General features: G+C 41.6%; 2 protein-coding genes, 5 long non-coding RNA genes and 1 other non-coding gene across 31 annotated transcripts; 5 read left to right on the top strand and 3 right to left on the bottom strand.

Annotated features, from left to right (window-relative positions):
• The first annotated feature begins 64,169 nt into the window (after positions 1 to 64,169).
• On the top strand, positions 64,170 to 117,656 carry LOC104973994 (uncharacterized). Its single transcript, XR_811073.4, has 4 exons — positions 64,170 to 64,274; positions 91,829 to 92,011; positions 115,257 to 115,325; positions 117,125 to 117,656. It is a non-coding gene; the product is annotated as an uncharacterized lncRNA (long non-coding RNA).
• On the bottom strand, positions 75,581 to 75,653 carry TRNAS-GGA (transfer RNA serine (anticodon GGA)). The gene has a single exon. It is a non-coding gene; the product is annotated as a tRNA-Ser (tRNA).
• Positions 117,657 to 382,423: 264,767 nt separating the features above from the next.
• On the bottom strand, positions 382,424 to 978,334 carry LOC107133102 (uncharacterized). Of its 5 annotated transcripts, XR_009490449.1 has the most exons (8): positions 974,958 to 978,334; positions 911,528 to 911,666; positions 802,311 to 802,368; positions 505,664 to 505,793; positions 501,793 to 501,997; positions 393,293 to 393,583; positions 389,789 to 389,929; positions 382,424 to 386,135 (listed from the first exon to the last, which is right to left on the bottom strand). It is a non-coding gene; the product is annotated as an uncharacterized lncRNA (long non-coding RNA). The 5 variants fall into 5 exon arrangements; XR_009490450.1 differs by lacking the exon at positions 911,528 to 911,666 and having other exon boundaries at positions 393,293 to 393,580; XR_009490451.1 differs by lacking the exons at positions 802,311 to 802,368; positions 911,528 to 911,666; positions 974,958 to 978,334 and adding an exon at positions 592,740 to 594,681 and having other exon boundaries at positions 393,293 to 393,580.
• LOC132342181 (uncharacterized) lies at positions 455,878 to 481,121 on the top strand. Its single transcript, XR_009490448.1, has 3 exons — positions 455,878 to 456,147; positions 474,189 to 474,333; positions 481,000 to 481,121. It is a non-coding gene; the product is annotated as an uncharacterized lncRNA (long non-coding RNA).
• LOC132342180 (uncharacterized) lies at positions 549,398 to 569,262 on the top strand. Its single transcript, XR_009490447.1, has 3 exons — positions 549,398 to 549,675; positions 564,990 to 565,100; positions 568,877 to 569,262. It is a non-coding gene; the product is annotated as an uncharacterized lncRNA (long non-coding RNA).
• Positions 663,984 to 674,361, top strand: LOC112449606 (uncharacterized). Its single transcript, XR_003038203.2, has 3 exons — positions 663,984 to 664,141; positions 666,946 to 667,068; positions 674,181 to 674,361. It is a non-coding gene; the product is annotated as an uncharacterized lncRNA (long non-coding RNA).
• Positions 957,937 to 973,592, top strand: GSDMC (gasdermin C). Of its 3 annotated transcripts, XM_005215323.5 has the most exons (16): positions 957,937 to 958,065; positions 958,148 to 958,317; positions 960,210 to 960,430; positions 961,419 to 961,602; positions 965,237 to 965,405; positions 967,271 to 967,382; positions 968,656 to 968,703; positions 969,081 to 969,110; positions 969,204 to 969,251; positions 969,574 to 969,600; positions 969,769 to 969,798; positions 970,089 to 970,115; positions 970,960 to 971,099; positions 971,422 to 971,539; positions 972,205 to 972,278; positions 972,899 to 973,592. In XM_005215323.5, exons 3-16 carry the CDS (start codon positions 960,214 to 960,216, stop codon positions 973,136 to 973,138), a joined length of 1,464 nt encoding a protein of 487 aa, XP_005215380.1. In that variant the 5' UTR covers positions 957,937 to 958,065; positions 958,148 to 958,317; positions 960,210 to 960,213; the 3' UTR covers positions 973,139 to 973,592. The 3 variants fall into 3 exon arrangements, with proteins under 3 accessions (XP_005215380.1, XP_059749144.1, NP_001039469.1); XM_059893161.1 differs by lacking the exon at positions 969,574 to 969,600; NM_001046004.1 differs by lacking the exon at positions 957,937 to 958,065 and having other exon boundaries at positions 958,190 to 958,317.
• A 15,562-nt stretch (positions 978,335 to 993,896) lies between the features above and the next one.
• CYRIB (CYFIP related Rac1 interactor B) lies at positions 993,897 to 1,141,658 on the bottom strand. Of its 18 annotated transcripts, none has more exons than XM_059893173.1 (14): positions 1,136,245 to 1,141,658; positions 1,136,024 to 1,136,133; positions 1,102,986 to 1,103,038; positions 1,044,655 to 1,044,694; positions 1,025,832 to 1,025,914; positions 1,019,130 to 1,019,251; positions 1,014,112 to 1,014,217; positions 1,008,843 to 1,008,979; positions 1,007,686 to 1,007,763; positions 1,005,560 to 1,005,676; positions 1,004,522 to 1,004,601; positions 1,003,650 to 1,003,776; positions 1,002,087 to 1,002,157; positions 993,897 to 994,640 (listed from the first exon to the last, which is right to left on the bottom strand). In XM_059893173.1, exons 5-14 carry the CDS (start codon positions 1,025,902 to 1,025,904, stop codon positions 994,577 to 994,579), a joined length of 975 nt encoding a protein of 324 aa, XP_059749156.1. In that variant the 5' UTR covers positions 1,025,905 to 1,025,914; positions 1,044,655 to 1,044,694; positions 1,102,986 to 1,103,038; positions 1,136,024 to 1,136,133; positions 1,136,245 to 1,141,658; the 3' UTR covers positions 993,897 to 994,576. The 18 variants fall into 18 exon arrangements, with proteins under 18 accessions (XP_059749156.1, XP_059749158.1, XP_059749163.1 ...); XM_059893175.1 differs by lacking the exon at positions 1,136,024 to 1,136,133 and adding an exon at positions 1,055,255 to 1,055,391 and having other exon boundaries at positions 1,141,582 to 1,141,658; XM_059893180.1 differs by lacking the exon at positions 1,136,024 to 1,136,133 and adding an exon at positions 1,031,175 to 1,031,256 and having other exon boundaries at positions 1,141,582 to 1,141,658.
• Between the last annotated feature and the right edge of the window lie 11,775 nt (positions 1,141,659 to 1,153,433).

The raw sequence follows: 1,153,433 nt of genomic DNA, 5'->3' as shown, positions 1-1,153,433 counted from the left end.
ATACAGCAACTTACTAAGTCTCCGTGGAGAGAAGGATGCTGAGATGCCCACATCTAAATCTACTGTACCATTTTTTCCTTTTGAAATATTGCACTCCAAGAGACAATGATCCCACTTGATTGAAAACAGATTTGCCAATTTACAAGGCCAAAACAATAATTCTATAAAAAGCCTCAGTCATCCTATTCAAACCGCTGAAGTTGAAATGAAAATATCATGTCTGTGTACTTTAGGCATGTTTCTTACTCAGCAGTCAGTGTCTCACCCCCCTTCTACTTGGGCCAGAGGGACAATCTGTTCCCCACAGCCTGAGAAATCTTTTTGTCATTTCACAAATTTGCAAAAAAAAGAAAAAAGACACCAAGTGCTTGGCTTGGTGAAAAAAGAGAGTTTGCTGAACATTTTCACACATTTTTCTCTCCTTGCATAAATTTTCAGTGTTGCACTCTTTCAGGGGGTCTGAGAATTAGTCCAAGTATCTACTTGGGTGATGCCCCCGATGGCTTGGAACAACATTGTACAAACTTATCAGCCGACTGGCTTTGTTAAACACTGGCCATGGGCACACAGACACTTTGACAAACACAATAAGAGGAACGGAGATAAGCATCAACCATAGGATCTTCCTTAAGAAAGATTAACAATCACGATGGTAAGGTGTGATTTATAGTCAAGGAGCTATTTCAGCGGTAGTACCTGAAACAGTGTTGTGTAGACACATTATGCATATCATAAACTGAAACCAAATGAAGATAGATAATCTGACTTGAATTTCTTGTTGTTATTGTTGTTCAGCCGCTAAGTTGAGTCTGATTTTTTTTGACCCCATGGACTATAGCCCTCCAGGCTCCTCTGTCCATGGGGTTCTCCAGACAAGAACATCTGTCTATGGGGTTCTTCAGGCAAGAATACTAGAGTGGGTTGCCATTTCCTTCTCCAGGGGTTTTTCCTGGACCAAGGATGGAACCCATGTCTTCTGCATTGGCAGGTGGATTCTTTACAGTGAGCCACCATGGAAGCCCCCTTGCTTGAATTATGAAACTAATATAGAATCAGATCATTTTAACTCCAATTCCCATCCCCATATGGAAAATGGGAAAACTGAGGCTTTGAGATGTCTAGAGCCTTGTCCATGACCAATTGTCCAGTTTGAAGAAAAGAATCTAGTTTCCTTCCCAGACCTTTATTTTTCTTTAGCTGTCTGAATCTTATTTTCATCACGACAAACAAACTTTTAAAACCTATATGCCTGATTCACTTCTCTTCTTTTTCTTTCAATTTATTTGATCTCCTGCAGCCCATATTTTCTGTGCAAACTGCGTGGTAACTAATCATGTCCTGCTTTTGGCACCTTTTCTATTATTGCCTTGATGTTGTACAATAACTCTTTAAGTCTTAATTTTTACCTACCCTGTGAAAATAGAAATTATGTCTTTCTTTTCATTTATTCTATAGGATCCTGCTAGTTGCCTGGCACACAGTAAATATTCAAAAGTATGTATTGCTGAAAAGTTCTTTTTCTATTATTTCATGCTGAAATGTACGTACTCAGAGTTCACAATGGACCTTGGAGATGGAGTTACAGAGGAGAAAACTGGGAGACATTGCAGAAGTGAATGCTTGCCTGCACTCCCACCCCAGTGGGTAGCAGATGAGGATGGAAATCTGTCTTCCCATTATCAGTGCTATGCTCTTTCTGCTATTTTCAATTGTACCAGCTACGGAATAACCCACTAAAGGTGCAGAACGCTCAGCAGTAGTACTTGAAACAGTGTTGTGTAGACACATTGTGCATATCATAAACTGAAACCAAATGAAGATAGGTAATCTAGCTTGAATTTCTTGTTGTTATTGGAGAATGCTCACAATTCTCCAAACTCATTCTCTTATTAAATAAACACATGAGAGATGTTTGACCAATGAACTTGTCATCAGGAATCCAGCTCTGACAACACCCATCATGAAGCTAAAGGAAGTCGTCCTTGTCCCAAAACACATCCTGGTGTCTGGGGCTGATCCCCAGGGCTGTCTGAATGCTGAGAGAGGACTGATGAGCTCAGCCACGGGTTCATTAGAGAATCATGGTCTGGCAAGGCCTTCATTCTCTTCTTCATGACTCTGGCCCTCATCATTGCCATAACCAAGAGAGGCAAGAAGAGGCAGAAGAGGCAGAGCTGCGGAGCCAGCAGCCAGTGGACCATATGGAAATGTTTGAGGATTAGGAACAGTGCCACATGTGCTCAGCTCATTCTGGATGAGGAATTTCTGCCCCTGCAGTGAGGAGGAAATTATTTGCAGTGACTCACATGGGAGGAAGCAAGCAGGGCCTGAGTCAAACCAGCCCCAACTCCATCACTTTCTGGAAGTAGCTTGTTGTGATCACAAATGACTGATTAGCCATGGAGCAAGTACCACGTACCATTGTTCTAATAAAGCTATTTTGGATGAATGGGAGAGAAGGAAAATCCTCTCTAGTCAATAAACAACAGAACACCTTCTTCCCCATCATATTTGACCACCTACTATGAGCTAGTGCTGTGCATATTTAACACTCTTAATTCTTCCCCTAACCCAGTGAGGTTAGCATTATCCTCAAGTTACAGATGAGAGAACTGAGGCTCATTCAGATAAGAATCTACATGGAAGATTAAAAACAAGTAGCAAGAGCAGGATTTGAATTCAGGTCTGTCTCTCTGGTTCAAAGCTCATGGTCTTTCCATTATGAAGACAATGCTAATATTAGTCAGTGTTCAAAGAGAGATGCAGAAGCACTAGGTATTATAAATCTATATATAATTAGGGATATGTCACAGGGATTTGACCTTGCCCAACCATGCAGCTGGTGGAATAATGTCTGTAAGGCTGTTGTCTTTGCATTTAATGCCAGACCCTGAAGCCCACAAGGCAGGCAGTAGAGAAGGAAAGTTAAATCAAATTGAAAAGCAAGCCATAACCCCAAACACAAGTTGGAACTCAGAAAAGATGGGCTGAAATCCATGTCGGTTCTCACTGCCTCTGACCTTGATGGTGTGGGTGTCTTGAAGAAAGTGACTGGCACTTTGCATCAACAGGACAGAACACACACACACCTGGCCCAGAAAATGGATAAGCTTGGGAAGGAACTGGAGGAAGCGGGGTTAGTTGATAATCCAACTATTGCCTCCTGCTGACAAAGTGAGCTGGCAGATAAGGGCCATCCTGTGTAATCTATAATACTTAAGGGTACTGTCACCCTTCAAATTTTGCATAAGAATCTCTATGAGTCCACACTAACCAGAGACATTCTGGAAAAAGAAAAAAAAGTTCTGGGAAGCTTAGTTTAGCCTCACCAGGTTAGCACATTACAAAGCCCCATAGTGTTTTTGTGGTGACAGGGCTTTGGTGAGTGAGTGAGTGAGTAAAAGTCGTTCAGTCATGTCTGACTCTTTGCGACCCCATGGACTGTAGTCCATGGAGTTCTCCAGGCCAGAATACTGGAGTGGGTAGCTGTTCCTTCTCCAGGGGATCTTCCCAAACCAGGGATCGCCCCAGGTGGCCCACATTGCAGGTGGATTCTTTACCAGCTGAGCCACAAGGGAAGCCCAGTCTGGTCTCCACGGGGCTCCAGACTTGTCCTAAATATTTTAACCAGACCACATTGTAATCCAATAAACTTGACCTCCTGGTAGCTCTTCTTGGTTCCTAAAATAGGTCCTGAGTCCCTTTATTTTGTGTTACAACCTGTTTCTTTGCTCCCTGACCCTGTTTCCAGTGTCCCTGGCTCCTGTCTACTGCCTAGAATGTTGCACTTAAGATGTCCAATTGCTCCTCTGTACTGATCTGGTTTCTTCTATGACACCTCTATCTGCTCTCCCCTCCTGGATGACAGCTGCTTTGGGCTGTTATTATTACTGTTGTTACTGTTATTTTTATTGTTAGAGGGCTTTCATTCCCAGGAGACATTTATGACCAACTTTGTATTAGGCCGTTCACTTTCTCTTCTCATTTCCCCAAACAGAGAAGCCCTACAAGAAGTAGAATGTAATGCCACTCCAGGGGAGCAATTTGTACAGAGGAGTAGAAATCCCACTTGTACCTCCCAGAGGAACGAGCTTCAGATACGGCTTTTATAAACAGACCCTTGGATCTCAGTTGAGGGGATTTGAAAAGTCAAACATGCTGGGGCCATGACTATAAAAGTAAAATTACAAGGCTCAGGAACCTTTCCAGAGACAAGCTTATTTCAAACACTGCTATCTCGTAGGTGTTATTCTTAGCAGAACACGGGCTCGTGTTGGCTTTCATTTCGACATCCAGCTGGGGCGAGAGTTACGCAGTAGCTTCATTAGGCGGCTGAGGAGTTCATTATAACAGAATCCCGGATTTTCCTGGAGTCTTATCATGGCCTGTGAACCCATCTCCTTCCTCTCCCTAAAGAGCTCTCATTCGTTTCATTGGGAATTTGTTTATTCAGTCAGTAAAATTGGTGCTTATACTGTGCCAGGTACTGTGCTGGGTCCGGAAAATACAAGGACAGATAAGACAGAGCCCCTACTCTCAAGGACTTAGAAAGAAGATAGAAGGGAAGAAAACACACTTAACAATGTGCTGGGAGTGCTGTAGCAGATGTCTGGCCAATGGAGCCATGGGAACCAAAACAGGGAAAGCTCAGTTCACCGGGGGTGAAGATGGGGGTAATTAAACCTTCGTCGACAAGGTGGATATATGTGGCAAAAATCATCACAATATTGTAAAGTAATTATCCTCCAATTAAAATAAATAAATTAATTGAGAAATAAATAAACAATGAATGATTTTTTAATGCTATCTTGCTTTATTTCTTTTTTGAGTGTTTTTAAAATTGAAGCACGGTTGATTTACAAAACTGTGTTACTTTCAGCTATACAGCAGAGTGATTCAGTTATACACAAATATGGTGGTGGTGGTGTAGTCGCTAAATCATGTCTGACTCTTGTGACCCCATGGACTGTAGCCTGCCAGGTTCCTCTGTCCATGGGATTTCCCAGGCAACAATACTGGAGTGGGGTGCCATTTCCTTATCCTTATGTGAATATAGCAAATGCTGAATGTTTGACAACCTTATTGAATCAGACATATCTCATCCTTCAAGGCCTTTTGATTAGTAATTTGTGGTCTTGTCCTCCTTCTCATTAGCCATTCCTCCTTATCCTCTACTATTCTTCTATCTGACCTTAAAAAGAGTATTTGAAGGCAGTGCAGCAAAATGCTTGTGTTTAAATCCCAGCTCTGCCATTGACTCTTGTGTCACTATAAGAAAGTATTTTAACCATTTTGTGTCTTATTTCCTCATACGAAAATGGGGATCATAATAGCACTCACCTCCCTGATAGCTCAGCTAGCAAAGAATCCGCCTGCAATGCAAGAGACCCCGGTTTGATTCCTGGGTTGGAAAGATCCCCTGGAGAAGGGAAAGGCTACCCACTCCAGTATTCTGGCCTGGAGAATTCCGCGTCATAAAGAGTTAGACATGTCTGAGCGACTTTCACTTTACAGGGTTATTGAAAGGATGAATGGGATGTCAATGGAAAACAAAATATTGTTGGCAGTCTGGTCAGCACCACAGGAATGTTTACCATTAATAAGACATTTCCTTTTAAAACTGACATGAAGCCAAGTGCAACGTTCTAGAATTGAACGTTCTACCATCCTTTCATTTCCAAGATTGGAAGATCTCCCAGAGGCACTGTGACTTTGGACAAGTCACTTAATTTGGGGGCCTCTGTTCACCCATCTGCATAAAGTTAAAACGTAAAGGATGTCTACTATGTGTCAAACATCTTTTAAACTCTTCATAAACATCATCTCATTTTATCTTCACAATAGCTCAGTGAGGTACAGTCTGTCATTTTATTTGCAAATAAAGAAAATGGTATACAAATGCTTGCCTCCAGAGGTCATGAGCTCAACCCCTCAACTAGACAGAAGGAGAGAGCTACACTTGGCCTTCACTCTCATCCTACTTGGGGGGCTCTGAGTACAATGATTTATATTTATCATCTCATTCAGTTCTCAGAATAACACCCTCCTTTATGACAGTATCATTTTTGTCCCACTTTATAGATATGCAAAGTAAGAGAGGACCAGTAGCCTAGTAAGAACCTACTGAATATCACAGGGAAATCTACCCAGTGCTCTGTAGTGACCTAAAGGGGAAAGAAACCCAAAAAAAGAGACAGAGATGTCTGCATATGGCTGATTCACTTTGCTGTACGGTGGAAAGTAAGACAACGTTGTAAAGCAACTATACTGCAATAAATTTTTTTAAGTAAAATAAAGAGAAGATAAACATCATGCTCTGTGTAACAGAGTTACTAACTGGAAGAACCCTACTTGACCCAGGTCTATCTGAGCCCGGCACTTGTGTCTTTACCCGTTGAGTTAGTTATGCTATTTCTCTCTACATGGGAATGAGGTGAGAGGATGATCACATACACACACATCTACAAATGATTCTACAAATAATTCCAGGAGATTTATACTCTTCTAAAGGTTGTTCACATAAGTATAAAAGGCATCACAACATGCTTTCATCTGAACTGTTATGTAACTCTACTCAGGAACATTCATTAAGCTTTACTCTGTTGACCTGGATGAGAAAGCAGACTTTTTCAAAGTTCACCCACTTAAGAGATGCTGACATTATCCTTAGTCCACCCCATTATCCTTAGTCCTTCTGAATGTTGCTGGTTCTCAGGTCATCTCTCCAGGATCTGAGTCCTTGGACTCTGCAAGTTCTAAGTTCCTCTTGGTCTAAATTTCTGTCTCTCTCGCTAGTTGTTGTTCAGTTGCTGAGTCACGTCCCACTCTTTGTGACTCCACGAACTGCAGCACATCAGCCTTCCCTGTCCTTCACAGTCTCCCAGAGCTTGCTCAAACTCATGTCCATTGAGCCAGTGATACCAACCAACCATCTCATCCTCTGTCATCCCCTCCTCCTGTCCTCAATCTTTCCCTGCATCACCTTCCAAATTTAATTTAGTGATTTCCCACCATTGCTCTTTCATTTTTTGATACACTTAGAAGACTTTCCTATATACTTCATCCCTTCATCAGGGATTAGCAGACTGTAGCCCATAGGCCCAAGCTGCCTGCTTGCGGTTGTATTGGAACACAGCCACACTCATTTATGTATTGTGTAATACCACCATGGCAGAGGACCTGTGACACAAGACTGTGTGGTCCACAAAACTTAAAATATTTACCATCTGGCCCTTTACAGAACAGGGCTTCCCAGGTGGCTCAGTGGTAAAGAATTGGCCTGCCAATGTAGGAGACACAAGAGGCCTGTGTTCAATCCTTGAGTCAGGAAGATTCCCTGGAAGAGGAAATGGCAACCCACTCCAGTACTCGTGCTTGGAAAACTTGGACAGAGGAGCCTTGCAGTCACAGACCATGGGGTCACAAAGAGCTGGACACGACTAGCAACTGAGCACACACCTTTCGGAAAGAGTTTGCTCCCCAACCCTGTCTTAGATTATAAGCATTCGGTGGCACAGAAATGTATCTTGCCTCACTTAGAATGGAATTTTGGAGGCAGTGTGGTAAAATGGTTAGGACCCAAAGACTAGAATTGGACTGCTTTGAATAAAAACCATAAAACAATGCTTTGCCAGTTCTACCTGCTGTGCAGATGCAGAAACATCCCAGAGTTGAGTTTTTTTTCATCTGAAAAGTGGGACTTGATGATGCAGTATGTGTGAAGTTAATGGAAATGATGGTGGCTGAGACAGTTATGTGCACTAGAGAAAAATATACATGGAGCCTAGTGCCTGAAAGGCCTCCCCTCTGTATTAGGTGTTATGATGATATTAGCCAAAACGTTCGTTCAGAATTTTTCATAAGATGTTACAGAAAAACCGGAACGGAGTTTTTAGCCAATCCAATATTACTGAACCATTGCTGAAACAGGACTTGAATCCACTTCCTCTTCCCTATGACCTCCAGTGCCCTTTTTCGGACACTTTTCAGGCTTTTACCCCATCGATCTCTTGCTCCACCCCAATCCAATCCTCAGGGCAGTGAGTTTCATTCCTAAAGGGTAACTAGTTATTTTACTGTGGCTTGTGTGTGTGTTAAGTCGCTTCAGTCATGTCCAACTCTTTGCAACCTCATGGCCTGTAGCCCACTAGGTTCCTCTGCCCATGAGATTCTCCAGGCAAGAATTATGAGAGTGGGTTTCCATGCCCTTCTCCAGTGGGTCTTCCCTACCCAGGGATCTTCTGCATTGGCAGGAGGATTCTTAACCACTGAACCGTCCTTTAATAGCTCTCCATCACCTAGAACAGCTTGCAAATTCTTCAGCGCCCATTTCTCAGATGCATAGAAAACTGTAGCTTGCTTCCCCTGATGTGATGCTTCTGCTCTCCTTTCTCCTAGAGACAACTCCGACTCAAGCTGTACAAAGTACTCCCCACTTAAAAATCCTACCTCTGTCCTGGGGTACATTCACCTTCTCTGCCTGAAGTGGCCTGATTACCTCCCCTTGTCTGCCTTTTGACCTCTTACCCCTTCTGGGTGGTTCCAGTATTGGTTATATATATTGAAGTAGTAGGAGATGGATGCTTGAAATTCAGTTAGAACTAAGTTTACATACAGTTGGTGTTTAATAAATGCTTTTGAAATAAAATTTAAGAAAGAAAAAAAATCCATCCTAAAATTCAGGGATCCAGATATTCCCAGGAATCTCCTCCTAGGTGAAGACCAAAATCACTGTAGGTTTTTCTACTAAATTCTCATGATTCTACCAAAGTGGGCACTGCCTTTCTTCCTTTCTGGGAATTCTTTCCAGGCCGGAACCCCTTCCCGCCCTCAAAGCCCTGCAGAATGCTGCTGCAGAATGCTGGGGGCGGGTAGCATGTTTCTTGCAGCAAAGACAAAGACTACATTGTTTATTGCCTGTTCTCAGAATAAGATGATGCAAGAAAAAGATGAGACAAGACTGGCCGATGAGCTGAGCGGATGGGCATCTGGACAAACGCAGGAGAATTATCATCTATTCTTGGACAATTAAAATCGAGGGGATGGGTCAAAAGGTGCAGAGAGCCCCGCCCTCTTATCTGAGTCTCGAACTTTCCTCTTCTCTTACTTATCAGAGAAAGGTCTGCACTTTAGAGCTAGTAAATCTGCTTGGCAGGTAATCGCTACCCATCCACCAGCTGCTGCCTTGGCAAAAGGCGCATCGCCATTTCCATGGCAACACAGAGGCAGGCAAATGGCGAGCAGGCCTGGCCCCTGGCCAAGGTAATCTGATGACGTCGCGCTTTGTTAATAGAAAGAGAAAAGCAGGCCGGAGCCGCTTGCCTCTGCCTTTGCCAGTACAGGCTGGACGAGAGCAGAGTGCAGGGCTCATTAACCCGCCTGACCAGCTGTTGGCTGCTGCCTGCCAAATCCGACAAGTGGCCCGGGCTTTCTCTCTCCCTAACCCTTGTCATCTTCCAGGGAGGCTGGGCCCTGGGGGAACAAGGGCCTTTTCTTGGTGATGTCATCCGGGTATTTGTAGAATTTCCTCTTTGTGGGAAAGTTCTCTGGCAGAATCTAAAGGGATCTAACTTCCCTCAGAAGACCCCTTGGCCTTTTGAATTTTGAAGAAAGATTTTTCTAGATGAGAAAGGAGTGTGGGGTTATGCAGGAAGCAGGTTGGTGAGGGGGATGGGTCACTGATATTTTAAGTCATGACTAACCTTAAGCAGCTTTCAAGCAGGAACATTTAACATTGCAAAACCCCTCATCAGGAAAAATAAGGCAAAGACTATCTTCAGTGAGAAAAAATGGATTACCTTGGAAAAACTAGTTGTGAAGTAAAGGGAGCTAATATATTGAATGCCTAGTACATGACATATGGCTTGTGTATACAAAATCCGTGCCAGGTGGGCGCTGTTTTCACAATTGTACAGACGAGGAAACCAAATGTGTAAGGAGCTTGCCAAGGTCACACACTGACCTTGAAGCAAGGTGCTGTTCCATGGCTGAGCTGAGATTAAAGCCCAGATCAGTCCAAAGTGCATATCTTTTCTTTCAGTCCACACAACAGTGACCTCAGCTATTCTCAGTGTTATTGACATCTTGGAGAACATCTGGTTTCCGATGTTCTGAATACAAAAATAGGGCAAATGATTTCTTGGAATTCATCAATATGTGCCTAGTAAACACTTTACAAAGATAGACACCAATTTAGTTTTCCATGCCCTTTATTTAAGGTTTTAACTCCCTACATTAAGTGTCCATGTACTGGACATTCTATGTACGTTATCATTATTCTCCAAAGTAGGGATTCTGACCACACCTTAGGGATGAAGCAACAAAGCCTTGGGTTGCCTACAGGGAAGTTTAAAAAAAAATGCATGATAACAGGGTTGATCAAACTGGGAAATCTGGGACATTGGTGGCTATATATGTCTGTAGCCTTGAAGTCTTAACAAGCAGGTACCTGGAGCAAAGCTAGGAGCAGAGGGCAGGGTTCCTGTGATTGAGAGGTGGAAATGCAACATAAGGAAGGGCTGGAAAAAATCTAAGACAGGCTGACTTTTTACCCCAGGAGCACAATCTACATCCAGGGAACTGGTAGGTCTTATCTCTCTGAAGCTGGCTAATTTTTTCTTCAGATAGAAATATAACACTTGCAAGAGGAAAGAAGTCAGAGCAAAATAGAGTTCATGGCTGAAAGAAAGTAGTAGTCTGGTGTTTTTCATGAGCCCTGGTGCTTTTCATGGTTGAAGTATTTGCAGCCAGAACCATGGTATAGCAGAGCCGAAGAATGGAAGGAAAAGATAAGCATTCATCATGACAATCATTCTATCTTCCTTTTTGCATTTAAAGCTGTGCTCTCTGTGACATACATATTATAATTCCCATATATGATTTTATTCCCATAAAATGCAGAAAATAGTTAACCAACTTAAGGAAGAAGTGAAATGAGAGGACACATTTTCTCATCCTTAGTCATTGTTCTCTCTGGCTTTCCGAGATCCACATATAGATCTCAATAGTTCAAGTTCAGGAATGTGGCCCAGTGAAATAGCATGAATTAATGTGGGCATAGGAGGTCAGAGGTCAAGGAAAACAGGGACCCAAGACAGGATGCTGAGCAATAAAGTGGAAAAGCTAATTCCTTGTTTGGTTTAAGGTTAAGAATGGATTGAGGAAATTAGACAACACTGAGTCAGTCAGGAACAAGGCAAATTTAGTGTGGTAGGGATGACACACAAACCCATGAATGAGTGTGAAGTAGATATTAAAGATTCTTATAATAGACTGGCAGCGGGCAAGAGAGGTGCTGTAGGGAGAAGAGCTGGAGCAGCAGCAGCAGCCTTTGCAACTTTGCAAAGCTGAAAGCCTTCTCAGCTTTGCAACTTTAACACTTAAGCATTTCCCCAATGTCAGATTTTATGTACATAATATCACAGAATCCTCCCAGCAACCCACTGAAATAGGCATCATTATTTATCTCTCTATTTAAAGATAAGAAACTGAGGCAAAGGGAAGTGAGGTAACCTGCCTATGCTCCCTGCATTGGCTATCTTTTGCCGTTTAACTGATTACCTCCAAATGTACAGGATCAAAATAATACATACATGCTATCTTATATTTTCTTGAGTCAGGAAACAGGACATGGCATATCTGGGTTTTCTGCTTCACAGTTTCCCATAAGACAGCAATCAAAGTGTCCTCTATGAGTGGGTTTGACTGGGGAAGGATCTGTTTCTAGGTTGATTCACACAACTATTGGCAAAATTCAGCTTCCCACTGTCTAACACAAGCTGTTGGCTAGAGGTCAGCCTCATTTCTCCCACATGGCAACTTGCTTCTTCAAAGCCAGCAAGAAAGTGCTGAAAAGATGGAAATCACAATATTGTGTAACCTAATCACCAAAATGACAACTGTCCGGTGTTGCCGTATTCTTCTGGTTAGAAGCAAGTTATTCAAAGGGAGGGGATTACACACAGCTACAACTACCGGGAAGTGGGATTGTTCGGGAACATCTTAGTGGGGCTGCCTGTCCGCAACTCCCCAGCTAATAAGCAGCAAAGGTAATACTTGAAGCCAGATATTTTTTCTCCAGGGTCCATGCTCTTAGCCACCATTATCTTACAGCTACTCAGCCACGTGACCTAGTGCTAAATACTGTACTTTTGTGAATCTCCATTGTCCTTTTCTGTAGAACATCCAGTGATAATATTTGCATTTCAAGATTGCTCTTGGGATCATATATAATGCATATAAAATCCCTAATACATTCGTGTTTCCTAATGTGTTGAAGGGCACTCAAATAAACTGAAATGGTGGTTAATATAGATATTGCTATTTAATCAGGATAATTCAGCCTAACTTGGAGGCTAAGGGGGCACTGCCATGCTCCCATTGTTACAGCACAAGATCTTTAACGACCTGTGCTGTGTCATCCTTGGTATCTGGATTTTCCTTCTACTAGAAGCCCCATTTAATTCTCAACATTTCCTCTCCTCCCACCACAGTGGGGTTAATGTTCTTTTCGTCATACAATTGCCTCTGGGACTGAGATAGACCATAGCCTGCAGGTGTGACTTATCAACGGACCATTGATAGAAAAACTCAAAGCACACCCTGGACTATTCCAGAAAACTCTTTCAAACTCATCTTCTCCCCCCCCCCCTTTTTTTTTCCCCTTTGCCTTTCTTCCTTTCTTCTTACTGCCTCACAAAATTGTAGGTGGCTAATGCACATCCACGCCTGTCTTCTGATCAACTTTAAAGCTGTTTCCCTACAGCATGAGTGAAGCCCATGTCTCGTCCTGGACAAGATCCTGGATAAAACTGGGTAGAAGCTCTGTCAGTTACTACTGGACTGCAGCAATTGTGTTTCATTGTTTCTCTAGAGTAGAAACAATGTAAGGTGCAAGTTGCTCTTCACAATTTCTCTGTTGTGCCAGATATCCTTCAGTTCAGTTCAGTTACTCTTCTGTTCAGTTCAGTTCAGTTCAGTTGCTCAGTTGTGTCTGACTCTTTGCGACCCCATGAATCACAGCACACCAGGCCTCCCTGTCTATCACCGATTCCCGGAGTTCACTCAAACTCATGTCCATTGAGACGGCGATGCCATCCAGCCATCTCATCCTCTGTCGTCCCCTTTTCCTCCTGCCCCCAATTCCTCCCAGCATCAGAGTCTTTTCCAATGAGTCAACTCTTCCCATGAGGGGGCCAAAGTACTGGAGTTTCAGCTTTAGCATCAGTCCTTCCAAAGAACACCCAGGGCTGATCTCCTTTAGGATGGAATGGTTGGATCTTCTTGCAGTCCAAGGGACTCTCTGTTAAAGAGGGACAAAAGAAAATCTCTAGGCTATAGAGAATAGCATTCTATGAGTCTTACAAATCTAGACTAATTGGTCTTACCTTTCTTGGAGTTTCCCTGTGGCTCAGCAGGGAAAGAATCTGCCTGCAATGTGAGAGACCTGGGTTCGATCCCTGGGTTGGGAAGATCCCCTGGAGAAAGTAAAGACTACTCACTCCAGTATTGTGGCCTGGAGAATTCCATGGACTGTGTAGTCCATGGGGTTAAAAGAGTGGGACACAACTGAGCAACTTTCACTTTCACTTCCTATTCTTACTTTTATAGAACCAGTGCTGATTACTCTAGCCCACATTCTTGACATTGTTACAGAAACTCATCCCCAACACAAAGGATCCAAGTGACAACACCTGAGAAATACTATTTTTGGTCATTGCATTGGGAACTGGGATGGTGGAGTTAAAAAATGGAAGTCCTTTCTTGAAAGGGCTCCATTGACTATGTTTTAGCTTAATTTCTATCTCATGCTTCATAGTGGCAGGAGACCTGTATTCCAGTCCTGATTCTTTTTTTTTTTTTTTTAACTTTACAATATTGTATTGGTTTTGCCATATATTAAATTGAATCCACCACAGGTATACACGTGTTCCCCATCCTGAACCCTCCTCCCTCCTCCTTCCTGGTACCATCCCTCTGGGTCGTCCCAGTGCACCAGCCCCAAGCATCCAGTATCATGCATCGAACCTGGACTGGCGATTCGTTTCATATATGATATTATACATGTTCCACTATGCGGTTTCGAATAAGCTCTTCCCTCACCAGTAATCAGTTCCCGCAGCTATCATATGGAAAGCTTTAATCACGCTCTCTAAGTGTCCTGGGATTGGACAGTGAAACCACTTTTTTCTTTGCATCTGTCATTGAGTTTTCTGTGCAAAATGTAGCTCAAGGAAAATTCTTTGTGAATCTGCACTCCAAGCTATCCTAAATATGGCAAAGCAAATCCATTTCCTGTTAAGTTTCCTTGGAAGCACAAAAAAGCAGAGATTGTGAATTCTCAGCTAAGTACATTTTTCCCCCAGACTTACTTGAGGGAGGATGGGATGGGAACACTGTGTCAGACAAAATTAAAACGTACCACACAAGTGGAGCCCTCGGCTAATCCAAACAGAATGATGGGGGTGGATGGTCAAAGTCTGAACCATTTTAATGCAGGCATGAAGATAGGCCACACAGTTAGATCAGAATTTAAATAACTTCACTTCACATGTTGCATTTTAAAGCCCCACTCCCAAGCACTCAAAAAACTTCCAAATGTTTCATTTGGGGAAGCAGATGCCCTTGAATGAAGACTGTTCCTCTATTGTCTTCTCCTTTATCCTTTCCCCAGAGTTAACTGCTTATTCTCCAGGACTGAGAATTCTGGAAGATGAGGAGTCCTCTGAAAAGACGAGCTTCCCTGGTGGCCCAGCTAGTAAAGAACCCCGCTGAATGAGGGAGACCTGGGTTTGATCCCTGGGTTGGAAAGATCCCCTGGAGAAGGGAACGGCTACTCACTCTAGTATTCTGGCCTGGAGAATTCCAAGGGGGTCACAAAGAGTCAGACACGACTGAGTGACTTTCACTGAAAAGACAGTGTCTCGCCATTTTAGTTTGAATCTCCTGTGATATGGGCTTGGTAAGGGGCAAGTTCATGGGGTCATCTGAGACAGTGTCCCACGTATAGACCAGAAGATGCAGATGTTTGTCAGGTACTATGTGAGGCCTCACCTGATTGGCCAAAACTCATTGAGCATCTCCTCGATGCCAAGCACCGTCCCAGGTACCAGACATAAAGTGGTGAGCCAAACAGTGTAGTACCTGCCTTCCTGGAGCTTGTTGCTGCTGTTGTTTAGTCCCTAAGGCTCTATGCGACTCCATGGAATATAGCCCGCCAGGCTTCTCTATCCATGGGATTTCACAGGCAAGAATACTGGAGTGGATTGCCATTTTCTTTTCCAAGGGTTCGTCTCGACTGAGGGATTGAACTTGCATCTCCTGCGTTGGCAGGTGAATTATATATCACTGAGCCACCAGGGAGACTTTGACTTACTGTCTTTTAAATGTAGCCAGAGGAAAATTGAAATTACTAGGGAGGAAAGTAAATTGGTACTAATTCGTTTGTCCAAGGGGTGAGGTGAGATCATAAGTGACCAAGGAGTTCAAAGGTTCAAAGTGAGAGGTGGGTGTGAGGTGGAATGTAATATAGGCAGAGCAAGCTATTCAGAACCAGGATATGGAAGAAGGTGAGAATGGAGGAGTCCTAGTGCTTAGGAGCAAGCTGAGTAGTAAAAATTAGATTATTTCATTTTAAAGAACTCTTTTAGATAGAAAAGTAAACAGCCAACAAAGACCCCCTTCTTGCTTTGTCTCTTATTGTACCAAACCAAATGTTCTTAAATCTTAAAATTGTGTGTTTTAATATTTTCATTTGATGTATTCATATGTATACTCCCTTCTTTCTTTTCCTTAGCTACTGCTTCACAGTATGCTCCATATACATAGTTCAAATGAAGGCCAAAATACTTGTTTAGTGCCCAAAATGTGTTCTAAGTGGACATATGACTATATTTTCACAGATAGTGTAGTCCTGCTGCTACTGCTGCTAAGTCGCTTCAGTCGTGTCTGACTCTGTGCAACCCCATAGACGGCAGGTCACCAGGTTCCCCCGTCCCTGGGATTCTCCAGGCAAGAACACTGGAGTTTGTTGCCATTTCCTTCTCCAATGCATGAAAGTGAAAAATGAAAGTGAGATCTCTCAGTCATGTCCGACTCTTTGCGACCCCATGGACTGCAGCCCACCAGGCTCCTCCGCCCATGGGATTTTCCAGGCAAGAGTATTGGAGTGGGGTGCCATTGCCTTCTCTGTTACTACTTTTATGAAGGGCTTCTTTAAATAAGAACACAACTAGAGAAGAGTAAGATAAAGAATGACTTAGAAATTGTTTTAATCTCAAGAAACTTACTGGAGTCAAGGATAGTGCTCCAGGAAAAGAAAAGTTTTGAATATTTGAAGGTAGCATTACAACTACCTTCAAATCACTGATTGGGTGAAATGTGAATAAGGAATTCATCATGTGAGGATAGATGGTGGGGAATTATAAGGAGAACATGATTGATGCAATCTGATGTCTATATAGAAAGAGATGTACAATACTGCCATGAGTTTTCTAAGGAGGTATTATGCATAAGCATAAGCATAGGATGGAACTTCTCTGGTGGCTTAGTGGTAAAGAATCCATCTGCCAAAATAAGAGACACAGGTTCAATCCCTGAGTTAGGAAGACCCCTTGGAGAAGGAAATGGCAACTCACTCCAGTATTCTTGCCTGGAGAATCCCAGGGACGGGGGAGCCTGGTGGGCTGCAGTCCATGGGGCTGCAAAAGACTCAGACATGACTTAGCAATTAAACAACAGCATAGGATGAGGAATAATGTGACACATGACTCGTGCAGTACACATTGTGATGGACTATACCAATCTCACCTTAATGAAGCAATTGCAGCCCCAGCTATAAGTCCTTTCGAGGATTGCCTGAGCTCTAGAAAGCCACTCACCCGAGGTTATGCCCCTTCTCAGGATATCTCAGATTCAAAGACTGATCCATGTGGGAGTATAGAGGTCTGACCCAACTCTAAATAATTCCTGAAAGCCAGTCTCGTTCCTGCCCTTCTCATGGGCCACCTAAAGGTTTTGAGAATGCTTTGCAGCTTGATGACTTCCTCTTCCCAATCTTATTTCTTCCCCTTCCTATCAAAGGTATTGATGCCAAGGGGATGGCTTAAAATATCATGCATGCTTGCTCTAACTCTGTCTCAGAGTCTGATTCCCAGAAACCCTACTTGTAACAGAAATCAGCATATCAAAGTGCAAAACATTGTCTTCCTTTGGTAATTGTGGTTATTAGAACATGACTTATATGCAGAGTACAGCATGAGAAACGCTGGGCTGGAAGAAGCACAAGCTGGAATCAAGATTGCAGGGAGAAACATCAATAACCTCAGATATGCAGATGATACCACCCTTATGGCAGAAAGTGAAGAACTAAAGAGCCTCTTGATAAAAGTGAAAGAGGGGAGTGAAAAAGTTGGCTTAAAGCTCAACATTCAGAAAATTAAGATCATGGCATGTGGTCCCATTACTTCATGGCAGATAGATGGGGAAACAGTGAAAACAGTGGCTAACTTTCTTTTTTTGGGCTCCAAAATCACTGCAGATGGTGATTGCAGCTATGAAATTAAAAGACGCTTACTCCTTGGAAGGAAAGTTATGACCAACCTAGATAGCATATTGAAAAGCAGAGACATTACTTTGCCAACAAAGGTCCATCTAGTCAAGGCTATGGTTTTTCCAGTGGTCATGTGTGGATGTGAGAGGCGGACTATAAAGAAGGCTGAGCACTGAAGAATTGATGCTTTTGAACTGTGGTGTTGGAGAAGACTTTTGAGTGTCCCTTGGACTGCAAATAGATCCAACCAGCCCATCCTAAAGGAGATCAGTCCTGGGTGTTCATTGGAAGGACTGATGTTGAAGCTGAAACTCCAATACTTTGGCCACCTAATGCGAAGAGCTGACTCATTTGAAAAAACCCTGATGCTGGGAAAGATTGAAGGCAGGAGGAGAAGGGGATGACAGAGGATGAGATGGCTGGATGGCATCATCAACTCTATGGACATGGGTTTGGGTGGACTCTGGGAGTTGGTGATGAACAGGGAGGCCTGGGTGCTGCAGTTAATGGGGTCGCAAAGAGTCAGACATGACTGAGTGACTGAACTGAACTGAACTGAGAGATTAAGGACTTCTGCTTCATTATTTAAAGGCTATGTCCCTTTTTCCTTTTCACTGTCTTCCCTCTCATTTTCTTTTCTCCTTTCCCTTTTCCCTCCCATCAATGCCTTTCCCTACTTAGCTTAAGGTTGTTGGCCCAAGACTGAACATGAGCCATCATTATCCCAGTATCATTAGAATGAGACATATCATAACAGATTTTCAGGACCATGGGCAGCAGCGCATATGCCACCTTTTTCCCATCCCATCCCCCCCACACTATAACATTTTTATTCTCTCAGGAGTTATTCCAGGAAGACCCTAGAGGAATCTTTGTCAATGGGGTTGATATTATTGATGTGATTCCTGCATTGGGATAGGTGAATTAGACCAGGGACTTGTCATCCGTCTTTGAGATTTTATGATTTTGTGCTTGAATTTCTTATGCCAGTCCTGGTAATATCACTACCCTTCTGTTCCGTTCAGTTTAGTAGCTCAGTCATGTCTGGCTCTTTGTGACCCCATGGACTGCAACACGCCAGGCTTCCCTGTCCATCACCAAGTCCTGGAGCTTGCTCAAACTCATGGCCATTGTGTCAATGATGCCATCCAACCATCTCACCCTCTGTCATCCCCTTTTCCTCCTGCCTTCAATTTTTCCCAGCATAGGGTCTTTTCAAATGAGTCAGCTCTTTGCATCAGGTGACCAAAGTATTGGAGCTTTGGCTACAGCATCACTCCTTCCAATGAATATTCAGGACTGATTTCCTTTAGGATTGACTGGTTGAATCTCCTTTCAGTCCAAGGGACTTTCAAGAATCTTCTCCCAACACCACAATTCAAGAGCATCAATTCTTCAGTGCTCAGCTTTCTTTATGGTCCACTCTTAGATTCATACATGACTACTGGAAAAAACCATAGCTTTGACCAAATGGACCTTTGTTGGTAAAGTAATGTCTTTTTTTTTTTTAATATGCTGCCTAGGTCGGTCATAACTTTTCTTCCAAGGAGCAAATGTCTTTTAATTTCATGGCTGCAGTCACCATCTGCAGTGACTTTGGAGCCCAAGAAAATAAAGCCTGCCACTGTTTCCATTGTTTTCCCCATCTACTTGCCATTAAGTGATGGGACCAGATGCCATGATCTTCATTTCCTGAATGCTGAGTTTTAAGCCAGCTTTTTCACTCTCCTTTCTCACTTTCATCAAGAGACTTTTTAGTTCTTCTTCACTTTCTGCCACAAGGGTGGTATCATCTGCATATCTGAGGTTATTGATATTTCTCCCCGCAATCTTGACTCCAGCTTATGCTTCATCCAGTCTGGCATTTCTGTAGTCGCATACTTTGAATCTGCCCAGGTATTAGATCTATACATTAATAAAACTGGATATGAGTGTTTCTGTTGGAAAATTTCACTGAATCATTGCAAACTATTCATGATCCTCTATGTATTTGGCTGTCTGGCTTGTCTAATCAATAAAGACACCTAAAGAGTAGGCAGATCTCCTTACATGTATTATATGAAGCATTAAATGTCTTACTCTGATTAATTTTAAATTGTAATATTTTCTTTACTCCAAAAACTATCTATGAAATATATCAGGAACTTTTCTTTTCTCCATACATGTTTCAAGCAAATGCTGGCTTTTTAACTTAAAATGTTAATATAGGAATGTTTGCACATCACTTCTATCATCTTTGATTTAAATTAAGTGGAATATATCATAGGGAAAGAGAGGAAGAGCCTTAAATATTACTAGTCTCTAAACTTCATGAGGACAGAGACCTTCCCCTTCTTGATTGCACTATATCACTAAAACACCCCAAAAGAATAGTGTTTTAAGAAAAAAAAACACTTAAATTGAGCCAAGTGGAATCAAAGGCCCTATTTTCTGGAAATGAAGCAAGGACATTCATTCTAAGGACATTGCTGCTCAGAAGGGAAGAAATCCAAGTTTTGTGATATTGATATGAAGATAGTTTCCATGGAGTGCAAACTCAAGCAAAGAACAAATAACTCTCTCCTCCATAGGGAGCTTTTGTGCTTTCCCTAACAAAGTGTTGCCTTGGACTTCAGAGAGGACATATTAGTTCTACTCAAGGGACTGGAAACTGTCCTTAGGGGAAATGAAAGTTAACTTGAAGTACTGATCTCATTGATTCTCTTTTCAAATGAGTTGAGAAATGGTCAGCATGACCTGCCTTGAGTGGATCTGCCTACTGGCCCTATGCCTTAGGCCACAAAGACTCTAAAAATAGCCAAGGCACTGTAAACAGCCTGTTCTTTAATACTACTTCTAATAATAATAATAGCAAAATAATAAAATGAAACATAAGAATTATAATAAGAGCTTCCAATAGGGGCCCTCATTACATGCCAAGCACTACTTGAAGCATTTGACAATACTTAATTCTCTGAACAACTCCTGTGATGTATTATTGTTTTACAAATTTTATATTTCACAAATGTGACAACCCAGGCTTGAACTTGTCCAAAGTTAAGAAGTAAAAACAAAATGAAATGTTTGTTGAATTGATGGATAAACTCTATAACCCTGATAGTTCAACCTGTAGTGCAACAAATTCTTCAGATAAATACTTGATTTCTATGAATTAATCAATTAACTAAAATTAATTAATTCAAGTGAAGACTTGATTGGGTATAGAATTTCAAAAACTAAAAATAATGTTGACAGTTGGTAAAAAAAATCAGAAAACCTAAGACATACCCCTCTCCTGCCATTCATGGTGGTAAAAAAATGTGTGGAATTTCCTCTTTCTCTGAATTACAGAAAAGTAATCTCTATAGTGTTTTCTGGGGTATTTGAAAAACAATAGTGTTTGAACATCTCTGTCAGACAGGAAATAACGAATAAGCCTCCTAAGTGAAGTAAAAAGAGATAATTATTCATCCTGGTTTGATAAAAACCAGCATTATGAAAATGAGTTTAAAAATATGCTTTAGGTACATTTCCTGAGCAAGCCAGTTTTCCACCTGGACAAAATTAATTAAAAATTCTTCTGCACACCATCCTCACCCTCTGCCTCCAAGTCCCTCTGCAGATAGAGAGGCAAGTGGGGATCCCCAGCTTTGTGATTGAGAAGTGCCCAGAACCTGGGTTGGCTGTGAGACAACAGGCGAGTCTTTTCACTCTGGTGGACTCCAGTTCCTCCTTTTGAGGAGGAACAGCAACCAGCAGGCAGGCAACAACAACCAACCTGACCCCAAGGCATTGATCAGCCACGCATTCTTTGATTCTGAATCACAAAAGACATTATCACCAATTCTTCTACGTTTTTTGCTCTAGAAATTTCTTACAGTATTAAGCATACAGCCAGACCAAACCAATATACTCATTCACTCTTTACTTTTTTTTCCTTTCAACAAGTGTTTCTTGAATGCCTGCTATGTACCAGGTGTTGTAGGCTCAAGGGCTGACCTGGTGAAAAAAGTTTTTAAAAATCCTGTCATGGGGAAGCCTCATCTATGCTAGAAGGAGACGGACAAAAGGCAAGGAAACAAGTAAAATAAAAACTGTGTCAGATAATGAAAGTAGATCAAGCAGGGAAACAGAGTGGGCAGAATGGAGTGTTGACCTGAAACAAATGCGCTGTCCGATTTATTTGGGGTCAGTGGAGGATTGCAGTAGGGGATCTGCAACTATGGTGAACCACATGCAAATCCTCTCATGGCAAGGGAGGGAAATGTCTTTTCTAGATAGTAAAAGGAAGTTGGGAGGGTTCTCAGAAACAAAGAATCCATGGCTGTTTATTGGCTGAATCCTTGCCAGGAAAGAAGAGGAGTCTTTCTTCTTCCTGTTGGACTCTTGCTATCATCACTGGGTATGAGAGCTCCCCCTTCTGGTCTCTGACTTTTTGTAGGTGAAGTTTCTTTTGGCTTATTATTATAATTTTTTCGATAAGAAGTGGCTCTTTCCTGGAGGCTAAGCAGTAAAGAACCCATCTACCAATACAGGAGACATGGGTTCCATCCCTGGGTTGGGAAGATCCCCTGGAGTAGGAAATGGCAATCCATTCTAGTAGTCTTGCCTGGAGAATCCCATGGACAGAGGAGCCTGGTGGGCTACAGTCCATGGAGGTCTCAAAGAGTCAGACATGACTTAGCGACTAAAACAACAAACAAACAAAAGTAGGTTGGGTTGATTTGGTCACACAGAAGACAAGGCATTATATGAGAGACAGTAGAGGCAAGCAAGAGAGTGAGCTGAAAAGTCATCTGGGGGAAGAATTTACCAAGCAGAGAGAATGCAATGCAAGGACCTTGAGGCAGAAGCCACTTGGTGAGGTCAAGGAAAGCAAGGCCACTGTGGCTGCAGCAGTGTGAGGGAGGGGTGGCATGACCTGACTCAGTTCCCGTGAAAAGAGATTGACGTGGGGCCAAGGTAAACGCAAGGTGGTGGGGTTGGCAGTCCTTCTATAAAAGACTGCATTGTGGAGTAACTGCCTCATAGACACTGTGCCTGGGTGCTCACCACCCAAGGTGAGTCTTCAGAGTTCATCCATAGGTGTGACTCTAACATTGGCTGTACTTCTCCAGATAAAGTTTGCTCATGGCTTACTGTAAAACATGTGGAATTTTTTTTTCTTTAAACACTGAGGAGTTTGGATACTTTTTGTATCATTTCAACTCTTAAAACAGTAATAATGTTGCACATATGCAAAAATTTGTGTAAATAATCCAAGTCAAGATATGAGGAAAATTCAATGGAATGTGTATAATAATAAATAAATCTAACCGCATTACAAAGGAACAGTGTAACCAGTCTGATGCAGGTGGGAAAGAAGAAAACTAACCTTAAGTTACCTTTAAAAAAATAGTATTTTTGACTGCACGTGCTGCGGTGTGCTCAGTCATGTCTGACTCTTTGTGACCCATGGACAGTGGCCCATCAGGCTCCTCTGTCCATAGGATTTCCCAGGCAAGAATACTGGAGTGGGTTGCCATTTCCTCCTCCAGGGAATCTTCCTGACCCAAGGATCAAACCCAAATCTCCTGCATTGGCAGGCAGATTCTTTACTGCACACTGTAGAGCGAAAGACAAAAAAAAAAAAAAAATCCTACAAAACATTGGTTATTTGTATGATAATAGTACAATTATTATTCAAAAGTATCAGTATGATCTCATAAGTTTTAAGATAGATAGGAAGGTGGGTACAGACAGAGTTAAATACATACATTCTTTCTGACTCTCCTCTCTGAAAGAACCTAGATGTAAATGACACCTCAGTAGCAGTTAACACATCTAGCACCCAGGTATTGGTTTCTAAATACCATTATCCAATAGAAATCACCAAGGCTTCTTGGAGAAATGACGTATGGCAGGGAAAGTACAACATGGAGTTCATTGACAAACTATGGGTAGCTTAAAACTAGACACGGTGAAATCAGGGAACAAACAACAAGAGCAACTAAAAACCAAACATGACTCATTTTTCCTTATATTTTTTTTTGTTGTTGTTCTATTTTGTTCTTTTCTTCCTTTTTTTTTTTTTTTTCTGAGAACCAGCTGACCATCATATCCTTGTTTTGTGATACCAGCGTAAGAATATGCTTTAAAAATCGTGGTATCGATCCTGAATGATCTAAGAATCAATTGGAAAGAGTTCCTAATAGCTCAATCATGTTCAATAGGTACAAGAAAATAAACAACAGTATTGGATTATAACTCTCAAAAACTAAAATAAATCCATAAGTTAAAGCCATATAAATTTTAAGGAAAAAAAATAAATGGGAGAAGAGGAAAAATTCTTCCTTACAGGAGAACTTTAATATATGCAGAAGAAAAAAACAGAAATATAAAATCACCATTTGGGGAACACCATAGTAATAATTGTTGCCAAGAAGAACTATTAATAGATAATAAAATTAATGGGTGATAGTAGGATAGTAAACAGCTTATTTGCATAACCTCAAAATATCTCCCCACAAAGTCATTATTGAATGCAAAGAGGGAAATTGTAACATTATAGGGCAGCAATCTGGTAACTATAACCTTGTGTGCATGCGTGTTAAGTTGCTTCAGTCGTGTCTGATTGTTTGCAACCCTATGACTATAGCCCGCCAGGGTCCTCTGTCCATGGGATTCTCCAGGTGAGAATACTGGAGTGGGTTGCCATGCCCTCCTCCAGGGGATCTTCCTGACCCAGGAATCAAATTGCACCTCTTATGTTCCTTGTATTGGCAGGCAGTTTCTTTACCATTAGTGCCACCTGTGAAGTCCCAGCTATAACCTTATGCAAGTGTTATTAAATCATCAGTAATATCAATAATAAGGCATCAACATTTTGCAAAAAGTGGTTAACTTCCTGAGTCTTCATTTTATTATCAGCAAAATGGGCATATCCTTGCCTACCTCAGGTTATCGTGAGAGTTAAATGATGTATATGTATTAATAGAAAGCATGTAGTATACAACTTGGTACTCATATTCAATCAGTGCTGATCATTTTTTTCAATAATTTGATCCCAGTATCAAACTATTTCTGTTTATTTCAAAAGGCTCTCATTAGATCCCACACCCAGTATGTTGTTCACATTTTTTTCTCCAGTTTGATCCCCAAGTTTGAGTCTGCCAAGTTACTTTTAAAATAGCAACTTTTCTGTGGTAGGCAAAATTCTCATGATACTAGATTAAACTTCCCCATCTCACAAGTTTACAAAATTTATTTACAGTTTACAAGGCCATTTCTATTACTGACACATTCCACTGCATAGGCAGCCTGCAACGTAAAATTATTATGAACCACATTTTATAGATGAACATGGAACCTCAGAAGGATGATGATTTGTCCCAAGAGCAATGGTTCACAAAGGGACAGTCAGAACTTGAACTTGAGAGTATTGCTCTTTTGAACTCACTGTGGCCCTCTGAACTATGGCAAGTGACTATCGTGTACATCACAGACTCATTTAAATGGCAGCTCTGTGGAGAGAGGACGTGTATTTCCAATGCTGAGCCCTTCATCCATCTCTCTCTGATAGGAACATAAGTTTCAAGGCACAGAGAAGTTGAAGCTAAGATAGATGTATTAATGAGCAATTGCAGCTGCTACATTTCCAGTTGGCCTCTTGGTTTTGAGAGTTGTTCCAAATTGTTTGTTCTGGTTTTTATTCAGCTCTTATCTCTTCCTTTCTTATAAGAGGAAAAATGAGAAAACTCATATAAACAGACAGGACAGGAAGTAACGCAAGGAAGACAGTTACAGCCTGCTCTATCCACAGCTTTCCCATTCTCACTAAAAACAGGATAAAAGGAAAGTAGAAATAGAAAAGAAACCATATTGAAGAGGAAATACTCAGCTTTAAGGGCCGTTATGTGCAATCCAGATGCCCTTGCCCTGCTAACGTTTGGGGAGAAAGACAGTTCAGCTGTGAGATAACTTAGCTGTGTCCTCCAGCACTAAGTAATTCGTTCTAATGAGTTTTCCAAGGAAAATTAATTTTTCAGCACTAAAGGAAAGAAGGCATGGAGTCTCAGAAAAAATCTGAGCAGACGTTGCAACAAGGGTTATCTAAAGAACTGAAACTAGAGAAGCCTCAAAGGCATTATCCATTCTGGCATTCAGGGACATGATACGACCACTCTGCCACCCGGCTCTGACGTATCCAAAATGCCCCCAGAGTCTCTGAATATGAAGAAACATAGTCTATCTAACCCACCACATTTCACCTGAAAACCTGGGCACCAATATCACTGTTGGAACAAATCAGCAAGAAGAGCGATTGAGATGGAATCCACAGAGAAGGTATTAGTTGGAGGAACAGATTGTAATGAATAATCCAGCCTTTGTCATCACTACCCCAGGGAGCACTGTACGCACTGACCTCTTGCTCATGCTAGAAATGATTTTTATTTGATGGCCCTTTTGGAGAAAGCAAATAGTTCATGCATTTTGAGTTGGCCTGATTGGACTCAGGACTGCCTTTCAAAGCGGCTAGCTTATGGGGCCTCTGGGTCAGGTGACTGGTGGATTCTGCAGTGGGCTTCTGTGTACAAAACAGAAGAGCCACTGGCAAGCACTGCAGGTGTCTCTCCAAGCCATCCTGCTCAGCGGGCGAACAGCCAGGCTTATGCTTGTACCAATGTTGCGGCTAGCACCAGTCACTGGGGGCTGGAGAAATGAGACCAGTGGTACCTATTAGACTGGCTGACTTCTTCAATTCGGCTCTTGATTTTTGTTTCCAGTCTTCAATTAGGGAAAGTGTGTCCCTGGAGAAGGTATAAATCAGCCTCACAGATGAACGCAGCATAGAGGCGTGGGAACACAAAGAAAGCAGACTGCAAGCATGTTTGCATCAGAGTGAACAGGGACCGCGCTCTAGTTCCCTTGTACTTCCTTATAAGGGTATGGCTGACCTTGGGAATGACTGTGAGGTTCAGCTCGGTTCAGCTCCAACACATTTATCAGGATCCGTTATCTGCTGGGATTTAAGCTGGGATCTGGCAGTAATACTATGAGAAGAGATGATAATAATGATCAATATTTACTTTGCACTTTCTCCTTACTCAACAAGGCTAACAATATTAAATCTGCTATCTCATTTAATCCTTACAACAACCCTGGAGATACAGTCTATTGATATTAATAAAAAAGGAGGCTAAAAATGAGAGCTGTTAAGTGCTTGTCCATGTGCATATGCCTAATAAAAGAAGAGACTAAGTTGCAAATCTAGGTCTGATTTCTCAACATTGCATGCACTGCTTTTAGCAGATTGCTAGCTGTTCATCAAAATCCTTTCCCACATTTGTAAGCTTTTCTTTTGAAATTGAGTCTAGCCATATGCAACTTCTCCCTGGTAGATTGTAAATAGAAATGGTGTGTACCATGTAGCTAGCATCAGGCTTTAAAAAAGAAGCACATTTCCTCCACGACTTTTTTCTCATTCCATAGTCTGAATGCCAATAAAAATCAGTGCTATGGGATAGTAAGTCACAAGACAGGAGGAGCCTGGGCCCCCAAATCACTGCATGGAGAAAAAAATCATGCCAACATGGAACAGTCTACTTGGACTATTACATAAACAAGAAACATTTTACCCTAATTAATATGCTGCCTAATGCAAATACAATTAAGGCATAGCTTCTATCTTTGAGTCAAACTGGGCAATCAGATTTTGAGCAGCATATTCTTGTGTTTTTTGTGTATTTTTGAGTCCCAATATATTTTTTTCACAGAACGCTTTAGCCTACTTCTCAATACTGGGGAGAGACTCATTTTATTAAAAAAACAAACAAACAAAAAAACTTGAAATAAAAACATTATCTTGGATAGGATGGTCACTGTTTTCAGATGAAGAGTCCGAAGACAAGCAGCATTAACTTTCGTCTCTGTGTCCCTAATTAGCAAAATTGGGACTAATGCTTAGAAGATTTAGAGAAGTTTTAGTTATTATGCAAAAACCTGTTCTATTTGGTCAAAGTACACAAAGGTGAAAAAAGAAATAGTGAGTTCCTCATCCCTGGATCTCTTAAGAGGTAGCGAGATTGGAAAGCCATTACGTACAAATGGTGTAGCAAGTGTTGACAATGAATGGCCACTTTCCAGTCAGTATGGCCTCTAATCAGGAGACCTTGATCTTAAGAACATTTGATTATGTGAGTGTTTGAATCAATTTCTAGGTCTCCATGCTTCACGTTTCCTCCTGCTATAACGACTCCATGTGTATGTCCTTCTTCAGAAGAAAGTGAGTATGGTGGATGACTTATCTCCATTTGAGGACTGCTCTGGTTTGAATCATGGTTGTTTCTTTCTAAATATGTCTCTTGAACCAATTATTTAATTTTTCTGCACCTCAGTGTTCTCAACTGTAAATGTACACAATAATAATGCTACTGGTAGGTAGTAATATTAATACCTCCCAGACTGGGTTTTTGGAAGGATTAAATGAGCACTTGGACCTGTTCCTGACACATTCTAGGTGCTCAGTAAACGTGAGTTATAATTAACATTGGGGAGTGCTGATTCACCTAGGTGATTACTCTTCCCACTAATATTTATCAGTGCATTGCCCTGTTCTCCTAGAATTCCCCAGTGTCTGCATCATTAGAGTGAGCTTGGGTGTCTTCCTCTGCCCGGAAACACTTTCTTATATTAGCAGGTGGACATGCAATATCAAAGTCAATTACATGCAAGAATGACTGATGGAATTTCAGGTATGGTGATAGTTGATTATGAAAAACACTTTTTTAGCAAGGAATCACTTTGGAATGCATTTGAAAAGACCATCATCTGAGAGGTTAAGCCAATTAGGAATAATAAGACTAACTATGCATCCATTTCTCTGAACCTCAGACATCTTATCTATAAAATGAATTCTCTGGACTCAATTATGTCTTTCCTATTTCCTTAAGTTGAAATATAGATGTATTCTTTTATTTTTTGAAGGTTTTTTTTTATATGGATCATTTTTTAAGTCTTTGTTGAATTTGCCATTATATTGCTTCTGTTTCATGGGTTTTTTGTTTTTTGGCTGCAAGGCATGTGGGATTCTAGCCCTCCAACCAGGGATCGAACCCACATCCCTGCACTGGAAGGCAAAGCCTTAAACACTGGACTGCAGCCTTATTCTTGGTGTAACTGATACCATGCAGAGATTTTGCCAAATGTGAGGACTGAAGAAATCACTGGGGATGGTGACCCATTTTGCTGACCCAGATACATGGCCTGTTTGTGTGTATTGAAATGAAAACCTAGGAAAACTATGATTGATCAAAAAGGAGAAACTTTGTCAGAATGAGAAAAGAGCTAAAGAAGTTCCATGTCCTTTGGAAACATCTAGTTCACTTTTAAGAACTGTTTACAAATTTCTTGCAAGTTGTTTCCCTGACCTACATAGGCCCTCTTCCAAGATTTTCAAGCAACATCTGCATTCTTCACTTTATTTAGGATTGATTCCATTAAACACATGGACCTATGTTTTCATGAAGCTTTATTTCCATGCAGATGCTGCTGCTGCTGCTGCTAAGTCGCTTCAGTCATGTCCAACTCTGTGCAACCCCATAGACGGCAGCCCACCAGGCTCTGCTGTCCCTGGGATTCTCCAGGCAAGAAATGCAGATGCTACAGCTATTCATTACATTTTCTTGTGTATTCTAGGTTGCTATTTTCTCTTTTTTTTTTTTTCTCTCTCTCTCTCCTCCTCACTGAGTCACAAGTTAGTTCTGCAGATTCCAGAACTAGAATATTTGAGGCTTTGTATCCAAAATAGCCTGGAGCCACTGGGTGAGTATGACACCAAAAAATAATTTCAGGCTTTAATCCCAAAGGTCCAGAGGAAGGGAATGGCATAAAAACCTGATAAGGGAAGAGAAAGAATATCTAAAGTGTAAATAGAGGGTCCTAGTAATCACATTAATACACATAGCACTTTTTACATTCATTTTATTGGCCTCTGGCTGCTTAAGTTATGAGTGGCTCCGTGTTGGTGAAAAGTTATATGTTATGGATAATATATTATTTATTTAGTCATTCATTCAGTAAATATTCATTGAGTATCTCCTAGGTCCTGGGGATATGGTCATAAGCAAAACATGAAATCACTGTCTTCATGGAGCTTATATTCTGGGAGCAGGAAAGTGACAGATGAGCAGCAGTAAAAGAATGTACCATGTGGGGATCAGGTCTCCACAGGCTGCAGAGGTTCAGGTGATAGCAGTGGTTAGGTGTGTGTCTGGGGGTGCCCTAGGTGTTCTAGGGCAGATCAGACCTGGAGACATTGGAGCTGAGACCTCCAAGATGAGAAGGGGTTAGATACAGGAAATGCAAGGGTAAAACACTCCAGTCAAAGAGAAGGGCAAATGTAGGACTCTGAGGCAGAAGTGAATACAGGCATCATCTAAAGAGTTGGTGTATGACACCAACAATGTATGACAGAGGAGAAGCTGGCATCATTAGAAACCAAAAAGGCAGAGCAGGGCAGTTTACTCAGGGTATAGGAAACCAAGTGAAAATTGTACATAAAATTCGCTCTTATTTTCTTTTTTCTTTCCTTTTCCTCAAATATTTTGGTCTTTCTCAATGTTAAACTTTTATATTTGGCTCTTTTGTTGTTGTTATTCAGTCGCGAAGTCATATCTGACTCTTTGCGACCCCATGGACTACAACCCACCAGGTTCCTTTGTCCGTGGGATTTTCCCAGGCAAGAATACTGTAGTGGATCACCATTTCCTTCTTCAGGGGATCTTTCTGACCCAGAGATCAAGTCTGTGTCACTTGCATTGGCAAGCAGATTCTTTACCACTAACCTAGCAAGGAAGCCCATTTGGCTCTTCAGTTCAGTTCAGTCTCTCAGTCGTGTCCGACTCTTTGGGACCCCATGAATCGCAGCATGCCAGGCCTCCCCATCCATCACCAACTCCCAGAGTTCACCCAAATGCATGTCCATCAATTTGGTGATGCCATCCAGCCATCTCATCCTCCATCATCCCCTTCTCCTCCTGCCCCCAATCCCTCCCAGCATCAGGGTCTTTTCCAATGAGTCAACTCTTCACATGAGGTGGCCAAAGTATTGGAGTTTCAGCTTCACCTTCCAATGAACACCCAGGACTGATCTCCTTTAGGATGGACTAGTTGGATCTCCTTGCAGTCTAAGGGACTCTCAAGAGTCTTCTCCAACACCACTTATCCTTTATTATCTTTCCTTTTCTCATTTTCTGTCCCACACCTCACCTTCTTTTGAAGGGATTTGCACCAATTTCTTTTTCTCTCCACGCTCCCCTCTTAGAGCAATATCTATGAGAGCAATACCTGGAATGCAGTCCTTTCCCCCCACAGTTTGTAGATCCCACCTGTAACATGACGATCAGATTCCCCTGACTCTGCCAAGGAGTTACCTGTAAGACTCAAGCAATATGATTGCCTAGACCTTTAGGATTGTACTTAGTCATTCATGGGCTTCCCGATTTGCATTCTGGTTTCACAAACACGCCTTAGGCATTTTAATGCTTGTTATCTTATTTATTGCTCACAGTAGTCCTTTAAGATAGATAATATGACTCCTATTTTTATTGATGAGGAAATTTCCAAATGCTCTCAACATGAGGCAGATAGTAAGTTGTAGAACTGGGGGGTATGGATGCAGGTGCTCTGTAATACCTGTGATGGTCTCTTCAGTTCATACTTATGTTTTGTATTGCTCTTCAACAGTTAACTCATTATTTCCTAGTCTCGTCACTTTAATGGTGGAGACTGTCCATGAACCACTTTCCTGGCAGACATCTGTGCCTTCTTCATGAATCCCCGTCTTCATTCTTGTATGTTTGCTTTTCCTACAGCTTGAAAATTTTCAAGCTCACCAAGAAACATTAAGTTCACCTTCCTCTGTGCTCCTTATATGCCTTCTAATTATCTTATCACATTATTATAATCACTTTTCCTCTTTTAGTTAGTCTCTAGCTTCTCCTGAACAAGGTAGCCTCTAGCCATGTGCAATATGGCTTGTATGTCTGAAGAACTGAATTTTAATTTTATTAAAATTTCTTGATTGACTTACATTTAGAAATTAAAGCACAATGAAAATGTTCCACTAAGTATAACTTTTATTATTTTGGTAAGAAAGCATTTCACTTTAACTATCGAAAATTTAACCTCTGAATTGAGATATACTCTATGAAAAGTGGGCTTCCCTGGTGACTCAGCTGGTAAAGAATCCACTTGCAATGTGGGAGACCTGAGTTAGATCCCTGGGTTGGGAAGATCACCTGGAGAAGGGAAAGGCTACCCATGCCAGTTCTCTTGCCAGGAGAATCCCATGGATGGAGGAGCCTGGTAGGCTACAGTTTATGGGGTTGAAAGAATCGGACACAACTAAGAGAATTTCACTTTCACTTCACTAAATATAAAATACAATTGGATTTCATAAACTTAGAAAAAATGCAAGATATCTCAATATTTTTGTGTTGATGACATGGAAGCGATCGTATTTTTGGACATACTGGGTTAAATATAATACATGCAAGCTCAGTCATGCCCAACTCTTTGTGACCCTATGGACTATAGAATATCAGGCTCTTTTGTCCATGGGGTACTCGAGGCAAGAATACTGGAGTGGGTTGCCATTTCCTTCTCTAGGAGATCTTCCTGCCCCAGGGATCAAACGTCCACCTTGTTCAAATACAGTACAGCATAAAAATTAATTTCACCTATTTCTTTTACTTTTTAAAATGTGGCTACTAGAAAATTCAGAATAATGTATATGGCTTGCAGTGTATTTCTATTTAACTGTGCTGCTATCAGACTGCAAGATAGGGATGATGTTCTGTTTATCTTTGTACTCCCAGATGTTAACATGTTTCCAGGTTTACAGTAAGTACTCAAAATAAATGGTATGAATTAATGAGTCAATGTAAGAATGACTTTGCTTCATCTTTTATAATTTGCACACTGCCTTACATGTCTGAAGTAGTCAGCAAACACTAGATTTTCAGTTGACTCATTGATCACAGGTCTAGATTAGAATATTTTATCCAAAAAAATGGGTCACTTTTATCCCTTTCCTCTGGACACCATTTGTGACTTTCAGGTCTTTTTTGAAAGGAACAACACAAACTCAGAGGAAAAAAAAAAGGAAAAACCCCATGAGTTGGAACAGTAAATGATCAGAATTTTCTTTGCTTTTATTATTAGAGTACAGCATGAGCTTTTGAGGAACATACCATCTGCTCTCTTTATCTGATTCTAACATGAACAATTTTCCCCAATTTTATGTATCTGACAATTAGGTTGCCTCTTACAAATGAGGAATACATTTATTGTGGAGGGAAATAGTCATTTCCTTCTTTTTAATCAACAAATAGCTTTTATTAAATCAAAATGGTTTCTTATCATCAATGACATCTTACTTTAGGGTAAGGTCAATAGAGATTCAAGACCAATACATTTGCATAGACAGAATATAGACAGAATATTCAGGGGATATTCATTTTTCTAATTTTTTTCAAATAAGGTGTTCTTTCAGAGTTCTTCCAGGATTTTTACATGATGACAATGAGTATAAAAAAAGAACAGATTAGTGAGATCCAGAGCAGATCAAGAGAAAGTAAAATGAAGTTTCAAGAAAACCTGGGGGTGCTTTGTTGGGGAAGGCATCTGAGAAGAAATGATTCAGTTGCTTAGAGATTCTTTTAGTGCATTTTCAATGGATAAAGTACACAACTGGAGTAAACCCCTTCCTGATTCAACTCTTGCCTCCTCCTTTCATTTTTATCTCCACCTTACTGCACACCTCAGGCACTACCTGTCAGACTTCAACGCATTTGTCTGTCTCTGGTCAGAAGTTTGAAACTCCACCTTCTCTGTATATTCTATACTGCTCTGTGTTCATGACCAGAGCTATCCAACAAGGTACTTACCTGACAGAAAGGAAATTTTTGATCAGATACAATCAGTGGAGTTAGATTAATAAGTCTCAAAAGATTTATGAGATTATATGGGGCATTTATACATGCAGGTAACCAGAATTATAATTTGCCTTTATGCTGATTTAGCATTAATAAATATTCACTCCCCTTCCCTCATGGAAGGAAGGTACTTCCTGTTCCACTGATATTGAGCTTATCTAATTTGCTTTGGCAGTTAGAATATTAGTGGATACTAAACATGCCACATTCAAGTATTTTTTTTTACATTTTAATTAATTTATTTTTAATTGAAGGATAATTGCTTTATAATATCGTGTTGGTTTCTCAAGTTTTAAATACGACTGTGCAGCTTAGCTTGACTTCATGCCTTCTGCTGCTAGCATAGCTTGTGCCAGATGTGGGCTGGTAGACACATGGAACCTAAGCAAGCAGAGCTGAAATAGTTACTAACAAGTAATCTGATATAAAAAACAAACAGAAAATGCTTACTGTTTTAAGCTCAGATTTGGGGGTTGTTGTTAAGCAGAGAAACTGACTAATATAATCAACTTCTCATAGGCCGAGAGACCTTCAAACTATATATGCTTGTGAAACATTAAGCAGTTTTAAACAAAGACAGTATATGGTTGTAGGCTTTGGCACTCCCATTGGAAATGTTAACCTATCCAGTTATGGGCAAGACTTATGAATAAAATAAAAAAGATTGGAATGTAATTGGAATGTATCTTCTAGGCTTCCCATATAGCTCAGTGATAAAGAATCTGCCTGACAATGCAGGAGATACAAGAGACCCAGTTTCCATTCCTCAATAAGGAATATTCCCTGCAGGAGGAAATGGCAACCCACTCCAGTATCCCTGCCTGGAAAATCCCATGGACAGAGGAGCCAGGTGGACTACAGTTCATGGGGTCACACAGAGTCGGACACAACTGAGCAACTGCACACACACACACACACACACACACACACACACACACTTCTAGTTATTAAAAAATGTTAATTAAGACTCTTAGGCTGTAAAGTAAGCATTGTGATAGGTAAAGACTATTTAAGAATGATAAATTTGAAGACATTACCATTATGACCAGAATAGTTTTAGGCCAAACTCAGCAGAAGATTAAATTTTCCTTTTAAATCATTCTAAATTTTAAAACTAGATCATTACACAGTATTATCCATATGCTTTTCTCAACTGTTTCATTACAGAGGAGGCAGTTAAACAGATCAAGAGACTCTATTAACTGGCAAACTCAAAAGCAAATATGATGAAATGTAACTACAGGGAATAAATGATCTGAAGTTTCTCAGACCCTCTCAGAACTCAAGGAAGGTTTCATATATATACATATGCTTTTTAGTCGCTCAGTCGTGTCTGACTCTTTTGTGACCCCATGGACTGTAGTCCACCAGGCTCCTCTGTCCATGGAATTCCCAGGCAAGAATACTGGAATGCATTGCTATTTCCTTCTCCAGGGAATCTTCCCAACCCAGGGATCAAACCTGCGTCTCTTGCATTGGCAGGTGGATTCTGTACCACTGAGCCACCAGGGAAGCCCTATATATTTACACTTAAAGGTATATTGCAAAAACTGTGTTAGTTGCACTAATATCAATAATAATATGCTTCAATTTATGTAATTTTTCTATTTCTGAAAAGTTGAGCTTAAGTTACACATCAGTCTTAAACATAAAAGTGTGTCGAATCACAATACAAATGATCATAGACTCAAAGGATATAAAAATTTAGAAGAGACAAGTTTCCCCTAATTCGGCTCCTTTCTTAAGGATTTTTATAATTTATCCTTGGGAAACCACTGTTTGTTCCTTAAAGAATGTTTATCCCCTTTGAAGGCAGCCTTTTCATTTTAAGACATTAGAAAACAATTTTTCTCACATTGAACAAAATCAATCTCTTTGTAATCCCCACTCAGTAGTTGTGGTTCTCTATTTAGAAGTTACACAACTTTTTTCTCCATACAATGGACACTATTATGTCTTCCTTCAATTCACTGCTTGAAGATAAACTTCTCAATTTTCTTTGACTATTCTTAAAACCCAATTTATCATGTGAATATTTTTTAGAAGAAATTATTTTTGTAAAGTAAATAAGCATCTTAAAACATGCTTTGTAGGTTTAGTTTGGTAATAGTAAACTTTTCTATAAAGCCAAATAATTACAAATTCACAATTAATTCAAAATATCCTCTTCATGATATTACTAATATATAAAATTGCAAGTCTTTACAAGCCTATGTCCTATTCTCAAATTCTCTTTATTGTTTTGAATTTTCCAATCCAAACTTTATATTTGTATTCCTTTTATTAAGTTTTACTGGGACATTCTCATTATTTTTTAATTGTGGATGATATTCTCCTTGGAATTGTGCACTCTTAGGGCATCTGTGATATACCTTTATTAGAGTTTGGGGCAACAAATGGAAACCACCATAGGTGTTTTCAATAAGAAAGAGATTTGAAACAAGCATAGTTGCTTGTAAACTTTCTGGAAGGATCTGAGGAACATGCTGAACAGTGAAGAACCAATCTGCTCGGATAGGCATTCCCCTAAAGTGAGGAAGGAAGGGAGATAGGAGCCCACTGCAACAGAGTTCAAGAACAAATTGCTATACTCTGATTCAGTGACCAGGGAGCCAAAACCAGGAAGCACCGACCAGCACGTGGACTCTGGAGCTCAGAATCCTTTCCCACCAGCCACCGGGTTCCTCTGTCCATGGAATTCTGCATGAAAGAATACTGGAGTGGGTTGCCATTCTCTTCTCCCGGGGATCTTCCTGACCCAGGAATCGAACCTGGGTCTCCTGCATTGCAGGCAGAATCTTTAACGCCTGATCCACCAACACACACAAGTTTATTCAATCTTTAAAATCCTGTTGTTAGGTATTATCTTCACTTTGTAGGACAGGAAACTGAAGCAAAGAGGCTAAGTAATTTGCTTCTAGCTTCCCAAAATGGCGAAGCTAGAAAATGGACATTGATTCCTCCACAATTTTACTTGTCACAGAGAAACTTTCCAAAGCTGCAGCAAGGTGCCTTTGGCTGTCCTTTGCCTGTCAAAACTTGCATGAGTGTCCTGAATAAGTGGGATGTAATTTGCACCCAGATCCTGAGCTCCAAGAGGCCTCTGGAAAGGGTAGTTTTTAGCCTTCTGTGCTCAGCAAAAGAGATGATACATCAGGAGATAGTGGGAATGGATACAAAGCATCAGTTGGCCACATCCTGAGCAATACTTAAGCGTTTGGTCTTGCTGAAAAACAAAATTAACCTTCACTGAAAATCAGACATGTTTGAGGCATCACATTAGTCACTTAACACACACAAGCTTATTCAAGCTTTAAAAGCTTGAGGTACTATCTTCAAGCTTTAGGTACTATCTTCATTTTGTAGAACAGAAAACAGGAGCAAAAGTGAATATGTTAGTTGCTCTGTCACGTCCAACTCTTTGCTACCCTATGGACTGTAGCCCACCAGCCTTCTCTATCCACCAGGAATTCTCCAAGCAAGAATTCTGGAGTGGGTAGCCATTCCCTTCTCCAGGAGATCTTCCCAATGCAAGGATCAAATGTGGGTCTCCTGCACTGCAGGAAGATTCTTTACCGTCTGAGCCACCAAATTTATTCAGTCTTTAAAATAACATTGTTAGATATTATCTTCATTTTGTAGGACAGAAAACAGGAGCAAAGAGGGTAAGTAAGTTGTTCATGCCCACCTGGCTACTAAATGCAATAGGCCAATTCCTTCAAGTTTAGAAGTATTTGTCTTGCGATGAACATTGGGGTACACGTGTCTCTTTCAATTCTGGTTTCCTCAGTGTGTATGCCCAGCAGTGGGATTGCTGGATCATAAGGCAGTTCTATTTCCAGTTTTTTAAGGAATCTCCACACTGTTCTCCATAGTGGCTGTACTAGTTTGCATTCCCACCAACAGTGTAAGAGGGTTCCCTTTTCTCCACACCCTCTCCAGCATTTATTGCTTGTAGACTCTTGGATCGTAGCCATTCTGGCTGGCGTGAAATGGTACCTCATAGTGGTTTTGATTTGCATTTCTCTGATAATGAGTTATGTTGAGCATCTTTTCATGTGTTTGTTCGTGTACCCCAATGTTCATCACAGCACTGTTTATAATAGCCAGGACATGGAAGCAACCTAGATGTCCATCAGCAGATGAATGGATAAGAAAGCTGTGGTACATATACACAATGGAGTATTACTCAGCCATTAAAAAGAATGCATTTGAATCAGTTCTAATGAGGTGGATGAAACTGGAGCTGATTATACAGAGTGAAGTAAGCCAGAAAGAAAAACACCAATACAGTATACTAATGCATATATATGGAATTTACAAAGATGGTAACAATAACCCTGTATACGAGACAGCAAAAGTGACACTGATGTATAGAACAGTCTTTTGGACTCTGTGGGAGAGGGAGAGGGTGGGATGATTTGGGAGAATGGCATTGAAACATGTATAATATCATATATGAAACGTGTCGCCAGTCCAGGTTCGATGCACGGTACGGGATGCTTGGGGTTGGTGCCCTGGGACGACCCAGAGGGATGGTATGGAGAGGGAGGAGGGAGGAGGGTTCAGGATGGGGAACACATGTATACCTGTGGCAGATTCATTTTGATATATGGCAAAATCAATACAATATTGTAAAGTTAAAAAATAAAATAAAAAGAAAAAAAAAAGAAGTAGTATTTGTCTTCTGATATGCGTTTTCTTTTGAGAAAGAACTTAGAATATTGTAAAGCATCTCCTTCCATCACTGGGTAGTTCTAACTGTTATAAAGTTCATCATTACCAAGGCTAAATCTCATTTGTCTACACTCCACTTTTTGGGATCAGATTCAATGATTCCATCACACCTTTTACAGAGCAACACTGTGTGTGGATGTGTGCTTTACCAATTTTATTGTTTCCATTTCTTCCCTTTTTTGGATATTCTTTCAGTTTACTTGTGCTAGGATCACAATTAATGCTATAAATAAATGAATCCTCACCAAAGTTTCTAGCCCAAGTCCACGTTTATGAGCCAACATTTTATTATGAAGTGCGATTGCTCTTAAGTTACCCAAGCCAGGCGAAACAAATGTATGAGGGAATCTGGGGAGACAATGGGTATAAAACGAACCATTGATTTCTTCTGTAAGTTCTTCAGAGAAGATGTATTGTATCTATTAGGGGTTATAGCCCATCGCACTGTAAGCTTCTCCTGAGGAGGAAAAAAACAGTGATTTGTTCCCTGGAAAGAAATATACCCTCCAAAGACTGGTGGAAGGAGCTACGTGGATTGCAAGCTTTTTCTCCCTGCAATTACAGTGCAACAAATGCTCTAAACTAATAAACAGACAAATGATTGCTGCAATCTGCTTCAACAGCCCACATTTCAGAGGGAATATTCTAGACAAATTCTTTTGACTTGAGTCCTAAACATGAAGCTAGTAACAGTCCACCCAGATAAATAAGATCCTGATATTGCCATCACCACGATATATGTATCTTTCCATTTTTCTAGACCATTTTGGGAAATGAGGCTAGAGAGCAGTTACATTATTGCTTGTGTGCAATAAGCCAGCATAAATTCCTTACATGCTTGTCACCAAAAAAAGGTACTGTTTCAGTCTTTTGAATAGGAAAATGTTATTCCTCTTAAACGGGTGGTGGTGGTGTGGGGAAGCAACAGAGACTAAAAAAAGCTCTTGATTTTGTAAAGAAAAATCTCTCAACCTAATCAGTTCTTTAGGTTTACAACCTTTTAAAATTCTCCTGTACAGATGACTACAAGAATATAGGTGTATAATATATCTCAATGAAATACAAAAATAAGAGTGACTAAAATCTGTGTTTCCTTGTGCTGAGATAGGCATGCTTGTGAAGAGGAGCCAAAGTTCTATGAGGCCCTTGCTTATGCCCAAAGGAAGATGCGGGTGTCAAAAGTTAGATACACATGGTCTCAATTTCAGTGAGGATTTCCATGATCCCAGGACTCTTGGGATTTTTCTTGGGTTAAAAAGGAAAATTCGAGGGAGAACAAGATGGTGGAGGAGTGGTGGACATGGAGTATATCTCTCTCCATGGATACATCAGGAATACACCGTCAGACACAGAAGTGCATGCAGAACACCATCTGAGAGCCGACAGGAGTGCCTGACCAGAGGAAAAGAATATATAGAACCACGCACAACTTGGTAGGAGGAAGGAACTAGGGGGGAAACAGGAGTGTTAGTAGGACTAGACCTGCCCTAGGGGTCGGGGCTGCTGTTGACTGCAGAGATGGATTGAGGGGATATGAGGGAGGAGACCAAGGTGGGAAGTGCCTGTGGAAGAAAGCTGGGCAGCCATGGAAGCAAGGTGATACGGCTCAGTCACACGTAGTGGGGTGGAGCCATCACCATCGCCTCTCTCCCCGGACAAGCCAGCATTGGCAGATGAACAACAGAGTGGCCCATCAAACGCCTGACGCACTGAACTACAGAGCCCGACCCCACCCAGGGAGCTCTTTTAGGTGCCTGATGCCCCGATCCACAGAATAGGACCCCAGCCAGGGGGGCCCCTCTTTGTGCCTGAACGGGCAAAGCTATGGAGAAAGACTGGCCAAAGAGGCCTTCTGATTGCCAGCTAAAAGAGGCTGGAGAAAAGACTGATAGGGCCAGAACTCCTGCGGTGGGAGCAGTCTGTGTCCCTGCACACTTGGCACCGCCGGGGTCCCCGCAAGCCAAGCAGCTGTGCTACCTTCACACACTGGGGCAGAGCTGCCACAGGCAAAAAAAAAAAAAAAAAAATCCTCACATCTATGCACACAGGGTCGCTTCAGTAGTGTCCGATTATTTGTGACCCTGTGAACTGTGGCCTGCCAGCCTTCTCTGTCAAGGAAGGGGCGGTCTCCAGACAAGAATACTGGAGCGTATTGGCCAATACTGGTTGCCATACCCTTCTAGAGCACTATATTTCCTGCTGCCCTAGCTGCCAACTCCCCTGAGTACCTGGTGCTGCCAGAAACCCTGCTACCCAAGCAGCTGCACCACCTCACACCTGGCCCTCACAGGGGCAAACCCAAGTCCTCCAGGGCAGCCTCAGGAGCAAACCCCAGTGGACGACCTACATGCAGAGCCACAATTGAAACCCAGGGGCAGTGTGGCTAAGGAAGAAGACCCAAAACCTTCCCACCAGCTGTACAAACTGCAGATTAAAGCCACACAATCAACTAGGCAGACTCTGTCTATGGAATATATAAAAGGTCATTGAGAGCACCCCCCCAAAAGAAAACACATTAGTTTTGGTAGCTGTGGATATTGGAGGCAGGAACACACAGGAGTAGGACCAGATTAGAATCTGAGCTGCCCCCACAGCAGGTCCAGAGATCAGCACAGTGTGGGAGGGCATCCGAGGGAGGTGAGGTGGACTGTAACTCCCAGTGAGGGCAAGGACTCTGACAGCAGTGACTCAAGAAAAACATTTACTATTCTTATGTTTTGATTTCTTCTGTAGATTCTTTAGGATTTTTTCTTTTTTCTTTTTTTTTTCCCTTTTCTTTCCTCCTCTGTTGTAGTTGTCGATTTTATTGGCACTATGAAATCTAATTAAGTTTTTGAGACTTTTTTTTTCTCAGTCACATTTGTTATTGTTATAAACCTCTGCCTCTATGATGGGCTCTTGCAGTTCAGTGGAATTCCGCCCCCCCTTTTTTAAAATTTTAATATTTTAAGCCTACCAGTATTATTTCTAAATTTATTCCTTTGTTTGCTTTTCCTTGTGTTCTTTCCCCCTTGCAGTTAATCTTTAATGTATATAAATCTTATCAACCTATATTTAACTTTACATATCTATTTCTTCTTTCTTTTCTTTCTTTCCTTCCCTCTCAACATACTTGTTAGCTTAATTTTCATTGCTTTATTCCCCAATTAACACCTTACTTTATTTTTGTTTTCCAGTTTCTGCTTTAGTGAGTTTTGTTCTTGTAGATACAATTTTTGGTTTCCTTTGTTTGCCCAGTCAATCTATTGTAATTTATTTTTGTTGAACTCTTGATTTTGCTGATGGGTGTATATGTATATGCGTATATTCAGTCACACTTTTTATTGTTGACTTTTGTTGTCTGCCTTATGTTGGGCTTTTGCAGTTCTGTGGAGTTTTCCTTTTTATTCTTCCTTCTGTTTTTTTTTTTTCTCTTCTCTTCTCTTTTTCATAATTTTAATTTTTAATTTTCTTTAACCTTATTATATTTTTTATACATTTGTACCTTTGTTTGCCTTTCCTATTGTTCTTTTCCCTTGCAGTTAATCTTTAATGTATATAAATCTTCTTCATCTACCTCTATTTAACTTTGCGTATCTATTCTTTCTTTCTTTCCTTCCCTCTTAACATATTTGTTAGTTCTGTTTTCTTGGCTTTATTCACCATTTAGCATCCCACTTGCTTTAGTTTTGTTTTCCAGTTTGTGCTTTAGTTAACTTTGTTCTTAACTGGTAAATATAATTTTTTATTTCCTTTGTTTTCTGGGTCAATCTACTGTACCTTTTTTTTTGTTGGACTGTTTTGACTTTGCTCATGGATGTATATGTATATGTGTATATTTCAATATTTTAATTCTTATTTGCCTGATTTTGTAACTGTCATTTTTCTGGAGTTCATTTTTGGTTTCTCATTTTTGGATATTTGTTTTAATCTCACTTAATGCCATAACAAATCACTTGAAGAATCTTTATTCCTGACCAGAGATCACGCCCGGAACCTTTGAAGTGGGAGAACTGACTCCAACACAGTAGACTACCAGAGAAGTAACCCCAAGGAGTATCAGATAGTGAGAACTCACACAAAGGAAAACCACAAAACCCAGCGTCACCCAACCACCAATAGCAGCCTGTGCAGGACACCTCATCTAAACAACAAACAAAACAAAAATACAAACCCAGTCATCAGCGGACAGGATTATCACTTCATTCAGCCTTGCCAATCATAGGAAAAGCAAGCAAACAAACAAAAACTCAGCACAAATCTCACCCTAATACAAAGCTTACACAAATCTCTGGACCAACCTTAGGAGGACCAGAACCAAAAGGAACAAAGAATTCAACACGAAGCCTGGGAAAGGAAGACTCAAACAAATGTTAAAATAAAAAAAAAAAAGAAAAGGCAGAGAAATACTACACAAATGAAGGAACAAACAAGAAACACAGAAGCCCAAATGAATGAAGAATAAATACGAAAACTACCTGAAAAAGAATTCAGAATAATACTAGTAAAAATGATCAAAAACCTTGAAAATAAAATGGAGAAAATGCAAGAATAAATTAACAAAGACCTAGAAGAATTAAAGAATAAATATACAGAGACAATTAACACAATTACTGAAATTAAAAATACTCTAGAAAGAATCAATAGCAGACTATCTGAAGCAGAAGGATGAATCAGTGAGCATGAATATAAAATGGTGGAAATAACTTCTGAAGAGCAGAATAAAGTAAAAAGAATAAAAAGAACTGAGGCTAGTCTCAGAGATCTCAGAGACAATATCAAACACACCAACATTTGAATTATAGGGATCCCAGAAGAAAAAGAGAAAAAGAAAGGGTATGACAAAAGTTTTTAAGAGATTATGGTTGAAAATTACACCAACATAGAAAAGGAAAGTCAGTCAAGTCCAAGAGGCACAAAGAGTCCCATACAGGATAAACCAAAGGAGAAATACACCAAGACACATCCTAATCAAACAAACAAAGATGAAACACAAAGAAAGGATATTGAAAGCAGCAAGTGAGAAGCAACAAGTAACATACAAGGGAAACCCCATTTGCTTCACAGCTGATCTTTCAGCAAAACTCTGCAGGCCAGAAGGGAATGGCAGGATATATTTAAAGTACTGAAATGGAAAACTCTACAACCAAGTTTACTGCACCCGGCAAGGATTTCATTCAAAATTGATGGAGAAATAAAAAGCTTTTCAGACAAGCAAAAGTTAATAGAATTCAGTACCATCAAAGTACAACAAATACTAAAGGGACTTATATAGTCAAGAAATACAAGAGAAGGAAAAAGATCTATAAAATCAGCCCCCAAAAATTAAGAAAATGGCAATAGGAACATATATTCAATAATTACTTTAAATGTAAATGGATTAAATGCTCCAACCAAAAGACACTGAATGGATACAAAAACAAGACCCATATATATGCTGTCTACAAGAAACCCACTTCAGACCTAAAGACACATATAGATTGAAAGTGAGAGAATGGAAAAATATATTCCATGCAAATGGGAAGCAAAAGAAAGCTAGAATAGCAAACCTCATATCAGACAAAACAGATTTTAAAATAAAGAAGATTATAAGAGATAAGAAAGGATACTACATAATGATCAAGGGATCAGCCCAAGAGGAAGACATAACAATTGTAGATTTCAATGCACCAACATAGGAGCACCTCAATACATAAGACAAACACTAACAGACATAAAAGGAGAAATTGACAGTAACATAATAATGGGAGACTGTAACATGTCACTCACACCTAATGACAGATCATCAAAACAGAAAATTAATAAGGAAACACAAGTCTTAAATGATACTTTAGATGGATCTCATTGGTATCTTCAGGACATTCAATCCAAATGCAGAAGAACACACCTATTTCTCAAGTGCACATGGAACATTCTCCAGGATAGACCACATCTTGGGTCACAAATCAAACCTCAGTAAATTTAAGAAAATTGAAATTGTATCAACCATTTTCTCTGACCACAACATTATGAGACTAGTTATCAGTTACAAGAAAAAAGAAAAAACTGTAAGAAACTCAAAAACATGGAAATTAAACAACATGTTTAAAATAACCAACAGGTTACTGAAGAAATAAAAGGAAATCAAAAAAATTCTAGAAACAGTGACAATGAAAATACAACAACCTATGGGATGCAGCAAAAACAGTTCTGAGGGAAGTTTATATCTAAGCAATCCTACCTCAAAAAACAAGAAAAACATCGAAGAGACAATCTAACTTTACCTCTAAAACAACTGGAAAAGAAAGAACAAAAATCCCCCAAAATTAGTAGAAGGAAACAAATCATAAAGATCTGAGCAGAAATAGATGAAAAAGAAATGAAAGAAACAATAGTGAAGATTAATAAAACTAAAAGCTGGCTCTTTGAGAAGATAAACAAAATTGACAAGCCTTTAATGAGACTCATCAAGAAAAAAAGAGAGAAGAATCAAATCAACAATATTAGGCATGAAAAAGGAAAGGTTACAACAGACAATGTAGAAATACAAAGGAATATAAGAGACTATTATTAAAAACTATATGGCAATAAAATGGATAATCTGGAAGAAATGGACAGATTTTTAGAGAAGTTCGATCTTCCATGACTGAACCAGGAAGAAATACAAATTGTGAACAACCCAATTACAAGCACTGAAATTGAAGCTGTGATCAAAAATCTCCCATAAAACAAAAGCCCAGGACCAGATGGCTTCACAGGAGAATTCTTTCAAACATTTAGAGAAAAGAGAATGCATGTCCTTCTAAAACTCTTTCCAAAAATTGCAGAAGGAACACTTTCAAACTCATTCTATGAGGTCACCATCACCCTGATACCAAAACCAGACTAGGAAAACACACAAAAAAGAAAACTACAGGCCAATATCACTGATGAACATAAATGCAAAAATCCTCAACAAAATTTTAGCAACCAGAACTCAGCAACACATCAAAAAGCTCATACACTATGATCAAGTTGGGTTTATTCCAGGGATGCAAGGATTCTTCAATATATGCCAATCAATCAATGTGATACACCATATTAACAAATTGAAAGATAAAAACCATATGATCATCATAATAGATGCATAAAAAGACTTTGACAAAATTCAGCACCCGTTTATGATTAAAACTCTTCAAAAAATGGACATAGAAGGAACCTACCTCAACATAGTAAAGGCCATATGTGATAAGCCTACAGCAAACATTATTCTCAATGGTGAAAAACTGAAAGCATTCCCCTAAGATCAGGAACAAACAAGGGTGTTCACTTTCAGCACTATTATTCATATAGTTCTGGAAGTCCTAGCTATAGTAATCAGAGAATAAAAAGAAATAAAAGGTATCCAGATCAGAAAAGAAGAAGCTTTCAGTGTTTGCAGATAATATGATACTGTACATCGAAAACTCTAAATGTAGTATCAGAAAATTACTAAAGCTAATCAGTGAATTTATCAAAATTGCAGGATACAAAATCAATACACACAGAAATCACTCACATTTCCATATACTAACAATGAAAACCTAGATAGTATATTGAAAAGCAGAGACATTACTTTGCCAACTAAGGTCCCTCTAGTCAAGGCTATGGTTTTTCCAGAGGTCATGTATGGATGTGAGAGTTGGACTGTGAAGAAAGCTGAGCACCGAAGAATTGATGCTTTTGAACTGTGGTGTTGGAGAAGACTCTTGAGAGTCCCTTGGACTGCAAGGAGATCCAATCAGTCCATTCTTAAGGAGATCAACCCTGAGTGTTCTTTGGAAGGAATGATGCTAAAGCTGAAACTCCAGTACTTGGGCCACCTCATGCAAAGAGTTGACTCATTGGAAAAGACTGATGCTGGGAGGAATTGGGGGCAGGAGGAGAAGGGGACGACAGAGGATGAGATGGCTGGATGGCATCACTGACTCAATGGACATGAGTTTGAGTGAACTCTGGGAGATGATGATGGACAGGGAGGCATGGCGTGCTGCGATTCATGGGGTTGCAAAGAGTCGGACATGACTGAGCGACTGAACTGAACTGAACAATGAAAAATCAGAAAGAGAAATTAAGGAATCAATCCCATTCACCATTGTAACAAAAAAATTAAATATCTAGGAATAAATTTACCTAAGGAGAACTGTACATAGAAAATTATAAGATACTAATGAAAGAAATCAAAGACTACATAAACAGATGGAGAGCTATTCCATGTTCCTGGGTAGGAAGAATAAATATTGTGAAAACAACTATACTACCAAATGCAATCTACAGATTCAATGTGATCCCTATCAAATTACCAATAATATTTTTCACAGAACCAGAAGAAAAAATTTCACCATTCATATGGAGACATAAAAGACCCCGAATAGCCAAAGCAGTCTTGAGTAAGAAGAAGGCAGTTGGAGGAATCAATCTTCCTAACTTCAGATTATACTACAAAGCTAGTCATCAAGACAGTATGGTACTGTCACAAAATCAAAAATATAGACCAATATAACAAGATAGAAAGCCCAGAAATAAACCCATGCACCTATGGGTACCTTATTTTTGACAAAGGAGGCAAGAATATACAATGGGGCAAAGACAGCCTCTTCAATAAATGGTGCTGGGAAAACTGGACAGCTGCATGTAAAAGAATGAAATTAGAACACTTCCTACACCATACACAAAGATAAACCCCAAAACAGATTAAAGACCTAAATGTAAGACCAGAAACTAGAAAACTCTTAGAGGAAAACATAGGCAGAACATTTGGTGACATAAATCAAAGCAAGATCCTCTATGACTCACCTCCTAGAGTAACAGAACTAAAAACATAAACAAACAACTGTACATGATTAAACTTGAAAGCTTTTGCACAGCAAAGGAAACACTCAGCAAGGTGAAAAGACAACCCTCAGAATGGGAGAAAATAATAGCAAATGAAACAACTGACAAAGGATTAATTTCCAGAATATACAAGCAGATCATACAACTCAATGCTAGAAAAACAAACAACCCAATCAAAAAGTGGGAAAAAGACCTAAATAGACATTTCTCCAAAGAAGATATGCAGATGGCTAACAAACACATGAAAAGATGCTCAACATTGCTCTTTATTTCTACTGCTACTGCTAAGTCACTTCAGTCGTGTCCGACTCTTTGCAACGCCACGGATTGCAGCCCGCCAGGCTCCTCTGCCCATGGGATTTTCCAGGCAAGAGTACTGGACTGGGATGCCATTGCCTTCTCCAGATTGCTCATTATTAGAGAAATGCAAATCAAAACCACAATGATATATCACCTCACACCTGTCAGAATGGCCATCATCAAAAAGTGTACAAACAATAAATGTTGTAGAGGGTGTGGAGAAAAGGGAATGTTCTTGTCCTATCGGTGGGAATGTAAATTGATACAGGCACTATGGAAGACAGTATGGAGATTCCTTAAAAAACAAGGAATAAAACTACCATATGACCCAGCAATCCCACTCCTAGGCACATATCCTGAGGGAACCAAAATTGAAAGAGACACATATATCCCATTGTTCATTGCAGCACTATTTACAATAGCTAGAACATGGAAGCAACCTAGATGTCCACTGACAGATGATGGATAAAGAAGTTGTTGTACATATACACAATGGGATATTACTCAGCCAAAAAAGGAACACATCTGAGTCAGTTCTGATGAGGTGATGAACCTAGAACCTAGTATACAGAGTGAAGTGAGTCAGAAAGAGAAAGATAAATATTGTATTCTAACGCATATATATGGAATCTAGAATAATGGTACTGAAGAATTTACTTACAGGGCAACAATGGAGAAACAGAAATAGAGAATCAACTGTGGACCTGGGGAGAGGGGAGGAAAGGGTGAGATGTATGGAGAGAGTAACATGGAAACTTACATTACCATATGTAAAATAGATAGCCAATGGGAATTTGCTGTATGGCTCAGGAAACTTAAACAGGGGCTCTCTGTCAATCTAGGGGCTTCCCTGGTGGCTCAGAGGGTAAAGCGTATGCCTGCAATGCAGGAGACCTGGGTTTGATCCCTGGGTCAGGAAGATCCCCTGGAGAAGGAAATGGCAACTCACTCCAGTACTCTTGCCTGGAAAATCCCATGGACAGAGAAGCCTGGTAGACTACTGCTGCTGCTGCTAAGTCGCTTCAGTCGTGTCCGACTCTGTGTGACCCCATAGACGGCAGCCAACCAGGCTTCCCGTCCCTGGGATTCTCCAGGCAAGAACACTGGAGTGGGTTGCCATTTCCTTCTCCAATGCATGAAAGTGAAAAGTGAAAGTGAAGTCGCTCAGTCATGTCTGACTCTAGCGACCCCATGAACTGCAGCCTACCAGACTCCTCCGTCCATGGGATTTTCCTAGGCAAAAGTACTAGAGTGGGGTGCCATTACAGTCCATGGGATTGACAAAGAGTCAGACACAAGTGAGTGACTTCACTGTCAGTCTAGAGGGGTGAGGTGCAGCAGGAGATGGGAGGGAGGTTCAAAAGGGAGGAGATTCATGTTGAGGTTTGACAGAAAACAACAAAATTATTTAAAGCAATTATACTTAAATAAAAAATAAATTAAACAGAAAAAATAAAAGTAAAACTAATTTTAAGGGGGTGTGTGTGTGTGTGTGTATGTGCATGCACATGAAAAATAGAACAACAGGGTTCACAGAATGGAGCTTCAGTTGAAGGTGGAACTAGTCAGTAACATTTCTGGGAGAAGGCAGATCAAGGGACCCAAATAATGATCAAATATGCCTCTGTGATCTTGGATCATAAGAAAGTCAAGGAAGTAACTTCCACATCCTGTGAGCCAGGGGACTTCCATACCCCACATCTGCTGTCTAACATCTTAGAAGAGCATTTGACATTGGCCAGATTCTTCCTAGGTCTTTTTCAGAAGACACTGAAATACTTCCTCTATACTCCTCTAGCCATGAGAGCCCACTTTGGTGGCATGGAAGAGGCATGCAGGCTGTGTTGGATCTCATACTAACCAAGGGTTTTCAGATACAGGTTGACATCCACATTTGTTCTGTGAAGCAGGTCTCTTCTGCTTTACAATACAAATACAAATATTTGTGTTTTCTATTATATGTTTGGGTTGAGCAGCTGCAGTTGAGGTAAAGGAAGCTCTTCTGGGGGAAAAAGGAGGGGTGAGTCATGAAGAGATTTTCAGAAATGAGCTATATAAACACATTCTAGTTAACTTAAGCAAAAAGGGAGATTTGCTAAGAACATGGAGCAGCTTGTTGAAATAATAATAGTAATATAAAAACAACTGCAAAATCAAAATGGGAAAGTACCAGGATCAGTCTAGGGTGCAAGGATGGGGTGAATCTACAGTGGGGGTTCCATGTTTGTGCCATCCTATTTAAGAAGAAAGTATCTAACTGGCTTATCTTGTGCCCCTGACTCACCATTTTTACTGGAAGAAATCAGGGCAATTTAATTGAAAATCTTGCCATAATAACATGACATAAGGTAATCCTCCAATCTATGTAAAGTGTGTTTAACAATTTTGAAAAGAGGGGGAAGTGATGCTGGGCAGGAACAGAGAAACCATCATAACCATTAAAGGGGTGGAAGTTATTGTTTTTTGTAAAAGTAATGAAAAGAGAGAACAAAAATAATAACGTAACAATAGAAGACAAGACAAAGCATAAAAAGAGAAGCCTGAGTAAGCAAAAGGAATAAAGGAAGAGATGGGAGAAGAGAATAGAAGAAAGGAGAAATGATTGAAAAGAGAGGCATTTACCCTAATCCTTCATCAATGCGTGGCATCAATATTATGAATTTCTTTTATCTGAAGAAACTGAGGCTTAGTAAGCGTGAGTAACTTGCTAGCGGGCACACAGAGGAGATTCAAAACCAACAGTTTTTCTATTGCAGAATTCTATTCTTGCTATGATCCTTTTGTTCACAAATCCTGAAAGAGATCTTCTCTAAGCCCTCAAATATTTTGATAATCAAACAGAGTCAGCCACTTTTCATAGTTATTGTGTATTAACTGGAACCTAGGCCACCCTGGTCAGATACCAACTCGATTCGATTCTGTATTAAGGGACAAGCACTGTGCTGGTGAATTTCCGAGGCAGGGAACTAAGACATCAAATTGGGAAGAGTCAAAGAGAATCAATGTGGTAGAATTATAACACTGGTTTCTTTGGGTGGTAGCCAGCAGAAACTGACCTTGATCAACTTAGGTAAATTTACAGGGGGACTGCCCACATGCATGACATAGGTAAGTGCATAAATTGGTAGTTTGAAAACATGAACAAAACTGGACATGGTTAATGTATATATGGCTGAATGCTAGAAGAGCTCATTAAATATTGGATGAAATATTCAGAAACAGTAAGACTTCAACACCCTCAAACAAATGGGCCAGAAACAACAAGGAAGCATGGAGTAGGGTCATCAATTAAATCCTGCAATGTGATCTCCCAGTTGAGGGTTTTGGAGGAGTTCGAGTTGCATATGCTCCAACAGAATAATATCGCTACCATAAAGCATACGCAAACTTCACACTCAGTTAATGCAGAGAACTATGCTATGCTTAGTCACTCAGCCGTGTCTGACTCTTTGCGACCCCATGGACAGCAGCCCGCCAGGCTCTGCTGTCCATGGAGATTTTCCAGGAGTGGGTTGCCATGCCCTCCTCCAGGGAATCTTCCTAACAGGTCTCCCACATTGCAGGAGGATTCTTTACCACCTGAGCCACCAGAGAAGCCCAATGCAGACAGAGTACTGATTTATTCTGTTCTCTTTATATCACACTTGAAGGAGTCCTGCTCATTCGCCAGATTAGTGCCTGAGAATGTTTTAAATAATACTACCCTATCAAATGTCAGAGTAATTCATCTTATTTTTTTCACATGTATTTATGAATTTATTATGGATTATAAGTGATTGTATAGTTGTTTTTTAAATTAATTTTCATTGGAGTATAGTTGCTTTATAATGTTGTGTTAGTTTTTACTGTAGAGAAAAATGAATCAGCTATATGTGTACGTTTATCTCTTCTTTTTTAGATTCCCTTCTCATTTAGGTCACCAAAGATCATTGAGTAGAGTTGCCCTGAGTTATACAGTAGATTTTCATTAGTTACCAAATTTATACACAGAATCAATAATGTATGTATTTCAATCCATCTCCCAATCCAAGCCCTCTCCTTTCCCCCTCCCTTGGCATCCATACATTTGTTCTCTATGTCCATGTCTCTATTTCTGCTTTGCAAATAAGATCATCTGTACCATTCTTTTAGATTCCACAATATGCATTAATATGATAATTGTTTTTCTCTTTCTGACTTACTTTACTCTGTACAGGCTTCCCAGTTGGCTCAGCTGGTAAAAAATTCTCCTGCAATGAGGGAGACCCAGGTTCAATCTCTGGGTTTGGAAGATCCCCTGGAGAAGGGCATGGCAACCCACTGCAGTATTCTTTCTTGGAGAATCCCATGGACAGAGGAGCCTGACAGGCTATGGTCCATGGGATGGCAAACTAACATTTTCACTTTTTCACTCTGTACGACAGTCCCTAAGTCATCTCTTTAAAGCATAAATTCCAATCAAGTTCCTGGAATGGGATGAGTTCCCCATTAGAAAGAACAGCACAGAAGGCCCTACCATAAGTGTAAATTCAACAGTGAGGGATTCTAATTCACTGCATTTTTTCAGAGGCTACAGTTGGTCTGTGAGCAGCTTAGATGATTGTCTCTGGCTCTAACTGTGAAGAGTTAGCCCTACTTTCTGCCAGGGTTGCAGGATAACCCATGTTATTTAGAATAAGTAGAGAATCAAAGAAAGCATGTCATCAAGCTCCATCTTTTTTGAGCACACAGAGGATCAAGGAGGAGAAGTTTCCTGACCACTGTTGAAACAGAGGCTAGAATTTTGGTGTAACTTGAAATTCAATGCTCTTTTCATTACTCGGCTCTTTCAGCAACATCCTCTCTTCTGAATGTACAGCCAGCTCCCTGGTTACTGCTTTCTCTGAATACAGTCCAACCTATACATGGACTGGCTTCACAGATTAACCAAACAGATGTCAACACAGCAGATTTCTTGGTTACATTACAGGAATTCCTCTTGTCCTGTTCAGCATGGTGTAGTAGAAGAGCACCTTCTCTGTTTGATCAGACTTCACTAAATACAGATTTTTTCTGTAAGTGCTCTGAACAAATTTGATTACATCTGATGGAATATAGGTAGTTCATCTAATGAAAAGCAGGCAGGGAACCTAATGGAAATCAGGAAGCTACTTTGAAAGAAATAAATTGATTTTGCTTCCTCTGGATTTGGATTTCAGCAGAGGTGGTGTTTGAAAAGCCGCCTTGATCTCTCTCAGGCTGCTTCCCACTGCAAAGCAATAACAGGTCCCTGGTTTTCATCGCCACCCCTCCCCTATTCATCTGCCTGTACCTTTCTCAATATTCAACACTTCTCTGAACCATTACTGTTCCAGGGACATCTCATAACTCTCTTTGAGATCATAGAACTTCAGAATCTCCTATTTTCCTTGAATGCATTGACTTCAGTTTGAGATAGTTGTATTTGTTTTTTTCTTAATCAAGGTACAGTTGATTTACAATGCTGTGTTAGTTTAAGATGTACAATAAGGTGATTCAGTTTTATATATACATATATGTACACACACATACATATATACACATTGTCTGATTTTTTCCATTGTAGTTATTATAGGATATTGAATATGTACTACACTGTAGGACCTTGCATGCATGCTAAGTCACTTCAGCCATGTCCAACTCTGTGCGACCCCATGGGCTGTAGCCCACCAGGCTCCTCTGTCTATGGGATTCTCCAGGCAAGAATACTGGAGTGGGTTGCCATGCCCTCCTCCAGGGGATCTTTTCAACCCAGGGATAGAGCCCAGGTCTCTTAAATCTTCTGCATTGCAGGTAGATTCCTTACCACCAGTGCCACCTGGGAAGCCCATTGTTTATTTTATTTTTTTATTAAATTAAAAAAAAAATATTTGGCTGCTCCAGGTCTTAGTTGTGGCACATAGAATCTTTGATCTTTGTTGAGACATGCAGAATCTTTAGTTGCAGCATGTGGGATCTAGTTTCCCAACTGGGGCCCCTGCATTGGGAGTGCAAGTCTTAGCCACTGGATGACCAAGGAAGTCCTTGTTTTATATAGAGTAGTGTGTATCTGTTAATCCCAAACTCCCGATGTAGCCCTCCCCCACGTCCCATTTGGTAACTGTTTAGTTTGTTTTCTATGTCAGTGAGTCTATTTCTGTTTTGTAAATAAGTATATTTATATTATATTTTAGATTTCACGTATTAATGATAACATAATATTTGTCTTTCTTTGTCTGACCTACTTCACTAGTATAATAATCCCTAGGTTCATCCATGTCATTGCAAATGGCAATGTCCCACTCTTTTTTATGGCTGACTAATATTTCATTGTGTCCTTGCTCTGCTCCATTAGTTTTCCCAGCATGTGGTTTAGAAGACAGTATAGTTTAGAAGACAGAAGCAAAATAGTCATAGCAAAACTAGTCATAATGACTAGTAACATTTATTGAGCAACTGCAACATGGACATTATCTCATCTAATCCTCAAATCAGTTGCAAGGTGATTACCAGTTTTCTTATTTGACCAAAACAGAAACTAAGAGTCTGATACAGGATTCTCAAGGTCACACAGTGAGTTAGGGGCAAAGTCAAGATTAAATCCTAAGTCTATAATGATTTCAAAGCTTATGCTCGCTTTGCAGTTCTCCAAAGGCAGTGACTCAGTTTTATACTAGGGATGGTTCTGATTACTCTGGTCTAAATCAGAGTACATATTTGTTTCATTTGATCATCCTACACAGAAGTTTCTTTCCAACACAAAGGAGAAGTGCCATTTGAAAACACCCAGAAATAGTTGCTTTGTTGAGAATTAACTTATTCGATTATCCTAATAAATGTTTAAAAAAAAGATGTTCAGATTTTTCTCTTTCAAAACTGGGATCAAACAGTATAAATAATTCATGGAAGATGGAAGATGTAGGATCCAGCTAATCTAATATCAGTCAGGTTGACCCTCTTTCTTTCTAAGCTGATTCACTTACTCACATTAATTAAATTTGGCATATATAGCAAAGGCCAAGAATAAAACTTGTAGCATTCAGAGCTAGGAAAAGATTCAGTGTCTCCTCTGAAAGAAGGCTCGCTGACAGGGCAAACTAACCAATTGAACTTTACTTAGATTGCCTAGTTGTCACTTTTGATCTTATTTTCATGTATGACCTTGTGTGCAAGCTCAGCAAAGTGATGGGGAATACAACGTACTAACATATTTATTCAATCTTGGTGAGCAAGACTTACATCACAGTTGGTGAAGTTCACTAAACTAACTTTCTCAGGCTATGGAAATATTCAACCAGTTGTTCTTTTTTATAAAATTTTATTTTATTTTAAATTTTATTTCCTCATTGATTGCTCCTGAACTCTGAATTTCATGAAGCTTAATGAGGGTTGGCTCTAGCAAATCTGAGCAAAGATTTTCTTTTGTTTCTTATTCATTAACATATTAAAATATACATCATGGTTGCTCTGCACTAGAGAATTGACCACTTAATACCTGAAGGCAACACTAAATTTGTACTTATGTCCATTCCAGAGGTACACAGCATCAAAATCAAATCACCTGGGCAGGTATTTGTAATATATATGAGACAATGATGAGGGGAAAAAGCAGAAAAAGGCCACTTTTCTTCAAGGGGTTCTCAAATATAACTAGCCTTGCATGAGACAGTAATAATTTATCAAAAGCATATTGTGGGTCAAACACTATAGTAAATTCTTCATATTCAGTCAATAGGGCATAAAGGTTTCTTTGAATTTGGCAAGATACCGACCTATCATCTTTCTTCATCTCAGATGGGTGATTTGAGGCGTGTTTCTAACCCTCCTTGGATATCTTATCATTTAAGAGAGGATTTTAATTATGTGTACTTCATTGAGCTGACTTCACGAGATAAAAACTTATGAAGTATTTACCTCTGCATCCAGCACTCAGTAAGAGCTTTGTAACTCAGTACTTACTGCTGCTTCATTTCAGTCTCTAATTAAGACCATGATGTGTCATCGATTAAGGGATCAGAAGACAGGAGTCCTGGAAGTCCTCTTCTGCTCTCAAAAACTTTGTGACTTTAAAGGTCCATAACTAGAGGTCCTTACTGAGTCAGAACCCAGATTCTGATATGACCAGTGAGTCTGAGTGACTGAGCCCACATTCTGCCTCTTCTGATGTGTCCACCAACATCCACTGATTTGCATGTGCTCTGAAGAGTCTTGAGAGATTGGAAATGAGGAACAATAACTTGAGCTACCTTCATCCTTGAGGGTTCAACCATTAATTAATGTGTCTGCCAACCTTAACATCCTGACTGAAAGGGCTGAGAAGGCAGATCAGGAAAGAAAAGAAATGGAGACTGATAGATCTTTACTGCATAATCAACAAGCCCTGAGGATCATGGAAGAGCAAAGGGGAGATGTGATTTAGAGAAGAGTGGAAGAGCTCACCCTTCAGTGTGGTTGTCCCAGCTCTTCTAGTGGTGTTTATAAATACTGGTTAAAGAACAGGGTGTGATAGTAAAGTGTATGTGTCATTTTGACTGAGTCATATACCCAGATTAAATATTATTTCTGTGGGTGTCTGTGAAGGTGTTTCCAGATGAGATTAGCACAGTAGACTCAGTAAAACACCCTTCCCTCTGTGAGTGGGAATCATCCCATCTATTGAAGGCCAGAATAAAACAGAAGACTGAAGAAGAAGGAATTTGACACCTTTTCTTTTCTGCCTCACACTTGAGATGAAATATCTCAGCTCACTTTCTCCTGCCCTGAACTGGGACTGGCACCATTGTCTTCCTCAGTTTTCATGCCTTTGAACCTGGGCTGAATTATACCACTGGTTTTTCTATGCCTCCCACTGGCATAGGATGCATTATTGGAATTCTCAACTTCGATAACCTTGTCAGCCACTTTTTCATTATAAATAAATAAATGAACAAATAAATAAATTTATTTATGTATTTAATTAATTTATTGGTTCTGTTTCTCTGGAGAACCCTAATACACAAGGTATGCTCTAGATACTGTATGCTTGAGTAACAAATCATACCATGAGCATAACAGAGAGTAGGAATGTGTCTATTCACACTTTGTAGGATGGCTAATTTGGTAATTAGAAGCAAAGAGGTCAATGCCAGACTGTCTGCTTGGATGGGAAGCCCTGGAAACCCACTGAGGCTATCAACACCAAAGTGGACTCTCAAGGACAGGGGACAACAGATACACTGCATCCAGGATTTGAGAAGTAAAGCTGAGGCTGAGCCTTAGAGTCTGGAGGAGGGTGATATAGCCCACAACTCACATTTTGGTGCTGGAACTATCCACATTTGCTTGGTAGAAAAAACAACTTATTTAGCTAACTATATGTATAGCTGATTCACTCCGCTGTACAGAAGAAAATAACACAATATTGTAAAGCAACTATATTCCAATAAAAATTATAAAATAGAAGATAAGATTTTTTTTTTTGACCAAGTGTCACATGACAAATATTGGACTGATGGTTAAGTGATGTGAAGAGCCAACTCATTGGAAAAGACATTGATGCTGGTAAAGACTGAAAGCAAAAGGAGAAGAGAGAAGCAGAGGATAAGATGGTTACAAAGCATTACCCACTCAATGGACATGAATCTAAGCAAACTCCAGGAGGTAGTGAAGGACAGGGAAGCCTGGTGTGCTGCAGTCCACGAGGTCACAAAGAGTCGGACATGACTTAGCAACTGAACAGCAACAAATGTGACAAATATCATGTCAGACACTATAAAGCACTTATAATTCTCCCAACTAACAACTCAAGTATTACTAACCCGTTTTAAAGATGAAGAAGCCAAGACACAAGAAGAAGATATAACTATAACTATCCATTAGACAGATAAGACTCCACAGATTCACCCATGGCCCAGGTTCTCTCCCTTTCCTCTGTGATATGGCAGCTGGCTGGAGAAGGAAATGGTAACCCACTCTAGTAATCTTGTCTGGGAAATCCCACGGACAGAGGAGCCTGGCAAGCTATAATCCATGGGGTTGCAAGAGTTGGACACCACTTAGCAACTAAACCACCACCACCACCATGGCAGAAGATGATAACAAGATGCTTAGGAAAGCACCCAGCCATCCCTGACATTTCCCAGCTGCAATAGCAACCCCGTGATCCAATTCCACAGTTCTGAGGTGTTACTGCTACATGCCTCCAAGAGAGGAACACCATCTGAGTTCATGAGACTATTTGATGTTGGAGAGTCTGTTTGCTTTGGCCTATAACTGTAAATGAAACAGTGGTTTGAATAAACAAATGACCGCTATTGCTTGTTTGAATAGGAGGGAGGATGTGACTTATAGGCAAGACTCCCAGCTAAATCAACTAACAAGACAGCAAGCTCCTCATGTTAATCATGACTAAATGGGAGTCCTGTTCATTTAATACAGATTTAGAGATATATGAATTAGAGGCTGGCTGGCTGCATTCAAAAGTAATTAATGAATGAGAAAAAAAATGGGCTATTTGTCTCAGTCTAGAAAAGCATCCCTGCCATTTTCAAGATGGTTTTGTGATTAGACTCAGCCCAGAAATATGTATCCTCTGACTCCTAGTTCAGCAAAATCAAGAAGGCTAAGGAGTATTAATAGTAGAGCTGGAACTACAATGCCAAACCGTGTACCTATTTCACAAGGCTGCTAAATAGCATTAAAAATAGTAGTACAGTGACAGAAACAACAATTCAGTACTGGGAAGGAAGAGAAGAAGGGAAGGAGAACAAGAAAGAAGAGGAGGAAGGTAAGGAAAAGAAAGCAACTATGATTACAGGTGTATAATGAGTCCTTTCTACACACCCTGGACTAAGCCCTTTTTGTATACAGTCCCATTGTGAGGACAAGAGTGCTCCCAGGTAGTCATTTTAATCCCTATTCGGACTTCCTTCGTGGGCCAGGAGTTACGACTTTGTCTTCCAATGCAGGGGGTGCAGGTTCGATTCCTGGTACTGGAGCTAAGATCTCACATGCAGCCCAAAATATCAAAAAATAAAACAGAAGTAGTATTTTAACAAATTCAATAAAGACTTTTAAAAAATGGGCCACATTAAAAAAAAAAACTTAAAAAAAAAAATCCTTATTCTCTGGATAAGGAATCTGACCCTGGGAGTTTCTGTGGTTTCTCCACCGTTGGTCAGCAAGTGAGTGGAACAGCCAGGATTTGAAACTTTCAATGGGAATGTGCTGAATCCCATATTCTAAGGCTAATCTCTTCAAAGGCTTGCCCTGAAAGATGGTAGACCCTGCCCTCAATGGGAGTATAATCTGGCAGGAAAATGTTCTCATGCCATCATATAGTATTGGTGTGTCCTTGCAAAATTTCTTCTGCTTCTCAGGGTTAGTTTTTCATCTATAAAAGGGAGATAATAATACATTATCTGTCTATCCCATAGGATTGTCAGTAACATCAATTAATGTTTCATAAAGGTAGGATTACTTCATTATTATTGCACAAATATAAGTAGTATTGCTCTTGTTGATTTTGTCTCTATAACTCTCTTGCTGAATCAAGGGTGCAATTCTGTTTAGCAATGTAAAAATACTCCCTTCTTACTTTCCTTTTCTCAGAGAACTAGAGGGCTACTGTGACACATGTCATGGTTTATGTAGTTGAGCCACAGGATGGGTTTCCTGTGGAAAAACTGGCCTGCCACTCACCCTCTGAAGAGGTTCATTCACAAGCTGACATTGAGTGGGCGAGCACGCCTCTGGTTGCATTCCTACCCTGTGTTACAGCAGGCTGCATTTATTTTTCTGAAAAAGATTTCTCATGATCCCTGGCCCATAATAAGTGCCTAATAAATATACCAATGCCTTCCCTTCCTCTTGCCCTCCCCATATGGGCAACAAAAGTGAGATCAAAGAGAGAGGTGGGGAGTGAAAAATATGAGGGAGATAAAACTGATCAGACTTAGAGGAAGGTGTTGGTTCATCCATGTCATTAACCAACTAAAGGAGCTATAACTAGCCAACAAGCAGAGACTATGATAGTCTTATTCACCCCTTTATATTTAGTGACTGGCATAGAGGTGAGCAGGGAGTCCTGAATAAATACTTGATGAACACATGAATCAGAATAAGATGTCGACAGTTAGTATATTCAGTGTGTAAAGCACTTCCTCTTGGAGGAAGTTGCCATTAAACCCACCATAGAGCCCTCAGAACTTACACAGGACTGGGGAAACAGACTCTTGGAGAGCACAAACAGAACCTTGTGTGCACCAGGACCCAGGAGAAAGGAGCAGTAATCCCACTAGAGAATGACCCAGACTTGGCCATGGGTGTCCAGGAGTCTCCGGTGGTGGCCTGCTGAAGGGTCGAGGGCACTGAGTTCAGCAGTGCTTGCATGAGACCTTTTGAAGGAGGTCACCATTATCTTCATTACCTCCAGCGTAGTTTAGCCTCAGGTCAAACAACAGGGAGGGAACACAGCCCTACCCATCTGAGCATGGCCCCACCCATCAGAACAAGACCCAATTTCCTCCTCAGTCAGTTTTTCCCATCAAGAAGCTTCCATAAGCCTCTTATCCTTATCCATCAGAGGGCAGACAGAATGAAAACCACAATCACAGAAAACTAACCAAACTGATCACATGGACCACAGCCTTATCTAACTCAATGAAACTATGAGCCATGCCATGTAGGGCCACCCAAGATGGATGGGTCATGGTGGAGAGTTCTGACAAAACGTGGTCCACTGGAGAATGGAATGGCAAACCACTTCAGTATTCTTGCCTTGAGGACCCCATGAACAGCATGAAAAGGCAAAAAGATAGGATGCTGAAAGATGAACTCCCCAGGTCAGTAGGTGCCCAATATGCTATGGGAGACCAGTGGAGAAATAACTCCAGAAAGAATGAAGAGACAGAACCAAAGCAAAAACAACACCCAGTTGTGGATGTGACTGGTGATAGAAGTTAAGTCACATGCTGCAAAAAGCAATATTGCATAAGAACCTGGAATGCTAGGTCCTTGAATCAAGGCAAATTGAAAATGGTCAAACAGGAAATGGCAAAAGTGAACATTGACATTTTAGGAATCAGTGAATTAAAATGGACTGGAATGGGTGACTTTAACTCGGATGACTATTTTGTCTACTATTGTGGGCAAGAATCCCTTAGAAGAAATGGAGTAGCCATCATAGTAAACAGAAGTCCGAAAAGCAGTACTTAGATGCAATCTCAAAAAGAATGATTGCTGTTTGTTTCCAAGGAAAATTATTCAATATTACAGTAATCCAAGTCTATGCCCCGACCAATAATGCTGAAGAAGCTGAAGTTGAACAGTTCTATGAAGACTTACAAGACCTTCTAGAACTAACACCCATAAAAGATGCCCTTTTCATCATAGGGGACTGGAATGCAAAAGTAGGAAGTCAAGAGATACCTGGAGTAACAGGCAAATTAGGCCTTGGAGTATAAAATGAAGCAGGTCAAAGGCCAACAGAGTTTTGCCAAGAGAACACACTGGTCATAGCAAACGCCATCTTCCAATAAGACAAGAGAAGACTCTACACATGGACATCACCAGATGGTCAACACCGAAATCAGATTGATTATATTCTCTGCAGCCAAAGACAGGGAAGCTCTATACCATCAGCAAAAGCAAGACAGGGAGCTGACTGTGGCTCAGATCATGAACTCCTTATTGCCAAATTCAGACTTAAATTGAAGAAGGTAGGGAAAACCACTAGACCATTCGGGTGTGACCTAAATCAAATCCCTTATGTTTATACAGTGGAAGTGAGAAACAGATTAAAGGGACTAGATCCCATAGACAGAGTGCCTGAAGAACTAGGGACGGAGGTTCATGATATTGTACAAGAGGAAGTAATCAAGACCATCCCCAAGAAAAAGAAATGCAAAAAGGTAAAACTGTTGTCTGAGGAGGCCTTACAAATAGCTGAGAAAAGAAGAGAAGCGAAAGGCAAAGGAGAAAAGGAAAGATATACCCATCTGAATGCAGGGTTCCAAAGAATAGCAAAGAGAGGTTAGAAAGCCTTCCTCAGGGATCAAATGTAAAGAAATAGAGGAAAACAATAGAATGGGAAAGACTAGAGATCTCTTCAGGAAAATTAGCAATACCAAGGGAACATTTCATGCAGAGATGAGCACAATAAAGGACCGAAGTGGTATGGGCCTAATATAACAGAAGATATTAAGAAGAGGTGGCAAGAATACACAGAAGAACTGTACAAAAAATGATCTTCATGACTCAGATAACCATGATGGTTTGATCACTCACCTGGAGCCAGACATTCTGGAATGTGAAGTCAACTGGGACTTAAGAAGCATCACTATGACAAAAGCTAGTGGAGGTGATGGGATTTCAGTTGAGCTATCTCAAATCCTAAAAGATGATGATGTGAAAGTGTTGCACTCATTATGCCAGCAAATTTGGAAAACTCAGCAGTGGCCACAGGACTGGAAAAGGTCAGTTTTCATTCCAATTCCAAAGAAAGGCATTGATGAAGAATGTTCAAACTACTGCACAATTGCACTCATCTCACATGCTAGCAAAGTAATGCTCAAAAGTCTCCAAGCCAGGCTTCAACAGTACGTGAACCGTGAACTTCCAGATATTCAAGCTGGTTTTAGAAAATGCAGAGGAACCAGAAAGCAAATTGCCAATGTCCATTGGATCATCGAAAAAGCAAGAGAGTTCAAAAAAAAAAAAAAAAATATCTACTTCTGCTTTATCGACTATGTCAAAGCCTGTGAATCTGTGGATCACAACAAACTGGAAAATTCTGAAAGAAATGGGAATACCAGACCCCCTGACTTGCCTGCTGAGTAATCTAGCTTGTGCTTCATCCAGCCTGGCAGTTTGCGTGATGTACTATGCAGGTCAAGAAGGAACAGTTAGAACTGGACATGGAACAATAGACTGATTCCAAATTGGGAAAGGAATTCGTCAAGGCTGTATATTGTCACCCTGCTTATTTAACTTATATGCAGAGTACATCATGCAAAATGCCAGGGTGGATGAAGCACAAGCTAGAATCAAGATTGCTGGGAGAAATATCAGTAACCTCAAATATGCAGATGACACTACCCTTATGGCAGAAAGTGAAGAAGAACTAAAGAGCTTCTTGATGAAAGTGAAAGAGGAGTGTGAAAAAGCTGGCTTAAAACTCAACATTCACAAAACGAAGATCAGTGAAAACAGTGAGAGACTTTACTTTCTTGGGCTCCAAAATCACTGCAGATGATGACTGCAGCCATGAAATTAAAAGATGCTTACTCCTTGGCAGGAAAGTTATGACCAACCTAGATAGCATATTAAAAGGCATAGACATTAGTTTGCCAACCAACAAAGGTCTGTCTAGTCAAAGAAAGGTCCATCTAGTAAAAGCCATGGTTTTTCCAGTAGTCATGTATGAATGTGAGAGTTGGACTATAAAGAAAGCTGAGCACCAAAGAAGTGATGCTCTTTTTGCATGGTGGTGTTGGAGAAGACTCTTGAGAGTCTCTTGGACTGCAAGGAGATCCAACCAGCCAGTCAATCCTTAAGGAAACCAGCCCTGACTATTCATTGGAAGGATTGATGCTGAAGCTGAAATTCCAATACTTTGGCCACCTGATGCGAAGAACTGACTCTTTGGAAAAGACCCTGATGCTGGGAAAGATTGAAGGTGGGAGGAAAAAGGGATGACAGAGGATGAGATGGTTGGAGGCATCACTGACTCAATGGACATGAATTTGTGTAAACTCCGGGAGTTGGTGATGTACAGGGAAGCCTGGCATGGTGAAGTCCATGGGGTCATAAAGAGTCGGACACGTTCGAGCTACTGAACTGAACTGAAAATGTAAAGCACTGTGCTAAGCGTTTGGCATAAAGTTTCTCATTTAATCCTTATATATATTTTTTTTTTTCCATTTTACAAGTCAAGAGATAAAAGTTTAGAAAGGTCAGAAGCTTACTCAAGCTCATATGTCAGACAGGATTTAAATCAAGGCTAACTCTGCTTTGGACTTTTAACTATTGTGCAAAACCACTCATTCAGTCGAACTCTCTATAACTTTACAGAAGAAATAAAGGGCTGAAAATATGTTGCAACTCACCTGAGGCACTTTATAGCTCCAAATAATGCCATTGTGGGGTACTTCCTAGATTTCAGAAGTATATGCCACAAGAAGGGGAAGGAAGAGACACACGACCTTCATGGGGAAATAGGAAAATCTTTTCCTTGGAGTGAACGGGCATATTGCTGAATTTCCTAAATTACTGGAGTTCTTGGCAAATGGAAAGTAAAGTCTGCAAGAAGCCTCAGAGGAGAAGAAAGCAGAACCCGGTAGTTTCGAAGATGATTCATTACTTGTACGACCCAAAAGGGACGTCGGAAAATACCCACAGGGATTAGTGTGTGGTAACATCGACCCCAAGACCACAGGGTTGACTCTGACAGAGATGCGTTTGCAGCAATTCAAAGCTATGGATGATTGAGTGCAATGAAAGCTTTAAGGGCATAGTCATATATGATGTATTCAGAATTGGCGAGGAAAAGCCAAGAACAGCAAGTTTCTCTTGGTTATAATCTCCTTGTATGGTCTAGGAATAATCACCGTTTCCATACTATTTAGAAATGATTGCTGGAGACGATATAACTAGGTGGGGTTTGTGAGATTGTAGTAGCTGCCGTGGGCAGCTCTTGGCATGCAGCTGTTGCTATGCAGTGTTACCCAAAATCCATTACCAGGCAGCGGTTACCATGAGACCACTAATGGTCACTAATCCATTGGGTGCCACAGCCGGCCCCTTCCCCAAGCAAGCAACTGTCAGTGAATAACCGTTAGTGGTCCTGCTCAGTCATTGGTTGGCACCACAGTGGGCTCCGCCCCAGGTGAGCAACTGTCAGTGAGCGGCCATTAGTGGCCCATTCAGCCAACGGTTGGTGGAATGGTGGTTGTCAGGCGGGGAGTGAGGTAAGAGGCAGATCCCCGCCTTCTCCCCAGGGCCCTCCAACTCACCTGGTCTCAGGCCAGCAGGTGATCTGGGGGGCCAGGGAAGAGGCTGGGTGCTGTGTCCCACAGGGCTCCAGAGTCCTCGCCAAGGCCACCCACTGGCTGGACCCAGGCCTTGAGGCAGTAATGAATGAACCTCTCCCTCATCCCTGCCTCTGCAACCTCATGGCATCGGCCATCTGCATGGGTCACAGTCTGTGGGACCTGGGCCCTCCCCTCCCCTATTTGGGCAGCCTGAGGAGCCTGAGGGTCAGCTGGGTCCTGGGCATCTGGTTCCTTGCAAGCATGGATTGCAGTTCAGGGTCTGGGGGCCTGGCCCTGAGGGAACTGCCAGCTGAGACCTGCCTCCTCTTAGCCAGGACTGGACCTCAGAGGGGGAAAGTTGTGCCTGGGGACATGGCCCTTTCATTTCAGAATGGAGAATTTCATTGGATGGAGATTTACAGGGAAAAGGTCCTGACCATGACCTGACCTTAAAAACAAAAACTGTGACACCAAAAATGTTTGCCAACAACTCACACACCCCTCTCTCACCTCAATCAGAAAAGAGCTTTGCTGAGAGCTTTTGGGGAGTTTGGGGATTTTAAGACATGAGCCACTATCTCCTTGCAGCGTCCTCAATACACCTTTCTCTGTTCCAGACTCTAATGTTTTGGTATTGTTTGGCCTTTCTGTGCGTTGGCACACAAGTTGGGTTTCAGTAACAAGATTACATCTCAGACACGACAAAATGATATGTGTGGATAAGAGGACTTGAAAATAATGTATGAGGTTGGCCAAAAAGTTCATTTGGGTTTTTCTGTGATATGGAAAGCCTGAACGAACTTTTTGGCCAACCCACTAAAAACTGTGGAGGTCGAGGTAGAGAGAATTGACTAAATTACCCAGTTTCCCATTAGCAACCTAGGACATTATCCTTCAGGGGCCTGTTGAAATCTCTGAGCCACTCTGGAAAGCTTTTTTCTGATCTGGTCAACTTACTGTGACATCTGGCTCTTCTGACTCTAATTATTCTAAGAACCTGCATTCTAATTGAGCGTTCAGTGTATATTGCATTATTTTGTTGTTAGTCACGTCTGAATCTTTGCAACCCCATGGAGTGCAGCACGCCAGGCTTCCCTGTCCTTCACTCTCTCCAGGAGTTTGTTCAAATTCATGTCCATTGAGTCGATGATGCCATCCAACTATCTCTATGGCTCCCTCTCCTCCTGCCCTCAATCATTCCCAGCATAGGGTCTTTTCCAATGAGTTGGCTCTTCACATCAGGTGACTAAAGTATTGGAACTTCAGCTTCAGCATCAGTCCTTCCATTGAATATTCAGGGTTGATTTCCTTTAGGATTGACTAGTTTGATCTCCTTCCTGACCAAAGGACTCTCAAGAGTCTTCTGCAGAACCACAGTTGAAAGCATCAATTAATGCATTAATTTTTTGGCAAGCATATGGCACTCTCCCCACCTCCCTCATCAAATAAGTTCTCCTACTCTTAGAGATAGGAACTATCTAAATTAGTTAATTTAGATAATTAACTGGATAATTTAGATAGGAACTCTTAGAGACAGGAACTATATCCTGTACATCTTTTTATTCCTTGTTGTACAAAGAACGAAGCATGGTTGCCATTTCCTTCTCTTTTATACTATAGGTGCATCACATTTGCATTCCCAGTTACAGGGTAGCTCAGCTTCTTCACCTGCAAAATAGAACGAAGGGAAATCTCTGTCTCACTGGGTTGCTGTGAAAATTGAGGGAGATAATGTAAGTGGCAGTGCTGAAGGCACACTGAATCTGTCTTTTGCTGAACACCTGATAAATTGTTCATGCTCAAAACATGTTCACTGAATACATGAATAAGTGAATAAAATAGCCCATGGATCCTTGCTGGATCTTGGGCACTGTCTCCTGACTTTGCCTTAAAATTTCTTGTCTCCGATCCTGTGTCTAGGAATTGATACATTTCTTAATTGCCTGTCAGGAACAGAAAAATTAACTTTTTGTTGTGGTCTGTTCTGGTGACCAAGACTTAGGAGACACTGGCAAAGAGCATCTTTCGTGAGGAAGTCTTGGAGTTTTACCACACCTTGTTCAGCTATAACAAATATTCCTTTCACAAGAATTATCTTATAGCCCATTGGCAAATTGAGAAATAACATCAGTAAAGTATAAAAGTTATGCCAGTAGGTACACAATTTTTTCAATATGTGGATGCTTTGAAGCAATCAAGGGCAACTTATCTCATAATTAAAGAGTAAGTACTGGATTAAAAATTGAAAATCTATTGAAGAGACTTTCTTTAGTGCAAGAGAGAGCTAGTTTAATGGCTTCCAGAACTGCATGCTTTCCATAATGTTAACCTAACAGTGAAGAACATGTATGCAAATGAATAATTGCAAAGATACGTCCTCCTAAATTGAAACAATGTATCAATGAAGGAAGCTACATCTTGGATCAGACTTTTAATTGTGATTATTGAACTGAACTGATTGCATTCTATGTTAGAAGCAAATGCTTTTCAAGGACTTACCTCTCTAAGTAGAAATCTTAAGCCCCATGTTTAAGGTTACAAAGCTTGATATGATACAGGATACAAATATTTAAAAAATAGTCTCAACTAAATGAAAATTAAAACACAGTTTATCCAAAGTTATAAAATGCAGAGAAATCTAGCTATACAGTTTTTCAAATTCCAACAGTTATTATCTTTACTAATGTTCCTGTACGTGGATTTTGAGTGTCAATTCTCTGACAAAATATAACAATTCTTAACATGTGTATGAGGAGCAAGAGAAAGTCAAACAATGTTACCCAAGAGCTGATAAAACTGCATGGACAGATAGATGAATCCACTATCATAGTTGTAGAGTTCAGCATCCTTCTATCAAAAAGGGACATATCCAGTAGGCAGAAAATCAGGAAAGGCACAGTTGACCTCAAAACACTATCAATCTACTAGATATAATTGACACCCATAAGCTATTTCATACAAGACCACATTGTTCTCAGTTCATAGAATCATTTACCAAGACAAACCACATTCTGAACCATAAAACACTTCTTACTAAATCTAAAATAATATAAATAATACAGTAACTGCACTTAGACCATAATGAAATCAACTGCAAATAAATAACAGAAAAATAAATGTAAAATCCCCCAATACATGGATTTTAAATAATAGATTTCTGACTAATTACATGAATTGAAAAAATCTCAAGAGAAATTTAAAAATATTTTTTAATCAAATGAAACACAACTTATCAAAATTTGTGAGATGCAGCAAAAACAGCGCTTAAAGGGAAATTTATAGCATTGCATGCATATATTAGAAAAGAAGAAAGATCTAAATTAATAAAGTTTCCATCTCAGGAAACTAGAAAAATTACAACAAATTAAATCCAAAGTAAGCAGAAGAAAAATAGGAAGATTTAGAGCAGATATTTAGAACAAAGCTAGTGGAGGTGATAGAATTCCAGTTGAGCTATTCCAAATCCTGAAAGATGATGCTGTGAAAGTGCTGCACTCAATATGCCAGCAAATTTCAAAAACTCAGCAGTGTCCACAGGACTGGAAAAGGTCAGTTTTCATTCCAATCCCAAAGAAAGGCAATGCCAAAGAACGCTCAAACTACCACACAATTGCACTCATCTCACACGCTAGTAAAGTAATGCTCAAAATTCTCCAAGCCAGGCTTCAGCAACCGTGAACTTCCTGATGTTCAAGCTGGTTTTAGAAAACGCAGAGGAACCAGAGATCAAACTGCCAACATCCTCTGGATCATGGAAAAAGCAAGAGAGTTCCAGAAAAACATCTATTTCTACTTTCTGGACTATGCCAAAGCCTTTGACTGTGTGGATCACAATAAAATGTGGAAAATTCTGAAAGAGATGGCAATACCAGACCACCTGACCTGCCTCTTAATAAATCTGTATGCAGGTCAGGAAGCAACAGTTAGAACTGGACATGGAACAACAGACTGGTTCCAAATAGGAAAAGGAGTACGTCAAAGCTGTATATTGTCACCCTGCTTATTTAACTTATATGCAGAGTACATCATGAGAAACACTGGACTGGAAAAACACAAGCTGGAATCAAGATTGCTGGGAGAAATATCAATAACCTCAGATATGCAGATGATACCACCCTTATGGCAGAAAGTGAAGAGGAACTAAAGAGCCTCTTGATGAAAGTGAAAGAGAAGAGTGAAAAAGTTGGCTTAAAGCTCAACATTCAGAAAATGAAGTCATGGCATCTGGTCCCATCACTTCATGGGAAATATATGGGGAAACAGTGGAAACAGTGTCAGACTTTATTTTGGGGGGCTCCAAAATCACTGCAGATGGTGACTGCAGCCATGAAATTAAAAGATGCTTACTCTTTGGAAGAAAAGTTATGACCAACCTAGATAGCATATTCAAAAGCAGAGACATTACTTTGCCAACTAAGGTTCGTCTAGTCAAGGCTGTGGTTTTTCCAGTGGTCGTGTATGGATGTGAGAGTTGGACTGTGAAGAAGGCTGAGCACTGAAGAACTGATGCTTTTGAACTGTGGTGTTGGAGAAGACTCTTGAGAGTCCCTTGGACTGCAAGGAGATCCAACCAGTCCATCCTAAAGGAGATCAGTCCTGGGATTTCTTTGGAAGGAATGATGCTAAAGCTGAAACTCCAGTACTTTGGCCACCTCATGCGAAGAGTTGACTCATTGGAAAAGAGTCTGATGCTGGGAGGGATTGGGGGCAGGAGGAGAAGGGGATGACAGAGGATGAGATGGTTGGATGGCATCACTGACTCGATGGACGTGTGAGTCTGGGTGAACTCCGGGAGTTGGTGATGGACAGGGAGGCCTTGTGTGCTGCGATTCATGGGGTCGCAAAGAGTCGGACACGACTGAGCAACTGATCTGATCTGAGAGCAGATATCAATGAAATGGAAAACAGAAAATCAGTAGAGAAAAGCACCAATCCAAAAGCTATATCTCTGATCAATAAGCCTCTAATAAGGTTTACTAAAAATAGAGAACATAAATTGCTAATTTTAAAAATGAAAGAGGAAACATTACTATAGGTCATAGAGACACTAAAAGGATAATAAAGGGTATAGAGATATGAAGAACTCTCCACCCACAAATTTGATATAGATAGCAAATAAGCACATGTAAAAATTCTCCACATCATATGTCATCAGTGAAATGTAAAACAACAGTGGGCTATAAAAAAACTATACAGCTATTGTTGTTTAGTCACTATAAGTTCAGTCACTCAGTCGTGTCTGACTCTTTGCGATCTCATGGACTGCAGCAGGCCAGGCTTCCCTGTCCATCCCCAAATCCTGGAGCTTGCTCAAACTCATATCCATAGAGCTGGTGATGCCATCCAGCCATCTCATCCTCTGTCATCCCCTTCTCCCGCCTTCAATCTTTCCCAGCATCAGAGTCTTTTCCAATGAGTCAGTTCTTTGCATCCATGGCCAAAGTACTGGAGCTTCAGCTTCAGCATCAGTTCTTCCAATGAATATTCAGGACTGATTTCCTTTAGGATTGACTGGTTGGATCTCCTTGCAGTCCAAGGGACTCTCAAGAGTCTCCTCCAACACCACAGTTCAAAGCGTCAATTTTTTGGTGCTCAGATTTTGTTATGGTCCAACTCTCACATCCATACATGACCACTGGAAAAACCATGGCTTTGACTAGACCTTTCTTGGCAAAGTAATGTCTCAGCTTTTTGATATGCTGTTTAGGTTGGTTATAGCTTTTCTTCCAAGGAGCAAGTGTCTTTTAATTTCATGGCTGCAGTCACCATGGCTGCCATGATTTTGGAGCCCAAGAAAATGAAGTCTCTCAGTTTCCATTGTTTCCCCATCTATTTGCCATGAAGTGATGGGATCAGATGCTGTGATCTTCATTTTTCGAATGTTGAGTTTTAAGCCAGCTTTTTCACTCTCTTTCACTTTCATCAAGAGGCTCTTTAGTTCTTCTTCACTTTCTGCCATAAGGGTGGTGTCATCTGCGTATTTGAGGTTATTGATATTTCTCCTGGCAATCTTGGTTCCAGCTTGTGCTTCGTCCATTCTGGCATTTCACATGATGTACTCTGCTCTACATATAAGTTAAATAAGCATGGTAACAATATACAGCCTCGATGTACTCCTTTCCCAATTTGGAACCAGTCTGTTGTTTCATGTCCAGTTCTAACTATTGCTTCTTGACCTGCATACAGATTTCTCAGGAGGCAGGTAAGATGGTCTGGTATTCCCGTCTCTTTAAGAATTTTTCACAATTTGTTGTGATCCACACAGTCAAAGGCTTTAGTGTTGTCAGTGAAGCAGAAGTACTTTTTTTTTTTAATTCTCTTGCTTTTTCTATGATCCAGTGGATGTTGGCAATGTGATCCTTTGTTCCTCTGCCTTTTCTATAACCAGCTTGAACATCTGGACATTCTCAGTTACATCCGATTCTTTTGTGACCCCATGTTCTGTAGACCACTAGGCTCCTCGGTCCTTGGGACTTCCCAGACAAGAATACTGGAGTCGGTTGCCGTTTCCTACCCAGAAGGTAAAGGGGATCTTCTTGACCCAGGGATCAAAGTCGAGTCTTCTGCATTGGCAGGCAGGTTCTTTATCACTGAGCCACAAGTGAAGCCCCATATACCTATCAGAATTGCCAAAATCCAGAACATTGACAACACCAAATGCCGACAAGCATATGGAGTAACAAGAAATTTCATTCAGTACTGGTGGGGTGCAAAATGGCACAGCCACTTTGGAATAGAGTTTGTCAGTTTCTTACAAAACTAAACATACAGTTACCATATGATCAAGCAATGGCACTTCTTGATATTTAACTAAATGAGCTGGAAACTCGTGTCCACAGGGAAACCTGCACTCCCATGTTTATAGCAGTTTATTCACAATTGCCAAATCTTGGAAGCAACCAAGATGTTATAGATGAATGAATATATAGCAATGAAATATTACTCAGTACTAGAAAGAAATGACCAATTAGCCCACGAAAAAGCATGCTGCTAAGTCGCTTCAGTCACGTCTGACTCTGTGCGACCCCATAGACGGCAGCCCATCAGGCTCCGCCATCCCTGGGATTCTCCAGGCAAGAACACTGGAGTGGGTTGCCATTTCCTTCTCCAGAAAAAACATGGAAAACCCTTAAATGCATTTTATTAATGGAAAGAAGTCAGTCTGAGAAGGTAACATATGGTATGGTTCTAACTAAATGAAAAGGCAAAACTGTGAAGATCTTTAAAAAAAATCAGTGGTTGACAAAGGGATGATGAACAGATGTAGCAGAGAGGATTTTCAGGGCAGTGAAAATACTGTACATGATAATATAATGATGGATATATGCTATTATACTTTTCTCTAAACCCATAGAATATGTAACACCGAGAACAAATCCTCATGTGATCTATGGACTTTAGGTGACTATGATGTGTCAGAGTAGGCTAATCAGTTGTAACAAATGCACCACCATAGTGGGGGATGTTGACAATGAGAGACCACATGTATGATGGAAGGGGTTGTATGGGAAATCTCTGTACCACTCCCTCAACTTTGCTGTGAATCCAAAATTGCTTTAAAAAAAGAAAAACAAATTATTTTGAATAGCTAGCATATTTGTCACATTTCTTAGGCATGATGGTGGATTCTGACTTTTTCGAGTGTTTATATGATTCATTTGTTTTCCTGGTCTGGCTATGTTGGAGATAATTTGTCAACACACTCTTTTAGCCTCAAATGATTAAAAATATTTCAGGATATTCAAAAGTCATCCAAAAAAGGAGAAGTCTTAGCAAACTGAACAATTCTAGAGGCTGTAGCCTCTGTGTGTGGAGCACTGGGCTGGGTCTTTGGTGCTGCCCATGAGCTTTCTCTATTGTGGCAGGCGGGGGTTACTCGTGGTGGTGTGTGTGGGCTTTTCATTGCAGCAGCTTCTCTTGTTGCAGAGCATGGGCTCCACGCGTGAGGGCTTCAGTAGTTGCAGCTTATGGGCTCTAGAGAGCCGTCTCAACTATTGTGTGGCACGGGCTTAGTTGCCCTGTGGCGTGTGGAATCTTCCCAGACCAGGAATCAAACCTATATCCCCTTCATTGGCAGGTGGATCTTTAACCACTGGACCACCAGGGAAGTCCTGTTGGGTCTTTAATATTCAACCATTCCTAGTGCAAGCATAGCATTTGGCACTTAGGTATAAGTAGCTCCACAAATGTGTGTTGTGTTAGTTCGCTTTAAGTGTATCTCCTTTAGGACAGATGGTACATGTCTACAACTTGAGATGGCTTTAGATGAAACTGAATGGGAGGGGTTAAATTAAAGCACTCCATTGAAAGGCTGCATTTTCCATGTTGCCTCCTAAGTGTCTCAGTAGATAAACACTAGTTGATTACAACTGAGTGACACAGAGCCTTGAATGGAGTTTAGAGGATTGATTAATATATCTCAGAAAGCCAAGTCAAATACCATGTAAATGACTCCTGGAGGGAAAGAAGAAGTCCCTGGCCAAATTTCCATAAGTTCCTAAGTTGATTTTGCCTTTCTATGGCCTCATCTGGTTATGGGGTTTTCTGCAGCCTGCTGTAGTTAAGACACCCATACAGTGTCCTAACTAAATCATACCTTCATAAAATAAGCAAATATTGCTGAACCTTGACTACACATCAGACACAAAGCTGGGTGCTGGAAACATGAAAAAGATGTGCTTCAGACCAGCAAGAGTTCACACTCTAGTTAGAAAGGCAGGCTGGTGTGATGAGCATAGGCATGTGCAGGAAAGAGGCTTGGAGGAGCTGGAAAATCTCTGCTTTTTGAATCAGAGACTGTGATTTGACTCCAGACCCTCCTGACTTTAAGGTGAATATTCTTTGACAAGTTATTAATTCTCTTTAAAATTCAGTTTTATTTGCTTCAAAATGATGGTGATGACACTTAGATATGCTATCTGTAAGGCACTTGGCACAGAGGAGACTCCTGATATATGATTATACATACTTGCATGTCTAGGTGGGATAACCCAGGGATGGTTGTGTCTTGCACAAGCCCAGACCACGGCTTCTACCACTGTCAGGGTAGTATGTATGTGCATGCGTGATAAGTTGCTTCAGTCATGTCTGACTCTGCAACGTGCCAGGCTCCTCTGTCCATGGGATTCTCCAGGCAAGAATACTGGAGTGAGTTGCCATGCCCTTCTTCAGGGGATCTTCCTGACCCAGGGATCAAACCCATGTCTCTTGTGTCTCCTGCATGGGCAGACAGTTTCATTACCACTAGTGCCACCTGAGGAGCCCCAGGGTCACTTCATAGCCACTAAATCCTCTGATGTTTTTATTTCACTACTGAGCTCTCCTCACTTTCTAGGAAATTTGATGTGGAAATTTGAAGGATGCTGTAAACACTGGATGTTCTTAGGTGGTTTTCAGAAAAGAAGAAAAACACAGGAGACAAGAAGAAAAAAAAAGAGACATAGACTTTAAACTGTCATCAATCCCTGCTGTCATCTCAAGCTGGGCTGCTTTTCCTGGTCTCACATGACAGCACCAGAAACAAAGATAATTTTGTGGGCTAGGTGTGTCTGAAACTCTAAGCTGATAGGTATATAGGGCCATGTAAAAATAGGAACCATTAAAGTTTCAAAACTCAGTTCAGACCTCAAAATCAGAAACAAATCCTTCTTCTTTCCTAAATTCAGATTTGGAGCAGATTCTTATCCTCTATGAACTGAACTGAACCTACTCTTATTTGGAGCTATGTCATAGGGAGGATAATATCCTCCCCACGCCCTCCAGAGAGGCCCATTTCCTAAACCTTGGAAACTGTGAATGTATTAGATTACTTAGGAAAAGGAGTACGTCAAGGCTGTATATTGTCACCCTGCTTATTTAACTTATATGCAGAGTACATCATGAGAAATGCTGGACTGGAAGAAACACAAGCTGGAATCAAGATTGCCAGGAGAAATATCAATAACCTCAGATATGCAGATGACACCACCCTTATGGCAGAAAGTGAAGAGGAACTCAAAAGCCTCTTGATGAAAGTGAAAGTGGAGAGTGAAAAAGTTGGCTTAAAGCTCAACATTCAGAAAACAAAGATCATGGCATCCGGTCCCATCACTTCATGGGAAATAGATGGGGAAACAGTGGAAACAGTGTCAGACTTTATTTTGGGGGGCTCTAAAATCACTGCAGATGGTAACTGCAGCCACGAAATTAAAAGACGCTTACTCCTTGGAAGGAAAGTTATGACCAACCTAGATAAAATATTGAAAAGCAGAGACATTACTTTGCCAACTAAAGTCCGTCTAGTCAAGGCTATGGTTTTTCCTGTGGTCATGTATGGATGTGAGAGTTGGACTGTGAAGAAGGCTGAGCGCCGAAGAATTGATGCTTTTGAACTGTGGTGTTGGAGAAGACTCTTACGAGTTCCTTGGACTGCAAGGAGATCCAACCAGTCCATTGTGAAGGAGATCAGCCCTGGGATTTCTTTGGAAGGAATGATGCTAAAGCTGAAACTCCAGTACTTTGGCCACCTCATGCGAAGAGTTGACTCATTGGAAAAGACTCTGATGCTGGGAGGGATTGGGGGCAAGAGGAGAAGGGGACCACAGAGGATGAGATGGCTAGATGGCATCACTGACTCTGACATGAGTCTGGGTGAACTCCAGGAGTTGGTGATGGACACGGAGGCCTGACATGCTGCGATTCATGGGGTCACAAAGAGTCGGACAGATTGAGCGACTGAACTGAACTGAAAGTGGAAAAGGGAGACTGAAAAGAAAGTAAGTGGGAGAGGTAACTATGAAAGGAAAGTAAGTGGGAGAGATAACAGAAATGCAACATTGTTGTCTTGAGATAGAAGGGGCCACAAGTCAAGGAATGTGAGCACTCTCTAGGAGCTGAAAAGGCAAGAGAATGAATTTCCCCCAAGGCCTCCAGAAAGGAATACAGTTGTGGGAAACCTCAATTTTAGTTCAGGGAGACCCATTGCAGACTTCTGACTTCCAGAACTATACAATTAAACATTTTGTTGTTTTATGCCACTAAATTTTTGTGGTGATTTGTTATAGCAGATGTGGGAAATAAATACAAGTTGGGACCACAGACTGGATCAAGATTCCTGAAATTTACTGGAACCTAGTGAAATGAAGTCATTCTGTCGTGTCTGACTCTTTGCGACCCCATGGACTGTAGCCTACCAGGCTCCTCCCTCCACGGGATTCTCCAGGCAAGAATACTGGAGTGGGTTGCCATTTCCTTCTCCAGGGAATCTTCCCAACCCAGGGATCGAACCTGGGTCTCCTGCATTCCAGGCAGATGCTTTAACCTCTGAGCCACCGGCAATTTGGAACTGGAACCTAAGCAGGACTCATTTGTGAATTGTTCACTGGCCAGAAAATCATACCAAATCTTTGTCAGTAATTTCTCTAACAAAAGACCCAGACAACAAAAGTGCTCCCTACATTTACTCTTGTTAAGTCAAAAATATATTAATAATAGCTACTAATTTATATAATATTTTCACATTAATGATGCAAAATAGAAAAAAGCTATTATTTGCTGTTCAAAGCCAAATACCTTTTAAACATTATTTAATTAATTTTCAAAATAACTCTAGGAGGTGTATGCAATTTTTCTCTTGCTTTCATAGGTAAGGATACTGATCTTCACAGGATCATAAAAGAAATGAGAAATGGGATACAAGTGTGTCTGAATTCCTAAGTTTACACTCACTCTCAACTTTTATTTTAAGCTCTTAAAAACAAATGTATCTATTTCAAAATTATTAAACCAGAAATGTACTACATCTGAAGGGCCTCTCAAGCTGAGACCCACACATACACACACACACACACACATATATATACATATATTACATTCAGACCAAGGTAAATGAAAGTTTTCAGTATTCAAGCATTCAAACTTTATAAAAGAAAAACATTACTTTATTACATAAGAATTACTGTAAAATTCATTTGAGAACATTTATCCCTAAATGAATATAAAGCATATTTTTATGGCTAAAATGTAGATTCAAACTGTATCTTCTGAGAAATTAGCATAATAATACCTTCCTATAAGTCTGTGTGTTCGCCAGATTAGATTAGGCAATGAATATGAAAAACACTTTGTAAACTCTGAAGTGTTTTGTGTATGTATTCATTGTTTGCTATTTCTTATAAACCTACTAGTAACAACACACATTTCTGTAGCCCATGGAATGTTTAAGGCTCTTCAAATATATACTCTCTCATTTAATATAATTTCTAAAGGTGAGCAAGAAGGCATTCCTCAGGAATGAAGAATAGAGGCTCAAAGTTTAGATTCTTTCAAAAAACATTTACCAAAGCCAGCTATGTGGCATTACCATGTGAGACACAGAACACAAAAGATTGATTAAATGTGAATTTTTCCATAAAGAGCTCACCATTTACTGGGAACAAATAGAGTATAAATAATTTCAATATGATGGAAGGAATGATAGTATTAAATGACTGCACAGTGCCACACAGAGAGTTGTTCAGTCACCCAGTGGTGTCCAACTCTTTGTGGCCTCATGGACTGCAGCAGGCCAGGCCTCCCTGTCCCTCACCACCTCCTGGAGTTTGCCAAAGTTCATGTTCATTGCATCAGTGATGCCATCCAGCCATCTCATCCTCTAACATCCTCCTCTTCTGCCCTCAATCTTTCCCAGCAGCAGGGACTTTTCCAATGAGTCATCTGTTCACATCAGATGACCAAAATACTGGAGCCTCAGCTTCATCATCATTCCTTCCAGTGAATATTCGAGGTTGATCTCCCTTAATATTGACTGGCTTGATCTCCTTGCTGTCCGAGAGACTTTCAGGAGTCTTCTCCAGCATCACAGTTTGAAAGGATAAATTTTTTGGCGTTCTGCCTTCTTGACGGTCAGCTCTCAGAACCATATGTCATCCCTGGGAAGACCACAGCCTCGACTATCTGGAGCCTCGACTATTTGTTGGCAGAGTAATGTCTCTGCTATTCAACATGCTGTCCAGGATTGTCATCGCTTTCCTGCCAAGAAGCCATCTTCTTCTGATTTCATGGCTACAGCCAGCGTTTACACTGATTTTGGAGCCCAAGAAGAGGAAATCTGTCACTACTTCTACCTTTTCCCCTTCTATTTGCCATGCAGTAATGGGGCTGGATGCCATGATCTTAGTTGTTTTTTTTTTTTTTTTTAATATTTAGACTTAAGCCAGCTCCTTCACTCTTCTCCTTTACCCTCATCAAGAGGCTCTTTAGTTTCTCTTTGCTTTAGCCAATAGAGTGGTATCATCCAAAAATCCACACAGAAAAAATTAACCCCAATTTCCTGGCTTCTAATCTCTCTTTCTCTCTTTCTTTTCCCCTTTTCAAACACATTCTTCAAGCCTTTTTTTTTTTTTTTTTCCAGTCCTTCTGATCATCTCACTCCTGTGCCAGAAGGTGCCAAGCATCTCTCTGTCTTCTCACAACTCTCCAGATTGAAATCCACCTGGGCAGAGACGATTTGTTTCTTCAGTTCAGTTCAGTCGCTCAGTCGTGTCCGACTCTTTGTGACCCCGTAAATTGCAGCACGCCAGGCCTCCCTGTCCATCACCAACTCCCGGAGTTCACCCAGACTCATGTCCATCGAGTCAGTGATGCCATCCAGCCATCTCATCCTCTGTCGTCCCCTTCTCCTGCTGCCTCCAATCCCTCCCAGCATCAGAGTTTATTCCAATGAGTCAACTCTTCGCATGAGGTGGCCAAAGTCCTGGAGTTTCAGCTTTAGCATCATTTCTTCCAAAGAAATCCCAGGGCTGATCTCCTTCACAATGGACTGGTTGGATCTCCTTGCAGTCCAAGGAACTCGCAAGAGTCTTCTCCAACACCACAGTTCAAAAGCATCAATTCTTCGGTGCACAGCCTTCTTCACAGTCCAACTCTCACATCCATACATGACCACTGGAAAAACCATAGCCTTGACTAGACAGACCTTAGTTGGCAAAGTAATGTCTCTGCTTTTGAATATGCTATCTAGGTTGGTCATAACTTTCCTTCCAAGGAGTAAGCATCTTTTAATTTCATGGCTGCAGTCACCATCTGCAGTGATTTTGGAGCCCCCCAAAATAAAGTCTGACACTGTTTCCACTGTTTCCCCATCTATTTCCCATGAAGTGATGGGACCGGATGCCATGATCGTTGTTTTCTGAATGTTGAGCTTTAAGCCAACTTTTTCACTCTCCACTTTCACTTTCATCAAGAGGCTTTTGAGTTCCTCTTCACTTTCTGCCATAAGGGTGGTGTCATCTGCATATCTGAGGTTATTGATATTTCTCCTGGCAATCTTGATTCCAGCTTGTGTTTCTTCCAGTCCAGCATTTCTCATGATGTACTCTGCATATAAGTTAAATAAGCAGGGTGACAATATACAGCCTTGACGTACTCCTTTTCCTATTTGGAACCAGTCCGTTGTTCCATGTCCAGTTCTAACTGTTGCTTCCTCACTTGCATACAAATTTCTCAAGAGGCAGATCAGGTGGTCTGGTTTTCCCATCTCTTTCAGAATTTTCCACAGTTTATTGTGATCCACACAGTCAAAGGCTTTGGCATAGTCAATAAAGCAGAAATAGATGTTTTTCTGCAACTCTCTTGCTTTTTCCATGATCCAGCGGATGTTGGCAATTTGATCTCTGGTTCCTCTGCCTTTTCTAAAACCAGCTTGAACATCTGGAAATTCACAGTTCACGTATTGCTGAAGCCTGGCTTAGAGAATTTTGAGCATTACTTTATAGCATGTGAGATGAGTGCAATTGTGTGGTAGTTTGAGCATTCTTTGGCATTGCTTTTCTTTGGGATTGGAATGAAAACTGACCTTTTCCAGTCCTGTGGCCACTGCTGAGTTTTCCAAATGTGCTGACATACTGAGTGCAGCACTTTCACAGCATCATCTTTCAGGATTTGGAATAGCTCAAGTGGAATTCCATCACCTCCACTAGCTTTGTTCATAGTGATGCTTTCTAAGGCCCACTTGACTTCGCATGCCAGGATGTCTGGCTCTAGGTCAGTGATTACACCATCGTGATTATCTTGGTCATGAAGATCTTTTTTGTACAGTTCTTCTGTGTATTCTTGCCACCTCTTCTTAATATCTTCTGCTCCTGTTAGGTCCATACCATTTCTGTCCTTTATCAAGCCTGTCTTTGCATGAAATGTTCCCTTGATATCTCTAATTTTCTTGAAGAGATCTCTAGTCTTTCTCATTCTGTTGTTTCCCTCTATTTCTTTGCATTGATCGCTGAGGAAGGCTTTCTTATCTCTTCTTGCTATTCTTTGGAACTCTGCATTCAGATGCTTTGTTTCTTCAGATGCCCTCAAATCATATTGTCTACAGCAGTCATAAGGAGTGATAAAAATGGGTAGAGCTAGAGGCTTATATTCTTCTCTGCACCTACCAATATGATGGACTCTTAGTATATAGGCTCACTTATTTATTCATTCATTTAGAAAATGCTCACTTAACACCTACTATGTTGTAGGTAACATTCTAAGTGCTGAGAGTGTAGAAATAGCATCACTAATTGTAATAGCTACTGTCTTCAGTGCACTTATCATGGACCAAGCATTCTTGAGGGCTTCCCTGGTGGCTCAGATGGTAAAGAATCTATGTGCAAGGCAAGAGACCCAAGTTCAATCCCTGAGTCAGGAAGATCCCCTGGAGAAGGGAATGGCTACCTACTCCAGTATTCTTGCCTAAAGAATCCCATGGACAGAGGAGCCTGGCAGACTATAGTCCATGGGGTTGCAAAGAGTCAGACCTGACTGAGTGACTAAGCACACATGTGCAAGTATTCTTATAAATATTTTGCTTACGTTAATTTAATTCTGATGACAAAAATAATACTGTTGTCATTGTTTGAATGAGGGAACTGAGAAAAAGATTAGGTAATTGGCACAAGGGACACTTAGTAAATGGATAAGCCATAATTTAAACTCAGCCTGGCTTGGGCCAACGCACTTAACCATTAGAATAATCCAGGACTTTGAGAAGAAACTCTTTTGCAGTCCTCATTTCTGAGAATTTTATCTTGAAAGAGTCTCAAATTTTATCACTTTATTGTGTATAATGATATCATGTGCTTTTTCTCCCCTGTTCTGATAATATATTAACTATCCTGATTAACTTTTTGAAAGACAAATACACATTATGATCTCAAAATAAATTCCACTTGGCCGTGATTTTTGTTTGCTTAGGATTTTACTTATAATTTATGAGTAACATAGGCTTGTATTTTTATTTTATTTTTTTTACTTATCCTTTTCTGCTTTTGGTATAGGGTCAGACTGTTTTCATAATATGTTAGAGTGTTCCTGTTCACCACTATCTGAAAGATTTGTGTAAGACATTATTTTTCTTGAAAATGCTTGTAGGAACACACTAATGAAATAATTTAGGCCAGAAATTTCCCTTTCCTACTTTGGTATGTTACTTTGCTTGTTTGAGGGAAGATTTTTAATTGCAGTTTCAATTTCTGAGATTTGGGGATCTAGTCATATTGTTATTTATTGATTGATTAATTCCATTGTGGTCACTGTATGAATTCAATCTTTTGAAATTTATGTGGATTTGCTTTTTTGCTTAGTGTAATGTCTGTTTTGGTAAATATCCCAAAAACATTTGAAAATACTATGTATTCTACAGTTTTTTGGTTGTAGTTTTGGCGCATAAGGTCAATTAGTTCAAATTAGTTAAGAGGGTTTTAACGTAAATATTCTCTCTCCCATATGACTTTTGCTTTGCTCTTTAAAAAGTATATTTTAGACTCTACAGCAATAATTGATATTCTGTCTGCCTTTCCAATTAATTCTGTTTTTTATATGTATCTTGAACTATTTAGGCACGTATACATTTGGGCTTGTTATGACTTCCTATTGACTGTTTCCTTTTTCTTTATAAAAGATTCTTATTTCTTTGTTTAATACATTCATCAGTGTCTGTTTTCTCTTATACTAATACAGTCATATCAGCTTTTGTTTGGTTAGTGTTTGCATGCTATATATTACTCTCATTGTTATTATCTTACATTTAATCTATGTTGTTAAAGGTCAAGTATATCTCTCCTAAACACACACTTGACTCTTGAATATATATATTTATTTTTCTTAGTGTCATAACTTTGCATTTCCTTTGGGTCATTACATAGCTTACATTTAGTGTAATTACTGAGATCAACTTAAGTCTGCTATTTTAATATTTGCTTTCTAACTGTTCAAACTGTGGCTTGTTTCCTGTTCTTCCTTTTCGATTTTTAGGATTAGTCAAGAAACATTAGTATTCTGTTTTTTTTTTTCCTGTATTCAATTTTACTTACATTTGTATTATTTGTAGTGATATGTTGATTATATGTTCTTAACTTATTGCTGCTACTGCTGCTGCTGCTAAGTCGCTTCAGTCATGTTCGACTCTTCACGACCCCATGGACTGCAGCCCACCAGGCTCCTCTGTCCATGGGATTTCCCAGGCAAGAGTACTGGAGTGGGGTGCCATTGCCTTCTCCGTAACTTATTGCAGCCTACCTTAAATTAGCTCTCTACCAATTCTTGTAAGACCCTTACAACAATTTAATCCATTTAGTCCATTCTCTTATTTCATTTTATTTATACATAGTTAACACCCAAAGTACATTGTTTTTATTGTTTAACAACTGTAATATTTTACAGTTATCCAGTATGCATCCCTTCTCATGTTTTCATTTTTTTCTGAAATTTCATGTTTTTATACGATTTTCCTTCAATGTGCAAAACTTGCTTTAGAATGTCTTACAGTGTGAACCCAATATCAATACACTCTCTGAAACTCATCTGAAAATATTTTAATTTCATCTTCACTTTTTGGAAGGCAGCTATACTCACCACTATACTTCCAAAGCTGCCATTTCACCTTCATTTTTAATCATATTTTTGTTGAATATAGAATTTTCATTTTTGTTTTTCTTTTAGCACTTTAAAGATGCTTTTCCAGTATCTTCTGTTTTTCATAGTTATTATTTGAAAGTTTTCTGACAGTTGAAAACAATGTGCCTTTTTCTATCATACCTTCAAAAATATTTGCCTTCAGTCTTCAGAAATTCAATTATTGTGTCAATATGTCTTCTTGAATCTCTAAGTTTTATCTTTCATTAGTTTTGTAAACTTATCAGTAGCTTTTCAATATTGCTTCTCCTTCTTCTTTCCTTCAGAGATTCCAGATATATGTTTGTTAGCAGATTTTACAGTTTCCCATGATTCTATTGTAATCTGTTCAGATTTCTTCATTTTTCGGACTCCACTTTAGTTTAAATAACTCCTATTGATCTTTCTACATATTCACTAATTGTCTTTTCTGCTGTTACAAATAATGAGTTCTTAATTTATGATATTATATATTTTTGTTTTAGAATATCCATTTGGTTTGTTTTAAACATTGCATCTCTTGTTAGAGTTACCTATTGATTCATATTTTCCTCGTTTAAAAAATATGTGTATTTACTTTAAAGCATTTCTAATGAGTAATACACTAATCTATTTTTATTGGCTATTTTCTCTATTGATTATGAGTTCTATTTTTCTCCTTCATATTTCAAACCATTTTTATTGAAGTATAACCCTTCTGTAAAGGACCATAAGGACTAAAGATGGTTTGCTTTTCCCTGATGGTATTTCTCTCCTCTAGTAGGCAGAATCATGAGCCAACTTGATTTATTCAGCAAGCAAGCTAGGTCAAGATTGGTTTGCAACCCTAGTCAGACTCAGTTTACCTCTGGTTACAAATCTCTCAAAGGCGAGAACTTTCCTGTGTTTTATTAAAGACCCAAACTTGTAGCAGAATTTTGGCTTAGAGTACTGTTGATTCGCATGCTTCCTTGGCATTCTGCAAAAATCCTCTTTCTCTCTTTGGGAAATCAAACTTATCATTGGTAGCTCCTCTAGATTCTAATTTTCCACATAAGTCTGAATGGTTATCAAATATTAGCTTCCTCACCAGTATTCTCATATGAAAGAACGGATCTTTAAACTATGCTCAGATTCTGCAAATATTCCCAGTGAGTAAAATACTCCTTAAATTCCACCAAGTGAAATGGATTTTTTCCCTGTTTAGATTAATTCTTCTAGACCTTTTACATGTACAAAGCTCTTCAGTGATTAAAAAAGTATAACATTTATAATTTATCCATTTTTCTAATTGCTATTATGGGGAAAATAGTCTACCAATAGATTTTAAAATTTAACAGGGAATAGAAGTCCATATATTGATTTTGTAAGTAGAAAATTCAACTACATTAAATTTTAAAAATAAATTTAAATAGTAAAATTATAAAGCAATGTTGTACACTATTTAAATCCTATCAATGTCCTTATTTGTAAAATTTATAACTTGACTATGAAATAAATAAGAGAAAGCAATTTCAGAGCATTTTGGTAAATAAAGTTTGTCTTGCAAAACTGCCCGTTGAGTAATAGTAATAGGATCTATCTCTTCATGATTCTTCTAATAAATTTTTTATTAAACAGCTATTACGTACTATGTACCACATCAGTGCTGTGGATTGTACTGAATATAAGAATAATAAATTCCAGGTTCAGAAGGAGGTTGATAGTCTCATGAATGTCACTTATGCAGAGGTTACGTCTTGCTGAAGGGATTGACAGTGCAAAGAAATACAATTTATTAATGTCATTGTCTTATGACAGTGAGTCACCTGGGTGTGTCAGCAGCCCTCAAGAGAAAACCTATGTCCCAAAGAGGTGTTTTTAAGACTGTTGACAAAGAGAAGTATCTCTTTTTAATAAATGTAAAATGACATCTTATAAAGTTAACGTGGCATAAAACTATAAAATGCAAAACTATTGTAAAGGCCAATTATTGAGAAAATTGATTGTGCAGCATGTTAGCAAGTTTCATAACTGACTTGTAGAAGCAGAGTAGTAACATAAAATATATAATATGCAAATAATCAAACAGCAAAAGAGAAGCTAGAAAAATTTCAGGGCAGAGAAAGTAAAACTACCACCTAGATGTGGTGAGACTCTTTATGTATATTGATTCTTTGGGATTTAAAATATAAAAAGACAAATCCTGAAAAAAATGAACACCGAGGACCCTAAAATCAGAATTCTAAGAGTATAAAGATATCGTCCTTGAAAAATCCCTTGTGTTACTCTCTAGCTTCCTTGATAGGAAGACATTGGTAAAAAATAAAAGTGTTTATTTTTACAGAAAAGTTTCTATTAGTTGGAAATTGTTATATTAAAGGATATAATGATGATAATAATAACTTACATTTGTTAAGCACTATTAAGTGCCGGTCCCTGCTCTTTATATGTGATTTATGTGTTTCAGCTCTTGTGATTTAATCCTGGACTCATAAGTTAGATACTGTACTACCACCATTCTCATTTTGCTGATGAGGAAAAAGGCAGTTTTTCCTCTTTTAATCCTCTTCAGTAATTCCTTTCATCCTCATCAATTATACTGAGGTTGAATACTATTACTGTTTCCATTTTATGGGTGAAGAATTTACTAAAATTCTTCAATTAACCTAAAAATTAACTCAGTCAATGTCACACTAGGAAACTGTGATGCCAAATTCAACTCAGATATTCTGGGTCCAGAACCATTGCTTTTAATCACTAACACTAAACCATGTCCAATTTAAAAGGAGTACTATAACAGTAATATTTTTTAAAGTGTTTATATCGGTCAGTTTATAAAATTACCATGACAGATTACTCAAAGAAACTAGCTGCTTTCGGAGTTCCTCAAACTTTTAAAGACATATATGAGTTGAAATCATTGACCTAACATGGTTTACTCATGTTCTTAAAAAGTCTCCTCAATGCCGCATTATTCACCAGTGTTTATGTTCTTTATGGTCTTTCTTCTTCACCAGATTCTCAGAGGAAAATATATTCTTCTTTTCTTTGTTGTTTATTATGTAACTGCTAACCTTTTTCACCTGTTCCAAGACCTCATTCCATCAACCATCTTTGCCACTCCCCTATATATTCAACCCATGCCAGTTTTTTGTTTGTTTGCTTTAGTTTTCAAGTTTTGCTGTAACAAGGTACAGCATCTCAGCCAATAAAACTAATATTTCCCTAATCCTATAAAGATAAAAATAACACCTTCTCCAATCCTATTAATTTTTAATATCTTGAAAATGAAAGTGAAGTCGCTCAGTTGTGTCTGACTCTTTGCAACCCCGTGGACTGTAGCCCACCAGGCTCTCCGTCCATGGGATTCTCCAGGCAAGAATACTGGAGTGGGTTGCTATTTCCTTCTCCAGGGGATCTTCCCAACCCAGGGATCGAACCCAGGTCTCCCGCATTGCAGGCAGATGCTTTAACCTCTGAGCCACTTATTCAGCTTTATTGAAAAGGGAGTTTATACTAAGTCTTCCTATATGAAAGAGTTGTTTGCTTGCAACCAAAAGAGCTTAACACTGACTAACTTAATAAAATAAGAATATATTGGGAAGATGTATGATACCTAACAGGACAGAAGCTGTACCTTTGGAAGGACTTTCTGGCTTTCTGACTGTCCAAACATTTCATCTTCAATATGGCATTTCTTACCCATCTTCCTATTAGGTGGTGCTCTTGGGCTGGCTCTGACTAAAAGTCTGTTGGTATTATAAATAAATCTTATTTATAGTGAGGGCATAGAATTGCTGATGCAAGGTTCTCTATTACTCTGCTACATTAACTGTCATAGGTTGAGTTCTCCAGGAAGAAATACTGAGATAGAGTTGAGTCATGAGTATTTTTAACATGCACACATAGATGCGTGCATGCTCAGTCATGTCCAACTCTTTGTGACACCATGGACTGTCACATGCCAGGCTCCTCTGATCATGGAATTGTCCAGGCAAAGAGTACTTCAGTGGGTTACCATTTCCTCCTCCAGGGGATCTTCCCAACCCAGGAATTGAATCCACATCTAGTCTCCTGTGTCTCCTGCATTGGCAGGTGGATTCTTTACCACTTTGCCACCTAGGAAGCCCTTCACAGCTTTTTATTAGGCATCAATACCTGCTAAGGGAAGAGGGTGCAAGTCAATTTGGACAGAGAAAGAACTTGTCTGCAATGCAGATCCAAAAAAGCCTAAGCCAACCCAGGGGAAGATTTGGAATAAGTATATAGTTCCCATTACAATCTGAGTTGAGCAGAAATGGCCAGGTCTTTGTAATCCCAACTTGCTCCATATCAGAGCTGCCCAGGGAAAGGCAGGACCTTCGGCATGGGGACTCTCTACAGTAAAGGTAGGCCTTGAAGTTTCTGATAACTGAGGCTGTCTGGTTACGTCACTCTCCATAGCTGGGAAGCAAGTCCTTCCTTAAGGGAAATCTGGGTGGAGCATCCCTGTGTCTACCACAAATATCCGAGATGATTGAGTTTGGTTACTATGATTCGTATGCCTAGATGTATACGGCTAGCAGAGGAAGGGTATATGAAATAGTATTTTCACCGGAACTGCAAAAGAGGAAATATAATAGTTTCCAAAAGGGAAATGAGATTCTGTTATCAGATAGAAGGTGGAAAGGATATTGGACATGCAGAAACAACAGAGTTTTTATTCTTTATCGTTTTCTCATATCACTTCCACTTTCTAATTGATGGAAGGTGGATTCCTCCCTTTTCAATCTACTTAGATTTTGCTAAGCTCACAAGTATTTTTATTAAGAGAGATGATATCTGCTCCCTCCTAGAAAGTCAGGCTTAAGCACATGACTTTGGCCATTTAGATATAACAGGATGTGGCATGTATAATTGGTTGACAATGTTTCAGGTGTACAGCAAAGTGGTTCAGCTATATGTATATATAAATATAAGAATATATGTGTGTGTATATATATTTATATATTTCAGATTTTTTTCCATTATAGGTTATTACAATATATTGAAAATAGTTCCCTGTGATATATAATAAGTCCTTGTGTATCTATTTTTTTTATATATATAGTAGTGTTATTGTTGTTCAGTAGCTAAGTCGTGTCTGACTCTTTGCAACCCCATGGACTACAGCATGCCAGACTTCTCTGTCCTTCATTATCTCCTGGAGCTAGCTCACACTCATGTCTATTGAGTCAGTGATGTTATCTAATCATCTTATCCACTGTCACCTGCTTCTCCTCTTGCCCTCAACCTTTCCCAGCATCAGGGTCTTTTCCAAGGAGTCAGCTCTTCACATCAGATGGCCAAAGTATTGGAGTTTCAGCTACAGCATCAATCCTTCCAATGAATATTCAGGACTGATTTCTTTTAGGATTGACTGGTTTGATCTCCTTACTGTCCAAGGGACTCTCAAGAGTCTTCTCTAGCACCACAGTTCGAAAACATCAGTTCTTCAGTGCTCACCCTTCCTAATGGTTCAATGAGCACATCCATACATGACTACTGGAAAAACCATAGATTTGACAAGATGGACCTTTGTTGGCAAAGTAATGTCTCTACTTTTTCATATGCTGTCTAGGTTTGTCATAGCTTTTCTTCCAAGGAGCAAGTGTCTTTAAATTTCATGGCTGTAGTCAGCATCTGCAGTAATTATGGAGTCCAAGAAAATAAAATCTGTCAGTTTCCACTTTTTCCCTATTTGCCATAAAATGATGGGACAGGATGCCATGATCTTAGTTTTTTGACTGTTGAGTTTTAAGCCAGATTTTTCACTCTCCTCTTATAGTAGTGTATAGCTCTCAATTCCAATCTCTTAATTTATCAGCTTTAAGAAAAGCTGGTCATTCTGCCTTGTTCTTTTTCTGTTCTTCAATGAACCTATGTCCAAATAGTAGCTGTTGTGCCTGGACCCCAGAGTGGGGACAGGAAGCAGCGTAGCAGACAACCAATAATAGAGAAACAGAAACTGAGGGTTTGAGGTATATGATCATAGTGAGGGCTCGGTGGACTTGGAACAGGAATTCATATCCCACTTACATTTTGTTGGATGTCCTATCCAATCCCAGAGTCTCAGACTCAAATGGCTTTAGAAACTAGACAGGTGATTTCACATTATTCCAAAGCCAGTGGTCATTTTGTTAGGGACAGCTGGTGCCCAAAGAGAAAAGGAATTATATATGCTTGGCTGAAAGTATTCCAGTTCAAATGGTTTGTAAAATCTCCACCCAACGGAAACCCATCTTCTGGATGAAATCAATCCTAGGATCACCAGTTGACCCTCCAGCTCCACCAAGTAGACCTCTCAGTGTGGCCTAGGGTGGCACTTCCTACAAGCTTATAAGGATTAGTTCTTAACACACTGAAGCCTGAATTCCAAGCAACCAGGCAGGTTCTTTCTAAAGGGAGATCAGTGCTCATGAAGAGCATTGTACCTTTGAACCTTAGTACAAAGAATGGAATTTAAGCCATCCCAGTACAGTTTCATGAATAAAGTTTAATTTTTCTCATTATTTGCTCTAAGAAAAGAAAACAAACAAACAGATTTCTGCCCAAATGTCTAAGTTCCTTTCATCCCTGGCATCCTGAAATTCTTGTTTAAAACAACTTAAATCACCAGAGGAGCGTTAAAGTCCTTTTTAGAGCTAATCTGTTCAGCAATGCCAGAAGAATGCAGACTGAGCAAGCAGCAAGTCTAAGCAAATTCCCTGGGACCAGAGCTCTTGAAGGGACAGAGGGACTATTTTCTTCAACATAAAAGGGAATGGAATACATTTGCTCTATTTTCCACTTTTCCGTTCTGAAATATGAGAGACACTTCGAGTGTGTTCCTTAGGCGTCCTGAAGAATAAACTATTTCTGGCCCCACAAACCCATTTCTTTTTGTGGAAATCAGATTCCACCCTCCCAGGGACTTAGAAGAAAATCAAAGCTTTCAACTCCGGAAACATCCAAATAGCGTCCTTTCCTCAGAGTACGCTGGTAGCTGTGGATCTCCAGCCACACTGTGGGAGTGTGGGTTCATATCCTGCTATTGCTAGGCAGATGACATCACTCTTCTTTTCCATAAAGAGTTGTTCCATCTGTGCTGCTTGCTGAGCAAAACACACGTATGTGGGGCCTGCAGATGAAATATGCCTGCGATGTGGGCCCAGGCCAATTTCGTCTCTTAAAGGAAACAGCAACGCTATTTAAGTGGTACCAATAAAATAACATTTTATCTTCCGAATTTAAAAACAATTCCCAAGCCTGCATGGAATCAACCCTTTCAAATAGTTCAGGAATCTGTTGTTATGTCCTCTGAACATAATAGTTTCATGTTTGGGAGTTGCTAGATCTAACAGAAAATAATAGGGACTTTTCTAATTGCTTGTAACCGGCTAGGCACTTAACATTTAATTCTCATCATAAGCCTTTTCTAACAATGACATGCTTCCCATTTTAGGAGTGATAAAAATTAAAACGGAGGCTCAGAGAGGTTCAATGAACTGTTTAGAGTATTAATACTGGAGCCTGAGCTTTCATCTCTGGAAATCTAATCGTGAACCTGGAGTTCATTCCACCCCTGCTCATCAGAAAACAATTAATAGGTGAAAGGCAAATGAGTATTTTTGATAACACATTTTTTTAAATAGGATGACTTGCCAAATCTCTTCTCTCTGGAATGCTTCACAATCTGCTCCTTCGATTTTTTTTTTTTCCTTCTTGAAGGCAGGCTGGAGTAATAGAAACACGCTCTTGGAGGGCTTTGAAGCACAATAGTATATAAAGATGTGACAGTGACTGCTATCCTGAAAGCACAAACTAAATCTCTAGCAGGGTTTGATCATCTCTGAGTCTAAGCTGGGAGATAAGAGATTTGTGACACTGGCAATGCCGTTAATTCTGGGACAGGGGTACTAATACATTTCCTTGTTCTGTCTGCCTTAAGGCTTTGTCCAAGATACTCAGTGAAAAGAACCTCTTCTCTTTCATATTTTTGGGGAACTCCAATTGATCTCAGCAGCACCCATCTCTCCTCCCCTACCTTTCTACATCTTCCTAGGTGGCAAATGGATGAAAGGATTGACTTCTTGGCCCTTTAGCAGCGGAATAACAATTGTTTCCCATCTCTTCTTTTCTTCCCAACTCCTCCCCTTTCCCCATCCTGGGAAGTTAAGTTTCTTCCACTGAGGTCTTCCCCTATAATCCCAGAGGCCTCTTCTTTTCAGTCCATCTACAGTCATTAACAAATTGAGAATTTCTCCAGAGCTTAAAGTTTGACTCTCTGGAGCTGGGAACAGATAGTGCGAATGATAAAAACAAAACAAAACAGCCTCCCCGCCCACCCAAACAGCTGTCACCAATCACACTCTCCAATCCTCAGGGGGATCCGTTGAGCTTACTAGAGTGAAGGATCAATCTCGAGTTGCCCTGGCAACAGTAATCAGCTTTGAGAACATCCTCCTGGGCTGTTTGGATGCACGGAAAGGAAAAAGCAGGATGGGGAGCAAAGGTTTGTTCTCCCCATGTTTTGAGAAGTCCCTGCACAGCAGTTCACTGTGTTCAACATGAGGAGTACTTGTGGATCTCACAGCATGAAAAGCGTCTGCTGTGATGAGATTGATTTCACTTAAGAGGCCCTTGAAATACACATGCACACCCTAAAGTTTTCAAGGACGTTTATCAGGAGCCAAATTTCCATGGGGAGTTGGAAATCAATTCTTCAACAGCAAACTCCAACCCTGTCAGTTGCTCAGATCCGCATCCCTCATTCTAGGTTGGAAAATGAAAGAATCTCCTGAAATCCACATTGGGAGAGTAAGATGTGGTTGTCAGTGAAGACAAGAAGGCAGGGTTGTCCACCCCCATCCCACACACCCTCATTGATTCCAGCTTTAGCTCTGTGCAAGTTTATTTTTTAAAATGTGGATGCTCCATTTTCAGAGAGTGATCTAAAAATACACTCCTGCATGCCTGTGGCTGTGATGTGTATATAAATCCAAAACCTCAGAATAGAGTGGATTACACTGAGAAGCAGATAGACCAAAAAGCAGAACAGGATGATTCCTTCTACCTTCTGTGTCAGGAGGCGGCACTCATGGCATTAAGCACATCAAATGTTGTCAGAGTTGATTTCATGAATAGGTTTCTGTGAGAAGTAACTTAAAGGACACGGAAGAAGACTGTTTTCCAGGTGTGATCCCATATTGCCATTCTTCTCTGCCCAAAATGACATTTTTGATAAAACTAAAATTGTAAGAATAAAAGCAAACATTGATTAAGGGTGTTCCATGTAAGAATAAAAGCAAACAGTAAGAGTGTTCTATGTACTGGTGTGATCAGACCCCCTGCCCGGAGGTGGCTCTTCTCTCTCTCAGTCTCTGTACATCCCCTGCTGGATCAGTGCTTGCTTCACCTACACCTTACTCACACCACTGACTTTCCTATATACTTGCCCCCACCCCAGTTAGTGATTGTTCTAACCCTTAGATCAGAACATCTCCACCTGATTGCTGATCAAATGGGTAGTGAGAGCGTGCCCCTCGGCCAGTTTCCCTGGTAACCAATGAGCCAACCAATGTCAATTCCCCCTCTAACTGGTAACCTCCCCCTCCCTCCAGGAGCTGCCCTGTCCCGCCTGCTGCCTGCCTGGTACGGTAGACTGTTGTTGTTTTGTGGCTGGAGTGGGAGCTGTCATGTCCCGGGGCCTGCAGGCGTCCTTAACATGGACTCACCGCCAAGTGAGGGTTCTTGGCTTCTCGACAGGGGGAAAGAATTCAAGAGCCAGCCAAGGAAAAGCAAAGGTAAGTTTATTTAGAGGGATACACCTTCCATAGGTGGAAGGCAGACTGTCTCTGAAACTGAGAGCAGGCCCTGATTGATAGCAGTTTTTGCAGGCTAAGTAATTATACACACTAATGAGTGGGAGGAATATTCTTGCTATTTTGTGGAACAGTGAGGGTGTCTGAAACAAAAAAAACAGGGCCACTGCCAACTTCTTGGCTTTTTATGGTCTCTCTTGGAACTGCTGTGGCATAAGAACCAGGTGTGGGTGTGGGGTGGGGGTGACGTTTGCATTCACATGAAGAGATCCTGAGCTCAAGGTCAATGACCGTGCTGCTCTTCCCAAAGCCATCTTGGTTTCGGCTGGTTCAGGCTGGCCTTTCTCGCCTCCCTACAGCTGTGCCCTCTTCAATGACCTAGCCTTTGTGTCCTGCTCCTTTCCCTCCTGTCTCAGTTCCAGGGCCTTGCTTCAAGGTGTAAGATCCCCCATCCATGAAACCACTGAGGTCTGTTGCTAACTCTGGGCTCTTTCTTTGGTCTTGAGGATGGGCAAATACAGGGCCTATAGGCCTGCTGGGTGCAGCCCCAAAATTGCTGGAGCAGCCAGGAGACCAAGGAAACTCCCCAGAACCCTGAGATGTCTAGAAATAAGGACAAGGAATGGAAAGTTCACAGGGGCTGTCCACTTACACGTGCGGCCCAGGAGTCACTGGGTGTAATTCTGAAGGTTATGGAGGACTCCTGTGGTGGCTGACCTCTCTTGGGGGCCACCAGGACAGATGGAGAACTCATAGGCACCCTAATTCTGCTGTGGAGATAGTGACTGCCATTGCAAAGGGGAAAAGTGTTAGATAATATGGCACTGGCCACAGCTGTGGGCTGGCAGTTGCTTTTCATATTAAGAAAGGGCACAGAGGCCAAGTTAACAGCTGAAGTGAAGGTTAGCTTAAATGCTGATTCACGTTCCTCTGGAAGTGAGGCAGGTGCATCTGACTGAGTGATATGTATTATGGTTACTCTTACTTGTTTACACTGAATTGGCTATTTAGAAACTGTCAAAAAAAAAAAAAAAATCCCTGAAAATGCCCTAAATGGGAACCTTTTGACTTTATAAGACAGGTTTCTGCCTACAAGCTTAGAGGAAGTTAACTTTCTAGAAGGAATGTGTATTTCTCTTCCTGTGTTTTTGAGAGAGAAATAATATACCTGGAATCTCAGGAACTTTAATGCTTGAGAGCAAAGGAAAAAAAGCCTTAAATTCTAGCAAGAAAATGGAGATCCTTGTGCCTGTATAGCTATATGTATGTGTTTGCCAACAAAGGTCTGTCTAGTCAAAGCTATGGCTTTTCCAGTGGTCATGTATGGATGTGAAAGTTGGACTGTAAAGGAAGCTGAGTACTAAAGAATTGATGCTTTTGAACTGTGGTGTTGGAGAAGACTCTTGAGAGTCCCTTGGACTGCAAGGAGATCCGACCAGTCCGTCCTAAAGGATATCAGTCCTGGGTGTTCATTAGAAGGACTGATGTTGAAGCTGAAATTCCAGTACTTTGGCCACCTTATGTGAAGAACTGACTCATTGGAAAAGATCCTGATGCTGGGAAAGATTGAAGGTGGAAGGAGGAGGGGATAACAGAAGATGAGATGGTTGGATGGTATCACTGACTTAATGGACATGAGTTTGGGTAAACTCTGGGAGCTGGTGTTGGACAGGGAGGCCTGGTGTGCTGCAGTCCATGGGGTTGCAAAGAGTCGGACACGACTGAGCAAGTGAACTGATGTGTATCTTATAAATATGAAGTGTTTCTGCCTGCAAATGGCATTGCCAAGATTGGTTTGTGGGTGAGCTCTGTTTAATTGGCTTAAAAGAAATCACACACACATATGAATTCTCAGAAAGCTTCAAAATTTGTCCACATCCTGGTGAATGACTGTACTTAGCATAATAAGTATCTTACTCACTCTTGATACTTTTCGGCTGCTGGTGTCTGTATTGTTTGTGGTATCTGGTTGCCTCCGTGTACCTGACCCCAGGGATATCATGGGAGAGGGGCAGACCAAGATTGTAAAGGTCATGTGGGGTATGTAGAGGTGAAGTATATGATCAGGCCACCCAAGATGGCTGTTCTTTTGCTCTCTGGACATCCCCTGTCAGACCAGTCCTGCTTTACCTACACCCTACTCTCATGACTGACCTTCCTATATATGTGCCCCCACCCCAGCTAGTGACTGTTCTAACATTTATATCAGAACATCTCCACCTGCTAGCTGATCAAAGAGGTGGTGAGGGGTGAGCCCTTCTGCTGGTTTCCCTGGTAACTGATGAGCCACACTGATGTCAATTCCCCCATAACAGGTAACCTCCTCCTCCCTAGTCCTGGGAGCAAAGACTGCTGCCATGTCTGGAAGATATACATACACATATATATAATCTATATCCTGTAATATAATGGAATATTACTCAGCCTTAAATAAGAAGCTCTGTCACTTACAACCACATGGCTGAACCTGGCAGATATTATGCTAAGTGAAATAAACCAGACACAGAAAGACAAATTTTGCATATCTCATATGTGGAATCTAAGATAGCCATACTCAGAATCAGAGTGAAAGGGTAGTTAGATGAGGCTAATAGACGGAGGAAATGAGATTTTGGTCACAGGATCCAGAAAAGTTGGTAAGTTCTGGAAATCTAAGGTATGGCGTGGTGACTAAAAAATGATACTGTATTTTATACTTCAAATGTGACAAAAGAGTGAATCTTATGTGATCTCACCACACATACAAAAAGTAATAACTATGAGATGATGCTTATGTTTATTAGCTTTATTGTGATAATCATTTCATGATATATAGATATATGAAAACATCACATTATATACCTTAAATAAATACAATTTTTGTCAATTTAACCATAAGAAAGCTAGGGAAAAAGCTTGGATGTGAGTTAGGCCTGGGTAACATTAACTCTGGTGCTTGGGGTAATAATAGAGGTTGAGAGAAGTGGAGTTGTGTAGCTACCAAACTGTAGTATGAAGGCTCTGAGAAGAGAGGAAAGAGGGTTCAAGGATTGGTAAAGGGCAGTAGTTTGCAAGTTTATTCTGTAAAGAGACAGATAGTAAAAAGTTTCCATCCTATAGGCCTATGGTCTCTGTTGCAACTACTCAGCTTTGCCATTGTAGCACAGAATTCCCCATAGAGACAGCAAGTGAGAGAACGATCATGGTTGTGTTTCTGTAAAATTTTTATTTATGGAGATTGTAATATGAATACTTTTCATATATCATGAAGTGCATTCCTTTTTTTTTTTTTCCAACCTACTCAAAATGTAGGGGACTTCCCTGATAGTCTAGTGATTAAGACTTGGCCTTCAAATGCAGGGTGTGCAGGTTCAATCCCTAGTCTGAGAGCTGAGATGTGACACGTCTCACAGACAAAAAAACCAGAACATAAAATAGAAGCAATACTGTACCAAATTCAATAAAGACTTTAAGAATAGTCCACATCAAAAAATCTTTAGATCACAAGCCAAAAAAGAAAGGGATCAAAATATAATAACCATTTGTAACATGGGCCATAGGAAAACACACAGCAAGCCAAGTTTCACCCATGAGCTATAGTCTGTCCACCCCTAGCATAGGGCATGGAAAACCTGCAGAGGATTTGTCCTTACAGGGAGAGACTACCCAGGGCTGCAGTGGAGACCTCACCTTTCAGGATCCAGTCAACTTCCAGGTACTTTGGAAGGAAAGGTGTATGTCTTTTTGGTGCCACTTGTAAGTGCCAGGGCCTGAGCTGGCGCTTTATATACTTCATCTTTGCTTCGCTTCTCCTAGGAAGTGATGATATTACTCATTGTTTATCTTACAGCTGAAAAAGCCTTTCTCTGCATCACAACACAGCCAGTAAATGAGGGGGCCTGTGATCAACAGTGGTGACTAGCTCCAAAACCCTTTCTCTGTCTACTGTTCAACACTGCCTAGCAGGACCAGAACTTGATCCAGGCAGGCCCTGACTGAATACAGTAGCTCATTTTTGTCTCAGTGACATGACAGAAGAATAATACTTTGGAGGTTGTGACTACCTAGTGATTTTTCATCCAACTCCCTTATTTTGCTGGACAAATAGATGGCTTACCAATGCTAGATTTGAGGTGAGATATGATGATGAAGAGTAAAAATAGACTCTAAGGCAAGCACTCCCAACTACGGGTAATTTTGCCCTCTAGGGGACAATCCATTATATCTAGAGATATTAATATATTTGGTTGTCACAAGTAGGGAAGGAGGTGTTGCTGGAATCTAGCAGATATCAGCTAGAGGTGCTGCAAGATATTATACAAGGCATAGGAAGAACCTTACAGAAAAGTAACTATCTGGCCCCAAATATTAGTAATGCTGCTGTTGAGAAATCTCACTCTAAAGGTTCAGTTTTCTGCTATCCCAAAGGCTCAACTCTCACCAAATCAAGTTTCTACTTTTAAAAAAGATAATTTTTATATCCTATGAGATGGCATATAACCATTTTAGGATGCTCTATTTCTCCTTCCCCAGTCTGAAATACACCCCAACCAATTACCAAGATCTATGATCTAGCCACACTTGATTGCTTGAATTTCCCTGAAAATCCTACTGACTTTCTGCCTCTTCACCTTTGCTCAGGTTTCCTCTCTGCCTGGGAACCTCCTTCCACCCTATCCTCATTTATCAAAGTTCTTCTCATTTTCCCAAATCTAGCTCAGATTTCACCTCCTCTTTCAAGCCATTCATTGGATGTTTCTCTCTGACTCCCCCAAAGCACTAATAACGAGGGCAGTAAATAGAATCTAAACTTATGCACTACTTCTGGTTTTTCCGACTTGAATTCCCAACACTAGTCACCTTCAATACGTTCCTGAGTTCATAGGTGTCTCTGATTTTATCTGTTTCCTCTTTTGCTTAGTATCATGCCAGGCACTGGGCTCTGGATAAATCAGGAATGTAAAGTCTAATACCATTGGTTTAGAACAATGAAGAGAAAGGCAAAGAAGACTAGACATTGATTCAAGAAACAAACTATCATATGCTTTTGCATTTCCAAAATTTGTACTATGAACCAATTTCCCATCTACTGTTGAAAAGGTACTGCTGCTGCTGCTGCTAAGTCGCTTCAGTCGTGTCCGACTCTGTGCGACCCCATAGACGGCAGCCCACCAGGCTCCCCCGTCCCTGGGATTCTCCAGGCAAGAACACTGGAGTGGGTTGCCATTTCCTTCTCCAATGTATGAAAGTGAAAAGTGAAAGTGAAGTCGCTCAGTCATGTCCGACTCTTCACGACCCCGTGGACTGCAGCCCACCAGGCTCCTCCGTCCATAGGATTTTCCAGGCAAGAGTACAGGAATAGGGTGCCATCGCCTTCTCCCATGGCTGATTCATGTCAATGTATGGCAAAAACCACTACAATATTGTAAAGTAATTACCCTCCAATTAAAATAGATGAATTAACTTTTTTTTAAAAAAGGAGAATTTTTGTTTTCATAGATTGAAGTCCCCTAGGAGCTAGAAGGAAGAACCAGTCTAGATCAGGACTCACAAGGCAGAGTAGAATAGCTGTTACTACTCATTCCTCTCCACCTTGAGTAACCTGTATTTGCTGGGGCATCAGGGAGGCAAGCGGAGGGATTCTTATCATCCAGAAAAGGGCAGGATTTGTCCTCCTACGAGGAGGAGCATGAAAGACTTTCCTGGTGGTTATTTCCATTGGTTCATGAGGGCATTATCTCTGATACAATGGAAATAACTTCTACTGGGTGAAATTTCCATGTATGCACATTGGATAATCCAGTTGTCAGATCAACCTTGGTAGGTTTATGGCAGGTTTATGGTTAAATCATCCAAATTGTTAAGCCCATTATTGCCAATACAGGGGCCCCTCCCTCCCCAGTCTGAAAGTAGTCCATTCCTGTGAAACCTTTTGTAAGCTGAAATGCTTAAAGCACAGGAGCAATTACCTTAGGACACATCTTGCTAACAGATGCACAAAATAAATCGAGCTAAAGCACAGATGCTCACAAACACTATTCAGAGTTACGGTGACTTGGTGCTAAGATGCTGGTGTCAGTCCTGAGGAAAAGAGCTTGGCGGTGCCACTCTCCCTGATTGGGGTACATACCTCTATGACAACTGCTGCACAACAAATGCTGACCACCATTTTTACTTTTCACCTTTTTTTCTTAGAAGCAAAATCTTCTTCAAATGCATTTTGATTAGCCAAAATAGGTATTGATATATGTCTTGATAAAAGTAAACTTTTGAGAAGTGGAAGATATCCATGTTTCTTAAGCCTCTACAGAGAGCCCAAGAGTGAGCTGAACAGTTAGAAAGCAGGATTTTAACTCTGCCTTTATGGATCTGATGGAAGAATATGATTCAAGCATAATTCAAGACCTTGTTGGAAGTAAATGTAAATTTTTGTGTTACACACATCTAGTACTTTAGGCTTTAAAAAAGCATGAGGTCAAATGAAGCAGGGATTGGCAGAGCAAGCTTTAGGGGAGAAAGGCCAGTGCCTGGACCCTGAAAGGTGAGAGGGGTCTAGATAGGTGTGGATGCTGTTTATTTTTAAACAGTAATTAAATGGGAATGGCCCAGAGAATAACCTCACCTTGAGGGAGGCTGAAGTCATATTTTATTTCTCAGAGAAAAAGCTGAAGTTCCCAAAGCATTTCCAAAAACATTTTGAAAAGAATTGGATGCTGTACCTTTTTATGATCTATTTCTGGGTATGATTCCATACCTTTTAAAAATTTCTGCTCTCACTCTCAGAAGCTCTGGGAAAGGATTCTTTGTGGTTTGACATTCCTTTTCATTTACTCTGGAGGAAAACTCACCATGACAATTTCCATATGTTGATCTTCTCCTATACATATTTATGTCAACAGTTTCCTTTTTAACAATTTTCAAAACACATGCTCTTTCCCAAGTTATTTGCCCTAGAAGTAGTGCAGCAATAGCATGATTCATGGATTATGGGGACTGTGCAGTTTATACAAGCAGGTATGACATTTCTACTTGGTGAAAGTCATTGTCCCAGAACATAGCAAGTGGCAAGATTCACCTACTAGTTCGAGGTGCTTCTGTTGTAGTAGGTGATAAACCTGACTCTGATACAGGTTGTTGGTTTTATTGAGAGATTGTCATAATACCTATTTGTGATATAAAATTTATCCTGATGTAAAATAACCCAGGAGTAGGAATGAGAAACAGTCGATAAAAACAAAGTCTTAAGACTAGAAGCTCTTGATTTCCGTATCCTCTGAAAAATTATGTGGAATTGGAAACAAGAAGTAAAAAATAACAAGAGAATATTTGAGGTTTACAAATAACAAAACAGGAATTTCCTAAAAATCCGTAACAAGTTTTTTTGATGTGGCATTCCCCTATCCTTAAAGACTGAATTTGAGTTTTGAAATGTATATACATTATTAATAGTTCTGAGTAGTTCAGAATGTACATTATGGTAGGCCAAAGAGGAGACAAGATTTACCTAAAGTAGTGAATTACCCAAGTTCATACTTCCAAAAAACAATAGTAAAAGGTCCCCTCATTCTGAGTGCTCTTTATTCTGGCCACATACACATTTACTGGGGAAAAGTTTTCCCAGGCAGTCCCATATCCTTACAGCTTCAGGACAAAAAAGTATATATTGGTAAAGGGAGCTCGACTAAACTCAGAGGTTAAAGAGCTCAGCCTATTACCTATCTTTTGTCATCGTTTGTCCTTCTGCCCCATTTCCATCCTTGAAATGAGGATGCGACTAGAGAAACTTTGTCTTATCACTGTCTTCTGCTGCTGCTAAGTCGCTTCAGTCGTGTCCAACTCTGTGCGACCCCATAGACGGCAGCCCACCAGGCTCCCCCGTCCCTAGGATTCTCCAGGCAAGAACACTGGAGTGGGTTGCTATTTCCTTCTCCAATGCATGAAAGTGAAAAGTGAAAGTGAAGTTGCTCAGTCGTGTCCGACTCTTCGAGACGCCATGGACTGCAGCCTACCAGACTCCTCCGTCCATGGAATTTTCCAGGCAAGAATACTGGAGTGGGGTGCCATTGCCTTCTCCGCACTGTCTTCTAGTCTAAATTAAAAAGAATCAGTGAAAATTTACAATGACCAGCATACAAAGAGTGTTCTTTGTGTGTTAGGGATCATGCAAAGCACTTCCCATGCATTTTCTGACCCTAAACTTACAGCACTATCGGCCAGGATCAACGAGTTTCTACATGGAAAGCGCTGAGCACAATACCTGGCCTACAGCTCTTGGAAATTAAAAAAGATAGAAAGGAGGAGAGAAATAAACTGTTTTTCAGACACTATTATTTTCCCTATTTTAAAGGAGAGGACACTAAGGTTGTAGAGGGGTAAGATTATCTACCCAAGGACACCCAAGTAACAATGAAGCCATGACTCAAACCCAGGTCATGAGATCCAAAGTCCAGGTCTAATGAGTATCTGAACATCTAAAAATGAGAAAGTTGTACAGCCATGGAGCAAAGATGTCCCTCCTTCCTTCTACAAAATTATGAGTTGTCAAAATTTTTTAAAGTACTACGTTTTGGTGAGCAAGTGCAGAAAGAGAATTAGCATAATGGCAAGCGAGGACTTCGAGAGGTCTACGTGGGATCAGAATTTATAAGGTGGATGTTTTCAGGTTCATGTATTGCTGAGAGTGAGCTACATCCGAAGTTTCTTTCATATTTCAGTTCTTATACATCCCAAATCAAAAATATGTAATATTGTAACTTGGGTTTGCTATGTTTATATTCTTATTCAAACTTCTAATGAAGATGTTTTTCACTGTTAAAAAAAATGGCCACAGTCTGATTTCACAAAAGATAGTCTTCCTTCCTTTTATTTTTTGATGCACTCATTTTCCACTTGTTTATTCAAAAGCACGTCAATTAAGCAAAGCTCTGATGATACTCTGAAGAGGAAGGGGTACTTTGCTAGAGAATTAAGGAAGTCTTTTCAGAAAAATTGCAGATTGAATACAGTGCTGATGAATGAAAAGTTTGTGGGTTATGTAAGGGAAAAGGGAATCAGAGGTCAGGCATCTCAGGCAGAGCCTTCCTCTACAAGGAGCAGCAGCAGAAGGTCTTTTTGAGATAATGAGTTGAGGAAGTGGTTGCAGGCTGCAGGAGAAGCCAGGAGGGTTTTTTGCTGTTTAGGAATTGGAGGAGGTCATCGCTAGACGACAGAAGTAATTTTTGAGCCACATACAAAAGGATTTGAGTTGAGTGGATAATTTACAATACGTTATAAAGTAAGACGTTTGGAAAGGAAAGGTGTAATCTTTCCACGGGGTGCAGAGAAGAGGTGTTCAGACTAGTTTCCTGGTTATAAGGAAACAGCCATTTTATACTCTGAAAATTTGTTTCAATCATAAGCCCTCTTACTTCTATATCTTCTTACACTTTGAAAAGAAACAATTTCGTGAACATCCCTGATCTGTAGTTCAGGAATGAGGGGGATTTAGGTCAATGATCTTCGAAGTTTTCCCTATAGTATAATATTGACCACCCATCCTGGAGCCATCTGCTGTGTCTGTGGCCAGAAATACTATTTCATTTTCCTTCTCCTGCTGCACCACAACCTGATGCCGCTTTTTTTTTTTTTTATGTGTGTACATCAAATCCAAAATAAAAATAGCTCTTTTGGCTATATTTCTTAATCCTTCCATTCATCCTCCTTCTTTCCCCCTCCTCTCCTCTCTCTTCTTTTTTTAAAAATTTATTTTTTAATTGAAGGATAATTGCTTTACAGAATTTTGTTTTCTGTCAAACCTCAACATGAATAGCTATAGGTATACATATATCCCCTCCCTTTTGAACTTCTCTCCCATTTCCCTCCCCATCCCACCCCTCTAAGTTGATACAGAGCCCCTGCTTGAGTTTCCTGAGTCATACAGCAAATTCCCCAGTTGGCTGTCTATTTTACATATGGTAATGTAAGTTTCCATGTTACTCTCTCCATACATCTCACCCTCTTCTCTCTCCCCATGTCTACAAGTCTATTCTCCACTTCTGTTTCTCCATTGCTGCCCTGTAAGTAAATTCTTCAGTAACATTTTTCTGGATTCCATATATATGCATTAGAATACAATATTTATCTTTCTCTTTCTGACTTACTTTACTATGTATAATAGGGTCTAGGTTCATCCACCTCATTAGAACTGACTCAAAGGCATTCCTTTTTATGGCTGAGTTCTTTGGAAGGAATGATGCTAAAGCTGAAACTCCAGTACTTTGGCCACCTGATGCGAAGAGTTGACTCATTGGAAAAGACCCTGATGCTGGGAGAGATTGGGGGCAGGAGGAGAAGGGGACGACAGAGGATGAGATGGCTGGATGGCATCACCGACTCGATGGACATGAGTTTGGGTAAACTCCGGGAGTTGGTGATGGACAGGGAGGCCTGGCGTGCTGTGCTTCATGGGGTCACAAAGAGTCGGACAAGACTGGGCGACTGAACTGAACTGAACTGAATATCCCATTCTGTGTATGTACCACAATTTCTTTATCCATTCATCTGTCAGTGGACATCTAGGTTGCTTCCATGTTCTAGCTATTGGAAATAGTGCTGCAATGAACAATGGGATACATATGTCTTTTTCAATTTTGGTGTCCTCAGGGTATATGCCTGGGAGTGGGCATTATTGGGAAATATGGTGGTTTCATTCCTAGGTTTTTAAGGAAACTTCATACCATCTTCCATAGTGTCTCTATCAGTTTACATTCCAATCAACAGTGCAAGAGCATTCCCTTTTCTCCACACCCTCTCCAGCATTTATTGTTTGTAGACTTTTTGATGATGGCCATTCTGATAGGTGTGAGGTGATATCTCACTGTAGTTTTGATTTGCATTTCTCTAATAATGAGTGATGTTGAGCATCTTTTCATGTGTTTGTTGGACATCTATAAATCCTCTTTGGAGAAATGTCTGTTTAGGTCTTTTTCCCACCTTTTGATTGGGTTGTTTGTTTCTCTGGTATTGAGTTGTATGAGCTGCTTGTATATTCTGGAAATTAATCTTTGTCAGTTGTTTCCATTTGCTATTAATTTCTCCCATTCTGAGGTTTGTCTTTTCACCTTGCTTAGTGTTTCCTTTGCTGTGCAAAACCTTTTAAGTTTAATCAGGTCCCACTTGTTTCCTTTTGTTTTTATTTCTGTTACTCTAGGAGGTGAGTCATAGAGGATCTTGCTTTGATTTATGTCATCTAGTGTTTCATGTTTTTCTCTAAGAGTTTTATAGTCTCTGGTCTTACATTTACATTTAGGTCTTTAATCCATTTTGAGTTTATCTTTGTGTATGGTGTTAGGAAGTGTTCTAATTTCATTCTTTTACATGCAGCTGTCCAGTTTCCCCAGCACCATTTATTGAAGAGGCTGTCTTTGCCCCATTGAATATTCTTGCCTCCTTTGTCAAAAATAAGGCACCCATAGGTGCATGGGTTTTTTTCTGGGCTTTCTATCTTGTTCCATTGGTTTGTATTTCTGTTTTTGTGCCAGTACCAAACTGTCTTGATGACTGCAGCTTTGTAGTATAACCTGAAGTCAGGAAGGTTGATTCTTCCAGCTCCATTCTTCTTACTCAAGACTGCTTTGGCTATTCAGGGTCTTTTGTGTCTCCATATGAATGGTGAAATTTTTTATTCTAGTCTTGTGCAAAATGTCATTGGTAATTTGATAGGGATTGCACTGAATCTATAGATTGCATTTGGTAGTATAGTTATTTTCACAATATTGATTCTTCCTACCCAGGAATGTGGAATATCTCTCCATCTGTTTATGTAGTCTTTGATTTCTTTAATCAGTGTCTTATAATTTTCTGTGTACAGTTCTTTTGTCTCCTTAGGTAAGTTTATTCCTAGATATTTATTTATTTTTTGTTGCAATGGTGAATGGGATTGATTCCTTAATTAGTCTTTCTGATTTTTCATTGTTAGTATATACAAATGCAAGTGATTTCTGTGTGTTGATTTTGTATCCTGCAACTTTGCTAAATTCACTGATTAGCTCTAGTAATTTTCTGATACTACATTTAGAGTTTTATATGTACAGTATCATGTCATCTGCAAACAAGTGAAATCTTCTTCTTTTCTGATCTAGATGCCTTTTATTTCTTTTTCTTCCCTGATTGCTGTAGCTAGGACTTCCAGAACTATGTTGAATAATAGTGGTGAAAGTGGACTGCTGCTGCTCCTAAGTCGCTTCAGTTGTGTCCGACTTTGTGCGACCCCATAGATGGCAGCCCACCAGGCTCCCCCGTCCCTGGGATTCTCCAGGCAAGAACACCCTTGTCTTATTCCTGATCTTAGGGGAAATGTTTTTTCACCATTGAGAATAATGTTTGCTATAGGCTTATCATATGTGGCCTTTACGATGTTGAGGTAGGTTCCTTCTATGCCCATTTTTTGAAGAGTTTTAATCATAAATGGGTGCTGAATTTTATCAAAGGCTTTTTCTGCATCTGTTCAGATTATCATATGGCTTTTATGTTTCAATTTATTAATATTGTGTATCACATTGATTGATTTGCATATACTGAAGAATCCTTGCATCCCTGGAATAAATCCAACTTGATCATGGTGTATGAGCTTTTTGATGTGTTGCTGAATTCTAGTTGCTAAAATTTTGTTGAGGATTTTTGCATCAATGTTCATCAGTGATATTGGCCTATAGTTTTCTTTTTTGTGTGTTATCTTTATCTGGTTTTGGTATCAGGGTGATGGTGACCTCATAGAATGAGTTTGGAAGTGTTCCTTCCTCTGCAATTTTTGGAAAGAGTTTTAGAAGGATAGGCATTAGCTCTTCTCTAAATGTTTGATAGAATTCTCTGGTGAAACCATCTGGTCCTGGGCTTTTGTTTTTGGGGAGATTTTTAAATCACAGCTTCAATTTCAGTGCTTGCAATTGGGTTGTTAGTAATTTCTATTTCTTCCTGGTTCAGTCTTGGAAGAATTGAACTTTTCTAAGAATCTGTCCATTTCTTCCAGGACATGCAGTTGTTCATAATAGTCTTATAATCCTTTGTATTTCTACATTGTCTTTTGTAACCTCTCCTTTTTCATTTCTAAGTTTGTTGATTTGATTCCTCTCTCTTTTTTTCTTGATGAGTCTGGCTAAAGTTTTATAAATTTTGTTTATCTTCTCAAAGAACCAGCTTTTAGTTTTATTAATCTTTACTAATTTTTTTTTTTTTTTCATTTCTTTTTCACTTACTTCTGCTCAGATCTTTATGATTTCATTTCTCCTACTAATTTTGGGGTTTTTGTTCTTATTTTTCTAGTCATTTTAGATGTAAAGTTGGGTATTCTATTTTATATTTTTCTTGTTTTTTTTTTTTTAAGGTAGGATTGTATTGCTATAAACTTCCCTGTTAGAACTGCTTTTGCTACATCCCATACATTTCAAGTTGTTGTATTTTCATTGTCATTTGTTTCTAGATATTCTTTGATTTCCCTTTTGATTTCTTCAGTAATATGTTATTTAGAAACATATTTCTTAATTTCCATGTGTTTGTGTTTTTTACACTTTTTTCCTTGTAATTGATATCTAGTCTTACAGCATTGTGGTCAGAGAAGATGCTTGATACAATTTCAATTATCTTAAATTTACTGAGGTTTGGTTTGTGACCCAGGATGTGGTCTATCCTGGAGAATGTTCCAGGTACACTTGAGAAGAAGGTGTATTCTTCTGCATTTGGATGGAATTTCCTGAAGATATCAATGAGATCCATCTCATCTAATGTATCATGTAAGACTTGTGTTTCCTTATTAATTTTCTGTTTTGATGATCTGTCCATTGGTGTGAGTGGCATGTTAAAGTCTCTTACACTTATTGTGTTACTGTCAATTTCTCCTTGTATCTCTGTTAGTGTTTGTCTTATGTATCAAGGTGCCCCTATGTTGGTGCATAGATATTTACAACTGTTATGTCTTTCTTGTGGACTGATCCCTTGATCATTATGTAGTGTCCTTCCTTATCTCTTGTAATCTTCTTTATATTAAGGTATTTTTGGTCAGATATGAGGATTGCTACTTCAGCTTTCTTTTCCTTTCCATTTGCATGGAATATGTTTTTTCATCCTCAGTTTCAGTCTATATATGTCTTTAGGTCTGAAATGGGTTTCTTGTAGACAGCATATATATGGGTCTTGTTTTTGTATCCATTCAGCCAGTCTGTTCTTTTGGTTGGAGCATTTAATCCACTTACATTTAAAGTAATTATTGATATATATGTTCCTATTGCCATTGTTTTAATTGTCTGGGGTTGATTTTGTAGATCTTTTTCTTCTCTTGTATTTCTTGACTAAGTTCCTTTAACATTTGTTGTATAGCTAGTTTGGTGGTACTGAATTCTCTTAACTTTTGCTTGTCTGAAAAGCTTTTGATTTCTCCATCAATTTTTAATGATATCCTTGCTGGGTACAATAATTTTGGTTGTAGATTTTTCCCTTTTAGTACTTTAAATATATCCTGCCATTCCCTTCTGGCCTGCAGAGTTTTGCTGAAAGATCAGGTATTAAACATATGGGGTTTCCCTTGTATGTTACTTGTTGCTTCTCACTTGCTGCTTTTAATATTCTTTCTTTGTGTCTAGTTCTTATTAGTTTGATTAGTATGTGTCTTGGCATGTTTCTTCTTGGGTTTCCCTTGTGGCTCAGCTGGTAAAGAATCCACCTGCAATGTGAGAGACCCTCATATGATTCCTGGGTCAGGAAGATCCCCTGGAGAAGGGAAAAGCTACCCACTCCAGTATTCTGGCCTGGAGAAGTCCATGGACTGTATAGTCCATGGGGTCGCAAAAAGTTGGACAGGATTGAGCAACTTTCACTTTCACTTTATCCTGTATGGGACTGTCTGCATCTCTTGGCCTTGATTGACTATTTCCTTTTTCTTTTTTTTTTAATTAATTTTATTTTATTTTTAAACTTTACATAATTGTATTAGTTTTGCCAAATATCAAAATGAATCCACCACAGGTATATATGTGTTCCCCATCCTGAACCCTCCTCCCTCCTCCCTCCCCATACCATCCCTCTGGGTCGTCCCAGTGCACTAGCCCCAAGCATCCAGTATCGTGATCTTGGGGAAATTTTCAACTATAATCTCTTCAAAATTTTTCTCGTACCCTTTCTTTTTCTCTTCTTTTTCTGGGACCCCAGTAACTCAAATGTTAGTGTGTTTGATATTGTCCCAGATGTCTTGAGTCTATCCTCAGTTCTTTTCATTCTTTTTACTTTTTTCTACTTTTCAGAAGTTATTTCCATCATTTATCTTCCAGTTCACTGATTTGTTCTTCTGCTTCAGCTATTCTGCTATTGATTCCTTCTGTAGAGTGAAGAAGGGCTTCCCTGGTGGCTCAGATGGTAAAGCATCTGCCTATAATGCAGGAGACCTGGGTTCAATCCCTGGATTGGGAAGATCTCCTGGAGAAGGAAATGGCAACCCACTCCAGTACTCTTGCCTGGAAAATACCATGAACGGAGGAGCCTGGTAGGCTTCAGCCCGTGGGGTTGCAGAGAGTCGGACACGACTGAGCAACTTCACTTCATAGTATTTTAATTTCAGTTATTGTATTGTTTGTCTCTGTATGTTTGTTCTTTAATTCTTCTAGGTCTTTATTAATTGATTCTTGCATTTTCTGCATCTTGTTTTCAAGGTTTTTGATCATCTTTACCATCATTATTCTGAATTCTTTTTCAAGTTGTTTGCCCATTTCCTCTTCATTTATTTGGACTTCTGTGTTTCTAATGTGTTCCTTCATTTGTGTAGTACTTCTCTGTTTTTCATTATTTTTTATGTTTTAACTTATTGTGTTTGAAGTCTCCTTTTCCCAGGCTTCAAGGTTGAATTCCTTGTTCCTTTTGGTTTCTGCCCTCCTAAGTTTGGGTCACTGGTTTGTGTAAGCTTTGTATAGGGTGAGATTTGTGTGAGCCTTTAGTTTGTTTGTTTTTCCTCTGATGGCAAGGCTGAGTGAGGTGGTAATCTTGTCTGCTGATGATTGGGTTTGTATTTTTGTTTTGTTTGTTGTTTAGATGAAGTGTCCTGCACAGGGTGCTACTGGTGGTTGGGCAATGCCACATCTTGTATTCAAGTGGTGTCCTTTGTGTGAGTTCTTACTATTTGATACTCCCTGGGGTTAGTTCATTGGTAGTCTAGGATCTTGGATTCAGTGCTACCACTCCAAATATTCAGGTCCTGATCTCTTTAAGGTGATGATCAAGTCATGTAATCACTTTATGCCTCAATCTGCTGATCTTAAATTAAGTACTAATAATGATAAAGACAAGACTCCAATTTTGATCTTTTGCTCCTCTACTTCCTTTTCTTTACCTTCTCTTTCCAGATCAAGTTCAAGGGAAGTAGTGATGCTCATTGTCCTTGTAGGAGTTCACATGGTATGAAGAAGCGCTGTGGGAAGAGTCTATCAGTAGCCACCACTGTCAGTAGTCTTGGGTACTCTGGATGACTTTCTCCTTCAGCAGCACTACCTCCAAGCAGGTCCTGAGGAGACCAGTTGCATTCGGCGTGAACTGGACACAACAAGGTCCCAAAGCTGAAACCCTGTCAGGTCCTGAGGACCCCCAACTTCTATTAGCATTGACTCCGCTCTCCTTTCTTTTCATTCATATTTCTCCTTTTATGTTCTCCCTCCCTTTCTCCACCCCTCCCTCCCTCCTTCCTTCCTTATTTTTTTTTTAAGAAACATTTAATGGAAAATTTTATGTGCAAAAACATCATTAAATGATGCAGATTAACTGATACTTAAAGATGTAGTTCTTTCCCTAAAGCAATCATTGTATGGCAGGAAAGAAAAACGAGTTTATAATTTTCAATAAAACTACAATACACGGAAGTAGCAATTTACGGGTTTTTTCCCCTTTCTTTGACATTTCCCCTATGAGGATCTATAGATTTTATGTTGCCAGAATTCTCTATCATGTTATTACATACCTCATTAAGCATACTGCTAATTCTTTTTCAGTGTCTCCATTGAAATCATATTCATTCCACGTCCTCCTACTTGTCACATTTGTGACTCTTTAGCTAAGGGATGGGGCTTCCCAGTTGGCTCAGATGGTAAAGAATCTGTCTGCAGTGCAGGAGATCCATGTTCAATCCCTGGGTTGGGAAGATACCCTGGAAAAGGGACTGGCAACCCACTTCAGTATTCTTGCCTGGAGAATTCCATGGACAAAGGAGGCTGGAGGGCTACAGTCCATGGGGTTGCAAACTGTCAGACACAGCTGAGCAACTAACACACACACACACACACACAGCTATAATCAGGACAGCATATTGTCTCTGATTATAGTATGTTTGCAAAATTTTAGATTTCCTGTTCTAGTGTCCAATGACTTGAAAACACTAGTCTTTTTTTTTTTTTTTTAATTTGATTAGTATCCATAAAACACATTTAAGGGACTTCCCTGAGGGTACAGTGGTTAAGAATTTGCTTTCCAATGCAGAGGACATGGGTTCAATCCCTCATCTGGGAAGATTCCACGTGCCATGGAGCAACTAAGCCCATGCACCCTACTGAAGCCTATACACCCTAGAGACTATGCTCTACAGCAAGAGAAGCCACTGCAATGAGAAGCCCATGCACCACAACTAGGAAAAAGCCTGCACATAGCATCAAAGACCCAGTGCAGCCAAAATGAATAAGTAAAAAAAAAATACATTTAAACTCGGGCAGATGTAAAAACTCCCATTTTCTCCATCAGAAACCTAGAGAAATTATTTTCCCAGGGTTTTGTATTTCTGTCTATCCCTCTACAAGCTCCTAAGCTGTCTTTGGCTTATATTTCAAAACTGGATTTTGAAGGTGATTTTTAGAAAACTAAATTCTTGAAGAACGTACAGTATTTTTTAGTTACGACAAAAATATGTGCAAAAATGAAATGAGATTCTTTCCTTAATTTCTTTCTGATACCTTGTTAGTATATAGGTATGCAAGAGACTTCTGTGTATTAATTCTATACTCTGTAATTTGACCAAATTCATTGATGAGCTCTAATAGTTTCCTGGTAGAATCTTTAGGATTTTCTAAGTATCATGTCATCTGTGAACAGTGACAGTTTTACTTCTTTTCCGATTTAGATTTATTTTATTTATTTTTCATCTCTAATTGCTGTTGACTAGGACTTCCAAAACTATATTAAATATAAGTGGTGAGAGTGGACATCTTGTCTTGCTCCTAATCTTAGAGGAAATGGTTTCAGTTTTTCACCATTGAGAATGACGTTTGTTATGGTTTGTCATATGTGATCTTTATTATGTTGAGATATGTTCCCCCTATGCCAACTTTCTGGAGAGTTTTTATATTAAATGGGTGTTGAATTTTGATGAAAGCTTTTTCTGCATTTCTTGAAATGATCATATGGTTTTTATTCTTCAGTTTGTTACTGTGACGTATCAAATTGATTTCTGTATACTGAAGAATCCTTGTATCCTTGGGACAGTTAAGTCTGTCTGTGTCACTTAAGGCCTGCGTTTGCTTAGTAGTTTTTTCCGTCTGGATCTATCTATTGATGTAAGCGGGGTGTTAAAGTCCCTCACTATTATTGTTACTGTTGATTTCTCCCTTTATAACTGTTATCATTTGCTTTATATATTGAGGTGCTCCTAAGTTTAGTGCATTTATATTTACAATTGTTATGTCTTCTTCTTGGATGATCCCTTGATCATTATGTAGTATTCTTCTTTGTCTCTTGTAACAGGCTTTAAAGTCATTTTGATATGAGTGTTTTGAAACAGAGGTGTTGCCTGAGTCATCTTTGTAGCACCTAACGTAAGTTTAGGTACATAGTTGGCATTCTCCAAAAAAAAAAAAAGCAATCGCTAGATTTATAATTATTAGGTCAAAGATTATGAATGGCTTCTTAGTTCTTCATATTCATTTCCCTGCTATTTACCTAAAGAGTTATATAGCTTTCCTTGACATAAGCAGTATACAAGTTTCATCACAGTAAGACAGTCATGACTATTAAATTTTTATAATTTCCCTAGTCTCATCACTGTTAGTAAAAAGATGCCCTATTTAGAAGTCTTTGATTTCTAATGAGGGTTTTTTCCTTAAAATTTTAATTTTTTCTTGGCTCATTTTTCTTTCTAAAAGTCATCTCTTTTTAAACAAGAATTTCCTTAAAGTGCTTTCCATCAGCAAATTTTGTGTGTGCATGAAGGAGGAATAGGAAAAAGAGGAGGAGGAAAGAGAGGAGGGGATGAAGAAAGGGAAAAGGGAGAATACAAGCCCAACTGTTGCACTCCATAAAGTAGATTTAAATGTGTTCCATTCAGGTAAGCCATCTTAATAAAACCCAAGGGCATGAAATTTAAAAACATATCAAGTTCACCTTTTCAAAGGAGATGTTGGTAAATGAAGTTAGGATATTCATGTATATTCAGAACTCTTAAACTTTGCTCCCAGCATCAAATGCTAAAATACTATACAGCACATAAACATCTTTGTTCTGTTGAAAGTGATATCACTCAGGTCAAAATGTCTCTGTGGCATATTTTCACTCAGGAAACTGTTCAAGGAACTAACAAGGACTACAGCTTCAGAAGCTAAAATCAAATGCCTTTGCTGTGAAAAAGCATAAGATTTTCCTCCGTTTATATGTATTCTTAATTTTAAAATTAACTCTAGATTCTTATAAGGAGCTTTAGAGAATATATTTAGACAATGAAGGCTTAAATATACATCAGCTACTTATAAGAATAAAACTCCTTTAAAGGAAGGAAAGAAACATTTGATGAGAATCCCCCTCCTATTAAACTTTTGTAGGTGCTTTTCATTGTTGCTTCTTTCATAACAATTGAGGTACCTTGCTATTGTGCAGAGATTAAATAAATTGCCAAGATCACATAGTTATTACATGAAAAGGCTAGAACTCTATCCAGGTCTTTCAGACTCCAAAAGGCCTAGACTTCTTCTCTGGCTATCATGTTAGACATAATTTTAGTTTCTGAGGCAAAATAATCTATAAATTGGCAAAGTAGATTGATTAAAAACAGTGCAACATACTAGGCAATAAGGTGAACTGTGCCATTTTTCTTTCTATACTGTGAAAACTATGATTCTGTCCAAGGAAATCCTGTTCAATCCACCCTCAAGGTATACTCCTTCATTCTATGTACTCAGTTTTTTGCCGGTAATTTTATCACCCAGCATCATAGAATGTTTGAAGTGGAAGAGGTTTTGAGGGTTGTCTGTTCTACCTTATATGCCTCAGATATTGTGAAAGGTTTCCAAACTTGCTTGAGTCTTTACATTTGAATTTGAGAAAAAGTGAGATCAGTTAAAAATTATTTGTGTATTATTTGAACCACAGAGAAGTAGCTCATAAGTATTTAATGGGTGAGTAAAAGAATGCATATTTTTCCCATGATATTTTAAAATTTTTTTCTTTTTGTTTTATTTATTTATTTGCCAAATGAGACAGAACAGTGCTTCTAGCAGTGTATAGATTTTTTTTCAAGCACCGGGTACTGTCCAGTGTCATAACAAAGTACTTAGAAGAAATGGCCTTTTGGTATTTTGCTTTTCTCCGTGTCCTGATGGGGAAGAAGTGGCAGACTTTTTCTGTGTACAATATGAAGGTGTTATTATAAACCTGGTCAGGTACATAGTCACCTCTAGGAGGTGAGAGAAGTTCTCTCTCATCTCTATATCTAGAATAGCTGGATTCTTCTGGCTATTGATTTACTTTTATCTGCTAAGAATCAACATTTTCACACTTACCACATTTGCCTCTTTATATTACATGCTAGGAAACTCAGACCCAGAAACACTAGTTCTCCTGAAACATTTGAAATTCTGTGGCATATAGTGTTAGCCACTCAGTCATGTCCCACTCTTTGCAACCCTCTAGACTGTACCCCTCCAGTCTCCTCTGTCCACGGGATTCTCCAAGTAAGAATGCTGGAGTGGGTAGACATTCCCTTCTCCAGGAGATCTTTCCAACCCAGGGACTGAATCTGAGTCTCCTGCATTGCAGGTTAATTCTTTACCATCTGAACCACCAGGGAAACTCTATGATATATAGTTTGTATGTGAGTCACATGTCTGGTTCTAGGACCCTTTCTCATTTTTTCCTATCTTCATTTCCCATTTACCCTTTGCTTGTCACTGTTTTTAATATCATGACACTGTAAACGTTGCCCCTGTTGAAATAAGATAAAGTTTAATATGTGCATCATGATAAAAATGTTCACAGACAAAAAAGAGTTAAGAATATATGCACATTCATGCTTCCAATGTTGCATATATTTTTAAAAAGTTAAATCACATTTAATGTTAATTTTTCCCCCTCTCAAAGCATGTGAAAGTTGGAAATCTTATTTTAGCTTCTGCATTGCTCTCCTGGTTGAGGACAGAGCATTCCCATCTACAGGGTATTCATTTCAGGTCTGCTGTCTGGAAATGGATCTTACTTTATCTTCCACTTGAGAGACAGAATTCTACTCCCAAATTGAATCACCAATACCCTAGAATGATGACTTGGAGGAGTTAACTGTAAAGGCAAAAATTCCACGAGGTTTGTTTGTTTGGTTGTTTTTGGTCTTGCTAATGATTTGGAGACTGAATCTAACATCCAGCAGTGCTTCTCTCTCCTTTATCTGGTGAGGGAATGACTTGGTCTACAACAGGGAGAAAAGCTCTAACAATGTGGTCTTGGTGGGGAGGAGTGACTTCCATCACAGGACATGGCGGAGGTTGTGGACACCAGTTGCTGCTGCTGCTAAGTCACTTCAGTCATGTGCGACTCTGTGCGACCCCACAGACGGCAGCCCACCAGGCTCCCCCGTCCCTGGGATTCTCCAGGCAAGAGCACCAGTACACCTTGTCTAAATCTTGGATGGGAAGGTTAAAATAGGACTTAATAATGAAAGCCTTCTCCCCCAAAGCCCATTAAACTGTGAGGAAATCATGGTGCCTAAGAATTGTTTCACAGTGTATTGATGAAGTTTGAGAGTAGGGAAAATCATTACACATTTCTAAGATGCCATGATTATCTAGCCAGTTTTGAGGATTCTTGCAAAAGCCAAATAAGCAGAACATTATTCCAAATATGGCATTTATTTCAACTCCTCTGTTTCTGTTGGGCAAAAGTCAGCTAGTGTGAGCTTTGGACTGTGCATTGAACTGAGCTAATAAATACTTAATGTATTTACTATATTTCAGTGATATGTGGTTGCTTTATTTTGCTTGTCTTTTTTCTATGAGGTTGTATGTATATATAAATTAAATGCATATCATGTAAATATATAGGACATTTAATCTCATTTTATATGAAAATGCATATTTTTTGAAAGTGTGTTTTTGAGTACCTGGCATATGTTGGGAACTGACATAGAATTGAGAAAACAAGGAAATGTGGTCTCTTTCCTTATGAAGCTCCCAATAGAGTGAAGGAAATGGATAATGATGGTGGTTCACTAACAAAATGCTAGGATAAAGTAGGATGGTTCACTAACAAAATGCAGGGACTTGAAGGGATGGAGAGGAGGAGGAGCTCAGAAAGTGCTCTGAAGACAAGGCTATGTTTCATTAAGCATGCAAGGATACATAGAAATGTGTTAGCTTTACAGTGTTTCTATTAAAGGGTGAAAGTTTATCAGCAGCAAAATGAATGTGGAAGCAGTCTGGGCTGAGTGAGTATGCTCCTGCATGCAGAAGCATAGAGGTTTGACAAGTTCGAGGGACTGAGAAATTTCATTATAACTTTCATGTCATTGAATACTAGGGCCTGAAGTCATAAGTGTAAACAGGACATTGCATTTCATGATAAATTTTGCTGTATATGTCTCAGAGCATTCAAACAGGAGAAATACATAGAGAGATCCATCCTTCCTAAGATTATTCCAAAGGCTTAATTGCTGTACCATCAACTCCCAAGAGTTATTAACATGTTGATGCTAATCTGTCTATTAGAGCTGTTACCACAGTCCATGACAAAGGCAATCCAATTATAATTAGGGTCTCTCTGTAGATATGGCATGTATAACCCAATCAGCTCACAAGTTCTTAAAAAGACTATTAGTGTGTGTGCTAACTATAACTTGAGTGTTTCTCTGAAATACCTTAACTATTCCATGCAGCATCCAGTGAGTAAGAATGTCCATGACTTTTTTCTCCCATGATACACAGGGAATGTCTTTTAGTAAAAATAAAATTAATCTAGAATCAGAGAATTAGTTATAATACACTCCTATTATCCACAGAATCAGGAATCATCCCAGGAGAATGAAAATATGGAGATCTTTTAGCCTACAACCTCATGTGGCAAAAAGGTAAATTTGAGTCCTAGACACATTAAGAGTATGTCTATAGTTGTACAGTTAATCCTTACTTAAATCTCTCATCTATATATCAATATTTTATCTATAATTCATCTGTATATCATAAAAGTAGTAAGATTGTGTTTGAAACAAAAAGAGAATAACGTCCAGACTCTGCCAATCTAACATAGATATTATTATGTATATGGATTACTTCTAAACTTTTTCCTAAACATATGTATGTTTAGTTGAAATTAGGGGTCTAACTTTATACCCCCTTTAATCTTACATACACACAAAGATACATAGCTTCCATAATAGCACATATATACACACACATAAAGTATGTGGGTGGCTACTTATTTTTATAGTAATAGGACCATACTAAACAACTATTCTGAATCTTACTTTTCTGTCTGGATTTATCATGGGCCACTTTCCTGGTTCTAATATTTTTAATAGCCTCAAATACTGCGTAAAATTAATTAGCATTTTATTTAAGTGTTAACCATCCCGCTTTCAATGGCCAGGAACACACTTTTCCATTTCCTCCTCATGATCCTTTGTCTGGAGAAACTGAGAAAAGTATCTGAAAGAGTATAGAGGCTGGACTAAGAACCTAGTGATCAGGATAGAAGGGGAAGAGTCAACCTGGGTTGGGAAGTAGTGACTCATTGCATGGGGAGATGGAAGGAAGGATGTGCTCTGACATCATTATATTCCCAAGGTCATCATAAATTTAATTCAAACTAGTACTTTTCTCTTATAAAAAGAAGCCAAGTCCATAGATTAAAATAATGAAGGATTTGAGATTTGAATGAAAATACTTTCTGTATAATCACAAATTTTATTTGATTAAATTCTGTAAACTTGCAGTGCTGTATTTCACAAAGTGTGAAATATTCTACAGAGTCACAGGTCTACCCCAGCCCCATCCATCTGCCCTGAGGGGTTACCCTCTAAGTTCTGACAAGGCTCGAAGACCTAACCTTGTTACTGTTTATTATTCACCATTTTCACACCCTTTCACAGAATCAGAGCCATGTAAATAATAACAGTAGATAATGAGACAATACAGTGATTAATAATAATAGACAATAGACTGTATAAAGTGATGCTCTCTGAAAAGTCTGTACAATGAATCCATGTCAGCCCTGTGGATTATGTCCTCAACCAAGTGATAAAATGCTTTATTTTCCAAAGCCTGGTTGGTCAACGCTGATTCCAAATTAAAAACTCCTTGTTCATCTGAGAAGATGTCATCAAGCATGTTCCTCCTACATGGAGCGAGGGAAGATATGGCCCCAGGGACTTCTGCTGTATCAGCGTTTGTTGTGGCTTCTTCTCATGAGAATGTGCACAGGGTACTCATCATTTCCGTTTCCCTTCTGCCGAAGCGTGTGAAAATGGAGACTAATAAAACAACAATAAACAACCAGAAAGTTGCAGTCAAACTCTCTCTCGCCTCAGGAGGCAGCGTTTAGGCTGGCTTTCTGTGTTTGGCCAAAGGATAGCACAGGAAATGGGAGTGGAAAGTTCTCATTTTTTTTTCTTTTTCTCCTTGTTAACATTATCTCAAGTGTATCCCTTGGATATAACCTCTGAATATAACCAATTACACTCAGTTATTAATTATTAACTTTAGACAGTTGGTGGGCCTGTGATCATTTGGATAAAAGTCATTTGTATCCCCTTTATATCAAAACATACACTTAGTAAATAGTTTTGTTTCTCTGTTTTTTGGCATCTTACCCAAATGATTAATTCTAAACCTTCCTCTTTTTCTCTTTTGTCTTTATTTTTTTCCTCAGCCTGTTATTGCTGCAGGTACTAAAGAAGAACGAAATGATCTCAAGCTAGGTCATAAAAGAGAGAAATCTAGGAGATGGAGAACCTGGAGCATTTAGCTTTTATTGACACATGGCTCAGCTTTTCAATTGTATCAAATTCAAAGCAATAAACACTCATCCGGTGTCCATCTCCCCAAGGTGCTCCAGGAGGCATGGAGAGGCGGAGAGGAAAAAACACAGCAGGAAAGCCTCCATATACATGTGGCCATGCTTTGGGGAGAAAACCCAAGTGCACGTTGGTTAGGGCTATAAGATAGGAATGTACAGTGTGCTGTGGGAACACATACAGAAGCATTTTATTCTGCCTGGAGGGTGCCTGGGAAGCTTGGCGCCGAATGACCGGACTGTCCCTGGCAATATGGATTAATAAGGCGCTAACTTTCAACCTTTTCTAATTGAGACTTACAGTTCAAAATTATTTTATATGCCTATTCTAAACACACAAACCCATGCACATGTACTTAAGTGTTACAAAATAATACTCTGTGAGGCACCCTTGTGTTTTGTTTTTTTTCCTTTCATTCTGTTTTTATTATTGTAGATGCTGGTTGAAACCCATTTAACTGAGCAACCTTGATCAATTAATGAATTGGGATCTCAACTTACAAAATTCTGGAATAAAGCATGGTCTTTGAAGTGACACAAAACTGTTTTTAAATCTCAGCATGTGCTGTGTTGTGCTTAGTCACTCAGTCATATCCAACTCTGTGACCCCATGGATTTGGGCAGTTTGTTTAACTTTTATGAATTTGAGATTCCGTGCCTATAGAAAAATCATATGTGGCTACTCTCTACCAGACCAGAATTAAAGGAAATAATACTTGTAAACAGCTTATTGTAGTAGGGAGAATCAGGGAGGTGGGCATGCTAGGCACACTGATTGGTTTGGTAGAGTTGTCCCACCATGCATGACAAGATCAATCTGATGAGTGATATGCCTGAAAGTTTACAGAATACAAGGCAGAAGGGGAAAATAAACAGCTTACCAAGGGCTTCCCTGATGGCTCCGATGGTAAAGACTCTGCCTGTGAAGCAGGACACCCGTGTTCTATCCCCAGTTGGGAAATTTCCCTGGAGAAGAAAATTTTAACGCACTCCAGTATTCTTGCCTGGAAAATTCCAAGGACAGAGGAGCCTGGCAGCTATATAGTCCATGGGGTTGCAAAGAGTCGGATACAACTGACTAACCAACACAAGGGTCTGCACCCAGATCACATGTGTGTCTGCATGTGAATCAGTGAGTATATGTGTACATGTTTGTTCATGTGTATGCATGTGACTTTGTGGGGAGTGTGTGTGTGTGTGTGTGCGCGCGTGCTTTCACACCTGAGTGGAGACTGGGGAGGCTAGTGTCAGTATACAGACTAAATTCGAGTCTCCTTTATTCGATAACCTCTTAACCAGTCCCAGTGAGCTTTGGTTAAACCAACAAGCCCAAATCTTTCCTGGAATCTTCCTCTTAACAACAGACCACAGTCTTTCAATGACCTTGACAGTGTCACCTCCACTTTCTGAGCTTAATCTTCCTTACATATATACTACAGTATATTAAACAGGATTAGTAAGTTTTTAAAAATCTCTTAGAAAATGAGAAGTTTATTTCAAGCATAATCTTCCAGGAATACTGATATTTAATCATGGTCATAGAGAAACAGAGTTGGAGGTACATAGTAAGAACTAATATTCATTGATCACTTATCATATTCCAACTCTGTGGTACATACTTTACATGCATCAACTCATGGAAGACTCATGACATCCCTATAACAAAATTGTTACCATGCCCATTATACAGAGGCAGAAAGCTTGCTCTGGGTTATGAAGTTAGTGCCACAGCTAGGCTTCAAACTTAGATACAAATGCATCTAAATGCGTATCTTTCTGTAGCTCCTTTACAGAACTCCAGGCCTTTGGGGACTGCATTTGAAAAACCCCTCAGCTCTGAGTATCTCTGAGTCCCCGTTTTTGCTCTAGCAAACAATGACTTCACCAGTGACTTCATGAGGCTATAAATAAACTAACTTCTACAACTCTTTCCCACATCCAGGAATATATATACATATATACACATACACACACCAGATATAAACATATGTTCATATAAACATACATGTTTACCTAGACAAATATATATTTACCAATATGAATAAACTATATATAAAAGAATAAATTATGTACCATGGATGTATATGAATAAACTATGATGAACATATATTACAAACACACATGATGAACTAAATGAAGGTTGCCATGATACAAACATGGAATGTGCAATAGGTCCCTGATACCACCAGGACAATGCCATTTCTTCTGAGCCTTATACAACCCTGGCCTCTGTCTAAGCCAGCACTGAAGACTGGAAAAGAGCCAAACTAGGAAAGTGATCTTCACACCTAATCAAGCTTCCGTTTTGCAAGCAATGATGAATTATAAATCCTGGATAACAAATCAGGCCCTATTTATTGATCCTGGTCCTTGTCATTATACAGTTCATTCTGCTGGGGTTGAGGGCAAAAGACTCTATTTGCAATTCCAGGGTAGCATTCCGAGACACATTACAGAGCATTTATTTTCACTGAAACCCATGCTTAGCTCCAGGGAAACACAATTGTTAAATATAATGCATATTTACTATTTTGCCTTGGAAAGAAGATTAGTGAAGGCGGACATTGCTTTAATTTCTTCCATGTGGCTCTGAGCGCCGGTGGTTAATTTCCTCTCCATACTTCAAGAGGACGTTGTGGTTAAAGAGTTAAAGGCTAATTAGTCTCCCTGTCAAAAGCAACAAAATCCTGGCTTCAATGGATTCCCTCTGACAAAAACACCTTTTACTCCAAGGCTCCCACCTGGCCCAGTTTCCAGCTACTGATTGGAGTTCACCCTGAGTGAGGGCTCCTAGAAAGAGCAGGAGGTTTGTCTCCCAGATGCACTGGAGTCAGGGAGTCAAAGCTTGATTTACATAGAAAAGAAGCTTGCATTTTTCTGTCGTGGTTGTAGCGAGTGGGGATGGAGACCTGGCAGATGGTGGGAACCAGACTGTTAATGCAGAGCATTGAGTAAGAGAGGCAGGTGGGGCAGTAATTCATCAGCCTCCCTGGACACATCTTTATTACAGGAAGTTAATAAAACAACCTATCTTTTTCCTGTGTGAGGATTAGAAACTGTAGGGAAAATGTATCAGAACTTCCAAAATCTCTGTTATGACTCTATGTCTTATAAGATTGTTGGGACAATAGAGCGCTGCTGCTGCTAAGTCACTTCAGTCGTGTCCGACTCTGTGCGACCCCATAGACGGAAACCCACCAGGCTCCTCCGTCCCCTGGATTCTCCAGGCAAGAACACTGGAGTGGGTAAGCAAGGCTAAAAAGATGTTTGTACTTTGCTTGGCACATAACAGGGCTCCCACTGCTGTTTCCTCAAGCCTTTCCCTCCTGACCCATCATAGCTTTGACTTCCAAGGACACTCAGTCAAAAACCATTTTTTTCCACTTACCTTTTGAGTCACATGGGACGATAATAGCAGGTAATACTTGCTGAACCCTTACTGTACGTCAGAAATGAGTGCAAATACTTTATATGTATGGATTTATTTATTGCCTTATTTCATTCTCTCAAACACTCAAGGGGTAACTTCTTTTGCAACAAAAAATAATATATAACATTAATTGAATACTTATTGTTCTAAGCATGTACATAACTATATTAACTTATTCTCCCAACATTGTTAAATAAGTACCATTATTATTCTCAGTTTTAAAGATGAGTAAACTGAGTCACAGAGTGATTACGTAATTTGCCTGAGGTTATAGAGCAAGGCCTAGTATTCCCATGAGCAGTGGGGTCCCAGAGCTCTTGTTCTTGACCCTCCTCAAGTCATGTTGCCATTCCAGACTTGATTCCCTCATTTGTAAAATTTGGTTAAAGCAATGCTATCAATATCTAGGTCATGACTGAATAAGATAGCAAACTTGAAAACACTTTACAAATGCTACCATGGTATGGGAGGTATTATTATAATTATGGGTATTATCACAGTAAAACCATAAGTCAATATAGACTATTAAATACATGATGAGTTTATTGGAAGGGGAAAGACAAGATGAGCATTTGTTGAATACCTACTAGCCTACTATGTGCTACTTTTTTAAAAAGTAACTCCTCATTTTGCTATTTTTATCACCAATGTATAAAAGAGCAAACAGAAGCTCAGGAAAGTTCAGCAATGTGTTCATATGACTCATCTGGGAAATAGCATAGGCAAAATTAGAAGCCAAGCTTGATCAAGTCTGAGACCTACTGTCTTTTAATTCACCATGACAGTGTATGCATACAAAGGAGATATATTAATCTCTCCCCAGGGAATTTTGTCATGTGATGCTCATGTGGGTCTCTTTTAAAAGTAATTATGAATGGAGTTATCTATTGGAGTATTGTATATTTGAAAATAAAATGCTTTCTCCTAAGATTTCTCATTGCCTTGAAAGTCAAATTTTCCAACCACATTTTCATTATATACGTTCATTCTATCTGGATCGTTCACTAAAATATTACTGGATCCCGTTTACATACTTGGGTTTCAGATCTGGTGCTAATAATTTACCTAAAGATAGATTTCTAGGAAGGATAGTGAGTTCCACGTGCAGCTAGACTTCAAGGCTGGGCAGTTACTCATAGTCATTGCCTTTAAACATCCTGAGCCCTAAAGCCACATGTGAGCTTCAGAACAAAATGGGTTCAAGTCTTTGCTCTTGCTTTTATTGTGTAATTATAAGCAAATCATGTACTTTTCAAGCCCTTATTTTTCTCATCTGAAAATGGGATTATTACACCTGCCATATGGGGTGAAATTAAAAGGTGGTTGTCACATAGTAGGTGCCCAATAAATGTTCATTTTCTTCCTACCAGTTCTCCTCTAGCATAGAGTTTTGGATTAATACAAGTGAAGGCAGATGCATTATCTTTTCCTGGGATCCAGGAAAGACAGGATGAAGATAACTTCATAGTAGAGGACTAGAGAAGGATTCACTGAAAACAGTTAACTTCAGGTTTTGGGGTAAGGAGGGCATATCCATTAGGATGCATGATACTCAGCACATAGAAGAATGACTTTTAAATGCCATCCATTCTGGAGTTAAGGACAAAAACTATGTAGTGGCTGAAGACGCTGGTGACAGATTCCAGGGGTCCCCAACCCCTGAGCTTCAGATCAGTACCTATCCGTGCCCTGTAGGCAACCAGGCCACCCCATCCCATTCATGCCATGACACAGGTCCCTGGTGCCAGCAAGGTTGGGCACCACTGATAAATGGGATGGGTGTGGGGGGTCAGGAGCTTAGCTTTATACTCATTTCCTTCCTAGTAACTTAATGAGAATTGTCATATGCTTATTGAGCCTGAAGTTACTCTTTTCCCTGGTCTTGGGTGCTATTTATACAGAAGCCTCTCTTGACAAAGGGACATTCTTCTTGAGGGAAGTGACTTCTGGGCTGAACCCCTATCTTCATTTTTCTCATTAGATGAGGAGACTATTGGCTAACATTTATCAGGAAAGTTGTGACTTGTAGCAATCAGGAGACACTCCCACCAAGTTAATTTCTTCTAATTTCTTGAACAGTACAAACCCCTTTAGGCCTGGGGAACTCTGTAGAAGCTTTTTTCTCTTTCATTCTTTGCCCACACTGCTCATCTTTGCTTGGTATCTTTCAGGCATCATTTATTCAGAGAATTGTTCTTTGACTCCACTCATCTCCCCAAGACTAGTGTGTGTCCTTGCTGTATGTTTACACACATTTAATTGCACTGTTTCTGCACAACACAATTCTATTTCTTTGTTCCCCATATTTCTCTCCCAAGTACTTCGTATCCTCAGTGAGAACTTGCTCTGTCTTGCTCACTGCCGCATCTTGGTGCTTCACACCATATGTAGCGTATAATGGACACTCAAATGATGTTTATTGAATGAGTTTATAAAACAGTGATTGAGTGTGTGGAAGTGAATGAGTCAACTTAGTGTGCTGTAGCAGGAAGAATACTGGATTGTGAATGAAAATGCCTTGGGACCATTCTTAACTTCAGTTTTGACCCCTCAGCCACTGTGATTTCTTATGCCTAAAGATACTTATGCTATTATCTCAAAGGGTTGTGGGAATTAAATCAAGTGCCTGGTGTATGTATGGTGGATGCTTGATTCAAGTGGTCCTTTCCCACTGTAAGAGGGATCATTGGCGGAGGTTGTTACATTATCAGGGGTTCAAAATCCAGCAGAGCTGTTGGAGACCCTTAGTCAAAACACCCTCTTCAGAAGCTGCTAAAGATAAACTGAATCAAGAGGAGTTGACTCAGAAGGTAGGTTTCCAAAGCTAGGGACCTGTTTCCTTGCTTCTCCATCTGCAGGGGGACTGCGGATATATGTGTGGAGGGGTGGGGGCATAGGTGCCGTCTCTGGGTGAGAAAAGCCTCTTTCAGGAAGGCTCTCACTCTGGCACAAGTAACCCAAGTCATAAAGGTGATTCATTTTCCAGTTTCCAAGGCTTCAAAGGAACATATATAAAGTGCCTGGGCTGGAGAGAGACACACCTCTTGCCTCTCCCCTGCAACAGCCTCAGCATTACAAGGAACCCTTATGGGTACTGAACTGCTCCTGAGCGTTGCTGGAAATGTGAATGCTGTGCATACACATAAGCACTCACCCGTGGTGCTGGGCAGGATGTTCTGCACATAACTCACCAATGTGCCCGGCCAGGGTTATGTTCCATTGAAATACCTCAGCAAAAAGTCACAAAGACAAAATCAGAGATGCATGGGCTGGAAGCTTCTGGCAGCCTCTTGTTTGAGAAATGCCTCCCGTGATTCTGAATTCCAACTATGGTACATAAAGGGGCTGAAGACTGGACCCTTAGTGAATCACGCCTTTACGAGGGATGGGAGGGCCCTGGAGGACACACAACCCAAATAGGCCCTGGCAGGCAGGCCCCCTGCAAATGCTGTTTGGCAAGCCCAGCTCATGGGAAAGTATGATTTCCTGCTTGCAGGGGATGCCTGGAAGTCTGCATTTTTTTCTTTTCATTTATTTTCTGCTTTGCCGTGGGATTTGGGAAAATCTAGAGCCTCTCTCAGCATTTCATGTGGTGCTTATTAAACTATTTAGTAATCTATCCTAGGGGAGGAGTTTGGACTTTGAGGCGAGACTAAACTGAGCTTGCTGCTGCTACTGCTGCTGCCAAGTCGCTTCAGTCGTATCTGACTCTGCACGACCCCATAGATAGTGGCCCACCAGGCTCCCATCCCTGGGATTCTCCAGGCAAGAGTACTGGAGTGGGTTGCCATTTCCCTCTCCAGTGCATGAAAGTGAAAAGTGAAAGTGAAGTCATTCAGTCGCGTCCGACTCCTCTCGACCCCATGGACTGTAGCCCACCAGGCTCCTCCGTCCATGGGATTTTCCAGGCAAGAGTACTAGAGTGGATTGCCATTGCCTTCTCCAAACTGAGCTTAATGCTCAGCTTTCCACTCACCAACTGTGTGACCATGGACATGTCACTTAACCTCTCTGAGCCTCTATTTACTCAATCTGTAAAAATGTCATCTTTGGGGACCTTGCTTTAGAGTTTAAATGAGACAACATGTGTGAAGTGCCTGGAAACTAGGGCACTGCCTCCCTTTCTATTTTACTACTCTTTTTGCCTTTTTTTTTTTTTAAATGAGTGAGAATTATTTAGAAAACTTGTTGTTTTCTCAGATGTAAGATTAATCAAGGGCCAGAGAATATATGATTATTCCCACATATTAAATATATTTAATATTTAAAGTTGATTTGTAACTTTACCTAAAAGTTATTTAAAGTTATTTTTTTCCTCAACTTTATATTCATATCTGTGATTGTTCCTTTTTCCTCAGGGAAAAACAGCACCCTGTGAAGTGACTGGACAGTTTATGACACCAGGAATAATAACTATGAAGTCTTTTAGATTCTGGTTATTTACATTTCATTTATAAACATTTTACATTTGGCTTACAATAAAATTACATATTCAGTGGGATGAATAAACAGGAGCACAGAGAGAACAGAAGTAAGATAGATTTGAAACAGAGTCCCTTGCTAGGGAAGCTGAGAGTCTCTAGTCAGTTGCCTAGCCTGCAAAGCCCTCTGAGGACGGGAGATTAGACCCCAGAATGGGAGTTTATCAGAGAAGAGAGGAACGCTCTGTGAAGCTCCACTGATGGAGGAAAGAACATCTCTCTTGGGTTTCCTAAAGTTTGTCCTCTTAGATATTCATGAAGAAAGAGTAAGGATCCCCAACCAAGATTACTGGCTGCAGTCTCTGAGTGTAATTGTGTGGTAATCCACATTATCATATCAGTACAGTTTCCAAAAACTTCAAAACAGTGGATTAAATCAGTGCCCAACAGAAAGATAGTTCTACCAAGAGCACTCAGTCCAACTTCCCCTTTCTAAGTGGTTAATTATGTATATGAAAATTTCTGGATCTGTCATAGTGATGATAAGGCATTGACTATTGTAGAGATGTTTTAAGACATCATCCTTAAAATACAGTAAGGTACCACAAGTCTATCAAAAGTAAGAAGTAAGTGAAAAAGTAAGAAAGAAGAGTTAAAGTCAAAAAAAAGGGGAAAAGAGATTCAAAACGTCCTTCAGATTTGTTAGGAAAGTGCCTAATTTTCTAGCATCCCAGCAGTCACTAAAAAATACAAAACGTGTAAAATGAAAATATAATTACACAATTTACAGTCCATGGAAGAAATGTTGGCATACTATATGCATTAGGTACTTAAAATGCTTTCTTACCAATCCTGTCAAATCCTTGCAAAGTGACTAGTATCATCTCTTAACCATATCAGGAATCAGAGGAACAGAAGTCTAGCCCAAGTTCCTATAGCTGTTGTTTTTCAGTCACTGAGTCATATCCAACTGTTTGCAACCTCACGGACTATAACACACCAGGCTTCCCAGTTCTTCACCATCTCCCAGAGTTTGCTCAAATTCATGTCCATTGAGTGGTGATGCTATCCAACTCATCTCATCCTCTGTTGCCCATTTCTCTTCTTGCCCTCAATCTTTCCCAGCATTAGGGCCTTTTTCAATGAGTCCGTTCTTCGCATCAGGTGGCCAAAGTATTGGAGCTTCAGCGTCAGCCCTTCCAATGAATAGTCAGGGTTGATTTCTTTTAAGACTGACTTATTTGATTTCTTTGCTGTCCAAGGGACTCTCAAGAGTATTCTCTAGCACCACAATTCAAAAGAATCAATTGTTTGGTGCTCAGCTTTCTTTATGGTCCAACTCTCACATCCGTACCTGACTATTGGAAAAATCATAGCTTTGACTAGATGGACCTTTGTTGGCAAAATAATGTCTCTGCTTTTTAATATGCTGTCTAGGTTGGTCATAGCTTTTCTTCCAAGGAGCAAGCATCTTTTAATTTCATGGCTACAGTCACCATCTGCAGTGATTTTGGAGCCCAAGAAAGTAAAGTCTGTCACTATTTTTACTTTTTCCCTATCTATTACCATGCAGTGATGGGACCAGATGCCATAATCTTGGGTTTTTGAATGAGTTTTAAGCCAACTTTTTCACTCTCTTCTTTCACTTTCATCAAGAAGCTCTTTAGCTCTTTTTCACTTTCTGTCATTAGATGCCAAATGGTATCATTTGTATATCTGAGGTTGTTGATATTTCTTATTTCTCCTGGAAATCTTAATTCTAGCTTGTGGTCCATCCAGCCAGGCATTTCTCATGATGTACTCTGAATAGAACTTAAATAAGCAGGGTTATTATATTCAGCCTTGACATACTCTTTTCCCAATTTGGAACCAGTCCATTGTTCCATGTTCAGTTCTTTTGACCTCCATACAAGTTTCTCAGGAGACAAGTAAGGTGGTCTGGTATTTCCATCCCTTGAAGAAATTTCCGTAGTTTGTTGTGATCCATACAGTCAAAGGTTTAGCATAGTTAATGAAGAAGAAGTGGGTGTTTTTCTGTAATTCTCTTGCTTTTTCTATGATCCAACAGCTGTTGGCAATTTGATCTCTGGTTCCTCTGCCTTTTTTTTTTTAATTTTATTTTATTTTTAAACTTTACAATATTGTATTAGTTTTGCCAAATATCAAAATGAATCCACCACAGGTATACCTGTGTTCCCCATCCTGAACCCTCCTCCCTCCTCCCTCCCCATACCCTCCCTTTGGGTTGTCCCAGTGCACCAGCCCCAAGCATCCAGTATTGTGCATCGAACCTGGACTGGCGACTCGTTTCATACATGATATTATACATGTTTCAATGCCATTCTCCCAAATTTCCCCACCCTCTCCCCCTCCCACAGAGCCCATAAGACTGATCTATACATCAGTGTCTCTTTTGCTGTCTCGTACACAGGGTTATTGTTACCATCTTTCTAAATTCCATATATATGCGTTAGTATACTGTATTGGTGTTTTTCTTTCTGGCTTACTTCACTCTGTATAATAGGTTCCAGTTTCATCCATCTCATTAGAACTGATTCAAATGTATTCTTTTTAATGGCTGAGTAATACTCCATAAAGCTGAGTTAGGATTTAAAGTCAAGTGTTTGTTTTCTAGTTGATATTCTTATCACTACAGAATGCTATTTCCTCTTCTCTATGCATGGAAAGGCTTCAGTAGACAGAAAACCATGATTTTAAAGTCTCAAACAAGTCCTTTCCCAAGTACTGTCTTCTATTGAAAGACTTATGGAAGTTTGGGAAATAAAAATTGATACCTCCTATTTTCCTCCTAATCTCAACTTTGTAGCTCCCAGCACCCTAAACTCCTAAAATACAGGCCTTCTGTACATTTTTCAGAGACAGGCTTTTGTGTTTGTAGAAGACATATTGGTGCTTCACTATGCTTTACACATCTTTCCTTACTTTTTAAAAAGCTTTCCAGCATTCAGGAGAAAATGAAATCAATGGCCTAATTTTAGGGCATATTTTAGAAGAAGGGATCTGTGGAAATTTATATGACTGTTGCTGCTTTTAGTGTTTTAATTGTTCATTATCCAACTCCTTTCCAAAAAATATCCCTGGTGGAGATTGATCCTATATCATCATGTATATGGTCTGGCACAGAAGTGGTTCTCATGATCTGTTTCCCTCTGCTGGCTCACATGAGCAATCCTTCAGCACAATCAGGAAGCAAGCTATGACCCAAGTCAGCCAATGAGAGTCTTGCTGTCAAAGGCATGAGTCCGTCAAGATCAGATCATTATAGAAGCATTGCCAGTAGTGTCAGTCCAGCGGTAGTAACAGTAACATGGGCACTGGGCCATAAAGATGGGGGTGGTATTGATGGTAGAGGTGGTGGCCTCACCCAAATGAGGTGAGGTCCTTGCAGGTCCTGTGTTAGATGATTTAATTCCTCCTAGATTAGCTTCCCCCTGGACCTTACAATATTGGTGTTACTGTTTGAATTCATATAAATGAGAAGCTTAAAACTGATGAAGAGTATTAAGTTAAGCTATGTAATAGTTTATTTTACTAAGTATTTATTAGAAACTAACCCTTTAAATTACCATCTCATTTAAAGTGTACAACCTTTCATGTTAGGTAAAGCTATAATTCAGTGTATCTAAGACAATATTAATTGCACACTGTTGGCATTCTTCATGTATTCATGTATCACTAATACAGTAAAACACTGCCAATATACTATGATATGCCATTAATTGTAAGATGTGTTTTGATATCAGAGGTATTATTTTAAAAGTATATTTTAGAATAGCTGAATTGCAGCAGGTCATTATTCTCATTTAAAAATGGGACAACTAGGTCCAGAAAGGTTTAGGAACTTGCTTGAGGTCACAGAATTTGCACATGGTAGTGTTAAACCTAAATCCACTTGGCTTCAATATTGTGCTTGAGCTATTAATTACTATGCTATATTGCCCTATAGTCATCTAACCATTTAGTTGTAGGATTGAAATTCAAGCTCATGTTTGTCTGACTCCAAATTAATAAGGGACAAAACTCACTGAGTATCTATTGTATGTCAGGGATAGTGCCTGGAGGTTTATGGTTGCCATTTTATTTAATACTGATAATAAACATGTAGACTAGAGGTTACTAATCCCATTTTGGAGATAAAGAGATTGAGACACTGGCTTGTTAAAAGCCACAGAGCTAATGAAGAGCAGGGCCTTCTGTCTTCAGAGCTACAGGTTTCACCTCCTGTACCACTGCTTGTTTTGTCCCTAGCTGAATTTTGCAAAAAGCTCTCATGGAGATGGGGCAATGCTTATCTAAAGAAATTAATCCCTGTTGAAAGAATTTTGGACATTGATCTATAGCTACCTCATATTTTACTGCAAACACTATTACTCAAACTATTACTTACACAAAGGGGTTGTGGTTTTTTTTTTTGCTTTTTTTTTTTTTTTTTTTTGGTACCTCCTTCCTTTGCCCAATCCTGTCAAATGATATAACTATAGGGACCACTCAGCCTTACCAGGTGGCACTGCTGGTAAAGAAACCACCTGTCAATGCAGGAGACACAGGTTCAATCCCTGGGTCAGGAAGATATAGTGGAGAAGGAAATGGCAACCCACTCCAGGTTTCTTGCCTGGGAAATCCCATGGACAGAGGAAGCCTGAAGGCTACAGTCCATGGGGTCACAAAAGAATTAGACATGACTGAGCACACATAGGAACCACTCAGGAAATAGCTTTACCTGTTTGGGCATGTGAAGCTCACAGGTGAGTAGCACAGTATGTAGAATCTAAACAAAGAAATGGCAAGGGTTCAGCACCCTCCATTCTTCTGTGCTCCTTGAGAATTTCTCTACTTTTGCATAGTAGTTATAGCTAACTAACATTATTGCCTCCTGTCTTAGTTAGGGTTCTACTGAAAAGTAGAGCCTGTGATGAGGACTTTGGGGCAAGTAGTTTATATGGGAGATGATCACAAGATGCCCAATAAGTGACTGGAGAAAGCAAGATGGGAAGGGTAGAAAAACAAAGAGTGCATTTATGAGTGACTATTTCTGGGGGCCACTGCCAGGCTTTCACTGAGGAACTCTGAAGAACATGACTCAGAATTATCCCAGTGAGGGGTGGGAAGCTGGGGTGTTTGTCCATTGATCTCTCCTCATTGGCTGAAGATTTTATCTTGGAACATTAAATTTGCAGTGCTTCTGGGTTTTAATCCACGTGCATTGGTGCAGACTTCCACTGATGTGGAAGAAAGCCCTCAGATAGAGAAGCAGAGAGCTATAGGTACCTGAGACAGAACTTGTGAGACCCCAAGAACTGTCCACTCTAGCTGCAGGTAAACTCAAAGGTACGTTAGAGGGATAGGATGCATAATCTACACCTTCTCACTGTGGACTAAGCATTATGTTGCTGTATTTATATTATTATTACTCAACTTAGTAGTATGTAAGTGTCAGTTGCCCTAATAAGCTATATTCTTCCTAAAATCAGAGGCTGTTTTATTTGTCCTGTCTCTGTACCTACAGACAGGCGTGATACTGAGTAGTAATGTGAAGATTTGGGGAAAGGGCTATCAGTGCATAAGCATGGAAATGAAAAACTGTATAACTTTATCCAGGAATTCAAGTGGAAAAGAAGGGTGGTCCTCTCAAACACCACTCTGGAACCCATTGCTCCCATGGGGTAGATTGATTGCAAAAATGCCTTCTGTGCTTCACTTTTCCTATATCCTTACCACTTGACTGTCAAGGCACTTACTGGTGCCTCTCATGTTGGGCATGGCCATGTGACTTGTTTTGGCCAATGGAGTGCTAGCATTCATGATGCAAGTACAGGCTTGAAATTGTTAGTGTGGTTGTTCTTGCATAACTGTTGTAATTCTTCATTGTTATGAGAACATATGTGGATTAGCCCGCAGGAGGAGGATGAGCAAGTAGAGCATAACCAAGTTGCTTTGGTTGATCTGGCTGAGGCCAAACTAGACCAACCAAGAGCCTGTTTTGATCCCAGATTTATATGTGAGCCTTGACAACAGCGACCGTGCTAACAGGAAACCCATGTTTGAAAACAAGCTTATGCGCAAGCCCAGGTGAAATCAACCAATGCTCATACCCCACCCTCTGAACCCCACAGACACAGGAGCAAAACAAATGTTTATTGTCGTAGGCCACTGAGGTTTGTGGTTGTTTGTAGAACAGCACTTTTGTGGTACTATGTAAGTGATATACCCCATACAGAGTATACAGAGGAATAAACAGAAAAAAATGGCAAAGTGCTGTTGAAAGGCGTATGTTGGGCAACCAGCTAGTCTCACTCAGCAGCCAATGACTCCCTTCTGGTCACCCACTTGAAGCATGTGCCACAAAAATTAGTGCACTGATAAATTTACCTATTATTACATGTCATCAGCTGCTTGGGATTACTTGTCACCTGTAGGAGCTGCGAACATGAAAACTGTAGATGACTGGGGTTTCAGGTTTGTAGGGCAGAGCAACAGTGTGAGATGGAGCTGGCAACTCAAGGAGCAGCCAGACATAGATGAATTTGGATGGTTTCCTGGAGTTATTGGGGATGCTTGAGCGATTAATGAAGGTCATTCGAAGGAATGAAATATTCTGGGAATGATGGGCATTTCCTGCCATTACTCAACAGAGGGTGGATCCTTACCTCAGTAAAAAACTGGCTCTGTGAGTTGGTCAAAATGCCATCTGCTACTGCAAATTTTACTCATGGGCTTTTTTTTTTTTTTTTGAGTAACATTTGCCAGGTTATATAGCATATAATCAGAGACATGGGGCACCTTTAAATGTTGCAATATTTCAAGGCAGAAAAGTCTTCTGTTAAAGAGAAGATGGGAAGAAGACCAAATCAAATAATAATTATGAATAATACTCTACTCAGCCCATAACAAAAGGCTCTGGATTTTATAATATGTTCCTGCCAGAAGCCATGTGTAATATTTCCTTGTTAGTAGTTCCCAGCCACTATGAAATCCACAAAACCTCTCCCAGCTGTTTAAGACTTATTCTCCGTCCTTTCTCATTCTGGGACATATCCATAAGGTTTAGAAAATATGACTAAGTTTCCCAACTTGAATGACACTAATAGTAATTTTCTAAGGCTTTGGAGAAAGATGTAAGAAAACCACAGTGCGTGTCTGTTTAAAAACTGTTCCGTTTAATGATTTGTGCTGTTCCAAAGGTGGAGGGTGAGACAGAACTATTTAATAAGCTGGCTTTCAATGACCTGAATGATGTTAGAATTTCATTAATAATCAGCACAAATTAAATTACATTAAACCTTGAGATTCAAAAGTGAAGCATTAAGAAGGAGTTGAGCAGGTAGACAAATTTACTTCCATTTTGTAAAAGAACTTTATAGGACTTTAAACATGTGTAGGGAAGTTATGAATTCTCCTCTTGACATACATGGGATTATAGTACCTTATTCTTCTTTTGTCAAACTTCTCTTGAGTAGGAAACAGAAATACAGGCATATTTAGAAATGCAAGAACAGAAATACAAGAAATATAAGAAAGTCCTATAAAGAATAAAACCTCGAATGAGAAGAAAGTACCTTGAAAATAATTAAGAAAATATATAATGCAACAAGTCCTCATTCCTCTGGCACTTGTAGCAGGCTGTGGGATCTACTGAAAGCCAACATTTATGCGGCCAGTGACTGAGCCAGACAATGTGCTGAGCATGTGTGTTAACTTGTTTAATTTTTATTACAGTGCATTCACGTGGGTACTGTTTTTATCCTCATTTCATAGATAAGGAACTTGAGGTTGAGAAAGGTTAAATCCATCACCGCAAATTGCATAGCTAGTAAGTAGCAGTGCCACTAGTCAACTCCATGTCTGGGTGATGCTAGAGCCCATGGTTTAATCACCACACTCAAATGTTTACACCTTTTGATGCTCTACCTGTTCAGAGAGCAAAAGTCCCCATGACCCTCTAATTCCAACAAAAAAAAGTATCAAGGCTGTTTTCTGTTGACCCTTGGAAACATTTCAGTTAGATGACAATAATTGCATACTGGTCCAGAAGCCTTTTAATTGGTACCTATGTTTTCTTCTTTCTTTAAACCTTGCTATAAGTACTTAGCATTACGTGACCAGTTAAATTGCTTTCTAAATTGGCAAAGTATTATCTTTAATAGTTAAGGCATAATTACCTAGAAGGCTTACTTGTAATTGCTTCTCATCCTGAAGAAAGTTAAGCCAGTTAGTTCTCAAAGCAATAGAACAAGAAACTTGGGGTTATTTCCTATAATCTTGCAAACCTAAATCTGTAAAGGAGTTATAAATGCTGCAGAAAGTGCCAATAACCTTGAATTTATGAGCCTTCATGCTCAGAGGGACACCAGCAAGGTAGCTTTCACCATCACTGTACCTTTCTCTTCCTTCTGTGGGAGCAATCCCTGGCTTGTGTCTCCTTACAGCATCTTATTGCCCCGGTAAGAGTGTAAGTGCCCTACTCTGCCTTTGCTAACATTGTTGCAAATCTTGGAGCTTTCTCCTTTTTTAACAATGCCAGCCCTTTCATTCTTGTTAGGAAATTAAGGTCATAAATAATATGTTCAGAGATTTTTAATATATATATTTTTAAATTATGGTTTAGGTTTGATGAGGCCAACAGATCAGGAGGTAACTGTCACTGAAGATAGAGTTTATTATACTCACAGAAAGGTGCATGCCATGGCCACTTGGGGAAACACCAGGCTTGGTTGGCGGTTAGGGGAAAGAGGGAAACTGGACAAAAGTTCTCAATTTGTGGTTCCATAAAAAGAAACATACAATGGCAATCAGGTAGGATTGGGTAGTTTGAATGATTTCAGTGAACACTGAGGTGTAAGCTCTCCCTAGTTGTCTGGTACCTGGCCCTGGAATGATGAGGGCAGGTAGATAGTAGTGGCTGTGAGAGCCCAACAAGGCAGGTGGCTGGGGGTATGGCTCTGGATTGACTGGTTCACATTTCAAAGTCATGTTCATGGCCAAGTTGTTCACTACCTCTAGGAATTGGCAATTCCTGGAAGGAATAATTCTTCCAACATCAGCAAGCCCCCAGATGTCAAAGCACCAGAATATAAAAAAGGGAATTCATGGTTGATACAAGAGGGAAACTGGGAAGAAAGAGTTCATCTTTCTGATGGGACATGTGGCTCCCACATGTGTACATGTGTACGTGCACACATGTGTATGCACATGTGAATGTGTCTATGCTATACTGGTTTCACAGTTTCACCTGAAGTCTTAGAATTTCTAGTGATTCAATATACATTTCTACGAAATGAGGCTTGCACATGGACCACATTATAAATAGCATGCGTCCTCCATCCATCTTTTGTTGGCTTGGCCTAACTCCAAGGACTCTGAAAAGCACAAGAAGTGCTATACTGACTCTTCCTCCTTTTCTAGGAAGTCATCAATTCTAGGTGGAATTGGAGGTTTAGATCATAGCGGTGGTTCTTTTAAACTCTCATTTTAGCTACTACTAAACTGAAAGCTGCGGTCATGATTCAAGGTGGAGACTCTCCTCTAGTTCATCCTTCCTCTCAGTATGGTTGGAAGTTATCCCTAAGAGTTGAGCATTTTCTTCCATAAGAAGCTTCTATATGCTAACACAAATCCAGACACCTTGAGGGTGCGCTGCTGTTGCTGCTAAGTCGCTTCAGTCGTGTCCGACTCTGTGCGACCCCATAGACTGCAGCCCACCAGGCTCCCTGGTCCCTGGGATTCTCCAGGCAAGAACACTGGAGTGGGTTGCCATGTCCTTCTCCAATGCATTAAAGTGAAAGTGAAAGTGAAGTCGCTCAGTCGTATCCGACCCTCAGCAACCCCATGGACTGCAGCCTTCCAGGCTCCTCCGTCCATGGGATTTTCCAGGCAAGAGTACTGGAGTGGGGTGCCATTGCCTTCTCCATTGAGGGTGCACAGAGAGAAACAAAATAAGAAGTTTATAGCCTCATAGAGCTTCCGAGATAAATCTTTTAAACTTTCATTTTTTATTGAAGTATAGTTAATTTCTAATGTATTAATTTCAAGTGTAGAGCAAAGTGATTCAGTTATACACATATACATTTATGTGTGTTTGTGTATTTTTTTGGATCCTTTCCGTTGTAGGTTAATATAAGATATTGAATATAGTTCCCGGTGCTCTACCATGGGTCCTTGTTGCTTACCTCTTTTATATATAGCAGTGTGTGTCTGTTAATCCCAAACTCCTCACTTAACTACCCACTTTGGTAACCATAAATTTGTTCTCTATGTTTGAGAGTCTATTTCTGTTTTATAAATAAGTTCATTTGTATCATTTTTTAAGATTCTGCATATAAGTGATGCCATAGAATATTTGTCTTTCTCTGCAGAGATAAACCTTAATAATAGCTCTCTGAAAGTAAAGCTATACTTATTCATTTGACAATTCAAGTTCCTGTTACATCTTAAATATTGTCTGAACCTTGAAAGAGACACTGCTTTCAACTGGTGCTAGGAAATATGTCAAAGGTCATTCCTAAGGATGACCCACAGATGTGGTAAAGAGTGTCTACATTGGAGAGAAAAGAGTCAAGAGTTGGGGGTCCAGAACCACATGTATCTGGTTTCAGATTTCATATCTGGGTCTTACAACTTCTAGGAACTTCGGCAAGTTGCTTAAGTATCTTAGTCTTAGCACTCTGCTTAATAAAATAATAATTATTTAAAAGTCATAGAGGAGGAAAGAATTAATTCAATTAGGATTGTTGTCATGAAAACAGAATTTGTGGAAATCCCTTGAAATGATGTCCAATACATATTAAGTATTCAGAAATAAGCTCTATTGCTATTAACATTACTGTCAATAGTGATGTGTTTAAGGAGGAAAACCACAAATATTAACATCAGGGAAGTCTGAATCTTGGTGCTGATTCTGCTGCTTATTGGCATGCAGTCCTGGGGTGTGTTACGTACTATTTCTGAATCAGAAATAATCACATCTACCTTGCGTGGGTTTCCTAAACCTGAAAGATAATGAGTGTAGGATGCCTATAGCTTATTATTTTCTGGCTTTCACAAGAAGTGGTAGCTGTTATCTAGTGTTTAATTAAAAATCTTAGGCTCCTGGAAAATCAGCTATGTATGTCTGTGGGAGAAGATGAGGGCAGGGAGGTCAAAGGATCCTTCTGCATTTTGTGATGCTTCTTTTTTTTCTTATGACACTGTCTGAGTAGAGGTCACTGGTTGGCATCTGTACAGTATGCCTGTGGTTCCACCCGCCCAACCCACCCTGCCTTTGGTCCAGTCTCCAGGACCTGTGTTTCTGCCTGTCTCTGCAGCTACCTATGACCACAATTGGAGAAAGTCCAGCCAGCTCGGGGAGCCTCATGTGTGACTCTGTGTTCTTGGCTGCCTGCCAGTGGATTCATCTTGCTGGAAGAATGTGTAGTATGTACTGAGGTTCTGTGGGGCCTCATGGTGGGAGGACACTCAGAGCTAAGGAGATCTGGAACTGGGGTAAGGAGGGCAGTCTGTGCAAAGACATTTTTGCTGTTGGCCCATCTTAATGGTGAAAGCTTCAGGGCTCAGTCCTGGGGGAGGAAGGGATGAAGGGAAAGGGGAAAGAAGGAAAGATGGTAAGAAGGAAGGCAGTATTACTAACTTGAAAAGATGTACTGCACAATAGGCATTTTATGAGAACATACTAATATTTCATGACATATATTGGAAGCTTCATATTGACTGTATTTGAACTAGAGAAAGGAACTGGGCACCAGAGAATTGAGGAAACAGGTAAATTAAACTCCAGTGTCATCTCTAGGGATGGGTAATGTCATTGTGCTTAGTATGATAAGGTCAACTCTCTATACTTAAAATCTAGTTAAAGCAACTAAAAGATGTCATTGGGCTACACAGATATTTATATGGTATAAAAAGCAAAAACATTTCAAGATATATTTTAAATGATCCTCATTACATACATTAGTGTGCTAAACTTTGACACAATTTTAAAAGAAACATTACTTTTTAGGACTCTTACATTACCTATTCTTAGAGTTACCTTTTAAAATCAATCGGTGCTCAAAGAGAATTTCAGCTTTTTATTGCCCCCAGAATCATATTTCTCTTTGCAGTTGCATAGCTCACAGATGTTGTTGTACATTTATAAACGGGACAGACCTGAAAAACTGCATGTAAAACCAAAACCAGCCAACTAAGTGCATGGAAGAGTCAGCTGATTGTTCACATACATGAAAACCACTCTGAGTGGCTTGGTGGGTTCTAGCACCATTGGCACAGCATCTTTGACTTAGTTTTGTCACTCCTTATAAACATTTTGCTAATTAAATTGTTAGTCCTCTTTCCAGACACTTCAGATTTATCTTCCTCAGTCTTTGCAACTTTCCCTTGCCTTTGTTAATCGGCCAACTTCTACCTACTCTCTCTAAAAGAAATCTACAGTGATACTTTCCAAGGTGTTCCCCCCATTGAAAGTGGTAAGTTCAATGGCAACTTGGCTTTCTTCTCCACCTACAGTCATCTGGATATTCAAACATTTGGCTGAGGGGACAGGAGTTACTGTATCCAACTGGAGGAAATATCACCTGTGAAATGGAAGAGGTGATTCCAACTGTTTTATGGGGCTTCTGGGAAAATAATCACACTACAAGAGCTCAGGATCATAAGTGTGTGAAGCCTGGTGTTTAATCACCTATGCATTCCTTTTGTGGTATTCACTAAAAGACTATTGGCCTCTGAAGGAGACCAGGAGACTGGCCAATGTTCACATTCATCCTTCCCTCTGTTGACAGCCAAATAAATACTTAGAGTTCTTCTTCCCAACAGAGGCTACACACCTCGTATACACACATTGCTAAGAATAATTTTCAGATTTATGGAGTTTGCAATGCCAAGTTGAGTGTGTATGTGCCTGTGTGTGACAAAATAGGTGAGATTGCTGAATAAAGTAGAATTCTTTTGTTGAACAATCCTGTACTATTTGGGGGCTACTCATAAAGAAGACCCTTAAAGAATATACACTGCAGGTAAAGTTTGACAGAGTGAAATGTATACTCTTTCAAAAAAGGCCTAAAATTACAAGTTCCACCATGGAATAAGAGCCTTTTAACTTCACCAAAGCAAAAGGGAAGATTAGTTCTTTCTGTCCTTTTTGCCTTCAGATGAAAGAAGGTCGTTGACATGTAAAAAAAAAAAAAGTTAGTTTTGGAATAGCACAGTATATACACAGTATGGGTTAATTCTCACAATCTCCATGCAAGATGGGAATTTATATTTTCATTGCTCAAATGAGAAGGTGCAATTTTAAACATGTTCTGAGTGACAGTTTATAAGTGTGGAGCCGAGTCTTGACTCATGTTGGATTATAAGCTTATAGAGGGCAGGCACATTCTGCACTCCCAGAATGTGAACCAGTGCTTAAGAATGAACCTCAATCAATTAATGGATCTCAATATTAATAAAGTAAAGAATGGATAAATGAATTATCAATTAAATAATCAAATAGGCTGAATTTAATTAATCCATGATTAATAGATTAATTTCTTCCTTACAATACAAACATACAGATCAAGGATAGTTAATGCATTGCTGGAAATAAAGAAGATGTGATGGGATTCACCAAACTGAACCTTAACTTGTTGCATAAAATGCATCCAAATAGCACAGTCTTTTTTTTTTTGCATCACTGTAATGAATAGATTTGGAGGAGGCAATGGCCACCCACTCCAGTACTCTTGCCTGGAAAATCCCATGGATGGAGGAGCCTGGTAGGCTGCAAGTCCATGGGTTCGCTAAGAGTCGGACACAACTGAGTGACTTCACTTTCACTTTTCCCTTTCATGCATTGGAGAAGGAAATGGCAACCCATTCCAGTGTTCTTGCCTGGAGAATCCCAGGGATGGCGGAGCCTGGTGGGCTGCCGTCTGTGGGGTCCCACAGAGTCGGACACGACTGAAGTGACTTAGCAGCAGCAGCAACGAATAGATTAACAGCCCATGTAACCATTTCCAATGGTTATACCAAGGCATTTCTATTGAGACTTTAAGAATTTTATTCCATAAGGGGGAACTTATTTAGAAAAGGGGATGATTTCATAATAAATGTCTAAGAAGGCTTACCCCTTACTCTGAGTTCTGCTTAAAATGCAGTTTATTAATGAAAGATTTTAATAAAGAAAGTTCTGTATTCTAAAAGATGGAAAAATAATATGGACTAAAAACAGTTGCAATTAGCTAGTCAGAGAAGTGCACAGTACTATCACTTTGTGTTTTAATGTGCAGATCTCTGATTAGGAGTGATTTTGATCATCCAGTCACGTATATGCTTTTATTTTCTGTAACCTTCTGGCTTGTATTTTTTATCTAGTTTTTTTTTGGGGGGGTGGGGGTTGATTGACAGCAGATAAATTTATGTTCCAGATATCAATTTTTTAATTGATTTTAAATACAAGAGGGGGGATTCTCATTAAATTTGCAATTTTGGTTTTCCCATTTATATCTCTAATCATTCTAGAATTTACAATTTTTTTGTGGGGTTAGATAGTGATCTGGATTCATTTGTCATGTTAAAAGGAAGCAGTATTTGTTCATAACCATCTACTAAAAAATGTGTCATTTTCCCATTAATTAGTTGTGCCTATTTCATTATACATTTAGATCTCATTTCTGTCTCAGGGCTATTTATTATCTTCCATTAGTCAATTTGCCTTTTATTACACCAGTAAAACACTGTTTTTATTAGTATGTTCTTGATGCATGTCTTAATATCTGGTAAGGATAAGCTTCTTCCCTTTACTATTTTTAAAGTTACTTTAGCTAATTTTAGTCTATTACATTTTTGTCTTACCAAGTATATAAAAATCACTCAACTTAAAATTTTATTGGGCTTGCTTTAAATTTGTAGATTAGGGAGAATTGATATGTTTGAAATGGTGTTATCTATAAGTGTGGAAGTTTCTCCATTTATTAAAATCATCTTCTATATCCTTTACTGGATATTCAGTTTGTCCACAGGAATTTTGTTATCCTAGCTAAATTAATTCTTAAATAACTCAGTATTATGTGGGATTATGGCATATTTTACTTTAAAAATTTTTTCAGTTTAACATTTTTAGTTCATTATTTCTTGTATAAAGAAATAACATCATAGGGTGATATTGCACAGACTCTTGTTAAGCTCTTATTAAGTCTCTTTGGTTATCTGTTGATTCCATTACATTTTTATGGTCATTCATTTCATTTATATATAAGTAAATATAAATATGGGCTTCCCAGGCAGCACTAGTGATAAAGAACCCACCTGCAATGCAAGAGATGTTAAGAGACACCAGTTTGATCCCTGGGTAGGGAAGATCCCCTGGAATATAGCACATCAACCCACTCCAGTATTCTTGCCTGGAAAATCTCATGGACAGAGGAGCCTGGAAGGCTACAGTCCATAGGGCTCCAAAACACTAGACATGACTGAAGTGACTTAGCATGCACACACAAATATAAATATACATACATATGCACCAGGGCTTTCCTGGCACCTCAGATGGTAGAGAATCTGCCTGTAATGCAAGACCTGGGTTCTATCCCTGGGTTGGGTAGACCCCCTGCAGAAGGGAGTGGCAACCCACACCAGTATTCTTGCTTGGAGAATTCCATGGACAGAAGAGCCTGGAGAGCTACAGTCCATGGGGTTGCCAAGAGTCGGACACATGTGCACAGGCATGCACAATTAATTATGTTGTTGACACTATTATTTTAAACAAACTGTTATCTGCTATATCAATTAAGAAAAAGGATAAAAGTTTGTATTTAGCCTTCACTTATTCTTCAATACTCTTCCTTATTTTATGTGGATTGTAGATCCAAGTTTCTAACTTATATTCAAACTCTCTAAAGAACTTCTTTTAGCATCCCTTGAAAGGCACATCTACTGGCAACAAACTCCCTCAGCATTCATTTGTCTGAGGAAGTCTTTATTTTTCCATCAGTTCTGAAAAATAATTTTACAAAGTACAGAATTCTAAGTTGGTATATTTTTATCTTTCAATACTTTAAATATTTTACTGTCTTCTTGCTCGTGTGGTTTCTGAGAAGAGGTCACATGTGATTCCTCTACAGGTATTTTTTCTCTCTGGTTTCTTTTAGGATTTCTTATTTATCTTTGATCTTCTGTGGCTTGAAAATGAGATACGTGCTAAGTCACTTCAGTCATGTCTGACTCTTTACAACTCCATGGACCGTTCGTTTCTCACCAGGCTCCTCTGTCCATGGAATTCTCCAGGCAAAAACACTGGAGTGGGTTGCCATTTCCTACTCCAGGGGATCTTCCCAACCCAGGGATGGAACTCATGTCTCTTATGTCTCCTGCAGTGGTAGGTAGGTTCTTTACCACTAGCACCACCTGGGCAGCCCTGAAAATGATAGGTCTGGATACAATTGTTTTAGTCATGTTAAATAGTGTTAAATAATGGTGGTAGAATAGTTCTACTGTCCAAAAGGTTTCTTATACTCCACCTGTTTGTCCCTCCCCCTCCACTCAAACTCTTGGCAGCCACTGAGTTTGTTCATTGTTATTTTTTTTTTCTTCCATCATTGCCACAGTTTTACCTTTTCTTAAATGACATGTAGTTGGAATCATTCAGTATGCAGCCTTTTCAGATTAGCTTCCTTCCCCTAGAAATAGACGTTTAATGTTATTTCATGTCTTTTTGTGCTTGACAAGTCATTCCTTCTTATCACTGAAAATATTTAATTGTATGGAAGTATCATCATTTGTTTACACAGTCACCCCTTGCAGGACATCTTAGTCAAAGCTGCTTTAAGCATTTTTGTGCAACTTTTTCTGTGGACTTACATTTTCAGTTCACATGGGTATACACTGGAGAGTGTAATTGCTGGATTGTAAGGTAAGAGCATCGCTAGCCTTGTAAGTCACTGTTTTCCAAAATGCCTGTGCTGTTTTCCTTTTCCATCAGCAGTGAATTAGTATCCATTGTCCCACATCTTCATCAGCTGTTGTTCTCATTGTTTTGAATTTTAGCCATTCAATAGATGTGTAGTGCTATCTCATTGATCTTTTCATTTACAGTTCCCTAGTGTTCAGGTATTTTCTCTTTTTTAAAAAAATTGGATCATGATTCGTATTATTGTTGACTTTTAAGGGTTTTTCATCCTATATTTTGGATACTGTCACATATCTGTATAGGTTTTGCTAGTATTTTCTCCCATTTTATGGCTTGTCATTTAATTCTCTTTATTCACTGTTTATGGCATATTTTTTACTTGAGATATTCTTTAGGTAACATAAAATTCACCATACAAAGTATACACTTCAGTGGTTTTGGGAATGCTCAACTATGTTTTCTTTAAAAATATTCTAACAACACAAAATGTCACCTGATGTAGAAATACATTTTTTTTCTTTTTTTCATTTTTGTGTATTTTTATTTATTTATTTATTTTATGGGAGTATAGTTGCTTTGCAATGTTGTACTGGTTTCTATTGTACAGCAAAGTGAATCAGCTATATATCTACATATATTCCCTCTTTTTTGGATTTCCTTCCCGTTTAGGTCACCACAGAGTACTGAGTAGGGTTCCCTGAGCTACACAGTAAGGTTCTCATTAGTTTGCTGCTGCTGCTAAGTCGCTTCAGTCGTGTCCAACTCTGTGCGACCCCATAGAGGGCAGCCCGCCAGGCTCCCCCGTCCCTGGGATTCTCCAGGCAAGAACACTGGAGTGAGTTGCCATTTCCTTCTCCAATGCAAGAAAGTGAAAAGTGAAAGTGAAGTTGTTCAGTCGCGTCTGGCGCCTAGCAACCCCATAGACTACAGCCTACCAGGCTCCTCCATCCATGGAATTTTCCAGGCAAGAGGACTGGAGTGGGGTGCCATTGCCTTCTCCACATCAGTTGTCTACTTTATACATATTATCAATAGCATATATATGTCAGTCTCACTCTCCTATTTCATCCCACCCTCCCCTTCCCGCCGCTTGGTTTCCATACTGGAAACACATTTTTAATGTTGATGGAGAAACTTGCCATGTTGGGACGACTGAAAAATGGCACATATAAATTTGCGAGGTTTATAAGGGTGCTTTGTGCAGGATTGTCAATAGTAGTATTGAGAATGCTGACTTCTTTACATTGTTGTGTCTCTATTTTACCAGCACTCTTTTTTGCTTCCTTTCCCCTCCAATCTCAACACACACACATACCCACAGCATCTAGCTATTAAGATTATCTACAAGTTTTACCACCTTGTATCTATAAAATTGAGAGAACAGAGGCCTATAGTTGCCCAAGGGTACTAACCAAAATTAGTGAAGACTTGAAACCTGTTTATCTGTTGCTGGATACAATACTTTTAAAGGTGCACATTTTGTTAGCCTTTATATATGTGTATGGACTTCCCTGGTGGCTCAGACGGTAAAGCACCTGTCTGCAAAGCGGGAGACCAGGGTTCGATCCCTGGGTTGGGAAGATCCCCTGGAGAAGGAAATGGCAATCCACTCCAGTACTATGGCCTGGAAAATCCCATGGACAGAGGAGCCTGGTAGGCTACAGCCCATGGGGTCGCAAAAAGTCGGACATGACTGAGCGACTTCACTTTCACTTTCATATATGTGTATATATATGTACATGTGTGTTTGTGCACATGTATTGTCTTTTATTATATAAATTTGACAAAGTCAAAAGCCAACTGACCTTGAAAAGACCGTTTTTCATACTTACAAATCTCAACAAGAAGGGATCATGCTGTGCTATGGACAGAGGAAGGAGAAGGTACCTGAAGAAGTATTGAGGTCAACCAGGAGGCAGAGGGAGAGGGAAAATTGTGGCCCCAACCTTTACTGTGATTTCTGCAGGAGGGAATGGACAGGTGAGACAAGGTAAGCAGGTTGGAATAATCTCAGCAGGCTTTGGAGTGCAGAGGCTGTTCTTTGGTGACTAGAACCTGGTCTTAAGAGGGAGGGGGAACGATTAGGGCAGGTAGAGAGTGGCCTGGAGTATATGGAGCTGGATAAATGAGGTGATTAGAAAGTTATCCAGAGCTGGATGGGCTCTGTATTGGTCAATTTAAATATGAAAGATGCATTCATAGGCCATAGATGAGGCAGCCCTCCAGGGTCAGCACAGCCCCACAATGTCAAAATATCAGAATTATAGACTGCTGCTGCTAAGTCACTTCAGTCGTGTCCGACTCTGTGTGACCCCATAGATGGCAGTCCACCAGGCTCCCCTGTCCCCGGGATTCTCCAGGCAAGAACACTGGAGTGGGTTGCTATTTCCTTCTCCAATGCATGAAAGTGAAAAGACAAAGTGAAGTCACTCAGTCATGTCCGACCCTTTGGGACCCCATGGACTGGAGCCTACCAGGCTCCTCCGTCCATGGGATTTTCCAGGCAAGAGTACTGGAGTGGGTTGCCATTGCCTTCTCCAGAATTATAGACTAAAGGGACACAATTAATATAAGCATAGACATACACTTGTGTCTGTGTGTGTGTGTAGGAACATACATATGTATCATAAATACAGTTATGTAGTTCTACAGTTAGGCTGAGAAAGAGAGGGTGATTTTTCCAACCATGACGTAGCTGTTCAAACCTGCACCTAAACTGGCCGTTCCATGCTTAACATCAGGACAACATGCATTCTACCATGTAAGCCATTCTGCTCATGGTTTGAGTTTGGCTCCATGGGGACATAAAGAACACCATTCCCTGGTACTTGAAACAGTAATGCAAGAGCAGAGGCCTCCCATATATTATGCATCAAAGGTTAGCAGGCTTGGCAAAATATCTTACAGAGTGGGGGAAAAAAGAGGAAAAAAAATAAGCTAAGATTCTTGATATTATTAGTTTAGATTTGTTTTCAAATCATTCTGCACTCTTGTTTAACTTGTTTTACGAGCAAAAGGGCATTGTGGTGGTGGTTGTTTCAATGGTGTTCTTTTAATACAATTTTTGATTCTAAAGGTTTGTGCCAGAGGCTATCTGTACATGTGCAGGATTCTAAAATTTAAGGCTGAAAAACTGTTATAAATTTGAGTACTCATTTCAGGCACCAGGATATTGAGATCAAAAGGCCTTATATAAGATTGATGTTTCATTAGAGGCTATGCTGATACTAGAACCCAGGTATATGAATTCTTTTTTCCTGCACCTTGCTGTGATTATTTAAGGAAGTGTGCCCACACTATTCTTTGCTTTATGGTCTGTCCTTGGATTACATTTAGGGTCTCCCATATCCCCGAATACATTGCCCATGATAACCAGTGAGGACTACTGGATGGCACAGAGGACTCTACTCAGTGCTCTGTAATGGCCCATATGCGAACCAGTGAGGACTACTGAATGGCACAGAGTACTCTACTCAGTGCTCTGTAATGGCCTATATGCGAAAAGAATCTAAAAAAGTGGATGTGTTTATTTGTACAACCGATTCACTTTGCTGTACACCTGAAGCTGACTCAACATCGTAAATCAACTCTACTCCAATAATATTTTAAAAAAATACACTGCCCATAACAGTCAAATTGATTTAGAAGTAGCTCCATAAATGAACTACAACAGACTCTGTTCATCTTTCCTTCCTCAGTGATCATCTCAAGCTTCGTCCTTAGGGGCACAGTCCCTGATCCATCCTAGTTTGGGATTTGTGCTCTGTCTACATAATAGTCATGTTATCGATAATAGAACACCAAACTGTAGGCTTTCTTGTCTCTCTTCTTGACTAGATTAAAGGATCTTGGAGGGTTAAATCTTTGGCTGTCAAGTCATTTCTAGTGCCTCTCATTCAGTATTTATACCTAAGGTTGCTTATAGATAAATCATTCACCATAGAAGATAAACGATGTGTTTACATGTGGGTGTGTGGGTTGATGTCACCTGTGTTCAAACATAGATGATCTTCTGATTATTTCCAAATCACTTGAATAAAAAGTATGGCTGTATAATTGAAGTGTGTGCTGTAGTGCTTGTGTTTGAAAATCAGTGAAAGCAAAAGCCAGCAAAGGTCTCAGTCGGACTCTGAATTAGACGTCTTTCCTTATAGCTTTACATCTGTCGGAATGTTCTTGCATTTTTTACATAAGACTTCCTTCTATGCCTCTGAGGTTCAGCTCCAAGAATCACTTGTTCATATTTATGTTCTTTGTAAATCTTTAAAATAACATCTTGTTCCCATATTTTGTTAGAATTGGATCCTGTCTCTCTTCTTTATGGTATAATCTCCACTGCTCCCCCTTCTTATATTGGGAAACAACTGGATGTGTTTTTCTTCTATGCAATGTAAATTCCTTGCATGCAAGGATTTTTAAGTCTTCTTTGATTCTTATAAGAGCTTTATTGGGACATAATTGACACTCGTTTAAAGTATGCAATTCAGTAGTTTTCAAGTAGTCATAGATTTGTGTAACCATTACCACAATTTTAGAGCTTTTTCATCATCCCCAAAAGTAAGAAATTTTTTAGTAGTCCCTCCCATTGCCCTCCTCCCCAACTTTCTTATTCTCAGCCCCAGACAACCATTAACCTACTTTCTGTCTCTATAGATTTGCCTCTTCTGAGCATTTCATACAAATGTGATCACATATATGGGGTCCTTGGTGGTGGGTTTCTTCCACTTAGTATTTTCAAGGTTCATCCATGTGGCTGAATAATTATATAATTCCACTATATGAAGATACCACATTCCACATTTTATTTATCCATTTATCTATTGATAAGCTTTTGGGCTATTTCCAGTTTGGGCTATTATGAATTATACTGTATAAATATTTGTGTACAAGGTTTTGTGTGAAAAATACTTATTTTTATTTCTTGTAAGTACATACCTCGAAATGGAATTACTGAGTTATATTGTAGCCATATATTTAACTTTTTGAAGACCTGCCAGACTGTTTTCTAATGTGGTTGTACTATTTTATATTTCCAGTAGCAGTATATGAAGCTCCAATTTTCTATTCCTCTCCAGGCTTATTATCTGTTTTATAAAGTTATTATAGCCATCCCGGTGGGTGTGTAGTAGTGTCTCATTGTGGTTTTGATTTACATTTCACTGATGGTTAATGATGTTGAACTTCTTTTCTGTGCCTATTGTCCATTTGTATATCTTTCTTTGATGAATGTCTCTTCAGATTCTTTGCCCATTAAAAACAAAAAAACTGTCTTAAAAAAATAAAAATTGGTTATCTGGGTCAGGATTCCTAGTGCTGCTTACTGGGTCCTTTGTCTCAGGCCTGTCAGAAGGCTGCAGTCAAGCAGTGGCTGAAATTATCAGAAAGCTCAACTAAGGAAAGATCAGCTTTCACACTTACGTGTGATGTTTGGGCTTCCCTGCTAGCTCAGTTGATAAAGAATCACCTGTAATGCAGGAGACCCTGGTTTGATTCCTGGGTCAAGAAGATCCCCTGGAGAAGGGATAGGCTACCTACTCTAGTATTCTTGGGCTTCCCTTGTGGCTCAGCTGGTAAAGAATCCACCTGCAATGTGGGAGACTGGCTTCAATCCCTGGGTTGGGAAGATCCCCTGGAGAAGGGAAAGGCTACCTACTCCATTCTGGCCTGGAAAATCCCATGGACTTGTATAGTCGATGAGGTCGCAAAGTATCAGACACTGAGCCACTTTCACTTTATGTGAGGTTTGCAGGATTTTGTTATTCTTGAGTTGTTGATGATATCCAGTTTACCTATTTTTTTTCTTTTGTTGTTTACACTTTTGATGTCATATCTAAGAAATTCCTGACTAACCTAACGTCATGAAAATTTAAGTCTATGTTTTCTGCAAAGGCTTTTGTAGATTAAACTCTTACATTTAGGTTTGGATACATTTTGAATTAGGTTTTTAGTATGGTGTAAAGTCAGAGTACATCTTCATTCTTTTGCCTGTGCTTATCTAGTTGTCTGAGCACCACCTGCTGAAATGACTATTCTTTCCCCATTGAATTCTTTTAGAATACTTGGTGGAAATCAGTTCACCACAGACATGTGGATTTATTTTTGAATTATCAATTCTCTTCCACAGATCTATATGTCTTTACTTGTGCCAGTATCACACTGTCTGATTTACCATTGTTTTATAGTAAGTTTTGGAATTAGAAAGGGTGAGTCTTCCTAATCATTCTTTTTCTGGATTTGCTTTGCCTGTTGAACTCCTTACAATTCCATGTGAATTTCAGAATCTGTTCATACAAAGAAATAAACTGGGATTTTCATTATGACTGCAATGAATTTATAGACCAGGTCGAAGAGTATCACCATATTCAGTTCAGTTCAGTCACTCAGTTGTGTCCGACTCTTTGCAACCCCATGAATCGCAGCACGCCAGGCCTCCCTGTCCATCACCAACTCCCAGAGTTCACTCAGACTCACGTCCATCGAGTCAGTGATGCCATCCAGCCATCTCATCCTCTGTCCTCCCCTCTTCCTCCTGCCCCCAATCCCTCCCAGCATCAGAGTCTTTTCCAATGAGTCAACTCTTCGCATGAGGTGGCCAAAGTACTGGAATTTCAGCTTTAGCATCATTCCTTCTAAAGAACACCCAGGGCTGATCTCCTTTGGAATGGACTGGTTGGATCTCCTTGCAGTCCATGGGACTTTCAAGAGTCTTCTCCAACACCACAGTTCAAAAGCATCAGTTCTTCGGCACTCAGCTTTCTTCACAGTCCAACTCTCACATCCATACATGACCACAGGAAAAACCATAGCCTTGACTAGACGGACATTTTTTGGCAAAGTAATGTCTCTGCTTTTGAATATGCTATCTAGGTTGGTCATAACTTTTCTTCCAAAGAGTAAGCATCTTTTAATTTCATGGCTGCAGTCACCATCTGCAGTGATTTTGGAGCCTCCCAAAATAAAGTCTGACGCTGTTTCCACTGTTTCCCCATCTATTTCCCATGAAGTGATGGGACCAGATGCCATGATCTTCATTTTCTGAATGTTGAGCTTTAAGCCAACTTTTTCACTCTCCTCTTTCACTTTCATCAAGAGGCTTTTTAGTTCCTCTTCACTTTTTGCCATAAGGGTGGTGTCATCTGCATATCTGAGGTTATTGAAATTTCTCCCGGCAATCTTGATTCCAGCTTGTGTTTCTTCCAGTCCAGCGTTTCTCATGATGTACTCTGCATTATAAGTTAAATAAACAGGGTGACAATATACAGCCTTGACACACTCCTTTTCCTATTTGGAACCAGTCTGTTGTTCCATGTCCAGTTCTAACTGTTGCTTCCTGACCTGCATACAGGTTTCTCAAGAGTCAGGTCAGGTGGTCTGGTACTCCCATCTCTTTCAGAATTTTCCACAGTTTATTGTGATCCACACAGTCAAAAGCTTTGGCATAGTCAATAAAGCAGAAATAGATGTTTTTCTGGAACTCCCTTGCTTTTTCCATGATCCAGTGGATGTTGGCAATTTGATCTCTGGTTCCTCTGCCTTTTCTAAAACCAGCTTGAACATCTGGAAGTTCATGGGTCATGTATTGCTGAAGCCTGGCTTGGAGAATTTTGAGCATTACTTGACTAGCATGTGAGATGAGTGCAATTGTGCGGTAGTTTGAGCATTCTTTGGCATTGCCTTTCTTTGGGATTGGAATGAAAACTGACCTTTTTCCAGTCCTGTGGCCACTGCTGAGTTTTCCAAATTTGCTGGCATATTGAGTGCAGCACTTTCACAGCATCATCTTTCAGGATTTGAAATAGCTCCACTGGAATTCCATCACCTCCACTAGCTTTGTTCATAGTGATGCTTTCTAAGGCCCACTTGACTTCCCATGCCAGGATGTCTGGCTCTAGGTCAGTGATCACACCATCGTGATTATCTTCGTCATGAAGATCTTTTTTGTACAGTTCTTCTGTGTATTCCTGCCACCTCTTCTTAATATCTTCTGTTTCTGTTAGGTCCATACCATTTCTGTCCTTTATCGAGCCCATCTTTGCATGAAATGTTCCCTTGGTATCTCTAATTTTCTTGAAGAGATCTCTAGTCTTTCCCATTCTGTTGTTTTCCTCTATTTGCATTGGTCACTGAGGAAGGCTTTCTTATCTCTTCTTGCTATTCTTTGGAACTCTGTATTCAGATGCTATATCTTTCCTTTTCTCCTTTGCTTTTCGCTTCTCTTCTTTTCACAGCTATTTGTAAGGCCTTCCCAGACAGCCATTTTGCTTTTTTGCATTTCTTTTCCATGGGGATGGTCTTGATCCCTGTCTCCTGTACAGTGTCACGAACCTCATTCCATAGTTCATCAGGCACTCTATCACCATATTAGCAATATTGTTTTTCAATCCATTAATGCAAGATCCCTTTCCAATTAATTAGGACTTCTATAATTTCTTTCAATAATGTTTTATATATTTTAGAATATCAGTTTTGAACTTATTTTGTTTGATTTATTTCTATGTATTTGATTCTTTTTGATGCTATTATAGGGACACCATGGTCAATAAAATGAAGTAGGAAAACCTAGCTCTTTACCTTGTTTCTCAATAAGGAAACAATAAACACTTATACAAAAAGGAAATGTATAAAATAAACTTATAAATGTGAATCCATTGTTATCAGCTTCATGGTGGAGGCAATAACACAGAATTAAGAGCAGTTGGTGGGCCATGAGTGTAAAGGTGTCAGAACTGGGGAGGTTTTCTAGCCACTTAAGAATAGAGCCAATTTGACTTTTGAAAAGCACAGGCCTGGATGCAGATAGGGATATTCTTCTTTCTTCCTACCTGCTATCTTGAAATAAATTCAACTAATGAGGTATTGATAATGGAGATAAAAATTCTCATTATATACAGGGTGTCTGTTTTCTAAACTGAGGCCCATTTGAGAGTGAAAAAGAGTGCTCTTACTAATTACACCAAGGATATAGGCATAAACTGGAACTGTTCTGGGCAAACTGAGACGAATGATAATCTGAAGGATGATTGTGGATGATTCCCCGCCCCCCACCTCCACTTGGTAGATGGTGATGGAGGCTTGAGAACTGGAAATTAATCCCAGTTTAAAAACAAGAATATTTTTCATTTGTTTTGTTATATTTTAAAGTGTGGCTTCTGGGACAAAGGTACCCTCTCAGGAGTCACTCTCTCCTCTGAGGAAGCCCTGGATTCATTCTAGGATAGAGAAAAAAGGAAATGCAAAGATTCAGTGGTGAAAATCAACTTGAAGTGTCCTAGGAAATGATGAGAGGCCAAAATGCCAGGAGAGAAATGAGCAAAGAAGAAAGTGATGAGCAGAGACAGCTCATACAGGCCAGCTTCTCCTCCCTTCAGAAGGCAGAAGGCAGAGATGGGCTGTGTTTATAGCATCCTTAGCTGAGTCCAAAGTGTGTCTTTGCCCCTTGCAGACTTTGTGCCCGTGGGCCAGCTGTTCAGTTTCTGTCTGCATCTCTTTATCAGAGAGAGGATAATAGAGCCCACATCAAGGAACTGTGAGGCTCACCTGTGCTGATCCACTTAGGTTTTTTTTAAGTGTTAATAGTTGATATTGTTATCTGCCTCAGTGGGGGCCATATTTTTTTTTTTTTTTAAAGGAAGAAATGGACCAGACCCAGGAATTGATTTTTGAGACTTTGGTCCTGAGTGTTTCTCCCACTACTGGATCATTTTATAGAGAGATAATTAATTTTAAAGATCTTTTAAATTCTGGTTGAGTATTCATAGGTCCACTAGCCTATGTGGAGGTCCACAAACAGATCTCCATTTTTAATTTTCAATGGTGGAAATGCAGGCTTAGGTGCCTCACCTCTGCAATCTATATCCATGGACCCTCAAATTCACCTTGGAAATACCTAGAAATGTTTCCAAGGCTTATTCCTTCAGATGGTAAGAAACTCAAGACCTGCTCTGAAAAGTAATAATGGGACCAACAACAGCAGTAATAATAGTGAATTGCAGCCCATGCTTATTCTTCACTTTATGCCAACTGACCACCGTGCTGAATAATTTCACGATAGCACCTTACTTAACCCTCAAAACAACCGTATGAGTTCAGAGAGTTTAGGTTGACACAGCTAGGGCCTGGGGGATGGGGGTCAGGGATTCAAATCCAACTCAGCCTGCACTTCTGTCTGTGCTATGCTGCCTCCCCATGGGGAGAAGTGGTTCTAGGGCAACGGCAAATATTTTAGGCAGAGAGTCATCCGTGTCTCCTTTAGCCTTTTAACCTACAAATCCTGTAGGAATAACCTAGCTGATACTTTTGCCAAAAAGGAAATGACTCCATCTCACAGTTATCTGGATTTTCCTAGTACTTATGCCACTCATGGGAAGTCAGATGAAACGACTTAGGAAAGAGCATCCTCATCAGGTGACTGAAGTGCTGGGGATGATGTTCATCTAGGGCTGCATGAGTGATCCTCTTGCACCCTGGTATGTGTAACGTGCTGTTGAAGAGATCTAGCCTATTCCTGGAGAATGACTCTTCACCTAGAGAATCCGTGCCTCACTCAGCAGTGGTAGCAGCAGCGCTCTTAACTCTGGTGCCAGCCTGCACTTGTGCCTGCTTAAGTGGCATGAGCATTTACCTTATTAGACCTTTGGTGGATCCAGCAAATTCATGGAAAGCCTTTACAGGAAAAGAACTGACTCTGGGCTTGCCTCCGTGTAATTCTACTCTGTCTTCTATTTCAAGGTGACTAATACATCTCAGTTATCGAATTTCAGGGAGAGAGGGGTTCAGGGAGGTAGCCTTGTGTGCTAGTGACAACCATGGAAGCCGTTTCTGAGGTCAGTGGAGGGGGATTCACATCTCAGCTTTGGAAATTAATACCTAAATGACTAGTTACTTAAAACTCTGTGTTCTTCAGTTTCCTTTGGTATCTAGTATATAGGGTTGTTGAAAGGATCAGTTGACGTTATGGATGTGAAAAGGCTTAACTCATGTGGAAGAAGCAGTTCATTCATTGACCCAACCTGTATTCATGGTCCTTTTTCCTTTGGTCTCCTTACAGCTCAGGACGGTCATATGAGACTCTTTTGTCCAATGGAACTAAAGTAGACTACTTTTGGGTGGGCTTCTAAAAACACTTGTACTGATAGAATATTTCTTTGGCCTATTTAGTCTCTCTCCCACACACACTGCTTTTTTAATTTGCTGGAACACATGTATGAGGTCTGTGATACAGCTGCCCTCTTATAACCATGAGTAAATACATGAAAGCAATTAGGGCAGTCTTTGGTTAGAACTACAAAGTGTCAGTACTTTCATCATCATTAACTTAATCATTATTATGAACATAAGGATAAGATCTATTGACTAATGATCATGGAACAAACCAAAAAAACTTCCCAAGTCCACAGTAGCACTGATGAGCCCACTTAGCCACCTAATCCACCTAACTTTGAACTTCTTGAAATATTAAAGGTATGGCCTTTTATTTCTCTAAGTTCCTTTAGGCATTGCATTTCTCTCAGGTCAATGAAATCCTAAGTGATAAAACATAGAATTTTTTGGTTCTTGGTTGTTTCATTATTTTAGTCTAAAAGAGTGGCTAATGCTGGAACTCTCAGTACAGCACCTCAACCAAATGGTCACTCATCTTTGCTTGAGTACTTCCAGTGAGTAGAAGTTCACTACTCCTCAAGGCAGGTTAGTCTATCTTTGGACAGATCTAACACCTCGAACACCTCAAAAGAGATTTCTTGTGAAAATATTCGTTAAAATATCAACTACCTTAACACTGAGAAGTAATATTCATGATGAAAAAAGTCTGTGCCCTGGTGTCTGACTTATCCAAACTGGCATAACTGCTCACCACTGAGCCGGTATGTAATTAAAAGGAACTCTATACTTCCCCAGTGGCTCAGACGGTAAAAGTGTCTGCCTACAATGTGGGAGACCAGGGTTCGATCCCTGGGTCAGGAAGATCCCCTGGAAAAGGAAATGGCAACCCACTCTAGTACTCTTGCCTGGAGAATCCCATGGACGGAGGAGCCTGGTAGGCTACAGTCCATGGGATCCCGAAGAGTCGGGCACAACTGAGCGACTTCACTTTCTTTTCTTTCTTTCTTTCTATACATCTCAAAATTGGAATCTAAGACTTGACTGTAGAAATTCTTCCTTGGTCATAGATTTGTAATTATGTTCATGATTGCCTGACACCCTTTGGAGGAAACTGGTGTTCATGAATATGTGTTGAATAAGTGAGCTCTTATGTACATATGGTTTTGGTGGCCGCCTTAGTTGATGGATACCTGGCCTTGAGGTGCAAGAGGATTTAGCTCATTCTCCTAATGTGTGTGAGCCAGGAGATTGCGGGCAGGAAAGCATGGCGGGGAGACAGCAGAAACAGAATTTATCGCAGCCACTCCCCAAGACTTGACTAACTTCCGTGAAGTCCTCTTCTGAGGAGCCTATGTGTTGTTTTTCAGGGATGGTTGTGTCAATTCCCTGGTGTTTCTGGGCTTGTGTAAAGTTACACCTTTACCCTCAAAGTCCCCTCCAGTGAATGCGGAAGGAGTGGTCAGATAGAAAGGAGAAAGATTTCAACAAGTCCTTGAGGAAATAAAGCCAAAATGTATAGAGGCCCAACTAATCTGATTTTCTCTCTTATAAAGTATTCCTACCCCTATTTGACCCAAATCTCTGCCCTAATATCCTAAAAGCAATGGGGTTTTCTTTTAGGTGAACTCATGAATGAGATGGAGTTTATTGTTAATTATTAGGAAATTCTAGCAAAGGATGTCCTGGGCCTGCTTTGATAATATTTTGTTCTTCACAGAAATCATTCAAACTGGAACTGGGGGAGCTCTTCACTGAAGTGAGGGCCTGCAGGCAGAGACAGAAGGCATGTGCCTATTCATCAGAAGATGCTCAAGAAGCATCTCTCTATCTCCACCACACCCCACATGCAAACATTAAGTTGTACAAAGATTATATGTTAGGACTGATAAGGGATCCTTTTCTAACACAGCATTCCTTTTGTACCAAATCCCAGGGAAATCAGAGTTGATGAGAGAACCAGTCAATACAGTGAGTAAAAACATGGATTTTCAGGACAAGCTTCATGCTTTGCACTCCCTTCTCTACTACTAAGCACGTACTGGGTTGGCCAGAAAGTTCATTCAGGTTCTTCCATATGATGTTATGGAAAAACCCAAATGAACATTTTGGCCAACCCAATAGTTTTAGGAAAGTTTTTTAAAGGCCACTAGTCTTTAAGTTTTCTCCTCTACTAAATGGAAATAATGATGTCATTTTCTTCTAAGACTGTTGAAAGAATTGATGATAATATCCTTCAAGCATTTAGAACAGTGATAGTCTAACAGTAAGCATCCAATAAATGTTATTTAAAACAGTGATAGTAGGCATCCAGTAAATGTTAAGTGTTGTCCCTTTATCCACTAAATATCTTACAATCTTATATTACACCAAGAATACTTCTGAGGTCTGGGAACAAAATGTTGAACAAAACACACATTGCCCCCTAAGCTCATGGAATTTATGATATATCGAGGAAAAGGTAAGTTAAATAGATAATACCAATACAGTGTTAAATATTCTGCCAGCAGTAAGCACAAGAGTGCCCTGGAGATCAGAGGAGATGCTGACCCCTAGTCAGTGAAGACTTTCCTGCAGAAGTGATGTGTAGGTGGTTGCACCATGGTATTAGTGCTGGGGAGGAGGTAGAAAGTGAATGTTTCAGGCAGAGGAACCAAGGCCGCCCCAGGAGTTTTGTGCAAGATACAGTAGGGCTATTGTAAGGAGCAGAATAAAGTTCAGAGGAGTAGTGGGAGCGGGGAAGGGGAAGGGGAACATTATAGGGGAGAAAAGGCAGAAGGTATCCCTGGAGGATCCAGGACCAGGCCTGTGTATGGCAGGAGGCACTTTTAATGGGGAGTTTGCTGATCAGAGTTCCATTCTGTAATGGAGGGTGGGGAAAAGCAAATGAAGAGACTGCCCCTTCTTTGGTTCTCAAGTCTCATGTCCTTTAATCCATTGGAAACATCTTTGCCTCGGTCATCTACAGAGACCTAGACTCTCAGTCCTAGAGACATAAAGGGAGCTCAGATCCAAAGCAGTCAAGGAAAGGAGGCCTGGGAAGGATTGTGTTTCTTTCCATCCCTGATTCCGCAGGGTCAGGTTAGAGGGCAGGCAGAGGGCAACTGGAGCGGCTCTTTCTCTCTGGTTGCCTCAGGCTGACTGTCCTGGTTTCTCCAGAGGCAGTGGCCAAGGCTCACCAGAGCCAGCCCTCCCAAATGCTGAGGAGGTGGTACCGCCCTCTTCTTCTTGTGGTCTGTGGCAAATACTGCTTTCATCTGAAAAGCTCTTCAAAACCCAGATTTCCAAATCTTCCATGGTAGTGACTTCATTCAATATATTCTTCCAATAATGCCATGGAATTTTGAAAAAGATGATTTGAAATTGTTTGGTTTAAAAAAAAAAAAAGCAAAAGTAATGAATTTTGTTCAGAACACCAAAGTTTTAGTCCTGTCTCTGCCGCGAACTAGCTGTTTGACCTTGTAACAAATCCTGTAGCCTTCAGACATCTCTGCTTCTTAAGGATTGGGAATGAGTGATTTCTAAGCTCCTTTTCCCCTTGATTTTCTCTGATTCCATCTTCCAATTTTATAGAAGAGGAAACAGGCTTAAAGTACAGAGGGGTTTTTACTCTCGGCCCTAGAGAGATAAACCATTTCCCAGTTAATCATTTAGCTGAGGCATATCCAGGAGGTCTTTGTTTTCATATAAGTTAGCAAAATTACTTCATAGTACCAATCATGGAGAGTTTTACCTCCAATGTTGAAAAGTGAAATCATAGTATGCACTGGCTTCATAGGCCTTGGTTGGTTTTAAACTAAAGATCTCCATTTTTTTTTCTCAGTTCCCTTTCCTCTTTGCTGTTTGAGTCAATTGGGGGGATAAAACCATTTGCTCTAAAATTAGCTGGTGGAGTTCTTTCATCTTGGACTCTTTTGAAATGAGAATTGAAACCCAAGCCTCAAGTAACTGAAAATCTAGTTTTTCTTCCACAAACTCTTGGAATGTCTGGACTTCTGCCCTGACCAGACCAACATAAGGGTTTCTCAAGTGGGATACCATTTTTATCTCAAACCAGCTCTTTGGAGGGAGGAACCTAAAAAAGCATTGGTCCAGGTTCTGTACCTCAAACCATGTCATATTTCTCTCTGGGGCTTCATGGATCAACTGCTCAGACCCAGGACATCCAGTGAGCCCTCCATTGCCTTGGACGCGTTACCATCTCTGAGCTGGACAAACATGAAATATAACACTGACAGAGCTTGCATTCCTCGGCCAGCACATGTGGGACTCTAATGTGCACTTTAAAATCTAAATGCTGAGCCAGTCTGTTCTCTGGCCACCACAGAAGAGCCAACAATCAAGAGAGTGGAAAGGAAGCCAGCTCGTGGGATCCGCTACACTTCCACCCGAGGCCTGTGGTGACTTGAGCACCATGGAGTAAGCAAAGCTCATGACATGTAGGTGTGGCATGGCATGGTTTAGGGGCCCCCTGGTCCAGTTCAGAGTCAACTACTTTGGAATCATCAGGCAAGTGTAGAATTGTCCTCTGGGGAGGCATTCCCCATTAAGTTATCCTGTCATAAATTCTATAGCACTGGCTGCCAGGCTGCTGGCCATGAAAAGCCCAGCTGTCCACATCAACAAGTCCTTAGGAACACTCTGAGCCTTAGCATTACTCGTGAGTGAGTATAAGCAAAGCATTTCATTTCTAATCACTAGAATCAGAAAAACAAGAGTTCAGATATCAAATTCTGACCAGTGATCTTGGATAAGTTATATTGAATAGATTATCAAAGAAACAGTCTTATGCATACACACACATTACATTTAACAGTATCTGGCACATAATGGAGCTCACTAACTATAAACATTGGTAATCATAATAAAAATATTATTAGGATCTATTACTCATGGAAATCATAAGCTTTCGGGTTAGATGAAAGGTTGAATTCTGTGTATAATATTTCCTCTCCTTGTGACTTCTGGGCAGATGTTTTGTTTGCTTGCTTGCTATGAAAGTGTTCATTGCTCAGTTGTGCCTGACTCTTTGCGATCCCATGGACTGTAGCTAGCCAGCTCCTCTGTCCATGGAAATCGCCAAGGCAAGAATACTGGAGTGGGTTGCCATTCCCTTCTCCAGGGGATCTTCCTAACCCAGCGATTGAACCCGGGTCTCCTGCATTGCAGGCAGATTCTTTACTGTTTGAGAAACCAGGGAAGCTTTTCTTGCTATGATGTGGCTTTGTAATGTCTTAGAAGGAGGGTTGTTTTGATGATTAGAAATATTTCACGGAAAGCATTGAGCATGTTGCCTGGCATGTAGTACATGCTTCATACATGGTTCTTGGTTACATAAAATTTGCCCCAGATGACCTCTGAGCTCGATTCTTTCATGAGCATATGACACTAATGTTTGTAATCTGAGAGTGCTCCAAAAAGCACTGTAAATGTAGGAGATGCTTGTCATCGGGCATTATTGCAAGGGCCAGTTCATATGGTGGGTCTCACACCTGGCCCACACATGTTCTTTTCCTTGTTTTCTTCCCCAGCTCCCTGTGAATACCCTTGCCGCCTCACCTGACCTCTGTAGAATGATCTTCATGGGCTTTTACACAAGTTCATTAATGTAACACTTTATGAACTGATCAGGACAGAACTGCTCAGACTTTGAGCACCAAGTCCATTTGTGTTTCTATGGATACATGCGGTCTCACCATTTCCCCCACCCCCCAGCAACAGGATAAGCTTCCAGGACCCTGAGACGCTGGGTGTATAGTGCAGGACTCATCATTAATATTCAGACCCCACCCGAACTTGACATTCTGTAGGATGTTTTAAGTTGTGGAGCAGGAGGGGATCAAGCTGAACACATTTATATTATGTAAGTTTTTTTTTTTTCCAAAGGATTAGCTGTACTGGGGACGCACAGCTGTTCTTTCCACAAGTCACTTTAGAGCAAGCTGCAGACAGTGGTAAGGACAGAAAGCTAAAGGCCAAATTCCGCATTCCTCTCTTCCTGGCTGGAAATCACTCTGAAAATTCCTACATTGTGCAGGAAGTGTATTCAGCTGAAGAGAGGGGAACTCCGTCGGGTCTAATGGAGAGTCATCCTTCTTTAGTCTCTAATCAAGCCCTCCTCTCTGCTGGTCCACATCTTCTCTTCCCTTTCACTCCCCTTGTGAGGACATATGTTTTCTTCTTTTTAACTTTTTCTTTCCCCAAAATAGATTTGCCGTGATGCTATACTTTTAAGTTTTAGGGCCTGTTACATACATAGGCCACTTCCAGAGCCCTACAGTTAACATTGCATTTGCAGTTTTATGCTCATTTTATTAAGTTTTAGATCTCATAAAATCTGGCTCTCCTCTTGCCAATGTATTTCTATTTTCTCCTGGGGAGTCACAGCACTCCTATTCCCTAAGCCCATGGCTTGGGGATTGATGAATCCCAATGCCGGTGTGCTGGAAGCAGGATCTGGTCTAGCCAATCGTTTATTTCATCTTTTGATCACAGAGATTGTTTCCAGAGTAGGCAAAGGGTGTATCAGTCCAGTGGTACTCAAACACTGGAACAAATGGGGAGAAAAAACATCTTTTTTTTTCCCACTGAGTTTATTTAAAAGGAATAAAATAGCTCTGTAACTTCTGAGGACATTCTCCTTGTCACAAGAGAAAAACTCACCTATCAAGAGTCAAGAACTACATGTTCACTCCTAAGGGCAGTCTTCATTCATTAAGCAATTGGTCTGTGCTGATAATTGCCAAGCATGTCCTAGACGGTGGAGTTCCATGGGTGAACACAAAATGGATAACATTCCTGTCCTCATGAACTGATATCCTAATTGTGTGAGGTTACATAAAAATGTATATGCATGTGGGCTTCCCAAGTGGCGCTAGTGATAAATAACCCACCTGCCAATGCAGGAAGATCCCCTGGAGGGGAAAATGGCAACCCACTCCAGGATTCTTGCCTGGAGAATCTCATGGACAGAGGACTGGGTGGACTATAGTCCATAGGCTCGCAAAGACTCGGACATGACTGAAGCGACTTAACACACATGCCCGTATATATGCAGGTGATAATCAGTGCTATGATGAAAGATAAAGCAAAGTAAGGAAATTGAGAATAATGGAAAACTCCATCTTTTAAAATTTTTATTTCTTCAGTGCTTAGGGGCGGTATGTGGTGGTGTGACAGTTGAGTAATATCTAAACAAAGCATGAATGTGAACCATTTGGATGTGTAGGAGAAGTGTAATTTAGCATGGAGAATACAAGCCCCAAAGTCCTGATGCAGGAAGATGAGCAGGGTATGTTCAGTGAGGAAGGTCACAGTGGGTGGTGCAAAGGGAGAAAGGAGGAAAGGAGAAGGGAGGGAGTGTTGAGAAAAGGGGTGATGTATTTATATTTATGTTTTCAACGACTGGCTTGGCTGCAATATATATATAAAAAAAAAATACCACTGTCAAGTCAGAGTGGAAGCCTAGAGCCCCACAGGAAGATGACTGCAGTGGTCAAGGAGAGAGGATGGGAGTATGCAAGGACGGAGACAGTGTGGGTGGTGAGACGTATTTGAGTGATGAGTGTCTGATATATTGAGGTTAGAGAAAAGAAGGTTTTCTATTGAATGTGTGAAGATGTATGTAAAACACAGGAGTTAAGGATAATGTCCTACTAGGAGCAGGGGCTTGGTGTTAAATGGAGTCACCCTTAACTAAGATGGAGTGCACCAAGGAAGGAGCAGGTTCGGATTGGCATTTATAAACACTAGCATCTTCCTCCTCCTTCTCTTTTTCTTATTAATTTTACTTGATGTCTCTCTAGTATTTGGAACTAACGACCATTTCTTCTTAATTGTCTCTTTTACACTCTGCATTGAACAAGTTCTGTGTTTGTTTGGTTTTTTTTATCTTTTTTTTTCCCGTGCTTCTGCTAAATCTGGGTAAATCTGCCTATTGTTCATTTTGCTTTTTTAGGAATATTAAATTTCCCTCTTTATAAGAACTACTCTTATTAAGTCAAAAAGAATTCTATCCCTATCTTCAAAGGGCAAAGGCTAAGATTCTATGTGTGGTTGTGTCTGTGAGCTAAGTATTTGGAAAATCTTGTGAACAATCATGTGTGTGTGTGTGTGTATGTGTGTGTGTTCAGGGCTAATGGTATGTCAAGCGTTGTTTAAAACAGATAAAATCAGATGAACTTTAAGTTTCTTTGTGATCCTGAGATTTCATTACCTAATGAACCTGAATTCCATTTTATCTCCCAACTCAATAATGAATACCTGGGGGCAAACCCATCTTGCTGAACACTGTTTATCTCCATTGGCACAGGGTCAGGATATGGCACTATTTTGATTGGATATTAAAAGGCTGAAAGACAACGCCTGTGACAGAAGAATTACAATGGCCTTTTGCAGATGCCAAATGTCACTGTGTCCTCCAGGCTCTGCCTAACATCTGTGGGAGAAAGTGAGCATGTCATTTGAGGGAATGGAGCCAGATCAAGGCCACTGCTCTGTCAAATGGCATGCCTGATGAACAACCTTATCTTGTGGTCTCAGGAAGTCCAGATGCCATGTATTCTCTACCCTCTACGTACAGTGGAAAATAGACAACAAGAGCCAACAAACTTGCCTGAGTTAAGAAGGAAATCAGAGTCAGCAAAATAGTCAATAGAATATGGATTCTGAAGCCAAGTAGGCCAGGTTTTATGCCAGCTGTATTATCACTATCTGCTTCCTGAAGTTGCTCTCATTTGGTTTCGTTATCGATAAAAGCAGGTGTTCATTCACCTATTCAACAGTATTTATTTAGTGCCCACTGTGTATCAGAAACTAGGTTCTGGACTTTTAATGATGAGTAAGAAGTAAGAGGCATACTCGATGTTCCCAGAGTACGCATCTCCTATTTGTCACAATCCGTGAGAGCACTTACCACCTGGAGTACAGTTACCTCTATACAGGAAGATGTCCCATGCTTTATCAAATCTCTCTAAGGAAGTGGTCTTATTCATCTTGATGCTCCCAGCTCCTGCTGTGGTGCTTGTTTGTTGGTTGCTATTCACTTCTGGAATTGTTGTCCACTCATCTGATACATTTTCTACTATTTTTATGATTGACTCACTGTTTCTCTAAATAAATCTCATGCCTCCCCTCTTGAATTCTGTTCACATAATGTAGCAAGTTGCACTGTGTACTTCCCCTACCCCACACCCAAAATAAGTTGAAATCCTAATCTCTAATATCTATGAATGTGACTTTATGTGAAAATAGGGTCTTTAGAAATGCAAATAAGGTAAGATCACAGGAATTAGGGTGGCTCCTAATAGACACACAAGGAAATACCATGTGATAATGGAAGCAGAGATGGCAGTGATGGGTCTACAAGCAGGGAATCATCAAGGATTGCCAGCGATCACCAGATGTTAGAAAGAGTCAAGGAAGGATTTTCCCCTAAAGTGAAAGGGAAAGTCACTCAGTCGTGTCTGACTCTTTACGACCCCATGGACTGTACAGTCCATGGAATTCTCCAGGCCAGAATACTGGAGTGGGTAGCCTTTCCCTTCTCCAGGTGATCTTCTCAACCCAGGGATTGAACCCAGGTCTCCTGCACTGCAGGTGGATTTTTTACCAGCTGAGCCACAAGGGAAGCTCTTTCCCCTAAGTCTTGAGCAAATATGGTTTGGCCAATACCTAGATTTTGAATTTGGAGTCCCCTGAAATGTAGGCAAATAAATTGCTACTTTTTAAAAGTATTTATTTATTTGGCTGGGTCAGGTCTTAGTTGCACCATGAAGGATTCTCACTGCATCATGTAGGATCTCTCGTGACACACAGACTCTCTAGTGGTGGCACCCAGGCTCAGTAGTGGTGGCACATGGCTCCAGAGTGTGTGAGCTCCGTAGTTGTGGTGCAAGAGCTTAGTTGCTCCACAGAATGTAGGACCTTAGTTTCCCAACCAAAGGATCAAGGCTGTTGTCCACAGCCTCTGGATAACAACGCAGATTCTTAATCACTGGACCACCAGGGAAGTCCCAATTACTATTGTTTTAAGCCACTGATTTTGTGGTAGTTTTTTGTTTGTTTGTTTTATAAAGGCAGCCTTAGGAAACTAATATATAGACTTACTACATTTCTCTCCTACCTTTACCTGTCTATTTCTTCTTCAAGGATCGGCTCAAATATTACCCTAAGAGTTCAGTTTATACTAACCCACCTACTGAAGAACCAAGTACCACTTAGAACACATGTGTCTTGTATTTTGTGTAGTTTCTTCTGTAATAATAAGAAAATAAAAACTAACACTTATGTCACACTTTAAAAATTATCTGTTATGATATACTAACCTTTCAGAGTTGAAAACACTAATATTATCTCTGTTCTACAAATGAAAAAACTAATCCGAGAAGTTAAACAACGCACCTAAAGAGCCATCGCCAATTTGTGCCCACAGGCAGAGGGAGTTCCACACCTGCTATGCATTTGGGTCTGGTGGTCTTCGGACCACCTACATCAGCCTTCCTTATCAAGAAGACCTAATCTTCTTGAGCCTCTTCTCAGCTAATAGTGGGCATAGTGTAAACAGTCAAAATATTTTTTTTAATGGATTTTAATGTATTCCCAAGTTCTGAAATATGTGTAGAAGTTCAGACTCATGAAAAAGCACCATGTCTGGTGGATAATAGGCACTATTATATTGGAAAATGCCTATTGAGTGGATGTGCTGAAACTATTGTTCCCTCTGCCCCACTTCTCCAGCTCTGCTCTTCCCTAAACATCTGACCAGGCTAGTACAGGATGCTTCTCTCAGGAGGAAACCCGAGCAACGTCCCATGTAAGCAGAGGAAAGGAGGAACAGAAGGACTTTGCCACTGTGTCCCTACCGAGAGAAATGCATAACACCTCCCTGTCTCCTTTCAAGTCCAGGAAGCCTCACCAGCATAGATCACAGGAGATGAGAAAGAGCTCATGTCTGAGGAGTAACCTTCCTCCTCAGAAAGCTCCCCTGTCATCTTCGGGAGATCACCAAGTCAGTGAAAGGGAAGTGGGACTTCCACATTCCAGGGTGAAAAGGATGCTGAAGTTCTAGAATTATTCACAAGCTCTCCTGTTTCCTCTCCCTGTTATGGAACAGATGGAAAAGGATTAGAGCCCAAACAACTTTGTGTGTTGCCATAAGTTACACAAGACACCTGCTATTAGCAATCTCCTGGATGAATCAATGCCTTCTCCCCAGTCAGAAGCACTGAAGACTGAACTGAATCTCTCTCCTCCTCACTCTCATCTTTCAAGTGTCGTAACCGTGGACTAGCTGAGGTTTTAATAAGATGTGCTCTTTCTGACTCCCACCGTTTGGATCATGAAATGCTCTTAGTCCATGCCTTTGCCCCCAGAGGCCCCTGAACAAAATCAAATGGCAACACTCTATAAGAACAGTATGTTTGCTCCTTCTTCCAGGGTCAAGCCAATCTATATCTTTTGCTTTGTGCTTCGTGTGCATCTTTACAAACTGCTGAAAGCTGAGCCTGGAGCTGTGCCCAGCACATGCTGATATCAATCTACGCATTTGTGGTATGCCCTTCCTGGGCTGTGCTGTAAGAGTATTAGCATGAACAGAGTGTTTGCACAACTGCCTGGGAAGAAGTGAACTTCACCCCAGTTTCACCACATCAGATATTGATTTGTCATGCTGCATCCTAATGACAGTCAGAAGGCAGGTTCTTGATTTTTCCCAACAGAAAAGTGTCTCCCTGTCAGGTAGGGCCATGAAATAGGGAAGTCGGTTTTGGATGATGGTCAAAGCCTTGAAGGACCACATTTGGCACATGGTTTTGCCTGGGTACCATCTGTTTATCCTTAAAAGCATCATTCACTTTCATCCTCCAAGAAGTAGCTCTTCCCCCTTGGTTGGCAGATAGCATTGAAAGCTCCCACTTTTATGCTTCAATCAGTTCCACTAATTTACAATAACATGTTTCCTTCTCTGAATCCACTGTAAGATTATTATCACTGATGATGTTGGTTCCCTACCCAAGTCTTTTAGGATCCCTTTAACCTGTTGGATGGGTGTACCCCCCCACACCCCCACCCCCAGGTGCTATGGGTATTTCAGATCCCAGCTTTCACTTAAAACTTTCTTCAGAGGCTTCCCCTTGGACTCATGAAAACGCTTATCTTGGACAACCTGAGATTATGATGTACAATATTTCCCCCGCTTCCCCAGTGGCTCAGCAGTAAAGAATCTGCCTACCAATGCAGGGGATGCAAGTTCAATCCCTGCTTCAGGAAGATTCCCTGGGAAAGGAAATGGCAACCCACTCCAGTATCCTTGCCTGAGAAATCCCATGGCTATAGGAGCCTGGTGTGCTACAGTCCATGGAATTGCAGAGTCAGACATGACTATAGCAACAACAACATGAGCTCCCCACCCCCACTTCCCTCAAGTCCTAATTTGAAAACAGAGCCAAGGACAGATTCTGTGGTGCAATCTATGTTCTTGGCTTCCACAAGGATTAGGCTAAAGTTAGACCTCATCTGAAACATTCGCTCCTTTTCCTTCTCTATCTTGCTTTTCTCATTCTCTTACCTGAAAGCACACCATCACTCAATCACTTCTAAATGAATCCCTTCCTTCAACTCTGATTCTAGGGAATTTTTTGACCTAAGCCTACAATCTCAATTAATTCTTACTACCACCCAACCAGAGGTAGGTATTAATATTCCATCTAGAAAAACTGAAGCTCAGGAAAAGTAAATAGCTTTGCAAGATATGTAACAAACACCTGTCATATACCAGGTGCTCAATAAATAGATTTTAAATGAAATAATAATACCAAGTCTCCATTAACTCACCAAATGACCTTGGGCCCCAGACCAGTTATTGATCTATGGTAGGATGGGATAACCTGAAGAGGACCAGAACTTGATAGGTAAACAGGTCCTCTAGGATAAATACTTAAAAGGAAATTCAGAAGACTTAGAGAAAGAAGCTAAGCCAAAAATGGGTGAAATGCAGTGTTAGAGCCCTGGCAGAAGGTAGAAGAGATCTAGCCATAGGAACCACAATCCTAGAATGGCATTTGAGAATTCCTGAAGGTCTCATCAGAGCCTTGAAAAGTCTGCAGAGAAACTGCCTAGAAACCTAAGACAGAGCATCAGACTCAGAGGAATGAAGGAGAGACAGTGTTTTCTGAAATGGCAGGGAACAGAGCTTACTTATCACTATAGCAGTCATACCTTGTAAAGCACCTGGCATATCAATGGCAACAATAAATATTTGTGGAATAAACAGTTGAATGAGAGAAGGCTGCAGTGTAAATTGAGTGTGAGGCATGGTCATGAACTTGTGGTAAGACTCTAGTTACTAAACCTTAATGACCTGATTACACAGAACTGTCAGCCAAATTGATTTATTGCAGAGCTTCCCATCTCCTCTTATACTAGGTCCTGAAGTTATCCCTGGAAAAGAATCAAAGCCAGATCACCTCACTGATGACTACTGCTGGAGGAAGTTTAACGGCTTCTGATTGGAAGTTTGGGTTAGGAAGCCAAGTGGGGGCATTCCAATGGTAAATCAGTTTCTTCTCCGGGACTGGCCATGCTTCACTTGTTAATCTAGGTATTTGAAGCAGATGGATTTTCAGAATGTTACTTCTCCACTATGGATAATGAGCTTTTTTTTTTTTTTTTTTGGTAGGTCAATTGAATTTTTAAAAATCTATTATTATTTATTATCCTGCTATAGGGTAATTGCTTTACAGAATTTTATTGTTTTCTGTCATACCTCAACATGAATCAGCCATAGGTATACATATATGTCCTCCCTTTTCAACCTCCCTCCCATCTCCCTCCCCACCCCTGTATCTATGTTGATACAGAGCCCCTGTTTGAGTTTCTTTAGCCATACAACAGATTCCCATTGGCTATCTATTTTACATATGGTAATGTAAGTTTCCATGTGACTCTCTCCATATGTCTCACCCTCTCCTTGCCTCTCCCCGTGTCCATAAGTCTATCCTCTATTACTATTTCTCCTTTGCTGCCCTGGAAATAAACTCTTCAGCACCATTTTCCCAGATTCTGTATATATGCATTAGAATACAAAATTAACCTTTCTCTTTCTGACTCACTTCACTCTGTATAATAAGTTCTAGGTTCATCCACCTCATTAGAACTGACTCAAAGGCATTCCTTTTTATGGCTGAGTAATATCCCTTTGTGTATATGTACCACAACTTCTTTATCCATTCATCTGTCAGTAGACATCTGGGTGGCTTCCATGTTCTAGCTATTGTAAATAGAGCTGCAATGAACAATCGGATGCATGTGTCTTTTTCGATTTTGGTTTCCTCGGGGTATATGAGTGGGATTGCTGGGTCATATGGTGGTTTCATTCCTAGTTTTTTAAGGAATCTCCATACCATCTTCCATTGTGGCTGTATCAATTTGCATTCCCACCAATAATACAAGAGTGTTCCCTTTCTCCACACCCTCTCCAGCATTTACTGTTTATAGGCCTTCTGATGATGGCCATTCTGACTGGTGTGAAATGATATCTCATTGTAGTTTTGATTTGCATTTCTCTAATGACGAGAAATGTTGAGCATCTTTTCATGTGTTTGTTAGCCATCTGTATGTCTTCTTTGGAGAAATGTCTATTTAGGTCTTTTTCCCACTTTTTTATTGGGCTGTTTGTTTTTCTAGAATTGAGTTGTATGAGCTGCTTGTATATTTTGGAAATTAATCCTTTGTCAGTTGTTTCATTTGCTATTATTTTCTCCCATTCTGAGGGTTGTCTGTTCACCTTGCTTAGTGTTTCCTTTGCTGTGCAAAAGCTTTCAAGTTTAACCAGGTTCCACTTGCTTGCTTTTGTTTTTATTTCCATTACTCTAGGAGGTGGGTGATAGAGGATCTTGATTTGATTTATATCATCCAGTGTTCTGCCTATGTTTTCCTCTAAGAGTTTTATAGTTTCTGGCCTTACATTTAGGTCTTTAATCCATTTTGAGTTTATCTTTGTGTATGGTGTTAGGAAGTGTTCTAATTTCATTCTTTTACATTTAATTGTCCAGTTTTCCCAGCACCATTAATTGAAGAGGCTGTCTCTGCCGCATGGGTAATTCTCGATTCTTGCCTCCATTGTCAAAAATAAGATACCCATAGTTGCATGGGTTTATTTCTGGGCTTTCTATCTTGTTTCATTGGTCTATATATCTTGTTTTTGTGCCAGTACCATACTGTCTTGATGACTGTAGCTTTGTAGTACAATCTGAAGTCAGGAAGCTTGATTCCTTCATCTCCATTCTTCTCTTTAGCTATTTGAGGTCTTTTGCGTTTTCTATGAATTGTGAAATTTTTTGTTCTAGTCTTGTGGAAAATGTCATTGGTAATTTGATAAGGACTGCATTGAATCTGTAGACTGTTTTTGGTAGTATCCTTTTCACAATATTGATTCTTCCTACCCAGGAACATGGAATATCTCTCCATCTGTTTATGTCATCTTTGATTTCTTTCATTAGTGTCTTATAATTTTCTGTGTATAGTTCTTTTGTCCTCTTAGGTAAGTTTATTTGTAGATATTTAATTCTCTTTGTTGCAATGGTGAATGGGATTGATTTCTTAATTTCTCTGTCTGATTTTTCATTGTTAGTAATGCAAGTGATTTCTGTGTATTGATTTTTGTATCTGCAACTTTGTTAAATTCACTGATTAGCTCTAGTAATTTTCTGATACTATCTTTAGGGTTTTCTATGTACAGTATCAAGCCATATGCAAACAATGAGAGCTTTACTTCTTCTTTTCCAATCTGGATTTCTTTTATTTATATTTCTTCTCTGATTGCTGTAGCTATGTTGAATAATAGTGGTGAAAGTGGACACCCTTGTCTTGCTCCTAATCTTAGGGGGAATGCTTTCAGTTTTGTACCAGGTAGGCATCATATATGGCCTTTACTATGTTGAGGTAGACTCCTTCTATGCCCATTTTTGGAAGAGTTTTAATCATAAATGGGTGCTGAACTTTGTCAAAGGCTTCTTCTGCATAGATTGAGATGATATGGTTTTTATCTTTCAATTTGTTAACATGGTGTATTACCTTGATTGATTTGCGTATATTAAAGAATCCTGCATCCCTGGAATAAACCCAACTTGATCATGGTGTATGAGCTTTTTGATGTGTTGCTGAATTCCGTTTGCTAAAATTTTGTTGAGGATTTTTGCATCTATGTTCATCAGTGATATTGGCCTGTAGTTTTCTTTTTGTTGTTGTTGTCTTTGTCTGGTTTTGGTACTGGCTGATGGTGGCCTTCGAATGAGTTTGGAAGTATTCCTTCCTCTGCAACTATTGGAAAGAGTCTTAGAAGGATAAACATTAGCTCTTCTCTGAATGTTTGATAGAATTCTCCTGTGAAGCCATCTGGTCCTGGGCTTTTGTTTTTTGGGTGATTTTTGATCACATCTTCAATTTTAGTGCTTGTAATTTCATTGCTCATAATTCCTTTTTCTTCCTGGTTCAGTCCTGAAGATTGAACTTTTCTAAGAATCTGTCCATTTCTTCCAGGTTATCCATTTTATTGCCATATAGTTGCTCATAATAGTCTCTTATAATCTTTTGTATTTCTAGATTGTCTGTTGTAACCTCTCCTTTTTCATTTCTAATTTTGTTGATTTGATTCTTCACTCTTTTTTTCTTGGTCAGTCTGGCTAAAGGTTTATCAATTTTGTTTATCTTCTCAAAGAACCAGCTTTTAGTTTTATTAATCTTTACTTTTGTGTCTTTCATTTCTTTTTCATTTATTTCTGCTCAGATCTTTATGATTCCTTTCCTTCTACTAATTTTGGTGTTATTTTTGTTGTTGTTGTTATTCTTTTTCCAATTGTTTTAGGTGTAAAGTTAGGTTGTCTATTTGACGGTTTTTCTTGTTTCTTGATGTAGGATTGTGTTGCTATAAATTTCCCTCTTAAAAGTACTTTTGCTGGATCCCATAGGTTTTGAGTTGTGTTTTCATTGTCATTTGTTTCTAGAAAGTTTTTAATTTCCCTTTTGCTTTCTTCAGTAACCTGTTGGTTATTTAGAAACATTGGTTAATGTCCATGTGTTTTTGTTTCTTACAGTTTTTTTTTTTCCTGTAATTGATATCCAGTCACACAGTGTTGTGATCCGAGAAGATGATTGACATGATTTCCATTTTCTTAAATTCACTGAGGTTTGATTTGTGACCCAAGCTGTGCTCTATCCTAGAGAATGTTCCATGTGCACTTGAGAAGAAGGTGTATTCTTCTGCATTTGGATGCAATGTCCTGAAGACATCAGTGAGATCCATCTCATCTAATGTATCATTTAAGATTTGTGTTTCCTTATTAATTTTCTGTTTTGATGATCTGTCCATTGGTGTAAGTGGGGCATTAAAGTCCCCTACTCTTATTGTGTTACTGTTAATTCCTCCTTTTATGTCTGTTTGTGTTTGTCTCATGTACTGAGGTGCTCCTGTGTTGGGTGCATAGATACTTACAGTTGTGATGTCTTCCTCTGGGACTGATCGCTTGATAATTATGTAGTGTCCTTCTTTATCTCTTATCTTTTTTATTTTAAGGTCTGTTTTGTCTGATATGAGGATTGCTACTCCAGCTTTCTTTTGCTTCCCATTTGCATGAAATATATTTTTCCATCCTCTTATTTTCAGTCTATCTGTGTCCTGAGGTCTGAAGTGGGTTTCTTGTAGACAGCATATATATAGGACTTTTTTTTTTTTTTTTTCCATTCAGCCAGTCTGTGTCTTTTAGTTGGAGCATTTAATCTATTTACATTTACAGTAATTACTGATATATATGTTCCTATTGCCATTTTCTTAATTGTTTGAATTTTGTAGATCTTTTTTCTTCTCTTGTATTTATTGACTATATAAGTCCCTTTAACATTTGTTGTAAAGCTGGTTTGGTGGTACTGAATTCTCTTAACTTTTGCTTGTCTAAAAAGCTTTTTATTTATCTGTACATTTTGAATGAGATCCTTGCTGGGTACTGTAATCTTGGTTGTAGAGTTTTCTGTTTCAGTACTTTAAATATATCCTACCATTCCCTTCTGGCTTGCAGAGTTTCTGCTGAAAAATTCAGCTATTAAGCATTTGGGGTTTCTCTTGTATGTTACTTGTTGCTTTTCCCTTGCTGCTTTTAATATTTTTTTCTTTGTTTTCAGTCTTTGTTAGGTTGATTAGTATCTGTCTTGGTGTGTTTCTCCTTGGGTTTATCCTGTATGGGACTCTTTGTGCCTCTTGGACTTGACTGACTATTTCCTTTTCCATGTTGGGGAAATTTTCAACTATAAACTCTTCAAAAAATTCCTCATACCCTTTCTTTTTCTCTTCCTCTTCTGGGACCCCTATAATTTGAATAAAATGAATACTGCATTTGATATTGTCCCAGGTGTATCTGAGACTATCCTCAGTTCTTTTCATTCTTTTTATTTATTCTGCTCTTCAGAAGGTATTTCCACCATTTTATCTTCTTGATTCATTCTTCTGCTTGAGATATTCTGCTATTTATTCCTTCTAGAGTATTTTTAATATCAGTAATTGTGTTGTTTGTCTCTGTGTGTTTGTTCTTTAGTTCTTCTAGGTCTTTGTTAATTGATTCTTGCATTTTCTCTATTTTGTTTTCAAGGTTTTTGGTGATCTTTACTATCATTATTCTGAATTCTTTTTCAGGTAGTTTGCCTATTTCCTCTTCATTTATTTGGACATTTGTGTTTCTAGTTTGTTCCTTCATTTATATATTTCTCTGTCTTTTCATTATTTTTTTTTTAACTTATTGTGTTTGAGGTCTCCTTTTCCCAGGTTTCAAGGTTAAATTCTTTCTTCCTTTTCTTTTCTGCCCTGCTAAGTTTGGGCCAGTGGTTTATGTAAGCTTATAGGGTGAGGTTTGCACTGAGTTTTTTGTTTGTTTGTTTATTTGTTTTTCCTCAGATGGGCAAAGCTGAGTAAGGTGTTAATCCTGTCTGCTGACGATTGGATTTATATTTTTGTTTTGTTTGGTTTGTTGTTTAGATGAGGTGTCCTACACAGGGTGCTACTGGTGGTTGGGTGATACCAGGTCTTGTATTTAAGTGGTTTCCTTTGTGTGAGTTCTCACTATTTGATACTCCCTAGGGATAGTGGTAGTCTAGGGTCTTGGAGTCAATGCTTCCACTCCAAAGTTCAGGGCTTGATCTCTTAGCAGTCCTAATCTTCTCAAAGAAAGGCAATGCCAAAGAATGCTCAGGCTACTTCACAATTTCACTCATGTCACACGCTAGTAAAGTAATGCTCAAAATTCTCAAGCTAGGCTTCAACAATAGTGAACTGTGAACTTCCAGATGTTCAAGCTGGTTTTAGAAAAGGCAGAGGAACCAGAGATCAAATTGCCAACAACCGTTGGATTACTGAAAAAGCAAGAGAATTCCAGAAAAACATTTATTTCTGCTTTATTGACTATGCCAAAGCCTTTGACTATGTGGATCTCCACAAAGCATGAAAATTCTTAATGAGTAGGGAATGCCACACCACCTGACCTGCCTCTTGAGAAATCTGTATGCAGGTCAGGAAGCAACAGTTAGAACTGAACATGCAACAACAGACTGGTTCCAAATAGGAAAAGGAGTACCTCAAGGCTGTGTATTATCACTCTGCTTATTTAACTTATATGCACAGTACATCATGAGAAACACTGGGCTGGATGAAGCACAAGCTGGAATCAAGATTGCTGACAGAAATATCAATAACCTCAGATATGCAGATGACACCACCCTTATGGCAGAAAGTGAAGAAGAACTAAAGAGACTCTTCATGAGAGTGAAAGAGGAGAGTGGAAAACTTGGCTTAAAGCTCAACATTAAGAAAATGAAGATTATGGCATCTGGTCCCATCACTTCATTGCAAATAGATGGAGAAACAGTGGAAACAGTGAGAGACTTTATTTTTTCAGGCTCCAAAATCACTGAAGTTGGTGATTGCAGCCATGAAATTAAAAGATGCTTACTCCTTGGAAGAAAAGTTATGACCAAGCTGCTACTAAGTCACTTCAGTCTTGTCTGACTCTGTGTGACCCCATAGACGGCAGCCCACCAGGCTCCCCTGTCCCTGGGATTCTCCAGGCAAGAACACTGGAGTGGGTTGCCATTTCCTTCTCCAATACATGAAAGTGAAAGTGAAGTCGCTCAGTCGTGTCCAACCCTCAGCAACCCATGGACTGCAGCTTTCCAGGATCCTCTGTACATGGGATTTTCCAGGCAAGAGTACTGGAGTGGGGTGCCTTCTTCATGACCAAGCTAGAAAGCATATTAAAAAGCAGAGACAATACTTTGCCAACAAAGGTCTGTCTAGTCAAGGCTATGGTTTTTCCAGTAGTCATGTATGGATGTGAGATTTGGACTACAAAGAAAGCTGAGCGCTGAAGAATTGATGCTTTTGAACTGTGGTGTTGGAGAAGACTCTTGAGAGTCCCTTGGACTGCAAGGAGATCAAAATAGTCAATCCTAAAGGAAATCAGTCTTGAATATTAATTGGAAGGATTGATGTTGAAGCTGAAACTCCAATACTTTGGCCACCTGATGTGCAGAACTGCCTTATTTGAAAAGACCCTGATGCTGGGAAAGATTGAAGGTGGGAGGAGAAGGGGACAATGAGGATAAGATGGTTGGATGGCATCACTGATTCGATGGACATGAGTTTGAGTAAACTCTGGGATTTGGTGATGGACAGGGATGCCTGCCGTGCTGCAGTCCAAGGGGTCGCAAAGAGTTGGACACGACTGAGCAACTGAACTAAAGTGAACTGAATCGTCTCAAATCTTGAATGTAATGTTCAGGGCAACATTGGTGTCGTGATAATCTGCTCAGGCCACCACTAGAGGGATGGTTTTTGTCCACACAGGTTCCTGGACAACCTTTTCCAAGTCTCTGAGGACGGAGGTTTCTTCCAGGTCTTGCACTTGTCACAGAGCCACTGGTAAACCACACATAGGAAGGTCTAATTCAGGCAGAGCTCCAGTCTTGCAAGATCTGATGTTTGCTACAAGTGGGGATTTCTAAGGCACTTTTTGTGACAAGTTTAAAATAGCTTGACTCAAGATGTCTCTGACTTTTATTCCACACCTCTCAAGTCTTTATTTATGAGCCTGAATCCTTGCAAAGGACCACAAAGCCTCTTCTCACAGTGTAAGTTTCCTTCAGCAGATGAAGAAGCTAAAGAAAGGTGCCATCCCAACCTCAAGCTTTCTTTTTATCCTTTGCAAAAGGGAAACAGAATGATCAGTCTTTCAACTCTTGCAGACCCCAAATGAGGGGCCTTCTCACATGGAATTGAACTTGTTTACAGTGTTACCTCTGTTGGTATGGACTGCTTTTGCCCATATCCTTGACATTCAGCATGTGTCAGCTCCACTGCGCAGCTTTTAGTGTTCTTGGCACCCTAATCCTACTTTAATCCCAAACTGGATTAGCTCTGAACTCTCTACAGAAATCCCCTATGCTTATTTCTTCCATGGTACTTAATTTCCCACATTAAAATCTTCTTTTCCTTCTTTCTTTGTATATATCTTTCTTCCCACTAGATTTTGAAATCCTTAAGGAGAAATGTCTTTTTCTTTTCCCAAATTGATACACATGAAGGCCAGTACATTATAAACATTCTCTGTTTATTGTGTGAGTAAATAATGAACACTGTGAAAACTTGAGAATGCCTGGTAAAAGGAGCCATAAGAAATTTCCCTATTCTAACTGCCATTCATATATAATTTTAGAGATTAAAATACTTTGGAATTAAAAGGAAAGTTTAGTAAATATTTAAAGATCAGAAATAGTAGTTGGGCTTATAGAATAAAATCCAATTGTCTGATATCACAATCATTTCAGATTTTAATTCAGTTCAATAAAACCTTATTGAGGAATAATCTGGAAACATTTTCCAAGGACAGTTGCACAGAATATAAAAGAAGAAATGAGAAGGGGAGGAACAGAGAGGTAGCTTAGGACCAGATGCATTACACCCTTAGCCATCCCAGTCAAAGCAAATTAAAATCACGGGAAAATTTATTTTAAAAGGACTTATTTGCCACAAAGTATGCAATAACTATTAATGCTGAATTATGGGGTTGGACAGTATATAATATTTTATGGAAAAAACCCAAACCAATATTGTTGGCACCATGAAGAAATATCCTAAACCTCTTTTTGGATTTCTGGACCCAATTTCAATATGTGTGTGTGTGTGTGTGTGTGTGTGTGTGTGTGTGTGTGTGTTGAGGTAGAAGGGGGAACATTTCCACACTACCACCAAGCAATTTTCAGGACACCAGCTGAGTGTCATACTATTCAACTCCATTCCAACACACTAACTACCTGTACACAGCATCAGATTCCAGACTGCACTCCTCCCCCCACTCCAGACCTCAGTTGCAAGGCCAGGCTATTATCTGTGTTTCTGACCAACTAGCTATTGGATCAGAAGTTCCTACAATCTTCTCCTGGTGTTCCATTAATTTGCTAGAGCAGCTCAGAGAACTAAAACAACCCATTGATTCACTCGATTATTGGTTTACTATAAAAGGATACAGGAACAGCCAAATAAAGGAGATGCCAAGAGCCAGGTATGGGGGAAAGGGCCCCGAGCTTCTATGCTTTCAGAGAGGGCTGCTCTTCCCAACACTCCAGAGGTTCATCAATGCAGGAATCAGAAGAGATTTAGTCAAGTTGTTCAAAATCTTATGTAAACTATGAGTGAAGGTGACCAACTCGTGCTGGTCACCACAAAGGTCAAAGCTAGTGTCCCAAAGTTAATAGGAGAAGAATGTTTACTGCTGACATTTACATGGTGCTTACTGTGCTCTGGGCACCGATCTAAGGGCTTTATGCGCAGTAGCTCTTTTAATCTTCACAACAATCCTGTGGTGTGGATGCTAGCGTTACTAGCTCCATTTTGTAGAGAGGTTAAGGAATTTGCCTAAAATCACACAGCTAACAAGAAGAACAATATCTAAGCCTAGGAAGTTTGTTCACAGAGGCTGAGCAATACTAACTTGGAAGACTGAAGCTAACCATTAGGGAGAAATTATTGAACTAAAAAGTTGTTCAGTTCAGTTCAGTTGCTCAGTCATGTCTGACTCCTTGTGACCCCGTGAATCACAGAATGCCAGGCCTCCCTGTCCATCACCAACTCCTGGAGTCTACCCAAACCCATGTCCGTTGAGTCGGTGATGCCATCCAGCCATCTCATCCTCTGTTGTCCCCTTCTCCTCCTGCCCCCAGTCCTTCCCAGCATTAGGGTCTTTTCCAATGAGTCAACTCTTCGCATGAGGTGGCCAAAATATTGGAGTTTCAGCTTCAACATAAGTCCTTCCAATGAACAACCAGGACTGATCTCCTTTAGGATGGACTGGTTTGATCTCCTTGCAGTCCAAGGGACTCTCAAGAGTCTTCTCCAACACCACAGTTCAAAAGCATCAGATCTTCGAGGATAGTAATAATAATACTGCTTGGAGAACTGTTGATGCAAGCAAATAATGTCCCTACTCTCATGGAGCTCAAGTTCTAGACAAGCAGAGTTCAAGCAAGAAGCAATCATATAAGCAAAACATTTCCAGAAACTATATGGGAGAAGTAAACTCAGGTGAAGTCATGAGAATCGCAGTGACTACCTTAGCTTGTGTGTTCAAGAGAGGCTGTTTAATTAGGTGACACCAAAGCTGATTTATGGAGAAAGCAATGGCACCCACTCCAGTGCTCTTGCCTGGAAAATCCCATGGATGGAGGAGCCTGGTGGGCTGCAGCCCATGGGGTTGCTAAGAGTCAGACACGACTGAGTGACTTCACTTTCACTTTCCACTTTCATGCATTGGAGGAGGAAATGGCAACCCACTCCAATATTCTTGCCTGGAGAATCCCAAGGATGGGGGAGCCTGGTAGGCTGCCATATACGGGGTCGCACAGAGTCGGACACGACTGAAGCGACTTAGCAGCAGCAGCAGCAGCAGCAGCAAAGCTGATTTCTAAATGGTAAGGTGTCAGGAAGACAGTTACCAGTGAAAGCAAGTATGTTCAGAGGCAGGAATAAACTCGACCTTTTAGAGGATCTGAACAAGCTGACACACAGAGGGAGCTACAATATTGGGTCTGAAAGGTGGGCAGAGATCATATAATGTACGCTTTGGAAACCAGAATAAAGAGTTTAATAGTAAAGCACAAGAGACATGTTCACATATGCATATATTCCTGAGTGTGGTGTAGTGTGGTGTGTGCATGTTCTTTTGTAAGCTTTGGGATAGAACTTTGTCTCCTTTTTTATATGTAAAAATAACAGTATAATAAGAACCTACGTACCATTGCCCCTTAAGAGAGAAAACTTTTTTTTTTTTTAAAGACTTAAACCCATTTCATTTCCCTCATGAACTCATTACTATAACTTTTTTCCTCCTGTCTTTTCTTCCATCCTTCCAATACATAATCCCTAAACTGAATTTGGTGACTTTCATTGCCATACTTGTCTTTATTGGTTTTCTTTATGCTATTAAAGCATACCCATGAATCCTTGAATAATTACAATACTGTGTAGTGAATTTTTAACATTTCCAAACATCATGTTGCATGTTTCCTGCAGAAACAGGAACAGAAAAGAAACAGAAAAAAACTGTTTCTTTTTCAGTGTTATATTTGTAAGATTTATCTATGAATGTGTAATCCATGGTGTAGACATACAACTTTTTTTTTTTTTTTTAATTCTGCCAATGGATATGTTGGTTATTTCAAAATGTTCACTATCCCAAAATACTATAATGAGCATTCTGGTACAGGTTATTGTTTGAGAGGTGGTTGAAGGCAGTGCTTCCCAATCTTCCTACCAACATTTATAAACTTAACAGTTCAGAGGAGAGAGCACATCTGGCTAGGGGGATGAGTGTCTCAGCCTACCTGTAGCCCATTAAGGCATATGCCATAATTTCCCTTTGCTCGATCTATCAATTACTGAAAGACCTATAAAAAAATCACCGTTTGTAAGCATAGAATTGTCAGATCTATTTTGTCACTATCTGTTTTCCATGTTCTCTGCTTCTGATAATAGATTCATTGACATTTAGAATTTTTATATCTTCTTGAATTGCTCTGTTTATCACTTGACTGTGATCCACTTTGTCATTAAAGATTTTGGCAGCAGGGAGGGATATAACCTGAATCTTGTCTTGAAATGATTTTGCTGGCTGCTTTACAGAGAAAAACAAAAGGAGGAAAGATAGGGATCGATCCGGAAGCTCCTAAATCCATCAAGGCAGAGACATACCGGCAGCTTAAACTCAAATAGTTGTCCTGAAGATGAAGACAACCTCAGATCTGTGATGCATTTTAGGTTGACAGAATTTTCTGATTAATTGGATGTGAATATGAATGTAAGAGACAGACCTAGGATCATAATTTGATTTTTGACTTGTTCAACTGACTGAAAGATGACAGTGTCCTTGTCTTCTGAAAAGCATACTGGTACCATGAATTTTCTAAAATTGATTGTAACAGTATTTCCATGCTGCTTTAGAGCTTCCCTGGTATCTCAGATGGTAAAGAATCTGCCTGCAACGAAAGAGATCGGGGTTCAATACCTGGCTTGGGCAGATTGCCTGGAGAAGGGAATGGCAATCCGCTCTAGTATCCTTGCCTGGAAAATTCCATGGACAGAGGAGCATGGTGGGCTACAGTCCATGGGTTCATAAAGAGTCTGACATGACTGAGTGACTAACACTTTCACTTTCTTTAGAGCCTTTGATTCCCTACCTTGTATCTGGTTAAGTTTCCATGATTTCCTTTGCTAAGTGTGTGTGTCATGGCCTTATAGAAAGGACCCCTCCTTCCTGGTAAGCCAGTCTTTCTGCATCACTGTGTGTTCACCAACCTGTCCTTTTGGGGGTTTATGGAGGCTTCCATTACGTGACTTGGCATGATTGATTAATTATTGATCATTGTTAATTGATTCAACCTCCAGCCTCTCTCCCCTCCCCAGAGGTGAGAAGGATGGGACTGAAAGTTCCATCTACTAAACACAAGGTTGGTTTCTCTTTAGGTGATTTAGGGGCAACCCAAAAGTCAACTCATTAACTTAACAAAAGACACATTTATCACCCTCCTGATTAAGAAATATTAAGGGTTTTAGGTGGTATGTGCTAGAAAGGGATGATACCAAATATATGTTTCTTATTATAGGTCATAAGATGTCACAGTCTTTAAACTCCACAACTTAGAAATGATTAAATAAAGTTAAACAACAGTTGTTTGTTTGTTTGTTTTTTAGCAACAATTAGGTATTTAGTTATTTTGCCTTAAGTTCTTCCTGCATATTCTCTATTTTACAAATGTAAAAACTGGTATTTAGAAAACAGTGAAACAAGGATTCACTAAACTGGGTGTTTCTAGGATGCTCAACTCTCCCTCTCCTCAGCATCTCACTCTACTCTTCTGAAGGAAACCTTGAAACCTCAGCACCCCGGGTTCTGTGTGCATGTGTGTGCGTGCGTGTTCAGTCTTGTCTGAGTCTTTGTGATCCAACGGACGGTAGCCCACTGGGCTCCTCTGATCATGCAGTTTTCCAGGCTAGAATACTGGAGTAGGTTGCCATTTCCTCCTCCAACTTGGTTCTATTAAGAGGGGGAAAAAAAAAAAAAAACAAAGACACACAGAGATAGAGATTGCTCCAAACCAGTAAATGATAGCAGTTGGATTCAATTTTAGTTTCATCTCCTTCCAAGTCCAGGGGTTTTCTCACTCTTCCATGCCATGTCTGCCTTTTTATTTAATCCCGGAAAATGTAGGAAAGGGCTGTTTTTTACCCAACAGTATCACTGGTCCATACTTTTGCTTTCTCCCAAATACTGAGTCAACAATTTCTGTCTTTCCCCTTACCTTTGGTGTACTGCCCTCCATAAGATAAATTAGATTACTTTGAAGAGAGCCACTGTGATTTCTTCGGGCTCTCTTTTGCCTGCCTGGAGGCTGGCCGCTTTCCTCCCTGAAGTAAGCTGACCAGCATAGATAGCATCTTTGAGAGGAACACCCTCAGGCTCCAACACTGTATCTGTGACTGGGCTGGTCAGTTTAATTCAGCAGGAAAGAAGAAAGGTTTATTTTGTATACAGTTTCAAGCCATACTGCATACTCTGACCTTGCTTTGTCAGTAACAAAGTTAATATGTCAGTTCTTATTTGTATCTCTGTGCTTCAGTAAATTCAACATCCAGAGAGATAAAGGCAATGCCAGTAGTAAAGTAAAGACTCAGTTGGTTATCAGACATCAACTGTTTTTAGAAATGGGCTTCCCAGGTGGCTCAGTGGATAAAGAACCTGCCTGCAATGCAGGAGACTCAGGAGATATGGGTTTGATTCCTGGGTCAGGAAGATCCCTTGGAGGAGGGAATGGCAGCCCACTCCATTATTTTTGCTTGGAGAATCCCATGGACAGTGGAGCCTAGCAGGCTACAGTACATAATTTGCAGAGTTGGACACAACTGAAGTGACTGAGCACATCTCCAGTGTCCTGTAAAATTCATAGGAAATTATTCTCAAGACTCGCACCCTCTCCTTACATGTGTGTTGTAGTTCCTGAACTCCTTCTAAATAGAAATTTTGAAGAGGCAATTGAGAGACAGGCTTAACTATCCAGAGTGTCCTAAAAACCCCAATACTGATGACTCGTCAGTTCCTATGACAACTTCAATACTTGTGGATTCATTTAACAAATACAAAAGTGCCAGTTAGCATCAAGTGTTTATTGACTGATGAATGAATTTAATCTGAAAGACCTGTTAGTTCTGGAATTGACATAGTGTCCTGGATTTTATTTGAGCAGTCATGCTAGCAAAGCTGAGTACATTGAGAGAAAGTGTCAAGGGAATTGAGGAGGTAATGTATCAATGCCACCAACCACTCACTCTAATTTCAATGAAACAGTTGATTTCCTTCAAGCCTACCATAATTCCTCATAAAGCTCCTGAGCCTGAACGAATGTGCATGACCACTCCACTGTGAACATCCATGTGTCAAAGGAGAAGATAAGGAGCAAGTGAAATTAGACCATGGCTCTCTGGTTTCCCCTAAAAGCTGCTAATGAATGAGGGCATCAGCTGCACCAGTTTGGGCTAGCCAGGGCTCTCATCCTTAACTGAACATGCTACACCCAGGCAGTGAGGCACATCCCGTGAATAGAGATGACTCAGACTCAACAGGTGTCTGATGGCTTTGCCAACCCACCGCCTGTTCCAATGGGCTGGAGCGGCAGTGCATTCTTGGTGGCATGCAAAGACTGTGATGAATAGCAGGCTTGTGTCTCCCCACAGAGGGCAGGGATTGGGTTGGGGGCAGGGTGAAGGGCAGACTTTCGTGCATAAATGCATATTCTCAATTCCGGTAGGATGTACCGCCAACTGGTACATTGACAGACTTTTAGATTCCAAAACACCCCTTGGTGCTTCTCTTCCGTGGAAACTTTCAGTCAATATCAATCATCAATGGCACTAGTTATAATGATACCTTATGAATGTTTGACATTTTAATGATTCAAGATACATATTTATGAGCCTATCAAAAACCTTTCCTGCAACACAGGTTGATGTTCTGGTGGACACAGTGCAGAAAAATTAAAGCTCAGAAAAAAAAAAAAAATGAATTCTCAAAGTTACATAGTTAATTCAAGAAGTAGTAGAACAGAATCCAGGCCCCTGATTCTCAGCCCTGTATTTTTTCCTATACTCTATGTTGCCTAAACATACATGACTTAAACTTAATTATTAGAGACTCTTGGGAGGAAAGCTGAATTATATTGTTTTGAAATAGACTGAGCTGGACTATAGCAAATTCTTTCACATTTTTAAATTATTTTTTTCATTTATTATCCCTTCAATCTATGCACTCATGCAAATAGTTTTTTATCCTATCTATTTATTATCCACATGCATTTTCTCAGCCAGCACTGTGAAATCACTGGATTCTATAATGCCAAGGTGAGTCCTTTTAGCATTATCATATAACTTTTCCTCAACTGCAATTAGCAGTCACTTCAATAAAGCCTGACTACATTTCTCATTCTCAGCCGTGAATCCTAATAGAAGACCCAGCACTGCTATGGGATTCCATAATCAGAGTCCCAGAATCCCTCCACGTTTCTACTCTGCTGTCCTTCACTCCCATTTTCCAACTTACAGGTTAAGTTTTCAACTTCATCTTGAAGTTCATAGTTCCATTCCAGCTGAAATATTCACATGAAAATTCACAGAATTCTTTAAAGGAGAAATGGGGCAGAGAAGAACACACCTCTTTCCCTTAAAAGTACTTCCTGGGAGTTACCCACCCCATTTATTGTATGAGTTACATAGTGCTTATATCACCACATCTATCTACAGGGGAGAATTAGAAATTCGATCTAAAATTGGGAAGCCATATATCTAGTCAATACCAGGAAATTTTATAACTAGGAGAGTCCTGGGATTTGGGTTTTGCTGAACAAGCAGTGGTGGCCATCTCATCCAGTGTAGCTGCTCAATATGTGTGAAACAAACTGAAAAACCATAGGAAATAAACAGATAATGAAAGGAGTTTCAAAAGACAGAAATGATAAGGCTAGCTTTTCTGAATGCTTTCAAAGGGTGCTCTAAAATAAACGCTGTATGAGTTTCTGTTCTATCACTTATAAAGGCACTGTGAGGTAGTTACTGCTTTTGTAACAATTTTATAGGGAAGAGAACTAAGAAGCAAATTAAGTCCATTGTACAAGGTATGCCAACAATGACGCTGCAGAGCTGGGATCCGTATCAAGGTCATCTGACTCCAAGGCCTTTGCTATTAATTACTTGCCTTCCATTGGCTCCCTCATGGTCAAGCCTCTCCATGGAAGGTCTCAGAAAGATTCCTGTTTTATGACTAAAACCACTGGAGGTAAGGAGGTGTGTTTATGCTCACACAGTAAGGTGGCCAAGAGAAAATTTTGACCCGATTCTTTCCACCATGTCATGGAGCATACAGATTCCTGTGTTAATAGCCTTAAGATCAATTTACAAAATAACAAGATAATTAAGAAAGAGAGAGGGGAAGCTGTCTGCACAGGGTCCTTCATTTGCTCATTTCTCAATGCAATCATCGCTTTCATCACCTTCCTTGTCTTTGAGCAGAGTTCAATGGGTGGATCGATATGTTGGTGACAGTCTTGGAGCAGATCAATTATTTTAGACTTGATTGATTATTCAGTGATGGAACAGTGAAGGCTTCCTTTGATTGACCTTGTGAAACCAGACAAGAAAAAGATTCCTTGGGACCACCTAAGTATTCTAGAGTTATTCAAAGTATTATTCTCAAAGACGCAAGAAGAGAGAGAAATTAAAAACGTCCCTGGAGTAGTGGGCGGAGCGGGATATGAGGATTTTGGAAAGATGACTTACAAGAAGAGCTTTACCAAGTTGGCTGTGGCATTTAATTATTTTCCAAATTTCAACTAACGCTAAATGTGGCTTTGATTGCATTTTCTGGTTTGAAGCAAATAATGTATATTAACACATTAAGGAACATTGATAACATTGATAAAGTTTGGCTTCGCTCTTTGGCAACTGTAGACCCATGACACCATGGTATGTATCTCTTAGTGACTGATACCATGCGTGTGTTCACCATTCTTTCCCAGGACAGGACTGAAAGAGAAATTGGTGTTGATTAGGGTTAGGGGTTAGCATTTTGCAGGTATAGCAAATTGCAAAGTGGCCATCTTTTGGAAAGAATGACAACTACTACCTTTCACTGTCAGTGATGTGCATTGCTCTTTATATCACATTATCTCATTTGATTGTCAGAGCAATCCCACAACATAAGTGTTATGCTCCTCATTTTATAGATAAGGACATGGAGCTTCAGAGGTGTTACTCAGTCTCATGTAACTTCACAAGTTAACACTGTTTCTCAAGGACTCTCCAGGATAAGAACAGAGTCTCTCTCTCTCTCTTTTTTTCTATTGTTTTGGGGCAGACTATCCAGCAAGAAAATGAAACAACATTGTTGAATTAGAAAGAGTGTTTTATTTAGGGGCAAATTTTCTTTGCCAATATTTTATTTAACACAGTTCACTGAAGGGATTGTAATAATTTCACAAGCCAATAGCATGCAGTAAGATGTCTCTTAATAAGCCAATAAGGAGATATACTGCAAACTAATGATATATTAACTATGTTATTTTTCCAGGCAAGGGGAGATGAAAGGAATAAAGTATGAATTTAATTGGACTAGGCTCTCCTACCTTTCTGTGAGTTGGTTCCCAGGAGAAACTGCATAGCCAGCCTAGAGATGATGTTCAGCTGCTGGTACCAAAGCGTAAGTCTCTTGTTAGAGATGTTGCTAGGGAACAGAGGCACCAGTGTTGGCGGGCAAGATGATCTCCTTGCAGGGGCCACTGCATGGTTTATACCATTGCAGAGCGGAGTCTCCTTGCCCAAGCAGGAGCTAATACCCTAAGGTCTTTGGAGAGCTATTTGGATCAGGAAAGAGTGGCCTTGCCCAGACCAAACACTCTTGGTTAGTCCTTACACACTCTGGGTATTTACAGTCTAAATATCCCCTGGCGCTAGCTGCCTCTTCACATATTGTTACTGATAAGGCCTCAGCAGGGCCCCTGAGCAGCTGAGCTACAGACAGACACAATTTTATTTAATATCAAAACAGCTCATAAATACAACATCAATTTGTCATAAACAAGTGGATTTGAAATCATATCAAAGCACTACACAACAGAGGGTAATGCGCACTGTAGAATGAGGGGGAAAAAAAAACAACAAAAAAACCCTCTGTACCTTCAGGATGTTTATTATTGGGAGACATTTTAACTTTGACAGCCTTTAAATTTGTGTGTGTGATTGTTTGGTACCTGGGTGTGGCAGTTGGTGAGAGTATCATAGAACACTAATGTTTAGCTGACACACTCTCTCCAGACAGGATGTTTGCAGTGTAATTGACATATTTGTAAATGTACTGATTACAAACTAGTCCATCCACTTTGTTAGAAGACTAACAAAAATTTGTCCAGTCATACAAGCTAGTGTCCTCTCCCTCCTCGGGACTGCAGCTTTGTGCATTTCTCTTCAGCTTAGCAGGCTCTACTGTATGCTGGGCCTGACCGAGGCAGATGAAATGTGATCTCTGACTTATACGGACTTCCAGTTATAGTATCTGTGATTGTTCCCATTAAAAGATTGACATTGAAAATTAGTGTTGAAGTGTTAATTGTATTTATTATTTTAGTACTCAAGTAGCCTGTGTTCGGAGAAGGCAGTGGCACCCCACTCCAGCACTCTTGCCTGGAAAATCCCATGGACGGAGGACCCTGGTGGGCCACAGTCCATGGGGTCGCTAAGAGTCGGACACGACTGAGTGACTTCACTTTCACTTTTCACTTTTATACACTGGAGAAGGAAATGGCAACCCACTCCAGTGTTCTTGCCTGGAGAATCCCAGGGATGGAGGAGCCTCGTGGGCTGCCATCTATGGGGTTGCACAGAGTTGGACACAACTGAAGCGACTTAGCAGCAGCAGCAGCAGCCTGTGTTCAAGCCTTCCCCAGTGGCTCAGAGTAAAGAATCCACTTGCCAATGTAGGAGACACAGGTTTGATCCCTGGATAGGAACGATTCCTTGGAGAAAGATATGGCAACCCACTCCAGTATTCTTGCCTGGGAAATGCAATGAACGGAGGAGCCTGGTGGAATACAGTCCATGGGATCACAAAAGAGTTGGCATGACTTAGCAACTAAACAACCACCATGTGTATTTAACACAGTCAATAATACAACATGAAGATAGTAAATGGAAACACACACACACAATACATCCTACCATAGAAAGATCAACACTATTAGCATATTAATAAATAGTGGCATTCATATACATTTATTGAGTGCTGATTATGTTTAAAATAGTTTTTCAACTTTATCATAACTAATATCTGGGGTCAGATAATTAATTCTTTGTTGCACGGGCTATCCTGGGCATCTCAGGATATTTAACACCATTCCCGGCTCCCCCCCATTAGAGGCCTGTAGAGCCACCCCCTCTCCAAAACCAGCTTTAACAACCAGTGACATCTCTTAGACTCTGCCAGATGTCCTCTAGAGACCAAATTGTCCCTGGTTGAAAACCACCAGGTTAAAATGCATTAAATATACTATTTCATTGGAACAACACCGAGAAATGGAGTATCTCCTGCCATATCAATAAACAAGGATGTCTCACTGCCATCAGCACTCCAAATGGGGTGGGGAGGGGAGGGGAGAATGTGAAAACATGCATTATGCCAGCCTCACACAACTGAGATGTGTATGAAAGGAATGGTTTCAGTGCACCCAAATTCTTGCATCTTCCCATACATTAAAAAAAAAGTTCTAAATTTCTTAATTTGGGATATCTTGTTTTCTTTAATTAGCAATAATCTTTTGAGGTTCATACTACCTACCCTTTTTTGTAAAACTTCTGTATGACCTGACTCTCCCTACCCCTCACCCACCACCCACTCCCCGACCCCTCCTCACCACTCATTGGAACAGTCCTGTCAGAGTTATTTGAGAGGCTGTCTCTGGGGCTTGAAGTCCTAAAAATTCCCACCAAATAAAACATAACTCTGAACGTCTAGGTTGTAACTATTTTTTAAGTCAAGTAGTACCAAGAAGCAGCTTTTATTTTTACTTTGTTTTATAGCAGAGGAAACTTGTCATTAGAAAGGCTAAATGACTTGGTTTGGTCTCGTCTTCTCTGAAATGGAAGAGCAGAGGTTTAAATACAAGCTGTGACTGCCTTCAAATCTATTTTTTTCTCTCTCTTTTTCATTTAGAGGGAAAAAACAATGAAACATCCTAATTATGAAACTTGCCTTTCTCAGTGTTTAACAATGTATCATGTGCATCTTTCCTTGTAGGTAAATATAGGTCTAAGTCATTATTTTTAATGATAGCATAATATTCACATGTGGGATACCCATTGTTAATTTAGGTACTTCTTTATTGCTGAGCATTTATGCTGCTTCTCACTTTCAAATATTATAAATAATACTCCAAGGAACATCTTTCTACGTTAAGCTGTGCATACTGCATTCCTTTTAAATGTTCTCATTAACTGAAGATTTAGCAAGGAGTGTATTATTACAAATGTGAAATTTCTGACTGGGAAAGGTAATGCTACTAATACTTTTATCAGGATACGTAACAGCTATAAACCAGTTTTATTCCAGGAAAACTGGTATGTATTCTTATCTAAGTTTCAGTAAATTTTTCAAAATTAGCACATATAACGACATCCTTTTTTTTCTGTTATTTAGATTTCTTTTTTATCCTCCAAAGAGATAAAAAAATTTTCCATAAATTCATCATGATCTTCCCAGGAAATAAAGCAGTTTCTGTCCAAATAAGGAATGTGGGAATCTAAACTAATTTTCAGGCTCCAGGCATACAGTTGATCTAATAATTAAATACTGCTTTCTTTCAGAAGTATCCATATTCAGTTGTTTATCTGAAGCCCACAGGATCAGATTTTTTTTTGAATTCAGAGAGTGAGCATTTTTAGGAAGGTAATTCAGATAGTGTGTGGGTCTCTGTGTATGTGTATGTGTGTTAACTGCCCCAGAAGGATTTGAAATAACTCTTTGTAACCAAATATATTAATTTTTCTTCAGTGAAATGCATAAAGATTCACTCTAAGTGAGAGTAAGAAATATTATAAACAGCCTCACGTGAAATTTAGTTATCAAATGAGTTGCATTAAATTACAAAATATTTCAGTTTTTACAACCTTTTGGATTTCGAATTATGATTGGGGATTTTGACCTATTTTATCAATATCATTGCTATTAATAGTTGGCCATGCCACTTGAAATGATTTCACAGCCAATGATTTCTGGAAAATTCTGACTTCAAAGAGCCAAGTGTATTTTCCCCTAAACCATCAATATGGTTTAGCTTTGTCTCCCATTCTGACTTTTACATCCTGAGTTGATATAAATATACTTTGTGGAATCACCTTGATCTTTAAAAGAATTGCTGCTCAAATGCATTGCCAGCCTTTGCTATGGAGTATTTGGAAAAGCCATCATGAGCCTAAATGCTCTCAGGAGAAATTCTTCTTCCCTTTTAGATACTTTGTCTTCAAGGATCAAGTTTTTACATCATGGGCTTCCTATATCCCCCCAAAGTATAAAAACATGAGTCTGCATTTTTATTTCAGTTGCTCCAAAAGTCAAAGTGACTTTTTTGCTTCGTGTTTCTGTGGGAGAAAGTTTCATTGCAAGTCATGAACTTTAAATGCACAACCCTCTCTTTTGCTAGAGAGACAGCAGCCCAAATTTCTACCTTCTGACTCTACGAGGCATGACATTCTGTTTTATGGTTTTTTAACAGGATAATGGCTTGAACATTTCTGGAGTGAATATGATTATATTTGTTGATTGGGTTTGTTAAAAATGCACTCACATTTGGCCTCTGCTAACAAGAACATAAAATACATTGCAGACATTAATGATCCCAGATAGTCTGCCCATTAGGACGTTAAGGAGCAGATGTGATTAAAGAGACATGTACTCTGTACCTTACAGGCAAAATTACTCATACTACTTTGGATTAACTGAATGTTAAGGATTACAGACATGAGGGTTTTCTGGGCGGACATCTCCTCCCCCCACCCCATGTGGCACATTCTCTAGACTAATAACTAGAACAAGGGCAGCAACAACAAAACCTAAGTATCTATTTAAGTATCTTACTACTACAAAGAATTTTTCTGTTCCATAGCCAGCCACTTTGCTGGGGACTTTACACATTCCTTTTTTTTTACTTGGCTTGACAAATCTTAGAGCTGTTATTAGCTTTTAGCATAGGTGAGGAAACTGAGGCTTAGCTATTTAAAATCAGGAGACCTCTACATGAGTAAGTGTTTATTGAAATAGAGAAAAAGCAAAAGGAAAATAATGTTAAAAGAACACTTACTCTGTTCAAGATATTTTATGTCAATTGGTATTCAAAGTAGCTCAGAAAATATATAATCTTATTCCCCAGATGAGAAAGTTGAAGTTTAGAGAGATTAAGTACAACAAAGTTACAATTCTAGTAGAGGCAAATGGGAATGATCAGATGGAAATACTTGAGTCTGACTCCAGGGTGTACTGCTTCCCATTACGTAATGTGTGTGTCCTCAGTCACTCAGTCATGTCTGACTCTTTGTGACCCCTTGGACTGCAGTCCATAAATAAGGCTGCTCTGTCCATGGAATTTTTCAGGTAAGAATACTGGAGTGTGTTGACATTACTTCTTCCAGGGGATCTTCCTGACCCAGAGATCTAACCAGCATCTCTTGCATCTCCTGCATTGGCAAGAGGACTCTTCACCACTGCGCCACTTGGGAAGCCCCATTACATAATACTGTCTGCTAGTTGGGTACCATGCCTAGATTTACTGGGGAGTTATTATTCTCTGCCTTATAGTAGCTATAAGATTTACTACTACTACTAAGTCGCTTCAGTCGTGTCCGACTCTGTGTGACCCCATAGACGGCAGCCCACCAGGCTTCCCCATCCCTGGGATTCTCCAGGCAAGAACACTAGAGTGGGTTGCCATTTCCTTCTCCAATGTATGAAAGTGAAAAGTGAAAGTGAAGTCGCTCAGATTTATTGGGGGCAGTTATTAATCTCTGCCTTGTAGTAGCTTGGGCTTCCCTGATAGCTCAGTTGGTAAAGAATCCACCTGCAATGTAGGAGACCCCAGTTCGATTCCTGGGTCAGGAATATCCCCTGGGAAAGGGATAGGCTACCCACTCCAGTATTCTTGAGCTTCCCTTGTGGCTCAGCTGGTAAACAATCTGCCTGCAATACACGTAGACCTGGGTTTGATCCCTGGGTTGGGAAGATCCCTGGAGAAGGGAAAGGCTACCCACTTCAGTATTCTGGCCTGAAGAGTTCCATGGACTGTATAATCCATGGGTTTGCAAAGAGTCAGACACGATAAAGACTTTCACATAGTAGCTCACTGTATATGTTGGGAAGTAATTTGTATACACATGACTAGTACTGGAGTACTAATACTAATACTGGAGTGAAGAGAGAATTCTTAAAGTATGTTCCAGATGTGTATTTGAGGCTTTGGGGGAAGAAGCTTCCCCCATTTCCTTTCATTTGTAGAGAGATAAGTTGACATAACATTTCTGGTCTCTCCACTTTGAAGAACATGGTAAAGCATGAACCCTCATCAGAAACAAAACACTACTTAAGAGTGTGTAATAATTGTGCTTTATAATAAGAAATATATGTGTGATCCCTGAGGCCTCCTTGGTAGCTCAGATGATAAAGAACCTGCCTACAATGCAGGAGACCCAGGCTCAATCCCTGGGGCAGGAAGATCCCCTAGAGAAGGAAATGGCAACCCCCTCCAGTATTCTTGCCTAGAGAATCCCACGGACAGAGGAGCCTGGTGGGCTACCATCCATGGGCTCGAGAAAGAGTTGGACATGACTGAGCGACTAACACACATGTGGTCCCCAGGCCTGTTTCTGGCACCAGAGCTTCTACAAACATTGGAATTTCCTAGGTGGTGAGAATAATAAAGGTGTCTTGTGTTATGTTAATGAGGTGACTCAAAAGTCATCCTAATTCAACTAAAGATGGGTTTGGGGGTAGGGGCTGGTCACCAGAGGAAACAACCAGATGTTTAGAAGGTTGAAAACTTTCAGTCTCATCCCCTTAATCTCTGGGGAGGAGAAAGGGCTGAACATCCATTAAATCACCCGATCAGTTGCCAATGATGGTGATTTAATCAGTCATGTGTGAAGCAGCAAATGGTGCTCACCATCGAGTTCTACAAAGGTGAAATTACTAGCCTTTGTAATTGCTGAGTGGTAGTACACCGTGAAAGGAATTCAGGAGCAAACCTGGAGTGAGGTACCCTGAGCTTTAGAAAAACAGCCTCTTAGGTAGTGACAGATTTCTCAAGAAAATCATGTGATGATCTGCAGGGTGAGCTGGAAGTGAGAACTGGTGGTACAGTTCCAGTCTGGTTGGCTCAAAGGTCTGAGAACCAGGAGAACTGATGGGAGCTCCTGTCCAAAGACTGGCAGGCCCAAGACCCAGGAAGATCCAGTGTTTCAGTTTTGAGTCCAAAGGCAGGAAAAAAGCTAATATCCCAGTTCAAAGACAGACAGACGGGGAGAATCCCCTCTTACTCAAGAAAGTGCTGGTGGTTTAGTCCTTAAGTCATGTCCAACTCTTGCAACCCCATGGGGTGTAGCTGGCTAGGCTCTTCTGTCCATGGGATCCTCTAGGCAAGCATACTTGAGTGGGTTGCTATTTCTTTCTCCAGGAGATCTTCCCAACCCAGGAATCAAACCTGGGTCTCCTGCATTGCAGGCAAATGATTTACCAACTGAGCTATGAGGGAAGGCCTACTCAAGGAAGGGTCAGCTTTTATATTTTATTCAGACCTTCACTGATAGAATGAGGCTCAACCAAATTAGGGAGGGTAATCTGCTCTACTCAATCCACTGATTTAAAAGTTAATCTCATCCAAAAACACTCCTACAGAAACGTCCTGAATACTGTTTGACCAAATAACCAGACACTCCATGGTCTAGTCAAGTTAACACATAAAGTCAACCGTCATACTAAATAAAATGCCTCATCTCCACAGGGCATTTTGCAAACAGTAGCTATTATGTTTATTACTCTAAGATGACCATTAGAAGACATACAAGACTTTCCTTTCCTTTTTATAAACCTTCAGTCACCGGATGGAATGAAACATAGTCCTTGGACACTGCTGGGCAGGTTGCCATTTTCAAAAAGGGCCTAAATCATCATGAAATGGGAAAATATAAGGAAAGAAAACCTCCTAAATAAGCAAAAGGTAAAATATACCAAGGATTATCCTCCTGGATCTGTGCCCATTATGATCTGAGCTTTGTTAGAATCTGATTTCTTATGGCTCCTTCTGAAAGAGGATTTATAGTTACTTGGGCTGATGGAGATCTGGCCTGGTAAGAGGCCAGTGATACCCCATTCCTTCTCTGCATTTCCACCTGGACAGAAAAACACATCTCTGTTACATGTCACTTAGAGCATTGCTCACTCCCTCTATAGTATCAGTTGCTGAAATGCCAAGAGAAATAGCATGATCATCATCATTATAGTAATAGTAGTAACAGCAACTTACATTTATTTGGTGCTTCCTATTTTTCAGGTACCGTTTTAAGCACATTTGATCTTCATAAAAAGAACTTTGAAGTTAGGCACTATTATTACCTCCAATTTTCATATAAGAAAACCAGGTCTTATATAAATAGTTACACCCTTTTAATCATAAACACAAAATTGATAACATTTACTGAGTGCTTTCTGTAGATGAGACATTTTCCCAAACACTTGTACTAGATTATCTCATAGAATCTTCACAACAGATTTATTTGCTATAAAGTCTTATTAATGAAGCCCATTAAACAGATTGGAAACTTGAGTCTTAAGAAACATCCTGTCCAAGATCATAGACTTCAAAAGAGAGTTGCCTGGATTATAATTTATGCCTGGTTGACTCTGGGACTTATGCTCATGATTAGAGCACCACCTGGCCTTTTCTATCTTTCCTAAGAGGTTAGGTGAAAGAAGGCACAAAGAGACTGGAACCAGGAGACCTGGATTGTCAGGCCAGATCTGATGTCAATGTCCTAGGACACCCTGATTAAGACTCTTCCTGTCTGGGTCTCAATTTCATCTCAGTAACCCAGGAAGGACTCAAACTAGAAATCCCAGTGGGTCTTTCCTTTGCCTCTAGCATGTGACAGTGTAGTATAATGGAAGGACTGTAGAGTTTGGGGTCAAACAGACCTGGGTGTGAATCCTAGCACCCTCTTTCCTACCCTCACTTAGTCTTGAGCATTTATTTAATTGGCTTATTCTTATTCATTTATTCAAAACTATAAATTGGGTACCTATTTTGTGCTTCCCTGTAGCTCAGATGGTAAAGCATTTGCCTGCAATGCTGGAGACCTGGGTTCAATTCCTGTGTCGGGAAGATCCTCTGGAGAAGGGAATGGCAACCCACTCCAGTATTCTTGCCTTGAGAATCCCATGGACAGAAGAGCCTGACCAGGCTATAGTCCATGGGGTCGCAAAGAGTTGGACATGACTGAGTGACTAATACCACTATTACTATTTTGTGCTACAGATAATATTTCTCTGGGATGAACACAAGGATCACATCCATGGCTTCACAGATTTATGATCTAGTGGAAGAAAACAATGACAACTAATCATACCTACAGCATAGAGAAGCTTATTAAGATTCAATGACAATACATGCTCAATGCATCCTGTCGGGTACTCAGAGTGCCTTTGGAGCAATGGTTGAATCAAGACTCAGTTCATGCAGTCCTGAGAAATGCTTGACATTGCTTTTTTAGCTTTTGTTTTCTGTTTTGTGATCTGAAAGGTTTCCCCCTCCCCACTTCCTTAGTCCTCACATGGGTGGCTCCCATGAGTTCATTCTCTTCATTTTCACCCATGAGTCAGATGGACCCAGGGGTTGAAACTAAGATGTATATTAGATTCTGCAGGTCAGGGCTCTTAAGTGTCACTCAAGAGCCTTGAGAAAAGGCAGATTATTGTGGCTAATGACAGCAGGAAACACTCCGTGCAGGGTCTGGAGCTGGAAGGACTTGTGGGCTGCAGGGCTGTGGTTAAATTGCATGGAGGGTTGGGAGGCAGATGAACAGGATGAGCAGAAGAATGATGTTTACTACCCACTGGCTCAGTGATCTTAGGCAGACCACTGTTCTGTGAGCGATGTTCTCTTCATCTCCTTGGGGCACTTAGAGAACTTGGGTACTCACCTTTATTGCAGCACTTGTCATTTTACCTGGTAGTCATTTTTTCTAGCTGGGTGAGCTGTGTCCATGTCCATGGTCTCTACCCTAGTCCAGCCATGGGCACCTCTGACTTGAATCACATCAAAACCTTCCTACACCAAGAAAAACGTTTCCCCCCTTTGCCCTCTGATCTATATGTAGACAGAGTAATGTCAAATGGTAAATGTAATCTCCTCATTCTAATTTACAAGGCTTTAATGGCTTCCCACTCTTCTTGAGATAAGTAACAAATCCTTAGCATGACTTCTGAGTCTTCTCCAGGCTTACCTCATTCTTTTTTCTATTATGGTCCCCCAAACTCCAGCCATACTGGCCTCCTCTCCTTTCCTCCTGATTCTGGAGCCTTGACCCAGTCTTTTCTCTCTACCTGGAACACTTTTCCTGACCCTCAACCTACTGGTTAGTTGACTGTCATTTATTCTTCATATCCTAGCCCAGGTGTTACTTCCTAAAGAAAGACTTTTCCTGAACCTCAAACTAGATGAGGGGCCTCTACATAGCTTTACTATAGTTTGTCATATTAACGGGGTAGTATTCTAGAACTTATTTTGTAGTGGGGTGTAGCCAGTTAACAATGTTTTGATTGTCTCAGGTGAACAGCAAAGGGACTCAGTCATACATATACATATATCCTTTCTCCCCCAAACTCCCTTCCCATCCAGGCTGCCACATAACATTGAGCAGAGAAATGCACTTTTTTTTTTTTTTAATAAGACTTTATTTATTTATTTTTGGCTGTGCTGGGTCTTCGCCGCTATGTGGGCTTTCTCTAGTTGTCGAAGGCAGGGACCCTTCTCTAGTTGCGGTGCATGGGCTCCTCATTGTGGTGGCTTCTCTTGTTGCAGAGCATGTGCTGGGCACATAGGCTTCAGTAGTCGTGGTCTGTGGGCTCTAGAGCATGGCCTCAGGAGTTATGGTGCACGGGCTTAGTTGCATGTGGGATCTTCCTGGACCAGGGATGGAACTGTCCTTGGATTGGCAGGTGGATTCTTAACCACTGGACCACCAGGGAAGTCCTAGTGGTGTATTTTCTTTGTATCAATATTTTATATTTTTTGTTTTAACATTTTTAAATGTCTCTCCCATCTGACTGTTAGTTCCATGAGCAAAGAGCATGCATTTTATTACTTGATGCTTATCATCTACCTTAGTGCTTGTTACATACTGAACGTCAAATGAATGTTTATAGAACAAATAAATGAAGGAAAGAAGAAATGAATAAACTTATCTGTCCCCACCCTTGGAGACTGAGGGCCAAACCATCTTTATTATGGTCCCAGCCCATAGTAAATTACCTGGAATTAACAGAAGGTTTCTACAAGAGTGGGTGGATAGAAGGTACTTGAGGAGCCGTTGTACAGGATGATCTGAGAGTCTCACTGAACAGTAGGTCTCTGTGATACTGACCCTCCTCCATGCTCCCACTTCTCACAATGACAGGGAGAGCCAAGGCTCTCACATTTATATCAAAACCTAAGACTCTGGACAAAGTCTTTCTGTTTTCAAGACTTTAAGATGCTTGATGGATCTAAACTGGGTCTATGACCCTGGTCACACTTTGTCTTTCTTGTTAATCAAGGACATATGTCTGCTGATTTTAGCAGAGCCTAAAGGGTTCCCTGAGCTACTAAGATGAGGAAAAGTCAGTGTTTGGGTAGCCTAAGAAAAACGGGGACAGAGGAATTGTGAAATATTAATTGAAATAAAGTGTGTGCAAAGAGCGAAGGGTCACACACTTGAGAGGAGCAGTAAACAGAGGTTTTGGCCCAGGGTATGTAACAGGCTGTGTGCTCACAGGTATTTCTCTTAAGGATGCCCAGAGAGGCCCCTTCCAGAAAGTGTGTCCCTCCAGAAGGAACCCCATGAGCACTGATGCTAATCTTATTAGTTTTCTGGCTTAAGTCCTGTTCTCTTTTAAAGCACCAGCCTGGAAGAGAGAGTATTCTTTATATATAAAACTGTACTGTGGAAGACAGGGACAAAATTCAAAGTTCTGAGGACTGGAGTGGGTTGCCATTCCCTTCTCCAGGGGATCTTCCTGACCCAGGGATCAAACCTGGGTCTCCTGCATTGCAAGTGGATTCTTTAATGTCTGAGCTACCAGGGAAGCCCCCAAATCAAGGCAGCCTTATGTTTTTCACTTGGTTATCGCTGATGTCAATCCTTCTCTGAGTCTCTACATAATTAATAGCTAGTGCTTGCATGGTTGCTTGAAGATTTTAAAGAAACTCTCACATGTATTTTCCTCAGCAAATCCCCACAACACTACAATGCTGATATTACTGTTTTGCATTTTATGCAACAAGAAGCTAGGATATGGGACTCAGCCAAAGTCAGGTGGCTGCTAAGTAGAAGAGTTGGGAAATGGAAATAGTACCCAGGTATGCCACACTAAGACCCAGGGTTTTGTTCATTTTATTCTGGGATTTCTGTGGTGATGCAGTGGTTAAAGTTCCATGCTTCCACTGGAGGGAGCATGGGTTCGATCCCTGGACAGGGAACTTAAGATCCCACATGCCGTGTGACATGGCCAAAAAATATGTGGTTTTTTTTTTACTACAATGCCCTGTAGCACCTCATTACTTTGCTGCTGTGAATGAATCATGTGGGCTCAGAAGCATAACAGTTTTTAGAGATCTCAGATTGTGCTCTTAGAGGAGAAGAGAGAAATGTTCATATGTGAATGGAGATCTGAGGAATCAGAGGTTGTTCAGTTTCCCTTCTGATCAGCTGCCTGTTCTCCATGGTCCCCGCCACTGTCTGCTCCCAGGCCTCTAGCATGTGGTATCAGGGCCACTCCGGGTATCTCCTGACCCAGCTCTCTGCCTCAGGTTTTCTCTCCATATCTCCCACAACCAGCTGTGTCTGCTCCAGCTGGACTGGCTTTCCTTAAAACATAAATTTGAATCACATGATTTTCCTCCTTAAACTCTTCCATTACCTCCAAGATAAAGTGCAGAATCCTCAGCAGGGCAAATACATCATTCATAGCTTGCCCATTCTTTGTGATATCCCTTCATCCACCAAACTAACATTTACCAAGAGCCCACGGGTGGTGTGCAATACCGGGCGAAACACGTGACTAGGTCTGCTGCACAGGGACAGCCCAGTCTGGAGAAGGGTTTCGGACGTCCTGGAGTTTATATTCTGGCCACCACAGGATGTTCCTCCTTTCCGAAACTCTGTGCCTGCGCGTGTTTCTCTCATCCTTACCCTCTGGGATGTCTATTGCACCACCCCTCCATAAACCCATCTACCCCAACCACCCACCACCAATTTTCTGCCTAGTGAATCCATCCTAGAAGGTAAATTTGTATTGTTACATTCCTCACTCTGACAAGCCTCTTACAGCTCCCAAGAGCTTAGTTCGTTCCACTTTCTTTGCCTTAATTAGAGCATCGCCTTGGCAGTGGATTATAATTATTTGTGTGAAATCTATGTTTCCATAGCCCTGTGAACACCTTGCTGGGAGGGACCCTGTTGTGTCTACTCTGAGTGCTAGCACAGCACAAACCTCCAGGCACAGTACTGATTTCTCTTCAGCCTTCCCTGCATGTCTGGCACATGCAGGTTTAGCTTCCAGAACAGCCCTTGGCCACCTGTCCTGCCCCATTCATTAGAGGCATCTTTCCATGGCAGGGTAGTTTTGCTCTGTGTCATGTCCACTGGCACCTAGTCCACTGCATAGCTCACAGTGAGATCTCAAGGAACAGCTGGTGCTTCGGGAAGATGACAGGGTTTGTTGTTAACACATAATTGACCGGGGGTTTTTGCAGAAACAAACACCTGTGGCTTTAATATGTCTCCAGTCAATAATGTGTTAAAACTGCTGGGAGAACATAACTAGCACATTTTTGTAATATATATACACACACATATGCATTCATATACACACATATACGCATATATGTATAAACACAAATATATGTATAACACAGGCATACCTGGGAGATATTGCAGGTCAGGTTCGAGTCCAGACCATCACAATAAAGCAAATATCCCATAAAGCAAGTCACACAAAGTGTCTGGCTTCTCAGCGCATCTAAAGCTGCATGTAATAGCATGATGTCTGAAAAACAATGTACATACCTCAATTTCAGAATACTCTTGTGCTAAAAAATATTAACGAATCTCTGAGCCTTTATTGAGTCATAGTAGTACCATCAAAGATCACTGATCACAGATCACCACAACATACGACATTCACACCAGTCAGAATGGCTGCGATCCAAAAGTCTACAAATAATAAATGCTGGAGAGGGTGTGGAGAAAAGGGAACCCTCTTACACTGTTGGTGGGAATGCAAACTAGTACAGCCACTATGGAGAACAGTGTGGATATTCCTTAAAAAACTGGAAATAGAACTGCCTTATGATCCAGCAATCCCACTGCTGGGCATACACACTGAGGAAACCAGAAGGGAAAGAGACACGTGTACCCCAATGTTCATCGCAGCACTGTTTATAATAGCCAGGACATGGAAGCAACCTAGATGTCCATCAGCAGATGAATGGCTAAGAAAGATGTGGTACATATACACAATGGAGTACTACTCAGCCATTAAAAAGAATACATTTGAATCAGTTCTAATGAGGTGGATGAAACTGGAGCCTATTATACAGAGTGAAGTAAACCAGAAGGAAAAACATAAATACAGTATACTAACGCATATATATGGAATTTAGAAAGATGGTAATGATAACCCTGTATACGAGACAGCAAAAGAGACACTGATGTATAGAACAGTCTTATGGACTCTGTGGGAGAGGGAGAGGGTGGGAAGACTTGGGAGAATGGCATTGAAACATGTGAAATGTCATGTATGAAACGAGATGCCAGTCCAGGTTCAGTGCACGATGCTGGATGCTTGGGGCTGGTGCGCTGGGACGGCCCAGGGGGATGGTATGGGGAGGGGGGAGGGAGGAGGGTTCAGGATGGGGAGCACGTGTATACCTGAAATTTAAAAAAAAAAAAAATTAAAAAAAAAAAGACAATAACAAAAGTTTGAAATATTGTAAGAATTATTAACACATGACAGAGATATGAAGTAAGCAAATACTGCTATAAAAATGTAAATACAGAAAAAAAAAATGGTGCCAGAAGGCTTGCTCAATGCAGGGTTGCCATAAATCTTCAATTTGAAAAAAATCACAAAATCTGCAAAGTATAATAAAGTACAATAAAACAAGGTATGCATGTATATGTATAGACATGTATATGCCTGTGTATGAATATAAGTATATATAATGTAATATATTGGGTTGGCCAAAAATGTACATCATATGACAAAACCTGAACAAATTTTTGGCCAACCCAATAGATACATCCATTCATTAGACATAACCATACATATGCACATTCTAGTTTATGTGGAATTCATAGGTATTCACATTATTGCATGCTGCTGCTGCTACTGCTAAGTCACTTCAATCGTGTCCGACTCTGTGCGACCCCATAGACTGCAGCCCATCAGGCTACCCCGTCCCTGGGATTCTCCAGGCAAGAACACTGGAGTGGGTTGCCATTTCCTTCTCCAATGCATGAAAGTGAAAAGTGAAACTGAAGTCACTCAGTCGTGTCCGACTCCCAGCGACCCCATGGACTGCAGCCCACCAGGCTCCTCCATCCGTGGGATTTTCCAGGCAAGAGTACTGGAGTGGGGTGCCATTGCCTTCTCCAACATTATTGCATATTTGCACACAAATATACAGACTGCAAAAGTGCTATGTATACCCATTCACATACAGTCTCAACAAAGGTATTACATGTATCCACACATGATCCTATGTATCATTCATGTTCACATGAAGCAACACACACAGAGCAAAATATATCATCAGAGAAAGATTCATTGCAATCACACTTGCAAAATATGCCATTACACATACTGGTGAGAGCAGAGTTAATCTTTTATGCTCTGTGTATCCTCACTTCCAGAAGTATTTTCACAGATGCTAACGTTTTTCCTAATTCCTATGTTCAGTCACTCAGAGGTATAAGGGATATGCAGATCCATATATATGCACATGCATGTTTATATACTATACACTTATACACCCATATGTACTCATCAGATCAGATCAGTTGCTCAGTCGTGTCTGACTCTTTGTGACCCCATGAATCGAAGCACGCCAGGCCTCCCTGTCCATCACCAACTCCCAGAGTTCACTGAGACTCACGTCCATCGAGTCAGTGATGCCATCCAGTCATCTCATCCTCTGTCATTCCCTTCTCCTCCTGCCCCCAATCCATCCCAGCATCAGAGTCTTTTCCAATGAGTCAACCCTTTGCATGAGGTGGCTAAAATACTGGAGTTTCAGCTTTAGCATCATTCCTTCCAAAGAAATCCCAGGGCTGGTCTCCTTCAGAATGGACTGGTTGGATCTCCTTGCAGTCCAAGGGACTCTCAAGAGTCTTCTCCAACACCACAGTTCAAAAGCATCAATTCTTCGGTGCTCAGCCTTCTTCACAGTCCAACTCTCACATCCATACATGACCACACATATTCACGTGCACACACTCATGTACACACACACGCACAGTATACCTTGGGAAGTTGTTTGAATTCCCCTCTGTGACAAGACAGCATTTAAAGAGAAACATAAAAAAAAAAAAAGAAATATATCAATAAGTAGCTAGATAGACACAGTAGGAACACACACAGAAGTAGGCAAATATTTAACTCTATCTTACATCATCTGCCTGTAACTGCTTATGCACCTGCATTTTCTATGGATGTATCTTATATATGTGGGATACACATTACCACATCCACAAACACAAAGAATCCCAGGTCAGATGATTCTTCCTACTTCCCATGTCACCCCAAATACCAAACAGAGCCAGTGGATCCACTGATTCTTTGTGTCATCCTCAAGGGAAACAGAGGGTTATGCCCAGGCCACTTGTAAGTGAAATCTTTGCAAGACACCACTGCCAGCGAGGCCCCCAAAATTAGCATGGCTCAGGAGGAGACTGACCATGAAGGAATGTTTTCCTACTTAGCTAAAAAGAGGCGGCTCCTTTGAACACACACTTTCTGCTCAGAACTCCTAATGCATTCCACATTTGGCCATTAAATCCTAATTGCAGGCCTGCTGGGGAAGGTATGGGGGCCCAGTCTGCCAGCATTTCCTGAGTCACATCTCTGCAAGACCCAGCCTGACCCTGTGCCCTTGTTTGACCTGCCCTTCTGAACTCTTAATCCAACTACTGGTCACAAAGAATTAGGAGCTCAATTGACTCTTGAAACCACAGGAATGTCCCCTTTGGTCTTCCTCTTGTCATCTGCCATTGCTACTCCCCACCCCCATCCACCACCCTGACCCCGAACATACACACACTTTGTTATCCTTTCCTTTCCTCCTCCTTGGTAAAGAGTCAGGATGTCTTGTGAGGGCTTAATTGAAAGGCTCCAAAAGCCTGAGATTTTTATGATGGAACAATTGTCCTTGGTAAATGTCAGGCCTTGTATTTGATGATATTTATGACCTTTTTTCTATTAGTCTGCCATTTTCCTGAGAAACTATAACTTTTGTCCTGTCAGCCCAACCAGGCCAATTTTGTGTATAGCCAGTGCTGTGTGGACAAGAAGCCTGCTCTCCCCAGCCCAACTGACTCTCTGTCCCATGAGATTCAGGGCATAGCTCACCAGGTACCAATAAGCAACCAAGGAAATAAGGATGAAACAGCCTTGAAATGATCACTTTAGAGGGCATGGATGACTGGGAGTGAGAGCTAGCCTTAGCTCTATCTCTCATTAGCCATACTAACTTGTACAAGGATCAAGCATCTTGGATCTTCAGCTGCTGCTACTACTGCTAAGTCACTTCAGTCGTGTCCAACTCTGTGTGACCCCATAGAAGTCAGCCCACCAGGCTCCCCCATCCCTGGGATTCTCCAGGCAAGAACACTGGAGTGGGTTGCCATTTCCTTCTCCAATGCATAAAAATGAAAAAATGAAAGTGAAGTCACTCAGTCGTGTCCGACTCTTAGCAACCCCATGGACAGCAGCCTACCAGGCTCCTCCGCCCATGGGATTTTCCAGGCAAGAGTACTGGAGTGGGGTGCCGTTGCCTTATCATCCAAAAAGTAGTGATAATACTACTGATGTATGTGCTGCATGGTAAGTCACTTCAGTCATGTCTGACTCTTTGCGACCCTGGACCGTAGTCTGCCAGGCTCCTCTGTCCACGGGACTCTCCAGGCAAGAATACTAGAGTGGGTTGCCATGCCCTCCTCCTGAGGAGTCTTCCCAACCCAGGGACTAAATTCATGTCTCTTACATCTCCTGCATTGGCAGGTGGGTTCTTTACCACCAGCTTCACCTGGGAAGCTCAATACTATTGATATTATATATAAAATTGATAACTAATGAGAACCTACTCTATAGCTCAGGAAACTCTATTCAGTGCTCTGTGGTGACCTAAATGGGAAGAAAACCCAAAAAAGAGAGGCTAAATGTATACATATAGCTATTTCACTTTGCTATACAGAAAAACTAATACTACATTGTAAAGCAACTATATTCCAATAAAAATTAATTTTTAAAAAGATAGAAAAAAATAAAATGAAAAAAAGTAGTGGTAATAACCCTTGTCCTGTAAATGCTGTGAGGATCAAATAAATGAATACAGGGAAAGGGGCTTTGAACAATTTAAATATTAATCCAATATCATTAACCTAGAAATAATAAAGGGACTCTCTCTTGATCAATGGGAGCTACAAGATGGACTAAGAGAGGTGATGATTGCCCTGAAATCTGATGAAAATCACTTTTCATGGCCACTGGTACAAAATACAGGGAGACAGATTCTGGTTCTAGCTGAGAAATAATTTCCCAAGGATGAGACAGTAAGAGGATGAAATGGGATGCTTTGGAGTTTGTGGTTTCCCCATCATCAAGGGCTTTTATTTATTGCTTCTTGATCATGTCAGTTTCCTTTCTTCTTCTGCTTCAATTCTACTTTTTCAGAGATGACTTCTCCTGTAGACCGAAGTCTTCTCCAGTTACTGAGCTCACCAGAGAAGATCAGGCACAGATCGTTAGACCCCAATTTCTCTATCTAGAAAGGCCTGGGATTAAAGCACAAGTCTACATCTGGACCCTGAAGTCTCCATCATGACTACTGAGTACCACCTGTCAGTAAAGTAGTTTAAAACATGTGTGCTAATATCAGACTCATAATTTTAAATCCTTGATGCATCCCTTACTAGCTTCAAGGCACTGAACAACTAAATGAAATTCTCTGAGCCTCAGTTTTCTTATTTTTAAAATGGGCATAATGATACTACCTACTTTATAAGATCACTGTGAGATTAAAAAAATAATTCATTTAATGTAGGTGTCCCAGTGTCTAGCATGGAGAAACCTTTTGGTAACATTAGCTTTGGCCATTATAATAAGGACAGTGCTGATGGTGGGTTGACGATGCTCAAAAGCTGAATTTTCTTGAATACAGATTTTTTAATATTAGACTCAGGAGCCAGTTCCATAAAAAGAATTCAGTTCAAGCCTTTTGCCTATATTCAGGGCACAATGGGAAAAAAAGGATACTATAAGTAAAATATAGCTAATTGGAGGAAGGGGGCTCATTTAGGCTGAGTGAGGGAGGGCAGCTAGAGAGCAGTGGCCTTTAGCTTAGCTCTAAAGCATGAATAGGGGTTATCCAGGTGTAGAGTGGAGGGAGGAGCATAAAGGTAGAGGAGAGAGAGAGCAAGGGCAATGATCCAGAGACATGAAAAATGTTTGGTGAGTTGAAGTAATCAGAAAAAAGATGTGCTGGAGCATGCCAAGTGGCACTCTGCAAGATCCTTCAGAGCCTTGTCTATTAACCTTGTTCAACCTTTATACTCAAGGAAGTATCTTAACACAAGAATGGCAGGGTCAGTTTTATGTCAGTCACATGCAATTAAATCAGGGGCAGGATTTAAAACAAGCAACATCTTAACAGAGTCTGTGGTACTGCTGTTAGTCCTTTACTAAATGAATGAAGAAGGAAAGGAAGGCTGACCAAATCACAGTTGCAACATGCTGCAGTGCCTCACAGAATTATTAACAACTGTCCTACCAGCTGTCATCTGTGAGCACTGGTGCTCAGCAGAGCTGGGTCACCATCACTAAAATCTACAAGGTCAGATTCTCATCTTGTGCAGTGTCACCTTCTCAGAGCCTAGAAATTTTATATGTCACATAAGTAGGTACCCAACACCATTTTTTGAATTAAATAAATCAGATCTAAGGACTGCCTGAGCCACCATCACCAGTGCGTGGCTTCTTTAGCTCTTGGACTTAGAAGCTCACTCTTCTAATACACTGGTCCTCAGACCACTTTAGTCCAGGACGAAGTGTTCTCAGATCCCAGCATCTCAGACATTTTTGGGGAATCTAGGCCACGTGCAACACTCTTCTAAATAATTCTGCATTCTCACTGGACACTTGACTGCTTTCTTTGTGGACAAGCATATGGGAGAAGTTTAGTAAGATATTTAGTAAGTATTCTTGGTTTCTCTCAGTTTTCCCACACATTCCAAACTGAGTGAAATAATACTAGGAAGTTAAATTAAATCGGCATCATAAAACCTATGTGAATATTTTTACAATAATGTGATAAAGGAAACATTCCAAACTGAAGAATTTGCAGTAAGAAAACAACTATAGGCAAGGTAATATGTGAATTATATCTTCATTCTGCTTTTTAAAATTTTCTGCATTCTGAAAAATTTTATATGTATTCTTCATCCTATTTTGCTTTTGATGTGAAATGGTAGATGATAGTTCATTTAATGTATTTAGGTGTCAAAATAAAAATCAGTTTCAAAAATGTTTTAGTTAACATGTTCTTAATCTTCAGAATCCTAAAATTTGGGATCTATCCAAACCAGAGAATGTGTCAGAGAGATAAATGAAGATTTCAGGGATCCGTGTGAAGCAGGCTTTGAATATAAAGTCTGACACTTGAACAAGTGGAATTTGTACATATGTCATTATTTTTGAGGAAAATATTTGAAATTTCTCCTCCATTATGAGGTAGAATATAATTTTAGTTATTCTATAACTAGTTAAGTGAGAGACAGGATTCACAGTTCTTTCTGGACTCAGAGTACATCTTAAGAGCCAGTACATGTTAGTAATAGCACCAAAAGATTTACTGAATTAATAAATTGGTGAATGAATGATCTTAGTGGAAGGATTAAGGGCCTTAATACCATACAAATGGGCTTCCCAACTAGTGCAGTGGTAATAAAGAATCTGCATGCCAATGCAGGAGACCCTGGGTCAGGAAGGAAATGGTAACCCACTCCAGTATTCTTGCCTGGAGAGTCCCATGGACAGAGGAGGCTGGTGGCCTGCGGTCCATGGGATTGCAAAGTCAGATACAACTGAGTGACTGAGCACAGACCATACAAATATGAATTTGAATTTTGGCTTTGTCAGTTACCATTGTTAGTATTTTCTTTAAGTGTCTTAGCCAGTTCAGCCTGCTATAACAAAATATCAGACTGAGCTGCTACTGCTAAGTTGCTTCAGTTGTGTCCGACTCTGTGCAACCCCAGAGACGGCAGCCCACCAGGCTCCCCCATCCTGGGATTCTCCAGGCAAGAACAGTGGAGTGGGTTGCCATTTCCTTCTCCAATGCATGAAAGTGAAAAGTGAAAGTGAAGTCACTCAGTCGTATCCAACTCCTAGCAACCCCATGGACTGCAGCCTACCAGGCTCCTCCGTCCATGGGATTTGCCAGGCAAGAGTACTGGAGTGGGTTGCCATCAGACTGAGCAGCTTATAAAAAAAAAAAAGATTTTTCATATTTGGGGGGGGTGCCTAGAGTCTGAGATCAGAGTTGCAACCTAGTCAAGTGGCAAACTACCATTTTCTCCTTGTATGCTCAGCTGGCAGATAAAGAGGGTGAAGAGAGCTCTCTGGGGTCTTTTTTTTTTTTATAAGGGCACTAATCCCATTCATTCATGGGCTTCCCGGGTATCTCAGTGGTAAAGAATCCACCTGCCAAGCAGGAGACTCGGGTCCAAACACTGGAAGATCAGGAAGATCCCCTAGAGAAGGAAATGGCTACCCACTCCACTATTCTTGCTGAAGAAATTCCACAGACAGAGGAGCCTGGTGGGCTACAGTCTGTTGGGTCTAAAAAAGTCGGACGCAACTTAGTGACACAACAGCAGCAACAGCAGCAATCTCATTCATAAGGGCTCCAGACTCATGACCTAATTACCTTCTGAAGGTCCCACTTCCTCATACCATCAGACTGGAGGTTATATTCCAACATACGAATTTTGGAGGGACACAAAGATTCAGCCCATAACACCAAGCATTCAGTCTACCATTCCCTGTAAGGGGCTCGGATATTCTCACTCATTGCCAATGGGAGCAGAATGAATGTGATGACCTGGCAGAGATTTAAAAGCCCATGTGGTTGACTTATGACCTCTCCCAAGTTCTTTTCAGAGTCCCCCCTTTAGCCAAATCTGACCATGCAGACACATGAAACAAGCCAAGGCTGATCCACAAAAAATAAATGTGTGTTGTTACAAGCCTCTGAAATAGCTTTGGTTGTTCATTTCTGCCTCACGAACTTGAAAAATCTGTTGCAATATTTGTTTGATCTCAGCCACTAAACCACTTCAAGCCTCTTTCCTCATCTGTAAAATGGGGATAATATATACCTCCTTTATAAAGGAACCATGGGGATTTTATGCGAAAACACTGTGCCAAACATAATACACAGAATAAAAAATGTCTGAAGTCTCTTCATTTATTTGAAATCTTTTCAAGCTCATTCTCTCACAGAGATGCTATATTTATTTTTTTTTCTTCAATCAAGCATCTCCATTTATCAAACACCTATTATGAATAGCTTTCTTTGGTAAGCATTGTGCCAACAAGGTAATGTTTTCTTATTCATGCTTTCTAGCTGAAGAGGAAAAAAAAAAAAACAAAACACAGGAAAACAATGTTCATATGTCAGGTACAGAGGTTTCTAGATGAAAGCAAATCCCTGTCTTAAAGGGAACTTTGATTCCCACTAGTGTTTTAATTAATAGATTTAAATATTTTATGAAAGTTCACATAATCAAACCCAATTAATAGGCCGGAGAAACCAATCCAGATATCCAGACTACAAAACAGGATTGTTTTAGCCTGTATCAGTACTGAAATGTAAAGAAAAGTTACTCAGTAACATGGAAGAGGAAAATTGGCAATCAAAGGAAAGCTCATTAAAAATGGTGTTAAAAATACATCCTGGCACCAAAGAGAGGAGTAGTATTTCTTGAAGTGTGGTTCTCTGAACACCTGTGTCAGAATCATCTGGGAGGCTAATTAAAAGGCAGCATCCTCATCTCTGCCCAGACTTATCTGATTGGAATATCTGATTGGACACAGTAAAGAAGCCAGTTTTTAAGTCTCTGCAGGTTTGCTTCAGGACCTTACATTTTTTTAATGCCACTATCTTGCTACTTAATTTCTGATATGTTTTTACTGTACTATGTATAGTATACACTGAGTGAAATGGACAAATCCTAAATGTTAAGTCTGGTGTACAGTTTTATTCACTTGACTCAATTAAACTGGTTACACATGGCCCTCACCACCAAAAACAAGACATGGAACATTTTCATCACCTGAGAAAGTTCCCCATGTCTTTTCCTAGTTCCCAACCTCTGCCCAGAGATAACCTATTTCTAACTTCTGTCACTATAGGTTTCATTTCAGTTCAGTTCAGTTCAGTCACTCCGTCGTGTCCAGCTCTTTGCGACCCCCATGAATCGCAGCATGCCAGGCCTCCCTGTCCATCACCATCTCCCAGAGTTCACTCAAACGCATGTCCATCGAGTCAGTGATGCCATCCAGCCATCTCATCCTCTGTCGCCCCCTTCTCCTCCTGCCCCCAATCCCTCCCAGCATCAGAGTCTTTTCCAATGAGTCAACTCTTCGCATGAGGTGGCCAAAGTACTGGAGTTTCAGCTTTAGCATCATTCCTTCCAAAGAACACCCAGGGCTGATCTCCTTTAGAATGGACAGGTTGGATCTCCTTGCAGTCCAAGGGACTCTCAAGAGTCTTCTCCAACACCACAGTTCAAAAGCATCAATTCTTCGGTGCTCAGCTTTCTTCACAGTCCAACTCTCACATCCATACATGACCACTGGAAAAACCAAAGCCTTGATTAGATGGACCTTTGTTGGCAAAGTAATGTCTCTGCTTTTCAATATGCTATCTAGGTTGGTCAACTTTCCTTCCAAGGAGTAAGTGTCCTTTAATTTCATGGCTGCAGTCACCATCTGCAGTGATTTTGGAGCCCAGAAAAATAAAGTCTGACACTGTTTGCACTGTTTCCCCATCTATTTGCCATGAAGTGATGGGACCAGATGCCATGATCTTCGTTTTCTGAACGTTGAGCTTTAAGCCAACTTCTTCATTCTCCTCTTTCACCTTCATCAAGAGGCTTTTTAGTTTCTCTTCACTTTCTACCATAAGGGTGGTGTCATCTGCATATCTGAGGTTATTGATATTTCTCCCAGCAATCTTGATTCCAGCTTGTACTTCCTCCAGCTCAGCGTTTCTCATGATGTACTCTGCATATACGTTAAATAAGCAGGGTGACAATATACAGTCTTGACGTACTCCTTTTCCTATTTGGAACCAGTCTGTTGTTCCATGTCCAGTTCTAACTGTTGCTTCCTGACCTGCATACAGATTTCTCAAGAGGCAGGTCAGGTGGTCTGGTATTCCCATCTCTTTCAGAATTTTCCACAGTTTATTGTGATCCACACAGTCAAAGTTTTTGGCATAGTCAATAAAACAGATGTTTTTCTGGAACTCTCTTGCTTTTTCCATGATCTAGCAGATGTTGGCAATTTGATCTCTGGTTCCTCTGCCTTTTCTAAAACCAGCTTGAACATCAGGAAGTTCACGGTTCACGTATTGCTGAAGCCTGGCTTGGAGAATTTTGAGCATTACTTTACTAGCATGTGAGATGAGTGCAATTGTGCTGTAGTTTGAGCATTCTTTGGCATTGTCTTTCTTTGGGATTGGAATGAAAACTGACCTTTTCCAGTCCTGTGGACATAAATGGAATTACACAATGTATATAAGTGCGTAGTTTGCTTTATACATATTTTTGAGATTCAGTCATTCTGCTCTAGGTATCTATCATTTGTTCCTTTGAGTACCATTAGTGAATACTTGAGTATATGAAAATTTTTATCAATTGTCCTATCACAGACATAAAGATTGTCTCAAGTTTGGGGCTGTTATGAATAAGGATTTTATAAACATTCTTATTTTTGTGGGCATATATTTTTATTTGTCTTGTATAAATTATAGTAGATATGGTGGATCGTAGAGAAAACATATATTTAAATTTATATGACACTGCCATAGAGCTCTCGTATTCCTACCAGCAATGTATGAAAGTTCCAGTTTGTCCACATTCCTGACAGTGGTATGTAAGTCTTTTTCACTTTTGCCGTACTAGTGGCATGGCAGACATGGCAGTTCTTATTTTCACTTCAGTGGAGACACTGTGTGCTAAGTCACTTCAGTCATGTCGGACTCTTTGCGACCTTATAGACTGTAGCCGGCCAGGCTCCATGTCCATGGAATTTTCCCCACAAGAATACAGGAGTGGGTTGCCATGCCCTTGTCTAGGGGATCTTCCCAACCCAGGGATTGAATCCCTGTCTCTTGCATCTCCTGCACTGGCAGGCAGACTGTTTATCACTAGTGCCAGCAAGAGTGAGTGCTCAGTCACTTCAGTTGTGTCCAACTCTTGGCACCACCATGGAGACTAACAGTTAATTAGCCTGATGGCCAATAATGTACTCCTGGCTATTTGCAGATCATCTTTGGTGAAATGTCAGGTCAGGTCATTTGACTCATTTTCCCCACGCTCACCATGTTTGGAGAAGCACGGGCTCTGGAGGTAAGTGCCCTGACCTCACAATCGAAAGCCTTGGTTCTCGACTGACCCTGCCATGAATCAGGTACGTGAATTGTAGGTCAAGCTAGCTTCTTTGTTTCCTCATCTACAGAATGTGGGATCTACCTCTGTCATTCCTTTACTTATTTCCTTTTTGTGTTTGTGGAAAGAGCACCAAAGAGAGAAATAAGGGAACAACCAATGATTCCTTAAAGAAGAGACAGACCTCAGGGAGATCTGAAAAAAATGCACATATCAGACCTGCAGCTTTTTGCATTAGTTTCTACATTAACACATAAAGGTTCAATAACTAAAGGCTATTTTTTAGTAACTGCAGAAGCAAATGTAGGGAGAATATTGTTGATTTAAAGGTTTCCTTATGTTTACCCTCACTCTCACCTCACTCCACATGCTTAATACTCCCCAGCTTCCATGAATGGGAAAGATCTGAAGGGAGCTAGTCAAGAAATACTATTCCTCTCTTTGGTGCACTGAGAGTGCAGAGGTTGATGGATCCCTGAGATTGTGTAATTATTTGGCCATCTCCGTGAAAGCCGATGACAGGCCAAGATGAGTTTATGGAAGCACAGCTTTGAGGATGATCAGACGAGGCTTTAGTATGGCAAGAAGAAACCAAAAGAAGGCAAAGAGTTCTGTGTGTGTGTGTGCACAGGCAAGCAGTCTCTGAAAAGACTTTCCACAGCTTAGCAAGGCCCAGAATCAGTTCTTTTGCTGTGTACATCCAAGGCCTAAAGAGGACTTGTAGCCAACACAGCAACTCAATGGGAGACTCACTGAATATCAAACAAGATCAGCTGCTATAAGAGACTGGGTGGTCTCTGTTATTCTAAAATTCATCTTGAGGGAAATGGGAGGCAAGGATCTTAATCACTTTAGTTTTCTCATCTATAACTATACATGGCATTGAAACAATATAGAAATTAAGTTAATGTATACAAAATAAAGGTATGTTTATTTCTCATGGTTGTGGACTAAAACCAGTGCTCTCTGTATGAAGGAAGAATTTTTGTGTTCTAATGCAACATATCTAACTCTGGCAAGTAGCCATGGAACCAGCACAACCCACAGAAGTATGTCTGAGTCAGACCAGCCAAAAACCTATTCCCTTAGCAATACTTACTCATGTTATCACCATTTTTTTTTTAAACTAAGAACGATTGGATACTAATGTGAGAATCTATTGCAGACACTTTTTTCCCCATAAAACTATGTCCTGAAGACTTATTTAGTCATAGCACTCATTCTCAGCAAATCCTTTTGCTGTCTTTGGAAACTCCTAAGTTAAAGAATACTCCCAGGTATATACGTTGATTACGATAGATCATAGTAGCAGACATAAGACACAGTGTACCATGTCTGTGCTGGTGGCAGGCACCATGGTGCTCTTTCCCAGTGAAGCTGGACGTGGTGAGAATCCTTCACAATTCAGATCTATGGGCACCCATGGCTGATCAGTCTGAATCATCATAAAAACAGAAACTTCCCTGTGGTTCCTTTCATCGATTCTTGGCCTAGGTACCTGGAATCTGACTCTTCTCTTGAGGAATATCAGGCCTGGAGTAGCTAATGCTCGGTCAGACCCCACAGCCATGCTTATGTCTTGCTCATGCCGCCACTTCTTTCATCATGTGCAGGGTTCCTCGTGTTGTTTCCCCCATCCAGCGTTGCCTCTCTAGCTTCTGCAAACAGCATTCCTTTTGCCCCATCATGTGTTTTCAATCAAAGTATATCAGACGCTCTTATCATACTCTTTATCAACTCTTTGGCTTCGTAGATGCTGTGTTCTCTTCTTGTATCATTTTATGGCACTCTTCTCACCGTCACCACCGCCACGACTGAAGAGGACCTTCTGATGAAGAGATAAACCTGATGATCAAGCGAGTGAGGTATCATGAGTTTTGGGCAGCTAGTTTCTGTTGTCCTTCAGCCTCATAGTCACTGTCCATATCCCTCCTTTTGACTCTTGGGACTAGCAGTTCATAAGCCACATCTGCCAGACACCCTTGCCAACAGGCTCCTTGTCTGTTCAGGCCATTGGAGGCATACATGGGAGTCTGGAAGGAGTGGAGAAGAAAAAGTACGTTTTCCCCCATCTTTTGGTGGCCTCTCCAGCAGTGGCTGCAAGTGCTAGCTGGTGTGTGTGCAGTCCCGGGCTCCCATTCAGGCAGCTCAGTTCCAACATCATCAGTGTGGTAGTGGGCAATGGTGAATGCCAAGTAAAACTGTTTATGTTCTTGTTTGTTTCTGCAGCCTTAGGGGGATAGTCTTATATTAGTCTCCTAGTTACTAACCTGTGACTGTCTCATTTTATTTTTTTTTTACTTTACAATATTGTATTGGTTTCCTTTATCCTTCTAGTCCTTCTAACACCTTTGTCAGCAGTCATCTGTTTCCAGTTCCTTATTTCGTAATACCCAGAAAGGACTGCTTCCTAATGCAGAACATGAAGAGCAAACAGGAAGATTATTACTTATGAGTTGTCTTCAAAGGACTCTAAGAGGCTGAAGTAATAGTTATGAATCATATCCTAGAAGCAAACGCTATCAGGCTGTATCTCTTGGGCTTTATCACCATTTAAACTCTAAGCACTTGAACATTCTCTAGAACAGGAGTCAGCAAACATTTATACGGAAGGAGTCAGTCAACATGGTGGGGGTGATGGCTTGTAAAGCCTGTATTGTAAGTACTTAACTCTGCTACTGCAGCAGGAAAGCAGCTATAGACAATACGTAAATAGGTGGGCATGGCCGTGTTCCAATAAAACTTTATTTACAAAACTAGGCAGCAAGCCAGATTTGGCCCGTGAGTGGTAATTTGATTTCTGCTCCGGAGTGTCTAGAAAGAGAGGGTAAAACAGATAAAAGGACATAATCCGGCATTCATTTCAGTCATCCATTGTTACTCATTTATTCACTTTTCAAATCAATTATCAGTTATTTATTGATGTTGCTCTAGGTAACTGGGCTTCCCAGGCGACTCAGATGGTAAAGAATCTGCCTGCCATGTGGGAGACTCGGGTTCCATCTTTGGATTGGGAAGATCCCTTGGCGGAGGGCATGGCAACCCACTCCAGTATTCTTGCCTGTAGAATCCCACAGACAGAGGAGACTGGTGGGCTACAGTTCATGGGGTCGCAAAGAGTCAGACACAACTGAGTGACTAACACTTTCACTTTTGTGTAGCTGGGCTACAATGGAGATTAAAATATACACATTTTGAAGAAGGAATATTTAACTTGGTTAAATCACAAGAAAATAAAAATTTTAATAATTCTGGAAATGAATGTCCCTTACTCCCTGAATCCCACGCCTTCCCCTGTTGGCTTTTCCCCAATCATAACTCTTTGCTACCTGTCCTTGTGCAATCCTGCCGTGTCTCTAACTCTGACTTAAGAAGTCCTTCTTTCATGCAATGAAAGGTCATTTATTACACAGATGAGCACTAGCTTTCCAATCCAAATGCAAGGCTTTAATCAGCCCTGAGAAACACTTAAAGCACGCAGAGCCTCTAAAATGCATTATCTTCTGGGAAAAAAAAATCCACTCCCCCACACACAAAACAATTCCCTTGTTTTTATCATGAAAGAAACAAAAGATACCAACAAAATGCTTTCATGTATCCCCTAAATAATGCCTATAATTAAATGCACCATGTACGTGATTGAGCAAAATTTCATTTGCTTTCCAGCTTCCCCTAAATAACGCCATAAGATCAAAGCAACAGATCATTTTAAGTTTCTTAGATTTTTTTTTTCAGGCACTAGCATTAATCCATCAAGAACAAAAATATCTTCCTCTATTCTGGAAAAGAACAATGGTAACTGAAGTTTCTCAAATTCATCTCAAATCTAATTATCAATTCAAAATGCTATTTGGAACTTGTTTGCTTCCTGTCACAAAATGGAATTACATTCAGAATTCAAGTTATCTTTTAAAATATTTTTTTAACTTTTAATTATAAGCAATTTCAAACCTTAAAAAAATTGTTCATGTAAGATTAGTGCAAAGAATTGATATATCTTCATTTACCCAGATATCCTGTTGATGTTTTACCAGTTGTCCCAATAATATTCTTTATGATCAAAGGGTCCAATCTAGTGTTATATATCGTTCTGAGTTGTCACATTTCTCTGATCTCCTTCAACCTGCATTAGTTGCTCAGTCTTTTCTTGGTTTTTCTGACCGTCACATTTTTTGAAGATCACTGATCAATTATTTAGTAGAATGTCTTTCGGGGTTTCTCCAGTGTTTCTCCATGATTAGACCCAGGTCATACATTTTTGGCTAGAATATCAACAGAAGTGATGCTGTGTTCTCATTGTCTCCCATTCAAATGGCACAAGATGCCAACTTTTTCGTTACTGGTGGCATTAATATTGGTCACCTGGTATCATCTAGTTTACTCCATAGTTATTTTTGCAATAATAGGTATCTCGTGAGGTGATTCTTTGAGTCTGCAAAATCCTATTTTACATCTCATTTCCATCCGTTAGTTTTACCATCCACTGATATTTCTTACCCAAATTATTTCTTTGATGATCATCAAATAACTTTAAACTCCATCACTCCATCCATATTTATTACTGTAACAAAGAGCCCTCATCTTGCCCCACTTATTTATTCATTTATATCATTGAAGACACATGGATTCCTAGTTTACTGAATGAGCTATAAACCTTTACTATCATCATTGATATGCACATGCAAAAGGTCTGAGATTTGGCTGCCCCATCAAAAAGCTTGGGTAACCTATTCAAGTCACACAGCTGGTAAATTCTGGGTTCAGGAGTAAGACATAGGTTTCTCACTGTATTGATTTTGAAAATATACTTAAGTTTTTTAGAATAATGAAATAAACACTTCATGACTCTGAATATTCAGAATTAAACATTTAGCATTATCTTCCTTTCAGTTTATAGCATTGCTAGGGTTTTGCTAGGTGAGCAAAGTTATTGTTTCAAATCACCCACTATTAGTCGTGAGCTGAATGTTTGTGTCCCCACCTTCAAAATTCACATATGGAGACCCTAACCCTCCATGTGAGGGTTTTATTTGGAGGTGGAGCCACTGGGAAGTATTTAGGTTTAAATGAAGTCAAAAGGCAAGGGCCCTCATGTTGGGATTAGTTTACTCATCATAAGAGGAAGAGGGACCAGAGCTCTTTCTCCTCGTGTAAGGATACAATGAGAAGGAGGCCATCTGTAAGCCAGCATGATGTCCTCACCACAAACCACATCTTCTGGCACCTTGATCTTGGCATTCCAGCCTCCAGAACTGTGAAAAATATATGACTATTGACCACTCTATCTGAGGTATTGTGTTATAGCAGCCCAAGCTGGCCAAGACACTATTTTAACAAATATAATAGTAACATAATAAAAATAGATTTTAAATAATTTTGGCATTTGCAACAACGTGGATGGACTTGGAAGGCATTATATTAAGGGAAATAAGTAAAAAGACAGATATTGTATGATACCACTTATGACTTTCCTATAGCTCAGATGGTAAAAAAAATCTACCTGCAATGCAGGAGAATGGAGGCTTGATCCCTAGCTCAGAAAGATCCCCTGGAAGAGGAAATGGCAAGCCACTGCAGTATTCTTACCTGGAGAATTCCAAGGACAGAGGAGCCTGGCAGGCTACAGTCCATGGGGTCACAAAAAGTCGGACACGACTAAGTGACTAACACACACACACATCACTTATATGTGGAATCTAAAAAAATAAAAATACAACAAACTAGTGAATATAACAACAACAAAAATAAATAAATAAAACAGACTTATAGAGAACAAACTAGTGGTTACCAGTGCAAGGAAAGGACAGTTTAGAGGTGGGAAATTAAGAAGAGCGAATTATTAGATATCAAATAAGTTACTAGGATGTAGGGTACAACACAGGGGACATGGCTAATATTTTATAGTAACTATAAATGAAGTATAATCTATAAAAATTTTGAATCACTGTATTGTACATCTTATATAATTGTAACTTATATAATAAAAATATAATTAATTAAAGATAATGAAAAATATTTTCAGTTCTATGAAAGTCATCAAGAAATGTCATGTGCATATTTCTAAAGTAATGACACTGTCTCTTACTGTCACTGTTAGAAATTTACAGAATGTTTTATGGCATATAGTCTTACTTTAGAAGGATAGAATTTGATCGCATTTGTGTATTTTCCATACAGCTCAGGAATTCCTGGTTTTGATTAAGAAACTCTCCCTCTCCAATTTTATGCCTGCAGGAATAAGGAAGGAGGACTCAGAGAATAATGACTAAAAATAGGGTAAAGATGACCTGTTGGTAGCTCCCTCAATGTTACTTTTTTTTTTTGCTACCGTTTACAAATGAAACCCAACTGCATGCACTAAAAGCTGAATTGCTATTTTGGGCATTTGGATCAGAGTGAGCTATCCAGCAGGGAACTAGGAGACATGGGACTTCATGTCAGGAGATTACAAGAGGACTCTGTGTGTCTGCTGTTGGCTCTGGTTTTTAGCTCTCTAGGCTGGCAGGGTCTTCATGTCCCACATATCTGAATGCTCAGCTCCTGCTGCTGGTCAAAAGTCTCAGATTTCTTCTTCAGTGACAGCAAGGGCAATTGAGGACTCCTGTCAGTGGTTACCGCTCTGGTGTCTTACTAAAAGGCAGACATGAGCAAAGCATGGTCTGGAATCCTACAAGCTTGAGTTCAAATCCCAGCCCTTCCACTTCTTATCCTGATGTCTTGGGTAGGTTTTTTGATCAATCTGAGCCTTACTTCTGTCACTACCATTTGAAATGTAGGAAATAGTTATATATATTGTATACGCAATGTAGGATGTGGTTATGAATATGTTGCATGCTGAGTGTGAAATGATTGATACAGAAGTAACACTATACAACTGAGATGGAGTTTCTTCTGGGCTTCAGAGTGTGTGAAATCTTTTGAGAAGGCAAGCATTATATGCATTATAGATCTATGCATTATAGATCACTGGAATAGCTAGGATTAAAATTATTATACATAGTAAAAGGATTTAATAGCCCAGAGGGAAAAGGACTGGATGATGGGAGGTTCCCCAAGGGTGAGAGAGGCTTCTGTGGGTCTTTGTGGTTGGGCAGGACTGGGGTGAAGGAAGCAGTGGGGCATTCTAGGCATTTCCAGTTTAGTTTAAATAGCAAAGTCATTTGAATGTCTACTAAGTGGCAAGATTTATGTTGACACTTTAACTATGATGTTCAACAAGAAAAAGTTCTATTTGTTTCCTAGGCTGCCAGAACAACCTACCAGAGCCCAGGTGGCTTACACAGAAATGTATTCTCTCTCATCTGTAAGCTGGAAGTCTGAGGTCAAGGTGCTGGCAGGGCCTCCCTCATTGAAGGCTCTAGAGGAGAACCTTCCTGGCGTCTTCCTACTTCTGGCAATCACTGGCAACCTGTGATGTCCCTCTGCTTGCAACTGTGTCTCTCCAATCTCAGCCTCAATTGTCACTTGATCATCTTCCCCCCATGTTTCTTTGTTGCTTCTTGTCTTATAAGGACACCTGTCATATTCAACTAAGGACCTGCCCTACTCTAGTATTAGCTCATCTTAACTTGCCTCATTATTATATTTGCAAAATCCCTATTTCCAAGTGACTTCACCTTTATAGGTACCAGGGCTGGGGCTTCAACATATCTTTGCAGGGTTTCAAGAGATATTTAAAAATAGTCAAGCCACAGTAAGGTCTCTCACCATTAGGAGTTCCTAGTAAGAGACAGAGACATGAAATAAAAAGGCAATTGTAATATCATTTGAAATATGCTATGTTAACTACTTGTCCATGGGGGCATATGGTGATAAATTAGACGATTAGTGTTTAATTAGACAGCAGGTGAAGGGGACTGTCAGGGAGACTTCCTATGATAACGTGTCAGCTGAATTATGAAGATGATCTGCTGTCAGCCAAATGAAGACATGGAGAAAGTCAATCCAAATGAAAGGAACAACACAAATGAAGTCAAGGAGAAATGAAATACTTTCTGGGTAGAGAAAACTGTAAGCAAAACTTCAATATTGATAGACAAGTAAGAGTCAGAGAAAGCAGAAGAGAGAAACCTGGGGGTCTAGGTTGAGCCTGTGAATAGGGAGCTGTGTCTTCTCACTTTAGGAAGCTTAGGCTTTCATTCAGCTTCCATCAGTTACTAGAATAGTGCCTATCACAGTGTGGTCAGGTCATTGGTTGAGGTAAAGGGCATGTAATTGCCTTAATTACAATCATTACAGTGGGCCAGCCCAGAAGTTCACAGTACTACTGTGCATGGAAAATATGAGTGAAAATTAAAGTATGACCAGCCTGCAAATGCATTGGAGTAATGGTTTTTAAATGCATTGGAGTAATGGTTTTTAAATTGAACTGCCAACTCATGCAAGCATATCAAGGTTGTTTGGAAGTTCAAAGATGGAGTTTCTGATTCATGGACACTCAGTGACATAGAAGAAGACCAGGAACAAAAAAGGATTCATAGCAACATAAATCTTCTTGCTAATCATAATTGCAAACATTTAAGTTATAAGCTGTAATAGGTTAGCACTTTTTGTTAGCAGCAGATATACTGTTTAAAATAAGGCAGATGTGATAGTCTTGGCTCTCAAGGATTTTAATAAATAGAATCCAAAATGTGTTTGGGGAACTATATACAAGAATGCACAGCCTTTAACATAGAACACAATTTCTTCCTCTAGCCCAGTACCCCTCCTTCATGGGGACAAGGAGACATTCCAGAGATAGTCCTTAATATTATTTCATACAATTCCTTCCTCTAAACAAAACTCATTGTTGCTTTGCTATCCACAGCTGTCCTCCTGAGATGTGTCTATTGCAAACAGAGGGGGACCCTCAGAACTATGGTTCCCATAAGCAATTACTGAAGAACAAGGTTATTTGAGGGGCATTCCTTTCTGCAGAGGTTGGTGTCGGGAAAAAGCAACTCTGCTTTTTTATAGCAGGACCCTCATTTCCCTGTGCAGGCTAGCACAGGGGCTTCTGACAGGTCGGGAGCAAGGGAAGGAATCATGGGCACTTGAAGTGCTGAAGTCCGTGTCCCCAGACACTACTTAGAAAGGGCCTTATTTTTGGCCTCGTGCCCTTCTCCAGTTTCATTTCCACTGAAGAGTGGTTTGAACTCTGTGACCTTTTCCATCAACACTCATGGCTAAAATTAAATCGCAGAGTCCAGGTGAAGAAGGAGCTCAAGCCCCTTTCTAAAGGCCACCATGATGAACATCGCTTACCAGGAAGGGGAGGAGAAACTCCCTAACCCAGGATGTGCATCTGGAAGGGAAACAGAAGAAGTTTACACAAATTCCAGTGGATGGTGAGGGATTTAAAGATGAATACACTCTGTTCTCAAGTAGCTTAAACTCTAGTGGGAAACCTGAGACGTACAGAGTGAATTCCATTACAGAGCATTTTAGTACAAGGGATTTAATGGAGTGATTAAAGATAGTGATAATCATAATAGATATCATCTATAGAACTCAGTTTTTATGTTCCAATTCCTTTCATATACATAATCTCAGTTGATTATCAGAGCATCTCTTTTTTATAAGATGGTTCATCCTATTATTTTCCCACTTGAAAGTTGGAGAAACTGAGGCAAGGTAGACAAAGTGTACTGAACAAAATAGAAGTGTCTGGAATCAATGTAAATCTCTCCATTTCTAAATACTATGCTGTGATCCCAAATAAAATGCTAATCCAGGATGGAGCACGAAGACCTGGATTCTGACTGGTACTAGGCAGAGGTACTTTGGTTACAAGTAGATTCTATGGCCTGGATTACAAAATCTATAACATTATGATTTGTCTTTATGCATCTGTTTTCAGTGTGGGCAGAATATTAAGAAACACAAGATATGTTTTCCAAATGGTTAGGAAGTTAGCTCTCATTGACTCATGTGTTTATTCATACTTCTTTGTAGTCATCTCTTTCTCAAATGCTTTTCCATTCCCTCCACTCATTGCTTATACAATTCAAGAAAAGTTTGATATAAGCCACTGGGAATCCCCTTTTATCCGATCAGGAGCCAGGTCCAAAGGAAAGCAAACCCTTGGTTTGGGAAGCTCCCAGAATATTGAAGTAAACATGAAACTCCAAGGTGAAAGGTGGAAGTAGTCTTCTTTTAAAGATATTCCTACACATAACTCTGGGAGTTGGTGATGGACAGGGAGGCCTGGCGTGCTGTGATTCGTGGGGTCGCAAAGAATCGGACACGACTGAGCAACTGAACTGTACTGAACACGTAATCAAGTGCTATGACTAACTTCCTGGAAATACTTACAAAATCTCTTTAGAGAGAAAGCCAGAGACATTTTGTGTCATTGTTTATTAGCCCTGAATGAAAATGCCCTTTTGCTCAGCCCCAGGTGAAGAATAAGTCCATAATGTACAAGAGACATCCCATCATTTCTTCAGTATGAAGATATTTCATTCATCAGTTAAATCTACCTCTCCTTGATGAGTATGTGTTACATGACAAAGGATCATTAATTACATTTGTTGAAAAAAACAAATGTCAAGGAATAAGTACTTTGATATTATTTGTCTTGGGTATGTTCAGTTCAGTTCAGTCACTCAGTCGTGTCCGACTCTCTGTGACCCATGGACTGCAGCATGCCAGGCCTCCCTGTCCATCACCAACTCCCAGAGTTAACATAGACTCATGCCCATCAAGTCGGTGATGCCATCCAACCGTCTCATCCTCTGTTGTCCCCTTCTCCTCCCGCCTTCAATCTTTCCCAGCATCAGGGTCTTTTAAAATGTGTCAGCTCTTCACATGAGGTGGTCAAAGTACTGGAGTTTCAGCTTCAGCATCAGTCCTTCCAAAGAATATTCAGGACTGATTTCCTTCACGATGGACTGGTTGGATCTCCTTGCAGTCAAAGGGACTCTCAAGAGTCTTCTCCAACTCCACAGTTCAAAAGCATCAATTCTTCCGCACTCAGCTTTCTTTATAGTCTAACTCTCATATCCATACATGCCATGCATGGGTATGCTAAACTGGAAATGCCATTTTTGGTGCTTCTAATATCTCACTTGCATTAGGAAAATCAGTGTAGCATATGGAAGAGGGCTGACAGGTATTTAAAGGCACAAGTGCAATTCTGGTTCAACCAATAATTTGTCTGAGCCTCAGATTTTCCCTATAAGTTTTCTTCCCAATAATGCAGAAAGTTTAGGTAAGAGATTTCTAAGCTTCCTTGCAGCTCTAAACACCTACCATGTATTTCAGGGTCTGCAATAGAAGACTAACAGTTTGATCTATTCTGATAGCAATTTCCAAGTGTTTGCTCTTTGAAAAAATGGCTGTTCAACCCCAATAAACATACTTTCTTAGTCTGGTCCATAGTGATCCTTGATAACTCAATCACACCTGCAAATAATCACTTCTACTTAGCTTAAGAAAGTACACTGGTGTTGGCCTCATGCTTGAAACATGGCTCAGTAGTGTTGTCCTAACACAGTGTCATTATTGAATTTATTTGTCTTACTCTAAGAGGGATAGTTCTGGAAATGACTTGTCTGGGAAGAAGTAAGAGCAGCCCAAGAATTAAGTGACCATGAGCTATGTGATCTCAAGCATGCTTATTCTACAAGGTGGCTTAGCTTAAAACAAACAAAGTGAGCTTTTGTCTCTGTGATGCATGGTTGACTTCTTTTCTTTCTATACTTGAGAACACTCACCTGATCCTTAGGAGGTGGGGAGACAGATAAAGCCATAAACTTGCCAGATCAAAGGCCATTGTCAAATAAACAGAATTGTCATTAAATGTTAAGGAATATGTGCTTTTTTGCTGCCTAGAAATAGGAGCTATGAAGCATACAGGACGTGGAAATGCCAGGTGTGATGCTTCTAATTCCTGATTCCGTTAGAAAAATCATTGTGAGATAGATGACAGCTGAATTGGTATTAGAAGCAATGAGTTCAAGTCTGGCTTCTCTGCTGATGTCAACAAAACATCTTAAATTATGTGGGGCGGGGGGCATCTCAATTTCAATACCAGTGTGAAAGTGGAATAAGAAGCAAAGTATTTTGTGGAATACTCCTACTGTGTGGCAGGCATTTCATCATAATTTAATCCCCTTTGCAAACAATCATGAAGGTATTATTGACTCCACACTTATTCATAAGAAAACTAGGACTGGGAGGGATTTAATAACTTCTCCAAGTTACTACTAGTAGAATAGAGATGACTTCTGGTCTTTCTGACCAATGGCTCTTTCTATAGCAGTACACTACCTTTTTAATTTAAGAAGAAAATTTTCTTTTAAAAAGTAAAAATTTCCAGTCTCAGAATAAAGGCAGAAACAGAAATTAAAATGATGATATTACACCTATGATCTTGAGATATTTTTGTCAAGAAGGAAGTTTTCAGGGGAAGGTAAAGAAGGAGTTATGTGGTAGTGGTGGTTTAGTGGCTAAGTTGTGTCTGACTCTTGTGACCCCATGGACTGTAACCCGCCAGTCTCCTCTGTCCTTGGGATTTCTCAGGCAAGAATACCAGAGTGGGTTGCTGTTTCTTTCTTCATGGGATCTTCCTGACCCAGGAATCAAACCTGCATCTTCTGCATTGCAGGTGGTCTCCTGCATTGCAGTTGAATTCTCCACCACTGAGCCACCAAATACAAAGGAGTTAAATGAATGTGAAAACTGTTATGGTTAAATCTGAAGATGTATTTAAAGTACAATGTTTTCCTCCTTATAAAGAAATAGTTGTTTATTATTTAAAAAAAAAAAACTTAGGGGAAAATAAGCAAAAAAAAATAATAATAAGGCACTCCCAATATATCAATATTTTGATATTTCTACTCATAAAGTAACTAAATTTTTTCTAACCCTCATTATGTCTTTTAACTATGAGATCTCATTTATTTGGACTTCATTAATTCAAAATTACTAATAAACTAGCGGTAGGCTAGATTACATCTGGCATGTAACAGTAACTGAATAAATATTTGAATGAGTGAATGGCTGAAAAAAATCATCATATGATTTGTCAAAAATGGGGAATTTACAAGTTTTTAGGTGAGATTCAACTGTAAGTTGAACACCCATTAATTCAAGGTCTATCCCAAGTCATAGAATACATAAAAATAAGGTTAAAGACAAGGTTCCTAATTTCAAAGTACTTGAAGTTAAAAAGCCCTTCTAGGAAGCAGAATATAAAATACACTACAAAGAGTATTCAAACTAGTACAGCCACTGTGGAAAACAGTGTGGAGATTCCTTAAAAAACTGGAAGTAGAACTGCCCTACAACCCAGCAATCCCACTGCTGGGCATACACACTGAGAAAACCAGAATTGAAAGAGACACATGTACCCCAATGTTCATCGCAGCACTGTTTATAATAGCCAGGACATGGAAGCAACCTAGATGTCCATCAGCAGACGAATGGATAAGAAAGCTGTGGTACATATACACAATGGAGTATTACTCAGCCATTAAAAAGAATACATTTGAATCAGTTCTAATGAGGTGAATAAAACTGGAGCCTATTATACAGAGTGAAGTAAGTCAGAAAGAAAAACACCAATACAGTATACTAATGCATATATATGGAATTTAGAAAGATGGTAGTGATGACCCTATATGCGAGACAGCAAAAGAGACACAGATATAAAGAACACATTTTTGGACTCTGCGGGAGAAGGCAAGGGTGGGATGATTTGAGAGAATAGCATTGAAACATGTATAATTACCATATGTGAAACAGATCACCAGTCCAGGTTCGATGCATGAGAAAGGCACTCAGGGCCAGTGCACTGGGATGACCCTGAGGGATGGGTTGGGGAGGGAGGTGGGAGGGGGGTTCAGGATGTAGAACACATGTACACCCATGGCTGATTCATGTCAATGTATGGCAAAAACCACCACAATATTGTAAAGTAATTAGCCTCCAATTAAAATAAATAAATTTTTAAAAAAGAAGATTCTAATCATAATGAGGTTTAAAAAGTAAACATCCTTAGGAATGCTTATATCACTGAATACTAATGAATATGAAAAAATTAAGCATTTAGATGGGAATTTAGTGAATATATTGCGATCAATCCTTTGATTTCACTACAAAGATCACATCGTGTTAATTTGTTTGTTTAAAGATAGTTTTCTGACAATGAGAAACTAGGGATGACTTGCTGCAGCCTCTTTGGGTCCCTCTGTAGTAACACTCTCAGGCAAATTTGGTCACCCTGTTTTGACACTTTTCTCAGCTGTTAAATGAAGCATTTGCAGGACATAGGATGTTTCAAGAACATTAGCTTTAAAGCTGGAAGCCTTCTCTCTCTCCTCTTCAGTTTTGCTGCTCATTGCATCATGAGGCTGCAGACACATAACTAAAATTTAAATAGTCTACACCAGATCACTATTTCCCAAACTTCAGACATTTACGCATCATAATCACAGTTTTGCCAAATTCACATGTCACTCAAGCAACCACTCTGCACCCTGTGTGTATGTGATTCTCTCATGCATGCTGCATACTAAGTCGTTTCAGTGGTGTTTGACTCTGCGAACTTAGGAACTGCAGCCCACCAGGCTCCTATATCCATGGGATTCTCCAGGCAATAATACTGGAGTGGGTTGCCCTGCCCTCCTCTAGGGGATCTTCCTGACCCAGGGATCAAACCGACATGTCTTGCATCTCCTGCACTGGCAGCTGGGTTCTTTACCACTAGTGCAGATGTGAGAGTTGGACCATAAAGAAGACTGAGTGCTGAATAATTGATGCTTTTGTACTGTGATGCTGGAGACGACTCTTGAGAGTCCCTTGGACAGCAAGGAGATTAAACCAGTCAATCCTAAAGGAAATCAACCCTGAATATTCATTGGAAGGATTGATGCTGAAGCTGAAGCTCCAGTACTTTGGCCACCTGATGCGAAAAGTCAAATCATTGGAAAAGACCCTGATCCTGAGAAAGATTGAAGGCAGGAGGAGAAGGGACAAAGAGGATGAGATGGTTGGTTGGTATTACCGACTCATTGGACATGAATCTGAGCAAACGCCAGGAGATAGTGAAGGACAGGGAAGCCTGGCATGCTACAGTCCATGGGGTGGCAAAGAGTCAGACACAACTGAGTAACTGAACACCACCACCACCACCTGGGAAGGCCAGTTCTCTCATAGTATAAGCTAATATACTATGTGCAATCACTGATTTATGCTTTATTAGTATTTTCCAATATATGTTAAGATATATTGTATGCACAATCATTAAACTGGAGTGTGATTACTATAATCACTCTGCTTATTACCATAGATTTACATGGTCGTGCTTCAGATACAGAGGGATAGCTGAAACAGAGCCACTTCAGGAACAAAAGTCTGTGCCTACTGCTGCTGCTGCTGCTAAGTCGCTTCGGTCGTGTCCGACTCTGTAAGACCCCATAGATGGCAGCCCACCAGGCTCCCCCATCCCTGGGATTCTCCAGGCAAGAACACTGGAGTGGGTTGCCATTTCCTTCTCCAACGCATGAAAGGAAAAAGTGAAAGTAAAGTCACTTAGTCGTGTCCGACTCTTCGTGACCCCATGGACTGCAGCCTACCAGGCTCCTCCATCCAAGGGATTTTCCAGGCAAGAGTACTGGAGTGGGGTGCCATTGCCTTCTCTAGAAAATCATTATTAGTGATGAATACTAGAAAACATCTAAGACTTCAATATTTTGTCATTATTGCTTTTAGTATCATGGAAGAAAACATACCAGACACCGGATATATAAATACAATCTACGTCCCATCTATCAGCTCTCTATCGATCTGCTTCTTAATCCAATGTCTCTTTGTCCTCTTGCCATTTTCTTAGCACTCAAGGCATGTCTTGTCACTCCCCTGCTTAAAAATGTTGATAATGTCTCAGAATCTGCAGACAGTCTTCAAAGCCTTTCAAAGTTTGGCCTTTTGAACATACACCAATTTTTCACCCTTGCCTTCATAAACCCCTTAGCGGAAATATTAGCTCAGGGTCCCCCAGATATATCCTGTCTTGCTGGTCCTTGCCCTTGTTCATGACATCCTCTGCCTACTTCACCATGTGAAATCCCATTTACACTTCAAGGAGTGCCACTGTGGGCTGGTGTTTGGATCTCTGATAGGCTCTCTCTAGTCTGTGTACCCTTGCTTATACAGTTTTTATTCAGGCAAATATTTAATATAAAAGGGTAGGTTGGAATGTTGAAAAAATAGTTTGTCCCATAGTTCTTTCACTTTATAGCATTGTGGCCATGAGAATGTCATGTACCCTCTCAGAAATATCCTTCCTAATTTGTAAAATGAAGCACAGTATTAAACTGGGTTTTACGTCTTCTATCAGGTGTCCCCCCACCTCCTTGACCCACCCCTGGACTGGACTACTTGCTATGAGGTCCCATAGCAACCAAAGTTAACTCTGTATATTCTAGTGATATTACCTGCTTTCTTGCTTGTTTCACTTACTAGACTGCGAGTTCTTTGAAGGCAAAGAAATATACCATTTTTGTCATCGTTCCTCTGGTGACTAGCTGTGTATATAGTCTTTAAAAATAGGTGTAGGTTGAATGAATGAATGAATTGGATTGTCTGTTATAAAGAGCCTAGATGATAAAAACAAAATGAGATAATGTACATATAGATTACTGCTAAAGGCATCTATCATATATTAGTTAAGAAAGCACTTTTGAAACATAAAATGTGGTAACTGTGAGATGGGGTAGTGGAAAGAAATAGAAACCAAGAATGAAAGCTTTCCCCAAAAGTTAACATTGAGTTATTAGTTTTTTATTAAATTATAATAACCTCAAGTCCCAATGACTCATGGAGAGAATCAAATAGGGTAATAAGTTGCATTTGAAAAAAAGAAAACAGTCTTCAACTATTCTTAACATGAAGCAAAGTGGTATATTTAATTAGCAGATCTGGAACCACTCGTTTAGTGCCAAACCATGAGTACAAAGGATAACAGAACATAAAATGGCTGATGTAGCATCTTCTTTCTGAGGGAAAAAATGGCATACCAGTCTCTGCTGTGTTCTCTATCCTCTGTTCACAGGCATCAGTAAACAGATACACGTTAAACAGATATCTGTTATCATTTATTGATCATGACTGACAGTAGAATTTAAAAAGTAACATTCTGTATGTGTGTGTGCTTGTGTGTGTGAGCATCCATTAGTGTATACATGCTGCTCAACACACATTTACCCTTCCAGTATTCAGAAAAAAAATATCCTAATTTTCTCCAGGAGATCACGGCAAGCCCACTCCAATCTCAGTTGTTCTGGATGGAATCCACATTTTGCTGAAAATTACACCACGGAGCTTAAATTTAAGCCAATTAGTATATACTTCCTTCTAGCTTCATAGATTGAAAGTACAACCCAATTAAAACCAATGATAAGAAGTGAAGGGTTTTTTTTTTTTTTTTTTTTTTGAGAATCCTGGATGTGAGCCTAGAAGTTACTGGAATTCATTTTATATCTATAAGGAAAGAGATCTGAAAAATATATAACATGTAGGGGGAAGGGAAGGTGAGAACTGAAGAGAAAAAAGTTGGGAATCTGATTTTGATGACACTACAGAACATTTATAACCAGCTATACCTGAGCTAACCACTTACAGCCAGGTATACCTGAGCTATGTGTGTTTAGAATTTTCAGTTAAATATGTGTTGATTAAGACAATTTGCATCAATTTTTAATTGCGTACAACCAAAAAGAGGCAATGAAGAATAGTCTTTCTCCTCAAGAGCTTACAGATTAGAAGGGAATCAGATTTCAATGATCTGTAAACAGATTATTGCAACTCATGCGGACATCAGGTTCGAGAAATGACTAGAATAAATTTTTGGAAAGGAAGACACATACATACACATGACTTGGGCAGAGTCATAGAAGATGACATGAGAGAAAAACTGTTCAGCTTGTCTTTGAGAGAAAGGATGGGCTGTTGAGTCAAATAAGAGGGGGGAAATTATTTCACACAGAGGGACAAGTGTGCATGAAGATGTAAAGGGGCATACTTCAGTATGGGTGGATGGTGAACTGGTTTTGAAGTAGAGGTTGAATAAATAGTTGGTGCCAGATTGTCAAAGCCTTGAATGGCATGGTCAGGGGCCTGGATATTGAGTGTAAGCAGGAACCCTAAAGAATTTTGAAGGCTGGAATTACATGATTCCCCCTCTCCTTTGTTCACTTTGAATAAGATGGATTTGGAGGCAGGGGGTGAAATTAGGACATCTTTTATTAACCCAAGGAAGAGATGATGTACGGTTATAATAGTGAAAGTAGGAGGAAACTCTAAGAATCATGATCATTTCATGAATTTTAACTTTCTAGCCTAAAGTCATTCACCTATTTTGTACTAGCTGGATACTCTTAAGAGGTAGCAACGTGTATGGCTAAGATTGTGGAACCAGAATTCAGGTTTGTACAAAGCTCTGTCACGTACTAGCTGAGCGGTCTTCAGAAATTACTTCAACTTTGTGTGCCACTATTCCTATCTGAAAAATGGAGATGATCACAGTACCCACCTATGGTGTTGCCATGATAAAATAAATGAATACAAGTGGAGGGTTTAGAACAATGCCTAGCACATGGAATGCATTCAACAAATATGAGACAAGATTATTTTACTCTGCCTTCATTATTTCTGTTTACTCCAGATAAATTTCATTAATCACCACTACTCTTTGATTTTTACCAGTGGAGAAATTGAGGCTCAGAGAAGTTATTGATTAGCTAGACATACAAACTAAGTTAGTTGCAGAGCTAAGATGTGAATCAGCCATTTCTTTGGCTCTAAAGCCAGTATTTCAACCTTTGACATATTATATTCTTTCCTCTGTCTTGAGTCATGATTTTCCTGTGACTCCCGAAGAATTTCCTGCACTTTACTTAAAATGACTGCATTCTTCATAAAGCCACTCTCTGGCAGCCCATAGTTTGCTCATCTTTTTGCCATAATTCTGTTGGAGACCTAGAATAGCATGTTTGAAGGCTAAGAGTCTTCAGTTTATTTATAAGAAAGTGGTTCCAAAGACTTTTCACTGAGAACCAGAGCTGGCAAAAGCTGTTAAAATGCTGGGGATTTGTGATTAAGGGTCGTATCTTGGTAGAGCTGGTGGTTTTACTGTTGCTTTTGGTGGTGGTGTTGTGGTTGATTGTGGTGCTTTGGTTACTAATCAGTTTTTAATTGCTCCCTTCTCTTTATTGACCAGAGTATAAAGTGAAAAATAGTGATGGGAGCTGGGGTTAGGGGAGTGGTTTGGGCAAAATCAGAGAACCAAATGAGATTGGTGAGTCTGTACTTTGTCCTACCTGCTCTAGAATACTACCAGAAGTTCAAGGCACTATTGAGGATACCAGATGAGAAGGTAATGGCAGTGAAGGCTTGGGGCTACTGGAGGGCACACATATCCCCATCAGAGTCTTAATTGCTTCATCAGTTCAGTCGCTCAGTCATGTCTGACTCTTCGTGACCCCATGGACTGCAGCACACCAGGCTTCCCTGTCCATCACCAACTCCTGGAGCTTGCCCAAACTCATGTCTATTGAGTCAGTGATGGCATCCAAACATCTCATCCTGTCATCCCCTTTCTCCTCCTGCCTTCAGTCTTTCCCAGCATCAGGATCTTTTCCAATGAGTAGGCTCTTCTCATCAGGTGGCCAAAGTATCAGAGCTTCAGCATCCTTCCTATGACTATTTAGGACTGATTTCCTTTAGGATAGACTGGTTGGACCTCCTTGGAGTCCAAGGGACCCTCAAGAGTCTTCTCCAACACCACAGTTCAAAAGCATCAATTCTTTGGCACTCAGCTTTCTTTATGGTCCAACTCTCACATCCATACATGACTACTGGAAAAACCATAGATTTGACTAGATGGATCTTTGCCAGCAAAGTAATGTCTCTGCTTTAATATGCTGTCTAGGTTGGTCATAGATTTTCTTCCAAGGAGAAAATGTGTTTTAATTTTAAGGCTTTCAGTCACCCTCTGGACTTTGGACCCCAAGAAAATGAAGTCTGTCACTGTTTCCATTGTTTCCCCATCTACTTGCCATGAAGAGATGGGACTGCGTGGGCTCTATTTGCCATGAATAGAAAAGTGATGGGATCTATTCGGCCTGAAGTGATGAGACCTTAATATTAAATTATGAAAGGTTAATGTTTATATGCTTCCATATCCCCTCACGTATAACTTTGGCCAGTTTGCTGCTAAGTCACTTCAGTCGTGTCTGACTCTGTGCGACCCCATAGATGGCAGCCCACCAGGCTCCCCCGTCCCTGGGATTCTCCAGGCAAGAACACTGGAGTGGGTTGCCATTTCCTTCTCCAATGCATGAAAGTGAAAAGTCAAAGTGAAGTCATTCAGTTGTGTCTGACTCTTCGCGACCCCATGGACTGCAGCCTACCAGGCTCCTCCGCCCATGGGATTTTCCAGGCAAGAGTACTGGGGTGGGGTGCCATTGGCCAGTTTAGGCCCCTAATAAATATTTGTTGACTAAAATAAAAAAGAATAAGCAAAGACAATGATTACAGAGTTTCAATTTGAGGTGATAAAAGCTTTTAGAAACAAGTTGATGGTTGCACACCAGTGTGAAGAAAGTAAAGACACTGAACTATACACTTGAAAATGTTTAAGTGGCAACATATATATATACACACACATAGAAACATACATACAGATAGTTTTTTTTTTACAACAATAAAATAATAAGCAAAGAGCAAGCAAGTGAATGAGTTAATGCATGCATAGATAAGTGGGATGGATGGGGGAACAGATGAACACATTTGCAAAAGAACAAGTGAACAAATGATTGAATTTTCCATGTGTTTTCAAGGATTAAGTTGTTTCCATAGAATGCCAGGTGCAAGTACTGGTCTCACACAGCATGGGACTCTGGCATGCTAAAAGGAAAAGAATAAACGACATTGTTTTATTTAGAGGAACAGCTGTTGATCATGAGCTGTAAATTTTTTCCTAATGTAATGGCCATTGAGAGAAAGCTCTAATACGTCACAGAATTGAGTGGTGCCAGAAATGGCTGTAACCCTCTTAGGGCCTCATGTGGTTGATCTGCCAAAACAACGATGCTTAAGTGTTCAGAGGACTATCCCATCTACCTTCTTATTGGAAAATGCAGTAGTCTGGACCATATGGGCTGAAAAAGAGAAACCTCTCTAAATAATCTTTTATTTTAAGAAAAAGGTTTTCCCCAATAAAAACACAAAAGGCAAGGTCATACACTGAAAAGATTATGATGAATTACAACTTTCTCTCATAATGATAAAAAAATTAAGTCAATTTAGATACATGCTGCAGTCTCACTTCATTGTCGTGAGATTACACGAAACAATAAGCTCTTGGTAAGAGGGTTTGGTATTTTACATTTGTCATAAACACTCAGGTCACCAGCAACAGCTGAGGGGTGGTCAAGTTTCCATGTAAGACTGTTGAGAGGAAAGAGTTAATGATTCTCTTTGGCATCTTATAAACCTTGTACCCTGAATGAACTCTAATCTGCAAAATTTTCATTAGCGATTTTTCTTTAAATTACAAAGACTGTGAGAGGTAGCAAGATATATTGGAAAGAAAATGAAATTTGGAGTTATATAAATTCAACCAAAGGCTAGGGCAGTTTTGTGCTGTCAAATTTCTAAGGTTTTGAAGCCTTGTTTGGATTGAAAACACAATCCCTACCTTTTAGAGAGAGTATGTCCTAACCACTGAATATAATACTTGTTGCAGAATAGACATAATAAATATCCTTTGGTGTTAATTTAAGAACAACATTGGTCTAGAATTTTAAAAATTAAATTTTAGTGAAATTTTTTAAATTTTCATTGATTTACACGAGACGCTGAGAAATTCACTTTCTCTCTTTAGGTCTTCCTCTTGTTTACGTGAATGAATGGGACTTGATGAGTTTTAGAATCCTCCTTTGCTTTGACATTTTAAAGGCTCTAGAGAAGAAATTTATGGTTACGAGGGGGGAAAAGTGGTATGGAGGGATAGATTCGGAGTTTGGGACTGACATGTTCACACTACTCTATTCAAAATAGATAACCCACAAGGATGTACTATATAGCACAGGGAACACTGTTCAGTATTCTGTAATAACCTAAATGGAAAAAGAATTTGAAAAAGAACAGGTATATATAGGAATGAACCACTTTGCTATACACCTAAAACCAATACAACATTGTTAATCACTATGCTCCAATATAAAAAAAAAATTTTTTTTTAATTAAAAGTCTATCTTTAGTCAAGGTCAGGGATTCAGAGTGACCTTTCAGTTTCCTGGGTTTGGTAGTTGACTGGGGTCTTACTACACCAACAAGGAAAGGGGCATTAATAGCTTTATATAGAAACCAAAATCTCCTCAATATACACCAAAAGCCTATTCCAGGGAAAGTAAGTTTCTTTGGTATTTTCTGTCCTTAAATCCAATTCACAAGCAATTTATGAGTGACTGGACTGATATCCTTCCTGGATGTCATTCACAGGACTCTTCAGACAGAATGGAAACCCTTCCAGGTTGGGTTTGGGAGTCATAAGTAATCAGAGGCCATGATATCCCACAGACACTGAGCACGTAGAGTTAACGGTAGGGCAACCACCTCATCATCCACACAGCCTGACAAATATCTGAGTCATCCTGACCCCATCTCTTTACTCCAGATCAGTTAATTCACTCATTCCACAAATCCTGTCGGATCTAACTTCTTGAGGTCATTGGAATCTATTCAATTCTCTCAAATCCCCATTATCTAATTCCAAGTCTTGGACTACTTCAACAGGTTCTAACTGAACTTGAAGCCTTTAATTTTAATCCTCAGCAAGCCATTTTCCAAGCTGTTGCACTCCACCTTCAGTGGTCCCAATTATCCTTGAGGCACAATTCAAGCTCCTTTACTGAAGGTGATGATGAGGTTCCATATTTGCAGGCCTAGCTTTCTTCTTGGAGAAGGCAATGGCATCCCACTCCAGTACTCTTGCCTGGAAAATCCCATGGACAGAGGAACCTGGTAGGCTGTAGTCCATGGGGTTGCTAGGAGTCGGACACAACTGAGCAACTTCACTTTGACTTTTCACTTTCATGCACTGGAGAAGGTAATGGCCACCCACTCCAGTGTTCTTGCCTAGAGAATCCCAGGGATGGGGGAGCCTGGTGGGCTGCCATCTATGGGGTCACACAGAGTTGGACACGACTGAAGCATCTTAGCAGCAGCAGCTTTCTTCTTATGCCACATCCTCAACCACTCATCCTTTCCCATGCTTATCTCCATCCATCCCACACTACAAGCTTGCCCTTCAACCTGTCATAATTTAACTTAATTCGGGTCTTCATATATCTACTGTCCCCGGGATGGAATACTGTTCCCCCTCTTCTGTTTGTACTCCTCACCTCCCAATTTCTCCCACAATGATTCCTCCTGACTTTTCTGACCTCAGTTTAGGCATTGCAATCTCCAAGAACTCATTTCTTTTCCCGTGTCATCCTCTTCCACCCCAGACTCGATGACAAGATGCTAATGTCCTTGTGTCACCTCCATAGTCAGTTCCCCTTTCATCGTACTTTATTGTCATAGTTTAATTGCCTGTCTCCACTTCCTAAAGTGTAAGTTCAGTGAAGGCTGAGGTTCTGATGATATTCATTATAGAGTTTTCTAGGCATAAAGCATAATAAACAAAGCATATTTATTTAAGTATTTAAATAAAGTACATGAATGAATACATGAATAAATGATAGGATTGAGGCTTGTCTCTAGCACTTACTATTTCTTTGGCCTTGGGAAAATCAATGAATTGTGTTCCCTTACTCTTCTCAACAGAAAAATGAATATGAATTCTCTGACTTCTTTGATCTTTGATTGAGAGGATTTTGTGAGATCACCTATGAGAAGTATGAAAAGTAATGTGATATTGACAAGTGGGGATTGATTCTTACTTATTTGCTTTCTTCTATGAGACATATCAGTTTTAGTACCAGGAGAAATAGGAAGGTAGAGGCTCTAAATTCTTTACAATCTAGTTTGAAGGGAATGGTAATCTTGCTGACTGTTAATCAAACAGTTTCCCTGAATTTGACTTTGACTTCTGTCAGTCCTCTTGGATTGTGTCTTGCAAGAAGAGCCATTTATTTTTGAAAACAAGTTGTACCCTGTGTTCTGTTACTACTTAACTCACCAGTACCACCTGCTCTGCCTTTATGCCCAATTTGACTCAGGCAGAAAAGGATTCTTTTGGTTTGTGCATCCTGAAGAAGGTGGGATCCAAGATAAGTCAGGAGGTTGGAGGAAATCTGTGGACAGTTGATTGAGGGATTGTTGTCCCAGGTCCCATTTTGACAGGTCAGTATAAGGATGAGAGTTGATCTGGAGCCAAGAATGAGTCCAGCTTTCATACTCTGGACTCTGTGCTGCCCAGAGTGGCATGCCACCCTAGGGAAACAGGCTGAGGAAATGATGACTTTGTTTGGCTGTTCAAGGAGTCTCCCAGATTTCAAAGAAAAAGCATGATGCCTCATATCACAACTGTCACACCCTTTGGGACTGGGCAGGTGTGTCAAATTGGGCACATCTGTCTCTGGGTATTTGTTGATCCGAAATGTACATTTAGAATCTTTGGTATGAAAGAGAGAGAGACTGAGTTTGTCCTGGATGTGTGTACCGAGTTTGTAAGTCTGTACAGTGATGATGTAGAAGGACAGGCATAGACAGTAAGAATACAGGCACGAAAATATAAACCAACAGGCAGGGTGCCCTCCAAATATCCCTAAACCAGACTCTGGTTCAAGCACTCTTCTTTAGTTGCCGAAAAAGGATTTATTTCTTGGAAACTAGCAATGCAATAAAAGCCGACCCTCAATTTCCTATAATAACAACAAGCTTCAAGTTTGGCATCCATATCACTGGGGACAAATTGTGCCAAGCCATCAAAAAAGTTAGAACCAGCACCCACAGAGGCTGTTCTCAATTCAGCAAAAGATGTTCTTCTAAAGTGACTGAGGTCTTAGTTCTTCCATCCTGCCCACCCACTGAGCTGCCTTTCATTTTCATACCAGCTCCTTCCACAATCCCTGTCTCTTTCTGCTGGGGCCAGGGAAAAGGTGACTTTCCCTATAGACTCCCCAGGACATCAGCTCCTCCGCCAGATCAATTTTCACATTTATTGAGGATATGCCTTGAGCCAAAAATGAGCCATGCCTTTCTGGTATGGTGTGGGGCAATCTGATCCTGCCAACATTATTAGTAATTGACATGTGGGAGCATGGAGTGGGGGACGTCTGAATGAGGGCACATCTCTCCTCTCCTGGGGATAGCTTAACTTTCTTTCAGCAGAGAAATGTTTTATGATCAATTTAGGAAATGTTTTTGTTTTTCCCCCTATGCTATGCTATGCTAAGTCATTCAGTCGTGTCCAACTCTGTGTGACCCCATAGATGGTAGCCCACTGGGCTCCCCCATCCCTGGGATTCTCCAGCCAAGAACACTGGAGTGGGTTTCCATTTCCTTCTCCAATGCATGAAAGTGAAAAGTGAAAGTGAAGTCGCTCAGTCGTGTCCAACTCTTAGCGACCCCATGGACTGCAGCCCACCAGGCTCCTCTGTCCATGGGATTTTCCAGGCAAGAGTACTGGAGTGGAAGTGCCATTGCCTTCTCCGTTTCCCCCTAAAGAAGCTGCTGCTGCTAAGTAACTTCAGTTGTGTCCAACTCCGTGTGACCCCATAGACGTCAGCCCACCAGGCTCTCCCGCCCCTGGGATTCTCCAGGCAAGAACACTGGAGTGGGTTGCCATTTCCTTCTCCAGTGCAGCAAAGTGAAAAGTGAAAGTGAAGTCGCTCAGTCGTGTCTCTTGGCGACCCCATGGACTGCAGCCTACCAGGCTCCTCCATCCAGGGGATTCTCCAGGCAAGAGTACTGGAGTGGGATGCCATTGCCTTCTCCCTAAAGAAGCTAAAGTTTATCAACTCTTTTCCAATTTTCCCAGGTGTTATGTAGCATGTGGAGGGGGGAGGGGCAGAGGGGACAGGGTAGCCACAGAAGAGAACAGTGGCTAAATCTCAGCCTCTGTACACTGGTGCCAAATCTAATACCAGAGACAGAGTTTTGGGTAAAGTAGAAAAGAATTGCTTTACTGCTTTGCCAGGCAAAGGGGGCCCCAGCAGACTCTTGCCCTCACAAACTATGTGTCGCAACCCAGGAGGATTTGATGAAGGGTTTCACAGCAATCAGTTCAAGGATGTGGTTGCCGATAAGCTTAGGGTGTGTGAAGGGCCTGTACTCTTTTAATATATTGTGTTGTGTGGGTGCTCAGTCATGTCTGACTCTTTGCGATCCCACGGACAGTGGCCTGGCAGGCTCCTCTGTCTATGAAATTTTTCCAGGCAAGAATACTGGAGGAAATCCTCCAAGGGGTCTTCCCAACCTAGGAACTGAACCCATGTCTCCTGTGTCTCCTGGATTGGCTGGCGACTTCTTTACCACTAGCGCCACATGGTCTCAGGTAACCTTGAGGAGCTTCTCTGGTTCCTCTAGTCTCGCCTCGGGTGGTCTTTTCTGATAGGGAGAATACTGACATCTTCTGTTTGATGAGTTTTATTTCTATAAAAGGATTTAAAGGTATTGTTACAGGTGTCCCTTGAGGTCAAACCAGACTCTGCACCAAGGCTGTACTATTGTTTCTTGACTGCTCATCCCTAGAATCTGCATCCCTCCTCTTCCTGGATTAACAATTGAAATCTGCCCTTTGGAACTCAGGGAAGGTCACGAAGCCTGCCTAGAAAGGCTTCCCAAGCCCAGGAGCCTCTATACCATCCTGCTCAATTTCAAGAGTAGTTTATAGCTATGAATCCGGAAATGCCAATGACATCAGTCAACAATTTATAGAAAGGATGCTGCTGCTGCTAAGTCACTTCAGTCATGTCCGACTCTGTGCGACCCCACGGACGGCAGCCCACCAGGCTCTCCCATCCCTGGGATTCTCCAGGCAAGAATACTGGAGTGGGTTGCCATTTCCTTCTCCAATGCATGAAAGTGAAAAGTCAAAGTGAAGTCTCTCAGTTGTGTCTGACTCTTAGCGACCTCATGGACCACAGCCTACCAGGCTCCTCTGTCCATGGGATTCTCCAGGCAAGAGTACTGGAGTGGGGTGCCATTGCCTTCTATAGAAAGGATAGAAAGCATCGATTAACTTACCAAATCAATTGATAGTGGATGATTAAAGGACTTTTTAATATAATTGACTTTCTATGTTTTCCATAGAATGAACTTCAGGAAGATATGTTGCATTAATCCTCAATTATCACATCAGATCAAATCAGATCATGTCATGTCCGACTCTTTGCGACCGCATGAATCGCAGCACACCAGGCCTCCCTGTCCATCACCAACTCCCAGAGTTCACTCAGACTCACGTCCATCGAGTCAGTGATGCCATCCAGCCATCTCATCCTCTGTCGTCCCCTTCTCCTCCTGCCCCCAATCCCTCCCAGCATCAGAGACTTTTCCAATGAGTCAACTCTTCGCATGAGGTGGCCAAAGTACTGGAGTTTCAGCTTTAGCGTCATTCCTTCCAAAGAAATCCGAGGGCTGATCTCCTTCAGAATGGACTGGTATGTGTGTTATATTAAACCTTCTATTTAAATAGATTCTGAATATTAGAATATGGCTGTTATGAGCCTTAAAACTGAAAAGGACCTAAAAAATCCCAATGGTTTGCATCTTGTGGTTACCACTATTGAACAGTTTTATTTACCTCACAATACAGAATTGTTCCATTAAAAAAAAAAAAACTGTAATGACCAACCTCCATTTATTAAAACTAACGTATTATTTTTCCTTTTACATTATTCAAAACATGCATGATGACATCAATATTTTTTAAAACAGTAAACAATGATCCCATTACTTTCCCTATGTCCTATAAAATATTGAAATATAGCTTTTGGATCCTCCACCTTACTAACTACAAAGAACACTTTAAGTCAAGAAGTACTAAATTGAGAACCATTAATCTAGCACAGTGTCCTCAATTCACAGTCATGAAAATTGTAAGAAATTTGACTTTTTCCTTAACCCAAAAAGGAAAGTTATACCCCCAAATTCATACCTTCTTTAACAAAAATCAAACAAACAAATACATAGATGCATTTCTTCCAATATTGACAATGAAGGGGGAATTGCCACTTGTGGCGAATCACTCAGATATCAGAATCTCAGCAGGAGAGCATAGCTTGGTTTCTGCCTGTGTAAGTTCAGTTCTTATTGCCAAGAAGTTGACTTGGTGGCCACTTGACAGTAATTCTCAAGTCTTATGATGTAGAGTCTTAATTTCTGAATAAATGCCAATCTTGAGTTTCCAAGATTTAATTACAATTTCTAGGTTTTAATATTAAAGACTCTGAAGGTTTGTTGGGCTTCAAATGCTCTTAAAACTTTTGATTAGTTAAGTGTAAACGAATAAAAAACATATGCGTTAACTTTCCCTTAGAATACATGTGGGTTTAAAAATTAAGGGGAAAAGGACTTGGCAAACTTTGGCTTTGAGACCTGCCAAACCCAAGGCATTTGAAAAAAAAAATAGCTCAAATTTGGAGAATCCCAAAGTCTGGTAAAATTTGTCTTTTCTTTAAAGAGCAAATAAGAGTGAAAATAACTTTTTTAAATAAAATATTTTAGCAGGAATGTCTATGTTTAAACAATGAATGTGTATAAATATCTTGCTATTTTTGATTGCATACTCAAACACACATACACAAATGCATACACAGGTACACATACAAATATATTTTGGTTTGCCTAAGTTCAAATTTCAGTGAATATCAGCCTTACCTTGTTCATTTTAACATTAGCAATACAAACAAAAAACCCACAAATACTCAAACACATCTCAGCATGATATTTGATATGGTGGGCTATTCAAATACTGACAAATCTTATTAAGTTATTATTTCTAATGATTTCCTATTATGGACCCCAAATACATGAACCCTGAGCTTTCTATGCTTTCCTTTCCCCAGACAGATCTACTTTTCAAAGCTTTATTTCCCAGTTCCTCATTACACTAATTCTCCAGCAATGCGACATTATTTCTCATCACATTACTTGAAAACACCTATCATTTCCACTTTGCTTATTGGTCCTTTCTGTCAGGAATGTCACTTCATCTCCACCTTCAAAAGTCTGGATCATTAAAAGTGAATACTCAAATAGTAATTCTTCACAAGCTATCTCATTACTTCTCTGGACTTGGCAAATCTCACCAGAATAGGCACCTTTAAAAACATTTTCCAAGTCTCCATCTTGCTCACAATCATAGTTCAGATCTATTGGCATTGCAGAAGTGAAGGGATAAAGGATACGTATTGCCAACAGTTTCTCCACTCTTACTGGTTCCAACTGATTTAACAAATGGACCTGAGGACCCAGCTACAAATCAAATACAGCATTAACTTCACCACTGCTAAATCTGGACTGATGAAAAGCGAATTGCTTGTTCTGCTTCTAAACATGATTTTTAAAGAATCCAATAACATGTGGCAAAGGAATATGAGTCAAGACCCTCATGATCACAGGATCAAACCCAACTTTCCTGTCCAATTCTGATGCAATAACCCCTCCCCCTGATAATGGATTACAATGGATGAGAGATGGAAATAGTGCCTTTCTGGATTTTCTCCAGTACTTGGAGGGAGTGGTGAACAGCCTTCCTTGACACAGGAAGATCAACAATTAAGTAGTCTTTTTCCAGCCAATATGGGGCTACCATAATGAGGATCCACCTTCCTTCTAGCTCTATGGTTTTCGCTTTTCTTACACATGCTATGATCCAGCCATAACCTTGTGAGTCCTTAAATATATCACATTTTCACCTGTATTATTTTTAACAAATCTATACTTCAGAAAACGAAGATCATGGCATCCGGTCCCACCACTTCATGGGAAATAGATGGGGAAACAGTGGAAACAGTGTCAGACTTTATTTTTCTGGGCTCCAAAATCACTACAGATGGTGACTGCAGCCATGAAATTAAAAGACGCTTACTCCTTGGAAGAAAAGTTGTGACCAACCTAGATAGCATATTGAAAAGCAGAGACATTACTTTGCCAAAAAAGGTTCATCTAGTCAAGGCTATGGTTTTTCCTGTGGTCATGTATGGATGTGAGAGTTGGACTGTGAAGAAGGCTGAGCACCGAAGAATTGATGCTTTTGAACTGTGGTGTTGGAGAAGACTCTTGAGAGTCCCTTGGACTGCAAGGAGATCCAACCTGTCCATCCTAAAGGAGATCAGCCCTGGGATTTCTTTGGAAGGAATGATGCTAAAGCTGAAACTCCAGTACTTTGGCCACCTCATGCGAAGAGTTGACTCATTGGAAAAGAGTCTGATGCTGGGAGGGATTGGGGGCAGGAGGAGAAGGGGACGACAGAGGGTGAGATGGTGGATGGCATCACTGACTCGATGGACGTGAGTCTGAGTGAACTCTGGGAGTTGGTAATGGACAGGGAGGCCTGGCGTGTTGCGATTCATGGGGTTGCAAAGAGTCAGACACAACTGAGCGACTGATCTGATCTGATCTGATACTTTGAAAATGTTGTCCTCTCTGTTTTAAAAAGCTCCTCTTGTCCGCCTGGTACAACCATTCATACCTGGAAAACTTGGCTCAGAAAAATCTCTTCTGTAAACATTCACTGAGCCGCTTTGCAGTGTTGATTAATTTTTAATCTACTCTCTCAGTATCTTGACCATATCTTTGATGATGTATAATATACTGGCTTGTAATTTCAACTAAAATTTCTCTCCCAGAAGAATGTGCACTTCTTGAGGACAAGGACTGTATCTTATTTTATTTGTTCGTATCACCTAGGTTTGCTGTATGTAATCAATAATCAATATAGTTCAAGAAGAAGTAATTTTTATTTAAATATGGCTAGGTATATTCGATAGATTGGCTTCTCTGATCCAGTCTGAACTGAGAGTTTTTTTAAAAAATAAATAAATATTCATTTGGCTGCACTAGGTCTTAGTTTGAGCACGTGGAATCTTTGTTCTTCTTTGTAGCCTGTGACCAGGGATCGAACCCCAGCACCCCTGCTTTGGAAGCACAGAGTCTTAGCTATGGACCACCAGGGAAGTCCCTGTACTGAGGATTAAATGCAACTGACCCAGCAAGGGAATCGCTTTTTGCAGATTGTCATGTGGGGATGAAGAGGCCTGACAAGAAAAGGAATGTGACAGATAGAACATAGAGCCACTTCCTTCAGTAAACTTACAGTCTGGGGGATTCCCTGGCTGTCCAGTGGTTAGGACTCAGAGCTTTCTCTACTGTGGCCTAGGTTTGATCCCTAGTCAGAGAACTAAGATCCCACAAGCTGCGCAGCATGGCCAAAAAGAAAAAAAAGGAAGAAACTGATAGTCTAATGTGGCCATTAAGTTTAATATTCAGATCTATGATACATAATCAAAAAGCTGTAGTGCTTACCCTGCACCTCAATAAAATTTATTTTGGTAATAAAGGACTTCTCCATCACTAATTGTTTTACCCACTGAATACTAAAAGATGTAAATATCAATCAAAGTTATAGCCTTCCCCTTTCTCATCCCTGCAGGCCTGCTGCAGTCTAGCTTTCTGGAGGCCACATGGTTAATTTGATCTCTGTTTTTGTATGTTGCTTTTTGTGAATCTGGGATTCTGACTCTCTAGGACTGGAGAGAGGCTTGGACAGAAAGAAAGCAAGCACAAAAATTCTTATGTAATTAACATTGGCATGAACTGGTGGCACAGCTTCTGGAGTTTGTTGGTGTTTACACTTGACTCTTTTACCAGGGGATTGGTTCATTATTTGGAGATACCATGTCTATCACTTTGATTTCCTACTTGCAGCTTTCTTGATGACAATGATACACTTAGCCTAGCTGGTTGCATATATTCCCTTTGAACTCAGATTTTGTTAGACCACCTACACTTTTCCCTCTTTCACAGGTAATGGAAATGAAGTCTTAAGTACAGTGCTTCAATAGTTCTAAAGTCATCTTGTTTTCAAACATAGGTCCATCACTTTTGTGACCTTGGACAGATTAATAAATCCTTCTAGGACTAAGGTTCTTTATCTGTAAAAAATGGAGATAATTATAGTATTAGCAAAAGATTGGCTGTAAAGATTCAAATAATGCATGCCAAGCACATTGTAAATATTCAGAAGTGATCTGTAATTATATGTCATTTTTCTTTTTAAAAATTTACTGTTTCTAAATGGAGAACTTGTTTTATATCTAAAAACAGAAAGCATTTGGATAAGGAAAGACTTTCTAAAACGGTACAGAAGACCGTCTTAGGCCATTTTGTTCATGTTGTAAAGCCTTGACTATGAAACAAGCTGTGAGTCATGTTGCCTCCTCATTCTTTTTAGCCAACAGCTCCCAGGGTGTTCATTCAGTTGTGGAGGCAGAAGGACAAGATGTCTGGTCTAATCACGGTATTCATTTAAAGCATCTTCCCACATCATACATAATTGCTAACTTCTCACCAGCCAAAGCAGGTCTGTGGTCCAAGCCCAGCATCAATGGAATGGGCAAATACATTTTTACCAGCTCTGGTGGGAAGTGCTACAAAATCACATGTATTGTGGATGTATTGATGGATGTATTTTTTTTTACCATAGGGAGGGGATAAGAACTGGGAGAAATAATACAATCTACCACATTGACAATATACTCACACTCTGCCAAGCACCAAGGAGTGCTTGGCAGATCATCACTCCTCTATTTGTATTATAGTAAGATATCCTGCTCTCTTCAAAGAAACCTCTGAGGTCAAATATATCTTGTGAGCTGAGTGAGTGGCTAGCTGAGGGCTGACCAGGTCAGGTATGACCTTGAAACAATACAATATCCTGGTGTGTGTTGTCTTGTATGAACACATATTGGTTGTGAGATGACGGCAGAAGCCAGGAATTATGCTCAGAAGGGATGACTGAGTTCAATGTCCAGGTAATAATAATAAAACTAAATTATGGATCAAAGAGGCATAGAGAGGAAGTAGTAATAAAGATGGGGAACCAAAAGTTCCAGGAATCCAGGAGCTAGGAGTGGTTTGGGTCCAATAAGAAGTAGCTAGGAATGAGTATCCTGGGTATTTCAAACACACAGAGGCCATTAATTTAGAGAAAATTGAGCATATTTATACATATAATAAAACTTACTATTTACTGAGCACCTCTTTCACCTCTGGCTCTGCACTAGTCACTTTGTATACATTTTTTATCTTCACCAATGAAATTTAATTCCTCTATTAACCACAACCTTGTAAAAATGATACAGACTTAACTATTATTTTTTTCTCAATATTCTGAAGAAAGTTATTTTAAAACATGACTCTGAAAGATTAAATGTATTGTTTGAATATTCACTTACTGCTTTTTCCTACCTAACATATATAATAAATTCATTCACATATGATCTGTTACTATTTTAACAAATCCTAAGCACAATTTCATCATGGAAAAGGGAAAGAAGAAGCAAAATAGAGCATTTACTGTGACTCATGCATAATTTCACTTATTTCTCCCTGCATTACAGTGAAGTAAATGACCTCCACTCCTCATCCCCCTTCACTGACAGGGAAGCTCAAACTAAGAAAAGCTAAATAACATCCCAAAGATCAGATTTCAAAGATTGTATTATTTCCTTTATACCTAACCATCAACTTCCCTGACAAGGTAATATTCTACCAATTAAATGCACCAAGAGTTCTCATCCACATAAACTGGATATCCATATAAAAAGAGAGACCAAATGTGGTCAGGTAATCTAAACATTCCCTCCTCAGTTTATAAGCAAACCCCAATGGTTCTACATATCAGCTTCGGTTTCACTACAGGATACTGTGACTATAAGCCAAAGACATCTTTCCTACTCTTGCCCTCCAGTGTGCATCTTGAATTCTGTGTATCACTGACCAATAATTGTTGACAGCATTTATATAATTTCCCCTAGAGTCTCAGATTTTTCCTTAGTAGTAGACATTTCATGATTGAGAAGTCATCACCCCCATTTATGCCTAATTTTGATGCCTTCTGGCCAGTTTAAGGACTTTACTAGAATTCAAGAAATGAAGTGTTATTTTTAATTCCATTGAGTTTTAGGATTTTATCGCTGTTATTCTTCAGTGAATTGCCTGAAGATCGAATTCATCTTGGTGGGGGTGTGTGTGTGTGTGTGTGTGTGTATGTGTATGTACATATGTATGTGTTTATTTACTGGCAATCTACTATTTTAGTAAAGTGAAACACCTGGAATTTCTTCTGGCACTAAATGGCTCTCTGGAGAACAATGATAGCACTTCCAAAGTGCTTAGATTTTAGACGAATTGTCTTTATAATTAGTTCTTTCCAGTCTAAGAAATTTCTAGAAAGTTCTTTTCCTCAATAGTGAATTCATGATTGTTTTTCTCCTTAGAGGTACATTTTAATTTGAAGCTTCCAGGAGCAGTTTACTAGAAAGTAAAGGTTTTGTATGGCTTTGGGGCCAGACATACCTGTGTAAAAGTCCCAGTTCTGTTATCTGGTATATTGGGATAAGAGACTTAAGCTGTCTGAGCGTTAATTTTCTAATCTGTAAAATGAGGATGGGAGTACTGAACTCATAAGTTTGTTATGGGGATTAAATTAGATAAGGCAAGAAAATACTTCGCAATGTAGCTAGAGGGGAGCTTTTCAGAGTAGGAGAGCCAGGAGGTGATGAAAGTCAAGGGGTGTTGGAAATCCCCTGATGTAATTATACATTTCCTACCTTGATAGAATCCCTACATCAGAGGCTACTTACAATATAAAATAAAGTGATCCATTGACTTACATTTGTCTGATGTTCCTGTGTGTTATAGGGGCTTATTAGTTCTCTTCTGTCCCTCACTAGACTGTCTCCTTGATGATGCAGGAAGGATAGATACATGACTTTTGCTCTAAGTATCAGAGGAATAACTTTAGTGTCTTGTGATATATTGTTAGCTTCAGTCCTAGAACGGATTTAATAAATAATTTCAGCAAGGGTTGAAACATTATTACGATTAGCTATTTCTACCTTTAAGTAGATTAATAAGGTGAAGTAATATGATAGCTATAGTGGATACTGTGGTTCACCAACCAGATTCCCTCTCGAGGCTGAGGTGCTTCTTCCTCCATCTGTCCAATGTGTTTATCACTGGTGACTCACAGTTGAGTCTGAGAATTGCCTTAGGAAGCTGCTTTACTCAAAGTTAAGTAAGTGAATTGAATGTATTAGTTGATTAGTTTTGTCTGACTCTTTGTGACCCCAGAGACTAGCCTGCCAGGCTCCTCTGTCCATGTACTCCAGGTGAGAATACTGGAGTGGGTTGCCATTCTCTTCCCCCGGGGATCTTCCTCACCCAGGGATCAAACCGTGGTCTCCTGCATTACAGGTAAGTCCTTTACCATCCTGAGCCACCAGGGAAGACCTTCCTCAAAGTTAAAAGTCACATTAAATGGTGAGTGTGACAACAAAGGTCTGGCCCCCTTTCCTCAATAAGAAAGCAGAACTGGATGAAGTGAATCCATGAACACTTGGTATTTACATCACTTTTGTTCACTTTCTTGTAATGACCTTCCCTGTGGTTTATGCATAAAAATACATTGTGTGCAAAGTTATTTCAGTTGTGTCCAACTCTTTGCAACCCTTTGGACAGTAGCCCACCAAGCTCCTCTGTCCATGGGATTCTCCAGGCAAGAATACTGGAGTAGGTTGCCATGCCCTCCTCCAAGGGATCTTCCCAACCCAGGGAAAATACATTAATGACCTGGAAAATCTTTGAAACAAGTTTCAGTTGAGCACAGACCAGAGTTAAGGAGGCTGGACTGAAAGATACACAAGTTTCCCAAATAGGAGGATTGATGGCACTTGGAAAGCACCAAGGCAGCTATGTCAAGTATTTCTTTTCAATTACATAATTCAGATATTTGAATTCCCTGGTGACTCAGATGGTAAAGCGTCTGCCTGCAATGTGGGAGACCTGGGTTTGAGCCCTGGGTCAGGAAGATCCCCTGGAGAAGGAAATGGCAACTCACTCCAGTACTCTTGCCTGGAAAATTCCATGGACAGAGGAGCCTTGTAGGCTACAGTCCATGGGGTTGCAAAGAGTCAGACATGACTGAGCGACTTACCATCATATCATGTCTAGTATAGTTCTTTTCCATGACATATTTTATGATTGTCCTTTCATACTTCGCCTGGATGTGTGTGTGTGTTAGTTGTTCAGTTGTGTCCAACTTTGCAATCCCATGGACCATAGCCCACCAGGCTGCTCTATCCATGGAATTCTCCAGGCAAGAGTACTGGAGTGGGTTGCCATTTCCTTCTACAGAGGATAACTCCTATTTACAATAGAAACTCTACTCATGAGTCACTTCTTCCAAGAAGTTTTCTGTGACTTTCAAAGACTATATTAAATTCTGCTCCTTTATGGTATTTATGAGATATCAACCTAATGCTTTTGATACATTTACTTTGTCTTATTATCATTTCAGTCCTAATAGAAGTATGTTCTTACAATTAGAAACCTTTGTCCTGTAAATATAGCAGTTATATTTACAAATTATATTATAAATGTAGCAGTTCAATCAATTACTAAATTGAACTGAAACAAAGAAAGGCCAGTTTTTACTATTATTTAAATATTGAGCTGGCTGAGATGGAAAACTATCATTTATGGCTCTACTAAATAGCAAAGGGTTGAATTTTTTTTTTAACCTCTGGAATCCTGAGTTTTCATTCCAATAGTATGAATTCAGGTAGATAGGTCCCAGACCCAAGACTTTACAGAGAAAATAAGAATTTTCCACTAGGAAATACAGGAGATCAATCTGCTCAAGCTGAGTAACTGTCACCTTCAAAATTCTATAGCAAAGCACAGATATGAGAACTTTCTGAAAACCATTTCATGAAACTGTAAGTCAACATAAACTCAAAGCTCTCTTTTTCTTTCATATTATAGAAGAAAATCACTATTTTCTATTAAAATGTTCATTTACTCAACTATTTAAAATATTTACATCTTTTCTGTCCCAAACATTCTCAGGTCACTTTGCACATTATTCACTTCAATGATGCTGTATTTTAAAAATCTGGCCTTGGTTATACATCTCAGACCTTTCATCACAAATCATTCTCTGTGAGAGTGGGTATTTTTAAATAATATTATTATGGAAAAGAATAGATTGAGTGGTTTGAATTTCCAACAGATTTCTAGTTCAAATAAAACTGTCTCTAGTTTTAATGTGGTTCTTTTTGTACTATGGCAGGAAATAAGAATGGTTAGACTTTTAGAGCTAAAGCCTAGACAATCCCGTGGACGGAGGAGCCTGGTAGGCTGCTGTCCATGGGGTCGTGAAGGGTCGGACACAACTGAGCGACTTCCCTTTCACTTTTCACTTTAATGCATTGGAGAAGGAAATGGCAACTCACTCCAGTGTTCTTGCCTGGAGAATCCCAGGGACGGCAGAGCCTGCTGGGCTGCCGTCTATGGGGTCACACAGAGTCGGACACGACTAAAGTGACTCAGCAGCAGCAGCAGTGGTGGATACAAACCCACAGTATTTTGAAGAGACCTAATAGTGCACTGATTTATTGTTCAGATCAAGAGACTAAAGTTAAAGCAACAAAATAATTAGCCCAAGGTCATATACCTATGTAATAGCAGAAATATAACCGGAACTTCAATTCAGTTCAGTTGTTCAGTTGTGTCCAACTCTTTGTGATCCCGTGGACTGCAGCATGCCAGGCCTCCCTGTCCATTACCAACTCCCAGAGTTTACTCAAACTCACGTCCATTGAGTTGTTGATGCCATCCAACCATCTCATCCTCTGTCTTCCCCTTCTCCTCCCACCTTCAATCTCTCCTAACATCAGGGTCTTTTCATATGAGTCGGTTCTTTGCATTAGGTGGCGAAACTATGGGAGCTTCAACATCAGTCCTTCCAATGAACACCCAGGACTGATCTCCTTTAGGATGGACTGGTTTGATCTCCTTGCAGTCCAAGGGACTCTCAAGAGTCTTCTCCAACACCACAGTTCAAAAGCATCAATTCTTCGGTGCTCAATTGTGTCTTTTTTGTGACCCCATGGACTGTAGCCTGGCCTTCCTCTGCCCATGGAATTGATTCTCCAGGTAAGAATACTGGAGTGGGTTGCCATTTCCTTCTCCAGGGGATCTTCTGGACCCAGGGACAAACCCGTGTCTCTTGCATCTCCTGCATTGGCAGGCAGATTCTGTACCAGCTGAGCCACCAGGGAGGCCCCATGTAACTACTTAGCTGAAGAAGAAGATTTCCAGGACTGAAGGAGTCTTTAGCTCTCAGGCCCCTTCCTAATCAAACATTTTACCCTCTCCCTAACACATACATCCAGGTAATTCTTTTCAGATGGATTAATTTTGTCTGTTCCTAAAATGTATATAAGTGGGATTGTATAGAATGCACTCTTTGCGTCTGGCTTACTTTGCTCATTAATATGTTTGGAAAAGTAACTCATTCTTTTGTGTAGCACTTGTTTTTTCAATTTTACTATTGTGTAATACTATGTGGTTGTATAAATACATTAGATTTATTCTAACGTATTCTTTCACCTATCTGGATTGTTCCCATTTGGGGAATATTATTAAAGAAAGCTGCTGTAAATATTTTTGTTCATGTCCTTTAGGTCAAATCTCCCCAGCCTCTGGGAGCTAATGCCTGATGATCTGAGGTGGAGCTGATGTGATAATAATAGAAATACAGTGCACAATAAATGGAATGTGCTTGTATCATCCCCAAAGCACCCTCAGCACCACCCAGTCCATTGAAAAATTGTTTCCACAAAACTCATGTCTAGTCCCACTAAGGTTAGGAACCATTGTTTTAAGTGACCTATGCATTCGTTGGCTCCCCTGGTGGCTCAGCTGGTAAAGCATCTGCTTGCAACATGGGAGACCTGGGTTTGATCCCTGGGGTGGTAAGATCCCCTGGAGAAGGGAATGGCTCCCCACTTCAGTATTCTGGCCTGGAGAATTCCATGGACTGTATAATCACAAAAGCGGGACATGACTGAGTGACTTTCACGTTCACGTGCATTCGTATCTCTTGGGAATTGCTGAGTCATAGGATAAAGCATGTACTTTAAGAGATGCTGATGAAGAAGTGTTTCAAAGTAGTTGTACCAATTTACACTCCTACCAGAAATATATGAAGGTTTCAGTTGCTCTGCATCTTCAACCAGGCTTTGCATTACCAGTCTTTTAAATTATTCTGTCAACTCTAATTTCAGTTCTATTTATGTTGTAAGGGGAAATTTAACAATGTGTTAAACAGAGCAGATTCTGCACCTAGTTGCTTGAATTTAAATCTTAGGTTTGTTACTTGCCACCTAGGTGACTTTGAATGAATTAGTCAACATCTTTGTGCTTTAGTTTTCTCAACTACAGAATGAAGCTTATAGGTATTCTCACCTTGTAGACTGGTTTAAGGGCTCCGTGAGTGAGTTTTATATAGCTCTTACCATAGCAGATACCACATACTGTCGGTGTTAGGTTGTTTTGTATTTTTAAGTAATATAGTCATATGTCTCCATTCAAAACCTACTCAATATTCATTAACTTAAAAAAATCAAAATAGCTATTACTGGGCTATTATTTAGGTACAGTAGCCCCTTGATTGTACACAGGGCATTGGTTCCAGGACTTCAGTGGATACCAAACATGCTCAAGTCCCTTACATAACATGTTATGGAATTTGTATATAAACCACACATATACTCCTATTACTTTAAATCATCCCTAGATTGTTTATAATACTTAATACAATGTAAATGCTATGTAAATAGTTCCTGTGTGGCAGATTCAAGTTTTGCTTTTTTGAAACTTTCTAGATTTTTCTTTCTGATTATGTTTCATCATGGTTGGTTAAATCCAAGGATGCAGAACCCCTTGCAATAAGGCAGGCCCACTGAACTATGCTAAATGTTGTAGCTGTGGGACAGGAGGGAGGAGGCAAGATGGAGACGTGGGATGATAAACCTGTAGAGGGTAGCAGGAACCAGTCTTCAGGGGCCTTGTGAAGTTAAGGAGTCCAGACTTCACTGAGAAGGTAATTCAGTTCAGATCAGTCTCTCAGTCATGTCCGACTCTTTGCGACCCCAGCAAAGAACCGCAGCATGCCAGACCTCCCTGTCCATCACCAACTCCTGGAGTCCACCCAAATCCATGTCCATCGTGTCAGTGATGCCATCCAACCATCTCATGCTCTGTTGTCCCCTTCTCCTCCTGCCCTCAATCTTTCCTGGCATCAGGGTTTTTTCAAATGAGTCAGCTCTCTGCATCAGGTGGCCAGAATATTGGAGTTTTAGCCTCAACATCAGTCCCTCCAATGAACATCCAGGACTGATCTCCTTTAGGATGGACTGGTTGGATCTCCTTGCAGTCCAAGGGACTCTCAAGAGTCTTCTCCAACACCACAGTTAAAAAGCATCAATTCTTCGGTGCTCAGCTTTCTTTATATTCCAACTCTCACATCCATACATGACTGCTAGAAAAACCATAGCCTTGATTAGACAGACCTTTGTTCACAAAGTAATGTCTCTGCTTTTTAATGTGCTGTCTAGGTTGGTGATAACTTTCTTCCAAGAAGTAAGTGTCTTTTAATTTCATGGCTGCAATCACCATCTGCAGTGATTTTGGAGCCCAGAAAAATAAAGTCAGCTACTCTTTCCCCATCTTTTTGCCATAAAGTGATGGGACCGGATGCCATGATCTTAGTTTTCTGAATGTTGAGCTTTAAGCCAACTTTTCCACTCTTCTCTTTCACTTTCATCAAGAGGCTCTGTATTTCTTCTTCACTTTCTGCCATAAGGGTGGTGTTATCTGCATATCTGAGGTTATTGATATTTCTCCCAGCAATCTTGATTCCAGCTTATGCTTCCTCCAGCCCAGTGTTTCTCATGATGTACTCTGCATATAAGTTAAATAAGCAGGATGACAATATACAGCCTTGACGTACTCCTTTTCCTATTTGGAACCAGTCTGTTGTTCCATGTCCAGTTCTAACTGTTGCTTCCTGACCTGCATATAGGTTTCTCAAGAGGCAGATCAGGTGGTCTAGTATTCCCATCTCTTTCAGAATTTTCCACAGTTGATTGTGATCCACACAGTCAAAGGCTTTGGCATAGTCAATAAAGCAGAAATAGATGTTTTTCTGCAACTCTCTTGCTTTTTCCATGATCCAGAGGATTTCGGCAATTTGATCTCTGGTTCCTCTGCGTTTTCTAAAACCAGCTTGAACACCTGGAAGTTCACAGTTCATGTATTGCTGAAGCCTGGCTTGGAGAATTTAGAGCGTTACTTTACTAGGGTGTGAGATGAGTGCAATTGTGCGGTAGTTTGAGCATTCTTTGGCATTACATTTCTTGGGGGTTGAAATGAGAAGGTAATTGGGACACATGAACTGAAGCAAAAGGGTGTCAGTATCATGTTTGCATGATGGAATAGAAATGGGATGTTGAGAGGGAGCAGCATATTAGGTACCTGTTGAAGAGCATGGACGTAGGTACCAGATACTATGCTAAATATTTTACAGATATTTTCTCATGTTGGTTTCTCATGTATGGGGTGAACCGCTGATAGAATCTCATCATCATCTTCATTTTACATAATGAGTAGATTGAGGATTGAGGCTTATGGAGATAAGTAACTTCCCCCCAGGGTCACAGAGTTGCGTGGGGATTTGAACTCTGTGTGTCTGACCCTCGGAGAATCCTGGTGGTACCCAGGACTGTAACATGACCGTGTCTGCACCATCAAGTTATGTGTGCTACAAACACGATCTCAAATACCCTTAGAAACACTCTAAGGATGGAGTGATCCTCACGTCCCAGATGAAAAAGCTGAGGCTCTGAGAGTAAGTTCTACCTGCAGCGTCATACAATAGAAAGTGGCGGGGCCAACATGCACACTTGTGTCTGTCACATCTGTCATGCTCGTAGAGTCCACGCTTTGTTGTGAGAACTCATAGTACACACATCTAAGAAATGTGCCTATAGTGTAAAGCACAAGTCAGCAAACTTTTTTTCTGTAAAGACCAGAAGTTGAAGATTTTAAGTTTCTTAGCCCTTCTGGTCCTTGTGCAGCTGCTCATCTACCACTGTAGCTTGAAATCTGTACCCGAAAAGGCATGGTTATGTTTCAATAACACTTTATTTGCAAAACAGGCAGAGGGCTATATTTACTAACTACTATTATGAAATTTCTAAAGAACAAAATCACCCTTTTTTGATCAGTTATAACTCTGGTAAAAAAAAATTCATTATTCTATCAATTATTTAGCATAACCTATTTAACCATCCTATTGTGCTTGGAATAGTTAGGGATTTATCTTTTTTTTGTTTGTTTTTGTCTTGATTTTTGCTAAATAGATAATGCTGCTCCAAAGCTTTTGCTTTCATAAGTTTTTTTCTCTTTCAAAATTATGTTCTTAGGATAAATGCTCAGTAGGGAAATTACTGCTTAAAAGGTATGAACATTTTTATAGGTATCTATAAAATTATATTTTCATCTGAAGCATATTAAATGAATTTTCCCACTCCCTTCATTTTTTTCCACACAAGCCTACATTTTGGTATTTATTAAAATTCATCTTCAAAAATCTCCCCTCCATTGTTTTGAATGTAGACCTCAAAGTGATGCCATCAGGTGGGTGGATGAAAGAAATATGCTAAAGTATAAAATACTTGGGGACAAGTGTCTAGAATTTGTCACAAAATTCTACCAATTTCTCTACTTGCCTCCTTCAGTCTTAAGCATATGGAACATTTTGTTTCCTAGGGTTTATCTGATTCTCCTTCAAGTCCGGAAACAAACTGATGTCCATATAAAGTATGACATTGTCTGAAGAATTGTGTAGCCTGATTTTAGATGAAAACATTTTATCTTCCCACCAAAAAATGTCAGTTTTTCTTTGATTTTCTTGACTGTTAAGGAAGTGAGATGGGAAAAAAAAAATTTTTTTTTCAATAGTTTTCATAACAAGTCTCAAGTAATGACAAAGAATGAATGTCATATATACCACCAAAGAAAAGCAAAACCAAATGATTGATGGCAGCCTTGGCCTTTTCATCTTAGAACTGTCTTCCAGTCCTTGGCCTTTCTCTCCATGCTCACTCCCTTCAATAAGGCCATCCTAGCCATGAAATTAAAAGACACTTACTCCTTGGAAGGAAAGTTATGACCAACCTAGACAGCATATTATAAAGCAGAGACTTTACTTTGCCAACAAACATCCTTCTAGTCAAGGCTATGGTTTTTCCAATAGTCATGTATGGATGTCAGAGTTGAACTATAAAGAAAGCTGAGTGCAGAAGAATAGATGCTTTTGAACTGTGTTGTTAGAGAAGGCTCTTGAGATTCCCTTAGACTGCAAGGAGATCCAACCAGTCCATCCTAGAGGAGATCAGTCCTGAATGTTCATTGGACGGACTGATGTTAAAGCTGAAACTCCAGCACTTTGGCCACCTGATGTGAAGAGCTGACTCAATGGAAAAGACCCTGATGCTGGGAAAGATTGAGGGCAGACGGAGAAGGGGTCAACAGAGGATGAGATGGTTGAATGGCATCACAGATTCAATGGACATGAGCTTGGGTAAACTCTGGGAGTTGGTGACAGACAGGGAAACCTGGCATGCTGCAGTCCATAGGGTCACAAAGAGTTGGACAGAACTGAGTGACTGAACTGAACTCATGAGACTATTACAATACCTTCTTGTATGTTCCCTTTGCCGTTAAGTGTCTTGCTAAAAATGCCACCTGATAAGGGGGCTCCCCTGCCTGACAACTGTACACGCCCCCCGGTGCCTATGAGTCAGATTCCCCACACTCCAGTTCCTACCTATGTTTTCTGCCACATCTCTCACCTCTTCTTTTCAGTCAACCCCCTCAAAAGCTTCATGGAAATGCTTACCTTTTCTTTGACACATTCTGGCCTTTCACAAACAAATGTGTGTATATAGGGCATCACTCTAAAACAGCTTGCCAATGAGTTCATGAAGAGTTCTGGGTGACTTAGTACAAACACAAGCTCCCAAACAAACTCCAGATCACTTGAATCAGAATCTCAAGGTTATGAATTAAGGTTTTCTTTTGTTACCCATTCTCCAAAAGATTCATTTAGTCATTTGATTTGGAAATCTCTGCATAGGCTGATCCATGTTTTGAACAGCATTTTCTTACTGCTGGCAAGTTTCAGCTCATTCTTTAAGATCCCACTTAAATTTTTCCTCCTTTGGAAAGACACCTCTACTACGCCAAACATAAAATCAATGCTTACTCACTTTTCCCTCTCAGAGTACTTTATCTTCATTCCTTTGTGACTCTATTTGTTGCACTTTGCTGTTTGAGTCTTGCCTTTCTCCATGAGAAAATGCCCTCTGTGTCAATAGCATCAAATATTCAAGAAGACTGACATACAGAAAGTGGGATGAATTGTGCTGGGCAGTTGGGTTACATCTGATCTAGACCTTATGGAGAAGTTCTGGGAAGCTTAAGGATGAGGCAGCTCCTTATACGTTCTTCAGAAAAGCTCTTCTCCATTCTCCTTCTGGGCTGCCCTACTGGCCCTGTGGCTACGCAGTCCTGGCACACAGTACAATTTCACCACACTTACAAGGTTTCTTGGCCGATTTGTGAAGCATTGTGTTTCTCAAGGGCAGAGCTGCATCTTCTTCATCTCTGTATTCACAGCACATATACTGTCTGATTCTCCTGAACTTTTGTATGACTTGTTATCTCTAGGATCTAAGATGTTGACATCACTGAAACTTTGTGCTTAAGAGCAGGAGATGTGGAGTTAGAGGCTTGGGTTCAAGTCCCAGCTACTGGGCACACTGTGATCTTGAACTAATTATTTAGCCTACAGAGCCTCAATTTCCTCTTCAGCAAAACTGGAATTATAATACTACTATTTATCTAATTCTCACCAGGAATAAATAGGTATGGCATACCTCTATCACTTAGCAAATGATGATTAAATGTTAGTTCTCATTAACTCTGTTGTTCATTTTTTTTGTTTGCTTTTCCCATGGCTTCTCCAAGTCTTCTTTGGGGTCAGTCATCTGATTTCAAATACTGAAATGTTGCCTGGAATTCCAATCCTGCTATAACCACCCAAGGCAATTGTCATATTGTGAAACATTAGGACCCCAACAAGGTTCCAACACCATCCCTCCCCATGCCTTTCTACTCCATGCATCCTGAGAGTATCATTAAGAGGACCATTAAGTGCTGCAGAGTTAGGATCAAAGTGCTCTGTATACAGAACTGTGCAAACATAAAATGTTACTATTATTTTGCTCCTTGGCTGGGCTTTAAATTCTTTGTTGGCAGAGACCATTCTGTCACACACACTCAACACATTCTTTTTTACTTTAGGAGCCTCCGAAACAATAAACAATAATATGTGTTTGAAAAGAAGTGAGCATGAATGCTCCTGCCCTGGACTTTAGACTTTTCGGGAATAGCATGCATGGGTCATGCTGAGAAAATAAGAGCTAACTTCTGATAAAGGCTTAAGTGCCGCCCTTCCATTTACTGAGGAAGCCTTATTGTGTATCCATCTAGTGACCTGAAGCTGCATCTAAATTAGCTATCTTCTTCAGAACATATATAATATGCTCTCCATGCAGTTTTAAGATTTGTACATTTCTCTTACTGTGCTTCAAAAGTGATTCAAAATTTATGGGAGGCAAGTTATTGAAATGTGCCATAAGAAATAGTTCTATATAAAACAAATGGGAATAAAATATCAACTTTCTTTAAAAAAACTAAGATCAGGATGTAAAATTCTTAGCGCTAGGGAGTACTCTGCTATAATATTAAAAAGTAAATAAATGACCCATATGACTTCAAACTAATGCCCTACTTCCCTGAACATATGGAGAAAATGAGTGTATTTTTCATATGGGAATTGCTTCATTGCTCACTGTTTGTCTTATTTTTGCATTTGTCTTACTCTGTGTTTTGGTCAGTTGAGGCTGCTATCAAAAAATTATAGACTGGGGGCTTAAACAACAGAAATTATTTCTCACACTTCTGGGGGCTTCAAGTCCAAGATCAGGGTACCAGTGAATAAAAGTGTGAAATTACTTATCCTATGCATGACCTTGTAACCTTATATATATAATAAGACAGATAATAGAACCAGCCTGACAGGGTCGTTGTGAAGCATAAATGAAGGTGTGCATGTGAAATATCTCGAAAATTGCTTGGCAATCAAGGCTATGTAAGTGTCAGCTGTAATATTAGTGTTACTATTAATATCTTCTAGAATTGTCGTAAGAGGTGCTATTATATGGAAAAAATGATGCTTCAAGGATTTTAAACTTTAGTGGATAAGATGCTTTTCTGATTATCTTCACTCTACTATTCTCTCATGGCTTACCCTTTTCCTAAGGATTTAAAAAGCAGTGGAGGTGTCAGATTACTGCATTAGCATTTTCTAGCATTGCCAATTACCATGTACATTCATCTCTTCCCCCTCTCCCAAGTTCATGCTTGCACAGAGCCTAATGTATTGATTATTTCCTGTATACCAGGTGTCTCAGATTTGTATTCTCTACCTCATTTAGTCTTTTTTAAAAAATTATTTTTAGGCCTTACATTAGGTCTATGATCCATTTTGAGTTAATCTTTGTATATGGTTCAAGGTATGATCAGTTGTTGTTGCTATATTTTTGCATAGAGGCATTCAAGTTTTCTAGCAACATTTATTGGTCTGCAGTGCATGACGTGTGGGATCTTAGTTCCCTGATTAGGGATTGAACTGTGCCCCTCTACACTGGAAGGGCAGAGTCTTAACCACTAAAGCACTGGAGAAGTCCCTCTACTTAATTTAGTCTTTAGCACAATCTTGTGAAAGAGGCAATGTCTTCACCACTTTAGAGATGAGAAAACTGAGTCTCAGAGGGGTGACAGACGTTGCCCAAGTATGATCAGCTTTACACAGAAGAACTGGAATTTCTCCCTGAGCCTTCTGTGCGAACTTCAGAGCCCTTGCCCCCTCTGGCACATGATGTCCTAAGCACGACTCTTGTGATTCCAGCTGTCTAGGTGTTTCTATATATAAACCTAAGGTGTCAATGATCTAGAAATAGGCCATCCATCAGTGGGCACCATCTGTAGGGCTGTGTCCCAGGGAACAGCGCTCAGTTCCAGTTGAGAAATTTCAATCCTACAAACTTATTAACTCCTCCCTTGCAGTCCTTTCTCTACCTCTAGAAGAGTTTCCATAGAGCTCCATCTAGTGCTGCTGGGCAGGGCCAGTCAGCAGGGCTGGGCAAGTAGAGACAAAGGGCAAGCTTCTCCTGATAGCATCTTCCCTAGCACGTTTTGCTAGTGGTACCCAAGGCCAGGTGGCAGTATTGGATGATGGGCACAGCCAAGGAGGAGGATGAGTGTGACCCGATGTCTCCTGAAGGATCTATATGTTCCCACCCAAACCTAAAAGAGACAGTGTCTTTTAACGTCACAAAGTATATATCTCATGACCCACATGGACTTTCTTCCTCACCATTTATGTATGTATGTATTATCTTTTTTTGTTGTTTCTCTGCCTTTGACCATGCTTCTCCCTCATTTTGTAGCACCCTTCATACCTTAAGTCTAACTAATATTTTTTTGAGACTTCCTCAACCTGAAGATTGTGCCAAGGGGTTCTACTCTGTGCTCATGGGATCTACCTTATTTCAAAAATGATTATGTAGTTTACAGTCATAAAGACAGTGTAGCCCTGGGGGAAAATTGAATGAAATAGAAAAGAGACTCCAAAAATAGACCCACACAAATATATGTAATGTTTCACAAAGGGAAAAAGGAAATTCAGTTGAGGAATAATACTTCTTTCAGCAAATGGTATTGGGACAACTGAAATCCACATCCACACACACACAATGAACCTAGATATAGATTTATACTCTTCCCAAAAATGAACTTTAAGTGCATCATAGGCCTAAATGTAGAACACAAAACTATGAAACTTTTAGAAGACAACATAGGAAAAGGTCTACATTTTTGGTTTGGTGATGATCTTTTAGGTACAACACCAGAAGCATAACCCATGAAAGAAAAACATCAGCAAATTGGATTACAATTAATATTTAAAATTTCTGCTCTGCATAAGACACTGTTAGAATGCAAATACAAACTGCCGGCAGGGAGAAAATATTTGTAAAACACAAATCTGATAAAATGTTTCTGTAAAATAGTATACAAAGAAATCCTAAAATTGAACAACATGAAAAAAAAAAGTATAATATAAAAAGTGGACTTGAAATGTTAAGACAACCTACCAAAGAAAATATACAGATGGCAAATAAATATATGAAAAGATGCTCTCCATATGTGTTATGAAGGAAACAATGAAATATCACTACAAATCTATTAGGATGACCAAAATCCAGAACTACACCAAATGCTAGTGAGGAGGTGGAGCAACAGAAACTCTGATTCATTGCTGGTGGGGAGGCAGAATAGTGCAGTCACTTTGGAAGACAGTCTGGCAGTTTCTTATGAAACTGAACACCCTTACCATACATCCAGTAGTCATTCTCCCCGGTATTTACCCAAAGGAGTTGAAAACTTACGTCTGCATAAAAATTGCACATAGATGTTTATAGCAGTTGTATCCATAAAACACAAAATCTGGAAGCCATCAAGATGTCTTTCAATAGGGGAATGGGCAAATAAATTGTGGTATATCCAGACAATGGAATATTATTCAATAGAAAAGAGCTATCATATCATGAAAAGACGTGGAGGAATCTTATGTGCATATTGCTAAGTAAAAGAAGTAAAAAAAAGTAAAAAAGTAAAAGAAGTCTAGGGGAAAAGAAGCAACTACATAGTGTACGATTTCAAGTATATGACTTCCTCTGGTTAGTAGTATCTCCATTTCCGGAAGAAAAATGTACATTGTTAACTATTCCAGTGAGACTCTAAGATAGCTGAAACTTCAGTAGGAAAAACAGCCTCATTGTTGTCTCATCTGCTGTATTTATTTGTTAGTAAGCCATGTCAGTCTTATCTCTCAACTATCAACTTCTCCTCTTTCTCCCCATGTTCTCTGACGCTTCCTTAACCTCATCAACTCTGGATGGAGTTACGACAGCAGCTTCCTGACCAGTGGTAGTGGGCTCTGTGATCTGCCATCTTGCTACCCCTTTCAGGAGAAACACACACATTTCCACAGCCTCCAGAAGTGGCGGCTATAGACAGTTGCTTGTTTTATATCTTCCTGATAATTTCTCTGAATGATAATTGCTTTGTACAAGGTGACCTCCCTTCTTCAGTGTCAACTCGCTGGTAGTAACTGGTTAATTCAAGGCGTACGGTTCCATGCCACAGTTTAAGATGTCGCTGAAAGGCCATCCACTCTTCAGAGCACCCTGTGGGATCCACTGAGGGCCCTGTTGTAACTGCATCACAATTCAACTTCTTCCTCTGCCGAATCAGGCTTCCTGTTCCCAGATGTTATTCCTGAGCACACTTCCTGGTAAACCACCTGCCAGCTAATACCACCTAAGTTTTTTTTTCCCCATGGAACATTGACTTAACTCTGTTCCCAGAATGGTCTGTGAAAGCAGATGCTAAAATAGGATATTAGAGTTGTTTTACCCATTTGTTGACTGACAAGGTTTCTATCATGGATGACAACTGGAGTACAAAAAGCCCCTGGAATGGGGTAACAGGTTACTCTTAAAAAACACTCACTGGTGTTAAACTAGGTTGGGAGGCTTAGAAAGGCAGGAAACCCACTGAGGTATTTCAGAGGCACTACCTCAGTGGCTTAACACATCTGGGGAGATAATAAACTCAAGAACAATGAAATAGGACAAGTGTGCTATTGTGAAAGGAGTCAATGCTTTGGTCTATTTTCCCATTATTTGCTGCTAGTATATACAAATACAATTTAGGTTTTGTTTTATAGAAATCTTGCATCATAAGAACTTGCTAAATTTACTCTTTCTCATGATTGTTTTACAGAAGCCAAGAAGCTTTCAACATAAGCATTTATTCATCTGCAAATAGAAGTAGTTTAACTTTTGCATTTTCCATATTCACACATTTTTTTTTCTTCCTTTTTTATGATGGCTAGAACCTCCAGTAAAATGTTGAATTTAAGGTAAGAGTCGGCATCCTTGCTTGTTTGCAATCTTAGGCAGAAAATATTTGATACTTCATCCTTAAGTAGAATGGTAAATATAGATTATTTTAGAGTGTTCTTTATTAGACAGAGGAAGTTCCCTTTTATTTCTAGATTGTTGAGAGCTTATTTCATGAGTGGATTTTTGTCCTTTATCAAATGTTATTTATATATCTGTCAAAAAGATCATATTTTCTCCTTTATTCTGTTATGACTGTGAATTGTATTGACTGGTTTTAAAATACTATATCAAGTTTACATTCTTAGGATCACAATACATTATCTCTTTTTATTGATTTCTGAAACCAGTTTGCTAATATTTGTTAAGAATTTTTACATTCATGACCATGAGGAATATTGGTATGGAATTTTATTTTTTAATGTTTTTGCCAGATTTTAATATTCAGGTTATTCAGGTTTTACAATACAATTTAGTTCTTTTCTGAAAAGTTTGTAAAAGATTCATATTCCTTTTTTCTGCAGAGTTCAAGATAGTTGACCAATGAAGCCATTTAGAACTGAATTTGTATGTGTGTGTCTCTGTGTATGAGCGTGTGTGTGTTTAATAAATATAAAGTCAGTCAGGTTTTCTCTTTCATTTTTGGTCCATTTTGGTAAATTGCATTTTCTGAAGTATTTGCCATTTCATCTTAGATGTCAAAATTATTGGTATAGAGTTATTAATAATCTCATTATTTTAATATATATAGGATTATAGTAATAATCCCTCCTCCATTTCTGTAATTTTTATTCTCTCTTTTTGTCTTCATCAGTTTAGCTAAGCTTTTATGAATTCTGGTGATTTTTTAAAGCTTCAGATTTTTTTTTTTTTTTGCTATTGCTTGGTTGTTTTCCATTTCAATGATTTATGCGCCTATCTATATTATTTATTTCCTTTTACTTCCATTGAATTTACTATGTTCATTTTCCCCCCTAACTTCTTAGGGTGGAATCTTAGTTCATTGTTTAGACTATTTACATTTATAACAGTAGCATTTAAATCTATAAATTTCTCACTATTCATTGCTTTATTTGCATCACACATTATTATGTTTACATCATCTTTTATTTATTATTATTATCCCTTTTTCCTGTCTGCTTTTGAATTATTTGAATATTTTTAGAATTTAATTTAATATATCTATTGGATTTTTAGCTTTACTTCTTTAGATTATTTTTTTAGTGATTACTGTAGGGCTTGGCATATATATCTTTAATCTTTCACATTCTACCTACTGTTGATAGTAACATTTGACATAAAATGTAGAAACCTTACAATCAGGTAGGTATATTCACTACTCTCCTTCTATCTTATATACTATAGTTGTCATTATGCATACACATAATTCCAACAAAACCATGTTATAATTTTGCTTCACACAGTCATAAGTAAAATGAAGTAACTGAAAAGGGAGCTACTCTTCCATTGTTGTCCAGTTATTTACTTCTTCAAATTCCTTTCGTTCCTTTTGAAGAACCAAATATCTATCTGGTATTGTTTCCTTTCAGCCCAAAGAACTTCCTCTAGTATCTCTGGTAGTACAGGTTTCCTGGAAACAAATTCCTACTCTTTTATATGAAATCATTTTTCATTCACTGTCTTCTGAGCCTCATGGCTTCTGATGAGTAGTCTATATTAATTCAAATCACAGTTTCCCTGTATGTACTGTTTCGTTTCTCTCTGGCTCCTTTCTCTTCATGTGTGGTTTTCAACATTTTGACTAAGGCATGTGGTGGTGATGTACCTAGGTATGACTAATCCATAAGAATAAAGTGAAAAGTCACAGAAACTGTAAGCAGATATAGGCTACTGGGGAACAATATTAAATTGGCTTCCACAGTGACCCAGTTCAATGGCCTTGTTGAGAAAATCTACCACCCAACCCACTGGGTGAATAGATCTATATCTGCACAGTAGGAAATGTGATTTCCAATTTGTTTGTGGTTTATTATTTAAAAGCGAAGTTTACTCTCAGTATGAAATACAGAAAAGAGGAGCATAATGAAAGGAGCCTTGGACATTGGATCTCACTCCTGCTCTAATATCCATTCATGGGGGCAAACCACACACCTTCACTGGGCCACCAATTTCTATGCATAAATCTGAAAGCTTCTAATAGGTGACTGCTAAGCCTTTGACTGTGTGGATCACCACAAACTGTGGAAAATTCTTAGAGAGATGGGAATACAAGACCACCTGACCTGCCTCTTGAGAAATCTGTATGCAATCGGGAAGCAACAGTTAGAACTGGACATGGAACAACAGTCTGGTTTCAAATCGGGAAAGGAGTATGTCAAGGCTGCATATTGTCACCCTGCTTATTTAACTTATATGCAGAGTACATCATGAGAAATGCTGGGCTGGAGGAAGCACAAGCTGGAATCAAGATTACTGGGGGAATGAAGATGACACCACTATTATGGCAGAAAGTGAAGAGGAACAAAAGAGCCTCTTGATGAAAGTGAAAGAGGAGAGTGAAGAACTTGGCTTAAAGTTCAACATTCAGAAAACTAAGATCATGGCATCTTGTTCCATCATTTCGTGGGAAATAGATGGGGAAACAGTGGAGACAGTGACAGACTTTATGTTTTAGGCTCCAAAATCACTGCAGATGGTGACTGCAGCCATGAAATTAAAAGATGCTTGCTCCTCGGAAGAAAAGTTGTGACCAACCTAGACAGCATATTAAAAAGCAGAGACATTACTTTGTCAGCAAAGGTCCATCCAGTCAAGGCTATGGTTTTTCCAGTAGTCATGTGTGGATGTGAGAGTTGGACTATAAAGAAAGCTGAGCACAGAATTGATGCTTTTGAGCTGTGGTGCTGAAGAAGACTCTTGAGAGTCCCTTGGACTGCAAGGAGATCCAACCAGTCCATCCTAAAGGAAATCAGTCCTGAATATTCATTGGAAGGACTGATGCTAAAGTTGAAACTCCAATACTTTGGCCACCTGATGCGAAGAATGGACTAACTGAAAAAGACCCTGATGCTGGGCAAGATTGAAAGTGGGAGGAGAAGGGGACGACAGAGGATGAGATGGTGGGGTGGCATCACCAACTCAATGGACATGAGTTTGAGTAAACTCCAGGAATTGGTGATGGATAGGGAGGCCTGGCGTGCTGTAGTCCATGGGGTTGCAAAAAGTTGGAAATGACTGAGTGACTGAACTGAAGTGCTTTATTCTTTCTATGTTTCTAGAACTGTTTAAGGCTTCAAAATCTCAACAGTAGAAAACGACTGGGTGGATTTTGCCAACATCTCTTATAAACCCACATTGCTGCATTGTGCTCCTTAGCTGATGAAGGAAAGTAGAGATTTTCATCTTCAAACCAAATATAAAATTAAGTCATCTCTTCATTGAACTCCTTAACCATGTTACTTTTGAAATTAAAGGGTCTATCATATCCAGCCTCCCCAGATGAATTTGTGGCTTTTTGTTTCTTAGTGGAGTACAATCTGTCCCTATGTCTTATTTTTTTAAATAGTTAAAGATGTGCTCCTTGTGTAAACAAACTCTTGTAGCCATAGTAACAGGAAGCAAAGCTACCCAGGCAGTGATGAATTGGGCCAGGAAATCTTTTTATCTGAAAAAATCTATACTTGCTGTTTTGATTAGGTTTAATTTCTGTAGAAACTTTGGTTCTTTTAGATAAAAATACAGACAGGGAGGCCTACAATTGTTGTTATAAATTTTAACTTATTTAAATAGGATAAATTAAAAAGTTTAAAGTTGCCTTGGAGATCAATTTCTCTAATTTTCTAAGGTAACTGTAGCCTGTACTAAAATGAGTGAGTAAGTTGGAAAAGTACCGATGGCTTTCTAAGTGCCAGGTCCTTTATATGTGCTCCCCAACACTTCTAATCAGACAACTGTGGAGGATAGTTGGATTTATTTGCACTTTAGAGATAAAATTAAGGCTCAGAGACATTAAATTACTTACTCAAGGTCACATAGGATTGTTTATAAGCTGTTATGTGTAGTTTAAAACCTGTGGAGGCAAGATTCAAATCCACAGTATTTGAATTTCAAACTCTGTGACTCTAAAGTGTCTGTTTTTCCCACTGGGCCATGTTGCTTCCTGCTACATCATAATATAATTTTTATAGAAATAGGCTAGAACAGGAGTTTCATGATTCCAAGACAAATGTTTTTCCATAAATTGTATTATTCCTCTTTCTGACTCTCCTTAATCTTAGTGTGAGTTTCTCCAAAGTCTAAAAATAATGAGAAAAGAGACATTGACAGCGGTTAATACTTATTAAGAGATTGTTGTGTACCTAGGGCAATACTAAATAATAGATTACTGTATTCATTTCTCAAATAGACCTGTAAGTTTAGTGTCATGAATGTTCTTTTATGCAGGTACAAAATGGAAGCTTACAAAAGTGGAATAATTTGCCAGATTCCCTGGAAGTGCTGAGGCAGAAGGGCACCGCTCAGAGCAGCTCAAGGCAATTCCTACACTGCAGAGGAAGTTGCTTCAGATGACCTCTTTGGTCCTTCTAAACACAAAGATGCTTTGGTTATTCTGAGAATAAGATGATGTTCAAATGCATGCTAAAAACCAGTGGTTTTGGTGGTCAGGAAAGAGAGAGCTTGGCATGTGCTGACTTGTCAAGAGGATGTATAGGTGTGAATATTTTTAGTTTTAAGGATATGTTGCCAACTGGCAACATGGAAATCTGGATGTAGTTATGAGATGTTCCTCTTGGCATTTTGTTATCCTGTGGAGTCATAGCTATTGATAAGAGAGTGTATTTCTCTAGTCCTCAATTCCCTCATTATTGTATGAAAGGGGTTAAACTAGATGAGCTCCAAGATTTCTAGTTTCTACATTCTAGAATTATATTATTCTAGTCTGTCTCTCCCCTCCTCCCTGCCTCTCCATCTCCCTGCTTCGGTCTACTTTCCTGCCTCCTCCTATAAAACACGTTGTCAAGATGACATCATTGACTAAAATTATTTCAAATCAGGATATTAACAGCCACATGTGACTATTTAAATTTACATAAGTAAATTTAACAAAGAAGACATTTTGCTCTGGACCCCCAGAAACCCTTCTCATATTTTAGTGATTACTTTATCACTCTCTCCAGAGCAGTTTATGGACAGGAACGTGCCCCAGAATTTTAAACATTTATGCAACTGCACAAAAGATAGCCTGCCTTTATTGATATTAATGAGAGGTCACAAATTTAAACTGTGAACACCCATAAAGCAATCCAAATGGTGCTAATCGACACATTTATCTGTATCTATGGATGGGAGATAAAGTACTGGACTTGGAAACAAACAAAAGACCAGTCTTAATTTTGCTTCTTAATGGCTGTGTTACCTTGGGTATATAACTTAATCTCCACGGACTTGCAGTTATTTTCATTTGCAAGTGAGAGATAATGTTTGCTTTGTCCTGTGTCTGCAGTGAACATGAAGAGAGATATTTGAGGGAGGATGAATTGGACCTCTGATCCAGTGCTGGTTCATAATCAGCATCAGATGTTTATGAATATGACTCCAGGCAAAGTTGTGAGATGCGTTATCCAGCAATCTCCTAACAGCATGTTTCTGTCTCTTGCATGGTTCACTCTGTGTGCTATTCCCTACATCTTACCCTCACAAACATACACCGTGACACAAATGATGTGCAGAAGCTCAGACCTCACTGTTGGATTGGAGATGCAGGTGTCTACATTCTCACTTAAACTCCATTCATTCTCACAACACAGTTCGTCTAGATTTTACCTTGTAGAGCCCCTTCTTCTTCTTTTTTTTTTTTAGCTTTATCATTGTTTTATATTTGTACTCTTTTTTTTTCCTTTTAATTTTATTTCATTTTTTAACTTTACAATATTGTATTGGTTTTGCCATATATCAAAATGAATTTGCTACAGGTATACATGTGTTCCCCATCCTGAACCCTCCTCCCTCCTTCCTCCCCATACCATCCCTCTGGGTCGTCCCAGCACACCAGCCCCAAGCATCCAGTATCGTGCATTGAACCTGGACTGGCGACTCATTTCATATATGATATTATACATGTTTCAATGCCATTCTCCCAAATCATCCCACCCTCTCCCTCTCCCACCGAGTCCAAAAGACTGTTTTATACATCAGTGTCTCTTTTGCTGTCTCGTATACAGGGTTATTGTTACCATCTTTCTAAATTCCATATATATGCGTTAGTATACTGTATTGGTGGAGCCCCTTCTTTGCCATTAAATGACCCTCCCTTAGCAGCTGTTGAGTTGCTAACTTATCCTTTTTCTTGGCTGCTTCATCTAATTTACCTGTGTTCTGCAGACTCCCAAGTGTCCTGGTCACACATACTCACCAGCTCAGAAAGTAGTCTAGCAAGTGAATGGTTGCTAATGGATTCTCACAACTGTGGTTGATTATGACTTATTTTATTATGCCTAGAAGCAGCTGTTTTACCACTGGAGCTATTTGTTCCTCATACAAACACATTATAGCCTCCTCTTGTCGTAGTGATAAAGGTAGTACAAGGAACTAAAATCCTTATAGCTCTTACAGACATTATTGCTATTCATGCATTGACTCACTTCATTACTCCCCTGCTCCCCACCTTGATGTAAGTGGCTTCTACCCCTTTTTGGTCCCTAGTAAACCCTGGACCAAGTCAACTCGAGGTCCACTTAATGTTGAGGGTAGGAATTCTGTCTGTTCATTTGTGTATCTCCAGCACCTAGTATAGATCCTAGTGTACAGGATAATACTGGAAGAAGGAGAGAGGGGTAGAAGGATAGTGAAGGAGAAAAAGATAGAAAAGAATTAATATTTGAGTTGCAAAATGGCTGGCTCCAAACTATAGAGCTAGTCTGTGAAAGAGCTAAAAGAGATCCAGGTCATTTGGTTCATAACTACTTAATGTGAGCCTGAATTCTGATATATTTTCCTGTGTGTGTGTGTGTGTGTGTGTGTGTGTGTGTGGTTGTGTATGTATATATGTGAGTTTGCACATACTCAGTCATAACTATCTCTTTGCAACCCCATGGACAGTAGCCTGCAAGGTTCCTCTGCCCTTGTGATTTCTCATGAAAAAATATTAGAGTTGATTGCCATTTCCTTCTCCAAGGGATCTTTCTGACCCAGGGACCGAACCCATGTCTCTTGCATCTCTTACATTGGCAGGCAGATTCTTTACCACTGTACTACTTGGGAAGCCATATTTTCCCCTAGATTTGGGGGATTTTTATAAGAAGGTATAAATCCTGAAAGAATCTTTTATTGGATAGAGTCTGTTCAATTCAATAGATAAACACTGAACATGCCCTTGTTTCAGTCACTCTGCTTCACTCTGGAGCTACACAGATAGCACAGAGATTGCTCCAGCAATCTGGAAGATAAATAATGTTGAAGGTCATGCAGACCTGATACAGAGTTAGCACCATGGAAGATGTTTAATCACAAGGGAACTGTCTGGAGGGGATGTTCAAGTTGTATTGTCACATCATTGTTTTGCATATAAGGACACTGAAGATTGGTGATATATAAGATATATATATATTTAATGAAGAGATAAGAATTAGAATTTGTTTTGTTGTTTGTTTTTTATATTTATTTTGGCTGTGTTGGATCTTAATTGTGGCATGTGAGATCTTCAATATGTGTTGCAGCATGGAAGATCTTTTAGTTATGCCTTGCAGACTCTTAGTTGCAGCATACAGGATCTAGTAACCCAGGCCCTCTGCTTTGGGAATGCAGAGTCTTAGCCACTGGACCTCTACGGAAGTCTCAAGAATTAGAATTTGAGCCAATGAAAGCTGACCAAAAGTTTACGTATTAATCACTATTAACCAACAAGAAACAGAGCTAGTAAATTTCTTCTGCTAACTTTGGATTGTCCTAGGGTAGGCAGGTAGTTTGGGGCTTTGCCTGATGGCTCAGTGATAAAGAATCCACCTGCCAATGCAAGAGAAGTGAGTTTGATCCCTAGTTTGGGAAGTTTCTCTGGAGAAGGAAATGGCAACCCCTTTCAGTATTCTTGACTGGAAAATCCCATGGAGAGAGGAATCTGGTGGGCTACAGTCCATGGGGTCACAAAGAGTCAGACACAGCTTAACGACTAAATAACTACAACAGGAAGGTGGTAGTATGCTTGAATCACCAACCCAGTTTCTTTGCACCAGCCCAGGGAACCCACTCAGAATGTCAACAAAAGTGTATTTCTTTGAAACTCTCTAGTGTCTGCAAATCCAGTGGGCTGCTCTTGTTTGTGTCAGACATACCCGAAGACATGTCATATGCCCATCTCATATCTCCAGAGTCCCTTAAAATAGACAAATGTACCACATTCCTCTAAGGTCCAAAGAGCCCAGCAGATAGAGCTGGGAGCGCACCAGGACCCGCAGCTTCCTTCCCACCCCTGAGGGCCACGCTCTGCTCTCGTCTTCTTGCCCCATACCATGCTCTGAGAGACTGTTTATCCTTGGTCAGTTTCCATGGCAACCACTTCTTCCACGGTACTGTCTTTTTTATTATAGGAATTGCTAGAAGAATAAAAATATATGGAAAATAATTAGGAGATTTTATTGCAAGCTTTCTCCAGAGTGTGGCAGGTAGGGAAAGAAGTAGAAGGTGAAGGCTGTAAGACTCTAGCAAAAAAGGAAAAAAAAAAACAAAACTCAGCGCACTGTAGGCAATTGTATTAATGCAAAAGATGTAATCTCATAGCCAAAGTGGAGTGTAATTTCCTGTCTCTGCTGTGGGAATACGTGCATTTTCATTTTTACTTGTGGATGGTTATGAGAGGTAGGTGAAAGAGGTTTTACACATGGTATGTTAGTTCTAGACATGATTCTGTCTGGATTAACGAAATTAAAATGTTCAAAGCATTTAGTTGCTGATGGCTGTTGAATCAACAAAAAGCACTACATCTTTGTTTGGTGTTGATCAATAAAGAACTGCTTCAGCTAGGGGTCTGAACTTGAAGGCAATAAAAGCTCCTTTGGGGAGCCTTTGGAAATAAGATGAGGTAAGAGGAATCACTGAATTGGGAGTCAGGAAACCTATTTTCTATCCTCCAGATAGCAAGTTTACTACCTGTGTGATCTGGAACAAGGCATCTACACTCTCTGCTATTCTGTTTCCCCATCTACAAAAGAAGCAGCTTGGATTTGATGGTTCCAGCAAGTTCTGAGAATCTTGAGCCTCCATACTTGTGAGTTCTGGGATGCTTAATCAGGATGGCAAGGAAAGAAAAAGTAACCAAGAAAGCTCTGATAATGACAATAGTGCCTGGTACTTTCTAACAAAATCAGATTGTTGTGTTGGACAGGGTGTTACAGGCTTTATGGGCATTACCTCACCAAATTTCATGATAAAGTTATGAGGGAGTGATTATTGCCCCCATTTGGCAGATGAAGAAATTGAAGACTAAGGAGATGGAGCACAGAGTTAGTAAGTCACAGAGATAACCTTCAAACCCAGGTCTGCCCTACCCAAATGGAGAAACAAAACTGCATCCTATCCTTGCCATGAGAAACAAAATTTAGACTGACTCCTTGTATCACCTTGAACGCACACATGGAACATCCAGTTTTTGTTAATCACCAAATCCAAACACTGGGGAAAAACCAAAGTGCCCTCATTGCAGGAAACCATACTCCAGGCAAAGTTATCTCTCTGCATCATTTATATGCAGTTAGGACGTGCTTGGCTAGATGCACCTGTGAGAACAGAACCTGGGAAATAGAACCCCGTTCCGGTTGGGTTCCAGATTCTCTTACTGCCATACCCCGCACCACCATTCCTCTCCTGAAAACAGAGCATATGCAATGTCCTCTGAGAGATCTCTTGAGGATAGCGTTTCTGTGACCTGACCACCTAGAGCAGAGGTGATCACCAGTAACATCTGAAGAAGAGTAATATTCTATAATCATCAATTTTGATTCTAAGCTACTGATCTTACTCAGTTGGCTTTGGGTCTCTAGTTTATTGCACCCGGATTCCTCTCTGTTATAAAAACCACTGACTACCTTCATAATACTGCTATGTATGCCAAGGGTTTACCTACATTCCAGTTGCCCAAAAGAGTCCCAGTATGTTGTACTGGTGTAACTGTAATGGTAATGGTGACCTTTCCACTTTCAAAAGTTTGCACAATAAATTATATGGCTCACCTGGTGTGCCACACCATTACCAGTGATCTTCATAGTCTCATTGGAGATACAAAGAGGCTCTAAAGACATAAGCAAGGACTTCCTAAGGGTTTGAAAATTATTTAGTAGCATGGAAGGGACAGTTTTTGTAAAGAAAGAAACAGAACTCAGAACTAAGAAAGAGAATCAAGTTGCTTATCATCAGTATTATTAAAAGGTTGATTTCTTAGAATGAAACACTGATAGGTAGGAATGCAGTGGAAGACTTCACGAGGTAACTTTCTGATCGGTAGTTGTAAATGATAAGGAATAAAGCACAAAGAAGGCAAGGAGAGGCCAAAGCTTGTGGCAGGTGGCATGTTAACAGATGGCAGAGAAAACCAGAGCTGCTTAGCTTTTGACTCAAAGCGGATAATTTTCAAACTGCAAAGCATAGAACAGATGCAGTTAGTCGGCAATTGAAGGCTACAATAGATGATAAGATAATTAGGGAGCAAGCCCTACCTTCTTTATATTCATTCAAGTTTCCAGATGCAGACAGATTACATTCCAAGGTACCAAAACATCTTGTTAATATGAGTAGAGAGAAATTGCAAGTCATCTTGTAGAATCATGTAGAAGGAAAAAGTATTAGAAAAAACAGAAATGAGCAAGTGCTACCCTGAATTCTGACAGATTATAAAACTAACAAAGAGATAAAATCCTTTATTAATCCCAAGAAACATTCTGGGATAGATTGTTTATATACATATCAGTTCAGTCGCTCAGTCGTGTCCGACTCCTTGCGACCCCATGAATCGCAGCACGTCAGGCCTCCCTGTCCATCACCAACTCCCGAAGTTCACTCAGACTCACGTCCATCGAGTCAGTGATGCCATCCAGCCATCTCATCCTCTGTCGTCCCCTTCTCCTCCTGCCCCCAATCCCTCCCATATATATATAGTTATAACATATCAAAACAATGGGTGTTCTAGAAAGCCCATATAAGTACACTCGGGATAACTTAAGGTTTCATTTCCTAGTTTGATGAAGTCATTAGAATATTTGAAGAGAAGAAAGACATAACTTTTACATTGCTTTGATGTTAGCAATATATATGACAAGGTCTCCCCTGATAGTCTTTATCAACTTGTTATAAAAGCAAATGCTATATAAAGTGGATCATACCTCTTATACTACTCCTACAAGATCCTTTGATGTTGTTGTTTAGTAACTAAGTCATGTCCAACTCTTTTGTGGCCCCATAGACTATAGCCCACCAGGCTCCTCTGTCCATGGGATTTTCCAGTCAAGAATACCAGAATGGGTTGCCATTTTCTTCTCCAAGGGAATCTTCCCAACCCAGGGATCAAATCCACATTTCCTGCATCAGCAGGTGGATTCTTTACCACTGAACCACCTGGGAAGCCCAGAAGATCCCAGTTTCTCCCTATTAACAGAAAAGTCATAGCCCAAGGTAATACAGGGCAAGTTTGAGGAGCAGGTTTCAAACCCAGGCAACAAGGTCTTAAAATCCATTCATTAGGTCACTATGTTACAATGCCTCTCCATTCCATAAGATGAAAACATCTCTTTAATAAATGTGCAGATGGCATAAAACCAGAATAAAAGGCAAATGACAGAATCAATGTTTGAAAACATCCAGAATGTTTCTGGATGTTTGAAATATGGCTCAAAATTTTGCAAAAACATGCAACAAATATCCCCTAATTCTATGTGTTGGTTTTACACTAGATACTATTAAGAGAAAAACTTCATTAGCAAATGATTCCCGTTTTCATGAACTTTCCATAGTAAAGTCCATGTTCCATGATTAAGAAAAAACAAGGGTAAATATAGAAGTTTAAAGTGCAAACTTTGGAATCAGCCAAAACTGGACTTAAGTTTGTATCAACTGCAAATCATATCAACTCACCCACATTATTTTTAGCCTTGGAAGCAAAAGAAAAAAAAAATTCATCTCTGCTGGTCCAAACTTGTTCACCAAGACTAATGCGTGATATACCAAGATAGATTTCAATTCAGGATGAGGAAAGCTGCCCTAACAATTAGAGCAGTGATAAACAAAGGCTGTGCCATCTTCAACATTGGGTGCACTTACTTGGAAATTAGATGATTGTCCTCCATTGAGTGCAGAACCTATTCACTTTCTCCATCTCTTTTCCTCTCTTAATATTCTTGATATCCTCCAGGAAAACTGAAAACCCTTGCCCTCCCTCCCCTTTCTGTCTTCTTTTTCCTCTTTTGGTTCACTCCCATCAGTGCCGAGTGGTCTCTCTCTCTCTTACATTCCCCTTTGCCCAGTGCTGGAGAGCTCCATCATATAGTTTGGTAACACCACAGGATGGACTGCCTGGGGCCATAGTACCTGGGTTCAAGTCTTAGCCCTGACTTTTACGTGTGTGTGACCTTGAGAAAGTCTTTAAACTCTTTGAGCCTCTCTGGTAAAATGAGAATGAACAGTGGTTCACACACTAGTGTGATAGTTCACTGTGATTTTACTTTGAGGACTTATTCAGAAGTCAAGTATGTGGATATGCATTTGCCTGTTTATTGTGAATAAAAATGGGTTGGAGACTATGGCTTGAGATATTATCAGAATCAAAGTTTCTCATGTAATTCCTGAGGAAGAGACATCTCTATAGAACTACTGGCCTCCTCAATCCAGACTAGAGCATGGAGGAACCAAGAATCTGTGAGTCTCAAAAAAAAAAAAAAAAAAAAAAAAGCTCCTCTGCAAAATTAAAGAGAAAAGAAGGTTAGATGATGCATATTAATACCTTACTAATTTCACAAACTCACTAAATAAACTTATTCCTATGGAAAGAAGCGAAAGCAGGAATGGAGGAAAGGGCCAATGCTTCTTCTGAGAATAATGCAAAGTCAATTTTATGGACCCAGACAAACACTCTAAAAGAAAACAGTACCGCCTACACAAAAAGGCAATAAATAGGAATCCAGGTATAGGATGTTATGGTGCTCTAGCTGTATGCTACTGCTGCTGCTGCTGCTAAGTCACTTCAGTCATGTCCGACTCTGTGCGACCCCATAGATGGCAGCCCACCAGGTTCCCCATCCCTGGGATTCTCCAGGCAAGAACACTGGAGTGGGTTGCCATTTCCTTCTCCAATGCATGAAAGTGAAAAGTGAAAGTGAAGTCGCTCAGTCGTGTCTGACTCTTCACAACCCCACGGATTGCAGCCCACCAGGCTCCTCTGTCCATGGGATTTTCCAGGCAAGAAAAGAGAGCTTTGCTAGTGGATGGAGTCTTGGGGGAAAAAGAAAAGAGGTTTTCTGCTTCAGTATATTACTAGAGCAAGTGAAGTCATAAAATCTATTTAGTCTTGTACCTGAGACTACCCATGTACAGAGAAGCAACAGTTTAAGACAAGTCACTTCAATTCATAGATGACGATGTTATTGATGGAGACAGAAAGTCGGGATAATGAAAACAGTTTGCAATGAATGTACACATTTTCAGCTTTTTATGATTATTTTACCAGTGCCACTTATTGATATTGACTATCCCTCTCTTGTACTATTTATGCTTTGCCAACATGTGAGTGCAACACATCTTAACATTTTTATTTACCTAGTAGTTTTGCTATAGAGTTCTCAGTCAAAGAGCATTATTCAGAGAGCAAAGCATTCAAGGGAGATGCTTCATGCCAGAAGATTCAAGTATTGAAACTTCAGATACTGCCTAACATATTATTTTAATATCATTATCATGCTGCTGCCTTCAATGAGGTTTTGCCGCAGCTGGCTTTTTTCATTTGTTGTTTTTGGGTTATAATAGACTATAGTAGCTTCCAAGGACAAAAAAAAAAAAAAATCAATATACACTGCTAAAAATACCTTGGTGTTATCCCAGCTTGTAGTCCTGCCAGCCTTAAAAGGGAAGGAAAGAACAGCAGAGATAGGTTTTCAGACCTTGGCATTTAGGATTCTATTTGATGATTTCCAAATCAATGCACCAGAAATATGGTCTTTGTTTCTTTTGTAAGGACGGCTCTCCTGCCTTGTTTCTCAGTAGCAGAAAACCCATAGTAGATACTGCACTGTTGAGGTTCCACTGTGCATTTCTCTGTGTCACCCCACTTTCAGATTCTTGCTCACAAGGCTGGGCATGGTAAAGTTCCATGGAAGGGGTGTGTGAGTGTGTGTGCTGGGGCTGGGGAGGCACGTGGGCGTTGACTGTTCCCAGAAGCTCAATTTCAGAAATTAGGGGAGTCTGGGAGTAATGCCCAGAAGCACAAGTTAAAAACTCCTTTTCTCAGCCTCTGTCCAGGCAATGAGGAACTTTGCTTCTTGGGATTAGTCCAAAGTGCTCTCTGGCTTATGACGTTTTCTCGAACTAGAGAAAGTATTTTTTGGTAAATGTGCCTTCACTACTGCTGATGGGAGAAACTGGAAGTTGACAGGGGTTGACATCAAATTTGACATGATTGAGCTAAAAACAACTACTGAGACCCTTTCAGATGTCCAGAACTGTATTAGGACCTGTGGGGAATAGAAAATTTCAACAGGACTCTCACTCCCCTAAAATTCAACTTATGCTAATAGTTAGCATCAAACTATGAGTCTTGGGTGAGTTTGTGGCAGAATTCAAAGGAAAATCTATCATACATACCACCTGGATTAGCTTTTTGGATAAGGTGGTGAGTGTGATGAGATTTTAAGGATGAACAGGATTTGAATGAAATGAAGTCCAACATATAAGACATGTTGATAATACAAGGTTATGGGTTCTTCTGGATAACTTGAGCCAACTAGGGCTGAGCTTATTGTTTTGAATTACTTAGGGCAGTTATTAAAATGCCATTTCAGCCAGAATTGATTTAACTAATGAGTTCTGAAATCAACTAGGCCTAGATTTTAAGCCTGGATTTTCTCTCCTACAGTCCTGGGTAAATTAACTTAACCATTATCAACTTCACATCCCTGAAATAGGTTAAGTGATACATACCATATGAGGTGGTGTTGAAGAAAAAATTTTATCATTTATTTTTTCAACTACTATTCTTTATGCCATCTTTGTACAAGGTATATAAAATTCAAAAATTCTAGGCACTAAATTATAAATGCAAACAGACAAAAATGATTATGTAAATTGTCCACCTCATGGCAAAAAAAAAAAAAAAGAGAAATCCACTAATGATGGCTTTTAATTTGATGCTTTGAGCTTTATGGAAAGAGGAGCTGAAGTGGGAGGAATTGTGATTAAGAAATATAGATCCATCCTGGATGAGTAGAATAGAGAAGCCAGCTAAGAAGCTATTGTAACAGACCACATAATAAGAGTGTCAACTAGGGTGGGGGGGATGAATAAGAAAATTGCTGAGGGGAAGAGTTCAGTATGGCACTTTCTCCCCTAGAATTTTATGCCAACATATCCAAGAATAGTTCTGAGTTCCCAGTCTCACCCATCACGAAAGAATCATCACTAGACTTTCCACTGAGTATATATTAAGGCATCCTGACCTTTATTTACTTCTGAGAACAGCAGTTTTCCCAGGATCCCAGTTGGGAAAGAGGCTTATAAATAAACCATTTTGCTTGTTCACTGAACTAGACTGTCATTTGCAGCGATATGCTGACTCAGGTAATGCTGAGTGAGTCCGACTGTTAACATGAAGGTCTTTGAGGGGAAAAGAAACAATACTGCTCTTCCCCTTAAGTCAGACAAAGCAAAATCAAGGAGGCTGTGGTTTCAGCTCATTAAATGATCCCAAGTGTATTCATCAAATGCCTTGTCAAAAGTTGTGTTATCGACAAAGGGATTCTCTTTTCTCTAATTGTGTATAGCTTGGAGCCTAAGAAATTGCCTGTTCTAGAAGCAAGTAAACCCTTTCCTCCCTGCAAAGGTAGGAATTCTTGATTTTTAAATCATAAGTACACTTGGAGGAAGAAAGCAATGACAATAGCAGCAGTAAACAGTATTTATGGAGCTGTTACCAAATGCTGGAGCATTTACTATTTGTTAGGTGCGTTATACACCTAAATTAATTCAAATAACAATTAATGGAAAACTTACTATTATGCCCCATTGTAAGGAACCCAGAAACTTGATTAAGAATAACAGTATAGTTATCATCAAGAAAAGATCAACATCATCTTAAAGTAGAAGCTTACATGTTAAACTATCCTTTCCCAGTAAAATACTGATAAGAATTTGGCAGGAGCCTATTATCTGCCACAGGGAAGCCTGACTTGAAATCCTGGAAGTGCTCTGGAAAAACCGCAAACTGTCCTCCTGTTTTCCAAGTCAGGACCTCCTGCCACACCCTTTTTTTCCTTCCTCTCTTTGACTTCATAACTTTTTGCTCCTTCTTGTCAGTCATTTCCAGTTCACCCTGATCGTTACCATCCAATCTCTTTCCTCTTTTTCTTAATATTTATTTACTTTTAATTGATTGATGACTGGTTTACAAAATTGGTTGGATTTCTGTCATACATCAGCATGAATTAACCATAGGTGTACGTATGTCCCCTCCCTCTTGAGTTGCCCATTCCCTCTAGTTTATTACAGAGCCCTAGTTTGAGTACCCGGAGTCATACGGCAAATTCCCACTCTCTATCTACTTACATATGTTAGTGTCTATGCATCCAGGCTACTCTCTCACCCTCTCCCTTTTCTCTCCAATCCTTGTCCATAAGTCTGTTCTCTATGTCTGCGTTTCCACTGCTACTCTGTGAACAGATTGGTCATGAATCCCTTTCCTCCTGTTTTCCACTTCTCCACCCTGCCAGGGAGCTTAGTAGTGCAGCTGGGTGAAACCATAGAGTAGCACTGCTCTGGGGTCATAGTGTCTGTGTTCAAATCTTGGCTCTGATCTTTATTATCTGTTTGACCTTGACAAATATCCTCAACCTGAGCCTCATATGTAAAGGGAGTGAACAGTGCTTAACAAACTAGTGTGATAATTCAGTGTGATTTTAAATAGATAGAAAAATAGAGATACATACATATATATCTATATAGATATATAGGCATCTGCAAGTATATCTCAATATCTATATACATGTATGTTAATGTTGATATATACACATACAATTGAGACATAAATTACAATCTGTAATTTTCTTAATTAGCTATTTATTTACCTATTTAACAGTTTTCTACTGCAAAACTACAAGCTGAAGTAGGAAGGAAAATTGGTCTGTCTTGCTATTGTATCATCCTCAATGCCTAGAACAGTTTCTGGGACATAGTAGGTTATTTATTAAATATTTTTGTAAATAATAAATGGATGGATTGCCAATGCTTAATAAATGTTTGTTTCTTTCTGAGTTTCAAGCAAACATTGGGGAGTTTTGCTTCTGTTCCTCAGCTGCAACCTGGCGGAAAATCGCATAATCACGCTAATTAACTTCATAACAAATTTATGATTTCCAGTCTCAACCAGGCTCTAAGTGTTTCTTGATAACTCTTTAATGTGTGTCTACTCAGTATCCTTTCTTTTTTCCAAACAGCTCTTTATAATGTCTTTTCTTGAGTTTTCTCATTCTCCAGTCTACTCTCCCTTCTATCCATCTACAGAGAAAGATCAGAGTCCCTATGGCTTCACTCAGCCTTTGCTGTCCCTTCAGTCTCGTGATGGTTAATTTTTTGTGGGAAGTTGACTGGATTAAATGATGCCTAGATAGATGGTAAAACATTGTGTCTGATGTGTCTGTGAAGGTGTTTCTGGAAGACTTTAGCATTTGATTCCCAGACTGAGTTAAGTCATGCCAATGTGGGTGGGCCTCATCCGGCCCACTGTTGAGGGCTGACCAGAACAAAAGGGGATAGAAAGGGAGCATTTGCTCTCTGTTTAAGTCGGGGCATCCATCCTCTCTTGCTCTCAGACATTGGTTCTCAGGCCTTTGGACAGGGGCTGAATTACAGTACTACACCAGCTTTCCTGGGTCTCCAGCTTATAGATGGCAGGCTGACCTTCTTGACCTCCATAATTGCATGAGTCAATTGTTATAATAAATAAATTATACCTATAGATCTAGATAGGTAGATAGATACTATTGCTCTGTTTCTCTGGAGAAGCCTGATTAACACATCTACTTTCTGACCATTCTCCAAGTCTCTCCTACCTTCAGTCTCTTTCTTCCCCCTCAGGTTATATGAAGATACCCTCTACTAACTGCTGATAGAATTCCTCAAATGAAATTATTTCTTGTTGGCTTCACAAGTGTGAATGGAAACACAAAGGCAGACTATGAAAAAGAAAGAATGGTTGTTGTTTTAAGGATTAACATGAAACCTATAGGTGAGCAAGAACTAAGCCTAAGGATATAAAAAATATTCTTACCTATCAAAGCTACACTTCTTGGTAGCACCTGACCCCTGGGATCTAGAAGAAACAAAACACAAATATCAGATGAAAGTTGCACTATTGTATCTTAGGGGCTTCCCTGGTGGCTCAGATGATAAAGAATCTGCCTGCAGTGTGGGAGACCTGGGTTGGAGACCTGGGTTCGATCCCTGTGTTGGGAAGATCCCCTGGAGAAGGGAACAGCTACCCACTCCAGTATACTTGCCTGGAGAATTCCATGGACAAAGGAACCTGGTGGGCTACAGTCCATTGGATCTCAAAGAGTCGGACATGACTGAGTGACTAAAACTTTCACAAACTTTCATCTTAGGTTTATACAGCCCACTGAAATGATGCTTGCTGCAGCATCAAACCACATCAACCCTTTGAAGGTTGAGAAGCAGATGTTATTATTCCCATTTTACAAATAGGAAACAGAGGCTCAGAGGACTGAAATGATTTGTCCATGGTCACAACCTTGATAACTTTCATGTCTGCACCTGGACACTAGATTGTCTTACATGAAATCCCAGACTTTCTCCACCAGAACTCTGAACCTCTATTGGACTGAGCCTATGTCACAGACCCACAGATACTTATTTTATGTTCCAACTTTTGCCCCAGTCATTTCTTTTATGACCAGACTCCAAAAAGACTAATTCCAGATGCATCTATTGTAATAACTAAATGTACCATCTCAGGAGCTAGGCTTCTGTTTTTATAGCCTGTCTGTAACAGTCACTAGCTATGCGAGGCTTAGCAATTTCCTTGATCTAGTTGTCCCTCCTCTGTAAAATGGAGAGGATAATATCCTAATATCACACACTCATCCAAAGATAATATGAATGAATACACATATGTGTGTGTTACTCAGTCGTGTCCTACTCTTTGCAATCCCATGAACTGTAGCCCGCCAGGCTCCTCTGTCCATGGGATTTCCCAGGCAAGAATACTGGAGTGGGTTGCCATGACCTTCTCCAGGGGAATCTTCCTGACCCAGGGATTGAACCCAGGTCTCCTGCATTGTAGGCACGTTCTTTACCACCAGGGAAGCCCTAAAAGGACTCTATGTATATGAACTCATCTTATGTAACCAAGGAATGTGTGGTGAGTGTTTTCTTCCTCTGTGTTAACACATGGTTCACTTTAAACAGCAGGTAGTCAGATACACATTTATCAAGCATCTACTAAATGCCATCTTATTTTTTTCTTGACTCCGTCCTGGTATGTTTTACCTGATTTCTGAAGTACTGATGTCATTCCTCCATTCTGCTTTGGCATATTCTTGCTGCCTGACTTGATCCCCTTTGCCTCCCTGTAAATCTTTCTCCTATCCTTGTCCTCAGTTTTAATAAAGGACTGTATGGCAGGAATTATTTTTAGGAATGGCTCCTAAGATCCCATGCCCTAATACGCAGTTTGTGAATTCCTCCTATAATTATTTTATACAGCACATTTGACCTTAAAGAGAGGTTATCCAGGTGGTTCTAATCTAATCACATGAACCTTTAAAATAAGAGAACTTTCTTCAGCTGGCTGCCAGAGAGGAAGTCAGAAAGCTTTTGAGCATGAGATAGCACAGGGACATGCTTTTATTTGTTTGAAGCTGGAAGGGGCCACATGAGAAGGAATGTGGGCAGCTTCTAAGAGCAAACAACAGTCCCTGGCTGACAGCCAGCCAAGAAACGAGGACCTCCATCCTACACCTGCAAGGAACTGAATTCTGCCGACACCTGAATGAGCTTGAAAGTGGGTTCTCTTCCAACACCTCCAGATAAGAGTCCAGCTGGCTTACAACTTCGTTTCAGCCTTGTGATACCCTGAGAAGAGCCCAGCTTAGCCTGCCAGGACCCCTGACCTACACAAGGTAATGAATGTTATATTAAAACGCTAAGTCTGTGACCTTTTGGTGGTGATAGAAAACTGATTATGCCAGTTTCCTCTTCAAAAAATGTCTATACTGCTGTACTGTCGGAAGGGAACTAAACGCATGGGTCTTTCTTCTTGAAAACACAAAATCTTTACTCTGAATCTGATGTCTTCCTTTTGTGTCTGGTAATTGGGGCTGGGGAATAAGGACAGGAAAGAAATGTGGCAACAGACACGCTGCTTAATCAAAGCCTCCAGGTAGGGTTTTGGCATCTTGGCAACTCAATGACTGCTCTTCGTAGATGACATTTGTAGAAACATCTTTAACGTACACCTTGGGAAGATGAGTTTGTAGAGGAAAGTGTTAGGGGTATCAGCTGTGGCATGAGATATCCCTTACTACCACTCAACTGCTGTGTAACCTTGGTTAAAACACCGTATCTAGTCAAGCCTCACTTTTCATATCTGTGAAACGGGGAAACTAAGAGCACCAAATATAGTCATCTGTTGTGAGAATTAAATAAGAGAATGCTTACGAAGAATTTCCTTTGATCCCTGGCACGTATTACATGCTAAGTAAATGGTTATAATTATTCGTGTATTTGATGTGACGAGCCAACTCACTGGAAAAGACCATGATGCTAGAAAAGACTGAAAAAAAAGCAAACAGAGAAGAAGGTGGCAGAGCATGAGATCGTTGAATAGGATCACCAGCTCAATGGCCACAAACTTAGACAAACTTCGGGAGATGGTGAGGGACAGGGAGGCCTGGCGTGCTGCTGTCCATGGGGTCACAAAGTGTCGCACGTGACTTAGCGACTGAACAACAACAACATTCATGTATTTATTCAAAAAAGTATATATTAATCATCTGCTCTGTGCCAGGCATTGGTAGACAGTAGAACACAAATATGAAAAAGGAATAGCCTCCAGCCTCAAAACGCTCTCAGTGCACTGTGTCCATATGTATCCTCATTCATTCATACATGTAAATTTTCGTATGTGTCTATGTGTCTTCAGGCTGTGAGTGTTGTGAACACTGCATTCCCTGAAACCACTGAAGAACAAAGCACTGCATTCAAGCCTAAGGGGAGGGTGGAGGTTACAGATCCAGCCATCCGTCTTTCTTCTTCTCCTCAGAGGTAGGCGGCTGTTTACCCTGGGAACACTGACGGTGTAACTATTAAATCATCTCAGAGCCGTGGAGCTGGGAGGTCCCAGCACGGCCTTCCCTCACACCCGCCCGGTTCTGTTCTGGCACAAAGACGGATATGTTATGCCTCATACATGCCGAGAGCCATGCCACAGGAAAAGGGCTCCCCGTGCCAAATAATTTTGCCCAGTTCTACCCTCGGACCAGGGAAGCAAAAAGTGATCCATCAGCTTGATTGTCTGGGAGTCCCAGGGCTGTTCAGTACAGACCCATTAGTTAAAAGGATAAATATTTACTCTGGGCTCATCAGAATAACCCAGAAAAGGGATTCTGTGTTTTATCAGTAATAAAAAACACTCCCACCTAAGCTTGGATTTAGAGTTTCTTGGTCTTTAAATCTTCCCTGCCTTGAACCAGTCAGACTTCCTGTGAGAGACTAGATTAGGATTTCCTCCTGGCCTCGGAGTCGTGCTGGGGGGCCGGGGGCGGTGGGCGCGAACATGAGCACAAAGGGAAATGTTCTGACAGGAGAGCCATGTTTTCTTTTCCTGAGCAAAGTATGTGTGGCCTCAGCCTGGCTCCTAGGACACAGGTAACTGAAATATTTGCCCTTGGGAGATAAGATGCAGAATGCGCTCTCCAACGGGTGAAATCAGAGATTTTAGATAAACAGCTTTTGAAGGACCCCGTTTCCTGAGCTATGCTTTGATCACAGGACAACAGCGCCAGGGAAAACACTTTTGTTATCCTTTCAAGGGAGAGGCTCGAGAAAGAACACTTGCCTGGGTCGCGGAGGTGAGGGTATGGCCAGGATGAAGGCGGACTGGGGAGGGGTCTGGGGTGGGAGCTGGTCCCAGGCTAACCTAGGGCGCTTGTCTCACATCCTCCAGCCCCACTTTCCGTTTCTACATCCCCACCCCCGTCTCCTTTCTGGTAACTGGACTGACCTGGCAGAAAGAACTCAGACTGTAGAAGCAGACTAATTTTCTTCAAAAATAGGAAGTTCTGAGTGGAATAGACACTCAGAATGTGCTGAATGAGTCAAAGCGTCCCTCATTTTTCTGTCGCAGGGATGTTCTTTTCCCCCTCCCTCTGAGGAGGCCTCCATTTCTCTGTCTGTATTACGGGGATAATAATGCTACCTCGAGGGCTATGTAAAGCAAATAAGCAGATTTGGTATATACTGAACACAGAGACTGGTGCATTGTGGGGGCCCAGTGACTATTTATGTATATATCATTGTCAAAGGGGCTTTGAAACTTGGGATATATACTGGAACCAGATAATGTGAAAACTGTTCCACCAAAGGCTTACACAGGAACTCAGGCTAAGCTTTGCTAGAGATGGTGAGGAAACTTTGATCAGGTGAACAAAAGTGTCCTTTGGGAAGGTTTGCATGCACTGCCACCAGCATCCCAGGCTCTCTGGCGTACAAACCAGCCAGCTTCTTTAGAGCCAGGCAGAGGCTTCCCATGCTCTCACTCCAGGGCACTTTTATATCCTGCAGACTTGATCTATGGATTGTCAATGCAGTAATCAATGGGCAAGTCCTTCTCTGTCCTTCATCTACCAATGAAATGTTTCCACTCTCCTCCCACCACAGGGGAGAGTGCTGTGCTAGTTCCACAACATGGATCAGGCACCTACAGTACTATTATAATAAGTATGAAATTCAAGTTTTCATAAAGGAATGAGTGAATGTAAAGATGTGATATAAATCTCTGTAATTTCCTTTAAATTTATAATATGCTTTCTAGCCATCACGTTGGTCACTTGACTTCCAGGTTGATGTAGAGCTACTCCTAGCTGCTTAGCCATCATGTGGGGACTTTGAGCTATCATGGATGCTCGCAAAACACCCATCTCCATCCCCAGTCATGACTGGAGAGGTGCTTAAGGAAGGGAAGGAAAGCTGGGCTCTGTCAGTGGTGTTGTTACCTAAGGATGCTCATCTTGCCCGTATCTTTGTGCCTGTTGTGATCTGTATCCAGTGTTCCTCCAAAGACACAAGGCATCGAGATGCCTTTCCCACATGTGATTCCACTGCAGGACAGCTTTCCCGTCTCTTTCCCTCCCACCTCATAATGAAAAATTTTCCCAGAGAGTGAAGTAAGTCTGGCTCAGATTCCAGGAGAGACCATATCCTGTCTTGGAGTCTTGAGTTGTTTGTTTTGGGAGCCTTTGAGTTTTGATCCTACAACCCATCAGAATGGAGAATGAGTATATGATTTTAATATGCTCATATCATTAGCCTATTTATTTTCTCATGTTAATATATTCGTATTTATTATTATTTAATATTTACATTCTTCCTTCTTTCTAAAGATTTATGAAAGGTATAATTTGCTTGGGCATTTTTATGAACATGATTGAAGGGGTTCCTGTCATTATGGGACTTACGACTCTAGAAGAGGATACACTAAACAAATAAATGAGAAAATAAACTGTGACTACTACAGAGTTTCCCTTAGGACCATTTTTATTCTATCACTTATTCTTCAAAGTGCCTGCCATGCACAAACATCCTTTTCATGTGCTGACGATAGGGCAGTGAATAAGATATTAATATAATGTTTGTCCCCAGCAGCATATATTTAGGGAATCAGAAGTTAAATATCAAATTATACAGTTGTTTTAAAGAAAACTCCAGGGCGCTAAGAAGGTATAAAATGAAGCGTTATAATTTAGACTGTCGAGAAATGCTTCTTCGCAGATAAAGTGCTGGCCACCAATGAATATGTTTTGCTGAAAACACACTCTTGTGAGGACCCCTTCTACATTGACTTTGGGATTGGTCATGGTTAGCTTTGCTCAGGAAATTACCAAAAAGAATGTTGAAAAAATATCAATTTTGAAATGTTGAAAAAATATCAATTGGCCTCTTTTGTTTGATATGTTTGTTTGTTTGGCTGCACTGGATCTTAGTTGCAACATGCAGGATCTTTGATCTTTCTTGCAGCGCACAGAATCTAGTTCCCCACCCAGACATTGAACCTGGGCCCCCTGCATTGGGAGTACAGAGTCTTAGCCACTGGACCAACATGGAAGTCCCTTGATTGGCCTTTTTTTGCTACATGTGGTTAGGTACAGGAAGACAGAGATGAGCTAAAGAGAGAACTACTCACTTTGTAAACACTTTAGAGGGACAATAATGTAACCAAGACTTTCTAAGTTGGAAAATAAAACTCTTTCATAACCTTTTTTCAAGTAAGAAATGGCCTCAAGTTCGATTAAATCAAGAATATAGCTCTATAATTCTTTGTTACTATCTCTAAAACATTTAAAGTTATGCTTAATAGGCCCGCTCAGCTAGGCAAAACTGTTTCTAGAAATTTTAGCAGCATCTTCCTATGCAAGCATAATCCCAAAACAGCCTGGATAGAAGGTTATCTCAGAAAGGAATTGTGGATGTGGATTTTGACTATTAGAGTGGATGCAATGTGATACATAGCAAACCCAAAAAAGTTTTAAGAAAGTTCCACAATCTAAGATTAAAGAAAATGGGACCTTCCTCCAAACCCCCATTTTCCTTTGAATAAGAAGTCTTTATTCATTATTTATTCTGTTACAGGATAACAGTAGCCTGAGGAACCTATGGGGAGCACAGTCAGAGTAGGGGGTCCTGACAACTTGCACCTGGTTGTACTTTATAATTTTGATAAATCAGTGACTATTCTTTCTTCCTTCTATCCTTCCCTTTTTGAATGAAAGTATGTATTAGTTTTTGTTTCTATTTCACCACTGTGATTAGTCATTTGGTGGTAAATAACTTGTCTTTTCATGTCTCACATCTCTGCATCCTTAAGGACCATAGTAAGGAACTGCTCTCAAGGAGTTTCATCTGCATCTAGCCTTAATGCAGATTATAAGACTGTAGACTTTTAGACTAATACCATGATAGAATGATACTTGGGGACCCTTCTTAGGGAATTAATATGTTTTGCAAGTTAGAGGGACATGAATCATTAGGGTCAGAGGGAAAACTGTGATAAGTCCTCTTTTTATCATGACTCCCTATACGCAGGCCTTTGGGTAGTCCTCTCACGCATGACTCTGGGCTTGGCCACGTGACTGTTCACTGATGGAACATCATAAGATGTGATGCAGGCAGTCATTTTGTGCCCTGAAACGTTCTTTCTTGCTGCTGGAGACTCTGCATCCATCGAAGAAGCTCAGGACAGCCTGCTGGGGACATGGCCCAGCTGAAAACAACATATGCCAGGTCATGAATTTCAAACTATCTATCTTCACTTGGTGACTTGGATGACTGAAAATGAGGCAGTGATCTTAGAAGCCAAGCAAAACTGCCCAACCCACGCTGTTTGCCCATAGTTTCATGAGAATAAAATGGTATTTTAAGTCACTAAGCTTTGAGGCAGTTTGTTACTCCACCAAAGTGTAATAGATTTTCTGAGGCAAAAATATGTCAATTGAAATATGAAGGCTTCGGGGAGATGAGTTAGGCAAGGCAGAGGAGAAGCAATTTTCCAGGTAGAGGAAATAGCATTGATGAAGAACTACCCATGTGGTGAGTTTGGGCCATATGGAAGCGTGTCAGAGCAGCTAGAACAAGAAGAGTGAAAACAGTAGGAAGTAAGTTTGGTGAGGCAAGAGGCAGACAGATTATGCATGGCTTCTGTATTCATTAGCTATTGCCATAATACTGCTGTATACTAAGTGTAGTGAAAAGTCTCAGTCGCTCGGTCACGTCTGACTCTCTGCCACCCCATGGGCTGTAGGACCCCAGGTGCCTCTGTCCATAGAATTTTCCAGGCAAGAATACTAGAGGGGGTAGCATTCCCTTCTCTAGAGGATCTTCCCAACCCAGGGATCAAACCCAGGTCTCTCCTGCATTGCAGGCAGATTCTTTACCACCTGAGCCACAAGGGAAGCCCTGTACACTAAAACACTCCAAAATTCAGTGGCTTTAAGTGACTATTACCCGTAATGTTTCTGCTATCAAATTTAGGAGCAGCTGAGCTTACAGCTGAGCTTACAAGCTGAGCTCAGCAGGGCAGTTCTGTTTCAGGATTCTGGTGAATCTGGGCTTTGCTCTTCACGGTTGTTTGAATGCATGTCTTTTCCACTTGTGTTTTATGCTTAGGTCCAGGCTGTGAGGCAGTAACTACAGAGAAAACTTTTTTTATTTAATTTATTTATTTTTGGTTGCACTGGGTCTTTCTCGCTGCATGTGGGCTTCTCATTGCCATGGCTTCTCTGGTTGCAAAGCACAAGCTCTAGGGCATGTGGGCTTCAGTAGTTGTGGCACACAGGCCCTAGAACTCAGGCTGAGCAGTTGTGGTGCATGGGTTTAGTTGCCCTGTGGCATGTGGAACCTTCCCTGACCAGGGATCAAACCAAGGTTCCCTTCATTGGCAGGTTTAACAATTAATGTTGTCAACTCTTAACCACTGAACAGCCAGAAGAGTCTTGGGAAACTTTTCAGGGTGACAGCAGAGATGCAAGAGAGAAACCTAACCACACAAGCTTGGTTCTGTTTATCTGTGAATATCCCATTGACCAAAGCAAGTCACATGGATGAAGCCAAAGTCAAGATAGGAAGTACATTTCAATCATTACTATTTACAAGGAAATACTTTTGGCCAAAGCAAGTCACACTGCTCATAACAGCACTATTTATAGTAGACAAAAAGTAGAAATGATCCAAATGCCCATTAACTGGTGAATGGATTTAAAAAGACATATCCTTATAATGAAGTGGATTACAGAGGATGAGATGGTTGGATGGCATCACTTGACTCAAAGGACATGAGTTTGAGCAAACTCCAGGAGATGATGAAGGACAGGGAAGGCTGGCATGCTGCAGTCCATGGGGTTGCAAAAGTCAGACACAACTGAGTAACTGAACAACAGCAATTCATATAATGGGATAGTCTTTGACAATAAAAAGATAAAAGTGAAGGTACATGATACAATATGGTTGAACATCAAAGACATTATGCTAAATGAAAGAATCCAGATACACAGGACTGCATATCGTATGGGTATATTCATATGAAATTTCTTGAAAAGCAGATTAACAGAGACAAAAGCTGTATCAGTGGTTACTTGGGACTGACGGTTAGAGTGAAAAGTACTGCAAAGGGACAAAGAGTCAATGGAAATGTTCTAATACTGAATTTGGGTAACAATTATGCTGCTGCTGCTGCTAAGTCGCTTCAATTATGTCTGACTCTGTGGGACCCCATGGACAGCAGCCCACCAGGCTCCTCGTCCATGGGATTTTTCAGGCAAGAGTACTGGAGTGGGTTGCCGTTGCCTTCTCCAATGGTAATGATTATATAACTGTATTAATTTACTAAATGGGCTTCCCTGGTGGCTAAGACAGTAAAGAATCTGCCTGCAATGCAGAATACCTGGGTTCAATTCCTGGGCCAGAGATCCCCTGGAGAAGGGAATGGCAACTCACTTCTGTATTCTAGCCTGGAGAATTCTGTGGAGAGGAGTGTGGTGGGCTATAGCCCATGGGGCCGCAAGAGTCAGACATGACTGAGCTATTAGCACAACAACCGCCACCGCCGCCAAGTCGCCAAGTCGCTTCAGTCGTGTCCGACTCTGTGCGACCCCACAGACTGCAGCCTACCAGGCTTCTCTGTCCATGGGATTCTCCAGGCAAGAACACTGGAGTGGGTTGCCATTTCCTTCTCCAATGCATGAAAATGGAAAGTGAAAGTGAAGTCACTCAGTCGTGTCTGACTCTTAGGGACCCCATGGACTGCAGCCTACCAGGCTCCTCCGTCCATGGGATTTGCCAAGCAAGAGTACTGGAGTGGGGTGCCATTGCCTTCTTCAGCACAACAACAATTTACTAAAAATCATTGAGCTGCTTACTTACAATAAGTGAATTTTGTTAAAAATAAATCGTATTTCAGTACCAGTATCAAAATGTATAACTAATGGAACGGAAGATACCTTGATGTTGTGCTTATAACAATGAACATTTTCCAAAGCACTATTAAATAATTAATTTATACAGTGTATAAATATTTTCAAAACTCTGGCTGACTACTGTCTCTTTAAGCAATTGCTGAGGTTAAATTTTTTCTTTAAAGGTATTATTCCGAATTTTAGTCATTTTCCTTAGTTAAACAACTTTGGCTGTAAATAATAATCATTATTTTTTGTATTTTGTTCTTTGAGCTACTGCATTTTAAATTAGTGCATGTGGTATAAAAAATTGGCATGCATAAAAGCAGCTGCAATTAATGAAGCATGCTGTACTTATTGAGTTCTCATATAATATGTACAACAGAAACATGCTCTTATAAACAGGTCAAGAACTGTAAAATGTTCACTAATTGCTGGAATTTGTTCTTCTGTCTGAAATAAAAATGGATTTAACAGTCAGAATAGCTATTCAAGGGGTAATAGAAGCAGGAAGAAGGGACCTCTGTTATTAGCTAATCTAGCAATTATTCCCACATTGAAGCCTTGTGTTCTACATGAATATCAACCGAGTTTGTTGAGGAGGTGCAGCTGGAGAGGTGAAAGCAGCTGCCTACTCTAATGCAAAATTCCTTTGGTTAGGAGAATGCACTAACATTAATCTAAGAGATGTAGAATGAGCTTAAATCTCTGAGTGGAAAATGCCTATCTCCATCACAGGCCAACAGCAATTTTTCATACTTCCTTTCAAGGCACATGGAGAATGCACCCAACGTGACATCATCTCATTTACAAACTCTTCCAAATTATGGTTTACAAGTTAAGCATTTATACTGAATTTATACTTCAGTATAAATGCAAGGTGAATGTGCCTGAGAGCCTAGTCAAGAGTGACCTTAGGAAATTTTATTCTTTTATTAAGAGGCTGGGGAGGAAGTCACAACTAAGACTCAACACAAGAATAACTAAATGTCTCGGCTTACAAAACATCATCACAGGCATTGTTTCTAAGTTGATATTTATTCGATAAATATTCACTAATTCTGTTAGGTGCTCTACTCACATTATCTCATTCAAACTCTCTGAAGAAATTCTTGTTCAAATCCTTAAGTAGTTTCTATACTTACTTGGTTCTCAGTTTTGTGAATTCTGTGTCGTTACAATGTGCATTGAAGGGTTTAGGAACTTCAAGTGCTTATGCATTTTTTTTTTTAATGAGTTGATTTACAAAGTTGGTTTCACTATGCATGACATAGTAGTTCCATGGTTTTATAGATTACACCCCATTTAGAATTATATATACACACCCTGTGCTTCACATTACATACTTGTATGTTATTTATCGTATACTTAGTAGTCTGTTGTTCATTTTGTACCCAGGAGTCTCTACCTCTTAATCCTCTTTGTCTATTTTGTCCCTCCCCTACCTCTCTCCACTGGCTATCATTAGTTTGTTCTCTGTATCTATGAGTCTGTTTATGTTTCTTGTATTCATTCATTTTGCTTTTTTAGATTCCACACACAAGTGAAAATACACAGCATTTGTCTTTCTTGTCAGACTTATTAAGGATATTCTCCAGGTCCATTCATGTTGTTGCAAATGGCAGAATTTCATTCTTTTTTTGACTATGTTCCAGTGTGCATAATCATATTCTCTTTATCCAATATTCTGTTGGAGGATGCTTAAGTTGCTTCCATACCCTGGTGATTATAAATAATGCTTCTATGAACATCAGGGTGCACATGTCTTTTCTAGTTTTCATCTTGTTCGTATGTATTCCCAGGTTTAGAATTGCTAGATATTGTTATGGCAGTTCCATTTTTAACATTTTGTGAAATCTCCATAGTGTTTTTCTATAGTGGCTGCAAAAATTTACATTCCCACCAACATATGTTAGAGTTCCCTTTACTCTGCATCCTCACCAGCATTTATTATTTGTTGTGGTTTTGATGATAGACATTCTGAAAGGTGTGAAGCGATATCTCATCATGCTTTTGATTTGAACCTCATGGATGATTAGTGATGCTGAGCATCTTTTCATGTGTCTGTTGCCTTTCATCTATATGCCTTCTCTGAAAAAACGTCTATTCAGGCCTTCTCATCTTTTAATTGGGATTGTTTACTTGATACTGAGTTTATACATATTTTTGGTATTAACCCCCTATTCAACATATCATTTGTAAATATCTTCTCCCATTCAGTAAGCTGTTTATTCATTTTGTTTTTGATGATTTCCTTTACTATACAAAACTTTTTAAGTTTGAATAGGTCCCATTTGATTATTTTTGCTTGTTCTCCTTACCTGAAGAGATAGATCCAAAAAAGTATTGCTAAGACTTATGTCAAAGACTGAACTGCCTTTTTTGTTTTTTTGTTTTTTTCTAGGAGTTTTATGGTTTCCAGTCTTATATTTATCTTAATCCACTGTGAGTTCATTTTTGCATATGGTATGAGAAAATGTTCTAATTTCAATCTCTTATGTATAGCTGTCTAGTTTTCCTAACACCACTCATTGAAGACAATGTCTTTCTCACCTTGGGTACATCTCCTTTGTTGTAGATTAATTGACCAGAAGCGTGTGGATTTACTTCTGGGCTATCTATTTTGTCCAATTGATCTGTGTCTGTTTTTATGCCACTACCATATTTTGATTACTTTAGCTTTTTATCATAGTCTGAAGTCAGGGAGCATGAAACCTCTAGCTTTGTTCTTTTCCCTCAAGATCGCTCTGGTAATTCAGGGTCTTTTATAGATTATTTGTTCTAGTTCTGTGGAAAATGTCATGGATATTTTGATGGGGATTGCACTGAATCTGTAGATGGCTTTGGGTAGTAAGGACATTTTAGCAGTGTTGTTCAAAGCCATGAACATGGGATATCTTTCTATTTCTTTGTATCATCTTCAGTTTCCTTGTTCAATGTCTTACAGGTCTCAGATCATAGGTCTTTCACCACCTTGTTTAAGTTTATACCTAGGTATTTTATTCTTTATGACGTGATTATAAATGGAGGGTTGTTTTCTTTCTTTCTCTTTCCAATAGTTCATTATTAGCATACAGAAAAGCAACAGATGTCTGTTTATTACTCTTGTATCTGTAACTTTACTGAATTCATGTATTACTTCTAATAGTTTTCTCATGGAGACTTTAGGGCTTTGTGTATATAGTATTATGCCATCTGGAAATAGTGACAGTTTTATTTCTTCCCAACTAAGTTGGATGCTTTTTGTTTCTTTATCTCTTCTGGTTGCTGTGGCTAGAACTTCAAATACTGTGTTAAGTAGAAGTGGTGAGAGTGAACATCCTTGTCTTATTCTTGATTTTAGAGGGAAAACTTTCAACTTTTCACCATTGAGGATGATATTAGCCATGGATTTTTCATAAATAGCCTTTATTACTTTAAGAAATGTTCCTTCTGTATTTGTTTTGAGGTTTTCATCATAATGGGGTTTTGAATTTTGCTAAATGCTTTTTCTGCGTCCATTGATCTAATCCATGTGATTTTTAAAATTTATTTATTTTTTAATTGAAGGATAATTGCTTTGCAGAATCCATGTGATATTTTATCCTTCTTTTTGTTAAAATGGTGTATCATATTGATTTTTTTGGATATTGAGCCATCCTTGAATCCCTGGAACAAATCCCACATGCTCATGAGCATGATACTTTTTATGTATTGTATTGTGGAATCTAGTTTGCTAATATTTTGAGGAATTTTACATCTCTATTCATCAGGGGTATTACCTGTAATTTTCTTTTTTGTTTTTGTAGTGTCTTTGGTATGTGTGTAACTAATCATGGCCTCTTAACAGTGAATTTGAGAACATTCTCTTCTCTTCAATTTTTTTTTTTTTTTCTTTTTTGGTCTTAACTCTTCTTTATATGTTTTGTAGAATGCCCCTGTGAAACTATCTGATCTTGAACTTTGTTGGGAGTATTTTGATTACTAATTTAATTTCAATACTAGTAATTTTTCTGCTTAGATTATATATTTCTTCCTGATTCAGTCTTAAAAGATTGTTTGCTTTTAGGAATCAATCAGTTTCTTCTAGATTTTCCAATTTGTTGACATATAACTGTTCAGAGTATTCTGATAATTTTTTGTATTTCTGTGGTATTGATAATATGTCCTCTTTCATTTCATGTTTCCTCTATTGGGGTCCTCTTTTCCTACCCTTTAAGATTTATTTTTATTTTATTTTTTGCCTGTGGTGGGTGTTCGTTGCTGCACATCAGCTTTCTCTAGTTGCTGCGAGCAGGGACTACTCTCAGTTATGGTGGGCAGGCTTCTCATTGCAATAACTTTTCTTGTGGAATGCAGGCTCTAAGTGTGGGCTTCAGTAGTCGTGGCTTATGGGCTCTAGAGCGCTGGCTCAGTAGCTGTGGTGCAAAGGCTGAGTTGCTCTGCAGCATGTGGGATCTTCCTGGACCAGGGATTAAATTGATATCCCTTGCACTGCAAGGCAGATTCTTAACCACTGGACCACCAGGGAAGTCCCTGTCCCTCTTTCTAATGAACATACAAGCTTAACAATTTTGTTGTATCATTTCGAAAAACAGTTCTTACTTTCATTTTCTATTTTTTTTCCTCATTCGTTTATTTTATCTCTGATCTTTATTATTTCCTTCCTTCTGTTGACTTGGGGCTTTTTTTTGTTTTTCTTTTTCTTATTTTTAAATGGTAGGCTATGTTGTTTATTTGAGATTATTTTTGTTTCTTGAGACATGATATAAATTTTTCTCTTAGAATTGCTTTTGCTGCATTCCATAGATTTTAGAAAGTTATGTTTTTATTTGTATTTGTCTCAAGGTTTTCTGTGATTTCCCTTTTGATTTCTCCATTGATCCATTGAATTTTTTGTTGTCATGGTAATGTTGTTCAGTCATCGTGTGTTTGTATTTTCCCATTTTTCTTCCTGTAACTGATGTTTAGTTTCAAACAAACAGAAAATAAGGCAACAGAAGGCAATAGTTTTAAATGAGAAAATAGATGTGTTGGACTTGATCTATAGGACAGTCCATCCCTAAACAGAAAAAAAAACAAGTATTCATTTCAAGTGCATATGGAACATTCTCCAGGATAGATTACATACTGGGCCACAAGTCTCAATAAATTTAAGAGAGTAGAAAATAATTCAGACATCTTTTTCAACCACAACTGTATTCATGGTAAAAGACACATTGGTTAAGAGTTAGGAGGGCTATGTTTGAAGGCCCTGCTTATTTGCAGGACCTACAGAATCTTAGGAGATCCAATCACCCTGCTGAGTCTACATTTTCTTATTTGTATCTGAGGGCTGCTGCTGCTGCTAAGTCACTTCAGCCCTGTCCGACTCTGTGCGACCCCATAGACAGCAGCCCAACAGGGTCCCCCGTCCCTAGGATTCTCCAGGCAAAGAAGAAGTAAAACTCACTATTTGCAGATGACATGATCCTCTACATAGAAAACCCTAAAGACTCCACCAGAAAATTACTAGAACTAATCAATGATTACAGTAAAGTTGCAGGATATAAAATCAACACACAGAAATCCCTTACATTCCTATACACTAATAATGAGAAAACAGAAAGAGAAATTAAGGAAACAATTCCATTCACCATTGCAACAGAAAGAATAAAAGACTTAGGAATATATCTACCTACAGAAACTAAAGACCTATACATAGAAAACTATAAAACACTGCTGAAAGAAATCAAAAAGGACACTAATAGATGGAGAAATATACCATGTTCATGGATTGGAAGAATCAATATAGTGAAAATGAGTATACTACCCAAAGCAATTTATAGATTCAATGCAATCCCTATCAAGCTACCAACGGTATTCTTCACAGACCTAGAACAAATAATTTCACAATTTGTATGGAAATACAAAAAACCTCAAATAGCCAAAGCTATCTTGAGAAAGAAGAATGGAAATGGAGGAATCAATCAGCCTGACTTCAGGCTCTACTACAAAGCCACAGTCATCAAGACAGTATGGTACTGGCACAAAGACAGAAATATTGATCAATGGAACAAAATAGAAAGCCCAGAGATAAATCCATGCACATATGGACACCTTATCTTTGACAAAGGAGGCAAGAATATACAATGGATTAAAGACAATCTCTTTACCAAGTGGTGCTGGGAAATCTGGTCAACACTTGTAAAAGAATGAAACTAGAACACTTGTAACACCATACACAAAAATAAACTCAAAATGGATTAAAGATCTCAACGTAAGACCAGAAACTATAAAACTCCTAGAGGAGAACATAGGCAAAACACTCTCTGACATACATCACAGCAGGATCCTCTATGACCCACCTCATAGAATATCAGAAATAAAAGCAAAAATAAACAAATGGGACCTAATTAAACTTAAAAGCTTCTGCACATCAAAGGAAACTATTAGCAAGGTGAAAAGGCAGCCTTCAGAATGGGAGAAAATAATAGCAAATGAAGCAACTGACAAACAACTAATCTCAAAAATATACAAGCAACTCCTATAGCTCAACTCCAGAAAAATAAATGACCCAGTCAAAAAATGGGCCAAAGAACTAAATAGACATTTCTCCAAAGAAGACATACAGATGGCTAACAAACACATGAAAAGATGCTCAACATCACTCATTATCAGAGAAATGCAAATCAAAACCACTATGAGGTACCATTTCACACCAGTCAGAATGGCTGCAATCCAAAAGTCTACATGCAATAAATGCTGGGGAGGGTGTGGAGAAAAGGGAACCCTCTTACACTCTTGGTGGGAATGCAAACTAGTACAGCCACTATGGAGAACAGTGTGGAGATTCCTTAAAAAACTGGAAATAGAACTGCCTTATGATCCAGCAATCCCACTGCTGGGCATACACACTGAGGAAACCAGAAGGGAAAGAGACACGTGTACCCAAATGTTCATCACAGCACTGTTTATAATAGCCAGGACATGGAAGCAACCTAGATGTCCATCAGCAGATGAATGGATAAGAAAGCTGTTGTACATATACATAATGGAGTATTACTCAGCCATTAAAAAGAATACATTTGAAGCAGTTCTAATGAGGTGGATGAAACTGGAGCCTATTATACAGAGTGAAGTAAGCCAGAAAGAAAAACACCAATACAGTATACTAACGCATATATATGGAATTTAGAAAGATGCTAACAATAACCCTGTGTACGAGACAGCAAAAGAGACACTGATGTACAGAACAGTCTTATGGACTCTGTGGGAGAGGGAGAGGGTGGGAAGGTTTGGGAGAATGGCATTGAAACATGTATAATATCATGTATGAAACGAGTCGCCAGTCCAGGTTTGATGCACGATACTGGATGCTTGGGGCTAGTGCACAGGGATGACCCAGAGGGATGGTATGGGGAGGGAGGAGGGAGGAGGGTTCAGGTTGGGAAACACATGTATACCTGTGGCGGATTCATTTTGGTATTTGGCAAAACTAATACAATTTGTAAAGTTTAAAAATAAAATAAAATAAAAAATTTTATAATAAAAAAGAACACTGGAGTGGGTTGCCATTTCCTTCTCCAATGCATGAAAGTGAAAAGTGAAAGTAAAGTCAGTCAGTCATGTGTGACTCTTAGAAACCCCATGGACTGCAGCCCAGCAGGCTCCTCCATCCATGGGATTTTCCAGGCAAGAGTACTGGAGTGGGATGCCATTGCCTTCTCCAGTATATGAGGGCAAATCATAGCTATTTGTCTCCTAAGCTCATTTCAGCAAGTCAAATTTTGTTTGGAATATTTGATGGACAAATTATATAGGCTAAGTCTTCATTTCATTGAAAGCTGAAATTTTCACAATGAACTTACATCACATCTCTTTCATGGTATTTATTTGAGGTAAATATCACGACGTGGGCTGCAATTTTTTGTTTTATTCAATTAGTCAAAAGAACCAGTAAGATATCCGGAAAACTTTTTTAAAACTCTGAATGTATTTATGTTTGGAGAAGACACTTGAGAGTCCCTTGGACTGCAAGGAGATTCAACCAGTCCATTCTAAAGGAGATCAGTCCTGGATGTTCATTGGAAGGACTGATGCTAAAGCTGAAACTCTAGTACTTTGGCCACCTCAGGCAAAGAGTTGACTCATTGGAAAAGACTCTGATGCTGGGAGGGATTGGGGGCAGGAGGAGAAGGGGAAAAGAGAGGATGAGATGGCTGGATGGCATCACCGACTTGATGGACATGAGTTTGGGTGAACTCCGGGAGTTGGTGATGGACAGGGAGGCCTGGCATGCTGCGATTCATGGGGTCGCAGAGTCAGACATGACTGAGCGACTGAACTGAACTGAGCATTCTTGCAGATTAGTTTTAACTAAGCTGAGCCATGGTGGCTCAGTGGTAAAGAATCTGCCTGCCAAGCAGGAGACATGAGTTTGATCTCTGGATTGGGAAGATCCCTTGGAGAAGGAAATGGAAACCCACTCTAGTATTCTTGCCTGGGAAATCCCATGAAAGAGGAACCTGGCGTGCTATAATCTCTGGAGTTGCAAAGAATCAAACATGACTTAGTGACTAAACAACAACAGCAAATCCTCTCTCTATGCTATGCAATTATTTTTTAAAGATCTCAATGTCACTGGGGGTTTAAGGTTATTCTATAACTGTCTCATCTCTCATGTAAGAAGTTGCATTAATTTTTTTTTTTTTTCAACATAGTGTTTCTGGTAAGTCAATGTATCTGACAATCACAGGGAATAAACTACTTATCTTTTCAGTTATGTTTGACTAATTTCCTTTTTCTGAGGAGAATTGAAGGAGGAGGCCTCTGGAATTGTCTTTAGCTCTGCGGTGAACTGCTAATTCGAAACCACAGGGTGCTCTTTGAGAAACTGCAGACTTGCATCTGATAACCATTTGATGGGAATGTGCCTTGGTCCTTTAGTTGTGGTTCCCCACAAAATGCCAAGATGAGTGACATGCTTCCAGCAGATGAAAGCTCCACAGGGGTCTGTGCCAGAGACCTCTGACTACATCACTTGGCATTTGCTGATTTCTGCCTATTTTCAGTATAAGTGAATGTCTCTGGGCTATGCTCTCATTTGAATCTTTGGTATTTCAGTGAAATTCACATGTGGTCTGATGGAAATGCTGTCTCCAGAATGATACAAAGTGAACCAAGAGAATTAGATTCTAATGTTTGAGAAAATATATAGAGAAGTTCTCCAATCATTGCCTTTAGGTGTCTTTTTAGGAAGAGTGTTTTATTTATAAGATGTCAGCACCTCCATAAGCACTGGCTTTTGAATTTCTGCTCAGTTAAGACAGGGATGGAAGTAAGTCAGAATAAAAGGGAGACAAAAATTAAATAATAGTTGTTGAATCCTAGGAATATAGTATGCATTTTAAAAATATAGTATTCTCTTAGGGAGGCAGTAAAATTGCTAAAGAGCCCTACACTGGAACTAGACTGCCTGGTTCAAATCATAGCTCTATCATTTAAAGCCCCAGGACTTTGAGCAAGTCAATTCACTTCTGTGCCTTGGTTTTTGCACCTATAAAATGGAAATACTTTAGTAGTATACACGGTTCTTGTTAAGAGTACAACGACATTGGAAATTATGAAACGTTTGTGATTTCTCCTGTAACAGATTGCCTTTCATGCCCCTAGCTCCAACAGAACTTGACATGCTCACTCACACAAGAGGCAAAAGATATGTTTGACTTCTATTTATTGATGGTTTACTCTGTGCTGATACACTACATGCCAGAAAATGGGCATTAAATAATACATCCCCATTGCCCTTCAGACATTTATAGTGGGATACAAGAAACACACATAAGAACAAATATCTTACTATTGCTTTTATAAGCCTAGTTCTTTTATGGAGGAAGTGTATTAATAGAAAAAAATGTCTTGGTTTGCAGAGAAAATAACATTTGGGCTCTATCTGAAATAAATATTAGGGATCGGGCATTGCAGACAGAAGAAAAAAGCACTAACAAGACAGAGGCAGGAAAGCACATGGTGTCTGAGTACACATTTGCCAAGACTGCCTCGTCTTTGGTTGATCATGGACGTGTTGATCTCACGCGTTATATTTAAAATGGCCTAATGGCCAGCAGAGACCCTTTTATCTCTTCATTTCCTTAGCAGAATGTCTTATATGTGATATAAGTGCAAGAAATGAATAGTGGATTGGTTTTAACTGAAAATGTGACTTAGATAATAAATGCTGTAGGATTTCAGAAAAAAATAGTAATTCATTCTATCCTGGAGGTTTTATGGACAAATAAAGGATCGTGGGGTTTCCCTGGTGGTTCAGTAGTAAAGAATCTGTCTGCCAATGCAGGAGAGACCATGGGTTTGGTCCCTGGGTTGGGAAGATACCCTGGAGAAGGAAATGGAAACTCACTCGAGTATCTTACCTGGGGAAATCCTATGGACAGAGGAGCCTGACGGGCTACAGTCCATGGGGTCACAAAAGAGTCGGACATGACTTAGCGACTAAACAAAAGACAACAACAAAGGATCATGAGGATATTTTGCAAGTTAGATTTTGGTAGAGAGGAATCCAGTTAGAGCAAAAAACATAAGCAAATGAATTTTTGATCCCACCCTAGTTATCCTTTGGGTTCCAGGAGTCACAGCATCAGAGGAGTATATAAGCTAGCTCTGTGTTACTCATCTCCCCTTTGCCAACAGTCTTTCTCTTCACCTTGAAAAGTATCCTATTCCAAATCTACAGGGATGGACATACAAGATTCAAGTTGACATCTACCTGTCTTCACTGAGCATTACTTTACTAGTGTGTGAGATGAGTGCAATTGTGCGGTAGTTTGAGCATTCTTTGGCATTGCCTTTCTTTGGTAATGGAATGAAAACTGACTTTTTCCAGTCCTGTGGCCACTGCTGAATTTTCCAAATTTGCTGGCATATTGAGTGCAGCACTTTCACAGAATGATCTTTCAGGATTTGAAATAGCTCCACTGGAATTCCATCACCTCCACTAGCTTTGTTCGTAGTGATGCTTTCTAAGGCCCACTTGACTTCACATTCCAGGATGTCTGACTCTAGGTGAGTGATCACACCATCGTGATTATCTGGGTTGTGAAGCTCTTTTGTGCACAGTTCTTCTGTGTACTCTTGCCACCTCTTCTTAATATCTTGCTTCTGTTAGGTCCATACCATTTCTGTCCTTTATTGAGCCCATCTTTGCATGAAATGTTCCCTTGATATCTTTAATTTTCTTGAAGAGATCTCTAGTTTTTCCCATTCTGTTGTTTTCCTCTATTTCTTTGCATTGATCGCTGAGGAAGGCTTTCTTATCTCTTCTTGCTATTCTTTGGAACTCTGCATTCAGATGCTTATATCTTTCCTTTTCTCCTTTGCTTTTCACGTCTCTTGTTTTCACAGCTATTTGTAAGGCCTCCCCAGACAACCATTTTGCTTTTTTGCATTTTTTTTTCCCATGGGGATGGTCTTGATCCCTGTCTCCTGTACAATGTCACGAACCTCATTCCATAGTTCATCAGGCACTCTATCAGATCTAGTCCCTTAAATCTATTTCTCACTTCCACTGTATAATCATAAGGGATTTGATTTAGGTCATACCTGAATGGTCTAGTGGTTTTCCCTACTTTCTTCAATTTCAGTCTGAATTTGGCAATAAGGAGTTCATGATCTGAGCCACAGTCAGCTCCTGGTCTTGTTTTTGTTGATTGTATAGAGCTTCTCCATCTTTGGCTGCAAAGAATATAATCAGTCTGATTTTGGTGTTGACCATCTGGTGATGTCCATGTGTAGAGTCATCTCACATGCTAGTAGTAATGCTCAAAATTCTCCAAGCCAGGCTTCAGCAATATGTGAACCATGAACTTCCAGATGTTCAAGCTAGATTCAGAAAAGGCAGAGGAACCAGAGACCAAATTGCCAACATCCACTGGATCATTATAAAAGCAAGAGAGTTCCAGAAAAAACATCGATTTCTGCTTTATTGACTATGCCAAAGCCTTTGACTGTGTGGATCACAATAAACTGTGGAAAATTCTGAAAGAGATGGGAATACCAGACCACCTGATCTGCCTCTTGAGAAACCTGTATGCAGGTCAGGAAGCAACAGTTAGAACTGGACATGGAACAACAGATTGGTTCCAAATAGGAAAAGGAGTACGTCAAGGCTGTATATTGTCACCCTGTTTATTTAACTTATATGCAGAGTACATCATGAGAAACGCTGGGCTGGAGGAAGCACAAGCTGGAATCAAGATTGCTGGGAGAAATATCAATAACCTCAGATATGCAGATGACACCACCCTTATGGCAGAAAGTGAAGAGGAACTAAAAAGCCTCTTGATGAAGGTGAAAGAGGAGAGTGAAAAAGTTGGCTTAAAACTCAACATTCAGAAAACAAAGATCTTGGCATCCAGTCCCATCATTTCATGGGAAATAGATGGGGAGACAGTGGAAACAGTGTCAGACTTTATTTTTCTGGGCTCCAAAATCACTGCAGATGGTGATGCAGCCATGAAATTAAAAGACACTTACTCCTTGGAAAGAAAGTTATGACCAACCTTGACAGCATATTGAAAGCAGAGACATTATTTTGCCAACAAAGGTCCATCTAGTCAAGGCTATGGTTTTTCCAGTGGTCATGTATGGATGTGAGAGTTGGACTGTGAAGAAGGCTGAGCACTGAAGAATTGATGCTCTTGAACTGTGGTGTTGGATAAGACTCTTGAGAGTCCCTTGGACTGCAAGGAGATCCAACCAGTCCATTCTGAAGGAGATCAGCCCTGGGATTTCTTTGGAAGGAATGATGCTAACACTGAAACTCCAGTACTTTGGCCACCTCATGGGAAGAGTTAACTCATTGGAAAAGACTCTGATGCTGGGAGGGATTGGGGGCAGGAGGAGAAGGGGACGACAGAGGATGAGATGGCTCGATGACATCACTGATTCGATGGACGTGAGTCTCAGTGAACTCTGGGAGTTGGTGATGGCCAGGGAGGCCTGGTATGCTGCGATTCATGGGGTCGCAAAGAATCGGACACAACTGAGCGACTGAACTGAACTGAACTGTCTTCACTGATTGTCCTGAGAAGGGCAGTTACCCAATCAGATGGAATCACCTCAAAGATGATATAATCACACACCTTGATATTATCTGAGACCCTCCAAAATTTCACAATTTTCCAGGTACATTGCAAAATAATCTCTTTTTCTCTCTCTTGTTGGTTTATATTTTCTTTCTGTGCTTTCAAATAAAAGATTATACCCTAATATGAGATGAATGGCAAAGGTTGAGAAACCATCATTTGGGGAATTATCTCCTTAGAATCAGAGGTTTAAGTAGCACATGGGAAAAAATTTTGCAGGTGTGATCTTAAAAACAGCTAACCAAAGAAGCCATGATTGGACTCAACATAAATAACTGATTACTCAGGTACAATCTAATGTTGACTCTTTATTACAGATATTGGATAGCCTCATACCAGGACTTGAAAGTTATACACACAAGCAACATCCTACAAAGACTACATATATAGTCCTAGTCTTTAGTTACCATGTACAGTTGTCATTAATTTATCACTCATTCACAGCAGTCATAAATTAATTGTCAGGCCATTCATTCAACAAATGACCATATGACCAATTTGTAGAGTGTGAGAGAGATTGGGTATATCCTAGAGAATGGGAAAGCTAACTGGTTTTCGAAATTATTTTCTTCAATTCCCTAAATTTGCCTGAAGCATACCTCCAGCCAGTGTTTCTGCCAACTACAGTTAAAATAATGTTGTGTAATTGTTACAGGCTATAGTGGTATTATGACACCTGAAATATTGTCAAAAGACTTTCACCAGTTTCTAATTGCCTTCTGACCTTTACCCCGTCTTTCCTCAACCATGTACTTGAAAGAGGACCAGCACTCAACCTGATACTTTTTTAGCTACTTTGTAACACATCTAAACCGTATCTTACAGATCTTCAGTCAGCTATCATAACTTTGAAAAAACCACAGGGTACCGTACAAATATAAATGAGGGAAAGGTGGCTCACGGTGAAGTGAGCAGCATGGTGGCCCATTGCAGAGCATTCTCAACTCAGGTTAGCATGGTAGAAGTCATGTGTCATTGGCTGAGACCTTTCACAGTGTGGCTCACCAAATGTCACTGCCCAACCAACTTGCTGAGAGTCATAAATAAGTAAAAAGTATACTAAGGGCATAATGTCATGTGTTGACATATGTATACATTAAAAATATTATACAGACAAATAGCTTTCCACTAATCAATGTTGTATGTGGAGTCATTCAAGAGATGTTTTTATCATAAGTGAAGAAATTACATTAAGAAAAACCTGGTACTTAGACGTTATCCCACACACTATGCATTATGCCACAGAGCTGGTGTGATCCCACTTCTTAGTATATATCCAAAGGAAAGAAGATCAGTACCTGAAAGAGATACCTAAACTCCCATGTTAATTGTAGCATTATACACAATAGCCAAAATATGGGAAAAACCTACATGTATACTGATGAGTGGATAAATAAAATTGCTTGTGTATAGAGACAGAGTGTGCATGCCTGTATTTATCTCTCTTCAGCAGCAGTGGTCTTTCCTCAGATTTCTGTCTGTATGGTTCCCTCTAGTTTCAGGCTTTACTGGGTTGAAGAAAAGCTATAATCTTTCACTCAATACTCTTTCCACTATTCTATATATTAAGTAGAAATGGAACTCTATTGTTTATCCTCTCAACAAATGTTTCTGGAGAACCCATGATATTTCAGTAACCTCTCTGTGCTGGTGTAGCAGGTTGAAAATTTAGTTCCTACCTTTTAGATGCTCAGTCTTTTGAAATAAAAAATGTCTCATATTTTAATTCAACTTAGCAAATTCTATTACAGGAATATAAGCAAAGAACTATAGGAATACGAAACACAAAATGAATACTTCTACATAGCGAGCTTAAACTGGGTGATAGAAACAATTACACCTGAGTTGGAGTTTAAAGAAAAATCCTTAGCTCCGCTATGCAGTAATCGGAAAAGAATTTCATGCAGAAGAAACAGCATTTGAGAAAGCACAGTGCTGTGAAAAGTCTGTTGTGTCCAAGGAGTATTCTGCAACTTAATGTGTCAGAAGCATGGGGGAGCATGTGACAGGTGTTAAGTAGAGATCATCAAGTATGTAATAGATTTTAAAGCAAAGCCATGTGGCTTCAATTGTTACTCAATGTTATTAGTTTTGATACAATACATTTGGGACACACAGGTACTCAGGTACTGCTGGGTAGATTCAAGTAATTAAACCAAGTGACTCACATTTCCTTCAATGATCAGTCTGCTTTTATAGAATAGGTAATTCATGCAAGTTTATTTCTTTCATTCACTGGAATATTTTAATTCCTATCTCCTCTTGAATTAAAAAAAAATTAAAGTTCAGTTTATATCATGTGGAAATCTCTATTTAGAGCTTCCCACAAATAATTGGAAGTGTCAGCACTTCTGGCTGGGATTCTTGTATGGGAGTGATAGACTGGGGCTGAGAGGCTCTTTCTTCCTTTGAAAAGATCATGTGTTATCTCAGTCCCCACTGACATATTACCCAGAATCCTCAGCTGGCCTGCTTCACAGCTGGTCTTTATTCCCCTGGTCCCTGTAGCATTTTGAGCATCCTTGCTCTATTATCTTCACATACCCTTCTTATTATAGACTAGAACACAAAAGTAGGAAGGCAAGAGCTACCTGGAGTAACAGGCAAATTTGACCTTGGAATACAAAATAAAGAGGGTCAAAGGCTAACAAGAGTTTTGCCAAAAGAACACATTGTTCATTGCAAACACCCTCTTCTAACAACACAAGAGAAGACTCTACACAAGGACATCACCAAATGGTCAATACAAACATCAGATTGATTATATTCTTTGCAGCCAAAGATGGAGAACCTCTATACAGTCAGCAAAAACAAGACTGGGAGCTGACTGTGGCTCAGATCATGAACTCCTTATTGCCAAATTCCAACTTGATTTGAAGAAAGTAGGGAAAACCATTAGACCATTTAAGAATGACCTAAATCAAATCCCTTATGATTACACAGTGGAAGTGACAGATTGAAGGGATTAGATCTGATAGACAGAATGCCTGAAGAACTATGGATGGAGGTTCATGACATTGTACAGGAGGCAGTGATCAAGACCATCCTCTAGAAAAAGAAAGGCAAAAAGGTTATCTGATGAGGCCTGACAAATAGCTGAGAAAGAAGAGAAGTTAGGCAAGGGAGAAAAGGAAAGCTATACCCATTTGAATGCAGAGTTCCAAAGAATAGCAAGGAGAGATGAGAAAGCCTTCCTCAGCAATCAACACAAAGAAATAGAAGAAAACAATAGAATGGGAAAACTAGAGATCACTTCAAGAAAATTAGAGATATCAAGGGAAAATTTCATGCAAAGCTGAGCACAATAAAGGACAGAAATGGCATGGACCTAACAGAAGCAGAAGATATTAAGAAGAGGTGGCAAGAATACACAGAAGAACTATACAAAAAAGATCTTAATGACCCAGATAACCACTATGGTATGACCACTCACCTAGAGCCAGACATCCTGGAATATGAAGTCAAATGGGCCTTAGGAAGCATCACAACGAACAAAGCTAGTGGAAGTGATGGAATTCCAGTTGAGCTATTTCAGATCCTGAAAGATGATGTTGTGAAAGTGCTATACTCAATATGCCAGCAAATCTGGAAAGCTCAGCAGTGGCCACAAGACTGGAAAAGGTCAGTTTTCATTCCAATCCCAAAGAAAGGCAATGCCAAAGAATGTTCAAACTACCGCATAATTGCACTCATCTGACACCCTACCAAAGTAATGCTCAAAATTCTCCAAGCCAGGCTTCAGCAGTTTTTGAACTGTGAACATCCAGATGTTCAAGCTGGATTTAGAAAAAGCAGAGGAACCAGAGATCAAATTGCCAACATCCACTGGATCATCAAAAAAGCAAGAAAGTTCCAGAAAAACATCTACTTTTGCTTTATTGACTATGCCAAAGACTTTGACCATGTGGATCACAACAAACTGTGGAAAATTCTGAAAGAAATGGGAATACCAGACCACCTGACCTGCCTCCTGAGAAATCTGTATTCAGGTCAAGGAGTAACAGAACTGGACATGGAACAACAGACTGGTTCCAAATCGGGAAAGGAGTACATCAGGCTGTATATTGTCACCCTGCTTATTTAACTTATATGTAGTGTATGTCAAGCGAAATGCCAGGCTAGATGAAGCACAAGCTGGAATCAAGATTGCCAGGAGAAATATCAATAACCTTGGATATGCAGATGACAGCACCCTTATGGCAGAAAGTGAAAAAGAACTAAAGAGCCTCTTGATGACAGTAAAAGAGGAGGGTGAAAACGTTGGCTTAAAACTCAACATTCAGAAAACTAAGATCATGGCATCTGGTCTCATCACTTCATGGCAAATAGATGGGGAAAAAACAACAACAGTGAGAGACTTTATTTTTCTCGGCTCCAAAATCACTGCAGATGAAATTGAAAGACACTTGCTCCTTGGAAGAAAGGTTATGACCAACCTAGACAGCATATTAAAAAGCAGAGACATTACTAACAAAGGTCCATCTAGTCAAGGCTATGGTTTTTCCAGTAGTCATGTATGGATATGAGAGTTGAACTATAAAGAAAGCTGAACGTCAAAGCATTGATGCTTTTGAATTGTGGTGTTGGAGAAAACTCTTGAGAGTCCCTTGGACTGCAAGGAGATCCAATCAGTCCATCCTAAAGAAAATCAGTCCTGAATATTCACTGGAAGGACTGATGCTGAAGCTGAAACTCCAATGCTTTGGCCACCTGATGCAAGAAACCAACTCATTGGAAAAGACCCTGATGCTAGGAAGAATTGAAGACGGAAGGAGAAGGGGAAGATATGAGATGGTTGGATGGCATCACTGACATGATGGACAGGAGTTTGAGCAAGCTCTGGGATTTGGTGATGGACAGGGAGGCCTGGCGTGCTGCCATCCATGGGGTTGCGGAGTTAGACATGACTAAGTGACTGAACTGAACCCCTCTCGTGTCTTTCTTCTCCCATCTCCCAGGCCTTACATGCCTGGCACAGGTCATGCCAGGATGGTCTTCATTTTTTAAAGTATTTATTGATTTATTTTTGGCTGTATCAGATCTTAATCGCAGCTCAAGGGCTCCTCTTGCATCACACTGGCTTCTCTCTGGTTGTGGCACATGGGCTTAGTTGCCCAGTGGTATGTGGTATCTTTGTTCCTGACCAGGGATTAAACCCTCATTCCCTGCATTGGAAGGTGGATTCCTAACCACTGGACCACCAGGGAAGTCCCCAGGATTGTCTTCTTTACATTCTCAAATCAGTTATAGCTCCTGAGTTGAATTTACCAGACACATTTACATTCATGATTTTATTTGAAACTCATCTATTGAGGTGTGGATAACAAATATAGAAAGTGTTTTATGTATGTGTGTGTATAAACCCGTGTGTGTGTGTGTGTGTGTGTGTGTAGTGTTGTTCAGTCACTAAGTGGTGTCTAACTCTTTGCGACCCCATGGACTAGAGCACACCAGGCTCCCCTGTCCATCACCATCTCCCAGTTTGCTCAAACTCATGTCCATTGAGTTGATGATACCATCCAATCATTTCATCCTCTGTCGCCCCCTTCTCCTCCTGCCCTCAATCTTTCCCAGCATCAGAGTTGCTTCCAATGAGTCAGCTCTTTGCATCACTTGGTCAAAGTATTGGAGCTTCAGCATCAGTCCTTCTAATGAATATTCAGGGTTGATTGTCTTTAGGATTGACTGGTTTGATCTCATTGCTGTACAAGGGACTCTCCAGAGTCTTCTCTAGCACCACAGTTCGAATGCATGTGTGCTAAGTCATCTCAGTCATGTCTGACTCCTTGAGACCCTACGGACTATAGCCCACAAGGCTCCTCTGTTCATGGGATTCTCTAGGCAAGCATACTGGAGTGAGTTTCCATGCCCTCCTCCAGGGGATCTTCCACATGGTTTAAATGTTTGAGGATATCAAGCCCATACTAGAGCTAGTAAATGACTAAAATTCAGCTAAAGACTTACATCTTTTGTCACTTAGTTTCAGACCTTTTCTCTAAGACACTGGGTTTCACATTTCCAGATTTTTTTTGTATAATTCCAACCATCACTGAGCAGTCCACTCATTGCAATAGTCTCTCACCTCACTGCCTTTCTCCAGGTTTCCACACATTTTTGGTTTCCTTATTATGTCTTTCTCACTAAATTTGAGGTAGCCTGGAATGAAGTAAATGCAAATTGTTTTAGTGGTTTAAATATTTATACTCCCATCCCCCTCCAAAATCAACAAAAGCTGCTGAGTCTTTAAATTTTAAAAGTAGAATTTAGACCAGTAATTATAGTTACAGAGTTAAAGAATTTTCAATGTTTTTTTTTTTTTTCTTAGACTTATCATCTCAAAGTAGAAATCTGAATTCCTGATCCTCTTTTCCCAGAATTTCATCTGAGAGGAACAAATCTGTTTACATAGCATTCCTAATGACCATTAGTAGGATAAATAAGGGGAATCAATAGACTTATTATTTGAGTCTGTCTTTTGAAACCAGCAACATCACATGACACATGTTCCCAGAGGAATTAACTGCCTTTTTAAGCAAGGTATGTTTTTAAGACAAGGAATGCTTTTTTATTCTCCCCAACCCAGAGGAAAGTGTGAGAATTCAGATAAGATCAACTCAAAAATGAATAATGTAGGTATTTGCTATTGTGTGGAATAGAAATAACTCACCTTTTAAAACATCGTTATTTATGAATTTGACTTTAGCTGCTCTGTGTAAATCTTTTTTTTTTTTTTTTCCTTTCCTGGCCAAGTATTTGTGACATGAAAAATGGAATGGCATTTATCACTAGTTTGATACTTTTAGAAGTATATTAAGTAGAAAGAAGTTGACCTCAGTAAGTGAAAGGACATCACACCTAAGAATTCAAGGAGCAGTTCACAGCTATCCTCCTTGTTTTACCTGATCTATTCTACTCCGAAGCTTTCCTGTTGGAAGAGATCATGGCAATTGTAGACTAGAAAACGAATTAATCCTCCTCTTTCATCAGTAAGAAAAATAAGCAAGGATGGTGTTTAAACTGGAGTAGAAAATGGCAACCCACTCCCGTACTCTTGTCTGGAAAATCCCATGGACAGAGGAGTCTGGCAGGCTACAGTTAACAGGGTGGCAATGAGTTGGACATGACTGAGTGAGCATACATGGTGTTTAAAATAATGATTTTTGTCAAATAAAATCATTCAGAATTTTGTATATATATGTATACATATGTATAATGTGTGTGTGTGTATGTGTGTGTGTACATATATAGAGAGAGAAACAGTGAGAGAAGTTAACAATAAAAAAACTGGCTCCTATAATTATTAAAGTGGGCAAATTTTAAAATCTACAGAGTGAGTCAACCGCGGAGACTCAGAAAAGCCATCAGTTTATTTCCAGTCTGAAAAGGCCTGAGAACTAAGAGAGCTGATGGTGTAGTTCCCACCATAAGACTGGCAGACTCAAGACCCAGGAAGTGTTAACATTTCAGTTTGAATCTGAAAGCAGAGAAAAGAGTGGATGTCCCAGTCTGGAGTATGGGTCAACGTTTTTCTTCTAGCCAGACCTTCAACTGATTGGATGAGGCTCACTCACATTAGGAAGGGCAATCGGCTTTACTGACTCTGCTAATTTAAATGTTCATCCAGTATTCTGGCTGGGAGAATTCCATGAACTTTATGGGTCCATGGGGTCACAAAGAGTTAGACACAACTGAGTGACTTTCATTTTCACACAACTGAAATGCATATGGAATGTTTGAGTGAGGAAAAAAATACAAACATTTGAACCGGAAAAGGGGGACTTATTTCAAATTTACAAAATCTGGATTTGAGAGTCATTTTAAAAAATGTATCATGCTAGCTGTATGAGCTTGTGCGAGTTAATTACTATCATTTAGCCAATTTCTTCATTATTGAAGTGGATATGTTTTTATGCTATACTCTGTTTTTCCTCTGGTTAGATAATTTGGTTTTCTTTTTCCCTCCCATCTCAGGTCAAGTGATTAAGGTAGCGCTGATATAATTTCCCTGCTCTTTCAGGGATTGGCATAGGTCTGGCCATGCAAAGCCATAGTGACAAGCTCAGGATGGAATGCAAGATCCATTCTGTGTTCAGGAGAATCAGGTATAGGGTGTTTTCTGGAAGTACTGGGCAAGAGAAAGCCTTTTCTCAGTGAGATTAAAGCTGAGAGAACATAAGCCTAAAATTGCCTGTGGCCATGTGGTTATCAAGTAGCAAAAGTCTTAAAGCAAAAGCTTTATAAGAATAAAGCTAATAAAGAAATATAATTCTGAGATACAGAGAAAGGTGGATTCCTGAAGATACTGAACAGGTGGATCCAGCCTCGCCTGAAGCTAGACAACCCTAACTCTTATATGGGGCAATACATCTCTGCTTAAATCCATCTGAGTTGTGTTTCTGGTCATTACCTGATCCATCCAGCACCCAGAACAGAGTGCGGCACACAGCGAACTCTTTAACACTGATTAATGTGCAAGTGAGCAATTTTTGGAAGATTGACATTGAAATCCAAGGGGCAGGAAGTTGAAATATATTCCCCCGCCCTGAGTCTTCCTGAACCCTAAAATTCTGTTTGGCTGCTTCCCAGAATATTTATTTGAGACTTGTCTTTTGAACTCCTATCCAAAATATTTAGGGATGACTTAGGCGGCTCACTTCTATTCATTCACCCCTATCCCCAGGCTCACTGCCGAGTAGGTGGGCCAAACTCATAAAACTCTATCGCTCACCAGCCTCAGGCACAGGAAACTGGCTCATAGAAGTTCCAAAAGGAAAAAAAAAGAAAGAAAATCACCAAGCATATAAGACCCAGAACAGGAAGCAAAACTAATGAAAGAATGTCCTTGGCTTTCACAGGAAATTATTCTCACTCCACCTCTATAAAAAGTAACAGATTTGACCCCTCATCTCTCCCTACCTCCTTCTCTCCATAACTTTCCAATAGAGGTGATGGGGGAGAGCAGAGGCGAGGCTGAGGCAATGAAAGACAGACCACTTTTCACAAAAATCATCATCAGAAACCACTTTGTCAGAGGCTGCCACTGACAAAAAAAAACCCCAGTATATCCAGAGGCTTCCATAGCCAGAGTAGTTAAGGCTGGTGAGTTGCTGAATTGGACAATTTTGAGTGAAGAAATTCATAGCAGTTACCAGTGATCACAGAATCAAAGTATCTCTTGCAGATAAAAAAACTAGAGACCTGAAGGGGTAGGTGGGGGGGGAATGTTCAGGTTTTTTTTTCTCACTGTATTTCTTACTGTTCATTAAGGGAAATTCAAAACATTTTACATCAAATACCTTGATTGGATTTTGGTACTATGTGGAATTGAAAGGGAAAGGATAAAATGCAATCAATGATCCTAGACCAACAATGTCCCAGGCTGAAACCTCCGAAGAACCGGTTCATTCTGCACTTTTCTCTATAGCCCCAGCAGCTAGAATTTATTTTTTTGGCCGATCGGTCCAGAAAACAGTCTGCTATCCACCCCAGCTGGGGTAGGGGTGGGGACATTGTGAAAAAAGAGCCTGCAGCCATCACCGCCACGCAAAGAAACAAAAGGTTCAGGTGCAAGGTCGAGCCAACCATGGATCAAAGGAAAGGTTCAGGTACAAGATCTAACCAACCGTGGATCAAAGCATCAGACCCAGTAGACAGTCCAAGGGAGAAGGCAGGACAGGACAGGCACTGAAGTGCCACTCAGCCCAAACCTGGGGGAGTTTCTCAAGTCTCATCCATTGTGACTGATATCCACAAGGCTCAGGGCCACTTTCCTGTTATTTCCACTCTCCAGCGTCTGCTATGTAGCTTGGCGGGTATATTTATTGGTTGAATGAATGTGTGACTTTTCTGACATGAAAGTGAAAATATTTAAGACTACGTGATCAAAATGGAGTTAGAAAATGTTTTGGGGACACTTCAGTAAATGATTCCTTACACAGGCACACTGTTGTGTAGTTTGGGGTTTAAAAAGAGCGTTAGTATTTAATATATGATTTGGTCATCATAATCTAAGATGTCAAATAGGCCTGATATATTATTTCATTTATTCCTGAATCAACATATGTTAAATTACTGTTACTGCAGTCAGTTGTTAGTTATTTGGCATATAGGACTCCAAGCCAGGCTTCAGCAATATGTGAACCATGAACTTCCTGCTGTTCAAGCTGGTTTCAGAAAAGGCAGAGGAACCAGAGATCAAATTGCCAACATCCACTGGATCATGGAAAAAGCAAGAGAGTTCCAGAAAAACATCTATTTCTGCTTTATTGACTATGCCAAAGCCTTTGACTGTGTGGATCACAATAAACTGTGGAAAATTCTGAAAGAGATGGGAATACCAGACCACCTGATCTGCCTCTTGAGAAATTTGTATGCAGGTCAGGAAGCAACAGTTAGAACTGGCCATGGAACAATAGACTGCTTCCAAATAGGAAAAGGAGTACGTCAAGGCTGTATATTGTCACCCTGCTTATTTAACTTATATGCAGAGTACATCATGAGAAATGCTGGACTGGAAGAAACACAAGCTGGAATCGAGTTTGCCGGGAGAAATATCAATAACCTCAGATATGCAGATGACACCACCCTTATGGCAGAAAGTGAAGAGGAACTAAAAAGCCTCTTGATGAAAGTGAAAGTGGAGAGTGAAAAAGTTGGCTTAAAGCTCAACATTCAGAAAACGAAGATCATGGCATCCGGTCCCATCACTTCATGGCAAATAGATGGGGAAACAGTGGAAACAGTGTCAGACTTTATTTTTCTGGGCTTCAAAATCACTGCAGATGGTGACTGCAGTCATTAAATTAAAAGGCGCTTACTCCTTGGAAGGAAAGTTATGACCAACCTAGATAGCATATTCAAAAGCAGAGACATTACTTTGCCAACAAAGGTTCGTCTAGTCAAGGCTATGGTTTTTCCTGTGGTCATGTATGGATGTGAGAGTTGGACTGTGAAGAAAGCTGAGTGCCGAAGAATTGATGCTTTTGAACTGTGGTGTTGGAGACTCTTGAGAGTCCCTTGGACTGCAAGGAGATCAGCCCTGAGATTTCTTTGGAAGGAATGATGCTAAAGCTGAAACTCCAGTACTTTGGCCACCTCATGCGAAGAGTTGAGTCATTGGAAAAGACTCTGATGCTGGGAGGGATTGGGGGCAAGAGGAGAAGGGGACAACGGAGGATGAGATGGCTGGATGGCATCACTGACTTGATGGATGTGAGTCTGCGTGAACTCCGGGAGTTGGTGATGGACAGGGAGGCCTGGCGTGCTGTGATTCATGGGGTCGCAAAGAGTTGGACATGACTGAGTGACTGATCTGATCTGAAGCTGTGACCTGCTCCTCTGTCTTCAAGTTTACAGTGGAGTGGAGGGTGTATATATACCCACACACTGATAAAAATGACAATGAAATATGCATTTAGACAAATAATTACAATAAAATATAGCAAGTGTTAATGGAGGAACCAAGAATGCACGTAAGATGTTGTGCAATTTGTCTATGGGAGCCAGAAAAGCTTCACAAAACTGATGATAGGTTAAATGAAGAAAAAGATTTTGACATCTAGGGCTTCCTCAATGGCTCAGCCATAAAAGAAGTCTCGTGCAATACAGGAGACATCAGTTCGATCCCTGGGTCGGGAAGATCCTCTGGAGAAGGAAATGGCAACTCACTCCAGTGTTCTTGCTGGGATGATCCCAAGGACAGAGGAGCCTGGTAGGCTGTAGTCCATGGGATCACAAAGAGTCAGACATGACCGAGCACACACACAGGTAGGGCAAGATTTGCCAGAGAAATAGTACCTTAAACACAGAACACCATTTAATACAACAGAACAAAAAATACTTGCCAGTCAGTGGCAGAATGAGACTGGAAAAAAAAGTTGAGGCCAAATCATGAAGGCTTGGGAAGCATTGAGCTTGAACCATGACTTCTAGGTCATGGGAGTCATTTAGAAATGTTAATCGGGGTGTGTGTTGAAAGTGTTCAGACTTGCATTTTATTATCTAGATTTCCAGAAGAGGACTCTGAAAAACAAAGGTAATTTCTCTGGGGTTATAGGGAGAATAATAGGAAAGCCAAGGTTTTGCTGGGTTGAAATTAAAATGCCCTATGTCTACTTCCTGCTCAGTGCTTACTCATTAGAGACAATATTTGTCATGTGGAAAAAGAGTTGATTATAATCAAACTAGAAATTCATGTACCTGAAAATCTTTAGAAGGGAATATGTAGGGGAAGAAACAAGATAGAATAGCAGATACAAATCAGTTCTTATCAGCCTGGATCTGTTTTACATTTCATTCCAGGCTGTGCACATTAGCACCAACACAATGAATCTTTGTAAATTAATGAGGATAACAGCGGGAAAGAATCAATCAGCCACTCTTGTTCCAAAACCCTCCTAGGTAATAACCTGAAATGAACCTTAGAGTCATGACCCCAGACTAATAGCCTGCTTCATACTCTTTGAACAAAACAATTAAATAATCGCATTTCTCATGGCCCAACTTCCTGAATGTATTAATTAGATTAAAACACAACTTGTCAGGATCCCTTGAGAGGAAGGGGTTTGCTGAGTGCATTTTGTCCTGCCCTCCAGCTGCCAATGGTACATCCTGCTTTCACAATGGAGGGAACCCATACCTGCCCAAGCAAGCCTCTTTAACACACATCTGAGCATATTCCTTCTAGACCTGGCCCCCTTACCCCTTCCCTCACCTGGGCTACTCCTCTGATCTACTAGGCTCCTCCTCATCTACTGGGCAAACATAGGCATTTCAACTCCAATTGCTTACAGATCCTATCTTAAAATATAGAAGCCAGTTGATAGCTCTTCTTGGCTCAGTTTTAACATTCATTCCACATCCATTCATTCATTTATCCCTCCAGTTTCTATGAGAGATGTGCTCAAATCCTGGTACTGCTACTTCCTATCTCTGTGTTCCTAAGCAAAGTATCTAACTCCGTGGCTCAGTTCCTTGATCTGTAAAATGAAGATGATAACAAGTCATGCTTTGGGTAGTTTACATGAGGATGAAATGAGTTAATTGCTGTGAAGCCATTCCAGTGGTGCCTGGCTCATTTAATGAACAACTTCTCCTTAGTAGGATTTGGGGGATTCAAGTATGAAAATTGCACTGTTCCTGCCACAAAGTTCTAAAACACAGAATGGATCCAGCCATACACCAGGATACATGCAGTGACGGGTGCATATGTCACCCTGAGAATAACGGATGGGATGACTACAGCCAGGCCAGGGTACTCCCTGCCAGGGTTTCTGCGTGTGCTGCCACTGGTCATGTGATGCTCTTGTGAGAAACCTAAAAACTTCAGGTCTCTGCCAAGAAAAATGCCTTTTCTGATGCTCTGACCTGAAGTATCAGCACCCACCTCCCTGCATCATTCTGTCCCTTTCCTTGAATTATTTTTCTTCATGGCAGTTATCACTAGCTGGCATTATATTACGCATTTACCTGTTGATTTGTTTACATCAGTATATTTATATTGCTCTCAAATTGTGGTCCATGGAGCCAGGAAACTTACTAGAAAAGCAAATTCTCAGAATCTCTAGGTGAGGTGTTTAGAAAGCTGTGTTTTAACAGTTACCTGCAGGAGACTTAGATTCTTTCTAAAGTTTGAGAACCATTGATTTATAGTTTGCCTCTACTTGAGAATGAAGTAGGAACTTCAAGAAATGAAGTTCCTTGAAGCAGAGACTTTTTGCTTACCACTGTATCCCTGGTGCTTAGATCTGCACTGAATGCATAGTAGGTGTTTAAACAGTAGTTATTGAATGAGTAATGAGTGGACAAATGAATGACTACATCTTAGTGGCTGAGCCAAAATCAGTATCTAGCTAGTTCTTTATTGCCCAGGTCTATTTCCTCACAACCTGGCTCCAAGATATAATTTCTATTAAAAATACCAGCATGCTAACATAAAAAGGTAAATCATTTATATTCAAGGTAAAAGACAGTGGGTTTTTTGACATATATATTGATACATATATCTTTTTGCTGGAGAAGATACTTAGAAAATGCTTAGTATTTATATAGAAAGATATACATGAAAACAACTGTCAGAAGCTCTTCAAAGCACAGTCTTTGGAGCTTAATGCTGAGGCTGGTTTCATAATGCTCAGGAGACACAGGGAAAAGGAGTTTGATAGAAATCCAGTTTGCAGCAGATTTTTGTTAAAGTAAACATTTTCAACCTGACAAGAATGTCTATATCCACCACAAAGAGCACAAACATATGAATGGGAAAGGAGAGGGGAGGAAGGCAGGTGTTGACGATGGAGGCAGAGGGAACAGAGATGAATGCCCGTGTTAAAGATCTATGGCCTTTTCTTTCTCAAGAAAGCAGGCGTGCTGTCTCACCTGCTAGCACCATAGCAACAAGCCCACATCACGTACCACCCCCTCAGTCTTGAGGCAATTCCTTGGAAAGTTAAGAAGCCAGAGATAAGAGAAGCAGAAAGCTTTCCCTAGAGAGAAGGTTAAAGATGGATGGTGAGAGCATTCCATGTGGTGACCTGGTGCTCAGACAGCAAGTCATTCAAGTCCATTCCTAGAGAAGGAAGTGAACAAGCCCAGTCTGTGGCTAAATGTTAGCATGTGTGTAGGGTGGAAGGTCAGGGTGGGGGCAAGGCTGCAAGGCACTTTAAAGACCAGCATCTTAGCAAAGACCAAAAGCATCACAAAATACAAAGCAGTTTTTTTTTTCTCTAAAGAGGAGATGTTTCTCTTCTTCCCAACATTTGATGTGTTTGATCTCAGCATAATTATACAAGCAGCAGCAGCAAGGAAAACAGTTGATCTCTCAGGCCTTAGAGTTAGCATCTTTCCATTGGGTTTAAATTTCCATTTTTAAAGTTACTTATTTTCTCACATTTGTATAGATACCATAGGTTCCTAATGTACATTATTTTAAATAAAGGTGCATGAAAAATTCTTGGTGTTGGGCACTCTTTTTAGCAAGCACAGGCTAGGTTCTGCTAAATTAAGGTATCTACCCAATTAGAATGACTTATCTAAAGTTTACTTATTGTTCAAACTACCTGTTCAATGAAATTCAGGGAAGGGGATGTGAAGCATCCTTTCCAGGTGGGTTTGGCATATCCTTCTCACTGGGCCAACTATTATAACCAATACACTCAACACCCTTTAAAATACCTGCCTAGCAACTTCTTACCAGGGGTCCCCAACCCCCAGCCTTCCAGGGTGCAGACTGATACTTCCTGTCAGATCAGTGGTAGCATTAGATGAGAAATAAAACACACGCCAAATGTAATGTGCTTGAATCATCCTGAAACCACTCCCCACCCCCACCCCTGCCCCAGTCCATGGAAAAATTATCTTCCGTGAAACCAGTCCCTGGTGCCACAAAGATTGGGGACCACTGCTCTAACTACCTGTAAAAGATGACTTTGATCTGCAGCTACAGATGACTATTCTCATTTGTAAGAGAGAGGGCATTCTACATGAGAAGACCAGTATAATGAAAGACAAGGAGGCTGGCTTTGAGTAGATTTTATATTTAAGATATGCAAATATTTCTCCTTGAAACTTCAATGTCAAGGCATTTTTAGACACATGGGTCAATGGCCAATAAGCCACTGTGGGTCCTGATACCCTCCATTCTTTTTCTGTTAAGCATGATGTTCCCATAGCAACCAGACAGGACATCAGCTCTTTCCTTTTGCCTTCTGAATGGTTGAAGGTGCTTGGGAAGGTAGAGAGGAGGAAAATGAAATGAAAGCAGAATGTGTGTAGCCACTGAATGCCAGGCCCTTGGACATCTGCCTTTCATGCCATATTCACTCCATTCATTCCTGAAATAAGTTTTATTTCCTCTTTATTCTTGATTCTGCTGGATTCTCAGACTCCAGTTTGTCCAGTTTTCAAGATATTGCCAATTTCATCACACTCTTCTTACTCCAGATATGGTCCTCAGGCCCCCACCATGGACACGTTCTGGGAGCCAGTTAGAAATACAGAGTGTCAAGTCTTTCTCCAGGCCTACTGAGTCAAATCTACAGTTGTACCACCTTCTCAGGTGATTCAGGCAGATTTTAAAGTTGGAGAAGCATGGTGCTTTACTCATGTTTCTCAACTTCAGGTGTCCAGGAGAATCACTTGGAGAGTTTTTAAATAATCCCCATTCCTGGATCCCACCCCAAGTCAATTAAGTCATAATCTCTGTGGTTGGGACTAGGACATCAGTGTGTCTTAAAAGCTTTCCCCACCCCAGTGATTCTAACGTGTAATCAGAGTGAAGAACTCTTGTGCACCAATTTACTTCATTATGGAGAAATGTACTAACTCTACTTATGGTAACAGAACCCTCTTTCTACTAGAGGCCTGGATACCTAAATCAGGGTTGTTGTTACATGCTCTTCTCTTAAGATAAAGCCTACAATGCAACAGGACTAGGAGGACTGTTTGTTTCTGTTGGTGTCATTCTCAAGGATGTCAGTTTTCCAAGTTCAGCAAAAAAAAACATACTTAAGGCAAATGCTTCCTTGCTTTTCATTCATATTCCAGAGCTGTTTAAAGTCTGGTGAAAACATGCTTTCTAAACATTTCACACCCCAATTACCAAAATACTAGTAAATGCTATAGAGGTCTTTAAGTCCCATTCCTTTTTTAAGAGGAGTGACAATTTGTTGGAGGGAAGACGGTAAAATGTTGTAAAGTAAAATAGTTGAAGCCTGAAAATTAAACCCTTAAAATTATAATGACTTTCAATCTCAGGATAATGAGAAAATGTTCTTTCTTTTAGCATCTGGTGGGAGATTCCTCTTAGGGAAAGACCAACCAGTATAGTGAAAATATGAGTGGTGCTGATTTGTTGGTTTAGTCACTGAGTCGTGTCTGACTCTTGTGACCCCATGGACTGTAGCCTGCCAGGCTCCTCTGTCCATGGGATTTCCCAGACAAGAATACTGAAGTGGGCTGCCATTTCCTTCTCCAGGGGATTATCCCAACCCGGAGAATGAAACTGTGCCTCCTGCATTTCAGGTGGATTCTTTACCAACTGAGGGTTTGAACCCGGGATGCCTGAATTGCAGACAAACACTTTACCATCTGAGACACCAGGGAAGTCCCCCAAAATATGGGTATCCCCTGCTCTCTGAAAGCAGAGCATTCCTATGAAACTTTTTTGAAGCTGAAATGTCTAAAGTGAAGAAGCGATTGCCTTAGGACACCTCTTACTAACAGATGCACAAAATAAATCGAGCTAAAGCACAGATGCTCACAGACACAGTCAGAGATATGACAGCCTGATGCTAGATGCTGAATGTAGTCACTGCAGAAGGAGCTTGATGGAGCTACTCTTGCTGCTCAGAGCATGTGTTGCCCCTGTGACACTCCCTGCAAAACGAACGCTAAATGTTGTTTTCATTTTTCTCCTTTTTTCACAAAAGCAAAATTCTTCTCTGAATTTCTTTTGGTTAGCAAAAAGTATAGGTCTTTGGTAAACACAAACTGGTGTATAGAAAATTTTGAAAACCAGGGAATATGTGTATATAAAAAAAAATTCCCCCTTGACGTACGTGAGTCCTAAGTGATGTAGGTAGGACTGCTGGTGTGGCTTCAGATGTAGGGAATACTTCTGCTGTATAGGAGGAAAAAAGAGAGAAAGGACTTCTACGATTCTTTGTGCAGAGAGACATGTCTCCTTATAATGAAACAGTGAAACCTAGTCCAGTGCTGGGTGTGACCGGGTTTCTCTTAGACAATGATTAAGGGACTTGGAACTTAGTTCTGCTTTTAGGTTTATATGGAACCAATTCAGAACAGAGGCTGAAAATAGAATCGTTAGTTCTTGAGCATTTTGCTAAAATCTTGGAGAAAACGTTGGGTAGTCCAAGCTGTGGAATTTAGCAGACTGAGGAAATTCATCCTAAAAGGAGAAAGTTCTGACTGACTGTAGCCTAGTACATTGGGAAAACATGTTGCTTTCTTCCCTGCATTATCATAGTAACATTTGGGGATTTTGTTGTGGTAGTTAGTAGATCACATCTCCACCAAAATTTGAGAGTCATCTCCCCAAATGATGACGTAGATTTTTAAAAAATCAGGAGTTCACAAGGCAGTATGCAGTATGGGTATTTACGTAAAGTAGGGGCATCTTCCAAGGGACTGGAGAGTGGGTCCTTCAAATACCCTCTTTCTTCAGGGAGTGCTTTCCATTGTCTGTCATTTGGTAAGCCCACATGAACTTGTCAGTTTCCTTTATTTGCTTTGTTCCTCAATCTTTGTTAGTGTCTGGTCTTCACCTGGGGTCTGAGGTAGACCTGACCAGGACATTAGCAACCCATGAGCTACTAATTACCTCTGAGAATGAAGGAAGTTTTCCACTCAAAATCACACATACACACACATGGACAAAAACAGATGTAACTGAGAGCCAAGTTCGAAATACTTCAAGAGGGTTGCGTATCAATACAGGTAAATTGCCCAAAGTTCTAGCTAGAGCTGGAAAAAGACAATGAAAAAAGTAAAAAAAAAAAAAAAAAGCTATGTACAAATGAAACACAGTCTTGAAGTGTATAATGCATTAGACTGTTTACCGTACCCCGCCCCCATCCTCCGCCAAAAGATATGTTCATGTCTTAATCCTTGGAACCTCAGAATGGAAATGTGTTTGAAAAAAGGGTCCTTGGAGATGTAATTACATTAAGATGAGGCCATACTGGATTAGGGTGAGCCCTAAATCCACTGGGGCTGCACAAAAGTCAGACACGACTGAGCACACACACACACACACACACACAGACTAAATCTTAGAACTGGAAAAATCACACACAAAGGGACAAACACAGACAAGAAGTCCTTGGGAAACACTGGAAGAGACTGGAATGATGCAGCCACAGGCCAAGAAAAGCCTGGAGATGGCTCAGTGGTAAAGAATCCACCTGCCAATGTAGCAGTTGCAATTTCAGTCTCTGAGTCAGGAAGATCCCATGAAGAAGGAAATGGTTACCCACTCCAGTATTCTTGCCTGGGAAATTCCATGGCCAGAGGAGCCTGGCCAGCTGCAGTCCATGGGGTGTCAAAGAGTTGGACACTACTGAGAAACATGCAAAGAAGAAAAAATTCTTCCTTAGAAACTTCAGAGGAAACACAATGATGCCAAAACCTTGATTTTGGACATCTAGCCTCGAAAAATGTGATAATAAATTCTTTTATTTTAAGACACCCATCTTGGGGTCCCTTGTTACACCATCCCTGGGAAACTAATACAGGCTGGAGTATAATTGGGGACCATATAGGAAAATATATCTAGAAGTAAGCAGGTTATATTTAATCAGTAGTATTTCTTGGACTGGCTAGTTCAGATGTCCTATAATATTACACTGTATTGTAAATGTCCATTCATATATCCCAACCCTGGAGACTCCACTCGCTGACAGGAGAGATCATGTCTGTCTTGTTCAGGGCGTATCTTCAGCAGTAGGCCCAGTGCCTGCCACATAGTAGGTGCTCAATAACTCTATTCAGCTGAATCAATAGGTTGACCTGAGTCAGGCAGATCCCTATCTGGACAAAAGGCAAGCACAAAGATCCTCCTGATGCTGTGTTTCCTTGCCATCAAAGCAGAAACTTGCTTCTTCAAGTACCCAGTTTCTCGTGTTGGCTGTCTTCCTCCCTTTTGTTTTGCCTGCATTTAGATACAGTGATATGCCTGTGGAAGCAGAAAACAATCTGTACCCTATCTACGTGCACACAGCATCAGTATCTCAAAGGATCTTTGCGTTGCTATATGCCAAGTGTTACCACATATGCACTGGCATCCTCTAGGATCTATAACCTGGATGCTGCCAGCCATTGGGATTCATCATTTTGACTATCCTCAGACCTCTCCCTTTCAAAAGCCAGTGGGTCTGATGGATGGGATGGCCTCTCCCAGGGGCTCTGCCTGCCTGCGATGCAATTTTGCAAGTCTGGCAAGAACTGGCTTTCATTTCAAGCACGTCTCAAGGATGGAGACTTTTAGAGGGGAAAGCAAATTTACCAAGGAGGAAAGACTGCAAAACTCCAGGTAATAAATGGGATTTCAAATAAGCTTTATCTTCCTCCTTTTTAACACCCTGCCTGCATCTAACACCATTAAGTCTGTGTCTAGTTATTGGAATTAAGCAACAATAAACACAGTTTACAATATATAAAGTATAGGTGTTTCTGTTCAGTTTTTTTTTTTTTTACCGTCTTCTTCACAGTTGCTACAGAAAATTGAGGAACAATCAATCAGTAGTTTCATTCAAATACAGCAAAGCTGTATCCAAAATAAATAAGGGGTTCAAGTGCTCACCACACAGGCATGTGCTGATAATGGCTAAGCTGTGCCCTTGAAAAGACATGATAAAACATAGTTTCGCCCTCAGCTTGGCAATGGATCTTGACTCTTCCACCTAGTACTAGCATTATCCCAGCAGGAAAGATTCCCCTAGACACCTCAAGGTTACTTTGATATACCTATGTAATAAAAAAAAAAAAAAGTAAAATATGCTTATAGTGACTTTGTCTTTATTAACCAATCACAAATGAGTTTTCACACTATAAAATAAAATCATCATAACTCTATTTAGACACCAATAGAAAATTATATGATATACCTCTCATATATTTCTCTTTCTAGATTTATAGACTTGCAAACAGTCTAAAATAAAGTAATAAATACATACATGTGTATCACAGACAAATAGGTCTGTGTGAGTATATAAATGCTTTACACACAACCGATCAGCATCTTTATTTCAAAGCAAGATTCTCTCTAATAAAGTCAACTCATATATTATGCTCAGAATCAACATGTCTTCCTTTAGGATTATATTGAGTATGGAATAAGTTAATGTGTGTGAACCATTAGAAGAATGTCTGGCTTGATAAAGGTCACTCATTTTCATGCTTGTTTGTATCATTTATTCAACTAACTTGTAGTTAGTTTGTTGAGCACCTATTATATTTCAAGGCAAAGGTAGCCACCTCTGCTCTTTTGGAGTTTAAAACCTAGAGGAAAAATGAACACTAAATATCATTACTGTGTCCAATCAATGTAATTTAGAAGATGTGTGGTGCCTTTGTAAGAAGAGATTTGTACTGACATTCAATATCACTTGTGCCCCAGGCCTCCTTCTAAACTATAGGTGCCTTAACAAGGTCAGACTTACACTGAATCGAATCTAGCCATCAAGATCCCTTTTCCACAGAGGGGTCATAGACCAGTGAATTTCTACTGGTTTCCTGCCATTCTTGGCCACACCTCTGCCCTTCACTGTCTCAACAGCTCTCAATGGTTCAACTGAGCTTTTGGTCAAGCAGCGCACTCTCTCTTTCCACTCTTACATCAAATATTATTTTAAGAAACATCATCTGTGTTGATCATTCATCACATTCTCTTCTTTTAACTTTCCTTCACCTCCCTGACTCCAGCAGACATCACATTCTGTTGCTTTTCAAGACCATTTTCTAATATAGACCATTGTAACCACTCTACTCCTGAAATGAGTTTTCCCATCTATAAAATCTTAAAGGTCAGCCTTTCAGGGTTTGACCATGACTCCCTATCCTCTGAGATTTCCCTCTGCCGTATTTCCACCAGGCCTGATCTTTGGCTTCATTTGCCCTTTAAGTCTATGAAATTTTGCTTTGCCCCAGAAGAATTTTTGTCCCTCTCTAAGTTTTCCTTCAGCTCCTACTGAGCCCAGGTCCCTAGGCACATCTCCAGTGAATCCTTAATGTCTTTGGGCAACATTTCCACTTGTGTGCCCGGGGAATCCCACCGGAAGAAGGTGCCACAGCCCCATTGCACGTTATCCTCTTTAACGATGCCAGCCGATCACACAGTGCCACGTGGGGGCCCTTTGTATACTTCTGGATGTGTTCTCACCATTCCTCCTGAAATACAAGCTTGGGTCTCGCCCACCAAACGCATGTTTTGAAACCCTCTCCTTCAATGTGATGGAATTTGGAGGTGGGGACTTTGGGAAGTAATTATGTTTGCATGTGCATGCTAAGGCGCTTCAGTCTTGTGCTACTCTTTGCAACACTATGAACCATAACCTGCCAGCTTCCTCTGTCCATGGGATTCTTCAGGCAAGAATACTGGAGTCAGCTGCCATGCCCTTCTCCAGGGGATCTTCCTGACCCAGGGATAGAACCCGGGGTCTATTGTGTCTCCTGCACTGGGATGTGAGGCGGGTGGGTTCTTTTACCACTAGCGCCTCCTAGGAAGCCCATAATTATGTTCAGGTGAGGTCATTGGAATGGGGCCCAGTGGGGGATGATAGGATTAGTGTCTTTATGAGACAAGGAAGGGATTAAAGTCCTCTTTCTCTCTCTTTGCCATGTGAGGTGGCGGTCTGCAAGCCAGCAAGTGAGATCTCACTATACACATCCACCAACCGCTTGACCTCAGGATTTTCAGCCTCCAGAACTGTGAGAAGTGTTTTTTAAAACATTAAATGTTTTTTTAAGGTCACCTAGTTGATGCTATTTTATAATAGCAGCTCAAACTAAGATATATCTCAACCAGTCTTCTCAAATTTTCTCCATCAGCATATTTTTGCTTCCTTCTTTTATAAACAAAATTAGTCCACATCATCTGATCCATCTCATCTTTATATTGTCAAATGAGGATTCATAATAATCTATGTTGATTAAAGTGGGATTTGTTTTCCAGACCGTTTTTTTCTTTTTTCCCTTTTGTATACTTCACCAGTGTGTGGACATCCTAAATTTAATCTGTTATTATCTTGTAAACTTATTTTTTTCTGTGATCTTTGTTCTATACTATATGACCAACCTCTGAATGTCATTAGATTCTAGGTGCTGAAGAACCAGAATGACTGGTAGAATATTTCATCTGATATATTCAGAGACACTCATACAAGGATATTACCATTTAAGAGGCAAATGAAAATCTTCTGACTCAAAACTTCTCATTCTGTCTATTAAGCAACTATGGGACGATAAACACATCATATTCCAGCATTTGAGTTGTGATGAAAGAACCACTGTCCATCAGCCAATGCTTGTTTAAGATCAGGATACTATGTTCTAGCTCTAAAGCCAACTTCTGCCATTAATTGACTGTATGACTTCATGCAACTTGTTTCTACTTTCTAAACCACTAGTCAATCATGTAGAAATTAAGTGAACTGGACTAGGTGACCCCTGAAGTTTTCTTTCAACCTAAAAATAGTTTAAAATTGATACTTCTATCATGATATTTGTGTGCAGGCATGCTAAGTCACTTCAGTCTGTCCAGCTTTTTGCAACCTCATGGACTGTAACTTACCAGGTTCTTCGGTCTATGGGATTCCCCAGGCAAGAATACTGGAGTTGGTTGCCATGCCCTCCTCTAGGGGATCTTCCTGACTCAGGGATCAAACCCGTGTCTCTAATGTCTCCTGCACTGGCAGGCAGGTTCTTTACCACTAGCGCCACCTGAGTTTTAGTAATGTGTTTAATGTGGGTTCCACGTGTAGCAAGTCATATGGAAAAGTGGAGAAAATATAAAATGTTGAGAATCTTAGACCCTGCTTTTGGGGCCTAAGATTATAGAAATTCAGTTTATTGGAGCACAAGTGAGGAAATCTGCATTCTAGTTCTAATTGTGGCACTAATTTTTGAATATCTGAGGGTAAGATACTGCCTTTTTTAGATACTGCCTCAGTTTTCCCTTATATAAAATGTGATGATGAGCAGTTGGTCTTTAAGTTCTGTGATGCTATTGTCTAGCTACAAGACAAAGATGAAGACATCAATTAATTCAAGAATAAAACACAGTGGTACAAAATTATCTCTCCCTATCACTGAGCTGCTTCTACGAAGGATACAGATGTGGAGTAATTTATTCAGCCACCTCTTTTCGAATGCTTGCTTGAGCTCTGCGGGAGCTGAGCCAACCCCTCAGTGTTCTTCACTCAATAGCTTGTCAGTTCCTCTGTTAATAGTAACATTGCACCCTCAATGAAGTGCTAAGGCATTTTTTTCCTTGCAAGATGAAAAGAGGTGGCCACAGACCTGGCACAATTCTGGGCTGCAGACAGCCTTCCAAATCTCTTTTCTCTGAGGAGCCAAATGATTCATTCAGGAAATGTACGAGTGCCCAGCATGGAGGAAATTAGGAAGATTATCTCCTCTCCCCTCCCTCAATTTCCCCCATCCTCTTGATGTTTGCATTTTGGTAGTTTTCAAAAGGTTTACTATCCAGTTCCTCAAATTTTCTTTCAGGGGTAGGGAGCATGAAATCACAATCTAATGAATACAGTGAATAAAAGCTATGTTTCATTTCTGAAAACTTGGTCATATGGAGGAATATATGAAAAAGATACTGTTCAAAGATATAGCTGTCTATTGAAGAGGGGCTCCAACCTCTGCCTTTAAAGCCTCATCACTTTCCTGACATCTGTCCAGTAGCTTCCTGTGGCACTGAGGTTGGGGGCCAAAAAGCTCAGCTTCAAAAGCATAGATGACCTCACTTCCTTGTCTTTTCTCTTGTTCCTGCCTCCTCCCCTTTCTGCTGCCAAGTGCATACATTCTTCCAACAGATCTCTGTGGAGTGTCTGAGAGAATGCATGGTGTCATGGCCGTTGGCTTGGGTTTGGATGGGTGACTGGAGTTCGTGTTCCAGACCCGGATCTGTGTCCTATGTAACCATGGTAGGGCTGTTCTTTTCTCTGTGTTTCAATCTGTCCATCTGTCATATTGTATTCCTCTGCCCATAATTAGTCACCCCAGGACAAGCTGTGACAACTCTAACTGACCAGAAACTTTTTAAAGACAGAAATGTGAAATCTTTTACCTCTGTATTCCTCACCTCTAGCAAATGCCTTACTCACAGAAGGTATTCACTGTAAATCTGCAAAATGAATAATTTAATGGCTAATCCTGGGGCTTCCCATCCTGCTGCATAAACTAAGGTGGTTGAGAGCTTCTGACAGGCAGGCAGTGGGATTCAAATGGAAGGAATGCCTCCAGCTATAGCACAGCATGTGTGCACGCACACACAGACACACACATACACACACACGAAGCTCGTATAGGTGCTCAATTGGTTGCTCCTATCAACAAACCTGGCCTTTGTCTATCTCACCTATTTCCATTAGATATATTTTTTCTCTACAATGATCTTTGTGAATAATTTTCTATGATTTTACATAAGAATATAAGAAAGCAGAAGACATGTCTAATGCTGTATTTACCTGGGACTCATGAGCTCCATATATGATGGGTCTATGGGTGGCAAAATGCTAGGGCTATGGGAATTATGAAATGAAATCTAGCAAAACAGAGGCTGTGGGTCATTTCCCCTTGGGCTCATCCCAGCAATTCAACCTCCTTAACCAAGGATCTAGATATTTAAGTCCAAAAATATAAGATTCATCCCAGATATCAGATGACTATAATAAACTAGAGCCAAGCTACTTCAACATTACCAAATATATATATATATATATCTCTCTCTTACTGGCACATCCTAAGGGATGTTGACTCACCAGGTAGCTTAAGCGTGGGCTTTGACATTGGACACTTCTGGGTCAAAACTTAGCCCTGCCACTTTTTCAAATAGTGCTTTCTTTTTTTTTTTTTTTTTTTCAAATAGTGCTTTCTTGAAAGTCACTTAACTTTCCTGAGCTTGAATTTCTTCGTCTCTAAGCAGAAGCTAGTGTAATAATAATATATTTATAATTGATGAAATCATATGGAAAATCAAGGTGGAACGTGGAATTTTTTTAAACTCTAATATGTGTTGATGATCATCAAGACCCTGGAGCCACGGTTTGTTTTGGGGGGCCCTATACTCCCTGGTGGCTCAGAGGTTAAAGCGTCTGCCTGGAATGTGGGAGACCCGGGTTCAATCCCTGTGTCGGGAAGATCCCCTGGAGAAGGAAATGGCAACACACTCCAGTATTCTTGCCTGGAGAATCCCATGGAGGGAGGAGCCTGGTGGGCTATAGTCCATGGGGTCACAAAGAGTCAGATACAACTGAGCGCTTTCACTTTCACTTTCATACTCCAAATGGGGAGACAGAGTGTCATCTCATGAAAAGGCGTGTCAACAAGTGAGGAAACATTGCAGGAGACGACACGAGGCAGTGGCAGATTGAGTGCTAAATGAATGGACGGAATCTATCAGGCTGTGTTTTCACAACTCACTGCTGTGCCTGGCTCTCAGGGAGCCTTAGTTGTTTAAGTAGCTGTCTAGGGTTCCATAAAACATGTAGGAGCTTTGTCCAGTCCCACACAGAGAGCTTTAAAAGTTTAAATGGACTTTATCCCAACCTCAGGTTTCAGCTGAACATCTATGCAAGGATTCAGTTTAGTATCTTTGAGAGATTAAGGAGTCTCCGGGGGCCTTCCTACTAGTTCCAGAATCTTGCTAGAGAAAAACAAACTGGCTCAATTTCAGAATTAAAGAGACAGATGCTCCAAAGTGATCTTCCCCTAACGTCCTGTGCAGGTTGGATGTCCAAGCCTCATGCCAACATTTCTCTTATTGGGGAAATCAGTGCTTGGACATTATCCTAACCTCCTGCAAAAGGATTGCACAGCTTGATCACTTGCAGAAGAGACCTCAAGCACATAACTGACATTGTTGAGTGAGACTGACTAGGACATATTTATAACAGTGATATAGTCATAACAATTATTTATCGAGGGGTACCATCAGCCACAAACTGTGCTAATCCCCCTTGATACTGTATTATTGACAAGACTGAGCAAGAGCTTTGTGAGCTGGGTATTTTATTTCTTATTTTCTGGAGGAGGTAACAAACTTCAGGAGGTTTTATAACTTTCCCACAGTTGTTTGGGGCTGGTAAGTGTCAGAGCCTAGACTCTGGCCCATGTATTTATAATGATATGTATTATTATAATAATCAAAATGTAATAATTACTAATATATCAATGACAAGAAAAGCTGTAAATGACAATCCACTTTTCTTGAAATAGTAATGATTGAATCTTTATAACAATTCCATCCTTTCGGTACCACCATCCTCATGTCATGTTTGAGGAAAATGGGCTTTGAGAATTTGTAGGTACATGGTCCACGGTTATGTAACTGGTGAAGCGTTGTTTCATTCCCACGCCTCTGCCCTTTACACTACTCTGCACTCCATTCAAAGAGAAAACATGATTTATAGTCTCCCTAGGCAGGAACTTTGCCATTTCAATCAAGAGCAGGCTGCCTTGTAAGACATGTAGGATTTGTCTGATGGTGAGCGGGAGAAGTGGACTGTTTGGGTGTGTCTGGACAAAGGGCATAGAGTGAGGGATTTTCTACATACAGAAGCTCTGCCGTTTGATTTCATGTTGAGGGTATTTGCCCAAATGGTTCTGAGGATAAAGAACAGCTCTACATTTTCCTTCTGTGGTTTCCGAGCTCACAGCTCAAGTGAGGTTGATGACCATCAGATGTGAGGAACACACAGAATGGGCTTGGAGTCGAATTCAGACAAGGGCTCACAAACCAGGGGCTTGCAGCCAGGCCCCACTAACAGACAGATGGTTTTTATTTATTAAGACTGTGTGAACAAAAATGGAATTGGTTAACAACTTTTAAAAATCAAGAGATTCCATGAGAAAACCCAGATTGCAAGATTCTTGAGGAAAACAACAACAACAAACAAACAAAACTCAAAAGTTCTGGTGGCTCTGGGCCTGCACACCTGCATGGCAGTGATCAGGCCTCTTGAGATGATGGATGCTCCCGTTTGCTATAATGTGCTTCCTGCTCATGTCACTTATCTAGGATGCTTGGTGCTATAGATATTTGAGTTTGCCTCTCCTGTTCAAGCATCAAATCTGCTACTAGCTAGGTGAACATAGATGAATCTCTTAATCTTTCTAAAAATAAGAGAGCATTGGATGAGATTAGCAGTTTTGAAAGTATTTTTGAGTCATGAATCACTTTCTATTAATAAAACTTGCCCTTGAAACTCAAGAGTAGTAACGGTAAAGCATATTTACAATGAGTGGAGAGGATAGTACCATTCTCTCCCCTACTCCTGGAAATACTCTGAATTTTAATTTTTTTTTTTTTTTAGTGGGTTGCAATGGGTCTTCATTGCAATATGAGGACTCAATAGTTGCCACATGGGTTTAGTTGTTCTAAGGAATGTGGCATCTTAGTTCCCTGACCAGGGATTGAACCCACGTCCCCTGCAATGGAAGGAAGATCCTCAACCACTGGACCACCAGAGAAATCCCTGGAAGTACTCTTTAAACATGCAGTGTTGAGTCCCCTGGTTCTAAAAACTGTAGACTTAAGGCTGCGTCAGAGTTGGGAGTGAAGGATTGGGAGGTTATTCTTCACTGGTATCTGCAAACTGATCGTTCTTGTATATCCATGGCTATCCACTGTCCTCTCATCTCAATTCTTTTTTCTGTTCCTTCTTCATTGTTTTTTTTCTTTCTTTTGTTGTTTCTTAAAAGGGCTTAATTTGGTGTGCATATCACACAATAATATTTTTCAGTTCTTAAAAATAAGTCAATAATTTACATGCAAAACATTTATCATTTATTTTACAGCCTGAGTTTTAACAAATTTATACAATACTAGCACCACAGTGTCAGACTTTATTTTTTGGGGTTCCAAAATCACTGCAGATGGTGATTACAGCCCTGAAATTAAAAGACGCTTACTCCTTGGAAGGAAAGTTATTTCCAACCTAGATAGCATATTCAAAAGCAGAGACGTTACTTTGCCAACAAAGGTCCGTCTAGTCAAGGCTATGGTTTTTCCTGTGGTCATGTATGGATGTGAGAGTTGGACTGTGAAGAAGGCTGAGCACCAAAGAATTGATGCTTTTGAACTGTGGTGTTGGAGAAGACTCTTGAGAGTCCCTTGGGCTGCAAGGAGATCCAACCAGTCCATTCTGAAGGAGATCAGCCCTGGGATTTCTTTGGAGGGAATGATGCTGAAGCTGAAACTCCAGTACTTTGGCCACCTCATGTGAAGAGTTGACTCATTGGAAAAGACTCTGATGCTGGGAGGGATTGGGGGCAGGAGGAGAAGGGGATGACAAAGGATGAGATGGCTGGATGGCATCACTGATTCGATGGACGTGAGTCTGAGTGAACTCCGGGTGTTGGTGATGGACAGGGAAGCCTGGCGTGCTGTGATTCATGGGGTCACAAAGAGTCAGACACGACTGAGTGACTGAACTGAACTGAACTGAGCACCATCAAGATATAGAAGAGCTTCATCACCTCCAAAATCTCTTCCTGCCTGAAACTAGTCTGTTCCCAGTCCCTGGCAATAATAAGTCACCTGTTTTCTGTCCCTATAGTTTTGCCTGTGCAAGGATGTCATATAGAGAGGAGCTACTCCATGTTCAAGGTCAGGAGGGGCAGCCATGAAGAGATACCCCTCATCCAAGGTAAGAAGCAGTGGCTATGCTTTGGTGGAGCAGCCGTGAAGAGATGCCCTACATCCAAGGTAAGAGAAACCCAAGTAAGACAGTAGGTGTTGAAAGAGGGCATCAGAGGGAAGACACACTGAAACCATAATCACAGAAAACTAGCCAATCTGATCACATGGACCACAGCCTTGTCTAACTCAATGAAATTAAGCCATGCCGTGTGGGGCCACCCAAGACAGATGGGTCATGGTGGAGAGGTCTGACAGAATGTGGTCCACTGGAGAAGGAAATGGCAAACCACTTCAATATTCTTGCCTTGAGAACCCCATGAACAGTATGAAAAGGCAAAATGATAGGATACTGAAAGAGGAACTCCCTGAGTCTGTAGGTACCCAATATGCTACTGGAGATCAGTGGAGAAATAACTCCAGAAAGAATGAAGGGATGGAGCCAAAGCAAAAGCAACACCCAGTTGTGAATGTGACTGGTGATAGAAGCAAGGTCCAATGCTGTAAAGAGCAATATTTCATAGGAATCTGGAATGTCAGGTCCATGAATCAAGGCAAATTGGAAGTGGTCAAACAGGAGATGGCAAGAGTGAACGTCGACATTCTAGGAATCAGTGAACTAAAATGGACTAGAATGGGTGAATTTAACCCATATGACCATTATATCTACTACTGTGGGCAAGAATCCCTTAGAAGAAATGGAGTAGTCTTCATGGTCAACAAAAGAGTCAGAAATGCAGTACTTGGATGCAATCTCAAAAATGACAGAATGATCTCTGTTCGTTTCCAAGAAAACCATTCAATATTACGGTAATCCAAGCCTATGCCCCAACCAGTAATGCTAAAGAAGCTGAAGTTGAACGGTTCTATGAAGACCTATAAGACCTTTTAGAACTAACACCCAAAAGAGATGTCCTTTTCATTATAGGGGACTGGAATGCAAAAGTAGGAAGTCAAGAAACACCTGGAGTAACAGGAAAATTTGGCCTTGGAATACAGAATGAAGCAGGGCAAAGGCTAATAGAGTTTTGCCCAGAGAATGCACTGGTCATAGCAAACACCCTTTTCCAACAACACAAGAGAAGACTCTACGCGTGGATATCACCAGATGGTCAACACCAAAGTCAGACTGATTATATTCTTTGCAGCCAAAGATGGAGAAGCTCTATACAGTCAGCAAAAACAAGATCGGGAGCTGACTGTGGCTCAGATCATGAACTCCTTATTGCCAAATTTAGAATTAAATTGAAGAAAGTAGGGAAAACCACTAGACCATTCAGGTATGACCTAAATCAAATCCCTTATGATTATACAGTGGAAGTGAGAAATAGATTTAAGGGCCTAGATCTGATAGATAGAGTGCCTGATGAACTATGGACTGAGGTTCGTGACATTGTACAGGAGACAGGGATCAAGACCATCCTCATGGAAAAGAAATGCAAAAAAGCAAAATGGCTGTCTGAGGAGGCCTTACAAATAGCTATGAAAAGAAGAGAAGCAAAAAGCAAAGGAGAAAAGGAAAGATATAAGCATATGAATACAGAGTTCCAAAGAATAGCAAGAAGAGATAAGAAAGCCTTCCTCAGCGATCAATGCAAAGAAATAGAGGAAAACAACAGAGTGGGAAAGACTAGAGATCTCTTCAAGAAAATTAGAGATATCAAGGGAACATTTCATGCAAAGGTGGGCTCGATAAAGGACAGAAATAGTATGAACCTAACAGAAGCAGAAGATATTAAGAAGAGGTGGCAAGAACACACAGGAGAACTATACAAAAAAGATCTTCATGACCCAGATAATTATGATGGTGTGATCACTGACCTAGAGCCAGACATCCTGAAATGTGAAGTCAAGTGCGCCTTAGAAAGCATCACTACGAACAAAGCTAGTGGAGGTGATGGAATTCCAGTTGAGCTATTTCAAATCCTGAAAGATCATTCTGTAAAAGTGCTGCACTCAATATGCCAGCAAATTTGGAAAACTCAGCACTGGCCACAGGACTGGAAATGGTCAGTTTTCATTCTAATCCCAAAGAAAGGCAATGCCAAAAACTGCTCAAACTACCGCACAATTGCAGTCATCTCACATGCTAGTAAAATAATGCTCAAAATTCTCCAAGCCAGGCTTCAGCAATACATGAACTGTGAACTTCCAGGTGTTTAAGCTGGTTTTAGAAAAGGCAAAGGATCCAAAGATCAGATTGCCAAACTACTGCTGGATCATGGAAAAAGCAAGAGAGTTCCAGAAAAACATCTATTTCTGCTTTATCAACTATGCCAAAGCCTTTGACTGTGTGGATCACAATCAACTGTGGAAAATTCTGAAAGAGATAGGCATACCAGACCACCTGATCTGCCTCTTGAGAAACCTGTATGCAGTTTAGGAAGCAACAGTTAGAACTGGACATGGAACAAAAGACTTGTTCCAAATAGGAAAAGGAGTATGTGAAGGCTGTATATTGTCACCCTGCTTATTTAACTTATACACAGAATACATCATGAGAAACGCTGGGCTGGAAGAAGCACAAGCCGGAATCAAGATTGCTGGGAGAAATATCAATAACCTCAGATATGCAGATGACACCACCCTTATGGCAGAAAGTGAAGAGGAACTAAAAAGCTTCTTGATGAAAGTGAAAGAGGAGAGTGAAAAAGTTGGCTTAAAGCTCAACATTCAGAAAACGAAGATCATGGCATCTGGTCCCATCACTTCATGGCAAATAGATGGGGAAACAATGGAAACAGTGTCAGACTTTATTTTGGGGGGGCTCCAAAATCACTTCTGATGGTGATTGCAGTCATGAAATTAAAAGACGCTTACTCCTTGGAAGGAAAGTTATGACCAACCTAGACAGCGTATTAAAAAGCAGAGATATTACTTTGCCAACAAAGGTCTGTCTAGTCAAGGCTATGGTTTTTCCTGTGGTCATGTATGGATGTGAGAGTTGGACTGTGAAGAAAGCTGAGCACCAAAGAATTGATGCTTTTGAACTGTGGTGTTGGAGAAGACTCTTGAGAGTCCCTTGGACTGCACGTAGGTCCAACCAGTCCATCCTAAAGGAGATCAGTCTTGGGTGTTCATTTGAAGGACTGATGCTAAAGCTGAAAACTCCAATACTTTGGCCACTTCATGTGAAGAGATGACTCATTGGAAAAGCCCCTGATGCTGGGAAGGATTAGGGGCAGGAGGAGAAGGGGATGACGGAGGATTAGATGGCTGGTTGTCAGCACTGACTTGATGGACATGAGTTTGAGTGAACTCTGGGAGTTGTTGATGGACGGGGAGGCCTGGCGTGCAGCAATTCATGGGGTTGCAAAGAATTGGACATGACCAAGTGACTGAACTGAACTATTTGATTTAGAATAATGCATTTTGAGATTTATCTATGTTATCATGTATGTCAGTCATTTCTTTTCACTGTTGAGTGGTATTCTGTTATATACCAATTTTTTCATCCATTCACCAACTGATGACTTTTGGAGTTGTTTCCAAGTTCTTCCAAACAGGAATAGAGCCATAACAAATATATGCATACAGGATTTTATGCAAACAAAAGTTTTTATTTCACTTGGGTTTTTACCTAAGAGTAGGATTGCCAAGTCACTAATAATATACTGGTTTAAAGGCTGAGGTACAATTTTGCTTATATGTTAGCATCTGTGAGAGATTCTTTTTCCACATCCCCACAACCTTGGAATTGTCAGTTACAGAGAGATTTTGTTTAATGGCTTGTCTTGTCATTTCAATAGTCATATAACAGTATCGCACTGTGACTTTAATGTACATTTCCCTAGTGACTAATGATGCTAAAAAATTTTATGTAATTATTTGCCATCTATGTATGTTCTGAGCTGAAGTGTCTGTTCAAATTTTTTGCCATATTCTTTTGAGCTGTGTGTTTTCTTATTATGGGTAGAAAGAGTTCTCTACCTTTTTAGGTCCTTTAACAGATGTGGGATTTGTAAAAAATTATCTCCCAGTCGGTGGCTTCCCTAAATATCCTCTTTCGGTATCTTTAGAGGAGCATAAGTTTTTTATTTTGATGAAGTCCAGTTCTCATTATTTTTCTTGTATAGATTGAGCTTTTGCTGTCAAACTGAAGAATTATTGGCCTAATAATAGTTTACAAACATTTTTTTTTCTGTGTTTTATTCTTGAAATTCTTTTCATTTAATTTTTTCTTTTTTATTTTTCCTTCTGAAATTTTTATATTTAGTTCATTGTCAACTAATTCTTATGTGGATAGAGGTTTCTTTTTGCTCATGGATATATAAATATTCCAGTTCAAGACACTATCCTTTTTTCAATGAATTGCTTTTGCACCTTTGTAAAAAATAATTTGACCATATATGTGTGTGTCTATTCCTAGACTCAATAATATTTTGAAATGAAGTATCTTCTACTTAAACATAGACATGATATAAATATATAGCCAAGATTTCACTGTGTGGCAGAGAGAATAAACACAAAAAGAGTAGGGGGAGGACTTGTGGAACATAAAACTTTGCATCATCTCTAAAAGTAATGAGGAACCTGTGGATTATATAAGCAAAATTAGAAAGATCTTTACCTAGGCACAAGAAGATCTGAATTAGAGTACGAGTTCTGCCACCAACTAACTTCAAGAACTTTTGCAAGTTATTATAGTGGTTATCTGCCACAGTATTGAGAAAGACTATGTACACAGTTTAGTCTAGTGCCAGAGACATAGTAAGTATTCCAAAAAAATAAACAGTGCAATGATTATGAAAATATGGTCTCTAGGATTCATTCTAGCTCTAAATTAGGAATCCAACAAGGTCCAGTGAACTCAAGAGACCTAATTCTACTCCACAGCCTGAGGCCCACTGGCCTTGTGGTGAAGCAGTAACATTCAACTTTTTGAACGTCAATCTCTTTACATGTAAAACGGGGTAATTATGCCCCATCTGCCAACCACTAAAAGTGCTCATGAAGATTAAATGAATTTCTTTGTGAATGTATTTTTAAAATGCATATTGTATTGAAGGAATATGAAAGGTCTTTACAATTATCTGGCTGCATGAAAAACAGAATGATGAAAGGGTGTTTAAAATAACATCTGGGTAATAATTTGTCTTATATTTTGAAGTTTTAACTAAGTTATTTAAAACTTACCAAGAAACCAACTTACACGGAAAGGTCTTAAACAGCAAACAAGCTGTTCAGTTTGGAAAAGCATAGACTGTAAATGTCTGTGCCAGAATAATGGGAGTGAGATTGCGATCCACAGAAAGCGGTGAGGAATGAGATGCAAGGATAATGGGTAAACAGGTATTGTTAAAAGATAAACTAAGGCATATTAGAAAATTTTAAGAGTTTATTTCTGCAAACATGGATTCAACTGGGCAGCATGAAAAGCTTTTAATAGAAAAGACACAGAAGCAAAGCAAGGAAAGTATTTGACCGGCTATAATGTAAGCAGTTGCCTTACATGGGAAAGTCCATTTGGCTTTTTGTGATGGGTTGTCTTCAGGTTTCAACTTCTTTTTTTTTTTTAATTTTATTTTTAAACTTTACATAATTGTATTAGTTTTGCCAAATATCAAAATGAATCCATCACAGGTATACATGTGCTCCCCATCCTGAACCCTCCTCCCTCCTCCCTCCCCATACCATGCCTCTGGGTCGTCCCAGTGCACTAGCCCCAAGCATCCAGTATCGTGCATTGAACCTGGACTGGCATCTCGTTTCATACATGATATTTTACATGTTTCAATGCCATTCTCCCAAATCTTCCCACCCTCTCCCTCTCCCACAGAGTCCATAAGACTGTTCCAAAGATCAGTGTCTCTTTTGCTGTCTCGTACACAGGGTTATTGTTATCATCTTTCTAAATTCCATATATATGCGTTAGTATACTCTATTGGTGTTTTTCCTTCTGGCTCACTTTACTCTGTATAATAGGCTCCAGTTTCATCCACCTCATTAGAACTGATTCAAATGAATTCTTTTTAATGGCTGAGTAATACTCCATTGTGTATTGTAATGCCTTAGCAGTTTCATGAACAAACCAAAACCTACGACTGTAAATGCTTCAAGGATAAGAAGTTGAAACCTTGGTGCGCCGGTTTTACACCAAGGTTTCAACTTCTTATCCTTGAAGCATTTACAGTCTTAGGTTTTGGTTTGTTCATGAAACTGCTAAGGCATTACAATAACCTCAGTCTAATGGCCTCTTTATTTAATTAATTTGACAACATGAAGACATTATCCAGAGGTCGAAGGTCCAGATGAACTTGTTAAAAAAAAAAAAAAAAAGTTCAAGACAAACAATATGTTAGAAAATAGATGTCAGAACCACAGGAATATAATGGTGAGCAGGGGAAAACAGTATTAATATTTAATGTTTTGAGCGTTTGCTATGTTTCAGGTAATGTTCAAAGCACGTGACATGTATGAACTGTTTCAATACTCAGAACAGTTCTATGGCAAAAAGTAACTATTATTGCTCAGTCCACTCCCATTGTGAATGAGCAACCAGAGCAACAGGAGGGGAGGTGATGCCCTGGACTTCCTCCGTTTGCTTCTCCATCGTGCTCCGTGCACCATCTCCTCCACCGTGAAGCCAGTGTGCTGACACATGCTTCCTTGCCCTGTGACACCCAGTTGGGTTCAAAGCAACAGAAAACCTCACCAGGAGACCTCAGGGAGGAAGAAAGGGCCTGCACCCCTCCCAGCTAAGTCATATAACTGACTGCATCCCTCAACCTCTGTGCTGAAGGCTCAGCCTCTTGCTTCCCTAGGCAAAGAGGGTCACAGTAGGCTCCTGCCCAGAAGAATTATATGTCCCAGTTCTGGAGGATTTGGTGAGGAAATGGCAATCCACTCCAGTATTCTTGCCTGGAAAATCCCATGGATGGAGGAACCTGGTAGGCTACAGTCCATGGAGTCTCAAAGAGTCAGACTGACTGACTGACTTCACTTTCACTTTATATCTGTTCAAGGGTGGGGTTGCTGATAAGATTAGCTTGTGTACAGGGTCTGCACTCTTTAATCTTGCCTTGGGTGGGGTGGGGGTGGGGTGTCTCTGGTTGTCTCAGTCCATTCTGACTCTTTGCAACCCTATGGACTGTGGGCAAGAATACTGGGGTGGATTTCCATGCCCCCCTCCAGGGGATCTTCCCGACCCAGGGATCGAACTTGCCTCTCTTGCATTGGCAAGCTGGTTCTTTACCACTAGCTCCACCTGGGAAGCCTCTGTCTCTACAGGCTATCAAACCATGACAAGTGTCTCTGGAATGAGGATTGCTTCATCTTCCATTTGTTGGGGGGTTTACTTCTATAAGATCATTTCTTGGTGGCTCAGATGGTAAAGAATCTGCCTGCAATGCAGGAGACCCGGGTTTGATCCCTGTGTCAGGAAGATCCCCTGGAGAAGGAAATGACAACCCACTCCAGTATTCTCGCCTGGGAAATCCCAAGGACAGAGGAGCCTGCTGGGCTATAGTCCATGGGGTCACAAAGAGTCAGACATGACTGAACAACTAACACTTCAGGTCTGTAAAGAGTTCAAATATTGTCCCCCTGAGGCAGAACCCAGGACCCTGCCCCAGAGCTGCACTATCATTTCTTGGCGGCTGGCTCGTCCCTTGTCTTTGCATCCCCCACCTCTTCCCTGATTAGCAACTGTTTGAATCTGCTCTGTGGAACTCAGGGAAGGTCTTGGAGACTGGACTGTGTTCCCTAAAACAAGGACCAGGGAACACAGAAAAGCTTCCATGCCCAGGAGCCCCACAGGGTCCTGCTCAGTTTCACCTGGGGGCTCAGGATCCCTTCTCTTTGGACAGTTCACTTTGCCTTCTTCCTGAAGGTTTTAGGACAGTAAAGGAAACCACCTAGTAGTAACCCTGGGGTTCTGCATTGTGAACAATCAAACAGGCTCTCACTTGGCACCTGAGAGCAAGATGAAGCCATTTTTCATATTTTAAACAGGGAAGTGTTAATTCCATTTAGGATGAAGGCACTGCTTTAAGTGCTGAGCAGAGAAAAAAAAGTAAAATTCTGCTCTCAAAGGACTGGCAGACTGGCTGTGCACATGGACAGAGTTAATATGAGCTCATAGAAGAGGAATATATGATCTCTGGAAGAAGGCAAATGAATGTGGTGGCTGGAGCAAGCTTAGAGGGCATGTGGCTTGTGTAAAATGATGTAGTGATCTTCCAGGCTCTTTGGATGAGGGCTTCTGAATGCAAAGAATTGCTTAGAGAAAGGTAATTCTTTTCTTTCAATGTTAAAAGATTTAACTATAAGTTAAATCATGATATAATCATGACAGATATACATTATTTTTTTAGGTTATGAAATATAATAAAAAATCAGATAATCAAAACCTATCCAAAACATATGAAACAATATAAATACTTTACATATATGAATATTGTTTATATATAAAACAATTATACAGGGTATAATACACCCTGTTCATTTTCATTTTAGAATATATGATGAGTCTTTTACACTGAGTTATTTTTATGTTATTATAGAAGCCACCCTAGTTTGCCTGCAAAATTGCATTTTTTTTCTAGTACGGTATTTAACCTATGATTTAATTTGACAGGCTCCCAACTTTTCTGAAACATATCCTCATAGTTAGAGGAGTTTTTGCCAGTATTTCAGGAAAATTTCCACATAGCTGTGTCTACTTAAGACAAATGTTTCCAGCCACAATAAATTATAGGGCCACAAAAATATCAACCATCTTTCAAAGAATGCCTTTTGGCCTAATAAGGCAGGTACAAGTCCTTTATCTATACACTTTTGGTTCATGAATAACCCATTCTTGGGAGACCTAGTCATGGTCATAATAATAAATAAGGTACTAATACATACAGTAAACAGGGAAGGTTCAGCCATCAGATTTTCATCTATTCATTCCTTCACTTATTTCTTCATTTATTCAACAAATATTTAAAAGGTGCTTCTATAATTCTGGTCCTGGAATGGCTTTGGGTTTGGGCTGTGCTGAGTCCAAGCTTGAGATTGTATGTGATGTGCTTTCCAGTGCTTGGTCTGTAGACTTGGTTCTGGAAACATCTGTGTCATCTGGCATTGGATACTTGAAGCATTTCAGACTAAATACTTTTTCATCAAGGCTACACCTCCCTGTCTATGTCCATGATTTTTGCCTCTTTTGCACACTAACTTAAATGTCCCGTTACATAAGGCATTATTTACAGATGTTTTAAGTGTCAACACAATGTAAAAGTGAGGATTTGGGGTCATACCAATGCCTGAATACTACTTTTGCTATATATCATTGTATTATTTGGGTTAGGTCTGTAGCCCAGGTTTATATCACAATATTCCCAACCTAAATAAGGGTAATAACAATAAAAGATAACTCTTATGATTATATGGATTAAATAAAATAATCTGAGCATTCAACATAGTCTCAGGAATGTAGAAAAGTCCAGTATCTATTATTTTGAATATTTTCACATTATTGACCAGGGGATTTTTGTAGAAATGAATGTCTGTAGCCTTAATATATCCCTAGTCAATATGGTGCTAACAGTATGAGGGAAAAATGCCAAGTGATTTTCAAGTGCTATGCAAAATTAGTCCCAGCAATCTACTGCACATACTCTGCTTCGTTTTTCCTCAGTCACTAAGTCATGTCCGACTGTGACCTCATGGACTGCAGCACACCAGGCTCCTCTGTCTTACACTATCTCCTGGAGTTTGCTCAAATTTACATCCCCTGAGTCATAAATACTATCTAACCATCTCATCCTCTGCCATCCCATTCTCCTTTTACCTTCAGTCTTTCCCACCATCAGGGTCTTTTCCAGTGAACTGGCTCTTTGCATCAGGTAGCCAAGATATTGGAGTTTGAGCTTCAGCATCAGTCCTTCCAGTGAATATTCAGCATTGATTTCCTTTAGGATTGACTGGTTTGATCTCCTTGCAGTCCAAGGGACCCTCAAGAGTCTTCTCCAACACCACAATTAGAAAGCATCAATTCTTTGGTCCTCAGGATTCTTTATTGGTTCAACTCTCACATCCATACATGACTACTGGAAAAATCATAGCTTTGACTAGACAGACCTTTATCAGCAAAGTGATGTCTCTACTTTTTAATACGCTGTCTTTGTCTGTCATAGCTTTCCTTGCAAGGAGCAAGCATCTTTTAATTTCATGGCTGCAGTCACCATCTGCAGTGATTTTGGAGCCCAAAGGGGGAAAAAAAAAATCTGTCACTACTTCCATTTTTTCCCTTTTTATTTGCCATGAAATGTTGGGACCAGATTCATATTCTGCTTATCCAGTCTCTACTTGACATTTCGTCTTTGAATCTAGTATAGAAAGCTGGCTCTTGAGGTTTTGTGTACGAGATTCAGTCAGATACCTGAACTGAAGAAGAAACTGTGAGGAAGCATAGTCTTTCTTTTAAAATATGTAGAAATACTTTTCTCAGTGGAATCTTCTGTTTTACGGGAAAGAGTATCTTCTTTCAGGTTTTCAGAATTCTTCATTGCCAATCACATGGTGAGCAGCCCTCATGGAATTCACCTTCACTATTTACTTAAATAGATCTGAAATTACAAAACTGACTCTTAGATTATTTCTTTAAATTCTCTCCAGACCTAGCCTTACTTTCATGTTTTTATCTTGATTTTGCAATCTGGACTGGGGGGAAAAATACACATTCATATGATCTCTGATTTAGCATGACAACCTTATTGGTGATACAGGAGGAAAATGCTTTCCCTATAAAACAAGACAAAAGCTTTGGACTCTGTAGAACAGTCCAAAATGATATATTCCAGGTTTTATAAATTAGCTCCAGGATATCAAGGTCAGGCTTCCGCTATCTCCCATCTTTCGGATGTGGTTTAACTACATGATTCAAGATGGCTATGTGTCCTTCAGCTAACAATGCCTGCCTTTCAGGCAGCAAAATGGAAATACGGAAGAAGAAAGCTTGTCCCTTCTTTTAAGAAGAATCCTCCAAAGTTACACAAAACATGTAACTTGATTTTAATGAAAATATCTTCAACAATGGCCATAATTTACATAAAAGGGAGCAGGAAATTATAGTCTTATACTGTGGAGGAGGAAATGGCAACCCACTCCAGTATTCTTGCCCAGAAAATTCCATGGACAGAGGAGGCTGCCAGGCTACAGTCCATGGGGTCTCAAAGAATCAGACATGACTGGACACACACACACATACGTAGGTGGCAATATGACCAGCTGTAAATGAAGGTTGAACTTCCCAGTTGGCTCAGTGGTAAGAATCCTCCTGCCAAGCAGGAGATGTGGGTTCAGTCCCTGGGTTGGGAAGATCCCCCAGAGAAGAAAATGACAACAGACTTCAATATTTTTGCTGGCAAATCCTGTGGACAGAGAAAAACTGGCAATAGTCCACAAGATCACAAAGAGTTGGACACACTTAGCAACTAAACAACAATAAATGAATGTTATATAACTAAAGAGGAGAAGGCAATGGCACCCCACTCCAGTACTCTTGCCTGGAAAATCCCATGGACGGGGAGCCTGGTAGGCTGTAGTCCATGGGGTCGCTGAGGGTCAGACACAACTGAGCGACTTCACTTTCACTGTTTGCTTTCATGCATTGGGGAAGGAAATGGCAACCCACTCCAGTGTTCTTGCCTGGAGAATCCCAGGGATGAGGGAGCCTGGTGGGCTGCTGTCTCAGGGGTCGCAGAGTCGGCCACTACTGAAGTGACTTAGCAGCAGCATATAACTAAAGAAGAATGTACATTTGTTATTAGAAGGGAACATATAGATTTACCTTCCACACATAATAATACCTAGGTCTTCCAGACTCACTCACCTACTCCAGCACACAGGCCTGGGCTCAAAATTAGGAAGAACAGATATTATCTGTTCACATTATCTTAATTCTTTTTTTAATAAAATTATTGCATGCAATTCCAGTTGAGTTATTTCAAATCCTAAAAGATGATGCTATGAAAGTGCTGCACTCAATATGCCAGGAAATTTGGAAAACTCAGCAGTGGCCACAGGACTGGAAAAGGTCAGTTTTTATTCCAATCCCAAAGAAAGGCAATGTCAAAAAATGCTCAAACTCATCTCACACACTAGTGAAGTAATGCTCAAAATTCTCCAAGCCAGGCTTCAACAGTGCGTAAACCATGAACTTCCAGATGTTCAAGGTGGATTCAGAAAAGGCAGAGGAACCAGAGATCAAATTGCCAACATCCACTGGATTATCGAAAAAGCAAGAGAGTTCCAGAAAAAACATCTATTTCTGCTTTATTGACTATGCCAAAGACTTTGACTCTGCGGTTTACCACAAACTGTGGAAAATTCTGAAAGAGATGGGAATACCAGATCACCTGACCTCCCTCCTGAGAAATCTGTATGCAGGTTAAGAAGCAACAGTTAGAACTGGACATGGAACAACAGACTAGTTCCAAAAGGGAAAGGAATACATCAAGGCTGCATATTGTCACCCTGCTTATTTAATGTATATGCAGAGTATATCATGAGAAATGCTGGGCTGGATGAAGCACAAGCTGGAATCAAGATCACTGGGAGAAATATCAATAACTTCAGATATACAGATGATACCACCCTTATGGCAGAAAGCAAAGAACTAAAGAGCCTCTTGATGAAAGTGAAAGAGGAGAGTGAAAAAGTTGGCCTAAAGCTCAACATTCAGAAAACGAAGATTATGGCATCTGGTCCCATCACTTCATGGCAAATAGATGGGAAACAGTGAGAGACTTTATTTTGGGGGGCTCCAAAATCACTGTAGATGGTGACTGCAGCCATGAAATTAAAAGACACTTGCTCCTTAGAAGAAAAGTTATGACCAACCTAGACAGCATATTAAAAAGCAGAGACATTACATTGCCAACAAAGGTCCATCTAGTCAAGCTATGTTTTTTCCAGTAGTCATGTATGGATGTGAGAGTTGGACTATAAAGAAAGCTGAGCACAGAAGAATTGATGCTTTTCAACTGTGGTGTTGGAGAAGACTCTTGAGAGTCCCTTGGACTGCAAGGAGATCCAACCAGTCCATCCTAAAGGAAATCAGTCCTGAATATTCATTGGAAGGACTGATGTTGAAAATGAAACTCCAGTACTTTGGCCACCTGATGCGAAGAACTGACTCATTTGAAAAGACCCTGATGCTGTGAAAGATTGAGGGTGGGAGGGGAAGGGTATAACAGAGGATGAGATGATTGGATGGCATCACCAACATGATGGACATGAGTTTGAGTAAACTCCAGGAGTTGGTGATGGACCGGGAGGCCTTGAGTGCTGCAGTCCATGGGACCACACCAGGCAAATGGCTATCGCTCAGTTGGAAATGACTGAGTGACTGAACTGAACTGATTGCATGCAAATTGTTTTCAAAATAGAGGAAAAAGTAAACCCAGGAGTGTAATATGATACACAAGCAAATTTTTTCTTTCCTTTTGGATTGATAGACCCTGATTCCATAAATGTCTCTTTATCAAACATTTTGTATATTCATCCAGAAAAAAATTTAACCCTAGTAATGTACCTCACAAATGTTCCTACCTTTGTGTTTTTGTTTAAATAATGATGTATTTTTGTTTAACCATGTGTTCTTTAAAGGTTATATGGAACTCAACTATGAAACTGCATTGCTCTGATACACCTATTTTCCTGAGTATACCTTTAATCATCTTTCTAATTTCATTATCATTGATCTATTCAATTTTTCTGCTTCTTAAGAAGACATTTTGGAAATTTCCCCTAGATTTACAAATGTCTTATGTAGTCTTATGGAGCATATGAGCATACTTTAATCTCTTCATTCTTTTTTGTTCTTTAAATTTTCTTTTTTTTAATTGAAGGATAATTGCTTTACAGAATTTTGTTGTTTTCTGTCAAACCTCAACATGAATCAGCCATAGGTATACATATACTCCTCCCTTTTGAACCTCCCTCCCATCTCAGGCCACATTCCACCCCTCTAGATAGGTACAGGGCCCCTGTTCGAGTTTCCTGAATCATAGAGCAAATTCCCGCTGGTTATCTATTTTACATATGGTAATGTAAGTTTCCATGTTACTCTTTCCTTATATCTCACCCTCTTCTCTCCTCTCCCCATGTCCATGAGTCATTCTTTATGTCTGTTTCTCCATTGTTGTCCTGTAAATAAATTCTTCAGTACCATTTTTCTAGATTCTGTATATATACATTAGAATACAATATTTATCTTTCTCTTTCTTAGTTCCCTCTGTGTAATAGGTTGTGCGGTGCACCCACCTCATCAGAACTGACTCAGATGTGTTTCTTTTTATGGCTGAGTAATGACTCTCATTGGAAAAGACTCTGATGCTGGGAGGGATTGGGGGCAAGAGGAAAAGTGGACGACAGAGAATGAGATGGCTGGATGGCATCACTGACTCAATGCACGTGAGTTTGAGTGAACTCCGGGAGTTGGTGATGGACAGGGAGGCCTGGCGTGCTGCAATTCATTGTGTTGCAGAGTCAGACTGGACTGAGCGACTGAACTGAATATTCCATTATGTATATGTATCACCACTTCTTTATTCTTTCATCTGTTGATGGACATCTAGGTTGCTTCCATGTTCTAGATATTGTAAATAGTGCTGCATTGAACAATGGGATACATGTGTCTTTTTCAGTTTTGGTTTCCTCAGGGTATATGCCTAAGAGTGGGATTGCTGGGTCATATGGTGATTTTATTTCTAGTGTTTTAAGGAATCTTCATACTGTCTTCCACAGTGGCTACATCAGTTTACATTCCCACCAACAGGGCAAGAATGTTCCCTTTACTCCACACCCTCTCCAACATTTATTGTTTGCAGACCTTTTGATGATGGCCATTTGACTGGTGTGAGGTGATATCTCATTGTAGTTTTGAATGGCTTTTCTCTAATAATGAGTGACGTTGAACATCTTTTCATGTGTTTGTTACCAACCTGTATGTCTTCTTTGGAGAAATTTCTGTTTAGTTCTTTTTCCCACTTTTTGATTGGCTTGTTTGTTTTTCTGGCATTGAGTTGTATAAGCTGCTTGTATATTTTGGAAATTAATCCTTTGTCAGTTGTTTGATTTCCTATTATGTTCTCCTATTCTGAGCATTGTCTTTTCACCTTTTTAGTGTTTCCTTTGTTATGCAAAAGCTTATAAGTTTAATCAGGTTCCACTTGTGTACTTCTGCTTGTATTTCTGTTATTCTAGGAGGCGAGTCATAGAGGATCTTACTTTGATTTATGTCATCGAGTGTTCTGCCTATGTTTTCCTCTAGGAGTTTTATAGGTTTAGGTCCTACATTTAGGTCTTCAATCCATTTTGACTTTATCTTTGTGTATGGAGTTAGGAAGTGTTCTAATTTTATTCTTTTACATGTAGCTGTCCAGTTTTCCCATTTATTGAAGAGGCTGTCTTTGCCTCATTGTGTATTCTTGCCTCCTTTGTTAAAAATACCCATAGGTGCATGAGTTTATTTCTGGGCTTTCTATCTTGTTTCATTGGTCTGTATTTCTGTGTTTGTGCCAGTACCATACTGTCTTGATGACTGTAGCTTTGTAGTGTAATCTGAAGTCAGGAAGCTTGATTCCTCCAGCTCCATTCTTCTTTGCTTTGGTTATTCAGGGTCTTTTGTGTTTCCATGTGAATTGTGAAATTTTTTATTCTAGTTCTGTGGAAAATGCCATTGGTAATATGATAGGGATTGCACTGACTCTGTAGACAGTGATTGTCTACAGAGTATAGTCATTTTCACAATATTGATTCTTCCTACCCAGGAACATGGAATATCTCTCCATCTGTTTATGTTGTCTTTTATTTCTTTCATTAGTGTCTTATAATTTTCTGTGTACTTCTTTTGTCTCCTTAGGTAAGTTTATTCCTAGATATTTAATTCTTTTTATTGTAATGGTGAATGGGGTTGAGTCCTTAATTTCTCTTTCTGATTTTTCATTGTTAGTATATAGAAATACAAATAATTTCTATGTATTGATTTTGTATTCTGCAACTTTGCTAAATTCACTGATTAATATCTTTAGGGTTTTCTAAGTAGACTATAATCTCATCTTCAAACAGTGAGAGCTTTATTTTCCTTCTCCGATCTGGATTCTTTTTCTTTTTCTTCTCTGATTGCTGTAGCTAGGACTTAAAAAACTATATTGAATAATAGTAGGGAAAGTGGACACCCTTGTCTTGTTCATGATCTTAGGGGAAATGCTTTCAGTTTTCACCATTGAGAATAATGTTTGTTGTAGGCTTATCATATATGGCCTTTACTATTCTGAGGTAGATTCTTTCTATGCCCATTTTTTGAAGAGTTTTAATATTGCCAGGAGAAATATCAATAACCTCAGATATGCGGGTGACACCACCCTTATGGCAGAAAGTGAAGAAGAACTGAAGAGCCTCTTGATGAAAGTGAAAGAGGAGAGTGAAAAAGTTGGCTTAAAGCTCAATATTCAGAAAACTAAGATCATGTCATCCGGTCCCATCACTTCATGGCAAATAGATGGGGAAACAGTGGAAACAATGGCTGAGTTTATTTTTCTGGGCTCTAAAATCACTGCAGATGGTGATTGCAGCCATGAAATTAAAAGACGCTTACTCCTTAGAAGGAAAGTTATGACCAACGTAGACAGCATATTCAAAAGCAGAGACATTACTATGTCAACAAAGGTCCATCTAGTCAAGGCTATGGTTTTTCCAGTGGTCATGTGTGGATGTGAGAGTTGGACTATAAAGAAAGCTGAGCACTAAAGACTTGATGCTTTTGAACTGTGGTGTTGGAGAAGACTCTTGAGAGTCCCTTGGACTGCAAGGAGATCCAAATAGTCCATCCTAAAGGAGATCAGTCCTGGGTGTTCATTGGTAGGACTGATTTTGAAGCTGAAACTCCAAAACTTTGGCCACCTGATGCAAAGATCTGACTCATTTGAAAAGGCCCTGATGCTGGGAAATATTGAGGGCAGGAGGAGAAGGGGATGACAGAGGATGAGATGGTTAGATGGCATCACTGACTTGGTGGATGTGGGTTTGGGTTGACTCTGGGAGTTGGTGATGGACAGGCAGGCCGATGTGCTGCGGTTCATGGGGTCGCAAAGAGTCAGACACGACTGAGCTGAACTGAACTGAATCATAAATGGGTGCTGAATTTTGTCAAAGGCTTTTTCTGCATCTATTGAAATTATCATATGGTTTTTATCTTTTGATTTGTTAATATGGTGTATCACATTGATTGATTTGCATATACTGAAGAATCCTTGCATTCCTGGAATAAACCCAACTTCATCACCGTTTATGAGCTTTTTGATGTGTTGCTGAAATCTGTTTGCTAAAATTTTCTTGAGGAATTTTGCATCTACGTTCATCAGTGATATTGGCCTATAGTTTTCTCTTCTTGTGTTGTCTTTGTTTGGTTTTGGTATCAGTGTGATGGTGACCTTGTAGAATGAGCTTGGAAGTATTCCTTCCTCTGCAATTTTTTGAAAGAGTTTTAGAAGGATAGACATTAGCTCTTCTCTAAATGTTTGATAGAATTCTCCTGTGAAGCCACCTGGTCCTGGGCTTTTGCTTTATGGAAGATTTTTTATCACAGCCTCAATTTCAGTGCTTGTAATTGGGTTGTTCACAGTTTCCATCTCTTCCTGGTTCAGTCTTGGGAGACTGAACTTTTCTAAGAATCTGTCCATTTCTTCCAGATTATCCATTTTATTGCCATATAGTTGTTCATAGTAGTCTCTTATAATCCTTTGTATTTCTGCATTGTCTGGTGTAACTTCTCCCTTTTCATTTCTAGTTTTGTTGATTTGATTCTTCTCTCTTTTTTTCTTGATGAGTCTGGTTAAAGGCTTGTCAATTTTGTTTATCTTCTCAAAGAACCAGCTTTTAGTTTTATTTATCTTTACTATTGTTTCTTTCTTTTTTTTTTTTTTTTCATTTATTTCTACTTGGGTCTTTATGATTTCATTCCTTCTACTAATTTTGGGTTTTTTTTGTTCTTCTGTTTCCAGTTGTTTTAGGTGTAAAGTTAGGTTGTCTATTCGATCTTTTTCTTGTTTCTTGAGGTAGGATTGTATTGCTATAAACTTCCCTCTTAAGACTGCTTCTGCTGCATCCCATAGGTTTTGAGTTGTCGTGTTTTCATTGTTGTTTGTTTCTAGAAATTTTTTAAATTTCCCTTTTGATTTCTTCAGTAACTTGTTGGTTATTTAGAAATGTGTTGTTTAATCTCCATATGTTTGTGGTTCTTACAGTTTTTTTCTTGTAGTTGATATCTAGTCTCATAGCATTGTTGTCAGAGAAGATGCTTGATATGATTTCAATTTTCTTAAATTTATTGAGGTTTGATTGTTGATCCAAGATATGGTCTATCCTGGAGAATGTTCCATGTACACTTGAGAAGAAGGTGTATTTTTCTGCATCTGGATTGAATGTCCTGAAGATATCAATGAGATCCATCTCATCTAATGTATTATTTAAGATTTGTGTTTCCTTATTAATTTTCTGTTTTGATGATCTGTCCATTGGTGTGAGTGGGGTGTTAAAGTCTCCTACTGTAATTGTGTTACTATCAATTTCTCCTTTTATGTCTGTTAGTGTTTGTCTTATGTATTGAGGTGTTCCTGTGTTGGATTCATAGATATTTACAATTGTTATGTCTTCCTCTCGGATTGATCCCTTCCTTGACCATTATGTAGTGTCCTTCCTTATCACTTATAATCTTCCTTCATTTTAAGGTCTAATTTGTCTGATATGAGGATTGCTACTCCAGCTTTTCTTTGCTTCCTATTTACATGGCATATATTTTTCCATCCTCTCACTTTCAGTCTATATGTGTCTTTAGGTCTGAAGTCGGTTTCTTGTAGACAGCATATATATGGGTCTTGTTTTGGTATATATTCAGCCAGTCTGTATCTTTTGGTTGGAGCATTTAATCCATTTATATTTAAAGTAATTATTGATATACATGTTCCTATTGCCTGGGGAAGGAAATGGCAACCCACTCCAGTATTCTTGCCTGGAGAATCCCACGGACAGAGGAGCCAGGCAGGCCATGGTCCATAGGGTTGCAGGCAGTTGGACATGACTGAAAGGATTAAGCATGCATGCACGCACGCATGCATGTTTCTATTGTCATTTTCTTTATTTTATGTTGATTTTTTAGATCTTTTTTCTTCTCTTGTATTTCTTCACTATGTAAGTTGTTGTCAAGCTGGTTTGGTGGTACTGAATTATCTTAACTTTTGTTTGTCTGAAAAGCTTTTTATTTCTCCATCAATTGTGAATGAGATCCTTGCCAGGTACAGTAATCTTGGTTGTAGATTTTTCCCTTTCAGTACATTAAACACATCCTGCCATTCCTTTCTGGCCTGCAGAGTTTCTGCTGAAAGATCAGCTGTGAAGCATATGGGGTTTCTTTTGTATGTTACTTGTTGATTTTCCCATGCAGCTTTTAATATTCTTTCTTTGTGTTTAGTCTTTATTAGTTTGGTTAATATGTGTCTTGGCACGTTTCTCCTTGGGTTTATCCTCTTTGTGCCTCTTGGAGTTGATTGACTCTTTCCTTTTCCATGTTGGGGGAATTTTCAACTATAATCTCTTCAAAAATTTTCTCATATCCTTTCTTTTTCTCTTCTTCTTCTAGGACCCCTATAATTCAAATGTTGGTGCGTTTGATATTATCCCTGAGGTCTATGAGACTATCCTCAGTTCTTTTCATTCTTTTTACTTTATTCTGCTCTTAAGACGTTATTTCCACCATTTTAGCTTCCAGCTCACTAATCCGTCCTTCTATTTCAGATATTCTGTTATTGGTTCCTTCTAGAGTATTTTTAATTTCAGTAATTGTGTTGTTTGTCTCTGTATGTTTATTCTTTAATTCTTCTAGATCTTTGTTAATTGATCCTCTCTGCCTTTTCATTATTTTTTTTAACTTATTGTTTTTGAGGTCCCCTTTTCCCAGGCTTCAAATTTGAATTCTTTGTTCCTTTTGGTTTCTGCCTTCCTAAGTTTTGTCCAGTGTTTTGTGAAAACATAGTATAGGGTGAGATTTGTGCTGAGTTTTGCTTGTTTGTTTGCTTTTCCTCTGAATGGCAAGGCTGAGTGAGGTGATAATCCTGTCAGCTGATGATTGGGTTTGTATTTTTGTTTTGTTTGCTGTTTAGATGAGGCATCCTGCATGGGCTGCTATTGGTGGTTGGGTGATGCCCAGTTTCATATTCAGGTGGTTTCCTTTGTGTGAGTTCTCACTATAGGCAATGGCAACCCACTCCAGTACTCTTGCCTGGAAAATCCCATGGGTGGAGGAGCCTGGTAGGCTGCAGTCCATGGGGTCTCAAAGAGTTGGACACGACTGAGTGACTTCACTTTCACGTTTCACTTTCACGCATTGGGGAAGGAACTGGCAACCCACTCCAGTGTTCTTGCCTGGAGAATCCCAGGGACAGGGGAACCTGGTGGGCTGCCATCTATGGGATTGCACAGAATTGGATATGACTGAAATGACTTAGCAGCAGCAGCAGCAGCAGGGTTAGTTCTCTAGTGATCTAGGGTCTTGGAGTCAGTGCTCCCTCTCCAAAGGCTCAGGACTTGATCTCTAGTCAGAAACAAAGATTCCACAAGCATTTTTTTATGGCATTAAGTAAGATTAAAACAAATATCCAAAAACAAGAAATCAAAGATTAACCCCAGACAAATGGCAGTTACAAAATCAGGCAAATAATTAATATAGTATAATATACACATACACATATACACCCATAAGCAAAATCAAAACAATCCAACAAATATAAAGTATAGTAGATTGACCTGGCGAAAAAAGGAAACCAAAAATTATATTTACCAGTTAAGAAAAAAACTAACTGAAGCACAAACTGGAAAACAAAACTAAAGCAAGGTGTCAAGTGGGGAATAAAGCAATGGGGAAAAAAAAAAAAAACTAACAAATACTTTGAGAGGAAAGAAAAGAAAGAAAAGAGAGAGTAGACATGCAAAGTTAAATAGAGGTAGATGAAGATTTATATACATTAAAGATTAACTGCAAGGGAAAAAGAACAGTAGGGAAGTCAAACAAAATAATAAATATAGAAAAAATATAATAGGTTTTAAAAAATTTTTTAAATAATATTATAAAAAAGAATAAAGAGGAAAAAAAAATAGAAGAAAAAAGAAAAAGTCCACAGAACTGCAAAAGCCCAACATAGAAGCAGAGGTTTATAACAACAATAAAAAGTGTGACTGAATATACACATATACATATATACCCATAAGAAAAATCAAGAATCCAACAAAAATTAAGTACAGTAGATTGACCCAGCAAACAAAGGAAATCCAAAATTATGTCTACCAGAACAAAACTAATTAAAGCACAAACTAGAAAACAAAACTAAAGCAAGGTGCCAAGTGGGGAATAAAGCGATGAAAACAAAACTAACAAATATGTTGAGAGGAAAGGAAAGAAAGAAACAATAGATATGCAAAGTTAAATAGAGGTAAATAAAGATTTATATACATTAAAGATTAACTGCAAGGGGAAAAGAACAGTAGGGAAAGCAAACAAAGGAATAAATGTAGAAATAATAGTAAGTTTTAAAAATTAAAATTAAAAAAGAGGAAAAAAAAAAGGAAAATTGCACAGAAGTGCAAAAGCCCATGTAGAGGCAGAGGTTTATAACAATAATAAAAAATGTGACTAAGAAAAAAAAAAAAAGGCTCAAAAGCTTAAGTAGATTTCATAGTGGCAATAAAATCAACAACTACAACAGAGGGAAGATAAAAGGAAAAAAAGAAAAAAATCAAAAAGAATCTACAGAACAAGTGAAAACTTAAGAATAATATGTTTTTCTTGAGTCACTGCTGTCAGAATCCTTTCCCTCACTGGGAGTCACAGTCCACCTCACCTACCTAGGATGTTAATCTCTGGACCTGCTTTGGGGGCAGCTCAGATTTTAATTGGGTCCTACTCCTGTGTGTTCTTGCCTCCAATGTCCCAGCTATCATAACTAATGTGTTTTCTTTTGTGGGAGCTCTCAGTGAGCTTTTATATATTCTATAGACAGAGTCTCCCTAGTTGATTGTGTGGATTTAATCTGCAGTTTTTACAGCTGGTGGGAAGGTTTTGGGTCTTCTTTCTTGACCATACTGCCCCTGAGTTTCAATTGTGGTTTTATTTCCACCTCTGCATGTGGGTCGTCCACTGGGGTTTGCTCCTGAGGCTGCCCTGGAGGACTTGGGTTTGCCCCTGTGAGGGCCAGGTGTGAGGTGGTGCAGCTGCTTGGGTCCCAGGGTTTCTGGCAGCACCAGGTACTCAGGGGAGTTGGTGGCTAGAGCAGCAGGAAATATACTGCTCTAGAAGGGTATGGCAATCAGTATCGGCCAATATGCTCCAGTATTCTTGCCTGGAGAACCCCTGTCCCTGACAGAGAAGCCTGGCCGGCCACGGTCCACAGGGCCACAAAGAGTCAGACACTAATGAATCAACCCTGAGCACATAGACCCAAGACTTTTTTTGCCTCTGGCAGCTCTGCCCCAGTGAGAGTTTGAGCATGAAGGTGGTGCAGCTGCTTGGCTTGCAGGGACCCTGGTGGCACCAAGTGTGCAGCGACACGGACTGTCTCAGCCACAGGAGTTATGGCCCTATCAGAGTCTTTTTTCCAGCCTCTTGTATCTGGTGATTAGAAGGCCTCTTTGGCCAGTCCTTCTCTGTAGCTCCACCCATTCAGGCATTTAGAGGGCTCCCTTGCCTGGGGTCCTTCTCTGTTGTTTGGCGTGTCAGGCACATAGAGGGGGCACCCTGGCTGGGGCCCTACTCTGTAGTTTCCACATCAGGCACTTAAAGAAACACCCTGGGTTGGGGTCCTGCTCTGTAATTCAGTGCATCAGGCATTTGATGGGCCAGTCTCTCTATTGTTCAGCTGCAGATGCTGGCGTGTAGGGGGAGAGAGGCTATGGTGAGGACTTTACCCCCTACATGTGACTCAGCAGTATCGCCTTGCTTCCACAGCTGCCCAGCTTTCCTCCACAGACATATCCCACCACAATTTCCTCCCTCACCTCCCCTCGATCCATCTGTCCACAGTTAACAGTAGCCCTTGCTCTAGGAACATTCCATAATCCCTAAATTCCAGCTCCTGCACCTTCCTGGGGACCTGCATCCCTGTCCGGGGCATGTATGGCTGCAGCAAGGACTGTCTGATTCTCATTCCATTTAGGCTGCCACAGATCACCTGTTTCACTGTGAGCCTTAAATCTTTCTCCTCTGACTCAGACAATTGCCCCAATGTGGGGATCGGACCCCTGCTTCAGTTCCCCCACCCACCGAGGGCAGGTGCAGTCCTATTAACACTCCTGTTTCCCCCCGAGTTCCTTCCTCCTACCGAGTTTTGCGTGGCTCTATATATTCTTTTCCTCTGGTCAGGCCCTCCTGTATGCTCTCAGCTGGTGTTCTGCATGCACTTCTGTGTCTGAAGGGGTATTCCTGATGTATACGTGGAGAGAGATGTACTCCACATCCACCTACTCCTCCACCATCTTGTTCTCCTCCAACTCGACAGTGACAGAGATGCTGGGTTCTTCAGGGCCACAGGGTTCCTGCTCTGTTCTTCATTTTTAACATTGCTTTGATGATCTCTCTGTCATTCATCTGTTTAGTAAGTTAAATAGAACAATTTATTTTGTAATTATTCAAATTAACTTTCCTTAATCCTACTCAGTTTTTTACTTTGCTTTTGTTAAAACGTATCTTGGAGATTATTCCATGTTGGTATATGCAAATATAGATCTTTTTTCTTACAGATTTATGTTACTTCATTTTTTTAAATTTTATTTTATTTTTAAACTTTACAATGTTGTATTAGTTTTGCCAAATATCAAAATGAATCCACCACAGGTATACCTGTGTTCCCCATCCTGAACCCTCCTCCCTCCTCCCTCCCCATACCCTCCCTCTGGGTCGTCCCAGTGCACCAGCCCCAAGCATCCAGTATCGTGCATCGAACCTGGACTGGCGACTCATTTCATACATGATATTATACATGTTTCAATGCCATTCTCCCAAATCTCCCCACCCTCTCCCTCTCCCACAGAGTCCATAAGACTGATCTATACATCAGTGTCTTTTTTGCTGTCTCGTACAACAGGGTTATTGTTACCATCTTTCTAAATTCCATATATATGCATTAGTATACTGTATTGGTGTTTTTCTTTCTGGCTTACTTCACTCTGTATAATAGGTTCCAGTTTCATCCATCTCATTAGAACTGATTCAAATGTATTCTTTTTAATGGCTGAGTAATACTCCATTGTGTATATGTACCACAGCTTTCTTAGCCATTCATCTGCTGATGGGCATCTAGGTTGCTTCCATGTCCTGGCTATTATAAACAGTGCTGCGATGAACATTTGGGTACACGTGTCTCTTTCCCTTCTGGTTTCCTCAGTGTGTATGCCCAGCAGTGAGATTGCTGGATCATAAGGCAGTTCTATTTCCAGTTTTTTAAGGAATCTCCACACTGGTCTCCATAGTGGCTGTATTAGTTTGCATTCCCACCAACAGTGTAAGAGAGTTCCCTTTTCTCCACACCCTCTCCAGCATTTATTATTTGTAGACTTTTGGATCGCAGCCATTCTGACTGGCGTGAAATGGTACCTCATAGTGGTTTTGATTTGCATTTCTCTGATAATGAGTGATGTTGAGCATCTTTTCATTTGTTTGTTAGCCATCTGTATGTCTTCTTTGGAGAAATGTCTATTTAGTTCTTTGGCCCATTTTTTGACTGGGTCATTTATTTTTCTGGAGTTGAGCTATAGGAGTTGCTTGTATATTTTTGAGATTAGTTGTTTGTCAGTTGCTTCATTTGCTATTATTTTCTCCCATTCTGAAGGCTGCCTTTTCACCTTGCTAATAGTTTCCTTTGATGTGCAGAAGCTTTTAAGTTTAATTAGGTCCCATTTGTTTATTTTTGCTTTTATTTCCAATATTCTGGGAGGTGGGTCATAGAGGATCCTGCTGTGATGTATGTTGGAGAGTGTTTTGCCTATGTTCTCCTCTAGGAGTTTTATAGTTTCTGGTCTTACATTGAGATCTTTAATCCATTTTGAGTTTATTTTTGTGTATGGTGTTAGAAAGTGTTCTAGTTTCATTCTTTCACAAGTGTTGACCAGATTTCCCAGCACCACTTGGTAAAGAGATTGTCTTTTCTCCATTGTATATTTTTGCCTCCTTTGTCAAAGATAAGGTGTCCATATGTGCGTGGATTTATCTCTGGGCTTTCTATTTTGTTCCATTGATCAATATTTCTTTCTTTGTGCCAGTACCATACTGTCTTGATAACTGTGGCTTTGTAATAGAGCCTGAAGTCAGGTAGGTTGATTCCTCCAGTTCCATTCTTCTTTCTCAAGATAGCTTTGGCTATTCGAGGTTTTTTGTATTTCCATACAAATTGTGAAATTATTTGTTCTAGCTCTGTGAAGAATACCATTGGTAGCTTGGTTGTGATATATAATCCTTTTAGGGCTTCCCTGGTGATTCAGTGGTAAAGAATCTGCCTGCCAAGCAGTAGCTGTGGGCTTGATCCCTTGATTGGGAAGATTCCCTAAAGAAAGAAATGGCAACACACTCCAGTATTCTTGCCTGGAGAATCCCATGGACAGAGAAGCCTGTTAGGTGACAGTCCATGAGGTCGTAAGAAGGTGGACACAACTTAGCAACTAAACGACAACAACAAATAGTCTTTTTAACTAGTTTCCTATTAGTAACTGTGGATTGAGTTGGAGAGTTATTTGTCAAATCTGTTTCCTTTGCCTCTGAGTGAACAAGTAGGCTACATTGTCTAATAGATTCCCATGTGAGTGGCTGTGGCCATACAACTGATATCTGGCCAATGGAATGTCGACAGATTTTACATAAGCCTCATCCTCACTTGATGATTAACATTTGTGGCTACATTTTCTCCCCTCTCTTTTGGAGACCTTAGAAGTCCAAGATTAAAGATGACTGGAGTCACATAATGGAATCAAGTCATATCCCTGAATTACTATGTGGGAGAGTGTCCCCCACCAATCAAGAATACCCATATTGACTACATGAGTGAGAAATGAACTTCTGTTGCAATGAGTTCTTGTGGTCTATAGGTTGATGTCATTTACCTAATTAAGACATACCCTATAAGTATACACAAATAGAACAACACTGTATATTCTTTTACCAAAGACTTTGAATTCCTATATATTTAACATACAGAATCAGTTTCTGAAGATAACATTGTTGATCAAAATGTATTCAGTTTCAAAGATAATTTTAAAGCACCTCACTAAGAGTCTGAAGCACTTTATGCTTTTACACTATTCTAACAATATTCTGCACTATCAGATTACTTGATCTTTGGTAATCTTTGAAAAGTGGTAGCTGATAGTTTTGAGTTAATAGTTGAGACAGAGCATCTTTCCATGCTTGTGGTTTCCATGAATTGTTCACAATTCTTGGATATGTAGACTGCCCAGTTATGTCATTTTTCAGTTTGCTCTTGAGATTTGAGTCATTTTCTTGGTGATTTGTGATTTCATACATCAAGATTTTAAAACATCCTAATACATATACATCACAAAAATTAACCCCTTTTTCTTCATATACTGCAAATGAGTGTCTCTAATTTTATGCTCATCTTTTGACTTAGATTATAGCTTTATGACAAAGAAATCCTTTCAAATTATTATTTAGTCAAATTAATATTTTTTTCTTTCAAGAACTTTGGGTCACCTTTTCTTATAAAGGCCTTGCCTTATTTTCTAACACTACTCTTGTGGTGCTCATATTTAACTTCAAAGATTAATTTAAGGTAAATGGGAGCTAGAAGGTATAGCTTAATCTTTTTTTTTTTTTTTTTTTTTTTACCAAATGGCTAAACAGTTGTCCAAACACCCCTTATTATTCTTGTCTACACTGACTTGACATGCTTTCTTTATCATATGTCTACACACATATGTAGTTTCTTGATAGACTCCAATTAAACAACTGTCTGTCTATTTGTAGACCAGAATGAAACAGATTTGTTACAGCATTAAAGCACACCTAAATATTTAGGTTAGTCTAAGTGTCTCTTTAGTCCCATTGTGCAGCCTTTGATATCCATTCTTATTTTCCAACTTATTTCTAAAAAAAATCAATTGATATTTTTATTGGATTCATATTAAACATATAGATTGTTAAGTCCAAATATTAACAGAGAGCTAAAAGCTTTATATCACTCTCTTTTTAAGAAAAACTTGTGTCAATTACAAAACATCAGACTCCTTAAAATTCTGTTCTAATTTTTCAAAATGATTTTAATTTTTCTTTTCTAAGTACACTTAGAAAATCATGACAATTTTATCTTCTTTCTCATCTTTAAACGTATTTATTCTTCTTGACAAGAGTCATTGACTACTACTTTCTAGAACAAATTAAATAATTTAGAGCTAAAAGTCAACTTTGTTTACTAGCAAAGACAAATTTTCTGCTTGCCTAAATTTAGCAAGCGATGTCCTTTTTTTCTGTTTCATTCAGATGGAGCTATGTCTGGAAAATACTCTTCAGAGTAATTTATTGGGAGGTACCCATTCCTTAGGCTCAGGGTTAATAATGTTTTATTTCTTCTTAATCCTTTGTCACTTTTGGTTCCTTTTGATAAGTTTTGGGAACAGAAAATAAGTAAACATGCATGTACCCTTCACATTTCCTGAAGTCCAAGTTTTTCATAAATCTTTTCGAAGCATTTTATTATTCCTGACATCTTTTACGAGAAATAGTTAGATGGATAGCTCACAGATTGTTTTGGGATCCCAAACAGGAAGCACATTTGTGTTTAAAGCCGAAATCACTCACGTAATTATATTTATGTCAACCTACAAGCAGAGAGTTTAATTATTATTATTGATGACTTCTACAGAGGATGTCCTGAGAAGCCCACATATGTTCTGAATCAATTGCATTGTCTCTAGTTAGTCCTAAAACTACCATGACTGAACCCAAATCAGGGAGCCTGGGCACAAGCTGGGTTCACGGCTAATTAATCTCCTTCATGGGAAGTCAAGTGAGTACCAAGACTCAAACGTGGGATGGTGAACACAAGGAACCCCAGGCATGTACTTTCTGCTTGTAAAGAAGTAAAGAAGAGAGGATGTACACTTCTTGAACTTTGTCTCTCCCAGTGGGAAGGAAACTGAAGGTATTTGGTTCCTCTCACTAGAAGATACCAAGATATCTGGCCATGACCTCTGTGCCTGAGAAAAGCAACGCAGAAGTCTGTGTGGAACATGAGGCTGTCTGACTCTTATGGGTATCTGTGATAGAAAGTTAATTAGGGCCTGATATAAAATAAAGATCAAATGCCCAATGAGTCAAGGCCCTGGGCTAGATGTATTTGAAGGGATTGAGATGCAGTCTCTTTCTCTAACTTTCTAGTTTGGTTGATGATGAAAAGATAGTTTAAGTCAAGCCAAGTAGTTTCTGAAACTAAGATTATGACATCCAGTCCCATCACGTCATGGCAAATAGAAGGGGAAAAGTGGAAACAGTGACAGTTTTTATTTTCTTAGGCTCCAAAATCACTGCAGACAGTGACTGCAGCCACAAAATTAAAAGATGCTTGCTTCTTAGGAAAGCCATTATAAACATAGACAACATATTAAAAAGCAGAGACATCACTTTGCCAACAAAGGTCCATATAGTCAAAGCTATGGTTTTTCCAGTAGCCATGCATGGATGTGAGAGTTGGACCCTAAAGAAGTCTGAGTGCTGAAGAATTGATGCTTTTTAATTGTGGTATTAGAGAAGATTCTTAAAAGTCCCTTGGACAACAAGGAGATCAAACCAGTCATCTTAAAGGAAATCAGTCCTGAATATTCACTGGAAGGTCTGATGCTGAAGCTCCAATACTTTGGTCACCAGATGCAAAGGGCTGACTCATTGGAAAAGACCAAAAGTACCAGGAAAAAGAGAAGGCAGGAGAAGAAGAGGGCAACAGAGGATGAGATGGTTAGATGGCATCACTTGACTCAAGGGACATGAGTTTGAGAAAACTCCAGGAGATGGCAAAGGAAAGGGAAGCCTGGAGTCAGACACAACTTAGCAGCTGAACAACAACAAGAGGCACTAGACTGGTCACAAGTGTATTGATGCTAAAAAGACACAAGCATATGAATTTGAACAAGACACAGAACAAAACAGATCTATATTTGAATCCAGGAAGGAAGTTGGAAAAGATAATAGACCATTAGAAACTATAATAAGCACTAGGATCACAATAATGGAAAGTAGTGTGAAAACATACAAGGCCAGGTAACGCAGCTTATATGGAGTAATTGAATGTTTCACCAAAGAAAAGTGCTCCCTGGATGTCTTGAATGGTGTTTAAGAGTTAGATAGGCAAAGAAGGCTCAAATGGATTTTCTAGATACAGGGAACAGGAAACAAGTAATAAAAGGCAACATTTCTTATGATCCATTTGCAAGCTGGTCACTATCTGAAACATTTTAATCTGTATTCACTCATTTAATCCACACTACAACCTCAGAGTGATCTGAGGTCAAGTGTTCACTGAGGTTACTGTGTTTGAAATGTGAGGTGGAGGGATGGATGCAGGAGGTGCGGTAGAGAAGCTGGTAGGATGCAGGTCAGGGAAGCTTAAACAAACAGCTGGGCTCACAGGCATGACAGTGTAAAAAACAATACTGAAGAACGTGCATTGTGAGGGTCTCTGATGTACTCTAACAATGCAGATGCTTGCTGAGGAATGTTCTTGTTTGTAAAACGGGAAGGATAATTCTCTTTGCCCTGTTAACATGATTATTACGAGAATGAAAAATGAGCCTATAAACGTTAAAGTGCTCCATGACCTATTAGGTCCTATGCAAAGGTTGAAGGATAAAGGGCCAGAGGAATTCATTTTCCTATGGATACACTTGCAAGTTGTTTTCAGGGAGAATGACACTGCCTCCAGATACCCTGAAAAGTTACTCTTCTCCCAAAAATTTTGTCTGTAGCCTGGATTCCCTCTCAAGGGAAAGAAAAGGGTTGGCCCTACCCAGATTCTAAGATCTTTCTCTCTGAGGATAGTACAAAGAACTTACATAGTTCAATCTGATTATTTTCTGTTGAATATAAATGCATGGTAGGCATGCCACCAATCCATTTCCGTGTCCAGAGTACAATCAGCCCTTACAGAAGAGGTTGCCAGCAAGCATTCATAAGTCTTCCAGACATAACTCTGTTAATCCATTAGCACAATGGATTATCATGTCCCATATCCATTTGGCAGTGTGTAACTCAGACTTCTTTTTCAAGCATTCTCCTCCTGGTCAATGGTCAAGCTAACTTTTATTGAGGGTCTGTAATGTACAAAGTGCTGTACGTAGATTATCTACAATCCATGCAACAGAGCTGTCCACAAGGTCACCTCCCCAGAAGGGAGCAGATTTGGGATCAAAGACCTTATGTCTAACTGCAAAATGTATTTTATTTCCTTCAAAACATATTTTTCTGCACACTTACAAAGAATGTGGTTGCAAATTCGAGACAAAAATAACCAAGAGTTTTATTCCCTCTGCTTCTTTCTAAGTAAGATTTGGTGAAGACTATCTAGTGTCCTAGGTCTCAATTTTTTACCCATCTGCAATGAAGGGATTGGACATAATCATTTTTCATATTGCTTTTCCCTATACATCCATGCAGAGGGGTACAATTCCGCTCTCCATACCTCTATGTCTGCCAGCCAATCATCTGAGTTAAGGCAGCAAGCAGCATAGTGACAAATGTCACAGCCAGATCTCCCCAAAACCCAGTATGTGAACCTCAGCTAACATTTTCCACATGTCCTCATCCACAAGGGATAAGAGAAGAACAAACACAATCTAAGGAAAACTTCAGCACATTAAACTCTGCACCTGATTGGGAAATGTACAGAGTTTTAAGATTCCTTTCAAATGAGACTGAGTGGCTGATAGCCAGAAAACTAAAATCTTAAGCAGACATAAGATGGAGAAGCCAGATCTGGGGTGGTGGGAGGGGGGAAACTGGAGTAAAAATTGTTGAAACTAAGAAATGGGAACAGCATCTGAGGGAAAGATGAGACATACATATAAACTCTTCTGAACAAGTAGGTATCTCATACAGAAAATCTAAGAATTTCTGGTATTCATGCAACACCTCCTCTTCCGAAAAGTTCAAAAGGCTAGGCAGTCACACCGGACTTCAAATGCAAGTGCAGTGAATTCTAATAAAGAAGGGATGTGCTGACCTGGAATTCATTCCTCTCAGGGGCATCACTATCCAGAGGAAATGCTTTCAGCATGAACATTCTGGATGCACTAAACTGTAGCAAAATCCTTGATCATTGTACTCAGGAAGAGAGGCTCTTAGAGCAAAAAGTCTCAGAAAGGTGATTTCTTTCCCTCCCATCCTCCAGCCATTTTCTCCCCAAGGTTAAATGATATAAAGTTAAAAGAAACCTATTAATTACGCAAGTGGTGACCACTGAAAGGGGGAAACATTCATTTTAATATATATTGATAGAGAAATAAGTCTTAATGCTTTATTATTATATCTCTCGGAGTGTTATTCTTTCAACATCCTTATAATGAAGAGTAGATGTTAAAGGCTGATTTGAGGTCTAAAGTCTTAAAGGTATGATGGTGGAGGAAGGGAAACACAAACTGGGCACCTACTATGTCAGGCAGCCTATAAGGTGCATTCTCAGATTATCACACAACTTTATGAGACGGGCAATATACTCATGCTTCAAGGTGAGCAAAGCCAGGCTCAGAGAACTTGATGTAAGTAGTTCAAGTCTAAACTTTTTCTGGTATCAGTTCAGCTCGGTCACTCAGTCGAGTCCAACTCTTTGCAACCCAAGGACTGCAGCGTGCAAGGCATCCCTGTCCATCACCAACTCCTGGAGCTTGCTCAAACTCATGTGCATTGAATCAGTGATGCCATCCAACCATCTCATCGTCTGTCATCCCCATCTCCTCCTGCCTTCAATCTTTCCCAGCATCAGGGTCTTTCCCAGTGAGTCAGTTTTTCGCATCAGGTGGCCAAAGTATTGGAGCTTCAGCTTCAGCATCAGTCCTTCCAATGAATATTCAGGACTGATTTCCTTTAGGATGGACTGGTTGGATCTCCTTGCAGTCCAAGGGACTCTCAAGAGTTTTCTCCAACACCACAGTTTAAAAGCATTAATTCTTCAATGCTCAGCTTTCTTTATAGTCCAACTCTCGCATCCAGTCATGACTACTGGATACCATAGATTTTACGGTATCCCTGTCCTACTATTTAGTTCAGGATTAAATGGTAATTCAATCTCTCACTCTGTCTTCAATACCTTGTGCTTTAGCAAGAGCAGAATTACTCTCAGTTCCCTGAATTGATCCTTCTCTCTCATGCCCTCATGATCTTTGTAAATGTTTTTACCTTGGTAAAAACAAGTCCTTCCTGGACACCTCCACTGCTCGTCTCCATCCGTCTGGTGAACCTCAAAGTGAATTAGACTCTTCCTCCCCTGTGCTCCCACTTCATGAAATTATTAAACAAGAAAAAAAGTACCGTTGAAATTATCTGTTTTGTGTCCATAACCTAATGAGAATTAAATCCTCCTTTGAGGGCAGGACTGTGTTTTTAATGTCCATAGCTTTGGGACACCCAGCATGAAGTAAACGTTCATTATAACTTTCTGATGGAGGAAGGGAAGTTGGGAGGAGGAGAGTGGTAAGGGAAGACAAAAGAAAAGAGAGAGATGATGATGGAAAGTCAGAAGTATATAAAAGGGGGAACAGAGTAAAAGGAAGAGAGGAGGAGGAGCAGAAAGGAGAATTAATGGAGAAAAGGAGAGACATGAACAAAAGAGGAGGCAAGGAAGTTAGGCTAACTATCTACTAAAACATAAATTATTCCAACATTTAGTAGCTAAAATAGTAAGTATTTTCTCCCAGTCTTTGGTTCAGGAATTCAGAAGTGGCTTAGCCTAGTAGTCCTGGCTCAGAGACTCTGAGGAAGTTTCAAGTATCCACTCGAGGTGGATCATTTGGAGGCTCAGCTGTGCTTAGAGGACCTATATCCAGGATGACTCCTTCACATGGCTTGCAAATAGGAGCTAATTGCTAGCAGGAGACCTCAGTATTTCACCATGTGGACCTCCATAGGTAAGTGTGAGAATCCTCATTATACAGTTGGTGACATCTCCACAAAACCTAGAGCATCAGGTTTTGAGATGAGAATAATTTTAGCTGCACGTTGGTTCATTCAGTTCCTGTAGCCGAGAAATATGCTTATGCTTCATCATTCAGTTGTGTCCAACTCTGCAACCCCATGGACTGTAGCCTACCAGACTCCTCTGTCCATGAGATTCTCCAGGCAAGAATACTGGAGTGGGTTGCCATTCCCTTCTCCAGGGGATCTTCCTGATCCAGGGATTGAACCCAGGTCTCCTGCATTGCAGGTGGATTCTTTACTCTCTGAACCACCAGGGAAGCCCAAAGAAACAGCAACCAGATAATCAATCCGTGCTCCAAAAAACAGGGTAGTTTCTCTCTTTACTGGGATTAGGAACACAGGAGAAGAAGAATTAAGGATCTTGAGTGCTGTATCAGTTCCCTGTGGATAATGCAGCAAATTATCATAATCTTGATAGCTTGAAATCATAGAAATTTATTCTGGAAGCTAAAAGTCTAAAACTGAGGTGACAGGAGGAATGCACTCCCTCCATAATCTTGAGGGAAGAGGACTCCCTGCCTCTTCCATCTTCTGGTAGCTCTGGGAGTTCCTCGGTTTATGGATGCATCATGCCAATCTCTGTCTCTCTTCACTTGGCCCTCACTCTTTTTTGTTCACATCTTTTTTTTTTTATTCTGTCTCTTGTAAGAATACTGTAGTTGGATTTAGGACTTCTCTGGTGGATCAGACAGTAAAGAATCTACATGCTAATACAGGAGATGCAGGATACCCAGGTTCGATCCCTGAGTCAAGAAGATCCCATGGAGAAGGGAATGGAAACCCACTCCAGTATTCTTGCCTGGAGAATTGCATGGACAGAGGTGCCTGGCAGGCTATAGTCCATGGGGTTGCAAAGAGTCGGACACGACTGACTAAACATACATGCACAAGTAATCCAGGTAAACTCATCTCAAGATTTATCTGCAAAGACACTTCTAATAAGATCATTTTCACAGGTTCTGGCTAGACCTATTTTTTAAGGGGCCACCATTCAACCCACTACAATGTATTTGATTATTATAAAGTGCTTTTATCTTTTTTTTCCTACTTGGTTACTACTAATATGTAGAAAATGTCTTGACTATTTGAAGATGTATCTGTATCTCGCCTTCTTTCTGAGCACTCTTTTTAGTTCTTATTGTTTTTAAGTGATGCTTAGAATTTCTAGGGAGACAATCAAATCATCTGCATAAATGATAATTTTGTTCCCTCTTTACCATTCATAACTGCACTTGACAATCGTACTTTTGAGACGTGGTTCTTAAAAAGCAAATTATCTTAAGAGCAGGCGTAGGAGTTATTGCTAACAGTTAAAGGAAATCAGATTTGCCAAGGCACAGGAACAAAGTAAAAATGTCAGGGTAATTCAGGTCACAGACTTAAAGAGCTGTTTTGTCTTCAAAATTATTTAATCTCTTCCCTTGATTCTGCCAATGGATACAGCAAGGCTCAAATACCTGAAGCTACCACAGAGAAAGAACTAACAACACAAAAAAATAAGTCTCACCTTTCAATTTCCAATAGCCAAAATGACATTTTAAACTTGAATGTGTAACCATGTCACTCACTTTAAAATCTTCTTTGATGGCACTGTTTCTAAGGCAAAATACTTTGCATGTCCTGCAAAGCCCTGGGTGACCCTGCTCCTTCCTGTCCCTGCAGTCTCCTCACATTAGGTCACTGTTTCATTCTGTTCAGGGTGCATTTCTCTGAACCTGCCAAGCTGCTCTCAGGGCTCTCAGCTTTCTGGATGAAGGAGAATTATTATACACAAAATAATGCACATGCCTCCATTCTCCCCTTGCTAGACCCAGTTCTCTGTTTAACTCTGGTTGCCCAAAAGAAGACTGGTGTCACCATCCTCCCTAGATGTGACCAATGCTAGACTTTTCACACTCATCACAAATCGAAAAGTACCTTCATATCATATAGAGCAACTGCAGTTAATTAAAGTATTTATTTAATGTATTTGTTCAATGTCTTTCTTCCCCACTAGAACGCAAACTGCATGAAAACCAAAACTTGCTTATTACCCATTATTATGTCCGGCACCTTGCACATTACCTGGCCCACAGTATTCATTTAGTTTTAAAAACTGTTGAATAAACGAAACATTCATATTTATGCTTGTTTTGTGACACTATAGCCTTTCATTCTTCATTCTTTCAAATATTCCATTGGTCTCTCTTCTTGCTATTGCTGTGTATTTCCTGAGACTCTTCTTTTTCATTTTCTAACCACCTAAGGCAGAGTGGTGATTTTAGAAAAACACAGAGCTTAAATAGCATCAAATAATAATTTCAAACACTTGGAAGAATCAGAAAGATTCCATAAAAATTAGTGTGGGCAGAATCAGTTATAATTCTGGAAATGTCTTAGGGGTCCTTTTTTAGTGATCTTTATTTATGCTATAATGAGAACAATAAACTTAATAGTGAGCATTTATGACATGTCTTCTTTATAGAGACATTTATTTATTCTCAATTCTCACTTCCTTCCCAGACCTAAAGGATCTCATCTTTCTAGAGTATATTGTAAATTGAGGAACCAAATATATAACTCCTTCTGTTGTTTTGAAAAGTTTTGCGGGTCATGAGCCATCTTCTAAAGCTTAAAGTTTCCCAAAATGAGAATATCCAGCCACCCTGCAATTGTCACAATTACATATTGTTCTTGTTTTCTATTTTATGCATATAAAAACAAATAATAAAATACCACAAATCAATTTTTCATGAAGGCAATAGAATACAGTAATTATTTCACTAAGAGCCTGCCAAATTATTTTCAGGAAGTATGTATAGAAAATGGCTGTGTTCTCAGCAACCCTCACATAGCATCAAGTCTCAGGCACAAATTGCATGGCGTGAAGGAAAACAAAATGCCATTCCAAACATCAGGTTTCTATCCTCTTGCAATGTGTGTGAAATGCACCCATGATGAGGTCCTGAGGGTGAAATCATTCTTCCTCCTTCTTGGTAACTTTCTTAAACTGTGCAGTGATTACTGAGTAGCACCAGATTTCCAAACCTGAAATGTTATGCACAGTCCTTCTTTTCTGTGCCCTGATTACACAGCCAAATGACCATATGGGACATGTTAACAAATATTAACAATAATTCCTCATTGTGCTGGATTGGTCATGTTCCACATGGAGGGAGTTTCGTCTTTAATTCTAAGTGCTTATGTAAATGAAAGAAAGATAGAATGAAATATAGTATACCCAGTAGACCCAGATGGGATAGGAACAAAAACTATGTCATATGGTCAAGAGTTAAAGGGAGGAACAGGTGGTGCGTAACCTGGATCTGATAGACAGACACCTGAAGGCTGCCTGCACACATGTGAAAGATGGTCATGTTGAAGACGGATAGCTTCTTCATCTTTAATGCCTCATGGGAGAGAAGGACCCAGTGGATAAAATCAAAGTTTAGTTTAGGAAAAGTATTCAAACTTCAGAAACACAAATTTAGTTTTAAGGAAAAGTATTCTTTTTAAAATTAATTTTTTAACTTACTGAAGTATAGTCAATTTGCAGTACTATATTCGTTTCAAATGGACAACATGGTGATTCAATATTTTTATAGATTACACAGCATACAAATTTATCATGAAATATTGACTATATTTCCTGTGTTGCACATTACATCATTGTAACAATTTTATAACTGCTAGTTCTACCTCTTAATCCTCCTCATCTGTGGGGGTAGTTGAGGAAAAGTATTCTTAAAAGAAATGCTAAAGAGGATCGGGATTAGACTCTCTACCACCACTTTTGCTCTGGCAGAGGCTGACAGTGTGAGCAGCCGTTTGCTGGGACGTTCTTAGAGAAAATGTGTGTGTCCTATGGAAACATGTCCTGCTTCAGTCATTTTCAAACCATAGTCTGGCAGGGCAAGAAAAACGTATGAAGAGGCAGACATCTGGGTCTCCTGTTTTTGTTTTTTGCATCTTTCCCACTACTTAAGAATTTCCAGAATAGTGTTTGTGTCCAGTCACTCTCTGTGGTCATCGCTGAGGGTTGTTGATTTTGTTTTAGGTTTCTTTTGGCATCATTAGCAAATGGTAGACTGTGATGTATTTAATGTATTGAAGTCATTATTCTTTCTTGATTCCCAAATATCCCATCTTAGCCTAGTGAGAGCTCCTTCAAACTGTCCCTTATGTCCTTTTGATGTGACACCATTAGTCTCTGTGTGGCTTTTCACCCTGGCACAAGATGTCCCAGGCTCATCAAATATAGCCCTGCCTCAGACTGGAATCAGCTGCTTCTCCAAGGAGCGCTGTTTCCTTTTGTTCAGGAAAGTATTTAGTGGGGGCAGAACTGATCCATTTATATATGCTTTATATATAGGAGTTTGGGGAGGTATTCATTTGAAAATAAAGCAAAACTTTGCCATAAAGTGATTTAAAAAAATAGTCATCCCTTAAATCTCTTCTTTTTTTTGAGTGCCTCTAGATAAAATTCATTCCTAATGGAGGAATTCAGTATTTTGCACAGAATTCTTTTGGACCTAGAAAGTTCATCACAGGAATTCCATCTAACAATAGTTTCCTATGTAATACTTGGGAAAACTCTCAGTTGGTAAGCAGAATTTTTATAAAACATTGAAAATGTGTGGCTTTGGGACCAGATTGAAATAGCAAACTTTTCGGCTAACACAGTTCTAACTGCTTTTGAAAGGTGTTTTCATCATAAAATAATTCATACAAACATAGACTTCCATAAAATCATATATCTGTATGGCCAGAATCAAAATTTTAATACTTTGCCATATTTAATTTTTTTCCAGATAAATCTTGCTTCTGAAATACAGCCTGCAAATACATGTAGTTCTTTTTTATTTGTGTTAAGTGCTGTATTATATTCCATTCTATGAAAATACTATAACTTATAGTAGTTATATTACTAGTATCACATAGAAGACTCCTGAGGTTGTTTTCAGCTTGTATTATTATAAGTGCTATTACAATACACATTTTTAAACATGGGTCTTTGTGCTTTCGAGTGAGCTGCTTTAGATTATAGACACAGAGAAATTTCTAGATCATATGACACACATCTTCAGCTGTGCTGTATATTACAGAATTGTTTCAAAACCAGTTATACCATTTTTCACTCCCGCCAAAGATGGATGACTTCCCCAAGCATAACAAACACATGCTTTTTTATTGTTTCCAGATTTCTGCCATTTTATTATATTACCGTATTTCTTAAGTTTTAAATGTATTCTATTTATCCAGTTAAACAGAGCTTTGATTTAAATCCATTTATATTTACTACTTCTAATTTATAAATAAATATCTCTAGATTATAAATTTACTGAAAAGTAAGTATCACCTTGGATATTATACTTTTATTGACATTTCATTCTACCTTGTTTGTGTGGTGGTGTATGCTGTCTTGAGTCAGGTTTTCTGTGGACATGAATGTGCTTATAGGGTCTATTTTGGTCTATTTACTTACCTTGGGGTATGTCACACTGATTTATTTACTGTAGCTTCACAACACATTTTGATGTCAAGAAGGAAAATTCCCCCAGACTTATTCATCCTCAAAATTATGTTAACAACTCATAGTTGTTCTATGTATATTTTTAAATCAGCGAATTAAATTCCACAGAAAAGCTGAACTTGAGTTTTATTTACAAACCATTTTGGAGCGAATGATATGTTTATGGTATTTATTTTTGACTAAAAATAGGTATATTTCTCAATTGACTTAGGCTTACTTTAGTATTGCTTAGAAAATATTAAAATTAAATTTCCCAATGAACAGTATCTTCTGTTAGGGTTGTTCTTTGGTTCTTATATTTTTTGGTGATTTTATAAATGATATATACTATTTATATTTTATTTTTAAACAACCTGTGACTGCTGTTTATAAAGTAACTGTATTTTGCCTATTGATAGTCAATATAGAAAGTCTGCTAAACATTCTTAATTCTAAAAATGCATATAACCTGGATGGTTTAGATAGATAACCATATTATCTACATGTAAATCAGTTTGCTTCTTCATAGAAAAATGTGTCTAATTTCTGACTTTTAAGCAGATAGTTCTAACATTTCGCTGTTAAATATTACCTGCTCTAGAGTTATGGTATATATTCTTTGTCAGCAAAGCAATTCTCTTTTATTCCTAAAATTTTAAGAGCTTTAAAAATTAGGAATAGTTTCTGAATTTAACCGAAGGGTATTTTGTTATCTGTGCAGATTATTACTTTTTCTTTCTTCATTAGTCTATCAATAGATATTTTAATATTAAGCCATCCTTCAATTCCTAAGAAATTTTAAAAAATATTTTGATACTTTTATATTGATGGTTACAGTGAAATCCTTCTATATTGGCTCTTGTACTTGTTTAATATTAAGTAATATCTGTATAAGATTAGAATGACCTGTTGTAATCTGTGCATGTGTGTTGAACTCACTTGGAACCCATCTAATGTTCTCCTTTTGAGAAGTTTTAAGCTAATCATTTAATTTCTTTAGTGGTAACTAGTATATTTATTTCCCTTTTATTCTTGAGTCAATTTTGGTAATATATATGGTCTTGCTTACTGTTCTCTGACAATCTTGGATATGTCATTTGTTGTCTTCTATTATTTTGGACAATTCTTGGCCTTTGGTCTTCACATATTTATGTTTTCCCTACTCTCTCTTTCCTCCTGGGAATTAATCATGTTAGATCATTTTATATTGTCCCAAAGTTTTTGGATTCTAACTAGTTTGTTTTTTAATTTACTATATTTTTTCTCTTTACATTTATGTTTCCATTGAACTATCTTCAAAATCTGTATGGAAGAAATATGCTTTGCAAAGATAAATTTATTTGTTCTCTAGATAACAGACTTGGACATACACCTTACATTGGCAATGGAATGTGGGTGGAATTGTTATTTGCCAGTTTTGAACCTAAGCCTTAGAGACATATACTGTTTCTGCTTGTCGACTTGGGACTATGAAAAGAATGTAACCTGGGAAATTTGGCATTGCACTTGACCCATGATCTGGAGAAAAGCCCACCTAAGCCCTACCTAGATCAACCAAAGCATAGCTGTCCTGTGTTTAGATGAGCTAGAATGATACTCATTGCTATATGGCACAAAGGCTGCTGGTGCTTTCCTACTTAGAATTATGTGAACACTACAAACTTGTGTATTTGTTTAACTTTAGTAGTTACCACTAAAATTTTTCCAGAGTTCTTGTATAAATGTGTACATCAACCAACAGTGCTCAACATTTTTGCCAAAATTGGGAGTTGTAGATCAAGTTAATTTTAGTCTGTATGGTGGCTAAGAAAGACCACTGTTTTATTAAACACACAAAATATGAGAGTAATTATGTAATTTTAAGTAAGTTTTTAAAATTTAATATAATCTAATGAAGTATTAATAGCAGTAAATAAATATTTTGAAAATCAGGCAGGTATCATTATATGGAAGAAAATTAAGTGAAAGTACTTTACATGGTAGAAGCAAGACAACTGCTAATGACCTAAATAATTCAAGGACATTGAATTTTTTTTTTATTAATTATTTTTTTCTAAATTTTTAAAAGAAAATCCATCCTGAACCCTCCTCCCTCCTCCCTCCCCATACCATCCCTCTGGGTCGTCCCAGTGCACCAGTCCCAAGCATCCAGCATCGTGCATTGAACCTGGACTGGCATCTCATTTCATACATGACATTTCACATGTTTCAATGCCATTCTCCCAAATCTTGCCACCCTCTCCCTCTCCCACAGAGTCCATAAGCCTGTTCTATACATCAGTGTCTCTTTTGCTGTCTCGTATACAGGGTTATCGTTACCATCTTTCTAAATTCCATATATATGCATTAGTGTACTGTATTGGTGTTTGTCCTTCTGGCTTACTTCACTCTGTATAATAGGCTCCAGTTTCATCCACCTCATTAGAACTGATTCAAATGTATTCTTTTTAATGGCTGAGTAATACTCCATTGTGTATATGTACCACAGCTTTCTTAGCCATTCATCTGCTGATGGGCATCTAGGTTGCTTCCATGTCCTGGCTATTATAAACAGTGCTGCGATGAACATTGAGGTACACGTGTCTCTTACCCTTCTGGTTTCCTCAGTGTGTATGCCCAGCAGTGAGATTGCTGGATCATAAGGCAGTTCTATTTCCAGTTTTTTAAGGAATCTCACACTGGTCTCCATAGTGGCTGTACTAGTTTGCATTCCCACCAACAGTGTAAGAGGGTTCCCTTTTCTCCACACCCTCTCCAGCATTTATTATTTGTAGACTTTTGGATCGCAGCCATTCTGACTGGTGTGAAATGGTATCTCATAGTGGTTTTGATTTGCATTTCTCTGATAATGAGTGATGTTGAGCATCTTTTCATGTGTTTGTTAGCCATCTGTATGTCTTCTTTGGAGAAATGTCTATTTAGATCTTTGGCCCATTTTTTGATTGGGTCATTTATTTTTCTGGAGTTGAGCTATAGGAGTTGCTTGTATATTTTTGAGATTAGTTGTTTGTCGGTTGCTTCATTTGCTATTATTTTCTCCCATTCTGAAGGCTGTCTTTTCACCTTGCTAATAGTTTCCTTTGATGTGCAGAAGCTTTTAAGTTTAATTAGGTCCCATTTGTTTATTTTTGCTTTTATTTCCAATATTCTGGGAGGTGGGTCATAGAGGATCCTGCTGTGATGTATGTCAGAGAGTGTTTTGCCTATGTTCTCCTCTAGGAGTTTTATAGTTTCTGGTCTTATGTTGAGATCTTTAATCCATTTTGAGTTTATTTTTGTATATGGTGTTAGAAAGTGTTCTAGTTTCATTCTTTTACAAGTGGTTGACCAGATTTCCCAGCACCACTTGTTAAAGAGATTGTCTTTAATCTATTGTATATTCTTGCCTCCTTTGTCAAAGATAAGGTGTCCATATGTGCGTGGATTTATCTCTGGGCTTTCTATTTTGTTCCATTGATCTATATTTCTGTCTTTGTGCCAGTACCATACTGTCTTGATAACTGTGGCTTTGTAGTAGAGCCTGAAGTCAGGTAGGTTGATTCCTCCAGTTCCATTTTTCTTTCTCAAGATCGCTTTGGCTATTCGAGGTATTTTGTATTTCCATACAAATTGTGAAATCATTTGTTCTAGCTCTGTGAAGAATACTGTTGGTAGCTTGATAGGGATTGCATTGAATCTATAAATTGCTTTGGGTAGTATACTCATTTTCACTATATTGATTCTTCCAATCCATGAACATGGTATATTTCTCCATAATAATTAAAATAATTTAAATTTTCTAAGGTTTCAAAAAATCGGTGACAACAGGTTGGAACACACCTACTTCAACAGAATAGAGTTTATGTAACATTGGTTTTATTCATTGCGATTGAATGGCACCTGTACAGTATGCCTGCTGTTCTTGTCTTTAACCTTAAAGGAAAAGAGAAAGTCTTTTGTTGCACCTATTTGAAATAACTCTGAAACAAGGCTCCCTTAATTATAGTATCCATTCAGGTGAAAATACTGATTCATATTATAATATTCATTCACATGAAATAATCTATAATGATAGTAAAAAGACCAAAAGATAAAGGATTCCGTAGTTGCCTTTCTGGGTGAGTTTGGTTAATTATATAAAATTAAAGATAAATACAAGCATGATCTGTTTAACAAAACTTTGAGGTACATAAGAAAGAAAAATATAAAATGTTCTAAAATCATCTGTGATCACCAAGCATGTAAGATTGAAGTTAAGTCTGTTAACTTGATACCTTCCACTTCATCAGTGCTCTGATGAAGAGCTCGACTTCCACAGGTGGGACTTTTATCCTAATGGGAAAGCAAGCACTTCTGATAACAAGCCACTATAGTTTTTACTAGGGTCTGCCTTAGGGCAAAAATTGGTCAGGTAAAAGTCTTTGGGGTAAATTTCAGTACCCACTTACCACTTGAGGCACTCAAATTGCATTGACTTCAGCTGTACTTAGAAAGAATTCTTGCACAGTCAAGTTTTGGCTCTCTTGTACATAGCTGCATACAGAGGTATGAGGCATGTTTAAGGAAAAAATGACACGTATACTAGAAATTTATATTTTTATATAAATATATAATTTTTTTCCAAGTAACCTTTTGGTACTGTAGATAAAAGCAGTCCTCAGATGGTAAAAGAATATTTGTTAATGAACTAAATTGTGTGCTAAGCAAATTTTACTCATCAGGTAACCCCCAAATTATATTTGCTTTAGTGTCTATTTCCTTAATTACAAATGCATTTGATCTTCTTTAGGTTTTTTGGTTCAGGGTTTCTTTTGTTTCACTTATTTGTTTTATTGAAGCATAGTTAATTTATATTAGTTTCAGGCATACAATATAGTGATTCAGGATCTTTATCAATTATTCTCCACTTAAAATTATTGCAAAATATGGCTATATTTCCCTGTGATGTGCAAAATAGGCTGTTTACTTATTTCTTTTATACATAGCATTTTTTCTCTCTTAACTCCATAGGATCATGTCCCTCTTCCCATTGGTAACCACTAGTTATTTCTCTGTATCTGTGAGCCTTTCTTTGCTTTGTTATAAACATTTTACTTTTTATATTCCACATGTAAGTGATAACAAACAGCATTTGTCTTTCACTGCATTATTTCACCAGACATTAATACTTTCAAGCTCCATACACCTTATTGCAAATGGCAGGATTTCATTGTTTATTATGGCCAAGTAATATTCCTGTGTGTGTGTGTTTGTATGCCGCATCTTTTCCAGTCATCTGTTGATGGACAGTTATGTTGCTTCTATACCTATATATGGTTATCATAACTAATGTTCCTATGAACATTGGGTTGCCTATATCTTTTCCAGTTAGTGTTTTCACTGTCTTAGGATATACCCAGCAATAGAATTGCTGGATCACATGGTGGTTCTATTTTTAGTTTTAGGGGGAACCTCTATAGTGTTTTCCACAGTGGAGTCACCAATTTACAGTCCTACCAACAGTGTACTAGGGTTCTCTTTTCTGCACATCTTATCAAAGTTCGTTGTTTGCAGACTTCTTGGTGATAGTCATTCTGAAAGGTGTCAGTGTGGAATGATATCTCATGTGGTTTTCATTTGCTTTTCTCTAACGATTAGCAGTGTTAAACAGTTTTTTGTATGTCTGTCAGGCATCTGCATGTCCTCTTTGCTGCTAAGTTACTTCAGTCGTGTCCGACTCTGTGTGACCCCGTAGACGGCAGCCACCAGGCTCCCCCATCCCTGGGATTCTCCAGGCAAGAACACTGGAGTGGGTTGCCATTGCCTTCTCCAATGCATGAAAGTGAAAAGTGAAAGTGAAGTCGCTCAGTCGTGTCCAACTCTTCACGACCTCATGGACTGAAGCCTACCAGGCTCCTCCATCCATGGGATTTTCCAGGCAAGAGTACTGGAGTGGGGTGCCATTGCCTTCTCCGTATGTCCTCTTTACTCTAATGCTTATTTTTTGGGGGGTTGTTCGTTTTTATTTCACACTGAGTTGTATGAGTTGTCTCTATATTGAAGATATTAACTACTACAAGTCACATCATTTTGAAATATTAAATATTTTCTCCCATTCGGAAGGTTGTCTTTTTATTTCATCTATTCTTCCTTTGTTGTGCAAAAGCTTTTAGTTTTGTCCCATTTGTTTCTTACTGCTCTTTCTTTTGGCTTAGGAGATAGATCAAAAAAATATTGCTTTATGTCAAAGACTGTTTTGCCTATATTTTCTTCAAGGAGTTTTATGGTTTCTAGTCTTAAATTTGGGTCCTTGACACATTTTTAGTTTATTTTTGTACGTATTGTGAGGAAATGTTCTAATTTCATTGTTTCACATGTAGCTGTCCAGTTTTCCCAGCATTACTTATTGAAGAGAGTTCTCTTTTCACCATTATATATTCTAGATTCCTTTTCATAGATTAATTGACTGTAAATGTGTGAGCTTATTTCTTGGATTTCTTGGATCTCTTTAATTCTTTTGATCAATGTGTGTCTGGTTTTGTGCCTCTACCATGCTGTTTTGATGATTATACCTCTGTATAATATTAAATCAGGGAGCATGATACCTCTAGCTTTACTTCTTTTTTTCTCAAGAATGGTTTGGCAATTCAGTCTTTTGTAGTCCATAAAAGATATGGGATCATTTGTTCTCATTTTGTGAAAAATGCCATGATATTTTGATAGGAATTGCATTAAATCAGTAGATTGCTTTCGGTAATATAGACATTTTAACAACATTCTCTCAATCCAAGAACACGTGATATCTTTTCATTTCTTTGCATCATTTTCAAATTCCTTTATCGATGGTTTGGAGTATTCAGAGTAGAGATCTTTCACCTACTTGATTAAGTTCATTCCTAGGTATTTCATTCTTCCCTACGGCTGCTGCTGTTGCTAAGTCACTTCAGTCGTGTCCAACTCTGTGTGACCCCATAGACGGCAGCCCACCAGGCTCCCCCGTCCCTGGGATTCTCCAGGCAAGAACACTGGAGTGGGTTGCCACTTCCTTCTCCAATGCATGAAAGTGAAAAGTGGGAGTGAAGTTGCTCAGTCACGTCCAACTCTTAGTGACCCCATGGACTGCAGCCTACCAGGCTCCTCCCATGGGATTTTCCAGGCAAGAGTACTGGAGTGAGGTGCCATCGCCTTCTCCATCATTTTTCCCTAGGTGATTATAAATGGGATTGTTTTCTTGCTTTCTCTGATGGTTCATTATTAGTGTATAGAAAAGCAAGAGATTCCTGTATGCTAATCTTGTATAGTGCACCTTAACTGTGTTTGTTTATTCTAGTAGTTTGGGGATGAAGATGTTTCAGTTTTCTATATACGGTATTGTGTCATCTGCAAATAATGTCAGTTTACTTCTTCCCTTCTGATTTCTATGTCTTTTATTTCTTTTCCTTATCTGATTGTTGTGGTTAGGACTACAAAACTTCCAATACTACAATAAATAGAAGTGGTGAGAGGGGCATCCTTGTCTACTTTCTGGTTTTACATCTTCATGTTTATTCCTCTACTGATTATTATAGTCGTAGTCAATTGTCTGCTTTTAGTCTTTGTACTAGCTTGTTTAAATGGTTGGTTCTCAGCATTTACTATATTTTAATTTTGTGGAATTTTTCCTTTCCTATAGCTCCATCTTGTTATAGCTGTTAATTTCTACTCAGAGAAGAACTTTTAACATTTCTTTTAGGGTCAGTCTAGCAATGATCAACTATCAGGTTTTGCTTATCTGAGAAATTCTTTCTCCTTCAACTATAAATGATAATCTTGCTGGGTAGAGTATCTTAGTTTTGCAGGTTTTTCCTTTTCAGCACCTTGAGTATATTATGCCACTCCCTTCTGACCTTTAAAGTTTCCGCAGAATAATTAGTTGGTAGCCTTAGAAGGGTTCCCTTGTATATGACTTTGTTTTTCTCTTGCTTCTTTTAGAATTCTCTCTTTAAATTTTGACATTTTTATTGCAGTATTTTTGGTGTGGTTATACTTGGGTTCATCATGTTTCAGACCCTCTGTGCTTCCTGCACATGGATATCTGTTCCGTTCTCCACATTTGGGAAGTTTTCAGCCATAATTTCTTCAGATTCATTTTTGACCCCCTTCTCTTTCTCTTCTGCTTCTGGGACCCCTATAATGTGAATGTTTGTATGCTTGATATGGTCCTCAGTTCAGTTCAGTTCAGTCGCTCAGTTATGTCCAACTCTTTGCAACCCCATGAATTGCAGCACGCCAGGCCTCCCTGTCCATCACCAAATCCCAGAGTTCACGCAAACTCACATCTATCGAGTCTGTGATGCCATCCAGCCATCTCATCCTTTCTCGTCCCCTTCTCTTCCTGCCCCCAATCCCTCCCAGCATCAGAGTCTTCTCCAATGAGTCAACTCTTTGCATGAGGTGGCCAAAGTACTGGAGTTTCACCTTTAGCATCATTCCTTCCAAAGAACACCCAGGACTGATCTCCTTTAGAATGGACTGGTTGGATCTCCTTGCAGTCCAAGGGACTCGCAAGAGTCTTCTCCAACACTACAGTTCAAAAGCATCAACTCTTCAGCACTCAGCCTTCTTCACAGTCCAACTCTCACATCCATACATGACCACTGGAAAAACCATAGCCTTGACTAGACGGACCTTTCCTAGATGTCCCTTAAACTGTTCTCATTTTTTTAAATGTGTTTTTCTGTTTACTATTCTGATTAGATGATTTCTATCCAATCTTCTGGGCCACTTGATCATTCTTCTGTATCACGTACTCTGCTGTTAATTCTTTCAAGTGTGTTTTTCACTTCAGTTATTATATTCAGTTCTGGCTTTTTCTTTTTTATATTATCTAGTTCCTTGTTGAAATTCTCACTGTGTTCATCCATTCTTTAATTCAGTTAGCACTCTTACTATGAAAGCTTTGAATTCTTTACCTGGTAAATTGCTTATTTCTGTTTGATTAGTTGTTTTTGTAGGACTTTCTGTGGCTCTTCAATTGAGACAAACTCCCCTGTGTCTGTGAAATTAGGTGAAATGCTTTCCTATTGTGGTCTTGAAGGGGAGTCCTTATTGCTGGAGCATCCACATAGAATCTGTGTGTGCCCAGCGGCTTTGGTGGAAGAGCTGACTTTGAATGAACATGAGTCAAATCTTTCCTCAATGTGTGCTGGTAGCTATAACCTTGGTAGAAGGTGGGGCTGGAAATGGAGGGGCTGGAGTCAGAGTCAGATGTGAGTGGAGGTTTCCCCTCTGTTCAACAGCCATCATCACCCTGTGAGGGATGGAGACAGGTCCCATGTTGCCAAAGTAGAAGCCCTAAAGAGGTGAGGCTGAGCTGGCTCTGTTCCCTCTCAGTGCCTACATCCTCACCCCAAATGGGAACAGTTCTGAAGCAATGGGTGGTGTGGGCATGCAACGTGGGGGCTTGGGGCATTGGCTGCAGCAGTTCAGCTAGGGTCAGAGACCCAGCCTGCTTCAACGCACTGCTTGTCTAAGCACCAGTAATGGCTGCACCCACCTGGCTCCTGAAGATACCACTGCAGGTCTGAGCTTCCTTCGTCCCTCACAGCTGACTTCCTTCAGCCTTTGCTGCCCTCATCCTGGAGTGGAACTGTACCCCAAGGCATTGGTGCCTGTGTGGGCTCTTGGTGCAAGTCAGGACAGGGGCTGAGGGGGTCCAGCCACAGAAAGAGATCTGGGTTTTTTCTGATGTGTTGCATGTGTAAGCACCCATACTACTGTCCCTGCCCTGCTCAGACAGATGTGGCTTTGGGTCTGAGCCACCTCTCTGTCTCAAGGCCAAGTTTTCACCTAGGATGTGGAAGCCTTCACCCCAGTGTGGGACTGTGCTGTGATGCAAGCAGGGTTAGAGGGGTCAGTGAGCTCAGGGTGGAGCATGTGCCATGTCAGTCAGGGGAAACCAGGCAGCCACTGGAGGAACTCTCCATCCACCCTTCCCACCCTGTTTCAGGAGCAAGCATGCACATTCCTCATGAGTGGAGTTCTGGTTTCCTCCAGCCCTGATGTTAGTCCTGGTGGCCCTCCAACCAGCCAAGGGGACCTGTCTTCTGGAGGATCCCAATATGTGGCTGGCAAAGCTCACTCCTCAGGGAGGGGCTCTGCCCACGTTATAGCCCTTTTGATCTGAGCCCCCTCACAGAGGCAGTTCCAGATCTGACCACTTATCTTTTCTTCCTACCCAATTCTGTGTGTGTCTTTCTTACAGCCTTGGTCATATAGGAGTCTTCCAGCCAGTCTCATTAGTTTTCAGTGAGAATTGTTCCACATATTGATGTATTTTTAATGTTTGTGGGGAGGGAGGGGAATTTTGCATCCTCGTACTCTGTCATCTTAATCTCCTCTCCTCTTTGTCTTTGTATTAGCATATTCACCTTTTTTCTTCTCCTGGGATCTTTTGTCTATTATTTGTCTATTTTGGTGTTGGTCTTTTAATATTTGACTTGTTACACTTACTGTGTCTTAAGGAAATTAGCTTGAATGTGTTCAGCAAAAGGTAAATTATGAATAGGCAGATAAAGTCATTCAGTAAAGGTGGATAAGAGATAAATCATGCTAAAAATAGATTTTATAGATGAAGTTGCTAAAAGTTACTTAAGATATTAAACGAATTTTCACATTGGTTTGTTAGCTGAAATTTCAATCCAGGCTTGGTTCACTAAAAAGCCTATGCTTTGAAAGATTAAGCCTATTTTCCCGTGTGTCAAGAAACAGACATTGGCATTGGCAGTGTCGTGTGTGTGTGTGTGTGTGTGTGTGTGTGTGTGTGTTTATGATCACTACCACAATCTCTGAATTATCGTTTATTCAGGATTCATATTTCAGTCATTCACGTATTAGTCATATGAATTTCTGTTGGGGTCCTTTAATGGACCAGGACCTGGCAGTCCAGAGGTGATGATAAGAAAAGTGAAAGAGAGAAAGAGGCTGATACTCCCTGGTTTACGCAGAGAACCAATCAGGTCCTTGACACAGGACTTGCGTCTCTCATGAAGGCACCGGGCGCCCTCTCAAGGGGGGTGAAGGCACAGGGTGCCTTTCTTGAGAAAGTCTTAGAAGCCCAGGCAGGAGAGTGAGCAAGACAGGTCTCTGCGCTCCAGAGAATCAGCCTAGGAGAGAGAGAAAGAAAGACAGGCATGGGGACCCAAGCTCTGATGGAGCAAAGGTGCTTTATTAGCAGAAATGCAGGCTTATATATCTTTAGAAAGATGATTACTCAGCTATTACACAGGATGAAATTTTATCAATAGCCACAATATGGATAGTCTAATACATACAAGGTCACTGACGCTGAAAAGAGTCACTGCGTGTCTCATCTCATGACCTCAGTCTTGAGAACTGCATGCAGCTTTACTCATTCTTAGAATAGGAACTGATAAGGAACAGAGAACCCTTGAGAAATAGAAAATAGCATGCAGGAATCATCCTGTTAAATACTCCCTGACAAATTTCAGCAAAGTATTTAAACTTTGTATGCATCACTTTCTTCACCTGTAAAAGCTGATATGATAATACTTACTTGCCTCTTATTACCTAATATTTCACATTTGTATGGTTTTCATACAGACGAAATGTAAAAATTACATGTGTTCTCCTCTCACATGAGAATTAAATGAGAAGTGGCAGTCCTGCAGAGTTCAGGAGGCCTGTTCTCTTTTCTCTCTGCTTAGTCTGAGAGGCAATTCCTAAGCATTAGTCGGACGACAGAGAAGAAAGTTTCCTTGTGTGCATGTTGCTCAGTCATGTCTGACTCTTTGCAATCCCATGGACTATAGCCCACCAGGCTCCTCTGTCCATGGAATTCTCCAGGCAGGAATACTGGAGTGGCCATTCCTTTCTCCAGGGGATCTTCCCAACCCAGGGATTGAACCCAGTTTTCCCATATTGCAGGCAGATTCTTTACCATCTGAGCCACCAGGTTTCCTTGCTACTGCTGCTGCTGCTAAGTCGCTTCAGTCGTGTCCGACTCTGTGCAACCCCATAGATGGCAGCCCACCAGGCTCCTCTGTCCCTGGGATTCTCCAGGCAAGAGTACTGGAGTGGGGTGCCATTGCCTTCTCTGCCAGGTTTCCTTAGGCTTCCTCAAATCACACAGCAGCAAAACCCAGTCTCCACCTAAAATATGGGTGGAATTTGGAAACATTTCTGGATGGGTGTTCCTCCTGTGGAGAATTTGTGACAACTTTTCCAAAACTTTTCCTCAAATCTTTATTATATTCTGTTAATGACTCAGTGGACTTTTGGCAGAAAGGACAAGTTTCCTTTGGTTCAAACACTTCTATAGAGAGTTCTGATTAATCTATCCAATGGTCTGAAATCCAAATAACATATGCAATCTTTGGCTGAAAAAGCTCACCCGTGGTGTTATAACAATAATTCCTCTCCTTGTTTTCATATATAACCTTTTGGAAATATTTCTGTTGGAGCCAACATTTCTATATTTTGGAAACTTGGCCTATGGACAGATGATGGCTCAAGTCTGCCATTTATTTTCCTTTCAGGGTGTACTGGAACAGGAAGAATGGTTGTTAGACTATTTCTTACAGGAAAATTTGTAGGACAACCCAAGTTAATGTGGAATAAAGCCCCTTTCTCTGTCATCCATGTCACAATGCATATTCATTTCAAGATGTCTTTCCTGACCACCCAAATTAAAGTAGTTGTACCCCAAACAGTCGCTTTCTGGAACGGGCCAGAAAGTAAACATTTTATGCTTTGCAGGCCATATGGTCTCTGTTGTAACTGCTGAACTGTATCACAGCTGCATGAAAACAGCTGCAGACAACACACGAACAAATGAGCAGGGTTGTGATCCAATAAAACTTTATTTATCGATGCTGAAATTTGAATTTCCTATAGTTTTTTTGTGTCACAAAGTATCACTCTATTTTTGATATTTTTCCAACAATTGAAAAAAATGTGAAAGCCTTTCTTAGATCACAGACCATACAAACCCAGGTGGTAGGCTGGATTGTGCCGGTGGACTATAGTCTGACCTCTTGTTCTGCAATGGTGCTTTATTTAGGATTTTTTTTTTTTTTTACAGCACTTATTATTTAATTAAAAAATTCTACTTATGTATTTATATTGTTTCTTTACTGTCTTGTGCTAGATTCTAAGATTTATCTCTGAAAGAAGGGACATTATATCCTGTTCAACCTTGAACACAGCATCACACTCAGTAAATATGTATTGAATGTGTAAATCTGAAGCTTCCTGCTATATCAGTTCTTCTAAATAAGTAATTCATTTAACATGTAGACCAGATTGAATTCTTTAAGTGATTTATTTTTTTTTCAAATTTTACATATAGTAGAGAATTTCATGGTGAAGAAACAGGACAGAAAAATGCTTTTAGGCTTTAGAGTTATGAAGCTCAGCCATTTCTATCAATTCGTGTTTGTGATTTTGAGTAAGTCATTAAACCCGTCTGTTTTCTCAATATAAAAAGAGAATAGGAATAGTAGCTATTCTATAAGACTTATGGTGGAGTTTTGCCTGAACTTCCATTTTCCTCCCCAAGCCCACCCCCCACTCTTATCCACCCTGTTCTGTGCCCTGGTAGGCCAGCATGTAAGGATCACATTAGTGATGTGCCTTGCCCTCTGAATTCCAACTGGGCTTTGCTAATGTGGGAGGGAGAAAAATGAGCTAAGAAAAATTTATTCTCTTAACTTGCTCCTAAGTTTCAAGACTGGCTGTTCCTGGAAGAAAAAGTATCAGCTCACAAAATTATAAATTTATAGGTGTTCTGTAATGTACCCAATCAGTGAGAACAATCCTGCTACTAGCTCCAGGGTTCTACACTATCTCCCATGGTTTCTCTATACTCACAACATTAAAAATAATATTTTTTCAAGTTTAAGATAGACCTAAATTCCTTCCAGGACCATGAACTGATTGTAGAAGTTGAAAGAGAAAGTTCTTGAGAATGAATGGTAGCTCAAATTGAAACTGTTCTTAGAAATCTGGTTGCCTTCTTTGAAATTATATTAAAATACTGACTGATTCTTCTTGATTCATATTTCTTTACAGAGTTATGAACTTGGGGGAAGGGGTGTTTATAAGGTATTTCCTAGCTTGCTAAAACTTTTTTTTGTTCACTAGATATTTAAAATCAGGAAAATTTACATCAAAGTATGAATTTTCAAATTCTCTTGAAAAGGCCACACTTTCTGACTACACTAGCCTGGATCTGAGAGCATTTAACCATTCCCATCGCTTTGGATTTGGCAGGCAGCTTTAGTCCCCATCATTCCCTATTATGCACTACTCCTAATTCTGCATAGTTTTATGTTAACAACCTAGCCCCTGTGAACATTTTTCTTAGAGAATAAGAAGCAAAGTCATCAGCTCCCAGGGAGGGTGGGGCCAGAAGGGCGTAAGGAACAAAATGGGGTATACAGCCCTCTAGGACAGCAAAAGAGTGATAAGACCTGGACACAGTAGGATTGCAGGGTGGGAAAAAAAGGCCCCTCTTGGAGTTCTGGGTTATAAATGGAAATTGTGATCCATGAGCAAGGCTGTGTGTATGTATCCTGCCCCTTTGTCTTTTCTGGGTAGATGTTGAGCAGACAGTCGAGTTGGGCTTGACCAGAGTAGAGTTTTGTCCAGAGAGAACAGGAGAGCAAGAGAGGCCAGAAGGATGAATCTCTTTATGAAGGAAGGAATGTAATTATGGATTGCGGAATCTAGGTTGATTACAGAGGGTTGAGGACAGGAAGGGGTGATGGGCATTGGTTAAGAACATGTGCACAATGGAGCCAGACTGCATGGATTCAAATCCTATCTCTATCTGTACGACCTGGGTAAATATATATATATTGTCACATATAATATATAGAATAACAATGTATGTTACATATTACAGATATATGTAAAGTGCTTAGAACACCGCGTAGGTCATGGTAAGTGCTAGGCAGTGCTACAAGAGTACCTTTCATGCCTTACATTGAATTTAATTTTAAAAATAAAATTTTAATTTACATTTTCATTAAGATATTTATGGAAAGTTTACAGTGTAAAAAAATATTAAGAGATATTCTGTGGGGGCTGGAGAGATAAATCAGATACGAAGCAGATTGCTGCTGCTGCTGCTGCTGCTGCTGCTGCTAAGTCGCTTCAGTTGTGTCCAACGCTGTGCGACCCCATAGATGGCAGCCCACAAGGCTCCCCCATCCCTGGGATTCTCCAGGCAAGAACATTGGAGTGGGTTGCCATTTCCTTCTCCAATGCATGAAAGTGAAAAGTGAAACTGAAGTCGCTCAGTTGTCCCTGACTCTTCGCAACCCCATGGACTGCAGCCCACCAGGCTCCCTCGTCCGTGGGATTTTCCAGGCAAGAGTACTGGAGTGGGGTGCCATTGCCTTCTCCGATGAAGTGGATTAGAGACTTACAAAGCGTCTTTAGGGCATATAAAGCGATAAGCTCCATAAAGGGAAGCACAGAGAAGGCTCACTGTAGGGGGTGTTCCTGACAGACCTGGTTAGTTTTGGACACAGAGCAAGAAAACACAGGTGGCTACTATGTGACGTTCACCAGTAGGTGCTAAGTCTGAGATTTCATGGATTTTTTTCTAACAGTGCCTTTGAAGCAGATCATGGAATTTCCCAAAGTATGATTCATAGAGAGAATTTCTAATACTCTGTCAGTCTAAGTTGGGAGATATTTTTGAGGAGGTAGAACTTTTTTTCTTTAATAACTAGTTTCTGTTTTGAAGTAAAAAAAAATGAGGAACATGTATGTTGGCAAACATATCAAGGAGTAAAAATACCTGTAGAAGGATAATGAATTTTGCATCCAGCACTCAGTCCCTTTCTAGAGCAATCATAGTTAGCAGTTGTTTGTGTCTATCAAAAAATATTCTTTTCAACTGTATTATGTATATTTATACACATTTTTAAAACTTAATTTTTATTTGGAAGATAATTGTTTTACAGGGTTTTGCAGGTTTCTGTCATTTATCAACATGAATTAGCCATAGGCATATTTATGTCCCCTCCCACTTGAACCTCCCTCCCACCTCCCACCCCATCCCATCCCTCTATGACTTCCCATTGTCACAGAGCACCAGTTTGAGCTCCCTGCTTCATACAGTAAATTCCCATGGCCTATTTTACATATGGTAATGTGTTTCCATATTACTCTCTCAATTTAGCCCACCCTTTCCTTCCTCCATTGTGTCCACAAATCTGTTCTCGATGTCTATTTTTCCATTGCTGTCTTACAAATAGGTTCATCATCTTTCTAGATTCCATACATATGCATTAATATACAATATTTGTTTTTCTCTTTCTGACTTACTCCACTCTGTTAATAGGCTCTAGGTTCATCCACTTCATTAGAACTGATTCACGTGTGTTCCTTTGACATGTGCTGATTGCCTGCAGGATGAAAGTGAAGTTGTTAAATGATACGTGCACTTTAAAATAAATTGTGTTTTAAGAATATTAGGAAATACTGTCAAGTCGCCCTCCAAGAAGATTATGCTAATTAATGTTCCCAACAATAGTTTGGGAGAGAGAATGTTGTTTAATATAGTCTCACAAAAACCAAAAATATTTTATTATATCTACTCTGTAAAAAAAAATAATTTTTGTTTCATTATACCTCTCTGATTTGAGGGAAGTTAACATCTTTAGAAAAATAAATACAAATTAAAAATATATATTGAACATTTGTGCCTTTGTCCATTTTATATAGAGCTAGTGTCTTTCGTTAATTGATTTGTAAGAATTTTAAGAAATTTATGCATTTTCACCTATCATATTTGCTACAAGTATTTCCCAAGTTGTTTATATTATACTGATTTTATTTAGTATTCTTGCCAAGTAGAATTTCAAATTTTTATGAAGTTATATTCATCAATGTCTTGGAACTTCTGAATTAAATACTTTGCTTAGAAAAATGTGACAGCTGTTAAGTACAAAAATCTGTATACTAAATTATTGGTAAATTTCTATAAATGATAAATTTGGGATTTTTTAAGTTTTATTGTATACTGTAGTTGATTTACAGTGCTGTGTTAGTTTCACATGTACAGCCAAGTGATTCAGTTTTATATATATATCCATTCTTTTTCCATTTTTTTCCCATATGGATTACTACAGAATATTGAATAGTATTCCTTTTGCTATACCATAGGTCCCTGTTGATTATTATTCTATGTGTAGTAGTGTGTAAGATATTATATAATATTTATCTTTCTCTGTCTGACTTAATTAACTTTTTAGTATAATCACCTCTAAGTCTATCCTTGTGGCAAAGGGCAATATTTCTTTTTCATGGCCACGTAATATTACATTGCATATATATACCATATCTTCTCTATCCATTCCTCCAGTGGACATTTAGCTTGCTTCCATGTCCTGGCTATTGTAGATGGTGCTGCTATGAACACTGGAGTACATGTATGTTTTCAAATTATGGTTTTCTCCGGACATATGCCTAGGAGTGGGATTGCTAAATTATATAGTAGTTCTATTTTTAGTTTTTTAAGAAACGTCCATACTGTTCTCCATAATGGCTGTAGCAATTTTCAGTCCCACTGACAATGCAGCAGGGTTCCCTTTTCTCCATACCATTCCCAGTTACTTATGGTTGTAGACTTATTGATGATGACCATCCTGAACTGGCGTGAAATGATATCTCATTGTAATTTTGATTTGCATTTCTCTAATAATTAGCAGTGTTGAACATCTTTTCATGTGCTTTTTTGCCATCTGTATATCTTCTTTGGTGAAATGTCTATTTAGAATTTCTGTCCATTCTTTATTGGGTTTTGTTTGCTTGTTTGTTTTCTTTACATAGAGCTGCATGAGGTGATTTTGGGGACTAATCCCTTTTTGGGTGCTTTGTTTGCAAATATTTTCTCCCATTCTATTGGTTGTCTTTCCATTTTGTTGGTGGTTTCCTTTGATGTGAAAAGCTTTTAAGTTTAATTTGGTCCTATTTGATTATTTTTGTTTTTAGTTTCATTAAGCTACAAGGTCCATTCAAAAAGACGTTGTGATTTATGTCAGAGAGTGTTCTGTTTTCCTTTAAGAGTTTTATAGTATTCAGCCTTCATTTAGGCTTTTGATCCATTTTGAGTTTGTGTATGATGTTAGAATGTTCTAGTTTCATTCTTCTATTAATACATGCAACTGTCCAATTTTCCCAGAACCACTTATTGAAGAGACTGTCTTATCTCTGTTGTATATTCTTGTCTCCTTTGTCAAGAAGATTAATTGACCATAGGTGTGTGGGTTCATTTCTGGACTTTTTATCCTGTTCCATTGATCTGCATTTCTGCTTTTGTGCCTGAACCATCCTGCCTTTGATTACTGTAGCTTTGTAGTATAGTCTGAAGTCAAGGGTTCTGATTCCTTTATTTTTCACTTTTCTTTCTCAGAAAAGTGCTAAATTTTGTATGAGATAATTTGTTCTTTTCTCAGTAGATTGTCCCAACATCATTTATTGATTATTCTGCCTTTAACACACTGATTTAAAATGCTGATATCACCATAATCTAAATATCCACATTATTTGAATCTTTGTCAAGACTCTATCTTGTTTCTTTATTTATATACAATGTAAAAGTACAAAGCTCTTACAGAAGCTTTGTAAAATGTAAAAATGTAGTTTGTTCCTTTATATTCTACAAAATTTTCTGCCTAATCATTACCTGACTATAGACCTATCATGCCTAGTTTTATAAAAAATAATTCTATTGGTAATTTTATTGGGATCACATGCAATTTATACATTGAGAGAGGGTAAATTAGAATCCTTACAGTATTGTATTATTTTAAATAGAACTGGGCATTAATTCCCATTCAAAATGTATTTTAATCTTTCTTAGATGACTTAAAATTTTTTTTTCATTTTTGGTGTCCTTTTTATTAGAGCACTTGAAAGTTTATTCACGTAAATCTAATACATTCCTACTCACCCCTATCTCTGGGTATTTACTTAGTAACTGGTTTTTCTTTAACATAAGTACATCTTATTTGAACAAAATAAAGCCAACAGCATTTTCAATATCAGTTTTTAAATTTTTCTTACTAAATTATTCCTTCATTCACAACAGTTTTCCCAGTTGATTTTGGGTTTTACAAGGTTATACAATTATCTAGGTATTTGTAAATTAAATTTTTACTTCTATGTTAGAACTTCTATAATCTCATATTTATCATTCTCAAATCATTGGAAAGTATTTCCCACAGAATTTTAGGTTAAAGGAGTAATAATCAGCATCCCTGTCTTATTTCTTTATTTAATGGAAACATTTTTATGTTTCACTATTAGGCACATTGCTAATTAAGTATTATACAAATTTGTTAATCTATAATGATATTGGCATTTTTACCAAGCACTTTGTTAGCATCAAACATGTTTTTCTGCCTTGACCTGTAATTAATATGGAAAAGATATTGATATATTATATTTATTAAAAGAATTACTCCTGAAGAGTATCTCTCAATCTTTAAATAAGCTGCTGAATTTGATTTGCTAGCTCATTTTAGAAGTTTTACATCAATATCCATTAGGCAAATCCATCTTTAGTTTTATTTTATTATTCTGCCTTTATTACATTTTCTACCAAAAATTTGCTATATTTGTTAAAAACCTTTTAGAAACTTTCACTTCCTTTATGCTTTCAAACAATTTAATTGCATTCCTTAGATATTTTGTAAAATTTACTTATGAAATAAATTGTTGCTGATGCTTTTTGAGATGGCTTTTGACAAATTTCTTAATCTCTTGTTTCATTACATGTATTTTCTAGAACATTATGTTTTATAGTCAAAATTTCAAATTCATTTGCATGAGATTAAGCAAAGTGATCCTCATATTTATCACCTCAATATACCTGGTTGTTTATTCTAATGTCTTATTTTTATATTTATGCCTGTTTCTTCGATTCAGTGTTATATGTATTTCAATATATTTTTCATAGACTTGATCATTTTCTTAACTTGTTCTGAGTGCTAGCATATGTTTTAAGCAGGTAGTTGTATTGGTAATCGTTCCTGTAATCTGTCATTTATCTTACCTTCGTTCACCATTTATGATGTCCCAGACACTAAGCACATGCTGTAGAATACAAGAAGGCATCCAAAGTTCCCTTTACTGTCAAAGACTTTATTCAGTCATGTTTTGGCACACTGCACTAGAGCGTAAGAGTAGCATCAACCTGGAAATTGATGAAAAAATGTAAAGACTTATGGTCTCTCAACTAGAATGAAGCAGAGCAAGTTCTTAAACATGGGTCTATAGGACATCAAGGTTAATCCTATGTATTTAGTGATATACCTTCAAGTATATTTTTAGACATACTCCTTAACAACTATTTTCTGAATCTGTAGATATCTGAGAATGTCTTCCTGTTGCTCTAATATATGTCCACATACTTACTCCATCTACCATAATGGTTTGAAAATAGAGTTGTTGAATCATAAAGTTCATTCTTCATGATTCCATGATTTTCTGGAAAAGTCCTGGTCAGGCTTACTTACATTCCTCTGGAGATGAACTGTTTCTTCCTAACTCACTGATCACAACCTTACATTGAGAATTATTTTCATTATCTTTACCTTTCTAAAATTTCACAGAATATGTTCAGATGGTTTCCTAGTTTCTTAATTTTTACCTGGAATATAGTATATGGTGTATTTCACCCTCTGTATTCTGGGTTTTTTTGTTTTTCAGCTCAGGAAATTATATTTTATGTCTTTGGCTTTTTCCTTGTTTGCTTTTTCTTTCGGTTGTTGTCGTGTCTTGCTTTAGAGTTATAAAAGGCAAGGTCACTGAAAGTGCTCCTTTGCTTTATAAAAGTAGGTCCTAGATAAAGCATCATTTCTAGGTCATTGCCAGACTCACAGAAGATAAGCAAAATGATCAAATGTCAGTAAGAGCTGTACACTATAAGGAACAACTAAAGATTCCATTGTCTAGGGATAAGTTCTGATACTACCACTACAAAATACAGAATATTGTAAAGAGAATCGAAAAAGAGGAGAAATGTGGAGAATCTAGTACAAAGATCTGAAATGCATATAACCACAGTCCCAGTCCAACCAGACATACAGCTTAGTAAGCTGATGGTAGTTGAGGCTTAAAAGGATCAAAACAATGTATTTGCTTATGAATCTGCAATTCAGGCAGGGACCAGGAAGGATGGCTTGTGTGCACTGTTCAGCACCAGGCAGAGCAGCTCATCAGGGAGCTGCAGATCCCATTTTCAGGATGATGAGCTGGGTTTGATTGCTACTGGGAGTTCAGCTGTGCCTACGATCCATAATCCTAGGTTTTTCTCTATGTGATACTTCCTACAGTCAGCTTGAAACTCCCAATTAATTGGGATTTTTTTTAATAATAAAGTGGCTGTGTTCCAAAAGAACACATTGTATGGCATTAATCACACAGCAACAACTCCACGATATTCTGTTGGTCTAAGCCTACATCATCCAGTACAACAGCCAGCGAACATATATGTCTATTTAACTGTAAAACTAAAGTTCAGTTCTACAATTATACTAGCTACCTTACAAGTATCCACTATGGCTAGTGGATATTGTTTCAGTTCGGTTCAGTTCAGTAGCTCAGTCGTGTCCAACTCTTTGCAACCCCATGAATAGCAGCACACCAGGCCTCCCTGTCCATCACCAACTCCCGGAGTTCACTCAGACTCAAGTCCATCGAGTTGGTGATGCCATCCAGCCATCTCATCCTCTGTCATCCCCTTCTCCTCCTGCCCCCAATCCCTCCCAGCATCAGTCTTTTCCAATGAGTCAACTCTTCACATGAGGTGGCCAAAGTACTAGAGTTTCAGCTTTAGCATCAGTCCTTCCAATAAACACCCAGGACTGATCTCCTTTAGAATGGACTGGTTCTCCTTGCAGTCCAAGGGACTCTCAAGAGTCATCTCCAACACCACAATTCAAAAGCATCAATTCTTCGGCGCTCAGCTTTCTTCACAGTCCAACTCTCACATCCATACATGACCACTGGAAAAACCATAGCCTTGACTAGACAGACCTTTGTTAGCAAAGTAATGTCTCTGCTTTTTAATATGCTGTCTAGGTTGGTCATAACTTTCCTTCCAAAGAGTAAGCGTCTTCTAATTTCATGGCTGCAATCACCATCTGCAGTGATTTTGGAGCCCCCCCAAAAAAAAGTCTGAACACTGTTTCCACTGTTTCCCCATCTATTTGCCATGAAGTGATGGGATATTGTATAGGCAGCACATTTCAATAATTGCAGACTGTTCTGTTGAACAAGACCTTGATAAGGAAGCCACAGGGACCCATTCAGGTTCAAGCAGAAGGAGCTAGAATACACCACTTGCTGGAGGAAGCATCAAGGTTGTAATATAAGAAGTGTGTGGGATGGGACATATTGTTGTGTCTGTCCTTGTGAAATACAATTTGCTACATCAGTTGGGCTTCCCTGGTAGCTCAGCTGGTAAAAGAATTCACTTGCAATGCAGAAGACCCCAGTTCAATTCCTGGGTCTGGAAGATCCCTTGGAGAAGGGATAGGCTACCCACTCCAGTATTCTTGGGCTTCCTTGGTGGCTCAGCTGGTAAAGAATACATCTGCAATACAGGTAGGCCTGGGTTCGATCTCTGGATTCATAAGATCCCCTGGAGAAGGGAACAGCAACCCACTCCAGTATTCTGGCCTGGAGAATTCTATGGAATGTATAGTCCATGGGGTCACAAAAGTTGGACACGACTGAGTGATTTTCACTTCACATCAATTAATTCATACTATAAAAAATGATGTAGAGAAAAACTATCAACTGGTATGTGTACTATAGCTTAATATATGCATATCCTATAACCCAGCAATTCTACTACTAGGTATATCCAAAATAGAAATGTTGCATGTGCAACAAAAGAACAAGAATATTTTTTAGAACAGACCCAAGGTGGAAGCCATCCAAATGTCCATCAGTAGATAAATATTCAAGTAATGACTTAAATCTTAGATCTGACTGTGTTTTCTGTGAAAGTTGGAAAACCTCTCCAAACTGTACTTTTATTAACTATAAAATAGAGGTGATTCTATCCAGAATTGTTGTGAAAATTAACTAAGATCACATATGCAAAAGCATCTAGAATATGGTTAGCACTTGATAAAGTGTTAGCACTTTTTGGAACACCAGTGACTACCACAGTTACTTAGTATGCACAGGGTCTTTATAAACATGTGTGGAATGAATGAATTTATGTAATAATCTGATTTACACATCTGAAGTCTGCCTCTCTACAGCTCATAGAAGTGGATTCTCAAAATTAGAAAGGACACCCCTCTTTGAAGACAATAACTAGCATATCATGAGTATTCAATATTTGTGTATAAGTGGATAGATTTATGCAGAAATCTAACACAACTCACTTATTGAGATTCTATTCTCTGTTTAAAAAATCCCACCCCCTCCCCACAAGAACTCTTCTTAATTATTGAACCCATACTTGGCAAGATAATAATGGAATCTCAGAAAAGTAAAAGAGGAAGAATGGTTATGGATCTAAGAACATACAGTGACCCACCTCTGGTCTGGGAACTGCAGCTGGAAGTCTCTTGAGAAAATGACACCCACGTGGAATTCTAGCACTTCAGGCTTCAGCAGGGTTTCAGCAAGGGAGGGAGACCACAAGTATGACCTTCCTGTTGGTATTTGGGAACCTCCACTTCAGGTCCAAACCAGAAACAGGAAGCTCAGTGCTTGCTAAGCAAGAAAAGGGAATCGACTAGAACACATTCCAGCTTGAGGCTGGCGTTGGAATAGTTCTTCCTTTGTCTAGGATATTTCTTTCATTCCTGCTAATGGTCCCAACCTGCTGAAAAGGAAACATTCCTTTCAATAGTATGTAGCAAAAATGTCTCAAGCACTTCCTAGGTATGTCTGTCTAATTGTAAGATCTATTCTCATTTTATATAAGCATTGTTTTACATTTGGTCTCAGCGAGATAGGTAAAACACTGAAGATGGAGGGTGAGACAAACACAAGTTAAAGATACAGTTCAAAGTCAAAAGGTTTTGGTGACTTGCGATACAGAAAACATGGTCTTGGATTTTTTTTTTTTAGTATCTTTCCCATTTCAGTTAAAGTCACAACAGAACTGTACGTGAAGGACAAGGATGAATATTCCAGGCAAAAACATATGAGCAAAGACATAAGGGGCAAACAAATGAGATATTTTGTAGGGAAGGTAAATCGTACCTTCCTTTGGGGTCCAAGGGCATATTGAAGGGATAGGAACAAGGTTAAAAAACAAAAATGTGGCGGATTCATTTTGATATTTGGCAAAACTAATACAATTATGTAAAGTTTAAAAATAAAATAAAATTAAAAAAAAAAAACCAAAAATGTATTAAACACCTATTATGGCCTAAAACATATGCTAAGCTCCTCACTCATGTTCCTCATGTTCCTTAGTTAGGTGGTTTAAGCTAATTGTAAACGATCAAACAGAAGCCAAGAAGCTGCAATTCATTTTTTTTGTGAGCTTTTTTTTTTTTTTTTAAAGGGCAGTGCATTTTGGAGCATGAAAGATAAAGCATTTAGGACACTTCAGGGTAGACAAGGGGATATCTTAAGTGCAAAGCTAGGCAGCTAATTTAAGTGTTACAGGAAGTTTGAAGCATGATTCCAATATGATGGAGTCTGACTGTGCTAACTGTTGTCAGTGGGGTGGGCAGGCTGGGGAGTGAGTTACACACAGGGCCTCAGATCCTGGGAAAGCTGGTTCATTCATTTGCAAAATGCCCAGCCAGTGTATGTGGACTGGTTCTGGTTTTCATTATTAGCAGCAGAAAATTGGGGTGGAGGCCTGGACGGGGTCACCACTGGAATCAGAACCAGAACTGGAATGAACTCTCAGGGCACTTGGATGCTAATTACGCACATGTCACCTCTTGCTACTCCACCTAGGTTCCTAACCTCCTAACCTCAGTCTTTCTTTCCTGTGTGAGCTTTGAAATTTTGAAAGCAGATTAATTTATTGTTTTCATCTGGAAGAATTTTCCTATTTGGATACAGATATTTTAAAAAATCCTCCTAGCTTTTCTGTGTTTCATATAATGTGCACACCATGCATGCTTATCTAGAAGCCGAAGAAGGCAAATATTTACCATCTTCTCACCCTGGATCGCTATAGCACTTCATCCTCCTTTCAAGGTCCTTTAGTGCAGACTGATTCTAATGAATACGATACCCTCAAGAGGCAGAAACTGTCCCTTCTACTTCAGAGCCCAGAAAATATCACATCTATCTTAGGTTGCTTCTAACTTCCAGTGTTATGAACATTGAGTTCTACATGTTTGTCCCCATATCCTGTATATTTGTGACTTTCTATTTCCCTAGAAGTTGAAATTCCATTATCAAATATCTTAAATCTTTAAAATATTAATCCAAAGTATTCTCTAAGTTTCCATTTTTACCCCCCATCAACAAATTAACACATTATTGACCAGGGGATTTTTACAGAAACTAACATCTGTGGCTGGCGATTTGTTATGTAAGTGAATATTGAAACACTCTAGTCAATAAGGTTTGGGTAGAAGCCTGGTGGGCTATAATCCATGGGGTTGCAAAGAGTTGGACATGACTTGGTGACTAAACAACAACAAAAGACATATTAATACGTCTCTGGTCAATAAGTTGTTTAAATACTTTCAGATGCTCTTAAAAAGCAAGTTAAAAAGGCATTGCTTTGAAATTTGACTGAGGAAGTTTCAACGGTTCACAAGGTGAATGGCTTGCTGTGCCAGGATCTTTCCTGTCATCCCCTGACTCCACCCACTGCTCTGGATGGAGCACTGGGGCTTACATCTTCCAGGTGTTCTTGTCAGCTGGCTTCCAGGCAGATGTGGCCACTGGGTGATGCTGGTGGAAAAGTGCAAAGTCAGCAGGGGAGAAAAAACAGGGGATTTCTCCCCTCTTGCTATATGCTTCTGGCAGTGTTTCTGATGGTAGCTGCATCTCTTCTGAAGTTGGTTCCAAATCCTTTCCAGATAGACCCTCTCTCGTTGGTTCGGGCTCCCACACGGCAGCCCCATCACAGTTTAGCACCTCCTGTCTCATCTTCTGCTCTCTGGTACACTAGCGTCTCCCTGTCTTCCCTCAACCCCTCTGTTGCCAGTGGCCTTCTGCTGCTGTTACTCTCTGGCTGTCTCACCGTCTCCAGTTTGTCTTAACAACTTCTACCTGTGCGTTAAATTGCCTCTGTGAATCTCCGTAGTGTGGACGCTGTTTTCCCAATGTCCCCCTGGCTAATACACTTAACTGAAATATGCATGTCTGAGTGGTGATATGAGAAGCAGGATCTAGACCTGCTAACTGACGTCTGGTGCTCCTGCTGAATCATGAAAGAAGTCTTAGTATTTAGAAGAGGGCTTTAAGTGACCAGTGTAGACAACTGCTGTGGCAGGCCAGAGAGGGAAGCTATGGCCTGAACTGGTCATAGATGGCTGTGTGGAAAAGGTGTCAGGTAGACAATGTCTCAAGGGTGTGCCTAAAAGCAGACCATTCTTGGGCAGTTAAAAATACCATCATAACTACTGCTGGATATCCTCAATCAAATTCTGACCTACATCCTCTTTTTTACTGCCCCTAGGAAAACATTTTTTTCATGTGAGAAAAAATTTTGAAAGACTTTAAATTTGAAATTGCAAAGTACATATTAGATGATTAAAGATAAATATCAGAAATACTCTAATCCTACTTTCCTCTTAACCTTACTTTACTGTTAGTGATGCTTTGATTTCTTCAGGTATCTAAGAGATGGCATAAAGCGAAGAAGCACTAAAGAGCCTCTTGATGAAAGTGAAAGAGGAGAGTGAAAAAGTTGGCTTAAAGCTCAACATTCAGTAAACTAACATCATGGCATACAGTCCCATAAATTCATTGCATATAGATGGGGAAACAATGGAAACAGTGAGAGACTTTATTTTTTTGGGCTCCAGAATCACCGCAGGTGGTGATTGCAGCCATGAAATTAAAAGATGCTTGCTCCTTGGAAGAAAAGTTATGACCAACCTAGACAGCATATTAAAAAGCAGAAACATTACTTTGCCAACTAAGGTCCGTCTAGTCAAAGCTCTGGTTTTTCCAGTAGTCATGTATGGATGTGAGAGTTGGACCATAAAGCAAGCTGAGCGCTGAAGAATTGATGCTTCTGAAGTGTGGTGTTGGAGAAGAGTCTTGAGAGTCCCTTGGATCGCAAGGAGATCCAACCAGTCCATCCTAAAGGAAATCAGTCCTGAATATTCATTGGAAAGACTGATGCTGAAGCTGAAACTCCAATCTTTTGGCTACCTGATGCAAAGAGCTGACTTATTTGAAAAGACCCTGATGCTGGGAAAGATTGAAGGAGGGAGGAGAAGGGGACGACAGAGGATGAGATCGTTGGATGGCATTACCGACTTGATGAACATGAGTTTGAGCAAGCTCTGGGAGTTGGTGATGGACAGGGAAGCCTGGCATGCTACAGTCCATGGGGTCGCAATGAGTTGGACACAACTGTGCAACCGAACGGAGAAGGCAATGGCACCCCACTCCAGTACTCTTGCCTGGAAAATCTCATGGACGGAGGAGCCCAGAAGGCTGCAGTCCATGGGGTCGCTAAGAGTCGGACACAACTGAGCGACTTCCCTTTCACTTTCACTTTCATGCATTGGAGAAGGAAATGGCAACCCACTCCAGTGTTCTTGCCTGGAGAATCCCAGGGACGGGGAAGCCTGGTGGGCTGCCGTCTATGGGGTCGCACAGAGTCGGACACGACTGAAGCGACTTAGCAGCAGCAGCAGCAGTGCAACTGAACAGAACTGAAAGAGAAAACATGATCTTTTACTAGATGTTTTTATAATCTCTAAACTTTATACTCTATTCTCGGGTATGAATAAAAGAAATGAAAAATCACAGAATATCTACTACGTAAGACTTAGAACTTTCTGAATCAGAGATTAATAAATGATTTTATTTAAAAACCACTACTTGATTGGGTCTGCTTAGGTATTCATTTCACAAAGCCCCCTGATAGTTCAGTTGGTAAAGAATCAGCCTGCAATGCAGAAGACCCCGGTTCGATTCCTGGGTCCAGAAGATCCTCTGGAGAAGAGATAGGCTACCCACTCCAGTATTTTTGAGTTTCTCTGGTGGCTCAGCTGGTAAAGAATCCACCTGCAATAAGGAAAACCTGGGTTCAGTCCCTGGGTTGGGAAGATCCCCTGGAGAAGGGAACGGCTACCCATTCCAGTATTCTGGCCTGGAGAATTCCATGGACTGTATAGTTCAAGGAGTCTCAAAGAGTCAGACACGACTAAGCGACTTTCACTTCATTTCCCTTTTCTGACTGGAGTATTTCTGTTGTCTAATATCAACCTTTTAATTTATTGTCACCAATTTCTATTCCAAGCATCTTGTTAGGAATTTTTTTTGTTTGTTTTTTTAGCAGTGACTTCCATTCATGTAAAATGAACATTCTCTAAGAGAACTTCAGTGACCTCTACAAGGTTCATGTCTACAAAAGAAAGTATAAATATGGCTTTTTGTGTATCTTCCTCCTTGATCTACATTTAGACTGTAATTGATTGATTCTAGCTTTCAAGTGTCTCATTTGCTCTTTCAGAGCAGTAAAAAGTGAGTAACCTAAAAATCTAATTGACTGAAATGATCAGTTTTACCACAGTTCACTACACTTGTTCAGAAAGCTGCTCTGAGTGGCAATTTGAAAGAGCTGTCCTTTGAAATTGGCATTCTCTAAGTATTCTAAATTACAGTTGGGCCATAAATACTACAGGTTAAAACTAAAGCAGCTGAGAAATTATATAGGTGAAAAATTACAAGGATACAATCTTTCCACTCGGGCATGTAAAGATTTAATCTCCCAGAGTAAAAACCCAGAACACAGTGATGGGGTCAAGATAACAGTGGGAAGATGCCTCAGGACAGAGTTCCCATGGTGTTTTCAGGGGACCAGGTCTGTGGCTAACAGGGGCAGGTGCTACGCAAGAGGAGCCCAGAAGCCCTTTCACCACATCGGGCCAGCTGGGAGCTTATCTGTGGCATCTTGCTTTCAAGGAACGGTTCCCCATTGTCTGCTTAAGAGAACAGAGATAAACCACCAACATGGGAACCTCACTGCATATTGACAGGAGAAAAAAGTCATGAAAGAGAAAGGCTAAGGGGTTTAGTTATATAAAAGAGGGATCTATTCTATTAATATATCTGTCATAGAAGATACTAAAATATCAATTGTCCGATTAACTAAATAAGCAGTGTTCTTCTTCCCAGTTGGTCTCCGGAATCTCTCTTGATCCTAATTCCCATATGGATGCCCGTGACCACTGCCCTTCTTTAAGTCCTATTCAGACCACACCAGAGGCTTGCTTCTCAGCAGATGATGTCTCCAAACCACTGTTGCTTCCTTCTAATGCAATCTTATTATTGCAATCAGAGTGGTCCCTTTGGAAAAGTAACTTGTCCATTGTCCTCCTACCCATAAAACTCTCCTACGGCCACACACTGCCCTCAAGGTCCAGCCTGAGATCCAAAACCTATTATTTAAATCTTCCATGAAATAGCTCTGCTGACATCACTGGCCTAAGCTTTTAACTCTCTGCCCTATATACCTTATACCATAGTCACAGAATACACATGGACAGCTCTTTCTTTGCCTGTGTCCACATCTGCTTTGGAGAAGTTTAATGAAAGCCTTTAAGAGGAAATAATAGTCATCACATGCATGGCAGTCCCAGGATCTGCAGGCACAGATCCTAAAAGAGACATGTTCTGTTATAACAGAAGCTATGTTATCTTTTGTGATCCAGGTTATACATCTCATAGCATCACTTATGTAGCATTCTATTAGTTGTATTCACAGAGGTCTGTCCAGTTTCAAGGGGAGGGAACACCAATACTACTTCTTGATAGGGGTTAAGGGAGGCAGCATGATTCTGGAAGAGCATCAGAGACTAGTAGCATTATTGAAGCCATTTCTGTAAAACACAATTTGCTACAGAGAAGGAGTACAGATTACTCTTTTAAGAAGCTTGTCTAAGAAAAGGATAGAAAGATAAGAGAACAAAGCAGGATCAAAGTAAATGTTTCTTTGACCTGGACATATAAATGCACCATTGGCAACAGGAGCAGTTTGGAAACAAATAGTCTGCTTAAGAGATTGAATATTTTTTAAAAGTTTGCACTTTTAATCACCTTGCTGAACAGTAAGGGTCCCCAAATTATAACTTGTAGATCAAGAACAGACGACTGTCTGTTTTTGTAAGCCTGCAAGCTAAGAATATATTTGTTTTAAATTATCACTGTAGTGTGTTTGATTTACAGTGTAAGTTTCAGATGTAAAGCAAAGTGAATCATTATACATATATAGTGATATATGTGTATGTGTGTATATATACACACACACACTTTCTTAGATTCTTTTCCCATATAGGCTATCACAATATATGGAGTAGAGTCTGTGCTATACAGTAGGTCCTTGTTCGTTATTCCATATGTTAAATAAATGTGGTGAGAGTGGACATTCTCGTCTTGTTCCTGATCTTAGGGGAAATGATTTCAGATTTTCACTGTTGAGTATGATGTTAGCTATAGGTTTGTCATATATGGCCTTTATTATATTTATATTATATTATTATATTTATAAGTAAGTTTCCTCTGAGATTCCCTAGTGGCTCAGAGAATAAAGCATCTGCCTTCAATGCAGGTAGACCTGGGAAAAGTTCTATCATGAATCAGTGTTAAATTTTGTCAAAAGCTTTTTCTGCATCTATTGAGATGATAATGTTTTTTTTTTTTCTTTAGTTTGTTAATGTGGTGTATCACACTGACTTGAAGATATTGAAGAATCCTGTATCCCTGGGATAAATACTGCTTAATTATGGTGTGTAATTCATTTAATATATTGTTGGATTTGGTTTGCTAGCACTGTATTTTTGCCTCTGTTCATAAGTGATATTGATCTGTAATTTTCATTTTTTATGGTCTCCTTGCCTGGTTTTGATATCAAAGTGATAAGTGGCCTCATAGAATAAGCATAGAAGTGTTCCTTCCTCTTCAATTGTTGGAAGAGTTTTAGGATGGGTGTTATCTTTTTCTAAGTGTTTGTTAAAATTCACCTATGAAGACATCTGGTCTTGGACTTTTGCTTGTTAGAAGATTTAAATCACTTTCAATTTTAGTACTTGTGATGGGCCTGTTCACATTTTCTATTCTCTATTTTTCTTCAGTCTTGAAGGTTGTCCCTTTCTAAGAATTTATCCATTTCTTCTAGGTTGCCCATTTTGTTGGCATATAGTTGTTCATAGTAGTCTCTTATGATCTTTTTTATTTCTATGTAATTTTTCATTTTTAATTTTATTGATTTGAGCCCTCTCCCTTTTCATCTTGATGATTCTAGCTAAAGGTTTATCACCTCCTCAAAAGAGTTTTCCACTCGTTTCTTCTCCAGAGTATGTGCAAGGTAAGTTTGTAAAAGATAAATCCGATCATCCTTCAGTGACTTTATAGTGTTCACCAGAAATGATCAAAATATCTTAAGTATGGACACACGGACCTTTTAGATGTTGCTCAAAAGTCCCCTTTCCAACCTTAAGTCCTTCTCTCCTTCCCCAAGGATTGTCCCAGGAAATGCTCCGTTGCTGACACAAAACAGGACCCCTTCTTAGTCTTCTCTTTGTCTAGGATGCCCCATATTTTTACATGAAACTCCGCCTCCTCTACTTCAAGATTCAGCTCAAATATGAACTTCTGGGAAACCTTCCCCAAGGCTCCCCAAGGAGAGTTTACGGTTCTGTCCCCTCTGTTTCCTGTCTCTATGGCTCTGCTTGGCCGTGTGACTCTCCTGGTGTGTGTTCTGTGTCTCTAACTCTCTTGTTCTCTCATGGGAACATAATGCATGATGTTATAGTCTTCCTGTTTCCAATCTACCTTTGCCCTCCTGCTCAATTACACTGTGTCATGTTTCAGACCAGCAGCAATTTATTATTCTTTCTGAATCCTCAATCCTGAATATATCTCCTAGAACACAATTATTGCTGGAAAGAAAAAGGAGAAGGAGAGGAAGGGGGTAAAGAAGAGAATAAATACAGGAAGGAAAGCAGTGTCTGTAGAAGTGAGTGAAATTGAGTCAGCAATGACCATGGAAATGCTTTTTAATGGCTACAGCACCTGTGCTGAATGGTCAACACCACTCAGCCAGGGAAATTGATCCTAGAAATGATGATGCCCCAAGAGGCCACTACAGTGGGTTGAATTGGTGGAGATTTGTCATCTAAAGTCCAATTTCCTGGTTTCCTTCTTAATAGCTGTACAGCTTTGGGAAAAGTGGGTATCTGCTGAGTGCTTCCACTTCCTCATCTGCCATCTGGGATAATACTATATTTACCTTGATTTTTAAATTTTAAAATATCACCTTAAAAATAGATAAATGTGAGAAATATTTGTTTAGATCACAGCCCAGTACATTGAAAATAAAGCTAGACTACATAAAAACTACAAGCAATGCTAAGATAATCAGACTGAATCATAACTCAGAAGTCTTTTTGCAATTGAGAAAACAGTCCCAGGAAGTGGGAGGAGAATAAGCCCTTCTTAATAAAAATCCAGAAGCAGTGGATTTTGGTGACTTCCCAGAAGTCACCACAGCTAAAGGGGCAATAGGGACAGATAGGAAAGGACTATGGAGAAGAGGACAGGGTTAGTAACTAATAATTGTTACAAAGCAGAAAGCATATGCCAAGAGCTAGTTCATCTGTTCCTCCTAGCATCCACCAGAGAAGGTGACATTATTCCAGCTTTGTAGATGTGGAGATTGAGGAAGTGGCCGCTTAGTAGAGACAGAGAGGAGAACATATTCACTAGTGCTGCCTTAAAGCCCTTATTAGACAGACTAGCCTGTGAAAACACAAACCCCATACCTGCTGTAGAGGGCCAAACACTGGTGGGGAAAAAAATGACCAACGATGCCGTGAGTACAGCCTCTGAGTTAAGAGAAACATTATTCTAAGTCATTGTTGTAATAATCAAAAGGGAGAGTGAATTGTAAAATACACGTTGTTTCAAAAAAAGAACATAAATTGAAGTTGGGCTAGTTGCATAGTCCTGGTTTATACGTTAAAATATACTGGCTTTGAACAGCTTCTTTGAAATGCTCAAGGGAGATGACAAAGTATAAACTGCTTTGAGAAGATTTTCTTTTCTATTTTTTTCTTTTGTGTCTCTCAAAACTTTTTAAAAGTACCTTAAGGAAAACTCACCAGTTTGGCTTAGAAACCATTTTTTTAAGCTTGTTAGGCATATACTTTCTGAATATTATTCAGAATTATTCTTGTTTCCATCAGTTACAAGCCATTAAAGCATCAGGGTCATCACTCTCCTTCTAAAAGATAGTTACTGGTTTCTCAATCCTCTTAGGAAAGTGTCCTCAAACCTATGCATGTAGAGGATTGCCAGAATACAGCTTTAGGGGGATTTGTAAGTTATACCAGAATAATGTGTATCAGTGTTTCTGAAACTCAGGGGTCTAATGCCTGATGCTCTGAGGTGAAGCTGATGTAATAACAATAATAGAAATAAAGTGCACCATCGATGCAATGCACTTGAATCATCCCCAGACCATCTCCCAGCCCCCAGGGTCCATGGAAAAAATTATCCTCCACAGAACAGGTCCTGGTGCCAAAAAGGTTGGGGACCGCTGATGTATATGGAGTTATCTTTGAGACTAAGATCAAATTATGTTTACTCCATTACTGAATTCCCAAGAGTGTATGTGCAAAGTCATTTCAGCAGTTCTGGGTCCTGACCTCCAGTAATACTTTAAAAGTATAAGTTTTTTAAAAAAGTTTTTGTTTTTTTTTTCTGGAGACTTCAATTAATGACAGTTTCACATATACCCCTCTATTTCCTGGTGGCTCAGATGGTAAAGAATCTGCCTGCACTGCAGGAGACCCGGGTTTGATCCCTGGGTGGGGAAGATCCCCTGGAGGAGGGAATGGCTACCCACTCCGGTATTCTTGCCTGGAGAATTCCATGGGCAAAGGAGCCTGGCAGACTACAGTCCACGGGGTCACAAAGTTGGACATGACTGAGCGACTGACTCTCACGCACACACACACACAAGATGTTAAGAGCTAGGGCTACATAGGACAAATTCAGCAGCTGTCCACAAGTAAGGAAGTTACAAGGGATACCGAGATTTGAACCATTTGAATGGTTTCACACGTGATGTTTCTTCAGATTCTTGGGAGGTCTTGATTGACATGAATCATGGCAGAGTAGCCATATCATACCCTCAGTGGTATTGACAACTCTAGACACAATGGCTCGAAATAAACAAGAAAAGCCTTGTTGCACCCAGTGCCCTAGTGGTCACTCCTAGGGCCACTGGTGCTACGGTTAGGGTCTTGAGGGCTAGAATTGGTAGCAAGTGTTTTTCTGGAAAGATGAAGATGAGGCGCTTAGAGAAAGCAGACAGTGAATAAAGAGAACCGAACTTAATTGTATGCAAGGAGGCTGTGGGTTATAATGTTTTGAGAAATCTTTGTAGAATATACTGTGTGCACCTGGGTTTAATGGGCTAAACGGCTCAAATCCAGAATGCGTCTATTTTTTCCTCCAGTTTTGGTTTCTTCTTTATGTCTTTGAGTCAGTCGAAAACAGCCAAAGTAATCTCTACATTTTTTTTCAAATACTCTTTTTTTCTGTTTTGTCACTATGATAATCTTCCTATAATATGTAATTATGATAAAGAAATTTCTAGCTAGAAGCTATTGACACATATAATTGAGTTTTTCAACCTGTGGGACCACATACCTTAGAGGGCCACAATAAATACAATAAGAAAAATATAGCACATATCAGAGTGTGGAGTCCAGATATTTGGGAACGAGCCAAATTGTGATAAATATTGTAGCCTATTTTAATCAGTAGTATAAAAAAAGAGTTGTTTGAGGAGATGTAATAAACTTGCATAAGCTACAAAATATGTAAATATATAATTATGAAATAACAGTTGAATATTTATCCTATCGATATATGGTAAAACATCTATTTGCAAATAGAAGCTTTCTACAAAGAATTAGTAGGATTTATATGAAAAACAATGGTATTTATTTTGAAGGTGAAGGTGAAAGAACCTCAGTCGTGTCTGACTCTTTTCGACCCCATGGACTATACAGTCCACGGAATTCTCCAGGCCAGAATACTTTCCCTTCTCCAGGGGATCTTCCCAACCTACAGATGGTACCCAGGTCTCCTGCACTGCAGGTTGATTCTTTACCAGCTAAGCCACAAGGGAAGCTTTGGGCTTCAAATCCTAGGTCTGCCACCTACAAGGTGTTTGGTTTGGTGTCAGGTAAGCTATCATGGAGAAGGCAATGGCAACCCACTCCAGTACTCTTGCCTGGAAAATCCCATGGATGGAGGAGCCTGGTGGGCTGCAGTCCATGGGGTCGAGAAGAGTCCGACACGACTGAGCGACTTCAGTTTCACTTTTCACTTTCATGCATTGGAGAAGGAAATGGCAACCCACTCCAGTGTTCTTGCCTGCAGAATCCCAGGGACGGCGGAGCCTGGTGGGCTGCCATCTATGGGGTCACACAGAGTCAGACACAACTGAAGCGACTTAGCAGCAGCAGCAGCAAGCCATCATAACCTCTTAGCCTATTGATTCCCTTTTAGAAGGGTGAAGATTTAAACTGAATATGCACAAACATAATGTGTTTAGAATAATCCTGAAACCCAGTGGGCATTCAATTGAAATTAGCTTTTTTACATTCAAATTCTCTCTACCTGGCTTTCATGGATGTTAAGTATCAATAACAAGTCAATAAAAGAGAATACACTCACTGGTTGGTTCAGTTGAATGTGATCCTGAAGTTCTAAGAAACCATGAGGGTTAAACATTGTAGTCTACAGTTAACATACAAGGATGTTGTCTATTGATGAAGAGAAAGCCACTGTTTTTATAAATGGGGAAGTAGGGAGAACTTATTAATAGAGAGGTTTTCTATAATCTCTGTGCAGTTCTAGAGTTTGAGGAACTGAAACAGAGAACAAATTGGATTTATATTGATTTCCCTCCAAATTCACTCAGATCAAAGAGAAAAGCAATGATTTTCTTAAGCAACTCTTATAGCTGTACACAGTCTTCAGACCCAAGAGGCTTAAACTCTCATGAGAGAGACTAATACATAATGCCTAAGATGCACAGCTATTGAGAAAGCATACATAGAAGTGGAGAAAGATGGCTCAAGGAGTCATGTATTCTGACCCTAGCCACACAGAAAGTTTCCATTTATGAAGGAATATCAACAAATAAGACTCTTGAAAGTCTCACAAGCCATCAGCTGCTGCCTCCTTGATACACATCCCCATTTTTCACACCGGTGTCCTCTTCCATGGCTACTAAGAAGCATTCTGATTGGAGAGGAAGAAAACCCAACATCATGCATGCCCTCCTCTCCCCCATGAAGTGGCTTTGTTATCAGCATAGTGACAGGGACCTCACTACCCCTCCAGATCTTCAAAGTGCTTGGCTTCTTGTGGGCTCTACCTGCTGGTACTTGTTAGGCTCCTGAACTATCAAAGATGAGAAAGGCCTATATGCAGTCTAACTGTGTACAAGTAAGCATTTCCCAACCAGCTCCAGTGTGTCTGTGTAAATATTTACATTTATATATAAACAGATATACTTTGGGGCTTCCCTGGTGGCTCACTGGTAAAGAATCCGCCTGCCAATGCTGGAGAGATGGGTTTGATCCCTGGGTTGGGAAGATCCCCTGGAGAAGGAAATGGCAACCCACTCCAATATTCTTGCCTGGAGAATCCCATGGATAGAGGAGCCTGGCAGGCTACGGTCCTGTCACAAAAGAGTTGGACACAACTTAACAACCAAACAACATATGTATTCCTATAAGGGATATGTAGCTCAAGTTAAATAAAAATAACTTACAAATTCTTTAAAACCAAGTGACTCTCACTAAATATTTTCAATGATTGTACTGAATTCTTCACTATAGCTAACCTATCACAACTGACAAATGAAAACTGCCAACTAATGTTCATTTATGTTAATAAATAGAAAAAAAAAAACTTGGTTGGAACTTCTCTCATTTAAAGACATTGAGAGCTTTCTTTATGAACTGGATCATAGTTTTCAAATATTGGGAGAATATTTCTTTACTTTTTGTGCAACTCAGATGACATGCCTATAGATGTGACATTTTACCTTTAATCTGTATTATATTTTCTATTCCTTTCATAAGGCAATACAATCAACAAAAGAGTTAACCCAAAAAAACCCAATAAACCAAACTCTGATTAGTGGTATTTGTCAATTTTCATCATGTAAATACTTGCATCTGGCAGATATTAAACTATAAAATGATCCCACTGAATGAGAAAAGATATCAGTAGCACAGCTATTTTATAATATTTCCCCCATGGAGATGCAATAGCTAGTAATATCACTATCCTAAAGAGAATAGATCATAGTCAGATGAAGTCAAATATTAGAAAATAATGATTTTGAGTACTTTATTTTAACGTAACATGTTAAAGCTGCAATCTATATAGTTCGTCAATGGTGCTGTTTCTTTTAAATTTTTTTATTGGAGTATAGTTGCTTTAAAATGTTGTGTTAGTTTCTGCTATACAGCAAATTGAATCAGCCATGCATATGTGTATATCTCCTATTTTTGGATTTCCTTCTCATTTAGGTCACCAGAGAGCATTGAGTAGAGTTCCCTGAGCTATGTAGTAGGTTCTCATAATTATAAAAAATGATGCTGTTTAAGACAAGTTCCCAAAATTTCTAAAAATAAAACCATCATCTCTCAAATTCCACAAGGGCTCCAATCCACAACTGCATATATAAACCCTAGGATTCAAACTGCTCATTTTACAGATGAGAAACTGAGGCCCTAGGAAGAAATAAAAATGGTCCAAATTTCAGTAATTTCACTATTTTAGGTTTAGTGAGCAGAGCTATGGATTTTATTCTTATTACTGCTTACTCCTAAGTAGTTTGATTCTCCAAACCTCAGCTGCCTTTTTATATTTTATAGAAATAATAGTTTCAAAATGTTAATAATTCCAAAATAATAAACTTATAGGGAATACAGTGTATTCCAGGTCACATACTTAGCTGATATTTAGGAAGCGCTTCATTGTTAATAGTTATCATTTGTTATTGTTTAGTCACTAAGTCATGTCCAATTCTTTGCGATCTCATGGCTTATAGCCAACTAGGCTCCTCTGTCCATGGGATTTTCCAGGCAAGAATACTGGAGTGGGATGTCATTTCCTTCTCCAGTAATAATTATTAGTAGTAGAAGGTTACTATATGCAATGGAGGCAACTTGAATCCTAGTTCCACATGACAAACTTTCAGATACCTGTAGACAGTTCTTACATTCCACTAAATAAATATCACTCAACTGCACAACCCAAGTTCCTTCAAAATCTCAATGTTCAACCTGTGCTAGGCTTAGCACTTGGTGCTAGTAATAAAACTTCTAACTGGAGCGATTTTCCTCTTTGATCATCTACAATTAAAAGTATCTTGAATGAGGGTTTGTTTGGTTTTGATTTTGGTCTACATCTAGAATTATTAATAGGTTCAGATCTGAGCAGTATTTCAAGAATAACATTAACAAACAGAGTGTGTTGCAAGGAGGTTTTTATGATAAGGGGTTCTAGAAACCCTTGTACTTCCAGAAAGAGTTAAAGGAAGAGGGCCTGTTTGTCCTGGAGGAAAGAAGATTTGAAAAGAATTAGATGCAAAATCACATAAAACAGAGCTTAATTGACTATTTGACCCTTGCTGTAATCTCAACTTGCCATTTGTGTTCTCACTGGGCTTTTGTGAAAGTATAATGAAATACTGAATGAGAGAATGCATAAGTGAAAAGATTATGAGCCACAATAAAAGCACTGCGTAAATGAAATTGGGCTGTTTACTATAGGCTCTTGACCCTGAATTTCCTCATTGGTGATATGGGATGACAGTAACCTCTTCAACAGGTTGTTATAAAAATTAGTTATATAACAGAAACACTCGGCACATGACATACACTTGATAAATGGTTATTATCCTTATTCTTGTTCTCCAGCTTTCTAACTTTCTAACTAACTGATCAATCACATGAGTCCCTCAAAGAACTGAGGGGAAACAGGGCAAGAGCTGGACAGTATGTTTCAGGGATCTGTGTTCAGCGGAGTAAGTCACATACTGGAAGCTTGGGCTTTATAAAGTTTTTGGAAGGAATAAGGAGGATTCATAGAAAAGTATTGTTGGTACAAGTGACATAAGCTTAAACAGCCTAATGTGATTCCTACATCTTTAAACCTATAATGAATTTCAATAAGACTCAAATAATTTCACAATTTGTATGGAAATACAAAAAACCTTGAATAGCCAAAGCAATCTTGAGAAAGAAGAATGGAACTGGAGGAATCAAACTGCCTGACTTCAGACTATACTACAAAGCTACAGTCATCAAGACAGTATGGTACTGGCACAAAGAAATATAGACCAATGGAACAAGATAGAAAGCCCAGAGATAAATCCATGCACCTATGGACACTTTACCTTTGACAAAGGAGACAAGAATATACAATGGAGAAAAGACAATCTCTTTAACAAGTGGTGCTGGGAAAACTGGTCAACCACTTGTAAAAGAATAAAACTAGAACACTTTCTAACACCACACACACACACACACACACACAAACTCAAAATTGATTAAAGACCTAAACGTAAGACTAGAAACTATAAAACTCCTAGAGGAAAACATAGGCAAAACACTCTCCAACATAAATCACAGCAGGATCCTCTATGACCCACCTCCCAGAATAATGAAAATAAAAGCAAAAATAAACAAATGGGACCTAATTAAACTTAAAAGCTTTTTCACAACAAAGGAAACTATAAACGAAGTGAAAAGATAGCTTCAGAATTGGAGAAAATAATAGCAAAGTAACTGACAAAGAATTAATCTCAAACATATACAAGCAGCTCATGCAGCTCAATAACAGAAAAAAAATGACCCAATCAAAAAATGGGCCAAAGAACTAAGCAGACACTTCTCCAAAGAAGATACACAGGTGGCTAACAAACACATGAAAAGATGTTCAACATCACTCATTATCAGAGAAATGCAAATCAAAACCACAATGAGGTACCATCTCATGCCAGTCAGAATAGCTGCTATCAAAAAGTCTACAAACAATAAATGCTGGAGAGGGTGCAGGGAAAAAGGAACCCTCTTACACTGTTGGTGGGAATGCAAACTAGTACAGCCACTATGGAGAACAGTGTGGAGATTCCTTAAAAAACTGGAAACAGAACTGCCATATGATCCAGCAATCCCACTGCTGGGCATACACACCAAGGAAACCAGAATTGAAAGAGACACGTGTGCCCCCAATGTTCATCACAGCACCGTTTACAATAGCTAAGACATGGAAGCAACCTAGATGTCCATCAGCAGATGAATGGATAAGAAATCTGTGGTACATATACACAATGGAATATTACTCAGCTATTGAAAAGAATGCATTTGAATCAGTTCTAATGAGGTGGATGAAACTGGAGCCTATTATACAGAGTGAAGTAAGTCAGAAAGAAAAACACCAATACAGTATATTAACACATATGTGGAATTTAGAAAGATGGTAACAATGACCCTATATGCAAGACAGAAAAAGAGACAGAACAGACTTTTGGACTCTGTGGGAGAAGGCAAGAGTGGGATGATTTGAGAGAATAGCATTGAAACATGTATATTATCATATGTGAAACAGATTGCCAGTCCAGGTTAGATGCATGAGACAGGGCAATCAGGGCTGGTGCACTGGGATGACCCTGAGGGATGGGATGGGGAGGGAGGTGGGAGGGAGGGTCAGGATGGGGGACACATGTACACCCATGGTTGATTCATGTCAATGTATGGCAAAAAACCACTACAATATTGTAAAATAATTAGCCTCCAATTAAAATTAATTAAAAATATTATAGGAAAGACTTATAAAGAGCTAGTGAGGAAGTATACACCAACGTCCATACATGGGTCTGAGATATTTGGGAAGAGTGACAAGTGCATGTAAAACCTTGAAAAAATTACCTCCTAATATCTATCCTCTGACAATGTGTTCACCTAAAAGACTATTTTTGATCCTAATAGGTAGATGAGGTTTGTGCTAATTCTGGCCAAAGTGATTAAGCCAGAATTATTTTCTAGAATTTCTTCCAAGTTTCCTTTAAAAGAGTCAGTAAGGTTTTTTGTTTGTTTCTTTCTTTCACCTTTTAAGAAGTCTTTCTTTGGCCTACGACTAGGAACTGAAGCCTGGAGTTTCACCGGCAGCATTCTGGGAATGGAAAGTGACTATAGGAATGGAAGGCATGAAGTGGATCCAAACAGACAGAGTTGCCACTTACCAGATGGTCACCATCCTACACTGAACTGTACAACCTCCTTTTGCATAACAGAGAAAGGTACTCTCTCCCATTTCCTACCCCTGTTAAATATCAGACATGTTCAGTAGTAAGGGAAAGAACTCAACACTTTGCCTAATGTTTGAGTCCTAGTATATTAAGAAAAAGCTAACAAAATCTCTAATAGGCAGGGGTGCCCCAAGCGATATGAGTTCATTAATAACCAGACAGTAGGGAATTTGCCTTCTAAGCCTGTGAATACTGATCAAGTTTCTTAAGGGTCGGTATTAAAAAATATAACTCTCACTACAAATGTTGAAACTGAGGTCCTAAGAGGAGAAACGACATTTCCAAGTTCAACTGATACTAATACAGTATCCAGATTTGGGAGCTTCATTTCTGTATTCTCCCCACCATATCATGCTGTCCTTAAAAGACATGAAATACTCACTCACTACAAGTATCTATTTTTGTCTATTTTCCTAAACCGTGGAATCTCAGTGATTGCATTCACTTGAAAACTATGGCAGAAAATGTAAATTTACTTGAGTCAGTCTATTCTTAATGCATTCAGAGATTACAAGTGAGCTTTTTTTCTTAGAGTATCCTGAAAAGAATTCCAACCTTATTTAGCAAATAGGAACTAGAAAGAACATGAAGGCAGGCCATGGCAGAAACCCCATTTTTTTAATCTTCAGGTTGAATCCCTCATCTCCCCACATTCCTAACACTGGGGGTTGAGTCTGTACTTGACAAATGGCTGCCTGGTAAAGAGACCCCCCATCATCACCCAAATCCAGTTAGAAAAGGAATGCACCCTCAAGAACGGGGCCTGGTGAAAAGGGCTTAGAGACAGTCTGGGCTGAAGCAGGGTCCTTCTGATTCCATTTATCAGTGGTGTGGTGGTGTCTTTTGAAGTGGCTTCCTTCAGTCTTGGAAGGAGCTCAGAGAGCCACCAGCGTAGGAGGAAATGCCACCCACAGCCTCCATGAGGCTCCTCAAGGAGGGGGCACAGCTGGAGCCAGGCCTTGCTGAGACCAGGCTGTGCCAGGGAAGAAGAGGAGAGAAACATGCTGACTCATGCCTTTGGCCACCTCCAAATCATTAGGAATTTCCTGAACCAGAGACTGCACATACACTTATTTTTTTCTGGGATAAGAGAAATCAGGAGACCTTTTTCTAAATAGGAGGGAAAAAAGAATTTGCTACCGTGAAAGTGTTCAGTTCAGGTCAGTTCAGTCACTCAGTCGTGTCCGACTCTTTGCGACCCCATGAATCGCAGCACGCCAGGCCTCCCTGTCCATCACCAACTCCCGGAGTTGACTCAGACTCACGTCCATCGAGTCAGTGATGCCATCCAGCCATCTCATCCTCTGTGGTCCCCTTCTCCTCCTGCCCCCAATCCCTCCCAGCATCAGAGTCTTTTCCAATGAGTCAACTCTTCGCATGAGGTGGCCAAAGTACTGGAGTTTCAGCTTTAGCATCATTCCTTCCAAAGAAATCCCAGGGCTGATCTCCTTCATAATGGACTGGTTGGATCTCCTTGCAGTCCAAGGGACTTTAAAGAGTCTTTTCCAACATCACAGTTGAAAAGCATCAATTCTTCAGCACTCAGCTTTCTTCACAGTCCAACTCTCACATCCATTCATGACCACTGGAAAAACCATAGCCTTGACTAGACAGACCTTTGTTGGCAAAGTAATGTCTCTGCTCTTCAAGTGAAAGTGTTAGGGACATCATATACACAAATATTTTTCAATAGCCCCTACAGATCCACTTTCCAGCCTTCTCTTCTCTACTGTGTTACCTAGGAGGTTGACATCATATATACTGTATCAGTGGGCTCTGTTGCCATCAAGCTACAGATGACTTTGGCCAGTTGGAGACACCAGTAAAGAGATCAGAAGGGCTGGAAAGAAGTTTGGTCAAACTACTTAATACTGCAGTCTTCTTTCTATTAGATCCCATAGGTTGGTTGAGCCCCTTTTCCAGTAGTCAGGCCCTATCAAGCAAAATTCATGGAGCAAATGAATTCATGGTCCATCTTCTCTATTATCTGTTGACGTCTTAGTAAGACTGTCAGTTGAGGGGCATATGATGGGCACATGATCTAAACTAGGCCAATGAATTTTTTTTTTTTTTTTCTCTTGGGAAGCCTGGTGATAGAGATGGAGAAAAGAGTTGGAACTGAATGATGCCTGTGTTTGAGCCTCCTCACTACCACCAAAAAAAAAAAAAAAGTCCATTGGTTCCTTAGATTCCAAGAGCTACACACTGGTTTTCTATTCTCTTTATTTATTTATTTTTTAAAGTCCTGGTTATTCAGTGTTTCCTTAAGTTTTTTGATCCATCTACATTCAATTGAAAAGAAAGCTATAACTGAAGAAATTAAAGCTCAGAGCATTGTAGCAACACATCCAAAGTCACACAGCTAGTAATTAGAAATCATGGGATTCAAATTTAAGTTTGTTTCTAATATAAAACACTGCTTACAGGAAGGCAAGATTTAGGAGTTCAAGACCTATGTACACAAAGACTTGAAAAAATGAATCTTGCTAGTAAAAACTGAGTAAGCTCATGGAAAATGTCTGCCCAGTGCCCAGATAGAGAAGTAAACAAAATAAAGAGCAATTTAGAAAGTTTCCATGACCAATAGAATTCTATTTGATATAGTGTATGCCCTCCTGAAGAAAAACTATCAGTGCATGAGTCTATGGTCATTTTCAGAGGACAGTTCTTTCTCATACAGGACTCTTTCTTATATTTTTCACTGCTTGCTCTCTCTTCTGAGAGTAACTGGATAAAGAAGCATGTATTTATATATTACTGACAATGGGTTTTATAGTGTATGGTATCTGATATAGATTGAATGTGTGTCCCCCAAAATTTATGTGATGGAATTACGAGGTGGGGCCTTTGGCTCTGCCCTCATAAATGGGATTAGGAGCTTACACAAAATGACCCAGAGAACAACTTTGCCCCTTTCACTATGCTATGCTATGCTAAGTCACTTCAGTCATGTCCAACTCTGTGTGACCCCATAGATGGCAGCCCACCAGGCTTCCCCGTCCCTGGGATTCTCCAGGCAAGAACACTGGAGTGGGTTGCCATTTCCTTCTCCAATGCATGAAAGTGAAAAGAGAAAGTGAAGTTGCTCAGTCGTGTCCGACTCTTAGCGACCCCAAGGACTGCAGCCTACCAGGCTCCTCCGTCCATGGGATTTTCCAGGCAAGAGTACTGGAGTGGGGTGCCATTGCCTTCTCCACCTTTCACTATATGAGTACACAAATGAGAAGGTACTGTCTATGAACAAGAAATGGGCCTTCACAAGACAACAAATCTGCCAGCACATTGATCTTGGACTTCCCAACCTTCAGAATGTTAAGAAATAAATTTCTGTTGCCCGTTAAGCTATCCAGTTTATAGTGTTTTATTATAGCGGCTGAACAGACTAAGGCAATATCTCTTAATTCTTACCATTATCCTGTACAGAAGTTATTTTTGTCCTACTTTTCAGGAAATAAAGGCACCATTGCCCAAAGTCATATCATTGCAAAAGAGAGAGCAGAACCTTAGAGTTTGGACCATGTTTTAAAGAGCACTTCTCAGCAAGGATGCTATCTCACAGGCATCCCTGAAACAACTGCAAAAATACTACCTTGATTGAGAACCTCAAAATTACACAGGCCTATGAACGTATATTTCTATCCCATTTTTCTTCTTAAAGCTCTACTTTATTCTTTTTCTTTTCCCCTACATGCAACAACATCTTTGTTACTGTTTTTAAGATGTGATAGATGGGTATATCTAGCAGAGGATTGGATGTAACATCCTAAATAAGGAAAGTGTTAGTTGCTCGGTTGTATTCAACTCTTTGTGACCCCACCAGGCTCCTTTATCTGTGGAATTCTCCAAGCAAGAGTACTGGAGTGGGTTGCCATGCCCTTCAGGGGATCTTCCTGACCCAGGGATTGAACCCTGGTCTCTAGCATTACAGGTAGATTCTTTACCATTTAAGCCACCAGGGAAGCCCCATCTATTAGCAGCCTCGCATAATGTAAAAGCCCAGTCATTAAATATTTGAGTATATAATATGTTTCTGATAGTGTCCTAGTCATTGTGAATAAACTGTTACATTCTGGCTTTTATTTAAAAAAATCACATTTAAGCAAGTGAAAAACTTTTTTAAAATGTACGCAAATATTCTATATACAATATCTGTAAGACAACTTTGACTTTAAAAATTAACTGATGGATTTTCAACAAATGGTGCTGGGACAACTGGATGTCCTCATGCAAAGACTAAAGCGGAACCTCACCCTCACGCCATATAGAGTAATTAACTTAATGGATAATAGACCTAACTCGATAAAGCTGAAAATATAACTTATAGAAGAAAACACAGGAGGTAATCTTCATGACTTTAGGTGATGGTTTCCTACATATGGGCTTCCCAGGTAGCTCAGACTGTAAAAAATCCACCTGCAATGCAAGAGACCTGGGTTTAATCCCTGGGTTGGTAAGGTGCCCTGGAGAAGAGAATGGCAACCCACTCCAGTATTCTTACATGTATCACCAAAAGCACTAGCAATGAAGAAATATTGATTAATTAGACCTCATCAAAAGTAAAATCTTTTGTGCTTCAAATAATGCATCAAGAAAGTGAAAAGGTAACCCACCAAATGGAGGAAAATACTTGCAAATCACATGCCTGATGAAAGCCTTGTATTCAGAAGATATAAAGAGATCTCATATTTTAGGTCATTTTTTAAATTTGTGTTTTATTCTCTCTGAGAGCAATTTTTAAAATGGGTAAAGAATTTGAATAGACCTTACTTCAAAGAAGACATGCATATGACCAGTAAACACACATGAAAAGGTGATCAATATTAATCACTAGAAATATGTAAATCCTAACCATAATGAAATACCACTTCTTTCCCACCAGCATGGCTATTTAAAAAAAAAAACAAAAGACAGACAACAAGTGTTGGCAAAGATTTGGCACTTTGCTGGTGGAACTGTAAGATGGTGCAGCCACTGAGGGAAACAGTTTGGCAGTTCCACTCTTAGGCATACACTACGAAATGAAAACATATGTCTACAGAAAAAGAATATCCATAGCAGCATTATTCACATTAAGAGTTTGGGATTGACATGTACATGCTACTCTACTTAAAATGGATAAGCAATAAGGAACTGCCGTATAGCACTCAACATTATGTAAACAACCTAAATGGCAAAGGAAGTTGAAAAAGAATGGGTATATGTATATGTATAACTGAATCACTTTGCTGTTCACCTGAAACTAACACAACATTGTTAATCAATTATACTTTAATAGAAAATGTAGAGGCGGTCCTAAGATGGCAGAGGAATGGGACAGGGAGGCCACTTTCTCCCCCACAAATTCATCAAAAGAACATTTAAATGCTGAGTAAATTCCACAAAACAACTTCTGAATGCCAGCAGAGGAACATCAGGCACCCAGAAAAGCAGCCCATTGTCTTCGAAAAGAGGTAGGAAAAAATATGAAAGACAAAAAAAGAGACAAAAGAGGTAGGGACGGATCTCTATCCCGGGAAGGGAGTCTTAAAAAGAGAGAAGTTTCCAAACACCAGGAAACACTCTCACTGCCGAGTCTATGGCGAGCCTTGGAAGCACAGAGGGCAACATAACAGGGAGGAAAAATAAATAAATAATTAAAACCCACAGATTAGGAGCCCAGTGGTAACTCCCCCAGCGGAGAGGCAGTTCAGACGTCTGCATCCGCCACTAGCAAGTGGGGGCTGGGCAGGGAGGTGAAGGCTGCATTGCTTAGAGTAAGGATCGGGCCTGAATGCCCCGAGGGTAATCAGAGCGAATTAACTTGGGCTAGCAAACCAGACTGTGGGATAGCTACCATGCGAAAAGCCCTAAGACACCACCAGGACCATGCACAGAACAAAGGACTGAACAGTTAGCCGGCTGCAGACCATCCCCCTCCGGTGACAGGCAGCAAGAGCTGGAAAGGGGCAATCGCAGCCCCAGAGAGACATTATCTATCAAACTGCAAGCAGGCTTCTTTGCTAACTAAGATTTCTTGGGGTTCTAGACAGTCATCATCTGCCTGAGAAGGTGCACAGGCTGTACACCCAGAAAACCGAGCGGCAGGGACAGGACAGGCAATAAATCGCAGTGACCGCGCTCGCCAAACACCTCATCAGCTGAGCTGCTCGGACCTGGGAAGGGCACAAAACGCAGGCCCAACGGAGTCTGCGCCATGCCTGAACCTGAGCAGCTTAGACCTGGGAGGTGAATGCAGCCTAGGGCCGGCCTCGGATGGTACCCGGCGGAGCAACCTAGAGCCTGAGCTGTGTGGGCAGGGAGGGCACATGTGCCGTGAGCAAGGGCAGGCCCAATGTGGCTGAGACACTGCGAGCACACGCCAGTGTTATTTGTTTACAATGTCCCTCCCTCCCCACAGCGTGACTGAACAAGTGAGCCTAAAAAAAAGTGTCCACCACCGCCTCGCCTTGTGTCAGGGCGGAAATCAGACACTGAAGAGACCAGCAAACAGAAGCTAAAACAGAGGGAACTGCCTTGGAAGTGACAGGTGCAATAGACTAAAACCCTGTAGTTAGTACCGACTACATAGGAAGGGGCCTATGGATCTTGAGGAATATAAGACGGACCAAGGAACTATCCAAAAATAAACTGACCCTACACTGCCCACAACACCAGAGAAAGTCCTAGATATACTTTTACTATTTTTACGATCATTCTTTTTTTTTTCTTTTAACTTTTTTTAATTTTTAAGTCCTCTATTACTCCTTTAATTTTCATTTTTGTAACCTACTATTACCTTTCAAAAAAAAGACCCTATTTTTTAAAGCAAACTTCATATATATATATATATTAATAATTTTTGTGATTTTGTTTTTTCTTCTTCTTCTTTTCTTTAATATTGTATTTTTGAAAATCCAACCTCTACTCTAGATTTTTAATCTTTGCTTTTTGGAATTTGTTATCAATTTTGCACTTTTAAGAACCCAATCTTCAGTACCCATTTTTACTTGGGAGTGAGATTACTGGCTTGACTGCTCTCTCATCCTTTGGACTCTCCTTTTTCTCGACCAGGTTGCCTCTGTCTCCTCCCTCCCCCTTCTCTTCTGTACCCAACTCTGTGAATCTCTGTGTGTTCCAGACAGTTGGAGAACACTTAGGGAACTGATTACTGGTTGGATCTGTCTATCGCCTTTTCATTCCCCCCTTTTATCCTCCTGGCCACCTCTGTCTCCTTCCTTCCTCTTCCCTTCTCTGTATAACTCTGTGAATATCTCTGAGCAGTCCAGACTGTGGAGCACACATAAGGAAGTGATTACTCGCTAGCTTGCTCTCTCCTCTTTTGATTCCACCTCATCTCATTCGGGTCACTTCTAACTCCCTCCTCCCTCTTCTCTTCTCAATGTAACTCTGTGAACCTCTCTGGGTGTCCCTCACTGTGGAGAAACTTTTCATCTTTAACCTAGCTGTTTTATCAATGGTGCTGTATAGAAGGAGAAGTCTTGAGACTACTGTGAAAATAAGACTGGAAACCAGAAGCAGGAGGCTTAAGTCTAAATCCTGAGAACATCAGAGAACTTCTGACTCCAGGGAACATTAACCAATAGGAGCTCATCAAATGCCTCCATATCTACACTGAAACAAAACACCACCCAAGGGCCAACAAATTTCAGAGCAAGACATACCATGCAAATTCTCCAGCAACAGAGGAACACAGCCCTGAGCTTCAATATACAGGCTGCCCAAATTTACTCCAAAACCATTGACATCTCATAACTCATTACTGGACACTTCATTGCACTCCAGAGAGAAGAAATCCAGCTCCACCCACCAGAACACCAACACAAGCTTCCCTAACCAAGAAACCTTGACAAGCCACTGATACAACCCCACCCAAAATGAGGAAACTCCACAATAAAGAGAACTCCACAAACTGCCAGAATACAGAAAGGCCACCCCAAATGCAGCAATATAAACAAGATGAAGAGACAGAGGAATACCCAGCAGGTAAAGGAACAGGATAAATGCCCACCAAACCAAACAAAAGAGGAAGAGATAGGGAATCTACCTGATAAAGAATTCCAAATAATGATAGTGAAAATGATCCAAAATCTTGAAATAAAAATGGAATCACATATAAATAGCCCGGAGACAAGGATTGAGAAGATGCAAGAAAGGTTTAATAAGGACCTAGAAGACATAAAAAAGAGTCAATATATAATGAATAATGCAATATATAAGATCAAAAACACTCTGGAGGCAACAAATAGTAGAATAACGGAGGCAGAAGATAGGATTAGTGAATTAGAAGATAGAATGGTAGAAATAAATGAATCAGAGAGAAAAAAAGAAAAACGAATTAAAAGAAATGACAATCTCAGAGACCTCCAGGACAATATGAAACGCTCCAACATTCGAATCATAGGAGTCCCAGAAGAAGACGACAAAAAGAAAGACCATGAGAAAATACTTGAGGAGATAATAGTTGAAAACTTCCCTAAAATGGGGAAGGAAATAGTCACCCAAGTCCAAGAAACCCATAGAGTCCCAAATAGGATAAACCCAAGGCAAAACACCCCAAGACACATATTAATCAAATTAACAAAGGTCAAACACAAAGAACAAATATTAAAAGCAGCAAGGGAAAAACAACAAATAATACACAAGGGGATTCCCATAAGGATAACAGCTGATCTTTCAATAAAAAAATCTTCAGGCCAGGAGGGAATGGGAAGACATACTTAAAGTGATGAAAGAAAATAACCTACAGCCCAGATTACTGTACCCAGCAAGGATCTCATTCAAATATGAAGGAGAAATCAAAAGCTTTACAGACAAGCAGAAGCTGAGAGAATTCAGCACCACCAAACCAGCTCTCCAACAAATGCTAAAGGATATTCTCTAGACAGGAAACACAAAAAGGGTGTATAAACTCAAACCCAAAACAATAAAGTAAATGGCAACGGGATCATACTTATCAATAATTACCTTAAACGTAAATGGGTTGAATGCCCCAACCAAAAGACAAGGACTGGCTGAATGGATACAAAAACAAGACCCATATATATGTCGTCTACAAGAGACCCACCTCAAAACAAGGGACACATACAGACTGAAAGTGAAGGGCTGGAAAAAGATATTCCATGCAAATAGAGACCAAAAGAAAGCAGGAGTAGCAATACTCATATCAGATAAAATAGACTTTAAAACAAAGGCTGTGAAAAGATACAAAGAAGGACACTACATAATGACCAAAGGATCAATCCAAGAAGAAGATATAACAATTATAAATATATATGCACCCAACATAGGAGCACCGCAATATGTAAGACAAATGCTAACAAGTATGAAAAGGGAAATTAACAATAACACAATAATAGTGGGAGACTTTAATACCCCACTCATACCTATGGATAGATCAACTAAACAGAAAATTAAGAAAGAAACACAAACTTTAAATGATACAATAGACCAGTTAGACCTAATTGATATCTGTATGACATTTCACCCCAAAACAATGAATTTCACCTTTTTCTCAAGCACACACGGAACATTCTCCAGGATAGATCACATCCTGGGCCGTAAATCTAGCCTTGGTAAATTCAAAAAAATTGAAATCATTCCAAACATCTTTTCTACCATAATGCAGTAAGATTAGATCTCAATTACAGGAGAAAAACTATTAAAAATTCCAATATATGGAGGCTGAACAACACACTTCTGAATAACCAACAAATCACAGAAGAAATCAAAAAAGAAATCAAAATATGCATAGAAACAAATGAAAATGAAAACACAACAACCCAAAACCTGTGGGACACTGTAAGAGCAGTGCTAAGGGGAAAGTTCATAGCAATACAGGCATACCTCAAGAAACAAGAAAAAAGTCAAATAAATAACCCAACTCTACACCTACAGCAACTAGAAAAGTAAGAAATGAAGAACCAAGGGGTTAGTAGAAGGAAAGAAATCTTAAAAATTAGGGCAGAAATAAATGCAAAAGAAACAAAAGAGACCATAGCAAAAGTCAACAAAGCCAAAAGCTGGCTCTTTGAAAGGATAAATAAAATTGATAAACCATTATCCAGACTCATCAAGAAACAAAGGGAGAAAAATCAAATCAATAAAATTAGAAACGAAAATGGAGAGATCATAACAGACAACACAGAAATACAAAGGATCATAAGAGACTACTATCAACAATTATATGCCAATAAAATGGGCAACGTGGAAGAAATGGACAAATTCTTAGAAAAGTACAACTTTCCAAAACTCGACCAGGAAGAAATAGAAAACCTTAACAGACCCATCACAAGCACAGAAATTAAAACTGTAATCAGAAATCTTCCAGCAAACAAAAGCCCAGGTCCAGATGGCTTCACAGCTGAATTCTACCAAAAATTTAGAGAAGAGCTAACACCTATCCTACGCAAACTCTTCCAGAAAATTGCAGAGGAAGGTAAACTTCCAAACTCATTCTATGAGGCCACCATCACCCTAATACCAAAACCTGACAAAGATGCCACAAAAGAAGAAAACTACAGGCCAATATTACTGATGAACATAGACGAAAAAATCCTTAACAAAATTCTAGCAATCAGAATCCAACAACACTTTAAGAAGATCATACACCATGACCAAGTGGGCTTTATCCCAGGGATGCAAGGATTCTTCAATATCTGCAAGTCAATCAATGTAATACACCACATTAACAAATTGAAAAATAAAAGCCATATGATTATCTCAATAGATGCAGAGAAAGCCTTTGACAAAATTCAACATCCATTTATGATAAAAAAAAAAAACTCTTCAGAAAGCAGGAATAGAAGGAACATACCTCAACATAATAAAAGCTATATATGACAAACCCACAGCAAACATTATCCTCAATGGTGAAAAATAGAAAGCATTTCCCCTAAAATCAGGAACAAGACAAGGGTACCCACTTTCACCACTACTATTCAACATAGTTCTGGAAGTTTTGGCCACAGCAATCAGAGCACAAAAAGAAATAAAAAGAATCCAATTTGGAAAAGAAGAAGTAAAACTCTCACTGTTTGCAGATGACATGATCCTCTACATAGAAAACCCTAAAGACTCCATCAGAAAATTACTAGAGCTAATCAGTGAATATTGGAGAGGGCAATGGCACCCCACTCCAGTACTCTTGCCTGGAAAATCCCATGGGCAGAGGAGCCTGGTAGGCTGCAGTCCATGGGGTCGCAAAGAGTCGGACACGACTGAGCGACTTCACTTTCACTTTCATTTTCATGCATTAGAGAAGGAAATGGCAACCCACTCCAGTGTTCTTGCCTGGAGAATCCCAGGGATGGCGGAGCCTGGTGGGCTGCTGTCTATGGGGTCACACAGAGTTGGACATGACTGAAGCGACTTAGCATCAGCAGCAGTAGCAATCAATGAATATAGTAAAATTTCAGGATATAAAATCAACACACAGAAATCCCTTACATTCCTATACACTAATAATGAGAAAATAGAAAGAGAAATTAAGGAAACAATTCCATTCACCATCACAATGAAAAGAATAAAATACTTAGGAATATATCTACCTAAGGAAACTAAAGACATATATAGAAAACTATAAAACACTGGTGAAAGAAATCAAAGAGGACACTAATAGATGGAGAAATATACCATGTTCATGGATCAGAAGAATCAGTATAGTGAAAATGAGTATACTACCCAAAGCAATCTATAGATTCAATGCAATCCTTATCAATCTACCAACAGTATTTTTCACAGAGCTAGACCAAATAATTTCACAATTTGTATGGAAATACAAAAAACCTCAAATAGCCAAAGCAATCTTGAGAAAGAAGAATGGAACTAGAGGAATCAACCTACCTGACTTCAGGCTCTACTACAAAGCCACAGTCATCAAGACAGTATGGTACTGGCACAAAGACAGAAATATAGATCAATGGAACAAAATAGAAGGCCCAGAGATAAACCCATGCACCTATGGACACTTTATCTTTGACAAAGGAGGCAAGAATATACAATGGAGAAAAGACAATCGCTTTAACAAGTGGTGCTGGGAAAACTGGTCAACCACTTGTAAAAGAATGAAACTAGACCACTTTCTAACACCATACACAAAAATAAACTCAAAATGGATTAAAGATCTAAATGTAAGATCAGAAACTATAAAACTATTAGAGGAGAACATAGGCAAAACACTCTCCGACATAAATCACAGCAGGATCCTCTATGACCCACCTCCCAGAATATCAGAAATAAAAGCAAAAATAAACAAATGGGACCTAATTAAATTTAAAAGCTTCTGCACAACAAAGGAAACTTTAAGCAAGGTGAAAAGACAGCCTTCAGAATGGGAGAAAATAATAGCAAATGAAGCAACTGACAAACAACTAATCTCAAAAATATACAAGCAATTCCTGCAGCTCAATTCCAGAAAAATAAATGACCCAATCAAAAAATGGGCCAAAGAACTAAATAGACATTTCTCCAAAGAAGACATACAGATGGCTAACAAACACATGAAAAGATGCTCAACATCACTCACTATCAGAGAAATGCAAATCAAAACCACAATGAGGTACCATCTCACGCCAGTCAGAATGGCTGCGATCCAAAAGTCTACAAGCAATAAATGCTGGAGAGGGTGTGGAGAAAAGGGAACCCTCTTACACTGTTGGTGGGAATGCAAACTAGTACAGCCAATATGGAGAACAGTGTGGAGATTCCTTAAAAAAACTGGAAATAGAACTGCCTTATGACCCAGCAAACCTACTGCTGGGCATACACACCGAGGAAACCAGAATTGAAAGAGACACATGTACCCCAATGTTCATCGCAGCACTATTTATAATAGCCAGGACACGAAAGCAACCTAGATGTTCATCAGCAAATGAATGGATAAGAAAGCTGTGGTACATATACACAATGGAATATTACTCAGCCATTAAAAAGAATACATTTGAATCAGTTCTAATGAGGTGGATGAAACTGGAGCCGATTATACAGAGTGAAGTAAGCCAGAAAGAAAAACACCAATACAGTATATAACACATATATATGGAATTTAGAAAGATGGTAATGATAACCCTGTATGTGAGACAGCAAAAAAGACACAGATATATAGAACAGTCTTTTGGACTCTGTGGGAGAGGGAGAGGGTGGGATGATTTGGGAGAATGGCATTGAAACATGTATAATATCACATAAGAAACGAATTACCAGTCCAGATTCTATGCAGGATACAGAATGCTTGGGTCTGGTGCGATGGGATGATCTAGAGGGATGGTATGGGGAGGGAGGTGGGAGGGGGATTCAGGATTGGGAACACTTGTACACCCGTGGCGGATTCATGTTGATGTATGGCAAAACCAATACAATATTGTAAAGTTACTAGCCTCCAATTAAAATAAATAAATTAAAAAAAGAAAGAAAATGTAAAGTGGAAAAAAAAAAAAAAACAGGTAGCCAGCATAACCATCAATAGATGAATCTATGAACAAATTAGGGTACTTCCCTACAACAGAATATTATTAAGCCATAAAAAAATAAATTACTGGTACAGGTTACAATGTGGATGAAGCTTGAACACATGCTAAGTGGAAGAAATTCTTCGCAAAAGACCACATACATATGATGCCATTTATATGCCATGCCCAGAATAGCCAATTCCATAGAAACAGACAGTAGATTAATAATTACTAGAGGCTTGGGGGAAAAGGAAATAGGGAGTGATTACTAATGGGTGTGGGCCTTCTTTCAGGAGTGATGAAGTTTAAATAAGTAGAGTTGATGATTGCAACCAAATATATCAGATATATATATGAATATACCAAATATATCTGAATATACCAAAAAGCACTAAAATGTACATTTTAAATGGATAAATTTTATGGAAGGTAAAATATACCTCAATGAAGTTGTTATTTAAAACAAAAACTGGTGGGGCATCCAATTGCTCAGTCCCCATCATCGTATTAAATGATAGATGCGTGTGAACATTTTAGTAATAAAAAGGGTTTGCATTATAATTGTGCATGTATATGTGTGTGTGTGTGCGCTTTGAAAATTTGAAGCAAAAAAAGGCCTAGAATGCATAGTATAGTAGTTCTGGGGTGCTCTGGAGTCAGATCACTTGGGTTCAGATTATAACACCACACTTTCAAACTATAGAACCTCAGACAATGTTACTAACCTCTCCAAGTTCCAGATTACTTATTAGTAAGTAGGAAAGAATACTGCTTATCTTCTGTATGTGCATGAGCATTGCACTCAATTAAGCAATGTTTGCAGTAGCTCAATTTATGTTAACAGTTATAATTTTCATGGTTATTATTACTTTTTCAATAGGCTCTAGACTTAATCTGAACCACCATGGAGTGGTGATCAAGACAAAGGGCCTCTCTCCCTTTCTGTTGACGTCAGTAGATGGCTGTCCCCTGCTGCTCATGTTTCTGTCCCTATTTCAACTTCTAGAACTAGCTCCAATCCCCACTATGCACCCCACAGGTCACTGACAATAGTTTTGCTTTGGGGATGAACCCATGTAGGTGGAGGAGGGCTGGGGGCAGCTGAGCCCCACTTCCATCCTCTCTGTCTCCCCACTTTCTCCTGTGCCCAGAAACGGGAATCATCAGCAAAAGGATTTATCCTTCATGTGACCTTCCAGGGGACTTCTGGAACCATCCTTTTGGTATATCTCTGAACTACACGTGATGCATGCAATGGTTTAGTTAAAACAGTTCTGTCCTACTTTGGAAAGAGCAAAGTCAAAGTGATGAGGAGGGAACTGTAGTGGTGAGAAGGCAGAATCATCCTTGAAGCTCTTGGAAGAAAAGAAACACAGACTGTAGACAAGCAAGTACCAAAGGTGTTCCGGGAATGAACACTCCACCCACCACCAATGCTTCATGTCCAGGCCCCTGACTCACCATGCCTGCTCCTCCTCACCCCTCCCAATTTTGGAGCCAGTGACCACTACTCAGACTGAGGGGCCCAGACAACCCTATTCTCCCTCAGCTTGGGAGGCTATAGAGGAGGGGAAGTCAAGGAGCACACTTCCTATCTCAAGTCTAAACTCCAAAAAGTGCAAGTGTTAGTAGTTCAGTTGTGTTCAAGTCTTTGCAACTCCATGGACTATATAGCCTGTCAAGCTCCTCTGTCCATGGAATTCTCCAGGCAAGAATACTCACAGTTCCTTGAGTACTTGCCCTGAGACAGGCCTAGAATAAATAAGTTACTGGGGAACCTAAATTAAGGAAAGGAGACGAAGGGACAAATGTCTGTACAAGGGAGCCCTGTAGCTAGACAATGGGTAAAAAAGCTGCCTGTGAAAATTAGGGGTGGCTTCCCAGAGGAAACAGCAGTGGAGCTGCGAGGAGATTCCCACTGAGATGTAATGCCCCTTTATGGCCTCCCATATGTTATTTTATAGTATTTTATATGAATAAGCTAATCTATTTTGTATGAATGTGAAATGTTAGTTGCTCAGTCATGTCTGACTCTTTGTGATCCCATGTACTGTAACCCACCAGGGTCCTCTGTCTATAGGATTCGCCATGCAAGAATACTGGAGTGGGTTGCCATTCCCTTTTCCAGGGGATCTTCCGGAGCCAGGGGTCAAACCTGGGTCTCCCGCATTGCAGACAGATTCTTTACTGTCTGAGCCACGAGGGAGGCCCATTTTATGTGCATATGCTAATATAACCTAGATAGCTTGAGCCCACTTCAGCTCACATCCAAAATCAGTCTTTTTCAAACTCACATAAATACTTACCTCTGTGGGGCTCGCCTGGAGGTATTTGAGAGGGGCTGTAAGAACCTTGGCAGGAATATTACATGACTGAGGAGGAGGGATTGGATTTACACACTGTCTTAGTAAGAACACAGCCTCTTACCAGATCATTGGCCATCAGCATCTATCTGGCTGAACACCTTACCTGCCTCCTAAGAAATCTGTATGCAGGTCAGGAAGCAACAGTTAGAACCAGACATGGAACAGTAGACTTGTTCCAAATTGGGAAAGGAGTACATCAAGGCTGTAAATTGTCACCCTGCTTATTTAACTTATATGCAGAGTACATCAGGTGAAATGCTGGGCTGAATGAAGCACAAGCTTGAATCATGATTGCAGGGAGAAATATCAATAACCTCAAATATACAGATGACACCCCCTTATGGCAGAAAGTGAAGAGGAACTGAAGAGCCTCTTGATGACAGTGAAAGAGGAGAGTGAAAAAGCTGGCTTAAAACTCAACATTCAGAAAACTAAGATCATGGCATCTGGTCCTATCACTTCATGGCAAATAGATGGGGAAATAATGCGAGACTTTATTTTCTTGGGCACCAAAATCACTGCAGATGGTGACTACAGCTTTGAAATTAAAGACACTTGCTCCTTGCTCCTTACCAACCTAGACAGCATATTAAAAAGCAGAGATATTACTTTGCTGACAAAGGTCTGTCTAGTCAAAGCTACAATTTTCTAGTAGTCATGTATAGATGTGAGAGTTAGACCATAAAGAAAGGTGAGCGCTGAATGATTGATACTTTTGAACTGTGGTGTTGGAGAAGACTCTTGCGAGTCCCTTGGACTGCAAGGAGATCCAAGCAGTCCATTCTAAAGCAAATCAGTCCTGAATATTCATTGGAAGGAATGATGCTAAAGCTGAAGTTCCAATACTTTGGCACCTGATGTGAAGAACTGACTCATTGGAAAAGACCTGATTCTGGGAAAATTGAAGATGGGAGGAGAAGGGGACGACAGAGGATGATATGGTTGGATGGCATCACCAACTCAGTGGACATGAGTTTGAGTAAGCTCCGTGAGCTGGCAATGGACAGGGAAGCCTGTTGTGCTGCAGTCTAATGGGGTAACAAAGAGATGTATATGACTGAGCAACTGAACTGATACTATCTGGCAGATGTCATAGGTAAGGCTCATCTTTACATTGGCAAACATGTCCTGAACACTTCTATGTCACATATTGGAAATAGCATGTTGAATGTCCTTCACTGCCCCCTTCCTCTGTCCTCAACACACAAGCAGTCCAGGCATTAACTTCCAGAGCCATTGCCTTTGTTTGTCAAGTGAGGTCCCCCTGGAGCCTGGGGGTGATCCTCACCCCACCTGTTAGCAAATCTCTCAGCATCTATCATGCACATCTGAGAAACCCCCTGCCAGACAAAGAGGGGATTAAGGCATGTATACTGGAGATAGAGCAAGAGGCTCTTTATTGGAAGATCAGCCAGAGACAGTAATGTGATAAAGAATAAATGTCAGACCATTTTTAAAAAGAGAGAAAATCTACAAGTGGCTTTAGAGAGGTTTTCTGCATTGGGAAAGTTTATGAGCAAGCATTTGGCAAGCAGGTATTGAAGCTTCGTTTTCCTCCCCCTGTTCTTTGTCAGCAGAGCTATTAGTACAAATATAAGAGCTGACATCAGACATACCGACGTTCCAAGCAAAGCCTAGTCCCAAGTTAGAGACCTCGATAAGGAAATAGTGAAGAAACACACCAAGCAGAATGTTAGCCAAAGATGCTGGTACGATGCTGGAAGTGTAACAAGATCAGAGAGTCAGCCCAGCCTCTGGAAATTCAGACCTCACCTTCTACAGCCAAAGAAACCGACTTCAAGCACTCATCATGTGCAAAGCCCATAGATTCACACTTTCATAAAAGAGTCTCTTGTTCAAGTTACATTAACACTTGTATCTACCTTTATATTGACTAAATGATTTCTCAATTTAAAATGAACTGGTTCTTTTCTCTAAGGGTTTCACTGTATGGAATGATGGCCATTTATTGAGAACCAGGAACCTGGCCAGATTCTCTACCTCGTTTATTTAATTTAACCTCACAACAAACCTGAATGTAGGTATTATAATAGAAATCTTTATTACTGATGAGAAAAATTAAGGCTCCAGGGGCCTATGGAAACTGCCCCCAAGCCAGAGAGCTGAGAATTGAAGCCATAATTCAAGTCCATAATTAGAAAAAAAAAATCCCGATTTTTTGTACAAAACTTGTTCTTCCTTTTAACATGTTCATAATTACATTTTATATAAACTGGAAAAAAAGTAAAAAGCTTCTATGTTCACCCTGGACCATAAATGAAGAAGATGTTTTCCAGTATTAGCTTCTGTATCTTTTTTTAAATAGCACATTGGATTTTTAGTTAAGAGTATATTTATGTTACAAATATCTAATAGATTCTTCTTAGGAAAGATAGAAAATATGTTATTTAAGAAAGAAAAAGCATAAAGAAAAGGAAGCAGGCACAACAATGTTGGCAATGCCCTCCCCGCTATGTCACACCCATTTTTACTCTGTAAGCGGAATTTTTGGTGAGCACATGGAGACTCTCTGAGGCTTTTGGATACATATCAATGAATCACCCCCTGGAAACATCATGGTAATTTTTCTCCAGTCTTGAGTTTTATCTCAGTGTTCATTTAATTTTCTATTGGATCACAAGGAAGTATGAACTTTATCTGATTATTGTATTCATTTTTTATCATGTATTTACTCAGTTTGTTTTTTGATAGGCTCATTTTTCTTATTGACATATTCACAATATTATTTTTCTGACACATATGTTACTGTGTACCATTTACCACTAAGTAGTATGATATGCAAAAATACTATTTTCAAAATATTTATATTATCAATCTTTTTCTTTACTTTTTCTGACCAATACCAGTGTCTTAAATAGGTCTACTTTTAGCACTTGTTATATTTTTATAATTTCATGATTTTTGCTTAAACAATTGATATATATAAAGCTTATTTTGGTGTGTAATAGGAATCAGAAAGCATTTTTTGAAAAGTGAAAGTGCTCGTCACTCAGACATGTCTGACTTTTTGTGACCCTATGAACTGTAGCCCACCTGGCTCCTCTGTCCACAGGATTTCCCAGGCAAGAATACTAGAGTGGGTAGCCATTTCCTTCTCCAGGGGATCTTCCTAATCCAGGGATCAAACTCAAGTCTCCTGCATTGCAGGTGGATTCTTTACCATCTGAGCCACCAGAGAAGCCTCATACCTTTAGTAAAATGAAAGACAAACAATATTTAATACTTATATTTGTTACAATTTCCCTTAGAAAGAAAAAGAAAAAAATTCCTTTGCTCTAAAATGTGTCCCGGTTGCTTAGAAATTTGTAGGCACTGTTAATATAAGATACATAAAGGAAAACAGAATATGTGGATCTTCCTCATAGGAATGCATACACTGTCAGGGAGGTCATAAAAATATGAAAAAGTGTGTTATGGTAATTATGGCAATTGTGAAATATTAATGAAGGCCAGATGCATAGGGCAATTTGGGGGAAGAGTTTGAGAATGAAGTTGAGCCACAGAGAATAAGTAGAATTTGGCAAAATGGAATGGAGGACAAAGGACACAAATGCTGAGAGGAATTACTGGGCAACATCAGGACATGTAACAGCATCAAGGACACCAAGCTGAACAGTGCTGAGTTGAACAGGAGATGAAATTAACTATGGGACGTGTTACAGCTGACAGTGAGCAGTTAATCTGACTTCTTATGTTTACAATCATTTTGCAACAGAATTTGACTATTCTTTAATAGATTAGATTAAGCCAACCATTGATCTAGAGAAAACCAAAAAGAAAATACAATTTGAACCAGTAGCAACAATTCGCATAATTCATCCCTATGTTCCCTTGCCCGTTGACATTCCTTCGGAATTTTAGCCACTAGTTATCTTTCTACTCTTTCATTGAACAAATAGTTTCTGTGTCTCCATGAGGTACTAAGCACTTTACAAAGTACTAGGGGTCGAAGGAAGCAGCCTGATTCCTGCCCCACACATGCTCACAGCATAGAGGAGGGAAAAACAACATGATTGAAGAGACTGACTGCTGTCACACAGGAGTGTTAACCGTGAGAGCACAAGAGGAAGCATAAGCTCATGTATGCTCAGTCGTGTCTGACTCTCTGCGACCCCGTGGACTGTAGCCTGCCAGGCTTCTCTGTCCATGGGATTCTCCAGGCAAGAATACTGGAGTGGGTTGCCATTTCCTTCTCCAGGGATCAAACCTGCATCTCTTGTATCCCTTACATTTGCAGGCAGATTCTGTACCACTAGCACCACCTGGGAAGCCCTGTGAGAGCATGAAGGAGCAAGGAATGCTACCTGGGTCCTTCACAAAAGCTTGACAGTTGATGGCATTGAGCTGATCTCTGAAGGTTGAATGGCAGTCTATCAGTTTGGGAAGGCATGGTTCCTAGGTGAACCTCAAGGGATTGGAGCCCATAGTGTGTGTAAGGTAAGATCATCAGAGAAGCCCCTATTTGATAGCCCTTTTCCCTCTGAGGGTGGGTCTTCACTGAAGGCGTTGCTGCTGCTGCTGCTAAGTCGCTTCAGTCGTGTCCAACTCTGTGTGACCCCATAGACGGCAGCCCACTAGGCTCCCCTGTCCCTGGGATGCTCCAGGCAAGAACACTGGAGTGGGTTGCCATTTCCTTCTCCAATGCATGAAAGTAAAAGGTGAAAGTGAAGTCGCTCAGTCGTATCTGACTCTTAGCCACCCCATGGACTGCAGCCTACCAGGCTCCTCCGTCCATGGGATTTTCCAGGCAAGAGTACTGGAGTGGGGTGCCATTGTCTTCTCCGCACTGAAGGCATTAAGCCTACTTAAATCCCTCTTCTTAATCAACATATGCTGATTGGATGCTCAACCACTGATTGGGTGTGAGAAAAACCATCAGTTGGATATCATGTGGGCATCTATGCAATAAGGAACATAAATCATGATATATGACATTCACAGAACACTCATTATGTGCCAGAAAGCATTCTATCCATTTTTACTTATTTCATCCATACAATCCTTACAACATCTTCTTTTTGCAGCTTTGGAAACTGAGGCCCAGAGCTATCAAAGACATTATCCAAAACTCCTGGACACAAAATAATGACCTTGAGATTCAAACTTAGGTAGCCAGACTCCAGAGCTGTCCTACTGAATATTAAATACCATCCTAACTTGAGTTTCCTGGAATAAGGAAAAGAAAACAAAACTCTGACCTAGAATAACACAACACTGACAATTCATCTCCCAGATTAACCTGGAAGGGAACACAGAAGGTTGAAAATAATCAGAGAAGAGTAAATAGATTTTATGGCTTTTAGGGTAGACACAATGTAGTTCACACTGGGTTATAACATCATTATGTTATTTTTTTCTTGGTTAAACAGGCTATGTGTGCGTAGTCAGGTAAACAATATATGATCCCATCGATTTGATCCCTTTTTCTCCTCCACTCACTCCAAAATAAGAGTGGGATTTTTGCTTTCTTCATACTAAGATGCAGATTACAATGATATGGTATTTAGTAAGGTCTCTATAATTATGACTTAAGTAAAAATGCATCTTTTAGTTACAACCTCAGAGATTGTTTAAACCTTCTTTACATTATTTAGGTAGAAAAGCAGAGCATGTCCAGTAAGTACAGCAAGGAGACTAGATTAGCCCTCCCAGCTCCCCCTTCAGCCATCTCCCCCCTACCCCAAGCACTAACAGTTCAATCAAGAGCAGTAGCTGTCTGTGATGCTCAAACCCTTGTCTAGAGAATATCCAGTCTGACTCCATCTAGATGAGAATAGCATTAGAGTGAACAATCAGAAGTTGAATCAGAATGGTCAGTGGTGGTCTTCCCTTCAGAATGGCCTTAGGATGACTCTCCCAGGTGGGGTAATGAATGACTTAACATCTTCATGATTTCTCATCACCATTTAGAGCTGAATTCTTCAGCAGTGGCTAGTGGACTACAGCCAGCCCTATAATGTGTTTTTGCTTAACTCACTATTTTAAATGAATGAGTGATGAACAAATACTACACTAAAATATTCAGAGATTTCCATAAAAATCTGGTTTTCCAATTTCCTGTGAAGTCAGAAGGCCTGGCAACAACAGCCCACTTTTCTGCATGGTGCCTGTCAACAACTCGCTGTAGTTTACTAGAAGCAACACCACTGAGATGGGACATTCCTTACCCTATGCATGTGGCCTGTTTCACTCAAGGTATCTGTCTGGCCCCAGTCTGGATTTGTTTTTGAATACTGACTTAGAGCATTGGGAAGAATGAAACCTAATTTTCACAGACTAGTCTCCTACATATTTGTATGGCTATTTGCTAAGTGATAACTATGTCAGAGCAAATGATTGAACCATGGCTAAATCAGGCAGCAAGCACTGAACAAACATCATATGTGTTTATGTTTCTATTTTGATTGTGTATAGTCTTTTATTTCCAACATAAATCAAAGCCTGTCGGAAGAATTTATCTATCAATGTGATTAATGCAAGAAATTATATGTGAACTACTTAGCTCCCTGGGGTGAAATTCAACTACTCCTGCAATGTGCAAAGAATACTCATGTTTCCTAATATTAATAATCAGAAAAGAAACCCTTGGGTTAAATGATTAACCAAGAAGATAGTCCCTTAAATAAAGTGTGGTGTCTATGTGCAAAATCTATAAAAATTATACCCAGCAACGGGAAAAGCATCCAGATTTAAGGAAGACCTAATGTAATGAAAGGTTTTCCTGAGATACAAAAAAACAAAAATATAACCTGTTAAATTAAGAAATGGGTATCATGTTGTCAAGCCATTGTTCTTTTAATTAAGTATAATAGACTTTTAGGCAAAATTAACATAACACATTTTTCACATGTTTAGCCACCTGGCAAAATCTTATCTGTCAAAAGCCACATCAAGCAGCTTCTGTGAAGCATTTAAACAAAACTCCATCTCTCCTTTGTAGCTCCCCATGATGATCTCAATCCTCAGTTGCCGTATTTAATTTACTTAAGTATGACTATTAGTTACATGCTAACTTTTCTTTTAAAATCGTGAGCTATTTGGTAACAGAAAAGTAAGTCAACTTCTTTAACGTGGATGAATAAATACATGAATGAATATTAAGTAATCAAGCTTTAAGCAAGCTTTGGGAGGCAACTGTATAGCTATGAAAACAGCACTGAATATATTTGAAATATTTAGAACTAAACTTTGTGTCTGTCACCTACAGCTTTGAGACACTGAACAAGGAATTTTACAGATGGACAGATATATTTCCTAATCTATTTGCTAATGGGGCTATTGTGAACATCTAACGACATATTGCCTATAAAAGTAACTTGAAATCGTTAAGAGTTTATCAAGTATACGGGGCTCACGGACATGAATTCTATCATTTTCAGAAACCCATAACAATCATTTGCATTCATCTTCAGCTAAAACTTGCAAATACGGCCAGTAACATTTTTGTTTTTATATTTGTCAGTCGGGGCTCTCTCAACAGAGACATTCCATAGTGTCCATATTGTTTCCATGGGTACCTCTGTGAAAAACCAAGATGGTGGTGCATTTTCAAGTTAGTCAGACTTGACATTCGATTTCTGGTGGGAGCAGGGGATGGAAACAAAGAATTCTGAAGTAAGTGAAAAGAAAATGATTGCAGGTTTCCAATCAAAGAATACAAAACAAATCTAAATTCTTACCATTCATAATGGGAGAGGTGGAGAATACATGTTGGGGTGAGCATAATTATGCAGAAATTCTATTTATTCTCAAAAAACCAATGACCATGGAGCCTCAGTACTCTCATGTGTAAATTGGGAATGATGATAAATAGGCTTTCAGGTGTTGGGGATTAAATGAAATAACCTATATAGGGCATCTGGTACAGCATCTGGCACATTCCTTTTGGAGGGAAATGTTCAGCCTCCCTAGGTATGCTGACAAGAGAGAGCTAGATTGGCAGTCTATGGTGTGCCTAGGGGAAGATTTAATGTTGCCTTTCATGTGGCACCCAGCCGCAGCAGTCTTCAAGGGAAGTTATTGCATCTGGCCCCAGAAGCTGAGCTGACATATCTGACAGGGCCCGAAGTGCAGCTCTCCCTGGGGTGTTGTAATCGAGACAAGACAGGGCAGGTGGCAGTAATTGGCATCACATCCACTCAGGGATTGGATATAACATGGATTACCATGGAATTCTCTTTTTAAAAGAGAGGCTCCTATGAATCTTAGCCAGTTCTAAACCCTTTGATAATTATTTCTATCATCAATTACACAGCTGAAGGTTGAAAGGAAAGGCCATATTTTCTTGGGAATAAGCAGATTTACCCTACTGTTCTCGAATAGAACAGTGGTATTAATAGCTAGCGTTTCCCATCACTATTATACTACTCAGAGTTATACATCAGTGCTTGGACCCAGAGGGTACCACTTCGTTTCCTGATACACTTCACCATGTAAATTCTAAAATTCTAAGTTCCCTATACACATCATGCCCTTCCACATTTTCATGCCTTGCTTCTTGTAGATCCTGCAACTTAAAAAAAAAAAATCTGTTCCATTTTCCACTTCTATAACATCAAACATCTTTAGGAGGCAGCAAAGACTAAACCCAGATCCTAGGGCATAAGGCTTGTCCTTTCTAATCCTCAGTTGTGTGCAAAATAGGAGCAAAACCCTACCATGTGGGGTCAGAACATGTATGTAACAGCCACACAGAATTTGGCGGAAGTAACTCCAATGTGCTTAGGTCTCTGCAAACCAGCCCTGCCCCTCCACCTTGAAATTAATGGCAGCATATTGCTACATGTTTCAAAGAGAAGATAGATATTAATAGGTGGGGAACTGTGGTGTTGGAGAAGACTCTTGAGAGTCCCTTGGACTGCAAGGAGATCCAACCAGTCCATTATGAAGGAGATCAGCCCTGGGATTTCTTTGGAAGGAATGATGCTAAAGCTGAAACTCCAGTACTTTGGCCACCTCATGTGAAGAGTTGACTCATTGGAAAAGAGTCTGATGCTGGGAGGGATTGGGGGCAGGAGGAGAAGGGGAGACAGAGGATGAGATAGCTGGATGGCATCACTGACTCGATGGACGTGAGTCTGAGTCAACTCCGGGAGTTGGTGATGGACAGGGAGGCCTGGCGTGCTGCGATTCATGGGGTCGCAAAGAGTCAGACACAACTCAGTGACTGAACTGAACTGAACTGAACTGAAATAGATAGACAGACTAATGATAGATTCCAAAAGCAATACTTGAAAATGTGGCATTTGCTGACGGTTTTCTGGGGAATCAAAGGATATGGTTCCCTTACTTAGCAGCATTCACCTTCAACAGGTACTTTTCAGCTCTGTCATCTCATAGCTTAATTCTATTCTGAGTGGAGAAAGAAGAGGATATTACATTTATAAACAAAAATATCAAATGAAAAATAACTTTTTAATAGCAATTATTTTTAAAGGTCTGTCTCTATTAGTTAGGGTTCTTTAGAAAAAATATATGTGTGTATGTGTGTGTGTGTGTATGGCTTCAAAGTGGTGCTAATCAAGAACCTGCCTGCCAATTCACGAGACTTAAGAAATGCAGGTTCACTCCCAGGGTCAGGAAGAGGGAATGGCAACCCACTCCAGTATTCTTGCCTGGAGAATCCCATGGACTGAGGAGCCTGGTGGGCTACAGTCCATGGAGTTGCAAAGAGTTGGACACAACTGAAGTGACTTAGCACACACACCCATGTGTGTATATAGATTTACTTTAAGGTACTGTTTCATGAGATTTTAGAAACTAAATCCCATGATCTGCCATCTGAAAGATGAGCAAGGCCAGTGATACAGTTCAAAGACCTCAGAACTGATGGTGTAGACTCTAGTCTGGGTCTGAAGTCTTAAGAACTAGGAACATGAAAATAGATTATTTCCAGGATGGTAGTCAGGCAGAGAGTGAATTCAACCTTCTTCCATCTTTTTGTCCTATTCAGGCTCTCTATGAATCAAATAAATAAGTGATAAATGGTTGGATTAATGTGGCCTATCTCTTTGAAGAAGGCCATCTGATAGTCTTAATCCACCAATGCAAATGCTAATCTCGTTAGGAAATACCCTCACAGACACACTCAGAAACGATGTTCAACTTTTATCTGGGTAGCCAAAGGCCCAGTCAAGCTGGTGCATAAAACTAACCATTATAGTCTCCAAAGGCTTATACTGGGAGTTTGTGAAGAGTAATGGACTTGGGGTAGGTACTTGTACCTCTACTTCTCATAATGACATTGACACAATTTCTTCTTACTCTGGGTGGGAGATATGAAACTGGGCTTCTTCAAATAATTTCCCCTTCTCACCTGCTGTTTGGAATCACTGATTTAACAAACATCTATTAAGCACCCACTCTCTGTGAGGTAACAGTAAGGAAAAAAGGAAAGATGATAAGAGAGAAGTTAGGCCCTGTTCTCATGTAGATTATACTTTAATGTAGGAAAACACATTCACACCAGTTAACATACTGCAACCATGCAATAAGTGTACATGTGGCTATAAAAAATATAACGGGAAGATCTATTTTATATGAGAGTGGGGGCACAGAAAAAGCCTCTAACAATGATTATGTTTCTTAGAAACGAACGGCTTACTTTCTAATAGGCATGTGTTCTGTTCTTCATTTCTCTTCTCCTCCCTTCCTCTCTCCCCTCCTTTTTTTTTCTTTTCATTTTGGTTATAAAAGATAAAACACAAAAAATGACCCATTTAAAAAAAAAAATCTAGACAACAAGTCTTCACCTATAACTTCCCAACAGCAGAATTCAAAAATAAAGAAATAATAGTCCTAGTGAAATTGGGCTTGGCTCACCTGTCCTCAGAGCACAGGGAATGAATATTCAGACAGACCTGGAAGCTACAATAGATTTGGTCGCTGTCAAAAAGACAGAGAAGCTGAAGAATACACATTTAATAATAGCCCCAAGTAGATTAGCAGACCCATTTTCTAAATTAATAATAATAATTGCAGTGATATGATGATAATAGGCTATGAACCATGTGCCAGTTCCGGTTTGAGGGATATCCTGTACACAGTGTCCTTTAATGCTGATAACAGTCTATTTTATTCACATAAATGTCCAAATGGCTTTGTCTAAAGAGCCATACAAAAACTCTCAGCTGGCTCTGGTCAGTAAACTCTCAGGGAAGCTGAGAGAGAGGCCTGGCAGGGAGATCTGCAGTGAGTGGGGCTGGTGTCATGGTTCCAGGTGAGGACAGAGGAAGGAGGATTCAGTCATCTCCAGGTGTAAAAGCCAGCAAGATGCCAGAGAATATTCTTAGTTCCTGCACAAATTTCAATTTATTGTTTAATCTTTCACCCAACAAAAAGTATTTTGAAATCAAACATATGATATATCAGTAAGTAATTACAATTAGCCTTTATAGATATAGTACTATTATATTACAGTGGACAAAGATGCTGGGATGCAGAGAGGATTATCCAGCCTACAGTCATCTGCTGCTGCACACAGAGGCCCAAGGTTGGGAAAGAGTATCCCATAGGCTCTTCTGATCTAAGTCCAGATCTTTTGTTTTCCATATAGGAAAAGTGGAAAAGGGAAGCCATGCAAAGGGAATAACCAGCTCAAGGTCACATAGTAGGATCAAAGCCACAACCTATACCACATTGTTGGACTCCTAGGCTCAACAGCATTTCAACGTGCTAAGCTACCTGTTTCAGAGATCAGACTGACCCTTGGGTCAGCTGCCCCTTTAAAGGTTGAAACTGAGTTAAATCCTCCACTGATCACTACTCAGGAAAGATAGTTGGGGAATGGCCCATCACATATCAAAGCCAGACAAAAGAATATGCGTGACTCAGTGCAAATCATATCTACTTTCAGAAGAGCAAGTTAGAGCCTAGGCTTGTCCCATTAAAGGGGAAACAGCATTTTCTCCATGTGCAAGAAATTGTGATAATTAAATCAGGATCAAGTTGCTTTTCTGTCTCACATGTAAGCTCTCACATCCAGCAACTCTCACCATCACCCACAAAAAGAAAATAAAGCTACTTAGATTTATTTTGTTTCTATGAAGCATGGGCTTGATGAATTGTGCACTTTCTATCCATTTCTTAAGGGTGTTTTACAAAAGGCAAAAAGATTACTCCCAGAGTACTGGGACAGTTTCTCAAAAATACAAGCAAACAGTTCAAGTGTCAACGAGCAGAGTACAAAACAAAGGAGTACTCTAGAAGCCATCCGAATAAACTGGGTTTTAATACTACTCTACGTGTAGCCTTGGGCAAGAAACACGGTTCTTCTAGACTTTGGTTTCTTCTTCCATAAGAAGATGAGCTCTGATGTCTTTAGTGGCTCTGCCTTTCTGAAAGTTTCTAATTAAGAATATGTATAAACTACCACGTATAAAAAAGATAGCTAGTGGGAAGCTGAGGCATAGCACAGGAAGCTCAGCTCAGAGCTCTGTGATGACTTAAATGGGTGGGATGGAAGAGGTGGGAGGGAGTTTAAGAAGGCAAGGATATATCTATATGTATAGCTGACTCATGTTGTTATACAGCAGAAACTAACACAACATTGTAAAGCAGTTATACTCCAATTAAAAAAAGAAAAGAATATGTGTAAAGTACATAAGGTTATTCCAAGGCACAGGAGTACAGGTCATCTCTGGAGTGGAAAATCAGGGTTCATACAAGAGATGATTGTTGGATAGTCGAAGGTACCCAACGAGTCCACAAGGTATTCATAACCCAGTCAAGTGTCAAAGGATCATTGAGGGGAAATTCCACTCTCATCCCCAGGCTGTTTTCCTATGAATCCCCATCCAATTTAAGCACATAAAAAGGGCCTTTTTTATGTTAATATTTGCATATCCCAACTCTAACATTTCCCACCAAAATAGAATACTTTTGTACCCCCATCAATTCGTCACAAGAGGATGTCTAAAATCCACACATTTATAAATTAAAAGTACAAGGTACAATTTGTATCACTCTTAAAGAGGGCAAAAAAGAGGGGAGGGTGTGAGTAGTCTAAAAACATCATGTAAGAAATAGAATAAATTATATGGCAGTAAGATTAATGTTCCTAATACTTGCTGAAACTTAAATTCAAGATGGTATGAATTCAAGGAATAAAAATGACTGTATCTATGAAATTTTGAATTTTAAAAAGAGCTCTTTTATAGGCTTCATCTAATTTGTAAGTACTTTTTAATTTTTAAAATAACACAGTGTAAAATTAATTTTTGTATGTGAGTACAGCTCTATGCATTTTAACACAAAGAATAGATCTGTGCGGTCACCACCAAGCCACGGGAGCATCAGGCTCATCACTCTGGATAACTCCCTCACGCTACTCGCTTCCAGTCATCATCTTCCCCCACACGTGAGCCCTAGCAACCTCCTGATGTGTTGTAAGTTTACACAGCACCATGTTTGAAACTTCCTTCATTCACCTATGGGATTCATTCATGGGCTTGTGTTTATCAAAATTTCATTTCTATTTATTGGTAAGTATTATTTCATCCCATGGAGGCACTGCAGTTTACCTATTCTCCCATGAAGAACATTTGGGTTGTTTACAGTTAGGGGCAGTTACAGGCACAGCTGCTGTAAACATTCATGTATAAAGTTTCGTGTGAACAAACACATCTATTTACCCAGGGTTAAATACTTAGGAACAGGCCACACTGTATGCATAGATTTAATTTTATAATAAATTGTTAAACTCTTTTCCAGAGTGCCTGAACTACTCACAGGTATCTGAATGAATGCACACATTTTCTGCCACCGTTCCCCACCTGCCTCCTGGTTCAGCCCCACCCTCTTGCACGTATATCCTACCGTATTGCCCAGCCAAACCAAAGGATTTGCATGTGTTAGAGACCACCATGGTCTCTCACTTTTAGGCCTTTGTTCCCTCTGCCTGAGATGGCTGACCTTCCTAGAAAACTTAGCATTTTTGAAACAGAGTTCAGGCCAAAATTCTCTTAAGTCTTCCTTGATTTTCATTCAAGCAGGATAATGTTTTCTGCATTGCTCTCTAATCATGCTTCTTCCACCAAATCCTGACTGTAAATAAGCAGTAACAGTGAAGTGTTTGATGTTCGACCTTCATTCATTCACTTACTCATTCACACCTTCAGCAAATATTTATTGAGGATCTACTATGCTCCAGGCATTGCCTAGATATTCAGGTTAAAGCCCAGTCTGGCATCTGGCACAAGATCAGGAGAGGTATTCTGGGTACAGAGCATAAACAACATGGCTAAGGTTACACATGCTTTAAAAATTAAAACTTAGATCTATTGCTCATCCAGCTGCCTTTCAATTAAACATACGTAACCCCAGGGGCAACTGCATTATTCTAAAAGTCTCTTTGCAGGGAAGGAACTGTTTTATTAATCTTTATATCACATGAGCTAACATGTGAGTACTCAGTAAATATTTGCTGGAATGCATTGAGTCGGTAGTGGAAACTGTATTTTACAGTGTTAGGTTTGCCATTTGATACAAAACCAAGCTTTTTTTTAAAATATTTTATTGGACAATAAACTTCTTGTTTTTATATTGAAAGATTTTTGTCCAACAAAAATTATGTCTCCTCATCATAGTCAAGGTTTCCTTAAACATAAAATAAAACATATCCTCTCATTTCATATTTCATGTAGTAAGCATATTTCCTCCATGGCAGCTCATTTTCTTTGGCATCTGAGATTTGCTCAAATAATTGACTGTAGTCTGCAACAGCAGTTTGTAATGCCTGTGGTAGTGCCTAGATAATAAGACATTGTGGTAATTTGGTCATTTTGTTCAAATAGCTGGCAGGTTTAATAAATGCCCATTGAAACTGTTATTTAACTAATGTATCATTTATTCATCAAACACTGAGTGCCAGCACCACAGTAGGCGCTGATACTGTAGAGATGAATAACACATTGTCCTGATCATTCTGAATAAAAAAAAGACACTGTGTAATCTAGTCCAGGAAGGATGGGGACAAATGGTTAGTAAAGCAATGCATTCCACAGAGATTTGAAGATTACCACCTACCTCTATATCTTTGCCTGCTTATTCTTTTGTTTCAAGTTCAACAAATGCAAATCCCTTAGGGTTTCTTGTAGATGACAGTAAAGGGTGTTGGATTTAGCCAGCATTTCTCAGATACTCTCTGCATCTAAGCACGATTAATACTCTTTTGAAGCACTCCTAAAATGCAGCTAGATGTGAGCAAGAATGTTTTAAAGCAATCTAAAGTCAAAAATTGCCTTAACTAGGTACTTGAAATATTAGACCTTCACTCTGTCCTATGTGCTGGAGAAGGAAATGGCACCCCACTCCAGTACTCTTGCCTGGAAAATCCCATCGACGGAGGAGCCTGGTGGGCTGCAGTCCATGCGGTGGCTAAGAGTCGGACGCAACTGAGCGACTTCACTTTCACTTTCCACTTTCATGCATTGGAGAAGGAAATGGCAACCCACTCCTGTGTTCTTGCCTGGAGAATCCCAGGGACGGGAGAGCCTGGTGGGCTGCCGTCTATGGGGTCGCAGAGTTGGACACGACTGAAGCGACTTAGCAGCAGCAGCAGCTGTCCTATGTGCTAGTTACAACTAAATTACTGTCTACAGTATGTTAATATGTGTAACAACCACCACCATGTCTTTCCAAATGGAGCCCACAGTTTAAGTGGAAAATAAAAAAGCCTGTGATGATACTATGAGAGTATAAAGAACAGAGTAATTAGCTTTGTTTGAAGGGAAGGAGTCAGCAGTGACTTCATAAAGGAAAAGATACTTAATTGAGTCTCAAAGGATTATTAGGTGTTTATCAGACAGACAAGGGACCAAAAGGGTTATAGAGGAAAGCAGGGAATTATGCAGAGCATGATATTTGGAAAAAAATAAGTATTTAATGATGGTTTGATGAGCTGATAGAACCTATTGCCCGTAGACTATATGGAATCTTCCTCTATCTTTTCCACTGAGGCATTTCAAAACATTGAAGAGTGCCTCACTCACATTAGATGCTAAATAAATACTTGTCAAATGAGAAGCAGGAAAGATTGGCAAGAAGGAGGCCACACACACACTCTTCCATGTTTATCGGATTTTCACAAATGCCGAGGTATGGACACAGCTTAAGTGCATATCAGTGGGTGAATAAGCCAAAACAATGTGCCATATATATAAATGGAATATTATTCAGCTTAACAAAGAATGAAATCCTGCCACTTCCGATAACATGGATAACCTGGAGGGTATTATGCTGAATGAAATAAGTCAGGCTGCTTCCCTGGTGGCTCAGACGGTAAAGCGTCTTCCTGCCCTGCGGGAGACCCGGGATCGATCCCTAGGTCGGGAAGATCCCCTGGAGAAGGAAATGGCAATCCACTCCAGAACTCTTGCCTGGAAAATCCCATGGATGGAGGACCCTGATAGGCTACAGTCCATGGGGTCGCAAAGAGTCAGACACGACTGAGCGACTTCACTTTCACAGTGGTGGGAAAAACGCAGAGAGGTTTGTATAAGGGTTCAAACGTTTAGTTATAAGATGAATAAGATCTGAAGACCTAAACTATAACATAGTAACTGTAGCCAAAGACACTGTACTGTTTAACTGAAATTTGTTAAGAAAGTATAAGTGTTTTTATCATTAAATAAATAAATATGTGATGTTATGAATATGTTAATTAGAGGGAATTCTTTCACAATGCCTGCATATAACAAAGTTGTGTTCTATAAACATATTATAATTTTTATCTGTCAATTGTATCTCATTAAATTCAGAGAAAAATCTACAAATGAATCCTGCTGGCCTGGGGAATACCAGTTCTGTGGCTACATCCTCCAACTGCCCAGATAGAGAAAAGGAAGTTCCATGTGCATCTTTGGTGATATTAGCTCCAGATCTCCTACCTTGGTATGGATTAGGAGGATGGTGATGCCCTGGAGCCAGCTTGTATTGGGAATTTTGCTATCCGGAGGTTTTGCTAGCCAGTTGTTAAATACTGCCATCCTTGAAATCAACCATAATGGGAGTATTCACATGACAAAGATCAACAAAAGCTACAGAGCAGGGTTGCTTTTGTTTTCTGAGAGCTGGTTCATACACCTGAGTGGAAAACTGATTAGAAGCTGCCTTTTTGTAGAAAGTTAAGTGGCTCAGTTGTGTCCAGCTCTCTGTGACCCCATGGACTATACAGTCCATTTCCATGGAATTCTCCATGGAATTCTCCATCTCCATGGAATACTGGAGTGGGTGGCCTTTCCCTTCTCCAGGGGATCTTCCCAACCCAGGGATCAAACCCAGGTCTGCCACATTGCAGGTGGATTCTTTACCAGCTGAGCCACAAGGGAAGCCCAAGAATACTTGACTGGGTAGCCTATCCCTTCCTCAGGGGGTCTTCCTGACCCAGGGATTGAACCAGGGTCTCCTGCATTGCAGGCGGAAGAAAGGCTACCCACTCCAGTATTCTGGCCTGGAGATTTCCATGGACTGTAGAGTCCAGGGCGTCGCAAAGAATTGGACACAACTGAGCGGACTTTCACTTTCACTTTTGGAGAAAACCTACTGTTTTCCCTTTGAGTACATGCTTTTCTGGGCAACACATGAAGAGAAGTCGTGAGGAACATGAAGAATTCCCAAAGCTATCCCTTGATTTTATGACTTCACTTGGTTGACCAGTTGAACCACGACAAGTCCACTTTGGGATGGAGTAGAATTTTTCCTATAAAAGGAAATGCAAAGGGGATCCCAAGGGTGGACGCCTCCAATCTTCTCTAAGTATATATGATTAAGCTGAAACACACAGGGTGTGATATTATTGATGAAAACGGCCTAGGACAATTGACCCATGTCTGTAAAATTACAAAACGGTGCTATATCAACCAACATTTGTTTTCCAGTATGAATGCAGCTGTGTTTTACATTATGAATTGTGGGCCTGCATAATCTTCACTCCTGGAGAAGATGAAAGCTTACATATTACATGTCTTCCCAACTCCCACAGCTCCTCTCTTAATCAGATAAGCCTTTCTAGCAATTATAAAAAGCTATCCAGTTGTAGCAAGGCTTTGTGAAACTCTTCAATGCTCCCCAGTCTGTCTTACATCTTGTGTATCACCCAGCCCTCCTGGATCCTCTCACGTTGCCACAACCCACTTTTATGCTCAGCCACATTTCCTCAGTACCTTACAATCATTTTGTTCTGTATTTTTGGCTCATCGTCAGGTAGAGAGACAAGAGTAGCCAGCTGTGGAACATGGTTTACTTAGAGGAGTCCTTGCAGGAAAGAAATACCTTGACTTTGAGAAAGTAAAGGATCCCTATCAAGTTTTTATATGACTTTACATATGGCCGTGCATTGAGATTCGGGCATTAGCCTTGCCCATCTGAAGTCAGTTTGTCTTGGGTTTGGATCTGAGTGGACTCTGCCATATCTCACCTTTGAGACCCTGCCTAACCTATTCAACATTTCCCCGCCTCATGTCCTCACCTGGAATATGGAGATAAAACGCAGCAGAGGCTTGTGAGTGTTGGCCAAACTAAATGGTGTATGCATGGTGCCTGGCATAAAGTAAGAACTTAATAACTGTTTTTTGGCTTATTTTTTAATGCTATAAAACCTTAGCTCAAGGGAAATTTATGTCACATATGGTCTTCTCTGTAGATTATAGCGTAGAATGCTATAGTTATTTATAAGACAAGCATATAAGACAGAGAAGGTCAACAATACAGTTATATAAACACTGATAACAACAAACACTAACAGACTTAACAGCAGTTACCAAGCTCCAGGAACTCTTCTAAATGCTTTACATAATCTAACTCATTTAATCAACAAAATAACCCTATGAAGGTTCATTTCCAATTGATAGATCAAAGGAACAGAGGCCAAGTTTAATTCACCCAAGTTCACCCAGCCAGAAAGCTACAGAGCCAAGATTTAAACTCAGGGAGTTCAGAATCTTTGCCCCAAACCACTAAACTATCTAGCCCTTTACAACAAAGAAAACATTTTTATGTACATTGTCTTACTGACTTCACAAAACCCTGGGAAATAAGCCACTTCAGAAATTCCCTGGCATTCTTCCCTTTGGGCTTCAGCTTGATTTGCTGTCCCTGAATCTTAGCTGTAGCTCTGCCCAGGGCTTTCAGAATTCAGTTGTGTTGCCTTGAAGTTGGAGACTGAACTTCCTGGTTGATTTCTAGAACTGTAAAATACACGGCCATCCCTGAGCCAGCCTCTGCTGGCCTCCATGTGATCAACAACTTAAGTGTTGTTGTTTTTTTTCATTGGAGTATGATTGCTTTACAATGCTGTGATAGTTTCACAAGAAAGTGAAACAACTATATGTACACATATATCCCCTCCCTCTTGAGCCTCCCTCCCACCACCCACCCATCCCATCCCTCTAGGTCATCACAGAGCACCGAGCTGAGCTCCCTGTGCTACACAGTAGCTTCCCAGTAGCCATCAATTATAGCCTGGTGGGCCACAGTCCATGGGGTCGCTAAGAGTCTGGCACGACTGAGCGACTTCACTTTCACTTTTCACTTTCATGCATTGGAGAAGGAAATGGCGACCCGCTCCAGTGTTCTTGCCTGGAGAATCCCAGGGACGGGGGAGCCTGGTGGGCTGCCGTCTATGGGGTCGCACAGAGTCGGACACGACTGAAGCGACTTAGCAGCAGCAGCAGCAGTGTATATATATGTCAATGCTACTCTCTCAGTTCATCCCACCTTCTCCTTCCCTGTGTCTGCAAGTCCATTCTCTACATCTGTGTCTATTCCTGCCCTGCAAATAGGTTCATCTGTACCATTTTTCCAGATTCCATATATATGCATTAATATACTATATTTTTATCTTTCTGACTTACTTCGCTATATGACAGACTCTAGGTCCATCCACTTCCTACAAATGGCTCAATTTAGTTCCTTTTTATGGCTAAGTAATATTTCATTGTATATATGTACCATATCTTCTTTCTTTGTTCATCTGTCAATGGACATCTAGGTTGCTTCTCATGTCTTGGCTACTATAAATAGTGACAGTCTGGGGTTTTAATCAAGGCTCTTTGGGTAGCAAGTAAAACAAATAAAAAACATTCTGCACAAACAAGCTTAATCAGAAAAAAACTAGGAAGTGTAGAATCTAATAAAAGGAGATAGAGATATTCGATGGAACCCAAAGAAAAGGAAACACAGAAAAGATTAAAACCGAGAAGCTGAAATCTGCCAGGAAAACCAAACCTCAACATCCCTTGGCCCCTCTCTCAATGACATCATGCTTCAGCCCATGTTTTGTTTACATTTCCTTTAATTTTTTTCTTTCTACAAACTGGTTTTCTCTCCTTTCCTGGATGTCCACACAGAATGGTCATCTTATACCTCCAAAGTTCATATGCTTCTCATATGAGACCAGCGGACTCTAACACCTTGAATTCCCATTTTAAATTCTACGTTGGGAGAATATGCTTAAGCTCTGGGAGGACTGTGTGTCCACTCTTGATTCTGTACCTGTATGGAAGTGTTGGGAAAATAGGGTCACACAGTAAAATTCTAGTGGACAAAGCAAAGCCCATGCCTGTTGAAAGACAGCATTTGTTACAAAATGACATATCACTTGTTGGCTGGGCAGAGACCCCAGGAAAAACATACCATAGAAAGGTCTACTTGATTCAAATCTCCCTTCACTGAGGAATTAGTGACATTCCTCAGTTCTGTCCTTCTCTTTGCCATTAAGGTCCTGATGACTATATTATTCACTGGGATTCTTGCAGATGGCTTTTTATCATAGCAATGGAGAATCTTCTTCAACATAAAATTCTCTATCAGAACACAGCTCAATATGGGCAGTGTAACCTAACAGACGCTGTAATAAATGGAGAACATCCTCCAAACTGTGAACTGTTTTTCAAGATGAGAGTTTAAAATGTTCTCCTATTTTAAAATTCAGATTTTTCAAATGCACATTTACTTATCACAGGGTGGAATCTTTGTCACTCTTAGAAAAAGAAACTCTGCAGATTCTAGCTTCAAGTCAGAACATTTTTTACACTCAGAAAATATTCTCTGCTTGCAGAAATATTACTGAGAGCAGGAGATGACTGTTTCTGCTGCTCAAAGCTGTCTCTTTGCCAGGTGGTTTTAAAAATCATTAGTTGTATACCAAAAGTACTTATTTAACACATTTTTCCTTAAATCACATTAGTTTTTTTTTTTTTTAAATCCTTGAAGAATAATTTAAACTGAGTATAAAGCATGGGTTTCTGCTCAGCTCTTCTCTCTGATAGCGAGTTGGGCTTAACATAACCAGGTATTAGAAATCCCACATCTTCTCTTCCTTACCCGAGAACTTCACAAAGTGATTTAATCTCTCAGAGCCTCATTTCCCCATTTTAAAATAAAGATAACCATGCCTAAGGATAAGGAAACATGTAAGATTCTTAGCAGAGACCCTGTACTTATAGCATAAACTCCATAAATATTTGTTATCTATTTGCCTAACCATTTCTTTGTCTCTGAGCCCATTTTATTTTACACTGGCCCATTTAATGAGAGGAGTTAATACTTTACTAACCTGAGATTTACAGGACATTTTACTAATTGGCTGTACATCCGAACATATACATGTGCCAGGTAACACTGGAGAAAAGAAGGTACAATTACTTCTGGCAAGAAATAGCTCCTATCATGTGTCTATAACCAAACACAAGATATTACATTGTAATCAGAAAAAGACCTGGGATTGTATGAGAGGACCTGTGTTACACTGCCATTCCTCCCAACCCAAACCCTACCTCTACCACCCCAAAGACCATCAAGGTACCAACTCATAGTCCCTTGTCTATGTGGTCCCCAGAACAAAAATTACTGATGTGTGTTATGGTTCACTTAAATTTCTTCAACTACTAGTGAGTCTTCTCAGTTTTTCTTAGGTTAATTTGCTAGTTTTATTTCCCTTTTCTAATTACAACTTCATGTCTCATCTATTATTCTGTTCACTGATAATCTTCCTTTCATCAGTTTGTAAGAGACCTCACTTATGACATTGTCTGCCGAATATGTCATAGTGTTTCCAACTAATTGTTTGATTCATCCATGTTCCTTTTTAATCAACATGGTGTTTAAAACTTTAGATATTCAAAACAAGATATTTGGTTTCAAAATTTGTTTTTTTTTTTAAATTTTCTATTCACTTCATCTTTAGGAAAATGTTATAGTTAAATGACTATCACCAATTACTGTAGGATAGCTTAGGGCCACCTCAGTAAGTAGAACTTACTAAGTGAAACACAAATAAACAAATTTGAGTTAATGAGAAGAATTCAACACAAATGATGTCCATCCAGAAGCAGAGAATCTGTCCCAAAGTAAAAATTTAGATTTGATCTGAGGCTGTTTAAAAACTGCACTTTCCAATGAGCTGCCCAAATGAACAGGAACCAGATGCAGAGGGGTAGGGGCCCTTCTACAAGGACTGGAGCAAATTGTGAAGGCTTAACCAGAGCAGGGGAGAAGGTGATGGCAGCCCGCTCCAGCACTCTCGCCTGGAGAATCTCAAGGATTGGGGAGCCTGGTGGGCTGCAGTCCATGGCGTCTCTAAGAGTCGGACATGACTGAGCAACTTCACTTTCACTTTTCACTTTCATGCATTGGAGAAGGAAATGGCAACCCACTCCAGTGTTCTTGCCTGGAGAATCCCAGGGATGGGGGAGCCTGGTGGGCTGCCGTCTATGGGGTCGCACAGAGTTGGACACGACTGAAGCGACTTAGGAGCAGCAGCAGCAATCAGAGTAGGAATTGATGCCAGAAGATTCATGGCCCTGAGCTGCTAGCCTAGGACACTTCCAATTGCCCTGTCTAGAGAATGGACTAGCTTTGATTCAAGTCCCTTTCTGCTACACAGTGTGCCCAAGGTAAGGTTGCAATAAAGCAGCCAATAAAAACCCATGTAGCCACACAGAATCCACTTACCATCAGCAGGAAAGGACCTCATATGTCTTAAGTACCTGCTATGTGACAGGCATCTTATCTTCCTTATCTCATATAATTTTCACAATAATACTCTGTGATGTAACTCATTATTCCCATTTCACAAATTAGGAAACTGAGTCTCAGAGAGATGAACTGGTGTAGTAAATATTAAACAGCTAATAACTGGTGTTGGGAAACGGGAACTCATGTCTGATTATCAAATATATTTTTCTATTTATTGTATCATAGAATTCCTTCTCCAATATTTTGGCCACCTGATGTGAACAACCAATTCTCCAGAAAATAACCTGATGCTGGGAAAGCTTAAAGGCAGAAGAAGAAGAGGGCGACAGGGGATGAGATGGTTGGATGGCATCACCAATGCAATGGACATGAACTTGAGCAAACTCCAGGAGATGGTGAGGGACAGGGAAGCCTGGCTTGCTGCACTTCATGGGGTCATGAAGAGTCGGACATGACTTGACAATTGAACAACAAGAAGAACTTGTGGCCAAAGACTCCTCCAAAAAGCCAAATTATTTTTAGTCAAAATATACTTCTCATTGTCTGGTGATGAGTATCATCTCTCTACTCTAGAACACATGGCTTTCTTTCACTTTGAATATCTGCACATATTTGTAGCCAGAACATCCATCCATCTCTGACACTGCGGTGGGAAGTCCCAGGACTGCCTAAAATAGGCTACAATTCTTTGAGCTGAGCTAAAAATAAGAGCCAGTCTCCTTGAGGGACTTGCTCTCCCACTGTAACTGCTATTTCATTAGTGGAAAACACTGCATTGCCCTTTCCCTGACCTCCTTTGCAAAGAAGGAAATGTTTCTCTCCACCAAGCCTTCCAAGTCTAAAAGACAGCTAATGAGGTCATATGGTCCAAACACCTGCATCAGGGCAGTATCCTCTTTAGGAGAGGGACATGGTTAAAGGAATAAATATGATTTAATTATGGGAATAGAGATGAAAAATATAATAGAATAACAAAAGTAATCATAGTGAACATTAATTAAATGTCTGTTATGTATTAGACCATAACACAATATTAAGTCTGAAGAAATTTTGTGCTCTCAGCCAAACTTAGGTAGGTTATATTATATTCCTTATGTTAAATAAGAAGCAGCAGAAGTGTATAAGGATCCCTAGTGGCTCAGATGATAAAGAATATGCATGCAATGCAGGAGACCCTGGGTCAGGAAGATCTCCTGGAGAAGGAAATAGCTACCCACTCCAGTATTCTTGCCTGGAGAATTCCATGGACAGAGGAGCCTGGCGGGTTACAGTCCATGGGGTTGCAAAGAGTTGGACATGACTGAGCGATTAACACTTTGACTTTCTGAGTCCCCCAAGGTCTCACAGCTAAAATAAGTAAACCTAGGATGTGACCCAAGATCTGTCTGATTTTTGCTCCATTACTATTGTAGTGGACTGGCAAAGGATGGTGAGGAGAATGCAGAACAATAAGGAAAAGATCTGGCTTTAAAGCAAAGTACTGAATTCAGTTGATTCATTTGGGGTTGCCAGAATATTTGGAGATGTCTGAGAAGGACTGAGAAACCAGCAGTGAATACTTGTGGGGAGACACGAGGAAGAACGACAGGACCCAAGAGGGTGTTCAGAGTGAGATGAGTGGATGGAATCCTAGAGAAAACCTGAATTTGAGAGGTGAGATATAATGGAAACAGTTTTTTAAAAAGAAGAAAAAGAGGGAAGTATTCCAGAACCACAATAGTAGCCAATATTTATTGAGCACCCAGGTATAAGCACTCTTAGAGCTTCAACTGAGTAATGTATTTCTCACAACTTAGGAAACAGATGCTATTAGTATTTTCCTCTTACAGAGGAGGCAATTGGAGCACAGTTACATAACTCAGGCAAGATCCTTCATCTAGGGAGGAAGAGAGCCAGGATTTGTACCCCATCTAGTACCAGAGCACATGTTCATTTTCTTCCGTAAAATCTTTTTTTTTTTTTTTTTTGAAGCATAACCTATAGAGAAAAAGTTAACAAATCATGAGCATAAAATACAATAAACTTTCACAAATTGATACATTTTTATAACCACTATTTGGTTAAAAAGTAGGTTACTGCCAGCAATTCCAGAAGCCCCTTTCTCACACACCTTGAATGACTATGCATTCCCCTCCCTAGAATGTAACAATCATATGACTTCTAACACCATGTATCAGTTTTGAACTTTATATAAATTGAATGGTACAGTTTATATCTTCCATCTCTAGTCTTCTATTCAGAATACTTCTGTGAAATTTATCCACTTATTGATTTAGTTATTATGAGTACATTCCATCTCTGTGCAGTTTGATTTTTATGAACATAGCAAAATGCATTCTACCCTTACTGATGATGGACATTTGCACTGTTTCCATTTTAGATCTAACACAAATAGTTCAGTCACAGACATTTTCCAATCTTTTGGTCCATATGTGCACACATTTCTGTTGCATATATAACTAAGAGTAGGATTGCTAGATGATATGAGACATATGAATATATTCAAATTTACCAGATAATACCAAATGGATTTTTAATGCAACTAAGTTATACCTGTATATTTGCAAATAATATATCTGATAAATTATGTATATCGTAGAAAACTCCTGCAACTCTGAAGTAGACAAACATCACAAAAATTTTAAAGGGTAAAATATACAAATAGATACTTTACTAAAGATGTCATACAAATGGACGTTGGCACATGAAAAGATACTAAATATCATTAGTTAATAAGAAATACAAATTGAAACCATAATACAAATACTTCTGTATAGCCACAGAAGAATGGCTATAATCAAAAGACTGACAATACCAAGTGTTGACAAGGAAGTCGATAAATTGAAACCCTCATACATTACTGGCAAGAATGTAAAATGGGACAGCCTTTTTGGAAAACAAATTGGCAATTTCTTATAAAGTTAACTTTAAAATGCATTTAATTGTACACTTGAAAAGGGTGAGTTTTAGGATATATGATTACAACGCCACTTGCACGTGTGTGTGCTCGCTCACTCTTGTCTGTCTTTGCAACAATATGGGCTATAGCCCACCAGGTTTCCCTGCCCTTTACTGTCTCCTGGAGTTTGCTCAAACTCGTGTCCATTGAGTCCATGACACCATCCAACCATCTCATCCCTCTGTTGTTCCCTTCTCCTCCTGCCCTCAATATTTCCCAGCATCAAGGTCTTCTCCAATGAGTCAGCTCTGCATCAGGTGGTCAAAATATTGGAGCTTCAGCACCAGTCCTTCCAATGAATAGTCAGGGTTGATTTCCTTTAGGATTAACTGGTTTGATCTCTTTGCAGTCCAGGGGATTCTCAAGAGTCTTCTCCAGTACCACAGTTCAAAAGCATCAATTCTTGGGTGCTCAGCCTTCTTTATGGTCCAACTCTCACATCCGTACATGACCACTGGAAAAACCATAGCTTTGACTCTAAGGACCTTTGTTGGCAAAGTGTTGTCTCTGCATTTTAATACACTGTCTAGGTTTGTCACAGTTTTTCTTCCAAGAAGCAAGTGTCTTTTAATTTTGTGGCTGCATTCACCATCTGTAGTGATTTTGGAGCCCAAGAAAATAAAATCTACCACTGTTTCCCTATTTGCCATGAAGTGATGGGACTGGATTCCATAATCTTAGTTTTCTGAATGTTGAGTTTCAACCCAGCTTTTTCTCTCTCGTCTTTCAACTTCACCAAGGGGCTCTATAGTTCCTCTTTGCTTTCTACCATTAGGGTGGTATCATCTGCATATCTGAGGTTTTGGTATTTCTCCCAACAATCTTGATTCCAGCTTGTGATTCATCCAGCCTGACATTTTGCCTGATGTACTCTAATTAGAAGTAAAATAAGCAGGGTAACAATATACAGCCTTGTTGTACTCCTTTTCCAATTTTGGACCAGTCTTCTTGCATCAGATCTCATGATTTGATTTTACAGAGTTCTCTGAAATACAAGAAAATTACATATACATACACATACTCATGTACACATATGTGCATGCACATGTTTGGGTGGTTTTGTTTTTTGTTTGCTTTTTTTTAAACAGGTGAGGAAGAAAGATATGTCTAAGAAAAAGAGTTTATAAAGCTAGGTTTGTAAAGCTGTAAAAAAAAAAGTTTGTAAAGCTCAGAATGGAAACTCCTATTAAATATTCACCCATACTAAAGGAAATGAAATCATGCTGTTCAGGCTAAACAGAGGTGCATTCCTTGGGTGGGAAATCGGAGTAATTTTGTATAATCACCAAGTGTTTATTTGGTACTTCAAAAAGAAACATGACTCCTCTTGCTGCAAACTCATATGTCTTATTGGAAAGTAAGATATTACATCTCTCTTGACCCATATCTCCCACTCCATCATCAAAACGTATACTCAGGTTCGATGTACGAGACAGGGTGCTCAGGGCTGGTGCACTGGGATGACACGGAGGGATGGGATGGGAAGGGAGGTGGGAGGGGATTCAGGATGGGGAACACATGTACACCCGTGGTAGATTCATGTCAAGGTATGGCAAAACCACTACAATATTGTAAAGTAATTGGCCTCCAATTAAAATAAATAAATTTATATTAAAAAAAAACAGACACAGATGCACATACACGTACAAATTCTTACAATAGGAATTCTTAGATACATGAGTCACACATGCAGACATGTTTGTACATAAATGGCATCTTAACCACACTTACATCAGTATTCATTCAGGTACATGAACACATTGCACAACTCCAGGGAATGTTATTTACATCATAAACCATGCAAATGGTGACCCCTTTCGTTGTGCAGTACTCAACCTATACAACTAAAGGGCAACCTTGCTCATTCACCCAATCAAGGAGTCATAAATCTATGGTTCCTTTTTCTCTCTAAAGCTTGCCTTTCACCAAGCATAAAAAATCAAAACGAAAAGGAAAATAAAAGCAAGGGGAATTTTAAGAAATGAGGTAGTGACCTAGACATGAAATAAGAGAATAAGATGAATTGCCCACAGCTTGCTGACCAAGACCATCATCAGATGGAGAAAAATGAACATATTTTAAAACTTCTAAATGCACAGCCAAGCATGCTGCAGCCAGGAACTATGACTGCTTTTCCAAAAAATATATAAAAATTAGATGAAGACAAAGCTGATCAGAACATGGGTACTCAAATCAAACCATAGTTTCATAGTTGTCTAGTTTTACTTATTGTTCAAAAACACAAGTTTCCCTTTTCTCACTTCTAATCAAATAAGAAAAACCATAGTGAACCATTACATTTCAAATTATAGATTCTTTAAGCCAGTATTTACTAATAGGCTATGAAGTTCACAAATCTTAACCCTTATTTGAGGACTGAATTCTAAAAGTATTCTATTAGGATTAAGTCAGAGGATCCCAGAATCACCTGTATTGAATCTCATCACCATTACTTCTAATCATGTGATATTGGGTAAGCATGTTAATAACTTTCACCTTAGTTGCCTTATCTATAACATGAAAAATATGTTTCATGAAGTATAATGAAGATTAAATGAGTTAACATGTATAAAGTCTTAGAAATTTCCTGAAAGATATTAAGTGCTCAGTAGATCATGGATTAAAACATCTGTGACTTGCAATTTCAGATGTGCTGCTTGAGCTGAGTCTCTCAGCCACACACATACTTGCATTCAAAGCCCAGCTTTGCCACTTGGGATCTTCAGAAATCTTGTGCAAATAAACATCTCTGAGCTTATGTTTCCCCATTTGTAAATGTGTCTAGTGGTGGAGGATTATGGTGGTGATAATGAAGGCAATAGCACAAAGTAAATATTCAAATACCAGCTCCCTGCTTCACCAGGCCATATGTAGAGCACTGCTATTTCTGAAATTTCACTTTGCAAAAGGCCCCTGCACCTGTTACCCCTTGCACACCTCATAATAGCCACATACATCATCACTGCATCAAGACTGTATTTCATGACACCAGGGTTCTGTTGGTCCCATGCCCCCAAATTTCTTCCTCCCTAGACCATTCATGCAATTCCCCAGATGCAAAACCTAAAAATAATGCATCTTCTCACAAAGGAGATACAACCATTACAAGAGGTAACGTTTGTGAAAATGGTTTCATAGTTTCTACATACTTTAAATATGTTTTTTATTAGAGTATAATTGCTTTACAATGTTGTGTTAGTTTCTGCTATAAAACAACATGAATTAGCTATATGGCTACATATAGATACTTTTAAAAAATAATTCTGAGTGCATCCCAGAAACTTGATTAGTGATTTACACAAATGATTTCATATGTGTTATCCCCATTTTATAGAAAAAGGAATTGAGTCAGAGATTAACTAGCTCAAGTTCATGCAGCTGGTAAGAAGCAGAATTTGACTTTGAATCCCAAATGTACTAAGCCCAGAATGTTTTTCTGTAGTCTGCTGCTAATTGATGGGTGTCAAAAAGTAGTAACTGGTATGCTGCTGCTGCTGCTAAGTCACTTCAGTCATGTCCGACTCTGTGCGACCCCAGAGACGGCAGCCCACCAGGCTCCCCCACCCCTGGGATTCTCCAGGCAAGAACACTGGAGTGGGTTGCCATTTCCTTCTCCAAAGTAACTGGTATAATACCTCCTAAATATTTGGTGAATGAATGAATATAATAAGTAAATAATTAAATAAACATACATTAAACAAAAGTTCAGGAATATTGTAGTATTACCATATACTGTAGTATACTGTAGTATTACCATATATATACCAAGTATTACTGTGGCATAGAGTTTTCATAATCTTTCATCCCATAAGTTTTAAGAAAGACGAGAAGTTCAATCATGTGTTGGGATTTATTGATCTAAGAACATTTCTGGTCAATATACATATATGAAGAATCTGCCCCACACCAGGTACCATGCTAGGTAACAGAACTATCATAAGGCTGTGAGCATTTCAGAGACTAGTTTGTCAATTCATGGGTTTGGATTTCATTCACATAGAGAAAATGTAGACATTAATCCTGTAATGTAAAGGCAAAACCTGTCTCCTGAGAGAGACATTAAAGAATGATGCCTAGTAAGAATTAGACAACCTCCCATTCTGGAGCTGTTTTTTGCAGATGTCACTTTGGTATAATCCTTTTGAGAGGAGATGAGTCATGCTCTACAGATCACTAGGCTACCTACAGGCCACCATTCATCCACATTGTTACCTTTCAAAACGGCACCAAAAAAAGGCTCTTGGAGAAGAGATCCAGAAAATATTTTCAGGTTTTAAAATAGAATCTCCAAATTAGGCTGTTTATTTTTCAAAGAAAGGTTGTGACTTAAAACAGTTTCTGAAATGGATCAAAGATTCTTTTTCTTGCGGTTGACCTGGGAGACAGGTGGTATTCCAGAAATATGTTAAAGAAGAGAAGCTTCCTGAAATTAAGGGTGTGCCATTTGGAGCACTATGGGGATTGGCTAGTAGAAAGACTTTAGATATTTGGGGATGGGGGGTGTCAAGCATACAGCTGGTTACCATTTGTTAAACACTCACACACAGTCAGAGAAAGCAGAACTGAAAAGACGTGTTGGGAGGAGAGAAAAATGCTAAGCTTAAGTTTTTGGTTTTTTGGGTTTTTTTTTTTTTTTGGTCAGAGGACTCATCATAGACAATTAGATGTTGCTATGGAGAAGAGAAATGGCAACCCATGCCAGTATTCTTGTCTGGAAAATCCCATGGACAGAGGAGCCTGGTAGGCTACAGTCCTTGGGGTCGAAAAGAGTCAGACACGACTGAGCAACTTCACTTTCCTTTCCTTTCCTAAGGGGAATTCATCCCAAGGACTTTCATCACCTTTTATAGATGAGGAACTGGAACCCAGGGGGATGACTAAATTTTTCCCAGTCAGCTCAGAAATCCAAGACAAGAAGGCTGGTCTTCCAGCTTTCTTCCAGTAAGCTACCCCATCACTCAGCTGCCTCCAGCTGCCCCTTCCTCAGTCACTCCTCTCTCCCTCCTCATCCAAAGCCAGAGACAGAGATCACATGCATGTGGAGGGAAGAGAAGTTGTGGGGAAGTGTTCCTAGCTTATAATGGTTGTGAGAAAGGTTAAATATTAAGGTTGTGAACAAGGTTAAATATTATCCAGGTTTCTTTTGCTTGTATATAGACCTAGAATGCATTCCTTGTGAGAAAAGTTGTAAAACTCATTAAAACAGAAGAAAAAAAAAATACATGAGTCACTCAAAATTCTACTATTGAGATACTGTTATACTTTTCAATCTTTCATTGTACCTTTCATATAGATTAATATTGAATATGCAATTTTGTTTCCTATGCTTTTTGCTTAGCAATATATCAGACAATTTGCCACGTCAAAAATTTTCCCATGCAAAAATTTTAGTGACAACACAATTCTTCATTAGAAATATATACCATAGGTTAACTGTCCAGTAATGCTAGACCCTAAATTATTTCCAGTTACTAATTTATATAACAAAAGGATAATGAAAATCTTGATGCTTCAATCTCAGTTGCATTTCCAAATGTTTCCTGATGGTTGAATCCTGGATGTAAGATTCTTATGTCAAATAGTATATATGAACATTCTTAAACCTCTTGGTGACTTTCTTGGAAGGGCTTATAAATTTATACTTTTTTCAGAAATGTCTGTGAAAAGGAATTTGAACTTCTTCTTTCCATTTTCTTCCTACTTTTCCCAAGGTCACCTCTTAGCAAAGTAAGTTCTAAACATACTGAATTGTATAGAGAAGTCAACGTGATAAAATTGTATAAAATTAAAATTAAACCCTATACATTCATTGTCCTGCCTATGCAGTGAAAATACGTAGGCGATCATTTTTATGTCTTATGTCCTAGAATTTGTAACTTACAAAATATTTTTGTTTTCTTTTTTCCTTTAAAATCTAATTAAAATACTTTATCTAAAAAAAAAAAAAGTTACTTAACTTTACTAAAGGTCTTGCTCCTCGTTTTTAAGATGTGGCTAATGATACCTACTTCTAGGGTTGTTGTGAAGATTAAATGTTACAATGGTTGTGAAAACTGTGTAAACTTCTCAAAACTCTGAAATCTTCTCAAAATTTGATAATGTATTCCAAGATGATGTGTAAATTCTAAAGTGCTATAATAAAAAATATATCATCAAAAAAAAAGAAAAGAAAAATAGTTTATCTTTTTGGAAATACCCAAATGTTCTAGGTTTTGAGCTTTCTGATGTGGGATCATTAGCCATACTGTTCACTGGAAATGTGGATCATTCAAAGTGAGATTTTCTGTAAGTATAAAATCTTTTTGACACACCTCCTGCTGCTGCTAAGTCGCTTCAGTCGTGTCCGACTCTGTGCAACCCCATAGACTGCAGCCCACCAGGCTCCCCCGTCCCTGGGATTCTCCAGGCAAGAACACTGGAGTGGGTTGCCATTTCCTTCTCCAATGCATGAAAGTGAAAAGTGAAAGTGAAGTCTCTCAGTTATGTCCGACTCTTAACGATCCCATGGACTGCAGCCCACCAGGCTCCTCTGTCCATGGGGTTTTCCAGGCAAGAGTACTGGAGTGGGGTGCCATTGCCTTCTCTGTGACACACCTCCTAGAGTAATGCAAATAAAAACAAACAAATGTGAATGAATTAAACTTAAAACCTTTTGCAGAGCAAAGGAAACCATAAATAAAATGAAAAGACAACCCTCAGAAAGGGACAAAATATTTGCAAAAAAAAAGCAACTGACAAAAGATTAATCTCCAAAATATACAAACAGCTCATGCAGTTCAATATCAAAATGACAAAGAATCTAGTCAAAAAATGGGTGGAAGACCTAAACAGATATTTCTCAAAAGAAAACATACAGATAGCCAACAAACTCATGAAAAGATGCTCCACATCACTAATTATTAGAGAAAGGCAAATCAAAACTACAGTGAGATATCATCTCACACAGGTCAGAATGGCCATTACAAAATCTACAAACAATAAATGATGGAGAGGAGGTGGAGTAAAGGGAACCCTCTTGTGATGTTGGTGGGAATGTTAATTGATACAACCACTATGGAGGTTCCATAAAGAACTAAAAATAGAACTCCCACATGACACAGCAAGCACACTGCTGGGCATATACCCAGAGAAAAGTATAATTCAAAAAGATACATACACCCCAATATTCATTGTAGCGGTATTTACAGTAGCTAGGACATGGAAGCAACCTAGATGTCCATCAACAGAAGAATGGGTAAAGAAGATATGGTACACCCACACAATGGAATATTACTCAGCTATAAAAAGGAACAAATATATCCAGATAGACCTAGAGACTTTTATACAGAGTGAAGTCAGAAAGAGAAAACCAAATACTGTATATTAACACATATATGTGGAATCTGAAAAAAAATGGCATAGATGATCTTATTTACAAAGCAGAAATAGAGATACAGATGTAGGGAACAAATATATGGACCCCAAGGGGGAAGAAGGGATGGAATGACTTGGAAGACTGCAATTGACATATATACACTATTGATACTATGGATAAAATATACAACTAATAAGAACCTATTGTATAGCTCAGAGAACTCTACGTATGATCTGTGGTGACCTAAAGGGGAAGGGAATCCAAACAAGAGGGGCCATATGTAAACATATAGCTGATTTACTTTGTTGTACAGTAGAAACTAGCATAACATTGTAAAACAACTATTCTCCAATAAAATTTTCTAAAAATAAAATACATAATAGATTTTGATGATCACTGCAAAAAATTAGAATATCATATTTTATATTGATTACATGTGGAAATGATAATATTCTGAATATATTACAGTAAGTAAAATATATAATTAAAATTAATTCCATCTGTTTTTAACCTCTTTAATGTGGCTACTGCTGCTAAGTCATTTCAGTCGTGTCCAACTCTGTGCGACCCCATAGACAGCAGCCCACCAGGTCCCGCCATCCCTGGGATTATCCAGGCAAGAACAGTGGAGTGCGTTGCCATTTCCTCCTCCAATGCATGAAAGTGAAAAGTGAAAGCGACGTCGCTCAATTGTGTTCAACTCCCAGCGACCCCATGGACTGCAGCCTACCAGGTACCTCCGTCCATGGCAGAAGGAGCATTTTCATTTCCTCCATCCATTTTCTAGGCAAGAGTACTGGAGTGGGTTGCCATTGCCTTCTCCAATGTGGCTACTAAAACATTCAAAATCACACAACTGGCTCTCACCATGTAACTATTAGATGGCATTGCTGTATTAGTTCCCAGATTTACCCATGAATATACGTGGCTAAGGGCTTCCCTGGTGGTTCAGCAAAGAATCTGCCCTCAATGCAGGAGACGTGGGTTTGATCCTTGTGTCAGTAAGATTATCTGGAGGAGGGCACAGCAACTCACTCTAGTACTCTTGCCTAGAGAATCCCATGGACAGAGGAAGCTGGTGGGCTGCACAGTTCAGTTCAGTTCATTTCAGTCATTCAGGCGTGTCAGACTCTTTGTGACTACACGGACTTCAGTGCGTCAGGCCTCCCTGTCCATCATCATCTCCTGGAGTTTACTTAAACTCAAGTCCATTGAGTCAGTGATGCCATCCAACCATGTCATCCTCTGTTGTCCCCTTCTCCTCCCGCCCTCAATCCTTCCCACCATCAGGGTCTTTTCAAATGACTCAGTTCTTCATATCAGGTGGCCAAAGTATTGGCATTTCAGTTTCAGCATCAGTCCTTCCAATGAATATTCAGGACTGATTTCCTTTAGGATGGACTGGTTGGACCTCCTTGCACCCCAAGGGACTCACAAGAGTCTCCTCCAACACCACAGTTCAAAAGCATCAATTCTTTGGTGCTCAGCTTTCTTTAGAGACCACCTCTCACATCCATACATGACTACTGGAAAAACCATAGCCTTGACTAGATGGACCTTTGTTGGCAAAGTAATATCTCTGCTTTTTAATATGCTGTTTAGGTTGGCCATAACTTTTCTTCCAAGGAGCAAGCATATTTTAATTTCATGGCTGCACTCACCAGCTGTAGTGATTTTGGAGCCCAAAAATATAAAGTCTGACACTGTTTCCATTGTTTCCCCATCTATTTGCCATGAAGTGATGGGACCAGATGCCATGATCTTCGTTTTCTGAATGTTGAGTTTTAAGCCAACTTTTTCACTCTCCTCTTTCACTTTCATCAAGAGGCTCTTTATTTCTTCTTCACTCTCTGCCATAAGGGTGGTGCCATCTGTGTATCTGAGGTTATTGATGTTTCTCTCGGCAATCTTGATTCCAGCTTGTGCTTCATCCAGCCCAGCATTTCTCATGATGTACTCTGCATATAAGTTACATAAGCAGGGTGACAATATACAGCCTTGACGTACTCCTTTAGTGATTTGGAACCAGCCTGTTGTTCCATGTCCAGTTCTAACTGCCAGTTCCTGACCTGCATACAGATTTCTCAGGAGTCAGCTCAGGTGGTCCAGTATTCCCATCTCTTGAAGAATTTTCCAGTTTGTTGGATCCACACAGGCAAAGGCTTTGGCACAGTCAATAAAACACAGCAGCTGTGCGGTGCTGGAGTGACTATGAGGAGATACTCCACATCCAAGGGCAGAGAAGCCCCAGAAAGATGGTAGGAGGGAGGGATTTGTATTTATAATCAAACCCCTTACCCACCAAAGATGCCCAGAAGGTTCAAACAAACCTGGTGCACACCAGGATCCAGAGACCCCACAGAGACTGAGACAGAACAGTGTTTGAGTGTCTCCTGTGAAGGTAGCAGTCAGCAGTGGACTGCTACAGGGACAGGGGCTCTGGGTGGAGCAGACCTGGGTCCGGCATAAGCCCTCTTGGAGGAGGTCGCCATTAACCCCGTCACAGAGCTGCCAGAACCTACACAGGACTGGGGAAACAGACTCTTGGAGGGCACAAACAGAACCTTGTGCATACCAGGACCCAGAGAAAGTAGAAGTGACCCCACAAGAGAACGACCCAGACTTGCCTATGAGTGTGCAGGAGTTTCCCATGGAGGTGTTGGGTCAGGAGTGGCCTGATGCAGGGTTGGGAGCACTAAGTGTAGCAGTGCACGCTTGGGACCTTTTGAAGGAGGTCACCATTATCTTCATTACGTCCCCCATAGTTTAAGTAATGAGTGTTAGTTGTTCAGTTATGCCTGACTCTTTGTGACCCCATGGACTCCAGCCCACCAAGCTCCTCTGTCCATGAGATTTTTTCATGCAAGGATACTGGAGTGGGTTACAGTTTCCTTCTCCAGAAGATCTTCCGGGGCTAGGGATCAAACCTGAGTCTCCTGCACTGCAGGCAGGTTCTTTATTGAGCTACAAGGGAAGTTCCCACCATAGTTTGGCCCCAGGTAAATAACAGGGAGGGAACACAGCCCCACCCATCAATAGAAAATTGGATTAAATATTTACTGAGCATGGCCCATTTTGGGGGCTCCAAAATCACTGCAGATGGTGAGTGCAGCCATGAAATTAAAAGACACTTACTCCTTGGAAGGAAAGTTATGACCAACCTAGATAGCATATTCAAAAGCAGAGACATTACTTTGCCAACAAAGGTCCATCTAGTCAAGGCTATGGTTTTTCCAGTAGTCACGTATGGATGTGAGAGTTGGACTGTGAAGAATGCTGAGCACAGAAGAATTGATGCTTTTGAACTGTGGTGTTGGAGAAGACTCTTGAGAGTCCCTTGGACTGCAAGGAGATCCAACCAGTCCATTCTAAAGGAGATCAGTCCTGGGTGTTCATTGGAAGGACTGATGCTAAAGCAGAAACTCCAGTACCTTGGCCACCTCACACGAAGAGTTGACTCATTGGAAAAGACTCTGATGCTGGGAGGGATTGGGGGCAGGAGGAAAAGGGGACGACAGAGGATGAGATGGCAGGATGGCATCACCGACTCGATGGACGTGAGTCTGAGTGAACTCCAGGAGTTGGTGATGGACAGGGAGGCCTGGCGTGCTGCAATTCATGGGGTCGAAGAGAGTCAGACACGACTGAGTGACTGAACTGAACTGAACTGAGCATGGCCCCACCCATCAGGACAAGACCCAGTTTCCCCCTCAGTCAGTCTCTCCCATCAGGAAGCTTCCATAAGCCTCTTATCCTTCTCCATCAGAGGGAAGACAAACAAAACCACAATAATAGAAAACTAACCAATCTGATCACGTGGACCACAGCCTTGTCTAACTCAATGAAAATGTGAACCATGCCGTGTAGATCCACCCAAGATGGAGGGGTCATGGTGGAGAGTTCTGACAAAACGTGGTCCACTGGAGAAGGGAATAGCAAGCTGCTTCAGTATTCTTGCCTTGAGAACCCCATGAACAGTACGAAAAGACAAAAAGATAGGACACTGAAAGATCAATTCCCCAGGTCGTTAGGGCTGCACAGAGTCGGACACAAAGGAAGCAATGAAGCAGCAGCAGCATACGTGGCTAACACTTAATTCCATTTCACCTTAATGACCTTTATGAATCCAGAAATTTGGAAATCTGGAACTGATGCTTTCTACTTTATTGTAAACTCCTCATTGGGTTAAGTATAGTCTCTTCTGTCTTTCTTAATTTCCTTCTCTTTCTTGTGCCAGCCTGTATTCTCTAAACCAAACTGTACCTTGAGAATTCACCCAGTAAGGTATTTCCCTTCTCTCCATTCATGCACTTAAGAAGAAATCCCTGATTGCTCACCTGTAAGATAATCACTGTGCTTTCTAGGCCTAGGAGTACAAAGACTAATAAAGACAATATTCTTGTCTTCATGAAGCACACAGTACAGCAAGAAAGGCAGACCACATAATAATTATGGTCTAGCGAGATAACTTCCAAAATAGAGTTAGGTTCAAGATGCTTTGGAAGGACAAAAAAGAAGGACTTGTTCTCTCCACCTGTTAGATGGGGCAAGAAGAGTGATAAGACCGTGTATGACGCAGGTGATAGCTGATCTGGGCTTTAAAGTAGAAGCCCACATGTTGGAGCTTGCCAAAGCAGAGGGAATACCTTGGGATAACCATCAATGTGTGAAGGAGCCCAGCTGAGAATTCACTACTAAAGGTTGCAGGCAAGGAGGGGGCACGTAGTAATGTTGAGATCATGTTGTGAAATATGCCATGCTCTGTTTTCAGTCTGTATATCCTGGAGAGAGGATGGGAAGCTGCTTAGGTTATTAATTATGGAATTTATATATTCAGACATAAGCTTTAGAAAGATCAGTCTTACAGCAGGAACTGAGGATAGAAATGCAAGAGTTGAGAGAAGTTAAGTGCCAGTATTGATTTCACAGCCTGGAAGGTTTCAAATAGGCTTTCTCATTCTCCAAGAGTCAGTGGAAATATCCTTTCCTCTAGGAAAGCTTTCCCCATGGGCCTAATAAGAGCAGGTAAGCCCCTCTTTGTTCTCCATCCACTGCTATTTTCTGCAATTGTCTTCAGCAGGAAGTATCTACTGTAGATTCCTACTCGCATTGCCCACCAGTCTTTCAGTTGCTCCTGAGGTCAGTGTCTGGCAGCAAGCTGAGAGAGCTTCTCTGACCACCCTTTCATTTTTATTCTCTATAACTGCACCTTTTTAGTTTCTTCCAAAGCACATGTCACAATTTATAACTTTGAATTCATGCCTTTACATTTGTATTGACTGTTTTGTCTAGGATCCTATGATTCCCGCTAGAGAAGTGTTCCTGTTACAGTCACCAATTCACCCACAGCTTGAACACTTAACAGATAATAAATATGTGTTGAGTGAATGAAGGAATGCACAGAATGAGTGACAAACAAGGGTTGTTTTTGTTTGTATTTTCTGGCTGTGCTATGTGGCTTCTGGAATGTTAGTTCCCCAACCAGGGATCTAAGCCCACCCTTTGCAGGGAAGGCATGCAGTCCTAACACTGGACTGCCAGAGAATTCCCCAATTATGGCTTTTTAATAAATGTTTAAAAACTTATTGAAAGAATGAGTTGATTTATGGATAAGTAAATGAATGACCTATTCCAGGAAATAAATGTGGATAGACTGGTATTGATATTTTATTCTATTCAGAGCCTCGTACACTAGCTCTCCAGCAATTAATCCCATAATCTATGCTAAGTAATAATTTCAAGATAGGAGTACATACACTGGTGTTGGCAGAAATTTCCCAGGGATTCATTCTCCCAGGTGTGTTAGAACTAGAGAGTTTAGTCACTGTATACTGAAGGTGGTAATGCTCCCTTCTCCCCAGGTTGTTCATGGTTTGTTGGAGAAGACAGGTGTGTCTACAACTTGCACTAAACTGTGAAGCAGTGGGCTGAGGTAACACAGGGTCACAGGGACTCCCAAACCTAGAGTTGTGATCAGGGAAGGCCAGTCCTGAGCTGATTCCTGAGGAAGGAGTAGGAGCTATTTGGTAGAGAGCTGACTGGGTGGTTGCACCAGGCAGGCAGAGGTGAAAGTGTAGACACCAAGGAGGAACAGAATATAGCATCAACAGCTTCACAGGTCCATTCAAAAGGAAACCCCAGCGTCTTGCTTTCTTCTTCTCCTTTGCTGTTTCTCCTTTCTGGCCAACTTGTACCCTCTCCTTTTTATTCTAAAAAAGTTACTACTTCCTCTTGTCCTCATTGTTTATATTTATTTTGTCCTCATTGTTTCCTGATATCTCTGCTCTCCTCAGGTAACCTGGGAAAGGGCACAGTTAACTGAGGCAGTCTGTTGTAGAAGATAAAAGCATGAAATTCAGAACTAGGTTGCCTGGCTTGGGATTTTGGTGCTGCTACTTACTAGCCATACAACTTTGGAAAAGTTTCTTAATCTCTCCAAACCTCAGTTTCTGCTTCTGAAAAATGGGGATAAGAACACCATCCATGTCACTGGGGTGTTGGGAAAACTGGATGAGTCAGCGTATAAGAGTGCCTTTCGTGTAGTGAGAATCTCACACACGTTAGCTCTCGCTGCTGACTAGGAGGCAGAGCACTACAAAGAGAACAGTACAAAGTCAAGGAACCGCATGACACGTTCAGGCAAGAGGAAGTCATCTGACGTGACTGGATCACTGTGTTGAGTGGTGACAAAAAAGCTTGAAAAGAAAAGTGAGCTTGGGTCAGACCATGGAGAGACTTCGGCTGGTTGGTGTCCACAGGCTATTAAATACTGTCAAACAATAGAGATTGTATTTATCTATTACCCATAACTGTGCTGAATTCTATAGGGAAGATGATAGAATTATTAGACCCCATTCTCATATCATATGGAGGACAAATTTGCCACATGGTCTGGTATAAGCAGCCAAACTAGGAACAAGTATATAATTCAAGAACTGACTTACACACAATGGAAACTAAGACAAGCCCTAGAATGTCGTCACAATACTAGTTACAAAAATACATAATGAAGCACCTGAGCCAGTCTTTCTCAAGCCCCAGTATCACAGACTACCAAGGACAAATGGAACATTAGGAGAGAAACATCCAACCCCATTTTTCACTTTATAAAGGATAGAATTAAAATGCAGTGAAAAGCTTACCCAAGGTCTCAAAATTTCTAATGGCCCAGCTGGGATCAGAATGCAGACGTTTTAATCAGTAGAAGATAAAGATTATGCACAGAGAAAAGAATGAAATGAAGCCAAAATCTTTATTGAGCACCATTCTGTATGGGTTCTCTATGCTGGCTGTGATGTCATCATTTCAGCAAAACATTGAACACTTCGAAAGATCACAAAAAATAATAAACGTATCCACATATATGAAAAAGAGTGAAAGTATTAGATATTGAGTCGTGTCTGACTCTTCTCCACCCCATGGACTTAACCTGCCAGGCTCCTCTGTCCATGGAATTCTCCAAGCAAAATATTGGAGTGGGTTGCCATTCCCTTCTCCAGGGGATCTTCCCAACCCAGAGACTAAACCCAAGCCTCCTGCACTGCAGGCAGATTCTTTATCACCTGAGCCATCAGGACTATACTTATTGAGTGATGAATGTCCACCCTTCTCTCTGAATGTCAGGAGTACTATGTTCCAAATGTGTGTCAATAATAGCTACCAAGACTTAAATACCTACCCCAGGACAGAGAGCCTGAAGTCTTTGCAACGTGTTTTGAGACATACTAAAAGGAGCGTTCAACTATCATACTGTGGGATCTGAGATGGCAAGAGAAGGGATGATCTCACTCTCTCAGGGTGGGGTGGGGAGGAGAGGAACTAGCTCAGCCCCCAGTCAACCATAAGAGGCTAAGGAATACATTTTTCCTCACTGCTCAGACACAGCAGCAGCACAGCAGAGTGCTTACGAACATGGGCTCTAAATAGGGCTGCCAGCTTTAACAAAAACTAAGCAGGGACTTCTCTGATTGCCCAGTGGTTAAGAATTCGCCTGCCAACTCAGGGGACATGGGTTTGATCCTTGGTCCAGGAAGATCCCACAAGCCACAGGGCAACTAAGCCCATGCACTTCAGCTACTGAAGCCTGGGCACCTGGAGCCCATGCTCCGTAATACAAGAAACCACTGCAACAAGAGGGTAGTTCCCACTTATTGCAACTAGAGAAAGCCCATGCACAGCAACAGAGACCCAGCACAGTCAGAAATAGACCAATTTTAAAAAAGCTTAAACAAAACTAACAATGCACATAGCACACTCAGTTAAATTCAAATTTCAGATAAATGACAAAGTTTGTCTTTGTTTTAATTTTTTTTTAAGCATTTGAATGTCTCCTGCAATATTTGGGATGTATGTTTACTAAAAAAATTTATTGCTTATCTGAAATTCAGAATCTCATGAATGTCCTGTATGTAAAGTATCAATCTAATTCTGCAGTTAGACCGCCTGTTTCAAACATTGTTCTGCGGTTTATTAGCTGTGTGACATTAGATTCTTAAAATTTCAGTGCTTCTTTAAAAATGTATGTAGAGGAAATATTAACAGCATAGAAAATGAGAAAATGTTTGCAATATACTTAGGACAGTAGTGTCTGAATCATAATGTGCACTCAACAAATTACTGCTGTTGATGTTGTTGTTGCAATAATTGGGTGAGACTAGATGATTTCTGAGAAGAGTTGAACCTTGTGTTTCTCCCAATAGTATCTCTGAGAAGCATTATGTTTGAGTATCAAAGGCATAACTTCTATAAATAACATCTGAGTGTGACAAATATAGGGCAGAAAGAATTTAGTATGTGACTGAAATATTACCCTTTTCATTGAAGAATACCTGCAAATAAAAAGGTGAAAAACACAAGAAATAACACTTTACAATGAAAAGGTCTCACAGTTAAATGTAAGGTGAGTTTAAAGCAATTCAAGAAAAGATTTGCTAAATGGCACCTTGGCCTCTTTCCCACGGCTGTATACTGAAGAAGTCAAAGCAAGCCCAGTATTTCTGAGCAGAATAATTAGGTCGGCCTCGTTCCCAGAGGATTAATTCAATTTCCACCAGATTATGGCAACCACCTTTCATTTCCACGAACAGACTCCATCATCACAGTGATTTCAATTAGAAAAGTGATGCTCTATTGACTTATGGTAGACACGAGGAGACGCAGCAGACAGATAACAAACTGGATAACAGCATTAATCTTACAGTCGTGGCATCAGAAAGATTTTTAAACGTATTATCTCTTTCCCATAGGAATAACAGAGAAGATGTTTTACTCTCCTATTGCAGGAGGTTTAATCTTTATTTGAGGTGATGGGTTGATACATAAATTGAGACTGAAGTTAAACCTCTCTCACTTCCTGAGTGGTATTAAGTTCCTAACTGGTCTTTGGCTGGAGCTGTGTCCACCAGAAACCACACCTCCAAATACCAGCCCTCAACAAATCTCTAGGTGAAAAGGAAACTCTAGGTGAATAAAGGAGGCAGATAGGTTGACAAAACTACACAGACAAGATAGAAACAGCTCCATGCTAACAGTTAATATACCCCATGACCTTAACAAATGGAATAAAAACAAGAATATTTGGAATGTCTGCTCATGTTATGTATTTGAACTTCTAATCGTCTCATGCCTCTTTTCCCTCCTTGTTGTTTAAAATCTCCTTGTTTAGCAGTGATTCATCCTTGTCATCATGCCCTGTTTGAGCTGGGTGGCCAAACATGGCCCACCTGTCCCTGAATGATGCATAAATCCATAGGATACTCTATTTAAGATTTTTCTAAGGCATCTTGGCCCAGACCCCAAATACCAGGCTGCATCTCAATGTCTGCCCTGGCCTAGGATAACACCATCCAGATTTCAACCTCCTAATTACCTTGGGAAGAAGAAATAGTAAAGGAATATAAAAAGCTGTCACAAATCTAAGCATCAAGTGAATTTTTAAAAGCTCCAACCCCATCAAAAGAGACAATCAACAGAATGAAAGGGCAACTTATGGAATGAAAGAAAATATCTGCAAAGCATGTATCTGATGAGCAGAGCAGTTATTATCCAGAATATATAAGGAAGGCCTACAACTTAAACAAAAACAAATCACATGATTAAACAATGGTGAAGGGCTTAAATAGATATTACTCTGAGGAAGATATACAAATGGTCAAAAATAATCACCAATTATTAGGGAAATGCAAATCAAAACCACAATGAGATATCATTTTATACTCAATAAGATGACTCCTATCATAAAGCAGAAAATAATGAATGTTAGCAAGAATGTGGAAAACAGAAAATAATGAGTGTCATCAAGAATGTGAAGAAATTTGAACTCTTGTGTGCTCTTTGTGGGAATATAAAATTATAAAACCACCATTTCAAACAGTGTGATCGTTCCACAAAAAATTAAACATTGAATTATCATAATATCTAACAATTCCACTTCTGGGTATATTCCCAAATAATTGAATGCAGGGTCTCAAAGGGATATTTGTACACCTATGTTCATAGCACCATTATTTATAATAGCCAAAAGGTGGAAGCAAATCAAGTGTCCATCAACAAATGAATAGGTAAAAACACATGCAACTGAATATTATTTAACTTTAAAAAGAGTGGTAATCTTGACAAATACTCTAACATGTATGAAACTTAAGGATATTTTACTAAGTGAAATAAGCAGTCACACACACGAAAAAAAGAACAAACACTACAACATTCCACTTATATGAGGTCCTCATATACAGTACTCAAATTAATAGAGACAGAAAGTAGAATAGTGGTTGCAAGGGGGAGTGAGGAGTGGGGGTTTTTTAATGGATACAGAGTTTCAGTTTTGTAAGATGAAAAGAGTTTTGGGACTTGGATGCACAATGAGAATGTGCTTCACATGAATGAACTGTATACTGAAAAATGGTTAAGATGATCCATCTCTACAAATGATCCAATATGGTTCCTTGGTGGCTGAGTAATATTCCATTGTATATATATACCATGTCTTCTTTATCCATTCATCTGTTAGTGGACATTTAAGTTGCTTCCATGTCCTAGCTATTGCATATAGGGCTGCCGTGAACATTCGAGTGCATGTGTCTGTATGAATTACTGTTTTCTCAGGGTATATGCCCAGTCATGGGATTGCAGGGTCACACATCATACAGAGGTAAGTCAGAGAAAAACAAATATGTATTAACACATGTATGTGGAATATAGAAAAATGGTACAGATGAATCTGTTTTCAGGGCAGGAATGGAGATGCAAATGTAGAGAACTAATGGACTTGTGGACACAGTGGGGAAAGCGGAGGGTGGGACAAATTGGGAGAGTAGGACTGATAGATGCATTACCACATATAACATGGAGAGCTAGCAGGAAGCTCCTGCGCAGCACAGGGAGCTCAGCCTGGTGCTCTGGGCTGGCTTAGAGGGATGCGTGGGGGGTAGGGGTGGGGGGTAGGCTCCAGAGGGAGGGAATACACACACACACACACAATTAACACAATATTGTAGAGCAATTATACTCCAATAAAAATGACTAAGAGGGTAACATTTACATTATGTGTATTTTTCCAGAGTTAAACATATTTCGGAAAGGCTCAATCAAACTCATGCACCCTCCACAGAAATGATACCACCATCAAGGGCACAAAACTGGTCTTCAGGGAGAGAAATGAAAAAAGATTCTCATCTTTTTATGTATAAAACATAGATAAGCATAATGGTCATAGACAAATATACAGTGTATCTGGGGTTTTAAAATCCTATGGGGATGATTAGAAGTGAAAATGTCTAACAAGGCTCCTTGCTGCTGCTGCTGCTGCTAAGTCGCTTCAGTCGTGTCCGACTCTGTGCGACCCCACAGACGGCGGCCCACCAGGCTCTGCCATCCCTGGGATTCTCCAGGCAAGAACACTGGAGTGGGTTGCCATTGCCTTCTCCATTGTGTGAAAGTGAAAAGTGAAAGTGAAGTCGCTCAGTCGTGTCTGACTTGTAGCAACCCCATGGACTGCAGCCTACCAGGCTCCTCCATCCATGGGATTTTCTAGGCAAGAGTACTGGAGTGGCTTGCCATTGCCTTCTCCGAACAAGGCTCCTTAGGGGGCCAATAATGAAAAATACTGAGAAACTCTGCCCTAAGCTATCATCCATGCTCCAGTTACCAATTCCAAATTGAAGCGATCTCTGCCCACCTCAGACACTTGGCCATGACCAAAGTTGTTAGAATCCTCACCTACAGCCAATATTTATTGAGCACCAAGTGTCAACAGTAATGCATCAGACCCAGGATTGTGCTGAATGGAAAACTCATATTAATCAATAAGAAAGCAGTCACGTCAAGCTCTATTAAACCAAACCCTCAATGGTCCTAAGCACAGAACACAAGTATAAAGCCCAAGAACAACTTACCCCAATCTAATTAGGCTCATTTCTCTCCAGTCATATTCTATCTTTGACGTCCTATTACGTGGGTCTACAAAGCCCTACCTTCCCATGGCTTATTCTTTAACAAATGAAAAGCAATCTGCCTTTTACAAGCCAGGCCAAACGTGATCTTCTCAGGAAAGTCAAGTGAGTCCCTCCTCCTGTGGTTCTGAGCCACCGTAGGTGCTGTACATGTTTTTTAAATCACTCTGTTAATTATATGCTTACCTTTCGCATAGATGGGGCTCTTTTAAGACAGAGAATATATGTTATGTTCTCTATTTAAAGCACTGAGTATAATACACAGATTTATGACAGATAAATTAGTAAATGAGTGAAAGTATAAGAGAGGGTGTTTTGTTTTTTTTTTTAATTTAGAGGACATGAGATTTCATAAAGGGAGCATTTTGATTTCAGTGTAATACTGTCTCAATGTCAAAAACAGGTGATTAAAAATTATTTTGAAATCCCCTCTGGGTCATTAAACTAATACTTAAGGTAAAAAAAAAATCAGAAATTACAGACATATTCAGTGAAGCAGGGAAGAAAATCACTTATTCTCTCTTCCCAGAAGCAACCATCATTAATATTTTAGACATGTTTTCTTTTAGCCTTGTACTAAGCATTTTTCTCTCTATAATTGAGATAATATAATTTTATAATCTACTTTCCTTACTTAATGCTATATCAAAGTATTTTCATTATCATTAACAAGCATTATAAATATAATTGCTAGTGATTGCATTCTATTCCTTCACATGAATATATATCATAATTTACATAATCATTTTCATAGTACTGGATCTTTAGGTGGTTTCCAGCTTCTTGCTCTCATAAATAATGCACATATTTGTTCATAAATATTTATTACCATTTCTGATTATTTCCTTGGAATGCATTCCTAGAAATAGAAATAGTGGGTCAAAGAGTATTAGAATGTGAAAACTTTTGAGAAATAAGGTTCAAATATTTCATAAAATGTTGGTTGCTATTTATACTTCCTCTAGCACTGTGAGAGGTGTATGTTTGATAACATCTTGGCACGCACTAGATAATACCAGCATTATTATTAAATTATCTTTATCTTCTCTTTCCTTTTTTCACTGAAACAAATCTGTTATTAGGTCCAGCTGTTTCTTATTATAAAATGCTACTAAGCTTTTTCCCCTTTCAATTTTCAAGTTGCTGTTGTAAACCAGATTCTTAGTTATTTTACACAAACAGATGTACCAAAATCTCTCATGCAAGTGTATCCCACTCATATCCAGGCTGATGCAAACTTCAAGGTTAACTTCAACCTAGTCTTCAAAGTCCCTTTGCCTCTATAGTCAATATCATATAAGCTCAAGTTCAATTGTTCTTTGATCCAAATGAATTGTTTGTTTTCTCAGGGCAAGAACCATTCACATAATGACTGTTTCCACCAACATCTGATGAGCATGTATGATGTATAAGACACTACACTTAACACCAGACCTACAAAGAGAAGAAACACAGTCCAGGCATCTGAAGATCAAAAGGAAAAGAAGAAGAAGAGTAAGTGAACAGACAATAATAACACAGACCAGTGGATGCTTTGGGAGTAAGAATCATAGTGGTAGAAAGGAGTGGAAACTATTATTATCTAGACTTTACAGAAAAAGCAACATCTAGCCACAAATCTTACAGTTTCAGGTAAGAAATGAGTGAGGCAAAGCCATCTGTTATGAACTTCATATGTGTGTCCACCCTCCTCAATTCTTACCTTGAAATCATAGCCCTCAATGTGACAGAATCAAGAGGCAGGGCCTTTGAGAGTTAATTAGGGCTTGAGGATGGAGCCCTTATAAATGGGATTAGTGCCCTCATAAGAAAAGATACAAGACCTTGCATCTTGGTGCTCTGTCTGCTGTGTGAGAACAGAGCAAGAAAGTTGCCTTCTGTAAACTAGGATGAGGGATCTCACCAAGAACCCAGTCATGCTGTCACCTGATCATGAGTATTGCAGACTCCAGACTAAGAAATGCTGCTAAGTCACTTCAGTCATGTCTGACTCTGTGTGACCCCATAGACAGCAGCCCGCCAGGCTCCCCCATCCCTGGGATTCTCCAAGCAAGAACACTGGAGTGGGTTGCCATTTCCTTCTCCAATGCATGAAAGTGAAAGTGAAGTCACTCAGTCGTGTTGAACTCTTCTTGACCCCATGGACTGCAACCTACCAGGCTCCTCCACCCATGGGATTTTCCAGGCAAGAATACTGGAGTGGGTTGCCATTGCCTTCTGCAAGACTAAGAAATAAATGATTGTTAATAAAGTCACTCAGTTTATGGTATTCTGTTACAGCAGCCAGAACTACGAAGATACCATTCCATACAGGGGCACAAACAGGTATAAAGACACAGAGGTAGGAGAGAGGGAAATGTGAGAAGACAAGCCATAGAGTGAGGAAAAGCATCTGCACAACATCCACTTTACAAATGATTAATAATCAAAGGACATTAAGGAAAACTGAATAAAGTATGGTCTTTAGTTAAATAATAATGTGTCTTTTTAAATTTATTTTTATTTTTTGTTTTTTTAATTTTTACAATGTTGTGTTGGTTTTTGCTGTATAATGGCATGAATAAGCTATATATATACATATTTGCCCTCCCTTTTGAGCCTCCCTCCTATGCCCCAATCCCACCTCTCTAGGTCATCACAGAGCACCAAGCTGAGCTCCCTGAGGTATGCAGCAGCTTCCCACTAGCTATCTATTTTACACATGGTCATGTATAGGTCAATGCTACTCTTCCAATTCATCTCACTCTCCCCTTCCCCCACATGGTCAAATGTCTGTTTTCCACATCTGTGTCTCTGTTCCTGCCCTGCAACGAGGTTCATCTGTATCGTTTTTCTAGATTCCACATATACACATTAGTATATGATATTGTTTTCCTCTTTCTGACTTACTTCACTCTGTATAACAGACTCTAGGTTCATCCACCTCACTATAACTGACTCAATTTCATTCCCTTTTATGGTTAAGTAATATTCCATCGTGTGTGTGTGCATACACATAACAAAAAGTGATGTGTCAATCAATACTGGCTTATTACTTGTAATAAAGTTACCACAAAATGTAAGAAATAATTAAAGACCCAAAGGTGAAATGTATACTTTTAAAACTATTGTACAAAAACACAGGATAATTTGTATATGAAACTAGGAAAAGAAAGGATTTCCTGAACAAGACATTAAAAACATGTCATACAACCTAGAGGGGTGGGATGGGGTAGGAGGTGGGAGGGAGATTCAAAAGGGAGGGAACATATGTATACCTATGGCAATTCATACTGATGTACAGCAAAGAACAACACAATATTGTAAATTAATTCTCTTTCAGTAGAAAATAAAATTTAAAAAAATACAAATCATAAAAGAAAAAGTTGCTAAAATTGCCACATCAAAATGTTTACATTTTCAGTAATTGTGTATACAAATATATATATTTATATTTGGCAAAACTAATACAATTATGTAAAGTTTTAAAATAAAATAAAATTTAAAAAAAAGAGAGAAACAATTTGGTCAGGCTGAAAATGTGCATGTTGATAATTTGGACATTTAACATTTAGGGATGTAACCTACAAAATTTCTCATACATCAACCCCAATGTACACTCATGTTTGATTCATGTTGATGTATGGAAAAACCACAATATTGTAAACTAATTAGCCTCCAGTTAAATTAAAGTAATTAATTTTTAAAAAGAGAAACTTGTTCATTGTAGCACCAATTGTACTAACAAAAGAAAAAAGAAAAGAGGAAAAAAAACAAAGGCTGTCAACAAAAGAACACTTACACTGTGACTTTTTAAACAGAACACAAAAGGTATTACATGGGTCTATGTGTGTCAGCAGAAACAATAAAAGATAAAGGAAAAATACAAACGGCATATACAGTTTGATACCTCATATATATATATATATTTTTTAATACACATATATATATACACATAATACTTATCAAATGTTATGTGTAAATACCTGCACATATAATAAATATTTTTAAAAGCATAAATTAGAAGAATGAACAACTGGGTGACTTCTTGCCTCTGATTAAGGAGCAAAGAAAGAGAAAGGAAATAGAGCAACTAAAAGTAATTTCAAGTAAATTTATATTCTTCTTTGTCAAAACCTGAAACATGCATAAAAATGTGAAGATTTGTAAATAACAGAGCGGCAAGTACATGAATGTTTATTATATTACACCATAACTTTGTTCATATTCAAATCTTTTATATTGAAAAAAAGTAATTTTAGTAATCCAGTGACAGAGGAAGGTGGCATGGGGGTAATGCAATGTTAATCAGGAGAAGCCAGCTGATCAGCAAACCTGATCTTAATGCAGAAGTTGAGAGCAGGCAGTGAAAGGGTGAGTCCTGGATTTCTAGTGCAGTAGAGTATGTAGGAGGAGGTACCACTCACTGAGAGGGAGCTGGAGGAGATGAAAGGAGTTCGATGCCATGAGAATCTTCTCTTGTACTGGTCGTCATGGGAGGCATGATAGAACACTCAGTAAATGTTTTCTTGACTGATTAAGAAGGAAATACTGGGGAAGCTGGCACAAAGATGCTCTCTTTCAAAGACCACATCCTCCTCCTTCCTGGGTATTTGGGTACATTAGGTCTATGCACTCATCACAGGCTAAGTCAACCAGGTAGATAAAAACAGGGACAGCATTCTTGCATAATCTAATACAGATATATAGACAAAGAATTCCAAGTGAATCGTATTCTGAACTTCAACAACACCCTGGAGAACACAGCTACTACATTTCAAGTGGCAGAATATGGTTCCTCTTTTAAAAAAATCAATAAGATTCTCTGGAGGAAAGCCATAAATGACTTCCTTTTTAGAATTTTATCACTAGCTTTCCCGTTATACAGGCACAGTCTATAAAATCATAGCCAAAGATAATAGGGCTGAAAAAAAAAGTCAACAACAATACAGAACAAAAGCTTTTCTCATACTTGACACATCTGAGACATTTGCCACTTGTTAGAAGTCCCTTCAAATGTAACCCAGCTTTCTAAAGAGCCTTGGTGACCAAAAGGACCGCTCGTTTCCCTTTGCCCACTGCTAGGTGCCAACCAGAAATAAATAGCACAATGTACACCACCTGGGGACTCCCCAGGTGGCTTGGTGGTAAAGAACCCACCTGCCAATGCCGGAGACATGGGAGACGCAGGTTCGACCCCTGGGTCGGGAAGATGCCCTGGAGGAGGAAATGGTAACCCACTCCAGTATTCTTGCCTGGAGAATCCCATGGACAGAGGAGCCTGGTGGGCTATAATCCATGGGGTCACAAAGAGTGGGACACAAAGAAGCATAAGAACACATATCACAGCAGTCTGTAATTTTTTTGTCTTCATGCTCTTTTTAAAGCCTTTTATTTTATATACTGGAGCATAGTTCATAAACAATGTTTTATTAGTTTCAGGTATACAGCAAAGTGATTTAGTTATCCATGTACCTGTATGTATTCTTTCTCGAATTCTTTTCCCATTTGGGTGGGTGGCTTCATAATATTGAGCTGAGTCCCCTGTGCTATGCAGTAGGTCCTTACCGGTTATCCATTTGTAATGAATCATTAGACTACTAGGGAACAAGAGGTATTGCTGGATTAAGGAGTGGACCAGCCAAGCAGCTACTCAGTCTCTGTAATCTACAATGGATTTTAAAACAAAGCTGGAGCAAATCAGAAATGTGTCACCCATTGGATTGTATCTGTTCACTCAAATCTTATATAACAAGCAAAAGGGAAACTGCCCCCACTGCCTTAGATAAGCAGAGATTCAAAATACACCTCAACCGCCTCAGTCTCTGTCCCCTACAAAGTTCATTGCACACACGTGTAAATTACAGTGTGCAGCTCTGGCCTCACCACTAACCCCAATGACTAGCCAACTAAGCACTACTTGGTATCAGCAAATTACCTATAATCTCCAACCCAAGTGATGCATAATCTCATTGTATTAGCTAAGACCCAACAGGATGAGATGATTGGATGGCATCACTGACTCAATGGACCTGAGTTTGAGCAAACTCAGGGAGATAGTAAAGGACAGGGGAGCCTGGCGTGTTGCAGTTCGTGGGGTCACGAAGAGCTGGACATGACTTAGTGGCTGAACAACAATGAAGGGGCATGTCTTTATCATGCCAAGCAGGAGATGTGGGTGCAATCCCTGGGTCTAGAAGATTCCCTGGAGAAGGAAATGACAATCCACTCTGGTATTCTTGACTGGGAAATCCAATGGACAGAGAAACCTAGCAGGGTACAGTCCATGGGGTCACAAAAGAGTTGGATACAACTTAGGGATTGAACAAAAAACTCTTTAAATATGACAACCAAGTTGTCTGGCCAAGAAAATTATAATACATTGCAAATAAGTAAAAATATTTCACATCTGGATATTTAACTTGTGTTTTAACCAGATTCACAGGTGATTCTTATACATTTCAGCTTTCAAGAACCACTGGTCCACACTACACCTAGATAACTCCCCATCTCTCATTTGTCTGAAGTGAGCATCCCACGTTTTTGTGTCTGTTGCCACTCACAAGCCCCTTATCACACATGTATGGCACTGTGTTGAAATGGTGTGATTAAAAGTCTCCCTTTCATTTCTGGATGTACGTTCTTCAAGGCAAAATGGTGCCTTGCACCCTCCCCACTATAATCTTTGGCACCTAACAGTGCCTGGCACAGAAAGTTTTCCCTAAATATTTAGCAACTCCACAGGATTGTGAGCTTCTCAAGGTCAAGAACCACATGTGAGTATTTGTGCATCTTTTAAAGCTACAAGGTTCTGGCATATAATGATTGCTCAATTTATGTTGATCCCCTGATCACTCTTCTCTACTATCCTGATTATTGTAATCAGATGGTATCTGATCTTTTAAGAACGTTAGACATTAGCTGAGACTTGCTTTTAGTTTGTATTTTTGTCATCACTATTTCATACAGTTTTGTATATTAATTGTCATGATTTAAAGGAACTGTGTCCATTTGGTTTGCACTGAGCACCTTCTTCATCTAGACATTCATTTATTTATTCAATCATGCATTTATCCAACAACTTTTCACTGACTTCTTTGCACTGTGTTGGTCCAAGAGTACTCATTCAATATTTGTTTAATTGAACTTATTAGCTTTCTTTGATCAATATTGATGATTTGGGTCCCTGAGATTCACTGGTAAAATAATCACACCGTGAAATAAAAATTATAAAGTCATCAAACATTAGAGCTGCCAGATGCCTTTGGAGATTATTTCCTCTAACTCCCATTTCTAGCAGATGAAGAGGCTGAGCATCAGAGAGAAAGGGGGACATGTTTGACTGTACATTACAAAATGTTTTATGTAGCTTTTCCTGTAGGGATCTACATTATCTGTCTGATATGCTTGCATTGATCACAAGCCAGGTTGTTGACAGATCCCCACTTAACTTGGGCATAGAATCAAATAATTTTTAAAATACCCCCAAAGCCCCCATATAATAGTTAGATGCTTTCTAAAGCTTACAGCTGACAAAGTACTCATATTGCTGATCCTAAGAGAAATCTGGAATGACTGGGATGGACAGCCACATATAAATATTCATGATACAAACTCATCAAGCTTTGAACAAGAACATATGTGAATAATTAACAAGGTAGTGATTTGTAGTATCATCATAATAGATAACCTGGCTCCTAACACAAGGCTAACTGAAGCTGTTTTTCCCTTTACAAGGCAACAGGAAATTCAAGACAGTACATTTAGTATTTGTTTTCACTTTTGTAATATAGTTTTAGAAGTTAAATCTTCAAGAAACAGTTTTTCTTCTTAAGTAGTTATTATTGCTAAAGTGAAAGTCACTCAGTCGTGTCTGACTCTTTGCAACCCCATGGACTATACAGTCCATGGAATTCTCTAGGCCAGAATACTGGAGTGGGTAGCCTTTCCCTTCTCCAGGGGATCTTCCCAACCCAGGGATCAAACCCAGGTCTCCCGTTGAGTGGGTGGATTCTTTACCAGCTGAGCCAGCAGAGAAGCCCCATTATTGCTAAAGCTGTATTTAATAAGATATGTTCTAAACTTTTAGAGAAAGTGACACAAAGGTGTAACTACGGAGTTTATCCACTACTTCCTGCTATTAATATTTTTCTTTTCCTTCTTTCCCACCGTGTATCTAAGGAAAAGAAACGTGGACTCTTGCGGCTACTTGATTCAGTACTGAAACATCCGGGGTATTTTCAGTTTACCACTGTGATTGCACCTGACATCCTCATTTCAGTCTCCCATCTGTAGGCTGTAGTCTGTATCTTCACCATTAGGCAGGAAGCAAGGAGAAGCAGCAAAGGGAAGAGACAGAGACTCAGGATTCCTCCCACGGCGGCTTTTCCTTAAGAACAAAAATTCCCTCCGCCTTCTCCACCTTACAAAGAAGAAATCCTGAGAAACAGTTTCATGTGCATCCTATAAAGGTATGGACACACTTCTCAGAAAAAAGTCTCCTTTTCTCTCTTACAAGAAAATCATGACTTTGGAAAACCTTTTGAAACCATCAACTTTTTTTTTTTTTAAACTTTACAATATTGTATTAGTTTTGCCAAATATCGAAATGAATCCACCACAGGTATACATGTGTTCCCCATCCTGAACCCTCCTCCCTCCTTCCTCCCCGTACCCTCCCTCTGGGTCATCCCAGTGCACCAGCCCCATCGACTTTTAAAGCTCTCAAGTTTTAAAAGCTAAATACATGTCTATCCTGCTGCTGCTGCTACTGCTGCTGCTAAGTCACTTCAGTTGTGTCCAACTCTGTGCGACCCCATGGACTGCAGCCTACCAGACGCCCCCATCCATGGGATTTTCCAGGCAAGAGTACTGGAGTGGGTTGCCATTGCCTTCTCCTGTATGTCTACCCTATGACTGTGCAATTCCATGCCTTTGGATAGATAAATGAATATATTTGTCTGCCAAATGAGAAGGATAAGAATTTCATGGCAGTTTTATTCATAATAGTTAAAGCCTCATTTCAGTTCGGTTCAGTCACTCAGTCGTGTCCGACTCTTTGCAACCCCATGAATCACAGCACGCCAGGCCTCCCTGTCCATCACCAACTCCCAAGAGTCCACTCAAACTCATGTCCATTGAGTCGGTGATGCCATCCAGCCATCTCATCCTCTGTCGTCCCCTTCTCTTCCTGCCCCCAATTCCTCCCAGCATCAGGGTCTTTTCCAATGAGTCATCTCTTCGCATGAGGTGGCCAAAGTACTGGAGTTTCACCTTCAGCATCAGTCCTTCCAATGAACACTCAGGACTGATTGATCTCCTTTAGGATGGACTGGTTGGATCTCCTTGCAGTCCAAGGGACTCTCAAGAATCTTCTTCAACACCATAGTTCAAAAACATCAATTCTTCAGCACTCAGCTTTCTTCACAGTCCAAATCTCACATCCATACATGACCACTGGAAAAACCATAGCCTTGACTAGATGGACCTTTGTTGACAAAGTAATATCTCTGCTTTTCAATATACTATCTGGGTTGGTCATAACTTTCCTTCCAAGGAGTAAGGGTATTTTAATTTCATGGCTGCATTCACCATCTGCAGTGATTTTGGAGCCCAAAAAAAGAAAGTCTGACTCTGTTTCCACTGTTTCCCCATCTATTTCCCATGAAGTGATGGGACCAGATGCCATGATCTTAGTTTTATGAATGTTGAACTTTAAGCCAACTTTTTCACTCTCCTCTTTCATTTTCATCAACAAGCTTTTGAGTTCCTCTTCACTTTCTGCTATAAGGGTGCTGTCATCTGTATATCTGAGGTTATTGATATTTCTCCTGGCAATCTTGATTCCAGCTTGTGTTTCTTCCAGCCCAGCATTTCTCATGATGTACTTTGCATATAAGTTAAATAAGCAGGGTGACAATATACAGCCTTGACATACTCCTTTAGTGATTTAGAACCAGTCTGTTGTTCCATGTCCAGTTAAAGCCTGCTGCTGCTAAGTCACTTAAGTCGTATCCGACTCTGTGTGATCCCACAGACGGCAGCCACCTGGCTCCCCCATCCCTGGGATTCTCCAGGCAAGAACACTGGAGTGGGTTGCCATTTCCTTCTCCAATGCATGAAAATGAAAAGTGAAAGGGAAGTCGTTCAGTCGTGTCCGACTCTTAGCGACCCCATGGACTGCAGCCTACCAGGCTCCTCCATCCATGGGGTTTGCCAGGCAAAGTACTGGAGTGGGATGCCATTGCCTAGCACAATCCAAATGCCTGTCTAGAAAGGATAAATTGCAGAATATAAATAAAGTGGAATACTAAGCAACAAAAAAGACAATGCCTGTTACCAGAAATATCACAGTTGAATCTCACACACATAGCAATGCATGAAAGAAGCTAGACACAAAATAGTCAACACTGTATAATTTAATTTTATGAAATTCACAAACAGGAGAAATTACACAGTTGATGATGAAAGTCAGAACATTGGTTACCTGATCTTGGGGTGAGAGAGGCATGAGGGATCCCTCTGGGGTATTGAAAATATTATATATAGTATGTAATAAATAAATATACACATATGTATATATTTACATATACATGTGAAAATCCATTGATTTGTACACTTAAGATTTGTGTATGTACCTATACCTCAATAAACATTTTGTTGAAATGATAATTGGCCCTTTCCTTCCAGCAGTGGGAAATTTCTGAAATTGTATATACAGTGGTGTTTCTAGTCGACTGCTCTTTCCCTCTGCTACCATCCAGTTTGGGTTATCCACATTTTTTTCATAGGGGACTTCCTCTTAGGAAAGCATGTATCCTGACCATAACAAAATATTTTGAAATAAAAATTTAAAGGCAATTTAACAAAACATTTTAACAAAGCATCATTTTCATTATACATGCAAATTCAGGGCAGATGTGTTCAGAAGAATAATGCAAGTCCACCCACCCCTAGAAGAAAATTAAAACTGAATATGAATTTCTGAAACATTATAATGATTTCCCGCCTTGGCTTCTAGTCAAGTCTGGCAACAGGAATACAGAAATGCTGTGAGAAAGTCCTCTCAGGGTACACATGACTGGAGTTATCAAAGTGCTGGTTGACTGGGGAAATCTGACTCAGTTTTGAAGTCTAGGCGAGCCATTTAGGAGGAAAAGATGAAGCTCATTTTGGGGGTGAAAATCCCATGGACGGAGGAGCCTGGTAGGCTGCAGTCCATGGGGTCGCAAAGAGTCAGACACGACTGAGCGACTTCACTTCCACTTTTCACTCTCATGCATTGGCGAAGGACATGGCAACCCACTCCAGTGTTCTTGACTGGAGAATCCCAGGGACGGGGGAGCCTGGTGGGCTCCACACAGAGTCCCACAGAGTCGGACATGACTGAATTGACTTAGCAGCAGCAGCAGCAGCAGCAGCAGCATTCTATCCTTTTTTTTTAAGTGGGGAAACTACTGCATTTTGAAGAAGTATATTTATGTTCAGTCCTTGAACTAGGAATTACTAACAATTTAATTTTGAACAAGTCACTTTATCTCTCTAGCTACACAATTTTCTCTTCTGCAGAACAGAATGTTTACCCCTAAAGGGTACCCTGTGAGGTTCTTTAAAGCTGTGTCTCATATCACAGGAGAGTTATTACGTCATTTAACACCTTTACCATCAGCAGCATTATGAAGTATGGCTTATAGACATTAAGCAACTTTCCCACCAAGGCAAAGCGCTTTTTGTTTGGGGACCCCACTTAGAGTCCTCAGAGTCTGACTCCCAGCTTCTGTGGCATGCGTCTTCTAATTTGACTGGTTGGCTTTCTTAGTGTTGTTTCTAGACTAAAATACTTGGGAAGAGGCTTATCAATCACTCAAGTTAGTCATGGCAGGCTTTTCCCAAATAAACTGTGTTGTCATTTTTTTATAGTCTATCATGATGAAAGGGCTTCCCTGGTGGCTCAGACAGTAAAGATCTGCCTGCAATGCGGGACACCTGGGTTTGATCCCTGGGTTAGGAAGATCCCCTGGAGGAGGGCATGGAAACCCACTCCAGTATTCTTGCCTGCAAAACCCCCATGGGGATTTTGTCTCTGTCTCCATGGACAGAGAAGCCTGGCGGGCTATAGCCCATGGGGTCGCAAAGAGTTCAGTTAGTCAACTGAACGACTAAGCACAGCACAGCATCACGATGAAAACTTTGTGACTTTATCTTGTCACAAATCAAATGGAACAAAAAGTGATCTTTTATAATTCACATAACAGTTTATCTTTCTGCCCTAACTTGTCCTTCCTTGCTGCTGCTGCTGCTAAGTCGCCTCAGTCGTGTCCGACTCTGTGCAACCCCTGAGACGGCAGCCCACCAGGCTCCCCCGTCCCTGGGATTCTCCAGGCAAGAACACTGGAGTGGGTTGCCATTTCCTTCTCCAATGCATGAAAGTGAAAAGTGAAAGTGAAGTCGCTCAGTCATGTCCAACCCTCAGCGACGCCATGGACTGCAGCCCACCAGGCTCCTCCATCCATAGGATTTTCCAGGCAAAAGTACTGGAGTGGGGTGCCATTGCCTTCTCTGGTCCCTCCTTGAAGAGAAGAGAATGTTGGAGGTGGGTTAATGGGCACGATCCCTGACTTCAACCTGACTTACTTCTCTCAGATACCTGTTCATGGTACATCTTGGTAACCAGGCAGTTCACACCTGGTTTCAACCACCAGCTTACCCCTGACTGTTAACTGGCTCTCTGCTCTTGACATTGGAAACTAATAGAACCACAGTCTAGAAACCAGCTCCCAATTCCCAACACCCACTCCCCTTCAGACTCTACTCTCCAGCCATCCTGGCCATTTTTTCACATATAGCCTCCCAGTGACCTCAAGAGGTATCAGAAGCCTGCTATGTATTGAAAACCTTATTTAGAAACAATGCCTGAAGGAACTAGAACATTGCTAGCCTGTCCAGGCTTCCCTCAACTCTACATCAGTCTTTCTCCAAAAAGCTGTAGTTCACTGGTTCCCCAGACAGACCTGGGGCAATCTAATCAGGTTCCATTGTCTCACGGTCTATTTGCAATTGGAGATGCTTCTTCAGAGCATCATAAGGAGAGCATCATAAGTTCTTGAGGTGGCAAAGACTCCACCTGATGGTCACACAAAGGATATTTGCAACCTCATCTGTCCAAATAAGAACAGCAGAACTCTTTATAAGTCTGCATACGATGACCAAAGCCATAGTTTATAGAAATAGGGTAGGTGGTTCAGATGGTACAGAATCTGCCTGCAATGTGGGAGGCCCAGTTTCGATTCCTGGGTTAGGAAGATTCTCTGGAGAAGAGTATTGAGCATGTTTTCAGATGTTCATTGGCCATTTGTACATCTCCTTTGGAGAAATGTCTATTAACGCCATTTTTTTTTTTTTTTTTTTTTTTGTGGCGGGGGGTGGAGACGGGGGGGGGGGGGGGGTGGGGGGGGAGGGGCGGGAGCTTCTGTGGTAACTCAGACAGTAAAGAATCTGCTTGCAATGCAGAAGACCTGGGTTCAATCCCTGGGTCAGGAAGATTCCCTGGAGAAGAAAAATGGCAACCCACTCCAATATTCTTGCCTGGGGAAAAACCATGAACAGAGGAGCCTTTCGGGCTACAGTTCATGGGGACAAAGAGTGAGCAACTAACACTTTTACTTTCAGCCATGTATAATTTGGATGCATTTTGATATTAACAAAACTTTTGTTTTTATTGAATAGCATAAGGAGAAAATTTCAGGTTCTCATTATTAAAATGGCAATGGCTGGGCCACATAATAGGAACTGCTACCCACTTAGAAATAGAGAGGAAAAGCTTGTGACCTTCTTTCTCTTCCCCCATCACTCATGCCTCTGTCCCAGGAAAATTAACGGCCAGGGGAACAATCAGCTCAGCCTCTTTTCTCTGTGACTGCTGTCTTATGATAAGGTCACTAGAGCAGGAATTCTTTGTTCTGTGCCAGGTGGACAAAGTAAGTCCTGGAGAAAATACTGGGAGCCCATTTTGTTCTTGAGCCCAAGCCATGTATCCCAATGTACATTTGCCAACCACAAAGTTTATGAAAATACTTTATGTGTGTGAATAGTGAACATGAGCTTCCCTGGTGGCTCAGTGGTGGGAAGATCTCCTGGAGTAGGAAATGGCAACCCACTCTAGTGTTCTTGTTCAGAATACTGTATTTTCAATATGCATGTGAACTGAACATGTGAACTGAATTCCAGCTATTCAACAACTTCAGATAATGCTGGAGAACAAAGAAAACTACTCCTACCACTTGACTTAAGAGCTAAAACACTATCCCTACAATGGCAGTTCTTTGTATACTCTGTCTTGTTCCCATTTTTCTCCTACACATTTCCCACTGCAGAGAGAACCACCACTGAACTTTGTGTTTATCATTTCCCTGAATGTTTTTTATATTTACACCACTTATGTATTCTTCAACAATACCAACATTTGTTTTGCTCATTTATAGACTTTGTATGTGAATAGTATCACATTCACATCTTTTTTATAAAAAGTTCCTATTTTTTAACCTGAGTAAAATATTTTACTCAATAGTATGTTGTCAGGGTTTAACTCATGTTGATAGATGCATTGCTAGCGCATTCATCCTAACTGATTATAGTATTCCCAAGGATTAAGATACTGTATATATGTGGTGATGGATATGTAGGTAGTTTCCCATATTTCATTATTATAGACACACTACTATGAGTATTCTGTGATATGTTTCCTTATAAACACATGTGAGAGCTTCTCTAGGGTATGTATCTCAGAGGAGAATTATTGCCTCCTAAGGTAAGTGCATTTTTACTGTTACTATATATTGCTAAAGCTGATATTTGGATCTCTGATTCTTAGTTACTGCAGGTCCCATAGGAGAGTGGAGATGATTAATGATTCCTCCTCCCTCCACCTAAGGTAATCTTTCTTTCTCCTCTTTCTCATAAATACTTAATCATTTTCTAAGACTCCGCTAAGTTCCTCTCTTCTGTGAAAGCTTCCCTGAACCCCACAGGTAGAGTGATTCCTCCCTCGTTTGAGTTTTCATGGATGGCACTTTCATATGAGACAGGCCAATTACCAAACCCTCTATGTAGCTACACAAATTTCATAAAAACTATAATCTCTAGAAGAGCAGGCTCAAAACCACCATACTGTAGGGACATTATGTCCTTTAACTCAGGGGTCCCAACCTCCAGGATTTAATGCCGGATGATCTGAGGTGAGGCTGATATAATAAAAATAGAAATAAAATACCCAATAAATGTAATATGCTTGAGTCACCCTGAAACCATCCACACCCACTGCCAAGTCCATGGAGAAGCTGTCTTCCTCAAAACAGGTCCCTGGTGATAAGAAGGTTGGAGACCGCTGCTTCAACTGATTCCTAATCACCCAAAGCACCAACAACTAGGATTAGCCCATGGTAACATCCTTGGCATTGCCCTTGATCCATCATAGCCTCTTTTACAGAAGTTGGAAAGGAAACCAATTCTATTAACTCTAACACCTATAAGCACACAGATAACATGGTCCAGACCCTTGCCATCTACTTGACCAGAGAAGGTACACATGAGAAACTATTATAGGAAAACTCCTTGTGCAGGATGACAAAATTATGGGGCTTTAAAAGGTGAGAGGGCTTAGCGGTGATATCAGCAAGATCTCCTTTTGATAAATAAGAAATTGTCTTTTGAGGTGATGCTTTACCTGAGATAACACAGCCAACTAGTAGCAAAGTCAGAGTTCATAGTTACTCATTTTCTTTAAATCAGCAAATATTTATAGAACACTCAACCATACCACCTATCTCTATATATGTTAATTTAGGATAAACCTGAAGAATTCAGCTTAATTAAAACCATTTTCTTGCAGTCTCCTGATATGGAATCTCATTGGAAAGATCAGCCATTTAAATAGAAATCTTACCAAAGGGAGCTTCCCTTCTTTCCACATAGACTGGCCTACTGGAGCTGCCCTATCAAAGTGAGTGGACTGAGAGGAGAGGTCTCAGTTTTGAATGAAGACTTAAGTATTAATTTGTAGATCATCATGTCCATTATTCATTGAACATTTCTGACTCACTTGTTCTTGATATACAAGGTAATTGATTTTCTATTATCCAAGAATGCCTAAAAAAGATGCATTCTGTCACAATATTCGACTTCTTGCCTATGTAATTGCCCCCAGTAATTAAATAATAGAGTTGAGCGCAATATGGAAGCTGTGTTTTGACTGCATTCCATGAGTCCTGGTTGTTAAATATACCAATTACAAATTTTACTAAGTAACTGGTAGTTTAAATGATCTCATTTAATTCTTATCATGGCCCCATAAGTTGGATATTAATACACTCACTTTTCAGAAATGGCTCAGAAGTCAAGTCACTAACCTAATTACATACAGTATTTGGTGAATAAAAAAATTCTTCTACTCCCACCCCATCCCACCAGAAAAAAAAAAAAAAAAGAGCATCTTTGTGTTTCCAAAGGCCATTCTCCTTCTGCTGTATCATGGTTTCAGATCAGCAGGCAAATGCTGCTGCTGCTGCTGCTGCTAAGTTGCTTCAGTCGTGTCCGACTCTGTGCGACCCCATAGACGGAAGCCCACCAGGCTCCCCCATCCCTGCGATTCTCCAGGCAAGAACACTGGAGTGGGTTGCCATTTCCTTCTCCAATGCATGAAAGTGAAAAGTGAAAGGGAAGTCGTTCAGTCGTGTCCGACTCTGTGCGACCCCATGGACTACAGCCCACCAGGCTCCTCCACCCATGGGATTTTCCAGGCAAGAGTACTAGAGTGGGGTGCCATTGCCTTCTCCAATACAGGCAAATGGAAAGATTAAATAACAAAATAAGTAGCACAATTTTAATAGGTATAACCTGAAAGGCAGGTCTCATATTACTGTCAAATCCAAAAGAAAACCTATGCCCCTCCAAAAAAGGACATCTTGGGAAGAACTATAAGTACTGACTAACATCATTTAAGGCACCAAAGAGAAACTGCATTTGTAACACATAATATTTCTTAGAATCTTTATTTTCTTCTAATTTCTCATGTAGTCAGCTGCTCACAATCGTTCATCTCTACTTTCAAAACATTCAAAACTCTCTTTCTAAACTCAAGGAGTTTACTGACTTTTCTCTCTAAATTCCCTTACTAGCCTACCAGATCAATGGTTTCATGCGAGGAGAAGTCCCTTACTCTTCATAATAATAATAAAGTAAACATTTCTCCCATCCTGTATCCTGTCTACCTGACCCTCATCACCACAATCAACTTGCTGAGAAGTGTAAGAGATGACAGGAGAGGGGAGAAGGCCATGAAGACGACAGGTTATTGTGTTTTATAGTACATATATAGCTTTACAGAACAGGTATCTCCATTTTATTGGAGTAACTGAAGGACTTCAAATAAGAATAGCAATTATATCAGGCCTTAAAACAAGTGCTGTGTTGAAGTATTTATAATACTAGCACACCAACACTATACCTACTCTTATCCAAAATAATACAAAGTTAAGATTCAAGTATTCTCCATCATGAAACATTTCCTCCTACCTTTCAAAAGTATTTCCTGAGAAGAGCAGCCATCCCTAAATGCAAGCTCTAGGAAACCTATAATCAGTTTCTCTCTCTCTCTAATTGAGCACTTTCTTTCCTTAGATTTTGGAAGAAGCATGAAAATGATTTACTGATTTAGGAACTGGGTGGAGCAGACCACAAAAGGACAAATCAGAAACATCTGGAATGAACTAGCCGAGGGAAAGGGGTTGAGAAAGAGAGAGAGAAAGAAGTAGGGCTTTCAAATGAAACAAAGTACAGATGATTTGGCCAAATTTAAGCCAAGCCAAACACTCACATTAAACATTGCACTTGGGTCTGGTTCAATAGCGGGAGCCGGCAAGAGGGAGCGTCAGCCAGCATTGCATCAGACGCACATTGTGGATGGAGGAAATGAGTTTAGTCAAGCCAGCTGTGACTTCAAAGGGGCTGCTCTCCCAGAGAACAGTGGGAAAGGGTTCCCTCTTCAGTGAAGACTGCAAAGTTCAGCCAAAGTCAGTCCAAAGGGAATGGACTTACAGGAGGAGAAAATTACATTCGAAGTATGAGAAAGAATACTTTCCTTCCATGAAGTAGCTTGAGAGAAAAGGAAGACACATGGCTAGGAGGAGGGGTGACAAGAAAAGATTCAGATGCTCATTTGAGGACTGGAGTCCTATGTGCGGATTGCGAAATGGAGTGGTTTGTGTACGGATAACGTTGCTTTTCGGTTCGGACACCTCGTTATATGAATCATGTTTTCAAATCTCTGAGAGGAGAGGCCAATGGATCCCTCCCCCAAGTGACTCCCCAAAACAGTCTCTTTCCCTCTTTGTACTTCTAGAAAACCACACATTTCTTTCCAATTGTTTATTCAACCCAAGTTTATTGAGAGACAAACAGTGGGCTAGACCCTGGAAACACAAAGACAAATGAGACAGTCCTAGTTCAGGAGTTCACAGTCTCAAGGAAACCGAGACACATAAATAGAGGATTATGGTTTGGAGCAATAAATCTTATACTAGAGCAATGATTCCCGAAGTGTGATCACCTGACGGGCATCAGCATCACCTGGGAAGTAGTTAAAAATGCAAATTTGTGGGGACCCCACCCAAACCTTTCCTTTCCATTTCCTTTCAATCCTAAAGGAAGTCAACCCTGAATATTCATTGGAAGGACTGATGTTGAAGCTGAAGCTCCAATATTTTGGCCACCTGATGCAAAAAGCTGATTCATTAGAAAAGACCCTGATGCTTGCAAAGATTGAAGACAGGAGGAGAAGGGGATGACAGAGGATGAGATGGTTGGATGGCATCACTAACTCAATGGACATGAGTTAGAGAAAATTCTGGGAAATGGTGAAGGACAGGGAAGCCTTGCGTGCTGCTGTCCATGGGGTCACAAAGAGTTGGACACAACTGAGTGACTGAACAACACCACCACCCAAACACACTGAATCAGAAAGCCCAGGTTGGTTTGACAAACTCCTGGGGTGATTCAGAAAAGCTTGAGAGCTTCTGCTTCTGTAGGTCACTTCTCATTTCCTTCCAGGCCTAGATTCTAAATAGACTGCTCTCCAGTATTTCACAAGAATGAGCCTCAGGTATAAGTCTTGTCTAAGTAAACTATAAGAACTTTAAGGGCAGGAGTTAATTTTCCTTTTATGAATTTTTTCCTTTCTCCTCCTACTTTCAGAAATCACCCAGTACTAAGAAGATACGGGCATTGAAATTTAGATATGTAATTCAATAGAAATTTAATTCAGAACTTAGGTGGGGCGAGGGTTTAACACTCACAAGGAGAAATGGGCACATCTATACCTACGAGTTTTCATAATTCTCATTGGTGGGAGGAGAACATAAATACTATCTCTCCCAAGCACTCACCTGATGCTCAAGGCCTCTCGGTGATACCTCCTTGCCAAGCATTTGTTTTTCTTATGCTTGAGCACCTCTCCTAGTCTCACTATCTCAGGCTGCAGTTTCCTTTCTTTCAGACAGCTCTGGTAGAAGCAGCTAGCTTCTTCTGGGCTGAAATCCATCATCATTTAAATTCCATTTGTTAGTTATAGTCCTACCCCTTGGGAATCCACAGCAAAGATACTTACATATTAATGTGACATTTTTCAAGTATTTGAAGATAGTAATTATGTAGCATATGACATAGGTTAAACTCACAGTCTCTGGAAGCAGCCTGCCTGCATTTAAATTCTTGTTCTGTCACTTATGAGCTCTGTGACCTTGAGAGAATTATTTACTATCTCTGCAGCTTTGTGTATGTGTGTGCATGTGTGTGTGTGTGTAATGGCATTATATAAAAAGACTTTTATAAGGAGTGCATGAATTAATATATGTAAATGTTCCCAGAACACAGTAAAGTGCTTTAAAAGTTTTAGCTATTATTAATCATCATCATTATCATAGAGAGCTTGTCAGATACCTGACATAGGCCATCTTTCCAATTCTATAGTCAGGCATTAGGTGAGCCTATTCATTCCTTTGGGTTCAAACGCTATCAATACACTTGTGAAACATCTCTTCATTCTCCTTCTGAGCACACAGCTAAATGTAAGTGGCTAGTTGTGGATGCATGAATTGTTCTAGTCACTATAATTTGGATAGAAATGATGAGCACTACTTCTAGACCTGAGCCCTAAAGTCATCCTGAGAAATCCTGCATTCTCTTAGTCCATCAGCCAGTTAAAGGCATAGGAAACAGCCAAGGACTCCAAGAAGGTCGTGGGCAGTGGTGGAGCCTCGCACTGGAAGAAGTCTATGTCCCTGAGTCAACACTTAGATGGGAACTGCCTAGGAAAACCACCAGCCTGGAGCATCCACACTGGGCTATGTGCGAGTGAAAATAAACATCGGTTGCATTAAACCTTTGAGAATCTGTAGCCCACCACGACTACTACATTGACTCTCTAATTTATCCCTTGTTCAGCTTTTGCTTCTGAGCTTCAGAACTCTATATTTTGCTTTCTATTCAGTCTTTCTACATGAATTTTTCTGGGCTCCAAAATCACTGCAGATGGTGACAGCAGCCATGAAATTAAAAGACGCTTACTCCTTGGAAGGAAAGTTATGACCAACCTAGATAGCATATTCAAAAGCAGAGACATTTCTTTGCCAACAAAGGTCCGTCTAGTCAAGGCTATGGTTTTTCCTGTGGTCATGTATGGATGTGAGAGTTGGACTGTGAAGAAGGCTGAGCGCCGAAGAATTGATGCTTTTGAACTGTGGTGTTGGAGAAGACTCTTGAGAGTCCCTTGGGTTGCAAGGAGATCCAACCAGTCCATTCTGAAGGAGATGAGCCCTGGGATTTCATTGGAAGGAATGATGCTAAAGCTGAAATTCCAGTACTTTGGCCAGCTCATGTGAAGAGTTGACTCATTGGAAAAGACTCTGATGCTGGGAGGGATTGTGGGCAGGAGGAGAAGGGGACGACAGAGGATGAGATGGCTGGATGGCATCACTGACTTGATGGACGTGAGTCTGGGTGAACTCCAGGAGTTGGTGATGGACAGGGAGGCCTGGTGTGCTGTGATTCATGGGGTCGCAAAGAGTCAGACACAACTGAGTGACTGATCTGATCTGATCTGATCAGTCTGTTTAGGTGATTTTGTGTGTATGTATCCCATGTGAATTTTTATTTACTTGGATCATGAAACAAAGCCCTACAGACGACACAAATTAAATTCAGTCAACAAATTTAGAAAACCCAGCATCTGACCTCTTTGAGTTGAAAATCTAGTTGACTTGACTATAAAAGTAAAAACAATTTTTATAAAGTAAAAACTGTATTATATAATTATACCAGGGCTTCCCTGGTAGCTCAGTCAGTAAAGAAACTGCCTGCAGTGCAGGAGACCCAGATTCGATCCCTGGGCTGGGAAGATGCCCTGGAGAAGGAAATGGCAATCCACTCCAGTATTCTTGCCTGGAGAATCCCATGGGCGGAGGAGCCTGGTGGGCTACAGTCCATGGGGTCACAAGAGTCGGACATGACTTAGTGACTAAACCACCACCAATATATTATATAAAGTAAATGTATGTTATAGTATCATGCATGCATGATAGAATGATTCTAAGACCTCCACCAGGGTATGGGGCATGGGTATTTGGGATGGGTCAAAAAGTTGAATGTTTCTTGAATCAGTATTATGAGTGCTCTCATATTCTAAGCATCCAACAAGCTCTCCATCCACAGTTCACAGAGCATATGTGACACCAGACCAGATTAAGAAATACAGATGAGGAGGCTGCAAGCAAACTGGAGTTCAGAATTCAACCAGGTTGGTTTTCCATCAAGAAAAGATTTGTGTCGATGTTGGCCCAAAATTTGATGAAGTGCAAGGTTGGTTGGAGAAGGACCGACAGAAGGATGCACAATAAGCAGTGCCATCTAGAGAAAAATGCATTCCAGGGAAGCAGACACTGTAGAGCAGACTCGGCATAGTCACGGAGTTGTACCAATGAGGTTTCAGAGCCTAGCTCCAAACCCACTAACTCACTCTGTTCTGGGTGTAAGGATGGAATTTCTCTAACATTTTTTTCTCACCTATAAAGTTGAAACTACAGGCTCCAAGTCACCAGACTGCCTATGACAACCTTAGCTATCTCTTAGGTATGGCTCAAAGAAGTTTGGAATTTTTCCTGGAGCAACAAACTAATAACTGATAATAGGTAGCATTGTACCTAATACATCTCCTGACTCTCAGTCTACAGCTCTTTCCATTAAATCTTCAAGGAATGCCTTCTCCCTTACAAAAATAATAGGTGGCTATGCCCAAGAAAGTAACAAGTTAGCCTAAGTTTTACTGAGCACTCATAAGCACCTTGAGTTATACCGGTGATATGTGTCCAATTTAAACCAACAGATGATGTTTTCGGTTTTAGAGAGGTTTATGGTTACAGTTTCCAGAAGAGTTGAAAAAAAAAAAAAAGCCAAAAATAAGTGGTCCAAATTCAGCACTACCAGTACTTCCTTCTGCCCTCAGCCAAAGAGGAAAGAATTGTGATATGAGCCTTTGGCTCTGGCAATAGCTTTCCATTAGTTCCTGAATGGTGTGGGTTTTCTCTAGCTACTTTGGAGTCACAATCAATGGTTCTGTTGCCTTCCCTGGTTCTAATAAAACTCTGTGTTGGGTTTCAGATTACTTTCATTCCAAGAGGACCCCTTGTCAGTCCTCTGGTGGCCTTTATTGTCCACAGCCGCTGGCAATGAATCTGGGGGCAAAGGCCTCTGGTTACACCCACCACTGAAATCAGTCTCAGCTACACCACACCAGGAACGGATTATAGGGTGGAATTCAGCATTTGTCCCCACAGGACGAAGGCAATAGCTTTGCAGTTATTCCCCGACTACTTCTGATTCTGTAACTCATTGCCTCCTGCACTGGAGACAGCCAGCATTTCTTAGCAACTCTGACCTGAACAGAAAATAAAACAGCATGCCGCAAAGGAGTCAGATTAAGTCTTGGGAATGTTTTCTCTAAGAGAAGAGGTCGAATGAGTTTAAATACAAAGACTTCTAAATCCCTCCAAGTATTTTCCCCTCCTTAATGGTTTCAACCAGTGCCTTATTATTATTCGCCCCATGTTTGAATAATGGAACGCTAAGATCACTGTATTCATCAAGGGAAGGAAATGCTATGTATTCTGAAAAGCACATTGAATAAAGCTCTCTCCCTCTGTGAGGCCATGCTTCATGGAGTTTTCCTGACTGCTAAATGAGTGGCCCTGGCTTGAAATTCAAGAATTTGAAAAATTGTAGAACACTCACCACACCAGTGCCATCAGACCACATCACATTCCAGGGCCTTCATTATCCAAGCAAACTATGCCAACCCCAGATTACCACAAATAGTATCAAGAGTTTCTATCTGTATACATAAATATCAGATTATTACAAATAGTGTCAAGATTCCATATAAATATGAATTATATTTATAGTAGATGAATTATATATATGAATATATAGAAAGAACTAGGAGAGAGAAGGCCTAGGTTCTGGTTCTCAGGTGCTGCTACCCAACAGTAGACTGAGTTTGGAAAAGTTCTGAGTCTCAGTTTCTTCATCTGCTTAATGGGTTAATGAGTCTCTTGCTCACAAGTTAAGGTTCTTTTATCACCCTAATGAAATAATGAGGGTCTTGGGGCTCAGTGATGCAGGACATGTCCAGTGACTTCTGGGGGAAAGGGGTTTACTTAGGTCACCTGTAGTATCTATCCTGGAATCAAAATAATTCAGAGGATGTATTCACTCCTAAATCCTCAGCATCCCTGCTATCTTCTATGGGAGCTGTGACAGAGCTAATTGTAAGGCTGGGAGCCCTGCTCTGAGCAGGACACAGACCCCTCCTACTTCCCGTCTAGCATCATCCTGAAGAAGTTCATTCAAGTGGGACAACCAACCCATTGTGTGAAAGAAGCCCACGTTTCTTGAAAATCTAATTTTCAGGTCCATTCCCCTGGGTGAGTGGTAACATTCACTTAATTCAATGCTTTATGAAAAAAGAATTAAAACCCAACTTCACTTGTTCCAAATGCGTTATATGGTTGTACATGTGTAATTCTGAGTGTAAAATGTAAATTACTTGGAACCATCCAAACACCCCCAAATCACTGGGGAAGCACAGGCATCGGATGGATTGTTATGCAGCCATGAAGTAGTTCTGTAGATTCTTTTGACTATGAGGAAGTGCTCCTGTTATAACCTTAAATAACAAGGCAAGATTCAAAATTGTGTAACCTGCGTTACAGGTACCCCCTGCTTTTCAAAAATTAGCTTTCTGCTGCTTCACTTTTACTAAAAATCTACTCCAATACCTGCTTCCGCAAGAACTAACCACAAGAAATTAGGAGTTTCACTCTTACGAAAAAAAAGGCAAAAAGCAAAAACAGTGTTCGGCATTTGCTTGACCACAGCTTTGATAGAGGCAGTGGGCACTCTGAACGGTATATCCATTAACAGAAGCAAGTTTGCTTTATCACGATGGACTTCAGTGTATAAACAGAAAGTAGCTTTCTTCTTTGTTTTGGTAGTCCCTTTAAATCTGCACAGTGGACTTGTAGAGACAAGCCTTTAACTTTTCCAGTCATCTCCAATTCATACATACACACACACACACACATACTCTCAAGTCATCTTCAGGTACGAAAACTATCACATTTCAATAATTAAACTATCCAATTCAGTACACACCACCACCCACTAATACAGATTCAGATTTCCCTTCTAGGCCAATGTGGGGTCCTACTTCATGCCTTGGGGCCATTGATGAGGTGCAGGTACACAGTCAGCCTCCTCCTTTTCCTTTTTCTGCTTCACAAGGCTGCCTCAGGCTGCCCCAGAGTTGAGACAGGCTTGGACAACATCTGATCATTGTGTGTCCTCTGGGCTGGCAGAGTCCCATATAGACAACTTCTCCTTGAAGAGTTTCCCTAAGTTCATCAGAAATTCCATGGGCATCCACCACTTGCAGCTCCAGTGACCTGCCCTGTCTCTCACTACACCTTTCCTCTCCAGGTCCCAGCCCTTGACAGGGCGCTCCAACTCTCTGTTGCATTACTCAGACACCTCAAACAGTCCTTTCATGGGGAGCCACTTTTAAAACAGCCCAGATCTATTGCCTGTAGTTATATGTAGGGTTATTGACTTATTTGAGCATCTGATGGCTATCAGATGAGATCAGTCACTCAGTCGTGTCTGACTCTTTGCGACCCCATGAATCACAGCATGCCAGGCCTCCCTGTCCATCACCAACTCCCGGAGTGCAGTGAGTGCAGACTCACATCCATCGAGTCAGTGATGCATTCCAGCCATCTCATCCTTTGTCATCCCCTTCTCCTCCCGCCCACAATCCCTCCCAGCATCAGAGTCTTTTCTAATGAGTCAACTCTTCGCATGAGCTGGCCAAAGCACTGGAGTTTCAGCTTTAGCATCATTCCTTCCAAAGAAATCCCAGGGCTCGTCTCCTTCAGAATGGACTGGTTGGATCTCCTTGCAGTCCAAGGGACTCTCAAGAGTCTTCTCCAACACCACAGTTCAAAAGCATCAATTCTTCGGTGCTCAGCCTTCTTCACAGTCCAACTCTCACATCCATGCATGACCACAGGAAAAACCATAGCCTTGACTAGACGAACCTTTGTTGGCAAAGTAATGCCTCTGCTTTTGAATATGCTATCTAGGTTGGTCATAACTTTCCTTCCAAGGAGTAAGCGTCTTTTAATTTCATGGCTGCAGTCAGCATCTGTAGTGATTTTGGAGCCCAGAAAAATAAAGTCTGATTGGCTATGCCATGGTCTAAAAGCTGCATACATCATACACCAATGCCACTACCACTGGCACCGACTTTGGGCACAGTTCTGTGTACATGCTAAAAAGATGTCAAAACATCCCAGACACCATGTCTTTTCCTCAAGTTATTAACCATCTTCCAGGGAAAAAAGGTATGTTCACACCTAGCTGCAAAGACCAGCAGGATGAGCCACCTGCCTGACCTTGGTTTTCCGAAGCAAATCTGACATCTGTTACCGTCTACCATGACGTTTCTAAACCTTTCTTTGAAAGTCTATCTTTCTCCAGCAAGACTGTGACCCCCACAGCAGGAAGGGTCTATGCTTTGCTCATCTTTTCCCCTTCAGTTCCAGCCTTGGCTTATCATAGGAATACAATAAGAATGTGGTTATCAAGTGACTTAAATGCTAATTTTTTGAAAGAGTGTAGGATCAGATAATTTTTGTAACAGTATGGTGTGAGTGTCAAAACTGAAATCTGTTTCTAGTTGATTTAACTCAATTCCACTATTGCCTCTCAAGGTCCAATTTCAGAGTGAATAATGCCCTCCTTATTCATGAGTGCTAATACATTTTGAGAAAGATAGACATGCTAGAGCATTTGGTGAGCTGTGTAAGTGTTCGGCAAGCATTACTCATTATTTGAGCAATGGGCATAAGAACACTGATAAGAACGGAATTCTCTGATGCTTTTTAGCTGAGTGCTTTCATAAGACCCTCTCTGAAGTTCATCTGGCTCATCCAGGTGATTGGTACACAAAAAATGTATTAACACATAATACACTACAGTATTCTGTGAACTACTGTAAACACAGTGCCTAGAGTATAAAAGGGATTTAATAAATGTTTATAAAAAATTACATTTGACTTTACAAAAAGTACTAAATCTATAGGGGGGTTGTAAGGCTCATTCCATCCATCTACTCAAAGCTATGGTTTTTCCAGTAGCCATGTACGAATGTGAGAGCTGGACCATAAAGAAAGCTGAGCACCGAAGAATTGATGTTTTTGAACTGTGGTGCTGGAGAAGACTCCTGAGAGTCTCTTGGACTACAAGGAGATCAAACCAGTCAATCCTAAAGGAAATCAGTCCTGAATATTCATTGGAAGGACTGATGCTGAAGCTTTAATACTTTGGCCACCTAATGCAAAGAACTGACTCATTGGAAAAGACCCTGATGCTGGGAAAGATTGAAGGCAGGAGAAGATGATGAGATGACAGAGATGACAGAGGATGATGACAGACAACAGAGGATGAGATCGTTGGATGGCATTACCAACTCGATGGGCATGAATTTCAGCAAGCTCCAGGAGTTGGTAATGGACAAGGAAGCCTGGCGTGCTGTAGTCTATGGGGTCGCCAAGAGTCAGACACGACCAAGTGACTAAACTGAACCGAAGGCTCAGTCCATTGTAACAAGTATAGAAATAGCTGTGATTTCATAAACAAAGTTCCCTGTGAGTAAATTTATTCAGTGTCACAAAGCAAAATAATCGAGTTGCCTGTCTGGGAGATGGTGAGCCCCCCTTTCTGGAATGGTATATGTTTATGGTAACAACCATTAAGCCAGGTACAGAATGCAGGTTAGGCTAGATGGTTTTGAGAATCCTTTCCGCTTCAGACTGTATGAGTTTGAACATTCAGAAATTCATCATTTATTCACTCAACAAATAAAAAAAAAAATTGCTGTCCAAGTCCTGGTCCCCAAAATCCCTAACCATACAGAAGTTATTTATATTGAAAGAAGATAGACAATAAACACATAAATGAATCAACGTTTACTATGCCAGATGACAACACCTGCTAATATAAGACCTAGCATTTTTAGTTAGTGCTGAGTTTTAAACTTAATTTAGAATGCAAACCTAAGTAGCAGGAAGGCAAAGAGTTTCAAATTCATGGGCCTCTAAGTCCCAGATGTTTCCTTTTCCTCTAACATTTAATATCATCTGATGCAGATGGATCCCTGGTCAGCTGAGTGAACTAATTAATAGTTGATAAGTTTCATGAGGGAGAAGAGGATTTCTATCACAGGGGTTCGGTATCCTTCATCAAAGCATCCAGGTGATACTATGAATTTTTCCCCTCTGGTTAATCAGGAAGACTAAATCCAGAAGGAGGGTTAAACAAGGTCAGAGAGATGGAAAAACAGTCACAATTTGCATTTGAGAGCACATGATGGAATCTATTTATATCTACCTCCAGGGACACAAGAGAAAAAGACTCCAATATGCACAGATAAGATTTTCAAAGATCCTAAAAAGCTAAGTGAACCATTCAACTCACTCAGAGAAGATTAGTAATAAGTATCTGCTACTAGACAGTATTAGGTTATTTATCACAAAACATTTACAATTTAGAAAAGCAATTTTGATACATTTATATCCAAGACAGGATTAGATTATGTTTAAACAAAGACAAAGAATATTTCTAGGCTTTACCTCTCATACAAATAATTCCTGAAGTGACCTGGAATCTATTGTTTAACACATTTATCCATGCACAAACAAACCTAAGAGCTAAGAAGCAAAATGAGCCTTCAGATTCCAGGTGGAGGTATGAGAAGAACATAGATTTTTGATGTCACAGGTCTTCATATATGTTTAACCCCTCCCAGTTGGAAGCTGTCTTGAAGTTTAATAGGCATATAAGAGAGGGCACATAGGCTGCAATGTACCATCCATTGGCTTGTTCTTTTTTTTTCACACACAAACATGCTAGTCACTGGCAAGGGGTCTGAGGCTTACAAGTCCAGGAAAGAGAAGACAAGTTCCAGCAATAATGAAAGCTGGGATATGGAAAACACCATTAGAAAGTAATAGAGTGTTATGGGAGTTCACAGGAGTAATATACCACATTCATTTTCTTGTCAGAGGATCCCAGTGGGCTTAGTGGCAGCTGTACTCAGCTCAGCTGGTGCAAGGAAGGGGCGGAAGAATGGAATCACTATGGTCCATTGTTCCAACGTACCCAAAACTTCCCAAAGCATCATCTTTGTCAGACACTGAGCACAAACATCTGTCCTTGTAAGGATGTGCCCATGGGGTCAGATGCCAACCCAGAGACCCACCCTGTGATGCTGGACATTTGGTACCAAGAAACCAAATGAGCTGGTCATCCTACCTGAGAAGGCAGTTCTCCACACCTGAGCAGACCCTGAAGGCACTGACAGCTGGCATCTGTCTGCTGAACCTCCTCTGGGTATCAGGTCCTTCCTAGAGACCTCTCCATGGGCACCACTCTTTCCTTTGCCGTAGTTAGTCCACTGTTTTGTAGACAAGGAAGTTCAGCCAGATGAATTTCAGCACGTTGCAAGAGAGTCGGAGCTCTGTAAAATCAAAAGAATTGAGCCTGTGAACCTCACCCATGTAGATAATTCTCCGTCCAGTTCTCTATTAAAATGGTCTCTGTCCCTGAAAAGAGACAAGGGGTTTGTCTCAAGGGATAGCATCCAGGAGAGGTTGGGGGTGTCAGGAATATTTTTCTCTGGCCAGTTTAAGAAACGGGGCATCCTGGAGAAGAGACCAGTGGCCAAAGCTTTGGAAAGAGGAGGAGCGACAGCCCTTGGTTTTACAGTGAGAAAGGGGCTGAGCCCTGGATCCTGCCTGGTAGGACTGGTAGCCTGGGGACAGGTTTGATGCAACAATTTGTACTCCCAAAGGCAGTTTTCCTCCCCCTTTTATTAGGCCCACTTTATAAGCCAGCAGTGAGATGCGCTGAATTCTATAAAGGTGTTCACAGAAGCTTTCCCCCTTTCCTAGAGGGAAAAAAAGATGAATGTTAGGTCTGTTAATGGCAAGGAAAGGAAGTGGTTGAAGTGAATTCTGCACTTCTTGGCCTTTTAAACCTGAAGATGACTAGTTAAAATAATCTGGTGTGCAGACCCTGACCACCATTCTAATGAGCCCTGCTAGCTGGCACAGAAAATTAATAATAACAAATTAATTCCAGAGAATTCCATTTTAGGTACTCAATTATTAATGGTATTACAGTGTTATTAATGGTGTCAATTATTAATGGCATGAATAATTAAGAGATCACATCCATGCTATGATGTACAAGGGTTCTAACATTGAGCAAATTGCCCAGGATAAATAAACCTACCAGGGTTCAGACGTATAACACTCAGCCTTCGACATGTTTCTTGAAAGAACTCGGTACCATCTGTCATTAGAATAATTCTATTGATGAGATTTCTGTTACCAGGACTCCTGCCCAAGTTTTATGTTATGATGGTAACAAGAAAAAGGTTATGGGATGGAGTTGGGGAAGGGGCACATTTTCTTGGAAGTTGAGATCTTTCTGGGAGGACTCTGGCTGAAATTGGTGTCCACGGGAACCTAGGAATGAGATCAGGGAGAGCTCTGTGGATTCAGTGAATCCAGAAATGCTAATCAAGTAACCTAAGGCCGGTCAGTTAGGGTTGAGCTTAATTTTAAAGACAGCAGAAACCCCAAACAGCCGTTACTCCCAAATAATGCAACCACTGTTTTGATAAGTAAAAATGAGGGAGATACTTCAGCAAAGTGTATTTGGGCGGGGGGCGGGGGGCGGGGAGGGGTTTGGTTGCACAATTTAGCCACTATGTGAATGAGTATCCTGTAATCTCTCTCTGGGCCTCAGTTTTCTCATTTGTATGATGGGGATAACATAGGGTTGGCCAAAATATTTGTTCAGGTTCATCCATAAGATGATATGGAAAAACGCAAGCAAACTTTTTGGCTAACCCAATATTTACTCTGAAGACTATTTGACAAAATGAATGTATGGTTCAGAATAAAGCCACAACAAATAATTTATATCTGTGTTGCTGTTTTATTTATTTATTTAAATATTTTATAATCCAACTTGCCAATTGATTAAGTGAAGAACTCAAAGCCTAGGGAGTTGACGTGATTTGTCAGAGTGTGTGTGTAGGTTGTTCTCCCTCGCCCTTCCAGATTGCTATCTTCTCTATCCTTCTCTGAATTCCAGGAACCAACTTCCAGCCATGATATTGACAAGGCTCCAGTGTCTGGATGGGTTCCACCAACAGAGAGACCCAGCAAAAGGTGGGAAGAGGGAGGAGCATGAGATCAGGAAATTTCTTCTCTTAGCTTCTTCCCTCAGCGGATCCTATCAGCTGCTGGCTCTACAGAAGGTACTAGTGCTCCAAAGGGGCTAACTCAAAGTGACTTTATCGAATTCTGAGCCCGCTCCCATCTCTGTGCCCTTCCAGGGGACAGATGGTGACATGTTCGCTGCTACTGTCTCTGCATTACTGCACTGCCCTTTGTGAAAAATGTTTATCAAATTATCCTACTTTGAGTTTTCTGTCAGATAACAATAAGTGACAGAAATGATACTGGAATGCAAGACTCCTGGTTCTTGGTAGAGAATCTATCCTTCACACTCATTTAACTTTCATTCATATGTTCATTAAATTATTGGCCACAAAGAGAAGAGCCCTGCGCTGGGCAGACAGTATAATAATCAGCAACACATGGCTGCTCATTCTTCCCAAACACGACTTGCTAGTGCTCCAGTGCATGAGTTAGCAAACTGTTTCTGTATAGAGAGCCAAATAGCAAATATTTTAGACATTGGACCCTATGCCTTTGGGTCAACTATTCACCTCTTCCATGGTGGGACACTAGCAGTCACTGACAGCATGTCCCTCAATGACTGTGGCCATGTAACCAATAAAACTCCCTTCATGTCCACTGAAGTGTGTACTCCATATAGTTTTCATGTGTGACAAACATTCTCCCTTTGACTTTTTTCCTCCAGATATTTAAAAATTATTTTTAGCTTGTGGGTCATACAAATCCAGGAAGCAGGCCCAAATGTGACTTTAGGCCATACTTTGCTAACCTCTATGCTGACACATGAACTCAGTCAAGGAGGCCAAGAGCTGGGAAGAGAAAGCTGAGAAAGGGTTCACAGAGGAAGTGACATCTGCACAGAGGATTAATGGATGATTGAGTTGGTTTGGCAGGGAAAAGGGAAAGTACTTTTGTGACACAAGTAATGAGCAAAGGTAGGCTTCCCTGGTGGCTCAGACAATAGAGAATCCGCCTGCAATGCAAGAGACCCGAGACACGAGTCTGACCCCTAAATGAGGAAAATCTCCTGAAGAAGGGAATGGCAAGCCACTCCATTATTCATGCCTGGAGAATCCCATGGACAGAGGAGCCTGGAGGACTATAGTCTATGAGGTTGCAAAGAATCTGACATGACTGAGCAACTACGCACAATGAGAAAAAGTGAAGAATCTTAGAAGAGCAAGATGTGGGCAGGGAGTGGAGTCTGACCTAGTAGGGCCAGAGAACAGAGGCTTTGGGTGGTAGGAGGGGAGATCTTAGGGTTGAGGGGGTGGGCAGGCTGCTCCCAGCCACATCCTAGAGGGGCAGAGTGCCTGCTGAGAGACTGGACTTCAAAGGTAGAAAAACCAAGCAGTGGGGTTCTGGGCAGCAGCAAGACCTGAGTGCAAAATCCAGCTCTACTCCTCTCCAGCTGAGTGATCACAGACAAATTACGTAACATGTCTGAGCCTCATTTCTTACGTGCAAAACGGTCCTCATAACAGCTCCAGCTTCATGATGGGAGTAGCGAGGATTAAATGGGGTGATGCACACAGATTGCTCTCAGCAGTGCTGGCTCACAGTAAAGGGCTCAATAAAGGTTTGCTATTATTAGCATTATCATGATTGGGCTCATTGACTAGCCTGGCTCTCGTGACGCTTTCTCTAGCCCAAATTCCGAGTGCTCCTTGCCACTGCTGATGCGGATGGCTGCTGGACAATTGGCAGCCCTGAGGTGAACATAAGGTTTTCCTTTTAGCCCTGTGATAGCATCAGCTCTAATGAGTCTGCAGTGGCAGAAATCCATTTCTCTGAACTCGAACCTCATAGACCTTGGTTCATTGAATGTGTAGCCAAAGCCACAGTTCTCCCAGTTCAGACAATACCCTTCTTAGAGTGTTTGAGCACACAGAGCACTGATTATTACTTACCTAAGAGTTTTATTTCCTGTATAGGCTCCAAAGAGAGAGGACAATGTTTGGATAGTTCTCCTTTTTAATAATACCTTCTTGAGTCTCCTGGATAGCAGCCTTCAGTGAATTTCCATGGTGCTCCATCCATCTAAAGGAGGAGAAGAAAGGCAAAGCAGATGGACATTAGTCAGTGACATCACGTGAAATAAACAAGTTCTGTATATCCAAAAGATGCCCAAAGTGATACATTTTGTGATTAATTCAGTGGATCCTTAAAAGACTTAAGATTTTATTTAAATACATAGGAAATCATAAATTTAATTAAGAGACACTTAGGAAAACTAAGAAATGATGAGGAAGAAGACTGATTTGTTATTAAGACAAAATAATTTTGGTATTTAATTACAATTTAGGCACTTAACCATTTCACAGATTTTGGGGGTACATTTCAAGGTAATGATTTTAATGTCACTTAAAAAAAAAACTAAAAATTCTGTTGTAAATGTAATAAATGTTCATCACACAATATTTGGGGAGAAAGGGAAAACTATAGAAAATTAAATATCAGTTACTCAGTAAGTCTAAACCCATAAGTTGTATTGTAATATTAATTACGTAGTTTCTCCAAATTTTCTTTTCTTGGCATATTGTAAATCTAGATAATGTCAAGGGAGACCAAATAAAGAATGTGGGAGGTCTCACTAGAAAATATGAAATGGCTGAAGTGAAAATGGCAGAATGAGAGCTTAACTGCACAGTCAGAAGAGTACTGAGCCATCACTGTTTACCACCTCCCTAGGGTGGAGAGGCATGTGTTTTTCCTTCAGCCCAAGTTCAGTGGGAAAAGGACAGACAGATAAAGAGATAGGCAAGTAGATAGATATTTCAAATGAGTATCAACACTAGCAATAGTGACAGCTGATTATATAAGAGAAAAGATGGGAACCAGAAAAAAAAACTGAAATGACATATTCAAGATATTGAATAAAACAATGACTACCCTAGACTTCTATACTTGGTGAAAATATCTTTGAAAAATAAAAGTTAAAAGACATTTTAACAGAGAAAATATAAAAGTATTTTCCATATTCAATTCTACACTCAAGGAATGAATAAAAGGAGACCTTCAGGCAGAAGAAAATGATAGAGGCTTGGGGAAACGGGAAGGAATGAGAAGCAACTGAAATAGTAAACAGGTGGGAAAATCTAAATGAACACTGACAACATGGAAGAAATGGACAAATTCTTAGAAAAGTACAACTTTCCAAAACTGAACCAGGAAGAAACAGAAAATCTTAACAGACCCATCACAAGCACAGAAATTGAAACTGTAATCAGAAATCTTCCAGCAAACAAAAGCCCAGGACCAGACAGCTTCACAGCCGAATTCTACCAAAAATTTAGAGAAGAGCTAACACCTATCCTACTCAAACTCTTCCAGAAAATTGCAGAGGAGGGTAAAGTTCCAAACTCATTCTATGAGGCCACCATCACCCTAATACCAAAACCAGACCAAAGTGCCGCAAAAAAAGAAAACTACAGGCCAATGTCACTGATGAACATAGATGCAAAAATCCTTAACAAAATTCTAGCAAACAGACTCCAACAACAGATCAAAAAGATCATACACCATGACCAAGTGGGCTTTATCCTAGGGATGCAAGGGTTCTTCAATATCTGCAAATCAATCAATGTGCTGCACCATATTAACAAATTGAAAGATAAAAACCATATGATTATCTCAATAGATGCAGAGAAAGCCTTTAACAGAATTCAACATCCATTTATGATAAAAACTCTCCAGAAATCAGGAATAGAAGGAACATACCTCAACATAATAAAAGCTATATATGACAAACACACAGCAAACATTATCCTCAATGGTGAAAAACTGAAAGCATTTCCCCTAAAGTCAGGAATAAGACAAGGGTGGCCACTCTCACCACTACTATTCAACATAGTTTTGGAAGTTTTGGCAACAGCAATCAGAGCAGAAAAATAAAGAAAAGGACCAGATTGGAAAAGAAGTAAAACTCTCACTGTTTGCAGATGAAATGATCCTCTACATAGAAAAACCTAAAGACTCCACTAGAAAATTACTAGAGCTAATCAATGAATATAGTTAAGTTGTAGGATATAAAATTAACACACAGAAATCCCTTGCATTCCTAAACACTGACAATGAGAAAACAGAAAGAGAAATCAAGGAAAGAATTTCATTCACCACTGCAATGAAAAGAATAAAATACTTAGGAATATATCTACCTAAAGAAACTAAAGACCTATATATAGAAAACTATAAAACACTGATGAAAGAAATCAAAGAGGACACAAATAGATGGAAAAATATACCATGTTCATGGACTGAAAGAATCAATATAGTGAAAAGGAGTATACTACCCAAAGCAATCTATAGATTCAATGCAATCCCTATCAAGTTACCAACGGTATTTTTCACAGAACTAGAACAAATAATTTCACAATTTGTATGGAAATACAAAAAAAAAAAAAAAAACTCAAATAGCCAAAGCAATCTTGAGAAAGAAGAATGGAACTGGAGGAATCAACCTGCCTGACTTCAGGCTCTACTACAAAGCTACAAAAGCTATTTGTGTCTTTCTGGCACAAAGACAGAAATACAGATCAATGGAACAAAATAGAAAGCCCAGAGATAAATCCATGCACCTATGGACACTTTATCTTTGACAAGGGAGGCAAGAATATACAATGGAGAAAAGACAATCTCTTTAACAAGTGGTGCTGGGAAATCTGGTCAACCACTTGTAAAAGAATGAAACTAGAACACTTTCTAACACCATACACAAAAATAAACTCAAAATGGATTAAAGATCTAAATGTAAGACCAGAAACTATTAAACTCCTAGAGGAAAACATAGGCAAAACACTCTCCAACATAAATCACAGCAGGAACCTCTATGATCCTCTATGACCCACCTCCCAGAATATTGGAAATAAAAGTGAAACTAAACAAATGGGACCTAATTAAGCTTAAAAGCTTTTGCACAGCAAAGGAAACTATCAGCAAGGTGGAAAGACAGCCTTCAGAATGGGAGAAAATAATAGCAAGCGAAGCAACAGACAAAGAATTAATCTTAAAAATATACAAGCAACTCCTGCAGCTCAATTCCAGAAAAATAAACGACCCAATCAAAAAATGGGCCAAAGAACTAAATAGACATTTCTCTAAAGAAGACATACAGATGGCTAACAAACACATGAAAAGATGCTCAACATCACTCATTATCAGAGAAATGCAAATCAAAACCACAATGAGGTACCATTTCATGCCTGTCAGAATGGCTGCTACCCAAAAGTCTACAAGCAATAAATACTGGAAAGGGTGTGGAGAAAAGGGAACCCTCTTACACTGTTGGTGGGAATGCAAACTAGTACAGCCACTGTGGAGAACAGTCTGGAGATTCCTTAAAAAACTGGAAATAGAACTGCCATATGACCCAGCAATCCCACTGCTGGGCATACACACTGAGGAAACCAGAATTGAAAGAGACACATGTACCCCAATGTTCATCACAGCACTGTTTATAATAGCCAGGACATGTAAGCAACCTAGATGTCCATCAGTAGATGAATGTATAAGAAAGCTGTGGTACATATACACAATGGAATATTACTCAGCCATTAAAAAGATTACATTTTAATCAGTTCTAATGAGGTGGATGAAACTGGAGCCTATTATACAGAGTGAAGTAATCAAGAAAGAAAAACACCAATACAGTATACTAATGCATATATATGGAATTTAGAAAGGTGGTAACAATAACCCCACATGTGAGACAGCAAAAGAGACACTGATGTATAGAACAGTCTTCTGGACTATGTGGGAGAGGGCGAGGGTGGGATCATTTGGGAGAATGGCATTGAAACATGTATATTATCATATGTGAAAAGGATCGCCAGTCCAGGTTGATGCATGAGACAGGGCACTCAGGGCCGGTGCACTGGGATGACCCAGAGGGATGGGATAGGGAGAGAGGTGGGAGAGGGGTTCAGGATGGGGAACACATGTACACCCGTGGTGGATCCATGTCAATGTATGGCAAAACCACTACAATACTGTAAAGTAATTGCTGCTGCTGCTGCTGCTGCTAAGTCACTTCAGTCATGTACGACTCTGTGCAACCCCATAGATGGCAGCCCAGCAGGCTCCCCTGTCCCTGGGATTCTCCAGGCAAAAACACTAGAGTGGGTTGCTATTCCTTCTCCAGTGCATGAAAGTGAAAAGTGAAAGTGAAGTTGCTCAGTCATGTCCAACTCTTCACAACCCCATGAACTAGAGCCTACCAGGCTCCTCCGTCCATGGGGTTTTACAGGCAAGAGTACTGGAGTGGGGTGCCATTGCCTTCTCCAGTAAAGTAATTAGCCTCCAATTAAAATAAATAAATTTATATTAAAAATGTTAAAAAATAAATGAACACTGAGTATATAAATAAAGATAAAGCTTATGGAATATAACATACAAGGAGAATATATTTAGAATTAAAATACATAACAATAATGTTCAATAGTGTGGGACATGGTAAATGGAGTTGAATTCTCTAGGATAATGACAGAAAACATATAGCTAATAAAGTAATAAAAGAAAATTAAATAATAAAAAAAATTACTCTAAGTGAAATTGATAGAAATGGAGAAATGGTACATAGAAATAAAAATAGACTATTAGTTACTTAAAGTAAGTGAATTAAATATTTCAGTTACAATAACAAAGATTAATAGCACAAATTAAAAGTAAATTGACTATATATTTCTTAAAAGAGACATATCTTAAACACAATACAGAATACTTGAAATTAAATATTGGAAATATTTACACAATGCAAATATTAATACATTTGATATATAGTAATATTTGGCAGTTATTTTAAAGCAAGAAACATCTCTACAGTTTCAAAAGTGTGGGGATTTTTTTTTTATTATTATTATAAAAGGATCAACCCATGTGAAAATGTACTAAGTTTACATCTATCTAATTACACTGTTTTAAAATACATAAATCAAGTACTAATAGAACTTAAAAGAGAAACAAAGTCACAGTCGTTTGGCAGATATTCATGCATTTCTTACTCAAGTTCTAATCAAATAGGCAGATACAAAATCAGCAAGAATGTAGGATATTTGAGTAACAAGAAAAACAAACAACCTGACACATAGAAAACAATGTACATGTTAACTACAGACAAAAATAATCAACAGAAGGATGGGAAGAATGAACACGAAACAAACTTTCATTACTGTAGAAGGCGACTTACAAGATAGGCTTTAACCCTTTGTCGGAATAAGTCTTGCAACCATTCCTCCTGCCACCACTGTCTCCATTATATTAAACTTTTCTCCCTGTAGAAACTGGACAGTTATAGGCCCGCTCCAACAAGGAGGAAGGAAAGAAAGCTGAAGCTGTGTACAAGCTTCACACCCAGATCTGGAACTTGCTTTGTCAGGACAGTGGCTCAAAATATTCCTGTCCTAATTCACTTCTCTCCTGAAAGTAGAAGTTTCTTCCTAAAAACACACAAGTAGGAAATTTCCCCTAACACTAGCTCAAGGAGATTCTATGATTCAGAGAGTGACATATGTTAGATATAATTCTAACACTGATCGCAGTTTTAATGAAATGTCTGTTTTCCTTGCACTTCATCTCTAGAACCAGACATTATTAACACATGTATCCCAACCCTTCACACAGTGCTTGGCACTTCACAGATTTCTAAAAGAATTTCTCAAATAAATAAAAATTGGAATAAAATAAGAAAAGGCTCCTGGCAGAGACAAAACAACAGTCTAGGAGTAAGATAAGCACTTTCCAGAGTAACCCTTCCTGAGACATGTGGACCCTTGCATTGTACATGTGGTCCTTGGAAAACCTGGAAATCACCCAAATTCAACCAGAGTAACTGTGTGCATCTTCAGATCTCAAATATGACCCAGAACAGTTGCTAGTTCATGCTGAATTACAGCTGGACATCCTGAGAGAAGATACGTGTTAATAGACCCATGTGGTTCACATGGCGATGAAAACTGCGTCAAAGTCAATAGCATACTACAAGGAAGAAGCAGCAGCCAACCTCAGGTTTTTTATATCCTGGAGATGGGGGCTCCTGCATTTGCACTGCCAGGAATTTCCACTTAATCCTCCACATCAATCATTTAAAATCATTGCCTCTTTGAAATGAAATAAAACACTGAGGTCCAGAGAGAATGAGGAAACTGTTCTAATTACTGTTATAACTGAGAATCAGATCCTGATCTTTCTATGCCCCCAAACCTGGGCCCTTTCAACTTTTGTCTACAGATTCCAAAAACACTGTTTAAAAGATGCTGTGGGTCTAACTGCCTTTGTTCAATAAGCTACTGATACTGACTTCAGTTTCCTTGGGAACTTCCCCACTGGGGAAAAATGCAATGACAAACAGGAACTCCTCAGTCCTCATTATAACTATATTCTCTATGTTTCATTCATAAAGTAGAATATGGACTAATAATCAGTATCTGAAGATATCCTTTACTCACTAGGATTGGAATTGCTTCTTGCAGGAAAGACAGGGAAAGGTAGGGTATCCAAAGGTCAAAATCTGGCCCATCCATGGGCAATTCTGCCTTCGTGAACAGCACATCCAGAATACTGTTTCCTTGATACCTTTTTTTAAAATTGTTAAACAGCTTACCCACTAGTTGCATAAGAAATAAAAAGGTCAGGGACTTCCCTGATGGTCTAGTGGTTAAGAATCTGCTTTGAAATGCAGGGGACATGGGTTTGATGGTTAAGAATCTGCTTTGCAATACAGGGGACATGGGTTTGATCCCTGGTTCAGGAACTAAGGTCACACATGTCATGGGGCAACTAAGCCCATGCACCACAACTAATGAGCCCGCTGTCTAGAGCTCAAGAGCCACAACACAAGAAGCCACTGCAGTGAGAAGCCCGTATATCACAACTAGAGAAAGTCCATGAGCAGCAGTGAAGAGACCATGTGCTGGACCAAAGACCCAGCACAGTCAAAAACAATAAATAAAAGAAATAAAAAGGTCACCCCAATCTATATTTCCTTTTTATATGTTGGAACTCGGTGGATTTTGAAACTTGTTAATATGTGCTGCCAACATTTTCTTCATCTTTCATTGCTGCCTCAAAATGTGTGATTTCTTTTTTTACATAATAAAGAAGTACTTTTACAAATAGAGAAGTATTTTCTCTTTTACTCCTCTCTTTCTCTCATCCCCACTCTATCTCTGTCTTGCCTCATTTTTCTTCTGCTTCATTCTTTCTCACAGTCATCTATTATTCCTCCCTTGTTGACCCTTATCTTTTTATCATGGTGAGCTTTTCTTATTGAAGTATAGTTGATATACGATATACCTTCAGGTGTACAATATTTGTGATTCACAAATTTTAAAGGTTATACTCCATTTGCAGTTATTTTAAGATTTGACTATGTTCACCGTTTTGTACGGTGATCAGCCCCGGGATTTCTTCAGAAGGAATGATGCTAAAGCTGAAACTCCAGTACTTTGGCCACCTCATGCAAAGAGTTGACTCACTGGAAAAGACTCTGATGCTGGGAGGGATTGGGGGCAGGAGGAGAAGAGGACGACAGAGGATGAGATGGCTGGATGGCATCACTGATTCGATGGACGTGAGTCTGAGTGAACTCCCAGAGTTGGTGACGGACAGGGAGGCCTGGCGTGCTGCGATTCATGGGGTCACAAAGAGTCGGACACGACTGAGAGACTGAAATGAACTGAACTGAACTAAAGCTTATTTTATACATAATAGTTTGTATCTCTTAGTTCCCCCTAACCCTATATCACCCTCACTCCCTTCCTTGGCCAATTATCTTTTCACACCAATGATAACTAGATGCAATTCCCCAAATTCTACCCACTAGAAGTCTTTTTCCTTGCTACTGTCTTTCAAGGCCATTAATGCAATGCTAGCCCAATAAACCCTCCATCACCCTGGGGCGGGAAAGCCTCTGGAGTAAATATTACCTATCAGAGTATCCCCACATTGGCCACAAATGACTGTCTTATGCCTCCACCTCAATTAGGCACAAGATATAGGCTTCCCAAGGAACGGTGAGGTCCCAGGTTAGGTAGTTCTGGGTAGCTGAGGTAGACACTGAAGAGCTGATTGATGAAGGCTGTCACACACTCAGTGCCTCGAATATAGTACCCATATATGTACATTTGCAAGAAACAGAAAATCTGACCTCAGTGACTTACTGTTTTCTTTTATATTTTGATTGAAGTAGAGTGAACTTACAACATTATATTTGTTTCAGGTATACGATATAGCAATTCAACATTTTTACAGATTATGCACACCATGCAAATTTATTACAATACCATTGACTATACTGCCTATGCTTCCATTACATCTTTGTGATTTCTAACTAGTAGTTTGCAACTCTTAATCTCTTTCACCTCTTTACCCCTTCTTCACCCTACATCCTTTCTGGTAACCACTCATTTGTTCTCTGTATCTTTGAGTCTGTATCTGTTTTGTTATACTTGTATGTCTGCTTTGTTTTTTGTTGTTGTTTTTTTTTTTAATTTAGATTTTTTTTGTTGTTGTTTTTTTAATTTTTTTATATTTTTTTTAACTTTACAATATTGTTTTGGTTTTGCCATATATCAAAATGAATCCACCACAGGTTCTATATATAAATGAAAACATACGGTTTATGATAGACAGATAGATACGTATAGATCTTTATCCATTCATCTGTCCCTGGACACTAGGGCTGCTTCTGTATCTTGGCTATAATAAATAATTCTGCTATGAACATTGAAGTGAATATATCTTTTCTAATTCATGTTTTCATTTTCTTTGGACAAATACCCAGGAGTGGAATGTGGAATTGCTGGATCGCATGTTAGTTCTATTTTTAAAGTTTTGAGGAACTTCCATGCTGTTTTCCACAGTGACTGTACCAATTTACATTCCTCCTAACAGTTATATAAGAGTAACTCGTGTCTGTTCAATAGATCAATAAAGTCTACAGCCTTCTTGCCAGTACCCTTATGGTCACAAGGTGGCAAGTGTCATATTTACAGTCGAGGCCAGAATGAGAAAGGACATTGCAGTGTGTCTGTCCTTTTTCATCAGAAAAACTAAACCCCTTTAAGAATTCTGCAGGAAAATTTCATTTTCCTAGGTCTCCTTGGACAAAACTGAGGTACACTGGGGCTTCCAAGAATGCTAAAAGAGTGAGAATAAGATTATCATGATCGACTTACACCAATAAAAACTTATTGCTTGGCAAAAAATCCATGAGAGTGCTGTTAGCAAGGAGAAGGGAAGAACAGCTGAACAATAGGTAGAATACCAACAATATCTGTCACAAGGAATAAATATTTATAGAATGGAGAATGATTTTTTGGCTACACAAATAATTCCTGCCTTGGGAAGAAGTTTGATTCAATCATTTCTGAGGTCATTTCAATACCAGTCCATGAACTAAGGGGAACATTAAAGACTACCCATAATTAATCAAAAGAAATCTTTTAACTGTGGCAAACCATCAAGAGAGCCAGCAAAAGAGAGGAAAATTCTTTAGTATCATAACCAGACTCATTCTGTATCCCCAGAGATACCTCCAGGCAGCCACTGACTTTCAGAACAGAGCTGTTGGGGCCACAGTGAGCCAAAGAGGAATAATAACCACTTTGTCCTCCTCCTGGACCAGGGAAAAAGTGATCAGCTGTAGCCTCCATGAAAAACCTTCCTCTTCCCACCTTTAACGACTCGCCCCCGCCTTCCTCCCCACCCTCAACGGAGTCCCCTGCTCAAAATCTGACGTAAATTGTTTCCTTACCGTGGCAAGCTGCCCAAGATTTCTGGGAAGTATGTTTGAACAGGAGTCCTGCCAGGGCTGGAGTCAGCAGTGCTTCTGTGTAGCCTGCAGTATAAGTTGTGATTAGGGATATTGAGATCCCTGAAGCTGTAGGCCAAGCAAGTGTGTCGTCTGTGTGTGTGTGTGTGTGTGTGTGTGTGTGTGTGTGTGTGTAGTTTTTTTTTTCCTATTCGCTTCTTCACTTAGAATATGAAAACCAAAGGCCATTAGAGACTGTTAGCTTGATGGAGTACGGCATTCCTCCCAAGGCTGTTTTCGCTTTCCTCTCCATTCATTCATTCACTCACTCATTCTTTCAACTAAAGAACTTTTCTCCAGTAAAGAGTAGTTAACAGGGAGATAAGGGTCTAGAGATTATGGTGAAAGGCAGACTTTAAGCCAATACTTTAAATCGTTTCTTGATGACGTCTACTCTTTTACCTCCTTCTGTTTTTCCTATTCTTTACTGTTTCAGGGTTGAAGTAAAATATTGCCTGCTGAGATGGTATAGCTGAAGAAGCATGAGCTATGGAATAAAAAGACGCTGATGAGAATTCCAGCTGAACCACTTATGAGCTGCTGGACCTTCAGCAAGTTACTTAATCCACATGAAGCTGTTTTCCTTCATCTGAGCAGGTGGCCGGTGGTCTCTTCACACACTGATATTCCAATTTGCATTCTTCTTCACTTCCTCACTTATACTTTCTTAAATACACTATCTCCAAATTTGTTAGTAATTTTTCATGGAGTCATCTCTCTTCGTGGCACACAGAGATACTCATTGTGTCCTGAAGGCTCTAGTTCACTATGTGGTCCACTTAGTAAAATGCTCCAATACTTTGGCCACTTGATGCAAAGAACTGACTCATTGGAAATGACCCTGTTGCTGGAAAAGATTGAGGGCAGGAGGAGAAAGGGACAACAGAGGATAAGATGGTTGGATGGCATCACTGACTTCATCATCACTGATAAGTCTGAGCAAACTCTGGGAGTTGCCAATGGACAGGGAAGCCTGGTGTGCTGTAGTCCATGGGGTCGCAGAGTCAGACATGACTGAGCAACTAAACTGAACTGAGTAAAATGCTATTGAGGAATAGTATACAAATCATGAATATACAGCTTCATGGATTATCACAAACTGACAAGCTTATGGAACCAGCATTTATATCACAGAATTGAACATCTTTAGCACCCCAGAATCCTCTGCATCCTTTTCCACAACCAAAAGCTAACTTCTATCCTTATATTTAATACCGATAAGAGTATTGTAGGGACCCTTTCATTGCATGGGGCTTCTTTCATTAAACTCCATGTTTATAAGATACATTAGTGTTGTTACCTATAGTGTTACTCTTCACTATCATTGTTGTATAATATTCCATTGTGTGACTATATCACGATTTGTTTATTCATCTCTCTGTGGATGAATATTTAGATTACTCCAGTTCCAAACTATGATAAATAGTGGTGCTATAAACATTCCTCCACATGATTTTTTGTCAACAGATGCACACTCTTCTTTAGCATATCTAGGACTAGAATTACTGGGTCATAGGGTATGAAAATATTTAACTTTAGTTAATATGGTCACTTTTCCAAAGTGCCTGCAACAATGTCCACCCCCACCACCAACATGTATAGAATTCCTCTTACTCAATACATTCAGTAACTCTTCTTGCTGTTAACTACTATCATCATTCCCTGTCAGTTCCTTCTAAATAATGTACTTATTGTTCAACATGTTTTGATATGTTCATCTCTTACAGCTGAGCCATTGTGATCAATGTACATTGATGGACATTGCTTTGTGAAAGTGATTTTCATTTCCCTGATGACCAAGGAAGGTGAGCAGCCTTTCAAAAGTTTATTGGTCATTTGAATATGCTCTTTTAATGAAGTTTCTGTTCAAGTTTCTTGCTCATGTTTTCCTGTTGAATTGTCTATCTTTTACTTATTGACTTGTAGTTCTTTGTATATTTTGTAGAGTCCTCTGGCTAACATATGTAGTGCAAATATTTTCTCTTGCTCAGTGGCTTGCCTTTGGTTTGAGTCATTCATTTCTAAATATTGCTCTAGAAACAAATGAAGTGGAATCACTCCTCTGAAGCTTCTTATCTGTGAGACTTCAGGTGAGTTAATAAGCCTTTCTGAACCTCAGTTTCCTATCTATAAAATAGGAATAATAACCCTCACCCAACCTATATCATATTGCTATTGGGAGGAAGAAATGAAGTCCTACCTATGCAACAGCTTGAGAATTCATACATTATCTAGGTCAAGAATTATAACTATGGTTTATAACTATTATAGATAACTCATATTACTATTATTAGTGGTAAGTTGGCAGGCACCAGAGGAAAAAATAATCGAATTGTATGCTGGGTAGTAAAATAGCTTAGGAATAAATCACCTGAGAGGGTGATATCCTTAGTTCACATCCATGGGACAAAGAACTTTTAGTTATACATCCTACACAAAAGAGGGATCTTATAAGACTGAAACAGTATTCCCAGACGTGAGCCTCAGCTCCCATACAGGCATTTCAGAACTTGACACTGAAATTCTCATTTCCTCTCAGTTCCCTTACTTTCCACTGAATACATCCAGTCAGGCAAAGATGTCTTCCCCAAGAAGGTAATGCCACTTCTCAAAAACCTGAGCCTCTAACAAGATGTGTTTTCCATCCATTTTTATTCTTAAACCAAGTGACAGTTGACTTTTGTTGAGAACTTAATGATATAAGGGCTGTGAGGGAATAACGTGGAGTACTAGAAGGTCGAGTGCTGACACACTGAAATCATCTTATCCTACCTCCTAATCTTACACCTGGAGAAATGGAGGTCTAGAGAGACAAAGTACTTACCTAAGGATGTGCATGAAGTGAGTGAAGGACAAAAGCCTGCAATTTTGCTTTACAGACCATAGGCTCTGGAGGGCCATGTCTGTTTTGTTCATCGTCATAACATGTGGCACACCAAGCACGGTGCCTATCAAACAGCCTTCCTGACACTTCCCAAACACACCAAGCTCATTTCTATACACAGAGAGAACTCACTACATGGGAAGGGCTTGGCACTTAAAATTTTATAGAATAATGTAAATAAGTGACTGATTGTTTACAAGAACACAGAGCTGGGAAAACCTGTACAGATGATTAATTGTGGGATATTTCCCATGTTCCTCAGAGAATCCTTCCAAAACCACCTAAAGCCTGAGACAGAGGTAGTCTGTGTTCACATAGCAATATGTTCTTAACTCTGTTATAGCAGTGTGTATTGCATTACCTCATGTCATAGATAGCCATTCATGTGTTTAAATCCACTAGACTATGCCTAGTACAGACCTTGATACCTGGTAGGTAATCCACGAATAGTTACTACATGAGTAACTCAAGCAACCAACCGATAGGCAACAGTTGATCTCCCTACTACTTTAGCATCTCAACCTACATTCCCAGGGCTGAAATTAGGGATATCGAAATCCCTGAAATTATAGATCCATTATAGTATGTTGTCTTTAGGGAAGGAACGCACACACACACATATTTTTTTTTTCTATTTCTATGTCTTCTACCTCTATTGTTGACTTCGCATATGAAGAAAAACAGAGTGTAAGAGACTGCTAGTTTGATGACGTATAACAACCATTCTAAGTCTACTTCTTATCACTGTATCCTCACAAGGCAGAAGGGTTGTGGGAGCTCTTTGAGGTTTCTTTCATAAGGGTATTAATCCATTCACAGAGGCTCCACCCCCATGACCTAACTTACCTCCTAATACCATTACATTTTGTTTAGCGGCTAAGTCGTCTTCGACTTTTTTGTGACCCGAGAGACTATAGCCCACCAGATTCCTCTATCTATGGGATTCCCCAGGCAAGAATACAGGAGTGGGTTGCCATTTCCTTCTCCAGTGGATCTACATTTAGGGTTAAGATTTCAACATATGACGTTGGGGGAGACCAAAGCATCCAGGCCATCCACTCATCCTTGAACACATTGGTAAGATCACCCATCGCAATCAGGACCAAGAAGCTGAGCTAAACTGATAGCCCCTCAAAAGTTCTCCCTGTCTGCGCAGACTCAATGGTCCCATTAAGATAAGTGCACTGCAGAGGCGCTGAACTAGTTTCTGCATGACCAATCTTTAAAAATGTAATCATTTAAAATAAATACAAAAATACATATATAGCTGATTCACTTCATTATATGACAGAAACTAACACAACATTGTAAAGCAATTGTGTGTGTGTGTGTGTGTGCGCGTGCGTGCTCCGTTCTGTCCGACTCTTTACAACCCCAGAGACTGTAGGCTGCCATGCTTCTCTGTCCATGGAATTTTCCAGGCAAGAATATTGGAGTGGGTTGCCATTTCCTCCTCCAGGGGTTCTTTCTGACCCAGGGATAGAACCCACATCTCTTGTGTCTCCTGCATTGGCAGGTGGATTCTTTACCACTGCGCCACCTGGGAAGCAGGTGGGAAGCAATTATACTTCCATAAAAAATAAAACCATCCCTTTTTAAAAATGAAGAATAATAATGCATATTTAAGTAAATAGCATCCCTATTTTTCATTCTGATCTTTTAGGAAAAAAACAGTCAGGCACCATTTTTCCGACTTTGTTGAAGAAACTAAGGCTCATAGAGTTTAGTTGCTTTGACCAAGGTCACAGATTTACGATTTCATGATTGAATGACTAGGACTTAGCCGTTTTTGCCCGAGATCCTTTTCCTCTTTTTATATCATCAGCATCGTTCATCTACTCTCCATCATCATTTTCTCCAGAGGAGGGGGGGAAAAGTACAAAATTCAGGCAAGTATGGTACCTCTGAGGATTCTTCATGACTCACTAAAATAACTGGACACAGCTTCTGGGAAACAGAGTCAGAGAAAAGAATGTGGGAAGATCCTTGCCTTCCTCTGAAATGACAGGGCAGGTCTCTGACTGACATTCTCAGATTCCCACAAGGAGAATAACACTTCTTGTCTCTCAACTGTGTAACTCTGAGCCAGAGGCATCTCTTTATCTTTTCCAAGAAAATGGAAACCAAAAGAAAACTGTCTTTACCAAGAGGCACAACTGAAGCAAGACAATGTCCCTTGCAAAGGATGCCCACAGAGTCCAGGTCTGGCTGTGGTCAAGTAGACCAGACATGTTGCAATTGAGTCATCACTAGGGTAGACAGCCTTTAATTTCACTTCAAACCATTTTTATCAGCCTCAACTAAAATTTGAAATATTGAGACACATATAATATCACAATAAATGTGCATTTTTGTATTGAGTTGTTCCTAATAACATATATTCCCTAATGGGGTTTTGAGAACACAGAATACTAACAAGTAGAACCATGCCCATTGGTCCCAGGACCATCTCTGATACAGGAGCACAACTGAATCCACAGAGTGTGGAAAATGATGTGTTATCAGTAATACTATTATGCTTCTTGATTAAGGTGAATTTATTAATTTACATAATAATACCAAGAATAATTGAGAGAGCTTTTTGAAAGTATAGTTGTACTAGAGAGAAGAATCAGACACAATTTCACTCTTATGAAATAGACACAATTTCACTCTTATGAAATAACTATTAAGTGCTATTAAATATATCAGTTTAAGTACTTCATCTATACAGTTTTTTTTGATTCATACAAGAGATACAAAGAAGAATTTGAGAAGCAATTCCTAGCCTCAAAGAGAGACAGCTACCTCCTTAAATAATTACAGATCATATCATGCCATAGCGGTTGTCTGCACTCTGTGGTATGTTAAGAACAAATGTAGGAATGACCAATTCTGCATGGGGGGGGCAAAAACAAATCCAGCAAACATTTGAGTCTGCTGGGATGGCCAGTAAATCAGTCAGCCTCAGTCCCTGTAAGATGGTCTTCCAAACCCCAACTCAATGACCAGTGGTTGATTCAGTGACCACACAGACACACAGACGTATTTAACTGCCAGCCCTCATTGAGTCTGGTTTCATCGGGTGAGTTTCCTTCAGGGCTGTTGCATTCAGTTTTCTTCTTCCATTCCAGAATACTTAGGTCAGAACACTGGTCCAGAATGTGATGAAGTCTAAAGTCTTGCAAAATTTTCACAAGAAGGAAAGGTCATCGATTGTGTCTACAGGGCGAGAGTTCAGTGTTAAGGGGGAGTCTGCTATTTAGTCTTTTAACTCCAGATAGGCATTATTTCTTCCAACTCATTGAGTATCACATAATATTATATAGTGAATCTTTGGTCTCTGGCCTCTCAAGAACCAGTCAGTTAAGCTTTTCCAATATTCCATGACCCATCAATAAATAGTACCAAGTCTTACACTGGGCACTGGAAATCAAAAATAAATGAGCCATGGTCCTTGTCTTCAAATGTTATACAGTTCAGGGAAGAGACAAGAATCAAACAAGGCAATTAAAAGTCTGATTCCAGGGGTTGATGTGAGCAGAGGAGAGTGACAAATTGCAGGAGTTGGGAAGGTGGGAGGTGGAAGGAAAACTTCTTAGAAGAAGTAGCATCTAAGCTGAGTTCTGAAATGAAATGCAGAGGATATGCAGGTGATAAAGGGGGAAGGAAGGGGGGCATTCCAGGAAAGTACTAGTGAAAACAGACATATGGAGGAAAAAAACATGGAGTGCAGTCAGAGCCTCAAGAAAGTTCAGAATAGAGGGAACATGGCAGGGAAGACAGAAGACTGAGAACCGAGAGGAGCAACTCTAGAGTTGTATTTTTTACAGGTTTCATAGATCATATTTTGAAGGCAGCAAAAACTCTGAAGGTTTTCAATAGGGTAATAAGTATGTGTGTGTGTGGTGTGTTATTGAAGGATACCCCAAAAGCTACTTCTTGGAAAGTGAGTTACAGAGAGTGAAGTTAGAAGTTAGAAGCCAACCAGAAGGCTGTTTTGGTAGTCCAGAAAGGAAATGACAGAGTACTGACATTTTTTTAGAAATGACAGTGTGGTAGAGAAACATTAGTGCAATAAAGAATCTCTAACAATTTATAAAGAAGAATTGGTAGTTAAATGGATGTTGGACATAAAGGAAAGGGAGGAATCAAAGCTAACATCTAAGTTTGAAGCTTGGAAATTGGATAGATAATGGTTCTATTTATTAAGAACAATAATACTTTGTTTTCAATTGGTTTTGTTTTTTCATATTTTCAGTCCCCATATCAAATAAGAGATAATTTGCTGCTTTCTAGAACCAGAGCTCTGGAACAAAGTTATCTTTTCACCTGATATGAAGTCATCTAAATTAATACAATTTCCTTAAATATGTACAAGGGAGGAAGTCAGACACAGAAGGTCACACTGTATGATTCCTCTTCTATATGAAATAATCAGAATAGATAAGTCCATAAAAACAGGACACAGCTTGGAGGTTGCCAGGGGCTTGGGAGAGGGAGGGTGGGGAGGAACCGCTTGCTGGCTTTAGAGTTTCATTCGGGAGTAATGAAAATATCCTGCAACTAGAAAGTTGTGGTGGTTGCAGAACAATGTAAATATACTAAGGACTGATGAATTGCTTGCTTTAAAATGGTTAATTTTACATTAAATGAGTTCATCTCAATACATTTTTTAAAATGTACACTCCTTAACCCTTTCTGGAGGTCCTCACTTCCTCTACACAAACGTAATATCAGTCCTGACAAAATCAATGCTACGATCAGACAAATAGGAGAACTTTCAGAATAAAGTAAACAGCACAGCCCTTTGGAGCCTTTAGTGGAATCTCGTTGACACTTTGATGATTCCATGGGGGAGGGACAGCCACAGATGTGTTGATGTGCCTGTCTGTCTGGAAGACTTTTCTTCTTTCTCTTACAGTGAACAGTTTTCCCCCGGCTTGCAGGTCATTCAGCAAGCACTAAAGCAGTCATGGGACCACCTCACAGCCTCCTCTCCCAGAGTAACCTGTCGTGGTGGCTCTCCAAGGACATGCCACGTTTACGGGGTATCCATTTCAAAGATTGGCTAATTGCTCCACAGGCTGCAAAAAGTGCACTCTCAAATCATAAAAGGGAACCACTCTGGCTTTTCCCAGGCCACAAAGCATGACCAAGTTGATTAGGACTCATAATTCACACTCCCAATACCTGAGCTTGATCCTCGGAGAAACAGCTGCCCTATAAAAAGCCCAGACGGAGCACGTATATCAGGCTGTTCAAGCTGCCCCAGTCACAGCTTTGCATCCGCAATAAATGGCTTCTGCCATGTCTGGACTGGGGCTGCGCTGGAAGTGAAACAATAAGAGTGGAAAACCATCCTTATTTATTGAGTTCACTTGCCCTTAACAGCAAATCAAACCCCTGCTGATGCAGCTCACAGAATCCAAAGAGCTAAAGATGGAAATGCTTCAGTGGACCAGCTATGCTCTCCCAGACTCACCCTGGTCTTTTCCCCACAGCACACTCATCAATGTCCACGTCACCAGCACTTGGAATGACAAGGCAATCAGTGTTCTCTGGTGACACCCGGCACCAAAGCTGATAGGTCTCACCAATTAGAGTTCTAGAGCCTTGAAAAGGATCAACTTGTTAGTGGAATGAGTGGAAAGCAAGCATAAGATAGAAGTTACACAAAGACATTTTATGACCGTTCGTGTCAAGATGAGAGATGCAGTGTGAAGGAACGTGTTTTATAGCACAGAGAAGAGCCACATTGTATGGCAAAACCAGGTGGGTGAACAATGTTCAGGGGAAGATAAAGCCCATCTTGGATTCTGTATGCTAAGACAGGTCTTGTTCTTGCTGACAAGGGCTCTCAAGTGATGCTGAATATCATTGGGTTAGATAGACACACAAGTTTTGGGATTGCCTCAAAGTGGCTTTGAACCATAGCTCCACCACTCCATCCACACATCCACTGACTCATTCATTCACTTACTGGACAGTTATTTCTAAGTGTCTATTTTGTACTTGCGTATAAAGCACTGGACAAGCTACGGTCTTCTTCTCAAGCTTATTACCCAGGAGTTATGGAACAAGAAAGCTAGGATCACAAGAAACTTGAGACATGCTCTGATAAGAGGTGACACAATGTGGGACTACCAAAGGGAGGAAATTGACCCAGAGGGACGGGCTGGAATTCCTAGAGGAAGTGACATATAAACTGAGGCTCCAAGGACAAGTCAATAAGCAAATTGGGATACTGTGTGTGTGTACGGAGAAGTAAAATGGAGATTAGAAAGAGTGGATTAAAAGACTCAGAATATAGAGTATTTGGGGAAATTAGAGAAAAATGAAATGAACCTAAAGAGTCTTTGTAGGAAGAAAAAAAGACAAAGACTTAAAATTTTTACATAGAGAAATGACATAGGAAGAGAAATTTTAGGAAAATGCTACTAATCAGATAAATTTGGACCAGCAAGTTCATCCCTCTGAGCCTCAGTTTTTAGCGTGCATAATACTACCTAACCTGCTGTACAAATTAAATAAGAATACACATAAAATGCTAAGTGCCTGAAACTTAGTAGCTAATTTCTCAGCTATAACCACAAGGAACTATCCATTAGCAAATTTGATGTAACTTTCCACCTTCTCTTCCTGTACAAGTTCAAACATTTTATGAAACATTTCCTGTAAATTCAGGTACAAATTGGTTAATTCAATATTACAGCTCTGACAGAAGTTTAAGTTCATTTATTCAATCAATTATGCAACATATATTTAATTTACTGAGCATCTTTTCTGTGCTGGTCACGAGCTTGTGACTGGGGATGTTGTGATGAAAATACTGATTGGGGCAGATTCATTTTGATATTTGGCAAAACTAATACAATTATGTAAAGTTTAAAAATAAAATGAAATTAGAAAAAAAAAGAAAATACTGATTGGATGGTGATTCAGTTAGAAAAAAAAGTGGTTCCTTACATCAAATACTCAGCAAATTACTGTGGTTCAGTGTGGTTTGGGGTTTATGCCAGAGACTACCAGTTGCCAACAAGTATCTATTCCCTTCCTTTCTTTATGTAAAGAATTCTCATTATAGGTGCTGCTAATGTTCTGTTTCGGAGAAGGCAATGGCACCCCACTCCAGTACTCTTGCCTGGAAAATCCCATGGATGGAGGAGCCTGATAGGCTACAGTCCATGGGGTTACTAAGTCAGACACAACTGAGCGACTTCACTTTCACCTTTCGCTTTCATGCATTGGAGAAGGAAATGGCAACCCATTCCAGTATTCTTGCCTGGAGAATCCCAGGGATGGGGGAGCCTGGTGGGCTGCCGTCTATGGGGTCGCACAGAGTTGGACACGACTGAAGTAACTTAGCAATGTTCTGTTTAATTACTTGGACATTGCTTACAGAAATGTATTTAGTTTGAGAAAATTCATCAGGGTACATATTTATTACAAAACTATATATAATTATAAAATATGTTATATACACAATCAAAGAAAATTAAATTTTTAAAATCATTTTTATCTGGGCCTATTGTTGTTCCAATGCACAAGATACAGGAGATGTGGGTTTGATCCCTGGGTCGGGAAGATCCCCTCGAGTAGGAAATGGCAACCCACTCCAGTATTCTTGCCTGGAAAATCCCATGGACTGAGGAGCCTGGTGGACTGCCATCCATGGGGTGGCAAAGAGTCGGACACAACTGAGCATGCACAAATTGTTGTTCCAGCTTAAAAGGTATGCTCTAGGACTCCTGTGTAGCTAGGAATATGATGTGACTGAGTTCTGGCCAATGAAGTATAAACACAGATGCTGAGCAGTACTGCCAGTAATTTTTTTTAATTTCTTTATTTTTAATTGGAGGATAATTGCTTTACAATGTTTGTTGGTTTCTGCCATACATCATCATGAAGCAGCCATAGATATATCTGTCCCCTCTCTCTTGAACCTCCTTCCTACCTCCCACCCCATCTCACCCCTATAGGTTGTCACAGAGCAGCTGGATGAACTCCCCGAGTCATACAGCAGATTCCCACTGGCTATCTGTTTTACATATGGTAGTGTATATGTTCCAGTGCTACTCTCTCAATTTGTCCTACCCTCTCCCTTCCCCCGTGTCCACAAGCCAGTAAGTCTTTTACAGGGACATACACATGTTCCCCCTCAATTCTCTCCTCGACCCTAGGCCTGCGAACACAAATGATGTAGAGGCCATCTGTAGTCAAGAGAACAAGAGCCACATCCTAGGGATATTTGAGGGGTTAGATAGAAGAAGTTTTGACTCAGTTTGACAACTTTTTACAAATGCTAAAACAGTCCTGACTTCTAAATTTAGTTTCTGTGAGAAAGTAGGGGAGTAGTCTTGTTTTCACTTCAGTTCAGTTCAGTTCAGTTCAGTCGCTGAGTCGTGTCTGACTTTTTGCGACCCCATGAATCGCAGCACGCCAGGCCTCCCTGTCCATCACCATCTCCCAGAGTTTACACAGACTCACGTCCATCGAGTTGGTGATGCCATCCAGCCATCTCATCCTCTGTCGTCCCCTTCTCCTCCTGCCCCCAATCCCTCCCAGCATCAGAGTCTTTTCCAATGAGTCAACTCTTCGCATGAGCTGGCCAAAGTACTAGAGTTTCTTCTTTAGCATCATTCCTTCCAAAGAAATCCCAGGGCTGATTTCCTTCAGAATGGACTGGTTGGATCTCCTTGCAACCCAAGGGACTCTCAAGAGTCTTCTCCAACACCACAGTTCAAAAGCATCAATTCTTCAGCACTCAGCTTTCTTCACAGTCCAACTCTCACATCCGTACATGACCACTGGAAAAACCATAGCCTTGACTAGACGGACCTTTGTAGGCAATGTAATGTCTCTGCTTTTGAATATGCTATCTAGGTTGGTCATAACTTTTCTTCCAAGTAACAAGTGTCTTTTAATTTCATGGCTGCAGTCACCATCTGCAGTGATTTTGGAGCCCCAAAAAATAAAGTCTGACACAGTTTCCACTGTTTCCCCATCTATTTCCCATGAAGCGATGGGACCAGATGCCATGATCTTCGTTTTCTGAATGTTGAGCTTTAAGCCAACTTTTTCACTCTCCACTTTCACTTTCATCAAGAGGCTTTTTAGTTCTTCTTCACTTTCTGCCATAAGGGTGGTGTCATCTGCATATCTGAGGTTATTGATATTTCTCCCAGCAATCTTGATTCCAGCTTGTGCTTCTTCCAGCCCAGCGTTTCTCATAATGTACTCTGCATAGAAGTTAAATAAGCAGGGTGACAATATACAGCCTTGACGTACTCCTTTTCCTATTTGGAACAAGTCTGTTGTTCCACGTCCAGTTCTAACTATTGCTTCCTGATCTTTCTTTGGTCTTGTTTTTAAATATTCTTATTTTGGATTTTTCTGTTAATTCAGCTGAAGTTAACTTTCACTAATACAAAGTTCAAGGTAGAATTATATTCAGTCCTTGCTTTCACACCAGGAACACTCAAACAATTATACACACACACACACACACATGTATTATATATACACACACACATAAATGCACACATACGTATATATATATATGATTTTTGAGTATGTGTTTATATTTTTGCTGTTGTTTTAGTCACTAAGTCATGTCTGACTCTTTGAGACCTCATGGACTGCAGCCTGCCAGGCTCTATTGTCCAAGGGACTTCCCTGGAAGAATACTGGAGAGGGTTGCCATTTCCTTCTACAGGGGATCTTCCCAACTCAGGGATTAAACTCAAGTCTCCTGCATTGGCAAGTGGATTCTTTCCCACTGAGCCACCCAGGAAGCCCATGTGTGTGTGTATATATATATACATATGTGTGTGTTATATGTGTGCTATATGTATCTGTGTGTGTGTGTATATATATATGTATGTATGTATATGTGTGTTTTGTACAGAAAAACTATAAGAAAAAAATCTTCATGACCCAGATAACCACAATGCTGTGATCACTCACCTAGAGTCAGATATCCTAGAATGAAAAGTCTAGTGGGCCTTAGGAAGCAACACTACAAACAAAGCTAGTGGAGGTGATGGAATTCCAGTTGAGCTATTTCAAATCCTGGAAGATGCTGTGAAAGTGCTGCACTCAATATGTCAGCAAATTTGGAAAACTCAGCAGTGGCTACAGGACTGGAAAAGGTCAGTTTTCATTCCAATCCCAAAGAAAGGCAATGCCAAAGAATATTCAAACTATCGCACAAATGCTCATCTCACACACTAGCAAAGTAATGCTCAAAATTCTCCAAGCCAGGCTTCAACAGTATGTAAACTGTGAACTTCCAGATGTTCAAGCTGGTTTTAGAAAAGGCAGAGGAACCAGAGATCAAATTGCCAGCATCCATTGGATCATCAGAAAAGCAAGAGAGTTCCATAAAAACATCTACATCTGCTTTATTGATTATGCCAAAGTCTCTGACTGTGTGGATCACAACAAACTATGAAAATTCTTCAAGAGATGGGAATGCCAGACAACCTTACCTGCCTCCTGAGAAATCTGTATGCAGGTCAAGAAGCAACAGTTAGAACTGGACATGGAACAACAGACTGGTTCCAAATTGTGAAAGGAATACATGAAGGGTATACATTGTCACCCTGCTTATTTAAATTATATGCAGAGTACAAGATCATGCAAAATGTCAAGCTGGATGAAGCACAAGCTGGAATCAAGATTGCTGGGAGAAATATCAATAACCTCAGATACACAGATGACACCACCATTATGGCAGAAAGTGAAGAAGAACTAAAGAGCCTCTTGATGAAAGTGAAAGAAGAGAGTGAAAAAGTTGGTATAAAACTAAACTTTCAGAAAACTAAGGTCATGGCATCTGGTCCCATCACTTCATGGCAAATATTGGATGAGGAAACAATAGAAACAGTGACAGACTTTATTTTGGGGGGCACCAAAATCACTGTAGATGGTGATTGCAGCCATGAAATTAAAAGATGCTTACTCCTTGGAAGAAAAGCTATGACCAACCTAAAAAGCAGAGACATTATTTTGCCAACAAAGGTGCATCTAGTCAAAGCTATGGTTTTTTCAGTAGTCATGTATGGATGTGAGAGTTGGACTGTGAAGAAAGCTGAGCACCAAAGAATTGGTGCTTTTGAACTGTGGTGTTGGAGAAGACTCTTGAGAGTCCCTTGGACTGCAAGGAGATCCAACCAGTCCATCCTAAAGGAAATAAGTCCTGAATATTCATTGGAGGGACTGATGCTGAAGCTGAAACTTCATTACTTTGGCCACCTGATGCAAAGAACTGACTCATTGGAAAAGACCCTGATGCTGAGAAAGATTGAAGGTGGGAGGGGAAGGGGATGACAGAGGATGAGATGGTTCAATGGCATCACCAACTCAATGGACATGAGTTTGAGTAAGCTCCTGGAGTTGGTGATGGACAGGGAGGCCTGGCATGCTGAAGTCCATGAGGTCACAAAGAGTCAGACACGACTGAGTGACTGAACTGAACTGATGTATATTAGTTGCTCAGTCGTGCCTGACTCTTTGCAGCCCCATGGAATATAGCCCTCCTGGTTCCTCTGTCCATGGGGATCTTCAGGCAAGATATTGGAGTGTCAAATTACCAATGGCATTTTTCACAGAAGTAGAATAAAAAAATTTCACAATTCACATGGATACACAAAAAACCATTAATAGCCAAAGCAGTCTTGAGAAAGAAGAATGGAACTGGAGGAATCAACCTTCCTGACTTTAGACTATACTACAAAGCTACAGTCATCAAGACAGTATGGTACTGGCACAAAAACAGAAATATAGACCAACGGAACAAGATAGAAAGACCAGAAATAATCCCATGCCTATGGGTATCTTATCTTTGACAAAAGAGGCAAGAATATACAATGGGGCAAAGACAGCCTCTTCAATAAATGTTGCTGGGCAAACTGGACAGCTACATGTAAAAGAATGAAATTAGAACACTTTCTAACACCATACATAAAGATAAACTCAAAATGGATTAAAGACATAAATATAACACCAGCAACTATAAAACTCTTAGAGGAAAACATAGGTAGAACACTTGATAATGTAAATCAAAGCAATATCCCCTATGACCCACCTCCTAGAATAATGGAAATAAAAACAAAAGTAAACAAGTGGGACCTGACTAAACTTAAAAGCTTTTACACAGTAAAGGAAACTATAAGCAAGGTGAAAAGACAACCCTCAGAATGGGAGAATATAATAGCAAATGAAACAACAAAGGATTAATTTCCAAAATATACAAGCAGTTCATACAAGTCAATACCAGAAAAACAAACACCCCAATAAAAAAGTGAGGAAAAGACCTAAACAGACATTTCTCCAAAGAAGACATACATATGGCTAACAAACACGTGGAAAGATGCTCAACATCACTCATTATTAGAGAAATGCAAATCAAAACTACAATGAGTGGAATTGTTTCCTTAATTTCTCTTTCTGTTTTCTCATTATTAGTGTATAGGAATGCAAGGGATTTCTGTGTGTTGATTTTATATCCTGCAACTTTACTATAGCATTGATTAGTTCTAGTAATTTTCTGGTGGAGTCTTTAGGGTTTTCTATGTAGAGGATCAGGTCATCTGCAAACAGTGAGAGTTTTACTTCTTCTTTTCCAATTTGGATTCCTTTTATTTCTTTTTCTGCTCTGATTGCTGTGGCCAAAACTTCCAAAACTATGTTGAATAGTAATGGTGAAAGTGGGCACCCTTGTCTTGTTCCTGTCTTTAGAGGAAATGCTTTCAATTTTTCACCATTGAGGATAATGTTTGCTGTGGGTTTGTCATATATAGCTTTTATTATGTTGAGGTGTGTTCCTTCTGTTCCTGCTTTCTGGAGAGTTTTTATCATAAATGGATGTTGAATTTTGTCAAGGAAACCAGAAGGGAAAGAGACACGTGTACCCCAATGTTCATCACAGCACTGTTTATAATAGCCAGGACATGGAAGCAACCTAGATGTCCATCAGCAGATGAATGGATAAGAAAGCTATGGTACATATACACAATGGAGTATTACTCAGCCATTAAAAAGAATACATTTGAATCAGTTCTAATCAGGTGGATGAAACTGGAGCCTATTATACAGAGTGAAGTAAGCCAGAAAGAAAAACACCAATACAGTATACTAACGCATATATATGGAATTTAGAAAGATGGTAACAATAACCCTGTGTACGAGACAGCAAAAGAGACACTGATGTATAGAACAGTCTTATGGACTCTGTGGGAGAGGGAGAGGGTGGGAAGATTTGGGAGAATGGCATTGAAACATGTAAAATATCATATATGAAACAAGTTGCCAGTCCAGGTTCAATGCATGATACTGGATGCCTGGGGCTAGTGCACTGGGACAACCCAGAGGGATGGTATGGGGAGGGAGGAGGGAGGAGGGTTCAGGATGGGGAACACATGTATACCTGTGGCGGATTCATTTTGATATTTGGCAAAACTAATACAATTATGTAAAGTTTAAAAATAAAATAAAATTTAAAAAAAAAACTACAATGAGATATCACTTCACACCAGTCAGAGTGGCCATCATCAAAAAGTATACAAACAATAAATGCTGGAGAGGGTGTGGAGAAAAGGGAATGCTCTTGCACTGTTGGTAGGAATGTAAATTGATACAGCCACCATGGAAGACAGTATGGAGATTCCTTAAAAAACAGGAATAAAATGACCATATGACCCAGCAATCCCACTCCTAGGCATATATCCTGAGGAAACCAATATTGAAAAAGACATATGTATGCCATTGTTCAATGAAGCACTATTTACAATAGCTAGCACATGGAAGCAACCTAGATGCCCATTTACAGATGATGGATAAAGAAGTTGTGGTATATATACACAATGGAATATTCAGTTCAATTCAGTCGCTTAGTCGTGTCTGACTCTTTGCGACCCCATGAATCGCAGCACACCAGGCCTCCCTGTCCATCACCAACTCCCGGAGTTCACTCAGACTCACGTCCATCGAGTCAGTGATGCCATCCAGCCATCTCATCCTCTGTCGTCCCCTTCTCCTCCTGCCCCCAATCCCTCCCAGCATCAGAGTCTTTTCCAATGAGTCAACTCTTCACATAAGGTGGCCAAAGTACTGGAGTTTCAGCTTTAGCATCATTCCTTCCAAAGAAATCCCAGGGCTGATCTCCTTGCAGTCCAAGGGACTCTCAAGAGTCTTCTCCAACACCACAGTTCAAAAGCATCAATTCTTCAGCGCTCAGCCTTCTTCACAGCCCAACTCTCATATCCATACATGACCACAGGAAAAACCATAGCCTTGACTAGATGGACCTTTGTTGGCAAAGTAATATCTCTGCTTTTGAATATGCTATCTAGGTTGGTCATAACTTTCCTTCCAAGGAGTAAGCGTCTTTTAATTTCATGGCTGCAGTCACCATCTGCAGTGATTTTGGAGCCCCCAAAAATAAAGTCTGACACTGTTTCCACTGTTTTCCCATCTATTTCCCACTCAGCCATAAAAAGGAAGACCTTTGAGTCAGTTCTAATGAGTTGGATGAATCTAGAGCCTGCTATACAAAGTGAAGTAAGTCAGAAAGAGGAACATAAGTATCATATTCTAGTGCATACATACAGAATCTAGAAAAATGGTACTGAAGAATTTATTAACAGGGAGCAATGGAAAAACATAGAGAACAGACTTATGGACATGGCAAGAGGGGAGGAGATGGTGAGATGTACGAAAAGAGCGACATGCAAACTTACATTACCATATGTAAAACAGATAGCCAACAGGAATTTGCTGCATGGCTGAGAAAACTCAAACAGGGGCTCTATATCAACCTAGAGGGGTGGGATGGGGAGGGAGATAGGAAGGAGTTTCCAAAGGGAGAGGACATATGTATACCTATGGCTGATTTATGTTGAGGTTTTGACAGAAAACAACAAAATTCTGTAAAGCAATTATCCTTCAATTAAAAAATTAATAAATTATTTAAAAAACAAAGAATACTGGAGTGGGTTGCCATGCCCTCCCTCCAGAGAATCTTCCCGACCCAGGGGTCAAACTTTGGTCTCCTGCATTGGCAGGCAGATTCTTTACTGTCTGAACCACCTGGGAAGCCCGTGTGTGTGTGTGTGTGTGTGTGTGTACATGTACATATACAAAAGTTCCCCTGGAGGAGGGCATGGCAACCCACTCTAGTATGCTTGCCTGGAGAATCCTATGGACAGAGGAGTCTGGCAGGCTCCTCTGGGTTTCAAAGAGTTGGGCATGACTGAAGCAACTGAGAACACCTACAGACATACACAGACACACACACACATATATATACACATATATGTGTGTGTATATATATATGCATACACATAAATACATACACATAGATACACATAAATGTGTACATATATGTATATACACATAATATATACATATATACACATAAATGTGTATATACAGACATATATGTGTATATACACACACATATATATACACACATATAAGCAAACAAACAAAAAACCAAGGAGCTACCAAAAGTGCAAGAAAAATTGTAGAACAGTATGAGTCTTAAATTAAGACATAGTCTTAAAATCTTAAAGGTCTGGCTTCACTTTCTACGATTTAATTGCAACTCTACATTCTTGTATGTAATATGGAGATTTTTTTTTTTAATCTGCTGTGTTTTCTCCATTGTTTCAGTTCTTTCCTGGTGGCAACTCAGGCTAAATCTAGTAAACTTAAAAAGGGAATGTATTGGAATGTTGTCAAAGATGTCACACAGTAAATTGATAGGCTTGTATCCAGCCTCAGGAATGAGGCAAAAATCGGAATGAAAATCAGTATAGGATCAAGGTAACAAGAGCATCCTACCAACTCAGCAGAGCGCACACCTGAAATGAGAGCCGGACCATTCCCCACCCCCAACTCCTGCTGTGAGTCACTTGATACAACATGCAAACTTGAGGGAGAAAGACTCTAATCGACTAAGTGTAGATTACAAATCCATTGGCTGCTTTGAAATAGTGAGAGAAAGAATCTCAAGGGAAGAGAACACACCGCCTCCAGGGGCCTCCAGTCCTCTATTAGGAGGGCAGCGGACATTGATTAATAGTCCCACTGAAATTGTACAAAGTGGGGGCTACTTAGGTCCCTCAAATTAATGGATGCTGGACAGTCATAAATCAACAAATGTCCACTCTTACCACCTCACAAGGTTGTTGAGAGTGGAATAAATCAGAGACAAAAGCTCTGAAAACTGAAACCCACTACACAAATTATTACTGTTGTTATTATTAATAATACGAGAATTTGTGAAAAAAACAAAACACCTCTAAAATCATGGTCATTTCAAACTTTGAATATTTCCCTCCTTTACTAAAGAAATTATTCATTAGTATTGGGCCCAAAATTAATGTCTCTCAAATTAATAGCAGGGAATATGTGTAGATAATGTTGACATTGACTGATAAGTGAAAAACAAGTGCCCTTTTTACATAGATTTGGAAGATCACATTTCATTTTAGGTGGGCTTCAAAGCAGAGTGTGGAGGATGGGGAAGTGTGAATTTCTAGACAGAAGTCATCATCTAGAACGGAATTCTTAGCAGTGGTCTTTAAGTGCATGAATGGCTTCAGAGCTATTAAATCCTGAAATTGCATTTAAATATTTTGTTTGTTGCACATAGAAGTCTGTGTGTGTACATGTTCAGGCACTAAGTTGTATCCAACTCTTTGAGACCCAATGGACGGCAAGCCCACCAGGCTCCCCTGTCCACGGGATTTTCCAAGCAAGGATACTGGTGTGGATTGCCATTTCCTTCTCTGGGGGATCTTCCCAAGCCAGGGATTGAACTTGCATCTCCTGTGTCTCCTGCATTGACAGGAGGAGTCTTTACCACTGCATCACCTGGGAAACCCAGAAGAGTGTGTATGTTTATATTTCTCCAGGATATAGCCAATCCATTCACAGTTCACCTTTTTTTCCCTTTAGAGTACTCTGTACTATTCAAGAAATATTAGACAACAAAATGATTAGATAAAAGCATGAAACATTTAAATAATAATACATGGCAGGCAGAATTAAATGAGCATTTTAGACACCACAAACAATAGATCAAAGAAAAAATTGTACATTAAAAAGCTACTAAAATTCAAAAAAGTTCCTAAAGCATATCATGCTTCAAATAGAGAGAGACAGAAATAGTATTCCCAGCACAGAGTTAGTGCTTTGTTTAAAGTAAATAAATTCAAAAAGGAAAAAAAAAAAGAGAGATACTAGATTTCTGAGGAACTTTCCATCCATTCCAACTGGTTTCATATTTTAAGCTGTAAAATTTTGAAGTTATTAGGACTGTGGAATTTTCCATGGAAACTGTGTCCTTCCGAATCTCATTACCTCATGCAATAATGGTTATGACCTAAAGTAGTTAGATTAATATATATGAAGATGAGGTTGAGGCTTACTTCTTTTATGCAATAAAGACTCATTTTTTTAATCCTCTACTACTGTTTTTACAGCTCGTTTACATATTCATTGATAACTTTCCATACGTCAAGCCCTGTGTTTGGTACTTGTTTTTTTTTACCTTTCACAATAAGGTTCAAATTATTATTTTGACTTTCACAATGCAGGGAAATTGGAAGCCCACTGAGGGTAGGTGACTTGGCTAAAATGACCAATTAATAAGGTCAAAGCTGGAATTACAATACAGCTCTGACAAGCTCATTTTAAGTATTTATATTCTGTTTAAAAGATCAAACTACTTTTTTTTTTTAACTTTACAAAATTGTATTAGTTTTGCCAAATATCAAAATGAATCCGCCACAGGTATACATGTGTTCCCCATCCTGAACCCTCCTCCCTCCTCCCTCCCCATACCATCCCTCTGGGTCATCCCAGTGCACTAGCCCCAAGCATCCAGTATCGTGCACCAAACCTGGACTGGCAACTCATTTCATACATGATATTATACATGTTTCAATACCATTCTCCCAAATCTTCCCACCCTCTCCCTCTCCCACAGAGTCCATAAGACTGTTCTATACATCAGTGTCTCTTTTGCTGTCTCATACACAGGGTTATTGTTACCATCTTTCTAAATTCCATATATATGCGTTAGTATACTGTATTTATGTTTTTCCTTCTGGCTTACTTCACTCTGTATAATAGGCTCCAGTTTCATCCACCTCATTAGAACTGCTTCAAATGTATTCTTTTTAATGGCTGAGTAATACTCCATTGTGTATATGTACCACATCTTTCTTATCCATTCATCTGCTGATGGACATCTAGGTTGCTTCCATGTCCTGGCTATTATAAACAGTGCTGCGATGAACATTGGGGTACACGCGTCTCTTTCCCTTCTGGTTTCCTCAGTGTGTATGCCCAGCAGTGGGATTGCTGGATCATAAGGCAGTTCTATTTCCAGTTTTTTAAGGAATCTCCACACCGTTCTCCATAGTGACTGTACTAGTTTGCATTCCCAACAACAGTGTAAGAGGGTTCCCTTTTCTCCACACCCTCTCCAGCATTTATTGCTTGTAGACTTTTGGATCGCAGCCATTCTGACTGGTGTGAAATGGTACCTCATAGTGGTTTTGATTTGCATTTCTCTGATAATGAGTGATGTTGAGCATCTTTTCATGTGTTTGTTAGCCATCTGTATGTCTTCTTTGGAGAAATGTCTATTTAGTTCTTTGGCCCATTTTTCCTCTATGACCCACCTCCCAGAATATTGGAAATAAAAACAAAAATAAACAAATGGGACCTAATTAACCTTAAAAGCTTCTGCACACCAAACTACTTTTTAAAATACCATCAGTAGTGCTTCCTGGGCGGCTCAGTGGTAAAGAATCCACCAGCCAATGCAGGAGACACAGGTTCAATCCCTGATCCAGCAAGATCCCACATGCTGTGGAGAAACTAAGCCCCTGTGCCTCAACTACCAAGACTATGCTCTGGAGCCCGGGAGCCACAGCCACTGACGCTTGCACACCTCAGAGCCAGACCTCCACAACCAGAGTATCCACCGCAATGAGAAGGCCACATACCGTGACTAGAGAAAAGCCCAGGCAGCAATGAAGACCCAGCACAGCCAAAAATAAACCAAATTATTTTAAAACAAAAGTGTTAATATGCATTTGCGCCACCTAAGAGATTTTCTGTTTGTTTCTTTGTTGGCTCTTCAAGGCTGTGTCAAAGATTCAGAGATTACATGATCACCCAAAGAGAGCTGACACAGTTGAAATAGGTCTAGTATCCTTTTGTGAAAGTCAAAGTGTCAGTCCCTCAATCAGGTCCCACTCTTTATGACCCCATGGACTACAGCCCTGCCAGGCTCCTCTGTCCATGGGATTCTACTAACCCATTAATACTAGAATTTTTATCATCATGAAAGAAATATCCTGGAACACATAGATAAATATTACTATTTCACCCCACCCAGTCTCTTTAAGAGGACCTGTGATTCATGCTTATATGTTCCAAGGACCCCGGCCAGATTTGGAGTGTGGTCCAGATTTAAGATCTTGATTCCTGCCATAGTTCTTGGTCCTCTTGACCCTCCTATTAATTTACCAAGCCTGAGTCATAATTCTAGATGGTCTTACAGGGGATCTTTGACTCAAAAGAGACTCATAAAAGCTTTTATGGGAAATTAGACACTAATGTCAGGGTTTCACACAATTGAGATATCTTGTGGTGTTGGACTTGTGGTGCAGTCCTTGGACTGCAAGGAGATCAAATCAATTAATCCTAAAGGAAATCAGTCCTAACATTCATTGGAAAGACTGATGCTGAAACTCCAATACTTTGCCCACCTGATGTGAAGAACTGACTCATTGGGAAAGACCCTGATGCTGGGAAGGATTAAAGGCAAGAGGAGAAGGGGATGACAGAGGATAGGATGATTGGATGACATCACCGACTCAATGGACATGAGTTTGAGCAAGCTCCAGGAGTTGGTGATGGACAGGGAAGCCTGGCATGCTGCAGTCCATGGGGCAGCAAAGAGTCAGACATGACTGAGCCACTGAACTGAACTGACAGTACCCCAGACCAACCCCACCAAGATGTTTCCCCCTACTGCCTCCTGCTGATGCTGTTTAGTCACTAAGTTGTGTCCGACTCATTGCAACCCCATGGACTGTAGCCCTCCAAGTTCCACTGTCCGTGGGATTTCCCAGGCAAGAATGCTGGAGTGGGTAGCCATTTCCTTCTCCAGGGGGATCTTCTCGACCCAAAGACCAAACCTGGGTCTCCTGCATGGCAAGCAGATTCTTACCACTGAGTCACCTGAGAAGATCCTCAAATTAAAAGATACATTTTTCACTGAGGTGTGGTAGTCTTCATATCTCCATTTCTCTTTGGGAAACACAGGAAACCAGGCCAGAGTGTAGGGTTATAGCTTATTTTCTTAGGATCATAAAATTTCAGTGCTAGAAGTGATCTGAGAGACATTCTGGCTCAGTATTATATTGTTAAGAACACTGAGACCCTTAGACACACACAAAAAAATTTGGCCAAAGCCAGATAAGGAGTTGATAGCAGGCTGATACTAAGATCGAAGGTTCCTAACTCCTAATTCAATACCCTTTCCAATATACAGGCCTCTATGCACTGACCCAATCATTTTCAATACACAATTATGGACATTCTGCTCCCATTTTACAAATCAAAGCAGTAACCAGTGTGACATGTGATTTGTCAAGTGTAGTAAAAACTGACCCCAGGTCCCACTTCCTGTTGTCTTCAGTTTGCCTACTTCTTCAACATTAATTCTGAGACTATTGATTTTTTTATTCAACAAACTTTTACTTAGAAACTGTAACACTGTGAACTGTTTATTACCAAAGACCAGCTTTGCTCATCCTGGTCACCTCTGACAATGTGAAGGTCAGAATATGGTAGGGGAAGGAGAAATCTACAGAATTAAGGAAATATAATTTGGTAGAAACAACCATGTAAGAGATGAGATTTGGAATATGAAGGAAGGAATGACTCACTCTTCCAGCAGGAGATAAGAAGACTTCACGATGGACATGACATTGTAATACTGGGCCCTGAAGACTGAGAAGTACTTTGCTAACTGTATAAGGTAAAGGGTATTCCAGACAGAGGAAAGAGCAAAATCATATTGGGATTGCCCAAAAAGCTCATTCAGGTTTTTCTGTAAAATGTTATAGGGAAACCCGAATGAACTTTCTTGCCAATCCTATATAACAGTGTGGAATCACCTGTTATAGAGTTCATAGAGTTCGTAAAAGGTAGTTGGGAGATATATCCTGGTAAAGAATCCTCATGCCAGTTCAGGAGATGCAAGAGACACTGATTCTATCCCTGGGTCAGGAAGATCCCCTAGAGGAGGAAATGGCATCCCACTCCAGTATTCTTGCCTGAAAAATTCCATGGACAAAAGAGCCTGGCAGAGTCTCTCTGCAACCATCCATGGGGTCACAAAGAGTTGGACACAACTGAACACACACACACACACACACACACACACAACTTAAATGCTAGACTAGAACCAGGCAGTCAGGGGTCTTGAAGGCCATGAAATATAAAGAAGGTTGGCTTGCAGATGTTAGGAAGCCAGTAGAAGCAGAGTAGCATCAGGTTCGGACAAGGCAATGGCACCCCACTCCAGTACTCTTGCCTGGAGAATCCCATGGATGGAGGAGCCTGGTAGGCTACAGTCCATGGGGTCGTGAAGAGTCAGACACGACTGAGCAACTTCACTTTCACTTTTCACTTTCATGAATTGGAGAAGGAAATGGCAACCCACTCCAATATTCTTGCCTGGAAAACTCCAGGGACAGGGGAGCCTGGTGGGCTGCCGTCTATGGGGTCGCACAGAGTCGGACACGACTGAAGCGACTTAGCAGCAGCAGCAGCAGCAGGTTATATGTGTGTTTTGGGAAGGTCCATGTGACAAGACTGCAGAAGATCACTCAGAGGTACCAAGAGTAGAGGCAGGAAGACCATTTCAAATATTTCAGTAGTCCTGATGACAGATGATGAAAGTCTCAATGATTAAAGTAAGCTTGGAGGAAAATTACACTTTTGGAGAATTCACAAGGTAGGACTCAGTGATACACTGGATACTGCTTATGACAGAGCAGCAAGAGCTGAAGGTGATGGAGATTCTAACTTAGGTGACTGTCACATGGTCATGAAACTATATACGCTAGAACAAATGTTTAACTATTTGGGTTCACTGGGACTTTTAAGTATCTGACAGAAACTCAAGCCACTACCCAGAAAAAGTCACATATGGACATATACAATTGTTCGTGCAACTGTAGATGCTTTATTGGCTCCCTGAAGCCTGTGAATGAATGGGACTTCAGATTACGAATCCCTGTTTTAGAAGAATTCAATGTACAAGCACTGGTGAGGTTTGGGTTGTCAATTATTAACATCCTAGAATTACTCTGTCAGCTTCTGACACTGGAAGCTGGATTACCTGTACTCCAATGTATCAACTGGGGATATGGTTAAAAGCACTAGCCATGTGGTAGCCATGGGGCAGGAAGTGTGATCACAGAGTGGGAACAAAGCACAGAGTGGGGATCAGAGAAATGATCATCACCACCCCCCGATTTTTCTGAGTTATTGTGAGTCATGGTCCTGAATGAATCAAGCATATCCCATGTTTTTACCATCCCTCCACATCTGAGACTCTATTTAGTACTCACAATAGCCTTGTGACGTCAAGAGATCCATGTCAGAAGATGAAATGATCAAAGCTCAGAGACATGGAGTGACTTTCTTTCCCAAGATCACAGTTAGCAGCAGAGACAGGGCCTCATCTGTTTCCTTCCTTCTCAAGGCTGTTTTCTTTGAAGACATGTTGCCTGAGACACCAAGATGAAAGATGCCTGGATACTGATCCAGTTTTTTTTGTTGTTGTTGTTGTTGTTTTTTTCACTTCACACTGATGATGCTATTCAGAGCACTGATACCCAGGACACTGCTGAGGTCACGGCATTCATCAACAGTGGGGAGGCCATGGGTTGGAGCCACGAAGGACATTGTCTTCAGCTTAAGGCAGACATGGGTTCAAATGCCAACTCTGCCACTGATATCTCTGTGAGACTGGGTAAGCTCTGTAATATCACTGGTGTTCAGTTTCCTTGTCTTTAAAATAGAGTTAGCAACACGCGTCTCCAAATTTACCAGGCTCAAGTGAGCATGAGAAGTGAAAACGACCTCTCCGCACTGGCTCCTCTTCTGAAGGCTTTCAGCAGGCACCGCAATTTCCCTGGGATCATAAATCCTATCTGCAGGCTCCTGACACCAATCCCCTTCTCTCAGATCACTCACTGGGGGCAACCAGCCTTCCAGAATGGTCCACTGGCTGCCCTGCCTGGAACAAGCATCTCTCTTGTGTACATCGCCAAAACAATATGTGCCAAGAATATCTGAGACCTTAATACTTGAAGGGTGAGTCTTCACAGACTTAATGAGCATCTATTTTTAAATGACACATGCTCAGAAATAAAGGACAGTAAGATTGTAAATGTGGAACATTCCTGACGGAGAGTGGTTACTGGGTCTGTGTCATGGAACATTCCAACTGTGTTGACTGTCCTCATAATATTCATATATTTAGATAGTCACTTGCAACATCTGAAGGCCCACCACCTATAAGGAAATAAAACATGAGGTAGTGTGTCTTAGTCCAGGAAACAGCTAGACAAGAAAATGCCGAGTTATTTTTTTCATTTAAGTAGTTAACTGTAACGAATACGAGTAATCCTGCCATGATAGAGAGGCATGCCTTTCCACACCATTTACTGCAGAGAGAAAATGAGAAAACCCCAAAACTACCATTTTGAACATATGATGTCTATCCGCTTACTAACTCTGTGACTTTGAGAAAACCTCTCTGAGATCATGATTCCTGATTTCTCAACTGGGGATGTAATGCAGGCTTATCATCCTCACACTGTGCTTCCCCCATGGTTTAGTGGTAACGAATCTGCCTGCCATTCAGGAGATGCGTCAGGAGCTGCAGGTTTCAGCCCTGGGTCAGGAAGATCCCCTGGAGAAGGAAATGGCAACCCACTCCAGTATTCTTCCCTGGGAAATTTCATGGATAGAGGAGACTGGTATGCTGCAGTCCATGGGGTTGCAAAGAGAGTCAAATATGGCTGGGTGACTAAACAACAACATCTTTACAGCCTCTTTAAGAAGAAGACGATAAAGCCCCATATTACACTGAGGGATTATTATCCCCTTTCTGAACTTCCTTCTTCTATTGTGTTGCTTCTTAATTAGAGTTTTCAAGATTCAGTGTGCCAAGGACATGCACTGTGGTTGTCTTCCAGGGCATTAACATGCCACTCTGGATTGTTGTTCTTTGTCAACATTAAACAATGGGATATGCATAAGATCATTTTCTTGGATGGTGTGTATATATATATATATATATATATATACACACACACACCGTATGTCTGGTGCCACCATATATATATATATGGTGGAAAAACATGGAACTTTATTCTGATCCAAAGTTTTCTGGGGGATTTTAAGTCCTTCAGTGTTCTCTGTATATTTTAAAATCATCTTATCAATTTCTACAAAAACATATGATGGGATTTTTACTGTAAGATATTGAATATTTTACTGTAAGGTATTGAATCTAGATTAAATTTTGAGATAAATGATTGGTTATATGTGTTTCAGATTCTTGATCTTATCTCTCTTTTATTGAAAGCCATCTGCCCACAAGGAAAAACATACCTTGTATCACCCTCTGTGCCCTAAATTTACTTGAGGAGTTTTCTAGAGGTGGGACAGTCTTTAAATTGTCTGCTTATATCTATGACTGAATAATTCCATTTCATGTGTGGAATATCAAAGTTATTTGCTCATGCACCTAAGCCAGTAGATCTATCAATAATAAAGCTGACAGCTCGCTTTCTACATCTTAATTATTTTTTCTACCTCTCAATCAACTCTAACATCAAATGGAAAATAGTCATTAAGGACATCTTCAGTTAGATACACCTTGACGAGCCAATAAAATAACCAGAATTACAATTCCTTCAAATAATGCTTGCTTTGCTTAAATTTAAATTTAGATTACCTGGGCTAATAAAATAGAAGCAGTACTAAAATTTGCATTTGATATTTTGATCAGTCACATTCATAAGGATACATCTTACAAGGAGAGAATATTGAGGGATTAACAATTATTGAGCATCACATTTATACCTCATTGCAGATTTCTGGGGTACTATTATTCCCATTAAGCAAAGTGAGGAAACATCATTTTAGAGGTTAAGTAACCAGAGGCTTGAACTTACACACTTAAATAGAATCCTCAGAAAAGACATAATCAACTTTTCATGTAAAATGCTTACAATCTTTAAATGTTTTCACATATATTTTATATGCTACTAGGAATTATATTGTAAAGATGTCAGGCAGTTAACCTCAGCTTATAGAGGGCAGAACTGAGGCTCAATAGATTATCTTATTTACAAAACAGAAAAGGAGACACCAATGTAAAAAACAAATTCATTGATACCAAAGCGGGAAAGGGGGCCAGGACGGATTGGGAGATTGGGATTGACATGCATACACTACTATGTATAAAAGAGATCACTAAAGAGAATCTTATGACAAACCTAGACAACATGTTAAAAAGCAGAGACATTATTTTACTGACAAAGGTCCATCTAGTTAAAGCTATGGTTTTTTAAGTAGTCATGTATGGATGTGAGAACTGGACCATAAAGAAAGCTGAGCACCGAAGAATTGATGCTTTTGCACTGTGGTGTTGGAGAAGACTCTTGAGAGTCTCTTAGACTGCAAGGAGATCCAGCCAGTCCATCCTAAAGGAAATCAGTCCTGAGTATTCATTGGATGGACTGATGCTGAAGCTGAAGCTCCAATACTTTGGCCACCTGATGCAAAAAACTGACTCATTTGAAAAGACGCTGATGCTGAGCAAGATTGAAGGTGGGAGAAGGGGATGACAGAGGATGAGATGGTTGGATGGCATCACCGACTTGATGGACATGAGTTTGAATAAGCTCTGGGAGCTTGTGATGAACAGGGAAGCCTGGTGTGCTGTAGTCCCTGGGGTTGCAAAGAGTAGGACATGACTGAGCTACTGAACTGAATTGAATAAGAATCTACTGTGTAGCACTGGGAAATCTACTCAATGCTCTGTAGTGACCTAAATTAGAAGAAAATACGAGTAAAAAGGGATATGTGTGTGCTTGTGGCTGATTCACTTTGCTATACAACAGAAACCAACACAACATTGTGAACAACTATATATCAATTTAAAAACAACAAAAACTGAGCCTCAAAGAACTTAAGTGACTTGCTCCTGGTCATGCACTCACCACCAGAATATGGTAATGGGTCTTGTTACTCACAATGAGGCAACCTATTACTATATCATACTCAAAAGTGGGCTATTTCTAGTCACTTTTATTACTTTTGACATAAGGTCCCTAAGCACTTACCCTATTTTTAGACAACAATGTAGGCCAGGAGAGAACAGATATGAATGTTTCCTTCACAGTTAATAGGAAAGAAGGACCCCAGTATTGATCTACTACAATCAATATAATGGATGTTTTAGAACTGGATAGATGGAAATCTATACCAATTCATTTGGCTGTTTTGGTGCTTGTAACTAGTAGAAAATACTTGAGTAACTGTCTCATTCCAATCACTGTAAGGCAACTGGCTCTTAACTTTCTAACTCATCATCTATGTGATATTTTTTCCTCAGCATGGATCCCATATAAATAGATTAGAATCAAATGTGGTTCTAATTATAAATCAAAGATGTCAACTTATGATAAAAGAATGAACAGTCTGACCTAGTCTAATTGGTTTTCTTGTCAACTAATCCTTACTTATCTAGTCTAAGCCCTTTAAATAGCCTCAGTCAGTCACAAAATAATACTCTTAATCCAGATAAAATGTAATGAGAGCATAAATGAAGACAGTGTCACATGTCATGGAGAGAAGTGCCACAGAGCCTATGACATACCAGGTGTTCAGTGAATAATTGTGGAATCAAATATTCCACTTTCTATTAATGTGCCCATATTCTATGAATATTTAGGTAATTGAATTCATAGTATATTGTGGGAAGTGGGCAATGAAAAAGGATCAATGGAAGATGGGCATATACGCAGAAAAAACTCTATAAATATATATGCACCCAACACGGGAGCACCGCAGTATGTAAGACAAATGCTAACAAGTATGAAAGGAGAAATTAACAATAACACAATAATAGTGGGAGACTTTAATACCCCACTCACACCTATGGATAGATCAACTAAACAGAAAATTAACAAGGAAACACAAACTTTAAATGATACAATAGACCAGTTAGACCTAATTGATATCTATAGGACATTTCATCCCAAAACAATGAATTTCACCTTTTTCTCAAGCGCACATGGAACCTTCTCTAGGATAGATCACATCCTGGGCCATAAAGCTAGCCTTGGTAAATTCAAAAAAATAGAAATCATTCCAAGCATCTTTTCTGACCACAATGCAGTAAGATTAGATCTCAATTACAGGAGAAAAACTATTAAAAATTCCAACATATGGAGGATGAACAACACCCTGCTGAATAACCAACAAATCACAGAAGAAATCAAAAAAGAAATCAAAATTTGCATAGAAACGAATGAAAATGAAAACACAACAACCCAAAACCTGTGGGACACAGTAAAAGCAGTCCTAAGGGGAAAGTTCATAGCAATACAGGCACACCTCAAGAAACAAGAAAAAAGTCAAATAAATAACCTAACACTACACCTAAAGCAACTAGAAAAGGAAGAAATGAAGAACCCCAGGGTTAGTAGAAGGAAACAAATCTTAAAAATTAGAGCAGAAATAAATGCAAAAGAAACAAAAGAGACCATAGCAAAAATCAACAAAGCCAAAAGCTGGTTCTTTGAAAGGATAAATAAAATTGATAAACCACTAGCCAGACTCATCAAGAAAAAAAAGGGAGAAAAATCAAATCAATAAAATTAGAAACGAAAATGGAGAGATCACAACAGACAACACAGAAATACAAAGGATCATAAGAGACTATTATCAACAATTATATGCCAATAAAATGGACAACGAGGAAGAAATGGACAAATTCTTAGAAAAGTACAACTTTCCAAAACTCGACCAGGAAGAAATAGAAAACCTTAACAGACCCATCACAAGCACGGAAATTGAAACTGTAATCAAAAATCTTCCAGCAAACAAAAGCCCAGGTCCAGATGGCTTCACAGCTGAATTCTACCAAAAATTTAGAGAAGAGCTAACACCTATCCTGCTCAAACTCTTCCAGAAAATTGCAGAGGAAGGTAAACTTCCAAACTCATTCTATGAGGCCACCATCACTCTAATACCAAAACCTGACAAAGATCCCACAAAAAAAGAAAACTACAGGCCAATATCACTGATGAATATAGATGCAAAAATCCTAAACAAAATTCTAGCAATCAGAATCCAACAACACATTAAAAAGATCATACACCATGACCAAGTGGGCTTTATCCCAGGGATGCAAGGATTCTTCAATATCCGCAAATCAATCAATGTAATACACCACATTAACAAATTGAAAAACAAAAACCATATGATTATCTCAATAGATGCAGAGAAAGCCTTTGACAAAATTCAACACCCATTTATGATAAAAACTCTCCAGAAAGCAGGAATAGAAGGAACATACCTCAACATAATAAAAGCTATATATGACAAACCCACAGCAAACATTATCCTCAATGGTGAAAAATTGAAAGCATTTCCTCTAAAGTCAGGAACAAGACAAGGGTGCCCACTTTCACCATTACTATTCAACATAGTTTTGGAAGTTTTGGCCACAGCAATCAGAGCAGAAAAAGAAATAAAAGGAATCCAAATTGGAAAAGAAGAAGTAAAACTCTCACTGTTTGCAGATGACATGATCCTCTACATAGAAAACCCTAAAGACTCCACCAGAAAATTACTAGAACTAATCAATGATTATAGTAAAGTTGCAGGATATAAAATCAACACACAGAAATCCCTTGCATTCCTATACACTAATAATGAGAAAACAGAAAGAGAAATTAAGGAAACAATTCCATTCACCATTGCAACAAAAAGAATAAAATACTTAGGAATATATCTACCTAAAGAAACTAAAGACCTATATATAGAAAACTATAAAACACTGGTGAAAGAAATCAAAGAGGACACTAATAGATGGAGAAATATACCATGTTCATGGATTGGAAGAATCAATATAGTGAAAATGAGTATACTACCCAAAGCAATTTATAGATTCAATGCAATCCCTATCAAGCTACCAACAGTATTCTTCACAGAGCTAGAACAAAAAAAAAACAAAAACAAAACAAAAACAAAAAAGACCCATCCACCCCAATATTACAGCACTGTTTACAATAGACAGGACATGGACGCAGCCTAAATGTTTATCAACAGACTGATGGATAAAGAATAGGTGGTACATGTATGCAACAGAATATTACTGAACCATAAAAAGGAACAAAATTGTGCCACTTGTAGACATATGGATGGACCTAGAGACCACCATACAGAGTGAAGTCAGAAAAACAAATATTGTGTGTTAATGCATATATGTGATATCTATAAAAATGGTATATATTATCTTATCTGCAAAGCAGAAAGAGAGACACAGACAGAGAGAACAAAAGTATGGACACCAGGTTTGAAAGGGAGAGAGGGGAAGAATGAATTGAGAGACTGGGATTCACACATATACCCTATTGATACTATGTATAAGATAGATAACAAAAACCTACTTGTTAGTTATCTATTTAATCTATAGCCCAGGGAACTCTACTCAATGCTCTGGGGTGACATAAATGGGAAAGAAATCCAAAAAAGAGGGGGTATATGTTTATATTTGAATCAAGAAGCAACAGTTAGAACTGGACATGGAACAAATGACTGGTCCAAAATTGGGAAAGGAGTACAACAAGGCTGTATATTGTCACGCTGCTTATTTTATGTATATGTAGAGAACATCACAGAGAAGGCAATGGCACCCCACTCCAGTACTCTTGCCTGGAAAATCCCATGGACGAAGGAGCCTGGTAGGCTGCAGTCCATGGAGTCATGAAGAGTCAGACATGACCGAGCGACTTCACTTTCACTTTTCACTTTCATGCATTGGAGAAGGAAATGGCAGCCCACTCCAATATTCTTGCCTGGAGAATCCCAGGGATGGTGGAGCCTGGTGGGCTGCCGTCTATGGGGTCGCACAGAGTCGGACACGACTAAAGTGACTTGGCAGCAACAGAGTACATCATGTGAAATGCCAGCTGGATGAATCACAAGCTGGAATCAAGATTGCAAGATTGCCGGGAGAAATATCGACAACCTCAGATATGCAGATGATACCACTCTAATGGAAGAAAGCGAAGAGGAACTAAAGAGACTCTTGATGGGGGTAAAAGAGTAGAGTGAAAAAGGTGGCTTGAAACTCAACATTAAAAAAACTAAGATAATGGCATTCAGTCCCATCACTCCATGGCAAATAGAAGAGGAAAGAGAGAAAGCAGGGATAGAGTTTATTCTCTTGGTCTCCAAAATCACTGAAGACTGACTACAGCCATAAAATTAAAAGACACTTGCTCCTTGGAAGAAAATCTATGAAAAACCTGGGCAGCATATTAAAAAGCAGAGACCTCACATTGGCAGTAAAGGTCTATATAGTCAAAGCTATGGTTTTCCCAATAGTCATGTACAAATGTGAGAGGATCATAAAGAAGAATGAGAGCCAAAGACCTGTTGATTTTAAATTGTGGTGTTAGAGAAGACTCTTGAGAATCCCTTGGACTGCAAGGAGATCAAACCAGTCAATCCTAAAGCAAAACAATTCTGAATAGTCACTGGAAGGACTGATGCTGAAGCTGAAGCTCCAATACTTTGGCCACCAGATGCGAAGAGCCAACTCATTGGAAAAGACCCTGATGCTCAGAAAGACTGAAGAAAAGAGGAGAAGATGGAGTAAGAGATGGTTGAATAGGATCACCGAGTCAACAGACATGAGTTTGAGTAAACTCCGGGAGATGGTGAAGGACAGGGAAGCCTAGAGTGCTGTAGTCTATGAGGTCACAAAAAGTCAACTTAGCAACTGAACAAGGTGTAGTAGAAAGAAAGTAACCCTTGGATTCAGATATATCTCAGAGCAAATCCATTCTCTCTACTTACTGGTATTATTCGGGACAAATCAAGTAATCCCTAATAAGGTGGGTTTCTTAATGTGCAAAGTGCTGATCAGTGCTTTAACAGGAAAAGTACAAGAAGCAACTAGACCTAGACCTAGGCCCATGACCAGGAGTAACTAACCAAACTAGGAAACTTCAAAGGAGTCATTCCAGAAAGGAAGTCATATAAATAAATTCAATAAGGATGAGTAGGGGTTACAAAGCAAAAACTGGAAAAAGAAAATAGTAAATATTTTGCAGTCTATACAGTCCCTGTCACAACGGTTTCATTCTGTGCTGTAGTGCAAAATCAGCCATAGACAATATGTAATGGATGGGCATTGCTGCTGTTTGTTTAGTCACTAAGTTATGTCCGAGTCTTTGCGACCCCATGTACTGTAGGCCACCAGGCTCCTCTGTTCATGAGATTTCCCAGGAAAGAATACTGGAGTGGGTTGCCATTTCCTTCTCAAGAGTGGACGGGCATGGTTCTGCTTAAATACAACTTTATTACAAAAACAGACAGCAGGCAGTATTTCGTCCATAGGCTATAGTTTGCTGATCCCCAGTATAAAGAATACAAGAGGAAGTCAAGCATAGAGATTGAAAAATATTTGAAGGACATTTAGTTATTAAATTCACTCATTTAGCACATCTTCAAGGAATGTGTTCCATGTACTAGGAACTTCCCTAGATGCTCAGGACACAAAAGACAGAGTTCCTCTTCTGGTGATACCATAATACAGTGAATCAGAACCCTATATAACTGAGAATAGACTGAATAATAGCTTTGTAAGCTAAAAATCCTGAAATACATATAAATCACCATCATTGCGATAATTCAATGTCATATTTAGTATGATTACTTTATTTTGAGGCCTTTTGTAACACAATGTCAAGCGCATATTTACTGACCACTTGAATAGAAAGACATAAGTTGCTGAAAGTTCCAGGAAAACAAACCTAGTGTAGAATTTAAGACTAATGAGGTGGATGAAACTGGAGCCTATTATACAGAGTGAAGTAAGCCAGAAAGAAAAACACCAATACAGTATACTAACGCATATATATGGAATTTAGAAAGATGGTAACAATAACCCTGTGTACGAGACAGCAAAAGAGACACTGATATATAGAACAGTCTTATGGACTCTGTTGCAGAGGGAGGGGGTGGGAAGATTTGGGAGAATGGCACTGAAACATGTATAATATCATGTATGAAACGAGTTGCCAGTCCAGGTTCGATGCACGATACTGGATGCTTGGGGCAGGTGCACTGGGATGACCCAGAGGGATGGTATGGGGAGGGAGGAGGGAGGAGGGTTCAGGATGGGGGACACATGTATACCTGTGGTGGATTCATTTTGATATTTGGCAAAACTAATACAATTTGTAAAGTTTAAAAATAAAATAAAATTTAAAAATAAAAAAATTAAAAAAAAAATTTTTTAAAGAAAAATAAATAAATAAAAAAGCTAAACTCTGGGGAAAAAAAAAAAGTCCCACACCAAGAACCTGCTAGTCCTATAAGTGATCTCCTCTGGCACTCACAATAGCTTTTCAAGGTGGTTCTTCTTGGTCCCACTTTACAGATGTGAAAATGTGGCCTAAAGAAATTTCATCTCTTCCTGGGTGCTAGGGAGTTGAGATTTAGACACTAAAGATGGTTGACTTGTCCTACCTCCAAACTGCCTATTTGGAGAAAAACATGGACAAAGCAGCAGGGAGTTGGACGCTGGAGTTTCATGGCAGGGGAGTAAGCAGAGAAGTTAAGATGAGTCTGTCAGAGGCCCACAGAGAACTCACGATAGTCCTGGGAACTGAAATCAAGCATCCTAATTGCCACTTCCTGCTTCTAATCACTTTCCCAAGAGAGCTGCCCCAGTGATTCCTGAGTGGAGGGAAGGCTGAGAGAATCTTTTAAATCCCAGCCCTTGTTATAAATTTAGACTTCAGGAGAGGAAAAGAAGAAAAAGAAGAAAAAAAAAAAAATGTTGGCTTAAGAAAGTAAAGTTTCCCACTCATCAGATCAAGGGCAGTAGACAGAGGAAAAGAACATAAATTCAGTCACTTTGCCTGCTGGCCCCAAGGCAGCGGAGCCCTAGTTTTCCCTGAAAGCTCAGCCACCCAACTTGGAGGGAATGCAGTCATGCCCAGAATTACGTAGCAACACAAGGCAGGCTTCTGTTTCTCCCTAATGAGTTGATTATATCCTGTCAGAAGAATCATAAGGCCATCAAATGTCAAGTCAATTTTCTCAAACATATTATTTTCATAGCAGCTGGGTCTGACTAAACTCTTGAAACAGAGCATCCTATTGTTACACTTTACTGGGAATGTTAAAGTGAAACTCAATTTAAAAAGAAAGAAAAAATCCTCACAGGACATATGATCCTGATTCATGCAAGTTTACAGTTCAGTATTCAGAGGCCGGTTTTATTAAGATGATTCGGTCACTTAGTTCATAATTAACAGATCATGACAGAGGAAATAAACGTGGGATGTGTTATCTGCCCATAAGAGCCATTTGCTCAGAAGGCAGGTGGGATGTGTCTTTAGCTACTGACTTGACTTATGAAAAGTTTTAAGGAGAAAATTTGAATTTTCAAGGTACTGCATTCTGATCCTTATATTACCAACACATGATCCTGAATGAATCTAGTTTATCACAATCTCGAAAGACACAGACATGATACTGAGATAAAATACTGGACTTGAGTCGCACAACTAGAGTTTCAGCCACTTATGTGCTGAATGGTCTTAAGTGAATTTATGAAATGAACACAGTAATAACTAAGTAAGAGCTGCTGAAGGAATTGAAAAGATACATGGCACACTGATGCAGAATAAATATTCAATGAATGGTAGCAATGAAAATGATGGCAGCAAGGATAATAATGACAAGTGGGAAAAGATAAAGAATTTGGTAAAACATGCATCCAGGGCCAGTCAGAGAGAGGGAGAAAGCTATGAAATGTGGAGCTAAATCAATAACACAGCCTCCAATTTACATTGACTGATGTTTGCATTGGACAAGGTCCTCATTCTATAACATCAAACATCACTATTAGGACATGTCTCCCTCCACCTAAATCCAACTATAAGCACCAAATTCTGTTGTAGATTTTCTATTTGGTTTTCAATCATTTTTATTTTTTATACAATTTGCTGATGTGGCAGGCGAAATTCTGAAATGCCCCAGGAGACTTTTGGACCCTGGCATATTCATACTTCTTATTTAGTCACTCAAACACTAATATAGGTACTGCTGTGAAAGGGTTTTGCAGAGGTAATTAAGATCCCATATCAACTGACTTTATGACAAAGAAAAAATAAACTTTCAGTTGCTAAGGGGGAAAGTGGGAGAGGAATAAATTGGGAGACTGGAGTTGACATATACATACTACTACACCATGGCTGACTCATGTGAATGTATGGCAAAAACCACCACAATATTATAAAGTAATTAGCCTCCAATTAAAAAAAAATAGATAACTGATAGGACCTACCGTAGAGCACAAGAAATTCTACTCAATACTGTAATGACATACATGGGAAAAGAATCTTACAAAGAATTGATATATGTATATGTATAACCGATTCACTTTGCTGTATACCAGAAAATAATGCAATGTTGTAAATCAACTATACTGCAATAAAATTAAAAAAAAAAAAGAAAGAAAGAGTATGAGGGTGGGCCTGACCTAAACACATGAGCCCTTTAGAAGCAGAAAGTTTTCTCCAGCTGACAGTAGAAAAGAAAGTTAGCAATTCAACCATGCAAATAAGTGGCCACACCATCACAGGCCTGCAAGGCAGGGGACCTGGGTTCAATCCCTAGGTTGGAAAGATCCCCCGGGAGAAGGAAAATGGCAACCCACTGCAGTGTTCTTGCCTGGAAAATCGCATGGACTGGGAGGAGCCTGGTGGGCTACAGTCCATAGGGTCACAAAGAGTCGGACACAATTGAGTGATTTTCACTCTCACTTTACTGACTTGAATATGGAAGGGGCTACCTGGCAAAGAATGTCAAAGGCTTTTAGAAGCTGAGAGCTGACAGTCATCAAGGGAACAGGAACCTGAGTTCTACAATTATTAAGAATTGAATTCTGCCAACAAGAATGAGATTAAAAGAAAGATTTTTTTCCTAGAGCATGAAGATGAAAATTCAATCCAGCTGACATCTTAATGTCTACCTTGTAGTACCCTGGGCAGAGAACCCAGACAGTTCATGCTGGACTTCTGACCTAGAGAACTAAGAGCTAATTAATGAGTATTATGTTAAGTCCACTGATTTTGTGGTAATTTGTCACACAGCAATATAAGACCAATGTAAGTGGTTTGACTTCTCAAAGTCAGAAGTTATTCTAAGTTCTCTGGCCTCTGAGCAAGACTTGTTTATTCATCCAAACTCAGATAAGGAAAGATTGACAGTAATAACACTAATCACTCAAGTTAGACGTGTATGAACATGCGCTCTGTCTCTCTCAGGCTTCATCTCAAAATATCAGAATAATTGAGACAAAGTAATTTGCTGAAGCAATTCAGCAAATGCCCCCAATTTCCTTTTTCCGGTAGACATGCCATAACTTCAATAAGTATTTATTGAACGATTACTGTATGCTGGGCTCTATGACAGACTGCAGGATGTAATTTTAGTAACAGAACCACAGATCTTCAAAGAGGTCACTGAACAGTAGGGGAAGCAGATAAGGGAAAGCCTAGTCCTAGAAATCAGGAAAGGCTTCCAAGGGCAAGCAATTGTTAAGCTGAAATCTGAAAAATTACTCACTCAAATGGATGTAAAGGGAAGCAAAGGTTTCCAGGAAGCAAGAGTACCATGTGCAGACTACCAAGAGTGATGGAAGCCGGAGTCCTCGGCAAGAAGTACACAGCATCCATCCTGGCTGAAACATGTCAGCAGTGTGGTGGGGTGGGGGATGGAGGTGAAGAAGGTGGCAGAGACCATTGGCACAGTGAGATCCTCCTAAGAAATGTGGAATTCTTCCCGAAGTCAAGAATAACCCCTGAAGATTGATAAGCAGATAAGCAACACTATCAGTCTCGCTTAAACCAAAAATTACCTTGCTAGAGTTTACAGAACAACAGCTTGAAAGGGACCACTCAGCACTGGAGACAATATACCATTGTGTCAATTCAAGTGAAGTTGACAAAGGATGGCGGCCTGAATTCAGGCAGTGCCAGGTGGATGTTAAAAATGGAGATTTGCAAATTATTGATTTTAGATTTTTCAAGTCTTGGTTAGATGTAGGAGGAGAGGGAACATGAAGTGAGATATCTGGTTTGGGAAATGGGCTGGGTAGAAATGCCAATCAATGAGCAGAGTACCCAGAGAAGAAGATCATTTGCTTGGGGGTGGGTGGGATGGGGGAGGAGGTGGAAGGTGATGGGTTTGGTTTGGGACATGCTGGATTTTAGGTATTCATGGGAAACTGAAAAGGATATACAGAGGAGGGAGCTGGTTTATTTGGTAGCATCAGCTGTGACTCTAGAACCTGGTTTATGTGGATCATAAATGCCAAAACATGAATTCCCTATCAGCATCATGTATTTCTTAATATTTTTTCTTAACTCTTCCTTCAGATAATCAAAGTTGTTTTAACTTCTAGAACGTGTGATCGATAAAAACTGAAATACCGCGTGTGCTGCCATCACAATCCGTCCTCTCCTTTCCTTTAAGGCGGATGCAAGTACATTTTAAGTGTTGTGAACACAGAAGTATTCAGAAATCCAAAAGTCTGAGAAAGCATTGATCAATGTGTAGGACACAGTTTCCTTTTATTAAACCTAATTTCTTCAACGTGTTAATAAGGACACCTATTACTCATATTGTGAAATTTAAATAGGGGAGATTAAAGATAAGTAGCATAATCAAGTCCACTCTAGAAAACAAATGATCTCATTAAAGAAGTGCTTATTTGTGTCTGCCTTCTTATAAAAATAATAGCAACATCATTCCATGGTGACTAGTAAAATAGGAACTGATAGGGAACATCTTCCATTAGAGATATTCTAATTAGGTTTTATTTTACATAGTTATTTACTGAACAAATATTATAATTTGAAGTAGTTAGTAAACAATGACAGGTGTAGTCAGAATATAATTGGCGCTCTGATCATGCAAGCAAGCCTTCAAGGTGGCGCGAAAGAAAGACAAGAAGCCTAAGTCAACCTGGAAGTTTAATTTAGATCTTACTCATCCAGTAGAAGATAGAATTTTTGATTCTGGAAATTTTCAACAGTTTCTGCAGGAAAAGGTTAAAGTGAATGGAAACACTGGAAAACTTGGGAATGTTGTTCACACTAAAAGCTTCAAGAATAAAATCGTGGTCATTTCTAAGAAATGGTATTTGAAGTATCTTGGCTGAAAGGAGCTACTCCACGTTCAAGGTCAGGAGGGGTGGTGGTGAGGAGATACCCCTCCTCCAAGGTAAGGAGCAGCAGCTGCACTTTGCTGGAGAAGTCGTGAAGAGATAAGCCACGTCCAAGGTAAGAGAAACCCAAATAAGACAGTAAGTGTTGCAAGAGGGCATCAGAAGGCAGACAGACTGAAACCACAATCACAGAAAACTAGCCAATCTGATCACATGGACCACAGCCTGGTCTAACTGAATGAAACTAAGCCATGTCCGTGGGGCCACCCAAGACAGACGGGTCATGATGGAGAGGTCTGACAGAATGTGGTCCACTGGAGAAGGGAATGGCCAACCACTTCAGTATTCTTGCCTTGAGAACCCGATGAACAGTATGAAAAGGCAAAATAATAGGATACTGAAAGAGGAACTCCCCAGGTCAGTAGGTGCCCAATATGCTACTGGAGATCAGTGGAGAAATAACTCCAGAAAGAATGAAGGGATGGAGCCAAAGCAAAAACAATACCCAGCTGTGGATGTGATTGGTGATAGAAGCAAGGTCCAATGCTGTAAAGAGCAATATTGCATAGGAACGTGGAATGTTAGGTCCATGAATCAAGGCAAATCGGAAGTGGTCAAACAGGAAATGGCAAGAGTGAATGTCAACATTCTAGGAATCAGTGAACTAAAATGGACTGGAATGGGTGAATTTAACTCAGATGACCATTATATCTACTACTGCAGGCAGGAATCCCTTAGAAGAAATGGAGTAGCCATCATGGTCAACAAAAGAGTCTGTAATGCAGTACTTGGATGCAATCTCAAAAATGACAGAATGATCTCTATTCATTTCCAAGGCAAACCATTCAATATCACAGTGATCAAGTCTATGCCCCAACCAGTAACGCTGAAGAAGCTGAAGTTGAATGGTTCTATGAAGACCTCCAAGACCTTTTAGAACTAACACCCAAAAAAGATGTCCTTTTCATTATAGGGAACTGGAATGCAAAAGTAGGAAGTCAAGAAACACCTGGAGTAACAGGCAAATTTGGCCTTGGAATACGGAATGAAGCAGGGCAAAAGCTAATAGAGTTTTGCCAATAGAACGCACTGGTCATAGCAAACACCCTCTTCCAATGACACAAGAGAAGACTCTACACATGGACATCACCAGATGGTCAACACTGAAATCAGATTGATTATATACTTTGCAGCCAAAGATGGAGAAGCTCTCTACAGTCAGCAAAAATAAGACCAGGAGATGACTGTGGCTCAGATCATGAACTCCTTATTGCCAAATTCAGACTTAAATTGAAGAAAGTAGGGAAAACCACTACACCATTCAGGTATGACCTAAATAAAATCCCTTATGATTATACAGTGGAAGTGAGAAATAGATTTAAGGGACTAGATCTGATAGATAGAGTGCCTGATGAACTATGGACTGAGGTTCGTGACATTGTACAGGAGACAGGGATCAAGACCATGGAAAAGAAATGCAAAAAAGCAAAATGGCTGTCTGGGGAGGCCTTACAAATAGCTGTGAAAAGAAGAGAAGCAAAAAGCAAAGGAGAAAAGGAAAGATATAAGCATCTGAATGCAGAGTTCCAAAGAATAGCAAGAAGAGATAAGAAAGCCTTCCTCAAGATCAATACAAAGAAATAGAGGAAAACAGAATGGGAAAGACTAGAGATCTCTTCAAGAAAATTAGAGATACCAAGGGAACATTTCATGCAAAGATGGGCTAGATAAAGGACAGAAATGGTATGGAACTAATAGAAGCAGAAGATATTAAGAAGAGGTGGCAAGAATACACAGAAAAACTGTACAAAAAAGATCTTCACGACCCAGATAATCATGATGGTGTGATCACTCACCTAGAGCCAGACATCCTAGAATGTGAAGTCAAGTGGGCCTTAGAAAGCATCACTATGAACAAAGCTAGTGGAGGTGATGGAATTCCAGTGGAGCTATTTCAAATCCTGAAAGATGATGCTGTGAAAGTGCTGCACTCAATATACCAGAAAATTTGGAAAACTCAGCAGTGGCCATGGGACTGAAAAAGGTCAGTTTCATTCCAATCCCAAAGAAAGGCAATGCCAAAGAATGCTCAAACTACCACACAATTGCACTCATCTCACATGCTAGTAAAGTAATTCTCAAAATTCTCCAAGCCAGGCTTCAGCAATACGTGAACTGTGAACTTCCAGATGTTCAAGGTGGTTTTAGAAAAGGCAGAGGAACCAGACATCAAATTGCCAACATCTGCTGGATCATGGAAAAAACAAGAGAGTTCCAGAAAAACATCTGTTTCTGCTTTATTGACTATGCCAAAGCCTTTGACTGTGTGGATCACAATAAACTGTGGAAAATTCTGAAAGAGATGGGAATACCAGACCACCTGACCTGCCTCTTGAGAAACCTATATGCAGGTCAGGAAACAACAGTTAGAACTGGACATGGAACAACAGACTGGTTCCAAATAGGAAAAGAGTACATCAAGGCTGTATATTGTCACCCTGCTTGTTTAACTTATATGCAGAGTACATCATGAGAAACGCTGGGCTGGAAGAAGCACAAGCTGGAGTCAAGATTGCTGGGAGAAATATCAATAAGCTCAGATATGCAGATGACACCACCCTTATGGCAGAAAGTGAAGAGGAACTCAAAAGCCTCTTGATGAGAGTGAAAGAGAAGAGTGAAAAAGTTGGCTTAAAGCTCAACATTCAGAAAACTAAGATCATGGCATCTGGTCCCATCACTTCACGGGAAATAGATGGGGAAACAGTGGAAACAGTGTCAGACTTTATTTTTGGGGGCTCCAAAATCACTGCAGATGGTGATTGGAGCCATGAAATTAAAAGACACTTACTCCTTGAAAAGAAAGTTAAGACAAACCTAGATAGCATATTCAAAAGCAGAGATACTACTTTGCCAACAAAGGTCCATCTAGTCAAGGCTATGGTTTTACCAGAAGTCATGTATGGATGTGAGAATTGGACTGTGAAGAAGGCTGAGCACCGAAGAATTGATGCTTTTGAACTGTGGTGTTGGAGAAGACTCTTGAGAGTCCCTTGGACTGCAAGGAGATCCAACCAGTCCATTCTTTTTTTTTTTTTTTTTTGCATTTTAAAATTTTTTTTTTATTTTTAAACTTTACATAATTGTATTAGCTTTGCCAAATATCAAAATGAATCCATCACAGGTATACATGTGCTCCCCATCCTGAACCCTCCTCCCTCCTCCCTCCCCATACCATCCCTCTGGGTCATCCCTGTGCACTAGCCCCAAGCATCCAGTATCATGCATTGAACCTGGACTGGCATCTCGTTTCATATATGATATTTTACATGTTTCAATGCCATTCTCCCAAATCATCCCACCCTCTCCCTCTCCCACAGAGTCCATAAGACTGTTCCATACATCAGTGTCACTTTTGCTGTCTCATACACAGGGTTATTGTTATCATCTTTCTAAATTCCATATATATGCATTAGTATACTGTATTGGTGTTTTTCCTTCTGTCTTACTTCACTCTGTATAATAGGCTCCAGTTTCATCCACCTCATTAGAACTGATTCAAATGAATTCTTTTTAATGGCTGAGTAATACTCCATTGTATAAATGTACCACAGCTTTCTTATCCATTCATCTGCTGATGTCCATTCTAAAAGAGATCAGTCCTGGGTGTTCTTTGGAAGGAATGATGCTGAGGCTGAAACTCCAGTACTTTGACCACCTCATGGGAAGAGTTGACTCATTGGAAAAGACTTTGATGCTGGGAGGGATTGGGGGCAGGAGGAGAAGGGGATGACAGAGGATGAGATGGCTGGATAGCATCACCAACCTGATGGATGTGAGTTTGAATGAACTCCGGGAGTTGGTGATGGACAGGGAGGCCTGGTGTGCTGCAATTCATGGGGTCGCAAAGAGTTGGACACGACTGAGCGACTGAACTGAACTGAACTGAACCAAGAGTTACCTTAAAAAGAACAGTCTTCTTGATTGGCTTCATGTGGTTGCATCTGACAAGGAGACCTACGGGCTTTGTTACTTCCAGATTAGTCAAGATGAAGGTGAATCTGAGTCTGAGGACTAGATGAAGCCATCCTTTATAGGGCTTTGCTTGCTAATAAAACAAATCAATCATACAAAAGAAAGAAACATCTTGAAATGGACCTTTAGCTTATCAGTGAATAAAAAACATTACTCTGTATGTTAAGCATTCATCTCTTTTATTTAAGTGTATGTTGTTTATATGGTGCTGGCTTTCCTTTAATACTTTTTAAAATTTTTATTGGTGTAGTTGACTTACAATGTTGTGTTAGTTTCAGTTGTACAGCAAAGTGAATGAGTTATACATATATCCACTTGTCCTTTTGTCATACAGACCATTACAGAGTATTGAGTAGGGCTCTCTGTGCTACACAGCAGGTTTTATTTATCTGTTTTATGTATGCTAAGTCACTTCAGTCGTGTCTGACACTTTGCACGACAGTGGACTATAGCCCGCCAGGCTTCTCTGTCCATGGGATTCTCCAGGCAAGAATACTGGAGTGGGTCGCCATTTCCTACTGTTTTATGTATAGTAATATGTATATGTCAGTATCAATCTCCCAATGTATTCGTCTCTCCTGTATCCCCTGGTAACCATAAGTTTTCTACATCCAACTTCAGTTTTGTAAATAAGCTAGTGGAATTTCTTTCAGGATTTCTGTAATGTACTGATATTACAAATGTCTTTAAGTTAAAGTATATAGAAAACTATAAAACACTGGTGAAAGAAATCAAAGAGGACACTAATAGATGGAGAAATATACCATGTTCATGGATCAGAAGAATCAATATAGTGAAAATGAGTATACTACCCAAAGCAATTTATAGATTCAATGCAATCCCTATCAAGCTACCAACAGTATTCTTCACAGAGCTAGAACAAATAATTTCACAATTTGTATGGAAATATAAAAAACCTCGAATAGCCAAAGCGATCTTGAGAAAGAAGAATGGAACTGGAGGAATCAACCTGCCTGACTTCAGGCTCTACTACAAAGCCACAGTTATCAAGACAGTATGGTTCTGGCACAAAGACAGAAATATAGATCAATGGAACAAAATAGAAAGCCCAGAGATAAATCCACACACATATGGACACCTTATCTTTGACAAAGGAGGCAAGAATATACAATGGATTAAAGACAATCTCTTTAACAAGTGGTGCTGGGAAATCTGGTCAACCACTTGTAAAAGAATGAAACTAGACCACTTTCTAACACCATACACAAAAATAAACTCAAAATGGATTAAAGATCTAAACGTAAGATCAGAAACTATAAAACTCCTAGAGGAGAACATAGGCAAAACACTCTCTGACATACATCACAGCAGGATCCTCTATGACCCACCTCCCAGAATATTGGAAATAAAAGCAAAAATAAACAAATGGGACCTAATTAACCTTAAAAGCTTCTGCACATCAAAGGAAACTATTAGCAAGGTGAAAAGGCAGCCTTCAGAATGGGAGAAAATAATAGCAAATGAAGCAACTGACAAACAACTAATCTCAAAAATATACAAGCAACTCCTACAGCTCAACTCCAGAAAAATAAATGACCCAATCAAAAAATGGGCCAAAGAACTAAATAGACATTTCTCTAAAGAAGACATACAGATGGCTAACAAACACATGAAAAGATACTCAACATCACTCATTATCAGAGAAATGCAAATCAAAACCACTATCAGGTACCATTTCACACCAGTCAGAATGGCTGCTATCCAAAAGTCTACAAATAATAAATGCTGGAGAGGGTGTGGAGAAAAGGGAACCCTCTTACACTGTTGGTGGGAATGCAAACTAGTACAGCCACTATGGAGAAGAGTGTGGAGATTCCTTAAAAAACTGGAAATAGAACTGCCTTATGATCCAGCAATCCCACTGCTGGGCATACACACTGAGGAAACCAGAAGGGAAAGAGACACGTGTACCCCAGTGTTCATCGCAGCACTGTTTATAATAGCCAAGACATGGAAGCAACCTAGATGCCCATCAGCAGATGAATGGATAAGAAAGCTGTGGTACATATACACAATGGAGTATTACTCAGCCATTAAAAAGAATACATTTAAATCAGTTCTAATGAGGTGGATGAAACTGGAGCCTATTATACAGAGTGAAGTAAGCCAGAAGGAAAAACACCAATACAGTATACTAACGCATATATATGGAATTTAGAAAGATGGTAACAATAACCCTGTGTACGAGACAGCAAAAGAGACACTGATGTATAGAACAGTCTTATGGACTCTGTGGGAGAGGGAAAGGGTGGGAAGATTTGGGAGAATGACATTGAAACATGTAAAATATCATGTAAGAAACGAGTTGCCAGTCCAGGTTCGATGCACGATACTGGATGCTTGGGGCTAGTGCACAGGGATGACCCAGAGGGATGATATGGGGAGGGAGGAGGGGGGAGGGTTCAGGATGGGGAACACATGTATACCTGTGGCGGATTCATTTTGATATTTGGCAAAACTAATACAATTATGTAAAGTTTAAAAATAAAATAAAATTTAAAAAAAAATAATAAAGTATATAGCAAAAAAAATGAAGCTCAAATTTGGAGATAATTATATAATAAAATATTTAAATTCTGTCAGAAAAAAGAATATCATTGGCGATAAAATCTTGAATATTAGGGTGAAACAGACTTGGGTTTGCATTTTAGTTACAATATTTATGACATATGGAAACCTGCATGAGTTATATATTCTTTCTACATAGTGGTTTTTCTCACCTCAGAATTAGGAGAATACTAAAATTCATACAGCTGACATCAGCATTGTTTGAAATAATATGTGGAAAGATCTTTACTCATAGAAAGAACTTTTGAAAGTGGCACATTCACTTGATAAATATTGGCCACTTATCCTTTTTATCATCTTATATTAATTCCCTTTACGAAGGGCTTCTGACATCTGTTATTATCCTCTTTAGTTACCATTCTATAATTCTATACCACCAAACTTATATACATGGAGATTAAACATTTGCAGTCCAAATAGAAAATAAAGTAGAAAAAATATTATGTAACATTTTTAATTGATCAGCCCTATATTTCAAATTGTTCTCTTTTTTTAATTGTATCTTTATTTTTTAATCTTTTTTATTATCTTTATATTTATCTACAAAACTCTAGGTGTGAAACTGGATTTTAAACAGTACTCATCTTTCTATCTCAAGTCATACTGAACCACTCTAATATGATAGACATCCACATGAACCACCTTATGTCTGTATGTTTGTATGTTGTTGTTGTTCAGTCACCCAGTCGTGTCCAACTCTTTGTGACCCCAAGTCTCAGTGACCCCATGGACTGCAGCACTCCAGGCTTCCCTATCCTTCACCATCTCCCGGAGTTTGCTCAAACTCACGTCCATTGAGCCGGTGATGCCATCCAACCATCTCATCCTTTGTCATCCCCTTCTCCTTTTGCCTTCAATCTTTCCCAGCATCAGGGTCTTTTCCAATGAGTTGGCTCTTCGCATCAGATAGCCAAAGTATTGGAGCTTCAACTTCAGCATCAGCCTTTCCAATGAATATTCAGGGTTAATTTCCTTTAGGACCAACTGGTTTGATCTTTTGCAGTCCAAGCAACTCTCAAGAGTCTTCTCTAACACCATAGTTCAAAAAGCATCAATTGTTCAGTGTTCACCCTTCTTCATGGTCCAATTCTCACACTCATACATGACTACTGGAAAAACCATAGCTTTGACTACACAGAACTTTGTCGGAAAAGTGATGTCTCTGCTGTTTAATATGCTCTCTAGGTTTGTCATAACTTTTCATCCAAGGAGCAAGTGTCTTTTAATTTCATGGCCACAGTCACTGTCCACAATGATTTTGGAGCCCAGTAAAATTAAGTCTGTCTCTGTTTCCATTGTTTTCCCATCTATTTGCCATGAAGTGACAGGACCGGATGCCATGATCTTGGTTTTTTGAATGTTGAATTTTAAGCCAGCTTTTTCACTCTCCCCTTTCACCCTTATCAAGAGGCTCTTTAGTTCTTCTTCGCTTTCTGCCATAAGGGTGGTGTCATCTGCACATCTGAGGTTATTGATATTTCTTCTGGCAATCTTGATTTCAGTTTGTGCTTCATCCAGCTCAGCATTTTACATTATGTACTCTATATATAAGTTAAATAAGCAGGGTGACAACATACAGCCCTGATGTACCCCTTTCCTAATTTTGAACCAGTTTGTTGTTCCATGTCTGATTTTAACTGTTGCTTCTTGACCTGCATACAGGTTTCCCAGGAGGCAGGTAAGGTGGTCTGGTATTCCCATCTCTTGAAGAATTTTCCTCAGTTTGTCGTATGTTTGTATGTGTGTATGTGCTATTTATATCATTTTTTTTTAACTGGTAAACTTACCAACCATTTCACTTCTGAATCTCCAACACCTGTCCTTTGGCTTCAACGATGTCCAGGATGTGTGTTGTCAATAACCTGACACATTTATCTGAAGCAAAATAATCCAAGGTATTTACTAGAGCTCTAAACTAACATACATAACTCTGAATATTACAATCTGTATAAAACCATGGTATCAAAATAGTCTTCAAGTCCTGAACAAAGACAATTCTAGTATACGTAACATTTACTGAGTGCTTTACCATAAGCTGGGCACTGTGCTTTGCATGCAAGTGTTGTACATGCATTTACTCCTCAATACCACTTTCTGAATTGAGCATTATTATTATTGCTTTCATGGTAAAATTGGCATTTAAGGAAGCCAAGAGTCTTTTAAGTTGGAGATATTTATGGAGTCTCCAATACCAGGACTCAAAAATTATTCTTCCTACCTCCAAAGCCCCTGCTCTGAAATTCACTTCATTTTATTGCCTTCCTTTCTCATCCTTAAATATGCATAATTTTTATTAATAATTCAGTATCGACTTTATGGCTTGGACTCCACTTCCAGATTCACTGAGAAATTGATTGGCCATGTTAGATAAGCAAGAGCAAGAAGGAGAAGCAGAGATCGGGGGAAACCAACGGGATTAGAGGATAAGACTTGAACTGGACCTGCAGGGTATTTTGGCAAACACTGTCCCGTGTCTCCTCTGTTCCCAGAACACCTTTTTGCCCAAATAACCTAGATTTTGTTGTGACTCATGATGTACTCATTCCTGGGTGATTAATTGTTATTGATTAGTAGCCAATCATTATCATCTTATGCTCTACTTTTCCTGTCACCAATATAGCTGTGGTTCAAATTTTAGCTCATGAAATGTAAGAAGCTTTCCGGGGGTTTGAAAAAAAAAAGACTTTTGTTTTCCTGATTTCAAAAACAAAGTCATAATCATTTCTTCCCACCATCTTAAATACGAAAATGACGTCTGGAGATACAGTATCCACCTGAGCCCATTTGAGAAAAGCCAAGTAAATCATAATTGAACCTCAGCATAATGAAACCATTCAACCAGCACTGTCTTCCAGTTTCTTGTTATAGGCGATATCCACTATCAGTCAAATGTCCCATTACTTGGATTCAAAGACTTCTGTCTCTGATAAAAAGATATAACCTATGGATAAATACAGAGATATAAGTATTTATATTATGAGACTTCAGAAGCAAACAAAAGCAAAGGATTTATAGTTATTTTACTGCTTTATGCCTTCTTCTGGTTGCTTTTCCTGCCATATTTAAATGGCTTTCCTAAGTATGATGATATGTTCCTGGAGAGACAAAGTTTAGTTCTATAAACGACCCAATACCAGATATGTTCAGCTTCATATTTTGAAGCTACAACTCTGTCACAAAAAAGCACATAGCTACATACCTCAGAGCACTGAATGATGGCAGAACCAACCAAAGACTTAGTGGAAAACTCACTCTGCTTCTTCATATGCATCTAATTCACTGCCCCTTGGTACCTCAGCAAGTAACAGACACAATAAAATTTCAGTGTAATAGACCCAGCTCATAAAGTTTCCATTTCTACCAGGACTTTTCCTAACATAAAACTGGACACCCCAGCAGCACATTTGCTGTCTACAAGTGCTAAAACTGTGGTTAAAGCTGAATATTAACAGCATTTCACACTTGTGCTGTCATCTGGATTATATAACAATGTGTGGATTTTATAAACAGCAACTGCTCGTTTTTGTGGTTGGCTTTTTACTGGATGTGCCCAAGAGCCATGTGACTGTATGAGCTGGAAACAATGAGGTCAAGCAGAAGCGAGAAGTGGCATTCCATGGCACAGGCAAAACCAAGTTCTTCAGGAACTTACAGAAGAAATGGCTACCAGAAAAGTCCTCACACTCCCAAACTGTGGTCAAAACACCACAAAAATCTAAATGTGCATTTTCTTGTCGATTGACTCAGCCATGTGAGAGCTTCTCATGGCTCTTCTAACACGTCATTTTGTCCTAAGAATACTGCTGGACTGTGAAACTGAAAGAGTAGAGCATGGTACTGTCTAAAGGTAAACCACTTTTAGAAGATACATGTCAAATAATAAAAGCACCCATTATGTTTAAAATCACTGTTGTAGGTATTGATTCCTTCAGTTCAGTCACTCAGTCATGTCCGACTCTTTGCAACCCCCTGGACCACAGCACGCCAGGCTTCCCTGTCCATCACCAACTCCCAGAGTTTTCTCAAACTCATGTCCATCAAGTCAGTGATGCCATCCTCTGTCGTCCCCTTCTTCTCCTGGCTTCAATCTTTCCCAACATCAGGGTCTTTTCCAGTGAGTCAGTTCTTCACATCAGGTGGCCAAAGTATTGGAGTTTCAGCCTCAGTATCATTCCTTCCAATAAATATTAGCACTAATTTCCTTTAGGATTGACTGGTTGGATCTCCTTGCCGTCCAATGGACTCTCAAGAGTCTTCTCCAACACCACAGTTAAAAAGCATCAATTCTTTAGCACTCAGCTTTCTTTATAGTCCAATTCTTAGGGCTTCCCTGATAGCTCAGTTGGTAAAGAATTCGCCTGTAATGCAGGAGACCCCGGTTTGATTCCGGGTCAGAAAGATCCACTAGAAAAGGGATAGCCTACCCACTCCAGTATTTTGGGGCTTCCCTTATGGCTCAGCTGGTAAAGAATCTGCCTGCAATGCAAAGAGTCAGACACAAACTAAGCGACTTCACTTTCACTTTTCACTTTCATGCGTTGGAGAAGGAAATGGCAACCCACTCTAGTGTTCTTGCCTGGAGAATCCCAGGGACGGTGGAGCCTGGTGGGCTGCCATCTATGGGGTTGCGCAGAGTCGGACACGACTGAAGCGACTTAGCAGCAGCAACAGCAATGACCTGGGTTCAATCCCTGGGTTGGGAAGATCCCCTGGATAAAATTGATTCCTAAGAACCAACATTTTACATCTGTCTGACAAATGACCTATTACTTTATGGAATGATGCAAAGTTTTTAGAGGTTTTTTTGTAATACTGAGGGCTTCCCAAGTAGTTCAGATGGTAAAGCATCTGTCTGAAATGTGAGAGACCCAGGTTCGATCCCTGGGTTGGGAAGATCCCCTGGAGAAGGAAATGGCAACCCACTCCAGTATTCTTGCCTGGAAAATTCCATGGATGGAGAAGCCTGGTAGGCTACAGTCTATGGGATCAAAAAGAGTGAGACACGACTGAGCAACTTCACTCACTCTTTGTAATATTAGTGCTGAGAATGGAAGTGAATGTAATTGCCCATGACTGTGTCCAGAGAAAATGTATGTAACATAAAAGATGAAAACAAATCACAATGGAGATGAAAAAGGAAGAGCAAATTCCCCAAATACTATATATGGATAACATCTTTAGGGAAGAGCCAGTGGAGGTAGAGAATTAGGTACAGATGGATAAAGGGTCCTGTGGTCTACTAAAGATCCTGTTCTAATATATATATTAGAAGGCCCACTTGTAAATCAATATTTTTAATGTATTGTTGTGTCAATTGGCTAATATTGACATTTAAAGAAGACATTGGAATTTGTCAAAAGAGGCAAACAGAGATACTTCTATCACTGTAGATCTTCTAATACAACTGTGGGTTTGAGGCATAATCTCATAATGAACTACATAATAATACAAGAATTAGATAACAACCAAAGTTAGGCAAAAGATGTTCCAACAGAGAATGGGATTAGAAAGCAAGTGCATTGACAATACATAAGTGTTAATCAAGTTGTACTTGATAAAGATGAACTGCATTTAGCTGTGTGGTTATAACAAAAGTAAGACATGACTGACCTCAGGACATTCTCAGCTTGCCATGGAGACAGTCTTACTGTTTCAGTAAAATATCTGTGTTGCAATCCTTTTACATCTATTCCATCTCAAAACTTACAGTCTTACACTCAAAGCTTATACTCATCATCTCAAGGCATCAACTTTTTTATAACATCTCACTCTTTCATTAATTCTGGACCCACACCCTATCCTCTACTCCAATATATCTCCAACGTGATTCTATTTCATGGTGTCTCTCTACCCAACATTTTCAAAACTTTAGTTGTTCCTGCTATCTATCTGATCCCCTCCATGCTGCCTATTTCAAATTCCAAAGAGAAGACCACTGATGGGATATGGCCATGTTTTCAGGACAGGACACATTATGGTTTGCTTATATCCTGCAGGTTAACCCTCCCTGGATAAGTGTCCTTCCTGATCCCAGGGCTCGCCAATAAAATGGATTAATAGTCCGTGAGAAACCACCTAGTTCGTTTGAGAATGAAATGTGATATTAAAAGCCACGTGTATAGAACTGGCACCTTGCAGACACTCAAGAAATGCTATTCCACTTTTTTCTTCCCCACCTACTAATTCTAGGGCACTGACCTATTTTCCTTTCCATCTGTGACTAGGAATCCTTTTGTGATCCAGGGACTAGAAACCTTGCACCGACTGGAACATGGCAGTCATTCAACATCTCCCCTGTCTGCTCTCAATAAGTTCATCTGACCCAATGGGAATGGAGAATTTCAGACTGCTTCATGGGTCACTCTGGAAAATTCCAAACTGAAGCTTTTTTGAGAAAGGAGACATTACCTCAGAACTTCCACATGTAGCTATTATGGAGTTTCTGTTTATGTGAATGGATATTTTCACCAGATATTGGAAAAATGCTAAAGCTCAACTCTAGTGCATAAAGGCAGCTCATTTAGCCATTAGCTTAAGGTATTATGAGAAATATAGTCTAATTAGACAAATGCTCCATGAGAACTGTGGCCAAAGCAAATTATTAATTCAAAAAGAGAAAAATATATAAAGAAAAAACAGATGTCTGTCATTTTCTTTTTGTCAGTGCCTTTGAAAAAACAGACTTGATCTCAAATGAATGCTTTAAATTCCAAATGACCATTGAGAAATTGGGGAAGCCTAGTCTCTCTGCTGATTGGATGGATGAATAGATGAGTGTTCAAGGTTTGTTTTTTTTTTTAATTTTTATCTACTGTGAATAAATCAGTGGAATATTAACTGAGAAGGGCTTTAGAATGCTTCTTGGATCACAGGCATTTGAAGAAAATAATAAAGGATGAGTAATTAGAAGTGAAATTTGGGGAAAGAATATTTTTGATTGAATAGAAAGTATAGAGAAAGGCATAGAGAAAACTAAAATAAATAAAATTTTATCTCCCATGTAGTGAACAGTAAAAGTACCTCTTCACTTTCACTTGTCAATAGAAAGAAGACTTTTTTCCAAAAGAAATCAGAAAACTTCAAAAAGTACATAAAATGTGTTTCTGGTAAACAATATTTTCTTATTAATTTATGGCCCATTTCTTTTTTAAAAATACATTTACTTTGGATAAAAGCAATGAGTATACACTTGATTTGAAACTAGAAAAATTCTATAACCTAAAATATAATTTTTATTGTCCATATGTTTCTACTATTCTTAGTCATACAAATACATATGTATTTAATTACCATAGTATATTTGATATTTCATTTTAACATTATTTTGTAAATGTTTTACCATTATCTTTATAATGATTATGTTTAATTATTCATAACACTTTATTGAATGGAGAAATCATAACTTACTGAGTTGTATCATTTAAGTGTTTCAATGTTTTTGTCATCATATATAAATTTACAAAGAATAATCTCTATTAATATGCCCTTTTTATTTCAATTAGCTTCTTTCTTTAGGATAAATTCTCAGGAGTGACATTACTAGATAAGAGGACACAATCTTTATTACTGGGGTTCTTGATGCATATTGCCAATTGCAATCACAAGACAATTACCAATCACACACCAACCAGTAGTGAAGTGAAGTGAAAGCTGCTCAGTCATGTCCAACTGTTTGTGACCCCATGGACTATACAGTCAATGGAATTCTCCAGGCCAGAATACTGGAGTGGAGTAGCCTATCCCTTCTCCAGCGGATCTTCCCAACCCAGGGATCGAACCAGGGTCTCCTGCATTGCAGTCTTATTCTTTACCAGCTGAGCTATCAAGGAAGCCAACCAGTAGTACATCAGTGTATTAATTTGGTAGAGCACTGCCAGCTTTGGGTGCCAACATTTAATTGTTGAATAATTTAGCAGGTATACAAATAATTGGGAGAACTTTAACTATAATGAACTATTCCACTAATACTAATTAAGCCCAGGTCCAGGTAGGGAGTGTAGAGATGACTTTTCATTCTCACTTCATGCAGCAAAATAGTAGAGAAAGAGAAACAAGATGAGAAAGGGAATCACAGCCCTGGACACCAAGACCACTAGGCCTTGGTTAGGATATTGTCTTTGATTTCAGTGCTGTGCAGAGCTGCTATAAGGGAAATTGGGGATTTCATTTGACCCCTGACTTCCAAGAGCTTTTTAAAAATCTTAGTGAAGAGATTAGAATCAGGGGCTGTTCCCCATCTTTCAAAAAAAAACCTGCCCCTAACTCCATCCCCACCAATGTGCAGAAACCAGAGTACCACAACCAATCCTTGGAGGAATGACTCCACATCTTTAAGTAAGACAGGAAAAAGGCAGGATATTAAGGGCCCCCTGTACTGGGAGCAGTGCTGGGTGCTCTATACATCTGGTCTCTTTACCCTAACAACAGTCCGTAAGGCCAGTCCCATTCTTCCACTGAGGGAACTAAGGTTCAATGTACTTACTTTGGAAACACCTTCTATTTGTCCTTCTTACTGATGGAGAAGCCAGACCATCCTCAAAGAACTTTGATAGAATTAGAACCATTCTTACCCTGTCTTTCCTTTTTAAATCCCCGAGGTACCTTCACTGTCTCCACCCTGGGGAAACTGGGGGCCTCCATACTTCAGAAGACTGGCACATCAGGTGAACTGAACCTATTCCCTTCACCCATCCTATACATGTTTAGGACTTCCACAGGAGGTCAGCTGGATCCCACTGATCTAGGAATGAACTTAACTGAAAGTCTCTCAGTCATGTCCAGCTCATTGTGACCCCATGGACTGTAGCCCACCAGATCCTCTGTCCACACAATTCTCCAGGCAGGAATACTGGAGTGGGTAGCTGTTCCCTCCTCCATGGGATCTTCCCAACCCAGGGATCGAACCCAGGTCTCCTGCATTGCAGGCAGATTCTTTACTGTCTGAGCCACCAGGGCAGCCCAAGAATACTGGAGTGGGTAGCCTATCCCTTCTCCAGGGGATCTCCCTGACCCAGGAATCAAACGGGGGTTTCCTGAATTGCAGGTAGATTCTTTATCAGCTGAGCTACCAGGGAAGCCCAGTCTAGGAATAAATGAGATTAGAAGTCCAAATCTTGACTATCTTCTATGATTTTAAGCTAGTCCCCTCTGTTCCCTAGGTCTCAATTCCTCAAATGTGCATGGAGACACAGGGAGAGACCAGGAGATTTGGGGGATTATTCCTGCTTTACTGATGAATCACAAAACTTTCCCCATGGATGGCACAACCAGGAAGAAACCAGGCTGAGAACTGGTTCTCCCCAGAAATGTGATTCTACAGTTTCAGTTTCCTGGAATAACTGAAGAGTGTGGTAATCAAATCCATGGAGAGCAACTTTATGTGGCTAATATTCCAAAGCTTTTTAAGTGCAGTAATAAACAGAGCACATCTTGGTGACACAGAAATTACGAGGCAGAGACCATAATAATAACTCATGTCTGCTTCTATTCACCAGAATAGACAAGAGATACTTCCACTCCCAAGACACTAGTGCAGCAAAAAAAAAAAGCAATTCCATTAGTTGCCACCACATGTATTTTGCTTTATGCTAGTTTTTTTTTTTTTTTCCTGCCACCCACAAAAGTGAAACCCAATCATCTGGAGAAGTTGTCTTATGTCTAGGAGTTAGTGGTGGTTAATTAACTGAATCATTTGAAGCTAGGCATCATGCTTTCCGTCCTGGAAAGCAAAGGTCTTTTTTATTAGGCATTTTTGGTTTACAAAAATATATATTCAATAGCTGGGAAATGATTTTGAATATTAATACATGACATTTGCAAAAGATTTCCCAAATTCTGAAAATTTCAAGGAAATTCAGTGATCATGTTAGCCTAAGTTTATCTCCTCCATCTCACCACCTCCCACCCTTAAAATAACTCTTGGGGAGATTTTTATCTAACTTTTGCTGAATACATAGACACTGAACCTTACTATTTGATTTTCTATGATTCATCCCATTCTATCTTGTGTAAGAGTTCCAATTAATGGTGTGAGAAAGGGAGGAAGAATTTATTTTTTGGTACATCTGTTCTTCGAGGATGGATAATGAGCCTCACACTTCTTCTCCCCATGTTAAGCACAGACAATTCCTCCACCATTCCTGGCTGGTGATAAACATCAGATCCTTTTCTCATCTTGCTTTCGCTTCCCAAAGTGGAATGCACACTCGACCAATGCACACTTTAGAACAATCCATCTACACAACAACACCTCTAACGTGGGCTGTGTCTGAGAAAATGATTAGAATTATCACCTCCCTTAATCTGTACACTCCATCTCTAGTAATATTGCCTAACCATGCTTTAAGTCTCTTTCAGCACCTGTGGCAGTCATCTGGCTGTGCTTAGTCCTGTGGTCAATTTGTGAGCTGTACTCTTTCTCCAAGACACAAGCAGGGGTAGATTGAGAATCAAAATGCTCACAGTCACTCAGAAGAGTGCCATTTTACAAAATCAAAGTCAGTCTAGATTATATTTTGGACAACCCCTTCCTTTTTGCTGCTCCCAGACCCTCTGTGTCTCTTCTACCTCAACACAGCTATCAGGCTTCTCCTCAAAGGCAGTGTGCTATAATGGTTAAGAGCCTGGCATGCTCAGAGTCACCTCCCAGTTCTGACCTTGGCTAACTCTGTAGATTTCAGAAATGCACTTAATGTTTTTGTGCCTCGTGTGTAAAACAATAATAGTACCTCCTTTATTGTGTTGAGTATTTAATATATCTAAACATCTCGGACAGTGCCTGGAACATATTGGGTGCTTGCTGTGCTATAACTTTAGCAAAATATTAGGGATAATCAGGCCTGGGGGACAGGCCACCAGGAGTATAGTCATTACCCAGGTTCCCATAACCAATGTCCCCTTAGACTTGTCCTGTTCTTTCAGACTTTCAATTTCTCTATCCATCAAGTGGGGAAACCTAACAAGATACCTAGGGTCCTTTCCAGTCCTCCTATTTATCAAACTGTTATTGTTGGCAAGTCTTGGATCATCTAGCTCCTGCTGTGTATAGAACAAGCACCCCCAGCTTGGATAGTAGGTGATAAAAGATGAGATCTGGGGGACTTCCTTGGAAGCCCAGTGGTTAAGATTCCACACTGGCAATTCAGAGAGCACAGGTTTGATCCTCGGGGGAGAACTAAGATCCCACATGCCATGCAGTGAGGCTAAAAAATAAATTTTCTTTAAAAAGATTTTTCTAAAAGCTGAGATTTGACTTGTCTCGAAGATGTTGCTTTTATCATCCAAACAAACAAAGATGTCAAGGTGAAAGGCTTTGTAATTATGGAAGGGAAATTTGGGAATACTGCTAAAGACAGTAGTGTCTTTTCAGAGTCTCTTTATATCACACCATGGAGGCAGGAAAGTCAAAGTGTTAGTCACTCAATGCTGTCTGACTCTTTGCAACCCCATGGGCATAGCCCGCCAGGTTCCTCTGTCCATGGAATTCTCCAGGCAAGAATACTGGCATGGGTTGCCATTCCCTTCTGGGGATCTTCCTGACCCGGGGACTGAACCCAGATCTCCAGCACTGCAGGCAGATTCTTTACCATCTGAGCCACCATGTAGGCAGGATTCTCATCCAAAAATTGCTGTAGTTGGTAACATGGTGCATGTATTATTAAGAGCTACCTGGGCAGTCAGGGATGAGGACTGTGTCATCCTGAGGACTGAACTAGAGAAAGGGAATCAGTTTTTCAGGAAATTCTTGGCTTTGCCTGGGCTTCTGAAAACCCACACGGTAAATGCAGTGAAAAAAGGCAGCGTAGCACAGCAGAAGGCCAGAGGTCTGGGACTGCTTCAGCTACAAAGCCAACACAGCACCTCATTAACCTCGGTGTCTGAACCAGCCAGAGACGCAGCCTCTTTGTTGGCCCAGTGGGATCCTGACACTCTGCCTTAGATCCTGAATGTGACAGCACTATGAGAGCGGGAGGCACGACATCGGCTGCAATGTGGTTAGTGACACTAGGGTGCTGGACCCTCCAAGACCAGAATCTGCACCCTGTAACCTCTTCTTTGAAGCTGGATATAAATCTTCAGCCACTCTGAAATACGAAGGCACAATTTTTGCCTTTTCCTGCTCACTGCCCTCAAATAGCTTCCTTGACATCTAGAGCTCTTTGTGGTAAAGTTCTCCGTCGCTTAGTGCGTAGCTAGGAATACCTTTCATGACCTGACCATCTCATCTCCTCAGCTTCACTTTCACACATCCTGATTTTTTTAAGCAATCTTTTTTTTTTTTCCTCCCCCTTTTTGGCTGCACTGTGTCTTCATTGTGGTATGCAGGCTCTTTGTTGTGACGCATAGACTGTTGGGGGTCTAATGCCCAGGTTTAGCTGCCCAGAGGCAGGCAGGATCCTAGCTTCCTGATGAGGGATCGAACCCGTGTCCCCTGCATTGGAAGGCAGATTCTTAACCAGTGGACCACCACAGAAGTCCCCACATCCTGCTTTTAGTTCTAAGATCTAGTTGATCACTCTTCCAGTTTCTTGAACGTTCTTGAGCGTTTTCTCTCACTTTATGTCCCTTCTGCTCGGCTTGTTCCTAATCATCTTTTGAGTCCCAGCTTTTTTACCTTTTCTAACCCTTTCCTCTTTAGGCTACATGTAACCTAAGCACCCTGTACCTCTCCACCATGGTCCACAACCACAATCAATTGGAATTAATTACTTAATTTGCTGTCCTCCTTCCTGGAATCTATAGGAATCTTTATAATTGCAGAGACCACCTGTTGCTGCTGCTGCTGCTGCTAAGTCGCTTCAATCGTGCCCAGACTCTGTGCGACCCCATAGACAGCAGCCCACCAGGCTCCTCTGTCCCTGGGATTCTCCAGGCAAGAATACTGGAGTGGGTTGCCATTTCCTTCTCCACATAGATCTCTTTAATTTTCAATATCCTCAATACTTAACAGAATGACTCGCATATATTGGCATTCAATAAATATGAATGACTTGCATGTTAAAGAAATATGACTTTAAAAAAAAATTTTTTTTTTTTTGGTCACACCACAGTATGTGGGATCTTAGTTCCCTGACCAGTAATCAAACCTGTGCCTACTGTAGTGGAAAAGCAGAGTCTTAACCATTGGACCACCAGGGTAGTCCCAAGATACACGGCATCTTTTATTGACTTTCTGTGAAGCTCTTCCCTTCACCAAAACCATATTCATATTCTTTTCATTTCTTTAAACATTCTCCCAATTCTTCTCCTTATTTCTAGTGCCTGTCCTTGGCTTGAAGAACTGCTGCATTTCAATTCTTCTTATAATAGTTAACTTAAATGTCATGTCCTGCAAGAAGGCCCTCTGACCTAGTTCTCAGGCAGTGAGGTATGCCCTGTAACTGCCTCTTGTCTATATGATTACCAAAGGAATTACTACACTGACTTACTTGTTTACACGCCTGTCCTGACTGAACTCTGAGGCCTATGAGTACAGAAATCTGATCTTTTCATCCTTGCTTCCTTCTCCCTGCAATATGTGCAGTGAAAAAAACAGTAGCACTTAATGAATATTGAACACGTGTTAACCATCCTCTTCTTTTTCATGATGAAAATGCTGAGTACCTACAAAGGTGAAGAGACCTTACTGATCCAGGAAAAGGACCCAGACCACCTCAGCCTAATTCATTCTTTCATTTGGCAAACATTTCTTTCATTTGCTCATTCTAGATGATAGAGTCTCAGTGGAGAGAACAAAAGCCACCTGTAATCACTCTGAGATAGATAGCCTATGCTTACCACTAATTATATTTTCACTTTTTGTCCTCTTGACCTTAACTACCACCATTCTTCTAAAAGACCTCAAGAGAGTAAGACTTAATTTTGCTAAAAGAGTGATTGAAATCCCTGCTTGAACACAAAACGTAGGTGTTCCTTAGTAAAAACTTCCTAGCTGAAATTAGTGAGTACCATGATATTATTGTACTAAATGACTTTTTAGTGTCATTGTCTTGATTGCAGCATGCCATCTGGCAAAATGCTACATTTATTGGAATAAGCTCTGTGGTCATCAAGAGTCAACTGGAGATTAGAGGACTGAAATGAGAATGTGGAATACTCCCAGAGTCACAAGGCTCTTGACTGCTTCTCATGGGAAGAGCTCTCTTAATGGCATTGTTCCCATCGGCCTTAGCTTAGTCTGCTCGAGAAGACTCATCACGCCTTCCTTCTACTTTGACATCCAGTGATTAATTACCCCTAAGACCGTGAATGAGTCAGAAAATAATACAAAATTGAATCGGAAAAGCCATCACTCTCTTTATAGGAATCAAAGCAACAACATGAGGGATTGGGTTGCACAGAAATGGATTTCAGATTAGTAACAAAACTTGCTGAATTAGCCAAATTCAGAATGCAGGTTACATTTCTAAAAAGAAAGAGTCTGTCATACAGAGTGAAGTCAGTTATGTATGTTAGTCACTCAGTTGTGTCCGATTCTTTGCAACCCCATGGGGTGTAGTCCACCAGGCTCTTCTGTCTGTGGGATTTTCCAGACAAGAACACTGGAGTGGGCTGCCATTTCCTTCTCCATGGGATCTTCCTGACCCAGGGATCAAACCGGAGTCTCCTGCATTGCAGGCAGACTCTTTACCATTTGAGCCACCAGGGAAGCCCTGCAATCTACTTGATTTCTCTGGATCTCTGGTTCCATTATTTATAGAAGGTAGATGATGACAAAAGCCATTTCACAGGGCTATGTTGAAGGCTATAGTATGTTATGAATGTAACATAGTGCCAGTTAGCATTAATTCCTTGGCATTCTCTAAAATTAAATCCTTCTCTGTTATAGATCAATAGGAGATAACCCAGGTTGAAAAATCACAGTTTTTGAAAAACTGTGTAAGCTCACTAAATGAATTCTAGTTCCACCCACCCCTTACACCAGCCCCCATGGAATTCATTGATTACTTCTCTGATCCTCTATTCCCTTGTCTTTAAAATGGAGGGAAGAGGAAATACAGTAAGTTTTCTACATATAAACCTCCCAGTTGCAAACTTTCAAAGGCAGAAATGTATATTCCATCAACATCAAGTATGAGTCAGGTTGCAACTTGCCTTCCATCTCCTGTTTCTGATGATCCTTCTGCTCTATCATCTCCCACCTCCCCTCCCACCTCTAGTAATTAATTCTTCTCCTGTTCACTCAACGCCAGCCCCTGTATGCTAGCTGTTGTACTATACTGCTGTACTTCTCAAGGTACTGAGATTAAAAATATTTTATTTTTTGCTTTTTACTGTTCTTTGTGTGAAAAATATTATAAATCTATACACAGTACTACATAGCCGATTGTGTTAGTTGCATACCTAGGCTAACTTTGTTGGACTTACAAATAAATTGAACTTAAGAATGCACTCTCAGAACAGAACTCATTCATATGTAGGGGACTTATTAGATCTTAAAGGACTATTTTGAAATTCTCATGAAGCAGCCCATGTAAATGACTTAACACTAACTACTGTGGTAAGTCCTACATAATACTAGGTGTCCTGATGATAGAAAGCATTATTATGAATGTTTCTGACTTTCATCATTCCTGCCTGCCTTTTCAAATATAGCTTCTCTGGTGGTTCAGATGATAAAGAATCTACCTGCAATGCAGGAGAACCAGGTTCAATCCCTGGGTCAGAAAGATTCTCTGAGGAAGAGACTGGCTAGTATTCTGATGGTCTAGTATTCTTGCTTGGAGAATTCCATGGACAGAGGAGGCTGTCAGAGGTGTCTATCAGGCTACAGTCCATGAGGTTGCAAAGAGTCAGACACGACTGAGAGACTAACACTTTCACTTTCTCAATAATAAACAAGAGTGTAACTGGGAATATGAAGCAGTGGTTGTTGGTAATTTTTGAAGGATCTTCCCAATGCCAAAATTCAAATCTATAAATTCATTATTATTTAAATGGTTGTTTATAGCCATTGCCTGGGCTGATGCTTGATAGCCCAGGTCCCAGAATTCCAATTATGGAACATTTTCACGTCCTAGCACTCTGTTTGGAACTAAGAATAAAGGGAAGAGGAAGCATACTTCCTAACCTCAAAGAAACCACATTGGAAAAAGAAATACACAGAAAACAATAAAAATCTCCCCTTCCCTTCACATCACTTAGGAGAAAAAAAAAAACAGATCCCCACTGAGAATTGTAAAAGTTCCTACAATAGTAGGGAAAGGTAACCACCAGAACTGCTTTTAAACCTGTTGCATTAATCAGCAACAACTCCCCTCAGTGAACTTACTTTTTCAAGCCAATCAATCAGTGACAGTGTTTCCCCCAAATGACCCTCCTTATGCGGATACCAGGCCACTCATCTCCCTAAAACCCACCAGTTCAACCTCCACACTTCCCCAGGGCCCCATAAGACCCACCACCTGCACCAAGTCAGGAGCATGGCTCTCCCTAATCAGGAACAATATCACCAGTTTCATCTTTTAATCTGAGATAATGAGTGATGGGGGAATTCCCAAGGGGCTTAGTGGTAAAGAATCTGCCTGCCAGTGCACAGGAGAGCCAGGTTCAATCCCTAGGTCAGGAAGATCCCCTGGAGGAGAAAATGGCAACACATTCCAGTATTCTTGCCTGGAGAATCCTATGGACAGAGGAGTCTGGTGAGCTACAGTCCATAGGGTCACAAAGAGTCAGACATGGCTGAGCACAGCACACACACGCAATGAGTGATGATATCCTGATTCTTGGACTCTATAACACACATCCAACCAGTCCATTCTAAAGGAGATCAGCCCTGGGATTTCTTTGGAAGGAATGATGCTAAAGCTGAAACTCCAGTACTTTGGCCACCTCATGTGAAGAGTTGACTCATTGGAAAAGACTCTGATACTGGGAGGGATTGGGGGCAGGAGGAGAAGGGGACGACAGAGGATGAGATGGCTGGATGGCATCACTGACTCGATGGACGTGAGTCTGAGTGAACTCCAGGAGATGGTGATGGACAGGGAGGCCTGGCGTGCTGCAATTCATGGGATCGCAAAGAGTCGGACACGACTGAGCAACTGAACTGAACTGAAATGATAATACACTTCATATCAAGTTAATTCCAGATAGATTAAGATTAAAATGCATGTGAGGGGGTCTCCCTGGCAGCCCAGTCATGAAGAGTCCACCCTGTGATGCAGGGAGCACTGGTTCAATCCATGGTCTGGGAAGATTCCACATGCCACAGAGCAACTGAGCCTGTGTGCCACAACTACTGAGCTCATGTGCTCTAGTAGCCACGCTCCACAACAAGAAAAGCCACTCCTGAAGTGACACGTCTGCACTCCGCAACTGGAGAGTAGCACCCACTTGCCACAACCAAAGCCCAAACAGAGAAATGAAGGTTCCATGTAGTCAATAAAATAAATAAAATATATACTAAAAAATAAAATGCATGTGAGTGCATGGTATGCATACAATCATAAGAGCATTAGGACAAAACACACACTTTAAAAAATACATAGTTTTGCCATAGCAATAGTCTTTCTTTTTTCCCAGAATGGCTTCAAAGGCAGAAACTATAATAGCAAATTCAGGTAGAATTGAAACTTCTGGAAGATAAAATGACACAACACTAGCATCAGTACTTAAACCACCATCACCACGAAACAATCACCAACAGCACCACTATCACCATTCCCACTACTGTAAACAGAACTAAAAAGCAAATGGCAGAAAGAAGAGGAAATATTTCAATATATAAGATAACATAAAGATGAATGTTCCCAAGTATATAGAGAGAGCTCTTAAAATCAGTAAGAAAAGACAGGGTTAGATTTTTTAAAAGGTCAAAGGATACAAAAGTAGTCACAAAAGGAAGGCAGGCAAACAGCAAGAGGGAAGACTAAAGGACAACAGATTGAAAAGAAAGCTCATTATCAACAGTCACAGAAATGCACATTTTAGAAGACTGACAATGCCTCATTTTTTATCAAAACTATTGAAATATATCTTCATATGCTGCTAGTGGAAAAGTAAATTGGCCAAATCTCTTTGAAAGGTTATTTGGCAATGTACTCCAAGAGTACAAACTTTCAGTTATAAGGTGAATACGTTTTCGGAATCTGATGTACAGCAAGGTGAATACAGTTAACAGTACTGAATTATACACTTGAAAGATGCTGAGAGAGTACATCTGAAAGCTTTTCACCACACACACGAAAAATGGCAAATATGTAAGGTGAAGGATATGTTATTGAGTGATCATTTCACAATATAGACACATTGCACACCTTCAATTTACAGTGTTGTATTTCAGTTGTATCTTAAAGCTGGGAAAAAAAACTCTATCCCTAAAAAATAAAAGTGCAGTACATGAAAAATGGACAGAGTCCTCAGTTTCTCAGAATTTGGGGTGATTTTAGGAAGTACAAGAATGCTAAGACCACATGAAATCACCTAGATTAACACAGTGAGAGCATGACTCCCCTTTCAAATCTCCTGATTGTCAAGAAGAAAGCATCAGTTGGGTGCTAGAGCTATCCTACCTATCATTTGCTAATAGATATTTTTAACAAATAGAGAATGTGCTCAAAGTTCAGAGTCTTCTGGAAGAAAACATTTTCTAGTTAGAACATAGTGGCTTTTCTTCATGTTTTATATATGTGTATATATATTATGTCATGCCTAGGTCAGTCTCTTGTGGGGTCCCTGCTCTTTTCTCCTGGGTCCTGGTGTGTACAAGGTTTTGTTTGTGCCCTCCACGAGTCTGTTTCCCCAGTCCTGTGGAAGTTCTGTAGTAAAATGGAGCAAACAAAACAAAATAGAGCAGTGACCCCACAAGAGACTGACCCAGACTTGCCTGTGAGTGTCCAGGAGCCTCCAGCACAGGCGCAGGTCGGAGGTGGTGCTGCAGAGTTGGGGGCACCGAGTGTGGCAGTACGTATCTGGGACCTTTTGAAGGAGGCACCATTATCTCCATTACCTCCACCATACTTTGGTCTCAGGTCAAACAACAGGGAGGGAACACAGCCCCACACATCAACAGAAAATCAGATTAAAGATTTACTGAGCATGGCCCCACCCCATCAGAACAAGACCCAGTTTCCCCCACAGTCAGTATCTCCTATCAGGAAGCTTCCATAAGTCTCTTATCCTTGTTGATCAGAGGGCAGACAGAATGAAAATCACAATCACAGAAAAGTAATCAAACTGATTACATGGACCACAGCCTTGTCTAACTCAATGAAACTATGAGCCATGCCATGTAGGGCCACCCAGGGTTCATGGTGGGGAGTTCTGATGAAACTTGGTCCATTGGAGAAGGGAAAGGCAAACCACTTCAGTATTTTTTGCCTTGAGGACCCCATGAACAATATGAAAAGACAAAAATATATGACACTGAAAGATGAACTCCCCAGGTTGGCAGGTGCCCAATATGCTACTGGAGAAGAGTGGAGAAATAATTCCAGAAGATGGAAAAGATGGAGCCAAAGAAAAACAACACCCAGATGTTGGTGTGTCTGGTGATGGAAGTAAGTCTGATGCTGTAAAGAACAATATTGCATAGGAACCTTGAATGTTAGATCCACGAATCAAGGTAAATTAGAAGTGGTCAAATAGGAGATGGAGTGAACATTGACATTTTAGGAATCAGTGAACTAAAATGGATTGGAATGGGTGAATTTAACTCAGATGACCATTATATATAGTACTGTGGGACAGAATCTCTTAGAAGAAATGGAGTAGCCCTCATAGTCACCAAGAGAGTCCAAAATGTAGTAATTGGGTGCAATCTCAAAAATGACAGAATGATCTATTTGTTTCCAAGGCAAACCATTCACTATCACAGTAATCCAATTCTATGCCCCAACCAGTAATGCTGAAGAAGCCGAAGCTGAATGGTTCTATGAAGACCTACAGGACCTTCTAGAACTAACACCCAAAAAAGATGTCCTTTTCATCATAGGGGACTGGAATGCAAAAGTAGGAAGTCAAGAGATACCTGGAGTAACAGGCAAATTTGACCTTGGAGTACAAAATGAAGCAGGGAAAAGGCTAACAGAGTTTTGCCAAGAGAACACACTGGTCATAGCAAACACAATCTTACAACAACACAAGGAAAGACTCTATATGTGGACCTCACCAGATGGTCAATACCAAAATCAGATTAATTATATTCTTTACAGCCAAAAGTGGAGAAGCTCTATACAGCCAGCATAAACAATACCAGGGGCTGACTGTGGCTCAGATCATGAACTCCTTGTTGCCAAAATTCAGACTTAAATTGAAGAAAGTAGGGGAAACCACTAGACCATTCAGCTATAACCTAAATCAAATCCTTTATGATTATACAGTGGAAGTGACAAATAGATTCAAGGGATTAGATCTGAGAGACAGAGTGCCTGAAGAACTATGGACGGAGGTTCATGATATTATACAGGAGGCTGTGATCAAAACCATTCCCAAGAAAAATAAATACAAAAAGGCAAAATGATTGTCTGAGGAGGCCTTACAAATAGCTGTGAAAATAAGAGAAGTGAAAGGCAAAGGAGAAAAGGAAAGATATACCCATTTGAAGGCAGAGTTCCAAAGAATAGCAAGGAGAGATCAGAAAGCCTTCCTCAGTGATCAGTGCAAAGAAGTAGAGGAAAATAATAGAATGGGAAAGACTAGAGATCTCTTCAAGAAAATTAGAGATACCAAGGGAAAATTTCATGCAAAGATGGGCTCGATAAAGGACAGAAATGGTATGGACCTAACAGAAGCAGAAGATATTAAGAAGAAGTGGTAAGAATACACAGAAGAATTGTACAAAAAAGATCTTCATAACCCAAATAACCACGATGGTGTGATCACTCACCTAGAACCAGACATCCTGGAGTACAAAGTCAAGTGGGCCTTAGGAAACATCACTATGAACAAAGCTAGTGGAGGTGATGGAATTCCAGTTGAGCTATTTCAAATCCTAAAGGATGATGCTGTGAATGTGCTGCACTCAATATGTCAGCAAATTTGGAAAACTCAGCAGTGGCCACAGGACTGGAAAAGGTCAGTTTTCATTCCAATCCCAAAGAAGGGCAAAGCCAAAGAATGTTCAAACTTCTGCACAATTTCACTCATCTCACACGCTAGCAAAGTAATGCTCAAAATTCTCCAAGCCAGGATTCAACCATATGTGAACCATGAACTTCCAGATGTTCAAGATGGATTTAGAAAAGACAGAGGAAGCAGTGATCAAATTGCCAACATCTGTTGGATCATAGAAAAAGCAAGAGAGTTCCAGAAAACCTCTACGTCTGCTTTGTTGATTGCACCAAAGCCTTTGACTGTATAGATCACAGCAAGCTGTGGGAAATTCTTCAACAGATGGGAATACTGGACAATCTTACCTGTCTCCTGAGAAATCTGTATGCAGGTCAAGAAGCAACAGTTAGAACCGAACAGGGAACAAAAGACTGGTTCCAAATAGGGAAAGGAGTACATCAAGGCTGCATATTGTCACCCTGCTTATTTAAATTATATGCAGAGTATATCATGCAAAATGTCAGGCTGAATGAAGCACTAGCTGGAATCAAGATTGCCAGGAGAAATATCAATAACCTCAGATATGCAGATGATACCACTTTTATGGCAGGAAGTGAAGAGGAACTAAAGAGCCTCTTGATGAAAGTGAAAGAGGAGAGAAAAAGCTGGCTTAAATCTCAACATTCAAAAAACTAAGGTCATGGCTTCCAGTCCTATCATTTCATGGCTTATAGATGGGGAAACAACGGAAACAGTGACAGACTTTATTTTCTTGGGCTCCAAAACCACTGCCGGTGATGACTATAGTCATGAAAATAAAAGACACTTGCTCCTTGGAAGAAAGGCTATGACCAATCCAGACACTGTTTTAAAAAGCAGAGACATTACTTTGATGACAAAAGTCCATCTGGTCAAAGCTACTGGTTTTTCCAGTAGTCATGTGAGAGTTGGACTCCAAAGAAAGCTGAGTGCCAAAGAATTAATGTTTTTAAACTGGTGGTGGTGGTGGTGGAGGAGGAGAAGGCTCTTGAGAGTCCCTTGGACTGCAAAGAAATCAAGCCAGTCAATCCTAAAGGAAATCGATCCTGACTGTTCATTGGAAGGACTGATGCTGAAGCTCCAATACTTTGGCCACCTGATGTGAAGAACTGACTCATTAGAAAAGACCTTGATGCTGGGAAAGATTGAAGGCAAGAGGAGAAGGGGAGAACAGAGGATAAAATGGTTGGATGGCATCACCAACTCAATAGACATGAATTTCAACAAACTCCAGGAGTTGGTGATGGACAGGGAAGCCTGGTGTGCTGCAGTCCATGGGGCTGCAAAGAGTTGGACACACCTGAGTGATTGAACTAAACTGATAAATTATGTCAGGTCTCCAAAGAATAATTCTAGTCTTTCTTTTATCATGCTTTTTTAATATAAATATTTTTCTTTCAACAAGTAAGTGTGTCTGTAAACCTACTAGTACAGCAAAATTCAGTAACATATTATAAAAATGGGTGAATGCGGCAAAAATGTAAAAAGGAAAAGGAAAATATTGTCCTGAGCCTTTGCTTCCATCAATTTATAACATCTGTCACTCTGCCACAGTCTTCCTTGTCGAAAATTTTCTCCACAATTTCGATTCCAACCTGACTACTGAAATGCTCTCAGCCATTTTTCCAACTTGACTTGGTGACTGCATTCATTCTCAGAGTCTGCCCAGGGTCTGTATGGAAGAGTCACAGGTCTCTTTCAGATCAATGCCTATAGGAGCCAATGATGCTCTCCCAGCTGTGGCAGGGACTTTCAGCTAAAGAGTCTGCTTGTTTCAGAAGCTACAGGGCATCAACAGAGCCTTCATCAGACTAAATCACCAAGTGACCACGTGAAGAAGAGCTGAACTGTGTAGATAAACACTTAGTCACTGAGACTTGGGGGCTTTGGTTATTTGCATGTCTATTGCAGACTGTTTTCCTGTGCAAAGAGTATCTGAGACTGGCATTACAGAACATTGTACTGGGAAATGCTATCAGAATAAACACCCATGGGGAAAGAGAAAGAACCAGAATCAGGCAGTAACAGAAGATGGGCTATGGGATGGTCCCCACAGGGCTCAAGTGGCTCCATGGGGAGCTCTGAAGCTACACTGGCCTCTTACAGTTGTCCCAAGCCGGAGACAGGGGCTGAGACTTTATGTCCCCAAAGCAATGAGTCACAAATAAAAGCTGCCCAAGGAGGGAGTTGTGATGCTGGGTAAGGAACTCTCACCAAAGGTAACTCCTGTGGAGGACTTGAGCTGAGAGTCAGCAGTTAGGACTACCCCTAGCAGTTGGAAAAATCAGTTCTCTTGGGCTTCCCTTGTGGCTCAGCTGATAAAGAATCCACCTGCAATGAGGGAGACCTGGGTTTGATCCCTGGGTTGGGAAAATCCCCTGGAGAAGGGAACAGCTACCTATTCCAGTATTCTGGCCTGGAGAATTCCATGGACTGTATAGTCCATGGGGTCTCGAAGAGTCAGACACAACCGAGTGACTTTCACTTTCACTTTTCACTGTCATTCCTGAAAAGGAATCTGGGAAAGGCATCATGGTATGCACTCCAGCAGTATAACTGGCTGATTCTGACATCTATGGAGAGGCCAAGTCACTTCCCCAAGTCACAAAGTTGCAAATGGCAGAACTAGCATTCAAACCCACAACTGTATGACTCTTAATCTTAGCTATTATGTGGAACTGCCTACCTGTCTAAACATAATCCCAGGCCTATCTTTTGCCTGGAGGCCAGTAAAGTGGGGTCATTACCATTTACTAAGAAATTTCTCTAAATGCTGTACTTGTACAACATTGTGAGAAAGGAGTAGGTTCCCAGTCATGCAAAAGGCAACCCAGGCTTAGAGAAGATAAGCTACATGTCCTTGTTAAACAGTAACTTAATGAGACAGGGACCCTGATGTGCTTTACTCTAGGATCCATATTCTGATTCTGAAGACTTGGGCCAAACCCTCACAAGGAAAACTAAATACAGAGCTTCTTTGATCTACAATGGGCTACATCCTGATACACCCACTATAAGTTGAAAATATCCGAGGTCAAAGGGCATTCCAGCTTAGCCTAGCTTACCTTATACATGCTCATGTTGTGTTAGCCTACAACTGGGCAAAACTAACACAAAGTTTAAAGTGTTGAATATCTCATGTAATTGAATGAATACCATACTGAAAGGAAAACAGAATGGTTGTTGGGTGCAGGATGCTTGTCAGCACACGAGTTGTTTACCCTCCTGGATGATTGTGGGACTGGCTGGGAGCTGCAGTTCTTTGCCACCACCCAGCAACACTGGAGTATAAAATAGCAAATAGCTAGCCCGGTGGCAGGGGTAGGAGGGGAAAGGTGCACGGTAAATCAAGTTTCAAAATATTAGGTACAGTTTCTACTGAATGGGTATCACTTTCCCACCACCATAAAGTCAAAAAAAAAAAAAAAACCCTAGGTCAAACCACCCTAAGTCGAGGCATGTCTGTGGTCCAAAGCTTCTGAGGTTGGGCCACATGATCTCCTCCACTACTGTTGGCGTTTGTTTAGCAAAGAATGCTCATTTTCGAAGCTTCATAACTAAGACTTTCCCAGTATCACATGTTTCTACAGGATTGTATGCAGATTTTACAATGCCTAATTTCCTGCTGATATTCTGATGAGGGAATAGCTTTCCTTCACTAGTGTGCTTGATAAGGGATGGAGATCAAGGTATCTGGTCCTTAGTCCTGCTCCTACTATATCTGATATGAAAGTGAAAGTCACACAGTCGTGTCCAACTCTTTGCAATCCCATGGACTGTACAGTCCCTGGAATTTTCCAGGCCAGCATACTGGAGTGGGTAGCCTTTCCCTTCTCCAGGGGATCTGCCCAATTCAGGGATCACATTATAGGTGGATTCTTTATCAGCTGAGCCACCAGGGAAACCCCTATATCTGATGAACTTAGACAGTTAACCTTGCCTGACCACAAAGCTAAGGGGGATGGACACTACACATAGGTTCTAAATGACAGTTTCTTATTCAGATTCAATTCATCAAGCATTTATGTTGCTCATTCATGTCCAGCTCTGTGACCCCGTGGACTGCAGCATACCAGGACTCCCTGTCCATCAACAACTCCCAGAGTTTACTCAAACTCATGTCCATCGAGTCAGTGATGCCACCCAACCACCTCATCCTCTGTCGTCCCCTTCTCCTACTGCCTTCAATCTTTCCCAGCATCAGGGTCTTTTCCAATGAGTCATTCCTCACATCAGGTGGCCAAAGTATTGGAGTTTCAGCTTCAGCATCAGTTCTTTCAATCAATATTCAGGACTGATTTCCTTGAGGATTAACTGGTTTGATCTCCTTGCAGTCCAAGGGACTCTAAGGAGCCTTCTCCAACACCATAGTTCAAAAGCACCAATTCTTAAGCATTCAGCTTTATTTAGAGTCCAACTCTCACATCCATACATGACTACTGGAAAAACCATAGCTTTGACTAGATGGATCTTTGTTGGCAAAGTAATGTCTCTGCATTTTAATATGCTGCCTAGGTTGGTCATAGCTTTTCTTCCAAGAAGCAAGCGTCTTTTCATTTCATGGCTGCAGTCACCAACTGCAGTGATTTTCAAGCTCCCCCAAAATAAAGCCTGTCACTGCTTCCATTGTTTCCCCATCTATTTTCCATAAAGTGATAGGATACGATGCCATGATCTTAGTTTTCTGAATGCTGAACTGGATCTTAATGCTAAGTTTTTGAAATCTTTTCTGAATGTTGAGTTTTCTGAATGTTGAGTTGGATGCCATGATCTTAGTTCTCTGAATGGAACTTATACTATGTATCAAGTAATAGACTGGATCCTACATATTTACTAATTTTAACCTCCCTTGATCCCTCAGGCAATTCTCATCATTTGAAGTAGAGTTCTGAACAATGACTAAAGGTTTAAAACAAAGCCATGCACTCAAAAAAAGTAATAAACATATCTGGTTCACTTGGCAATAGTTTGGGGAAAAGCTTTAAATGTGGGTATCCATAGAATTACCCATGAAAATAGCCCATAGAATAGCAGCGCTTATTAAAATACTTCAATTCATTCATTTATTCACTAAGAACACACCAGAGACTGCACCAGACTATCAGAGTACAGAAGTAACTAAAACAGTCTATGACCATGAGGATTAATAGAGTAGAAGCTGTGATTTATAAGGACAGAGGGAGACACACATGTATGTCATTAGAAACAACATTTATAAAGGTAATATAAGTAAAATTTGAGGTTCTAATATACTTCAGTTACTATATTACCTGATTAGATTATAAATTATGAGAAATGACATTTCAGTTTCTGTTCAGTATTCTATATCTTTTAGTTGGCATTTGCAAACACTCAATAATTATGTGTTCAATGACTATATGTGATCTCATTAATCCATTTTATAGCCGAGGAAATTGTACAGTAAGTGGTAGTTCTATTGGTGAAACTCAAAAATTTCTGTTAACCACCTTCTAACTCCTCTTTACAGATTCCCATAAATATATACAAGGTGAACCAACTGAGGAAAATTCACAAACATTGACTGTATTTCCACTGGACCATGAACTATAAGACATCAAGAGGCATGTCTGTCTTGTTTATCATAATATTCTCTAGTGTGCCAAGTATGTACACACACACACACACACACACACACACACACACAGAGTCTTTCAGTTTTGGCGTTTGAATCAAACATGTGCTTCCTTCCAAGGATGTATTTTATACCGTTAGTGTTAGCCATAGAGAAGGCAATGGCACCCCACTCCAGTACTCTTGCCTGGAAAATCCCATGGGCCTAGGAGTCTGATGGGCTGCAGTCCTTGGGGTCTTGAAGAGTCAGACACGACTGAGCGACTTTACTTTCACTTTTCACTTTCATGCATTGGACAAGGAAATGGCAACCAACTCCAGTGCTCTTGCCTGGAGAATCCCAGGGACGGTGGAGCCTGGTGAGCTGCCATCTATGGGGTCACACAGAGTTGGATACGACTGAAGCAACTTAGCAGCAGCAGCAGTGTTAGTCAGCTCTTTTATTCGTTTGCTGAGGCTACTTGGAAAATACCATAGATTGAGTGACAAACAACTGAAATCTTTTTTCTCACAGTTCTAGATACTGGAAGTCCAATATCAAGGTGTGAGCAAGGTCAGTGTCTGGTGAGAGAGCTCCTTCCCTAGTTTGCAGGTGGTCACCTTACCAGGTCCCCACAACAGCTTTCTTCCTTGCATGTACATGGATAAAGCAAACTGTGTTCTTATATGGCCACCATTTCTGCCTAATTAGGACCCCACCCTTATGATATAATTTAGACTTGCATTCAGTTCAGTTCAGTCACTCAGTCGTGTCCGACTCTTTGCAGCCCCATGAATCACAGCATGCCAGGCCTCCCTGTCCATCACCAACTCTCAGAGTTCACTCAGACTCACGTCCATCGAGTCGGTGATGCCATCCACCATCTCATCCTCTGTCATCCCCTTCTCCTCCTGCCCCCAATCCCTCCCAGCATCAAAGTCTTTTCCAATGAGTCAACTCTTCACATGAGGTGGCAAAGTACTGGAGTTTCAGCTTTAGCATAAGTCCTTCCAAAGAACACCCAGGACTGATCCCCTTCAGAATGGACTGGTTGGATCTCCTTGCAGTGCAAGGGACTCTCAAGAGTCTCCTCCAACACCACAGTTTAAAAGCATCGATTCTTCGGCGCTCAGCTTTCTTCACAGTCCAACTCTCACATCCATACATGACTACTGGACCATAGCCTTGACTAGACGGACCTTTATTGGCAAAGAAATATCTCTGCTTTTGAATATGCTGTCTAGGTTGGTCATAACTGTCCTTCCAAGGAGTAAGCGTCTTTTAATTTCATGGCTGCAATCACTATCTGCAGTGATTTTGGAGCCTCAAAAAATAAAGTCTGACACTGGTTTCCACTGTTTTTCCATCTATTTCCCATGAAGTGATGGGACCAGATGCCATGATCTTCATTTTCTGAATGTTGAGCTTTAAGCCAACTTTTTCACTCTCCTCTTTCACTTTCATCAAGAGGCTCTTTAGTTCTTCTTCATTTTCTGCCATAAGGGTGGTGTCCTCTGCATATCTGAGGTTATTGATATTTCTCCTGGCAATCTTTTGAATCCCATTAATGTAGCCCATACAGAAGAGTGTCCTAGGCATACAGCCTGAAATAAGACTGGAAAACATATCTGGAAAAACCAGAAAACTTCCACTGCAGTAGGTTGAAAAAATGATGAATAGAATAAATGAAGTTATAAAATGTTGTGGAGACTTGGGAGGTAGGACAGCACATTAGTTCAGAGCAGAGGAGTTATAAGCCATAAAGTTGAGGTCACCAGGGACTAGATGTGGAAGGATTTTGTATGATTAGCTAAGGATTTTGGACTTTATTTATCCAAAAATATGAGAGAAAACACAGAAAAGGGGAACAGAAATAAAGAAAATTGATGATAATAACCAAATTCTAAACACCAATAATAATATCTCAAAGTCTTCTATAGAAAAAAGTTATTACTAACAGAGGACTAGAAGTAAAGGTAAGAGATAAGAATGTTTAGCACTATGTAAATCAGAGAAAATGGCTTACAGTCTTAAAAGTGCCGAAAGGAAAACACTTTTCTATCGCCAGAAAAAACACTTTTCAAAACTTAGGTAAAAATAAAGACTTTTAGACATACAAAGGCTGCAAGAATTTGTTAACAGATACAGTATACAAAAAATAAAAATTAAAGGAACTAAAGGAAGAATGGAAATGATACTAAAAGGAACGTTGTATCAACACAAAAGACTGTAGAGTGCCAAATATGGTAAATACAAATGACATTTTCTAATTTTTTTTCAAGTTTATTGTGGTAAGAAAAGTTAACATGAGATCTGCCTTCTTAAGAGAATATTCACTTTTACCATGATGTCCTTAGCCATAAAAGAAGTCTCAAATTTTAAACAACTGAAATAAAGCTGAGCATGCTCTTTGATCACAATAGAATTAAAACTAATATTATCAGAAAATAGCAAGATAACTCAAAATTGCCCACATGTGTATGATAATACATTGCTAAAGAAACCATTTGAAGGAGAAACAAGAAGAGAAATGATAAGGTATTCCAAACTGGATGAAAATTAAAACATATCAATTTTTGAGATGTGGTTAAAGCAGAAAAAGTAAATGGTAAAGTCAATCACCTAAATTCACACATTAAAAAGCTGGATATAGAAGAGCAAATAAAAACCCAAAGTGTGTGAAAAGGCAAGAAACAAACAGTGTGCAATACACACGGTAACAGGAAGCAGATCAGTAATTGCGTGGGCTGGAGGTTGAGGGTCACTGATCACAAAGGGTCAGCAGAGGACATCTTAGCATGAGAGTTTTCCTTATTTTGATGGTAGTGGTGATTACAAGAAGGTATAGAATTATCAAAAGTCACTGAACTTTACACCTGAACTGAGTGTTTTATTGTATGTAAATTCTGCCCCATTAAATTTGATTTAAAATTTAACAAGTGCACTCAACATTTAGTGGGATCATTTTGTTAAGCATGGAAGTTGGAAATAAAAATTAATGAAAATGGCGATTCTGATTACAGCAGCTACTAGAGATAAGATAAACATCTATTTTCCAAAGGCTGACCTAAACCAGTTTGGATAGAAAGTATAACACACTTGTCAACAACAACAACAAAAAAAACCCTGAGTAGTATATATAATTACCCCCCTTTTCCAAACAAAAGAGATTTAAAAGTTTAATTAACCAACCCACAGTCATACAGACATTAAAGAAAGTAACAGAGACTGAAATCCCAGGCCAAGTGAGGAACAGCGTATTAGTGGCCAGATACATCATTGGCCACCACAGTTGGTGGGTTAACACAAGCAAGATCTTGTCCCCAAAATGTGTTTCCATTTGGTGAATTTAGCACTGTTCTCTTGTTTCAACTTACTTTCATTTGATTCATTCCAGTGAATCTGCATTTAGGTGTGCTTCTTTGTAATGCTTTGATGTTTAGTTTTACATTCACCACCTCCCCTCTTCCATTGTCTCCACTCACCTTGGACACTTAATTAGCAGCATATCCTGTGTCCTCCGCCTGGCATGAAGTCTCTTGGAGCCTCTTTTTCTCCACGGAGGCTCAGCCTTTCCCAGCGCAGCAGGTAGAATGCTGCGGGCAACTGGCCAGACTGCGCACACAATCTATTTAAGAGATGGAAAGAGAAGCAGGGCTCGGAAACACGTTCTCAGCCTTTATGCATTTTACAACATATGTGCCAGGAAAGTGTCCCATTGGCTGTATTATTTCAGAGGCTGAGTGTCCAGGGCAAAGTGAGACAGGGCTGCAGCGTGGAGGGCATGTACATCTTGTGTGTATCAGCCTGGTAGCAACTGCAATAATGATTTTCCTTCTGAAATAGAGGTCTGCCTGAAGTTGACTAATGAGTCACAAGAGACATGCTTGTGCTTGCTGCTTTTTATCCCCTTCTTCCTTCAGAAAGAGTGGATTTCACACCTACAAGAGCACCTTTCCCCAATGCAAAGGTTTGAAAACCTGCTGACCCACTTTAAAGGTTGTACAGGGATTTGTGACCTGGCCCTGTCACTCAGAGGCTGAAAGATGGTGGGTAATTCACTTATCTTCTCTCAGATTCATTTTCTTTAGTGGCAAGTGAAGGAAAAGATACCAGCATCACAGGCTGGGAATGAAAAATTCAATGAGATAATGCATTCAACCTTTTACATAGGCTTTAAGAGAATTGTAACATAATTCACAATTATTGCTCTTGGTAAACATCTCATTGCTGAGATCCTTCTTCTTACTAAACACCCTTGCTTCCTATTCAAGGGGAAAGCTTTTGAAGATCACATATAGAATTATAAAAATGTGCTAACAGGAACTTGGAATCCAAAGCTTAGTATTTTCACAAGTGAAACTGAAGTCCAAGGAAGGGAAATATTTTGCCCATAATTCTGACCTTGGTTACTCTTACCTGCTGAGATTTGACATTTGTTTGGATTCTAGGGCCTTTTGAGATCAATGAATATTATTATTGACAAGACATGTCTATACAATAGATCCCAGTGCTGTGTTTCCTATGCCACTGTTAAGAATTTTCCACAAGGCACACTTCTTCCTAGACAAAATATTGTGTACATGCAGAGCATGATATTAATATTTTGCACGTTTCAGATCATCCAAATTCTAGCACTAAAAACCGAATCATGAAATGTCAGGGTTGGAAGTAACTTAAAGGATAATTAGTCATTCTATCTGTACTTTATGTTTCTTTGTTTGCTGGGTACCAAGAACTCTGCAATTTCTGGTCCAGACTTTTTAAGGGGCATGCCAAGAGGTACCCAAATGATAGGTGTTCGTGGGTGTGGGTTGCGGTCCATATCTTTCAAGCAAAGCCTCTTACCGCTTCAGGGCTGAGAAAGAATGTGGTTCTCAGGAGCCAGTTCTCCCCAGGCCACCACTTTCCGGCACAAAAACCCAAGGCTCTGAAAGTTCGAAATCGAAACCTGGCTTTGCACATTGTTATGACATTGTATTTGTCAAGCTAGGAGGATAGATTTGAACGTTTATTAGCTTGATTTGTAACCCTTAAATATTTAGACACATGGTATGTGGGCCACTATTTGTACTCTTATCCAGGGCCCTGCAAATGTTAGGGGCAGGCACACTGAAAGCTACACTTGAAGATTGTTTGCTGGAAATGAAGGTTTTCCAAACCATAACCCCATAAAACTAATCTAAGAAATGCGAAAAAGGTGCTCCTTTAAAAAAATAAAAAAAAGACGTGATAAGTGAAAGAAGAGCAATCACACTGCTGCCTATTAGATACTCAGTCCTCTCTTGCTGGCTATAATCATGAGTACTATTACCAATTCAGTAGTAGTAGCTATCATAGCACTATTATTTTCCAGCCTTCAGAGCATGTATTACTGCTTTAAATTATTATTTGTTTATGGGTTTGTTACATGTCATTCCACTAAAATATGTTATACAAGAGAGTGGGCCTTATCTGCCTTAATCACCTGTTTCCTCTGACTATAACAGATTCTTTACTGACTGAGGCACCAGGGAAGCCCCATTTAACACACAATAAGCATGAAATGGGCTCCCCACGTGGCACAAGAGGTAAAGAATCTGCCTGCCAATGTGGGAGACACTAGAGTCACAGGTTCGATCCCTGAGTCAGGAAGATCCCCTGGAGTAGGAAATGGCACCCCACTCCAATATTCTTGCCTGGAGAATTCCATGGACAGAAAAACCTGGGGGGTTACAGTCCACGGGGCTGAAAAGAGTAGGATGTGACGGAGTACACAACACAAGCTTTAAATAAACACTTTTTAAAATTCCATTAGACAGTTGATTTTAGAATACACTCAGTAACAGGCCCCAAAGATTTATAAATGCCAGCTGCTTTTACCCATGACTGGGCAGGGGAGAGTTGCAGTCACAATCACACACCACGTTATTGCCTGCCCTCCATCCTCAGGAATGGCCACAAGAGAAAATTTAAAACAAACATTCTAAAAATCAAAAAGCAGAGTCATTTTCTATGTCAGGGTCTTGCAGGCTATCTGCAGGAAGGCAATCAGGATTTTCGGGAAAGAGGATATAAGGCTTAAATAAGACTGGGTGAAGCTGCATTATCTCATTATCTCTAAGGGGAGGTCGGAGCCATATCCCCATTTAAAAGAACAAACATATGGACACCAAGTGGGGAATGGGGCACGGGAGGGGTGTTGGGATGATCTGGGAGAGTGGGATTGACACATACATTATTGATATTATGAATGAGATAGATAACTAATGAGAAGTTGCTGTATGGCACCAGGACTCAACTCAGTGCTCTGCGGCGACCTAAATGGAAAGGAAACACAAAAAAGAGAGAATATGTGTATACTGATAACTGATTCATTTTGCTGTACCGTAGAAACTAACACAACACTGTAAAGCAACTATATTCCAGTAAAATTTTTAAAATAAATAAAACTGATAAAAAAATAATAAAAGAACTGTAGATTCAGAAAGGGTAATGAATTGACTCTAGATCAAATAGCCAGTAAGAGATGGCATGGGCTTTGAATCAGGAGAGTTCAACTCCTCCTGAGCTTGAAATTCTACCACTGAACTTTCCGAGTAGAGTGTGAATTTGATAGTGTGTCTCCTTCATTCACGGAACAGCTCAAGAATTCAGTGTTTCCGAAAGAAGAGCAAAATTTCATGATTTCTAGTGGTTCCATCACTTAAACCTTGCAAAACCATGGCTTAGTAATGAAGGCCTGCTATTGAAAGCTTACCCATTCATACCACCAAATCTCTTCCAGCTTTGCTTGTATCAGGCAGTAAGCATGAGCCTCCGATACTTTTGAGGAAATACCTACATCAAGTTATATCTCTGAGTCCTCAACAGTGTAGCTTGCACATAGAGTAAGGGCTCAATTCACAAAGAGTGAATTAACTGAGAAATTACCTGGTCATCCAGTGGTTAGGCCTCGTCACTTTCATTGATGAGGCCTAGGTTCAATCCCTGATTGGAGGAACTAAGATTCTGCAAGCCTCACAGTGAGTTAGCAAAAAAAAAAAAAGGAGAGAGAGAGAAGAAAGAAAAGCACTGGAGCTAAGTTTTAACTTACCTCTACCACTTACTACTGGTACACTTTTAAACTTAATCGCTTTGAGCTTCCATTTTTCCAAAAGAGGTAATGCTACTGAAGCAGGTTCATTTTTCCTGACTCACATCAAGCTAAATTGCTGAGACGCTGAGGCTTGCAGTTAAGGGAGGGTTTATGACAAAGGCAGCCAATCAAGGAGACAGAAGGACTCCAGATCCACTTCCCAGAAGGCAAGGTGCTTGTGGCATTTACGGGATAAGGAAAAATGCAGCAAGGCAGTCAAAGGTATGGGGAGAGCCTTTAATAAACCAAGGAGCTTAGCTTGACCTGAGGCCCTCTGAAATCAAAAGGTCAAGGAGCTGAGACTTGCACATGCCCAGTCTTAACCAACTTAGCCTAAACTAGACACAGCTGACTCCAAGTGCCTGGAAAACTCAGGCAAACATCTTATTGTTTAGGCTACCGTGCTGCTTGAAAGGCATGCAAAGTTTTGGTAGTTTTCACTCAACCTTGATGAGGGAAGGCAGGTGAAATGGATTTGGCTAATGATTACCATGGCAACCCACTCCAGTACTCTTGCCTGGAAAACCCCATGGACAGAGGAGCCTGGTAGGCTGCAATCCATGGGGTCGCTAAGAGTCGGGCACGGCTGAGCGACTTCACTTTCACTTTTCACTTTCATGCATTGGAGAAGGAAATGGCAACCCACTCCAGTATTCTTGCCCGGAGAATCCCAGAGACGAGGGAGCATGGTGGCTGCCGTCTATGGGGTCACACAGAGTCAGACACGACTGAAGCGACTTAGCAGTAGCAGCAATGATTACCCAGTTTCAGTAATATCTACTCTACTCTGCTGGCCATTTGTAAAGAACAACTGAAATAATAATAGCAAGCACATTTATATGGCATTTCCAGGTAGCAGACAGTGCAACACTTCTTATGTGGGATCTTTTTTAATCCTTTCTCAATCGTGTCCGACTCTCTGAGATCCCATGGACTGTAACCCACCAGCCTCCTCTGTCCATGGAATTTCACAGATAAGAATACTACAGTGGGTTGCCCTTTCCTACCCCAGGGGAATCCTCCCAACCCAGGGATCAAACTCAAGTCTCTTGCGTCTCCTACATTGGCAGGCATATTCTTTACCATTAGTGCTACCTGGGAAGCCCTATTTAATCCTTACAAAAGTTCTAATACGAACATAGTGGGAGGATTTCTCATCCCTAGAAAAGTAAGACAACAGAAGTTTAAACATCTTGCCCAGGCTCACTCAGCTTATAATTGGGAAGAGCTGGATGGGAACACAGCAATCTAACCATAGGGTTTCTGGCTGTTACCCTCTCTCTGCATTGTGCAATTACATTTTGTTGATTTGTTGTTCACTTGCTAAGTCGTGTCAAACTCTTTTGCAGCCCCATGGACTATAGTCCACCATGCTCCTCTGTCCATGTTGCCTTTCCTTTCTCCAGGGGATCTTCCCGACCCAGGGATCAAAGCCCCATCTCCTGCATTGCAGGCAGATTCCTTACCACTGAGCCACCTGGGAAGCCCTTTGTTGATTACAAAGCACTATTCAAAGAAGAGAACTTCTTACTCTTATCTTCTCTTTTAGAAAAGACATTTCCTCCCCTACTTTGTACATCCAATTCTTGTCCTGATTGCTCTGCAGGTTTGTTTGTATTCTGTTATCCTGTAGTCACGAAGCAGAATTTTGGTTCTGAAGACAGGACTAGACTTACTTGCCCTATACTAAGCTGGCTTGTCAGCCCTGTTAGCTGTGTAAGGTCTTGTGTTCACGTTTCCCTCTGCCCAGCCCAGCCTTGGGAGTGTAAACCAAGAGTCTCATGAATAAAAGAATGCAGAGGCCTCTGGTTGTTTATTGCTGGCTGTGCATCCTGAATCCAGTTATCCCCACCACTAGCTCTGCAGCCCCAGGAGTGGTGTGTTTAGAGCCTCATTGATTGAAACCAGCCAGATGTTTGGAAATTGAGATGTGAGCCCATGCTGCCACAAAGGAGCCTCCAGAATGTGAATTCCTGATGGTCGGCAGGGGAGGGGGAGCGAGAAGGGAGGGGCCCATAAAATGAGCAAAAGCACCGAGATGGTTATAGGCGTCTCACTTCCCCGCCTGGGCTGGTAGCTGAGCATACCTGAATTGAGTTTTAAGCTTTAGTAATGAATTTAACGCTCCCGTTTGGGAGATGGCGGTTTCAGCTTTCAGTTTAGTGGAGACAGTATTATTTTCAAGTGAAAAGTGGAGAATTGGAGAAACAGAGGTGCTTAGCTTCGAGAATGGAGCTGTTTGGGATAATGATGACTTGAGGAAATAGCGTGTTGTAGTGGAGACAGGCTGAGAATGAGGGTTCAGAACCCTAGGTCAGTCACTGGCCAGCCATGTGACCTTGAGAAGTTCCTATTTTAAACTCCCCTTTCCCCTTGGTAACATAGGAATTACACATTTATCTTAAACATTTGTGAATATAAAAGTTTATCTTTCTTATTTCTATGGTTATATTCTAAAGTCAACATAAAGGGGAGAAGGATAAGAAAAAAATAAATAAGGTGGAATTTAATTTACCGAGCAGTTAGTCATCACTTATTTACAAATATCTGGCTGTTGGATACAATTTGCCCCTTGAGCATTATGCCTCCCCCTATATTTACAGAGATGTCTTCCACATCCTTTTTTTTTCTGGAACATCCAGGTTCCCAATCTGGTTGCTTCCTTTGCACAACTCAACAGAAAACTTGAGTTGATCCAGATTCAAATCCCAACTGTATTATTTTTGTGAACTGTGCAGCTGCAGGCAGTTTTCTTAACCATTCTGAGGCTCAGTTATTTCATCTGTAAAGGGGGACAGTGGTATTTATCAAACAGAGGTGTTGTGAAAATTAAATGGGGCCATATTTATAAAGGACTCGTTTCAGAGGCACTGGCAAACACTCAAAAGATGATTGCCTTTAGAATCACATTATTATGACTGTTACATTTCAAATATCTGTATCTATTATCCTGATCAAATATCTAGATTATATGATGCTGGGACTTCACTGGAAACCGGTGATTACGACTTCACCTGCCAACGCAGGGGGTGATGGTTCAACCCCTGGTCTGGGAACTAAGAGCCTTCAAACCTCAAGGCCAAAACACCAAAACATAAAACAGAAGCAATATGTGATCATTTTGTTTTTAATATATTATATGGTGTCATGAACCAATATTTAATTTAAAACATTCAAGGACTTCCCTGGCAGACCAATGGAAAAGACTACATGGTTCTACTGCAAGGGGCTCAGGTTCAATCCCTGGTTGGGGAATTAAGATCCCATGTGTTGTGTGGTGTGGCAAAAAAAAAGAATTGTACTTGCATAGCACCTACAACCGGAGAAGGCAATGGCACCCCACTCCAGTACCCTTGCTTGGAAAATCCCATGGATGGAGGAGCCTGGTAGGCTGCAGTCCATGGGGTCGCGAAGAGTTGTACACGACCATGTGACTTCACTTCCACTTTTCACTTTCATGCATTGGAGAAGGAAATGGCAACCCACTCCAGTGTTCTTGCCTGGAGAATCCCAGGGACGGGGGAGCCTGGTAGACTGCCATCTATGGGGTCGCACAGAGTCGGACATGGCTGAAGCGACTTAGCAGCAGCACCTACAATCCACATGTACTCCTACCACGCAGTCTGGGGGGCAACAATCACATAAAGAAGCAGAACATAAGCCTAGACTCAGTAGCAAGGAGATTTATAAACCTACACTTCGGGGGAAAGCAGATTGGGTTAACAGTGACAGATCTGAAACAGTGGAAGAGCCATGATTAAAGTTCTAAGGCTTTTTCCTCTATGCCACTCTTACTGTTCAATTGCTGAGTTGTGTCTAACTCTTAGGAACCCTCTGGCCTGCAGCACACTAGGCTTCCCTACCCTTCACTATCTCCTGGAGTTTACTCAGATTCATGACCATTGAGTCAGTGATACCATCTAACCATCTCATCCTCTGCCACCCCTTTCTCCTCCTATCCTCAGTCTTTCCCAGGATCAGGGTCTTTTCCACTGAGTCAGCTCTTCTTAACAGGTGGCCAAAATATTGGAGCTTCAGCTTCAGCATCAGTCTTTGCAATGAATATTCAGGGTTGATTTCATTTGTGATAGTTTTTCTATAAAGTTAAATTTGTGATAGTAACATTAAAATCTTTTTAAAGAGAAATGAGGGGAAAAAAAGAAGCAGAACATGTTACCATCAGGTAGACTGAGCCTCAGAGAGATTAAGTGACCCATGGAATCTTGGACCACAAGCCAGGGGCAGCCTAAGAACCTGAAGGCTGGAAATGCCTCCTGGTTTAGCCAATAAGCAGAAGGAACAGACATGACTTAAAAATTTGTCAACCAAAGCCTAATGTGATGCTGCCCTACTTTTTCTGTCTCTTTTCCCACTATGTTCTCAGCTTGTGTCCAGCCTAAGCCTCAGTGTCTGGAATACTTGGAGATCCCACAACACACTCTGCTCTTCCATCCCTCCAAACTCTTCCCAGGCTGTTACCCAAGCCCAGGAAGGTTTTTCACAGGCATCTTGGCTGTAGCCCGTCTAGGCAGCTCCTCCCTGTGATTCTACGAGTGGTCAGTCAGTCCACTTCACTCATAGTTATCATATTACATGAATAATGATAAGAATAAAGGAGACTATTTTCTGACCTCTTTCAGTTCAGTTGCTCAGTCGTGTCTGACTCTTTGAGAACCCACAGACTGCAGCACGCCAGGCCTCCCTGTCCATCACCAACTTGGAGTCATATGAATTATAATTCTTAAGTTCCTAAGAGGCAGGTAATTATTAGCATCCTTCTTCGATATGCAACCAAACAGGATTGCAGATGTAGGAGAAATCTACTAAGGTCACATAAATGGTCCACAGACCATTCATTTGCATAAACTGACTTTCAAAAGAGGGAAGACCCTGTGAGAGTCATTTTCAAGGCCTTAGATGCTGAGTACCATGGAGGTGTTACATTCAATAAAGGCTGAATGCAAAGACCAAGGCTGTTGCTGATGTTTTGCTGTTTCTCTATCTAGTCTCAGCCAGACCTTCCCTCTCCCCACACTAAGTGCATCTCCAGCATCTCCTATTACCACATTCAATAAGCAAAGCTTTTCTAAGGATCAGCTGTATCTTACCCTTCACCAGTGCAACCAAGTAAAAAGAAAAACCTTCCCGAATACACAGTGCCCAGTGAGAGATGGCTGATGCTCAGCCCTGTGGGTTTGAGACAGATGTGAATTATAATCCAAGCTCTATCCTTTACCACAATCTTTTAAACACGTATGCTTCATATACATCATCACTTCAGGTCCTCTTGCCAAAGAGCAGAGATAGGTTTTATTCCTGAGGATCAAAGTGGTTCAGTGACCTGCTAAAATTCAAACCCAGGTCTGAGATTCTAAAGCCCTCATCTTAACCACCATACTACATACCTCTGGGACCACTCTGAAGATCCAAACACAAGTAAATCCTGTTAAAGAGCAATGCAGGAGACCTGGGTTCGATCCCTGGCTTGGAAAGTCCCCCTCAGGAATTTCATGGACAGGGGAGCCTGGTGAGCTACAGTTCATGAGGTTGCAAAGAGTTTTAGAAAAGAATGAAAATAAGGAAATCAGTCATCATTTTTCATGGACACTAGATCTATATGGCAGAAAAATTCGAGATCAAAACATCTATCAGCTTCAATTAGCCCCATATTGAAACTGAGGTTCAGAAAGTAGACATGATTTTGCCAACCTCAAGCATTTTTTTAGCTGCATATATAATGGGAGAACCAGATGTGCTGGACTTCTTGAACTTATTTACCTTCAAGTCTTCCACTATTAAATTAATATTGTGAAATTGCCCAGTGGGCTAGCCAAAGGTGAAATCAGAAATGGAAGAACCGCTTAATGGAGACAGTCTTCGTGGTTTACCCAAGTTTATCTAATAATATAAATTTCTGAAATTCCCTTGGTAATTCTCGCATTATATTAAGCACTTTAGGCAATAAATAAATGCAAAGCATAGCCCTTACCCTCAAAAAGCTTATACTTTGTTGGGAGAGAGAAGATTTAAGCATGAAATATCACAAACACCACTATTAAAACAGCATACAATTATGGTGGTTGAAATAGCTCTCAGATACAATTCCACAAAATCTTGTTTGGATGCAGACAAAATCCAGCAGAGACAAAAGTCAGAATATGGTAATCAATGAAATTTTCATTAAAAAGGAGAGATAGAGATCAGCATTGACATATAAGGATCATTTCTTTTGGCTGGAAAGGAAACAGGTTTCAAAGTTAGAAAGAAATAGAGAGAGGTGGTATTTCCTGCTGTAAAATTCTTTGCACTGAAAAATGAGAGTTTACCTTAGTTAAGACTTCTAGTTGCAAGGAAGGGAAGAACTCTTTGTGTTTCCTCAAGGAAAAGGGGTTTATTCTAGGGGGTACATATAAACATAATGAATAAAATAATAATAGTAAAAAGGCACAAAATTATCAAGCTATATTTCAGGAATTATGCAACAAACTGTATCTGCAATCCCACAGGATCAGTGGCACTGTTAGTTTCCACTATGTTTCACTTGTGGCAAAACTGAGGCCCAGAAAATTTAAATGAGTTACTCAAGGTCCCACAGCAATTTAAATTTGAGCCAACTCATTGGAAAAGGCCCTGATGCTGGGAAAGATTGAAGGCAGGAGGAGAAGGGGAAGACAGAGGATGAATGAGATAGTTAGATGGCATCACCGAATCAATGGACATGAGTTTGAGCAAACTCCAGGAGATGGTGAGGGACAGGGAAGCCTGGTGGGCTGCAGCCCCTGGGGTCACAAAGTCAAACACGACTTAGCAACTGAACAAGTGTAACTTCAGAGTCTTCACGTCTAAATCTGTGTGCTAAATGATCTGAAATTGGTCCCTAAAGTAATTCTGTGTGCGTTTGTATGCACACATATACTCACTCACGCATGTGTCTCAAGATTCTCACAAAGTGTCAATCATAACACCTCTCCTGGCTTTCTCCAGTCTCTTCTGTTGAACCCAACTACTGCCAGCTCTGCCATAATGTCAGTGTATTTAGGAACCACACCCTCTCACTCAATCCTGAACTGACCTGGTTTTTGGGTTCAGCTTCCAAGTGAGTCAGTCCCGTCCATCATTTTCCTATTCATCGGTTCCCTCATGCAGGCTCAAGGTCACTGGCCTCCTGATCTGCTTTTCAGTGGGATGCTCAGCCTTGTTGTCAATAGGTTGTGGCTTGGATGTAGCAGACACATGTTCCAGTGCCAATCTAACCAGCGCTTGGGACACAGCAGCATCCTGTTAAGGGATGAGGTCAACAGTGTAGGTGGCCACCTTCAGTAAAGTATTTGTTTTCACTCACTAGAGTTCTCTTTTTTCCAAAGCAGGATTTTAGAGATGGAAGCATCTTGGATCCATCCCCACTTTCCATATGAGCATATTAAGGTCAAGGAAGACAGCCTGCAGCCTCAACCCCAGATGAGCTCACAAATTAAAGGAAAAGCCGAGAGCAGAAGCCTAGTGTCTTTGACCTACAGTCTAGCTCCCTTTTCCTCATGGCACTTGGAAATCTAAAGTGCACATTAGAGACTCCTCTGGTGGCCCAGTGATTAAGACTTTGCCTTCCAATGCAGGGGGTGTGGGTTCGATCCCTGGCCAGGGAGCTAAGATCCTCTCAGTCAAAAAAAACATAAGCAATATTATAACAAATTCATTATTTTAAAATGCTTGACTTAAAAAAAATTTTTTTAATTAAAAAATAAAATACCCATTAAAGTACAAAAACCTCAAAAAGGACTTCTGTCTCATGGCTCCACTTTCTCTCAGGGCATCATGTGACTTTGAAGGAGCTAGGGGTCAAAAGAGCTGTTTGATTCTAATTGTCTCAATAAATTTTAAAGATGTTATTACATTGTAGTCATTAAGAACTGGTAAGAGTAGATGCAATATGATAAGATCAAGGCCATGAAGCTTAATTGTCCTTAGCTGATTGTCACACTCATATTTTTTTTTCTTTTTTTCTTTCTTAAGAAAGAACAATGCTTCCCTGGACTCTAAAGCATCTGGGTCCAACAGCACTTTATATTTCCTGCCATAAAATTCCTGGGCCGGGGCAGCTGCCAGCTACAGTGAGGACTGCACAAATAAACACTGGAGTTCTGATCCCTACAGCACAGCCAGGCCAGCCTGCGAGCCTGAGAGAGAGGAGGAATGGATTCCCGTGCAAAGAAATGTGACCTTTCACACACTTTGAAATACTCTCTCTGTTCTTATTATTGTCTGACATCTTTCTTTCCCTTTCTTCCTCCCTTCCTTCCCTCTTTCCTTTCTTTGGAGCAGAGTTAAAAGAAAAATACTTGATTATAAAAACCATTGGTTTGAAAAGACCCTGATGCTGGGAAAGATTGAAGACAGGAGGAGAAGGGGACCACAGGGGATGAGATGGCTGGATGGCATCACTGACTCAATGGACATGGGTTAGGGTGGACTCCGGGAGTTGGTGATGGACAGGGAGGCCTGGTGTGCTGCGGTCCATGGGGTCTCAAAGAGTCAGACTCGACTGAGTGACTGAACTGAACTGAACTGAAAAACCATCACCTATAGTTTACAGTGGAATTTTGTGAACCTAGGACTCCACTTGATGAATAAAGCATATTAAAACAATACCATATATATAATGTCTACTATATACAAGAACTGGATCTGGTACTTTACTGAAGTCATCTTCCTTAATTCTACCTCACAAGGTGGTCATGACTCTTCCTGTGATACAGAGGAGGACACTGCATCTTAGAAAAGTTCTTCAATTATTTCCATCTATCATATGGCTACGGAATGGTAGGATCTATTTTGCAGCAGAAATGAAGGATCCATTTAATGATCCATGGGTTGATTTTTCAAACTCCTAAATTATCCACAAATGCAAATTTCAATGTTGGCAAAATCTTCTTAAGTTCAAAGGTTCCAGGAAGGATAGATCCACGATCCATTCAGATTTTTCCTAAGTTTATTGTAAAACAGCAAATCTCTCCTCATTAATGTTAAACCGAATGTGTGTGCGTGTGCTCAGTTGTGTCCAACTCTTTGCAACCCTATGGACTGTAGCCCCCCAGGCTCCTCTGTCCATAGAATTTTCCAGGCAAGAATACTGGAGTGGGTTGCCATTTCCTTATCCAGGGGATCTTCTCAACCCAAGAATCAAACCTGTGTCTTCTGCACTGGCAAGTGGATTCTTTACCACTATATCACCTGGGTTATATTCTCCCCCAAATCCTATACCCTCTTTGTAATCCATCATGAGGCAACATTTGTCATTCCAAGTTCAGTGCATTTTGCTGACAGTGCTATTGCTGTGTCTCTTGGCTCCATGACAATTCAAGTAGCAGTAGAGATGGGAAGATATTATCATGGCAATGGCCCAGGTCTCCTTTTGTACTCCAAGGATTTCCACACACTCTGTGCTTTGGTGAAGCAAGCTACCTAAATGTTACATAGCAGGGCAACTGTTTTGTAACAAGACATTAAGGAAAATATCCGCCATATTGTAATATAACAATACAAAGTAGTAAGCAGGGACAACAAAATAAAAAACAAATGGAGAGTCTATCCATTATGCAAATGCATGGTCATTCAAAGTCATTCAAAGTTAGTATTGCTTATTAGAGATAAATCAGATACTAAAAGCAGAGATTTCTGAATTCTCTCGTCTCATGTGATATTAAACTCTATATATGTTTCTGGTAGCATCAAGCCCCGCCAAGCTTATCTTAAGCATCCTTTACAGAGGGTAGTAAGAGTCAAGGAAATTCAAGCCACATGGAGAGCCATGTAACAGATCATGTCTGAGCAAAGGAGGGCCAATGACCAAAGTCTGAGGCAGAAATGAGAGATAAAGACTGGCTGGGGTGGGCAGAATGTAGGGCAGAGAGACCAGAAGCTTACCAGGGAGGCCCTGAAAACATGCTGGGGCAAAAATACCCCATCTGAAAACGTCTGAGGCTGGGCCATGCTGCTAGTGTCTTGGTTCTTAAGTCAGTGTCCTGATGAACATGCATAATTATCTGCTTAGTTGTATGCTTCCTCTCCAAAGACTGGCATCCTCTAAGACCAGAACTATCTCTGTTTGCTTCTGTGTTGCCAGCACCCATAGGGTACATGGGACCTCGTAGCTGCTCAAAAATATTAGGAAAGAAATACAGAGCTTTGGGCTCCACCACACTCTAGAATGCCTGGGATCCAGAAAGAGACATTCTCTGCATCTCTCAAGTAGTTATCTAAATGAGACTATTTTAAAATAGATAACTATCGGGAAGCTGTTGTATAACACAGGGAACCCAGCCTGGAGCTCTGTGACGACCTAGAGGGCTAGAATGGGAGTGAGGGAGGCTTAAGAGGTAGAGGGTGTGTGTGTGTGTGTGTGTGTGTGTGTGTGTGTATAAAATTATGATGGGTCTGCATTGATGTGCACCAGAGACCACCACAACATTGTAAAGCAATTATCCTCCAATAAAAAAAAAGAGAATATTTAATGCAAAGTCTATCCCTGGCAGCATCATCTCCTTGAGCAATGCCTTTTCCCCAAAGAAACTAACTTGCCCATTCCAACTATTTGGTGCTTCTCAAATATAATGTATCACACTTTGTGCAAGACACTGTCTTTGAGAAATAGAGTCAATATGGGCTGATTATGTTATGTTCCCAAATTAGCAGTCTAGGTAGTACCCCCGCCACAGCTTTGGGAGCCCCCTTCAGACTGAAAGTCTAGGGGTTAAAAAAAAACCTTGTGGCTGAAATAAAAGTGTCTACAAAATGTGCTGCAGTTGCACCAAGGAAATATATTTCATATTCTTCTCTCGATTAGCATTCTAATGGTTTCTGACTCAGGTCTAACAGCTTGGAGAGAATATTACAGGCAATTGTGTAAATAATACAGGTTTTTTTTTCAGTGTGTCCAAATGTATAATTAAATGGATAATGTTACAGCTCCCCAAACCCACTAAGGCCTGCTGCCTAAATGGAGAGCTTTGGAAATTTCATCCCAATACATGGTTACATGATACATTGCTTTTATGGCCCGCTGGGCAAATGACTAGTGGTTTGGAAAGGGTCTGAATGCATATTTATAGTAGAGAACACAATGATATTCAGAGGGCCAGTAAAATCGTTCTAGTAAATAACATGAATTATACAAAAGCATCTCTTTATGTATCTGAACTTTTCGGATGCAGGATGCGTGTCAGCACAGACACACTTCAGCTCCTTAATGTTTGAAGGTAACTCTGGCTCCAAATTCTATGCAATCAGAGGTCAGGGTTAACCAGATTGGAAGGAGAAATTCTATTTTCTGAAGTCCTTCTGCTACGGTCAATGTCTTCTAGAATTCTCAGGGGATGTAGCTTCCGTTATCAGTAAAACAGGCTCAGTCTTGAACCCAAGCCTGTGTGTCTGTGTGCACCCTTTTGCTCATGTCTCACAGAAACCTACAACAATGAGGACCAATCAGTGAGACTTTCGTTTGAGACTGAAGGTCATATGCGAGAATGGGGCTCTGTGTGTGAACTGTTCTCAGCACAGAATCCAAAGCTTTGATACTAACCCTTCTGTACCAGCTGTGCAACCTCACAGAAGCCCCCTCACCTCTCTGAACCTCAGCTTCTTAATCTACAAACAAAGTATAATTCCATCTTCCCTCCCCACCTCACAGTTTTATTACAATGATCGAATGAGGTGATATACTTGAACACAGATAACTCCTAATGAGCAACGTCAACCCATGGTAAGCAACTTATGAAATAAGAGTGTTTTATTCATGACCTCACTTATTCGACACATTTTTTGGACACGATAATAGGTGAAGACTTAATGGACATGGGTTTGAGCAAACTCCAGTAGATGATGGAGGAGAGGGAAGCCTGCAGTCCACGGGGTCTCAAAGAGGCAGACATGACATAGTGACTGAACCACCACCACCACCACCACCACCATAGGTGAAGGGGTGTACTAGGATGTGGGGATAAAACAACAGCAAAGAGGTAAGTCTCTACCCTCCAGGAGAAGTTTACAGTTTAGTGGAAAAGAAAAATAATTGAACACAATGTAACATGTCTTATGGGCTTCCCTGCTGGCTCAGTGGTAAAGAACCCGCCTGCCAAGCAAGAGTTTGAGGGTTTGATCCCTGGGTCAGGAAGATCCCCTGGAGTAGGAAATGGCAACCCACTCCAGTATTCTTACCTGGAGAATCCCATGGACAGAGGAGCCTGGGGTCACAAGGAGTCGGACATGATTTAGTGACTAAATGATAGCAACAACAAGTGTTATAATTGGGGAACTTTGTAATTTTTTTAAAAAGGCAGTCTTGGGTAGAAATGAAGTATCTATTTCAGTCCTGGGGATGGGAGTGAGGCTGGTATCGGGGATTGGTAAGGAAAGTTTCAAGAAAGATATGACAGATCAATAGGCAGTAGGTTTTTGATGTTAGAAGGGAAAGGAACGGACATAAGAGCTGAGACGTTAGCTGAGCTGAGACGTTAGCATGTGGAAGGTTTGGGCAAAGGAAAGCTGTGGGCTGGTTGCCAGGAGAGAAGCAGATGTGACAAGTAGTGGAAATCTTGGGAGACGTGAGCACGGGGACATCCCCCAGCAGTGCTCCTGGGTCCCCAGGGGCCCTTACCACCCTTGAGAACTTTTCTCCAGGACAATTGCAGGCTGCCTTCTCGAAGCCTGGGGGTCTGCAGCTGCCTCTCATCAGCTGGGCAACATGACCCTTCCTGGGTAATGCCCCCTCCACAGGCTCTTCAGAGGTTAGAGAAGGTTCCATTTCAAACACACTTGAAGTGTAACATAAGAAGTACCCCCACCTGGGTAAAGGAGAGCCACAAACACCATGCATTTCCTAGATTAATCCCTAGGTCTTTTTCAAACTGAGAGCACTGCCCATTAGTGGGTCTGGAAATCGAAGTAGAGGGCTTTGATCAGCAGCACTTTAAATAGGATATAGAGCAGACTAGGATAGAATAGGATGAAATAGAAGAGAAAAGAATGGGGAAATGGAGCGTTTAGTTCTAGAAGAGGGCATTATATCATGAAATACTTGATTCCAATTGTACACATTTGCATGCATGTGTGCACTTGTAAGGCACAATGTATGTCTTGCTGTGAGTCTTTATCACAAAAATTTAGGGAACGCTGCTTTAGCTGAAAGAGAGTGTGAAGCATGCCCAATCAGTGACTGATGAACACTGTTAGTAGATGCTTTACATCAAAAAAAAAAAAAAAGTGAAGCTAACAAGCTTTTGTTCTAACAACCAACTAAACTGTGTTTTTTAAGAAGGCAAACACCTAAATGCAGGCATATAATTAAAATTGATATTATACCATAAGAAATGAGGTGTCTTCTCAGCGAATAAACAGAAATTGCCTAAGATCCTTGGCTGTGTGACACAGGAAGCCACAGGAGGTAATGGCAAGTGTATGAACAGGCTCCATATGTATGATGCTTGAGTGTGATTTGGTGTTTATTATTGATCAAACATTTATGTTCTCAAGAATGACTATAACTTCTATTAGTACCTTAGCATTTTTTAAAGTTTCTGAGGCCAAACAAGTATGGGAAATTCTGCCATAGTTATTTTATATTTAGGAAGGACCCAAGTGAATACTGAACCATCTTATTTTTAGATGAGATTTACACCTTGGCCTTGCTAAATAATAACAAAACAGCTATTGGGTGTTGAGAAAATATCATATGCCTGTTGCTTGACTGACATGATCTTATTTTCCACAGGAACTTCATAAGATAGATAATATTTTCTTCAAATTACAGATGGGAGAAGATTAGTGTTTGGGAGATCAAATTATTAAAATAACAAAAAAAGAGGACATTTTTCCATGTGCACAATTAATAAATGGTGGAACAGGGACCCCCAACCCAGATTTGTGAAATGCCAAGCCTATGATTTGGGGTGGTGGGGCGGGGGTCCCATTCCTCTTTGGCCCATTGCCACAGAGAAGCACACATCTTTCCTGCCTCACCCTGGTCTTTCCCTTTGCCCCATATTCATCGTTCATTACAGGAAAAGGAAATTTACATGAGGAAAGTCTAAAATCCACCAAACCATTGTTTTTTTAACCAAAAGTAGGGTCATATTATCAACAAGGTCGTGTAGCCCTTACTCTCATACACTTCATTCTATTAAAGGCTGCGAATGGACTTCCGTCGTGGTCCGGTAGTTAAGAATCCCCCCGCCAATGCAGGAGACATGGAGTTAATCCCTGGTCCGGGAAGATCCCACATGCTGTGCAGCAGCTAAGCCCACAACTACTGACGCCTGTGTGCTAGAGCCTGTGCCCCACAGCAAGAGAAGCCACCGCGGGGAGGAGCCCACACACCACAGCTAGAGAGTAGTCCCTGCTCGCTGCCGCTAGAGAAAGCCCGCACATGGCAATGGAGACCCAGCTCGCCAAAAATAAACAGATACATAAAATTAAACTTAAAAAGGCCATAGTGAAAGTGAAAGCTGCTCCGTCATGTCCGACTCTTTGCAACCCCATAGTCTATACAGTCCATGGGATTCTCCAGGCCAGAATACTGCAGTCGGTGGCTTTTCCCTTCTGCAAGGGATCTTCCCAACTGAGGGACCGAACCCAGGTCTCCCTCATTGCAGGTGGATTCTTTACCAGCTGAGCCATGAGGGAAGCTCAAGAATACTGGAGCGGGTAGCCTATCCCTTCTCCAGCAGATCTTCCTGACCCGGGAATCAAACTGGGGTCTCCTGCATTGTAGGCAGATTCTTTACCAACTGAGCTATCAGAGAAGCCCCTAAAAAGGCTATAGCTGTTGAAAAAAAAGAATATGAGTATAAGCCATGCCATAGTTCCTCCATGAGGGCTAACTAACAGCACACAGACCCTATTTTTCAGATCTAAGTGTTCCCAAAGCAGATTCTAAAGTTAATTTTAGACAATACAATAGGAAGCCCAGTTTGGGGTTTGTCAGTCACAAACTGTACTGAAAAGCCTTGACTTTTCAGAGTGATGAAACTGCTTTCATCAAGCAGACTGTTGCATTCCTTTTTACCTCTGTGGAACTCTGTATTCTCTACCAGTCAGTGGAAACAATGTCAGACTTTGTTTTTGGGGGGCTCCAAAATCACTGCAGATGGTGACTGCAGCCATGAAATTAAAAGACGCTTACTCCTTGGAAGGAAAGTTATGACCAACCTAGATAGCATATTCAAAAGCAGAGATATTACTTTTCCAACAAAGGTACATCTAGTCAAGGCTATGGTTTTTCCAGTGGTCATGTATGGATGTGAAAGTTGGACTGTGAAGAAAGCTGAGTGCCGAAGAATTGATGGTTTTGAACTGTGGTGTTGGAGAAGACTCTTGAGAGTCCCTTGCACTGCAAGGAGATCCAACCATTCCATCCTAAAGGAGATCAGTCCTGGGTGTTCACTGGAAGGACTGATGCTAAAGCTGAAACTCCAATACATTGGCCACCTCATGCGAAGAGTTGACTCATTGGAAAAGACCCTGATTCTGGGAGGGATTGGGGGCAGGAGGAGAAAGGGATGACAGAGGATGAGATGGCTGGATGGCATCACCGACTCGATGGACATGAGTTTGAGTGAACTCCTGGAGTTGGTGATGGACAGATAGGCCTGGCATGCTGCAATTCATGGGGTCACAAAGAGTCGGACACAACTGAGCGACTGAACTGAATGACCAGTCAGAAACCAGGAATATAGCAGTAAGGATGCCCCAAATATCCAACAAACATCTTCGATGATCATCCTGAGATTTTACAACCTGTCAGTTTTCAGAACACTCCCAACACATGCCCTAGTCGTAGTGAACTAGCTTTGAGCCAATGTCTTTGGAGATTCAAAACATTCTAGAGTGGTATGGGGAGGGAGGAGGGAGGGGGGTTCAGGATGGGGAACACATGTATACCTGTGGTGGATTCATTTTGATATTTGGCAAAACTAATACAATTATGTAAAGTTTAAAAATAAAATAAAATTTAAAAAAAAGAAAAGAAAAATTAACAAAGGATCAAAGTAAAAAAAAAAATTCTAGAAATAATTTGATCATTTAAAAGAGAACAAAACTACATATAATCACATTGCTTTTCTTAATCTATCTTAAATTACATTGCTTTTCTTTAATATATCTTTCTGAAAAAATATATGTCCACAGGTTACAACCAAGTGGGAACAGAGCATATAACACAATCTGCTTATATTACAGACACAGAAACTGAGGTTATAAGTGGGATACGACTGGAAAAGCGTCACCAGGTTTTAACATTTCAGTTCTTGGGTCTCTTTACCTTCGTCCCTATAGTGTATTTGGCTTTGCTGTAGACTAGTTTGAAAACAACTCACTTCTTGCAAAATCCAGCTTACGCCTCAGAGAAACAGGGTAGGTGGCTGGGTAAAATAAGAATACAATGTGAACCTTTAGTCCAACAAGTTACATCATTCAAAGACTTCCTGAAGACATGAAGACTGGAGATAGTAAAATGTCCTACCAAAAAAAACACACAAATGTTCTGAGAGAATTTGTACATCTTTAGTACATTTTGAAAGAAGCCCCCAAGCAAAAGCAGAATAGGAACAAAAGGAGGCTGAAGCAAGGATGAAATAAAATGCTATTTAAATGAACAGGACTTGATTCTAATTAAACCCCTACAAGATGGCCCAATTCAAATTCTCCCAGAGCAGTCTGTAGCCTTCTGCATAGCAGGTTCCTCCAGGGAGGCCAAGGGTGTTATTTATGGGTCCTCTATGCTCCCATATTACTGAGAACAGGGGATTTAAAAAAAAAAAAAAAAAGAAAGAAAGGGGAAAGATAGCATGGAGGGAGCATTGCTATATTTCCTAAATATTTTGATACAGTAAGTCTGCTACATAAGAATGAGTTCCCTTCTGAGCACTCATTAGTCCAATTCACACGTAAGTCCAACAAAGTTAGCGTAGGTACCCAATTAACACCCTCGACTATCAATTGCCACTTTTATGCCTGCTTCCAAACATCCTAGGCTTGAAATAAAGACACTGTCCTACCATGCTCTATACAATACTGTAATTCTAAGTACACAAAAGCATAACCACTCCTAGAGGACGAACACCCATAACAATGTAGGCCAGACATGTGAACGAACTTAAATGATTGGACATGCAATTGTACAGTTTCACATCTTTGAAAGTTTGAGCTTAAAGCTTCATATGTAGGAGACTTGCTATAATCCAAATTACTATCTCACTCTTCAGTGTATATGTAGGAGATAAACTCCCTAAAACATGAGATGTTAAAATCCACAATCTGTTCATAATACCATGGGTACCATAATTTTGCAACAACTTCAAATAAAACCTACACCCACTGGCTTGTGTTCTCCTAATGTGATGTTCAAAGGTCTGCCTTCCCACGCTTTTTTCCTCAGCTGCCTTTGAGAGCCTGTACATGCACGTTCCTGACATCCTCCTCCTTCTGAAACACCCAAAAGCCCTTGAACCCAACTAGTCCAGTCTTCTCATTTTACTGATTAGCAAACAGTCCCAGAAAACCACAGGTCAGATAACACATAACCAGGAGCAGAGCTGGGAAGAGAGAAATGATTCTGCTTTTTTGTGTTCTCTGCAACTTACTAGTCAACTGCTTAATCAGACTTCTTCTTGATATGGAGTTAAGAGTTGGCTCTGAATTGATCCTTTATTTCTAGTGATTCCTAGTGTTTTGATAGTTTCATATCACTCCAAAAATAGGAACATAATTCTAGATGTGGTTGCCATAGTTCATATCGTGATCAAATTCAGAGGAGAATATTTAAATAGAGGAAGCCTCTGGATGATGGAAACAACTGGCCAGTCGTTTATACAAAGTAAAAAAAAGCATCAGTGTGCTTGACTGATGGAGACCTGTGTTTGTTGGAATAAAGTTTGGAGTGATGCTGGCTAACTGACCATGGGAAGGAAAGTTACCATGACAACTGGCAACAATCACTAGGGTCTTCAGATAAGAAGCTGAATTCTACTCCTTCTCCTGCTTCTCTTCCCCCCTCCTCTTCCTCTTCCTTTTCAAGAGATTCATTTCAGCTTAAGCATGGTTGGGCCTGAATTTCAGAATGGTGAGTCCTGATTCAGAAAGTTGGGAAAGCAATTGAAAAGTGAATAAATGTTTTTACAACTTGTAAGTGATCGATTTTATCTTTCTACTTGGAATTTCTGAATGGTCTGGCTCAGGCTGCTGGTCTGTGTCTTTTCTCCTCAGGCCTTGCTTAAACAAAAGAAAACCACAAATAACATTGAGTTCTGTGCTCCTGAATGAAGTACACTCACTTCATCCCCCACCTTCCATTAAATGCCCCATAACTACTCATCTGTGCAATCGTAGCAGGTGTCTTGCAGGCCAAAAATACCCTAATATTTCAGGTGTTCAAGAATGGAGAGACCAAACCAGAAAAAAAAAATGCAAGGGAGACCCTGGCACCTCCCTGTGGCTGAAGAAGTCTGTTAACAGGAGGTTCCACCTGGCAGGGGGCGATGGCTGCTTACCTAGCAGGTGCAAGATCACAGATATACACACACACTTGCAGAAGCTCTACATATTCCATCTGGCCTGGGTTCCCCCATTCTTGTTATTTCTGTTAATGATCAGATACCCGCCCTCTGACTACACTCTGAGAAGTTACAGGATGGGGACCAAGCAACACATCAGGCTCAGGTCTTTGGTTTCAAGAGCTTTTCATTGCACACATGCACGCTGGTGTTACCATCAAAGGACTATGGTCTTGTCACCATCAGAAGGTGCACTGAGGCTTGCATTATTGAACAAGATAGCATCAAGTGTTTTTTTGGTGTCTTTGTTTTAGGTACATCTCTTATTAGATAGACTTTATCCCCAAAGAATCATAAACTCTAGAGATAAGAGGCAGGTGTTCACTAACGAGCTGCATAGAATAACTAGAACAATACAACTTTATGACAAATTACAAATAAACACATTCAAAGCCTCAAACCATGTGAGAAAATATGACTTTCAACATGAAGTAATTAGAGTGCTTTACTTAAAGGATGGAATTCACTGAACTGGAAACTGGCCATTAACTAGGTAGTTAAACAAAAATGGTTTTTTCCTCTTATTTTTTAATATTTGGTCCTAATCTTTTTGCCTCCTCCCCAAATAAACAAACAAAAAAATCTTATTCTGACCCTTGGGCAAATGAACCAGTCCAGAAAGCCAAGTATTATATTTATTTTAATAACTGTAGCTTTCAATTTCAAACTGTTTTGTCCCTAATGGACATAATTCTTAAGACACACACACACACATACATACACCCACACACATCCCTTTTTGCTGAACAAGGAGACACAATTTAACTTGCCTGAATACCATCTAGTTTTGACTAATGAGTAAACTGGTTATACAATATTGGCTTGCTGTTGAAACAAGATCTCAGGCTATTGTTTACTGTGTGTGGTACATGGATGCTTCAGGTATAGTATCTATAATCTTTACAGTAATGCTGTTAGGTATCTCATTATTCCCATTTCCTGCTGAGTAAACAAGCTCAAGCTCAAAGAGATAGGTTGGGGAGCATTGCAAAACTTTTTGGTGATGGAGCCAGAATCTGGCTACCAAGTTTGATTCTTTCTATCACTACAAGAAAAGGAAGTGAAGAGAAGGGAGGAGGTAAGATGAAGCAGGATCAGAGGCTCAGGTGGGCTGCTCTCTGCACTACTGTTGCTGAGGTTCAGGGTTTGTATAGTGTGACGATCTGAATGTGTCAGTGGCTCTGAAACCCTTGTCCTCAGGACATTCGATATGAGTTCTATTTTTCTTTTATCCTCCACTTTTCTCAAAGCCTGTTCCCTTTCATGGCTTGCTAAACCTCCTTGTACATTTGCTCAGTGAAGTGAAAGTCGCTCAGTCGTGTCCAACTGTTTGCAAACCCTTGGACTATACAGTCCATGGATTTCTCCAGGCCAGAATACTAGAGTGGGTAGCCTTTCCCTTCCCCAGAGGATCTTCCCAACCCAGGGATCAAACCCAGGTCTCCGCATTGCAGGTGGATTCTTTACCAGCTGAGCCACAAAGGAAGCCCAACATTTGCTCAAAATTAAGTCAAAAGCAGCCTCGTCTTTTACATCTGCTCCATGCAATCTGAGCAGGAATCTCTGCACTAGAGCATTGCAGGGCACAAATGGCTCAAAACCACGTACAAGTCACTAACCTAATCATTTCACTTGTGAAAATTTGCTTTAAGAAGCTAAAGAGGAGCACCAGTCACCATTTTACAGTATTTTATGATAGTGATGTGGAAAAGGGATATCATGATTTATGTAAATTGACTATGTAATGTTGATTTAAGCTGTCAAACAAAAATATATTGTGTAATCTGTCCAAGGTCAAATCATACCATTGCCTTCCTCGGAACATGCCAAGAGGTTTTCTGAGATTTTTAGAAATTATAAACCTTCACTGCAAGAAATTCTATCTAAACTGAATCATTGATTTCCTTACATTCTTTTTTTTTTTTTTTTTTTGCTTTCCTTCTCCTCTTCCTTCCTCTAAGACCAATTTGCTAACAGGAAATAGTGTTTTAGGGACAACAACAAATCTATCACAATAACTATCATCATATATAATTGCATCTAATATCCTGCATCCCTTTTCCCAACTCCAAAAATAAAACAGAAATAAAGATGACACTTCATAAGTGTTCTAAAATTAGACAGTGATGATGATTGCATAATTTGAATATATTAAATATACTAAAATAAGCATTGAATTGTGCACTTTCAGTAGGAAGATTGCATGATATGTGAATTACATCTCAATAAAGTCATTATCAAAACAAACAAATTTTTTAAAAATTCCTTTAATCTGGTAGCCCCATATCTATGTCAATATAGGTATTAAGTCTTTGGAATAAAGGACACCAAAACTGAGGCGTTCCAAAGAAAATGGGAGGGAAGTGAAGGGGATAAAAAAAAAAAGAACTTAACAAGGAAAAATGAGGAGAGAGAACTGAAAATGAGCAGAACAACTTGATGGGTGATAACAAAAGTTTAAAGATTTTCCCAATCCCAAATTTAAGAAAACCCCGTATCCTCAACCTTGACTCTCCCTTCACTAACATTTACAGGAGGAGCTTAGGGCTCCTCTGTTGACTGAAAAATCCCCATTAATTGTAGCCCATACTGTTCACAGCAGAATTTTGGAAATTAATTAATCTAACCATAGCATTCTGCACTCTTTTATCTACACCCCTAAGAGATCCTCAAGATTAACTCTTCCTTTAGTATATCCCATTGTTCTCAGCTTCTAAAAGACATTTAAAGTACCAGGCTTCCCTCACGAGCTGATGCTTATCCCTAAACTAAATTTTGAATTGGATGAAAACTTCGTTTGCATTTCCCCCTGAGATGGTACAGACAAACCTGAATGAAATTTTTGGCCAACCCAGTATTTCTCTTCATCTGATGTCATATGTGTTGCCAAAGTAAACACCTCAGGCTCCCCCATCTGCCAGTAAAACCAGATACTCCAATGCTTTAGATAAATTCTGCAATGTTTTTCCTTCTTGTTTAATTTCTGAAAGTCATGGACAGAGGCTTATTTCTCCAGCTATTTTTCAAAGGAAAGAGAGGCAACACCTTCAGGAAGGCAGCAGAATGTATTAAGTAAACAACTTCAGAAAAATTCAGAGAAATGACCTTCTGGAGAACTTCTGTCCCTTAGGAACTCAAGGGGTGATGTAAGCCCTGTGTGCAATCTTAGCTGCAGTGCAAGAAATAGGGTGGCTCCAGTGAATTAATGAGCTGCAGAGTCTTATCATGATCCTTTTAAAAGTCTTATATCATGATGTCTAGAAAAGCTTATACACTGGCACCACCCTAGCTATGAACTCTACACTGAGGTCTTTAGTTAAGTTGTTGTCTAATAAGTCCTGCTTCCCAGTGAGTATCAGTAGCCTGTCCTGTTCCTCTCTCCCTCCACCCCCATCCATCTCATATTTAACACCATCTCACAGGCTAGTAAAATAATGCTTAAAATTCTCCAAGCAAGGCTTCAGCAATACGTGAACCATTAACTTCAGATGTTCAAGCTGGTTTTGGAAAAGGCAGAAGAACCAGAGATCAAATTGCCAACATCCACTGGATCATCAAAAAAGCAAGAGAGTTCCAGAAAAACATCTATTTCTGCTTTATTGACTATGCCAAAGCCTTTGACTGCGTGGATCACAACAAACTGTGGAAAATTCTTAAAGAGATAGGAACACTTCACCTGCCTTCTGAGAAATCTGTAGGCAGGTCAAGAAGCAACAGTTAGAACTGAACATGGTACACAGACTGGTTCCAAATAGGAAAAGGAGTACGTCAAGGCTGTATATTGTCACCCTGCTTATTTAACTTATATGCAGAGTACATCATGTGAAATGCTGGGCTGGATGAAGTACAAGCTGGAATCAAGATTGCTGGGAGAAATATCAATAACCTCAGATATGCAGATGACACCACCCTTATGGCAGAAAGTGAAAAGGAACTAAAGAGTCTCTTGATGAAAGTGAAAGAAGAGAGTGAAAAAGTTGGCTTAAAGCTCAATATTAAGAAAACTAAGATCATGGCATTTGATCTCATCACTTCATGGCAAATAGATGGGGAAACAATGGAAACTGTGAGAGACTTTATTTTCTTGGGCTCCAAAATCACAGCAAATGGTGATTGCAGCCATGAAATTAAAAGACACTTGCTCCTTGGAAGAAAAGCTATGACTAACCTGCTGCTGCTACTGCTAAGTCACTTCAGTCGTGTCCGACTCTGTGCGACCCCATAGATGGCAGCCCACCAGGTTCCCCCCACCCTAGGATTCTCCAGGCAAGAACACTGGAATGGGTTGCCATTTCCTTCTCCAATGACTAATCTAGGCAGCATATTAAAAAACAGAGACATTATTTTGTCAACAAAGGTCCGTCTAGTCAAAGCTATGGCTTTTCCAGTAGTCATGTATGGATGTGAGAGTTGGATTATAAAGAAAGCTGAGCACCGAAGAATTGATGCTTTTGAACTGTGGTGTTTGAGAAGCCTTCTGAGAGTCCCTTGGACTGCAAGGAGATCCAACCAGTCCATCATAAAGGAGATCAGCCCTGAATATTCATTGGAAGGACTGATGCTGAAACAAACTCCAATCCTTTGGTCATTTGATGTGAAGAACTGACTCACTGGAAAAGACCCTGATGCTGGGAGGGATTGGGGGCAGGAGGAGAAGGGGACAACAGAGGATGAGATTGTTGGATGGCATCAGCAATTCGATGGACATGAGTTTGAGTAAGCTCTGGGAGTTGGTGACGGACAGGGAGGCTTGTCATGCTGCGGTCCATGAGGTTGCAAAGAGTCGGAAGTGACTGCGTGACTGAACTGAACTGAAACATCAGATCCTCCCTCTAAATAGAGAGAAGTGGCAGAAGAACAATGACAGGAACATGTGCGTTATTTATTTGGAAATCAGAAGTTTTCTGGAAGTCAACTTCTCCTGATACCTCCTGCTAGACTGCTTCATGTGGAATGTAACTGCAAGTGTCACTAGGAACACTGGGAAGTCAGGGTCTTCATGACTGGCTTAGTCTTAGGCCAGTGATGATCCATGGTATGGCTTGGAGCAATTTCTATCCCATACAAAACCACACTTTTGTTAGCAAGAAAAGAGGTCACAGATGATCAGCTAAGAGCGTCTGCCACAGGATGTGGCAGCAACACAGAATATTTTGAAACCAGACCAAGGACAAATATTTCTAATTTCAGGCTAACTGATGGGAATGAATGTCAAAGCAACCTCTCCTTAGGTCTTCTCATTGGGAACCCAAAACATACATAATCCTGTAGCCATTCCTCTCTCAGCAGTTAGGGCTCTTCCTCCCTCCTTGTGGCTCAGCTCGTAAAGAATCTGCTTGCAATGTGGGAGACCTGGTTTCGATCCCTAAGTTGGGAAGATCCCCTGAAGAAGGGAAAGGCTACCCACTCCAGTTTTCTGGCCTGCATTCCATGGACAAGTCCATGGGGTCGCAAAGAGTCAGACACGACTGAGCGACTTTCACTTCCCCTCCTCTTCCACTCTAGTTCCATTTCCAGGTTCTTTTCTATCATTCTCTTCCTTCTCCCAAATGTCATTTAGCCTCATGAGCAAAGGTTGGAAGATTATCTCTTCCTCAAAATACAGCTTAAATTCCTTATAAACGCCCCTCAACCTGCCTAGTGAAAAGAATCTTACTTCCTATCATGCCCCACCTCAGCCCTGGGAACATGATCTGCAGATCTCACATTGCATTCTGATGCATACTGGTCCTCACATATTATCCAGAGGTTCTCTGGAAGCTAGAAATTCCCATGTCATTGAAGATTTCTCAAGGAGAGAAAGAAATGACAACCCACTTCAGTATTCTTGCCTGGAGAATCCCATGGACAGAGGAGTCTGCTGGGCTACAGTCCATAGGGTCGCAGAGTTGGACATGACTGAAGTGACTTAGCATGCAAGCAGACTTTTAGCTAGGATAATATCGAGGAAATTCAAATATGAGGTGGAGATTTGGAGTAGATGAGCCTTGAGGCCCCTTGCAGCAGTCACTGAGTGAACATTTAGGATCAGATCCTAGGCCTCGTGGTTACCTATATCAGATCAGATCAGATCAGTCGCTCAGTCGTGTCCGACTCTTTGCGACCCCATGAACTGCAGCACGCCAGGCTTCCCTGTCCATCACCAACTCCCGAAGTTCACTCAGACTCACGTCCATCGAGTCAGTGATGCCATCCAGCCATCTCATCCTCTGTCGTCCCCTTCTCCTCCTGCCCCCAATCCCTCCCAGCATCAGAGTCTTTTCCAATGAGTCAACTCTTCCCATGAGGTGGCCAAAGTACTGGAGTTTCAGCTTCAGCATCATTCCCTCCAAAGAAATCCCAGGGCTGATCTCCTTCAGAATGGACTGGTTGGATCTCTTTGCAGTCCAAGGGACTCTCAAGAGTCTTCTCCAACACCACAGTTCAAAAGCATCAATTCTTCGATGCTCAGCCTTCTTCACAGTCCAACTCTCACATCCATACATGACCACAGGAAAAACCATAGCCTTGACTAGATGAACCTTTGTTGGCAAAGTAGTATCTCTGCTTTTGAATACGCTATCTAGGTTGGTCATAACTTTCCTTCCAAGGAATAAGCATCTTTTAATTTCATGGCTGCAGTCACCATCTGTAGTGATTTTGGAGCCCAGAAAAATAAAGTCTGACACTGTTTCCACTGTTTCCCCATCTATTTCCCATGAAGTGGTGGGACCAGATGCCATGATCTTCGTTTTCTGAATGTTGAGCTTTAAGCCAACTTTTTCAGTCTCCACTTTCACTTTCATCAAGAGGCTTTTGAATTCCTCTTCACTTTCTGCCATAAGGGTGGTGTCATCTGCATATCTGAGGTTATTGATATTTCTCCCGGCAATCTTGATTCCAGTTTGTGTTTCTTCCAGTCCAGCGTTTCTCATGATGTACTCTGCATATAAGTTAAATAAACAGGGTGACAACATACAGCCTTGACGAACTCCTTTTCCTATTTGGAACCAGTCTGTTGTTCCATGTCCAGTTCTAACTGTTGCTTCCTGACCTGCATACAAATTTCTCAAGAGGCAGATCAGGTGGTCTGGTATTCCCATCTCTCAGAATCTGCATGTAAACCTCACACAATCCTAAGAATCACATTTCTTTTCAAGGTTAGAAAGTAAATAAGGGGTGGAGATGGAAGCCAAACCTAGATTTCTTTGACTCCAGATTTATTTCCATGTTATATGAGAAAAATAGAGAAGAAAAGAAACAAAATGAGTGGTTTCCACTCCACCATTCTAATCCTTACAGCAAGAAAAAGCTGAACCATCTAAAAACCTATGATTTTTCTTGGACCCATCAGAGGATGCAGGTCATAGGGCAAACTGCCACCCTCAGAATCTGGACAGACATACAAATCTAGAGTCACAGACAACATCGCCTCACCTGGTGCAGAAACTCTTAGAACTATAAACGGGTAGGAACATTTCAATGGTAGTTCTGATGAATCACTGGAGTCTGAGTGTGGACTATTTCAATAGTGAGAAATTTCTGGGGACCACAGTCTTAGAAAGGTCCTTGTTTCCAAGGGCTTTATCTCTAGGAAACACACCAGGTTCACTCTCAGGTGAAGAATCAAGAAGGACTCTGCCTGAGTCTCTGGCAGAGTGAAGAGGAAACATTGTGAAATATGCTCAGAACTTTCTCCATTACAGAAACCTACTCTCCCAGGGAAAAGACGTGACTCTCCTGGAGAAAGTCATTTCTCTGCCTCCAGCCTCCTCTAGACCTCCTGCCTCACCTAAGGATGGGGAGAAGGAAGATAAGGTCACAGCCTGAAGGGACAGGCTCTCTACAAGACTGATCTTTAATCATAAGGTTGTACCAAGCTGGCCAAAAAGTCCCTTTGGGTTTTTCTGCAACATCTTGGTAAAAACCCTGAATGAACTTTTTGGCCAACCCAATATAGCACTCTGCTTCCCACACCTCACCCCCATAACAACAGGGCTCCTGCATAATGCAAATGACAGCTGAAAGAGCTATAAGAATCAGATTCTATCAGATGACGAGTTCTGAGGGAAGCTCAAAAACGAGAGAGGCGACAAAACAAGGGCTTCCTTTAGGAACTGGAAGTCTCTAACACCTGCAGCTGCATCACAACACAGCTCAGCTCCTCACCAGACTAACACAAAACTTCACACTCAAGACCTATTGCCCAAAACATTAAGTCTGGTTTGCAACAAAAAAAATTGCAAAGGCATAATAAAATTCAAGAAAAGAAATCACTAATGACTTGTGATGCCTTTAATATAGATATACCTGGTGTGACCTGTCAGTTTTCAAAATTCAAAAACAAGGTCACAGAGGGCTTGTCAGTCCATCTATTTAAGTCAGCAACCTCTAAAAGTTTTCACTATTTTCTCCATCAGAAAATAAAAATCACCTTTCAAAAGATACAGTTACAAATTATTTATATACATATATATATATAATTTTTCCAGTGAGTCAAATTCATCATAAATCTTACAGAAATTAACATTAAAATGGATGAAATAAAAAGTAATCCTAAATTCCGGTTCTCAAGCTTGTCCAAAACGCCTGATGGGTCATGTACAATTTGAACATGTACACCTTGTTTTGGAACCCATTGGCAGAATTCTAAGACTTTCATTACCTGATAGCTACACTCATGTGTAATTTCTCCTTTTCAAATGAGTCTATGGCTTGCTTCTCAATAAGAGAATGTGGTAAAGGAGATGGAATTTTGTAGAGTTAATTAAGTCTCTAATCTCTGGACTTCAAGTTAATCAAAGAGAAGACTATCTTGAGTAATCCTACCAAGGATATCAGGTGGGCTCTTTAGAAGAAGGACCAGGTCTTCCCTGGAAGAACAAACTCAAAGCAGGAAAAACCCTCTCCTGCTGACCTTGAAGAAGCAAGGTTGTGAACTGCCTGTGCAGAGTGATGGTGTCTAGTCTAAGAGTTGAGAACCTCACTCCTACAACCACAAGGAATGGAAATCTGTAAATAACCTGTATGAGCTTGGAAGAGGACCCCAAGGTTCGGATGAGAATGCAGCCCAGCCAACACCTTCACTGCAGCCTTGTGAGAAGCTGCACAGAGGACCAGGTTAAGTGACGCCTGGACCCCTGGCCACAGAAACTATGGGTAATAAATGGTTGTTCTTTTAAGCCTACAGGTTTGCAGTAATTTGTTGCACAGCATGCATGTATAGAAAAGTAATACAACTGGCCTTGGCAAATTTGTTGACTCTGAAAGTTCACAATTTTCAGAGGGAAGGACTCTTGGGTTGGGAGATGCCAGCCTTGCATTCTTTTGGTGCATATTAAATGGAATGTCCCCCTCTTTTAAGATTTTCTATGGCTGGGTTTCCCAAGTCTTACATCTCAGTCACAGGGATCAAACAGTGACATCATGTTTACTCATTTTACCTCTCAGAAGCCCTATAAGTTCAATAAAACTTCTCAGACTTAAAGGTTCTCAGTTACAACTCCTGAGATGAATGGTCATTAAGATTTTTTGAACAGGTGTTGCAGTGGGGGTGGGTAAGGCACCGACAACCTCTTAGAGTTCCCACATCAGGAACAAAATATCTGCCACTCATGGGAACACAAACCTCTCTCACTTACCACTTGTCCCCCCATGTTCATATTTGCCAACCTCATGCCCTGAAACACACACACACACGCAATTCCTCCATCCCAAAACACACATATGGGCACACATAAACATCCATATACACACCGCTTTCCTCCTGTTCTCCACAACACACACACACACACTGCTGCTTCAGAGACTCAGATGAGAATCAAGTGAAGAGATTAAATGTCAATGGGGCTTCATTCTTCAGATTTGACTATTCATCATGAAAGGAATTACTGGTAAATGTTTGGATGTGAAAGCACTATTGTATTTGACTCTGGGATGTGCTGTGTTCTGGGTTTATCTGGACAGGCAGGGACGCCTGCTGGAGTCCATCCTCTGTAGCCCATCCTCTGCAGCCCAGAGCGTCACTGAGATTCTTGATTGAAGTCCCTCCAAATTCAGAGGACCTGAGGTTGCATTTTAGTTTCTCTCTCACTAACTACATGAATTCTAAAAAGTAATTCATTTCCCTGATGCTCTTCCAAAATGAAGATGCTAAAACCTACCTCGCAGGATTGCTGTGAAGATTAAGTGATATAAAATGAAAGTACTTCCATAACATGTGACAGACTCCAAAACCACATGCCTGCTTGTTACATCAGCTAGCCTGTTTTACACTTGTATTTTAGGATTAGGATTTTTCATTTCAAGCAGAAATAGGAACATAAATATAGAAAACAAATGTACAGATGCCAAGGGCAAAGTTAATGACTAACTGATCTGAGAGTTCAAAATGCCTCTTGCTTCATGGTAGGAGAACGCTATGATGTCACTTCAAAGCATAAACAGACTTAGCGATGGAGCCCAGAGCACAGAGCACCACTTTACAACCCATTAGTATGGTTATTTTGGCTTCCCTGGTAGACCAGGTGGTAAAGAATCCACCTGCAATGTGGAAGACTGGGTTTGATCCCTGGATTGGGAAGGCCCCCTGGAGGAGGGCATGACAACCCACTCCACTGTTCTTACCTGGAGAACCCCCATGGACAGAGTAGCCTGGAGGGCTATGGTGCATGGGGTCACAAAGAGTTGGACACAACTGAGCAAACTTAGCATGTACTTCAAAGCACCCTGTGGCATCCATACATTTGCTCTCTATGTCTGTGTGTCTATTTTGTTTTGCAAATAAGATTGTCTACATGGATACCAAGGGGAAAGGGTGGTGGGGTGGCAGGAACTGGGAGATTGGGATTGACATAATATACACTATTGACGCTACGTATAAAACAGATAAACAGTGAGAACATGCAACATAGCACAGGGAACTCTACTTCCTGCACTGAGATGACCTGAATGGGCAGGAAGTCCAACAGGGAGGGGATACATGTCTAGCAGATTCATTTTGCTGTTCAGTAGGAACTAACACAACATTGTAAAGCAACTCTATTCCAACAAAAATTAACTTAAAAAAAGAACTTTGCATTTAATGCATGCATGCATGCTAAGTCACTTCAATCATGTCTGACTCCTTGTAACCCTATAGACTATAGCTCACCAGGCTTCTCTGTCCATAGGATTCTCCAGGCAAGAATACTAGAGGGGTTGCCATGCCCTCCTCCAGGGGATCTTTTTGACCCAGGGATCAAACCCTCATCTCTTATATCTCCTGCATTGGCAGGTGGGTTCTTTACTACTAGTGCCATCTGGGATGCCCTTGCATTTCATATCTTACCTTATAACACAGTTGCCTGCTTCATTTCTGTTCCCTCTTAGAGTATTTATTTACTCTATATAATGAGGGAAATTTCAAAGCACCAAATCATGCCTAAATTCCTAATACTTTGAAGTAACACTGTGCAGTCTCTTCCTCTTTATGTTTCAGTATTGGAGATAATCTTTGACAGCTCTAAAATGAACAGAGCTATCAGACATAGCATTATAACTGGCAAAAAAGAGGAAAAGATTTCCAGGGATCTATTCTGCACTCTTTCTTGTTAAATTATTAAATTGAGTAACAACTCCATAAAGACCTATTAATGTCATTTATTTAAAGCATACCCTAGCAGTCAACCTTGTCCCTTTATATCAAATAGGTATAAATAATAAACAGTGTTTGCTGAGAGCTTTAAATTTCACAAAATGTTACAAACTTATCAAAAACTCTATATGAGTAAAGAACCCAACTTGTGGCACACTTACTGTAAGTCAGTCACTGGTCTAGGCACCTTTTTTTAACATTTTCTCATCAAATCCTTGTATCAGCCTTATGAAGGAAGTGTCTATTATTACAAGCTGATAGTGAGTAAATTAAGGCAAGGCAGTTGTCTATGTCCCCATGAATTATACAGATATTAAGCTGTTGGTCCCAGACTTAAATTCAAGACTTGTTATTTCAAACTCCTGACTGTTTTGCTGGAGGAAAAGGGTTGATTTCCTTGATGGCCTTAGGGGGGCCATATTTTGTAAGCTAGGAGAGGAGGACAAAACTTTGTAGGAAACACAATTTATAAGCCCCTATTAACATTTCTGGTTTTGTCTTGGCATTGATGCCTCTTGAGAGGCAAGATTTCACCTTCATTGGATCTCCTACAACACACAAACAGGATCTAAATATTATAATTTTTAAATGAATTCTCATGGAATTTTCTAAAACAAAAGTTTACTGAGATATAACATGCATGCTGCTGCTGCTGCTGCTGCTAAGTCACGTCAGTCATGTCCGACTCTGTGCGATTCCATAGATGACAGCCCACCAGGCTCCCCCGTCCCTGGGATTCTCCAGGCAAGAACACTGGAGTGGGTTGCCATTTCCTTCTCCAATGCATGAAAGTGAAAAGTGAAAGTGAAGTCGCTCAGTCGTGTCCGACTCTGAGCAACCCTATGGACTGCAGCCTACCAGGCTCTTCCGTCCATGGGATTTTCCAGGCAAGAGTACTGGAGTGGGGTGCCATCGCCTTCTCCGATAACATGCATACACACACACAAATGCACAAAAACCTATGAAACCGTAAGATTAATCCATCTCAAACTATTATGAAGTTTTCCTTGTCTGGGTGGAGAATGAAAGATGATTGTCCATCTCTTATAAGTCAAACCATTTCTCCTGCCTTAATGTAGTAAACATTAAACATTAAACATGTTAAAGTGTCTGCCTGCAATGCAGGAGACCTAAGTTTTATCCCTGGGTCTGGAAGATCCACTGGAGAAGGAAATGGCAACCCACTCCAGTATTCTTGCCTGGAGAATCCCATGGACGGAGGAGCCTGTGGGCTACAGTCCACAAGGTCGCAAAGAGTTGGACACGACTGAGCGACTTCACTTTCTAATGTAGTAAAATGACCAATATTTCTTGTATGTGAAAGGGGAAAAATAGAAGGTATTTTAATTACATGAGGAACCAGCTCCTTCAGAAAAGACAGTGGTGACATGCTTTAAGGAATGTCTCTTGACAGTTTCTGAGACACCTTTCAATGCATGTTCATATTTGCCAATCTGGCAAAAAAAAAAAGAAAAAAATGAGAACAGATTGATGCTTTTCTAGAGGAAAATGGAATAGCTGCTCATACATGGTCATATCTGTCACTAAGCTGTGTTCCTAAGAAGCATTTAGTACATACTTATGCATCCCAGTACTGAACTGGTCAGTGGACCTACCAAGCTGGTTGAGACCAGTGAGGGCTCCTTGGATCCAGAGAAGGAGAGAGCTCTCACTAACTACAAAGTATAAAAGAGCTTAATGATAAGAATGTGGAAGCAGAGAAAATGGGGAAACTTTTGCATAAAAATTCACATTTGGGTCTTGAAGGTTGAAAAGAATTTCAAGCTAAGGGAGAGGATATTCTAAATCTAGGAGCAGGAAGAGCAAAAGCTCTGAGTCCCAAATAACACTTCTTGTGTTTAAGGCTATAGGACACAGAATGAAAATAGTCTTTATGCCACCTCTGACGGATAATGGTTGCCAGGAAAGATTTTTAGATTCCATTCAGATTCAAAAGGAAAGATTTCTATGATCGACTAGTACTGCTTACACAGTACCAAGGGAAAGGCTCACCTCACATCTTGCTTTCCCCATCCCTACCTGAAAGAGAAGAATATTAGAATACATCCTCCTGGGATTTCCCTGGGGGTCCAGTGGTTGAGAATCCACCATGCAGTACAGGGGGCTCAGGTTCAGCCCCTGGTCTGGAAACAAACGTCGCCATGCCGTGGAGCAACTGGGCCCATGCACAACAATTACTGAAGCCTGTGTGCTCAGGAACCCACGCACCCCAACTAGAGAGTTCATGAACCTCAACAAAAGGTCCTGAATGCCACAACTAAGATCTTACACAGCCAAATAAATAATACATAAATAAATATTTTTTAAAAAGAAAATGTCCCCCAACCTTTGTGGTACAAGAGAAATACCAAGGAGAATAGAATGTGAGAAGGGCCTTGAGATAAAGAAGAATTTAGGTGTATGCAACTTCCTTTCTTGGTCCTCTTGAGTCATTGCTTCCTATTTGGCCAGGAAAAGTAATTCTGAATTGACGCGGGTGGTCCAGTCTAACGTCCTCTGAACTGAGGGACAAAAATCCATGCTCGGTCTCTCCTAACACTCTGAAAAATCTCTAGGCTTTCAGCTTCTTTTCAAAAAGCACTTTCAATCTGAAAGAAGCCTCTTTTGGTGGCACATATAATGCAGGCTAATAGTTTAGATTCCAGCATAAGAAAGAGGTGTCCTTTCCTAAGTCTACTGAGTTTATTATAAATTTTAACTAAAACAGATTGCAGCCATTCACTGCTTTCTGGCTCTACCTTTAGCAGCTGGAAACCCATTTCGTTTTGTGGTGAAAATGTCCCACTTACCAATTTATTAGTTCTCGCTTTATAATTCAACCAATTTTTTTTTAATTTATTACTTATTACTGAGTATTTCTGAGGCCAAGCACCATGCTTTGTACTGAGACTAGCTACAAATTTGGGGAAGACATTGTGCCTGGCTTCTAATGAAAGCTGTCACGAAATGAAGAATCCAGAAAAATGAATAATGGCCCTGAGTTGATGCCAGGGAAGAAAGTTGTATTGGGCACCATGAGGACACAAGGAAATTCTAATTCTACCAGGAATGTTTGAGAAGAGAGGCAACAGTTCATATATGACTTACAAAGTGATGAGAGACGTGAGCTGTTATGAGAGACAAGTAAATAGCTCATGTTGATGAGAATGGGAGGACAAGGAGAACTGGTCAGTGAGAAGGAAGTGAACTGGTGTGGGCTCCCCAGGGAGTGCTTGTGGTAAAGAATCCGCCTGCCATTGCAGGAGACATAAGAGATGCAGGTTCAATCACTGGGTCAGGAAGATCCCCTGGAGGAGGGCATGGCAACCCACTCCAGTATTCTTGCCTGGAGAATCCCATAGACAGAGGTGCCTGGCAGACGACAGTCCATAGGGTTGCTAAGAGTTGGTCATGACTGAGCACAGCACAGCACATAGAATGGGAACATGAACCAGCTGTGCATGCCATGGAATTCAAATTAAGGCAGAAGCCAAGGATGTGAAGGTAGTTGGTGCTGGAGGTGATGGCACTGTCTGCCAGCTGTACATCTTACTGTCTTTTCTCAGAATTGACAAGCTGATGAATTCCTGCATCCATGTCCTCATTGTTCACTGCCCCCAGTTTCACTAACCCACCAGTAATTTCAAATGCTCCCTGTTACCTGCAGGATAAAGTATTTTTAAAGTTCTTTAAAATGGCAAACGGAGTCCTTCATTAACTGGTGCCCAAGCTTCCCTGGCTGCATCTTCTACCACTTGCTCATTTTTTCAATCATACATTCAAAAAAAGATTTAGTCGGTAGCATCTACATTCCCAGGTGGCGCTGGTGGTAAAGAATATGCCTGCCAATCCAGAAGATACATGAGTACGACCCCTGGGTCAGGAAGATCCCCTGGAGTATACAAGAATACTCCAGGGTTCTTGCCTGGAGAATCCCATGGACAGAGGAGCCTGGCAGGCTACAGTCCATGGAGTCTCAGAGTCGAACACAACTAAATGACTGAGTACACACACACATGTATCTATATTCCAGGCGTAGAATGAAGTGGTTGTGCAACAAAAGAGGCACTGCCCCTCCCTCATGACAATTATCTGCTAACACCAAAAAATGCATGTAATAAAGCCACAATGAATTACACACAGTTCATCAAAGATCCCACAGACAGCCTTTAAACATCTTATTTTCTTTACTTCGAATGTCCTTCTGGCCTTTCAAGCTGATGAATCCCTTCCCACCCTCCACAATGTCACTAGGCCCCATTTCCTCTAATAATTGCCAGAATTGAGCAGCCTGCTCTCAGAATACATCGTTCTACCTCTTTGATAGTTCTTGCTATTTGATTAGACAAGTTATGCAGGTGGAATACTGGAAAAACTCAACTAGCTGGTGTGGCAGGAATTCTAACTAGTTCTAACTGGTGTTGGCTGGAAGCAACTAACACAATCATATCAGTGAGTGACACTGAACTTCAACTTTTCGGTTTCCTACTAGACTGGTCAGTGGGCTCATGTCTGGTTCATATGTTTACTCCTCAAGTCCAGTACATAGTTAAGTCCTCAACAAATTCCCTGAATGAACAGAGAACTAGTGTGTTTTGTTTTTCTAACATGAACACAATTTCTTTGCTCTGAATTCTTCAATAATTATAGGGGTCAATTATTTGTGAAAGTGCTGGTAAGACTAGTGCTCTCCTGGAGGCATTGTTGCCATGGAAAATTGAGTCCAAATCAGAACACTGGCCTGGTCTCTGTTGCCTCTGCTTCTGGAGGCTTCATGATGAATTAACATTTCTCAGAGCAGATGACGGGCTACATACTGCAAAAGCCCCAAAGAGAAATAAAATTACAGTGAACAACCCTATTACTTCATATTAATGCTAATAAAATCTACAATGTATCTTCTCCCTTTGTGTATTAGCTCTAGTTAAAATGTCAAATTTTTAGCTGATGATCTCTTTAAAGGGAATTGATGATGTATTTTTATTGTTCTGACTTTGTGTTGCTGGTTTGTGTTGTATTACTGTTTTTTTAACAGTTGCTATTTATTCAGATGATTTTTGAACTATCTCTCAGTCCTGCATGCCAGCTGAAGCCAGATCAAGCGTCTTTGGTAATGACATAGATGCCCACAAGTCCCCAGTGGTATTCCTGGATGCCTCTCCTGTGTCACTCAGGTCTGGGGCTTGAGTAATATGCCATAGAAGAGTCATCATGCTAAGAAAGGCAAAGAGAATCTGAGCAACTTCCCCATCACAAATACCTCCCTTGTTTTTCTTTAGTTTCCAGGGTGGCATTAGGAAATCTTGGATAAGATCAACTCAGGAGCCATCTCTGATTAACTGGTAGTGGCTTCCTGGAAGGATTCTCCGTGAGACAGGATCAAGATCAATTAGCAATGTCTGTCAAGGTCAAGGGACAAGGCAGTAAGGACATGTGTGCCACAGGCTTGTCCATCCTGATCTAGTCCTGCTCCTTTAACTGAAAGATGACTGAACTTAGGTCCAGAGAAAGAGCTGATTACATGAGAGAGACTGTTATGATCACATGGACAGTTACTAGTGTTTGTTATCCCAGCACGCACACACACATGCTGGAAAGAAACAAGATTTCGTTAAAGATGAGTCCAGGAAACATGAACGTACCCTAACATCATGACCAGAGGTAAAAGACTTTTTTTTTGGCCACAGCACACAACTTGCAGGATCTTAGTTCCCTGACCAGGGATTGAACCCAGGCCCTAGCGGTGAAAGTGCCACATCCTAACCACTGGACCACCAGTAGGTACCCTGACATGGAAGACTTACCCCAAGACTTTAGCAGACTCAGGCACACTTGAGAGTCTCTGATCTAATCTGTTCTGCCAGCCATATGCCAAATGTCTACCACGTTGAGGGTCAGTTAATTGTCTAGATGAGTTTGTGAAGTAGGTAATTTCTAATTCCATTTCACAAAGGAGAGACTGAGACTAAAAAAGATTAAATGGTGTACTCCAAGCTTTTAATATATGTCAGAACTGGACACTGAGCTCTGAAACTGTCCCTCTGTTGCTGTGCATTTTGCAAGATCATTTCCATGTGCCTTTGAGGAAAGAGTAAGCCAGGACATTTCCTCCAAGAAGAACCAACCAACTAATAAGATGAGTTATTCAGGCATCCATTAATTTAAAAAACACACTTCGTGGATCCACAAAGAGTCAACTCCTCTCCTCGATACTTGGATTAAAAGAATGCCTGTGAGATAGTCCCTGATAGGACCCCAGGTTTCTTTCAGATGGAGTGTGAGAAGACTCAGGAAAGGATAAAAGTGTGGTCCCTTCCAGGAACCACAAATCACCCAGGAGTTTGAGCAGTTTTGGAACTGACTTTAGAGAGTCAGGCAAAAGATGATCAAAGCCATGTACTCTGTAGGTGGGGCTTCAACTGGAGATAATGGACTTCTTAAAGGGCCAACTTCATACACAAGATACATCCCTCTGGCAGCAGCATGGACCAGGGAGAGACTGGAACCAGAGGGACAACTGGCTGCCTGCTGTATTAGTCCAGGTGAGCAGTGATGGAGCCCCATCTGTAGCAGGGCAGAGCTGGAGGGGACAAAAGGAGGGAAATGTCTATATACTGGAGAAAACCATTTTGTCCAGTCTCTTCATTCTGCAAGTGAGGAATAACGCTAGAGTACCCAAGGAGGGATTTCCTGGGTGGTCTAGTGGTTAAGACTCTGCACTTCCAATGCAGGGGGCGTGGGCTTGATACCTGATCATCAAACTAAGACCCCACATTCTGCATGGTGTGGGAAAAAAAAACAAAAAATATATATATATAGAAAGAGAGAGAGAGAGAGAAAGTACTCAAGGAATGTATGCTGTGGTCCTGCAGCTTGGACCAAGTCATGTGGGTTCATTCCTTTCTGAGTTTAGATCATACATAACTCTCTTTCACCACACAGATCAAGGTAATCCTAGAAGAACTGAGCACCTAGTGGTTCTCAAGCCAGGGATCATTAGACCACTGAAAGAAAGAAAGTGAAAGTCACTCAGTCGTGTCCGACTCTCTGTGACCCCATGGACTGTACTGCTGCTGCTGCTGCTGCTGCTGCTAAGTCTCTTCAGTCGTGTCGGACTCTGTGCGACCCCATAGACGGCAGCCCACCAGGCTCCCCCGTCCCTGGGATTCTCCAGGCAACAACACTGGAGTGGGTCGCCATTTCCTTCTCCAATACATGAAAGTGAAAAGTGAAAGTGAAGTCGCTCAGTCGTGTCTGACTCTTAGCGACCCCATGGACTGCAGCCCACCAGGCTTTTCCATCCATGGGATTTTCCAGGCAAGAATACTGGAGTGGGGTGCCATTGCCTTCTCTGATGGACTGTACAGTCCATGGAATTCTCCAGGCCAGAATACTGGAGTGGGTAGCCTTTCCCTTCTCCAGGGGAATCTTCCCAACCCAGGGATCAAACCTAGGTTTCCCGCATTGCAGGTAGATTGCAGGTGGATTCTTTACCAGCTGAGTCACAAGGGAAGCCCCGTTAGACCACTAGCAACTGGAAACAAGGGCACTTCCTGATTGGTTATTTTTCCTGAGTGTTTCTTTCCCTTGTGTGTTCCTTTCCCCTGCCCTCCGGCTCACGATGAGTCGCTCAGTGAGTGCTCAGCACATGTTTCTTTGGGGCAATCACAGCTAGCTCCGCGGGGGTCCTGCCTGTCAGTCTTTGTTCCTGGAGTTGTAGACCTAGAGAGAAACAGTCCCCACCACAGTGTTCACTGACAGCACCTTGGGGATGGCATGCAGTGGACTAAGCTGCCACAGAGCAGAACACCTGCCACCAGACGTTGTCTGAAGTGGAGCGCCATTCAGCATCCTTTTGACAAAGTCCCCCGGAGAGTGCCTTCTGCCTGTGTCATTCATGTTCAGTCTGCCAAGAATCTTTCGTGATGTCTTGCAGGTAACCTCTTTAAAGTCACAGCACTTTACAGCTCTTGAAAGGGCTTTTGCTTCCGATGTTTTGTCTGTTACATGAAGGCAGTAGAATACGGAAGGCCATTAGGCCAGGGGCTGTCTTTTCTGTTTGCTGGGACAATGGGAGAACTGAAGCTTCGGGAATGAAGAATACGTCTCAAAGTGAAGGTGAGCGTTGAAATATTTACAACTGCTGTCAAGAATAGTTTGATCCTATTTCAAGTCTTGCTGTGCTTAGTCACTCAGTCGTGTCCAATTCTTTGTGACCCAATGGACTGTAACCCGCCATGTTCCTGTATCCATGGGGATTATCCAGACAAGAATACTGCAGTGGGTAGCCATGCCCTCCTCCAGGGGATCTTCCCAACCCAGGGGTCGAACCCAGGTCTCCCACATTGCAGGCAGATTCTTTACCACCTGAGCCACCAGGGAAGCCCATGAACGCTGGAGTGGGTAGCCTATCCCTTCTCCAGGGGATCTTCCTGGCACAGGAATTGAACCAGGGTCTCCTGCATGGCAGGTGGATTCTTCACCAGCTGAACTACCAGGGAAACCCATTCCAGCTCTTAAGAATGCACATTTCCTATAAGCCAATGATTATGTTTCCAGGAATGCAGTCCCTGAGAAACTCTCATTTACACAAGGTAGTATTGTTTCTTGACTTTTTAATAGTGAAACAGTGTAAACAATGTAACTGTGCATCCAGCAGGGGGGTGAATAGGAAAAGTGTTCTACATTAGTATTAAGGAATAGCATGCAGTCATTAAAAGGACTAAAGTAGATACCTATGTCAGCAAACATAGAATTCAAGAAATACAGGGCTTGGAATCTAGAAAAATGATATAGATGACTTATTTACAAAGCAGAAATACAGAAAGACATAGAGAAAAAATGTGTGGCTGCTAAGGTGGAGTGGGAAGAATTGGGAGTAGGATTGACACATATATTCTACTGATATTATCTACAAAATAGATAACTAATGAGAACCTACTGTATAGCACAGGGAACTCTACTCAATGCTCTGTGGGGACCTGAATGGGAAGGAAGTCCCAATGGAGGGAATATACGTGCATGCATAACTGATTTCATTTCACTGCACAGTAGAAACTAACACAACATCGTAAAGCAAATATACTCCAGTAAGAAATAATTTAAAAAAGAAATACAGAGCTGAGTATTGAAGCAAGTTTCAGAATGACTGCAGGATATAAGACCCTTTTACAACTTAAAGCAGAGCCAATATTATACAACTGGGTTTGGCACACTTTTTTCTGCAAAAGACAAATAGTATTTTAGGCTTTGCAAGTCATACATGACATCTGTCACATATTATTCTTTTTGTTGTTGTCTTTTTTCTAAACAACTCTTTAAGATGTAAAATACAATCTTAGTTTGCAATCTTTAGAGAGACGGGGCCTTAGCTTGGATTGGCTCCAAGGACCATAATTTGTTAACTCCTGCTATGTATCTGTTGATGCATATATTTGTATGTAAATGTACAAGAAGGCACAAAATGCATTCACAAAAGCTTCATAATAGTACTTACCTCTGAGGAGAGATAAAGTAGAATAGGAGTTGGGTATAAGACAAAGGGTCATATTAATCTAGAATGTTTTGTTTCTTTCAATAAAAATCTGAAGCAAATATGAAAAAATGTTACCAATGGTTCATTGGAATAATGAGTGTTTTTTATTCTTCATACTTTTCTGTTTAAAAAAAAATTCTCCAAATAAAAGCATATTGCAAGAATAAAACAGTCATCCAGACCATTCATTCAACACCAGATCAACTGTTTTGCTCAGACTGAAATGTTACTCATGAAACCCATTCATTCTTTATCACACACAGCAAATATTCACTAAGCATCTGCTCTGAGTCGGGTGTTCTGGTCGGCACTATAAGAGGCATCAGATTTGGTTAGGTCAATGGGAGCTAGTTCTCAAGAAGCTTAATGCTGGGCAAGAGAGAAGATGCTCACAGAAGTAGCACCACACATAAGAAGGAATAACATTTTCCAAAAGAGACACTCAGACCACATGCTGTGGGAACTCATTGCTAAATCAAGAGAATCCTAGGTTGCTGTACCCAGGACCCTCAGCCTGGCACCTACAGACCACAGGAAGTCATGGAAGGGACATGGTATGATCAAGGACATGGACTGTTAAATTTTTAAACTGTGTATTTGTAAGGAAGAATGAAAACCAGAAGCAAAGAGACCAGCCAGCCATGCCCAGCTTTAGAGAAGGATGGGGTACTGGCTCCCTTTGAGAGACAGTAGGATTCTCTGAACATTCATCCATCCCCAAAAGTCACTGCCAACTGTGACAGCTGAGTAGGGGGCCCAGACTGGGGTAAATGCCATCTGGAGTGAAAGAAGCAGTAAGAGGAGGATACAGCCATCACCTGATGGGGGCCCAGGTGTGATACCTGAGTGATAGCACAGGGGAGAGTGTTTCTGTACAGCCCCTGGGGCCACGCCCTGCTCAGCGCAGTTGCATCAAAACCAGGCCTTGGCTGAAACTTTCCCAATGGCCCAGAGGCTAAGCCTCCAAGATCCCATTGCAGGAGGCCTGGGTTGGATCCCTGGTCAGAGAACTAGATCGCACATGCCGCAGCTAAGAGTTCTCATGCTGCAATGGAGATCCAAGATCCCATGTGCCGCAAGTAAGACCAGGTTTGGCCAAATCAAATAAATAAATATATATTTTAAAAAGCCAGACTTTGGCTGTTGAAAAATAATTCAATACTTTCTTTCGAGGAACGAGTCTAGGAAAGCATTTCCCTGGGCCCAGAAAACACAGCTGTGTGCCAATAGCTCACCAGCAATGCTGTTTGTGTATCCAAAGCCTTATTTGAGTGGCCGCTTGGCAAAGGTTCTCACTCCATGTGTGCTGGCCAAGAGGATTTCTTTCTAAGTCTGATGCAACATGAGCAAGACTCTGCTGCATGCCCACCTCTCATCCTTCTGAAAATTAGGCTTTTGTGGGTATCAACTTTGTTTTTATGTTTCTTTTGCTTTCTCCCAATCTCCTTGTCTAGAAACACTAGCTGACCTCTGTCTGTTTCTCTGATTTTCCCAGCCAAGTTACAAAGGCACAGATGTAAGGGGAAATCCAAAAAATTGCCAAAATGAGCTATTTCCTCCCTATTCACCTGCACCCCATGGGACTGTTGGAAAGAGACAAGAAAAGGGCATGGAAACACTTTAAAGTGCAAATAAATGTCCTCAAAGGTAATGTTCTAATTATTTAACGGCATAAAGGCAAAAACAAGACATTCCTAAACTCTGAGATATAGTCAAGTAAAAATCAACATGCAATGAACGAGATAAGACATTTTCATACAGACTGTGTAACTGACTCATCTCTCAGGGGAGAGACAGAAGGAAGATCTTGGTGATTTAATCAATTGTCCTGTAAACTGTAAGAAAATCCAGTGAAAGTCAAAGTTCTGAATGTGCGTGAAGAAATATTGTGTAAATAAAATGGGTCTGGTATGAGAGGAACCTTGGGTGAAGAAAGGCAATAAGTGCCTGCCTCCTGATTTGTCTTAGCTTGAATTTCCTTACCATCACCAACACGGTGTCAGTACAAGGTCACAAAAGGCCAACAGCAACAATTGAGAGGTTCTAGCATTGTCCAATGAAAGGACTTTTGGTCAGAAGGTTAAATATTTGGCCACTTTAAGAGGTATCTTTCTGTTTTAAAGTAGGTTACATGCAATGCATGTACCTTGATGCTGACAGCTATTAAGATGCCCTAAGTGCATTAAAGGAACCCCAGATTTGTCTGACTTACTGTTTCAGCAAGAAACATGCTCACCAGAAAACTCGAGAGTCTTATGCTCTCATGCTGATCTTTTAAATTAATAAATATTTATCCCAGTGTTTGCACTGGGCTTCCCTGGTGGCCCAGATGGTAAAGAATCTGCCTGTAATGTGGGAGAGCTGGATTTGATCCCTAGGTTGGAAAGACCCCTTAGAGGAGGGCATGGCAACCCACTCCAGTATTCTTGCCTAGAGAATCCCAGAGGAGCCTGGCAGGCTACAGTCCATGGGGTCGCAAAGAGTCGGACATGACTGAGCAACTAAGCAAAAAAGTGTTTGCATTAGTCTCTTCTAAGTTGGATAGCATGGGCGCACATCACAAACAAATCAGAATCCAAATGTGAAAACCCAGGAACCAGAACCTGGACTAAGGAAACAAGTAGCACAGCAGTGCCCCTGTCTTGGAAGCCAGAGTTCTCAGGCAGCAGCTCTATCAGTGTTGACAATAAATTACAAGGATAAGATTTTTCTTTGGGAGGAGTTGTGCTGATCCAGTGATGATTCAAGCTTCATGGAGCAACAGAAGCTAAAACAAAGCATCACTGGGCTTTAACTTACTCAAGATGTCAATGCTTCATTCCAACATCTTGAAATACTACCAGAGGAATGAACCAATAAATATGCAAGTTTAAAGGGATGAACAAGTAAGTGTCTCTCAAGAAATTGAGAAGTATCTATCAGGAAACCATGAACTACTCTTTCAGACATTCTCTGATATTGTTTGAGAAGCCACAGGGACTTTGGATTAAAAACAAACAAATGTAAGAGCACCTAAAAGCTACCATAACACAGTGAAAATGAAAATGGCAGCAGAACTATGATCTAATTATTGGGACTTTTCAGGCAGTTTGGATGAGCCAAGTTCTAGAAATAAGAGGTTTGAAAGCCAAGCACAATCCAGTCAACCTAAGATCCATCTGAATGATCTTGCGTTAGTTTCTTGGCCTTTCTATGTGTTTAGTCTCTTCAAATGCAAGACAAACTAATAATGCTTAATTTCATCATTGAGTGGCCAAAAAAGTTTTGAAATACTATAGGTGTCAAAAATGTTCCCATTTTCTTTGACTAAGTTGAAAGATCACTTGTTAATATGATGCTCAAATTACCAAAGACCAATAAGATATCATAAATGACTGATTGGCTGGCCATGGCTCAGACATGGCAGGTCCCATTAAGTATTTTAATGAAATCTTTATGCAAATTTTGACATAATGTAATGTAGCAAAACTCTTCTTTCCATTCCATGACATTGACCAATATATCTTACGATGATTACAATACCCAATCTGCTAACTAATTAGTGACTAATTAGCCAACTTGTATATTTATGAATGTTTCCAGTTTCTTAATTGCAAGCTTGTGGAGCCATGGGAAATATTTGTGCCTGTCAATGGGCTGAAAAATATCAGCACACTGGATTACAAAGCAGTGATATTAAAGACTGGATAATAATAATCCTTCATGTCTTAATAGCATGTCAAAGTATACCTAGATCCTTTCTATCTACATTAGCTTATTTGTTTTTCACAATATCTCCAGGGACAAGCATATTGAGAATTTTTATACCTGGCATTAGTGCCTAGGGTGTGGTACATCCTTAATAAATGTTGATGGAATGGATCAAATGAATGAATATTAAGTGCTCAGTAAATGTTTGAGTGATGGATGGATGAATGGATGGATGGATATACTTTTACTCAAGAGAAAACAATGAAACAGCTTTACCTGCTAGGGCCATCTTATCATCCCAGCTTTATTACTGTCCTCTTTGTAAGGAGAAGTCGAATTTAATAGCCATGATGTGTCACAATTTCTTGGTCTTAAAAAACTGGTAATACTATTGTTAGTGTATTCCTATATCATCTTCCCAAATAAAATATTCATAGAAAAGTATAAGTTGGAATACTCTACTCACCTCTTCCAACACTTCTGAAAATACTAGAAATACACAGCGTGTACTTTCAGCCAAAATTACATAGTTGATCTTTAACATAAAATAATATTGACATGATGGCTGGTATAAAAAACTGAATACCTTCTTTTCTCCACTATGCCATCAATTTCCTGTGGGTATATCTTAGATGTACTGTAATGGTTGAACATATAGAAAAACTTTTTTATTTGATCTTTCCTGATGTCATGGGAATCCTTAATAATCAGATTAGGATGGATTTCTGTGGACTTTACTTCGCAGTTACCTGACATTCATCACCTTCCTTACTAAATGCCAGCTGACTCAGCTAGATTCAGACTCTTTGTCATGAAACTGACTTAAGGACAAGGACTCTCTTCTTCCTTCAGCTGTGGTGGCAGTCTTTCTCTTTCATTTATTTAAGTTCAGCTTATTTACAATATTATATTAGTTTAAGGTGTACAGCACAGTAATTCAGTATTCTTATTTTTTATTTTCCCTGGAAAATCCTTCCTCTACCCCTTTTCTGCAAGTAGATAGTCTATCTCAGTGACCATCTTTATTCAGAAGAATTCATATTTCTTTCCCTCTAAAACAATGGTCTTTTTCCCTGGTTACACTTTACAAACTCTTAAAGAACTTCTTAAAACACCAATGTTCCCACTTATACCCAGGGATTCTAATTCAATTAATCCAGAATGCAGCCTGGGGATCTGTATTAAAACAGACAGAACTTCCTTAGATTATTCTAATGGGTACACCAGCTTACAAACCATTGCTGTAACATAGAGCATCCCAGGGTGCACAGTCACAAGTATTCCAAAGACTTTAATAATAACAAATGATTGAGTGAAAGAAAAGTCAGGGGTATAACCTACTGTATCAGTCAGCAATGTATAAGACACACAGCAGTAACAAATAAGCCCAACAACATCTCAGTGGCTTACAACAATAAAGGTTTGCTTCTCATCCATGTAGAAACTCAAGAATCTATGGCTCTATCCTGTCTTATTCTTTTCAGAACAAACACTGAAGGAGTATCTCCTATAACGGACATGACGGTCTGAGGGCAAAGAGAATGGAACAGAGCCAAACCTTGCATTGGTTCTTAAAGCTTCGATTCAGGGTTGTTCTTCTCACATTTCATTGGACTCAAAGTAAGATTCAGTTCAGTTCAGCTGCTCAGTCATGTCAGATTCTTTGCGACCCCATGAATTGCAGCACGCCAGGCCTCCCTGTCCATCACCAACTCCTGGAGTTCACTCAGACTCACGTCCATCGAGTCAGTGATGCCATCCAGCCATCTCATCCTCTGCCATCCCCTTCTCCTCCTGCCCCCAATCCCTCCCAGCATCAGGGTCTTTTCCAATGAGTCAACTCTTCGCATGAGGTGGCCAAAGTACTGGAGTTTCAGCTTTAGCATCATTCCTTCCAAAGAACACCCAAGACTGATCTCCTTTATTTATTTTTTTTTTACCTTTATGGAAGTCTGATTATAATAATTCACAAGGGCATTTTATATAGATATATTAGTGAGTTCTGGTAAAGAAAACCCAATACAGAGATGACCCAGAGGGATGGTACGGGGAGGGAGGTGGGAGGGGGGTTCAGGATGGGGAACACGTGTAACCCATAGTGGTTTCATTTTGATGTATGGCAAAACCAATACAATATTGTAAAATAATTGGCCTCCAATTAAAATAAATAAATTTAAATTAAAAAAAAAGAAAACCCAATAGTCACTGACTAATTCTGAAAAAACTCAGCCAGAATATAAAGTTTAAATGCTTTTAACACCTCATGACTAGACCTTATGGTAGATCTCAGAGAAATGGTGTTTACAAATCAAATAATTCACTTTAGATCTCCTTTAGAATGGACTGGTTGGATCTCCTTGCAGTCCAAGGGACTCCAAAGAGTCTTCTCCAACACCACAGTTCAAAAGCATCAAAACTTTGTCACTCAGCTTTCTTCACAGTCCAACTCTCACATCCATACATGACCACTGGAAAAACCATAGCCTTGACTAGATAGACCTTTGTAGGCAATGTAATGTCTCTGCTTTTCAATATGCTATCTAGGTTGGTTATAACTTTTCTTCCAAGGAGTAAGCGTCTTTTAATTTCATGGCTGCACTCACCATCCGTAGTGATTTTGGAGCCCAAAAAAACAAAGTCTGACACTGTTTTGACTGTTTCCCCGTCTATTTCCCATGAAGTGATGGGACCAGATGCCATGATCTTAGTTTTCTGAATGTTGAGCTTTAAGCCAACTTTTTCACTCTCCTCTTTCACTTTCATCAAGAGGCTCTTTAGTTCCTCTTCACTTTCTGCCATAAGGTCCAGCCTAAGGAAAAAGGTGGGCTTCCCAGGTGGAGCTTGTGGTAAAGAACCCACCTGCCAATGCAGGAGACATAAGAGACATGGGCTTGATCCCCGGGTCGGGAAGATCCCCTGAAGAAGGGCATGGCAACCCACTCCAGTATTCTTGCCTGGAGAATCCCATGGACAGAGGAACCTAATGGGCTCTGGTCCAGAGGGTTACAAAGAGTAGGACACAACTGAAGTGACTTAGCATGCATGCAAGGAGGGAGAAAATGTAACACTCTCATAGGAAAACTTTAGACACCAAAGCCAAAATAGTGACTTGACAAAGTAAAAGAATTGGATGAAGGTTTGATTTTTTCAAGAGAAAATGGATCACTATACTTTCTAAAGACAAAAAGCAGACGGGAAATTGAGGACTGACCTTCTCTGTGTCTATTATAGCCTCACAAAATTAGTTGCTCAAGTCATATTTCATCATGGATTTTGAGAGACATATCAAGGAAACTGAGGTTGTAGAAAGAGATAAATAAGTGAAGCCCAGGCAGAAGTTAAAATGTACTCTTTACTTTCCTCAGCCTTTTAAACCTTGGAAATGTTGAAAGGTGGCAAGGACATTTTAATGAGTTCATCTCTGTCTGGATGCTGCCTCCACGAAGCTTCAGAGTTCTTGCAGCAAGTGACATACGTAATACAACCAATGTGAAGGTGAAGGGATCTTCTGAAGCATTAACAGTTTGGAAAGTTAATCTGAGAAAATGAGAGGAGCAAACATTTGTTGCTAAGATGTTGTAGCCCTCTGAAGGTGGGCAGCTCTCCCACATTCAGAATTTCACAGATTTGGTACAGCCCAGAGCAGTGGAAGGACATGGACTCCGGGACCATCACCCAGCTGACCCCCTGCTCCCATCTGGCCTTGGAAAATCCACATTATACCTTCAAAGCTCTATCTCCCCATCTAGAAAACAAGACTTCACCCACTTTATGGGATTGGTTAAAACATCATAATGACAGGGACTTCCCTGGTGGTTCCCTGGCTAAGACTCCACCCTCCCAATTGAGGGGGCCTGGGTTCAATCCCTGGTGAGGAAACTAGACCCCATATGCCAAAAGTTCACACGCCTCAACTAAAGATCCCACATGCCACAAGGAAGATGGAAGATACGACGTGCTGCAGGCAACTAAGACCCAGTGGGTGGTGGTGGGTGGTGGTTTAGTCGCTCAGTCGTGTCCGACTCTTGCGACCCCAGGGACTGTAGCCCTCCAGGCCCCTCTGTCCATGAGATTCTCCAGGCAAGAATATTGGAGTGGGTTTCCATTTCCTCAGCCAAATAAATAAATTAAACATCCTAATGATAAAATGCGTGAGTTGAAAAACAGCAGAGTTTCAGGGGCCACAGTTTGTTATTGCTGTTGTTATCTTTGACCTTATATCCCATAAAACAGGGTAGATATATTACATGCATGTCACAAAAGAAGAAATTGAAGCTTTAAGAGGAAAAATGATCTCCCCAAGGTCACACATCTTGACACTCTGCAAAAGGGATGAAATGGCCCTTTTTCATTATATGTCTGTGGAGTAACTACATTTTGCTTTAAATTCTCTCATTTTTGTAAGACAAGTGCTCATGATATAATATTAAGTGAAACAAAGCAAAACACAGGACAAATACTACGATCTTAACGTTTACGCATGTGGTATATATCCATATCTCTCTAATTATATCTGCCTACTTACTAAGTGAAATAACTCATTTAAAACACTTAGCACAGTTCCTAGCATATTATAAGCACTAAATAAACCAGCTGTCATCTTTATCATTGTTATCGTTACAATATATGCCTAGAAAAGAGAGAAAAGAAATATCCATGGTAACAGGTTATTAATGGTTATTTCTCATAGAAGGATTACTGGTCATTATCTTTTATGCTTTTCATCATTTTCCAGTATTTTCAAGATGTGAAATTTTTATTTCTTTTATAATAAAAACATAAATATGTATCTGGTTTATAACACAAATAACCAAATTATTCAAAGAAAACATAGAGTGAGCACAGATAAGATGAAGGATGTGTGTTTCATTTCAGAGTATGAAAGAACATTTTGTGTCAGAGAGGCCCAGAGAATGAAAGAAATTGCTCAGAAGGCACTGAGCTACCCATCTTGGGTAATAAGCCAACAGCAGCTGCATGGCTAGACTCACAGAGAATTTATAAAAAGACAGGTTGAGCTGATAGCCCCAAGACTGTGCCACTCTACAAATTATATTTAGACATCAGGATAGTTACCCTCAGAAAACAATCAGTTTCATAATTTGCAAGGCCCAGTGCAAACCAAAGACGAACATTCCCCTAAAATATTAGGATTTTGAAGAAAGGGACAGCAGAGCATTAAAACAAGCACAGGGCCCTTCTGAGAGCAGGCCCCCACGTGACCATATGGGTCACATGCCCATGAAGCCAGCCTTGCTCCAGGGTCCACAGTGTAAATATCTTGTTTACCCAAGATGACTTGGACAGGTCGGTCATCTCTTAAAGGTTGATTAACAGAGAAAATCCAGCAATTCCTGAGGACTTAGAGAACCTAAAGCACAGCCTAACCATCAAAACACCTTTTTTATGATCATTTTCACATCACAAAGTAAATCAAAGAAGTTATTTTCCTGAGGTAGGCTTCAGGTGAAAAACAGTGCCTAGACCACAGACATTTATCACTTATTCTACACAAAATCCAGCCAGAATGAAAGCAGAGGCATGACAAGGAATACAAGACAAATGGATGGAGAGAGGGAACATCAGTAAATCAGCAGTTTCAGCCACATTCTGGAAAAGTGAAAGTGGGTAGAGTCAGTATCTGACTCAGCAGATGAGAGAAATTCCAACCTAAGTGTCTATAGGTGGAAATATTCCAAGACGTGAGCCAAACTGGCCTGCAGAATCCCTGAGTGTCAGCATTTAGGACCAAGAAGGATGGAAGGCGTGGAGAGTTGGGTGCTAGTCTGAAGACAGCAGTACTGGTGGAAAGTACTGGTGGAATAGACGCTGGTAGAAACTACAGGACCCCTCTCTTGGGTTATAAGTGAACCCAAGAAGGATCACACTGTATTCAAAACCATCAGACTACAGCCAGGCTGATTTGATGATTTACATGAGTATTCAACGAAAGTCTAAGTACTGACTTATGGAGAAGGAAATGGCAACCCACTCTGATACTCTTGCCTGGAAAATCCCATGGACGGAGGAGCCTGGTAGGCTACAGTCCATGGGGTCGCAAAGAGTTGGACATGACTGAGTGACTTCACTTTCTTTTCTATGAGATTCTAGCAGAATAGCTGGAAAAAATAATGTAGAATACCCTGGCTCCAAAAAAGAAGTGGTCATAGAAATTAATAACACCATAGTCAAAATAAATAATTGAGTAGAAGATTTGTAAAAGAAACTTCATATGAACTTGCAGGACTGTAGAACAAAAGGACAAAGAATGGGGGAAAAATTTTTAATAAAAGCTTTGTGAGAAAGGTCAACATGTCATGAAAATGAGTTCTGAAAAAAAGAGGAGGAAGTTGGGCATAGGATATACTTTGAAAATGCAAGAAAATTCCCCCAAACTGAAGAACATGAAAATCCAGAGGGGAAAAAAAAAAAAAAAAGCAGTTCAGATAATATCATTAAGAATTAGAAAAGCACTGAATTTCCCAGTTGCTATACTATAAAATAGAAGATGGTAGAGAAATAACCAAAATTCTAAGCTTTTAACAAACCTACAATGGAGACATTCACACTAAATAGAGGGACTGAATAAATCGCTCAGTGAGGGGAGAGAAAAGATATGCAAGATATTTCACATATGCAAATTCTCAAAAATTTTACTGTTCACACATCCATTTCTAGAAAAAGCTACTTGAGAATGCACTCTAGTTGAAGTGTACAGGAGAAGAAAGGTATGGGACCCATGGGGAATTTCCTGGTGGTCCAGTGGTTAGGACTCCATGTTTTCACTACCGAGGGCCTGGGTTCAATCCCTGGTAGAGGAACGAAGATCCCACAAGCTACGCAGCCAGAAAAAAAAAGACATGGGATCCATGAGACAGGAGAATCCATGGGAAAAGAAAGGAAAAGAAATAAAAGCAACGTAGCTGTGTAACTACCAAAGAGAAATAATTTAAATTCTACTTCAAAAACAAAAGGCTTTTTGGGAAACAGATCTTAAGGGAAAAAAAAATGTTTAATTGGTTTTTTGAGCTTCTTATTTGGCCTTTAGCAGAGATATTCCCATTCATGGATCACAGCCTTGTCATGCTTGTGTAACTCAGTGAAGCTATGAGCCATGCCATGCAGAGTCACCCAAGATGGTCATAGTGAAGAATTCTGACAAAATGTGGTCCATTGGAGGAGGAAACGGCAGCCCACCCCAGTAGTCTTGCTGCAAGTATGAAAAGACAAAAAGATATGACACCATAAGATGAGCCCCCTAGGTCAGAAGATGTCCAATATGCTACTGCGGAAGAATAGAGGGCAATTACAAATACCTCCTGGAAGAATAAAGTGGCCGGGCCAAAGCAGAAATCACACGCAGCTGTGGATGCGTCTGGTGGTGAAAGTAAAGTCCGATGCTATAAAGAACAATACTGCATAGGAACATGGGATATTCTGGCCTTCAGGAAAAAATTACACACACACACACGTGTCAAAATAGATGTAACATAGTAAGTCTGTAAGAAAATCAAGACAATGTAGAGAAATTCTACAAAAACAGAGAGAGCTATTGACCATCGAAACAAAGGTCAGATATAGAAGGAGGAAAGGTTACACAACCTGGCTTAGCTGGGAACAATATTTGCACTGTGATAATCAGAGAAAAGACAACAAGTATTGGGTTAGCCAAAAATTTGTTTGGGTTTTTCCATACCATCTACCTGAATGAACATTTTGGCCAACCATGGGAAAAGAGAGATGGTGTGAAGGAGTCAAAGGGTTCAGTCCTCAACCACCAGGGAGTATCAGTGCAGCAGGAGACTGTTGCTACAAAGTTTTATCCTTGTTTAACCTCTATTATCAGAGAAGGCAATGGCACTCCACTCCAGCACTCTTGCCTGGAAAATCCCATGGGCGAAAGAGCCTGGTGGGCTGCAGTCCATGGGGTCAAGAAGAGTCGGACATGACTGAGCGACTTCACTTTCACTTTTCACTTTCATGCATTGGAGAAGCAAATGGCAACCCACTCCAGTGTTCTTGCCTGAAGAATCCCAGGGATGGGGGAGCCTGGTGGGCTGCCGTCTCTGGGGTCGCACAGAGTCGGACACGACTGAAGTGACTTAGCAGCAGCAACCTCTATTATGTATGTATGTATATGCATGACTTTGATGAGAATAAAGTGAAGTGAAAGTCACTCAGTCATGTCCGACTCTTTGCGACCCCATGCACTGTAGCCTGCCAGGCTCCTCCATCCACGGAATTCTCCAGGCCAGAATACTAGAGTGGGTAGCCTTTCCCTCCTCCAGGGGATCTTCCTGACCCAGGAATTGAAGCAGGGTCTTCTGCACTTCAGGCAGATTCTTTACCAACTGAGCTGTCATGGAAGCCTGATGAGAATAAAAGTGGAGACATTAAAATACAAACAAGCATCGTTCTCACACTCAAGGTATCCTAACTTCTATAATAAACAACCTCCAAATTATGGCTAATTTAACACAGTGAAAGTTTATTTCTCCTTCAAGTCAGTTATATTCAGTCCGGCCAGTGCTCTGAAAACCCCAGTCACCCAGAAACCCCAGATTCTCTCATCTCTTGGCCCCTTGATCTTTAAAACATGCTCTCCAGATTTGCTGCAGAATGGAAAAAGAACAAAAGAGGATCACTCTGGGGTTAGAGATCAGACTGGAAGTGGTGGACATCACTTCTACTCGGATGCCTTCAGGCAGAACGCATTACATGATCCTAACCAACTTCAGCCGGGCTGAACTCTGCAATCCTTCTCCATGTAAAAGGTGGTTAGAACTTGGCACTATCTTTGCTGGAGCTTTAAAAAAAGTCTAGCCTGCTGCTGAGTGATGCTCTAAGGCAGCAGCTCTCAATCAGGAGGTGGTTTTACCCTCCAGGGGAAATTTGGTCACGTCTGGAGACATTTTTGATTGTCATGACTGGGGTTGCGGGGGAGGCCAAGGCTGCCACTAAACTTCCCACAATGTACAAGACAGCCCCCCTCCTCTGCAACAAAGAATCATTCAGCCCAGAATGTAAGTACTGAGGTTGAGAAATCCTGCTCTAAATTTCCTGTCCCTGGGATTCCTGATATGCAGAGATCAGTGTCTGAGTGCAGAGTGTTCTTGTCTGAGTCAAAAGTTCCTAGTTCTCTCCTGTGTATGGTCTTGTCCAAGTCATCCACACATTCAGATGCTCCCTTCCCGCCTTGATAATGTAGGGAGAGTAAAACTTACTTCGTTGCCTGAAGGTTTTTTTTATTATTATTGTGGTAAAAATCACATAATATAAAGCATACTATTTTAACCATATTTAAATGTATGGCTCAGTGGCACTGAGTACTTTATTCACACTATGGTACAACTCTCACCATCACCCAACCCCCAGAATTTTTCATCTTCCTAAACTGAAACTCTGTCCCCACTGAACACTAACTCTCCATTTCCCCCACCAACTCTCATGCTTCTTGTAAGGATCAGCTGAAGATGTCTGGAGGTGATTTTTTTTTTTTTTAAAGAGCCAAGAATTCATTAATGCTGTTGTTTCAGGGGGTTGTACTTAAAAAGAAAAATATGTTTTTGATGAAATGTTATCAAAAAGGATTGTTCACTGGTGTTACTAAAGAATCGATTCACTGAAAACAAATGCTCGACAATAAGGAAGCAGGAGAGGAAATCAGATCCAGCTAATATATATGGTCACTGCAACCACAGTTCCCGTATTTTCTAGCGCAGTCTCGTGACACATGGCAATCCTTTGTGTCATTCACATCTTCTGAAAATTACATTCAGTTTACAAGCTAAATCTCCAAATGGCCTTTTATACCAGACGTAGCCAAGAAGTCTTTTGTCAGAACTGATACTCTGTTTTTAGTTCAAGACGGGTTCAATCACACATACAAGAAAAATATGCCTGCCTTGTTTCTGATTCTATCCCTGTTTCTAAACAGAGTAGCCGGCCCAGAATTATGTTTAATAATTATCTGTGTGTTGCATAGTTGAATGAATATAAAAAGAAACAGACATCTACGCTACTGTGAGATCTCTGAGGCAACCCTTACAGCTTCTTCTTTGGATTCTCTACTACTAGCGCATCAACAGTCCAAAATGATGAATTAACTAATTATAATTACCAAGAATTGATTTCTTGAGGTAAATGTGTTCTAGACAGAATTTATGATAAAACAGGGTGGCATTTATGAGATAATTTCATAGGAAGTATAAGAGAAGGTCTGGCTAGTCAGTGTTAATCGCTCAGTCGTGCCTAACTCTTTGCGACTCCATGCACCATAGCCCACCAGGCCCCTCTGTCCATGGAATTCTCCAGAGAAGAATAATGGAGTGGGTAACCATTCCCTTCTCCAGGGGATCTTCCTGATGCAGGGATCAAACTCAAGCCTCTTGCATTGCAGGCAGATTCTTTTTTTTTTTTCTTTTCTTTTTTTTTTAAATTTTATTTTATTTAACTTTACAATATTGTATTGGTTTTACCATATATCAAAATGAATCTGCCACAGGTATACATGTGTTCCCCATCCTGAACCCTCCTCCCTCCTCCCTCCCCATACCATCCCTCTGGGTCGTCCCAGTGCACCAGCCCCAAGCATCCAGTATCGTGCATCGAACCTGGACTGGTGACTCATTTCATATATGATTTTATACATATTTCAATGCCATTCTCCCAAATCATCCCACCCTCTCCCTCTCCCATAGAGTCCAAAAGACTGTTCTATACATCAGCATCTCTTTTGCTGTCTTGTATACAGGGTTATTGTTACCATCTTTCTAAATTCCACATATATGCATTAGTATATTGTATTAGTGTTTTTCCTTCTGGCTTACTTCACTCTGTATAATAGGCTCCAATTTCATCCACCTCATTAGAACTGATTCAAATGTACTCTTTTTAATGGCTGGGTAATACTCCATTGTGTATATGTACCACATCTTTCTTAGCCATTCATCTGCTGATGGGCATCTAGGTTGCTTCCATGTCCTGGCTATTATAAACAGTGCTGTGATGAACATTGGGGTACACGTGTCTCTTTCAGTTCTGGTTTCCTCTGTGTGTATGCCCAGCAGTGGGATTGCTGGGTCATAAGGCAGTTCTATTTCCAGTTTTTTAAGGAATCTCCACACTCTTCTCCATAGTGGCTGTACTAGTTTGCATTCCCACCAACAGTGTAAGAGGGTTCCCTTTTCTCCACACCCTCTCCAGTATTTATTGCTTGTAGACTTTTGGATTGCAGCCATTCTGACTGGCGTGAAATGGTACCTTATAGTGGTTTTGATTTGCATTTCTCTGATAATGAGTGATGTTGAGCATCTTTTCATGTGTTTGTTAGCCATCTGTATGTCTTCTTTGGAGAAATGTCTATTTAGTTCTTTGGCCCATGTTTTGATTGGGTCATTTATTTTTCTGGAATTGAGCTGCAGGCAGATTGTTTACTGTCTGAACCACCAGGGAAGCCCAAGAGGAAGTCTAGACTTCTCTGAATTAAAAATATGTTAGTCAATATTTAAGCGTTTAAAGCACTAAAAACAATATACCAGCAAATGACATTGCTGTACCATAGAAACTAATGCAATATTGTAAAGCAACTATAATCCAATAGAAATTAGTGTTTTGAAATTGTCACAGTCATTTCATTGGTCAAATTCATAAAGGGGTCTGACCAAAGCAGTCTGTAGTCACCCAGAAAGTTGTCTGGAAGAGGCAGAGCTTAGGCTAGGTTTTATAAGACTTAAAGAGAACATGAATAGGTGGGAAACGCAGCAGAGTCAAGCCCACAATCAAGTGTATGGTGTGAGCAAGCACATTAAAATATCACCACATTATTATGCATCTACAACTCTCAAGCAGACATAGGAAATGGCATTCTATTTTTTTTAATAAATTTCGAACATAAAGGAAAAGCTTAAAGAAAAAGAACATTTATATTCTTGCAGCCCAGAAATAGTACATGTTAACATTTTCCAATTTTTTCCTTCAGAATCATAATATAAAGAACCAGAACATTACAGCTATAGGTGAGGCCTATGTCTCTCCTGACTCAGCATTATAACCCTCCTTTTTCCAGATCCACATCTTATAAGGTTAGCATCTATTTCAAGTCTGTGTTTGTATAATTTTACAATTATAAGAATTCATTTTAAAATGTTTAAAACTTTGAGTTAAAAAAATAATTCTTGAACTTCCCTGGTGTTCCAGTGGTTAAGACTCCATGCTCCCAATGCAGGGGCTGAGGATTCAATCCCTGGTGAGAGAACTAAGATACCACATGCTAGGCAGTGCAGAAAAAATGTATTTTTTTAATTTAAAAAATGATTATTGACATCAAACTGATCATGTCTTTCTACAACTGTGCTTTTTCCCTACATTATGTTTCCCAGATTTTTTATATGAATATCTATCATGCCAGTTCATCCATTTTTTAGTTTTCTGGTATTCATTTAGCAATTTTATGCTAAAAATCCTTTATCGTCCTCCTAGTAATAAATACTAAGATTGTTTCTAAGCTTTGTTAGTTTATTTGCTTTTGCTTTAACAAATAATGTTGACCAGGAACATTCTTGTATATGTGGGACAGTTATGAGTGATAAATTCCTGAAAGTATTACTAGTGAATTGCAAATATGCATATCCTCAAACTTACTAGATATTGAGAAATTACCCTCCAAAATGATGATGCTAATAAACATTTCCACAAGCAAATATGAGTCTAAGCTTGCTTCACATTTCTGCCAATACTAATATTATCAAATACTTTAAACTTGCTTATGGAACAGGTTCAAAATCTCATTTTTCCCTACTGAGATTAAATTTTTCTTCATATATGTATTGGCCATTCTAGTTTCCTCTTCTGTGAATTGATGAACCATAGTTTCCATTGTTCCTTTATTGTTTGTTCTTTTTCTTGTAGTTTTTTTTTATATTGGATATAAATCTTTCATATTTATATATGTATAAATATATACATATATAATAAGTATAGTAAATAACTTACCGGAAGTATTGCCTGACTTATCACTTTTTTAAAGTATCTTTTACTGAAAACTTTTTTTCACTTTGTATTATTTTATAGGACTTCCCAGGTGTGTCAGTGGTAAACTATCTGCCTGCTAACGCAGGAGATGTAAGAGACGCGAGTTCCATCCCTGGGTCAGGAAGAACTCCTGGAGAAGGAAATGGCAACTCACTTCAGTATTCTCGCCTGAAAAAATTCTATTAAAGTAATTTTCCCAGGCAAAACAAATCTAGTACTCAGAAACAGTTGCTGGTAGAAAGGCGTAGAAAGAGAGAGGACTGAACCATCCTGAACATCTATCTGCTTTGTGCCAGATGCTGACAAGCCATCTCAGTCAGGTTCCCTAGAAGAGAGTCTGGGATAAGTATGACTGCTGCTACTGCTGCTAAGGCGCTTCAGTCGTGTCTGACTCTGTGCGACCATACAGACGGCAGCCCACCAGGCTCCGCCCTCCCTGGGATTAAGGTAATAATTTATTAAGAGTGCTCTCAGGATAGGCAGGGGGAAAGTCAGGCAAAGTTCCCTGAATTATACTGTATGTTCTCATTAATTGTCTATTTTATACACAGTATCAACAGCGTATATATATATGTCAATCTCAATCTCCGATTCCTCCCACCCACTAGCCTTCCCTCCTTGGTATCCATGAAGATGATCTTATTTGCAAAACAGAAATAGAGACACAGACATAGAGAACAAAAGTAGATACCATAGGGTGCTTTGAAGGATAAATGACATCAGAGAGTTCTCCTGCAAAATGCATCTTGCTTTAAGGAACTCCCAGATCAGGCAGTCATTAGCTTAAGGCTACTAACAAGTTTCTTCATCCCAGAAATTTCCAGATAAGGCAGTTGCTATCAGCAGAGTGCAAAGGGATATAGTTATGAACAGTCAGCACCCAAATGTCACAAGAGCTGAAAGATGGGAACCTGCACACCCCATAAAGTAGAGCTCTGCAGGGCAGTGAGTCATCATTTCATCTTTCTAGGACCACAGGGCACAGGTAATATCATTTGCCACTTGGGTCAAAATGAAGCGGGGTTGAGACAGGCTGGTAGAATTGCTCAAAGACCACCACACTAATAATCTGAGAAACACTAAATTCCAATCTAGTTTTTCCTGACTCTAGAACGTGTGTCCTGTGTAATCGGCCATGGCAACTCCTCTATGAAGCTCTCTGTTCGGCACCTCCACTAGCTGATAACGGAGTAGGCCAGGGGGATTTTCCTTCCACATGTAGGGGGTTGTGGCTGCCTTCATCTGTCACCAGGAGAAGACCTGGTTCACCTTTTATAAGCATCCTATTTGCACCACACGCAGGGCCTTTCCCTGGAAAATGGTGAAAGACCTCCCCTCTTTGCAAGCAGGTTAGGTATCTGATGGAATCCAGAAGCACTTTAAGGAAATACCTTGTAAAGAACTAAATCAGTTTCATGTCTTGATATTAGGGAAACCTCTGATTTCATGGGTGACTTTTTCTAGTGTCAGAAAGCCATGGCTGGGGAGAAATAGCACCTGCACTCCCTATAAATTAAAGGTCAGTCGAGCTGAGGTTTTCAAGTCCATCACCTTGCTGCAAATCAAAACTGTCAAAGAACTCTGAACAGGTACTGTTACAGAGAAGGTCTACACGGTTCAGTAAGGAACTGCTCATCCTTGTGCTTAACATTATGAAGATTCAAAGACGCCTCACCATCCGTGCCACTGTGGATTCCACTCCCTGCTCTACTCCAGGTTCACATGAACTATCTCATTTAACAGAGCAAACGATCCAGGAGTATCCAGGTATTCAGCGCTATCCGTTTCCTTCCCCCATAGCAATTTACTCATGAGTCAGCCTGCCATTTGTAAAAGCAATAGACACAAGGTTTGCCAGATGGCTTGGGAATCTGAGAGAACAGGAAACAATCTCAAACAGTATGTTCTGCTGGGTTCCTGATGTCACAGGCAGTAAAGGCAAGGCGATGAGATGGGAATACTTACAGGCTTTCTAGGAATTCCGTTTTCTTCCAGTTGCAAACAATGCCCCCCAAACCATCATCAGGACCATGAGAATCTGTGTCCTTTCTTCTCTAAATAACACTCTGCTCCCTGTATAGCATAGGAGGATGCCATTGAGGCTGTGTGGCATTCATAAAGAGGATGTTCTATGGTAAATTCACCTGCTGCAGGGAGCAGTATTCAGCGCTCCAATTAAACATGGCAAAGCTAAGTGGTAGTAAAATTAAAATGGAGTCGCAGAATGGAAAGGAATTTCAAATCAGGTGCAATTATACTCATTTTTATATCAGTCTCTTAAATTTTAATGCTCTTTATGGGCCCCTGAATAAATGAATTATACAAGATTCATAACTTGAGATGAATTTTGGCTTTCTTCAAAATTCCCTAGTTTCACAGAGATGGTGAGAACCAAATAAAAGAATGGACTTGAAGAGAGTATCTATAAATACTGCACTGAAGAAACCTATATGTAAAATGTTTTGCATGTGTAACATTTTTGTAAAATTCCAGGCTGATAAAGAAGACATTGAGTGAAATTTGGTACACCAGGGTTTTTGTTTTTGTTTTTGTTTACAATCAGTCTTTATTTCTGACACCCCTAAAAACACCTCTACCTATAGGAATTCCCATCATTGGCTCACTTGCTAACCACATATATGAAGTTATTCTTTGTAGCTAGAATGGGTTCAATTGATAAAGACTCCTTTATATTCTCAATCAATTCATATCTGGTGCCATATGGGAAATAAATCCTTTACTTATTCATTCATTTATTCCTTTATTCCTTCATTCGACACTGGGATGAGAGTATAAACCCCGCCACATACTGCCACTACCATCAAGTCCCTTAATCTCTTTGTGCTTCAATTTCTTCATCTGTAAAAGATGGGACTAAGTTTATAAATTCTTTACTCATAAGATTACTGTAAAGGTTAAAGATAACAATCTATGTAAATCCATAAGAACAATGTCTGCTACACAGTGACCACACAAGTTAAGCCATCATTATTCATCCATTCAACAAATATTTTTTGAGCAACTACCATATGTCAACCATGACCCTAGATTTAAGAGTCCTAAGAATGATGAGGGAAGGCTCCATCTCTGACGTCAAAGGACTTACCTTGATCCCAGCTTTCTTTTCCTATTCCTGCCTCTCAAGGATGCTAAATAACCAAAGATCAAGGGGGTAATATTTTACAAGTGAGTTTCATATCAAGTAGGTTATCAGGGCGGGGTATATGTATACATAACTACTACATAATAATAGTCACAATAATTATGTTACCTTCCTCTTAGTGAACAACTATGGAAAAGTCTGTGGTTTTTTTAATATAAATTTATTTATTTTAATTGGAGGTTAATCACTTTACAATATTGTATTGGTTTTGCCATACATCAACATGAATCCGCCATGGGTGTACATGTGTTCCCCATCCTGAACCCCCCTCCCTCATCCCTCCCCGTACCATCCCTCTGGGTCATCCCAGCAACCAGCCCCAAGTATCCTGTATCCTGCATTGAACCTGGACTGATGATTCGTTTCATATGTGAAGTCTGTGATTTTATTTTACTTTTTGCTTTAATTATATTTGTCCTTGTTCATGATAGTTATTTCTTCTATCTTCATATTTTAACCTTTTTCTCCTCAAACTAGGTATCCCAGGCCCCAGGAGCATGAAATGGGGATTTATCTATCTATTCCACACTTACATCTAGATTTCCAGCAAGGAACTGTTTGAGACAGCTTACATAAAAGCAGTAAGACTGAAAACTTTCAAACAACGCATAGATAGTTACTGGGTTGACAAAAAAGTCTAGTTGGGTTTTTCCATAACATTATATGGAAAAATCCGAACAAACTTTTTGGTCAACCGGCTAGCTAGCTAGCTATATATTAGAGTATCGAGTGAATGAAGTGTTAGTTGCTCAGTTGTGTCTGACTCTGGGAGACCCTATGGACTGTAGTCTGCCAGGCTTCTCTGTCCATGGAATTCTCCAGGCAAGAATACTGAAGTGGGTTGCCATTCCCTTCTTCAGGGGATCTTCCCCGACCCAGGGATTGAACCCAGGTCTCCAGATATACAGGCAGATTCTTTACCATCTGAGCCATCAGGGAAGACCAATAGAGTATAAAAGTACAGGATATTTGTATCTTCAGTTCAGTCGCTCAGTCGTGTCCGACTCTTTGTGACCCCATGAATCGCAGCACGCCAGGCCTCCCTGTCCATCATCATCTCCCGGAGTTCACTCAAACTCATAACCATCGAGTCAGTGATGCCATCCAGCCATCTCATCCTCTGTCGTCCCCTTTTCCTCCTGCCCCCAGTCCCTCCCAGCATCAGAGTCTTTTCCAATGAGTCAACCCTTTGCATGAGGTAGCCAAAGTACTGGAGTTTCAGCTTTAGCATCATTCCCTCCAAAGAAATCCCAGGGCTGATCTCCTTCAGAATGGACCGGTTGGATCTCCTTGCAGTCCAAGGGACTCTAAAGAGTCTTCTCCAACACCACAGTTCAAAAGCATCAATTCTTTGGTGCTCAGCTTTTTTCACAGTTCAACTCTCACATCCATACATGACCACTGGAAAAAACCATAGCCTTGACTAGACAGACCTTTGTTGGCAAAGTAATGTCTCTGCTTTTGAATATGCTATCTAGGTTGATCATAACTTTCCTTTGAAAGAGTAAGGGTCTTTTAATTTCATGGCTGCAGTCACCATCTGCAGTGATTTTGGAGCCCCCAAAAATAAAGCCTGACACTATTTTCACTGTTCCCCCATCTATTTCCCATGAAGTGATGGGACCAGATGCCATGATCTTAGTTTTCTGAACATTGAGCTTTAAGCCAACTTTTTCACTCTCCTCTTTCACTTTCATCAAGAGGCTTTTGAGTTCCTCTTCACTTTCTGCCATCAGGGTGGTGTCATCTGCATATCTGAGGTTATTGATATTTCTTCCGGCAATCTTGATTCCAGCTTGTGCTTCTTCCAGCCCAGTGTTTCTCATGATGTATTCTGCATATAAGTTAAATAAGCAGGGTGACAATATACAGCCTTGCTGTACTCCTTTTCCTATTTGGAACCAGTCTGTTGTTCCATGTCCAGTTCTAACTGTTGCTTCCTGACCTACATTCAGATTTCTCAAGAGGCAGGTCAGGTGGTCTGCTATTCCCATCTCTTTCAGAATTTTCCACAGTTTATTGTGATCCACACAGTCAAAGGCTTTGGCATAGTCAATAAGGCAGAAACAGATGTTTTTCTGGAACTCTCTTGCTTTTTCCATGATCCAGCGGATGTTGGCAATTTGATCTCTGGTTCCTCTGCCTTTTCTAAATCCAGCTTGAACATCTGGAAGTTCACAGTTCACATATTGCTGAGGCCTAGCTTGGAGAATTTTGAGCATTACATTACTAGTGTGTGAGATGAGTGCAATTGTGCAGTAGTTTGAGCATTCTTTGGCATTGCCTTTCTTTGGGATTGGAATGAAAACTGACCTTTTGCAGTCCTGTGGCCACTGCTGAGTTTTCCAAATTTGCTGGCATATTGAGTGCAGCACTTTCACAGCATCATCTTTCAGGATTTGAAATAGCTCCATTGGAATTCCATCGCCTCCACTAGCTTTGTTCGTTGTGATGCTTTCTAAGACACACTTGACTTCACATTCCCGGATGTCTGGCTCTAGATGAATGATCATACCATCGTGATTATCTTGGTCGTGAAGATCTTTTTGTACAGTTCTTCTGTGTATTCTTGCCACCTCTTAATCATTTTTGTCCTTTATTGAGCCCATCTTTGCATGAAATGTTCCCTTGGTATCTCTAATTTTCTTGAAGAGATCTCTAGTCTTTCCCATTCTTGTTTTCCTCTATTTCTTTGCATTTATCGCTAAGGAAGGCTTTCTTATCTCTTCTTGCTATTCTTTGGAACTCTGCATTCAGATGCTTATATCTTTCCTTTTCTCCTTTGCTTTTCACTTCTCTTCTTTTCACAGCTATTTGTAAGGCCTCCTCAGGCAGCCATTTTGCTTTTTTGCATTTCTTTTCCATGGGGATGGTCTTGATCCCTGTTTCCTGTACAATGTCACGAACCTCAGTCCATAGTTCATCAGGCACTCTATCTATCAGATCTAGTCCCTTAAATCTATTTCTCACTTCCACTGTATAATCATAAGGGATTTGATTTAGGTCATACCTGAATGGTCTTCCCTACTTCCTTCAATTTAAGTCTGAATTTGGCAATAAGGAGCTCATGATCTGAGCCACAGTCAGCTCCCAGTCTTGTTTTTGTGGACTGTATAGAGCTTCTCCATCTTTGGTGGCAAAGAATATAATCAATCTGATCTCGGTGTTGACCATCTGGTGATGTCCATGTATAGAGTCTTCTCTTGTATTGTTGGAAGAGGGTGTTTGCAATGACCAGTGTGTTCTCTAGGCAAAACTCTATTAGCCTTTGCCCTGCTTCATTCCATACTCCAAGGCCAAATTTGCCTGTTACTCCAGGTGTTTCTTGACTTCCTACTTTTGCACTCCAGTCCCCTATAATGAAAAGGACATCTTTTTTGGGTGTTAGTTCTAAAAGGTCTTGGAGGTCTTCATAGAACCATTCAACTTCAGCTGCTTCAGCGTTACTGGCTGGGGCATAAACTTGTATTACTGTGATATTGAATGGTTTGCCTTGGAAACGAACAGAGATCATTCTGTCTTTTTTGAGATTGCATCCAAGTACTTCATTTCAGACTCTTTTGTTGACCATGATGGTTACTCCATTTCTTCTAAGGGATTCCTGCCCACAGTAGTAGATATAATGGTCATCTGAGTTAAATTCACCCATTCCAGTCCATTTTAGTTCACTGATTCCTAGAATGTCGACATTCACTCCTGCCATCTCCTGTTTGACCACTTCCAATTTGCCTTGATTCATGGACCTGACATTCCAGGTTCCTATGCAATATTGCTCTTTACAGCATTGGACCTTGCTTCTATCACCAGTCACATCCATAACTGGGTATTGTTTTTGCTTTGGCTCCATCCCTCATTCTTTCTGGAGTTATTTCTCCACTGATCTCCAGTAGCATATTGGGTACCATCTGACCTGGGGAGTTCCTCTTTCAGTATCCTATCATTTTGCCTTTTCATACTGATCATGGGGTTCTCAAGGCAAGAATACTGAAGTGGTTTGCCATTCCCTTCTCCAGTGGACCGCATTCTATCAGACTTCTCCACCGTGACCCACCCGTCTTGGGTGGCCCCACAGGGTATGGCTTAGTTTCATTGAGTTAGACAAGGCTGTGGTCCTACTGTGATTATATTGACTAGTTTTCTGTGATTATGGTTTCAGTGTATCTGCCTTCTGATGCCCTCTTGCAACACTTACCGTCTTACTTGAGTTTCCCTTACCTTGGGCGTGGGTTATCTCTTCACAGCTACTCCAGCAAAGCACAGCCACTGCTCCTTACCTTGGATGAGGGATATCTCCTCACTGCTGCCCCTCCTGGCAATAGCTGTATACATTATAGAGGGTGATATTGCTAGAAGCCAGGGAAAACAGAAAAAATGATGAATCGTATGAGTCATTTGACTCACGAGACTCACTGGGGGAAATAGCCTCTTTTTTGTTATTATTTATGGCCTTGATATGCAGATGATCTCAGATATGACCTCAGATATACAGATGACACCACCCTTTATGACAGAAAGTGAAAAGGAACTAAAGAATCTCTTGATGAAAGTGAAAGAGGAGAGAAAGCTGGCTTAAAACTCAACATTCAAAAAACTAAGATCACAGCATCCAGTCCCATCACTCCATGGCCAATAATGGGGAAACAATGGAAATAGTGACAGACTTTATTTTCTTGGGCTCCAAAATCAGTGCAGATGGTAACTGCAGCCATGAAACTAAAAGATGCTTGCTGCTTGGAAGAAAAGTATGACCAACCTAGACAGCATATTAAAAAGCAGAGACATTACTTTGCCAACAAGGTCCATCTAGTCAATGCTATGGTTTTCCAGTGGTCATGTATGGATGTGAGAGTAGGACCATAAAGAAAGGTGAGCACTGAAGAACTGATGCTTTTGAACTGTGGTGTTGCAGAAGACTTTTGAGAGTCCCTTGGACTGCAAGGAGATCAAACCAGTCAATCCTAAAGGAAATCAGTCCTGAATATTCATTGGAAGGACCGATGCTGAAGCTGAAACTCCAACACTTTGGCCACCTGATGCAAAAAAATGACTCATTGGGAAAGACCCTGATGCTGGGAAAGATTGAAGGCAGGAGACGAAGGGGATGACAGAGGATGAGATGGTTGGATGGCATCACTGATTTGACAGACATGAGTTTGAGCAAGCTCCAGGAGTTGGTGATGGACAAGGAAGCCTGGTGTGCTGCAGTCCATGCGGTTGCAAAGTTTCGGACACAACTGAGCAAATGAACTGAACTGATAGCAATTAAGCCCATGCACCACAACGACTGAGCCTGTGCTCTGGAGCCCATGTGCCCCAACTACTAAAGATGGTTCGCCCTACAGTCCATGCTCTGTAATAAGAGAAGCCAGGGCAATGACAAGTCCATACACCACAAAGAGAGAGTATCCCCTATCTCTGAAACTAGAGAAAAGCCCAAGAAGCAACGAAGACCCAGCACAGCCAAAAATGAATAAGTAAATAAAATAATTTTGTAAAAAAATTTCTTTCTCCAATGTCAACATCTTAACTGTGTTTGTAACAGAGGTGGGTGCTGGGCACAGATGCCCATCAGCAGATGAATGGATAAGAAAGCTGTGGTACATATACACAATGGAGTATTACTCAGCCATTAAAAATAATACATTTGAATCAGTTCTAATGAGATGGATGAAACTGGAGCCTATTATACAGAGTGAAGTAAGACAGAAGGAAAAACACCAATACAGTATACTAACGCATATATATGGAATTTAGAAAGATGGTAACAATAACCCTGTGTACGAGACAGCAAAAGAGACACTGATGTATAGATCAGTCTTATGGACTCTGTGGGAGAGGGAGAGGGTGGGGAGATTTGGGAGAATGACATTGAAACATGTATAATATCATGTATGAAACGAGTCGCCAGTCCAGGTTCGATGCATGATACTGGATGCTTGGGGCTGGTGCACTGGGACGACCCAGAGGGAGGGTATGGGGAGGGAGGAGGGAGGAGGCTTCAGGATGGGGAACACAGGTATACCTGTGGCAGATTCATTTCGATATTTGGCAAAACTAATACAATATTGTAAAGTTTAAAAATAAAATAAAATTAAAAAAAAAAAGACTCATCTTGCAGGAAAGAATAGGCAGAATAGGCAGTTTAGGGTATTTTGTTTGTTTTTGCCATGTGGGATCTTAGTTCCCTGACCAGGGATTGAACCCATGTCCCCTGCACTGGGAGCGCAGTCTTAACCTCTAGACAAGGTTAGGAGTCCAGGGAAGTCCCACAGGAGAGAACACAAAGGGTTTCTCTTCCATTGTGGTCATTGTGAAAATAACCTAAATTCCATAGGCCAAGTGTGCAGAGGGCACACTTGAGAGTCTCCAGCACTGTGCTAAGAATGCTGTGCACATCATCTTCCATTAAGTCATCACTGCATAGTTTTACTGTCTTTGTTGCTGATATAATTATTACAATCAATACACCACAAGGGAAAAATAGGGAGTGGAAGGAGTTAAAATATTTAACATTCCCAATGCCATAGCTTCCCTAGTGGCTCAGACAATAAAGAATCTGCCTGCCATGTGACAGACCCAGGTTCGATCCCTGAGTCAGCAAGATGCCCTGAAGAAGGAAATGGCAGCTCACTCCAGTATCTTTGCCTGGAGAATCTCCATGCACAGAGGAGCCTAGTGGGCTACAGTCCATGGGGTCACAAAGAGTCGGACACGACTGAGCCATTTTCACTTTCATTGCCATAGAGCCCATAGATGACACAGCTGTGCTATGAATCCTGCACTCAGATTTTAAAACTGTTATTTTCTTCTAACATTAAAACCTTTTCCAGGATATTATGGTTAATATTTTCAAAATAAATAGGTCTCCACAAAAGAGGGGATATACCTACACATACAAATGATTCATTTTGCTGTACAGTAGAAACGCAACATTGTAAAGCAACTAACTCCAACAAAAAATAATTTTTAAATAAATTAAATTAAATTAACAGGTCTGTAATCATAGCCTTCATCAGAGACAGCATCAGTGCAGAAATGAGCATGAGATTGGAGAACCTGAATTCAAGGTGTAGGATCTTGAATTTGTTAATGATCCTCTTTGAACATCATTTTCTTCATCCATAAGGTGGCAAAAAATAATAACTAGCTTTCAATGATATTAACACAGTCATAAGCCCTGAAAGACTTATGTCCTATATGACGTAAGTCCTATATGAAACTCCTGGAATGCAGTAGTTACCCAGCAAATGAGAGCAACTGCAGTTAGGATTTAAGATCACTCCTTCCACATGGGAGAAGGCGGCATTACTGCTCTCAGAAGGTTAGGAATGGACCTACTGAAGAACTCTAGAACATACGAAAGGGATGAAAAACATCCTGAATGAAGTGAGTGGAAAGAGAAGGCCGAGGACATTACCCAAGTATCAGATATGAGCTATGAGATTTACTTAGTTATGCCATCTAACCATTCCAATGACTTGATACAGAAGATGCTATGCATTTTTGCCAGAAAAGTAAATTAAAGCTTAGAAAAGTTAATCAATTTGTTTCAATTCACCATATGGTAAATGGCAGAACTGAGATTTAAGTTCAAGTCCCTCAATCCCAAACCCATTGCCCTGAACCATCCCACGTGGCATGCCAATTAATCGGGAAATAAGTTCACAGGTGTTTCAATGCATGTTTCCATATTTTTAATATCACTAGAGAGACAGAAGAACTAGATTTTCCCTTTGTCTCTGCTACTAACTAGATATGCAACCACTGCCCTTTTCTCCCTCTCAGCTCCCCTGTCTCTAAAGTGAAGCAGTAAGTCTACATGATTTCTAAAGCCCTTTGCAGCTCTAACATTTTATGAGGAGTCTTCCCCCCAAAGAACTCTGCTGGCAATACAAAGCGAAGACATAGCACATATGTACCAAGTCCCTTCGTTTATGTTAAATTCCACATTCCTGCAGCGATGTGTAATGTCTGCTGCCCTTCAGTCGACTCCATCCTCCGATGTTTGTTTACAATCATTGGGGCATGAACAGCTATTTTTAAACCTGGCTTTTCATGTACGAAGGTTAAAACTCAAACTGAATTTGATTTGTTGGAGAATTCAAATCCTCAGGATTATGGCAGGAAAGAGAGAAATGTAAGTCACTTTAATTACCCTTTGACTCCCCTTCTCCCCACCACTGCCTCCCCCTAAATTCAACTAACAAAGATGCCATTGGCTAAGCTGACTGTATCCAGGGCAGAAAAGCCTTTACATTGGTGACTGATGACCAAAGGTCTTGGGGGTGTTGACTTTATATTTTTGTTCGAAACAACAGGAAGTCATGTTGTAGAAGGCAGCTGGCTTGGGATGCAGCAAATCCAGGGATTTGCACAGCTGGCTAAAGCGAAACTTCTAGTGGTCTCATTCAACTGTGTGTTTTTATCTGTCATGCTCTCTTTTCAAAAATATAGGCTTTGAAGCCAGAGAGATGCCAGTCCATCACTTACAGGCAGAGTGAGCTGACAGAGAGCTTGGTGCATACTAGGAATATAACAAATATGTCTTCCCGCTCCTTCCCGTTACTACATAGGGCTTGTTTTCAATGGGGTGGGGGTGGGGGGGTAGGATATCTCTCTAGATGCCAGACCAAAACATAAAGAGTTCTGGGGCTGCTGGGGTTGCCTTCTTGGTTGTCTCCCTACCACTGAAGCCTGTAAGAGTAGTTTCAATAACCACAGCAGTTTCAATAACTATTAGATGACTTACAAGGGTGTACATTCCTGGACCCCTTTAGAGAAGGATAAGAGAGGTTTGTTACAGAAATGTTGCATAAGATGGGGAGCCACTGCTAATGAGCATAGGGAATTCTCGGTGAGGACAAAAATGTTCTGAAGCTGATTGTGTTGCCAGTTGCACAACTCCATGAATATCTGAACAAACATTATACACACTAAATATGTGCATTATATGGTGCATGAATTATATCACTATAAAACAATTTTAGGAGACCTTTTATCCCCTCCAAACTGTAAATGTTCATGAACCCCACCCCCTGTATTTAGGCTGGAAATTTACACTAGTGATCTGGATAACTTGTGGAGCAGCTGGTAACTGAATGGGCTGGGAGAAAAGGGCCATAGGGGGAGGAGTGCACATCCCATTCAGGAAAGAGATACCCCCACAGTTCCAACATAATGAAGACAGGCTCTGTCCTTCTCAGTATGTAGATTCAAGACAAGCCTTATAAAGATAAAGAAGCCTGATAAAGATAGCCAGGCCTTTTCCTTACAGACTGACCCATTCCAAACCGTACTATGACAAGCTGTCCAATGAAAAACCCTTGACCTCCAACGTAGCTTCTGAAATCATAAGTTTTCAGTGTTGCCAGGGATTCCTGAGACCTGATGATCGGAACAATTCTTTCATATCAGAAATCACATCCTTTTCATAAGGTACATACATACTGCAGGCATATTTTTAAATGATTCATTTATACATCCAGCAAACATTTTCTGTTTAGCATTTACCAAACAGGAGCTTTCCTGGTGGCTCAGTGGCAAAGAATCTGCCTATCAGTGCAAGAGATACAGGAGACATGGGTTTGATCCTTGGGTCAAGAAGATCCCCTGGAGGAGGAAATGGCAACTCACTCTAGTATCCTTACCTGGAAAATCCCATAGACAGAGGAGCCTGGCAGGCTACAGTCCATGGGATCACAAAGAGTCAACACGACTTAGTGACTGAGCGTGCACGCGTTTACCAGACATCAAGCTAAGTCCTAGAAACCAAAAGATAAAACCTGAGAATGAGTTAACACTTTCGGAGCCTGCCATGTGCTTCCTAAGGATTTGACCTGGTTAGTTATCCTAATAACCACTGAAGGCAAAGACAAATATCAACACTGCCCCCATTTGACAGAGGAGAAAACCGAGGCACAGAAAGGCTGAGGACCTTCCTGAAGGTCACACCATCAGGGAGAGAAAGACCGGACATCATTACACTGAGGCCGGCTGGCTCCAAAGCCTGTGCTGTGGACCTGTTCTCTTACCTCCTCGCACATGCAAGTCAGCCCGAGCTCAGCCAAAGGGCAAACACCTAGAAACAACACAACAGTGAGCGCTGCCAGAGGGCTGAGCAAGGAGCTGCTGGAAGGGTCACAGTGTTCACGCACCAACTGCCTCTCAGCAGTTTCGAGTTGAAAACAGAGGGAATTTTCTCCATCTCTCTTGTCTCTCAAATGAGAAAGATGTTACCTGCCTGTACCACAGCTTAGTTATCACTGAACTTGATCCCACATCTCTTAAGTCCCGAAACAATACACTTTCATTCACTGACTCAGAAATGTTTGTGTCAGACACTGTGCTCTGTTCACTACACCCTACTGCACATACCAATTATAATTCTGAGAAATTATTTTAAGCAATGTAAAAGTCAGACATCATTCTTTATTTAGCTGTGCAAGGATCATATTGTCCAAAGACAACTTTGCAAATACATTAAGTTACTCCCATGAGTCATGGGAGTGGAGGAAAAGAATGACAAAAAGGAAGGAGAGAATGAAACTCTTGCTTGGTGTTACTATGTACTGGGATTATTTCTCCCCATTATTCCAAGTACTCTTCCAAATTACCCTATTAAATGTAATGCTTGGCCATTTTGTTAAATGATGACATGGGCTCAAAAAATTTTAAATGATTTTGCACAAATTTATAAGTCTAATAAGTAGAAAAAAAAAATCTAGATTTGAGCCCATTTTTACTGACTTTAAAGTCCAAATTCTTTTCACATTCATGCTGATTTCCAAGCTCAGTAATTGGAGAAGTCATTGAATAGGAGGCAGTAGGGTGGTTAAAATGACCTTTCTTTCTCCCAGCCCTACCTGTCTACAAACATAAAATGTCATCTTCAAACTCTATTTTACTACTTCCTCTTTTTTTTTTTTCCCCTCAAACATGCAGCCTCAATATGTCTTCTTTAGCACAGCCAACTGCCATGGAGCCTTGAAAGCAGATGACCTGGCCAAGAGATCTTATCAACGGATTTTTAATGAAGAGTTCTTTTCTGAATGCCAAGTATAAGAGGTGAGACAAAATGGGCATTTCCAAATGTTAAAGAAAGCCACAGATATCCTTAGGCACTCAGATTTCTCAGTCAGGCTCCCTTTGTCCATGCCAAAGGTCACTCTGAGCTGACACCCAATGACAGACATTATTTTACAGTGGCTCAAGGCTTTCTGCAGACACATACATTCCTTTTCCCTTTCTAACATATTCTCTTGAGTCAGCAGTCAGTATGTATTGCCTTATATCAGATACAAAGATGGTAAATTTATATTCTCTTCATAATTTTTGAACAATAATATTTTTTAAATTTTCAGCAGATTAATGATTGGTTTATTCCTGCTATCACTTAGCTCAGTGGTCCCCTAGCTTGACTACACATTGGGATCACTGGAGAGCTTCAGAAAGTATCACTGCCTAGGTCTCATCCCCAAAGGCTGTGATTGAAATAGTCTGGGAGCAGTCTGAGCTTTAGAAATGTTTAAAGATCCCCAGGTGATTCTCCTGTGCAGAAAACTTGGGCACTCCATTAAATACTGGTCTCATCATTAATTAATTAACCAACTCTAGGGGGAGGGTCATTTAGCTTTCTCTTCCCAAGCTAGAATTGCTTCTTTCATAGCTTCCCCAAAGTATAAGACAGGGAAGGAGGGAGCACCAATAAATCATTACTGAGCTGGCTGAATTGATCTTTGGAAACTGTGCTGGGAGAGGCTGTATGAACAATTGCATCCTGGGACAGTGAGTGGTTAGAGAAAGAATATATCTTCCAGCCTTGTGTTCCACAAAACCTCCAATTCCCAAAGGAACCTAGAGGCAGGAGATAAGAGGGGTAGCAGTGAGCAATGAGGTGAGGCGCTGTTGGGTTACACCATGTAAAGAGTTGGTAGGAGTCCAAGCAGAAATAGCCACCCCAACTGTGACTTGGTGAAAATAAGTGACCAAATATAGTAAGTCCCGTACTCACAACCTTCAAGTTGTGAGCTTTCAAAGATGCAAACATGCGTTCCATCAGCATCAGGTGTGAGTGACACTGCAGCTTGCCCTGCGTCTCCTTCACTGAAGATTCTTCAGCTCTGCCATCCACCCCCACTCCTCCAGTAACTTCCTGACTGCTCACTCCATGCCAGTCCCTGTGTGCCAGCTCTTGTACTATACTTTTCAAAGTGCAGTGCTGTAAGATTTAAAGTATTTTCCTTATTTTTTGTGTTTGATTTTTATGTATTCTTTGTGTGAAAAGTATTAGAAACCTATGATATTACTGTGCTATATAGCTGACTATGTTAGTTGGGTGTACCTAGGCTACCTTTTTTGGACTTACAAATTGGACTTACAAATGCACTCTTGGAACAGAACTCATTCATATGCGGGAAACTTACTGTATCCAGAAACAGGCAATGCTGAGAGGACCTCTGAGGGTTCATTTAGAGGGATCTGGCCATGGCAGGAATGTTTGGCTTATCTCAACAGGGAATGTCAGAGCCATCCATACGTGAGCAATTGTAGTTTTGCTGGATGACTGTTAAAATCGCAGCACTTGGAGGCTGCTATTATTTGAGGCTTCCTGTCTCGGACCTAAGACAGTGCTGCCCACTCCTGTTGGGTTATTCTCATTTCTCTCTTCCATTCATTCTGTCTGGCAAGGTGGGTACTTGAACCCGGGATCTTCTTGGGGTTTGACCTTTTCACCTTTCTCTAGACACAAATGAAGACCCTAGCCCTCACATTTTGAATTTAGTATGTGAGTACACAGGTGAGAGCCAAAGAAATTCCACACTGGATTCAATTCTAACTCACCTACTTCATTCCAGTGTTGGCCAGAGGACCCTCTAATGGGCAACTGAATGCTTATTCAGTGATACTCAATAATATTTCAGTTTATATGTGTTCCTTATGTAAAATCCTATGGGTGAAATGATGACCACTTGGCGTGATTGGGAAATAGTTTGGTCGTTGATCATATCAGGACTGTAACCTCACCCTCAAACTGTACTGCAAACATGTAAGAGCAACTACTGTGTTTCCAAGGACTGTGCTGGATGCCAATGATTTAATAAGAACCAGGCAGAGCTCTTGCCTTTAATGAAATTAGAAAGTAATGGAGAAGAGAGACATGTAAATAGATAATCAAAATATGGAGTTTGCTTGCTCTGATCAAAAGAAGTATAAGGTTTTATGAAAGCACAGAAGGGATTGCAGTGATTTCTGTTTTTCTGGGAGAGTCAGAGATGGTGTTAGAGATCTAACATTTGAACTGAGTAATAAAAGATGAGTTCTTCGATGCACGATACTGGATGCTTGGGGCTAGTGCACTGGGATGACCCAGAGGGATGGTATGGGGAGGGAGGAGGGAGGTGGGTTCAGGATGGGGAACACATGTATACCTGTGATGGATTCATTTTGATATTTGGCAAAACTAATACAATTATGTAAAGTTTAAAAATAAAATTTTAAAAAAAAGATGAGTTCTAATAAGAATTACATTCGTAGAACATTCTATAAAATGCAAAGTACTTGCAGATCCATCTTCATAGAATAAAAGCTTCATAAAAGCAAGGATTTGTCTATCGTATTCACCACTGTATTTCCAAAGTATTCAAGGAACACTGAATCCATTATTAATTTTGATTCTCATATCCTCCCATGCTTTTGGGAGGAGGTACAAGGGACAAATTTCAAAGGGAGAAAATAAATGCACGGAGACAGCAAATTCACAGTCCATGACCTCATGGAGTTCTGACCTGTAGACATTCCAAGAAAAGAATCTCAGTACACTCTGCCAATGGCTATGCTGGCTATACTAAGGGGAAAAGGAAACAGTCTGCCCTACATAATACCTCACAGTGTTGCATTTAGTACCTTAGGAAATTCACCATAGCTCAGAGTCTGGTCATCTTTGTAGGTTTATTTTATTAAAAACAGGCCCCATCATTCAGGGCCCTGCATTAGCCTAGTTTGTGAGACTGCTAGAACAATAACTGATTAATTTGTAATGAAAAATTACCATTATGGGAACTAAAATATTCACCTTTCATGATCAGCCTGTCCTAACTGTCACATTTGAAAGTGAAAGTGTTAGTTGCTCCATCATGTCTGACTCTGTGTGACCCCATGGACTGTAGCCCACCACGCTCCTCTGTCCATGGAATTCTCCAGGCAAGAATACTGGAGTAGGTAACTATTCCCTTCTTCAGGGAATATTCCCCAGCTGAAGATCGAAGCCAGGTCTCCTGTATTGCAGATAGATTCTTTGCCGTCTGAGACACCAGAGAAGCCCAACTTTCACATTTAGTTGATTACAAATAATTATCATGATGGTTAGAACACTCACACCCCCATTAGAAGACTTTTCTTCTTGTATAGGAGCAGAAATCATCAACAGCAGAGAGCTTAATCAGTATGGAATCAAATGTACTGAGTGCCTAGAAGAACTCACATAGTTGTTGTTATTTCTGTTCAGTCCCTCAGTCATGTCCAACTCTTTGCGACCCCATGGACTGCAGCCCACCAGGATTCCCTGTCCTTTACCATCTCGCAAAGTCTGCTCAAACTCACATCCATTGAGTCGATGATGCCATCCAACAATCTCATCCTCTGTCACCCCCTTCTCCTCCCACCTTCAATCTTTCCCAGCGTCGGGGTCTTTTCCAATGAGTCAGTTCTTCACATCAGGTGGCCAAAATATTGGAGCTTCAGTTTCAGCATCAGTCCTTCCAAAGAATATTCAGGGTTGATTTCCTTTAGGGTGGACTGTTTTGATCTCCTTACAGTCCAAGGGACTCTCAAGCATCTTCTCCAACACCACAGTTCAAAAGCATCAATTCTTCAGTGCTCAGCCTTCTTTATGGTCCAACTCTCACATTCATACATGACTCTGGAAATACAATAGCTTTCACTATATGGACCTTTGTTGGCAAAGTAATGTCTCTGCTTTTTAATATGCTGCCTAGGTTTTTTATAGCTTTTCATAGCAGAACTCAGCCTGATACACGCCCCTCTCCACTGGGACAACTGCACCAGTGGGACTAGACTACACGTTATCTGCTACTTGACCAGTGGCCTTACATAATGAATCAGAATAATCAAAGATCATGAGCTAAAGCACCCTCTCCTGGACAGTATTTCTCTTTGCTTCCCACTGCCATTCAAACAAGTTCTAATCAACATTTGCAAGGCTGGAGGTCATTATATTCCTTCAAGGTGACCACAACAACATTGTGTACTAAACACCTACATTATCTCATTTAATCTTCACAATTATGTGACAAGAGTAAAGCTGGCAGCAAACGAGGTCTTGAGAGATTAAATAACTTACTCCAGTGACTACAACATAGATGGCAAAATGCAAATTCTCTCTGAGTCATTTGAAGTCCATTTAAGATTTCCATTGGAAGTTCGCTTCCAACACCATCCACGTGGGGAGACAAGGCATGCATGCTTGACCAGAAGACAGAAGCCCCCAGAAAGCTATGCTGGAATGGGTCAGGAAGCATATGCTGCAAGAGTTCTGAGGAGGAGGATGTCGTTATGGGCCAGAGTGGACAAAAGTTTGGGAGAGAGGTGATTTTGAGTTAGGAAACATTTCCTGTCTTCAAATGTTAGAACATAAAAGGTAAATAAACAGAGGGTATATGAGCCATACTTCCCTCTTCCCACAACCACAGCAGAACTGTATCACATTAGTCCCAGATACAACCTCAGTTTCTTTCAAAATACATCAATCCACAGCATAACAGCCACAACCCTTGGCATAGCACACTCATTAGCAGTGAGCCACATTTAGCATAAAAGACAGAATTCATCATCTCAAGATTGGAGGCTAAATCCACAAGGTATTAAAGAGGATCAATGATTTGGTCTCTCTGATGGGAAAAAAAAGCAACAAATTAATTTAAGTGTGTGTGTATGTGTATATGTATGTAAACTATCCAGAGGTAGTCAAGTAATTACAAAATCATTATGTGATGATCTTTTTTTAACTCTTAACTTTTTGGTCATGCCACACAGCATTTGGGATCTTAGTTCCCCAACTAGGGATCAAACCCATGCCCCTGCATTGGAAGCATGAAGTCTTCACCACTGGACCACCAGGGAAGTCCCACATCTTTGGATGGCAGGAGAGAGTATCATTTCAGACTCACCACTTCTACAGCAGATGCTCCACTCCTAAATAAAGCTGATATTAACCCCTAAAGAGGACCAATAGTTTTGGACAAACAGTACTGATACGGATCAGATCTGCAAAAATCTGCTTAGGGTTCTTTAAAAGCAAATTATGCCTGATTCAGCTTCCAGAAAAACAAGTCATTTCTGATCAAAATGTAAAGGAGACGTTCTTGCTAAATCAAGTCTCTACCAAACCATCCATCCCGAAAGAAGAAAGGAAGTCTGACAAGGGAACTAAGCCAGCTCATTTGACCCACTGACTTCCTCAACTCTGATCCCAAGGAAGAAGAAGTAAGGTCTCAGCCTCATTTAATCTTTCCGTTTAGGGGCATGAGAAATCCAGTGAAGTCATGACTCTATTTGCTCATTCATTCAACATCCAACAAAAATGCATGACTTTATCTATGCATATTCATTCACACATTTGGCAATTTAGTAATTCATTAGCAAGTATGTGCCAAGAACCTATACTTTTCTAGACGTTCTGCTAGTAACTGGGGATATAGAGAGGAAAACAAATTCCTGCCTTCAAGGAGCTCACTGTACAGTTGGGCAGATGATGACTGAAAAAAATGAATGACAACTGAAGAAATGATTGCAGTATGCTGTGAAAAGCCTGGTGATAGAATTATGCAAAATGCACGGCAGAGCCACAAACAATAGAGCCCCCAGCCCTACGATTTGCCAAAGTCACTGTCTATGTACAGGACATTTTTCAAGGCACCCAAGCTTCTCCAAACCATGTAACAATTTATTTCCAGATTCTGAGAGCTTAGTAGAAATCCCACATGCTCCAGTTATATGTAGGTTCCAGCTTTTACATACATCACACCTCTCCCCACACTTTAGTCAATTTGATGCTACTTACTCCTCTACCACTGCCAGCTCTACTCTGCTCCAAAATCATTGGACAGGACTGACTTAGAAAAAGGTAAAATAAAGATTCAAATTAAAGAAAGAGGTGAGAATTAGCATTTATATGTATTATGACTATGTATCTGGAAAACTCAAAAGAATAGACTGAATAACTATTAGAGTTAGTAGGAGAATGCAGTAACATCCTGAAGAACTTCCTATACAAATGCAAACAACAACCAGTTAGAAAGTATAATATATGAGAATCCCGTTTATAACATAAGTAGTAATAAATTTCCTGGGTAGCACAGTGGTAAAGAATCTACCTGCCAATGCAGGAGACACAGGAGACATGGGTTCAGTCCCTGGGTCAGGAAGATCCCTTGGAGGAGGGCATGGCAATCCACTTCAGTATTCTTGCCTGGAAAATCCCATGGACTGAAGAGCTTAGCAGGACAGTCCATGGGGTCACAGAGTTGTACAGAGTCATACACTACTGAGCACAATAATAACTTAACAACAAATGTCAAGATTTATGTTACAAAATTTTTGATGGGACCAAATATTTAAAGTGATGCCTGAAAGATACTATTAAGAAGAGAAAGGGGCTAAGGGGACCATAAGGATATGGTCCCATAAAACCCAAAGATGGGAAAGACCTCTCAAAGAGAGGTGTGGGTGTGGTCTTTGTCTAAAAAAATAAAATAACATTTACAATGGAACTGTTCCAGCTAGGACTAAACATGACAGAGATAGTTCAAAAGGAAAAAGGCATCTGGAAACTTCCATGGGAACAAAACATATTAAGAAAATTGCTGCATAGCAAAAACAGTCCCTTTCTTACGGAAAAAGGAGGAGGATATGTTATGCAATGATAAACATGCAAAACAGTATGCAGAAAAATACTCTCTAAGGATGTGAACTGTACTGTGAGAGACAGCAAGAGACTAAAAGCAACCCACTTTGGCATCAATAAAGCAATGATTAAATTACAATACATAGATACAGTGGAAATCTTTCGTGAGTTTATGCACTTTTTATCTGTCCCAATTTGGAAAGATCTCTGTGATTATATTATTCTTTATTTTATTTTCAAATTTGTACTGTTGCAGATTTGGTGCCCTGGGAAGTAGGCTCTATGATGACAGGAACAATGTCTCTTGATTTCACTGCTGTATCCGCAGCCGTCAGGACAATGCCTGGGACTCCACTGATGTGTGACAAGTATACCTTCAATGAAGAAATTCATTGAAAATGTTTAATAATCACCTAGTAAGTTCCTAATAAATATTGGCCAAGATTGCTGGGTTCTTTTTTTTTTTTTTGGAAAGAAACTCATCCGTATAAAGCTGACAAAGTAGATACTACTGCACAAGCTATCATAACCAGCCAAAGAAAGCTGCTTTCAAAACCTGCTGCTGAAATGTCTCAGGGCACGGGTTCAGGGAACTTCCTTACTCAAGAAGCTCTTTCCTGGAATATAGCTCTATTAAAAGACAACAAAGTCAGCAGCACAGCTGACACCCCGTTTCCTCTCTGTCCATTCTTGAGGCCTTTTTTTAGATGTCAGGCCTCACTGACTTCTCTTTTCCCATCAATCTGTCACTCTTTCAATGCGCGTCCCCGCTTACAGGGAGTGCCCAGGGCAGTCACACCACTGGCCTCCTTGCCCTTCCTGCCAACTCTGCAGCAGAGCAAGTTCATGGTATCTTCCCATCTTAGAGGCTGTCAGAGAACTGGCTGGGCCCAAAGAAATTGCTGTAGTGTTTCTTTGCAATGGGTGTTTGTTTCTTCAATTGTAATGGCGGCTTCCCTGGTGACTCAGATGGTAAAGAATATGCCTGCAATGTGGGAGACCCAGGTTCAATCCCTGGGTCAGGAAGACCTGCTTGGAGAAGGGAATGGCAACCCACAATGGTATTCTTGCCTGGAGAATTCCATGGACAGAGGAGCCTGGAGGGCTACAGCCCACGGGGTCACAAAGAGTCAGACACAACTGAAGCGACTAACACCATGAACTTGCCACTGTACTATGAACGTCACACATTATTGCATTTATTCCTCACAACTATCTGTGAAGTGGACACTGGGTGACTATTATTTCCTAAGAGGCAGAACTTGAGGCCTAGAGAATTCCAAGGCAGGGCAGGACATGAATTCTAGCCTCCCAATTTCAAAGTTCAGACTTTAAACCAGCACAGAGATTATATTATCATCTCAGTCTCACTTCAAATCCTTCCCCAAGACTGATTAGAGTCCTCAGCATTTCCTTCCTGGAGAGGGTAGGCAAAGAGAAGAAAAAGTATTCATAAAAAGCAGTGGGAATGACCTGCAACAACCCCTGACATAGAAAAACCAACAGCTACCTTTGGATAGACTTCTGGGCAGATGGGGTGCGTGTCTGACTTTGGTTACTCAGGACAGCACAAGCTTGGCTGTTATGGTTGGGTCAGGTCCAGTCAATGAGGGAACAGCAAAAAGGGAGTTTTGTATACTATTGGTGGAAATTTCAACCAATACAAACTCTTTTGAAATGCAGCTGTACAAATTGTGTGAAGAACCTCATATTGTCCATATCTATCAAAATAGTGATGCTAATCACCATGACAAACACTTTAAAATATGGAAAAGGATTCTTTTATCCACTCATGACAGACATACCAGTTAGCATCTGTTATTAAGACAGATGTGTTCTAGAGCACTAGGAAAGCAAAGATGAGCAAGGGAGGACAGAATCCTGTCTTCATAGAGACTGATTTAGTGAGAAAAATAAGAAATACATGTTGTTGTTCAGTCTCTAAGTCATGTGCGACTCTTTACAACCCCATAAACTGCAGCACCTGGAGTTTGCTCAAATTCATGTCGATTGAGTCAGTGATGCCATCCAACCATCTCATGCTCTCTCGCCCCTTTCTCCTCTTGCCCTCTGCCTTTCCCAATATCAGTGAGTCGACTCTTTGCATCAGGTAACCAAAGTATTGGAGCTTCAGCATCAGTCCTTCCAAGAATATTCAGGGTTGATTTCCTTTAGGATTGCATACTTAAATATATAATAATACCAACCAACTATCCATAAGAGCTAAAAAGAAAATGAGCCTTCAGAGAAAAGAGACAATGAAGGGAGGGGCCAAGGCAGGCACTCAAAGAAACTGACTGACAAAGAAAAGAATGCAATGAGGGAACAGACTGCTTCCACACATTGGGGCTAGAGAGTTCCAGCATAAATTAAAATCAGTGGCAAGAGTCAAACTTGATGTGTTTAAAGAATAAGAAGATGATAGTGTGGAACTGGAGTGGTGATTAAAGCAGAGGTGAGTCCATTTCATCAAAATATTCAATCATTTGTAGTACTGAGGCTAGATAAGTAAACTGCCCTATATCCACGTTATAGACCAACTGTGGTCCTAGAGTTAGCCCAGTAGAGGCTGGAATCCTGATTCTGCCATTTGCTAATTGTGTGACCTTATAAGTGTACTTAGTTTATCCATTCCAGTTGATAAATGAGGACAATCAGAGGCCCTCATTATATAGATAGAGAAAATGAAACAATCCAAGAAAAGCATTTTTCACAATTCTTAGCAAACTTTGATAACATAAAAGTACGATGTAAATAATAGCAATAGGGTGGTGATGATGATGTTTCAAGAACCAGAGGAAATGTTTAGGCTGTGACTTTACAAAGCTAACAAAAGACTATATTATGTATAAATGAGCTTTTACTCTAAAATGAGAAATACGTGCCATTTACTACATTTTAACCTAAACATCTCCGGATACAACATACTATAGGCTATATAGGACATCCTGATATTATGTCACTAATGGAGAGCTTGTGTGAATACTAATTAGGTAGAAATAAAAGTTCTATAGGGACATTTTTCCCCTTGGTTTCTGCTGATCAGTCTCTGTTTACTAGATTTGATTTATCCCAAAGGAGTTTAGGGTGGATTATCACTAATTTGCATTGAGATCTTTATTTTAAATTTCTACAAGAAATCATCTAACTGAAGTACTCATCAACTGATTCTTAGAAAAGTTCTAGTTCTCCCATATACCTTGGAAAACTGATAAATTGCCTTCCAAAATTTCCCTTTCTGTTTTGCCGAACGATACTATTTCTTACCTCTCTTCTGCATGTGCTCAGTCACTCCATCGTGGCTTTGTGGCCTCATGGACTGTACCCCACCAGGCTCTTCTGTCCATGAAGTTTTCCGGGCAAGAAGACTAGAGTGGGTTGTCATTTCCTCCTCCATTGGGATAAGCAATAAAAAAAGTAACTTCCTGATTTTTCCCATTTCCAGTTGGCAGGATTAGTACTATTTGGGGTTGCAGAAGATATAATTTCTATTTTTTTACCTCTAATTCTCACTATAAAATAGATTTTACAAGTAAATTTCATTCTCATGCACATGATATATCCATGGTTATATACTAAAAGTATCAGAGAAAGAATCAAAAAATTTTAGCTCTGGTTTTGATCATGCCCTTTTCTAGATAGGCTTCTTAAACTGAGCCTTGGGTAGCTGAGAAAGAAATGAAAACTTTCTAACCTGTGTTGAGAATAAAAATGAGCTATTGTGGAAAGAACACAGCTTTAGAATCAAGAATTATTTCTACCTTAATCTAGCTCCTTAATCAAAGATCTTGGACAATAAGACATGGGACTTTTGAACTAACAATATTTTGATGGGAATATAGATTTTCTTAAAGATCATTTTGCTGTGGGCCATTTTAAAAGTCTTTTTGAATTTACTACAATATTGCTCCCACTGTTTAAGTTTTGATTTTTTGGCCACGAGGCATATGGGATCCTAGCTCCCCAACCAGGGATTCCACACCTCCTGCATTGAAAGACAAAGGATTAACCACTGGACCACCAAGGAAGTCCCAGGAATATAGAGTTTGAGTTGATGCTGGAACAGGTTGATAAGGACTCTGGGATGGGCTGAAGGTATTTTGCATAACAGCCAGCATGCATCTGTGGGCCCCAGAGAGCAGACTGTGAAAGGATGGATTTGATCCTCCATTCTAACCCCCAGACCGACCTGTGGATGTGTGACCATATATTGAAAAAGGAGACTTAAAGATGAAGGAACTTGCTGTGGGGAGATTATCTAGAATTACCCAGGTGAACCCAGTGTCACTACAAAGGTCCTTAAAAGGTAGAAAAGGGAGACAGAGAGTCAAAGTCAGAGAAGGGGTGAGAAGATGGAAGCAGAGGTCACTCGAAGATAACTTGCTGCTGATTTTGAGGATGAATGAATCACAAACCAAAGAATGCAGGCAACCTCTGGAAGCTGGAAAAGGCAAGGAAATAGATTCTTCCCCAGAACCTCCAAACAGAACACAATCCCGTCAACACTTTGATTTTAGACACACAAAACTTATTTTAGGCCTTTCCCCTCCTGTACTATATCTTACAGTATGACTCTATGACAATAAATTTGTGTTGTTTCAAGACACTAATTTTGTGGCTATTTGCTTCAGCACCAACAGGAAACGAATACAGTTTCAGAGCCCCACCTCCACACTCCCACACTTCCATCTCTAGGCATATTCCTACCAGTATCTCAATACTGGTCTCATCTCACACTGAGCCTCACGAATTAAATCAGAGATGCGTGATGAATCCTTTGGTACTCACTCCCACACAACCTTGGAGCAGCCCTGTGCTTAATTGCTCAGTTGTGTCCCAGACTGTAGCCTGCCAAGCTCCTCTGTCCCTGGTAATTCTCCAGGCGAGAATACCGGAGTGGGTTGACATTCCCTTCTCCAGAGGATCTTCCCAACCCAGGGATGGAACTCAGGTCTCCTGCACTGCAGGCGGGTTCTTTACCGTCTGAACCACCAGGGAAGCCCTGAGCCAATACCAGCTGTCCAAGACGTCAGCCACCTTTGTGCTATAAGGCACTTGTGAATGAGATACATCCGAAGAGTATGAGGGAGGAAATGAAACAAATATGAGAGGGAGCCAAGATGAGTCTCTTAGGTTCAAACTATGATGTAATAATAAAAGGTCTTTCATTCTCCTCCAGAGAAATGACAGCATGGCCCGTTGATGAAGTACCAATGAATGAGACAGCCAAGATCACAAAAGGGAGAAACTTACTGAGAAACAAGGGGATGGGTAGAAAGAAGTTCAGCAAGAGCCTGGAAATTTCAGCCCAGCCTTTGGAAATCAGGATGTAATCACACTTGAGAAATAAAATTTGCTTCCTTATAATTCTATTTCCTACAAGTATTTTTAAAGTTATTTCAGGGAAAAGAAACTAAATGTCTCTAAACTATATGTTAGGGAAAAGTAGTTGTATGAATATTACTAACAAAGTATGAATAGCTTCACTATATAAAAAATAAAAATAAAAAAAAGTAAGGCCTTATTAGTGGAATTAAACATAAAAAATTCAAAAAAATTTTATATAAAATAATTTCAGTTGACCAATATAATGAAAAAAATGTTTAAATTATGTTGTAATCAGATAAGCACAAGTAATACAAGTCAAGACACAAGTGAGAGGGACTTCCCTGGTGGTCCAGTGGCTGAGACTCCACACTCCCAATGCAGAGAGTCCCAGTCCAATCCCTGGTCAGACAAGCGATCCCATATGCCAAACTGAGAGTTCACACGCCACAGCTAACGGTTCCACGTGCCACAACCAGTACCTGGTGCAGCCAAATAAAGATTTAAGTTAAAAAATACATAAATAAAAGGAAAATAGTAGTAAGATTAATTTTTGTATATTAAACTAGTTAGGAGGTGGCTAACAGATGCATACTGCTATTTGGGGTAATACACTAATAAAATAAGTAACATTTACTGACTACTAACTGTATCGAAGAAGGTGAAACAGTGCTTTGCATATACTGTATTACTTCAATCTCATACTCACCCTCTCATATAGTTACTATTTTAAATCTCACTTTAAGATGAAGAAAAAATGCCTGAGGGCTGAAGATACTTACCTATAATTTACTTGGGGTCACAAAGCCTATAAGATGCTCAACACCATTATCGCACAACTTGAAAAATATGTATCAGAAGCTTAAGTACCATTTGACACTTTAGTCTAATTTTAATAATTATTTTGCACAGATATAATATTAACTACTTGCACAGAAAATGTGTATTAAGGAGTAATTTATAGAAGCAAATGTGGGAAAGTAAAATAGTCAAAATAGATAAGTAATTGTGTAATACTTATTCAATAAAATTTTATTCAGTCTTTAAATGATATGAATGAAGAGTCTTTTAATAACATGAGAAAATACTTGTACTATAAATGTAGGAGAAAAAATTGGCACAAATTATATCTATATTATATTGAAAACATTAACCAGCCACTGTGACATTTTACATAAAATGTATAATATTTAATTTTGTTTCTATCAATATATATTTTTCAATCCATTCTGTGAGAAAGTGATAAAAGAATTAAAACTCTGAAAGGGTAAGGAAATTTTCAGTGAAAAGCTATTAGTGAGACTTAGCCTCTCTGTTGGACTGGAGACCAAATCTCTCTACTACTGAAAATTGTTTAAAATTATGATTAAACAATTTAATCATAATTTAAACAATTATGAGTAATTGTTTAAAATTACTCAACAATGGTATCCTGAAGTACTGAATGTATGTGCAAGATGACTTTATCTTGTTTATTCATTTTTTTCTTTTTTTTTTCTTTATTTTAATTGGAGGCTAATTACTTTACAATATTGTGGTGGTTTCTGCCATACGTTGACATGAATCAGCCATCGATGTACATGTGTTCCCCATCCTGAACTGCCCTCCCACCTCCCTCCCCATCCCATGCCTCAGGGTCATCCCAGTGCAAGAGCCCTGAGCACCATGTCATGCATCAAACCTGGGCTGAAAAATTATGTTTACTTCTTTATGCTATCAATAGGACATTACACTGATCTACATAACTATATTTTATACTTATTTAAATATTCTAATATATATTTAATATATTTAAATAATTAAATTAAGAGTACAGATATATCTCCTATGAATTGTATTTCAGGATAGAAAAGGTGATATTACAAATTTTTAACCACTTTTTCTATATAATTTTTTAAAGTTACACTCCACTTATTACACTCCAGTTATTACAAAATATTGGCTATCTTACATTCCAGTTATTACAAAATGCAAACATCTTACAGGCTGTGTGAGGCCAAGTAAATTATAGCTAAATCCCTCAGGCATTTTTTCTTCATCTTAAAGTGAGATTTAAAATAGTAGCTATATGAGAGGGTGAGTGTGAGATTAAAGTAATACAATATATGCAAAATATTGGCTATATTACACTCCAGTTATTACAAAATATTGGCTGTATTCCCCATCCTTGTAGCCTATCTTATACCCAGACATAATACCTCTTACACCCCAATCCTTCTTGTGCCCACCTCAGTTGCTGTCTCCTGTTGAGTCTGCTTCTTTTTGTATTCACTAGTTTGCTATCTAGTTGAGTTGCCCACCTCAGTTTGCTATCTGTGTTGAGTCTGCTTCTTTTTTGTATTCACTAGTTTGTTTGTTTTTGTTTAACAGAAATTCCAATATTCACAGCAGCATTATTTACAATTGCCACGATATGGAAGCAAACTAAATGTTCATCAACTGGTAAGTAGATAAAGACAATGTGCTGCTGTTGTTGCTAAATCGCTTCAGTTGTATCCGACTCTGTGTGACTCCATAGACAGCAGCCCACCAGGCTCCCCCATCCCTGGGATTCTCCAGGCAAGAACACTGGAGTGGGTTGCCATTTCCTTCTCCAATGCATGGAAGTGAAAAGTGAAAGTGAAGTCGCTCAGTCACGTCCGACTCCTAGCGACCCCATGGACTGCAGCCTACCAGGCTCTTTCGTCCATGGGATTCTCCAGGCAAGAGTACTGGAGTGGGGTGCCATTGCCTTCTCCAAAGAAGTTGTAGTGGTGTGTATATGTATATGCATGTGTATACATATATACATACACACACACATAAATAATGGAACACTGTACAGTCATAAAAAGGAATGAAATTTTGCCATTTACAGCAACATGGATGGACATTGGAAAGCATCATGCCTTCCAATAAGTGAAATAAGTCAGAGAAAGACAAATATTGTATGATATCACTTACATGTAGAATCTAAAAAATATCTTGCTTATTTTTTTAATATTTATTTGTCTGGCTGCATCAGATCTTAGTTTCGGCATGTGGGTCCCTTAGTCTCAGCGTGCAGACTCTTAGGTATGACATATGGCGTCTAGTTCCCCAACCAGGGATAGAACCCAGGCCTCCCTCACTGGGAGCATGGAGTCTTAACACTGGACCATCAGGGAAGTCCCTAAACAATATCTTGCTCATTTTTTAGGTGTGAAATATTTCAAATGGCACCAGGACTCATCACTTGATTTCTATCAACTTTAACATTATACTGTATTTTTTCTTCATATTTTAAAATAAATTTAAATTTTAGATGTATCTTTCCATAATTTGTCCCACTCAACATTATATTTCTGATAGTTATCCATGGTGATAGATATACGTCTATTTCATTTATTTTAACTGCTGCATAGTGATCCATTTGTATCACAATTTATGTATTTGTATCACAATCTATGTACTCTTTCTTCCACTGATAAACAATTATTTCTCTCATTTCTATTCCTCTGCAAATATATAAGGTTTTCCTTTGAATATATCTAGAAATGGAATTGTTCAGTTATAAGGTATAAATAGCTTCAATTTGGGGCTTCCCTGGTGGCTCAGTGGTAAAGAATCCACCTACCAATGCAGGAGATGTGGGTTCGATCCCTGGGTCAGGAAGATCCCCTGAAGAAGGAAATGGCAACCAACTCCAGTATTCTTGCCTGGGAAATCCCATGGACAGAGGAGTCTGGAAGGCTGCAGTCCATAGGGTCGCAAAAGAGTCAGACAAGACTTAGCAACTAAACAACAACCCTCAATTTACTTGATACTATATTTTCCTTCTATCTGCATTAGTGAGAAAATAGGAACTGCACTAATAAACAATCTCAGAATTGCAGTGATTTAACACATAACATCCTTGCTTCTCCTCCTTTTGCTGATCACCTTTTTCTGCATCTTAATTCTCAAAGAAGATAGCTGTCCCTCGGCACTTTATGTCAAGTGACCAACAGGGACTGAGGCATTTTGACTTTAAAGGGAATGTAAGTTTCCAAGGGGGAAAACATGGCAAGTCATCCCAAGGCATGCTTCTATTGTTGATACAATTATCTAGGGCTGCAAGAGTGGATTTCCAGTTCATAAGGGGCTATTACAGACCACCCTTTGTTTTTCAGTTGGCAACTGGTGTTTTTGGTAGTATTTTGTTTTTATAATTTTTTATTTTATATTGGAGTATGGCCAAACTTCCCAGGTGGTGCTAGTGGTAAAGACGCCTCCTGCCAATGCAGGAGACATAAGAGACATGGGTTCAATCCACTGGTCGGGAAGATCCCCTGGAGGAGGGCATGACACATCTACTTCAGTATTCTTGCCTGGAGAATCACATGAACAGAGGAGCTTGGTGGGTTACAGTCCAGGGTTGCAAAGAGTTCGACATGACTGAAGTGACTCAGCATGGGTGCATAGTCAATTAACAATGTTGAGATAGTTTCAGGTGGAAAGCAAAGAAATCCAGCCATCCATATACATGTATCTATTTCCCCCCAAACTCCCATGCCATCCAGGCTGCCACATAACATTGAGCAGAGTTCCCTGTGCTATACAGGAGGTCTCTGTTGGTTATCCATTTTAAATACAGTGTGTGTACATGTCCATCCCAAACTCTATAACTATCCCTTCCTCCCACCCATCGCCCCTGGTAACTGTAAATTCTTCTCTAAGTCTCTGAAACTGTTTCTGATTTGTAAATAAGTTAATTTGTATCATTTCTTTTCAGATTCCACATACAAGGGATATCATAGAATATTTCCCTTTCTCTGACAGACCACCCTTTTACAGTGGACTGGGGAATGAGCTGTTCTCAGTTCCAAAAGAAGCCTCCCCTAGAAGGACACAAATAGAAACCCTCTCTGTTCTCATATCTACTGAAGACTACCCAACTTTCTCTGGTGCATGGTTTGCAGAGCAACAGATATAGAAATTCTTCATTTAGAGGTTTTGCTCCCTGGCTATTATACTGTAAGTATTTTTTAAACTTTCTTGTGATCATGAGTTCTGACAAAGATCATTGAGAGTTTCAGATCTCAAGAGGAGAGAAAAAAATAAAGTTCAAGTGGAATAAGAGTAATACATCTGACCTAAAAACCTCTTTCCCAAGCCTAAGCAATTTTAGACAGATGGCCTTTCCAGGGTGATATATAACTTGAAAGATTTTATCTAAGAATGGAGAAAAATTGGAGGTTGTTGACATGTGGCCTTTTCTAAGCCTGGTAGCCTATGTTCTAGTTTCAACAAGGGCATGTAACCAATATAATACTTGTCATTTGCACTGGCAACCAGTCATGAACAGAAATCACGCTTGCTGTGTATATTCCAAAATTTAACTTTCCCATTGAATGTTCACCTATATGTATAAATGAAAAACATATAATTATATGTAATAATTATTTAATATTTCATAATATATTTCATAATAAAATTAAAATTTCATATTTCATAATAAAATGAAATATTTCCTATTTCATAATAAAATGAAATATTTCCTATTTCATAATACTTCAAATGTATAATAATTCATAACTTCAGCATCTATGCAGACAGGGCTTAGTCATAGGACAGCTGTGTGACCTTAGGCAAGTTAGTTTTTAGCTTCTGTCTGTAAAACAAGAGAAATCATTACAGTATTTCCAAAGTCCCATGAAGCTAAAATATTCATATTCTGTGAATATGCGCTGCAACACACATCTCATTCTAACACTGACCACGATCATATCTAATGAGGTGGAGGAGGGAAAAGAGAAGGATAAAAATAATGAGCAACACATGCTGAGTGTGAATTTCATGCTGGGTGGTATTATCACCCCTTTACATCCTTGATGTCATTTGCTCAGCCAACCACCACACAAGGTAAGTACAGAATTGTCTTCACTTAGCAGATCTAAGGCACGGACAGTTCATAACGATGGAAGAAGAGTTTGAAGGCTACTGTGATGCTGCGGAGCCAGTTCACCAGTCTACTGGGCTGTAGGGTGCAGTTTACAAAGTATTTTCACATATGTGGCCCTCTCTTTTAAGCTGGGCAAAAATCTTCTGAGATATAGATATATGTGTATATATTAATCACCCTTTTAAAACTGAGTAAAATGAAGCTTTTAGTGGTAAAGTAACAGTCCCAGGTCCCTTAGACTTCAAGGAGATCAAACCAGTCCATCTTGAAGGAAATCAGTCCTGAATATTCATTGGAAGGGCTGATTCTGAAGCTGAAACTCCAATTCTTGGGCCATCTGATGTGAAGAACTGACTCACTGAAAAAGACCCTGATGCTGGGAAACAGTGAAGGCGGGAGGAGAAAGGGATAGCAGAGGATGAGATGGTTGGATGGCATCACTGACTCAATGGACATGAGTTTGAGTGAGCTCCAGGAGCTGGTGAAGGACAGGGAAGCCTAGCATGCTGCAGTCCATGGGGTCACAAAGACTGAGCTGAATTGAACAGTCCCAAGTAGAAGTAATGAAGTCAGACTCTGACTCAGGCAAATATCTATCTATTGAGTTGGTTCAAAAGTTCGTTTGCTTTTCTCCATAACATTGTACAGAAAAAAACTGAACAAACTTTTTGGCCAACTCAACATCTGTCTGTCTGTCTAACTATTGGAAAGAGTAGGTCAAAGAGAAAGAATTTATTATAATAAGAAACATGTGTAGCAGACAGCATTGAGATGGAAAACAGCCCACACTATCCATCTGGAAGAATATCTGGGAATAAAATCCTAGTTTTGTTACCTTAAGAAGTTGTTATACATGGGCAAGTTTACTCCATTTTGCTGAGCAGATTCAGAGAGGCCCTCAGTAAGTGGCAATTATCTTCTGCTTTGCAAACAACCCTGCAACTTTATTTTATACAACATTTTGTTCTTGGTGATCATTAACAATATGGACTGTGTGATTTTAAAGTTCTAAGCCATCCAGGGTCTTGCTAGTTCATTTTAAAGTTTTTTTTAATGTATCCAGATTGGCTAATTTATTTTTAATTAGAGAAAAGCAGGATGGTTCTTGTCTAAACTGCCTACAATTGGTACTGAGAGACCCCATCCTTTCTTTGTGCTCTCTTTCTGCCTTGGATTTCTTCTACACTTAAAAAATAATGAATTAATTTAAAATTCTTAAGGAGATGGGAATACCAGACCACCTTACCTGCCTCCTGAGAAACCTGTATGCAGGTCAAGGAGCAACAGTTAGAACTGGACATGGAACAACAGACGGGTTCCAAAATGGGAAAGGAGTACATCAAGGCTATATATTGTCACCCTGCTTATTTAACTTATATGCAGAGTACATCATGAGAAATGCTGGGTTGGATGAAGCTCAAGCTGGAATCAAGATTTCAGGAAGAAATATCAATAGCCTCAGATATGCAGATAACACCACCCTTATGGCAGAAAGCGAAGAACTAAAGAGCCTCTTGATGAAAGTGAACAAGGAAAGTGAAAAAGCTGGCCTAAAACTCAACATACAAAAAACTAAGATCATGGCATCTAGTCCCATCACTTCATGGCAAATAGATGGGGGAAAATGGAAACTGTAACAGACTTTATTTTCTTGGGCTCCAAAATCACTACAGACAGTGACTGGAACCATGAAATTAAAGGAAGTTTGCTCCATGGAAGAAAAGTTATGACAAACCTCGACAGTGCATTAAAAAGCAGAGACATCACTTTGTGCCAAAGTCTGTCTAGTCAAAGCTATAGTTTTTCCAGTAGTCATGTACAGATGTTAGAACTGGACCATAAAGAAAGATGAGTGCTGAAGAATTGATGCTTTTGAACTGTGGTGTTGGAGAAGACTCTTGAGAATCCCTTGGACAGCAAGCTGATGAAGCCAGTCAATCCTAAAGGAAATCAACCCTGAATATTCATTGGAAGGACTGAAACTAAAGCTGAAGCCCCAATACTCTGGCCACCTCATATGAAGAGCCAACTCATTGGAAAAGACCGTGATACTGGGAAAGATTGAAGGCAGGAGGAAAAGCGGATGACAGAGGATGAGATGGTTGAATAGCATCAGCAACTCAATGGACATGAGTTTGAGCAAACTCCAGGAGAAAGTGAAGGACAGGGAAGCCTGCAGTCCATAGGGTCACAAAGAGTTGGACATGACTAAGCGACTGAACAAACAGCCTTGTCCAAGGGGCTTTCCAGGCAGCACTAGTGGTAAACACTTGCCTGCCAATGCAGGGGACTTAAGAGACACAGGTTCATTCCCTGAATTGGGAAGATCCCTTGGAGGAGGGCGTGTCCACCCACTCCAGTATCCTTGCCTGAAGAATCCCATGGACAGAGGAGTCTGGTGGGCTACAGTCCATAGGATCACAAAGACTCAAACACAACTGAAGCGACTTAGCACATACACACATTGCCCAGAGGACCTCCCAGGTGGCACTAGTGGTCAAGACTCACCTGCCAATGCAGGAGGTGAGAGAGACTCAGGTTCAATCCCTGGGTCGGGAAGATCACCTGGAATAGGAAATGCTAACACACTTCAGTATTCTTGCCACAATTTCATAGACAGAGTAGCCTGGAGGGCTATATTCCATAGGGTCACAAAGAGGGAAGCAATTTAGCACGCACATACGCATTGGCCAAAGCCAGTCATGACTTTTGTGTTGAATAAGGTGTTTGATGAGAAAAATCTCTTATTTCCCTTTCATGGTTCATTAAGGGGGAAATTACCAATTTCCCAAGCATTCTTTCAATTCCTAGCATTGTTTCTAGTCGTCCAAGAAATACTCCAATAAATGGACCAAGAAATAGTCAGACTAGACTAGAGCGGAAAGGAAACTTAGAGATGCTCTCATCAAACCTCTTACCATACCATGCTCAGTCATTCAGCCGTGTCCGACTCTTTGGGACTCCAGGGACTGTAGCTCTCCAGGCTCCTCTGTCCATGAGATTTCCCAGGCAAGAATATTGGATTGGGTTGCCATTTCCTCCTCCAGGGGATCTTCCCCATCCAGAATCAAACACCCATCTCCTGGAGCTCCTGCATTGGTAGGTGGATTCTTTACCACTTAGCCAGCTGGGAAGCCCCATCAAACCTCTTACCTGATACAAAAATCATCTTGACAAATCCCTTACAGGTGATCAAGTGAAGCCTTGAACACTTGTGGAGAAGGTTACTCAGGATCTCAGATCAGAGCTCCAGTTTGTTCATTCCTGCATGTAGCCATCAGATAATGAACATTTACTGAACATCTGCTGCATGGAGGGACTCTCTTAGGCATCATGGATAAGAAAACAAATAAGACAAAGTTGCTCTCTCACAGAGCATACATTCTGGTGGGTGACACAGACAAAAACCTAAGCCAATACATATATAATAAAAACCAAAAAAAAAAGCACAGAATAAGAGAATACAAAAGGAAGTTTAATAAACTGGTAGAGGATGGAATCCCGAAGGAGGTGACATTGAGCAAAAATTTCTCCTAGAGGGAGGGAGTGGATCATGCACAGACTCGGAAGGAAGAACACTCCAGAGAGAGAAAATAGAAAACGGCCCTGAACTGAAAAAAACTTTGAGTTGTTGGTTTCCAGAACAGAAAGAGGAGATGGCAATGGCACCCCACTCCAGTACTCTTGCCTGGAAAATCCCATGGATGGAGGAGCCTGGTGGGCTGCAGTCCATGGGATCTCGAAGAGTCGGACACGACTGAGCGACTTCACTTTCACTTTTCACTTTCATACATTGGAGAAGGAAATGGCAACCCACTCCATCGTTCTTTCGTGGAGAATCCCAGGGATGGAGGAGCCTGGTGGGCTGCCATCTATAGGGTCACACAGAGTCAGACACAACTGATGCAACTTAGCAGCAGCAGCAGCCAAACAGACAGAGGAGAAGGCAATGGCACCCCACTCCAGTACTCTTGCCTGGAAAATCCCATGGATGGAGGAGCCTGGTGGGCTGCAGTCCATGGGATCTCGAAGAGTCGGACATGACTGAGCAACTTCACTTTCACTTTTCACTTTCATGCATTGGAGAAAGAAACGGCAACCCACTCCAGTGTTCTTGCCTGGAGAATCCCAGGGACAGGGGAGCCTGGTAGGCTGCCACCTATGGGGTCGCACAGAGTCAGACACGACTGAAGTGATGCAGCAGCAGCAGCAGAACAGAAAGAAAGTCATTGTGGCTGGAACAGAGAAGGAAAATTTTGTTAGGTTTTTTGCTTTGTTTTGTTGAATCAAAGCAAGCTTTCTATAACTTCTACCTAATGAACTAATTACCTGTTAATTCTCACTTAGTATGTTCAAATAAACAATGGAACCAATGAACAAATACATGGATACATTATCCCAAAGCAGATACACTGACAGGATCTTAATACCAGGAGATGAAACAGCACAAACCAGAAGAGGGACGGGCTGACGCTTCACGTTCCCATAAGTCCTAGATACTGAGACTTAGGGAGAGCCTCTCAAGCCTGGTAACCCTGGCCCTCCACCCACTATGCCTAACTCTCACCATCTACAAATCCTCCTCATCATAAATAACTTCATCTCACCTCACTTATGGGCTCCCAGATGTAGAAGTTCCGAGTTGAAGCAATGCCTTTGAATTCCAAGGCTGGCCACCGCCCCAGACCCAGCTCTATTTCATATTCCCCTCCACATATGTCCACTCTGTCCTCTGGAAACTTATCTCCAGAAAGCTTCTCTGTAACGTACAGTTCTTCCCATTCACTCCACTTTTTTTCCACAACAGAACCGTGACTCTCCTCTAAAGATATTGCTTCTCTCAGTTTTTTCAACAGCCGTTTTTATTTTAACACGATCACAAAGCAGGTCAGCACACTGTTTTCTGTCTACTTTGTGGCTTCTTGTCACTTTTCTGACCACTCTGTTCATTTAAGGCTCAAGATACCTGCTTCGACCACTTTGGTACCACCTTCGGGCTTTACTGGACCCTGAGTTACTCCATCTCATTCACTGAAGAATCTGGGTTGTAAGATATGGGGGCACCCTAAGTATTCATCAACAAATGAATGGATAAAGAAAGTAAAATTAAAATAGATGAATGGATAAAGAAGATGTGGTGTATATATGCAATGGAATACTACTCAGCCATAAAAATGAATGAAATGTTGCCATTTACAGCAACATGGATGAGCCTGGAGGATATTATGCTTTATGAGATGTCAGACAAAGAAAGACAAAAACTGTATGATGTCACTTATATGTGAAATCTGAAAAATACACAGAACTGGTGAACATAACAAAAAAAGAAGCAGACTCACAGATAAAGAGAACAAACTAGTGGTTACCAGTGAGGTGAAGGCAGAGACAATATAGGCATGGGGATGGGGGGTAAAAATTATTAGATATAAGACAGGCTCAAAAATGTACTTAAAAAAACAGAATGAGTGGTAATGACAATCCTATATGCAAGGCGGCATATAGGAGACACAGATATAGAGACACAGATGTAAAGAATGGGCTTTCGGACTCTGTGGGAGAAAGCAAGGGTGCGATGATTTGAGAGTATAACACTGAAACACGTGTATTACCATATGTAAACTAGATGACCAGTGCAAGTTCTATGCATGGGGCAAGGCACCCAAAGCCAATGATATGGAAGAATTCAGAGGGATGGCGTGGGGAGAGGTGGGAGGAGGGTTCAGGATGGGGGGGCACACAGGCCCCCGTAGCTGATTCATGTCCATGTTTGGCAAAAATCATCACAACATTGTAAAGTAATTGTCCTCCGATTAAATTATTTTTGAAGCAATAAATTTTTATCTATTTTTAGCCAAAAAAAATGAATAAAATGGTTAGATAGCATCACTGACTCAATGCACATGAATTTGAGCAAATTCCGGGAGACAATGAAGGACAGGAAATCCTGGCATGCTGAAATCCATGCAAAGAGTCAGATAGGACTTAGCACTGAACAACAGCAACAATTATATAATGTGAGGAATATTTGTTGTTCAGTCACAACCTCATGGGCTGCAGTGTGCCAGGATTCCCCGTCCTACCATCTCCCGGCGTTTGCTCAAACTCATGTCCATTGAGTCGGTGATGCCATCTAAGCATCTCATCCTCTGTCGTCCCCTTCTTCTCTTGCCTCCTTTCTTTCCCAGCATCAGAGTCTTTTCTAATGAGTTGGCTCTCATTATGTGAGCAGAGTATTAGAGCTTCAGCTATGGCATCAGTCCCTTCAATGAATATTCAGGGCTGATTATCTTTAGGACTGACTGGTTTGATGAGGAATATATTAATAGCTAATATTTTGTGTTAACTTAAAGTAACTTTTTAAGTGCACTTTAAAAGTTGGCTTCTCAAGAACTTGAACTTCCTTCTCCAAGTCTGATTTATCTCCCAGGTTATTATCAACTGACACTGTGCTACCTCTGAAGTTATTGACTCAACCACTCCTCTTCTGATCATAAATTCTTCTCCTTCATCTCCTTAGTCACCGCTTCATATTTCTCCTATTTTTCAACACTGAAACTTACTCTAAATTGACCTCACTGCCCAAACCAGGATCAATTCCTTTCTTGCCCTAAGCAGTTCATATGACCCATTGCTTCAGCAACTTTTGGACAAAATAGTCCAAGTTCTTCTGTCCCTCCCTCATTGTCCCTTTTTAATCTCCAAATACAAAAACCCTATCTTTGAACACTTCCCTCTGTCTATATATGGGCAATTAAGCATGGCTGGAGAGAAAGATTTAATAGGATATTTCAGTTAAGGTCCCAGCAAGAAACATATAGCAAACTCAAATTGGGTTGTTCCAGAAAAAAAAAAAAAAAATTAACAGAGATACTGTTCACAAAGCTGTGAGCAGTGTATTGGGAAACCCAGAATGGATCTTGTGATACCAGGACTAGCAACAGCCAAGGGGAACTGATAGACTCCAAGGCCTAAGAGAAGATAAAGGAGGAGCAGCCACCAGTTCCAGAACAAGGCCACCTGGCAGGATCTATGTCCTTCAGGTGAGAGATGCAGTTGAAACTCTGGCAGCCTCAACAATGAAGGAATCAATGGAACAAACTCCCCCAACCTTCTTCTCCCTCCTTGCCTTTGACTTCTGCTGAGATTTGCCATTAACAAAACTTCCCAAAGGGCAAAAGAGATGGTAAGTGTAGCCATATAGGTCAGTCTTTAGAGGGTTAGGAGTGTTTTTAAGGAACAAACTGAGATTATCAAGCAACGTAGAATGGGACAATCCACAACTTTACATGAATGATCACCACCCCAACTGGACCTCGAGTATATTTACAGTTCTCTTGCTAACACTTTCTCCAACTTTTCACCTTTAATTTCCAAACTTCTCTCTCCTTTGGAACTCCATACTGTACCCTTGGTCCCACTGCACAAATGGTCTGACATCTGCTTTCTCAGAGAAAACCATCCGAATACACTGTTACTATAAATCTACAAAAGGCATCTAAGCCATCCTCTCCAACCCTCAATAATGGGGAAAGTGAAGTGAAGTGTTAGTTGCTCAGTCGTGTCTGACTCTTTGCAACCTCGCGGACTGCAGCATGCCAGACTCCTCTGCCCATGGAGTTCTCCAGGCAAGAGTCCTGGAGTGGGTAGTCATTCCCTTCTGAGCCACCAGGGAAGCCCACCCATAATAGATGAGTCTCTTATGCAATACCACTCCCTCCTCTTACATGTTGGATCCCACCCCTTCCCTCCTTCTGAGAAGCTCTTACACTTACAACAATCTGTTTTCTCACTGCATAAAATCTCCTTCTGCCAGATCCTTTCCCATGAGCATATTGAATATATTTGATATAGCCCATCTTTTAAGAGGGCTTCCCTGGTGGCACAGAGGTTAAAGCATCTGCCTGCAATGTGGGAGACCTGGGTTCAATCCCTGGGTCGGGAAGATCCCCTGGAGAAGGCAATGGCAACCCACTCCAGTAATGATCTCAACTCCACCTTGGCCTTCCAGTAAGAACTCATGATCACTCTTCTCTTTTACTGCCAATTTCCCCCCTCCCCACAAAAACAATGTATATATTTTGTACGTACACAGACAATGGGCACCAAGTCATGTCCTTGAGATAAACTAATCTGGACAGGAGCAGAGGGTGAGCTAGATAACACAATCCCTTTATGTAATGGAGGAAGACCAGAGATGAGCAGTGACTTGCTCATGATCACACAAGTTTTAGGATTGAAATTCAGTCTGATGGCTCTAGGCTCATTGGCTGGTGCTTCTTCTACTACATCAAGCAGCCTCCTTCATTTGACTCACCCCAATAGTTGTAAAAGTGTTCATATTTAGAAGGTATTCTTCACTCTCATAAATTACTTTTAATAGCTTGTATAAAATGGAAAAAGTAGTCAAGAAAATGACCCAGGAACCATAAATCTGGCCACATCTCAACTGCCCAGGGCAGAGGCGGGAGGAGGGACCAGGTTGGGGAGAGTGTGTAGGCATTGTTAAAGTGAAATTTTTTAAAGGGCAGTGACTGACTTCAAAAATCTTTAGGCTCCTCTCTTCATGCCTTGAGATTTGCTAGCATTTAAAACATTTGTGTCTAAGAGTCTTCAATCTTATTAAAATACTTGGCCATATTAAAGTCACATGACATTAGCCCATGATAAATTTTTCTACTCCCCAACCCTGATTTATGAGAGCCAGCTAGTAAATAGTTTCTGATTCAAAGAGTGATTAACCATTATTCACAAAGCAAAATGAGCCTGCCCTGTCATGTCATAAATTTAATGTAAGCTCATCCTGCTTTACTTTTTTATCCACAGTTTTATTCTAATTTCCATCTTCTCCCATCTTGCCACAAACTCCAAGAGATGTACACAAAGGAGTGTGAAACATTTTCTGCCAAACTGTGTCTTTGAGAGATGGTGAGACTGACTCGGGGATCATGGTAACTGACTACTGTGAATATCAGAACACAGTCAGAAGTGGTCTTCGGGGGAGGTGTAAGATTTGCCATTAACCCCCTGACTTTAATCAATTCAAGTCTAGCCATTAACAGGAAAACCCCAGCAATCTGGAAAAGAAGAAATTTGACTACTGAGGATGTAATATAGGCAGCAAGTGTTTGGAAAATCAATGGTAATCTGAAAGGCTTTCTAACTACAGTGGTGGGAAATCCAGGAAGCAAATCATTCCTCAGAGTGATGGCTGATCAGAGAGTAAATTCCTCCCTCTTCCATGGATTTCCAGTCACTAAAGTCATCCAGTTGCCCCGAAGACCCCTCAAAATAAAGTGCTGCAATAGTAAAGGGCCTCCTGTGACTCACTACAAACCACATCGGATCTGCTTATTCAGCCTCCTTTCCCACCATTTCCTGCTCACCTTAGGCTCCCAGTTGCTGCCACTCTGGTTTCTCTGATGACTACTCTGCCTGGAAACCCAAGCCCCCTCCTCCTGTTTCCCACAATTCTTCCCTGGTGGGTACTAATCATCACTTGAAATTCATCTCGGTTGTCACCCTTTATGGGATAATCTCCCCCGTATATACCTCCCCTTGTCCTCGATAGCAACCCTTCTCTAACTTGAATATAAACATAAATCACTGAGGGAACTTGTTAACATGCAGCTTCCCATTCAGTAGGACTAAGGTGGGGGCTGCTGTTTCAGCAAACTCCTAGGTGACATTTGTTGTTACTGCTGGTCTGTGGACCACACTTTGGGTACCAAGCCTGAGTAGCTTAGGAACACCCCTGCCGACATCTTGCAGCAGCACCCTGGGCACTGAACTCTTTCCTAGAACTCTGCTGCAGTGGTTCAATCACATTTTTTTCTCTACCAGAAAAGACCCCTTGAGGTCCAAAAGACCAAAAGACCCAAAAGGTCCAAAATATTTACAATATTCATATAAATATTAAAATCCCTAGTGATATGAATCCAACTAACTCTAGAATTAAGGAAAGAGAGAGAAATGTTTTGGCCCAATCAACTGAACAAAAAGTCCAGAAATAAGTAGCTTCAGAGACAACTGTAATCAGGTATTCAAATGTTGCTATCAATACACATGGCTTTCCTTTTCTGGGCTCTGTTTGACTCCATGAAGGCTTCTTTAATGGGAAACAAAAATGGTGAATTTAGTAATCTCAAAAGGAAGAAATATACCTTTGTCCAGGTGATCAGACTGAAGTAGAAATAGTTTAAACAATTACAAATCAAAGGTATAACTCCAATAATGGAGAGGCGTTCAGGGTGCAAAGGACCCTAAGGTGAAAAGGAACCTACTCCACCTGGAAAATTCAGGGAGCAGTTGGGAGGGATGATGAAAGAGGTTTGGGAGAAGTCGTCCAGAGGAGGTGACATCAAACCTAGATCTTAAAGGAAGACTGTTAGTTTCGTAAAAAAGAACATCCAGGCAGAAGTCATTTTATATGCCCCACCATAGCAACATCATTAAGAATGTATATAAAAACTGGGAAAGCCAATCCGATCCCAAATATCAGGGTATTTGAAAATATCTAAATGATCTGAGTAAGATCACTAACTCTTAATTTTGGTAAGTTAAATACTTTCTAATCTTTCTGATTTACAGATGAGAAAATAAATTAAGACCCAGAAATAAGAGATGATCACACACTTACTGACTCTTCTGAAGAGATGAATAATCCCTTTGCCTTATCCCCAAATACATAGGAGAAGAGAGTAACACTAATACAATCATAATTTCAGGGATCAATAAAATAACTGTTACAAGGGAGACAAATTTCCTTCTAATCAAGCTTTTTACAAGCAAAGAAGTTTTCTAAAAAATATATCTATGCACATTTCAAAAAGTCTGCAAAAATGATAGGAAGAAAGAAGTATCATAAATTAATGCAGCAAATATTTCATGCACAGATACTATGGGGCAGGCATGGTGCTGAGGAATCTGAAAGGGTTATGAAGATAAACAAGAGGTCACCTCTGCTGTGTAATGGGAATTATTACTGAGAAATTACCTCGAGAGATTAAAAATTCCCAAAGCTCGGGCTTTAAAAGAAAAAATAACAGGAATAAGTGTCATTAAGTCACACAACATACCAGAGAACAATTCAAACACACATACAAACATGTACATACATCTGAGGCAGCAGAGCTCACTGGTTATTATTAACCTTGAACCCTCAGATTTTCCAGATGCAAATTCCAACCCCACTGAGAGCTAACTGAATGACTTGTGACATTTAACTTCTTCTGCCTTAATTCTCAAACTAAAGAGTAGGAAGAGTGAAGTATACGTGTATCACAGTCGCTATGAAGAGTAAATTATATCATGCACGTGAAGTGTTTGCAGCAGCTTCTAGGACATTGTTTGGTCTTCTAATAGAAAACTGTTCTACCCTCCATCACATCCTAAGAACATATTCCCTCAGTAATGATGACAATCATGATGATGATGAGGTGGCCTATCAGTTCAGTTCAGTTCAGCTCAGTCGCTCAGTCATGTCTGACTCTTCACAACCCCATGGACCACAGCATGCCAGGCTTTCCCGTCCATCACCAACTCCCAGAGCTTACTCAAACTCATGTCCATCCAATCAGGAAACACCATCCAACCATCTCATCCTCTGTTGTCCCCTTCTCCTCCCACCTTCAATCTTTCCCAGCCTCAGGGTCTTTTCAAATGAGTCAGTTCATTGCATCAGGTGGCCAAAGTATTGGAGTTTCAGCTTCATTATCAGTCCTTCCAATGAATATTCAAGACCAACTTCCCTTAGGATGAACTGATTTTATCTCCTTGCAGTCCAAAGGACTCTCAAAAGTCTTCTCCAATGCCACACTTCAAAAGCATAAATTCTTTGGCACTCAGCTTTCTTTATAGTCCAGCTCTCACATCCATACATGACTACTGGAAAAACCAGTAGCTTTGACTAGACGGACCTTTGTTGGCAAAGTAATGTCTCTGCTTTTTAATATGCTACCTAGGTTGGTCATAGCTTTTCTTCTAAGGAGCAAGGGTCTTTTAATTTCATGGCTGCCGTCACCATCTGCAGTGATTTTGGAGGCCAAGAAATAAAGTCTCTCACTGTTTCCATTGTGTCCCCATCTATTTGCCATGAAGTGATGGGACCAGATGCCATGATCTTAGTTTTCTGAATGTTGAGTTTTAAGTCAACTTTTTCACTCTTCTCTTTCACTTTCATCAAGAGGCTCTTTAGTTCTTCTTCACTTTCTGCCATAAAGGGTAGTGTCATCTGGGTACCTGAGGTTATTGATATTTCTCCTGGCAATCTTGATTCCAGCTTGTGATTCATCCAACCCAGCATTTTGCATGATGTACTCTGCATATAAGTTAAACAAGCAGGGTGACAATATACAGCCTTGACATACTCCTTTCTCGATTTGGAACCAGTCTGAATTTCTATATATAGTTCTAACTGTTGCTTCTTGACCTGCATACAGATTTCTCAGGAGTCAGGTCAGGTGGTCTGGTATTCCCATCTACTGAAGAATTTTCCAGTTTGTTGTGATCTACACAGTCAAAGGCTTTGGCATAGTCAATAAAACAGAAGAAGATGTTCTTCTGGAACTCTCTTGCTTTTTCGATCATTCAGCAGATGTTTTCAATTTGATCTCTGGTTCCTCTGCCTTTTCTAAATCCAGCTTGGACATCTGGAAGTTCACAGTTCACGTACTGTTTAAGCCTGGCTTGGAGAATTTTGAGCATTACTTTGCTAGCATGTGATATGAGTGCAATTGTGCAGCAGTTTGAACATTCTTTGGCATTGCCTTTCTTTGGGAATGGAATGAAAGCTGACCTTTTCCAGTCCTGTGGCCACTGCTGAGTTTTCCAAATTTATGGGCATATGGAGTGCAACACTTTCACAGCATCATCCTTTAGGATTTGAAATAGTGCAACTAGAATTCCATCATCTCCACTAGCTTTGTTCATAGTGATGCTTCCTAACGCCCACTTGACTTTGCATTCCAGGATATCTGGCTCTAGGTTAATGATCACACCATCATGGTTATCTGGATTATGAAGATCTTTTTTGTATAGTTTTTCTGTGTATTCTTGCCGCCTCTTCTTAATATCTTCTGCTTCTGTTAAGTCCATGCCACTTCTGTCCTTTATTGTGCCCATCTTTGCATGAAATATTCTCTTGGTGTCTCTAATTTTCTTGAAGAGCTCTCTAGTCTTTCCCATTCTATTGTTTTCCTCTATGTTTTTGCATTGATCTCTGAAGAAGGCTTTCCTATCTCTCCTTGCTCTTCTTTGAAACTCTGCATTCAAATGGGAATATCTTTCCTTTTCTCCTTTGCCTTTCACGTCTCTTCTTTTCTCAGCTATTTGTAAGGCCTCCTCAGACAACCATTTTGCCTTTTTGCATTTCTTTTTCTTGGGGATGGTCTTGATCACTGCCTCTTGTACAATGTCATGAACATCTATATATAGTTCTTCAGGCACTCTGTCTATCAGATCTAATCCCTTGAATCTATTTGTCACGTCCACTGTATAATAGTAAGGGATTTGATTTAGGTCATACCTAAATGGTCTAGTAGTTTCTAGAGGTGGCCTATGGGAATTTACAATTTCCTAAGCCTTTCTCAGCCCCTGGTAGCTCAGCTAGTAAAGAATCTGCCTACAATGCAGGAGACCCCGGGTTGATTCCTGGGTCAGGAAGATCTGCTGGAGAAGGGATAGGCTACCTACTCCAGTATTCTTGGGCTTCCCTTGAGGCTCAGCTGGTTGAGAATCCACCTGCAATGCAGGAGACCTGGGTTTGATCCATGGGTTGGAGAGATCCCTGGAGAAGGGAAAGGCAACCCACGCCAGTATTCTGGCCTAGAGAATTCCAGGGACTGTATAGTCCATGGGGTCGCAAAGAGTCAGACGCAAATGAGCAACTTTCACTTCTCAGCCCCAGTTATCTCGTGGTGTGAGATGTCAAACTCTTCAGGGTGATCCTGTGGTCCAGGGAGCCCTTAAATGCAATTCCAAAGGGATACAGGGTTTTTTTTCTTTTTTTAACTATCCTCAAATTTCCCAAGGGAGAGCTTGCTCTAGAACCTTACTGCCAGTGAGCTATCACTGTAAGAAGTAGTGTGATTACTGGGAAGGGCCCTGGACCAGGAGTCAGATATTTATATGCTTGTTCCAATTCAGCCATGGCCATCTGAGACAAATCACTCAAATCTGTGTCTCATTTTCTTCTACTAAAAATGAGGATAAGAGCACCTACTATTTCTCCTCCTAAGGCCATTACCAGGATCAAATTAATATGAATGTGCTTTGAATATGAAAGAAGGAAATTAGGAAGGGACAGAGGGACAGAGGGAAGGAGGGAAGGAAGAGTAACCTAACCTCTGCTTTCTCTCTCTCTCCTATATAATAGTTCATGTTAATATTAGTCAACATCAATGATTAAATTATCATTTCTTGACCTTGATATTAAATAACTTGTATATAATATATATCTATAATATTAATAATAGCAAAACAATATTTTAGAATATTGCTGTTAGTTGCTAAGTCATATCAACTCTTTTGTGATCCCATGGACTGTAGCCCACCAGGCTCATCTGTCCATGGAATTTCCCAAGCAAGAATACTGAAGTGGGTTGCCATTTCCTTCTCCAGGGGATCTTCTTGACCCAGGGATCAAACCTGTGTCTTCTGCTTGGCAGGTGGATTCTTTACCACTGAGCCACCTGGGAAGCCCAATTTTAGAGTATTACCCTACAGTTAGAAAATGTTTTCTATTTATTAACTTATTATAAAGCCTCAAAATATCCCTATTAGATAGTCAGGGAACTTCTTATGACCCTCACTTTAGATGAGGAAATCAAAATTCAGAAAAGTGAATTGATCTTTGAGAACTGCCCAGCTGAAAAAACCTTTAAAACAGTACTAGAAGCCAGACCCTCAGACTCTTTTTATAATGTTCCTTCTCCAAGAACAAATTCATTCCAAGATCTCCTGACTTAACAAACCCTACCCATCTGTATAGGGTACAGAAGAGCCACTAAGCATTCTTAGAGTATGCAGTCCTAATTATTGAGATTTTGTAAGGATTACAGGACATTTCAGTTTAGTTCAGTCACTCAATTGTGTCTGACTCTTTGTGACCGCATGAATTGCAGCATGCCAGGCCTCTGTGTCCATCACCAACTCCCAGAGTTCACTCGAACTCACGTCCATTGAGTCAGTGATGCCATCCAGCCATCTCATCCTCTGTCATCTCCTTCTCCTCCTGCCCCCAATCCCTCCCAGCATCAAAGTCTTTTCAAATGAGTCACTCTTTGCATGAGGTGGCCAAAGTACTGGAGTTTCAGCTTTAGCATCATTCCTTCCAAAGGACACCCAGGGCTGATCTCCTTTAGAATGGACTGGTTGGATCTCCTTGCCGTCCAAGGGACTCTCAAGAGTCTTCTCCAACACCACAGTTCAAAAGCATCAATTCTTTGGCACTCAGCTTTCTTCACAGTCCAACTCTCACATCCATACATGACCACAGGAAAAACCATAGCCTTGACTAGACGGACCTTTGTTGGCAAAGTAATGTCTCTGCTTTTGAATATGCTGTCTAGGTTGGTCATAACTTTTCTTCCAAGGAGTAAGCGTCTTTTAATTTCATGGCTGCAGTCACCATCTGCAGTGATTTTGGAGCCCAGAAAATAAAGTCTTACACTGTTTCCACTGTTCCCCCATCTATTTCCCATGAAGTGATGGGACCAGATGCCATGATCTTAGCTTTCTGAACGTTGAGCTTTAAGCCAACTTTTTCACTCTCCTCTTTCACTTTCATCAAGAGGCTTTTGAGTTCCTCTTCACTTTCTGCTATAAAGGTGGTGTCATCTGCATATCTGAGGTTATTGATATTTCTCCCGGCAATCTTGATTCCAGCTTGTGCTTCTTCCAGTCCAGCGTTTCTCATGATGTACTCTGCATATAAGTTAAATGAACAGGGTGACAATATACAGCCTTGACGTACTCCTTTTCCTATTTGGAACCAGTCCGTTGTTCCATGTCCAGTTCTAACTGTTGCTTCCTGACCTGCATACAAATTTCTCAAGAGGCAGGTCAGGTGGTCTGGTATTCCCATCTCTTTCAGAATTTTCCACAGTTAATAAACTGGATCACAATAGTGATCCACACAGTCAAAAGCTTTGGCATAGTCAATAAGGCAGAAATAGATGTTTTTCTGGAACTCTCTTGCATTTTCTATACATATGTAAATCTGCAGGATATTTACCAACTGAAAAGTGATACATATTTAGACCATGAAATGTTTGCACTTTGTTTGATGTTTCTGGCTATGTTCCAGTGACACCTTGTTTATAGTCTGAGAACTTGAATAGAATTTGTATCCTACTGTTGTGTGAGTAAATTTCAAGTTGCTCAGCTGTATCTGACTCTTTGTGACCCCATGGACTACACAATCCATGGAATTCTCCAGGTCAGAATACTGGAGTGGGTATTTCCCTTCTACAGGGGATCTTCCCAATCTGGGATTGAACCCAGGGCACCCACACTACAGGCAGATTCTTTACCAGCTGAGCCACAAGGGAATCTCAAAAATACTGGAGTGGGTATCCTATTCCTTCTCCAGTGGACCTTCCTGACCCAGGAATCGAACCTCGATCTCCTGCATTGCAGACGGATTCTTTACCAACTGAGCTAACAGGGAAGCCCACATTGTTGTGTGAAAATTGTATACAGATTAATTATGTTTAATTGATTTTTAAAAAGTACTGCATGAATGTTCAAAGAAGGCAATGGCACCCCACTCCAGTATTCTTGCCTGGAAAATCCCATGGACGGAAGAGCCTGGTCGGCTGCTGTCCATGGGGTCGCTCAGAGTCGGACACTTTCACTTTTCACTTTCATATGTTGGAGAAGGAAATGGCAACCCACTCCAGTGTTCTTGCCTGGAGAATCCCAGGGACAGGGGAGCCTGGTGGGCTGCCATCTCAGGGGTCGCACAGAGTCAGACACGACCGAAGCAACTTAGCAGCAGCAGCATAAATGTTAGACATTATTATCCCATTGCTCTTATTTCAGATGTCTTACATTTATAATACACATCAGAAGTCTCTACCATGCTGGTAGAGTTTGGGTTAACTGATCCACTCTTTGCCTGCAGATTTCACATTTGTCAAGTGTGAGGGAAACCAGACTCCATGGGGCAATTAAGCCATCCTAAGCCAGGTCAGAAAAGATGTTTTGCTAGAAGCGATGGGAGCCAGACACATCCAGATATGTGTAAATTATACACATGTCTGCTTCAGAGATTGTATCACCCCTTCTTTTTCTGTTCATCTTGACCTTAGCCCCATGGACTCAACTCCGCCGTCGGCTGATAGTCCTCACTTGTGCCTTCCACAGTTTTGGCCAATATTTCTCGTGGCTGCTAGGGAGTCTGGTCAACTTGACCTGAGCCAAGCAGTTTATTGAATTTTATTTAAAGGTAGATCATTTCTTTCCCTCAATAATCAAGTCTAATTCATGGAAAGCCTTCAACAAGAAGAGGATTACACTACTCAGTTTGGAGAATGAAAATAATAAGCACTGACCTTGAAGTTAGAACTTCAAATAAGGTGATGTGGTGGAAAGAACCCTTTTTTTTAAATCAGGGAGACTGAGGTGTCATTCTCTGTTCTGCATTATAAACTTTGAGCTCAAAGTATGCCATGTAAGAGATACTTTTGATGAAATGTTTACATGTTCTAGGATCTATATTACTCTTTTTCCTATCTAATTTTGCAATATCCACATTTAAATGTACATTCATCAGTTCATATTTACTGAGCAATTAGAATGTGTTAACCACTAAACCACAGCACTGAGCCTGGAACCTACAATCCATTTGGGAAGACACACACCAAACAAAAAATTACAAGTGTGATAAGCATCAGGAGGGAGAAGTTCAGAGTTCTGTAGGATCATATAATGTGGGTCCCGGAGCCAAATGACAGGGAAAACCTAAAGGGTGAGCAGAAGCTAGCCAAGCAAAGGAAAAGTGGAAGAGGGAGGAGCAGAGCTTTCCACGGAAAAGGGGGAAAAAACAAAGTGTGAAGGTTATGCAATAGCAAAGAATGTGTGACCCATCTGAGGAACTGAAGAAAAGTCCAGAATGACTAAAGCATGGAAAACAGGCGATGTGACAGAAGATGGGTCTGGAGAGATATATACAATGCTTTGTAAAACATTTGAAGAACTTTGGATTTAATCTTCATCTCTATGGGCCATAGAGAACCATAAAATGACTGTAAAAGGGGGTACTATAGAATTAGATTTGGGGCTTTAAATGTACCCTCTGACTGCAAGTAGAGAACATTCAGAAATCAGGGTGGACACAGGAAGATGCAGGAGACTAGAAGGGAAAAGACAGAACATGGACTGAAGTAGTAGGGGCAGAGAGAAGCAGACAGATTTGAAAAGTGGTCAGTACTTAAGCAGCAGGACTTAACTGATGGGATGAGGAAGCAATGTAGAAGAGACAAAAATCACTCCCAAGAATCAGACTTGATCAACTGGGTGACTGGTGGCTCCATTTATTAAAGTAGAATATACTAGAGAAACAAGTGTTTATGGAGGGAGAAGGAAGATTGTGGGCATGAGGAAAGAAAAGCTAAAAGTAAACTTCCCAGGGTTGTACAGTTGCTGAGTGGCAGAGCTGAGATTTAATCAGATAATGAAACTTCAAAGCCCCAGACCTTTACTATGGTACACTGTTTTTACTAACCTGTCTGGGTTTCTGTTTCCTCATCTGCAACATAGATGTAATTATACTAGCCCTACAGGTAGGTGGTTATTGGGCTTCCCTGGTGGCTCAGCTAGTAAAGAATCTGCTTGCAATGCAGGAGACGCAGGTTTCATCCCTGAGTCAGGAAGATCTCCTGAAGAAAGGAATGACAACCCACTCCAGTATTTTTTGCCTGGAGAATTTGATGGACTGGGAGCCTGGCAGACTACAGTCCCTGGGTTGCAAAGAGTCAGACACAACTGAGAGACTAACACCTTCACTTTTTCACTTTAAAGTTACTTATTTAAATCATATTGTTTTCTAGGAGGAGTTTTCCATCTGCTTAGAGCTGATTTAATAACGCTTCAACTTAATGACTTCCCACCACCAAAACAGAAAAAAATGTTCAAGATTATTGGTAAAGTTACAATTTTTATGGAGAAGAGAGGAGAGCATTTAAGATTTTCTCTGTATATTTCCTATAACTTTCCTCTACAGTGAGACAGGGAGGAACATGAGCTTGCTTTGTGTCTGTAAGTATATGTCAAACTGGAAAAAGCCAAGCCACCATCAGCCCAGGAGACCACCTCTCATCATGACATGGGTTGTCATTATGACCTATTAAACATGTATGCATAAAAACATTTATGTAAAACTGAACTTGGATATTGCAGCTCATGAATAGTTCACAGCATGTGGGAAAAAATCAGAAAAAAAGTTTCATTGGTTAAGCCATTTGATGTCACTTGAGATCATTTGAGATGACACAGCCAAGAATCAGGCAGCAAAATATTAGGTAAGTTGTCAATAGGAAATTTCCTCTAATTCCTGCCCTTGACAACCTATTGATGCTTTTGAACTGTGGTGTTGGAGAAGACTATTGAGAGTCCCTTGGACTGCAAGGAGATCCAACAAGTCCATCCTAAAGGAAATCAGTCCTGAATATTCATCAGAAGGGCTGATGATGAAACTGAAACTCCAATACTTTGGCCACCTTATGCAAAGAACTGATTAGTTTTAAAAGACCCTGATGCTGGGAAAGATTGAAGGCAGAAGGAGAAGGGGATGACAGAGGATGAGATGGTTGGACACCATCACCAACTCAGTGGACATGAGTTTGAGTAAGCTTCAAGAGTTGGTGATGGACAGGGAAGCCTGGCATACTGCAGTCCATGGGGTCTTGAAGAGTCAGACATGACTGAGCGACTGAACTGAACTGAATTGACAACCTGTGCCTACTAGGTGGTCCCACCAGTCTCCTATGTTCTTAGCCAAGGGATTAGCTCCTGTCCTATCCTCCTGCGAAGGACAAGAGGAGGGAGCACTTCCTCAGAATCAAGTCCTGGAAATGCTGACACTGGAATTGGATGTCTAGCTTTCAGATGGCTGCTCTGAGTTCTGTTGTATCTCCATTGTCTCTAGTCCCTGACTAGTTTCTGGGCAGCCTTTTACCTTAGCCTCAGGTCCTTTTCTTATTTTCTGTTCCTGAACTGTAGTGCCTGAGTGCACTTGAATGCCACCTTCCCATGCAGCTCCCTGTTCATCCAGGCTCCACTTCCTTTCCTCTGCCTCTGTCTACTTCCCATTTGTTTCCACTGTCTGCCTCACTCTACTCCAGCCTCCTGCCATATTTCCACCTGTCTACAGGCCCAATATGACCTTAAAACAGCTCACAGGTTACATTTCCCACCAAGGCTTCAAATGATGACCACTGCCATTTCCAAGCTCCAGAGTTACCTCTCCAAGGGTTTTCCCTGCTCCTCCAGGCTCCCATTACTCCTGTGAGCCTTTAGGGTTCCCACTCATCACTTACTCCTTGTTGTTGAAAAGTCTACATTATAGGTCTCTCATCCCTACTAGGATACTTGAGGACTGAGAGGAGTCTTGTCCCTTCTGTATCTCCAAGGCTTACCAACAGTTCAATTCAGTTCAGTCGCTCAGTCGTATCCGACTCTTTGTGATCCCATGAATCGCAGCATGCCAGGCATCCCTGTCCATCACCAACTCCCAGAGTTCACTCAAACTCATGTCCATCGAGTCGGTGATGCCATCCAGCCATCTCATCCTCTGTCGTCCCCTTCTCCTCCTGCCCCCAATCCCTCCCAGCATCAGGGTCTTTTCCAATGAGTCAACTCTTCACATGAGGTGGCCCAAGTACTGGAGTTTCAGTCCTTCCAATGAACTCCCAGGACTGATCTCCTTTAGGATGGAATGGTTGGATCTCCTTGCAGTCCAAGGGACTCACAAGAGTCTTCTTCAACACCACAGTTCAAAAGCATCAATTCTTCATCGTTCAGCTTTCTTCACAGTCCAACTCTCACAACCATACATGATCACTGGAAAACCACTTCACTAGATGGACCTTTGTTGGCAAGGTAATATCTCTGCTTTTGAATATGCTATCTAGGTTGGTCATAACTTTCCTTCCAAGGAGTAAGCATCTTTTAATTTCATGGCTGCAATCACCATCTGCAGTGATTTTGGAGCCCAGAAAAATAAAGTCTGACACTGTTTCCATAGTAGGCTTACCATAGTAGCTGGCAAATAGCAGACACTTAATAGGACTTTGTTGACTAAACCCCTCACTTTGATCGAGCTCCAGAATCTCTTCCAACAGCAGGGCCTATATTGTATCAAGTCGTGGTGTATATAGTATCATACAGGATTGTATTTTACAGAAGGCAGAGAAGTGAGTGTATACCAATTAACACTACAGATGGAGTTACTTGTCCTTCACATATTATTCAAATTTTTAGATACTTATCTATCTCATTTTGGCCTAAAACAGTCAGGGGAAATCTGCTGGAAGCACCCCAGTCTCATAAAGCAGAAGACTAGACTGTTTTCAGAACCCAGTTCCTATCTCCTCACTCCCTCCTAAGGACAACTATGATTAGAACAAAAAGTAGTTTGTATTTTCAAGTAAAACCAATCTTTCATCAGTTTACTAAGTTCCAGGACCATGGCTTGTAGATCTCATTTTGGGGTTCCCTGATAGCTCAGTTGGTAAAGAATCTGCCTGCTACGCAGGAGACTCCAGTTCAATTCCTGGATTGGGAAGATCTGCTGGAGAAGGGATAGGCTACCCACTCCAGTATTCTTGGGCTTCCTTGTGGCTCAGCTGGTAAAGAATTTGCCTGCAATGAAGGAGACCTAGGTTTGATCCCTGGATTGGGAAGATCCTCTGGAGAAGGAAAAGGCTACCCACTCTAGTATTCTAGCCTGGAGAATTCCGTGGACTGTATCGTCCTCAGGGTCGCAAAGAGTCAGACATGACTAAGTGACTTTCACTTTCAGGGTGGGAGGGGAAAACAGAGAGAGAAGCAAAGTACAGGCCATCTGGAAGATGGTAGGTCTTTGGTAATTGTGTGTTCAACAAACAAATCAGAAAATTTTAGACTTCTTTGATCTCTAATATCTTTGGGATCGCAGGGCGATTCCATCAGACCCTTGAACCAATTCCCACTTTGGAAGGGCTCTGGGCTCATGTCTGGATATTCCACATCCCACACTTTTCTAGGAGGTCTATGATTAGCTGAGACTTGACCTTACAACTTAGCTTTGGTCCTTGACCATTTCTGTCCACATTTCTATTTCTCTAATTTCCTCGAACACCAGCCTGTGAAAAAACATTGATTTTTCCCCTTTCACTCTAGATACGTAGTTAATTTAATTCTTGTGTATGTTGGTGGAGGGGGGAGAGTAAGAACCTTAACATGAGATCTATCCAGTGAATTAACTCTATCCAGTGAATGGAATTTCAAGTCCACAAGACAGTATTGTGAAGTGTGGGCACAGTGTTGTATAGCAGATCTCTAGAATTTAAGCTTCTTGCAAAATTGAAACTGTATACCAGTTGAACAGGGCTTCCCTGGTGGCTCAGTGGTGAAAATGCCTCCTGCCAATGCAGGAGATGTAGGAGACTTGGGTTCAAACCCTGGATCAAAAAAATTACTTGAAGGAGAAAATGGCAACCCACTCCAATATTCTTGCCTGGAAAATCCCATGGGCAGAAGAGCCTGGTGGGCTACAGTCCTTGGAGTCACAAAGAGTTGGACACAACTGAACAACCTAACGTGAGCACACACCAGTTGAATAGTATTGAAGAAAGTCACATAATATAACTGAGACTGTGTTAGGTTGGAGGATATGAGTCCTTCTGTGTCATGAGTGTCCGAGGACAGGTCTGCTAATTTCTCTCTACCCTCAATTGCGTCAAAGACAACAGGAGTGTAATGATCATTTCCCTGTCTGCCTCACATGATTATAATGAAAGCCATGAAACCACATTTGGCTTCAAAAATATTATTACTACATATTTAAACACTCTGAGGTGCTACAATGCTAATGTGTGAAAAATATTTACATCTTAGGAGGAATAATAATAGAGATCAGGGACTCATGGGAACCTTCCAGCCACTAGATGTGTTTTCTTTGGCCCCCATGGTATTTGTGTATATTGGGGCCGGTACTGAAAAAGAAAAAGATTTGATATTTGAAAAAAAAAAAAACAGAACTCTAGTTTTTCTTGAAAACTGGAGTTCTAACAACACAGGGCCTGCTTTCCCACGAGGTACGTTTGGCTGGGGCTCAGTAGCACCTGCCCTTCTGGCTAAGTCAAAAGCTCTCCAATTTACTACAGGCCTCACTTGTCACACAGGTGTGTATGCATGTACACACACCTGTTTCACTCATTTTGGCTAAAGGTCTGGACCCAGTAGCCATTTTTCTCCTGACCCCCTGGAGTCACTGAAATAGCAAGAACAAGAAAATCATAAATTCAAATCTTGGCTTTTCCATTTAAAACCTAGGTAACTATGGACAAATAATTAACCCACCTGAAATCATTCATCTTCTCACTTTTGTATGGATATAAAATTACCTACTATGTAGAGTTTGATGAGGTTTAGACATGCTATTTGTACAGTGTTAGGCACATATTCGTTAAAATATGTCATTATTTGGGGGTTTTTTTAAGATTATTTTTGAATGCAGACCATTTTTAAAGTTTTTGTTGAATTTGTTACAATATTGCTTCTGTTTTTTGTTTTGGATTTTTGGTCACAAGGCACACCGAGGGGTTGAACCTGCACTCCCTGTGTTGGAAGGTGAAGTCTTAACCACTGGACTGCCAGGGAAGTTCCAAGGTGTCATATTATTTGAAATGGAATTTATACTGGACGAAAATTACAACAAAAGGAAATTATTGCTAATGATAGAAATATAGGCATCGGAAAAAAAGACAATTTTCAATAGAGTAAATGCAGTATGTATGACCTGAACCTTATGGGAGACCACATAGCTGCTACTAGAACTTCAATCGTTAATACAAATAACTAATGGTCTGTCACAATAACCAGGCAGTCTCTGACAACCTTCAACTTTCAGTCTCTAATTATAGGGACCTCTGTGTGTGTCTGTGTGTGTGTCTGTGTGTGTGTGTTTATTTCTTCTTCCCAACTCCTGTGTTTTTTCGTGTTATTCTCTCCTCTATCTGGCCAAATCTTTATGCATCTCAACTTTCAGGATCCCCCTTGCCTGTCCATTTTCTAAGACATCCTCCCTGATATCCTCAGGTGAGATTATCTGTTCCCTCCTATATGCTTCCAATGGTGCTTGCGATTCTCCCCTGTCACTAACAATAATTTCTAGATGTTTCTGTGAAGGTCTAATTTTGATGACATAACGTTTAAATCAATAGACTTTGAGTAAAGCAGAGTACCCTCCATAATACAAGTGGGCTTCTTCTGATCAGCTGAAGATCTTAGAAGACTAAGATTCCATCTCTCTAAGAGAGATGGAATTTTGACTTCGGACTTGAATTGCAAACATCCCCCTGGGTCTCCAGCCTGCAGGCCTACTCTACCAATTTTGAACTTGTCAGCCTCCACAATCTTGGAGACAGCGGCTTAAAATAAACCTCTCTAGATAGATGATTGATAGATGGATGGATGGATGAATGGATGGATAGATGGATGGATAGATGGATGGATGGATAGATGGACAGATATATAGAAATGGAGATACATATCCTGTTGATTCTTTTCTCTGGAGAACCCTAACACAATGTCCTATGAACCTCTTTCTCTTCTGTGTATGTGATATACAGCAGACACTCAGGAATGTGGAATAAGTAAGCAAATAAATTGACTTTTGAATGAATGATATTATGGAAAGAACTGTTAATTGCCAAAAAAAAAGTGAGTTTAGTTCACTTTTTAAGCTCTCCTCTGACTTTAGAAACCTGCAATTCTATTCCCATTCACTTAATGGAACATCGTTCTTCCCCAAAGTTACAGCAAGCTTGAGCCATCTTGTATTACAGTTTCGCAGCTCCCTCGTAAATTGAGAATTCCTTTAAGACCCAGAAATTTAACTGTTACCTTCTCCTGTCCTAGTGCAGTGCCTGATATTTAATAGAAGATATTCAGTGAACAGTTCCAATAAATTAGATTAAACTTCACTGAACTATTCTTCAAGTCTATCTCCAAGTGTTCCTTCCAAGTGAGGCTCCCATAGGCACAAGGTCTACTAATAAATAATGAACTGTTTTGCTCATATGTCATATTTTCATAATTGTTTTAATGTACCATATTGATTTTTGCATAACATTTTTAATAAAAATCCTGAAGTTTCTCAATGCCAACCACCAGTAATAAATGCTAAATTAGATTGGGACCCATTTAAAAGTTATTTTTCTTTTAGTTCATTGAATAGGGATTAAGTTAGTGAAAAAAAAAAAACAGACTAAATGGGAAAGTTTAAACTTAAAAAGAATTACACGGCCTAAACTAAGTCCCATTTGCTTAGTACCTTACTGTTTACAAAACATGGCACTATTTCATGATGTTAAAACAACCTGAACTGCTTAATAATAACCTTCTTTCATGAGTTCTAAAACTGAGATTCAGAGTTTTCAACTTTTTTTTGAAAGACATGTTTTAATATTACATTATAAAAATTGGAAGGGAAGAGGTCAAATAATCAACTTTTTTTTATCATGTTTTATCATTCTTACTGTGTGCTAGGCACAACTAACTACATGCTTTAATATTTTTATTTTTAATTAATTGATGATTGCTTTACAAAATTGGTCTGATTTCTATCATACATCAACATGAATTAACCATAGGTGTACATATGTACCCTCCCTCCTGAACCTCCCTCCCACCCATTCCCACCCCTCTAGGTTATTGCAGAGCCCCAGTTTGAGTTCCCTGAGTCATACAGCAAATCACAAGAGATGTTCTTAACTTTTCTCATTAAAGTCAGGGGACTGAAGACAAAAGAGGTTAGGCAGCCTGTCTGTGGTGGTTCTTTCTATGCGTCAGCTGGACTGGTTCACAGAGTGTAGACACACCTGGTTGAGCATGGTATCTGGGTGTGTCCGTGGAGGTGTTTCTGAATGAGATCAGCGTTTGCATGAGTGAGTGAAGCAGACTGCCCTCTTGGTTCTGACTTGAGCTGAATTACACCACCCACCTTCCTGGACCTCCTTGAAGACAGCAGATTGAAGGACTACTGTTAATAGCGTGTATATCTTATTGGTTCTGTTCCACAGGAGAACCTCAGTTAATACCCTGTCCATGGTGAGACAGCTCAAAGTCACACAGTTCGCCTGTTTGGGGCCAGAACTCAAACCAGGCTTTTTAAATCCAAAATCTCTTCTTTCTCTGTACCCAGCTGTCCTGAGATCAGCCCCATGACACATGAAATCCTTATGCAAAGATCTGTGGTTGCCAATGGGCTTGATTTATATTTTTCCCTCGGACTGCATAGCTCAGAAGCATTAAGGAGAAGATCCCCTTCACTATTAAGTCATCTTAGTCTGTATTCATTCTTTCACTCTCCATGTTTGCATAAGAATCATTGTTTTTGCAGCCACAGATTGAGCTCCAAGGCCCAGTGAGTACAGCAAGGCTGAAAAGGTGGGAGACCTGAGGGCAGTCATTTCAGGGTCCTGAGCAAAAGACACCCAAGCATGGGCTTCAGTGTTCTGTGCATTCAGGGCCTCGGTTACACTGGAGTTTGAACAGCTTAACTTCAAATGGTTCAGCAATTTTAATTGAAAGGCATGTTCATCTTTTTGCTAAAAAAAAAAAAAATCCAAAAAGAGAAAAAAAAAAAAAGTTTTTTCGTTTAAGGAATATTCTATCTCTGTGAGACCATTGAAAGCCTAAAATATTTCCCAGCAAGATCCATTTGTTCAGCTATTAATATACTTTATTACTTTTCCACTATGGCAAGAATCTCACTGTTCCTTTAGCTGATATCTCTCTTAGACGGAAAAAAGAAATCATTATCATTTCAGACTTCAAAACTCCTATTTTCCCTCACATGTACAGAAAATAGAAGCAAAAGCAGGCTTTGCTACGTGGAAAGTCCAAACTGAGTATATAGGCTTGGTCTTGTCTCTTTTTTCCCATCTATCGAATTGAATTTAAAAACAGAAAAGAGAAATTCACAAAAATGCCCATTCAACTGACCTTGAATAAGAACAATATAAGGTACCTAATGTCAGTGCTTGTGTGCTCAGTCAGTCATGTCCGACTCTGTGTGACCCCATGGACTATTGCCCGCCAGGTTCCTCTTTCAAGGGGATTTTCCAGACAAGAACACTGGAGTGGGTTACCATTTCCTCCTCCAGGAGGAGGTATCTTCCCAACTCAGGGATTGAACCTAAGTTTCCTCTGTCTTCTGCAGGTGGATTCTTTTTCCACTGAGCCACCAAAGTCAGTAAAATATGCTTAATTTTTAAAGTTTCATTTCAGATGAAGATCAAAAATCATTTACTAGGATCTTTAAAAAAAAAATCTTCCTGGCACTCAATACCTGAGATGTGTTTTTTTATTGCCTTCTCTCCCTGCTAGGATGCAAGTTTCATGAGCCCATTAATAGATTCCGTAGACTCTATTAATAGACATCTGATGGATGACCACCCACAGTTGACCACAGCTCTCCAGAACCTGCTATCATCCCTACCCCTAAGAGGTCCTTGGAGTAAGGGAGCCCAGCGTCTCCTCAGCTGGGGGCAGTAAGCTTGCAGGACTCTAGGCCAAGTGACACTTTCTGAACCATCCGCCCTTTCTCTGGGCCCCCATGTCTCCACTTGCCCTTTGATACTCAGGCCTTGGCTGGGTCTTCATCTGGCTCATGTGTCAGGGTGTCCTGACATAGCAGTCACTGTAGCATCCCAGGAACTCTGCCTGACCCATGTGGGAGCTTCCCAAAGCAGCAGGAGAAGTCATACCCACAAACAGAGCTATGGGACAGTGTGACCCTGCTCATCCTGGGACCCCAGACCCAGCACACACCTCCAGCCTGGCTCCTTGGGGCAACCATAGTCCCCACAGGCCAATCCCAGCATTATTACAGCTGCTGGGGGAGCAGGGGTAAATGTAGAGACAAGGCAGAAGTGAAACAGCCTGGGAGAAGGGGCACAGAAACATCTTCAAAGAAAAAGGTGGTGGAAATGAGGGCAGAAAAAGACCCTGTAGGCTCCAAGTTCTATTAGCTGATCCCAACTCCAGCTCTCCTCTATCTCCATCTTTCTATCGTGACTTCCCGGAGGTATCCGCCCCTCCAGTCCCCTCCCCCACGTATTACCCACCTTCTGCTGCCAAGTTGCCTCTCTCTGCCAGCAAGCCTGGCATAAGCTGTGGCCTCTTTACATGAGAGCTCCGTGCCCATGCCAGGTTCAGACCTTGGGAGTCCTTGCCCTAATAAGACCTGTGAGCAGGCAAAGGCATTTGCTCAATTAAGGGATAGCTTTCCTTCCGAGAGGGCCACCCTGGCAAAGCCCCAAGTGCTCCGAAGTCTCTCCCCACCCAGCTTTGGTGCTCTGATTATTCTATTGTCAGATCAATAGCCCATCTGCTCCTTGGAGTAGTCTAAGCCATCCTGTGCTAAATTAAAACAGATAGGATCAATCTGTGGTTAATTTCTCCCAACCAAACAATTTATCTTTCTTTTGGATTCCCTAGGAGAGTGAATTATATAATCCTGACACACCATTAGGGCTCCCTGACCAAAGAAAGCCCTGCTATGATGCTCGCCCGCTCTCTTTATTAGCAGCTCAACAGTGTGACAAAGCCAGAGATTTATCTGAGAGTATTATGCAGACCTGGCGTGAACCTTGCAAAGTCTCTGCCAGGGCATCACGGAGGGGAAAAAAAGAATCTGAATAGCAGTGCATGTTAATAATTGTGAAGGAGGAATGAAACTCAGATTTGATAAGCCAAGCATAGCCTTCTATTTCTGAAGAGTCAATTGCCATCATTAGTGAATAATATTTTCTCTGCTTAAGTCAAAAATCAGAATACCTTGTACCAAATGTCAATGAAAACATAGGCTATAAATTCAAGCTGAAACAAACTGGAGGTGGGGAATGGAGAAATATACACAGGCAATAGTAGGTATTATCAGTTTGTTTTTGTTTAGCTGCTAAGTCATGTCCCAACTCTTCTGTGACCACAAGAACTGTAGTCCATCAAGCTTCTCTGTCCATGGGATTCTCCCAGCAAGAATACTGGAATAGGTTGCCATTTCCTTCTTTCTTCAGGAGATCTTCCTGATCAAACCCGCATCTTCTCCATTGGCAGGCTAGTTCTTTACTGCTGAGCAACCAGTGAAGCCCGGGTATTATTAATACTAATAGTATTATTGGGCACATACAATATGCTAACCCATGTAATGCTAAACACTATGAAAACTAAGGCTTGAATAGGCTTGTGACCTCCAAGATCACAGAATGAGTAGACGGTACAGTCAGGATTTATTACCAGAAGGCATGCACAGGGAGCTCTACCAATTGTTAGGATATGGGGGCGCTTCCATACCAGCTGGTGAATAGCAATTGTCCCAAGCCTTTAAACATTTCCTACATGTAAATCCAGCATACGTATACTCATCCAATTCCATAAACCCAGACCACTCATGACATAGTAACTCAGTGATCAATACCTAGTACATCAGAGGGTCTCCAGGATGCTGCCTCGATGGTTAGGGCCAGTATCTATGACAGTGGTTAGTATTTTGATTAAAAGTGAAAGTCACTCAGCCGTGTCTGACTCTTTGCAACCACGTGGACTGTAGCCTACCAGGCTCCTCTGTCCATGGAATTCTCCAGGTAAGAATACTGGAGTGGATTGCCATTCCCTTCTCCAGGAGACCTTCCTAACCCAAGGATCAAACCCAGGTTTCCTGCATTGTAGGAGGATTCTTTACTGTCTGAGTCACCAGGGAAGCCCAGCATTTTGATTACTTCTGATAATTCCAGGACTTATTTCCAGGGATGCCTGACTTCCAGACTCATACACTTAACCAGCAAGCTCTTGTTCTCAAGAGGAAAGAGAACCAATGGGACAAAGTCTGGAGGATTCTAAGGAAGGGAGGGGAATGGATCCAGTAAAACATCGATGGGATCGATCTGGTCCACTATTGGTTTATGCCTCTGGGAGGAGTTTCTATAGGACGGTAAGAACCAGAGTAACTAATCCTACTGATCACAAACCATATGTCTGGCACTATATGAGCACTTACAATTATTTCATTTGATCTTCTTGAGAAAAAAGTATTGTCGTATGTGATAAAGAAAAGAAGCTCATGAAAGAAATGAAGCTGAAAAAAAGCACTATTATCCTGATGTCCAAAAAGGTTGAGTAACTTACCCAAAGTCAAAAAACTAATAAGAATGGGAGCTATGGGGACTTCCGTGGTAGTCCAGTGGCTAAGAATGTGCCGTCTCAATGCATGAGGCCTGGCTAAGTTCAATCCCTGGTCGGAGAACTAGATCCCAAATGTCACAACTAAGAGTTAGCATGCCACAGTTAAAGATACTGCATGCCCCAATGAAGATTGATATCCTGCATGTCACAACTTGAGACCTAGCAGAGTCAAATAAATAAATACTACTACTACTAATGATAATAATAATGGTGGCTTGATTCAAATCCAGGCTATTTAGCTGCAGCAAACCCAGGCTATCAGCCAGTTCACCATATTTTTTTCCAGAAGGAGAAATAAAAAGGGAAAGTCCCTCACAGAGTGAGAGAACAGGCAAGCCTGTCACACCCAGGACTTGCTCACACCAAGGCTGCTTGCCCTAGACACAAGGTTGTGTGCAGAGGGTGACCATCATGGGGAGAGTAAAGCATTCCATCTTGACAAGACTCAATGTCAGCACTTCACAGCAGATGGCCAAAGTATCGGAGCTTCAGTATCAGTCCTTCCAATGAAAATTCAATGTTGATTTCCTTTCAGATTGACTGGTTTGATCTCCTTCTCAGTCCAAGGGACTCTCAAGAGACCAATACTGTGGTAGGTGACATTTGCTGTATTTACTTCCCCTGAATCTATTTCTTTTTATTCTAGAGATACCACCTTGATTTCCATTTGATGTGCCACCCTACCTAAACTCTCAGTAACATGGCCAAGGTCCAGCCAATCAGAGATTCTTCTCCCTGTATGGTTTACTGTGTGTATATGAGAAGCAGATTCTTAGAGATATCATTTGGAGCAACCGGATTGAGCTATTCTTGAAAGAGACACCCTAAACTTTTCAAGTCAAAAGGACTCTCTTTTCATTAAGAGAGACCGAGTTGGATTTTTGTCACTTAAAATAGAAAGAGTCCTAAGTTACATAATTTACAGAGCAGAAAATTAAGGGCAGCTAAGACCAGTTTGCTGAGATCTGGAGCCAAGCTTGAAACAACTTATTGAGGAACAGCACTATCCAAAGGACAGTGGCTTTTTCGTCTCTCTCTGGCCAACCTAGCAGGATGATCTAGCACAAGAAACACATTTCGTAACCATCTGAAATGGCAAAATAGCCTTAACTCATCAACTTTGAAAAAACTGAAAAAAAAATGGCAGAAACAATTTTATGGGGAGAAAAGAAGGAAGAATGACAGAGACTGAACCTACAGACTAGCACCAGAAAGCAGCAAGATGCCTTGGCCTGTTTAAAGGGAGGTGTTTTTTTCTTTTTTGATTGCATCTTGCAGTGTGTGGGATCTTAGTTCCTCAACCAGGGACCGAACCTGCACCCCCTCCAGTGGAAGCACAGAATCTTAACTACTGAGCCACCATTCAAGGTTCTTTCTAGGTGTGCAGTTACCCTGCAACACTCAGGCCCCAGTTGGGAAGAATGGTTTTAACAGAGAAGGTTAATATGGGGAGTTGCTTAAAAAGTTATTGGAGAAATGACAAAGTTTTAAAAATGGGAATGACAAGACAATTAAAATATGGTGGCAAGCCACTACATTAGAGCTGATGAATGGGAAGGCATTGGGGTTATCAGAAGCCAGAAACTCAGAGAAATGGTTGCAGGGAGCTAGGACTCAGACCCGCTGGAAAGAGGGTACTGCCTGGCTGCTTCTTTTTTGCAAATGCTTTGAGGAAGAGCCCTATAGAACTAAGTTTCCATCGTAAGGAAGAAATGCTGTCAGGCTCATTCTGAGGAGTGCAATGAAACTAAACGTGTGGAAAGAGGCTGGCAACCAGAATCGGGCTGGGATGAAGGCCTACTGATGGATAGCACAGAGAGGAACAATAACAAATGGAAAGAAGCAAGTCCCCACTCTCTCCTCCTGCCTTCTGGTTTCCCTCGAGTGCCCCTACTCGGAGAAACTGAAAGGGAGCAGACAGCAAAGGAAGAAGCAGAGTTGGCGGATTTCAAACTCCAGTATCCCAGAGTGTGATACGGAACTGGAGATTTGGAGCTGAGAGACAATAGCTTAAAAACCAGCATCTTCCTACCCATCCCAAAGTAATCTGCCAAGCAAGGTTGCAGAATCATTGTGAAAGCCATTGTATCAGATAAAATAACACTGAAGACGGCTAACATTTATTGAGCACTCGATCTATATAAAGTACTGTGCTGTGCATATAACAGCGATTTGTTTATTAATTCTCACAACCCTAGATGTAGATACCATCCTGATTTTTTATTTTCTGGACAAGAAAAAAACTGAGGTCAGTTATATTTTCAAGGTCACTCAGAATTCAAATCTTTTTAACCCCTAGCCTATACACTTAACCATTACAAGTTAGCTACGCTTACTTACCTCTTCTAAGGAAGACTTTCTAAAATGCTATTTCCAATGAGAACGAATTTCTCCCTCCTTCATATCCTCATGATAGGTTATTGTGTCTGTCACTTGTTGAATTTAGTTGAATAAGTGAGCACAGCCTTTGATTGAAACCCAGATCCTGCTGACCCTCTCCTAACAGACAGCTTTACATGTGTATGCACAGACTCCTGGAGGAATACTTTCTTCTTTACTTTATGAAATCCTCTTCTTTGTCTCCGTCTCTGTTCACTGCATTGGGTGATCTGAACTTTATATGGATTAAAGCCAATGCACATACACAATTAGCCTTGAAAATGTTCAAGAACCACCTGTGTCCCACATTGGACATCAACAAAGCCAAAAATGACCTTGGGTTCCCTAAATTACTCTAAACTGAGTTGCTCTCAGATAGACTGGGTGATGTACCCAGTCATCTCAACCGTAAGACAAGCAAAGGATCCTAGGAAAGGATCCTAGGTCAACTCTACCCAAATGCCAGGAGGAAAAAGTTCTCTGATTTACTCTGCTGTTTCATTATGTGTCCTCAATCACCTCTTTCCCCCAGGTCAGAACTAGAGGAATTTGAGGGTGTGAGTGGCAAGGGTCAGATTTGGCAGTGGTGCAGGCATTGGCTACAACATGCACACTGCAGTTCAGCCTGAAAAGGCTTGATTTGGTTATTCCTGGGCCTCTGGATGCCATAGGCACACATCTAACATGTAAGGTGTGCCAATCTCATGACGAAAAGTAAAATGACCACAGGAAAACTGGGCAATGGAACTCCACCACCCACAATCAATTCATTCAAGGTCACAGAGACCAATACATCATTTAGACAAGTCATTGACCTCAATGCACCTCAGTCTGACCTTCTCCACACAATGCCACTATTATTGATTAATGTTATGGTGAAAACCTATAGAATCTTGGACGGAGGGTCAGATACCCAGGCTTCTAGGCATATCCAAACCTGCTCCATGACCTCAGGCAAGTTACTCACCATCTCTGAACTTTCCCATGCATTAAAAAAAAATGAAATATTTACATGAGTTCAAATTATTTGGGTTTCTATTGGGCTGGCCAAAACGTTTCTTCAGGTTTTTCCACAAGGTGTGACAGACAAACAGAATGAACTTTTTGGCCAACTCAATGTTATTTAGGATTCAAAACCCAATGTGAATTCCTTCTTCACTCAAAAATAAAAAAATATCTTTCCCTTTGGCGAGGGTGGTGCATGTGGAACAGATGACGGTAGAATCATAAAACCTCAGAGCTTGAAGGAACTTCAGTTTAGAGAGTCAGACAACCGAGATTCCTTGAGCAGAAGTACTTAGCCCAAATTCATATCCTGGCAGACTTAGAACTTCAGGTCAACTCTCCAGACTGCTCGTTCTGCAACATTTAGTCCATAGTCACGCTTCTTGGCACACATGTCAGAGTCCAGCCCTAATGCACTACCATTCCTTGTTCCATCCTCAACAAAAATATCTGACACTGAATACTGATATGCAATATTCACTTTTTCAACAAGGAATTACTAAGTGCTGATTTAAGTTCTGCTTCTAACAGCCAAAAATAGAGCCGATGCTCGGTGGGGCACTGACCATCATCAACTTGGCTCTCTTCAGTTGTATAATCACTTGCTTGCAAGAGTCTGAATTTCAGGAACCATCAAGATTGTGAAATTGTTGCTGGTGCCAAGCAAATATCCTTGGTGACACTGGAAACACAGCTAACTTCTTTCCGTTTCCTTTAATCCTTGTCAGAATTCAATTTCAAAAACCTTTCAGAAATCCAAGCTAGGGAATGATATCAAGTGCTTGAAACTGATGGATATAATCAAAGTTGGTACAATCTTTGAAACAAATCCTACCCTTCCAGTGAGGGCAAAGCCACCAAGGGGTGCAGTTGCTCAGGGGAGGAAAAGGCCCCACTTGGCAGGTGCTAGAAAAGCCTAAGGCACTACACAGCAGGCAGAAACGCCTTGTCCTAATATAACCTCCTTACCCTAAATCAGTTACCTCTATGTTCATCTTGTTTCCCAAGTCACAGTTCAAAATTAGCTGTTTAGTCATTCAACAAAATTTTCTGAGTGCCTAAGATACACTAAGCACTATTCCAATCCTGAGACCAATATGGTGAGCCAAGGAACGAGCACTCATCTCAGTGGGTCTTTATGCTCTTACATGCCTCTCATTAGAGCAAAGCTCACACCTCTACCCCTGGGTCTCCTGTGGTGCTGTGTTACTCACTTTGGGCAGCCTCTTTCATGTTGTGTTTTCATTAATTATCCTGTGTCCATCTTCCCTTCTAAACCTGGGTCCCTTCAAGGACAGGTACTAGATTAGTTTCCCCATATCCCCTGAGCTTATAAAATCTGTCGTATAATAAGAACTCAGCCTTTGCCTTAGGCATCTATTTATCTTGATTTCAACCCTCCATGCTGTGATTTAGACTGGCCTAAACTTTTCCCCTCATCCCATGTTCCCTTGCCACGGGAAGACAAACAGAGTCTTCCCAAAACAGTGCCACGAAGCAGACAACAGATGAATAATAATATTATATCCTTGAACTGTGGTGTTGGATAAGACTCTTGAGAGTCCCTTGGACTGCAAGGAGATCCAACCAGTCCATCCTAAAAGAGATCAGTGCTGGGTGTTCATTGGAAGGACTGGTGTTGAAGCTGAAACTCCAATACTTTGGCCACCTGATGCAAAGAGCTGACTCGTTGGAAAAGACCTTGATGCTGGGAAAGATTGAAGGCGGGAATAGAAAGGGACAACAGAGGATGAGATGGTTGGATGGCATCACTGACTCAATGGACATGCATTTGGGTAAACTCCAGGAGTTGGTGATGGACAGGGAGGCCTGGCATGCTGCAGTCCATGGGGTTGCAAAGAGTCGGACACAACTGAGCGACTGAACTGAACTGAAGCTTTACAGTTTACATGGCCAGTTCATATGTATGATTTCATACAATCTTCTTTGAAAATAGAAAGGACAGTTATATAGAGAGAAATATTTAATTCAATGGGGATGGGAAGTTAGGCTTCAAGGAACTCTACTTAAGGCACTGTGGTGACCTGAATGGGAAGGAAATCCAAAAGGGAGGGGAGGGTGTATACATATATATACACACAGTTGATTCACTTTGCTGTACAGTAGAAACTATCACAACATTGTAAAACAACTATACTCCAATAGAAATTAATTTTAAAAGCAAATGAAGAAGTCTCACCCTCTATCACAACTTTCAAGCAATGCTTATCAACTCTTGCATTCAGCAAACATTTATTAAGAGATACCTCTATGGAACTTTGAGCTTGGGGAACTTAAAAAGAAAACCATGGATGTCCTTTCCTTTCTGAACGGTTAATGCATCCAGAACATTAATTTACACCTCCCTAATAGATTAAACTCCCCAGGCACAGTCGTTCAGGGACAGAAAAAGATTGATACGATACATCCAAAAAATAAAAAAGGCTTCAATTGGCTGTCAGAACTTTAATTAAAACACTTATAGATCAACTTCACTGCAGCAAATTGTCTGTGCCACCATTACTATCGCAAGATGGATGTTCGCTGGGAAAACAGACAGAGAACTCTCCCCTGGACTAATGTGTAATTTCATAGCCATTGATTTTTCACTTTGAAAATTCTTCCCGGGCTCTTGGGAATTGGAACTTGTTCTGGATGACCTGGCAGCAATGTTACTTTTTTTCTTTTATGAAAGTAGAAGAGCATTTCCTAAGCCCATTCATATTTTATCTTCATTGCTTGAATCAGAACCAAACTGAAGTTGTGTGGGATCGCTGAGGGTCCCAAATAGAAGCTTCCCAAAGGACAGGATGAAGAGAGGGGGCTTAAGGAGGAAAAAAGAAAATATACAAAGAAAAAAAGAAAGACCAGGGAAGGAAATGAATAAGAAATGAGAGAGAGAACTGAGAAAGATAAGCCCAATTTTTTAAATAAGATTGCTATTGAGTTCAGAAAATAGATTAATTTAAATTACAATTTCAAGTAAAAAAAGTATTAGGAGTTGGAGAAAACTTTAAAAATCCTTCACCTAATTTACTGAACAATGCCGCCTCAACCAACAGCAAACATAAGAATGAATACGGGGCTTCCCTGGTGGTCCAGTGGTTAAGAATCTGCCTGCCAATGCAGGGGACAGGGTTTGATCCCCGGTCCAGGAAGATGCCACAGGGCAACTAAACCCATGAGCCTCAACTACGGAAACCCACAAGCCTGAGAACGCGTGCTCTGCAATAGCAGAAGCTGCTACAAATGAGATGCTCTCACACTGTAACCAGAGAGTAGTCCCCACTAGGCACAACTGGAGAAAGCCTGAGTGAGGCAACGAAGACCCCGCACAGCCATAAACAAATAAATAAATTTTAAAAAATGAATATAAAACTCAGCCCTATCCCCTCCAAACATATACATATGTGCATGCACACACACACACACACACACATACACACACTCACAACTGCCCCTATCAGCTACACTGATAGAGTCTGAACTTCTACAACACACCTAACTCAGGAAAACCATCATGAGACCAGGACTTTGAGTGTATGCTGCTGAGCAGAAGACTCTAGAATCTGTCTCCCTACCTCCATCCTCTGCACCTATAAACATCTCTTCCTCCCCCTGCCTCCCAACAGATTCAAAACCTTGCATTATGTACCTGATTTCTATGAGCCAGAGTTTGCTTGTCTCTAAATTGGGAGTTATAATTCCTCCCCTGCCAAGGTGACCTAAGGTGAAATCAATGTTCTATGTGAGAGTGCTTAATGTAGGGTCTTGCATGCATAGGGGCTCTACATGAACACAGCCCTGATTTTTCCAGACCTCTCTTATCCCTGGGCACAGATGGGATTCTGGAAGCAGGGACAGCTCATAGCTCAGCCCTACCACCTTCCTGGCTTACACCATCCTTCAGCTCCACTTAGAAGGTTGCCCTTTATGACTAAGAGATCCCAGCAGGTACCTCCCAATACTCCTGTCTGTCTCCATGGCACTCAGCCTGTCTGTGTCCTTCCACCTTGCAGGTACCCTTATTGACCTGCTGGGTGTGGAACCAACTGTGGAGACCTCACCGCTGCACCTGCTGCCAGTGCCCTGGGAGAGAACGGTGATGCCCACAATGAGGATGGAATGCTGCTGAAGCTACCAGCATTCAAGGTGCTGGAGAAACGCTGTGTTCCACGCACAAGTGGCTCCCCAGGCAGAAAAGGTCTCGACCCCACTCTGCTCATGTGTCCTACCACTACCTAGCTGGGAGCTTCTGACAGGTTATTTCAGGTCTCCTCATTTCTCTAGTAAAATAGGTTTGAAAAACACCTACACCACTGAGCCGGAAGGAGGAATGAATGGGGGTGATGCACATATGCAAATGCACCAAACACAGATGGCACCCAAGCTCTCAGACAGGGCCCTTGCCTTCCCCGCCTTCTCTTCCAGGAACGGACATTAAGCAGAGACATTTGTGTCTCATTGACTCACAGAGTGCTTTAAGGAAAGAGTCCCTTGTGCCTCTTTCTCCCAAAATTCGTATGTTGAAGCCTTAATCCCCAATATGATAGTATTCAGAGGTGGGGCCTTTGGGACGTGGAATCTGCATGAGTAGGATTAACGCCCTTGTGAAAAGACACAAAGATGACCTCTCAATCTCTCTCTCTGCCATGTGAGAATACAGCAAGAAAGCAGCCATCTGCAACCCAAAAAGAGAGCTCTCACCACAACTCAACCAACCTGGCATACAGATCTCCCAGCCTCTAGACTGTAAGAAATAAACGCTTGCTGTTTAAGCTACCCAGTCTATGGTATTCTGTTATCGCAGCCCAAACAGACTAGGACAGATTTTCTACAGGGGACTGGAGGTTGGGACAGGAACTGATTTCTGCAAAGGATACCATGATGTCCAGGTCTCAACACACACGGGCAGGAACAGTTCACACACACACACATAAATGTACATCATCTCTCTTCTTTAGTCCACAAAAAGAACAAAGACAGAAAGAGAAAAGACAGCCTAAAATAAAGCAAAGCAAGCATCATGCTAGTTTTTTCATACCAGGCATGCCCTGAAATTTTGATTCTCAGTTAAGGTTCAAGGAGGCTTGTTGTAAAATGAACCTCCTTCCCACTCGCCATCAAGCCAGAGCCAGGCTGCTCATCTGCAGGTCTCCAAAGCAGTTATACCACAAAGTGAAGCTGAACTCCCACCACACACTCAGCCAGAAAATTTGAACATTCAGTCCCTCATCCAATTGTGAATTCTTCAGGTGTTTGAACACATAGGTTGCACTTTGAGGTGTGCAAACCCAGTGCTAAGTAATATTGAAACAAACAATGCCACTGATCAACTGCACAGGATAGGAGGAACGCCGGCCCAGATATCACTGAGAGGTCAGGGGTGTGATCATGATGACAGCATCAGTAGAGATATTATTGTTACAGATATAGTTGAGAACACAGTCAAGTTACATGGCCAAAGTCATAACTAGCAGAAATAGCAGAGCTAAGTACAAACACTGACCCTAAAGTCCAACTCTTACCACTTAGGGATAAGGGAGGACTTTGGAGAGAAAATTTAGGAAATCTGTGTGATGGGAATATAATTATATCTTCATTTGGATTCATCTCTAACTGAAATTTAGCATCTCCATCAAGTTTGAATCTAAGTAACAAATTACAATATTATTAACCATAACTGTAACTGTTTTCAGTATAAATCATAGACATTTTCATATCACACTAAAATTGTTGTAAACATCACAAAATGTCATTTGTACTCATTACCACTTTAAAATTAGGGTAGCTATTAAACTTGCTGCTAGATCTTGTTATCTGATGTGTTAATAAGGAAGACCACATATCATTATAACACAAATGCTTTTTAAAATATTTTGATGACTGTATTAAATATAATTGGTTTATTTTGAATTTTATAATGCATATTTTAATGGGCATTATATTACATCTTATTTCTTATCTATTATAATGTAATAAATATCATTTGATTCATTTAAAAATATCATTCTATGCAACTGACAAGGTTTAATTTTTAAAACATACAAACAGTTGATACAACTCACAACAAAAGAAACAAACAACCCAGTCAAAAAACCCATGGGCAGAAGACCTAAATAGACATTCCTCCAAAGAAGACATACAAATAGTCAAAAAGCACATGAAAAGATGCTCAACATCACTAATCATTGGAGAAATGCAAATCAAAACAACAACAAGGTATCATCTAACACCAGTCAGAATGGTTATCATCAAAAAATCTGCAAATAATAAATGTTGGAGAGGACGTGGAGAAAAAAGAACCCCCTTGTGGCTCAGCGGAAAAGAATCTGCCTGCCAGTGCAGGCGATGCAGGTTCGATCCCTGCCTGGCTCAGGAAGATCCCCTGGAGAAGGAAAGGGCAATCCATTCCAGTATTCTTGCCTGGGAAATCACATGGACAGAGGAGCCTGCTGGGTTCCTCCATGGGGTTGCAAGAGTTGGACACAACATAGCTACTAAACCACCTCCACCACCTACACTATTGATGAGAATGTAAATTTGCATGGCCACTGTAGAGAATAGTATGGACGTTCCTTAAAAAGCTAAAATGGAGCTACCATATGGTCCTGCAATCACACTCCTGGGTATATATCCAGAGAAAAACATAGTTTGAAAGGATGCATACACCCTAGCATTCATAGCAGTACTGCTTACAATACTCAAGGCATGGAAGGAAACTAAGTGTCCATCAACACGAACGCATACATAAAATGCAATTAATATATATTAATTACATTTCTATATTATAATTTATAAAATACATTATGTATGTATACACACACATACACATGGGCTTCCCACATAGCTCAGTTGGTAAAGAATCTACTGCAATGCAGGAGACCCAGGTTCAGTTCCTGGGTTGGGAAGATCCCCTGGAGAAAGGAATGGCAACCCACCCCAGTATTCTTGCCTGGAGAATCCCATGGACAGAAGAGCCTGGCGGGCTACAGTTCATGGAGTGGCAAGAGTCAGACATGACTTAGACTAAACCACCACCACCATGTGCGCGTGTACACACACACACACACACACACACACACACACAGTGGAATACTACTCAGCCAAAAAAAAGAATGAATAATGCCATTTGCAGGTTCATGGATGAACCTAAGGACTAGCCTACTGTGTGAAGTAAGTCAGATACAGAAAGACAAATATGTTATCACTTACATGTTGAATCTAAATAATGACACAAAAGAACTTATTCACAAAACAGAAACAGACACAGAAAACAAATGTATGGTTACCAACAGGGAAATGGAGTAGGGGAGGGATAAATTAGGAGTTTGAGATTAGCAGGTATAAACTACTATATACAAAATAGATGAGCAGTAAGGACCTGCCATATAGCACAGGGAAACTATTCAATATCTTTTAATAAACCATAATGGGAAATAATATGAAATCTATGTACAGATATATAAATCTAAATCACTTCCAGAAATTAACACAACATTGTAAATCAACTATCAGTTCAGATCAGCTCAATTCAATCGCTCAGTCATGTCCAACTCTTTGTGACCCCATGGACCGCAGCACTCCAGGCCTCCCTGTCCATCACCAACTCGCAGAGTTTCCTCAAACTCACGCCCATTGACTCGGTGATGCCATCTAACCATCTCATCCTCTGTCGTCCGCTTTTTCTCCTACCTTCAATCTTTCCCAACATCAGGGTCTTTTCCAATGAGTCAGTTCTTTTTTTTTTTTTTTCTTTTTCAGCGTTTTCTTTTCTTTTTTTCTTTTTATTTTATTTTTAAACTTTACATAATTGCATTAGTTTTGCCAAATATCAAAATGAATCCACCACAGGTATACATGTGTTCCCCATCCTGAACCCTCCTCCCTCCTCCCTCCCCATACCATCCCTCTGGGTTGTCCCAGTGCACTAGCCCCAAGCATCCAGTATCGTGTATCGAACCTGGACTGGCAACTCGTTTCTTATATGATATTTTACATGTTTCAATGTCATTCTCCCAAATCTTCCCACCCTCTCCCTCTCCCACAGAGTCCATAAGACTGTTCTATACATCAGTGTCTCTTTTGCTGTCTCGTACACTGGGTTATTGTTACCATCTTTCTAAATTCCATATATATGCGTTAGTATACTGTATTTATGTTTTTCCTTCTGGCTTACTTCACTCTGTATAATAGGCTCCAGTTTCATCCACCTCATTAGAACTGAGTCAGTTCTTCACATAAGGTAGCCAAAGTATTGGAGTTTCAGCTCCAGCATCAGTCTTTCCAATGAACATTCAGGACTGATTTCCTTTAGGATGGACTGGTTAGATCTCTTTGCAGTCCAAGGGACTCTCAAGGGGCTTCTCGAACACCACAGTTCAAAAGCATCAATTCTTTAGCACTCAGCTTTCTTTATAGTCCAACCCTCGCATCCATACATGACTACTGAAAAAACCATAGCTTTGACTAGACAGAACTTTGTTGGCAAAGTAATGTCTCTGCTTTTTAATATGCTGTCTAGTTTGGTCATAGATTTTCTTCCAAGGAGTAAGAGTCTTTTCATTTCATGGCTGCAGACACCATCTGCCATGATTTTGGAGCCTCAAAAAATAAAGTCTGTCACTGTTTCCACTGTTTCCCCATCTATTTGCCATGAAGTGTTGGGACAGATACCATGATCTTAGTTTTCTGAATATTGAGTTTTAAGCCGACTTTTTCACTCCCTCTTTCACTTTCATCAAGTGTCTCTTTTTTTAATATAAAATTTATTTTAATTGGAGGCTAATTACTTTACAATATTGTATTGGTTTTGCCGTACATTAACATGAATCCGCTACGAGTGTACATGTGTTCCCCATCCTGAACCCCCCTCCCACATTCCTCCCCATCCCTCCCCATCCCATCCCTCTGGGTCATCCCAGTGCACCAGCCCCGAGCACCCTGTATCATGCATCAAACCTGGACTGGCGATTCGTTTCACATATGATAATATACATGTTTCAGTGCCATTCCCCCAAATCATCCCACCCTTGCCCTCTCCCACAGAGTCCAAAAGACTGTTCTATACGTCTGTGTCTCTCTTGCTGTCTCGCATACAGAGTTATCATTACCATCTTTCTAAATTCCATATATATGCATTAGTATACTGTATTGGTTTTTTTTTTTTTCCTGGCTTACTTCACTCTGTATAATAGGCTCCAGTTTCATCCATCTCATTAGAACTGATTCAAATGTATTCTTTTTAATGGCTCAGTAATACTCCATTGTGTATATGTACCACAGCTTTCTTAGCCATTCATCTGCTGATGGACATCTAGGTTGCTTCCATGTCCTGGCTATTATAAACAGTGCTGTGATGAACATTGGGGTACACGTGTCTCTTTCAATTCTGGTTTCCTTGATGTGTATGCCCAGCAGTGGGATTGCTGGGTCATAAGGCAGTTCTATTTCCAGTTTCCTAAGCAATCTCCACACTGTTCTCCATAGTGGCTGTCCTAGTTTGCATTCCCACCAACAGTGTAAGAGGGTTCCCTTTTCTGAACACCCTCTCCAACATTTATTGCTTGTAGACTTTTGGATCGCAGCCATTCTGATTGGCGTGAAGTGGTACCTCATTGTGGTTTTGATTTTAATTTCTCTGATAATGAGTGATGTTGGGCATCTTTTTATGTGTTTGTTAGCCATCTGTATGTCTGCTTTGGATAAATGTCTGTTTAGTTCTTTGGCCCATTTTTTGATTGGATCGCTTATTTTTCTGGAATTGAGATGCAGGAGTTGCTTGTATATTTTTGAGATTAGTTCTTTGTCAGTTGTTTCATTTGCTATTATTTTCTCCCACTCTGAAGGCTGTCTTTTCACCTTGCTTATAGTTTCTTTTGTTGTGCAGAAGCTTTTAATTTTAATTAGGTCTCATTTGTTTATTTTTGCTTTTGTTTGCAATATTCTGGGAGGTGGGTCATAGAGGATCCTGCTGTGATTTATGTCGGAGAGTGTTTTGCCTATGTTCCTTTAGGAGTCATCAAGAGGGTCTTTAGTTCTTCACTTTCTACCATAAGGGTAGTGTCATCTGCATATCTGAGGTTACTGATATTTCTCCTGGCAATCTTGATTCCAGTTTGTGCTTCATCCAGCCCAGCATTGCCCATGATGTACTCTGCATATAAGTTAAATAAGCAGGGTGACAATATACAGCATTGATGTACTCCTTTCCCTATTTGGAACCAGTCTGTCGTTCCATGTCCAGTTCTAACTTTTGCTTCTTGCCCTGCATACAGATTTCTCAGGAGGCGGGTCAGGTGGGCTGGTAGTCCTATCTCTTTAAGAATTTTCCAGCGTTTCTTGTGGTCCATATACTTCCATTGTGGTCGACTATACTTCCATTAAAAAATAAATGAAAAATATCATTCTAAAAAGAGGTTAATAGGTTTCATCTAACAAAAAGATGCATGGGACAGAAGTAGTCTAGACCCTCTGAAGTAGAAAGTTTTTGCAGGCATGACAGTAAGAAAACATACGTTGGTCCAGGGGGTGACGGGAACGGAGAGAGAACTTGGTCCTAAGAGGACAGAGGTGTGTGTGTTTATGTAGATGGATTCTGTGAGTTAGTATCACTAGTGAAAAGTGAGAGCATTAGTCACTCTGTCATGTCTGACTCTTTGTGAGCCAAAGGACTGTAGCCCTTCAGGCTCCTCTGTCCATGGGACTCTCCATTCAAGAATACTGGAGTGGGTTGCCATTCCATTCTCCAGGAGATCTTCCCAACCCAGGGATCAAACCCAGGTCTCCTGCATTGCAGGCAGATTCTTTACCATCTGAGCCACCGGAAGAACAACAGGTTTCTATGGTTTAGTATTACTGCTGCTGCTGCTGCTGCTGCTAAGTCACTGCAGTTGTGTCCGACTCTGCGACCCTAGAGATGGAAGCCTACCAGGCTCTTCTGTCCCTGGGATTCTCCAGGCAAGAACACTGGAGTGGGCTGCCATTTCCTTCTCCAATGCATGAAAGTGAAAAGTGAAAGTGAAGTCGCTCAGTCATGTCCGACTCTTCGCGATCCCATGGACTGCAGCCCACCAGGTTCCTCCGTCCATGGGATTTTCCAAGCAAGAGTACTGGAGTGGGGTGCCATTGCCTTCTCCAAGTATTACTAAGTGTCTTCAAATCTTGAATACAATTCTTATATGAAGATAATACAAAATATTTTCTTATAGGATCCAAGCTTAAATGACATGAACTGTTTGCTGCCCAAATAGCCATCTGCAGCTACTGTTTAGAATCCTAAATAGATAAAAATTGGTAAAAATTCTTGACCTTCAGCCCATTTTAGTCCCCAGGTAGAACTGGGGTCTTCTGTTCTCTTCTTTGTCTGTGACTAGCCTAGCTAAATTACCAGATGTGTTTACTCAATTGACTTCAATTAGGATGTTTGGGCTTCATCATTGCTTAATATTTTAACTCCCTCCAAAATCATTAGCATTTTAACGGAGGCCTTCAAGTACCTTAAAGTGAGGGTCAAAGTCTCAAATGCACTCATGGGCTAAACAGAGGATGTGAGTGAGTGAAAATGAAAACAGTTGGTTCAGGATATTTCTGAGGCATTGACATTCACTCTAGGGTTTTCCAAAATCCTTGCTCCATTCCCCAACCCCCATTTTCTTCTGGACACTGAGTCTGTGTGTTGCCATGTTGGAATTTATACCACACAGAACCCTGTGGGGCTCCTTGGCACAAGGCCTTTCTGGGTCCCCCATTTCTTTGATTCTAGGAAACAGCCTTCATCCAGCCTCCAGGCCCTTCCCTGAGTTCCAACAGAAAGATTCAAGCAGTTGTTCATTAGGGAAGGGAGAGGATGTGAGACTAGGGAGAAACAAACAGTTAAGAGCAGCCTTGGGAAAAGTGTGTGTACTCTAACTTTTAAAAAATGTGATTAGACTGCTCTGAGAAAAAAAAGAAAAAAAAAAAGAGCAGCCTTGGGGCAAGATCCTGTCTCCCTCTCAAAGGATGCACTCATAATATCTTTAAGCTATTTTTCAGATACTGTAACCCCCTCCAGGTGGGAGAAGTTAATGATTAACAGTGGTAGGATGCCCACAAGCATGTAGACCCCAGACCAGTTGGACTCCTACTCACCTCACCACCAACCCATCAGAAGAGTGTCCATGAGCTGACCATGCTCTCTTGGAACAACTGCTATAAAATTTGTCACTATCTTCCCCAAAGGGGGATGTGTGGTTCTGAGGGCAGTAGCCCATTGGGGCCCCTTTGCCTGGCAGAACAATAAAACTCTCCTCTTCTTCTTTACCCAAAACTCTGTCTCCGAGATTCAATGTGGCACCAGTGTACAAAGAAGCTGAGTTTTGGCATCAGAATGATGATGTTCCAATCTTCTAATGGAACCCAGAACTCCAGAAGTGGATATGATATACCCTCATTCTTACTTGTTGTGAACCATGTTCAGCCAGCATGTGAGCTGCCAACCTTTGGCTCAATAATGTCTGGACAATGAGGACATATCTCATACAAAGCACAGATCATTTTGATACTGGCTTCCCCAGATTCCTCTTGGCCACAGCTTCTGAACAGCCTTTGATAGCAGTCTTTCCTATGCACAATCATACTTGCCCTTAAGGAACTGAAAGTAAAATCAGTCCTGTCCGACTCTTTGCAACCCCATGGACTATAGCCCACCAAGCCCCTCTGTCCTTGGGATTTGCGCAAGATTACTGGAGTGGGTTGCCATTTCCTGCTCCAGGGGATCTTGCCCACCCAGGGATCAAACCTGGGCCTCCTGCATTGCAGGCAGATTCTTAACCACCTGAGCCACCAGGGAAGCCTAAAGAACTGAAGCGTCTATTCTACAGATTAAATCCATTTTACAGATGAAAAACAGACTCGGAGAGGCTACCTATCATCACAAGCTGGAGGGGGCTAAGTTGGTCTATATTTCAGGTTTCCGATGGCCTCACTACCTAAGATGCCCCAGGAGGTGAGTTAAGAGCCAGCCCTGGCCTGAGTTGGCCGCTTCTGGCCTCTGACTCTCTCCTTGATATACATTTAAATAACTCTAAACAGAAGCTTGGCAACATATGATTTTGGCATCTAGTCCAACTGCTTTGACTGCCTCTGGTTTTTTATGTTCTAATCAATTGGTTTCATGCTTTTGAAATGTTCATATATATCCTGGTGTGCAGCAATCTGAAAGGCATCAGGGAACAACTTTGATTTTTCCATTTGTTCAAAGAGTTTAACAGGTTGATCACATCGGCAGTGAGCTGCGGGTCCCTCACCCTTGCGGCTCCTTCACAGAAATATGACCACAGCTTGCCTTGCTGGTTTCTCTGGAAATAGCTGCCTGCCGTAGTGATAAATCTTAGGTTCACTATGTAACCCCTGATGCCTTTCCCATTTTTCCCACCGAATTCCACTGTCCAAATTTGGAGTCCCGACTTGACCACAAGCAGATACAATTTCACTTTGTGGGATTTTCCCAGCTTTTCCTTGCATTACGGTTGCAGGGTTTGTAACACTAGCCGTGTCTGAGCCAACCCTCCAAAAAAGGCATTTGTGCTCCCTGATAGAATCGCGAAGCACGGAGCTGCTGCCAGCTCGGCTCCTCCCGAGGCCTTTTCAGGATTCTGGGGCTGCTTCCAGCCCTTCCTCCCCCCTCCACTGGTTACTGATGTGGGCCCTTCAAAAGGCTCAGAATCCATTAAAAGACCAAAGACAAGACAGGAGAAAAATCATGTGTATCCTTCCTCTATCAGTTTTGAGGACTCCATTTTTATTTTCTTCATCACCAGGAACCTATTCTTCTTTCATTTGTTTAATCAATACACATTTATAAATCACCAACCATGACCCAGGCACTTGTGCTAAAGGTTGTGGGGGGTGAGGGGCGAGGGGAGGAAGCTAAACAAGACAGGCTATGATTCCTACAGGGACAAAACACGGGAAAGAGATATGAGATAATAATGACAATAATACCAGTTCACAGATCCTTATCCAAAATCCTCTCTGCCAGTGGAGTTTCAGGGTTCAGAAATGTTCAGACTTATGGATATGACATGTCCTATTTTGTGTATTTCACGGGGCCCTGATATCAACTCTAACTGGCGTAGTAAGACTTACAAGTAGCCTCCTTCCAGTTCAGGTCAGGGTTTGTCGCCATACTCATTTTGGCACTAAATTTTCCACTTCAGAGACTTTTAGGTTAAGGAATTGCACATACAGGATTGTAGAACTCTAATAGTTATCATTTACTGGGTGTCTAATATGTCTCACTCCTGTATTCTTGGGCTTCCCTGGTGGCTCAGCTGGTAAAAAATCTGCCTGCAATGCGGGAGACCTGGGTTTGATCCCTTGATGGGAAGATCCCCTAGAGAAGGGAAAGGCTACTCACTCCAGTATTCTGGCCTGGAGAATTCCATGGGCTGTATAGTCCATGGGGTCACAAAGAGTCAGACACGACTGAGCAACTTTCACTTTCACTATATCCCAGGAAACAGACACATCTTACCCTCTTTTGATGGCTCAAACGATAATCTGCCTGCAACACAGGAGACTCAGTTTCGATCCCTGGGTCAGGGAGGGAAATCCCCTGAAGAAGGAAATGCTTACTCACTCCAGGATTCTTGCCTGGAGAATCCTACAGACAGAGGAGCCTGGCAGGCTTCAATCCATTGGGTTGCAAATAGTTGGACACAAATGAGCAACTAACAATAACAAAACCCTCCAAACGGCCCTTCAAAGGAAATTTTTGTTTTATTGTTACTGAAGACTCTCCCTGATAAACTTTCACATACACCACCTTAAGTGAACCTTGTAACACTGCAGCATGACAGCGTTCTCTCTGTTTTAAGGAAAGGATGCTAGGGTTCATGGAGGTTAAAGAACTCTCACAAGGTTGTGCGGAATGTAAATGACAGGTCTGGGACCCTCATCTGCTGGTACCAGAAGCTGTGTTTTTCCATGACGTGAAACTTTCTTGGGAGCCACTTTGATTCTTCTGAATGCTTTTTCTGTCCCTTCTACTTTTGGTTCCAAGCCCTTCCCGGTTACCCCAAGAGGCCTCCACAACGTGAGGAAGTTAAGTCCTACCCCCATGGTTTTGTTCCCAGTAACACACACCCCTGTTGATGGTCCTTGGTGTTCTCTCTGGGCTTCATTGCAAAAACTTTTGGAAACTGATCTGTCTAGGGCTGATTTCATTCCTGACTCTAACAAGGGCTTGGGAAAGCCCCTTAACTTCTCTGAGAGCATCATTTATAATGGGGAAAAAAATCCATAATGATTAGAGTTACCATTGGGATAAAATGAGCTAATTTGTGTAAAGAGAGTTAGTGAGTGCTAGTCATTCAGTCGTATCTGACTCTTTGTGAACCTATGAACTGTAGCCCATCAGGCTTCTGTGTCCATGGAATTCTCCAGGCAAGAATACTGGAGTGGGTTACTATTTACTTCTCCAGGAGATCTTCCCAATCCAGGAGTCAAACCTGAGTCTCCTGAATTGCAGGCGGATTCTTTACTGTCTGAGCCAAACTTGAAGCCCCCGTGATACCTGAAAAGCAGTAAGTGCTTGCCAAAGTGTATCTATTACTACTGTAATTATCACCACTTTTGTTATCATTATAGTAAAGTTATTGTATGAACATTTGCTGTGTCCTAGGTAGCATTTGAGGTGACTAGCTGCAGTAGCATAGAGAAAGCTACCTGACGACTCTAAATACCTGACAAACCAGTCTCTTCTTAAGAAAGCTGATCAGATGACCCTTGATACTGTGAACAAAGCTGACTGACCTCAAAATAGGCACTTGACCCGTGAATGGTCATCTATAGTGACTTCTGGATTTCAGGTTCTCTTGGTACAAAGCTCTTGCCAGAAAGGGCTACTAATGACTTACTGAATCCATCAGACAGCTTTTATAAAGGAAGTTTGGATGTGAAACATGTAAAAGAAAAGGTAGCTGATCCTGGGGTCAGTAGTCAAAGTACAGACAAGACATGGGACAAAATCCGCAGGGCAGCAAAGTCAGAACCTGTACGATCGTACAGGGTAATATAAGAGGTGTAGAAGAATCAAGAAGTGTTTCTGTGGAGTCTGGAGATCCAGGCAAGGAAAGCATCACAGTCAAGTCAGCAAAGTGCCAGAGGACGGACTTGGTCCAGCCGCCCTTGAACTCCAGAGTTGATGCCCTTGGCCTCCATAGCAGGGACCAGAGATCCTCACGCCTCTTAGGAGCAGCCAAGTAACAGAAATGAAGGAGGAGGCCTGTGTCAAGGTGGAGAGTGTGTAGCCCTTCAGAAGTGGACAAAGGCTAATGCATTTTAGCAAAGAGTTATACTACTATGTAGAAACAAGAGCCAAAGATGTCAGGTCTTCTGACTTTTCAAGAGAAGCCAGAAATCCAGACATCTACAGAAAACTCCAGTGCCTTAATGTTAAAAACAAATTAAAAAAAAAAAAACTAGTTTTTTAAAGCACTATGTAGGGAAAAATAGACACACAGACAACACACAGACACACACACGCATGCACACACAATCTAATCTTTGGGTTAGATTTAGTCTACAGGCTTTCAGCTTGAGAACACTACCTTATGCCATCAGTTACAACAGAAGCAAGACTTTTAGTGCTATGCCCAAACTTTCTTCTCCAACCAATGAGGACAGGAAAGGAGAAACATAATGCTATCAGCCCAATGAGAAAGCATCCCAGAGACTGCCATGTGAAGGCAATTTCTGGGAGCAGAATTCAAAAGGAATGCCTTGTTAAAGGATCCAAACAATTTCATCATGCCAAAGGGAAAAGATATGTATGTTTCTGATCAAGATGGAATAACAGGGACCAGATACACCCACCTACCTGAAACACCTAAGAAACCGACATACATATGATACAGTATGTTTCAAGACAGTGAACCTAAGGCAATAAAGGACAGTGACCTCCATATACACTATCGATAATATGTATAAATTAGAAAACTAATGAGCACATACTGCATAGCCCGGGAACTCTGCTTAAAGTACTGTGGTGATGTGAATGGGAAGGAAATCTAAAAAATAGGGATTATGTGTATACATATAGCTGATTCACTTTGCCGTACAGTAGAAACTAAAACCACACTGTAAAGCAACTATACTCCAACAGAAATTAATTATTTTAAAAAGAGTTAACTGGGAAGGATGTTACTGAAGAATGCTAAGAAACCTTTATGCTAGACATCCAAACTTCAGTTCAGTTGGTAAAGAATCTGCCTGCAATGCAGGAGACCCTGGTTCAATTCCTGGGTCAGGAAGATCTGCTGGAGAAGGAATAGGCTACCCACTCCAGTATTCTTGGGCTTCTCTTGTGGCTCAGCTGGTATAGAATGCACCTGCAATGCGGGAGACCTGGGTCCGATCCCTGGGTTGAGACGATCCCCTGGAGAAGGGAAAGGCTACCCACTCCAGTACTCTGGCCTGGAGAATTCCATGGACTGTATAGTTCATGGGGTCGCAAAGTCAGACACAACCGAGTGACTTTCACTTTCACTTTCCAAACATTGTAATAAATGAGAGAAACCCCACTTTCCAGTGAAAATCTTCAAGTCAAAAGTATTTTCAACAGATGAATATTTACTATGAGATTCTGGTAATTCTTTTTTGCAAGGGCGTTGCTTTTTTTTTTTAAAGCTAAGGTCAAAAATATTTTGTTTCTGGTCCTCTTGATTTATTTCCATTTAACTGCCTATATTTTTCAGTTCACAGTGAAACTGCACACAGTGTGAGGAGAGGCCCGGAGGCCAGCAGGGCTGGGAGGAGGAGGGGCACAGGGATAATTCCCCGAGGCTCACGTGGGCCCAGAACAATTCTTTTTCCCAATAGTCAGAGGGGGAAAATCTCGTGTTTCATGGAGTATTGGATAAAACATTTGGAATAGTTTTGCCTCAGTAAAAGGGGAAAATAGCCCTAGACAAAATGCTTCTCTGTTGTGCTTTAAAAAGCTTAAAAGTAAAACCCAGAAAGGTCAATTCGTTAAATTTTGACAGATGTATACACCTATGAAAGGGTCATTGCAGTCAACACAGGTCATGGCCGACATCTCCAAAAGTTTCCTTGTTCCCCTTTTACAATCCCCCTTCCCCCACCCCAAGCCCCATCTGTAACCCCCGTTCCCCTCTATGACCACCATGCAGTGATCTGGTTCCTCCTTGACGTAGATTGTTCTGCATTTCTCAGGACTTTGTAGACACAGAATCAAACAGAATATATATATATATATATATATATATATATATATATATATATTGTACCTACTTCTTTCACTCAGTGTAGTGTTTTGGGGATTCAGCTATGTTGTTGCACTCCTTTTATTGTTCACTAATATTCTACATTACTTTGCCAACAAAGGCCCATATAGTCAAAACTATGATTTTTCCAGTAGTCATGTATGGATGTGAGAATTGGACCATAAAGAAGGCTGAGCACCAAAGAATTGATGCTTTTGAATTGTGGTGTTGGGGAAGATTCTTGAGAGTCCCTTGGACTGCAAGGAGATCAAACCAGTCCATCCTAAAGGAAACCAACCCTGAATATTCATTGGAAGGACTGATACGGAAGCTGAAGCTCCAATACTTTGACTACCTGATGCAAAGAACAGACTCATTGGAAAAGACCCTGATGCTGGGAAAGATTGAAGGCAGGAGGAGAAGGGGATGACAGAGGACAAGATGGTTGGATGGCATCACTGACTCAATGGACATGAGTTTGAGCAAAGTCCAGGAGATGATGAAGGGCCTGGGAAGCCTGGCATGCTGTGGTCCATGGGGTCTCAAAGAATCAGACACGTCTTAGTGGCTGAACAACAATATTCCACTAGAGAGTAGAAGTTGAGAGAGAGGCAAAGAATCCTTCCATCACTTGCGCAGTTTGCTGTCAGAGCATGTAGACATGTAAAAAAGGCAGGGACTCACCCAAAGGGAAGGAACATTTTATGTCCTCCGAACTGGAAGTGAGAGTATGATGATCAGAAAGTCAGGCAGCCAGGAGGTGGCGGGCTCAAGGCCAGCTGTGGCCATCCAGAAGGAGCTATGAGAGGTCACGGCAGCACCTCTCACAGATGTCCCTTGTTGGCAGGGGTCCCCAACCTCTGGGATCTGATGCCTCTTGATCTGAGGTGGAGCTGATATAATAATAATACAAATGAAGTTCACAATAAATGTAATGCACTTGAATCATCCTGAAACCATCCCCCATACCAATCCATAGAAAAATTGACTTTCACGAAACTGGTCCCTGGTGCCAAAAATGTTGGGGACCGCTACTCGAAGGAACCAAGAGGGAAGGATTGGGAACAAGGGTTTATAAAGAATTGTGCATAGGGGTTGATTCAGAAATAGTGCTTTGTTCCTCAAAACCTGATTTACTGATTGTTGTATAACAAGAACCAGAGAAATGGGTTGGAAAGGACTCTGAGGATACTTGGAGATGGAAAACTCAGGGTGTTTTCAGCAGCAACATGTCAGAGGAGAATGACAGACACCCCTGCACTATACCTGCCACTCTAGCCCTAAGGTGTCCTCCAACTGAAGGTATGAGGAAACCCAAGCAGAAGTCCCTTTAATTCTGACTTCCTCCTTTTCAGGACAGCATCTCTCTTTGAGATTCTTCTCCTCAGTCCCTCTGCCAACATTAGGAGAAACAGAGCTTTTCTACTAAAAGTGAGGCAGCTGGGTGTGGAGATTTGGTCTCTAATTGATGCTTCCTTCCTTCCTGCCATTTCACCTACTTGAGCCTCAATCTCCCCATCTCTTCCATGGGTTATGCACTAAATGCTTGTGTTCTCCCCAAATGCATATGTTGAAGCCCTACGATGATGGTATTTACAACCCAACACAGTAATATTTGCAGGTAGGACCTTTGGGAGAGCACAAGACTGAAATATAATGGAGTTAATGTTCTTATAAGAAGAGGAGAGAGCAGAGCTTTCTGATACCACGTGAGGATACAGCAAGAAGGTGGCCATCGGCAACCAGGAAGAGTAGCCATCACTCAGAGCCATATCCTGTGTTTTCCAACCTCCAGAACTGAGAAATAATTGCTGTTTAAGCCATCTGGTCTGGCATTTTGTAATAGCAGCTCAACCTGACTAAAACACATGAGCATGTTCGGAATTCCCTGGTGTTCCAATGCCTAGGACTCAGTGCTTGCACTGCAGGGGGCCCAAGTCCCACGTTCGATCCTTGGTCAGGGAACTAAGATCCTAAAAATCGCATGACATGGCCAAAACAACAACCAAAACAACTCACACAGACATATTAAATGAGATGATCTAAACTTGTTAATAAATACAACTATTGCTGTCCAAGGTGATATTTCTCTATAGCAGACTTTGTATAAATCCAGGGACCAGAAGGAATTTTTTCAAAAATCAAGAATTTAATCTAACTCACATTTCAATATTACCAGTTATTTTCCATATTCACTCACTCCACATGTGTACATATTTCGTCTGTACAGAGTCATTAAACACTTTGCAAGGATAAGAAAAATTGCTTTTGACCTTTGGGGAATGCAATTTAGGGTTTATTGTTTGGAAAGCCCCAGGTAAATAATGATTATACAGTAATAAATTGTGTAATTGCATTTAATCTGTGCCTGGAGGCTAGGAAGCACTGCAAATCAGTACCTTACAAATAGAAGACTGCATAATGCCGAGATGCGGCGGGAACCAGCTGGTGTAAGGACACCTGTCGCTGCAGCAAGCATCTCTCCAGAAGTTGAAACAGCACAGAGGTTTGGGTTTGGTCCACTTTCAATGACTGCATGACCAGGGCAAGCTATTAAAGGTAAAGGAAACAGGTCCTAGGATAAAAGATCAAAGAATTTCAAACTGTGCTGGTTTGCCAGGAGAAAATGAAGGGCCAGTTCTGGGGATGTTCCCAAACCCAGAGAATTGAATGGGCTGGAAAAAGCCATAGAGTGAGAGGAATGAGGTAATCAGCGGAGGATCTATTCTGAGCCAGCTGCAGGTGTGACCTTGAATAAAGGATGGCCTTTCTATGGACTGGGGACAAGAAAACAGTGGTTAAGATGTGAGCACCAGAGTAAGGTTACCTGGGTTTTAATCCCATCTCAGAAGCAGGAGGATACAGAACAAAGCACCAGGTGATGGGGAAATCATCACACTTTTCCTGGCAAGAGAGAGTGAAGCTGAGACTAAGGCAGGGGTCTGGGTGGGGAGGAGACCACTGCGTGACCAGCCATCATTCATCGCTCTATGGTTCTGTCAATATGATGTTGAATGATGAGGATATAGGGTCAAATGTCAACTTTCAGAATAAGAGAAATTTAGGTTCTTGTCCACATCTGCCACTTACCACCTTGAGATAGTCATTCTGCCTTTCTGAGCTCATCTGTAAAGTGGGAATATAATAAATACCTTAGAAGGGTCTCCATGAGGATTACAGAAAATATACATGAAGTTCCTGAGTTAGTACCAAGTGCCAGGCATTTGGTTTCACAACAAATGGCAGAAGCTATTGTTTCTATTGAACCAACCTTAATCAATCAGCCAAGATGTTGAGGACCAAATGGATAGAAACATAATAAAGGAATACACACATATCTATATGTATATTACAAAAGTATACATACAAGAGAAAATATACATGAAAAAGGAAGACACCAGGATACTTAGAAAGATTCATGAAAAATGTTGCCTTCCATGCTAATATAATGTTTGTAGATGACCTATTACAGAGATTTTTCTAGGCCAATATAAATTTAATCCACATCTAAATTCCATCAAGGAACTTATATATATTAATTTTTCTTTTTACTTATGAAATGTTGCTTGCAAAGAATTAACTCCCAAAATGGATTCCCTTCCTGAAATCTAATATGGAATGGGTGAATTCATAAGTTAGCCTAAGTTGGAGGGATTGACTAAACTGAAGAAAATAGCAGTTAGCCAACCTGGTGACCCATCAGAATCTGGCCATATGATCAACAGAGCCATTTTTCCTTCTATCAAAGTCATTACAGTTGTTTCCTCCTAGCCTAATTTTGTCTTATCTTCCCTGTATCAATAAGCCAAGTATCAACTGTAAACATGATGGGCGACTGGGCAGAATCTTTTAAGTTTATATCAAATTGGCCAATTCTTTGAACACCAGAATCTGCCTTATTTTTGGTAGCTCTGTCACTTATTTTTATTTTCTCTGCACTCCAACTTTTTCATTTTATTTCTAGTTTTTTGTGAGGAAATTCTGGGCTCCTCAGGGCACACTTGAGTCTTCTGTGATGTGATAATTGTATACCTTGAGGGAAAAACTACCCTCAATAGAACTAAAATGTTGGTAGACTGGTTCTAATCCATCTAGGTTCCTTGGAAACTTAAGCCCTGCAACATTCATCAGTTAACTCTTTGGTTAACAGAGCAATAACAAACACTGCATCGAAAATTCTAGACTTTTCATTTCAGTTCAGTCACTCAGTCATGTCCAACTCTTTGTGACCCCATGGACTGCAGCACGCCAGGCCTCCCTGTCCATCACCAACTCCCAGAGTTTACCCAAACTCATGTCCATTGAGTCGGTGATGCCATCCAACCATCTCATCCTCTGTTGTGCCCTTCTCCTCCTGCCTTCAATCTTTCCCAGCATCAGGGTCTTTTCAAATGAGTCAGCTCTTTGCATCAGGTGGCCAAAGTATTGGAGTTTCAGCTTCAAAATCAGTCCTTCCAATGAGCACTCAGGACTGGTCTCCTTTAGGGTAGACTGGTTGGATCTTCTTGCAGTCCAAGGGACTCTCAAGGGTCTTCTCTAACACCACAGTTCAAAAGCATCATTCTATGGTGCTCAGCATTCTTTCTGGTCCAACTCTTACATCCGTACATGACCACTGGAAAAACCACAGACCTTTGTTGGCAAAGTAATGTCTCTGTTTTTTAATATGCTGTCTAGATTGGTCATAACTTTCCTTCCAAGGAGTAAGCGTCTTTTAATTTCATGGCTGCAGTCTAGACTTTTAGGGAACTTCTGTCTTTAAATTCTGGGTGACAGGAACATATAACTAGAAATTTTATAAGACAAATGCTTGAAGTGATCAGGACTGGGTGAGAGAGATGGACATGACAGTGTATTGAAAAGCAGAGACATCACTCCACCAACAAAGGTCCGTATAGTCAAAGCTATGGTCTTCCCAGCAGTCAGAGTTGTGAGAGTTGGACCGTAAAGAGGGTGGACCACCAAAGAATTGATTGATGCCTTTGAACTGTGGTGCTGAAGATTCCTGAGAGTCCCTTGGACAGCAAGGAGATCCAACCAGTCCATCTTAAAGGAAATAAACCCTGAATCTTCACTGAAAGGACTGATGCTGAAGTTGAAGCTCCAGTATTTTGGTCATCTGATGTGAACAGCTGACTCACTGGAAAAGTCCCTGATGCTGGGAAAGATTGAGGGCAGGAAGAGAAGGGGACTGGAGGATGAGATGGCTGGATGGCATCACCGACTCAATGGACATGAGTTTGAGCAAAGTCCGGGAGATACTGAAGGACAGGGAAGCCTGGCGTGCTGCAGACCAAGGGCTCGCAAAAAATCAGACATGCGTGGGCAACTGAACAACAACGACAGTGTCATACAGCTTCCCTGGTGGCTCAGGTGGTAAAGAATCCACCTGCAATGCGGGAGACCCTGGTTCAGTCCCTGGATTGGGAAGTTCCTCTGGAGAAGGGAATGGCAGGAACAGAATGGTATGAGATCTAGTTCACATTTTAATGTGAACTTCTGGGTCAGAGGTCATTTCATCACATCCATCAAGATAGGAAAGAAAAGAGAGAGTGGAAGTACACAAAGATGAGAGTATAAAGGTCAAAGAAAGAAACTGATGAAAACCTCACTTTTGCCCTGGATTTTCTTGTCGGTGAAGTTGACAGTGCATTCATCTGCTGCAAGTGAGAAGAATGGTGGTAAGATGGAGGTTGGAACAAAGAAGTGAAAGTTTAAAATAACTGCTGCGGGAAGAGAAGATAGTATGAACCATGGAGAGAAGTAGGAGAACTGTCTGAAAGCATCAAAAGCCAATAGAGACTGAATTTGTACTAATATCAAATACCCATGGGAGCTTTAATTCACTATCCAAATTCAGCCATCTAGCTAATGAAATGAGAAGTAGAGAAGTTAATTGGGTTTTGCAATACAGACAAGGGAACAGTGAAAGACCATTCATGAAAACATGAGTGAAACTCTGATCACAATAACATAATGTTAGCCAAGCTAGATAGCAAGAGATGTTCAGCAAGAAGCAGGGTGGTAAATGGAAGAGTAAAAGAGCAGAGCCAGAGTTTGGAGATCTAAAAGACAGAGACAAGGAATAAAGTAAAAGAATTAAAAGTAGAGGATGGAAAGTGGAATTTGAGTTCCAGATCTCGAGGAGTATTGGTCCATGACAATGACCAGGGGAGAAGGTGAACAAAGGGGAATTCAGCTAAGGATCACTGGAGATGAGAAGGTTAAACATTGTCTCATGCTCCCTTTAGCCTACACTCCATGCTTTTTAACACTGGGACTCTCCCCAGAGGCAGAGAAGAATGGATGAAAATTGCTGACTTTAAATGTTCCCCTAAAGTGTGAGTAATACTGAGATGAAGAGTTTCATCTACTGGAATTCACAATATATGGTCTTTCTGGACTAATATCTCAGCTCTTCCAAAATGTAAAATTTAGAGAAATTGCATCCCCTGAGATTGGGTCCAGGGATGGCGGTGCATTTGACTCTGAGCTGACCCTCTGCAATTGTCTATATTTGGTTACCACTGAAATGCACTAGTGTTACATTAGCACTAAATTAGAAAATATTGTTCATGTTTCTAAATGTCAGAGACCTTATAAAACAAGTGTAGGCATCTACAGAAGAGGAGGGAGCACTGGTAAATAATTTTCCATGAGACCATTGTACTTGTCAAGGTCTCCCAAGGGTTATTTATGAAAAGTGGGAGAAGTTTCGCAATTTTGGCAGGAAAGAAGTGCCTCCAATTTCTCTGGCCAGAATTATGAAATCTGTCAGACTTCTGGTTAGTCAAGAAATCAGAAATTTGGTGCTGATTCATTTATCCACTCAAAAATTTTATTACCTGCTTTCTTAGTGCTGTCAACAAATTGAATTATCTCAGACAAGCTATTGGAATTCAGTGAAACCAGGGATCCTTATCTATCTGGTGGGCCTGTGGAAGATGACTTACTGATATCACAGCAATAAAAGAATAGTAAAGCTGGAAAATATTATTTCCCCTCCAAAGAAGTCTAAATCACTAAGTCTGTAAAGCCAAGCTTTCCAACTAAAGTAGACTGTCATAAAATATATATTTCCATTTTTATTGGTTATATGTGTATATACATATGTTTGGACATTATATATATTATTATACATATATAAAATATCTAGAGCAATCATTAAAAATTCTACACAAAGACATATACTCCAAAACTCTATAAATCAAAATGGAATTCTGAGAAATATTCAAGTAATCCATAGGAGGTAAGAAAACAGAAAAATTCAGAACTGAGAAAAAAACAGAAATAAAAAATGGCAGAAGTAGGCCCTTGCATATCAAAACTACATTAAATTTAAATGATATAAATACACCAATTAAAAGACAGAGATTAGCAGGATGGATTAAAAACATGCCATACCTAATAGGCAAGGCACAAGAAACTCAATTCAAATATAAATAGTAAAAGGACAGAAAAGGACATACCATATGATCCTTAATCAAAAAAGTAGGAGCAAAAAAATAAATAAAGTAGGAATGGCTGTATTAATACACAATAAAGAAGACTTTAGAGCAAAGAAAATTATCATTGACAGAGATAATCACTAAGAAGCCATCGTAATCCTAAAGTATATAGACTAAACAACAGAACTACAAAATACAAAAAGCAAACGCTTTATATAATAACTGACATAGAAATATACAGATCAAAAAATACTCTGGATACTTCAACACTCCTCTTTCAACAATTGATAGAACTAGAAAGAAAATCAGGGATATAGGAGAATTCAAAAACAACATTAACTAATCTAATGGTTAGATTCTGTTAAACACTTTTAAAGACTTTTAACAGAATCTAATAGACGTCTGTAGAACCTTCATCTAATAACAGAAGATTACACAGTCTTTTCCAGTACCCACAGAACATGGTCAAAATAGATCACATCCGAGGCTATAAAGCAAATCTCAACAATTTTTTCTCAAGTTGAGATCATACAGAATGTACCCTTTGACCACAATGGAATCCAACAGAGACTAATAACAGGAGGAAAACGGGAAAATATCCAAGGGACAAAAATGCAGGCAGCGTTTCTGCCAGTAGTCTGTGACAGATTAGACGGAAAATCAGTCTACTGGCGTTGTCACTCTACAATATAATACACAACACACTTACAAATAATCCAGGGGTCAAAGGGCAAATCTCAAGGGAAACTTAAAAAGTCATTGACCTAAATAAAAATTAAAATATTTCCTAGCAAAATCTGTGGTACACAGCTAAAGCAGTGCCAACAGGGGAATTTATAGCGCTAAACCTCACACCCACTTTCAGCCTCACTCAAAGCCTCACATTCGCTCTAACACTAACCCTAACCCTGCCCCAACCCTCCTAACCCAGACACGAATGCAAACTGAAGCCCGAATCCTAACGCTCACCTTAACTCTACTGAACGCTTTTTAAGTTCTTATTTTATAAAATTGCTTATGAAATCTTATTTCATGGAGTGTCACATTTCATAGGATGTCTCTGCATTCTGTGATTTTCATTCCAGGAAGTTAGTTAACCAAGATTTTCATTCCAGGAAGTTAGTTAACCAAGCTGGATTCAAATTCCAAACTGACTTCCCTTGCAGTTTATAGAAGCTGAAATCCCTGCTCAGGTTTTTCAACTTTCAGCTGTAGCTTTTTCACCGGATTTGCTAAATCTACTCCCCTTAAAACATGTGTAGTTTAGCAATCTGCCAAAGATTTGGGAAAATTTTATGTACAGATTTTATGACTCACTCCCTCTAGAACTTCCTCCTCTCCAGAAGCTCTTCTGCTAGCCCTGAACTCTTTCCTCCTTCTCTGTATGTTTGCCCCTTTTAGTTTGATCCAGTGCCATCAAACAGCTGTTTTTATACATATTCCATAGTGTATTATCACTGTCTATAAGAACTTTAGCCTAGCCAGACTACTTCATCATTACCAAAAGTTAGAGATCTTGGGAATCAAGTTTAACTGATCACAGGGGACTCTTCTAGAGCCAAAGTTCCGGGGGGTGGCAACAGGACATTCGGACGGGCATCAGAAGAGTTTTATCTACCTGCTCATGCAATTTACTGTGCCTTCCCAACCTCGTCCAGCCCAGGCTTAGATCTCCCATTTCCTCTTAATGATGGTTTGCTCTGCACACATCCGATCTTAGGTCTTAGTGGACCAGATAACCAATTTTTGGCTCCTACCTGGTACACTGGTCAAATATTTATTCTCTATTGGGACTCAGTAGCAACTCAAAGGGTTTTGCTCAAAAGGAGAATAGTGATTAGTCATAGGAGCATAGGTTTACTCCAAAGCCTTTGGTGGATCTTCCCTGTGATTCTTCTCTGGGAGCCTTCCAACAGGTCCATGTAGCATGGCTATTTGCTACAACACTCCAAGTAAAACTGGGTCTTACTGAAGCATTCTAAAGTAAGCAGTCAGATTAAGCAAGTCCTCCTTTTCTGAAGAAAAGCGAGTGAGGGCTGGAGAGGATCCAAGAGTCAGTGAACCTCCCCGCACATGATAAGGAATGATTAAAAACGGGAATAGCTATCTCCCAACATAAAGACTGACATAGAACTGGCATTCAATCCATGTCAGAACACACAAGTATATAGTGAATAAATAAATCACTATCATCACTATATCAAATTTAACACTGATCCTGTATAAATGCTGCATAATAAGTCACATATTCAATTCTCATACATTTCAAGCAGTGTAGAATTCTGGCCAGTGAAAGTGTTGGCATTTACTTGGTACTGAGCACTTGTAAAAAGCCAAAGGTGTATTTATTTATGAGTTATTCATTCAGTACATGTAGTGGGTCAGGCATCATGCTAAGCACTAAGAAGGATATATGAATGAATGAATGGCATTGTCCTTGACCTTACAAAGCTAAGAGTCTAGTGGACAATATGTCATGGGCCCATTCAGCCAAAAGTCAGAAGACTTAAAAAGTTCCCAGCCCAGCCTGCCTCTACAAAGCCTTCCTCTTGACCCAGAAGATTTCCTCTTCCCCAAGAAAATCTTTACTCACTGACCTTGTCATCATTCCACTGACATAGTCTGAAATCCAAAAGAAGGAAGGCAGGTAAGGAATATTGTGCCAATCACAAGAATGTATTTTCATATAATTCTTAGATCCATAAATAATGTAAATGCCAAACAGCAAAAAGCACAGAGGAGCAGAGCTTGGAAAATATGATTCTCCACAAATTCTGAGACACTTTTCATGCCTCTTATGATAGTAAGGGAACAATAGAAAAGATTGGTTAAACAATGTTCCATTTCAAGTTAAATGTACAGAAAATCAAGGTAAGAAGCATCCTGTTAAATCCTTACGTACTTGATGCCCTCTATTTAAACTGAGTAACAGTTTTGAAGACAAAAGGAGAAGGGGGTGGCAGAAGATGAGATGGTTACAGAGCATCACTGACCCAAGGGACGTGAATTTGAGCAAAATTCTGAGAGATAGTGAAGGACAGAGGAGCCTGGTGTGCTGCAGTCCATGAGGTCACAAAGAGTCAGACAGGACTTAGCAACCGAACAACAACAATAAATTTAAACTGGGTAAAGAGACAAGAAAGGAGACAGGCACAAGGGGGAGAAGAAAGAAAGAAATGAATCAAGAAAGAACAGATTACCATTCAGTTGATACAGCAGATTTTATCACCTCTTTCTCCTCTTTGACCGATTGGTTTTTCCTTACATTGCAAGTTTCCCCATTGCTCCTGGGAGACGCTCCAGGCAGATTCTGCATGCTGGTTTTGGCCTCAGCTGTGTCTAATGAAGTTTCTATCTAATGAGGATCATCATGGATCAGTGGGCTCACATCGTTCATTTCATTCATTTCAAAAACAACCTCACTCAAACCTCACACTCAGAATGCTTCATTAATTTATAGTAACCAGGACATTTTTAAAAACAGCTGATTGAAGTTTTCATATCATTTTTAAAATTATGAATGCTAATTATGTACAATTTTGAAAATACCCAAAAGAAGAAAAGAAAAAAGAAAAAACAAACACAGAGCCCCACACCAAGAATTTATTTCGTTCTCACATTGCTGTAAATCCTTTCCAATTTTCACTTACATGGTCCTACTTTGTCTTAATTCTTAACTTGCTTTGCCTGGGTCAAATATTCTATATGTAACAGCATGCCCGTTTTTCTAACTATTATTACACGTGAACATTTTCCAAATTATTTATAAATCCATTCCTCGTTTTTAAAGACAGCATAGGTTTATATCAACTGAGTGTTCTATTGTTTATAACCATTCATGAAATTCATCAAGGATCATTTAAACTGTGATCCCATCATTCTTCATAAATGATTCCTCTGTCCATAAGAGATACCAGTATTTAGATAGTCAGATGCCTCCTACTTGTCTATTGATTCTGTGTAGTCTTGAGGGCAGGGAGTGTATTTTTCTACATCTTCTTCCAAGACCCAGCACAGTGCCTGACTTACAGTAAGTAAGCAATAAATGCTTATGGAAAGAATAATCCAGCCAACCGATCATTCAGGTACATATACAGGACCTTATAGAAATTAAGCAGAATTATAAAAAGCAGTCCTCATGATAAGGAGTGGTAATCTCCTTATCATACCAGTGGTTGCCAGGGAGCACAAGGACATCAAATGTTTCAGGGGGCCTTCTCAGCAGTGAATGACCTGACCCAAAAAATTACCTTCTCTCCTTGGTGATGTGATAATGTCTATTTCTATTAATAATTAAATGGCCTAGAACAGGAATTCCTTTTCTGAGTACAGCTCAGTCAGGAACAGTTGAGGTTCCCATTGGTATCTCTGACTCAAGTTCCTTTCCAGCGAAGGAGATTGGCTAAAATGCTCTCCCTGGGTATACCCACAGACGTCTAAAGATTTGTCTCTGTACTGATCTCCCTACCTTCTCACTTGAATCCCTACTCCCACTGCGAGCTTCTGAAGACAGGAATCAGATCAGCTCCACTCTGTTTCCCCAATACTGAGCACAATGCCTGAAACAGAACGCTGCTGCTGCTAAGTCGCTTCAGTCGTGTCAGACTCTGTGCGACCCCATAGACGGCAGCCCACCAGGCTCCCCCGTCCCTGGGATTCTCCAGGCAAGAACACTGGAGTGGGTTGCCATTTCCTTCTCCAATGCATGAAAGTGAAAAGTGAAAGTGAAGTCACTCAGTCGTGTCCGACTCTTCATGACCCCATGGACTGTACCTACCAGGTTCCTCCATCCATGGGATTTTCCAGAATACCAGGAGTTCAAATTTAAACTCAGTCTTATATGATTCCAAACCCTGGCATCTTCCATTTATTCAACAAAAATTGGTTGAGGTTCTGCTATATACATGGCTATTTGCTACCTGCTAGGGACACAGGGCAAGCAAGAAAGAAGAACAATCAGGTGGCAGCCATCACAATGCCTAGGGTACATTAACAAAGTCTTAGAGACATAATCTGAGAGATTTTGTAAGCAGCCCAAAGATCATGCTGAAATATCAACCTAACTTAGACTCCATTTAACTGGAAAATAATAGGCCCCAACTCCTCAACTAAATGTCTAGAAGAAACAGCTTCCTTAAAGAGCCTGAACACTTTGGTGGCAGTAGAAAAAAAGGCTCTGATTCTTCCTCTTACCTGGAGCTCTTTGAGCTATAGCATCTGCCAACCAGGAATCAATAGGTGTGATCATGACACGCTGGGTGAGACTAGGAAGGTTAAACCTGACTTACTGATCACCGTGATTAATTGGAGGTGGTTCCCTAAGGTTTGTACTGTCATCCTTGAGGCTGATGCCCCATGCAAATCAGACACATTTGAATAAGCAGCTCGAATTGCCTTTGACACAGAGAATCCCCAGAAACATAGAAAGGGGTCAATGTGTGACCCCGAAAGGCAAAAATTCTCTAAGTGAAAGGCAATACTCATGATCGGAGTGGGTTTAATCAGCCACGTTTGGAGAAGCAAATGATTAAAGCTATACAAGCTCCCTGGGCGCCAGTTCCTCCCAGAACCGCCCTTTGCTCTCCAGCTACTCAACCCTTAGATGTTTTCTGCTTCCCCTATTTTCTTGGTGTCCTTTGTAGCTAAGAGCTGATATCTGGGGGCTCTAAAAGTGTCTGTTCCAGCCCAGACTTTGTCCCATACGGATCGTATTACTGTGACTGAGGCTCAGTTTAGTCGTGTAAAGAACAGAGATCAAAATGCCAGTGTATCAGTTTCCTAGGGCAGCCATACAAAGTACCATAACATGGGTGGCTTATAAACAGAAATTTGTTGTCTCGTAGGTCTGGAGGCAGGAAGTCCAAGATCAAGCAATCAGTGGGCTTGGTTTCTTCCCGAGGGCTGTGAGACTCTCTTCCATGACTTTTTTCTTCTAATAGCCATTTCTTTCTATCTGTGCTGGGCCTCCACTGCTGCATGGGCTTTTTCTCGAGCTGTGGCAGGCAGGGACTGCTCTCCAGTTGTGAGGCATGGGCTTCTCATTGCGATGGCACCTCTTGATGCAGTGCATGGGCTCTGGGCGTGCAGGCTTCAGTAGCTGCAGCTCCCAGGCTCTAGAGCAGAGGCTCAACGGTGTGGCTCACGAGACTCGCTGCTCCGCAACATGTGGGATCCTCCCAGACCAGGGATTGAACTCCTGCCTTCTGCATTGGTGGGCAGACTCATTGCCACTGAGCCACCAGGGAAGCCCCCACGCCTCTCTTTGAGCTTCTGGTAGCCTCGAGCATCCCTTGGCTTGAGGGCGGCTATCTTCTCTGTGTGTCTTCTCATTGTCTTCTCTCTTACACGCCCATCTCCAAATTTTCTCTTTTTATAAGAATACTGATCATAACAGATTAGAGCCCACCCTAAGGATATCATTTTAACTTGATCACCCTTGGCAAAAACCCTATGCTAAATTAGGTATAGCCCAATTTTGGGGTTACATTGTTAATGTTTTCAAATAGAACAGTGAACATGTTTGTAATAACCCCTTTTTTAACTTCTAATAAGCATCAAAAGGCCAAAATCACCTTCAGAAAGTGTAACTTATTTTCCTCAAAGGGTCCTTTTGGCCTACCTGGCCATATACAAAGGGACAGTTTGTAAGGATTTATACATATCTAATTACTCAGCAAACATCCCATGGTCGGGAATTGAATTTGTTCAATGTATGCTTAAATTAATATTTTAATATCATTTAATGTAAATGGTAATCTCATAAATATTAATCCAAGCCAAACATTAACTAATTTATGCAACTTGACTTGCTGGGAAGAAGCAATGGCTTGTGATTGCTTAGTACAGATGAAATATTTATGTATCATGTGTTACCTAGAGAACTGAGGCATTCTGTGCTACTGGGCTGGTCCTTCAATTAAAGATGTGCTAATAACATTACGTATGTTGAAGGAACGAGAGGGGCGATAGGAAGGATATTCTATTCGGTGCCCTTGCCACCTGGCCTCAGATCCTCCTTCAGCCAAAATGAGACTTGACTTCACATCACAGCTCCTTGATACTTGCTCCAGTCCCTAGCTTTGCCGGTGGGAAGTCATAATGGCAAGATCTTCCTTATAATTTTAACATACCAAGGAGAAGACCGAAAGCACTCTATACTTCCTGTTAATTAAGTACTTTTTATCTTACATCATGATTTTATGCACATCTACTAGTAGATGTTTGCCTACCGCAAAAACTCGTTAGCTGATATTTACACCTTTAGGCAAGGAACTACACCAACAATATGAAATAGAAATTATCCAATAATTTAGTCAAACTGGTACTATGTGCCCATAAGGTAATAGGAATACATAGCTGGAAAAGTGTCTTCTGTGCTATAGTATTAACTCATGAGTGTGAGTGACGCAATGAACACCTTAAGTTATCAGAAGGAAGAAATGCATTGTGAACGTTCTTAGGTAATTAACACCTAGTCCAGTGATGCTGTGGAGGCACCAAAGCGGCCTCTGGCCAGGACCCCATGTTCCTGTTCTTGTGAGATCCTTCAACAGGAGGATTCTTCGTTAGAGGAACAAGCCTAATGCTTGGCTCATCACAGGGCTTTTATTTAGCCAAATTAGATAAGAGGTAAATTACCAGAAAAACAAAAGGGTTTTGTTTGTAGATTGCAAAGAGAAATGATACTTTTGAACTGTGGTGCTGGAGAAGACTCCTGAGAGTCCCTTGGTGATCAAACCAGTCAGTCCTATAGGATATCAACCCTGAATATTCATTGGAAGGACTGATGCTGAGGCCAAAACTCCAATACTTTGGCCATCTGATGCAAAGAGCCAACTCATTGGAAAAGACCCTGATGCTGGGAAAGATTTAGGGCAGGAGGAGAAGGAGACAATAGAGATGAGATGGTTGGATGGTATCACCGACTCAATGGACATGAGTTTGAGCAAAGTCTGGGAGATAGTGAAGGACAGGGAAGCCTGACATACTGCAGTCCATGGACTCACAAAGAGCAGGACGGACACAATTGAGTGACCAAACAACAAAGAGAAAGAAAGAGTAGTTGCTAGGGAAAACATTAGAAATGAGAAGAGAGATTTCTTGATAGATCCATACATACATACATACGTATATACACAGATATTTTTTACTCACATATATAATCATCATAATTGACATATAAGTTTAGTTACAGGTGTTTAACATGATGATTCAATATTTGTAAATATTATAAAATAAATCAAGCTACCCTCCATCTCAGGTAGATATTTTCATGGATTTTGCCACATGCTCTGATGAAACCCACAGAATACTCAGTATTTTGCCTCTTTTTCTAGCCATTAGTGCTGACGTGCAGTCCTCCTCTTTTTTCAGGCACACTGAATACTGAACTTCCGACCTCTGTGTGTTTGGCTAAGGTCACTTATTAGTTTGCTCTAACAAAGTATCACAAATATGGGTGGCTTAAAATGGCAGAAATTTTCTATCTCACAGTTCTGGAAGCTACAAGTTCAAAAGCAAGGTGTCAGCAGGGCCCTGCTCCCTCTGAAATCTTCCCATAACAAGAGGAGAAAACACAGGTACTTATGGGAAGAAGAAGGCCAGGTGATGGTGGAGGCACGGATTACAGTGCTGCAGCCGCAAGCCAAGGATTTCCTGCATTTCAACACAGACCAGAGGCATCCCAATGTATCCAAATGACCAAAGGCTAGGAAGAGGCAAGAAAGGATTCTCCCCCAAGGATTTCATTATATAGAACTGTGCTGAGGGGGCTTCCCTGGTGGTCCAGTGGTTAAGAATCCACCTTGCAATGCAGGAGACGCAGGTCTGATCCCCAGAGAACTAAGATCTCACACGCTGTGGAGCAACTACAGCCATGAGCCACAACTACAGAGCCCACCCGCTCTAGAGCCCAAGAATCACAACTAGAGATGCCCACACACTGCCACGGAAGATCCCGCTTGCTGCAGGGAAGATCCCATGTACTGAAACTAAGACCTGATGCAGACAATTAATAAATGTGTATGTTAGTCGATCAGCTGTGTCCAACTCCTTGCAACCCCGTGGACTGTAGCCTGCCAGGCTCCTCTGTCCAAGGGATTTCCCAGGTAAGAATACTGGAGTGAGTTGCAATTTCCTTCTCCAGGGGATCTTCCCAACAAGGGATCGATCCCACTTCTCTTGTGACTTCTGCACTGGCAGGTGGACTCTTCACCACTGCACTCTGGGACTTACAACAAATCCAAAAGAAGAGAGGGCTTCTCTCCACCCAGTCAGCGAATCCGGGGTTTCACACTGAGTGGACCAACTTGAGTTAAGTAACCATGTGTGGACCTACCCCTTTGACCCTGGGAAAGCCCACCACTGCCTGGGTTACACGGCCTTCCTTCAACCAATCACAGTGTGAAGATGCCAGTGGTATGGCATTAGCACAGGAGGGATCGTTGCTGCAGGCTCAAGTGTGGCCAGTCTCACTATACCACCCCAGTGCTGCTAACGGAGAAACTACAGAGCAGGGTGCCAGGGAGGCAATGGTAATACAGACTATAGCAGGCTGTTGCTGTAGGGCAAGTAAGAGCTCAGAGGACTTGTTCCATGGCAATCGTGCCCCATAGTAACAGGGACAAAAAGAATCAACATAGGTAAGAGTAACAGTGGGAAAGTTTATAGAAACACAACAGGATTTGGTACCTGAGTAGATGTGGTGTTTGAGGAAGTAGGCGGAGTTGAAGAGTTTCAAGATTACGCCAGTGACAGGCAATGACACTTACAGAGCTAAAGAAAGACACACAGATTACCAACAGAGTAAGTGTCTAAGTGCCATGGTCTAGATCATCATTTCCCATCCGATTGCTATACTGGTTTCTATAAATTATTAGAACTTGACAAGCTTTTTCTAGGCTCAAAATTTTATGTTTCATGTTCCCTCTATCTTGCATCTTGGAATCTTTGATCATTCTCCTGACATATCTAAAGGAGAACATATTTTGAAATACTAATGTTTATCTGCCTCCCCCCCCATGCTAGAATAAAAGTTCTATCAAGGCAGAATACTCTTAATGTCTTTTCCTTATATGAAGGACAGTCCTATAAAATAGGAGCACAAAAATACTTTTAAATGAATGAGACAATGAATCGATTGCATATCAACAATTAAAATATAAACCCTGGTCCCTGTCTTTCTGGAACTTATGTTATAGAGACAGCCAAAATGAACCATCAGGACCACAGGATATAAAGTAAATAGCCAGCTACATAGTGAATTCAGTATCATTCAAAAATACCTCTGTGTAGTAAAGTCCCACCAGCCCCTCCCCTGTTAAAATAAATTAAAAGGCAAGGTATAAGAATAATAGATCTTCCAGGACTTAAAGCCACAATCCTGAGCAATCTAGAGCCTCTTGTATTTTCACTTCCTTTGAAACCACTTTCTCTTCAGCTTCTGTTGTTTCCTTCTGAATTTTCATCCTATTTTGATCCCAATTACTGTCTCCATTTGACAGAGGGGCACAATCTTAGCCATAGAGGGGAAATAGGGCCTTGTATAAAATGTGTAATAGTGATGTTCTCACACTCAGTTCTGAATGGAGAACAGATTCCTGTGCATACTGGAAGCAAATGGTCTTTTACTGTATCTACTGCTAATACATAGGGCAGGATTTGAAAAACAGTCATCTGTGAATGGTTTCCATATGACTACAACATACAGCAAAAAGTGGGACAGGTCTAGGTGGGAATGAGGAGGCCTGCATTGTCTCACAAAAAGGATCTTCTGAAAGAGATATAAACATCCACATCTGACAGAAATGGAAACCGATCCTCAGAGAAGTTAAATCACTGCTCACATGTACAGGTAGTAAGTGTTGGAATTTGATTCCTAATGCTACTCTTTCTGATGCCACGCTCTCCCTGTTAAATCTCGCAGCAGGAGAATAGCATACATGATCATTCACTCCTCTGTTCACTGAATCCATCTGAAATTGACATAAGTTCTACCAACCTCAAGTTGGTATCAAGTACATACTTGATCTCTCACCTGCCAGATTAGTAACAAGTCATTTCCCTCGAGACTCCCTTCTTCCACTAAACTGCCTATATTGTCCAAATATGTAGTCCTTTCAAAATTAGTTGTATAGATCTGATGTATAGCATCATGCCTATAGTCCGCAACACTGTACCATGCACTTTAAAATTTGTTAAGAGGGTAGATGCAATGCTGAGTGTTCTCATTGTGAATAAAAAGAGGAGGCGGGGCTTCCCTAATGGCTCAGTGGTGAAGAATCTGCCTGACAATGCAGGAAACATGGGTTCGATCCCTGATCCAGGAAGATCCCACATGCCCAGAGCGACTAAGCCCATGTGCCGCAACTACAGGGTCTGTGCTCTGGAGCCTGGAGCTTCATCTACTGAGCCCACGTGCCCTAGAGCCTGTGCTCTGCAACAAGAGAAGCCACCGCAATGAGAAGCCCACACACCGCAGCTAGAGAGTAGCTCCCACTCGCTGCAACGAGAGAAAAGCCCGAGCAGCAACAGAAACCCAGTACAGCCAAAAACAAATAAATAAATAAAACCATTGTTTTAAAAGAGAGAGAGAGACACAGGAAACCTTTGGAGCTGGTGGATATGATGATTTCACAGGTGTATACCTATGTCCAAACTCATCAAATTGGCATATATTAAATATTTGTACTTTTTCGTGTATCAATTACACATCTGTAAAGCTGTTAAAAATAAACTGTATCAGAGCAAGTGGTGTAACAAATTCCAACATGCTGCCACTGGCAAGACCTTATCATTCTAGGTTGATGTAATGGAATATTGGTCACCATAGCAATACTCTCTCACTAAGTCAAGCTCCTTGCTCACAGCACTACTATTCTTCAAAAGAAAATGACCTCACTCCTCCAGGAGCAGTATGAGCCAAAGAGATTCCAGGCTGAGACTAGTGTTCAGTTTTGTCACCATGTTCTACTCCTATTACCCAGAGCAAGGCTTGTTGCGACGGCTGAATCCAGAAGAATCAGACACCTCTCACAGTGGAGGCAACCAGCTCACCTGCAAGGCGGCTGAGATGCAGGCCATCAGCAGAAGTCTTGCCATCCTTCAGAAGGATTTTATCTGGAGAAGTTTATTGCCTTTTCCTTCATCTAGCTCTTCAGCAGGCCCATCCAGCTTCACTCTAATGATTCTCCCTTAATTAGGATCTCAGGGAGAAGGGACAGGTTTTGTTGTCCCCTCTCTTTTAAAAAGTCATGGGATCCTCATACAAACGTATTCACTTCCTCCTCTGCCAAGATCAGCTTTGCATACCATCGATCTAGAGAGTGACACTCTTGATAAAGTTATAAAAGTTTCTGCTATACATTATCTCAACACAATGGTTATGTCTCTCTCAGTGTACACTTGTATAAGTAAGTGGCCCCACTCAACTAAGCCTTCACAAGTAAGTCAGTTTCTTTCAGTTAAGATTTTAAAGTAGAAGGTGTGTTTTTGTTTGCTTTATTACAGATCAATAAACATTTAAGTGGCATTTATGGAGCATTTGCTGAGTATCAGACTTTGAATACAATGTCCTAGTCTCTGCCTTCCAGAACTCAGAGTTTAGTAAGTGGGTAAAAAAATGTAGATCTCATTACAAGAAAACATACTGAATACTATAAGAGAATAGCATGTGCAATGCCATAGGTACAACATAGAGAAAGAAATTAATTTGTAAGATATTAAGGGAGGGCAGGGGCAGTAGACAGTGATGAGGCAATAATTAAGAGTTGAAGACACTTGATCAAGAAGAGACAATAGCACAAATATTTGCAAAGGCAAGACAAATTCATATCCAATTTCAGTGGTCTTTTGCATGTATAATTGACCACCCTACAACCCTCAGTTATTCAATAAAACACCAATCTCAGTGTTGCTATGAAAGTATTCTGCAGATGTGACTAAAGGCCATAGTCAGTTGACTTTGGTTAAATTAAAATTTTCCTAGATTCAATTGGCTGAATGAAAAGCAATCTGCAGCTGCCTTGAGAGAAGGAAAAAAAATTCACATATGGACGGAAGCTTCAGTCTACTTCTAAAAGTTCCAGTCTGCTCTCTCCGGTGGCCTGCCCTGCAGACTTTGGACTTGCCTTGCCTGGAAACTCCCATGGATGGAGGAGCCTCGTGGACTGCAGCCCATGGGGTCACAAAGAGTCGGACACAACTGAGCGACTTAACTTTCACTTTTCCCTTTCATGCACTGGAGAAGGAAATGGCAACCCACTCCAGTATTCTTGCCTGGAGAACCCCAGGGATGGTGGAGCCTGGTAGGCTGCCGTCTATGGGGTCACACAGAGTTGGACACAACTGAAGCGACTTAGCAGCATCAGCAGCAGCAGCCAGCACCTACAATCACATCAGTCAATTCACTGCAGTAAATCTCTAAATTTACTTCCCATTAGGTCTGCTTCTCTGGCTAAACTGACTGATACAAATTTTGGTACCTGAAAGTGGATTGCTCCTGTAACAAGTACTTTAAAATATAAATGTGGATTTGGAATTTGATAATGGACAGAAGTTGGAATAATTTTGAGGAGCATCATAGAAAAAGCCCACATTGACTTGAACAGACTGTTAGTAGAAATATGAATGTCCAAGACTCTGATTGAGATTCCCCTGATAGTCCAATGGTTAAGAATCCGCCTTGCAATTCAGGGGCCTTGGGTTCAATCCATTGTCGGGAAACCAAGATCCCACAGGCTGCAGAGCAACTGAATCCATGTACCACCGAGCACCTGTATGTGCCACAGTGAAGGATCCCACGTGCCACAACTGAGACTCAAGTCAGCCAAGTAAATGAATATTTTTTTTTTAAAGGAACTGAAGAGCATGGTAGAAAAATGCAAATTGCTAAGGTGGGCAGGAAGCTAAGTGTACAAGTAAATAAGCCGCTACAAACAGAGGAGAGTTTTTATCAATACTAATATCTTAGATTGGGCTGCTCTAGTAAAACTATCATAGACTAAGTGGCTTAAAACAGAAGAAATTTATTCCTTGTGACTCTGAAAGCTGAAAGTCCAAGATCAAGTTGCCAGCCAATTTGGTTCACGATGAGGATCCTCTTCCTGGATTACAGGAAGATGCCTTCTTGCTATGCCCTCACATAAGAAAGAGGTCATCTTTCTTTTGTCTCCTTTTAGAAGGGCACTAGTTCTATTCATTAGGACTCCACACTCATGAACTAATTACCCCCAAAGGTCCCACTTCCAAATATCACATCTGGGGATTAGGCGTCAACATTTCAGTTTCAGGGGTGAGTCACATTCAGTCCATAGCGCCAAGATACTGAGGGATCTAATATTGGTTCCTACTCTGAAGCAAAACCCTGGTGAACACCCCCCACTTTCAGTTTGTAAATTTGGAGGGTTACACCAAAGAACAGGGCAAAAACAAATTCAGATATAGCTGCCCAAACATTGCAACCAAGCCTTAAATGAGCCCCACTTATGAGTAGATTATGATAATTTTCTGCTACTGTAGATGCTGATTAGAAAACAGAATGACCTCTCCCCCCAAGAAAGAGAACATCATTAAGACCCTCTACAACTTTTCCCATACTCTCCCCAGGCCTTTAACATAGACATAACTAATATAACCCCAAAATAAGATGAACATGAAAAGATACAGAAATAAACCCATCAATGACCAATCTTTACTTTCTAACGCTGCAGAATAAACCACCCACATTCAGAGAGTCAAAGTAACATTTATTATCTCACAGTTTCTAAAGGTCAGAAGTCCATGCACAGGACAGCTGGGTTCTCTGCTCAGGACCCCACAAGGATGAAATCAATGAGGCCACAATCTTATCTGCAGCTTAGGATCCTCACCCAAGCCCACTTGAATTGTTGAAAGAATTGAGGGCCTCATTTTCTTGTTGGCTGCTCAGATCTCAGAAGCCACCCCCAGGTCCTCGCCATGTGACTATCACACAAACTGGCGGCTTACTTCCTCAAAGACAGCAGGGGAGCGTCTCTTCTGGCTGCTATGAAGAAGTCTTATCACCAATCACTATGTCATCATGTCCATTATATAACATAACCTAATCAGGGAGTCATATCACACCATATTCACAGGAACCACTCACGCTAAGAGGGAGGGGACCATGTACATGGGTGGCAGGAGGGGTGAAACTTGGTGTCCAACTCACGATTCTGCCTGCTGCATGACCCAAATATTGTTTTTAACTATGATTGACATCTTAAAAAATGAATAACAAAATGGGCAATTCCATCAAGGAAATTAAACTAGCAAAAAATACAAATATTGAACTGAGAAATATAGTAACTGAAATTAAGAACTCAATAGGTAGCCTTAGCAGCAAATTAGGTGCAGCAAAAGAAAAGATTAGTCAAATGGAAAATAGATCAATAGAAAATATACAGGATGAAGCACAGAGTTAAAAATATTGAAAATACATAAAGAGGATAAGATAAAATGATAGCTATTTCTATACATATTACATCCATATGTATAGAATGGATATGTATGTATGTAATGTGTAAATTTTATTTACATATTGTATGTAAATATGTAATGATGTGTATATATATATATGTAAATGATGTATATATATCATATATACATTTACATATACATATCATTTACATATACCATATGTATATATATCATATATCATTTACATATACCATATATGTAAATGATGTATATATATATATGAATGATAATGTATGAAGTTCTAATATATATATATACATATACATATATATATAAAATTGTTCTAGAAAAGATGAAAGAATGAGACAGACTGTTCAAACAGAAAAGCAATAGCTGACAATTATTTTAAAAAAAAAGAGATATAGTTAAACAACCCAGTATAATCAAGGTGAAGGTGAAAATTGCTCAGTCGTGTCCAACTCTTTGCAACCCCATGGACTATACAGCATCAGAGTCTTTTCCAATGAGTCAACTCTCCGCATGAGGTGGCCAAAGTACTGGAGTTTCAGCTTTAGCATCATTCCTTGCAAAGAAATCCCAGGGCTGATCTCCTTCAGAATGGACTGGTTGGATCTCCTTGCAGTCCAAGGGACTCTCAAGAGTCTTCTTCCAAGGGACTCTCAAGAGTCTTCTCCAACACCACAGTTCAAAAGCATCAGTTCTTCGGCACTCAGCCTTGTTCACAGTCCAACTCTCACATCCATACATGACCACTGGAAAAACCATAGCGTTGACTAGATAGATCTTTGTTGGCAAAGTGATGTCTCTGCTTTTGAATATGCTATCTAGTTTGGTCATAACTTTCCTTCCAAGGAGTAAGGCTCTTTTAATTTCATGGCTGCAGTCACCATCTACAATGATTTTGGAGCCCCAAAAAATAAAGTCTGACACTGTTTCCACTGTTTCCCTAATTTATGTTAAACAATAATTCTATAGAATTTAGAAATATTCCTAAGAAAGCATGAAAGAAAAAAGGTAAATATAAGTGAATCAAATAAAAAGATTTAAAAGCATAAACATAAGTAACTATGCTGCTGCTAAGTCGCTTCAGTCGGTCCAACTCTGTGCGACCCCATAGATGGCAGCCCACCAGGCTCCTCTGTCCATGGGATTCTCCAGGCAAGAACACTGGAGTGGGTTGCCATTTCCTCCTCCAATGCATGAAAGTAAAAAGTCAAAGTGAGGTCACTCAGTTGTGTCCGACTCTTAGCCACCCCATGGACTGCAGCCCACCAGGCTCCTCCATCCATGGGATTTTCCAGGCAAGAGTACTGGAGTGAGGTGCCATTGCCTTCTCCATAAGTAACTATACTTAATGCTAATGGACTAAATTCTTTCACTGAAAGACCCACACTGCCAGACTTGGGAAAAAAAAGAAAACCAGTTTGCTGTTAAGAGATGTCCTTAAATACAAGGACACAGAAATGTTAAAATTCGAATGGTTTTACAAGATGAACTCTGCAAAAACTCACCAAAGAACTCTGGTGTAGTTATACTGACATCAATCAATAGAAACTCTAAGGTTATTATTAGAAGCATTATTAAAGATAAGGAGACATATTTTATGATATAAGGTCAACTTGCTAGATGTAGTAATTCCAAATTTGCATACAACTTATTAACTTACAAAGCAAAACTTTATAGAAAAAGGAAAAACAGAAAAATAGTCACAATGGAAAATGAACATGATGTATAAGACCTCTCCAATCTGAGTCTCTCTTCCCCGACTGTAACTCCTCATTTGTCTACCATGGGGGATTACAGGACCCACTGCTCCCCATCTGTACATGTAGGTTTTTAAACTTTCTTGGCTTTTACATGCCATTACTTCTCTTCGTATCCTTCAAGTAAGCACTGACTGCCCTTAGACTATGTAGTCTTTAAGGCCCAACTCAAATATATCACCTCTACCATGAAGCCTTCCCAGAGTCCACTGGGAATCCAGAATTCCTCCCAAACTCAGAAACATAATCAAGACCCTTGGTGTTTTCTAGCTTATATTGTAATTATTTTTTTCTCATGTCTTAATGTCTCCTTTTACTAAGGTAGGGCTTCCACATGCTTCAACCTGGTGAGGGTTATGCCTGACAAACAAATGAGAAATAAATGTTCCCATCCACCTTTCTCCCCAAAGCCTCACCCATTTCCAAAGCATGAGAAAGAGAGAACTAGAGATCTGTCTTTGGAGGAAATGAGCCTCCTTTCAGGCAAGAGTTCCTGGTACCAGAAGCGCATAGAACTTTTGCAGCTGACTGCCCTTTAAAAGGGGATCCCTGCAATGATGGAGACACAGATGTGGAGAACAGACTTGCAGACACAGCAGGGGAAGGTGAGGATGGAAGTAGGGAAAGTGAGAAAAGGATGGAAGTAAGAAAGCAAGAAAGGAGGAGGGAAACGTGCACTTTACCGTATGTAAAATAGGTAGCCAGTGGGAACTTGCTATATGACGCAGCGAGCTCAAATCCAGTGCTCTGTGACAATCTAGAGGGGGGCATGGAGAGGGAGCTTGGAGGGAAGTTCAAGAGGGAGGGGACATATGCATATCCCTGGCTGACTCATGTTGATGTATGGCAGAAACCAACACAATATTGTAAAGCAATTATCCTCCAATTAAAATTAAATAAATTTTTAAACAATTTAAAAAATGAGCTCCCTGGAAGCTATGACAGAAATCCACAGACACATAAAACCCTGCCTGGCCAAGACCCGGGGCACTGGTCATCATCTCAGACTAAAGAAGAGATCACTGTCTAGAACTGATAGCTCTTACTATCTTCTCTTACATCTAAATAGTTCATTAAAGCTACCGTATTTCTGTTTCCCTGCCCTTGATTTTCAATCTTTTCTTGCCTGAGTTAAACAAGAGCGGCAGGTAGAAGTGGCTGAGATGTTGGGACATAATTTAGCAATCCTGCCCTTCTAAAAAAGCTACTGTGATGAGATGATTTAATGTCTCCAAGCCTCTGTGTCGTCATTTATAAACGGGAAATAACAACACTCACTACTCAGATCTCAGGGTCACTGTGAGAATTAGATGAGAAAATACATGTGAAGCCACTCAGCAATGCCTGTGAAGAAAGGTTAGCTCCTTCCCGGTCTTTCCTGCCTCTAGGGGCCATTTCCTCTGTTCAGAAAATGCTGGTGGAAGAGGCAAGATGACAAACTCACACCCACTATCTCCCTGGAGGAGAAGGGAGCGTCATCCTGCCTGGCTGGCCTTTCCAGGAGTCCTGCAGCCTTCTGAGGATCCCTGGAGCACTGAATGAAACTGGATTTCCAATAAAGTATTCCACGCCAGGGCATCGCCCCGCCAGAGGCTCTGACGCCTGTCCAAAATTGAGCTGAGTTTGCCATCTAGAGGACATGCGTGGACAGGCAGTCACCAATGCCCACTTGGGTGCCTGGCACAGAGATGGAGTTTCACTCCTTCCCTAACATGCAGGGAGCATCCGCTGTGAGCCACACACCACAGAAACAGAGCACACGCAACGTAGCCCCTGCCCTCAGCAAGCTCACAGTTTGGCGGGGAGTCACAGTCTAGCTGATTTCTGGGTCCAAAGGGAGACGTGCTTTCCGGCAGAAGGGTGAGTCCCTCCTCTAACAGGACAATGGATTTGCCTGCGGGTAAGTCACAGTATTCTCCAGGCAAGAATACTGAGGTGGGTAGCCATCCCCTTCTCCCAGGGATCTTCCCAAACCAGGGATCAAACTTGGGTCTCATGCATCACAGGCTGATTCTTTACCATCTGAGCCGCCAGGGAAGCCCAAATCTTAGCCAGGAAGTAGAGTGGCTGAGCTGAGTCTTGCACTTGAGGACTCGGGTTCCAATCTTCTGGACACTCAATCATCATTGTGATTGGACATCAGAGGGCCCCACCCCTTCATTTTACAGCCAAGGGAGGAACGGGGAGCTAATCTGGGCCACAGAGCTAGAAAGTAGCAGAGCTGGACGGTGAATCCTCTTGCAATGCTGTGCTCCTTCTAAGACACCGAGGAACTGACCTACGCCTGAAGCAACCAGACACACCAGGGCAGTGTAGTAGACGGCTGGGAATGGAGTTTTCTGGGCTAAGTGTCTTTCAAGGGAAGGAATGCAGAAGCCAGTTGCTTTTATATCTTAAGGTCCTTACATGCCAACGACTGAATAAATGAGGAACCTTGGCCTCTGGCCTAGATTCACATGTCTCTTCTCACCCTATAAATCTGGTCCATTTGGAGAAAGCCTCTCTGACTTTCTTGGGTGTTCCTTCAGTCACTGGGAATGTCTCTACATTTGGAACTGTGCTTGTGGTCCAGGAATCCCTTCACTTCTGAAAGGTGGCAATGTGGCTAGATACAATTCAGGACGCTTAAAGTAGAATGGAAATCTCTTTTCCAGAAGCAAGAATGTGCTCCAGTGTAACTAAACATCACACCCACATTCTATCCTTTTCAGACCTGTATCAGAGCTCTTTACTGCATGTGTGACCAGTTTCAGTTTGTTCAGAAAGCCATTAAACAAAAAGGCATCCTGCTCCTGCTATGTGCCTAGTACTGTGCAAAGCAAAGACGGAGAATTCAGTGACGACCACAGAAGCTCCCATCGCTGCCCTCAGGGAGCCTACAAGCCATTATCCAGATAATTGTGTCAAGTTTGATGTGTGCATTAGGAGGAAATATATATATGGAAGCTAGAAAAATGGTGCTGATGAACCTATCTGCAGGGTATGAAGGGAGACAGAGGAAGAGAATGCACTTGTGGCCCCAACAGGGGAAGGGAGGGTGGGATGAACTGAGAGAGTGGCATTGACATACACACACTGCTGCGGCTGCTGCTGAGTCACGTCAGCTGTGTCCAACTCTGTGCGACACCATAGACCGCACCAGGCTCCCCCGTCCCTGGGATTCTCCAGGCAAGAACACTGGAGTGGGTTGCCATTTCCTTCTCCAATGCATGAAAGTGAAAAGTGAAAGTGAAGTCGCTCAGTCATGTCCGACTCTTAGCGACCCCATGGACTGCAGCCCGCCAGGCTCCTCCGCCCATGGGATTTTCCAGGCAAGAGTACTGGAGTGGGGTGCCATCGCCTTCTCTGGACATATACACACTACCATGTGTAAAATAGACAGCCAGTGGAAACTGCTGCATAACACAAGGGAGCTCAGCTCGGTGCTCTGTGATGACCTAGAGGGGTGGGGAGGGGAGGGGGTTGGGAGAGAGGCTTCAGAGGGAGGGGATGTATGCATACATATAGTTAATTCAGATTGTCATACAACAGAAGGTAACACAACATTATAAAGCAATCATCCTCTAATTTTAAAAAAATAATAAATTTTTAAAAATAAACACAAGGAAAATGATGGCTTCTCTGAGTAAATGCCAAGGATTCACTAACTGCAAAGTGAAACTGGACCTTAATAAGCTTTTCTGCTCACTCCCTATGTATCCAGAGTATCCTATGCTTAGAACTCTGCTCAATATTTTCGTTGTCTTCATTTTTCAGTTTGAGGTTAGATTTTGTTACAGTTTGTCTGGATCACCCACAAGACTCTCAGCTTCTTGAAGTCAGGGGAAAATCCTTTTCTTAAGGTTTTCCCCCAACCCACATCCTCGTGTCTACTAAAATAGATGCTGGTTGACTTTTTGGAGTGAATAAAAGAATCAAATTGCATCAATCCATCAGTCAATCAATCTGGAATTAATACCAATAAAACCACATTCATAAAATTTTTAATTTGAAATACATGAGACTCTAGACATAGTTATTGATGATTGGCAAAAATTATAGTTATGTGTTTCCATTCAAAGTATATCACTGTGAGTCATTCATCATTATTACACAAGCAATCTGTCAGACATAGGGCGGCATGCCATGTCGAGCAGGAGATGAACATTTACATAAAGAATCAAAACATGGTTGAGGGTTTTCAGAGAGGACCATGCCTAATACCAGCAGGATTAATGAGTAATGAGAGTAGAAATAATAAGGCTCATCTTTCCTGAAACCAAACTTCAAATCCAACCATAATTATTGGAAATAGTTGCCTCAATGGAACTCTCTGTTCTGGGAATGAGGGACAGTAAGGGGTATGTAGACAGACTGCTACAAATGAGCAGGCCCTTGCCAGAGTGCATTCAGTTCCTATATGCATAAACATGGAATACTGAGAAATAAATTTTAGTACCCCCAACTTGGTTTTCAATGAGGCTAGTTTTAGATAAATAGCCCTGGCATCTCCTAGCTGCATCATGACCTTCCAGCCCATCCACCCTTAGCATCTTTATTCACTCTCTGAGACTTGGGTTAATCACACTTTGGCCAGACAGCACTCCCCAGTCCTTGAAAAGGCAGCCTCCTGTGCATTGTACAGCGTCTAACACTAAGCTTTGCATAAGAAGGGCCACTTAGTACCTGTTGTTGCTGTTGCTTAGTCGCTAAGTTGTGCCCAAGTCTTTGTGACCCCAGGGACTGTAGCCCACCAGGCTCCTCTGAGGGATTTCCCAGGCAAGAATACTGGAGTGGGTTGCAATTTCCTTTTCTTTGGGATCTTTATGACCCAGGGATTGAACCCATATCTCCTGCACTGGCAGGAGGATTCTTTACCACTGGGCTGCAAAGGAAGCTCCAGTTAGTGTCCAGAAGCATAAATTTCATGAACACCTGTCTGCTATATGCCTAGAACTGAAGTAGGTACTTTCTCATAGAGTCCTTTCATTTTATTTAGCATAAAAGCATGATGTGGTATTATTAACCCTGTTTTATACATAAGCTCCAATACTTTGGCCACCTGATGCAAAGAACTGACTCATTGGAAAAAACTCTGATCCTGGGAAAAGATTGAAGGCAAAGGAAAAGAAGGTGTCAGAGACTGAGATGGTTAGATAGCATCACTGACTCAATGGACATTAATTTGAGCAAACTCTAGGAGACAGTGAAGAACAGGAAAGCCTGGCATGCTGCAGTCATGGGGTCTCAAAGAGTCAGGCATGAATTAGCGACTGAACAACAACAAGCACACATAAGGGAAATGATGTTGAGAGAAGTTATGCCTCTAGCTTCTTGTACCCAGATCATAAGCCATGGAACTAGGACCTCAATCTAGGTCCATCTTCTGAATCCCATTTTATTACACCTTTACCAGTGCTTCACAAACTGCTGTGTTATCAACTATAGATAATGCTCATTTTATTTTTTCATTTTTCTATTTTATCTTCCATTATTGACAAGTGATACTACTTTTCAAATTATAACAAGCAGGCACATTTCCTATTAAAGAGATTTATTTTTTAATGAGAGATTTAAAGAAATCTGTTATATAAGGAATAGTACAATTTGCTGGACATGGCTCTTGGGAGTCCCTTGGACAGCAAGGAGATCAAACCAGTCAATCCTAAAGGAAATCAACACTGAATATTCACTGAAAGGACTGAAGCTCAAACTCAAGCTCCAATACTTTGGCCACCAGATGCGAAGAGCTGACTCATTGGGAAAGATCCTGATGCTAAGAAAGATTGAAAGCAAAAGGAGAAGGGAGTGGCAGAGGATGAGATGGTCAGATGGCATCACTGATTCAATGGACATGAGTTTGAACAAACTCCAGGAGATAATGAAGGACAGGGAAGCCTGGCAAGCTGCAGTTCATGAAGTCGCAGAGTCGGACACAACTTAGGGACTGAACAACAGCAACAGTTAGTGGTGTGCATATAACACACCAAGAATGTGATGCACAACTGACTAATGTCTGGAAAACACTTTGCCCTTTAAGTGTTTCCCTATTTCCTCCATTTCTGTCCTTACTTTTTCGTCTCTTAACCTTTAGACCAGATTCTCTCAATACCCAGTACACACCAATAGTCATCTAAAAATACTGATGCCCAAACCCCATTCTAACCCACTTAAATGAGGATTTCCAGGAATGAAGCCTAAAACTGATGCTTTTTCAAAGATTCTCAGAAAATTCTAGTGGCAATCAGAGCCAAGAGCTGCTTTGGGTATACCAAGAGTTCAACACACAGCCTAGCACGTAGTCAGAGGTCAATAATGATTGCTCATTGAAGGAATTCCATCGTCCTGGCTCCACACCACAGCTAGGGCCCTGATAGGGGTCACTGGGGTTATACCTCAGATCATATCTTCTAGCATATTCATTGAGCATATAATGTGAGCCTGAACAAAAGGGCAATCAGTCTGTTATGGACTGAAACTCTATTATAACCAAACTAACGTTAAATGATTCCCAATTCCTTATGCATGTCAGCGTGTTTATACTGCTTTTCTACTTGCTGAAGGATATGAGGCAACTTAACCCGTCTATCAGCAGAAGGCAACCATGTTTCAGAGGAGAAACATGGATCTGTAGGTGGTCCCAATAGAGGCACTTCTTAAGCTGTCTACGCATCACTCTCAGCAAAGCAGATAATGCCAAATCTCACCTAAAAATCAGTAAAGTGCAGTGAAAATATAAAGGATTTTAGAAGCAGACAGACCTGAAATTAAATTACTTCTTCCTCTCCTCAGGCAAATCACTTTTCCGTCATGAGCACTTGCTCCCTCATATTAAAATGAAAATGATCATATTTACCTAGTGGGACCATAAGACTAAAGACATGAATGGAAAGCTCTCCAAGAGTGCCTAGCACATAGCAGATACTCCACAGAGATGGATATATAAATTTTTCCATAATTGAAGGAACAAAGGAATGAGAAGCTCTGTAAGGCTATATAGACTATGACTATCAGATCTGTATGTTTTCCCCTTTACAAGAGAACACAGTATTTTTTCCACCTTGAAGAGTCCCATTCGCTTTGGACAAACTGACTCAATGAGAAGATTCTTGAAGGCTTAAGGAATGCATGTCACTTCATTGAGTGAGCACACAGTTTTAGATAAAAATTCCATCATTGCTTTACTTTAGTTGAAAAGGATATGAATGATGAAAACTAAAGACTCTGGGATTTTATATATGACTGAAAAACAAAGCCTGAGAAAGAGCTGATGTGTGGGGTGAAATCTTGGCTCGAAAATCTGCCTCAAATGGATGAACTACAGTGGCCTTTTGGACCCTTTTCCACTGAGAACTCAAATCATCTCCAACAGAGAAAGCATCGCTTCCAGATCTTTAAAATAGTCAGATTTAAACCTCGGGACTGTTTTCTCATCATCCACATAAAAAGGAAATTCTCCATCCCACATACTGAGTTCCTGATAGATGCAGTGTACCATTTCAATCAGCATTTTTTAATGCTCACCATATGGAAGTAACTATCCGAGGTATCTCCTCTTTTAATTCTCTGACTTTTACCATGTGACAATCTATTTACATCGTCACAGAGAAAGAAGGGTGGGAGGGAGACATTTCTGGATAAGGAAACATAGAGCAAAGTCAGAGTCATGGAATAAATAAGCTTAGTGTTTCAAAAAGGGAATCCATCTGCTATACCTTGAACATAATGGCAGGGGAAGTAAAAAGGTTGACTAAATTATTCCTTCCCTGAGACTCCTTCTAGGGCATTGGAAATACAGTGATGACCATGACATGGTCCTATCTTCAAGAAACATATAGTCTAGATGATTAAATGAAAAAGGAAACAGATAATCATAATATCGCATGATAAGTGCTACGATAGGAGTAAGAATAAGATACTACAGAAAACACAGACAAGGACTCATGATCCAGACTTATGAATGTTTCTTGAAAGAAGTCGTAGCCAAACAGGGCCATGAAGAATGAATAAAGCTATTGAAGATGTGTCAATAGAACCGTTAAGACAGAAGAAGAATCAAATTAAAGGAACCACAGTTAAAGAGAACAAGGCCTGTCTTGAATACAGCCAAGAGTTCAATATGGTAGGTTCCTAAAAAAATGAAAAGTAATGCTGGAGTGAAAGTCATAGATCAAGTTGTGCTGGACACTGCAGGTTGAGATTGTTATTTGGGGCATTATCCTAAGAGAAAAGGGGACCATTAAGAATGTTTAAGTAACTGAATGATGTAAAGAATGTATGCTTTGGATGGATCAGTGAAACCACTGATTGGTGGATGGGATGCAAGAGGGCAAGACCAAAAGCAGGGAGATCAGTCCTCTAATGATGGTACTATTCTAGAGGAGGAAAGACAAGGGCAGGAACTATAACTCTGGGGGAAGTGAATGCAGCCAAGCAATATGAATAAAGTGGAATCTGCACGTTTTAGAAATTGGTTAGCTATTGAGAGGGAAGAGTCAAGAATAACTCTCCAAGTAGGGCCATGGGTGGTATAACAGGATGTTCACCAAATAACTTCTCGGTGTGCAGTATATGTCCCTATGAATGTAAGGACCTGAGATGCACAATAGTGTCTTTGTTGACACTGCTCTAATAATTCTAAGCGAAAAATAATGTATTTGACAATTCCACTACACATGATATCTGAGCCTAACTGAAGGACTCAACTGACTAGCAAAATAGATGATTACATAGTTATTTTAGAGAGTGAGCGGAATAGATCTTGCCAAGTTTACATCTTGTCACAGTTTGACTTCCAAGACCTAAATACAAATCAAGACATCCCAGATCAAATGCTTTTTGGTCTTGACTGAGAATAGGAAGAGCTTCCCAGGTAACACAGTGGTAAAGAATCCACCTGCCAATGCAGGAGATGCAAGAAATGTGTATTCTCTCCCCGAGTCAGGAAGATGCCCTGGAGGAGGAAATGGCAACCCACTCCAGTATTCCTGCCTGGAAAATCCCATGGAGAGAGGATCTTGGCAGGCTACAGTCCATGGGATCGCGAAGAGTCGGACACAACTGAGTGATCACACAAGAATAGGAAGGGGAGAGAGCGGGGAAGCAAAGCTTTAGCAGTATTTCAGCAGAAATCATTAGATATCCTGGACACCTTACACAAAACACAACCCTAATAAGCGAATCATGGATTAATAAACTCAGAGCAAAGACATCCCCTGCCACAATGTCAAATCAGTTTAAGCTTCATGCAGAACGTGTCTGGCTACAAGAGTTCTGGCTTTTGCCAAACCTCATAGAATGTGTTGGAGCCATTTTACAGACCTCTGCATTCCTATAGGTCTTCCCACCCTAAGCTCTGTCCCCTCTAATGTTGTGTTTCTCTAGGGACGATGGGTCTTGGGTCTTGGGTTCAATTCAATAAATGTCAGGACTTGGATACATTTTAAACAAGTTAGAAGCCCTATGTTGCTTTCAATTAAAGGCTTTGTATGGCAAAGGATACCAGCCCAGCCACCAAAAATTTGGGTCTGGGGCAGCTTCTTTAGCCTTCCTGACAGGGCGAGTGTGTTGCGGTGAGCCTGGCTTCTGTCGAAAGCAATGAGAGAGACAGCAAGAGACATTAGGAAAATTAGACTTGGCAGCAAGCAAAGCCACTGAATGAATATTCAAATGCATGGAGTGTGAAGTGTGGTTTGACCATCATGGACTGGGAAGCAACTCCTCACGACTGAGAATTCTGGACAGAATTTGGGTCCTAGTGAGAAATGACTGAAAAGCTCCATCTCAAGGCAAAAAGGAAAAATGGGAGAAATATCCATGGTCAGATAGAGGGTAGGAATGAGTAAAACTATATAAGTCCTTTGTAGAATTTTACATTATTTTTTTTTAAATCCACTTGATACCGGTTTGTACACCAAATTCATTCACTTAACAAATACTTATCAAGCCTGAATTTGGTGTGTTTGGAAGTACTATGGAGGCTATAAAGGACTTTGATCCTGCAAGTCACAAGAAAGTTGAAGATTCCGTACGCCACAAGTAAGACCCGGCATAGCCAAATAGATAAATATTTTTTTAAATGTCAAAGGAAGACAGAAAAATGATCTGATACAACTGAAAACTGAGCTTCATGAAAGAAGCATGAGGGACAAAAGAGAAACAATGGGGATCACCAGCACTGCCCAGAGGAAACAAGGAGAAAAAGCAATCGTGAGATTTCCTGCTGTCTCCATACCAACCAACATACTGGCTGGAGCTACAGAATACACTTAAGCCAACTGTCTGTGTTAGGTGTCCTGTGATGAGATGCAGGCAGAGAAAGAAATCATGATACAGATATTGTCATAGGGAAGCACAGTGAGTCAGGCTTGCGTTCACATCTCATCTACTATTCCTAGCTGGGTAATTCAAGCAAGTGACTTAACCTCTCTGAGCTTCAGTTGCCCCAACTGTCAAAGACATTTCACAATAGTATCTCACTGGGCCACTGAGATGATAAATTTTTTAATTGCAAAATGCTTAGCACATAATAAAGTACTCAATAAATAATTAAAATATTACAAACAAGAACACTACAAAGTGCTAAGAAAATGGGTCAGAGACAGCACATGGGAGGAGATGGTATTTCAGCTGTATCTTAAAGGAGTATAGATGCTCACAAGGCGAATGCTCTTCAGGATGGATGGAGTATAATAATGCTGGAAGGAGCTAGAGGTGAGGATGAGAAGGTGAGCTTCATTCTTCGTCTCCAGCATAGCCCAACTGCTTTATTCTCCACTGCAACCTTAAGTACAAATCTAACCCTGTCACTACCTCTGCTTAAAACCTATGAATGAGTCTATCTGGATTGAGAGTAACATTCAAACTCCTTGGCATGCAGCATACAATGTACGTGCTCATTCAATGAGCATTTATTTAGTGCCTACTGTGTATCACAAACTGTTCTTGCGAGGACTAACACACGGGCCTTGAAGATAAGTTCACAGACAAGTAGGAAGAAAGATGAATACCAAACAGGTTCTGCACAATATAATCAGAGCTATAACAAGTCTGTGCCTATGACACTATAGTGAAAAAAAGGACTCATATCTCCCTTAGATTGGCAGTATCAGGCAAAATCTGTAGGGATAAGGTGAAGCTGAGTTTTGAAAACTGAGTAAGATAGCTTCTTGGCCTCTTGGCTAAGATCAAGTGAAAACTAAGTAAAGAGAAGAAAGGGAAGAAACATGAAAAACGTGGAAGCAAAACAAAATACCAGAAACACAATTTGGATTCAACTGTTTAATAAGCTAGTGGGCTTTGCTTTATTATACCTGTGTAATGGCTAACATTTCAAGATAAAAGCTACAAGGTCTCTTTTTGTTTCTGGCTGTATGCCTATGTATGTCTCTATGCATGTATCTATGTTATGCGTTATTTTGTTTCTACCTCCTACTGGTATTTGCTCCTTGGAAGAAAAGCTATGACTAACCTAGACAGCATGTTAAAAAGCACAGACATTACTTTACCAACAAAGATCCATCTAATCAAAGCTATGGTTTTTCCAGTAGCCATGTATGGATGTGAGAGTTGGACAATAAAGAAAGCTGAGCACCAAAGAATTGATGCTTTTGAACTGTGGTGTTAGAGAAAACTCTTGAGAGTCCCTTGGACTGCAAGGAGATCCAAATAGTCAAACCTAAAGGAAATCAGTCCTGAATGTTCATTGGAAGGACTGATGCTGAAGCTGAAACTCCAATACTTTGGCTAACTCATGAGAAGAAGTGACTCATTGGAAAAGACCTTGATGCTGGGAAAGATTGAAGGCAGGAGGAGAAGGGGATGACAGAGGATGAGATGGTTGGATGGCATCACCGACTTCATGGACATGAGTTTGAGTAGGCTTTGGGAGTTGGTGATGGACAGGGAAGCCTGGCGTGCTGCAGTCCATGGGGTCACAAAGAGTCGGACATGACTGAGTGACTGAACTGAACTGAGCTAACCTTAGAGTAGTATTTGTAAAGAGCCCTATTCAGTAAACAAAAGCTAGTTTAAGTTAAATTAAAACCACCCTGTGTTCATTAGCATTAAATATAGCACTTTTATTCTGCCTAGGTTTACTTAGAGTCAAATATGCTCATGCTATCTTTGTTACTCAATTTGTCACTAAGAAAGATAATTTAAAAGGATGATTAGGTATTTAATGTTCCAGAAATTTTCATGAATGACCTGAACAGTATTGTTATGAACAAGTAAATATAGATGGGTAAAAAGTTTATAAATAAACTTTTCAACAATTTAAAAAACTTAGCATTTCAATGGTGTCCTTAAGAGTTCAGTATGACTGGAGCTTAGAGAGGTACAAGCGACGGGCTGCAGGAGATGAGAGGGATCAAGTGGGCAGAAAGCGATCCTGGATGCTACGCTAAGGAGCTTGCACTGTATCTTGGGAATAACAGGGAACCCTAGAAAGGCCATGGTCGGTGCTGCAGAAGATGATAACCTAGATAGGAGCAGAAGAGAGATTATTGACGGGCTCTAGAGGATGAATGAAGGAACAGATAAATGAATGATCACAGAGATGAATGGTTCTGATAACTTCTGGAGTTTCTACTCACAGGAGAAAGGGAAGTGGCTTTCATATCCTTTTCAACTGCTATCCCCTCCCCCGCCCCAGCATTCATGAATGGTTTCTCTCTTTGGCACGCATGTGTCTCTCTTCCTCAAATGCTGGGATCTCAGAGCCACTTGTATTGTGCTGGTTATATTTAAACAATCCGCTCTGGGAGATCAGTACCCAAAGCAGTTAAATCAGAATTCCCAGGGGTCCCAGGCAGAGACTAGAAATAAGCAGTCACAGCAGTGTTTAGACCAAAATAGTCATCAATTAGAGGTATTCCATGTTCGATCCCTGGGTTGGGAAGATCCCCTGGAGGAGGGCATGGCAACCCACTCCAGTATTCTTGCCTGGAGAATGTCTATGGACAGAGGAGCCTGGCAAGCTGCACAGTCCATGGGTTGCAAAGAGTCGGACACGACTGAGCAACTAAGCACAGCACAGCATAGAGGTATTCTGAGATTGCTGTGACGGGGTAAAAATGAGGATGCCGAGATGAAGCAAAGGCCTGGAAAGTGGACATAAATGATTAGTCTCATAAGAGGACAACACTGCTCTCAGACGCATCACAGTAATTCAGATGTCAGTGCTGGTCCCTTTAGATTCCTTGATTATTAGTACTCATACACCAATTTTACGAATGCCAGGCAGTGGACAGTAGAAATAAAGAGGAGTAAAGGACAATCCATACCATCAAGGAGCTCCCAGCTTAGTGGAGCAAAGTGGGAAACCAATTATTCTCACTGCATTGTGATCATTGCAAAGACAGGTGAAGAAGAAAGGAATGTTTCAGGCTACCTGTTAGTAAAAAAAATAAATAAATAAATAAAAGGCCTTAATGCAGGGGGGAAAAAAAACAGTCAAGTCAAGCAGGATGTAGAAGCGTGATGAGTAAGACTTCATGAAATCAAGCAAATAGCTCCCACAAAGGCACAGAAGGAAGGTCTGGAAAATTTGAAAAAGAACTGAGCCAGTCTGGCTTAGTCTGAGCCAGTCTCAACACTTGCAGTTGAGAGCCTTGCTCAAGATCTCTTTGTCCCTCTCCACCTCTCACTCAGGGCAAAGGCCTCGAAAGGCAGCTTTCTACTGTCGACACCAGAAAGGCTGGTGGGCAGACATGCTCTTCAGGCAGAAGACAGCTACCAGTGGGGTCACAATTAATCAGAACATCAGAAAAACCTGTGATCCAGCCATTGTTAAGAATGAAAGTGATGGCATACGGCCCATCTGTAGGGAACTTCCTAAAATACATGTCTGAGATTATGAACTTGGTGAGTTGCACAATGAACTAAAGGCAAAGCTGAAGTGCCTTCTCAAGTCTGTCGCTTGCTGAGCTGCATGACAGTAGGAAGGTAACAAACCCCCTAGCCTGTTTCCGAATCCTTAAGAGGAGATGAGTTTTGTATGATAACTCCAGCTCACAGGTTACTGCAAGGATTACTATGACCTATGTGAGATGGCCTCGCCAGAGCCTGACATCCAAGAGATGATGAGCATGAGCCCCTATATCACCCCTTCCCGTTGAGTCCTGGACTGAGTTCAGTGTGCCTATCTTGCTCACAGTAGGTATTCATGTTTTTTTTTTAATTTAAATTTACTTATTTTAATTGGAGGCTAATTACTTTACAATATTGTATTGGCTTTGCCATACATATAACACCTTTATTGAATTTATTACAACACTACTCCTCTTTTATGTTTTGGTTTTCTGGCTGAAAAACATGTGGGATCTTTGCTCCCTGACTAGGGACTGAACCCATACCCAATGCATTAGAAGGCAAAGTTTTAACCACTGGACCACCAGGGAAGTCCCTAGGTGTTCGTATATTCTTGGTGTGAATACCTATCAACCTCTACATAGCCACTGGGTCTAATAAAAAAAAAAAAAAAAGGCAGAAGAAGGGTCCATGGCAGCATTTACTACATGCCAAATACTTTGTCTGGGGCTTCCCAAGTGGCGCAGTGGTAAAGAATCCACCTGCCAATGTCAGAAATATAAGAGATGCAAGTCTCGAAGATCCCCTGGAGAAGGAAATGGCAATCTACTCCAGTATTCTTGCCTGGAGAATCCCATGGACAGAGGAGCCTGGAGGGCTGCAGTCCATGGGGTCATAAAGAAGCGGGCATGACTGAGCTACTGAACACAAATACTTTGTCTACATTTCCTCATTTAATTTTCACAACCACTCAATGAGGTAGCTGGAGGTTATGCATCCCCATTTTACAGCTGAGAAATTCTGAGGCTCAGAGAGTTGAAGTGGTGTCCGAGGTCATACAGCTCACTAAACGGAAGAGTCAGCAACTGACTCTGGATCTAAATCACTGTTGTGTCTACTCAGATCCTCCAGAGAAGGCCATTCCAAAAAAGAGACTGGGGTAACTTCAGGTGACTTGGCTCACTAGATCAGACCTGGATGAAGTGAGACAGCTTTCTCATGCATGCCCTGGAGTGAATCTGTCTCCAATCCTGCTTAGTTACATCTGCCAGGATCTCCTGTGCATCAGATGATACAACCCTCTGACTTGCTCTTTTCAAGGAGGGATTTCTGGAACTTTGTTATTAATAATAAATTATAAGAATAATTCTTGTGGTGCAGAAGAAGAATTTATGAGAAAGGCTCTGGGACGATAACTGGTAAACTTTCTTAATTCTTAAATGAATAGGAAAAAAAGAATGAACTAAATGAGATATAGGACAAATGACAAGCGAGCCAATATTCTCTGCTTCTCCATGTCAGTCATTTTTTGGCCACTTTGGAAAGATTTTGTGCCTTTTTTAAACTTCCAGATTTCATACTTTCTGTTCAGCTTTTGCAACTTCCCAAGTGCACGGTTTTTTAAAAAAAGAAAGAAAAAAATAAAACCTCAGCCCTTCTGTATCACTTTCAAGAAGGTACCTCTTGCAGAAGGAAATTTGGGCCCTTAAAAAACCCTCACAGGCTTGCTTCAGCCCTTCCTTTGAGACCATTCTTTCTTTTTTTTTTGCTTTTCTTGCAGTCTTCGGATGATCAGTGTTGCGTATCTTTGGGAAAAATTCATGCCAGACTAGTCAAATCGTAACGGCTGTTATCATCAGCTTGCAAAGGTTTCCAAGTTACTCCCCAGCCGAGAAACCACACACATACAAGCACACAGGTCTCCTCTAATTTTGACACTGGAAATATCTATTTGAAAGTTTTTCTTAATTAAAAAAGAACACAAATGATCACAAAACAGCATCATACCATCGCAAATCTAAAATAGAACCTAGACCATGCAGCATGCTTCTGTCTACCTCTTAGCACACAGAAATAAACTCCGGGTGTCTGCATGGCACACTCTTCACAGCAGGCTATCTGCTGAAACATCTGCTAGGTCACTCAGTGTGAACCTCCCAAGCAGAAGAAGTATAGTGTACCATTAACTGGAAAAAAAAAAAAAAAGGAGGACAAGGAGAAGAAGAGGAAAATGTGCCTTCTCCCAGCTTTGCCATTGGCTAGCTGGGAACATTTGCAAATCCCCCCACACTGTTTCTTTAGCTTCAATTTCCAAACATTTCTAACATAACTACATTTGGCCTCATTTTCTTGAACAAAGGATGCTAAAAAATTTTTTCTGTAAAGTGCAAAGTAATCATTCTATTCAATGAAACAAACATTCTCAGGGGCGACGTAGCGTGCACTAGGCGTGCAGAAGAGAAAGACATGGCCCCTTATTGTATAGTTTTGTGGTACTCTCTGAGATGATACTTCCCAATCAGTGTGCTGAGGCCCACAGGACAGTTCCGCCAAGGTGGTAATCCCCTTAGACCTCAGGGAGGGTAGACAGGGTGGGCTGGTTGGATCCCAAGGATGGTCCAATCCGCAGTGAGCAAGCTCCTCTATTTATTCAGTGAACTGATCAAGTATCATCTTTCCTGTGAATGCTGGACTGTGGAAAAGACTAGGAGGAATTTGACTAAGAGTATTAACATGACTGGGGTTATTTGCCCCACCTTGAATAACCTAATCATATGCTTTTGAAGCTGTAGATCTTTTTTAAAAGTTTTATTGTTTTGTTTCCTTCTGATTAATTGTCACATCCCACTGTTGTGACTATTACTCCCTTCTCAGTGACCAATTCTTGTCTTCTTTTAGCCAAAAAAAAAGAAAAAGAAAAAAAAAACCAAATATGCAAAAATCACCGTATTACTCAATAAACACTTCCTGTGTACCTACAATGTGTGAGGCACTCCAGGGTCTTACAGAGGGAGAGAAAGAATAAACAGAGATGGTATGTAACTACAGTCCTTAAAGGGGTCACAACTTAAAATTGTAAACAAAATAAGGATCACTAGGCGTAGCTAATAATTAGGTCCCCAGATCCTAGGGCATATGTTTGAGTCTACTGCAAAATGTTTGATGTTTTTTTTTAAAGCAAAGCCCAATGCGAAGTTTCCAAAATTTGAGCTGAGAAGTAAACTGCATGTGTACACACATCAACAGAATGAAAAAGCAGAAAGTTCACAAACTTAAACTGAAGTGAGTTCACCATCTTGGCTCGATCAGTTGTAGTTGAAGACATGATGCTTCAAGCTGCTTAACCTCTCTGTCTCAGGTTCCTGTTCGAGAGCACGTGAAAAATAATAACCTACCTTCAGGCTACTGTAGATGATAGCTTTTTTAAGTGTTACATGCTATCTTGGAAATTTACATATTGCTGATAAGAACATTTTTGAAGTATAAAGATTTAAATGCCAATTACTGAAATGCTTGGTGAGTATGGAGGCTCTTGTCAAGTTTATTTCCACTATCCAGCAATTCCACTCCTTGGGTGTATACTCAAAAAAAGAGACTAATTCACAAAGATATACCCCAGTGTTCATAGGAGCACTATTTACAATAGCCAAGATATGGAAGCAATCCCTGTTCACCAACAGACAAATGGGTAAAGAAGATGTGGGGTGTATGTGTGTGTGTGTTCACATATATACATATACACAGAAGAATTTTACTCATTACCAAGCCATCAAATAGAATAAAATTCTGCATGTGCAGCAATGCTCATGTACCTAGAGAATATTATGCTTAGTGAAATAAGTCAGAGAAAGACAAACACTATATGATTCCACTTATACGTGGCATCTAAAAACAAAACAAATGAACGTATATACCAAAACAGAAGCAGACTCACAGATAAACGAAACACACTACTGGTTACCAGTGGGGAGAGAGAAAGGCGAAGGGGTGAGATAGGGGTATGGAATTAGGACATACAAACTGCTTATATATAAAATAGATAAGCAGCAAAGATATATTGTACAGCACAGGAAATCAAAGCCATTCTTGCAATAATTTTTAATGGAATATATATAATCTGTAAAAATGCGGAATCACTCTGCTGTACACCTGAAGCTACTATAACACTGTAAATCAACTGTACCTCAATTTTGTAAAAACAGCATCACTTTGCTTACTGTCTCGGTATAAGGAACATAGATAAATGTCTTTTGTTACACATGCATGAAGTCATTGTTTTGAATTCCAGTGTCCTCTGTGACACTTGTACACAGGATGTCTTCAAAGTTTGCTAAGGAAGTAAAGCAATGATTGAACACGGTTCCTGACGTAGGTAGGGGAGCTTGTATTAAGTCAGCTCCAGGCAGCTTCCCTTTTGATCACATCCTTGAGATAAGTCCATTTGCTGTGAAAAGCCTCCGGTTCTTAACAGTGGAATCACATGGCAGCAAGATGTGGGCAAAAACACATTTCCAATCCTGGCTGCCACACTAGACAATACTATCTACCCACTGGAAGTCTGATTTTTTCATCTATAAGTGGGCATAATGCTTACCCCATAAAGTTGTTACCACAATTCAGAAAGGAACTGTCTACGGTATGCCTACCGCTGCATTTGACATGTAATTGATTTCCAACTGGTATTATCTTCTAGGACCATGCTTTTTGTGTGTGTGACCATCTTAGGCCAATAATTTAACTCCCCGGATCTTGGTCTCCTCACTAATACAGTGGGGACAATAATACCTTGAAAGTTTTGGTGAGGAGTTAACCGAAACTGTTTTAGGTTTTAGGAAACTGTCTACAGGCGGTCTGTAGCATGGTATCAAGAACTGATGCTTTTGAATTATGGTTTTGGAGAAGACTCCCGAGAGTTCCTTGGACAGCAAGGAGATCAAACCAGTCAATCCTAAAGGAAATGAACCCTGGATATTCATTGGAAGGACTGTTGCTGAAGCTGAAGCTCCAATACTTTTGCCACCTGATGTGAACAGCCAACTCATTGGAAAAGACCCTGATGCTGGGAAAGATTGAAGGCAAAAGGAGAAGGGGACGACAGAGAAAGAGATGGGTAGATAAACAGCATCACCAACACAACGGACATGAATTTCAGCAAACTCCAGGAGATAAATGAGGGACAGAGGAGCCTGGCATGCTTCAGTCCAAGGGGTCTCAAAGAGCCAGACACAACTTAAGACACTGAACAACAACAAATGTACTTAAACATTACTTTCCCTTCACCCCACAGAATTATTTTTACAGATTATGATTGGTTGGAAATTCTAATCACTGAGGATTACGTTTGTGTGTGTGCGTGTGTGTGAATTTCACTTGCCAAAAAGCCAGTATATATTTAAACACCATAAGAAAAGCCCATTGTAATCTACATGCCCCTTGGAACTATTTCCCACGTCAAAAGGTCTGCGGCCCAACGGCCATGCTCATTTTGAGTGGCGGGCTCTCCAGACCAGACCCAAGAATCTGCAGAATGCTAAGCAGTCAGAGTCACCCAGAGGCAACGGGGCTGCATGAGCCTGAGTCAGGCGGGAGGCGCAAATTCTGCGCAGCAGAAACAGCAGCATCAGATAGTGCCTGAAGGCTGGCTCCACAATGGAGGTCTTTATCTCGCGTGTGAATCAAGTGGGGAAAGTGCAGTCATCTCCTCCTGCGGTCTACTGGGTTTTCATTGACAAAAAACTAAGAGCACTTTTGTTGGCTCACACGCTGCCCTTTCCAGCCACCAAGGGCCCAGCCATGTGAAGTTGCACTTCATAGTTTCAGTGGAGCACATCTCCCCCAGGGAGAGAAAAGGTTACTTCCTCCATCATCCTCCCCTGACCACTACCTCTGCCAGATCCTGTCATGTGCTAGAGAGAGAAGACAAAGCAAAAAAAAAAAAAAAGAGGCAGAGCAGCCAGCAGAAAAACCACTTCTCACTCTCGCCCGGCGTCTGAATCCAAAATGCTCGAGTCCAGGGCTGTTATCAGGCTCTGTGGTCAAGCCCCTTCCCCGGTTATGATTCACAGGCAGAAATGGTGTGGGAAGTCCTCTTACACACAGGCATCGAGTAGTGTGTTGGAGGTGGCGGTGAGAGCTAAGGAGCGTGATCTCACAGACTATTCTGTGAACACTCGCTTCAGACAAGAGAAACAAGACAATTACGGCTTTTCTTAATGACCATTCTATTATTGATCCCACTCTTTGATCATCTCAGTTAGAGGTGACACCCCATTTTAAACCTCCTCCAAAAGAGAGAAGAACTGAGGTCCCAGGGGTCAGTGATCTGCATGAAATCAGCCAGTCAATAATGCCATGACAAAATTGCAATTTAGAGGAGGAAAAGCCTTGTCCAGAAACTTATATCTAAAAACTTTGTTGAAATGAAATGCACACAGAATATCAAGCACAGGGCCTGGCTTTCAGTAGGCATCCAGAATTTTTTTCTTTGTCTTGGGAAAAAGGAAAACGTTCTGGTTAATTGATGGTTCTACCACACTGCAGGCCCTTTCATCAGCAGAAACCTTTATCTCCACAGATGATGACAACCACCACAATGACAGTACTAATACTTACTAGTCTTTATCAAATGGCCATTACCCAACCACTTATTATTTTTGAAGTTTTAAATACATTTTAATCCCAATTGACCCCCCAAAAAGGAAAATGTCACAAAAAGGAACATCTGTCTACCCACACTGGCAATCAGAAATACTGTGAGTGAGTTCTCCCAAGCTTGGGCCAATTACCAAGTGATAAGGGTAGGGTCACATAATTGATCACCTAAACCAAGACAGATATCAGAATGGAAAGTAGTGCTGTGAGTAATTACTCTGGGATAACATGCATACACGCAGGACTGTCCTGCACAAACCAGGACATATGGTCACCCTAGGTTAGCAAAACTAAAGTCCCAAGTCACCAATTAATTATTTTTCAAGAACGATCATGGTTGATGAGAAAGCATAGATCTTCAGTGGGCTCCACTTTAATTCTAGGCCTTGAACACCTTGAAGAGAGGCTACAATCCATGTGCTCAAGGGAATATTGTTCCCGTGTTCACTTCTAGCTAATAAATCCCTTTAGCATGGGGAATATGTGTTTCCAGTGACCACAGTCAGCTCTCCAGGTGCTCACTTTTACCTGTGTGACAATTCTTGGAATGCTGAATTGGTAACAAGAAAGTAGCTTAATGCAGAGCTAATCAAAACCATGAAAAGTATGTATTGCTCTATTTTGTCCCTAACTGAAGAATTCATTCTGCCTCCAGCACAATAAAACCTATCTCCCTACAGCCTAGGGAGTATCCTTGTTACGCTATTCTAGCTCGTTTCCTCTCTCCGAGATGGGGTTACATAAACCTTGATAATTCCTGAGGACTTCATTCCTTTTCCCTGTTGTACATGCAGACTGTGTTTTCCATTATTGCACTAAGCATGTCACTTTGCCAACAAAGGTCCATATAGTCAAAGCTATGTTTTTTCCCAATAGTTATGTACAGTTGTGAGAGTTGGACCATAAAGAAGGCTGAGCGCTGAAGAACTGATGCTTTCAAACTGTGGTGCTAAAGAAGACTCTTGAGAGTCCCTTGGACAGCAACAAGATCAAACCAATCAAACCTAGAGGAAATCAATCCTGAATAATCATTGGAAGGACTGATGCTGAAGCTGAGACTCCAATACTTTGGCCACCTGATGCAAAGAGCGAACTCTCTAGAAAAGACCTTGATGCTGGGAAAGATTGAAGGCAGGAGGAAAGGGGAATAACAGAAGATGAGATGGTTGGATGGCATCACTGACTCAATGGTCATGAATTTGAGCAAACTCCAGGAGATAGTGAAGGACAGGGAAGTCTGGCGTGCTGAAGTCCATGGGGTCGCAAAGAGTTGGACACAACTTAGTGACTGAACTGATGGAAGATGTGTTTTTTCTCTTCCTAAAATCACATCGATTCTATAAGGTATATACTATCATCATTACCATTTTACAGATGGGGAAAATGGAGGTTTAGACAAGTTAGTTAACTTTGCCATACGACTACTCTGGCAAAGTTCAGATCTGCCTGATTCCAAATTCCAAGTCCTTAACCTCTAGTTAGAATAATTCTTATAATTATGGTCCAGTCCATGATCCTAAGGTCTTGTCATTATCAGTTACATTTCAGTGATTCCCAAGTACATTCAATGCTAAAGTCCTCTTTTTACATGGAAAGGCTTGTCTCTACAGACAGACAAAGATCATCTGAGAAGTGTTCCCTGGAACTGTTTCCCAAATTGTATTCATCAGTAGGAAGTTGGACCCCAGCGATTCTACTGAGAGAGGGTCAGTTCCTTTTCTATTGGCCGTTTTTGTCCCTGATAAGACAAAGGCAGTGTCCATCCAAAAAGGAGGCCTTTCTCTGACCTCATGTACCAATCTGTTGTTCAGTGGCTAACTTGTATCCAACTCTTTGTGACCCTATGGACTGTATCCTGCCAGGTTCCTCTGTCCATGGGATTTCCCAGGCAAAAGTACTGGAGTGGGTTACCATTTCCATCTCCAGGTGATATTTTCAACCCAGGAATCGAACCTGTGTCTCCTGCATTGGCAGGCGAATTATTTTATCACTGAGTCACCTAGGAATCTGGAAGGCACATAACTCCATTGACTTAAACAGAAAGAATAGACCTTTATTTCACAGCAAGCCTAAGAGGAGGAAATGCCCATTTCCTGCTTCCTAACATACAGGCCTCTGGGCACCTCCACTGAATTTCCTTTCTTTCTTTGTACAAGCTTTCTTTCCACTGGTTAATTTCTTCCCAATTGGGCTCCCTGTTGGGAGATTGGAGGAAAAGATTACCCGTTACCCCTTGGGACCACCAGACGGGAAGAGCCTTCTCAGTGGGGGTCTATCAGAGGAAGAGAGAGCAGATGGGCAACCTGAAGTGAACTGGGGTTGGTGCAAAAGCCTCAGGTGTCTCTGGCACTTGCCACTTGCCAGCAGTACCAATTAACTGCTATTGCCCAATGACTAGATGCCACAGAGAAACATAGTAAATGACTAAGTGTTCAATAGATCAGTCAGTTTGGAAGATGTCTTGTAAGTTAATCTTGTTAGCTTGAGGTATCCACGACTTTGAGATAAAACAGAAACCAAAAATGCTACATGAGCTATGTTCCAAATTTCTAAAAGCTAAATATCTTTTTATTTCCTCTTGTTAGAGTTCTTGTTTTGCACAAAGACTGTGTTGCTTTCATGATTGCATTTGTTTATAATTATTAATCAAAACAAAATTTTTATTCATTAGACGTGATGAGCTAATTAAAATGTCAGGTTTAATAATAATTTGAAGAAGAAAATAAGATATACATACCCATACTCTAATACAAATCAGAAGATTACAATTCACTGTGCAAAACCACACAGCTTCTCATGGCACTCAAAGTAAAGTTCTAAATCCTCAAATAGTGGTAAAGAGCTCACCTGCCAATGCAGGAGACATAAGAGATGTGGGTTCAATCCCTGGGTCAGGAAGATCCCCTGGAGGAGGAAATGGCAACCTACTCCAGTACTCTAGCCTGGAAAATCCCATGGACAGAGGAGCCTGGCAGGGTACAGTCCAAAGGGTCACAAAGAGTCAGACACGACTCAGCAACTGAACAACCTACCATTCACCTCCTTATTCACTGCAATTGGTTTCTTGAATATGAGAGTGAATCTCTGTCTCAGGATATTTGCACAAGCTATTCCCTCTGCTTGAAACACTCCACCCTCCTTTATCCACTGGAGTCTCAGCTCCAGTTTCACCCCCTCAGCAAGGCCTTTCCCAACAGACCATCCAAATCTGCATCTTCCCAGCCTCCTCACAATACCCTCCAGAACAATACTTATCTTGTTTTCTTGATGATACTTACTACTGTCTGAAATTATCTTGTTAATGTACATGTTCCAAGCTATTATACATTTTAATAGAAGATATAATCATGACTCCCATATAAATATAAAACAAACATATATCAAAGTATTTTTTAAGATGTTTGCTTAAATTTATTTTTATTTATATTTTGGATGAGCTCCACAGCATGTGGGATCTTAGTTCCCCCACCAAGGACTGAACCTGTACCCCTGCAATGGAAGCTCAGAGTCTTAACCGCTGGATCACCAGAGGAGTCCTTCCAAGATTTTATTTAGCTCAATAATTAATGAGGTAACCACAGTGAAATGTGACCACTAGTTCAAGAGAGAAGTCCAAGTGCCACACACTGATATTCAGCTCAGGAATGCGGAAATGGATTTACAAACTCATGTGTAACGGGTAAAACTGCTCAATAGTGACAGGGTGATAAATCAATTGCACTGTACCTGACATATTTTGCAATTCTACGGGCAGGAATTAATCGAATGACTAACAGTTTTCTACAACTTAACTTCCACCTCTACAGAGTTGTAAAGATAGTTGTATTACTATTACTATCTGAAACTGTCTTTTGTTCCTTTTTTCTAAACTCCATGCCCTGAAATATAAGTTTCATGAAAGCAGAACCTTTGCCTGCCTGATTCACCAGAGTTTCCCCAAAGCTCTGAATCATGACTGATTTATCCGAGGTGCTCAGGAATATTTCTTAAATAAATAGATGACCAAAGTCGCAGTTTCACTAAGCGTAAAGCCTTCCAGGTCCATCCATATTGCTGCAAATGGCAAATTTTTCATTCTTTTTTATGGCTGAGTAATACTCCATCACACACACACACGTGCGCATACACATACACACACCCTGTATCTTATTTATCCCTTCTTCTATTGATGAACACTTAGAGCACTTCCATGTCTTGGCTACTATAAATAATGCTGCTATGAGCATTGGCGTGCATATGCTTTTCCAAATTAGCATCTTCCCATCTTCCTCACAGCCATGGGTTTCCTAAAGGGTCAAATGATATAATTTTTCATCTGAAGCACCATACTAATGTAAGGGGCTTTATTTACTCCATTCTCATTATACAGCATAGTGGTTATTATGAATCTCTGGAGTCAGTTGCCAGGGTTCAAATTCTGGCTTTGCCGTGTGTTACATTAACAAAGTCACCTAGCATCTGAAGTTCAATAAAGGTGTAACTTGCCCAAGGGCACACGGCTAAAAAAATAGAAGGGTATGAACTTCACCCTAAGTCAGGCTAACTTTACCCTCCCAGGATTCTTTCCTTTGGGCCATTAGTCATAACCTTTAATTTCAGATTTCCAGTAACATTGTGATTCATTGCATTATCTGCAACTTCCACATCCTGGGATCTTGTTCCCTGAGATACCAAGAACCAGCTCTTCAGCACTGTCACTGAATTACCCAGAACCTAGTATAACACCTGGCTCGCAGTAAGCCCTAATATATCCTTGTCAAACAAGTGAAGAAGTCCACACATGTCCAAGTCAATGGGGAAAAGATAGAACAATTGTCTCCCACCTATTCAGGGTTTATTTAACTAGCAAGAATAAAAGCTGTGAAAACAGTAACCACTCAGCTCCCAGCAAACTGTTGTACCATCCCCGTCTAGTCTGCCATCAGCTTCAGTCAATGTGCAATCCTAAGGCACATTAAGTGGAGAATTTGATCCAAAAGAAACACAATCAGTAGGCACATAGGCAATTGTTCTGATTAAACACTGCCTGCTGGAATTAAAACACCATAGGCTGTTTGCAGAACTCCTTGATTTTAATTAGATAAACCCCATCTTAATAGCAAAGATACAACAATACATTCCTCAGGCCCCATGGAGTGACAAATGTAATGACTCTATGATAAGAGTGTGGCAATTCTGCATCCAGTTGGGGAAATTACAAGATGATCGATTAAAGTTGCCCAGTTTAATTCCTCCAAGTCTCATTTGGTGGACCGAGGTAGGCAGTTCTCCCTGCGTCAGCCTTCAGGGAGCAATTTATCTCGCCAGTATCCCAACTGGAAGGGGACTAACATTTGTTATCAGCTGATTACGCACTAGGCTATCAGCTTAGGCATTTGCATAGAGGATCTCTGTCAATCCTCCCCAGTGACCACTATGTTGCAGATGCACAAACTGAGTCTCAGTGAGAGTAAATAATATACTCTGACACATCTGCTAAGTGGTAAAGCTTGGATTCAAACCTGGAATTGCCTGGCATCAAAGATGTTGGTGTTTGTGGGGCAGGTAAGAGGTAGTCCTGCCTAGATACATACCCTGGCTCTGGTATGTATTAGGATAGAGCCTTGGTAAGTTTCTGAAATTTCTCCATCCTCGGCAGTCTCATCTGTCAAGTGGATATCACAGTAGTTCCCATCTCATAAGACAGGGATGAAATGTGCATGAAACCACGTAAAGAGCAAAGCATAGTTGTTAGCCACTAACTATTATCTCCTTGAGTGCTTCTGACATCTCTGTGGTGTTAAGAAGAAAAGACCAAGTATGTAACAGAGAAGAGCAAGCCTGACTCCATATTGAATCTATTCCTTAGCTCTTACCCTGTGTCTGTTGTCTGTGCTTAGTCATTATGGCTCTGCATCTTTTGTTATAGAATGTTGCCTGCAGCCTGAAATATACAGGAGAACCCATTCTTAAGGCTCTGATCTTTAAAGGTGTAGTAACACTTTTTCCTTTCTTATAGAGGTACACAGAACATGGGTAGACCTATACCTGATTCATGTTGATGTTTGGTGGAAACCAACCCACTCCAGTGTTCTTGCCTGGAGAATCCCAGGGACGGCAGAGCCTGGTGGGCTGCTGTCTATGGGGTCACACAGAGTTGGACACGACTGAAGTGACTTAGCAGCAGCAGCAGCAACGTAATACTATAGAGCAATTATCTTTCAGTTAAAAATAAATTAAAAAAAAAAGTTGTAGAACAGAGAAGAACATTTGTTGGAGATTTTTAAGAACATTGTGACTAGATCTATGTGGATAGCTGTAAGATCAAAGGATTCTGGCACAACAACTAGTCCTATCCCCTCCCCTTTTAGTATAAAAGAAGCCTTAATTCTAACTCAAGTAAGATGGTTCTTTGGGACAGTAGTTCACCATCTTCTCTGTCTGCTGACTTTCTAAATAAAGCTGCTATTCCTTACCCAAAAATGCATCTCTCAGGGACTTCCCTGGTGGTCCAGTGGTTAAGATCCATGTTCCAATGCAGGGGATGTGGGTTCAATCTCTGGTCGGAGAACCAAGATCCCACATGCAGCAGGGCAACTAAGCCCCTGCACTGCAACAAGAGAAGCCCCGTGTGCCATGATGAAGACCCAGTGCAGCCAAATAAAAATAAATATTAAAAACAACAACAACTTGTCTCTCAATTTATTGGCCTATCGTGCAACAAGCAGTATGAGCTTGGACTTGGTAACAGGTAGAGTCCAGAGAGTTCCATGTGTTTGGATGAGGTCACACAGAGAGTAAATACCCAAGCTAGGACTGAAGACAGCTCAGGACCTTTTTAAAATTCCAATAAATGCTACAGACTTTCACTTTATCTCCACTGATCCTCAGAACAAACTAGCCAGGTAGGAAGCACAGATGCCCTCAGTGAGAAGATTGAGCTCAGAGCAATAAGATGACCAGACCCCAGACACTCAGACATTGAAACAAACAGGCAAGCTTAACTCTTCTCCACCCCAAAATGTCTATGGACTAAGTGCTCTGAAGGCCAAGGCCAAGGTTAAGAAGGCCAGAGTCTGAATGCCAGCCCTGCAGCTTCTTAACTGGGAGACTCAGTTCTCTTATCTGTAAGACAGAGATAGTCTTAGACCCTAAACTCATGTTGTTGTTATGTTAAATAACTTTTTGTTGGGTAAGTGCTTAAAAGAGTGCTTGGCATTGTTTTGCCCTGCTGTCACCAAGTTCCACTATCCCTATGTGGGAATAATAGCTGCTCTTATTTTCTGTGATGATTGTAAATATTAAATTATTTAATCCATTAGAAATGCTTAACATGATGTCCTATATATACTGGAAGCATTCAGTAAATGTTCATTGTCTTCATCTCATAGTAGCAGAAATAGTGGTGGTAGAGATAATCCTCCCTTTACTGTTACTAAACCTCACACCTTAGTCAGTCAGTATAGTCAGTTCAGTCGCTCAGTGGTGTCCGACTCTTTGCGACCCCATGAATTGCAGCATGCCAGGCCTCCCTGTCCATCACCAACTCCCGGAGTTCACTCAAACTCAAGTGCATCAAGTCAGTGATGCCATCCAGCCATCTCATCCTCTGTCATCCCCTTCTCCTCCTGCCCCCAATCCCTCCCAGCATCAGGGTCTTTTCCAAAGAGTCAACTCTTCACATGAGGTGGCCAAAGTACTGGAATTTCAGCTTTAGCATCATTCCTTCCAAAGAAATCCCAGGGCTGATCTCCTTCAGAATGGACTGGTTGGATCTCCTTGCAGTCCAAGGGACTCTCAAGAGTCTTCTCCAACACCACAGTTCAAAAGCATCAATTCTTTGGCACTCAGCCTTCTTCACAGTCCAACTCTCACATCCATACATGACCACAGGAAAAACCATAGCCTTGACTAGACGGACCTTTGTTGGCAAAGTAATGTCTCTGCTTTTTAATATGCTATCTAGGTTGGTCATAACTTTCCTTCCAAGGAGTAAGTGTCTTTTAATTTCATGGCTGCAATCACCATCTGCAGTGATTTTGGAGCCCAGAAAAATAAAGTCTGACACTGTTTCCACTGTTTCCCCATCTATTTCCCATGAAGTGATGGGACCGGATGCCATGATCTGAGTTTTCTGAATGTTGAGCCTTAAGCCAACTTTTTCACTCTCCACTTTCACTTTCATCAAGAGGCTTTTTAGTTCCTCTTCACTTTCTGCCATCAGAGTGGTGTCATCTGCATATCTGAGGTTATTGATATTTCTCCCGGCAATCTTGATTCCAGCTTGTGCTTCTTCCAGCCCAGCCTTTCTCATGATGTACTCTGCATATAAGTTAAATAAACAAGGTGACAATATACAGCCTTGACATACTCCTTTTCCTATTTGGAACCAGTCTGTTGTTCCATGTCCAGTTCTAACTGTTGCTTCCTGACCTGCATATAGGTTTCTCAAGAGGCAGGTCAGGTGGTCTGGTATTCCCATTTCTTTCAGAATTTTCCACAGTTCATTGTGATCCACACAGTCAAAGGCTTTGGCATAGTCAATAAAGCAGAAATAGATGTTTTTCTGGAACTCTCTTGCTTTTTCCATGATCCAGCAGACGTTGGCAATTTGATCTCTGGCTCCTCTGTCTTTCCTAAAACCAGCTTGAACATCTGGAAGTTCATGGTTCACGTATTGCTGAAGCCTGGCTTGGAGAATTTTGAGCATTACTTTACTAGCATGTGAGATGAGTGCAATTGTGTGGTAGTTTGAGCATTCTTTGGCATTGCCTTTCTTTGGGATTGGAATGAAAACTGACCTTTTGCAGTCCTGTGGCCACTGCTGAGTTTTCCAAATTTGCTGGCATATTGAGTGCAGCACTTTCACAGCATCATCTTTCAGGATTTGAAATAGCTCCACTGGAATTCCATCACCTCCACTAGCTTTGTTCATAGTGATGCTTTCTAAGGCCCACTTGACTTCACATTCCAGGATGTCTGGCTCTAGGTCAGTGATCACACCATCGTGATTATCTGGGTCGTGAAGATCTTTTTTTGTACAGTTCTTCTGTGTAGTCTTGCCACCTCTTCTTAGTATCTTCTGCTTCTGTTAGGTCCATACCATTTCTGTCCTTTATCGAGCCCATCTTTGCATGAAATGTTCCCCTGGTATCTCTCATTTTCTTGAAGAGATCTCTAGTCCTTCCCATTCTGCTGTTTTCCTTTATTTCTTTGCATTGATCACTGTGGAGGGCTTTCTTATCTCTCATTGCTATTCTTTGGAACTCTGCATTCAGATACTTATATCTTTCCTTTTCTCCTTTGCTTTTCACTTCTCTTCTTTTCACAGCTATTTGTAAGGCCTCCCCAGACAGCCATTTTGCTTTTTTGCATTTCTTTTCCATGGGAATGGTCTTGATCCCTGTCTCCTGTACAATGTCACAAACCTCCATCCATAGTTCTTCAGGCACTCTATCTATCAGATCTAGTCCCTTAAGTCTATTTCTCACTTCCACTGTATAATCATAAGGGATTTGATTTAGGTCATACCTGAATGTTCTAGTGGTTATCCCTACTTTCTTCAATTTAAGTCTGAATTTGGCAATAAGGAGTTCATGATCGCTCACAGTCAGCTCCAGGACTTGTTTTTGCTGATTCTGTAGAGCTTCTCCATCTTTGGCTGCAAAGAATGTAATCAATATGATTTCAGTGTTGACCATCTGATGATGTCCATGTGTAGAGTCTTCTCTTGCCTTGTTGGAAGAGGGTGTTTGCTATGACCAGTGCATTCTCTTGGCAAAACTCTATTAGCCTTTGCCCTGCTTCATTCCATATTCCAAGGCCAAATTTGCCTGTTACTCCAGGTGTTTCTGGAGAAGGCAATGGCACCCCACTCCAGTACTCTTGCCTCGAAAATCCCATGGATGGAGGAGCCTGGTAGGCTGCAGTCCATGGGGTCACTAAGAGTTGGACATGACTGAGTGACTTCACTTTGACTTTTCACTTTCATGCATTGGAGAAGGAAATGGCAACCCATTCCAGTATTCTTGCCTAGAGAATCCCAGGAATGGGGGAGCCTGATGGGCTGGCATCTATGGGGTCGCACAGGGTCAGACATGACTGAAGTGACTTAGCAGCAGCAGCAGCAGCAGCAGCCAGGTGTTTCTTGACTTCCTACTTTTGCATTCCCTTATAATGAAAAGGACATCTTTTTTGGGTGTTAGTTCTAAAAGGTCATGTAGGTCTTCATAGAACCGTTCAATTGCAGCTTCTTCAGTGTTACTGGTTGGGGCTTAGACTTGGATTACTGTGATAATGAATGGTTTGCCTTGGAAACAAACAGAGATCATTCTGTCATTTTTGAGATTGCATCCAAGTACTGCATTTCAGACTCTTTTGTTGATCATAATGGCTACTCCATTTCTTCTAAGGGATTCCTGCCTACAGTAGTAGATATAATGGTCATCTGAGTTAAATTCACCCATTCTAGTCCATTTTAGTTCCCTGATTCCTAGAATGTTGACGTTCACTCTTGCCATCTCCTGTTTGACCACTTCCAATTTGCCTTGATTCATGGACCTGACATTCCAGGTTCCTATGCAATATTGCTCTTTACAGCATTGGACTTTGCTTCCATCATCAATCACATCCACAACTGGGTATTGTTTTTGCTTTGGCTCCATCCCTTCATTCTTTCTGGAGTTATTTCTCCACTGATCTCCAGTAGCATTTTGGGTACCTACCGACCTGAGGAGTTCCTCTTTCAGTATCCTATCATTTTGCCTTTTCATACTGTCCATGGGGTTCTCAAGGCAAGAATACTGAAGTGGCTTGCCATTCCCTTCTCCAGTGGACCACATTCTGTCAGGTCTCTCCAACATGACCCGCTCATCTTGGATGGCCCCACACAGCATGGCTTAGTTTCATTGAGTCAGACAAGGCTGTGGTCCATGTGATCAGACTGGCTAGTTTTCTGTGTTTATGGTTTCAGTGTGTCTGCCCTCTGGCGCCCTCTCACAACACCTACCGTCTTACTTGGGTTTCTCTTACCTTGGATGTGGGGTATCTCTTCACGGCTGCTCCAGCAAAGCACAGCCACTGCTCCTTACCTTGGACAAGGGGTATCTCCTTACCGCCACCCCTCCTGACCTTGAACGTGGAGTAGCTTCACTCGGCCCTCCTGTGCCCGCGCAGCCACCACTCCTTGGATGTGGGGTGGCCAGAAAACTCTTTTTGTTTTATTTGATTTCTTTCCCAAGAAATGTACTTGTTTACTCCTTGAGGAAGGAGAAGAAGGTGGTCATTCTGTTTACTACCCCCAATAATGGGGAGAGTCCACCTTGCTAAGGATATAGAAAGACAAAGTTCACCTGCTTAGTGTCTACCTTTTAGAACTGTTGAGAGGATGAAATGGGATAATTCCTGAAAAGATCACAGTGGTGACTGGGGATCCATAACTTCCTGATGCTTCACAAACTAAACAAGTGTCACAGAATATTACAGAAGGTGATCTGAAGTTCTTTCAGCTCCAACACTCTTCAAATGGAGGCTTTTCTATTTGCATGAAAATGAAAGTCGCTCAGTTGTGTCTGACTCTTTGCGAGCCCATGGACTATATAGCTTATGGAGTACTCCAGACCAGAATACTGGAGTGGATAGCCTTTTCCTTCTCCAGAGGATCTTCCCTAACCAGGAATTGAAGCAGGGTCTCCTGCATTGCAGGCAATTCTTTACCAACTAAGCTATCATCTATTTGCATATAAAACAGAAAAAAAAAATGGGCTTTGGCACTATCTACTAGCCAATTCATTTACTCTTTGATGCATTAATTCTACTTCTAGAAATCAGTTCCACAGAACACTTTGATAGAATGTGAAAGTACATACATGGAAGGTCATTAACTGTAGTATTATTTGTAAGTCAAGACATTAAAACAACTGACATGTCCAGCCATCAGGTGCAGTTACAGAAGCCATGGTGCATTCACACAGGGGAAGACTATGTGGACTTAGAGAATGAGAACAGTATCTCTGCAGTAATACGGAGAATTCACCAGGGTATATTTCTAAGTGAAAACAGGACTAAGTGTAGACAAGCTATAATATGCTTCCTCTTGTCTAAGACAAGAAAATAATCTCCATATGTTTCATACATTTGCAAAAACAACAGGAAATACAAACAAGAAACTAACAAAAAGGCCATTTGTGGTTGTTTACTCGCTAAGTTATATCCAAGTCTTTTGCAACCCCGGTTACTTCACAGGAAATGTCTTGGAGAATTGTGGAGGGAAAAGAGAAGGACACAAAACTTGCTTGTGTTTGCCTTTCTATACCATCACACCCTTTGACTGATGTAAGTTCATACCTATTAAAACTAAAGCTAGTTTTTAAAAGCCTTTCTAAATATTGAGAATAAACCAAGACAAATAAACCCAACCATCCATCAATTCAGTAACATAACCACACAGAGAAATGATCATTTTTTCCCCCCAAGATGCTTTGACCACAGTACTTTGATTGAACATCCTCTGCAGAACATGTTCCATGGACAAAAAGAACTACAGGGTAATTTAAATCTGACTGTAGCATGTTAGTGAGAAAGCTCATACTGTTATTCTGAAACCATTTTATTTATGTCATACAATAAAACAAAAGAGGAATTATGAATGACTGTCAAAGAGAATAAAAGATTCAATTGTGAGATCAAAAATTAACTATAAAACTAAAGTTGACATTGCAGTGGAAATACTTAAATGAATGATTCTGCTAATTGTGCATTATCTATCTTAGTCCATTGAAATGATCTAGCAACAGTGTCACTAGAGTCGGTATAAGCACACCTAGCACTCTGAGTTTGCTTTACAAAAATCTATTTTTCTTGGAGAACTGCTTGCTTTCAGGACTGGATTAGGGAAGGTACAAGTTGAGCCTGGAACACACTGTCATGTTCAAAAGCAAAGAAGCTTTCAAATAGTAATTGGTATGTCAAAAAGACACAAGAACCACCCCAAAGGAGCTCATGCTGCCCAAAATTGTCATGATTGGAGTCCTAAAAGAAACAATGATTATAATGGATTGAAATACTTGGGACTTATGAAAGCTGTGAGTCCATAATGATACTCAAAAAAACAAAAACAAAAAACCTAGGAACAAAAGTATATTTGTTACCATTTGAAGCAGTTACTAAAGCAACATCTTCCTTTGCAAATTGGTAATTAAAGAGAAGTAATTAAGTATTCATCCCACCTTGTCTGTAAAAACTGTATTTCAGGGCAAATAGACCCATTTATGACAGAGAGATCTGCTTTATGGAAGCAGGTCAAGCAATAAATGTAGAAGGAATGTTAGAATTAAAAAGCTAACACATCACCACTCCTAATAGATCCTGAGGCATGGAAAGCGGTTCTGTTAGCACAGAAGTGCAGGTAGTGATTAAGTACAGTGTGAGGAGGGTCAGAGAAAGCTTCCAGGGAGTTAGTGTGGGCTGAGGCTTGAATGTGAGAACAGAGAACAAGAACACGGGGGGACTTATCAGGTCAGGGCATGTGCTGGGGAGCTGGGAAAGCTTGAGGATCTGCGCTGATACTGAAGGTCATTGTTAACCATTCAAGAGATCCAAAGTCAGCAAAAAACCTGTACGTTGCAGAGTCCAAATTTTCTTTAGAAAATGCCTTTGGAAGGACGTTTGTGGTAGCCCCATATGGAAGACCACCCCAGCACATTTCCCCAGAACTGGGATCACCGCACTATTTGAGAAATAAGAGGTGGTTAGCAACTGACAACAAAGACAGCACACTCGGAGACACACATGGAAACTGCAGGCAACTGAGGGGCAAACAAGAGCCCTGTCCCCCATCTGTGACTTTCTCAGGGATGCGTGGCACATTCAGCAGATTAGCCACCATTACTGACACTAGGAACACTGCTCATCTTGTTCAGTGTCGTCTCCGTCTCCTCTCAGTCGAAACTGAAAACATCCCTGGTGCTAAGTATTCACAGTGCTAAGATATATAAGAAGGGATGAGAGACCAGAAGTGACACTAGAAAAGGAAGCAGAGGTCACATTAGGAAGGAGCTGTGTTGGAACCGTGTAGGTGAGATGTTAGAGTGAAGGAAAGCTACTGGAGAGAGTTTCAGGTAGGCTATGGCATGGCAAGATTTGTGCTTGGAAAAGATTACTCTGGTTTCACTGTAAAGAAGGGTGTGGAGCAGCCTTGGAGAATGAACTTATGGTTGCTGGGGGAAGGAACAGTTAGGGAGTTTGGGATCGTGTACACTGTAATGCGTTTAAAACAGATAATACCAAGGACCTACTGTGTAGCACAGGGAACTCTGCTCAATGTTAGGTGCCAGCCTGGATGGGAGGGGAGTTTGGGAGAGAAAGGATACATGTGTACATGTATGGCTGAGTCCCTTCCCTGGTCACCTGAAACTGTCACAAGACTGTTAATCAGCTATATCCCAAAACAAAAGGTTTAAAGTGGAAAAAAAAAAAAAAAGGGGCATAGAGGCCACAGGAAATTGAGTGAGGGTAAGAAATAAGAACTTATTGTACAGTACAGGGAACTCTACTCAATACTCTGCAATGACCTCTACAGAAGACCCTAAGAAAGAGTGGATATACGTGTAATTGATTCACTTTACAGTATAGCAGAAACTAACACAGCACAGTAAATCAACTATACTCCAATAAAAATTAATTTTTTTAAAAAATAATGCAGATATATAAGGGGGATATTACCATCACTGTGTTTATTTTTTTTAATTAATTTATCTATTTATTGGTTTTGCCACATATTGACTTGAATCTGCCATGAGTGTACACGTGTTCCCCATTCTGAACCCCCCTCCCATCTCCTTCCCCAGCCCATCCCTCTGGGTCATCCCAGTGCACCAGCCCCGAGCACCCTGTATCATGCATCAAACCTGGACTGGCAATTCGTTTCACATATGATATTATACATGTTTCAATGCCATTCTCCCATATCATTCTGCCCTTCCCCTCTCCCACAGAATCCAAAAGAGTGTTCTATACATCTGTGTCTCTTTTGCTGTCTCACATACAGGGTTATCGTTACCTTCTTTCTAAATTCCATATATATGCGTTAGTATACTGTATTGGTGTATTTCTTTCTGGCTTACTTCACTCTGTATAATAAGCTCCAGTTTCATCTACCTCATTAGAACTGATTCAAATGTATTCTTTTTAATGGCTGAGTAATACTCCATTGTGTATATGTACCACAGCTTTCTTATCCATTCATCTGCTCATGGACATCTAGGTTACTTCCATGTCCTGGCTATTATAAACAGTGCTGCAATGAACATTGGGGTACACGTGTCTCTTTCGATTCTGGTTTCCTCAGTGTGTATCAAGACAGTATGGTACTGGCACAAAGACAGAAATATAGATCAATGGAACAAAATAGAAAGCCCAGAGATAAATCCACGCACCTATGAACACCTTATCTTTGACAAAGGAGGCAAGAATATACAATGGATTAAAGACAATCTCTTTAACAAGTGGTGCTGGGAAAACTGGTCAACCACTTGTAAAAGAATGAAACTAGAACACTTTCTAACACCATACACAAAAATAAGCTCAAAATGGATTAAAGATCTAAACATAAGACCAGAAACTATAAAACTCCTAGAGGAAAACATAGGCAAAACACTCTGACATAAACCACAGCAGGATCCTCTATGACCCACCTCCCAGAATATCAGAAATAAAAGCAAAAATAAACAAATGGGACCTAATTAAAATTAAAAGCTTCTGCACAACAAAGGAAACTATAAGCAAGGTGAAAAGACAGCCTTCAGAATGGGAGAAAATAATAGCAAATGAAGCAACGGACAAAGAATTAATCTCAAAAATATACAAGCAACTCCTGCAGCTCAATTCCAGAAAAATAAACGACCCAATCAAAAAGTGGGCCAAAGAACTAAACAGACATTTCTCCAAAGAAGACATACAGATGCCTCACAAACACATGAAAAGATGCTCAACATCACTCATTATCAGAGAAATGCAAATTAAAACCACAATGAGGTACCATTTCATGCCAGTCAGAATGGCTGCTATCCAAAAGTCTACAAGCAATAAATGCTGGAGAGGGTGTAGAGAAAAGGGAACCCTCTTACACTGCTGGTGGGAATGCAAACTAGTACAGCCAATATGGAGAACAGTGTGGAGATTCCTTAAAAAACAGGAAATAGAACTGCCATCACTGTGTTTAAATCTAACTTCCCTCTTAGTTGTTCCTTGAGGGACCAAGCATTACGTGAACTAGATATGAATGCAAAGTTTTAGATCTGAAGGGAAAAGTGGATGCCAGCTTTGAAACCCCAGTGCACAAAAGAGAGGCTTTTTAGGGGTCTATAATAGATTCCTCAGCTACAGAAAGCCAGTGAGTGAGAAGTGGCCGGTTCCCACTGAATTCCTCTAGGCAAATGAGAGGAAGCATGTGGAATTTCTTCCCAATAACTGACCCATAGTGGAAATTATAAGTGGGGTCAAGAAGGGGTCCTTTTCACTTCAACCCACCTAGAATATACTAAAAATAGCTGCCACCTGGAAAAACAAATACCAAAATTCTAAACAGTTTACTTAGCACATATTCATTTATCCAGCAAATTTATTGATCATCTACTACCTCAGGGACTGCACTTTAGATTTACAAAAATTAGAAATTAGACCCCTTGATAAATGAAACAAACAACTGAACAGGAAATTCAGAACAGGGTAATGGGTATTCTGATGTGGGTGAGCAGATCTTTCACAAAACCAAGGTTACCGGCTTCAGTGACCCTGAGAAGCTACCCCTGAAGGTAACTGGATGGGAATGGGCTGCTTACTACAGACAAAATGTCATCAGCGGGGAGTATGAAACATGAAAGAACTCTGCTGGATTTCATTTCCAACCTGCCTCAGCATCCACCATGCTTTTGGTTTCCAGTCTCACTGTTAAAAATACTGTTAAGGTGAACAAGACCACTGTGCTGGTTAGTAGTTATACCAAAATAAATGAACATGAATTATTCAGTGACAGTTACATAACCTAAAGAATTCTGTTTCAGGAATTTAAGACAAAGGTGGGAATGCTTTACTCCTTTGCTCTTCAGTGCTAAATGATAGATACATCAATGATTGATAAAGCGATTGCTAAATATTATATATAACAAACTCCCCTTTTACATATCTGATATGTGTCATCTTTTTTACATCTTTGTGTCACAGTATATTTGTTTTCTTCAAAATACTTACTCAAAGGAAAATAACTCTTAGTCTGAAAATTCTGATGAGTTTTGGTTGGGCAGCATACAATGTTATACAAAAAACACTTTGCATCCAAATGCCCATCAACTGGTGAATGCATTTTCAAAATGTCGTATATCCATATGATGAAATACCACTCAGCAATTAAAAGTAACAAACTATGATAATTCTATAGTATGGATGAGCCTCAGAAATATTAAGCTAAGTTTAACAAGTCAAATACAGAAGACTGTATATCATTTACATGAAAGGTCTAGAATGACTACATATTTCATCTTTAAGAAGTCTACAAAGGGCCAATTTGTACAGATGAAAAACAAATCATGGTTACTTGTGGCTAGGAGTAGAGGTAGAAATTAATTGCAGACCCAAGGGAACTTATTGGGGTGATGAACATGTTCTAAAATTAGATTGTGGTGATAGTTACACAATTCTATAAATTTACTAAAATAATTAAATTGAACACTTATAAATGGTGAATTTTATGATGTGGAAATTATAGTGCAAAAAATATGTCCCATATTTCTAATTCAGGTAGGCAGGAAGTATTGATGAAATTTCAAGTACCTGCCTTGCACTGACCATCTCCTTAAGAACAGGTACTTTTATCTCTGTTCCAGAAAACCGTCTTCAGAGAAAGAATGCAATTAGCCCAGAGACACACATCTAATGCTAAGCTAAATTAGGAATGGAAGCCAACTGAATCCCTTCTAAGTCCTGTACACAATTTGCTTCATCGTGAGGTGGGCTATGAAAAAAATACAATTCAGTCTTACTTCCATCTTATCTAAAAGTTCATGGGTATTACAGAAAAGTTTCTTCCAACATGCTCATCCTCAGTGAATCTTAACTATTTGTTTTTAAACTACCTCATCATGAGAATACTATTAAAAGCAAAGAGAAAATAGTTAATTGAAAAAGAATAGCCAAGAAGCGATGAAGAAATTCTCAACAAAATATTAGCAAGTCATACAGATTCATAGAAGAAGAATTAAACAATTTGACCAAGTGGAATTTGTCAAAGCAATATAAGGCTGTTTTTAGCACAGAAAATCAAAAAACAGTATGATCAGCACAATAGACAGAACATGTGTATTCGACAAAATCCAATCCACATTCATGATAAAACTCTCACAAAAGTTGAAATAGAATTAAACTTTTTCACCATGATAAAGAGAATCTACAAAAAAAATTACAGCTAGCATCATATTTAATGGTAAAAAATCCACATTTCTCCATAATACCCAGAATAAAGAAAAGGTGTCTGCCCTTGACACTTGTATTTAACATTAGACCAGGAGCTCTGTCCAGTGCAATCAAACAAGAAAATGAAATAAAAGTCATCCAGATTGAAAAGGAGAAGTAAAACTGTCTTCACATAGATCTGACATGATCCTAGTGTAGAAAACCCTAAGAAGTCCATTAAAAATACTAGAAATAATAAACGAGTTTAGCTAGGTCACTTGACAAAGGATCAATTATACTAATACACAAGAATCAATTGTATTTTGTAGAAGCATTGAACAATCTGAAAGTACAATTAAGAAAATAATTCAATTCACAATGGAATCAAAAGAAACAAGTACTTAGGGAAAATGTCAGCAATAGATGTTCAAGATTGTATTCCTAAAGTTAGAAAATATTGTCTAAATAAATCAAAGATTTTAAAATAAAGACAACACATGTTTCTGTATTGGAAGACTCAATATTGCTGCAAAGGAAAGTCTACCTGAATTGATCTATAGGTTCAATGCAATCCCTATGAAATTCCTAGCTATCTTTCTGCAGAAAGTGAAATAGCAAACAATATTAAGAAATCAGAATAAAATTAGAAGATTCAGATGTCCCAACTTGAATACTTACTGTAAAGCTATACTAATCAAAACAATGATACACTGTCACAAGAATAGATATGTAAATAAATAAATGTAATTGAGGGCCCAAAAATAAACTCATACATTTTCAGTCAACTGACTCTCAACAAAAATGCCAAGAAAATTCAATAGGGAAGAAAATTCTCTCAATAAATGTTATTAATACAATACTCGCTTTCAGAAAGATTAATTTGCACACCTCCCTCACACCATGCTAACTCACAAATACTAACCTGAAATTGATCAAAGACCAAAGTGTAAAATCTAAACCTAAAAAACTTTTTAGGAAAAAAAAAAAAGGAAAATCATGATTTGGGGTAAGGCAATGATTTCTAGAGACATTTCAAAACCACAAGTAATGCAAGAAAAAAAAAATGGTAAAATGGACATAAATTTACAACTTTTGTGATTCAAAAGACACCGTCAAGAAAGAGAGAAGACATGCACATAATGGGAGAAAATGTTTGCAAGTCATGTATCTGACAAGGCACTTCTATCTAGAATGCATAAAATGCTTACGACTCAGCAGCAGACAACCAATTTGAAAACAGGCCAAGTATTTGAATAGACATTCTTCCGAAGAAGATAAACAAACAGCCAGCAAGCACATGAAAAAATGCTCCACGTCGTTACTCCTTAGGAAACACAAATCAAGACAACAACATGTCACACCCAGTTAAGTGGTTAGAATCTAAAATTCAGGTAATAACAAGTGTTGACAAGGATGTGGAAAAAATTGGAATCTACATATATTGCTGGTAAAATAGAAAATGGTACAGCCACATGGGAAAGCAGTTTGATGGTTTCTTTTTTTTTTTTTTAATTTAAATACACTTACCGTATGTGACCAGCAATTCCACTCCTGGGTAATGTCTGAGAGTAATGAATGCACGTGTCTAAAAGAAAAACAAAAACAAATCTTGTACATGAATGTTTATAGCAGCATTATTCGTAACAGGCAAGAAGTGAAAAAGTCCAAATGTCACTGCACACTTTTTATATGGATTTGCTAATCCAGCTTAATTTGAATGTCAGCTTCTCTAGCATTTCACATTTGTCTCTGAACATTTCAAATAATCAACATTTTGTATTCTCAAGATGAGACTTTAATTCTACCAACTTTGCTATTCTTGCAGTCTTGCGTCCTTCCCCACTCCCTCCCTTCCCCAAACCCTGCCTCTGCTACAGTCTTTAAGCAAAATCATCTCCTCTTGCTAGGAAATAATTTCAGCAAACTTTAGATCTGGTCTAAAATATTTGTTTGACAGTTTCTAGGGAATTAGGCTGGTTGCTCTTTTCAGCAAAATTACTTTCACTGAATAGGTTTATGGGGAATTGGTGTTTCGGTGAATTGCTTTTTGGCAAATGGGATTTTCAGCAAATTGACTGAGAGCCAAGGAACAACTCCATTCCCCTGTATTCTCTGCCTCCTCACAGCTTCACTCTTTGTTCACATAAATGAGTCTATTGACAGTCACATGTCTTCATTGTTTGAGCCTCTTAGAAACTTCCAGTCTTCAAGACCTAAAGCTTGGCGATGCAGATCTGATGACCTGACTCTACAGCATAATAAAGTTGAAGAGTGCAAACCACGCAGTGTAGACTAGGAGTCCCTCCCCTTTTCCCCCAACAGCCATGAAACCCTTTCTTCTAAAGGGTCCAGAAGTCTAACATACGAAGGAGGCTCTTGCCAATGTAGGATCTGTTAAGCTTCCCCCCATGACCTCCCCCACATGCAGACCTGTTTCTTTATCAGCCTCTGAGTTCCTAGGAAGGTGACCTGGTGATCTACATCACACAGCTAAAGAATCACTAGCCTCATCCCACCATATCTTTTCAGGCAGAAAACTGAGGCACAGAGAGTCCCAGTGACTTAATCAAATTCAAAAGGAAGAATGAAAAATAATGATAGGATATTAACCCTCCCACCCTGCCCCAGAACATGAATATTAATAACTATACTCAAATCTCCGTATTTGGTATAGAAATCTTTCCTAGTATCCAAATGGATCTTCCCAAACTGACAATGGAAAGAACATGAATTTCAACTCCATCAGGTAATATTCTAGTTCTATTTCTTTCTATCTGTGTAAATGTGCATGTTTTTTTCCTTTCCCTTCTCCTTGCTTACTCCCTTCCTCTATGCTTTACAGAGGACCTAAGGATTTGAATGTTTTCTATCTTTTAAAAGCAATTCTCCCCAAAAGAGTCACCAACACTCAGAATAATCCGTGACCACAAGTCCAAATAAAGTTCACATTGATCAGTCAATTAAAACCCACAAAGTAAATAAATACTTCTGAGAGCAGCCAATAAAGCTGAAAATAGTGACAACCCATATAAATTTGCATCAGAAATATCACTTCCCTTTGACATTTCTCAAATCAACCGCCTTTAGGCTCTTCACACAGTCTTTTCTCCAGCATTCTACTGCAGTTTCCTATGTGTTTAAGAGAGATGTGTGAACTGATGACTCCAAGAAGCTCCACACACAGTCTCTCAGGGGAAATAATACTAAAGACCTGCCTGCTACCTTCTCCAATTTCCCTGTCCAGGTATTCCTGGAGAGCTAAATCGTGTACTAATGGAAGGATCTTCTACAGAAAATTTGGAAATGAAACTTAGGTTACCTGGAATTCATATTAAGTCTTCAGCTGCAGGGAACAGAGAAAAAGCAGTAGGAAGAGAAACGTATGGATTAAAAATATTAGGAAGCATAAGAGAAGAGAGAGGTCTCTGGAATCTAGTTGCCCTCTGTTCCTGAGGGGTGACTGGTGAATGTTCTGTGTTGGCAAGAATGACCCTGGAGGTCAAAACAGGCCAAGTTGCTTCATCAAAACCAGCCTCATAGCTGCCTTTTGTTGAAAGCCCTTTATAAAATGGGCTCCAAGCTGAAAGCTTTATATACATTATTACATTTGAATCTTAGATTCCCCACCTGAGACTTCTTAATTTTAAAAGAAAGGAACTTTAACTTTGAAAGAACAGGACCACTTTATCCCAGTGATCAGATATGAAAGATCCCCATTGGGGTCACTCTGATTCCCTTTCATTTCTCCTAAAATGTTCTCCTTAAAACTGTGAGAGTAGCATTGACATGTATACACTACCTTGCGTAAAATAGACAGTGAGTGGGAAGGTGCTGTATTGCACAGGGAGCTCAGCTCGGTAGCTCGGCAGCTCGGGGCTCTGTGATGCCATGGACGGGGGAGGGAGGCTCACGAGGGAGGGGATATATGTATACAAATCGTTGATCCACATTGTTGTGCAGCAGAAACTAACAACACTGTAAAGCAATTATACTCCAATTTTAAAATAATAAAAAAGTTATCATTCACCATTGCTTTTATACTATAAACCAAACTCCTCGCAACAGCCAAAAAGCCCTATATGATTATCTCACTCTTGCCTCCTTGTCTTGTCTCTTACTTTCTGCTAGTCCCTCCTTTAATCTTGTTCATTCCCAATGTACATAACTATGTTTTCTCTCCTGTCCCTTTCACATTTCCTCTTCCTCTCTCCCTTTGTCTCTCTCTCGCCTCTATTCCACACCACTTCATTTATTGCTCGAGAAAGTTGCTGATGAAATATTTCTCACCAAGTCATGCATAATTGGTTTAATGCCTTAGTCTCCCTAGAGCATTTGCATTTTAATAGAGGACAATATTTTATTAGCATTAATGTTAATTATTAACTAAAATAGCTTTCACTTTTATAGCACTTTAGAGTTTACATGGCACATTTACATATAGTATCAAATCTATACCCACAGAGGTGAAGAGAGGAACATGTTTTTATTGAAAGAAAAAAGCTACCTTGAAATGCATTTTCTTCCTTCGGTGTGACTCCTCCTTTTACTTGGGAGGAAGGGTACTTAAATTGAGAAATTAAATGCAAACAATGAATAATGCTAAATCCTAGACAATCTGTACAATTAGGAAAGACTGATTTCTACATGTTAATAGGCATCTTTTACTTTGTTTATAATGAACAAGTAATGCTCACAGCAACAAATTTAAGAAGCTTTACCTCAAAGAGAATTTCTGATAAGAATATTCTCTTATTGGAAGAACAGTCAGTCATCAGTAAATAAGAGTGGCATTCCACCTACAATTGGCTTCCCTGGTGGCTCAGATGGCAAAGAATCTACCTGCAATGTCGGAGACCCAGGTTCAATCTCTGGGTCGGGAAGATCCCCTGGAGAAGGGAATGGCTACCCACTCCAGTATTCTTGCCTGGAGAATGCCATGGACAGAGGAGCCTGGTGGGCTACCATCCATGGGCTCACACAGGGTCAGACATGACTAAGCAACTAACACTTTCACTTTTACAATCATACTGGAAACATAAGACTGGGATGTTAGGACATTTAACCAGCTTCCAACTTTGCATCTTATTGGCTTTCTTATACTTGGGAATCCATTATAGGGGGAAATGTGGTCTTTTCTTACTGGATCTCAGTTCTCTGAAATCAGGTATTGAAAACTTGGTATAAAAGTAAGGATGTAGTGAGAGGAATTTTGCAAATCTTAATCTAATGGCTATGGCCAAATCGCAATGACCTGAGAGAATGAAAATGGGTCAGACCTCTACATAAAATACAGTTAAGGTCCAACCCAGGGTTGCAACAGTGGAGACAGAAAGAAAGTCAAACGTGTGGAGGTAACATGAATTTACAGTATCTCCGTGTATCTCTGGTATTGACTGTATCTTCCTGCCCCAAGGTGACTTTCCTAATCCCATTATTAACTTTGCCAAGAGTTCAATAAGGGAAAGCCGCAGTCAACACAGTGATACAATCAGAGTCCCTGCTGTTTTATCTACAAAATGTCCAGCATTCATTCAATAATTACTAAGAAGAAGAAGAAACAGGACTGAGGAAAAGAGAAACCGATGCTAGAAACACGAGTCATCAGGACAGTGTAAATGAAAACGACAAAGCGATAACATCACTTGGCCACCAGAATGCCTTAAATAAAAAACACCACCAAAACAATAGCATTAGCGAGGCTGCGGGGCCATCAGGACATTCCTGCTCTACTGGGAGGACCATAGCTTGGTACCACTTTTGAAAGCTACTTGGTATCTCTCGAAGTCCAACACATGTGCACCTTCTGAGGCAGTATTTTCCACTGCAAGGTATAAACCAAATAAAAGTGAGTGCATAAGGTACACATTATGGCTTCCCTAATGGCTCGGACGGTGAAGAATCTGCCTGCCATGCCAGAAACGTGGGTTAGATCCCTGGGTCGGGAAGATACCCTGAAGAAAGGAATGGCAACCCACTCCAGTATCCTTGCCTGTAGAATTCCATGGACAGAGAGGCCGGGTGGGCTACAGTCCATGGGTTACAGAGAGTCAGACACAACTGAGCGATTAACACTTTTACTAAGGTACACACTGCCATATTAAAAATGGATAATCAATAAGGACCTACTTATAACACAGGGAACTCTGCTCAGTATTATGTGGCAGCCTGGATGGGAGGCGAGTTTGGGAGAGAATGGATACATGTATGACTGAGTCCCTTCGCTCTTCACCTGAAATTATTGCAGCATTGCTAATCGGCTCTACCCCAACACAAAAAGTTAAAATGAAAAAAAAAGGAGTATATAAATATCCTAAAGAAGGTGAACAAGAATGTCTGTAGCATGACATATTCATAATTGCAAACAAGGGAAAAAATATCCTCAGAAGAATTTTTATATTCATATAATGAAGTAATACATATACAGTGACGAGGAAGGACAGACCATGGGTACACACAACTAATTCTCATGAACAGAATGTTGAGCAAAATAAACCAGACAAAAGAGTATGTGTTCTATGATTCCATTTATATAAAGTTCAAAACAAACACAATTAGAAATCAAGGTGGTGGTTCCCCTCGCAGGGAGGTAGTGAAGGAAAAAGAGCATGAGGGGGTCATCTGGAGGTTTGGTCATTAGCTGTTTCTTGATTTGGGTACTAGATGCTAGAGAGTGTTTATTTTTGAAAATTCATCAAAGCTGTATACTTTTAAGATTTGTGCCCTTTTCTAATGTTAAGATTTGTGCCCTTTTCTAATGTTACTCTTTTTGCCTTTTCATAAAGCTATGCTTTTTTCAATAGTCATGTACAGATGTGAGTTGGACCATCAAGGAGGGTGAGCACCAAAGAATTGATGCTTCTGAATTGTGGAGTTGGAAAAGACTCGAGAGTCCCTTGGGCAGCGTGGACATCAAACCAGTCCATCCTAACGGAAATCAATCCTGACTATTCACTGGAAGGACTGATGCTGAAGCTCTAATACTTCGGCCACCTGATGCAAAGAGCCAACTCTGGAAATGACCCTGATGCTGGGAAAGATTGAGGGCAAGAGGAGAAGGGGATGGCAGAGAATGAGATGGTTGGATATCATCACTGAGTCAATGGACATAAGTTTGAGCAAACTCCGGGAGATAGTGAAGGACAGGGAAGACTGGTGTGCTGCAGTCCATGGGGCCGCACAGAGTCAGACACGACTTAGCAACTGAACAACAGCAACAAAACTGATGTTATTTATGAAAGGTTTGTTTAGTAAGAAATTTATTTACAAGAAATGTGTGTGGCATTTCAAAGACTTATCAAATCTACTCTTCAGTCCCTGGAGAGTCCCTTCACCCCATCTTTCAGGTTTCTGGGCCCAGTAACAAAATGTGTATTGGTAGGAGTGGGTTCCCAACACCAGCAATTCTCAGGATACCAACTGGGGGTCCTACAATTCAACTCAATTCTGACACACTCTACCCAGAGGTAGCATCCGATTCCATACGTTAAGGGTTCAGTCCTACAAACTTGCCCCCCACCCACTTCAGACACCAGTACAAGCCCAGGTGATAACCAACTAGCTATAATCAGAGGTTTCCACACCTCCTCCTCAGGCTCAATTAATTTGCTAGAGCAGCTCACAAAACTCAGAAACATTTTACTCCCTGGATTTCTGGTTTATTATTAAAGAACATAATTCAGGAACAACCAGATAGAAGAAATGCCCAGGGCAAGGTCATGGGGAAAGGACACGAAGCACGCATGCCTCTCCATGCGTGTCACCCCTCAAATTCACCAAAAGGAAATTCTCTGAACCCTGTCGTTTGGGGGTTTTATGGAGGCTTCGTTACATAAGTGTTAGTTGCTCAGTCGTGTCTGACTCTTCGTGACTGCATGGACTATAGCCCACCAAGCTCCGCTGTCCATAGAATTCTCCAGGCAAGAATACTGGAGTGGGTAGCCATTCCCTTCTCCAGGGAATCTTTCCAACCAAGGGATGGAACCCGGGTCTCCTGCATTGCAGGCAGATTCTTTACCTTCCACCAGGGAAGCCTTTAATTACACAGTCATGTTTGACAACTCATTGGTCATTGGTGATTGATTAAACCTCTAGCCTCTCTCCCCTCCCCCAAATGAGGGAACGAGACTGAAAGCTCCAGCCCCCTCCATGGTGGGCTCCCACAGGCTTGCAAGTCCAACCTCGAGACCAAAGAAAGAGGCCTGACACAGCAACAGAGACATCAATCACATATTGAACAGGGTACACTTACAAGTCTGAAGCAAAGCCCTGGAGTGACATCCCACTGTATATGGCAAACAACAGGCAGGATATGGCCACAAACTTCACTCCTCCAGGGGGAAGGAGACTACCGTTTATAAGTTTATAAGGGGATTAACATAAGGTTGGCTCATCAGTTACCAGGGAAACCAGTGGCTGGGGTGGGGGCAAGCATGTAGGTAGTTACTGATTCAGTTCAGTTCAGTTGAGTCACTCAGTCGTGTCTGACTCTTTGCAACCCCATGAATCACAGCATGCCAGGCCTCCCTGTCCATCACCAGCTCCAGGAGTTCACCCAAACTCATGTGCATGGAGTCGGTGATGCCATCCAGCCATCTCATCCTCTGTCGTCCCCTTCTCCTCCTGCCCCCAATCCCTCCCAGCATCAGAGTCTTTTCCAATGAGTCAACTCTTCGCATGAGGTGGCCAAAGTATTGGAGTTTCAGCCTCCGCATCAGTCCTTCCAGTGAATACCCAGGACTGGTCTCCTTTAGGATAGACTTGTTGGATCTCCTTGCAGTCCAAGGGACTCTCAAGAGTCTTCTCCAGCACCACAGTTCAAAAGCATCAATTCTTCAGCGCTCAGCTTTCTTCACAGTCCAACTCTCACATCCATACCTGACCACTGGAAAAACCATAGTCTTGACTAGACAGACCTTTGTTGATTAAGTTACTGATTAAGCCCTATGATTAAGAGGGTTGGATAGTCATGTGAGTAGGGTGTAGGTAAAGCAGGGATTGGGTGAGCAGGAGGTGTACAGACAGCAAGAGGACAGCCATGGTGAGCAGCCAGACCATACCCCCGCCGCATTCACAGCTGCTTCCTCTGGCAACCAACTCCCATCCTTAAGTGCTTTCCAAAAGTGACCTGTTACAGAAACCCAACTATTGTGGAAAAGAGATTGTCTTGAATATTAAGACACCCACTTCACCTTTATGGCTCTGAATTTTTCAAGCAACCAAGGGCAAGGCACTCAGCAACGAAAGATATTTTCGTTTCACTTAGCAGGAAATTCCAAGGGTTTTGAGGGCCAAGAACTGTGAAAGTGAAAGTGAAGTCATTCAGTCATGTCAAACTCTTTGCAACCCCATGGACTGTAGCCTACCAGGTTCCACTGTCCATGGGATTTTCCAGGCAAGAGTACTGGAGCGGGTTGCCATTTCCTTTTCCAGGAGATAGTCCCAACCCAGGGATTGAACCCTGGTCTCATGCATTTTAGGCAGACACTTTACCATCTGAGCCATCAGGGAAGTCTGAACACAGGAACTGTGAGTGATGATTAAATACACATAAGAAATATATTTTGGTCATATGAATGATTGATTATATACGTATTTTTCTTTTTTAATTTTATATTGTAACTGATTAACAATGTTGCATTAGTTTTGGGTGTATAGCAAAGTGATTCAGTTATCTTGCACCCTATTTTTAATTATTGTTTATCCAAGACATCCCCCCTAACTCAAAGCCCGATATGGTCTTCTGCTATTGGGCAAGAAAAAGTTTTTTTAAAACAATAGAAATGTATCCGCTTAGAATAAATGAAAATGAATATCTCAAATACATAACATGGAAAGTAATTTTTAAAAATTAAGACAATAAAAGGATTATAATTTATATTAATAATAAAAATATTAGGAAATTAAAAACAGTTCGCAGAAAGTTCTTGAAATTTTCCCCTAAATTATATGCCAGGGACCTTCAGATTCAACTCTCTGGATTCAGTACCAGACCAAGCCAAAAATTTCAAAAGAGGAGGGAAAAAAAAAAAAACACAGTAAAGTCACAAAATCATCTCTTCTGCTCATGAACTGGTGAGTCTTCAGGGGCAAATGGCTGAGTTCCTAAACAGGTCCTGCACATTAGCCAGCTAGCAAGACTGTGAAAGCTTCAGCTGCTGTCTGCACCTAAGCCACCAGGAGCACTGAATTTCCCTTTCATTTGAAATTCTGCCACAACCTCCACCCCAGAGGGCAGGCCTGACCCCAGCGGTTTGATGTCCCAAGCAGATGTGGAACACAGGAGCCTCCCCGGGGAGGCGATTCCAAATGAGCGTCTGCCTTTGGATCCTAGTCCCCAGACTATCTCTTTGCAACAGAACCTCGTCTGGAAACAAGACAATTATCTTTTCTAGCAGGGGCTGTGAGGGAAGAGGAAAGGCTGGAAAGGAGAAGGAGTTAGGGCTGGGAAACCAACCAAATGCGGTTCATTTTCAGGAAGATGCTAGGCTGGGTGTTTCAGAGTGGCTTACATGGGTTCACGATGCATTTTCTTTGAGGTTCCCCCACTCCGGATACGCCAGTGCCCTCTTTTCAGCCCGGGCCCTTGCATCACCACCAACCAGGGGAAGGAGCCGGGCCAGCGGTCACCGTTCTCTTGGATAAGCTTTACCGTAATCTTCATAAACCTCAATGCTCAAGGTGCAGAGGGAGATTGGAGGAAACTTGTTTTTCCGTTGGTTTCTCTGTGACTTCTGTGGCTAGTCATTCCTAGAACAGGAAGCTGGAGAAACTTAGGTGGGAAACACTCTTCTGACCAGCCGGGTTTCCTCACCCTTCTAGGGTACAACTGATTAGGAAAAGCTTCAGGGTTACATAAACTTCTTCCTCGGCTGGTTGGGGAGTGGGGGGTGGTTCTTACAAAAGGTAAATGGGTTGCTCACCCCTGAGAATTGCAATCCCCCCATCCCTGAAGCAGGGCAGGAACCTCTTGGCTGTGTTTCAGTATTGTTGCCAGCTTCATTTCAACACCCCACTGGACCAGTCAGGAAGGACAACCAAGCCCATTCATTCATTCAGCAAGTATTAATTAAGTGCCCACCCTTGCCGGGACCTGGGATCCGTCAATAACACGTTAGAGAACTCTACCCTGGTGGGCTCATCTTCTAAGGAAAGGAAACAGAATGAACAATAGTAAAGAAGTAAATTAAAAGCATGTTGGAAGGTGAAAAGTTGAATCAATGGAAACAGAAAAAGTACAGAGCGGTGGAGGAGGGGAAATGAGAGGTGAAATTTTAAACAGGGTTCAGAGCTTGAAAAGATGACATCTGAGCAAAGCCTTGAAGAAGATAAATGGGGTCAGTTATGTGACCTCCTGAAGGAAAAGCAAAGGGCTAAGGTCTGAGTATTCCTAGTGTGTTCAAGGGACCACAAAAATGGTCCGAGTGGGAGGAATAGAATGATCCAGGAGAAGAGTGGGAGATGATGTCTGAGAGATACAGGCCAGAGTAGGTAGGATTCTGCAGGTGAATGTAAGGATTTGGCCTTCTAGAATAAATAAAATGGTAACCATTGCTGTTCTAGGCAAAGGAGCGGCAGAATCAGACCATTCACCGTCATGCTCACTCTGCAGTGAGAACAAACACAGGCAGGCTCTTCGGGTATCATTATATCCTCCTCTACTGGAAGCCCCTACAAGCTTCTGGGTCACACCAGATGACCTACACAGCCAGCCCATCTTGGCCTGGGAGGGCTGGGTGAGGTCAGGAAGCCCAACAGCCTACGTGCTTAACCACACAGTTTAAATCATCCAAGTGACCCATGAAGAATTACAAAGACAATTTTTTGCTTATTTCCCTGCAGAAGGACTTTGAGACCCTCCCCTTCCCTTTCTTCAATTTCCTAGTGACCAAAGAAACAGATTCCAAGGACTGCTAGCTGGATGCAATCCATACACTCAGAACACAGAGAGCTAAACTGCTTCTCTGTTCCCACGTTCCATTCATACTCAGGCTCTAACCTTCCAAGCTGATCACCCGTAATGCTGTACGGAATGCAATATTTTCTTTAAATCATGACATAGTGAGCACACATTATTTCAGTGATGTGGTAGACTGGGGGGACTCTATCAAGGCTATTAGTCAGTTCATTTTGAGTAGGGCTACCAGCTTCTTTAACAGGAAGATATACTGTTTGTTTCTCTGGAGGCATGAAACCAGGAAGAGAAAGACATTCTGAAAGGGAAAGCCACACTGAGGCCATGCCATCAGTTCAGTTTAGTCGCTCAGTCATGTCTGATTCTTTGCAACCCCATGGACTGCAGCACGCCAAGCTTCCCTGTCCATCACCATCTCCCGGAGCTTACTCAAACTCATGTCCATCGAGTTGGTGATGCCATCCAACCATCTCATCCTCTGTCATCCCCTTCTCCTCCTACCTTCAGTCTTTCCCAGCATCAGGGTCTTCTGCAATGAGTCAGTTTCTCGCATCAGGTGGCCAAAGTATTGGAGTTTTAGCTTCAACATCAGTCCTTCCAATGAATACCCAGGACTAATCTCCTTTAGGATGGACTGGTTGGATCTCCTTGCAGTCCAAGAGACTCTCAAGATGCATTTTGATATTTGGCAAAACTAATACAATTATGTAAAGTTTAAAAATACAATAAAATTAAAAAAAAAAAAAAGAGTCTTCTCCAATACCACAGTTCAAAAGCATCAATCCTTTGGTGCTCAGCTTTCTCTGTGATCCACCTCTCACATCCATATGTGACTGCTAGAGAAACCATACCTTTGACTGCTGCTGCTGCTGCTAAGTCGCTTCAGTCATGTCCTACTCTGTGCAACCCCATAGACGGCAGCCCACCAGGTTCTGCCATCCCTGGGACTCTCCACGCAAGACCCTGGAGTGGGTTGCCATTTCCTTCTCCTAGATGGACCTTTGTCAGCAAAGTAATGCCTCTGCTTTTTAACATGCTCTCTAGGTTGGTCATAACTTTTCTTCCAAGGAGCAAGCATCTTTTAATTTCATGGCTGCAGTCACCATCTGCAGTGATTTTGGAACCCAAAAAATAAAGTCTGTCACTGTTTCCATTGTTTTCCCATCTATTTACCATGAAGTAATGGGACCGGATGCCATGACCTTAGTTATTTTGAATGTTGACTTTTATACCAACTTTTTCATCAAGAGGCTCTTTAGTGGCCATGCCATGCTCACCCCCAAATCCCAACAAATAATAGCAAGAAGGTGAGGTTAAAAGTAATGCATGGAGATAAGCTAGGTAAGAATGGCTGACTATTGAATTTTGGATCAAGAAAGTTAGAGGGGCTTCACTGGTGGCTAGTGGTAAACAATTCACCTGCCAATGCAGGAGACACAGGTTCGATCCCTGATCCAGAAGATCCCACATGCCGTGGAGCAACAAAGCCCGGGTGCCATGCTGTTGAGCCTGTGCTCTAGAGCCTGGAGCCACAGCTGCTGAGCTCACATGCCGCAGCTACTGCAGCCCGCGCTTCCGCGAGCCCACGCTCCACAACGGGAGAAGCCACCCCAACGAGAAGCCTGCACACTGCGACTCGAGAGCAGCTGCAGTGCACCACATCCAGAGAAAAGCCCACGCGACAGTGAACACTCGGCACAGCCACGAAGAAATAAAGTTTAGAAAATACAAAGTTAGAAATTGGCCAGTCCTGATGTCACAGGTTGACACCCAAATGATACATATGTTCTGTTTGAACTTTACAGCTTTAAAAAATGTTTACATTGTTGCAGGATATATCACACACAAAATTGTATTTCTTACTTCTCTTTAAAAATATGACTGACTAGCTACATGCTGGCAATACCAAGCCTACATTGCAAGGCAGCTAGAGCTTAATAGTGACTGCAGGAATCAGGCAGATGGTCCCCACTTTACCCCAAGTCCCATCTGATTTTTACTGATTTCTGACCCATTTCACTTATTAAAGATCTAAAGTTGTCACACCCTCAGCTCATCTATTATTTTTTATAGAAAATATAAGCCTAGAATGAGGGAGACAGTAGAGTTGTCAGTCATAAAATCAGAATCCTTGCTTTCCAGCCTCCCCCATCTGTGCAAGGGCTAAAAATAAAAACCTCAAGGAAGTCATTTTCCAAAGGCCCATCCTTCCTCCTCAAGCAACCTTGTGCTCCAGCCTCCATGACACTCTAGGGTCTGGTTCTTGGTTAGGTTTCAGAATTATTTTTAATTTGGCTTTGATTCTATTTCACTTGGTACCCACAGCAAGCTGCATTTGTGGCCAAAGGCTTGAACAAGCACACAGGGTTCAGGACCCCAGGCTTCACCAGAGTTCAGGTGGAAACGGTAAAACCACCAGGTTTCACTGGAAGCTGGTGGAAACCTCTTGTCCTGCTTGGTTAGTGGTGCTTAGACTTTGGACTGGAGTCAAACTGACAAGTCTGCCTGCCCCCTCCCTCACTGGGATTGTGGCCTGGCCTGACCTATCGCCAGTGGTGACTATGTTAGAAAATCCCGTCTTTGGGACACGACGGCATCACTGTCTCTACTCTTCCATTTGGTCCATGCCACCACCTACCCCTCTTTGGACTTGGAAAGGCCCAGGCGGTTCCATTTCTTGCCCCATCTCATGGTCTTCAGGAAAGACCTAGTACTGTGCCTGTCGCCTTGCCCCCTTTCCTGGGGGAGTTCTAGCATGAGGCTTTTCTATAATAGGTGAGGATAAAAGCTCTGTGCATCACAAGAAGGTGGCAGAGGGATTTGGGCAAACAGAATGCTTTCTTACTCATTCATTCACTCACTCATACAACCAATCAGTATGGAGTACCTTCTGGTCTGAGTGCTTAGAAGACCTAAATGTCACTGACATGCCTGCTCTATCCTCAGTGAGCTCACAAAACCCAATCCTGAGCTCACACTGTAACGCAGACGATGACTGAGGACCTCCCTGGAGCCTCAGTTTCCTCATTTGAAATAAAAGGACCCCATTGACTCACACACAGATGAACTTTTGAGAACAAATGAGACGAGTGGATGTTACATTCTCTACAAACCGCAAAGCACAACTTCAGCACCTGATTACTGACTCATATTTTACTTGTGCTCGAGGATTTGACCTTGTCGGCTTCCCAGTTGGCTCAGTGGCAAATCCACTTGCCAATTCAGGAGACACAGGTTCTATCCCTGGATTGTGAAGATGCCCTGGAGAAGGAAATGGCAGCCCACTCCAAAATTCTCACCTGGAAAATGCCATGGACGGAAGAGCTTGGAGGGCTACAGTCCATGGGGTTTCAAAGAGTCAGACACGACTGAGCATGCCAGCATGTGTACAATAAAGGATTTGAACACTGCGAGCCAGGCTTTTAACTAAATAAATACAGAAGGGAAGTCTCATCCTTACTATCAAAAGCTAACAAATGTAGAAAGAATGATGGAACTAGAAAACCATTTGGCAACAATTATAATAATCCTGCCAAGGCAGGAGATGCAAGAGACAAGCGTTCGATCTCTGGGTCAAGAAGATCCCCTGGAATAGGAACTGGAAACCCACTCCAGTATTCTTGCCTGGAGAATCCTATGGACAGAGGAGCCTGGCAGCTTACAGTCCATGGGGTCCCAGAAGAGTTGGACACGACTGAGCACACACACAATAATAATCCAGGCAGGCAAGAATTATGGATGCATTTTAAAACTAGTGGCTTAAGGTGTGAAGAGTAACAGAATGTTTATATATCAAGTATCTTCTGCCAGGATACTTACAATTAACGAGAAAGACAGTAAAAAATAACCTGGCAGACACAACCTGCATCATAGTCAACATCACCAGTAATGGGAGAAACTGACATCACATGCCTCCTGAGATAATACATGGAAAAAAGCGTCACTTCTATGATAGTTCAGCTGAAAATGCACAACCTGAATTTCATGAGGAGACACTGGAGAAACCCAGATTGAGGACCATTCTACAAAATACCTGATGTGCACTTTTCTAAACTGCCATCGTCGTAAAAGAGACTGAGGAGGCCTAAGGGACACAAAGCATGGTACAGGGTTTTCTTCTTCTGCATAAAATATCACTGAGATGACTGGTGAATCTGGATAAGGTTATAGGTAAGGTAATAGTTCTGTTTTAATGTTAATTTCCTAGTTTTGATGATCATGCTATGGTTATGTGAAAGAATGTGTTTGCTTTTAGAAAACATACACAGAGGTATTCAGGGACTAAGGGCATCATGTATAAAACTTACCTTCAAATAATTCAGTAAAAGAATTATCTATGATTGTACATATGTGTGTGTGTGCTCAGTCATGTCGACTCTTTGTGACCCCATGAACTGTAGCCTGCCAGGCTCCTCTGTCCATGGCATTTTCCAGTCAAGAAAACTAGAACAGGTTGCCATTTCCCACTCCGGGGGATCTTCCAACCAAGGGATCAAACTCGGGTCTCTTGCACCTCTGCATTGCAGGCAGATTCTTTACCACTGTGCCACCTGGGAAGCCCCATACATAATATGCACATATATAAATATATGTGTATAGAACAACTATGTATATGTGTATTTATGCATAGAGAGAGAAAAATTAACCAAAGCTGGTAGAATTATTAACACTGGGGAATTCTACAGACAGTTTGGGCTGCAGTTTCTGGAATCCCCAGACGCCAAATGTGTTTCACTCATTTTCATCTCTGTTGTCAGGGCTTCTGATATTCACGACAAGGTGGGCAATGATGCTAAATGGGACCCTTCCTTCAGTGATGGTTTCCCATAACTACACACCCACACACCAGAGCAGAGTCGTTAGGACTAGCTATCATTGCCGAGCCAGCTGGGGTCTTAAAAATTTATCTCCTGGAACCTACAGTCCAACATCATCTCTTCCATTCCTGATGGAAGGCAGGAGGCTATCTCTACTGCAATGCACCAGGCCAGCAGACATAGATCACACAGAAATCAGGTGGCAATTTAATCGCGGTGCTACTCCCACCATCTGTTTGTTGTGCTGGATTCTTTACATGCTACTTGGGCCAGCCGGTCAGCTCCTATACGTCCTGGAAAAACCACTGGTAAAAATCAACCTATGCCTGAACCCTTTGCATTTTGGGGAGTCATGAAATGGCCACTCCCAGAGAATGGGCAAAATGTAACCCCCCACCCCCATAGTGCCAAGGATTAAACAGGACTTTGACCGCTCCCTTTCACTTGGTTGAAACAATCTAAAGAAAGTGCAAGAGTGCCCCCTTCTGCCCAAAGGTGGAATCATTCTCATTAGCCCTTCACATATTTCTGTCTCAAGAGAACTTAAAATCATGCCTTTCACAGAGAAATGTGATTCCAGAGCTCACGTTTTCAAACACTATGCTAAGCTGTTGCTTAAATCAGCACTTATCATCTACAATAAGATCTCACCTTTATTACTTCATGTTATCCCTTCCATGACCTCCAGAGGCAAAGAGACCAGTGGTCATTACATCCCCTAACAAATGACTTGAAACCAACAGTGAGGTTAATTCATCCAAGGCCAAAAAGACTCTCCCCTCCGTGTCTCCATCTTTCAAATTCAGTGGCTGCAAAGAAGGGCTTCTACACTGGCCCAACAATACGGATGAGACTCTTTGATTCTGGGTCATCCTCGATGCAACGAAGACTCAGGAAGAGTAGGCAACTGACATTACAGGCTGTCCACAATGCCTTGTGTCATTAAAAACCAAAAGCACAAACTCGGTTAACTTCCCTGCTGGGATGTGATCTGCATAGCGTCATCCTCTTAGTTCCCTAAGATCCCACCGTTTCTCTCTCCCCTTCCTAAGTAAATAGCTGCCAGAATGGGAACATCCATCAAGTCTGAAGAGAATATTCAGTAGACCTAAGCGATGCTGAGCACAGATCCAGGTCTAGGTTATATGCACACCAAGGTACTGCATCTTGTCTAAAAATGCACGATAGAGCGTAGAAGGACATGCACCAAAATGTTAATAATGGTTTCCTCCAAGAAAAGTTCAGGGGTGGGAGAAGACAGCCTGAAGGGAACTTTAATCTTCCTTGTAATATTTTACTATATTATAAGAATGCATTTTATGTTAGATATGCCAGTGAACATGACATTTCTTCAAATTCAAGACATTTGTACTGAACGTCTCAAATGTCAACTCAGATACCTTTTGTACCACAGCTACTGTTACCCAACGCAACACTTCATAGCTCAATCCATTGGTAGGATTATAGGATGCTGTTTGCTGTTTAGTCACTAAGTTGCGTCCAACTCTTTTGCGACCCCACTGTAGCCCTCCAGGCTCCTCTGTCCATGGGATTTCTCAAGCAAGAATACTGGAGTGGGTTGTCATTTCCTTCTTCGGGGGATCTTCCTGACCTAGTGATCCAACCCGAGTCTCCTGCTTGGCAGGCAGATTCTTTACCACTGAGCCACCTGGGAAGCCCCAAATATCAGTGTTGGACCAGAAAATAACTCAAAAGTCCCTTCCAGTCCAGAGATTTCACTAAGTGTGCTAAGCATGTACCACAGGGCTGTGCAGGCCTGGTTCAAACTGGGTGGGAAAGACCTACACCCCAGCTGCCAACCCATTCACCCAATTTCACCTTAGGTGAAAGCGCATTAAAAAATGTGTGTGTGGCAGACATAGAGAATCTACTTAGGGACACGAAGTGTGGGGGGGGGAGGGCAGAGGAAGGAGAGGGTGGGATATAGGGAGAGAGTAACAGGGAAATTCACATTACCATATGTGAAATCGACAGCCAACGGGACTTTGCTGCATGACTCAGGGAACTCAAACCAGGACTCTGCAACAATCTAGAGGGGTGGGAGGTGGGAGGGAGGTTCTCGAGGGAGGGGACATATGTGTACCTGTGGCTGATTCATGTTGATGTTTGGCAGAAAATAACAAAATTCTGTAAAGCAATTATCCTTCCAGTAAAAAATTAGAAAAAAGAAAAGTGTGTGTGGTTCTTTCCTGAGAGAGACATTCAAGTTGCTCAGGACAGAAGATGGGCTTTCATGGCTGACTAGACAAGCCAAGTGGGTCCTCAGTGAGTGCTGGCTGCTTCCTCCCTCTTCAGATGCAGTGATCCAGCAGTCTGGGATTGCCTACATGCAGCTGAAGATGACTAGGATCGTTGTTCCTTTAGCAGAAAGCCAAGAGGTTACGGTTCAGTGAGCTGGACTGCATAAAATGGGGTGCTCTAGGAGCCAGTACTCTACGGTAGGGAGAGGGTGGGAGCCTGCAGACCACCCCCACCCCAAGTTCAGAGGGCTCTTATCAGCCACAAGTGGAGGTTTGCTTAAACTTAATGATCCATCACGACTGTGTTCACCTTGAAAAATACTGAAGTCTGTTGTGGTGGTGGTCGTCCTCTTGAAAGTTTAACACAAACAGACCCAAGAGGGCCTGTTCATAGCTGACAATGGTGCCAGAATAAGAAATGTTTTGCTGAATAACTTAGACGGAGTGATTGATTACTCAGGCTAAAAAAAAAAAAATGAGAAATGGAAAATGCACTACACTTGGAAACGGAAGACCAGGGTTCGACACTTAGCTCTGTGACTCACTAGCGGTGTGACCTTGAACAGTCCAGTAGGCCTCTCGGAGACATATTTGTCGTCTATAAAGCAGGGATAATGCTAACATGTAATTAGTTAAAAGGTTGTCAGCATGAAACTAATAAAATAGTTCTCATGGGAGGGGAGTTTGGGGAGGAATGGATACAGGTATACGTATGGCTGAGTCCCTTTGCTGTCCACCTGAAACTATAAACATTGCTAATCAGCTATGAAGTTACTCAGTCGCGTCCGGCTCTTTGCAACCCCATGGACTGTAGCCTACCAGGCTCCTCAGTCCAGGGAATTTTCCAGGTAAGAGTACTGGAGTGGGTTACCATTTCCTTCTCCAGGGGATCTTCCCAACCCAGGGATTGAACCTAGGTCTCCCACATTGCAGGCAGACGCTTTACCATGTGAGCCACCAGGGAAGCCATCATCTATACTCCCATATAAAATAAAAAGTTTTTTTAAAAAAAAGGATCTTTCTACTCACAGACATAGAGAACAGAGTTTGGTTGCCAAGGGGCAGGTGGAAAAGGGGAAGAAAGGATTGGGAGTTTGGGAATAGCAGATGCAAACTGTTATGTACAGGATTGATAAACAAGGGCCTCCTGTATAGCACAGGAAACGATATTGAATATCCTGTGATAAACCATAATGGAGAATATGAGAGAGAATGTACACATATATATATGTACAACTGAATCACTTGCTGTACAGTGGAAACTAACAGCATTGTAAATCAACCATACTTTAATAAAGTTAAAAATAATTTTTCAATTAAATAGTTCTCATTAGCCTCAGATTACACATGAGAACACTGAGATGCAAAGGGTTAAGTGGATTACCAAGAGACACCCATCGAGGCAGTCACCAAGTCGAGTTTCAAACTCAGGTAAATCTGGCTGCTGCTGCTGCTAAGTCGCTTCAGTCGTGTCCAACTCTGTGCGACCCCATAGACGGCACCCCACCAGGCTCCCCCGTCCCTGGGATTCTCCAGGCAAGAACACTGGAGTGGGTTGCCCTTGCCTTCTCCAATGCATGAAAGTGAAAAGTGAAAGTGAAGTCGCTCAGTCGTGTCCAACTCTTCGCGACCCCATGGACTGCAGCCTACCAGGCTCCTCCATCCATGGGATTTTCCAGGCAAGAGTACTGGAGTGGGGTGCCGTTGCCTTCTCCGGTAAATCTGGCTACAACATCTCAGTTTCTTCTATGCCACCTGCCCTACTGCTGCCTGGGATCTGATACTGATTATCTGAACCCCATCCATGACTAGTCCCATCTTCCAGCGCTCAGCATATTATGGCACATATGGGTGCTTACTAATGTATTTGTTGAATCAACCAACCCAAGCTCAAAGCATGAGTGAGTTAAGAAACTGTCCGTTCACTTGCAAACACTGTTAAACAGTGACACGCGCCACACATGGGATATGGCTGTTTCATGACCATAAAGTCAAAAATATGTTTCTCCCAATTTGCTATGGGCGTTTCAAATATGAAAGCGTGCATGTGTGTGGTGCACCTGTCACGTATATGTGTGTGTCAAAAGGAGAGGGAATGGCATGAGAATAAGACGAAGACGAAAGCAGCTGCCCTTCTGTTAGCAGCCCCCTCAGTATGAGCTGGGTACCAGGCGCCTGTCTTTGGAAACCCTGAAAGCCCCCTGGCTACGACCACCCTCCACTCCTCAGCTGACAGCCCTTACTTTCCACTGCAGAGAGAACTGTCTTTGAGGAGCAATTCTACCTCCTTTCTCCATCAGCATTTGGTAGTCAGAAAAGGTCAGGTTTGAAATTAGATCCACCCTCTGCATTGCCAAGGTTCTGGCTCAACGGGAACCCTCGGAAAGCTTTGTGATCAAATAACCAGTGTCATCAGATAACCTTTCATTACACAAGAAAGGCCACCGGTGCCTGCCTCTGTCTTGCCACTCTGGAAGAAGGGGATCTGGGGAATGCGGGATTTCTAAGGCTGGCTCAGAAATGCAGCCTCCAAGACAATGCCCAGCTGCTTTTCCTACAGGTATTTTATGTTTTCTGTTTCTTCTTGGCTAGTTTTCAGCCTGACCAGGAAAGTTTAGTGAACTCCTAGGCAATTAGGAGCTGCAGGGGTCAGGTTCTTACTCCACGATTTCCCAGCTACGTGATTTGGATAAGTTCCTTGACCCCTCTGAGCCTCAACTTTCTCATCTACAGGATGGGAATGATGATACTTTGAGGCTGAAATGAATAGCACATGTGAGGCACAGAATGCAAATCAACTGGGAGGTTTCCTTAAGCTGCAATATTGCTAAGAAATAAAGGTACAGTTTTTCTACCTTTATAGGAAAAGATTGAATTTCATAGAAAACAAGTGGCTGTGAAATTATACTCCTCATTCAAGACCAAGACTCAGCATCACCTCCTCGGGACACTTTCTCTGAGCCCCTTCAGGCAGAGCTGAGCAGTTCTCCCCAAGCCCCTCCCAGCACTCCAATACCAGATAGATAATTTACAGGCAACCATTTGTCTACAATCCTCCAACCAGATCATGGTCCAAGAGCCAGGGTTGTGATGTCTCATGAATCCTTCTACCTCTGCCACTCTACACAGATCATTCAATTAAAAATGCTTATTGAAATCACTGACTTGAAATTTTAATAACCAACACGAGATGACCATTTAGTCACTAAACAATGCACTAAAGTTCAGTGCAAGGCAGGATTCTTATGCCCTCTTTTAAATGAGGGCACTGAGGCTCAGGCAGGAGGGGTGACTCTCCTAAGACTAGAGAGCTGGTGACAGAGCTCAGACTTGATCTGGGGTTATCCAGCTGCACCCCACAGGCCTGCAAGCCTTGTAACTGTCCGGCCTCAAGATCAAAGAAAGACCGAGAGACAGTGCCAGAGACATCGACGTTCTTTGGACAGGGGAAGTCTTACAGGTCTCAAGCAAAAGACCCCGGAGCAACTCTCCACCACACACAGCATACGGCAGGCAGAAGAGCTCTCGCTACACAGGTGAGAAGCCAGCTACCATTTATAGAGGGTCTTAACATCAGGTTGGCTCCTCAGTTACCAGGGAAACCCCCAGCTGGGGTAGGGGGCAAACACACAGACAGTTCCTGATTAACCCCTATAATTAAGATGATCGGAGAGTCATATGACTGAAGCAGGGCCTGGTCAAGCAGGGGATATACAGAGAGCAAGAAAAGAGCCATCTTGAATAGTCTGATCATACAGGGATCTTTTGGCCTCAAACCAGTGTTGCCCCAAGAGACCCAACTACGGAGCCCGTGTGTCATGACTACTGAAGCCTGCACGCTCTGGGGGCCATGAGCCACAACTTCTGAGCCCACGTGCTGCAGCTACTGAAGCCCGTGCGCCTGGAGCCTGTGCTCTGCAATGCAAAGCCACCGCAGTGAGAAGCCCGCGCACCACAGTGAAGAGTGACCCCACTCGCCGCAGCTAGAGAAAGCCCGCATGCAGCGACGAAGACCCAGAGCAACCAAAAATAAGTAATTTCTTTTTTAAGTGTTGCTTCTTGCGCCAAATATCTTCTTCCAGAGAGGGTTTCCCAGTTAAATTTGAATTTCAAATAAACAACAATTTTTTAGCGTGAGTATATCCCTTGCAGTATTTAGGACATGCACCTACTAAAAAAAAGCATTTATCTGAAATTTGAATCTAACTGGGCATCCTGTACTTCTTCATGAATTTGGCAGCCCCACTCCCAGACTCCAACGTGGATCAAACTCATCAATCCACAGTCATCTGGCTGACGTGACAACTTTTGTGAAAGTGATGAAGTCAGGGGAGGAAGAACAGCGTGACGCTAAGTGGGGAGCTTCTGACCACAGGCACCTGAGGAAGAGGCATCGAGAAAGGTGTGTTGAGTGGGAACAGAGAGAGGGAAAGAAGGCTTTGTAGTCAGAGCCAGAATCCCGTTGAGACTCTGCCCCTGTTCACCCGGAGATGCATAAAGCTGCAATAATAATTTGATGACCTCATAGAATCTACACAATGATCAAGTGAAATAACGAATGTACTTTTAGTATTAAGGCCTGGGCCGTAGCACTAAAAGTAGGGGAACATAGCAAACTCCCCAAAGTAGCTTCAGTTATTATTATTTTTGAGGGAGTGAGAAGGGGCATTTATCAAATGTATTGCCTATATCCAGCACCAAAATGAGAATTATACATATATTATCTCATGCGAACCTCATAACAATCGCCCAGAGTAATTACGGATATTAACCGCCATATACTAAGGTTCAGAAAATCTGACACCTGCCCAAGGCCCACAGATGTTAAGCAGTGGAGACAAGACTTGAAGCCAGGTCTGCTTATGCTTAAAGTCACTCTTTCTCCACTGTACCAACTGCCTGGAAGCATCCTTTGGGGGGTCTCTGTGTATGGATCACCTGTTCAGGGATGACACTCACCAGGATTCAAGCCATTCCTTCCCAGAACAGCCTTCTGACCCCTGACCAAGGGAGGGTGCGTAGGAGCAGAAAGAACCACTACAACATTGTAAAGCAATTAGCCTCCAATTAAAATTAATTAATTTAAAAAAAACAAGAAAAGAAAAAAGTCCAGTCATGGAGCATGGAGATAAAGCACAGGGGGGTTCAACCCCATGGGACAGTCCCCCTTTCTTAGTCCTCGAAGTGACCAGCCCGTGTGAGCAAGGCTGCTCTTTCAGGGCTGACACCCAGTCCAGGCACCTTGAGCCCCCTCTTCCGCTCCATCCCCCTCGGCCCAGAGCCAGGGGTGGGCTGTGGAAAGACACGAGGGTGGACAAGTCTGAATGGAGCCCCCCCACCTCCAATGGTCACACCCCCCAGCCCCAATTCAGTTAAAGATTGCAGGAAGTGGTTTGTCCGTTTAGAAGTCCTCTCCAGCTCGGGGGCCTTTCTGAGAAATGAACTTGCAGTTCTCTAAAGATAGATTGCGCAAAACAGGAGGGGGCAGCCCCCAAGGACCCTCCAACAGCAACCCTCCCAGGACGTCCAGAGACTCTTCAAGCACCTCGTGTTCCCTGCCCGCCCCCCGCCCCCACCGCCACCAGCAGCTGCTGGCCTGGGATGGACTAGTCAACGCCCCGCTCTGTGGTGTGCGCTCTTGTGCAAGGCTCAGGTTTCGTGTCTCCAGTGAACAAACTCTGTTCTGAAGAGCTGAAGGAGGGGGTCGGGGGACGGGAACATAAAAACCAGGGGGAGGGGAGTTGAAGCTGGTGGGGGCGGGGTTTTCAGCTGTTCCTGTCATTTCTTTTCCATGGGCTCTTAACTGTAATTTCAAACTGCATCTGGGTTTTCTGAAACTATGTGATGTGACGTGAGGTTCACAGAGAGTTTAGGCCTCTCTCCAGACTGCTGTTCTTTCATGCCTAGGAGAACAGGTGGCGGGATCTTGGAGACAGGAGTGATGGGAAGGAACCGGGGGGTGGTCCCTTGATGGAGGTGCAAGTAAGCAAGCCAACCAGCAACTGGCTCGGGCATCGGTGGAGAGTGAGGACCCAGAGCCAACGCCACTCAGAAACTGACATTTCCCAGCAATCTGTTAGGGCTGGCCTTCGGTGGAACAAATCCGCTTTCTACTTCGGACGATGAGTTTTTAAGCAAATGTTTTTGGAGAAAGGATGGAACACAAGCAAAAAAGGCTAACATAGGCTTGAGGCTTCCATATGCCATCGACTCCTATCTCCAATTACCACTCTGACCAGAATGACTCCTCCACTTATGCAGCCCTCAATGTTTATTTCAGTTTGTTTGCGAAGCGTCTTTCGAGTAGTGGCAATGCAGAGGCAATTCAGACAAGATGAACTTACGGTCTAGTGAAAGAGAAAAAAAAAACATATACAGACAAAGAGAAGACTGCAGTTCCATGTAATTGCATGAGTACTGCAAAGCATGGGTTTCCAGAAGAGAGAGTGAGGGTGGAGAACATCTGGGAAGCCTTCCTGGAGGAGACGGCAGTTGGGCTAGGTTTTGAATTCACCGGGCAGACAAATTAGGTAAAACCAATTCTGACAGGAACAAATAGCACATGCAAAGGCGCAGAGACGTAAAACTGCCTGGAGTGATGGATGAGGGTCTGCAGTTGTGCAGGAGGAAAGGACGTTGGGCACAAGGAACCAAGACACCCAGAGCATTTGGCCCTGGGACACGGTAGGCCAGGGTCTTCTCTGAACTCCACCCAATGCACAGTGGGCTTTGAGCCAACTGGGAACCTATAAAAGCAGGCACAGTGGGGCTGGGAATCCCAGTCAGAATCCCCCCAGCTAGACAGGAGGTCATCACTTCACCCCACTGGTTCCCGATTCCCCAGGAGAGACTTGCTGCGAGAGATTTCCACCGTGGGCCCGTCCCAAAGCCTGATGCCACATTACTACCTGGAGCCTCAGGACAAGTTGCAAAACCAAGGTGCCTCGTTTCCCTGGGGTGTCTGCTCACCTCCCCAGGCACAGCCTTATCAGTGGAATCTTCTGTGTTCTCTGCCCCCCAGTTTGCAATGCCAGAGTCTCTGTTGCCCCATCCAGCACTCGGTTCTCCTTCACACATTCCCCATGCCTTATTTTTTTCCCTTTCCATTCTTCCTCTTCCACCTCTTTAATTTAAATCTGATTCAGAAGTATTTTTGTAAGCTGCCAGCCCTCCTCCTAACGCATCAGGAGGGTCACCCACCATCCCATTCCCACACATTCCCACAACCTGGCAAAACCCCAAACCCAAATTCAGTTGCTTTCTTAATTGACTTAAGTGGATCTCCTATTGGGGTGACTGAGCAGAGCAGAGAAAATCACTAAGCTCTGTAGCAACACCACATCTCCACCATCGTACTTCAGACATGTTTCGTCAACACCTGAATCTTTCTGAGAATTGAGATCACCAGTCAACTTCTTTTCTTCCCAGTTCAGCAGGCTCTGCCACTGACTTTCCTTTCAATATTTCTATCCGATTCTCAAATTCCCTGGTAGTGCAGTGGTAAATAATCACCTGCCAAGGCAGGAGACACAGGAAATGTGGGTTCCATCCCTGGGTTGGGAAGATCCCCTGGAGAAGGAAATGGCAACCCACTCCCGTATTCTTGCCTGGAGAATCCCATGGTCAGAGGAGATTGGCAAGCTACAGTCCATGGGGTCACAAAGAGTCAGACACAACCACAGATGCGTCCAATCCTCACCATCCTAGCACATAACCTGGCTTCCTAACCCAACAAAGAATTGAAGGCACTGGGTATCCATGACAGAAACCCATGACTGCCCTTTCCCAAAAGTAATTATTTGTATTCTTATATCTTCTCCTTGGCTTCTCTGATAGCTCAATTGGTAAAGAGTCCGCCTGCAATGCAGGAGTCCCCAGTTTGATTCCTTGATGGGGAAGATCCCCTGGAGAAGGGATTGGGTACCCACTCCAGTATTCTTGCACTTCCCTTGTGGCTCAGCTGGTAAAGAATCCACCTGCAATGCAGGAGATACCAGTTCGATTCCTGGATTGGGAAGAACCCCTGGAGGAGGGAAAGGCTACCCACTCCAGTGTTCTGGCCTGGAGAATTCCATGGACTGTATAGTCCCTGGGGACACAAAGAGTCGGACACGGCTGAGTGACTTTCACTTTCACTTCACTTTCATCTTCGCCTGCCTTCATCATCAAGTGTATTCATTTCCCACTGCTGCTGGGAAAACTACCACAAACATAGTGGTTTAAAATGACACGAATGTAGTCTCATGCAGTTTCAGAGGTCAGAAGACCAAAATGAGTTTTACAGGGCTAAAATCCAGATATCAGCAGAGCTATTTCCCTCTGGAGAATCCAAGAAAGCATCCCTTGACTCTTCTGGCTTCCAGTGGCCACCAGCCTTTGTTGGTTTATGACCACATCACCCAGTCTCTGCCTTGCTATTGTGTTAGTCGCTAAGTCATGTCCAACTCTTTTGCAACCCACCAGGCTCCCCTGTCCATGGGATTTCCCAGGCAAGAATACTGGAAGGGATTGCCATTTCCTTCTCCATGGGATCTTTCTGAGCCAGGGATCAAACCCACATCTCCTGCAGTGGCAGATGGATTCTTTTCCACTGAGCCACCTGGGAAGTCCCAGGCTCCACCTATGTGGATACAATTACCCTCACTTCTTCTATAGTTAAATCTCCCTCAGCCTCCTCCTTAAAAGGATACTTGTGAATATATTTAAGGTCCACCCTAAACGTCCAAGATAACCCCCACATTTTCAGATCCACTTAACCACATCTGCAAATTTCCTTTTGTCATAGAAGGTAACACCCACAGGGTCTGGACATGGGGACTAGACACTTGTGGGCCATTACTCAGCCTGGCACAGAATAGTGGGGGCTGCCTCTGCATGGCCACCCCTCAACCTGCCCTCCCTCTGCTGTTTCTCCCCTTCTCTCTGGCTCCTACCTTTCCTTTTGCAGGTCCTGCATTCTCTATGTGGAGAAGGCAATGGCACCCCACTCCAGTACTCTTGCTTGGAAAACCCCATGGACGGAGGAGCCTGGTAGGCTGCAGTGCATGGGGTCGAGAAGAGTCGGACACGACTGAGTAACTTCACTTTCACTTTTCACTTTCATGCATTGGAGAAGGCAAGGGCAACCCACTCCAGTGTTCTTGCCTGGAGAATCCCAGGGACGGGGGAGCCTGGTGGGCTGCCGTCTATGGGGTCACACAGAGTTGGACACGACTGAAACAACTTAGCAGCAGCAGCAGCAGCATTCTCTATGGGCTCTCCCCGCGAGTCTAGAAAGAGAATCAAGTGCCTTCCATACTAAAATGTAAGCACTCTGGATCTAACACTTACAACTGCTACTCTGTTCCTACTCTACTTTTCTTCTAGAAAGTTCTAGAAGGAGTGTTATTTACCTGTGGGTCCTACTTCTCACCTCCCATTCACTAGCCAGGCTACTACCATCTCCCTCTCCCCTACCACTCCCCTGGAACTGTTCCTCGAAAGGTCTCCCGTGACCACAGTATTGCCAGAACAATGAACACGTTTCAGTCCTATTCTCACTGGACTCTCTGATGCATTCGACCATGGATTTCTTACAGCGCTTCAGAAATTCTCTTTCCCTTACATGATACTGATACAGGGCAGGACTCTGTGGGACTCCTGGGCACAAAAGGCTTTCTGTGTCCCCTACTTCTTAATTACAGGAAATAGGCTTCATTCAGCCTCCATGAGGTTCCCTAAGTTCCCATGAGCAGGTTCAAACAGTTGCTAATTAGGGAAGGGAGGGGATGCAGAGACAAAGGAGGAAGAGTCAAATATATATATATATAATAGTGCAGCCGTGGGGCAGGATCCAAGCTCCCCATCAAGGGATATGCATGCTGTGCTTATCACTCAGTTGTGTCAGCTCTTCACAACTCCATGGACTGTAGCCCACCAGGCTCCTCTGTCCATGGGGATTCTCCAGCAAGAATACTGGAGTGGGTAGTCTTTCCCTTCTCCAGGGGATCTTCCCAACCCAGGGATCGAACCCAGGTCTCTTACTTTTCAAGTGGATTCTTTACCATCTGAACCACCAGGGATACACATAACAAATTTTTTAGCTGTTTGCCCATACTGAAACCCCTACCAGGTGGAAGAAGTTAGCAATGATGTGCTGCCCACTAGCATGTAGGCCCCAGACAGGTTGGAACCAGAAGATTAATAATGTTGACTCCTGCTTAGCTCACCACCAACCAGTCAGAAGAATGGCCACCCTCTTTGAACCATTACTATAAAACTCCTCACTACCCTCTCCAGGTTGGGACACAGTTTTGAGGGCATTAGCCCTCAGTAGCCCTCTTTGCCTGGCAAAGCAATAAAGCTATTCTACTTCATCTGAAATTCTGTCTCCAAGATTTACTTCAGTGTCAGGGCACAGAAGCTGGACTCAGCTTCACTCCTCATTTCCATATTATTATTTATGGCCTTCTCCTCTTTCTACTTTTTGAATACCAGAATTAAATCCTTGGCATACTTTCCTCTCTCCATAGGCACTCTGCTTGGGTTACAGAATCCCCTCTCGTCATTTTAAGAACCATCTCTATGTTGATGTCTTCTAAGTCTGCATTTCCAGCACCAGCATCTCACTGATGTTCTATAGTCAGCTCTCCACTTGACACCTCCAGCTTGATACACCACAGGCCTGTCCAGGTCATTACACTTGTCCATCCTCCTACGTTTCTAATCTCAGACTAAGTCATAATCACCTACCAAGACCTCACTTACCTTCTCTCAGTTACCAAATCTTAATTATTTCACTACTCTATGTGTTTGTTCTCCTTTAATCTACTGACCTACTGACCTAGTTCAGGACATCCTACAAAAGCCCCAGAGCTGAGTGTAAACCACCCCTTCTCACCTCTGTTCACCACGGATCCAACCTCTGCACAGCCTTAAGAGGTTATTTGGCTACGCCAGGTCTGAGTTGCAGCATGTAGGATCTATTTCCCTAACCAGGGATTGAACCCCAGCCCCCTGCATTGGAAGCATGGAGTCTTAGCCACTGGACCACCAGGGAAGTCCCTCCATGTTTAACTTCTTGAGGAATCTTCAAACTTTTTCACAGTCGCTGAAAAAGTACCATTTTTTCACAGTACCGTTTTACATTCCCATCAACTGTGTGTGAAGACTCAGATTTCTTCACATTCTCACCAACATTCGTTTTCCTTGTTGTTGTTCCCGCTGTCATCATTGTCGGTGTTGCTGTTACAGGCCTCCTAGTGCATGTGAAGCGATCCTTCATTGTGGTTTTCATTTCCTTAACGACTGACAACATTGAACATCTCTTCATGTGCTTTTGGCCATTTGTATAGATTCTTTGATGTTTATTCAAGCCCTTCGCTTATCTTTTTTTAATATGAATGTATTCTTTTTCAAAAAAAAAGCTTTTTATTTTGTATTTGGGTATAGTCAATTAACAATATTGCAATTATTTCACATGAACACCTCACTTACTTTTTAATGGGTTCTTTATCTTGGTATTTTAGTAATGGGGGGCTTTTTGATCACACACTTAATCTATTTATTATCAGTTCAGTTCAGCCACTCAGTCATGTCCGACTCTTTGTGACCCCAAGGACTGCAGGGCGCCAGGCTTCCCTGTCCATCATCAACTTCCAGAATTTACTCAAACTCATATCCATTGGGTCAGTGATGCCATCCAACCATCTCATCCTCTATCGCCCCCTTCTCCTCCTGCCTTCAATCTTTCCCAGCATCAGGGGCTTTTCCAATGAGTCAGTTCTTTGCATCAGATGGCCAAAGTATTGGAGTTTCAGCTTCAGCATCAGTCCTTCCAGTGAATATTCAGGACTAATTTCCTTTAGGATGCACTGGTTGGATCTCCTTGCAGTCCAAGGGATTCTCAAGAGTCTTCTCCAACACCACAGTTCAAAACCATCAATTCTTCAGCACTCAGCTTTCTTTATAATCCAACTCTCACATCCATACATGACTATTGGAAAAACCATAGCTTTGACTAGATGGACCTTTGTAGGCAAAGTAATGTCTCTGCTTTTTAATATGCTGTCTAGGTTGGTCATAACTTTTCTTCCAAGGAGTAAGCATCTTTTCATTTCATGGATATTTATTATAGGTCTGTTCAGTTTGTCTATTTCTTCTGGAGTCAGTTTTGGTCCTTGTTTATAGAGCTCTGCAATCCCCCAATATATCTCCTAATTGCACAGTGAAGGGGGCTGCCAGAGCCTGGATTTCAGGAGCTTTATGAGAGCATCTTTACTTCTTCTTCACCCTTCATAGAGATTATGAAAGATCTTTGTTTTCTAAAAGAACAACAGCCACTTGGGAAATAGGTACCATGTTTTAAGACCAAGCACTTAGAGGGAACCTGGGCCCCTTCACTCGCATTCCTCTCAACCTCTAAACCTGCAACCACTTAAAGTCAATTACAGATAAATGAACCAACAGACAATTACAGGACCGTGGGATGAATGACATGCAGGATGGAGAATAGGGTGCTCTGGGGCAGAGGGAAAAGGTGCCGAAGCAGATGCTCAACTTTTTGTAAGTGGCTTCTCCTCTCTTGCCCAAGGTGACCCACCTGTCGAACACGAAAATATACTTTTAGCCAGAAAAAAAAAAAAAAGTACATCTTGTTCTGTTTCTAATCTTCTACTACCTTCCCAGAAGTGTGTGACATGATCAAAAATGGTGATACTGCAACTTGGAGATGAGATGACAGGAAAAAGTGCTGGAACCAAGAACCTGGGGAGATATGATATCTGGGTTAGATGATTGAGACAGAAGAGAAAGAAAGAGACTTGGAGAATGTAGCCAAGAGAAGAGATTTTATAGAGAAGAGCATGGACTCAGAGAAGAATTTTATCAGGTAATTTTGAATGATGTACAATGTAACCTAACCTTCCTTTCTCCATATCCCCAATGAAATAGTCAACTAAAAATTAAAAACTTGATAAGGATGGAGTTTATTTGGGGGTGGGACAGAGTGAAGAAGGGTGCTAATTCCTGCTTAAGTGGTGCAGACACACGAGTAGAAGCAAGGATGAGAAAAGAAATGGCACCAATAGACCTGATCACATCCAGGTAACGGACATGTGAAGGGAGGAGCCACTCTGGTTAGACCAGTCCTCAACAAGAGGTGTGCAGTGCAGCCTCAGCACGATGCTCCTCCCAAAGCTCAGGGCAAGAGACCAGGAAGGATGCCAAGAAAGGAGGAAGGACTTAGAAGAGCAGCCTGTGAACTTCCTAGAGAATGGATGAGTTTCATGTGTCTCTGTAACTTCTACACTTAACAAAGTATCTGGTTCATCTCCTGGGCTCAGAGAGCTTCTAGTGAGCAAATGAATGAATGAATGAAGAAATATAAAAACCAGTGGCCTACCTGTCCACTTGTTCTAGAGTGATTTCTTGGAAATGGATAGCAGCCCATATTTCTCAGAGCAGCAGTTGGTATGTCTCCCTTACCTCTCTGGTTTCAGAAAGCTTGCCCTTCCTAACTATCTAAAATTGGATTTTGCATTTGCTATACACATGGGTGGAAGAAGCACAACCTGGAATCAAGATTGCCGGGAGAAATATCAGTAACCTCAGATATGGAGATGACACCACCCTTATGGCAGAAAGTGAAGAACTAAAGAGCCTCTTGAACGTGAAAGAGGAGAGTGAAAAAGTTGGCTTAAAGCTCAACATTCAGAAAACTAAGATCATGGCATCCAGTCCCATCACTTCATGGCAAATAGATGGGAAAACAGTGGCTGACTTTATTTTGGGGGGCTCCAAAATCATTTTAGTTGGTGACTGCAGCCATGAAATTAAAAGACATTTACTTCTTGGAAGGAAAGTTATAACCAACCTAGACAACATATTAAAAAGCTGAGACATTACTTTGTCAACAAAGATTCATCTAGTCAAGGCTATGGTTTTTCCAGTGGTCATGTATGGATGGATATGAGAGTTGAACTATAAAGAAAGCTGAGTGCAGAAGAATTGATGCTTTTGAACTGTGGTGTTGGAGAAGACTCTTGAGAGTCCCTTGGACTGCAAGGAGGTCCAACCAGGCCATCCTAAACCAGATCAGTCCTGGGTGTTCATTGGAAAGACTGATGTTGAAGCTGAAACTCCAACACTTTGGCCACCTGATGCGAAGGGCTGACTCATTTGAAAAGACCCTGATTCTGGGAAAGATTGAGGGCAGGAGGAGGAGGGGACAACAGAGGATGAGATGGTTGGATGGCATCACTGACTCAATGGACATGAGTTTGGGTGGACTCTGGGAGTTGGTGATGGACAGGGAGGCCTGGTGTGCTGCAGTTCATGGGGTCACAAAGAGTCAGACACGACTGAACTGAACTGAATACACATGGGGAATAGGTGTACAGGCTTACTGACCAACTAACTTAAACGCCTAAAAATCAGAAGAGTTTTATTGGGGACTTCCCTGGTAGTTCAGTGGTTAAGAATCTGCCTTGCAATACAGGGGATGGGGGTTCAGTCCCTGGTCCAGGAACTAATCCAACATGCAGCAGAGCAATTAAGCCTGTGCACCACAAACACGGAGCCTCCACTCTGGACAATCTGGAGCCCAAGTGCCACAACTAAAGAGTCCATGATCTATAAAAAAGGACCCTGCATGCTGTAACTGAGACCCAACACAGCCAAATAAATAATTTTTTAAAAAAAGAAAGGTTTTATTGTCCCACAGGCTCAGACAGGTAACTAAAAACCTGAATTCTACCTTAGACAGCTTTCTTTCCTCTGGACTAGATAATGCCCCCACACAATTTCAAACCTGATTCCTGAAATGTACTGTGAACTCAACCATATCTGCCATTGGCCATGAGACCTGAGATAGGTCACTTCTCCTCACTATGTTCTGTTGTCTGAAGCAATGTCTTCCATCAGTTCTGGTAGTCCACGAACCTGAGATTTGACTGGGTTCTTCCTGTTGACAAAAGTACAGAATCCAATCTATGGTCTGAAGACTCCAGCTCCAAGTACAGAAGCCATCTTTGGACCCATAAAATCACTTTACTGCCATAATTTCATACACTGATATTCGGAAGAACAAGTTTCTGTTTGGAAAAGTCTGTTCATTGCCAACCATAAACTTTGAAAGCAGATAAAGAAGATAATCTACACGAACTAAAGGTTACTTTGAGTCAAGCACTCTGTGTAGTGTACCCATGATTTCATTTAATCCTTCCTCACAGTCCTGCAAGGTCAGCCTGATTGTTCCTGTTTTACAAATTGCAGAAACTGAGGCTGTCAGCAGGCAAAAATTGCATTCAAAGTCATACAGGTTACAAGTGAAAGTCAGGTTCAAGCCAAGTCCCCCGACACCAAGGTGACATTCTTGCTACTACAACAGGAATAAAATAAAACTAAGGCTTTGCAGAATGTAATTAGCAATTAGATCAACAGCATCCTGTGGGGACCCAGTCAGTCAGTCGGTTCAGTTGCTCAGTCATGTCTGACCCCATGGACTGCAGCCCACCAGGCCTCCCCGTCCATCACCAACTCCCAGAGCTTGCTCAAACTCATGTCCATCGAGACAGTGATGCCATCCAACCATCTCATCCTCTGTTGTCCCCTTCTCCTCCTGCCTTCAATCTTGCCCAGCATCAGGGTCTTTTCCAATGAGTCAGTTCTTCACATCAGGTGGCCATATTGGAGCTTCAGCTTCAGCATCAGTCCTTCCAATGAATATTTAGGACTGATTTCCTTTAGGATGGACTGGTTTGATTTCCTTGCAATCCAAAGACTTTTAAGAGTCTTCTCCAACACCACAGTTCAAAAGCATCAGTTCTTCAGTGATCAGCTTTCTTTATGGTCCCACTCTCAAATCCATACAGGACTACTGGAAAAACCATAGATTTGACTAGACAGACCTTTGTCAGCAAAGTAATACCTCTGCTTTTTAAATTGGTATCTAGTTTGGTCATAGCTTTTCTTCCAAGGAGCACGTGTCTTTTAATTTCATGGCTGCAGTCACTATCTGCAATGATCCTGGAGCCCAAGAAAATAAAGTCAGCCACTGTTTCCACTGTTTCCCCATCTATTTGTCATGAAGTGATGGGACTGGATGTCATGATCTTAGGTTTTTGAATGTTGAATTTCAAGCCAGCTTTTTCACCCTGGGGACCCAAGATGTATCCAATTGTTCTTTCAGCCTCACCCAGTTCTGCAAGATGACAATTTATCTCCTTTCACTTGACCACAGAAATAGAAAAATAAACATTTCCTCACATCTGTATTAGGAGCTGATGATAAGTGGTTATGCAACTAATAACACATAGATTTTGCCTCCCATATCTCAACCTATCTCATAGTTTGGTTAGATTAAGAGATCATTCAGAAACATTTTTGAAAAGTATACATTAAAAAACTCCAGTGTTCCCATTAACAATCAAAAATCTGTTAATAACTTAAGAACAAATTAGGAAATTTCCTACTGGTCCAGTGGCTAACACTGTGCTCCCAGTGCAGAAGGGCCAGGGTTCAACTCCTGGTCAGCGAACTAGATCCCGCATGTCATAACTAAAAAGATTGTGCATGCTGCAATGCAAATTGAAGACCCCATGTGTTGCAACTAAGACCCAGCACCACCAAGTAAATAAATATTAAAAATAAACACTTTTATTAAAAAAGAATAAATTAATACTTTGTGTTTTCCTGCTACATTCCAAGAGTTTCTAGATTAAATCTTCATTGCAGAAGTACTACCAGCAATTCTAAGCTCATTTGTCTTGAAACTTGATGACGATCAGGAAAAAAAAAAAAACCAATAAAGGAAAATCTCGAAGAATCAAAACCCCTGACCTGGGTACATGATTCTGTGGTTTACAAAGTCCCATCAGGCCTCTTATCTCATTTGAGTCTCTCCCAACACTTTATGAGGTAAAATGGTCAGGAATTCATGATCCCTGATACACTTTCATTCAGTCCAATATATTAATTGAGAGCCTGTTGTATGCCAGGTTCTCTGTTAAAGACAATGACCTAAATACACATAATTCCTGCCCCATGGAGCTCCTGGTCTAGTCATCATACAGACATTACACAAACTGATACATGAATGAGAGCCTGGAAATTATGAAATTCACTCACTGGCAAAAGCTAGCAATAGCTAGTAAGTACTGAAGCCAAAGCTCAAATCCCCAGTCTTCTTTCATCAAGATTTCCGATTTTATTTATGGGGTCATTTAACCTATCAGAGTCTCCATCTTCTCATCTGTAAAATGGGATGATGATGGTACCTAGCTTATCTGGTCACCACCAGGGTGAAAAGAGATAACGTACAAATACAGTGTGCTGCTGCTGCTGCTGCTAAGTCGCTTCAGTCGTGTCCAACCCTGTGCAACCCCATAGACGGCAGCCCACCAGGCTCCGCCGTCCCTGGGATTCTCCAGGCAAGAGCACTGGAGTGTGTTGCCATTTCCTTCTCCAACCCATAAAAGTGAAAAGCAAAAGTGAAGTCGCTCAGTCGTGTCCGACTCTTAGCAACCCCAGAACTGCAGCCTACCAGGCTCCTCCCTCCATGGGATTTTCCAGGCAAGAGTACTGGAGAGGGGTGCCACTGCCTTCTCCAAAATAGTGTGAGTGGGCACTTACTCTGGAGCACACAGGAAGTGCTCCCTTCTTCTGCCCCTACTTTCCTCCTTTCTTTCCAAGTTCATCTTTGATGAGAAGGCTTCTCTGCCTACCTTATCCCTCATCTACTGGGCTATCTACTCTGAACCATAATAGATTGTGCCCTCTATTTCACTCCTATAAGAGTCTTAAAATTAGTTATTTTATTGTTTTCTTCTCTTTCTAATTATAAAAGCAATACACACTCGTTGCAGAAAAATATGTAATAATACTGATAAGGCCAAAAAAAAAGGAAGACAAAAGTGAAGTAATTGCCTTAAACTCAGAGATAACCACTCTGGGTATATGTATTTTATGCATGTACTTCCAGATCTTTCTCTAAGCATATTTTCATTAAAAATTTTATAGCCATTTTATAATATGCTTTCTCCACTAAGTGCTATATCATAAACATCTTTCTATTCAAATAAATATGCTTTTGCATTATTTATATCAGTCCATTGCATAGATGGAATCTATTCTATTGCATGGATGCATTTTCTTAATCAGTCTCATATATTTGCATATTTATGTTGTTTACAACCAGTGTTGCGATGAATATCAATCCTCACAGCTATTTTTTTTTGTTTGCTTTTTTGCACGTTCTGAATATTTCCTTAGTACCCACTCATCCCTTTTAACACAAAGCCTTGTTCTGATCATAAGTTCCATTAAGTTGGCATGTATCTATGTCTTGAAAAGCTTAAAATCTTTCTCAAGGTCTGCAATCAGTCTTTAACATTTGAAATTTCTCATTAAGCTTAGCCTGAAGAGCCTGTCTATCCCATAGTGTTTCTTTGAGGGTCCAGGACTGTGCTGTTCCCTATGGGAGCCATTAGCACGTGTGTGACTATCTAAATTTTCAAAAATTAAAGTTAGATTAAAAACATAGTCACTCGGCCACACTTGACACATTTCCAACACTCAAGAGCCACATGTAACGGGGCCTGCCATATTGGATGGTAGACAGAGAACATCTCAGAAATCCTTCATCACAGGAAGTTTACTGGATAGCCCTGGTCTCGTGGAATATGGTGACGAAAATTTGCTTTAAAACAAAACAAAACAAAACAAAAAAGATTGAAGCAGTTACGTTTGTTCTCCCATCCAACTCTCCTCAAGGCAGCCCTCAAGAAAATCCAAGACATAGATCCAAACATCTGTTATCTCTCTTCTGTCATAACTCTTTGGTTGGACTCCCCTGGCCTCAGGATAAAGCCTGTGGTGTTCCTAACAACTCTCTCATCTGCCCTCTCCCCCTTCTCCACCCCCCAAACTGAATGACTGGCATTTTCCAGAACATTCCATGCCCTCTCACACACCTGTGCTGAAGCCAATCATGACCTCTGCTTGGAAGAGCTTCCCTTTCTTGTATCTATGCTTCTATCTAGCTAAATTTCACTCGTCCTTTAGGACTTGGTTTAAGCTTAGGCTTCCCCTGCCAAGTCTTTTCAGATAAAGAAGCTAGAAAAGGCCTCAGGCAGGAGTTTTAGCACTGTGGTCACAAAATCACACATTCTTGTAAAGTTGGTAAAAAGAAGATATTTTCTCTGAATCAGTTAGGAAACACTTCCCTCCTATTATTCTTTCTAGCATGTCAATCACATTGCCAAGGCTGCCAACCTTTGCAGAATAGCTTTGGGGAGTGTCGCTTAATCTGCAAAACGGAAAGACATTTTGTATCAAGCAAGTCAGAAAGGAAAGACTCCTGATGCGAATACATGTAAAGGTGGCTTCTGTCATCTTTACACATTAAATTATGGGAAGTTCAGATAAAAAAATGGAATATGGAAGTACTACTCAGCCATAAAAAAGAACAAAACATGCCTTTTGTAGCAACATGGATGCAACTAGAGACTATAATACTAAGGGAAGTAAGTCAGAAAGAGAAATAGCATACGATATCACCTATACATGGAATCTAAAATATGACACAAATGAGTCTATCTACAAAACAGAAACACACTCACAGACATTGGGATCAGACCTGTGGTGGCCAAGGGCAGGGGGGAAATGAGAGGGATGGGCCAGCTGGGAAGAGGTGTTCTCCCCTGGGAAGAGGTGAATAATAATATTACAGGCTGGTTGTAATGATTAATAAGTGAATTTAGGCCAAGCATTAAACACAGAACCATCTGGCCCAGGAAACAGAGTTAGCTAATACTATAACAATTTCATAGGAGTGCCATTTAATAATCTGTAAACCAGAGAATTCAATTTCAGTATTAAAAAAATAACATGAGTATGAAAAAAGAAAATTGTTGCTTCCAAGAAAACTTTGTTGAATTCTTTATGAAAATTTGATAAAGTCATGATTTTTAAAAATTTTTGTTGAATTAATTATGGACTAACCAACCATAACATTTAGAGAAGGCAATGGCACCCCACTCCAATACTCTTGCCTGGAAAATCCCATGGATGTAGGAGCCTGGTAGGCTGCAGTCCATGGGGTCGCTAAGAGTCGGGCAGGACTGAGCGACTTCACTTTCACTTTTCACTTTCATGCATTGGAGAAGGAAATGGCAACCCACTCCAGTGTTCTTGCCTGGAGAATCCCAGGGACGGGGGAGCCTGGTGTGCTGCCGTCTCTGGGGTCGCACAGAGTCGGACACGACTGAAGTGAATTAGTAGCAGCAGCAGCAACCAACCATAGCATTAGGCAGGGAAAACACCGTAAAAAGTTTGAGGTCTGAAATAAAATTACTTTGAAAGTTTCTTTAAGCTCTTCATCTACTTTAAAAAAAAAAATAGAAGTAGAAACTGGGGTGATGTTGGGTGTCTATTTTCTTTCTTTGCAAGAAAGATAAAAACCAATTCACAAATGGGTGATTGAATATACAGACATAAGTTTTAAGTAAAAACAAACAAAAAGTTTTAATTATATATGTATTTTTTAAAATAATTCCCTTCCTTTAAAATCTTTTTTGATTAACTGATCAAATATAGGTCCGGCTCAGGTTAAAGACAGGACTTCTAAAATAGATACTCAAACTATTTAATGACTAAATGGACAGCGATGCATAAGTGAATGATGAAATAAATGGCTAAATAAAGTGGCCATTTCTCTTAGTAATTGACCTGTTTTACATATACACTGCTAATCAGGGTAAAAACGCTTGTCCTTTTGTTACTAGCCTGATGGCTTGTTAGACCTTAGAAGCAAACAAATGTGGGACAGCTTCTTGGGGTTTTCTCTTTCAAGTTCCCTAAAGCTCTTCTTTTCTCTACCATCATTTCTCCATTTTTTTCACCTGCTTGGATGGATGAAAGAATCTTAGTGAAATAAGAAGCTCAATGAGGTGAAAACCCTCATAAACACTCCCATTAAGGAGTTTACTGAAGGGGCTTGCATCCTTGTCACTTAGATGGCCATATTTTATTCCTCCCAAGGAAACTGGACACTCTTAATCCAAAAAGAACGCAATGAGAATCAAAGAGAAAAAGGAGGGTCAGGTTGCAATCCTTTCATTTTCCAAAGAGGATTCATGGGGGAGGGATAGGAAGAAATTTATAACTAGTTATTCTAGAGCCTTCTGAGCACAGAAGTTAAATCATTCTAACTTCTGCCTGACTTGCTCGACCTCAACCTGATGAATAAAGCAAGATTCGGTGTGAAAGGGGAAATCTGGGAGAAATGGAAAATAAAAGAACAGAAGAATAAATAATGAATTTAGAGTATACCTTTACATGTAACATGTAGATAGACTGCACAAAAGGATGCTTTCTCTGCTGGATGATGCAATGCAAAGAAGGAAAAGAATCTGGGGTGTGGAAGTGGACAGATTCAAATCCTGCCTAGGTCATTGAGTGACCCTGTCACCCTAAGGCAGGTTATTTAGCCTCTTTGAGACTTGGTTTCTTCATCTGCTAAATGAAGACAGTAACACCTATTGGCCAAAAAATGTGTGGATTATGTAAAAAAAAAAAACACAAAATACTAAATATAAAATTATGTGGCACAGTGCCTATCTCAAAATAAGTCTGATTTATGGATTTAAAGTAAGGGGTTTTACAAACTTAGAGCTACCAAAGAGGGGAAGGGAGGGAGGGATAAATTAGGAGGTTGGGATTAACAGATATACACTGCTGCTGCTGCTACTGCTAAGTTGCTTCAGTTGTGTCCGACTCTGTGCGACCCCATAGACAGCAGCCCACTAGGCTCCTCTGTCCCTGGGATTCTCCAGGCAAGAATACTGGAGTGTGTTGCCATTTCCTTCTCCAATGCATGAAAGTGAAAAGTGAAAGTGAAGTCGCTCAGTCCTGCCCGACTCTTAGCGACCCCATGGACTGCAGCCTACCAGGCTCTCCGTCCATGGGATTTTCCAGGCAAGAGTACTGAAGTGGGGTGCCATTGCCTTCTCCAAGATATACACTATTGTATGTAAAATAGATAAACAACAAGGACCTCCTGTATAGCTCAGGGAACTCTACTCAAAACTCGTAATAGGGACTTCCCTGGTGTCCTTAGCCACTGGCTAAGTCAAGCGCTCCCAATGCAGGGGACCTGGGTTCTATCCCTGGTCAGGAAACTAGATTCCAAACATTGCGACTAAACAGATCCTTCACGAGGCACCTAAAAGATCTAAGATCCCACATGCCGCAACTAATATTTGGAGCAGCCAAATAAATAAAAATATTTTTAAAGGGGGGCGGGGCGGGGACTAGCTAGATAAAAGCAGGGGTGGAGACAAAAGGGCACCCACAGAGATGAATGGCTACAGTCTCAGGGGATAGAAGCCCGGATTAGAACAGAAACACCCACTGAAGCAACCGAGCCTCCGTTTTTGAGAAGCATAAACAGCAGCAAGAACCGCAGCGGTTCAGCCAAGCCAAGAAGGGAGCCAGATCTGAAACGGAGCACCCCCGCCGCCCCCCCCAACCCCATCTTCTCCACCACCAGGACAAAGGGCCAGTTTGAATGTGTGCCTGGCTATTTTAAGAAGCAAAGATTTTCATTTGGCAAGCGCTCTTCACACAACACAAACCCCTCTTTCCTCTGACATAAATTCTTCCTTTAAGGAGAGAAAGAAGAAAGCCTCCATCGTCAGAGTCCGTGGGTCCCAACAATGGGCCGAGTGCGGCTGCCAGCGCTCCTGAAGGGGGCCTGTGTGCCCGGGCGGCTGCCCTCCTTATCTTTTATCTCCTGCCCACGCCAGAGCTCCTGTTTGTCCAGGGTGTTTTGCCGACTTCTCTCCTTCGGCGGCTCGGACAGAATTTGCCGGCTGCCGGCTGATGGGAAACAACCATCTTCTTGTGCCTCGGCCGTCCTGTCTTCTCTCCAGGCCACGGGGGAGAAAACGTGTCTTTGTGGCCTCCCTTCAATAGCTTTCTGCATCCAAACGCCTCGTGGGCTCTGGCAGGAGCAGCCCGCAAGGCTCTGAATAGACGGTGTTGTGTGCTCCTCTTTGCAAAGCTGGCCTCTGATCCAAAAAGGCCTCCGCCGCCCAGCCCTGGTAGTCCCGGGCAGATGCCACAGCCCATGGAGAATCATCATTGCTCGTCTGTGTAGGGTGCATTCAAGCCCGTCTACAAAACGCTTTCAGAGCTGCTGGCTCGTGGGATGGACATTCACCGTGGATCTGCTCTGCGCCTAGCACAGCCCTCGCCATCTACTCTCTCCTGAAGCCTGTGATTCGGCTCCACTATGGGTACCATTCTAGGCTCATCACTTCATAGTTGAGGAAACCAAGTCTCAAAAAGGGTAAGGTGACTAAACAGTTACAAAGATCCAGCCAGGGGTACCAATTGCTTCAGGGATGCTTCAGATCAGATCAGTCGCTCAGTCGTGTCTGACTCTTTGCGACCCCATGAATCGCAGCACGCCAGGCCTCCCTGTCCATCACCAACTCCCAGAGTTCACTGAGACTCACGTCCATCGAGTCAGTGATGCCATCCAGCCATCCCATCCTCTGTCTTCCCCTTCTCCTCCTGCCCCCAATCCCTCCCAGCATCAGAGTCTTTTCCAGTGAGTCAACTCTTTACATGAGGTGGCCAAAGTACTGGAGTTTCAGCTTTAGCATCAGTCCTTCCAAAGAAATCCCCAGGGCTGATCTCCTTTGGGCCCCCTAAAAAGCATCTTATTCTCTGCTAAGCAATGAAGAGGGGATATAACACCCACCAGCCTAGTTGCTGGGTACCCTTTCTGCCCATGTATAAGCCAAAAAGGGGAAGTAACTGATTTTCCTTTCCTTCACTCCATATTCCTCCCTCCCACTCTACAAAGCCCCCTTGAAATAAAGAACGGAGCCTCTCACCAGGCTGACAGGTCAAAGTAGCCTTCTTAACTCTTATATTCTGAACCTACGCATCTCTGATATGTCTGGTTTGACCTTTGCTGTACAAGGTAAGGTGGCCTGGGGTGTTCCTTCGGCTTGAGTAGCAAAGCTCAAAAGATTCAACTCTGGGGCTCACCTGGTGGCTCAGAGGTAAAGAATCTGCCTGCCCATGAAGGAGACACGGGTTCAATCCCTATTCCAGGAAGATCCAACGTGCTACAGAGAGACTAAGCCCAAGAGCCACAACTCCTGAGCCCATGAGCAGCAACTATGAAGCCCGGGTGCCCTAGAGCCTGATGCTCCGCAAGAGAAGCCGCACAATGAGAAGCCTGCATACCACAAATAGAGAGGAGCCTTTGCTTGCCACAACTGGAGAAAAGCCCATGCAGCAACGAAAACCCAGTACAGCCACGAGAAAATGAATAACTAAGTTAAATTACTTTTTAAAAAAAGACTCAACTCTGGAACTGTGAGCTAAGTGACCTTCAGCAAGTCACTTCTCTGGATCTCATTTTTCCCTCTGGTAAAATGGGAGTGCTGATGCTACCTCCACAGGGTGTTGTAAGGGTTAAATAAAAGGAGAAAATGAATGTGGGAGGGCGAAACAATAATACCAGTTATTCTGTGGCCGTGGCAGCTGTATAAATACCGGTACTAGGGTAGCAGCAGTGGTAGGAACAAGAACCTTACTACAGCCCTGGAGGCCTGAACACCGACTTCAGCCTTCCACTTTGCTCAGTCATACAAGCAACGTTTCATGTGCGCTCACCAGGAACAGTACCTTATTCCATAAAGTCTCAGAGCTTCCTCATCTGTAAAAGTTCTGGTGGTGGCCAACTGGGAGACAAAGGGATGGGCGAGTTGGTGTCTCTACCAGTTAGTATGGAATTTGCAATCTGATGACCAGTGGGACAGATTGATCTCATAGATGTGTTTTATTTGGCACCTAGTTTTTTTTTTCAAGTGAGACTGAATTTTAAAATTGGAAATTTTGACCACACTGAGCCTCTATTTGTACAAAGGAGCACTCAGGTAGAACTGATAAAGCCTCCTTGTTCCTTACACAGAGCAAGCAGGTGCCAGTCCATCACAGTCCCCACCACTCCCTATTGCCTTGTCAAAACTCAGTGTCATTTCCACTTGCTTTTGCAATTACATTATTGTTGTCCTTGTAGTAAATATCTGGTCCACATGTATCAGAGTAACACTAGCTGCTGTAATTAACAAAATTCCAAATATCCATGGCTTAATGCAATAAGTTTATTTCATGTTCTTGTAATGGTCTATGATGGTGGCTTTCCTCTAGATGGTAATTTAAGGACCCAAGTTCCTTCCATCTTGTAACTGTGCCGCTCCCTCAAGTTTTGCTATCTGGCCTTCAGTCAAAAAATGGAGAGAGAGTAGAAAAACCCTATCTGCTTTTTACAAGCCCAGGCACAAAATGGGGACATATATAATTTCCCCACATACTTCATTGGTCAGAACTAGTCACATCCCCACCACCACCCCAGATGCTAGATGGATGGGGACATATAACTTCCAACTGGAAAACCATCTCTGACATAACTCGAATACAGAAGAGGGAGAACTTTCTTTTTGTGGCCATAAATCTCTGCCACATTTTAGCTCTAGGAAAGGGAGGGGTAAATAAAACACGGACTAAACGCTATAGGATTTTTCTTACATTCACTTCTGCAAGCCCAGAAACAGATCCGATTCTGATCCCATTGTCTGGGTCTGAGCCTGAAATTCTGCATGTATAACAAGTTCCCAGGTGATGTCATGATGTTGATCTGTGGACCAAAATACATGCTCGATACATGTCTGCTAGAAGAATGCGTGAAATTTCACCAAGAACCTCAGCTGTATATATCGTAGACAAGCTTGGTCACTCGGTTTTGTCCTGATCTTTGTGACTCTATGGACTGTAGCCCACCAGGTTCCTTTGTTCTTGGGATTTCCCAGGCTAGAAGTGGAAAGCCATCTCCCACTCTCTGGAGGGGGTAGCCATCTCCTCCTCCAAGGAATCTTCCCAACCCAAGGATTGAACCTGCATCGCCTGTGTTTCTTTCACTGGCACGTGGATTCTTTACAACTGAGCCACCTAGGAAGTCCTGCTATATATTCCAGGATATGTGGTGAATGAAATGAACACACTCTTAGTATTTCTTATGTATCCACCATGGTGAAACCTGAACCACAGTGTGGCAAGAACACTCTGGCCTCAAGGGGCTTTATATCTAGTTGGGGTGATGAGATGTAGGTCAAAGGAAAACGAGGGGAGAACAATCAAGGGTCAACTTGGCATGCTGCCCATTCAGGGACTCTGGGGAAGGGAAAATGGGAGGGAATTAATTGCTCTTTTACATGCAGAATCAGCTATATGTTTGCAATGGTACCAACCAAAAACCTCTTGTGCTACAGGCTGTATTTAATCCTAACCCCTAGTATCTTAGAGTGTAACTGTATTTAGATGTGCGATCTTTAAAAAGGTGAAGTGAAAGTGTTAGTCACTCAGTCATGTCTGACTCTTTGTGACCCCATGGACTGTAGTCTGCCTGACTCCTCTGTCCATGGGATTCTTCAGGCAAGAATACTGAAGTGGGTTGCCATTCCCTTCTCCAGGGGATCTTCCTGACTCAGGGGTTAAACCCAGGTCTCCTCTATTACAGGCAGATTCTTTACCTTCTGAGCCACCAGGGAAGCCAGGGAATTTTACCGTCTGAGCCACTAAGGAAGCTTTTCATTAAAAAGGTAATCAAGCTGAAACAAGGCAATTAGGGTAGCCCATAATCCATTATGACTGGGGTCCTTATAAGAGTTTAGGGAGACTTTCCTGATGGTTCAGTGTCCAAGACGCCACACTCCCAATGCAGGAAGTCTGGGTTCAATCCCTGGTCATGGAACTAGATCCCACGTGCCACAACTAAAGATCCCACTTGCCGCAACTAAGACCCAGCACAGCCAAATAATAAACAAAAATATTTTTTTTTAAATAAAAGAGTTTAGGCCACAGACATACACAGAAGTGAAACCATGGGAGGACAGGGGGGGAACACGACCATCTTTAAGCCAAGGAGAGGAGCCTCAGAAGAAACCAATGCTGCTGAATCTTGATCTTGAAAATCTATCTCCAGAACTGTGGAGAAGCCATTTTTTGTTTTCTTAGCCACACAGCCTATGGTACCTTGTTACAGCAGCCCTGGCAAAGTAATACACAGTGTCTACTTAACTTCTCTGCTACTCAGGGTCCTTGACTCTCAATGCAGGAAAAGGAGGCGGGAGGTAGATGCTTGTGGAACATCTCTGGTGTGATGTGTTAGGCAACTCCTCTTATCTTGTACCATCTTCATCACAACCATGTAAGATAAACAGCTAAATTTCCCCCTTTTTGTAGACAGAGGAAAGTGAGGTTCTTCATCAGAGAGATGAAGAACTTTTCCTCTTTTGCAGAGAGAAGTCAAGGAAGCCAGGTTTACAACCATCTCCATTTACTATAGACCCTAAGCTCCCTAGGCTACACCATGTTGCTTCTCTCAATGTCAGCCCATGGACCTGCTGAGAACAATCAAACTGTAGACTGCGCGTCAGAGCCCTGGAAAGTATTTTTAATCACTGTCCATCTGAGAAGCATTAGAATTACTAAAACAAACCTGATGCCATTTCTGAACAAAGCGAATGGAAGAAAATACTGGGGCTCCGGCCTCAGTACCCACACTTCTATCCTTTTAACACTAAACAGCCTACGACGATAGCAAATTCTACTCATGTTCCTACTCTTTCCACTCAAGTTGGCTCTGTGAGTTGTTGGTTTTACCAAAATTGAGTGAAAGTGTTCAATACAATATTGGATTCATTGGGGAGAAAAAAAGGAACAGAAAAACCCCGGTGCTTCAATGCCAGGAGCTTACAAAGACATATAAACCATGAGGAATTCCAAGGACTTACTCAGAAGCCGCTCTGCAAATGCACTTCTTGAACAAAGGGCCAGTGTTCCTTTCAGGGAAGAGGGCAGGACTGGTTTCCGGCATTTTTTCTTTAAGTCATTAGGACCATGCCAACAAGCAAACATATACTTCTCCTGGGAGAAAGAATCTCATTCAACACGGCTTACAAGAGTCTGATTATTGGGGAGGGGGTGCTTCATGGCACGTGCCTCACCAGCCGGCCCTCGAATGTACAGATCTGCTTAAAGGGCTTTATTGATGGAGGCCGCAGACAGATCAGGGCTTGTGGAGAAAACTGACATCCCAGGAATACTGGCGGGTCAACTCCATCCTGACAAACACACAGTTCCGCCAGGAAGCACTGAGCAGTCTGCCTCATTCCTCAGGAAATGTGCTTCCTAAACATGTAAAAATATAGAAGTAATAAACTCAAGTCTGACAGGTGTGCCATTTCCTTCACAATGACAGTTCAAGGGTTTGGGGGCATCTGGGATGATACAAAATGGAACGACAGAAAGTGAAATGATAATTGAATTCTTAGCCAAATGCAAATTTCAGTTTTCAATGGACTGAAAGTATTATGTGGTAGCTCTGAGAACACACCAGCATTGGATTAAGACAGACCATAGTTCAAGCCCCAGCTCTCCTGCCTACCCCTGGGTTGGCCAAAAGGTTCATTTGGGTTTTCTGTAACAGCTTATGGAAAAACCCAGATGAACTTCTTGGCCAAACCAATAGTTATATGACCTTTGGTTATACCTTAACTTCTCTAAGCTTTAGTATCTTTATGTCTAAAGGATGATGAGATCCTCTTAGCATCTATGGAAAGATGACATTAGATTACATAGCATGTTCAGACGGCTCCTATTAGATTACATAGCACGTTCAGACGGCTCCTAGCATAAGGAGCCGTCTCCTTATAACTCCTTTATAAACTCTTAAAATCAGTGGCCAATTCTTTCTTTCCTCCAAGGAACTGGCTTCAAACACACAGCATGTTTAAAGTATACCCGAGACTACAGATGCAGAAAACAAACGGATGGTGACCAGGCCCTAAAGGGAGGGATAAGGCGGGAGACAGACTGACATATACTCACTACTGTGTATGAAACAGATACTGAATCCGGGCCTGTTGTAGAGTAGAGGGGACTCTATTTACTCAATGCTCTGTAATGGCCTATGTGGGAGAAGAATCTAAAACACGGTGGCTATGTATAACTGATTTGCTTTGCTGTATAGCAGAAACTGACACAACACTGTCAATCAACTATACTCCAATAAAAAAAGGTTTTTTTAAGAAAAAAAAATAATATAGTACACCTAAGATTAAAGAAATACTAGTAGTGCTAGTTAGTGAAGGAGTAGGTTGTTCTACGCAGTTAGTACGGGTAGGTTTTCTACTCATTCACACATTCGGCTCTATGTTCTTCCAGCCAAGCAACATTCATTGAGCACCCACCCTGGGCTGTACCAACCTGCTGGAATGAGGAGGCCACAGGGATGAATAAGGCAGTCTCTGGGAGCTCAGACTCTGCAGGAGGTGTCAGACGTGTAAGAACACACCATACAACAGGCAGAAGAAAGCAGAGTTGTCATGGAAGAGCAAGTACTATGCAAAGAGAAATCTGACAAATTCTACCTGCAGGCCAGACACACACATGCACGCATGCGTGCACACACATGCACACACACACACACACACACAAAACATATCACTGTAGACCGGAAGCTTTATGAAGATAAGGGCTTTGCTTTCTGGTTGGTGTGCTGATACTGAGAACATTTCCTAACACTCAAGCAGGTACTCTTAAAAAAAAAAAAAAAAAAAGGTTGTGGAATAAGTGAATTGATAACTTGATAACTATCTTAATCCATTTTGAGTAGAAGGCTCTAGATGTGGAAAATTGCAGTTATCTTCTTATCTAGAATAGAGGATGCAAGAGTAGGTATGGGGAATTATTATTTTTTAATTAATTTTATTGCAATACAGTTGCTCTATAATATTGTGTTTATTTCTGCTGTACAGCAAAATGAATTGGCCACACATATACCCTCTCCCTTTTGGACTTGCTTCCCATTCAGGTCACTACAGCACATGAAGTAGAGTTCCCTGGGCCACACAGTTCATTAGGAATAGAGTGTTTTGGTGGGAACCTCCAGATGCAGGGTTCATCAGGTATCTCCATCAGGGAGCGGTGGTACTTAAGACATAGGCCTGGGCTGGAGGTACAGATCTGGGGTCACTTAAAGATGGGGATTGAAGCCAAGAGAGGCAATCACCCAGAAAGGAAAGGAAAGGAAAGGAAATACTGAGAGCCAGTACAGGAGTCACAAGACCACAGTTTCTAGGAGGAGTCTGAGAAGACCTCTCAGGAGAGACAGCTCCATCATTGGTGAGTCGAGAGTACAAACGAGGAGCAAAATGTTCATCAACCACTTGTCAGGAAACACCCGTGGGAAAGGCAGCCTGGGGTGGAGGCGCGGGCGGGGGATCAGGGAAAGCGTATGCCCCCTGGCTCCCCAGCCCTGGTGGAAAATGTTATCTTCATGTGACCACACACTCCCACGGACCCTTCTCCCACCCCAGCCCTTCCTCAGCTATTTGTGTTGAGGCTGTGGTTTTCCTTTCTGACCCTTCTTATTGAAACTCTGGAAGAAAAAGGGGAAGAAAGCCAAGATGTCACAGAGGGGCTGGGGTTGGGAGGGGGGTGGTCTTCACCCTAGGGGGGTCTCTGGGGAGGCAGCATGAGGCCATAGGAAGACCATAGATGCTTCAGCCTCTCGCCTCCTACTCACATCAGCAGTTCTGTATCTTTTCTGAGCCTCTGCTTCTGCATCAAACGGAAACACACCCACATTTCACACTGTTCTCTAGACAATGCAATAAAATTACAAATGAGCTTCCTTTCCTTTGGTCAAGTCTAATAACTGCTCCAGGTCTCCATTCTTTTAGAAGATAGAATTAAACTAAGTGCTACCTGTCTTGGTTGTACTGAGGATTCAGCTGAAAGCTGTTTTATAATATAGGTATCTCTATTTCCTTGCCTGCTCCTCCTGTTGGAGGAGATAGTCATAAGCTAAAGAGTTGGGATGCTAGAACTCACATGTACCTGAAAGATTTTTAAATAAACATACAAATAAGTGGCGGATAGGAGGATGGATGGAGGGGTCTGAGTTAATACTTACAGATACAGAATCTTACAAATTCAAGATGTTTCAGCCTCTGAATGTTCTCCTGAGAAACTAGGGGTCACAGAAATCATCTCCAGAGTCCGAGGACTATGAGAAAAAAGACTTTCTCCCTATTTTGTGTACCAGCAAATTAGCCATTCTTCATCAGGTTTTGTTTAGAAATGGTGGCGCAGCCTGAGAAAATTGGGTTCAACTTGCCATGGAGAATTTTGGTCATGGAGTTGTATAAACATAGCTCTTTATTAATCTAAATTACTGGCCTTCAGGGTGAGTTTATTTTATTTGCACACATGATCTTCAGTCCTGGGAACCCTGAAGGACAAGTGTGTTCCAGAGAGAACAAGCCTCTTGTGAACCACTTAGCAATGGGCGCTCAGGAGGTGCTACATAAACAAAATGTAACGAATTGTTGCCCCTGTCAAAAATGAACAATTCATAACGTGCCCTTGAACGAAACCAACTGGTCCTCTTGTCAAACACTCTGTGCTTTGATGTCCATTTCACTGGTTAGGAAAAAAAAGAAAATAACAGTCCTTTTTAATAATTTTTTTCAGTGTAAAAAGGGAGAATAAGCTATCAGCTACCAGACACAAGCACCCTTCCTAGCGGAGAGAGAACTTTGGGTTTCTGAATTAGACTTCTTTAACTGAGAAAAACTTACATAATGTAGTTAAAGTATCCTTTACCAGTGTTGTAAAAACAAGCTAAATAAAACAACAACAATATTCTTAAGTGACCAATGGGTGCAGTGGAACCAACAACGGTAGTAATTACTCACATTTCTCTCTTAACAATGCACCAGGTACTGCGCATTCAGACAGTACAGATGCAGTTATTACGCAACATAGTCTATGTCACAAACCTATAGGGTTCATGCTATTATTCCCATTTCACAGCGGAGAAAACTGAGGCAGAAAGAGATTAAGTGACTTCTCCAACATCACACAGATAATTATGTAGTGGAAACAATTTTCAAACTCCAGACTGAGGGATTGTTCTTGAATCACTATTCTATAAAGAATACTAGACTGTTGCTGCTGCTAAGTCACTTCAGTCATGTCTGACTCTATGCGACCCCATAGACAGCAACCCACCAGGCTCCCCGTCTCTAGGATTCTCCAGGCAAGAACACTGGAGTGGGTTGCCATTTCCTTCTCCAATGCATGAAAGGGAAAAATTAAAGTGAAGTCGCTCAGTCATGTCCGACTCTTAGCGACCCCATGGACTGCAGCCCACCAGGCTCCTCTGTCCATGGGATTTTCCAGGCAAGAGTACTGGAGTGGGGTGCCATTGCCTTCTAGGAATGATGAAATATGCTTTTAGTCCAGATTCTGTCATTAGCTCCCCATCTGCTCTGAGACAATTCACAAAGAGTCCACAGTTTGCCTATCTGTAAAACAAAAAGTTTCCATGAGGTGATTTCAGCATTAGTTGGGGTTCTCTGGTTGCTTGTCACTGAAATTCACTTTAGCTAATTTAAGTCAAAGTAAGAGGAGGAAGAAGAGGAGAAGAAGAAGGAAGAAGACAAATGAGGATGAATTCATTCTAAGATATTTAGGCAGCTCACAGAATGGACAAAAGGCTAGAGACTGGATAGCCAGACTTAGAAACAGAACTTACGTCAAGACAGGAATCAGCGTGGCATTTGGGGTCTCATTGAAAAGATAAGTAAACTGTCTAAATCAAGTGCCACCAAAAGCAACTGAGCCCTCAAAATGTCTCCATTCTTATGTCATTCCTTAAGATTTAAAGTGTCCATAGATAATACGTTGTTCTTGCTTGAGTCAGGTGACCACCCCTTGCCAGGGAGAGCAGGACAGCTGATTTACAACTCCACAATACTACACACCAGTGAGACTGGGTTTCAGAGAAAATCTTGATGAAAGGGGATGGACTGTTTTTAATCCACTATTCCATGGAAAGTCACTTGCAAGACAACTGCATAGATTAAATGAGAGGTATATAAAGTCGGAAAACTGGGCCCAGTTTTCAGTTACAGTGCCATAGGTATTGGGACACTCTGTTACAGGAAGGTTGAGGCAGCAGCGACTCTCCCTGCCTTTTTCCCACTATTGTTGTCATTCTCAACATAGAAGTGGTAGGATTCTCTGAAGCCCCCAAAACTGGGTCAGGGGATTTATATCAGCAAGTCACTGGTAGTCCATCAAATCCACTTCAAGTTTAGTGGAGTGCTCATGTCTCTCAGAGATACTGACCACACTCATTTGAGTCCTTTGATGTGATTCCTCCTATGAGGGGTAGTAGAGAGAAGGAACGAGAAGGTAAACCATGTGGATGATAAGAGACGATATGTGTTAAAGCAGATGAAAGGTACTAGGAGTGGAGAAGACAAAGCACATTCAATGGACGCTTTAAAGACTGATTTGACAGGACGCAAAGACCTGGAAAATGAAAGGGAAATAGTAAGGATGCTCTTGAGGTTTCTGGGATAGATGACTGAGTGGAGGGAAAAACACTTACTGCAGAAATACTGGAGCACTGATCATTTACATGAGAAGGTAATGGACACAGCATTTTTGGACACACTGAATATGAAGTCCTTGTGCACATTTCTAGGAGAGAGGTCTAGAAATCAGTTGCATACAAGAATCTAAAGCCCAGTGTGGAGTCTGAGAATGGTATTTGGCAATAATTCACAGCAGCATTAGTTGGAGGCATAGGTCTGCTTAATCAAGAAAGAATTCATAAGTTAAGAATGAGTGAAAGGGGGTTGAGGGGAACAGGAACTGATGGTAGGTCCATGAAGCAGAAAGGGAAGTGGGAAAGAAGCCTACAAGGAGATTGGAAAGGAAAAATCAAGGAGGGAGGAAGAAAACAAAGGGAGGTGACATCAATGTCCAAGACTAGGAGAGAGCCCATTAGCAATAAGATCTAAAACTCAGAACACAAGAATACAAGTTAAAAGTCAAGGTTGAAGATTGCTTTCACAAGGGTCCTTGTGGGAGGGCAGAGAACTACATAATCTACTATATAATCAGAGAGCTGATGGACCTAAAAAGAATAAGATTGACCACATGGCAAGAGGAGGCTGGAGGGTGAGTAAGGCCAGCCCATGAGCCGTGATAAGGAGTTTGGACTTTATACTTAAGGCAAAGGAAAGCCACTGGGAGTTTTCAGCAAGATGATGACATGATCAGAGTGAGTGTAGAACAAACTGCTGGGTAAAGATTCTTAGAAGGTCAAGAGTGGATACAGTGAAACCAGTTAGGAAACTCTTGCATAAATGTTGGATGATTAAAGTGGGCAGCAGGCCAAGACATGCGCTCTAGAGTCAGACTGGATTTGACTCCTGGCTCTGTCACTTAGCAATTGTGGACAAAATGTGGAACTTTTTGTTGCCTCAGTTTCTATAACTGAGGATAGGTTCACAAATATTTCCTACTTCCCAAGCTGTTACTAAGATCAAATGCAACCATATATATCAAGCACTCAAAAGTGTGTCTAATACACCCAGTAAACACTCAAAACATCACCTGCTATTGTAGCAATGCAGTGATCAGAACTGCATTGAAATAATAGTGATCAGAACTGTTGAAGAGAAACTGGAGAGATGTAGATGAATTTAGAAGAATCTTTGAGTGACAAGAGCAAAAGCTTTACTCTTTAGCAAAAGCTAAATTCATTGAATTTGCTTTACTTGTAGGAATGTAGAAAATGACGTTGAAATGTAACTTAAGTATGGTATTTTGTATGTTTTTTTTAGAAATTGTTACAAATTCAGATTTTGTGTAATGAACATGGAAGTTGAAGTTCAGGAGAATAAACAAGCAATGTAAAGGTTCGCATTTCTCAGAATGAGTGTGAGAAGCAAATTGTAACCTCATCTGCAAACAGGCCCATTATGTGTGAAGCATTACCAATTGTTATGCCTGGTTTTTTGGAGAGATTTCCCACCACTGCTAAAGATACTAGTGATGAAACAGAAAACTTGCAAAGGCAACAGCAAATTCTCATTCTTCTCTTGGCACTGAGGTTTAATAATCTAATTTTATTAGGGAAACTTAAAAACTATATGTGAAGGTGGAAAGCACATAGCACACAGTCTCTAGCTCATAGACGCTACTGAATAAATACTGTTTTCTTTCATGACACTTGATGGCAATGATTACTTCTTTGTAATCTATGAACATTACACACTAGGAGGGTAAGACTAAAACACAGAGGGCTTCGTTAGCTATGTATGTTCAGAATGTGTCACTTTGCTTGAGAAGATAATAGCTCATCATTTGCTATGTCCATTTTCATGGCAACATACCTGATTACCATTAAAGAATTATAGTGGCAGCATATTCATTTTCACATTAAAAAAAAAAAACTACAGAGTTGGACTTCCTTGATGGTTCTATGGTTGAGAATCCACAGGCTGATGCATGGAACGCAGGTTCGATCCCTGGTCCAGAGTCCACATGCCACACCACAGTTACCAAGCTGGCACTCGAGAGGCTGTGAGCTGCAACAATTGAAGCCCACGTGCCCTAGAGCCTGTGCTCCCCAACAAGAGAAGTCGCCGCAATGAGAAGCCCACGCACCGCAGTGGAGTAGCCCCCACTCGCCAAAACTAGAGAAGCCCATGCCTAGCAACAAGACCCAGTACAACCAAAAAATTATTTTTTAAAAAACTATGGAGTCATTTACTTAATAATGTAAAGTGAAAGTGAAAGTTGCTCAGTTGTGTCCAACTCTTTTCAGCCCCATGGACTGTAGCCTGACAGGCTCCTCTGTCCATGGAATTCTCCAGGCCAGGATACTGGAGTGGGTAGCCATTTCCTTCTCCGGGAGATCTTCCTAACCCAGGGATCAAACCTAGGTCTCCCATATTGCAGGCAGATTCTTTACCATCTGAACCACCAGGGAAGCCTTTATTAGGTAAACGTCAACATTAAAAACATGCTGGTGGGGGGATGAATTGGGAGATTGGGATTGACATATACACATTACTATGAAAAAAATAGATAACTGATAACATACTGTACAGCTCAGGGAACTCTGCTCAGTGTTCTATGGTGACTTGAATGGTAAGGAAATCCAAAAAAGAGAGGAGATATATATATATACACATACACATGCCTGATTCACTTTGCTGTACAGTAGAGACTAGCACAGTTCTCATTCCAATCCAAGAGAAAGGCAATGCCAAAGAATGTTCAACTACCACACAATTGTATTCATTCCACATGCTAGCAAAGGAAATCTCAAAATTCTCCAAGCTAGTCTTCAACAGTACATGAATCAAGAACTTCCAGATGTTCAAGCTGGAAGTTCAAGCTGGGTTTTTAAAAGGCAGATGAACCAGAGAGCAAATTGCCGACATCTGTTGTATCATAGAAAAAGAGAATTCCAGAAGAACATCTCCTTCTGCTTTGTTGACTATGCTAAAGCCTTTGACTGTGTGGATTACAACAATCTGTGGGAAATTCTTCAAGAGATGGGAATACCAGAATGTAGGTCAAGAAGCAACAATTAGAATCAGGCTGGTTACAAATCAGTAAAGGAGTACATCAAGGCTATATATTGTCACTCTGCTTATTTAACTTATATGCAGAATGAGTGAAGTGAGTGAAGCCGCTCAGTCGTGTCCGACTCTTTGCGACCCCATGTACTATAGCCTACAAGGCTCCTCTGGGTTGCCATTTCCTTCTCCAGGTGATCTTCCTGACCCAGGGATCGAACCCGGGTCTCCTGCATTGCAGGCAGACACTTTACCATCTGAGCCACCAGAAAAGTCCACCTGGTGTATATGCAGAATACATCATGCAAAATGCAGGGCTGGATGAAGCATAAGCTGGAATCAAGATTTCCAGGAGAAATATCAATAACCTCAGATATGCAGATGAAACCACCCTTATGGCAGAAAGTGAAGAGGAACTAATGAGCCTCTTGATGAAAGTGAAAAAGAGAGTGAAAAAACTGGCTTAAAACTCAACATTCAAAAACCTAAGGTTATGGCTTCCAGTCCCATCATTTCATGGCAAATAGATGGGGACAGTATGGAAACAGTGACAGACTTCATTTTCTTGGGCTCTAAAATCACTGCAGATGGTGACTGCAGCCATGAAACTAAAAGACACTTGTTCCTTGGAAGAAAAGCTATGACCAACCTAGACAGCATATTAAAAAGCAGAGACATTACTTTGGCAACAAAGGTTCATCTAGTCAGCTATGGTTTTTCCTGTAGCCATGTATGGATGTGAGAGTTGGACTGTAAACAAAGTTGAGTGCCAAAGAAGAGATGCATTTGAACTGTGGTGTTGGAGAAGACTCTTGAGAGACCCTTGGACTGCAAGGAGATCCAACCAGTCCATCCTAAAGGAAATCAGTCCTGAATATTCATTGGAAGGACTGATGCTGAAGCTCCAATAGTTTAGCCACCTGCTGCAAAGAATTGACTCGTTGGAAAAGACCCTGATGTTGGGAAAGATTGAAGGCTGGAGGAGAAGGGGATGACAGACGATGAGATGGTTGGATGGCATCACTGATTCAATGCACATGGGTTTGAGTAGGCTCCAGGAGTTGGTGATGGACAGGGAAGCCAGGCATGCTGCAGTCCACGGGGTCACAAAGAGACGGACATGACTGAGTGACTAAACTAATGTATGGATGTGAGAGTTGGGCCATAAAGAAGGCTGAGCACAGAAGAATTGATTCTTTTGAACTGTGGTGTTGGAGAAGGCTCTTGAGAATCCCTTGAACTGCAAGGAGATCAAAGCAATCAAATCCTAAAGGAAATCAGTCCTGAATATTCATTGGAAGGACTGATGCTGAAGCTGAAGCTCCAATCCTTTGGCCACATGATTTGAAGAGCCAACTCATTAGAAAAGACCCTGATGCTGGGAAAGATTTAAGAAAGGAGGAGAAGGGGACAACAGAGGATGAGATAGTTGAATGGCATCACCAACTCAATGGACCTGAGTTTGAGCAAGCTCCTCAAAAAGTTGGTGAATGACAGGAAAACCTGGTGTGCTGCAATCCTTGGGGTCACAAAGAGTGGGACACAACTGAGCAACTGAACAACAGGAAACTAACACAACATTCTCAGACAACTATACTCCTACTAGTTTTTTTTAAAAATCCTAAAAGTCCCCCTCAAAGCTTCCTCAGACCCATGACCCCCATGATTCTTTCTTATACAGAGAGTAGACTGTTTTGGTCAAAAGAAAGAAAGAAATAGGAACAGAGAAATGAAGAAAGGAAGTGAACTACTACCAAGCTGACTACACCCTAAGTGCTGTGCTAAGCACTCTCCATACATCTAATGAGAAACTCCCCCACTTTCTGTGCAGGAGGAATTGTGGTCCCATTTGACAGAAAAAGAATCTTCAGCTCAAGGAGGTTTAGAGTCAAGGTAGCAGTGCTAGTGAGTTAACAAATTGGGGATCCAAATGTAGGTGTCTGTGCCTCCCTTTCCCTTGCACTGGTGTTCCTACATGACTCTTAAGACCCGTAGAGCACAGAGAAAGCATATCTTTTGGAGAAAGCAGGCAAAGAGCTTACCTTTAAAATCCTAAATTTGGATTAAAGAAAAGTATAGGTGTCACTTTCCTAGCAATCATAGAATCAAAAACTCCTTGCTTAAGAAGGCTTGCCACAGTGAAACTGATCAACTGTGTAGAAAGTATCAGGGTTCTTCTGGTCACCCGCCAGCTGTTTGCTATGGCAACCCCAGGTGCAGATGCAACTAGCAGGTTCTTTAGTTTTCTACTAATGTTGTGGAGTCATAGGAGCAGAGCGTAAGTTGACATTCATAAGTAAAAGAAACACAAATTTAAATAGTGTGAGGAATAGTGACAAGTTGAGGACATTTATACAAGGAAAGTAGGTAGGAAATAGAAATTGACTCACAAGACACCAAGAAAGCACAATGATTTGGAGTTTAGGTAAATCAGGTCAGTTTAGTTGCTCAGTAATGTCCAACTCTTTGCAACAGCTTCCCTGTCCATCACCAACTCCCGGAGCTTGCTCAAACTCACGTCCATTGAGTCGGTGATGCCATGCAACCATCTCATCCTCTGTCGTCCCCTTCTCCTCCTGCCCTCAATTTCTCCCAGCATCAGGGTCTTTTCTAATGAGTCAGTTCTTCACATCAGGTGGCCAATTTTTTTTTCCAATTTAGGTAAATAGTTGTTTTTAAATACTTCCTTGTCATTTTACAAAACTATATTTTATGGCTGCTAATTGTTTACATGCCTATCTCTCTTACTTCGTTTTGAACTCCTTGTGTTTAGCATGGTACTTATCCTTGTATCTTAGTACCCTACACAGTAACTGGCATATGGAGGATATTTAATATGTTTTTGATGAGATGGATAGATAAATCAAAGAATAAAGACATACTAGAATAAATGAATGAAGTGAGTGCATTTATGGATGCATTTGCATTGATAATATTTCTCTGAATTATAAGTGCTTATAAAAAAAAAAACCTATGGTTTTTTCCAGTAGTCATGTATGGATGTGAGAGTTGGACTGTAAAGAAAGTTGAGCACTGAAGAATTGATGCTTTTGAACTGTGGTGTTGGAGAAGACCCTTGAGACGCCCTTGGACTGTGAGGAGATCAAACGAGTCAATCCTAAAAGAAATCAGTCCTGAAAATTCATTGGAAGGACTGATGCTGAAGCTGAGGCCTCAGTACTTTGGCCACCTGATATGAAGAACTGACTCACTGGAAAAGACCCTGATGCTGGGAAAGACTGAAGGCAGGAGGAGAAGGGGACGACAGAGGATGAGGTGGTTGGATGGCATCACTGACTCGATGGACATGAGTTTGAGCAGACTCCAGGAATTGGTGCTACAGTCCATGGGATCTCAAAGAGTTGGACACGACTGAACGACTTAACTGAAGTACTTTAAAGTTAAGATAGTTATCAAAATTCTATCACCATTTCTGCTCTGTTAAAAAGATTAGGACCAGATTTCTTTGGCCAGTGGCCATGCAGATGGTGGTAGTGAATGGGTTTCATGGGGTCAGAAATTTGGGAAGGGAGCCCCTCAAATAGAAAGGAAGGCAGTATGTCAATCCATTATTTTAACAGATTGCTGGTATTCAAATAACAAGAAGACCAAGGATAAATCTCCTAATGGACATCAGTTGACTATCTCTTTGCTGTCCACTTTCCTAATGGTCAGACTTCCATCGGCTCTCTCAGGGCAGAGTTCATAACTTAGGCCATGTCAGTCAGCCCATTCCAGGCCATAGCCAGAAAGTTGACTCAAGGAAGTTCTGTAATCTTAGCCAATTCAGAATGAATCTCAAGACTTATGCTGACGGACTTCCCTGGTGGTCCAGTGGCTAAGACTCTGTGCTCCCAGTGCAAGGGGCCCAGGTTTAATTCCTGGTCAGGGAACTAGATTCCAATGCTGCAACTGCGTTCGAATGCCTCAACTAAAGATCCCGCATGCTGCAAGGAAGATTACAGATCACGTGTGCCACAACTAAGACCTGGCCCAGTCAAATAAATAAATTTTAAAAAGACTTATGCTTAGAAATTTCAGGGAAAGTAGTTTTCACACCTGCTGGATGAGACTAGAAGACAGGTTACTCTAGGAGCCATTGGTATGCATCTTAAGAAGCAGACTTAGTGTGAAACTATTAGAAACAAAGATGGAAGAAAAAAAATCAAGTCTTTGGTGATTGCATTATCTGAGGCTGAAGCTTTGTCTCTGAACTTACGAGTTATTTGTTTTCTTGTTGTTTTAATCTTTGGACAGCAAGGAGAACAAACCAGTCAATTCTAAAGGAAATCAACCCTGGATATTCTTTAGAAGGACTGATGCTAAAGCTAAAGCTCCAATATTTTGGCTATCTGATGCAAAAAGCCAACTCACTGAAAAAGACCCTGATGCTGGGAAAGATTGAGGGCAGAAGGAGAAGGGGGAAACAGAGAATGAGATGGTTGGATGGCATCACCAACTCAATGGACATGAGTCTGAGCAAAGTCCGGGAGATGATGAAGGACAGGGAAACCTGGCTTGCTGCAGTCCATGGGGTTGCAAGGAGTCAGACACCACCGAGTGACTGAACCACAATAGTGTGAGGCATCCTAACTGGTACCATCATCACGTATCAGGCAAAATCCCATCTGGAGCAACAGGAGGAAGAGGGTCCTGAGGGGTTTCCCCAATTTCAGCTCTTGCTCACACTTTTCTTTATGGGCCAGAGAATGTATGATGCACAATAGTGTCCAACAATTTAAAGGATCACGATGGTCAAATGGAAGGGAAGACATAGGCGTGAGCAAGCTGTAAGGATTCTCTATGCTCACTGGTTTGTTCTCGTGCATCTTTGGGGAATCTGGATGGATCGAACACAGTCCATCAGTACAGTCAGACTTTGGGGTCTGTTGGAAAAGCTGAGGGACCTCTCATCAAGACGCAGATCTGGCTCTTTTCTTTAAAGGACCCTATTGTTAAAACAGGCCATGCAATCAGGTATTCCTCTCCCTAACCGCAGCTGCACCAAAAGTAATTATGACAGAACAGACCGAAAATGTGGAGTTGGGGAAATGAACAGCATTCTTAAGTGGCCATCTTTTTTTCTTTTTTTTTCCCTAAATCCCAGAGCATATCAGGGACTGGCGGTAGGAGAACACTGAGCAACAGCTGTCAGCTGGAAATCTAACACAGGGTAATGTAATCAGGTTGGATTTGCAAAGCCCATGTGGTTTACAGTGTGGGAGAGCACTTTCTGAGCCCACATCACCCAAGTTTAGGAATCTTTTGTCTTCTGGATGGGAACTGAGGTTTTCAGCCACCACCACTTCATCCAGTGAGCTTTACCATGGATCTGATAATTCAGGGAGTCTCTTTGGCGGACCAGCACAGGCAGCCTACCCTCCAAACTGAATGCTAAGCCTGCCTGCTAGCCCGTACCATGTAATCAAGCGAGAAAAGTACAGGGTGATGCAATGAATTCCAACAGGATGGGGTAGGAACAAGAAAGAAAAACACTCAAAAACCCCCAAATCTTTTCTAAGTCAGTACAGCAACTGGCGGATTTAAGATGAAATTCCTATCCGTGGGCCGATGGCCAAGCCAGGAGACAGCATAATTACAGGAGATAAGACTTGGAAGGGGATAAATTAGAAACATAGACCCAACGTTACAGAGTTGACAGGAAACAAAGATAACACCCACAGTGAAATTTCTGTGATCAAGAGAATACCTCAGGATTAAAGCATGTATATTTTTAAGGAACTACATTCACATAAATTTAAATTCATATAAGTAAGAATGTATGTTTGGTAGTTTTATTTAATGTAACAAACATGTATAGTGAGCCTCCTATGCACCAGGCACTAAGCTGGGCCTTGGGAATAGAACAGTCTTACAGCCTCAGCACTATTAATGTCTGGGACTAGATAACTCTTTCTCGGCAGGTAGGTGGAGCAGAGACCATCTACTACATTGTAGGATTTTTAGCAGCATCTCTGGCCTCTACCCACTAAATACTGGTAACAACCTCCACTCCAGTTGAGACGACAAAACCATCTAAAGAAACTGCTAAACGTCTCCCCTGGGTGGGGGACACAAAATTGTTTCTATCCAAGAACCACAAGAATAGAGAAATAATAAACACAGAATCATCACAGGGGCAATGCCTCATACATCAGGGCTCTGGGATTCAACTCTCTGTTGTTAGATGCTAAATCTGCCACTTATTGGCTGTGTAACCTTGGGAAAGCTTTTTAAATATATTTCTAACTTCAGGATCCTCATCCATAAAATGGAAATGACTCTGTGGAAATGTTGTGAGGATTAATGAGAAGATATATGTAAAATATTTGACATAGTACCTGACCCAGATTAAGACTGCAGGTATTTTTCCAAGGTGCTCATGGCATAATACAAAACAATTACAGCAAGTAAATAATTAAGTTTCATAGATTCCCCTTGAGTACCATTCAATATTTCTCCCATATTGCTGAAATTCCAACTCCACTTCTGATATGTGAATATATTTGATCAAGTCCCATATCCAGTGAGACACGGATATGGGCCTTAGTCAAATATATTCATATTTGATTCATATTCATATCTGATTCATATTCATCCATGAATCAGAATAGACTTTGCACTAACTTTCTAGTTTCTATTATCCTTCTCCAATGTATCTTCCATCTTGCTGCCAAAGTTCATTTGCTAAAAGACCAACTCTAAAAATCATGTTATGGAGCCAACTGAGAAATGGAATATTTCCTACCATGCTGATAAACAAGGATGTCAGAGTCATCAGCAATTGCAGCCCTCCAATGTGAGCTAGTAAGCCCTCAGGACCTTCAGGAAGGAGAAAAACATTTGTGATCTAGCAGCCATCAGACTGCGGCCACTCCTTATGGTGAGCCTCAAGGAAGCTCAGAATGTACAAAACACAATACCAGCCCCAAACAGGTGAGATGCATGTCAAAGGTTTGATTTCAGTGAGCCCAGACTCTTACATCTTCCCATACATAGAAAAGCACTAAATTTCTTAACTTGGGATATCTGGTCTTCTTTAATTAATAATAATCTTATGTTCAGACCACCTGCACTTTGTTGCAAAACTTTTATTTAATCTGTCTCCCTCCCTCACCTCCTTGGAGCAGTTCTTTCAGGATTACTCGAGATGCTGTCTCCCAGACCTGAAGTCCTAAAAATTCCTACCAAATAAAACATAACAACTCTCAAATTTTAGGTAGTGAATTATTTTTTAAGTTGACACAACATTGGCTCCATATGGCTTTGTCTGGCATTCAAAGTCATAGACAATTTGGTTCACCATAGATTTCCAGCCCACCTGTCTTTCAAGAGTTAGTTTAACTCCAAATTCTTTCAAAAAGTGTTCTCAGATCCTCCCAGGTAGAATTCCTTTCTTCCTCTGCTACAAGCTCTCTTGTGTTTCAAAAATCTATAAATTCATAATACTCTCCATTTAAGAGTTCTTCATGCTTGTCTGTCTCCTTCATTCGTGTGAGAACCACAAGGGAACTGAAACTAATCTTTCCATCATTTCTGTATCCTTGAGACCCAAAATGCAATGGTACCCTACAGGCAAAGAAAACAAAATGTGTATAATACAAGAAAAAAATAGAATCCAGACAAGAACTGGACAGAATGGACACCATTTGGTCAACCAGTGGTTCTTGGCCTATTAGAATCACTAATTAATCAGAATCTCTAGAAGAGGACCCCACATATGAGTATATTTTATTTTTGCAGGTGATTTCAGTTGCAGAAAACTAGTTATACAATTATTTATAATATCTGAGAATGGTTTCCTCACCTGGCCTGACCATTTTTTAGACCAAGTCTAATTAATTGAGGGCGGCTGCCTGAGCACTACCTTGAGGAGTATTTTGAGGATCCCTTGTGTCTCTGCAGAAGAGATAATGATGATTGATTTGTCATGTCTGCCAAGGCAGCTAATCAGGGATTTGCAACAATCATGCTACTAATTGACAGCTCTGTGATTAATGCATTAATGAGGAGAAACTGGATACACTTGATGACTATAATATATATATATGTATATGTCCATATGTAATGCTATCATTTAAATCAAATCCCTTATCATTATACAGTAGAAGTGAGAAATAGATTTAAGGGACTAGATCTGATAGACAGAGTGCCTGAAGAACTATGGACAGAAATTCACAACACTATACAGGAGACAGGGATCAAGACCATCCCCATGGAAAAGAAATGCAAAAAAGCAAAATGGCTGTCTGAGGAGGCCTTACAAATAGCTAAGAAGAGAAGCGAAACGCAAAGGAGAAAAGGAAAGATATAAGTATCTGAATGCAGAGTTCCAAAGAATAGCAAGAAGAGATAAGAAAGCCTTCCTCAGTAATCAATGCAAAGAAATGGAGGAAAACAACAGAATGGGAAAGACTAGAGATCTCTTCAAGAAAATTAGAGATACCAAGGGAACATTTCATGCAAAGATGGGCTCAATAAAGGACAGAAATGGTATGGACCTAACAGAAGCAGAAGATATTAAGAAGAGGTGGCAAGAATACACAGAAGAACTGTACAAAAAAGATCTTCATGACCCAGATAATCACGATGGTGTGATCACTGACCGAGAGCCAGACATCCTGGAATGTGAAGCCATGTGGGCCTTAGAAAGCATCATTATGAACAAAGCTAGTGGAGGTGATGGAATTCTAGTTCACCTATTTCAAATCCTGAAAGATGATGCTGTGAAAGTGCTGCACTCAATATGCCAGCACATTTGGAAAACTCAGCAGTGGCCACAGGACTGGAAAAGGTCAGTTTTCATTCCAATCCCAAAGAAAGGCAATGCCAAAGAATGCTCAAACTACCACACAATTGCACTCATCTCACACGCTAGTAAAGTAATGCTCAAAATTCTCCAAGCCAGGCTTCAGTAATACATGAACCATGAACTTCCAGATGTTCAAGCTGGTTTTAGAAAAGGCAGAGGAACCAGAAATCAAATTGCCAACATCCGCTGGATCATGGAAAAAAGAAGAGAGTTCCAGAAAAACATCTATTTCTGCTTTATTGACTATGCCAAAACCTTTGACTGTGTGGATCACAATAAACTGTGGAAAATTCTGAAAGAGATGGGAATACCAGACCACCTGACCTGCCTCTTGAGAAACCTATATGCAGGTCAGGAAGCAACAGTTAGAACTGGACATGGAACAACAGACTGGTTCCAAATAGGAAAAGGAGTATGTCAAGGCTGTATATTGTCACCCTGCTTATTTAACTTATATGCAGAGTACATCATGAGAAAGGCTGGGCTGGATGAAGCACAAGCTGGAATCAAGATTGCCGGGAGAAATATCAATAACCTCAGATATGCAAATGACACCACCCTTATGGCAGAAAGTGAAGAGGAACTAAAAAGCCTCTTGATGAAAGTGAAAGGAGAGAGTGAAAAAGTTGGCTTAAGGCTCAACATTCAGAAAACTAAGATCATGGCATCTGGTCCCATCAGTTGATAGGAAATAGATGGGGAAACAATGGAAAGAGTGTCAGACTTTATTTTTGGGGGCTCCAAAATCACTGCAGATGGTGACTGCAGCCATGAAATTAAAAGATGCTTACTCCTTGGAAGGAAAGTTATGACCAACCTAGACAGCATATTAAAAAGCAGAGACATTACTTTGCCAACAAAGGTCCGTCTAGTCAAGGCTATGGTTTTTCCAGTGGACATGTATGGATGTGAGAGTTGGACTGTGAAGAAAGCTGAGTGCTGAAGAATTGATGCTTTTGAACTGTGGAGTTGGAGAAGACTCTTGAGGGTCTCTTGGACTGCAAGGAGATCCAACCAGTCCATTCTAAAGGAGATCAATCCTGGGTGTTCATTGGAAGGACTGATGCTAAAGCTGAAACTCCAGTACTTTGGCCACCTCTTGTGAAGAGTTGACTCATTTGAAAAGACTCTGATGCTGGGAGGGATTGGGGGCAGGAGGAGAAGGGGATGACAGAGAATGAGATGGCTGGATGGTATCACCGACTCAATGGACATGAGTTTGAGTAAACTCTGGGAGTTGGTGATGGACAGGGAGGCCTGGTGTGCTGCAATTCATGGGGTCGCAAAGAGTCGGACACAACTGAGCAACTGAACTGAACTGAATGCTATCATTTATATATAAACATACACAGAGACATGTATATATATATGTTTGTTATATACAGTAATAGTACATCTTTAGCTATGGGCTAAGCATGCCTTCCCCTTAATGGTCCGTACTCTGAGGCCATAGCCCAGGTTAGTGGTGCTCGGATCTGAAGCACTGTATTAAACACTGGAGGTATTACTGAGCACCACTAGCACAGGCTATGGCCTCAGAGTATGGACCATTAAGGGGAAGGCAAGTATTTATAAAATAATCACATGAATAGATAACTAAACACTGGGAAAGAAAATTAAAGGATGACCTAAGAAATCTCCAAAGTCAGGGTACTGAACTAGTTTGGAGGGCAGCAAAGCCATCCTAAACAGGTGGCACTTGAGCTGAGATGTGAGTGATGAGAAAGATTTAGCAAGAGAAGTGTGGAAGAGTTTTCCAGACTGGAGGCCAACACATGAAGGGAAGATAAGAACGCAAACTCCCACACATAGAGCTCTGTGTTCTTAGCAAACTATTTTAACTCTGTTGAGCTCATCTGTAAATGGGGAACTAATGAGCCATAGTACACTGAATCATTTCAAGGGCACAACCAGCTGGTCTGTGTTACACGTGTAGCGCTGTATGTAGCACCAGGCAGCAGTGGGGACTGTTCCTCAGCAAAAAGTACCAACACTTTGGAGCCAGAGAGACCTGGGATCAGGTTTTGGCTCTGCCACTTCCTAGCGACGTGGCTCGGTCAAATAATATCACCTTGCTGAGCCTCACTTTTCACATCCGTAATTTTAAGGTAGTAATGACTTCAATTGAGAAGCCCACAGTGGTGAAGAGTCTGTGCTCTGGGGTCTGACTGTCCCCATTTAAACTCTGGCTCCACTTCTTTGTATCTATGTAGCTTGAGCACATTAGCTTCCCTGTGCCTCAGTGGTCTCATCCATAAAATGGGGATAATAACTGGGTCATTTGTGAAAATTCAATAAAGCAATGTAAGGAAAGAGTTTAACACATAACCTCTCAGGACTTTTCTGGTGGTCCAATGGCTAAGACTCCACACTCCCAACACAGGGGGCCCAGCTTCCATTTCTGGTCCAAGAAGTAGATCCCAAGTGCAGGAACTAAGACCCAGAACAGGCCAAAAAAAAAAAAAAATACACAAAACCTCTCACCAAGAATGCATTTGGCAAAACTGACTCTGTTGGTAATTCCTTACTTGGTAGGATTTTGCTCTGCATTATGATTCAGAGCATTAAATTACTCACAGGAGTTAATTCTGTTTACACCAACATCAGTTCAGTTCAGTTCAGTCACTCAGTTACGTCCGACTCTTTGCAACCCCATGGGCTGCAGCACGCCAGGCTTCCCTGTCCATCACCAACTCCCGGAGCTTACTCAAACTCACGTCCATCAAGTCAGTGATGCCATCCAACCATCTCATCCTCTGTCATCCCCTTCTCCTGTCTTCAATCTTTCCCAGCATCAGAGTCTTTTCAACTGAGTCAGTTCTTCACATCAGGTGGCCAGTGGATTGGAGCTTCAGCTTCAACATCAGTCCTTCTGATGAATAGTGAGGACTGATTTTCTTTAGGATAGACTGGTTGGATCTCCTTGCTGTCCAAGGGACTCTTAAGAATCTTCTCCAACACCACAGTTCAAAAGCATCAGTTCTTCAGCACTCAGCTTTCTTTATAGTCCAACTCACATCCATACATGACTACTGAAAAAACCATAGCTTTGACTAGATGGACCTTTGTTGGCAAAGTAATGTCTCTGCTTTTCAATATGCTATCTAGGTTGGTCATAACTTTTCTTCCAAGGAAGAACTGTTTTTTAATTTCATGGCTGCAGTCACCATCTAAAGTGATTTTGGAGCCCCAAAAAATAAAGTCTCTCACTGTTTCCATTGTTTCCCCACCTATTTGCCATGAAGTGATGGGACGAGATGCCATGATCTTAGTTTTCTGAATGTTGAGTTTTAAGACAACTTTTTCACTCTCTTCGTTCACTTTCATCAAGAGGCTCTTTAGTTCTTCTTCACTTTCTGCCATAAGTGTTGTGTCATTTGCATATCTGAGGTTATTGATATTTCTACTGGCAATCTTGATTCCAGCTTGTGCTTCATCCAGTCTAGCGTTTCTCATGATGTACTCTGCATATAAGTTAAATAAGCAGGGTGAGAATATACAGCCTTGATGTACTCCTTTCTGGATTTGGAACCGGTCTGTTGTTCTAAGTCCAGTTCTAACTGTTGCTTCTTGACCTGCATACAGATTTCTCAGGAGGCAGGTCAGGTGGTCTGGTATTCCCATCTTTTTAAGCATTTTCCAGTTTGCTGTGATTCACACAGTCACAGAAAGCTGCCAAAAGTCTTGAGCTTTCAAGAACTTTCAAGCTAAGAGACCCACAGCAGAGCTGCCCTTCAGGATGTTTCTGTCTCTGGCCAAGGAGACCTGTCATTGGATGGTGCTGTGGGTTCACCTAGCTCCTTGTTTCTGTGGTCCCAGCTGCATCTCTAGAAGTTTTGAGTTTTACTCTCCATGAAGCCAGGGGCTTGCACAGAGCCTACATGCTTTATAAGAGACAGCAAACCTGATTTCCCATGGCCAGCACAAAGTCAAGGGAGGCCTTGGGATCACTTGTCATGGTTTTTGAAAGCACAGTTATGAGGAAGAGTTGCAAGAGGCATATTTTGAACTTTTCCAAGTATTGAAGGCCAAAGCCCAGCTCACAGCAGCAAGAAAAACAAGAAACTCAGGCTATTTCCAACCAGCAAGATTTGTATATTTCAGCGCTCAATAAATATGTACTGAGTTTCTGAATAAATGACTGAATGAATGAAAGGACAGGGTGAAGAAACAAAAATAGAATCATACTCTGCTGACCCTTTATGTGGATTCTCTTACTGGATCCTCAAAACAGCATTCTAGACAGTGACTAATCACCTCATTCTGCAAATGAGAAAGCCTAAGTTTGCCAGGTAAGGGGCAGAACTGTCCGACTTCAGAGCTTTGCTTTAAAAACACAAGATCAGCATCTCTCATCACATGCTTCATGGATATTAATAGATTTTAGTCAACACAGGGCTGCAGAGTTAAATCCCAACCTTGTAAAATGCCTGCTTGGATAACTTTAGACAAGTTTCTCTCCTGCAGTACTTCTCAGAGTCTTTAACATAAAAGTCCATACTACAAATTTGCAATGAGGCATTTATACACTATAGGACCTCAGAGCCCATGCATCACAGAATACCTTTCAGGACTAGTATTTAGCAGAACACATGTTAGGAAATTCCACAGTATGTTAGACTACCTTTCTGATTGATAAGTAAATATAACGAAAGGACGAGTAAAGGAATGAATGAAAATTCCAGCAGTAAACTCCAGGTATCAGATCTGGAATATGAGGCGTGATCTGTACACTATTGAATAGTTTACTAGGGCTTGACAAGGTACCTCTGAGCATTGATTTCTTCATCTGAAAAATACACATCATAAAAAGACCTCTCTCTTCAAAGCTTCACAAGAATTCCAAGAGACCATGCAAGAGCTGAGCATTGCCAATCTTATGAGTAGTTCTATTAATGTATATATTAATTAATGGCTGCATTAATAATCATTGTACCGAAGAAAAGTCTCTGATATCCTCAGACGGAGCAAAGTATCTGACTCATTACAAAGAATGTCAGAACCCCTGCCCCAAATCAAACCAGCCAGGAATTCAATTAAAGAAACCATACCGAATTCATTTCTAATCACAACAGAGATCCTTTAAAAAAAAAAAAAAAAAATTGAGCTCCTTAACTTTGGTGGCCTCAGTCTCCAAGAACAGACAGCTCCTTCCTAGCTGTCATTCAAGCTTTCTTCCCATTCCTTTTTTATCCCCCCAGAAAAAGAACTAGTCTCTAACCATGCTCCATGCTCAAGCAGTAATAAGTACCCAGCATGTCAGCTCTTGGGTTAAAAACTTATGGTTTTTCATTTCTGCTCCAAAGCAGATGCCATCCAGAAATACGGTCACAATATTCCAAAGGGAAAGTATAATCATTTTTCATCTCTCTCAGATGCCTGTGACACTATCTCCTGATTTGTGCATGTCACAAATCCAGCTTTTAACATAAAAATGGACTTTGATTACAGACCTCCTCCAATACCACTTTGATTTTATTGAGTAAGCTGTTGTCATCTTAGCTCTGCTATTAATTTGCAGTGCAACCTTCACCATGCTGCTTCCCCTCACTGGAACTCACTTTTCTTCATTCAAGAAATGAGGGATTAGGGGCTTCCTTGGTGGTCCAGTGGCTAAGACTCCACACTTCCAAGCCAGGGGGCCCAGGTTCAATCCCTGGTCAGGAAACTAAATCCCACATGCTGCAACTAAAGATCCCACATGCTGCAGTGAAAACTCGGTGTAGCCAACTTAAGAAATGAAGAGTAGTTGATTACTTGGATTCATTCTAGTAGCCACCACTGGCAATTTTTAGCTCAAATTCTCACTACAAACTCAGAGACCTGAGTCTCAGCAAGATGACATCTGGGTTTGAAGCCCAGCCTGATGGTATACTGCTCCTTCAGACATTATGATACGATCTCAAAAGGCTGCTCTTTTCCATTTTACCATGTTTTAATTTTTCTAAGTAAGTCACTGATTTCTGATCCCTTCTTGGTCTGGATTATGATCTTGAGCCATGTGACAAGCTGTAGAATTGAAATGTCACTTCCAATAGCTTCCTGAAAAGGAAGGGTCCAGGGTGGAAGAGTGGGAGTGTCCTAAAGGGGTGGGGAGAGGAAAGCTCTGGGAACACTGAGGCCTCTCTAGGCACCCCATCTTCTTGATGGGCAGCAGTCATCCAGCTGACTCTTCGCCCCACCTACTCACTAGAAGCAACCCTAGCCCCTCTGAGAACTAAGGGTGAGGAACACACTCCCTTCCCCAAGCCCACTTCCCTTCATCAGCTTCACAAAGACTCCAACACAGGTCATTCCAAGGGATTAAGCATCAGAGTTCAGGGGACCCCAAGGCTGGGTCACCTCCAGCAAAGTCCTCCTTTATGTCCTTTCCCAAGCTTGGTGGGCCAGCACCTTCTCCCCTCCTGGCCTGATTGCCTGCCACAAAGAGTGTGATGGGAGGGAAGGGAAGAGAGAAGTGATGCCCATTCTCAAGTCAGACAAAAGATAAGATTAAATGATTCAAAGGAAAGTCCCTCCATGTTGTTGAGGGGGTCTCAGTGAAAGTAATGTACTTCCCTAGGCCAGCTGAGAAAACCGCTCCTTCTCTAAATCCATATGCATGAGAATGTCAGTCCAGGAACCTGTTTTGAAATTGGCTTAATGTCGGGAAGAGAAAGAGCTGCAGGAATGGATCCAAGATCTTTGTCTTTCTCAAGTCATCTGTGGGACTTCCCTTGGAATTCAGATACTCAGCAAAGACACTGATTTCACCATTCTTAACACTCTTCAGAACGCAAGGAATAATCTGGGAATCTGGATTCCAGCTTTGTGAGTTCCCTCAAGAACAAAAACACCACTACTCGGCCACTGTGTGGCCTTCAGCAAGTTGCTTAACCTCTCTGATCTCAGGTTCTTCAACAGTATCTCTCTTACCCAGTTGTTGGGAGGAATAAGCATGAGATAAGATTTCCATTTCTTCTAAGCTTAGAAGAAATGGAATAGTCCTCATAGTCAACAGAAGAGTCCGAAATTCACTACTGCGGTGAAATCTCAAAAATGACAGAATGACCTCTGTTCATTTCCAAGGCAAACCATTCAATATCACAGTAATCCAAGTTTATGCCCCAACTAGTAATGCCAAAGAAGCTGAAGTTGAACGGTTCTATGAAGACCTACAAGACCTTGTAGAACTAACACCAAAAAAAAAGATGTCATATTTAGTTCTTTGGCCCATTTTTTGATTGGGTCATTTATTTTTCTGGAGTTGACCTGTAGGAGTTGCTTGTATATTTTTGAGATTAGTTGTTTGTCAGTTGCTTCATTTGCTATTATTTTCTCCCATTCTGAAGGCTGCCTTTTCACCTTGCTAATAGTTTCCTTAGTTGTGCAGAAGCTTTTAAGTTTAATTAGGTCCCATTTGTTTATTTTTGCTTTTATTTCCAATCTTCTGGGAGGTGGGTCATAGAGGATCCTGCTGTGATGTATGTCGGAGAGTGTTTTGCCTATGTTCTCCTCTAGGAGTTTTATAGTTTCTGGTCTTATGTTGAGATCTTTAATCCATTTTGAGTTTATTTTTGTGTATGGTGTTAGAAAGTGGTCTAGTTTCATTCTTTTACAAGTGGTTGACCAGTTTTCCCAGCACAACTTGTTAAAGAGGTTGTCTTTAATCCATTGTATATTCTTGCTTCCTTTGTCAAAGATAAGATGTCCATATGTGCATGGATTTATCTCTGGGCTTTCTATTTTGTTCCATTGATCAATATTTCTGTCTTTGTGCCAGTACCATACTGTCTTGATAACTGTGGCTTTGTAATAGAGCCTGAAGTCAGGCAGGTTGATTCCTCCAGTTCCATTCTTCTTTCTCAAGATAGCTTTGGCTATTTGAGGTTTTTTGTATTTCCATACAAATTGTGAAATTATTTGTTCTAGCTCTGTGAAGAATACCGTTGGTAGCTTGATAGGGATTGCATTGAATCTATAAATTGCTTTGGGTAGTATACTCATTTTCACTATATTGATTCTTCCAATCCATGAACATGGTATATTTCTCCATCTATTAGTGTCCTCTTTGATTTCTTTCACCAGTGTTTTATAGTTTTCTATATATAGGTCTTTGGTTTCTTTAGGTAGATATATTCCTAAGTATTTTATTCTTTCCGTTGCAATGGTGAATGGAATTGTTTCCTTAATTTCTCTTTCAGTTTTCTCATTATTAGTGTATAGGAATGCAAGGGATTTCTGTGTGTTGATTTTATATCCTGCAACTTTACTATAATCATTGATTAGTTCTAGTAATTTTCTGGTGGAGTCTTTAGGGTTTTCTATGTAAAGGATCATATCATCTGCAAACAGTGAGAGTTTTACTTCTTCTTTTCCAATTTGGATTCCTTTTATTTCTTTTTCTGCTCTGATTGCTGTGGCCAAAACTTCCAAAACTATGTTGAATAGTAATGGTGAAAGTGGGCACCCTTGTCTTGTTCCTGACTTTAGAGGAAATGCTTTCAATTTTTCACCATTGAGGATAATGTTTGCTGTGGGTTTGTCATACATAGATTTTATTATGTTGAGGTATGTTCCTTCTATTCCTGCTTTCTGGAGAGTTCTTATCATAAATGGATGTTGAATTTTGTCAAAGGCTTTCTCTGCATCTATTGAGATAATCATATGGTTTTTGTTTTTCAATTTGTTAACGTGGTGTATAACATTGATTGATTTGTGGATATTGAAGAATGCTTGCATCCCTGGGATAAAGCCCACTTTGTCATGGTGTATGATCTTTTTAATGTGTTGCTGGATTCTGGTTGCTAGAATTTTGTTAAGGATTTTTGCATCTATGTTCATCAGTGATATTGGCCTGTAGTTTTCTTTTTTTGTGGGATCTTTGTCAGGTTTTGGTATTAGGGTGATGGTGGCCTCATAGAATGAGTTTGGAAGTTTACCTTCCTCTGCAATTTTCTGGAAGAGTTTGAGCAGGATAGGTGTTAGCTCTTTTCTAAATTTTTGGTAGAATTCAGCTGTGAAGCCGTCTGGACCTGGGCTTTTGTTTGCTGGAAGATTTTTGATTACAGTTTCAATTTCTGTGCTTGTGATGGGTCTGTTAAGATTTTCTATTTCTTCCTGGTCCAGTTTTGGAAAGTTGTACTTTTCTAATAATTTGTCCATTTCTTCCACGTTGTCCATTTTATTGCCATATAATTGTTGATAGTAGTCTCTTATGATCCTTTGTATTTCTGTGTTGTCTCTTGTGATCTCTTAATGCAAACTAGTACAGCCACTATGGAGAACAGTGTGGAGATTCCTTAAAAAACTGGAAATAGAACTGCCTTATGATCCAGCAATCCCACTGCTGGGCATACACACTGAGGAAACCAGAAGGGAAAGAGACACGTGTACCCCAATGTTCATCGCAGCACTGTTTATAATAGCCAGGACATGGAAGCAACCTAGATGCCCATCAACAGATGAATGGATAAGAAAGCTGTGGTACATATACACAATGGAGTATTACTCAGCCATTAAAAAGAATACATTTGAATCAGTTCTAATGAGATGGATGAAACTGGAACCTATTATACAGAGTGAAGTAAGCCAGAAAGAAATACACCAATACAGTATACTAACGCATATATATGGAATTTAGAAAGATGGTAACAATAACCCTGTGTACAAGACAGCAAAAGAGACACCGATGTATAGATCAGTCTTATGGACTCTGTGGGAGACGGAGAGGGTGGGGAGATTTGGGAAAATAGCATTGAAACATGTATAATATCATGTATGAAACGAATCGCCAGTCCAGGTTCGATGCACGGTACTGGATGCTTGGGGCTGGTGCACTGGGACGACCCAGAGGGAGGGCAGGGGAGGGAGGAGGGTGGAGGGTTCAGGATGGGGAACACATGTATACCTGTGGTGGATTCATTTAGATATTTGGCAGAACTAATACAATATTGTAAAGTTTAAAAATAAAATAAAAAAAAGATGTCCTTTTCATCATAGGGGACTGGAATGCAAAAGTAGGAAGTCAAGAGATACAATAACAAGCAAGTTTGGCCTTGAAGTACAAAATGAAGCAGGGCAAAGGCTAACAGAGTTTTGCCAAGAGACACACTGGTCGTAGCAAGCACCCTCTTTCAATAACACAAGACGCAACTCTACACATGGACATCACCTGGTGATCAATACCAAAATCAGATTGATTATTTTCTTTGCAGCCAAAGACGGAGAAGCTCTATACAGTCCACAAAAACAAGACCAGGAGCTAACTGTGGCTCAGATAATAAACTCCTTATTGCAAAATTCAGACTTAAATTGAAGAAAGTAGGGGAAACCACTAGACCATTAAAGCATGACCTAAGTCAAGTCCCTTACAATGGAAGTGACAGATATAGTCAGTTCAGTTCAGTTGCTCTGTTGTGTCCAACTCTTTGCAACCCCATGGACTGCAGCACACCAGGCTTCCCTGTCCATCATCAACTCCCGGAGCTTACTCAAATTCATGTCCATTGAGTCTGTGACACCATCCAATGATCTCATCCTCTGTCGTCCCCTTCTCCTCATGCCTTCAATTTTTCCCAGCATCAGGGTCTTTTCCAATAAGTCAGCTCTTCACATCAGGTGGCCAAAGGATTGGAGTTTCAGCTTCAGCATCAGTCCTTCCAATGAATATTCAGGACTGATTTCCTTTAGGACAGACTGGTTGGATCTCCTTGCAGTCCAAGGGACTCTCAAGAGTCCTCTCCAAAACCACAGTTCAAAAGTATCAATTCTTCAGTGCTTAGCTAGTCCAACTCTCACATCCATACATGACTACTGGAAAAACCATAGCTTTGACTAGATGAACCATGTCAGTAAAGTAATGTCTCTGCTTTTTAATATGCTGTCTAGATTGATCATAGGTTTTCTTCCAAGGAACAAGTATCTTTTAATTTCATGGCTGAAGTCACCATCTGCAGTGATTTTGGGGCCCAAGAAAATAAAGTCTGTCACTGTTTCCATTGTGTCCCCATCTATTTGCCATGAAGTGATGGGACTGGATGCCATGATCTTAGTTTTCTGAATGTTGAGTTTTAAGACAACTTTTTCACTCTCCTCTTTCACTTTCATCAAGCGGCTCTTTAGTTCCTCTTTGTTTTCTGCCATAAGGGCGGTGTTATCTGCCTATCTGAGATTATTGATATTTCTCCCGGTAGTCTTGATTCCAGCTTGTATTTCATCCAGTCTGGCATTTCACATGATGTACTCTGCATGTAATTTAAATAAGCAGGGTGACAATACAAAGCTTTGACGTACTCCTTTACCAATTTGGAACAGTGGAAGTGACAAATAGATTTAAGGGATTAGATTTGATAGAGTGCCTGGAGAACTATGGACGGAGGTTTGCAACGTTGTACAGGAGGCAGTGATCAAGACCAACCCCAAGAAAAATAAATGCAAAAAGGCAAAATGGTTGTCTGAGGAGGCCTTACAAATAGCTGAGAAAAGAAGAGAAGCTAAAGGCAAAGGAGAAAAGGAAAGATATAAGCATCAGAATGCAGAGTTCCAAAGAATAGCAAGGAGAGATAAGAAAGCCTTCCTCAGTGATCAAAGCAAAGAAATAGAAAACAATAGAATGGGAAAGACCAGAGATCTCTTCAAGAAAATTAGAGATACCAAGGGAACAATTCATGCAAAGATGGGCACAATAAGAACAGAAACAGTATAGACCTAACAGAAGCAGAAGATATTAAGAAGAGGTGGCAAGAATACACAGAGGAACTATACAAAAAAGATCTTCATGACCCAGATAACCATGATGGGGTGATCACTCACCTAGAGCCAGACATGCTGGAATACAAAGACAAGTGGGCCTTAGAAGACATCACTATGAACAAAGCTAGTGCAGGTGATGGAATTCCAGTTGAGCTATTTCAAATCCTAAAAGATGATGCTGTGAAAGTGCTCCACTCAATATGCCAGGAAATTTGGAAAATTCAGCAGTGGTCACAGGACTAGAAAAGATCTGTTTTCATTCCAAACCCAAAGGCAACGCCAAAGAATGTTCAAACTATCACACAATTGCAGTCATCTCACACACTAGCAAAGTAATGCTTAAAATTCTCCATGTGAGGCTTCAACAGTATGTGAACCATGAACTTCCAGATGTTCAAGCTGGGTTTAGAAAAGGAAGAGGATCCAGAGATCCAATTGCAACATCTGTTGGATCATCGAAAAAGCAAGAGAGTTTCAGAAGAACATCTACTTCTTCATTGACTATGCTAAACCTTTGACTGTGTGGATCACACCAAACTGAAAATTCTTCAAGAGATGGGAATACCAGACCACTTTACCTGCCTCCTGAGAAATCTGTATACAAGTCAAAAAGCAACGTTAGAACCAGACGTGGAACAACAGACTGGTTCCAAATTGGGAAAGAAGTACATCAAAGCTGTATATTGTCACCCTGCTTATTTATCTTATATGCAGAGTACATCATGAGAAATGCTGGGCTGGATGAAGCACAAGCTGGAATCAAGACTTCTGGGAGAAATATCAATAATCTCAGATACTCAGATGACACCATTCTTATGGCAGAAAGTGAAGAAGAACTAAAGAGCCTCTTGATGAAAGTGAAAGAGGAGCATGAAAAAGTTGGCTTAAAACTCAACATTCAAAAAAAACAAAGATCATGGCATCAGGTCCCATCACTTCATGGCAAATAGATGGGGACACAATGAAAACAGTGGCAGACTTTATTTTCTTGGGCTCCAAAATCACTGCAGATGGTGACTTCAGCCATGAAATTAAAAGACACTTGTTACTTGAAAGAAAAGCTATGACCAACCTAGACAGCATATTAAAAAGCAGAGACATTACTTTGCTGACATGGTTCATCTAGTCAAAGCTATGGTTTTTTCAGTAGTTATGTATGGATGTGGGAGTTGGACCATAAGAAAAGCTGAGTGTCAAAATTGCTGCTTTTGAACCGTGGTGTTGGAGAAGCCTCTTGAGAATCCCTTGGACTTCAAGGAGATCCAACCAGTCCATCCTAAAGGAAATCAGTCCTGAATATTCATTGGAAGGATTGATGAGAAAGCTGAAAGTCCAATCCTTCGGCCACCTGATGCAAAGAACTGACTCATTGGAAAAGACACTGATGCTGGGAAAGATTGAAGGCATGAGGAGAAGGGGACGACAGAGGATGAGACGGTTGGATGGCATCACTGACTCAATGAACTTGAGTTTGAGTAAGCTCCGGGAGTTGATGATGCACAGGGAAGCCTGGTGTGCTGCAGTTCATGGGGTCACAAAAAGTCAGACACGACTGAGCAACTGAACAGAACAGAATATATGGAAAGCAAATAACTGGTCACTAGGGTGCTGTTTCCCTTCCTCCCTGACATCTTCCTCCTTTCCTTCTTCCCTTCCTTTCCTCTTTCTTTCAACTGAACACAAATTTCAGTACCTGCTCAGGAGAGTGATTTTTCAAAGAGCCAAGGTAAAGGTGTTACACCACATCTGTCTTATTGTCCAATGAGGAGACAATTTCAATTGTGTGATAAGAGTAACAGAAATTATTCCCCAAATAGAATGTAAAAATATTAAGTGCCTTCATCCTAAGAGTTTAAGGTGATGTTTCTCAGGCTCCCCTAAGCAGTTGCTAAATGTGTAACTCACCAGGTGATTACTCAGTTGACCCCCACATGCTACCAGGGCACAGTCAGGACCAGGACTCACATATGGAAACAGCTGGTCCAAGTTTTTTCAATGTAAGCCCAACGACAATAAATTTAAAAGGCCATAAGCCATGATTTTTAAATCTACCACCGAATTCATGCTCAAACAGGAACTGCACTCCTTTTTGTTTTTATTCTTCTGTCTCAAAAGAATAAAAGAGATACTGATTATTTTTAAAAGTAAGATCCCTTTGGCGATAACATGAGTCTATACACAATGTAGCTTTGAAAAACAGCTCATGGAAATGAAGACCCAGAGGATAAAGATCATTGGCAGAAGAAAGTATCACATGTACCCCACCCTTTTTGATACCAAACCACAGAGAACCTTCAGTGGGCAGCTCAAATTCTGAGATCACAGACTGAGAGAGATGCTTAAAAAAAAAAACAAAAATTCATACACACAGCTGGCCTTTATAGTGGTGCTGATTACGTCTAGAAGGGCAGTGTGGAAAGGGCGATATGCATGATGTCATCAAGGGACCTCTGTAACTGCTAGCCGAGGGACCTGGGCTAGCCTTCATCTCACATCTGTGATGTTCGTTTCCTCACGTGTGAGATACTGAGACACGCACGCACACAAGGTATTGAGAGGATGTAGGACGTCAGCAGGTAAGAAAGGACTTCAAAAATATACCACTGTGTCATCCAGTATGGTGGCCACTAGCCCCGTGCACCTACTAAGCCTTAAATTCAGGGGAAATAAAATTTAAAATTCAGTTCTTCAGTCACACCAGTCACATCTCAAATGTCCATTATTGAACATATCCCTCACTCTTACTGCATTAAACAGGGCTGAAATGGAATAGGCCTTCATTGCAGAAAGTTCTATTGACTTCCATGATCTAAAAGGATGTAGACAGCTGCTACCCCTGGGAAGAGGATGGGAGCTGAGGAAAATTTTACATGGTCACTTGGTAAATTTCCATATTGTTTATCTTGCCATGAGCAGGCATTTCATTTATAACTTTAAAAATACAGAGCCACAAGGACATGATTAACATTAAAGACAGAATAATAGTTGCCTCCAGGGAAAGGGGAGATGGTCATCTGGAAGGGATTCAGGGTAGACTTCTAGGATGTTGGCAATAGAATATGTGGACACAAATACTCAGCCCAAGAAATTGATTTTCCCATTCCTAATAACCACTGATATAGATAAAGTTTTAAATATATAATATGTTTGTGTGTATATGTGTGTGTGTGTATATATATGTCCACTTTATCTTTGTTTTGTGCATCTTTTTCTATGTGTTTTATTTTGCAACATATTTTAATAAGACTTTTAAAATTATACATCAGTTGTGGGGCTGTCGTTCTTGATAAGGAGGTACCACCTTGAGCCTTAATAAAAGATCTCAGGCTTGGTAAATGAGGAACAGGGTGCAGCATCCTCTTCAACTCTTCTCTTTCAAGCTGCCCCTTCATAAGGGCAGCCCAGCACCCATCTGCTCAGCACAGTCTCCCTAGCTGGCCCCCACCAAGCATGCTCAGGAGAAATCAGCAGCACGTAGCAGGTAATGGCGATGCAACTTTTCTAGGGGGCATTTTGACAATATATAGCCCTGAATTTTAAAACATGCATATGCTTTGATATTTTAATTAGATGTTTACCTAGAAAAACATTACCATACAAAGATTTAGCTAGAAGGATGTTAATAGCAGTGATTTTCATCATATCCAGGAACAATAATTGGAAACACTTTAAAATGGCCAAGCTAACAAATGGATTAAATTCTGCTATATCCAGACAACTTGGTACTGAACTATTGAAAGTCATGCTATGGAGGACTATTCAATGTGAAAAATCCTTTCAGGCTATATTGTTAAGAGGAAAATGGCAGATTGCAGAAAATCATACACACAAAAAAATCATGTGTATGATTCCTTTTTGGTGAAGAAAAATTTGCACTAGAAACTACCTTTGCTAATATATTAATACGTAGGTCATCCCCACTTGAGGAGGTGGGGCTTAATTGTTCTTTCTTTGTGCGTGGGCTGGGCTTAGGGGCTCACTTCCAAAGAATAGTGTATGGACAGAGAGAAAGCAACTTACAGTGAAGAAATTTTTGATCAAGAATAAGGCATGTCACTTGTCATCTTGTAAAGGATTAACAAAGTAGACCCTAAGGAGCAAATGGAGGTGGGGAGAAGCTAGAAAAGTAAAACAAGCTGATGGTGATCAACCGTGGACGTGTGTTGGGGGCCAGAGTGAGGTACTCCGCCCATGGCAAAGGTCATGAGGAAGGAGGCTCGACATACGCAAAGGCGGGATCCAGCCTCAGGAGTCCCCCTGGAAATCCTCGAGCGTCTACCCCCATAACCAGAGCCTGCCTACTTTACTACTTTGTGCTCTTACCTACACCTCTGACTTTACGGGGGGCTGTCCCCCACCACCTCTTTCGGAGAAGGAGTTAACCTAGAGCTCCAGTTAATAATAATTCCTGGGCGTGACAAGAGTGTTTTAACCTACAAACTCCTCTGAAGGTTCTCTAGCCTGCCTGACAGGCTCGTCCGGCCACATGTGATTGCTCACAGCCTCCCAACCGTGAGAGGCACGAGATGCTTTAAACCCTCTAAAAACAGGTTCTTTAGAGAAGTTAGAAAACTATTAGTATAAGTATAATGGGCTGATTAGAAATTGTGTTGGTGAAGGGTTTTTCATTTGTTGAGCCAATGTTTGTTGCTAAGTCTCCACATCCCCTGCCCTTACACACATTAATGAATATGTAGAAGGAATAAGTATTAACCTTTGATATTAATCACGTTAGACCTTAGGCTAAGTAAATTCTTTCCTTAACTAAAACCCACTACACCCTCACCCTGTAGGAATGTAACTTTATTTGGGTGGCGTCTGTTTTGAGACTAATCAGCCCTGGAGAAATAAGTGTCCTGATTGACTGACCGCTATCACAAGGAGAGGGTCGTAAATTGTCAGCAGGCCCCCCTGGCCAGAAGATGATGTAACACCCCTAAGACCTCTGTATACATTTGTATGAAGCACCTGACTTTGATAAAAGTCAGGACTGCTGACCCCGCGTGACTTTTGCATAACATCTCAGTGTATAAAAGTAGACCATGGAAAATAAAGAATTGGGATCAGTTTCTCGAAATACTGGTCTCCCCATGTCGCTCTCTCTCTCACTCTGGCTGAGTCTCCATCTGGAGCGCGGAACCCACCATGCTTACTAATTATGCCTGGGCTTCTAAGATCCGACCGGGGAGGCCTCAGTGTCTCCTCTCCTTCGGGAGAACGGAAGGACGCCTGCAGCCTACGTAAGTGGTGCAAACTTCTTGTCTTGAAGTTTTATTGGTCTCCCGCGTAAACCAAGCTACTCAGCCTCTTTTCTCCACTGAATTTTCCTACTGGGCTATCCTCATCCTATTACTCTTTATATCTTTGATAAAATATTTAAATAAATAAATAGGTCGCCGACGCCGTCCCCGCTTCGAATACCCTGCATCAGCCGGGGCAGGACCCCGGCAGACGTGCCTTCAGTGAACTCAGTAACAAAGTCTCTGAAGGTAGGGATGGGTGAATGGAATCCAAAGGACCGATGCTTCTTCCATGATGACAAAAAGAGAAGGGTAGATGAGAGTGTCAAGTCTGAAGGTCAGTAGCCAGAAAATGGTGAGTTATCTGGCTAAGACAATAAAAGTCTTTTATCTTTAAAAAAACAAAAAGAATACATCATGTACTCATAGAAAACAAACTTACTATTACCAAAGGGGAGGGGGGAGGAATCAGGAGTTTGGAATGCACATGTACATCCTGCTGTATATAAAATAGATAACCAAGAAGGGAACTATATATCTTGTATACACACAACTATAGAACTGGGAACTCAATATCTTGTAATAGCCTATAATCAGAAAGAATCTAAAAAGGGATATATATGCGCAACTGAACAACTCTGCTGTACACTTGAAACTAACACATTATAAATCAAATATACTTCAATACTTTTTTTTGAGATAAGTGTTTTTTAAAAGAATAAGTCATGTTGATTGCATATAACCCTGAAATAACATAATGACAAGGGCACTTCACCTCTGTGGCATTCTTTCCCAAAACCTATAATCCCAACTAATCATGAGAAGAAAACATCAGACAAATCCAAGCCAAGGGACAGTCTACGAAATATTTGATTCATACTCCTCAAATCTGTTATGGTCATGAAAACGAGGAAAGACTAAGAAGGCGTCATAGATAAAGACAGGCTAAGATGTGATGACTATAGACAGTGTAGTATCCTGGGTTAGAATCTGGGACAGAAAAAGTGCACTCATGGAAAAAAAATGTTGAAATTCAGAAAAATATCTTGAGTTAATAGATTAAACTATTTTAACTTCTTAGTGTAACAAGTGCACCATGATTATATAAGACACTAACATTAGAGGAAGTCAGGTGAAGGGTCTAAAAAATTCATTTTATTTTTACAATTTGTTTATAAATCTGAAATTAGTCCAAGATAAAAAGTGTGTTGTTTTTTTTTTAAAAAAACTACCTTTGCAATTGTTTCTGGATAGTGTACATATTTGTATTGGGTTGGCCAAAAAGCTCGGATTTTTTTAAAGGGAAAAATCTGAATGATCTTTTTGGCCAACCCAATACTGTTTATCTGGAGGAGGAAATGGCAACCGACTCCAGTATTCTGGCTGGATAACCCCATGGACAGAGGAGCCTGGCAGGCTACAGTCCATGGGGTCGAGACTGAGGAACAGTGTTGCAAACTTTTGAAATTCCATTTGCTAATTTGTCTAGAGTGAACATGCATTGTTTTTTAAATCAGATAAGAACTCATTACATTGGGAACCTCCCCTCTTCCCCATTTGAATGTGACATTTGAGTCGAACAGGAGTCTACAGGTTAATTTTTAAAAAGCAGGTCAATTGACTCATTTTATGAAATGGATAGTTGACAGCAGCTGACCTAGGCTGGGCCAATCAGAGCTCTTTCCTGGTATTTGACAACTGGAGAACCAGGAGACAGAGCCTCCGCGGCTCTACAGTGATAGAAAGTGGGACTTCGGTACCCTGCTCCTTTAGCAGTTGAAAGAGCCAGGCTGGAGCAGATGATGAACTCACCAAGACAGAGAGATAAAACATGGAGAGCAAAGCCTAGTGACATTTCATTTCTCTTTGGCCTTAATACGCATGTACCGTCCCTAACTTTCCACCCTAAAATTGTTGGAGTTGGGTTTCTCTCTCTTGCAACCCAAAGTGTTTGGTCTTGGCTTTTACACAGAGAAAAGAAAACTCCTCCTCCTGATTCAAGCCCCTGGAAAGCCCCCAAAGGTACATTTGTCCAGCCAAATCTAACAAGGCCAAAGCAGATCAGATTATGTTATGAAGAAAAAATGAAGGGACTTCCCAGACAGACCAGTGGTCAAGGCTTCACCTTCTACTGCAGGGGCTTTGGGTTCGATCCCTGGTCAGGGAGTTAAGATCCCACATGCCTTGTGGCCAAAGAAACCAAAATGTAAAACAGCAGCAATATTGTAAGAAACTCAGTAAAGACTTTAAAAATGGTCTACATCGAAAAAAGTCTTAAAAATTAAAACAAGTAAAATAAATTCAGAGGAAAATGGAAATTATCTAAAGAAAAAAGACCAACAGTAGTGCAGGCCTCTCTGTCAGAATCTAAAAATAAACCTGATGTGGTCCTAGCCCCCTCTGTAATCTTCTTTGGTGTCTGTGTATCTCTTGTAGTTCTAAGAACCTTCCACTGCTAAGGTGTGGTAGGTAAACTCCTCCAATATCTTCTACAAGGTTAGGCGGCCTGCAAGGGTGGGACTGTGCTTGTTGGTCTCTGCATTCCCTAGCATGTAGCACTTGGTCTTGTGCATACTAGGTACCCATGAATTTGAGGGCTGTTATGCTTCCCTGGTGGCTCAGATGGTAAAGAATCTGCCTGCAATGCAGGAGACTCAGGTTCAATCCCTGGGTCGGGAAGATCCTCTGGAGAAGGGCATGGTACCCACTCCAGTATTCTTGCCTGGAGAATCCCATAGGCAGAGGAGCCTGGCGGGCTACAGTCCATGGGGTCGCACAGAGTTGGACATGAGTAAGTGACTAACACACACACACAAGCTCTTCTTGAATAGTGTCTACATTCCTGAAACACAGCACAGTGCCTGGAAGGCGGGAGGCACTTGATAAGCACCCACTAGGTCCACTGACTGAACAGAACTGAACTGCCAAAATGTCAGTGTTGTGCTTTGACTCCCCCCTACTGAAATTCTTTCAATCGCCATCACGAAAGCTAGGCACAGTCTGCTATGCACTCCACAGACTTGATTGTGCATCTAAAGCCAGCCTGTGTTATCTATAAACTGCTCACTAGGACCAGAAAAGGTAGGCATCCCTTTCTCCTCTTTCATGATGAAGAGACTGAAGCATAAGGAGTTGAATACTTCTTCTGAAGTCATCCAGATACTAAATGACAGAACCAGGTTTGGGATGATGATGTGTGTGGATGCAAAAGCTCCCTCATGTCCATTTTGCCTCCCTGGGGTCTCGCCCCCAGATACTCAAATATGTATGCGTGTGTGTGTGTATGTGTGTGCGTTTAGTCACCAAGTTGTGCCCGACTCTTCCCAACCCCATGTACTGTAACCCACAAAACCCCTCTGTCCATGGGATTTCCCAGGCAAGAATTTGGTAGTGGGTTACCATTTCCTTCTCCAGAGGATCTTCCCAGTCCAGTGATCGAACCCACGTCTCCTGTGCCTCCTGCGTTGGCATGTGGGTTCTTTACTACTGAGTCACCTGAGAAGCTGTGTGTTTGTGCACACTCATGCGCACACAAGTGGAGCTATTAGTTCTTTTGCCTGAAAGATGTATGGGTTCAAGAGACATACACACTCAGGGTCAAAACCAGCCACAGCAACCTGTGTTCCTTCACTCATTAAATTCATTTGATGAATGTTTATTGAGAACCACCATATACCTGGAACTTCCCAGGAAACAGCAGTGCACAAAGCATGTCGGGGGAAAGAGCAGGGGTCCATAAATGCCTTCTGTGGAGGGCCAGGAAGTAAATATTTTAGGTTTTGCGGCCAACAAGTTTGTCCCAACTCCAGCTCTGCACTTACAGAGCCAAAGCAGCCACTAGAAATATGTGAACAAATGGGTATGGCTGCATTCCAATAAAACTTTATTTATAAACAATGGGCAAGGTTGATTTGACCCACAGTATTTTGCCAGCCCCTGAGAAAAACAATAAACATGGAAATACATGGAGAGGAATAAAAAGTCTGGAGATAAAGGTAGATTCTCTGGATAGAATAAAGCAGTAAAATTAATAAGATAGAGAGAGAGTGCTGTAGATTGAGTAGCACGGGAAAATAAGACATTTGAGGTAAGGCCAGTGTGCTGATGAACCAGCCATGCCAGGATCCTGAGAGTTTTCCAAGCAGTAGCAAGAGCTTGAACAAAGAGCCTGAGACAAAGTGTATCTGGGGAACAGAAAGTCCAATATGTCTGGAACCAGGTGGTAGCAGATAATGTCAAAGGGTGAACAGGATCAGACCCCAGGCACATTAAGGGCATGTGGAAGAGGTGGGATCTTCTAATTGGGATGGAAAGGGTTTGGAGGAATCTTAGCAGCAATACGGGGCTTCCCTGGTAGCTCAGATGGTAAAGAATCTGCCTGCAGTGCAGGAGACCCAGGTTCAATCCCTGGGTTGGGAAGATAGACTGAAAAAAGAAATGGCAACCCACTCCACTTGCCTGGAGAATCCCATGGACAAGAGGAACCTGGCAGGCTACAGTCCCTGGAATTGCAAAGAGTCAGACACAACTTAGCGACTAACAGTTTCACTTTAGCAGCATTATGGCATGCTTTAATTTCCAAGTTTGAAAATATTAACTCCAGCCACTGCTTGGTAAATCAACACTAGAAACACAAAAGTGAAAGGAGGAAAACCAGCGAGGTGGCTGGCAAATGGAGGCAGCAGGGAAGGGCTGAAGATAGGGTTGGATTCCAGAGAGATGGTAAAGACGGTGGAGCCACTGGAGGTTGCTAGAGGCTTGCACAAAGGGGAAAGACGATGAAGGATTCCAGCCTGGGTGCATCTGGCTTGATGTATCCACACAGAACAACTGCGGGGCAGTGAACAGTCTTCATAGGTCAAAAGTTCAGTTCAGTTCAGTCTCTCAGTCATGTCCGACTCTCTGCGGCCCCATGGACTGCAGCACGCCTGTCCATCACCAACTTCCGGAGTTCACTCAAATTCAAGTCCATCAAGTCGGTGATGCCATCCAACCATCTCATCCTCTGTCGTCCCCTTCTCCTCGCACCTTCGATCTCTCCCACATCAGGGTCTTTTCCAATGAGTCAGTTCTTTGCATCAGGTGGCCAAGGTGTTGGAGTTTCAGCTTGAGCACAGGTCAAAAGGGAAGGGCGCAAACAGAAAGCACGATAGGTTGGGTGCTCTGAAGACTGACCCTAACTGACTTCAAGGTGGCTCAACTCAGAGCCATCTGCTAAGAGGCCGCAACAGAGCTCCCAGCCCTCTTGTATCACACAGCATCATGAAACACGCAGACCAGATGAGTAGGAACTCTTCGAAGACTGTTCCTATTTCTTATCATCAAAATACCAAACTGAGAAAAGAAAAACTACCCATGGCCCAGTTGAGCCAGGGCCATTTGACCCAGGGGAAAAAACTCAAACATCCAAGTGCGTTCTCCACTAGAAATCCCTCTTGGGGTTCTACAGGACCACATGTTTAGAAGGTCTTAAGAGTGATTGTAAGGAATGTGAATATAACACATTTCCTGGGGAGGGGGTGCTGCAGAGACATGGGGCCAGGGAGACAGCCTGAGGAAATCAGTGGCTCTCTAACGCTCTAAACGGCTCAAGACCAGACTAATTCCATTTCAAGGAGCTTGAGAGCCTTTCCCTTGGAGAGAGGCATACTTTCTGTTCTCTCATTATCAGAAATGCTGTCAGGCACAGAGTAAGAGTTATGTAATAGGAAGCAATACTTTCCGGCCTTTCTCCATCCTCCTGTTATATAATAGTCATGCCAAGATGAAGTGCCCAACGTCTAACCGCAGAGATGCAACCCTGTCAATTAAATTTATAGTTTACACTTCCTTTTCTCTTTTTTAGCAAGAGCTCCCTCCCCCTCCCTTCCCCCTCCCTCATGCCTTGCCAACAGGCTAGTCTCCAAGCTGATTTTTTTTCTCATTAGGTGGACCTGCTCCATTCATGAAAAAAAGAAGGGAAAGCTACTTTCATTCATTCATTCATTCATTTACTCCTTCTGCCAATCAGCCAACAATCATTTAATAGCCTATCATGTAAGAGATTCTGCAACAAGGAGGAAAGAGAACAAGCGTCAAATTATGGATCTGTGCCCACCAGCTAGGTGACTGACCTGGGATCTGTTAAATGGGCAAAGAAGGGCAAGCTAGTAGGGTTTGGGGGGAATTAGAAGTAATAGAGGCAACACACCTCTTCATAGCTATTATTCCTCTCCATATTATCATGATTTTGCATCAGATGAGAAAGATAAAGTACAAGCTCTTAGAAAATTTAAATCTAGTAAAGGAAGATACTAAGGTAGGACAGGAAAGTAACCATTGCAATCTGTTATAAAATTTACAGGCTAAAAAATAATAGGGTGCTGTGGGGATGATAAGAAAACTGAGTTAACTCAACTTTGTCTCTTTCATATCAAGTGGTATCATTTCAGATCATGTGTGCAATTTTAGGATCTAAAAAAAAGTCACCTTATAGCTAATTTAAAAAGCGGGTCAATAAGGAATTAACATTAAACCTAAAATCTTTGCACATTTGTCCATTTCAAAAATGCATACAGTAATATGGTTTCATATGTTTCTATCTTGACAGCTATATTGTATTGTCTTTTTGTTGACATAATTTTGTAAGAAATATAATTACATTTCATATAAAAAAGGGGGGGTCAATACCATGGTAGGAATTTAAAACAGGAGGTACCAATCAGCCAATCCTAAGAATTCTAAGCTCCTTTAAGATTCAAAATTAATCAATGCAACTCACCATATCAATAGAAGAAAGAGGGGGAAAAAAAGAAAGCATAGCCAACTCAATCCATACAGAAAAAAACATCTGACAAAAGTCAAAACTCATTCATAATAAGAAAAAAAGAAACTCTCAACAAACTAAGATTAGAAGGAAATTCCTCAAGCAAAGAACATCTATGAAAAACCTACTTTAACATCATCCATAATAATAATTATTGAATGTTTCTCTCTACATTTGAGAACAAGGCAAAAATATCTACTCTCAACATTTTCAACCAAAATTTACTAGAGGTCACAGCAGTGTTATAAGGTTAAGAAACAAAAGGCAAAAATATTGGGAAGGGAGAAGTAAATGTCTTTAGTTATAGGTGACCTGGTCATACATAAGAAAAATCTTGAAGAAATCTACAAAAATAGAAAGGTCACAGGGTAGGAGACCACATTAAGAAAACAGTCATAAATTGTACTTCTATGCATCAGCAGGAGAATTTTTAAAATACCATTTACAGTAGTATCATAAATATGAAACACATAGACATAAATCTAAACTATATGCAAGACCTGTACATACAATTTAAAGAAGACCTAAATAAATAGAAAGACGTGCTGATTTTCATGGATTGAAAGATTCGATATTGTTAAAATGGTCATTCCTCCAAAACTGATCAACAGATTCACACAATTCTCATCTTAATCCTAGCAGGCTTTTTTGTTTGGAGAAACTGACAAACTAACTCTAAAATTTATATAAAATCCTACATGCCACAACTAAAAGATTGCCACATGCGGCGACAAATATCACAGACTCTACACACCACAACTGGGACCCAGCATAGCCAAATGAATAAATAAGTTTTCTTAATGCCTCCATTTAAAAACAAAAACAAAAAAACCTTCAAAGCACCTAGAACAGTCAAAACAATCTTGAAATTGTTGGAGTCTAGCACTATCTAAGTTCAATAATTATTAAAATTTTATATTAATCAAAACCCATGTGAAACTGGCATTAGGACAGACTTAAAAATCTAAGGAGAAGAAAAGGGAATTAATAAATGAATACTTGAGCTGGTTAATTAGTGTTTGACCCAGAAGGCAAGGTTATTTAATGGTAAGACCGTAAGTACCACAGCAAGTAAGCCAGAAAGAAAAACACCAATACAGTATACTAACACATATATATGGAATTTAGAAAGATGGTAACAATAACCCTGTGTACGAGACAGCAAAAGAGACACTGATGTATAGATCAGTCTTATGGACTCTGTGGGAGAGGGAGAGGGCGGGGAGATTTGGGAGATTGGCATTGAAACATGTATAATATCATGTATGAAACGAGTCGCCAGTCCAGGTTCGATGCACGATACTGGATGCTTGGGGCTGGTGCACTGGGACGACCCAGAGGGAGGGTATGGGGAGGGAGGAGGGAGGAGGGTTCAGGATGGGGAACACAGGTATACCTGAGGTGGATTCATTTCGATATTTGGCAAAACTAATACAATATTGTAAAGTTTAAAAATAAAATAAAATTTTTTAAAAAAGCTAGAATTAAAATAACAACAACAAAAAAAGACCGTAAGTAGCCTTCACAGCAAATGGTGTTAGAAAAACTGGATATTCAACTGCGGGAAAAAATTACCCTCAGCATTTACCACATATCATTCACAAAAATTAATTTGAAATAGATTATAAGTCTAAATGTAACACTAAAATTACAAAACTTTCACAAGCACACACAAGAGAAAATCTTTGTAGCACTGAGTTACACAAAGATTTCTTGGGGCGAAAAAATAAGACATAAGGAAAACAATTGATAAACTAAACTCTATCAAAATTTAAGACTGCTGCTTTTTAAAGACACCATTGGAAAAAATGAAAAGGCAATCCTAGAAAAAAAAATTCATAACACATCTATCTGACAATGGATTTGTATTCAGAAATACATAAAGAACTTTGCAACTCAATAATCAGCAAAACAGGGACTTCCCTTGTTGTCCTGTGGCTAAGACTCCACGCTCCCATTGCAGGGGGCTCAGGTTCGATTCCTGGTCAGGGAAACAGATCCCACATGCCAGAACTAGAGTTCACATGCCGCAGCCAAATAAAAAAGATAAATTTTTAAAAAATAAGCAAAACCATCAAACTTGGAAGGAAAAGGCAAACCATTTGAACAGATGTGCATCACAAAAGATATGCAAATGACCAATGAGTACATGAAAAAAAATGCTCAAAATTATGACATCATGGAAGTGCAAATTAAGAGCACCACAGACACACTATTAGACACAAGAATGTCTAAAAATCAACAAAACAGACAACGCTAAGTGCAAAGAAGGAAGTAACCACTGTTCTCCATGACTTCACCTCTCTTAAAATCTCCAAACTCTCCTTCCACTAGGCTTCCCGGAAACCTACATGAAACCATACCTCAACATTCAAGGCGGCTTATACCTAATATAGCCTTTCTTTCCCTTTCTTGCACTCACTGCCTTCTCAGGCTCTCTAGACTCTCGACACACAGGTAAGTTTTAGTTGGCCCCTTGAAAATAGCTGCCTTTTGAGATAGTAGTCCTCCTTTAACCTAGTTTTATCAAGCGAGAGGAATTTCAAATAAGTGGCTTTTCCAAATTATATAATTTTTTTTAATTTTTTAAATATGAATTAAATATCTTAGCTATCTTGAAAGGAAAAGTGTCTCGCCTCTCTTGGCTTTGTAAATTGGGGGCATTAAACATAATTTAATCCTGTTCAGTGATCAATGGTCATTTCTCGTTGCATGACAACAGCCAAGGGAATTTACTAACAGCACACTGTTGGGGCTTCCCAGTTGGCACTAGTGGTAAGGAACCCGCTTCACAATGCGGGAGCCATGAGAGATGCGGGTGTGATCCCTGGGTCAGGAAGATCTCCTGGAAGAGGGCATGGCAACCCACTCCAGTATTCTTGCTTGGAGAATTCCATGGACAGAGAAGCCTGACGGGCTACAGTCCATAGGGCCGCACAGAATCAGACACGACTGAAGAGACTTAAGCGTGCATAGTTCGCTGTTGTCTTTGCATGAAATGCCAGAAGATGGGCCATTTACTGAGTTTTCTCTGCATTTTCCTGGTTGGTCAATGTCAAGGTCTCTGGATTTTATGCAGCTTGCTTGAGCTGAATCTTACAGACCTCTCCCCTTCACCCTTTTAATTTTCTGTATCTAATCAGCTATGTCTTGGGAAACCAGGTTGCCAAGTTAGAACTGTTTCTTAAGGAAAAAAAGTTCTGCACCAAAGTCAGAAAGAAAGGGCTTTACTCAATGGCCTTTACGATACTGGCTTTGACATCCCCAAGTCATTTTTTGCCCATTTCCTGGTTCTCAGATGTTTGTCCCATAATCAATGTGGCCAGATACGTGACCTCTGAATGAGAAAGGTTTCATTCACAACCTAATAAATTAGTAGGTGGCTCCCCTAGCTTTGGCTCATGAAACTGCTCAGGCTAACGTTCACATCCGTTCCCACATCTCAGGGGCAGTTTCCAGAAAGTTTCTGTCTCCCCTTCTGTCCTCTTTGCAAAACTGAATTATTACAGGCAACAAATATGCTACAGAAAGAGCAACCCTGCCATCCTGCAAGAAGGGCATTCTTAATCATCCCAGCTTCTGAGATTTACCTGGGTTTACACTCATGGACCAAACCAAAAAAGGCCTCTACTAGTCTGTCTTTCCTCCCAGGTCAGCATGTTAATGTGATGAGTAGGAAAGTGTCCTTCCTGGAAACAGCATAACTGGATCTTCAGCAAAAATTACAAAGGGAGTGCTTGGCACTAATAACGAAGAAAAGAGCAAAAAAATTTTTAATTTTTCAGCATCTTTTAAGATTCAGCTGAAACTTCCCTGAATCTCTTCCTGAATCTTCTCTTCTCTCATCTGCAATTAATTTTTCCTCCTTCTTGCCCTTGCTGTTATCTGTAAGCCCAAAAAAACCACCATGATTCTTTATTGAACTTGTATATTTACCACAATACTTTGGCCACCTGATGCGAAAAGCCAACTCATTAGAAAAGATCCTGATGCTGGGAAAGACTGAGGGCAGGAGGAGAAGAGGGTGACAGAGGATGAGATGATTGAATGGCATCACCAACTCCATGGACATGAGTTTGAGCAAACCCGGGGAGACGGTGAAGGACAGGAAGCCTGGCATGCTGTAGTCCATGGGGTTGCAAAGAGTCAGACATGTCTTAGTGACTGAACAACAACAGCAATTCACCACAAAGCAGGCACTCAAAATATATATATATATAGATCTTTGGAATGAATGAATGAATGGTGAAATGTAACTCAGGCTTCAGCTGTTGTGGTCACTCACTGTCTTTATTCTCTTCCTCTATCATGTTCTTAAGAAAATCTCTCTTTGAGAGGATTATCACTGATTACTCCACTTCAATGAATATTGAATTCAAAGAGATTCTTGAAATTTTGGAGAGCTAGGAAACAAGAAATTCTTCCCTGGTGGCTCAGCAGTTAAGAATCCACCTGCAACACAAGTGAAATGGAGACACAGATTCGACCCCCGGGGTCAGGAAGATCCCCTGGAGGAAGAAATGGCAACTCATTCCAGTACTCTTGGCTGGAAAATCCCATGGACAGCGAGCCTGGCAGACTACAGTCCACGGGGTCACAAAAGAGTCAGACACAACTGAGCAACTAAACAACACAGAAACAAGAAGCTGAATTTTTATTCCATCTTTGCTGTTTACTAGCTTTGTGACCCCAGACAAATGACTTGAAGTCAAAATCTTGGGGCGGTGCGTGTCTGTAAAACAAGGTAATTATATCTTCCCTGACCTTACAGAATTGAGAGAATCATATGAGCTAAAAAGTGTTAAAGCCATGGGGGATATCTAAAATTCTGTAAAGCTACTAGAGGCTATCGCTTTATAAATCATGAAGGAAACTAAAAAGAATCAAGAATTTGGCAAAATGAGACTCTCGTTCCAAGTCCTTCTCTCTGTCCATAGAACATACTCTCACCTGGAGCTCTCTGTCGGAGGGGGAAAGAGGGGGAAGGCGTTGCCCAGAGGCAGGATTTGAATCTCCCTGCCTGATCTGATACCTGTCTGCCTGTGTTCTCATCTTCAGCTAATCTCTCAGAAAGCCATGCAACCAAGGGGTCACAAAGCTCCGCACAAGCGCCATTTCCTCTTCTGGCATAGCAGTCACCAGGACCCCGAACATGGCGAACAGCCGGTCAAGGCTCAGGAGACCAGAGCCAACACAGGTTTGCATGTCCATTCACCCTTCATGATGATTAACTCTTCCATCACAGGCTAAGACATGAGCATTTATCTTCGGGGGTTCTTCAACTATTAGTGCTCAGGACTCTTCCCCGGCCATACATCATGGCACTGGAAGCGGGAGGTACAGACAAAAGTCGTCCCTCGTGCTGATGTGGTGTGAAGAGGGTGATTAATGACAGTCACACACGGCCACCCGGCTTCTGACTCACTCAAGTTACTCAGACGCCAACTTCGCTGACTTTGCTATTTTCCATGAGCCATCTTTCGCACCTCTTCCCCACTGCTGCTTTCAACTATAGCTTCAGCTTTGGGAGTCTTATTTTGAAAGGGGTGGAGGGACAACATTTGCTGTCATCACCAAAACCACACCAGGCTCTCTCTGACAAGGTGGCGGGCTCAACTTGGGGTTCTCCATCTTATCGCTGCTCTTAGGGAATCTGAAATTCAATCACACATTCAATAAATATGGATGAGCATCTCCTCTAGGTGCTGGGGACACATTAGGAAGGAAAATCAGACTGATAATTCTTGCCCGGGTGAAGCTTCCATTCAGGACACGAAGATAAGTATTAATAAGTAAACTGTGAAGTGAAGTGAAAGTGAAGTTGCTCAGTCGTGTCCAACTCTTTGCAATTTCATAGACTGTAGCCCACCAGGCTCCACCATCCATGGAATTTTCCAGGCAAGAGTACTGGAGTGGGTTTCCATTTCCTTCTCCAGGGGATCTTCCTGACCCAGGGATCGAACCTTGGGTCTCCCGCATTGCAGGCAGACGCTTTACCATCTGAGCCACCAGGGAAGCTCTGGTAAACTGTTGAAGGCTGCTGGAAAGTGGTAAGTGTCATAGGAATCAAAAAGCAGAGAATGGGAGGTAAGTACTGGGGTGTGGGATGGGTAGCAATTTTGATTAGAGAGTCAAAGTAAACCTCGTGGATAAGATGATGTTTGAGCAAAACCTGAGAGAGACAAAGGTGTGAGCCAAACAGATAACTGAGTGAAGAGGGTTCCAAGGAATAGAAACAGCCACTGCAAAAGCCCAAAGGTGGAAGTATGTCTGAATTTCTTGAGCAGCAGTGAAGCTAGTCTGGCCTGGGGAACACGTGTGAGGGATGGATGGAGTAAGGATGCTGTAGATACGAAAGAGGGGCAGGATGTTGAGGGGACACTAGCTTTTTATTCCCTTCACAAGGCAAAAAGTCATCAGAAGCTTTTAAATTTGTGTTTTAAAGGAGTCAAACCAAGCCATCACTTGAGAACAGACAATGGATTGCCAACTGAGATGGAAGGGAACCACTCCAGAGGCTGCGACAGTGAGACATGATGGTGAGACATGGTGAGACCTCATCCAGATAAGACATGATGGTGACCTTGACCTGATCAGTAACAGCAGAGAGCTGAGAAATGGCCAAATCCTTGCTATACCACATCTCATGAAATTTAAGATGCCAGTGTCTGGGGCACCTTCCCAATCTGGAGATATTAAAAAGTGACATAATCTGTATCTTGATATCAAGGAAATGAGATGTTTTAAAGCTGAATTAAAGTGTTTCTGGCAGATTAGAGGTGGGGATGAGAGAGAAAGAGGAGTCAAGGATGTCTCCAAGGCTCATGGTCTGAGCAACAGGAAGGCTACCCTCAGGTGAGATGAGGAAGACCACTGGAGACCCAGGTTGGGAGGGGCAGGCGAGGGGTGGATCAGGAGTGCAGTTCAGGACATGTTGCCTTTAGATGTCTATTAAAAATACAAGTAAAGAAGTAAAGAGGCTGAGAAGCAAAGAACTGATGCTTTCAAATTGTGGTGCTAGAGAAGACTCTTGAGAGTCCCTTGGACTGCAACGAGATCAAACAATCCTACAGGAAATCAACCCTGAATATTCATTGGAAGGACTGATGCTGAAGCTCCAATACTTTCACCACCAGATGGGAACAGCCAACTGACTGGAAAAGATTCTGTTGCTGGGAAAGACTGAAAACAGGAAGAGGAAGGGGGCAACAGAAGATGAGATGGCTGGATGGCATCATCAACTCGAGGGACATGAGTTTGAGTAGACTCCGGGAGATAGTTAAGGACAGGGAAGCCTGGCGTGCTGCAGTGCATGGTATTGCAAAGAGTCTGACACGACTTAGCAACTGAACAGCAACAATAACAAATGCAAGTGAGAACGCCCTGCAGGCGGTTGAATATATGAGTTCAGGAGAGAGGCTTGGACCAGAAATGCAGATCTGAACATCATGGGACATAAATAATAATTGAAGCCAGAAGACTTAATGAGATCACCAAGGGGAGTGCAGATAGAGAAAAGAGGTCCCAAGCATGGGCTGTCTAATTTAAGATGGGTAGGCAGAAAAAAGAAACCAGCAATGGAGACTTAGAAGTAACCAGTAAGATCAGAGGAAATAACAGAAATAATTGAAAATGGCCATGCTCTGGATTGGTTGGGGCGGGGGCTGGAGGTTGGGGGGTAAAATCTGCTTAAAGTCTGCTAAAATAGGTACCATAAGAATGGCTCATGTCTGTGCTTAGATGATGCCAAGAGGACTGGGGTTATGATGGGGATAACCATATCAAGGGGCGAAAAGAACTAGAGCAGGGGATAAAAGTAAAGTGAAAGGATTACCCTTCTTATTTAATATGTATCTTCACAAGCCACCTTGTTCTAGAAAGATGCAAGGTGTTCATGAGAGATCAGCTTGTTAGTTGCACTGATTACTTTTAGCCTCACAAAGCCATTTTACCTCCCATTTCTAAGGTCCACCCCATCTCTTTCTGTCACTCACTGATTCGCTCACTGATTCGCTCACTGATTCACTCATGCCACAAATACTTATTGACAACACTGTGGGCCAGTGTTCCCAGGGCTGGATCTGGATGGCTGACTGGAAGATACACGGTTCCAACCTCCTTTTCAACTTAAAACCAGTCTAGATACAAGACTAGGCACTGAACAAACCAATTTCTCAGATATTCACAAAATCCTGTCTTTAAATCCACAAAATGCAGGGAGGAAACTCAGAACACACAAGCCACGGGTCGCCAGGCCCCAAAACCTCCCAGGCCTGGAGGGTCTACACTGCACTGAACTCATGTGTCCTTCCCAACGGGCCAGGGGGGAGAAATAGGGAGTCACCAGGAATGACAATAGCCAATATACGCAGTGCCTTTCAAGTTCAAACTCAGTTTCACATCCTGCATTGAAGTTCAACTATATGACCGTGTCTGGAGATAAGGACAGCTGCCATCCTGTCTTGGATGAGAGAGCAAAGGCTCCAGGAATCCTGGGGTGCCCAGGCAGGAGGGAGTCCAGCTGGAACTCAAGTCCAAGTCTTCAAATGGTTTGTAAGCAGCGGCGGGGGAAGCTCGGAACAGACGAACCCTGGAGGGGCAGAGCCAAAGCAAGAGCAAGCGGGCCACAGAAACAGCTTAGGGGGGACAAGGCCCCGAGCAGTAGAGGAGCTGGCTCTTGGGGACAGATAAGGAAGAGCACAGCATGTCCTGAAGGGGGTGTTAAGAGAGAGCCCAAACTGCACACCGCTGACGGTCAAGAGGGGAGCCAAGGACACGTCTCGGCACCACCGTGGCACAGCAGACAAAACCCAACACCCTTGGATGTCAGGCTGCCGGGACCCAGGCGGTCACTGGGACAAGGGAAGGGGCCTTTAGTTCTTTATTTTTTTAACTGGAGGATGATCGCCTTACAATGTTGTGTCATTTCTGCTGTACAACAGCGAATCAGCCATACGTTTATACATTATATATATGTGTGTGTGTATATCCCTTCTCTCTCACCCCCACCCCTCATCCCTGGCTTTTTATCTTAAAACCGGGCAAGTCTTGCAACTTCACTGGCAGACCAGTAGTTAATACTCCAAGCACTCAATGCAGGGGGCCCGGCTTCGATCTCTGGTCAGGGAACTAAATCCCACATGCCATAACTAAGACCTGGTACAGCCAAATTTAAAAAAAAAATTTTTTTTAATAGGAAAGTCCTCAGCAAACAGGGCTGAGCTGGGCACCCTGGTTAGAAGTGTAGCCCAGCTGCTTTCCGGCCGTGGAAACCAAGGCAGACGCCTTCCCCGTCTCCCTGTCCTCCTCTCCACTAACCCGGGTGTAAAACAGGATCCTGCAGGTTTGCCGTGAGATTTCAGGGCAATGAGTGAAAACTCCCTAACATACCATCTGGCACTTGGAAGGCATTCAATTAATAGCAGCTATGATTATAACTGCGAGGCTATGAACACGAGATTTTCAACTTACTTTCTCACCGTTCTGGGAGCTGACAGGCAGTCTCCGGAGCCCTCCCGGGAATGGTGCTTCTGGGGGCCCGGCTTGGAACCAGCTGTTTCAGATCTTCATTAAAACCGTAAATGTGGAGAAGCTGAGGCAGCACTCTGCAAGGAGCGAGGGAAAACCCAGCCGGCTGTTCTTTGGAGGTTTCTGTAACTTCCAAGATAAAGCATATCCTAGATAAACTTGACCACTGGAAAAAGTTTATCACACCAGATTGACCCTAGGGATTACGGGGAAGCCAACCAAGAGACTTCACGACAGCTTAAATACCAGGCACTCGGGGCTTTTTAATTTATTTGTTTTGCCTGTGCTGGGTCTTCGTTGCTACATGGGCTTTTCTCTAGTTGTGGTGAGCAAGGGTTACTCTCTAGCTGTGACGTGCAGGCTTCTCTTGCTGCGGAGCATGGGCTCTCGGGCACACGGGCTTCAGTAGTCGTGGCTCCCAGGCTCTAGAGCACAGGCTCAGTAGTTGTAGCTGACGGGCTTAGCTGTTCTGTGGCGTGTGGGATCTTCCTGAACCAGAGTTTGAACCCATGTCTCCTGCGTTAGCAGGCACATTCTTTACCTCAGAGCCACCTGGAAAGCCCACTCAGGGCTCTTAATCTGAGTCTGCGTATCCTAGACTTTCTCCCCACCCTCTGGCCCTCCCAGCACACTCCCCCAAGACTGAAAGGGGTCTTTGATTCATCTGATAACATCCTAGTAACTGCCCCTAGCACACACGTTTCTAAGTACCCTCTCTATGAATATCACTTTAATTTCCAGGAGCATTAGCTGCAATACTCCACAACTCTTGTTATTAACAGAAAACTCAGGTCCTGTACAAAAATAATCCTTTCTCTCAGTAAAAAGCCCTTGCTTTTAAATCTGTATTACGTTGTAGGTTATTTGTTCTTTGGGCCTCAAACACCGTGTTTCTTGCATTGCAATGTAATACTCTAGCTTGGTGCCAGCAGAATTCTTGGAATGTACAAGACACCTCCATGCTTTTCATTCATTTATGGAGCTGGACTGTCATTCATCCACATTTATGTCCCTCCCAGAAATGGGTTTTGCTTTTTAAAAATAGCCCAGGTTTCTCTCTGAATCCAGAAGTTCTATTAAGCATGCCCAGGATCCCGCACTGATTCATCACTGCAGGAACATCTACCAAGCATCAGACTCAGGGGAGGTCTTACCCCTGTAAGAGAGGCAAGATGGAACTGGGCTCCAAGCACCAAACTGGTTCCAGTGTGCTGTGCCCTCCTGGGGCTGGGAACTGCAAAGAAATGCTTTTCCTTTAAATGTTGCCCCTTTGTGGCTCATAAACGAGTAAGTTCAGACAGCAGCTGTCAAGCCCAGCAACAGTAACGCCTGCCAGGGCAGCATTCCCAGGACTGCCAATGGGGGAGATGAATCAGGTGAACGAAGAGCCCTAAAAGCCCAATTCAAAGGTCTCTAGCGCCACCTACTGACCCACTTTGTATTCTGTTGGCAAAAAGCCCGGAAACCACTGTAGGGTGGGAGGTGGGGGTGGGGCATGGAGAATTGTAGCAATTCTTCCCAGGCATAATTGAAGGGAATTTATAAACCAATGGGTTCACCCCGTCATCTTCCTGATACAGTGTGTTCAGTCGCTGAGTCGTGTCCAACTGTGTGACCCTCTGGACTGTAGCCCACCAGGCTCCTCTGTCCATTTCCTTCTCCAGGGGATCTTCCTGTCCCAGGGATCCAACCCGGGTCTCCTGCATCGTAGGCGGACTCTTTACCATCTGACCCACCAGGAAGCCCCCGGTAGAGACACTGAGGCTCCAAAGTGATAAAGTGGCTTCTCTGAGGTCACAACTCTAGCCCACGGGAGCCTATACCTCCGAGACCCAGCTCTTACTGAGCTCTGCCCCAGCTCACTCTGTTCCTGACTGAAAACATGAACTTGCAGCAGCAAAGCTGGCTTGGAGAGAGGAGTTTCTGGGAGGCACCCGTCTCCTCTCCATTTTCTGTTTCTTCTTCTTCCTTTTGTACCAACAGACCCAGACAGACCTGACATTCTCCCCTGCTTCTAGAACCCTGATGCCTTTACTGTCCCGCAGTCCCTTTCAGGGAGAAAGTGTTGAACTACTTACTTGAAGGTGTTCGCCTGCATCTTTAAGAATGTGAAGGGCAGAGACCCTGCTTCGTAGACACCCAGTTCCCCTGGGTGATAAGGAAACTGAGGCTCTGGGAGATCAAAGAATTCGCTTGGGGCCGTGGTTCCCAATACTCCTCACATTAGGATCACCTGGGGCTGTTTTACAAACTCCAGCACACTGGCTGTGCCGTAGGTCTACTCCCTCAGAATCTCTGGAGATGAAGAAACATACAGCGGGAGTTTCTGAAGCCCACGCCTCCTCCAGGTGACTCCAGTGTTCAGACAACCTTGGGAGCCACCGACTTATGCACGCAGTTAGTAGGTGAGACAGCAAAGCCCCTGTCTTTCAACTCCCAGGGAGGAGGAATGGTGGAAGCAACAGTGGTTTGCATCACTTTAAAGATTTCTACCAATGACACATTCTAACTACATTATTAATAACATTACAAATGATCCTATTTAACTTACACCAATGTACTCTTAATACTGTTACTAGAGAAAGGCAAATATCATACGGTATTGCTTATATGCAGAAGCTTTTATATGCAGAATCTTTATAAATGAATGATAGAAATGAATGTGTTTATGAAACAGAAATAGACTAACAGACCTAGAGAACAAACTTATGGTCACCAGTGGAGAAGGGTGAAGGGGAGGGGCAGATCAGGTGTTCGGGATTGACATGTACACAAATGTTATGTTTAAAATAGATAACCAACAAGGACGTACTGTATAGCACAGTGAACTCTACTCAATACTCTGTAATAACCTAAATAGGAAAAGAATTTGAAAAAGAATAGATACACGGGTAGGTATAACTGAACCACTTTGCTGTTCACCTGAAAATGGCATACAATATTGTTATTCGATTCCACTCCAATAGAAAATAGAAAGAATACTATTTATTGCTTTCAGAAATGGAAAAACAATTTCACTCGCCATGAAACAAAATGCAACCAGAAATACACTCAAATACAAAATTGTTTTAAAATCTCATTTGGTGCATATACATATATGCATACGGAATCAATTGGCTGTACAGTAGAAACACGACACTGTAAATCAACTATACTTCAATCCGTTTTTTTAATTACATTCCGAAAGGCAATTAAGTGATTTCGGTTTCCAGTTTTGGAGCCAATGCTCACTAAGAGCAAAGGAAGGTAGCCCCTCTGCTCCTGAAAAGACTGAGAGAGATGTGACAGAAATACACCGGAGCAGTGAATCTGTGTGTTCTGTTGATGCCTTTATGCGTGCAACTGACGCCTCCGCTTGTGTGCACGCCATGGTTTCATTCTGTCTCCCTCCAATTCTACTAGCGAGCTAGGGGAAACACCCTTTCAGGATCCTCTGTGCTGCAAGTCCTGAGCCCAGGGACTGTGGGTTCTCAGCCAAATTGCAACAACATCCTGCCCGCGGTCTTATCCAATAGCTGAGGCACTCTGGCTTGCTACTCAGAGCAACAGACATGCTTTTCGCATGGCTCTAGACCTTGCTCGATTGGCCGGCCCACCTGTTGGAGTGGGACCGTCCGCTCTTTGTCCCCCAGCCGGCAGACCAAGCTCACCACCCACATTTCCTGCAGGTGAGTGTTATCCTGCTCCTGGCTCCGAGCACAGCTGTTTGGCAAAGGCAAACGGCAGATGCAGCCCCTGGGCCCCCAAGCGCTTGGCGACAGCATCCCACTGACCCAGGGGGCAGCTGAAAGCGGCTGTCTTTGCTGAACTAAAAGAGGGTTAATCAGCGATTACTGGAGATGAGATACAATCTGTGTCTGGAAAAACTGGGGGACTGGGTCTCATTCAAGCGCCACCTAGAAGTAAACTGGTTATCCGATTTTCTCCCCCAAAGAGTCCTTACCTGCACACTTTTAAAAGAAAAGTTTTTTAAAGAAACAAATTACCACATAACATATAGTCAGCTTACACATTTAAGGAAAATCGAGGGCTTCCCAGATGGCATGAGCGGTAAAGAACCTGCCTGCCAGTGCAGGAGACACAGGAGATGTGGGTTTGATCCCTGGGTTGGGAAGATCCCCTGGAGGGCATGGCAACCCACTCCAGTACTCTTGCCTGGAGAACCCATGGACAGAGGAGTCTGCTGGGCAAGAGTCAGACATGACTGAAGTGACTTATCACGCAGGCAGAAAAGCAACAAAGAAGTGAAAAGCACTGGTCGTACCAGGAATGCCCCAAACCATAACTAGCCCACCTGTGATGATCCTTCTTACTTCCTCCTATACCTTTCTGTGCATTTTTATACAGAAAGAGTTTGTACAAAACATGTTACTTTGTACCGTTTGTTTCCCATAGCAACATACCACAACCATCTTTCCAGCATTCCAAGCACCTACAAGGCATCATGTGTAATGAATTTGTAATGAATGCTGAATATTCCATTTACGAACAATTCAAACAAAATGAAGAAAGCAAGAGTATTCATGTACGAGTATCCTCGGATATGGTATCAAACATTGGATGTGATATCACCCATTTTAAAGATGGAAAAATGGAGGTAAAGGAGCAACCGTTAGTGGTGGACTGAGCACGCGCAAACAGAAGACCAAATGCAGTGGGAATCTGTGTCTGGCAGAGACTAGCTATGGCTTCTTGCTCTGTCAACACTTTAAGTGGCAAGACTGGGAAGAACTCTGGTAGATACCTGAACTAGATATCAGAAGATCTAGGAGTTTTATCTCACCTTGTCTGTCCACCAGCCAGAGTGGTCTGGCTTTGACACTTAACTGACCTGAGCCCCAGCTCCCTAATCTGTATGCTGGAGGAACACACAGCCCTCCTGCCACGCTCTGAAGCTTCTAAACAAGTGAGAATAGGAAGAACTCTACAAACATCAGAGATCCTGACAAATTCTGTGATGGATCCATCAATGGTGATGTATCTTAGTTCATCTAACACTTGAAAATACATTAGAGAATTTTAAATAGTGAAGGAAACTCTGAAGCCAACTAATTTTAGAAATAGGGAAACTGACTTCCTGAGAAGTTAGGAGGTTTGCTTACTGTTTCAGAGTGAGTAAGAGACCCAGCTAGTGCTAGAAGCTTCTAGCACTAGCTGGAGTTAGGATTCACATATGCCTCTTACGAGGTCAGCTTTAGAGCGACGAATGTTCCAAACATGCTTACAAAAATGTGCTGAAGGCAGTTCAGTGTATTTCCATTGATTTGAGTTCCCAAAATACGAACATGCGCCACTTACCGAAGGGTCATTGAGTTGCACTTCTGATTCTTTTTTTTAACTGAAGGCCTTTCGACTTTAAGGGTTGTATATTCCTTCCCTAAAAAGAGCTGCCTGCAAAGAATATGGACATTCATAACACAACTCGGGGCTTGAGGTTTTCACATGCTCTCACACTACATTCCAGAGACAGCTTTCTCCTGAAGCTGACCTAAAGTTGTTTGGTCACTTGATCATGTCCAGGAATTCGGAGAATTGCCACGACTGGGAGAATTAGCTGCAGTGTCGCAGAGCAGGGCAGACCCATCACGTGAGCGTCACTTTCAACTTGGAACGGGTCTCAAGTATCTGCCTCCCAAGGGGTGTTTCAGATAACTGGGAGCTGGCCTAGTGGTGGGCCGCTCCCAAAGAAGCAGAAGAAAATCCAGGGGGCTGGGGTCCTTCGACACCCCAGGCCCAAGACCGACCATCCCAGAAAACAATGGCCTTCTAATGCTCCACTGAGCCGAGCCTTGACTTCAAGTTTGTGATGAACAAAAATATCAAGCTTCAATCTGCCTTCATCTTGAAACACAAGAAAGCATTTGCTTTTCAACCACATCGGGACTCTCCTACCAAAACCTGGGGCTTTTCCATTCTCTCCATGCCACATACACGAGGATCACAGGGTTTCCCGTTTGTGTGTCAGAACCTCTAAATGCTTACTGGGCGCCAACCACTGTGAAAGTGTTAGCGTTAGTTGCTCAGTCGTGTCTGACTCTTTGCAACCCCATGAACTGCAGCCTGCCAGGCTCCTCTGTCCATGGGATTCTCAAGGCAAGAATACTGGAGTGGGTTGCCATTTCCTTCTACAGGGGATCTTCCTAGCCCAGGGATCGAACCCAGGTCTCCTGCACTGCAGGCAGATTCTTTACCATCTGAGCCACCAGGGAACCAGGCAGAAAGACCTCTAAATCACTGGTGACTATTGAGGATTCAGCCTCCGTTTTGTTGGTTCTGGGGCCATTTCGGGTTCCCAAGTCAATAACTGCAAGGTTTTACAGGCGTTACTTTCGGAAAGTCTTCCTGACGTCAGAAGGTGTCATCACCCTTCATTCCCGCCCCAGGCAGCCCCACCGTCCTCCTGGTTTCCAAACTCCCCCTGAGAAGGTGCCTCAGAAGGTGCGTGAGAAGTCGGTCTCAGGCTCCTTTCCCATGAAACAGAACCCCTGACATCACAAAGGGACTGTTGTCTAGCTTCCATCCTTCCAGCTGAAGTTTAAGCCCTGCTCTTCCTAAGGAAAAGAACATGCCTGTCCCCTACTTCACGTTGCCCTCACAGTTACAATATGTGCTTACATCTGGTGCTGTAAAACATGATTACATTTTTCCTAAAACCTTAGGGCTTGAACAGGCTTCGAAATTTTATCTTTTCCTTCCTCCTGGCTTCAACAGGACCCCCTAAATCAACAAAACCTGGAAACACTCTGAGATCTGCAGGAAGAGCATCATTAACCTCACCTCACATCCTTGGGACACTCAGCAGCATGACTGATCTGAAGTGCGTTAAGGAAAGAAGGAGGCAGGAAGAGACTGAGGAAGCCTTCCCAAACAGCCCTTTTCCGTGGCGTCGGTGCAGTGCTGCTCACTACAAGCTGTAGACACCAGAAAGACACGTGGGAGTAAGGACACAGCATCTTCCTATACACATGAAATTTCACTTGTCTGACATTTTCTGCACTGTGCTCAAGATATAGAGGAAGGTAGGTCAGTTAGGTGGTGCAGAGGTCAAGAATCCGCCTGCCGCTGCAGGAGACCCGGATTCAATCCCTGGGTCGGGAAGATCCCCTGGAGAAGGAAATGGCAACCCATTCCAGTATTCTTGCCCGGAGAATCCCATGGGCAGAGGAGCCTGGCGGGCTACAGTCCATGGGGTCGCAAAGAGTCGGACACGCCTGAACTCACACACTACTGCTACGATCACTACTACTGCCAGCCCCCGCAGCCACTCAGGCCAAATCAGATCCGGTCACCACCTCCGTAACAGACTGACACTGAGCGCCCTCTGTGGGCAAAGCAGAGCTTTGCAAGCCGGATCGCACCATCACTACTACTGCCAGCCCCCGCAGCCACTCAGGCCAAATCAGATCCGGTCACCACCTCCGTAACAGACTGACACTGAGCGCCCTCTGTGGGCAAAGCAGAGCTTTGCAAGCCGGATCGCACCATCACTACTACTGCCAGCCCCCGCAGCCACTCAGGCCAAATCAGATCCAGTCACCACCTCCGTAACAGACTGACACTGAGCGCCCTCTGTGGGCAAAGCAGAGCTTTGCAAGCCGGATCGCACCATCACTACTACTGCCAGCCCCCGCAGCCACTCAGGCCAAATCAGATCCGGTCACCACCTCCGTAACAGACTGACACTGAGTGCCCTCTGTGGGCAAAGCAGAGCTTTGCAAGCCGGATCGCTAAGGACGGGCCCACGTTCTCTGAGGTTCCTTCTATTCATGTTCTGCCAAAGACTGTCTACAAAGCAAGCCTGAGGGTGAGTCCCAGCCCTGCTCTGCCACCCACCAGCTGAGTGTCCAGGGACAAATCACCCCCATGCCTTGAATCCAGGTGTCCTCATCTCCACAACAGGGTTAATAGTGTGTGATAGTGGGTTGACCAGTGGCTCCCCTCTCAAAAGATATGTCCACATCCTGACTTCCAACACCTATTAATGGGAGCCTAACTGAAAAAGAAGTCTTTGTAGATGTAATGAAGTTAGCTATCTTGAAATCACCCTGGATGATCCACCAATAAGTGTCTTTGTAAGAGACGCTGGGAAGAGATGGAGAGAAGAGATGTCTGTATGAAGACAAAGGTGGAGAAGGAAGTTATCCAGCCACAAGCCAAGGGACGCCCAGGGTCTTCATAACCTGAAAGAGGAGAAGTTTCTCCCCAGAGCCTTCCAGGAGAGGACAGCCTTACCAACGCCCTGGATTTCAGATTCTGGCCAGCAGACCTCTGAGAGATTAAATTTCTAGAGTTTTTCTCAAGCCACTAAGTTTGTGGTCATTTTTTCAAGCAGCCCTAGGAAATCAATTAGTTCCTATTTCATGGACTGTTCAGCTTGAAACCCATCCCAGGGTACATGCTTCATGGTATCCCTGGTGGGATTCTTGTCCTGTGTTCAGGGTCGACTTCAGTCTCTTTTTATTCTGTGGATAACCCCCAGACACCACTCACCCAACAAAAGAGCAAGAATAGAGGTCTTAGTGTTTCATTGGGAGAGAGTAAATTTACCTATTTCGTCTGGATATTATTCAAAATGCAAGCCAACTCATTGGCAAAGACCTTGATGCTGAGAAAGATTGAAGGCAGGAGGAGAAGGGGACGACAGAGGAAGAGATGGCTGGATGGCATCACCAACTCAATGGACATGAGTTTGAGCAAGCTCCGGGAGATAGTGAAGGACAGGGAGGCCTGGCATGCTGCAGTCCATGGGGTCGCAGAGACTCAGACACAACTGAGCAACTGAACAACAAATCCCCCACACATCCAGATACAGTTATAATTCAAAAAGACACATGCACGCCTGTGTTCACAGCAGCACTATTTACAATAACCCAGATATGGAAACAATCTAAATGCCCATTGACAGATGAATAAAGAAGATTCAGTGCATATTAATATATACAGATATGCAGATGATATCACTCTAATGGCAGAAAGTGAAGAGGAACTAAAGAGCCTCTTGATGAGGGTGAAAGAGAGTGGAAAAAACCGGCTTAAATTTCAACATTCAAAACACAAAAACCATGGCATCTGGTCCCATCACTTCATGGCAAATAGATGGATAAAACTTGGAAACAGTGACAGATTTTCTTTGCTTGGGCTCCAAAATCACTGTGGATGATTACTGCAGCCAGGAAATTAAAAGGTGCTTGCTCCTTGGAAGAAAAGCTATGACAAACCTGGACAGCATATAAAAAAGCCAAGACATCACTTTGCTGACAAATGTTTACATAGTCAAGGCTATCGTGTTTACAGTAGTCATGGACCATAAAGAAGGCTGAGTGCCAAAAATTGGCGCTTTCGAACCGTGGTGCTGGAGAAGACTCTTGAAAGTCCCTTGGACTGCAAGAAGATCAAGCCAGTCTATCCTAAAGGAAATCAACCCTGAATATTCGTTGGAAGGACTGATGCTGAAGCTGGAGCTCCAATAGTTTGGCCACCTGATGTGAAGAGCCGACTCACTGGAAAAGACCCTGATGCTGGGAAAGATTGAAGGCAGGAGCAGAAGGGGGTGACAGAGGACGAGCTAGGTAGATAGCATCACTGACTCAACGGACATGCATTTGAGCAAACTCCAGGAGATAGTGAAGGACGGGGAAGCCTGGTGTGGTACAATCCATGGAGTTGTAAAGACTCAGACACTACTCAGCGACCAAACAACAACAACAATATATACAATGGAGTAATAATCAGCCCCCAAAAATAATAAAATAATGCCATTTGCAGGAACGTGGCTGGACCTAGAGATTGGCATATTGGCAAACTACATGAAGTCATAAAGAAAGAGACAAACATCATATGATATCACTTATGTGTGGAATCTGAAATATGACACAAGTGAACGTATCTATAAAACAGAAACAGACCCGCAGACATAAAGAACAGACTCGGACTTGCCAAGTGGAAGGGAGGGTGGGGAAGAGAAGGGCTGGGCGTTTGGGATTAGCAGATGCAAACTATTACATCTAAGACAGATAAGCAGCAAGGCCCTACTGGGTAGCACAGGGAACTATACTCAACATCAATATCCTGTGATAAACCATCATGGAAAAGCATGTGTGAAAGAGTACGTGTCTAACTGAGTCATTTTGCTATACAGCCGAAATTAACACAGCACTGTAAACACCAACAATACTTAATAAAAAATTTTGAGTAAAAAAAAAAAAATTTTTAATATCAATAATAGCCCAAATTTTTGTTCAAAGGAATCAGAATGAGACCCAAAGAATGTACTTTGAAAACACCTCCCATATGATTCTAACACCAAAAAAAAACATGACTGACGTCCAGCCAGTTAACTAACCAGCATCCTTTCTATTCAGTTTGTGACTGGGTCATCATGGGTAAATATTTTGACCCCTGTCCCTGTACGCAAGCACTGCTCCGCCAGCTCTGTTGACAGGGAGCATCACCGCAGTGGCCTGGGAGACCTAGAAGAGACAGCTGAGAGTGACTAGCCCGTGGAGTTTCCATCTTGTCTGGGGAAGCCAGTTTTACACATATGCACCTTGGGTACACGCCACGCAGTAGCTCTGAAGGGCAGGAAAGAGCTTCTCTTTTTATCTGACTTACAAACTTGGAATATGTATACAATTCCTTTTTGTTAAAAAAAAAACTTTAAAGCATTCTGATTTTTTTTTTTTAAGATGTTTAAACCACTGACATGACACATTTATTTTTTAGGCAGGAAAGTGAGATCCAGACAACTTGAGTGATGCAACCTGGATCACACTTTGTCCAGGGCCTGTCTGCGCCAGCCGCCACAGCCCCAGCCACCCAGCTCCACGGCTGAGGCCTTGGAGAGCTGTCATCACGGGCCCTGGTGCTTCCGTTTTGGGTGCAGGAGCCCCCACACCCCTCCGAGGCACATGCCTGGGATGGCAAAGAAGCCATCAGCCCCTCCTCTGGGGGCAAGCCTGGTCTTCACGTGCCCCCGGGCAGCCCAGGCTCCCGCCCATCCCAGGCTCCTGGCCATGGTTGCCAGAGGTGGTTGTTTCCCTGACTGAAGAATCTTTCCACAGATGAGACCTTCTTTTCTGCTGTAGCTTTTCCTTCCTTAGAGCCCACCCCCAGGCCTTATCTCAGGTGAGGCCACGTCCAGGGCACAGGCCGTTGCAATGTTTCCTGGAACAGAGTTGCAAGGCTCCTGTTTTCACAGAGGAGAAAAAGAGAAGGAGGCATCCAACGATCAGTGAGCTGGTTCTGAGAACAGGCCCTTATCTGCTCTGGCCCAGCTCTGGACCCAGGGCCAGGCGTCAGCCTCACAGCTGGTGACGGGGGCAGCCAGCAGAGTCCACAGCCAGGGAGGGAGCATGCACTGTGCCAAGCTAGAGATGCAACAAAACACAAGTCGTGAGAGAAGGGGGACTGTGAAGCTCCAGCTGTGCCAGCAGGGCAAGGTACCGCCATGGAAAGGCAATGAGGTGCTGGAAAATCCAAGCCCCACGCGAGGCTCCTGGAACAGAGGAGGCTCTGGATTGCTCGGCAAACTGTAGTCAAGTGGAGGGTCTCCCCCAAGGACACCCCACTGCAGTGAGGAGGTTACTTATTGTTTAGTCACCTAAGTCATGTCTGACCCTTTGCAACCCCATGGACTATAGCCCATGAGGCTCCTCGTGGATGGGATTTCCACAGGATTTCCCATGTCCATGGGATTTCCCAGGTGAGAACACTGGAAAGGGTTGCAGTTTCCTTCTCCAGGGGATCTTCCCAACCCAGGGATCAAACCCGTGTCTCCTACTGGGCAGGCAGATTCTTTACCACTGAGCCACGAGCTAAGAAAGGGAGGATGCTAGGTGTGTTCAAAAAGCTAAGGGTCCATAAGTTTCCAATAGTAATTCCAAGCAAGTAGTGAGGAAAGGTGGTACAAATTACTACATGGTCTACATGGTCAATAACTAACCAGATAAACATTAGAATCAATAATTACTAGGGTCCAGGGGGAAGTTCAGGCAGGAAGGACTGGCAAGATTTGGCTCAATAATATCTATTATTGATTAAGCACTGAATACCTGCCAGAGTTTGAGGATTTCACTTCCAAGAACTCTACCAGATCTGTATAAACACCTCCACCTCCCTGTCTTGGCTATTGTAAACAGTGCTACTATGAACATTGGGTTTTCCCATCAACAGATGACTCATTTTATATATACATATATACACACATATATATGTATAGTAATATATACAGTAGAATATTACTCAGCCATGATAAAGAATGAAATATTACCATCTGCAGCAACACTGATGAACTGAAGAGAATATCACACTAAGTGAAATAAGTCAGACAGAAAAAAACATATAATGTCACTCATATGGGGGGAGGTGCAAAAAAGCATACATATGAATCTATACCTCAAACTGAACCAACTCACAGACATAGAAAACAAATGTATGGTTACCAAAGAGGGAAGCAGAGAGGGAAAAGTTATGAGTATGGGATTAACAAACTATACACAAAATAGATAAGCAACAAGAGTTTACTGCATAGCACAGGGAACCATATTCAACATTTTATAATAACATAATGGAAAATAATCTGAAAAAAATGTATATACATATAACTGAGTCACTTTCCTGTACTCCTAAAACTAACACTATATCATAAATCAATTAAATATATGATATATGTTTGTATCCACTTCAGAGAACAGGGTACTGAAACCCAGAGGCCCAGTGATGTCCTGAGAAACTCAGCTGCAGAACCAGAGTGGCAGAGAGGGTCTATCTGGGTCAAGGCCCTTCCCCGAGTTTCCTCGGCTTCAAACGATAAGGAGGATTTGGATATGGGCAAAAGGAAGGAGTGGTCATTCCAGGCTGGTGAAAGGAGCTTTTGAAAACAGAAGTAGTAAAGTAAAAACACACACACAAGGCCATTAACAGAGATAGATTTCATTGGGATGGAGATTTCTAGAATGAATAATATTGATGGAGTACTTGCTGTACCAAGTGAAGTTCTAAGAGCTTCATCATCAATGAAACATATCATCTCATTTAACCCTCACAACAACCCTGTGAGGAATGAAGTGTGATGATTCCCAGTATATGGACGATGCTATAGGGGCACAGAGACGTTAAGTAACTCACCCAAGACCACCCAGCTGGTAAGTGGGAGACGTAGGATTTGAACACCGTCTAGATGGAAAGTCCATGCTCCCCATCACCCTGTTATACTTGAAAGAGTTCCGTCTTGGCATCCCAGAGTGACTAGCACCAAGGATGGCACCTGGAGAGACAAAGCATGTATTACCAGCTTGTTGGATGAACTGACCGCTGTAAGTTCTCTCTTTGGTGCCAACATTTTGCTTCTTCAATCCAGCCTTCATGCTGCCTCTAGAGGTGTAATGCTAAATTGTTTCCTTCAAAAATGCAATCCTTGTCCTCCTTTGAGGCAGGTCTGTTCTCCCGGCTCTGCCCTCCACCCTGGCTCAGAGGCAGAGCCGCTCATTTGACCCCTCCTTCCGCTACATCTGTATGAAGCTCAAAAGCCATCTTGCCCACGGGTGCTTTGGCATCCTTACCATGACAGTCCCCTCCCATGCCGCTTGGCTGGTCCCCCCCCCTCCCTGCCCTGCACTCCTGAGTGTCCCCTCCATTACACTGTCTACTCTTTGAAGAGCTGTCATGGCCTTCCTTGTGTCCTTAATAAATGGTGGTGCATGTACGCATAAAAAAAATGCGTGAATTGATGGATGGGTTGGTCTATGAATGAATAGCTGTGCACAGAGATGACAGGAGGGAAAGATGAAGGATTGGGATGCAGGGCTTATGTGGTACCCTGTGCAGAGTGGGAAAAGGGCGGATTCTATGTCAGAGGCTCCAAAGGCTACACAGAGCTTTATCTGACTTGCCGGCTAATCTAAGAAAAGTCACGTCCCACCTCATGGACACTTTTTCCTTGTGAACACATGTATACCTGTGGCGGATTCATTTTGATATTTGGCAAAACTAATACAATTATGTAAAGTTTAAAAATAAAATAAAATTTAAAAAAAAAAGAAAAAAATGTTTTGAAAACTAGAATTCTGCATTCTCCAGTTCTGTGAATGAAAAGTTCACTTTCAGACAAACCCATTAACAGATGTTTTGTGCCTTCACTCAAGAAAAACAGCCACTCTGCTCCGCTGGTGTCTTATCTGAAGCCACCCTTCTCCACTTCATCTCCACTGGGAGCGTTGCTATCTCACCCAGGACCTCCTCTGGGTGTTTGTGAACAAAGGCCAGGGTCTTATCTGGTCACTCTCTCATGCCCCATCCTTGGAAAATATGAATGGATGCGCAGGGGCCTCTCATGGTCTTTCCATCCCAGGAAAGGCGAGTAAGGCAGCCTCAGCTTTCTCAGAAAGATTGTGCAATTTCTTGCTGCTATCGGAGCTGACAAGGAGGCAACTCTGGGCCCCGGACCCTCCAGCTAAGTTCAGCTTCAGGTCAAGTCAGGGGCCCCCAGCAGCTCCGGGGCATAGGATCCACAAGGAAGACATTCCAGGATGTGGCCAGAAGCAACAACAGTTCCCAGCTGTTTCCAGCCGCGTCCTGCCAGCGAAGGAGTTTGCAGTGGGGGTCTTCACACAGATGCGGGAGAAGGAGGGGTCAAATGAGCGGCTGTGCCCTGGGCCAGGGTGGAGGGCAGGCAGGGGAGAACAGACCTGGCTTTGTTATTGGCAGCTCCTGCACATCACCCTGAGGCCCTCTGCGGAGCCCTCCCTCTCTCTGGTTCCCGGGGGAACCCCGACATCAGTTGTTCTGATGCCCTGTCCTTGGGAAATGACTCCAAAATCTTCGCTTCCAGCTCGCCTGAGCCTGGGAGCCTGACTCCACAATGCATTTTGGAGCCCATGCTTTGAAACTCTCTTAATAAAAGATAGGTCTAGAACTGCCCTCCCTCGAGTGGAATTGAACCAACACCTACTTTAGAGTGAATTTTGCTTGTAACCCTCACCTAGCCCCCCTTCTCAATCTTTGGCCAGCTCCTTCTCAGCCTTCAGGTCTCACCTCTGATATCCCCACCTCAGAGACGCCTGCCTTGGGACTTCCCTGGTGGTCCAGTGGTTAGGACTCCACACTCTCAATGCAGGGGCCCAATGCCTCTCAATGCAGAGGTTCGACCCCTGGTCAGGGAACTGGATCCTGACTGCCATAACTAAGACCCAGTGATGTTGAATAAATAAGTATACAAATATTTTAGAGAGGGATGTTTGTCTTGCCCACTCTCCAAAACCTACTCATGCCCCTCCTCCTTCCCAACACATTCATCCATTTTTCCTGTTTTTTTTTCCTTCTTGGAACTCAAATTGCATTTGTGCACGTGTATCTATGTAATGATTATACCCCATGAGTACTTTCGTCTCAGGACAGGGAAGGATATGTTGGCTTTTCATCCTTATCTATCAAAAAACCTACACGTTGCCTGGTACACAGTAAGTGATCAATAAATCGTTGACCAAATGAATAGAATCATGAATTCATTAACATAGAATAGTATTATAATCAAAGTCCGAAAAGAAAACTTTTTAAGAGCTATAAAGCCTTTAATATCTATATCTTAACTGTTTGCTTTTATGTAAAAGGATTATGGAGATGAAGAAGGCAGTTATATGTCTTCATGGAGTTCACAGGTGACTGGGGGACCAGACATGTGATTTGTAGATTACAACAGTGAGTCTCATTAAATTCTCATAAGTGGCCGTAAGCGTTAAGATCCACATTTAACCAGAGGGGCTCTGAGGTTCAGAGACACCAAGTTCTTGGCTCAAACCACAGAGCGCGTGAGTTATCAGAGCTGGAACCTAGATCTCCTGAATCTCAGCACAGAAGGTTTTCTACTTCCAGTCCTCTTGCCCTCAACTTGGATGGCTTATTAATTCTTGCACTTGAGAGCAGATGGAGCCAGAGTTCTGGGAGCCCACATCATTTGCCAAGAGTGCTTCTGATAAGACCAGGATATGGTCTTGCTTCTGGACCTGCTCCTCTGCTCCCCTCTGCAAGCCAGGGACTGGGTCAGCCTGAGCAGGAGGCTTGGGGGAGTGCTGTCATCCCTCAATTATGCAGCTGATACCCCTCTAATGGCAGAAAATGAAGAGGAACTAAAAAGCCTCTTGATGAGGGTGAAAGGGGAGAGTAAAAAAGCTAGCTTAAAACTCAATATTCAAAAAACTAAGGTCATGGCATCCTGTCCCATCACTTCATGGCAAACAGAAGGGGCAAAAGTGGAGGCAGTGACAGATTTTACTTTCCTGGGCTCCAAAATCACTGCGGACGGTGACCTCAGCCAGGAAATTCAAAGATGCTTGCTCCTTGAAAGAAAAGCTTTGACAAACCTCGACAGAGTATTAAAAAGCAGAGACAAGACTTTGTCGACAAAGGTCCATACAGTCAAAGCTTTGGTTTTTCACAGCCTTCCCGGCTCTAGGAGTTTTTACCAGGTTTGTGCTCAAGAGACTCCCTTGGGTGCCAGCAACTACAGAGGATGTAAACCATTAGCAAATGACGGCTCCGTCTGCTCCGCTTGGTTCTCTGGACGTCAGGAAGGAAAGATTGCTCTGACTTAGAAAGTGCTCCCTCCACACCAAGGAAACCAGAGTTGAAAGAGACATGTGTACCCCAATGTTCATCACAGCACTGTTGACAATAGCCAGGACATGGAAGCAACCTAGATGTCCATCAGCAGATGAATGGATAAGAAAGCTATGGTACATATACACAATGGAGTATTACTCAGCCATTAAAAAGAATACATTTGAATCAGTTCTAATGAGGTGGATAAAACTGGTGTCTATTATACAGAGCGAAGTAAGCCAGAAGGAAAAACACCAATACAGTATATTAACACATACATATGGAATTCAGAAAGATGGTAATGATGACCCTATAGGCAAGACAGCAAAAGAGACATAGACATAAGGAATAGACGTTTGGACTCTGTGGGAGAAGGCAAGGGTGGGATGGTTTGAGAGAATAGCATTGAAACATGTATATTATCATATGTGAAATAGATGACCAGTCCATGTTGGATGCATGAGACAGGGCACTCAAAGCTGGTGCACTGGGATGACCCTGAGGGATGGGATGAGGAGGGAGGTGGGAGGGGGGTTCAGGATGGGGGACACATGTACACCTGTGGCTGATTCATGTCAATGTATGGCAAAAACCACCACAATATTGTAAAGCAATTAGCCTCCAATTTAAATAAATAAATAAATTTTTAAAGAAAGAAAGGAAGTGCTCCCTCCAGAGGTGAGTCAAGGAGCACAATTCCTTCACTGGGAAGTGCAAGGTTTCAGACTCACTCCAAAGTGACTAGCTGGTGGTCCAGTAGCTAAGACTCCATGCTCCCAATGCAGAGGCCCCAGGTTTGATCCCCGGTCAGGGAACTAGATCCCACATGCCAGAACTAAGACCTGGTGCAGCCAGATAAAGAAGTAAATATCAGATCAGATCAGATCAGTCACTCAGTCATGTCCAACTCTTTGCGACCCCGTGAATCGCAGCATGCCAGGCCTCCCTGTCCATCACCAACTCCTGGAGTTCACTCAGACTCACGTCCATCGAGTCAGTGATGCCATCCAGCCATCTCATCCTCTGTCGTCCCCTTCTCCTCCTGCCCCCAATCCCTCCCAGCATCAGAGTCTTTTCCAATGAGTCAACTCTTCGCATGAGGTGGCCAAAGTACTGGAGTTTCAGCTTTAGCATCATTCCTTCCAAAGAAATCCCAGGGCTGATCTCCTTCAGAATTGACTGGTTGGATCTCCTTGCAGTCCAAGGGACTCTCAAGAGTCTTCTCCAACACCACAGTTCAAAAGCATCAATTCTTCAGTGCTCAGCCTTCTTCACAGTCCAATTCTCACATCCATACATGACCACAGGAAAAACCATAGCCTTGACTAGACGAACCTTTGTTGACAAAGTAATGTCTCTGCTTTTGAATATGCTATCTAGGTTGGTCATAACTTTCCTTCCAAGGAGTAAGCGTCTTTTAATTTCATGGCTGCAGTCATCATCTGCAGTGATTTTGGAGCCCCCAAAAATAAAGTCTGACACTGTTTCCAGTGTTTTCCCATCTATTTCCCATGAAGTGATGGGACCAGATGCCATGATCTTTGTTTTCTGAATGTTGAGCTTTAAGCCAACTTTTTCACTCTCCACTTTCACTTTCATCAAGAGGCTTTTATATTAAAAGAAAAAAAAAATAGTGACTCTGACACCAACTATGTCACTTGGGGCCAGTTACTCCAATTTTTTGAACTTCATATTTCTAATATAAAACATTGATCCTCGTGGTTATTGTGAAGACTAAGACAAATCATACAACTCTGTGACTTAAGTGTTCATTCTGTGATGGTGCTCACCACCTTCACCCCTGGTTTCTAAACCTTTATTTCCTTCCCTACTTCCTAGTCCATGTCTTGTTTGGTCTTGATCTCCTTTTGCTATTTTCTGACTGTTCCTTGTACAATCCAGGTCCTTCAGGTTCTAACCATCTCTTCCGGGAAGGAAGTTCCACTGCTCAATGGTCGGCATGCAGAAGACCCCAAAAGAAAGAGCAGTTCTGTTTTCCTGAGAGCCAAGGAAAGTGGCACAGAGGAGGTGATTATGATGTAATCACTGAGTGTATAAAGTTACCAGGTGGAGGAATGTACAAGGGCCCTTGGAGCCTGGCGTGGCTGGCACGTCCCAGTGCCTGTCATGAAGCTGAACCTTGGAGCTGGGCCAGGGCGGCAGAGGAAGCAGAGAGTGACCAGGTCTCATGGAGCCCTGTGAAAGCCCTGGATGTCACCCTAAACCTTTGAAGACCATCCTGAGGCTTCGGGTGGGTTTTGAACATGGGAGAGACATGATCACATCTGTTTTAGCTCCAACCCACACTAGAAATGGGAAGAGTAGATGGGAGAGAAACAAAACTAAAGAGTTAGAGACCAGCTGGGAGGTTTTCCAGGCTTCCCTGGTGGCTCAGACGGTAAAGAGCCACAATGCAGGAGACTCAGGTTCAATCCCTGGGTCGGGAAGATCCCCTGGAGAAGCAAATGGCCACCCACTCCAGTACTCTTGCCTGGAGAATCCCATGGACAAAGGAGCTTGGCAGGCTACAGTCCATGGGGGTCTCAAAGATCAGACACAACTAAGCGACTAACACTTTCACTTCTTAGGAGGTTTTCCAGGTGAACACAGGCAAGATACAAAAGGGGCCCCAGTTAGAGCAAACAGGGATGAAGACAGAGAATGGATCAAGGGACATGCCTAAAATACAACTCACGGGATCTGGTCATCGCTTGACTGGGGAAGCAATGGAAAGACAGCATAAGCATCAGGTTCTAGCCTGCGAGCCAGGTTTCTGGTGTCAGCATTAACAAAAATTTGGGGGCAAGAGAGGCACACCCCAGACAGGGTGAGATGAGATTAGTTTGTGACATGCAATATTGGAGTTTCCTCTGGAACATACAGCTGAATCCCAAAGAGATTCTAGCAAATGGATCTGGAGTGAAACCAAGACGTCTGGACTGTGTTATAGTCCACGGGGCATTTGTCATAAAGGTGATTGATAACCTTTAGGGGACTAGATGAGGCTTCCCTGAGACCTCTTTTAATGAAGAATCTGCCTGCAATGCAGGAGACCTGGGTTCGATCCCTGGGTTGGGAAGATCCCCTGGAGAAGGGAAAGGCTACCCACTCCAGTATTCTAGCCTGGAGAATTCCATGGACCGTATAGATGAGTTCACCATGGATAGAGTTCCTATTTAAAAAAAAAAAAAATTCTGAAATACCAGCATTTCAGAGGCATTTGGAGAAGGAGAAACACGCTAGGAAAACATGAAGGAATGGACAGAAATTAGGAGGAGGAGGAAAGGCTGAGAGGGGCTGGTGAGGGTGAGTGGAGGAGAGAAGCAGCCATACAGAGGTTACACAATTGCACACCTAGGCTACAACTCACACAACTGTGCACCAACATACTTCAATTTTGCCCTAGAATGATTGAAAAACTAAAATCAGTGAAATACAACTACTGAAAAAAACAAAATCAATAAAAATTGAGAAAAAAAAAAGTGTCTACTAACCACAAAGGAAACCCATCTTGACATTTTGGCACATTTCTTTTTTTTTTTTTTTCTTCTTATGCATTTCTTTGACATAGGATTCCCAGGTGGCACAGTGGTAAAGAATCCCCTTACAGTTCAGGAGATGCGGGTTTGATCCCTGGGTCAGGAAGATCCCCTGGAGGAGGAAATGGCAACCCACTCCAGTATTCTTGCCTGGAGAATCCCATGGACAGAGGAGCCTGGCAGGCTAGTCCACAGAGTTGCAGAGTCGGACACGGCTGAGTGCACGCACATGCATTCTGTTTGTGCAATTAACAAGTCCACGTGTAATCTTTCCTAATTTACATTACATTGCTTAAAAAATTACATGTGTTACGTAAATAAAGTGCTGCTGACACAGGGAGGAAGGACGGAAGGACTAAGGAAGCGAAGAGGGAGGGAGAGAAAAGGGACCATTGATACTGACCATGATACACTGATCAACAGTATCACAGGGAAACACAGAAGATGCCTGAGAAGACGATATGATTTCTTTCAAATTCATTTTAAATCCTACCTAAAGCTTAGAAGTATACGTCCTTTTAGAAAGCTCCCTCCCCAATTTTCAAAGAAGGGGGTGGGGGGGAAAGGCTTATTATTTTTCCGGAAAGGAAGGAAGCGGCAGTTTCAAGCCACGCGTTTCAACTCCCCGTGCGTGCAGTAACATCGCCATCTGCTGGACATGGATGACATTGCCACAGAGCATAACTCTGAGCCCAGACCTTCCGCGTACCCAGGAGTGGATTCCTTCCACCCCTTCCCCCGTTAAACACTCTAGCACCCCCATGGTCACAAAGAAGTAAGCATCAGACAGTACCAGGGAGTAACGGGGAGAACCCCACTGAATGCAAGAGACGCTGGATGTGATTTAAGACACGGCCAAAAGGCAAGTGGATAGGTTGATTTGGAAAATTGAGACTCCCACATCCCAAGCCAGGTATGCTGGCTGGCGTGGTGAGACTCCAGAACTCCGAACAAGATCATGGCTTTGCCACCAACGGAGAAGCCCTCGGGGTTCACATCACAGCAGCACTCTCAGTAGTGTGGGGTTAGCCAAAAATTGCGTTTGGGATTGTCTGTAACAGCGTTTTAAAAAAAAAACAACCTGAAGGAACCTTTTGGCCAACCCAATAATTAAGTTGATTGCTTTGCCTCCAGTCACCAGCTCCCTTCCTCAATTTCTTAGTAAGTTCTAGACTCAGAGTTATGAAAGAAGTATGATTAATTAGCCTCCTCAGACTTCATTGGTTCACAGAGAATATCTTTGCAACAAAGGATGCTTGGCCCAGCAAAGCCTATCGTGGAAGACAAAGGGGTCCTCAAGAGCCCACTGGGAGAAGTGATTTGAAGTGAGGGATCTCTCCTTACCCCCTCCTGTGACCCTCACATATGAGACCACCTGTCTGCTCACACACGATGAAGCCCTGTGCCATCACCACACGTGAGCCTCTGGTTGTAGCTCAGAGACGGGACAAGTCCTAGTCTCTCTTCAGGTAGATGACCCGCCAAGAGCCCCAATACATGAGGCTGGGAGGTTCTCAAAACAAACAAAAATGAGCTTAGAGCTCAACTCCTAGGACTTAAATGGACTTAAATGAACACCGAGATTAAAACGTTTCTTGGGCTCAGACTGCAGCCTAGAAGACAGATGTGAGCCTGACTGCTGTGAGCAGCAAGGGAGGAGGGTGGGAGAGAAGCAAGCAGCTGGCAAAGTCAGGGATGAGGAAGAGAAGAGACCGGGGGACCCTGGGTGCCCACCAAGTCCGCAGTGCAGACCCATGAGCCTGACCACGACCTCATCCTCCGGGGAACTTTATACAAGGCTCTCTACTCACTGCAGTACTTCGACGATAGAAACTTCTGGCAAAAAGGAAAATATAGCATTACCTGCTTACTGGCAAGGTAAGTGAAAACACAGTTAATTTAATTCCTAGAAGGGACACTTGGTCTTTCTGCCATGTCTGATTCCTCTTCTCTTGCTTAATGACATCATGCAGAGAGGCAATCAAGTCATGGGGGTTTGGATGTGTTACGCTTTCGTTCACAGAGGATGTTTATTTAGTGCCTACTTTGGCCGGGAACCATACAGACACACATGGGGGATACGACATTCAGTACAGCAGACTCAGGCGCTATCCTCCTGGAGCTCACAGCCACGGGAGGCTCTGGGACGAGACGGCAGGGCTCTGGTCCACCGCTTCCTACCTGTGTGATCTGGGGTGGGTTGCTAAACCTCTCTGCGTCGTAATTGTCCTCATCTGGAAAATGCAGGTCATAATAGTATGGACCTCCTAAGGCTGGTGAGCATTAAGTGAGGTTGCAGCTAAGAGTTTAAAGCTGGGCCAGAGAACACGGACAGCATCTGATGAAAGTGCTAGTCGCTCAGTCGTGTCCGACTCTTTGCGACCCCATGGACTGCAGCCCGCCAGGCTCCTCCATCCATGGCATTCTCCAGGCTAGAATACTGGAGTGGATTGTCACTCCCTTCTCCAGGGAATCTTCCCAACCCAGGGATCCAACCTGGTGCTCCTGCATTACAGGCAAATTCTTTACCATCTGAGCCACCAGGGAAGCCCAAGCAATCAATAAAAAAAAGGCAATTATTATCACATAACAAGTCCTAAGGGTCTTCATTCTAATGTAATAGCTGTACTGAACAGTGCAGATGACAGGGTTTAAAAGAGAGGCAATTACCCTGAGATCGCACTGACTTAAAACCTTACTCAGATATCATGGTAAGCAGAATGATGGTCCCAAAGATATCCATGACCTCAGCACTGGAACTTGTAACTTTATGTGGCAAAAGAGACTCTGAAGATGTGACTCAGTTAAGGATCCTGAGGAGAGGAGATCACCCTGGATTATTCAGGCGGGTCCACTCTCACATAGGCCCTTTTAAAAGGAAGGCATGTGGGTTGGATGCAGAAATAGAAGAAAGTGGGCTTCCCTGCCGGCTCAGTGGTAAAGAGTCTTCCTGCCAGTGCAGGAGACACGGGTTCAATCCGTGATCCAGGAAGGTCCTACATGCCACGGAGCCACTAAGCCCATGCACCACAACCACTGAGCCTGTGCTCTAGAGTCAAGGGGCACAACTATTGAAGACCACTTGTGCCCTAGAGTCCCTGCTCTGCAACAAGAGAAGCCACCGCAATGAGAAGCCTGCACATGGCAACTAGAAAATAGCCCACGCAGCAACAAAGACCCAGCACAGCCAAAAACAAATAAATAAAATTACTTTTTAAAAAAGAGAGAAATAGAAGAAGGTGGTATGATGATGGGAACACGAGGGAGAAACGGGGATGGGATGAGATTCCTTGGCCACAAGTCAAGGCATGCGGGAAGCCGCTAGAAGCTGGAAAAGTAAGGAAGTCTTCAGAAGGAAGAGAAGTGTGCTGACACTTGATTTCAGCCACTTAAGATTCATTTCCGACTTGTGACCTCCAGAACAATAAGAGAACAAATTTATGATCTTATTCGCCACTAAGCGTGTGGCAATTTTTCTCAGCAACAATAGAAAACTGACACATATTTGAATAAGAGCACCGGTTTATTTCCTTACCACGAGTACTTGTTGAAACACAGCACCACAGGGCAGACGAAGCACTGGACTCGGGTTGGAACCCTGTTTCTGTGCATTACTGGATGTCTTCGGGTAAGTTTCTTAACCTAGCTGAGCCTCGTCGTTCCATCACCAAGATAAACATGACTAGTTCCAGTTTGGGTTGTAAACATATACAGGAGGGCACTCAACAGTTGCATCAGTCTTTCCATTAAAAATACAGAGCCCTCTCGCCTTCCCCCCAGAAGCTGGTAATTTAGAGGCTTCCGCTTAGCTCAACCCAGTGCTCTGTGACAAGCTAGAGGGCTGGGATGGGGTGGAAGGGAGACTCGAGAGGGCAGGCACATATGTACGCTTCGGGCTGATTCGAGTTGCTATACAGCAGAAACGAACACAACATTGTAAAGCAATTATCCTCCAGTTAAAAATAATTTTTTTAAAAAAAGCTCTAGCTTTTCTGCACTTTAATTAAGGATATTCATTTGAACGCAGGCCACTGTCCATTTCTGAGTACTCAACTTCTCGTTGCTCCTAGAGGTTGAGACTGACAACCTAGATAACGTGTGTTTGCCACAGATAGTATTTTGGTCTCTGTTACCCTAGTCTGCAGATAACCTGAGCCCTACCCAGCGCCGCTCTCCATCCCTGCTGGTGAGAGTCAGACCCCCTGCTGATAGTCTGTCCTCTGCTCTGTGGCATCTTGTCTCAGCACACCAATTCACCACCTTATTTTGGAGTGGCTAGAGAAACATCATCAGAATCTTCACGTGCCCATTGGAAATACCACTGCTACTCTTACTGCTACCAAGAATACCGATGGCCGGCACCTGTTACTGCCAGGGCACTGGAGACTTTGTATAACACACTGCAGGGGCAGGGGGGCAGGTTCATCCATCCCAGTCTCTGGGGGTTTTGGTAAGAAGAAAAATGCAGCCTTGATTAACTAAACAGCATGCTGGCAGTATGCAATAAAGGTTGTCCAGATTGGCAAACAAGAAACTTGGTCTTGTAGACCAAGACTCCAAGAGAGAGTCTCCACCCACTTCCCCATCCAACCCCAGCCCCCATCTCTGCCCCCACCTCCAGCTACAAAAGCAGTTAAGGCGTTCCTTCCGCCCTAAATGCGTTCAAAGAAGAACAAGAGGGTACCGGTAGAACCAGAGCATGAATTCTTGGTGGGGACTGAGATGAAGGCAGAGTGACTGCCCACCCGTGGGGACCCTGAAGAGAAGGAGGGGTTGTCGGGGAGGAGGGACTCACAGAAGGAAAGCTCCCTCTTGCCCTTTGCCCCCGATTCTCTCCCTGCAGGGTCATCCAATCACGTGGTTCTCAGCCTGGTAGTGACCTGAACCTCTCCATCTTTCCCCAGGTGGCAGACGGAGCTAGGAAACTCCATCATGGACCTCATTTCATTGAATTCTCATGAGAACCTGTTAGACGGGCGATATCGTTCCCAGAGGGTAGGTGAAGGGTCGATGCCCAAGGGAGCCTCTCATTGCAGCCTGGATCCAACCCCCCAAGCCCAGGGCCTGTACTCTCCCCAGAGAGCCTGGCCCTGCCACCGCGGCCAGACTTCACATCCCCTCCCCAGGACGGCCTCTGGAGCCAAGAACATTTCCAGGGCCTCTTCCAGGGAGGCCCAAAGGCCTGGGTGGTCTAGAAACCTTGAAGCAAGTTCCGTGCTTTATCCCGGAACAAATGAGAAACGGGAAGGGAAGGTCCGTCCCGGGCTGGAAACAGCTGGGCCCAGCTGAGGGGCAGGATAAAATCACCTCTCAGCTCCGCACCACCCTGCAAACGGAGGCCCATCGCCCGCGGGGGCTTGGAGGAAGGCCAGGGGTGTTTTCAGAGAACGGCATGGCCAGGCCAGGCCTCAGAGCCTGGGGAAGGGGTGGCCAGGGATGTGGGCCAGCTGCTGGGGTGGAGGCCCCTGAGCCCAGAAGAAATGCCCCCTGAAGCTCTGGGCACAGCTGGAATTCAGGCTAAACTGCCAGGGTCCTCCCTGCCTGTCGGGAGGCTCACACTTTCCGGGAGCACCTATTGTGCATAGCAGGCACTGCGCCGTGTGCTTTCAGGGATGTGGTCAGAGACAGAGAGCTTCTCAGGGTCAAAAGCCCTCCACTGCCAGCCTGTAGAGAGCGCTCCTCCATTTACGGCTCCGCCTGAATTCAAGTTCAACCCTGTACGCCACGCTCAGTCGCTTCAGTGGTGTCCGCTCTACGTGGCCCCATGGACCGTAGCCTACCGGGCTCCTCTGTCCATGGGATTCTCCAGGCAAGAATACTGCAGGGGGTTGCCATGCCCTCCTCCAGGGGATCTTCCCAATGCAGGGTGCGAACCCACGTCTCTGATGTCTCCCGTATTCACAGGCAGGTTCTTTACCACTAGTGCCGCCTGGCAAACCCATGTTCACCCAACGCTATGCTGGGCCTTTTTCTTTGAACTGAACTGGCACAGTCCTGCTCCTCCTAGCTTCACAGCTGGTTCTAAACCTTCTGTGTAGGCAGTAATCACTGGTTTTGTGGGTCTAATGAGGACACCGGGAACTTACATGTTTAACAAGCCTCCCCAGGTGACTTTCTTTTTCTTCCTGCCATGCTAGAAAGCTTATGGGGGTCTCAGTTCCCCAACCAGGAACCAAAACTGGACCACGGCAGTGGAAACCTGGAATCCTAACCTCTAGGCCACCGGGGAACTCCCCTCCGGGTGACCTTTTTTTTTTTTTTTTTTTAATATGGACCATTTTTTGAAATTGTTACAATATTACTTCTGTTGGATGTTTTGGTCTTTTGGCCGAAAGCATGTCGGATCTTGGCTCCCCAGCCAAGGATCGAACTTGCAGTCCCATGCAGAAGAAGGCAAAGTCTTACACTGGACCACCGGGAACCTCCTCTCCAAATGACAAGGCTTCTAGGTAGACTGGCCCCAGACCGCAGCTGGAAGACACTGCTCCTTCTCTAGACCGGGGCCTCCAAGCCCTGCTCTTTCAGACCCCGCACTAGCATGTGGTACAACACCCCTGCTCTCAGAACGCCTGGCTTCTTCCTGGACACCCAGGCCAGCATCCTGCTTCTTCAGCACCTCGATGGCACAGCCAGCCCTTCCTGGACTGAGCTTTGAACCGCATCAGGCACCTGACTGAGACAGTCGGCTCTGGGTCACACTAGTGGAGCTGGGCCCACAGTGTAGGGTCTGCCTGCAGGAGGACCTGCCTTGAAACATGCCTTGCCTGGTGGGTTCCTCTCTTTGGCTTGTGAGCAAGCCTCCCTCCCTCCCTCCCTCACTTGACTCAAGAATGTCTTCTCCAGGCTCAAAGCCTTTTCCCAAGCCCACCCCGGCCCCCTCCCAATCCAGCCTTGGCCCCACAATCTTCACCAACAGACTGCCCTTTGCCCACCAAGGCTCCACGGCAAGGGAGAGGGTCCTGAGGATTCCAGAACTCTTGGGCGTCACGAAAATATGCAGTCTGACAGGAGAGAGAAATAGAGCAAAGAAGTGCTTCTCAGAGTTCGTAAAGGAGGTAGGCCAAACGGCAGGAGAGGAGGAATAGGTCTTTGCAACAGTCTGACACGGGAGCCCAAGTGAGCCCCCTGGGAGGGGGACATGTCTTTGAAGTTTCTGGTCTCAGCTTAAAATTTAAATGCATGTGCGTTCAGCCCCACCACAGAGCTGTGCTGGTTTGAAGGTACAATTGATGTTTGAAATCAGTTGTGACTAAGAGGGGTGCAGGGGATGAAGAAATGTGTTTCACATGGGATGACATGAGAGAAGAGCATTGAAACATACACATTACCATATGTAGAACGAAAGCCAGTGGGAGTTTGATGTGTGATGCAGGGAACACAAAGCCAGTGCTCTGGGACAGCCTACAGAGGTGGGATGGGGAAGGAGCTGGGAGGGGAATTCAGGAGAGAGGAGACGTATGTATACCTAATGCCAAGTCATGTCAATGTATGGCTAAAACCATCCCAGTATTGTAAAGTAATTATTCTCTAATTAAAAAAAAAAAAAAAATATATATATATATATATATAAAGAAATCATCCTCATGATTAATCCCTGTCTTTGTCTACAGTGTAATGGGATTTTAGAAGTTAGGTTTTAACACTCCAAGGAGGTAGAAAGAGTCTGATTCACTGCTCAGAGGTGCCCAGAATAGGTGAGGAAAATACACATGGAAGAAAGAACCGGAGCATGAAATGAGCCAGGTCTCAAGGCTCCACGACAGGCTCAGGATTTAAAGCGGAGGGCAGTTAGGACTTCCCTGGAGGTCCAGTGGTTAGGACTCTGTGCTTCCAATGCAGGGGGCGGAGGTTCAATCCCTGATCAGGGAACTGAGATTGGCAGGCTGCAAAGAGCAGCTAAAAAAACGGGGGGAGAGAAATTAAAGAGAGCAAGGAAGGTGGCATAGACCAGGGGTCCCCAGTCTCTTGGCTCTAATGCCTGAAGATCTGAGGTGGAGCCGATGTAATAACGGTAGAAATAAAGCACACAATGAATACGATGTGCTCGAATCATCCTGAAACCATCCCCCCACCAAGCCCAAGCCCATGGAAGGACTGTCTTCCACGAAACCCGCCCCTGATCCCAGAAAAAGGCTGGGGACCTCTGCCGTAGACAACGTGACCGCATCATTGGTCCTGCCAGGAGACACGGGTGCAGAAGAATGTGAGAATATTGTTCCTGGTGACGAACACAGAAGAACTGACCTCCCCACCACCAGAATAAAGAAAACCTCATTTTACAGATAGGAAACCGAGGCCCAGAGAGAAGCAACTCAGCCAAGGACCTCATGGCTCAGCTCGTAAAGAATCCACCCACAATGCGGAGGGCCTGGGTTCATCCCTGGCTTGGGAAGATCCCCTGGAGAAGGGAAAGGCTACCCACTCCAGTGTTCTGGCCTGGAGAATTCCATGGACTGTATAGTCCATGGGGTCACAAAGAGTAGGACACACCTGAACGACGTCCACTCCACTCCACTTCAGCTGGGGGTCTCAATGAGCTCAGGCCGGGCTGTGCCCCACGCCTGGGCTCCGCCCCCCCACGGCACGCTGCTCCCAGCCCGAGCATCCCCCCTTCCGGTACCCAGTTCCCATCCATCACCGGGCTTCAAGGGCCTCTGTGATGGGCACGGCCGTGCGGTGCTCTGACCTGAAATAAATCACCGCTGCTAATGGTCTTTCTGCTCCCCATGACCGATGGCAGACAGCCCTGCTCTCACTCACTCGTGCAATAAAACAGCTGAGGCCACGGCGTGCCATGAGGGAAGTGTGGGAACCAGGAGATGGGAGAGGCCCCTGGCAGGATCTCGTCCCCCTCCCCCATGCCTGCTTCCTCTCTCCCCTCCCCTGCCTCCCCTCTTTCTTCCCTCCTCCTGGTGTCACACACATAGGGCACTATAAGCTAACAATTTCTTTGTGATGACCCCACCACCTCGGTCATTGGGAACACCACCCTAACACAATAGGGTCACTTTATGATTCGGAGGGTCTTACTCTGTGTGGAAGCTGGTGGAGGGCGCCGTAGTGACGACCACCCACCCACACAGGAGGCTGCAAAGACGCCCGGACCCCTGCCCCCAAGTGCTCCGAGTTGGGCAGCCCTCTGCTGCTTCTAGGCCGAGCTCCAGCCTCAAGAATTCCTGACCAGCGGCCTCGGGTGGCAGGTCCCGAGACAACCGGCTCCCTCTCCCTCACTTAGATCTCCAGGCCTCCCTGCAATACTACATGGGCCAGCACCGCTCTGAAGCCCGAAGAGTCCGCTCTGCTCCCCCAACCCAGGAGAATCTCTTCCAGGCCCTGGGGGCTCAGCCAAAGACTTTCCTTGCCCAGGAGTGTCCATTCTTGAGATGCTGCTTTTCCAAAGGACACAGGCCTAAGCCATTTACCTTCATGGATCTCAATTTCCTCTGCTATAGTAGTACCTTCTCAAAGAATTATTGAGAGAGTCTTTGAGCTGGTGCAATTATGGAAGAGGAAACTAAGATGTAATGTATTTAGAACTCTGGCTGCCATACAGTAACAGCATATTAGCAGTTACTAGGCTATCAACGGTGTACAGCAGCTGCCCCCTCTCCAGAAAATGAATAATTCCTTCAGTTCAGTTCAGTCACTCAGTCGTGTCCGACTCTCTGCGACTCCATGAATCGCAGCACGCCAGGCCTCCCTGTCCATCACCAACTCCCAGAGTTCACTCAGACTCACGTCCATCGAGTCAGTGATGCCATCCAGCCATCTCATCCTCTGTCATCCCCTTCTCCTCCTGCCCCCAATCCCTCCCAGCATCAGAGTCTTTTCCAATGATTCCTTAGGCTGTATTAATGAGACTATAATATGCAGATTGATGGAGGTATGGTACTTATGCCATATCCAAATATCAGACCAACACAGAGTGTATCTCAATTTCAGGGGGAATATTTTAAGAGAAACTTAGATAAACAGAAGGCCATTCAGAGGAGATGGATCCAAATGATATAGAAACTTAAGAAAAGTGTCAGTCACTAAGTTGTGTCCAACTCTTCACCACCCCATGGACTGTAGCCTACCAGGCACCTCTGTCCAAGGAATTCTCCAGGCAAGAATACTGGAGCGGGTAGCCATTCCCTTCTCCAGGGGATCTTCCCGACCCAGGGATGGAACCCAGGTCTCCCGCGTTGCAGGCAGATTGTTTACTGTCTGAGCCACCAGGGAAGCGCCCCCACAGAAACATAAGATTTTCTCATTTGAAAAGGGTCTGAAAACTAGAGATGGTTAATTGGAAGTAGAGATAGTTGGAGGAATGAAGAGATGGAGTAGAGGCCAGTGCATATTTCATCCTCAAATATATGAAAGGGCTATTATGCCATCTTCATCTTTGTATCGCTGGGTCCTGGCAGGAGGAATGGCATTTTGGTCATGTTTAATCACTGTTAGCTTCCGATTGAGAAGGCAGCCAGCTAATCCACCTGCCAATGAATACTCATATGGACAACATATGAACAGCCCACATGGGCAGAGACTGATATGAGAAATGACAGGAAAATAAAATAGACATAAAGAAATTCATATAAAGACATTGCAAGAATAATTTGTACAAAGAGTCAGGGAGTTTCTCTGCCCTTGGAGAAATCTCTATCAGTGTTCTTTTCAGAATGATGTGCAGAATGGTGACGCTGCTGAATGAGGGACAAAGAGGTGCAACTGGACACCAACACCTCCCAGATTCTGTAGGTGTGGTCCTAGGTCCCTAATCAGGAACTGAACGTGCACCCTCATCAGTGAAAGCACAGAGTCCCAACCACTGAACCACCAGGGAATCCCCCAGATTTTATATGTCATAGACCAGTAAAAGTTTTCCCCACCCAAATGTCAGAGGACTGACAGAGGGTTGCCCACATTTTGCCAACAATGGATACGAAACAAATTCAGCTATCATCTACTACTGCAGTCATTCTGCTTTAAAAAAAATGCACATTTACATTTTAACAATTGCAGAGTAAAGGAAATCCTTTAAATTCACAAATTTAGCTCTGTGAAGCCTCAGGCTTATCTCACTGTTCTTCTGTGACCCAGTAAAAATATCACTCGGCAGGACTGGATTGAGGGTCCCCATTTGGAAACGCATGTGTGCAATGACTCCTAGGTCCTTTCTTTATCTGACTGTTCATGGTTCTGACCCATACCTGGAACCAGTACCTTAGTAGATGTTCAATATACATTTGTGGGAGAAAAGACCAAATTTTGTTCAGACATTTGATATCGGGTGGCACCCCTCACCCCAAGATAGAAATCTCATCTGGATAGACACAGAAGCAAGACACCTGTCCAACACCCCCAAAAGTGCATGCTGTCATGTCCGATTCTTTGAGACCCCAAGGACTGTAACCCACCAGGTTTCTCTGTCCATGGAATTTTTCAGGAAAGAATACCGGAGTGGGTTGCCATTTCCTTCTCTAGGGGATCTTCTCCACCCAGGGATTGAACCCAGGTCTCCAGCATTGTGGGCAGATTCTTTACCATCTGAGCCACCAGGGAAGACAAAGCTCTTTCCGAGCCAGGAATCAAACCAGCGTTTCCTGCATTAGCAGGTGGATCCTTTACCACTGAGCTACCAAAGTGCATGGAGAAAACCAAATGGATCAAAATTCATGAGGACAGGGGAGAAGAACATCTTGCTCTGCTCTGGCTGAGCTCTGGAAAGCTATATTCTCTGCAGTACCTATATTTCCCCCACCATTAGGGATAACCCTCCTATTTCCATAGTGTTAAGCAGTTAACAAGACACTTTCATGTTCATTACATTACATATTCTTTCATCAAACATATATGGAGCCCTCACCATGTACCAGGCACTGTGCTAAGTTCTGGGAAAGAGTGGGGTAGGTGAGCCTCACCAGACATGGCCTTCCCCACCTCCCCACACACAGGGCTGCCCCTGCCCTCAGCCCCCCTCACTGGACTGGAAACTCCTGACCGAGCAGGGGGTGCATCCTATTTATCGGTGGATGGCCAGCACCTAGAAGGATGATGTGATCAAAGAACGAAGGAACCAAGGCCAGCTCAGCTGTCTCTCAGCTGAGTGCTGTAGCTGTCCAGGTCAGGCACACCAAAAATGTTTGATAGGATAAGCCCTGAGTGTAGGAAGAGCTACATCATTTTCGAGGCCTAGAGCAAAATAAAAAATATAGGACCCCTTGTCCAAGAGGGAAGACAAAAGAGCCCTCAGAGAAGCTGAACTTTTTCCTTTTTCATGGTCTTGTTTTCAGCTAGTGATGGTGTGTTTGTATGTGCTATTTAACATGACTGTAAGGAATGAATTATTAGCGTAAATTTTAGTGTTCATCTTTATATTCCTCTGAGGCTGGTCTTAGGAACCTCTCTGCACCTAGAAATGGGGAAAGGACCAAGACAACAGTGCCAAGCTCAGTAGGACTCAAATTCCCAGGGAATTCCAGTCCCAGTTCCACAAGAAGCGTGTCTTGCATACACACTGATGACGGAGGTCATCGGATCGAAAACAGGAGGGCACTGGAGGTAGAGGGGACCAGCCCTGGTCACTGGCAGCGCAGCCAGGTAGGTTCCCTTTGAGGATACGGCCCACCCCTAGCCCTGACTCAAGCGCTGCCATATGGAAGCCTGGACCACCACCCTTCAGCTGTGTGCCTCAGTCAAACCCGACTCTTTGCAACCCCATGGGCTGTAAGCCCGCCAAGCTCCTCTGTCCCTGGGATTCTCCAGGCAAGAATCCTGGAGTGGGTCGCCTTTCCGCCTCCAGGGGATCTTCCCGACCCAGGGATCAGACACACATCTCCTGAATCTCTTACCTCGGCAGGTGGATTCTTTACCCCTGAGCCACCCGGGAAAGCCCATCCTTTACCTATGACAGACAAAATGACTGAAATCTCTCTTCAAACACCGAGCTGAACCGTTTCGTATGTTCTTCCCTCTGCCCCCTCGTTTGGCATAACCATCTCTTCCTCTTAACTGAGATCTCATTAATTTTGATGTTTTTTGATCACTGGGTCTAAGGCGGTCTCCCAAGGCGCCCCGATGGTGGAGACAATGTATCTGCTGCTCCTCTCTGGGTACGGGCATCTAACATAGTGGGTGACACACAGTTAGTTTGTGAGTGTTAAATGAATGTGAAGTAAATATTTTTTTCTTCTGCCCTATGCATGTAATTCTTTTCTGGGTGTTTTGCAAATGCAAATTGTATCTCCCATTAGGATGCAGGCAAGGTAAGCGTTATAGATTTCTTTTGTCTGCAGTACAGTATAGCACTTGATACGACACTCAAGAAATGTTTGATGAATGAATGGCTGGGTCACTGAATAAACAACCAGTCGGGCACTTGCCCAAAACTTGCTGGACTGAATTAAGCAGACCTGCGTGTGCAAAGGAGGTGCCACAGCCTCACGACAGCCAACATATGTTCTGTATTTGTCAGCCGGGCTTTCTTACACTCGGGCCCCTCACGTGGTCCTCACCCATCAGCCCGCTAATGGCATCATAAAGGGAAAGGGTCCCAGGTCCTGGGCTTTCTCAGAGCCATCCGCTCCAATCCCTTTTAATGTGAGTTCCTGACTCGACTGGGTGTGGAGAGAAGAGAAAAGGTGATGAATGGCCCTGAGAGAGGAGAAACTCAGATACCTGACTTTGTTCTTATCTCGGGAAGAAGGCGGCAGCCTGAAAAAGCCGGCAGCAGGCACACCGACTCATGATGAACTAAGAAACTCAAGAATGTCCCTTGATAAATGCTTGCTGGATAAATGAATGGGTGCTTCTGTTGCTTATTACCTTTTAAGTGAATAGGGTCAAAGGTTGGTATGAACCCAAGGCTCATGGGGTAAGATATCCTTTGTCATCTGGCAGGAATTATTACGGAGGGCAGACTGGGCCAGCCGGTTCACATGGCTAATGAAGGCAAGGTCACAGGTTTGAGGCCCCCTGGAGACTAGTTATCTGCAGGCAGAGGAAAAATCTGCTTCGCAGCCACACTCGGTGCACTAAGTCTGGGCAACCATCTCGCAGATTCTTGTGTTTGTCCAGAAGGGGAGGAGAGCATATGAGTGGCTTAGCTGAAAGCCTCCGTCAGAGGAAAACAAGCGAATTCTTATTTAAACAGGCTGTCTTAAGGATGATGACAACGACCATCCTAGCAGCACCAACTGAGAAGTTGCTCTATGCCAGGCAGTGTGCGTGGATTTTCTCACTCAATCCTTACAAGCAGGTACCACCGTCCCACTTTCCAAAGGAGAAACCTGAAGCGTAAAGAGGTTAGCAAGACACTTTCACCTCCACTTATTCACATCATCTAATTGAATCCCCTGCAGCCCTGTGAGGGAAATTTCATTCTCCTGCTTTTACAGATGACAAAACCAACGGCAGAAGAGATTGGTGGATTTGCCCAAGGTCACCAGGCTGGGGAGTGGCAGAGGCTGGTCCCAAACGCAAGGGTTCCCAGAACCAGTTCTGTTCTCTGAACCATGAGATCAAGAGGCACTGTTTTTTTCTTGACAAGCAGATTAATAACGTGGTCTTTACCAATGCAAAGGGACTAGTTCAAAATCAATGAAAGCAAGGACTTTGACTGTTGCAAAGAAATGCCACCTAAGGCATCACCCGAGCTAATCTCTTGGCCCCAAGGCTGAGAAAGAGGGCAGGGAGATGCAGAGAGAGAGGCGGCCCTAGAGCCAGAGGGCCTTTCTGCAAGTCCCAACTTGACCATTTACTGTTAGTAGGCATGGAGCTCGACATTTCTGGGCCCAGCGAGGCACTGTTCTAAATCACAAGCCTTGGAAATGGGCATTAGTAGTTTTATTCTATGAGTAAGAAAAAAAGACTGAGTCAAAAAGAAGCTAAGCTGCTTTTCCAAGGTGATGGTGGTTTAGTCGCTAAGCCGTATCCAACTCTTTGCAACCCCATGGACCATAGCCCTCCAGGCTCCTCTGTCCATGGAATTCTCCAGGCAGGAATACAGGAATGGGTTGCCATTCCCTTCTCCAGGGGATCTTCCTGACCCAGGGATCGAACCTGGGTCTCCTGCATTGAAGACAGGCTCTTTACCATCTGAGCCTCCAGGGAATTAGACTACAGCAGAGTAGGCATTTCAATCAGGTACTCTGGCTCTAGTGCCGGTACTGTGCACACAGGACTAAAATAACAATAATAATTGTAATAATAATAATACCACCCACCTCATAGGCTTTGGGGATCTGAGGCACGTAAAGTATTACATGCAAAGTGTCTGGCCTGTAGTACTTACTCAATACAGGATACATTTTATCCTTAAACAAATTTCCCACCTCAGAAGATTCATTCATTTTGCAGTAGGTGTGTAGGACTATCTTGAGAAGCTACAGCTGGATGATACACAGATGGTCCCAGGCAACCCAGGATTTGAAATTAAACATTCTATGCATGGGCTGAGCTGCAAGTCCTAGGAAGGTAGCTAGCCCAGCATCCTGACACCGGTGCAGGGTGCATTCACTAGTGAGGGGAGCTAGCTCAGGGGTTTCCACCAGCCACAGAAGACAGAGCACAGCAACAAGAAACTGGGAGAAATTTATGCTGAAGGTACAGGTCTATACTGAGGAGGAGGGGAAGGAAGCAAGACCAGGCAGCAAGACCTCAGTCAGTGGGCTGGGCCCAGGGACAAGGTTATAAACCCTGGGGAGATGATCTTCCCAAGACAAAGCCGGGCCGGGAAGTAGCTACACCATGAAAACCAAGGGGGAGGGATGGGTAGCTGGTGTAGGGATGGCTTCATCCCAGTTGCTAGATAACTGGGCAAAGATAGGGAGTAGAGGAGCAGCCCAAGGGGGACCTAAATGTTAGTTTCACTAACTCCTCGAGGGTTTCTAGAAACGCTCCAGCCTTGGGATAGCTGGGGTCCTGAGAGCTCCAGCAAACAGCAGAAGATGCCACAAAGGCTGGGCACCAGGCAGGACCCACCAACTGAGCCACCAATGGGCGCTTGTCTCGAAGGTCAGGGTGGGATTCTTGCATTCCGTAGAGTGTTGGGCCGGCAACCTCTAATGCGCCGTCCAAGTCCGCAGTCCCAGGACTGTAACAGGCTCACTCCCCTGTGCTCCCCTCTGGAACATCCCCTCCTGGAACATCACGCAGCATCTTCAGGCTGGACCGAGGCATCTTAGGACTGCTTATGTGATAACTGCTATTGTTTCAAATACAGAGGCAGCATCAGTTCTCCGAAACCTGACCCTGACAGAGATGTCTACCGAGGACCATCTTCCTACAAGGTCAAGGCTCATCCTGAGATGTAGGACTCCACAGTCGTGCGTCTGTTCCCCCCAGGGGATGCGATGGGGAGGTCGGAGCCCCTAGCGTGGCGCCAGGTCTCTCGAGGAGCAGGGATGGGATGGTCCCGGGCGTCAATGGAGCTCTGTGGCCTCCGAGCAAAGGGAGGAACGCCCTGTCTGAGGAATGCAAACCTCCAGAGAGCTGAAGACAGCCGCTCTTTGCCATTATGAAACCCCAAACACTCTGGGTGTGGTGGGGTTTTTAAAAGCGGATTCTGCCGCCACTGAGGAGCCTTGGAAATGTGGACGGCATACCAACCCAAGCCATTAAATGCCCAGACGGCTCAGGACAGAGTCGCGAACAAGGAGCCAATGAGTTTGGGGCAGAGTGTCTCAAAGAAATAAACATGCGGTGAAGGTGTTTCCATAGCCGGTAAATACTGTCTTTCAGGGGGTTCAGAAGGAGACCAGACAGCCTGCCCCCACGATCCCCCCGATAAAAGAGTGACACTGTGTATCGAAGGAGCAGGCCGCCAGGCACAGAAGCCAGCTTTGCCAGCCACCCTTTAATTTATAGGCCGTAAATGATGGAGCTCATGATCTATTGCCCCTGACTCGGCAGGGGCGGGGGGGATTTATCCTGGCTACGAGCACACACAGAGCCACTGATATAAGTAACGGCCTTGGGTGGAAAAAGGTCGGGCTCTCGCTAAATGCTAAGTAAAGACATTTGGAACAGACAGTTATATTACTGAGCAATGGCTCTGAATACATCACAGGAAGCAGCTCACACCACCCATCCTGGCTGAGGCCGAGCTGGAGGGGAGAAAAAGCTGGGAGGCTGCATCCCAGGGAGGGGCGGGGGGGAGCGGTCTGCAGCCACTGCCAGCCAGCGTTGATCCCTAATGACCTTTCTTCCCACCGGGCATCATCTTTTCAAGTCATCCACTTACCCCAGCTCTGGCCTCCTCGAAACCTGCTCTCAGGTAAAAAAGCTGGTTCTTCTCCTTCAGGTGAGTTGCAGGATCACTGCACCCTGAGATCTGAAACTTCATGTGTTCCGTGATCACTGTGATGCCAGAGCCAGTTCAGTGCTGTCCCAGCAAAGAGGCTCAGAAAGTCTTCATTGAGTGAATGGACAGGAAGTCTGCTTCTATTCATTCATTTATCCATCCATCCATCGGTCTATCCATCTAACCATCCAATCTGTATTTCCCAAAGGGCATGATTGTTGGGAAGACAGAACGTATTTCACGCTCAGTGCCAGGCCAGCAAGAGAGAACTTACCCATGTTTCATTTTCACTGTGTGTGTATGTATATATATGTGTGTGTGTGTGCATGCTCAGTCACTCAGTTGTATCTGACTCTTTGTGACCCTATGGACGATAGCCCACCACACTCTTCTGTCCACGGGATTCTCAGCACAAGAGTACTGCAGTGGTTGCCATGCCCTCCTCCTCCAGGGGATCTTCCCAACCCAGGGATCAAACTTTCATTTCTCATGCCTCCTGCACTGGCAGGTAGGTTCTTTACCACTAGCACGACCTATAACTAAAAACTACTAAACTAAAACTGTGAAGTAAAACCTGATTGAGAAACTGGCATTTCCATGCTGAGATTTCAATACCCATGGGTATCTCTCAAAAGTTGCTAGGACAGTAAGGATATAGAAGATATGAACAACCCTATCAACCAACAAGAACCAATAGACATTTATAGAACACCACACAATACCAGCGTAATACATGTTCTTCCCAAAGGTACATGGAACACCTACCAAGATAGATTAGATCCTGGGCAGTAAAAGACCTCAGCACATTTCAAAGGATTCAAGTCACACAGAGTGTGTTCCCTGACCACATGGATCATGTAACTTCTCTGAGATGCAGTGTTCTCATCTGGAAATGGAATTAATAACGGGAACTCTCCTTTAGAGGGTTCATATGAAGCTTAGACACAGTAATAGGCAAAAGAGCTTCAACATAAAAGGCACTCAACAATGTAAATGATAATGCAAAGTAACTATGATAAGATACCAAAGCTAGTAAGTTGGCAGAAGCCAGGATAGAAACCTGAGTTTGACAAGCGTCAAAACATGTGCTTCTCCCAACATACAAATCGGGAGCCCTCATGAGGATGTGGTGAGAACAAATAGGAGGGTGCTCATGACCACATTTTATAGGCTAAAAACCGCAAATTTACTAAAAGTTAAGTTTAATAACTGTTATTATCAACACCCAAGACTGTGAATGTATTTATGTTCTGATACCAAGATATGGGCAATGTTTTCTTTTTTTGCTTAAATTCCTCTTTAATAAAGTACATTTTAAAAGCCAGTAACGTGGCTGTTTTCTGAGTACTGAGACAAAAACACACACACTCACCCCAGTACACATACATCATACCTACCACACATATATCGTGCATGAACACACTTATGAAAATTCTAAACTCGTAAAATATTAATGCTATTCTGCATTCATATATACATGATTTATCACATATTAACGAACATACACACAGACATTGCAGCCATTTGTAATAATGCCACCTTAACACATATATAAATTATAAAGGCTTATAACAGGAATGTCAGCTTATAGTCGTATGTTAACTTACCATTTACAAAGCCATTTCATATTCATCGCTTCATTTTAGGGTCTCAATCGTCTTACACTGGAGTCAAGCTAGAAATCGTTCCAGCAAAGCATAGCAGGAAAAGCATGCGTTCTAGAGTCAGGAGGATTTGGTCCGGAATCCTAGCTAAGTCTGTTGCAGAAGCAAACTCATAGGCATAATGATAACAAACTGTGTTTAAATGCAGAGGGAAGCTGAAATAGGTATTAGGAAGGCAACCTCCGGTGCACGTGAGCTACAGGCAGGAGGTCTACCTGGAGGAGGTGCCATCTGTCTTACAAAGTAACTGACAGCCCACTGGTTCCCAGGGGCTCTGGAATACACACACTTGTCTGCAAACAAACACACACAGTAAGAAATCACCTTCACTGGTTCCTCTTCCTCCTCTCAACTCCTAAACCTGGGTCCTCTAGCTGGGTCCACCCATGGCCCATCTTTCTTATACACATGCTATGGACTGAAGTGCTTCCCCCTAAAGTTCATTATGCTGAAGCCCTAGTACCTTTGTGACTATATTTGGAGATAAGACTTTTAGGAGATAATTAAGATTAAAATGGGGCTTCCCTTGTAGCTCAACTGGTAAAGAATCCGCCTGCAACACAGGAGATCCTGGTTTGATTCCTGGGTTGGAAAGATCCCCTGGAGAAGGGATAGGCTACGCATTCCAGTATTCTTGGACTTCCCTCGTGTCTCAGATGGTAAAGAATCTGCCTGTAATAGGGGAGACCTGGGTTCATACCTCAACTGATAAAGAATCTGCCTGCAATGCAGGAAACCCGGGTTCAATCCATGGATTAGGAAGATCCCCTGGAGAAGAGCATGGCAACCCACTCCAGCATTGTTGACTGGAGAATTCCACGGACAGAGGAGGCTGACAGGCTACAGTCCATGGGGTTACAAAGAGTCGGACACAACTTAGTGACTAACATTTTCAATTTTCACTTTCTTTCAAGATTAAAATGAGGTCATAGAATCATACTGAGTGAAGTAAGTCAGACAGAGAAAGAGTAATATCTTGTGACATCCCTTACATGTGGAATCTAAAAAGAAATGATGCAAATGAACTTATTTACAAAAGAGACTTAGAAAACAAACTTCTGGTTGCCAGGGGGAAGGGATAGTTAGTGACTTTGGGAAGGTCATATACATGCTGCTATATTTAAAATGGATAACCAACAAGGACCTACTGCATAGCACATGAACTCTGCTCGGTGTTATGTGCCAGCCTGGATGGGAGAGAGGTTTGGGGGAGAATGGATACATGTATACGTATGACTCAGTCCCTTCACTGTTCACCTGAAACTACCACAACATTGTTAATCAGCTATACCCCAATACAAAAGGGTTTTGGTGTTAAAAAAATTAAAATTCAGTTCAGTTCAGTCGCTCAGTTGTGTCCAACTCTTTGCAACCCCATGGACTACAGCACACCAAGCTTCCCTGTCCATCACCAACTCCCAGAGTCTGCTCAAACTCATGTCCATCGAGTTGATGATACCATCCAAGCATCTCATCCTCTGTCATCCACTTCTCCTCCTGCCTTCAATCTTGCCCAGCATCAGGGTTTTTCCCAATGAGTCAGTTCTTCACATCAGGTGGCCAAAAGATTGGAGTTTCAGCTTTAGCATCAATCCTTCTAATGAATATTCAGGACTGATTTGCTTTAGAACGGACTGGTTGGATCTCCTTGCAGTCCAAGGGACTCTCAAGAGTCTTCTCCAACACCAGTTCAAAAGCATCAGTCCTTTGGTGTTCAGCTTTCTTTATGGTCCAATTCTCACATCCACACATGACTACTGGAAAAACCAAAGCTTTGAGTAGATGGACATTTGTTGGCAAAGTAACGTCTCTGCTTTTTAAGATGCTGTCTAGATTGGTCATAGCTTTTCTTCCAAGGAGCAAGAGTCTTTTAATTTCATGGCTGCAGTCACCATCTGCTGTGATTTTGGAGCCCAAGAAAATAAAGTCTGTTGCTGTTTCCAGTGTTTCCCCATCTATTTGCCATGAAGAGATGGGACCAGATGCCATGATGATAAAAACTGGTGTCGGAAGATTCACCCATCCTCTCCTCCCTCCCCTCTTTCTCCATACATATTCACCTAGGAAAAGCAAGAAGATGCTGCCTGCAAACCAGAGGCCTGAGCGTGCTGGCAACCTGAGCTTGACTTCCAGCCTTCAGACAGAACCACGAGAAAACAACTTTCTGTTCTTAAACCACTCTGTCTCTGCTCTTCTGTTTCGGCAGCTGAAAGATTAACATATCCACCCCTATGCTCTCGTCTGGTGATTTTACCCACTACGTTTTTGTTTTTAATGATTTCCTGACATTTTAAAAATAGTCTCACTCCTTAGCTGCGGTCCCAAGTTTCCCACTACCAGGTTGGACGCCCAGCCAGCACTGGCAGCTCAATATGCCTACAATGGGTGTCATGCCTTTGCCCTACTCCAGATCATTCTCCTGACTTCCTCACTTCAGTCAGGACACCACCAACCTAATCATCAGGCTCAAGATGACAAATCTGGCTTCTCTGGTGATTCAGTGGCTGGCAGTCCACCTGCCGGTGCAGAGTCACAGGTTCGATCCCCAGTCCAGGAGGATTCCACATGATGTTGGGCGGCTAAGCCCAACTGCCCCACAGCTACTGAGACCACATGCCCTCGAGTCTGTGCCCTGCAGCAAGAGAAGCCACTGCACCGGAAGCCCACGCTCCACAAAAGAGAGTAGCCCCCGCTCACCGCAACTAGAGAAAACCCACGTGCAGCAATGGAGACCCAGTGCAGCCACAATTAAAGAAAAAAAAGATGCCAAATTGTACTGGCTTCCTCCTCCTCTCATTCATCTGCCATATTCTTCTGCAGTTTTTCTCCAAATTTCCCCTCATTTCAGTTACTGCCATTGGCAGCAACACAGATACAATTAGAGATGATCATACTAACTGAGATAAGTCAGAATGAGAAAGACAACCCTCGTATCACTTAAACGTGCCATCTAAAATACGGCAGAAATGAACCTCTCTTTGAAACAGAAAAAGACTCACAGATGCAGAGAACAGACTCGTGGTGGCCGAGGGTGGGGGAGAGAGACGGACTGGGACTTGGGGTGGTGAGGAAACCAATCACATTTAGAGTGGATAAACAACCAGCCCCTGCCATATAGCACGAGGAAGCACATCCAGTCTCCTGGGATAAACCCCAATGGAAAAGAACATTTTATAATATATATATGGGGTGGGGGAAGGTGGGTATAACTGAGTCACTCTGCTGTCTAACAGAGATTGGCGCAACATTGTAAATCAACTATACTTCATTTTAAAAAAAAGAACCCACAGCTCGAGCACGGTTCACAGCAAACATCTAGAAATGCTGACTTGGGGATTTCTGTGTACCCGTCAAAATTCTCACACACGCCCACAGGAGTCCTCTTTCCTTCTCCCTCACCAGGAGAGCTACATGAGTTTTTCTCTTTCCCATTATGTCACGAGCCCCACTAGAATGTAATACTATGAGGACAAGAAATATATCAATTTTATTTATGTCTATATTACCAGTGTCGTGCAGAGTACCTGGCAGATTGTATCCTCAATAAATCTTCATTGATTGAATGAATGAATGAACAAGGTCAAACATTATTCTTGCAGTTCAGGAGCATTTAATCCAGAGACTTGCATGTAGCATGTGCCCGCTAGATGTTTACTGGATTTCATTTAATTCAAAACATGTAAGAAAAGGAAAGTAAGGTTTTCTGGTTTGAGGCTAATGCAAATTTTGGGAAGTAGCTGGCTTTGCACTATCTATGTACCAACATCTCCAAAATGTGCAGCTTTCAATCCTGAAACTGTAGACTATTTCACTGGCAAATAAGCCACGTTGCATTTTCCATGTCATTCCCATTTCAACACAAGTGTTGCTGAAGCAGGTGTCAAGGACGTTTGAAAACAAGCTTTATCCTTTCTTAGATGTGAATGGTGTCATTCTTAGCCATCCAGAAGAAGACACGCCGGCCTTGAATGCACACCCCTCCCCTGTCCCTAGGTAAACTTCCCTCCTGTGCCCGGCCAGGTGACCCTCAGCGCTCAGCCTCCAGAGTTTCTCTGCTGCTCTAGAAACGCAGTGAATTTTAATACTGTTGAGCAACTCTGTTCCAACACTCCTGGTGTGAATTGAGAACAAAGCTCTGGTTGCTAGGCAACTGTTACAAAAGCAGAAGGATTTCCAAAATAAAAAGCAACCCAGAATACACTTGACTGGAGTACATTTGCACTCTTAATTTGCAATTGGTTGGCATGCACCCTTACCTTGGTCAGATGGTTTATTTATTGGTTACTCTATAAGATTTGTTGTTGCTGTGGTTGTTGTTCAGTCACTAATTCATGTCCGCCTCTTTGCAACCCCATGAACTGCCACATACAAGGCTTCCCTGGCCTTCACCATCTCCCAGAATTTGCTCAACTCATATCCATTGAGTGGGTGATGCTCTCCGACCATCTCATCCTCTGTCACCCCCTTCTCCTCCTGCATTCTGGAAGATAGCTCTTCAAATTTTTAACTAAGCTGAGAATTTCCTTAATTCTTTCCAGAGTCCAGTGAAGAAATAAAGAGTTATGTTCCACTGTTGGGATCGCGGGCAAGCAGTGGCTGCTCAATGACTGTTTGTTAAATGAATGAATATCTGGGCACAGGGGCCTGCTTCTGCATCCTGAGGGGATCACGACATTGGTAGGTAGATAAAAACATACTTATACATCTATGTGATGGTTTTAAAAGAGTCCACAAATTCTTTGGTACCCCTCACTTCACGAGATGGAACATGAATGGGAGTTGGGTTTAGGGGCTAACTTTTTTTTTCTTCAATCATTATTTATGTCTTTCTTAGGTCAGGCCGTGAGAGGCATGTGGGATCCTATCTCCCCAACCAGGGATCCCATGCACCCCCTGCACTGGAAACAGAGTCCCAACCACTAGACCACCAGGGAAGTCCCAGGGACTAACTTCTAACAAATACAATATGGAGAATTCACAGTGTGTGAGTAGATTGTATGAGGCATGGAAACTTTCTTCTCTCTCTCTCTCTCATCATTCATTCTGGGGGAAGCTACCTGCCGTATTGTAAGGACACTCAAGCCATCCATGGCTTGGCCCACACAGTGAGGAACTGAGCCTCCTGTCAACACACACGTGAAGAGACCCATCTTCAAATCAGATTCTCCAGCCTCAGGTAAGCCTTCTGATAAGCACAGCCTCAGCCAACATCAGACTCCAATCACATGAAAGACCACAAGCCCAAAGCATCCAGCTAAGGTCACTTCCAATTTCCTGACCCACAGGAACAAGGAAACATACACTAAATGTTTGTAATTTGAAGCCACTATGTTTCAGAGTGATTTGTCACACAGCAAGAGATAATACAAATGTCTTTCCCGTTTTCTGAGATGACAGCTTATAAAATATACATTCCTTAAAGCTGTCTTATTCTATGTCCTCAACACCTAGCATCTTGCGTGTGGTCAGTCAACCATAGGTAGCAGCTCATTTAATGACAAGCTTTCCCTTAATCTTTTATGGAAACCTATACATACATGAGGTGGGCATGGCAACCCACTCAAGTATTCTTGCTTGGAGAATCCCCATGGGCAGAGGCGGCTGACAGGCTGCAGTCCGTAGGATTGCAAAGAGTCAGACACGACTGAAGCGACTTAGCATGCATGCATACATGTAAAAGGGCTTCCCTGGTGGCTCAGTGGTAAAGAATTCACCTGCCAATGCAGGAGATGCAGGTTCAATCTCTGGGTTGGGAAGATCCCCTGGAAAAGGCAATGGCAACCCACTCCAGTATTCTTGTCTGGAGAATTCCATGGAGTGAAGAGCCTGGTGGGCCACAGCCCAGGGGGTCACAAAAGAGTCGGACATGACTGAGTGACTAAACAACGACCTCCCCTAATTGGAGTGAGAGGGCCCTACGTCTAGAAGGAGTATTGAGCCTTGGTGTGTCCAAGGTAAGAACAATGAACAAGACGCACAGCCTGAGAAGTCCACGAGAAGGAAAGGGAATCAATGGTCTCAGGTCTTAGATCCCACATGGGGATTTTCTTGAAGTTCTCCTGAAGCAAAGTCATCAGGAGCACTCAAGCTTACAAAGACCAGTTGGATGGCTCTTAAAGATTGCTGAAAATGAATACGAATGAATCTAAACTATCTATAATCTAAAATAAACACCAGCATTTACTTCTTGGGAAAAAAAACAAAGAAACAACGAACAGAAACGGCCAGTAGGAGGAGATAACCCTTCAGGACCTTGCTGACTTGAGCTGCCATAACTGGAAGACCCCCTCCTGCCTCTGCTCCCTGCCCACCTGGGAGGCGGGTGGGGTGTGCAAAGTAAACCAAGGAGAAGACAGAACACCTGCATTGCCCATATTCAGGCTCACACGCTCTCTATCACCATCACGGGATGAGACAATCAACTTGCAAACAGGTTACACACCTCCATAGATACAGGGCCTCCTTGATGGCTCAGCGGGTAAAGAATCTGCCTGCATTGCGGAGACACAGGAGACATGGGTTCGATTCCTGGGTCAGGAAGATCCCCTGGAGGAGGACAATCAAGGCGAGAGATAAGATCATTCCATTTTTGCCTGAAAAATCCCAGGGACAGAGGTGCCTGGCTGGCTATAGCCCAAAGAGTCACAAAGAGACACGACTGAGCGACTAAGCTCACGCGCGCACACACACACACACACACACACACACACGCAGATAAGAGAGGGTGAATGATGGCAGCCAATCACTGTCTTGCTTCCTCGGTGATGACAAGGATGATACAGATTAAAAGCTAGACTTGCCCTCCGGGACCCAATGGACTATACAGTCCATGGAATTCTCCATACTGGAATAGGTAACCTTTTCCTACTCCAGGGGACCTTCCCAACCCAGGGATTGAACCCAGGTCTCCCACATTGCAGGCAGATTCTTTACCAGCTGAGCCACAAGGGAAGCTCCCATGGAGGGCTACTGTACTCTGATAAAAAGACCCTGTGATGCTCGCGCTTCTTTTTAACAACTGGTGTGTGCTCCACACACGTGACATATGTGAAACGTGCACGGAAAGTAGCGTTCGGTCTCTGATTCCAGTTACTTATGGGCCCACTCCACAGGGAGGGGACATTTTTAAATATGCTCAATTACCCAAGAATACCTATAAACTTTAAATAGCGGTTTAAACGTCCCAAAATAGAGAATCACATTTTTCTCTTCTTTTTCTTTCTTTCTCTTCTTTCTCTTTCTTTTCTCTGCTTTTGAGTTTTCTTCACTCTGGTGGCTCAAATGGTAAAGAATCAGCCTGCAATGCAGGAAACGCAGGTTCGATCCCTGGGTCAGGAAGATTCCCTGGAGAAGGGCATGGCAACCCACTCCAGTATTCTTACCTGGAGAAGGAGACTGGCGGGCTATAGTCCATAGGGTCGCAAAAAGTCGAGCATGACCGAGCTACTAAACACAACACAGGCCATAATACCAAGGATACAGCCTTTAAAACTTCATGTTACTTCTGCCCTCATTTCCATCCATTCAAGGAAATCTTATTGAGTAGCAGCCATGTGCTAGATGCATGGTAGGATCCTATACAACTTATTTAATTAGATCCAACAGCAATTCCCTAAGATGAGAAAACTGAAGTTCAGAGAGTCTGAATTCTCTACCAGAGGTTACAAAGCTAGTGGTCTGTCCAACTCCAAACCCAGATTCTTGCGTCTGACCCCACCAACCAGTCACAATCACTCTCTAAGTACATGAAGACAATCTTTGTTTCCACCAAGACAGTGAATCCCAAGATTTTCACCACCCCTGTTTTCCCATGTGTTAACCAAGGTTCCAAGAGCTTGCAAAAGTTTAATTGCCTGGCTGAGTTTCTCTAGAAATAATATTTCCCTGCTTTTTGAGAAGCACGTAAAACTCTCAACCTGGGCTTTTGCTCGGCCTGAAAACAATCAGATTTACCACAGAATCCATAGTAATCCCAGCATAAGCAGCTGACATTTTACAAGTCACAGTTTCTCTGAAACACTGAAAATAGCTCTAAGTTCCCTGTGTAATTCAGGTCTTACCCCCGGTTCCCCACCCCCCTCATTCTCAGGATATGAAAAGAAACCAGTATTAATGCCCTCTGCCATTGTCCCATTTCTCCCAGCAGAGAGGAAACTGGAAGGGGGAGGAGAAAGAAGTGGGGGAGGGCAGGGAGGGAGCATAGATGAGACAGAAGACAGAGGCCTGATACAGTCGGTCCCTCTACAAATGAAGGCATTGCAAGCTGGCCCTGCAAGCTTCCAGCTGCTTGATAATGCTGCCACCTTCTGGCATAAATTGGAAATGCGTGAGAAAATACTGCCAGTCACTGGCACTCATTGGATGAACTACAAAGATGAGATCCTATATACGAATCAAGTTTATAAAAACAAAATTATGCTCCAAGGTCTCCCTGGCATATGTTTAAACTATAATTCAGTATAATTCTTTTTTAAAGCTCCTATTATCTAGTGCTTGGACAATTAGAGAAACTACTTCAATGGTCTCCCCATTTCCTTCCATGCATGGTGGCCCCTCTTCCAAATTATTCCCCCAACAGCAGCCAAAGCTTCCACTGACTCTTAACTTGGAAATGAATTTTTCTTGGAACAAAAGTGTTACTCTGGCCCAGGAGAGATCCCCAGCTGGCAGCCTGCAAGCCCAATTTGCAGCAGCTCAGATGTGTGTGGGCGTGTCCAGGGCAGTGTTTGAAATGACTTTATGGGGAAGGCACCTCCTATGTCCTCAGGCTGCTGGTAACCCCCTGCGCATACCTGATACAGACATGCCCATACCCCCCTTCACAGGTTAATTTATCCACGTGGTCCCTGAACTCAGGAAAGCTCGGGAAGAAATTCACATCCACATGGATGCCCCCCGCCCAAGATATGACATTATTTGGGAAATAGAATCTTTGCAGATATAATTAGTTAAGCTAAGAAGAGGTCATCCTGGATGAGAGTGGACCTAAATCCAGTCTTCATAAGAAAAGACACAGAGGGACTTTGCACTTCCATTGCAGGAGGCATGGGTTCATTTCCTGGTCAGGGAACTAAGATCCCGCATGCCATGTGGTTGGAAAAAAAAAGAGAGAGAGAGACAGACACGAGCCAAAAGACTGTGTGAAGAAGGAGGCAGAGACTAGAATGACGCAACCACAAGCCAAGGGATTTCAAAGATTGTTAGCGACCACCAGAAGCCAGGAGAGGTAAGTTAGGATTCTCCCCTAGTGTTTGAAGAGAGCACATCCCTGCTGAGTCCTTGGAATGTATTTGAGGAGACACAGAGAAAGAGAGAGAGCTAACAGAATATAAAACCTCGACTTCAACACAAGGAAGTTCTCAAAGATTTGTACAGGCCAAAGCACACATGAGAGTTTAGCTAAAAATAAAGTCGGATAATCAGCACAGGAGCACCTTAGAAATAATTAGAAATCATTGTTTTTTTTTAAATCTTACTTTTCAGAAGAGAAAGAAAAAGTCACAGAGTAACTCGCCTGTATCCCTTATCTCTCCTGCATCTTCAACGTCTCCCTCTGCACTGATACGTCCCATCGGTTTTTTATTTATTTATTTTGGTGGTACTGTCTTCGTTGTCACGCAGGCTTTTCTCTAGTAGCAGAGAGTGGGGGCTACCCTTTAGCTGTGGTGCGTGGGCTTCTCGCTGCAATGCCTTCCCTTCTTGCGGAGCACAGGCTCTAGGGCGTGAGGGTTTCAGTAGTTGCTGCTCCCCGGCTCCAGAGCACCGGTTCAGTAGTTGTGGGGCACGGGCTTAGTTGCTCCATGGCCTGGATCAGGGACTGAACCCACGTCTCCTGCATTGGCAGGCGGACGCTTTACCACTGAGTCACCAGAGAAGCCGCCCCACCCCCATCAGTTTTTAATCACATTCAAATGAAGAAGTTCTCACACCACCCTCCAACCCCCTCGAGTTACTTACTGCCTTATAACAATCTTTTTTCGCCATTAACAGAAGGGAATTTAAGCAATGACTACACTTGCCTCGCTTCCCTGATACCTCAGTTGCTAAAGAGTCCGCCTGCCATGCAGGTGACCCCGGGTCGATTCCTGGGTCAGGAAGATACGCTGGAGAAGGGATAGGCTACCCACTCCAACAATCTTGGTCTTCCCCTGTGGCTCAGCTGGTAAAGAATCCGCCTGCCATGCAGGAGACCTGGGTTCGATCCCTGGGTTGGGAAGATGCCCTGGAGAAGGGAAAGGCTGCCCACTCCAGTACTCCGGCCTGGAGAATTCCATGGACTGTATAGTCCATGGGGTCACAAAGAGTTGGACATGACTGAGCGACTTTCACTTCACTTTACACTTGCCTCATTTCTCAACCCACGGCCATGAGACTTCAGGGCCCATCAGTCCACACACAGAGATCTTGCTAACTTCCCCAAATGACATCCATGTAGCCAAATCTCATGTGAACGTTTAATCCATTTTTTAAAAACTATCAGCAGTATTCAAATCTTTTGGCCGTTTTCTCCTTCTTAGAGAACACTCCTTCTATAATGTTGGTGATTCCTCCCTAGGGTTTCCTCCTCGCTTCAGCCACTTGCATTTATTTTCTGTTGTTTTCCAACAAATTACCACCAGTTTGGCAGCTTAAACACCATTTATTTAATGACCTCCTGGTCTCTAGATCAGAATTCCAGACAAGTTTGCCTGGGCTCTCTGCTGAAGGTCTCACAAGGTCGAACTCAAGGTCCTAGGGGTCTCTGGGAAGAATTTGCTTCCAAGCTCATTCAGTTTGTTGGCAGAACCCAGTTCCTTGAGGCTGTAGGACTGCCATCCCCATTTCCTTGCCAACCTCGGCTGAGGGCCTCATCCTCTATTCCTTTTTTTTTTTTTTTTAGGGAATCAAAACTGACATATGCTATGAATTAGTCTACAGACCTTACTCAAATTTCTCAAAGTGTTTAAATAATGTTATTTTTATGATCCAGGATCCCATACTGTATTTAGTTGCTGCGTCTCCCCCAGTCTCGGATCATTCTATCAGTCCCCTCTTGTCTACATTCAGAATCTGTTGGCAAGAGGGTCACAGAGTCCCTTGAATGAATGAAGATGCCCTGGTTGGTACATCAGATTGAGACATATCCGATGTCATTGTATGTCTCAACCCAGGGAGCTTAACTTTGGTCGCTTGACAAAGTTTAACCTTCCTGCTTCCCCACCGTAAAGTTACTGTTCTTTCCTTTGTCACTGGTAAGTATCCTGGGAGGCAGTACATTGAGATTATGTGAATAGCCCAGTTTCTCATCATAACTTTTGCCTCTTCATTTTACCATCCTCTATTCCTTAAGGCTGCCGATACTGCTTCTCACATGATCCTTCAAGGTTAGCAACAGCACGTGGAATCCATCTCACACTTGGAATTTCACCAGGTTGTTCTGACATCCACTGACGGAAATGCTCCACTTTCAAGGATGTCTCTGGTTAGGTTAGATCCATCAGGATAGCTCCATGTTTTAAGACCAGTTGTGCCATAGAATATAATCACATGAGTGAAGACACAGGATCTGGGGACCAGGGCATGGAACCTTGGGAACCACTGCTAAAAGTTCTGCCCACCATACCACCTCATTTTCAGTTGCCTCTCCTGGTTCAGCCTTCTCCAACCAACCACCTTTGCATGTTAGGAAACCTCAGACTTGGTCTCAGGTACACTTCTCGTCTTCCATATACTGCCTTTAAAGTCAGCCTTATCTATTCTCATGCCTTTTATGGCCATTTATAGAGCTGTTTCTGCTACTGCTGCTAAGTCGCTTCAGTCGTGTCCGACTCTGTGCGACCCCATAGATGGCAGCCCACCAGGCTCCCTCGTCCCTGGGATTCTCCAGGCAAGAACACTGGAGTGGGTTGCCATTTCCTTCTCCAATGCATGAAAGTGAAAAGTGAAAGTGAAGTCGCTCAGTCGTGTCCGACTCTTCACGACCCCATGGACTGCAGCCCCCCAGGCTTCTCCATCCATGGGATTTTCCAGGCAAGAGTACTGGAGTGGGGTGCCATCACCTTCTTTGATTTATAGAGCAGTCTCTCCCAAATTCACATCATCAATCCAACTTCTCAACTCCAAGACCATTATTTCAAGCTACCTATTTGACACTTTCATCGGGAGATCTCACAGACTTTTCAATTCAATATACCCCCAAGTTAATAGGGCTTCCCTGACAGCTCAGTTGGTAAAGAATCCACCTGCCGGGCAGGAGACCCCAGTTCAATTTCTGGGTTGGGAAGATCCACTGGAGAAGGGATAGGCTACCCACTCCAGTATCCTTGGGCTTCCACTATGGTTCAACTGGTAAAGAATCCGCCTGCAATGCAAGAGACCTAGGTTCGATCCCTGGGTTGGGAAGATCCCCTGGAGAAGAGAAAGGCTACCCACTCCAGTATTCTGGCCTGGAGAATTCCATGGACTGTATAGTCCATGGGGTCACAAAGAGTCGGACACGACTGAGCAACTTTCACTTTCACCAAATTAATAAAAGATCTCCTGCCGCCTGACTGTCAGCCATTACTTCTCAAAGCACAGCATTACCAGAACCCAGGGCACAAGCCAGAAACTCAAACCCATTTGGGTCAGATCCCTTACCCACTCTTGCTCTGCTCTAAATATTCATTCCATCATCAAACTGTTAAACCAATAAATAGACATTTATCCGAAGGACACTACTTAACCGAACAAGAACCCTCATAGAAGTGCCTGCACGTCCTGTGTTGACCACTAGGTGGGGGGCTTGCTTATTTACACAGTTAAGGCATCTGTGAAGAGAAGGAACATTTCAATGGGTCCAATGGAGAAGGCAATGGCACCCACTCCAGTACTCTTGCCTGGAAAATCCCACGGATGGAGGAGCCTGGTGGGCTGCAGTCCATGGGGTCACTAAGAGTCGGACATGATTGAGCGACTTCACTTTCACTTTTTCATTTTCATGCATTGGAGAAGGAAATGGCAACCCACTCCAGTGTTCTTGCCTGGAGAATCCCAGGGACGGGGAGCCTGGCGGGCTGACGTCTATGGGGTCACACAGAGTCGGACACGACTGAAGCGACTTAGCAGCAGCAGCAGCAGCAATGCAGTAAACCCTGGACCTATCTGAACTAATTTCATCCTCATAACAAACTAAAAAAGAAAATAACAGGCAGAAAAGATCAATCATTTGCCATAGCACTTGCTACGTTTCAGTTGTGGGGGAAATATAATTAAAATCTCCGAACCTAGAAAATTTGTCCACAAAGGTAGTAAAAAAAAAAAAAAAAAAATATTATCATTGAATAAGCATTAAACCAGAATATGGTGCATGTCATCAGCAATCCACTAAGAGACTGCAAAGACAGAAAAAAACCTCACCCTTTTATTTACATAGTCCTGCAGTTACAACCAATTGTGTGTGTATGCATGCTTAGTCATGTCTCTTTGTGACCCCGTGGACTATAGCCCACCAGGCTCCAATGTCCATGGGATTTCCCAGGCAAGAATACAGGAGTGGGTTGCCACTTCCTCCTCCAGGGGATCTTCCCAACCCAGGGATCAAACCCAGGTCTCTTGTATCTCCTGCATTGGCAGGTGGATTCTTTACCACTAGCACCACCTGGGAAGCCATATAACCAATTACATGGTACTTATTTTCAATATTGTTCAGTCACTAAGCCATGTCCAACTCTTTGCAACCCCATGAATTGCATGCAGCACACCAGCCTTCCCTATCCTCCACTGTCTCCCTGAGTTCGCTCAAACTCATCTCAACTGAGTCAGTGATGCTATCCAACTATCTCATCCTCTGTTGCCCCCTTCTCCTCTTGCCCTCAATCTTTTCTAGCATCAGGGTCTTTTCCAATGAGTTGGCTCTTTGCATCAGATTTTTTCTTAGAGCTTCAGCATCAGTCCTTCAATGAATATTTGGGGTTGATTTCCTTTAGAATGGACTCGTTGGATCTCCTTGCAGTCCAAGGGACTCTCAAGAGTCTTCTCCAACACCACAGTTCGAAAGCATCCATTCTTTGACACTCAGCCTTCTTTATGGTCCAACTCTCACATCTGTACATGACTACTGGAAGAAAACCATAACTTTGACTAGATGGACCTTTCTCGGCAAAGTGATGTCTCTGCTTTTTAATGTACTGTCTAGGTTTGTCATGGCTTTTCTTCCAAGGAGCAAGTGTCTTTTAATTTCATGGCTGCAGTCACTGTCTGCAGTGCTTTTGGATCCTAAAAAAATAAAATCTGTCGCTTGCCGGGGTCCAGCCCCAGTGGATCCAGGGAATTTGAAGCAGGGTCGGTGTTGGTGAGGATCAGGAAACAACTGCTTAGTTAAACGCTGATTAAGGATATAAAGAGTAATAGAATAAGGATATCTCAGTAGGAAAATTCAGTGAAGAAAAGAGGCTGAAATAAGGATAGCTCAATGAGGAAATTCAGTGGAGAAAAGAGGCTGAATAATTCAGCCAGAAGGTGAGAGAAAGAACGACATGGGGAGACCAAGTTTCGGTGAACAAGGCCCACACTTTATTTTCCAAAGTAGTTTTTATACCTTAAGTTATGCATAGAGGATAATGGGGGAAGGGGTAGAGTCATGCAGCAAGCCAGGCTTTCTTCCTGCAAACTTACCATATGCAAAAGCTTAGGTGATTTGCATCATCTTCTGGCCCGGAGGCCTGTTAACATTTTAAGACCCTTTCTTCAGAAAACTTATTTTTCTCTAAAGGTGATTGGTCAGGAGCCACCCTCCAAAAAGCATTAGATAAAGTTGCATTCCTACAGAGCAAAGGTGTGGTGGGCTATAACAAGAAAAAGAATTAACTCAAGGGTCCCAGGTTACAAACATTAAAGTTACTACTTACACCAATTATATTAATCAATACACTGCCAGGGACACAGCAGGTAAGGGATATGGAAACTTAGCAGCAAACATTGGCCCAACAAGTGAAAATCCCTTCACCAATACAATTTCTAATCAATCTTTTAACTGCTCAAAGGAATCTGTATTTAGACAGTTTAGAACATCTCATGTCTCTCACAGATGGGAGGCTCTGAGCAATCACATGTGGCCGGAAAAACCTATTCAGGCAGGCTAGAGGACTTCCAAAGGAGTTTGTAGGTTGAAACACTGTCACATCCAGGAATTATTAACTGGAGCTGTAAGCTAACTCTTTTTTCAGAGAGAGGTAGTGGGGGACAGCCCCCCGTAAAGTCAGAGGTGTAGGTGAAAGCACAAAGCAGAAAGTAGGCAGACTCTGGTTTGGGGGGTAGATGCTTGAGAATTTCCAGGGGAACTCCTGAGGCTCTATCCAGCCTTTGCGTATGCCAAGCCTCCTTCCTCATGACCTTTGCCACGGGCGGAGCTCGCTCCCAGCAGTCACTGTTTCCACTTTTTTCCCATGTATTTGCCATGAAGTGATGGGACAGGATGCCATGATTTTCTTTTTTCTTAACGTTGAGTTTCAAGCCAGCTTTTTCACTCTCCTCTTTAACCTTTATCAAGAAGCTCTTTAGTTTCTCTTCACTTTCTACCAATAAGGGTGGTGTCATCTGCATATCTGAGGTTATTGATATTTCTCCCAAAAAGATAAATAATAAAAAGACCACCATTTATCACATGTAGTTTATCCTGACTTTACCTGGTATTGTGTGAACACCTGTGACTTAACTGGCTTTCATCCAAAAGAAAAAACAAACCTTTTACAACAGGGAATAAGTTTGTGCCCTAGAACAGCTACCCATGGAATTTAGGTCCTGCCCTTCCACAGAACTGGGAGGGGAGATACAGGTGTTTACATTCAAGGAGCAGTTCTCAGGTCCTAGATAAAGACATTCCTGGGTCCCAAAGCTGAGTTTCCTAAACAATTTATATACATTTCCAAGACAGGAGAAAGTGCAGACTTTTTTTTTTCTCCCAAGTTTTCTAAAATATTCTAAGGAAAAGGAGAGGAGGGAAATCTTTCCCTTGACTGTCAACTGGGAGAAATAAGCTTATTTTTAATTTGTGTTTGTTCTTACACAGCCTTCCCATCTGTAAAGTGGAAGAGACCTTCTCTTCAGAGTTGATGTGATGATGAGAGAAAGGTGTCCAGTGAAGTGATGGACACAAGCTTATCTGCACCCTCTCCAGGTCACCCAAGTGCTTCCCCAGGACCTGATGACCAGAGCAGGCCTCTGCCAGCTCGTAAACCCCTTCACCCAAATGCCCTCCTCCAGTGACTCCCCTCGTCCCACCCACCTGCCCCTCATAGAAACTTCCTTAAGGATTTCCTATACCCTGCGTCCTCACCCCCTCCCCGGCACCCACACCTCAGCCCACTGCAGTCTGTCCTTTAGTGAATGCACTCTGCGTGCACCACCATGGAACACACACTTGATCATTCCCTCCTAGAACTCTCTTCTCCCCAGACACTGCCACACCATGATCTGTGGGGTCTCCATTTATGGGACCATTTCCACTCTGCTTCCTTGATGGGCTCTCATCCTCTGACAAACACTTAACGTTTGGTCTTAGGCAAGACTAGGGCCTCTGTATATTTCTTACATGAAACTGGAAATCACCCAGGGTGATGGCAGAACTAGATACACACAGGTGACGGAGGAGCTTCGAGAGTAAGATAACAGGGAACAGAAGACAACCCTAGAGGACACCTCTAGAAGACAACCCTAGAACAACGATTTCCTTTCCTTTTAAAGATGGTGTAATGTGTACGTTAGACTAAATGATGTTACAATCTAATATCAGGTTTTCGGTCATGTCTGACTCTGCGATCTTAGGGATTGTAGCCCACCAGGCTCCGCTGTCCATGGGCTTCTCCAGGCAAGAATACTGGAGTGGGTTGCCGTTTCCTCCTCCAGGAGATCTTCCCAACCCAGGGATCGAACCCGCGTCTCTTCCGTCTCCTGCGTTGGCAGGCAGGTGTTTCACCACTAGTACCACGTGGGAAGCCCAATGTCACGTAAGGTAGAATACAGTCGCCCTGGAAGTGCTTACTTAACGTGTAGGCGCCATGCCACTTTTGTGCAACACCGGATGGAGCTCAGTGACGTCATGCTACGCAAGACAAATCAGCCGAGAAAGGCAAATAGCGTGTCGTCTCACTTACATGTGGAAGATAAAAAAGCCAAAGTCATACAAACAGAGAGCAGAATGAAGGTTACCAGGGCCTGGGGGATGGAGGGAATGGGAAGACATCAGTCAAAGGATACAAAATTCTAAGATGAATATGTCCTGGGAATCTAATGTCAACTGTCATTAACAATACTGGAATGGACTTCCCTGGCGGTCCCGTGGTTAAGAATTTGCCTGACAATGCAAGGGACACAGGTTCGATCCTCCGTCTGGGACGATTCCACGTGTCGCGGAACAGCTAAGCCCAGGTATCACAGCTACTGAGCCTGCACTCTGGAGCCCGTGCGCCGCACCATGAGAAGCCACTGCAGTGGGAACCCCGCATACCACAACCACCGAGTAGCTGCTGATCGCTGCAGCTAAAGGAAAAGCCCACGCAGCAACGAAGACCCAGCACAGCCAAAAATAAATGAGTACATAAAAATTACAAAAACAATAGTATATTATATACTTGAAGTTGTTAAGAGTGGACATCTTAAACATTACCACAAAAAGTGGTAATTATATGAGGGATGAAAGTGTGAATTAACCTAATTGTGGTAACCATTTTGCAACATATACATGCATCAAATCATCACATTGGACACCTTAACCTTGTATATGTTATAGGTCGATATCTCAATAAAGCTAGGGAAAAAATAAAATGTGAACTCAAATAGAGGCCCCAGCTTCCTCTTCAGAAAGTCTGATTCAGTGAAAAGTTTTAGTCACTCAGTCATGTCCAACTCTTTTGCGACCCCGTGGACTGTAGCCTGCCAGGCTCCTCTCTCCGTGGGATTTCCCAGGCAAGAATACTGGAGTGGGTTGTGATTTCCTTCTCCAGGGGAATCTTCCCGACCCACAGGTCGAACCTGGGCCTCCTGCGTTGCAGGCAGATTCTTTACCATCTGAGCCACCAAGGGAAGCCAGTGTACGGTCAGCGATTCTGAGTCTGAATGATCATTCCAGGGGATTCTGATGCCAGGGGTTCCCAGGCCACACTGAGAAAAGCTTCTGCATCAGGCCTGGGGTGGAGTTGGGGGGGAAGGGGGGTGAGGGGGAAGTGGGACACTGAGGGACAGGGAAGTGAAAGGACCCAGCAGGAGTAACCTGGCTTCTTCACCATCTGGCCATTCTTCTCGTCTCAGATTATGAGAGGTAGAAAACCTTTGTAGAGAAGCGAGTTTCAGGGCTGGGGGGTTCTCTGCCCAGACCGTGGGCCCTGCTGAACACTGACCTCCATTTGGGGCCAACTGGACAGCTTTTGTATCTCCTGAACCCACCCATGGGTGCTCTGAAGACCCAAGGGAGGCTCAGAATTATCATCCACTGCAGGGCCAGATAGAGGGCTAGGAACGGTAGACATCCATGAGCAGCGGGAGGGGTGACGGTGGTCTTGGCAATTTGACTGGGAAGGCCTCACTGAGAAGGGACTTTTGAACAAAGACTTAAAGGGTTATAAGATGGGAAGTGGACCGTACAGACATTGCAGGGGGAGGTAGTCCAGGCAAAGGAATAAGCAAGTGCAAAGACTCTAAAGGAAGAAATACTTGGCGTGAAAGTGGAAGAGCAAGTGTGAGGATTCATCAGAGTGAGAACAAGTTGGTGCAGCCTACGCTTAGTCATTTGTACGACTTGGTTTGGACTTGAAGTAGGATTGGCAGCTATGGAAGGGCTTGAGCTCAAGAGTAAAATAAAGAGTAAAATAAAATCGCTGCATCTTTTGAGAAGATGCCTGTGGTTGCTGTGTTGACAACAGACACGGAAAGGGCCAAAGTAGGAAGTCACGTTGGGAAGGATTACGTGGATGCAGACGAGAGGTGATGGTCACCAGGCCAGAGTTCAGCACAGAAACTGATATCAAGAGAGCAGATTGGAACCCGTGCGTCCCAGACTGGGACTTGAGCCTGTGGTCTTTTAACTGAGATCACACGTCTGGCCTCAGGACTCAAGCTCAGGTTCCTGAGGAAGAAGTCAGTGAGAAACAGATGACAGGTAAGACGTGGATTAAGGGAGGAGCACAGGCCGCTCGCAGTGTGGGCCATCTCGTGTCAGTGGGTAGTTTTGTAGGCTAATGAGTGGGAGAAGTAGTCCAACTGTTTGGGAGGAAAGGCTGGGGATTTCCAGGAATTGTCCACCGCCCACTGGCTGACCTTTGATGATCGGACTTGGAACTACCATGGCACCTGTGGGTGCGTCGTTTACCTTGCTGATCCCCTACAAGGAGCACGTACTGAAGCTAGCAGCAGTCTCTGCCACCTCCTTGGACCTAGTTGGTTCTCACCGGTTCATGTCATGTCCTATGGCTATGTCGTTCTTTCAAGGCTGTGCCCTGCCCCCTTCCCTCCTGTTTCAGGTCCAGGCCTACTGCGAAGGCAGAACCAACAGCCACAAAAAGAGGGGTTTGGCTAAGTGCCCACCCTGGCTTCTTAAATGTGACACTCGGAAAGAATCGGGAAAGTGCGACGTATGCATCAGAAAGGTAACTCCAAGCTGGGTTGTTTGGGCGATCCTGGCAAAGGAGTGAGGTAAGCAGAGGACGTTAAGGAAAAGTAGATGTTGAAGAGTCAAGAAGGCGAGATGGAGGGACTGTGAATCCCGGCAAACAGAGGGGAGCCGGCCTGCAAACTCAGCATAAACCACACACGCACTCATCCACAGACGTACTCTCAGTACCCTTGTGAGGACACCCTTATTCTCCATCTTCTTTACTTCGCCAGTCTTAAAATGGGTATTGTCTGTCTTCCCCACAGTAAAGGTAAGTGTTTGGAGTCAGGCACTCTGTCTTACTGACCTCTGTACCCCTAAGACTGGAGTCCAGACAGTATGTAAGAAAATGTAGACCCAGAGACTAGAAATTGTAGCTGGCATGTAGCAGCTGTGTGCTGACTGAGTAGCTCAGGGAGGGAGGGCTTTGAGAAGCTCAGGTTGCCCTGGAAAAGAAAGGGAAGAGAGAATGTGCGAAAGAGCAGAGACCAAGAAGCGAAATGGCAGAAACATGCAAGACCTTGACCAGGAGAGGAGAAACAGAGTCAGGGGAGGAAGGAGGGCCTGAGAGGAAAGATCGCCATGAAAACCTCTGAAAAGGCTAAGCTGAAAAGATGACTAATGGAGAATTTTCAAGAAACTAACCTGTGTTTTGCAATGCCCCTACCCCACCTCATCCCCCTCTGAAATCTTGAGTAAATCAGCATGCTTACTTTTGGCCCTTCCTCGCTGATCCAGGATTGCAGTTTACACACAGCACACTTAAGATAAAATGTGAGCCAGGTGTGTTACTACAGCCACAAAGACTAATAAACGCATAAATCAAAGACCTGTTGAACCAGTTCTCTTTGTGCCAGGAAAAGAGCATTGCTTCCCAACATTTCTGTCCAATCTGCTCCAAGACAGCCTAATAAATATAGAACCAAGCATTGCCCGATTCTACTTCACAGACTTTTGGCTGATAAGGACTTAAGAAGGTAAGATTCCATGATCCAGAATTCAGCTCTGGCCCTGGTCTCCCGGAAGAGAAGAGGGCCCATCGTATGCTTGTCTTTCTAGGATTTTGCATTGGAAATTGAGTCAGAGACTTACTGGTGGAGAGAAAATAGTGAGTAGAGTCACGTGTATCTACTCTCTGAAGTTTGTCAAACTCTGCTTGACGTCAGGAGGTCTGAAGGGACCCTACTCAACTGGAATATTTTCTACAAGGCAAAACAATACACAGTCTGGTAAGTTCTAACTGGAGACTCGGGATGAACAAGAAGAGAAGATATTATATTCTGGCCAGAGACAGAAATGTTCAGGGTAGATTTCTGAAATGAACAGAGGTGCATTTGTTCGGGTTTTTCAGATGGTAAGGAATCCGCCTGCAATGCGGGAGACCTGGGTTCGATCTCTGGGTCGGGAAGACCCCCTGGGGGAGGGTATGGCAACTCCCCTCCAGTATTCTTGCCTGGAGAATCCCATGGACAGAGGAGCCTGGCGGGTTACAGTCCATGGGGTCACAAAGAGTCGGACACGACTGAGTGACTCAGCACAGCACAATGTGACCCCTAGAGAAGGTACTGCTTCCTCTAAAGTTCTCATTAGTAAAGGAGAACTCCTGATAACAATCTCCAAGCATGTAAGGCTCAGGGATATATCTCTGATACATCTTTATCCAGGCCCAGGCTGAGAGAATCCTTTTCGTTCTTATGTTTCTCTGTTGTCCATTGAGCCCTTCCAGGGCCCACACTAGACAAAACGGAAAGTCACATCAGGGATTTTATTTGAATTGTTGAAAATTCTGTCTTTATTCAACACTCAATGAGTGTTCAAAAGTGAATTCTATATAAGTGGAAAATCTTGTTCCTATTTCCTCGAGAGAGAGCACTGAATTGCTCTCATTTGATGTGGTCTGAAACATGCACTTCACATTTTTGCCTACCCAACTATTAACTGTTTATTCATGTCTGCATCATTACTGGGCTTCCCTAGTGGCTGAACAGTTAAGAATCTGCCTGGCAATGCAGGAGACTCGGGTTCTGCCTCTGGGTCAGGAAGATCCCCTGGAGGAGGGCAAGGCAACCCACTCCAGTATTCTTGCCTGGAGAATCCCATGGACAGAGGAGCCTGGTGGGCTACATACAATCCGTGGGGTCACAAAGAGTCAGACACAACTGAGCATGCACACACACATCCTTACTACACTGCTAGTAAGTGGTAAGTAAGTACTATACCAGGAAGTGGTAAATGGTTTCAGTTACCACTTACACACAGATAATTCAAACATTTGGATCTCCAGGGCAGTTCTTGGCTCTGAGCTCCAATCTACACTATTGCCTGGGATTTACTTCCTTTTTGTGCTTTTTTATTAATCTGTCTAATCCTTTGTTCAGATCTATTGAGGTATAACTGACAAAAATTCTATATATTTAAGGTTTATAACTTGATATTTTGATATACGTATATACAATGTAAAATGGTCACCATAATAAAGCTAATAAACATATCCACCACCTCACATGGGCTTCCTTGGTGACTCACAATAAAGAATCTGCCTGCGACGCAGGAGACCCAGGTTCGTGCCTGGATTGGGAAGATCCCCTGGAGAAGGGAATGGCAACCCACTCCAGTACTCTTGCCTGGAGAATTCCATGGACAGAGGAGCCTGGTGGGCTACAAGCCATGGGGTCGCAAAGAGTCAGACACGACTGAGCACCTAATACTTTCTACTTTGACCACCTCACATACTCCCTCTTGTGCGTGTGTGATGAGAACACTTAAGATACGAGCTCAGCATATTTCAAGTATACAATACAATAGTGTTAACTATATAGTCACCATTCTGTACATTAGATCTCCATGTTTTTTCCATCCAGTATAACTGAAACTATGAACACTTTGACCAATATCACTCCATTTCCCCGCACAACGCCTGGGCACCATCATACTCTCTGCTTCTTCCACGAGTTTAGCTATTTAAAATTCACATACAAGTAAGATTTTGTAGTAGTTGCCCTTCTGTGTCTGGTTTAAGACCTAAATTCATCTCCTATCATGTCCGTTCAAACATCAAGGATCTATCAGAGGTTGCCCCTTTTCTCCCAAATGAACTGTGTGCTCCTCTCTGTGCTCCTAGCATCATGCCCTCCCTGTTTGAGCATACTAGCAAGAATTTGGTCAAAGAACTTGGCGACAAAGACTTCAGGCCCCTCCAAAACCTGCTGAGTGCCCACAAATTCTGTCAGCTGAAGCTACTGCGGAAGAAGAGGAGGACCCTCTCTCAGTTCTGGGAACAACCTGATGTTCCAGTTGACCACACCCTCACCGACATCCTGGAGCCAAGCCCTTCAGTCCCAGGTAATGTCAACCAGGGGTGAGGGAGGTGAGGAGTGAGACATAAGGGTGCTCACAGTCGAGCACCCAAGAAACCCCTAAGACACCTGCACAGGTAGATACCAAAGCAGCCTGCCTCAAGGCACAGGGCAAGGAGCCACGCTTCTTTGAGAATCTAATTATCTGGACCCAGGCACGTTTTTTAGCACACTGAATCCTTACAGCAGCCTCTCAAGTTGGGATTAATAGCTCCATTTGCATAAGAATAAATTGAAACTTACTTCCCCGGTAAAACCGGCTCCCTGCAATAGGGGAGACCGGGTTTCGATCCCTGGGTGGGAAAGATCCCCTGGAGAAGGCAATGGCACCCCACTCCACTACTCTTGCCATGGAAAATCCCATGGACGGAGGAACCAGGTAGGCTACAGTCCATGGGGTTGCAAAGAGTCAGACGTGACTGAGCGACTTCCCTTTCACTTTCAAATTGAAACTTACAAAATGCCTTGTGGGAACTGGTAGAACTAGAATCCAAATCAGGTCTGCCTGGCTCTAAACCCCAAACATTTTCTGCTCGGTGTGCTGCCCCATGGGGCTGACGCAGTGCCTGGAGAGAGGATGCTCGGGCTCTCCTGGACCTGCGTGCAAGTGACTTCATCCCTTCTTGGAATCAGGACATCGTCCCTTGCTGTCCAGCCCCTGGGGAGATGGATTGCGTGTCCTCAGCAGTAATTTACGTTTAAAACTTTAACTGAGATTTACATGAGTAAGAGGGATGGCGTAGGGACTTCCCTGGTGGTCCAGTGGTTAAGACTCTGCACTTCCACTGCAGAGAACTCGAGTTCAATCCCTGATGGGGAGTGGCTAAGTAAATAAAAATTCACACACTATATATATATATATATTTTTTTTAAAGAGGATTAGGATAAAAAGAGGACTTAGTTATTCTATTTCCTACACCAGCTGTTCCAGAGTGAATTCTTGGCTAAAACTAAGACATTTTTTCTATCCCCAGAGCCTGTACTGTCAAAAAAATTCATCTTCATTGACAAAACGGTCTGGAAGGGGGCAGCTGAGGTGGATGTGACTGCTGGGCTAGAAGTGAGTGTGTCAGGGACGGCTACCCAGTCCTGTGAATGCTCCCTGGAGGTTCAGTCTGTTACCATCTCACCATGGGACTGGGAAGACCTCCAGAAGAGGTGAGGCCAGGGGAGAGGAAAAACGGGTCAGGGAGCCCCAAGGGCTCTCCTCGTGGGCAAGGAGGCATCTAGCAGAGCTTGTTGCTGAGGTTTAGAATGAAGAAAATGACCTCCCATATCATGCTGCTCTTCTTAGATATTCATGCATTCATTCATTCATGCAACTAATAGTCATTATCTTATACACACTTATTAAAACAGTAGTTACCCATTACTGTGTTATTATTATGTGCTGGGCATTGAATAATAACACGATATAAATATCTCTGCCCTATCTTGAGAAACCTGTATGCAGGTCAGGAAGCAACAGTTAGAACTGGACATGGAACAACAGACTGGTTCCAAATAGGAAAAGGAGTACATCAAGCCTGTATATTGTCACCCTGCTTATTAAACTTATATGCAGAGTACATCATGAGAAACGCTGGACTGGAAGAAACACAAACTGGAATCAAGATTGCTGGGAGAAATGTCAATAACCTCAGATATGCAGATGACACCACCCTTATGGCAGAAAGTGAAGAGGAACTAAAAAGCCTCTTGATGAAAGTGAAAGACGAGAGTGAAAAAGTTGGCTTAAAGCTCAACACTCAGAAAACTAAGATCATGGCATCTGGTCCCATCACTTCATGGGAAATAGATGGGGAAACAGCAGAAACTATGTCAGACTTTATTTTTTGGGGCTCCAAAATCACTGCAGATGGTGACTGCAGCCATGAAATCAAAAGACACTTAGTCCTTGGAAGAAAAGTTATGACCAATCTAGACAGCATATTAAAAAGCAGAGACATTACTTTGCCAACAAAGGTCAGTCTAGTCAAGGCTATGGTTTTTCCAGTGGTCATGTATGGATGTGAGAGTTGGACTATAAAGAAAACTGAGCACTGAAGAATTGATGCTTAGAAGGCTCTTGAGAGTCCCTTGGACTGCAAGAAGATCCAACCAGTCCATCCTAGAGGAAATCAGTCCTGGGTGTTCATAGGAAGGACTGATGTTAAAGCTGAAACTCCAATATTTTGGCCACCTGATGCAAAGAGTTGACTCTTTGGAAAAGACCCTGATGTTGGGAAAGATTGAAGGCAGGAGGAGAAAGGGATGACAGAGGATGAGATGGTTAGATGGCATCACCGACTCAATGGACATGAGTTTGAATGAACTCCGGGAGTTGGTGATGGACTCCATGGTGCGGTTCATGGGGTCACAAAGAGTCGGACACGACTGAGAGACTGAACTGAACTGAAAGCCACTTTTAATTAGTGTAGACAGGCAAAGGACAGGGAGTGAGGAAATAATCAATAAAAAATAAATTAATAAAATATTTATTTAAATGAGACAAAGACTCTGAGACTGTTTAATTAAACTCTGCAAGTGTCCGGTGATTTAATTTACCTCCATGCATATAGGCAAAGATGGATAGCCAATGAATCTCTAAGAACTTAACAAAAAACTTAAGTCTTTACACCTTTTAAAAACTGAGATGCCAGTTTAAATAGATTTTTATGAAGGCAACAAAGGTGGGAGCCCATGTTAAGGAAGCAACTAGAAACTTAACAGAAGTCACTTTGACAGGGCATTGCCCAATATCTGTCTTCCTTGTGTCTTGCCAGCCCTAACTGGAAATAGCATCTGCAAAGACGGTCTTGCAGGAAAATATCTGGGTTTCTGGAGCTAAGAAAATAAAAACCATTTTTCTCCTTGATGAATAAAGAGAAAATTCCTAGAGTAAATTGTATCAGCTAGTTTCAAGTAAGATAAGTAAGTCTGAGATCAAAGCTTTAAATATAAGAAGGCAGTTAGGTTTTTAATAAATGGGATGTGGAGGCTGCAACGCGTTTCAGCTACAAAGGTAATCACAGTTTGTGATGGGGGCTCTGAAGGTAAGACCGGAAGAAGTAACAGAGAATGCCTGGAGGGAGGGTGGTCTGTTTAGGCCTCGGAGGGGCTGAGTTCAGACCTAAAGAATAAAAGAAGCAAGCAAGAGCGGGATGAAAGGGATCCAGAAGAGGGGTTAAAGGCAATGAGGCAGGGCAGAGGTGGGTATTGTCAAGATGTTGGAGGGGGGAGGCTGCAGCTTAGCCAACCAAGATGAAGGTGAAAGAAAATGAGGCTCAGGAAGTAAGTAGATATCAGATAACACAGCCCTTAGACACCAGATAAGCAGCTTGAGAGCAGAGTGAAAAAGCTGACTTGAAACTCAACATTAAAAAAAAAAAAAAACTAAGATCATGACATCCGATCCTATCACTTCATGGCAAAAAGAAGGGGGGAAAATGGAAACAGAGACAGATTTTATTTTCCTGGGCTCCAAAATCACTGAGGACAGTGACTGCAGCCATGAAATTAAAAGATGACTGCTTCTTAGAAGGAAAGCAACGACAAACCTAGACAGTATATTCAAAAGCAGAGACGTCACTGCTGAAAAAGTTTATCTAGTCAAAGCTTTGGTTTTCCAGTAGTCACATATGGATGTAAGAGTTGGACCATAAAGAAGGCTGACTGCCGAAGAATTGATGCTTTTGAATTGTCATGCTAGAGAAGACTCTTGCAAGTCTCTTTGACTACAAGGAGATCAAACCAGTCAATCCTAAAGGAAATCAACCGTGAATATTCATCAGAAGGACTCTTGCTGAAGCTGCAATATTTTGACCACCTGATGCCAAGAGCCAGCTCATTGGAAAAGACCCTGATGCTGGGAAAGATTGAAGGCAGAAGGAAAAGGGGGCGGCAGAGGATGAGATGGTTAGAGAGCATCACCGACTCAATGGACAAGAATTTGAACAGACTCCGGGAGACAGCGGAGTATAGAAGAGCCTGGCAAGCTGTAGATCATGGGATCTCAAAGAGTCAGACATGACTTAGCAACTGAAAAATAAGTGGCTTGAACTGCACTCCAAGGGCCATGGGAAAGCTCAGCCCTGGATCCTCAGTGACCCCCTCCACCGAAAAGCAATCTAAGAGTTTCTCAGTCTTCGACATGGCTGGTATCCAGGGCACCAACCCTAGCAGGGGCCTTGAGTGGAATCAGAGATGAGTCTCAGAAATGAAATGGAGATGAAATTTGTCTTCAGGACTTCACACCGCTCACATCTCCCACCCAAACTTACATCTTCAAGCCAGGCCTACCCACCTACCAAGGATGTTCAATCCATAAACACCCACCCAAACTAGTCAAGAAAAAAAATCATCTAAAATCCTCCCAGCATCATCATACTTTATCTGTGTGCTCCACATCGCACCCTGACTATGTCTCTGGACAAGGATGGGTGTGGAGGTCCCCAGGTTTGACAACAGGATCTCCTAAGGACTGTTCTCCACCGTCTAGACTTGTCTACTTCTGGATCTTCTGGTCAGAGGCCCTACAGCTGGAGATCTATAAACTGCCCTCTAAAAGAAATAACATAATTTTGGAAAGCCTTAAGAAGATGGCTTGCATACTCTCACACCCATCCCTCCATAAGAGAAGGGGGCCTCTCCATCATGCATACCAGAGACATCCTTCTTAGCCTATAAGCCAGTACCTTCCCACCGTTAGGGCTCCACACAGGCTCTGCAGCCTTCAGGTCCTAAGGAGAGGAGAGACCTGAGAAGCCATCTCTTTTGCACTCTGACCCTCCTCCTCCTTTATGTCTCCTAGGAAAGTGTTGGATCAAGAGCCGTCATTTCTGCAGGAGTGCCGGACCAGAGGGGACAACCTGTATGTGGTGACAGAGGCTGTGAAACTGGTCAACGAAACCGTCCTTCAGGACAGCAGCAGTGTGAATGCCACGGGCACATTCTCTATCCCTTGGAGTTTTTATGCCAAGGTACCGTGTTGTCCTGAAGTGGGGTCGGGCCCCAAGAGCACAGCCAGCCCAGCGTCCCTTCCCAGGGTCTCTGGGCCCTCTTAGGACCTGCTTTCAGGGGGTGGGGTGAGTGGGGTCATTACTCCCCACTTCTCATGTGCTGAGGAAGCCTGACCCCTGACCTGAGAGTCCATCTAACATCCTCCCTTTAGTATTTCAGTACATGGGATTATTCCATAGTGGTAAAATGGGCAATAGATTTAATTATTTGAGATTATATTTTGTTTTGGGCAAATGATAGACCCTTGAAATTACTAAAGTGTAGTCACTATACTATATTCTTGTGTGGTTTGCTAGAGAAAACAAGGAATTATTGTCTAGTCGCCAACTCATGTCCAGCTCTGAGACCTATGGACTGTAGCCCGCCAGGACCCTCTGTCCATAAGATTTCTCAGGCAAGAATACTGGAGTGGGTCACCATTTCCTTCTCCAAGGGATCTTCCCAATCCAGTCAGGGATCAAATCTGTGTTTCTTGCATTGCAGGCGGGTTCTTTATCACTGAGCCACCTGAGAAGCCCAAGGAATCATTAACACAAAACAAAACTTTGTCAGTTAAAACACCCTAAATACTGTGATACCTGAAGCAGAAAGTTTATAGATTCAAATACATTCAAGCACATATGATGTACACAACTCACTCACGATGGCCAATTATAATCTTTTAAATTGATTTAGACAAAGTAATATATCAAATATGTATGCAATATCAGCTAGGATTCGCGGAGATAAAGAAATTGCATGTGTGTTATAACATGTTTTCTATGCAACATACTGTGTGTAAGTTGTCCTCATGTAAGAGATTTAGGAACTAAAAAGGGAAAAAAAAAATAACCTGAAATATGAACTAACTTTCCCCAAATCGGTTAATTTGTCCTGGGGGAGGCCAGATCCCACCTGCATCATTTGATTCCAAAGAATCCTGAAATAAATAAAACATGGCTCCAATCTGAAGGACATTTTGATGCTCAGCTTTGGGTCTCCATCTGCTTGGGCTGGGCACCTGGACTCTGCGAGAACAGGAGAAAACCCAGCATCCTTTCACATAGAACGACTCTCACAGGGCCCAGCAAGCTTCTAAATATCAGCTCCTGGGCTGAGATGCTGTTAAAACAGCTTGCTTCTCACCCTGGTTCACGGACGCATCCGTGTGGCCTGGTACCACCTGTGTTTCGATACGTCAGAGCCCCCCGTGGCATCGGTCTACACTGGACTCTCTCAGGAACTCGAGGGTAGGAGGCATCCTGGGGGATCAAAGCACAGAGCTGATTCTGGACAGCCAGTGACTCATGAGGCTGCCTGAGGACATTGTGTGTGTTTCTGAGGAACAGCTCCCTGATCCAAAATAATTAAAATAATAGCATCTACAAAGAACTTATGATGATACATTTTTTTACTGGCGTGTAATTGCTTTACATTGTTGTGTTAGTTTCTGCTGTACAGTGAACTGGATTGGCCATGTACACATATATCCCCTCCCTCACAAGCCTCCCTCCCAGCCCCCCACCATCCCACTCATCCAGGTCATATGAGGATATATGTTCATCGTCGTTCAGGTCTCCTAGAATACGGGAATAACTCCACGTAACGGTTAGTTTTATGTGTTAGCTTGACTGGTCCACAGGGCGCCCAAATACATGCAATAAAAGCATGACATTGAGAGACGTGAAGGTAAATACTTGACCAAAGAAGATTTAAAAAAAAAATGGGTAACTGGAAATCAGGACCAGGATGGGGAGTGGGAGGGTAGGAGGCTGCTGGGTCCTCGGCTCGTGAGCTTCTAGAAGCTCATGCACACATGACCGTATTGCCTGGCTTCTCTCCCCAGAGCACAGCAGAGGGATCGGGTCTCAAAGAAAGGAAGAGGACAATGACTGTGCCCCAGGGCACCGTGATGGCCTATAAGAAGAAGCAGCTGGTGTTCCGGGAGGATGGCCGAGGTGAGCAGGGACTGAAAGGGGTGGGGGCAGTGGGAGACCACCCAGAGGCCACCCTGGCTTCCCTCCCTGCCGGGGGAGGGGAGGAGCACAACTTCTCAGCCTCCCACAGCCACCTCCAAGCCCGCAAGACCGAACTATGACCACACGGAGATTCAGAGGCAGTGTCCCACGCAGAGATGGACACAGCGGGGGCCCAACGCAGGGTGTCCTTAGCACCAGGCAAAGAGTAGCCCTGATCCCTACCCTGCATTCAAGGCCCTGCCGCTCTTGGCAGCTCACCTGGGGGAGCCTCAGAGCCCTGTAAGCCCAGGCAAAGCTCATAACACAGTGACTCGTCATAAACAGAACTGCAGATGTAAGGCCATTTCCTCCTCCAGGGGATCTTCCCAACGCAGGGATTGAACCCGGGTCTCCCACACTGCAGGCGGATTCTCTACCATCTGAGCGACCAGGGAAGCCCCAACAAAGGAACACAGGAATTCATCTATTAATACGTCTTTCCCTCACTAGCCTCAAAATGCACAGCCCCCAATACACACACCCTCGCTTTGGGTTCTGACTCGACATCTGTGAACCAGTGTCATCAAACAGCAACCACACACCCAGGAGGAACAGTGAGCACTGCGAACACAGCTCAGTGTGCTTGGCGTCCCCTCTCTCCCCTCCCAAATGCTGAGACCCAGCTAGAGGCCGTCCTGACACAGCTGAGGTCCAAGGAGAGAGGGCGCCCTCAACACACACACAGACACACACGTATAGCACCCCGACTGTAACATCTCATCAAGGCCAGGTCCTGGCATCAGTCACCGCCTGTCGATAGCAGTAGAAAAGAACTGAGCTCTCCAGTCTCATGGGGTCAGAGGACCTCAGCTTCCAGAAAAAGGGCCAGTCCTACTGAGAGTAGAGACAAAGATGGGATTCACGGCTAATTTAGAAAGAGACCAGAGACTGTGCAGAGGGCATCAGGAGATGGTAGTGTTATTAACGAGCATGGGGAATGACAAAGTGTTATTTATTTAGGAGGGGATGAGAAGAAGCCTCATTTTCAAAAATATGTTTTCTAAGTGTTAGCCCGTGGGAACCGAAGTCAGCGGGACTCAGGAGAGTGTTACAGCCCTGCCTGCAAGTCGTGCCCTGACCACGAGGGGGCGTGCAGGGCCTCTCTGCACCATTCAGGCCGGAGGGCGAAGGGCGAGGTCTACGGGTGCAGCCGTGTGAAAGGACCCAGCAGGAATAACCTGGGCTCTCCTGACCTGGCTTCTTTCCCTTGCAGCCATTCTTCTCATCTCAGATGACGACAAGCAGAAAACCTTCCCAGAAAGTGAGTTCCTGATTTGGGCGGGGTCTCTGTCTAGACCTGGGGCTGGATGCTGCAGAAGCCCTGCAAGGCACTCAGTCCCACAGGAAAGACCCCTCCAGCCAGGTCCTCCACCACCTCCTCGTTTCTTCCCCTGCCACAGGCCCCTTGGCCCCAGAGACAGCCACCTCTCTCTTCTGAATCCTGAAGCAGAGTCCTGGGGAGGGGGAAGTTGGTGGGGGGCGGTACTTGCCAAGGTTTCCTGTCTCCAGGCATTGTGTCAGCTGAGAGGTGAGAAATAAGGGGGGGCAGGGAGGAGTTAGAGAGGCTGGGAGGAGGAGGGAGAAGGGACGGGAAGGGAGAAAAGGCACCTGAGTGAGCACATCTGTTTCTTCTTCCAGTTAAACTGCAGGGGCTGCCGCTGTCACCAGGTGAGCGAGTCATTTTAGAGCCGGGAAAGTGGGATCAGACCCCTCCACCAGGAATAACCTGGGCTCTCCTGACCTGCCTTCTTCCCCATCCAGAAATTCTTTCCATCTCAGATGACAACAAGCGGAAAGCCTTTTTCGTAGGTGAGTTCCTCAGCAGGGCAGGTTCTCTGCCAAGCCCCCAGGCCCTGCTGAGCCCTGACCCTCTCTGGATGCTAATAAGAGCAGTGCAAGGTGTTTAGCCCAGGTGTTAATCTGCAAGGCAGACCCAGAGGGAAACTACCCTCCTTCCTCCGTAGCCTGCTATCTTTTCTGTCTTTCACAAGCCATAGACCTTTGCAGCCACAGAGAAAGCCACTTTTCTCCTTTGAATGGGGTAATGGGGCGGGGGGGGCGTGTTTGTGTGTGTGTCTTGGGGGAGGGGAGGTTAACTCTTGGAGAATGCGCCCTTTTGCTATCTTTCCAGGCAAAGTGCAGAGGCAATCAGCGATGGGTGAGTGGATGACCTTACAGCCTACCCGTGGCGCTGGCTCTGGTGCCCTGGGCAAGGGGAAGGGGTGGACAGAAAGCAGGGGGTTCAGGGAAGTAAGGGCAGAAGTTCAGGGAAACCGAGTGTCCTCACAGACTAACTCTTGGATGGGAAATTAAATTTCCCTTCTAGGCACCAAAAGACGTCCCATCCTCCCAATTGGTGAGTGTGTGTTTGCTGGGATTGGGGTGGGGTCCTAATGGCACATACACGTCTGGAGAGCAGAGCAGATGGCCCCTGCCTTTGCTGCCACTGCCCCGGGGCCTGGCCCTAGTTTCTGTGGAATGGGAAGGGTCTGGGAAGGCCAAGGAGGTGGAGGGATGGGCTGGAATGGGGGGAGGAAGAGGTTAAACAAAAGGGAGGAGGTGTTTGGAGGGCAGGACCCTCCAAAACATCTCAAGAGTAAACCTGGGGGATGAGAAAGGGAGATGATCCCTTGTGACTCTTTCCAGGAAGAATACAGGAACCCATTTCCCGAGGTCAGTATTTATGAAGAAACCTGGGGCTTCCTGGGTGGAAAACTGCAAAGCTAAGTGCCCAAAAGGTGATGTGCACGCAACTTACAAATCTGAGCTCTACTTCCCGCTGATGCTTTGTACAGCCCCACTCATTCATTCATTCACTCACGGATGCATGCATGCACACAACAAACCCTTGCTGAAAACTATTCGAGCAACAGGCATTATTCTGAGCAGTGGGAATACAGCCAGAAATTCCTGCCTCACTGGACTGCTTCCTCTTAGCAGACCATCTGGAGGCCACCTGAAGTCTCCTAGGAGAAGCAGACAACCCCCAACACCATGCCTTGATTGTGTCTGTGGTCACAGATGATACAGGCAGTTACACGATGAGATCGATAATCTGTGCGTGCCAGGTGCTACCCCCCCGCCAAGCATTTTACTTAGTAAACTCATGTAATCCGCAAAACATCCCACTCAACACATGTGGGAACTGGGCCCAGAGCACCTGGGATTCTCACCTCTAGAGCCCATCACGAGAATCCATGTTGTTCTAGACATGACCCAGAACTGAGTGCTTGGTCATTTTCTTCCACTTTCTGTGACCTCTTTCCAGAATCTCCTTCTCTCCTCCCAGCCTTCTACTCCCCCCACCCCTTCCCCCACTGGCCCCTTCTCAGCACTAGGACTGCCCACCTTTCTAGACTATTATGACAGCTCCATCCTCAGAGTTCAAACATGCTGTCCGCAGAAATGCTTTTGGTTGGCAGATAAATGGGATGGAGGTGCCCAGCTTATCATACCACAAACCTTCTAATCAAAGAATTGTTCCCCACTTTCTGGTTGATGTTGATGCTGAGGACAGATTTCAAGTCCCTACAAAACGAGGTTTCTAGGGAAATAGAGGCAGTGGCTGAGCTCCCCAGGGACATTCGAGATGCTCTTTTCCATACCATCCTGGCCAAGCTCAAGGACCAAGGGGCTCTGCAGGACCTCACAGACATGGTGAGAAGGGGGTCCCATTCTCCCTAAGGCCAATCAGAGTTGTGAAGGGGCAAGTTTAGGAGGTCGACGACTGAGCTACCTGGGGAAGGAGGGCTGAGGAGGGGACCCCAGACACTGGCCCAGCCCAGTGACCAGGTCCAGGGCTTGCAGCCCACGTGCTGCAGCTGCTTGGAACCTCCTGGGGGAGGTGAAGAGCCCTTCCCCTCCTACCTGAGTTAATCACTTGTAAACTCAAAAGATACTGGCAGAATTGTACCACAGTATCTATTGCTATTACTATTATTGTTGTTGTTGTCTTTCTGCTAATACGGGTCTCCTCTAGCTGGATGGGAACCTTTGGGATCATACAGGCAGCTTCCTAAGTGAGATGCGGGAAGACTCAAGAAATGTGTGGCTTGAGTCAAGACCCTGCGTCATTTACCTCCTTGAAGCCTTACTGGGTAAGAGTGACTTGAGGGAAATGTGGGAACATCACAAATTTGGCCTCTAGACCCGAAAGGAAGGGGTTAGATGCCATCTGCCACCTCTCTAATGGGGGCTTCCCAGGTGGTGCTCGTGGTAAAGAGCCTGCCTGCCAACGCAAGAGACATAAGAGACGTAGGTGGGGAAGATCCCCTGGAGGAAGACATGGTAACCCACTCCAGGATTCTTGTCTGAAGAATCTCATGGACAGAGGAGCCTAGAGGGCTATTGTCCATAGGGTCACAAAGAGTTGGATACGACTGAAGTGACTTAGCACGCATGCACACCCCTGTCTAAAATCTTTCTAACGACCTTCATCTCACATCATACCTCTCTGCAAGGTCAGAAGGGCTCAGTGAGATAAATTCACCACAGGATATAGAACCAGCCCAGGACCTAGAAAGACCGGCCCAAGTCCATCCAATGTATCAGTGGGTGTGGATGATTCCAGGCTCCAGTCTGGACCGTGTTACGGAGCATCCTGGAGACCATCCCAAGAGCAGGAGGGAACTTGACCTTCACGCCTAACGGGTTTTATTTCTCTGCCTCAGGGTTCCCCTCTCTTGGGGTTCCCTAGTTCACAGTGGGGAAAAAAGCACTGACTCCTCATACTGTCTCTCCCCAAATGTCCCCTTGTCCCCAGTGCTGAGTGACATCCAACATGAGCTGCTGGCCTGGTCCATGGAGAAGAGGATCCTGCCCCAGCAACGGGAGCTGGTAAGAAATCAACCCCCAGGGGATAGTGTCCTGGGATGAGGGCGAGGGAACCGGGATAAGAATGATCCTGAGGAAAGAGAGGTGACGTCAGGTCCTGCTGGCACTGGGGACAGAGCTGTGTGGCCACTGGGAACTCCCTGGCTGCCTCTCCCTCCACCTCAGGAGGGTCTCCATCTCCATGGCAACCCCAGCAGAGGGTTCCCACTGTTCTAAAAGAGCCACACAGGAATGCATGTTTGGGGGCTCATCCTTTTCTCATACGGTTACCATTTGCAAATTGTCTTCCTCCACATATATGTATATGTCAGTACATATGTGTACAGATGTATGCACATACATGCACACATTGCACAGATACACATGTAATTGCAGATAACACCATTTAGCAAGGTCGATGTTAGTATCACCATTTGGCACCTGAAGAACCAAAGCTCAACAATTTTCAGAAACATATCCAAGCTCACCCTGACCACGGGTCAGAATAGGATGAGAGTTCTGGGCCCCTTGACTCCATCGCTCTCCTTCTCCCATGACCCCGAGAGGCCCTGGCTCTCAGGATAGAAGGTCTTGATTCCCAACTTCAAAGGCTGGCCTGCAACAACTGACCCTGTTTCCTCCAGGTGGAGAGCATCCTGGAGCCCAACTTCCGGTACCCCTGGAACATTCCCTTCACCCTGGATCCCAAGCTCCTCGCCTCGCTGCAGGATGAGGGGTTGGCTGTCACCTTTGGCCTGCTGCAGGAGTGCGGCCTGAGGGTGGCACCCGACAACCCCAAGGGGACTTGGGACCTGGAGGCCAAGAAGCCCCTGTCTGCCCTGTACGGGTCCCTCTCTGTGCTGCAGCAACTGGCCGAGGCCTGAGCCCTCCCCAGGGTCCCTGAGTCCAGAGAGGCCTGGCCGCACCCTGGTCTAGCTGTGAGCATCCTCTGTGCTCAGGGAACACGAAACCCCGCCTTCTGCCACTCCAGTTTGGGTGAACAGAGATCGATAAAGACCGGAGGGAACATTCTAGGGTGATGGAAATACTCTGTAACTCTGTATCTTGCTAAAGGTTTATGCGTTTGTCCAAACTTAACAAATAGTATCTAAAGATCTGAGCATTTCATTGCATGTTAACTTTACTTCAAAGCAATGTACGCAAAGATTGAATTCTCATGAATAAGCATTCTGAATTGCATTGGGTAAAGTGTACTGACATCTGTAACTTACTTGGAAATATATTAGAAAATAAGGTGAATTGATGGATGGATAGAGAAGCATGTGATCAAGGCAATGTGGTAAAATATTTAAAACAAGAGTTCTTTTTCATTCTGAAGTGTTCTTGTGTGTCTGGAACTGTTTCAAACTTATAACTACCCCCCCGCCCCCACCTGGCAACACACACAATTATGCCTGTGCGTCTGTCAGTCAGCCTGGGAGTTTTCAGACAGTGCCTTCTGAGCTGTGGGTTCAGTTCTTCCTTCATTTAAGGAAGATTCACTCATATCACTAAACATATTATACATTGTTTGTTGAATTCTCTATTTCTCAGTCACCAAATGTCCTTGTGCTGTGCTAAGTCCCCTCATTTGTGTCTGACTCTTTGCGACCCCATGGACTGTAGCCCACCAGGCTCCTCTGTCCCTGGGATTCTCCAGGCAAGAATACTGAAGTGGGTTGCCATGCCCTCCTCCAGGGGATCTTCCCCACCCAGGGATCAAACCTACATCTCTGACGTCTCCTGCATTGGCAGGCGGGTTCTTTACCACTAGCCCCACCTGGGAAGCCCACAAATGTCTTCTGGGTCCTCTAAATTCATTTTACCTTGTCTATGCGCTATAATCTCTCCTTTTCCCTTTTGCATTCTCTGAGATCATGCAGGTATTTTCTCAGTGTTTCTGAGTCGGCCCTCAACTGCAATCATCATTCTATTGCTTTTCTAATTTCTTAGCTCAGAAATTGTCATCCTGATATTCAATTTGGTCCCTTAGCTTTGCAGTCTCCCTTTTGGCTGAAGTCTTGTCTCTTCTTCTCATCTTTAAGGTCTTGTTTTACTGAGATTATTTCACTTCAATACAAAATAATTAAGGACACTGTGGGCTCTTCTTTAACTTCTCTACCTGAATGGATTCTGCTGCTGTCTTTCTTTCCTCTAGTGTTTACATAGATGCCACGTAACCCTTTTTTTATTCATCTTGCTCGTCCCCGGGCAGGATGCGAAAGCATGAGATACTGGGCCCAAATAGCCGAGATGCATATGAAAGGAAAGATTTCAGTGAGCCCAGACTACATCTTCGCATACACAGAAAAAGCGCTAAATTCCTTAACTTGACATATCTGGTCTCTTTAATTAATGGTGATCTTCTGATGTTCAGACTACCTGCACTTGGTCGCAAAGCTCCTGTATGTGCTAGCTCCTCCCTCGCCTCCTTGGAGCAGTTTCTCAGCGCTATCTGAAGCATGTCTCCTGGGTTGCAGTCCTCATTTTGCCCCCAAATAAAACGTAAATCACAACTCTCACCTTGTGCAAATTGTTTCCAACACCAGCAGAGCGCCTCTGTCCAAACCCCTCTCTGCCCGAAGTTGGAGGTAGGAAGTTTTTCTTGCTTCCATACCACCTGAACTGAGACCTGTGTCTCTTCCAACACAAAAGACTGTTTGGAGCCTGTTTCTACCGGCGTGAAAAAAAGAAAGGACTTACCTGGGCTCTGAGAAGTCCGGCACAGTTGGCCTGGACTCTGTCCTGTCTTGTACGGATTTGATAAACGCCCGGAGCTTGGGTTCCTGCACCCAGGAGAGGCATTTGCTTATCTCTCCACACAGAACACCCAGAGTCTTCAGAGGGGTCAGCGTGTGGTGGGAAGGGGTTCAGGAGGCTTAGCTTCCTTTAGAGAGTTCACCCGGCTTGTCTGGGGAAGAAGAGGCGAGCTGGCTACCGGTGTGGTTATTCTTCTCATTAATATGGCTTTGCTTCCCCCCAAACACTTCCTTGTGTTCAGGGTCAGCCCCTCTTCCCAGAAGCGATGCCTCGTCTTCTCCTCCCCGATCCCATCTCCCCTCCATACAAGGTCTCAACCAAGCAGATGAGAACGAAAGATTTATTTTGTAAAACTCGGGGACTTCCCTGGTGGCTCAGTGGTAAGGAATCCACCTGGCAATGCAGCAGGCATGGGTGATCCCTGGTGCAGGAAGATCCCACATGTTGTGGGGCAACTAAGCCCGAGTGCCGCAACCACTGAGCCTGTGCTCTAAGGTCCACAGTTCCTGAAGCCCGCGGGCCCTAGAGCCCGTGCGGCACAAGAGACGCCACTGCAATGAGAAGCCTGAGCACCACAAATGGAGAGGCGCCAGCGCAGCCGCGAAGACCCAGCACAGACAAAGATAAACAAACCTGTGGCCTTGGGCTCAGAGCCCGTAAAGCGGTGCAAGGCACCTCAGCCTCCCCCTGTTCCCCAGAAGATCTTGTTTAACTCCTGCTGTTTTCCCCAGTATTGAAAAGTTCTTGGGTTTTTTTGTTTGTTTATGTCACGATAATTAACTCTGGGTGCCTATTGCTCTCTTTTCTCTTTCCACCCAGCAAAAAGACAACAGAAGGATACATCTGGAAGTCTCTCCTGTCACTAGAGGGGCACACAAGTGGCCAGAGAGAGCCTCTTTTTCATGGAACGTTCCAGGTCAACCCTCGCCTCACCTTCTCTCCCAGCTGGGAGTTACGAGCGCAGTCTTTCCCAGTTGACTCCTTTCTGCCAGGAAGGAGACTAGAGGATTCTTCCTGGGGACCTGGCACAAGAGAAAGTCCTACTGATGCAGATGTTCGGTTTCCACAGAGAAAGGCACAGCAGAGGTCCTCAGCGTTGGGTATACACAGAAATCAACGGGGATGCTTTAAAAATTACTAATGCCGGGTCCCACCCCCACAAGTCTGATTTAGTTGTTTTGCAGGGAGAGCAGGTTCAAGAGCTCCCCAGCTGATTCTAACATGCAAGCAAGCTGAGCACTCTGCTGCCTGCCTGCCAGTGAAGCTCAGTCACTAAGCTCCACCCACTGCTCAGTTTCCAGTCTGATTTTTGACGCCCCTCCCCCAAAATGGGAGCCGACAAGCATCATCAGATATCTGAGAAACAGATGAAGCCAAAACTAACAAAAAGCAACTGGTGGCTCAATGGTAAAGAATCCACCTGCCAATGCAGGAGACACGAGTTCAGTTCCCAGGCTGGAAAGATTCCCTGGAGAAGGAAAGATGGATGCAGGCCTGCCTGGACCTGACAGCTGTGTCACAGCTCTACCTAGTTATTGCCAAGCGGGAATGTGGGCTCCACGGCACCGTTTTTGTTTTTTGTGATTTTTTTTTTTTTTTTTGAGAAAAGCTAAAACTTGGGTTTTGAGGGCTCAGTCAGTAAAGTATTCACCTGCTAATGCAGGAAACCTGGGTTTGACCCCTCGGACAGGAAGATGCCCTGGAGAAGAAAATGGCAACCCATGCCAGTTTTCTTGCCTGGGAAATCCCATGGACAGAGGAGCCTGGCAGGCTACTGACAGCGGCATCGCAAAACAGTCGGACACGACTTAGCAACTAAACAACAAAATTTTTAAAGGAACATTGAGAAAACAGAGCTCTTAAAAATTAAAACTATTATCACAGAAATGAAATTCAAGATTAGAGGATACAGTTGAGGGAATTTCCCAAAAAGTAGAGCCAAAAGCCACAGGATAAAAATGAGAAAAGAAATTTAGAAGGGCAGTTTAGGAAGGCAAACATTTGGAAAAAACAGGCCCCAAAAGAGAACACACACACAGGGAATCATCAAGAAAACAATTCAAGAAAACACCCCATAATTAGGACACAAACTTCAAGATTTAAAGAGCCCATTGAGTGCCTAACACAAATATTGATACATGAAAAGGAGCTCATACCACAACATTTCAGGGACATTTCAGAACCTGTGGGACGAAGTGAAAATCCAGAGGGAAAAACAGGTTATTTACAAAAGATGAGACACGAGAATGCCGTTAAAATACAACCACTGCAGACTAGAGGCAATGGAGCAAGGGCTTCCTAAATTTGGTGGAAAATTATTTCCAATTTAGTAGTCTATATCATGAAGGTAGAATAAGGATATTTTCGACCAAAGTTTTTTTTTTTTTTTAATAACTGTCCATGTTCCCTTTTCCAGAAAGTTGTAAGAGGATGTTGTACATCTAAGTGATAGGAAGCCTTGGGAGAGATTTCTCCAGGAGTATGAAACTGATAAAATACCTGGAACCTGGTCACAAGAGGAGGAGATGTAAGCACTTGGTGGAGTTTGGATTTAATTAGATATAAGTACATAGAAAATAGAAAGAAAAGGAAAAAAGGACGAAAAACTATCGAAATCCTCCTGGAAATAAAAGATAATTACAGTTTATTAATAGCTGGGTAGAGTTTACAGAGTCACAGTAATAATAAAAAACAAAAGAGAATTATAACTCAAGAGGAGGGATGGGATTCGTGCAGGTATAGAGGGAGGGGGGCCCTAAATTGTTTTTCCCTGGTGGAAGTCCACGTTTAATGCCTACAAGTGAGCAAGCTTATTATTTAAGTAAGGACAGATTCAAAAGACCACATCTTGTATTATCTCATTTACTTGAAATATCTAGAATAGGCAAATCCATAAAGCACATTAGTGGTTGGGATGGGGTTCTTGGGGGGGCGGTGATAAAAATATTCTAAGATTGACTGCAGTGATGGCTCCACAGTCCTGTGAATGTACTCATAGTCACTGGATTGGACACTGAAGTGTGTGTGAGTTACAGTGAACTGTGTGTGAATTACATCTCAATCTAGTCCTTAAAAAGAGAGAAAACAGCAACAGAAAGAGTTCAAAGTGATGTCTCTGGGGAGGAGCTGGGGGTGGGTGGGGGGCTGGTGGAGAAGGGGGCATCTGAGGTTTAAAAAAAATTACAAACCTGGGAACAATTTGATTCTTTAAATCACATGAAAGAAAAACAGCATGCATATTAATATTAGTGTACATCCACGGCACCCTTGTTGAAAGCCGGAGACTCACCCCCATGGGTCAGGGGTCAGAGGGAGGGGTGGGAGACTTCGCGCCCCCCCGGGGGCTATGAGCCAGGCTGGAAATCCCGGTGGTCCGGGTGGGTATCCGAGAGGGCTCCTGTGTGGGGCGCAGCCTGGGGTTCAGGACAGTCACCCCGTCACTCGGAGCCTCAGGTGGGGACTGGGGGGGCCAGGACCCAGGTCCTGGGGGACAACAGGGTTGAGTGCGAGGGTTCCTCCAGCGGACTCCTCCGGACAGGTCGCCCCCGGCGCCCCGCTGCCCTCTCCCTGTGCCGCTCTCCCTCCCTGGACCCAAAAATTTCTTTCTTCTGATTTTACTCAAATTAGAAATATTTTTGTGGGGCCCTGGGCACCGTGCCTAATGGAGGAGTCAGCCTCTCACTTCCCTCCACCCATTACACTCTCTCCCCCAGCCCCCAGCAGGGAACACATCTGTCCTGTTGGTTTGGAGCCCACGGTCACATCCCTTGGATATAGTTATAAGCTCTTCAAGTCTCCCCTTTCCACTCGGTTGTGCTCCCAGCTGTCAAGGCGCTCCTCCTGAAACTCACGTGCTGGTGTGCAGTGTCGCTGTCCTGCTCAGAGCCCTCTGTGGCTCCCCGGCGCCCTCTGAAGTACGGTGCCCACCGCCATGGCAAGTGCTATCAAAGACTGAGCAAATCGCTGCTGCCCCCACCCGCTCACCCCCCAACCACTCCCCACCGCAGCTTTGGACCCTGCCTGGGCCCCACTACCTGGGAGAAGGAGATGGGGCCAGACCCCCGAGGGGACAGCTTATCACCGTGTGCCAGCCCTGTTCCAAGCGCTTTACAAGCAGCACGTTAGTCCTGGTCACAATCCCCAAAAGGAGGTATTGTTATAGGTAATAATAACCCATAAATATGGGCTTCCCTTGGAGAAGGCAGTGGCACCCCACTCCAGTATTCTTGCTTGGAGAAGCCCATGGACGGAGGAGCCTGGAAGGCTGCAGTCCATGGGGTTGAGAAGAGTCGGACACGACCAAGTGACTAAGCACAGATCAGATCAGATCAGTCGCTCGGTCGTGTCCAACTCTTTGCGACCCCATGAATCGCAGCACGCCAGGCCTCCTTGTCCATCACCAACTCCCGGAGTTCACTCAGACACACGTCCATCGAGTCAGTGATGCCATCCAGCTGTCTCATCCTCTGTCGTCCCCTTCTCCTCTTGCCCCCAATCCCTCCCAACATCAGAGTCTTTTCCAATGAGTCAACCCTTCGCATGAGGTGGCCAAAGTACTGGAGTTTCAGCTTTAGCATCATTCCTTCCAAAGAAATCCCAGGGCTGATCTCCTTCAGAATGGACTGGTTGGATCTCCTTGCAGTGCAAGGGACTCTCAAGAGTCTTCTCCAACACAACAGTTCAAAAGCATCAATTCTTCGGCGCTCAGCCTTCTTCACAGTCCAATTCTCACATCCATACATGACCACAAGAAAAACCATAGCATTGACTAGACAGGCCTTTGTTGGCAAAGTAATGTCTCTGCTTTTGAATATGCTATCTAGGTTGGTCATAACTTTCCTTCCAAGGAGTAAACATCTTTTAATTTAATGGCTGCAGTCACCATCTGCAGTGATTTTGGAGCCCAGAAAAATAAAGTCTGACACTGTTTCCCCATCTATTTCCCATGAAGTGATGGGACCGGATGCCATGATCTTCGTTTTCTGAATGTTGAGCTTTAAGACAACTTTTTCACTCTCCACTTTCACTTTCATCAAGAGGCTTTTGAATTCCTCTTCACTTTCTGCCATAAGGGTGGTATCATCTGCATATCTGAGGTTATTGATATTTCTCCCAGCAATCTTGATTCCAGCTTGTGTTTCTTCCAGTCCAGCGTTTCTCATGATGTACTCTGCATAGAAGTTAAATAAACGGGGTGACAATATACAGCCTTGACGTACTCCTTTTCCTATTTGGAACCAGTCTGTTGTTCCATGTCCAGTTCTAACTGTTGCTTCCTGACCCGCATACAAATTTCTCAAGAGGCAGATCAGGTGGTCTGGTATTCCCATCTCTTTCAGAATTTTCCACAGTTTGTTGTGATCCACACAGTCAAAGGCTTTGGCATAGTCAATAAAGCAGAAATAGATATTTTCCTGGAACTCTCTTGCTTTTTCCATGATCCAGCGGATGTTGGCAATTTGATCTCTGGTTCCTCTGCCTTTTCTAAAACCAGCTTGAACATCAGGAAGTTCACGGTTCACATATTGCTGAAGCCTGGCTTGAATTTTGAGCATTACTTGACTAGCGTGTGAGATGAGTGCAATTGTGCGGTAGTTTGAGCATTCTTTGGCATTGCCTTTCTTTGGGATTGGAATGAAAACTGACCTTTTCCAGTCCTGTGGCCACTGCTGAGTTTTCCAAATTTGCTGGCATATTGAATGCAGCACTTTCACAGCATCATCTTCCAGGATTTGGAATAGCTCAACTGGAATTCTACCACCTCCACTGGCTTTGTTCATAGTGATGCTTTCTAAGGCCCACTTGACTTCACATTCCAAGATGTCTGGCTTTACTAAGCACAGCACACATAAATATTTTATGAAAATATGTATATACTTCTACTTAACAAGGCACAGAGTAACATTCCCAAGGGAACAGCTGTTCAGACTGAGGCATCCTTGGTCCTGGAGCTTCTCGGGGTCCCATGCAGGCAAGTGGGGGGTGTGATTGGAAGGATGATTCCAGGGGGTTTTGACCACCTGTGATTTCCACCTACATGCTGACTTTAGCACCCAGGGGAAGAAAGCTGATGCCCCCTCCACCCAGACACATGCCAGGGGCACCTCCAGGCAGCATGTGCCTGCCGTGGTGGGAAGAGCGCATCTTTTCCTCCCTCCTGTCCCAGCTCTCTGATGAGTAATCATCATCATCACTTTAATCGCCATAATGGCTGACACGCACCAAGTGCTTGCTGGGCGGCAGGGACCCTGTAGGGAATTTCTTCGGTAAATGCTGACCACCACTCTTGGAGGGAAAACCCTGTCATTCTTCTGCCCCTTTTAGAGATGGGGAAACTGAGGCTCTGGGAGTCGAGGGCTTCTTGCCCTGGGGTCACACCAAGCCGGTAAGAGGTGGAGGCCAAACTGGGGCCTGAGGCAGAGGTCTAGTCGCCCCTGCCCCCTGGCCTGCGCCTGGACCCCTCTCCCCACAGAGCTGAGCCTCAGTGAACCCATCCGCTTCCAGGAGATGGTGGCGGGAGCCGTGACGGCAGGCATGAGCCTGGCACCGGGAAGCATGGGAAGGTGATGGGCGGCGGCGTGGTGAGCCGCAGCTCCGTGCTGGCCGTGCAGATGCTCAGGGTGCCCCCCCACACCTGGGAGACTCTGGTGGGGGAGAGGTGGGTACATCAGCCAGGCGGGCTGGGCTCAGCTGTCCGTGGGCCCAGGTCCCCGGGGCCGGGGGGCAGGACGGAAAAGCCCCAAGGTCCCGGCCACTCAAGGGCCTGGCAAGAAGCTTTCTGAGGAGTAGCTTGGGATGGGGGAGTCCACTATTAGTAGCAAACCCAGGGGCAGGCCCCCGCCCCGGGGAAGAGAGAGTGGGCAGTGAGAGGGACTCACGTTAAGTCAGAGGTTTCAAACCCCTGGTTGTTTTTAAGGCCAGAAAAAGAAACAGAAGTGCAGTAGCTACCAAGGGTGGGGCAACAGGGCACGGTGGGGACTCCGGCAAACTGGGGGACACAGGCCTGCTGACGCCGACAGCTGCGCCTGCTTATCGCCCCGTGGGAATGTGAGCTCCAGGCGGGAATGCGAGCTCCGTGGCACTGGTTTTTTTTTTTTTTTTTTTGAAAAAAGCTAAAACTGGGGTTTTGGTGACTCAGTCAGTAAAGAATCTGCCCACAACGCGGGAGACCGTGGTTTAACCCCTGTGGGTCAGGAAGATCCTCTGGAGAAGGAAATAGCAACCCACTCCAGCATTTCTTGCCTGGGAAATTCCATGGACAGAGGAGCCTGGCAGGCTACAGTCCAGGGGGTCGCAAGAGTTAGACACAACTGAATGACTACATCACCACTACCACCAATTTTAATATTATCTCAAAATTTTTAAACACCACATGAACCATGGAATATATGCCTTTTGCTCAATTCAGCTGGAAAGAGCCCAGTGGTAACCTCTGGGCTGGTCATTTTAAGTCTTGCAGAAGACAGATGTCTCAGGTGGAGGATGTTTCCAACCATCCCCACCTGACCTTGAATTCTAGTCCTGAGTACAGGCCAGGCCCCCGCTGTAACGCCCCCCACACCCCGCCCATATCAGCATAGAGTCCAGGCTGCCCACTACGGAAGGCCTCAGTACAGGGGAGCCCTAGAGAGCACCCCCCAAGCTCTGTCTCTTCTCCTGCCCCCACCTGCACCCCTGGCAGGAAACTGAGGACTCCGAGACCCTCGTTCCTCCAGGAGCTGCAGAGCTGGAAGAAGGAGAGCCTGTGTGTGGTGACCGAGGCCATGGAGGCCGCGTGGGACGCCACGTTTCAGAGCCGAGCAGAGGGAGCCGAGCAGCTGTCCCTCCTCCAGCTGGGCCACGTCCAGGTGCAGGGGGTGCCCTGGGGCGCAGACGTGGTGTGCCAGGTGCTGAAAGCCACCAAGGAGCCCACCCCTCACTCCTGGCAAACCACCCCATCTCACCCAGGAGTGTGGAGTCCCTGGGCCTTTGTGTCAACTCTGCATTTTAGAACCACCTGGAGAGGTGTCTTGTTGGTTTTTGACTTTTTAAAAATACCAGTTCACACACACATACAGAATTTTCACTGGTGTGGACTAGGACCCAGTCGCTGGTGTTCCGACTCTCCCAGGTGAGTCTTACCTGCTGCTGGGGGCACTATCATAGTGCAGGGGGTTTCGCGTCAACTTTGAAATTGGGTGTGTCTGAGTGCGAACCCCAGCTCTGTCCCTGGCTGGCTGTGTGGCCCTGGGCAAGTCACTTGGCCCTCTGAGCTTGACTTCTCTGTTCCATGAAGCTAGGCTGGAATCAGGGTGAGACTCTGCAGCGGTGTGAGAAGAGTGCCCGGGATGTGCCAAGGGCAGGGACCGGCAGGGTTCCTTCAACGTGCCTTCAAGACCCAGACCTGCTCCTCACCAGCTCTGTTCTTCTGCCATGCAGCGTCCATGGCTGCCTCTGGTCCCCACTGTGATGGGGGAGGCAGGGCCCCGAGTTGCACTCACAGCATCACCTCCGGGCCCCACCTCTCACCATCCCCATAAGTGCAGGTGAGGGCTGGTCACCTGGAGGTCAGTTTCCAGGCCACCATACTGAATACGGTCCAGGAGTTCAGACGTGGTACAGAACGGTCTCCGTACTCTTGTCTCATCCATTCCTCAGGATAGTTCTCTTGCTCCTCGGTAGCACTTCTCCGGTGGGATCCGGTGCTGACGGTGGTGCCACTGGTCCCACCTCGGGAGTCCCAGCTTCTGGAGAGCTCCTTCGTCAGCTGCCCACTGACAGAGGACGACTTATGGAGGTTCTCAAACTGCCACGCCCCAGGCTTCCAGCTCAGCCCTTCCCGAAGTGAACCCTCCAAACTCTGGACAACACTTAGTGAGGCAAAACAAAACTCGTTTCTTTGCAGTGGGAACTTTGAGCGCTTTTGCCATGCTACCGTGGATTGCTTTAACCCCAGAAAGCTTTGGGGTTTTTGGAAATGTCTCATGTGCAACATATTTTGCAGAGTGCCTTCCTGCTGTGCCCGAGTGACCCCTGCCTTTGCACTTTTCTCTCCTCCAACCTCAACAGCCCCTGGTCATCAGGTTGGCCTCCTGCAGCCCCTCCCCCTGTGCCTGCCATGCCCTGCTCCTGTTTAGCCCTGAGACCCCTTCCTGCAGGTCCTAGAATCTCCCCTCCCCCTCCCAGCTGCACGGTCAGAGCACCGTGGCCAAGGAGGCGGCAGCGGGCATCCCAGGGCACTGTCTTGGCCTACATGGTGCTGCAGCTGATGATGGAGGAGGATCGCTGGGGCATGTGGAGGCCGGAGGAACTGGTGGAGGAGGGGCAGCTGCTGAGTAAGGGGCAGGAAGAGGGAGAGGGAGGCTGTTTCCTCATGGGCCTGAGCACTCAGGTGCCTTTCGTAGCGGGCTTCCAGGCCAGATCTCAGGGAGGCCTCAACACCCCACCTGTGCCCAGCTTGCCCCGAGGGGTGGGGATGGGGCCGGGGCATTGGACCTGAAGAAGGGAGAGACACGAGAATCACATGGACCGAGGTGGGCCTGCTCATCGGTGGTCCAGGGACTTTTCTCTTTTCTCTATCCCCGCTCCCATGCAGCTGTTCTGTACCTGCCTGAAGGAAAGCTCTGTAGAAATGCCAGTGGAGGTGAGTTACCTCTGCCAGGAGCTCAGGAACCCAGCCAGAAATCACCGCCTCTCCAGAGAAGGCCCTGACTCCGTCGTTGGGCCCCCTCCTGCCCCACGCAGTCACCCCGTCACTCGGGGGCAGGGAGGGCCCTGTGTCCTCTCCCTGGGGGGATGGAGATGTGCTCAAAACCCCAGGACCAGGCTGTGGGCAGGATGGTGAGCACGGGGCTCGTGGGCCAGCTCCAGCCGTGGTCTCCCCACTGCACAAGGGGAGGGCGGGGCTTTCTTCCCAGGTCGGAAGATCGGTGGTGATGTCTGGGCAGCACTGGGTACCTGGAAGGCTCTTCAGAGGCAGCCTATATGGTTAATAAAACAGGGTTGGGAAGGCAGGGCCCTCTGGCCACCCTGCCAGATCCACCCACGCACCCACCTCTGCAGGGGTGCTGAGACCCTGAGAAGCCCTGCCTTAGCCATCCCAGAGAGGTGATGGGGTGGAGCGGGGCTCAGTCTGGGAGTCCGAGGAACAAACAGAGCAGGGCAGAGAAGTGGCCTCTCCTTGAGCTGAAGCATCAGCCCTGGGCAGGGTGAGCGACTGAGGAGGAGGAGAGGGAGGTGGTGGAAGGCGGAAGGTGAGGATAAGCCCCGTGGGTGTGCAGTGCCTGGCATGCAGTAGGCATTCAGAACATGCTGAGGGCCTACTGTGTACAGGGAAGGCAGTGGGGTGAGCACATCCAGGTGCGCTCTGCCTGACATGGAGCTTCCCCGGGGCTGATCAGGGCAGGGCTGGCGCCGGGCAGGAGCCTGGGCACAGGCTCCTCGCCAGGGGCCTGCAGCGCTGAGTGCCACCCAACACTGCCTGCTGGTCTAGTGCCTGGAGGGGTCCTGCCCCAGCAGCTGGAGCTGGTGAGAGCCTGGGGCGGGGACATGGGGGGTGTGCTGGGCTCTGACCCCTGTGGACCCAGACCACCATGGCAGCCACACGCAGGCTCATTCAGGGGTTAGGCTGGGTTCCTGCCTTGTGCCAGGCCCTCTGCTCGGGCCTGAGAACACAGGCTGGTCAAGTGGAGACTCTAGGAGGTGATCGCAGACAGTGCCCAGAACAGGAGACGCACTGGGTCTTATGTAGCTTATGTTGGCAGCTGTGGGGGCCCAGGGGTGTTTCCAAAAGGGGGCCCCTCCATGCAATTCAGGGATTAATGGATGAGGAGATGGGGTGGGTTTCCAGGCAGAACAGTGTATGCAGGGGCTGGGAGCCCTGGGAGTGCTGGAAACCAAGGCCCCAGGCAGTGCAGGGAAGGGCGCATTTAGGGGGCATTGTCCTTGGAGCCCCAGTTCTGCAGGAAGCAAGGCCCCAGGCTCAGGTGTGGTGGCGGGGATGGGGCGGGGAGTGGGGGTCAGTGATCAGAGGCTCCAGGCTCCCATCCTCAGGACGGGTCCCACTGCTTCCAGTCTTGGGAGGCCTGTGTGTTCACCCTGGGTGATTCCTGGCAGGTGGCGAGCATCTTAGAGCCGAACTACAACCAGATGGAGGAAACAGGCTTCTCGCTGCCGCCGGAAGTCCTCTCCTGGCTGCAGCACGAGGACGCGGCCCTCACCTGGAGCCTGGTGGAGAGCTGTGGACTGGAGCTGGGGGGCCCTGGCCACCCAGTCACCAGGGACCCTGAGGTGGTGCTGCAGCTGTCTGCGCTCTACGCGTCCCTCGCGGGGCTGCAGCTGCTGGCCGAGCCCAGCCCTACGGCCCTCCAGACTGATGCCTGAGGCCCTCCAGACTGATGCCTGAGGAGGGTGCCCCATGCTCCCCAAGGGGCCCCACTGCCTTGACTCCAGGGAGCGGCTGGCCCAGAGCCTCCACGCAGGTGGCCCCAGGTGACGGTGGGGCTCCGCCCAGCTCAGGTCACACTCCTCTCTCCTTCTCAGGACTGGCCCCCAGACCTCAGTCGCCCATCCAGGTCTGGGGCAGCGGGGGCCCCAGTTAGGCTAGAGTCCTACCTTGGATCAGGATTCTTCCAGGAGGGCCTGTAGAGGCTGGTACCAGAACACCCTCCCCATCACCAACAGTTGGGTAGATCTGGGCATATCCTGCCCTCTTTGTGCTTCTTTCTCCTGTAAAATCACCACCCCCCATAAAATGGGGTGATCAGAATTCCTATCTCATAGGATTGTAGTGAAAATTTTAAAAGTTGTAAATAAAGTGTTCAGCACAGTGCCTGTGTGTTGGCTATTACTATGCCATGTTGTTAAGAATGGGATGGCTGTTGAGGAAAAAGTTGCCCAACCTCTCTCCAGGTTAACAGAGAACTTGGCCAGCCTCCCCTTCATTTCAGCACTCTGCCACTCTCCTTCAGCCTCAGTTTCCCCACCTGTAAAATGAGAGTGGTGGGTCAAACTGCTCTGTTGTCACCCAGCGGCACTGTTGAGGGATTTCACTATAGACCGGGGTGCAGGCTAAGGGCTATGTTTGTGTGCACAGTGGGCAGTGTGGGTGTGCACATGTGTGTGTCAGGCCATTCACGGGGAGCAGAAGAAGAGCCTGAGGCCAGGACCAGGTCTCCCCACTCCCAGCTCCGAGCTCTTCCTAGCAGAGCCCACCCAGACGGAAACGAGTAAGCGCTCAGAGGCAGAGCGATCACTCAGCAGGAGCACTTTATATATTCTCTTCTACCGACGAAACTTGTCTGACAATCAAAACAGTGGTCACTGTAAAAAAAAAAGTTTCAGAAAGGAATGAAGAACATTTTAATCTCCTTAATTCCACTTCTCAGAAATAACCAATATTGACATTCTGATGTCATTCCTTTCGGTATTTTTCCCATCACTCGTATAAATTATCTTGCAGTAACTTAGTTTTATACACTTACTTAACATGTAGTATACTGCGTGCCATTAAACAGTCTCTGTAACCTGAGAAGTGAGGTTTCGGGCAAGAGGATCTTCACAGACCTCATGCCAATCCCTAGGAGGCCCTCCTCTGGAACCAGTGCACCAATGTCACGCTTTCACCACATTTGAGCGTGCTCAGTTCTGTCTGGGGAGTGTGGACAGGGGCTCCTCCTTGTGGGGAAAACAAGAACACACACTCTTTCCACTCTGCATTGCCAGAATTGTCCAGCCCATCAAATATCTTGTTTTGCACTGTTGCTCTGTGGGGTCAGAGAGGCCCACATTTTAATAAGTTAATGAGCCACAAGTAATTTTAAAGGGATTAATGTTTAACTCACGTGTGTCTTGCTGCTGCTGCTAAGTCACTTCAGTCGTGTCCGACCCTGTGGGACCCCATAGATGGCAGCCCACCGGGCTCCCCTATCCCTGGGATTCTCCAGGCAAGAGTACTGGAGTGGGGTGCCATTGCTTTCTCCCATGTGTGTCTTAAAGGACATTAAATGAGTCCATATACATGATCTTCATGAAAATCCTTCCTTTCCCTCTCTGAACTTCATCACACAAACTGGCCAGTCCTCTCTTCCAGCAAGTCTTCCCTTTTGCAGGGGAGGGAATGGATGCCCAGTGGCAACAAAAGCCTTCTCTCTTGTGGTCTGGTGAGCACATAATATTCTTCCATAATTATATGTCTTTAAGTTACACTTTCTTGAAAAGCAGCTTTTGCCTCAAATGAAAGGTGGTCATAAATGAACCAACACTGTACTAATTAAATCAAACTGGTTCTATTGTAGAAAGTGAGGATTCTGTCATCAAAGTTGGAGGAAAATAATATGTTGAACAAGGGCTCTGAGGCCCGTAGACTTTGACTGAAAATTGGCCCTGTCAGTAGCTGTGTGACCTCAGGCAAGTTTCTTCACCTCTCTGAACATGTCTTCTCATGTTTGCACCCCTTGAATAGCAAGCTTACATACGGTGGTTTCCTCCCTTTGGAGGAGAACTAGCAAGCCCACCCACTGGCCTTCACAGGATGATTCTTGTCTGAACTCTCCTTTCAGCAGCTAAGTCGGGCTCCAGGAGCTGTTAGCTTGGGGCCGGCCACAGAGCTAGGACAGGTGAGCTGCCCAGCAGCCCCGGGGGTCTGGGCACAGGCACTTCGCTGGCCTTTGAGCCCTGGGAGCAGCTCTGCCCTCTCAGGACCCCAGAAGCCAGTGTTGTCTCAACAGCTACTCCAGGTCTGAGGTGGGACCACGGAGATTGACTTTTACAGATGGGGAAAGTGGGGCCCAGGGAAATCGTAAAGCAAGAGAGGGGCAGAAAGGGATCAAACTTGCAGAGTGGAGACTCTCCCCTACACAGACCGTCCTGCGGTCCACCCTCCACAGCCCTACCCCTCCTCCCAGCCTCTCACGGCCAAATGCTCCCTGGAGGACCCCCCCTGACCCCGCCAACCAGACCAATGAATGCCAGGTGCTCGGGGCAGAAGCCCTGCCTGGAGCAAGGAACCGGTGCTTCCGGGACCTAGAAACCATCCCTCACTCTTCCAGGCATGCTCCCGGCACCTGCCCCCAGCCCCTTCCTCCCAGGTGCCCAGGCCCCAGGACAGGATGGCCCTGGACTCCTCTCACACATCCACATCCAGTCTGTGGGGGTCCCTGGGGGCTCTGGTCCCTGCTCACCGCGTCCACTCAATGACCCGCCATCATTTCTGCCTCGGTTACTGCAATGGCTCACCCAGCCTCCCTGTCTCTGTCCCTGCTCACCTCATTCTGTTCCTGGCACAGCAGTTGGAGTGAACCTTATCAAATACATCAGATCCAGTCACTCCTTCGCTCTGAGCCTGCTGATGAGTAGACCGAAAGCCAGTCTTCCGGTGACCTCTACAGCTCTGCCCTCCCCGCTAGCTGCCTCTGCTCCCCATACACCCTCTTCTTACACCCAGAAAACTGCTGCTCTCCTCCACGAAAGCCCCACTCGGTACCCATCTTCCGTCCTAGGACACTGTCTAGGTGGGCTGTGAACAGGTACTAAAGTTTCTGACACCAGAATGTGCTGTGAGCACTGCTGGAATTACCACTAGACCAGAGCGCTGTTGAAAATAATTACGCTGCTAGTTTTGGTTTCAAATAGGCGGTTAATCACCTGCCCAGTTAGAGAAATGGCACTACCTCACAGTTAGTTTCAGTATTCTTGCTGGGAGAATCCCACGGACAGAAATCCTGGCAGGTTCCAGTCTATGGTGTCCCAAGACTGGGACACGACTGAGTGACTAAGCACACACACACACACACACACACACACACACACAAAGTTCTGGCTTCCCAGGTGATGCTAGTGCTAAAGAACCTGACTGCCGTGCAGGAGACCTAAGAGATGTGGGTTAAATCCTTGCATCTAGAAGATGCCCTGGAGGAGGAAATGGCAACCCACTCAAGTAATCCTGCCTGGAGAATTCCATGGACAGAGGAGCCTGGCTGGCTGCAGTCCATAGGGTTGCACAGAGTTGGACACGACTGAAGCGATTTATCAACAGCACACAGCACCACAGTTCAGTTCAGTTCAGTCGCTCAGTCGTGTCTGACTCTTTGCGACCCCATGAGTTGCAGCACGCCAGGCCTCCCTGTCCATCATCGATTCCCGGAGTTCACTCAGACTCACGTCCATTGAGTCGTGATGCCATCCAGCCATCTCATCCTCTGTCATCCCCTTCTCCTCCTGCCCTCAATCCCTCCCAGCATCAGGGTCTTTTCCAATGAGTCAACCCTTCGTATGAGGTGGCCAAAGTATTGGAGTTTCAGCTTTAGCATTGGTCCTTCCAAAGAACACCCAGGACTGGTCTCCTTTAGGATGGACTGATTGGATCTCCTTGCAGTCCAAGGGACTCTCAAGAGTCTTCTCCAACACCACAGTTCAAAAGCATCAATTCTTCGGCGCTCAGCTTTCTTCATACTCCAACTCTAAGTTACTATTAATAAGTTATAGGATCTCTAAAGATCATTAAAATTGGGCATCTTTGCCCAATAATACCCTCCTGGACTGAAGAAAGTAGTCAGAACTGGTGCTGGGGACAACTCTGGGGTAAGTGGAGAACCATACACGTTCATGGACACGACACCTGAAATAGACTACAATACAAACCTGCAATGACACCCCACTCCAGTGTTCTTGCCTGGAAAATCCCAGGGACGGGGGAGCCTGGTGGGCTGCTGTCTCTGGGGTCGCACAGAGTCGGACACGACTGAAGTGACTTGGCGGCGGCAGCAGCACAAACATCATGATGTTTATAACGAGCCTGGCCGGCAGCTCTCCTGGCACACACGGACAGTTCAGCACCAGCCAGCACAGCCCCCAGGGCCACGGTAGAGGGGCAGGTATTTCAAGTATTCCATTTCATAAATGCGGACACACGAGACTCATCCAAAGTTACGAGTTTTGAACACAGCTCCACCACCTCGAAGTCTGCGTTTTAACTGTTCACATGAATACAGCATTTGGCAGACAGTATAGATAAGACATGTACTGTGTGACATGAAATCAAACGTTAGAGATGCTGTCTCCATTATCATTTTACTAACTAGGAAGATAGAGTTCCAAAGCAGCAATGTGGGTAAGGTTATCTGAGTTTTAATCTACAGACCTTCCCACCGCCGTCTTCTAGGATCACCATGTAAAGACTGTGAAATACGTGAAATAAGGGCTAATTTTGTAAGAATTTATGGAGCAGCAATTACTGCCATCTCACATGGAATCAATATGGCATTTCAACTTCAAAGACCTGGGTTTGAGCACAAATGCCTTAAGTCTAAAATACTTGGAGCAATCTTAAAATAGTCCAGCATGCTTCTTAATCCAAATCTCTAAAGTGGGAAAACAGGCGAGTGCAAAGTTCTGCCCATCCAGATATAGGTTGGGGGCTGCAGAAACAGGATGAAGAACACATCACAAGGGGTGTCACTGGTATAAAACACGAAGCAACACTACCCCGTGAAGGAAGAGGCACTGGGGCCGGGGTACCGGATGAGTAAAGGAATACGGACCGGGCTGTGTTTTAGAGGTTGAGGGGGTAAAAGGCTTAGAGTGATAGGAGATTCACCTGCACAGAGCGGAGTCACCCCTCCCTCCAGCACACCGGGCAGACCTGCTTATTATAAAATCCTGGTCCTCTTTCCTGATGAGCCCACGGCCAGTCCCTTCATTCTGAGGATAGGCATGAACAGAGATCAGACTCAGCGGACCTTCTTACTACCTGAACAGTAAATACTAAACCAAACTAAACCTACTTTCTGGAAGCAGAGATGGCTCCTTATAACACGATGCAGCACCGAGCTTCCAACACACGGAAGCTGTTCCGTGGTTCCAACCTCAACTTCTTTGACGTTCTCAAAGACACCTGTTCTTGGAACTAGAGATTGGTCAACTTTCTGAGGGCCATATGGCCTGTCACAAGAATTCCATTCTGCTGTTGTAATGCAAAAGCAGCCAAAAGTAACATGTAAACAAATGAGTGAGGCTGTGTTCCAGGAACATTTATGGACACTGGAATTTGAATGTCATGTATTTTACACATGCCACAAAATATAGTTTTGACTTCTGCCAAACTTTTAGACATGTAAAAACTATTCTTAGTTCAAAGGCTGTACAGAAATAGATGGCAGGACTGGCTCGTAGAGGAGTTTGCTGAGGCCTGGTCGGAGGTTCAGAGAAACTTCCACTTGTTCTCTGATGCAGAGACGACAAACTACATCAACTGCAAAGGCCACAGCAGTTACTACTGTTATCTATTTCCGCCACATGATTTTTAATTTATATCCATTCAAGAACTCACACTTGGCACCTCCTTAGATCCAGGTACTGGGAAAAATCCTTGGGATGCTGAAGGGACATCAGACGAGGCTCTTTTCATGTGATGAGGAAAGTGGTCCAGTGGGACGGCAGCAGTGTTGGATGAGACACTTGCGTGAGAGTCTTAGGGCTGCCATGACTAACTAGCCTCAACTGCATGGTTTAAAACAAGCCAAGTTTATTCTCTCCCAGTCCTGGAGGTCGGAATTCTGAAGCCAAGGAGTCAGCAGGGCTGGTTTCTTTGGCGAGGCTCTCTGGGAGAAAGTTCCCCAGCTTCCAGTACTGACGGCAACTCTGGGCCCTCAGTTTGCAGACACACGGCTCCCTCTACTCACGCCTCCATCTTCACATGGACTTTGCCATGCCCAGTTCCCCTTTTTCCTCTTATACTGGGTTTAGGACCCCATGTAATCCAGGAAGGTCTTAACTCCAGATCCTTGACTTAATGTCAGCTGCAAATACTTTTTTCCAAATGACGGGGCATCTCTAGGTTCCAGGTGGACTTACCTTCGGGGAAGGGGGACTATTTAACCTTACATCCTCTTTATTGGAAGGTGGCTCATGTTATCCCCAAGGCTTTGTCAAGGAGATGACACAAGCTGATCCTCCAAAGACAAGAGCTGCTATTCCTCAGATGAACGTGAGGGAGGAAGGGGATGACAGGCTCAGGGACCAGTGGGGCGCAAGTGTGACAATGAGTGGAACAATCTGAGCAGCACGCAGTTGAGCCTGGCTGGGAGCAGGCTGTGGGTGGCAGAGAGGTGAGCCGGGATTCTATCACGACAGGCTGTGGGCATGGTCATCTGGTACTAGTGAGCCAGAGACATTGATGAATTCTCTGGGATTTTCTCCCAGATAACCCTAACCCTTAACCCAGCATGGGTGGACGAGACAAACTTTAAGCAGCTTCTCGCCATTAGCACACTTTATGGTTAAGATTTATGGTCTTAAAGTAATAATCACATGAAGTTTCCTACCACTAGCGACACTGCGGCCTTCAGTTTCTCCTGGGAAGTCCGTCGTATCCTCTCTCTCCTCCCAGTATTCAGGACCGTTCTTCCCTCCACATACTATTTCAAGTTGCTACCTTCCAGCTCCTGAGAACTGCCCTTCAAGCAAAAGTATAGTTTCCCTTCTGTTGCTACATCCATGCAAGCATACATCAAGGATAAAAGTCAAGTGTGACAAGATTAGTAGGTCTTATCTTTTGGTAAAGAATCTGCCTGCAATGCAGGGTTTGATCCCTGGGTCAGGAAGATCCCCTGGAGAAGGAAATAGCTACCCACTCCAGTATTCTTGCCTGGAGAAACCCATGGACAGAGAAGCCTGGTAGGCCATGGTCCAAAGGGTCACAGAATCAGAAAAGGACTTGGTGGCTAAACCACCACCACCACTAGTCTTGTTGTACTCAGCAAGATTTTAAAAGCAATTACAGTAATAAAAAAATACCCAGCTCTCCCCTAAAAGGGAAAAAATGTACTGTACACATACATTCCAAAAAACACACATAGGGAAAGCTCTAGAGACCTAGAATCAAAACATCAGTAAACCACACCACACTTAGAAAAATGAAAGCTGATTTTTATTTTATCATCAACAGCCATTCTTTAAACATGAACATGCATACGTAATATTCTACGCACACATCACAGTTTTTTAACGTTAGTTAATAAAGGTTAAACACACAACATACATCCTTACAAAAAAAGTCAAAATGCAAACTTAAAACTTTAAACAAAAGTCTTACTAATTTAAAAAAAGTGTGTGTTGGGTACCATTTGTACAACACAGTTAATTTAAACATCTTTATTTTGGCTGCACATGAAAAAAGCGGCAGTAGAAAATAAAGTCATTGAGGGTTTTTAAATAGCAGAATAGGCAGTTTTGCCATGCAGGAGAAGCAATATTAAATATTAGTTTTCAAAAAAAATCCACATTTAAAAATATTTAGTTCAAGTCACAGAATTTTTCTCAGTAGAGACCCCAATGCAATGCATAATTAGCTGCCTTAGATGGCCTGTTTGAAAGGACAATATCCCTTCAGAGTATAACTTTACTGATTTTGGCACAGAAAAGAAGTCTTAAGATCAAGAACATGATTAAAAAAGAGGGAGAGGAACAGAGGAAAGAAATAAAAAGCAAGAGTAAATGAGATAGTAATTGCAATCACTAAAAACTGTGCATTCTCAGTCACTGCAGAATACTGTCTTCTGTCTACAGCAGGTGCTTTTCCAGAACTGTTATTGCAGCATGGATTTAATCTGCTTGGAGGTAGTCTCATCATTCAAATGTTTTGTTGTGTACCTACGAGGGGAAAAACATCCACTTTAGGGGGTTAAAAACACAAACATAACCTGCATCGGGTTCTGTAATTACGGGAAGAGAAACAACGGGCCAGGAGAGCTTGCCTTGTGCGAGAATGCCTTTCAGTCCAGCTCTAGCCCTGTTCAGCCCCTGCTGGCTGATGCTCCTCCTACCTTCAAACAGAATGCCTGTTTTACTCATTTGGAACTAACTACCTCATTGAAAAGGTTTGGTGAGATTCTACAGTACACAATTATCTATAACTTTCCTCTCAAAGGAAAATAGCTGTCCAATATCAAAGGCTGGCAAATTATACCCATGGATCAAATCCAACCTACCATCTACTTCTGTATGGCCTGTGAGCTAAGCATATTTTTACATTTTTAAATGGTTGAGAGAAAAAGTAAAAAAAAAAAAAAAAAAAAAAAATAGTATTTCATGGTAATGTGGAAATTCCATCAAATTCAAATCTCAGTGCTTATAACATTTTACTGGAACAGAGCCATGCTGACCCACTTAAGTATCGTCTATGGTCACCTTCCTGCTACAAGGGCAGAGGTGAATAGCTGTGACAGATGCCACAGGGCCTATGAAGCCTAAAATATTTGCTTATTCTCTGGTCCTTTACAAAAACAGTTTGCAAACTCCTGTTCTCCTTTGTATTTAAGACAGTTCACCCTCACATTTTCATCAAGAAAAGGCCAACAGCATCTAAAGAAGTGAAAATAACATAACATATATGTGAAGATGAATGGCATTATTTCACTTTACACATAAACACAAAAGTCCTTTTCTAAGAGCATATGATTTTCTACTGAAAAAACTAATACTATTTAAGAATAAACTTAATAAATTAATAAAGAAGGTAATCATCTAGCACTGAACCTGACTCCCAGCTCTAGTTTTGTTTCTCTTTCTCTTATGATCAAAGAAACTTGGTTCCATTTCTCCATTTGTAAAATACAGACATGGCTCATTGCTTTCTCCTCATTGCATAGTGTCAGTCTGAGGGAACTACATCATTACTATAGAAAAGTATTCAAAACAAACAACTATATATATATATGCAACTATATTATTTAAAACTTGACTCCGAGGAAAAGGATGGAGTGAGCATCTGTAATAAACAAGCTATTCACTTAAAAAAGAAAATAATGCAGCAAAAATGTGTTCTATTTTGTAGAGACCAAAATAACAACACTTGCACAGCACTTTGGGGATTCCAAAATGCTTTCTTAACAGTATCTTCTCTGCTCTGAGTAAAGCATGTTAAGAGCTAGGTTGGTTTAGTTTAAGCAGTGTTTCTCAAAGTACCAACAATATCTACAATACAGAGGGTGCTTATTTATAAAATGAGGTGCCTGCCCCCCCACCCCAGACCTAACGAAGAGACTAGACTCTCTGGAGGTGGTAACCTGGGAATCTGCATTTCCTTTCCATCCAGATGATTCCAGAGCACAATGATTAATCTCAGAGTAAACCTACGGCTTGATAATGCAATATCAAGTATATGGAATTTTAAGAATAAAACCCTGAATCTGAAAATAGACTCCAACATTTATTAGTTGTATCACCTTTAAGTCTCTCAAGAGCTTCAGGTACCTACTGCAGGATGGAGACACCCCCACTGGCCCATACCCACCAGCTACGTCACTGAGCTGTGGTTAAGAGGCAATAAAGCCCCAGACATGAAACTGCATGGTAAACGTACCGTGATATAAAACTGTTACTATTATAACCACTACTACATCGCAACAGGTATACTGATTAACCTCACAAAACCTCCCAGGGGGGGAAATAACAACCGGACACAGAATATGTGTTTCACTCTGAGGAAGAACAGCTCAGAAGTTATTCTCTGCAGCGAACTTTTATTTTCTGACTTCTATCATATTATTTAAAAGGAAACCTACAGCTGCCAGGTGGCTCTTGCCTCACCTGGCAGACAGTGAGTCTTCTCCTCCTTTGTCTCAAACACAGCCTGTTTATGGTGGACGTCAACAGCTTTATACTCACTACCATGGCCCTCCTCTGTCCCACACCAAATTACTTATACACTGTGAAAAACAGAAGTGAACTCTGCATTTTACATTACTGTTGGAAGCACAGTCCCTTCAGGGTAAATAAATGTTACACTAAAACTTCCTAGACCTCTATTATTTCTTACTTTAAGGAAAAAAGAGTTCCCGTCACTTGCTGGCTTTGGAAGAGCCTAACCAATCATTTACCGCGGGCGGCTGCCCCTCTTCAGAGGTCAGGGGCAGAAGCCGGGAGGACCCCATGCCCGAGAGGAGGCGGCCAAGAGGAGTTACCCCACGTCCGAGGTCAGGGGCAAGCGGCTGAGAGGGCCAGGCTGCAACGGCGCAGGAACGGCCGAAAGGAGCTACCCCACGTCCAAGGTCAGGGGCGGCGGCCAGGAGGAGCTACCTCACGTCCAAGGTCAGGGGCGGTGGCCAAGAGGAGCTACCCTGCGTCCGAGGCCAGGGGTGGAGGCCGGGAGGAGCAACCCCACGTCCAAGGACCGACGGCTGCATGGGTGCAGGAGGGCCTAGAGGAGCTATCACACGTTCAAGGTCAGGAGGCGCAGTGGTGAGGAGATACCCCTCGTCCAAGGTAAGAAGCAGCAGCTGCGCTTTGCTGGAGCAGCCGTCAAGAGATACCCCAAGTCCAAGGTAAGAGAAACCCAAGTAAGATGGTAGGTGTTGCAAGAGGACATGGAGGGCAGACACACTGAAACCATACTCACAGAAAACTAGTCAATCTAATCACACTAGGACCACAGCCTTGTCTAACTCAATGAAACTAAGCCATGCCCGTGGGGCCACCCAAGATGGGTGGGTCACGGTGGAGAGGTCTGACAGAATGTGGTCCACTGGAGAAGGGAATGGCCAACCACTTCAGTATTCTTGCCTTGAGAACCCCATGAACAGTATGAAAAGGCAAAATGATAGGATACTGAAAGAGGAACTCCCCAGGTCAGTAGGTGCCCAATATGCTACTGGAGATCAGTGGAGAAATAACTCCAGAAAGAATGAAGGGATGGAGCCAAAGCAAAAAGAATACCCAGCTGTGGATGTGACTGGTAACAAGGTCCGATGCTATAAAGAGCAATACTGCATAGGAACCTGGAATGTCAGGTTCATGAATCAAAGCAAATTGGAAGTGGTCAAACAAGAGATGGCAAGAGTAAACGTCGACATTCTAGGAATCAACAAACTAAAATGGACTGGAATGGGTGAATTTAACTCAGGTGACCATTATATCTACTACTGTGGGCAGGAATCCCTCAGAAGAAATGGAATAGTCACCATGGTCAATAAAAGAGCTCGAAATGCAGTACTTGGATGCAATCTCAGAAAGGACAGAATGATCTCTGTTTGTTTCCAAGGCAAACTATTCAGTATCACAGTAATCCAAGTCTATGCCCCAACCAGTAACACTGAAGAAGCTGAAGTTGAACGGTTCTATGAAGACCTACAAGACCTTTTAGAACTAACACCCAAAAAAGATGTCCTTTTCATTATAGGGGACTGGAATGCAAAAGTAGGAAGTCAAGAAACACCTGGAGTAACAGGCAAATTTGGCCTTGGAATACAGAATGAAGCAGGGCAAAGACTAATAAAGTTTTGCCAAGAAAATGCACTGGTCATAGCAAACACCCTCTTCCAACAACACAAGAGAAGACTCTACACATGGACATCACCAGATGGTCAACACCAAAATCTGACTGATTATATTCTTCTCCAAAGATGGAGAAACTCTATACAGTCAATAAAAACAAGACCAGGAGCTGACTGTGGCTCAGACCATGAACTTCTTATTGTCAAATTCAGACTGAAACTGAAGAAAGTAGGGAAAACCACTAGACCATTCAGGTATGACCTAAATCAAATCCCTTATGATTATACAGTGGAAGTGAGAAATAGATTTAAGGGACTAGATCTGATAGATAGAGTGCCTGACGAACTATGGACTGAGGTTCGTGACGTTGTACAGGAGACAGGGATCAAGACCATCCCCATGGAAAAGAAATGCAAAAAAGCAAAATGGCTGTCTGGGGAGGCCTTACAAATAGCTGTGAAAAGAAGAGAAGCGAAAAGCAAAGGAGAAAAGGAAAGATATAAGCATCTGAATGCAGAGTTCCAAAGAATAGCAAGAAGAGATAAGAAAGCCGGAAAACAACAGAATGGGAAAGACTAGAGATCTCTTCAAGAAAATTAGAGATACCAAGGGAACATTTCATGCAAAGATGGGCTCGATAAAGGACAGAAATGGTATGAATCTAACAGAAGCAGAAGATATTAAGAAGAGGTGGCAAGAATACACAGAAGAACTGTACAAAAAAGATCTTCAAGACCCAGATAATCACAATGATGTGGTCACTAACCTAGAGCCAGACATCCTGGAATGTGAAGTCAAGTGAGCCTTAGAAAGCATCACTACGAACAAAGCTAGTGGAGGTGATGGAATTCCAGTTGAGCTATTCCAAATCCTGAAAGATGATGCTGTGAAACTGCTGCACTCAATATGCCAGCAAATTTGGAAAACTCAGCAGTGGCCACAGGACTGGAAAAGGTCATTTTCATTCCAATCCCAAAGAAAGGCAATGCCAAAGAATGCTCAAACTACTGCACAACTGCACTCATCTCAAACACTAGTAAAGTAATGCTCAAAATTCTCCAAGCCAGGCTTCAGCAATACGTGAACCACAAACTTCCAGATGTTCAAGCTGGTTTTAGAAAAGGCAGAGGAACCAGAGACCAAATTGCCAACATCCACTGGATCATGGAAAAAGCAAGAAAGTTCCAGAAAAACATCTATTTCTGCTTTATTTACTAAGCCAAAGCCTTTGACTGTGTGGATAACAATAAACTGTGGAAAATCCTGAAAGAGATGGGAATACCAGACCACCTGACCTGCCTCTTGAGAAATTTGTATGCAGGTCAGGAAGCAACAGTTAGAACTGGACATGGAACAACAGATTGGTTCCAAACAGGAAAAGGAGTACATCAAGGCTGTATATTGTCACCCTGTTTATTTAACTTATATGCAGAGTACATCATGAGAAATGCTGGGCTGGAAGAAGCACAAGCTGGAATCAAGATTGCCAGGAGAAATATCAATAACCTCAGATATGCAGATGATACCACCCTTATGGCAGAAAGTGAAGAGGAACTAAAAAGCCTCTTGATGAAGGTGAAAGAGGAGAATGAAAAAGTTGGCTTAAAACTCAACATTCCGAAAATGAAGATCATGGCATCTGGTCCCATCACTTCATGGGAAATAGATGGGAAAACACGGGAAACAGTGTCAGACTTTATTTTTTTGGGCTCCAAAATCACTGCAGATGGTTGACTGCAGCCATGAAATTAAAAGACGCTTACTCCTTGGAAGGAAAGTTATGACCCACCTAGATAGCATATTGAAAAGCACAGACATTACTTTGCCAACAAAGGTTCGTCTAGTCAAGGCTATGGTTTTTCCTGTGGTCATGTATGGATGTGAGAGTTGGACTATGAAGAAGGCTGAGCGCCGAAGAACTGATGCTTTTGAACTGTGGTGTTGGAGAAGACTCTTGAGAGTCCCTTGGACTGCAAGGAGATCCAACCAGTCCATTGTAAAGGAGATCAGCCCTGGGATTTCTTTGGAAGGAATGATGCTAAAGCTGAAACTCCAGTACTCTGGCCACCTCATGTGAAGAGTTGACCCATTGGAAAAGACTCTGATGCTGGGAGGGATTTGGGGCAGGAAGAAAAGGGGACGCCAGAGGATGAGATGGCTAGATGGCATCACCCACTCGATGGACGTGAGTCTGAGTGAACTCCGGGAGTTGATGATGGACAGGGAGGCTTGGTGTGCTGTGATTCATGGGGTCGCAAAGAGTCAGACATGACTGAGCGACTGAACTGAACTGAACCAATCAGAAAGGAAAGGGCTTGGGAGAGAGCTCAGGCTGACTGCGACATGGGGAATACTCGGAAAGGGATCAAGCTGGAAGAATCACAATACCATAAATATTGATACAATCAGTGGAGAATGGAGAAGTCTCCAGAGTAAAAAATTCAAAGAACTTAAGGTTTCTGATAGGCTTATGGTTGAAACAGTTTGACATAAGGGGTTTTTTTTTTTGTTATATTATGTTCCTTAATCATTCAGGTTTTCACTTAGAATACATCTTCTTTTTATTTATTTTTTAGTTGAAGGATAATTGCTTTACAATGTTGTGCTGGTTTCTTCCAAACAACAATGAGAATCAGTTAACTATACATATACATATATATATATATATCTCCCCTCCCTTTTGAGCCTTCTTCCCACCCCCACCCCCAGAACAGACTATCTTTATTTAGACAGTCACTGCTTACAGAATATTTTTCATCATCTTAATAACATAATTTCATGGTTCCACTCTGCTGAAATGACACAGCCTAGATTCTGCTTAATGATGCACACCAGACGTGACTAAGTGTCTGTTTCGCTCACAAAACATGTGAGGAAGTAATACTATATTGGAAATCAGTTTATCCTATTACGTGAATTACAATGCACTACAATGGCCTATGACTTCAAAAAGTCACTGAATAAACATCTGCACTCACACAGTTTTTGTGTTCAAACACAAAACAATCAAGTAACAAGCAAATCATCTTCTACAGTAGGGAAATGATAACTATCACTTAAATCTCTGTAGTCAAGACTCTATAATGGGTTGAAATTTTCATTTAAAAATAGTCCAGGATTGAAGGAGCTTTAGTAACTAAAGTAAGTAAACAATTTGTTTAGTAACTAAACAACTATGTATAAACCAAGAAGACAGACATCAAATAATGACTAGACTGCTTTATTTTCATTATAAAAACTGCACAAAAGTAATGAAGATCTGTAGTATGAACACAGAAATATAATTATACTATACTAAGGGAAAGTTCAGCTATAAAACAGTTTGTATAATATTACTTTGTAAAAGGTAACTTTTATATAAACCTATGACTATATACAAGTATTTTAAAAAGAAACTCTGGAAGAATATGCATCAAAATGTTTAAAACAAAAAAACAAAAAAAACTTCAAGGGTATATACCAAAATATTAATAGTGGTTTATTTCGAAATAGTGCGGCTTCTATGTTTTCTTCTTAAAATTTTCCTGTTTTCTGAGTTTTATACAATTGCTTTTTATTAAAAAAAAAACAAAAAAGCAGCCCTTCCTTTGAGGTGGGCAGAAAAGTGAAAGCCACACTCCACAGCAAAGAAATGAAGCTGCTATTTTCAGTGGGACACATACACACACATTCCTCATTATAAAAAAATACTGTGACCAATATTTGAAAGCAAGACTACCAATAAGGAACACGAGATCTTCCCATTTCTAACATTATGTTATTCACACACTGGAACAACGTCTTAACACGTTCACCCTGTCCACGTGTACCTGTGCACACACCCACCTGAGAGCATTGAGAAGACCTTCTACACTGTTAGGAGGTTGGTCCTTAAGAACCTTGATACAGCCTTTCATCTAAGTAGAAAACGAAACAGAAAAGGGGAAACATTTAGTTTTCATCTAACATTCATTCTCAAAACAGTTAATACTTAAACCAGCTCCACACCTATGGCACTCATGAGAAATTACACACTAGAAATGTCAAAACAATTATTCTTAGAATAGGGGGAAAGAATCTACCCAAGTGTCATTTTCAGTTTGTCAATCAAAACTTTTTGGAAACCAAATCAGATGAACAGAACATACCAAACACATAATGAGAAAACTAAGGGTTTACTAAAGTAGGACTTTCTGGAAAAGGTGTTGAGTAGCCTTTTAAAGGATGGAATGGACACCCTAGTAAGAAAAAGAGGCATCCTCCAGGTAGATGAACCCAATAAAAAAAGTAAGAAAGCTCATCACATGCAGAGGGCTAAGGTGAATCGCACAGGGCAGTTCACAGAGGGCCTCAAAAGCCAGGAGGACTCAGGAGGAACTGATGGGGATAGCAGCAGAGACTTGTCACAGGCTTCACAGAAAGCGAACAACTCGATGAAAATGACCCACAAGGAAGATGAGCCTGGTTCCTGTGAGAAAGCATAGCATGGCAGAAACACCACAGGCTTTGAAAGCCATGGAGACGTGGGTTCAAAATCCAGGTACCGTTCACTGCTGCTGCTGCTGCTAAGTCACTTCAGTCGTGTCCGACTCTGTGTGACCCCATACCGTTCACTGGCAATTACATTAAGAAATTTCCCTAAACTTTCTTTCTCTATTAATACAGGGGAAATAACACCTACATCCTAAGAGTATTTTCAAAGTTAAATGAGAGAGCAAATGTTGAAATTCCTGGGACACAATAATGACTCAAAAAATGTTGATTTCTTTTTACATAGGACAGATGAAGACAAGAAGACTGATTAATCATCAGTTCTCTATACATGAAATGCCAAGAGTCTGTCAAAGGGTAACTGAAAGACAATTCTCAGTAAACACTGGTTAAAATTCTCATGAACCAGATGTGAGAGTGAGGGGAGAAATTACGAAGTAGAGAAACTGAGGCTACAACCACAAATTACGATGACTGGGAGGAGGAGGGACAGTATATAGTCTTCAGCTTTCTTCACTGGGGCACCTCTATTGGCTTTTAATATATACTTGAAAGTAAATCTTTTGTTTAAAAATGGCATTCAGTCAAAGGAAGAAAGGATACAATAAAAAGATTTTTTTGTTTCATTATTTATTTACATATATTGCCAAATATGTGGAAGTACCACGTTATGAATGAGGCTTCCCCACAAGGAGATACTCTAAAACAGTGCAGTTACCTTCAGTCATTCTATTCCACCTGTATGTGGGCTATAAGAAATACCATGAGAGAAGAGAAAACCAAAATACACCATTATCACAAACTATAAAACTAAATTTTGAGACAGAGTGTAGCCGGCCAGCTCTTTAAATAAAAGTCTATGGTTTCCACTTATGTTTGAAATTACTGGGAATTACATAAAAAACAAATACAACTTACATCAATTTTTGAAGTTTTGGCAAATGCTCCCACTGGATGCACGTGGTCATAGAGTATTATGACGCCCACCATTACCCTCAAGCAGAATGACACCGTCTCTTCATTTGTAAATCTGCTTCTGTATTCCCTGGAGGGTAGGAAACACAAAGGTGGGTGAGGCCCATCACAGACTCAAGAGCTGGCTGATGCTCAGTTACATCCTGTTGATGTATAAAAGGGACGCTGAGACTACACCCTCACCTTCTCTGCAACGAGATTCCCAGAGAAATAAGGGGGCGGAACAGTTATCACTTATACATCCTGGTCTCATATGCATGTTGGTATCTTGCCCCTTCTGCTCAGCAGAGATCAGACAATTTTAGAGAGATTAAAAATAGCCCCAAAGTAAAAGTTTGGGGATGGGTGCTTTGAAAGGCTGTCATCTCAATGTGATGAGAAAAGCCACTAGCTTAATAGAGAAAGTATTGGCATTTACAGACGTTAACTTCATCTATACATATTACTGTATTGCAGGCTTTTAATATTCTAAAATTCAATCATAGTCTTCTCTCAAATGGGAAAAAGGAAACAGCACTTTTTGTCTACGAGGAGGGCAGTATGGCATAGCAGAAAGAGTCCAGACCACAGTGGAGACACCCAAGCACGTGTGTGAGGTCAATCACCGTGCACAAGCCTCTTCACTCCCCAGGACCCTGCTCCAAATGTACTTTGTACATTTAACCAGAACCTACATTAAGCTGTGTAATTATTTTAATTTTGTTTATTACATACTTGGGATATATTTAATTCCACCTTCCAAATATAACATATTCATATCTTTGTCAATCATTTCAACAGGACTGTTAAAGTGAAAAAGATCAGCAAATACTCACGGTGTTTCAAGCATGACTCTGCACACACTAGCCATGGTGCTTAGACAATCTGTGGTATTTTCTATTGGTAAATTTTTATTCTGTAAAAGTGTACAGAGAACAAAAGAGTGATGAACAGCTATTACTTAAGAAAAATTTAAAACCTAGCATAACATGAAAAATTATCAACTTTAAAATCTGATTCCTCCTCTAAATTTTGTTTTAAAAAATGCACTAGAAAAAAAAATGCACTGGATTCTAGGTACTGTTCTAAGCTCTGAGGACACAGCTAGGAGCAAGACAGCTGAGATCCTCCCATCTCTCAAGAAGCCCTTATATTTGAGAGCTGGGCGGGAACAGCCATGACATGCAGATGAGGCCCCAAGAGACACGCGACACGTGGATTTGATCCTAAGGGCCCTAAGAAGTCGATTGGAGACCTTTCCCCCCTCCAAAAGCTATTTATTTTTAATTGAAGGAAAACTGTTTCACAATATTGTTGGCCTCTGCCATAGGTATACATGTGCCCCCTCCCTCTTTAACTTCCCAAACTGGAAACCTTTTACGCAGAGAAGAAGGGAACGTGATTTGGGTCTTAAGAAGACTACTTGGCTACACTCAGGAGACAGGCCCAGTGGGTCAGAGCATGGATGCAGAAATCCAGGTAGGAAGAGGTGGGGTGCTCCAGAGAGGTAGCTCGAGGTAGTAAAGGGTCAAGTCTCAGACTCAGGGTACACTTTAATAAGAAGACTGCCTTGTCTGATGGAGTGGATGTAGGGGTGAGATAAAGAAAGGAACTGGCAATGAAAACTCTTAAGTTATCTGCTTGTACAGTGTCAAGACCTCACTGTGGTCAGCAGACCACGGGGGTGTCGACTATCCATCCTAAGGGTGACTGCCGATAGGCGGCAGGTGTGTACACGTGGGTCTCAGGGGAGAGGACCAGACTCAGTGCATCTATCAAGCTTAGAGGGTCTGCAGTGGACTCACCGAGCCCATCCTATCTGGACACAGGCTGAAGAGGAATGCACAAAGCGTAACTTCCTAGGCAATGCCTACCTCTGATACAAACTTCGTTGTAGCATCACTTAAGGTTTTCAGCATTGGGGTTGCCTCAGCATAAAACAAAGACATTCGATTTGCCAATTCATTATTTACTTCATTTTCTCCTTCTGCCTGTGTGGAAAATAAGGACACTTAATATCAGCTCCTAAGTTATTAAAATAATATTATAAACGGACCTAGGCAAGGTGCCTAGCTAGTGCTTGCTAATCTATTAATAATAAATATGCTTACATTCTAGACCCTCAAATGTACACACTTACATTACCTTTAACAAGAAAAAGATTAAAATATAAAGAAATTTTTTTTCAAGATTAACTTCTTTAAAAATATTTTAAATGATATTAAGCCATTAAATGAAACTTGAATGGGCTGCCTGCTGTATACAAGAGACCATCTAAATGCCACAGAGGACAGAAAGATGACTATGACATCACACCCTATTAGGAGCAAGCAAGTATCCACATAGCTTATCTTAGCAACATGCTAAGAGATGAGGAATAAAGTGGGGGATGAGTAGAGGACTAAGACTGGGAGGAACTAAAACGGATGCATGGAAGGTCTAGGCTTTGGCACATGATGAGCAGGTACACAGGGCATTTCAACCAGTCAGGGGGCAGAGCATGCTTTCAAATGACTTGGCAAAGTGTAAATTCAAATAGGTCAGTGTAATAAGGGACAGCAATCAGTGAAAGGACACTGGAAGGGAAAGCTGGGGTCAGACTAAATCTTAGCTTCAGGTCATATTTTTCTTCTGTAGGTAATGGGAAGCCACTTAGCGTTAGAAGAAAGGAGTAACAATTAAGCCAATCTTCAAAATAAAGTTAACTATTGATGGCAGACTGTACCAAAAAGAAAGAGATAGATTATTTGCCAGAAAATAAGTTCTGCAGCTACAGAACAGTTGCCAAAAACAGTGGGAATTAGGCTCTCAACTGGGACAGCAGTACTAAGAGATGGGAAGGGGGGCAGTGAAGAATCTGAGAAAAATGGCACTTGACAGCGACTGAACTGACCTATAATTATTGAGAGCAAAAGGCTCTGCAAAGATGATTTCAGGGCCTTTGGTCTTGAATGATGGCAGGAGGGCCCTAACAGAAAAGTGGGTCATTTTATTTACTTTATTTTACATAGTGAGTATGAGAAAGACAGACAGTAAGGTCAGCCTCACAGAATAAACTGGCTTATGCAAAACCAAACAAATACATGTAACAGATGATTCATTAAAAGAAATCTTTCTTTTGATCCAGGCCTGTCTTAAGAGCAAGGACTTCATAAAATATTTACTCAATGGTCTCCTTTGGTTTTCTTTTTAAACTGGAAGACAATTGCTTTACAGTATTGTGGGGGTCTCTGATGATCCTTTCAGGTTTTTTTTTAACCTTTTATGCCACTTAACACTCCTCACAAACTTACATAGTATTTCTTCATTAAACTATCTACTTGAGGCCAGGGATGATCCTAGAAATTTTCTCTGCTTTTCATACAAATTAGCACAGTATTGGTCCACAAAATATCTAGAGAAAAAGATAGTATTTTTCTCACACTTAAGGTTGGCATTTGATGTCTAGGAGAAAAGAGTATTAAACAGCTTAAAACGAGACGTCGAGAGGCTAACAAGCCAGAAGAGATGCTATGCTAGCCGAGCAACAGGCTCAGAGCCATCTTCTCACACAGCGGTGTCAGACACAGACGTGCTTGGGGTCCAAGACCCCGCTCCCCTTCCTGCCAGGATTAGTGCTATTCCTATCCCGGGTCAACCTCTCCCCAAGAGTCTTCCAATCTAAGAACATGGGGACGAATAACTCATAACCACTAACTCATGAAACTCTTCTGCAGTTAAAACGAGAAAACAAAGAGAAATTTTCTATCAATGTTATACAGACAAAAAGCAGTTTTACTGAAGTAGCTGTGGAACAAAGAACCACGCAGAAAAATAAGTGAATACCATATGGCTTGCTACATTTTGCTCTTTCTTCCCACAGCTGTGGATGCCTGTAATTATTAACTTTACTACTATCTTTAGCTTTATCTGAATGAATAAGTGAATGAATAAAAGACTAAACTGAACAAATCGAGATCTGAATTATTAGTATTATGCCATAATTCAAGCTTCAACTTACTGGAACATTATTAATCCTCATGCGACTCAATGTTCTTCTGTAATAGCTGAAGTCATTCTGTATGGCAGGATTTGTCATCTAAAGAAAACATTTATAAAAGAAAAAGTTATTTACTAAAGGATAGTATAAAAATTAAATAAAGTATCTACTAGAGTTGTAATTAGTTAATTTACATTATCGAATTTGTAATACCACTTTAAGAACTAAACCCGTTACCATCCAAGATGATGACCTGCACTTAAATTATGTAACACTGTGCTTACGCACTGATTTGCTAACTGTCTCATGATGGACACAGAACACTGTGCACACTGGTTTTCAGTCAGTCAGTACACTGTCCTTTCTTCTCATTAATTTCAGGTAACATATGAAAAGGCTGCTCACCAAAAATGGTATTACCAAATAGACAAAAACAAAAAGGAATGTGTACCCACTCATTGTGGGTTATTACAATTAATATACAGGGCAGTCATCAAACAGACTAAAATTTTTATAAACAAACCATCTGTGCTCAAAGTATGACTAAAGGAGAATAGCTGTCTATGATGTAATGTTTATAAAATGCTGGAGTTGGGAATCCAGCTCTTCCGTTTTCTAAACAAGTTACATGAGGTGCTGGCAAGTCAGAGGACCTGCCTCATCGTTTGTTACTATGATAGAGCCTAACGTGGAATTAAGGTCTCCTGATACGGAATTTAATGCTTCTTTCTTTAAATGCACTCCTAGCAAAAATGATGTTAATAAGTAGATGCAGGCAAGGGGAGGGTATGAGAAAGACGACAAGGGAAGAAAGGAAAGAAGGAGAGGGGGAGGAGAGACAAAGAAAAATCAACATTTTTATATATTAATAGAAGAATGCTGGGAAAAAAACTGGGGATGAGCAGAAAAGAAAAATATTAGAAGATGTCAATATTGTTGTTTCAGAGATACTTTTTAAAATGAAGCTAAATGAAAACTGAATATTGAGCAATTTGTTGTTTGCTATGCTACACCAAAAAGCCTGCATAATTTTTAAATCCAGCTTTCCACTTTTGCTTAGGAACAGCAGACATCATTCCACCACATTTTAATAAGGGCTCCAGGCATTTCCTCCTAGTACTCATTGAAAGACGCATGATTTTCTTCTATAACAAGGAGGACCAGCAGGACAATCCTACCTTAAGTTCATCAAACCGGAGTGTAAAATGAAGAATTTCTGCGAACTGTTTAGCAAGAGCCTGCTCTCGCTCTAGATGCTGGGTGGGAGAATACGGGGTACTTGTCAAGGCTCCCAGAAGACCTCTTAACGCTGCTTCTAAAGAACAAAACATGAAGATGTTGTTTGTATCTATTTATTAAAAAGCAAGCATTTTTAAAATGTTTTGATTTCAATTTCCATAAAAATAAGGTTTCTTTAAAAGCTAGGTTATCTAAACATAACACTCAAACTGAGTACTGTTTACTAGAATAGAAACTCTGAAGTGACTAACTCAATTTCTGTAAACCCAAATTCAGAATCATGAAGAATGTGAATCTGAATGAAATACCAGGATCAAAGGACAAATCTTACATTATATTCACATTCTACACAGTGTTGATTTTTATGAAATGGTAACTGTGACTATGTCTTTTTTGGTGAAACTATGGTCAGTCATATCTGTATGTGGGTATGAATGAATTACCAACTTCACATACTTTGTGCTGTTTATTTATAAATACAAACTATCTTCTTTCAGCTATGAAAAGAAGCCAAATATGTGATTTAATAATTAGCTTCCTGAGTGTTGTACAGCTTCCTGTCTCAGGGCCATAATACAAAAATTCTAATTCATTACACAAATAAAATTGTCCCTTGAAACAACTGCTACTTTTGGAATGCCAGACTAATATTGTGTTTAAAAATGGAAATACTAAAAAATATATATATATATACATATTATATATATATATATATATAAATACTGATTTCATTTCAAAAAAATCCCAGAAATCAAACGAATACTGTTACATACTACAGAATCATACAAGGCTAGATTCTATTCAGAGAAAACAAAGTTTATAGAGTTAGATGGTGGTCTGCCATTTGTGAATAAATGCTAGATTAATCAAGATTATTTATTAATGAAAACAAGTTTATCTCACATCATCAACTTTTAAAAAACTGAAAAATTACCAACTCTACCATTTATTTTTTTTATTTGATCTACCCAATTATGAACTAATACCCATACTTGTGTACTTAACCTAGTCTGTCATTTAACTCTCACTGTCAACTATGACATGGGCATTACAGATGGATAAACTGAGTTTCAAAGAGGTCAGACTCCCAAGGGTATATTTCATAAGTGCCAAGTGCTTCTGACTTCACAGCCCTATTATTTCCACCATAATAAGCTGTTTCTCATATAAAATGACATTCTAACTAGCCTTCCATAATCTTATAAAATATTAAATTATTGATTAGTACCAATAGTAAGTACCCTTTATGCATCTATTATGTGCCAGGTACTGAGCTAGACACTATTTGTAATCCACACAGTACCTTCAAATGATAGTTATCATCCTTTTTTAATAGTAAGTTAAAAAATATACTGATGGTCTAATACATGTCAGGCACTGGGTACAACGATGAAGATGGACACACCCTATGCTCACACAGAGACTAATTACACAGAGAGAAGACAGACAACTTACTACAGCTGGGATATGTACTGAGAAGGGTATGGTACTGTGGAAAGGTGTGAAAATGGAGCTTCACCCAGCTGCAGACTCAGGGAAAGACCTGACTGAGTACATGACACCTGGACCGAGACTGGACTGCATGCTAAGGATGAGCAGGAGTCTGTAGACAGACAGGCAGGGAGCCCAACCCTGAGCTGAGAGGGGCACGACTGAGTAGAGAAACTGCAGGACAACAATGCAGGTGGAACAGAGAGGCAAGGAGGGGAGGAACCCAGGACTAAAACCATATGCACATCATCTGTGTGCCACACGAAGCACCCTGGCCCAACTTAGCATCCCTAGAGAAACTAAGCTGGGTAGTGACTTCATCAGGTTAGCATTTAAACTCCACTTCGGACTTCCCTAGTGGTCCAGTGGTTAAGAATCTGCCTGACAATGCAAGGGACTCCGGTTCAATCCCTGGTCCAGGAAGATTCCACATGCTGCAGGCAACTAAGCCTGTGAGCCACAACTACTGAGCCCATAAGCCACAGCTATTGAGCCTGGGTACACAGAGCCTGTGCTCCACAAGAGAAGCCACCGCAACAAGAAGCCCTAGGCACTGCAACTAGAGAAAGCTCTCAAGCAGGACCAAAGACCCAGCCAAAAATTAATAAAGAATTAAAAAATAAAAACTCAACTTCATCTGCAGCATGGAGAACGGAGTGTGGGAGTATAGATGACTTATCAAGTGGAGAAATAATGACAGATCAGGCCACAAAGTAGATCCAGAAGGGGGAACAAGGCCTGACTAGGAAGAGGAGGCCCCTTCAGAGAGACCAGAGCCATATATTCTCTTACTGCCAGCCATCCACTATCAAAGACCAGTCTGAATCCTCAGGAGAGAACCCAAAGGATAGAGACTGCAGGGGATCTGAAAGAGCCAAGAGAGATAACCACCATTATTGTGCACTTCAGAACCTTCTGAACAGGTTTTGGTGAATTTAGCCCACTGAAGAGGAGTCAACGTGCTGGACAGACTCATTCACTATAATCTCTGGAGGTGGCCGCTGTCAGCCCCTGGAACAGGAGGAAGACTAAGCAGACACAAAGCAGTTTGTGTACTGTCTGGACACACAACCTTCTCTTAGACAGCTGCCTCAACTGGGAAGGCCTCTGACCAAAACAAGCAAATACAGGATGTTTCTTAGTCAGCAAGGTTAAACCATGTTGGCAAAGCTCAGGATCTTTCAAATTAGTCAAGTGGTCCCTCTCCTGGAGTCCAGCCCATGGCTGATCTGTAGTGCTCGAGCCAAGCAACCTTCTCTTTGAAATTCTGAAGGACCACACGCATCTTCACAGTTTGTGTGGTGCTCCGTGTGCTGTGTGCGGTGTTTACCCTCATCTCTGGCTCGACAGCGCGGGAGAGAAGAGACAACAGAGGTTACGTGCACTTAAAGCAGAGGGCTCAACTCACTGGAGGTCCAAGTAGGACACTGAAGCTCACAGAATTTAAATGATGGAGCCAAGAGCACACAGCTAATAACCACAAACACCAGAATTCAAACACAGGGCATTAGGCCTTGAAAGCCTAAAATCTATTATTATTGCTTCTCCTAAACATCTAACTAATATTTCATATATCAGACGCATGTATTCATTAATCCATCACTCGCTCACTCGTTCAACACTGAGTTCCTATCACACGCAAGCAAGGATATGCATCCTGTCAGCAAGGAAACTGGAAACATGAACCATGTTACCAGCCAAGAGATGAGGAGTAAACCACCAGATCTTAAATGTACTTTGTTCACACCTTTACAGAAGTCCTAGCCTATACAACGAAGGTTCAAGGCTTCCACGTGACAGAATGAAAAACCGAGAGCTTTTTGCTACTACCTGTGTTACTACAACCTCTGATGAGATGGAACACAGCACTTGTGCCAAAACACACACCACTCACCTGATGTAATTCCAGTAGTTAAAATATGAACGTGTAAACCTCCCTGGTTTGACCTATTTTATAATTATTCTTTTTTTTCAATTGGCAAATGCTAAGAGACCAATATGAACGTGAGAAGGATCTATGCAGCATCAAAAGCATTTAAACTTCAAAAGCAGCTGGGAACTAGCAATACACAAGAAAACTCTTATTTAAAGTAGCAGTGGTACTACTGAGAAGTAGAACTACTTACTTAAAGTAGTAGTGAAGACAACCAAGAGGAAAACACCTAGGCCCCCTGAGGTTACAAAGCTGTGGATTACATAAGATACTTGACTGAAAGAACTGACCGCTATGCTTGAGGAAAATAATTGATAATTCTTACTTCTATAAGAAAAGGACAATTTACGCAAACGCGTCTATCTCAACTATTACTTGTCTTTGCATTTGACAGCATGTACTGCATCTAAGGAAAAATAGCAATTCTCTTACTTTTTAAAAAATACAGACATTGGAAAAAAAAAACAAACAGGATTTCAACTTTGAAGCAGAGGTTGACACAATGGCCAAGCAGTTTACATAAAGACATAAAGAGAGCAAGACATAAAAACCAGGATGCAGTAGAGACCCACTGCAACTAGAAAGCACACACCTTAACTAATGGACACAGTCGCTTTGCCGTTTAGCTTTGCCAACTGAGAGGAAAGATCAATTGAACAGTTGTTGCCTGATCTACTGATTTTTCCAAAGCAACCAATTAAGACACATACACACAAAACACAAACAATTACCAATTTTAAAATGTGGGAATTAATTAGGAAGTTTTAAAAAACCACGTGGGCAAAACAAATTATATCTCGGGTCTAAATTTAGCTTATAAGCCCCCAAATGGTATCACCAACTCAATGGAGGTGAGTATGAGCAAACTCCAGGAGATGGTGATGTATAGGGAAGCCTGGCATGCTGCAGTCCATGAGGTCACAAAGAGTTGGACACGACTGAGCAACTGAACAACCGTCTTCTATCTTACAGTACTAGCTTTCTTATTAAATTGTATGTACTCATTTAGGATATATAACATATTTATATGATTCAAAAAGTAAAACTATATAAACACATGTAAAAAGCTTAAACTGAAATACTTCAAACTTCTGACACAATCTACACCGGTTCCCACCCCATGCTCCCAACTTCACAAAGTAAGAGCTCTTCCAATTTACACAAGCAGCTAAATGGCTAAATCTTACCTGGTGTCTCTTCCTTCTTCAAGAAAAAGAACTCCAATTCTACTTATTCACTGTATTAAAGGCACAATTCTGATCTTGGAATAATTTTTCCCATACAAGGGAAAAAGCATACCGTTCTGAATTCTTTTTACTTAATAACTCCCTCAGTAACTTCACTTATACCATTAGCTTCCTAGTTCTCATCGTGTTGAGTTTTAGGTACATGGATTTGCATGGATTTGATTAATCTTAGGAACACAAAAATCTAAATCACTGAGGAGACTGAGAATTAGTTGCCACACATGGGAAAGGATTTGCTCCAGAGCTGGAAAGGAATTCTACCAGCAGTTCTCACAATAGAACACGTTAGGCTGCAAAAAATTGGAAATCTTCTTATAGAAGTTTTAATTTGTTGAGGAAAATGGTCTAAATAACTTAAAAGACCTAGCTGAACAGGAAGACAGCAACATTAAGCTATAATCTTATAGTCTACCAAGCTGCTTTACCTATGAGACATATACATTTAGCAGTGTGAACATGAAATCTTGTAAATAGCTTCCAGTATCAATAATCTCCTTTTTCACTGAGGAAGTCATAATGATAAAACTTTCCACTTACCTAACCTCTGAGAAAATTCGTAAAATTTCTTTAATTTGCCTACTAGTGGAACAACTGCACCCCATGCCTTCTCTTGTAACTTCTCGTCTGCTGGATGCTGGATTGCCTTCAAAATCCAAAGAATAAAAATAATCAAGATTTATTTAAAAATCATAACAGTATTATTTTTACATTAAAATACAGGTTTTGGCAAACACAGGAAGTCCTGGTATAGTCTATGACACTCAGTATAATGGATCTAGGAGAGCTGAAACTGGCCTTCTCAACTCCAAGGGTACTTTAAACCTAGTATAATAGTTTTCATCACCCTTGCAATGGATATGGATAGAAGAGATTAAACAAATGACACAATGTATGTTTGTCAGGTATATTATGTCTTGATACCTGTTAGAATCTAAAATTTAGACTCTCAAATTTAGAACCAAATAAAGATACCATTTTATATTTTTTCCCATATCACAGACAAGCTTTCTTAGAAATTCTTTAAGAACTGTTTTAGTGGATAAAAGGAACAAAAAAGGAAGGTGATAAATGAAATAAGACCCAATTCTGGGGAAAAGGCTAATACACTCTCAATAATTCAAATTCCAAGGTCCAACCTAGCTTTAAAAAAGCTATCAAACACTGAAGAACCTAAATCAACCTGAAAAATATGATTTAGAAATTGTTACTTATCCCTTCCCTATAACTAAAATCCTATTCTGGAATCTAAATTTTTTAGGTTTTCTTGAAGAAGGTGAAAAAGTTTCAAATGTGAAAGAGGAGAAAATAAAACATAATATAGAGACTCTATTGTAAATATGAATATGCACTTTCTCTGCCCAGTCTTCCAAGTTATTGAGCAATCATTTGTAAGTACAGAGGGCTATTCCCAAAGAAATGTATATTATTGATTTCCTCTTTCTCTTGCTCACAGATGCTTTTCTTCACCTTTTTTCCATAACCTGGTCTGCTTTTTCTAACATCTTCACATGAGCTAAACATTCCATCTGAAAGGTGAAGCGCCTGTTTACATCATCATCAGAAGACAATGGTACATTCAGATTTTCCCAAGACACTAGTACTCTGACTCCATCCATATAAAACCAGAAAGAAACAAAACGGAAACTTGACAGATTTAGAAGATGCTTCAGATAAATTAGCGACAAGCTAAATAAGTGGGCTGTATACACTGTTTAAACAAATTGCTTTATAAATAAGTTTGTCATTATATTCAATCTTTTTTACATAAACAAATAGGAGTCTGAAATGAATCTCTTATGTGACTATTTAGAAATAATGTTATGTTAAAGAAAACTGGACTTTACAACATGTAACAATCCTTATTTCACATTATGTTAATATGACTATTTCAAAGGGACTGTGATATTATTCTGATGTGCACGAAACAATCCTTTTAGCCTTTAAGCCAAATCTCAATGGTTTTATATCAAGTAGTAAAAACTTGTTCATTTTATTATTTGGGGAATAAGCAAACAGATAAAAATTTAAAATTTATTTCTTCTCTTCAGAAGCCTATCCAATCTCTCTTGCAAGGATTTAAACACGATTTTCTAAATACCAACTCATTCTCATAATATTAAAATGCTCCAGCAAATGTCACCCACTGTCAAGACTGAACAGAATTAACTATTTCCCTGGGTGTGCCTTGCATGGATTTAAAACCGAAGACACTGGCTGCTCTTTTATGACAACTGTTTTTGGTTCACCTTATACTTGTGACTCTCCTCTCAGAGCAGTTCCACTGCTGTTAGATAACATTTTTGACACAGCACCTATATCATAGTCCAATGTGGAAAAGGGCACTTGGTGAGATGACAAGTCTTTTTTAAAAAAAAGTGATGGCCACCATTAAAAAAAATAACATGCAAAGTGCTATGGCAAAAGAGTACAGGGAAGCAGATTACTGGGATTTGAAGGCAGGCTAGGAACTGAGCAGGAAAAGAAAAAAAGAAGTGCCCGGTTCCTGACAAAGACAAAGGCAAGGAACTGTACATGTGTAAGACATTAGGGAAACAAGCCGTCCAGTGTAGGGGAGGTCGAAGAGCAGAAGCGGGCGAGGCTGTCAGGGAGGAGGCATTATAACTCTTATTTTCAAAGATGTTAAAATGTTTGATGCATCAAAACATTAGCAGCAAGTTCTTATTTCCCTCTCTAGTGGTTTATTCTAGAGAATAAGCTGTATTTAATAGATTCTTTTTTAAAAAAATTATCTTATTTATTGATTTGACTGCGTTGGGTGTTAGTTGCAGCACACGGGATCTTTGCTCTTAGCTGTGGCATGTGGGATCCAGTTCCCTGACCAGGGATCATACGCAGGCCCCCTGCACTGGAAGCACGGAGTTTTAGCCACTGATCACCAGGGAAGTCCCTAGATTCTGTCTTAAATCAAATTTTATTCACCTTTAGAGTCATGTTTAATAAAGTGCTACTTAAACAAATACACATATATATATATAATTCACCTCATTAGCATAGTAATATCAGTAAACTCTCAGTCTATGTTCTATGTGTCAGTTTCTATGTGTCTCTTCTGATAGATTATCTAACTTTATCCTCAAAACAACTCTATGAATTGTTTCCAAATTTTTGCTATGATGAATAAGTCAGCCATAAAGATTTTTACATTTATCTCCCCCCTTGAATGATAGCCTTCTTGAGAGTATTTTCTAAAATTAAATATCTGACAGAAGAGTACAGATAATTTTATAGATCTGATTTTACACCTTGTCAAACTGACCTCCAAAAAGATAATGATTCTACAATGCCACTTGCATTGATTAAGACTGTTTCTTTAAAAAGAAACAAAAAAAACCCATTTCTTCATAAACCAACCTCCATTAAACACTCTGTTATTCTATTACGTTTTCTCAAAAGGTAGAATGGTTGTTCTACTAAGTCAATAAAGTCTTCACACTGACCTATGACAGTTTCAGTAGTCACATTTGTTCTTTTACATTAGATTTATACTCAGCTTTGATATGTTTCAGTTCAGTTCAGTCACTCAGTTGTGTCCAACTCTTTGCGACTCCATGAATCGCAGCACGCCAGGCCTCCCTGTCCATCACCAACTCCCAGAGTTCACTCAGACCCACGTCCATCGAGTCGGTGATGCCATCCAGCCATCTCATCCTCTGTCGTCCCCTTCTCCTCCTGCCCCCAATCCCTCCCAGCATCAGAGTCTTTTCCAATGAGTCAACTCTTCACATGAGGTGGCCAAAGTACTGGAGTTTCAGCTTTAGCATCATTCCTTCCAAAGAAATCCCAGGGCTGATCTCTTTCAGAATGGACTGGTTGGATCTCCTTGCAGTCCAAGGGACTCTCAAGAGTCTTCTCCAACACCACAGTTCAAAAGCATCAATTCTTCGGTGCTCAGCTTTCTTCACAGTCCAACTCTCACATCCATACATGACCACTGGAAAAACCATAGCCTTGACTAGATGGACCTTTGTTTGGCAAAGTAATGTCTCTGCTTTTGAATATGCTATCTAGGTTGGTCATAATTTTCCTTCCAAGGAGTAAGCATCTTTTAATTTCATGGCTGCAGTCACCATCTGCAGTGATTTTGGAGCCCCAAAAAATAAAGTCTGTCACTGTTTCCACTGTTTCCCCATCTATTTCCCATGAAATGATGGAATCAGATGCCATGATGTTCGTTTTCTGAATGTTGAGCTTTAAGCCAACTTTTTCACTCTCGTCTTTCACTTTCATCAAGAGGCTTTTTAGTTCCTCTTCACTTTCTGCCATAAGGGTGGTGTCACCTGCATATCTGAGGTTATTGATATTTCTCCTGGCAATCTTGTTTATAAAACTTGAAATTCACAGAAATGGTTACATGCTTTCATTTACTGAAATCGTAAGGTTTTAACTCAAGCCAGGGATACTGGCAAGAGTAGTTTTCTTGCATTTATTCTTCAATAGTTACTAACTGCTTACCAAGCACTGTACTAGGTGCTGATAACACAAAAATAAGAAAGAAACCTTCCTCAAGCTAGAAGGCTGAAGAAAAAGACATCATATATCAGTGATTTTTTTTAAAAAAAAGTGGTGGCTACCGTTAAAAAAAAAAATGTGCAAAGTGCTATGGCAAAAGAGTACAGGGAAGCAGATTATTGGGATTTGAAGGAAGGATAGGAACTGAGCAGGAAAAGAAAAAAAGAAGTGCACGTTCCAGAAAAGAACAAAGGCAAGGAATTATACATGTGCAAGACATTCGGGAAACAAACAGTCCAGTTGGGAGAGGTAAGAAGAAGAATAGAAGCAGAAGGTCAGGAAAAAAATGAAACAACAAAGTGTGAGCTATGCCTTCAAGAAACATAATGAGAAAAAAGAGACAGAAGGTTCAGAGGCCAGGGAGTTTCTTTGGGTAGTACAGGACACCCGAGTGTATGTGTGCATGCGTGAGGAAGAACTCAGTAAAAGAAAAAGATGCAATTAAGAGAAGGAAATTCAAAGAGAAAAGTTTCAGAGGAGGGTGGAGAACAAAGGTAGAGAAGTTAGTCTTAGTAAGAAGTAAGGACACAGCTTCTTCTGGGGGAAAAAAAAATAAAAGCAACAGAAAAAGAGATGGATGAAAACCTGGATAATTTCAGAGGTTTGGGAGAAGAAAGCTGAGGGAGACCACACCACACATTTACTCTCTGGTGGCGTCAGACACAGTTGACGGGGTCCAGATCACAAAGATGGTTTTGGTTTTCTCCTAGAAAGCTTAGGAGGAGCAGAAAGATAGACTGGCAGAACAGAAAAGCCATAGAATGCTTGATGGTCTCCCCTCCAAAAACAGTATGAACAGCACACCCATGGATACTGTAAATTTCAGGTATGAGAGTAAACCAAAGGAATTCTCTTTAATATATATAAATTACGTAGTTATAGAACCTTGTATTGTTTACCCTTATATCACTGCAACCACTTCTGAAATAATGCAAGTAATCTTCCTTTAAATAACTCTGACTATGGAAACAGACAACACAATACAGGAAACAATAAAGATTAAAAAGAGGGACAGGAATTTTCACCTCCCGTATTTCATGGCCAGCTCCTCTATACGACTGCAAGTCCTCCAGGATGCCTTCTGCATCTTTTAGAACCACATTCACCTGGTTATAAATTTCCTTCTCAGACTCTGTCGGCTGGGCATCTAAACAGCAGGAAAGCACAAGAAAATTTACAGTCAATGATTTTTTTAAGTACATGTATAATAACTCAAGTATTAAATAATCCAATTTTCTAAAAAGTTGGTTTGACGTAACATTTTTTCCAATGCTAACTTCATACTTCTTAAAAAGACTGATCATTTTTCCATAGTTCTGCATTTGAATAACTAGCCTCAAGTTGGTAAATATCATAGAGAAGCAAGGAACACCAAACATTATTATTCAAGTTACAAATCATGACGTGTTATATTAAACAAATGAGAGTTGTAACTCAAAAATTTTAATTGTCAGTGTATACTCACTGTTTCTACCATACTCGCCACTAATAGTAATAACTGTAAATCCATGAATAGCCATCTATTTAACTCAACAGAAATGAAAGGCTAACTAATGTACCTGGCTCATCTACAGTTTAAGACATAAACTACTTTCCTATAAAGTTCACTTTAATGACAGAGTTTTGATATAAAAAATTAGAAACTAAGAAAAAAGACTTTAGTGGTTCTAAAAACCACTTTATACTCTGACCAGTGAACTTCTCTTCTGATGAACAAAAGGTGCAGATTACTATGCAGAGGAGTTTGAGTTATGAAAGGACTCCAGAATTACTAGGCTACTAAATACTAGATACTTTAAGATACAATATTTTCACTGAAATTTTGAACTATTAATGCAAAAACTGAGTTTCTATATACTTGGGACCGAGTGAGAAGAAAAATGAAGGAGGAATTATAAAAAGCATAGTTAGGAACACAAACATATGGGCACTTCCACCATGTGTGGCGTTAGCCACAAAACATAGGTTTCAATAGATGAGTAATTCTGGATTTCTCTGTTAAGGCCCGAGGTGACAAAAATCCTGTTTTTAATACCCTAGTCATTTGTTTTGCTAAGGATAAATCTTTTTTATTCAATACATTTGATTTTTGGTGGGGGGAAATGAGAGAAATGGATGTTCTGTGAGGAATCTGAGTTTTCATAAATCTTTCCCACTAGACTATATTCAAAGACTACAAACAAGGCAAAAAGCACTTAAAATAATAAACATTATGATTACCATAATGTTTTAGAGAGCAATTGTGGTGTCAGAATTCCTCCATGTTAAAATTTTCTCTTATACTCTGGAGGGTAGGGGAAGCAGACCAAATTTATAATATGAATTAAGAACATTTCTCATAAATATTATTTACCAATCATATAATACTAGAACCTAGACTTTTCTGCACATACTCCACCTTCCCATAAATACACAAAGATCTATTTATTCCTTTCCTTAAAAATTTTTTAAAAACTTAGTTCACACACAAAACTAGAAGTCCAGGTGCCTAAAACCTGGAACTTTACTTTGTGCTTAAGGCAAGTCATAATTCAATTTCCTTTATTAAACTTGCCAACTAGTCAAAAATATATCATTTATATTCTTAAATCAACAATTACAGTACCAAACTTTAATTTCAACATACTTAAGACAGTACTACAGCAACAGTAAGAGTAACATTCACATGCAAAGCCAACTTAAGAATTTGTGTTCCCAAGTCTGTTTCCTTGTTTTGAAACTCTCCTTTCAGAAGTCATGTATTTTTTTTTTTTAATGAAACTGCTATGACAAATTACACAAGAGGAATCGACTGAAAAATTTATAAGACTCTGTGTCCAAAGCTATAATGGTATTACCAGGAGCATTACTGATATTATAGCTAAATGATTTTTTAAAAATCAGAGTTTGTCATTTAGCGGTAATATTTTTTCATTTAGCCAGACCATATTCTCCAGTCATAATTAGACACACACTAAAAAAAAAGTACACTTCAGTTATAACTTTTTATACTTACACCAGAAGCAGCAGAGAAAAATTTTACATGCAAAAAACAGCAGTTTTATACTTTCCATATGAAACTATGAAACTACAGACATAACATCAATAGTAGACACGTATCATAATTTGAATTCATGAAGTGGGAATTCATGACAAAAGACAATATTTTGACTGTTATATATTAAAAGATATTTGTGAAGTTTGAAAACACTAAACTATGTATTTTGGGTGTGGTGACTAGCTGTTAACAGAAAAACATGACACTGAGAATTATATACAAAAGAAATATTATCAAGGAGATTTAAATAGACCTTGGAAGTGGTTAATCATTATTAAAGGTTTAATAAGTACCAAGAAATTTAAAAATAAAGGAGAAGATTCCAGTTTCCCTTAAGGGTGGAAAAATACCCAGCACCACACTGATTAAACATTTTTAGACTGTCACAGCAAAGTCACATTGATAATTTTGAAAGCTGCTGAAGACTGCTGCAGAAATGAAGACAGACAGAAAAGAGCAGACAGGTAAGCACTGCTTTACTGACAGCAAGTCATGCAAAAGGCGGAAATACTCGGGAGGGGAAAGGACTGCATAAAATAAGGCATTTTTCCCCAAAATGGGATCAACCAAGACTTGTCACTTTGATTTTTCATAGCAAAAAATGAAAAATTTAATTACTTGAGGAAAAACATATCACTTAGCCAATTAACAAAAGGACATTCATTTGATTGCAAAATGCTATCTACTACTGAGAGTAGGCATAGTGATTACTCATCAAGCTTAGTTTTAAAAGCTGTTCAAGGGAAATTAAAGCATGTTTCAGTTGCTCTTACTATTTGAGGGTAGAATTAATTATTTTAATAATTTCACACCAGTTCCCTACTGAAGAGTCATTGAAAATAACTGCTAAAATTGACGTTGTTATGGTACAGAGGCAAAGATGAGTTACAAAAGGAAAAAAATTTTAAGTCACATAAAAATTGTAACTGTGACATAAGAGGTCTTTCTGCTTTAATCTCATTCATTCACACAGTAAATATTTATAATCCCACTGAGGTAGGGTATGTACAGTACATCCCACTGTTCAGAACATAAACTTAGTACCTAGTAGATTTTCAATGATAAATAATTGTTGAATGAATGAGAAGGTACAGATTTATAAAAATGCCTCCAGCATGTGTTAAAGAAGGCTATTATGCATTTTTATATCTAAACAAAACAACCCTATATCATTTTAGAAAAATAAATATAAGAAAATGCCACCAGAAATTTCAAGTACAGGGCAAAAGCAACTGAAAATATATAAAAGGTAAAATGGAAAAACAAGAGACTAAGAGAGTGGGTACTATCAAATTATTTTTTGACTTGGGGGAGAGGGGGACAGGAAACACAAAAGACACAAGAATTCGAAGAAATGCATGACTAAGTGGAAAGGCTCTATAACAAAGAATTAGAGAAAGTAAGAGTCTATTTCTCACAAATAACCACCTATATTTACTCTTCTATTCGGTCTACCTGGAGTTACACAATCAAGGTTAACTAATGAATACTGAACTTCTGTGATCATGAAGCACCTTGCTAAGGCTGGGAAGGGACATAAAAATAAAAGTCCCTCTTCTCCCAAGAGACAACTGCGTGAACTAATACACATAGTAGTTACTCAGGCTAAAGATCTGTCATTAGAATGGGCTATAAATTAACAATGTCATTATAAAATAAGAAATTTCAAGAACTAGAAGAGGCTGTATAGGCCCCGATTCAGTGCTTTTAATGTGCTGTCATTAGCATAACTTGGCAAATTTTATGGGGCAACTCTGGACTCACATATTAATTAAACCACTATTCTTAAAATAAAATCATATAGGGATAATGTTTTAAGAAAAAGACCTTCTTTCTAGTACCTCGAGTAGATAATACGCTTCACTGAACACAGAATGTCATTTCATGCCTTAAGGCTTTTTTTAAAAAACATGTTCCTTTTTCTCCACAACATCCTGCACTAAATTATCATCAAACATTCTCATCACCCGTCACAATCCAACTCTAATATCACCGTCAGGAATTCTCTCATCATGTCCAATCCACTCATAGGTAAAGTTAATCCCTTTCCTGACCTATATACTTTGAATGATGTAAATAATTAGCTTGCATTTCTATCTATTCTACTGGATTGAGAACTCCCCAAAGGTGAGGGTTGTTTGTTAGTTATCTTGGCATCTCCAGTACCTACTGGCTCGCACACACGAGGCAAGCTGAAGCGAAACACTGTGTGTGTGCAAGCACATATATTAAGGGGTAGTGATGTACTGTAAAGACAGTCTTCATTTTGTAAAATATAGGGGTCCATTAAATCATAGTTCAAAATTACTAGAATAGTTCATTTTTATACAGCTTGATGCAAAATGCCAATGTATCTGTCTGTTTGGTACTGTTTCTATAGCTGCCCAACCATGGAGAACTAGGTAGGCTTAACTAATTAAAATGATGGTAAGAGTAAAGCTAAATTATTCTGGTAACCTAAACATTACAGTTTATCTAGAAATAAATAATGTATTAAACACTGTTTAATAACAGAGTATGACTTTAATCTCATCAACCTATGAACTGGCAAATCAACTGTGTTGGCAATTTTGAATCTGGTATAAAACAGTTAAAAAGAAAGGAAGTTTCAAGGGGTCACTACAGTAGCTGAATGATAAAATACACTTTTACAAATGCACATTTCCAAAAAGAAGATAAATATGCAGATGGATGAGAGGTAAAACTGATTAAGACAACTCTGATGTTAGATTCAAAAGAAAATATATTTACAAAATGTAACTAAGAATTAACAGGGACAAACTCTGACCTAATTTGCAGTCTGTTTTCACTACATTTCATTTACAGGTTACCAGTAAGTGTCAAAAGTTTTACATTGGCTGATATAAGCAACAAATACTTAGTTTATATCTGCCTTTAGGAACTTCACACTTTATATGTAGTTCTTCACTGTTGGTTATTCTTGCAATTAATTTTAACCTTTTCCTGCTACTACATTAGCTATTTAAAATTTAAGGATCATGATCCAAACCCTCACAGATTAGAAAACCAGGATCAAATAATCTTTTGAAAACTACAGTAAATTCATGCTTCTCACTTGACCACAACATAACGCTAGGTTTATAAAAAGATCAAGTGCCAAGTCTTGAACAAGATCTTGACTATATCAAAGCCAAGATTCTGCAAATGTAAGGAACTTGAGACAAAGATAATAAGGAGACAGGATAGCAGAAAAATATACAACAGCAAGTTTGAAACAGATGCAAGTAAACTAAAATACAGCTCTAATGTAAGCTGCCTCATCTGAAAGAATAATCCTCAAATCAGCAAACTGCTCAATATCCCCAAGCTGATTAAAATTCATGCTACACATGCATTTAAAATAGCAGTGTTAAATTGTTGAGAAGGGTCAAGAAAACTATCATTCAATAACATCGTTCCCTAAAAACCAAACAACAGGTCCTGATGTTGACATGACTACTCTTCATTAGCCTGCAGAGTATGCAAACTGTCAGTACGAAACATCAGCAGGAATGTAATAAAAGCGGAAAAATATCAGAGGCCACAGACTGCCCCATTAAATGGAGACAAACTATAAATTAATGTGCTCATATGATCTGTCCTCCTTTAAAGAAAAAAAAAAAAACAAATTATTCATAAACTAGAATGAACTGTATAACATCACATAAACTGAAGTTGATGGAAAAAAAATGCAACATCTCTGGGGGGACTTACTTAAAGGATTTGTTTTAAAAATCATAAAATGTCTTAAGTTTGTAAAACTCTGTTCAAATGTTTTAATCTCAGATGAAAATGCAAGTGGTAACGTGATTTATAACCTAAAGGCTCTTCACCCTTTCCTAACAATTTCTAATGATCAGTTAAAATAGCAACATTCACACTAAAACACCAATTGAATATCATTGTTCCCGATTTGACAACCAGACAAGCTAAAGCAATACTGACAGCCAAAAAAGCAAAAGCCTTTCAGCATGCACGGAGGTCAATGACACTTACCTGCCACTCTTAGACCATATTACAATAGGTCATGCAACATGAAACAAACAGAAGGCAGATTACTCAAAGGTCTGTGAACCTATTATTTTTCTTTTTATTTAGAGTTAGAAAAAAAATGAATTCCTGAAATACATACATATAATCAATTTAACTTTTAAAATCAGTTATCTGCAAAGATTAAATAATTAAGGTTCACACTTACCTTTTAATATTATGCCCAAATTACTGAGCTTTGAATGGCCTTCATGAACAGATTTTATATTCAAAGTATTTCAATAGGTACAAAGAGTAATTGAAAACTAATCAATTTTTCTCAACTACAGTAAAATTTTCCCCAAATATTGCTTCTAATTAACAAATCTTGAAGAAGCATATCCTTTCCACCAAAATCTTTTCCCAAAAATATTTTCAGAGCATCTCAAATGTTTTTACTAGAGATCTCAAATTATAAATTAATGTCCAACTAAGAGATATAAATCTCTTATAAAAATTCAAGTAAAAACATTATCACAATTTAATCTATAAAATATGACTTCCAGTTCTAGAAGGCACAAGAAGTTTTACTCAAACAATTCATAGCTCAGTCATGCAAAGCAAAAGTTAAAAAGATGGCAAAGTGGAAACATTCATTTAGTGCAAGACAAACGCAGTCTACTGCAGGCAAAGAAAAATAGATATAAAATCATCTTCTCACTTTCAAAATCAAGGAAAAAATTTGGCCCCTGCTCAAGGTCTGTGCATGTCAAAACTTTAAGAAGATTCCCCATGTTAAGGTACCTGTCAAGACAAGAATGAGAAAAGAGAAAATATCCCTTTACAAAAAAGAACATCTGAAATTTAACTTAAAAAAAAAATCGTAACAGGGAAAATGTTCATTAGGCCATGAATTCGTCCTTCAGGTTACCCAGACTGTGCTCGGGCAGTCAGCAAAGCGGGCTCTCCAGGTGCTGATATGTAGGACCTAGAGGTGAAATGTAGTTTTCCTGTACACAATGGCACAACTGTTGCTCTAATTCTTCTTAAAATTCTCCCAAGTTTCATTAATGGCCTTATAATGAAAAATTCTTTAAGTATTCCAATAGTGCTAGTATTCTGAAAAAGAAATTTCTGATCAAGAATTATTCACAGGTAATCTTGTTTAATATTGCACTGAACAAACAATTTATTTTAAAGCCAAATGTTAAAGAGTTTCGGCCACAGCTCACCTTTGCTTTCATCTTAAGAGTAGCAGAATATCAGACTACTTCCTGTATGCCGCTCAACAAAGCATGTACTTCTAACCGAATTTGGATTCTCAATAATTTGTGGAAGTTATTTAAAGAATTGATTCTGGATATGCAGCACAACTCTGATTCTTCATATGAATAGAATTACAATAGGATTATAAGCAACCAGATTGCTGGGCAGTCACCGAGGCATACTGTTAGAATGTTCATCATAAGGCTAGTTGCTTCATGGACTAATGAAAGGACAGCACTGGCTCCACACTCAACATGATTCGGCAAATGAAAAACTAAATCATACATATGATGGCGATGTTTGCCTACGATTAAGAAAAAAAGTCATGCAAATTTCGTGTGATTCCCGTATTTTATTAACAAATAGCTGGCCTTCACTGTGGTGTGAGTATTAATTTCTTTCACCTTTACCATTATGCACCAGCCGTGAGGGGCTAAGAGACTTACTTTCAAAGTCCAAGAAAAAATGTGCTGCATTGTGGTCTATGTCCCTGGTTAGCACCTTAATGAGATTACCCATGCCAGCAAACCTAAAAATAAAAATGGCAACATCGTTTAGTTCCAGTAAAAAAAGTTTTAAGCAGAGGCCTGGGATTTGGCAAAGGCTGGCTTGCTTGTAATTACCAACAGGTGCAGGTTTATATGCTTCTGGCTTTGAAAATTTGGAACAACAAAAGCACATTTGGCTCTCAGTTTATAGCCCTTGTCCCTCTTTTCCACATATCAAAAAATGTACATAAAGCAAAACTGGAAAGAAAAATTAGATTTTTACATTTAGCTTACAACAGTTACATTTCACTAACGTCTATGCGAGCGTTATTCCTTTAAAATGCTTAAGGCATATATTCTCAATTTAAATTAACATTAAGAATAGATTTCTCACCTAAGGAAATACTGAGACCATTATTTTTAAATACTGGGGATATATTCCCTCTTGTAGAAGCAAATCCTATTAGGAGTATAAAGAAGACAGTATTCAAACCACACTTAACCATTAAAGACTGAAAGGATATATCAATTAATGACTCATTTTTTAAAATTTTACCATACATAAACCAGTATTTCTACATTTTCTATATTTCTAAGATTAATCAAACTTTTTATTATTTAACTCATAGGTTGATTATTCAACAATATCAACTGTACACAAAAGTATGTAACTTAGGAGTTAACACAGCAAACCAACATAAAGGGAGCCAGCAAATATTAAAATTCTTTAAGTTTGCAGAGGAAAAATAATGCATTGATATAACCTTGCCCAAGAATTTGCCATGACTCAGTGGGGATGAAGGTGTAAGGAGGGGTCAGGCTTCTCCAGGAAATCAGATTCACACCTTAAAGATGTAGCAGCTACAGGGAAGGCAGTCTAAGGCACCACAAACAGCTCCTCCCCTCCCCTCCTCTAAGCTCCATGTTTTTCCTCCAAATATGGAAGCTCTGGTAAAGGTAAATGAAGTGAAATGCAAAGTAACAATATTTTCATCAATGAAAGAAAACACCTTATTACTCTACCCGTTACAAAAAAGTCTAAAAAGAGTTAGCACCTGGCGTCCTGTGCTGCGCTCCCTTCCTCCACCTACTCTCTGGACACTGGCATATGTTCCTAAGCGCGCAACGGTTATTCACTTCACAGACCAAAATCTGATGGACTGGCATACACTTCTTAGAAGTGTTAAAAGCAATTTAGCTCATTCACAGCAATGGTTAACACTGAAGGGACCCCTCTCTTAAAATAATGCCCCTTATGGCAGCAACAGGGATCTATGTTATTTTTGATACTAAAATTCCTATTACACAGAATTTCACTGAAAGGATTTTGTACAATGCATGACAGATGGACTGTCTGAGATTAAAACTAAAAGTGAAATATTTCATCTTAATTATCTTCTATACTGTAAGAAGTTTAATAATACCAAGCTTTTATATACAAGAAAAAATAAAACATCCAAAGAATGACCTCAAAGTATTACTAAATCTATTCAATAAAGTTTTTAGGAACATTTGGGAAAAAACTATTTCACAGCTTCAACTTTCAAAACCTTTCAAATATATATGGAGTATCTGTTTCCAAACATATATAAATTCTGTCACTAATAAGAACTAAGACCAAATATACAAAGAATTACCTACTGGTATCAAAACTTCAACCATAGATGGAAAATCAGCATGTGAAAGGACAGTAACTGTCTTTAAGAGGAAAAGGCAGCACGCCATTTGTTGTTAAAAGAGCTTAATCTATGGAATCAAATCAAAAGTTTAACTCTACCTAAAAAGCTGTTTGCCTTGAGGACAGTAGTCAACTTTCCTGGGACTCATTTTCCTCAGTAAAATACACATTTCATAGTAACCATCTTAAAAGGTTATTATGAGAGTTCAATGAGATTAAATACCGATTTATTAGCATAGTGTATGGCACACAGAAAGCATCCAATTAAAATGTTCCCTGTGTGATAAACCAAAATTCACAAACTTTAAAAAAATAATAATGGCTCTGTTTCTTTTAATACAAACTACATTTTTATAAATCGCAAAACCCATGGCCCACTTCTGTCAAGAATATTGCTAAAATGCTGCCCTATAATTAGTCCTATGAGGCCACCACCAAGTAGAGGAGAGAGGGAGAAGGGAGAGATGTAAGTTTCCTTACCTTAGTACTTGGATGTACACAGCTGATCCTTAGGGAAAATACTGAAACTAGCCAAGTTTATCTGCTCCATTTTTCTACAACTCCTTCAGTAAATTTCTTCCACTACTTAGTCCTCCTTTCGAGGCACCCCAGCCTAACATGACACTAATACCCCTCACCCTGCATCATACTTGGTCTTGACCTATTCATTCCTCACAAGTACACAAAGATTCAGAATCCTTTTTACATCTTCATCCCAAACAGTGACTCTTAGTTAGAAAATGGCCCAGTTTATCTAGTACGGGTTTCTCAACCTCAGGACTACTAACATTTGGGGCTAAGTCTGGTGGCTCAGCTGGTAAAGAATCGGCCTGCAAGGCGGGAGACCTGGGTTCGATCCCTGCATTGGGAAGATCCCCTGGAGAAGGGAACTCACTCTGATATTCTGGCCTGGAGAATTCCATGGACTATATATGTACGGTCCATGGGGTTGCAGAGAGTCAGACACGACTGAGCTACTTTCTCTTTCGTGCCTTTGTTGAGAGGAGTCTGTCTCACACTGGAAGGTCTTCAGCAGCACCTTGGGCCTCTACACACTAGATGCCAGTACTAACTAACCCACCACACAAGTTGTGACAGACAGAAATGATTCTGGAGAGCGGCAAATGTCTCCTAGGGGGCAAACTCCACAGCACACAGGAAGGAGGCTGTGCAGGCAACACACATCACGTGTTTCTTTGAACAAAAACCCATGGAATTTTTCAAAGGTCTGAAAACGGTTTATTATAATACTATCAGTTGTCCTATCTTTTAATGGTCTTCCCTGTAGCTCAAATGGTAAAGAATCTGCCTGCAACACAGGAGACCCGGGTTCGATCCCTGGGTCAGGAAGATCCTCTGTAGAAGGGAATGGCAATCCACTCCAGAATTCTTGCTTGGAGAGTCCCATGGACAGAGGAGCCTGGCGGGCTACAATCCATGGAATTGCCAAGAGTCAGACAGGACTGCGTGACTTAACACTACACTACACACTATCTTTTAATAAAGTCAAAGTTTTACTCAGTCCTATCCAACTCTTTGTGACCCAATGGACTGTAGCCCGCTAGGCTCCTCTGTCCATGGGACTCTCCAGGCAAGAATACTGAAGCGGGTACCCAATCCCTTCTCCAGGGGATCTTCCCAACCCAGAGAACCTGGGTTCTCCTGAAGTGCAGGCAGATTCTTTATCATATGAGCCACCAGGAAGCTTATTATTTTTTAATAATAAACAAAAAAATTAAAACCATATTCCTGCTTTCACAGTTTACAGTTAAAAAAAAAAAAAAAAAAAAAACTCTCCATCTCCAGTGTGAGCGATTTCAATACCCATGAGTTTGCTGCTGCTCAGTCCTGCCCGACTTTAGGTAACCCCACGGACTGCAGATCACCAGGCTCCTCTGCCTATGTGATGCTTCGGACAAGAATACTGGAGTCGGTGCCATTTCCTTCTCCATCTCAGTGTGACTGTGACATAACAGTATTTGTCAGTTCTGTCAGGTACCAGACTGCCAGGGTTTAATACCCGCCCCCACCACCACAGCTCTGCCACTTCTAAGCTTTGTGACTTCAGTCAAGTTTCCTCACTTCTCCATGCCTCAGTTTACTCATCTGTGTGTGCTCAGTCATAACCGACTCTTGTGACCCCATGATCTGTAGCCTGCCAGGCTCCTCTGTCCATGGGCTTTTCCAGGCAAGGACACTGGAGTGGGCTGCTATTTCCTTCTCCATCTCATCTGTGAAATATATATAATAACCACCCCCACTGCAGAGGGTTCATAAAATCATTAAACGGGTTAATGCAGTGTAAGCAAAACCTTCAGGACCACGCCTAGCAAAGCAGCCGCTGCCCGTGCTCTGGCTGCTGTCAGAGCAATCTGACTGACCCGCAGGGTCTGTTCCCAGCGGCAGAACCTGTGCACTGAGACTCTGGAACCCTTGTGTTTCCTGCCCTTGAGGAAGCCTGTCTGTCACAAGCCAACATGTAGTTGAGAGTCACACGACGTGTCCTCAAGTCCTTCATTTCTCGTTCAATTTGTTCCCAAGTTTCAGCTGCTGCCATTTGCCTCAGTTCAGTTGCAAGATTTTCCTCTAGTTTTAAGGTACCCTAGTTTCTTTCAATCAATGTCCCTTTTACCTTTTTAGTTGAGCAGAGTCTCTGTCATTTGCATCTAAAAGAGTTCTAATACGATCTCTGGATTTCAGATGAATAAATGAACCTGATACAAAATACATAAAAGATTTTTCACATTATATAAAACTTGGTCCAAAATACTGACAGACTTGAGAGGCACTATTTCAAAGTTAAATAATAAAAATTACTATTTACAATGCTAAACTGTAAGTCTGACAATCTGATTTCAGGAGGAAAAAGTAAAGAATTTCCTTTTGATTTGCTTTTTATTGTAATTCTTGGATTTAAACTAAACATTATAAATATTTACTAAATAAGCTAAGAAGAAATTTAATATGCAGAAATCACATATAGTTGACTTCAAGTGTTTGCAAGGTTTCTGGTGGAATTTTGTGACCATGAGCTCTTATTTATATGTTTGTTTCAAAACTGGCAGCTTATCTGGAAAGGAACATGTTCTTCCCGGCTGGTAGTCTGTCAAATGTATTTCTGAGCTCACAAAAGGCACTTATAAATATACCAGACCATTTTCCCATACAACATTTGAAAAGAAGTTTCCTTAACTAGAGTAACAAGCCCCTGGAGACACAACTACATGGTACAGTTAATGTGCTATTTCATCTTTCTTTCCAGAAAATTCCTAAGAGATGCTGCTACTTATTCACCCTTTTGAGCTCAGGGGGTCTTATAATGCTGTCTCCTCTGCCTAGAATGCTACTTTCAAGGGTTTTTCCCACAGCTGGCTTCTGTTCATCCCTCAGTGTGTATGAGTGCTTACTCGCTTCAGTCGTGTCTGACTCTTTGCGGCCCTATGGACTGTAGCCCGCCAGGCTCCTCTGTCCATGGAATTCTCCAGGCAAGAATACTGGAGTGGGTTGCCATGCCCTCCTCCAGGGATCTTCTTGACCCAGGGATCTAACTCTGTCTCCTACAGCTACTGTACTACACGCGGATTCTTCACCGCTGAGCTACTGGGGAAGACTCTCGCCCTCCAGGCCTCGTCTCAAATGCCCCCTCTTCAGAGAGGCTTTCGTCCCTAGCCTTACCAACAGTAGCTGTGCCCTGCCCAGTTATCTTCCATCACATTGCCCAACTCTCTCCTTCAGCACACCTAACATATTCTGAATGACTCTGGTTAGTGTCAGTTTTGTTCACATCCAGTTTATAAATTTAATAAATACTTCTTGGTGTGGGAAGAAGGAAGGAAAACTCAAAATACTGACAAGATTCACTATAAATCACAGTTTCTTAAACTTGACACGATTAACCATGTAATTCTTTATTTGAGGGCTGTTCCCTACATTGTAGGATGTTTAGCAGCATCCCAGACCACTACCCACTAGACACCTGGTATCACCCCAACACCCAGCTGTGACCACCAACGAGGTCTCCAGATATCATCAACTATATTCCCCAGGGGGCAAAACTGCCCCCACGTAAGAGCCACTGCATTAAACCACGGACATGAAGCGCGCTCTCAGGTTAGCTAATCAATCCTACTCTCCTCTCCCAACCTCTACCAGCTGACTATTCCACAGGCTTTTAAACAAAGAGTGCCTCAAACCTCAACCAATAGCTATTCCATCCTCACATGAAGAAATGACCTCCTTATATTTTTACCCCCCAAAAGAACAAGAAAAGGAAACACCTACTGTCCTTTATACCCCCCTTACTTCATTAACAATCACTTGCTTTACCTCTGCACCTGTTCCTGACAGACGCCCTTCCCTGAGGGGCCTCTTCTCCTCTCTATATGAAAAGCAAGCCTTCACAACCTCTCTACAATCGCATCATCCTGCCCATCCTCCCTATAGCAACCTGTCAAACGAGCTGTAACTATGTCTTCCTATTTTTCTACCTTTCATTCTCTCAGCTCATTCCAGTCTGGCTTTTACGCCCACTACTACTATGAGGAAGCTGGTCCTCTGTTAAGCTCACCGAGACCTGCATCTGGTAAAATCCAAAGGCCAATTCTCACAGCTCAACTCACTGGACCTCTTAATAGCCTTTGACCCAATTTATTATTTGCTCCTTCCTCAAACATTTTCTTCATGTGACATTTAGGGTAATACATTCACCTGAGTTTCCTTCTTGCTTTACGGCTATTCTTCTTCTATACACTCCTCTTTGGCATACATGCAGCTATTTCTCCCATCTTAATACAAAGCAAAGACTCATCTGGATACCATCTCCCGCCCCAGCTCCCACTCTATTCCCAGCTTCTCTGTGCAGGAAAATTCCTTAAGAAGATCTGCCTACACTCAATGTCTTTTATTTCTCTGTTAAGTCCACTTCAACCTCGCTTTCTGCCCAATCCTGTACCACCAAAATTGCTCTGGCAAGGTCATCAAGTAACACCCACTGCTAATTCCAATGATCAGCTCTCAAGTCCACAGCTTATTTCACCTGTCAGGAGCATCTGACATAGCTGACATTCATTCCCTCCTTAATACACTTTCACCATTAGCTTAAAGGATACCCCATCTCACCTCCTCCACTGCTCAGCAGCCTGCTTCTTGCCACCATCACCTCCTGCCGGGATGCCTTTAAAAGCCTCCTAACTGCTTCTACCTTTGCCTCCTGCTACAATCTCTGAGGCAAAGCAGTCTTTCAAAAATACAAATGGACATCTCTACTCCACTCAAAAACATGCAGTGGCTTACTCCTACACTCAGAATAAAATCCAAACTCCTTACCAGGTCGTACAAAACATGACATGATTTTTCCCTCTCTCCAGCCTCACCTTCCATCACTCTCAACAGCAGCCTGCTGCAGTTTCTCTAACACAGCAAGACTTCTCTCTCCTTGGAGTCTCTGAACTTGCTTTGCCCTGGCCTGGGATGCTCTGTCCACAGACCTTTCTTTAAGTGACAAGCTATTGCACTTCCTGCGGTCGTCGCTTCAATTAGACCACCTCAGAGAGTGCTTCCTTCACCAATCTGTCCATCATACCTCTTCTCTTTCTCCTCTCTGTCCCCTTCCCAAATTGATGGTTAGCACCATCTAACACATCCTCATTCCTTTGAATATGTTTAGTCTGTCTTCAACTGCAAGCAGAACTCTAAGGAGACAGGAGTTTTGCTTTGTATACTATTCTATCCCCCCGGAGAAGGCAATGGCACCCCACTCCAGTACTGCTGCCTGGAAAATCCCATGGATGGAGGAGCCTGGTAGGCTGCAGTCCATGGGGTCATGAAGAGTCGGACACGACTGAGCGACTTCACTTTCACTTTTCACTTTCATGCATTGGAGAAGGAAACGGCAACCCACTCCAGCGTTCTTGCCTGGAGAATCCCAGGGACGGGGGAGCCTGGTGGGCTGCCGTCTATGGGGTCGCACAGAGTCAGACACGACTGAAGCGACTTAGCAGCAGCAGCAGCTATCCCCCATATCTAGAATAAAGCCTGGGATATTGCAGGTAGTAATAAATATTTATTGAGTAACTGCATGATTAAAAATACACGAAGAACTTCCCTGGTGGTACAGTGGATGAGAATCTGCCTGCCAAGGCAGGGGGACACGGATTCAATCCCAGATCTGGGAAGATCCCATGTGCTGAGAAGCAGCTAAGTCCGGGAGCCACACCTGCTGAAGGCCGTGCCTAGAGCCTGTGCTCCATGAGAGAGGCCACCGCAGCTGCGACAAAGAGTGCCCCTGCTCTCTGCAACCAGAGCTGCGAGCAGCAATGACACAGTGCAGTGGTTTTGGCAGGGGGTGGGCAAGAAATTAAAATGTGTCTGTAAAATTATAGGAGTATTCCAAAGAGGAGAAAACAAATACCAAAATAAACACTGACAACTGAAAACTCTTGCGTTGAAAAAAGAAAAAAGAAAAAAAGAAGACCTGAGAATTTAGGAAAAGCTTACTCCCTTCTCAAATACTATGAACATCAAGAAAATTACAGTTTGCCAAGATAACTTACAAAGAGCCTAATATCCTCCCAAAGCCATAAATATGGCTCCAAAATACAAATAAGGAGACTGGCCAATATCAGAATTCTGATCTTTGTAAACCTGAATTTTACTCATAACATTAAACAGTAATAAGCTTTAAGGTGTGGGTTTAAATGTTAATTTCCTTTAGACTATATATCCTCCAAAGAAACTATCTGGGAATTCTTCACATCTTCTGATAAAAAATTAAAATCAGAGTGTTAATTGTGCCCCCTCAAAATTTTACGAAGACAAATTCCAAAATCAGGCCAATATCCATTATCATCTTCAACTCAATAAATGAATAAAGAACACAAAGAAATATGAAGTGTTAAGAGAAAAAGGAGATACTGAAAAAATAGTTCATTCTTTCTAACAAAACTTAAAAACAATCGATTTCATAAGAACGCTTTAATATCATCCCATTTAATTTATGGTGACTAAAAATGCGTAAATGTGAAAAAAATTTGTCAAAATGATCACTAGAGACTACCATTTTTAGTGTTAAATACAAATTTCTTCTATTTACCCAAGCTTGGAATTCTAGGCAAAAAGGTCTTCTTTTGCCTAGGATTACATATTATCATACAATGTTCCTGAACCATATTCTGTTGCATATAAAATTTTACTTAATATTAAATACGCTACTTCTCGATCTTACAGCTATTCAGACCTCTGAAAATCTTTAAAATCAACAAAATGGTGGGTACGGAATTCAGCTATGCTTCTGCTTTACTTGTCTACCAAGAAATTTTTGATTCTCATATAAGCTGTACCATGACTCTGAAGCAGTATTAAATGGATGGAAAATGAGTAATGAAAAACGTGACACCATGTTCACTAACAATGGTACACACGTGAAGGCCAGGAATGACTCCAGAGTCACAAGCTTACGTTTTGTTCCCACTCTTCAGTTGTGTATTCAGAAACTACTACACAATGTAATGTAGCAAACTGCAGCTTGTACAAGCAAAAAATAATGAATCCCTTTAATAGTTCTCCTTCCAAAGACAAACTACCAGAGACACAAGAGAGTCTGGAATTGCTTTGTGACTATATTTAACCAAGTAGTTATTACATGTTTAAAAGTCTGCCTTACTGTAAAAAGTACCAATACTGTACTCTGCAGATAATTAACAACACCTTCAGCAAAAAAAAAAATTACTAATAACTTCCACCTGCTGGAGCCTGTTGAAGAAATAACCAAATTCACGTGCTCTATCTAAGAGAGTAATTACAGAAATGACACACACTGAAAAAAGCCTTCCATCAGTCTACTACACAGAAAATGTTGCAATCTGATGAATAAAAAAGAGAAAGGCAGGTAGAAATTCATAGGGCTTTGCTATCTTGAAAGCCATTACATAACTGCAGTGCAATATTTCTAGGTCTAAGGTTTAAGGACAAAAACATTTCTCAAGAGATTACACAAAGCAGCAAGTACAGGCTAAAATAGTAGAAACCTGAAAATAATTCAAGTGATACCAACAATCTCACTTGGCATGCTAGCTTCTGAAATAAATAATTTCAGGCATCATCTTCTTCAAACACTGCACAAAGTTCTGTTTGTAGACATGCTTCTATACTGCATCACCACCACCATTTGAAAGCAAATGCCAATTTAATATTGCAGATGAACAGAAGTGACTCCAGCTGGCAATAGTAGAAGAATAAAGAATTTTCAATAGGTCAAACTTTTAAATCTATTACAATGAATAACATTATAATTCTGATAAATTTTCAGATTTATTCATCTACCTCAGAAATTTATTCTACAATGACTGTCAGCTTTGGCCTTAGGTGAATATTGAAAAGTGAAAGTGTCAGCTGCTCAGTCATGTTTGACTCTTTGCAACACCATGGACTGTAGCTCGCCAGGCTCCTCTATCCATGGAATTCTCCAGGCAAGAACACTGGAGTGCGTAACCACTCCCTTCTCTAGGGATCTTCCCAATAACGATATTCACTTTTGCGCTTAGCTGAATATTAATTATTCGCCAAATGGTATATTCAGCGTGGTGGTGGTTTAGTCGCTAAGTCGTGTCCGACTCTTGGCGATCCTGTGGACTGTAGCCTGCCAGGCTCCTCTGTCCATGGGATTCTCCAGGCAAGAATACTGGAGTGGGTTGCCATTTCCTTCTCCAGGGGATCTTTCCGACCCAGGAATTGAATCCAGGTCTCCTGCATTGTAGGCAGATGATTTACCAACTGAGCTATGAGGAAACCCAAAGGAAATACTCGATATAGGACAGGGTTCATATTCAATAAATATCTAATGAATTAACTTAATGACTGTAAACAGGTGAGTCCAATGATATTTCTTTAAAGGATCAGTTAGGTACACAGTAGTTTAAAGGAGAGGTATAATCATAATTCCTTCTTAGCTTCTGATATAGCTGCAATTCACACTAGGAACACAGCAGTTAATGGTATTAAACACACTAGTTTTATGTAAGAAGGTGAAAATCCCCAATAGGTGAGCAACAGTATGCTGCTGCTGCTAAGTCACTTCAGTCATGTCTGACTCTGTGCGACCCCAGAGATGGCAGCCCACCAGGCTTCCCCGTCCCTGGGACTCTCCAGGGAAGAACGCTGGAGTGGGTTGTCACTTCCTTCTCCAATGCATGAAAGTGAAAAGTGAAAGTGAAGCCGCCCAGTCATGCCCAACCCCTGGCGACCCCATGGACTGCAGACCACCAGGCTCCTCCGTCCATGGGAGGTTGCCATTGACTTCTCTGAGCAACAGTATAATGGAGACAAATAACCAACTCAAACAAGTCTGCCAATAAAGCATCTGCAATAATTAATATGATGTTACTCTGTCTGCTCTCCTGATGGCACTGCAAGTGTAAATCACACACTCACCTTCCTGCTCCTACGTCTCCCCTGTCCTCCCCGCCTTCTTGCCAACAAGAGAAGCTGCTCAAAAGAATCATTCTGACACGATGACAATGACAGTGACAAATACCTGCTCGTTACATGGTACAACCAAGATTTCCCTTCTGCTCCTGACCTTGCTGTTTTCTGATCTTTTTTGTGGTAAACGTGCTTAAGCAGAACCTGAGCTCCCAGGACTGCAAGTCTCTCCCCATGTCTGGTTCCACTAAAATTGCAAAATAAGGAGACTCCTCATTCTCTCTGTGACTCTAGATTCATAGAACCTTTCCCCCTCCCACCTGAACCCTTAGAGCATGAGCTATCCAAGAACAAAAATTCGGAGAGGAAGCATGAAATTGCTGTTACTGTCGTCCTTAACGCAACAGGGATAAGCAAGTGCTGAGGAGTCAGAGGTGGACTGTGATGGTTATTCACCTATTTCTCACTCCCCACGCCAATCTTTCTATAATCTGCTTTGTGATGTTGGGACAAGGAAGCTGTGAAGTTCACGTCTTAGACTACTTTGTCAGCTGAATGCTCAGTATATTGCCTGGGGGAGCCATGAAAAAAAAAAAACTGGAAGGTGGGAAGAAAGAAGGTTCTTCTTTCTGTTTTTCAAGTTCTATTAGCAATTCCTGTGAGTAAAAGGCAGCTGTGGTTCCAAGTTCTAGTTTCTGTGGCACTCCTGGCAGCAGGGAAAGGCCTAGCTGCCCCCTTCAGAGGTCTAAGCATCCAGTCTTCCTCCTTCAAGCATCTAAATTCTTCCTAATCCACCTCTTGCCTTTTGCTTTAGAAGTGATGGCTACTTCCTGTGGGTACCATTAATATCTAAGTTACTTCATCTGATATAACACATATATACTTGGTCTTTATCACCAGTTCCTTACACAGAGCTCCTAAATACCTTGACTTTCCAGGGTGGCAAGAGCCTCTTTCGTTTTTGTAGCTGACTCTTGGCAAGCCTCTAGTTAGCTTCAAGATGGGGACTGGTTGCCACGAAGACCAAGGCATAACCAGAGAGCTGCAACTTTCAGCCCCAACTCCTGACCTCATGGCATTCAGGCCAGAGCAGCCCACCTCCACATGCCCTTAGCCACTCCACTCTACTGAAGTCCGGGTTGATGTTGAATCAGAGAGTGCCTTGGATGTTAGGTTAAGGAATTTTATTCTTTGCAATGAATATATTCTCTATTCTCTGTAAAGGAAGGGTTATGGGTGGCATTAAACATTTTTTAATTGTAAAAAAAGAATTGAGTTTGATCAACGGCCGATGACTTATCATCAGTCAGGCTTGCGTAACGAAGCTTCCAGGCTGGTAAATGCAGCTACCCACTGGAAGAGTGGGACAGCCCAACTCCACAGGGACAGAAACGTCTGTGCTTAGGACTTCCAGACCTCTCACCTTATGTACCTCTTCACCTGGGCTGTTCATTTGTATCCTTTATAAAATCCTTTATAATAAACTGAAACAAGTAAAGTGTTCCCCTGAGTTCTATGAGTCATTGATCAAAGCAGATCGCTAAATGTGAGGAGGGAGCTGTGGGAAGCCCTGATTCATGGGAGCTGGTGAGAGGCAGAGGAGGCCAAGGACTTGCGCCTGGCATCTGGAGTGGGGGACAGTCTCATGGGACGGAGCCCTTAACCTGTGAGGTGTACACTCACTGCACACAGTTAATGTCAGAATCAAAAGGAAGTGCAGGACACCTAGATGGTGTCTGGAGAGTTGGGGAACTGGTGGGTGTGAGGGAGAAACTCCACACATCTGGTGTCAGAGGTGGTGTTGGAAAACAGTCCAGAATTGGTGACAGAAGTGTTGTACGTAAAAAACACAGACCCCAGCATCATTTTGCTTGGGCTTCCAACACTTGTGTAAATACATCTACATATTAAATTTCCTGTTTTAAAATACTTAGCAAGGTTTCTGCCCTCCTGGTTGAAATCTGACTTATACAGAGGAGCCCCAAAGAATAATTAATTCTTAATTATTATTATTATTGCCAATACTGTCTAATCTAGCCTCACCAGGTAGTGTAGCTCCCAATAAGGTGACACTGATTCTCCTTACTCTGAAAAATACAAAGACTGAGAAGCAGGATCTTAGGTGTTTCTGGGTGCCCAGCTACAGTATCATTATAGTAGTACTAAAATCTCACAAGCACATGTCAAGATCAATATATTTTATTAGTCTAGCAATTACATGGAGTTAAGTTACTGGCCTTAAAGAAATGTGACATAAAGAATGGAATGAAAATTGGGGGATTTTGATTTCTAGTTCTGACTCTATCACAAAATATATGACTTTACATGAGTCAGTTTACTACTCAGACTGGACCTCTCACATTTCTTCTGGCTGTGATTCTACACATGGTACAATACACCTTTCCTAATGCTGACATCTAGTGGATACACTTAAATTTAGCATTTAAAAATGAATAGTCTTAGTTACGCTATTTTAAGTAAAAGACTTACTAGGATGCCTGGTTATGTGCAACAAGTACAATAAATTAGCAGACCAATATTGCTCCTTAACTGAAAGTGAACCATGATAAAATAATATTACATCAGATTGTCCTGGCATCTTTGAATTTGATTCAGAGATAATGGGTACTCTTCCATACACCCACCCATTAAAAATTAAACCACTATGAAAATTAGCTGCCTGAGTTACAAATTTAGAAGAAAGTAAAGAAATGCTTCCTGCTCAAGTGTCTGCATTCAGGGACAGACACAGGATATGCCAAGGGCTAGTACAAATTTCTAAGGTAAGTGACTTAGGAGTATTTAAGATAGTGTATGATGGAAACATGGAAAAAAAAAAATCCTGAAACTCAAAATTACCTGTTTTATAAGGATTTATTATGAAGGTTTCTCTTTCAAAACTATGACCACTGAACAAAAACAGTATTCCGAATTTACTTTCTTAAAACCTACCACTATTTTGAAATCATGAAAAGATTATATATATCAATACCTGTATGTGGTAAAAATAAATATATTAAAATGCAAGGGAATGATAAACACAATTAGGATACTGGTTATCTCTGGGAAGGCACAGGGCCATAGAATTGGGAAACTTCAAAGGTTTAGGAAATACTCTAGTCCCTCAATGGCTAGTAGAGTCATGGGATTCTTTTTAAGCTTTTAAATTCCTAAATAAACTCTAGCCTCTGGCAAACATTCTATTATATTATATAGTCACTACTCAATAAACAGTTGAATTAATGAATGAATTACAATTCAAGTGAAAACAGCTTGTTCATCAAAGAAGAGCATATCTAAACCAAGGGCATCCGTAAAAGGTGCAGCTTTAGGTCAAATGAAACAAACTGCAACTTTACAAAGTAGGAGGTAAGCTTATGGAATGTGCTACCTACAAAGGAATAATTCAACTATAAGTTGAATTAAATCCACAAAAGCTGAGAAACTCAATTAAGGGTAAGGCTAACAGGCAAAGGTTTATTGCTAGCACATTAAAGCTGGTCTAGACAGCAATGATATTTTCCCACAACACTTTATCACCACTGAACAAATATTCATTGGTATTTCTCATGTTCTTATGCATTACAGTGAGAGCCAAAATTCTTAAAATCTTAATCCTTAAACCTTATATTTATCCTCAGAAAAATCGCCTTTTAACATATCTTGGCAGGGAGGTTAAGGGCTACAGAGACGTTCTCGTCCACTACATAAACACATTCTGCCTCATTCTCCAAGAATGAGAGCCCCTGATTTCTCTCCCAGCCACCAACCTACAGCAGAAAGGGCAAGGAACTCGGGCCTCACTCCCAGGTAAGAAGGTCTCAAGGTGGTGAAAAGGAGGAAATACGAACCCCCCATCATTCTTTTCCCTCACAGATTTCAGAGCAGGAAGGTGAGGGGGAAAAAACAGGAGACTTCCAAGCTCAAAAAAATCTGCCAGTATTTGATATACACAAATAAGAATTTCTAATTATTACATTATGACTGTAATGGTTAAGAGGCTCTTAAAAACTGTCCTTCAGGAACTTCTCTGGTGGTCCAGTTGTTAAGACTCAATGCTGCCACTGCAGGGGGCACAGGTTCAATTTCTGGTTGGGGAACTAAGATCTTGAATGCCACAAAGCACAGCTAAAAAAAATGTTTTAATTAAAAAAAAATTTTGTCCACTTTCCCTCATAATTTGAATTAAAAAATAAAGTATTCTCTGAAGAAAGAATTCCATTTTCTTGGCGGGGGGGGGGGGGGGGGGGGACTGTGGTTTCTTCTGTTTTTTGGCTGCACCATGTAGCACATGGGATCTTAATTCCCCACCAGGGATCAAATTTTTGCCCCCTGCACTTGAAGCACTCTTCCTATCCACTGGACTGCCAGGGACGTCCCTGTGGTTTCTCCATAATGTTAACAGTCACCATGAGGAGTGAAAGATACCAGACAGAAAGGCTTAATATCCAATCATCAACGAATAAGAAAATCTTAGACCAGGAAGGGACCATCCACACTAGCCTTGGACTGATTTTAAGCTTCCAAAGAGAAATAAACTTCTGTTGTTTATGAACCTAGTTGGTGGTCCTTTGTTAAAGCAGCCCAAACTAAGACATGCACTAAAATGGAAGACTCAAGGTTGACCATCTAACCTTAGTAAGAATGTATTCTACAACATCTATTTATGCCAAGTTGTAATCGAGTCTCTGCTTAAATACTTTACTCTGCATGAGTAGTACATCCAAAGAGGAAGTCATTCTGTTTTCAAATGACACCTTTCTAGACTTGAGTCAATTTTTAAAAACTTTTTTAGAAACTTCAGCCAATAATCAAATGACACACAATCTGACATGAACCCCACTCTCAACCACCACACAAAACTTGCATGAAGCTGAATCGTGTTAATTTCTCCTCCTTGGTCCCAGTTTTCACTGGCCTCCTAGAACCAAACTAACCAAACAATCCCTGTGCTGCTTGACAGTGCAGCTTTTAAGGACATCTTTACAATATGGTTTCACAGTCAGATTACAATGATAAATAGAATCAAAGGACCACAACCAAAAAAAAAAAAAAGCCCCATAAATGTTCTATTCAAAACAAGCAACTGGAAGACACTTGGTGACATTTTACAAGTCTTGACCTTTTTTTGTGCTTCCATAACACAAGCATCAGAGCACTTACTACTCGCATCCTCCTTATGACAATTATGACATTTCTTGTGCTAAACTTTAAGTATCTCAAACTGGTCCGTTATTTTTTACATGTTTATTTCATGTTCCTTGAACTAGAATATGTGTTCTTTGAAGGCAGGATCTCTCCAAGGTTTAACTCATCTTCTACTCCCTTTTCTATAGACTATGTTGCTATTTCTGTGATTACTGATTAGCAAATAGAAGTTTTTTCAAAGCTATTTCTGTTAGGATATTTCTTAAGGAATGGATGTGTAACTCTACTTCTTTAAGATTAGTTATACAGACACAAAAAACTACACTTACTCAAACATGATGGACAAAGAAAGGTCTAATGGATTTTTCAGTAATAGGAGTTCTTTATCTGAGGTTGAGAGAGAGAATTTGGTGATCTGTGAACCTGAATGGGAAACTTCTTACTAACCTTTATGTGAAATTTAGCAATTCCTTATAGGATTATAGGCAACAAGCCACAGTAGGATTAGAAATATCTACTGAATGTGTCATTGATAAAAATCACAGGTATTTTCATATTACAATTACTGCCAATTCATCATTATTTAAAATTACAGTACTTAATAGAATTGTCACTAAAGCTTATTCTCTAATGTGAGAAACATATATAATGATCAAAAATCTGTCTTTTTAATATTTGTTAACTGTATTTCAATAATAACTGTTTCTTTTTTAATTCTATGCATTTTACTTCATGAAATCATGGATCATTATTAGAATTCATGAAACAACAGCAAAATAAAAGGGAGGTAACCCCTGCCCTATGACAGAGAGTGTAGGTAAGGTGATTACAATTCCAAAGAATGACCATAACTGTCATAATCATATCCATTTTAAAAAAATGACAGGCAAGTTTTGAAATACAAATACCTGCTTACGATTAGAAAAAACACAGAAAGGGACTTTAAGCTGATCATTTTCACTTAGACAACACAAAGTATATCTATAGAAAAATTAACTTTCAAATACCTATTAACTTGTTATAATTAAAACAATCAAGGATTGTAAACGGTAAGGCACTGAGGACCCTTTAACAGTGACTATTTACTGCTGTTGTTGCATTCTTTACTTTTACAATTTTATAAAAGGACCAAAACCCATTATAGGTAGAATTCTTATTTAAGAAAATACGTAAAAATGTCTTTCCTTCTAGCTAGCTTCAAAATATACACATACATTTTATTTCTAACTACTAGAACTATGGCTTAGAGTTTTCCTACTCAACTATACTGGTGATAGCTTAAATGACTTAGAAAGGAATTCAAGGAAAAACACATACCTCTCCTATTGAAAGGAAGCTGTAAAAAAAAAGTTCCAATTAATCTACATTACTTCCCATTCTAAGCCAGAAACTACACAATACAGGGTATTTCCTACAGACATTTTTAGCAGTTCAATACTATGCACAGAACATTTTCCTTAAATTATGTTTAGCAGATACCATTTTTCATTTAAACCATAACTTTTCCCATGTATTTGAATAATCATTTCCCCCAAAGACATATTTACCTTCAGCCAGTGCTGGTGATTCTGTTCCTGTCCCTCTTATCTGTTTAAAGAAAGGAAAAAGGAAGACAGTCTAAAACATTATTATAATTTACAACAAAGTTTAATTTTATTAAAACTAACTTTAACCACAAATTTCATCAATGTTATCATGTATCACATGCATAAGCCATGTCTTTCTCCTCTTGGGTGAACTCAACAACTACTTATGGAGGACTTACTAAAGCCTTATCTTAAGCCCTGAGAAACATCAGTAAGTGATATACCCTAGTTGTCACCATCAAGATATTCAAAGACAAACAGGTATACCAAGTACTCAGTTCTCATCATAGCTCACTGAAGCAGGAGGTAACGAGAAAAAAAATAAATTCTTTATTCAGATGACAAGAGAAAAACTAGCAATTCCTCTTTATTGTAAAATTATCAAAAGAGGCATGTTTCTATATTCTTGTCACAGTTTAGGTTCAGTTTCAATGTATTAGAAAATCAGTTTTACTACAAGTACTAAGATCCTTATATTCCATGACAATAATGTCGGAAGCACATCTGGCAAAACTCACTCAACCACAAAGTCCTCTCGAGGACTGGTTTTACTATTTCAAAGCTTTATTAAATAATGTTAGGTGAAATAAAGTTTGCAGAATGAGTTTAATTTTGTAACTAAGAACAACTGTAGCCATATGACTAGCTGAATTCACATAGAATGAGGGGAAACATTTGACTAATGTAACTAGTAACTTTAATGAGAAATTTCTTTTCCTATTTATCTGGTATAACCCAAGAGTCTGAGATTAACAAATGAAACAAAACTTTCTATGTATAAAAGACCGGTAACACCTTGAGGGAGGAATCGTGCACAGTTTTCCAAGTGATATGTGATCGGACACACTCTTCCCAAGGTGGAAATGTGGAGCTTTCTCTGATAGAGTAAAAAAAAAAAAAGTATACATATATAGGAACCAAAAGATGAACAGTAGATTGGCAACCTTAGGGTCCACTGAATTAAAAGTTCTGATTCTAGGGGAGAAGGGAAGGCACATCCGTCAGGAGATGCAGAAAGAATTCTGAAGCAATAACCAACAGGAGAATAATGGGGGAGGGTCCTATAAACTGACTCCTAACCATGAGGAGTTATGGCAGCTTCTACACAAGAGGCAGCAGACAGAGAACCGTGGGATAGGACTGAGGTGGCCCCGCCCACTGACAACTGCAAATGGTCAGCTATAGCAACCACAGCCCAGAAAGGATAAAGTAACCACAGGCACTGATCCCTGGGGGAAGAAAGTCTGGGTCACTCCACCAGGAAAATGCCTCAGCCTGTTGAAGGGTGCTGGCTGAAGGTGAGGACAATCTAAAATTAGTAGCTGACTGAACTAATGAACATTATTCCACTAACCCTTCTGTCATAAGTCTAATGTAAAAACTGTGGTCAGCCACCATCTTGAAAGCTTTGTAATAGGTGGAACTAAATTGCAAGCACTTAATGGTGGGTTGTACAGGACACCCTCATGCCCTGCCTCTCCTCTTTACTCCAGCTGAGGCGCCTCCCCTTAGCTGCTTCCTGCACTGGTGGGGCTCACTTCCTGCTCAGAGGCTTTGCAATAAGAGACGCCTACAGGAACTCTTAGGCCATCCTGAGTCATAATGAACCTGGAAGTATGAAGGTGTTAATACCAAGAGCCTGGGCAATCACTGGCCATTGGGGAGATGAAGTCTGGTAGACAAACACCCTCTTCCTCCCACCAATAGGCGTACTCTTCATATCTTCTCAGGGGACTTCAAGATAAAGCCCAAATGCTCATAAAAGTGACCAGGTCAATAATACTCCCTTAGATTGACTTTCCTTTTCTGTTTCACTTGCCCCAGTTCTCAACTTCTGTTTCTTGTTAACACTTCTCCCAAGAAATCACCTGTCTGAAGAGGCCCTGTCTTGGGCTCTGCTTTAGGAGGTGGAAATAGGTCTAGGCACTTGTCCTTCAGGACGCCACACCTCCTTTCCTTTCTGTCCCACCTCACTGGATGCTCCCTTTTCATCTCCTGTGCTGAACTCCTCTGAAATCCCTGAACGCTGACATGTCCCAGGACCCAGATGCAAGTCCTCCGCTCTCCTTGTGACCTCATCCTATCTCATAACTTTCTGAATCTAAATTTAGCAAAATCTAAAACTTGCTCAAATTTATTTATCCAGTCCAGACACTTTTCTCCATCTCTGCACTTTCACAGCATTGCCTACTCAGTATCTCCACTAGGATGTTTTAACAGATAGCTCAAACTTAACATGTTCAAAACGGAGCTCCTCCTCTCACTCCCCGTGCCTGACCTACCCGTAGTCTCCCCCATCATTTGATGACACTTCTATCCTTACAGTTGCTCAGTTAAAAACCTTGGATTTCTCTGCAGTTATTCTTTCTCATATATCCCTTTTCAACTAAAACTCTCACTACCTAAAATCTTCATGCTTTCTCTTCTACCTCCTATTTACTCACTGTTGAAGGCTGAGCTGCATTAACAGTATTAGATCTACTATTACTTCTGTATTCAAGAGCCTCCAGAACAGGTGGTGCAAAGTGAGATGCTCAGATCATGTTGGAAGTGCTAGCTGGGGCTTTGTCTATAGAGTGCCACAGTTACTAACATGTCAGGCTAAAAATGCAAGTGATCCACTACCAGGTACTCATATAAAACCATTTTGAGATGTTATGAAGTAATTGAGTAAGTTTTGGAAACATTCAGTAGGCCCAAATAAAGAGTCTGAGGGCTGTATTTGGTTGATGAACCATCAGTTTGCAACTTCTGCTTCAGAACTTTGTATTGTTTCTAATTGCTGCTATACTACTAATCCTTAATCTGTTGTTATATTTTCCTCGATCAGATAGGAGATGAATGGGAGCTACTTATGTTCAAAGCCTAACCACTCTGGTTTTCCTCACAAGCTCCTTGTGGATCAATGCTACTACAAATGGAATGAATAAACACATTTTTGCTTTTCCTGCCAAAGGAAAACTCCTTCCCTAAGACCCACTGCAGCCACCCAGAAATAAAACAAGCGGCTTGGCTGGCCACGTGCATAAACCACAGAAGAAAAACCAGTGCCACTTACGTAACACCATGGGGGAAAGCTCTATTGATTCTGTTTAATTCTTAATAAATCAAGAATTAATAAAACACCTGTAACTGTTTTCACCCTTTGAAAGCAAACGTCAAGTCATAAGTAGTGAATATTAGATAATATGTAAATTAGACAATCCAGCATCTTATATCTATAAACCTAGAGGTTCTTTAAGTAAGTGTTAAAATTTCTTTGCCTCCAACAAAACATAAAATAGAAGAGTTATGACTTCAGAGCATTGTCAGCCACATTTACAGCTTTGCAGTATTTCAAATGATGGTACATATATCTAACTGCATTAATAAATGGTGTTGAAATAATCCCATGGAAAAGTCCAACCTTTTCCACTTAGGTTGCAGTTCTCCTCCACTTGGGTATATGGTAAAACCTAACTGAATTCAATTTTTTTAAGTTCCCCTTAACATACACAGAGCAATTTAAAAAGCTCTCTTAGAAAAGAGCACTTGAAATAAAGGGCCTACTCATTATACTCACAGATCAGACAATATTACAAAAAAGTGCTGCTGCTGCTGCTGCTAAGTTGCTTCAGTCGTGTCCGACTCTGTGTGACCCCATAGACGGCAGCCCACTAGGCTCCTCTGTCCCTGGGATTCTCCAGGCAAGAATACTGGAGTGGGTTGCCATTTCCTTCTCCAATGCATGAAAGTGAAAAGTGAAAGTGAAGTCGCTCAGTTGGGACTCTTAGCGACCCCATGGACTGGAGCCTACCAGGCTCCTCCGTCCACTGGAATTTCCAGGCAAGAGTACTGGAGTAGGGTGCCATTGCCTTCTCCGACAAAAAAGTGCATTATTACATAATTCCACCAAATATTAAGTTTTAAATCTGAGAACTGGACAAGGTATTCTGTGTCTATTTGAGAAAAAGGAAACATGCAAGTCTATAAAAATTTTTTGAGAGACAGAAGAACAGATGAGATGGATCCATCCTACTTATCAGAAATCAAAATGTTTTGGCCCTGAGATAGATATGCAGTGAGGAGAAGAGACCAGAAATTAGAGTAGGTCCAACTGTATACACAGGTTGAAAAAAGATAAAACCCAACACCAAACATTTATCACAAAGTCTGTTTATGTATATACCACTAAGAGAGATACCCTAGGAGATACTATGATGAAAAAGACTGTGCACTCTAAAAATGTCTAGTCCTAGCATAGCAATTAAAATATTTAAGGTGAAAACGAGTACCATGAGAAATAGCTGCACAGAGTGGTGCGGCAATCACGGAATTCCAGCTCGGAGTACAGCCTGGAAATCAGGTATTAAGAAAGATTTTATGAAGCTATGGAGCTCTGGTAGCTGAAGCAGATTTTTGGAAAATGAATACAATCTGGACAAGAAGGAAAAGGTAGAAGGTACAAAGGGAACATTCCATGTGAGGAATGTATAATCATCACAGGGCAATGAAGAAAGAAAACTTTAATAAATCGTGATGAAGTAATTCCACACTAAACTAAGATACAACCTTCTCAGCCCACGTAGACTAGACAGAGAAGAGTTTAACCTCTTAAAGGACAAGGCACTGCTGCATACACTAGTGTGGCTGTGGAGCCTGAGCGCTGGCGTCCGACGTGCCACCAGTGCTGCCGTGCGTTCATACACCAGGCTGCCGCTGCTCCTCAGTGTGGCGAGAAGACCCTGATCCCTAAATCCACCCACAATCCAAGAGTGACGTTTCTGTGCTGTGCCTGACATACAGATGTGGCCCCTCTCTGCAGAGGACAATCTGAAGAATTATCCTGGCTATACCCAACACAAATCTTTGTTGATATAAGTTAAAATTTTTTATGATATGTAGAGGTCTTGATACCTAATGCCAAATTGTTTTCCAAAGATAGGTCTCAATCTATAATGCCATCAGAACCATGCATCCTGGACATGAACTTCATTGTTTAAAAAGTAGAAGGTGTGCACTGCGGTGTTTCTGCACATACACATACAACATGGTGCCTTCTTTCACAGTCTTTTTACTGACCCACTAAATCATGTTGACTCTTTTTACTCTGTATTTGTAAAACTAGTCCTTTCTCATTTTTCTATCAAAGTCTTACTTAAGAGGATCACTGTCACTTTTGAACTCCTAGATCAGACACTGTATATAAATGCATATGATAAAGTTAGACACTATCTTCAAAATCGATCTACTAGGCTGCCATTTCATAAGCACTTACTGTGTTTGAGACGTACTGTGCATGATTTATTTCACTGAAGACTAACAATCTAATCAGATTAAAATTATTAGCCTCTTTTCCTTGATGAGGCTTTAAACGGTGAAGTAGCTTGCCCAGAGTCACATGAGAGGGAGAGGGGAAGGGAGGCAGGGAATGAGTGGGAAAATTATTTTTCAGGAAACTGTACAAGTAGTAACAGTTATAATATTCCTCTGTGTAACTGTGCCTTTCTGTAAAGTAAATATTGGGTTGGCCAAAAAGTTCATTCAAGTTTTCCTGTAACATCGTATGGAAAAACCTGAACAAACTTTCTGGGCAACCCAATGTTACTTTCCCATTAACATCCTCTGTAAAATTACAACGATTCCTTAAAGAATAAACCACAGCAGCATAACTGGAAAGCCTGAGGCAGTAGCTTCATAAAGATGATCACTAGGCTTTGGGAATGTTGTCCAGAACCTTCTTACTGATCTCCTGGCTGCTGTCATCACCAAGTCCTGATTACTGGACTTCCTACAATGGGATTTCTCTAAGACCTAAACTCAGGTATGTTTTGGAAAACACAGCAATAAACATACTGTAAAATGCATTTATGGACAACAGGTACTGTGATCATGCCAACCTAAAGATTCTACAGGCTTAAGTACGTTCTGTAAAACAAATACATAACCTATTTTGCAATTGCAAAAACTCAAATTCTTTAAAATAAATGTTTGTTTCAAAGAAAAGATATGAATTTTTAGTGTGGTTCATTTAATCTACTTCATATATCCAAAATCCATTATAAAATTTACACATATGATTAAATTTTAAAGGAATTATAAATAAGAGTGATAATACAGGCAAAATAAAAAATTACAATTCTATATATAAAGAAAATACCATTTTCCCAATGGCCAATTTTGGAAAAGATCAAATAAATATCTACTCATTTAACTACACATCCTCCTAAGACTATACAAGCTCCAAAATAATCAGTCATTGTGTTAGCACTGAAATGACCATCCCTTCCAGCTTCTTCCAGCTCCACCCCTCTCACTACCACCCCTCTTTCCACTCCTAGCCCTACTCTGAACTAAAAAGTTTAAAAAAAAAATTGGCTCATCTCAGAAAAGCAAAGTTGGGTCAGAAAACCTAGAACTGCTTTTCACCACATTAACAGATGTAAGCAAAAAAGACTGACGTATGATCAGGTCAAAGATGCAGAAAGAGCTTTTCATGAAGCAGTATTTGTGATTTAAGGGAAAAAAAAACCTTAGCAAAATAAGAACAGAAAGAATAAAAGATATCTACCCTTACCAAAGCCTATAATAAATAGTCCTTAATGAAGAACTGTTAAAACACTCCTTTTAGAATCAAAATGAGACAAACATGTCCACGATCTACTTCTACTCAACACTGTATGCCAACTTTATAAGTTAAGAGAAAGAGATTAAAGGTTAAAAAAATTTTAAGGAAAAAACAATCCATGAGTTTGGCAAGGTAACAATATTTTTATCAACATGAAAATCTCAACTGCATTTTTATTTTCCAGTAAAAAGAAAAAGAGAGAATTTTCCCCACAGACACAATTCACAATAGCAAAAAGCAATCAGTAACTAGGAATAAACCTAACAAAAGCTTTGTAATTTCTGCATGGAAAATAATCATAAAACTTTAAGAAAGCCATAAATATATGTAAAGATATCACGTTCATAAATAAGACAATACTGTAAGAAATGTCAATTCTCTCTAAAATCCACATTAATATTCAATGCATTTCCAACCCAAATCCCCAAAGTATTCTTTTATAAAACTTAATACGTTCATGCTAAACTTTACATAAAAAAGCAAAAATCAAAAAAAAGTCAAAATGCTCAAGGACTCAAAACAAGACAACCTGCTCAGACATCAAGATATAAAGTGAAACAACAGTAATTAAGACAGAATGAAATTAAACAAAGACAAACTGGCAAATGAAAGTACAGTCAAAAAGCAGAATGCACAGTCCAGGAATACATACAGACCTTTATGAAGAGGAAGCAATCCTGAGGGACTGTACTGCAGATCACTGGGGAGAGACTGCTGCATAAACGGAGCTAGGGTAATTGATTGTTCATGAAGAAAGTAAAATCCCTATCCTATACCACACATAAATCAATTCTCATGGGATTAAAGACTTTAATTTGAAAGGCAAAAACTCAAACTTCAGAAGAAAACACAAAAGTGGTTCTTTATAATCCCAAGGTAGGGAAGGAGAGCTCAATTTAGATAAAATATTAAAAGTATTAACCACAAATGAAAAGAGTGATAAATTTTATTATATTAGCATCAAAAATTTCTGCTTATTGACACTTTAAAAGAAATTGAATATACAAACCACTAAGCTACAGAAAGCTATTGATGACATATATAACAGAGAAAGGATCAGTATCTAACATGTAAAGAACTGCTAAACTCGTAAGAGCAAGACAAAGAAATCAATGAAACAACGGACCACAGTCATAAAGAGGCGTTTCAATAAAAAGAAATACAAAAGTTGAATCCTCAGTCTTGACATTTATAAGCTAAAACCACATAAAATACCATTTTACACCCATTTGATTAGTAAAAAGAGCTTTAACAAGTGTTGACAATAACAAGTGTTAACAAAAATGTTTATCAACAGGTACTCTCAGATACCCAGAATGTGGGATTCTCAATTGATAATTACTTTAGGTGATAATTAAGTGACTGTCAATTACTTTAAGAAACATTTGGCATTATCTTGTTAAAGTGAACAATTCTACTCTCAGGTATATACCTAAAGAAACTCTTGTATACCGATGCCAGGAGAAATGTACAAGCATGCTCAGAGAAGCACTATTTGTTTCAAAGGAAAAAAAATAACAAAACATTGGAAACAACCTACATGTTCAATGATAGGAAAATGAATATACTGTGGCTTTTTCACACAATGAAAATTTACAGAGCAGTACAAAAGAGCTACAGTTATCCAGAAGGACATGGATGAATTTCAGGAACGATGAACTCAACATAAGTCTTATAATGATTTTTACACAGCTCAAAAACGGCACAATTAAAATACATATTATTTAGAGATACCGACAATTGTGATTTTTTTTTAAGCTATAAAAGTGATAAACACATAATTCAGGAAAAGTATTTTCCTTTAGGGGGCAGCAGGGAGACTGTACAGGGAAGGAACAAAGCTGCTTCCTCTATCTTAATCAGTGGTGACTTCATGAACTTTCACTTTATATATTAACAATTTATAACTTTCTTTCACATATGAAGTGTTGAAGCACAACGTAAGATGGTTCAGGTAAAATGATGAATTCTTAATCTGCATGTCACGCTTACAGTGACAGGAAACAAGCATGTTTTCTCCTATCAGTGTTAAAACAACAAATCTACACGCAAAGCGCAAAGGTGAATGGTACAATTTACTACTCTTTCAGGAACCTGTTCCACTTTCAAAATAACAGAAGTTTTTGAGATAAGTCTTGCCTCCTTCTAAGGTGTTTACAGTAAAAATCCCTCTTTTCTCCATCAAGAATAATCAGAATCAGAAGTTGTTAAATTCAGAAAAATTCTTCAGATAGATATAATATATATGCACATTCATCAGCTAATCCTGTTATGAAGACCAAGACACGTTCTTTGAATACAGGTAATTTCTAGAGTACTGAACAAGATTTCCAGCATAGCCTACTGAGATTTTTCAAGCTCTCTGTGGTGAAGGACAGCTGTTTCATTTTTAAATTTTCCACCCATCATGGTTGAAAGGGAAAAAACCCAGAACACTAACATGCTAGAGTAAAAAAAAGAATACTAAAAAAAAGAAAAAATAATAAAGTTTTTAAAAGATTTACAAAATACAAATCCCAATTTTCTGCAGATTGGTAACAGTTTATGAACTAGTGTTGGTTTACAAAGTATAACATATAAAGCATGAACTTTGTAGCCAGACTGTCAGCCTTAGGTCCAGACAAGTTACCTCTCTCTGACTTTTGTTCATCTGTAGAGGGGATAACAAACAGTAATACCTACTTCAATGGGTTATTGTGAGGAGTAAATGAATATATGCTTAGCACTTAAAACAGTCCCTGACATACAAGTAACCTATAAGTAAGTGTAAGCTGATGCTGTTGCTGTTATTGTATAAACCATACCCACAAATACATGTTTTCTAAAACATCTGGTTCAAAATGTAATGAGAAATGAAGACAATGAAAACAGAACATTTTATACTTTTAGTTTCATAATTCTGTATCCATCTTTTACATCATTATTAGTGCCCGATCACAACACTTCTCTCACAGCCGATCAGTGGTTGGTCACTGTGAAGGTCTGCTATCCAGGTCACACATAGACTGCAAAGCAGAGCTGTGTTTCCTCCTTGTCTCCCAGGGACAAACCCATGTGACACTTTACAAACATGGACAGCCAAACAAGAGAACTTGCCAACAAAGATAAAATTACAGTAAAGTAACAGAAGTGATAATGTCGGAAGTCAAATTCTAATAGAACATAAGTGGGGTTATAGAAAAAAATGGCTGACTGCAAGAATGCTGACACTTGTCGCCATTAAGGAGACTAAATATGTAGTCAGAGGAACTCTGTGGAGACAAACTTATCAACGAGAGAGTGAGGAAAGTGGTCATGAAGAAAAGGACGAAGATGTCCCACAGGAAGTGATGCCAGCAAAAAAACTCTCATTGAAAGAACTCACGGGTGTGGAAGCTGACCCAGACCTACAAGTATGACAATTTGGCCAAGGCATAAAAACAATACTCCATATTGTAAGCTATACCACAAGGGGGAGGGAAGGCATGTGATTTCACACTTTCAGTTACAGCAAATATTATAGATCTAACCCATGTAAAAACACATAAATATCAAAAGGGCTAACCTACATTAGCAAAAGAAAATGGTCTTTTGGAAGCAAAGAACACAACGTCCATCCACTCATGTCCCTTTCTACAACTGGCTGTTCACCGAGTACCTCTGAAAACCACACTTCACACTAACAGAATCAGAGACAAGTCCACCACTGGAAAATCCAAAGTCCCAAGGCTATGTCCACTTCTTAATTTTCTCTAGCCATTTTTCCTACTGCTGGAAATATACAACATAAGCAATGTTTAGAAGCAATATCCCCAAAGTGCCAAATACTGAGATAATGCTCTACAAACTTATGTACTTAGGTGCAGTGTGTTCTCAAACTTCTGGGTCTGAACTGCAATACCACAAATTTCAAAATACACTGAGTTATACTGAGTCATCTATGCAATTTTTTAAAAAAAAAGCTTTATTCCATACACTGCTGCTGCTGCTAAGTCGCTTCAGTTGTGTCCGACTCTGTGCGATCCCAGAGACAGCAGCCCACCAGGCTCCCCTGTCCCTGGGATTCTCCAGGCAAGAACACTGGAGTGGGTTGCCATTTCCTTCTCCATACACTAGAATGAAAGGAAGAAAAAAAAAAAAAATCTATGTAAAATAAAACTAGGAACCACTAATAAAATCAAATGTACACAACTCACTCTTAAAATTGCTTAATCCTTATGTAACATTAAAAATTAAGTGAAGTAACTGGCAAATTCTGGCTGTTGTAAAAGGCAATTTGTGTTGCTTACAAACATAAGCCAGTGCGCTGCAGTGCCATTCAGTGTGGGCTGCCGCAGCACGCTGTGAACCAAGCCAGCACTAAAGACCTGATCACGCTAGGCCTGTGAGCTCCAGAGAGGTCTGTGCCTGAGATGTCACACCGTGCTCTCCTAATTCCAGAGAGTTCTATGACCAAAACAAACATTTAATCATCTTCCTGACAAAAATACAGATCCACATGTAAGGTAATTTGACAGAAAGAAAACCTCAGCTTTTAAACTTGATGCAAGAATCTTAAATCTCCGAAAGTTTCAATTTCTTCATCTATAGAAAGGACTATAATATGTATTCATAAAATTGAGCGACCCAGAAATAAAGTTCGAGGGGCAACTTATTCCACCGTCTGGCTCTTTTCCCAGTGCTTAACCTGTCACGTTAGGCCAAGAGCACTCCCTCCGCAGAGATGCTGTCACTGCCGTTCTTGTAGTTTTCAAGGCCCAAAGAGTTTAAGCAGCACCAGAGGTTAGAGAGTTTCTGTTTGTCAGTTCAACACGTGTCCCCAGCCAGGCTTGAGATACAAAGAAATAAACCAATCTTTATCCCCAAAGAGGCTAATAACTTCCTGTGGAAATGATACTTGCATATGTAAAAAGTAACAAGTCCTAAACAATTCTGTCCATACTAGATCACTGTTACAGGTCACAATTATAATAGAAATTTAAGAGAAAATTCCACAATACTCGTTTTTCATGGGCCCCATAACACATCATATCACTAGTCATAATGTCTGGCTCTTTTCCAGGACTGCAAGCCTGTTCACTGTTATTGCATCTCCTGCACTAAGTGTAATGCCTGACACTCTGTAGTCTCCAATGTGTATATGCTGGTTGAGTGAGTGAGTGAATTAAGCAAACAACATGATAAATGATTTAAGGGTACCAGAGTAAATGTGGCTTATTTAGAGTTATGGCCTCATAAGATTGGCAGTTCTGCCAAAAAGATTTCTTTAGAAAAATGAGAGATAAGGAGAGGTCATTTAAAAAAAAAAAAAAAAAGGAATGGGCTAACCAGTAAAATTTAGAAAAATGTGTTATTTCCTCTATTTAAATTAATAAAGAAGACTTTAAATAAAATACTCTCAAGTGGGCACCATGGTTTTATAGATAATGGTTCTTCCAAGCTACCAAAATAATTCAATTGCAGCAAGCAAATAACCACTGAGAAGATATACTGTATACCTGATACGTAATATCACTTCACAACTAACTGTTTAAGCAATCATCAAACAGTAGATTTTTTCAAAATCATTTAAAAATGCTTTGTCACACAATCTTCTTTAAAAAATAATGCTAACCTGTTTAGTAACGGCAATTTGACAAAGACTAGAAAAGGACTTCCAACACCAGATGTCACCTGCAAGGCAGAGTATAAAATACTGAGTAATGTAAGACCTGTCCTCAAGAAGCTCAGTCTGAGAAGACAGGTAAATAAATTACGACCATACAGTGCAGTCAAGCACAATGCTAGAGTTCTGTGGATAAAATACTGTAGGAAAACACATGAAGAAGTAATTGAATTATGCCTAGAGGACAGTGTTAGAGAAAGCTAGAAAAGTGATGACCTCTGATTTTGCCTTTTATGTTTAAAAACACCACCACCACTAACAACTTCCAAAGATATTTTTTAGATAGTTTAAATTAAGTAAAACATTTTTACAGCATTTCTTTGAGCATACCCATTAACCTAGAAAAGGAGAATATTCTTTCCTCCTAAAAGAGTCATTTTTTTAAAATTTATTTAATTGGAGACTAATTACTTTACAATATTGTAGTGGTTTTTGCCATACATCAGCATGAATCCACCATGGGTGTACATGTGTCCCCCATCCTGAACGCCCCCCTCCCACCTCCCTCCCCATCCAATCCCTCAGGGTCATCCCAGTGCACCAGCCCTGAGCACCCTGTCTCATGCATCGAACCTGGACTGGCGATCTATTTCACATATGATAATATACATGTTTCAATGCTATTCTCTCAAATCATCCCACCCTCGCCTTCTCCCACAGAGTCCAAAAGACTGTTCTATACATCTGTGTCTAAAAGAGGCATTTTAACTGCTATCCACCTGATTCCTAACAAGGGACAGAGAAAAGATTAATGCAAAAGTCCTTAAGAAAAACCTTTGTTAAACTGAGACTGAGGCAACATCAAGAATCCCACAGAACAACAGATAAGATTTTTCAGTCACACTAAATAACAAAAACTACGCCAATTTTTTTCAACAATTATTATCCCATTTGCTATGCATGTTTAAACTTTGTCTTTTATTTCCACTTATTGGAGAGTTCAGTTAATTTCAGATATTGACTATTCAAGTCTGAACTTACAACCAGGGGGAAACATATCAAAAAAGGACACATACCTTTTATTGTAATTATTTCACAATATATGGAAATCAAATCATTGTGGCATATGCTTTAAACTTACACAGTGATATATGATAATTATTCCTCAATAAAACTGGAATAAACAAAGAATAAGGGGAAAAAAATGTACTATTCTAAAAATTAGTCTTTAATGACCAAAGTGTGTGTGTTAAAGCTTTACGTTTAAAACACTGTCCAAACATGCTACACATCCTAAGATAAAATTGATTTTTTTCTGTGTCTATCGTCTCTCTAAAAAAAAACAAAAAACCTTACATATCTTAACAGCTTTTCTCTTAGGAATGAAAGTAGCCATATGTTATCTAATGGATGTAACAGATACAAAACATCAATACACACAAATACAAAAGCATCACATCATGCAGTTTAATTTCTCAAAACAGCTGGTAATTCCTTAATGGAATTTTGTTTTTCCTAACTTCAAGAGGCTTTGCAGAGATATATAAGTGGAAAATAATCAATATTTCCACATTTTGGCATACACAGTATATTACCTCGTGTTGCCTATTATGCAGTAAAGAGGAATTGTCATAGCCTGAAATTACTGTCAACATATACACATACCATTTTGTGGTACATGCTCACAGCAGTGTATCTGAGTGTTGTTCTCAACCATTAGTATAAACACAAGGAGACAAATCAATAAAATAAATCTTCTCCAACCTATGCAGAGAAATAAAAAGCTAGTACTGTGTTATCTATTTTCTAGACTTAAACCACTTAGTTTAAATGATTTAACAGGTTAATATCCACAAACCAAGTGAATGTATCATTGCAACACAATAATTAATTGCCATAATTAATACTTTCATATCATCAGTAATTTTTACGTACGTATTTTAGACTGAAAAAACAAACAGAAAAAGCTGGTAGGCACCACTTCAAATGAGGGATCAAACTCAGTTATCATCAAGAAATGTGACAATCATTGTATACCTTCTGATGTGATACATGGGGACATCCTCAATACTACCCTCTGTAAAATACTTGTCAAATATGGCTGAACCTCAATCTATCTATAAGGAGACATAAAACAGAAAAATCCAAATTACAGAACAACTTCTAAGACCACCTGCCTGGGTGGGAAGGAGCAGGTGCGTGCGTGCCCAGCTACCCAGTCATGTCCGACTCTTTGGGACCCCACGGACTGTAGCCCACCAGGCTCCTCTATCCATGGGATTTCCTAGGCAAGAATACTGGAGTGGGTTGCCATTTCCTCCTCCAGGGGATCTTCCCAAATCAGGGATCAAACCTGTGTCTCCTGCATTGGCAGGTGGATTCGTTACCACTGAAGTCACCAAAAAAAGCAAGAGTTCCATTCATGTTAAATGTGCCAGGTCAAGGGTCTCCGAATGAAAACTCAGAAGTCACGCGAGCACAAATGTGTAGGTCATGTAAGGCCAGCCCACAAACACTGCACCTCCACCCCCATGGCTTCCGACTGATCCAGAGAGGGACACTTGAGGAATCACTCGTACTGGCGGCAGCAAGAGCCCAGTGCCAGTGTCCCAACCAGACGATCACCTGGGCCGGTCTTTCCTGGGGCTCGCCCTCCTTGCACTGCTGCTCAGTTTTTTGAGGCTGCATTCCTAGTCTCTCTGCCAGTTTTGTGAGTTACTTGCCAGCCTCCCAATAAATTCCTTTTCCATCCAAATTACCCTGTCAATTTCTGCAAGCTGCAACCAAAGATGCTTGAATGAATTATGAAGAATATTCTGGACTCAAATACAAAGCTAACTATAACTTCCTTCCTAATTTAAAGCCATTCCTATAAATAAACAAATCTTAACTATGTTACAAATGGAACTCTGAGATGCAGACTATAAAGATATTATGAAATTAAAAGTGACATAAATCAGCTTTTTGAGACATTTAAGAGGTGCCTGTATTACTAAAAATAACCCTTTAAGTTTCAAAGTACAAAATTTGAACACTAAAGTATACCATCATCCAGAAAGAAGAGATGACAAAACGCCAAGAACATTTTAAACTGTATCAATCAAATAAAAAACTAAAATAGCTTTCCAGAAAAAGAAAACACTGATGCATGTTTTGAGAAAATAGGAACACTAGAATGATACTGGTTTTTACAAAGTGTTTTCGCTGGGGTGAGAAGCCTTCTCTTTGCTTTACGAAATCCAAACCGTGGGCTTCCCTGGTGGTTCAGTAGTAAAGAATCTGCCTGCCAATACAGGAGACATGGGTTCAACACTTGACCTGGGAAGACCCCACATGCCGAGGAGCAACCAAGTCGTTGCACCCCCCCAAAAAAAGCCCCAAGAACAGTAATGAAAACAATTCTCCAGCTGGGTCTACCTTTTCTCTAGATCCCTACTTCATACGTTTCCTCACTAAAAACTAACACACAAGTAAAACTACTTTTCACTGTTTCTGAAAACCTTTCACAATTCAACTCAAAATTGAATTTTTAGCTATATTAAAAGCTCACACTTCTTACATCCTTGATAGTAGTATCCAGTAGTCATTTAAATCCTCTAATCCATTTGGTATGCTAAAGAAGTACATTTAGAGGAAGTAAAACATATGTGAAGGGGAGTAAGAACATTTAAAGCTATAGGAAACATCTGCTTCAGAGAGGAAAGAGCGCTAGTAATATCTGTGAGTACCTATGTGTACCATGAATTTTGCTATAGACCATAATCTCTTTGGAAAACACTAGAAAACAGATGATGTCACCTCTTTTATGAAAAGTAAATGATGAAAATTAACCTCAAAAACTGGTTTACTTCCCCCATGTCAGTGCTAACAAGGCACTGGTTTGACTCAAGCAGAGATATCCCTGGCCGTAAAGGCAGTGTTTTACCCACAACAAATGTCTCAATGGGCACCTTCTTCTTATAAAAGTTTGTTTTCACTGATATTTTTCTTATTAGAAAAACAACAGTAACCATTACCCCGAATAAGTAGAACCTCTGGGATATAACCATAAAGCAACTTTCTGTTCACTATCTTTGGTGATAGTGCCCCTGAACTTTTATTATGATTTTGGTCATTTTCAAGTTACAAAAACTGAGCTTAGAAACTAACAGACCCTCTTCAGCACTGTGTAATTGTCAAAATTTTCATTCACGGGTACAGTTTCTCCCCTATGCCCAGCTCTGCCTAAGGCAGGCTGCTGTTTAGTCGCTAAGTCGTTTCTGACTCTTTGAGACCCCATGGATTATATAGCCCGCCAGGCTCCTCTGTCCATGGATTTCCCAGGCAAGAATACTGGAGTGGGCTGCCATTTCCTTCTCCAAAAGCAGGCTAGCAGGCATTATTAGAGGACCCCACTTTACCCCTCTTCCTTCCACCTTAGTAACCCTGGGTGAGGCAATTAAGGGTCCCTCTAGGACACAGGCACTCTCTTAGCTCACAAGTGCATAGAGCCAACCTGTGAGGAACTGCTTCCAGGGTCCCGGCACGCTCTCAGCCACTCCAGCCCTTTGAGATCTCTCACTGCATTCCCTTGATGAAGAACATGCATCTGCTCTGGGCATCCAGTCGTCTACTCCCTGCTCCATTCCACACCACTTTGCTCCAATGGGCTTTCTCTCACTAGTGGCCCTCATAGGATCCACAGGAATCACGTAACCCTTGCCCCAAAGAACAAGAACCCACACAGGTCCTTTTCATGTGCTGCCAGAGCAAACAGCCTCTCCTTCACCCAGGCATGAGAGAGACAGACATCAACCCACTGTGTCCCCTGAACCGAATCAATCGCTGAGTAAGCTCTCCAAGTCACTACCCGTACTTGGGGTGGGGGGAACACAGAGATGGGACGGGGAGTCAGAAGAAACTCGTTAACTTCTCGGTTCAAAAAGTCTTCCAATTTCTAACTTCCTGAATCTTTATATACCAACAGATGGGATAGGTGTTAAAAGTCACAAGATCCATTTTCTGGCTCTTTGCCCTGCAGGACCTGCACTGTGTTCTTACAACTCATTTCAGAAATGTGCATCTACTGACTTAGAGATAAACTCAGAACAAAACAGCTTCATTTTAACATCTTATTACATAATATATTTAATATTTTTTTCTAAAATTTCCACCAAAAGCAGGAAGAAAAATCTATAATCCCACCAGTTAGTCACTGCTAACTGGTTTTCATTCTGTAGAGTCTATTTTTCATCTGAAAATTTCTTATTTCAACTTCTAACTTTTAAAAATCATGGAAAAAAAAGCACTCATTTTTATAATTTCATTGAGCGATCCAGTTTCCCACATAACCTAAGCATGACATTCTCAGATGAGATTGGGCACATTCAGGGTGATATGGCCATAGACTAAGCATGACATTTTCAAACACCAAATTTCCATTGAACCAACCAATGTGCGGGGTGGTTTTTTGAAACTTGTCTGTCTATGTCACGCTCCAAAGTCAAAACCTCTTTAATGGTTCCCTATTGCCAAAATTAAATTTCAATCTTTTTAAATGAAGCATAATCTGTATGGTCTCCTACATCTGTAACACCTCTAAATGTGACTTTAAACCATGTATTCATCATAGAAAAATCATACTGCAAGAAAAGCGTGAATGTCAGAGGAGTTTCTGATCATGGAAGTGGATCTACACTCAGATGAATTTGGTCAGCTCCACGATGGCTACTGAAAGTAGCGAAGGACCCAGTTTCATCAAGTCTACGAGGCTGAAATCACCAAGGACAAAAGCGCAAACACGCTACTCCTTTATAACTCAGTAAAAACCAAGCCTGCAGCAGGGATCAGCCCCCACGTGACTGTAAATACAACCATCACTGCACATACATATGTAATTTATTGGCTCCACACTCACTGTTACAACTGCCAAAAAGTTTACCTAATACTTAACAGAAGATTTCTGCAAACTAAATTCATTTAAAACTGGATCTGGGGATTAATTTTTCAAAGTTTCACACATAATTTGCCATCCATTCACAGAGCACACATGTAAAATTTTGTTTGAAGGCCATCTTTCAGCAGATGAGTGAGAAATACATTCCATTTAACATGAGACCAAGAAAACAACATTCACAGTTCTCATCCCAAAGCATCTTCACTCTTCTCAGACGTTTATGTCAGTAAAAACTCACAGAATTTAAAAAGTGCCTGAAGAAAGAAAAACAGTCATTTCTCTCCTGAAGTTGACAATAGAGGCATTCACTCAAAAAGTGCACCAGAACAAGGAGTGTGGGCAAATGCTGACACGCCTCTGTGTGTGACTGCAGAGGTGCCTGTGTGCTCAGGCAACATGCATATATGCGCAGAGGTGTCTGCAAACACGTTCACCAAAACAGTGACCATTTAGATGGTGATTTCTACTGTCTTCTTTTACTTTTCTATATAGTTTCAATATTTAAGAGTGTATTTTTTTTTTTAACAAGAAAAGAAGAATGCTATATTATTATGGTATGAAAAGCTATAGTAATCAAAATATGTGGTACTAGCAGAAGAGGAAACATGCAGACCAATGAAACAGAAATGAGAGTCCAGAAATAAAGCCATATATCTATGGTCAATTAATTACCCAACAAAAACGCCAAGGCAATTCAACAGGGAGAAAGGACAGTCTCATCAACAACTAGTACTGAGACAACTGGATAATGACATACAAAAAGATGAATTTAGACATCTTCCTCACACTATACACAAAAGTTAATTTAAAATGGATCAAAGACCTAAATGCAAGAGCTGAAACTATAAAAAAACTTTAGAAGAAAACAGAGGAGTACATCTCATGACCCTGGATTGGGCAAAGATTTCTTGGGCGCAGCACCAAAATCACAAATCTAAAAAGAAAAGAAAAACTGACTCTGTTAAAACTCATAAGCCTTGCAACTCAAAAGAGACAATGAAAAAAGTATAAAGACAATTTTTCTTTGTCTTTTTGTCCCATTGACTGGGAGAAAATACTTACAAATCATGTATCCAATAAAGAACTTGGATCCAGACTATGTAAAGAACTCTCCCAATTCAGACAACCCAATTAAAAAATGGGCAAAAGATTTGATAAACATCTCACATAAAAGATACAAAAATGGCTTTAAAAGATGTTCAACGTTAGTCATTAAGGAAATGGAAATCCAAACCACTGTAAAGTATCACTTCACAGCAACTAATAAAATTGTTATAATCCAAAAAGACAATGAAAAGTGCTGGGAGGATTTGGAGAAACTGAAACTCTCATATGGTAGTCTAGTTAGGAGTTTCAAAAAAAAAAAAAAAAACCACACAAATTTATCATGACTCAGCAATTCCATTCCTAGGCATCTACCCAAAAGACATGAAAACATACAGTCACACAGATGTTCACAGCAGCATTACTCACAGTGACCAAAAAGCAGAAACAATCCAAATGTCCATCAACTTGTAAATGGATTAAAAAAAAAAAAATGTAATGTATCCAATAATGGAATAATACACAGCAACAAAAAGGAACAAATTATTGGTGTATACAGCTGACACTTGAATAACATGAGTTTGAACTGCACAGATCCACTTATATGTGGACTTTTTTCTAATAAATATGCAATGCAGTAAGTACTACACAATGAGGTTGGCTGAACCTAAGAATGCAGAACTGAAGATACAGAGGCCAGACTGTAAAGTTACAGATTCTCAATTGCGCAGACGGTCAGCTACATAGTTCAAAAGTTAGCTGTACTCAAAAACACAAACGATCTTCAAAAGCATTATGTTAAGTGAATAAAGTCAGACACACACAAAAGCATGTATTATATGGTTTCACTTATAAGAAATGTCCAGAAGAGGAAAATCTATAGAGATAAAAAAGTAGGTACAGCAGTCCCCCTTATCCAAGGGGGAGATGCTCCAAGGCTCCCAAGAGAGGCCTGGAACCTCAGATAGTACTAAAACCTACACAAGGCCTGGAACCTCAGATAGTACTAAAACCTACACACACCCGTGGCTTTTCCTATATACACATACTGATGATAAAGTTTAATTTATAAATTAGGCACAGTAAGAGATTAACAATAACAATGAATAATAATACAATCATAAAGACAAGGAAAGTTATGACCAACCTAGATAGCATACTGAAAAGCAGAGATACTACCTTGCCAACAAAGATCTATCTAGTCAAGGCTATGGTTTTTCCAGCGGTCATGTATGGATGTGAGAGTTGGACTGTGAAGAAAGCTGAGTGCCAAAGAATTGATGCTTTTGAACTGTGGTGTTGGAGAAGACTCTTGAGAGTCCCCTGGACTGCCAGAAGATCCAACCAGTCCATTCTAAAGGAGATCAGTCCTGGGTGTTCATTGAAGGGACTGATGCTAAAGCTGAAACTCCAGTACTTTGGCCACCTCATGCGAAGAGTTGACTCATTGGAAAAGACCCTGATGCTGGGAGGGACTGGGGACAGGAGGAGAAGGGGACGACAGAGGATGAGATGGCTGGATGGCATCACTGACTCGATGGACGTTGAGTCTGGGTGAACTCCGGGAGTTGGTGAGGGACAGGGAGGCCTGGCGTGCTGCGATTCATGGGGTCGCAAAGAGTCGGCCACGACTGAGCGACTGAACTGAATGATATACTGTAATAAAAGTTATGTGAATGTTGTCTCTCTCACAGTATCTTATTGTATAAATTTAACCCTTTTCCCATCTTCCCTAAGAACTTATACACCATGGCCATAACTTTTGCAGTTTGAGGTATGACAGCAAAGCAGCATAAACTTCTTTTTCCTTCTTCACAATTTCACAGACAGATTTGCTCTTACCTTAGATCTTAGCAACCTCAGAAGACAAGTTTTTTCTCTTTCCTTATTAAGTCAAGAACTTTCACCAAATAGTTCCAAGCAGTCTTTTCCAGCGGAGAAGGCGATGGCACCCCACTCCAGTACTCCTGCCTGGAAAATTCCATGGACAGAGGAGCCTGGTAGGCTGCAGTCCATGGGGTCGCTAAGAGTCGGACAGGACTGAGCAACTTCACTTTCACTTTTCACTTTCATGCATTGGAGAAAGAAATGGCAACCCACTCCAGTGTTCTTGCCTGGAGAATCCCAGGGACGGCGGGGCCTAGTGGGCTGCCATCTATGGGGTCGCACAGAGTCGGACACGACTGAAGCGACTTAGCAGTAGCAGTCTTTTTCAGTATCTTCAACTAACTCATGACGAGGTTACTTAAGAGTTCCCATTTTACAGAAGATGAGGGAAAAGAGTGTATATAAAGATTAGGCACAGCAAATTAGTTAAGAAGCCCTGATGTACAAAAAATGTGACCTTGCTACAAGCGGGGAACAAGTGCCTGGGACAGACTGTCTTAGGACACCTGTTTTACCCGTATTTTATAACTTGAGGACAGTTTGCTGTACTACCATAAACCAGTCACACTTTTTGGAAAACTGTTTTTCCATCTTTCACTTGTGAGGCCCAAATAAGACCTTAGAAGGGGTCTGAGAGACCAGACGCCGTAAAAGGACTTCACAAAAAGCTTTGCCTGTATACCTAAACTAGGAAGAAATTTTGAGGTGCTTAAATATTTTTAAAAATTATTTAAATGCATAAGCTGTCTACCTACCGAAGCTAGGCAAATTGAGAATGGTTTAAAAAGTTAAATTTGATTTTAATAAAACTAGGATACACTATCGTTTTTTAAAAGTTGCTTGTAAAGAAAGAACACTGAAAATCAGCTAAAACGAAGTTCTTAAAAAACCCACATTAAATATGCTAACAGACTACTAAGAAGGGTCAGGGACACATACCAAAGCCAGAGCACGGCCAGTTGTCACCATGACACACACTGCACTGGAACTTAGGCACACCCACTGCAGAGGGCTGCCCACCCCAGGCTACATATTTTGACTATTGCTTCAACATACTGTTCTATAAATAAAAAGAAGAAGCTCTAGTTTAACTATATTCACATTTTAATATAGGAAGTCCCACTTACCAAAGACTATTTCCAAAACGCTTCAGCCTCTCAGTTGTAGGCATCAACCTACTTTTACCCAGTACCAACTCAGAACTAATGCCAACATACCGAGCAGATCATTTTACATATCCCAGTCTAAATTCATGTACACATTCAGGCAAACGAATGGAATACATGAAGCTGATTTCTCTGTACTTTCAAAAACAACTTGGTAAATATACTTACTTAACACCAGAACACATTAAATATTTAAGTCAAAATAAGTTCAAATGTAACAATTTTCAGCAAAGAAAGTCAGCTTTCAATACTCCACAAGAATGCTTGCTTACAGAAAATAACTGAAAAGGACGATTTAGAAATTGCAAGTCGATAAAATGGAGCCCTACTACTTAACAACAAAACAAATATGAAAACTGCAAGTTTAAGCCTCTCTCCAACTAACTACACTGGCCTCTCACCCTCCTATAACTACATGATCTCAAAATCTAAGAAAAAGAAGCCTCACTTACACTGTGTTTGCAACCCAAGCTGGCAGGGAGTAAGAACATAATTACAGGGCTGTGCTTCAAGCCAAACTTCAACTTTTTCTAGCTGTGTGTTCTTAAGCAATCATATCTACCTCTCAGTCCTCAGTTTCTTCATCCGTGATAGTGAAGATCACCTACGACTCATGGTTTCAGGGCAAGTTTTTAAAATTAAATTTAGTAATATTTGGGATTCCCTTGTGGCTCACCTGGTAAAGAATCCACCTGTAATGAGAGAGACCTGGGTTGGATCCCTGGGTTGGGAAGATCCCCTGGAGAAGGGAAAGGCTACGCACTCCAGTATTCTGGCCTACAGAATTCCATGGACTACACAGTCCTTGGGGTTGCAAAGAGTTGGACACGATTGAGCAACTTTCACTTTCACTTAATAATATTTGTGACTGTGTGTGCAAGTTGCTCAGTCATGTCCGACTCTTTGTGACCCCATGGACTATAGAGTCCATGGAATTCTCCAGGCCAGGATACTGGAGTGGGTAACATTTCCCTTCTCCAGGGGATCTTCCCAACCCAGGGATCAAACCCAGGTCTCCCCCATTACAGACAGATTCTTTGGGCTCCAAGTATTTTGTGAAGCTCTTAGCAAACATTGTGTCACACTAGAAGCACAAAACAAGTGCAAAAAATAACATCAGTGCTAGTGATAGCACTTTGTCTAACCCTATCAGTGATGGAAATGTCATCAGAATTTGTCACACATAGGATATTCAGGGCGTGGAAGTAGCATATACAGTTAAGGGTGTAGGGAAGGTTTCACCTTTCAAAAATCAAACATATTAACAAAAACAAACAAAAAATAAATATACCACCTTTACGACAGAAAGCGAAGAAAAACTAAAGCACCTCTTGATGAAAGTGAAAGAGGAGAGTGAAAAAGTTGGCTCAGAACTCAACATTCAAAAAACTAAGACCATGGCATCCCACCACTTCATGACAAATACATGGGGAAACAATGGAAACAGTGACAGACTTTATTTTCTCGGGCTCCAAAATCACTGCAGATGGTGACTGCAGACATGAAATTAAAAGACCTTACTCCTTGAAAGAAAAGCTATGACAAACCTAGATAGCGTATTACAAAGCAGAGATGTTACTTTGGCGACAAAGGCCTATCTAGTCACAGCTATGGTTTTTCCAGTAGTCATGTATGGATGTGAGAGTTGGGCCATAAAGAAAGCTGAGCCCTGAAGAATTGATGCTTTTGAACTGTGGAGTTGGCGAAGACTCTTGAGAGTCCCTTGGACTGCAAGAAGATCCACCCAGTCAATCCTAAAGGAAATCAGTCCTGAATATTCACTGGAATGACTGATGCTGAAGCTGAAACTCCAATACTTTGGCCACCTGATGCAAAGAACTGGCTCATTGGAAAAGATCCTGATGCTGGGAAAGATTGAAGGCAGGAGAAGGGGACAACAGAGGATGAGATGGTTGGATGGCATCACCAACTCTATGGACATGAGTTTGAGCAAGCTCTGGGAGTTGGTGATGGACAGGGAGGCCTGGCGTGCTGCAGTCCATGAGGTCACAAAGAGTCGGACACAAGTGAGTGACTGAACTGAACTGTAATACAATTTGATATAAACAAAAGCAAAATAACCCCACTCCTTGCATCAATCTACAAGTTTTCTCACATTTCACTTTAACGTTCCTGAAATCCTTAAAGATCACAAGTAATTTTTTTCCCCAAATCAAAAGGTATCTGAACATGTTACACATTAATTTTTAAGTACATGTTATTAGTTGGCAACTTACCTTGGGGAAAATTAATCCTAAAATTCACAGAAGTCATTGCATAGAGGTTTGCCCTCAAAAACAGGTCAACCAAATGAACACCAACAAATATACATATTGTGTTCTTACTAAACGTCAGCTACCTCTCTAAAGTCAGATTTACTGAAATACAATTTACGTATGTTGGGAAACAACTTTCTATAGGTCTGTGTTTTTAACATGCTGCAAGCAGAGGTACTGACTGTCTTTTTGCTCTGGACTATATTTTCAAGGTCATCTGTGGAGCAAACAGCCTTGAGAAATAAAAACAATGACTCCCTCTAGAGCAAAGGACAGGCATGCTTACTGCTCATTACAAAAGATTTGGGTTCCCTCAATGAAGGGCTTCTCTCCAATAACATGGGCCACTATGGGTACCCGAGGATCAGGAAATTACACTATTACAAATGCTGATACTCTGGCTATTGCTATTAATATTACTGAGAGGAATCAACTATCCTTCAGCTCTTACACAGGGGACTCATGTCTTCTACCAGCATCCATGAAACTGTAGCAGGGAAACTTACTAGCTTGCAAGCAGGATAGGATCTCAGGTCATCATGGTTCTGGACAGTTTTGGCAACATGAATGGGATACTGACAGAGCCAGGACTCAAAGAGAGAGGATAAAGGTCCCTGAGGGCAGAGTTCTGGGAAATGAGAAGACACACTGGAATCTCAGAGTTATTCTAGTGGTGGGTGGCGAGAAGGCAGGAATAAGAATCCACTGCCCTGTTAATGAAAGGAGTTGAATTCATGTTTAGAAGCTGAGCACTGAGAAGTCAGATTGAAATTGGGCACTGAAATGATGACTTGGTTGTTACTCATCCTACCCTGGGCTGGCAGAGGAAGGGATGTGTCATGACAATGGGCAAACAAGTCCTGTGTCTCTAGGTGAATAGCTGTGACTGCTGAGCCAGAGGCCCCAGAGCTAAAATAGACTGTGTAAGTAAAGACTACCTTGCTGAAAATAAAGAGCTTTGGATGATGGACCGAAAAGAAGTTCCTTTGGCGGAATTACAAGAGAATGACCAAAAGGGAATGCAAAGCCTTGACTACCGATACAGAGCTGCTCTCCACTACATCCCTGCTTCTCTCTCTCCCTCTCTACTCCTCCTCCCAAATTCTTCTGCTTTTCAGAGGAAAATAATAAGGGGTAGGACTGAGGTCTGCCTGACCCCCAGAAAACCACACATACCCCTCAGAAGCTGGCCAGGAAACTTTAGAGAAGAACTCAAGTTTTATGGCTCTCTTGGACACAGACACCCACGTGGTCACTCTCTGATCTCGTCCCATACCCAGATTCAGTGAGTAGGGTGTGGGCAGCGTTTACAGTAGGGAAGGGAAATGAAGTGACTTATGGCTGAGGCTCTCTGGGTCACTTTAAAGTCCTCCAGTCGTTGCCTCTACATCCATCCTATGGTATAGGATGAACTTCCCCATCCTGTAAGTCCCAGAGGCAACTCTCCCAATTAGGAAGGGTTGCATGCAGGGAAGTGCTAGTACCTTTGAGGCTCCAAAGCCTTAAGAACCATTTCTGGTGACAAGTCTCTGTGACTCAGGATTTTACTGACTGGAGCCTCTGATAAAGGTGCCACCTGGCGGTGCCCCTGAGAGGATGGACTCTTCTGCCTCCCTGACACAGCCATCAGGCCAACTGCTTCTGTTAAGCAGCTGGCTACTGGGCTCCTGTGGAAACAGAAAGCCTGACTCAGGGAGGCTTCATGAGTTCCAGTCTGATGCTTCTACTTTGGGGTGGGTCAGCTCATACTCAATGACTAACAAGATGGAGAGTCAACTGAAAATGAGTATTTGAGAATATATCTGGATTGCCTTAGCTCCACAACATCTCAACTTTACATGAAAAAGAGGTGGAGAGCCCTCTGGGGAAACTCATCCTCTACTTTACCACTGGACACAAAGTTATAGGCTCAGTGGAGCCCACATCTATAAACTCTGTATTGCCAGACCATCCACTGTCAGTACCTGAGCACTGATTACTATCAGTTATTTCGTGGACTTTAGCAAAAGCCTCTGAACTTGCTCAACTGTATCCAGTCTTACTTTACCTTTAATCCATTCTCCAAAAGCTTTGAGAACAATCTTTTGAAAAAATAAATGAGTATTTCTCACCCCCTTTAAAGTCCTATAATGGTTTCCAGTGGCCTTTGGTCCAAACTGCCCTGAACCTGTTAACATGACTCAGCCAGCCAGCCTCACAGCACACTTCCTGTCCACTTCTTTCCCATATCTCCTTCATACCCTGCAGTACTGCCACACAGAACCAGTAACTGTCTGTAAGATACACAGGATTTTTCTCATCTCCAGGCTTTGGCCTCTCCTTTCTATGTCCATACATTTCTCCTTTTGCCAGACTGACTAATGGTCCACTCTTCAGATCTCAGTTTAGATGACATTACCAGATGGGTGTTTATCCTGGCTCATAAGATTAAGTACCTACTAAATTCATACTATCTATTCTCCTCTGTCTTTGCTTCTACTGTTAAAAAGGGACCACTAACATTTTATTCACTGTTGTGTAACCCTGCTTATGTGCTCAATAACTATTTGAGTAATCAATAGCAATCATATACCACATATTGTGCCAGGTGTCAAAGAAATATATCAAAACAAAAAAATTTTAATGATCATTCAACTTAAAAATGCATCACTTCAATAAAATTACATTCTTCCTCCCCTATTATACGGCACTGAAATAAATACAAAAATCTCACAACAGTGTTGGGAATCATGTAGCAAAGATAGTGTTATTCATATCTTACAGATAATCTGAGAATATTAATACTATCAGGAAAGAGCAAATCAGGACTTAAATGTTTTTGTCCATACATACTAAAATTTTACACGGAGACTCTACCAATAAGAGCACAAGTCAAGAACTCCCTGGCGTCCAGTGGTTTGGGACTCTAGGCTTTCATTGCTGAAGGCCTGGGTTTGATCGCCGATTGGGGAACTCAGATCCCACAAGCCCTGTGGTGCAGCCAAAAAGAAGAGCACAAATCAACAAACTATAAAAGTCCACTTCAAGATGTAGCCAATCTCCGTTTTCATTTAAATCAGTGCCTTTAATTCTCCATTACCCACATTAAGAACAGAAAAATGGCATAAACAATCCCAAATATAGAAATATAAGAAGCATTACTATAAGCAAAGCTAATGGAGGTGATGGAACTCCAGCTGAGCTATTTCAAATCCTAAAAGATACACTATTAAAGTGCTGCACTCAATATGCCAGCAAATTTGGAAAACTCAGCAGTGGCCACAGGACTGAAAAAGGTCAGTTTACATTCCAATCCCAAAGAAGAGCAATGCCAAAGAATGTTCAAACTCCCGTACAATTGTGCTCATTTCACACTGCTAGCAAGGCAATGCTCAAAATCCTTCAAGTTAGGCTTTAGCAGTACGTGAACCAAGAACTTCCAAATGTTCAAGCTGGCTTTAGAAAGGCAAAGAAATCAGAGATCAAATTGCCATCATTCACTGGATCACAGAAAAAGCAAGAGAGCTCCAGAAAAACATCTACTTCTGCTTCACTAACTATGCTAAAGCCTTTGACTGTGTGGATCACAACAAACTGTGGAAAATTCTTAGAGATGGGAATACCAGACCACCTTACCTGTCTCCTGAGAAACCTGTATGCAGGTCAAGAAGTAATAGTTAGAACCAGACATGGAAAACGGACTGGTTCCAAATTGGGAAAGGAGTATGTCAAGGCTATATATTATCACCCTGCTTATTTAACTTATATGCAGACTACATCACATTGAAATTCATCATTGGATGAATCACAAGCTGGAATCAAGATTGCAGAGAGAAATATCAATAATCTCAGATATGCAGATGATACCATTCTAATGATAGAAAGCAAAGAGGAACTGAAGAGCCTCTTGATAAGGTTGAAAGAGAAGAGTGAAAAGGCTGGGTTGAAACTCAACATTCAAAAAACTAAGATCATGGCATCCAGTCCCATCACGTTATGGCAAATAGAAGGGGGAAAGTGCAAACAGTGACAGATATTTTATTTTTCTGGGCTCCAAAATCACTGCAGATAATAACTCCAGGCATGAAATTAAAGACACTTGTTCTCTGAAGGAAAACTATGACAAACCTAGACAGCATATTAAAAAGCACTTTGCCAACAAAGGTCCATACAGTCAAAGTTATGGTTTTTCCAGTAGTAATTGCATGGATGTGAAAGATGGCTCATAAAGAAAGCTGAGTGCCGGAGAATTGATGCTTTGGAATTGTGGTGCTGGAGAAGACTCTTGAGAATCCCTTGGAAAGCAAGGAGATCAAATCAGTCAATCCTAAAGAAAATCAACCATGAATATTCACTGGAATGACTGAAGCTTAATAGGGTTAGGGTTAACCTACTGGAAGCTCCAATACATTGGCCACCTGACGCAAAGAGCCGATTCACTGAAAAAAGACCCTGATGCTGGGAAAGACTGAGTCCAGGGGGAGAAGGGGACAGCAGAGGATGAGAAGGTTGAATGGTATCACCAACACAATGGACATGAATCTAAGCAAACTGCAGGAGACAGTGAAGAACAGGGAAGCCTGGTGAGCTGCAGTCCAAGGGGCCACAAAGAGTAAGACACAACTCAGCAACTGAACAAAAACAACAATCCCAAGTAATAATATCTGGGAATATGACATTTTTTTTCCTGGTGTTTTCTGAAACTGACCTCAGTATTCAGTGTAATTTGGATTATCTGAGAACATGCTAATTTACAACTGAGAGAAAGATTCTGGGGCACAATGTAGACAGACACAGTGATAGGTGTCTATCAGTTTAGATTTAGCACAGAGCTGACATAATGCGCCGACTAGAACACATCAAGTAGAGATTACCCACAAGGCAGAAAATGACTGTACAGGACTGAAAGCTTCAGAATGCTGTATACAACAGTACCAGACATCATCTTTTCAAAATAAACTAAAATAGCTACAGAAATATATCTCTGCATTAGGTCTTCTACTGAAATAAAATCACCCAGTGTCTTTGAAAATAGCCATTCTCACCCATGGTACGTACCACAATCAGGATGTGGGGCGTGTCACAAGAAATGGCGTATAGTTAAAGGATCAAAATTCTAAGAATGATTTCCTTGTTTAAAAAGTTTTACAAATGTCACTCATTTGCATTCCAGTATACTTGTGTGAGTGGGAAAGGGGTGAAGTTATAGCCAGTGGACAGGAAATTATAATCCTGTATAAGCTCACAGTAGCTCAGACCATAAAGAATCTGCCTGCAGTGCAGGAGACCTGGGTTGGATCCCTGAGTCAGGAAGATCCCCTGGAGAAAGGAATGGCAACCCACTCCAGTGTTCTTGCCTGGAGAATCCCATGGACAGAGGAGCCTGGTGGGCTGGAGATTCCCATGGACAGAGGAGCCTGGTGGGCTATAGTCCATGGGGTTGAAAAGAGTCAGACACGACTGAGCAACTGACATGTTAACACATATGCTCACAGGCAGCAGAGAAGAGTGAACATTATCCATCCCGTGTGGCAGGTGAAAACGTTTGGAGACTCACTGTTTTAAGTAAGTATGCCTTCTAAATATACAACATAAAATACAGGACCTCAAATTAGTACTTTGAAATACTTTTAGTGAAGACTACAAGTCGCAGAGGCCTGGGCTGAAATGCCAGCCTTCTTGATCCTACTTGGGCAAGTACTTGGACAAGTTACCTAAGCAGTTTGAGCCTTACTTTCCTAATGCTATTTAAGAATTAACTAGGAATTAACCTACACATTGCAGGGTTGTGTGGAGAATGTGGCACAGAGGGGTTCACTATTACAGAGTAATAATGAAGGGCACACACCCAGTCCTCTATCTCTGTGTCCCTTCAGTTACCTAACCTTAGTTTCCTAGTCTGCAATCCTACCACCTATTAGAATTAGGGTGTTGTAAAGATTAAATATCTTACAACACTGCCTGGCAAGTAGCACACACTAGGTACGTGTTAGTTACCATTAACATCATTATCATCACCACCACTGAAACGTTAAGTCAACATTGCCACATTATCAGATTCGTCACTTTTCTACTATATGAAAAAATGCTCCTTGAAAAATTAACCTTGTTTAATGAACTGAGTATAATATAGGATGAGCTCACACACTCAAGAATTTTTATGCTGATTTTTAGAAACTTTAAATATACAAGAAATTATCTGAATTACCATTAGTCATGAATGTTGACAAGCTACATACATCAAATATCCATTTTCAGTGAACATATCCCTTCACTGAACTAAAGCATATCACAAACTGATGTCTATTGTAGTTTCTCCCCAAAGATTTCAAAGCATTTAAAAATAATTATATATAGCAATCCTCAAAATGTACAAGTTACCTGAGAAAACTGCATCTGAGAGCAATCAACATCTTTCTCTAAAACTTTTGCTAATTACAAACTGATGTTACAGTCTAACTGTTCCAAACCTGCCATTCATTCAATTAGTCAGAACATTTATTGCATATCCACTGTGCACCAGGCAGGCACTGTGCTAAACCCTGTTATAGCAACAGAAAAGGAAAGACCAAAAGTAACAGTGGGCATGCCACTAACAATATAATTAAGTATTCTGAAATTTTGTTTTCCTTAAACAGTGAAAAGAGCAAATTATATGTTCTAACAGTTGAGTGCATCAATAACTAATGAGTTAAGTAACCTCATAAAAGTGACAGTACAATATTTTCCCCAAGGAGACCAGGATTAAATGAAATAAGCATCTGTCTCTACTGCTCAATTACTTACTAAGGTAAATGACCACTTTAAATGAATCAAATAACCTCAAGAATGACACTTTTTCACCCATTTGAAGGGGAAAGTTTAGAGAAATAAATCTTAAGTTTGCTGTTAAATGTCACTTGGAATCTATCAGAAATAAACTACATTCACTCAGTTTTACTCAGCACCTGAAACTGTATTTTTTGCTGGGGCGACTAGGGTCAATTTACTAATCATGCCTTCCTTTGACCAACCATTTTTTCTTAGGTGAGAAAAATCTAGCCTTGATGCAATTGTCAAATAATCCAGAATTCATACTTTTTATCCTCCATTTTACAAAATGAGATTTTTCTCAAGTAGCTACATAACTGTATAATTACCCAGGAAAATTGCTCTGCAAAAAAAAAAAAAATTACTTTACTTGACTCCAAGTAAAGTAATCTTAGTGCTTAAAGTGGTCATCCAAAACCTGACAGGGGACAAAGAGCCAACCACATTTTTAGTACCTACCTCGCCAGAAGATAGGGCTGTTAGACAAATGCTATTAATATTGACAGCAACTGTATCAAACTGACAGGAAGGAAGGTGCACTTCAGGACTAAGGACCTTCCTTGGAGTTCATTATTATGAACTATGAATGTCACATTAGAAAAACTGCTGTCATTTCATTTTATGAATGCTGAATCAGGCAGTTTTAGTTAACTGCAACACTTTACAAGCAGGCTATCAAATAAGCCCCAATTACCAAGTTGTTCCAGACACAGAGGTTCTGTTTCTATTATTAAGTATAATTAAAGAATTGAAAGGATCAGTTTATTTTTCTTGATACATTAGTCTAAAACGATTTGCAATAAGTCTCTGGACACCCAAGTGACTGAAATTCCTTGAGCTATACAAAACACTCCTCTGGAATGCCAGTCTTCCAAATGGCAAGACTATAAGAACACACAACTGATACACATTCTCCACATTACACATGAAGGAGTAAAAAGATTTCAAACTCAATAAATTTACGGGGGGTGGGGGGAGAGAAAGTGGAAACAAATGTCCCAAATCTTTGTCTTCTCCAGGATGGCATTTTGTAGCAGAGCAAGAATTCAGGCATTTATTTCATCAGTATTCCGCACACTGGGGGACATTCAGTAACTGCTGGTGACAGATGAGCCGAGAAGAAGCCTCACCAACAAACAGTATTAACAGGTAATGTTGCAAATCAGTCATGGAACAGAGGGAGAAGGAATGTGGAGGAGTTGAAAGAGTAACAATCTTCGGCCAAATTTTACATTCAGAGCAAATCACTCACACACTCCTCCGGCGGGGCGGCGTGTTTGGTGTGACCCAGAATAACCAAGAGGAACACACACACACACAGCAAGTGCCACTTCCACTACAGTTTGACAGTCATGCATTTGGATAATTATAGTAGAAACGTATGTTTTGGAAACACAGCTAAGACCACACCCTAGGACTGAGAACTGGGACTTTAAATGCTACGGATCAGAGGTCCACGCAGCACCTGAGTCGGACGGTCTTGTGGCACAGGTGGAAGGGGTCGGGGCACCAACTTCAAGGCAGGTGACCAGGAGGGCCGCGTGTCCGGGCGAGGCGTGGCGGAGTCCGAGAGAGAAGGGGGTGTGGATCCGGGGACCAGCACCGGGAGAGAGGGAGGGAGGGAAGGCGGCCGCTGGGAGGAAAGGGAGGTGGGAGCTCCGAGCCGGGGGACGACCATCGACGTGGGAGGGGGAAGCGCCCAGGAGCCAAAGGTCACGGGCGGAGGCAGGACTGAGCACGGGAGGGGACGGCGAGCACACGCGCGGAGACGCGAGTGGAAGGAGGCAGGGGCGGAGAAAGGCAGAACCGAATGAATGAGCGCCGGGGCGGCCCGGGCGCGGAGGAAGGGCCCGGGGCGCCGGCGGAGATGCCGCCGCAGCGCCGGGGGTGGGCGCCGGGGCGGGCCCCCGGCGACGGCGGTGGGGGCGGGTGCGGGGGACGAGGAAGCCCCGCGTCGGCTCCACCGCGCCCGCCTCTCCGCCAAAATGGGGTCGCGGAGCAGGCGAGCCAGGGGTGTGAGGGAAGGGGAGAAAAGGGGAAAAAAATAAACCACTCACCCTCCGCGCGAGCCTCCAGGCGCTCTCTCTCAGCCCCGTTCCTCCGCCCTCCTCGAGCCGCGGCGGCGGCTCCTCAGCGGCGCTAGGGGGAGCCCCGGGCCCGGAGCGGGGCAGCGGCGGCGGCGGCCGGACCGGGAGCCCCTCCGCACCTGCCCCTGTGGCGGAGCCGCGACGAGCCAGGCGGCGGCGGCAGCGGCGGCGGCGGCTCCTCCGAGCGGGGAGGGCAAATGACCCGGATGTACAGGGTAACGGCGAGGAGGGGGAAGGGGGAATGCCAGGAAGTGAGGGCGCCGCGGACCTGTCCGGCCGTGCGCATGCGCCGCGCGCCCGCCCCGCAAGGTAAACCCAGTCTTCCTTCCCCGCCCCCTTTGCTCCAGCCCCTCCCCTCCTAGGGGGCGGGGCAAGGCCGGAGACAGGTGGTCGGGAGGACTCCGCGAGGAGAGGAAGGGGGCGCGGCTACCTTCTCCGCGACCCCGCCCTCCTTAAAGGGGCAGAACCTTAAAGGCCGAGATGGCTTCTGGGTGTACCCGCGTCTTGCATCCTTCTCATTTTACAGATGGAAAAACTGAGGCTCAGAGGTGACAGTGACCTGCCTCAGGCCAGTAAGCTCAGAAATGGTAGAAAGTGGAACTCGAGACTCGCAGATCTGGACTCTGCTTAACCCATCAAAGTCGGGCACGCCTTTCCCTCTCCGCCAGGTGCTGATTGAGTCTTAAACTCCCAGATACTGCAGATGCGCTTGGCAGGCTCCCCAGAGCCGAGAGGTACACCGTTATCGCCTGCGATGGTATCATGGAGACGCCCTTGGGAGGTGTTAAATAATCAGTCTGAGAACAGAGATCAGGCGCCACTTGAGACTTGCATGGTGCTACACAGAGCACTTTCAGATAAATGAGACTCTGTTCTAGGGTCTGGTCTGGGTAATGCTATCTGATGGACAGAGAAGTTGGATGTGGTAGAGGGCGCAGCTTCATTTTCCCCAAATTCCCCTTTCACTCTGAACATAAAGGTTCCCGCTTTACTTAGAAAACAAGAACATCCCATCTAGCTAGCTCATCCTAATACCGTTATGAAACTCTCAGATTTTTTTCATTAATGCCAAAGTGTAAATAACGATCACATCTCCCAGGGGTATTTTCAATTTGACTGCTAAGCAGATAGTAACTATGAAGGTAAATGGTCCTAAACATTTTGAGGTCAAGATCTCTATTGAAAATCCCATAAAAGTATGCACTTTTCTCTCCAGGTTAATGTATACAGGCAAACGAACTGCACACAATTTCAGGAAATTTTTGGATCCAGGAAGCCTATCTATGAAACCCTGATTATGAACCCTTGTTCTAGTCAAATAGGTAAGATCCCAGTAGTGATCTGGGCCTTACCATAGGTAGCCAAGCAAACACTCCTTGCCTCAGATATAGAAGGCAGCACTTAACCATATGTAGCTTTCTGTCTTGCTCTTGAGTTACATGAAGACCAAGTGATATTGGCCATATTACAAAGAAATGTGGTTAAGAGCGTCATGGAGAGAGCAGGTGGCTTTATCAAGGCACACACTAAGGGCAAGAGTCCTAGGCCTCAAACTTTTACCTTAATTATCTTACTTAAGGATGATTTGGGGGTCTTACACTGTATCCACTATAATCTTCATCAATTTCAATGGAACACAGGGCGCTGATGTTTTGCAAACACTGATGCTAACAGAACAGTCTCCACAATCCAAGAACTCTGATCCATTTGTCTGATACACGGATACCTACTCTTAAATAACTCTGGTCCATATCGACCCAACATCCTCTCTTTGAGCCAGAGAAAGGGTTCTTACACCTGCTCAGTCCCTTAGATACGAGCTGCCAGCAACCACACACCTGGAACCGAGTCTCCCATGGAGAGGAGGAGGAATCTTGTCTGTAATATCCTCAACACGTGAACATCCAGTTTAGCTCAAGTATCTCCAATTATGTGGAGCTCATTATCCTCTAATTGTGAGGAGCCTCTTTTTTTAATTAATTATTTTGGCCTCACTCCACAGCATGTGGAATTTTCTCAAATGGGGACTGAACCCTCACCCCTGCAGTGGAAGCAGGGACCACTGGACCACGAGGGAAGTCCTAGGAGCCTGTTCTTTTACACTGATCAGAAATCTGATGCCCATCAACTGTCATTCATTGGTCCGAATTTTATTTCTGCAAAGTGACAGAGACATGATGCTGGCCTGGAGGAGCTTACAGACCAGCAAAGAAAACAATCCATTTGATGAGTGATAACTGTAAAATAGAGGATGAGTCCCAAGAGGAGTATAGACTGCTTTTTTCAGAGACACCTTTCTCCTTATCAGCCTACACATGTTCCTGACCTGTGTAAGCTCTGCCACTATCCCATGTGGGAGGTCCTGAAAAAGGGGACAGAAAACAAAAACCTAGGAGAAGTGATGAATTTACTCTTCCACGATCCCTTCTTCATCCTTCTGCATAAATGTAATCACATTTCAGCTGTGGTCAAAGTCTCAGGTTGAAAAAAAAACAAAGGATGCAAAAAAAGATGTTTACATAAAAGTACTAGGCTCTAAAGATGATTTAACCATGGTGGCTTGTTAGCATTTTTTTTTTTTTAATCCTTAGTCTATGTGTCAGGCACTGTACTAAAAGCCTTTGACTTGCATTTCCTCTTTTGCTTTTTACAAATTCAGTCACTGAGTCATTCAATCAACACAGTTTTGCCCCTCTACTGTGTCCCAGGCACCATGGGACACAGGGTGAAGTCAGTAAGTCATGTGGCTCTTGTCCTGGAAGGGCTCAAAATTCAGTAAAGGGAAGGGCCGTAACCCCACAATTACAACACGGCATGATTCGTTCTAATTTCAGAGGGTGGAGCAACTAACTCTCCCTGGAATGGCCATGAAGGCTTCAGAGGATAAGCTTGGTCTTGAAGAGATGGGGGGAGGGCCAAGAAGAAAAGTTACATGGGCAGAGGAAGGGGAGGTCATGACATGCTTGGGGGAAGACTGGGTGGTTGGAAAGGACCTCCTCAAACACCATCCTAAGGAGTCTGAACTTGCCTCCTGAAGGCAACCACCAGTAAATAAAAGCTTCTAAGCAAGGGAGAGACATAATCAGATGTGTTTTATACCAAGATCACTCTGACCACAGTGTCCAATGTGGACTACAGTGGGAGAGACAGTGGAGACCAGCAGACCAGAGAAGCTGTTGTGAGGTCCAGGCGAGACATAGTAAGAGCCTGTTCTAGGAAACTGGCAGTGGAGAGAAAGAATGGACAACAGAATTGAGGTATTTACTGATGTATTATAGAATCTACACATGTTTGTGACTAGTGGAATTTAGGGGAAGAAAAAGCAGAAACTGTGGGTCATGACCCTGCAGTTCCTAGCTTCACAGATTAATCTGACAGTGACACCATCCAATCCCAAACCTTTCCAGTTTTCATTCCTATTCTCTTCCAACCTTTATCCATGTAAATGAACACTGCTTCAGTTGGTATCTTCAGATATGTGCAACTACCTCCTAGTATCTTTTCCTATTTTTCCAGGCACATTTATCACTTTAAGGCTGCAGAATATTTCATCATGTTGAAATTGCTCTGTTTCCTTTCAGTTGCTAAAGGTCCACACCCTGCACGCCTGGTTCACCCTGGACTCATTTGACTCTGGGCATTTTGCAAGGGATGAGTTGAGCGAAGAAAGGGAGGCTTTAGGTGAAGGGTATTGGAAAAGTGTAGCCTCAAGGGCAAGGAAAGCTGCAACTCTCATGGGAGACACTTGAGCAACCCTATTGCATGTGGAAATTACAAAGCTGTCGAAAAGAATGTATCGACCATGGGAATCCTAATGTCCACTCTCTATGGCAAAGCTAAACAGTGTATTAAAAAGCAGAGACATTACTTTGTTGACAAGGTCTGTATAGTCAAAGCTATGATTTTTCCAGTAGTCACATATGGATGTGAGAGTTGGACCATAAGGAAGGCTGGGCATCAAAGAATTGATGTTTTCGAACTATGGTATGGAGAAGACGCTTGAGAGTCCCTTGGACAACAAGGAAATGAAACCAGTCAATCCTAAAGGAAATCAACCCTGAATATTCATTGGAAAGACTGATGCTGAAGCTGAAGCTCCAATACTTTGGCCACCTGATGTGAAGAGCCGACTCAATGGAAAAGACCCTGATGCTGGGAAAGATTGAGGACAGGAGGAGAAGGGGTGACAGAGGATGAGATGGTTGGATGGTATCACGGACTCAACGGACCTAAGTCTGAGCAAATTCCAGCAGACAGTGAAGGACAGGGAAGCCTGGCGTGCTGCAGTTTCATGGAGTTGCAAAGAGTTGGACATGACTTGGTAACTGAAGAACAGCAACAGTTCTCTATGGCCTAATCCATCTCATCCATTCACTCCTTCATTCATTATTCCCTCTTGGAGCAATGCGTTCTTGTGAACCACTAGGCAATAATGCAGAGCTAAAAGCACCAGGGAGCTGTGGATTTAGCCCCGCCAGGGTTTGACGCCTGTCCTACAACCTTCACAGGTTAATCTCAGAACTTCAGTTTCCCCACAGTTTGTTCTAAAAATTAGTTTAGATAAAGTTTGCTCAGTACTTGGGACAGAATTAAGCCTATACTCCAGTATTCTTGCCTGGAGAATCCCATGGACGGAGAAGCCTGGTAGGCTACAGTCCACGGGGTCGCAAAGAGTCGGACACGACTGAGCGACTTCACCTTCACTAATTATTTTCAGTCTTGGGTCCTTCCCTCTGCCTCCTGGCCTCCCAGCAATTTCCTCAGTTTCTGAGCTTTCTACAGGTGACAGTGCAGGTGCTCAGAGCCTGAATCTGCCAGAGTGAAGCAGGGCACTCACTTCCTCTCTCTAACCTTCTATTCCCCTTCTGTGAAATGGACATAAAAACATACTCACAGGAATGTTTCAGTGCTCTTATAAATGCTGTATAGGAAAATCTCCTTGGACTGAAAGACCAAACCAGTCCATCCTAAAGGAAACCAACCCTGAATATTCACTGGAAGGACTGATGCTGAAGCTGAAGTTCCAATACTTTGGCCACCTGATGCCAAGAGCTGACTCACTGGAAAAGACCCTGATGCTGGGAAAGATTGAAGGCAAGAGAGGTGGATGACAGAGAACGAGATGGTTGGATGGCATCATTGACTCAATGGACATGAATTTGAGCACGCTCCAGGAGATGGTGAAGGACAGGGAAGCCACAAAGAGTAGGGCACGACTGAGGGACTGATCAACAACAGGAAAATGAGTTCAAAACCCCAAAGTACTCTGTCATTACTATTACTGCTATTACAGAATAGACATCACTGTTTTCTTGGTTTCTCCCCACTAAAAAAAAATGATAACCTTAGCATAAGTTCCATGGATTTTAATCGATGGGTCAAAGGATCTGAACATTGCTATGGTTCTTGATTTTTACGGTCCAGTGGTACTTAGGAGGATTCCGTGAATAGCTGCTGCCACTGTTAACTCAAATACACCACCCAGTATGTTTAAGCACCAAGATTATAGCTTTTGTTGACTCTGTATCGAGTCTTTGTCCTTAATCTAACTTTCAGGGACTTCTCTCAACCGCTCATCCTCCTCTTTGAGGAATCAGTGGACACTGAATCCCTGAACAAAGAGGCACCTTCCCAGATATTTCCACCACAGCCCAGGCTGAGGATGAAGAGTCATGGGTCATGCCTTACAGAGACGAGCACCCACCCAATGTGTGAGTTTAATGAATGCAAAAGAGGATGGGGAAGGAGGCCTGGGAATCCCTGCTGCTGCTGCTGCTGCTGCTAAGTCGCTTCAGTCGTGTCCGACTCTGTGGGACCCCAGAGACGGCAGCCCACCAGGTTCCCTCGTCCCTGGGATTCTCCAGGCAAGAACACTGGAGTGGGTTGCCATTTCCTTCTCCAACCAGGCTCCTCCATCCATGGGGTTTTCCAGGCAAGAGTACTGGAGTGGGGTGCCATTGCCTTCTCCGGGGAATCCCTGAGCAGGGCTCAAAGCCTATCTAGCATCAAGGATGACATCAGAGCTGCTCCTCAAAAAGAACCAAAGAACAGACTCAACAGTTCAAACCCAATACATTCCTGTGATTTAGCAAAACATTAACCAATCTCTCAGAGGCCATAAAGTTATCCGTATGGCCATATGCCCCCAGAGTTACAAGGTGTATCCCTAAGTCTCCTCACATTTCCAAGTGCAACACAGTGCTCATACTGGGCAGCTGCAGTTCAAGTTTCACCATCCCTCTGAGTGACCTGCAGGAAGGCAGCATCTGCTGGCCCCTCCCTACGCCCTGAATACACTTGCCATGCAGCTGCGTCTCAGCCTTCTCTAGGGTCACTCCTCAAAGTGGTCCCGCCATTCCCTCCTAAAGTTGACCTTCCCTTCCATATTCCCTCATATGTCACTGGCTTTTTTTCCCCCATTCTAGCGCTTACCACAACCTGTAATTTTTTTATTTTTGAGCTTAAAAAAATATTTTAAATAAAAAAAAAAAAAGACTTTCAACACAAGGTCAGCTCAGTGAAGGCAGAGGCCAAGGCTACCCTGCCCATTCCTGTCCCTACACCTGGGTGTGCCCACCCAGCTCCTAGAAGACCTCAATAAATACGTGGAAAGATTTAAGGTGTTAAAATTTGAGTTAAAAAAAAAAAGAGGTTTCTGGCTTCCTCTACCTTTCTTTCACTCTGACTATATGAACAATATTTACATGTTGATTGCAGAAAAAATCTGAAAATTCAGAGGAGCAAAAGGAAGAAAATATAAACACCCCATGAGCTAACCTCCCAAACCATGTGGACACACTTCCAAATGTTTTTACTATGTCTATATCTATGTAAAGATAATGCATTGACTTACATAAAAATGGTTCATATTTTGAATTGTCATCTGCTGTGTTTCATCTCATGATCTGTCTTGGTCATCTTTCCTTAACAAAGGTACTTGAGCAACTTGTTGTTAAAGGCTCTATAATACATACATGCGGGACCCTGTGCCACTCCACAAAGCATTTAACAAGTTCCCCAGTGTTAAGGTAAAGGGTTGGTTTCTTCAATGTCAACAAAGGTAACACGCTGTAATACAGCCCTCCCCTCTTCACCAGCCTCCTCTTTTCCGTTCTGTGTTTGTATTGCTTTCGAGCTGTATTTCTACAGAAGTCTACTCCCCACCGTCCATTCACCACCTGGAGTCATTAGAGTCCCCATCAACTAGAAGCAAAATTGTTTGCAGCCGGAAAAGCTCGAGTATGACGAAGCCAGGACAACATCGAGGAGTTCATTTCAGGAATAAGCTGCTGAAACAGGCGACAGAAGCAAAGAACGTGTCTTCTTGTCAAGATTTGAACATAAAAAGAAGAAAGCAGAGACTTCATACATCTTCACGTCTCCTTCCCAGACCCTGTTCTATGGCTAGGTTTTTCCCAAGAGGGATGGGCTGGTCCATGGAGTTGACTGATGTTGTAAGCAGTCTGTGGGCCAAAGCCTGTGCCCCACTTAGAGAAGAGCTGGCTACAGGAAAGTCTATGAGGACACGGAAGCGGATGCTGGCCTTTCCTACAAACAGTTCTCTCAGTCCCCTTGTGTGGTTCAAGAACCTCTTGGCATTTTCAGCTCAAAAGTCACACCCTCCACAAGAAAAGATCTTCCCCTGCCCACCTGGAGAAGCAGACCCCGCTCCAAAAGGACCCCTCAGTGTTCCAGTGTGCCCACAGCCTGACCCACCTGTCCACCCCCACGGCGGCCAGGTCGCCTTGTGAAGATGCACAGGCATAGGAAGGGGTCACGGAAGGTGGGGCTGAGATGTCTGAAAGTCAGATCCAGAGGGATGTAAGGGAGAGGAAGGGCTGGGTGAGCCATCCATTCCCAGGCCTCACCCCGCTGTGACCCAGAAACCCAAAGAGAGGTTGATCTGCTGTCCCCCCACCTTTTATGGCACCCCCACAGAGGCAGAGGAAACTATGAAGGAAGAGAATCCCTTGTTGGTTACAACTATCGTGACACCGTTAATCCGCTATACTCCAATATAAAATAAAAAGTTTTTTAAAAATTAAAAAAAGAGAATCCCTAATTGTGTCAAGGGTCACTAATTTATCGATGCCATTTAAATAAGACTGTGTGTGAACTTACAGTTACCAAAAGAGAAGGCGGGTGGGATAAATTAGGAGTTTGGGATTAACAGATGTGCACTACTACACATACAATATATAAACAACAAAGACCTACCTGTAAGTAGGAACTATAAGAACGATGGGATTCCCTGATAGCTCAGTTGGTAAAGAATCCACCTGCAAAGCAGGAGACCCTGGTTCGACCTCTGGGTCGGGAAGATCTGCTGGAGAAGGGATAGGCTACCCACTCCAGTATTCTTGGGCTTCCCTGGTGGCTCAGCTGGTAAAGAATCTGCCTGCAGTGCAGGAGACCTGGGTTTGATCCCTGGGTTGGGAAGATCCCCTGGAGAAGGGAAAGGTTACCCACTTCAGTATTTTGGCCTGGAGAATTCCATGAATTGTATATAGTCCATGGGGTCACAAAGAGTCAGACATGACTGAGCAACTTTCACAAGGAACTATATTCACTACCTTGGAATAACCTATAATGGAAAATAGTCTAAAAAATAATACACACACATGAATCACTGCACTATACACCTGAAAGTAACACAGCATTGTAAAGCGACTACTGTACGTGTGCCTGCTCAGTCGTGTCCGACTCTTTGCAGCCCCACAGACTAACCCGCCAGGCTCCTCTGTCCATGGAATTTTCCAGGCAAGAATACCTCAGTTTGAAAAAAAAGAGATTTTTGTATGTGTTTTCCAGAAATATCATAGTTAGAGGAAAGAGAAACGAGTTTGGGTTGAAATCTGGTAATGACAGAAGCAACTATTACCACCAATACCTCTGATCAATGGTTTCATTTTGGCTGATTTCCACTCATGTTCTAATCCAACCCGTATAACAACATCAAGAGAAAGATTTTATTGCTTCCAGTTCCAGAGAAGGCAATGGCACCCCACTCCAGTACTCTTGCCTGGAAAATCCCATGGACGGAGGAGCCTGGTGGGCTGCAGTCCGTGGGGTCACTAGGAGTTGGACACGACTGAGTGACTTCACTTTCACTTTTCACTTTCATGCATTGGAGAAGGAAATGGCAACCCACTCCAGTGTTCTTGCCTGGAGAATCCCAGGGACAGGGGAGCCTGGTGGGCTGCCATCTATGGGGTCGCACAGAGTCGGACACGACTGAAGCGACTTAGCAGCAGCAGCAGCAGCAGCAGTTTCTGGATAACAAAATTCCAGTGAGGTACAAAAAAAAAAACGTTAAGTATTTTGCTGGAGGTCAAAAAGTTACTAAGAGATGAAGCCAAGATTAGACCCCAGGCTCTAAAGCTTTTGACATGCATGAGTCACTCAAGCTTCCTTGCTTCCTACTTGCCCCTTTCTTTCTACAAATATTAACTTAAATCTCTCAATGTCCAAGCTTCATCTAAAATACTAGATGACTCAACTTTTTTTTTAAGATTTCTTTTTTTATGTGGACCATTTTTTCTTTAAAGTCTTTACAGAATTTGTCACAACATTGCTTCTGTTCTATGTTTTTATTTTTTGGCCACACGGCACATGAGATCTTAGCTGCTTGACCAGAGATCAAGCCTGTACCCCCTGCGTTGGAAGGTAAAGGCTTAATCACTGGACAGCCAAGGAAGTGCCTATACTACTCACCTTTAATAGGCACAATAACCACCTAATTCACTGCTATTGTCAGGGTTAACTAAAATAACAGATGGAACAGGAAATCCTCCATAGTCAACCACTTTTTACTCTAAAAACAGCAGTGACATACAACTAAATCTAAGACATCCCTGGTCTTGGTAAACTCTCAAGTGGTTAAAACAATTATATGTTACAGATTATTTATTCTGAGTTTTGAAATTTGCGGTTTTAGTATTCAGACTCAGAAGGCTGTATGTCACAGTGGCTGAGAGCTCAGACCCTGTACTCAGAGTCTGAATTCCTCCCTCCATTCTCTCATCTGTAAAAACTAGGAAAGTAAGGGTATCTATCCACTGTCAAAATGATGTTATCGCAAGTAAAGCAGTTAGGGCGGTGCCTGGCAAAGGTGGTGATGGTTTAGTTGTTGAGTCATGTCTGGCTTTGCGGCCCCATGACTGTAGCCCACCAGGCTCCTCTGTCCATGGGATTTCCCAGGCAAGAATACTGGAGCAGGTTGCCATTTCCTTCTCCAGGGGATCTTTCCCACCCAGGGATCGAACCCATGTCTCCTGCATTGCAGGCAGATTCTTTACTGATTGAGCCACCAAAGAAGTCCTTGTTTGTTATTATTTCTAATTATTAATTAACCTCCTACCTTAAGGTAGTATTTGCATAAAGCTGCCTGTACTAGCATTATGTATAATAAAAACCAGAAATAAGTTTCCTGCAACAGGGAAACAGCATAGTTGAATTTGAAAGAATTGTCTTTAGAATTAATGAAAACTAATTTAATAACAATTTAAAAGCTTCTGCATTGCCACTTAGGGGCTGGATAATTTTGAACAAGTCATTTCATTTCTCTGGATTTGTTTCCTCACTTTGAAAATGAAGGTTCTACTCTCAAGGACTTTTAAGTCCTCTCCAGATTTGAAGTTTATATTTCTAAGGTTTTCAATAAATTATAATCCATCGATATCAAGGATAATAAGCAACCCCTAGGAAACGGCAACCCACTCCAGTGTTCTTGCCTGGAGAATCCCGGGGACGGCAGAGCCTGGTGGGCTGCCGTCTATGGGGTCGCACAAAGTCGGACCCGACAAGTGACTTAGCAGCAGCAGCAGCAGCAGGTACATAGAGTGATAGTGGTAAAGAACACGCCTGCCAACGCAGGAAACACGAGATGGGGGTTCAATCCCTGGGTCAGGAAGATCTCCTGGAAAAGGGCATGGCAACCCATTCTAGTATTATTGACTGGAAAATCCCATGGACAGAGGAGCCTCGCGGGCTTTAGTCCATGGGGTCTCAAAGAATCGGACATGACCGAAGCAACTTAGTACACAGCACGTATGTACATGCAAAGATGGTAGCAACATGAGACAATATTTTATAAATTAACAATCCCAACCTTCTTTAACCCTACTTTTGTTCTATGATGTTAATTACCTCCTAATAGAATTTGTACTGTGTTTATCATGAATCTCTCTGAATAAGGCAGAAGCACCAGGACAACAGGGATGCAGATCTGGTCTGTTCACTGATCTGTTTATCCCCAGCCACTAGAGCAATGCCTGGCACACAGGAGCTCAATTAACATCTGTTGACTGAAAAACTGTGAATATTAAAGAGCAAAGTACAGAGACTTCCCTGACGGTCCAGTGGTTAAGACCCTGCGTTTCCAACGCAGGGGGAGCAGGTTCCATCCCTGATAGAGAAACTGAGATCTGGCAAGCTGTGTAGAGTCACCAAAAAAATTAAAAGAAAAAAAAAAAGAGCAAAGCACAGGAGTATATACATAAAATAGAATGCCACTCATATAAAATATCTACCCTCATGGGGAAACGGCAGATGGGATCAGAGAAATTAAATCTCAATGACAACATGAGAGTAGGGATGAAAGACTTTTATTTTCCTTCAATGTTCTGAATAAATGTATCTGTTCAAAAAGACAGCATTAGAACAGAGAAGCATGTAAAGAGAGAAAAATGAAGGCGCAATGGAAGACATGTCCAAGGAAGACGGCAGCAGACCCGAAGGAAGGGGCCAAAAGGGCTTAAGCAAATAGGAGGCGGCTCTTGGAGGTTAGTTATTCTGTGAATGGAAAGAATCACAGGGGTAGAAATAAAACTAGGTAATATGATTCAGAAAAGAAATGCCAACTTTGAACTTTTAATTACAAGCTAATTTCTATTAAACTATACCCAAGTTGATAGTATTTCCCCATTCACTGTCTAATCAACAGAGGCTTTGGTGAGTCTGATATTCGGAGGCCTTTGGAGGGGCTACCTGTTACTCTTCTTGATCTGCTGCTGTGGATGCAAGAAGAATATAAGAGGCCCACAAACCGAAGTTAACTGGTAAAATGTAGGTCTTTTCATGACCCAACTGATCAACCAGGGTCACACACTGGGGAACACACAAAGAGTACAGAAAACAGCCTTCCCTTCAAGGGGATGAAGACACACGACCTTATTATGATACAAAGCAACACACAACTGCCAAAGAAACTGATACAGACAAGCAGCCTGGAAAGTAAAGGGAAAGGACCATTCCTCTTGGTGTGGGGGAGTCAGCACTGGGGGCGTGGGGAGAGATAGGGAGGAGATGTCCAGCCCTTATGCTGAACTTGATCAAATCACCAGGACCCTAGTGCTGTTTGTGGGCTTCATCCTGAACCTCTCACCTGGTCCTACCTTGCTTTTGGGATTACATGCTACTCTGAAAGCCTCCAGCCTCCACCTGCTCACCTGAGCTCTTCATCACCGCCAGGCATCTGAACTTTGAGCAAAGCAGGTCAGAGCCCCTGCTGTGAGAGTTCTCAGGACCGTTGTTACGTATTTCAAGGACATATCATAATTGTAAATTGCATGGTGATTTGTGTACATCCTTGAACATTGTGAGGTTCACCAGGGCAGGAGCCATGCCTGTCATGTCAACCCTGCATCTGCAGTGCTAGCACAGAGCCGGGCACCATGCCTGGCACAAGGCATGCACTCAAACCATGGCAGCTGGTCAAACAGCTGAGTTAACCCAATCCTAGGGCCTTTACCCTACTCTGAACCCCCAGCACGGCCACAGCCCTGGAACCAGGGAATGGATCAGCAGCACAAGGAGGTGAGATGTAAACTGCCCCCCCTCTTCCCAAATTAGCCAAAATGATGAGGTCACCAGCTATGTGACACAACAGTTGAAATTTAGAGCTTCAGACAGTATGATGTGAATATGCCAAACAGGAGCTAAGAGCAAGACAAGAGTTTAGATTCTCACAGTTTCAAGGCCACAGAAGAAGAGATACTGTATAAGGTTAAAAAAGGAAAAAAAAAATAAATCTTTCCAGGAGAGAACCAATAAAGTCCAAGTTAAAAAGAAGCTTAACTGGTTTAGCTAGCTTCCTCTCTAAAATCCTGGGGCTGATTTCACATGAGAACACAGGTTGAGGAGTGGGAGGGAGGCTCAAGAGGGAGAGGCTATATGTATACTTATAGCTGATTCAGGGTTGTTGTACAGCAGAAACCAACACGACATGGTAAAGCAATTATTCTCCAATTAAAATAAATTAGAAAACCAAATTTAGTATTCACTGGGCAAAAAAAAAAAAAGAAGAACACAGGTTTAATGAGAAAGCATCCATCCTTAGTTTTAATGCAGAGAAGAAGAGGGGAATGCCACTTTGCTTGAACTCTGGTCTTTTTGAACCCACAGACTCAGAGAAATATATGTGGTTCTCATTTCAGCATTTATTTAACATTGTTAATTAATAGGCCTCTTGTTATTCATGAGGGCCTGCATCAGAGTTTCTGAATGAATCACCTAATTTTAGACAAGGACAGAACCTTGGAATTCATTTTTAATCCAACATCGTACTCTTAGCTAAATGATGGGAGTCCAAGACAGGTCCAGGGGGGCTCATAGAATACAATCCTCTAGGCCTGGATTCTGGGTCCAGAGTGAGGATCACACCGGTTCCCATCTACAATCAGAGAACTGCTGAGTTGATTTCCAAAGGTTGGACTGGATCACTGAGGTGTCAACACAGTCCTGCAAAAAATCTCTACTAAGAAGCAGTGTGCAACATTTGATGTGTTGTCTGGTGTGATCTTCCAGGATACATGAGATCAACTGAAACATTATCCTTTGACTTTCCTGGTGGTCCAGTGGTTAAGAATCCACCTGCCAATGCAGGGGACATGGGTTTTGAATCCCTGGTCCGGGAAGATGCCACATGCCATGGGGCAACGCAGCCCATGTGCCACAACTACTGAAGCCCATGAGCCTGGAGCCCAAGTTCCACAAGAGAAGCCATAGCAATGAGAAGCCCACACTCCACAACGAAGAGTAGCCCCCACTCGACACAACTACAGAGAGCCCATGTGTAGCAATGAAGACCTAGCACAACCAAAAATCAATGGATAAAAATTAAAAAAAAAAAACACACACATTATCCTTATTTAACCCTTCATTACTCGTAAATCTGTTCCAAGGTATGGGGAAAAAAATGTTAAGAGATGTGTACTGAAGGATGAAGAAGTAAGTGGAAATGAAGATTTCATGGGACTTCCCAATTTCCCTTGAGTAAGGGAGTGGTATCCTGGTAGTAATACTGAACTACTTCCTTACAGAGTTCCTGTAAGTACTATTCCTTGTGCCTTTGCCCATGCTGTTCCCTCTGCTACAAACATCCTTCCCACCCCTCTCACGCTTCCTGTCCAAACTACTCACCAAGACTCCGGTCAGGCATCTCTACAGATGTTGCATACAGATTCCCACGTGAATTAGATTCTGTTTTTACCTCACAGTAACACATAGCCCTACCTAACCTGACAGTCCTCCTAGGATGTGTCAAAAAGACCAGCTGCAGCATGAGGTTTGCATTAGCACCATGTATTCCATTGAGAAAAGTGCTGTGCAAACACAAGGTTATGTTTTATTAATTTATTACACCTGATTCCTTGGATTTTGATGGATGAATCAACCAGCCCAAGATTAATAGCCTGGTTTACTACACTCATTTCTCTTTCCAAGCCACAAGCCAAAATAAACTCACCCTCAGTTTATAACCTTGCAACATGTTCTTTTGCATATCGACTTCTAAATCAAACTGTGGTTATTAAAAAGGATGATTGCATCCGTCAGGATGGGCCATGTTATGCTGCGGTAACAAACAAGCCCTAAATCTCAGCCCCAACAATGACCACAGTGGTCACTCTGGGATCAACAAAAGGAGCCCAACAACTCCATCTTTCTAGACTTCACCTGACACTTTGGATTAAGCAACTCTGTAGCTGACATCAGTTACAAACACATGACTTCCTCCTTTCCTTATTCAACCACCTATAAAGCTATCTTGCAGGGTTGCTGTGCAGGTTAGATGTGATCCTGCTGTTTAGATACTCAGGTCACTGCCTGCCTTATAAGCAGCAGTTGGTAAATGATAAATGGTGGCTAGTAACACTGTCATTACCATTATCTCTTGTTCTTGTTGTTCAGTCGCTAAGTCTGATCCAATTCTTTTGTGACCCCATGAACTGTAGCCCGCCAGACTCCTTGCCTCTCTGTCCCTGGGATTTTCCAGGCAAGAATACTGGATGAGTTGCCATTTCCTTCTTCAGGGGATCTTCCTGATCCAGGGATCAAACCTGTGTCTCCTACATTGGCAGGCGGACTCTTTCCCACTGAGCCACCAGGGAAGCCCACCATTACCCCTACTCATCTTCAAATGATAATAATGATATTGTTATTATAATTCTTATACGCCAAGGGTTCCTAAACTTGTCTGCAAATTGGAATCACCTGGAGATCTCTCTAACTCCCAGTACTTGTGTCTCAGCCCAGAATCAGTGAATTAACTCATCTTGTGTGTAGCCCTGGCTTTGAAATTTTAAAAGATCCCCAGATGATTCTAACGTACAGACAAGTTTGAGAACCACTGTCCCAGAGGCAGCAAGATGTACATCTATACAGACACATATGCCCAGGTGTACACACACTCACCCACACACATACAAGCTGGTCTGCTCCCAGGTTCCATGATCCTGCCACCTTTATGACAGTGGTGTTCATATCATTCGGGTGAGCGAGGTTATATAAGGCAACAAACAACCCCTAAATATCAGTCCTAATAACAACCACAGTGGGCCCCCTCCAGGGTCAAATAGATGAGCCCAGCAATCTGGTTTTTCTGGTCTTTACCCCATGCTAAAGGCTATGCATTTTACCTTCAGATCTCATTTCCTCGTTCATAAGTTTGCCAGGCCCACAGTAAATCAGAACCAAAAATACGATACTAGTGTGAACAGATTGGGAGGAGATTTGGTCGGAGGAGAGCCACTGTACTACTAGTAACCCCAAGGCTACTAGTAACTATTTCTTTGTTCAGCTCTCCATCCCCAAGATCCAAAACGCAATAGCCTAAATTAGTAGAAACGTGAATAGGTATTAATAAATGAATTATCATCACTAATAACCTGAAAAAGAAGTGAAAAGCAGACACAGGATCTCAAAAATACAGCATCTAAGTTGAAAACCTTATGGGTCAGCTTATCACCAACCATCATGTTGATTTCTCTCTTTTCGCTCATTTCTCTCAGGTTGAAATTACATCCACAGAGATGGAAATAAATGAGATCAGGAGATCTATGAACAAAAACAAGGACCTTGAGTAGTAAAGAATCTACCTTGCAATGCAGGGGACTCGGGTATGATCCCTGGTCAGGGAACTAAGATCCCAACTACTAAGATCCTCAACTACTGAGCCCACACATCGTAATTAGAGAATCCATGTGAACCATGGAAAAGATCCTGCATGACTCAACAAAGATCCTGCATGCCACAATCAAGACTCCGACGTGGCCAAATCCATAATCAATTAATTTAAAAGAATGTATATAAAAAAATGGGGGGCCTTTCACCTGGCAGCAAAGCCCCTGTAGGTTGGGTGCAGACAACAGTATGAATACAGACATCTTACCACCAGCACACAAGTGATTTTCAGCAGATCATCTCTTGCTCTGTTGAATGCTAAGTCTCGACAGAATCTGGAGAAAACCAGAAAATCCAGCTTGTTTGCCCTAGTTTGGGCAGCTTAATTTAGGAATCACACTGGGCTTTCCATAAACCCTTTACCCAAAAATGTATCCTGTGTTGTGAACACATGAGTTAACTTGGGGCCCAGGGGGAGGAAGCACTGTGTATGATTCCATAATAGTTACTCTACTATTTTAAAACCAAATGGAAGCCTCAGGCAGCAAAGTCAAAAAAAGAAAGAAATCATTTTCGTAAAAGTATCTGAAGGCAATCATCTCTCCTGATGTATTCTGAGCTGTCAATGGTTCTGCTTTTTTCAGAAGCTCATTCAATTATCTCTTACTTCTCTGGACCAGGGAGAGGCATTTTCCTCCCATCTAGAGTTAAAGAAAAAAAACAGGAGGCATGATCCTCTAACAAAAGCCTGAAATGAAAAGCAGTAACTACTCCCAAGGCCCTTATTGTGGAGGAGTCACTAGGCAAAACTTTGAAGGGTCTCTGTTAGTGATCTATTTTCTCCATGACTATCACAATAGGGAGAGGAAGAAATACGGGATCCATAGCCTCAAAACACCTTGCTCCGCTCCTAGGTGTGCAACAGTGGCAAGCCACTTAATCTCTCTGAACTTGTTTCCTCTCTGTAAAATGGAAACACCTTTGTGACAAGGACACTCTAAGAACGAAAAAAATTATGTAATGCATTTTTACATTCAACAATGTAAATACCCCTTCCTCTGATCACTGTCAAACTCTCAGGAACACACTAGAATGTGAACTTTTAAAAAGTAGGTACAATGCCTTACTTATCTTTCTATAGCCAGATCCTAAACACTTAGAGATAGCAGTTGCCTCTTCAGCATCTATTCCATTTCTCTCCCGCTAAGCAGCATCCCTCATTCATTCAGACCTCATCTGCAATTCCAGGGGTGGGTCCAGAATGGCCTAAGCCAATCAGTGTTCCTCTGTCACCATGATTGGTTCAGAGACAGAGGTGTGTCCTGAGATGATCCAATCCGAGGGAAGCTCAGAAATTTTGTCCAAAGTCTCTGGGAAGAGAAAGGACCTCATTCTTCCCTGCATGTGAACCAGCTATCCACTGGGCAACCTCCAGCACCCACAAAGCACCCAATGAAATATTTCCCGACTATATGAATAAAGATGAGTCTGTGGATAAACAGAGAGCGATGAAATCACGATTCTCAGAACAGAACTGTAGTAAAACCCTATTAGTACACAGACTGCTGGTTATGCAGCAGGTAAATCAAAGACCAGGGAATGAGAGAGGGCTTCTGAGGCTGACAGATGTGGACCAAATTCTGGTCCCAGAATTCTAGTGCCTAAGCCTGGGACCTCAGGCAACTTCCTAAGCCACAATTTCTGTCTAAGCCACAATTTCTCTCTGACAAACACAACTATCACAATTAAATAAGAATTTTTTAATGCATCTATTAATAGGGAGAAAAGATTGAGAGAATATACCCCAAAATATTAATAGCAATTAGTCCTAGGTAGTTAATGGAAGGACTTTTATTTTTCTCTTTTTTTGTGTGTACAGTGTTGGATTTTCTATAATGAACATAAATTGGTGGTCTAATAAAAATAAAAGGAAAATAAAAGCAAAGACGATGGCAATTAAAGCATCCAGCCCAGCACGCATGACACAAAGTAGGAAGCCAGCAAATGTTCTGTCCCTATGAACACCCTTCAAATATTTGGGAACAGCTATCATATGTCTATTTCTTGTTAAATATCTCAGCTAACTTAATGTCATCCTTACATGACTTGATTTCAAGGCTCTCTGCAAAGGCTCCATCTGTTAAAACCCCACTCCGGATATCATAGAACCCGCTCAGAGAATCAGCCGCAGAACTTGTTTGCTCATTCATCTGTTAATTCATTCACTGAGTAAACACTGATTAAAAACATACTATATTGGACATCTTGCTTCTGCCTACCCCCCATTCACAAATGGTTTCCATATTTCCCCGGGGAACATCTGCCTGCCTTCATTCTCAGTTCCTGGGCTCTGGGGAGAGCAGACCCTACTCCAGCTTCTTCGGGGGCTGGCATTTGATCCAAGGTGGCCAATCAGAGCATCGCATTCACCTGGCCACCGCGATGGGTTAGGAACAGGCATGTTACCCAGAGAAGACCAATCAGAGACATTGAAGAAGAAATCTCTCTTTCCTGAGATTTCTGCTGAACTGTTGGAAAGGGGCATTTTTTTCTCCTGCTGCTAGAACTGCTGACATGCTTTGCCACCACAATCCAAAAAGAAATCAGAGGCAGTGCTGAGAGATGAGGAAAACCTGTGTAAGCCTTAGCAACACAGTCTAAGGCTCCGTGCCTTCGGTTCCATCCCTGCACTTTGCAGCTACATAAACCAGCGAATCCCTTTTCTGTGGAAGGCAGTTCAACTTGGGGCTCAAAAGAAACCTAACTGGTGAAATTTGAAGTGTTCTGACATCAGCTACATGCCAGCTATGCACAGATGAAGCAAGATGATCCACACCATCTTTCTTGGCACTTGGTCTGATGTGGAGATAGCTACAAACAACTACAATTATTTAAAGCCAGTAAGATGATTGCTTTAATTAAACACTACGTAGAGCAAGGAGAGCACAGGAAGGTGGAGTCCGGACAGGCGTCAGCTAAGAAATAGCATTTCAACCTCCTCTGTACCTGCATTCAGGCAGTGAAGAATTACTGGTTGGGGGAGTCAAGATAACACTGTTGACATAGAGTCATCTCACAGTAAACTAAAACCACAACAGCCCACGTTTCCCGACGGGAAATGATACTTACAAGCTCTGAAGGGTGCTCTCTGGTTGAGCCCACAAAATAGAAACAGCCACCAGCAAACAGCCCTCCCATGCAAGAATTTCACCCCAGTGTTACAGATGATGCTACACTCTTAAATAATACTCAGGCTGGTTTTTTTGATTTTGAGTCCATGAACTTAAGTCTTCACTCGAGTTTTACTGCCTATTTGGACTACTGTTGATATAATCACAAAAACATCATGACAGACCGCTGAAGATGAATAACCTATTTACTACCAAATGATAAAAGAGAGAGGACAAGAGTAAGCCTCTGGTTCCATAAGACATTTCAGGATGAGTTAGAAATGTGACTGATCTCGGAAAACAACAAGGGCGACAACAGAAGCACCTCTGGGAACATCTAATTTGCTAAGAAAGGCCCTGAAGGTTGCTCTTTTTAAGTGAACAGAGCTAGTGTCTCTTTGTTATCTTTGATGATGCAAAACTCAACAGGAGAGTTGTGCAGGTAAGTCAGAAAAGGAGGACATCGCAGGACACATTCTCCTTGCCTTTGTGGTTTCCAAACACATCAGCGATTCATCTGGTCCGGGAACACAGCTCCAACTTTCCAGAGCAAAGAATCTTAGAGGTGGAAAAATTAATACTGATGGAACACGTCCACGTGATCTCAAGAGAGGTGCTGGGGATGCGGTAGGAGGGACGGATGCCTACCAGATAACGGGGATTGCTAAGAAGCAGCTGGGTTCTCTCTGTTCCCAAGGCACTTTTAAGATTTCTTCAAGTGCCATGTGAATTCCACTTCCCCTTCTTGCTTGCCACGTGACTTCCCACAAAGACTTAGCTGCCCTTCTTCCTGAAAATGGGATTACTATTTTTCACGCACTGACCAGGCCACTACTGGAGTCCAGGCAGAGTCAGGCAATGGAGAGACCCATAGTGTACGACAACCCTGGCAAGGGCCTGGTGCTTGGCATGTGTTCCGTAAAGGCTGGGGGTCAGCAACCCCATGCCAATTTCCTCTAAAACTAAGAGGGGGTGCAGGCTGAAAGCTCACAAAGGGAAGTTTTTTGTTAATGAGTTTAACAACAACATTTATGTTTAAAAATTTTTTTGCTTAAAAAAAGGATATACAATAAGATATTCATTCACCCCAAACCCACCATCACCTTGACTTCTTCTCAAGAATTAAATGGTACTGCCCACAACCACTTTCTTTTTTGGTGTGTTTCCAGCAAAGTCTATGCAAAAATCATCAAGCTTTTGTATGTGTGGGGTGGGTTTGCATAAGCACTAATCCCTCTTTCTACCCCCCTCCCCAAACACGGGAGGGAGCATACCACACACACTTTTCTGCATACAGCTTTTTTTAACCTAAGAATGTATCCTGGAAAGAATGGATAAAGAAAGTGTGATCTATTATATATATATATAATGGACTATTACTGAGCAGTAAAAAAAGAAGGAAATCCTGCCTTCTGCCACAACAGAGATGGACCCTGAGGGCATGATGCCAAGTGAAATTAAGTCAGAGAAAGAAAAAACACTGTACTATCTCACTTTTAAGTGGAATCTAAAAACCACCAACAAAAAAATCCCTAGGCATAGATGCAGAGAACAGACTGGGGGCTGGGAGATACAGGCAAAGTGAGTCAAACGTACACACTTCCGGTTCTAAAATAGACAAGTCACGAGAACGTAAGGCACAGCACCGTGACTACAGTTAATAATACAGGAGATAACGGGACTTCCTGGGTGGTCCCATGGTTAAGAATCCACCTGCCCATGCAGGGGACACGGGTTCGATCCCTGGTTCGGGAAGATTCCACGTGCCACGGGGTAACTAAGCCTGTGAGTCACAACTCCTGAGCCCGAGCTCTGCAACAAGAGAAGCCAGGCAACAGAAGCCCAGGCACGCAAACAAGAGAGCCGCTCCCACAGCTGGACAAAGCCAGAGCGCAGCAACAAAGACCCAGCAGCCATTAAATAGATCCATAAATCTTAAAAAAAAAAAAAAAAATACAGAATTCCATATTTGAAAGTTGCTAAGAGAGTACATCTTCAAAGTTTTTATCACAAGAAAAAATTGTGTAGCTATGCATGGCAACACACACTAACCAAATTTCGTGTGGTGACCATGTAGCAATATACACAAATACGGAATCATTATATTGTACCCCTGAAGCTCATGTTATATGCCAACTATAAAAAGAAAAACAATTAAAAAAAAAAAAGAAATGCATCCTGGAGCTGATTCCTTCTTGGTATATTTGACGTATTATTTTAAACAGTGGCCCAGTATTCTCCTGTAAGGATATATCTTAATATCTTCCATCAATCCTTTTCTGACATACATTTATTTCAGTTGCTTCCAGGGACTTGCTATTTCAAACAATGCTGCAAGGAGCTTACATTACACACATCTTCACACTACAGGTAAGACGTGTTACTAGAGGAAAGGTGGGATTTATATGATAAAATCCTTGGAAACTAAATATATATGGGCTTCCCTTGTGGCTCAGCTGGTAAAAAATCTGCCTGCAGTGCAGGAGACCCCGGTTCAATCTCTGGGTTGGGAAGATCCCCTAGAGAAAGCAAAGGCTACCCACTCCAGTATTCTGACCTGGAGAATTCCATGGACTGTATAGTCCATGGGGTCACAAAGAAGTGGACACAACTGAACAACTTTCACTTTCACTTTCGTGTGTGTGTGTGTGTGTGTGTGTGTGTGTGTGTGTGTGTGTATTTATATATAGGAAAGATGGGATTTATAAGATAAAATCCTTGAGGTTGCAAGAGTCAAAAGGTACAAACACTTAAAATGCTGGAATGGCCTTCAAAGAGTTTGGACTCACTTTTACTCTCACGAACAGGGTCATAAGGATGCCAGTCTGTCCAACTACATTCATAGAATGGTTTGTTTATCAAATTCAAGGGAAGAAAGCAGGGCAGAGATTCACTCTTGTCCCACGGTCTCTTCCTGGCCCCGTGACACCACACATGATTCTACTACTGCCTGAAAATTCTGCCCCTTGGACGCACAACCCGGAAATCAGAGCTTAAAACAGAATGAACATCAGCACTGGTGTGCTGAGCTGGCTCGGGCTGGCTCGAAAGAGCCGACTGTGCACATCTCTTCCCAAGCCTGTGTTCAGTGACATCATGTTGGTAGCTTTAAATTGTTCATGGTGGAAGTACTGATACCACAGAGATGGGCAAATGCTAGTCAGGGCTTCTCTTTTTCCCCCCAGAGACCTCTGTCAAACATCAGCCCATTGAGGCATACTACAGTGGAAACTGAGGCTCTGCTGCCCCTTTTTACAATATGTCTGCTCTCAGTAGGATCACAAATTCTTGGAACCTCAGAAGTGGAGGAGATCTGAAGGGACAGCTGATCATTCTGTCTTCTCATGCTGCCTCTCCCCTAGTCCCTGTGCTGAGCCATAAGCAGACCCTCTCCTCCACTCCTCTACGCCTCTCCACCGTATTCCCATCTCTTTATTGCTTAGTGCTTATTCTTAATGATACTCTACAGTGTAGTAACTGCACACACAGACTCTAGGCTACACTAAAAGACAGCCAGGGGTCAAATCCCAGCTCCGTCATTAGCAGCTCTGTGACCTTGGGCAAGTGGTTTAAACTACTGCACCTTCGTTTCTTTGTAAAGCACAGATGATAATGATAACGCCTTCCTTAGATGTTTGTTCTGAGGATTCAATGCGTTAAAACAAGGACACAGAACAGCGGCTGGCACACACTAAGGACTAAGCAGACGTACACTGTTATCACTGTTTTCCAGTTCACTAAGCATCTTTCACAACATCTAGGCTGTCAGTTAACACTTTTGTTGGATTTTAATTTCAATCACTATTTTTCACTTCTACGTGGCAGCTTTTTAAATCAACTTATTCTTTTTCCACCTTTCATTGCATTTTTGTATCCTTTTTAATCATTTAAAAATATACTGTCTATAGTCTCGGAGAAGGCAATGGCAACCCACTGCAGTACTCTTGCCTGGAAAATCCCATGGACGGAGGAGCCTGGTAGGCTGCAGTCCATGGGGTTGTGAAGAGTCGGACACGACTGAGTGACTTCACTTTCACTTTTCACTTTTATGCATTGGAGAAGGAAATGGCAACCCACTCCAGTGTTCTTGCCTGGAGAATCCCAGGGACGGGGGAGCCCGGTGGGCTGCAGTCTATGGGGTCGCACAGAGTTGGACACGACTGAAGTGACTTAGCAGCAGCAGCAGTTTATAGTCTCTTTTAGACGGTTTTTTTACTTTCAACTCAAAGTCACTCCTTTCCTAAATAGTCCATATGATTTAATTATGCACACATCTTCAGAGTTCTTTCTGCGGGAGTCTGCCAGGTCTGGGTTGTTGAAATAACCCAGTGGAGTGACTGTGTAAACACACAACACAATCCCTACTGTTGTGCTAGAGAGCCCCACAGTAGACAGTAGCCAGTTTTTATACTAATTTCTCAACTCAAGTTCTCATATCTCGTGATAATAACAATATAGATTCCACAACCACATATGGTATAGCCCCAGATTTTTCATTTCTTCCTGGTGACTTTCTCTCCACTCAAAAAAAGCTTCCTCTCTGTTTCTCCTGACAGTGGGGCTTTTCCAGTCCTTTTTCATGAAGACATGTAATGTTTAAAGCTCCTGGAAATTCATGTCTACCTTGGGCCCAAGTCTCATTTCTAGGCCTACTGTGGTCTCAAAACCTTAACTCCTAGACTCTACAGCTGCTTTGTGGATGCAAAAGCCCCATAAGTTATTGTGCCTTCAGCTCATATAACCATTTGGCTTGGATTTCTCTCCATTTTTGACACTTGGGGACTGATGAGCTCCCCTGGATATAGTTATTATTTTTCAGTCAACTCTGAAAGGGACTGCTGGCATCCCCTTTCCAAATTGGGGAACCTATGTTGGAACCTAACCCCCAACATGATGGTATTAGGAAGTGATTAGGTCACGAGGGTAGGGCCTTCATAGATGGGATTAGTACCCATCTATGGTACCTATTAGTACCCATCTATGGGATTAGTAGAAAAGAGACCTCAGAAAGTTCTCTTGCCTCTTCCACATGTGAGGTTATAGCACAAAGAAACAGGAAGTGGGCCTTCACCAGACACTGAATCTGCCAGCATCTTGATCTTGAACTTGCCAACCTCCAGAACTGTGAGAATTAAATTTCTGTTGTTTATATGCAATCCCGTCTATGGTACTCTACTACAGCAGCCTGAACAGACTCAGACAACTCCTTACCAGTGAAGAGAACTTGGGAAAGTTACTTCTCTGAACCTCAGCTCTCGAGGGCTATTGTGAGGCTCAAGACAATTCAAATGAAGCGCTTAGTTCTGAAGCCAGGTGGCCACAATCAAATCCAGTTCTGTCACTTACCAACTTGGTAACCTTGAACAAATTACTCAAACTCCAGGGCTCAGTTTCTTCTCCTGCAAAACAGAGATATAGCAAGGATTAGGCAAGTCACAAGTCCCCAGCACACAAAAAGCCTCCAGTAAATCCTAATCACTACTGTTTTTTTCCTGTACCAAGAATAATAACCCAATATAACATTTCCATCCAGTAGTATTTCAAGCCAAATAATATTTCTCCAAACCATTATATTTTACAGAAGATGTTTCACAAATGTTTTTGTCATTTAACATTCAAAACAGTCTGGTATACGACAAATAAAGAAATGAAGATATTAAAAAAAAAAAAGAAATGGAGATTCAGAGATGTCAAGTTGTAAGAGTTCTTTATATATTCAAGTCAAGTAAACTTGCTGAAGGTTGCACAGCAAATAAAGAGAAACCCCAAATCAAACTCCTCTGATGAAGGGATACAGTTTGGCTGGACTACATTGTCCCAGGGACATAGAAGGTGGAGCCTGGCGATCCTTTCAGACTCATAATTCTATGATTAAGGATGCTGGGACTCTGGGCTACGTCAGCAAGTCCGGGTCTCAGAAAAACACTCAGCTCAACTTGAATTTGAACTGGTCTCAGTCATTCCACCCCTGACTTGCTTCCTGCTTTAGGTATCTACACCACAGAGAAAGGAAAACAAACGTACATTACACCATCCTTGTCACCCTCAGAACTCTTACAAAAGAGATTCACACAAACTTATGAATCAAAGGGAGTTTTCATAAAACCCAAGGTAAACAATATCCCATTCGAACCCATTCACCAGCATCAAGTGTAAAGATCAGAGCAAGGTCTGCAATGTCTAGACACTCATTATTGCCTGCAACATAAAGAGAACGCTTTTTTCTGGCTTTCATTTTGATTAAATCTTTAGCTGCCTGAGGTGTTTTCTCTTTGCTTGTCATTGGAGACTGAGACTACCGGAAGCCACTTAACCAGCCTCCCGTATTCACAAAAGATTCAGGGGCCCTGCCTAATTGTCGTGGGGGAACGTTATCAGCCGATCACGTCAACCACTCTGGCTGCGTTGCCAGCAATCCTCTCGTTCGCCAGTACAGGTTTCCTTTCTGCTGTCACCTGAATGTGGTTTAAAATTCCCTTTTCAAGAATAATCACAAAACTGCTCAGTGGCCAAAGAAAAGAGCCATTTCATTTAGAACAACATAGGCATACCAAGTTTCCCTGGCGGCTCAGTGTAAAGAACCCGCCTGCCAATGCAGGAGACGCAGGTTCAATCCCTGGGTCGTGAAGATCCCCTAGAGGAGGGCATGGCAACCCACTCCGGTATCCTCACCTGAGAAATCCCATGGACAGAGGAGCCTGGTGGGCTGCAGTCCACTGGGCCGCGAGAGGCAGATGTGACTTACAGATTGAACAAAGCACACTCACAAGTTAAGGCCTCACAGGTAAGCACAAGGTCCACACTCGTGTGTGTGTTGTGTGTTTGCACTTACACACAGACGCCCAGAAGCACGGTGACAGTCCTCTCGGCTCAATTACATAAAGATTTCATTTTCTTTCTTTCTGATTCTTTGACCAGATTTACAAAGCAGAAAATAAGACAAGCTGTTTACTTGGGAACAATTTTTTAAGGTCCTGGGCAAAAGTCCTAGAAATTAGAAAACAGTATACTAGAAATTAGAAAAAAGTATACTAACTTGCTCTCACAAAACTCTTTTTCAAGAACATGAAGATGAGGCTGGTCTTGCCATCACTTGGAGACAACCAGGAAAGAGAGTATGTCTCTCCTAGAAAGAAAGTCATCTCAAAACAAGGGTGACTTTCTCTCACTTCCTCTCTGGGGACAGAGAAAAGCTGGACTATGACTCTAGAAACCGGTCTACCACCATATCACTCTGCACACGCCTGATCTCATCTGATCTCAGAAACTGAGCTGAGTCGGGCCTGGTTAGTACTTGGATGGGAGACTCTAGAAACTGGATCTGATCTTTTCCCCTCTTTAGACTTACAGCATGGGCTCCAGTCCGTTCTTAGTCTTTCAGAGCTGTGTGACTTTGGGTAAGTCACTGAACCTTGCTGAGCTTCTGCAGCTGCTCTGTCAAGGGAGGACACTCATTCACTCAAGACCTATCTGCTGAGCTCCTTCAACGTGCCAAGCATGTGGCCATGGGATTAATTCCAATAATTAAACTGTCCCAGCCACAAAGAGCTCTCATTGATTAGTGGAATAAAGACTTCCCTGGCAGTTCAATGGTTAAGATGCTGTGCTTCCGATGAGTACAGGTGCTGGGCAATCACAGAAAAGGGTATTTAATTAATTCCACAGGGGAGGGAAAGTGCTGGGTATAAGGAAGACTTCCCCCAAGGAGGTGTTATCTAAGCTGCGAACAAAAAGACAAGTTAGAATTTGCCCAACCGAGGGGATCCAAGCAAAACTGGCAGCATATGGGAAGACCCATAGGCAGGATGGCTGGTTCACAACATCAAGCACAAGAGGCAGGAAGAGAGACATCACGTATGTTGACCTGGACATGCAAGCAGGTGGACTTGCCAGGGCAATCTGCCCAGACTAGGAGGGTCAAGCATTCACAGAATCCCAGCCACCCCAATCACAAGACCCTTGGACCAAATTCCAGGACCTTGACCTAGGGTTTGGAGACGGAAATGGCAACCCAATCCAGTATTCGTGCCCAGGAAATCCCACGGACACAGGAGCCTGGTGGGCTACAGTCCATGGGATGGCAAAGAATCGGACATTACTGAGCGACTAATAACGTTCAAACATGTTCAGAGTCCCTCCCAGTCCTAAGGGCTGACCCTGTGGTCTTCTGAGACCCCAGATCCTCCTCTTGGCCTGACAGCCCTTGCACCAGCACAGCCACGTCCCTGAGTCCACTCAGGGAAATGCCAAGCCTCCCACGTGGGCCCTGTCCTTCCTCTTTCCTTTCCCTTCGGGAGTGACTCACCAGTGACTCAAGGAGGGAGCTGTCCCCTACTTGTCATTTGTTTCTTTAAAAAAAAAAAAGCACCCAGGACTCACTCACACAGTCATTTGTCCAACCTCCTTCTCCCACCCAGCCCCTGACCTAGCTGAAGAAATGCTGAATTATCTGTGTAGACTGTCGTCTCCAGGACACTTGAAGCTACCTGAGGGCGGACGCTCGTTTTGGTCATTCTGCTGTCCCCCGCCCCTGGCACTGACCCCTGATTCATACCAAGCCCTCAAAAATGCATGCAGACATGAATGGGTTTAATGTCTCTGCAAAGGAGCACCCACCCAGAGCTGCCCTCAGATAGCAGCTCTGAGACCAGTGTGGAAAACCCAGAGAGGTGTCAGCTCAACACCCCTCCCCCAGGGCTCCCTAAGCCACTGCAGACGCTCAGCAAAGCCCCATTGGAAAACTAACACCCCCACCACTTGTGATACCAGTGAAGAAACTCAGGTCCGAAAGGATGATATGACTTGCCCAAGGCCTCTTAGCTAACGCAATATAATGTTTTTAAAAGGGGGACATCAGGGACTTTCCTGGTGGTCCAGTGGATAAGACTCTGAACTCCCAATGCCGGGGGCCTGGGTTCGATCCCTGCTCAGGGAACTAGATCCTGCGTGCCACTACTGAAGATCCCATATGCCATAACTAAGACCCAGCACAGCCAATTAAATAATTTTTTTTTTTTTAAAGTGGGACAACGGTCTTAAACGGAAGGCTATCTAGTTGCCCCTACCAGAAACGTTGCTTATTTTAGGGGAAAATACTTGGCAGGTCTGACTAAGCAACTTCACTTTCACTTTTCACTTTCATGCATTGGAGAAGGAAATGGCAACCCACTCCACTATTCCTGCCTGGAGAATCCCAGGGACAGGGGAGCCTGGTGGGCTGCTATCTATGGGGTCGCACAGAGTCGGACACGACTGAGGTGACTTAGCAGCAGCAGCAGTGGAATCTGCCCTTACCTGACCACCAATTATATCACACTTTCACAACCCCTGGGATTCTCTAGGCAGGACTAAAGCTCCCACTGAAGCATCGACCTATTTTTGAAGATGACTAAAAAAACTTTTTTAGGGTCTGGGTATGTTCTTGGATTATGGATTACTTTTTAATTCTCTATAATGTGATCTCAGGCTATAACAATTTTTAAAGGAAAGCTGAGCTCCCTGAACACTTTTTAAAAAAATGTTTTGATATTAACTTTACTGTGACAGCAAACATAATTTTTAAGGAGGCCATTTTGACCTATATAACCCTTCCACCAAAAGAATTCCTTATAATTCCTGTGTCCTCTTATTAAAGTTTTTATTCACAGATCGATACTCTGTATCAATGTATGTATTTCATTTAAAGGAACCCAGGTGGCACTAGTGGGAAAGGGTCTGCCTGCCAATGCAGGAGACATAAGAGACGTGGGTTTGATCCTGGATTGGGAAGACCCCCTGGAGGAGGGCATGGCAACCCACTCCACTATTCCTGCCTGGAGAATCCCATGGACAGAGGAGACTAGTGGGCTGCAGTCCATGGGGTCACAAGTGACACGACTGAAGCGACTTAACACGCACGCGCCTTTTAGAGTAGAAGTTACTTAAAACAAAAACCAAACGAACAAACTTATTATGCAAGTCACTGGCATGATGTTTCTGAAACCACCACAGAGCAAAACCCAGGTGACAAATGAAGTGCACCTGGAAATTCTGGGTCTGGGACACTGAGGGTAACATTTTCTAGCCTGCTTCATTCAATCATTATTCTGACACTTTCCATATCCCATTTAATAGGAAACAGACAAAGGAAAACAGATGTTTGACTTGTATCCACCTGGCACAGCAAACTCCCAAAGTTTGCAATAGCTGCTTATCGCTGAAGAGTTTAAAGCAATATTTTTGTGCCAATGAAATAACATCTCAAATGGCCTAGCACAGTGGTTCTTACTCCGGCTCAACCAAAATTCACCAGGGCAGGAGGAAAATCTTTAAAAATACCGCTGCTGGGTCCCCAGCCTGCACAATTAGAACCTCTAAGGATGAAACCTTAGCACTATAGTTTTCCCAAGATCCCTAGGTGACTGTACAGCACAAACAGGACTGCAAACCACGGGCTAGGTTAGCTCATCAGTCGAAGAAAGCCCACGGGAAATCTTATCTGCGAGCGATGAAGGCGTTGTAATTAAATAAAACAGCGGATGCAAAAGTACCTGACAGGGCCTGTTACCCAGAAGACACTTAATAAATGTTAATTAAACAAAAAAATAATAATTCAAGTAATTACTCCTTCTCCTCAGTGAATTCACCTTGTAGTTTTATTGGCTTGTTTATCACTTGCTGTTTTCTCTTAGCCTTGATTCATTCTATCCCTATGTTAATAATAATAAAAATATCTATATGTTAACAAAATTATAAACATATACCCCTAATCCTGTTCAATTACAAGAGCTCTGCACTATTTCCAACAACTCTTAATCACTTATTTAATAAAACTTTCCCCTAGAACAGTGGCTAATATGTACTAAATACTCAACAAATGTTATTTATAATAAGTATTGTTATTCAGGATTCATGATAATCTGCATAACTTAAGCTGAAGTTTTATTTATACTATTCAAAGGACTTAGTGAGAATGTAAAAATATTAGCAAGGCAATATTTTTTTAGCTTTCCTTTTTATACTGGAGAATAGCCAATTAACAATGTTGTGACAGTTTCAGGTGGACAGAAAAGGGACTCAGCCATATATATATACACACGTATCCATTCTCTCCCAAACTCCCCTCCCGTCCAGGCCACCACGTAACACTGAGCAGAGTTCCTGTGCTATACAATAGGACCTTGTTGCTTATCCATTTTAAATATGGCAGTATATGCATATGGATCCCAAACTCCCCAGGGCAATATTTAACAAACTTAAAAAAAATTTTTTTTAAGCACATTCATTCTTTTTATAAATTTGTCAAAAAATATTAAATGTGATCACTGCACAGGTAACTAGCTTATCTTGCACATTCAAGGGGCCCGGGTAAAAGCTACTTGTGAGCACTCAGCAGTTTCCACAGTCACTTGGAAAAGCTAACATTGCAATTAGTTCAAAGTGCTCTCTTAATCCAACTTTTCCCTACCACTGCCTCCCTGAGCCTGTATTAGGAAGGCCATTTTTCTATATGTTCACATTACCCCTCAGTTTTAACTAAGAGAACAAAAATCTGTTTAAAAAAAAAAAAACATATATATATTTCTTAATCAAGATGAGAAAGTTTTATTAAGAACATGTCCAAACCTCCTGTTGCCCTGCTTGGATGAATTAAGCCAGTAGGCATCTGTCTCCTGTTGGGCTAAGCAGAGAAGGCATTCAACAGCCAGACTGGAAGATCTATTGCGTTTGGTCCAGGATCACATTGTTAGCAGGAGACCCTTCCATGGTTTACACCTGAACATGCCAATGTTTGCTTCCTTTCGCCTTCTAACTCCAAACATCTGCCATTGCATGTTGCAAATCCGTACACACGCAAAAGTAATCATGATGTGCGCTTTTCTAGATGTACTGTTGTTGTTCAGTCACTAAATCGTGTCTGATCTTTGCAACCCCATGGACTGCAGCATGCTAGGCTGCCCTGTCCTCCACTATCTCCCGGAGTTTGCTCAAATTCATATCCATTGAGTCGGTGACGCCATCCAACCATCTCCTCCTTTGTTGTCCCCTTCTCCTCCTGCCCTCAACCTTTTCATCATCAGGAACTTTTCCGATGAGTCAGCCCTTGGCATCAGGTGGTCAAAGTATTGGAGCTTCAGCATCATTTATATGCATATTATACATATAATAATTATTATACATATCATAACAAGTATTACTGGTCTGAATGTTTGTGTCCCCCCTCCGGGCTTCCCTGGTGGCTCAGACGGTAAAGCGTCTGCTGCAATGCGGGAGACCCGGGTTCGATTCCTGGGTCGGAAGATCCCCCGGAGAAGGAAATGGCAATCCACTCCAGCACTCTTGCCTGGAAAATCCCATGGACAGAGGAGCCTGACAGGCTACAGTCTATGGGGTCACAAAGAGTCGGACAGGACTGAGCAACTCTGTCGTGTCCTGTCCAAACTCCCATGTTGGAATCCTAACTCCCCAGTGTGATGGCTTTAGGAGGCCAGGCCTTTGAGAGGTCATGATGGTGGAGCCCTCATGAATGGGATTAGTGCCCTTGTAAGTGAGACCCCTGATAGCTCCCTCACTCATCCCATCACGTGAGCACACGATGAGAAGAGAGCCCTGGCCCAAGCACGCTGGTGCCCGGATCTCAGGTTTTCAGCCTCTGGAACAGTAAGGACTATACGGCTGCTGTTTATAAGTTCCCAGTCTGTAGCATTTTATAATAGTAGCTCTGAGAACCACAACAAAGTCAAAAGTGACCACACAAGCAAGTAGTAGCTTGGTTTGCTCAATAAGAATATCATGATTGACTATCACATGCCAGACAACTCCAGAGGCACAGGGAGATGGAGACGAGGACAGAGTTCCCATCTTCAAGGATCTCAGGCTCCAAGGACAGTGTGTGAATTGGCTACTGTGACACAATGTGACTCTGACCAGGGGTGACAAGGAAATACAAAGGATAGGGTCACAGGGGCAACCCTAAATGTTTAGAATCAGAAATTAGAAAATGAAAATAAATAAGCACATAGGAGGTAAATGGTTGTGGATAACAATGTTAAGATAACTACTGCAGCTTTCATCAATTGCACTGCCCTCTCAGCTCCCATCACCTAATCTTGACAATCATATGCCACTTTGGGGACCTCCCTGGTGGTCCAGTGGCTAAGACTCCATGCTTCTAAAGCACGGGGGTGCGTGTTTGACCCCTAGTCAGGGAACTAGATTCCATATGCCACAGCTAAAGATCCTGTGTGCTGCAGCTAAGACCCAGCACAGCTAAATAAATAAACAAATATTAAACGTAGGTATATATCTATCCTGTGATAAACCCTAATAGAAAAAGAATATATATATATGTATAAAGAATATATATAATCACTTTGCTGTACAGCAGAAATTAACACAACATTGTAAACCAACTATACTTCAATTAAAAAAATTAATTAAAAAGGAGGTGAAGGAGGAAGAGAAGACTTCCTGGAGACTGAACAGCCAGACTCAGTACCATCTCAGCAAAACCGCAACCCTGTGGGTCAGCCCTAATCCTACCTTTTTCAAACTGTGCCACCATTAAAGACATATCACAATTTACTTGAAAGCAGGACGTGGGTGAAGGTAGAGAATGTTATTGGGGGTGTCTGGTCTAAATGCCTGGTTTTATAGATGGGAGAATCTGACATGCGGAAGGAAAGGAACTTGCCTGCAGTGAAGACAGCAGGATCACAGCGGAGTCAGAACCAGCTCCCAAGATTTCCGACTCCTAACTACCCAGGGCTGACTACTGAGCTTCCACCCACTTCCAAACTCCTTCACCTGATTAACAAACTGCATCCAGGTGTCCGCTCTCGGCTCAGGCGCATGCCCTTTAGGGAAAGGCTTCTGGGGACATCCTACCTGGTACTCCCCTTTCTCAGAGCACTCCTCCCAGATTATGCTGCCACTTCATCAGCTAGCTTCCCCCCACCCTTGACCTTGGAGCAACTCTTTGTTCACGTCTTGTGTCCTGGACCTGAGCACAAGCAGGAGGTCTACATGGACACAGTGCAGTGAACAAAGTGACCGATGTCTCAGGTTCTTGGGAATTTCCCAGCATTAACCAAGCAAGTCCCAAGTCCCTGAAAATCCCTCGGCAAACCAGGACAGCTGGTCACTCTATTAGTGGACACCAACAAAGTGACATGGGGCTTTCCCAGGTGGCGCTAGAGGTAAAGAGCCTGCCTGCCAATGGAGGAAACGAATATTTGATCCTGGGGTTGGGAAGATCCCCTGGAGGAGGGCATGGCAATCCACTCTAGTATTCTTGCCTGGAGAATCCCACAGGCAAAGGAGCCTGGTGGGCTACAGTCCACAGGGTCGCAAAGGGTTGGATACAGGTGAAGCGACTTAGCATGCATGCAACAAAGTGAGACGGCTGGCTCACCATGTCCCCGCCTCTATCCGTCCTCAGCCACTGTGCAAGCCGGGCCCAGAGCCATGTCTCTGCCATGTGGTCACTCTAGCTCAGCACTGATAGAACTTTCTGCACTGCTGGAGATGTTCCTTATCTACACTGTCCAATACAGGAGTACCAGACCCAGGTGACTATGGAGCAGCTGAACTCTGGCTGGTGCAACCGAGTTTTTAATTCTATTTAATTTTTATTAATTTCTATTTAAATAGCCCTGTGTGGCTAGTAGCCACCATATAGAACAGTTTGTCTTTGGTTTTACATAATTGGAACTACGGTCCACCTCTGTGCACGGAATGAGCTTTAGAGTCAGAATGACCATGGTTCGAATCCTGACTCAGTCAGGTGCAAATGTGTCACAACTCCATGGGGAAGCTTGTTTCTCCCTCTGTGATCCTGACAAGTTGACTACGAGACAGTGTTCAGAAAGTGGTTGGTTCCTGGGAGAACTTATGCAAAAGGATTTCTCTGGAAGCCAATGAACCATGTTAAATGTAAAAAATGTAAAATACTATGTAAAAATGCTAGAAAAATATGATTCTGAACCCAAAAGAGTGCAAGGGCATCAACTCGACCAGACTTTCAGCATCCCTGGCAGGTTCAAGTTCAGATTCCAAACTGCCGGGTTTAGAATTCAACTGTGCTGATTGACAGATTCACAGATTCAACTGTGCTGCTTGACTGGTCCCAGACCTGTGACTGACTGTCACTGAGTCCCACTGGGGCAGCGGGCACTGGGTCCTGGGAGATGCTGAGCCTCAGGCCATCTGAGGATGACCCTACATGGTCCAGGGGGCAAGGATCCAGGCCCTGCCCATAGCAGTGAGAAGGCAGCGCCCGGAGGAAGCCCCGGTGCCCCACAGGGCTCAGGCACACCCGGGCCGGCCACTTAGTGCCCAGGGGCCCAGGACACACGGGGCGCAGCCCGTATGCAGCACATGTAAGGAGAACACCACCCCCATTGCCTCACCCAAGGGCCAGGACACAGTCATGAGCTGGCAACCAGGAGCAGCTGCGAAGCCCTGGAGGTATCTGGTGTCTGGAACCTGTCCCCGGCCCTAATGAATCCACCCCCTCGGCAGGAACAGGCCACAGGTCCCCGGAGGAGCAGGCTGTGGATCACAATCACCTGGGGAGCTTTTTAGCAACACTGTTCCTTAGATTGGGCACCAGTGTTTGCAGAAAGCTCCCAGATGACTGTGAGTCCCAGTGGCATGGCTGGGACTCGGTGTCTATCATCTGAGGGCTTGGGAAGGTGGTTCTCATGAGGACTATCTAGGCAGTGCTAGGGGCCTTCCCAGGTGGTTCGGTGGTAAAGAATCTGCCTGCCGAGCAGTAGACATGGGTTCGATCCCTGGGTCGGCAAGATCCCTTGGAGAAGGAAATGGCAACCCACTCCAGTATTCTTGTTTGGAGGAGCCCACAGACAGAGGAGCCTGGTGGGCTACAGACCATGGGGTTGCAAAGAGTTGGACATGACTGAGCACACATGAGCACGAGGCAGAACTAGGGCTGGGGAGAGAAGTCCCCTTGTTAACAAGTTCCTCCCTCTGGCTGCAGGGACAATAGTCAGATGGTCGGGGGACCCTGACACCACAGCTAGGCCACAAGTTGCTCGCCTCCCTCCTGCCCCAGCTGGCAGAGACCCTTCCGGCTCACCAGGCCTGAGCTGTCCCGTGTCTCGTGTGCGGCCTCGGTGAGGAGGGTCCTCCTTCCCCACTATCCCCAAGCACCCCAAGCAGAAGCCCTAATCTGTACACCTCTCCGTCCTGGTGTCCCAGGCTGCACCCAGCACTGAGGAAGCCCACGACAGATGCTATTATTGTGGTTGTTACTCTCATTTCACTGAAAAGGAAACCAGAAGCTAGAGACAGTATGACTCACCCAAGGCCCCATGGTGCTGGGGCAGGGCTGGGACAGGAACTCTGGGTGCCTGGGTTCATTCCCTCTCCGATGCCCCAGGTTGGGGCTCATTGCCTCTGTGTCCACCCTCACCCACACTTTTTCTCCTCCCTCTTACAAGTCAGTATGCAGCCTCTGACCACCAGAATAAATGCTTACTAGAAGCCTCAGGCTCTGATTTATAGGATGCCACTTATCCTCAAAGGTTTCCCTGGTGGCTCAGCGGCAAAGAATCCGCCTGCCAAGGCAGCAGATGTGGGTTCTCCTGGGTCGAGAAGATTCCCCTGGAGAAGGAAATGGCAACCCACTCCAGAATTCTTGCCTGGAGAATCCACGGACAGAGGAGCCTGGGGGGCTACAGTCCATGGCGTCGCAGAGAGTCGGACATGACTTACCTGCTAAACAACAAATTATCCCCCAAACAGTCCATGGAGTCTATGAACACCCTTGGGCAGTACACAGGGCACTGGTTTTTAGCACAGCCTTGGAGCCTGACATACTCAAATTGCCACTGAGTAGCTGGGTGATCCTGGACACATTTCTTAACCTCTAGGGGCTTGGCTTCTTCGGCTGTAAACAGGGATGATGGTATTTACCACTCAGGTTTGTGAAGAAGCTTACTGAGATCAGTCAAAGGGATAAGACGGGCTCCATGGCCGGCCAGCAGGAAGTACCAACAGCTGGTAGCTATTATTCAGGTGGCAGGCACTACTCTTCTTATCATCTGCTCCACGCTCCATTTCAGACCCACAGAAGCCTCCAAACTATGCACCCTCTCATGTCCCTTCTCTTCGCACAGGCCACCCTGGGCCGGCGGACCCAGCCCACTGCCCCAGGCCTGGCCTGTCCTCTTGGGAGCACCACCCTGGAGGACCAAGTGGCTGGATTCATCACGTCATCCCCACCCCATCCTCCCCGAGTCACCCGGAAAAAAAATAAACGAGAAGTAACTCTTTCTATTCCTCATTCCAGACTTCCTGAATTTAAATCAAATATTTGCACACTCTCCAAAGCCTATAAACCTGAATTGCTCACAGGAAAAAAAAAAGAAAACTTAGGTGCAAAGAGAGTAAGTGCGGGTGGTCGTGGCCTCAACGAACCTCACAGGAAAGGGCATTTGATCTGAATAACCACACAGCCCAGCTGAGGGAGCGGGGTGAGCAGGAGAAAGCTGCCATTTACAGGGCCATCTTCCTGGCCTCTCTCCGGCGACCTGCACAAAAATCAATGGTGCATTCCCTCTGTGGGCGGTCCATGGAAGCCCTGGGGTGGGGGGTGGGAGTGGGGCAGGGGGCGTTGAGTGTGAGGAGGGCTGGGGGAGGCGGGCAAGTGAGCACCAGCTCCCCAGAGCCACCCCGAGAGCACTTACACAGGAAGTGTTGGGCTGCTTCACACCAGCATGGCTGCCCAGTTAAAATCCCGAAGGATTGACACAGGCTGGGAAAGAGGTGCTGTCCAGAGCCCCTCTCCCCGGCTGCCACACCCACCACCCAGAGCCCCCAGACGGGCCTCAGCTAGGAAAAGATGAATGTCAAGCACTGTGGAAACTTCCAGAAAGGACACTGGTGGCTGCCCAATGTTAAACATTCTGAGCATCAACCCTGGGCACAGTTCAGAGGCATGAAGAATTCAAATGACACTCTGAGGGATTCAGAAGAACAAGCCTTCAATACACGTTTGCTGGAGGTAGAGAAGGAAAGACTGACTCACGGGCAGCGGCACCTGGGACAGGCCACGGACCCACAGCGCCTCCCTCCCTCTGGGCCACTCACTCCATACAAGCCCAGGCACCAGAGCCTCAGAAGCCTCCCTGGTCAAAAGAAAGGAAGGTCTGCCCTGACCTCCCACCCTAACCTACCCTAACCCTCACCAGGCAAAAGGGAACTTTGGGGCTCCTCCCTGCCCAGCCTCCAGCCCCTCTGGGATGGCATCACTGTCCTCGGGGGTACCCCATGACCCTCCTACCATGTGCCCGAGGGGCTGGTGTGTCACCCAGCCACCCATGCTGGCGTGTCAAAGCATGGAGTCTTCCAGAACCAATGCTGCTTCAAGAACAAGCATGTGACCAAAACTGGCCAGTAAGAGTCCTCTCAAGGCTCAAGAATGGTCATGTGACCCTAACTGGCCAATAAGGACGTTCTCGAGCACTTTGACTGAAGTCACCAGGAAAGGGTATCCTTCTCCCATCACACAGGGCTATTCACATGAAAGGTTGAAAGCCTGACTTTATCTCACAGGGAGAGACCCCCCGAGAAACAAGGTGCAAGGAAGGCAAGGCAAAGAAACAGTGGGAGACAAAACCTGGCCAGCGTGATCTGGGCCCGTATCAGCCACCCGACTGTTTCACAATAAATGATCTTTTTCAAAACTAGGCCAGCTTGAGTTTGGTTTCTGTCACTTGGAACCCAGAGCATGGTCTGATACATTTCTCAGTGGGTGCACAAGAAGATGCTGGTTGCTACCAGACCCCGCTTCCTGCCCTGGCTGCCAGTTCATGCGACTCGGTGGCTTACTGATGGCATCTGGGAGGTTGGCTCTGGGCCCCACACCCTCTGCTTCACGCAAAGAGGGCATCTCTCTCCCACTGAACCCCCAGACTCTGGTCTCTTGCCCTCCATCTCACAAGCTATGAACACCACCGGTTACCTGTTCTAATACATGGATCTTTCAGTGGCCCTATATGGCTTGAAGATCACGATGCCAAGTCCCTCTAACGCATAAAGGGTTATGCTCATAAAGCTGCCATCCCAGGATGTGATGACATGAGTTCTCCAAACGAATCCTCCAGCCCAACCACGTACACCTATGCCGAGATCGCTCTCAACTCCAGGTTCCCAACCCCAAGACAGGAAGTGTCTCCAACCCATGCCAGCTGATTCCAAAAGCTCTTGCAGTACAAGGGTGACCCCTCATGTTCTGTAACCCACATCCTGCCCACTGAGGTCAAAGCCCCCACTCTTCACAGGGGTGAAGGCAATGTTGAAAGAACCTCATCAACACAGCCTCGTCCCCACAGAACAACTAACAGGACTCTCTCAAGAGCTTTCTAACACCCATCAAAGCCATAAAGTGGCTCTGAGTCAAGCCTTTGTCATGTAAATTAAAACTCCCCACCACCACCCCAAATTTTTGTTGAAAAATCAGCCAGCTGTGTACATTTCATCCAAAGTCACCGGAAAAAAAATCTACAGATAAAGCTTCTCTTGGCATGGAACACAAACTGACAGCATTTATAATTACAGAGAGTTCACTGCAAGAAAGATTTCAGAGGACATCCAGTGCAATCTTCCCATTTTACAGAAGTGGAAACTGAGATTCCAAGAAGTGAAATGACAACCCGGGGTCACACAGACAGGAAGCAGAGGGGCCAGGACAAAACACCAGGTCCTCTGCTTTTTTTCCCCTCCAACAGTTTATAAATAATAACCTTACCTCCATTTACTCTGTTACAATACTAATTCATATACACTCACTTAAAACTGTGATCCATGGAGAAGTGCTGTATGTTTTGATATTTTCTGCTCTTTGCATCACATCTTGCTGAGCGTCTCAAAACGGGGTCTCTGTTTCCTGGCAGAGGGGCTGGAGCCCTCCAGGCCTGAGACTTGGTGTGGTTTCTCACCCTCTCCACTGCCCGTAAACAACGCCAACAGGGTCAACACAGAGAGTAACAGCTGCTGGTTGTGCAATAAGAGGCCACCTCTACTTCCTAATGTGGCCTGGGTGAGGAGGTAGGGGGTGCGCTTTGTAAAAGTGTCTCCCCTCCCCTGGACCCAGCAAATTTGCCTGAGGACATGTTCATCACTCAGTGTGGTTTGTTTTATTCTCCGTACATCCCATGCATCTCTAAAGAAAACTCCTCTTGTGGGGTAACAAAGATTTCAGAAACAGCCTGGGGCTCGAATTTCTGGCAGCTCGTTTCACTCACTGTGTGACCTTAGGCAGGTCACTTCACCTCTCTGAGCCTCAGTTGCCTCGTCTTCAAAAAATGGCAGAAACATCATCCACAGAACAGAGTTGGAATCCCTTGAGCTCTACTCGAGGCCGTGGCTACTCGGCAGACCCAGGTCATCACCCTGAATTCCCAGAGCCTTTCTCCTCCTGCTGCCCATCAACTGCTCAGCACACAGGCCACGATCATCCTCTAACTCAGCCCCGCCAACGCCACAGCATCCGCACCTGCCTCTCGTGCAGGGTCAGGCCCTAGTGTCTGCCTTCCTGCCTGGGGACTAACCACTGCTTGGTCCGAAACCCCCCAAGGTCCTGCTGGCTCCAGCGCCCAAACTCAACAACCTGGTCACCCCAAACTGGCCAAGACGCCCCACTGTCAAGTTTCTCCTCAAAGGCCTGAAAACCTCTCCCAGTCGCCATAAAATTACTCAATTTTTCCCTTGTAGGATCAGATGGAATTTAAAGTAAGTCACTGAAGTCTATACAGCCCTTCCCGCACAGAACATGGAATGCCTGCGAGATTTCCTCCCCATCTCTGCCCCCCAATCAAGCCAGTGTTCTATTCACTGCTGTCACTGAGGAAGCGGGAGGGGTCCACCTGCCCAGCAAGCCCAGACTGAACGATCAGGCTTTCCATCTGGCTCTCATCAATCCGTCCTGCTGTCCCCCACGACAGGGTCAGGGCCTCTCACCCCCCAACTCCCTCGGGGCAGACATCTATCTATAGACGGAACCCTGTGTCTGCCCCCAGTTCCATCCACCGAGTCTGGGGAGTCTAGACAGGTTCCGATGGGGGGGAAGCAGAACTTCCAAGCAGAAGCTGGAACGGAGTTGGTGGGGAGAGGGGGGCAAGTATGTGCTAATGTGTGGCCAATCTGCTTGGGGTAAAAAAGAAAGGCGTGGATCCACCTGCCAGTGCAGGGGACGCAGGTTCGATCCCTGGTCTGGGAATATCACACATGCTGCAGGGCAACTATGCCCATGTGCCCCCACCATTTGAGCCCATGCTCTAGAGCCCGGGAGCCACAACTACTGAAGCCCACGCGCCCTAGAGCCAGTGCTCCGCAACAAGAGAAGTCACTGAGATGAGAAGCCCGTGCGTGGCAACAGAGCAGCCCCCTCTTGCCACAATTAGAGAAAGTCCGTGTGCAGCAATGAAAACCCAGCACAGCCAAAAATAAACAAACAAAAAAGAAAGGGACCTGCAGCAACCTGGATGGACCTAGCGATTATCATACTAAGTGAAAGAGGCCAGAGAAACACAAATATCACATGATATTGCTTATATATGGACTCTAAAACAGTCGGACACGACTGAAGCGACTTAGCAGCAGCAGCAGCAGCAAACAGTGATACAGAAATAGACCCACACACACAGAAAACAAACTTATGGTTACCAAAGGGGAAAGCCGGGGAGGAATAAATGAGGTGTTTGAGATTAACATACATACACCGCTATATACAAAATAGATAACCAACAAAGACCTACTATATAGCACAGGGAACTGGATTCGATACTTTGTAATAACCTATAAGGAGAAAGAATCTGAAAACAAATACATATAACTGAACCACTGCTGTATCCTTGAAACTAACAACAATGTAAATCAACTATAATTCAACTTAAAAAATAATAATGATAAAAGAAGAAGAAAGGATATCGAGTTAACCCTTCAATTCACTCAGTGAATTTTCTGCCTGAACTTTCTGCCTCATTGTTTATATTAAAATATACATATCATCAGGTCTCACTCAATGCCAAATCCCCCAAATTTTTACAAATGCCCAAAACAAACCTGGTGATACAAGAATGTAGGATGGATCAAGGATCAGGAATCAGAACCACAACAGACTATTAATAATAATTTCTTGAGTAGTGGGGCTTATACTGGGAGTGGGTGGAGGACAGTCATCATGAACTGTTGGTGGGAATGAAAAATAGTGAAATCCCTTTGGAAACCTGTTTGTCAGCTTCTCAAAAAGTTAAATATAAAAATCCACACAACCCACCAAATTCCACTCCTAGGCATCTACCCAGGAGAGATGAAAACCCACATTCACAAAGGCTAGCACACGCATGTTCATAGCAGCATTAATCCTAACAGCCCCAAACGGAAAGCAACACACATGTTCATCAGCTGGTGAGTGGAGAAATGATGTGATGTACTGCACGACAGCATATTTTTCTACAATCAAGAGGACTGAAGTACTAGCATCAACAATGTGGATGAACCTCAAAAACTTTATACCCAGTAAAAGAAGCCAGACACAAGACATCATATCTTCCATTTACACCTGCTGTTGTTGTTCACTCACTAAACCATGTCTGACTCTTTGCAACCCCATGGACTGCAGCACGCCAGGCTTTCCTGTCCTTCACTATCTCTTGGAGCTTGCTCAAATTCATGTCCATTGAGTTGGTGGTGCTATCTAACCATCTCATCCTCTGCAGCTCCCTTCTTCTTCTGCCTTCAATCTTTCCCAGCATCAGGGCCTTTTCCATTGAGTCAGCTCTTCCACTTACATAAAGTGTCCCAAAGGCAAGTTTATAGACATTTATACAGAAGTACAGGTACAAAATCCGCCCGCAATGCAGGAGATCCCAGTTCAATTCCTGGGTTGGGAAGATCTGCTGGAGAAGGGATAGGCTACCCGCTCCAGTATTCTTGGGTTTCCCTGGTGGCTCAGACGGTAAAGAATCTGCCTGCAATGTGGGAGACCTGGGTTCAATCCCTGAGTTGGGAAGATCCCCCGGAGAAGGGAACGGCTACCCACTCCAGTATTGTGGCCTGGAGAATTCCATGGACTATACAGTCCATGGGGTCGCAAAGAGTTGGACACAACTGAGTGACTTCCACAGGTACAAAAGTAGATTATTAGTTACCTGGGGTTGAGGACAAAGATTATTTGTAAAGGGACATGAAGGATCTTATCAGGGTGATGAAAGTGTTCTAAAAACTATATTATGGCCATGGCTGCACCTTTCAGTAAAATAACTAAAAAACTCACTGAAATGGGTAGACTTTAGATACATAAAATATACCACGCATTGGTTTCCTATGGCTGCTCTAACAAATTACCACAGATGTAGTAGCTTAAAATACAGACGTACTGTCTTATAATTCTGGAGACCAGAAATCCAGAATGGGCTTCGCCTGGCTGAAATCAGAACCAGGCTTTCTCCAGAAGTTCCAGGGGATTGTTCTCCCTTTCCTGGTGGCTGCGGGTACCCTGTGATTTGTAGCTTCAAACCGGCTTCAAAGCCAGCAGTGTCAGCATCTTCAAATTTCTGATTCTGACCCTCTGTTTCCATCATCAAACCTCCTTCTCCAACCCTCACCCTCCATTTTCCTCTAATAAGTCCCACCTGGATAATCTGGAAAGAGCTTCCCATCTCAAGATCCTTGGTCCCATCAGCAAAGTCCCTTTGTAAGGTAAGTATTCACAGGTCCTGGAGATTAGGACCTGGACATCTCTGATTCTAACACATACCTCAGTAGAGCTGTCACGAAAACAAATAAAAATAGCCCATGCAGGATGTGGCCAGCATGTAGGGCTCGTACAGCATGTAGGGCTCGTACAGGTGACCTTCCTAGAAACCCCACTGCTGAAGAAGCCCTCAAGAGCCCTGTCCTAGGGCAGCTCATAGGAACTGAAAGGGTCCTCACTTTGGCCTCAAATCTAAGAGGGAACGGGACAAGAGAACAATAAAGCCTGGCAAGAAGACCCGGATCATCGGTCAAGTTCTAGATGAACGAGAGGATGAAGAGGGGAGAGCGGCATAAACGCCTGTACTTTCCACTGAGTTGACCCCCGCCCTGGTCCTCCCCACTCACTGTTGATTCTAAAGAAAAAGATTCATGTCTGCACAGATGTGAGCGTTTTGGTGTTCGGAAATTTCCATCTCACTGATTATTTTAAGAGAACCTAAATTAAGTTAGTCCCCAGACAATCTCTGATATTGACAAGCATTTAAATCAATACATACGGGGCCATCGGAGTTGCACCCTCAGCAAATACCTGGACCAGACTGTCCTTATCAAGGTAACAGAAGGCAGCGACCAGCATGGACCCTGTGGAAGCACGTGGCAGCCTGATGCCTTCTCTCCCTTCACGCCTTACAGTGGTCACCTCTCTGTCTAGTCTTCATCAAGGTTATGGCCCTTCCCAGCATTTGAAAATGGCTTTTTCTTCCCTGTTTCTTCTACTAGGCTGTGTGCTGCCGTGTGGTTAACACAGTGTGGGCGCACGCGCGCACACACACACACACACACACACACGAATGAAAAAACAGGCAAAGAATAAGACGTGTTTAAAGAAACAACAGGCTCAAGAGCTGAAATGAAAACTCCAAAGGATAAACATTTCCTCTCTTTGGTTCTGCACCCCTACGCCCTAGCACAGTGCCTCCTGGCACTCAGCACGTGCTCAGTAAATACCAGCTAAAGGGATGAACGGCCAGGAAGCCCCTGGTCACCAGGATTAGGGACTCTTGATCTCTGCACTCCTGTGTCTACGAGCACAACGCCTGATACACAGTAGGTGGCCCAGTGTTTATACACCTGACCTGCAGAAGACTGGGTCTTAGAGGAATGGGATCGGGCTGGGTGGTGTCAACACCACAAAAAGGGAGGCAGGAGACGGGGAGCCTCCAGAGCAAGCTCACCCACCTCCCATAATAGGGGTGGGGTGCCCCACTCTGCCTCAGTGGTATCTGTCAGTCAGAGTTACTGGTTACAGACAACAGAAAAGAAAAAAAAAAAAGGAATTTGATGAGAAAATTAGGGGAAGCTCCCAGAATTCCAGGCAGGCTGGAAAACCAGTCTGGGATAAAGGAGCAGGGGAGACTGGGCCAAGGACATGCCAACGGATGTCTGCTTAGGGTATTCCTGACTGTGAGGAACCTCTAACTCCCCTGCATCACTGCTGCACTCAACCTGGAATCTAAGCCACACGGCCACTCAGAGGCCACATGCCACAGCCCAAGCAGCTAGATGTGGGAAAAAGAACATCTACTCCACCTTGGTTGCTGCTGGGAGTCAAAGCTCCGTTCCCCTGCAAGATTTACATCTTGGGGGTTCCCCCAGACAGGAAGGTGGGAAGGATGCTGAGATATAGAAAATACAGAAAATGCCCATAAGACACAGCAATTCACCGAACTCCTGCAGACCCACGAGCCCTGTCTCACCATAACTGGTCCACAGAGTGGACCCAGGGGCTCCCAGGGTGGAGGAAGTGAGAGAGGCCACTGACTGTCTACCCAGCCTCAGAGCCAAGTGTGAACAAAGGAAGTGTTTCTTCATTTCTCACCACAGAGAGCAAGTGTCAAGCAGAATTTCATGCATCTGCTATTGCAAAACCCCTAACAGAGCAGCACAAGGTCACTTCCAGAAACACCCCTTTCTCTCTACCCCGTAAAGACATTCGGCTTCAGCTACATCCTGGGTAACTTCATTGGCATAAACTGAGGTTGAGTACGTCAAGGCTGTATACTGTCACCCTGCTTATTTAACTTCTATGCAGAGTACATAATGAGAAACGCTGGGCTGGAAGAAGCACAAGCTGGAATCAAGTCTGCTGGGAGAAATATCAATAACCTCAGATATGCAGATGACACCACCCTTATGGCAGAAAGTGAAGAGGAACTCAAAAGCCTCTTGATGAAAGTGAAAGAGGAGAGTGAAAAAGTTGGCTTAAAGCTCAACATTCAGAAAACGAAGATCATGGCATCTGGTCCCATCGCTTCATGGGAAATAGATGGGAAACAGTGGAAACAGTGTCAGACTTTATTTTGGGGGGCTCCAAAATCACTGCAGATGGTGACTGCAGCCATGAAATTAAAAGATGCTTACTTCTTGGAAGGAAAGTTATGACCAACCTAGATAGCATATTCAAAAGCAGAGACATTATTTTGCCAACAAAGGTCCGTCTAGTCAAGGCTATGGTTCTTCCAGTGGTCATGTATGGATGTGAGAGTTGGACTGTGAAGAAAGCTGAGTGCCGAAGAATTGATGCTTTTGAACTGTGGTGTTGGAGAAGACTCTTGAGAGTCCCTTGGACTGCAAGGAGATCCAACCAGTCCATCCTAAAAGAAATCAGTCCTGGGTGTTCTTTGGAAGGACTGATGCTAAAGCTGAAACTCCAGTACTTTGGCCACCTCATGTGAAGAGTTGACTCATTGGAAAAGACTCTGAAGCTGGGAGGGATTAGGGGCAGGAGGAGAAGGGGACGACAGAGGATGAGATGGCTGGATGGCATCACTGACTCGATGGATGTGAGTTTGAGTAAACTCTGGGAGTTGTTGATGGACAGGGAGGCCTGGCATGCTGTGATTCATGGTGTCACAAAGAGTCGGACATGACTGAGCAACTGAACTGAACTGAGGTTCATTCATTCATTTGTTTGTTCATTTATTCAGCGAACGGTTTCAAGATCCAGATGTGCCAGGCCTCCTGCTGGGTTCTAGGGTTACAGAGATGAATCAGTTATCATCCTTGGCTTCCAGAAGTTCAGCTGGCTAAAGGAAAGGATAAAAAGCAAGCAAGTTCTGCACTGGGGATGGCAAATGTAGTGCAGAATTAGTGATCTGAATATAAGCTAAGCTAAAGACTTTTTTTTAGCAATTGCTGGGCATCACTCCATTTATAAACACACACACACACACACACACACACACACACACAACGAGCTACTTCCTGAGTCAGCCACTAGCCCTAGGACCTAGCACAAGAACAAGATCTGTATGTCCAACTTTAGATCCCATTATGAAGGGCTGCTGGCCACTTAGTTGGCTATAAATGTCCATCCTCGGACAGTCTCCATCCCTGAGTCGCGGGACAAAAGGCAGAGGCTGACACCATTACCCAGATGGCTGTGCTCTAAGGGAGATCCTAGCTCTTGGCGACAGGTGGTCCTCAGGAAGCTGGGAGATAAAGGTTGCCCTAAGTGCCCCTGCTTTACCCTCCACAAACCATAACACCAACACCTGCCCCTTGTTCTACACTTCCTGGTTATAAAACACTGTTACACTTACTTGCTCATCCATCATTCATTCTCCAAATACCTATTATGTGTGAGCTACTCTGCTTAGAGCTAGGAATCTAAAGAGTAAGAAAACACAGCCCCTACCCTTTAGGAGGCCACTTCGTCCAGGAAGCCCTCCTAGATCTCTTTGGCCAGGTTGTACATCCCTCATCCTAGCTCCCTGTATCACTGCTGCCTCTCTTTCCATTTCAGTTCCCTGGCTTAGATGAAAAAAGGACTCATCTACCTCCGACACCACCGTCTCCCCCCCAGGGCCTCGTATGGTGTCTGACACAGTGGAGGCAGAATAAATGCCTTGAGGAAGCCCCAGTGGGAACAGCTGAGAAGATAGAGGAGAAACTGAAACCCAGGGGGCAGGGCAAGCTGACTCTTTAGGTAAGAGTCTGGCATTATCCTTCCGCCCTTTGGTTTCTAGATCAGGAAGTCTGTCTCAGAGGGCCTGGGTGACTTGCCCAAGATTCCTGTTCATACAACTAGCAGAGCCCTTAATCCCACGCTCTTCATATCAGTTTCCAGACCGACTGGACACCCCAGGCAGCCGCTGGCTCACTTCGTCCCCAGCGGTCACAGTTTCATCTGCCCTCCTGTGACCAGCTTGTTGTTGGCACCTGCAGTACTCTTCACCCTCCCCAGAGCACTGTTCTAAGATACAAGGAGAGAGGAGTCTGTGATTAAAACAAAGAAACGGATTTCTAATGATGGAATGTCGGGTACTCATTTATTCATTACACAAATATTTACTGAACACCCACGGGACGCTCTAGAGGTGAAGAAGCAGGAGTCAACACAGGCAAAAATCGCTGCTGCCCGCTAAGGTGTGATGGTGTTACAGAAAGGTGGTGTCCCTCTGGTGAATAAATGAATGGATCAAAGGTAACCTCAGGTGATCTATTGCAGGTAATGTCAATGTGATGCAAACTGACTCACAGCACCTGATCTGCTGGGGGACAGGGAGACCACATAATTCTTAATCCCCAGGTATCTCTACTAGCTACTAGGGGATCCCCTGTCTTACTCTTTCAACAGTCACAGTACAAATAGAATGAGCCCCCTTTGCTGGCCATTGCTGGCTTCCTAATTAAAGTCAAGGATGTGTGTTTACTCAAGGTCTATAAACACAGACCCCAAAAAAATGTTTAAGAGAAAGCAGATGAAATGTGGGTAAGGACTAACTAATAAAATCAGGGGGAAGAATGCTGGGAGTTTTCAACCATGACCGTGATTAAACAAAACTTGCGGGGAGGATGCTCTGAGGGCCAAGGTCCAGAAATGTGTGCAGAGCCTGAGTTTCCAGGGCAAAATGTAAACCATAACTTCCTGCTGAATTAATTGGTCCCCGGTGGGAGAGTCAGACTAAGTTGCTCTGGACCACGCAGCTCTTCCTGCCTCACCCCTCCCCATCTTCTACCACGAGGTTGTCACACAGCTCGACAAGACTGCATTTAAAAATCCTGTGGACTTGCAGCTTCACTGGGGACTGTGTGTGGGCTCAATCATGTCTGACTCTCTGCGACCCCATGGATTGCAGCTCGCCAGGCTTCTCTGTCCATGGAATTCTCCAGGCAAGAATACTGGAGTGGGTGCCATTTCCTTCTCCAAGGGATATTCCTGACCCAGGGATCGAATCTGCGTCTCTTGCGTCTCCAGCACTGGCAGGAGGATCTTTTCTCACCGAGGCACCTTGGAAGCCCCAGTCTCTGTTAGATTAAAAGAGGCACTTAATGAAGCTCTGCAAGGAGATCCAACCAGTCCATTCTAAAGGAAATCAGTCCTGAATATTCATTGGAAGGACGGATGCTGAAGCTGAAGCGCCAATACTTTGGCCACCTCATGCGAAGAGTTGACTCATTGGAAAAGACCCTGACGCTGAGAAGATTGAAGGCAGGAGAAGGGGACAACAGAGGATGAGATGGTTGAATGGCATCACTGCCTCAATGGACATGAGTTTGAGCAAGTTCTGGGAGTTAGTGATGGACAGGGAAGCCGGGCGTGCTGCAGTCTATGGGGTCGCAAAGAGTTGGACAGAACTGAGCAACCGAACTGAATGAAGCTCAGAAGCTGAGACCATCAGAATGTTCACTGTCATCTGGAGGCTTCAGTCTCATCTAACCACGACACCAGACACTGGCTAAGGTCCCTTCCAATGACAGCTGCCCACAAACCGTTCTCCTCAACCCAGGCAGGAATCAGGGATGTGGAGAAGGACCTCTCCTCTGAAATCTGGGTGCAAGTCTGGCCTGAATTTGAACATGAGTGGCAGAGATGGCCAGGAGCCCAAGGATCCCCCTGGAAAGTTGATGACATCCCAGAGATCAAAGTGGGCACAATAAGGCTGACACCCTGGGCCAGCCCGAATAAAATGCTAATGAACACGTTTCCACAGTTAAAGTCAACAATGGGAGAGTCACCGATGAGGCCCAGAAAACAGTCAATGTCTTTGATTAAGTGCTGATGAAATTCCCCATCACTGCTTTAATCTGGCTCCCCAGGGAGTTTCATTGGCTTTGAGATGTTTTCAAAGAAAACGATCTTGAATATATTAATACATGATTCCCCAAGCTACTAAACAGAAAGATGGGCCCTTCTGCCTCCACCCCTTCCCCAGGGCACACAGCAGTTTCCCAGATGAGTCCTTAGTGTCAGACAATGGCAACTTTGGCTCTTTTTCTATAAAAGATGATCTTTCTCACCAGCATTTACTCTCTGCTGGTCCAGGTCCTCTATCAGAGTCTCCGTTTATCAACGACTTCGTGCATTTGAAGCTGAAGCAAACCTCCTCGGGCTGGGACCAACCTCTCTTAAAGCTAAGGTCCTGATAAATATCAAAGTGCTCTTAGCAAACTGACTTGGTTTCCATACCAGAGCAGAGTCCATCCATCAGCTCTACACCAACCTGGATTCTCAGCCATTCTGAGTATAAATTCATTGTTTAGTTGCTAAATCTATCTGACACTTTGTGACCTCATGAACTGCAGCCTGCCAGGCTTCCCTGCCCTTCACTATCTTCTGGAGTTTGCTCAAAACTCACATCCACTGAGTCAGTGATGCCATCCAACCATCTCATTCTCTGTTGCCCCCTTCTCCTCTTACCTTCTATCTTTCCCAGCATCAGGATTCTGAGCCACTCTGAGTATAAATGATCAAGAGGAAAACACACTGAAGGATGGCTCCTAAGCTGAGCCAATCCACGCCTTTGCCTATAGCTCCTTGAGTGCTGCTGCCTTTTGCACATGCTGTTCCCTTTGTCTGAAATGCTTTTCCGAGCAGTGGCCTTTAAAATTCAAACTGTCACCTTGTCTACAAAGCCTGGCTCAGACTGTCCAGGCAGTTCAGTTCAGCATGTCCTGAGTGTGCGAGCCCAGTCCTTATATGGCTAGATGCACAGAGAAGAGGAACTTCCCCTCAACTGGCTGTAGACCCTCCCAAGATAGCATCTTCAAATCACCTCTGGCTTGAAACTTTATTTTAAAAGCTTTAATCTGCATTATTTCAGATGTTAAAAAAAAAAAAAAGAATAAAACCACCTCTTGTGCCCACCACTCAGCTTAAGGAACAAAATGTGTGTGTGTGTGTGTGTGTGCGCGTGCGTGCGTGCATGCGCGCGCACACACTCAGTCGTGTCTGACTCTTTGCAACTCCATGGACTGTAGCCTGCTAGTTCCTCTATGGAATTTCCCAGGCAAGAATACTGGGGTGGGTTGCCATTTCCTCCTTCAGGGGATCTTTCTGACCCAGGGATCAAACTCAAGTCTTCTGCATCTCCTGAACTGGCAGGTGGATTCTTTACCACTAAGCCACCTAGGAAGCCCTAAAGGATGGATGAGCCCTCAGTAAATGCCCTTTTCATTCATTAGGTGTGTCTTCTGACTTCTGAATTCCCTGCTAGCCTGAAGCGCATCTGTGAGGAGGCCACCAACTGGAGCTTAAGAAAAGCCAGGACTAAGACTGAGTTCCAACTTTGGCCTTTCCCAGCTGTGCAGCCCCAGGCAAATCACTCAACCTCTCTGGGCTTCAATTCTCTGGGGAAAAAAAAAATGCACTCATTCTACAAACACTCTTGGATTGAGGGCTACAGTGAAGCCTGACCTGCAGACCTCAAAGAGGAAAAGGTCCAGTTCTTGGGCTCGGTGATGCTTAGCGGCCACAACATGAACTCAAAGCACTCCACCGCTATAAGGTACTGTTATTAGACTTTAGCCTTTATTTTCTGTCATAACAGCCCCTTTCTGACTTCTTTCCCTGCCTTGTTTTTTTTTTATTTTTAAGGTTCAAGACACGGTGTTTGGTCAATGCGAAGCAGAACAGAGAGCCAGGAGGCTCATCTTTAATTCAGCGCCAACAACACTCAGCTGGGCTCAAACTTGGACGGAGGCTTTTTTCCCCAGTGCATCTACTCACAGAGGCCTGTTCCTCCAGTCAGCTCTCAACTATTCTCCCAGGGAGGGCTCAACCCAGGCTGGGAGGCTTGCGGGGGGCGTGGGGTGTGGACAGGAAAGGGAGATGGGTCGGGAGAGCAGGGCAGACCTAGGACAGACCCCTCCCCGCAGTCCAGAGAGCAGCCAGGGCCTCCTGGGAGGACAGGGTGACAGCACCCCCAGAGTGTGGCCCTCAGGAGAGGGACACAGGGAGGTGGCAGCCTGTCCCACTCCCGGCTTCCTCCTCCTAGAAGGATGCTCCATGACACCTCTGCCACAGAGAAGGGAAGTGGCGTGAAGCAGCTGGCAGGGCTGCTCACACAGCAGAGGCAGAGCCCTGCGCCCAGCTGCGGGTTCCCAGTGCCTCCCGCCCTCTCGGCGGCAGACGACACCCACACCCTCAGGGAACGAAAACCTTGGTGTGGCCATGAGCTTCAGCTTTGCCCAAGGATGAAACCTTTTACTAAACTTCAGTTTGTATAGACTCCGGGAGTTGGTGATGGACAGGGAGGCCTGGCGTGCTGCGGTCCATGGGGTCGCAAAGAGTCGGACACGACTGAGTGACTGAACTGAACTGAACACCCGATAGGCCACCCGTTAGAAGCTGAACTACATCTCCTGGCTGATAAGGATTAAATGAGATGACAGGCCCAGGCAGAAACCTCTCCCACCACCGGCTTTTTAGCTGTTCTGTTCTAGTCCTGACTCTCGAAAGGGCGAGGATGAGGAACCAGCGTGACTCAGCTCTGCGGCTCAGGGTTCAGCGAGCAGCAGGAGCTCCTTTCATCTGGACAGAGCAGTACAACTGCCTGATTCACCTTTCGCTTCCTCTGGAAGGTACCGGGCCCAACAGGAGAAGAGAGGAGGAAGGGAGTGGAAAAAACAAGGGCTTTTCTGGACACTCAACAAATAGCTGTTGGGCTTCCCTGGTGGCTCAGTGATAAAGAATCCGCCTGCCAATACGGGGTACATGGGTTCAATCCCTGATCTGGGAAGATCCCACATGCCGTGGAGCAACCAAGCCCGTGAGCCACAACAAGAGAAGCCACAGTATTGAGAAGACCAAGCACTGTACCCAGAGAGTAGCCCCCGATCGCCGCAAGTAGAGAAAATCCCGCAGCGACGAAGATTCAGCAAACCAATAAATCAAATTATGTAAAAAATAAAAATAAATTGCCATGATTGCCCAGAAAGGTTGATAAAGGAAGGACCCAGCTGGCCACTAGCAAGAAGATACACCTGCCTTCGCAGGATGACACGGCTCCCAGACATCCAGGCAGGGTGACAGGGCATCCACTGGGTTTTCTCCTGAACGAGCTCTTAGGAACATTCCAGTCTCTGCACGTCAGCAGGTGCATCTCAGGTGCTATTTGACCTCCCCACCCCCGCTCTGATTGAGTGGCACCCCGTAACACACAGGAGAATAAGCTCGAAGGTGGAATCAAACCCTCCCTCCTGCCCCACTTAATATGATCAGGAACAAGAGATCAGGTTCCTTTTCTTTGCGTTTTAAATGTCTGAGGTCTTGAGACGAAGATCAGTTTAGCTGGAGAGAAGCATTTTTCAATCCCATCCCCAGCCATGATCCTGGAAGGGGGGAGGGTCCCTGGGGGAAGAGGGTGACGGGACATTCAAAAGGTCACACCCCTCGACTAGTCCTCATTTACTTCTGAGAGGGAGAGGGCAAGGGTGAAGTCAGAAATATGCAAATTCGCTTTTCTACACTTCCTCTGCATTTCACCACTGAAACTTTGAGAAACACCACTTGGGAAAGAGAGAGTTCCACTGGGGGGAGGGAGAAGGGCCTTAAGGTGGTGGGGTCATCTCTGAAGGTCGGAGCCCCCTAGGGCCCAGGACACCCTGTCAGATCAACTCCAGGATGGGGTGCTCAACCACAGACGTGGGCTTCCCTGGTGGCTCAGTAGATAAGAACTCACCTGCCAATGCAGGGGACACAGGTTTGATCCCTGCCCCGCGAAGATTCCACATGCCGTGAAGCAACTAAGCCTACAAGCCACAACTACTGAGCCCGAGTGCCTAGAGCCTGTGCTCAGCAACAAGAGAAGCCACCGCAATTAGAAGTCCATGCACCGCAAGTAGAAGAGTACCCCCCTGCTCACTGCAAACAGAGAAAAGGCCTCACAGTAACAAAAAACAAAACACTGATTCAGGCTCCACTAGGCCAGAAGTTGTGTCCTTCCCATCTACTGGGTCTCCCACAGTGCAGCTGGACCCCCTAAAACTCTCCAAAGTTAACAGCACTCAAGCCGGCGAGACCCCTAGAATAATTAATTATGAACATATACGTGTAATACGTGGAGTGCCACTGGGTCAGGACATCTACACGTTCTCAATCTATCATAAGGTACAATGGAAGTGTACCTCATGTTCATTTAATTAGCCATATTCAACTGTACTCAATCGTATATCCAACTATGCTCAAAGGGCCACATTTTTTTTTTAAGAAACTTGAATGAAAGTGTACTTTGCCTCTTTATGTGTATTTATTTTGGGGATATTACACATTGTGTACAACTATACACTACTGTTTGCATGATATGTTCACACACACGGGTTACTGCACAGCATCACATATACAAAATCACAAGTGTGCAAACGATCCTTCGGGGCAAATTCTCCTGAGACTGTCTCCTAATTCACCACGGAGTTCTGCCTGCTGGGTTGACTCCTGGACTTCATGACTGAGATGTGACTCTTATGTTTTTTTCTCCTTTGGTGCTTTTGAGTCTTGAAGGGTGTGTCTGTCTGATAGGAACTAGCAGAAAATCAGTTTCGGGTTAGAACAGGAAACTGGGCCTCCAAGGCTGGTAAGCACTGGGAAGGCCACCGTGGCTCTGCACCGTGGCCACTTGCCAAGGACAGGCTGTCTGGTCACAAGAACTCCTTGTTGGGCCATGAGCTGGCCATGTGGGGCTTTCACCTCCCTGGTCTGATGGCTCATTCTTTCAGTGAGTGGTGCAGATGACTTCCATGTTCCTGTGCGACTCTGGGCAACTCATATCATCTCTCTGGGCCTTCACGGGCTGTCTGAACAAGTTCCCACCCTGGATGAGAATCAGAGCTTCCTAGATGAGGTTACGCTGTGTTGAGATAGTGACCTCCTCAGCACTTGGGGCGGGTGGCCCTGGGGTCAGCCACCTCCAGGCAAGAGATGCTTCCTCTTTCACTGCCCAACCCAGGCTTACAAATTCTGTTTTCCTGCATGGGTGGTGGCCTGAAAAAGCCCGAGAAGGATGGGACTAGGTGATCTCCAATGTCCTTTCCATCTAACACCAACTGCCCCACCCCCAGCAGTTAGAATCAGGTGGTATTCAGGCAAAAGATTCTGCTACGTGGGGGTTCCTCTAACTGGGTGACAAGGCATCAGAATTATCTGAGACTGTGTGTTTTAAAATGTGGATTCCTGGACTTCCCTGGCGGTACAGTAGATAAGAATCCGACTGCCAATGCAGGCGACGGGTTTGATCCCTCATCTGGGAAGATTCCACATGCCTCGGGGCAACTGAGGCCACGTACCACAACTACTGAGCTCGCGTGCCTAGAGCCTGTGCTCTGCAACAACAGAAGCCACCTCAGCAAGAAGCCCAGGCGCTGCATCTAAGAGTAGCCCTCACTCACTGCAACTAGAGAAAACCCACACACAGCAACAAAGACCCAGAACAGCCATAAATAAATAAATAAATAATTTAAAAAAAAAGAAAATGTGGACTCTTGATTCTCCCACCCAGGAAGCTTAAACATACCCAATTTATAGTTAGATAAAAGAAATACTGGGGAAAAGGAAACACAGGCATAGACTATTCTGGCAAATTCACACACTGAAAATGGATGGGAGTGTGGGACTACCATGAGCAAGCAATTCATCTGGTACCCACCTTATTGTCTCAAGTCTACAATGACCCAGGCTCCAAAACCGGGGCTTTCCTTTCCTATTCGACCATCTACCCCAAAGCCTGAACCCACAGCACACTTCCTTCACCCAGATCTTTGTCTTGTGGGGGGTGCATATGGACAGAGGAATGTGCCACACGTCCCAACAGCAAATGCAACAAGAAGTGTGTTAATAGCACAAGTCAATTTCACACTGAAATTTACCAAAAATCTCACTATTCAAATAAGCCCAAGTAATCTATAATTGTAAGAGCAATTTATAAATCCTCAACTTCCTGGGCTGACAAGTTCACAGAAGGTAGCTCTCACCAGTGATGGTTGGCAGGGTGCCTAGAACAAGGCGACATTCCCTTAGAAAACCACCTCTGTCTTCCAGCAACACCAAACAGCATCCAGCCGCAGCAGCCTGCTCCCTAGAAGACAACTCCCTTTGTAGGACTTTCGTTATGCTCGAGGTACACTCAGAAGAAACAGTAGGTGGGGACTTCCCTGGTGGTCCAGTGGTTAAGAATCCCCCTGCCAACGCAGGGGACATAGGTTCAATCCCAGGTCCGGGAAGGTTTCACACGCCGAGCAACAACTAAGGCCGTGTGCCGTGACTGCTGAGCCCATCCACTACAGCGACTGAAGCCTGCTCGCCCTAGAGCCTGTGCCCCACCAGAGAAGCCAGCGCAATGAGAAGCCTGCACACGGGGCAGCCCCCCTCGCTGCAACCAGAGAAAGCCCTCACACAGCAATGAAGACCCAGCACAGCCAAAAATAATAAACAAATAAAACTTTAAAAAACAACAACAGTAGGTGACAGTGAAGCTGGCAGAGATAGTGCTTTGAATTCCAGCTCTGCCTATGATTAACCTCTAAGTGTTCTCTGTTTCCTCCTCTAGAAGGTGGAGATAATATGACCTAACTCGCAAAGTTACTGTGAAGGTAAGAACCACCACCTGCAAAGTATACATTGTCCATGCTCAATAAGGGAGAGCTGTTGTCATCACAAGGGAGACCAAAAGACCCCAAAAGCCCAAAATCACAAACCCACCCATGTGAATTTACAGGAGCCCTGTCACCCGGGAGGTCCTTGCCTGGGCCATAAATGCCACACCAAGTGTCGGAGACGCTGTCTCGCTCCCCACCTCCCGCGCTCCCCTCCCCGCCCCTGCAATCACCCCACTGCTCTGTCCTCTGATGCCCACCCCCAAACCCAGCTAGAGAGCCTCTCCGATTCCTGAAGGACAGGGTGGGCTTGGAGGGGCTGGGTTCTGATGAGCCCAAGGAAACAATCCAAACCCTGCCTTCTTAAGCTGCTCAGGCCCTTACAGACTTGTGTGGGGTGGCCGGGGGACACAGAGCATTTATTCCCTCCATGGACCCATCCCGGGGCCCAGCACATAGTAGGTACTCACTTAGTGACCCCTGTTGAAGAGCAGGAGGGATCTGCTTTCTCCACAGTGAACTGAACACCCAATAGCTATGAAGGCATGTTCGGAAAAGACTATGAAATACCTCTCCGCTTCGGTTCACGGCCTGCTGGATCTACAGGTACCCGCTGGTTGTCCCTGGGGCCCCTCGGAGCTCAGGGAAGTGCACAGAACTAGGGTTCAGGGGAGCAGGGCAGACATTTTAGGATGTTATTGGCCAAGTTTCACTTCCTTGCTGTCTTCTGTATTTTACTTCACCTCTGGTTTTGAGCAAAGCTGGGGCCAGGCCAGCACACAAGCTGGCAGTGGAGACCTCTGCTGGGCTGCTCGCTCCTCCTCCCTGAGTCCCAGCAGATGGCAGTCCCTGAGGCTGAGACCAGACAAGGGACTTGATTCCTAAGCACCTGTGAGGTGCCAGGCCCTACGCCAGGCAGAGGCAGCCAGGCTCCCACTGAAGAGCCACAGCAAACTGCACAACTGGCCCTGGGGTGCCGGGGCACGTGAGGCAGTTTGCAGATGACTCCACACTCAGGGAGTCGTGAGTGAACCAAGAGGTACCAGGTCGCGAGGTCCATGGCTCTTTCCCCTTTCAAAGGACAACCCCAGAGGTGCCAAACTCTCGGTTTTGCATTAAGGCACTACAGCAGTTTGAAAGTATCTTACAGAAGTACCTGCCCTTGGGACTTCCCTGGCAAGTCCAGTGGCTAAGGCTCCTTGCTTCCAGTGCAGGGGGCAAAGGTTCAATCCCTGGTCAGGGAATAAGATCCCACATGCTGCACGGTACAGCCAAAAGATTAAACAAAACAAAAAGAAATACTTGCCCTCCTATCAAATCCATATCCCATGGATACGCCAGAAGGTTACAGTCCTGACCTGAAATCAGCACTGGACAAAGCAGTTCCTGCCCAGCTGTGACTACGTCCTTGCAGGGAGGGGGTGTCTTCTTGGAGTCTTTCTATTGATACCAGGCACTAGGCTAGCAGCTTGTCCAGACATCATCATTTAGCCCTCCAAACAACCCTGAGAGGAGGTGTTACCAGCCCAGCTCTGTCCCAGGCGGTTCTGGCTCAGCAAGGTCACACAGCTACTGCGCAGCAGGGCCAGGGCACCTCAGCTCCACAGTCCAGCAGTATTTGCTGAGTGGGCGCTGGGTTTAAATTCCAGAGAACTCCAAGTGGCCAGACAGGGCCCATCCCAGTAGACTACTTGAGCAAGTGAGCCAAGGATGGAGCTTTTCTGCTCTTGCTGCCCTAGCCTCTTCCCATCCTCACCTCCTCTGCAGGACTGTGGCACTGTTCCTCCCCATCCTGGTCTGAGGATGCTCACCGAGGAGGGGAGAGGAGGCCACGTGTCTCTGCCAGGCTGTGCGACTTCAAAGCCTTCACTTTTCCCTTGTTGGATCTTCTTTTCCACTGTGGGTTTAAGGGCTTGCTCCCCTGCCCAAGGAAGGTCAGGAACAGAGATATCTTCCATGCCGGGGAAGGATGTCCAGCCACCACCCCCCTTGGCCTCAGAGCCCAGCACTAAGGCAGCCCCAGGGTACTCACGGGCAGATGCTCGGGAGCCAGGAGACCTGGGTTCCGGTCCTGCGTTTGCCTCTTGGGCAAGACACTTCCCCCTGCGGATCCCAGTTCCCTCATTGGTTTAATTAATAGTACGGGGCCCCTGCAACTCTGAGCACGCGGTTCCCGCAACTCTGAGCACACGGTTCCCGCTCAGTCCTTCCCAACAGCATCACGTGTGAAGGCTGCCACACTCACCCTGCCTCCCTGTCTTCCCTCCCCGACTCCCTGCTGGGCCACAGAGCACCTCCGGGTGGGAGAAGGAGGGCTCTTCTCCACACTACCTTCAGGTCCCCACCGTCTTCTTATCGTATGACTTGGGGCACGTCTGCTTCCTCCACTAACTAAGCCATCAGCTGCCGGCAGCCTCCAGGGTCACATTCCAATTCGCATTCTCAGTGTTGGTTGGGTCCCAAGTGAATGAGAGGGTAGGGACCTCCAAGCTCTCCCTACTCAAGGCGTGGTCCACAACGCTGAGCATCATGTGGGGAAGTGTCAGAAATGCAGGCTCTCTGCCCATCTGACTCTTCAAGGGAATCCTCAGTGGATTTGGAGGACTCATATACTCCAGTATGGGACGTGCTGCAAGGTTCCCCCCAGCTCTGACATGCCCCTTCCCCACAGCCCTTGATTTCACCACCTAGATGCCTCCAGACGTGTGGGCCTTAACAGGGATCCCTAAAATGTAGCTCACTAAATGTACCAAGGGTTTCCCTGGTGGGGCCAGGGATAAAGAACCCGCCTGCCGATGCAGAAGAGCCAGGTTCCATCCCTGGGTCGAGAAGGTCCCCTGGAGGAGGAAATGGAAATCCACTCCAGTATTCTTGCCTGGAAAATCTCACAGACAGAAAGGAGCCTGGTGGCCACAATCCATAAGATCACAAAGAGCTGGACACGACTGAGCGACTAAGCACACACACAGTTACCAAAGGACATTCACCTTAGGAGCCAGCAGCTTCACCTTCGAGAAGCCAGCAGCTGACTCACAAGCAGGATCTGAAACGTGCAGCCCCCCAGGGTGACTCCTGCCAGGTGTGACCCACTGGGCCCCTGAGTCTCAAGGAAGCCCAGCGGCTTCAAAATGTTGCAGCCCCTCCCTCAGTTCTGTGGATGAGGCTACCCCCCGGCTCCCCTCCCCCCACAACTCCCAAAAGCAGATGACTGCATGGCAGCCAATATTTAACACAGAGACAAACAGACCAGCAACCCACTGGCCCCCTCGCGGGCCCTGCATCCACGCTCAGAAAATGTTCTTCCTTTATTTTCTACTCTTGACATTTACTCAACTTCAAAAGAAAAGGAATCCTTCCAAAACACACTTTCAGGTTTTATTTTTAATAAACCCTGCGATTCCTCTAATGGCTTCAGATTATCCTAAATATTTATTAAAAAAATCATTCTCAGCGTCACTTCTATAAACAAACCTCCTCAGAGACTTCGATTATTTATGAATTTATGAACACAACGTCTCCTTTCCCTGGGGCAGATGGTAACGTGTAAGCCTTTGAAAAGGAGTTGGGGGTGGAGGGAGGAAAAATCAATGGGACAGAACATCAACTCAATGAGCCCTCAGTTTACTCTCCTTGACCGGCTCTGGTACAAGGATCTCTTCATTCAGGGGAAACACCATCCTGTGGCCAGCCAACAAGTGGTTTGGGAAAGCATGAAGACTTGAATCTAGGAAGAAGCTGTAAGCCAAGGACTTGATCCCCAGTGGGAACTGAAGCCCTGTTAACAGAGGGACATGACGATGGGACTGGGGCCCAGACAGAAAGAGCCCAGGGACGGTGGGAAAGTAATTGATATATACTGAACACCTACTATGCGCTGGGAGACTCCCCAGAGCACTTCTGCATTGATCACCACAACAACCTTTCCAGGCGGCGATTATAATTCCTCATTTGAAAGATGAAGAAGGCCCAGAGAAAGAAGAAGTATCTTGCCCAAGGTCACAGAGCTAGCAAGCAGCAGAACCAGGATGGACAGCAAGACACTGAGGCCTTCAAACCCAAACCCACACTGCCTTTGAAGTAGAAAAGGATGAGAGAGAATAGAGAATGGAGTTAACCTCATGCATCCTTGGTTACAAAGTTACTATCTTCCTTTCAACCTGGTGAGGCCAATCACCCCTTTCAAGACTGTCAAAGACTTAACTCCCAAAGTTCCACAGTGCAACAGAACTTTGCCCATTGAGAATCCAGGGGTATCGAGTCTCAGATGAAATCTGGAAGGAGTGGATGCAAAGGTTATAAGAAGATATGAAATGAGAGTCATAAACACACGGAAAGCTCACTTTATGAGAAAGAGAGAACAAAAGAATTTTTTACCCTCAGGGATGGATAAAAAAGAGGAGTCTTTACTAAGTGCCCCAGAGGAGGAGAAAAAGAATAAAATCCACCCTTCTCCCACCCCTCCCTCAATTTCCTTCTCTCCAGAAGCTCCAATACAAGTTAAAGAAGAGAGATGGGTCTAGCCTTTGAGATGCTTATGCTCTCTCTAGTGAAGGATCATTACTGCTGCTGTTGATAATAACAATTATTTACAATGATGGCCATTTACTGGGGGCCTGGGCCGAGAGCTTCATGCACACAACTACAAAACCATCCCATTTTACAAATGAGAACACTGAGGCACTGAGCGGGGAAGAAACGTGGTGACGTGCACAGGGGCAGTAAGAGGGGACACTGAGCTATGACTCTGGATCCTGTTTAGGAGGCCAGTGAACTAGATGAGATGGGGCAGAGACGAGGAAAAGGAAGCTCCAAGAAGGTTGTGATTTGTCCAAGGCTTCAAGCCAGCGCCAAGCTAAAGTGGGTCAGTTTTAAAGCTGAATTTTTCACTGACACAACACTGTCTCCACAATGCTCGTTGCAAGATGGTTTTGCTGGAGACAGCCAAGTCCCAGACCGCTGAAGTCACAGGACAGTGGTCTCTTCAGGAGTCCCTCCTGTCACAGGCTCTAGGTCCTGAAGTAAGAACAGAGACTGGGATTCCATGATGGGGAACCAAGACGCACTGGGGAGGAACGGCCAAAGAACAATGTCAAGGTCACCTACAGGCCAGTGCGTTGACCTTAAGGTGGAGAAAGACTGAACTTCCACAAAGAGCGAAGGAGAAACCATCACTCTTTTGTTCATTCTGTCAAAAACAAAAACAAAAAAATACTGGACACCAGCATATGCCAGACAGCCTGCCAGGCACCAGGGGAACCACAAAGGCCCTTCAGGTGGGAGCACGGTCCACGGGAAAGAGAGGGGGAGCTCAGCGAATGGAAGACCGGAGTGATGACCTTGAATCTGTGGCCTCATTGGCTGAGGGTCTCGGGCCAAGTCCTATACTTTTTCTGAGTCGTAAGATGAAAATAAAATCTCTACTTCATAGGTAACTGTGGCCACTCTACTTCTTCAAAATGAACCTGTGTGAGCTTAAACTGCAGCTGGCCACTGCACAGAGGTGCCTGCTCTTGCCTCTTAAAATAACAGCCGCACTCGAGTTCATCTCCTACCCTCCAGAAGTTGGGAAAAAGAAAAAAAAAAAGCATAGCTAAGGATCCTAAGAGAGATGCACACAGGCCTGTGGGAACTGAGAAATGAAGAGAAGGAATGGCTGTCAGAGAAAGCAAAATTATCTGAAAATCTCCCAAAGGACATGCAGAAACACATCCTGAATCTTTATCTGAAGGCCACTTCCAAGTACCCCTGTATAAGAACAACCTAGCCTCCTTCAGCACACATGCTTTGCCCCTCCCCATGCCTAAAGTTTAGCAAGCATCCAGATAATGTAAATTACAACCTGCCTCGCCAAGAAAACTCAGGCCAGCTGACCACTTCTGCATGCCCCACCTAGAAGAAAACCCACCACGTTTACAGGAACCCCCAGGCCTGGGAAGTCAGCCCAGCTGTCAGCACTGGCAGCCCGCCCCAGCCAGTCATCTGGCAGTGGCAATCAAAATGATGATTCCTTTTCATTTCCACCAAATGCAATCTTCCAAGAAGAGGAGAGGCTCAGAGTTTAAGTTCCTTTTCATAAGGAGTCAATATTTTCACAGGATAATCCTTCTTGGGTAGGGGGTGGATTACAAATATCCCAGGTGGCAAAACGTGGCTCTCTGGAAACTGTGGAGAGGCTGTTACGGGGCAAGGAGGCCAAAACGTGGAACCACACCTGGCCACTCACTCACTCCTCAAAATTCACATCCACCTATTCCCTGCACGGATATCTATGTGCCCCAGGCCCCCTTTCCAGGCGGTGGGGATGCAAAAATGAAAGGGGACTGACAATGACACTTCCCATCCCTGCGCCCTCGCCAGGCCAAGAAACTCACGCTCACTTGCTGGAGGCCCAACTCAGAGCAACCCGTTTTAGAGACAGGCGCCTAAGACTCAGAGAGGGCAAGCGACGTGCCCAAGGTCACACAGCTAGCAAGTGGCCAAGCAAGAATTAAACCCAGGTACAAAGTCCTCGTGACACTCCCCGGCGGGGCCTCCTTCCCGCTCAAGCCCTCCCCCACCAGCTCCATTTCTGCGGCAGGGTGAGGATCAAAGCCCGCCCCCCTGGGCTCCAGTAAGGGAAGTCCTCGGTTCCTCTTTCCTCCCCCCCACCCACCCTGCCCCCACCTCCCCGCCACACAGGACGTACAGGTTCGAGACCCACGGTGTGTGTGCGCAGCCCCAGGAAAGCCCTGTAGGCTGCAAGGGCATCCACCCGTTAACTTCCATTAAAAAAAAAAAAAAAAGATTAAAAGATAAAGAGCACAGAAAAAGCCCTCTTTAAACACGGGCGGGTGGTTACCCCAGGAGGAAGTCTTGAAGCCAATGGAGATTTTGTTCACCCCCTCCAGTTCCTCAATTCTAAAAGACTGGCCTTCCAAGCCCACAGTGGAAGTTAGCTGGGAGAGGGGGTGCAAGGCGCCCGGGGTCAGACCCTGCGCCCTCATCTGGCTCTCAGAAGGGGTCCGCCGGGGAGCAGTCACCCCGGGTACCCCCTCCCTCCGGGCGCCGCCGCGCGTTCCCCGCAGCTGGGTGGACCCGGGCGGCGGCCCCGCGGAGTGCGCCCCTCGCGTCCGCCCTCCGCAGCCCACCCGAGGCGCATCCTCCGGGAGCCCCGTCCCCGCCCCGCGCCGAGCCCCCAACCCTCGCGGCGCCCCTACTCCTAACCGCAGGACGCCCGGCGCGGCCCGGATCGCATCCCTTCCCCTCCCCGCAACCATCACGCGCGCGCCCCGCACCCCACGCCCTCCCCGGGGGCAGGTCGGCTCGCAGGGCGCGCGCGGACCAGCCGGGCGGCCCGGGCGGCGGCGCCGGCGGAGCCCGGGGCACGTACCTGGCGGCCCGGGCGAGCGGCGAGGGGAGCGCGGGCGCGGGCGCGCAGGAGCCTCGGGCGCCGCCGCCGCCGTTTCCGGGTTGGCGGGTTTCACGTCACCGCCGCAGGTTTGCGAGCGGCCCCCGCCGCGCCGGCACAGCAGCAGCAGCAGCAGCAGCAGCGGCCCCGGAGAGCGCCAGGCGAGAAATAACTATAAAAGGAAGAGACGCGTCGAGGAGGAAGAGGAAACGCCGTTTACCTTCGAGAAGCCGAGCCGCCGGCGCTCGCACAAAAGGAGGACGCCCGCCGACGCCGCCCCATCCCCGCCGCATCGCTGGGCCGGGCGTCAGCGCGCGCGGCGCCCCGGGACCGCCCCGCGCCGGCCCCCACCCCAAAACCCGGCGGCGGGGGCGGGGGTCCGGGCCGGGGCCCGGGGTGACCTTGGGCATGTCGCGGCAGGCGGCCGAGCGGCCGCGTGGGGGGCGCTGGGGGCCGGGGGTGGGGGGCGCTCGGCGCTATCCCGGCGGCGTAGACGTGGAAACTCCTGCTCCGGGAGGCGCGGGGATGGTCCAAGGTCACAGCCCGTGCGGCAGGGCTCCCGTTCGAACCCTGAGTGCCCCCGACCTGCGGGCCAGCCTGGTTCCTAGCCCAGGGTCTGTTACCCCCTCACCTGTCCGTGGGGAAGGATGCTGGCCTGCCCGGCCCACCTGGCATTGGGGCAGTGAAAGCTGGTGCATTCAATACACTCATTCAGCCCACAAGGCATATTCACTGAGGGCCTACTGTGTGCAGCTAGAAATCCAAGCAGATACCTGCCTTGGGGGTGTCCGGCAATATATATCTGATGTATCTGGTGCATATCTAAGTGCTAGGGAGAAAAATAAAACGGGCCAGGGGCTAGAGAGTGGGCGCCTCTGGTGCTCTCCTAAGAGGCTCTCCAAGGACTTATAGCACAAAAATTCCTAGACAAAATGCTCCTCACTGAAATTCTGGTTTTGGGTAGTATGAGAGACCCTGTCTTTTCCCTCCTCTGTAATGGCATAGAGTGATTTTTCTCCACGTAGCAGGACATGCCTAGGAAATTGAAATGCTTCTCTGCTCCCCCAGCCCTCAAACCCTATCCACGGTCTTGAAATTCAGCCACATTTCCTAGGAATACAGACAATATTCTTTAAAGTCTCTTTCCTCTGACCTCTAGCAGGGCACCAGGAATCACTCCAAAAGCTTCCACTGTCTTTTCCACCTCCGAGCTGTCTTGGATGTGCCGCAGGCAGGGGGATGTGACCAGTCACCAGATAGTAATAGTGAGAGCTGACTTACCTGATTATCACGTGTTTATTTATGGCACCCCTTCTAAAGCCCTGTGCGGGATCTGGGTCGGAGAGGGTGTGGGGGCTGTGCTGAGATGTTAGGATTTCAGCAGGACTTCCTAGAGGCTCCTGGTCCTGGGGTGAGATGGAGGGCCCTGTGAATTTGCATCTGCAGGAAAGCATGACAGTGTATAGAGGAGACAGGGGCAGGGATGTTTACCCGGCTTGGAAGGGAGGGAACCAAAGAGGACAGCAGGAGGAGATCAGAAATCCCTTCCTAGAAGTTGTGAGAGGCATTAGAAATCCCTGGAAGACTGCCTGAGCACCCGCACTCTCATCCTTACAAGAGGGGAACAGATGCCTCGCCCGAGGTGCTGGAGGGTGGTGTGGGGAGGGGTGGAACCCTGGGTCTTGAACTATGAAAGTGAGAAGCAGCAGGGGAAGGGTTTGGACTTAGACACAGCTGAGCTGAGTTCCGTTTCTTTCTTGGCTGCCTACAAAGTGGGTATCAATTATGCTGAACATTTTGGAAATGCTGAGCAGGTGCCAAAGGCTGTGCCCATCGAATTCTCAAAACAGCCCCATGAGGTAGGTTCATCACACTCAGTGGTTTGCAAGATACTGGAGCTGAGAGAGAGGGAATTTTCTCAAGGTCAGACTAATTGGATAGTGGTGGAGCTGGGCATGAACCCAGATTACTTGGCTCAAAGCCTGCACTTAGCCACTCTGAGCCTCAGTTTGCTCCTCTGTGAAATGGGATTGACCAGAACTACTTCATTAGGGCTGGGGAGGGGGCAGTGGTTAAATGACATAGTACATGTATACTATGAACCTAGCAGATTAATAGGATCCAAAACAAAGCTATCACCATTGTAGCTGTCATCGTAAGAATTGTTAAAGGCATGGGGATAGGAACTTTCCGGCACACTTGGGAACTGCAAAAAGCTCAGCATGATTGTAACATAGAATGTAAATGTGGCCAGGGCAGGGCAAGGGGTGGGGGAGCAATTTGGAAGCTGGGAAGAGTAGTTAAGGGCCTGGGGAGCCGCTGGATCACACTTCCCCTGCACTCCACTGAATAAAGAGATGCCTGAGATGAGAGATCCAACTTATATGCATGTGTCACTGGATACAGGGAGGCTGAGAGGATGATTCTCGCCTTTGACCTTGGCTCATTCAACCAGGTCCTGAGAGATACGACAAATTCAAGCAAATGGAAACCTGGGGATAATGCCTGGGAAAAGCTCCGGCAACTCACGCTGCAGTGACCTGCTCTGTTTCTCTGGAGTATCACCCTTGACAACGGCAGGTAGAAGCCTCTGTCTGTCTGTCTGGGCTGTAGTAACCAAAAACCACAGACTTCTCAGGGTTTCAGAGGCTGGGAAGTTCAAGATAAAGATGCTGGCAGATTTGGTGTCTCGTGAGGGCCTGGTTCATAGGCGGCCTTCATCACCGTGTCCTCACGTGACAGAAGAGGGGAGGGAGCTCTCTGAGGTCTCTTTTATAAGGACACTAATCCTATTTAGGAAGGTTCTGTTCTCATGACCTAATTACCTCCCAAAGGCCCCACCTCCCAATGCCATCACATGAGGGGTTAGGTTTCAACGTAGGAATTTTGGAGGGACACAAACATTCAGTCTGTAACACCCAGCATCCTGAAAATAGTGCTGATTTTGGAATCAGGAAGGCCTGACTACCATTTACAGCTGTGTAACCTAGGCAAGTCATTTAACTCGACTCCATTAATTTCCTTGTCTGTAAAATGGGAGTAATGACACTCATTTTCTGTTGTTGAGAAGGTTACATGAGAATGAATTCTGAATGCTCTATAAACTGTAAAACAGCAGGCACATTTTAGTTTCAATCTTTGAGTCCTGTCCTCCCATCGTGTATGCGGTCCACTCATCTTTCAAGCAAAGTATTAATAGCTTGCTCTTTCCATCATGTATGCAAAGACCCCTAAAAATATGCTTCCCCACTGAGCATCTGCTTTTTCCCAAGAGGGAATGCTCTTATGTGTAGACGGTAACAGAAGGTAGAAGTTGGGAGGCACAGGGACTCCGTTTTTGTCCTGCTGGTTAGTATTTTACAATTAACAACTTACTGACCAGAGACATATTAATACATCCTTTGTTACCCTAACGTTATTGACCAGGGTGTTTTGATATTCACTAGAATAACCAACCCCACTCCAGTACTCTTGCCTGGAAAATTCCATGGATGGAGGAGCCTGGTAGGCTGCAGTCCATGGGGTCGCTAAGAGTCGGACACGACTGAGTAACTTCACTTTCAGTTTTCACTTTCATGCGTTGGAGAAGGAAATGGCAACCCACTCCAGTGTTCTTGCCTGGAGAATCCCAGAGACGGGGGAGCCTGGTGGTCTGCCGTCTATGGGGTTGCACAGAGTCTGACACGACTGAAGCGACTTAGCAACAGCAGAATAGCCAATCGAGGGCCACAGGAGTTAGTTTCTGCAACCCGCCCCTCCACCCCAGGTCAGTACTATGTTAAGCAGATTCCCCTTGCCATTTAATACCACTGGGCATTAAAGCAAACTCAGTGACATACTGCTACTGGTTGTGAGGGTCCCCTCACTTGCAGCCACTCAGAACCAACAGACTTAAGGGGGATTCAAAGCCTGAACCCTCTAGAGGCTGCCTTCCTGGAAGGGTGAGAGGGTCACCTGGAAGAGGGCTTGCGGGTGGCTCAGGCTGCCACCTTCAGGCTGGACAATCCCCCTCAGCAGGAGGAGAGAGAGCTGGCCTTCAGAATGTAACAGGGGTTCTACCCCCTGGCATGCAGATCCAGGGCTAGTGAGGGATGGTTTCCAGGGGCCAGGAGAATGGGAGTAACTACTTAATAGGTACGGGGTTTCCTTTAGGGGTAACACATTCTGGGACTAAAATAAGGTGGTAGTTGTGCAAGAGTGAATGTGCTAAATACCACTGAATTGTTCACTTTAAAATGGTTACCTGTATGTTGTATGTCCAAACTGTATCTCAATAAAAAAAATTAAATAAGAATTGAAACAGTATAAGAGTTTTACCTGAATTAAAAAAAAAAAGGATGGGAGGAAAACTTAGTTGGGGGATGGAGAAGGCTAGTGAGCAGCACCTTTAATATATTTTCAATATTTGAACATCGCCACGATAGAGCTGACAAATGGGCCAAGATGTCAGAATCTGGGCAACTGGACGTTGAAACTCCTTGTGAGCCAGCAGTAATTAGTATGGAATAATGAAATCTGGGTATTAATATTTTTATTACTGTTGTTATATGTTAATTTGTGTTTCTAAGTAAAGAGCCTGGCATAGTGGCACAGTGTAAAAGCTCAGGGTATTTTCCCTGCCTTTAGTTCTCACTGGTCACAGGGCCTTGGGCTAAGTACCCAGCCTCTCCTGTTTCTTTGTCCCTTAAAATGGGAAGAGGGCAGCATTTACCCCATAGGGTTGTTGTGGGGACCAGTGGGGAGCACAGGTATAATTTCACCTGGAAGATACTTAATATTGATAAATGGCTCTTACTATATGACATATTCATATTTTCCAGAGCAGGAAGCTATGGAAAAAACAGACCAAAGAATATCACAGGGCGGGGCGGGGGGATACTTTAGGATGCACTGCCTAGGCTCTACAGTCCTGGAAATGCACAAACCAAAGCACACCTCCAAGACCGATCTCACACGTGCCCCTGCGCAGCACGTGGCAGGAGGCGATGAGTGACTGACGCATGCGCAGCTTGCTCTGCTCCCTCTCCGCCCCTCCCGGAATCTGTGGACACTAGTGGCTTCTCACTGGTCCGTAGCAAAATGACAATTACCACTAAGCGCAAGACAGCAAAGTGAAAATACTGCAAACTCTCTGGGATCGTGTTGTGAGGGTGCTGGCCAGGGGAAGCTAGCGGTAACACTGCTGCTGCTGCTGCTAAATTGCTTCAGTCGTGTCCGACTCTGTGCGACCCCATAGACGGCAGCCCACCAGGCTCCCCCGTCCCTGGGATTCTCCAGGCAAGAACAATGGAGTGGGTTGCCATTTCCTTCTCCAATGCATGAAAGTGAAAAGTGAAAGGGAAGTCGCTCAGCCACGTCCAACTCTTCAGGACCCATGGACTACAGCCTACCAGGCTCCTCCATCCATGGGATTTTCCAGGAAAGAGTACTGGAGTGGGGTGCCATTGCCTTCTCCAGCCATAACACTGGAAGAGCCTAAAGCCTGGAGAAAGGCTGTGAGTGATTTAAGAGCCAGTACTGTTCAACAGTTACTTACCAGGGAATTGCTGTGTAAATGGGTCAGCTTTCATTATGCAGAAAAACTCAATTACGTGGAGGTGTGATCTTGTATCAGTGAACATATTCCCTGGGAAATCAAATGGCCCTACGTGAGAGGAAACAGAAATCTTCCCCTCTGCTCACACTGAAATAAAACCACTCTCTAGATGACTCATTTCTCAGAGCATAAAACGTCTCTCTACTCTGGTTGACAAGCATAGGTGTGAGCACATACACGTGCACACACACGGGCATGTACACCTGAAGGCAAGAGTGTATTTTTGAGTTATTTTTAAGTTATGAAAGTAATAGCTGTTCACTATAGAAAAATAGAGAAAGTATAAGAAATAAAGCAAAACTTATCCATAAACTTGTCCATTCTTTAACATTTTGATGTATTATCTTTCAGTCTTTGAAAAACGCATTTTAATACAGTTGCAATCCCACTATATGCACAATCTTTGTTCACTTCTACGTAAGGCTGTTCATCCCACACAGGTTTAAACAGCAGACCCGGTGGCCACTGTCGCCCTGAATTGCACACAGGCGAGAAGGGAAGGAGCATGTGAGAGAGCAAGCACTGTTTTCCCTTCACTGCCATCTCCTCCAGGGCAGACACCATGTCTTGTTCAGCACTGAGGTCCCAGCCGTTAGGATGGTACCCGAAACATTATGGGTGCTAAATAAAGACACGCTGAATAATGAATGGATGGGTGCCTGGGGGAGATACCTTACCTGACAGGTCCAGCCACTGCCCCCTGCCCACCTGAGCAACAGGGAGTGGTGGGGACTGTGGTGAGGGGGATGTACACCCATCCTCGGGCATTTGCATTCTAGTGTTTACAAAAAAAACCCCTTTGTTCTGTCTGCAGTGGGCAACCTCTCAGAGCAGTGTTCTCCAAGGGGGGTCCTTGGATATTAGTAGCAGCATCACCTGGGAACTGATAAGGAGAAAAGTCTCCACCCCTTCCATTCCTGAGTCACAGACTCAGGAACCTGGGGATGGGGTCCAACATCCAGGGATTTAACAAGCCCTCCAGGTGACTCCACAGTAGCTAATATTTGAGAGCCACGGACTCAGAGTAGTGATTCATGGGCCTGGTGCATATTAGAATCACCCAGGCAACCTGTTTAGCCTCCAGTACCTGAGACCCAGCCTGAGACTCTGATTTAATTGATCTTGGGTGGGGCTCAGACTTCACAATGTTCTCAGAGGTCTTCAGATGCTTTTAATGTGCAGCCAGGGCTGAGGAGCCTGATCTCAATGGCAGAGAGGCAGCGGGGGCTCTTTTATTCCTCTCAGATTCTTGCGCCTTCTCACCTGGTGTGTTTTCATCATTACTGTGAACTCAGTACTGTGATCAACCACACCGACTTTTTTTTAATTATTATTATGAAATAGTTCATGCATACAAAGCCGCATAGAGATCAATATAACAAATACCATTAGCTCTGTCATATCTTATCATTTGGTCATTGTTGTGGGCTGACTGTGTCCCCTTCAAATTCCTGTGTTGAAAAGTCCTAACCCCCAGGACCTTAGAATGTGACTGCTTGTATGTGTTGCTGCTGCTGCTAAGTCGCTTCAGTCGTGTCCGACTATGTGCGACCCCACAGACGGCAGCCCACCAGGCTCTGCCATCCCTGGGATTCTCCAGGCAAGAACACTGGAGTGGGTTGCCATTTCCTTCTCCAATGCGTGAAAGTGAAAAGCGACAGTGAAGTCGCTCAGTCTCTACCCCATGGACTGCAGCCTACCAGGCTCCTCCGTCCATGGGATTTTCCAGGCAAGAGTACTGGAGTGGGGTGCCATTGCCTTCTCCGGCATGTATGTGTTAGGGCCTTTAAAAAGGTGAAAGTGAAAAGTGAAAGTTGCTCAGTCGTGTTCAACTCTTTGCCACTCCATGGACTACACAGTCCATGGAATTCTCCAGGCCAGAATACTGGAGTGGGTAGCCTTTTCCTTCTCCAGCGGATCTTCCCTACCCAGGGATCGAACGCAGGTCTCCTGCATTGTAGGCAGATTCTTTATCAGCTGAGCCACAAGGGAAACCCAAGAATATTGCAGTGGGTAGCCTATCCCTTTTCCAGTGGATCTTCCTGACCCAGGAATCAAACTGGAGTCTCCTGTATTGCAGGCAGATTCTTTACCAACTGAGCTATCAGGGAAGCCCTACTACAGTTAAAACGAGGCCATTCGGGCCTAACCCACAATGACTGGAGTCCTTAGAAGAAGAGGGAATTAGGACACAGACACATACAGACGGAAGGAAGTCATCTACAAGCCAAGGGGAGAGACCTCAGATGAAACCACCCCTGCTAACAGCTTGATCTTGAACTGTGAGAAAATAAATTTTTGTTGTTTAACTACCCAGTCTATGGTATTCTGTTATGTGAGCGCTGGGAAACAAATACAGCCATATTTTCTCAGATTTTCTGGGGGGAAAAAAAATGAAACATAACAGATCTGGAGCTCCATCTCGTCGCTCCCTGGTTCCTCGTGTCTCTCCTTCCTCCTCCTCCAGGGGTAATGTGTCCTAACCTTAGTCTTTACCTTTCTCACCGGGCTCTGGAACAATGTTAGGTACAAGGATTCTGGAGCCGGAACAACTGGGTGGGAATATTGGTTCTGCTGTGTGACTTTGACACACAATCACCCTCTCTGGGGCCGAAGGGTCCTCATATGCAAACTGGAAATATGAATAGTCCCATCACCTCTGCATGCTGTTTGGAGGGTTAAATCGACTACTATTAGTGAGTGCTAAAGAATCGATGCCTTCTAATTGTGGTGTTGGAGAAGACTCTTGAACATCCCTTGGACTGCAAGGAGATCAAACCAGTAGATCCTAAAGAAAATCAACCCTGAATATTCATTGGAAGGACTGACTCGGAAGCTGAAGCTCCAATACTTTGGCCACCAGATGCAAAGAGCCGACTCATTTGAAAAGACCCTGAAGCTGGGAAAGATTGAAGGCAGGAGGAGAAGGGGATGACAGAGGATGAGATGGTTGGATGGCATCACCGACTCAATGACTTGAGTTTGGGTAAACTCCAGGAGATAGCGAAGAACAGGGAAGCCTGGCGTGCTGCAGTCCATGGCGTCACAGAGTCAGACAAGACTGAGCGACTGAGCAACGACAACAGGATGGTATCTGGCACATTAAGAGTGACATACACATGCTTGTTAAACAGAGCCACACTTTTACTACACAAACATGTATGCACCTATAAAATATGCATGAAATATTGTTTACACATGTTTTAAACTTACATAAATGGTCTCCTTGTACACATACTCTGTAACTTGGGTTTTTGTTTGAGTTTCAGTGGCACTTTTGGCGATGGCTCCATGTGAATAAAGGCTCTCTTTCACCCCCATTTAAGGGCTGTAGTCTCCCCACTCTCACTGCCTCACCCGGGGAGCTGCCTCTCTCATCCCGGCCTCTTTTCACCCACACACGGGACATTCCCGGCCTCCCCAGGGATGGAGCCTGGCCGCCCCTAGTCAAGACCTCGCCTCCACTCTCCCCCTGAGGCCCAGGCTGCCTCTGAGCCAGCCCTCACACCTTCCTGCTCTAGTTTCATTTCCCCTGTGCCTGGGTTTCAGAAACCCAGCACTTCTTCCATTTCAAAGGATTTCCATAGCCAAGATCTCCCGGGAGGGATGTCACTTAACAGCCCTGTGATGAACAGAAGGCAGTGTTGTTCCCTTCCCTTTGCACATGAGGAAACTGAGTCACAGAAAGGTTGAGTGACTTGCAGGTCACACAGGGAGTTAGAGACACAGTTACATCTCAGCCCAGCTCGCCAAACTCCCAGTCTTATGTTCTTTACCAAGTTTGTTAGGAAACCAATTGCACTTAATATTTATAACAATTTGGAGTTTTCTTAGTATTCCCAATTAGAAGATGAGAAAAGTTTTCCAACAGCAGGGTCCCAGAGCCACCTGCATGGGGATTCCCCTGGGGTCCTTGCTAAAAGTACAGATTCCCAGGTTACGTATTCTTGCTTAGTAGGTCTGGGCAGGCCCAGGAACCTGCATTTTTGTGGCCAGTGCCGAGTGGCTCACACTCATTCAAGTTTGGGGAACACTGGAGTCTAAAGGAAGCCTTGTCCTTTCTTTGACCCAACACTCACTGTGGCAGGCAGCTTCCAAACATCTGGGCCGAGTCCCCGGCAGCTGCCAGCTCTGAGGTGGGTGTGTCGACCATGAAGGCCAGGGTGGCGGAGGCCAAAGGCTGTGAAGCAGAGCAAGATGGCAGACCCAGTGCAGGGGCAGAGGGGGCATCTGCAATGCACCTACCCACGTGGGTGCTCAGCCCAGAGCCGGCCACGCGGACCGGGCCCTGAGGGCAGGAGAGCTGCTCCAGAGAGTCCCAGGATCACGGTCATTAGGGGTGTGGTTGCTGGGAGCCCAGTGGCTCCTGTCCATCGGCTGGGTCTCAGCCTGGTGGCAATAGGAAATATTCATGGAGCGTTTACTGCACACCAGGCACACACCCTGTGCTTCACATACGTGGTCTCACCTTGTGGTAGGCACTGTCGTCATCTCCATTTGTCACAGGAAGAATCTGAGGCTCAGGAGTCTAAATGACTCGCCCAAGGCCACGCAGTACGCAAACGGATGCTTGCATCCGTTCTCTTAACCACAATTCAACATACCTTCAAGTCATTATTTTTTATGTCCCTGTGTTCCTGGCAAAGTGCCTGGGACTGTCAGTGCTAAATAACTGAGTAGAATGAATGAATGAATGAATGAATGAATGAAGCAGATATTATAGTTCACTAGTATAAACTGACTCTAGCAAACCCAAGCTGTACTTCTTTTCTTAAAAGAGCAAGCATTTTAAAAATAAGCTTATACAGTCATTTATCTTTTTTCTTGAAGTTGACTGAGCCAGAAAGAATGTACACATGCGCACACACAGTTAGTGGGAAGCATTCTGGCTATTGAGAATCCAACTCGATTTGCTTTAATAGAGAACCGTTTTAGAGACAGGATCTGGCATGCACTCCTGGAATTCTCTAGGCCTCAGTTTACTCGTCAGGAAAATGGGGGCAATCAAAGCCCAGCCCCGGGGATGTGGTGAGGATTCAATGAGGAAACACAGCTCGGGTGCTTAGTGCTGCGTGGGACCCATGAGGAGCTGACCGAGGATGTTAGTGGTTGTTGCTGTTTCATTATTGCTCTTTGGGGGGGAAACGTGAGCCGGTAAGAATCATTCTTCTGTCACATTCATGCAAAAGGAAAAGCCCCCAAAGGGTTCTAAGAAAGATCTGTAGCAATAGTTGTGGTCATGTACACAAATGAAGACAGGGAGGTAGCAAATGGCACAGAGAATCCTCGAAAGGTGAACGCCACAAGTATTTGTCCCACTGACATTTGCTTTTGACACACATTTCTTTTTAATACATTGTCATCGCTTCCCATGCCCATTTATGATGATAAGTGACCATCAAAAGATTCCTAGAGTGCCAGCTTTGCTGGATGATAGAAGTAGGGCTGTGAAATTGACTAATAAAGAGATCTTACAATACGTGGGGCTTTCGAGTTTACAGAGGGATTTTACACACACTGTCGTTAATCCTTAAACCCTGTTCCTTGAGGTGAAGCAGATACTGCTTCTGCCATTTGACAGAAAAGGAAATGGCAGCCTCAATGTCAAAGTGATATGCCCAAATCATCTCTTTATACCAGAAGCTGGACTTGAACCTGGTCTCCAGAGCCCATGCCTGTGGTCCGCTCCATCACAGGAACCCACTCTAGAATTCAAATGCATCCTTGGATACCTAGGAACTGAGTCACTGGGTAATTAATATTAATAGTATTAATATGAATTAATATAATTAACACTATTAGTAATTAATATTATTCATTAATATGAAAAGTAGGGATCACCCACAGAACAAAAAAACAGGTTGGGAGGACTTATAGCCAAGGTAGGGTAACAAGGACTGGATTTATTCTCCAGTGATGATAAGTGACCATCAAAGGATTCCTAGAGCGCCAGCTTTGCTGGATGATAGAAGTAGGGCTGTGAAATTGACTAATAAAGAGATCTTACAGTACGTGGTGCTTTCGAGTTTACAGAGGGATTTTACAGCCTTAACTGGAAAAAAAAGAGGAAAAAATATTGTTTCAGACAGTGGACAACAGCCAACAAGGACAGTGATCCCTGAGAGAGGAGAAGAGGGTTGTGCCTGTAGCCTCCGTGCCTTACTTGGGGGTCCTTTCTATCCTTCCAAGTCCAGTGGTTAAGAGTATACCTTCCAAGGTAGGTATTCGGGTTAGATCC

Source organism: Bos taurus, chromosome 14 (genome assembly GCF_002263795.3).
Source record: "Bos taurus isolate L1 Dominette 01449 registration number 42190680 breed Hereford chromosome 14, ARS-UCD2.0, whole genome shotgun sequence".
Taxonomy (NCBI): Eukaryota; Metazoa; Chordata; class Mammalia; order Artiodactyla; family Bovidae; genus Bos; species Bos taurus.
The sequence above is the reverse complement of the archived record's forward strand: the minus strand, read 5'-3'. Positions and strand labels throughout refer to the sequence as shown.

Coding starts and splice junctions, on each gene's coding strand:
- GSDMC (XM_005215323.5), top strand. CDS start 960,214: ATGCCCTCCCTGTTTGAGCATACTAGCAAGAATTTGGTCAAAGAACTT. Junction 970,116..970,959: donor ACAGGAACCCATTTCCCGAG/GTCAGTATTTAT, acceptor TGCTGAGGACAG/ATTTCAAGTCCCTACAAAAC. Junction 971,540..972,204: donor CCTCCTTGAAGCCTTACTGG/GTAAGAGTGACT, acceptor CCTTGTCCCCAG/TGCTGAGTGACATCCAACAT.
- CYRIB (XM_059893170.1), bottom strand. CDS start 1,027,057: ATGTGCTTTTGTTGTTCCAAATTTTCAAAGCCAGAAGCATATAAACCT. Junction 1,007,764..1,008,842: donor TCCGGTTTGATGAACTTAAG/GTAGGATTGTCC, acceptor TGTTTTCTTTAG/ATGACAAATCCTGCCATACA. Junction 1,004,602..1,005,559: donor CAACGAAGTTTGTATCAGAG/GTAGGCATTGCC, acceptor ACACTTTTACAG/AATAAAAATTTACCAATAGA.